General features: G+C 48.5%; 3 protein-coding genes across 12 annotated transcripts in view; 2 read left to right on the top strand and 1 right to left on the bottom strand.

The window, feature by feature from the left end:
- PBRM1 (polybromo 1) overlaps positions 1-129274 on the top strand; it is a 298934-nt gene extending 169660 nt beyond the window's left edge. For 2 of the 9 annotated variants that reach the window (XM_078661899.1, XM_078661898.1), the window contains exons 21-31: positions 10359-10504; positions 16579-16736; positions 18030-18213; positions 49578-49788; positions 72250-72411; positions 72990-73191; positions 85383-85562; positions 105504-105665; positions 117453-117523; positions 118572-118788; positions 128626-129274. In XM_078661899.1, coding sequence (XP_078518025.1) covers positions 10359-10504; positions 16579-16736; positions 18030-18213; positions 49578-49788; positions 72250-72411; positions 72990-73191; positions 85383-85562; positions 105504-105665; positions 117453-117523; positions 118572-118788; positions 128626-128798 — 1866 coding nt within the window. In that variant the 3' untranslated portion in view covers positions 128799-129274. Of the gene's footprint in view, positions 1-10358; positions 10505-16578; positions 16737-18029; positions 18214-49577; positions 49789-72228; positions 72412-72989; positions 73192-85382; positions 85563-105503; positions 105666-117452; positions 117524-118571; positions 118789-128625 lie in introns of all 9 variants that reach the window. The other 7 variants (XM_078661897.1, XM_078661904.1, XM_078661902.1 and 4 more) reach the window with 5 other exon arrangements.
- A 42711-nt stretch (positions 129275-171985) lies between these two features.
- UQCC5 (ubiquinol-cytochrome c reductase complex assembly factor 5) lies at positions 171986-180998 on the top strand. Of its 2 annotated transcripts, none has more exons than XM_078661894.1 (3): positions 171986-172584; positions 176020-176202; positions 180258-180998. In XM_078661894.1, the coding sequence occupies exons 2-3, from the start codon at positions 176049-176051 to the stop codon at positions 180323-180325; spliced, it is 222 nt and encodes a 73-aa protein (XP_078518020.1). In that variant the 5' UTR covers positions 171986-172584; positions 176020-176048; the 3' UTR covers positions 180326-180998. The 2 variants fall into 2 exon arrangements, with proteins under 2 accessions (XP_078518020.1, XP_078518021.1); XM_078661895.1 differs by lacking the exon at positions 171986-172584 and adding an exon at positions 172942-173058.
- A 3042-nt stretch (positions 180999-184040) lies between these two features.
- Positions 184041-953618, bottom strand: STAB1 (stabilin 1). Its single transcript, XM_078661896.1, has 70 exons — positions 953119-953618; positions 884458-884544; positions 835558-835679; positions 813141-813256; positions 808160-808245; positions 797080-797149; positions 771616-771711; positions 758832-758951; positions 724107-724303; positions 717868-717995; positions 715768-715895; positions 701306-701382; positions 646643-646765; positions 643185-643322; positions 635587-635649; positions 628478-628591; positions 611827-611880; positions 610059-610139; positions 597934-598095; positions 591843-591899; positions 578201-578287; positions 570246-570332; positions 568717-568828; positions 540201-540387; positions 536911-537004; positions 530343-530501; positions 529956-530051; positions 528432-528527; positions 524061-524108; positions 522005-522135; positions 509490-509601; positions 505112-505189; positions 500152-500253; positions 488881-488991; positions 480729-480860; positions 479128-479256; positions 477941-477997; positions 462001-462093; positions 460237-460432; positions 457658-457753; positions 452803-452848; positions 430760-430839; positions 421720-421845; positions 418798-418871; positions 412738-412812; positions 403799-403918; positions 401564-401611; positions 392612-392695; positions 384263-384409; positions 375361-375501; positions 370940-370999; positions 366579-366755; positions 349762-349848; positions 301768-301914; positions 295833-295898; positions 266498-266735; positions 264528-264677; positions 261565-261669; positions 260959-261066; positions 254807-255000; positions 250179-250323; positions 245274-245407; positions 234420-234585; positions 230217-230323; positions 218346-218465; positions 211171-211323; positions 200992-201096; positions 199344-199490; positions 199047-199157; positions 184041-184489 (listed from the first exon to the last, which is right to left on the bottom strand). The coding sequence occupies exons 1-70, from the start codon at positions 953197-953199 to the stop codon at positions 184433-184435; spliced, it is 7821 nt and encodes a 2606-aa protein (XP_078518022.1). The 5' UTR covers positions 953200-953618; the 3' UTR covers positions 184041-184432.
- Between the last annotated feature and the right edge of the window lie 46474 nt (positions 953619-1000092).

Raw genomic sequence — 1000092 nt, 5'->3', positions numbered from 1 at the left:
TAAACGGGGCCTAGAAGCCCAAGAGACACCACCACAGAGGACCCCACAACCGCTGTACATGCCACGGAGCCCCGCATGGCGCCCAGCGGGGCTCCGGGGCTTTTGTATTTAAAACGGGACCTCGAGCCCTACTACTTCGCAACGGCTGCGCAGGAGCCCTCAACACCCCGCGAGCTCTGCATGGAGCACCACGGGGCTCCGGGGGTTTCATTTTATCTATTATTTTTTTTAAACAGGGCTCCGGGCCCCGATATGGAACCAAGGGTCCCGGAGCCACCACCACAACCGCCGCACACTGCCCCGGAGCCCGTCATGGAGCCGCTCACAATAGACCCCCAAACAAATAGCGGGAGCATAGGCCGCCCCCCGTGTGTCCCGAAAAGACCACAAAGCCCCCAATAGGCCTGCACGTTTGGCGAAGAAGAGACGAAGAGGCAGAACGAGCCGGCTGTCGGCAGACCACTGTCCCTGGCCGCACGGCCGTACTCAAGTGCAGGGCTCTCAATCCGGCAGAACTTCAACTGGTCCCGGGCCTCCTCACTGCGAGGTAACCTTTAAGATATTTTTCTCAGAATAAGCCTATGCAAACTCGTTTTTAGGAAGTTGTCTGCAAGTTATTTTAATGGGGCCAAAGTACTTTGTGAAACAAGTAAACTCTTTCATTAAAAAACATCTTTCGGCAATAATTAATGCTGATTTAAGGAGAAATAAGATGTCACTGAAATCAAGAATGAAAGGAGCGGTTCACATTAAGATACTGCACATGAAACTCTTACTCACATATTCTGGTGTCGTCCTTTTAGTAATGACTAATAAACAAAAGCCACCTGAGTTCCCGAGGGATTATCTCAGACCAGAAATTTGAGGCATTGTTTTGTGTAGGTTTAAATCAGCCCTCCCTGTGTTTATCTCTCTCCCTCCTGTGCTCCCTCTCCAGTCTCTCTCTCCCTCCTGCCCTCCCTCTCCATCCTGCCCTCCCTCCTGCCCTCCCTCTCCATCATGCCCTCCCTCTACCTACTGCCCTCCCTCTCCATCTCTCTATCCATCCTGGCCCTCCCTCTCCCTTCTGCCCTCCCTCTCCATCCTGCCCTCCCTCTCCATCCTGCCTTCCCTCCTGCCCTCCCTCTCTATCATGCCCTCCCACTCCCTCCTGCCCTCCCTCTCCATCTCTCTCTCTCTCCCTCCTGCCCTCTCTCTCCCTCCTGCCCTCCCTCTCCCTCCTGCCCTCTCTCTCCATCTCTCTCTCCATCTCTCTCTCCATCTCTCTCTCCCTCCTGCCCTCCCTCTCCCTCCTGCCCTCCCTCTCCCTCCTGCCCTCCCTCTCAATCTCTCTCCCCCCTCCCCTCCTCTCCATCCTGCCCTCCCTCTCCATCCTGCCCTCCCTCTCCATCCTGCCCCCCTCTCCCTCCTGCCCTCCCTCTCCCTCCTGCCCTCCCTCTCCCTCCTGCCCTCCCTCTCCCTCCTGCCCCCTCTCCCTCCTGCCCCCTCTCCCTCCTGCCCTCCCTCTCCCTCCTGCCCTCCCTCTCCCTCCTGCCCTCCCTCTCCCTCTCCATCCTGCCCTCCCTCTCCATCCTGCCCTCCCTCTCCATCCTGCCCCCCTCTCCCTCCTGCCCTCCCTCTCCATCCTGCCCTCCCTCTCCATCCTGCCCCCCTCTCCCTCCTGCCCTCCCTCTCCATCCTGCCCTCCCTCTCCATCCTGCCCCCTCTCCCTCCTGCCCTCCCTCTCCATCCTGCCCTCCCTCTCCCTCCTGCCCTCCCTCTCCCTCCTGCCCTCCCTCTCCCTCCTGCCCTCCCTCCCTCCTGCCCTCCCTCTCCCTCTCCATCCTGCCCTCCCTCTCCATCCTGCCCTCCCTCTCCATCCTGCCCTCCCTCTCCATCCTGCCCTCCCTCTCCATCCTGCCCTCCCTCTCCATCCTGCCCTCCCTCTCCCTCCTGCCCTCCCTCTCCCTCCTGCCCTCCCTCTCAATCTCTCTCTCCATCCTGCCCTCCCTCTCCCCTCCCTCTCCCTCCTGCCCTCCCTCTCCCCTCCCTCTCCCTCCTGCCCTCCCTCTCCCTCCTGCCCTCCCTCTCCCTCCCTGCCCTCCCTCTCCCTCCTGCCCTCCCTCTCCCTCCTGCCCTCCCTCTCCCTCCTGCCCTCCCTCTCCATCCTGCCCTCCCTCTCCCTCCTGCCCTCCCTCTCCCTCCTGCCCTCCCTCTCCCCTCCTGCCTCCCTCTCCCTCCTGCCCACCCTTTCCTCCTGCCCACCCTTTCCTCCTGCCCGCCCTTTCCTCCTGCCCACACTTTCCTCCTGCCCTCCCTCTCCATCTCTCTCCCTCCTGCCCTCTCTCCTGCCCTCTCTCTCTCCATCTCTCTCTCCCTCCTGCCCTGCCTCTCCCTCCTACTCTCTCTCTCCCTCCTGTCCTCCCTCTCCCTCCTGCCCTCTCTCCATCCTGCCCTCCCTCTCCCTCCTGCCCTCTCTCTCCATCTCTCTCTCCCTCCTGCCCTCCCTCTCCATCCTGCCCTCCCTCTCCCTCCTGCCCTCCCTCTCCCTCCTGCCCTCCCTCTCCCTCCTGTCCTCCCTCTCCCTCCGGCCCTCCCTCGCCCTCCCCCTCTGTCATCTCACTGTGTGTGTGTCTGTGTCAGCCTTCAGCCCGGGCTGAGAACAGGTTCCTCAGGGCGCACACAGACAGCCGCACCAAAGTACTTAGCAGGTCTTTAAAAGACCATTTACATGTTATTGAGGCTTTGTCGTATTTCACCTCTTAGCGCCCCTGCATCTCCACTCTTGACAATCAGCTCTCGCCCGGCCCCACAGAGCAGAGGCTTTGTCGTATTTCACCTCTTAGTGCCCCTGCATCTCCACTCTGCTTTGTGGGCCGGGGGAGCAGTGATGGTCAAAGTGGAGATGCAGGGGCGCTAAGAGGTGAAATACAACAAAGCCTCTGCTCTGTGGGGGCCGGGGGAGCGGTGATTATCAGTCTCGGAGTCGTCTTAGTCAAGCGCTGCTGATTATCCGTCTCGGAGTCGTCTTAGTCAAGCGCTGCTGCGGCGGTGTTTGCTAACTTTATTTTTTTAAGCACAGGTATGATTGCAAGGTCCGCGGGCCGCCAAGGAAGGCTTGCCGGGCCGCTGGCGGCCCGCGGGCCGTACTATGAGTACCCCTGCTCTAGAGAATCCTTAAAACTGCTGAAGTTTACTTTGTATGGCATGTATTTTCTTTCCTTATCATTTCTTGGGATCCCTGACAGTGGTTGAGTACAAACTCATAGATAAAGGCACATTTCATATCTGCAGGGTAGGGTTTCGCCTAAAAAGGTTAGGTTAATCTCAATATGTGAACCATGATTAGTGAGAACAATGAATAGATCTTTGAGCACTCACCCAGCCCCCTCTAAACATAGTGGTGTAACACAGGCCCCCACAGGCCCCGTGGTGCTGCGGCCCGCAAGCTGCAGGGGGCCCACTCAGCACAATACTCTGGCCTGTGAGCTCTGGTGTGCATACAACATAAAAGAAAATAGCTACTAGCTTTTTTTAAACATACTTTTATTGGTTTTATTCATGTGAGCATAGCATTATTATAGGTTTCAGGAATCATCAACATAATACACAGTTGGTCTTCCAATCTTACATTCAGTGACATATGACTTTTCCATTGTACTTGCTATAGTCAAACAGTTTATGTATGTTTAATTACGACCATTTTTATAAATTTTGTGTCTCTACATCTTCTTGAGGACTCTGTAATAAGATAATCGAAACTGGAACATCATAAACTTCCCCAACGCCCCATTATCCCACCAATCACCTCACTCCTGTACTTATCAACATAGGGTTCCGTTGTGCATATTCCTTTGGGTCATCACGTCTTAAATACTTTTAAAGCTTGATTCCTTATTGGGGAATGTTGTAGAGAGGGATTGCACCACACTGCATGGACTCAGTGACTCGGTGAAGATGGGACAACACTCATTAGGGCCCTAAATGGTCTGACAGATCTTTAGCCTTCAGTGTTTCCAACATCTGGTCCCAAATCCATGGAAATGGGAGTTTTGCCATCCCTGCGTAATTCCTCTCTTCTAATGATGGAGCTTTCTGCCCCTCCCTATCTGGCCATCTCTTTGTGCCAGATGTGTAATAGGGCGGAAGAGTCAATTTCCACATCATTGTAATAGCTCGTTTCGCTATGAGGATAGCCATATCTGCAAATTTATACTGTTTCTCTGTTTTTTCAGGTGAGTGTGTAGACCTAGTATACAGCTATCTGCTATGTCCCAGACAGAAGTGCCTGTCGTATTCTGAATTACATCCCGTACCATTGACCTGTATCCCCTCAACCATGGAAAGTTCCATAACATGTGTAGAATATCAGCATCCACCACATTACTTCTCGGACAACTGACTTGTGTGTCTGGATATGAACAGTTGAGGCCGTGTGGGGTAAGGTAGACCCTATGAAGAATCATGCATTGGATATATTTCAATTTGGCATTTAGGGACACCTATTTTGGGGAACTCTAGTGCATACGCCCATTCTTTATCCGTCATTTTTTTACTGAGGTCTCTCGCCCACCAAGGAGGCCCCAGCATGCATTCTAACGCCCCTATAGAACCAGTGGGTTAGGTATCGTCCCTCACAAATCTTATAGTTTGCTTGCACCAGGTCATTTGTGGGGGTTCGTTCCCATTCAGGGACCAGTGTTTATTTACATAATGAGCAATGGTACCATGTATCATTAATAATGTGTGGCGAACTCCGTGAGTATGGATGAAGTTGACGAAGTCGGCTAGTGTGCCATCTATGAACAAGGCTCCCACCGTTCTCACCCCCCCTTGTGTCCATTGTACAATCCTATGTTTTGTAGTTGGCCCCTCTGTAGTAGGTATACCAAGTAATGGAAAATTAGGAGAGTATGGGATTGTTTATTTGGTGTATTTCAATGTACTTTTCCAATATAGGATGGCTGTTTTGAGCAACAAGGGTATCTTAGAGACAGGCAAAAGCAGTCTGTGCTTGCTCCCATACCCCCTGGCTGTGCTTGCTTCCCTGCCCCCTGGCTGTGCTTGCTTCCCTGCCCCCTGGCTGTGCTTGCTTCCCTGCCCCCTGGCTGTGCTTGCTTCCCTGCCCCCTGGCTGTGCTTGCTTCCCTGCCCCCTGGCTGTGCTTGCTTCCCTGCCCCCTGGCTGTGCTTGCTTCCCTGCCCCTGGCTGTGCTTGCTTCCCTGCCCCCTGGCTGTGCTTGCTTCCCTGCCCCCTGGCTGTGCTTGCTTCCCTGCCCCCTGGCTGTGCTTGCTTCCCTGCCCCCTGGCTGTGCTTGCTTCCCTGCCCCCTGGCTGTGCTTGCTTCCCTGCCCCCTGGCTGTGCTTGCTTCCCTGCCCCCTGGCTGTGCTTGCTTCCCTGCCCCCTGGCTGTGCTTGCTCCCCTGCCCCCTGGCTGTGCTTGCTCCCCTGCCCCCTGGCTGTGCTTGTTTTCCTGCCCCCTCGCTGTGCTTGCTTCCCTGCCCCCTCGCCATGCTTGCTCTCCTGTGTGTGTGTGTGGCTCTGGGTGTGTGTGTGTGTGGCTCTGGGTGTGTGTGTGTGTGGCTCTGGGTGTGTGTGTGTGTGGCTCTGAGTGTGTGTGTGTGTGTGTGGCTCTGGGTGTGTGTGTGGCTCTGGGTGTGTGTGTGTGTGTGGCTCTGGGTGTCTGGGTGTGTGTGGCTCTGGGTGTCTGGGTGTGTGTGGCTCTGGGTGTGTGTGTGTGTGTGTGGCTCTGGGTGTGGGTGTGTGTGTGTGGCTCTGGGTGTCTGGGTGTGTGTGGCTCTGGGTGTGTGTGTGTGTGTGTGGCTCTGGGTGTGTGTGTGTGTGGCTCTGGGTGTGTGTGTGTGGGGCTCTGGGTGTGTGTGTGTGGCTCTGGGTGTGTGTGTGGCTCTGGGTGTGTGTGTGTGTGTGGCTCTGGGTGTGTGTGTGTGTGGCTCTGGGTGGGTGTGTGTGTGGCTCTGGGTGTGGGTGTGTGTGTGGCTCTGGGTGTGGGTGTGTGTGTGGCTCTGGGTGTGTGTGTGTGTGGCTCTGGGTGTGTGTGTGGCTCTGGGTGTGTGTGTGGCTCTGGGTGTGTGTGTGGCTCTGGGTGTGTGTGTGGCTCTGGGTGTGTGTGTGGCTCTGGGTGTGTGTGTGGCTCTGGGTGTGTGTGTGTGTGTGTGGCTCTGGGTGTGTGTGTGTGGCTGTGGGTGTGTGTGTGTGGCTCTGGGTGTGGGTGTGTGTGGCTCTGGGTGTGTGTGTGTGTGTGGCTCTGGGTGTGTGTGTGTGTGGCTCTGGGTGTGTGTGTGTGTGGCTCTGGGTGTGTGTGTGTGTGGCTCGGTGTGTGTGTGTGTGGCTCTGGGTGTGTGTGTGTGTGGCTCTGGGGGTGTGTGTGTGTGGCTCTGGGTGTGTGTGTGTGTGGCTCTGTGTGTGTGTGTGTGGCTCTGTGTGTGTGTGTGTGTGTGTGTGGCTCTGGGTGTGTGTGTGTGTGGCGCTCTGGGTGTGTGTGTGTGGCTCCGTATGTGTGTGGGTGGCGTTGTGTGTGTGTAAATGCAATAGGTCATGCATTTGCGAGCGATTAACCTATTGGCATTGCAAAGGACAATGCCATTTATTTAACGATTAAGCTATTGGCAATGTAAATGACACTGCCATTTATTTAAGATTAAAAAAAAAAAATGTCATGAGCAATGCCGAGACCATTGCATTGTAAATGCTTGTTGAAAATCCGTCCCGATTTTGCGGATTTTTATGCAATTTCGCAAGATTCGCGGACCGCGAAATTGCAGAAAATCCGCAAATTCCGCGAACGGAACTCATTTTACGCCAATGCTTAATCAGAACCAGGGGGGACCAGTTGCTTAAAGCTGCAAGTGGCCTGGGGAAGCCCACTAAGGCGGCATGCCTTTGAAGCTTCCCCTTCGTGAACCCTGCCCATCCTGGGGGAGAAGGCTTGGCACCTCGTCCCAGGATGTGCATTGTTTCAGGCCCCAGAGAGCAGCAGGCTCTCGACCCAGGGGTCGAGAAACATGTCTGGTGGTGGCAGCTGAAGGCAGCCACTCAGCCTGGGCACTAGTGGTCGGTTTGTTTTCAGGGGGCATCTCTTATATGCCCTCTGTGTGCATTTTTCATTAAATCCCACACTGGCATCCGTGTGGGTTTAATGTGCTGAGAAGTTTGATACCAAACTTCTCAGTTTTCTGTGAAGCCAATATGGTGATGTGGAGTTCGTAATGACAAACTCCCAGCACCATATACTCTTAATGGCATCACTGCCAATACAATGTCTAAGAATGGACTTAGACACTGTAGGGGTCTTTCGATACTGTTAACCACTCCGCCTTACTCAACACCTTCAAAGATTGGTTCGGCTTCCATGGTCCTGTCCTCGAATGGTTCACCTCCTCATTTCAGCACAGAACCCAACACATTAAAATCTGCAATTGCCTCTCTAAACCTATTCCGGTCTCCCTAGGTGATCCGCAGGGTTCTATTCTCTCTCCCGCTCTATTTATCCTCTTCTTGGAACCCCTCACCCTCATTCTTAAGCAAGCAGGAATCAACTTCCACCTCTATGCTGACGATACCCAGCTTTACTATAAAATCAAATCCCAAGCTGGCATCCTGCACCTCAATGAGGCCCTGACTAAGATTTAACAATGGTTCCATCACAATCACCTTAAACTCATCCCCTAAAAAAAACGGAAGTCATTCTCTTCGCGCCTAAAAAGAATACGGCTCCCCATTCAACACTGGATCTCTGACCTTAAAGCTATCAACTGCTCTTTGTCCACCTCTAACTCAGTTAAATCCCTCGGAATAAGCATTGGCCAGAACCTCAGCCTTTCTCCCCACATAAAAAACGGTGGGAATGTTCCCTGTGACGGCTTGAGCTGAGAGTGGGAATATTCCCTGTGTAAGGCAGAACGGTGGGTGGGAATGTTCCCATGTCGGCTGGAGCGGAGTGTGTGCATGTTCCCTGTGTCGGCCCGAGCTGAGAGTGTGCATGGTCCCTGTGTCGGCCCGGAAATTATGGCTTGTAGCGGCACCCATGTGCACTGACATCAGTTCCGTACTTTCCGTGCCTTCATACAAAGATCTGGAATGTTTGTTCAGTCGCAGCAACAGGGCAGGGTCATCTGCCTGGACCTGTTCACTACACTCCTCCATGCATGTAGATTAAGCGGCAGCAGTTTGCTGCATTCGTTCTCCCTACCAAAGTAGTGAATGCCATACTTGTTGGCAGATGTTCTTCAACAAAGTCTGTTTATGGCAGATGCTCGGGCAAGTTTGTGGCTTGGTGTGGTTCCCATAATACGGAACCATTTTAGGGCAAACTCTGTTTGTTTTGTCTTGGTACAGCAAGGACTTGCAGTGGATATTATTAAAGGATATTTGTCGGCCCTTTCAGGTTCTTTTGCATTTACCAGTCCAGCTGTCCGTGTTCAAATCACCAGTTTCTTAAAGCCCTTAAAGTCTATTCTTATGCCATAAGTTTCCTTCTAAATCTTTTTTCGATGCCACAGTGGGATCTTAATTTGGTACTTAGTTTTCTTATGTGCACCTCTTTTGAGTCGATCTACAGCTGCCCTCTATGCCCGCTGACTCTGAAGACGATCTTAATAAATTCAGCTCATCGAGTGACTTTCAGGCCAGTCGTCCTACACCATATTCGTTTCTAACAAACTGGTGCTGCGGACTAGTTCAGCCTTTCTATTGAAGGTTGTGACTCCTTTTTAGGTCTTGCTGTTGATCACACATCGAACATGCTTTGCTCCACCTAACCTCTCAAAGAAGGAGATACCTCACCATTGTTTGGACCCTAAAAGGTCACTGAGCATTTATATCTATTGCGCCACAGACCATCGAGTAGATGGTCCGCTTAATGTGGGGTTCTCTGGGGCAAAGAAAGGCAAAGCAGTGCAGAAAAGAAGTTTGTGCAGGAGGATCATCTGGATTAAGATCTGCTGCTCGCTGGCCAAAAACAGCGCTCCCCCCCCCCCTCCCCCCCCCTCCCATCCCCCATCTCTGAAAGACTGAGGGCCCATTCACCAAGGCTGCTGCCACCGTCTGAGCACGCAGAGGGCCCGTCCTGGAAATTTGACAGGCCACAATGTGGACTTCTCTGCACATGTTCATAAAGCACTACTGCCTTGACAATGCGGTCCTACGGGAACTGGCATTTTGGCCGTTCATTCCTGATGTATCTTTTGGTGTTAGCCGTCCCACAGACTCGCCACCTGGGTAGGTACTGCTTTAGCATCTGTTGAGAAGTTGAGGAATCTGTGGTTAGAAGTATCCAGAAGAGGAAAAGTTACTCACCTTCGGTAAATCTCTTTCTGGTGGATCTTCTATCCAACCACAGATTCCTACTTCTCTTCCGACTCCCTGTTCTGTGGAACGGCCTCTTTTCCATCATCTAAACATGTCCCATATTCGAGATCTGCACACTGGCACAGATGATTGTTTTTTGACTGTGCATCCAAGGGCACAGACTGTGTCAAGGAAGAAACTTACGTCAGCTCGCTCGGATGGTGCTTACATGTGGTTCAAGCAGTGACTTCTGGGGCGGAACGGAGTTGATGCAGAGCTGCAAGATTCCACCAACCGACATGAAGGAGCTATGATAAAAAAAATAAAGTTCCGGATCCAGGCTGGTGCATCGGGATGTTGTAAAGATGAGCAATCTGTGGTTAAATAGAGCATGATCAGAAACCGTGTTTGCAACGGTAGGTAGCTTCTTTTTTAGACACGATACCTTTTGAAGAGTCTCACATGAATATGGATTCATAATGTTTGAGATTGTCATTGCTCAGATTATATGGCTGCAGAGGACTCCCGTATTTTGTTTCTGTGGCCTTTATGAGCTGCGAGTTGGAACAAGTAGTTAAGGCCATTGTGAGTGGAGCGTTGTTCTCCGGACTGAGGAGCCGAGCTATGTCTCTGCCAAAGTTCAGCATCCGTGTTGTTGCCGATCTACGCTTTGAAAGCTTGGCGGAAGCAGAGCCACGCTCTTGCTTACCTTTCGGATATGAGCTATTATAGCCTCTTATTATCAAGTGTGCTATAAATTTGTCTGTATTTACAAATTGGGAAATGAAGGAAATATTAGCCTAACCAATGATTGAAACTCAATCCAGGTCGCCAGCAAAGGTAGTGATGAAATGTAATCATTTGTTATTCTGCTACCCTGCTTTTGTGTTGCTGTTGTACCTACTTTTAACGGATGTATTTATGGTTGGTTTTTGAAAATGCCATGGAAATTAATGTGTGTTTCTGAATAAACTGTGAAAACCACGGCGTTGTGAGTTAGGTTTGCAGTTGTAAACACTCAGCGGGCTTCGCTTGAGAATCTGATAGACTGGTACATGGTCTCTTGTTTCCGTAGGAGAAGGAAGACGTGCTGGTCGATATGCCCAGCGGCGAGCTCGGCTGCCATTACTACGAGCAGCTGCACTACAACGACTTGTGGCTCAAGGTTGGCGACTGTGTTTTTATCAAATCACATGGCTTAGTCCGGCCGCGTGTGGGCAGGTAAAGTTGTTTCTTTTCCTTTATACAACAAGGTGCTAATGTTGGTGCTAAAATAATTTCTTTAAAATTATATAGACATCTAAATCCAGTGGTGATCTATGTGCCCTGTGCAGGGACAGGTCTGTGTCTGTGTAAGAAAATGAGTCAATAGTTGTGTGGTTTGCACAAGTAGTGGGTCTACATTCGTACTCCGCTGGGAACAAATCACCCCATTCTAACACTTGACTCTCACAGGATAGCGCAGCAGCCCACGGCCTACTCAAGGGAGGTGGTGTGGGCTGGTAATCTCCATTCACAGATGCACAATAACAGCACTCTGTAACTGATAGGCCAGTCTGTGCTTTTTCCTTTGAAAAAAGGAAAAAGTACATTTATTACACACGCACTACGCAATAGTAAGCAGCAATTTACAAACATACACAAGCTGATGAAAAAACGTTTGGATGACTTTGCGTAATCGTTCTTAACTGTCACAAAGGAAGGCCTAGATCAACAAATCCTGTCACATTTTCTTGCCATGTGAGCGGTTGTCAGTGTCACTACTTCATTAAAGCATTCACCAGGTAGGGAGGCGGAGGAGAAGGAGAGAGAGGGGGAGAAGAGAGCGGGAGAGAGGGCGAGAGGGAGGAGAGAGATGAGGGAGGAGACAGAGCAATGCGGAGAGAGAGAGCGGAGAGTTAGACTGTCTGTGCCCCTTGATTACGCCACTTAGTCTGGTCCGATATTTATCTGGTAGATAGGTTTGTTCCTGAACCTGACCCCTGCTATGCTGGAGTGCGGCAATAATTGTGTAATGAGCACGAGCAGTGCTGGTGTTTCAAGCTGCACTGACTTTCTGGGCCTATTGGGAATAAGGGCGATGATGTTCAGTTGTGCTAGTGTATGAGCTCCGCTTTCACTGTTTAAAAGAACATACCTCAATGTGCAGCATAAACACAAGACCATTTACGTCTGGGCCATTAACGGCTCAGGAGGCGAGCCACACGACCCATTTACTTAAGTTTCGCGTCCCTTTAGATGGTTGAGGAAAGGGGGCGAGGGGAACCACTGCAGTCAGCAGTTTTGGAAGGATCAAATGTGTTTGATAGATAGAGATAGATACATATATAAACGTGTATATAGATATATAGATACATATATAGATTCATACATATATACTTGTGTGTGTATGCATGCATGTATTCTACACATCTTCATGTACGATTAACACCATGGCAGTTTCTCGTGTGCTAGTTTTAACAAACGTTATTTAACCAAAACCAGGATGCACGGTTTATATTTGTGCAGCAGGTACAACCACAGTGAAGAGAGTGTAATGGGAGGCGAGTTGTGCTAACTGTGTACAGTAACAATTACATGCAATCTCGGAAGTAGCTAAGTGTTTTTCTCATCTCAATTTTCATATTCTTTGATGATATACTTGAATTTGACCTTTCCTCTGTGGTAATAGTGCGTGTATTAGTACTGTTGCTGTACGTTACAAGTCATTGGGACTCATCTGTGTTATGTGTTGTAGGAAGCTGGCTCTCTATAGAGGAAACCAATGCGAGGTCAACTGTGTAGAGAGTCCAGGCGACCCTTATTGGTTACAGACGCACAAGTAGCAAACCCAAATTATCTCTTTTGTGGTAGTGTGGGGGCGAGCAGTTTAGGCTTATCAGAGGGCAGTGTTAGGCATTTATTGTACTCCAAGCTATTAAAGGAGACACACACACACAAATAAATCCGAGACCTTTTTTGAAAAATAGCATATATTTTTATATAAATTTCAACACTAAGAACTTTGGGATTAAGTAAGTACCTTTCGAGATATTGATTTGTACAGGGAAATAAAATGTTCACTTCAATGCGCCATTATGCGGTAAAGATTTCCTATGGTATTTGATGCAACGTGCACTATGTTCCTGCTAACCAGGTCCCCAGTGCCAGGTCCCTTTCCCTAAAACAAGATAACTGGTCACTTGAACCCCAGGTGACGAGACCTTTAGCACCTCTGTAAGTCCCCAGTACGTGGTACCGCTGGTGCATGGGCTGAGATACTAAAGAGGGTCCCTGAGAACTGCAGCATATCTTGTGACACTCTAAGGGTCCTAACACCAAACTTACACAGCCTGTCACTGCAGGCAACGTGACAAGGTGCTATAAAAAGTAACAATATGTCCCCTAACACTGCGTGTAATATTTGTAAGTCACCCCTACAGCAGTCCTTGCGTTCTAAGGCAGAGTGCATTATATTACAAGTGAGGACATATCTGCATGAGCAGGTGTGCCTCTGTGCTGGTCTGTTCGTGGAAGAGGTGTGGCGAACGGCCAGGGTGCCTGACTCCGGACCACGGGGTTCACGGTTCGATCCCCGGCTCCGGCGGCAGGTTAGCCCAGCACCCTGTGACTCTGGGCAATAGCTCGCTTAATCTTCCCGAGGGCCCCCAGCGCCGGGACACCTCTCCGGAGGTAGCTGTGTGCTTTACAAATGCTGGTGATTCATTTTTCTTCAATTACCGACAGTACACGTGAACAGGGAAGCCATCTTAAGGTACATACTGCCCCCTGGTTAACACAGGCTTCCCCGCTACAACATGGCTGCACTGAAACCGATGGTGCTTAGTATCAGACATCTCGTACCAATAAACCCACACTGATTCCAGTGATGGATTTAATACTTGCACCCAAAGGGCACCTTGGAGCCGCCCCTGAAAATCGACTGACCTATAGTGCATTGGCTGACTGGCCCTGTCCAGCCTGCCAGCGCAGACTCGTTTCTGACCCCTGGAGGCGAGGGCCCGTGCTCTCTGAGGTCTGAAACGATGCCTGCTCTGCAGGAGATGGTGTTGCCTCCTCCAAGCAGGGTGACCTATAATCGACATATCAAGACATAAGGCTTCAAAGGTCTCCCCTGCCTTTGATATGCAACTCTGGCTTCCCCCAAACACGAGAAATGCCAGCTCCTGCCCAGGGTGCATTTGGCACCAGGACAGGCAGTAACATTAGCTAGTCAGGGGGTGGGTTCGCTCTCCGGATAGTACCACCCCCTAAGGTGGGCTACCTGAAGTGCACACGACTAGGAAAATTGCACTATCTTGGTTTTTGGTGGAATTAGGTGCTCTGAGCCAAGGTTATGTCCACTTCCCAGAGGAAGTGGTCACATAGAGGGTATAGTCACTCTATAGGTAGGTGACCCATTGGCTGCTACTGGACACTCCCTGTAACACCCCTAAATACATTATTGAGGTGGCACCCCTGATGCCAGCGCTTCAGATATAACGGACCAAAAGAAGTGGACTGAGAAGCTTGCTGACCCGAGTACAGAGGAGCACAACTGACTTGGCACCAACCAATGCCAGCCTGACTGCTGCACCCGGCTGTTTTGCGGACTCCAATAAACCAGGAGGGCTGCTAATGCTTTGCAAATAACCAAGGAACTCCCTTGGAGTAGATCAGCTACTCTCCTGCAGCCACAGGTATGAAAAAGGTCCGGTTCACTGTTCTGCCCCTCACCGGGACTACCGATAATGCAGCCGCCCAGGAAGAGCTTACCATGCTCCCACGGGTCAGATCCGTCCTCCCTCAAGTTTGTGGACGTCTGGACCGACTAGAGCCGCACAGTACCGGGCCCCTTGCCGCAGCCAAGGCTTATTGTGTCCAGCCTGGACACCAGCGGCAGGGTAAAACTAACCTGCATGTCAAAGGGACGGTGAGAGCCACACCTAGAGTGGCCCGCTGTCCTGTTCTCCCCCCCCCCCCCTGTCTGCAGAACCAAAGAGTGAGCGTATGGCCGCCGCCACCTGATACCTCAAAGTACCGCTGCATCAGCCCTCCACAGTGGTATGGTATGGTATGGTAAGGATTCTTATATAGCGCATGACTCACCCGGGGGCATCTCAGCGCTTACCAAGGGGAATCAGAAACCAGAAGATGGAGAAGGGACACTTTTATACAGAAGCTTTTAAAACAGCCATGTTTTTAGTTGCTTTCTAAAAGACAGGTAGGTACTGGAATATCGCAGAGCTATTGGTAATGAATTCCAGTATTTTGGAGCAATGAACGAAAAAGCTCTGCCACCTGTGCGAGTTAGCCGAATGCGAGGGATCTTCAGGAGTGCCAGAGCATTGGATCTTAAGTTGCATTCGTTTGAATGTTTGGAGAGTTTGTTCTCAAGGTAGGATGGTCCCTCTCCACTAAGCGCTTTAAAAGAGAGGCAGCATATTTTAAACATGGAACTTTTTTGTATCGGTAGCCAGTGTAAACGTCTGAGCAGGGGAAGGGATGGAGTTCCGGGGGGACAGTTCAGAACCATTCTGGCGGCGGTGTTCTATAACACCTGCAATTTTGCCAGGGTAGTGACTCCTACCTCCACCAGCAGGGCATTGCCATAATCCAGCCTACTCCCTACCAATGCCTGTACTACAGTTCTGTGATGTTCCAATGGTGGGTATGGGATGATTCTGCGTAATAGACGCAGATTATAGTAACATACTCCTGTGATGATTTTCACATTATCCTTCATGTTAAGCTTGACATCCAGCTGGATTCCCAGGCTTTTTACTGAGGAGGCCGGTTTTGGTGCCTCACCCAATTGGGGGGGCCACCAGTCAGGTGTCCAAAAATGTGCATCCTTTCCTAAGAGCATTAGCTCTGTTTTTCCCGGGTTGAGCTGTAGACACTGTTCCTTCATCCAATTTGCAATTGCCAGCATACTACCCAAGAAACGTTGTTTCTCAACGCTGATATTTTTGCCTATTGGAAACAGTAGCTGCGTATCATCGGCGTACGAGACTATCTCGAAGCCGAAAGATTGAATTAGCTTGGCCAGGGGGGCCAGATAAATATTAAAAAGGGTGGGGCTGAACCAGGAGCCCTGCGGCACCCCCTTGTCCAGCAAAAATTTGTTTTTTGAGACAAATGGTCCAAGTGTAGTGGTTTGCCATCTGTCCGTTAAGAGGTTTCTCAGCCAATGTAAAGATATACCCCCGATGCCGCAATCACCCAGTCTCTCCGCTAGCCGCTGGTGAGATATCGTGTCAAAGGCTGCGGAGAGATCTAAGAGGATCAGGACCGAAGATCCTCTGGCATCGAGGGTACGTCTCAGCGAGTCAGTAACTGCCAATGTTGCTGTCTCAGTGCTGAAACCAGGTCGGAAACCCAACTGGGAAGGGTCAAGTAAATCATTGGCTTCCAGGTACTGACTAAGTTGGATATTTATTTTGGACTCTAGTAGTTTCCCCAGAGGGATAATAGGGATATTGGCCTATAGTTGCTTTTTTAAGATGGGCTGCACAGAGGCCTCTTTCCAGACGCTCGGAATTAGGCCAGTTGAAATGGAAGCATTGAAGATGCGTTGTACCATAGGGGCACAAGTTGGAGACACGAGAGCCATCACACTTCAGAGATTGCACGAACCTTGAACTCGAGACCTATAAAAACTAATAATTTGAAAAGTACTTGCCCAACTCTGATGATCTAGGTATCTCAATTCTTATAAAATTGGTGTTATTTTTATATATTGTGTTTGATTTCTTTTGAGTGTGTTTCACTTACTGCCTTTGAGTGTGCAATAAAGGCTGAACACTACCCTCTGATGGGCCTAACTGCCACCCCCCCCCCACACACTGCCACAAAAGAGAGCATTTGGGTTCTCATTTGTGCCTTGGTAAACCAACTCTGGTTTATCTGGACTCTTTACACAGTGTGCCTCAATTTGCCCCACCATACAAGAGCCAGCTTCCTACAATAATTAACAGCTCAACTACTCACTTATGCAGTGTCTTTCTGTGAGTCTGTGTATCTTGCCTCTCATAAATTATCTCTAAAATAGCTTGCCTTATCGCAAAATATTGATTAACGAACCCCCGACATTAGTGGGGGGGAGATTGCTAGTTGCGTTTTGTCAGGATATTGTGGTAATGTATCTTAAGTTGATGGACGCTATTCTTTGCTGTTGGTTTGTAATTTGACCTTTGAGTGTTCAGCTCCTGCTTGAAACACTAAGATCTTCTGACATCAGAAAGTGAGCTGCACTGAGCCTTGTTTGACGTGTGCCCTGTTTTCCATTGTTAAACCTCTGTTTGTTCTGCTAGAATTGAGAAGATGTGGGTCAGAGATGGAGCAGCGTACTTCTATGGCCCGATCTTTATACACCCGGAAGAAACGGAGCACGAGCCGACACGAATGTTCTACAAGAAGGAAATGTTTCTCAGTAATCTGGAAGAGACTTGTCCGATGAGCTGTCTTTTAGGTATGCCGGCGAAGCACCGAATGCACTTGTACCCTAATTTAACTTGTTTCAATCTCTCTTCAAACACTGTGTGGTCTCCTCTGCCGGAGACCTAATGCATGAGCGCCATTTTAGGTATGCATTTGAACAATTGATCCTTCTAGCGAACCAGCGTATCCTAGCACCATATTTTAGTTTTATAGCAGTTTTATAAACCCTGAATTACACCCAGAGCATTTCACATAGGCTGTTTGTTACAGTATAAGTCCAGGAACACTTCGTGCCCTTGATCCTGGACAGAGGCTGACGTGTCTCCTATGTCAAGGATCACGCAGATGTCGTCTGTGCGGTGATGAGTGCTGTTTCTGTACTGTGGTTGGGCCTGAATCCAGACTGCTTGGCATCGCGGAGGTGGGTGTTGCTGAGGTGGTCGGTGAGGCTTCTGTTGATTAGTTTCTCTAAGACTTTGCCATGTATGGTAGGAGAGAGATGGGTCTGTAGGTGAAAGGTTTGGCTGGGTCAGCTCGGTGGATGGTTTCTTGAGGAGGGGCGTGATGCGATGGTGGTTGTTCAATGAGCAGTGAAAGGCGTGCAGTAGGGTTGGGGATTTTGTGGACACTGATTCAGCTGTTCCACATGAGTTTTTTCATGATTTTTCTGAGGTGATGTCGTCTGTGGACCAGGCCTTTGTCCCTACGCACCCGCAAGTGGTGACAACCATGTCTGTGGTTACTTCTTGACGGTGCTTAGCGAGTGCTGTAGGTGTTAATTGGTAGTGATTGCTGTTGTGAGCGAGTGTTGTACTTAGTGTTGTTTTTGTTCTAACGCTGTTCGCTTGAATAGCACTTACATGATCGCATGCGTCCTATCCGCACTCATGCATAACTTTATACATTGCGGATTGAACCACCTTCCTGATACAGAACTTGATTGTTGTCGCTTGCGAAAGGCAAGCATGAGTGAGTATTCCATGAAGGATGCGACGCTTGTTCCCATCTGTTTTTATAAATAGATGGATCCACAAAAATGAAAATTGTTGGCCAAAATAGAAAAGCTAAAAACAGGAAGTAAGTCTTTTTAAAAATCCCACAGACCCAGCCTGACCATTGTTTTACGACTCAACAATGGTGGAGGAAGAGACTGCAGCCTTCATCTGTCACCTGTTATTAAACGGAATCTGTGATTGGTTGTTGTGACTTCTACTCCAATCAGGAGAACCTTTGCATGTGACTCCAGAGAGCATTTTAGAAGCCCTCTTGTGTAATTCTGAGGTCCACCTCAACAGTCTATTTAAACAACTTCTTTTTCTCCCAGGAAAGTGTGCAGTGTTATCCTTCAAGGATTTCTTATCCTGCCGGCCGACCGAGATAGACGAAAATGACGTTCTGCTCTGCGAGAGTCGTTACAATGAGAGCGACCGACAGATGAAGAAATTCAAAGGGCTGAAGAGGTTCTCATTGTCGTCAAAAGTGGTGGATGATGAAATCTATTACTTCAGGTAAGAGAAGCATTTTTAACGGGGACTGTAAAAGTAACATTTATGGCCATTTAAATTAAAACATGTTATGATGTTTGCAATGGTAGTATTCACCCAGGCTCCTGCCTTTTATTTTACGGTCTTCACACAGTGTGAGCCATTGAATTTCGTATAATGGAATAAGCCCCTTTAGAATACAACCTCACACTGCCAACTACACTTAAATCCCTTCTCACTGAAGTGTTACTGTGGGTTGTAAGAACATTCCTTTCACCATCTGGAATGTTAGGGTGCTGACGCACTTTGGTATGTAAAAATACAAAGCTTGGAGATATTACGATTAATAATAATTTATTACACTTTATTACTGTTATAAACATTTGCGATTTAACACAATACAAAATACATGCCCCAGATTTCGTTGTGAAAACGTTGACAACCATACTAAAAGACAACTAAAATTCGTTTTTTATATCTTATGAATAGTTGAAAAAACAGCAGCCGCTAACGCAGCTCTTGGAGTGTAAAACAAAAGCTAATCAAAAGCAGACTCGCTGGCCGCACATCAGCCCCACTAATCACAGGCTTGAGGTTTCTCTCCTGCAAACATGAGCTTAACTTTGATAACATGACTGAGTATTCTTAGGGTCTGTTTATGTTCGCCAAAAAGGGTTTATCCTGAGTCCGTTGCCTAACTAGTCTTGAGTCAGTAGTTTTGCAGCGTGAATCTTTCTGGATTCACTATGCTGTGCATATTCCACCGCAATCTGGTGGTTGGGTCCGGAATCGTAGTCTTTTTTCTCTCTTTTTTTTTTTTTTTGTCGTAGCCCAGGTGCGCGTCTACGTCCCACCATTTGTTGTACCTTCGGTTACGTCGGCGTGCTTCCGGCGGAAGCCACCACCCTTGGGCGCCATCTTCAGATTCTTTTTTCCGCCGTTGGGTCTGGATCGTCGCGTGAAGCTCCAGAAGTTTTGGAGGAGAAAAGGAGGAAAGACAGCAACTCTTCAACGGTAAAGACCTGAGAAGATCAGGAGAAGAGGACCATCAGAGAAGAGACGACGAAGAAAGGAAAGAACTTCGAGATCTTCGACGTCCTTGGAGGAATGCGCACACAGGGGGCCCCCTGAGCGCATGGATGTACAAGACACCCTTTAAATTCTGCAAAAACTGCCACCACAAGGTCGCGCAGAAGGACCAGCACCCGGTCTGCAACCTCTGCCTGCCAATCGAGCACGAGAGCAGAGACTGCAATGCCTGCTCCGTCTTCAAGCCGAAGACACTCCGAGTTCGAGAGAGACAGAGGACAGCTCACCCCACGATGCAGGGCAAGGGCCAGGCCCCGACGCTTTATGAACTGGGCCTCTCCACCGACGACGAGGACAACATCGCCAAAGGTCCAGATGACTTCACGGTCGCAGAGACCGATAAGAAAACGCCTGACAAGGTAGGAGAGTCTACGACCCCGAAAACCCCCACAGGGTCTCGAAAGCCAGAGGCAGACTCTCGAAAGTCAGAGCCCAGAGCCTCGAAAGGAGCACCGGCGCTGAAAACTTTGACGACCGAAGCTGCATCCTCCGAAAAAGAGCCCAGCGGATCCTTCGAGAAGGACTCCCGTGGCCGAAGACCAGCGAAAAGCAAAGGTCATCGAAGCAAGCCCCCGAAAAAGGGTCTTCGACTTCGAAGGAAAAAGAGCCGAAGAAAGTTTCGACGTCGACGACGCCGCCGAAAAGAGCAGCCGAAACGCTCGACAACGAGCAGGCCGCAGAGATGCAGAGAAAGAAAAGAAGGCTCGAGGCCGAAATGGAGAACATCCTTCAGAGAAAGGACTTCAATGAAAAGATGAGAAGTTACAGGATCCCCTCGAAGCCGGCACCGGCCGTCGCTGAGGTACAGGAGCTCGAGGTGTTCGACGTCGAAGAGACGCCGAAAACTCCGGAACCCTCGGACCACGAAGAGGAAGAAGACCTCTACTACACAGAAGGGGATTACAGGGAGCAGCAGTCAAGCTACGGCTCAGGTTCCTCGACGGCCCAAGACCAGGAATGGCAGGACATCGAGGCCGAAAACCCGGAGGAGGCTGTGGAAACCTACCCCTCGAGGCCTTCGCCACCGGATGACATTGGGGCATACAATGAGGTGGTCAGGAAGGCGGCAGCAGCTTATGGAGTTAAGCTGGAAGAGGAGAAGCCAAAAGCAGATTTCCTGCTGGAGACATTGCTCCCCATACAGACAAGAAGCCAGTTCTTGCCCATGCTAAAGAGTATCACAGACCAGGGGAAGGAAGCCTTCAAGGACCCGGCTACATGCAGATCAGTAACGCCGAGGACGGAGAAGAAATACAAATTCTCCTCCCCGGACCCAGCTTACATCAAGGGATCCGTCACAGCAGATTCAATAATTGCTGCAACGGCCAGAAAAAGGGCAAACGTCCCAACAAAATCTGGACCTCCACCTGACAAGGAAAGCAGGAGGATGATCTAACTGGCAGGAAAATAGAGAGGAACGCCGCCACGCACTGGCGGATGGCGAACTCCAACGCCCTCCTGAATAGACATCAATACCAGCATTGGGATGAGATGGGCCAATTGATCAAGCACCTCCCGGAACAATACCGTGAGAGGGCATCACACCTTGTGGAAGAGGGGAAAAGCATCGCTAACTCGTGCCTGAAGACAGCCTTGGATGGGGCAGAAACATCCAGCAGACTGATGGCTATAGGCATCACAGAGAGAAGGCAAGCCTGGCTCAGGATCTCAGGATTCAAGGCTGAGGTTCAGAATAACATCCTGAACACACCCTTCAACAGTGAAACACTGTTCGGAGCCCCAGTTGATGAGAAGCTCACCCAACTGAAGAAGGACAACGAGACGGCAAGGTCCATGGGGGCCCTGCAATTCAGGGGGATGAGATGGGGCACTCCTACACGGAGGCCGAACGGCAGAGGTGGAAGTCAGCGAGGAGATTCTCACCAGAGTTTCCACCAGGGGCAACAGAGTGACAACCAAGGCCACCAGGGCCAGCAGAGGCAAAGCTGGAACTACCAGAGCAGGGGCCAGTCCTTTCGATCAAGAGGAAATGGATGGGGCCAGAGAAGGAGAGGCGGTGAGCAACCCCCCTCTAAGTGACTTCACACGGAAAAAGGTGCTCTCCCACTCGAACCCTCCGGGGGAGGAGCACGGGAAAACAAACAGGAGAGGGCTACATGGACAAGACACAAAGGAACATGCAACGCCAGTAGGAGGAAGATTGAGATTTTTTCTCCAGGAGTGGAGAAAAATAACAACAGACAAGTGGATACTCAACATTATGCAGTATCCGAACGGCATAGAGTTGGAAAAGAGACCACCAAACAGAAAGCCAAAGAAAAGAGAGCACTCGGGAAGAGACCTGCGATTACTGCAAGAGGAAGCTCAAGAACTCCTCCTCAAAGCGGCCATCGAACGGGTTCCATTCAAAGAACGGAACAAGGGAGTGTACTCAAACTACTTCCTGGTGCCAAAAGTGGACGAAAGTCCATCCTGGACCTACGGTTCCTAAACAAATACGTAAAAACTCAAAAATTCAAAATGACGTCCATACAAGAGGGCTTCCCACAGATAAAGGCCGGGGATTTCTTGTCCACCATAGACCTCAAAGATGCGTACCTGCACACCCCCATGAACAGGCAGCACAAGCACATGCTAAGGTTCACAGTAAACAAGGATCACTACCAATTCACGACCCTGGCTTTCGGCCTAAAGTCCGCACCAAGGGTGTTCACCAAATGCCTCGCGGCAGTGGCCGCACATCTAAGAAGAAAGGGGATACACGTTTACCCCTACCTCGACGACTGGCTCGTAAAGGCAAGCTCGTACAGGACATGCAAAGATCATGCAGAACAGGTGACAAGAACGCTAGCAAGCCTGGGATTCTCCATACACTGGGGAAAATGCTCGATGGAACCAGAGGAAGTGAAAATCTTCCTGGGAGCTCAGATCGACACCGTCCAATACAGGGTGTTACCCAGCGAAAAGAGAACACTCAGCCTACTGAGGGAGAAACGTCACTACCAGAAGGGGCGAGCTCTGACAGTGAGGACTGTGAGCAAGATCTTGGGGATGATGGCGTCATGCATACACCTGGTCCCCAATGTACGCCTACAAATGAGACCACTCCAAGAGTGGCTGCAACAACAATGGTCACAAGCTACAGGAAGTTGGGAGGATCTAGTGGTTGCAACGCACAGGGTGCAGGAAGAAATAAGGTGGTGGACCAAGGAAAGAATAACAGTAGGGAAACCTAACACCACCGGACCCAACAGTGACCATCACCACAGACGCATCCCAGAAGGGATGGGGCGCACACATGAACAGGCTCAAAGTGAGGGGTCTGTGGAGCCCTACAGATGCAGTCAGACACATCAATTACCTGGAATTGAAAACAGTGTTGCTAGTCCTCAAGGCCTTTCAGAAACACCTGTACAGCCAGAAGGTGCTAATACAAACAGACAACATCACAACAATGTTTTACATCAACAAACAGGGGAGAACTCAATCATTCCCTCTGTCAAGCTTGGCACAGGAAATCTGGAAATGAGCTATACCACTAAAATAGACCTGCTAGCCATACACCTGCTAGGGAAGGACAATGTAGAAGCGGATTGGCTCAGCAGGCAGACTTCAGCGTCCCACGAGTGGGAACTCAATATTCAGGAAACAGAGAGACTATTCAGGAGATGGGGCACACCAACAATAGACCTGTTTGCAACACGCCGGAATGCAAAATGCCAATACTTTGCATCCAGGCAACCAGAGGCACTATCACAGGGGAATGCCCTATGGATAAGCTTGTCAAAAACATTTGCCTACGCTTTTCCCCCCGATACCACTGATCCCCAGGGTTCTCAACAAATGCATGACGAGCAACATGACGCTCATCCTGGTGGTACCACAATGGGCCAGACAGACCTGGTACTCTCAGATAATGGAGATGGCGCAGGGCCCCCCCCACAAGTTCTCAAAAAGAAGAGACCTACTCTCCATGGAAAACTGAGAAGTTCTACACCCAGAGCCGGAGAGCCTCAACCTCTCAGCCTGGCTCCTGAGGACTTAGAGTTCGCACACCTAAAACTACCAGAGAGCACCCTGCGGGTGCTGCGAGAGGCAAGAAGGCCCAGCACACGCAAGTGCTATGGGGAGAAATGGAAAAGATTCACTCAATGGTGTTGCAAGAAAAAACTCCATAGAAAACTGACCAGGGAATCCACGGTGCTAAGGTACCTCACGCACCTAATTAATGCTAAGCTAAGCTCATCCTCGCTGAGGGTGCACCTAGCAGCGATTGTGGCATACACAAGAGGAGAAACAGGGAGAAGCTTTTTTACATCCCAAGTCATAAAAAGATTCTTGGAGGGGGCTAAAAGAATAGCGCCGCCAAAGAGAATGCCGCCACCGGCCTGGAACCTAAATGTGGTACTGACGGAGCTCTTGAAAGCACCTTTCGAACCCATCCACAAAGCATCACTGTAAATGCTAACGATGAAGACGGCCTTTCTGGTAGCAATCACCTCGCTACGAAGGGTGAGCGAACTGCAGGCACTCACACTGCAGGAACCCTACATCCAGATACACAGTGACAGGGTCGTGATGAGAACAGACCCACACTTCATGCCAAAGGTGGTGTCAAGGTTCCACATGAATCAGAGTATTCAGATCCCTAGCTTCTTCCAAAACCCCACTACAAGAGCTGAGAGGTCGCTCCACACCCTAGACGCAAGAAGGGCTGTGATGCACTACATTGAAAGGACGAAGGAACACAGGAAGACGAAACAGTTCTTAGTGTCCTTCGCTAACAGTTACATGGGCAAACCAGTGACTAAAAACACCATAGCTCGATGGATCGCACAGACAATACAATTCTGCCACAAACAAGCCGGCCAGGAGCTAACAGGAGGGGCACAGGCCCACTCAACCAGAAAGAAAGGAGCAACAATTGCCTTTCTGGCCAACACACCAATTCAGGACATATGCCTGGCGGCAACATGGGCTTCAGTGCACACGTTCACTAAGCACTATTGCGTGGATGTACAAATGAACAAAGAAGCACAAGTAGGACAAAAGGTGCTTCAACATATATTCAACAACCAACGCTCATCTTCCATCCAACCGCCACAAAAGTAACGAAAACCGCTACAAAATCTATGCACAGCATAGTGAATCCAGAAAGATTCACGCTGCAAAACAAATAGTTTCTTACCTGTCGGTGTAGTTTTGCAGCTTGAAGATCTTTCTGGATTCACTAGCGAACCCACCTGCCTCCGCCAGAAAGATGAGGCTGGAGAAGAAGGTGGAAACACATAGAAAAGAAAACAAGTTGAAGCTTACAAGATACGTGAAAAGATACGTGAAAAGAAGTACGTTGAAAAAACATAAGTTGAAAAAACGATCAACAAACATAGCCATGGATTCACTACAAAGACAAAAAAGAAAAAAGACAGAAAAAAGAATCCGAAGATGGCGCCCAAGGGTGGTAGCTTCCGCCGGAAGCACGCCGATGTCACCGAAGGTACACCAAATGGTGGGACGTCGACGCCCACCTGGGCTACGACAAAAAAAAAAAAAAAGAGAGAGAAAAAAAGACTACGATTCCGGACCCAACCACCAGATTGCGGCGGAATATGCACAGCATAGTGAATCCAGAAAGATCTTCAAGCTGCAAAACTACACCGACAGGTAAGAAACTATTCGTTATTCAACTACCAGCTACAATATCATATTAAATACTTTTTTCAATTTGGTGTGTGAGGTGTTAGTGCAAACATGTATTATTTGAACACTGGGTCCATAAACTAGCGTTTGTGCCTTTTCCCAGCATTATTAGAAAGTCCATTCTTGCGGCCTCACCATCCCGAATTCAAGGCAGATAGCCTCGCCCTAAACTTTAGATGAAAATGCATACGCCTGGCACGTGCCAACATTCAAACGTTTGAAAAATTAAGACATCCTCAGGAGCTAAGGCTACAATTCCGTAATCCAAAGTCTGTTCGATCTTTGGCCAAATACACTTTCAAAAATGGTAGTACTGACGGACCACCATAGTAGTAGAGCGCCATGAAACTGTTGGTGTACGTGCGCTTAACAGATGCTTTTAACATAACAGTAGTTACGTAAAATGAAGCAAACCTAACGGGACCACCTCGGCACAATGAAGGGTATGTTGAACATGCTCTCACAAAGGATATTTGTTATTCAGTTACACCTAGATAAATGTCAGTCACCAACCTTAAGTTTTTCATGATTGTAAACACCTTCTGATGCAGTTTCTGATATAATTTTCACATATCCAACCAATGGACTTCATTGGGAGACAGTTCCCAAACTCGTCTCCAACGACTGTGAAGGGATTCTGATGAAGTGCTGCACTCCGGTTCCAGTTTGCGATTCAATTACTGGCCTTCCCTGTAGTCTTCTAGCAATGCCTTGAGTTGTGTTTTTTATGTGACATAGCAACCTTTTGTTTTCATATTCCACGTTTAAGTACTTGCTGTGTTAATTTAAAAACAAATGTCTTTTGGGGTTTTGGTAAAATTATGTAGGTGGTATTTCTGCTGCTTCAAAGTGCATCTATTTTGCTGGGCTGTACTTGTTCAGGTAATGCTGTTTTCATCCTTTCTGCTTCTGTCTATTATTTTTAAACAAAGAGCAAGGTTCTCCAGTATGCAAGTACATGAAAGGGTTTGAAGACCTTTTCTGCTAATTGATTATTCTAAAAGGTTCAACAATGATTGGATATATTTTAGAAGTAAAGAACAGAGTGTGAGAGATAGATGTACTTCGTACCAGAGACACCGTCCTTTTCAGAAGGTTGACGGGAGGCACATTTAGCCTTCTCTTGGTGTCTGATCCGCCTCCTGATGCAGAGGAGAGTACCAGATGCTGAATATTGAATTTTGGCTCTGTTGTTCATACACGGTATGTGAGCATGGCCCATCTTTGAAACTCGATTTAGTCCCTTTTCTTTTTTTACTAAGATTATTTTAGTTAGCCAAGAAGACGGAGTGGATGGTAAATATGGACATAAAAAACAAAGCTTTATGATTGGACTATTCACACTTAGTGAACTTTGTTGCTACCATATTATTTATATACATAATAGTCACTATTCATACTGTGTGCACCAGGATTGTTTTTTAAATGTATTTGTGGTTTTCTAGTGTTCTTGAGTGTCTTTCCAAATATGAAAGGGGTTTGAACGTCACTAATTCTTCCTGTGACATCTACCTGGATTGATCCTTACCTGAAACGTATCTCACTCTGATATTGCTCAGTGGGTTGCAGGCTGGTTGCAGTTACACTTGGCTCTATGTCTGAGGTTAGCAAATTGACAATGTCCTTATTACCAGGTCTAGCAAGCCTATTGCCGGACCGTATCCTGGACTAAAATCTATAACCCATATCAAAGGTATTTCCTGTTGGGGTACAACAGCCCCTTGGTGTTTATGAAGTGTCTGGCACTGGTTGCTGCACACCTTGGGCTCAATGCAATTCATGTCTTTCCAAACCTGGGCGACCGGCCTAAAACAGCAACAACATCCGACCGCAGTGCCTTGCTCACACTTAACAACAGCTTCTTTCCCCCACACATTAGGCCTTGCAGAGAGTGTCAAAAAATCACCCCTCTTCTCTAAGACACGGCTTTTCTTCAGCAAGTCAAACTGAATACAGTAACATTGCAAAGTCTACCCCAATAATGATCGTGATGGCGTTTCAGAAGCTGCGTCTCCTCGACCAGATGTCACATCCTGTGACCACGATAATGTTGCAATACTACGCAATACAACGATCATGAAACTGCAGGGATTGATGGCTTCTTGCACGGTAATAGTTCCGGACGTCAAAGCCCTCTTCCTAGAGCGCTCCCGACCGTAACGAGAAACCCACACATGACTTTGGGAAGGGCAACTAACTCCTCTTCCTGCTACCCCTCAGCCCGAAGATCGGCACTGTAATTTTGTTTCCTAATGTTTTAAGTTGGTAAATTGCAGTTGTTTGTATGTGCCAAACATTGCTCACAATTGTACCTGCTGTGAAGCGCTCTGATACTCACGGGTCCAGCTAGCGCTATACAAAACTTCTAAATAATCATAATTTGCATATGTCCCTAAGACCTGTACGCATGGAGGAGGACAGCTGTCCATCACCGACCCTCACTTGATTTGCCTGTGGTGCCGGGTTTGGACCGTGACTCCAAGTCATATGAGTTTTGCCTTCGTATGCAACCCAAGGCAGTTAAGGAGAGGGAGGCAAAACTTTTAATGGGGCAGGCTTGGAAAAGCAACCTAGGTAAGAGACGTTCCTGAGCCCGCTTGAGATCACCAAATTCTCACTCCTCAAGCCAGAGGGAGCCGCTGAAGCAGCACAGAGATTCGTTAAGAGGTAATACGCCAGGCACTTCCACTCCACAGGATCTTCATCCTCTTGAGTTGGTTCCTCTGATGCCCTGTGAACCAGCACCTCCAGCAGGGTCACCTCCTGCGCTGTCCCCGAGCCTGCGACCGGATTGGCCAAGCCAGCGCAGCATCCAGATCCTATGCTGTTTTATCCTGACTTCCCAGGGTTAAACTGAGCTGCATTTAACACCATGTTCCGGCTCTTCCCCAGGGCTGCACCCCCCTCAATGGAGCCTTGGGGCCCTGTGAGGCGATACGGAATGCCGATGTACGTGTACTTTCAGGCACCTCTGGCATCATTCGGAGCTGACCCCTCGGCCTCCGGCGCTGACCATGCTCCTCTGTTTTTGCTGGCTCAGAGGTATGCGATGCAGCCCCTGGTGCTGAACATGGGGTCACCCTCCAAGGCTGCCGACGCAGAAACACCCTCCATCTTCTGGAATACAGTGAAGCATCTGCCGGATCCTGTAGATTCAGAACCAGGGCACCCCTGAGGGGGCGACTGGGGACACAGATCTAGAAGAGAGGCCCAAAGATTACTGGAGGAAGGAGCTTATAGTCAAGAAGCTGCTCTGTCCTTCGGCCACTTAGTCTCTTATCTGTGTGGGTCGGAATCTGATCCTCTAAATCCTTAAGGGACGGGAGAGCATTGAACCAGGTCCCTCGTGACCCAGCTGCTGAGTTTGCTTGCCTCTCTTCGGCCTGAGGTGGGGATGGATTTCCCAATGACCTCCTCCTTAGTTAACTTCTTTCTTTTCTATGGTGAGAATGCGCTGGGGTCCTGGATTTATCCCGATCTAAATAACGTCTAGGACGAGTGTAATCATTGAGATTCTATAGCCTTCTACCCCATCCTCTGAGCAGCTGCCCCCTTTCATCGAGGCCTTGGTAGAACCAGTGCAGTCAGCATAGGAAAAGCCCACATTTGCCCCTAAACGGAGAAGAGTGGTGGATGTGAGAAGTTAGCCTGGCATATGATGTCCACTGTGGGCACCTTGCACCAGTCTAATCGACCCTCATTGATGGTGGTTGTAAAGTCAACCTTCTAGACAAGCTATCCTAGTGGTAGCATGGACCAGCAGTCATCAGGCTAAGACTTCAGTAGGCGAGTTAAGCAAGTTGTTTTACCAATTATAATCCCTTGAGTACCAAATGAAAGGACACCACACAAGGTATATAGCAAATATATGTGTATTTATTCTAACCACAACCCCTCTGCACTCTTTATGAGGTCAGAGGTAAAAGTACAATACAAGTTACTCAACTAGCATATGATAAGTTGCACAGTATACGTTTTGCCCTAGGGGCCTCACAAACCATATACTAAAATAGTGGTATAAGAACCACGTCTGGAATAGAAAGTAGGCCTAGGGAATCACTGGTGCTTCTAGGAACAACCAAGAGTTAGGAAGTAGGAGGCCCACGGGAGACGCGTGCAGTGTCTAAACACAGCCGCGTGTTACCATTGACTTTCTATGGGAAACGAACAAGTTACAATGTTACGATTTAAGGATACTTCCGGATGAACTACGATGGAACCCTGTTAGACTTAGACACTAGGGGGGCCAATACCCTCGAGACTACCAGAGTACTCGTGTTACCTCACCCAGGGAAGCCGGGTGCATAGGTGTCTTTTGATGTCGGGTTTCGTCGTCGATTTCAATGGAGAGCTGCAAAGAAGTGCTGCATGCGACCAGAGGAAAAGTGTCCGGGAGGATCCAAGGGTGGATCTAAGATCTGTAGAACCCGAAAGCAGAGGGGACAGAGTCTGGGTCACTAGCCAGTGACCAGGAAGGCGATGGAAAGCTGCCAGCCAATGTCGGGTGATTTCAGGTGAAAAGGTGAAGCTTGTCTCTTCAGCCACGAGGTCCAGGAGGCGTCGACGACGACCAGGAGCTGGATTCAAGCAGTCCCACGAAGGATCTAGTTGACTGCGGTGTCGGTATTCGGATTGGACCCAACAAGCCTTGGCAAACGCAACCCACGCAGGATGTTGAGATTGGCTTTGTTGCAGACCAGCAAGGTGTGTGGCGCCTCTCCTTTGTAAGGAAGCTGGAGCAAGCCTGGAGCAACCAGGAAAGCAAGTTAGATTTAAAAGGAAGTCTTCGGGGGGCTCACTAGCCAACGGGCAAGGAAACGCGAAGACGCGTTGAGCTGAAATGCAAAAGCGAGGCCCGCGGGACACTCGTGGAGTGGGGGCCTCTGAGCTTCGGTGCAAATGGTGCTCAGATCTGGGGCTTCAAGCACCCCAATGAACAACTTCGAGATACCTCGTGAAGTGAGTGCAGCTTGCAAAATGCAGGATGTCCAGGAGTTCCAATCCCACGTCTCTCGTGCCCGCCACGGGTCTCCGCTTTGCTGTGAGCGAAGGTCGGGGTCAGAGATGTCTGGAAGTCCATGTCCTGTGTCGCAGATTCTTCGGGATCCGGCGGTAGCCTCGAAAATGCAGACCAGCAAAGTTGCTGTTGGTGCCTGTTTGAACAGGGAGATGTCTTCCGTCTTCCAGTCGAAATGGAACGTCGAAGGTCCAGGATATATGTTTCAGAGTTTCGTCCAGGGTAAACTAAAGTCCTAGGGACTGGGATCCTATACTTATACTCAGTTTAGGGGCTGGACTACCTTTAAGGTCCCTCCTATGGGTGGACCTGGGAAGGGGGTGGTAACACCCCTTTCCCTTTGTCCAGTTTCGCGCCAGAGCTGGGGCAGAGTGCCCCAGCAACCGGTTTAAACTGGGAAATGCATGGAGCACCTAGTGTGCCCCAGGCAGTGTCTGGAAAGCTTTCACTGAATGCAGCCCTCCCTGCCTCAATACACTAAAGTCCTGTCTGGGGAGGTGCCAGCACCTCCTTGGACAGGAAACCTATTGTCCAGGCCTCCCCTGCCGGAGTTTCGTCCAGCAGCAGGAGGGCTGACTCGTGTCTGTGGCAGCAGCATCCATTTTGTGATGCTAAGGCTCTGTTTAACTTTAACCGGGTAGGATTCCAAAGTGTTTGACACCTTACACGACATGTTTTGATAAAGCCAAACCAAAGTTAGCATTAACCGTGAGGATTATAATGCACTTAAGAGTATGGTATGGCTATATCATAGAACAGCTATAATGAGATGGTTCCGAAAGCTGCAGAGGGGCTCAGCTCATGCTAGGACACCCTCTCACATAAAACCAAGCACTCTACCTCCAGGATTGTCGAGGTCTGCCATAGGAGTGACTTATAGGTGTATGTGTGTCTATATAGGTATATAGATATATGTAGCGGGTGAGTAATGGGCAACAGTCTAGTTTTTGTTGGTGAAGGTTTTATTTGTTGAAACAGGATATCAGTACAGGTTTTCCTAAGGTGAGTCCGTCTAGGTGATCTGCTCCGTTCGGGTTGCTGTTTTCTCCTCGTTGCCTCCTCCTTTCTCCGATTCAGACTCCGCCTCGCCTCCACCTGGTCCGTCTCCGTGATTCCGGTGTTCGCCGCCTCGGTATAAGACACAAGAGAGGACGTCTCAGTTTGTGTTATGCTACAGACGCACTCGTGAGGGGAAGGGAGGGAGGACACCACCGGTGATTATTTACAGCTAGTGAAGGGGCGGGGAGGGGGTGCAGGAAGGGTTCTCCAGGGGAATGCGGGGAAACGGGATACAAATTACTCTAGGTTCCCTCCTCTCCTCTTAACCCAGCCCGTGATAAGATGACATACCTCAGATAGCCACACGCCTCCAGGTCGCGTGTGGCTGGGAGGCTCGTGTTGCCGTTGGCCTCCAGGCTCCCGCGCCGTCAACGGGTCACTCTGCTCCTCCACTCCCTCGGTAGATGTTAAACCGGGTCCCCTTCTCTCCGTACTTTCCTCGAGTCTCTCTCCCCAACACACGTCTCTCCGCTCGCTGTCCTCCGCTCCGGTGTACAAGCACACCTGAGTGTCATCTCCTGCCGGCTTAAAGGCGTGACGGGGCTCCTCCTCTTCCCGGGTGCATTTCCAGTTAAAGGGCCAGTCTTCAATATCTTCCTCGTCGCAGCTATATCGTTCTTCGGGCATCGAGCAGACCTGGGTGTGGGAAGGCTGAAAAGACAGGAGGGGGGTCACAAGGTGAATACCCACACGGGGCGGTCGCGGCCTTCGAGGCGCCCAGTGGCCTGCCGCCCCCGTCACAATATAGGAATACCATACCTAAGTAAGGGGTGATTACACCACCTTACCCAAGCTGAGTGATCAGCCTGTGGTGTCAGTTTGGAGGGCCAGCCAGGGGCGGCATAATACATGCTGCCCCTGGTAGGCCTAGGGTGCACCTATGCCCTGGGTACCTAGGGTACACTATACAGGGGCTCACAAGGGTGACCCAGTAACCAATCTGGTATGTACCTAAAGTACATGGTATCAATTTAGAGAGAGAACAGCTAGGCTGTGGGTCTGGTTAGCAGGGATACAGCCAGTCTAAAGTCGAAAAACCAGAAAATCACAGCAAAAAGTGGGGGTGACCATTGGAAGCAGACCCTACTCTCTTACTGCTCTTCTTCCTCTTGCATGCACACCCTTTTGGTGAGTCAAGCCTCTTGCTCTTTGGGTCAAATGTCAGAAACTTTCTCAACTACTCCTTGAGACGGGGAATCTAAACTCCTGAAGGCGTGTGGTGAGAGGGTTTTTTTTTACAAGCTTTATGGTGTTGAATTCCTTAAATACTACTCATCGTTTGGCAAGATATGCATGTGCTCTGTGGCACATGGCGTAACTGGTTGTCCCACAAGTATCTGATGACCTCAAAGCTCATTTTTCAGAGAGCATTAAGTATCAATCAATCAATTTGTATTTGTAAATCACAGCTCTTCACCCGCAAGGGTATCCAGGCACTAGGCTGCTGGACTCAGTCGAAAAGCCTGGACTTGAGTCTCTTCTTGAGCTCTGCCAGAGAGGGTGATGTCCGGAGGTGGCGGTCGTTCCAGGGCTTGGCGGCGAGGTAGTAGAAGGAACGGCCTGCATTGTGGCTTTGGTGGATGTTTGGTACAGGGCGAGGGAGGTGGAGCGACGATCTCTGGAAGGTTGGTGGAAGTTCAGGCAGTGGTTTATGCATGTTGGCCCTTGGTTGTGGAGGGATTTGTAGGCTTGTGCCACCATCTTGAATTTGAATGTTCGAGGCATGTGGGCTGCTGAATTCATATCTATAGCATAGATCGCCGCCTAGTGTTGGGTCCGGATGATTGCACATTGTTGTCCTGGAAGAGTCTTTGAAGTATCAGGAGATAGGTGGCTCCTCCCCTGGACTACAGTGCGCATGGGCATCGACTCCATCCCCAGATTGTTTTTTTCCGCCATTGGGTTCGGATGTAATTTTCGATATCTCCAGTTCAGAATCGATATAAACTTTCCTTAAGGCCCGAAGGTCTTTTCTTTAGCGTCGGTATTGTCTTGCGTTCGGTGCCCAGCTCTGTTCCGGCTCGGTTTCCGAGTCGGATATCCAGAGGAATCGCGTGGCTCTTCAGTGCTCGAGGCCCAGTCAACGCAACCAGACTTTCGACGACACATCATGGAACGAAGCCCGTTCAAGAGATGTCCCGTGTGCAGCTCAAAGTATCCCCACATCGACGTTCACCCGGTGTGCAACAAGTGCCTGTCGCCGGATCACGATGAAGCCAACTGTATGGCTTGTTCCCGTTTTCGCTCCAAGAAGACGATTTGACTTCGGCGCGTGGCGCGCCAGGAGGCCCAGCAGTCGGCACCGGTGGACCGGAGGCCTATGGGGCCATGGAAGATAGCTCAGGAGAAGAGCTATGCCCCGTTCGTACAATCACTAAGGCTCAGGTCGAGGGATCGCCAGATGGCCTTACCCAAGATCTTCCACCTGAATCCACGGCCTCGCCTATGGGCCCGGCTAAGGACACTTATACGGAGCTGCCGTTGGTCAAACCAAAACCGAAAGTGACGGCTTCGGTGTCGACGAATACGAAAGTGATAGAGACACCATCGAAACAGAAGACGTCTGTCGCTCCGATCGCCTCCTCGTCTTCCGACATGTCGGGGCAGCCGAAGAAGGGTGTCGACCACGTGAAGTCGCACAAGGGTGTCGAGCCAAAGTCCACCAAGGGCGTCGAGCCAAAGTCCATCAAGGGCGTCGAGCCGAAAACTGGGGCTACAAAAACAATTGTCAAGGCCGCCGACCCGAAACCGTCGGCGCCGAAGGCCGTCGTCACAGAAAAAGGACACGGCGCACCGAAAGGGGCTGATCCTGCACATCGGCCGGAGAAAGCCAAGAGTCGGTGGACCGAGAACGTCTGTCGGGTCAACGAAACCGTCCGCATCCTTCACGAAGCAGGTGTCGGACTCGTTGCAACGCATCAAGAACAAGGCTTCCGCGGTCGATCCGAAGGATACTTCCACCCCGAAGCAAGCTGCCAAAACGCCAAAGTCCTCGGCAACACTCTTGTTCACGCTGCCGCCGAAGGTGGCGCCAAAGGCGTTTGCACCCAAATCGGTCGACGAAGTGCCCATGAAGGTGTCCACAGGGTCGAAGCCTTCCCAGCCGCTGGTGAGCTCGAAGCATCGACAACCTCTGATGGAGGAGCAGTCGGAACATTTTATCAACGCCGACACCGGGAAACTTACCCTCTATAAGAGAAAGATCACACCGGCACAGCCTATGGAGTCCTACACTATTCCTTTGAAGCGCAAGAAGCCTTCTACGGATTCCCCGGTTCTGGTTGAGCCAATCAATCCTCGGTCTCAAACCATTGCACCACCCTCACCCACTTATTCAGACGGGGACACTGGTGAAGGGCATCACGAGGAGTACAACTTCCCTGCCAATACTGATCCGGAGGATAACCAGGACTCATGGGCAGATGCAGGAGACCCAGGGGATCAACACACTGCCCCGGACACTCAGGTGTACAATGTCAAGACCGCTCCTACTGAGGATTCGGCAGCATTTAATGCTCTAATTGAGAGGGCGGCTAAAAACCACAACGTCCAGATACATGCTGACCCTATTGAAGTGGACTTTCTATTTGATACCTTTTCCACCTCTGAAAAAACTGTCAAAACACTCCCTATGCTAAAAGGGGTTCTGAAACATGCTGCTGACATTTTTAAAGAAACCACACGTGCCAGGGTTAGAAACCCTAGGATTGAAAAGAAGTATAAGCCGGCACCTGGCGACCCTACCTACATCAAGGGCCAGTTGCCATTGGACTCTATGGTTGTTTCTAATGCCCGGAAGAGGGCGAATTCGCAAACAACCGGTGATGCTCCTCCCCCTGACAAAGAATCTAAAGTGCTAGAAGCATCAGGGAAGAGGGTGGCGGCCAATATCTGGCGTATTTCAAACACTCAGGCGCTCCTGGCCAGATATGACAGGGCACACTATGACACACTAGAGACCCTGTTACAACACTTACCAGATCAGTATAAAGAGGCAGCTGAGATGCTCATTCAAGAAGGGAAGCTCATTTCAAACGCTTCTATTAAATGTGCACTGGACGTGGCGGACACCGCGGCCAGAGCCATTAACAAAAGTGTGATGTTGAGACGTCAGGCCTGGCTCAGGATCTCCGGGTTCAAACCGGAGATACAAACCGCCATCCTCAATCAGCCTGTTAACCCTGATCGATTATTTGGCCCTGAGGTAGATACCACCCTGGAAAAAATAAAGAAAGACACAGACTGCGAAGTCCATGGGGGCTCTCCAGTCCCAGCAGTTCAGGGGCAGCACTTTTCGTCGCTCAAGCAATAGAGGTGTTTCCAGAGGCCAGATGTCCCAGCAAACACAGTACACTAAAAGTGGGGCGCAGTCCTCTTACAACAAGCAGGGTAGAGGAGGCTATCGGGGCAACAGCGTCAAGGGCAGAGGTCGTGGAAACAACAACTCCCGCTCCTCCGCCACCAACAAACAGTGACGCCTTGTCACTGCCCCCGACCATACAACACCTGTCGGGGGGAGACTCCAGCAGTTCCTGCCAGTCTGGAAATCCATCACCACAGACAGGTGGGTCAGAAAACTTATCCAGTACGGCTTTTTTGTCTGGAGTTAACATCCACTCCACCCAACATGCCACCAAAACACCGTCCTATGTCCATAGAGCATTTGCACTTATTGCAGCAGGAGGTACTTGTCATGCTGCAGAAAGGGGCAATCGAGCTCGTGCCGGTGGAGGAAGAAGGCACGGGAGTGTACTCCCTGTACTTCTTAATCCCAAAAAAGGACGGGTCCCTCAGACCCATACTGGACCTCAGACCCCTAAACCAGTACATTCTATCGGAATACTTTCACATGCTGACGCTGCAGCAAGTTCTTCCGTTGCTCAACCAGGGAGACTTCCTCGCAACCTTGGATCTCTAAGATGCATATTTTCACATTCCACTGCATCCATCACACAGAAAATACCTCATGTTCACTATTCAGAATCAGCATTATCAATTCAGGGTCCTCCCTTTCGGGGTGACAACAGCGCCCAGGGTCTTCACAAAATGCCTGGTGGCGGTGCACCTCAGGAGGCAGAACGTTCACGTTTACCCTTATCTGGACGACTGGCTTGTCCAAGCGAAGTCGGCCCAGCAGTGCGCTGCCAACATGTCCCACACCATTCATCTTCTTCACGATCTGGGATTCTCACTCAATTATCCAAAGTAGCACCTTCAGCCAGCCCATGTGCGCCAGTATCTGGGCGCGACTATAGATACTCTGGCAGCCTCGGCTCAGCCCAATTCTGTGAGGATCAACAGCATTCAGTCACTAATCCACAAGTTTAGGCCGCAACACTCGCTTCCGGCACGAGTGTTCATGCAGTTGATAGGCATGATGGCCTCCTGCATCTTCATAGTCCCGCACGCGAGACTCCATATGCGTCCGCTTCAGGAGTGCTTGGCACATCAGTGGACTCAGGCTCACGGACAGTTAAAAGACCTAGTGTTGGTAACCGGTCGGGCATACAGCTCTCTGCATTGGTGGAACACACAAAACCTTTGCAAGGGCCGACCGTTCCGGGAGCCTGTGCCACAGATTATCCTGACAACGGACGCATCTCTCCAGGGATGGGGAGCTCACAGGGAGGTACACACTCTCCACAGTTGTCTCATCTGGCTCAGAGCATGTGGAAGTGGGCCATTCAGAGGAACATCTTCCTCATGGCGGAACACCTCCCAGGCAAGGACAATCAGATGGCGGACCTGCTCAGCAGGCACAGCCACCAAATGCACGAGTGGGAGATGCATCCATCAGTACTCCACCTGTACTTCCAGCAGTGGGGTCATCCAGAGATAGACCTGTTTGCTGCAAGGGAAAACGCAAAATGCTGAAGCTTTGCCGCCAGGTTCCCTCACCCACAGTCGCAAGGCAATGCGATATGGATGAACTGGTCAGGCAGATTTGCGTACGCTTTTCCCCCAGCGCCTCTCATACCGCTGGTGGCACGAAAGCTAAAGCAACACTCGATGACACTCATCCTGGTTGCTCCAACGTGGGCACGCCAACCATGGTACACCACGTTTCTAGAACTCTCCGTGGTACCGCATCAAAGGCTGCACCTCACACCCAGACTTTTGACGCAGAGCCATGGCGACATTCAGCACCCAAATCCGCATCAGCTCAACCTGGCGATCTGGCTCCTGAAGTCTTAGAATTTGGCTACCTTGACTTGCCTTCTGAATGCATGGATATCATACGGGAGGCAAGAAAGCCCACCACCAGGGCCTGCTATGCAGCGAAATGGAAGCGGTTTGTAGTCTACTGTGATGAACACGACATCAACCCGCTGGATGCATCTACTCGCGACATCATTTGTTATCTGTTACATCTTTACAAATGCAATCTAGCATATGCTTCCATTCGGATACACTTATCCGCCATAGCGGCTTATCTGCAAAACAGGCAGCACCTCTCGGTTTTCAGAGTGCCTGCCATTAAAGCTTTTCTAGAGGGACTGAAACGGGTCATTCCTCCCAGGACCCCGCCAGCTCCTGTATGGAACCTTAATGTGGTCCTCACCAGGCTGATGGGCCCACCTTTTGAGCCTTTGCATTCATGCGAGGTTCAGTTCTTAACATGGAAAGTGGCTTTCCTAATAGCCATTACCTCTCTGCGACGTGTTAGTGAGCTCCAGGCGCTCACCGTGCAAGAGCCATTCATACAAATTCACTTGAACAGGGTGGTGCTGCGCACTAACCCTAGATTTCTTCCTAAGGTGGTTTCACAATTCCATGTCAATCAGACTATTGAACTGCCTGTGTTCTTTCAAAACCCAGAGACAGTGGCCGAAAGAATGCTCCACACTCTGGACGTCAAACGAGCTTTGATGTACTACATCGATAGGACCAAAGATTTTAGGAAGACAAAACAACTCTTTGTTGCCTTTTCTGCCCAACACAAGGGCAACCCCATTTCCAAAGCAGATATAGCCAGGTGGATCGTTAAGTGTATTCAGATTTGCTATCAGAAGGCTAAGCGCACTTTAACGGTCCCCCCCAGAGCCCACTACACCCGCAAGTTGGGGGCCTCCATGGCTTTCCTTGGTAACATCCCTTTGGAAGACATTTGTAGAGCAGCCACATGGTCTACCCCACACACATTTACGAAACACTACTGTGTAGATGTGCACTCCAAACAGCAGGCAGCTGTAGGACAGGCTGTTCTAAAGACACTTTTTCAAACGTCTGCAGCTGGCACAGGCGGCCGCCGATAATGGAGGGACTGCTATATATTCTATGCTATAGATATCTGCTATTAGATCTTAGTGCCGCGTTCGACACGATCTCGCACAGGATCCTGCTTCGGCGCCTAGAAGAAGTAGGTGTCACGGGTTCCGCCCTATGCTGGTTTCGTTCTTTTCTTGCCGAACGGTCTTTCAAGGTTGCGATCCAGCCCGGCCAGTCTAAATCTTATCCGTTGGAACTTGGTGTCCCACAGGGCTCTTCGTTAAGTCCCACTCTATTCAACCTTTACGTGAGGCCGCTGGCTGCGGTCGTCAAGCAATGGGGCTTGACGATGGTCTCATATGCAGACGACACGCAGCTGGCGGTCACGTTGAGTGGGGACTCTGACATTGAGGCTCCCAGGTTCCGTGACGGACTACGGGCAGTGGCTAACTGGATGAATTCCAACTGCCTTCAGTTAAATGCCAAAAAGACCGAGGTCATGGTGGTTGGCAAGCAGGCGGAGTTATGGGGTGACCGGTGGTGGCCTCCCGAATTGGGTGTGACCCCCTTTCCGGCATCGGAGATAAAAAATCTAGGGGTTTGGCTGGATCCGACTCTTAGTTTCATTTGCCACACTAAGAAGGTGGCGGCCACCTGTTATGGCATTATTAGAGGTCTAAGACCTATTCTGAAATTTTTCGACGCACCCACCAGGCAACTAGTGGTCCAAGCGTCAGTGTTGTCCCGGCTGGATTATGCTAGCTCGCTTTTGGCGGGGATTAATCAGTCGGAACTCATCCGGCTGCAGCGAGTTCAAAATGCTGCAGCCAGAGTGGTGATCGGTCTGCCAAGGCAGTGCCCTGTTTCAAGCACACTGCGCGCTCTCCATTGGCTTCCTGTGAACCAGAGGATTAAATTCAAGGTATTATGCCTTGCTTTTAAAATCCTCAAGGGTTCATCTCCCCAAATATTGGAGAATTTGCTGTTACCATATGTACCCTCACGAACCCTCAGATCCCTGGGTCAAAACCTGGCAGCTGTTCCGCGTTTCAGGCTGAGCAGAGCCGGTGGTCGTTCTTTTCGGGTGTTAGCGGCGAAGCTGTGGAACGCTCCCCCCCCCCTCACACCCGGGCTCTTGAAGACTTTTTGCAGTTTAGACGCGCCGTCAAGACTTTTTTATTTGAATAGCTGTTTTAAATTCTATCACTGTTGTTCCCTTTTTCTGGCCTTTCAACTGAGTTGTGTTTTGTGTACCTTGCATAGCGCCGGGACGCCCCTTTGCTGGGGCAGCTGAGCACGGTATAAATGCGAATAACATAACATAACAATTCAGCAGCCCACATGCCTCGAACTGAATATGCTACTTACCAGTAAGCATCTGTTCTTGGCATGCTGACATTCATATTGCCCGCCTTCCTCCCCGGCGCTTGTAGCGGCTGCAGCACTTATACTTACTCTTAGCATGGTCATCGCTCACACTGTTACACTCCATCTTCGCCACAATGGCTAAAAACAATCTGGGGATGGAGTCGATGCCCATGCGCACTGTAGTCCAGGGGAGGAGCCACCTATCTCGTGATACTTCGAAGACTCTTCCAGGACAACAATGTGCAATCATCCGGACCCAACACTAGGCGGCGATCTGTGCACAGATATGAATGTTAGCAGCCCTACATGCCAAGAACAGATGCATACTGGTAAGTAGCATATTCACTTTTCCGGATGGGGAACCAGTTAAGGTTCATGTGGTAGGGGGTAATGTGGGTCTGTCTGGGCAGGTTGAGGACGAGTCTAGCTGCTAAGTTCTGCATCGTCTGGAGTCGCTTCATTAGTTCGGTGGTGGTTCCTGCTTAGGAAGAATGGGCAGGAACCTTCACTGCATACAGTCAAGTTGAGCCTTGAAACTGCCGACTCAGTGGCTCGGGCTTCAAGGTCCTGTGTGCTGTCATGGTTGGATTTTCCATGAACATGTAGGCCACTCTCGTAGACCTCCCATTTCACGCCATATGTTTGTTCTGTGACAAAGCGGATTCAGCATTTGAAAGCTTCAATGCCTGTAGAGCTACATCCTGCTCTCTACGTCTCCACCAACATTGGCCATGGAGAGATTATAGACAGTTTTGACACTTTTGTGGCTTTCCAAGAGGCTTCAACTTTTGCCAGTTGCAGTCTGCCCAATCACAGCAGCGCAGCCCCGAAATCCCCTGATTGACATTACAGGGGCCAATGTTCAGGTAAGCGAGGTTCTCAGCGTCCCCTATAGTCTCCTCTCCCTTGCACTACTGGGGAAGCAGCTGCAGTCTGCTCTAATTGGAGCACTAGCAGCGGGTGGAAGACAGGGTGTCGTCCTTTCTATAGGCCTGAAAGGCCATCACTTCAGACCGGTGGGTCCAACAGTTTGTAGAAAGGGAGCATTCCCTGACCTTCCTTCAGCCCCGTCCCACTCTATAGAGCCGCCTTCTCTTTCTGAATCTCACCTCTGCTCCTTGCAGCAGGAGGTGGCACCCCTTCTGAAGGGAGCAGTGGATTTGTTACCGGAGCAGTAATTTGGTTAAGGATGCTCTTCACAATATATCCTTATTCCCAAGAGGATGACGGTCTGCGTCCAATGCTAGATCTCAGGACCCGACCCTAGCTCAGATCCTGCTGGCGTTGGACGTCGCAGAATAGTTAGTGTCAGACGATTCGCAGGATGCGATCTTTAATGTTCTGATTCTCCAGCCGCATCTTAAGTACCTGCATTTTGTAATAAGCTCCACCCATTAACCCATCGTGGTCTTCAGTTTGGTTCGACATCGACACCTCAGACTTTCATCAGAGATCCTGATGCCGTCATACTTAGTGACTGATCAAAACTGAATCATTAGAGGTAACAAAGCACTATTTGCAGACGGCGACCCAGGTCTGCTGTTTTGGCCTGGACTTTTCGAAACTCTAGCCTGGAGCCCTCTCAGCATCTCCTGTTCCTAGCAGCCGTTCTGGACACTACCCTTCTCCTCCCCTTTCCTCCTCCTTGAAGAATCCAAGACTTCCAGACAATGGATCCATCCTTCCGGTAAGACACCAAAGATGGCCGTCCCCCTGCTAGGTCTGCTGATCTCTTATATTCTCGTAGTCGTGGGTGAATGTTGGCACAAGAGGGCTCTGTTATGGCGCCTCCGAAGACGGGGATTCCAGCATGGGGACGATCTGTCAGGCACGGTTGTGGTGTGTGGTTTAGAGAGGGTGTGCGGTGGGCTCCGTCAGGGGTTATTTGGCAACTTTGACGGCGGGCCTCTTGTCACCCACACCAACAATCCCTGCTACAAGTACTATCGGTCTGTCTTTCATTCATGACCTTTTACCCTGACAAGCTGGTATTGCAAAATAAAGCTGCTTTCCCTCCCAAGGTTGTCACTTCCTTTCACCGGGGTCTGTCCATTACCTTTCCTTTCACCGGGGTCTGTCCATTACCTTTCCATCTTTCTGCTCCCCTGCAGCACACACGAAGGAGGAGACGCTGCTGCATTGTCTCGGGATCTCAGATGTGAGTGGTCATCCCCAGTTTTTAATTTTTTGGGGACTCCCTTGGTGGTAAGCTATCCAGTGTATGTGCTGTGACCCTTAAAACATATGAAAATAGCTTAAAACCTAATTGACATCTTTAACTGTCATTTAGGCTTTTAGTTTCTGGTGCAGAAATACACCCATGGGATGGAAAGTTAACCCCTTCGACGCTCATGACGAGCTGGGCTCGTCATGAGGTAGCCTCCTCGCACGCTCATGACGAGCCCAGCTCGTCATGTAAAGTGCGAATCCGCAAAATCCAGCGTACGGGGGGAAATCATGCCGCACGCATGCGGTTAAACGCCACTTGTGCACTACACCACCTGTTTTACCATGCGCTATATAGTGGCATTGAAGCCGTGACTTCGGGCTAAATCGACATAGCCTGACAGCAGCAGTTTTAACCCTGCTGCCATTATCTGTCAATCACCCTTTTGTCAGGTAGGAAAAACTGGTTTTAAATATTAAATAATCCATCCCTAAGTGAACCTTGCTGCCCACAAAGTATTGTGCATAATATTTATGGGTGGAACATGTGTAACATTAGAAATGTCCTGTTCACCCAGTGACTAGGCCTAAAATGACATTGTCACCCGTCCGGCTGTAGCTGGTGCATAGGAAAAGTGAAAGTATGGATCAGACACTTTAATCTATAAGATTTGATCTGTACCAGCTACAGGCACCATTCCAAGCATTATTTTTGTATTTAATAAAAAGATAATCTAATGGTGAAGTTAGATTTGTATATGTATCGAAAATGCAACTTTTTGAAAATTAACTTAACCCTGCCTCTTCACAAGAGGCTGATTTGCCTTAACTCGGCAGCAGCCGCCCACCCGGTCTTTGGTCAGTATTAGGTGGAGAAGAGTTTTAAATAATTACTCCCAGAGTAGACAATGGCCTTGGAGTGGGGGAGGTGTTTTCTTCTCCTGACTGGAAGACCAGTTTGAGTGGGCACAGGAACGTTATTACCTTCACCGGCGCCTGCTCTGTCACAAGTAAGTGTTATATGGTGCCTGGAAAGGCCCCCGATGTTGTCTCCATAGTCAGGCTGGCAAAAAAAGCCATAAGTAGGAAAGCACACCAGAACCCGTGTTGATGACCACAGAGGAGGGGAATGCTAGTTACCGTCTCCACACCTCTGAGTGCTCGCACAAGCTCTGCCCAAGGGTTTCCCCGTTTGGATTTTGAGGGTGAGGGGCACTGCGGCATTGTTTGTAGTAATGCACTCAGCAACTACTGAAAAAGTGGGTAGGGTTGCTCTCGGGTACTTCTAGTCCATTGGTTAGACAGTGGCCAGGATGTCCGTTCCCCCCCCGCCCCCACCCACTTGCTGTTGTCAGGCATAAAAGTGGCACCCCAAGTTACCATCCTCCGAACACTTACTGGACCAGGGGAAGATCAAAAGAGGACTGCACCCGCTGTCTGTGTCCGGAGAGGAGACCTGAAGGAATGGACCTGCATCATCTTGTATCCAGGACAAATACGCCGACTCCAAGGGTCCGTTTGCTGACCTGTGTGGCTAGAAGCACATAACAAGCTGCAAGAGGCCTTTTCCTGGAAATTCCAAGCTGATCAGTGGCACTTGCACTGGACTTTGCAGTTGGCCTCTGCTTGACACCCTGGGAGTCTTTTAAGTACTCTCCCCTGAGGTCTTGGGGACATAAATGTGTACTCCTGTGGTTGTTTGAGCCCCAAAAGAAAGCTTGGCAACTTAGAAAAACATTCCCATCAGGGCTTCAGGTGGACCTGCAGAATAAGTGCCTGACCGGTTCTTCCACGCATTTGATTGAATTTCAGCTTCAAGGCTCTCAGCACTTCCCAAAAAACAACAAAGTCCTGTTCTTTGTTGGGACATAGAAAACTTTGTCAGAAATCTCCTGTGCACAATAGCTCCAGCTCAACCAACCTGCTTCAAGTATCTGGCCTTTGGTTCCACAAGGGTGACTACAGTTTCAGCGGCGGCCTGCCCAGGAAGCATTTTTCTTCTCGAAATTTGAGAAAGTCCCTTTCTGGTTAAAAACGTAGAAATATTTTCTAACTTCTTGTCTTCCAAACTTTCACTGGGGCCAATCCACTTGTATTTGACCACTCTCCATTGCCCTCAGCCTCGAAGTGCACCTAGGTGTTGGGCCGCCTCATTCATTGACAATCGTTTGCACTTTGTGGTTTTTGGCACTTTTTTCACTGACCTTTTCAAAAATGTATTTCTCAATAGTCCGTTACTGGGTTATTATTGTTGTTTTGGTCTTAGTTTACTCATAACATTTATTTATTTAATTATTTTGAAATTGGTTGTCATTTTTTGTGTGACTATTTCTACTGTGTATGCAGTGCCTAAATACTTTACGCATTCCCTTTGATTTAAGCCAAGCTGCTTCATGCCACGTTGCAGGGATTGAGCACAGGTTTATTTTGTTTCATTTGCAGTTAGGGGCCTTATCCTTTGAGTTGGTTCCTTGTCTAGCCCAAATAGTAATCCACTGTCCTACTGTTAACTATAACTCATTGAAGAACCCAACATGTGCTAACACCTCTTGATTTTTTAGTTTTTTTTGTCCAAGCTTCGGTATTAATACTAACTTGTGCTGTCGAACGTCCTTTTTCAATCAGCATTATACAATCCACAATAAAATAATATTTTAAATTGAATTCACATGCATTCTGCTATTTTGATTTTTCAGTCATGCAACCTACAGTTGTACAAGAACACTGCGGGTTTAATTTAGATTTTGGTGGCAGGTTACTCTGTCACAACGGTGAAGGATATCCCGTCCGCCGAAATAGAAATCCCATAGGTAGGCTATCCTGTTTTAGGTTTAAACCTATAGTAACTGATAAAACCCCACGGAACGGGAAATAGCCCTCACAGTGTAAACATATAAACACCTGCACAACTGCAAACTGAATGTCATTCAAAGAAAGGAAAAGGAGAGTGAACATGTCCTTTTTAGGTCTCGCCTAGACGAAAGCAAAAGCGAAAGCTTTTGCTGTCTAGGGAGACAACTTATGTTGCCGCTTTCTGGGGAATGAAGGGGAATGTGGACAGCAGACTGTTTCGAATTTCTTCTGCTGGAGATTAGACCTCGTGAGCGCGCCTTGACTGTATCTAATGCGTGTGTGTTTTTTTTTTTGAACGTGGGCCGGGCGCTTGCTTCAGTCAGTTTCACTTTGAAGTGCAGGCGTCAATGCGTCTGGTAGTTCTTCATGTGGAGTGCCTTTTGACCTCGTGAGCGCGCTTTCACTGCATCTAATGTGTGTGTTTTTTTTTAACGTGGTCCGGGGGTTGCTTCAGTCATTTTTTGTCGCTTTAAGGGGCTGGTTTTTAACGTGGGCCGGGCGGTTGCTAAAACAGCTTGCAGCCGGCCGCTTTCAAGCCTGTAACATTTCAGCACATTTGTACGTGCTGCTTTTCTCAATTAAATGGTTACGCATTACATGTCACATGCAGTATCTTCTGCATATTTAATTTGCATCGTACAAGGGCACACATTCATTTTTTATTTAGGTACAACAATATGTCAGCTGCGTGCTCTCAACTTTCACTTACTTCCCTTATGTACTGATTTATTAATTTGGTCACAACAGAATCTCAGCTGTGTATTTCCGACTTTCACTTACTTCCCTTATGTACTTATTCATTTGGGCACAACAGAATTTCAGTTGCGTGCTCCAAACTTTCATTACTTTCGTTATGTACGTCACAACAGGATCTCAGCTGCATGCTTCTGACTTTCACTTACTTGCCTTATGTACTTACTTATTTGGGAACAACGGGATTTTAACTGAGTGCTACTAACTTTCACTAACTTTATTTATGCACTTATTTATTTGGGCACAACGAGATTTCACCTGCGTGTTCCCAACTTTCACTTACTTCCCTTATGTACTTATTAATTTATTTAAGCACAACGGGATCTCAGCTGCGTGCTCTCGACTTCAACTAACTTTACTTATGTACTCATTTATTCGGGTACAACGGGATTTCAGCTGCGTGCTCTCGAGTTTCACTTACTTCCCTTATGTACTTATTACTTTATTTGAGCATAACGCGATCTCAGCTGCGTGATTCCAACTTCCACTAACTTTCCTTATCTACTTATTTACTTCGGCACAACGAGATTTCAGCTGCGTGATTCCGACTTTCACTTACTTCCCTTATGTACTTATTTATTCAGCCACAACAAGATCTCAGCTGCGTGCTCCCGCGTTTCATTAACTTTATTTACTTGAGCCCCCACTCCGCCTCATAAAAGAGCACACCCTGCTTTACTCCTGCCCCCTGTTGCCACAATCCCTCCAAACCCTTTCTCCTTTTTCAACCCTGCACCCGCAGCCTCCCATAGGCTCGCTTTCCACAGACATCGCACCTAACGTCCTCGTGCTCGTCCTCAACACCCCCCTCCCCCTCCTGTTGTTTCATGGACACCATGCCCCCTGCCCTGTTCGGACGTGACAGTACAGTACTACTACCAAAGTAAGTTAATACTGAACTTACCTGTGGCAAACAGGCCGACAAGGACTCACTTGGGACAGCGAGAGACGAGGGAGGCGTGAGACTCGAAGCGAGGGGCACATTCACACGGGTTGCAAGAGCATTCATGGCCTTTTGTTTACTCATTTTTAATCTGCCTCGTGTTACGCATACTAATTACTACGAGTCAGGTTGAGTAGGCAGGCTGACTTGATGCAATCTTACTCTCGTAGTGAGCTGCCTGCTGTGGCGGTGATAGTGGGCGCGGCAGTAATGAAAAAAAATGTGTGCGCGTTCTCGCACAAACTGCCTCTATCCTACCAAAATCCAGCCCAACCCAGTGTCTTACAGTCCGCCCACCACAAACAAGTGTCTAAGGCTGCCGCAGCACACAATGCAGTACCACCATTAACAATGCTATGAATGTCTAAGACCCCTAGCTCGCATCCCCGCCACCCCACATATACTTGAGCCCCCATTCCACCTCATGGAATAGTACACCTGTTACTCCTAACCTCCTTTGGCCACAATCCCTCCAAACGCTTTCTTATTTTCCTTCCCTGCGCCTGCAGCCTCCCGTGGGCCCGCCTTCCTCAGACATCGCACCTAACTTCTTCGTGCTCGTCCTCATAGTACTAAACTTACCTGTGGCGAACAGACTGACAAGGGCTCACTTGGGACAGCGGGAGGCAAGGGAAGCGTGGGACGTGAGGCGAGGGGCACATTCACACGGGCTGCAAGAGCATTCGCAGCCTTTTTATTTACTCATTTTAAACCTGACTCGTGTTAAGAATATTAATTACTACGAGTCAGGTCGAGTAGGCAGGCTGACTTGACGCAATTTTACTCTCATGATGAGCTGCCTGCTGTGGCGGCGATAGTGGGTGTGGCAGTAATGAAACCACCCCTCTAGTGACGCTACCATTGTTATATCAATAGATGCACGTTACATTAATGCAAGACATATTGCATTACTAATGCTATAGGTGTCACATTTCCAAAAGTTAAAAATATTTGCATTTTACATAAATAAACTATTAAGTTAGATATTTTCAAAACTACCACAAAAATAAACAAATTGCTATTTACAATATTAATAACTCTAACTTTTCGAATGCGAGACCTATTGCATTGCAAATGCTTGTTATTTCTCCCTGGAGGGGCCAATGCAATGTAACTTTATTATACAAAGTAGTAGCAAGAAAGACTGGGTTAATATTATTCTGCTCATGTTTTGTTTAGGGATGTCACAAAAATATGATTTCTTCTTCCTTTTGCTTTTTTCAGTTTTGTGGTTTTTGGTCTAAAGATGCAGGGTTTAGAAGCATGTTTTAGGTCGTAATTGTTTTATAACTGCAGATAATCATGAAATATGGAAATCTTATTTGATATATTGGCTACGTTTGAGTCTTTCACTGATAGGTAAATGGCTGGCTTCATTAGAAATCTTTCCCAATATGTGCCATCACATTTACCCACAGACAGAGAACAGGTTAAATCCTTTGAAACATCAGCCCTCTTTTTTTAGCGACTCAGTATTGATAGTAGGTAAATTGCCAAACACCCCAGGCTTTAAATATTCAATGCATGATGTAGTGACAGGCATATGTGAAAAGAGTGCAGTCACTAAGTATCTGGAATAGTGGTGAAAACATGACGCCAGACATTTGGTAAACATGGAACGCAGTGTCACTTGGAATGCTGCTGCAAAAAGTGTCAACCAAGTGTTCAGCGTAATTGGTGTATATCTGAAACTTCTCCTTGAGAGTAGGCTGGGCGACACTTTTAATGACTTTGGCACTGCAACATGTTCCATGTTAGACGGCTTCCTACTTTGTAAGCGAAGCAATGTTGAAGAGCAATTTAGGAAATTTTATTTTACAATGCAAGAGAAATGGCAGCAATGACGCATAGAAATGTCCCTTCACCAACCCTGGCATCTGAAGTCAGTAGAGCCTCACTGTGGTACTCTGCACAAGTTCTAGATCCTTTCCGTAAAGGGGAACTTTGTCCGGACTTTGAAAAGTACTGCTTAATTTTTTACCACTTCGATGACCGAGGGCGTATGTGCCCAGTTCAACGTATATGATGCAGAACCTGTCCTTGAAAATCGCAAACTTCAGATGCTCAGTTTCGTCATGAAATGCTGTCAGTGGCCAGAGTTAGCAAGTGTGTACTGGCTGTTTTGGAATGGCCTGTCTCAAGTGCCAATGTTGAAAGGGCATTTTCATAGATAAAGTTTACATTGGAAGAAAAGAGCGAGCGAACATGACCAAAGACTCATTGAAGAAGTAATGCATGGTGTACTACGATAAGTTTGATTTATAAAAATCTATTTGGACCTCATATACACTGTACGTACACTGTCTTCATAACCTGTTCCATCAGTGCCGAATGCAAGCAATAACAAAAGCAAAACATTCCATGAACACCGGAAAAACACAATTTCTTTGGTTTTTATTGACTTGATAATGTGTAACCACTGATATCCACTGTTCTTTAAGGTATTGAAATCACTGGAAAACACTGCAAAAAACCCCACCAGAATTTACCAAAAGTAGAAACTGAAAACAGGAAAGCCTACCCGTAGGATACAATGGGATTTCTATTTCAGTGGACAATATACCCGTCACCATTCCGCCAAGATCTATATCAGGTCTATTGTCTCTTCTGATATCTCCAAAAGATTTGACATTCTTACAGCATGTGGAACCTTAATAAAATATATTAAACTGACTTTTACAAACGAAACTTTGTGAACGTCCAGACGTCCTGTATTTCATTTCTATGTTCTTTCATTTAGAAAGATGTTGGTCTGTATTTAAATGCCCCATCTGCATGTGGGTGCATAGTGATTTTACATTATTTAAAAATGAGGTTAAAAATCAATTCAACACTCAAAATATATGCCAGTCCATCATATCCAGGTTTATGTAGCATGGCTATTGAATATTAAATGAGACATGGATTACAGGCACAACCGATTTTCTTCAAATATTATTAGAAGTCATCAGTTAATAGCCCAAAACGTTTAGAGTACAATTTCTGTAGCGCTTTCTCCCACTTTGCTGGTTCTCGGTGAACACATGGTTGACATAAGGCTGCCAGCATTACCTGCAGAGCCCTTTGTAACATGAGCCCACACTCTGTCTCAGCTTTATTCAAACCTTCTATAGCAAACACGCCAACCCAGATTGTTGCGGTATGTCATGATCATCCCTGTCTTGATCTCAAATTGCTTATACGGTCTGCCTTCTCGATTGCAACATCGGTGATTCTCTGCCTTTTCAGAGCTGTAACATGGAGCGCCTTATTATTATTATTGTCTTCTAGAAAACCCATCGTTCCACAGAAGGAACCGTCCCCTCTTTTGGAGAAGAAGATCCATGAGCTAGAAGTCAAGTTTGCGGAGCTGGAGCGAGGCACGGAGGAGATTATGCCGGCTGTTGTAGAAGAAAGTGAAATCATTGAAGCCCCGCCCCTACCGCCGATCCAGTCTCCAATAGCCAGTGAGCTAGAGATCATGCCGTACACGCCCCCACAGGTAAAGCAGCTTTTCATGCATTCTTCAGTGTGTGTCGGTCACTTTAGAAAGGATGTTCATGCGCTGTGCTTTCAGTAATGCTCTATTTTAATTCAGAACAGAGGTTCAGGGACTCGTGCATGTCGGCGCCTGTTACGTTTTTTATTCTTGGATTCTCTGGTCCAATTTAAGGAATATTTTTCAAGGAGACTTTACCAAGCAATCTTCATGTCTGTCGCTGTTTGACTGATGATGCCGCCCTTTCCAACATGTTGCTAGTGGACACCTTTTGTGTCTGTTACCTTCTGCATCTAAATATCCTCAAGTTGTTTAGATAGCAACAAACGGAGTGGTGAATCGTATCACAAGGCCAGAAGAATCCCACATACGAGCTAGAATAAAGTCCAACACGAGAACCAAAGTAAGGTGTACATGGCTGTCTTACGAGTTCGGGTATAAACAAAAGAGGAGTGTCACCAAAGGAGAACCTATGGAGGTTCGGAATCGGATGTCAAAAAAGGAAGCAAAAGGGTGTTGACCTTTTGTTTAGAAACCCCTCACACACCAACCTGGTTGGTGACATGCTTCATCATCGGGGTCCACCCAGATGGCTTAGTGCCATCCGGGTGTGCTGCGACACCTGACTACAGTGGAGCTGGTTTTTGGGCGTGGAGCGCAAGCAAAAATAATGTTAAAAATTGTCCTGGTATGACTTGTAGAAAAAACTTTATTCAAAAGCTTCTCGACAATGGTAAAAACAAAGTGTAGATACTGGTAGGTGATAATGACCAGTAGTATCTATGTGTGTGTATAAAAATGGGTCTACATATTTCAACCTGTAAATGGTAATCCCAGGTTTTTGTCAGGACCAAAATAGGAAAATGGTTGGTGTACACACACTAACGTGTAACCAGACCTAAATTCCTAAAAACTTGTTGCAAAATCGTGCAGCAGGCTGCCTCAAACCCAAGTGGGTGAGAAGAAAGCAGAGAAACCTGTTGAAGGAAAAAGGAAACAATCACAAACAAATAGTATACATGCCTGTAACGTAGTGTAGGTTCTCATAATTCTGCATGCTTCATGCGAATCCCATTTGTAAATTGAATAGTAATCAATAGTGTGCCAGGGACGTGGATACCAGCGTGGGTAATAGCTGGTATCAGGTGCGTATACTGGCCGTATCAAGGTAGTGGGTGGTACTAGGTTGTAGCCATCAATCCATGCTCACTCATTCATACAGATCAATAAACGTTCGCATGGTGGCTGGGAAATAGTATTAAATGTGTCACTTGCACACAGAAGATTATTCGTAGCGTAACTACTTCAACTCACTCAGACATCGGTGAGTTAAAATGAACATGCATGCATATATAAATCAAAGTATCCAAGTCTTACGACAACTGTTAAGGGGGGGATCTTACTATATTCAAGGGTCTCAATTGCTCCAGGCGGCAGAGGGAGGCTTGTTCAACAGGAAACCTAATCTGAGGTTGAAACAATGGGAAAAAGCTGTGAATAAAATGGAGGGGTAGAAAGGCTCCAAAGGGCCCGTGTACGCCGCTGCCGAATAGCGGTATTGTGGCAGCGTCTAGCTTTTCTGAAAACTTACAGTTTCGTTGAAATCCGTGGTCCGGAATACCTACACGCCTCTTCGTTGTCCCCGTTGCAAAGCGGCATTGCCGGCGAGGGGATTAACAGGAGGCAGCTTCCAGGTTGGGCGGGGTCACATGGGGCGCGTGAGTAGCACCGTTGCTAGGCAACCGCTCGGCAACCCAGTACGGTGGTCGAGCGGTGCCAAATTGCTGGAAATGTAATGGGTCATACGACCTGGAATTGCGGGGGCAGATTGTCTGAAGTGGAAAGTCGCAAATGCGGCCAAGTGGGTAGGCGCGCTAGCGCCGTTGTTAGGCAGCCGCTCGGCAACCAGTATGGCGCTCGAGCGGTGTCAAACTACCGGGAAAAATGGGACCTGGTAATTACAGGACAAGGTGTCTAGAAAGCAAAGTCACAAGTGCAGCTAAGTGGGCTAAAGCACTGGTGAAAAAATAAATAAAGAAACCGGTCTATTGAGCAAGGAATAAAGGGCACAAGGGACAAAGTAAGGTAATGTACCTGTTCAGAAGAGTAACACAGCGGGGTGTGGAATAAATGCTACTTCGAACAACAAGAGAGTCAGGGTGTAAACAATCACTCTCTTACCCCTAATATCATATATCTAATAACAACAGAAGAGTGATACAAATAAACCATCCTAAATGGGTATACAGAGAAAACCCAAAATTAACAAAAACAAGACAAAAGTGAAGGAAACACAAAAGTTGTTCTGTAAAAGAACCCTCACTCACCACCTGGTGGTGACATGCTTCATCATTGGGTCCCCACTGGAAGGACCGAATGTCCCCCCAGTGTGCTACTACGCCGGTTTACAGCGGAGCTGGTTCTTTTGTGTGTTTATTCAGTGAAAAACAAAAACAAAAAAAGGGGGGAGAATAAATGTGTGCAGGCTTTTATTAAAAAATGCGAATTTGTGGCTGTCAATCACTTTATTAATAGCCCAACCAGCATTGGTTAAAAAGCTACAATTTCCGCAGCGAAAATGTCCAGTGACCGTGGGGAGACCCCAGGCCCTTGTGATTGATTGTTCATCGTTGTTAATGGTCGCTAGGTGGTAGTGTGGTCAAGCATCCTTGGGCTTATCACAGAGGAGAGGAGGAGATCTGAAAATATACACACACTGGTCAACAAAAGTGATCGACCCTCAAGAAAGAGATGCACACCAATTTATAACAAGCATTGGCATAGCCAATAGGTCTCTATTTTTAGACCTTATAAGTATTTATTTATGCAGCACAATATCCTGGGTGCAACAACATCAACTGTTGCATACCTAAATACTTATAAGCTCCCAAAAGCGAGACCTATTGGCTATGCCAATGCTTGTTCTTATTTCTTCCAGCCTGGTCCATCCATTGACTCATTGGCTTTCCATTGCATTATCATGTGTTGGCGGGGTAGAGTTGGTAGCCACCTGTCAAGGGGAACCCAAAATAAAAACATAGCTTAGACTTAACTTAGCCACCATGTAACAGGGTGTGGGTAACAGTTCTGTTGAAGCAAGAAGCCGGCAGGGGTTTCCCTACGCTACAAAGGGGACCTTTGTCTCTTGTCCTCCACAGTATGTGATCTATATCAAAAGGCCCTCAGAAGTCCTGCAATTCACATTGCGGTCTCGGCTGCCCTTACACCCTCCATATCAGGACCCACTCCTGTGCAAGACATCAAAATGGATTCCCGTGTGGTCACAGCCACTTGTCACAGACACTCTTCAGACACGACATGCAGTGCAATTAAAATAACAATTTCATTTACACCTGATGTGCCATCCAGGTCCCACATGGAAGAAGTGAAAGACTTATTTGCAGGTTCTGGAAGACCAATTTATAAAATACAGAAGAGGCCATTAGGCAACTCTTTTCCAAAGGCGACATGTCCCCATAATATGTTGTGGCCACCACCATCAGTTCTCTACAGTCCAGTGAGCAGACCGTTGTCATGCTCAGCAATGCATGAAGAATATGGTGTGAGCTTACAGGCTACAAAAACACCCTTTATGTGAGAAAGTGGCTCTATATACACTGGACTAGAATGAAGTACACTGTGTATAGAGTCCACAAACCCCAAAGGTTGAATAGAGGTTAACGTCAGAACTGACCTTACTCTCCAAAGTGGTAGCTTGGTCGAGCAGTAAGGCTGTACCAGAGGACAGTGTAAAGCATTTATTGTACACACTCAGTCAGCAAAAGGTTTCACACACTCAAGGACTGAACTCCAGGCCAATTGTTGTTATATCCTCAGATATAGTTGTTTTATTTTTAGTACCAACAGTTATAAAAATATACTTTTCTTGTTACGTGTACTCTCATGTAAATACTTTGCAATAAAGTTCGGGCACACAATTAAGACAGTATTGACAGTAAGCCACACAATCCTAAAACACACTCTAGCATTGAGCTCAATGGGTTTTCCACATGTAAGTACAGTTGATTACTCTATAGATTACTTTAGTAGTCCCAGGACTAGATCTTAGATTCAGTTCTGTGGTCGAAGCTGAAACCAGATTAGCAAAAACGTTTTAGTTACTGTGGTGGATTTTCATGAATATAAAGCTGTTTTAAAAGTTCACACTTAGAAACTTTTCAATGGAAATCTGATAGTTTTTCAATGGGAGAAAATTCAGGTTACAGATAAAGTACGATCACGTTACTTTTGTAATCCAGTACTGGTCTCCTGGGGCCAGCACTGGGGTCTCAACTTAAAACAGGTAGGTAATTGCGTTTCAGTATTTCGTGTGATTTTTAAAGAATATTTCAAGTTTTCAAAAGTAGACAGAAGAAATTTCATAGAAAAGCAGACAATGGGTTCCTATGGAGAAAATACAGGTTACTAGTAAACCCGCTAGGGATTACTTTTGTGCTTCAGTACTAGGCTGAAAGGTACAATACTGGCTTCTCTCCTGATCACAGGTGAGTACTTCAGAATTCGGACTTTGGCTGATTTTATGTGAATCAAAACCTCACACTTAGAAAAATGTTCGAGTCAAATGAGTCCATGTTATTCAATGGCAGGTAAGTGAATTACCGGTTTCCAGGTGAGTACTTGGTTGGTGAAGTTAAGGTTCTGGGCGTGGACTCAGGGGTGCCCCAGGGTCAGGTAGCTACAGTTGCTACACCCTCAGTGGCACAGGGGCAGCCGGGTGCAGAGGTAGGTAGGCCCAATGTTATCCAATGAGGGAAAGGGGGCCTTCGGTTGGTGGCTGCTGGCTAGCAGGCCACGCGGCTCTGGGAGCTGGGCTCCTGGTCACTTGCTCAGGGCAAGGGGGGAAGTAGGATAGGACAAAGGTGGCACAGCCAGCGGCGCTCTGGCGGCTGGGTGCAGAGTGCTTTTGAGCCGTCGGGCGCTCAATGTTATCCAATGGGAAAGGTAAAAAAGGAACAAAGGATGCAGGCTCGGGGACGGAGACTCTCCAGGGGCGACCAGCACTTCGAGAGGTAAGTTGGGATCTTGGAGCACAGGTAGGTACCCCAAAGGGAGGCACAGGGGGCTGTAGGGCGCCGGGTGCAGGGGTGCCTTTGGGGGTCGGAAAATCGTACCCTCGGCTGGTCGCATTTGGGGTGGCCCCTGGTTCTGAGTCTGCAGGCGTCGGCTGGTTCGTCGAGGAGGGTCTTTGGGCACTGGACTTCGGGTCCCAGTCACCGGGGGGACATCCTCGTGGTTTTGGTTCGGTTGGGCCCGGCCCGGGCTCGGCGGGTGCAGAGTGGGCTGGTCCGGAGCTTCCTGGTTGGCACCAGGTGGGTTGTTGCATTAGAGCCTCTGCTAATGAGAGGGAGTCCCAGTCTTCAAGAGGGTCAAGGCAGGCAGGTCCTCCGGGAGTCCCAAGGTTGCTGTCCGTAGGAGTCGCCGGGATTAGGCAGGAGCAGGTTCCAGGATCGACAGGCCAGTAGGGCTGGGGCCAAGTCAGTTGTTGTCGTCCTGTTAGCAGCTGCGCGGCGGGTCTTCTTCTTCTTGATCTTCTTTCTTCTTTTCGTATCGGGATCTGAGGAAGGAAGGTTCAGGGAGCCCCTAAATACTAAATTTAGGGGCGTTGCAGGTAGGGCAAGGGCAGGGACCAATGGGTCCCTGTCCTGGGGTGAGTACACCCCCCAGCCTGCTCCTCTCCTGTGGGAGGGGGCAGGGGCCTAGCTGGGATTGGGCAGGGCTCCCCATCTACAAGATGGCCGGAGCCCGGGGTCGTGCTTCACCTCGCCTCCTCCACCTGAGGGGTGGAGTTGGCACAGGCTGGCACCCCCCCCCCTTCCTGACGTAGTTTTTCCCGCCAGTCTTCCCGCCAGAGTGGGGGTTAGAACTGGGGGGGGGGGGGGCTGGTTGCTGGGTACAGCAAATGGTCTGGAGAAGCTCTCAGAGGCGGTATGCCTTTGAAGCTTCCCCCTGTCCATCCTGGGGGAGGAGACATAGCACCTCACCCAGGATGTGCATTGTTGCAGGCCCAGGAGAGCGGGGGGCTCTCCACCCAGGGGTCCAGCAACATGTCTGCTGTATGGCAGCCTCTGCAGTCACTCAGACCAGATGTGGATTGTAGGTTAGGTTTTCAGGGGGCATCTCTAAGATACCCTCTCGTGCATTCTACATTAAATCCCACACTGGCATCAGTGCAGGTTTAATGTGCTGAGAAGTTTGGTACCAAACTTGTCAGTCTTCAGTGAAGCCATTATGGTGCTGTGGAGTTCGTAATGACAACCTCCCAGCACCATATACTCTTGAATGGCAACACTGCACGTACAGTGCCCAGGAATGGCCCTAGGTACTGTAGGGGCACAGGGCTCCTGCACCTGTGCCCTCACCTCTGGCATAGGGCACCCAGCTAGAGGGGTGACTGAGGTATGCCAGGGCAGTGGGTTTGTGGGCATGGCATAGGGATGTGTGCCTTATCGACTCTTTGTTTAGTTCTGTACTTAGGCACTCACCCTGCCAAAGGAAGTGGGTGGGTACCCAGGTACAGGGCCCCTTTGTGTGGCACAATAAGTGCTGCAGTCCTCAGGGGTCTTCTCTGGTCACCATGCCCCGGGTACCTAGGGTACTATTTACGAGGGGCTGACAGGTGGCCAGAGATGCCAATTAGGTTTTAGTTTCAACCCAGTTTTAGGGAAGGAACACAGGCCCTGGGTGCCCGATTAGCAGGAGCTCAGGGCACACTCAGTCAAAGCACATCAGCAGTTCAGAAAAAAGTGGGGGCATACCAAGGCAAGAAAGATGGCACTTTCTCACACTTTAGGTCATATTTTGTGTGATAGGAAACTTTCAGCACACACACACATGTATGCTGAGGGGAAACAGGCAAAAACCTACGATATTTGCTGTGGGGAATCGAGACTGGGCACACATTTTCCAGAGCCATACAGGGGACCATTTTCTGTACAAATAAGAGTATGTAAACAGTTCTTGTTCGTAGTCCTTGAAGCCGACATGAATACATAGGCATCCAGACTGTCCTAGATTCAGGGTAACAGTAAAATGCTGCTTATTGCCCAAAATAGTAACGCACATAAAAAGTTACAATCATTAACGGGACAACTACATTCTGCAAACATAATGCTTTGAAGTCAAACCGTGAAGTAAAGCTCTATCGCAGAACTAGTCAAAGCTATTGTGGTGCTACGAGACAAGTCAAATTGCACATGTAACTCTGATGCCATAAACATGAGCTGTGGGTTTTGGACGAGTTCTTAACAGATTTTGATGGAGTTTTCCTAAAGCAAAGTGAAAAGAATAGCAGCAGGAAGTTTGAGTGTTTAAGAGAAAGCAGCACGTTGTGAGGAAAGAATAAAGGCTTTGCAGAATTGGTGGAAGGAGACAATGTTGGGGAAGAACATGAATTTATTATAACATTTTGCAGTCATTGTGGCTATAACTTTATGACTATTTTGAGTAATCCTGAGACGCTGGACCCCATGCTGAAAACATATGATAAACAACTAAAACCACGATTAACTTGTCCATGAAACCATAGTCGGGTCTGCCAAAATGCCTCCCTGGAGCATCAACCATGAATAGAGCACAGGCGCCTCCTGACTCAGAACTCTGAGAACATATCACTGGAGACCAACACTGAGTGGTCCAGAACCACCTTAAAATCTCCCCGCGCCTACTACCATAAAATAAACGTGTCATGTAACTGGTGCTCTTGTAAAGCGCTCCAATACCTTCGGGTCGAGTTTGCGCTATATAAATCTGAAAAAAAAGTATTGGTTCGAGTTTGTTCTTGTACGTGGCATTAGTTGTTAAGGCCTGCAAGTACTGGGGCACTCGGAATAGAGGAGGCCTTGACCAAGGCGTTGGCAGCCGATAACCCCATGAAACGGATTAACCAATGAACTTAAGTGAAGCTGAGCATGGTCCTCCCTTGCAGAGCTGCTCCATCTCGTGCAGGAGGGCACTGTCATCTCAAAGCTCCACTCTCCAGCTGCGTGAATGGCTCTGTCCTGGCGCTTGAGCTCTGTGGCGTTGTGTGTTTTAATGTAAGTGGCCGCTGAAACTTAATAGCGGTGATATTTTCAAGGCTGACGGCTTTACACTTGCTAGTCTGATTCAGCTGCTTGCATCGTAAACAAGCATTGGAACAGCTATCTTGAACCATTTGTGATGGTGAAGGGAATTACATGATGGATTGCGTAGGAAGACCAGCACTGCAGCCTACCTTAGAGTTAATGTCACTCTTCCCCTGTCCTTCCCCGTCACTTGGTTCTGGTAAAAGAATGTTTGACGCTTTGCTGAAGAAGTGTCTCCTTGTGCCTCACCAGTTAATCTGCACATCCCCTCGCCTGAGGCAGCACGTCTTTGAGCGTAAAGCTGTTTGTCCGAGCCACGCTCTGCTGCGACTCCGCTGTAGCGTCCCTCTGAATGGGATCCTGGTGGACGGCTAACAGCGGGAAGCTGAGGCGGGGAGCTGAGAGAAGGCTGGCAGCAAAGCACATCGGCATAAAGTAGATTGCTTAGTGTGGAATCTGGCCCCCAAGCAGCAACCACCTCAGCTCAGTGTTGGCGTTTTATGTTCTGCTTCCCTAGCCATAATAACAGGCATTGGCCGCGCGGCCGTAACAGTAACGCGGCCGTGAAAGCGAAAGTGATTGCGGGGACGCAGTCTGTGCTGGGGAGGGGCGGAGTGAGGCGTGCGTAAGGGTGCAGAGAGGATGCGCGATGCGCGTGCGGGTGAGCAAGAGGAAAGCCAGATGGCTCCTCTGCTCGTGCCTGTGCACATAACCGCACGCAGAATGCTACACAAAGAGCTGTGGTAGGACTTTTAAAAGCCCTAACTAAATGTCTTGCAGAGTAGCGCATGCGCTGGCTCAGGCGAGACCTAAAAATAGAAGTATCTATATATTTAGTTTAGGTGTCAGAAGAAAATGTAAGTACGTTTCTAAATATGAATTATTTTAAGTTCAAAAAGTCGACCATTATTCCTACAGGCCCTACAGGCCTGTCTCCCCTTGAACCTGCTCCTGCGAAATCTGGTGTGTCCTGCAGCCAGCAACCTCAAAAACCCCAGAGGACCTGCCTGCCTTCACTTTAGAGACTGAATCTCCCGTGAACATCAGACTTGTTCAAACTGCAGCTTCTGGTGCCAGCCAGAGACTGCAAATCCAGTCCACTCTGCACCTGCCAAACTCGGCCCGAGCTCGAGTGGAAACACACCACGAGGAGGTCCCCCCGGCGATCCTGACCTGAGATCCGGCGACCCCTGACCTGCCTCAAGCCTCCAGGCGACTCCTGGAGCCTCAATCCAGAGCACCCCCCCGTACCGCGACCAGATCGGGTGAGAAAATCCGACGTCCCAAGGCACCCCTGCACCCTGCGCCCCACGGCCTTGTGTGCCCAAACCGACGGTGCCCAACCAACCCACAACAACCCTACTTACCCCTCGAAGTGGTGGCCACTCCTGGAAGATCCTCGCCCCAGAGCCTGCAGTTTTTCTTCGTCCCGGAGTTTCTCCATTGGAAACAACAGGGCCCCGACCACAAAACAGCACCCTGCACCAGCTGCCCTAGCACCACTGAGGGTGCCCCTTTTGTGCTAACTTGGTCCCCAACTTGCCCTGAGCTTAACCCTAGGAGCTTTGCTCTCACAACCCTGTGGCCTGCTTGCCAGCAGCCACCAACCGGAGTCCCCCTATCCTCCGTAGGGTAACATTTGGCCTCAACACTCTGCACCCGGCCGCCCGAGTGGAGCTGAGGGTGCAACAACAGTGCATCACTGACCCTGGGGGACCCCTGAGTCTAACCCCAGAACCTTAACTCCCACAGTCGATTACTTACCTGTGAACCAATAACCTGTTTTTCTTTCATATGATAACATTGACAATTTTCTTCCAAAAAGTTTCTAAGTGTGAAGTTTTGAAATCTAAAAATATTCTTTAAAAATCGCACAAATAACCAAAACGTGTTTACTTACCTGCTTGCAGGAAATGTCCCAGTGCTGAATCTAGCACTGAGGTAGAAAAAGTAACTTACCTGCAATTTACTGAAAAAGCCTATTCATTCCAATGTACTGTATTTGCTAAGTGCTGCATACTACTGGTCCCCTGTGAGTCAAACAAAGTACAATTTCTATTGCATTTTCAAACTGTTCTATATCCAGTGACTTATTACTGAAAAGTATTTAATGTTTAACTGTGCCGGGCTTGCGTGGCTCTAAAAAAATAAACAGTATATTTTTATTCAAACACAATTGGCCTAGAGTGTGTGAATTCTTTTGCTGACTGAGTGTGTACAACAAATGCTCAACACTGTCCTCTGATACTGCCTGACTTCTCGACCACTCTACCACGAATAGAGAGTACGGTTCTATCTAACTTTAGCCTCTGCCCACATCTGGGGACACTTGGACTCTATACACACGGTACCTCACTTTGCTGTAGTATATATAGAGCCAGTTTCTTACAAGGGGCATTAAAGGGAGTGTAAAGTAGTAGCCACTGAGCTCCCTACCCCTGGATTGTCTACACCCCCTCTATGACCACTTCCTGTGGAGAGTGGGCATAACCCTAATCCAGAGTTCCTTCTTAAACTGTCCACAAGTCAAGAACATGGTAAATAACGCAATCAAGCGCTCCTGCGTAAGGGCCAACAAAGCGGTCTTTTCCAAACGATGAAACGCCAGGTTAACAATAGAAACTTACAAAACCCTAACACTCAACCGTATCTGGGTGCAGACATCAATGCTCCCTTCAAAAGATCCTTTTTCAAATACCATCTGGGCTGTCTGCCACCGCGGAAATGCACTGACAGCACGACGGCATGAGGCTTATGCGGGCAAGGCCCGAAACTATAGTACACCAAATCTGCATATGCAAATCAACTTTGGAGGAGAGAAAAACAATATTAAAACCAACATTTAACATCAGGGGCTACGTCGCTGTAGGCAGGCGGTCATTGCCTGTTTTGGTCCTTCTGAGATGCAGCTAAACTGCAGATTGGTGAAATAGTCGAACAGAAAATCATCTGTTTAGCTGCTGAAAACACCTCCAGGCCAAGCCTGGATGCCTGATTTTGTTTTGCACAAGATCAGCGTTGCACTGCCGCTCGATTATACCTTCTTGCACAGACGGGCACTTCACTTTATGCACTTTAAGCTGATTATTACTTTTTCAGAGGGCACTGGGGAAAGCTGCTTTCATGGCCTATTGGCCCGACGTAGCTGCAATCTTGCCTTGAGCCTCATGTTTTGAAACTTCAGTATTGATCCCTAACTGTCAAGAGCACATGGACAAAGGTGCCACAAGCGATAATTTAAGAGGCTATAAAACATCAAATTGAGGCAGATTACATTTTACAGTTTCCCTTACTTTACCTTTGTGATATCAACATTGACTTTTATTTGTTGACTGTTTTATTGATAAAGGTGCCGTGAATTAACTTTTACAGAGACTAAAATATATCATATTGCAGCAGTTTACATTTTATACCTTTCTCTACTTTGCAAAAGCAGGTTTTTTGGTATTTTACTGTTTACTGTTTAATGAATGTATTTGTCTCACCGATTGGTGAGATGGTTTTAATGAACTAAGCACTCAAATAAACTTGAAACTACTGGGCCTCAACAGTGAGTATTGAAGAGCTTGGCCGTTGATGTCCCGAGGTCCGTCCGACGATGGCTCTGCAAACTGTGCCAGGTATAATCCCTTCGCAACTGAATTGTCAGTGGCAGTAACAGGCTTCTAGGGAATGCAGTGTGGGGTGCTTGAGGTCAGAGTTCAATAGTCACACAAACAAATGTCCAACCCAGTTCTAGTCTTTCAATAAAGAAAGTACTTTAATGCGCACTAGAATGTACCACTACCCACTGATGAAACCAAGTACAGTTCGTGTCCCTGGGCTCTCTAAGTGCTGTGCCTCTGTCAGCCTCTCACCATTCCTTTTGGGATCTGGGTGGCCCATCTCCTCAGGGAATGAGTTATTAGCGTGGTTAGAGCTCAGGTGCAGTTCTCGGCACTTGATGGGCTTTCGCTCAGTACCTTATGGCTCAGTCTTTAGTTTCCTCCCGCTCCTCCTCCTTCCTCAGCCAGCTCGACCCCTGGTTCTTCCAAGAGGGGGCGCTCCAGCAGGCAGTGTCATTGGTGTGCTCTGCCACAGATGCTTGGCCACCTGCTTGGCAGATGCTCATTTGTCCGTCCTGATTTGATGCAAGTAAACTCACCCGGCATGAGCTGACCATTGAAGTCCTGCACAGGCCGATTCTTCTGGTTACAACGCTGCTACGCATAGGCCATGTCTTTGGTGACGATGCTGACATGCCCAGGCCGACACTTGGGTGACTGTGTGACCACACACAGACTGTTGTCTTGATTTACAATCTCAGCCTCGACTGGGTCTCTGCAGTCGCGGTCCAACAGCACCTTCAACAGACACAGAGGTGTTAGGTTTCTGAACCTGGCTGCCTTCAACCAACCGAAAGTGTGGCCATGGAAAGACGAAAGGATAAGACTAACCAAAAGGTTCCCTTCACCTTTGCACAACAGAGTCTGCAGTCCATCCCGTGGCCCACAATCTACCAAGTGGCAGCGGTCAGGAAGGCTAATTAGCAGCTCCCTGCAAACAAACAGCCTAACAGAACTTATAAAGGAGCCCCTTTGCCACTACTCTAGTTTGTCTCCTCCCCCCAGCTTTTGCGATGCCGCCAGTACACTGTCACGGTCTGCAGAAATCTCCTAACCTCAATCTTGTGCAAAGAGCAGGTCTGGGATATCTCAAATTGATCCCGCAGACCCCATTACTTTGACTCACGCTCACAACATACACTTGGGATGTTATTGCTTGAGTTGGGTAAGCGCATAGAGGCGGACATAGCGCAGTAAGCATCCACTCCAGCAACATTGAGTAAAAGGTCTGGTCACAACAATTGATCCCTTAAACCTGTGACACTGCCACCACCATTCTATGTGCTAAACCAACGACAGAGCAGTCGACCACTTTCTGGTGACTGCAGATTTCTCACCTCACCTTAGAATATCTCCAGGCGCCAGACTTTATCCAGAACATTTAGCCAACATTGCTCATACAGCGGTGTGTGCTGCCTTGCAGCTCCGCATTGATTTCAAAAGATGCGTCTGACCGATGTTCATGAGGTGTGCTTTTGGTGTTTGGAATATGGGCAGGACAACAAGTCCTATAAGGAGTGTCCTTATGAATCTGAAGGTGATCCAGGAACGTGAAGATGTACGTTGCGAACAATGAAAGAAGTCATGGCAGTGTCGCTAGAGGGCGCAACCCGCCCCCACTCTCAGGGCCGTTTCCACGACAGATCCTCAACAAAGTCCAAGTCTTCCAGCACAAAAAGTGAGATTCGCCCCAATATCCCACCACCAACCCAAGAAATTGTGAGGACGTAAGGCTGCCTCTTGATCTTGTTCCAGTCCTACTGAGGAACCAGTTCTGTAGCTGATCCCTATGCACCTGAGTTTCCGTGACAGTCAGCAACTCTGCAACAGCTTGAGGCCTTTCGAGAGGCCTTTTTGCAAATCTTTGGCACGCTTCTGCCTCCCTAAGCGTACCTCCCTCAGAGCCCCAAGGATCTGCAGTGTGGTTAGTGCCAACAGGCCCACCCTCTGCGCCCTCTCTTCACCGTCTCCGGTTTCACCCCAGTTCCAGAGCGGATCGTCCGTCAAGCACTGAAATCTGTGCTGGTTATTCGGACATCAGGGCTGGCCCCGATGGCGCCAGCGGAAGACTCGGTCACCATAGTTCTAATTCACTCTGAGCCGCATTTGTCTGAGCACTGACAGAGGTCGCTTCTTGACACCATTCTCACGCACCTGGAAGCCATCCAATCCAACACCGAGATAATCATGCATCTGCCTTAGAACCGCATCTCAGCGCTCCAACAGCTTTTCGGTTCTGACTGTGATCAGTCAACCGGAGTATGGAGATGACAGTGGAGGTGATGACCGTCTTCCCTTAGACTTTATGATCACAATTTGTCCGGGGACTTAAAGGTGAGCAGCATATTGGACGCTTCCTCCTTACATATGTGCACTCCAACGAAGGTTGTCCCCTTTAAGATTGGTTCCACCTTCGACTATCCTGGAAGTTTGGGATCTACGATCTGCTCTGGACATTCTTCTCATCCTGATGAGGACCTTGTAACTTTGTTTGGGTCAAAATGCCATCAACGTTACATGGTGCAAAGACTTTTAAGAGTTGTGTTAGTCATGGGTTTGGCTAAACTCATGATTCTACATGTGCTCCTTGTGAAATAATGTATATATTTGTGGTGGCCGGTTTTATGCCTACTGCTGTTTTCATCACATTTCCGGGCTATTCTGCAGTTATGTTTCACTTGCACCTTGTGATCACTCGCCACAGAGCACCACATTTTTGCTAGACTTTATGTATACGTCTACTAATTGTACATTTGTTGTTGATTAATTGTACATATCTCAATATAAAGAAACTGAAAAGATTAGGTCTCCTTAAAATGGTATAGATATACATGAACGCATATTTGTCATTAGATTGGAATAAACACTATCAACCAAATGGGTAAAGCATCGTTTCCTTAGTGATACCTATTTGGGCTTTTGTTGATCTTTTATTGAACTTACTCTGTCCTCCTGAGGTTTACGGGAAGCTCCTGTGGTTTCTAAAAGCACACACTGGACAAGAAGGATCCTCCAGAAGGACTGAGGGCCCATTCCACCAGGGCCAAGGCTGCTATCGCGCAGAGTGCCTATCTTTGACATCTGTCTGGCCGTGACGTGGGCGTCAGTGCGCACATTCACGAAACACCACCAGCTTGACGTCCACGACTTACACCTCTATGCATTGAGATTGAGGAGCGGCAATTGACTGCGTTCAGGTTCCACTGTGAAGTGCTGGATGTCGTCCTCTCCGCCAGATGCCTTTCGACAAAATCCGTTTACGTTGGGCATTGGGGCAAGTTTTTAACCTGTTGTTGCTCCTGGGACACTGATATCTTTGAAACGAGGCAGTCACGCGTCCTTTTTTTTCTTTTTTTTTTCCTGTGGTCCAGCACGACCTTTCTAGATTTGCCAGCCCGAGCATCCTTGTTTAAATCTCCTGTTGTAATGAGGTTTGTGATGCCCCAGTGGAATCTTAATTTGTTCTTTACATTGCTTCCTTTGTACGGCCTTCAAGTCCCTGCATAGTTGCTTCCTGGGTACTCAATACCTTTGCCAGCGTTCTTTACTTCCCCTTATACCTCGAAAGGTGATGAGATTCTTCAGCGTGAGTGCTTCAAGTTCCTACATTGTTTGTACTGTGGGCCATCGTGGGGACAAGCTCTTCATGGGGCGCTTTCTGGATCAAAGAAAGTGAAGGCTGTGCCGATGAGAAGCCCGTTGAGGTGGATAGTCTTCTGCAGCGTAATCTTCTATGCGCTGAACAAGAAGCAACACCTCGAAGGTCTCAAATGAGGAAAACCTCGAAGGTCTCTAATGAGGAACACCTCGAAGGTCTCAAATGAGGAACACCTCGAAGGTCTCAAATGAGGAACACCTCGAAGGTCTCAAATGAGGAACACCTCGAAGGTCTCAAATGAGGAACACCTCGAAGGTCTCAAATGAGGAACACCTCGAAGGTCTCAAATGAGGAACACCTCGAAGGTCTCAAATGAGGAACACCTCGAAGGTCTCAAATGAGGAACACCTCGAAGGTCTCAAATGAGGAACACCTCGAAGGTCTCTAATAAGGAACACCTCGAAGGTCTCAAATAAGGAACATCCTGAAGGTCTCAAATGAGGAACACCCTGAAGGTCTCAAATGAGGAACACCCTGAAGGTCTCAAATGAGGAACACCCTGAAGGTCTCAAATGAGGAACACCCTGAAGGTCTCAAATGAGGAACACCCTGAAGGTCTCAAATGAGGAACACCCTGAAGGTCTCAAATGAGGAACACCCTGAAGGTCTCAAATGAGGAACACCCTGAAGGTCTCAAATGAGGAACACCTCAAAGGTCTCAAATGAGGAACACCTCGAAGGTCTCAAATGAGGAACACCTCGAAGGTCTCAAATGAGGAACATCTCGAAGGTCTCAAATGAGGAACACCCGAAGGTCTCAAATGAGGAACACCCGAAGGTCTCAAATGAGGAACACCCTGAAGGTCTCAAATGAGCAACACCCCGAAGGTCTCAAATGAGGAACACCCCGAAGGTCTCAAATGAGGAACACCCCGAAGGTCTCAATTGAGGAACACCCCGAAGGTCTCAAATGAGGAACACCCCGAAGGTCTCAAATGAGGAACACCTGGAGCGTCTCAAATGAGGAACACCTGGAAGGTCTCTAATAAGGAACACCCTGAAGGTCTCAAATGAGGAACACCTGGAAGGTCTCAAATGAGGAACACCTGGAAGGTCTCAAATGAGGAACACCTGGAAGGTCTCAAATGAGGAACACCTGGAAGGTCTCAAATGAGGAACACCTGGAAGGTCTCAAATGAGGAACACCTGGAAGGTCTCAAATGAGGAACACCTGGAAGGTCTCAAATGAGGAACACCTGGAAGGTCTCCAATGAGGAACACCCGGAAGGTCTCAAATGAGGAACACCCGGAAGGTCTCAAATGAGGAACACCCGGAAGGTCTCAAATGAGGAACACCCGGAAGGTCTCAAATGAGGAACACCCTGAAGGTCTCAAATGAGGAACACCCTGAAGGTCTCAAATGAGGAACACCCTGAAGGTCTCAAATGAGGAACACCCTGAAGGTCTCAAATGAGGAACACCCTGAAGGTCTCAAATGGAGGAACACCCTGAAGGTCTCAAATGGAGGAACACCCTGAAGGTCTCAAATGAGGAACACCCTGAAGGTCTCAAATGAGGAACACCCTGAAGGTCTCAAATGAGGAACACCCTGAAGGTCTCAAATGAGGAACACCCTGAAGGTCTCAAATGAGGAACACCCTGAAGGTCTCAAATGAGGAACACCCTGAAGGTCTCAAATGAGGAACACCCTGAAGGTCTCAAATGAGGAACACCCTGAAGGTCTCAAATGAGGAACACCCTGAAGGTCTCAAATGAGGAACACCCTGAAGGTCTCAAATGAGGAACACCCGGAAGGTCTCAAATGAGGAACACCCGGAAGGTCTCAAATGAGGAACACCCGGAAGGTCTCAAATGAGGAACACCCGGAAGGTCTCAAATGAGGAACACCCTCAAGGTCTCCAATAAGGAACACCCTCAAGGTCTCCAATAAGGAACACCCGGAAGGTCTCAAATGAGGAACACCCGGAAGGTCTCAAATGAGGAACACCCGGAAGGTCTCAAATGAGGAACACCCTCAAGGTCTCAAATGAGGAACACCCGGAAGGTCTCAAATGAGGAACACCTGGAAGGTCTCAAATGAGGAACACCTGGAAGGTCTCAAATGAGGAACACCTGGAAGGTCTCAAATAAGGAACACCTGGAAGGTCTCAAATGAGGAACACCTGGAAGGTCTCAAATGAGGAACACCCTGAAGGTCTCAAATGAGGAACACCTGGAAGGTCTCAAATGAGGAACACCTGGAAGGTCTCAAATGAGGAACACCTGGAAGGTCTCAAATGAGGAACACCCTGAAGGTCTCAAATGAGGAACACCCTGAAGGTCTCAAATGAGGAACACCCTGAAGGTCTCAAATGAGGAACACCCTGAAGGTCTCAAATGAGGAACACCCTGAAGGTCTCAAATGAGGAACACCTGGAAGGTCTCAAATGAGGAACACCTGGAAGGTCTCAAATGAGGAACACCTGGAAGGTCTCAAATGAGGAACACCCTGAAGGTCTCCAATAAGGAACACCCGAAGGTCTCAAATAAGGAACACCCGGAAGGTCTCAAATGAGGAACACCCGGAAGGTCTCAAATGAGGAACACCTGGAAGGTCTCAAATGAGGAACACCTGGAAGGTCTCAAATGAGGAACACCTGGAAGGTCTCAAATGAGGAACACCCTGAGCGTCTCAAATGAGGAACACCTGGAGCGTCTCAAATGAGGAACACCTCGAAGGTCTTAAATGAGGAACACCCTGAAGGTCTCAAATGAGGAACACCTGGAAGGTCTCAAATGAGGAACACCTGGAAGGTCTCAAATGAGGAACACCCTGAAGGTCTCAAATGAGGAACACCCTGAAGGTCTCAAATGAGGAACACCCTGAAGGTCTCAAATGAGGAACACCCTGAAGGTCTCAAATGAGGAACACCCTGAAGGTCTCAAATGAGGAACACCCTGAAGGTCTCAAATGAGGAACACCCTGAAGGTCTCAAATGAGGAACACCTGGAAGGTCTCAAATGAGGAACACCTGGAAGGTCTCAAATGAGGAACACCTGGAAGGTCTCAAATGAGGAACACCCGGAAGGTCTCAAATGAGGAACACCCGGAAGGTCTCAAATGAGGAACACCCGGAAGGTCTCAAATGAGGAACACCCGGAAGGTCTCAAATGAGGAACACCCGGAAGGTCTCAAATGAGGAACACCCGGAAGGTCTCAAATGAGGAACACCCGGAAGGTCTCAAATGAGGAACACCCGGAAGGTCTCAAATGAGGAACACCCGGAAGGTCTCAAATAAGGAACACCCGGAAGGTCTCAAATGAGGAACACCCGGAAGGTCTCAAATAAGGAACACCCTGAAGGTCTCAAATGAGGAACACCCGGAAGGTCTCAAATGAGGAACACCCGGAAGGTCTCAAATGAGGAACACCTGGAAGGTCTCAAATGAGGAACACCCTGAAGATCTCAAATGAGGAACACCCTGAAGGTCTCAAATGAGGAACACCCTGAAGGTCTCAAATGAGGAACACCCTGAAGGTCTCAAATGAGGAACACCCTGAAGGTCTCAAATGAGGAACACCCTGAAGGTCTCAAATGAGGAACACCCTGAAGGTCTCAAATGAGGAACACCCTGAAGGTCTCAAATGAGGAACACCCTGAAGGTCTCAAATGAGGAACACCCGGAAGGTCTCAAATGAGGAACACCCGGAAGGTCTCAAATGAGGAACACCTGGAAGGTCTCAAATGAGGAACACCTGGAAGGTCTCAAATGAGGAACACCTGGAAGGTCTCAAATGAGGAACACCCGGAAGGTCTCAAATGAGGAACACCCGGAAGGTCTCAAATGAGGAACACCCTGAGCGTCTCAAATGAGGAACACCCTGAGCGTCTCAAATGAGGAACACCCGGAGCGTCTCAAATGAGGAACACCCGGAGCGTCTCAAATGAGGAACACCCGGAGCGTCTCAAATGAGGAACACCTGGAAGGTCTCAAATGAGGAACACCTGGAAGGTCTCAAATGAGGAACACCTGGAAGGTCTCAAATGAGGAACACCTGGAAGGTCTCAAATGAGGAACACCTGGAAGGTCTCAAATGAGGAACACCTGGAAGGTCTCAAATGAGGAACACCTGGAAGGTCTCAAATGAGGAACACCTGGAAGGTCTCAAATGAGGAACACCTGGAAGGTCTCAAATGAGGAACACCCTGAAGGTCTCCAATAAGGAACACCCGAAGGTCTCAAATAAGGAACACCCGGAAGGTCTCAAATGAGGAACACCCGGAAGGTCTCAAATGAGGAACACCCGGAAGGTCTCAAATGAGGAACACCCGGAAGGTCTCAAATGAGGAACACCCTGAAGGTCTCAAATGAGGAACACCCTGAAGGTCTCAAATGAGGAACACCCTGAAGGTCTCAAATGAGGAACACCCTGAAGGTCTCAAATGAGGAACACCCGGAAGGTCTCAAATGAGGAACACCCGGAAGGTCTCAAATGAGGAACACCCGGAAGGTCTCAAATGAGGAACACCCGGAAGGTCTCAAATGAGGAACACCCGGAAGGTCTCAAATGAGGAACACCCGGAAGGTCTCAAATGAGGAACACCTGGAAGGTCTCAAATGAGGAACACCCTGAAGGTCTCAAATGAGGAACACCCTGAAGTTCCACAATAGAGGACACAGAAGGGGGAAGAGGCAAGAAAGTGACATCTGCACACATGGGCGGAGCTCATACACGCACTCTGCGCTGTCACTTCTGTGTCTATTTGGAGTCGGTGCTGAACAGTACAACACCACCTTCTGTCGTACAGAAGCCCTGCTGCAAAATTCTCCCGATCCAATATGGTGTCTGTAGTATATTTCAAGGTGAGGAATCTGTGGTTAGAGTATCCACCAGAGTGAGCATTACCAAAGGTAAGGGGCTTCTTCTAGGGGGCACAGTGTCTTTCCCTTTCTGTGGTGCACTCCCAAGTTTGTGGTTATTAAAATGAGAAACATCCGATCAATTCTCAAGTCCGCTGGTTGGGAGATACTGGGAGGTCAGGAACATACCTTCAAAGGCACTAATTACAGAACAGCACATATTAGACTCACTCTGTGATCTTGAACCCTCCAATCTATGCCCTTTAATGCCCAACTGTTGTTTCCCTTTATCCCCCCTCACATTCAAATTGAGTGGGGTAGTTGAACGGTGATTAACTTCTCATAGCATCGCTCTTGGCAGGAACAGGCATTTAATCGTTCTACAAAAAGTTGTTCATCGCCTCTTCAAAGGCTTCACCATGGTGATGGGAAAGGGGGAGAACCTGGCCAAACAGAATTAATGACTGTCCAGGCTCTTTGCCAGAGATAAACTACTGTTTGTAACATGCCCGGCTGTTGATCATATGCTTTACATACTCCTAGCACTAAGTGTTGCTCGTGAACATTGCAAACTGGGTTTCTGTGAAGTCGTTTCTCGTGTCAAGCTACCATGACTCCTCCCTGAGACGAACCATGCACCAAGAGAAATATCTCACCTCAGATCGTGTATTACCCCAGTGGGTGAGGGAATTAAGTAGAGTGGAGTGAAGCAAGACAGTATACGTGTGCTGGGACATTGGGAATTATATTGTGTATGTGGTGTAATAGCATCCGAAGCATTCATAGCAACATGACAACCAGGGTCGTTTTGGTGAAGTATTTGTATTTTTCCTCCCTTTTGTTTTGTTGGTATAAATAATTGTATTTTCGCGATGCAGAAACTTTGTAATGAATCTGAGAGTGACTGAAGGGCATTTGCCAAAGCTTCAACCTGCTGTTGAAATTGGAAGAGCTGATTTGTATCCCACATGTTGTCAAGTAATGTTCACATTCTTTCTGTTTTACTTTGTATATTACATGGCACTGTGTATCGCTGGTCACATTTACCCGATGGTTAATTTTCAGATTGTCACTATTGAATTTTATGTTGTGCCTTAAGTTCTTGGTAGGCATTTCCTCTTGACTGAGTGTTCCAGCTGTTCTCTTCTTTGGTCTGCTCGGTTAATGGTGATTAGGCACTGCATGTTGAAAGGCAATGTTCCTCTGCAATGTTTACATCTAACTCAACACAGATCTTTCTTTGATTGGTGACATTTCTTCCTTGTCTGATGTTCACTTTCATTCCATGACTTCTGGCTGCATTCCTACCACTGTTAACCCTCTTGTCTTCCCTGTTTGTTCCATGACCAGAGCACAGCCCTGTTTAAGTGTATTCTGATCCGGCAGAGTTGGTAGGGTGGCACCTGGTAGCATCCATCGGACCCTGATTTAAGGCTCAACAGTTCATCCAGGATGACTCTAAAATCTTGTAGGTCCACACCTTGTGAAAAAACCCCGGCAGTAAAAACCTATTTAAAGAGAAAACATTTTAAGAGCTGTTCTTTTCTCTGGAAATAATATAGGAGTTTTCCTCTTGCGGTTTCTTCCAATGCTCGATCTTTCATTTGTCTTTTATTAGAGGCGGGACCAATCTTGTGCAGAAACACCCATTATTGGAGTGTTTATTTTCATGTGGAAGCCATACCATGGTCCAGTCTACAGTCTAGCCGAAACCAAAGAAGGTCTTTTATGGAGGGATCTAAAGTCTGACTGCCCGGTGGGCTCTGTGGAGCAGCTGTTAATAAAAAGCTGCATCCTCCACTCCGTTAGCTTAAGGAAGCAGCGTCTTAATGATGATGGCCAGACTCCAGTAAGGGTCTTCGTGATTGGGTGCCTTGTCGGTCAGGCTACCTGGGAGATTGTGCAACGATCGGCGCTTGCAGATCCGTGTCCCTTTGAATCGAACCCAAGGTGCAAACCAGGTGCCACCAGAATAGTGTCCCGGTAAAACTTCAGCTAGGAATCTTGCACGTGGTGTCACATGCCCTTGAAATGTCCATAATAGGTCTGTGGTGGCCCGTGCACTGGGTGTGGTTGCATGGAGCAAGTGGGGCCCCAAATATTGGTCATCTTTGGGGTGTGTCTGGGCATCCCTCTTCAAGCAGCAGTATCATGTAGCTCTTCTGTCCTCTGCGTTTTCTCATCTTGCCCGTTTTTCAGTCACTTCCCAAAAACCCACTGAAGTTTGTCTGGTCAAATGCCAAAACAATTTTTAAAAAAAAGAAAACCTTGTCTTTTAATCATTTACAATTAGTATTTCAAAACACTAAATCAGGGCACCGCAATCCCGAACACCTCCCCCCGAAGTGCCAGCGTCCTGGCGTCATCGGTCAGGCACCCCCCCGTGCAGACAGAAAGTCAAAGCCGAGATGAGGACCCTGACAAGACGGCGGAGAGAGGAGCCAAATTACCCAAACTGTCCATTGACAACTCAAAGGTAATTTTGGAGACTAAGGCCAGAAACCGTGTACGTAACTGCTCAAGGGAAATGTTGCACCTCGGGTGGAATGGGGTTTGGCGATATTGCTGCTCTGCAGTCCGTGGGTGGATGCACAAACAGGCCTCGTCTGGAGCACCCCCTGTGCATCGAGGACGTGGCCTTGTTAGGAACGTGCTTGCTGGTCCCATCAGTTCCTTGGCATGCGTCACCTGCACATTTGACTACTTTTGTATGTAGGAGTAAAAGAATGAAGCAAACCCTTTGTTCATATTTACTAATGAGTTCTTGATTGAGGTCATGTGCCTGGCTGCTTCGACCTCCGAAGTCATGATACGTTTTATTAAAAGGCAAATCTTTTGCTTTTCCAAATTGGCTTCTGATGCATGAGTTTTGTCTCCTGAAACAATTGTGTTAAACTTTCAGTTAAAAAGTATTCTCTGCTGCCTGTTTCCCTTTTTGCCTGAACCCTAAATGCTCTGTTAGCTCAACTAGACTGAAGACGTGTTATGTATCGAAGCTCTCTGTACGCTGTGCACAAAATGCAAGTTATCCTGTCGCTGTCTCCCCTTTTCTAGTCCACTCCGAAGTCCTCCAAGAGCAGCCTGAAGAAGGACGGGGCGAAGAGGAAAATCAACATGAGCGGCTACATCCTGTTCAGCAGTGAGATGAGAGCGGTGATCAAAGCGCAGCACCCAGACTACTCCTTCGGGGAGCTCAGCCGGCTGGTGGGCACTGAGTGGAGGAACCTGGAGGCGGTCAAGAAGGCAGACTACGAAGGCAAGTCCTTCATCAAAACTAGAGTTTGTTTTCAAAATCTGTGTCTCATGTTCCTTGTAGACTCGTCAACACAGAACGTGTACATAAAATTCCACCTGTAGCTGGACAAAGATGAATAACCTCCAAATAGGAGAAATGTGAGCGATCAGGTTCACAAAGAAAACTTCTTTAGGTGAAGTAGCAGATTCAAGACCTTGTATATGAGGAGGGGTCGCCAGTAGGTAGTTATAGTTAGGACCTAGTTTCCAAAGGAAAAGCATTTTTTGACTTGCCTACATCTTTGGCGCTGCTTGACGATTCTTCACAAGATTTTCCAATGAAAGTGTCAAGTTGGGTCTTAATGTGCATGGAAAGTTTCGAGGTGATCCATCAAGCGGGAGCCAAAAAAAAAGGGGGCATAAAAAGTGCATTTCCCACGTTAATTCCCGTAGGAATTTTAGACCGATCTACACCCCGAACTGCTGGAGGGAATTCTACTAAATTTGGCAGAAAGGTCGCTCTTGGTCCTGAAAGTGGCTTTTTTTGTTATTTAGTGTAAATCCATTCTGTAGTTTTAATGTGAAGTAGTTATATCTTACTTCACATAAAAATTAGGAATTCACTGAAAAAACAAAGATTAAAGGGACGTTATATTGGTAAAAAAACATACCATTTGTCATTGTAGAACCTACAGCTCGAACCGCTGTATGGAATTGCACCACATTTGGCAGAAATGTAGATGTTGCGTAGATTGTGCTTTTTGTTATTTGTTGCAAATCCGTTCAGTAGTTTTTGTTAAATTAAATCCGAACAATATAGTGATATATCTTGCAGTGGATATTTTGTGATGATCGCGGTTAAATCGGGTCTATTTCACAGTAAAGCGCAAATGCACACACCAATGAGACTGCTCTGATAGGCTGGGCGCAACCTGAACAGAAAGTTGAGGCCACCATTTTATTGATCGGGAACAGTTCCGGGGCTGAAAATTGGTGTCAAAGCTAAGATAAGGGGTCTGGCTGGAGATACTCTGAGCCCATGTTTGAGTAATGAGGGTATTATTGACACAGGTTTTGCTTCCACTCAGATACTCATGCACCCACTCACTTACCCATACACTCACTCACTTACCCATACACTCACTCACTTACGCATACGCTCACTCACAAACTCGGTCACAGACCCTCTCAAAGACTTATGCACTCAGTCAATCACTCATACACCCACTCACAGACTCACTCAGATATACACGCACCCACTCACTCAGACTTACGCATCCACTCACAGACCCACCCAGACACTCGCCATCCCAGTCACAGACCCACTCAGACACTCATGCATGCACCCACTCACTCACCCCCTCAGACTTATGCTCTCACTCACAGACCCATTGAGACCCTCATACACCCACTCACAGGTCCACTGACACTCGTACACCCACCGACTCACTCAGACACTCACACACCCATACAGTCACTCACAGACCCACTCACAGACTCACTCAGATATACAGGCACCCACTCACTCAGACACTCACACACCCACTGAGACACTCACTGACCCATACAGTCACTCACAGACCCACTGACACTCGTACACCAACCGACTCACTCAGACACTCACACACCCATACAGTCACTCACAGACCCATTGAGACCCTCATACACCCACTCACAGGTCCACTGACACTCGTACACCCACCGACTCATTCAGACACTCACACACCCATACAGTCACTCACAGACCCACTCAGAGACTTAAGCGCCCATTCACTCATACACTGAGACCCACACGCCCACTTATAGAACCACTCAGACACTCCTAGTAATATATCCACTGAGACCCTCATACACCCACTCACAGGTCCACTGACACTCGTACACCCACCGACTCATTCAGACACTCACACACCCATACAGTCACTCACAGACCCATTGAGACCCTCATACACCCACTCACAGGTCCACTGACACTCGTACACCCACCGACTCATTCAGACACTCACACACCCATACAGTCACTCACAGACCCATTGAGACCCTCATACACCCACTCACAGGTCCACTGACACTCGTACACCCACCGACTCATTCAGACACTCACACACCCATACAGTCACTCACAGACCCACTCAGAGACTTAAGCGCCCATTCACTCATACACTGAGACCCACACACCCACTTATAGAACCACTCAGACACTCCTAGTAATATATCCACTGAGAGACGCACTCACCTTGGACCTTCTTACGATGGCAGCTGGAAAGCCTCTGACCGATGGTTTGAGAATTTCCAACCTACATGGAGTGTTTAAACTCAGACTGCCCTATTAGGATGACAACAGTTGGAGTTTAAACCGGGGGAGGTGGGGGGGGGGGGTGGGGGGGGGAATCCGTCTCATTTCGGAACTGCACCACAATCCCTTAAGGACTGCGTTTCTGCCGTCAGGATTATGATGTTGGTGTCCAACAGCAAATCCATGTCGGCCTTTCTGACATGGATTGGCTGTTGGAAACAGACGCTGGGGCCTCCAGCAGGGACACCCTGGCCTTCGGCATTTGGTCCAGGGGGCACCTCAACATCCCTGCACGGTGCCTGCCACGCAGTGCAGGGATGTGTACAAACATCCATTTTTCAATAGGAGCCGATGCTGCGGTCAGTTTGTCTGCTGAACAAGCTCCAATTGAAAAATGGAAGTTTGCGGTCGCATCCTAAGGGGATAGTCGAAACTGCACGCTAAGGTCAGGTGGTTCCTTCCCCGAAATTATCGGTCAGAGGCAACTCCGACCACCATCGTAATTAGGCCCATAGTCACAGACCCACTCCCCCACTGAGACATGCACTTAGACACTCATGTATCCACTTACAGATCCAGTCAGACAGTTCTACTCTTGCAAATGCGCTCATGCTCCTAATCACAGATTGAGAGAGTCATGCAACGAACCACAGACACATTGAGAGACTTGTGCACCCACTCATGGATGCACAGAGACAGTCAGGCAGTTTGTTACAGAACCACTGATAGGCTGATGCACCATCTCACAGATACACTCAGATACTTATACAGTGAAAGACAGACTTACTGACACAGTGATGCATGCCATCACAGATTCCACTGAAAGAGTTGTAGGAAAGGGCCCCTTTTATGCATGGTTGACCCCCACTATTTCCTGATGTTGATGCTCTTTTACTAAGTGCGCCCTGGGTTACTGCCAACCAGGTACCCAGGGCCAGTGTTCTTTCCCTAAACTGTACTGTTGCAAGCCCAGTTGGAAACTCTCTGACCACATGTAAGTCCCTTGTAAAAAGTACCAGTGGTACCAAGAGCACTGTGACCAGGGAAGGCCTCGAAAGGCTGTAGCACATATAGTGGCACCCTTAGAGGCCCTGTACCTTAAACCAAGCACACACACACTCGCACACACTCACACATACACACTCTCTCTCACTCTCACTCACTCACTCGCTCTCACTCACTCTCTCTCTCACTCTCTCTCTCACTCTCTCACTCTCTCACTCTCTCACTCTCTCACTCTCTCACTCTCTCACTCTCTCACTCTCTCTCTCTCTCACTCTCTCACACTCTCACTCTCTCACTCTCACTCTCTCACTCTCTCACTCTCTCACTCTCTCACTCTCTCACTCTCTCACTCTCTCTCTCTCTCTCACTCTCTCACACTCTCACTCTCTCTCTCTCTCTCTCACTCTCTCACACTCTCACTCTCTCACTCTCTCACACTCTCACACTCTCACTCTCTCACTCTCTCACTCTCTCACTCTCTCACTCTCTCACACTCTCACACTCTCACTCTCTCACTCACTCTCACTCTCTCTCTCTCTCTCTCTCTCTCTCTCACTCTCTCACTCTCTCACTCTCTCACTCTCTCTCTCTCTCACTCTCTCTCTCTCTCTCTCTCACTCTCTCTCTCTCTCACTCTCTCTCTCTCTCTCACTCTCTCACTCTCTCACTCTCTCACTCTCTCACTCTCTCACTCTCTCACTCTCACTCTCTCACTCTCTCACTCTCTCACTCTCTCACTCTCTCACTCTCTCACTCTCTCTCTCTCTCTCACTCTCTCACTCTCTCACTCTCTCTCTCTCTCTCACTCTCTCACTCTCTCACTCTCTCACTCTCTCACTCTCTCACTCTCTCACTCTCTCTCTCACTCTCTCACTCTCTCACTCTCTCACTCTCTCACTCTCTCACTCTCTCTCTCTCTCTCTCACTCTCTCACTCTCTCACTCTCTCACTCTCTCACTCTCTCACTCTCTCTCACTCTCTCACTCTCTCACTCTCTCACTCTCTCACTCTCTCACTCTCTCACTCTCTCACTCTCTCACTCTCTCACTCTCTCACTCTCTCACACTCTCACACTCTCACACTCTCTCACTCTCTCACTCTCTCACTCTCTCTCACTCTCTCACTCTCTCACTCTCTCTCACTCTCTCTCTCACTCTCTCACTCTCTCACTCTCTCACTCTCTCACTCTCTCACTCTCTCACTCTCTCACTCTCTCACTCTCTCACTCTCTCACTCTCTCACTCTCTCACTCTCTCTCTCTCTCACTCTCTCACTCTCTCACTCTCTCACTCTCTCACTCTCTCACTCTCACTCTCTCTCACTCTCTCACTCTCTCACTCTCTCACTCTCTCACTCTCTCACTCTCTCACTCTCTCACTCTCTCTCTCCCTCTCTCTCTCTCTCTCACTCTCTCACTCTCTCACTCTCTCACTCTCTCACTCTCTCACTCTCACTCTCTCACTCTCTCACCCCCCCAGGCAGCTTGTTTTGGTGCAGAGAAAAGTGAAGCGTCGACTATGACCCACTGCCTAGCCACCCCTAAACAAGCAGAGCGCACTGTACCACTGGTGAGGGTACAGGTGCATGAGCCCTGTACCCCTACAGTATCTAAGTCCATCCTTAGCCATTGTAAGTGCAGTAAAACCATAAGGAGTATATTGTCTGGGAGTTTGTCCTTACAAACTCCACAGCACCACAATGGCTTTGCTGAAACCTGGGTAGTTGGGTATCAAACTTCTTAGCACATTAAACCCACACTGTGCCAGTGTGGGATTTAATGAAAAATGCACTCATTGGGCATCTTAGAGATGCCCCCTGAAAAACAACCTAAATCTAGTGGCCAGGCTGAGTGGCTGCTCACCAGCTGCCCCCACCAGCCATGTTTCTGGACCCTGGGTCAAGAGCCCCCCCGCTGTTGGTGTCTGGAAACAAAGCACATCCTGGGCAGAGGTGCCAAGCCTCCTCCCCTGGGATGGGCAGGGTCCACAAAGTGGGAGCTTCAAAGGCTTGCGGTCTTTGTGAGCTTCCCCAGCCATTTGCTGCTCCCAGCAACTGACCTCCACCAGTTCTGACCCCCACTTTGGGCGGGAGAATCAGCAGGAAAACCAAAAGAGGAGCAGAGGTATGCCCACCTCTGCCAACCCCACCCCTCAGGTGGGGGAGGCGAGGTGAAGCACAACTCGGTCCCCGCCATGTTTAAGATGGGGGGGGGGACCCAGCCATCCAGAGTGAGGCTTATGTCCCCTCTCACTGGTGGGTGGCATAATATTGGGTGTACCCACCCCAAGGAAGGGACCCATTGGTCCCAGCATGTACCTCCCCTAAATCTAGTATTTAGGGGCAACCCCGAACCCTGCCTCCTCAGACAAGAAGAAACCAGAAGAAGGACCGGAGAATTGTGCTGAAAGATGAAGAGGAGGACGCCAACTGACTTGGCCCCAGCCCTACCGGCCTGTCCTGACCTCGACCTCCTCCAGTAGAATTCCGTCATGTCCTGCAGCCAGCAGCCCCGCAAAGCCCGGAGGACCTGCCCTGCCTTTACTGAAAAGGCTTTCTCCTGTGAGCACCAGATTTGCTCACCAACATACTCTGGCTCAGGCTAAATCCGCTAGTCTGCACCACTCTGCACCCGACGCCCACGGCCTAAGTTTGAGTGGCCCAACACCACAAGGAGGTCTCCCCAGCGATCCTAACCTGGGATCTGATGATCCCTAACCTACCTCAAGTCTCCCGACGCCGCCTGCAGCCTCTAGCTGGAGGGTACACTAGACCACGACCGGAGCTGCCAAGAAAAACCACATGCCAAAAGACACCCCTGCACCCAACACCCCACGGCCTTGGGTGGCCCAACCAACGGTGTCTCAGCATCCCCCAACATCCCAACTTACCTTCCAACCGGTTGTCGCCTCCTGAAGATCTTCATCCCGAACCTGCAGTGTCGGAGGAACCCGGAGCTCCCCATTGAAAACAGGGCAGAGGACGCCAAAACAGCACCCTGCACCCAGCCACCCCGGTGCTGCTGCTGCGGGTGCACTTTGTGTGCTAACTCGAACCCTCCTTTGCCCTGAGCTTAACTCCAGGAGCTTTGCTCCCTCAACCTTGTGGCCTGTTCGTGAGCAGTCACCAAACGGAAGCCCCCATTGCATAACATTGGGCCTCCGCACCCGCCTGCCCTAGTGCCGCTGAGGGTGCATCCTTGACCCTGGGGGAACCCTTGTTCTAACCCCAGAAACTCAACCCTCAAGACAGTCTACTTACCTGAAAAACAATGACCCCATTTTTCCCCATAGGATTGCCTCAACTGTTTTTCCTCCAATAAACTTCCAAGTGTGTGGGTGTTTTGTATTTCAACCTAAGAAACTGCATTTTGATAAAAACTGTTTTACTCACCTTTTATCCAGGAAAGGTCTTTGAGGGATATCTAGGCATAGCACACCGAGTAGAAAAAGTAAACTGCAAAATAACTTAAAGTAATTGGAGAGCAACTAAAATGTAATGTCAACTGTTTCTGAACACTTGACCTCCCTGTTACTGCATTTAACTACATTCAGCTGTATTCCATGAGAAAAGTATTATTATACTTACCTGCACCAAGTCTGGCTTGGTTCTAAAAATAAAATGCAACAAAGAAATATTTTTATACAAAACAATTGGTGAGAGGTCAGTCTTTGCATTTGTGAAATCATTCCTTGCCTGTGTGTGTACAATAAATGCTTAACACTACCCTCTAATAAAGCTTTACTGCTCGCCCACACTACCACAAATAGAGAGTAAGGTATTATCTACTTTTACCTCTGCAAGGCTTTGGGGATCCACTGGACCTTGTGCACATTATATCTTGCTTTGGTATAGTATATTCAGAGCCGGCTTCCGACAATTGGCTTTTTAAAAACACTTAGAAATTCACTGGGAAAAAAAACAAAGGTTACAGGGATGTTATAGTAAGGAAATAGAATTTTAAAAAACTTGGCCATTCAGGTTACAGGGACATTATAATTAGGCTGACATTTCTCTTGTACGTAACCAGTGGAATTCAGCGGTAATGCTAATTATTACTCGCACCCCCGCAATGCACTGCTTATGACTTAACATATTACATCACTCCTGACATGATCAGTGACATCATTCATGATCTCATCCACAGAATTTCTGATGCACCCACTCACACCCCAATATAACCTTTCATACACCTACTCCAACTTCCACAGTACCATCCTCAAAACCATTGACACACCCACACCAGTGCTTCCACACCCACTCACTGATTCATAGGTCTACACACAAATCCACTCAGTCACCCATACAGCCACTCATAATCCATCTCACTCACTAATATAGTCACAAATATATTCCACTCATACACCCATACAGCAACTCACACACTGTCAGTCACCCATAGAGCTACTCCCACAACTACTCACTCAACCATAGTCAATGACAGACACTTAATCACGTATTCATGCAGATACTAACATCTACTTACCTATACAGTCACTGACACAAGCTCACTCGCCCATACAGTCACTCTCACTATCGCTCGCACAGTCATTCATATACTCCAACACTCACCTATACTGCCTTTCACACATGCTGCTACTCACCCATATACCACTGACACATCCTTTTACTCAATGACACACTCATACAGCCTCTCCACAGATGCACTCATTAACCCATACAACCACTGACTCACCCACTCACTCACTCACTCATCCATACAGGCAGTCACACACACCCTTACCCACCCACACACACACATTCATACACCCATACAGGTGCTCAGACAGCCAATCAATCACCCATACAGCCATAAACGTACCCACTCTCCAACCCATACAGCCACTTGGGCACCATCTGACAGACTGATACAGACCTTCACATGACCGAGTCACTCGCCTATACATTCACTGAGACACCTAATCACTCACTTATACAGTCAGTCACGCACCTACTGAATCAACCATACAGGCACTCATACACCCACTGATTCACCAATACACCTTTGTATATATATTTAACACTCATAACAATTTTAACAAGCATTTGCAATGCAATAGGTCTCGCATTAGGAAAGTTTGAGCTATTGGTATTGTAAATGACAATTTTTTTATTTATGTGTTGGTTTTGAAAATAGCGAAAGTAATAGCTTTGTCATTTACAATGCCAATACTTTTAACTTTTGCAAATGTGACACCTATAGCATGACTTAGATGTATTGATATTACAAATAACAATGGCTTTTCATTTTTTTTTAAATTAATACCTAAATAAAAGTTATTGTAATTTATAATGGCAATAGCTTAAACTTTTGTAAATAACTTTTGTGAAGATTATGTTCAGTGTATTTTATTGTGACAAAAATCCAAAAACAGAAGTGAAATATTAACATCTTTTTGTGACATTTGTAATAAAGCTTGAAACATTGAGAGAACATATTTGAACCAGTTGTTGTTGAAAGGTTGCACAGATTGATGCTGTGGTGGCGCTGAGTGATGTTGTGGTGCTGACTGCTAGAGGGACCCTTAAGCTCACCGACATTTAAGAAAATCCTTTTCACGAGGTCATAGGGGAAAAACATGGTCTTTGTCAATGACTGGGGAAGGAGGAGCGTGACTGCATGGATTGGCACTGGAGTGCTGGGGCTGTGAGAGTCTGGGGAAGGAGGAGTGTGGGGGCTGCGAGTTTGTGGGGAAGGAGTAGCGTGACTGCACAAAATGAGACTGTAGGGTGGGGGGATGTGAGTGGCTGGGGATAGAGCAGTATGATGTCACGATACCAGACATGAGAATCCAGGGCCAGGGAGTAAGAGGACGCAATACAAGAGTTGAATGAGAATTTAGAAGTGTAATGGCACAGCATGAGACTGGAGGATGAGGGGTCTGGGAGTGCCTAGGGACGGAGACGTGTGACTGCACCGGTATTAGGCTGGAGGGTGGGGGGGCATGTGAGAACCTGCAGACGGAGGGGTGTGATGGCATAGCATGAGACTGGAGGTTTGAGGACTGGGAGTGCCCAGGGTTGGGGGAATGATGACACCGTATGAGAATGGAGAGTTGGGCCCTGAAAGTATCTTGGGTTAAAGGCGTGGGTTGGCAGTGTGGGGAGCTTTAGCGCCTGCAAGGATGGCGAAGTCGCAGTAAGAGTCTGGAGGCTCAGGGGCCAGGGAGTTTCTGAGGAAGGAGGGCGTGACGTTGTGGTGCGATCCTGGAGGGTGAGAGGCTTGGGCACCTCCAGAGACGGCAGAGCGTGATGCACAACATGAGTCTTGAGGGTGAGGACCTGGGAGAGTCCTGGGATGGAGGAGTGCAATGGTACAGTGTGTTCATGGGGGGTGCGTGGGGGGAGGGGCTTGGGAGTGTCTTTGGGTGGAGTGGTGTAATGTTGCAGTACAAGCCTGGAGGGTGAGGGAATTGGGCACCCATAGGGATGGAGGAGTGTGATGTCACAGCATGAGCCTGGAGGGTCAGGGGCTGCATAAATAATCACCTGGCCAATGCTGGTTTGTCTTGAAGCTTGCACATTGAAAAGAAGTGTATCCTTTTGATTGGCGGTTTTAATGCATTCCATAAAGAAACAAAGAATTTAGCTAAATGCAAGTTAACGTGTAAACCAGTTTGGGACGACTTTAAGTTCCCTTTCGCTTACTCCCAAACGTTGACACGTATGGCCGAGCTCTAACGACCACTGTTTGCGGCGTGAGCACAGCCCCGCAACTGAGGAGCAGGGAGAACGAAGACTAGCATTCGGAGCAGTGGCAGCAAAAGGATGTATGCAGCCTACCCCTGCAGAGCACCTTCTCATATAACTGTACGTGTGCAAGGCGACAGTATAGTACATGGCGGCACGACACATAAAAAGATACCGAAAGGTGACGGCACACTCTCCGGTGCAATACCCCATTCCCCAGGAAATACCAGGGAAGCCATTAAACTGCTGGAAACTCCCCGGAGAAAGTCTTTTCATCAGGGCAGATATGCACTGCACAGGAAGTGTTGGATGCGGCCACAGGAAACTACGCACTGACACAGAGTAGTACAGGTCGGGTGGCTTTGGTTTGCGGAAGGTTAATCCCCAGCATCGGTCCCTGTTGCGTGTTTCACACTGTTCTTCCTGCTGCTTCAGGACGCCGATCGCCAAAGTGGTCGGTGAAGGGAGGAGCCAGTTAATGTAGAAGGGACGCATGCAGCAGCTCGGCATGCTGTGAAAACCAGCATCACACCGCAAGAAAAGACAGATGGCGGAGAAGTGCAATAGAAAAAGGGGCGGATGAAAAAACTGAGAACTTAGTGTCAAGCAAACACCCGCACATAGAGTATGTTGGGGTATGTCCTGAGGGTGAAATAGACGCAAATCACAACAAAAACATCATCAGTAACGACCACGACAGGGAGGCAGCGGCCATGAGACACGCTCTGTGGAGGGGGAGGGGCGAGCAAGACAGAGGCAGAGCGAGCCAGGGAGGAGGAGACATGTGTGTCCGTCATTGTTTAGCATTAATGGCGTGCCGCCCAGAAGAAAAGCAACGCCGGGCAGCCTGTGTTTCAGATTAGGAGTGCTGCGACTTTAAAAAAAGATACACTCCATCGCAAGTTAAACAAGCTACTAACAAGACAGTTCGCCTGTTTCAAACTTCGTCCTGGATGACGGTAGAAGCTCAACCCGCTCCCGCTGCCCGTCCCTGAAGTGTTGTGTACCTGGGTCTGCTGTCCTCGGCACCCCTCGGCTCCCGCACCCGGCGCACGTTCATGCTGGCATTACCGAGGCTCGGCGTCTCGGATTTGACCTCGTGAGCGCGACTCTGCCATGCGCTTAGGAAAACGAAACCTAAGAGCCACATGCGCGCTCACGAGGTCAAATCCGAGAGCCACGACGGAAAGCGCGTGCACCTCCCCAGTCCCAGCGCGTGCACCCCCCCATATACAAATACTAAAAGTATACTAAAGTATACACGAGGTCGGTTCGCTACGCTCGACCTAAAAACACTCAGTCACTGGATGATGTCACCAATGATGTCACTGACCATGTCATGAGTGATGTAATATGTGAGGTCATAAGTGGTGCATTGCTGGGGCGCAAGTTATATCTAGCTCAGTTAACTGTAACTGCTGAATTTCTTTGGTTTTGTACAAATAAAATGTCAGCCTAATTAGAACGTCCCCGTAACCTTTGTTTTTTTCAGTGAATATATATATTCAGTGGAAAAAAAGAAAGGTTACAGGGACGTTCTACTTAAGCTCATATATATATATATATATATATATATCCTAGTCGAAAGGAGTTTCATTTATTTGCATGTATGTCACCTCTGCCATTTTTATTACGGGGAGCGGCTTAACCATGAAAATGCTAAATTAATGGCTCTGCATCTTTGTTACAAATTGCTTAGACGTCCAGCTCTTCAACGCATGGTTCCCATTCAAGGCATTAAGAAAGTATCACCTTTAAAAAATCCCTACGGAGTTATCACTGTTTATGGAGACCTTCTGTCAAAGGATTACCATCTCATTAATAAATGTTTTCCTCAAAAATATTCAAGGTGGAACCTCAATAAATGTAATAAGTTTTATTAACGAACATTCTGCTACAGAGTAGTACTTAATCACATTACAATTGCTAAGCCTCACTGCCTCCTGCCCCAAGATTTTTATTCTTGTTGGGGTTACGGTTTTATTGTCCAGTGAAAGGCACACAAGGGGAATATCTCTCACTGGACGACCGTCATTACCCACGTTTGCAGCAGAGCTTCCTGGGTCACTGTTGGAAATGGAAAGCAAGATTACGATGTTCTTGTGACTGTTGTGTACGTTTGTTACATTCTACTTAACCTTGGTCCCAGGGAACCATCGCCACTCTGTTGAAAAACATTTGATATTATTTAATAAAACTCTCTTATCTGTGTGCACCTTTTACAGAGCGGGCAGCAAAGGTTGCTGAGCAGCAAGAGAGAGAGCGAGCAGCTCAGCAGGCGCAGCAGCAGCAGCAACAGAACGCAGCCTCTCCCCGAGCAAGTACTCCGGTCGGTGCCCTCATGGGGGTCGTGCCCCCTCCCACTCCTATGGGAATGCTGAATCAGCAGATTACCCCGGTTTCAGGTAAAGGGTCCCCTGCCTCCGTGCTGTAACCGCAGGAGCGGTTCCTCCGTTGGCCAGTGTTGCGTTTGTGGGTAAACCCCGACAGGATGAGGAAGATTCTGTTCTGATGCCCTTTCAAGTCATGCTTTTATTTCAATATTTGGTTTGGGTCACTGCAGTATTACCGTTCTATCATAACCAAAAATGTATACTCTTCTAATTATTCTTTCCCACCCTCTGATGGTTTTGATTGAGTACATTTAATCTATACTATCCAGTGTATTCCTGATTCCTCCTACTGGATTATGTATGTATTGTAAAACTCACAATATTTCTTTGGATGTATCTGAATTCTAACGAGCGGAACTTGTATTAAGGCCTCTCTACATGTTCGTCGAGCGCAGTGGGTGATGATCTCGCACAGTCATGGTCCTGGTGCAAAGTCCCGTGGCAGCCACAGAGTTAGAGCTGAGGAGATGTGCAGGCCGTTGCCAGCAGCCAGCCGACACATGAGCTCTAAAGGTGCCGCTGATGTCATTGAAAGTGTTCCTCATGCAAACGTGCGCATCGGGCTTACGCTGCCTTGTAAGCCCTGGGTTAAGGCTGGCGAAGATTCACAGGCATGTCTGATGCCAGACCAAGCCGCTCGTAGCAAGCAGAGCTAGCTGCAGCAAGCTCTTCAGGAATGGAAGGGTTTGGGGTCCTGGATAGGTATAGCTGACGAGCCCTCATTAATGTGCACGATAAATGCAGGAACTAGACGCTGTGGCCAGCACAGCTAGCTTTTGGCAGATGGGGTGAGACTGAGGCAAACATTTTGGTGTAGCTTTCCACCGACTGAAAGCACTGGCAGAAGAGCGCTCATGGCCGGCATCGAAAGATCCAGGCCCAGTGTTTATTATGTGGCTGCCGTGCACCAAACTCCAGCTGGTAAATATTTAGGCAGCATTGCAAGGGCGTTCCACACTGAGGTGCAATCACAAACTCTGGGTGAAGGGGTGTATGTTAGTGGCTGGAATGCCTCAGTGCTACGCAGGGCCCATGCTGCAGACAGCGTCTGTGAAGTTTAATGCCAGGGACTCTGGCCTGCATGCCGCAAGGAACAGCAACCAAGAAGAATGACTCCTCAGAAACATTCATCTTTCCAGCCTCTACAAGAAGGGTTCAGAAGCCAGACAAAATCTATCAATTGAAACTAAGAGCATTAATCGTTGTTTTACTTTATTCAGCAAAGGTCAAGTCGCTTTTCCTGGAATTTCCAGAGTTTAGGTTGTGACACCCGATGACTGAACTAGGTGAAATAGTACAGGCAAAAGAAAAACCTCCTGAAATACTTGGGAATACAAAAGTGAGGAACCACCGTATGCGCCTGCACCCAAAACTAGCGTAAATGTAGATGACTTGGTGACTTAGCAGACAAAACCCAAGTGCAAACAGTACGGAAGAAATGAACCATCATAGGCAGCTCTGACATGTTGCTTCATGATAAAAGGGATACATGACTTCCTGGAAACCTTTTGATGTGGGTGTCAACCAGAAGTGTTTTCATTTTGGGTTTAAATTATTTTAGCAGAAAAGAAGGGGATTGTTGAGTGGAAATTCAGCTGCATGTGCCGGAACTGTTGTAGGAGGAGTAGGAGGGGGAATGGTGGTTTCTTTTTTAAGGAAGAGTTGTGTACAGAAAAAGCGCATGCAATTCTGCTTGGAAGTGTAAGCAGCTCAAGGACTGGTGGGTGGGGAAAGGCGCACCATAGGATTGGCACAACAGGAATACCCCAATCTAACTCAAGCCAGCCTCGTACCAGCGTAGGGGTCATCTGCATATGGTTCCTAAGAGGGTTGAGATAAGAAAAATAAGTGTATGTAAAAACTGAAAACGTTTGTGTGACTAATCATGATACTGATGTTTCAGGACATACGCCTTATGGGGAAGGTAGATCAACTGCTGGGCTTGTCATGTTTCACCCGCCGTGTACTTGTACATAAATGCCCCAGCGGGAAAACGCTACGGGGGATAAACAAATGTCGGTCACAGTGTGGATTGAAATGGAATGGAGCAATGGCTATGACGGGCACATTGATGGTCTTGGGTAAACTTGCTAAGAAAACATGGACTGTTCTCCCCCCGATGGCACTGGGTCTGCTACGGACCTACAGTATTGATAGAATCACCAATTGCAATCCCGGTAGCTGGGCGCAATGACTGAGCAAATGGATCGGGGGGGGCCTTACCACTAGAAGGGTCCTTAGGTACATTGGTGAGACTTTGGAGCTTGGAGATAGGTTGGACAGAAGGATGCCGGATTAAAATGCTCTGTACGTCCCACCACTCTTCCCCCACCCTGCTCACTTTTTAATTCCTGGTCTAGATTCATGTGGAATAACTGTTCCCGGTGTCATTCTGAGAGGAGTTTCAGGTTGTTGTCCCATTGGGGCACACAGTGGGCAAGTCCAACAGAGGCTGGCAGGATTTGGGTGGCAGTCGTCTAGTATGCAGTTGACAAGGATTTGACAATTACCAGTTAGAGAGAGGAATATTTTCATCTGAATACTGTCCATGCAGTCCAAGCTGATCTGTGGGTGGTCTAGAAATCTGCATTGAAAGAAAGATGACTTCCTACATCCAGCAGAGAGTGGGTTAGACAATGGAAAGGATTGGACGGCTACAGAATATGATTTTGATGTCAGAAGAGCAATACCTTTATGATCCCGGGAAAGAGCTTTTAAAGAAAACGAAAAGAAAATAATGAACGATGCTTCTCGAGTAATAGGGGCAGCCTTCCGATACCTAGTGAATGTACACTGTAGTAAGCACAAAATCATTTTTATTCTGACTCAGTAGGAGGGAGTTTTTACATTCACACATTGAATAACTTGGTAGGTAACACATTATATGGGGGTGATGCAGAAAATGCAACTTTACGCACTTTTACAGCAGACCCTATGATTCCCCAAGGGTACAAACGGACACATAACACGGATGACTTTGTCTAGAATATACCATTGAGGACCCTCCATCTCGGAAGGATATGTTGGGTTCCAGTATGACTGACTGTTGAAATAAGCACTGACAGTGGAGAATCTGAACAAAACACTGTCCTCCTGGGCTCCTGGCAGAACGTTGTAAGGAAGAAGGGGACCCTTTGCCTGCTGCAGTAGTCTCCCTACAGCAGGCTGTGGAGTCTTCCCTCAGTTTCTATTTTCAAGCTTGTTCGTGGCAGCAAACGATGTTTCTGCTCTATAGAGTGGCACGTCATGTGCCTCGTGGCCGCTGCTTTTTCTCAAAGTCACGTTCCAGCAAAGTAAAATATAAGGAATTTTTCAGAAATAGTTCTGTCTTGTTCAACACCAAACTGCAAAGTCAGCTACACTCTGTAAAGACCTTCTGGCTTTGACTGCTGCTCCTGTGGGAGATCCTTCTGCAGACTGCTCCTGTGAGAGATCCTTCTGCAGACTGCTCCTGCGGGAGATCCTTCTGCAGACTGATCCTTCGGGAGATCCTTCTGCAGACTGCTCCTTCGGGAGATCCTTCTGCAGACTGCTCCTTCGGGAGATCCTTCTGCAGACTGCTCCTGCGGGAGATCCTTCTGCAGACTGCTCCTGTGGGAGATCCTTCTGCAGACTGCTCCCTCGGGAGATCCTTCTGCAGACTGCTGCTCCTTCGGGGGATCCTTCTGCAGACTGCTCCTGCGGGAGATCCTTCTGCAGACTGCTCCTTCGGGAGATCCTTCTGCAGACTGCTCCTGCGGGAGATCCTTCTGCAGACTGCTCCTGTGGGAGATCCTTCTGCAGACTGCTCCCTCGGGAGATCCTTCTGCAGACTGCTGCTCCTTCGGGGGATCCTTCTGCAGACTGCTCCTGCGGGAGATCCTTCTGCAGACTGCTCCTGTGGGAGATCCTTCTGCAGACTGCTCCCTCGGGAGATCCTTCTGCAGACTGCTGCTCCTTCGGGAGATCCTTCTGCAGACTGCTCCTTCGGGGGATCCTTCTGCAGACTGCTCCTGCGGGAGATCCTTCAGACTGCTCCTGCGGGGGATCCTTCTGCAGACTGCTCCTGCGGGGGATCCTTCTGCAGACTGCTCCTGCGGGAGATCCTTCTGCAGACTGCTCCTGCGGGAGATCCTTCTGCAGACTGATCCTTCTGGAGATCCTTCTGCAGACTGCTCCTTCGGGAGATCCTTCTGCAGACTGATCCTTCGGGAGATCCTTCTGCAGACTGATCCTTCGGGAGATCCTTCTGCAGACTGCTCCTTCGGGAGATCCTTCTGCAGACTGATCCTTCGGGAGATCCTTCTGCAGACTGCTGCTCCTGCGGGAGATCCTTCTACAGACTGATCCTTCTGGAGATCCTTCTGCAGACTGCTCCTTCGGGAGATCCTTCTGCAGACTGATCCTTCGGGAGATCCTTCTGCAGACTGCTCCTTCGGGAGATCCTTCTGCAGACTGCTGCCCCTTCGGGAGATCCTTCTGCAGACTGCTCCTGCGGGAGATCCTTCTACAGACTGATCCTTCGGGAGATCCTTCTGCAGACTGCTCCTTCAGGAGATCCTTCTGCAGACTGCTCCTTCGGGAGATCCTTCTGCAGACTGCTCCTTCGGGAGATCCTTCTGCAGACTGCTCCTTCGGGAGATCCTTCTGCAGACTGCTGCTCCTTCGGGAGATCCTTCTGCAGACTGATCCTGCGGGAGATCCTTCTGCAGAATGATCCTTTGGGAGATCCTTCTGCAGACTGCTCCTTCAGGAGATCCTTCTGCAGACTGCTCCTTCGGGAGATCCTTCTGCAGACTGCTCCTTCGGGAGATCCTTCTGCAGACTGCTCCTTCGGGAGATCCTTCTGCAGACTGCTCCTGCGGGAGATCCTTCTGCAGAATGATCCTTTGGGAGATCCTTCTGCAGACTGCTCCTTCAGGAGATCCTTCTGCAGACTGCTCCTTCGGGAGATCCTTCTGCAGACTGATCCTGCGGGAGATCCTTCTGCAGAATGATCCTTTGGGAGATCCTTCTGCAGACTGCTCCTTCAGGAGATCCTTCTGCAGACTGCTCCTTCGGGAGATCCTTCTGCAGACTGCTCCTTCGGGAGATCCTTCTGCAGACTGCTCCTGCGGGAGATCCTTCTGCAGACTGATCCTTCGGTGGATCCTTCTGGAGACTGCTCCTGCGGGAGATCCTTCTGCAGACTGATCCTTCTGGAGATCCTTCTGCAGACTGCTCCTTCGGGAGATCCTTCTGCAGACTGATCCTTCGGGAGATCCTTCTGCAGACTGATCCTTCGGGAGATCCTTCTGCAGACTGCTGCCCCTTCGGGAGATCCTTCTGCAGACTGCTGCCCCTTCGGGAGATCCTTCTGCAGACTGCTCCTGCGGGAGATCCTTCTACAGACTGATCCTTCGGGAGATCCTTCTGCAGACTGCTCCTTCAGGAGATCCTTCTGCAGACTGCTCCTTCGGGAGATCCTTCTGCAGACTGCTCCTTCGGGAGATCCTTCTGCAGACTGCTCCTTCGGGAGATCCTTCTGCAGACTGCTGCTCCTTCGGGAGATCCTTCTGCAGACTGATCCTGCGGGAGATCCTTCTGCAGAATGATCCTTTGGGAGATCCTTCTGCAGACTGCTCCTTCAGGAGATCCTTCTGCAGACTGCTCCTTCGGGAGATCCTTCTGCAGACTGCTCCTTCGGGAGATCCTTCTGCAGACTGCTCCTTCGGGAGATCCTTCTGCAGACTGCTGCTCCTTCGGGGGATCCTTCTGCAGACTGCTGCTCCTTCGGGAGATCCTTCTGCAGACTGATCCTGCGGGAGATCCTTCTGCAGACTGCTCCTTCGGGAGATCCTTCTGCAGACTGCTCCTTCGGGAGATCCTTCTGCAGACTGCTCCTTCGGGAGATCCTTCTGCAGACTGCTCCTTCGGGAGATCCTTCTGCAGACTGCTCCTTCGGGAGATCCTTCTGCAGGCTGATCCTGCGGGAGATCCTTCTGCAGACTGCTCCTTCGGGAGATCCTTCGGCAGACTGCTCCTTCGGGAGATCCTTCTGCAGACTGCTCCTTCCGGAGATCCTTCTGCAGACTGCTCCTGCGGGAGATCCTTCTGCAGACTGCTCCTGCGGGAGATCCTTCTGCAGACTGCTGCTCCTTCGGGAGATCCTTCTGCAGACTGCTGCTCCTTCGGGAGATCCTTCTGCAGACTGCTGCTCCTTCGGGAGATCCTTCTGCAGACTGCTGCTCCTTCGGGAGATCCTTCTGCAGACTGCTCCTTCGGGAGATCCTTCTGCAGACTGCTCCTTCGGGAGATCCTTCTGCAGACTGCTGCCCCTGCGGGAGATCCTTCTGCAGACTGATCCTTCGGGAGATCCTTCTGCAGACTGCTCCCGCGGGAGATCCTTCCGCAGACTGCTGCTCCTTCGGGGGATCCTTCTGCAGACTGCTGCTCCTTCGGGAGATCCTTCTGCAGACTGCTCCTTCGGGAGATCCTTCTGCAGACTGCTCCTTCGGGAGATCCTTCTGCAGACTGCTCCTGCGGGGGATCCTTCTGCAGACTGCTCCTTCGGGGGATCCTTCTGCAGACTGCTCCTTCGGGGGATCCTTCTGCAGACTGCTGCTCCTTTGGGGGATCCTTCTGCAGACTGCTGCTCCCTCGGGAGATCCTTCTGCAGACTGCTCCCGCGGGAGATCCTTCTGCAGACTGCTCCCGCGGGAGATCCTTCTGCAGACTGCTCCCGCGGGAGATCCTTCTGCAGACTGCTCCCGCGGGAGATCCTTCTGCAGACTGCTGCCCCTTCGGGAGATCCTTCTGCAGACTGCTGCCCCATCGGGAGATCCTTCTGCAGACTGCTGCTCCCTCGGGAGATCCTTCTGCAGACTGCTCCTGCGGGAGATCCTTCTACAGACTGATCCTTCGGGAGATTCTTCTGCAGACTGATCCTTCGGGAGATTCTTCTGCGGGAGATCCTTCTGCAGACTGCTCCTCCTGCGGGAGATCCTTCTGCAGACTGCTCCTTCGGGAGATCCTTCTGCAGACTGCTCCTTCGGGAGATCCTTCTGCAGACTGCTCCTGCGGGAGATCCTTCTGCAGACTGCTTCTTCAGGAAATCCTTCTGCAGACTGCCGCCCCTTCGGCAGATCCTTCTGCAGACTGCTTCTTCAGGAGATCCTTCTGCAGACTGCTCCTTCAGGAGATCCTTCTGCAGACTGCTCCTTCCGGAGATCCTTCTGCAGACTGCTCCTGCGGGAGATCCTTCTGCAGACTGCTCCTGCGGGAGATCTTTTTTCAGACTGCTGCTCCTTCGGGAGATCCTTCTGCAGACTGCTCCTCCTGCGGGAGATCCTTCTGCAGACTGCTCCTCCTGCGGGAGATCCTTCTGCAGACTGCTCCTTCGGGAGATCCTTCTGCAGACTGCTCCTGCGGGAGATCCTTCTGCAGACTGATCCTTTGGGAGATCCTTCTGCAGACTGATCCTTTGGGAGATCCTTCTGCAGACTGCTCCTTCGGGAGATCCTTCTGCAGACTGCTCCTGCGGGAGATCCTTCTGCAGACTGATCCTTTGGGAGATCCTTCTGCAGACTGATCCTTCGGGAGATCCTTCTGCAGACTGCTGCTCCTGCGGGAGATCCTTCTGCAGACTGCTCCTCCTTCGGGAGATCCTTCTGCAGACTGCTCCTCCTTCGGGAGATCCTTCTGCAGACTGCTCCTTCGGGAGATCCTTCTGCAGACTGCCGCCCCTTCGGCAGATCCTTCTGCAGACTGCTCCTGCGGGAGATCCTTCTGCAGACTGCTCCTTCGGGAGATCCTTCTGCAGACTGCTGCTCCTGCGGGAGATCCTTCTGCAGACTGCTCCTTCGGGAGATCCTTCTGCAGACTGCACCTTCGGGAGATCCTTCTGCAGACTGCTGCCCCTTCGAGGGATCCTTCTGCAGACTGCTCCTGCGGGAGATCCTTCTGCAGACTGCTCCTTCGGGAGATCCTTCTGCAGACTGCTCCTTCGGGAGATCCTTCTGCAGACTGCTCCTTCGGGAGATCCTTCTGCAGACTGCTCCTTCGGGAGATCCTTCTGCAGACTGCTCCTTCGGGAGATCCTTCTGCAGACTGCTCCTTCGGGAGATCCTTCTGCAGACTGCTTCTTCTGGAGATCCTTCTGCAGACTGCTGCCCCTGCGGGAGATCCTTCTGCAGACTGCTCCTTCGGGAGATCCTTCTGCAGACTGCTCCTTCGGGAGATCCTTCTGCAGACTGCTCCTTCGGGAGATCCTTCTGCAGACTGCTCCTTCGGGAGATCCTTCTGCAGACTGCTTCTTCTGGAGATCCTTCTGCAGACTGCTTCTTCTGGAGATCCTTCTGCAGACTGCTTCTTCTGGAGATCCTTCTGCAGACTGCTTCTTCGGGAGATCCTTCTGCAGACTGCTTCTTCGGGAGATCCTTCTGCAGACTGCTTCTTCGGGAGATCCTTCTGCAGACTGCTTCTTCAGGAAATCCTTCTGCAGACTGCCGCCCCTTCGGCAGATCCTTCTGCAGACTGCTTCTTCAGGAGATCCTTCTGCAGACTGCTCCTTCAGGAGATCCTTCTGCAGACTGCTCCTTCCGGAGATCCTTCTGCAGACTGCTTCTGCGGGAGATCCTTCTGCAGACTGCTCCTGCGGGAGATCTTTTTTCAGACTGCTGCTCCTTCGGGAGATCCTTCTGCAGACTGCTCCTCCTGCGGGAGATCCTTCTGCAGACTGCTCCTCCTGCGGGAGATCCTTCTGCAGACTGCTCCTCCTGCGGGAGATCCTTCTGCAGACTGCTGCTCCTGCGGGAGATCCTTCTGCAGACTGCTCCCGCGGGGGATCCTTCTGCAGACTGCTCCCGCGGGGGATCCTTCTGCAGACTGCTCCTGCGGGAGATCCTTCTGCAGACTGCTCCTGCGGGAGATCCTTCTGCAGACTGCTGCTCCTGCGGGAGATCCTTCTGCAGACTGCTGCTCCTGCGGGAGATCCTTCTGCAGACTGCTCCTGCGGGAGATCCTTCTGCAGACTGCTGCTCCTTCGGGAGATCCTTCTGCAGACTGATCCTGCGGGAGATCCTTCTGCAGACTGCTCCTGCGGGAGATCCTTCTGCAGACTGCTCCTCCTTCGGGAGATCCTTCTGCAAACTGCTCCTGCGGGAGATCCTTCTGCAGACTGCTCCTCCTTCGGGAGGTCCTTCTGCAGACTGCTCCCGCGGGGGATCCTTCTGCAGACTGCTCCTGCGGGAGATCCTTCTGCAGACTGCTCCTTCGGGAGATCCTTCTGCAGACTGCTCCTTCGGGAGATTCTTCTGCAGACTGCTCCTCCTTCGGGAGATCCTTCTGCAGACTGCTGCTCCTGCGGGAGATCCTTCTGCAGACTGCTCCCACGGGAGATCCTTCTGCAGACTGCTCCCGCGGGGGTCCTTCTGCAGACTGCTCCCGCGGGAGATCCTTCTGCAGACTGCTCCCGCGGGGGATCCTTCTGCAGACTGCTCCCGCGGGGGATCCTTCTGCAGACTGCTCCTGCGGGAGATCCTTCTGCAGACTGCTCCTTCGGGAGATCCTTCTGCAGACTGCTGCTCCTGCGGGAGATCCTTCTGCAGACTGCTGCTCCTTCGGGAGATCCTTCTGCAGACTGCTGCTCCTTCGGGAGATCCTTCTGCAGACTGCTGCTCCTTCGGGAGATCCTTCTGCAGACTGCTGCTCCTTCGGGAGATCCTTCTGCAGACTGCTGCTCCTTCGGGAGATCCTTCTGCAGACTGCTGCTCCTTCGGGAGATCCTTCTGCAGACTGCTCCTTCGGGAGATCCTTCTGCAGACTGCTCCTTCGGGAGATCCTTCTGCAGACTGCTGCCCCTGCGGGAGATCCTTCTGCAGACTGATCCTTCGGGAGATCCTTCTGCAGACTGCTCCCGCGGGAGATCCTTCCGCAGACTGCTGCTCCTTCGGGGGATCCTTCTGCAGACTGCTCCTTCGGGGGATCCTTCTGCAGACTGCTCCCGCGGGGGTCCTTCTGCAGACTGCTCCCGCGGGAGATCCTTCTGCAGACTGCTCCCGCGGGGGATCCTTCTGCAGACTGCTCCCGCGGGGGATCCTTCTGCAGACTGCTGCTCCTTCGGGAGATCCTTCTGCAGACTGCTCCTTCGGGAGATCCTTCTGCAGACTGCTCCTTCGGGAGATCCTTCTGCAGACTGCTCCTGCGGGGGATCCTTCTGCAGACTGCTGCCCCTGCGGGAGATCCTTCTGCAGACTGATCCTTCGGGAGATCCTTCTGCAGACTGCTCCCGCGGGAGATCCTTCCGCAGACTGCTGCTCCTTCGGGGGATCCTTCTGCAGACTGCTCCTTCGGGGGATCCCTCTGCAGACTGCTCCTTCGGGGGATCCTTCTGCAGACTGCTGCTCCTTTGGGGGATCCTTCTGCAGACTGCTGCTCCCTCGGGAGATCCTTCTGCAGACTGCTCCCGCGGGAGATCCTTCTGCAGACTGCTCCCGCGGGAGATCCTTCTGCAGACTGCTCCCGCGGGAGATCCTTCTGCAGACTGCTGCCCCTTCGGTAGATCCTTCTGCAGACTGCTGCCCCTTCGGGAGATCCTTCTGCAGACTGCTGCTCCCTCGGGAGATCCTTCTGCAGACTGCTCCTGCGGGAGATCCTTCTACAGACTGATCCTTCGGGAGATTCTTCTGCAGACTGATCCTTCGGGAGATTCTTCTGCGGGAGATCCTTCTGCAGACTGCTCCTCCTGCGGGAGATCCTTCTGCAGACTGCTCCTCCTGCGGGAGATCCTTCTGCAGACTGCTCCTCCTGCGGGAGATCCTTCTGCAGACTGCTCCTGCGGGAGATCCTTCTGCAGACTGATCCTTTGGGAGATCCTTCTGCAGACTGATCCTTCGGGAGATCCTTCTGCAGACTGCTCCTTCGGGAGATCCTTCTGCAGACTGCTCCTTCGGGAGATCCTTCTGCAGACTGCTTCTTTGGGAGATCCTTCTGCAGATTGCTCCTGCGGGAGATCCTTCTGCAGACTGCTGCCCCTGCGGGAGATCCTTCTGCAGACTGCTCCTGCGGGAGATCCTTCTGCAGACTGCTGCCCCTGCGGGAGATCCTTCTGCAGACTGCTCCTGCAGGAGATCCTTCTGCAGACTGCTCCTGCGGGAGATCCTTCTACAGACTGCTCCTGCGGGAGATCCTTCTGCAGACTGCTGCCCCTGCGGGAGATCCTTCTGCAGACTGCTGCCCCTGCGGGAGATCCTTCTGCAGACTGCTGCCCCTGCGGGAGATCCTTCTGCAGACTGCTGCCCCTTCGGGAGATCCTTCTGCAGACTGCTCCTTCGGGAGGTCCTTCTGCAGACTGCTCCTGCGGGAGATCCTTCTGCAGACTGCTTCTTCTGGAGATCCTTCTGCAGACTGCCCCTGCGGGAGATCCTTCTGCAGACTGCTCCCGCGGTGGGAGCCTTCTGCAGACTGCTCCTTCGAGATCACAGTAGTTGGTCCAAATCCTAATGTGGCAACCTGCGATTGCCGTGTCCTAATCTGTGCTCAAGGGAGATAGTTCCTATAGGGGAATTGTCCGCCTTTTGAGAGCCCCCTTAATGGATTCACCGCATGGCATCAAACATTGAGCCCATTACGCACCTGACTGATTGCGGGCATTAGGAAGGTGAGGGCGAACATCAGGTTACCGACCGCTGCTGCTGGGTTTCAAAACACCAAGGGGCATGTTTAGCGCCATGTATGTCATCGTCACAAGTGGGTGAATGCAGGCATTCATTATTTACTCATTACATTGTATGAACAACTCAACGACCCGACACTTAACTCACTTCTTGTACTAACTGCAGAATGGTGGGTGCAGCCAGGGTTTGTCCTTGCCTTAAACGATGTCAGAATACTACACCCTCTCAGATCTTTACACCGGTTGCCTGGTCTGCGGAGTGTTGAATTTGAATTATTGTGTCCAATGCGTTGCGTACTCCTAAGCCACTCCCACCTTGCTTTCTGCAAACAAAGTTTGTATTCTCACAGACTGACAAACTAGAAGCGCATGAGTGAGAGAGCAGCCCAACGGCTGGGGAGAAACATACTGGGGAGAGCAACAGAGTGCAAGGGAGAAGCACATTATACAGAGAGAGAACGCAACACGGTGCGGGGGGAAAAAGCACACAAAAGAGAGCGCTGAAAAATATGCACGCTCGTTGAGTGCTCGACCAAAAAGAAAACTTAGTGCTCCAAGATTGAGCAGTGGAAGAATTCAAGTCAGGCAGAAGGATTGTAAATAGGCTCTGCCCAGGGAAGGGACCAATAAAGGGAAGAACCCAGGCCATAAATAATAAGCAGGCATCTGAAAAGGACAATAAAGCCTATAAATGGCATCCTGGGAGCTCTCTGTTGGCAGTAGTCTCCCACAGCTTGACAGCTTGCGCCATCTGGTCGGTGCGACCTACCAATGGTCCAAAAGGTTGACTAGATCTGCTGTAGTGCCCCAAAGACCGCACGAAGAGCGCATTAAAGATACAACTTTGGTTGCACACCATTGAGTTCAGACGGACGCGCCCTTGAGTTCTGACTGTGGACGCACCCTTGAGTTCTGACGGTGGACGCACCTTGAGTTCAGACAGTGGACGCACACTGAGTTCAGACGGTGGACGCACCTTGAGTTCAGACAGTGGACGCACACTGAGTTCAGACGGTGGACTCGCCCTTGAGACGCGCCCTTGAGTTCTGACGGTGGACGCACCCTTGAGTTCTGACGGTGGACGCACCCTTGAGTTCTGACGGTGGACGCACCCTTGAGTTCTGACGGTGGACGCACCCTTGAGTTCTGACGGTGGACGCACCTTGAGTTCAGACAGTGGACGCACACTGAGTTCAGACGGTGGACTCGCCCTTGAGACGCGCCCTTGAGTTCTGACGGTGTACGCACCCTTGAGTTCTGACGGTGGACACACCCTTGAGTTCTGACGGTGGACGCGCCCTTGAGTTCTGACGGTGGACGCGCCCTTGAGTTCTGACGGTGGACGAGCCCTTGAGTTCTGACGGTGGACGCGCCCTCCACCCTTGAGTTCTGACGGTGGACGAGCCCTTGAGTTCTGACGGTGGACGCGCCCTCCACCCTTGAGTTCAGACAGTGGACGCACCCTGAGTTCAGACGGTGGACGCGCCCTTGTGACGCGCCCTTGAGTTCTGACGGTGGACGCGCCCTTGAGTTTTGACGGTGGACGCGCCCTTGAGTTTTGACGGTGGACGCGCCCTTGAGTTTTGACGGTGGACGCGCCCTTGAGTTCTGACGGTGGACACGCCCTTGAGTTCTGACGGTGGACGAGCCCTTGAGTTCTGACGGTGGACGCGCCCTCCACCCTTGAGTTCTGACGGTGGACGTGCCCTTGAGTTCTGACGGTGGACGCTACTAGGTATAGGAAACATGATCGGGCAAAGCCTGAAAAATAGTATACGACCTGACGGTGCATCTCTGTTCTTTGTAGGTAAGTTCACATTTCCATCCTTTGCTGCCCTTCCAGTGAGTTTGGCAGTAGACAGGTCTTGAAATGTTTTTGCATCTTATGTGTAGTGTCTACTTTAGGATTAATGAATGCTGCATCTTAGATCGTTCATTGTCTGCCTCACCCAAAACACTCTGGCCTGTGGAGCAGGCTCCGTGGATGCTGAAAGAAAGCTGCCCATCACCCAGCAATGGGTCAGTACGAATTGCGAATATTTCACTGCAGAACAAATATCTGAAAGAGACACGTTAGTATTAGATTCCTTACCTTAGAATATCCCCAGGCGTCGGACTGGATCCGGATATTTTTGCGTAGCAGTACCCTTGCGCGTCGGTAGGCGTCGTCTGTGGCTCCGCGTCCGTCGTCGGCGTCGTGGGCGCCGTGATGACGTCGTCGGAGTACTTAGACGCCGCCTCTGCGTGCTGACGTCAGTTCTTCTTTTTTCCACGCCAGCAAGCGCAGATCTGGAAAAAGCAGTAACCTTAGTCATTTTTTGACTAACTTTTTTGATCACTTTTTGATTGTTCTCGAAGTCTTTCGACTCCGACGGTGCCGTAGGGATGCCCGGCTTTAAGCACTGCGATGATTGCGACCGCCTGATGTCGGTCACGGATCCTCACCGCGTGTGTTTATCTTGTCTCGGCGTCGACCACGACGACAAGGCCTGCTCCGACTGCCGGGCCCTCTCTTCGAAAGCCAGACGGGAGCGGTCCCGCAGGTGGCTCAAACTCCGGCAGTCCGTCCCGCGCCGCGAGAGGTCCCGATCCCATGGGAGGTCGAGGGACAGGTCGCGGGCTCGGAGCCACCACAGTTCCGAGGGTAGGCCGCACTCCTCCGGGTCGAAGTCGTCGTCAGGTAAGCGGCACAAGAAGTCCAAGCGGCGTCATCGCTCTTCGGACTCCCCCCGACGCTCGCACGATGGGGCCGGGGGTTTCGGGTGACACCACCCACGCGGCTCCGACGGAGTCGCAGGCGCCGCGTCTAGCCCCATACCCTACGGTCCCTGGGCTCAACGCGACGCCGGAGGAGGTCGAGCGCTTCCGCATGGCCATGAGGAAACTCTCTCCTCCGACGGGCTCCGCGGTGCCTTCGGGCCCAGCGGACCCGTCTGGGACCCCTAGCGGGTCGGGGGGATCTGCCCCGACGCCGCCGGGTGCTTCGGCCCCGGCGCCGCTGACGCCTTCGGGCCCGGTGCCGCAGGTTCCCGTTATCCCGACGCCGCCGGCGCCTTCGGGCCCGGCGCCGAGGGGTTCCGTTGCTCCAGCGCCGCCGGCGCCTTCGGGCCCGGCGCCGCAGGACGCCGCTGGACCTCTTTCGGGATCTGGTTCGTCGCCGGTGGACCTTACGACCTCCCCGGCGTCGGACCCTCATGTGTCGCCTCCGGCGCCGTCCTCGGGCGGCGCCGTCCCCGGTTCCACCTTTGTTCCTGTTCCGGCACCGGGACGGCCCCGATGGGCGCTGCTCCAGACGTCGTTTGGGGAGTTTCACTTCTATGAACAGGCCCCATTAATTGAGAACCCTGAGTTTCAGGAGATGGGTGATGAAGAGGACTGGGAGGGGTCTGAGGACCCTCTGACCAGAGAGTGTCAGTCTCACGAGGACTGGACAGGAGACCTTGGGGAGGCCAGTGGCCTGGATACCTCTCCAGACACTGGTTTTGTCTCCCCTCCTACCGTGGCTTCGGAGGAGGGGGCAACATATAGTGTGGTGCTGATGAGGGCTGCCAAGGCCTTGGGCCTTGAGCTCCCCGTCGCGGCCGTGAGGACTAACCTCCTCACTGAGGTCCTTAAACCGCAGTCAAGCTCGGCCGAGCCTCTGCTGCCCTTTAATGAGGCCTTGACCGACGTTCTTCTGGGCACTTGGTCCAAGCCCGCTACGGGTTCGCCCGTAGATAGGAACGTGGCCAGACGCCACCGCCCAGCCCCGGGCGACCCATGTTTCCTGTCCTCCCACCCTACCCCCGAGAGCCTGGTCATCCAGGCCTCCAATTCCCAGACCGCATTCCCGTCGGCCCCGCCGGACAGGGAATCTAAGAGGTATGACCAGTATGGGAAGAAGATCTTCTCATCCCTTAGTCTAGGCCTGCGGTCTTCCAACACCGCCTGCCTCTTGGGACGTTACACCTACTCTGTGTGGGATAAGGTCGCGGAGGTGCTGCCAGAGTGTCCGTTGGAGGTACGGGCCAAACTCGGCCAAGCCCTTGTGGAGGGCTGGGATGCAGCCAAGTATTCCATCAGGTGTGGGCTGGATACCACCGACTTGCTAGGTAGAGCGATGGCCACGACGGTGGCGGTCAGACGCCACGCCTGGCTGAGGTCCGCCAACTTCTCGGCAGATGTCCAGAACACACTTATGGATATGCCGTTCGATGGCCGTCGCCTCTTTGGCGACAAGGCAGACCATGCGCTTGAGCATTTTAAGGACTCCAGGGCTACGGCCAAGTCCTTGGGCCTCTCGGGCCAGCGCCAGCAATCGGCTGCCTTTCACTCCTTTCGTGGCCACGGAAGGGGTGCGCCCACACGCGCCGCCAGCCACGCTCCGCAGGGCAATACCCAACGCGGTGGCGGCCGTGGGAACCGCCGTCCGGGCGGTCGGGGGCAGCGGCGAGGTCAGTCCACACCTTCCCCCGCAGCATCCGCCTCAAAACCCTCCTAGTCCGTGCTTTCAGGCCCATGTGACGACAGTGGGGGGCAGGGTTCGCCATCACCACCTCCACTGGCGCACTGTCACATCGGACAGGTGGGTGCTGCAAATCGTCCGAAGGGGCTACTCCCTCCCCTTCGAGGCGACTCCTCCAGCCATGCCACCGCAGAACCACCGTGTATCGGGGGATCATTTGCGACTTCTGCAGGAGGAAGTTACGGCCCTCTTGGCCGAGGGGGCCATCGAGCGCGTTCCTGGGCCAGAAGTAGGGTGTGGTTGCTACTCCCACTACTTTCTGGTACCCAAGAAGGGCAAAGGGGGCCTACGCCCTATCTTGGACCTAAGGAACGTCAACGGCTTCCTCCGGAAGGAGAAGTTCAAGATGCGGACACTGGCTCAGGTCCTGGTTGCCCTGGACCCAGGAGACTGGATGGTAGCGTTGGACTTGCAGGACGCTTATTTTCATATCCCCGTCCTGCCTGCCCACCGGCGCTACCTGCGGTTCATGGTTGGCCACGAGCACTTTCAGTTTACCGTGCTCCCCTTCGGCTTTACCAGCACCCCACGGGTGTTCACAAAGGTGATGGCGGTGGTCGCAGCTCATCTGCGCAGGTTAGGGGTTTCAGTCTTCCCCTACCTCGACGACTGGTTGTTGAAGGCGGGCTCGCCCCAGACAGTCGTCAGCCACCTCCAGACGACGGCAGACCTCCTGCACCAGCTGGGGTTCTCCATCAATGTGCCGAAGTCACACCTGTGCCCCTCTCAGAAGCTCCTTCATCGGAGCGGTTCTGGACTCGGCGCGGTTTCGGGTTTATCCGCCTGAACAGCGGGTCCAGGATATTCAGGCTCTGATTCCCATCTTTCAGCCGTTATCCCGGGTTTCGGTCAGGTTGACGCTGCGGCTTCTGGGGCTGATGGCCTCCTGCATCCTTCTAGTGCATCACGCCAGGTGGCAGATGCAGGCTCTGCAGTGGGACCTGAAGTTTCAGTGGGCCCAGCATCAGGGCAACCTATCCGACCATGTCCTGATCTCGGAGGGCACTGCGAGACAGCTGCAGTGGTGGCTTACGGACCGCGATTGGGTCAGCGGCAGATCCCTCTCCCTTCCCCAACCGGAGCACGTAGTTGTGACGGACGCGTCCCTCCAGGGCTGGGGAGGCCACATGGGAGAGGCGGAGATCAGAGGCCTCTGGTCTCCGGCAGAGACCCGGCTCCACATCAACCTGTTGGAGCTCCGGGCGATTCGTCTGGCACTGAAGGCATTCCTCCCCTCTGTCCAGGGGAGTGTAGTGCAGGTATTCACGGACAACACCACCGCCATGTGGTACTGCAACAAACAAGGCGGGGTGGGGTCGTGGATCCTTTGTCAAGAGGCTCTTCGCCTTTGGCAATGGCTGGAAGGCCAGGGCGTGACCCTGGTGGCTCAACACCTGGCAGGTTCTCTGAACGCCAGGGCGGACGAGCTCAGCCGTCGGTGCATGATGGATCACGAATGGCGTCTGAACTCGGATGTGGCGCAAAGCCTCTTTCAGCGATGGGGAGAGCCTTGGTTAGATCTATTCGCCACCGAAGAGAACGCGCAATGTCATCAGTTCTGCGCGTTGGAATTTCCAAGGCGGCACTCGCTCGGAGACGCCTTTCGTCGCGAGTGGAGTTGCGGTCTGTTTTACACCTTTCCGCCTATACCACTTCTGCCCAGAGTGCTGAAGAAGATCAAGCGCGACCGGGCCCAAGTCATCCTTGTGGCTCCGGACTGGGCACGAAGGTACTGGTATCCAGAGCTACTCAGTATGTCAGTCGATCCCCCGGTTCGTCTGCCTCTTCAGGAGGACCTTCTGTCGCAGCAGCAGGGGACGGTCCTCCACCCAAACCTGTCCAGTCTCCACCTCCATGCTTGGAGATTGAGCGGCGACAGTTGAGGCCATTTGACTTGCCTCCTGAAGTTTGTAACCTCATTCTGGCAGCCAGGCGTCCCTCCACAAAGTCGGTATACGCCTGTAGGTGGAACAGATTTGTGGCATGGTGCACAGCAAAGGCTGTGGATCCTCTCTCTGCCCCTCTTTCTGAGGTTCTTCTCTTCTTTCTCTTGCCCAGCAGGGCTCTGCTCTGGGCACTATCAAGGGCTACCTTTCTGCCCTTTCAGCCTTTCTCAGGCTGCCTGATCAACCTTCTTTGTTCAAGTCCCCTATTGTTAATAGATTTCTTAAGGGCATCACACACACGTTTCCTCCTGTTCCGTTTGTGATGCCTCAATGGGACTTGAACCTGGTTCTTACATTTCTGATGTGCGCTCCCTTTCAGCCACTTCACAACTGTCCTCTTCGCCTTCTGACTCTGAAGACTGCTTTCCTGGTTGCCATCACCTCTGCCAGGAGAGTGAGTGAGCTCCAGGCCCTTTCTTGAACTCCACCTTTCCTTTCTGTCCATCCGGACAAAGTGGTGCTCCGTACCAAACCTTCTTTCCTGCCCAAGGTTGTCACGGCCTTCCACATCGGGCAGTCTATCACCTTGCCAACCTTCTTTCCACCACCGCATCCCTCTAAAGAGGAAGAGCGGCTCCACCGTCTGGACCCAAAACGTGCGCTCTCATTCTACTTGGATCGCACACGCCAGTTCTGGGTGGATGACCAACTCTTTGTTGGTTACGTGGGCGCGAAGAAGGGGAAAGCGGTGCACAAGAGGACCATCTCCCGGTGGATCATCCTGTGTATCCAGGCATGCTACTCCTTGGCTAGGAAGGAGCCCCCTGCTGGATTGCGGGCTCATTCTACCCGAGCCACGGCGACTACCACTTCCCTGGGCAGGGGTGTGCCCTTACAAGACATCTGTCAGGCAGCTACGTGGGCATCGCTGCACACGTTTGCGAGACACTACTGCCTGGACAGCCAAGTCCGGTGGGATGGCTTCTTTGGCCGTTCCGTCCTCCGGGACTTTCTGGTGTGATTATTGGTTTGCAGACCCACCACCGGGGTTGGTATTGCTGGGGTATCTATTCTAAGGTAAGGAATCTATCACTAACGTGTCTCTTTCAGATGCACAAGTTACTACTTGTGTAACGATATATCTTTAAGAGACATTAGTTAGTATTAGATTCCTTACCGGCCCACCCATCCTCCCCGTTCTGCGAACCAATATCTAGGGTTAGGGTTGTCCCCTTCAGGGCCCTAGTTTCAATGGCACCAGTGTTGGTTTTTAACATGGCTCTGCGTTTCTGGCGCGGAAAAGCTGTGTCTAAGAACTGACGTCAGCACGCGGAGGCGGCGTCTAAGTATTCCGACGACGTCATCACGGTGCCCACGACGACGGACGCGGAGCCGCAGACTACGCCTACCGACGCGCAAGGGTACTGCTACGCAAAAGTTTCCGGATCCAGTCTGACGCCTGGGGATATTCTAAGGTAAGGAATCTAATACTAACTAATGTCTCTTACAGATATATCGTTACACAAGTAGTAACTTGTGCGTATGTCTGTCTGCACAATTTTTTATGTTTTATATTTGATGCACTCTATGTGAAATATACTGCTGTGAAGCAGGAGTAACAGTTTAGAAAAATGCATGTTGAAGTCTTGAGAAATGCTGCAGTGAGTCATGTAGGTGTGATCCGAACTGTCCATGAGCAGTCTGTAGGTATCCTCTAGTTGGCATGTGACATGAACAGGCTGCAACGCATCATACTAGCGCTAATTCATCTGCTTAAAATATTTCATGCTAGTAATTTTAATTTCTAGTTATTTGCATTCTTGCCAGAATCTAACCATTCTCTCGTGTGCTACTAAATACACTTGTTCATTGCCCGTGCATGCTTTTATTTAGCTTCTGATGCATGTCTGACATCTGTTGTGTTCTTCAAGGCATGATGGGTGGCTACCCGCCTGGCATGTCTCCTTTTCAGGGCCCTGTTGATGGCATGATTAACATGGGCAGCATGCAGCCACATCATCACCATGGGGTGCTCCCTCCACCCCACCATCTCCTGCCGGGGATGCATGGCATTCCAGGCCTCGCGCTACCGGGTAAGACCATCTCATCCCTGCATTGTCTCATCTTAACGTTCTCACATTGCTCCCTAACCAGCTCTTACTGGAGACGGCTGCAGCTTGTGCGACCTCGGTAAGGAGGAGGGATGGAAACTGAGCAGTCCAGGGGTTATAACGACGTGCAGGTTTCACCCTAGAGCAAGTTTTCTTGGGCACCTCAAAGTGGTCCTTCGACTTGACAATCGCAGTAATAGCCTTCAGAGGCATTCGAAGAGGGTGTTGAAGCCGGTACAGAGGAGACCCCCTGTTTGATGCGTGCTGGCAGAGAAGTACTAGGTGCGCTTCCGCTGAGGTGGGAGCTTGTTAACATGTTCTATGGCGCTTGTGTTACTCTTGCAATTTTATGATCCCTCGCACTGTCCAACATTGTAAACTTTGAATGTATCCCTTCCAGTAACGAGTACCAGTTTGAGTTAAACATTGATTTGTCATTTACTTTGATCAGTTGCATTTGGATGGCATGGCCTTAGAAAATGTTTTTATTTTCAAGAATTAAGTCTTAATGTATGCAGAACGATGAATGGCTGGGAGGCCTGCTCTATGGGTTTAGTGGTACTGGGACAGTGTTGATTTAGAAACACTGGTGCCCCAGGGCCGCGAGAATGGTCACTCAGATTTGACTGCAGCGTTACTACGTTTGGGCAAAGGTAAGCAGTCAAGTTGAACCTTTGTGGTTACAGGTTAAAGCAGGAAACAATAAGTAGCTCTGACTAACCTGAATGTTTGGTCTGAACTCCCTGCCTAATACTTACTAGTTTTGGAGGTCAGGTCTGTCTGATGCGAAGCCTGTGGCCCTTCCTTCGTGTGGGCCCGGTGGTAGTCACAGCTGGAGCTAAAGACTGCAGTTGTGTGTAGCTAGTTGACACTGAATTGCTTCAACCCTGCCAGGACCTACTTGATCAACATTTCTGTGGTGGACGAGGCATCCTTTAACCCAAAGGACTTGACCCGGAAATGCCCTTCTTGTGTGCAGAATGCGGACGTCTCAGTGGCTCCCTCAGTGCAATCTGCCAGTACCCTAATGTGAAGCCAGAGGTGCTGAGGAACGTGGCCGCCCCTAACCTGTCAGCAAGCTCACCCGCTCAGGGTTTGTGGTGTGCATCCGTCTTGGCAAGCGGATTGAGGGCCCTGTAGTCCACACAGAATAATGCTCCTGGGTGCTACTCAGTGAAGCAGCTTCGGTACCAGCACCACCGGGCTGGACCAGGGTCTCCTCGAAGGCTCAGTCACCCCAGCTCTAACATCTTGGACACCCCATGCTTAATGCTGGCTCTCACTTTATCCGACAGCTTGTAAATTTGGTTTTTGACAGGCATGCTGTCCCCTCTGTCAATATCATGGGCGCACCAGTTGGTGAGCCCTGGGGTAAGTGAGGATAAAGAGGCAAACTGCCCCAGCAGCGGGAGTCATTCCCTCTGTTGTCTTTCTTCCAAGGTAAGGGAGACGACTACTCCGTCCACTGACCCATGGGATGTGATGTGTATTTGTTGAGTCACAAATTCAAATTCAAAAGTGCTTTATTTGAGTATTACTCATAAAAGCAAACAAACAAACACATAATAAAAATACAATTAAATTACAAAATCGAATATGACTTAAGCACAATACATGTTAAAAGACAATTAAAATTAATTTCATCCAGTATATATAATCCAAAAGTGCAAAGTTCATATAATAAAAAACAGATTAAAACAGATAAGACACCTCGCATGGGGAACAGAGAGTAGATAATCTAGCAATCACTGTTCAACTAAGCAGAGAGTAGTTACCCTACTAGCAATCTCTGCCTAATTACCCACGCCCACCCCAGAAACTTTGCGGTCGCTATTGTAATCCAATTTAAGGAGGTAGATTTTACTATGCGTAGAGCTACCATGCTACTTTTAGTACCCAGATTTCTACACATGGGAGCCAACCAAACACGTCTGGGAACAGTATATGCATAACAAGAAAACAAAAAGTGACCCAACGTTTCATTTCCTTCCCCACAAACTGGGCATATAGCTGGACATCCATCTCTCCATTTTGCAGTTAAATTACGTAGAGGTAGAGAGCCAGCCCTCATTTGAAAAAACAGTTTCCTATCCATGGGTTTCGTTATTAAATCCCAATATATTTCATACATGGGAAAAAGCTTTGCTTCGAGGAAAGTAGCCGTCATAGACCCATGGTTGTTACTAAGAAGACTCCTGTTTTCTACCTGTTCCCAGAAAAGATTTTTTATAAATGTCTTAGATGGGAAGGACGACCCAGTTGGGTCGGACCACAATTCAGTTAACCCTAGTTCACCTAATGCTGCTTTTAAAGATCTGAACCATCTAATTTTATGGAATCAGTCTGCTTTGATGACATCAGCAAACCCTGCTGCATATTGTGACAACTCAGGGGTGGTCCAGATTCTACGCCAATATAATATTGGACGAAGTTTGCACATTGCCGATATTTCTTTCCTGCCAAGATCATATCTAAGAGGCAAAAGGGGGCTGCTCTGTGGGGTGCCTGTTATTTTCCGAAGGAAGTTATTTTCTGATACCTGTAACTCCTGAAGGTTTTCTTGCCCCCACATCTCAGCCCCATACAAAGCTGACCCTATGGCCTTAGCCTCATATATGATCAAAGGAGGTTTGATTGGTTTGGTCAGAGATTTAAAATGCTCCTTAATGATGGTACCAGCCAGTTGTTTATGTCTTAAAACTGCAATGTTTATATGTTGGTTCCATCTGTTGTCGTTTGAAATTTGAATCCCCAGGTAGGTAAAAGAATTTACTACTTCGAGGCAACGCCCACTCATGGTTATTTTAGATTTAAAATTTCTACAAGGATTAAAAACCATGAGTTTTGTTTTAGCTGCGTTTACCTCCAAGCCATGGTCGCTACAAAATTTATCAAAAATTACCAATGCCTTTTGCAGACCGCTAGGGGATTTCGATAAAATTAAGGTGTCGTCTGCAAACATTAAAATAGGAACTTTTGCACCTGCAAGAGAGGGAGCATCCACAGACTGGGATTGCATGCGGGCAACAATTCCATTGATGAAAAGTGTGAAGAGTGTTGGTGCCATTGAGCAACCCTGTCGAACTCCTCTGGCGACTGGAAAATCAATGGTATCGTTGCCATAGCCACCCCATTGGATTTTAGCGTAAGTGCCCTCATGGAGTCTCATAATCAAGGTTAGAATAGTCATTGGGACCCCTAAAGCTGCAAGCACCTCCCACAATTTTGCCCTTGGCACCAGGTCGAATGCAGCCCGTAGGTCAACGAACGCTGCGTACAGACTGCAACCCCCCAAAACCACGGTCCTCCATTGTATCACTACTCACCCGGGTTATATTGGCACTGAAACAGGAGATGTGTGTGCCGAGCCGGGGCTAGGTGAAGAGTCGGGTGTTCAGGCTCTTGTGGAATGAAAGATCTAAGGAGGCGTCTCTGATGTGCGGGGGCAGGTCGTTCCAGGCTTCAGTAGCGAGGTAGGAGAGGCATGACCCCGTATCTGGTTATGAGTATGCAGAGGGTGTGATAATAGGAGTCTGGCTAAGCAGAGGTAGGCATGCAGAAGTTCATGCAGTTGTGGAAGTACATGGGGCCAATGTTGCGTAAGGCTTATACGTGTGTGTGAGGAGTTTGAAGGGTGCTCATGTGTAGATTGGGAGCTGGTGGAGCTCTTTGAGGGTGCGGACAGATGAGTGCGAAGTGGAATGTTGAGGTGAAGCCTGGCAGCTGAGTCTGGAGTCTTCTGGTCAGTTGAGCATTCATTCCAGCATAGTGTGTTGCCATAGACAAGCTAGCTCATGATGAGGGCTTGTATGAGAGTGCTGCGAGCTCATGACGAGGGCTTGTATGAGAGGGCTACGAGCTCATGAAGAGGGCTTGTATGAGAGTGCTGCGAGCTCATGATGAGGGCTTGTATGAGAGTGCTGTGAGCTCATGATGAGGGCTTGTATATGAGCGCTACGAGCTCATGAAGAGGGCTTGTATGAGAGGGCTGCGAGCTCATGACGAGGGCTTGTATGAGAGTGCTGCAAGCTCATGACGAGGGCTTGTATGAGAGTGCTGCGAGCTCATGACGAGGGCTTGTATGAGAGTGCTGTGAGCTCATGATGAGGGCTTGTATATGAGCGCTACGAGCTCATGACGAGGGCTTGTATGAGAGGGCTGCGAGCTCATGATGAGGGCTTGTATGAGAGTGCTGTGAGCTTATGATGAGGGCTTGTATATGAGCGCTACGAGCTCATGACGAGGGCTTGTATGAGAGTGCTGCAAGCTCATGACGAGGGCTTGTATGAGAGGGCTGCGAGCTCATGACGAGGGCTTGTATGAGAGGGCTGCGAGCTCATGACGAGGGCTTGTATGAGAGGGCTGTGAGCTCATGATGAGGGCTTGTATATGAGCGCTACGAGCTCATGACGAGGGCTTGTATGAGAGGGCTGCGAGCTCATGATGAGGGCTTGTATGAGAGTGCTGTGAGCTTATGATGAGGGCTTGTATATGAGCGCTACGAGCTCATGACGAGGGCTTGTATGAGAGGGCTGCGAGCTCATGATGAGGGCTTGTATGAGAGTGCTGTGAGCTCATGATGAGGGCTTGTATATGAGCGCTACGAGCTCATGAAGAGGGCTTGTATGAGAGGGCTGCGAGCTCATGACGAGGGCTTGTATGAGAGTGCTGCAAGCTCATGACGAGGGCTTGTATGAGAGGGCTGTGAGCTTATGATGAGGGCTTGTATATGAGCGCTACGAGCTCATGACGAGGGCTTGTATGAGAGGGCTGCGAGCTCATGACGAGGGCTTGTATGAGAGGGCTGCAAGCTCATGACGAGGGCTTGTATATGAGCGCTACGAGCTCATGACGAGGGCTTGTATGAGAGTGCTGCGAGCTCATGACGAGGGCTTGTATGAGAGTGCTGCGAGCTCATGACGAGGTCTTGTATGAGAGGGCTGCGAGCTCATGACGAGGGCTTGTATGAGAGGGCTGCGAGCTCATGACGAGGGCTTGTATGAGAGGGCTGCAAGCTCATGACGAGGGCTTGTATATGAGCGCTACGAGCTCATGACGAGGGCTTGTATGAGAGGGCTGCGAGCTCATGACGAGGGCTTGTATGAGAGTGCTGTGAGCTCATGACGAGGGCTTGTATGAGAGGGCTGCGAGCTCATGACGAGGGCTTGTATGAGAGGGCTTGTATGAGAGGGCTGCGAGCTCATGACGAGGGCTTGTATGAGAGGGCTGCGAGCTCATGACGAGGGCTTGTATATGAGCGCTACGAGCTCATGACGAGGGCTTGTATGAGAGTGCTGCGAGCTCATGACGAGGGCTTGTATGAGAGGGCTGCGAGCTCATGACGAGGGCTTGTATGAGAGTGCTGCAAGCTCATGACGAGGGCTTGTATGAGAGGGCTGCGAGCTCATGACGAGGGCTTGTATGAGAGTGCTGCAAGCTCATGACGAGGGCTTGTATGAGAGGGCTGCAAGCTCATGACGAGGGCTTGTATATGAGCGCTACGAGCTCATGACGAGGGCTTGTATGAGAGTGCTGCGAGCTCATGACGAGGGCTTGTATGAGAGTGCTGCGAGCTCATGACGAGGTCTTGTATGAGAGGGCTGCGAGCTCATGACGAGGGCTTGTATGAGAGGGCTGCGAGCTCATGACGAGGGCTTGTATGAGAGGGCTGCAAGCTCATGACGAGGGCTTGTATATGAGCGCTACGAGCTCATGACGAGGGCTTGTATGAGAGGGCTGCGAGCTCATGACGAGGGCTTGTATGAGAGTGCTGTGAGCTCATGACGAGGGCTTGTATGAGAGGGCTGCGAGCTCATGACGAGGGCTTGTATGAGAGGGCTTGTATGAGAGGGCTGCGAGCTCATGACGAGGGCTTGTATGAGAGGGCTGCGAGCTCATGACGAGGGCTTGTATATGAGCGCTACGAGCTCATGACGAGGGCTTGTATGAGAGTGCTGCGAGCTCATGACGAGGGCTTGTATGAGAGGGCTGCGAGCTCATGACGAGGGCTTGTATGAGAGTGCTGCAAGCTCATGACGAGGGCTTGTATGAGAGGGCTGTGAGCTCATGACGAGGGCTTGTATGAGAGGGCTGCGAGCTCATGACGAGGGCTTGTATGAGAGGGCTGCGAGCTCATGACGAGGGCTTGTATGAGAGTGCTGCAAGCTCATGACGAGGGCTTGTATGAGAGGGCTGTGAGCTCATGACGAGGGCTTGTATGAGAGGGCTGCGAGCTCATGACGAGGGCTTGTATGAGAGTGCTGCGAGCTCATGACGAGGGCTTGTATGAGAGGGCTGCGAGCTCATGACGAGGGCTTGTATATGAGCGCTACGAGCTCATGACGAGGGCTTGTATGAGAGGGCTGCGAGCTCATGACGAGGGCTTGTATGAGAGGGCTGCGAGCTCATGACGAGGGCTTGTATGAGAGGGCTGCGAGCTCATGACGAGGGCTTGTATGAGAGGGGTGCGAGCTCATGACGAGGGCTTGTATGAGAGGGCTGCGAGCTCATGACGAGGGCTTGTATATGAGCGCTACGAGCTCATGACGAGGGCTTGAATGAGAGGGCTGCGAGCTCATGACGAGGGCTTGTATGAGAGGGCTGTGAGCTTATGATGAGGGCTTGGGCCTGAATTTGGACTGAGTGCTGTTGAGGTTGTTTTCGTTGAAGTGGGTGGCTAGGCGTTTATCATCATCTCAGTGACTTTTGCTGGGATGTGTAGCTGGGCGATAGGCCGGTAGTTGGTTAGCGTCTTCAGGTCTGCTGAGGGTTTCTTGAAGAGCGGAGGAGTACTGTGGCGCGGTTCCAGGCTTCCTTCCCCTCAAGTAAATCATCGCCAAAAACAACAAATATAGCCTTGTACCAGCCCTCTATTCTAAGAAAGTCAAACCGTTTGTCCAAGAAAGTGACTTGACAACTGCTGTTCAAGCTCTCGTACTCACATCTGAATACTACATGACTTCCCAGACTCCACCCTACCACCCCTTAAGGGCACCCTACACGTGTAGCACTCTTCATCCGGGGCCAGAAGGAATATGATCATATCACACTGGTCCTCATGGAACTCCACAAGCTCCCCTTGCTGTCCTGCACCGTCATCAAAGTCATCACAACCGAAATGCCCCTCCCCACCCCCCATCTTGCAGACAAGCATCACATCTGTGGGGTTCGCTACACCCCCGCAGCTAGGACTCCAGCAGACTGCAATCTAAGAAGTGTAAAAAATAAAATCATCTGTGCATCCAACTGGTCTGCTTTAACACTGCTCCAGTTTAAGAGAGTCAGCGACTCGCCTCTTTAAAGAACACTCGATCAGAATACATTAACCATCCACAGTCCAGTTTAAGAGAGTCAGCGACTCACCTCTTTTAAGAACACTCTATCAGAGTACATTAACCATCCACAGTCCAGTTTGAGAGTCAGCGACTCGCCTCTTTTAAGAACACTCTATCAGAGTACATTAACCATCCACAGTCCAGTTTAAGAGAGTCAGCGACTCGCCTCTTTAAAGAACACTCAGAGTACATTAACCATCCACAGTCCAGTTTAAGAGAGTCAGCGACTCGCCTCTTTAAAGAACACTCGATCAGAGTACATTAACCATCCACAGTCCAGTTTAAGAGAGTCAGCGACTCACCTCTTTAAAGAACACTCTATCAGAGTACATTAACCATCCACAGTCCAGTTTAAGAGAGTCAGCGACTCGCCTCTTTAAAGAACACTCAGAGTACATTAACCATCCACAGTCCAGTTTAAGAGAGTCAGCGACTCACCTCTTCAAAGAACACTCGATCAGAGTACATTAACCATCCACAGTCCAGTTTCTTCTCCAGTTACTCATTGACTTTATGCTCGTCTTTCACCATATTCAGCGATCCTCTGCCTTTGACTAGGATGGTGCTATAGAAATACCATATATACATACATGCGGGCATACATACGAATATCCTAATGTTTTGGGGTCAGTCCTGGATGTCGGTGGGGTCTCTAGGGCTTAATGCTCTTGCTCACTTAGTGGCACACACAAGTAGAACCTGAAATCCCAAATGATCTCGGCATCCGGCTGCCTCGGATCGTTTCAGGTCTCGAGGGACACGGCTCGGGACCTGCAGTGGAGGCTGTCCGATGCTGATGTGAACTGCAGCAGGCCACTCGCCCTTCTCCACCCAGAGCTGGGTGTCACTGCTGGGATGGGGGTGTCACCTAGGGGAGGTGGAGATTAGAGGCCTGTGGTCACCAGCAGAGCCAGCTTCACATCAGCCTACTGAAGCTTTCAACGATCTGTTTGGCCTTCTTGCTGTCCATCCACAGGAGGCTGATGCAAAGTTCTTACGGACACCAATACTGCCACGTAGTACTGCCACACTCCCTGTTGAGTGTGGTCCCGAGCCCTAGCCTAGGAGACTCTGTGCATTAGAAGGTGGCTAAAACAACATAACATATTCTTGGCTACCAACCACTTGGCAGGGCCACTGAATGTCAAAATGGATAAACTTGCAAGCGAGGTATTCCTCCCAAGGTGGTACAGGACATTTTAGAACACTAGAGGGAGCCTTTGCTAGATCCAATCACCACCATCGGGAACAGTTCAGAAATCTTGCGTGCTGGAGTTTCCTCTAGGTTGCTCACTGGGGATGCGGTTGAACTGGAATGGAATTCATGCGTTGGGTTCTCAAGATAAGTTCAGAACGAGCCCAAGTCATCTTGATTGCACTGGACTGTGGTATCCAGAGGTTCTGAGCCTTACATGTGCCCCTCCAATCAGGCTTCAGAAGGACCCTCCTGTCTCAGCAGTCGGACAGGATGCTGCATCTGAATCTCCACAACTTACGCTTCCATGCGTGGAGATTGGATAGCAGCACCCAGTTTGAAATGGCGGCCAACTCGATGGAAGTATCCTTTCTGCCAGAGGCCCTTCCACAAAGTCCATCTACTCCAGGCGCTGGGACTGGCGTGGTGCTTCAAACATCGACCCCTTACAAGTAAAATTTGCATTGTTCGTTTGTTTGTTCTCTTCTTAACTCAACCAGGTCTTGCAGTGGTCACAGTGAAAGGTTGCGTATGGGCCCCTTCAGCCTCTGTGTTTACTGTCCACCGACCTCGTTTAAGTCACCAGCTCAGTGACATTTCTTGAAACGTTTGACACATTTTTCTTTCAAACCATTTTGATGCCCGAGAGGGCCCTCACCGTGGTCTTCACTTCCCTTTGATGCGCAGCCTTCGAGCCTATGCTGTGCAACTCCTTAGGCTTTTAACACTGAAAACCGTCTCCCTAACTGAAATCACATCGGCACTCCGTGTAAGTGAGCTGCAGGTGCTGTCCGTACCGCCCACCCCTACTTTCCGTCCAGACAAGTTGGTTTGAGGCCCTGGGTGGCTTTCTTCCTTTAGGGTTCTGACACCCTTCCATGCTGGTCCTGATCCAAAGAGGGTATTTAGCTAGACAGAAGATCTTCGGAAAGACGATCCGTGTTTGTCTGCTTCTCGGGTCCAAAGAAGAGCCTGGTGGTGCCACAGAGGGCCGTCAAGGTGGCGAGTGTCTGCATCGAGATCTTCTGTCCACTGTCCAGAAAGCATCCCCTGAGCGCCCAATGCACCAGGGCCAAAGCTGCTACAATGGAATTGGTGTGTGGGGTGTCTTTCTTGCCAGGCTGCAGTGTGGGCATTAGTACATACATTCAGGAGGCATTACTGCCTCGAGCGCCAGGGCAGAGGAGGTCCTTTCTCTCGCTCTGTCCTGCAGCCCTCTCCGCGGAGCCTTCTCCTTTGGCAGGGACTCCTTTGATCTCTGTTCTAAAGGAGATGAATCTGCAGCTAGAAGCAGCCATTAGAACAAATTACTTACCTTCTTTAACAATCTTATTTATTTGTATTCCTTTATTAAGTTTTAGCAATAACTGTGCATTCATACATATTGTACCAGCTCATCAGCCTGGCATGTGCGGATCCGTATCCGTTTTCTCCTCTTCGTCACTCACAAGCCAGCAATCCTTTATTTGTTGCCAGTGTGCTCACCGCACTCACCGCGCTCACTGCGCTCACCGCCACTTGATGATGTTTTCTCGTCGTTTACAGCTGGGGAGGCAGGGGAGGTCAGTGCTGCTTGTCTCAAGGGCCTCTCAAGACCCATTGTTGGTGTGGTGCTGTCGCCGCACGTGTTAATTCGTCAGTTCACTGGTACCACGTTGTTCCTATCGTCCCGAATCCACATTATTCTCTGATCTCTGGTTTCTCCGCAGTCGGAGTGGTGGAAACCCGATCTAACTGCACATTCCTCATTGCCCTCCTGTCTCCCAGTTCTCTGGAGTGGTTTCTTCAACATCTAAGAAGGTCCTGAGTTCAAGATTGCCACACTGCCGCCAGCAGTTGTTCTTTGCTCCATGTGTGAGGGTGCACAAGAGAAACAGACCAGAAACTGATCTCAGCGTGGCGTTTATAGGCATCTCCGCTCTGTCACTTCTGGGGTGATGTGATGCCAACATGGAGCCACTCGATGCCATCTGCTGCCACGCTGGAGCCCTGCTCTGGAGTTTCTCTAGATCCAGTCTGGCACCAGAGCGGTTCTGTGGGTGAGGAATCCGCAGTTAGGTAGAGTATCCGATGGAACCAGTGTCACCAGAGATCAGTAACTTGTTCATCTTAATATCTTATGTTGATGGTTCATGACTTCAAGTGACGGGCAGTTGTCCCAGTGGTGCCAGATGTTGTCTCATTCTTGGGCGCATATAATAATTTTCCAGTCGCTCACACTAAGGGATAAACTGCTGATGAATGACATAATGTTTACTTTCAGATACCATGGAAAGTGGACCACTATGGCATTAGGGTTTATATGAGGGTTTTGGCCAATCATTGCTTCTCTTATGCATTAAAAGCAAAAGGACTAGTGAGCATCATTTCTCCAGAATTCAAAAGGTTATTCCCTTCCAGAAGCATTTGCTGTTCGGAGCTTTCCTCGTGTCCGAGCTCCTCTGTGAAATAATCAAATCCTCTTTTGAATTAACTGATTGTTTGCTTTTGTTTAAAACACTCTGCTCATGCTGTCCTAAAATTCACAATATGGCGCCCTACATAAACCCCTATATGTAGAAAAGAGTTTTGAACTAGAGGATTGTTCACATTTGTGGTCAGCAGAAGGTTTTTGTTGGGTTTCTGTTGATTGATTGTAATGCAGAATGTTGGATAATCCTTTTTCCATACTACACACACATTGCCAGTTTCCATTCTGTTGGCAGCGTAAGACAACGGCGGTGTGCTGCTCTCAGTTGTGTGCAGCTCCTTACAACTAAAACGTCATACGCTTCTGAGTTGCTGTGGTAGCAAACACCATGAAGCTGCCAACAGAGCAGCCATGCCTCCCTGCAGCCACCTTTGATGAATACCTAGAGTGAGGGGTTAGGGGGGTGGGAGGGGTCACTGTAAAGTCCCTGGTGGGGGAGTGGGGAGAAATATTGATATGTGGCGTAATGGGGAGGCGCTCTCCCTCGACCTGCATTCTGTATGTTATTGTCTGAAGTGGTGTAAGGATTTCAGCTCCTTGTGGGAGAGTCTCACTGGGGAAAGTTAAGTCCTTCCCCAGCCACATTAGCTCCACAGAGGAGTTACATGTAGGTGTGGGGCTTTGAGGCTGTGGAGAACGTGAGCGCAGGCGGGGTGGTGGGGGCTGCAACAAGGCTCCCCTTCCTTATGCCCTCATTCTTGTCTCATGTGGTTTACTTCCCTGACCTCCCTTCTCAGACCCTGATATGTTGTGTGTCCTTTGACCTGCAGGTGTCATGGGCCCAGGGGGGCCTTCCATGGTCGGTTCTCCAGCAGGAGGGGCATCGCCCTATGTCCAGCACGTGAGTACTTGTAACCACGAACAGTCTACTTTGTCTTTTTTTCTTACATTGTGTTTAGGCCCTTCTCAGACTGTGTGTTTTAGCCAAAAGCCTAGGTGTCTGTATTTGACCATTGATCCGCAAGTCTGGAAGGTGCAGCACTCGCCTCTGCACCTCAAGCTGCTGAAGAAATGCTGCTGTGTGTCCCTGCAGCCAAACGCTCCTCTGTAGCCGGTGCGCGTGTTCGCTCTCATCCAGGTTAACTTGATACCATTTAATTTGGCTTGTAGTAGCACAAGATTTCCCAGCTTCAACGTTTGTAGAACCTAACAGTGAAGATGGTGTGCGGAATGAGAAGGGGCGATCATCTTTCCACGGCCGGCCGCTCTGTGCTTTGGCTCCTGGTCAAGCAGAGGGGTTCAAGTCCAGGCTCCTCTTTCTGACAGACCCCATATTTTACCCCACTAGCCCAGCCTTTCGGTTATGAACATGGTTCTCTATGGCCCCTTAAGAACATCAAAATCTGGTCTTTATGGGCTGCTGCGGTTGCAACTTGTCGGTTTTTGAAAGCAGTAAAGGCGGCTCAAGTCTGTGCCCCTTGCTCCTAATTGCCTTTGGCTTGGGTGAGAAGGCCGAGTCTGACACTCTTTGCCAACACGTGTGTGTAAAGGGGGGGCTGCAAAGAAACCATTTCAGAAGAACTCACAACTCCAAAAGGGCATTAAACGTTAGGAGAAATGTGAAGACAAGGGAGGCTTCCACCTGTGATAGGTTTTGGAGATGGCAGTGTATACATCCATGGGCATTTGTCTGCGTCGTACTCTGTGAATACTCCGCTCAGGTAGCCTAACTAACCCAGTTTGCTCACAGTGTAATCTGGGGTCGTTCAGTCTGTCCTGATGCCTCGTTCTCTATATTGCGACTGGTTACGTATATGTAAAACTTATTAGCGCCTTACATGGTACCTCTTATGATCATGGATGTTCTCCATGTAGTAACTACTTGTAACTTGTGCTGTGAAACTTGCGAAGTAACGAAGTTCTGTTTGTACCACATCATTCTGTTTCAGATGGGGATGATTGGGGCTCCAGGTCAGCAGGCTCCTCCGCCATACCCAGCGCCTGGACACGTGAGCCAGCCCATCATGCAGCAGCCCTCCATGCCCATGTTCGTTTCTCCCCCTCCAAAGACTCAGCGGCTCTTGCATTCAGAGGCCTACTTGAAGTATATCGAGGGGCTCACTGCAGAATCCAGCAGCATCGGCAAGTGGGACCAGACCTTGTCCGGTAAGGTTTCCGTTCGGAGTTGAAGCCTCAGACTCACATATGCCTGTATGTATGCCGAGGTATTGACCGAGTGTGTTCCTAGCTGCAAGGCAACGGGGAGTAGTTGTACAAAAAAAGAGCTAATTGAGTATGACGGGGCAGAGGGACAACTTAAGGGTGGGTTGCAGATGGCATGAGACCGTACAAGGGATACCATGTGAAGCCAGGTAAAAAAAAAAGGCTGAAGTATGGCGTGATGTAACTTCCTGTCCAAACCGTGTGCTTATATAAAGCGGCAAATACATCTCACAAGGATGACTTTATACCTGTGGGTGTCATGAATGCCTGGTGCAGAACCTTTTGATGTTGACCAGAACATTTGTAAACACCTTGGAGGGTCATCCAGTATTTACATGCGATTGGATAGTGGTGTACTTTGTTCTCCTTGTCTTGCTGCTCACCCTGTATGAATGTGTTTGGAATGTTAGAATGTTGGTGTGCCTGGTTGTGAGTGAATAGACAGTTGGAGACTGAGGGCTGAGCAGCAAAGAACATGCTCCTGGTGGGGCCTTGAATTATACTTGAATTTACCATCTTCCATCTATACTTGAATAAACCTCTACATGAAACTTACCTCATGACTACGTCTAGAGTTCCTACCATTCATCTTTGTTAGAGATAGTTCCTCAGTCGCCTAGAGTTAGTGGAGTGCCGTATTACTGTTCGCCATGGGCGTGATGGCAGACTCCGCGTACAGCAACTCCTGATTGTGCCACAGTCCTGTTCATTGCTTCTGTTCCGCATCCATGCTGAAACCTATACTGGGAGCAGGTGGGGGTCGGTGCATTGCAGCAGGGAGGAAATCTAGCAGGGAACTCCCAAAACAGACCGATTGACAAACCTAACTGAAGTTTTAAAACCCAAACCCCGAAGTACCTTTACCCCATGAACTTCCGAACTACAAGACCTGTTCTTCAACATTAATGACCGAGTCTGGAATGATGGAACGTGGCGCTGTCTGTAGAAGGGTGAGCTGGGTGAGGAGAGCCTGGGACACCATTTGAGGCAAAGTGGCTAACCGGATGACACATTTGGTTCATGCTTCATGTGAATCTAAAAAATGGGGATTTTACCTATGCCTCTATTATGAATATAACAATGAATGCTGAATTTGGGTAAACCAAAATTTATTAGTTTATCCAGACTTTTAAGTCTTTTAAGTTCATTCACTTTTGAATTTCTCAATTATTTTAGTATAGGCAAAACAAAGAACATCATCAACTTCATGTATTACCATATACTCCACAATGCAAAATTATTCCACAAAAAACATAAACTGTTACAATAATGAAAACATTACTACACAAATGACAATTACATATATATACAATTACAGTATCAAAGTGCTCTTAATCACAGTGAAACATGGAACTGTTACTCAATAATACAGTCTCGATCCTGATTATTAACCCATCTTTTAAACAAGAAAAATGTACAGAGTATTTCAACCCAATACAATGTGCATCTGCTTCTATGTAAATTTAGAAATGTTCTGCATTAATCACTGCCAATGAATGCAAAAAAGTAAAAAATGCCTCGTTTCGGCAGAGGCAAAGAAGGCCTTTAATCGTATCTTCCGACAAAAGTTCAATGCTTCCAATTTAAGTTTTGTAAAATCCGTTTTTTTATTGGGGACAAACTTGAGGCCCAGGCCCAAGAGCATCTCCTCATCTTTCGTCAGTTGTTTTTCTGAAAGGTTAACTATAGTTGACACATTTAGTTGTTGTAGGTCTTGTTGCGGGTTCGCATCTCCCATGGTTGTTTGAAGCGGACGCGCGATTGCCCGCCCCTGGCTAAAAAAGAAGAAGAGGAAGAGGCAGATGAGGCACCTCGTCTTTTAGAACGTCTTTAAGGACAACACTCTCACCATTAAATCTTCTCAATTTGACAGGGATTCTAAATCCTTTAAACTTGAACAAGTGTATCCCTTTCTTAAAGAAGATTTGTATACGTCAGGCGAGTCACGGGGGGCACTTACATCTTACCAAGGTAGATCAAGGAACAGATTCCTCACTTTTTCTGACACAACCTCATCTGACTCCTCTAACGACTCCAGGCAGAATAATTCTAAAAGACGAGGTGCCTCATCTGCCTCTTCCTCTTCTTCTTTTTTAGCCAGGGGCGGGCAATCGCGCGTCCGCTTCAAACAACCATGGGAGATGCGAACCCGCAACAAGACCTACAACAACTAAATGTGTCAACTATAGTTAACCTTTCAGAAAAACAACTGACGAAAGATGAGGAGATGCTCTTGGGCCTGGGCCTCAAGTTTGTCCCCAATAAAAAAACGGATTTTACAAAACTTAAATTGGAAGCATTGAACTTTTGTCGGAAGATACGATTAAAGGCCTTCTTTGCCTCTGCCGAAACGAGGCATTTTTTACTTTTTTGCATTCATTGGCAGTGATTAATGCAGAACATTTCTAAATTTACATAGAAGCAGATGCACATTGTATTGGGTTGAAATACTCTGTACATTTTTCTTGTTTAAAAGATGGGTTAATAATCAGGATCGAGACTGTATTATTGAGTAACAGTTCCATGTTTCACTGTGATTAAGAGCACTTTGATACTGTAATTGTATATATATGTAATTGTCATTTGTGTAGTAATGTTTTCATTATTGTAACAGTTTATGTTTTTTGTGGAATAATTTTGCATTGTGGAGTATATGGTAATACATGAAGTTGATGATGTTCTTTGTTTTGCCTATACTAAAATAATTGAGAAATTCAAAAGTGAATGAACTTAAAAGACTTAAAAGTCTGGATAAACTAATAAATTTTGGTTTACCCAAATTCAGCATTCATTGTTATATTCATAATAGAGGCATAGGTAAAATCCCCATTTTTTTGCATTCAACAGTGGCCCGACCTACCCTCTTTCCCAGTGGGCCCAACCCCCAGTTGCCTTCATGTGAATCTAGCCAGACCTGTAGCCACTCTGGGTTATGGGGCTCACTCAGACGTTGACGGGTGCCCCACCTTGTTAGTAAAGGCTCTGGCCTACGCTCCTCTGGTGGAAGGCTGCCTGGCCGGGATCTCCATAACTTCAGGTTTTTTGATGCAGCAGAAGCCCTGAAGGGCTGAATGCAGAATGCTCATTGTGGTTCTCTTTTGGCTTGCTTGACATTTCGATTTTACACACACTCAGGCCGTGCATCCAATCTATAGTAGATTAGATCTTCTGTTCTTTAGTTCAACAATCCTTGTCCCTGATTGTTAAGCAGATGTGCAACAGAGACGCGTGTTGCAGGACTGGTCTAAACGGAGATACTCCAGTAGTTATTCATTTGTGGGTTATAATTTCAAGGGTCATCGGGCCCGTCGCACACTTTCAATTAGTAATTGCTATTTCGATTACAGTGTTTGACACTACATATGTAGTGCTCTACAGTAGTCGAGACCAGGGTTTAAAAAGTCTCCCACCAAAAGAGGGGCTATAGAAAAGAGCAGATTCACCAAAGGGGTGAAGATGACCCTGAGATCAACAGGTCTGGGGTTTTCAGTAAAGGCCGCCTGCACCCTGGGCGGTCGCCTGCACCCTGGGCGGTCGCCTGCACCCTGGGCGGTCGCCTGCACCCTGGGCGGCCGCCTGCACCCTGGGGGATTGCACATGATTAATGTTTTGCTTGGCGAGAGGAGTCCTTTGTCCCTCTTTGAAGTGGACCAGGGATGAAGCATTGATTTGTCCAAGCAGGGATTGAGATCCAGGTCCTTGAAGCAAGAGAAGGCCTGTCCGGCACTTAATGGCTTCAAGGTATTTAGTAAGAACGGCAGCTGGTGCGACCGCAGTAAAAGCGACCTGTGGCTAGAGAGCTGACCTCATTTCTAAAACGTCGTAGTAAACAATGCGATGTGTCATTTAGCGCTTGAAACCAATATGTTAGGCTCCCTCCTGCTTAACTATTGGAAATGCTGAAAACATCAAGCTTGCGATGCAGAACCACAATGTGGCAAACCCTTGACAAGTGCTTGTAAGTCTTATTGTTCATGTGCCGAGATGCATTAATAGGCCAAGTTGTTGTGCTCAACTGAGTGTTCATCAGCATCAGGAATCAATCAATCAATCGGGGTATTATAAAAGCGTGCTACTCACCCGCGAAGGTCCGAAGGCGCACGGGGGGGGGTGCAGCTCCGGATCGATCAGTCGAAGAGCCAGGTATCAGCCGGGTCTCCATAAAAGTTGATTGCCGTCCTGCCCGGCTGCGACATGTTTCCCACACATGCAGAACCCAGTCTTCTCTGAGCTCCTGAGTGGAAGCCCTGCCGCCATTTATTGGGTGTCTGAGGTGTTTTATAAAACTCCCTGCAGAAACCAACATCCCATGCGGAGACATTAGAAGTCTTAAATTTCAAAAGCTGGATGCACTTTTTCAGGTCACTAATCTTTAATCTGCCCCTGTGCAGGATGTCTCTTCCTATTTGTGGGTGCTCATTCAGATCCGGTCGCTTCTGGTTCTGGTCCTAACAAGCGGACTGGCATGGAGTGCAGGACGCATCTCCCAGGGGTGGCTGCTCATTCAGATCTGGTCCCTCCTGGTCTTGAGGGGTGACCTGGCCTGGAGTGCAGGACGCATCTCCCAGGGGTGGGTGGTCATTGGGATCTGGTCCCTCCTGGTTCTGGTCCTAACGAGTGGACTGGCTTGGAGTGCACGATGCATCTCCCAGGGGTGGGTGCTCATTCAGACTTAGTCACTCCTGGTCCTGCACTTCTCGTTTCTCAGACCTGTTTATTTGGAATCACTGATGAATAATGTGGCGTTGGAGATGGTTCTGTGCCACGTAATAGTCCATGATTTGGGTAACGTTGTTCCGCTGCCTCAGAGCTCCATTTCCTTCCTCTTTACACTCGCCACCTTTGCTGTAGCACCTTTAAGCAGTGCACACCCATGGACCAAAGGCTGCCCTCTTATGGGGCTGTCCAGCTGCGGGCCTCATTGTCTTAGTATGATGACGTTTCTCCTGCTGTCTCTATGAATGGGGCAGCTTGAAGCATCCCTTTCAGAACGGCCTGCACAGTAGCACACACATTCTACAACTTTGAAAGGTAATACGGACATAAAGCTAGTGTCTTCTCTTGGACCATTCACAAGTGCACCCCCCCATAGGCTTGGATTTTAGGCTCCCACAGATACCTGTTGACTGCGCTTTGTATACTTGCATTTCCATCGGTCGAACCCACTCGACCCCGTAGTTATGTCAGAGTGTCACAACCAAGTGAGCGAGTTTACAGAAACATGAGGATGTCCCAGGTGTGTTAACGTCTAGGACTTTGTACTTGTGGTTGACACTGTTGGTGTCAAAGATTCCCTGGTATGCATCAGCAAGAGGTTGTTTTGGGGAGAGGCCGTGGCCAAGTGAGCCATCTTTGCGGACAGTCCTTGAGGAGGCTTTTGCTTGGCGCCCGATAATCTGTTCGAATCTCCTCCTTTCATGGATATTGGGACGAGAGTTCGTGGCAGAATCAGAGTGAGATGGGCTCTGGGCTTAGCTCATTATGGACTCGCTGTTTGACCCGAGGCCTGCTCTCTGTGTGGGAGGCAGGGACTCACGGCGTGACATCCAGAGAGAGGTGATATTCGCTTCTGAGTTTATAATACAGGATAGTTACTGGCTGCGGGAGGGCTAGGCTTTGACACTACATTGGGGCTCTGAAGTGACCCAGCTGACCTCCTTGGCCTAAAGGGATATGTGACATTGATGTGAGTGGGACACCTGTGACCTCTTGAGGAGGATTAAGTGTGGCCTGACCATCCCCTGAAGTGTAAGAATAGTATTTCTTTGTCAATGCACAAAAGTTGACTCTGGCTATAGACCTGGTGGTCCTCAAGTAGTATGAGAGAAAGTTGGTAATTCAAGCGGAATTGAACCTCTAGGCTCTAGATCTTGAAGCCTGGAAGCTAAAGAAGCAGGTATTTGAATCTCTCTTATGGTGGGGAGGGCAGAAGACTCTGGGGCCGTGCGTGACGGAACAATATATGCATGGTTGGCCTTAATGAGGGAACAGATAGGCAGATATGGTACACCAAAGCGAGTAGAAGAAGTTCAGCAAAATGGTAATGCCACACAACGTGACCCCCACCCCTTTTCTCACCATTAAGAGGACTCTCAGGCCAGGCCCAGGCTTTGTCCCTAGACTGGTGATGAACAAGTTTCTACATTATACGGACAGAGCTTTAAGTTTATAGGAAGGCTGGAGGTGCCAAAGTAGATAAGGGCTTAAGTGCTCGCATGTAGTACAGGACAGTACACAGCCCTCTATTGAGCCCCCGGACGGGACTCTGCCTGTCAAATTTATGTTGCCTGCCGCGCCATCAACGAGGCGAATTTCCCCTCGTCGGACCCTTCGTTGGTTTGGAAGTGGTGCGCTCGCTTCTGCGACCTGAAGCAGTCGCATAAATATCACCAAAAGCTTGCTCAGCAGTTTGAAGCCGCACTCCCAAGCAGGTTAGGAACATCCTTTATTAAAAGAAAGACAGCCAGCTTCGCATCCCGTGTTGAAGTCCTTTGGCCGACACGTTTCGGAGAATTCTCTCTCCTTCTTCCTGGGCCAATGCGAGCACTTTAAAAACTTTTACTGCTGGAACTGCAAACCCTGTGTGCTATTTAAAAGTCACTAATTGGCCTCCGGTGTGCCCGTGATCTTCACACTAGTCCCATTGCATGCTGGTTAATACATTGCACGCTGGTTGATGTAGTTCCCAATTTTGTGCATACGTTCTGCCCTCCAGTGGGCTTAAGTGCTCGCATTTAGTACAGGACAGTTTACGGCCCTCTATTGAGCCCCCGGACGGGACTCTGCCTGTCAAATTTATCTTGCCTGCCACGCCATAAACGAGGCGAATTTCCCCTCGTCGGACCCTTCGTTGGTTTGGAGGTGGTGCGCTCGCTTCTGCGACCTGAAGCAGTCGCATAGATATCACCAAAAGCTTGCTCAGCAGTTCAAAGCCGCACTCCCAAGCAGGTTAGGAACATCCTTTATTAAAGGAGTGAGTGTTGCCTAAACTTTTCTGCAAATAAAATACAAAGAGTGAGTTTTGCCTAAACTTTTCTGCAAATAAAATACAAAGAGTGAGTTTTGCCTAAACTTTTCTGCAAATAAAATACAAGAGTGAGTTTTGCCTAAACTTTTCTGCAAATAAAATACAGCTGAACGCATTGGGAGTCCGTGGTGGTTGTGTTTTTGACAGAAGACAACGCTTTGATTTATATTTATATATATATATGTTCTAATTACTGCTCTTTACTCTGATTCAGGCATGTGAATCTATGAAAGTCCAATACTGGAGTAAGAAAATAAGTTACTTACCTGTAACTGTATTGCCCCAGTATTGAAATCTTTTATAGATTCACATGCGATCCACCCACCTCCCCTAGAAAGGCTCATCTTTGTTCTACAGCGTGGTGTTATCTGATTGGGTGTTTTCTAAGTTTGGTCCTTTTTTAAATAAGGACATGGATAGGTTACTAAATAATAAGGCCGTAGGCCTCTAAGTCCTATGTCTATTGTGAAATTACTTTTTAAATATACCAGGGACTCCCATCTCGACGACGGGGAGTGATTTAAGCATGTGAATCTATGAAAGATTCCAATGCTGGAGAACTACAGTTACAGCTAAGTAACTTGTTTTTTTACCAGTAGGGCCTAGAAATGATCTTGAGTTGTATATTGAAGAGCAGCTCAAACACAGTGGATGTGGCCATGAGTAGATCGTCATAACTTACCTGGAGTGGGAAGCGAGGCCGTCTCCATTGATGATGCACTCCTACGTATATTGTTGTTGTTCCCCCATGGAAAGCTCTCCTCGGGCATGACTGAGGGACACATGGGAGGTGGAGATTGAAGGAACTGAATGGTGAGGAATGGAGAAAGGTTAGAATATCCTCATAAGGTATCCAGTAACGCCAGACTGCTGTAAACTCAGTTCAACCACCTGCAAAGAGCCTGCATCACCCAGGACAGTTGACAGAATGAGTGGTGATGCACAAGATGCAGACCATAACAGGCTGGGTTCTGGTATATGATGTGGAACTGCCCTACACTCTGACACTACTGGCAGGCGATAGGGGCATCAGTAACAACATCAGTGGACTTGAAAGTTTTGGACTCATCAGAAACTTGCATACTAGTTCTTGCCCCCACCCTAAATAAGGAAGGATGGGAGCTAAGTTTGCAGACTTGGCATTGATGCTGGCCAAAAGGTTGATCACACGGCCGCTGAAACCATGCACGGGAACCGCAGTGGTGCAGTAGAAGGGAGCAGCATTCTGGGCACAGCACGAGAGTCTGGCTTTGCATAGAGAGGAGGGGGAGCAGTCCCATTCTGGGCACAACGCGAGAGTCCAGCTTTGCATAGAGAGGAGGGGGAGCAGTCACATTCTGCAAAAATCCTAGATTACTCTAGCTTCACTCTCGTAGTCCATTTGATGTCATTCAGAACCCCTCGGTGAAAAATGTGCACGTAATTCATTGCTATCCATCTATAATTCTATACGTGTGCTGTGCATTTTACCAATGGATTGAAACCCAATTCCACAGCTGGAGTTGGAGTTAACTGCTCAACTTGACCTAAGCACATAGGAAGTATTAAAGCCGAGGGGCATCGTCTAGACGCGCCTCTTGGCTGAAAAGCCTCCTATATTTTTATAAAGATGCAGGATCGCCACAGAAGGTTTCTCTTCAGTCACTCTCCCTCCTGAGACTCCCAGAAGATCTTCCCACAGTGGGAGGTTTCCTTAAGCAAGACGTGCAGGAATTGAAGAATGCACGGGTTCTAACATGGTTCTTCAGGTGGGTTGTTGCACAATAGAATTATTTTGCAGAACAGCTGAGAATCTTTTTGACTAACTTTGGTTTCAGAAAAAGCCTATTGCTTACTCCGATTTTATTGTACAATCGTCGTTAATTGGATCTGTTGGATACATTTGTGCTTCTTCGCTTGGCTTGTTTAGGATAAAAGATTTTAATTTTTTCCTTGTGTTCGTGCTGTTAGTGAATATGCGATGTTACAACAAATGCTATACAACGCATTCCATTACAACACAGTCGTTACAACGAACGCATTGTTACATCGCATACCATTACAACGCAAGTCGTTACAACGACTTACTGTAGGGGGCGCTGGATGTTGTAATTGTATAATTTACTATTCCAACTCCAGTCTGTGCAACAGTAGTGAAATGAAATTAAATGAAATTTAATTTATAAAGCGCATGGCTGCCCGAAAGCGTCCCAGCGCTAACAGAAAAGAACGGAGAGCAAACTGAAGAGGGTACCGTTACTTAGGGGTCACTGGGAAAAAGAAATGTTTTAAGAGACTTCCGGAATTTGAAATGGCAGGGTTCCGTTCGAATCCAGCCAGGGAGGGCATTCCACAGCTTTGCCACATTCACCGAGAAACGACGTCCCCCAGTGCGCACCTTCCCCACTCTGGGAACCTTGGCCAGATTTCCGAGGTCGGAACGGAGAGCCCGAGAAGACTTATAGGGTGAAGGTGTTGGATTTTAAATCCAACACCTTCTGCCCCCTACAGCAAGTCATCGTAACAACCCCTACAGTAAGTCGTTTTAACAACTTGCATTGTAATGGTTTGCGATGTAACAATGCGTGTAATGGAATGTGTTGTATCGCATTCGTTGTGAACGATGTCTCCCGTTGCAGTGGTTCTCAAAGAAACCCTGCGCTTCATGACTTTTAAAAAGTTCCAACATTAAAAGTGGTTGGTTGTTTACCCTTGTGCATCCCTGTTAACATGGCTTGTGTAGATTGTGAAGTGTTATATGTGTTGTTTTTCAGCACGAAGGCGGGATCTTCATTTGACGAAAGAACAAGAGAGTCGCCTGCCATCCCATTGGCTGAAGAGCAAAGGCGCCCACACCACAATGGCCAATGCTCTGTGGCGCCTCCGTGATTTGATGCTTCGCGACACACTGAATATTCGCCAAGCGTATAACCTAGAAAATGTTTAAACCTTTGTGTTGCTTCGTTTCAAACCATCAAAAGTTTTGTGGAACAGTACCTGTTTTTAGTGGCTGGGATGACCATGAACAATATTTTGTACTGCATTTCTGTATATGGCAAGACTTTTTTTGATATATGAACACTTAATAATATCTCATTTGCTTTTTTTTTTTTAAGTTGTCTGTCAAATATAGATTTTGTTTTGTAACTTCTTGTTTTTTTATTTGAAAGTCCTTTTGACATGTCTATTTATTTATAACTTTTATCCAGTGCGACCTCGTCATTTTTTAACACATGCAAATACGAAAATGTATGAAAAAATATGGAAATGGCTGAATTACGTGCAGCACTGCTTGCATTGGCGTCTTCGTTTCCGCAGAGGTGACCCTCGCGCCTGCCGTGAGTTAGTCGGATGCCTCCAGTACATTTTGCATAATGTGGATGTGAAACAGGATCACCTTTGAATAAAAGGCTGTGGATTATTGTTGTGTGAATTGTTTCTTCCCAGATCAGGTGTCACCACCTCGAGGCGCGTGCTCTGTGATTATGCACAAATCCTCATGCAGATAGCATAGCTCATGTAACTGGTGACAAAGCACCCTGTGGAATGCCAACACGCGTGTCTGCATTATGGACCGCTGCTGCGCTGGCTCGTAGCTGGTCTTCACTTCGTGGGATCTTGCCCCAAGGTGGGGGTGGCGTAAACAGAATCTTCTGCTGTAGCTGGTATTTGAGAGGTTTTTGCACTGTGCTGCATATGAATATGTCCATTGTGCGCTTTAAACCCCCTTCCTTGGACATGTAGGTGCCTTTGTGTCCCTTCGGCCTCCCACCCCCCATCAATGGTGAGTTTTGGGACATGATTCTCTTGTGCTTTTAGTCTTTTTGTAGGTTTTCCTCAATTTTCTTTTTTTTCAGCTTAATTAACTTGTGCCACAATTCTGTGACTGAAAGCCACGTACAATGGGACAATTGCGGAAGCTGACCCCCTCCTCCCCTTAACCGCTTAGTCTCTTGTCTGGGAAACAGCCCTCAAGTGCATGTGTGTGAACATCTGCACGAGTGCTCTCCTGGGCCACCTGGCTTGCATGCAGAGCAAGGGTGCCCAGACCGCACTGCAGATGTTTGTTTTCATCATGAGTCCTGAGGAGAGTACAGAAGCTTTGCTGTCAGGTGCGTGCAGAGAGCACCCTTTCCACCCGTACGAGTTGGTGAGGTACCCCCACCTCCCACTTGGAAATCTCCCCACCACCCCACTGCAAGTGGCAATAGTGACTCCTTTACAACTGATAAAGAGCAGAGCCAATAATGTCATAATTTAGAACAGTACAGGATAAACCAATAATAATAATTCCAGACTTGTAAAGCACGACTTATCACCCTTAAGGGTATCCAGGCACTGCCGGCCATCGGGGAAGTCCAGCCACAAGATGCCGAGCTGAGCTGCCATTGGTGCCGGAGATCAAACCGTGAGCTTGGCGTTCCGGCGTCAGCCGCTCTGGCCGCTGCACTACACCTGCCCCCAGATGAGGGTGGTATCTCCTCAATTTTAAGACAGATAGATAATAAGAGACAATACCACAACCAGCAAGCAGTAGTAATGAGTGTAGTTGACAAGTTATGATCTGCTCAATAAAGGCGATCCTCGCGTCTAGGGCAGACATTTGTTCATAAATAGTTTACCATCTTTTTTCAAAGATGTAGTTGAAGGATTCAGTCTTACTTCAGGGGGAGGGAGTCCCACATTCCCCGCAATACCAGAGAAGGCTCTGTTGTAGGTTTTCTTTTTGAAGAGTGTCTGTAGTTTCAGTAGTAAAGTGCTGGAGCGTCTAGAGCCGTGGTACTCAAGTACGGCCTGCGGGCCACCAGCGGCCCGGCAGACCTTCTTAGGCGGCCCGCAGGCTTTTTCACAGCCCCATAATTGTAGCTGGCTCGCCGAGGCTCTCTGTAAACACAAAAGTGGGCTGCTGGAGCATGCGAGATAACCGGTTCCCTGCTCATGCTCCAGCAGCCCGTCTTTGTGCTTACCGAGACCCTTGGTGACGTGGAAAGCCTAGCACTTGCGGGAAGCCAAAGACCCTTTTGAAGTCAGCAATTGCACATTCACTGGTGATTTTTACGGGGCCTTCCGAAAGCGTCATGCTGCCTTTCTCAATGAAGTCGCCTCCCACAGCCTACTCCTTTCTACACAGTCTACAGCCTTTGAAGACTGCAGCGGGGGCCCCTGGTGAATCGGGCCAGCCTGTGCCTCTCCTCTCTGCCCCCAGACCAGCTTGTTTTCAAGCCGGATTGCCGCCAGCCCGCCTTTGTCCAGGTCAGTAATGGACTGTGTTTTGGTTGTTTGCGGGCCAGTTTTACGGTGTGCTGGGCTACGTATAAGATACACTACTCCCACTATTATAAAATGTATGGGTCTTAAAATAAGCTTTGAAATGTCAAACCCTCTGGTGCTATGCCTTGGGCGGAAGCCGGATTGGAATTGGTCAAGAAGATAAAATTCTTCAGTGCTTACATAGTCTGACTTGTACACATTTTTCAAGGAGCTTCGCCAGTTTTGGAATATTGGAGATGGGGCGGACGTTATTTAGGGCAGTGTGATCTGCTGCTGTTGTGTTTTAGGCTAGGGGTTACCTGCCCAGACTTTAGGCACTCCAGGATTGTGCCTTATGGTAGAGCGGTTTTTACGATGTTGGTCCAAAGTGGTGGTATCGATGCTTTGATCTCATTGGAGAAGTTGGGGGTCATTGAAGTGGTTTAAGGGTTTCAAATCTGCTAGAATTTTGAGAATGGTGTTTTCAATCAAGGCAGGGTTCTCCAAAGTCAGTCCTTAAGTGCCGGATCCATGCCAGATTAAGATAACTACATTTATCTAAATGGGGAGAGGTTAAAAATCTGGCATGGATCCGGCCCTCCGGGACCAACTATGGAGAACCCTGCTCCAATGTTTTCAAAGAGTTTCATGAGGTGTTATTTATGAGAATGTGCACCGGTAGACATCATGGCACAACAGTTGTGGAGGGGGAAAGGCTGGATTGAGGTAAAAGAGGGCGATGCTCCATGCCATCTGCAAGTTCTCATATGTTCTGTCTTCTCAAGGTAGGAGGAAGGTCATTCTTCGCAGTTTGGTAGTGGACTGGATCCCGCTGGGGAAGAGCTGGGTCAGCGATTTGATTGGAGGTTAACAAGCTCAAATAGTTTTGGTTTTTTTTGTCGTTTCTAGCTTGATCAAGTTGGTTTCTGAAGAAATTTGCTTTCAAGTTTCTGATGCTTTTGTAATATGTATTCCTTGGTATTCTCAAATGTTTGAGGTGTTTGAGGGAAGGTGAGGATCTTTACCTTTGTTCGGCTAGTCTCAAAATGCGTCGGTATTAGGGCTACCATTGTACCATGGTAAGAGTCTTTAGTGGACCGTCTCTTTAGCTGTAGGGGTACAATTGAGTCTAGGATAGTCTTCATGGAGCTGGTGTCGCGGTTTGTGAGATCTTTGACGTCTGCCATGTCTCCAGGAAGCAGCAGGATGTGATTACTGAGGGATGTCCGTTTATTAAAGTTGATGCCCCTTTTCCATATTTTGGGTTTCTTTACTTGAGTGGTATTTGTTGTCAGGGGTTCAGAGATGGGGAATGTGATGTGGTGGTCCGTCCAGTCACTGGGGAGGATAGATTCATTTTTAATAGAGTTCGCTTTCAGAATGATGAGATCAACGGTGGCTCCCTCGTTGTGTGTGGGGCTGTCACACACTCGTATCAGGTCGAGAGCAGCAAGACGGGTTTTAAAACTGTTAATTACAGGGTCATTCAAATCAGTCCAGTGGAGGTTGAAGTCTCCAAGGAAGATTCGAGGATTGTTCACCTGTGTTAGTTGTGATGATTTCCATCATGTGTTCTGTGAAAGAAAGGTCATCTCCAGGTGGTTGGTAGACCGTGTACAGTCTGCATAAGGGTCTGTTGTTGCAGGCGGGATTAATGCAGAAGTATCCGCATGAGGATAGAACAGGGGATTGTGACTGTTTGACTGAAAGACTGTTTCTGTGAGTGCAGGCAATGCCGCCACCTGGTTGGCTAGATCTATGTAATCTAGTCATGTCGTAACTAGGAGGGACTAGTATGTCAAGGATGGGCGCAGAGGATCAATTTAGGCAGGTTTAAGTCAAGATACGGAGGTCAATGTCATGTGCGAGGACAAGGTCAGCAAGGTCAGCCACGTGTCTTGCAGCCGATCTGCAACTGAGTCGCATACATTTCAGATGTGATTTGGCGATAGCTGGAGAAGTCTCAGTAAGGGTAACTCGCTTAAGGTTGTGCTTGTTTACAGCTCTGGTTGGGCTTGGGTTCTCTGTGTGGGTTTGCAAGGATGGATTTGATTTGCCCCTGATTGTCTGTGATCTTAAACTGTGACTCGTTATATGTTAGGAGGCGGGAGTGGATGTCTTCGTCTGATAGTGGATCTGTTCGTCTAAAGGGCCGAGAGGGTGCATTAGGGTGCTGTAATGTTCTCCATCCTAAGTGTGGGAAATTCGAAGAAGGTGAAATGAGGTTGGTTGGGAAGTGTGTTGGAGGCAAGTTGAAGTGGTTGGTTGGTTGGTCATGATTGTGATTAACCGTTCTTGGGTTGCTAATTGGCCATCGATTATTAGTATATTTAATGTTGATGCAGATAAGGGTTTGTATATCTGCCTAGAGTTGTCGTAGGTTTTGTGTAATCTCATTGGAGGCTAGTGGGGTGTGGGGACAGGTGGTCTGGTCTTGCAGCCGGGGGGAGAGGAGGTGGGGGTGTTGGGGCCTGTGGTAATGGAGTTCTGTTGGCCAGAGGAGAGGTTGAGGTGGAGGTAGCAGAAAGCTTAAAGATGGATGGAGGGTAGCTGGAGATCAGGGGAGGAGGTGCTAGGGACATGTTGCTCAGCGGGATAAGTGTGTTTGGACATCAGTAGTGTCACTGGTTGAGGCGTAGAGCGGGGGTCATAGGTGGTTGGGGAGAAGTAGTGATTTCCATGGCTGTGACTCAGGAGTAACATCTCTGGGTGAGGGGTGTAGTTGGGTTGGACGATTCATAGACCGGGGCTCGGTTCCACCCGGAGATGTAGGAGAGTGTGTTGCACGCAGGGTTGGGAAAGACTTGGAGAAGTGGTGGATGCAGTACTGGCTACAGATTGTTTTGATGAGGGAACATTTCCTCTAATAATTCAAGCTTACGATCTGATGATTGGATGAGGATAGTCCCTTTGTTGTAAATGGAGATGTTTGCTTCTGTTCTGTAAACTGATGAGGGGGCTACAGAGATTCTTAAATCATGAGGGGTTTTCTGGATAAAGAGCTCAAGAGCAATGAGAACAAGGCTTTCCTCCACTGTGCTGGTCTTTTTGAAAAAAGAATGAGGTCACTTATAATAACTCCTTTATTTATGCAAAAGTAGGGGTCAGAAATAAGATTTTCTGGATGAGCTTTGAGGAGTGTGTTTTAACTTCTACTTTTTGGTTAGATTCAGTGGGTACTTGATTCTATAAGCATATCTGCCCGATGGCTCCAGTTTACCGTTTATCTCTGAACGAATTGCACGCTCCTTCCAGCTGGGAGAAGTTCCCCATAAATGCAAGCAAGCAATAGTACGACACGCCCTATTAAAAAAAAAGCCGACAATAGATCACTCTGTTAGAAAGTCTACACCCCATCTCGTTACTACCCTTCTTTGCAAAAATCGTGGAGAAAATTACAACTAATAAGCAGATAACCAATCATATTAACAAGAACAACCTATTTCACCCCGCACAATCTGGTTTTAGAGCCGGCCACTCAACGGAGTCGGCGCTGCTCTTGGCCACCGAAACTTTGGGACAATATGTGGATGAAGGACAGACGGCTGCACTGATCCTGTTGGATCCGAGTGCGGCTTTTGAAACCGTCTCCCACAGCCTCCTTCTCCAAAGATTAGAGACCTGTGGCGTGAGGGGCTCGGCTCTGCGCAGGATGACATCTTTCCTCTCTTTGCGGTGTTTCCAAGTCGCACAACACATGCTTACATCCAAGAGTATTCCCCTGTCACAATGAGTCCCACAGGGATCAATCCTGAGCCCCACGTTATTCAATTTATATGTAGGACCCCTTTCAGATCTAGTGGAAGGTCTTAACGTGACCATTGTGTCTAACGCTGACGATACTCAGCTAATTGTCACGTCTCAAAACCCAGAATGGACAGCCCACCAATCCTCTCGATGTCTGGAGGATGTAGCAGCGTGGATGTCCAACCATTGCTTGAACTTCAATGGAAACAAAACAGAGGTGTTGATTGTGGAAAAGGCCCCATCCATTTGGACAACGGCTTGGTGGCCTGAGATGCTAGGTCAACTGCCAACCCCGACTGCTGAAGTGAAAAATTCCGGAGTGTGGTTCAACTCCAAACTGACATTTGACGGCCAAATCCGGAAAGTGACGAGGAAATGCTTCCGGACCCTTAAAGTTCTAAGGAAAATCCTTTACCTATTACCCATCAATGCAAGGGAACCGATAGTACATGCCCTGGTCACCTCCCAGATGGACTATGGCAATGTCCTATATCTGGGTGCATCCGAAAAAGGGCTGACAAAACTCTAATTGGAACAAAACGTGGCAGCTCACCTAGTGTTGAATCTCCCAAAAGAACTTCCACAACGAAAGCTCTGACAAGCCTTCACGGGCAACCTGTGGACAAAAGAATATTGTTTAAGGCAATGTGCTACTGTCACCGATCCTGTCAAAAAAGGTCCACGGTATCTCCAACCACTGATAATATCCTATACACCGAGCCGGAACCTTAGATCGTAAGGCAGGGCAATGGTATCTGTGCCGAGAATGCAGAAAACGAGGATGGGTGCACGCTCATTTAAATATGTGGCGGCCAAGACCTGGAACTCATTGCCTGCAGACATAAGAGCAGAACCTGAAACCACCTTTCACAAAGATCTAAAGACATGGCTGTACCCCACTATCAAACCAGAGAAGATCCACTAGAACTTCTGTCACATGCCTCTAGGTTTTGAGTAAAGTTCTCTACGCTGCCTCACTGCGAGTCTGCTTCTAGCGCTGGGACACACCTGTGGTGTAAACAAGCACTGTACAAATGGATAAATCAATAAATATGTTTTGTGGAACCATATCGAAAGATGAGGCGAGCCAACGAGGTGGGCCAAAGGAAGAGTGGTGGGAGTAGTTAGGTGAGAATGAAGGAGACCGAGCTTAATCATGCAGCTGGGGGTGTGCGTGGGCTAAGGGTAAAATGTTAGCGGGACCAAAAGGTGTAGGTATGGGACAAGTACCAACAAAAGTGTGGACACCAAATCAACGCTAACTATGAGTATCCCAAAAATATTGGAATGAGGAGGAGGGCAAGCAATCTGAGTTAACAATGATAAATTAGTGTGGGGACATCTCCAATACCATTACAATATGGCCGCTCCATTCAGCTCAGGAATAGGTACATTGATGATGAGCGTATAGTATTTTCATTTCGGTCAGCTTGCCAAAACGAGTCCGATGTCTATTTTAAACTCCGGAAATTAAGGATCTTAGAAGTCCTTCATAGTACATAAACCTGGGTAGAAGTCCTACGTTGATGTCTACTTGGAGCAGACTACCATCTTAGGAGTAGGCCAGCATGAAGACGAGGAGGGAGAGGGACCCCAACCGGGACCCAACAACCCTAAGAATTAACAAAGCAGTCGCAGCCAACATCAAACTTCCTCTGCATTCATTCAGATGGAGTCCCACCGAATCAGAAGTTCCTTCGTAGGAGGAGTCGGGCATCCGAATATCAGACCCTCATGTTACATCTACCAAACTCCCTACCTCTCTGTCAGTGAAGGAACCAGGGCGGGCAAGCAGCATAAGACTCCGCTTGGGGAAGAAGAATAAGCTGTGGTAGGTAGACAGATCACCAGCATGAGGCGGAAAGTGGGCATCTGTGGGCTGCCTGCAACCACCATAGGTATCGGCAATGTGGTTCTGAGGCAATAACAATGTGTCATACCTGCATCAACAATGTGGTGCCACACAACTCCGTGCATGCCGCTCCTCAGCAAGAGGACTGGGCACCGATCGGGTCAAAGTAGCAATAAATCCGTGGGCGCCCAGCATCTTCAGCAATCCCAGAGTCATCCGAACGGGTAGGCATCAGCAATGTGGTGCCACAAAACCCCTCAGCAGGAGAGGAAGGCAGGAGGCATAAGGACTGGGCATCCAAAGGGTCGGCTAGCCTGGTGCAGCAGTATTCTCCTTGGAAGGTGAAAGTATCTTGTGCTGCGCTTGTAGTATCTGACATCTTGCTTCAGCCAGATCTTGATGCAACAGCCCAGGGAAAGGGTGTGAAAGAGCAGAGGGTCACCTGACGACCAAGCACTCTAGTGCACTAGCCAGTCCACCCTGCTCTGTCTCTGGGCAGGGGGAGCAAAGCTGCAGTAGCACCCCAGGAACGGGTTAGTCTCTCCTCAGGGGGAAGGTGCAGGCCTGCTGAACTGAGAGAACAAGCAAGTCTTCGCCCCTCGGTGTAGGTCTATAGGAGCATATATGGTGACTCTCAGAACTCCGTTCAGAGGATCACGGGGCAAACAGGAGTTACTGGGCCCAACCGTAGGGGTTGAGTCCCTTTACTCCTCATGTACTGGGGCCTGACCTACTATGGATCCTGAGAAACTGGGCCAAGTATCCCTTCAGCACTTGACTCTCAGTACTACAATAGTTCGAGCAGTGGAAGGATTCTCGAAGGGGGGAGGTGGATACAAGGGGGTGAAAACAGACTCGCAACTCAAAATTTGTGCAGCAGCAGCAATTATTGTCCAGTCAAATACTTGCTTTTATGAAAGAAGAAATATTTATTTTACCAATACCGACAGAAAGGGAAATACAGCATTCACAAACACCTGCCACAGTCCCTGGAGGCTGGGCTCTAGTGTTTCTTCAGGTATTTCTCCGAGTCCCACTCCCTCATCATTCTAGCCGTAGTGGTTATTCCCCATTTACTATTGGCGACATTCAGATGAAGCAAGTTCCTCCATACCTGACTGGCCTGAAATCATCCTTACTGTCACCTGCAGGATCAGATCGACTGAAGTCTCTGAGCACACCCCTTCACGAGCACGGGAGCTGTAGTGACTGGTAAGTTCTCTCTGCACATGGCCTAGGTGGGCTGCACTTGGCATTCCGCCAACTGCTCACACTTTTGTGCAACCGCAGATACCAAAGGTTTTTCGTGGCTTCTTCAGGCTGGGTAAGTTCTTTGGTCCTTCCCCCAGCAAGTTGAAGTGGGGGGGGGGGGGAGTAGTGCTAAAGTCCTGACTCTAGCTCCGAGTCACAGTTCAGGTTAATAGGGGTCCCCAGGGCTGCCTCTCTGCAGTGTTGATCCCGACCATGTCCCTTCTTGCCTGGTCCCAGTGGCCCACGCTAGTATACGGGTCCCTGTCTCTACACTGTACATGTGCTCCGTCCCAATCGGCACAGCAGAATTCCTCACAGCGACCCGTCTTGGCATATGGGGCTGCCGGCTTTCTAATGCACATGGGTAATGGCACAGGTGGTATGGCAGTCTCCAGATGGCGGCCCCTCTTGGCATACGTGGTCGCAGGTTCCTCACTGCACACAGGCAATATTCACTGCTCACTTCACAGCAGCCCGCCTTTGGCATGTACAGGTCACCAACTTTCCTTGCAAACGAGCAATGACCTGATCTGTGCAGCAGCTGTGTCCTCGAACCCTGCTACAGGGATCCACTCAACGGGATTCCCCAGTTGACCTCGGTCCCTCCAGCGGTCTCCTCTTCCTCACAGGGCTCATTGGTCTCAGCAAGCAGGCAGGCACTGGTACTCTAAGGGCCGGTGTTCTTGGTTTCCCTGGGTGATGTCCCCTCTCCCAACTGGGAGACTAGCAGGCCTTGGACCCCAGTCCAGGTGACAAGCAGAAGTCTTGCAATGCTGGTCCTCCTCGCACAGCCCAGCTGGCTGCTTGACCGTTCTTGAAGCCTCAAGCCCCCCTTTTTAGAGTCTGTTTCCAGGCATCCAATTGATTTTAAGTCTTTGAAGTTTATTTTGATGGTCAGCTTCTTTTCGAAGTGCCCTCTACTCTTCCTCTTGAAAGTAGTCTGTCACAGCAGGAGTGACTCCAAAACTGATAGCCCCACCACACAGGCCATGGGAGTTACCATGAGTTCACACCTGGACGTCGGCCACATTGATATGTGCATCAAAGGCCAGGGACTCCCAGCCCCACTCCTTATGATTCTCCTCTTGGCCCCATCTCCTTCCTGACGTGCCCAGGCCCCTCGATGTGACCTCTCACTGAATCAAAGAGCACCCTTTGAAGTGTATGAGGGAAGCCTGTCTTCCCCGCCCTTTGCCAATGTGTGTCCCAACCTGCTTACAAATACACAGCAATAAACATATGTAGAGAAGATTCCTCTGCCCCCTCTCCTCGTGCAGCTCTGGTCCTACCAAAATGGAATCCAGAGTGAGCCATGTATTGTAGCATTCACAGCTCACATACAGCCATTGCATGCATGTAAGCTACACGCACTGCACAGCAGTACATCCCATATGTATTCTACCCCTCACAGGCACTTGTACACTCAACGCAGAGCACTGCATCATCCCTGTATTGTAACAAACACATGTACACAACATACATGCACGGTGCAGCACTACATCCTTCATATGCTGTACAACTCACAGGCACATACATGCATATAACATGCCCGCACTGCATGACCCCTGTACTTTACCATTCACAGGCACACATGTACACTACACACCAAACCAATGTATGCCAAGAGTGAGTTAAGAGCACAGCAGCTGAACTTCAAGTGAGGGAGCCTGTGGCCTCCCTCCAGTGACACAGGTTAGTGGGGAACTGTTGATCACTGCACGATATGCTGCCTCCAACCCACCCGTGCTGCTGAACTCCTGGTAAATCGTAACCGTCTGCCATTATGAGGGCAATGCTTTCAATGCTCCTTCTGGTCCAACAAGACCACAGCCCATGCGAAAGGCCTGTGTCATGGAGCACACATGATCCATGTTTGCCTATGACAATCAAAATCCGCATTAGTGATCCACCCAGGTGAACCGCCTAGTCGGATCTCTGAACGCCCTGGTGGACCAACTCAGCCGCTAACACCTTGTGGATCACAAATGGCAGTTACACCCGGAGGTGGTGCAAGGTCTCTTCCACACATCCTTGGCTTGACCTTTGCCACCGCAGATAAGGGCTTTTTTGAGTGCTGGACTTTCCAAGGTTTGTCTCGTTCTCTGAGACTCATTCCGCGTACAGTGGAACTCGAGACTCCTGAATCCTTCCTGCAAATACCTCTCTTGCCCAGAGTTCAGACGTAAATCAGGAATCACCAGGCCCAACCTATCCTGGCGACCCTGGATCGGGCACAGAGTATGGTATCCAGACTCCCGGGCAAGAGCATCTGCCCTCCGATCAGGCTATCCCTCCGAGAGGATCTGCTGCAGGAGCAACAGGGCGAGGTCTTAGGCCCATGCCGCCGCAATCTCCACCTTGTTATTGAAATATTTTATATAGCGGGCAAATGTCAAAGGCATCCTGGCACTGATGTCAGCTACATTAAGAAATGAAGAGACAGACACCAAATATTTACCACCAGGAAGGGCCTACATCTGATCACACCGAATAGGAGAAAAAACAGGTTATTAGATGTTTTCTGAAACTGAATATGTTGGATTGAACTCCAAGCTGGTAGGGTAAGTTATTCCATAGTTGACATATAATGTGGATAAAGCTCCTTCCTCCCCAGCTCCCTCTTCTGATTTTAAAGACATTGACTGTCCTAGAATTTGCTGAGCGATGGGTTCTTTTGGGGATATTCCAAAAGAGGTTTCTTTTCAGGTATGCAGGACCTTTGTCGTAGAGTTTTAAGTGCATTATTAAGGCCTTGAAGAGCACTCTTTTTCTCACAGGGAGCCAAAGAAGTTCAGATAGAGCTTCAGAGACTGACTTAAACGTGGTAATTTTCTTCAGCAGGCGTGCCGCCACATTTTGTAGTGACCATAACCCATTAGTTGTATCCGTCACTACCAGGGCTAACGCAGACTCCAATTTAAATTGTGCATCAAGCGGCATCATCAAATGTAACCTCAGGTCTCCAAGACAGCGAGTGATTACCTAAAACATCCTGAATCCTGCATCTGAAATATTTTTAAGAACCAGATTAAAGAAATCTTAGAGCTGGAGCAACCAACCGCAACACACTCTGTAATTAAAATATTTGTGAACATGCTAGAAGTACTTTAAGATTGTTCAACGTCCAATAAATTGAAGCCGAGCATAAACCGCAAGTCTAACCTTAGGCGGTTTGACGAGGGCGGGTCCATTCAGGAAGAGGAATTAACAAAGGCCATGAGATGCTAACACTCAAACCCGGCAGAGAATATTACATTAAAACTTTGAGGAATTAATATAAAACATTAATAAAGAATAAGACGAGACCAGAACAATCTGAAGCCTGGGAGTTGGTGAAAAAGGTACTACGCAGAAAAAGATCCCAGAAGATTTTGGAAGATAGATAAAGGATGCTGCAACTGACCTCGCATGAGCCTAGCAATGGGAGTTGTATACATTGAATGCCTGCGTCACTATTTGAGAGTGGCAAGCACATGCAGTTGAAAACATCACATCTGGAATGAGATAAAGTCTAAGAGACAAATGATGAATCCCCCTAACGCCACCTTGCATTCTACTGAAACAAGGTCAAAAACGCAAGCACAGCGCCTGGCCCTGATAGAGTGCTCACTGCACCTGGGTCTCCTTGTAAACCCCAGTCCTAAGAACATTCTTTAATGCAGCCTACATTTTTGAAGTTCCACGCTTATGGAGAACAGCAATGATTGGCCACGATCTTTAAAAGAGGCTTTCTTTTTTTGTGTCATTTTTTATTGGAGTTCAAAGATAGGCAATTTCATAGATTACAAAACAATATAGTAAATATAAATCAGTATGCGACAAATAATTTACACCTGTAATATATTAAGGAAGAGGAAAAAATGAGGGAAAGGGAAAAAGGAGAAGGGAAAAAGCTATATATAGGGAGGGAAAGAAAAGAGAATTAGAATTTCAGGAATCGCAAAGAAAGGGGGTCCACACCTGCTGGAATATTTGTTCTTGGTCTTGTGTCCTATAAATTACCTGTTCATAGGATGCTGTCTGTATCATCGCAACCATGCAGTCCTCTTTGGAGGGAGGGCTAGGTGATTGCCACAGCCTTAAAACACATAGTTTAGCAGCAGTAAGTGCAGTGTGTAAGAGTCGACTTTGAGGTCGTGAAATAGTAGGGAAACTTCTAAAGTCATGTAGCAAAATAGTGGCAGGTGTGAAAGGGAGTGAAAGAGGAGTAGTTTCTAGTAGTGTAGATCTTATTTGCTGCCAAAATTGTTTTACAAAAGGACATTAAAAAATTATATGCAGGAGGTCACAATTAGCTTCAAAGCATCTCTCCAACACCTAGAATGCGATGATAATCCAGTTTGTTGCAACTTTAAGGGAGTCTAATGCCAATCATGTAAAGTTTTAAAAACACAGAACTTCATTCATGCTTCACGAGTGCCCTTATCCAGGGCTTCCAATATGTCTGGCCAGGTATCTTCGTCTATGGTGATATGAAGCTGTTCCTGCCATTTATCACGGAGAGTAGCAAGAAGTGGCTGCGAATATAAATGGTTAATCTGACATGACACCTTTATTTCGGTCCCAAGTGCAAAGAAAAGTCAAAATCTGCAAAGTTTGCAGTGTCCAAAGGGGAAGGCCAAGACATCTCTTCAGAGAATGTTGAAGTTGTAAATATCTCGAAGCCTGATGTAAAGGAAGATCAAATTCTTCACAGAGAATCTCAAACGATTTTAGTTCACCACCTACTATAAATTGATCTAAGATTAAGATTCCTCTTGAGCTCCATTCAGGCCAAGAAAGTGCTTGTCCATTAATTCGAATGCTTTGAGGCAAAATAGCCGGGAGTGTGCTTTTTTTACTGTGATACTTGTGTAAATTGTGATTTTAAAACTTACCTTGACTCCCATTGCTATTTACATCTCGAGGGCGCCGTGCAGCGGATTTAGCGCTTACGTGACCCCCTCCCTCCGGCTTCCTCCACGCCTGGCCACGCCCACCTAGAGGCCACGCCCCCTTCCTGCCTTTAGATTTTCTATATTAATGTGCAATCCCAGAACGCGCAGCGGACGTGCGCAGCGGCCGCGCCGTTTGCGCGCCAAAGGCGCGCCTAAGGCAAGCCCGTCTGCGGCCGGACGGGGCCAGGGGCACGACCCCATGCCAAATTTACCTCATACTCTTCTGAGGAGCTTACCACCCTCCAAGGCCACTGGCCTCTCTCAGAAACTGTCCATAGGCACATCGCATCATTAGGTCTTGTCTCCTCTTCCACTCCTACATCGCCGCCTTCCCGATCGATCCCTCCGCCACATGGCTCTTCCCCGCCTGACCCTCTCCCCCCTACTCCGTCGTTATCTGCTTTCTTACTCAACACCAGGTCAGCGGTCAAGCACCACCATGAGCTGTTTGTCCTGCTTGATACTGAGAAGCCTGACTTACTGCTCTTGACCGAAACCTGGTTCTGTGATTCTTCCCTTCCCGTTCTCCTGGCTACCCTCCCCCGTTCCTACGTTGCCCTACGTGCCGATCGTCCGGCAGGCAGGGCTGGTGGTGGTGTGGCGTTAATCGCTCGGTCAGAACTAAACTTTCAAACCCTTCCCTTTCCTCCTATCACCCTCACTGAGTTCCTTGTAGTCCGTTCCCTATCCTTTTCTCCCCCTATTACTTGTCTCCTAATGTATCGCCCACCCCAGTCTTCGTCTCTGTTCCTACCGGCATTTCAAGACCTGCTGGCCAATTTGGTGGTCAATTACGCCTCGGTCCTGGTGCTAGGGGATTTTAACTACTGGCCTTCGGATCCCTCTGAGTGCACTGCTTCGAAAGAGTTTACAGAATCTTTCTTCTTTGAACTTTGTTCCGCACATAACTGTCCCCACTCACTCTCACGGTCATTCACTTGACCAGGTTTGGTCCCTCAATCTTCAAATATCTTCGGTGACTGTATCCCCCTGTTTTTGGTCCGACCATGCCCTCATTTCCTTTTCCATCTCTCACAACCGTGCATCCAAAGTCCCACACGCCAAAAATACCTGGGCGCGGAATTGGAACAGAGTCGATCTCCCTTCCTTGTCATCCCTGCTTCGGAACTCCACTCCGACTCTCTCCGGTCTTTCTTCCAACTCTCAAGCCAACGACATTAATACCTGGCTGACTGGAGGTTGCGACTCAGTGGCTCCCCTGCGTCGCATTTCCATCCGGCGACCAAAGGACTCCAATAGGTGGTTTAATGACCACCTAAAAGAACTAAAACTGACCGCTCGACAGGCAGAGAGACAGTGGAGGAAAAACTATTGCCCCTCATTCAAAACCCTCTACCTTAAATCACTTGCCGATTATAAAACTGCAATTCTCTCCGCCAAAACCACCTATTTTTCTACAAAAATAATGGCAGCTGAAAACAAATCTAGAGAAATATTCGGTACAGTGAACGACCTGGCCTATTCCGATAGAGCTTCACCTCAAATCCCTCCATCCCAGTCACTATGCGACCAACTCAACATTTACTTCTTGGAGAAGATCGCTACCATCAAGGCTAATATCCCCCCCCCCCTCATCTGTCTTTGTGGATCCCTCCCCTCCTACTGTTCGTTGTCATCTTACCTCTATCCCTCCCCTTACTGAGGCTAGATTCCGGGAGATACTCCCCAAAGTAAAGTCGGGTTCTCCGGCAGACATCTGTCCGGCTCGAATCCTGCAACATATTTACTCCTCCTGCCCTGAATCCCCCATTACTTTCCTCAACAACTCCCTTGCGCAGGGAGTAGTGACCCCGGCGCTCAAATCAGCCACTATAGTACCCATTTTAAAAAAGCCTGGCGCTGACCCGTCCATCTCAGCCAATTACCGTCCCATTTCCCTGCTGCCCTACCTGGGCAAGGTGCTGGAACGCCATGCCACCGCGGTTTTCAGCGCCCACGTAGAGGCTAATGGGGGATTGGCCTCCCGCCAGGCTGGCTTTCGCCCCAGGCACTCGACCGAATCAGTTGTGGTCTCGGTCTTGGATAACCTCAGGAAGGGTATGGACAATAACAATCATCAGGCGCTGGTACTCCTCGATCTCTCCGCCGCCTTTGACACGGTGGACCACACCATCTTACTGTCCCGTGTCAAGGCGGCTGGAATTGAGGGTTCAGCCCTGATTTGGCTTTCCTCCTTCCTGAGGGACCGCACTCAAGCGGTCCGGCTAGGAGACTTTACGACCACTCCACTTCCTGTCACTTGTGGTGTTCCCCAGGGCTCCTCTCTTTCTCCTTTATTATTCAACCTTTATATCTCTCCCCTTATTTTCGCTCTTCAGCAGCTGGAGGTCACCGTGTACAATTATGCCGATGACCTCCAGCTCATCTTTGACCTGTCCTCCTCTCCTCTCTCTGTCTCTAACTTTTAGTCTACCATGACTTTCATCAGGGACTGGATGAACCACAACCATCTTAAATTGAACCCGGACAAAACCGAGTTGGTTCTCACCGGTGGTTCGTCCAGTCCCTGGAACTCCCTCTTCTGGCCCTCCTCTCTTGGTCCCTCCCCCACTCCCTCAACCACAGTTAAAACACTGGGGGTTAAAATGAACAACCAGCTCACCCTTCATTCACAAATCAGCACTGTAGTTTCCTCCTGTTTCCTTACCCTCCGAACCATCCGCGCTGTTTCCCGTTTCTTTTCCCCACAGGCACTCAAGTTGATCATGGCCGCACTGGTGATATCGCGGCTGGATTATGCCAATGCCATCTACAACGGCATTCCAGCATACAGCATGCGGAGACTCCAGATGGTCCAGAACCAGGCGGCCCGGCTGGTCTATGGTCTCCCACGCTATCATCATTCCACACCCCTCCTCAGGGAGCTTCATTGGCTCCCGGTCAAGGAACGTTCCTTGTTCAAGACCGGCTGCATGGTCTTCCAGGCCCGTCAAGGCACTGCCCCCGCTTTCATCTCCTCGCTAATAAATGAATACGTCCCTACCAGAGAGCTTCGCTCTTCTTCCAAATCCCTCCTCCAAATCCCACGTTTCAAACGAAAAAAGTGGGGTGGAACTAACTTCTCTACCCTAGCCCCCACGTTCTGGAACTCCCTCCCTGATCACCTCCGCTCTGCCACTCATTATCTTTCCTTCCGTAAAGATCTAAAAACGTTTCTCTTCAAACAGGCCTTTTCCGTGTAATTTCCCCTCTTTTCTACGACAGGTTTTATTTTGCCTCAGTTGTCGAACTCTCCACTAGCGCCAAGAAACCGTACGGTGCACGCTGCGCTTTATAAATGTTTTAAATTGGAAATTTGAAATTGGGCAATGAGCAGTAGACGATGTGCACGTTGCCATGTTTGATATGTGGCATTGAGCACAGGATGTGCAGGAGTAGTCCTAGGTTTACGAACATTGTATAAAAAAATTAAGACCATCCTCACATTCAAGTATTGAGCGTTCTATTGTAACCCATTGAAGAGAGTCAGTTGCGCCTGGGAGCAAGTAAGACAGCTGTGAAAGGTGTAAAGCTAGAAAGTAGTGCTCTATCGATGGTAGACTTAGACCACCATGGGAGCGGCGTGCTATAAGTTTAGCAGCAGACAAACGAGGTCGCATATTTCCCCAGACAAAGGATCGAATGCGAGAATCTATGCGACAAAGTGTGGCTAAAGGTATAATAATTGGGAGCATTCCCAAGACATAAGTAAATCGGGGCAAAGTAACCATTCTCACCGCCTGTATTCTTCCCCACATGGAGAAACTCAAAAGAGACCATTTGGTAAAATCAACTTCCATTTGTGCTATGAGAGGAGAGATGTTATGTGAAAGGACGTTAGTATAGCGCTAGATTGCGTGACTGGGGGAAGAGCCCCAGGTATGGATGGCATTCCTGCTGATGTTTTTTTAAGTGACAGATTAACTTGGTCTAGGTACTTTGAGTGTCTAGCTAACTCGGTGGCTAGGGGTGCGCCAATCCCACCCTCATGGAAAGGTGCCGAAATAATACCGGTATTCAAAAAGGGTGACAAATCTCTACCCAGTAACTATAGACCCATTAGTCCTATAGACTCAGCTCAAAAACTTATGGGTCGTTTAGTACAAAATAAACTGCAACAATGGATAGAGGAACACAATATTTTGTCCCCATACCAAGCCGGTTTCCGGCCATGTACTAGCTCAATTGACCAGGTTTTTTATTTCATTGCACTCTACTGGAGGAACGTGGCTCTGACGAAGGGGACCCTTTATGCGGTCTTCGTAGACCTAAAATCGGCCTTCGATTTAGTACCCCGTTCCAAACTTTGGAGGGTTCTCGCTGAGTTAGGGATATCTCCCGAACTATTGACCCTTCTCGTCCGCCTGCATGAGAACAACTACGCTAGTATCAGATGGGGGAAGCAGGGTGAGGTGACCGACTCATTCCCTGTTGAGCACGGTGTTCGACAGGGGTGTGTATTGGCACCCATGCTGTTTTCATTATACATCAACGGTATTGTGGACCATCTTAACCGTTCCCCCACTGACGCCCCGATTTTGGCTGGGGCTCGCGTGCCTGTTCTCATGTTTGCGGACGATACGTTGATAGTTTCTCGGACCCCGAGTGGGCTCCAGAAGGCTGTGAACGCATTCGGAGAATTTTGTCAAACGCGTGGACTTGAAATAAACACCTCAAAAACTAATTTCATGTCCCTGAGTCAGCGGAAAACCTTCAAAGGTACAATTAACTTTAATGGAACTCCACTTGAACAAGTCGAGGCATTCACGTATTTGGGAATATCTCTCCAGAGCAATAGGGGCTGGAAAAGCCATATTGACATGGCTGTTCTAAAATTCCATTAGCTAGCAGGTGCCTTAGCCACAAAGCACAGAGCTTCCTTGACAAAGCCAATCACACCTGCCCTAGAGATTTATAATATGAAGGTCATAAGTGCCTCTTTGTATGGTGCCGAACTTTGGGGATTCAACAACTTAGCCCAACTGACAATGGCACAGAATAAATTCCTACGTTGTTTAGTTGGTGTACCCCAAAGTACTCCTACCATTCCGCTTTTATATGACCTCGGCAGGAAAAAAGTTGAAGATATAGTACGGTTACGGCCCCTATTGTATTGGAGGTGTATCTGGACAGCTCCAGAACTAGCGCATTACGCCCTTGCACTAAAGGATATTATTAGGGCTGACCGTTTTCACTCTATCCAATGGCTTAAAGAGATAAGGGGCTTATTAACAAAATTGGAGCTTGACCATCTATGGGTGGATGCAGATGTCACAAGCTTCCCGACAAAAACAATTCTGAAAAAGATGTACTGGGAAATGGTGTGACTCACTGGTTAGAGGCGGCAGACCCGGGAGCAGAGGACGGCCCGGGACCAGGGTTCAATTCCCGACGCGGCAGGGTCTTGGACCAGGGTCAACAGACTTGATAATTCTCGCCTCAGTGCCTACTCTAACTAGGGATCACACTCGGCAACTCTGGGCATTAGCTTGCCTCATCTCCACAACGGCCCCCCACATACGCCGGGGATGCCTGGTTTCACCTTGGAGATGCCCAGTAGGGACCATCTCACAGGGAAAGCCAGACGGGTTCCCCAGCGGTCTACAGCGCAGGGATACTCCTTCGGGAGTCGATTCTAGCGCTTTAGAAACCCACAATCAATCAATCACAATCAAATGATTTGGATGTCCACCCATAGTGTCTCTATAAACACCAATTTAACAGGACGGTTCCTTGATTTGAAATCTCGCCCACTCTGTGAAGCGTATTGGGATATTATAGAGAGCCCGCTTGACCGAAAGCTGTTTTTCCAGTTTAGAACTGGAACCCTACCTGTAAAAGCTTTCAGCTATAAGTGGTCGGCAAATCGGGATGACAAATGCCATAATTGTAAAAATGTGATTGAGAATGTTTCCCATATGTTGTTTGTATGTCCCCTCTGTATACCCCCTCGCAGCAAGTGGCTAAAACCAATATGTACTAACATGGGCACCCGGAGATACATTGAGGCGCTACGGATATTGGAGACTGATTGTTCACCATGCCTAGCGATTGCTGTTGCCAAATTCTTAAAGTGGGCCTGGATTATTCGCACCCGCACTTTAAAATTTTTAGATTCCAGCTAGTGATTTTTAAACTCACTCAATAAGATGATTGACCATGTTTTGTACACCCCAGTTTTTTTTAAACTATCTTTTTAGAACATTGTTTTTTAACCGGTAAATGACAGCCTCAAGATTTAATAATTGTTTAACATTGTACTTATACTTTGGTTAGTATTTATAATGATTATGTCTATTGATTGTAAGAGGATGTATAATTTCGCTTTGATGACATGCTGTCGAATAAAGCTTTCTGAAATTGAATTGTTATGTGAAACCATTTTCTCCAATCCACGATTGATCAGAATTCCAAGATATTTTAATTGAGATGATTTCCAGCAAAAAGGATAGCCATCAATAGAAGCCTTTGTGGTACAAGGAGAGAGTGGTAGACCTTCATTTGTGTCCCAGTTCACCTTATAACCAGAAATCACAGAGAACTGTTTAATAATTTCAAGCAAATTTTGTAAGGAACGGGGAAGATCTTTAATCGGAAGAAGGATATCATCAGCGTATAAGTATAATTTGGATACTCCTCCCGGTATCGGTATACCCTGAATCTGGGGCCAGTGACGAATAAGCGAAGCAAGAGGTTCCATCACTAGTAAGAATAAGACCTACTATCTTCAGGCCATAGCTTTAGCAGGTCAGGAACAAAAGACCATATTTAAGATTGTTAAGGAATTCATGGACCCTTCAGCTCTATCGCAGGAAATTCCTCCCTCACAAGAGTTATGCAATGCGATATCTGACTACTTCGTGAATAAAATCCTTGACATTACTAATACCTTCCCACCAATACCTGCCACTACGTCGATGGTCGAAGTTACAGTGAACACGACATCCTCTTCCTGTTTTGATAACTTTGTGCCAGTATCCTTGGAGGAAACTGCTGCACTGATTTCAGCCAGTAAATCAGGATCCCCTTTCGATCCCTGCCCCCCTCCGGTGTTGCATCTTTTAATTGATATGGTGAACCCAATGATCAATCGGATCATTAACTCCTCTTTAGAGACGGCAACTATCCCCAACGAATGGAAACTTGCCGCTGTTAAGCCACTCCAAAAAAAAGCCATTGCAGATCCTACTACTCTTGCCAACCTACGCCCGATTTCCCTGTTACCCATCCTATCCAAACTGACTGAAAAGGTTGTCAATAACCAACTTACCAACTTCCTGGAGAAGAATAACGTTCTCCACCCTAATCAGTCAGGATTTCGGTCAGAACATTCTACCGAATCTGCCCTACTTTTTACCGCTGAAACATTAAGGGCAGCAATGGATCGGGGAAATAAGGCTGTCCTTATCCTATTAGACCTGTCGGCAGCCTTTGATACGGTCTCACACACCATCTTAGTGGACCGTATGGCTGCCGCAGGGATAGGAGGACAGGTTTTGGCATGGTGTAGGAACTTCCTTACCAACAGACGCCAAATAACAGTGCTTGGCCCATATCAATCTGAGGTAAAAGAAGTCAGGTCAGGGGTTCCTCAGGGCTCTAGTTTGAGCCCTGTCCTTTTCAATCTTTATATGGTGCCCCTGATGAAGCTGATTATGTCATTCAATATCAGCTCTATTTCATACGCTGACGATACCCAATTGATACTGGAGTTGGATAGGGAGCGGCCTGGTGCCGAGGAAGAGCTAAAGGACTGTCTCACAGCAATCTTTAAGTGGATGAACATCAACCATTTAAAATGCAACACCGGAAAAACTGAAATCCTTCCTGTAGGTAAGAATAATCTTTTTTCCCCAACAGCTTGCTGGCCTGCAGAGGCGGAAGTGCCCCCTAATACTATCATATCGGCCCGCAATTTAGGCATTAAATTTGACCACCAGTTGTCTTTTAAACCCCAGGCCGTGGCAGTAGCAGGTATGTGCTTTCAGATCATCAAAGCACTAAGGAAGTTTTTCGATCTTCTTCCGTTACCAGCGAGGAAAACTGTCGCAGTGGCCTTAATCAGCTCTAGGCTAGACTATTGCAATGGACTCTATGCTGGAGCAAATAAATCTGTTCTCCACAAATTGCAAATGGTCCAAAATGCGACAGCCCGTCTGGTACTGCGCCTGCCTCGTAGGTCATCGGCCTCTGCAGCCTTAAACACCCTTCATTGGCTGCCAATAGGAAAAAGAATTCTGTTCAAAATTCTTCTAATCACCTTTAGGGCTTTCCATCAACGTGGCCCAACCTATTTATATAATGGGTTTAAAAGACACCAACCAACCCGCTGTCTGAGATCTGCCCATCTGAATTTACTCACCCCTCCTCACTTTAAGCTGATGACAAAGGGTGGTAAATCCCTTTTTTCCCTAGGAACAAAGGCCTGGAATAAACTCCCTCCGCAACTGCGATTAATTTTCCAGGAAGCCCCATTCAGAAAAGCACTGAAAACCTGGATTTTTTCCCTGCCTGATTCCACCGTTAGAACCCTAGTGTAATGTGTGTGCAGAAAATTAGTGACATTTTTCTCCCTTCTCACAACTCTTCCATCTGAGTTGGTCGGGCGCCAAGATACTCCTTGGAGTGAAAGTTGCGCGGTAGAAATGTCCCTTACATTACGTCCCCTTACAAGAGGGGAGACATTGGGCAACCTTGACGGGTACCTCTTTGAATTGACAAAGGAACAGAAAAAAAACCTCCACAATTAACCTGAGCTGTTGGATTGTCATATAGTAAGCGAACCATGGAGATAAACTTCTCACCTAAACCAAAATGCCTCATAGTGGCAAACAAACCCAGTCAATGCGGTCGAACGCTTTCTCCACATCTAGAGAAAGAGCGACCGCATCCTCCGTCAAATCTCTAGCAGACCATAAGGTATGGGCTAATCTTCTAAGATGATTTCTGGATGATCGACCTGGGACAAAACCAACCTGCGAATGATGTACCAGAGAGGGGATGACTTCTAAGCCTTGCCGCTAAGATACTTGCCAATATCTTGACATCTCCATTTATTAAGGAGATAGGTCGATAGCTACCGCAGACTAGTGGATCCTTGCCTGGTTTGGGAATAACCGCAATCAATGCCTTATTGGAAATAGGACCAAGAGAAGAAGACTGGATAGCTTCATGGAAAGCAGAATGAAGAACGTAAATTGTTTCCTCTCCAGACCACTTGTAGTATTCTGCAGGAAAACCGTCTTCACCTGGAGATTTATGATAAGGCAACTTGGAAAGGACTGCAGTAATATCACCACAAAGTAGCTGCCTATCCTTATCTAGAAGACACGGAAGATCAATATTCTTAAGATAAGTGGATAAATGGTCGTCAGTTACTGAATTTTCGGGAGTATAAAGTTTCTTATAGAAAGAAGCAAAAGTATTGGCTATTTCCTGCGGTTTAGTGAAAATTTCACCTGATTCAGAACGTATTGCTGGGATGGCCATGGAGGCCTCACGTTGTTTAAGTTGTGCCGCAAGCAATCGGCCTGCTTTCTCGCCGTGCTCGTAATGTCTCCCTTTTAAACGTTGAAGGGCATATTCTGCTTTGGAGGTGTATAAGTTATTGAGTTCCATTTTAGCTAATTCCAAAGTTTTGCGATTACTTACGGTGGCTTGGGAGGTATATAGACGAGTTAGAGATGATTTGAGCCTCAAGTTCAGTACGGCGTAAAGATGCTGCTTTATTGGCCAAAGCTGCATCTCATCAATTGACCGTGGATAGTTGCCTTTGCAGCTGCCCAAATAGTTCTTGAAGAAGAAACTGATGATTTATTGTTGTTTAGATATTCAGTAAAATGGGAGGGTAACTGTGTTTTGCCCTGAGGTGAATGGTACTTTTGGATATTCATGCACCATGGTTTTCGACCTGTAAAAGTTAGACGAAGTTCTAGGGCAATGAGAATGGGAGAATGATCTGAAATGGCGGCTTCCAAGATATGGGATTCAGTAATAAGTGTAACTACAGGATGAGAGACAAGAAAATAATCTATCCTAGATTGTGAGCCATGAGTCGAAGAGAGAAGTGTATATTCTTGATCTGAAGGGTGACAGAGACGCCAATGATCTACTAATCCATGGTCCACCGTGATATCCCCCAGTAATGCTCTGTCAGCAGCATTACATCTGTCTAAAGGACTAGTTTTATCTACAATTGCATCACAAACTAAATTCCAGTGACCACCAATAATATAGCTGGATGCACCGATTTCAATAAGTAGACGATTTAGGTTGAGAAAGTAAGAACGCTTAGCACCTATTGGGGCATAAACTGAGCCAACACAGATTTTCCCTCCAATTTTCAATTTAGCAAAGACGTACCTACCCTCAGGATCAGTCCAAGTTTTGATGACTGAGAAAGGTAGGGATTTGTGCAAAAGAATAGCAACACCACATTTTCTTGGTTTATTCTTGTCGGAGAGCGGCTGCGCAGACAGTCCGCAGTGAATGACCTTTCCCACCCATTCCCGTTGCAACTTGGAAGATTCCAAAGCATTTAGATGAATCTCTTGCAAGAGAGCTACATCAGTTATTTTAGTTTTAAGATAGGAGAGGACTTTGTTACGTTTTATAAAATGTGTAAGACCATTAACGTTCCATGAAATTATGCGCAAGGGTCGGGGAAAGGAGGATGTATTCACAGCCATATGAGCGTTGAAAATGAAAAGGTATTAGTTTGAATGAAAGAGTTGGTATAAAGAATAGAGAGCAAGGTATTAAGATAATAGAAGGAAGAAGCAGACGAACTGTAGGAAACAGGATAAGAAAAGAAGTAGAGTTTATTGTGAGAGATGGAAGTAAAAGAAGAAGAAAGAAAGTATATAGAGATGATGTGAAGGGAGGGTTGGATAAAAGAAACTAGGGAAAAAGTTGAAGAGGATGGGTTCCGAATCAGAAGTAATAAGAACATTAAAGAGTTAAAGAATTACCATTTTCCTATAAGGTAGTCCAAGAATATAGAAGAACCACTTGTGATTTATATGTAGGAAAAAGCAATAATAAGAAAGAGAAAATATAAAAAAGAAGAGAAGATGAATGTACTGTACTGTGTAGAATTAACACAGTGTCAATAAAGTGGATCTTTTAGCTGGGAGTCTAGACTTGAGTGCTACTCGCGCCGGGGGATCCCCATTCGATAGGACTATCAGTGGTAAGGGAGACATCTACGAAATAATATGGATCACATTCCAATATATTCTTTTAGAATTTAGAGGTTGAAATGAAGAAAGAAAATGAAACATGTATCATGGGAATACAGTGTAGGAGAAAGAAAGGTATAAGGCATATGCATGACATTTAAGGTGAACCAGACAAAATAACAAAATTATAGAATATTCACTAGAAAAATTAACTCATCTAACCAGAAACATATCAGAATAACATTATCTTATATATATATATATATATATATATGTATGTACAGTGTGGAAAATAAGAAGACAAATCAAAATTAAGGCAACTTGCTTGTGTCAAAATGTAGTCATATATTACTATACCAGTAATCCTATTATCTATAATGAAAAATATGAAAATATAATATTTGAATATTACTATGTCAAGGAGCTATCTCATCATAAATATTCAAAAAAGTACCATAAGTAAATAGCAGAACAAGTGAATATCAAACATTGAAACAATTAATTAACAACAAATTAATTGTTTAAATAATTAAAGAAGAGGTATAGAAGTAATTAGAATAAAAAGAACATACAGATGATAATTATAATTTATAACAGGAGAATGAACCGAGAAGGTTTAAAGGATTCAATAAGAGAGTAATAGGGAAATTTGAGAAGAAAAAGTAGAAACACGAGTAATAAAGAGCAAAGAGGAAAAGAAGTAAGGAAATATAGTGTCATCAAATATACTATATAACAAAAGACGGTGAAAGAAAGTGCACATAAAATAACAATAGATGAATGTGAACAAGAACAGGTTACAAAGACAGACAAACCCTGAAGGAAGAAAGAGAGAGATGGTAAACTAATTATCATATCACAGAATTAATAATATTGATCATTATAACATCTTTAATATGAAATAATAGAATATTAAATCAGAATTCATGGTACGCCCTAGTCAGTAGATGGAGACTTATAAGAGAAAGAACATCTAGGTAATAATTATAATTCATAATAAGAGAAAAGACTGACATTTTTTTTAAAGATTTAGGTAAAAAAGTATTTGAGAAAATGAGAAGGGAAAAATTGAAGAAAGGTTAATAAAAATTAAAGAGGAAGAGAAGTAAAGAAATATCATAATGTCATGAAGAAGGTATGCATAAGAATAAAGGAATGTGACTCAATCTAGCTAGAACAATAGACAAAGACAGACAAACCATGAAAGAAGGAAAAAAGAGATGTTAAACTAGTTATATCGGAGAATTATTAATATAGAGCTAACATCATAACAACATTAATATGAAGTAATAGAATATTAAAACAGGACTGAACCCTAAACGAGTAAATATTTCTATCTGAGTCTCTCCTTCTGTTTTAAGAACATTCTGAGGTAATCTGGAAATCAAAGACCTTTTTAGTTGATGACATGAAAAATGAAAAGTGTATCACAGAGAGAGAGTCAGTGTAAACCAGTTTTAGGGAGAGAGACGTTGTCTATGGATCATCTAAGCCGTCATCTGATACTCATCTGAGCGTTTACTACATTAAATTTTAATGGATCAATTTCCATTCTTCGTGGATACAAGAAAACAATCCATTGGTTATAGTTCAGGAAACATCCTTTTCGACTGAAACAGACTTTAAGGGAGAACGAGATTCATCTCTGTCTCTTTCCTTCGTAAGTGTGGCTACTGCTTGAAGGGCCTGCGCTCGATCTCCCAAAGAACGTACAGGTCGTTCTAGGCCTCTTCCTCTGTTTTGAGAACGATCTAAATTATGTCGGATTTCACTAGAAGATGTCGTAGATTTTGAGTATGCAGGATGAGAGTTGGGATCTGGATTGAATTCTGTACACTCCATATGTTGAGGAGAAATATTGTCTAGAAAATGACAAAGGTCTCCTGGGTCAAAGAAATCTTTGGAGATCCATCTTTGGTGATCCGCACACGCGCAGGTTTGAAAAGGCCATATTTAATGTCAAGTAGGCGAAGACGAGGTCTAAGAGACAGAAAAGCCTTGCGACGTTCGTTAGTTTCTTTTGAGAAGTCTGCAGCTATTCTTATTTCGTGACCTTCAAATATGCACGGGCCTTGAGTCCGAGCTGCAGCAATAAGTTGACGGGCCTGTTCATGTCGTAAGAAGCAGGCAATGAGTGGACGTGGCTGACCATTTTTCCCTGTGGTGGGTGGTCCATTAGGATGGGCTCTTTGCATCTCCAACGGCTGTTCGAAAGTGAGGCCTGTGATCTTTGGAAGAATTTCTCTGAGAGGATTTAGCATCTGACCCTTCAATTTTTTCGGGAAATCCAAAGAAGCGGACATTATCTCGACGGCTTCTGTCTTCCAAATCTACAATTTTACTTCTGAGAAATAGGAGTTCCTGTTCTGGATCTGGAATAGCATCAAGGCGATTCTCTATTGTTACTATTCGTGCAGTGAGACTGTCCATACAACTCTGGAATCCAGCAATATCTGTTTGAATAGATTTAGTTGCGTTCGTTAAAGTTGATATTGACATTTCCATGCCCTCCAGACGGCGACTTACAGCAGAGAGTTCTTGGAGTATACGCTCCATAGTTGAGTCAGATGACGGTGAGGCGGTAGAATGAGGTTGATTTGACGTCGAAGAAGTGGTACCTCTAACATCCAAATTAGAATGACCTTGGTGTAGGGCCTCAGAAAAGAGGAGATGCTTTGTACGTTTTCCATTTGTTTTACCAGCAGGCATTGTTAATTTAACTGCGTTGTTTCTTTGATATAGGACAGTTAAATTCTGTTTGTGCTTACTCTGCATCAACTAACAGATATAAATGTATATAAAGTGAGCCAAACAGGCTCAAACCATGCTGTTTGCGTAGCGTCAGTGGTCACAATGTCAGTGAGTCTTGCCAAAACGGAGTTCAAAATAGAGTTCAAAATATCAGATTGCTGACTCTATCTTGTTGACAAAGTATCAGGAGGAGAGAATAATTATAAATTGTTCATCTATTTACCTCAGTGGAATAATACCCACGTTTTATGAGAGGTATTTCATTCAATATATGAACTCAAATAAACCTTAACTTTTGTCTTCAGCTGTTAGATACAATTGAGAAAAGGCAGCATTACATTCTTAGACTCTCCACTGTGTAAAAATTATATTAAAGGTCGCCAAGAAAGTCCTGTCCATATACTAGACTTCTTACTGCACAAAAGTGAAAGTATAAGCTTTGGAATACAATGGTTTAGTCAGTTCATAAATTCCACAGGTTTTCCTCAAAACAAGTTGAATCACATATTCAATTAAACTGTGTGCAAATCAACACATCCGTACAGCTTCATGAGACAATGTACCGAGCAGAACAGGAGCTCCAAAAATCTTAATTATAATTTAGCAGGAGCCATTTCAACACTACATAGGGCAGTTTCACAAACAGCACAGGAACTTCACCAAATATAATTACAGCCCAGCTGGAGTCATTTGTCGGAATAAAATGTGTTGCTGTTTCTACCTTCAAAGAACTCCTGTCAGCATATCGGGTTCCTCACTGCGTAGAAATACAAGCATTGATAACCAATGTTGGGGTCTGTGCCCATAAGGCACACATTTTCCTCACAAATGGTTAAAGACATTAATGCCATTAAACTGTGACGTTCAACACTTTAAAACAGTCTCACGAGGCAGTCTTCCAAACAGAATTAGAACTCCACAGAGCTTAACTGTAGCTCAGCTGAAGCTGGTCCAGTGATTATTTTAGCAGAACATGAACTTCACTTGAACTCCACAGACCTGAATAATGTTTCATCTGCCATGCGTCCGTCCGGAATGATAAACACTGCAGTGTTTCCCTCAGACTCTGAATTCCAGCGCCGCTTCGCAGTCTGTGAGGTAATCCTTTATAACGCTGTCACCACTCTTCTCATTTTGGACATGAAGCAGGAACCGTCTCCGGAGACAAAACAGCTCTGTCTCATCTACATGTTTACCACCTCCCAGAAAGTGAATTACCCGCATGCGCGCTAGCGGTTTTCCCGCTGTGCGCTGCGTTTTTTTAAAAGCCGCGTTACATGACGAGCTCAGCTCGTCATGAGCGTACGAGGGTCGTAACTCATGACGAGCTGAGCTCGTCATGAGCGTGGAAGGGGTTAAAAGCCACTTTCGTCTCTTCAAAGAATACCTGCCACCGTGCGGGACTCCCCTCAGCGCGGAGCTCTGGATTCAAGCGGCCATCTTGGTGCGTGGCCAGACCACGCCCCCTAAAAGAGGCTTTCAATCCAACTCTAGAAATTATCGTCCAATCTCACCGCTGGACAGAGCAGGGAAAATATATGAAACTTTACTATTCGACTTAAGACTCGACTGAAAGGGAACAGGTTTTAGCTGTCATCCAGGCAGGCTTTAGGAAAGGAGTGAGTTTTATCTTACACGCAACAAATATGTGGAGCCGAAGAAATCTACCTTGTATTCGACTTTCAGAGACCTTAAGGCAGTTGATGATTTAGTCAACTGAACGTTTCTCATGTTAGCTCTGAGAAGACCAGGAATGCCTAAGGACCCACGTGTAGACCTTTAATGCCTCCGCCACAGAGCGTGCAAGGTCAGATATGGAAAGAAGAGGAAAGCACAATCGATCTCCCTTTCAAATTCAGCATCCATCAAGGTTGTGTGTCAGGCTGCCTTTTATTTAATTTGTACTTAAGTGATATTGGTGGGTTAGGTACTTCACTTGAACCGGACACATCATAAATAGTAAGCAAGAGAAAATATATTGTACTTTTTGAAGACAACACAGTGCTTCTATAGAGACAGTGCTGGTGTTGAGCTCTAAGTTTGTAGACTGGCTGAAAGGCCCTACTGTCCTTAAATGCCTACACAGGTAGCAATATTGAACAAGTTAGCTACAAGAACACCTGCGGATGGAGGAGGGGAGACAGGGAAGGGAAATAAGTGAAAGAAACAATGACTGGAGCTCCCCCTCCAACTCTACAGTGTCTTTATCAAGGGACCGCACCACTCTATCTTGATGTTGTATTGTGAGTGGGAACTGAACCTGCTGCTTGGAGATAGACGTACAAAAGGGGGTGGTAATGGACGGAGCATCTGAACCAATCAAACACTCACACCCAGTCAAAAGATCTGGGTTTGATCCATCACCGTTCTTTAGCCCACTCTGCCACCCCAGTTCAGACATGGCTATATGCAAATCAGTCTGACCCTGTGCCTCAAGGGAACAGTTCAGCCCGAACTGCCAAGCCATGTCTTCCCTGGACCGGAAACAAGCTTCCGAGGACCGGTTTCTGGCATTGCAGCCGTCTTCAGCCCGGCTTGCTTGAATCCAGTGGCAAAGTGAGTGTGGGTGTGAGTGTTTGATTGATTCAGATGCTCCGTCCATCACCACCCCCTTTTGTACCGCTTTTGGCCGCCATAAGTGTGGCAGGGTATGCTCAGACGTGAGTCCCTTGCTCACTTTGCCACTGGATTCAAGCAAGCCGGGCAGAAGACGGCTGGAATGCCAGAAACCGGTCCTCGGAAGCTTGTTTCCGGTCCAGGGAAGACATGGCTTGGCAGTTCGGGCTGGACTGTTCCCATGAGGCACAGGGTCAGACTGATTTGCATATAGCCATGTCTGAACTGGGGTGGCAGAGTGGGCTAAAGAACGGTGATGGATTAAACTCAGATCTTTTGACTGGGTGTGAGTGTTTGATTGATTCAGATGCTCCGTCCATCACCACCCCCTTTTGTACTGCTTGGAGATAGACAGCAAAAGGTAAGTAGATGTTAACAGCCGTATCTAGAAAACCTCCGCCTCACCCAGTACATTACGGAACTGACACACACCGTTGCACACCTATTGGGCCCGATTTTCCCCTCTATCAGCGACACCACAGTTGACAAGTCAGCAACTACGACTTTGACAGACCACACACTTATCAGTGCCTGCATACCAATTGTGTACTGCCATATACCTACCACCACTGGACACACCCACTGCAGCCGGAAAAGCATCACAGAAGAGGACTGGGTTTCAGCCTGAGCACAACAGCAACTTGCACAAAGCTGTCAAGAACCTCAACAGCTGGATAACCACATGCACTGACACCCTAGCTCCCATCAAGCACAATCCAACAGCAAGAACCAGACCACAGGCCAGCTGGTACACAGAGGCACTCAGGCTGGTGAAACCCCATCGCATGCACCAAGAGCTCGAGTGGAGAACATGTCAAGAAACCGTTGATAAAGACATTTTCAAATCCTCGCTAAGACGCCACCACCAGCACATATGGAACACAAAGCACAGGTCCACCGCATCACGGCCAGCACAAACAGCAGCAAGGAAATCAATCTCATAATAACAGATTTTACTGCGCCTCCAACAACATCTCCCCCTCACAAGACCTGTGGAACAAGAACTAAATTCTTCTACAATAAAGTTTCCTCCATATACAGGAACTTTGACCCTCAACCGGACCCCGTCAACTTGGAACTTCACTTCCTATCGTCAGTAGAATTTACCCTGACCTAATGGCCCCCCGTTACCACCATCAAAGCCACGTGTACCAAAAAGACCATCAGCTCCGGGACCACATCTGACCATTGCACCCACCATGCCTTCACCAAAGGACTCATGCCGATCATCGAAGCACGAATACCCATCTTCAACCCTGTATTGAGTCAGCCACATTCCTAGAGCCCTGCAAACATGCCACTGTCACACCCCTGCTCAAGAGACCATTCACTGACCCAGTCGCGATATTCAACGGTAGACCGATCTTCCTCCTACCATACCCCAGCAAAGGCCTTACAGATCCTAATCAACCAACGTGTCACCGACCATCTCAGCAAACCCCAGCTCCTTGCTGCCAGGCAGTCTGAATTCAGGCTCACCCACAGTACAGAAACAGCACTCATTCCCGCGGTAGATACCTCATGATCCTTGACAAAGGAGAAATGTCCTCATTCTCCTGGACATCTCTGCGGCATTTGACACTGTCTCATACCACGTCCTCATCTGGGGCCTACACAAAATTTAAATTCAAGGACCCGCTCTATGCTGGATCAGCTCCTCAGTGGGTAGAGCACAAGCTGTCAGCCCGGCACATTACTTCTCGGAAGCCCACAAACTCATTTGTGAAGTGCCTCAAAGTTCATTGCTCAGCCGCAGCCTCTTCAATGTATTTATGATCCTTCAAGCCAGCGCCATGCGCATACACATCAACATCCTCTCTTACCCTGGTGACACAACTCCCGCTCTCTCGCTCTCCCGGACAAGACCCCCAACCCAAGAAAACAAGTTCACCACCTGCATGAACGAAGTCTCTAACTGGATGAAAGACACCCGTTTTTAAGCTCTACACTGACGAGACAGAGATGGTATTCTTTTGTAAGAACACCTCGCCATGGCACTCCAACTGGTGGCGGCCCAAACTTGTGCCCACGCCAGGAACTTCAGAATAATCGACCGCAAACGGGACATGACCGCACAGGTCATCGCCGTCATTGCATCCTCCTTCCACACCCTGAAGATGTTGATGAAAATCTTCAAATGCCTCTCAAGCAACACCATAAACAACATCAGTCAAGCCCCAGTCAAAGCAAGTTTCGCTAGGGGAACACCCTCTACGCCAGGATCACCAAGCAACTCACTAGCAGACTACAAACCATCCATAACTTGGCAACCAGATTCCTCCTCGAACTCCCACACAGAACTCGCATGACGCCACACTTCAGGGAACTCAAGTGGCTCCTGATACACTATTGGGCTCAATTAATATTCCTCATCCTCACACACACATTCAAGGCACTACACAACTCAGGCTCTACCTACGTGAACAGTAGCATCTCCTTTCACCAACCACGCAGACACCTCCGCTCTGCAGGTCTCCTACTCTCACACATACACAGAACCAAATCACAAGGATGACTGTTCTCTTACATAACTCTTGAAGTATGGAACAGCCTCCCACTCCACCTCAGAGCCTCTTCTCTCTATTCTTAAATTCCGCAAGAAGCTGATGACCTGGCTTTTAAATTAACCAGGTCTGGTGGGTCAGTGGACTAATGCATCCACTGCAGGGACCTATTTTCATTCTCCTGGTCACAGGTTCAAATCCCTGCGGGTCCTCTCAGCCTTTCATCTATCTGAGGTCCATAAAATGAATACCATTGAGTTGGGTAACAATAAACCTGTTATTCAGTGCCAAGACACCTACGGGTGAACATGCTCTTTACAAATACACGTTATATAAGTTTGTCATATTGGTGCATGCCGATTATGTCCGAAAGTACATTTAAATTCCCCTCTGTAGGGTAAAGGTAAGTGGACAATAGTTTAAAAAACCCAAGAAGTGGCCAGTGAGGTAGAGAGGTCTTTGCCCCTGTAGGAAGCCAGCCCAGTAGTTTTTGCAGATGCCCTCCACTGTTTGCCCCAATTTAAAATACTAGAAGCTAGTTTTCGACTCTGTCAGTCCTGTGTCAGATGGTATCAAACACTCAATTAATTTTGTGTTTGAACTGTTACCCGACAAAAGTGGTGTAGTCTTATCCCCAATTTGTAGAGGGGATAATATTAGAGAGAAATTCTTAGAGGGAAGGGTAAAGGGTAAAGACATCTCCTAGAGAACACACATCATTGAAAAAGTCTTAGAAAGACGAAACACGTGTTTGCAGATCTCTTGCTGGAAGTGTTTTTGGATCTTATTATTGGCATCCGTGGGAAAAGTATCTGTTTGTCCATCCAATAGGACTGTTGAATTGGATGGAATACTGTGTTCTCATTAATGAATACCCATTATAGACGTGGTTACAATAACTATCAATGACTGTGCTAGAATTGCAGTTCTAGAAAATGTTCATTTGGTTTACATCAGGTTTCTAATGTATGATGGGCCACCTTTGGTAGTAGGGCGCAAGAACTGCAGAAGCACCTCTTCATAATACGATTATAATGTACATTGTTCTCACTAACAATCTGAGATACCTAATGTTCTGTATGAGGTGCGGTCATTTTACCATTTGGGTCCACTACTACCACCTCTATATTTACCTTATCATACTGGAACGAATATCGTGTTGAGGACAATGTGGCGTGCACCCAGGAGGCTAGCTTAGAGGTTGCCCACCTGGTTGCCCCAGCCTTTCCTGTGCTCTGGCTGCCAGCCCACGCTTACTGCAGCCGAGGCAGGAATTGACCCCCAGGAGGTGTGAACTCTCCCTGGAGTCAGAAACAATGGCTTGGATGGGAAGGTCATCGCACTTACCTCGTGGACATGCTGGCTAGTGAAGTGGCACCTCAAAGCTGCACTGCCTGTGATATGTAACCAGGCTGCCTCCCAAAGGAGGACCAAGCCCTACACAGGGAGATTTGCACCCGGACAGGTTGGAAAGTTAGGTATTCAGGAGTACGCCCCTAGAAGGCTAGCAACACCTCTAGGGTGGGGTACCTGGGCTGTACAGCTAAGAAAAACGTTTGCCATTTTTAAAAGTGGTATTAGTGGATTCTGGGTAGAAAAGGTGACCTACATCCACGGACGTGGTCACTTCAGGGATGGATTAGCCACTGGCAGCTAATAGCCCATTGGCCACTTGAACCCACACCCCTAGTGCCCCCAAATCTAGGATTTATTGGCTGCCCCTGACACCAGAACCTCCGTTCTGATCGAACTTGCAACAAGGACAAAAGAAGAGACCTGTGTCAGTGACAACAGGAGCTGCACAAAGCAAAGGCATGATACTCAGCACCTGTGACCACACTCCTGGAAGTGCACAAACGCAGCTTGTCCTGGACCAAAGTTTGGTTCCCTCAGACAGAGGTACCCCTTTGAGAGCCAAAGGCATCACCAGACTCCCCTGGACTTGTGACACTAGTACCCTAGAACCACAGGTAAAAACAGTGTACCGGTACCAAAGAATCACTGCCCATAGGGCCCTTTGAGGGATCGCCCAGAAGTAGATGGTTCAGTGCATTGTGGGAAACTCAAAGAAGTTTCATGCGGCTACCGTCTTCCCCACGACCTACGGACATCGAAATACCCTTTTACTGTGCTTACCACTTCCAAGGCTTGGTGGGCCCGATTCACAGAACTAACTTAAGACAAAATCCTAAACTTACTACCATTTTGGTATTCACAGAAGGCACTTACTCATTTCGGTATTCACAGAAGTTAGGAGTCCTAACTTTAGGACTCCTAGATGCCTTCTGTGAATACCGAAAGTCTTAAAGTAAGGATTTTTCTCAGTTTAGGAGTAGTAAAGTTAGGACTCCTAAACTGATAAAAATCCTAACTTTAAGACTTTCGATATTCACAGAAGGCATTTAGCAGTCCTGAAGTTAGGACTCCTAACTTCTGTGAATACCGAAATGAGTAAGAGCCTTCTGTGAATATCAAAATGGTAGTACGTTTAGGATGTTGTCTTAAGTTAGGTCTGTGAATCGGGCCCGTTGTTCCCCAGTCAGGCAACCCCATCCTTTACTCGACGATGCACCTCGAGGTAACACCGCGAAACCTCCATCCGATGTCCACAGTGGCTTTGTTTTTTACTTTTTGCACCCTGCTTCCCACCAGCACCGTGTGACCGGTAAAACCAGCTCTTCTGTGGTTTCAGCACCAAGGACAGACAGGATCACGCTGTACCTGGGCCTCTCGAGCAAGGTAAAATTGCACTGACTGTCAGATCTTGGTTCCAGGACCTGCACCACCTTTACCCTCCTTGGGTTCCACTCAACTCTACCCTCGAGTGACCGATTGTCACAACCATTTTCCCTATTGATCGCAACGCAAACGTTCTGCAGTATTTAATTGCTGTGATATATGTTTTCTTCTCATATCCATAACTCTGATTATATGTAGCTGATCTTGTTTGTTTTGGTCTAAATTAAGAAAAGTCTGCTTTATATTTTTTAGAAATTGGTGTTGGATTTCTTTCAAGTCAATGACTTATCATCCATGTTGGTACTCTGAAATGCTGAACATATGTTCCTCTATTGAAGCCAGACTGCGCTTTGCCAATCTACCTGAACTGAGCTACGGATTGATTATTGTGAATCCAACAACTATCTTTAGGATAATGTGAGAGTATACATTCTGAAGCCTAAACCACATCTCCACATAATACTCCATCTTCCTACAGCCCATGACTATTGCACAAGATCCTTCCAGACTGCCGTACTGCTGCAGCCTACGTTCCAATGCTGGGAGCTAATACTGAGCTAGTTTCAATTGGAGAGGAGCCCGTTGATGTGCATTTTTCCTTTTGAGAGAACCTTTCTCCCAGCTGCATAACCACAGCTTCCTCACTGTGAACAGATATGAAGTGCACTGAATCTCTAGATACAAGTTAACTACTCCACGCTCTAGTGTAGCGCATAGAAGTAGTCTTCAAGGCGTTAGGTTGCCAAATGTCATTCCAACCACGTTAAAAATGTTCATATTATTCTCACTCTTAGTTATATGCGTTAGTGCTGTTTAAATATGTTGTGGTTATTCCTTGTATACTAAGCAACAAGATAAGACTGTTAAAATAATCACCTTTAAGCTCTAAAGTGCCTTCTGTTAGTGCAGTGTTTGTGTGTGATATTCTAAAGCACGAAATTGGGGCGAATTACCTCTGCGTCCCTGAGCCCTTTTTAAGAGACTGTTAGTAACTGAGAAAACACGGACACCACATCAACAAGTATGTTGAGCAGTGTTGTGTGAGGCTACAACAACCCACATTTTCATGCTCAAATGTTGGTGTGCTGAACCGACTTCAGGCACCCATCAGTGGGAAAAGGCAAACCTTGTAGAACAAAGCCTTAGGTGATGCAACACTTCTGGCCAACACCAATAATGTTTGCTGCTTCCATGGAGGTTGTCCTCTCTCAAGGGGGCAATCATCTCCTGCTAGGGGATCTATCTAAGAAGTTTTACTTCATTCAGCTGGTTATCTCAGCAATATTTTCTGTCATGGACAAAAATAGGGGTGGTCAGAGAGTGGTAATTAACCTGAAGTTGTATAAATCCTGAATAAAGTACAGATATTGTGCATCAATAGGACTGGAAGTTATCTGTCAATGCCTATTTGCAAACCCCATTGCAGATTCTTGCCGATTCAGTGGCAGGATTGGACTACGAGTTCTCAGGTTCAGCCTCTCCTCCATCCCCTGGTGTTTCACCAACTGATGAAGCTTTGAGGGAAAAAGATGTTCAATGGTACAATATTATCTTGACGAGACACAATCGTTATCTCCTCATCAATCACCTTTCCACGACAGTCAAGCTTTTGAGGTTCTTGGTTTCATAATAAATGTTTGGATATCCGAGTTGTCTACAACACAACTGCTGTTTTTGGGGTTGCAAACCGATGCAGTGAGAGTATCCTGTTAGCTGCCAAGTACCAAGATTCACTCAATAGAGGAGATAAAGGAAAGTCTTCTTTGGGACAAACTGAGGATTGTCTGACTTCTCCCAGCTTCAGTGCCAGACCCTCTTTATCATAGCACACTACAATGATTGACAACAGCTCTCCTCCACAACAGGATCTCTTATGGAGACACGATTCCTCCATCTGAAGATGCCAAACAGGAACTGCACTGGTGACTGCTTCACATGGGAATGTCCAATGGAGGGCATTCTTCCATTCTGTCCTGGGCTTGGTGATTGAATAAGAGGTCAGCACGACAGGCTGGGGTTCCTGGTGCAGGACACTCTCTATGGGAAGGAAATGGCCCTCAAGTGAGCTGGAAATGCATATCTGCTGTCGGGACATCATCAGGGCTCTTTTGCAATACAGTCCTTGAGAAAAGATGGGTTGAGGATTCCTGTGCCACTATAGATGGAAAATATTTTGGCCTGTGGGGTATGTAAAGAGATTGGGGGGTACAAAATCCAAGACATTATCTGAGGATTTTTGGACTATTGCATCCTTTGCAAAACTGTGGTCAGAGCAATACATTTGAAGGGCAGCAGCAATCTGGTGGCACGCTGGAATACTACCAAGGGTGACACCCCAGATTTGCAGCCAAGCAGCAGAGTTGATCCTTATAGCGTCCTAGGGAGGTCGCAGGTGCAGTTTGCCATTCTGATTGAACAGTTGTGCAACTGCCCAGTCGTTCCAAACTTTCCTGTAGATCCTCTGGGCAACCATCAACCACTGATACTCAAGGGTCATCTATGCTTGGTGACAAAAGAGGCTTTCTGGGACAGATTCTAGGTGCCAGGCCTTTTGAACAAACCTACTCAATATATTCCCTGAGCCTGAACAGACAACACCCACAAAAGTTACAACTCTTCATGGGGACGCTTGAGTCTGGAACGGGATTGTGATCCCTTACAAAATAGATTGCTCACAATTTGAATTTCCAGATTTAATGAACTCGAAAAGGGCGTACAGAGTTCTAAATAATTTTAGGTGAGCCACCTCCGCAGGCCAGCTCTCAATTTCATATGTTTCTGTGGGGCAACATCCCTTTTTCTGCAAACTTCCATTTAGATTAGATTTACACTGCAGCTGATATACACTTGGCTTTTGGGATTTCATTGAGTCCTATTGTTCCTGTCGCAGTGGGCCACAAATTAAGATTTATATAGGAAACAGTTATCTGCCTAATTGGCAATAATAGTCCGTTTCATGTGCTCCAGGAGGATTTTAGACGTCGAAGCATTGCACATCTCCTGGGGATGTGACTTTCAACACTGAAGACGAATGAAAGCTTTGTGTATATCAATCTCTTATCCAAACTTTCCATATCAATGTAGTGAAAGAAGGAATATGAAGTAGCTGTTGGTGAGTGCAGACTGTCTCATGCAAATCAACTTTTGATACCTTACTGGAAGTGTATCTCTCAATTGTCTGTCGGCACATTTGCCGTATTGATCATGTGTAAAGTAGGTACTGACAACTCGTTGTATGGAGTGCTCCTAAGCAGGGGAGATCTAGCTTTAAGATCTATGATAGCTAGTATCCGCCTAGAGGAGATCAGGAATTTCTCTGATTGGTCATCGGAGTCTGTTTTCAAACTTTTCTATTTCAAGCCTATTTCGAGCATGGCTCAATTGGTTATTGATAAATTTGAAATGGGCATAAGCATCTGCTCCAGTCCTGATGATATGGCTATACTGGTTCTTCAAGTTTAACAATTTGGTCTCTTCTAGGTTTTTCTAGTAAACCAGAATAAACTCCTGGTTTCAGCTTTTTTGGATATCAAAGATTGATTGGCTTTACATGGAACCATTTATGTACCTCTTAGCTGGTTGCATTGTTAGGATGTTGTGAGATCAATCAAACAACATTTGTAAAGCACAACACTGTCACCCCTAGGGGCATCTAGGTGCTTTGTCTCATATGTAGAGCCAAGTCTGGAGCCTCTCTCTGAAGTCTGTGAGTCAGGAGGCTGTAGGGAGCTGGAGGAGGAGGTCGTTCCAGGGCTTGGCAGCTATGTAGCAGAAGGAGCAGCCAACGCTGTGGGGGTGAGTGAAGAGGAACGCATGTGTCTAGCAGTTTGGTGGACGTTCAGGTGATTGATGTAGGCAGGTTCGAGGTCATGGAGGGCTTAATAGGCATGCCTGGTTGAAGTCTGTTGAGGCCTCTGGTTGTGAGGTGGCGAGGGCTTGTGATCACTGAGTTTCGTGACCTTGCTCCAGCTGTGGCAGGAAGAGATTCGACTCCTGGTTATGTTGTGTTGGGCGTCGTTGATGTTGAAGTGTGCAATGGTGTGGTCAGTCCAGGTGAGGCCTCTGGTGTGGCTGAATTTGATTCTGTTGCTGGAGGTGAAAATTGAGTCGAATGTATGGTTTTGTGCGTGCGTTCGGTGACCAGTTGGGTAAGGCTGACATTGTCCTGGTTCTCGAAGAGCGATGGAGTTTGGGTTGTCAATGTGGAAGTTGAAGTCGTCAAGTACGATGTAGTGTGGAGAGTCGATTGCTTGAAGAGGTTGGGGATGGCATTGCAGAATGTTGCCGGGGGTCTGTAGGAGAGGGTGCCTCTTCTCATGGTCTTTGCGTCAGTTTAAAGTAGGAAGTTTAGGTGTTCCATAAGCGCCGTGGGGTCGTCGTTGTGGATGATGATGCATCTAATGGTTTCCTTGAAGATTATGGCAATGCCTCTGCCTTGTTTGTTGGTGCGGTCTCTGTGTATCATCTTGTAGCCTTTGTGAATGGTGGTAGTGATGTTTGGATTCAAGGAGGGGTTGAGCCACATTTCTGTGATGAAGGCGATGTCTGTGGAGAGGGTGGGGATGGTGTCCCAGATTTCTGTGGCGTTTTTGCAGTGAACGGGTGTTGAGCAGGTTACAATGGAGCACTTGTGTGGTATTCTTGGACATGTGGGCAGGCATGGTGCAGGCTGTTTCGTAGGTTGAGTCGCATGAGAAGTGGCAGTGCCTGCAGGTAAAGGGTCCTATGGTAGCTTGTGGGGGGGGAAAGAGATGCAACCGTTGTTTTGGTGTAAGGGATCTAGGTCTAGGAATTCCTTGGCGATGTCCCGTCGTGTGGTGGGAGGGCCAGGTGACCTGGCAATGCCCAACCAGCGGTGAGACCACTGCGAGGCCATGTGATAGCCTCCATTCGTGGTGCTGATGAGTGGTCCTGGGCAAGGACCTGGAACTGGCAGCACGGGTACAGAGACAGCAGCTGGGGCAGGGGTAGTAGGCAGTCTTTTTTTATATTAGTTATATGCTTTAATGCGTGCTGAGTTGCTAGAATAAAACAATGGAGGCATAATACACCACCATGTCCTTTATAGCGCCGGAAACTTGCAGGTGCAAAAGCTAGGAAATTGTACCACGTGGAGTTTTCACCTCACCAGAACAGTCATGTGAAGTACCCCACAGCAGGCGTTAGACTAACTCATTTCAGTGTGGTGGTCCGCATTACCGCACTGAAATGGAAAGTCATGCATTTTAAGCATAGTGCCTGCCTTGGCTGTGAAGCCGTACTAGCGCTGTTTTACTGAGTAAAAGTAAAGCTAAAGTGCCAGGGCGCCATGGCATGTGCGCTGCGCTGCACCGCAAGCTGGCTGAGCTAGCATTGCTAACCGGCTCAAAATAACAAACCATGTATAAATAAGATAAGAAAGATTTCGTGATGCTGCATTGCATGAATCTGACTGACGTCACAAGGCAGTACCCAATGGCAACTACTGAAACATCAGCTGCATGCCTGAGGAAAGTGACACTGTGACTTTAATAGGTGCCACAGGACATCACGTCCTGCTGTTGCTGGCTGTTTTTAAAGTTTGTGGGAGGCTGGTTGCAGTGGTAAATTAAAATCATGTTAATCCCAATGACTGCCGAAGCAGCCAACCACACGGGACATTGGTGGCTGCTGGAGCCAAAAGCACACACTGCAGCTCAGCGGAGCCTTAGTGAATCTGAATGCAGAAGGCGTGTTTGCAGAGGGAGTCGTTGTGGCCAGGTTGGACTCCGAGTATGAGAAGGCGGCAGCCCAGCCTAAAACAATTGCTGTCACTGTGGCAAGCCTTTCAAACTAGGTAAATTAGTCTGAGTGTAGTGCCTTGCTCTGTTAATCTATCTCCCACTGATTGACTGCACGTTAAGCGCCAAAAGGCAAATCTATTGGCTGCTCACTGAGGCAGCCTTGCCTCTGCAGCATGGTGTGTGCGGTCTGCCAGTGGCTCGCCATTGAGTGAGTCCATGAGTAGTGTGTATTGACTGAACCCTATGCGACTATACACCTCTACTTTGCCACCGTGGTTAGTTTTCACCTGCCATATACTACAACACGATGCCAGGAATCCCTTGAAACCAGTGACATCTTAGCTAAGCAATGTACGATGACAGACATACATAATTTTCCTTAAACATGTGCACTTTTGACAACAGTTTATTTATTTTTATTTAATGCATTTTTATAAAGCGAGGACTTAACCCGAAGGTGTCAGAGCACTTCAGTGACGCAACAGACTTTGCACTAGTTTTTACAGACATGCAAAGCAATTAATAATTTAGCTGGGCAACTCAGTCAGTGATCTGACCTGAACTCGCAGATCCCAGCAGTAGCAGGTATACATTAATTGAGGCATCTAACCATTCAGAGCAGCAGGGGCTCGACAACGTCAGTGAAAGACAGTTAAGACTACGACCTGCGTTTGAAGTTTGAACAGTGGTTGTTTGGGGGATGATAGGAAAAAAAAGGTATGCAGAAAATAGTAAGGGAAAAACATAGAAACAAAAGAGGAAGAGGAAAATGAATACCATACTTTGTTACAGGTTTCCCTCCTTTTCTCCTGCAGCTTTCCCTTCCCCACCTTGCTGCAAGTTTACATTTCCACCCTGTCCCTAGCAGGTTTCCACACTCTCTCTACTCTTACAGGTCTCAATTTGCAACCGGTTTGAATCCTAGTCCCCCGAGAACTTCAACTAAAGAGGAGTCTGAAAGAGTGTCACTGTGCTAGTATATTAATCTGAAGTAAACACTTGTGTGCTATCACCCTCTAAATATAATAAATAATTAATGTATTTGAATGTCACAGAATGTTTGTTTCCTTGCTTTGCATTTTTGTGGTGCTTTGCACCAGTTAACTTCTTAGAGTTTTTCTCGTATGGGTGTAATTGCTCATATTTATGTTTCCCCTCGTCTTCATTGCTTGAATTTGCGAGAAAGTGTCACTCATAATTACACTAAAATAAAATTATGAAAATGTAACACATAGCAATCTGATACCTGGGCAGCTTGGCCACGTGTAATCTGTTTTTTTATTTTATGCGTTTTTCTATAGCGCAGACTTTACCCGAACGTTTCAGAGCGCTTCACCATAGGAACAGAACTGATACATGAGGAGAAAATTACACGTGAACAAAACGTTAAGTTACAAGGCAAAAGTGACAATTGTGAGCAAACAAAATACAAGAGGTAGCAAACGGTACATTACAGGAGGAAAAAGCGACATGTGTGAAAGTTACAAAAGCTTAAACAGTACAAATAGAGGAATAATACTGCAAAAAAATGGCAGACACTCGGGCACAAGAACAAACGTTACGTAGGCAATGGTGGTATCCAAAGCAGACAAAATGTGATAGGCAGCAAACAGTGTGTTACAAGAGAGTGACCTGTGCAAGTTACAGAAGAGAACCACACACAGGTACAAGGATAATACTGCAGTAAATGGCAGAACACCCAGGTAAGCCACCACCATTGTCATGGAGAAAAGGATTCTCTATAATGGAGGGTCTTCCTTCAGATCAGGGAGTGGGGACCTAGAGCCTCCTGTTTCCAGGTGAATGCCACTAGTAAATATTGTATTTTTGAAAGGAGCCACAAGGAATGTCCCAGAAGGCCCCACACCAGGGGTGCAACCCTGGCAGCCCCAGGGGCCCTTAGAAGGGGGAGGCGTCGACCTCACGCTCTGCTGCTGACGTCATGGCGTGAGGGTGCGTCTTTGCTATGGCCGGTCCTCGCGGTCTAGCCAGCCAGTGCTATCCACTCCCGTGAGGCGCGTGTGCGGTCGTCATGACGTGGGGCGGGTCCTCCACCAATGGCTGCCTCGTCCGCTCCGACTGTCATGGCGGCGCCTTGAGCTCACGCAGTGGACCTTGGCTCGGAGCCGGAAACCCGGGCTGCGGTGAGTGTCCGCCGAGCAGCGCCCCCGCCTCAAGGGCTCGCGTGTCCACGCACCGGGAGGGAGGGAGGCCGGGCCGAAGACACGACTCAAGCACCGAGAGCCCTGGGGCCGGAGGGAGAGAACGGCGGGCGCCGGACGTGACGTCACTGGGAGGGACTTTGGCCCCGCCCACACTCAGGGACCTAAGTACAGGTTCTAATTGGGCAGCAGCGGTGTGCTTGGAAGTACAGGTTCTGATTGGGCAGCAGTTGTGTGACCGAAGTACAGGTTCTGATTGGGCAGCAGCGGTGTGCTTGGAAGTACAGGTTCTGATTGGACAGCAGGGTGTGACCGAAGTACAGGTTCTGATTGGGCAGCAGTCGTGTGACCGAAGTACAGGTTCTGATTGGGCAGCAGTCGTGTGACCGAAGTACAGGTTCTGATTGGGCAGCAGTGATGTGACCGAAGTACAGGTTCTGATTCGGTAGCATTGAGGTATTGGGCAGCAGTGATGTGCTTCCGCAGGATAGTGCCTGCTCTCTCCACAGCTGTTTACATTTTGTGCTTATCACCTGTCTGGGCTTGAACTTTTATGGGCACAGAGTGACATTCTAATGAGAGTAGAGCGTCTTAGATAACTGAATCATTTATGTTGTTTTACTCTGGCAGCAGCACAGATGGAAGGAGAAGGCTTCGCAGTGCGACTGTCGCCTAACTTTTTAACCTTCACCATTGCCATTTTACAGTTGTTTGTTTCCATATCCATTCCCACACTATTGACTTGTAATGCTTTACATACAGTGCCATAAAACTTGTGAATCCGGACTGGTTTGCATTGCCAATTATTGTTTATTATTGTGGATCTTTGTAAGCTGTACTGATACTGTTATCGGATCCCTGCTCGGTTGGGGCTGCGTGGTGGGGAAAGGGAAGCTACTGATGGTTTCACTGAACTGTTTTTCTGTCTCGCCTCTATAGCTGTCTGTTGTTGCAGACCAGTATTTAGGGTGGGGTTTGGGTCAGACCATTGCTCATCATTGGTTGTCTTGCATGACATTCTTGTTGGCGTGCATCATATTAAATGACGTGTTTTTTCTCTTGATTGTCCGCCCCATGCAGCGCGCTGTTCTTAACAATCTTCACTTTGGATTGGTTGGCTCTTCACATAGCTCACATCATTACACTACTTCTCTTTTTGTTCTGAACATTCAAGGGAGTGCATCTGACGTCTTATTCTCTCTCTACATCGATGCGCTCCTCGTGTTGCTCACCACCTCTTCCACCTCATCCATAAAAGCATACTAATCGGTATATTTTTGTGAGGTGTGACTAAAGAGCAAACTTAGTATGGCTAATTTTCTTTCATTTCCTGCCTTTCACATGTTGCATAATAGCCCAGGTCCTGGCACTCAAAGGCAACATTTATGGTTCAGGAGGAGGGACAGTTTGTTGCAGTGACTTAGCGTACATTTGACAGAGAAGGTTTATTTAGATTAACTGGAAAGAAAATGGCTTTTCTGACAGAGGCACCTTAACACAAGTACGTAACACTTGCCCACTGTGCACAATTGCATGAGCTGTTGCCCCTTGGTTTTACATAACCTGCATTTCTTTATCAAACATTAACTTAAACAGCGTCAACCAGACAAAACTTTACACCAAAAATCTCATACTGTAATCCTGTATTGTCTCGTATCGTATGCATATTTAATGTTTCATTTCACAAACATAAAATATATATGACAATGCTACATTTTTCTCATTTTGAAGTTGTCACTTTTCTTCATTGTAGCCCTTGAAGCCCAATGCATTTCGGGCCCTTGGCCCTTCTTTGGGGGCAAAAGCTACCTGCTATCTGCCTTCTACGACAGACTTTCACAAGAGCCAAGCTGTTCTCAGCATCTCTTGGTGTCGGTGTACCGTCTGCTGATTAACCACGCTACGAGTGAACTTATAGTTTTCAGCAGCGGTTCAACCAAATCCGTACCGGTGTTGTGATCTCTGCCCAAATTCGTGTAGTTCCTGGGCAGAGATCACAACGCCAATTTACCCCCCTTTCTCCTCTTATCACTGCAGACACATCCCAGAAGGATGCTTTCATGCATTCAGGTCCCTTCCTCCCTTTATCACTGCAGACGTTACCCGTCCCAGATGTATACTTAGACGCAATCAGGCCCTTTCTCGCTCCGTCAATGCAGACGTGACTCGTCCCAGAGGGATACTTGCACGCGTTCATGCCCCTCCTCCATCTGTCTCTGCAGACGTGATTCGTCCCAGAGGGATACTTGCACGCGTTCATGCCCCTCCTCCCTCTGTCTCTGCAGACGTGATTCGTCCCAGAGGGATACTTGCACGCGTGCATGCCCCTTCTCCCTCTGTCTCTGCAGACGTGATTCGTCCCAGAGGGATACTTGCACGCGTTCCTGCCCCTCCTCCCGCTGTCTCTGCAGACGTGATTCGTCCCAGAGGGATACTTGCACGCGTTCATGCCCCTCCTCCCTCTGTCTCTGCAGACGTGACCCGTCCCACGGAGATACATGCACACGTTAATGCCCCTCCTCCCTCTGTCTCTGCAGACGTGACCTGTCCCGGGGGATACTTGCACATATTCATGCCCCTCCTCCCTGTGTCTCTGCAGATGTGACCCGTCCCAAGGGGGATACTTGCACGCATTTATGTTCGTTCCTCCCTCCATCGCTACTCACATGCCCCGTCCCAGAAGGATATTTGCATGCATTCATGCCCCTGCTTCCCTCTGTCGCTTCAGAAGTCCCCTATCCCAGAGGGATTCATAAACACATTCAGGTCCCTTCTTGTCCTGTATGTGTTTATGTATATTTTGTTTTAATTCAGTTTCCTTCTTTTCATCTACTTGCTTTTCGCCTCCTGCCCTTGACTTCTTCATGTCTGGAAATTGGTCATTGTTGATTTCTACAAACTACAGCATATTAAATAATTATAAATGAAATTAAAGCTCTTAAGAGAAAATTATCCTCTGCAAGATGTTTTTTAATTTAAAATCTCAAGATTGTTTTGTTCACCACAATAATAATTGACACATTTTTCTTTCAGCACCCTTCAACTGAATTTTTATTTTTGGGCTAGTGAATGTATCCAATTCTTTAACATTAGAGTACATTCTTTGGCAATAAACTCTCTCTGGCTTCAACATGACTCATTTGGTCTCCGTAGCATTTAGGAGCTGAACCTGTTTCCAGCGATCTGATTCATTATATGAGGCTTCTTGCCTAGCAAGTATTTTTTAAACTTGCTCTAATGAACTGTTTTAGGCTGAGCCTTGGTTGAAAGTGTTTGAGGTGTGAGTTTTTTTCTTTAATTGTTCAAAAAATCCTGTCAATATTTTCGTTTGCATGTGCGTCTTTGGAATTTAGGGGTGTGCTGTTCCACATACCAAGAACCTGGTTTACCTCTAATATAGTCTGTTATTTGTTGCAGATTTCCCATAAGAGTCTAGACACTGTCTGATGATGTCTGGGAGGAGCACAGTGCGACGTATTCTGCGGCTGGTGCCTGGGGAAAAGCGCTTTGGTGTCTACAGATTCCTTCCTTTCTTCTTCTGCATTGGCGGGGCAATGGAGTGGTTCATGATCAATGTTCGCATTGGCCAAGAAACCTTTTGTAAGTGATTTCAGGTGTGGGGGAGCACAACAGGAAGCTAGGTCCCCCTCTTGAGTTACAAGAGCTGGATGATGTAAAACCTTCTGGGAGTTATAGTGAAGAATGGGTGCCAGGAATCCTCTTAAAGGGAGGTGTCGAGAAACCTTCTGTATGTTCTGTTGAGGTTTCGGTACCAGAAATCCTTCTGTAAGTTCTATAGATGACTGGGTGCCTCCCCTGGTTACCTGTCAACAATTACATTGAGAGTTGGGTTCCAGGAAACCCAGCCGTTATATTGAGGGTTATGTCTTTGGGAACCTTTTGTATTGAGATTAGGGTGACCCCTATGTAATTTATGTCCAGGGTGGACTGCTGAGAAGCAGTCTCGATGGGAACAGGAAAACAGCTGTCTGCTCTTTTGCAGTTGGGCCACTGGACATTTTATAAAGTTACTTTTTTTAATAGCCTCTGAATTAGTCCACAAATACAGTTAATCAATGCAATGTGTTAAATGTGTTTGAAGAATAGGTTGTATTGCACTTCAGCTGTTGTAAATCCATTACACAAATTGGAAGAGTAAGAGAGGCTCATTATAAACTGAAGTCCTTTGATCTGGTTTCTATGGAGGTCCTTGCCTTTTTCTAGGCCTGAGCAGTTTGTTGCAGACAATCCATACATGTAGCCATTCCTCGATGGAGCAGACTCTGTGTCATCCGTCTGGAGATCCCTCTCTGCCTTCCTTGTGATTAGTCATAATGTGATAAACACATCTTCCCTGGCTTTCATGGTGTGTGATTTAATATTCAAAGTGATTGAGAGAACACAGAATGAAAACTGCCAAGCCGGTCCTTGAGAATAGATGGTTCTTCATGACAGTTACACACACCCCTCCCCCACCCAAACAGCACTCTGCGATGCAAAAGTCCTCATGCATATAAACAGTTATTTAAAAGCCTCCTCATTGGAGCCTTGCACAGCAGATCTATTCAAGTCACATCAGATGCTTCATTGAACCTCTGTAAAACACTTTTAACTTGTCTTTGCAAAATTATCTTTCCATGAGTTATGAAACCAGCAGCGAGCAAGGATAAAGGCCCTTGCTAAAAAAGTGTAGGAAAGGACCTTTTTTGTATGTCCCCCCCCCCTCCGCCCCTCAACACACACACACACACATACTCACACGTTTTGCTCCAAATTCTCGTCGTTATGACTCTGATAGTGCACTGGAGTCTGTTATAAGTCTCTAGTATATGGTACCAGGGTACCCAGGGCATAGGTGGTAAAGAGGTCTCCAGAGCTACAGCACGGTTTTGTGCCACCCTGGATTACCCAAACAAACTACAGCAGGCCTCCCATGGGAGAGCAAACTGCTCAAACTCCACTGTGTCCTCCCCTTGTGTGGCACAGTTGATACACTATCTTAATATATGTCAGGCACCCCTACGGTAGGCCTCCTCAGCCCAGGAGGCAGGGTGCAGTATATAAAAACTGAGGACGAATAAGTACAAGCCTATATGTACCTATAGTAGCGTTCCCCATTGGAAACCACTAGAAGTGTCAGCTGTACATAGGATAACATGGGCTGCTACACGGGCATTCGTGAGGTTGGAAGATCCATTTTGGTACCGCTGAAATATGTCATGTTTGGTATCAAACGACGTGCCTTCTCACCACTTACTTGAATTTTGTGCCCTGAGTGATGTGGCATGCACCCATATGGTTACCTAAGAGGTTGCCCCAACTTCTCTGTGTTCTGGCTGGCAAGCCCACGTTTTCCCACACCTGCTACCTATAAGATAGGATTCTAACCTCCTGCCAGGCAGTGTGATCACTCCTAGGATTCCTTAACGAATCATGGGCAGGAAGGAGATCATACCTCCCTCCTCCCAAGCAGGCTTGTGAAGTGGCTCATCAAGGCGGTTAGCTTAAAAGGCTGCACCACCTCCGATATGCATCAGGGTTGACTCCCAGTGGAGGAAACAGTCCTGCCCCTGCCCCAGGCACATTTGCTCCAAGATTGGCGGGAAATTAGTCAAGAAGGTGTACATCCCCAGTAGGCTAGCCACACCTCCAGGTTGGGCAGCCTGGTCTGTACACTAAATTTAGTTTTCTGCTACCATTGTATTAGTTGTGGTCCTGCCAGCCACAAAGTTTCAGGCCGCTACCTCGCTCCCTGGTACCCTGCGAAGTGCCAGTAAATTTTCGCTGGACTTGCCTCTGTCAAGGTTTGTTGGTCTCCAGTCCGGCAACTAAACCCCCACACTTAACACTGCATCTACAGGGAACACCGTGCAACCATTGTCCTACGTTAACAGGCGTGCATCTGTTCAGTTTTCTTGCTCACTCTACTACTGGATTCAAGCTAGCCTGGCTGATGAAGGGTGTTACCCAGAAACCGGCCATCGTCCTTGGGGCTCCCGGTGCGAGGAGGGAGCCCCGCTCCGATCCGGACCGGGTGAAGCAGGTGCATGGTGAAGGCGGGGCTCCCATGAGGAGAGTGAGCCCCGCAATGCGCTACCGCCGTCCGAGAGAGAGGACCTCCCCCGACGGAGCCAGTGAGTAGGGCTCCGGGGGGAGGCGAAGGAAGTGGTGCCAGTGTGGGCACCGAGTCCAGAGCGGCCCCAGGTGCTCAGTGGGCCGCTCCCACGGTGGGGCATACTTCCTTTACGAGCCTGTGGCTCCAACGATGGGGGCATTTATTTCTTTAAGGAGCCAGAGTGCTCCCATGCACACAGTTGTTCTAGAGCCAGAGGGCTCCAACGTGTTGGCGCAGTGTTCGTTCAGAGGGCCAGTGAGGGCCCATGTCGCAGTTTGCTTCACAGTTGCCCAGCAAGTAGTGGGCAGCTGCACCGTTTAGGTTCTTTTCTTTCTAGGGACGTGTCTTTTCACTCAGGAATGAGTCGCACTCCTTTGCCCCTACTTTGGCCTTCCCCAGCTGCGCAGCACTTAGTGCCAGCTGCAGCGTTTAAGCCCTGTTCTTGTCCTCAGCTGCCCAGCAAGTAGTGGGCAGCTGCTATGTTTAGGTTTTGGCGCAGTGGCGCAACCTGGACCTTGATGTGATTTATGCATAATATGCAATGCTTCTTGCTTATACCCCTAAAATGTGTTTATGCTTAGGAGGTTGTTTTGTCTAGTATAGTTATGCTAGTAAGTCCATGTTTCCCTGCGTGATATTTGCCTAAGGTGGTTAGGATTGCGTAGAGTGTACCTACCTGTTACCAGTGGTTACTGGTTGTGTTCTACAAGTGTTATTTCGTGCTACAACTATTCTATGTTCTAAGTACTATTTCTACAAAGTGCTAGTTCTACCTAGTGCTTATTCCTGACAGTGGTCCATGTGGCCCTGTCATGTGTATATAATCCCTGTAAACTCCGCCCGTGCCAGTGGCACAGTGTAAATTGGGTGTTTATTATCTAATGTGTTTGGTATAATACAAAGGCTAATTTTATATATAACCTTGTGTGGAGTTCCTTTTGTGGGGGGCCTGGGAGGTAGTTGCTGGTGGGTGCGTGCGCAAATGCTTTACACATTGCCTACTGGATCAGCCTTACTGCTCGTGTCACAATGCCAAGGGGGTGAGCAGGGGTTATCTCTTGGCGTGTAACTCCCTTGCCCTGACTGGAGTGGTGGTCTCTGCCTGGCTTTGGCGCAAGCCTCAGCCAACCAGAGATCCCATTAGTCACTTTACCTCGCGACTCGAAAGACTTCTTTGAAAGAAAACAACTTACACACACTATATGGCAGGAGTTTACAAAACGTGTATCTACAGCCACAAATGCCTCAAACACCCCTTTTTTATTTATATACATTGAATGTGCACTCCGTGCTGCGAGGGTGTTTATTGATGCATTTGCGTACACCTCACTATTGAGAAAGGGTTGCTGGTTTGTAAAGTTACATCTATCACTAATGTGGGTATATTTAGCCGTGAAGCATTTGCATTTTGTGACTTTGTTTTAAAAGCTCATTTAATATGTATATTTCCACAAGTGTTTTTGAAAGGCTACCTTAAATGAGTGTCATTGTATGCAGAATAATTGTAGCTGGAAGTTAACCGTGCATATGTTCTTTACAGATGACGTTTATAGAAGAAAGCAGTCGGAACGACAGTACCAGGAAAAAGTGGAAAACAGTCTGAAGTAGCCCCAAAACACAATGATTTTGAACTCAAATGACAACTTGGACCCTTGGCCTTTACTGTTCTTGATTCCATCATTACAACACAAGCGAGAGGCGGGTAAGAGAGCAGGAGCTCCACGGATGAGGCACATCTGTCTGGGTTGGACTGACCACACATGGGCAAGTCCACTGGTGACTGTGGAGAACAGGCCGTTCAGCTTTACCACGAGTCCCATCGCTACCACCCACAATAAATGCCACTGAATATTAAGGCCGTTGGGTGTTCATTTTCAAGAGGTGTCAGAAAGGTGCGTTCGTACCTCTGCTTCTGCGTACTCAAATGATCCTTCTAGTGATCCTGTGAAAATGTAAATCATTTATTTGACAGTTATATCTTTATGAAAGGAAAATGCAATGATTGTAGACTTGTCTTTAAACGGTGGTGCTGTGGACAGTCCAATGTGCAGTCGGTGATGTGCCAGCATAAAGTGGCATTTATGGCAGGTACCTAAAAGACCACTGTCCCTGATTTTGACTTTTTAATTATCACCAGACATTACGCATCCTAGTTCACGGTAAGAAACCTTACAGGTGCAGCTGTGAAGTAAAGTACCTCAGGAGTAAAGTCCAGCACTGTGCAGACTACAGGAATGTGTTTAATAAATATTTAACAGCATTATTGATGGTGCTTATATCGGCCGTGTGTAGTTTTTGGCATCTGTTGTTTGCTGTGGAATTACACTATGCACCATCACTTTGCTCTGAAAATACACATCAGAGGTTCAAAGCAGCACTTCACAGACCGACAGTGAAGCCTCTGGAGCTGCCACCCTCCACTGAAATATGGAGGCATCCAATGGATTTTCGGCATCTGTTGGTGATAAAAGCGTGATGCAGGATTGAGGGCGAATGCTGTGGTATATCCCAGATGAGACTTATCGCCTCTTACAAGTAAATATAAAGTCTTGGAGCGTCTCTGCTGGGATCCTTCCTCACCTAAACGTAAATATGACACAGCACGTAGTCTTAGGACGGCAGACGCCCGCTGGTGCACACTGTTTATTAGCTGTGGAAGATCTGGGTTGTTTGGGTACTTTTAGACCATCTGTCGCTGGAGGTACATTCCTAGGTTCATAACAGTCGCTCACATCTGGAAACCCCTGTGTACCGGATTGTTGCATGGCGATCCCGCCTCTGGCCCCAATCCCATACCCCTTGCTCCTCACTCTACCCCAAAGACAGTGAGTGGCAAGATTATTTTTGTGTGGAACACTATGTGGACGTCCAACTGAAACATTCAAGGGCAAGCTAAAAGCTTCATCGCCCTGCTACTCTAAAGACCTTGCTGACAATATATGCTCCTTCCGCCCTTCGTGTAAAATCCCACAATGGTCATCTTTCTAAGCCGTTATCTTTTGCCGGCTACTCAACTTCCACAAACCCACTTTGTATAAAGACGATGTCTTACCCTTATGCTTTATCAGAGCTCTTTCTGGAAGTGTCTCATTGCCTACTCTGTCAGGGCCTCCCTCACTCAAGGCATCTTTCAGAAGCTCTCGACAGGCCGGATCCTCCCGCACCTAAAAAAAAAAACCTTCACTCGACCCTCCTGATTGAGCCGACTACCGGATGATCCCATCAGTGCCACCATCTCGTGCATAACTACCAGCCTGGCTTCAGACCATAGTGCAGCACGGAGACGGCTGCTTTACCCATCGTAGATTATACCCACCTGATCATAGATGAAGATGACCCCTGCCTCCTGATATTGCTGGGTCTATCTGCTGCCTTCGACACAGTCGACCAACCCAACCCTCGTCCACATCCTGGAGTCTCGATTAGGATTGACTGGCAATGCCCTGGACTAGTTCTCCTCTTATCTTTCTTTTCTGTCTCTATCACCTGCGGAGCCCCCTAGCGTAACAGCATGTCTCATCCAGGTCCTGATGAAACTTATTGCCTCCCTTTGAAGGCCCGCGCAATCTTCCCACCAGCTGCATGATTTACAAAGCCATTATGACCAGCAACCCCCCTCCACACCCATTTTACTTGACAAAGAGCGCCCCATCTCTGGGGGTTCATGGCACACCCGCAGCCAGGACACCGTCAGACTGGAGGCTAGGAGTTGTAAAACTGAAATAAAAATAAAGAAGCCGGATTTCTATTTCTACACCCAGTATCGGGAACAGCATTCCCTTATCCACCAGGACCGCCCCAAAGCTGCTTCATTTTAGAAAAGGGGTTAAAGCTGCACCTCTTTAAAGAACATTGCATCACAATGCAATAACAGGCCATACACCAGCTGCCTCTCTTGTTACTTGCTGGCTGTATGATTGCCACTAACTCTGTACTGTGCTCCATGGCACGGGTCACGCACTCCAAATTCATACAAGCAGTTTAGAGACAACGCCTTCCCCAGCAGTACATGGACACTGCCTGCTGCTTCTGACGCTCCGTGCCCCTCAAGCCAGGACGGCCTCCCACAGGTGACTGAATCTTGCTGTGTGGGCCCCCATGCACTGGGAATGCGCTTGCACACACTGCACAACCATTCCGCTGGGATCCCCCTGGAGAAATCCATCCATGGTGTCCTGGTAAAGGAATGCAAAATAATAAGTCATTACAGGTTTGGTAAGTCTGGGTGAGACCTGTCACTCAACGCATTATGTAAAAAAAAAATCCAACACCCTGTCAGATGCAGAAAGGTTCTCTGTACTGTGATATGTGAAGTATGTTTTTCACCCTGTAAGATGCATTCGGGACCTCTGTACAATGATGCATATGGTAAGTTTCACCCTGTAAGATATGAGACCTTTGTACAGGGATACATAGGGTACGTTTCCCCCTGTAAGATGCATACGGGACCTCTGCACAGTGGTACATATGGTAAGTTCCATGATACGTGAACCTTTTCTCAAACATACTTTTAATGCTCTCGTACCTCATAGGTACTATGCCTGGTCACACATGCTGTTATCTTTTGGGGTACGGATCCTATATAAACTACAATGAATAGGAAACCGTCATCTATTGATACACACTAAAACAATCAACTTTTGTGCAAGTTCAGAATTTGCCTGCCAAGATGTTCGAGTTTATTAAGGGAACACTTAATAAACTGGCTTCCCCTTGAGGCCAGAATACAGCTGAAAATGGCATGCATCACACACAAGGCTCTATACGCAAACTTCCCCTGCTTATCTAGCACAGAAACTAGTGGTATCTGGAGGAATAAAGAACTCCGGTCCGCCAGAGACCTCTTGCTCCAACCTGCCCGTTTTCGGGAGAGAAAAACCTACAATCGGGCTTTCTCCGGGGCCATGCCAAGAATTTGGAACTCTCTCCCAACCGCCATCAGAAGAATCCCTTCTCTGGCTCGTTTCAAAAAGGAGGCCAAAACTTTCCTCATGGGTAACTTCCTTGCTTAATCTCTGCCTTCACCCACCACAGAGAGCCTGATTAGTTTACGACTATCGCCTTACCCTCAGATTACCTACTCGCTCCACCAAGAAACTGTTGGGCTTTGCACTGATTAACTGTAATTGTAAGCCATACACACGTGTCCCTCCACCCCCAATGTGCCCAGCACCCCTGCCCCTCTCCAGTTGTTTGTATACTTCTGTATTTCTAAGCCTTTTTGTTCACTTCTGTAAACCCTGTAGAGCGCTCTGATACCCTTAGGGGTCAAGTTTGCGCTCTGTAAAACACTAAAATAAATAAATAAACAAACTTACAAATGTAAGTAGAAAATACGTTTTTATTTCACAGAGGTGGCCTGTTCTCTATGTACGGCCCTAGGAGTCAACATTCACGAGCGTTACTCTTGCTGGTGTATACTGGTTAGTCTTATATTTTGATGTGTTGTTAGTCTGGTCGCTGATACTGGTTGTTTAAATGCTCAGCAAAGTTTGAGGGTGTTTCACGTGAACATTACTTCGGCTTTGATTGGACCCCGTCGGTATCTCCTTGGAAAAGGTATTGGCTGCCAGTGACGGAAAGAGGTGGCATGTATTGGCTCGCCTCCACGTCTGTGTGTCCGCCCGTTCCATGGGCATACATGCAAAACTTCATATCACATTGTGTCCACAGTGTTGCTGAACCGCCCTGGTTCATCTGATGCTTTTAATTATGTCAATCGTCTCCAAGGATCCTGTGTGTGTCTGAAAAATTGTCGTCCTCAAACGAGTCCTGAAACATAAACAAAGGAATGTCAAATCCCCAATAAACAAAGGAATGTCAAATCTGCAATAAACAAAGTAATGTCAAATCCCCAATAAACAAAGGAATGTCAAATCCCCAATAAACAAAGGAATGTCAAATCCCCAATAAACAAAGGAATGTCAAATCTCCAATAAATAAAGGAATGTCAAATCCCCAATAAACAAAGGAATGTCAAATCCCCAATAAACAAAGGAATGTCAAATCCCCAATAAACACAGGAATGTCAAATCCCCAATAAACACAGGAATGTCAAATCCCCAATAAACAAAGGAATGTCAAATCCCCAATAAACACAGGAATGTCAAATCCCCAATAAACAAAGGAATGTCAAATCCCCAATAAACAAAGGAATGTCAAATCCCCAATAAACAAAGGAATGTCAAATCCCCAATAAACACAGGAATGTCAAATCCCCAATAAACAAGGGAATGGCAAAACCCCAATCTTCACTATGGCAAGTTGAAACCTCGCCAGTGGGCTATAATTTACAAAGTTCAAAATGTCTTTTCTTAATATTCCTGGACTTAAGAATTTGCCTCACAGACCGGATAAGTCGTTTGCAGTCGCTGTGCTGGGCATTCCTAGGCTTGCTCCTGCATGGCAGCAAAGACCGTTTTGGCCCTGCGCTATAATGGTATGTATCGTAATAAGGTGGCAATACCTTACTTTACATTTTAATGCAAACCTTAGAAATTCACTGAAAATAACAAATGCTAAAGTGAAGTTATAGTTGAAGAAAAAGATCGGTTGAAAAATACCATTTTATATTCAAAGAACCACTGAAATTCACCAGTTAATGTTAATTGACGTAATTATATCTTGCCATGGACAGTCATGTCATTAAGAATGTCCGTTCAGAAGTCATCAGTGGTGTTATCATAAAACGTGTCATGAGTGATGTAATATGTGAGGTCATAAGCAGTGCATGGAAAGTGGCAAGTTATCGTTACTTAACGTTAATAGTTAAAGAGTTCATTTTTTCATCAGATGCAGGAGGCTTTCCTCCAGGAAACGAATCTGCTTGAGATAGAGGTGCACAAAGTGGGGAAACTGGAGAGATCAGTTCTATTCCTCCACTTTCTCATCCTATGTACGAAGAGTGTCGGTCTGGATATCTCCTGATGGACCCTTTAGATTGAAATGTAGTCGGACAGGCATTGAGGGCAGATTTCTTCTACTCTGTGCTGGATGTTAGATATGCTTCTTTACCAGAAATGACCCTAGCACAGATGATAAGGACTTCTCCACCTCGCTGTAGGAGTTTCTCACGTTTGTGATGGTCTACTGGTCTGGCCAGGAGAATTTAATTATGTTAAAAGGCACTCACCCAGAGTGGTTACTAAACCCAACATGACTGCTGCCCTGAAAGATATGATGGAAATATCAGTTGCCTAGACACATGGAGAGCATTGCACCTTGATGACAAGGAGTTCTCCTGCCTTACGTGGATCCATGATACCTATGATCGGCTCGATCGATTATGCCAACAATTGCATACCGAATAAAGTTAGCAAGATATTTTATTTATTTATATATATTTTATAAAGCGCTTGGTTACACTAGCAAGTGTGTCCCCGCGCAAGATATCTAGCGTGGTTTCTATTAGATCATGTGCTATTGCTGATAGAATATGACCCCAGCGAATGTAAGATTTTTTTTTTATATTTATCTTTATTAAACCGTTTTCTTGACAACACACTTTGATGTACTGAATCATTTAGCAAGTATTGGTGAGAGTATTAGGTACATTGCTAGTTATCAATATAATCTTTTCAGTGCAGCAGGGATTTAACATAATTCCATCCCCCCAATATTCCATCACTGTTTTGAGACTTCATCCAACTCTCCCCTTCATATTATCCTCCACCTTGTGAACATTTCAGGTCCCTCTGTAGTCCATCCACCTACCCCATATCTTGCCCCATTTCCTCGACCATCCCCGTCCTTGACATATAATTTGTTCTACTGCACAGCACCAGTCCAGTTCCGTCTGCCACTCTGGAAGCATGAACCATCGCCCATAATCTTGCAATGTATCCTAAGGGCAACTGAACGATCTCGGAAATCCAACCCGGCCTCGGATCAGCTAAAGATCTTCAGAACGGTAAGGAGCTCCTATAACAAACAAATCACGAGCGCAAAGGCCGACTACCTCAGATCTCAACTTAACCAAGCCTCTAATCGTCCCAGGAAATTCTATGAAATTGTTAAACAACAATCGTGTGACGCTCCTACTCAGTCTAACCCAGGACACAGCCCTCCTTCTTGCAATGCTTTGGCTACATATTTCTCTGAGAAATCATGACTCATCAATATTGAACTGGAATCTAAAAAGGCCTCTCTACCATCCTATTGCCTTGCGCACCCTTCACCCGCCGCAGAACAGCCTGATCCATTTAGTCTGAGCACCAAAAACAATGCCTCTTGGGACGCTTTCACCTCTTTTAGCGAAAGAAACATCAACAAAATTCTTCAGAATATCAACCCATCCAATCACTTCAATGACCCGCTGCCACCTTCCATCTTCAAAGAAAGAAGTCCTCACCCCCCTCTGGACAAAGATTGTCAATGCCTCTCTGTCATAAGGTATGATCCGTGACTGCCTAAAAGCAGCGCAGGATTCCCCTATCCTAAAAAAACCTAATGTTGAAAGTGCAGACCTTAACAATTTCCGCCCTATCTCCAACATCACTACTTGAAAAATGTGTCCAATCTCAACTTTGTTCTCATATTGAACATTTCCAACTCCTAGACCATCACTAATTTGGCTTTCGGAGCGGACACTGCACTGAATCGGCTCTCATTCATGTTTTTGATGACATTCTAAAAATGCTCGACCACAACAAATCCTGCCTCCTAATCCTACTTGACCTTTCCTCTGCATTTGATACTGTAAATCACAACTTACTTTCAGTTCTGGAACACAGGATGGGCCTCTCTGGTCTGGTGCTGCAATGGTTCTCGTCCTTCCTCCACAACAGATCCCAAAGAATAAAGGCGAACCACTCCCTATCCCAGCCCATGCCCGTATCCATGGGTGTCCCCCAAGGGTCCGCCTTATCGCCCATACTATTCAACCTATTCTTGGAATCACTTGCAAATGCACTACACTCAATAAACATTCTCTTCCACATGTACGCAGATGACACAAAACTTTACGTGAAAGTCTCCTTCCCTGACAACTCACATCACTCAACACTATCCTCGTGAACACTCAAAATTGGCTAACGGAGAACCACCTCCTACTCAACACCTCCAAAACCGAATTCTTGTTCATTTCTCCTCCAAAACATATCCTCAAGGTAGACCTCTGGATGAACCATCTCGCTGCTTTCAACTGCCCCCCCCCCCGTTATTATTGACTCAGCCAAATCGCTCAGAATCACCCTGGACAAACACTTAATTTTGAAGAACCACATTAGTAAGGTTTGCAAGGAAGCGAATCACCATTTGAGACTACTCAGGAATCTCAAACCTTTCCTCCCACAAACTGACTTCAAGCATGTTGTTCAAGCGCTGGTTTTGCCGAGACTGGACTATGGCAGTGCTACACTATGTGGCCTCCCGAAATATTCCTTGGTCCCACTTAAAGCTGTATTGAATGCGGTGGCCAGACTGACCAAGGGCACCAAAATGTCTGCGCACATTTCCCCGGATCTAAAATCTCTAAATTGGCTGTCTTTTGAAGTAAGAATACAGTTTAAGATCGCCTGCCTGACGCATAAAGCTCTCCATTTCAACCCCCCCAAGTACCTATGCCAAAAGCTAGAACTATATAGATGTGGAGGATCCGCAAGAAGCGCTAACACCTTCCTTCGAAAACCGCAGTTATTTCGAAAAAAGAGAACTTGTCACAGAGGTGTATTCATCCACCCTCGCAAGGCATAGTCATCCACCTTCAACTGGAATGGAGAACAGTACCTGCTTGGTCTGCGGCCCTCACCCCTCTGAGATAACATGGAACGGTCCCTGCTGGGTCTGTGGCCGTCACCCCTCTGAGATAACATGGAACAGTCCCTGCTGGGTCTGCGGCCCTCACCCCTCTGAGATAACATGGAACGGTCCCTGCTGGGTCTGTGGCCGTCACCCCTCTGAGATAACATGGAACGGTCCCTGCTGAGTCTTTGGCCGTCACCCCTCTGAAATGACATGGAACAGTCCCTGCTGGGTCTGCGGCCCTCAACCCTCTGAGATAACATGGAACGGTCCCTGCTGGGTCTGCGGCCTTCACACCTCTGAGAAAACCTGGAAAGGTTCCTGCTGGGTCTGTGGCCCTCACCCCTCTGAGATAACATGGAACGGTCCCTGCTGGGTCTCCGGCCCTCAGCCCTCTGAGATAACATGGAACAATCCCTGCTGGGTCTGTGGCCCTCACCCCTCTGAGATAACATGGAACAGTCCCTGCTGGGTCTGCGGCCCTCACGGGTCTGCGGCCCTCACCCCTCTAAGATTACATGGAACAGTTCCTGCTGGGTCCGCGGCCCTCACCCCTCTGAGATTACATGGAACGGTCCCTGCTGGGTCTGCAGCCCTCACCCCTCTGAGATAACATGGAACGGTCCCTGCTGGGTCCGCGGCCCTCAACCCTCTGAGATAACATGGAACAGTCCCTACTGGGTCCACGGCCTTCACACCTCTGAGATTACAGGTAACAGTCCGTGCTGGGTCTGCGGCCGTCACCCCTCTGAGATTACATGTAACAGTCCCTGCTGGGTCCGCGGCCCTCACCCCTTTGAGGTTACATGGAACGTTTCCTGCTGGGTCTGCAGCCCTCACCCCTCTAAAGATAACATGGAACGGTCCCTGCTGGGGCCGCGGCCCTCAACCCTCTGAGATAACATGGAACAGACCCTGCTGTGTCTGCAGCCATCACCCCTCTAAGAAAACATGGAACAGTCCCTGCTGGGTCTGCGGCCCTCACTCCTCTGAGATAACATGGAACGGTCCCTGCTGAGTCTGTGGCCGTCACCCCTCTGAGATAACATGGAACAGTCCCTGCTGGGTCTGCGGCCCTCACCCCTCTGAGATAACATGGAACGGTCCCTGCTGGGTCTGTGGCCGTCACCCCTCTGAGATAACATGGAACAGTCCCTGCTGGGTCTGCGGCCCTCACGGGTCCGCGGCCCTCACCCCTCTGAGATTACATGGAACGGTCCCTGCTGGGTCTGCAGCCCTCACCCCTCTGAGATAACATGGAACGGTCCCTGCTGGGTCTGCGGCCCTCATCCCTCTGAGATAATATGGAACGGTCTCTGCTGGGTCTGCGGCCCTCACCCCTCTGAGATTACATGGAACAGTCCCTGCTGGGTCTGCAGCCCTCACCCCTCTGAGATAATATGGAATGGTCCCTGCTGGGTCTGCGGCCCTCACCCCTCTGAGCCAACAAGGAACGGTCCCTGCTGGGTCTGCGGCCCTCACCCCTCTGAGATAACATGGAACAGTCCCTGCTGGGTCTGCGGCCCTCACCCCTCTGAGATAACATGGAGCGGTCCCTGCTGGGTCTGCGGCCCTCGCCCCTTTGAGATAACATGGAACGGTCCCTGCTGGGTCTGTGGCCATCACCCCTCTGAGATAACATGGAACGGTCCCTGCTGGGTCTGTAGCCTGTGCGCGCTGTGGTGTGAGAGCAACCTTTAAACATAGGACCCGGCGATGCAGCACATTACGGGACTACTGGACGACAGGGGTAGAGCGGCTCATTAGAGTGACAGCTGTCAAAGTATAGATGATCAAACTTCTGGAACCTAGGCGCAAAAAAGGCCACACAATTAAGAATAGATTTACATGCCTGGGGATGCCTGTTGCCAAGAGGCGGTTTGCCATACAATGGCTGTCGCTGGCCTCCACTCCTGGGATGTTGATATGTGTGAATGGGTGAGAAGCACTGACTAAACCAGGTGAGGCTGGATGACTATGCTGGGCGAGGGTGGAAGAATACACCAGGTGAGGGTGGATGAATACACCAGGTGAGGGAGGATGAATACACCAGGTGAGGGAGGATGAATACACCAGGTGAGGGTGGATGAATACGCCAGGTGAGGGTGGATGAATACACCAGGTGAGGGTGGATGAATACACCAGGTGAGGGTGGATGAATACACCAGGTGAGGGAGGATGAATACACCAGGTGAAGGTGGGTGAAAACACCAGGTGAGGGAGGATGAATACACCAGGTGAGGGCAAATGACTATGCCAGGTGAGGGTGGATGAATACACCAGGTGAGGGTTGATGACTATGCCAGGTGAGGGTGGAAGAATACACCAGGTGAGGGCGGATGAATACACCAGGTGAGGGAGGATGAATACACCAGGTGAGGTTAGATAAATACACCAGGTGAGCGTGGATGAATACACCAGGTGAGGGAGGATGAATACACCAGGTGAGGGTGGATGAATACACCAGGTGAGGGAGGATGAATACACCAGGTGAGGGTGGATGAATACACCAGGTGAGGGAGGATGAATACACCAGGTGAAGGTGGATGAATACACCAGGTGAGGGTGGATGAATACACCAGGTGAGGGAGGATGAATACACCAGGTGAGGGAGGATGAATACACCAGGTGAGGGAGGATGCATACGCCAGGTGAGAGAGGATGAATACGCCAGGTGAGGGAGGATGAATACACCAGTTGAGGGTGGATGAATACACCAGGTGAGGGAGGATGAATACACCAGGTGAAGGTGGATGAATACGCCAGGTGAGGGTGGATGAATACGCCAGGTGAGGGAGAATGCATACGCCAGGTGAGGAAGGATGCATACGCCAGGTGAGGGAGGATGAATACACCAGGTGAGGGTGGATGAATACACCAGGTGAGGGAGGATGAATACACCAGATGAGGGAGGAAGAATACACCAGGTGAGGGAGGATGAATACACCAGGTGAGGGAGGATGAAATCACCAGGTGAGGGTGGATGAATACGCCAGGTGAGGGAGGATGAATACACCAGGTGAGGGAGAATGAATACACCAGGTGAGGGAGGATGAATACACCAGGTGAAGGTGGATGAATACGCCAGGTGTCGGTGGATGAATACGCCAGGTGAGGGAGGATGCATACACCAGGTGAGGGAGGATGAATACGCCAGGTGAGGGAGGATGAATACACGAGGTGAGGGTGGATGAATACACCAGGTGAGGGAGGATGAATACACCAGGTGAGGGAGGATGAATACACCAGGTGAGGGAGGATAAAAACACCAGGTGAGGGAGGATGAATACACCAGGTGAGGGCGGATGAATACGCCAGGTGAGGGAGGATGAATACACCAGGTGAGGGTGGATGAATACACCTGGTGAGAGTGGATGAATACACCTGGTGAGGGAGGATGAATACACCAGGTGAGGGTGGATGAATACACCAGGTGAAGGTGGATGAATACCCCCGGTGAGGGCGGATGAATACACCAGGTGAGGGAGGATGAATACACCAGGTGAGGGAGGATGAATACACCAGGTGAGGGTGGATGAATACACCAGGCGAGGGTGGATGACTATGCCGGTTGAGGGTGGATGAATACACCAGGGGAGGGAGGATGAATACACCAGGTGAGGGTGGATGAATACACCAGGTGAAGGAGGATCAATACACCAGGTGAGGGCGGATGAATTCACCAGGTGAGGGAGGATGAATACACCAGGTGAGGGCGGATGAATACACCAGGTGAGGGTGGATGAACACACCAGGTGAGGGTGGATGAATACAGCAGGTGAAGGAGGATGAGTACACCAGGTGAGGGCGGATGAATACACCAGGTGAGGGAGGATGAATACACCAGGTGAGGGTGGATGAATACACCAGGTGAGGGTGGATGAATACACCAGGTTAGGGTGGATGAATACACCAGGTGAGGGAGGATGAATACACCAGGTGAGGGCGGATGAATACACCAGGTGAGGGCGGATGACTATGCCAGGTAAGGGTGGATGAATACACCAGGTGAGGGTGGATGAATACACCAGGTGAGGGTGGATATATACACCAGGTGAGGGTGGATGAATACAGCAGGTGAGGGAGGATGAACACACCAGGTGAAGGTGGATGACTATGCCGGGCGAGGGTGGATGAATACACCAGGTGAGGGTAGATGAATACACTAGGTGAGGGTGGATGAATACACCAGGTGGGGGTGGATGAATACACTAGGTGAGGGTGGATGAATACACCAGGTGAGGGTGGATGAATACGCCAGGTGAGGGTGGATGAATACACCAGTTGAGGGTGGATGAGTACACCAGGTGAGGGAGGATGAATACACCAGGTGAAGGTGGATGAATACGCCAGGTGAGGGTGGATGAATACGCCAGGTGAGGGAGGATGCATACGCCAGGTGAGGGAGGATGAATACACCAGGTGAGGGAGGATGAATACACCAGGTGAGGGAGGATGAATACACCAGGTGAGGGAGGATGAATACACCAGGTGAGGGAGGATGAATACACCAGGTGAGGGTGGATGAATACGCCAGGTGAGGGAGGATGAATACACCAGGTGAGGGTGGATGAATACACCAGGTGAGGGAGGATGAATACACCAGGTGAAGGTGGATGAATACGCCAGGTGTGGGTGGATGAATACGCCAGGTGAGGGAGGATGAATACGCCAGGTGAGGGAGGATGCATACGCCAGGTGAGGGAGGATGAATACGCCAGGTGAGGGAGGATGAATACACCAGGTGAGGGTGGATGAATACACCAGGTGAGGGAGGATGAATACACCAGGTGAGAGCGGATGAATACACCAGGTGAGGGAGGATGAATACACCAGGTGAGGGTGGATGAATACACCAGGTGAGGGTGGATGACTAGGCCAGGTGAGGGAGGATGAATACACCAGGCGAGGGAGGATGAATACACCGGGCGAGGGTGGATGAATACACCAGGTGAGGGAGAATGAATACACCAGGTGAGGGTGGATAAATATGCTGGGCGAGGGTGGATGAATACACCAGATGAGGGAGAATGAATATGCCAGGTGAGGGTGGATGAATACGCCAGGTGAGGGTGGATGAATACGCCAGGTGAGGGAGAATGAATACGCCAGGTGAGGGTGGATGAATACACCAGGTGAGGGAGAATGAATACGCCAGGTGAGGGTGGATGAATACACCAGGTGAGGGTGGATGAATACACCAGGTGAGGGAGGATGAATACACCAGGTGAGGGAGGATGAATACACCAGGTGAGGGAGGATGAATACACCAGGTGAGGGTGGATGAATACGCCAGGTGAGGGTGGATGAATACGCCAGGTGAGGGTGGATGAATACACCAGGTGAGGGAGGATGAATACACCAGGTGAGGGTGGATGAATACACCAGGTGAGGGAGGATGAATACACCAGGTGAGGGTGGATGAATACACCAGGTGAGGGTGGATGAATACACCTGGTGAGGGTGGATGAATACACCTGGTGAGGGAGGATGAATACACCAGGTGAGGGTGGATGAATACACCAGGTGAAGGTGGATGAATACCCCAGGTGAGGGCGGATGAATACACCAGGTGAGGGAGGATGAATACACCAGGTGAGGGTGGATGAATACACCAGGCGAGGGTGGATGACTATGCCGGTCGAGGGTGGATGAATACACCAGGGGAGGGAGGATGAATACACCAGGTGAGGGTGGATGAATACACCAGGTGAAGGAGGATCAATACACCAGGTGAGGGCGGATGAATTCACCAGGTGAGGGAGGATGAATACACCAGGTGAGGGTGGATGAACACACCAGGTGAGGGTGGATGAATACAGCAGGTGAAGGAGGATGAGTACACCAGGTGAGGGCGGATGAATACACCAGGTGAAGGTGGATGAATACGCCAGGTGTGGGTGGATGAATACACCAGGTGAGGGAGGATGAATACGCCAGGTGAGGGAGGATGCATACGCCAGGTGAGGGAGGATGAATATGCCAGGTGAGGGAGGATGAATACACCAGGTGAGGGTGGATGAATACACCAGGTGAGGGAGGATGAATACACCAGGTGAGGGAGGATGAATACACCAGGTGAGGGAGGATGAATACACCAGGTGAGAGCGGATGAATACACCAGGTGAGGGAGGATGAATACCCCAGGTGAGGGTGGATGACTAGGCCAGGTGAGGGAGGATGAATACACCAGGTGAGGGAGGATGAATACACCGGGCGAGGGTGGATGAATACACCAGGTGAGGGGGAATGAATACACCAGGTGAGGGTGGATGAATATGCTGGGCGAGGGTGGATGAATACACCAGGTGAGGGAGAATGAATATGCCAGGTGAGGGTGGATGAATACGCCAGGTGAGGGTGGATGAATACACCAGGTGAGGGTGGATGAATACACCAGGTGAAGGTGGATGAATACGCCAGGTGAGGGTGGATGAATACACCAGGTGAGGGTGGATGAATACACCAGGTGAAGGTGGATGAATACACCAGGTGAAGGTGGATGAATACACCAGGTGAAGGTGGATGAATACGCCAGGTGAGGGTCGATGAATACACCAGGTGAGGGAGAATGAATACGCCAGGTGAGGGTGGATGAATACACCAGGTGAGGGTGGATGAATACACCAGGTGAGGGAGGATGAATACACCAGGTGAGGGAGGATGAATACACCAGGTGAGGGAGGATGAATACACCAGGTGAGGGTGGATGAATACACCAGGTGAGGGTGGATGAATACGCCAGGTGAGGGTGGATGAATACACCAGGTGAGGGAGGATGAATACACCAGGTGAGGGTGGATGAATACACCAGGTAAGGGTGGATGAATACACCTGGTGAGGGTGGATGAATACACCTGGTGAGGGAGGATGAATACACCAGGTTAGGGTGGATGAATACACCAGGTGAAGGTGGATGAATACCCCAGGTGAGGGCGGATGAATACACCAGGTGAGGGAGGATGAATACACCAGGTGAGGGTGGATGAATACACCAGGCGAGGGTGGATAACTATGCCGGTCGAGGGTGGATGAATACACCAGGGGAGGGAGGATGAATACACCAGGTGAGGGTGGATGAATACACCAGGTGAAGGAGGATCAATACACCAGGTGAGGGCGGATGAATTCACCAGGTGAGGGAGGATGAATACACCAGGTGAGGGCGGATGAATACACCAGGTGAGGGTGGATGAACACACCAGGTGAGGGTGGATGAATACAGCAGGTGAAGGAGGATGAGTACACCAGGTGAGGGCGGATGAATACACCAGGTGAGGGAGGATGAATACACCAGGTGAGGGTGGATGAATACACCAGGTGAGGGCGGATGAATACACCAGGTGAGGGCGGATGACTATGCCAGGTAAGGGTGGATGAATACACCAGGTGAGGGTGGATGAATACACCAGGTGAGGGTGGATATATACACCAGGTGAGGGTGGATGAATACAGCAGGTGAGGGAGGATGAACACACCAGGTGAAGGTGGATGACTATGCCGGGCGAGGGTGGATGAATACACCAGGTGAGGGTGGATGACTATGCCAGGTAAGGGTGGATGAATACACCAGGTGAGGGTGGATGAATACACCAGGTGAGGGTGGATGAATACACCAGGTGAGGGTGGATGAATACGCCAGGTGAGGGTGGATGAATACGCCAGGTGAGGGTGGATGAATACACCAGGTGAGGGTGGATGAATACACCAGGTCAAGGTGGATGAATACACCAGGTGAGGGCGGATGAATAAGCAGAGAGACTGCCTAACAGCAGATTCATCACCGGCCCTCTCACCCTTCCCATTCTGTGAATTGGACGCTTTTGATTATAAAGGTCTCAATCAGAGATCTGCAGATCAGTTACTACTAATCTGAAGTTTGGATTCCGCGTCTGCAGGCACAGACGGGTCAGAAAGCAGCTGATGTCTGCAAACAAAGGTGGTGCCGCTGTGGGGCCCTGTGCCTCATGGTTAGATGCACCTGTGATTTCTAAGTCGATTCTTACAAGTTACAAGTGAACAGGGAAGCCATAATGAGTACTTGGGCTTTACACTGGTAAAAACGAGTTTACCAGCTACACAATGGCTTCACTGAAATCTATGGTGTTTGGTTTCAAACACCTCGTATGAAGAAACCCACACTGATTCCAGTGGTGGATTTGTAAATGTAAAATGTAAATGTGGGATACTTGTAAAGCGCACTGTTACTCTACCCGAGTGTCCTGGCACTGTAGACCGCTGGGGAACCCGTCCTGGTTTTCCCTGTGAGATGGTCCCTTTCTGGGTATCTCCAAGGTGAAACCAGGCATCCCCGGCGTATGTGGGGGGCCGTTGTGGAGATGAGGCAAGCTTAATGCCCAGAGTTACTGAGTGTGTTCCCTGGTTAGAGTAGGCACCGAGGCGAGAATTATCGAGTCCGTTGACCCTGGTCCAAGACCCTGCCGCGTCGGGAATTGAACCCTGGTCCCGGGCCGTTCTCTGCTTACAGGTCTGCCGCCTCTAACCAGTGAGCCACACCTCTCCACCCGAGGGAACCTTAGAGGTGCCCCCTGAAGCTCTACCAGCCACTGGTGTACCTACTGACTGGTGTAGCCCAGCCTGACCCCACAGACAGGTTTCTGACCCCCTGCAGGTGAGAGCCTATGCTCTCTGAGGGCAGAAACAAAGCCTGCTCTGGCCTGGGGTGATGGCATCTCCTCCAAGCAGGATGGCTCAGTAATCAGCATATCAATGCAGGAGGCTTCAAAGGACTCTGCCGCCTTTGATATGTGACCACGGATTCCCCAAATATGGGAAATGCCCCCTGTCCTGGGCCCATTTGCCACCAGGGCAGGTGGGAAATTAGATATGCAGGGAGGCGTGGTGCACTACCAGGCCAGTCACACCCCAAGGTGAGATGCCTGATGTTCCCCCTATAGGAAAATACAACCATCTTGATGATGGCAGAATTAGGAACTCTGGAACAGGGGTCTGCTCACTTCCCACAGGAAGTGGTCATATAGGGGGTGTAGGGACCCCGAGGGTAAGTAGCCCATTGGCTATCACCCTTCACTCCCCTTAACACCTCTAAATCTAGTTGTTAAAGGACCCCTTGCTCCAAGAAAATATTCTGTCGACCTCAGAAGGACACCAAAGAGCCGTGAAGAGCAAGAACTGAGGAGCAGTAACTAACTGGGCGTCAACCCTGCCAGCCTGCCTGCTGGCCCCAACAATTGCACCAAAGTCAACTCGTCCTGCTCTGCCTCCAAAAACCTGGGAGCATTTCAAGCACTTCAAAGAGCAACCATCACCTCCTGTGGAGTAGCAGAGCTACATCCCTGCAGACACCCAAGAAGAACCACGAGGACTCCGGACCGCTGAAAACCTGACACCGGAAAGCACCACTGCACCCGTGCCCCCTAGCCCGAGTCAAAGTGGGCCAACGGTGCCAGCGAGGTCCTGAGACCCTCCAGAGTCAAACCTTGGGTTTGCCCAGACTGGACTCCCAATCGCCGCCTGCAGCCTCTTCTTGCAGGCCCCCTCAACCTTGAGAGTCTCCTGCAGAACAAACTCGACGCCTAAAGACACCATTGCACCTGAGACCCACAGCCAGAGGGGAAGTGAACCAACGGTGCTCCTATGTGCCCGAGCATCTCAAGAACCTAGCCACTCTGTGAGTTCACCCGGACTGGCCCCCCAGTCCTTCCTTGCAGCCTCTTTTTCCCAGGACCGTGTCCCATCAAAACCAACGGGGCACCCGTATCTGAAATACACATCTGCACGCGGACGCCCCAGCGCCTACCGAGATGACCTGTTGGTGCTACCTTGGATCTTGCCACATACTTACCGTAACTCCAGAAGATTGGTCCTGGAGGTTGCTGGTAAGTAACCGTATGCACTAAATGTGTTTTTACTCATAGGGTAACATTCCTGTTATGTTTTCTATAAAACTGATATTTTAAAAAGTACTTACCCGATGACAGTTCTTGGTGTCTAAAATTATATAAAAATACGTGTTATTTTATTACATTGGTGTGGATCTACTTATTGAGTGAGTTTCTGTATCATTAATTGACTCTGTGTATGCAACAAATGTCTAACACTCCTCCTTGATAAGCCTAGGGCTGCTTGACCACACTACCCCCTAGAGGAGCACCTTGGGATTGCTAGAGCACGCCCCTGTCCACTCATAGGGGCTATTGTGACTCTCCACAAAATATACCTCTTTTTGGTATACTATATAAAGAGCCAGCTTCCTGCAAGCGTTACTGACGGTAAGTTCATTGGGTTGGCAAAAATTAAATAAATGAGGATTCATAAAAACTTGGTTCTGCACCCACGGTTCTGTGGAAGTATTGCTACTCCTAAACTTAAACAATTCATCAGCAGAGCAGAGTAGGCAAAATATCTACAATATATATATTTTTTCTCTCTCTTTCATCGTGTCCGCCATCCCTTTTCTTAATTTTTTTGCTGATTTCAAGTGAAAGATCTTACAGCCATTGTTGAAGAATCCATCTGGTCCACCCGGCGACTGGCGAGTCGTTCACTTTGCGCTCAAGAGAGAGTTGCCTATGTGGCTCAGCTAAGTTTGCAGACAGTCACTCACCCCAAATGCTTCGAAGAATGAGTTCTGGGCTCCATACACCGGATTCGGGATGTTGACGATGGGCGGGTTGTCGTGTTCCTGTTTGGATCCTGAGCCCTCCTGCATTTCAGCCTGAGTGAGAGGGAATAGAAAGGAAGTTGTGTTTATGAAATGTCTGCGAAGGGCCTTCTCTGTGGTCTGATCTGCCCATGCATGTGGATCATATACCACGGTCTGATCCACGCCTGTGGTCAGTGCATGTGGGACCATGTACCTCGGTCTGATCCGCCCATACTGTGAGTGCACGTGGAACCGTACCTTGAAATAGTGGAACTGGATTTCCTGGTCTCGATGTTTGAAGTAGCACCAGGACGCCACTGCCAGGATGATGAGTGCACCTCCAACGACCGCAGCGGCAATGACGGCGTTCGCCACGTGACTGTGCGGGGTGGTGCGATCCAAGACCTAAAAAATATAAATAATCAGATTTTGGAAAGCACATCAAATCACCATTGAGGGTCTCAAGGCGCTGGAGTTGCTAGCTGCTTCGTGGTGATCTGTTCATTCCAACAACCATGTCTTGAGTCCTTGGTCAGCGTTGCCTAACTATGTTGTGTATTGTACATGAGCCACAAAGCCCTCAAACACTTGGTCAGCACAACATGATTATTTGGTACCTACGTCACATGGTCATAGTCTGATGTCGACATGCAGCTCTGGATTTGAAGCAGCAAGCCGCCTCTACCTTACATCACAAGCAGCTCTAGGGTCTCACAGCCATGGCCACATCACCTAGAAGATGATTCCAACTCAGCAGTGGCCCTCAACACACTAAACATTTGAGTGGTCCTCGTGAGGACTCTTCCCTGGGCCCTGTGGCAGCCAGTGCTTACTGGACTCAGTCTGTGGTAAATGATGTAACTTATCATCCACCACATGGCACCGCGGCCAGGGCGACTGATTCCGGAATCTGGGGATCACGGTTCGATGCCCGGCACCGGCACCAAATTAGCCCAGCACCATGTGACTCTGGGCAATAGCTTGCTTAATCTTCCCAACGGCCCCCAGCGCCTAGAGACCCTTACAGGTGATTGTGCGCTTTACAAATGTGGATTATTATTATTATTATATTACCACTGCTGCTCTCCAGGCCCTGCAGAGGCACAGCCAGATGTCTCCCTTCGTGCACTTCACGCTCTCACAGGAAGAGGTTCTGCAGTGAAAGCTTATTCCACAAGGTGGGAGTTTGGAAATTAGGGGCAATATGGTGCTGTGTTTCACCTTGACGCGGTGCAATACAGCAAGGGAGGCTGCTGTCCGTTGTTGCTTCAAAGGGGGAGACAAGAAATATGCCATATCTTCTAAGATGTGACGCAGTTCTGCTCTCTCGTAGTGCTGGTGCACTTCTGGCTGTCTAGCGCCAACGCAGGCAGTCTTGCACCATGACGCAAGGGAGCATGTGTTGCTCTCAGAACAATTTTTGTGCTGGAAGGGATACTTACGTGTGCACAAACTATTCTCAAAGGCTTATTCCTTTTTATATGTGTGCTGTATAATGCAGAACACGTGCCTCAAGAACAAACACAAAGTCTCACTTGAGACTACACAATGGGACACAATACTCTAGGTGGGACCTCTAGAGCTAACACAAAGCCTCAGATGAGACTACACAACTGGGCACAGTACTCTAGGTGGGACCTCAAGAGCTAACACAAAGCCTCAGATGAGACTACACAACTGGACACAATACTCTAGGTGGGACCTCTAGAGCTAACACAAAGCCTCAGATGAGACAACACAACTGGGCACAGTACTCTGGGTGGGACCTCTAGAGCTAACACAAAGCCTCAGATGAGCCTCCACTTTGAACACAAGACTGCAGGGGGCCTTTCAAAGTTTGTTTCTTACCCTTTGCTACTCGTAGGACATAGATATCTACATAGGAGTAAAAGTAAGAGTTACTCACGATCTCCAGAGGGGCCATGAGCGGTCCCCCGATGGAGTGGATTATTCCATTGAAGGCGAAGATGTCGAAGTCCACAATCTCTCGGTTGTTCACCATCTTTGAATCCTGTACGGGCAACAAGAGGCACAACATGTGGTTAATGAACTAAGGTGGATGATCTTGGCTGGATTAAACATTAAAAAAGATAAAAGTGGTTGAATCAAAACCAAACGATGTACTGGGGTTGGAGAAGGGACAGAGAGAGGCCTGAGGGAGTCTGAGACCATGAAACCCCTGAGGAGCAGCAGTGGAAAAGGCTCAGCACAGGTATCACAACAAACTGAGAAAGATGTAGGAAGTATAAACTGGAGAAGCAGCAATAAAGGGCACAGAATAATCAGTGAGAAGACAGCAGTGGAGGAGAATGAGAAACTCTGGGCCTGTGAAGGAGAAAGAGAAACACTGGGCCTTTCTAGGAGAATAAAAACACTGGGCCCGATTCACAGAACTAACTTAAGACAAAATCCTAAACTTACTACTTTTGGCATTCACAGAAGTTAGGATTTTGTCTTAAGTTTGTCTTAAGACAGACTTAAGACAGACTTAAGACAAAATCCTAACATAAGTCTGTTTTAAGACAGACTTAAGACAAAATCCTAACTTCTGTGAACACCAAAAGTAGTAAATTTAGGGTTTTGTCTTAAGTTAGTTCTGTGAATTGGCCCCACTGGGCTGTGGGGAGAATGAAGAATACTGGACTGTGGAGAAGAATGAAGGATACTGGGCCTGCACCGGGTCTGGGTTAAAGGGTAAGATTCTTGCTCGGACTTTAGCTGCTCTCTGTTTGGTTTATGTCAGTCTTTGCCTGGGTGTCCCTCCAATTGTGAGTGAAGAGGAAGAAAGCAAGAATTAGGGTCCAGGTGCTAGGATGTCTCACTGTCAGTATTCTTTATTCGGCCATGTTGACAATAAAAGACATAAAATAGGCAATACAAATGACAATTCATATGTTTACAAAGATTCACAAGTGCAGAAGGCAGAGCTGCTAGAAGCGGGTGAAGTGGTTTCTTCTTCCAGGAGCCTCCTATGTCAGAGACAATTGATTTATTTTTTAATTGAACAATGGGAGAAGCCAGCAACAGATGCAAAAATCAAACAAGAGGATGATCCTTCTGAAAAGAAGAGGTCAGTGCTATGATATCTAAAATCATTTCAACTAAATAAGGAAATAAACACGTATGTGTGGCGCCTTGTAAGAACCGAAGAACAGGGTGAGATGATGGTGGACTCTCAGACTTGTGATCACAAGGACACCCCCCCCCCTTACATTCCAAAGCCCCCTCTCTGGAAACATTCCTAGCAAATGAACAATGTTAAAACGAGACCTGGTTAGTAAATGTCTACGGTAGACATTAGATACCTACCTGAGATATGGTTCAAATAAATTTGTAGTGACCTGACGTGGGAGATATGCACCAACAGCGGGTTGGTTTACCTTTAGCAGTGACCTGTCATTGTGTATTTCCCCAGAAATAGTTCTTTATACTTCCTTAGTATAAAGATCTCTTGCTTCTGGTGAGGAGAAAATACCCAGTAAACCAATCTTTTCAAAGCTTTTTTTAAGGTATTTTAGCCTGGGCACGCAGTGACCGTAATCTCGGGCGCGAGAATGCGGAGTAATCTTAGGGTTCAGCAGGGTTTTGCTTTTACTCCAAATGCTTAACCAATGACTCGATGGGCGGAGCTTTACCACATCTTACCAGGTGGTCCAAGCTCAGTATGACAGGTAAAGAAGATGTTGATTCAGGTACTGACAAAAGCCTTCGAAGGCAGGCGTTCTCCGCTAACTGGAGTCCTTAGCACCACTGGACGCCCACATTCCAGCCCCTAAGTAGCAATAGAAATTTATTTTGTTTTATAAATCTCTAACATCTCCTTAACTGGTCTTGAGCCTTATTTGCCTGAAAATCTGAAACACCTTCAATGGCTGTCTCACTCTGACATTATGACCAATTTCCGACTTAAGGCTTGAGTCAACGAGAACTCCAAGGTACTGGAAAGTTTTTACAGACTGAACTAGGAGACCATCGATAGGAGAGGACATAGCTTTACTTGATCATGGGCTGTAGCCCATCATGAAAGATTCAATCATGTTCATCAAAATGATGTGACCGAGCTTTAGTTCACTGTGGGCTGTAGACCATTGTGAAAGATTCGATCACGTTCATCAATACAACATGACCTAGCGTTACTTCATCGTTTGCTACAGGCCATCGTGAAAGATTCAATCACGTTCATCAATACAACATGACCTAGCGTTACTTCATTGTTTGTTGCAGCCCATCGTGAAAGATTCGATCATGTGCATCGATATGATGTGACCGAGCTTTAGTTGATCAAGTGCTGTAGACCATCGTGAAAGATTAGATCATGTTCATCAAAATGATGTGACCGAGTTTTAGTTGACTGTGGGCTACAGACCATTGTGAAAGATTTGATCGCGTTCATCGATACAATGTGACCTAGCGTTACTTCATCGTTTGCTGCAGGCCATCATGAAATATTCAATCACGTTCATAGATATGATGTGACCTAGCTTTACTTGATTGTTGGCTGCAGACCATAATGAAAGATTTGATCACGTTCGATACAATATGACCTAGTGTTACTTCATCATTTGCTACAGGCCATCGTGAAAGATTTGATCACGTTCATCAATACAACATGACCTAGCGTTACTTCATCGTTTACTACAGGCCATCGTGAAAGATTCGATCACGTTCATCAATACAACATGACCTAGCGTTACTTCATCGTTTGCTACAGGCCATCGTGAAAGATTCGATCACGTTCATCAATACAACATGACCTAGCGTTACTTCATTGTTTTCTACAGGCCATCATGAAAGATTCGATCACGTTCATCAATACAACATGACCTAGCGTTACTTCATCGTTTGCTACAGGCCATTGTGAAAGATTCGATCACGTTCATCAATACAACATGACCTAGCGTTACTTTATCATTTGCTACAGGCCATTGTGAAAGATTCGATCACATTCATCAATACAACATGACCTAGCGTTACTTCATCGTTTGCTACAGGCCATTGTGAAAGATTCGATCACGTTCATCAATACAACATGACCTAGCGTTACTTCATCGTTTGCTACAGGCCATTGTGAAAGATTCGATCACGTTCATCAATACAACATGACCTAGCGTTACTTCATCGTTTGCTACAGGCCATTGTGAAAGATTCGATCATGTTCATCAATACAACATGACGTAGCGTTACTTTATCATTTGCTTCAGGCCATCGTGAAAGATTTGATCACGTTCATCAGGAAATCTCTAGTAAGATCATTGAGAGGTGGAAAAAAAGGGAAGACATTGAAATTAGCCAGCAGGTATGGGACACGATAAATACATTTAATAAAACCATCTTTCGCGGCGCTAACTTCAAACGCGTGCAATTTTATAATAAATGGTTAATCTACAGAACCCCCTCTTTCCTCCACAGTATCTTTCCACACGTCGCTGATAAATGTTTCCGATGTGAAGAAAAAGGCACCTGGAAACATATTGTCTGGGAGTGCTGGGAGTGCGCAAAAATTCAGATATTCTGGAAGGAAATAGAAAAATACCTCTCCATTGAGCTTAAGGCCACTATAATTTTTGATGATTTAATTCCTGTCCTAGGCTGCTCTTCAAATTATACTCCACACGACGAGCCCCTTTTTATTGCCTCTCTAATAGCGAAATCCCTAATTTTACAGTCCTGGAAAACAGATCATGTACCAACCTTTCAGGCATGGAAGGGAAAACTACTACGAATCCAGGGCAGGGAAAGAAAATATGCACTGAGATATGGGGCCCTCAAGAAATATGAGAAGTTTTGGAGTGTATTTGAATCCTAGTTTGTTTTCTGTCGATATTTAATTGTAACCGCATCTTTTTTATTAGTCTGCCAGATTGTTTATATTTATTCACATTGCACTTTAGAAGTAAGTTTCTGAATTGGTGAAATTTGAACACACTTGTATATTTTTTGTGTCCTGTACTGCATTAATTCCATTACTAAATATGTCTTGTAAAGTATATCTTATTTTTATGAACTCTCAATAAAAAAATAATTTAAAAAACCAAAAAATGTTCATCAATACAACATGACATTGCGTTACTTCATCCTTTGCTGCAGGCCATCGTGAAAGATTCGATCACGTTCATCGATATGATGTGACAGAGCTTTAGCTGATCACGTTGGTCCACAAATACAAGTTTTTAAAAAAACCAGACAAATTAGTCTAACAATGATTGCAGACCGTTCGTTTGCATTACGTGATGTAAGGACTGCATCGTCGGCATAAAGGAGTACTGGCAGTGGGCATGACCCACCTGAGGTATGTCCTGACCTCTTGGCCTTAAAAAAGTCTCTAGTTCATTAATATATAGGGCACACAGAAAAGGGGCCAGGACACACCCGTGCCATGGTTCCTTGCCAATCTTAAAAGAAGTGGTATTTTCACCCTCTAAACCATAATGGACACAGGTGGTGTGTCAGTGTGAAACCAAACCAGGAAATAAACAATTGGTTCTCCGACTCCAACATTGTTTGCCATAATTTGGTCTGGTTCACCAAGTCAAATGCACCTGACAGGTACGTAAACAACAGGTTGCAAAATTACATAATGTAAAAATCCCCTGCATGTGACGTAGAGTGAGGGAATGTGACAACCGTTGTATATGACACAGAGTGAGTGAATGCAACAACTCTATACGATGCAAAAGGGAATGTGATGACCCCCTGTATATGACGCAGAGTGAGGGAATGTGATGACTACTCTATATGATGCAAAAGGAGGGAATGTGATCACCCCTGTATATGACACAGAGTGAGGGAATGTGATGACTACTCTATATGATGCAAAAGGAGGGAATGTGATCACCCCTGTATATGACACAGAGTGAGGGAATGTGACAACCCCTCTATATGATGGACGAGGGAATGTGACAACCCCCTTTGTATGACACAAAGTGAGGCAATGTAATAACCCCTCTATACGATGCACACAGGAATGTGACAACCCCCTGTAGATGACACAAAGTGAGGGAATATGACAACCTCTCTATATGATGGACGAGGGAATGTGACAACCCCTTTTGTATGACATAGAGTGAGGCAATGTGATAACCCCTCTATACGATGCACACAGGAATGTGACAACCCCCTGTATGTGACACAAAATGAGGGAATGTGATGACCTCTCTTTACGACGCACAATGAGCGAATGCAACAAAGCCCTCTATTCGATGCACTAGGGAACAAGACACTATACGATGCATAAGGGAATGTGACAACCCCCGGTAGATGACACAAAGTGAGGGAATGTGACAACATCTCTATACGATGCATGATGGAATGTGCCAACCCCCGTGGAGAAGTGTGGCTCAATGGTTAGAGCAGGCAGACCTTGATGCAGAGCTCTGGCCAGGGACCAAGGTTCGATTCCCGCCTCGGCGGCTCTCCGGCTCATTAATTCCCCTGACTGGATATTCTCACCTCAGTGCCTGTTCTGATCATGGGTCCCACGCTGCAACTCTGGGCAATAGCTTGCTTAGTCTCCACAATGGCCCCAAAAGCGCTGGGATGCCTGGCTGCACCTGGGGGGTGCCCAGGAGTGGACATTTCCCAGGAAAGCCAGGAAGGGTTCCTAAGCGGTATATGGACAGTGCCGGGACACCTCCGGGGGAGGTAGCTGTGCGCTTTACAAATTCCGACATTTACATTTACGACGCACAATGAGCGAATGCAACAAAGCCCTCTATACGATGCACTAGGGAACAAGACACTATACGATGCATAAGGGAATGTGACAACCCCCTGTATTGTATTACTTGAGGGAACATCATAGCAATTTCAAGATGGCGGCACTTCTATTGCTTTTGACATAGATCATTTTTTAGGTCTTTACGCCGGGTTACTTCACTTATCAGTATCGTTTTCAATATATGAATACCAAGACCGCTACTTGCCACTATCAGCTCTACTTTCTTAAATTTAAACGTATCTCTCACGGTTAACCCCATCCGTTCATAGCCATCTATAGTCTGTTCTTTGTTTTTTTCCTTTATCGCGATATTCGCTACAAATAGATCACTTCCGGCCGGCCTTAACCGGCGAGAATCAGGCACAGCGGCTCTGAAGAAACTTCACTGGCTTTCCATCAAGGCCAGAGTATTGTTCAAATCTATGTGAATTATGCACAAGGCCATGTGGAAGACCGCACCAGCAATGATCTGTTCTTTAGCGACCCCTTACCTCCCCCACAGATCACTGCGATCTAGCACAGCATTCCTGGCCACCATGAACAAAATCAAACGTACCAGATGGGGCAGGCGCTCTTTCTCCTGGAACGCCGCCAAGGCTTGGAACTCCTTGCCTACTACCCTTCGCAGCGAATCTAACCTTCTGAAATTCCGGAAGGAACTGAAAACTCTTCTTTTTATCTAATCTTGGTCTTTTCAGCTGACACTAGTCAGACTATACTCAGCGCTACGAGCCCTTCGGGTTGTTTGCGCTTAACAAAACACAATTAATAATAACTTCCGCAGTCCGTTTTTTACCTTTCACTCGCGTCTCAACGCGGGTAGACCGACAGTCGTTTTGGATTACGATCCTTGAAACTGGACGCCAGGTTATTTTCCTGATACTCCTGAGAGAGGTATGTGGACTCAGTGATCCCTATAAGTAACCACGTTTTAAGATTGGAGGGTCAACGTTTGATTTTTATTTCTTTTTCTTTTTTTAGCATTTCCTGTTAACCTGAAGTCGCATGAAAATATTTCGATTCAGCGTCATTTCAGTAAAGCGTCTTGGTTTCACGCTGCTTCATTATGTAGGTATTAATTCATAGCATGAATGACAAGACGATTCCCGTTCTTAATGACTGAGGAGTTCCTTAACTTTTGTATTTCTGTTTTGACCATCAGCGGCAATAGATACCATCGTTATATTAGACAATTTTTCTGAACGTGAAGTTTACTGAGTCTGCTACATATTTTTCGGTAGGTTGACATCCTTCAGTTCAAGGGTGAATTTATCAACATAATCTAGTTCCAGGTAATTGCATTAATTTATATTTATTTTTAGGTTTCAAATTACCCTCTCATACGTTCCACGTTGGTGAGGCGGTTTTCGGGATCGACCTCCCGGCAAGGCACCTACTCATACCTGTTTGTTCACGGATTCGATTTAGGGTAGGTCAGATAATCCCCCCCCCTTTTTTCGTTTTTTCATTAAATGTTATGTCACATTGATCTATGAATTTACTTCAATCATTAATTTTTGTACAGATCACACAGATCATGAATACCACAGCGATGAAACAGGTCGATCGCCATTAGCACCGTTTGGTCATTTTTCCAACACCGCACATATTTTGAAACAAAGGTATGGTTTTTTGAACGTAGTTCTTGGTACCCGTAAGGGCTCTAGTCCAGATAGCTTTTTCTACTCAGTATCTAAACATTTTCTTTATTTTTAGAAACCGAACATCGTTCCTATCGGTAAAACTTTACACCAAAATATTTTCAGCACACTCACGGTAAGGATCTCTGCAGTTCTTGGTCTTTTTTATTTACTGTCAGCATTTGTCTACAGTTTCATTAAGGCTTCTATGCAGTGAAATATTTTTTCATTTGGATCAATCATAGTTTGTAAGGGCCCGATTCACAGAATGAACTTAAGACTCAATCCTAAACTTACTACTTTTGGCATTCACAGAATGAACTTACTACGTTTGGTATTCACAGAAGTTAGGATTTTATCTTAAGTTTGTCTTAAAACAGACTTAAGACAGACTTAAGACAAACTTAAGACAAACTTAAGACAAACTTAAGGCAAAATCCTAACTTCTGTGAATGCCAAAAGTCGTAAGTGCATTCTGTGAATACCAAAATAGTAGTAAGTTTAGGATTGAGTCTTAAGTTCATTCTGTGAATCAGGCCCTATATATTTAACATACCTTCCGAACCTGGTACAATGTTTTCTTTTGGTTGTCCTAACATTGTATTATCATGAGGAGCACTGCTCTCTTGTATCTCAGTTTTTTACCTTTTCATGTTTTAAACACATGTATGTCCTGCATCTCTTTTGGTTATGTTTCTGCTTCAAATACATTTACAGATCACAATTTGAGAAATGTTCTAAAAGCATCAAGGATAATGTAATGTAAATTGTACGTGCTGAATGACGGTTTTTCTTAAAACAGGTTATCATTGCTTTATGTTTTTCAGCTCCCCTGATGAAGGGAAATATTCCCGAAATGCATTGGGATTTGATTTTGCTTTCGTTTAAATTCATCGATTTTGTTTAAAAAGCATCTGTATTGGTTTTCTAAAAAAAACATCAAGGAAGATTGATTGTTTGTAGAAAATGCATACAGTGGACGTTCTGATAATCATGAAAAAATGAAATGATTTATTTCAAATTAAAAGAATTTTGCAAATAGAACTAAGTATCAGTAAATTTGTGTTTACACATGCAGATGGATTTCTGCCACCGGTAGTGCAAGAAGGGTCTAATGACCACTGTCACTAGTTGATTATTCAACCCCCTGTAGATGACACAAAGTGAGGGAATGTGACAACATCTCTATACGATGCATGATGGAATGTGCCAACCCCCGTGTATGACATAGAGTGAGGGAATAAGGTGACCCCTCTATACAATGCACAGTGATGGAATGTAAAGACCCCTGTTTCAACATGCGGTGAGCGAATGTCTCGACCCTGTATACAAAGTGCAATGAGGGTGTGTCTGTGGAGAGTTTGGCCCAGACGTTACGATTATATTATATATAGTATGATGAAAAGTTGCTGCATAATTTTGGTAACGGGTGTGTAATAGGGAGGAGATAATGTTTTTAATAAAACACATTTGTCTTGCCAAACTACTTATCAATACACAATTCACAGTTTAGTGTCTGTCTTCAGACAGCTTCAGCTGCCTCTGGTGAGAGCTAATGAGATCAATACTACAGGACCAGAGCAATGTGCGGATGGTTACACAGTGCCATTGACTTCACATTATGTTGTTAGTAATGTGAGAAAGCAGTTCTACCTTGTCATTTCTTTTACATCACAATTTCAGATGCATCAAAAGCATACCACCCTGTAGCTACTGTGACTATTGCAGGCATGTTTTGCATTTTTGCATGTGGTGCCATCAACATAAAGCAAGCCAGACACACTGGCTTAGCCCATTCTTGCTTTATTAATATTGCCTCTTAAGGGTTTAACTCAATTTTTAGCTACCTACTTTTAAAGTTACATTAATGGACACATAACCAGGTGTAGTGGAGTGGAGTGGTGTGGCTCACTGATTAGAGGCGGCAGACCCGGGAGCAGAGGACGGCCCGGGACCAGGGTTCAATTCCCGACGCGGCAGGGTCTTGGACCAGGGTCAAAGGACTCGATAATTCTCACCTCGGTGCCTACTCTAACTAGGGATCAGTCTGGGCATTAGCTTGCCTCATCTCCACAACGGCCCCCCACATACGCCGGGGATGCCTGGTTTCACCTTGGTGGTACCCAGTAGGGACCATCTCACAGGGAAAGCCAGGACGGGTTCCCCAGCGGTCTACAGCGCAGAGATACTCCTTCGAGAGTCGATTCTAGCGCTTTACAAACCCACAATCAATCATTATAAAACTTTGTGAGGCTTTGCCATGGCTTTTGCTATGGAATTATTACTGACTGGTCCACAAAGAAAGGAGGGTGGAGGAAGGTAAAGATCAAGGGAGCAGAAGAAATAAGTGAGAGAAGGTGAGTCACGGAATGACAGAGGAAACACAAATGAAGGGACCTAAACTGCGTAGACAAGACATCAAGAAGAAAACAAGGGGCAGCAATCAAAGAGTCCATGAATGGCCGGAAGTAAAAATGTCAAACAAAAACTAAGGAGTGAAGTGACCAAGAATGCCAACGATGAAAGCCAGAAACAGGTAGGAGGATTATTGAAGATCGGAGGTAAAGCTAGTAGAAGATAGAGGCAGCAAACAAAAGCAAAGAGTGAGGGTAAAGGAGGGAGAAGAGAAGAAGCAAGATAGTAGGTCAGAATGAACGAGCCTGCACTGGAAAGAGGTTTTGTGCTGCCCGGTGACCTCCAAAGCCCCATGTGCTGTTGAGTTCCTCACCCGGGAACTGGTGCAGTTCATGGCCGCACACGTGGAGATGGAGAGGTTGTAGCCAGTTCTGGATGGGACAAGGCTTCCTTCGGTGAGGTTGTACGACACAAGCAGGACGCCGCTCACAGACACATGGTGCTCAATGTCCCTCCATGTCAAAGTCTGTGGAGTGAAAGAGAAGCATAAGACGCACAGTGCTTGGAACACAGGGGTTCATACATAGTGTTCAGAGTACATGGAGGAAATACAACATGCTAAGAATACTGTAACAACATATGGCACATGAAGCGCTCAGAATAGAGGAAGAACATACAGAGAGCTCACAATATAAGAGAACGCAAGTAGGAGCCAGCGGTGATGACTGCAGCCCAGCAGCTCCTGTATCTACGAAGAGCCTCTCGTCATCAAAGAACACATTGATTAATGTCATCACCCGTATCTATTACCCGTGTCTACGAAGAGCCTCTCCTCATCGAAGGACACATTGATCAATGTCATCACCTGGATCTTCGAAGAGCCTCTCGTCATAGAAGGATACATTGATCAATATCATCACCCGTATCTTCGAAGAGCCTCTCGTCATAGAAGGACACATTGGTCAATATCATCACCCGTATCTTCGAAGAGCCTCTCGTCATAGAAGGATACATTGATCAATATCACCCGTATTTTTGAAGAGACTCTCGTCATAGAAGGACACATTGATCAATATCATCACCCGTATCTACGAAGAGCCTCTTGTCATAGGACACAGTGAGCAATGTCATCACCTGTGTCTACGAAGAGCCCCTTGTTATCGAAGGACACATTGATCAATGTCATCACCCCTATCTACGAAGAGCCTCTCGTCATCGAAGAACACATTGATCAATGTCATCACCCATATCTATCACCCGTGTCTCCGAAGAGCCTCTCATCATCGAAGGACACATTGATCAATGTCATTACCCGTATCTACGAAGAGGCTCTTGTCTTCGAAGAACACATTGATCAATGTCATCACCTGTATCTACGAAGAGCCTCTTGTCATAGGACACAAAATCCTAAACTTACTACTTTTGGTATTCACAGAAGTTAGGATTTTGTCTTAAGTTTGTCTCAAGACAAACTTAAGACAGACTTAAGTTAGAATTTTGTCTTAAGTCTGTCTTAAGTTTGTCTGAAGACAAAATCCTAACTTTTGTGAATACCAAAAGTAGTAAGTTTAGGATTTTGTCTTTAGTTAGTTCTGTGAATCGGCCCCCTACTGCACAAGGGGACTTAAAGCTAAGTCAAAGGAGTCCCACTCGAATGAGCAGGTCGCAAGGGCCTCAGGACCATGGAGGCACAGCTGGTTTATCGGTACCCAGGCCGGGTGCAGAGCAGGTAGGTCAGCTGGGCAACATGCATCAAGATTTCCTCACAGTCACGGGCAGGCAGATTGAAAAGGAGATTCCGGAACAGCTGGGCCACTCACAAAGTGGGTCTCAGGGGTCTTAATGGGTGCTTGCTTCCTGGGAAATTGGAGTCCGGATTGGACTCTTCGTTTCAGTAAATGTTATAGAGGGTCCGGTACCCTGGGTATTGGTGCGGCGCTGCTCCGGTAGATCCTGGTGTCTCCACACTTGAAGGGGAGACAGATTTGATCCTCCAGGGCTGGTATACCACTTTTTGTTTGTTTGGGAACCTGGGTTCTGCGGGTTCGATGCCTGCGGACTGCAGGGGAGTAATACCTCTACTCCAAGGGAGTTCTTTGGTGATTGTTGAAGGTTGAAGGTGCTCCGGGGTTCTTGGAGGTCTCATAGTTGCAGGAAAGAGACAGCGCACAACAACTATCGACTCCTTAAGTCCTCAGGTCAGCAACTCTTCTTTGTCCTTATCTTCTTTGTGCCCATTGAATCTAAAATTCAGGGTCTAGGGATGCTGCCTAAATACTAAATGTAGGGGTGTTAAATGGATTGACAGGTAGTAGCCAATAGGCTACCTATCTTTAGGGTGTCCACACCCTCTAAGTGATCACTTCCCGTGGGAAGGGGCACTACCCTGACCCTAATTGGCTAATTCCCTCTCAAACCAAGATGGAGGAAAATGAAAAGTGGGCTCCACATCACCTGCTCCACCTTAGAGGTGGTGCTGGCTGAATGGGGACTCAATTCCTAATTTAACTGATTTCCCCGCCTGTCCTCCCACCAGAAGTGGAGCAGGTAAGGGGTTGGCATCCTCCAATATCTGGAGATGCCTGGGTTGCATTTCAAAGGCAGCATCGCCTTTGAAGTTTACCGCCCTGAAAGGCCATCCTGTCCGGGAGGAGGTGTGAAGCATCTCTGCCCAGAGCAGGCTTTGTTCCTGGCCTCTGAGAGCGCTGACTCTCCCCTCATGAGGTCAGAAACATGTTTGGTGGTGGCAGGCCGGGTGAGACTGGTCAGAGACCACACCAGTGCCTGGTAGTTTTACAGGGGACCCTGTAAAGGGTCTCATGTGTGCATTTATTAAACAATCCAACACTGGCACCAGTGAGGATTTATGAAGACAAGGTGTGTGGTACCAAACATCTTAAGGTGCAGTGAAGCCATCACGGAGCTAGGACAGTGCTGACAAGTATTCACCCCGTGTACTTTCTAGGACTTCCCTGGGCAACTACAGTATCCAAGAATGGGCTTAGATATTATAGGTTCATATCTGCTCATGCTGACATGTCCACACATAGGATATAGTGCACTCTACCTTAGGGCTAAAGGCCTGCAGTAGGAGTGACTTACCTCTACCTCATGCAGTGCATGGGGGCTGGGCACACATGGCTGTGTGCCATTACGACTCTTCAATGTTCTCTGCACCAAGACACGCAGCCTGCAGTGGCAGTGTGCAGGGTCATAGTGAGGGGTCCCTAGGGTGGCACAATACGTGCTGCAGCCCTAGTGGGCCTTCTTCAGTCCCAATGCCCTAGGTAACAGGGGCACCATTTACTAGGGACTTATAGGGGACAATGAAGGTGTGCCAATTGTGGTTCTGTTTTTGGGGAAGAACACTGGTACTAGGTATCTGGTTAGCAGGGCCAAGTACACCTCAAAGGTGCATCAAAAAACAGGCACAAAGATTGGTGACGGGCTACTGCAATAAAACCCTGTTTCCCACAGGCCAGGTCATGACCCCACTAAATATTAGGATCTGTATTCCACGGCCCCATGGCAGACAGGCCTACAATTCAGGGGAGGTATTTATGGTTCAAAGGGAAACCCCCTAAACCACCTCAAACTTCAAAGACACACAACAGTATAACTACAGGTGGCATCCTTTAGAAAATGGTGAGATACACTTGTGGGGACATGGGGCCAGAGAACCTGGCCTGTGTGGTGCACACTGCCAGAAGACTCTAATGTGCACATGGAGGATAACTGACCAAATAGTGGCTGGCCTGGGCTGCAGGCCTGCTGAAGTGTGGTGCCCTGAAGAGGGCTCTCCTAGGGCCTGACCACAGGCCTCCTGTTCTCCCAGAGATCTCAGGGACATCAAAGATCTCCCATGAGGGACCTACACCATCTACCTGTGACATCTGGTGAGTGCTGGCCTCACAGGGGCCCAACTGGATCCCAACTGGTAACGTGGTGTGAGCAAGGAATTAAGACTTGTGTCTGCAGACTGGATTGCCCAGTGCGGAACCCCAGAAATCTAGCCCACATCTAAGGCGGGTGATTCCCATACTGCGGGGACCTTGACACTCAAACATCTAGTTGGTGGTGAGTGGATTCACTGGTTGCATGACCCCGCCTGGCCCGTTTCATCGATTGTGCCGCATCTCGCCTGTGCAACTCGCTGACTGCATACTCATTGCATGTGGTGTCCAATTCATAGGTTGTGACCCCTGGAGGTGGGGGCACACCCGTAGTAGTGCTTCCTTCTACCTCTTGTGGCTCTGCTGAACTTGCTTGCTCCTGTGTGTTTGTGACCAGACTGGTCTCATGCAACCTGTATCATCTTGCACCGTATGTTGTGCCTCATTTCCAGGGAGGTAAGGAATTGCATCTCTTTGCTGGTTGTGACCGAAATTGCCTGGTGCAACCCATCTCAACGTGCACTGGTCGTTGTGCCTTATTTCCAGGGAGGTGCGCAATTTGCAACTCATCATGTTTGAAAATTGAAGTGCCTTGTGCGAATCATACCAACATGCACCAGATGCTGTGCCCGGATTGCTTCGGCACGACCCGGATTATCGTATCCTGATCGGGACGCCTCCTCCTATCGGGAGGCTCCCCCGTGTTACTCCCCATTCATCGGTCGTTCCCTTTTTGACCCTCATCGTGGCGGACCAACTGCCCTGTCCACACCTGGCCCCTCCCAAAGACATCTTGGTGCCAGGTAGTAGCGAGAGAGACTGACTGGGTTGAAGGAGCGCTTCCGAGACAGTTCAGAACTGGGTCAAGAGACTGCGTGACTTCTTTGTGTTTTGAGACCTGTGGGCGAACTTCCCGCGTGGCTGCTAAACTCCCCCTTCTTTACGTCTACCTCCTAATTAAAACTGCTACATATTCCCCACTGCTTCCCAAAGAGCCAGACTAAGGGCGGGATGTAGGAAGCCTAATTCCGGTCGGTAACGGCCGAAATTACCGAATTTCGGCTATTACCGACGGCAATTAGGCTTTTCAGATGTAGGTGGCCAAATTGTAGGATTCGGTAATTTACCGAATCGGTAACTTAAGGAATCGGTAAATTACCGAATTCTTAGCATACCGATTCGGTAAATTATCGAATCCTAAATGTAGAGAGCACTCAAGTGAGTGCTTTTTACATTTAAGGATTCGTTATTTACCACCAACTAATAGTTGGTGGTAAATTCCGAATACCTTTTAAAAAGCAATTTTGTGCTTTTTATTCAGTGCCATGTAGCAGACATACATGTATGTCTGCCACATGTGCACCCGTGCACTATACAGGGGTGCCACAGGGTGTCAATGTGACACCCTGCCACCCTTGTAGGTCTACCCCCTATTACCGATTCGGTATTTACCGAATCGGTAATTCTCATTCATCCTATGGGCCTCCAGGCCCATAGGAATACCGATTACTGAATTTTGCCGATTCGGTAAAATTTACTGAATCATTAGCTACATATCATTTACCGATTCTAAAATACCGAATCGGTAAAATTCTGTATTTTAGAATCGGTAAATGATATTTACCTACATCTGGCCCTAAATGTGACTTTGGATGCATGTGGATAAGTGTCCGAGAGGCGGGGTTGGTTATCTTCCATCTGGGGATATAGGACAATTTGGGTGAACTAGAGTGTGGAGGGAGGCTTGGGCCATGGAGTCTGCAGAGAGTGAACCATTGACCTGCTGTGTACCAGTGGCACCGCATTAGGGTGCTGAGTGCGTATGTATATAAGGGAATTCCGCACGGACTGGTTGATACCTGTCGCATTGCGTAGCGGTGCGTAGTGAGTGTGTGTGAGTGGGGGTGATTGTGTGCGGAAAGCCTGTGATTCACGACACTTGCCGGCGGTCCAGCTTCATACGTTGATTGTATGCCAAAAGCACAATTCATTTGACAAATCGATTTACCCGGCGGTCCAGCTTCATACGTTGACTGTATGCCAAAAGCACAATTCATTTGACAAATCGATTTACCCGGCGGTCCAGCTTCATACGTTGATTGTATGCCAAAAGCGCTATTCATTTGACATTGGGTTTACCCCCGGGCTCCAGCCCGCGGTGCTGCTAAAAGTGTTCTGTGTTTTGTGTATGTGTTAGATATCATAACAAAACTAGTGGGCCTAGTACTGCTAGTAATATTTCCAAATGTGTTTTATGCCCAAAAGTATATGATGGTCATATTATAAGTATTGAGTATGTGTGTACAACCCATGCTCACCAAGGGTGAGCATGGGTTGTACTCTTACATGCTACAACGATGTGTACTCACACATTGAGAAAGGTGTGCTCTCGCACGCTACAAAGATGAGGACTTACACATTGAGAAAGGTGCACTCTTGCACGCTACAAAGATGTGTACGTATACATTGAGAAAGGTGCGCTCTTACACACTACAAAGATGTGTACTTATACATTGAGAAAGGTGCGCTCTTACACACTACAAAGATGTGTACTTATACATTGAGAAAGGTGCGCTCTTACACACTAAAAAGATGTGTACTTACCCACTCAAGGTGTGTTCTAACATGCTTAAAAAGGTGTTATGTTATGTAGAGCGCACTATCACTTGTGAGTCACTGTGGTAACAAAACTTGAGGGGGCCTCCCTACAAAGTACATGGATGGGCCAGCCCCCTCGGTACTCACTCAGGAACTCTCAGGCCAGGGTACTGTGCTGAGGGGGCCCCCTGAAGCTCAGACATCCCCCACACTACAGGGGGCCTTTGGTATGCCACTGTTGAGAGTTTATCCTGGTACTAAGGAGGCACATCTCTAGGCACACCTACGGCCCAGTAAGACTACTCAGTAAGCCCGATCTTCAGCTTCTTGCAGAACTAAATATTTGAGGAAGAGGCTCCTATGTGCAGTGTCTCGTCTTTTCACGCTGTAGGAGGGATGTTGTAGAAGGCTTGACCAGTTCTGGTTTTCTGTATGCGTGGGATGTGTACAAGTTTGAGCCTGGACGAGGCGGAGGTGTCTGGAAGTATTGTGAAAGTTACACCTGGTGTGGAGCTGTCGACTTGTGTCACAGTACTGGGAGGATGTGCTGAAATGTATACATGCTATGACTGACTTATCTTTGCAGTGTACGCCATTGATATGTTTGCTTTGTTGTGTGCCCCAGATAAAGGGTACAGTGGGGAAATTTGTGAGAATCGCTCTATTATTAGCGAAAAGGCGGATAGCACTTACACGGGAGAGCACATTGGCGCCCCGCACTAACTGTCTTAAGTCTGTCTTAAGACAAAATCCTAACTTCTGTGAATGCCAAAAGTAGTAAGAGCATTCTGTGAATATCAAAATAGTAGTTTAGGATTGAGTCTTAAGTTCATTCTGTGAATTGGGCCCACAGTATTGCAAACAGGACCTCTGCCCGTGGGGTCAAGCACAAGTCCCTGCAGTGGGTGCATTAACCCACGGAGCCAGCAGCAGGACCGACAGACGTGAGAACAATGCAGAAAGTACAAGAGTGTGCGGAGAGTCTAGGTCTCAAATAATATTCAGACAGACAGACGGACATCCAGATGTGTTGGAGGACAGGAGCTGCCACACTTACCATGTTCTCTTCAAACCCAGAGTCCAGCGGGACAAAAAGGGTTTTATAAGACGTCTCATTGGACAGGTAGTCAAGGAAGTCGAGTCCTTTGTCTGTGGCGTTGGCGTAGCCCAGGAGCATCTGGAGAGAGGAGAGCACAGAGGCAAGTGTCAATCAAGGAAAGGAGTACAGGGACTCCAGACAACATGCAAAAAGCACACGTGCCTCTCCAGAAAAACACAGTGAGAAGTAACTCTCCGGAAGAAGGACAAACTGACGAGAAAGAATAAATACTGAGCGAAATAAGAAACAGGCAAGTGGCACGTTACTATCCAGAAAAAGGACCACAAAGACGAGAAAAAATGGAGGCAGACAAAAGGCAGGAAGCTTGTGACTGTCCAGAAGAAGAAAACAGGACAAGAAACAAGCAAGACAGAACAAGAGACAAATAACTATTCAGAAAAAAACTTGTAACCTTTCACTATCCAGAAGATGAGGTACAGAGTAAAGAAACTCCTAACTATCCAGAAAAAGAGCACAGAGAAAAGTTATCGAAAAAAATAACACAGAAACAAGTGACTCTCTAGAAAAATAACTCACAGACAAGTGACAGTGAGAAGTATCTATCCAGAAAAAGAACATATACAATACACAATAGTATCCAGAAAAAAACCTCTAAGACATCTGACTATCCAGAAAAAGAATACGAAAACATTGATCCAGAAAAAGAGACCATGTCTATTTGACTCCCCCTGCAGCCAGAGAGACCCTTCGGTTTTGTCTCAGTCTTTATTGACTAGTAAGGCCGTCCCTTTTGGTCATGGGGTAGGCGAAGCATGGGAATGGCTCACGGCTGGTGCACCCCCTTTTTGTCCCCTGAGGTGCAGCGACAAGGAGGTTGCCAAGGGAATAAGTCTGGTGTGGACGCCGCATTAACTCATTTGAATTGTCCTGCAAGGGCTTTTAACCGTTTTCACTTTTAGCTGCTACTATTTTTTACTACTTAGTGTGTGTCACTTACAGTGTTACAGTGCTTGCACCCTTCTCTGTTCAGGGTGCTTCGCTCACTGACTGGTGACCTTTAACCTGACGTGTCTCTCGTCCCGTTCCGCCGCGGCTGTGTGCCATTTGAGAGGAGGGCGTTGCGACGTCACTCAGGCCGCTTTCTCCACGTCTGGCCGAGCGGCCAGCATTTCCGGTGGTTGCGCGGTCTAGATCTCACCGCCACCACTGTTCTTAATAGATGCCTAAGCGGACGCGCCGCTGGCGCGCCAAAGGCAAGCCCGTCTGCACCCGTCCATGGCCGGCTGGGGCCTGGGGCCAGAACCCCTACTTCTTTCCAGCAAATTCCTAGATTCTATCCCGTTCCGACCTCCTTTTGCTCAGGTCTACTCCTAAGGCCTGCTGCCAGGTTTTTGATCCTTCCACCTGCCCTATGCATTGTACTAGCTGCCAGTTTCATTCCACGTGTAACCTCCAGCAGAAGGCGGCTCTGCTTGTATTAATGGAGGGGAGTTTTTTGTCCCCCTTTATATGCTATGGCCGATACATGCGTATCTAACAAATTTTGGTGTTTTAGCCTCAACTGTCGCTCCCTTCCTAAACATCAACTTCACCTCTTTAATTTTCTCTTAGATGTTGATCCAGATGTGGTCTTTTTAATCAAAACCTGGCTCCAGGATGGGCCCATGCCTGATGTTATTGCTGCACTCCCTGACAACTTTGCACTGTTAGGCCTTAAGAGCCACTTAAAATAGGTGGCGGGATTGCCATCATCCTTAAGAAGCTCTATAATTGTAAAATTGAGGATCTTCTGATTCCTAATTGCAAAGCTTTATTATTTTCCATTTTCTTCTCTCCTAAATTCACATTCTCCGGCGCTCCTATCTACCACCCTCCGGTGCCTTCTAACAATTGAAGCCCAGCTCTCGCTGACCCATTGGCCCCTCTTATTCTTCATGTGGCAAATTTTTCTGTACTTGGTGACCTCAACCTTCATCTTGAGGATCCCAATAACAAACCAGGAGGTTCTCTCATAGATGACCTAAAGACTCTTAATCTTCGGCTCATTAACTCCGCTCCTACTCATTCTGCAGGGCACCTTTTGGACCCATTTTTAGGTCTCGCCTATCCCATTCCGCACTGAATGGATAGTCGAGAATTATAGTAGGCAAAATAAGTTCTCAAACCGGATTTCAAACAGTTCACGTGAACACAAGCACGCGCATTTCCCCACATCAAAGCCATCAGCATCCCTCCCACAGGCTTCCCCAGCGTGCGCAGTGCGCGCTGGCCTCAATTCTCCTCTCCCCTAATTGCTTTCACTTTCACAGCCACTTCAAAGGGATCCTTTCCCGGCCGCTTTTTTTTCTTTCGGCGATGTTCTTGTTTAGACGTGTGCTGTGTTGAGGGCGCCTTCCACTCCTTAGCTCTGCATTACTGTTTTCACTTTTACGGCCGCCAGGCAGTGTCTCGCATTTCTCCTCTCACCAGTGACATAGTTTTCAAACATGTTACACATGCCGTGCAGCGCTTTGTTTACTACTTTGTTTATTGCGTGTGAGGTAAGCTCTAAATCTTTGATACAAAAGCAGCATGTTTTTGTCCGTTACAGCTTTGTCTGCAATCTGCTTGCTTTTATATTTATTTGGCTTCTTTGAACACATCGCAAAGTACATTTTTTATAGGAGTGCCTTTCCCGAACTTTTTGTTGCTTTTGCTTGCCCACATCGCATAGTTTGATTTTGAGTTTACTGAATACTTTTAGCTATTATCTGTGCGTCTTCTATACTATGCAAAGCTTAGCCAGTGCTCACTACACCCTGACTGGCAGCACCAGGACATGCAGCATAGTGAAAGAGAGAGATAGGCTAATGTGCGGAGCGGCCGACTTCAGAACTGCAGGACTTGTTAAAACGAACTGTGAGCTGTGTGTTGTTTTATCCAGAATGCCTCCTCTCACCTGCCCCTCTCTGCGCAAATGTCTTCCTCTTTCATTCTTCCCTTGCTCTCCCCGCCTCCTCTCCCCCTCCCCCCTTTGCGCTATCCCTGCTTAATTTGTGACTTGAAAGTGCCGGGACTTGTAATTTAACATAATTTGTATTGCGCGAACTCGACTCCAAGGTATCAGAGTGCTTTGCATGAGCACAAGTTGCATTACAGAAGGACACAGTATATATATTTTTTAAGGCACGGGTAGATTTGCAGAGAGTCACAGGCACGAACCTGGTTCCCCAGCTTCAAACTCAGCTGCTCTGATTGTTAAGCCACATCCTCTTGGGCATGAAACCCCTGAACACGCAGCGGCGCGCACCCTGTTATCCTGGACAGACTTCACACAGATACCACATGAAAGCGGCCGCAAAAGTGAATGCATTTTGTTTTTCACATCGTTGAGGAGTACATGTTTGGGACCCGGACTATCTATATGGTGCATTGAAGCCTATCAAAATATTATATTAGGAGTGGTAACCAGTGCGACTCCTCTCCAATCTGGCAGCCATGATGATGTAATGTTGCAGTGAAAAGGTCGCAGCCCTTGCATTTTTAATCACGAGTGACAACTGACCAATGACTCCTTTTTAAAACGAACTGTGAGCTGTGTGTTGATTTATCCAGAATGCCTCCTCTCCCCCGCCCCCCTCTGCGCAAATGTCCTCCTCTTTCATTCTTTCCTCACACACCCTCACAACCTCACACCCTCACACCCCTCACTCTCAAAACCCTCTCACCCTCACTCACCCTCACCCCCTCACACTCTCACACACCCTCACCCTCACACACCACATCACTCAGGAACACCACCACATCACTCAGGGGCACCACCACATCACTCAGGGACACCACCACATCACTCAGGAACACCACCACATCACTCAGAAACACCATCACATCACTCAGGGACACCACCACATCACTCAGGGACACCACCACATCACTCGGGGACACCACCACATCACTCGGGGACACCACTTTATCACTCAGGAACACCACTACATCACTCAGGAACACCACCACATCACTCAGGGGCACCACCACATCACTCGGGGACACCACCACATCACTCGGGGACACCACCACATCACTCGGGGACACCACCACATCACTCAGGGATACTACCACATCACTCGGGGACACCACCACATCACTCAGGGACACCACCACATCACTCGGGAACACCACCACATCACTCGGGGGCACCACCACATCACTCGGGGACACCACATCACTCGGGGACACCAGCATATCACTCGGGGATACCACCACATCACTCATGGGCACCACCACATCACTCAGGAACACCAGCACATCACTCAGGAACACCATCACATCACTCAGGGGCACCACCACATTACTCGGGGACATCACCACATCACTCGGGGACACCACCACATCAATTGGGGACAACACCACATCAATTGGGGACAACACCACATCACTCGGGGACACCACCACATCACTCGGGGACACCACCACATCACTCAGGGACACCACCACATCACTCAGGGACACCAACACATCACTCAGGACACCACCACATCACTCTGGGACATCACCACATCACTCTGGGACACCACCACATCACTCGGGGACACCACCAAATCACTCTGGGACACCACCACATCACTCTGGGACACCACCACATCACTCTAATACACCACCACATCACTCTAATACACCACCACATCACTCAGCCCAACCACATCATCACTCAGCACCACAACAGCACTGTCCTTGCTTGCTACCAACAAGCATTGCCATAGCCAATAGGACTCGCATCAGGAAAGTGTAAGCTATTGGCTTTGTGAATAACAATGCTATTAATTTATATAGTTTCAAAGCCAACACATTTTAAAAAAAATGTGTCATTTACAATACAAATAGCTCACACTTTCCTAATGCGAGACCTATTGCATTGCAAATGCTTGTTTCTAATCTGGCTACTTTGCTGCATCTCCTATCCAACTTAGCTGCTCCGATCACTTGGCTGTCCCTTTTATTATCAAATCTCCTTTGGTCCCACCTCCCCGCCCTACTTTAAGGCCAAAGACCAGGAACTGGTCCAAACTTGGTATGCCTGCACTGAATGAGCAGCTCTCTAATCCTATCCCCACCCTCACATCTCAGTCTGACCGCGATCAAATCTCTGTGCATAACTGGCTCACGGAGGTTATTGATTCAATTCTCTCACTATCAGCCAAACCTCAGTTTAGAGCGTATCCTCCCGCCCGTGGTTCAATGATTCCCTTAATCAGGAGAAGAAACATCGCAAAGCTTTAGAGAGACTTTGGAGGAAGCATTATGCACCTAGCTAGCCTATCAGATTGCACTGAAACAATATTATGCTTTGTGTGGATCAGCTCCGCTACATTTTTCATGGAGACGATCACAAATTACGAACAGTGTCAGAAAACCTTGTTTAAAGTTGTGAAACAGCTTTCTGCTGCCAGTACATTTTTGCCTTCTCCCTCAATTTCACTCCTACAGTGCAATGAGTTAGCCTCATTTTTTTTTAATAAAGTAGTGGCTATTCACCGTCAGTTAGATCTTGATTTATCCCTTCTAGATAATACCTCCTCTCCTAACATTTGCCTAACTGACTTAGCCGACTCACTCCCCCAGGCCCCCTTGTTTGAGGAGACTCAACAAATCATGGCCTGGCTCCCGCTTGACATGGTCTCCTATCAACATTTATTGGGTACTATTAAGTCTGGCTCACCACTTGATCCTATCCCTCCATCTAAGCTAAAACTTCTGTATGTGATTCTCAATCTTCTTAACACTTCCTTAATTTCTGGGCAGGTTTTGCAGAACTGGAAGCACGCTTTGGTGCTCCCTCTACTGAAAAAGATTGACTGACCCTCTCTCTTGGTCAAACTATCATCCCATATCCCTTCTCTCTGTCTTCTCGAACGTTTTGGGAAAGCATATCAACTCACAACTTTCCTCTCATGTAGCTACTCTTAATCTACTGCATCCTTTACAGTCTGGCTTCCAATCTGGCTACAGCACCAAATCTGCTCTGCTTGGGTTTACTGAAATTCTCAGGCAGCAGCTGGATTGCGGGGGTACGGCAGCCCTTATTTTACTGGACTTGAGTGTGGCATTTGATCCGATTTCACGTTCTATCCTGGTCGATTGCCTTGAAGCCTCAGTGGAGAAGTGTGGCTCAATGGTTAGAGCGGCAGACCCTGATGCAGAGGTCTGGCCCGGGACCAGGGTTCGATTCCCGCCTCGGCGGGTCTTGGGCTCAATTTCCCCGGACCTGATAATTCTCGCCTCGGTGCCTAGTCTAATCATGGGTCCCACTCTGTGACTCTGGGCAATAGCTTGCTTAATCTCCACAACGGCCCCAGCAGCGCTGTGGATGCCTGGCTTCACCTTGGGGGTGCCCAGGAGTGGACATTTCACAGGAAAGCCAGGATGGGTTCCGCAGCAGTATGAATACAGTGCTACGAGGCCTCCGGGTAGAAGTGCGCTATATAAAATACAAAAAATACATTTATTGCGGGTGTGGCCTTGGAGTCGCGGATCTCTTTTTTAAGGGAGCGCTTGTTCCAGGTCTTTTCACACACCGTAAAATTTAATCCAGTAGCCTTAACTTCCGGAGTGCCGCGGGGTTCAATTTTGAGCCCTCTGCTTTCTAATCTTTATGTCCGCCCTATGCTGATCATTGCGAAGAAGTCAGGACTGACTATTTTTTCTTACCCAGATGACACTCGGATCATCTTCTCGCTTTCGGCAGCTCAGCATCAGGACACGTCCCTGCTTCAGCTTGGACTGAGTAAGGTTTCTCTGTGGATGTCCAGTAACACCTTGAAGCTGAACGGCTCGAAAACTGAGGTTCTCATTTTGGGAAATAATCCAGAACTCTGGGGAATCACCCATTGGCTTGACTCTCTGTGACCTCTTCCTGTTTCACTCCCTAAAGTCAAACATGTGGGCTTTACCATCGATAACAAGCGTTCCCTAAAAGTACAGGTGTCTGCGGTCACTGTGACCTGTTTTGCTGTCCTTAAATGGCTAAATAAATCCTCTGGTTAATTCCTGTAGCTGCTCAAATAATGGTAATGCAAGAGCTGGTAATATACAGACTTGATTATGGCAACATTTTGTATTTGGGTGCTGGTAAATCTTCTGTCCATTGCCTACAGCTTATACAAAACCCCGCAGCCTGTCTTCTTTTCCTGCTGCCTCACCAGGCCTCAACCTCCCTTTTGCTCCTTCAACTCCATTGGCTTAGGGTGAACAAACGTGTTGAGTTTAAGGCTTTATGTTATATGTTTAGGGCCAAACATGGCTTGTTGCCCCCCTACCTACAACGTCTGATCAAACCTTATGTGCCCACTCGACAGCTGAGATCAGCAAGCCTTTCTCTGTTCTCTGTTCCCAGCGTCCGCCTGGCCCGTATGAGAGGGCGCTTTTTTTGCCTATCTTGACCCCAGACTGTGGAATTCTCTTCCTCTGGAACTTAGGTTGTGTCACTCGCTCCTAGACTTCCGCAAAAAACGAAAGACCTTCCTTTACAATCAAGTATAACTTCCCTGTGTTCCTTCTGCAACTTGTGGCTTATGATTGGTCCTGCTCAGCGCCTAGAAACTCTGTAGGGTAGCTGCTCACTTTATAAATCTTTATAAATTATAAATAAATAAATAACGGCACTGAGGGCCATATTACCAAGGTGAAGTAACGCCGCTTTTTCGGCGAATTGCGCCGAGAAAGCGGCGATACTTCTAGCGCCCTATTAACAAGGGCATGCTAACGCCTGCCTCAAGCCCACTTTGCATGTCAGCGAAAAACATCGCTAATGACATGCAAAGTGGGCGTTCCCACGTCCAACCACATGTAAAATGTGGTTGGAGGTGGTAACACCCTATTACCAAGGCAGGCGTTGGGAGAAGGAGACCTGCGATAAACTCGTTTATCGCAGGTCTCCCAATGCCTGCTCTGATCAGGTGTTAGGCATTGATAACTTGGGGGTGTGGATCATAAAGCTGAATCCACCCCCCCCTATTATCAAGGCACACATTAGCGCGTGACAATAACGCTTGTTTTCACGCACTAATGTTCCCTATCACCGGCTATCGCCGGATTTAATATCGCCTACGTGTTGCGCGTTGATAATGACGCGCTAACACGGCGATAAAATACGGCGATAGCCGGCGATAGGGATATGTGCGATGTGCGATTTTTAACGCACATCTTGGTAATATGGCCCTGAGTTTCTTCAGGGCACTAGGTTGCGCAGATGGCCGCCACCTTCGGGAGACGCATTTCAGGGGTGAGCCTCATTGTAAGTGGGGCAGACCTGCTGGTGGCCCTACACTTCTAGCTCTGACTCGGGTACCATGGAGAAGACGTGGGTCGGGACCCAGTAACATGGCATACGATGCATTCGGAGGTCTCTGGAGGTGTCAGGGATGTTTGATGTGTAACTTGATGGCATCTGGTCTTTCTGTACTAAGCTTCCCCCAAATGGGGGGTGTAAACAGGATAAGTGCAATTTGGATTGATTGTCTCCAGGGTTGGTGCATATTTTGCTATATTGTGCCTGGCGCAATGTTAATGTTTGCCAGTGGTTGTGATGCCACCTTGTTTGATGTGTGGTAAATTTGCAACAACCTAACACAATAAGTGAAGCCTGTTGCCTTTGTGGGGGAGGTGAGGCCGAGCAGTTTGAAAGGGTTGATCACTATTGTATGAGTGAGCGCACTATTAGTCCGTTACACAAAGGCAGGTTTCAAGGTGTGCCTGAAGTGCTGCTTCTGTGAGTGAGTGAGCGAGTGGGAGTGAGTGAGTGAGATTGAGTAAGAGTGAGTGAGTGAGACTGAGTGAGAGAGACTGAGTGAGAGGGAGTGAGTGAGACTGAGTGAGAGAGACTGAGTGAGACTGAGTGAGAGGGAGTGAGTGGGAGTGAGTGAGTGAGAGTGAGTGCATGAGTGAGTGTGACTAAGAGAGACTGAGTGAGAGAGTGTGTGAGAGGGAGTGCATGTGCTCGAGCTTAGGTTATGTCCAGTGCTCACGACAGGCCCTGGTTTGAGACCACTGCGGCCTGACGTCTGCTCCTTCCACTGCCGTCTGGGCACAAGAAACAACTGAAGCGAGTAAAATTCAGGCTTTCCTTACCCCCTTTGTGCACACTGCCAAAAGGGGGTGTTTTTGGTTCATGTAAACAAGAATTACATAGCATTAAAAAGCCTGACAGAGACCCCCAAGAGTGCATCACGGGAGCATCACCTCTGCACGAGGCATTTGTACCGCAATATCATGGCCCAAAAATATTGTGTCCGAGACATGATTTGCAACGGTGTTTCCCCTGCGGAGTTGATAGTAGAAAAACTACAGCGAATGGAGCACTATTTTGTAGACCATATTTACACCACATTATTTTTGTTCTTGTTCCTCAGACATCCATGCAGTAAGTGCTCTGCCCTAGGGCAGCAGTTCTTCTTTGCCAGTGCTGGGAAGAGGTGTCTGCTGCTCATGCACTGATACCCTGCTGCACCCTTTAACTGCTGGACTCTTCTGAGCTGTGTCCGTCATCCTCCGGCTGGAGGTCGGCCAAGCTACCGAGGTGTGAGCCACAACCATCTCAGAGAGCTGTGGTTCAACTGTGAGCGATCAGTGCAGCTCCACTCACACTCTGTTCTGAGCTGGGTCCGTCATCTTACGGCTGAAGCTCGGCCAAGCTACCGAGGTGTGAGCCACAACCACCTCGAAGAACTGTGGTTCAACTGTGAGCGATCAGTGCAGCTCCACTCACACTCTGTTCTGAGGTGTGTCCGTCATCTTACGGCTGAAGCTCGGCCAAGCTACCGAGGTGTGAGCCACAACCATCTCAGAGAGCTGTGGTTCAACTGGGAGCGATCAGTGCAGCTCCACTCACACTCTGTTCTGAGCTGTGTCTGTCATCCTCCGGCTGGAGGTCTGCCAAGCTACCGAGGTGTGAGCCACAACCACCTCAGAGAGCTGTGATTCAACTGTGAGCGATCAGTGCAGCTCCACTCACACTCTGTTCTGAGCTGTGTCTGTCATCCTCCGGCTGGAGGTCTGCCAAGCTACCGAGGTGTGAGCCACAACCACCTCGGAGAGCTGTGATTCAACTGTGAGCGATCAGTGCAGCTCCACTCACACTCTGTTCTGAGCTGTGTCTGTCATCCTCCGGCTGGAGGTCGGCCAAGCTACCGAGGTGTGAGCCACAACCATCTCAGAGAGCTGTGGTTCAACTGTAAGCGATCAGTGCAGCTCCACTCACACTCTGTTCTGAGCTGTGTCTGTCATCCTCCGGCTGGAGGTTGGCCAAGCTACCAAGGTGTGAGCCACAACCACCTCAGAGAGCTGTGGTTCAACTGTAAGCGATCAGTGCAGCTCCACTCGCACTCTGTTCTGCCAGCTTTCTCAGTGCTTAATATGCAGGCATTACACAGAGTGACATATAGCGATGCACTCTACTTGCAGCAGCTTGACCCCTGTTGATTTCGCCCACCCCCTCACCCATTGCCCGCACTTCTTCCTTTTGTTTGCTGCTCTACTGTGTTGCTGTGGAAGAGGGGCTCCATGCCTTGCTTGGTTATGGGCAAACCGTGACCTGGATGCAAACCTGGGCTTCTGCGGACCAACCTATCCCCCCACTCTTCCTTTTTCGTTACAGGGGGTGCTCCCTTCTTTTCCTCCAGACCCTGACCCTCCCTTGCCTGCAGCTACCATGTTGTTTATTCATATAGTGCTTTGCAGGAAGTGAAATGCCCGGCACACCGTGTTTACTCAATCTTCCTGCAGCCGATGAGTCAGTGAAATTCCGAAAAACGGGAACACGGTGAGTGGACCTCTTTTAAAGTAGAGCCACCACTGATGCAGGTGGCTCGTTTAAATAGGAGGTAGACCAGTGAAGAGAAGCGCTCTTTGTAGATGTAGCATTACATCCCTCAAGGTTCATCGCTCAATGCCTCCCTCATCAAAGCATACATGCTCCTATTGGCCAATGCCATCTGCAAACATAACATCGACATACTCTCCTACACAGATGACATGCAACCCACACTCTCCCTCTCGGACAAGGCCCCAACACAAGAAACAAGTTAACCGCCTGCATGACCGAATTTGCTAACTGGATGAAAGCCAACCGTCTCAAGCTCACACCGACAACACAGAAGTAGGGATCTTCGGCAAGAACACCTCACCATGGGAACCCAACTGGTGGCCGGCACACACTCAGAACCCACGGCAGGAGCCTTGGAATAATCATCAACTGCAAACTGGACATGACCACGCAAGTCAACACCATCACTGCACCCTGCTTCCATATCCCAAAGATGCTGAGAAAAATCCACAGATGGCTCTGAACCAACTAAAAAAAAACTGTTACTCATGCCCTGCTCACCAGCAAGATGGCCAACGGGAACAACCTCAATGCTGGGATCACCAAGCAGCTCACTAGAAGACCACTGACCATCCAGAACTCAGCAGCCAGACTCATTCTTAACCTCCCACACAGAACTCACTTCACTCCACACCTTATGGAACTACGCTGGCTTCCAATACACAAACGGGCTCAATTCAAACTCCTCACACACATTCAAGGCAGTCCAAAACGAAGGCCCCACCTACCGGAAAAACTGCATCTCCATCCACCACCCGCTCCGTAGGACTCCTACTCACCAACATCCTATGCATATGCAGAATCAGATCAGGAGGACGAGCATTCTCTTACATTGTCACTAAAGTGTGGAACAACCCCCTGCACTGCATGAAAGCTGCCTCCTCTCTTCTTGAATTCTGCAAGAAGCTAGGCCTGGCTTTTCAATTTACCCACACACACCTGCTCAGCGCCAGGATACCCTCGCGGGCGATAGTGCACTTTACAAATACCCTTAACATTACATAATGCATTACCAAATGAAAGACGGAGAAGTGGGGCATGGAGGCCAGCACCTCCAGAAGGTTCCCGTTGCAGAAGTTGCCGTCCCCCACGTACCCTTCCCGACAGGTGCACTGAACATCTGAAAAGCAAAGGAAAAATACACTTAAAGGACATTGATTCCGGTCTCTGAAAACAAATGGCTGCAATGGCCCCACATTTCGGTGACCCTTAAAAACCAATGTGGAGGGAGATTGTCAATCTGTCTATGTAGATGGACACCGCACGCTCCTCTAGGTTTTTCTCTAGCTATGGGAGCAGTGGCGTAGCTATGGGGGATGGTGGGAGCAGACCGCCCCAGGTGGCACGTGTTTTGGGGACACGGCTGACCCCTCTCCCTTTTACCTGCAGTCATCGCAGCTGCAAAAAACGGCAGCACCACCCCAACCCACCCCCTGCTTTTACCTGCGGCCAGATGAATCAAACCCCCACCCTCGCTCTTCAATCAGGCCGCTAACGCAGGGGCTGCCACGGGCGGCCTAAGGCCTAGCTACATCGCTGTATGGGAGCCCTCAATGTTCTGAAGTTCAGAATAGCGTCAGCATCAGTTTTCTTGATGAATGGTTGTATGTGGCCAATCTTGTGGGGACAATAGCACCCTGGAAAAGGTGCTGATGCAATATAGCCAAAATTAGGTAAGGACATCACTGTCTGGTCTCAGTAATTGCTCTAGCACTGCTCTCATGAGTGACAGGAGTAAATACATGCCATTTCACTGAGATGTTCCTTGGAGGGACAGGTGGCAGTGTTCGTACAGCATTGGGGACAACGTTCATTTTGTTAGAGAAATAGCCAGTGACCGCTTCACATCTGGATTTAGGTGCAAGGGAAACACTGTTGTTTTAGGATGCACAAGAGCTCTTTAGGTTGCATTTTCTGTTTAGTTTACAAAGAAAAGTCTTCGTTTTTCATACAAATATCTTTTAGGAGGGACATGTCAGTCAAGTAAAGGTTCTATAAAATGGTGCTTTCTTGACTTTTGGAAGATCTTGTACATGTGATTTGAGTAAGGGCTTCACCAGATGGTGCTTCTATCATCTTTGGAGGGTCTTGTAGACTTGAATCGAGTAAGAGTAGACTTGAGTCGAGCAAGGGTTTCACCAGATGGTGCTTCTATCATCTTTGGAGGGTCTTGTAGACTTGAATCGAGTAAGAGTAGACTTGAGTCGAGCAAGGGTTTCACCAGATGGTGCTTCTATCATCTTTGGAGGGTCTTGTAGACTTGAATCGAGTAAGAGTAGACTTGAGTCGAGCAAGGGTTTCACCAGATGGTGCTTCCTGCACCTTTGGAGGGTTTTGTAGTCTTGCGTCGAGTAAGGGTAGTCTTGATTCAAGTAAGGGCTTCACCAGTTGGTGTGTCCTTCACCTTTGGAGGGTTTGGTGGGCTTGCATTGAGTAAGGGCAGACGTGAGTCAAGCAAGGGTTAACAAGATGGTGCTTCTATCATCTTTTGAGGGTCTTGTAGACTTGAATCGAGTAAGAGTATACTTGAGTCAAGTAATGGTTTCACCAGCTGGTGCTTCCTTCATCTTTGGAGGGGCTTGTAGACTTGAGTTGAGTAATGGTATCATCAGATGGTGCTTCTTTCATCTTTGGAGGGGCTTGTAGACTTGAGTTGAGTATGGGTAGTCTTGATTCAAGTAAAGGTTTCACCAGTTGGTGTGTCCTCCACCTTTGGAGGGTTTGGTGGGCTTGCATTGAGTAAGGGCAGACGTGAGTCAAGCAAGGGTTAACAAGATGGTGCTTCTATCATCTTTCGAGGGTCTTGTAGACTTGAATCGAGTAAGAGTAGACTTGAGTCGAGCAATGGCTTCACCAGATGGTGCTTCCTGCTCCTTTGGAGGGTTTCGTAGTCTTGTGTCGAGTAAAGATATACTTGAGTCAAGTAATGGTATCATCAGATGGTGCTTCTTTCATCTTTGGAGGGGCTCGTAGACTTGAGTTGAGTAAGGGTAGTCATGATTCAAGTAAAGGTTTCACCAGATGGTGCTTCCTGCGTAGTATAGTGTCGAGTAAGGGTACACTTGAGTCAAGTGAGGGTTTACCCAGCAGGTGCTTCTTTCATCTTCGGAGGGGCTCGTAGACTTGTGTCGAGTAAGGGTAGTCATGATTCAAGTAAGGGTTTCACCAGTTGGTGTGTCCTTCACCTTTGGAGGGTTTGGTGGGCTTGCATTGAGTAAGGGCAGACGTGAGTCAAGCAAGGGTTAACCAGATGGTGCTTCTATCATCTTTTGAGGGTCTTGTAGACTTGAATCGAGTAAGAGTATACTTGAGTCAAGTAAGGGTTTCACCAGATGGTGCTTCCTGCACTTTTGAAGGGTTTCGTAGTCTTGCGTCAAGTAAGAGTATACTTGATTGAAGTAAGGGTTTCATCAGATGGTGCTTCCTTCATCTTTGGAGGGGCTCGTACACTTGAGTTGAGTATGGGTAGTCATGATTCAAGTAAGGGTTTCACCAGTTGGTGTGTCCTTCACCTTTGGAGGGTTTGGTGGGCTTGCATTGAGTAAGGGCAGACGTGAGTCAAGCAATCGTTAACCAGATGGTGCTTCCATCATCTTTGGAGGGTGTTGCAGACTTGAATCGAGTAAGAGTAGACTTGAGTCAAGCAAGGGTTTCACCAGATGGTGCTTCCATCACCTTTGACGGTCTGGTAGGCTTGGTTCGAGTGAGGGTAGACTTGAATCAAGTAAGGGGTTCATCGTATGGTGCTTCTGTCACCTTTGAAGGGTTTTACAGGCTTGCATCGAGTAAGGGTATACTTGAGTCAAGTGAGGGTTTCACCAGATGGTGCTTCCTTCATCTTTGGAGGGTCTCATAGACAGGAGTTGAGTAAAGGTATCATCAGATGGTGCTTCGGTCACCTCTGGAGGGTCTGGTAGGTTTGAAATGAGTAAGGGTAGACCAGGCACGTAAGGTGTTCATCGTATGGTGCTTCCTTCATCTTTGGAGGATCTCATAGATATGAGTCTACTAAGGGTATCACCAGATGGTGCTTCCGTCACCTTTAGAAGGTCTAGAAGGCTTGAATTGAGTAAGGGAAGACGAGTCAAGTAAGGGTTTCATCGTATGGTGCGTCATTCCCCTTTGGAGGGTTTCACAGGCATGCATCGAGTAAGGGTTTCACAAGATGGTGCTTCCTTCACCTTTGGAGAGTCTCGTAGACTTGAGTTAAGTAAGAATGTCATGATTGCTCTAGCACTGCCGTCATGCGTGGCATGACTTAAGGCTGATCAGTTGGCTGGGATGTTCATTGGAGCTGGTGACCTCTTTACATCTAGATGCTTGAGCTGTGGGAGGGGAATACTGTTGTTTTAGGATTGACAAGATCTCTTTAGGCTTTTTTTCTGTTCAAGTTCTGAAAGAAACAGCTTTGTGGTTTATAGAAGCATCCTGTAAGAGGGTCCCATAGATATGAGTCGAGAAAGGGTTTAATCAGATGGTGCTTTCTTCTCTTTGGAGTGTCTCGCAGATTTGAGTCGAGTAAGGGTATCAACAGATGGCACATACTTTGCTTTTGGAGGGTCTCATTCACTTGCACCATCTAAGTGTTTCAACAGAAATGCTCCCTTCTCTTTTTGAGGGTCTTAAATGGTTGAGACAAGTATATATTTCCTCAATGGTGCTGCCTTAATTTTTGCTCATCATTGTGTGCACATATTTACTAAGTGAGAGATTGGAGTACGTGCATGCCACTGAATGCTCCCGGGCCAATGCTTTTGAGCGTTTTAGAAGTTATCATGGCTTTTCATGTCAGAGTATGCAATGTCTAGAATGAGTGCATTGGGGCACAAAAGTCCAGGATGGGTGATTGGAGCAACATCGGTTATGTTTGTGGAGAGGAGGGTGTGGAGAGGAGGGAACACACTCCATTATCGGAGAGTAAAGAGATCTGGGAACACCCTGCCAGCACGATCACACTAGGAGTTTAATTGATAACAGCCGTGTGCTTGTGGGGACAGGAGATTGACCCAATGGCTCTCATCATCACACCATATGACCAGACTGCACAAGAGCAATCCACACATCAATCTGAACTAGATCTGCTTGTACAAACAAAGGTGCACCCAAACGGAAGATGCAGGTTGAAAACATTTTGTTTCTATCATAGTAAAAAGGGTCAATTAACAGAGGTGATGCACACTCACAGGAACCACCTGAAATCAATCTAGTACTCTGACCTTTAACCCGGAAGCAGAATGCATCCCACTTCTCAGATAGATTGCTGCGTGCTCCATAGTCCACAATGCCAACATGGCCGTCGCCACAACTTGGATTCGGGAATGTGGTGGGATAGCCAGCTGTCCTGTTATCCAGCCATCCAACTATGCAAATGTGAAGGCCCATCTGTGGAGAGATTAAAGAGCAGGTGAGACAACGATAAGTTAATGTCCCACGGAACAGTGGCCCACAGACATGCCAATGCCTTGTCCCACTGACCTATGGAGATAGATTGTGGCAATATCCTGTTGGAGAAGTGACTTGTGTGTGTCGATGTGGTGGGGGAAGGGAGCTGTGCGTCTGTGTCCACGAGGACATACAGGAAATGGTGTTGATGGTCCATATACCGCCGGCAAAAGAGGCTTTTAGGTTCAGGCAGCAGAATTGGTTAGATGATTATTGGTTCATATGATCCATTGTGAGCTCATCTGGCACTGGCCGTATGACACACGAAGAACCTCTAAGACTGACTAATGGTCATGTAATTTACAGAGAATCGCTGTACTGTCTCGCAGACATGTGATCTACAAAGAACGTCTTGGACTCACTAACACTAACATGACATACTAAGGAAGTTTGTGAATGGTTTAAATTGATCTGAGAACATCTATGACTGGCTCACAGTCATGTGATCTACATACAACATATGGGACAGGCTCACAGTCATGCAATTTACAGACATGTGTGACTGACTCACAGTCACCTGACTTACAGACATGTGGGACAGGCTCACTGTCAAGTGATCTACAGACAACATGTGGGCTTGGCTCACAGTCATGTGATATACTAAGGACCTGTGGAACTGGCTAACATGCAGCATGAGATCTACTGACAACACAGAGGACTGCGTCACAATGATGTCATCTATGAATAACCTCACGTCATGTCTCACAGGCATGTGATCCACAAGGAACCACAAGGAATATCTCACAGTCAAATGATCTATGAAGAACCTTTGTGAGTGGCTGACAGACTGGGCCACCGTCTTGTGACCTACAGGGAACCTTTGTGAGTGGCTGACAGAATGGATCACAGTCATGTGACCTACAGAGAACCTTTCTGACTGGCTGACAGACTGGATCACAGTCATGTGACCTGCAGAGAACCTTTGTGAGTGGCTGACAGACTGGATCACAGTCATGTGACCTACAGAGAACATTTGTGAGGGGCTGACAGACTGGATCACAGTCATGTGACCTACAGAGAACCTTTCTGACTGGCTGACAGACTGGATCACAGTCATGTGACCTACAGAGAACATTTGTGAGGGGCTGATAGACTGGATCACAGTCATGTGACCTACAGAGAACCTTTCTGACTGGCTGACAGACTGGATCACAGTCATGTGACCTGCAGAGTACCTTTCTGACTGGCTGACAGACTGGATCAAGTCATGTGACCTGCAGAGAACCTTTCTGACTGGCTGACAGACTGGGCCACCGTCTTGTGACCTACAGAGAAGATTTGTGAGGGGCTGACAGACTGGATCACAGTCATGTGACCTACAGAGAACCTTTCTGACTGGCTGACAGACTGGATCACAGTCATGTGACCTACAGAGAACATTTGTGAGGGGCTGACAGACTGGATCACAGTCATGTGACCTACAGAGAACCTTTGTGAGGGGCTGACAGACTGGATCACAGTCATGTGACCTACAGAGAACCTTTGTGAGTGGCTGACAGATTGGATCACCGTCATGTGACCTACAGAGAACCTTTGTGAGGGGCTGACAGACTGGATCACAGTCATGTGACCTACAGAGAACCTTTGTGAGGGGCTGACAGACTGGATCACAGTCATGTGACCTACAGAGAACCTTTGTGAGTGGCTGACAGACTGGATCACCGTCATGTGACCTACAGAGAACCTTTGTGAGTGGCTGACAGACTGGATCACAGTCATGTGACCTACAGAGAACCTTTGTGAGGGGCTGACAGACTGGATCACAGTCATGTGACCTACAGAGAACCTTTGTGAGGGGCTGACAGACTGGATCACAGTCATGTGACCTACAGAGAACCTTTGTGAGTGGCTGACAGACTTGATCACAGTCATGTGACCTACAGAGAACCTTTGTGAGTGGCTGACAGACTGGATCACCGTCATGTGACCTACAGAGAACCTTTGTGAGTGGCTGACAGACTGGATCACAGTCATGTGACCTACAGAGAACCTTTGTGAGGGGCTGACAGACTTGATCACAGTCATGTGACCTACAGAGAACCTTTGTGAGTGGCTGACAGACTGGATCACAGTCATGTGACCTACAGAGAACCGTTGTGAGGGGCTGACAGACTGGATCACCGTCATGTGACCTACAGAGAACCTTTGTGAGTGGCTGACAGACTGGATCACAGTCATGTGACCTACAGAGAACCTTTGTGAGGGGCTGACAGACTGGATCACCATCATGTGACCTACAGAGAACCTTTGTGAGTGGCTGACAGACTGGATCACAGTCATGTGACCTACAGAGAACCTTTGTTAGTGGCTGACAGACTGGATCACCGTCATGTGACCTACAGAGAACCTTTTTGAGGGGCTGACAGACTGAATCACCATCATGTGACCTACAGAGAACCTTTGTGAGGGGCTGACAGACTGCATCACCATCATGTGACCTACAGAGAACCTTTGTGAGGGGCTGACAGACTGGATCACCATCATGTGACCTACAGAGAACCTTTGTGAGTGGCTGACAGACTGGATCACAGTCATGTGACCTACAGAGAACCTTTGTGAGGGGCTGACAGACTGGATCACCGTCATGTGACCTACAGAGAACCTTTGTGAGTGGCTGACAGACTGGATCACAGTCATGTGACCTACAGAGAACCTTTGTTAGTGGCTGACAGACTGGATCACCGTCATGTGACCTACAGAGAACCTTTTTGAGGGGCTGACAGACTGAATCACCATCATGTGACCTACAGAGAACCTTTGTGAGGGGCTGACAGACTGGATCACCATCATGTGACCTACAGAGAACCTTTTTGAGGGGCTGACAGACTGAATCACCATCATGTGACCTACAGAGAACCTTTGTGAGGGGCTGGCAGACTGAATCACCATCATGTGACCTACAGAGAACCTTTGTGAGGGGCTGACAGACTGGATCACAGTCATGTGACCTACAGAGAACCTTTGTTAGTGGCTGACAGACTGGATCACTGTCATGTGACCTACAGAGAACCTTTGTTAGTGGCTGACAGACTGGATCACCGTCATGTGACCTACAGAGAACCTTTTTGAGGGGCTGACAGAATGAATCACCATCATGTGACCTACAGAGAACCTTTGTGAGGGGCTGACAGACTGCATCACCATCATGTGACCTACAGAGAACCTTTGTGAGGGGCTGACAGACTGGATCACCATCATGTGACCTACAGAGAACCTTTGTGAGTGGCTGACAGACTGGATCACAGTCATGTGACCTACAGAGAACCTTTGTGAGGGGCTGACAGACTGGATCACCGTCATGTGACCTACAGAGAACCTTTGTGAGTGGCTGACAGACTGGATCACAGTCATGTGACCTACAGAGAACCTTTGTTAGTGGCTGACAGACTGGATCACCGTCATGTGACCTACAGAGAACCTTTTTGAGGGGCTGACAGACTGAATCACCATCATGTGACCTACAGAGAACCTTTGTGAGGGGCTGACAGACTGGATCACCATCATGTGACCTACAGAGAACCTTTTTGAGGGGCTGACAGACTGAATCACCATCATGTGACCTACAGAGAACCTTTGTGAGGGGCTGGCAGACTGAATCACCATCATGTGACCTACAGAGAACCTTTGTGAGGGGCTGACAGACTGGATCACAGTCATGTGACCTACAGAGAACCTTTGTTAGTGGCTGACAGACTGGATCACTGTCATGTGACCTACAGAGAACCTTTTTGAGGGGCTGACAGACTGAATCACCATCATGTGACCTACAGAGAACCTTTGTGAGGGGCTGACAGACTGGATCACAGTCATGTGACCTACAGAGAACCTTTGTTAGTGGCTGACAGACTGGATCACTGTCATGTGACCTACAGAGAACCTTTTTGAGGGGCTGACAGACTGAATCACCATCATGTGACCTACAGAGAACCTTTGTGAGGGGCTGACACACTGGACCACAGTCATGTGACCTACAGAGAACCTTTGTGAGTGGCTGACAGACTGGATCACAGTCATGTGACCTACAGAGAACCTTTGTTAGTGGCTGACAGACTGGATCACTGTCATGTGACCTACAGAGAACCTTTTTGAGGGACTGACAGACTGAATCACCATCATGTGACCTACAGAGAACCTTTGTGAGGGGCTGACAGACTGGATCACAGTCATGTGACCTACAGATAACCTTTGTTAGTGGCTGACAGACTGGATCACTGTCATTTGACCTACAGAGAACCTTTTTGAGGGGCTGACAGACTGAATCACCATCATGTGACCTACAGAGAACCTTTGTGAGTGGCTGACACACTGGACCACAGTCATGTGACCTACAGAGAACCTTTGTGAGGGGCTGACACACTGGACCACAGTCATGTGACCTACAGAGAACCTTTGTGAGTGGCTGACAGACTGGATCACAGTCATGTGACCTACAGAGAACCTTTGTGAGGGGCTGGCATGCCGCATGCGTTTACTGAGAATATAGTAGACTGGATCACTCATGGCACACTGTCAGTGTGCGTCCTGATGACTTCTTTGCCTTTGCACCTCTGCCCAAAATACGGCACGGGTCAGAGGCAAGGAGATTCCTTCATTGGCAAGGTGCCACGCCCCCATTCAAATGAGGAAACACCCTCTCAAGATAGAGGTGGGGCTACATGTGCATCAGCACTATCGCTGTTACTGAAGAGGCCGCACAAGCGTCTACAGCACCTCCTGAAATACCACAGTGCCCCAGGGGTGCACATGTCTATGTGCTCCCAGGGCGCTTTGTGTAATACAGCCCCTGGTGTATTTCACAAACACTTAGAGTAAAGGGTTTAATTAGTTGCAGTTCCACCTTTTAGAAACTAGTGTTATTTCGAACCTCTGTATTTGTTAGTTTGAAGGGGTGTATTTTGTTACTTTGAAGCAGTGTATTTTGTTACTTTGAAGCAGTGTATTTGTTACTTTGAAGCAGTGTATTTGTTGCTCTGAAGCAGTGTATCTGTTCCTTTGAGCAGTGTATTTATTACTTTAAAGCAGTGTATTTTGTTACTTTGAAGCAGTGTATTTGTTACTTTGAAGCAGTGTATTTGTTACGTTGAAGCAGTGTATTTTGTTACTTTGAAGCAGTGTGTTTTGTTTCTTTGAAGCCGTGTATTTGTTACACATAAAGCAGTGTATTGTGTTCCTTTGAAGCAGTGTATTTGTTAGTTTGAAGGGGTGTATGTGTTACTTTGAAGTAGTGTATTTGTTAGTTTGAAGGGGTGTATTTTGTTACTTTGAAGCAGTGTATTTGTTACGTTGAAGCAGTGTATTTTGTTACTTTGAAGCAGTGTGTTTTGTTTCTTTGAAGCCGTGTATTTGTTACACATAAAGCAGTGTATTGTGTTCCTTTGAAGCAGTGTATTTGTTAGTTTGAAGGGGTGTATGTGTTACTTTGAAGTAGTGTATTTGTTAGTTTGAAGGGGTGTATTTTGTTACTTTGAAGCAGTGTATTTGTTGCTTTGAAGGTGTGTATGTGTTACTTTGAAGTAGTGTATTTGTTAGTTTGAAGGGGTGTATTTTGTTACTTTAAAGCAGTGTATTTGTTGCTTTGAAGGTGTGTATGTGTTACTTTGAAGCAGTGTATTTGTTAGTTTGAAGGTGTGTATGTGTTACTTTGAAGCAGTGTATTTGTTACTTTGAAGTAGTGTATGTGTTACTTTGAAGCAGTGTATTTGTTACTTTGAAGTAGTGTATGTTTTACTTTGAAGTAGTGTATTTGTTACTTTGAAGTAGTGTATTTGTTACTTGGAAGCAGTGTATTTGTTAGTTTGAAGGGGTGTATTTGTTACTTTGAAGCAGTGTATTTGTTACTTGGAAGCAGTGTATTTTGTTACTTGGAAGCACAGTATTTTGTTACTTTGAAGCAGTGTATTTGTTACTTTGAAGTAGTGTATGTGTTACTTTGAAGTAGTGTATTTGTTAGTTTGAAGGGGTGTATTTTGTTACTTTGAAGCAGTGTATTTGTTGCTTTGAAGGTGTGTATGTGTTACTTTGAAGCAGTGTATTTTGTTACTTTGAAGCAGTGTATTTGTTAGTGTGAAGGGGTGTATGTCTTACTTTGAAGCAGTGTATTTGTTACTTTGAAACAGTGTATTTGTTACTTTGAAGCAGTGTATTTTGTTACTTTGAAGCAGTGTATTTGTTACTCTGAAGCAGTGTATTTGTTACTTTGAAGCAGTGTATGTGTTACTTTGAAGCAGTGTATTTGTTAATCTGTAGGGGTGTATTTGTTACTTTGAAGCAGTGTATTTGTTAGTTTGAAGGGGTGTATTTGTTACTTTGAAGCAGTGTATTTGTTATTTTGAAGTAGTGTATGTGTTACTTTGAAGTAATGTATTTGTTAGTTTTCGAGAGGTGTATTTGTTACTTTGAAGTAGTGTATGTGTTACTTTGAAGCAGTGTATTTGTTAATCTGTAGGGGTGTATTTGTTACTTTGAAGCAGTGTATTTGTTAGTTTGAAGGGGTGTATTTGTTACTTTAAAGCAGTGTATTTGTTACTTTGAAGTAGTGTATGTGTTACTTTGAAGTAGTGTATTTGTTAGTTTGAAGGGGTGTATTTGTTACTTTGAAGTAGTGTATGTGTTACTTTGAAGCAGTGTATTTGTTAGTGTGAAGGGGTGTATTTGTTACTTTGAAGCAGTGTATTTATTACTTTGAAGTAGTGTATTTGTTACTTTGAAGTAGTGTATGTGTTACTTTGAAGCAGTGTATTTGTTAGTTTGAAGGGGTGTATTTGTTACTTTGAAGCAGTGTATTTGTTACTTTGAAGCAGTGTATTTGTTACTTTGAAGTAGTGTATGTGTTACTTTGAAGTAGTGTATTCGTTAGTTTGAAAGGTTGTATTTGTTACTTTGAAGCAGTGTATTTGTTAGTTTGAAGTAGTGTATGTGTTACTTTGAATTAGTGTATTTATTAGTTTGAAAGGTTGTATTTGTTACTTTGAAGCAGTGTATTTGTTAGTTTGAAGGGGTGTATGTGTTACTTTGAAGTAGTGTATTTATTAGTTTGAAGGGGTGTATTTGTTACTTTGAAGTAGTGTATGTGTTACTTTGAAGCAGTGTATTTGTTAGTGTGAATAGGTGTATTTGTTACTTTGAAGCAGTGTATTTGTTACTTTGAAGCAGTGTATTTGTTACTTTGAAGCAGTGTATTTGTTACTTTGAAGCAGTGTATTTGTTAGTTTGAAGGGGTGTATTTGTTACTTTGACGCAGTGTATGTGTTACTTTGAAGCAGTGTATTTGTTAGTTTGAAGGGCTGTATGTGTTACTTTGAAGCAGTGTATTCGTTAGTTTGAAGCAGTGTTTTTGTTACTTTGAAGCAGTGTATTTGTTACTTGGAAGCAATGTATTTTGTTACTTGGAAGCAGTGTATTTTGTTACTTTGAAGCAGTGTATTTGTTAGTTTGAAGCAGTGTATTTGTTACTTTGAAGTAGTGTATTTGTTAGTTTGAAGGGGTGTATGTGTTACTTTGAAGTAGTGTATTTGTTAGTTTGAAGGGGTGTATTTTGTTACTTTGAAGCAGTGTATTTGTTGCTTTGAAGGTGTGTATGTGTTACTTTGAAGTAGTGTATTTGTTAGTTTGAAGGGGTGTATTTTGTTACTTTAAAGCAGTGTATTTGTTGCTTTGAAGGTGTGTATGTGTTACTTTGAAGCAGTGTATTTGTTAGTTTGAAGGGGTGTATGTGTTACTTTGAAGTAGTGTATTTGTTAGTTTGAAGGGGTGTATGTGTTACTTTGAAGTAGTGTATTTGTTAGTTTGAAGGGGTGTATTTTGTTACTTTGAAGCAGTGTATTTGTTGCTTTGAAGGTGTGTATGTGTTACTTTGAAGTAGTGTATTTGTTAGTTTGAAGGGGTGTATTTTGTTACTTTAAAGCAGTGTATTTGTTGCTTTGAAGGTGTGTATGTGTTACTTTGAAGCAGTGTATTTGTTAGTTTGAAGGGGTGTATTTTGTTACTTTAAAGCAGTGTATTTGTTGCTTTGAAGGTGTGTATGTGTTACTTTGAAGCAGTGTATTTGTTAGTTTGAAGGTGTGTATGTGTTACTTTGAAGCAGTGTATTTGTTACTTTGAAGTAGTGTATGTGTTACTTTGAAGCAGTGTATTTGTTACTTTGAAGTAGTGTATGTGTTACTTTGAAGTAGTGTATTTGTTACTTTGAAGTAGTGTATTTGTTACTTGGAAGCAGTGTATTTGTTAGTTTGAAGGGGTGTATTTGTTACTTTGAAGCAGTGTATTTGTTACATGGAAGCAGTGTATTTTGTTACTTGGAAGCACAGTATTTTGTTACTTTGAAGCAGTGTATTTGTTACTTTGAAGTAGTGTATGTGTTACTTTGAAGTAGTGTATTTGTTAGTTTGAAGGGGTGTATTTTGTTACTTTGAAGCAGTGTATTTGTTGCTTTGAAGGTGTGTATGTGTTACTTTGAAGCAGTGTATTTTGTTACTTTGAAGCAGTGTATTTGTTAGTGTGAAGGGGTGTATGTCTTACTTTGAAGCAGTGTATTTGTTACTTTGAAACAGTGTATTTGTTACTTTGAAGCAGTGTATTTTGTTACTTTGAAGCAGTGTATTTGTTACTCTGAAGCAGTGTATTTGTTACTTTGAAGCAGTGTATGTGTTACTTTGAAGCAGTGTATTTGTTAATCTGTAGGGGTGTATTTGTTACTTTGAAGCAGTGTATTTGTTAGTTTGAAGGGGTGTATTTGTTACTTTGAAGCAGTGTATTTGTTATTTTGAAGTAGTGTATGTGTTACTTTGAAGTAATGTATTTGTTAGTTTTCGAGAGGTGTATTTGTTACTTTGAAGTAGTGTATGTGTTACTTTGAAGCAGTGTATTTGTTAATCTGTAGGGGTGTATTTGTTACTTTGAAGCAGTGTATTTGTTAGTTTGAAGGGCTGTATGTGTTACTTTGAAGCAGTGTATTCGTTAGTTTGAAGCAGTGTTTTTGTTACTTTGAAGCAGTGTATTTGTTACTTGGAAGCAGTGTATTTTGTTACTTGGAAGCAGTGTATTTTGTTACTTTGAAGCAGTGTATTTGTTAGTTTGAAGCAGTGTATTTGTTACTTTGAAGCAGTGTATTTGTTACTTGGAAGCAGTGTATTTTGTTACTTTGAAGTAGTGTATGTGTTACTTTGAAGTAGTGTATTTGTTAGTTTGAATGGGGTGTATTTGTTACTTTGAAGCAGTGTATGTGTTACTTTGAAGCAGTGTATTTGTTACTTGGAAGCACTGTATTGTGGTACTTGGAAGCAGTGTATTTGTTACTCTGAAGCAGTGTAGTTGCCATTTTGGAAGTTATATGTGTTACTCTCTTTGCTTCATTCATGATAGAAAGCGTGTTGAATGGAGTGTTGAAATAGAATGTATGATGACAGAAGCACCGTGAAGGCATAGCTCTAATTCTAGTCAGTCTTTTAAAAAGTATCATCTAATGATGAAGCAGTTTACACATTTCTTACATAATAATGTTTTTACTTTTGTTTTTTTGATTTGCAGTGGAGTTAATATATTTGCACAGCACTATTACCAATGGTATAAAAAATCGAAAGAAAAACCATTGTCATTTCCAACACCAACAGCTCCAACTTTAACAAATGCGAGACCTCTTGCATTGGAAATGCAATCGTCTTGCATTTGTTGGAGGTGGAGTTATTGACATTATAAATGCTCATATTTTTTTACCTAGCCATGTTGCAGGGTGCAGTACCATATGTGACCAAAAGAGGTCCCATTGGGACCATATAGTACTGCACCCTGCAAAGTTGGAGTTATTGGCATTATAAATGTCAATGCTTTTTATCTAGCCATGTTGCAGGGTGCAGTACCATATGTTACGAAAAGAGGTCCAATGGGACCTCCTCTGGCCACTTATGTTACTGCACCCTGCAGAAGATATGGTAAATCCACCCTACCCATAAAGCATTGCATGCACGTCAGTACCGCTAGTACATTCAAATAGCTATGTCCATATACACAATTAGTAGCTTTGAACTGTGACATAAGCATTATTATATTAATTCCAGATTAGGTTGTACTCTGTGTGGAGATGATGAAGGGAAATTCATAGGTCTCATATAAATCTGAGAGGTGCATGTGAGTAAAACAACCAATGCCAGCCTTGAATAAGAACAAATGGGTGTCCTGCCCGAAGCCCTTTAGGAAAATAGTGCTCTGAGGCTGTAATTAAAACCTAGGGAGTAACAACAAATGTAACAGGGAGTGTTCTCATGGGAGGTTACAAAGAGAGACAAGGTGGTACTAAGGAGGGACTACTAAGCCTATTGACCAATGAAAAGCCACCATGTACAAAGGACAGGGACAGGAGCCAATTAAAAAGATGGGCGGAAAGTAGGCAGAGCTTTATGCTCATATTCTGAATACACACACACAAGATGATGGACGGAATGTTGCACAATGGCAAAACATTCACCCCCAGTCACAGATCTGGGTTTAATCCATTGTTATTATCCTGAATATAGCATGTCTTGAGAGACAGCACAAGTGCTGAATAGGCGAGACCCAAAAAACAGTTACTAGCCAAACCTACTGGCTTTATCAGTGCTGCGTTGGGCATCAGTGAAGAGCCCCTTGCACCGTACCTGTTGTGCTGCCGACAGCTGCTGAAATGTTGCCAGGGTGGCTCCCTCCGCCTCACAGGCCTCTTCCGCCTCCTCATACATGAAGCTGTACTTCCCTCTTCTGGACTGCAAATGGAAAACTCCTGCTGTCTTTTCTAGAAAACAATTTCAAGACATAGAATGCGGTCAAGGAGTGATCCAGATTGATCCCAAGTAGATACAAATGAAATACATCATCTATTTAATGCTCTTTGGAAGTGCCAACATATCATCAAAGGCTTTTAATTGTCAAATAGTAATTTTTAAAATGCCAAAAGTCACTTGTTTTTGGTAATGCCATATTTTATCAATATTGTCTCTTGCTGCACAGTCTTCATCTAGGAGGACCTCGAGGTTGAAGGTTCAGTCTGCACCTGGAATCATTACCAGAAATTCATCCTCTCACCTGTCGGCTGACCCACCTGTGACACACTCTGTAAGGTATCGCTGCCGGACATGACTTACTGGCTCCATAACGGCACCGCTGTCTGTTCTGTCAGATTTTAGAAAATAAGCAGAACCCAAATAATCATGAACTAATCTTGTAAAACACTGAAAACTGGACACCCCTGACCAGAGGGGAGGAGGGAGGCCACTTAAGATGGTTAGTTTCTCTTATTGAAGTGGTTTTATCAGCCTTTCATTCAGGTATTGGACCACATGGATGGGCGCAGGCCCTGCCTCCATCACCAAGATGATGCTGAAGTGGAGGACTGGACTCGCGGTCTGTGGATGCGCGCGGGCCCTGCCTCCATCACCAAGATGATGCTGAAGTGGAGGACTGGACTCGCGGTCTGTGGATGAGCGCGGGCCCTGCCTCCTTCACCAAGATGATGCTGAAGTGGAGGACTGGACTCGCGGTCTGTGGATGCGCGCGGGCCCTCCCTCCATCACCAAGGTGAGGCTGAAGTGGAGGACTAGACACTAAAAGAGACGGCCTCCCCTGTGAACCTTAGGAACCCTCAACTGCATCTGAGAGCAGATATTGATACTCAAAGTTACTTCCAGGCAAGAATTAGAGCGATGCCACAATCTGCAGCTCATTGACCAGTTTATGGGTCTGCTTTTTGGGACACTGAGTGGGAAACCGAAGGGTCTAGCTCCCTTCTTGGGAACCCGGAAGTACCTGGAACAGCATGTGTTGCCCCTTTGGGAAGTTGGGCTGTCTCTGCAGAACCTTTCTTCGACAAGGATAGCACTGCGTTCTTTAAGATGTTTGAGGTGGTCAAGAAGCTTTGTTTTTTCTGTATTTAAACCCACCCGTGGTCTCATTTCCAAGGGACCATATAATGGGCCAGAGACACCAACACTGTGGGCGGCAGTCATTTGGGGGCGTATGGGGGGGTTGGGTGGAAAGGAATGTGCTTCTCCTTTCCAGTGGTCCCTTCAGAGAGGAGGATGAGTCACAGGTGGAACTGGGGGTGCTGCATCTAACCCCCAACAATGAAACAACTGGGTGAAACCCTCCAGAGTCATGAATTTACCAATGCTTTGGTAATTCCGATGTGAGGGGGGGGAGGTAAGCCCTGTTACCAGACCTGTGTCAATTATAGAGGGGAGGGGGCGGGGCAATGAGGCTCCGAGTCATTGAAAATGGTGGATTTAAGTTTGGCCACAAATGTGTGAACCTATCTTCATTACATGCATGAGAGGAAAGCAATTCAACCTAAACATTCAACTTCGAGGAGCTTTATTTGTATGTAATACTCTTACTACTACAAACATTTTCCTGAGACACTAAGGGCCCGATTCACAGAACTAAATTAAGACAAAATCCTAAACTTACTACCATTTTGGTATTCACAGAAGCCACTTACTCATTTCGGTATTCACAGAAGTTAGGACTCCTAACTTTAGGACTCCTAAATGCCTTCTGTGAGTACCGAAAGTCTTAAAGTTAGGATTTTTCTCAACTTTACTACTACTAAACTGAGAAAAATCCTAATTTTAAGACTTTCGGTATTCACAGAAGGCATTTAGGAGTCCTAAAGTTAGGAGTCCTAACTTCTGTGAATACCAAAATGAGTAAGTGCCTTCTGTGAATACCAAAATGGTAGTAAATTTAGGATTTTGTCTTAAGTTAGTTCTGTGAATCGGGCCCTAAGATTTAAGAAGAACCCCAAAAACCTGAACCCCTGGGCTCCCGCTATCTACTTCCTGAGCTGCATGGAGGCCTTCAACAAAGACCTACAAGGCCTCTTCTTTGGGAAACATCCATCAAGACTGGTCATTCCATGTCTGCACGCAAGGCCCTGTCTCTTGGTGCTTCTACATCACGCTCCGTTGGCCCTGGGGTTCTAGAGCTGCTGTTCTTCTTCAAGAGAGACATCCATCATCTGTGCTCTCTTAGTCTGGGGTTCTAGAGCTGCAGGTCCTCTTCTTTAAGAGACATCCATCATCGGATCAGGAAGCGGCCCACAAGTTCTCCAATCTTGCCTCAGCGATGTTGCCAACAATGAGAATTCTAATCCCCTTAAATGTAACGGGGATAAGACTGAGGTGCTACTATTTGGCAAAAATCCTCAGCTCTGGGGACCTGAGCTCTGGCCCGAGACTCTGGGTTCCTTCCCCATAGCGGCCGACAAGGTGAAAAGCCTGGCATCTGGCTGGACGCCACTCTGTCCGTGAAACCTCAAATAGCCATGATGACCTCTTCCTGTTCCGCCCTATGAAGTGGCTTAAAAAGATTCCATGGATGCTCATTCCATGGACGGTCATTCAGGCCATGACCCTTTCCAGACTAGATTTTGGCAGCATTCTCTCTTTGGGCGCTGACAAGGCAATAATCAGACGTCTTCAGATTGTTCAATACTCTGCTGCTAGACTGCTTTTCCGTCTACCCAAACATTCTTCAGTATCTGTCCTCCGTCAAGACCTCCATTGGCTCACCATGGGTGAACGCATCAACTTTAAGGCCTTCTGCTTGATGTACAAGATCAAGAGCCACACAGGCTCTGGATTATTACAAAAGCTAGCTGTGCCTTACCTCCCCTCTTGTATACTGCGTTCTAGTAGACAGTCTCTTTTTTCTTGCCTAAATTCAGATGTTCATGCATAGGTGGCCGGCCATTTTCCTTTATTGGTCCCAAGTTGCGGAACACACACTTCCTGAGTAACTCCTTGACCTTGTTCCGCAAACAGTTAAAAACGTGGCCATTCTAGGCAACTCAAGTAGGTTACTATTCAATGTCATCCGGCGCTGGGAAGCCTTATAGGTAGGTATGCGCTATACGAGAATTAATAATAATCAGCGATCTCTCTGTGCCCTTACATCATGCTACGTTGGCCCTAGGGTTCTAGATCTGCTGTTCCTCTTCTTTGAGAGACATCTGTGCTCTCTCGGTGCCTCTACATCATGTTCCGTTGGCCTCGGCGTTCTAGGGCTACAGTTCCTCATTTTTTGAGAGACATCCGTCATCTGGGCTATCTCGTGCCTCTACATGACGCTCCGTTGGCCCTGGGGTTCTAGATCTGCTGTTCCTCTTCTTTGAGAGACATCTGTGCTCTCTCGGTGCCTCTACATAATGTTCCGTTGGCCTCGGCGTTCTAGGGCTACAGTTCCTCATTTTTTGAGAGACATCCGTCATCTGGGCTATCTCGTGCCTCTACATCACGCTCCGTTGGCCCTGGGGTTCTAGATCTGCTGTTCCTCTTCTTTGAGAGACATCTGTGCTCTCTCGGTGCCTCTACATCACGCTCCGTTGGCCCTGGGGTTCTAGATCTGCTGTTCCTCTTCTTTGAGAGACATCTGTGCTCTCTCGGTGCCTCTACATCATGTTCCGATGGCCTCGGCGTTCTAGGGCTACAGTTCCTCTTCTTTGAGAGACATCCGTCATCTGGGCTCTCTCGGTGCCTCTACATCACGCTCCGTTGGCCCTGGGGTTCTAGATCTGCTGTTCCTCTTCTTTGAGAGACATCCATTCGGAATTACTAAAGGCTGTTTCAGATTTTCTACAAACTGTGTACAAATGACCGCATCTTCATGGTGCTCTGGAAGTCCAATAATTTGAAGGTTGGCCCTTCTCGCATAGTTTTCCATCATCTCCTGTGTCTCTGTGAGCCACAGTGTCTCCTTCTCCAGCTGTTCTTTAGCTTTTACAAGTTCTGCATCTTGTCTTCACAGTCAGACTCTCTTTGTTCCACCTCATTTAGTGGAGACGACAGGCTCCCCACTTATGCCCCAGCTGAGTCGTACCCTTCCCGAATGAGTCTAACCCTCCCCGACTGAGTCTATCCCTTCTCTCAGTTCATCCGCCATCTTTGCTTGAGTGGCCTGCAGAGATGTCGCCTCCTTTAAAAGCTTGCCTAGCACACTAACCAAGCTCTGGGGAGTCTAGACACCCTCTTCCTGTTTGGCCACAGAGCCACGGACTGGGCGCTAGTCACACCCTGGTAGCCACACCCTGGTCCAAGGTTGCCTCGGGGTAAAGAGCGCTCTCAATGGGCTCTGCGTTCAGGCTCAGACTTTGGGGAATGTCACCCCGGTGCCTCCAGCTGAGGTTACTTTCACTCTTGGCATTACAACAACTGGTCTGTAATAAGGAGTACAGACCCCATCTTGAGTGCGCTCCTTGGACATCCCCCCTCGTCACCTCCCTCCTGGGATCCATTTCTCTTCCTCTTGACCCATATGACGCTTATGACCCTGACAGACCATCTTAAGTTACTACGCGCCCTCTATTTGGACCTTGTACACAGTAGATATGTTTGTGAACACTCCCCCCTTTTTTTTACCCTATTTAACCGCGCAGGCCCTATATACCGCTTTAAAAGTCTCTGCCACCCCCTGGGAGTGGAACACACTAAAGAACCTGCAAGTGAACCAGAGACTGAGAGGAGGAGGTGGAACAAACCCTCAGAGTCACACAGAAGTGGAGAGAGGAGCACCTTGGTAATGCAGGTCAGCACAGACAGCTTCCGGGTCGCAGCCTCCATTCACTTCCAGGCAGCGGTCCACAGGGGGCGTAGCTTTCTGCAGACACTGGACCCCGGTGCCCACGTAACCCTCATGGCACTCGCACCGCCGACTGTTCTGCAGAGGGAATATTCACTTTAATATATATACTTACTTTAAATAGTACATACACTGAGGCATTCTCATAACATACTACGGATGACCCCATGTGCCAAACACTGTGGAGCTTAGAGGAGTCTACAAGGGGTGTGCACAGGGACCCAGACTTGTACTAACATCTGACTTACACTAACACAGCATGGAGACTGGAAGGGGTGTGCACAGGGACCCAGACTTGTGCTAACACCCGGCCTTACACTAACACAGCATGGAGACTGGAAGGGGTGTGCACAGGGACCCAGACTTGTGCTAACACCCGGCCTTACACTAACACAGCATGGAGACTGGAAGGGGTGTGCATAGGGACCCAGACTTGTGCTAACGCCCAACGTAGACTAGCACAGTATGGAGGAAAGAGGCATGCATAGGAGTTCAAGGCTAGACTTACACTCAGCTTTACACTAACACATAATGGAGAGAAAAAGGGCACTGCATACGATACCCGCTCTGCACTAACACAAAGCCTTGTTAGTACTAGCATGACTTCATGAATGGGTATGCACAGGAACCAAATCCTGTATAAACACCTACCCTTACACTATCAGAGCACAGAGACAAGACGTGACACTCATTCGGCCCCAGGCCTGCCCTTACACTCAGACTTGGTTGCATTAACACAGCACAGAACCATCAGGAGGATTGCAAAGGACCCCAGATTTGTACTTACACCCAGCCTTACACTGACAGCATAGCGACAAGAAGGGATGTGCATAGGACCCCAGACGTGTACTTACACCCAGCCTTACACTGACAGCATAGAGACATGAAGGGATGTGCATAGGACCCCAGATGTGTACTTACACCCAGCCTTACACTGACAGCATAGCGACAAGAAGGGATGTGCATAGGACCCCAGATGTGTACTTACACCCAGCCTTACACTGACAGCATAGAGACAAGAAGGGATGTGCATAGGACCCCAGATGTGTACTTACACCCAGCCTTACACTGACAGCATAGAGACAAGCAGGGATGTGCATAGGACCCCAGATGTGTACTTACACCCAGCCTTACACTGACAGCATAGAGACAAGAGGGGATGTGCATAGGACCCCTGATTTGTACTTACACCCAGCCTTACACTGACAGCATAGAGACAAGAAGGGATGTGCGTAGGACCCCAGACGTGTACTTACACCCAGCCTTACACTGACAGCATAGAGACAAGAAGGGATGTGCGTAGGACCCCAGACGTGTACTTACACCCAGCCTTACACTGACAGCATAGAGACATGAAGGGATGTGCATAGGACCCCAGATGTGTACTTACACCCAGCCTTACACTGACAGCATAGAGACAAGAAGGGATGTGCATAGGAACCCAGATGTGTACTTACACCCAGCCGTACACTGACAGCATGGATACAAGAAGGGATGCGCATAGGAGCACAGATGTGTACTTACACCCAGCCTTACACTGACAGCATAGAGACAAGAAGGGGTGTGCATAGGACCCCAGATGTGTACTTACACCCAGCCTTACACTGACAGCATAGAGACAAGAAGGGATGTGCATAGGACCCCAGATGTGTACTTACACCCAGCCTTACACTGACAGCATAGCGACAAGAAGGGATGTGCATAGGACCCCAGATGTGTACTTACACCCAGCCTTACACTGACAGCATAGAGACAAGAAGGGATGTGCATAGGACCCCAGATGTGTACTTACACCCAGCCTTACACTGACAGCATAGAGACAAGCAGGGATGTGCATAGGACCCCAGATGTGTACTTACACCAAGCCTTACACTGACAGCATAGAGACAAGAGGGGATGTGCATAGGACCCCTGATTTGTACTTACACCCAGCCTTACACTGACAGCATAGAGACAAGAAGGGATGTGCGTAGGACCCCAGACGTGTACTTACACCCAGCCTTACACTGACAGCATAGAGACAAGAAGGGATGTGCGTAGGACCCCAGACGTGTACTTACACCCAGCCTTACACTGACAGCATAGAGACATGAAGGGATGTGCATAGGACCCCAGATGTGTACTTACACCCAGCCTTACACTGACAGCATAGAGACAAGAAGGGATGTGCATAGGACCCCAGATGTGTACTTACACCCAGCCGTACACTGACAGCATGGATACAAGAAGGGATGCGCATAGGAGCACAGATGTGTACTTACACCCAGCCTTACACTGACAGCATAGAGACAAGAAGGGGTGTGCATAGGACCCCAGATGTGTACTTACACCCAGCCTTACACTGACAGCATAGAGACAAGAAGGGATGTGCATAGGACCCCAGATGTGTACTTACACCTAGCCTTACACTGACAGCATAGAGACAAGCAGGGATGTGCATAGGACCCCAGATGTGTACTTAAACCCAGTCTTACACTGACAGCATAGAGACAAGAAGGGATGTGCATAGGACCCCAGATGTGTACTTATACCCAGCCTTACACTGACAGCATAGAGACAAGAAGTGATGTGCATAGGACCCCAGATGTGTACTTACACCCAGCCTTATACTGACGGCATAGAGACATTTAGCAGTGTGCATTGGACCCCAGTCCTGCACTAGAACTAAACGCGGTGTGTGACCAGGACTTTAGAAAATATATTTGTTTAGTGAAAATCTTCGTATCACAATTAGGGAGCTAAAAACCTGCCCACCTATTCATATCCCTTCTCCAGGCTTTCATCAACTGTCCTGCTGCTACATGGTGCCTCGTGTAAGGGCAGTCTCAGTTTAAACCCATCTGCAGCCCCCTGAAGCCTGGAGACAAGAGCATCCTATGCTTAGGACACCAGAGCTGGACTGACATAGTGTTAGGGCAAGAAAAGGTTTACAGAGAACCCCAGGGTGAGACAAAAACTGTATGAATTGTCCCCAAGCCTGTAATGCCACAGTGTGGATACAGAGCAGTGTTTTATTCATGGGCTTCCGCAGAAATGTTTCGGGGGGGCAGGATGGGGGGCAAAATGTTAACTTCATCACCATCCTCCAACATGATTGAGCACAAGTATTCAATACATTTAAAAAAAATCTAATAAGACAACAAGCTTAAATAAACAAAGAAACCCATAGGTGGAAGAGATAAATCTTGTGAGGCGCCACAGCAGGTGACCTGGCAACTACAGTAAAACAGAGGGAAAAACTAAAAATGGCCAGAAAAAACAAAACATTTCTTAAATCAGGTTGATGTGGTTCTAGAGCATGGGTACTCACAAACTTTCTCAGCCAAGTGTGTCAGCAAACACCGCTACAGCAGCGCGGCCAGACACTCTGCTCTATGGGGGCCGGGCGATTCACAACAAAGCCTCATTAACAAGTAAATGATCCTTTAAAGACCTGTGAAGTACTCGGGTGCAGCTGTGTGTGTGTCTGGGAAGCTGGGGTGAGGTGACAGAGGGTGACAGACAGAGGGTGACAGAGGGAGGAAGACAGAAGGGAGAGGGAGACAGAGGGAGGGAAACCAAGGGAGGGAGTCAGGAAGGGAGACGGAGGGAGGGAGACAGAGGGAGGGACACAGAGGGACGGAGACAGAGGCAGAGAGAGGGAGGGAGAGAGAGAGAGAGAGAGGGAGGGAGACAGAGAGAGAGAGAGAGAGAGAGAGAGAGAGAAAGAAGTGTGTATGCCGGGTCTGGTGGCTCAGTGGACGAAGGCGTCCGCTGCAGGGGCCTGTGTTCAACCTCATGGTCATAGTTTTTTTTGTTGCTCTAGCCCCACCCCCCCTCCCCATTGACCCCGCCCCCATCGGTGCAGCCCTCGGCCACAAACCACACTGTAAATTTGGCCCGAGAGAAAGTTTGTGAGTACCCATGCTCTAGAACCACATCAACCTGAATAAGAATTTTTTTGTTTTACTGGCCATTTTTAGTTTTTCCCTCTGTTTTATTGTAGTTGCCAGGTCGTCTGCTGTGGCACCTCACAAGACTTTTCTCTTCCCCCTATGGGTTGCTTTGTTTATTTAAGCTCTTTGTCTTAATAGATTTTAAAAAAAATGTATTTAATACTTGTGCTCAATCATGTCGGAGGATGGTGATGAAGTTAACATTTTGCTCCCCCTGGAAACACTTCTGCGGACGCCCATGGCTTGCAGCACCCATTGCTCCTGCCAGCTCTGCCAACGACAGTACCAGCCCAGCTGCTAACCATCACACTCCATAAGTGTGACAATTAAGAATGTTCCAGGACCCCAAAACCATAAGAATGGTTTGAGAGGCCAGTATTAGTCATTTTAATATATATTGAACTAATAAACAACTCTTGTTGTGCATATCTCCTAACAGCGCCACCATGTGGCAAACTGCCATAAGTGCCGGTGTTGACAATTAAGGGCCGGTGCTGAGCACCAGAAACCACTGGCTCAAATTAGGCAAGATACATTTTGCAGGGGTCGATCCCACTGAGAAGCTGCTGCGGTAGGCCCACCCTCATCTGGCCACACCTCCCACTCCCCTTCAGAGATCTACTGACCGGGCCAATGGTGATGCAGGTTGCGTGCTCGCTGCAGCCCCCGTTCTGGCCATCCGCACACCTGTCGATGGGGATGCAGACCACGCCATCGCCCCGGTAACCCTCCAGACACTGGCACTGGACATGCACCCCCTGCTGGGTGCAGACTGCATACTCACTGCAGCCTCCGTTGTCCTGAGCGCATCGGTCCATCACTGTGGAGGTAAGAGACGGGGGATCTTATGTTAAATCAGATTTATATCACAGTCAGACTCAAGGGATGCATTGAGAGCAAACAGGAGCAACAGAAGGTAAAGAACAAATATATGGAAGTTTCCAATCCCTGCAGCTGTTGCATCACTCCTCCCTTGTAATACAAAACAACATAATTACTACACTGTAATGACATTTTACAATTGAAGCGTGTCATAAAAACTGCTGCCTGAGTCAGCAGACTGTGCGAAACAGAGGTAATGGAGCAGGTGCCACAATATGTCTCAAACCCAAGCATACATTAAACAAAGGGACATTCTCACTTTCACTATAGTTAAAGAATTATTGGGATGATTGTTCCCTGTATGGAGATGGCGCTCACTATTTACGGTGAATATCTGGTAGCTCAATTATCACTTTAGGTGCCCAGGGAGGAGGTAATCATCCAACACCTCACCATTCAGATCAATAGATCTTTACAAACTTTACACCAAGCCCTGGCACACATTCACTATGATTATGACAAGTCAATAACTTGAATTACAAGGCAAATACGTAAAGATGTGATAATTTAATGCTTTTCTTGTTGTGACTCCAGCCAACACGTGTGTCGTTGCTCGGGACAAGACAACCGCGACTTCCTCAGGCCTTCTAGTCGATGAATCAGTCTAAAGTGCCTTCTGACTGGTTATAATTCCGTCCCAGCCTGACTATGGCTGGGCAAGTTGCAAGTGTTCCACGGGAAGTTGTATTAAAACATATATCAAGTTTCATGAATTTCACGAGAAGTCTTATTACAGCAAATATCAATAACGCACGATTTAAAGTATATCTCGTGCTATTTCAAGGGCTGCGTATTCAATCAGCCCTCGACGCGCTGTTTTTAGCCGCGTTCCGGTCTGTATCCAAACCCCAGACCTCAGGTGCCGGGGTTTGGATACAGACATCTCTTAGCTTCTGGCCGTATGACTACCCCCGACTTAGTCTCAGATTCCAGGCGTGATGATCGAGGTTCATCATGTTTATCGTACAACTGATACTGTCATCATGGCAGGCTTTCTTGGAGACAAAGTAGTCATGAACGTTGACACTGAAATCTAGTAACCTAAGATCAAATGATCTATGGTCTGTGAACCTACACTGCATTTTCTGTGACTTGAGGCGCACCCAGAGCCAGGAAACCATCAGAGTAAAGAATGGCCTCCTCCATGTAATGGCATGGAACGGCTTCCTCGGATCCATCAGGACCAGCCCTAGGGAGCTCCAGTTTAGGAAAGAGTGGACGACTGACCTCTTGACAGAGCACGCACAATAATAGAGCCCACTGGCCATGAATGAAGACACACTTTGTTCTTCGTGTACACACAAGAATGATTCAATGTGTTCGATTGGGATTGGGTTACTTTAAATGGTTCTTTAATCAGCCAATGTTTTTAGAGCGACAGCGATGACTGTAAATGTGATTCATGCGGTCTCATTCCAATGGTTAAAGTCCTCTGGTTTCAAAGTCTTTCAACGAGAACTTCATTAGAAGTCCATAAATGAACGCACACTCCTCCAAGATCAATGACAAGGACTTTTAATTTTTTATTTTTATTTACTTGGCTTTGCATAGTGTAAAAGTGGCCCACGGGCGTCAGAGTGCTTCACAAAACAACCCATGTAGATTGAGAACAAGTGATTAAAAGAGTTAAACATACGTGAAAATGAGTCAGGGTCGGGACAGAATAAATAGGTTGTCGTAAAAACGTAAGACAAAAGTAACCACAACAGTGTATGGAGTTCTGAGGGACAAAGAAATCAGGTCACAACTGCCTCTGATACACCAAATGTCTGTGGAAGAGGAGGGTTGTAAGTTGTAAAGTAGGGGAGAGTACAAAGGTCTGATGAAAGGGAAGTCCATTCGCATGGCACTGCCAGGGAAAGAGTGTTCATACAAAGGTCTTGTTTAAATATGGGAGACTGATGGCGAATGCACTGGGCATCTCTTGACCTCGACTGGTCACAGACCATTTTCAGCTTCTCTGTCAAATACAAAAAGAGTAGATCTGTGAAGATCTTATAAGTGATGCACCGGTTTTAAACAGTGTTATCACTTCTGCAGGAAGCCACTGAAGAATTGTAGGGATCGAGAGATTGGAACCAGAGACAAAAACAGCAGCGGCGTGTGGCGCTGTTCATGGGGAAGGCTAGATGACTTCTTGGAAGGCCAGTGATAAAATCATTCCCCTAGTCCAGTCTAGAGGGTACAGGTGCCTGTATGAAAGTCTTTAAATCCTAAAAAGCAATAAACTGACACCCCAAAGCCATTTACGCCAATAGGATGCACTTCTGGATTCAAGCAAGCCCGGCTGAAGACGGCTGCAATGCCAGAAACCGGTCCTGGGAAGCTTGTTTCCGGTCCAGGGAAGGCATGGCTTGGCAGTTCGGGCTGGACTGTTCCTATGAGGCACAGGGTCAGACTGATTTGCATATGGCCATGTCTGAACTGGGGTGGCAGAGTGGGCTAAAGAATGGTGATGGATTAAACCCAGATCAGTTGACTGGGGGTGAGTTCTTGTATTGTCAACGCTCCGTCCTTCATTTCCTTTGCTTTTGCTTTGTTCGCCATAAGTTGGCAGGGTATGCTCAGACGTGAGTCCCTTGCTCACTTTGCCACTGGATTCAAGCAAGCCCGGCTGAAGACGGCTGCAATGCCAGAAACCGGTCCTGGGAAGCTTGTTTCCGGTCCAGGGAAGGCATGGCTTGGCAGTTCGGGCTGGACTGTTCCTATGAGGCACAGGGTCAGACTGATTTGCATATGGCCATGTCTGAACTGGGGTGGCAGAGTGGGCTAAAGAATGGTGATGGATTAAACCCAGATCAGTTGACTGGGGGTGAGTGTTTGTATTGTCAACGCCCCGTCCTTCATTTCCTTTGCTTTTGCTTTGTTCGCCATAAGTTGACAGGGTATGCTCAGACGTGAGTCCCTTGCTCACTTTGCCACTGGATTCAAGCAAGCCCGGCTGAAGACGGCTGCAATGCCAGAAACCGGTCCTGGGAAGCTTGTTTCCGGTCCAGGGAAGGCATGGCTTGGCAGTTCGGGCTGGACTGTTCCTATGAGGCACAGGGTCAGACTGATTTGCATATGGCCATGTCTGAACTGGGGTGGCAGAGTGGGCTAAAGAATGGTGATGGATTAAACCCAGATCAGCTGACTGGGGGTGAGTGCTTGTATTGTCAACGCTCCGTCCATCATTTCCTTTGGTTTTGCACTTCTGGCCTTCGCCTACGTAGGTTCTGTGGGTGGAGCTTGTTGTCCAGCATGAACCCTAAGAATCTGGGGTTTACCATAGTATTAGGTTTCCAATTGAGAAGAATGCTTCTCTCTATCAGATTCTGTACAGGTAGGTTAGGTTTTTTAGCAAAATTAACAGAAATTCTGATTTTGAGGAGTTACATTTCAGGAGATGAAGCGACACCCGCCTAGGACATTCTCAGGCGTCTTAGAGAGCACAGATATGTCACTCTTCATAGCGTTCTGGGTATCGTCGTCATATTCAAGGCATAATATCCAAGTATATCTCAGGACAGCCCCAAGAGCTTGGTTATACAACCTGGAAAGAGTTAGTGAACGGAAGAAGCCTTGAGGACCCTGTCCTGTGGGCTGGCTCTGCTGAATAGAACATTGCCCGCTTTAACCGCTCCGGTACGGTTTGACACATAAAAGGAGATTCAGTTTAACTCCACATCTTCAGGGCTCTCTCGATCTTTTTCGATATCGATCATGGAGATTTGGTAGCGGTCTTTGGTTATCAGAGGGAGCTCACAGGTCAAGAAGCACAGGTAATGAGCATGAGCGACCTGAATCGATGGAGCTCATCGGCCAGAACTTGTAGGATTTCCAGCCTTAGTGGGACAATCCTCACTGAATCCATATTGAAGATTGTCCAAGAGTTTATTCAGATAGATGAGCAGAAAAGGTTGGGCCGGAACCCTGTACAGTGCTCTGCTTCCCTTTGGATAGGTCTGAGTTATATAAATACCACGTACATGCATTAGTATCACCAGACTAGGGAATGGTGAAAAGGAATAGTGTTGCGGGTAAGTCCAGTCGAGACTTGGTGCATCCCTTGTTGAGCTATGCTGGGATGGATACAGGAAACAGAAGGTGGCTGCTTTTCATTGCATCGGTAGCAAAGTCAGCACTGCAGAAGAGCTGCAGCTGGCAAGGATTCTTTCCACAATCTTGGAATAAAGTTCTCATTTGTGAATATTCATTTGGGAGCATCAGCTCACATAGTCACCTCCTGTTAGATGAGCTGCTAGTGCTCTAGATTATCCGTCTCTGGCCCTCTGTCTCCTGCTAGATGAGCTGCTAGTCCTCTAGATTCTCTGTGTCTGGTCCTCCGCCTCCTGTTAGATGAGCTGCTAGTGCTCTAGATTATCCGTCTCTGGCCCTCTGTCTCCTGTTAGATGAGCTGCTAGTGCTCTAGATTCTCTGTGTCTGGTCCTCTGCCTCCTGCTAGATGAGCTGCTAGTCCTCTAGATTCTCTGTGTCTGGTCCTCTATCTCCTGCTAGATGAGCTGCTAGTGCTCTAGATTCTCTGTGTCTGGTCCTCTATCTCCTGCTAGATGAGCTGCTAGTGCTCTAGATTCTCTGCATCAGGTCCTCTACCTCCTGCTAGATGAGCTGCTAGTCCTCTAGATTCGCTGTGTCTGGTCCTCTACCTCCTGCTAGATGAGCTGCTAGTGCTCTAGATTCTCTGTGTCTGGTCCTCTACCTCCTGTTAGATGAGCCCACAAGGAATCAACACATCGGCTCACAAGGAATCAACACATCAGCCCACAAGGAATGAACGCATCGGCCCGCAAGGAATCAAGGCATCGTCCTGCAAGGAATCAATGCATCAACCCACAAGGAATCAACACATTGGCCCACAAGGAATCAACACATTGGCCCACAAGGAATCAACGTATCGACCCACAAGGAATCAACTCATTGGCCCACAAGGAATAAGGAATCAATGCATTGGGCCACAAGAAATCAGGGCATCGGGCCACAAGGAATCAACGCATCGGACTACAAGAAATAAGGACTCAACGCATCAGCCCGCAAGGATTCAACACATCGGCCTGCAAGGAATCAACCCATTGGCCCGCAAGGCATCAACCCATCGGCCTGCAAGTATTAAAATCATTGGTCCGCAAGGACTCAACGCGTTGCCCCGCAAGGACTCAATGCGTCGGTCCGCATGGACTCAGCGCGTTGCCCCACAAGGACTCAATGTTTCGGCCCACAGGGACTCAACGTGTCGGCCCTCAAGGATTCAATGCGTCGGTCCACAAGGACTCAACGCGTCGGCCCACAAGGACTCAACGCGTCGGCCTGCAAGAAATGAGAACCACTGCAAGGAAAGGCCTTTCAGACCAGCTGAAGCCTGGACAGTGAATTAATGAGATGCGGAAGATGCGTGTATTCAAATCCCTGTCTTTGCTTCTGGCCCCTCCTAACTTCTGAACTCGGTTTAATGAAACCTCCTGAAAGCCCTAGTGCTTGAGGAGTGGGTTGTGGGGCACAGGTATTTGTGGCAGCTCCTGTGCACGGTTTGCAGAAGGATCAAAGTCTCATTTACCAGTTCCGGCAAGGGGACCTTGGGGAATATGTACTAAGAGGGAAGATTCTAGGCACTATGATTCTCTGTAGGACATTGATCGCCTTTGTAATTACTAAATTTAATCTAAAAAGTGCAGGAAGGTGCTCTCAGCGGCTGATGATCATTACAAGAAGGTTGTGAGGGGCACCTGGAGGTAGGTCATGCCAGAATGCAGAACTGTACAAAGAGGCTGTTGTTCCATGGCTTTAATGAATACGTAAAGCGAGTTGACAAAGACTCGCTCTGTGCTACATGATACCACAAAAATGAAATAAAGAGGAGAGCTACACACATGATAGGCGCTCACCACATCTCTGAGCCTACCTGTGCATGACCACCCATCGCCTTCGTAGTAGGGGTGACATTCGCAGACATTATCTGCTCTACACGTGGCGCTGACGTCACAGGCCGGAGAACACACGGGCAGCACCTCTGTGTGAGAAGGGACAAGTACAAACGGAATATTTGTATTCTCAAAGATGCAAAACACTGAAAAATACATGTATGGAGTCAATTACTTCGATCCTAGTCATTGCATTCATACATTTCCATTTGAGTTTTAAACTCCCCACGCTCAGCGTAGTCCCCAGCCACCCCCCCCCACTCCCTCAACACCTCTCACTTAGAAATGATGATCTGGGAGCATCTCTACCAAGAACCAACAGAGCCTGAATAACCAAAGAACTGTAATAAAGAACTGAGAAGGCAGAACTGGCCAGACTGCAACCCCTGCTCCCTGCTTGTAACAAGTACATTCAAGCATCACACTGACCCAGGGTTCACAGGCAGGCACAGCTTTGTTAACACAAAGTGAGCCCCTCCCCCTCTGCCGCCAAAGAATGGGACTAGGGGCCTCTGACTCTCCAGGGAGGAGCCCATGCACAGTATGGACAGACAGACAGACTGTTTCACTTCGACACACACACATACCTTGTTGGATCTCGCAGGACTGCCCCGTCCACCCCTCGTTGCAGAAACAGGATCCGTCCCCGGACACCCCTTCATCACAGGCTCCATTCTCTGTACAATTGCAGGCTGGAAAAAAGGGAAAGACAGGGGTGGGTTATCTACTGGCTCAGGTCTGCCTCAATCACCTGCACCTGCAGCACCACAGGAAGGAATGAGATCAGTGGAGCACCGCCTCCCTCTGGCCAGACCCTAGCACCACAGGAAGGAATGAGATCAGTGGAGCACCGCCTCCCTCTGGCCAGATCTTAGCACCACAGGAAGGAATGAGATCAGTGGAGCACCGCCTCCCTCTGGCCAGACCCTAGCTCCACAGGAAGGAAGGAGATCAGCAGAGCACCGCCTCCCTCTAGCCAGGTCCTAGCACCACAAGAAGGACTGAAAAGATCAATGGAGCACCGCCTCCCTCTGGCCAGATCCTAACACCACGGAAGGAAGGAGATCAGTGGAGCACCGCCTCCCTCCAGCCAGATCCTAGCACCATGGGAAGGAAGGAGATCAGTGGAGCACCGCCTCCCTCTGGCCAGATCCTAGTACCACAGGAAGGAATGAGAAGATCAGAGGAGCACCGCCTCCCTATAGCCAGAACCAAGCACCACAGAAAGGACTGAGAAGATCAGCGGAGCGCTGCCTCCCTCTAGCCAGATCCTAGCACCACGGAAGGAATGAGATCAGTGGAGCACCGCCTCCCTCTAGGCAGATTCTAGCACCAAAGGAAGGAATGAGATCAGTGGAGCACCGCCTCCCTCTACCCAGATCCTAGCACCATGGGAAGGAAGGAGATCAGTGGAGCACCGCCTCCCTCTAGCCAGATCCTAGCACCATGGGAAGGAAGGAGATCAGTGGAGCACCGCCTCCCTCTACCCAGATCCTAACACCACGGAAGGAAGGAGATCAGTGGAGCACCGCCTCCCTCCAGCCAGATCCTAGCACCATGGGAAGGAAGGAGATCAGTGGAGCACCGCCTCCCTCTGGCCAGATCCTAGTACCACAGGAAGGAATGAGAAGATCAGAGGAGCACCGCCTCCCTATAGCCAGAACCAAGCACCACAGAAAGGACTGAGAAGATCAGCGGAGCGCTGCCTCCCTCTAGCCAGATCCTATCACCACGGAAGGAATGAGATCAGTGGAGCACCGCCTCCCTCTAGCCAGATCCTAGCACCACTGAAGGAATGAGATTAGTGGAGCACCACCTCCCTCTAGCCAGATCCTAGCACCACGGAAAGGAAAGAGATCAGTGGAGCGCCGCCTAACTCTGGCCAGATCCTAGCACCACAGGAAGGAATGAGAAGATCAGAGGAGCACCGCCTCCCTATAGCCAGAACCAAGCACCACAGGAAGGACTGAGAAGATCAGCGAAGCGCTGCCTCCCTCTGGCCAGATCCTAGCACCACGGAAGGAATGAGATCAGTAGAGCACCGCCTCCTTCTAGCCAGATCCTAGCACCACGGAAGGAATGAGATCAGTGGAGCACCGCCTCCCTCTAGCCAGATCCTAGCACCACTGAAGGAATGAGAACAGTGGAGCACCGCCTCCCTCTAGCCAGATCCTAGCACCACAGAAAGGAATGAGATCAGAGGAGCACCGCCTCCCTCTAGCCAGATCCTAGCACCACTGAAGGAATGAGAACAGTGGAGCACCGCCTCCTTCTAGCCAGATCCTAGCACCTCAGGAAAGACTGAGAAGATCAGTGGAGCACAGTCTCCCTCTGGTCAGATCCTAGCACCACAGGAAGGACTGAGAAGATCAGTGGAGCACAGTCTCCCTCGGTCAGATCCCAGCACATATCAAATGGAGGTAGAGGTCTTTCAAGCCCCCTGTCTTGAGATGCTGCCGCTAGCCTTCCTTCTTGGAGGGGGTGACAACATCTCTGGCCAGAGCAGGCTTCTGCCCTCAGAGAGCTCTGGCTCTCACCAACAGGGGGTCAGAAACCTGTCTGTGGGGTCAGGCTGGTCTACACCAGTTAGCAGGCACACTAGAGGCTTGTAGATTTTCAGGGGCACCTCTAAGGTGCCCTCTGGGTAAATGTATTAATGGATCCACTGGAATCAAAGTGGGTTTATTAATACGAGGTGTTTGATACCAAACACCATAGATTTCAGTGAAGTCATCAGGTAGCTGGGGAACTTGTGAACACTAGTGTCCAGCACATGTACTTAAAATGGCTTCCTTGTTCACTTGCAATATAAGAGTCGACTGAGACATTGCAGGGGCGTATCTGCTCATGCAGATATGCCCACACATGTTGTATAGTGCACGCTTCCTTGGGCTGTAGGACTGACTTACCTACACTGCATGCAGTGTCAAGGCATGGCACACAAGAGGTGTGCCATGTCATATTTTCACTTTTCTCTGCACCATGGCACGCAGCCGGCAATAGCAGTTTGCATGTTGGTGCTGAGGGATTTCTTTGGGTGGCACAATACGTGCTGCAGCCCTTAGGAACCTTCTTTAGCCTCCGTGTCCAAGTAACCAGGGGTACCATTTAGTAGGGACTTACAGGGGCTGCTAAAGGTATTCCCAAGTGGGGGAACAATCGTACAGTTTAGGGAAAGAGATGTGGCACTGGTGACCTGGTTAGCAGGGGCCCCATGCACTCTCAGTCAAAATCACAATAATTACCAGGCAAAAAATTGTGTTGACCATCTCAAAAAGGGAAACTTTCCTACACAGAAGAATAATTACCACTGGGCAGGTAGGGCTGTATCTCCCCAGCTCACTGCCAGCTTCTTAGGCTTGGTTCCATACATACATACATAGGAAGGCGGTGCCTCTCTGGCTCACACAGCTCACATGTTGTCACATGTCTGAGGTTATAGGGATGTAGTAAGGTACATACCTAAGAGGACTGGGCCGCACCTCCCTGGCTCATCCAGATCAGAAGTTGCCACATGTCTGAGTTTATAGGACTATACCAGCGTACGTACCTAAGCAGGCGGGGCCGTATCTTCCTGGCTCACACAACTCACAAGCCGTCCCACTGAAGCCTTCGGAGCAGACGCATTCTCCGGACTGGCTGATTCCATCTTTGCACTCTCCATGATTACTGCACGGGCTCTCCAGTCCTCCAGGGCATGCTGGAAATAGAAGACCACAAAATACTGGTGACCATCAACATTCAGCTCTCAAGTTCTAGAGGAGCTGCTAAACGCACAGGCCAAGATTGATCAAACTTTCACACAACACAACTAGACACCTTGGTGCACTGTGCTGCCTGAAAGGGTAGAAATGCGCCAAATGTAACATGATATGGTGCATTTCTGTCCTCTCTTTACCCTGGCACCCTTGCTCCATGGTGCAAGGGTGCCTGTGCTGTAGGCACGATTCGTTTTATTATACAGGTGGGGACCCCTTCCTGTACAAAAACAATCCTCACAGGCTTTTTGAAGCAGGAAGAGATGTGCAGAAATAAAGATTGTTGTGCCTCTGGCGGGGAGGCGTTCGATTCTGACGCATAACCACATCTACTACTCATGGTAAATCTGGGAATGGGTAAGAATCCATGGGAACACCCACGCTTCACCACGGCACGCCTCCCTGGTGCAGAGTAACGCAAGGCTGCGACTTGTGCTGCCTTGTGTTTGCTCAGAAACCAAGCATTGCAAAGCCACGCAAGGTGAGCTTACGTTGATTGGTAAATCTGACTTTAGTGTTGCGTCGCCCTTGCGTTATCTTGCGTAGTGCAAGGGCAACGCAACACTAAGAAATATCTGCACACAATGTGCAGCACATGAGACAACAGATACAACCCAGTGCTCAACATCAGCTCAAGAGGTATGCCCTCCCTGTCTGCACCCCAACTCAGGAGTTACAGTTCCTGTCCCACACTCAGTCTGAAGCACAGAAGGTATGTACACACTGCCCCTACATGACAACCTCTGACACACAAGGTGCCCATCACTGCAGAAAGTATTGTTATTGTCACAGCAGTCAATCTCAGGAAAAGGAATCAGAAAATCACCGCCACAGCACTCCACGCCAGCACAACAGATATACAATAATGCCATGATCAAGTGGCATCTTTTCTCTCTTGCACGTGTATCTTCGATATGTATATGCGTGTATTCCAATCCACTGATCCCCCATGTGTGAAAGACTGTTCTCGAAATGTATTGAAATGACCCTGCAAATGAGTGGCATCACGGCACCGCCAGTGTTTGACAGTTGAATACGGTGACCAGGTATCCGGCAGCAAGGCAGAACATCGGAGAAAGTATCTAAATAGTGGTAAATACGGATGCCCTCAAACATTTGCATATTTTGGCCTCTTCAACATTATGGCCTGGTAGAATCATGGCTCCTTTAATTAACATGATGTGACAGGAACAGATACAGCTTTATTGCTTCCCTCACTCAATCTGATGAGATTTTAGATGCTTTGTTTCCCCTTTGGTTACCTTAAGGTGAGAGTCTTTCCTGAAGAAGGCTCTTGGCATCTTATTTAGAAGCCGAAACACTATCAACAACGTACAGTTTCTATTAGTGCTCACGTAGATCTTTGTTTTATTTAGTAAAGGTTTTAGTTGGAATTCTCTGGATCACTGGAATCATTGACTCTTTCCCTTTGAGGTAAAGTGTGGTGTAAATTTTGAGTTTGAAATGGCTTTTTTAAATAGTAGCAAATTAGATATAATAAGGAACTATTCTTGTATTCTCAAATGTATGTGCATGCATTTTTGTATGTGCTATATTGTCTGTGCAAGAAGTTGTAAGCTGGGCGAGGACTTGATGTAGCTGATCACCTCATTTCTTTCTGCACTATTTCGAACTGCTGGCCGACTACCAATAGCGCCGAAACATTCGCTCACAACAATCATGTTGCCCAAGCACCAGCCAGGCCACTGAACACACAGCTTCTTCTCAGGGGGCATTTGCCTGATGGTGGATCTCTGCTCACCGCGACACTCCCTCCCGTAGTGGTTCTTGCAGCACTCTGGGGTCCAGGTGGTTGAGAAGCACCTCTTGCTGCAGCCGTGGATCATGGTGACCTGTGGCATCCGCCACGGGTGGTAGTGGGAGTCCAGCAGGTCATGGTAGTCGTTGACGTACTGATAGCGAAGCGACAACCTTGAGTTACGATTTAAGAAAGGCAACCAGTGACTCCTAAAGGGGTACTTGCAGGGGCTGACCTCTCCCTGTGGACAAAGGAAGACTCGTAAGAGAAGCATCTTGGACGGCTCTTATATACGCATTCTGAAAACTATTTACATATGGTTAGAAACGTGCAATCTTGCATTGGCCTGTATATAATCTCTACAGACGCCTGTCTCACGGAGGTATTAGTGCCAAAAACCTATAAACTTGGGGGCATATTATCAAGGACGGCGTTAAAAATGATCACCGGTTTAGCGACAGAAAACTGCAGCTAAAGCGACGATAATGGTCTTGATAATACGCCCTTGAGAATTCCAATAGAAGCCCAGGTTCTGTTGTTAACCTGGGCTTCTATGGGAATTCACAAGGGCAGATTATCAAGACCATTATCACCGCTTTAGCTGCAGTTTTCTGCCACTAAACTGGCGATCATTTTTAACGCCGTCCTTGATACTAAGCCCCTTGCAGGCTCCCACTCAGTGCAACCACATTGTTAATTCTGCATCTTATACATATATGGAGTGAGTACATGCCCCCCGTTCACAATACTGGGCCCACTTCTGATTGAACGAGAGCCTGAGATCAAGAAGATCACAGCACCTGACCAGCATCTGAGTGACCAGCACTGCAGTCAAACAGGAGGAACATCCCAACACCAAGCCCCACCTGAATGAAGAGCAAAAAGCACATCACAACACTGGACCCATCCCAGAGACAGCAAAACTGCAAACCAACAGAAAGCATGTGAGCAGAGTTGTGCATCGCTGGGTGAGTGCTAGGATCACTTTCTGATGTGAGTGGTGTAGTGAGCTGCATAGTTGCTTGCTATTATCAGTTAGGGTAAGATGTGGAACAACGGGTATGAGAGGTGATGTGGGAGGGTGGTGTAGTGAGTAATGTGTTTGAGTGATGTAGCACGTTGTTGGAGTGTTGTATTGTGATTGGATATTGTCGGTGGGATGAGTGGCTAGGGTTTAGGGAGTGGCTCGAGATGAATGCTTATTGAATGGCTGTCAGTGAGTGGTGAAGTTTGTAATTGTTGGTGTGGGGTGCCATGACTGGCCAATGTTGGTGGTGTAATGAATGGCAACAGGTGAGCATTGTATTAATGTCTGTGTTTTGATGATTTAACGAGTGGTGTGGCGTGTAGTCAGCGCACTATGTATGGATTTGAATGGTGAGTGACTGTGGGGTGTTGTTAGATGCTGGAGGTGTTTCAAGCACTTGAAGTGACTGCAGTGTAAAGGTTTGGGGAAAGGCAGAGTTAGAGAGTTAGAAGTTACTATGAGTGAGTGTTGTGAGAGGCAGAGGTAGGCTCTATCGCGAGTGCCAGTGGGTAGTTGTGTTGTGAGGCAAAGGCTAGAGGGAGTCATTAGGTAGGAGGGTGGGTGCATTTGTGAGTGGCTGGCAGTAAGTGATGCAATAAGTTGCCCTGGTGGGTGGTGTCGCAAGTGGCTCAACGGGTTGCTGGGATGGTTATTTCTGAGCATCTAGTGGAGTGATGTAGCAAGGAGGATTTGTGAATGGTGGGATGATTGACTGGGGCCTTGTGTGTCTATTTATGAAAGGTGTTGTAAGTGTAGCTAGTGGTTATGGGTCAGTAGTATAATGAGTAGCTGTTGGTGAGTTGTGTAGTGAGTGGCTGTAGGCCTGTGGTGTGCTGAATGGCTGTGTGAATGGTGTAATGGTTGACTTGTTGAATGATATGGTGAAAGGTTCTGGGTGAGTGGTGTGGTGCGTGGCTGTTCACAAAAAATGGTGTCCTGGGAGGCTGTATGTGTCCAATGCAATTAGTGGCAGTATGAACCATCTGGTGAACAACATGGTTGGTGTAATTGGGTGGGGAAAGAATATTGAGTGACTGTGGGTTACTGTGGGTTACTGCTATTGGGTTTATCTGTGCTGGCTGGTGATGTGTGTGGTTGGTGTGCGTGGTGGGGTGAGTGGCTGTATGTTGGGGGTATTGAGATAATTTGTGCAGGCTGGTGATATAGGGGGTTGGTGCGAGTGAGTGAGTGGGAGAGGTAGATGGTGCAATGAGTGGCTGTGAAGAGTACTGCCATAAGAGGCTGCCACTGAGAGGTGTGGTGAGAGGCTCTGCTTCAGCGGAGTAGTGAGTGACTGTGAATATGTGTTGTTGCAGAGGCTATGGATGAGCGATGATGTCAGTGGCTCTGGCTTGATGGCGCTGTGAATGGCTGTGGGTGGTGGTATGACTGGCTGGATGAATGGTATTTCACGTATTTGGCAGTAGTGGTGTAGTGAGTGTCTTGAGAAAAGGCCTAGTGATTAGCTAGTCTGAGCTGAGCAAGGAACTGTAGTTAGTAGTCCTATGGAATTGGCAGCATAAGTGCAAGTGCCTGTCAGTTTGTGCTATAGTGAATGAAAAGGGTGCATTGAGTTTTAGGTGCCTGTGAGTGAGCGACGTTGTGAGTGACTGGGTATGTGCTGGTGTGACACACTGCCATTTACCATAATCAGTGACGGGAGGATGGTAGAGCTAAGTGTTGGGAGTTTCTATGGATGGGTGTCATACTGAGCACTTGTGGTGACCGGTATTCAGATTTACTGGGTGATTGCAGTTGTTAGTGGTATAGTAAGGGTCTGGGGTGAGTCGAGGCATGAGTACCTGTGGTTACTTTGTGATGTAGGTGTCTCGATGCTGTATAGAGTGTCTGGTGTAAATGGTGGTGAGTGTCTGTGGAGGGGCGTGTTGTGAGTGAAAGGCTAGGGTGAGTAATGGATGAGTGCTATTGTGGTTGGCAGTAAGTAGGTGGTGCAGTGAGTTGCTGTGTAGGTGGTGTTACCAACAGCTACCAGAGTAGTTGGGATTAGTGGTGTTGTCAGCAGCATTTGCTGAGCATTGTTATGAACTGCTGGGGTTAGCGGGTTTGATGGTGCCTACAGATATGTTGTGCTGTATGTGGCCATTTAGAGTGTGCCCAAGGTATTAGCATTGTGAATGGTGGAGTGTGTCCTTGTTTGAGTCAATAGTGTGACACATTATAGTATTCGGAGAGGCTTATAAGAGTGGTAGTGGTGGGAGTGTCTGCATGTTTAGTTGGTCTGAGGGGGGCTGTTCTTGGGGGCCAGTGTGTGTGTTCTTCCAAGTGTGACTGAAGGACTGCTTTAGTAAGGTGTTTCTGGATGAAGGCTGTTATAAGTGGCTATGTGGGTGCTGTTGTCAGTAAACAGAGAATTAGTTTAGTGAGTTTTGATGATTGAGTGCTGTTGGGAGTAGACTGTCAGTCATGTGCTGAGTGGCCTGTGTTAGTTACTGGAAGTGCAGCATGTTTTGGTGTGTGTAAGGGGGTGCATGTGTGAGTGATTGTCGTTTAGTGGTATCCTGAGTAGCTGGGCTGTGAGGTGTGTATTGTAAGTGCTTGGAGGAGTTTAATGAGTATCTTCTGTGGGGATGTGCAGGTGTAAGTGTCTGCCGTTTAGTGGTATGCAGAGTGACTGAGAGGTATTGTAGGTGCTTGGAGGAGAGGATTCAGTATGTGCCTATAGGGATGTGCAGGTGTGAGTGACTGTTGGTTAGTGGTGTCCTGAGTAGATGGGCTATAATGCATTGTAAGTGCCCGGCAGGGGGTGTCGTGAGTGTTTGTGGGGATGTGCTGGCGTGAGCAACTGTCAGTGGTGTCCTGAGGAGCTGGGCAGTAATGCATTGTATGTGCCTGGAGAAGGGGTTCAGCGAGCGAGTGTGGGGATGTCAAGGTGTGAGTGACTGCTGGTTAGGAGAATCCTGAGGGGCTGGGCTGTGAGGTACATGGGAGCTGCCTGGAGGAGGGGTTCAATGAGTGTCTGTGTAAATGTGCATGTGTGAGTGACAGTTAGTGGTGTCATTAGTGGCTGGGCTGTGAGGTGTATATTGTAATTACCTGGAGAAGTTCAGTGAGTGTCTGAGGGATGTGCAGGTGTGAGTGACAGTCGGTTAGTGGGGTCCTGAGTGGCTGAGGTGCATATTGTAAGTACCTTCTAAGTGCCTGGCAGAGGGGTTCAGTTAGTGTTTGTGGGGATGTAAAGCTGTAAGTGACTGTTGGTTAGAGGTATCCTGAGTGGCTGAACTGTGAGGTATATTGTAAGTCCCTGGAGGTGGGGTCAGTGGTTGTCTTTGGGGATGTGCAGGTGTGAGTGACTACCAGTTAGTGGGACCCTGGATGACTGGACTGTGAGGTGTATATTATAAAACCCTGGAGGAGGGGGTCAGTAAGTGTCTATAGAATGTGCAGGTGGAAGTGCCTGGAGGAGGTGTGAGTGACTGCTGGTTAGTGATACTCTGAGTGGCTTGGCTGTGATGCAGTGTAAGTGCCTGGAGTAGGGGCTCAGTGAGTGTCTGTTGGGATGTGCAGGTGTGAGTGACTGCTGGTTAGTGGTATTCTGTGTTGCAGGCTGTGATGCAGTGTAAGTGCCTGGAGTAGGGGTTCAGTGAGTGTCTGTTGGGATGTGTAGGTCTGAGTGACTGCTGGTTAGTGGTACTCTGTGTTGCAGGCTGTGATGCAGTGTAAGTGCCTGGAGTAGGGGTTCAGTGAGTGCCTGTGGGGATGTGCAGGTGTGAGTGACTGCTGGTTAGTGGTACTCTGAGTGGCTTGGCTGTGATGCAGTGTAAGTGCCTGGAGTAGGGGCTCAGTGAGTGTCTGTTGGGATGTGCAGGTGTGAGTGACTGCTGGTTAGTGGTACTCTGTGTTGCAGGCTGTGATGCAGTGTAAGTGCCTGGAGTAGGGGCTCAGTGAGTGTCTGTTGGGATGTGCAGGTGTGAGTGACTGCTGGTTAGTGGTACTCTGTGTTGCAGGCTGTGATGCAGTGTAAGTGCCTGGAGTAGGGGCTCAGTGAGTGTCTGTGGGGATGTGCAGGTGTGAGTGACTGCTGGTTAGTGGTATTCTGAGTGGCTTGGCTGTGATGCAGTGTAAGTGCCTGGAGTAGGGGCTCAGTGAGTGTCTGTTGGGATGTGCAGGTCTGAGTGACTGCTGGTTAGTGGTACTCTGTGTTGCAGGCTGTGATGCAGTGTAAGTGCCTGGAGTAGGGGCTCAGTGAGTGTCTGTTGGGATGTGCAGGTGTGAGTGACTGCTGGTTAGTGGTATTCTGTGTTGCAGGCTGTGATGCAGTGTAAGTGCCTGGAGTAGGGGCTCAGTGAGTGTCTGTGGGGATGTGCAGGTGTGAGTGACTGCTGGTTAGTGGTACTCTGAGTGGCTTGGCTGTGATGCAGTGTAAGTGCCTGGAGTAGGGGTTCAGTGAGTGCCTGTTGGGATGTGTAGGTGTGAGTGACTGCTGGTTAGTGGTATTCTGTGTTGCAGGCTGTGATGCAGTGTAAGTGCCTGGAGTAGGGGTTCAGTGAGTGTCTGTTGGGATGTGTAGGTCTGAGTGACTGCTGGTTAGTGGTATTCTGTGTTGCTTGCTGTGATGCAGTGTAAGTGCCTGGAGTAGGGGCTCAGTGAGTGTCTGTTGGGATGTGTAGGTCTGAGTGACTGCTGGTTAGTGGGATTCTGAGTGGCTTGGCTGTGATGCAGTGTAAGTGCCTGGAGTAGGGGCTCAGTGAGTGTCTGTTGGGATGTGCAGGTGTGAGTGACTGCTGGTTAGTGGTACTCTGAGTGGCTTGGCTGTGATGCAGTGTAAGTGCCTGGAGTAGGGGTTCAGTGAGTGTCTGTTGGGATGTGTAGGTCTGAGTGACTGCTGGTTAGTGGTATTCTGAGTGGCTTGGCTGTGATGCAGTGTAAGTGCCTGGAGTAGGGGCTCAGTGAGTGTCTGTTGGGATGTGCAGGTCTGAGTGACTGCTGGTTAGTGGTATTCTGTGTTGCTGGCTGTGATGCAGTGTAAGTGCCTGGAGTAGGGGCTCAGTGAGTGTCTGTTGGGATGTGCAGGTGTGAGTGACTGCTGGTTAGTGGTATTCTGTGTTGCTGGCTGTGATGCAGTGTAAGTGCCTGGAGTAGGGGCTCAGTGAGTGTCTGTTGGGATGTGCAGGTGTGAGTGACTGCTGGTTAGTGGTACTCTGTGTTGCTGGCTGTGATGCAGTGTAAGTGCCTGGAGTAGGGGCTCAGTGAGTGTCTGTTGGGATGTGTAGGTCTGAGTGACTGCTGGTTAGTGGTATTCTGTGTTGCTGGCTGTGATGCAGTGTAAGTGCCTGGAGTAGGGGCTCAGTGAGTGTCTGTTGGGATGTGCAGGTGTGAGTGACTGCTGGTTAGTGGTATTCTGTGTTGCAGGCTGTGATGCAGTGTAAGTGCCTGGAGTAGGGGCTCAGTGAGTGTCTGTTGGGATGTGCAGGTGTGAGTGACTGCTGGTTAGTGGTACTCTGTGTTGCAGGCTGTGATGCAGTGTAAGTGCCTGGAGTAGGGGCTCAGTGAGTGTCTGTTGGGATGTGCAGGTGTGAGTGACTGCTGGTTAGTGGTACTCTGAGTGGCTTGGCTGTGATGCAGTGTAAGTGCCTGGAGTAGGGGCTCAGTGAGTGTCTGTTGGGATGTGTAGGTCTGAGTGACTGCTGGTTAGTGGTATTCTGAGTGGCTTGGCTGTGATGCAGTGTAAGTGCCTGGAGTAGGGGCTCAGTGAGTGTCTGTTGGGATGTGTAGGTCTGAGTGACTGCTGGTTAGTGGTATTCTGTGTTGCAGGCTGTGATGCAGTGTAAGTGCCTGGAGTAGGGGCTCAGTGAGTGTCTGTTGGGATGTGTAGGTCTGAGTGACTGCTGGTTAGTGGTACTCTGTGTTGCAGGCTGTGATGCAGTGTAAGTGCCTGGAGTAGTGGCTCAGTGAGTGCCTGTTGGGATGTGTAGGTCTGAGTGACTGCTGGTTAGTGGTATTCTGTGTTGCAGGCTGTGATGCAGTGTAAGTGCCTGGAGTAGGGGCTCAGTGAGTGTCTGTTGGGATGTGCAGGTGTGAGTGACTGCTGGTTAGTGGTATTCTGTGTTGCAGGCTGTGATGCAGTGTAAGTGCCTGGAGTAGGGGTTCAGTGAGTGTCTGTTGGGATGTGCAGGTGTGAGTGACTGCTGGTTAGTGGTACTCTGAGTGGCTTGGCTGTGATGCAGTGTAAGTGCCTGGAGTAGGGGTTCAGTGAGTGCCTGTGGGAATGTGCAGGTGTGAGTGACTGCTGGTTAGTGGTATTCTGTGTTGCTTGCTGTGATGCAGTGTAAGTGCCTGGAGTAGGGGTTCAGTGAGTGTCTGTTGGGATGTGCAGGTGTGAGTGACTGCTGGTTAGTGGTATTCTGTGTTGCTGGCTGTGATGCAGTGTAAGTGCCTGGAGTAGGGGTTCAGTGAGTGTCTGTTGGGATGTGCAGGTGTGAGTGACTGCTGGTTAGTGGTATTCTGTGTTGCAGGCTGTGATGCAGTGTAAGTGCCTGGAGTAGGGGTTCAGTGAGTGTCTGTTGGAATGTGCAGGTGTGAGTGACTGCTGGTTAGTGGTACTCTGTGTTGCTTGCTGTGATGCAGTGCAAGTGCCTGGAGTAGGGGCTCAGTGAGTGTCTGTTGGGATGTGTAGGTCTGAGTGACTGCTGGTTAGTGGTACTCTGTGTTGCAGGCTGTGATGCAGTGTAAGTGCCTGGAGTAGGGGCTCAGTGAGTGTCTGTTGGGATGTGCAGGTGTGAGTGACTGCTGGTTAGTGGTATTCTGTGTTGCTTGCTGTGATGCAGTGTAAGTGCCTGGAGTAGGGGCTCAGTGAGTGTCTGTTGGGATGTGTAGGTCTGAGTGACTGCTGGTTAGTGGTATTCTGTGTTGCTTGCTGTGATGCAGTGTAAGTGCCTGGAGTAGGGGCTCAGTGAGTGTCTGTTGGGATGTGTAGGTCTGAGTGACTGCTGGTTAGTGGTATTCTGTGTTGCTTGCTGTGATGCAGTGTAAGTGCCTGGAGTAGGGGCTCAGTGAGTGTCTGTTGGGATGTGCAGGTGGAAGTGCCTGGAGGAGGTCTGAGTGACTGCTGGTTAGTGGTACTCTGAGTGGCTTGGCTGTGATGCAGTGTAAGTGCCTGGAGTAGGGGCTCAGTGAGTGTCTGTTGGGATGTGTAGGTCTGAGTGACTGCTGGTTAGTGGTACTCTGAGTGGCTTGGCTGTGATGCAGTGTAAGTGCCTGGAGTAGGGGCTCAGTGAGTGTCTGTTGGGATGTGCAGGTGTGAGTGACTGCTGGTTAGTGGTACTCTGAGTGGCTTGGCTGTGATGCAGTGTAAGTGCCTGGAGTAGGGGCTCAGTGAGTGTCTGTTGGGATGTGCAGGTGTGAGTGACTGCTGGTTAGTGGTATTCTGTGTTGCAGGCTGTGATGCAGTGTAAGTGCCTGGAGTAGGGGCTCAGTGAGTGTCTGTTGGGATGTGTAGGTCTGAGTGACTGCTGGTTAGTGGTACTCTGTGTTGCAGGCTGTGATGCAGTGTAAGTGCCTGGAGTAGGGGCTCAGTGAGTGCCTGTGGGGATGTGCAGGTCTGAGTGACTGCTGGTTAGTGGTACTCTGTGTTGCAGGCTGTGATGCAGTGTAAGTGCCTGGAGTAGGGGCTCAGTGAGTGTCTGTTGGGATGTGTAGGTCTGAGTGACTGCTGGTTAGTGGTATTCTGTGTTGCTGGCTGTGATGCAGTGTAAGTGCCTGGAGTAGGGGTTCAGTGAGTGTCTGTTGGGATGTGCAGGTGTGAGTGACTGCTGGTTAGTGGTATTCTGTGTTGCAGGCTGTGATGCAGTGTAAGTGCCTGGAGTAGGGGTTCAGTGAGTGTCTGTTGGAATGTGCAGGTGTGAGTGACTGCTGGTTAGTGGTACTCTGTGTTGCTTGCTGTGATGCAGTGCAAGTGCCTGGAGTAGGGGCTCAGTGAGTGTCTGTTGGGATGTGTAGGTCTGAGTGACTGCTGGTTAGTGGTACTCTGTGTTGCAGGCTGTGATGCAGTGTAAGTGCCTGGAGTAGGGGCTCAGTGAGTGTCTGTTGGGATGTGCAGGTGTGAGTGACTGCTGGTTAGTGGTATTCTGTGTTGCTTGCTGTGATGCAGTGTAAGTGCCTGGAGTAGGGGCTCAGTGAGTGTCTGTTGGGATGTGTAGGTCTGAGTGACTGCTGGTTAGTGGTATTCTGTGTTGCTTGCTGTGATGCAGTGTAAGTGCCTGGAGTAGGGGCTCAGTGAGTGTCTGTTGGGATGTGTAGGTCTGAGTGACTGCTGGTTAGTGGTATTCTGTGTTGCTTGCTGTGATGCAGTGTAAGTGCCTGGAGTAGGGGCTCAGTGAGTGTCTGTTGGGATGTGCAGGTGGAAGTGCCTGGAGGAGGTCTGAGTGACTGCTGGTTAGTGGTACTCTGAGTGGCTTGGCTGTGATGCAGTGTAAGTGCCTGGAGTAGGGGCTCAGTGAGTGTCTGTTGGGATGTGTAGGTCTGAGTGACTGCTGGTTAGTGGTACTCTGAGTGGCTTGGCTGTGATGCAGTGTAAGTGCCTGGAGTAGGGGCTCAGTGAGTGTCTGTTGGGATGTGCAGGTGTGAGTGACTGCTGGTTAGTGGTACTCTGAGTGGCTTGGCTGTGATGCAGTGTAAGTGCCTGGAGTAGGGGCTCAGTGAGTGTCTGTTGGGATGTGCAGGTGTGAGTGACTGCTGGTTAGTGGTATTCTGTGTTGCAGGCTGTGATGCAGTGTAAGTGCCTGGAGTAGGGGCTCAGTGAGTGTCTGTTGGGATGTGTAGGTCTGAGTGACTGCTGGTTAGTGGTACTCTGTGTTGCAGGCTGTGATGCAGTGTAAGTGCCTGGAGTAGGGGCTCAGTGAGTGCCTGTGGGGATGTGCAGGTCTGAGTGACTGCTGGTTAGTGGTACTCTGTGTTGCAGGCTGTGATGCAGTGTAAGTGCCTGGAGTAGGGGCTCAGTGAGTGTCTGTTGGGATGTGTAGGTCTGAGTGACTGCTGGTTAGTGGTATTCTGTGTTGCAGGCTGTGATGCAGTGTAAGTGCCTGGAGTAGGGGCTCAGTGAGTGTCTGTTGGGATGTGTAGGTCTGAGTGACTGCTGGTTAGTGGTATTCTGAGTGGCTTGGCTGTGATGCAGTGTAAGTGCCTGGAGTAGGGGCTCAGTGAGTGTCTGTTGGGATGTGCAGGTCTGAGTGACTGCTGGTTAGTGGTATTCTGTGTTGCAGGCTGTGATGCAGTGTAAGTGCCTGGAGTAGGGGTTCAGTGAGTGTCTGTTGGGATGTGCAGGTCTGAGTGACTGCTGGTTAGTGGTACTCTGAGTGGCTTGGCTGTGATGCAGTGTAAGTGCCTGGAGTAGGGGCTCAGTGAGTGTCTGTTGGGATGTGCAGGTGTGAGTGACTGCTGGTTAGTGGTACTCTGAGTGGCTTGGCTGTGATGCAGTGTAAGTGCCTGGAGTAGGGGTTCAGTGAGTGCCTGTGGGGATGTGCAGGTGTGAGTGACTGCTGGTTAGTGGTATTCTGTGTTGCTGGCTGTGATGCAGTGTAAGTGCCTGGAGTAGGGGCTCAGTGAGTGTCTGTTGGGATGTGTAGGTCTGAGTGACTGCTGGTTAGTGGTACTCTGAGTGGCTTGGCTGTGATGCAGTGTAAGTGCCTGGAGTAGGGGCTCAGTGAGTGTCTGTTGGGATGTGCAGGTGTGAGTGACTGCTGGTTAGTGGGATTCTGAGTGGCTTGGCTGTGATGCAGTGTAAGTGCCTGGAGTAGGGGCTCAGTGAGTGTCTGTTGGGATGTGCAGGTGTGAGTGACTGCTGGTTAGTGGGATTCTGTGTTGCAGGCTGTGATGCAGTGTAAGTGCCTGGAGTAGGGGCTCAGTGAGTGTCTGTTGGGATGTGTAGGTCTGAGTGACTGCTGGTTAGTGGTACTCTGAGTGGCAGGCTGTGATGCAGTGTAAGTGCCTGGAGTAGGGGCTCAGTGAGTGTCTGTTGGGATGTGTAGGTGTGAGTGACTGCTGGTTAGTGGTATTCTGTGTTGCAGGCTGTGATGCAGTGTAAGTGCCTGGAGTAGGGGCTCAGTGAGTGTCTGTGGGGATGTGCGTGACTGCCAGTTGGAAGAATTCTGAGTGGCTGGGCTGTGAGGTATGTGGTAAAGGCCTGGAGGAGGGTTCAGTGAGTGTCTGTAGGGTGTGCAGTTGTGAGTGACTGCTGGTTAGTGGTATTCTGTGTTGCAGGCTGTGATGCAGTGTAAGTGCCTGGAGTAGGGGTTCAGTGAGTGTCTGTTGGGATGTGTAGGTGTGAGTGACTGCTGGTTAGTGGTATTCTGTGTTGCAGGCTGTGATGCAGTGTAAGTGCCTGGAGTAGGGGCTCAGTGAGTGTCTGTGGGGATGTGTAGGTGTGAGTGACTGCTGGTTAGTGGTACTCTGTGTTGCAGGCTGTGATGCAGTGTAAGTGCCTGGAGTAGGGGCTCAGTGAGTGTCTGTTGGGATGTGCAGGTGTGAGTGACTGCTGGTTAGTGGTACTCTGTGTTGCAGGCTGTGATGCAGTGTAAGTGCCTGGAGTAGGGGTTCAGTGAGTGTCTGTTGGGATGTGTAGGTCTGAGTGACTGCTGGTTAGTGGTACTCTGTGTTGCAGGCTGTGATGCAGTGTAAGTGCCTGGAGTAGGGGTTCAGTGAGTGTCTGTGGGGATGTGTAGGTGTGAGTGACTGCTGGTTAGTGGTATTCTGTGTTGCAGGCTGTGATGCAGTGTAAGTGCCTGGAGTAGGGGCTCAGTGAGTGTCTGTTGGGATGTGCAGGTGTGAGTGACTGCTGGTTAGTGGTACTCTGAGTGGCTTGGCTGTGATGCAGTGTAAGTGCCTGGAGTAGGGGTTCAGTGAGTGTCTGTTGGGATGTGCAGGTGTGAGTGACTGCTGGTTAGTGGTACTCTGAGTGGCTTGGCTGTGATGCAGTGTAAGTGCCTGGAGTAGGGGTTCAGTGAGTGTCTGTTGGGATGTGTAGGTCTGAGTGACTGCTGGTTAGTGGTATTCTGTGTTGCAGGCTGTGATGCAGTGTAAGTGCCTGGAGTAGGGGTTCAGTGAGTGTCTGTTGGGGTGTGTAGGTCTGAGTGACTGCTGGTTAGTGGTATTCTGTGTTGCAGGCTGTGATGCAGTGTAAGTGCCTGGAGTAGGGGTTCAGTGAGTGTCTGTTGGGATGTGCAGGTGTGAGTGACTGCTTGTTAGTGGGATTCTGAGTGGCTTGGCTGTGATGCAGTGTAAGTGCCTGGAGTAGGGGCTCAGTGAGTGTCTGTTGGGATGTGCAGGTGTGAGTGACTGCTGGTTAGTGGTACTCTGAGTGGTTTGGCTGTGATGCAGTGTAAGTGCCTGGAGTAGGGGTTCAGTGAGTGTCTGTTGGGATGTGCAGGTGTGAGTGACTGCTGGTTAGTGGTACTCTGAGTGGCTTGGCTGTGATGCAGTGTAAGTGCCTGGAGTAGGGGTTCAGTGAGTGTCTGTTGGGATGTGTAGGTCTGAGTGACTGCTGGTTAGTGGTATTCTGTGTTGCAGGCTGTGATGCAGTGTAAGTGCCTGGAGTAGGGGTTCAGTGAGTGTCTGTTGGGATGTGCAGGTGTGAGTGACTGCTGGTTAGTGGTACTCTGAGTGGCTTGGCTGTGATGCAGAGTAAGTGCCTGGAGTAGGGGCTCAGTGAGTGTCTGTTGGGATGTGCAGGTGTGAGTGACTGCTGGTTAGTGGGATTCTGAGTGGCTTGGCTGTGATGCAGTGTAAGTGCCTGGAGTAGGGGTTCAGTGAGTGTCTGTTGGGATGTGCAGGTGTGAGTGACTGCTGGTTAGTGGTACTCTGTGTTGCAGGCTGTGATGCAGTGTAAGTGCCTGGAGTAGGGGCTCAGTGAGTGTCTGTTGGGATGTGCAGGTGTGAGTGACTGCTGGTTAGTGGTATTCTGTGTTGCAGGCTGTGATGCAGTGTAAGTGCCTGGAGTAGGGGTTCAGTGAGTGTCTGTTGGGATGTGCAGGTCTGAGTGACTGCTGGTTAGTGGTACTCTGTGTTGCAGGCTGTGATGCAGTGTAAGTGCCTGGAGTAGGGGCTCAGTGAGTGTCTGTTGGGATGTGGAGGTGTGAGTGACTGCTGGTTAGTGGTACTCTGTGTTGCAGGCTGTGATGCAGTGTAAGTGCCTGGAGTAGGGGTTCAGTGAGTGTCTGTTGGGATGTGTAGGTCTGAGTGACTGCTGGTTAGTGGTATTCTGTGTTGCAGGCTGTGATGCAGTGTAAGTGCCTGGAGTAGGGGCTCAGTGAGTGTCTGTGGGGATGTGTAGGTCTGAGTGACTGCTGGTTAGGGGTATTCTGTGTTGCAGGCTGTGATGCAGTGTAAGTGCCTGGAGTAGGGGCTCAGTGAGTGTCTGTTGGGATGTGTAGGTCTGAGTGACTGCTGGTTAGTGGTATTCTGTGTTGCAGGCGGTGATGCAGTGTAAGTGCCTGGAGTAGGGGCTCAGTGAGTGTCTGTTGGGATGTGTAGGTCTGAGTGACTGCTGGTTAGTGGTACTCTGTGTTGCAGGCTGTGATGCAGTGTAAGTGCCTGGAGTAGGGGCTCAGTGAGTGTCTGTTGGGATGTGTAGGTCTGAGTGACTGCTGGTTAGTGGTATTCTGTGTTGCAGGCTGTGATGCAGTGTAAGTGCCTGGAGTAGGGGCTCAGTGAGTGTCTGTTGGGATGTGCAGGTGTGAGTGACTGCTCGTTAGTGGGATTCTGTGTTGCAGGCTGTGATGCAGTGTAAGTGCCTGGAGTAGGGGCTCAGTGAGTGTCTGTTGGGATGTGCAGGTCTGAGTGACTGCTGGTTAGTGGTATTCTGTGTTGCAGGCTGTGATGCAGTGTAAGTGCCTGGAGTAGGGGCTCAGTGAGTGTCTGTTGGGATGTGCAGGTGTGAGTGACTGCTCGTTAGTGGTATTCTGTGTTGCAGGCTGTGATGCAGTGTAAGTGCCTGGAGTAGGGGTTCGGTGAGTGTCTGTTGGGATGTGCAGGTGTGAGTGACTGCTGGTTAGTGGTACTCTGAGTGGCTTGGCTGTGATGCAGTGTAAGTGCCTGGAGTAGGGGCTCAGTGAGTGTCTGTGGGGATGTGTAGGTCTGAGTGACTGCTGGTTAGTGGTACTCTGAGTGGCTTGGCTGTGATGCAGTGTAAGTGCCTGGAGTAGGGGTTCAGTGAGTGCCTGTGGGGATGTGCAGGTGTGAGTGACTGCTGGTTAGTGGTATTCTGTGTTGCAGGCTGTGATGCAGTGTAAGTGCCTGGAGTAGGGGCTCAGTGAGTGTCTGTTGGGATGTGTAGGTCTGAGTGACTGCTGGTTAGTGGTACTCTGTGTTGCAGGCTGTGATGCAGTGTAAGTGCCTGGAGTAGGGGCTCAGTGAGTGCCTGTGGGGATGTGCAGGTCTGAGTGACTGCTGGTTAGTGGTACTCTGTGTTGCAGGCTGTGATGCAGTGTAAGTGCCTGGAGTAGGGGCTCAGTGAGTGTCTGTTGGGATGTGTAGGTCTGAGTGACTGCTGGTTAGTGGTATTCTGTGTTGCTGGCTGTGATGCAGTGTAAGTGCCTGGAGTAGGGGTTCAGTGAGTGTCTGTTGGGATGTGCAGGTGTGAGTGACTGCTGGTTAGTGGTATTCTGTGTTGCAGGCTGTGATGCAGTGTAAGTGCCTGGAGTAGGGGTTCAGTGAGTGTCTGTTGGAATGTGCAGGTGTGAGTGACTGCTGGTTAGTGGTACTCTGTGTTGCTTGCTGTGATGCAGTGCAAGTGCCTGGAGTAGGGGCTCAGTGAGTGTCTGTTGGGATGTGTAGGTCTGAGTGACTGCTGGTTAGTGGTACTCTGTGTTGCAGGCTGTGATGCAGTGTAAGTGCCTGGAGTAGGGGCTCAGTGAGTGTCTGTTGGGATGTGCAGGTGTGAGTGACTGCTGGTTAGTGGTATTCTGTGTTGCTTGCTGTGATGCAGTGTAAGTGCCTGGAGTAGGGGCTCAGTGAGTGTCTGTTGGGATGTGTAGGTCTGAGTGACTGCTGGTTAGTGGTATTCTGTGTTGCTTGCTGTGATGCAGTGTAAGTGCCTGGAGTAGGGGCTCAGTGAGTGTCTGTTGGGATGTGTAGGTCTGAGTGACTGCTGGTTAGTGGTATTCTGTGTTGCTTGCTGTGATGCAGTGTAAGTGCCTGGAGTAGGGGCTCAGTGAGTGTCTGTTGGGATGTGCAGGTGGAAGTGCCTGGAGGAGGTCTGAGTGACTGCTGGTTAGTGGTACTCTGAGTGGCTTGGCTGTGATGCAGTGTAAGTGCCTGGAGTAGGGGCTCAGTGAGTGTCTGTTGGGATGTGTAGGTCTGAGTGACTGCTGGTTAGTGGTACTCTGAGTGGCTTGGCTGTGATGCAGTGTAAGTGCCTGGAGTAGGGGCTCAGTGAGTGTCTGTTGGGATGTGCAGGTGTGAGTGACTGCTGGTTAGTGGTACTCTGAGTGGCTTGGCTGTGATGCAGTGTAAGTGCCTGGAGTAGGGGCTCAGTGAGTGTCTGTTGGGATGTGCAGGTGTGAGTGACTGCTGGTTAGTGGTATTCTGTGTTGCAGGCTGTGATGCAGTGTAAGTGCCTGGAGTAGGGGCTCAGTGAGTGTCTGTTGGGATGTGTAGGTCTGAGTGACTGCTGGTTAGTGGTACTCTGTGTTGCAGGCTGTGATGCAGTGTAAGTGCCTGGAGTAGGGGCTCAGTGAGTGCCTGTGGGGATGTGCAGGTCTGAGTGACTGCTGGTTAGTGGTACTCTGTGTTGCAGGCTGTGATGCAGTGTAAGTGCCTGGAGTAGGGGCTCAGTGAGTGTCTGTTGGGATGTGTAGGTCTGAGTGACTGCTGGTTAGTGGTATTCTGTGTTGCAGGCTGTGATGCAGTGTAAGTGCCTGGAGTAGGGGCTCAGTGAGTGTCTGTTGGGATGTGTAGGTCTGAGTGACTGCTGGTTAGTGGTATTCTGAGTGGCTTGGCTGTGATGCAGTGTAAGTGCCTGGAGTAGGGGCTCAGTGAGTGTCTGTTGGGATGTGCAGGTCTGAGTGACTGCTGGTTAGTGGTATTCTGTGTTGCAGGCTGTGATGCAGTGTAAGTGCCTGGAGTAGGGGTTCAGTGAGTGTCTGTTGGGATGTGCAGGTCTGAGTGACTGCTGGTTAGTGGTACTCTGAGTGGCTTGGCTGTGATGCAGTGTAAGTGCCTGGAGTAGGGGCTCAGTGAGTGTCTGTTGGGATGTGCAGGTGTGAGTGACTGCTGGTTAGTGGTACTCTGAGTGGCTTGGCTGTGATGCAGTGTAAGTGCCTGGAGTAGGGGTTCAGTGAGTGCCTGTGGGGATGTGCAGGTGTGAGTGACTGCTGGTTAGTGGTATTCTGTGTTGCTGGCTGTGATGCAGTGTAAGTGCCTGGAGTAGGGGCTCAGTGAGTGTCTGTTGGGATGTGTAGGTCTGAGTGACTGCTGGTTAGTGGTACTCTGAGTGGCTTGGCTGTGATGCAGTGTAAGTGCCTGGAGTAGGGGCTCAGTGAGTGTCTGTTGGGATGTGCAGGTGTGAGTGACTGCTGGTTAGTGGGATTCTGAGTGGCTTGGCTGTGATGCAGTGTAAGTGCCTGGAGTAGGGGCTCAGTGAGTGTCTGTTGGGATGTGCAGGTGTGAGTGACTGCTGGTTAGTGGGATTCTGTGTTGCAGGCTGTGATGCAGTGTAAGTGCCTGGAGTAGGGGCTCAGTGAGTGTCTGTTGGGATGTGTAGGTCTGAGTGACTGCTGGTTAGTGGTACTCTGAGTGGCAGGCTGTGATGCAGTGTAAGTGCCTGGAGTAGGGGCTCAGTGAGTGTCTGTTGGGATGTGTAGGTGTGAGTGACTGCTGGTTAGTGGTATTCTGTGTTGCAGGCTGTGATGCAGTGTAAGTGCCTGGAGTAGGGGCTCAGTGAGTGTCTGTGGGGATGTGCGTGACTGCCAGTTGGAAGAATTCTGAGTGGCTGGGCTGTGAGGTATGTGGTAAAGGCCTGGAGGAGGGTTCAGTGAGTGTCTGTAGGGTGTGCAGTTGTGAGTGACTGCTGGTTAGTGGTATTCTGTGTTGCAGGCTGTGATGCAGTGTAAGTGCCTGGAGTAGGGGTTCAGTGAGTGTCTGTTGGGATGTGTAGGTGTGAGTGACTGCTGGTTAGTGGTATTCTGTGTTGCAGGCTGTGATGCAGTGTAAGTGCCTGGAGTAGGGGCTCAGTGAGTGTCTGTGGGGATGTGTAGGTGTGAGTGACTGCTGGTTAGTGGTACTCTGTGTTGCAGGCTGTGATGCAGTGTAAGTGCCTGGAGTAGGGGCTCAGTGAGTGTCTGTTGGGATGTGCAGGTGTGAGTGACTGCTGGTTAGTGGTACTCTGTGTTGCAGGCTGTGATGCAGTGTAAGTGCCTGGAGTAGGGGTTCAGTGAGTGTCTGTTGGGATGTGTAGGTCTGAGTGACTGCTGGTTAGTGGTACTCTGTGTTGCAGGCTGTGATGCAGTGTAAGTGCCTGGAGTAGGGGTTCAGTGAGTGTCTGTGGGGATGTGTAGGTGTGAGTGACTGCTGGTTAGTGGTATTCTGTGTTGCAGGCTGTGATGCAGTGTAAGTGCCTGGAGTAGGGGCTCAGTGAGTGTCTGTTGGGATGTGCAGGTGTGAGTGACTGCTGGTTAGTGGTACTCTGAGTGGCTTGGCTGTGATGCAGTGTAAGTGCCTGGAGTAGGGGTTCAGTGAGTGTCTGTTGGGATGTGCAGGTGTGAGTGACTGCTGGTTAGTGGTACTCTGAGTGGCTTGGCTGTGATGCAGTGTAAGTGCCTGGAGTAGGGGTTCAGTGAGTGTCTGTTGGGATGTGTAGGTCTGAGTGACTGCTGGTTAGTGGTATTCTGTGTTGCAGGCTGTGATGCAGTGTAAGTGCCTGGAGTAGGGGTTCAGTGAGTGTCTGTTGGGGTGTGTAGGTCTGAGTGACTGCTGGTTAGTGGTATTCTGTGTTGCAGGCTGTGATGCAGTGTAAGTGCCTGGAGTAGGGGTTCAGTGAGTGTCTGTTGGGATGTGCAGGTGTGAGTGACTGCTTGTTAGTGGGATTCTGAGTGGCTTGGCTGTGATGCAGTGTAAGTGCCTGGAGTAGGGGCTCAGTGAGTGTCTGTTGGGATGTGCAGGTGTGAGTGACTGCTGGTTAGTGGTACTCTGAGTGGTTTGGCTGTGATGCAGTGTAAGTGCCTGGAGTAGGGGTTCAGTGAGTGTCTGTTGGGATGTGCAGGTGTGAGTGACTGCTGGTTAGTGGTACTCTGAGTGGCTTGGCTGTGATGCAGTGTAAGTGCCTGGAGTAGGGGTTCAGTGAGTGTCTGTTGGGATGTGTAGGTCTGAGTGACTGCTGGTTAGTGGTATTCTGTGTTGCAGGCTGTGATGCAGTGTAAGTGCCTGGAGTAGGGGTTCAGTGAGTGTCTGTTGGGATGTGCAGGTGTGAGTGACTGCTGGTTAGTGGTACTCTGAGTGGCTTGGCTGTGATGCAGAGTAAGTGCCTGGAGTAGGGGCTCAGTGAGTGTCTGTTGGGATGTGCAGGTGTGAGTGACTGCTGGTTAGTGGGATTCTGAGTGGCTTGGCTGTGATGCAGTGTAAGTGCCTGGAGTAGGGGTTCAGTGAGTGTCTGTTGGGATGTGCAGGTGTGAGTGACTGCTGGTTAGTGGTACTCTGTGTTGCAGGCTGTGATGCAGTGTAAGTGCCTGGAGTAGGGGTTCAGTGAGTGTCTGTTGGGATGTGTAGGTCTGAGTGACTGCTGGTTAGTGGTATTCTGTGTTGCTTGCTGTGATGCAGTGTAAGTGCCTGGAGTAGGGGCTCAGTGAGTGTCTGTTGGGATGTGCAGGTGTGAGTGACTGCTGGTTAGTGGTATTCTGTGTTGCAGGCTGTGATGCAGTGTAAGTGCCTGGAGTAGGGGTTCAGTGAGTGTCTGTTGGGATGTGCAGGTCTGAGTGACTGCTGGTTAGTGGTACTCTGTGTTGCAGGCTGTGATGCAGTGTAAGTGCCTGGAGTAGGGGCTCAGTGAGTGTCTGTTGGGATGTGGAGGTGTGAGTGACTGCTGGTTAGTGGTACTCTGTGTTGCAGGCTGTGATGCAGTGTAAGTGCCTGGAGTAGGGGTTCAGTGAGTGTCTGTTGGGATGTGTAGGTCTGAGTGACTGCTGGTTAGTGGTATTCTGTGTTGCAGGCTGTGATGCAGTGTAAGTGCCTGGAGTAGGGGCTCAGTGAGTGTCTGTGGGGATGTGTAGGTCTGAGTGACTGCTGGTTAGGGGTATTCTGTGTTGCAGGCTGTGATGCAGTGTAAGTGCCTGGAGTAGGGGCTCAGTGAGTGTCTGTTGGGATGTGTAGGTCTGAGTGACTGCTGGTTAGTGGTATTCTGTGTTGCAGGCGGTGATGCAGTGTAAGTGCCTGGAGTAGGGGCTCAGTGAGTGTCTGTTGGGATGTGTAGGTCTGAGTGACTGCTGGTTAGTGGTACTCTGTGTTGCAGGCTGTGATGCAGTGTAAGTGCCTGGAGTAGGGGCTCAGTGAGTGTCTGTTGGGATGTGTAGGTCTGAGTGACTGCTGGTTAGTGGTATTCTGTGTTGCAGGCTGTGATGCAGTGTAAGTGCCTGGAGTAGGGGCTCAGTGAGTGTCTGTTGGGATGTGCAGGTGTGAGTGACTGCTCGTTAGTGGGATTCTGTGTTGCAGGCTGTGATGCAGTGTAAGTGCCTGGAGTAGGGGCTCAGTGAGTGTCTGTTGGGATGTGCAGGTCTGAGTGACTGCTGGTTAGTGGTATTCTGTGTTGCAGGCTGTGATGCAGTGTAAGTGCCTGGAGTAGGGGCTCAGTGAGTGTCTGTTGGGATGTGCAGGTGTGAGTGACTGCTCGTTAGTGGTATTCTGTGTTGCAGGCTGTGATGCAGTGTAAGTGCCTGGAGTAGGGGTTCGGTGAGTGTCTGTTGGGATGTGCAGGTGTGAGTGACTGCTGGTTAGTGGTACTCTGAGTGGCTTGGCTGTGATGCAGTGTAAGTGCCTGGAGTAGGGGCTCAGTGAGTGTCTGTGGGGATGTGTAGGTCTGAGTGACTGCTGGTTAGTGGTACTCTGAGTGGCTTGGCTGTGATGCAGTGTAAGTGCCTGGAGTAGGGGTTCAGTGAGTGCCTGTGGGGATGTGCAGGTGTGAGTGACTGCTGGTTAGTGGTATTCTGTGTTGCAGGCTGTGATGCAGTGTAAGTGCCTGGAGTAGGGGCTCAGTGAGTGTCTGTTGGGATGTGCAGGTGTGAGTGACTGCTGGTTAGTGGGATTCTGTGTTGCAGGCTGTGATGCAGTGTAAGTGCCTGGAGTAGGGGCTCAGTGAGTGTCTGTTGGGATGTGCAGGTGTGAGTGACTGCTGGTTAGTGGTATTCTGTGTTGCAGGCTGTGATGCAGTGTAAGTGCCTGGAGTAGGGGCTCAGTGAGTGTCTGTTGGGATGTGCAGGTGTGAGTGACTGCTGGTTAGTGGGATTCTGAGTGGCTTGGCTGTGATGCAGTGTAAGTGCCTGGAGTAGGGGTTCGGTGAGTGTCTGTTGGGATGTGCAGGTGTGAGTGACTGCTGGTTAGTGGTATTCTGTGTTGCAGGCTGTGATGCAGTGTAAGTGCCTGGAGTAGGGGCTCAGTGAGTGTCTGTTGGGATGTGCAGGTGTGAGTGACTGCTGGTTAGTGGTATTCTGTGTTGCAGGCTGTGATGCAGTGTAAGTGCCTGGAGTAGGGGCTCAGTGAGTGTCTGTTGGGATGTGCAGGTGTGAGTGACTGCTGGTTAGTGGTATTCTGTGTTGCAGGCTGTGATGCAGTGTAAGTGCCTGGAGTAGGGGTTCAGTGAGTGTCTGTTGGGATGTGCAGGTGTGAGTGACTGCTGGTTAGTGGTACTCTGTGTTGCAGGCTGTGATGCAGTGTAAGTGCCTGGAGTAGGGGTTCAGTGAGTGCCTGTGGGGATGTGTAGGTCTGAGTGACTGCTGGTTAGTGGTACTCTGAGTGGCTTGGCTGTGATGCAGTGTAAGTGCCTGGAGTAGGGGTTCAGTGAGTGCCTGTTGGGATGTGTAGGTGTGAGTGACTGCTGGTTAGTGGTATTCTGTGTTGCAGGCTGTGATGCAGTGTAAGTGCCTGGAGTAGGGGTTCAGTGAGTGTCTGTTGGGATGTGTAGGTCTGAGTGACTGCTGGTTAGTGGTACTCTGTGTTGCAGGCTGTGATGCAGTGTAAGTGCCTGGAGTAGGGGCTCAGTGAGTGTCTGTTGGGATGTGCAGGTGTGAGTGACTGCTGGTTAGTGGTACTCTGAGTGGCTTGGCTGTGATGCAGTGTAAGTGCCTGGAGTAGGGGTTCAGTGAGTGTCTGTTGGGATGTGCAGGTGTGAGTGACTGCTGGTTAGTGGTACTCTGAGTGGCTTGGCTGTGACGCAGTGTAAGTGCCTGGAGTAGGGGTTCAGTGAGTGTCTGTTGGGATGTGTAGGTCTGAGTGACTGCTGGTTAGTGGTATTCTGTGTTGCAGGCTGTGATGCAGTGTAAGTGCCTGGAGTAGGGGTTCAGTGAGTGTCTGTTGGGGTGTGTAGGTCTGAGTGACTGCTGGTTAGTGGTATTCTGTGTTGCAGGCTGTGATGCAGTGTAAGTGCCTGGAGTAGGGGTTCAGTGAGTGTCTGTTGGGATGTGCAGGTGTGAGTGACTGCTGGTTAGTGGGATTCTGAGTGGCTTGGCTGTGATGCAGTGTAAGTGCCTGGAGTAGGGGCTCAGTGAGTGTCTGTTGGGATGTGCAGGTGTGAGTGACTGCTGGTTAGTGGTACTCTGAGTGGCTTGGCTGTGATGCAGTGTAAGTGCCTGGAGTAGGGGTTCAGTGAGTGTCTGTTGGGATGTGCAGGTGTGAGTGACTGCTGGTTAGTGGTACTCTGAGTGGCTTGGCTGTGATGCAGTGTAAGTGCCTGGAGTAGGGGTTCAGTGAGTGTCTGTTGGGATGTGTAGGTCTGAGTGACTGCTGGTTAGTGGTATTCTGTGTTGCAGGCTGTGATGCAGTGTAAGTGCCTGGAGTAGGGGTTCAGTGAGTGTCTGTTGGGATGTGCAGGTGTGAGTGACTGCTGGTTAGTGGTACTCTGAGTGGCTTGGCTGTGATGCAGAGTAAGTGCCTGGAGTAGGGGCTCAGTGAGTGTCTGTTGGGATGTGCAGGTGTGAGTGACTGCTGGTTAGTGGGATTCTGAGTGGCTTGGCTGTGATGCAGTGTAAGTGCCTGGAGTAGGGGTTCAGTGAGTGTCTGTTGGGATGTGCAGGTGTGAGTGACTGCTGGTTAGTGGTACTCTGTGTTGCAGGCTGTGATGCAGTGTAAGTGCCTGGAGTAGGGGCTCAGTGAGTGTCTGTTGGGATGTGCAGGTGTGAGTGACTGCTGGTTAGTGGTATTCTGTGTTGCAGGCTGTGATGCAGTGTAAGTGCCTGGAGTAGGGGTTCAGTGAGTGTCTGTTGGGATGTGCAGGTCTGAGTGACTGCTGGTTAGTGGTACTCTGTGTTGCAGGCTGTGATGCAGTGTAAGTGCCTGGAGTAGGGGCTCAGTGAGTGTCTGTTGGGATGTGGAGGTGTGAGTGACTGCTGGTTAGTGGTACTCTGTGTTGCAGGCTGTGATGCAGTGTAAGTGCCTGGAGTAGGGGTTCAGTGAGTGTCTGTTGGGATGTGTAGGTCTGAGTGACTGCTGGTTAGTGGTATTCTGTGTTGCAGGCTGTGATGCAGTGTAAGTGCCTGGAGTAGGGGCTCAGTGAGTGTCTGTGGGGATGTGTAGGTCTGAGTGACTGCTGGTTAGGGGTATTCTGTGTTGCAGGCTGTGATGCAGTGTAAGTGCCTGGAGTAGGGGCTCAGTGAGTGTCTGTTGGGATGTGTAGGTCTGAGTGACTGCTGGTTAGTGGTATTCTGTGTTGCAGGCGGTGATGCAGTGTAAGTGCCTGGAGTAGGGGCTCAGTGAGTGTCTGTTGGGATGTGCAGGTCTGAGTGACTGCTGGTTAGTGGTATTCTGTGTTGCAGGCTGTGATGCAGTGTAAGTGCCTGGAGTAGGGGCTCAGTGAGTGTCTGTTGGGATGTGCAGGTGTGAGTGACTGCTCGTTAGTGGTATTCTGTGTTGCAGGCTGTGATGCAGTGTAAGTGCCTGGAGTAGGGGTTCGGTGAGTGTCTGTTGGGATGTGCAGGTGTGAGTGACTGCTGGTTAGTGGTACTCTGAGTGGCTTGGCTGTGATGCAGTGTAAGTGCCTGGAGTAGGGGCTCAGTGAGTGTCTGTGGGGATGTGTAGGTCTGAGTGACTGCTGGTTAGTGGTACTCTGAGTGGCTTGGCTGTGATGCAGTGTAAGTGCCTGGAGTAGGGGTTCAGTGAGTGCCTGTGGGGATGTGCAGGTGTGAGTGACTGCTGGTTAGTGGTATTCTGTGTTGCAGGCTGTGATGCAGTGTAAGTGCCTGGAGTAGGGGCTCAGTGAGTGTCTGTTGGGATGTGCAGGTGTGAGTGACTGCTGGTTAGTGGGATTCTGTGTTGCAGGCTGTGATGCAGTGTAAGTGCCTGGAGTAGGGGCTCAGTGAGTGTCTGTTGGGATGTGCAGGTGTGAGTGACTGCTGGTTAGTGGTATTCTGTGTTGCAGGCTGTGATGCAGTGTAAGTGCCTGGAGTAGGGGCTCAGTGAGTGTCTGTTGGGATGTGCAGGTGTGAGTGACTGCTGGTTAGTGGGATTCTGAGTGGCTTGGCTGTGATGCAGTGTAAGTGCCTGGAGTAGGGGTTCGGTGAGTGTCTGTTGGGATGTGCAGGTGTGAGTGACTGCTGGTTAGTGGTATTCTGTGTTGCAGGCTGTGATGCAGTGTAAGTGCCTGGAGTAGGGGCTCAGTGAGTGTCTGTTGGGATGTGCAGGTGTGAGTGACTGCTGGTTAGTGGTATTCTGTGTTGCAGGCTGTGATGCAGTGTAAGTGCCTGGAGTAGGGGCTCAGTGAGTGTCTGTTGGGATGTGCAGGTGTGAGTGACTGCTGGTTAGTGGTATTCTGTGTTGCAGGCTGTGATGCAGTGTAAGTGCCTGGAGTAGGGGTTCAGTGAGTGTCTGTTGGGATGTGCAGGTGTGAGTGACTGCTGGTTAGTGGTACTCTGTGTTGCAGGCTGTGATGCAGTGTAAGTGCCTGGAGTAGGGGTTCAGTGAGTGCCTGTGGGGATGTGTAGGTCTGAGTGACTGCTGGTTAGTGGTACTCTGAGTGGCTTGGCTGTGATGCAGTGTAAGTGCCTGGAGTAGGGGTTCAGTGAGTGTCTGTTGGGATGTGGAGGTCTGAGTGACTGCTGGTTAGTGGTATTCTGTGTTGCAGGCTGTGATGCAGTGTAAGTGCCTGGAGTAGGGGTTCAGTGAGTGCCTGTGGGGATGTGTAGGTCTGAGTGACTGCTGGTAATGGTATTCTGAGTGGCTTGGCTGTGATGCAGTGTAAGTGCCTGGAGTAGGGGTTCAGTGAGTGTCTGTTGGGATGTGCAGGTGTGAGTGACTGCTGGTTAGTGGTACTCTGTGTTGCAGGCTGTGATGCAGTGTAAGTGCCTGGAGTAGGGGTTCAGTGAGTGCCTGTGGGGATGTGTAGGTCTGAGTGACTGCTGGTTAGTGGTACTCTGAGTGGCTTGGCTGTGATGCAGTGTAAGTGCCTGGAGTAGGGGTTCAGTGAGTGTCTGTTGGGATGTGGAGGTCTGAGTGACTGCTGGTTAGTGGTATTCTGTGTTGCAGGCTGTGATGCAGTGTAAGTGCCTGGAGTAGGGGCTCAGTGAGTGTCTGTTGGGATGTGCAGGTGTGAGTGACTGCTGGTTAGTGGGATTCTGAGTGGCTTGGCTGTGATGCAGTGTAAGTGCCTGGAGTAGGGGTTCAGTGAGTGCCTGTGGGGATGTGCAGGTGTGAGTGACTGCTGGTTAGTGGTATTCTGTGTTGCAGGCTGTGATGCAGTGTAAGTGCCTGGAGTAGGGGCTCAGTGAGTGTCTGTTGGGATGTGCAGGTGTGAGTGACTGCTGGTTAGTGGTACTCTGTGTTGCAGGCTGTGATGCAGTGTAAGTGCCTGGAGTAGGGGTTCAGTGAGTGCCTGTGGGGATGTGTAGGTCTGAGTGACTGCTGGTTAGTGGTACTCTGAGTGGCTTGGCTGTGATGCAGTGTAAGTGCCTGGAGTAGGGGTTCAGTGAGTGTCTGTTGGGATGTGGAGGTCTGAGTGACTGCTGGTTAGTGGTATTCTGTGTTGCAGGCTGTGATGCAGTGTAAGTGCCTGGAGTAGGGGCTCAGTGAGTGTCTGTTGGGATGTGTAGGTGTGAGTGACTGCTGGTTAGTGGTATTCTGAGTGGCTTGGCTGTGATGCAGTGTAAGTGCCTGGAGTAGGGGCTCAGTGAGTGTCTGTTGGGATGTGGAGGTCTGAGTGACTGCTGGTTAGTGGTATTCTGTGTTGCAGGCTGTGATGCAGTGTAAGTGCCTGGAGTAGGGGCTCAGTGAGTGTCTGTTGGGATGTGCAGGTGTGAGTGACTGCTGGTTAGTGGTACTCTGTGTTGCAGGCTGTGATGCAGTGTAAGTGCCTGGAGTAGGGGCTCAGTGAGTGTCTGTTGGGATGTGCAGGTCTGAGTGACTGCTGGTTAGTGGTATTCTGTGTTGCAGGCTGTGATGCAGTGTAAGTGCCTGGAGTAGGGGTTCGGTGAGTGCCTGTGGGGATGTGTAGGTCTGAGTGACTGCTGGTTAGTGGTATTCTGTGTTGCAGGCTGTGATGCAGTGTAAGTGCCTGGAGTAGGGGTTCAGTGAGTGTCTGTTGGGATGTGCAGGTGTGAGTGACTGCTGGTTAGTGGTACTCTGTGTTGCAGGCTGTGATGCAGTGTAAGTGCCTGGAGTAGGGGCATAGTGAGTGTCTGTTGGGATGTGTAGGTCTGAGTGACTGCTGGTTAGTGGTACTCTGTGTTGCAGGCTGTGATGCAGTGTAAGTGCCTGGAGTAGGGGCTCAGTGAGTGTCTGTTGGGATGTGCAGGTGTGAGTGACTGCTGGTTAGTGGTACTCTGTGTTGCAGGCTGTGATGCAGTGTAAGTGCCTGGAGTAGGGGCTCAGTGAGTGTCTGTTGGGATGTGCAGGTGTGAGTGACTGCTGGTTAGTGGTACTCTGTGTTGCAGGCTGTGATGCAGTGTAAGTGCCTGGAGTAGGGGCTCAGTGAGTGTCTGTTGGGATGTGCAGGTCTGAGTGACTGCTGGTTAGTGGTATTCTGAGTGGCTTGGCTGTGATGCAGTGTAAGTGCCTGGAGTAGGGGCTCAGTGAGTGTCTGTTGGGATGTGCAGGTGTGAGTGACTGCTGGTTAGTGTATTCTGTGTTGCAGGCTGTGATGCAGTGTAAGTGCCTGGAGTAGGGGCTCAGTGAGTGTCTGTTGGGATGTGCAGGTGTGAGTGACTGCTGGTTAGTGGTATTCTGTGTTGCTTGCTGTGATGCAGTGTAAGTGCCTGGAGTAGGGGCTCAGTGAGTGTCTGTTGGGATGTGCAGGTGTGAGTGACTGCTGGTTAGTGGTACTCTGAGTGGCTTGGCTGTGATGCAGTGTAAGTGCCTGGAGTAGGGGCTCAGTGAGTGTCTGTTGGGATGTGTAGGTCTGAGTGACTGCTGGTTAGTGGTATTCTGTGTTGCAGGCTGTGATGCAGTGTAAGTGCCTGGAGTAGGGGTTCGGTGAGTGCCTGTGGGGATGTGTAGGTCTGAGTGACTGCTGGTTAGTGGTATTCTGTGTTGCAGGCTGTGATGCAGTGTAAGTGCCTGGAGTAGGGGTTCAGTGAGTGTCTGTTGGGATGTGCAGGTGTGAGTGACTGCTGGTTAGTGGTATTCTGTGTTGCAGGCTGTGATGCAGTGTAAGTGCCTGGAGTAGGGGTTCAGTGAGTGTCTGTTGGGATGTGCAGGTGTGAGTGACTGCTGGTTAGTGGTACTCTGAGTGGCTTGGCTGTGATGCAGTGTAAGTGCCTGGAGTAGGGGCTCAGTGAGTGTCTGTTGGGATGTGCAGGTGTGAGTGACTGCTGGTTAGTGGTACTCTGTGTTGCAGGCTGTGATGCAGTGTAAGTGCCTGGAGTAGGGGCTCAGTGAGTGTCTGTTGGGATGTGCAGGTCTGAGTGACTGCTGGTTAGTGGTACTCTGTGTTGCAGGCTGTGATGCAGTGTAAGTGCCTGGAGTAGGGGCTCAGTGAGTGTCTGTTGGGATGTGCAGGTCTGAGTGACTGCTGGTTAGTGGTATTCTGTGTTGCAGGCTGTGATGCAGTTTAAGTGCCTGGAGTAGGGGTTCGGTGAGTGCCTGTGGGGATGTGTAGGTCTGAGTGACTGCTGGTTAGTGGTATTCTGTGTTGCAGGCTGTGATGCAGTGTAAGTGCCTGGAGTAGGGGTTCAGTGAGTGTCTGTTGGGATGTGCAGGTGTGAGTGACTGCTGGTTAGTGGTACTCTGTGTTGCAGGCTGTGATGCAGTGTAAGTGCCTGGAGTAGGGGCTCAGTGAGTGTCTGTTGGGATGTGTAGGTCTGAGTGACTGCTGGTTAGTGGTACTCTGTGTTGCAGGCTGTGATGCAGTGTAAGTGCCTGGAGTAGGGGCTCAGTGAGTGTCTGTTGGGATGTGCAGGTGTGAGTGACTGCTGGTTAGTGGTACTCTGTGTTGCAGGCTGTGATGCAGTGTAAGTGCCTGGAGTAGGGGCTCAGTGAGTGTCTGTTGGGATGTGCAGGTGTGAGTGACTGCTGGTTAGTGGTACTCTGTGTTGCAGGCTGTGATGCAGTGTAAGTGCCTGGAGTAGGGGCTCAGTGAGTGTCTGTTGGGATGTGCAGGTCTGAGTGACTGCTGGTTAGTGGTATTCTGAGTGGCTTGGCTGTGATGCAGTGTAAGTGCCTGGAGTAGGGGCTCAGTGAGTGTCTATTGGGATGTGCAGGTGTGAGTGACTGCTGGTTAGTGTATTCTGTGTTGCAGGCTGTGATGCAGTGTAAGTGCCTGGAGTAGGGGCTCAGTGAGTGTCTGTTGGGATGTGCAGGTGTGAGTGACTGCTGGTTAGTGGTATTCTGTGTTGCTTGCTGTGATGCAGTGTAAGTGCCTGGAGTAGGGGCTCAGTGAGTGTCTGTTGGGATGTGCAGGTGTGAGTGACTGCTGGTTAGTGGTACTCTGAGTGGCTTGGCTGTGATGCAGTGTAAGTGCCTGGAGTAGGGGCTCAGTGAGTGTCTGTTGGGATGTGTAGGTCTGAGTGACTGCTGGTTAGTGGTATTCTGTGTTGCAGGCTGTGATGCAGTGTAAGTGCCTGGAGTAGGGGCTCAGTGAGTGTCTGTTGGGATGTGCAGGTGTGAGTGACTGCTGGTTAGTGGTATTCTGTGTTGCAGGCTGTGATGCAGTGTAAGTGCCTGGAGTAGGGGTTCAGTGAGTGTCTGTTGGGATGTGCAGGTGTGAGTGACTGCTGGTTAGTGGTATTCTGTGTTGCAGGCTGTGATGCAGTGTAAGTGCCTGGAGTAGGGGCTCAGTGAGTGTCTGTTGGGATGTGCAGGTGTGAGTGACTGCTGGTTAGTGGTACTCTGTGTTGCAGGCTGTGATGCAGTGTAAGTGCCTGGAGTAGGGGCTCAGTGAGTGTCTGTTGGGATGTGCAGGTCTGAGTGACTGCTGGTTAGTGGGATTCTGTGTTGCAGGCTGTGATGCAGTGTAAGTGCCTGGAGTAGGGGCTCAGTGAGTGTCTGTTGGGATGTGCAGGTGTGAGTGACTGCTGGTTAGTGGTATTCTGTGTTGCTTGCTGTGATGCAGTGTAAGTGCCTGGAGTAGGGGTTCAGTGAGTGTCTGTTGGGATGTGTAGGTCTGAGTGACTGCTGGTTAGTGGTACTCTGTGTTGCAGGCTGTGATGCAGTGTAAGTGCCTGGAGTAGGGGCTCAGTGAGTGTCTGTTGGGATGTGCAGATGTGAGTGACTGCTGGTTAGTGGTATTCTGAGTGGCTTGGCTGTGATGCAGTGTAAGTGCCTGGAGTAGGGGTTCAGTGAGTGCCTGTGGGGATGTGCAGTTGTGAGCGACTGTCGGTTAGGGGTATGCCGAGTGGCTGGGCTATGTGTTGTATATGGTAAGTGCCTGGAGGAGGGGTTCAGTGAGTGTCTGTAGGGTGTGCAGCTGTGAGCGACTATCGGTTAGGGGTATGCTGAGTGGCTGGGCTATGTGTTGTATATGGTAAGTGCCTGGAGGAGGTGGTCAGTGAGTGTCTGTGTGCGAGGGCTGGAGTGACGGGCTTCAGGGGGTCCACTATGTGATTTTCATTCGCCCACTGGGCACAGAGAGCCTGGACACTGCTAGCCCACGAGACATATTCACATAATAAGACAAGAGCCCGCTGTTAATCATGTCATTATTTCGGGGGTCAAGAGGAAAGAAAGTGCAGACTTTACCCGTGACGTGGATCCTCGGGGACAGGCAGGAACAAAGCTGCAGGGTCCACAGCTCAGATCTCCGCGCTGAAACACAAATAGGAGGAGTTTACTCAGACCCCCTGGGTAGGGGTCAGTAATACCTTGCTTGAAACACCAGCCCAGAAGGAGGGAGCAAGGGATGGACCAGGGATGGAGAGAGCAAGAGATGGACCAGGGATGGAGAGAGCAAGAGATGGACCAGGGATGGAGAGAGCAAGAGATGGAGGGAGCAAGTGATGGGCCAGGGATGGAGGGAGCAAGGGATGGAGGGAGCAAGTGATGGGCCAGGGATGGAGGGAGCAAGGGATGGACCAGGGATGGAGGGAGCAAGTGATGGACAGGGATGGAGGGAGCAAGGGATGGAGGGAGCAAGGGATGGGTCAGGGATGGAGGGAGCAAGGGATGGAGGGAGCAAGGGATGGGGCAGCCATGGAGGGAGCAAGGGATGGACCAGGGGTGGAGGGAGCAAGGGATGGAGGGAGCAGGGGATGGACCAGGGATGGAGGGAGCAAGGGATGGGTCAGGGATGGAGGGAGCAAGGGATGGAGAGAGCAAGAGATGGACCAGGGATGGAGGGAGCAGGGGATGGACCAGGGATGGAGGGGGCAAGGGATGGAGGGAGCAAGGGATGCGTCAGGGATGGAGGGGGCAAGGGATGGGTCAGTAAAGGAGGGAGCAAGGGATGGGCCAGGGATGGAGGGAGCAAGGGATGGGCCAGAGATGGAGGGAGCAGGGGATGGAGGGAGCAAGGGATGGGTCAGTAAAGGAGGGAGCAAGGGATGGGCCAGGGATGGAGGGAGCAAGGGATGGACCAGGGGTGGAGGGAGCAAGGGATGGGTCAGGGATGGAGGGAGCAAGGGATGGAGAGAGCAAGAGATGGACCAGGGATGGAGGGAGCAAGGGATGGGCCAGGGATGGAGGGAGCAAGGGATGGAGAGAGCAAGAGATTGACCAGGGATGGAGGGAGCAAGGGATGAACCAGGGATGGAGGGAGCAAGGGATGGGTCAGGGATGGAGGGAGCAAGGGATGGAGAGAGCAAGAGATGGACCAGGGATGGAGGGAGCAAGGGATGGGCCAGGGATGGAGGGAGCAAGGGATGGAGAGAGCAAGAGATGGACCAGGGATGGAGGGAGCAAGGGATGGGCCAGGGATGGAGGGAGCAAGGGATGGACCAGGGATGGAGGGAGCAAGGGATGGGCCAGGGATGGAGAGAGCAAGAGATGGACCAGGGATGGAGGGAGCAAGGGATGGGTCAGGGATGGAGGGAGCAAGGGATGGGCCAGGGATGGAGGGAGCAAGGGATGGGCCAGAGATGGAGGGAGCAAGGGATGGGCCAGGGATGGAGGGAGCAAGGGATGGAGAGAGCAAGAGATGGACCAGGGATGGAGGGAGCAAGGGATGGGCCAGAGATGGAGGGAGCAGGGGATGGAGAGAGCAAGAGATGGACCAGGGATGGAGGGAGCAAGGGATGGGCCAGAGATGGAGGGAGCAAGGGATGGGCCAGGGATGGAGGGAGCAAGGGATGGAGAGAGCAAGAGATGGACCAGGGATGGAGGGAGCAAGGGATGGGTCAGGGATGGAGGGAGCAAGGGATGGACCAGGGATGGAGGGAGCAAGGGATGGGCCAGTAAAGGAGGGAGCAAGGGATGGGCCAGGGATGGAGGGAGCAAGGGATGGGCCAGAGATGGAGGGAGCAGGGGATGGAGAGAGCAAGAGATGGACCAGGGATGGAGGGAGCAAGGGATGGGCCAGAGATGGAGGGAGCAAGGGATGGGCCAGGGATGGAGGGAGCAAGGGATGGAGAGAGCAAGAGATGGACCAGGGATGGAGGGAGCAAGGGATGGGTCAGGGATGGAGGGAGCAAGGGATGGGCCAGGGATGGAGGGAGCAAAGGATGGGCCAGGGATGGAGGGAGCAGGGGATGGACCAGGGGTGGAGGGAGCAAGGGATGGACCAGGGATGGAGGGAGCAAGGGATGGGTCAGGGATGGAGGGAGCAAGGGATGGGCCAGGGATGGAGGGAGCAAGGGATGGGCCAGAGATGGAGGGAGCAGGGGATGGAGGGAGCAAGGGATGGACCAGGGATGGAGGGAGCAAGGGATGGGCCAGGGATGGAGGGAGCAAGGGATGGGCCAGGGATGGAGGGAGCAAGGGATGGGCCAGGGATGGAGGGAGCAAGGGATGGGCCAGGGATGGAGGGAGCAAGGGATGGGCCAGGGATGGAGGGAGCAAGGGATGGGCCAGGGATGGAGGGAGCAAAGGATGGGTCAGGGATGGAGGGAGCAAAGGATGGACCAGGGATGGAGGGAGCAAAGGATGGACCAGGGATGGAGGGAGCAGGGGATGGGCCAGGGATGGAGGGAGCAGGGGATGGGCCAGGGATGGAGGGAGCAAGGGATGGACCAGGGGTGGAGGGAGCAAGGGATGGAGGGAGCAGGGGATGGACCAGGGATGGAGGGAGCAAGGGATGGAGGGAGCAGGGGATGGACCAGGGATGGAGGGAGCAAGGGATGGAGGGAGCAGGGGATGGACCAGGGATGGAGGGAGCAAGGGATGGACCAGGGATGGAGGGAGCAAAGGATGGGTCAGGGATGGAGGGAGCAAAGGATGGGTCAGGGATGGAGGGAGCAAGGGATGAACCAGGGATGGAGGGAGCAAGGGATGGGTCAGGGATGGAGGGAGCAAGGGATGGGTCAGGGATGGAGGGAGCAAGGGATGGGTCAGTAAAGGAGGGAGCAAGGGATGGGCCAGGGATGGAGGGATCAAGGGATGGGTCAGGGATGGAGGGAGCAAGGGATGGGCCAGGGATGGAGGGAGCAAGGGATGGGTCCGGGATGGAGGGAGCAAGGGATGGGCCAGGGATGGAGGGAGCAAAGGATGGGCCAGGGATGGAGGGAGCAGGGGATGGACCAGGGATGGAGGGAGCAAAGGATGGGTCAGGGATGGAGGGAGCAAGGGATGGACCAGGGGTGGAGGGAGCAAGGGATGGAGGGAGCAAGGGATGAACCAGGGATGGAGGGAGCAAGGGATGGGTCAGGGATGGAGGGAGCAAGGGATGGGCCAGGGATGGAGGGAGCAAGGGATGGGTCAGGGATGGAGGGAGCAAGGGATGGGCCAGGGATGGAAGAAGCACGGGATGGAGGGAGTAGAGATGGGTCAGTGAAGGAGGGAGCAAGGGATGGAGGGAGCAAGGGATGGGTCAGTAAAGGAGGGAGCAAGGGATGGAGGGAGCAAGGGATGGGCCAGGGATGGAGGGAGCAAGGAATGGAGGGAGCAAGGGATGGAGGGAGCAAGGAATGGAGGGAGCAAGGGATGGGTCAGGGATGGAGGGAACAAGGGATGGACCAGGGATGGAGGGAGCAAGGGATGGAGGGAGCAAGGGATGGGCCAGGGATGGAGGGAGCAGGGGATGGACCAGGGATGGAGGGAGCAAGGGATGGGCCAGGGATGGAGGGAGCAGGGGATGTGTCAGGGATGGAGGGAGCAAGGGATGGGCCAGGGATGGAGGGAGCAAGGGATGGAGGGAGCAAGGGATGGGCCAGGGATGGAGGGAGCAAGGGATGGGCCAGGGATGGAGGGAGCAAGGGATGGGCCAGGGATGGAGGGAGCAAGGGATGGGCCAGGGATGGAGGGAGCAAGGGATGGGCCAGGGATGTAGGGAGCAAGGGATGGGTCAGGGATGGAGGGAGCAAGGGAGGGCCAGGGATGGAGGGAGCAGGGGATGGAGGGAGAAGGGATGGGCCAGGGATGGAGGGGGCAAGGGATGGAGGGAGAAGGGATGGGTCAGGGATGGAGGGAGCAAGGGATGGACCAGAGATGGAGGGAGCAAGGGATGGAGGGAGCAAGGGATGGAGGGAGCAAGGGATGGAGGGAGCAAGGGATGGAGGGAGCAAGGGATGGAGGGAGCAAGGGATGAACCAGGGATGGAGGGAGCAGGGGATGGAGGGAGCAGGGGATGGAGGGAGCAAAGGATGGAGGGAGCAAGGGATGGGCCAGAGATGGAGGGAGCAGGGGATGGAGGGAGCAGGGGATGGAGGGAGCAAGGGATGGACCAGGGATGGAGGGAGCAAGGGATGGGCCAGGGATGGAGGGAGCAAGGGATGGGCCAGGGATGGAGGGAGCAAGGGATGGGCCAGGGATGGAGGGAGCAAGGGATGGGCCAGGGATGGAGGGAGCAAGGGATGGGCCAGGGATGGAGGGAGCAAGGGATGGGCCAGGGATGGAGGGAGCAAGGGTTGGGTCAGGGATGTTATGTTATGTTATGTTATTCGAATTTTTGAGCGCACAGCTGCCCCAGCCAAGGGGCGTCCCGGCGCTATATCTGGAACGGATAACGCAACTAATGACACAGGAAAAATAGGGAATGGTTAATAAGGCAGAGGAAAGAGGTGAGTTTTAACAGCTTTCCTAAAGGCAAAAAGGTCCTCCAGGGAGCGAATGTGGGCCGGGAGTGCGTTCCATAGTTTAGCGGCCAAGACCGTAAACGATCGACCACCGAGTCGACATTTTTTGAAACGGGGGACAAGTGCCAAATTTTGACCGGCAGAACGGAGGCTGCGAAGAGGAATGTACAAGGACAAAAGATGCTGAAGTATGATGGGGGTGTCAAATTTCAGAATTTTAAATGCAAAGCAAAGGGCCTTGAACTCTATACATCTGGTTACTGGTAGCCAATGCAAGTTGGAGATTGTGCTACGGACTGAACAGAAGCGCGGTAGGCCCACCAGGGCCCTAGCTGCCGCATTCTGCACCCGTTGAAGTCGCAGAACTTCCGCCTGGTTGGTGCCCAAAAACAGAGAGCTCGCGTAGTCGAGCCTCGATAGAATACTGGCTTGGATCACCATTTGGCGGGTAGGGGCATCAAAAAATTTGAGGATGGGCCTCAGACCACGCAAAATGCCGAAGCACGTGGACGCCACCTTCTTAGTGTGGGACGAGAAGGTTAATTTGGAATCCAGCCAGACGCCAAGATTTTTGAGTTCGGAGACAGGTTTTGGGGGGGTCCCAGCTCCTTAGGCCACCAGCTAGCACCCCACAAGTCAGGGTGTTTCCCTAGTACCATCACCTCAGTTTTGAGGGTGTTGAGTTGTAAACAGTTGGCAGTAAGCCAATTAGCAACAGCCCTCAAACCATCTGCAAAGTTCGATGCTAGTTGGTCAGAGTCCCCATTGAGAACCACCGCCAACTGGGTATCATCGGCGTATGGAGGGAGCAAGGGATGGGTCAGGAATGGAGGGAGCAGGGGATGGGCCAGAGATGGAAGAAGCAAGGGATTGGTCAGGGATGGAGGGAGCAAGAGATGGAAGAAGCAAGGGATGTGTCAGGGATGGAGGGAGCAAGGGATGTGTCAGGGATGGAGGGAGCAAGGGATGGGCCAGGGATGGAGAGAGCAAGAGATGGGTCAGGGATGGAAGAAGCAAGGGATGGACCAGGGATGGATGGAGCAAGGGATGGGTCAGGGATGGAGGGAGCAAGGGATGGACCAGGGATGGAGGGAGCAAGAGATGGGGCAGCCATGGAGGGAGCAAGGGATGGACCAGGGATGGAGGGAGCAAGGGATGGGTCAGGGATGGAGGGAGCAAGGGATGGACCAGGGATGGAGGGAGCAAGGGATGGACCAGGGATGGAGGGAGCAGGGGATGGGCCAGGGATGGAAGAAGCAAGGGATAGGGCAGGGATGGAGGGAGCAAGGGATGTGTCAGGGATGGAGGGAGCAAGGGATGGGTTCGGGATGGAGGGAGAAAGGGATGGGCACCTATCAAAGAGGAAGGGTTAAATTAAAGATGAGGTCGGCCCTGGGTTACCCCCTCACTTCCCCATACTCACTGCTATCTCCACACACAGTGATGAGCCTAGTGCAGAGATCCAGGTGCCCATGTGGGGCTAAGTTACCCCCTCACTTCCTGATACTCACGAATAGCTCCACCGTGGTGAATCTGTCACACTGAGCCCCCAGGTTTGGTGGTTCCAGCAACTGATCAATGCCATGTGCAATCCCGCCATCAAATTCCATGTGCCTTTGGATGATCCGTGCATTCTCTTCACCCACGGTGAGCGCCCCCTGCAGGGAAGAGCAGACACATTCAGGAAAGGATGCCTAGGTACAAGCTGGGACTACCTTAAAACAATTCACAAATAGAAATACTACTTTCTATTTCAAGGGTATTATTAGATCCATAACCAGTTCCTGAATGTCACCTTTTATATCACAGGCATTATGAGATCTGTAAACAATTCACAAATGTTTCCCTTTATGTTAAGGACATTATTAGATCTGTCAACAAGTAAGGTTTGCTGTCTTATATTTTTATGGGCATTATTGGATCTTTAAACCATTCATGAATGGCACGTTTTATAGTAAGTGCATTAATAGATCTGGAAACAATTCATGAATGTTAACTTGAATGTAAAGGGCATTATTAGATCCATAAACATTTCATGAAAGTTATCTTGCATATAAAGGGCATTATTAGATCTGTAAACAATTAACAAATGTCACTTTTCATATTAATGGGCATTATTAGATATGTACACAATTCACAAATGTTATCTTGTATTCAAAGGGCATTATTAGATCGCTAAACAATTCACAAATACCACCTTTTATATTAATCGGTATTATTAGATCTGTACACAATTCATGAATGATATCTTGTATATAAAAGGCATTATTATTAGATCTGTAAATAATTCATGAAAGTCACCTTTTATATTAAGGGCATTATTAGATCTGTAAACAATTGACAAATGTCACGTTTTATATTTATGGGCATTATTAGATCTGTAAACAACTCATGAATGTTATCTCGTATATAAAGGGCATTATTAGATCTGTAAACAATTAATGAATGTCACCTTTTATATTTATGGGCATTATTAGATCTGTACACAAATCATGGGGACTGATTAGAAATGAAGCGTGGGAGCCCATGCTTTGTTTTTAAAAAAATCATTTGGTGGAAAATTGAGGATCAAGCTTGACTCCTGCTGAAATAAAAAAAAAATGCTTGTTTAGCCCTCCGGGGGTTCCTGTGGGACACCTCCAAGAGGTCTAGGGGTACGGGGGTTTATTCTCTGCCCTCTTTTCTTCTTTTTAATGTTTTTTCCTGTAACTTGGTTAAACCAAGTCACAAGATGACTGACAACACTTCCTGGTTTGAAGTGCTGGCAGAAAATCAGATCTTAGGCAGGAGATTGGGAGGGGTCTTGGAAGCACCATGGCCTCAGTTGTATATCTGGGAAACCCTTAAATATCTCCGCAACTATTGAACGGATATACATCACTTAACTAAAAGGCACTTCCCTGAACCAACATCTATCTTTCTGTCAAATTTAGTTCAGCAGTTTGGGCTGTAGACGTGTCTAGAGTTTCCTATTATAATTCACACGGGGAAAAAGCGTTTTGGGACCCCCCTTTTTCTCTGCCCCAGTTTGACGAATCACTCCAAATGTTTAACAATGGCAGCAGAAGTGATCCTCAAACTAGTTTTGAAAGTTTTGTGAGGATTCTTCAAACGAAGCCAAAGTTATTGGCAAATGAAAAAAACGCTCTTCCTATGAAAACTAGGTTTTACTATAACTACCTCCTGGCGACTGCCAGTAGGATATATATATATATATATATATAGAGAGAGAGAGATATAGATATAGATATATAGATATCATCATCATCATTTACAATTGCCCACTCTCATTTCCCTCCGAGTGAGGAATCCACCATGAGCGAAGGATAGCCCTCACCACTAGTCAATGGATGAACGTCACATAGCACCTCCCACACCAGTGCACACCACACTCAGGTGCACAAAACACTGCAATGAACATGAGCAACGCTCTCCTTGCACAAATGTGTACAACTACAAGCACACACGAGTGGCTAGCCTTCATCACAGGCTCTTAATAGGAACAGCGAAGCACGGTGGAGACAGCTGAGATCAGTACCTACCCAAGACGCCACATGACGCATCATAAATGCACCCCCATGAGCTGGAGGCTGACTGCCCTGCTGTGTCTGCTGTAATGATTGACGCCTCTGTGATGTGAGACGAATGTCACTTTAGAGAAGCCAATTATGTAGGGAGGAATGTCAGTGACCGCGGTCAAGAAAGGAGGTACCAGGAGTGACCATGGTCAACTGCGGGATGAGAAGCAACAAGTACTGCAATCAGGAGCAGCCAGAGAAGAAAGAAGCACCTGGGCAGAAAAGAAGATACAGCAGGCGCTACAGACAGCAAATAGTGACTCAACAGTGACCACAGCCAATACAGGGAGAAGAAGCAATGGCCAGAGTCAGAGAAGGGACTAGCAGTGTGAGGAAAATTGAATTTTGCCCTCTCATGTGTCCCTACGTGTTCCCCATTATATGTTATATGTGCATGATTAATATGCATATTTACCCCCTTGACCGAATAAAGACGCATTTATAGTTGTGTCCAACGTTAGTATGTCAGTTATCCAGTCCCCCGTGAAAGCAACGTGAATTAGGCTTTTAGGCCTATGTTGCCAACGTCTTTACATTGTGCACGTTAAATCATCGAGTTGCACCCGTTTCTAGGCCTCACAGGGCCCGGACACCAGATTCAAGCCTCAAGTCTCCTGAACCACTCCGAGGAGCGATGCAGCCCCGCCCGCATCCCTGACCCTTCACTTACTTTCTGCCAAGCAACGTGGTGCCCGGCCTGGCCTGCCTGCCTGTCTGCCAAGAATATGTTATGCCCACAGTTATCAGTTCAGCTCCCCGGCTTCACATTCCTAGCTAACAAACCGCATAAACATCTTCATCTATAGTCTAGTCTTCCTGTCTCCATGCAAGAGAATTACTGAATTAGTATCCATAGAAGATTCATAGCACACGCAATACATAAAGAAATATATGCATGCACTAGCCTTCGTGACAAGTAGCCTTTGCCCTGATGACTTTTAGATTCAATCAACATGTGCTCCAAACACGAGATATCAGATATGCTATAGGTACAGGTCGTTCTGACATCCCAGACTTTAGTCTCCTCTTCTAGTGCTAGAAGTCAGAGCCCCCAGCTCTCCCCAGTTACACGTCATGGCCCGTTTGCGCGCACCAGTAGGTTAAAGGTTCCAGCTGCCCAGGTAGCCCCCTCCATGTATCCACCCATTTATGACACTTCTGTGACGTTTACATCACATGTCTCCGTGCACGCCCTGTGCACGCCTTCTTTTTACGCCCATATGTTCTTATCTTCCGTTTGTCACTTGTTACGCCTACTGTATTCAATGCAATTGTACTGTTTTACTATATATACTGTATGATGTTAATGTGATATGGGCGACTTCCCTTTGTCCTGTGTCTGTCCCTTCCTGAACCTTAGCAGGTGATGGAACCCGATGGTCCATTGGCTCGAGCCATCTGATTAAAGCCCGTATGACTCAGATACCACGGATTCTGCCTCTTATTTATTGAGCTATCCTTTTCAGTTAATGCATAGAAAAATAGTACCGGTAATTATTTATTTATTTACCACATAATGGCGCCCGAACAGGGACGAGCCCCTTCCCCACGCGCCGGCGATGTAACGCAGGCCCCCTGACCCTTCTACAGCCGTGACGGACCCCAACTGTGCACGTGCAGATATTTCTGCTTCAAGTCTCCCTCAGGCCCACGGAGGAGACGGAGACTGCGGTCCGGCATCCAGACGAGGCGGTGAGGAAGGCGGATCGTCCCAACCAGAGCCCAAGCCGAGAGAGCAAGGTCCGAGGTATCCGGAGGCCCACCTGTTTCCGAAGCCCGAAGCCCGAGGCGCATGCGTAGCAGTAACCAGACGTCGTAGCAGTCCAGTCCAGTCCGAGGCCTTCAGTTCTGCTTCCCGGTGAGTACCGTTGCTGGGAACGTATCTAGACGGGTTCATTAATTTGTGCCCGGTCCGACGGGTTTGGGTACACAGATCCAGTCCGACGTGTTCACCTAGGTGGATACGGTATGACGTGTCTCTTTAGGAGACCGGTATGTTCTGTACTGTTTTAGCAGTGCATCCAGTAATTCTAGTAAGTCTGTTCTCGAGAAATCCAAGTATTATGTTTTCAGTTTATTAGGTAGTGTCTGTTCGAACTGTTATTAATGTATTTTTGATGTCGTGGTATGAGTGATTTGTTTGCTGTTCATTACTGTGTTCATTGTGTATTGTGTTCAAGTTCAAGTACGGTTCAAATATGCCGCTGTTTTCTAAGTTACGTCAGATAAAAACCAGAAAAGGGTTGCTCGAAGAATCAGTTCCTGTTCCTCCTAGGGACAGTCCTGGACATTTCATGTACCATAAGCATGGCTTAGATGCCATACTGTATCTAGATTTATGGGTGGACCACACCAAGGATCTTGAAGAGAAATATAGATGGCCTGTTTCAGGAACATGGGATTATAATTATTATTATTATTAACGAGTTTTATATAGCGCCTGGTTACCCTTGGGCATCCGGGATGCCGAGTGCATCATGAGAGTAGAAGAAGCATTATGGAAAAAGAAAGCCAGACAATCCCAGAAAGATGCCATAGAATTATGGCGTAAAGAATCCCATAAAAGAACAGAAAAGGAATTCAGAAAAGCAGAACTAAGTAGGGAATCCTCAGAAAAAGGCCAAGAAAGGGAATTACTAGAAGAAGGTGAACGAGTTAGAGCAGAACAATCAGACAGACAAAGAAATGCCCTTATTAAAGGTATGTATCCCCTTCTCGCCGAGGGTTTGCCGAAGGCGACCCCGGAAACACCCTGTAATTTACCGCCACCATTGGTCCCGATTAAGCTACGTCATAAACCGACCGCAGCCGAAATCTTCCTTTCTTCCTATTTAGATGACACTGTCCCAGAATATGCTAATACAAATCCTACTCCGCCTGTTCAAGTTCAACCTCCTGTTAATAACGTAATTACTGTGCCTCCAGCCGTTGGTCCCGGGAATCCTGTTAATGTGCCAGTACCCCAGGACCAACCCACATTACGTACACCTACTTTACCAGTCACGTTACCAGCAGCTGCACATTCAGTATTAATTGATGATTCTAGTTCAGGAGGAGCAGGGGGAGGTATTCCTATCACGCCGCCTCAAACAAAACGACTGACACTGAGAGACGCAGCATTACAGCGTACGCCAAAAGTGGCTACGTACGAAGCACTCAAACGGTTCCTTAATGATTGCAGATATGACCCAGTGCCGGGTGAAGATCACATGATATTGCATTCCGTACGTTTACGACGAGTTGCAAACTTCTTGATTACCATATCAGATATGAAAGAGCATTTAGACAGAATATATCATTTCATCCGAACAGGGGAGACACCAGAAAGTATTCACGAAGCTATGGCACACAGGAAAGTCGAGATTCAAGGCATGATTTTGCAATTTTTAATAAATTGTTTAATAAGAGAACAGGATCATCCTGATAAAGACAAAGAAGAGATGAAAGTCCTGATAAGATGGAGTGACAATATAGCAGACGGAAAACACAAGACACAGAATAGTATAGAAACCATGTACAGAAAGATCCGTAAAGAAATTATAAGCATACACGAGAGGGAGAAAGCAAGAATAATAGCAGAGAAAGAGAATGACTCTTCAGACGAAGATATAGACAACGAGAATCCCACCAGAATAGCGTATGTAGGTAGGACGAGACCTCTGATAGACACACACGTCTAGACTACAAGAAAGCTTTTCCTCCTCCCGTACCAGAACAGAGTTCTCTTGAACAATTATTCCAGGCTACCGATAAAGTTCTGAAATTACGAATAGGTTACAGTGAGCTTAGTACCATGCATGAACAGGAACTAGCCCGATCAGCAGTTCGATGGACTTGTGGAAAAGTAAATTTTGCCATGTTCTGTGTCCCTACGTGTCCTCCATCTTATGTTATGTGTGCATGATTAAATATGCATATGTATCCCCCATGTTTGATTAAAGACGCAATTACAGTTGTGTCCATCACTAGTATGCCAGTTTCCAGTTCTCGTGAAAGCTACGAGTATCAGGCCTATGTAAAGTTGCGTTGCCACGTTTCTCAGTGTGCACGTTATTTCATTGTAAAGTCCCCGTTTCTAGGCCTCAAAAGGGCCCGGACACCAGATTCAGCTCCTGTCTCCTGAGCCCTCGCTGAGGAGCGATACAGCCCCCACCTGTGTTCCTCGACCCTTCACTTACTTCCTGCCTCGCAGTGCCCGGCTCAGCCTGGCTCTGCCTCTGAGTCTGCCAAGAGTATGTTATGATTCTAGTTATCAGTCCAGCCCTCCTTCTCTGCATTCCTAAGCTACTGAATCGCATCAATAGTTTCCGTCATCGTCTAGCCTTTACGTCTCCATGTAAGAGAAATACTGCATTTAATGGTCATTTAATATTCTTCATCACGCACTACATGTAGAATAATGCATGCACCAGTCTTAGAGTCTGTTAGCCTTTACCCCGATAACTTTTGGATTCTATCAACATGTTCTCTAAACATCAGATACTAGATATTGTTTAGGCACATGTCGCCCTGACTCTCCAGACTTCAGTCTCTGCTCCTAGCACAGAGTTCATAGCCCCCAGCTTCTCCTAGTAACACGTCATTGTCAGTTTGCGCGCACCATTAGGTTAGAGGTCCCGGCTCCTTAGGTAGCCCCCTCCATGTTTCCGCCCCATTTATTACATATTCTGTTACGTTTACATCACATGTCTATGTATACGCCCCTGTTACACCCATTTTTCACCCTTATCTTTCGCGACTGCTATTGACCACACCCACTGCTCCGCCTACTGTAATTCACTGTAATGTAACTGTTTTAGTATATATATGTTATGCATTTGTTATTAAAGTTATCCTTCCTTCCTTCCTGTCCTATCCTGGAGCGCGCTCATCCCAGACCTTGTCCGTGCAGGTTGTCCTGTTCCTGTCCTTTATGCTGTATTAAACCTGCAAACTCCTACTACCTCGAATCTTGACTCTTATTTATTGAGCTATCTGTTATTGCTATGTCCAGACAAACCTAGATCCGGTATTATTTATTTATATACCACATAATGGCGCCCGAATAGGGACTTGCCCTTTCCCCACGCGCCGGTGAAGCCACGCCGGCCCCCTGACCCTCTGCAGCCGTGACGGAACCATACCGTGCACGTGCAGGTATTTCTGCTTCAAGTATCCCTCAGGCCCACGGAGGAGACGGAGGTGGCGGTCCAGCATCCAGACGAGGCGGTGGAGGAACGCGGCGAGTCCCGACCAGAGCCCAAGCCGAGAGTCCAAGGTCCGAGGTATCCGGAGGCCCACCCGTAACAGAAGTCCGAAGTTCGTCCGTCCGGCGTCGAAGCAGTCCAGTCCAGTCCGAGGCCTTCCGTTCTTGCTGCCCGGTGAGTACCGTTGCTGGGGTAGTATCTAGACAGGGTCAATCTAATTGACTCTGGTCCGTGGGTTTTGGAGGTACACAGACCCAAAACGAAGTGTCCACTTCGGTGGATGCGGGTCCTGACGTGTCTCTTTATGAGACCGGTAAGTTTCGTACTGTTTCAGCAGTGCATCTAGTTTCTGTTCTAGTCAGTCCTGTTCTCGAGAAAATTCATGTATTCTGTTTTCAGTATTCCAGGTAGTATTCTGTTCGAACTGTTATTTTAAAAGTTTTTCATGTATTGTAATGTCGTGGTATGAGAGTGGAGTAATTATCGTGTTCATTGTGTATTGTATTGTGTCTAGATTACAGTTCCGTCATGCCTTTATTCTCGAAATTACGTCAGTTAAAAACCAGAAAAGGTCTGCTAGAAGCAGCAGTTCCTGTCCCGCCTAGGGACAGTCCAGGTCATTTTATGTATCAGAAGCATGGCATAAGTGCCATATTATATCTAGATTTATGGGTAGAGTATACCAAAGAGTTAGAGGAAAAGTATAGATGGCCCGTATCAGGTACGTGGGATGCCGAGTGCATCATGAGAGTAGAAGAAGCATTATGGAAAAAGAAAGCCAGACAGTCACAGAAAGATGCCATCGAGTTATGGCGCAAAGAATCTCATAAGAGAACCGAAAAAGAAATCAGAAAGTCAGAACTAAGTAGAGAATCCTTAGAACGAGCCCAAGAAAGGGAACTAATCGAGATAGGTGAACGAGTTAAAACAGAACAGTCAGACAGACAGAGGAATGCCCTCATCAAGGGTATGTATCCTCTTCTTGCCGAGGGCTTGCCAAAAGCGACCCCGGAGGCACCCAGTAATTTTCCGCCACCATTAGTTCCGACCAAGCTACGTCACAAACCGACTGCAGCTGATATTTTTATTTCGTCCTATTTGGACGACACAGTCCCAGAATATGCAAATCCTGTTCCGCCAGCTCCTGTAAATAATGTAAATCCTGCTCCTCCAGTCACCGGAGTACCTGTTACGGTACCCCCGGTCCAGCCTACATTACAATTTCCCACCGCACCGGTACGAAGAGTATCAGTCGATGATTCCAGTTTAGGGGCCGCAGGAGGGGGTCCTCCTGGTACCCCGCCACCGCACCAACGTAGAACGTTGGCCGAGTTACATGAATGTGCGTTACAGCGTACGCCCAAATATAAGTCCGTTGCAGATATCCGACGAGCTCTTACTGAATGCCGCTATGATCCAGTTGCAGGTGATGATAGTACAGTAATATATTCCATCCGTGTAAGACGGGTGACCGGGTATTTGGACACCCTACCAGATATGAAAGGAGATCTAGACAGAATATATCGTTTCATCCGTACAGGGGATGATCCAGAAAGTATTGGCGAAGCCATGTCTCAAAGGAAAGCTGAGATCCAGCTCATGTTATTAAAGTTTCTGATTAATTGTCTAATAAGAGAACAAGATTCCCCGACTAAAGATCCGGCCGAAATGAGAATCCTGACAAGGTGGAGTGATAATATAGCCGAGGGTAAGCACAAGACTATCAGTAGTATAGAGAGTATGTACAAGAAAATTCGTAAGGAAATACTAAAGTTACACGAACAACGTAAAGCAGCACAAGTGAGCGAGAAAGAAAATGACTCTACCGAAGAGGTAGACGACGAGAATCCCACTAGAATAGCGTATGTAGGAAAATCTAGATTTCCAGATCGCCATTTGCGCCTAGAACACAAGTCAGTTTTACATCATCCAGCACCAGAACAAGGTTCTCTAGAACAAGTATTTCAAGCTACCGATCACATTCTGAAATCACGAATCGGTTACAGTGAGTTAAGTACTATGCATGAACAAGAACTAGTCCGATCAGCAGTCCGATGGATTACTGATTCTACCACTTTTCCAGACGAAATAGTGGCACAAATGTTCCTGAAACTGCCCCCAGCCGAGCAGCGACTGGTGGGTATGTATATGATCCAGCACCTCATTACTCTGTATGAGGGTCAGCATTCTGATCCTGGTCCGTTACACGATGTCCTGAACGAGTTACTCCAGTATAGATGGAAAGGTTTAGGTACCGATTTAATTAGTGTCATTCTAGAACAGCGCCACAAATATAGAACGTTTTTGAACCCGCATTTTGTTCATGTCTCACCCCCAGAAAGTAAACCCTTTTACATAGATAGACAGAACCCGTTACGAGAAGTACACCCAGTCAGGACAACAGATGGTGAAATGCAACGAGTGTTTGTTTACACTCCGATTACAAAGATGGAACTCTTAGAGATGAAGAAATTAATTCCCTGTCACGATAAAGATCCAGCAGGGTTCCACCGAGAATTAAAAGACATGCTCCGTATGGGAGAATACACGTATCCAGATATTATTAAAATGTTAAAAGTCCTGTTGCCCGCAGGGGTATACGAGAAACTCAAGGAAAAAGATTGGGAGGTGGGAGAGAAAAAGATCGATTGGGCAGTTCTAGAAGCTGAAGATAAGATACGAGTACCAGGTACCGGTCTAGGAGAGAAATGTAAAGAATTACCAGAACTGTTGATACAAGTTTTGCCAAGGTTATTAGCCACTAAAAAGGAAGACTGGGATGCAATCTCAGCCTGTAAACAGAAACAAGACGAAGACACTAGTGATTTTTATTCTAGATTCGAGAAATGCTTTAGTATTAACAGTGGCCTCAAGACAAGTAGCGAGTCATACCCTCATCTTTTTGTTACTAAATTAGTCGAGAATTCAAGTCCACAAGTTAAGAATCGAGTTTTGAAAGTCGAAAGTACCTGGCAAGCTAATACTCCGTCCCAGATGTTACAGATGCTTCAATACCACCAGAATAGAATCAGAGAAGAGCAAGATCATGAAAGAAAACGTATGAAAGACACGAAAATGAAAGTACTAGTTGCACAATCTGTTCCTCAAGACAGTCAGAAGAGGGGTACGAATCAAGCCAGTCATCCTGCAGTTCCCGTTAAAGGGACATGCAATTATTGTAAACAGCCAGGTCATTATATAAACGAGTGTGCAGTTCTGAAACATAACATAGCTACTGGTAAGACTAAAGAAAGACCACGTCCGCCTAGACAAGAACAAGTTTCACAGACTTCTCAGCCACAGAATGCACAACAGACAGTTCCAGCACCGCAGCCTATTGCTGCAACACAGCATGTTACACAGCAGATGTACCAGTATGCACAGTCCGAGTATCCAGAGTATCAGCCATATTCATGAAACAGCCTAGAGAGGGAGGTAGGCTTGCCTCTCATCGAGATACCTGTAGATCAAGAGGGTCCCTATGTTCATAGTCAAGTACTAGGGAAAGACAGAAAGTTTTTGATTGATACAGGGGCAAGTAGGACCACCATCAGTCACGCCGAGGTTCCAGGGGCTCCGCTCTCAGGCTCTAGAAATGTTTCCCTTGGATTTTCAGGAAAGCCTATTGTAAACGAGATATCTAAGCCAGTTACTCTAGAAGTAGGTCCATTGTCCCGCACTACTGATCTGTTACTTACGAAGTCATGTCCAGAAAATTTGTTAGGTATTAAAACACTGAAAGAATTAGGTGCAGTTATTTGCTGCTCCCCCGAGGGAATACGATTGTTCCTACGTGACTTCAAGGGTCACTATGTATTACGAGATTTTGATCCGAGATTGTCCAATGTTCCGCAGCATCTATGGGCACAAGGTCCAACTGATGTTGGTTATATGCAAATCACACCCCATCGTGTGACTCTCAAGCCAGGTGTAGTCCTGCCACGAATCAGACAGTACAGATTGCCACCTGAGGCTGTAGCAGCCTTATCCAAAATTATTGACGAGCTCATCGCTCAAGGAGTAGTTGTAGAAACTGACTCCAATGTATGTAATTCTCCGATCATTCCAGTCATGAAACGTACTGATCCAAATGCACCCCCAGTATATCGATTAGTGATTGACCTTCGAGAGCTTAACAAATGTATCATTCCCCAGTACCCAGTTGTCCCAGATATCTCTTCCCTACTGACAGCCATTGATTCTGAAGCCACATTTTTTTCAGTCATAGACCTCAAGAACGCGTTTTTCAGTGTCCCCATTCATCCAGACAGCCAGTTTCTTTTCGGTTTTTGTTTAAATGGAAGGAGCTATATGTTTACACGAGCTCCTCAAGGTTTCACAGAAAGTCCTAGTATTTACAGTCAAGCACTTAAGAGACAACTAGACAATATTCACATGCCAACTGACACTGCCCTGCTCCAGTATGTCGATGATCTACTGATCACAGCCCGTTCTGAACGTGCTTGCGAGCGAGCATCCCTTACAGTCTTGTATTTCCTTGCCGAGATGGGGCACAAGGTGTCCCCTTCGAAGCTTCAATTCTGTGTCCAGCAAGTGATCTATTTAGGCCACTTACTGTCCAAGAGGGGTAGGCAGTTGACACCTGACCGTATCCAGTTAATAGCGAGTCTTCCTCAGCCCAAGACCCAGAAGGAGGTACGTGCTTTTATCGGCCTTACTTCTTATTGCAGACAATTGATTCCTCAGTATGCATTTCTAGCTAAACCACTGATACAGTTAACGACACAGGAGGCAGCCGTATCGACTGTCCTCCCTTGGACATCTGAACATACACTTAGTTTCAACGAGTTAAAGAAAGCCCTATGCCAAGCTCCAGTTCTAGCTACACCGAACTACAGTAAGCCTTTTACACTTTTCGTCACTGAACGTGAAGGTACAGCATTATCTGTTCTTACACAAGATCAAGCAGGACAGTACAAGCCCTGTGCTTATTTTTCGAGCACATTAGATCCTGTAGCCCAGGCGCTGCCTGCGTGCCTCAAGTCAGTTGCAGCCACAGCATTAGCTATCAGACAAAGTGATTCCATAGTATTAGGACATTCCTTGACAGTACAAGTTCCACACTCCGTGGAAGTTCTTTTAAACCGAACACAGACTCAGCACTTGACAATTGCACGTTTGACAGGTTATGAATTGACACTGTTCCAGCCACACATAGAAATCAGACGCTGCAACGTTCTAAATCATGCAACACTGTTACCGTCAGTTACTTCAAATCCTGCCACACACGACTGTGTGGAAGTAGTTAACATTATGACTAAGCCAAGACAAGATCTGACAGATATTCCATTACCAGATCCCGACCTGACACTTTATGTGGATGGTTCATGTATGAGAACAAGTACAGGAGAACTAGTAGCCGCGTATGCAGTGACTACAGACACTGAAGTTATAGAAACACACCGTATTGACACCTTGTCTGCTCAAGCAGCAGAGCTAGTCGCTCTGACTCAAGCCTGCATACACGCCAAGAACCTGAAAGTTAATGTTTACACAGATTCACGTTACGCATTTGGAGTCGTACACGACTTTGGAGTGCTCTGGCAGGAGAGAGGTTTTATGACTTCTCATGGAACCAAGATTCAGCATGGTCTCCTTATTCAAGCTCTGTTAGATGCCATACACTTACCGACATCTATTGCTATCATGAAATGCAAAGCACATACGAAAGTTACTGACACTATTTCCCAAGGTAATGATCTAGCAGATCGCACAGCCAAGCTTACAGCTCAGACTCCAGACATTTCAGTTAATAAGACACCGACATACACTCCAGATCCGACTACCTGTATGACAGTTAAGGACCCTACTCAAGATGTCATAGATATCCAGTTACATGCTACTCCCGATGAAATCAAGAAATGGTCCGAACAAGGAGGGGTCCAGACAGATCAGGGATGGGTAACGAAGGGTAAAGCCACATGGTTTCTCCCCGATTCTATGGTTCAAGTCATTATCAATACCGCACATAGTCCAGCACATTTAGGAGAAAAAGCTATGTTAGATAGTATCCAGACCATTTGGTTCAACAAGCATTTACGAGCTGCAGCCAAGCAGAAAGTCCGTACCTGTATGATATGTTGCCAGTTTAATCCAGGTAAAAGTGTCCCGGTGGAACAAGGTGGATTCCAGCCCCCTGACCACCCTTTTGAGGTCCTCCAGATGGATTATATTCAGATGGAGCGATGTCGAGGTTTCAAGTATGTCCTTGTAGTTGTATGCGCTTTGTCCAGGTGGACAGAAGCATATCCAGTCCCAGATTACACAGCCGCGACCACTGCCAAGCAGTTGGTTCGTGAATTCTTCCCCCGTTATGGACTCCCTAGGGTCGTGTATTCAGACAACGGCCAGCCATTCTCATCCGAGCTTATGAAACATATTTCCCTTTTGTTAGGGTACCAGTGGAAGTTCCATTGTGTACGCCATCCTGAAGCAGCCGGTCTCGTAGAGAGACATAATCAGACCCTGAAAATCCGAATTGCAAAAGTATGTAAAGAGAAAGGTGTGGACTGGCTAGTAGCTCTGCCAGTTGCCTTGTTTTATATGCGCATGGTCGCACATTCCAGATCAGGTCTGTCCCCGTATGAGGTCGTATTCGGCCGCCCCCCTAACATGTGGGGTACACCTAGACCTCGAAGTATTACCGATGTTTCAAGTAATATGCTGACAGATTACCTAGCTTCCTTGATGTCTGCCCTCAACTCTTGTCGTTCACAGGTTGCTGCCGCCTTTCCAGACAATACCGAGGTGGCACCGCATGAAATCGTTCCCGGATCCATGGTTCTTGTCAGGAACTTTGATCGTTCAAGTCCGCTGGAGCCTCGCTGGAAGGAACCCCGACTGGTCCTCCTAACCACCCGTACAGCCGTGAAGTTGGAGGGCAGGAAAGACTGGGTGCATCTGTCGCATATAAAAAAGTTTTATGGACTGAAACCTGTTTCAAAGAACATTTCCGAGGATTCTAAAAACTGCCAAAGTACTATTCTTAAGGACTGTCCCGCAAAAGACATTGCTACGAACCCTTCCCTGTTAGAGAAAACTCCGCAGCAGGAGTATAAGCTTAAATTAAGGTCTAGTAAAATAAGTCAGCCAGTTTGATTGTCTAAGTCCTCCCCTAGGTGAAACGGTTAGACCGGTTTCTGACATGTATATAATAGACCCCCACAGAGAGAGAGTTAGTGAGAACTCTAAAAGTTGCACTATTATTTTATGTTTTCTGCTATATTTTAGCATTATGATTTCCTGCACCAGTTATGCATTTTATTTGTGTTTTTCAGTTTCTCATGTAAATAAGTCTGCTAATGTTACAGTAGAGCACACGTTTAGTGATCTGCCTCCTCATGAACTTTCTTATCGTCTTGCTATGCGTAATAACTCCTTTATCCGCATGTTACATTATTCACACCAGACCAGCAATGGCACAAATTGTTGGGTGTGTGGTCGACTCCCCCCTTTCCAGACACCGAAGGGAGTTCTGCCACTCTTTCCTTATCCATTTTCACATAATGGTTCGTGTGGAGCATGGTCCACGTTAACGTCATCCTCAACGGATATGTCTTTACTTAACAGTACATGTTTCCCAGACAAGCAAGGTCTTCCCCACAGAACAGGGTTAGATCTAGAAAATGAAGTTTATAATTTAGGTAATTATTCTTCGAATTTTATGGTCCTGAATGTTCAGTCTGATTCTACTCCAGACTTACCTGCTATGTCAGTATTACCAGTCAAAGGTGAATTATGTGTCCGAAATAATGGTTCCGTACATATAGGCCATAGTGATTGTACTACTATTGTCAAGTATAGTGACAGTGGGAAATCTATTTTCAAAGCTTCACTTCATTCTTATTTTGTTTGTGGTCAGACCGCATATGTTCGTCTGCCCCTTGATTGGGATGGTACATGTTACATCGCCTTCCTACTGCCACCAGTTTTCCTAGCCCCACCTGACTATCATAGGAATTCCCACCTAGTACATACTAGACACAAGAGAAATCTCCCGATTGTCGATTATACTGAAACTGCTCTAGAGCAATACATAGATATCAATAAAGGTGTCTTCCCTTACTTAGGTACTGTTGTAAATAGTAAACTGATACGTAGATTAACCAGAACACTTGAAGCAGTAGTGATCGAGACTACTTCTGCTCTAGGTAACTTAACCGAAGAGCAATCCTTTATGAGAATTGTCGTGCTCCAGAATCGTCTCGTCCTTGACGTCATACTGGCCGATAGGGGCGGGGCATGTAGAGTCATCGGATCTAGTTGCTGCATTTTCATTCCTAATAACGCACCGTCTGTTTATTCAGCTATTACCAGACTCCATAATATTGCCCATATGTTACACCAAGATCCAGGCACCTGGACATGGTCCAGCTGGTTCTGGAATACAATTTCCGCCTGGGGATGGAAAGTATTGTCATTTCTGGGTATTGCAGTAGCGATCATATTCAGTTGCTGCCTCTGTTTACAATGTGGCCCTGCGATTTGCGGCATTTGTGCTACATCTTGTATTCCTAGTCCCAAGTCCCGTTCTAAATCCAGTTCCAAGAAAATTCGAGACGAGCAAATGATACTGTATGAAATGATAGATGGTATCATGAATATTGATGTTTCCTGATGGAAACGTAGTGACAAGGAGGGAATGTGGAAAAGTAAATTTTGCCATGTTCTGTGTCCCTACGTGTCCTCCATCTTATGTTATGTGTGCATGATTAAATATGCATATGTATCCCCCATGTTTGATTAAAGACGCAATTACAGTTGTGTCCATCACTAGTATGCCAGTTTCCAGTTCTCGTGAAAGCTACGAGTATCAGGCCTATGTAAAGTTGCGTTGCCACGTTTCTCAGTGTGCACGTTATTTCATTGTAAAGTCCCCGTTTCTAGGCCTCAAAAGGGCCCGGACACCAGATTCAGCTCCTGTCTCCTGAGCCCTCGCTGAGGAGCGATACAGCCCCCACCTGTGTTCCTCGACCCTTCACTTACTTCCTGCCTCGCAGTGCCCGGCTCAGCCTGGCTCTGCCTCTGAGTCTGCCAAGAGTATGTTATGATTCTAGTTATCAGTCCAGCCCTCCTTCTCTGCATTCCTAAGCTACTGAATCGCATCAATAGTTTCCGTCATCGTCTAGCCTTTACGTCTCCATGTAAGAGAAATACTGCATTTAATGGTCATTTAATATTCTTCATCACGCACTACATGTAGAATAATGCATGCACCAGTCTTAGAGTCTGTTAGCCTTTACCCCGATAACTTTTGGATTCTATCAACATGTTCTCTAAACATCAGATACTAGATATTGTTTAGGCACATGTCGCCCTGACTCTCCAGACTTCAGTCTCTGCTCCTAGCACAGAGTTCATAGCCCCCAGCTTCTCCTAGTAACACGTCATTGTCAGTTTGCGCGCACCATTAGGTTAGAGGTCCCGGCTCCTTAGGTAGCCCCCTCCATGTTTCCGCCCCATTTATGACATATTCTGTTACGTTTACATCACATGTCTATGTATATGCCCCTGTTACACCCATTTTTCACCCTTATCTTTCGCGACTGCTATTGACCACACCCACTGCTCCGCCTACTGTAATTCACTGTAATGTAACTGTTTTAGTATATATATGTTATGCATTTGTTATTAAAGTTATCCTTCCTTCCTTCCTGTCCTATCCTGGAGCGCGCTCATCCCAGACCTTGTCCGTGCAGGTTGTCCTGTTCCTGTCCTTTATGCTGTATTAAACCTGCAAACTCCTACTACCTCGAATCTTGACTCTTATTTATTGAGCTATCTGTTATTGCTATGTCCAGACAAACCTAGATCCGGTATTATTTATTTATATACCACAGACTAGTGATTCTACCACGTATTCAGACGAAGTAGTAGCCAAAATGTTTCTGAAGCTTCCCCCAGACGAACAGCGACTGGTGTGTATGTACATGATCCAGCACCTCATTACACTGTATGAGGATCAGCATTCTGATCCAGGTCCTTTATATAAGGTATTGAACGAGTTACTCCTAAACCGATGGAAAGGTCTAGGTACCGATCTGATTAGCGTCATTTTAGAACAACGCCACAAATACAGAACATTCCTGACTCCACATTTTGTTCCTGTTTCACCCCCATTCTACATAGATAGACAGAATCCGTTGCGAGAAGTGCATCCTGTTAAAGGAACGGGGGTGATCTCGAACGAGTATTTGTTTACACCCCTATAACGAAAATAGAACTACTCGAAATGAAAAAGTTAGTGCCCTGTCACGATAAAGATCCAGCAGGGTTCCACCGTGAGTTAAAAGACATGCTCCGTATGGGAGAATACACGTATCCAGATATCATCAAAATGTTAAAGGTCCTGTTGCCCGCGGGCATATATGAAAAACTCAAAGAAAAAGAATGGGAGGTGGGAGAGAAAAAGATTGACTGGACAGCGTTAGAGAACGAAGATAATACACGAGTTCCAGGTACTAGTCTCGGGGATAAAGCCAAAGAGTTGCCCGAACTGTTAATACAAGTCTTGCCAAGATTACTAGTCACGAAAAAGGAAGACTGGGATGCCATCTCAGCCTGTAAACAGAAACAAGACGAAGACACTAGTGATTTTTATTCCAGATTTGAGAAATGTTATTAATAGCGGTTTGAAAACAAGTAGTGAGTCGTATCCACATCTTTTTGTTACCAAACTAGTTGAGAATTCTTTACCACAAGTTAAAAATCGAGTACTGAAAGTCGAGAGTACCTGGCAAGCTAATACCCCGTCCCAAATGCTACAGATGTTACAGTATCACCAGAACCGAATTAGGGAAGAGCAAGAACACGAAAGGAGACGTATGAAAGACACGAAAATGAAAGTACTAGTTGCACAGTCTGTTCCAGCAGATAGTCAGAAGAGGGGTACGAATCAGACTAGTCATTCTGCAGCTCCCGTTAAAGGGACATGCAATTACTGTAAACAGCCAGGTCATTATATAAACGAATGTGCAGTTCTGAAACACAACATAGCTACAGGTAAGACGAAAGAGAGACCGCGTCCTCCTAGACAGGAACATGTTCCGCAGAATTCGCAGAAACCGCAGAACGCACAACAGACAGTTACAGTACCGCAGCCTATAGCTGCCACACAACACGTTACACAGCAGATGTACCAGTACGCACAGTCAGATTATCCAGAATATCAGCAGTATTCATGAAACAGCCTAGAGAGGGAGGTTGGCTTGCCTCTCATCGAGGTTCCTGTAGATCAAGAGGGTCCCTATGTACACAGTCAAGTATTAGGGAAAGACAGAAAGTTTCTAATCGATACAGGGGCAAGTAGGACTACCATCAGTCATGACGAGGTTCCAGGGGCTCCACTCTCAGGCTCAAGAAATGTTTCCCTGGGATTTTCAGGAAAGCCGATTGTTAATGAAATATCAAAACCAGTTTCCCTAGAAGTTGGTCCATTGTCCCGAACTACAGACTTGTTACTTACGAAATCATGTCCTGAAAATTTACTTGGTATTAAAACATTGAAAGAGTTAGGTGCTGTAATATGCTGCTCTCCGGAAGGAGTGAGATTGTTTTTACGTGATTTTAAAGGACATTATGTGTTACGAGATTTTGATACAAGATTACTGAATGTACCAAAGCATTTATGGGCGCAAGGTCCAACTGATGTAGGTTGTATGCACATTACACCATATCGTGTCACTCTGAAACAAGGTGTTGTATTACCACGAATCCGACAGTACAAATTGCCACCTGAGGCTGTAGCAGCTTTATCGAAAATTATTGACGAGCTCATTGCTCAAGGAGTAGTTGTAGAAACTGACTCCAATGTATGTAATTCTCCTATCATTCCGATTCTTAAACGTACTGACCCAAATGCACCTCCAGTTTATCGATTAGTAATTGACCTTCGAGAACTTAATAAATGTATCATACCCCAGTACCCAGTGGTTCCAGACATCTCTTCCCTATTGACTGCCATTGATTCTGAAGCTACGTTCTTTACTGTTATTGATCTCAAGAACGCATTCTTTAGTGTCCCCATTCATCCAGACAGCCAGTTTCTTTTCGGATTCTGTTTAAATGGAAGAAGCTATAAATTCACACGTGCACCTCAAGGTTTCACAGAAAGTCCTAGTATTTACAGTCAAGCACTTAAAAGACAACTAGACAGTATTCACATGCCAACTGACACTGCCCTGCTCCAGTATGTCGATGATCTATTGATCACAGCCCGTACAGAACGTGACTGCGAGCGTGCGTCACTGACCGTCTTGTATTTTCTGGCAGAAATGGGGCACAAGGTGTCCCCTTCGAAACTGCAATTCTGTGTCCAGCAAGTGGTATACCTTGGACACTTGCTGTCCAAGAGGGGTAGACAGTTGACACCTGACCGTATCCAGTTAATAGCACATCTTCCACAGCCCAAGACACAGAAGGAGGTACGAGCTTTTATCGGCCTCACTTCTTACTGCAGACAATGGATTCCTCAGTACGCATATCTAGCCAAACCACTGATACAGTTGACAACACAGGAGGCAGCCGTATCGACTGTCCTCCCTTGGACCCAGGAACATACACTTGTTTTCAATGAGTTAAAGAAAGCTTTATGTAATGCACCTGTTCTAGCGACACCAAACTACAGTAAGTCTTTTACACTTTTTGTTACTGAACGTGATGGTACAGCATTATCTGTTCTCACGCAAGATCAAGCAGGACAACACAAGCCTTGTGCTTATTTTTCAAGCACATTAGATCCAGTAGCCCAGGCTTTGCCTGCGTGCCTCAAGTCAGTTGCAGCCACAGCTCTAGCTATCAGACAAAGTGATTCCATAGTGTTAGGACACTCCCTGACAGTACAAGTTCCACACTCCGTGGAAGTTCTTTTAAACCGAACACAGACTCAGCATTTGACAATTGCACGTTTAACAGGATATGAACTGACACTGTTTCAGCCACACATAGAAATCAGACGCTGCAACATATTAAATCCTGCTACACTGTTACCCTCGATTACATCAAATCCTGCCACACATGACTGCGTGGAAGTTATTAACACCATGACAAAGCCAAGACAAGACTTGACGGACATTGCATTACCTGATCCAGACCTGACACTTTACGTGGATGGTTCATGTATGAGAACAAGTACAGGAGAGTTAGTGGCTGCGTATGCAGTGACTACTGAAACTGAAGTTATAGAAACACATCGTATTGACACCCTGTCTGCTCAAGCAGCAGAGCTCATCGCTCTGACCCAAGCCTGCATACGAGCCAAGAACCTGAAAGTAAACATATACACAGATTCACGTTATGCATTCGGAGTCGTTCACGACTTTGGAGTCCTCTGGCAAGAAAGAGGTTTCATGACCTCTCATGGAGCCAAGATTCAGCATGGCTCCCTCATTCAAGCTCTGTTAGAAGCAATACATTTGCCGACAGCCATTGCCATTATGAAGTGCAAAGCACATACGAAAGCCACTGACGCCATTTCCCAAGGTAACGATCTGGCAGATCGAACAGCCAAGCTTACAGCTCAGACTCCAGACATTCCAGTTAACACGACAAAGACAGACGTTCCAGTCCTGACGACTTGTATGACAGTTAAGGACCCTACACAAGACGTACTAGACATACAGACACATGCTACCCCAGACGAAATCAAGAAATGGTCTGAACAAGGAGGGGTCCAGACAGATCAGGGATGGTTGACGAAGGGAAAAGCCACATGGTTTCTCCCCGACTCTATGGTTGAAGTCATTATTAATACAGCACATAGTCCAGCACACTTAGGAGAAAAAGCCATGTTAGACAGCATCCAGAACCTTTGGTTTAACAAGCATTTACGAGCAGCAGCTAAGCAGAAAGTGCGTACCTGCATGATCTGTTGTCAGTTCAATCCAGGTAAAGGTGTCCCGGTGGAACAAGGTGGATTCCATCCTCCTGACCACCCTTTTGAAGTCCTCCAGATGGATTATATCCAGATGGATCGATGTCGAGGTTTTAAGTATGTCCTCGTAGTTGTATGCGCTTTGTCCAGATGGACAGAAGCATATCCAGTCCCAGATTACACTGCCGCGACCACTGCCAGGCAGTTGGTTCGTGAGTTTTTCCCACGCTATGGTTTGCCCAGGGTCGTGTATTCAGACAACGGACAGCCATTCTCATCCGAACTCATGAAACAAGTATCACTTCTGTTAGGGTACCAGTGGAAGTTCCACTGCGTACGACACCCCGAGGCAGCTGGCCTCGTCGAGAGACACAATCAGACTCTGAAAAGACGTATAGCAAAGGTTTGTGCAGAGAAAGGTGTAGATTGGATGGTAGCCCTACCGGTTGCCCTTTTCTATATGAGAATGGTCGCCCACTCCCGATCTGGTCTGTCACCGTTTGAAGTTGTGTTTGGTCGTCCCCCAAACATGTGGGGTACACCTATGCCACGTAAAATCACCGATGTTGACAGTAATATGCTGACAGATTACCTAGCTTCCTTGATGTCTGCACTACTCTCTTGTCGGTCACAGGTCGCGGCTGCCTTTCCAGACAACACCCAGGTGAAACCGCACGAGGTCGTTCCAGGCGACCTAGTCCTCGTTAGGAATTTCGATCGTTCAAGCCCTCTGGAGCCCCGCTGGAAGGAGCCGAAACTTGTTCTGATGACCACAAGGACTGCCGTGAAGCTGGAAGGCCGGAAGGGCTGGCTACACTCCAGCCACATCAAGCGTTTCCATGGACTCCGTCCAAAGACTTTTCTCAAGGACTGCCCCGATACTGACTCTAAACTTCCCCTGTTAGAGAAAACTCCGCAGCAGGAGTATAAACTCAAGTTAAGGTCTAGCAAGTCAGACAGTTTAATTGTTTAAGTCCCTCTCGGGTGAAGCGGTTAGACAGGTTCCTGACATGTATGAGATAGACCCACATAGTGAGAGAGATAGAAACTCCAAGAAAATACGTTATTGTAAGAATCTGCGCAGCAGATGTGTTGTTACATTATTGTTTATGTTATTTCTGAGTCTTACGATCACCTGTATAAGTTACATTCTCCATGTATTTTTTCCTCCTCTTGATTCGCATGTACATCTTTCCTCTAATGATACAGTAGAGCACACTTTTAGTGAACTACCTCCTCACGAGTTATCCTACCGACTTGCAATGCGCAACAATACTTTTATACGTATGTTACACTATTCACACCAGACCAGCAATGCCACTAATTGTTGGGTGTGTGGTCGATTCCCCCCTTACCAGACACCGAAGGGAGTTCTGCCACTTTTTCCCTATCCGTTCTCACACAATGGTTCGTGTGGAGCATGGTTTACATTAACATCATCCTTAGACGATGAGTCCCTTCTGAATAGAACATGTTTCCCAGACAAGGAAGGTCTTTCCCATAGGACAGGGTTAGATCTAGAAAATGAAGTATACGACCTAGGTAATTTCTCTGTGGAAAAGTAAATTTTGCCATGTTGTATGTGCCTACGTGTTCCCCATGTTATGTCATATGTGCATGATCGATATGCATGTATCCCCTTTCTGATCGATTAAAGACGCAATTACAGTTGTGTCCATCTCTAGTATGCCAGTTTCCAGTCCTCGTGAAAGATACGAATATCAGGCCTATGTAAAGCTACGTTGCCACGTTTCACAGTGTGCACGTTAATTCATTGAATTGTCCCCGTTTCTAGGCCTCAAAAGGGCCCGGACTCAGATTCAGCTCCTGTTTCCTGAACCCTCTCCGAGGAGCGATACAGCCCCCACCTGTATCCCTGACCCTTAGCTTACTTTCATGCCTCGCAGTGCCCGGCCCGGCCTGGCTCTGCCTCTCAGTCTGCCAAGAGTATGTTATGTTTCTAGTTATCAGTCCAGCCCTCCTTCTCTGCATTCCTAAGCTACTGAATCGCATCAATAGTTTCCGTCATGGTCTAGCCTTTGTGTCTCCATGTAAGAGAAATACTGTATTAATATTATAGAATATTCCTCGCACACGCAATACAAGTAGAATAATGCATGCACCAGTCTTAGCGTCTGTTAGCCTTTACCCTGATAACTTTTGGATTCTATCAACATGTACTCTAAACACCAGATACTAGATATGCCTGGGTACATGTCGCTCTGACACTCCAGACTTTAGTCTCCTCTTCTAGCGCAGAAGTCATAGCCCCCAGTTCTCCCTGGTAACACGTCATTGCCAGTTTGCGCGCACCACTAGGTTAGAGGTCCCAGCTGCTCAGGTAGCCCCCTCCATGTTTCCGCCCCGTTTATGACATATTTTGTTACGTTTACATCACATGTCTATGTATACGCCCTGTACACGCCTTCTTGTTACATCATTTTGCCCTTATCTTTCGCGACTGTTACGAACCACGCCTACTGCTACGCCTACTGTATTGAATGTAATGTATTTTGTTTAACTATATATATTGTGGACGGATATTAAAGTTATGCGCATCATTCCCAGATCCTGCCCCCGGCAGCTGCCATCCTATTCCCGTACAGGCTGTCCTGTTCCTGTCCTTTTATGCCTGATTAAAGCCTGTAAACTTCAGCTACCTCGAATCTTGACTCTTATTTATTGAGCTACCTGTTTATTGATTAATTCCGAAAAATAGATCCGGTAATAATTTATTTATTTACCACATAATGGCGCCCGAATAGGGACTTGCCCTTTCCCCACGCGCCGGAGAAGCCACGCAGGCCCCCTGATCCTCTGCAGCCGTGACGGAACCATACCGTGCACGTGCAGATATTTCTGCTTCAAGTATCCCTCAGGCCCACGGAGGAGACGGAGGTTGCGGTCCAGCGTCCAGACGAGGCGGTGAGGAACGCGGCGAGTCCCGACCAGAGCCCAAGCCGAGAGTCCAAGGTCCGAGGTATCCGGAGGCCCACCTGTAACTGAAGTCCGAAGTTCGTCCGTCCGTCGTCGTAGCAGTCCAGTCCAGTCCGAGGCCTTCCGTTCTTGCTGCCCGGTGAGTACCGTTGCTGGGGTTGTATCTAGACAGGGTCAAATAATTTGTCTCTGGTCCGTGGGTTTGGGTACGCAAATCCAACACGAAGTGTTCACTTAGGTGGACGCGGGTCCTGACGTGTCTCTTTATGGGACCGGTAAGTTTCGTGCTGTTTTAGCAGTACATCTAGTCATTCTAGTAATTTCTGTTCTCGAGAAATTCATGTGTTCTGTTTCCAGTATTTCAGGTAATATTCTGTCCGAACTGTTATTTTAAATGTTATTCCATGTGTTTTCAATGTCGTGGTATGAGTGATTTGTTTTCTTAAGTTATTATTGTGTTTATTGTGTATTGTATTGTGTCCAGACTCCAGCCTAAGTTATGCCTCTGTTCTCGAAATTACGCCAGTTAAAAACTAGAAAAGGTCTGCTCGAGGAAGCAGTTCCTGTCCCGCCTAGGGACAGTCCAGGTCATTTTATGTATCATAAGCATGGCATAAGTGCCATATTATATCTAGACTTATGGGTGGAGTACACCAAAGACTTAGAAGAGAAATATAGATGGCCCGTATCAGGTACGTGGGATGCCGAGTGCATCATGCGAGTAGAAGAAATATTATGGAAAAAGAAAGCCAGACAGTCCCAGAAAGATGCCATCGAGTTATGGCGCAAAGAATCTCATAAAAGAACCGAAAAAGAAATCAGAAAGTCAGAATTAAGTAGAGAATCCTCAGAAAGAGCCCAAGAAAGGGAATTAATCGAAGTAGGTGAACGAGTTAAAGCCGAACAGTCAGACAGACAGAGAAATGCCCTTATTAAGGGTATGTATCCTCTTCTTGCCGAGGGCTTGCCAAAAGCAACCCCGGAAGTACCATGTAATTTTCCGCCGCCATTAGTTCCGATTAAGCTACGTCATAAACCGACCGCAGCTGATATTTTTCTCTCGTCCTACTTGGACGACACAGTCCCAGAATATGTAAATCCTGCTCCGCCAGTTCCTGTAAATAATGTAATTCCTGTTCCTCCAGCCACCGGGGCACCTGTTACAGCACCTGTTACGGTACCCCCGGTCCAGCCCACAGTACAAGTTCCCGCTACATCAGTCACTCTTCCAGCCCGTACAGTACCCGTCGACGATTCTAGTTTAGGAGCCGCGGGGGGAGGTCCTCCTCGTACCCCGCCCCAACACAAACGTGTAACGTTAGTCGAGTTACATGAACGTGCGTTACAGCGTACGCCCAAACAGCAGTCCGTTGCAGATATTAGACGAGCTCTCACTGAATGCCGCTATGATTCAGTCCCAGGCGATGATAATATGGTTATATATTCATTGCGTGTAAGACGGGTGACCGAGTATTTGGACACCCTACCGAATATGAAAGAAGATCTAGACAGAATATATCGTTTCATCCGTACAGGAGAAGATCCAGAAAGTATTGGCGAAATCATGTCTCAAAGGAAAGCTGAGACCCAGCTCATGCTATTAAAGTTTCTAATTAATTGTTTAATAAGGGAACAAGATTACCCGACTAAAGATCCGAACGAAATGAGAGTTCTGACAAGGTGGAGTGATAATATAGCCGAGGGTAAGCACAAGACTATCAGTAGTATAGAGAGTATGTACAAGAAAATCAGTAAAGAAATAATAAGGGTACACGAACAACGTAAAGAAGCACAAGTAAGCGAGAAAGAAAATGACTCTTCTACAGAAGAGGTAGAGGACGAGAATCCCGACAGAATAGCGTATGTAGGAAAATCTAGATTTCCAGATCGCCATTTACGTCTAGAACACAAGCCAGTTTTTCACCATCCAGCACCAGAACAAGGTTCTCTGGAACAAGTATTTCAAGTTACCGATCACATTCTGAAATCACGAATTGGTTACAGTGAATTAAGTACTATGCATGAACAAGAACTAGTCCGATCAGCAGTACGATGGGCTACTGATTCTACCACTTTTCCAGACGAAATAGTGGCACAAATGTTTCTGAAACTGCCCCCAGCCGAGCAGCGACTGGTGGGTATGTATATGATCCAGCACCTCATTACACTGTATGAGGGACAACATTCTGATCCAGGTCCGTTACATGATGTTCTGAACGAGTTACTCCAGTATAAATGGAAAGGTTTAGGTACCGATTTAATTAGTGTCATTCTAGAACAGCGCCACAAATATAGAACGTTTCTGAATCCGCATTTTGTTCACGTCTCACCTCCAGAAAGTAAACCATTTTACATGGATAGACAGCATCCGTTACGAGAAGTACACCCAGTTAGGACAGCGGGTGGTGAAATGCAACGAGTATTTGTTTACACCCCTATCACAAAGATGGAACTCTTAGAGATGAAGAAATTAATTCCCTGTCACGACAAAGATCCAGCAGGGTTCTATCGAGAATTAAAAGACATGCTCCGTATGGGAGAATACACGTATCCAGATATCATTAAAATGCTAAAGGTCCTGTTGCCCGCAGGGGTATATGAAAAACTCAAGGAAAAAGAATGGGAGGTGGGAGAGAAAAAGATTGATTGGACAGCTCTAGAAGCTGAAGATAATATACGAGTACCAGGTACCGGTCTTGGGGACAAATGTAAAGAATTGCCCGAGTTATTGATACAAGTTTTGCCAAGGTTATTATCCACGAAAAAGGAAGATTGGGATGCAATCTCAGCATGTAAACAGAAACAGGATGAAGACACTAGTGATTTTTATTCTAGATTTGAAAAATGTTTTATTATCAACAGTGGTTTGAAGACAGGTAGTGAATCGTACCCTCATCTTTTTGTTACTAAACTAGTCGAGAATTCAAGTCCACAAGTTAAAAATCGAGTATTGAAAGTCGAAAGTAGTTGGCAAGCTAATACCCCGTCGCAAATGCTCCAGATGCTCCAATATCACCAGAACAGAATTAGGGAAGAGCAAGAACACGAAAGGAGACGTATGAAAGACACGAAAATGAAAGTATTAGTTGCACAATCTGTTCCACAAGACAGTCAGAAGAGGGGTCCGAATCAAGCCAGTCATCCTGCAGCTCCCGTTAAAGGGACATGCAATTATTGTAAACAGCCAGGTCATTTTATAAACGAGTGTGCAGTTCTGAAACACAACATAGCTAATGGTAAAACTAAAGAAAGACCACACCCGCCTAGACAAGAACAAGTTTCACAGACTTCTCAGTCACCCCAGAATGCACAACAGACAGTTCCAGCACCGCAGCCTATCGCTGCAACACAGCATGTTACACAGCAAATGTACCAGTATGCCCAGTCAGAGTATCCAGAGTATCAACAGTATTCATGAAACAGCCTAGAGAGGGAGGTAGGCTTGCCTCTCATCGAGATACCTGTAGATCAAGAGGGTCCCTATGTACACAGTCAAGTATTAGGGAAAGACAGAAAGTTTTTGATTGATACAGGGGCAAGTAGGACTACTATCAGTCATGACGAGGTTCCAGGGGCTCCGCTCTCAGGCTCTAGAAATGTTTCCCTTGGATTTTCAGGAAAGCCTATTGTGAACGAGATTTCAAAACCAGTTACTCTAGAAGTTGGTCCATTGTCCCGAACTACTGATTTGTTACTTACGAAGTCATGTCCAGAAAATTTGTTAGGCATTAAAACACTGAAAGAATTAGGTGCAGTTATTTGCTGCTCCCCAGAAGGAATCCGATTGTTTTTGCGTGACTTTAAAGGTCACTATGTATTACGTGATTTTGATCCAAGACTATCAAATGTACCGCAGCATTTATGGGCGCAAGGTCCAACTGATGTAGGTTTTATGCAAATCACACCCCATCGTGTGACTCTCAAGCAAGGTATAGTCTTGCCACGAATCAGACAGTACAGATTGCCACCTGAGGCTGTAGCAGCCTTATCCAAAATTATTGACGAGCTTATTGCTCAAGGAGTGGTTGTAGAAACTGACTCCAATGTATGTAATTCTCCTATCATTCCAGTCATGAAACGTACTGATCCAAATGCACCTCCAGTATATCGATTAGTGATTGACCTTCGAGAACTTAACAAATGTATCATACCCCAGTATCCAGTAGTCCCAGATATTTCATCCCTATTGACAGCTATTGATTCTGAAGCTACATTCTTCACTGTTATTGACCTCAAGAACGCATTTTTCAGTGTCCCGATTCATCCAGACAGCCAGTACCTTTTCGGTTTTTGTTTAAATGGAAGGAGCTATAAATTCACACGAGCTCCTCAAGGTTTCACAGAAAGTCCTAGAATTTACAGTCAAGCACTTAAGAGACAACTAGACAATATTCACATGCCAACTGACACTGCCCTGCTCCAGTATGTCGATGATCTACTGATCACAGCCCGTTCTGAACGTGACTGCGAGCGAGCATCACTTACAGTTCTGTATTTCCTAGCCGAGATGGGGCACAAGGTGTCCCCTTCGAAGCTTCAGTTCTGTGTCCAGCAAGTGATCTACTTAGGCCACTTACTGTCCAAGTGGGGTAGGCAGTTGACACCAGACCGTATCCAGTTGATAGCGAGTCTTCCACAGCCCAAGACACAGAAGGAGGTACGAGCCTTTATTGGCCTCACTTCTTACTGCAGACAATGGATTCCTCAGTATGCATTTTTAGCAAAGCCACTGATACAGTTAACGACACAGGAGGCAGCCGTATCGACTGTTCTCCCTTGGACATCTGAACATACACTTGCTTTTAATGAATTAAAGAAAGCCTTATGCCAAGCACCTGTTCTAGCAACACCGAACTACAGTAAGCCTTTTACACTTTTTGTCACAGAACGTGATGGTACTGCATTATCTGTTCTCACACAAGATCAAGCAGGACAGTACAAGCCCTGTGCTTATTTTTCGAGCACATTAGATCCAGTAGCCCAGGCTTTGCCTGCGTGCCTCAAGTCAGTTGCAGCCACAGCTCTAGCAATCAGACAAAGTGATTCCATAGTATTAGGACACTCCCTGACAGTACAAGTTCCACACTCCGTGGAAGTTCTTTTAAACCGAACACAGACTCAGCACTTGACAATTGCACGTTTAACAGGTTATGAACTGACACTGTTCCAGCCACACATAGAAATCAGACGCTGCAACATTCTAAATCCTGCTACACTGTTACCGTCAGTTACTTCAAGTCCTGCCACACATGACTGTGTGGAAGTTGTTAACACTATGACCAAGCCAAGACAAGATCTGACAGACATTGCATTACCTAATCCCGACCTTACACTTTATGTGGATGGTTCATGTATGAGAACGAGTACAGGAGAACTAGTAGCCGCGTATGCAGTGACTACTGAAACCAAAGTTATTGAAACACACCGTATTGACACCTTGTCTGCTCAAGCAGCAGAGCTAGTTGCTCTGACCCAAGCCTGCATACGTGCCAAGAACCTAAAAGTAAACATATACACAGATTCACGTTACGCATTCGGAGTTGTACACGACTTCGGAGTGCTCTGGCAGGAGAGAAGTTTCATGACTTCTCATGGAACCAAGATTCAGTATGGTCTCCTCATTCAAGCTCTGTTAGATGCAATACATTTACCGACAGCTATTGCTATTATGAAGTGCAAAGCACATACGAAAGTTACTGATATCATTTCCCAAGGTAACGATCTAGCAGATCGAACAGCCAAGCTTACAGCTCAGACACCAGACATTCCAGTTAACAAGACACAGACATCCACTCCAGAACAGACTACTTGTATGACAGTTAAGGACCCTACACAAGATGTCATAGACATACAGTTACATGCTACTCCTGAAGAAATCAAGAAATGGTCCGAACAAGGAGGGGTCCAGACAGATCAGGGATGGGTGACGAAGGGAAAAACCACATGGTTTCTCCCCGACTCTATGGTTCAAGTCATCATTAATACCGCACATAGTCCAGTACATCTAGGAGAAAAAGCTATGTTAGACAGTATACAGAACCTTTGGTTCAACAAGCACTTACGAGCTGCAGCCAAGCAGAAAGTCCGTACTTGTATGATATGTTGTCAATTCAATCCAGGTAAAAGTGTCCCGGTGGAACAAGGTGGATTCCAACCTCCTGACCACCCTTTTGAAGTCCTCCAGATGGATTACATTCAGATGGAGCGATGTCGAGGTTTCAAGTATGTCCTTGTAGTTGTATGCGCTTTGTCCAGGTGGACAGAAGCATATCCAGTTCCAGATTACACAGCTGCGACCACTGCCAGGCAGTTGGTTCGTGAATTCTTTCCCCGCTACGGACTCCCTAGGGTCGTGTATTCTGATAACGGCCAGCCATTCTCATCCGAGTTAATGAAACATGTTTCCCTTTTGTTAGGGTACCAGTGGAAGTTCCATTGTGTGCGCCATCCTGAAGCAGCCGGTCTCGTAGAGAGACATAATCAGACCCTGAAAATCCGTATTGCTAAGACATGTAAAGAGAAAGGTGTAGACTGGCTAGTTGCCCTGCCAGTTGCTTTATTTTTCATGAGGATGGTTGCACATTCCAGATCAGGTCTGTCCCCTTATGAGGTCGTATTCGGCCGCCCCCCAAACATGTGGGGTACACCTAGACCCCGCAGTATTACAGATGTTTCCAGTAATATGTTGACAGATTACCTAGCTTCCTTGATGTCTGCCCTACACTCTTGTCGTTCACAGGTTGCCGCCGCATTTCCAGACAATACTGAAGTGAAACCGCATGAGGTCGTTCCAGGCAACCTTGTCCTCGTCAGGAATTTTGATCGTTCAAGTCCACTGGAGCCTCGTTGGAAGGAGCCGCGACTTGTTCTCCTGACCACCCGCACGGCCGTGAAGTTGGAGGGCCGCAAGGGGTGGGTCCATCTGTCCCATATAAAGAAGTTCCATGGAATTCGTGAAAAAACATTTTCAAAGGATATTTCTAAAGACTGCCTGAAACCAGACTCTGAACTTAATTCTGAACTGAAAGTTCCTCTGTTAGAGAAAACTTCGCAACAGGAGTATAAGTTGAAGCTTCGGTCTAGTAAAATAAGTCAGCCAGTTTAATTGTCTAAGTCCCTCTCGGGTGAAACGGTTAGACAGGTCCCTGACATGTATGAGATAGACCCCCATAGTGAGAGAGTTAGTCAAAACTCTATACGATGTATCGTCATTCTAAGTTTCTTATTGTTTCTAAGTTTAATGGTTACCTGCACAAGTTATGCATTACATTTATGTTTTCCAATTTCTCATGTAAATAAGTTTTCTAATGCTACAGTAGAGCACACATTTAGTGATCTGCCTCCTCACGAGTTATCCTATCGTCTTGCTATGCGAAATAATACATTTATAAGAATGTTACACTATTCACACCAGACCAGCAATGCCACTAATTGTTGGGTGTGTGGTCGACTCCCCCCTTTCCAGACACCGAAGGGAGTTCTGCCACTCTTTCCATATCCGTTTTCACATAATGGTTCGTGTGGAGCATGGTCCACTTTAACGTCATCTTCCAATGATATGTCCCCTCTGAACAGAACATGTTTTCCAGACAAGCAAGGTCTCCCCCATAGAACAGGGTTAGATCTAGAAAATGAAGTATATGATTTAGGTAATTATTCTTCGACTTTCATGGTCTTGAATGTTCAGTCTGATACTACTCCAGATTTGCCTGCTATTTCAGTATTACCAGTCAAAGGCGAATTATGTGTCAGAAAGAATGGTTCCGCACATGTAGGACATAGTGATTGTACTACTACTGTCGAGTATAGTGACAGTGGGAAATCTATTTTCAAAGCTTCACGTCATTCTTATTTTGTTTGTGGCCAGACCGCATATGTTCGTCTGCCCCTCGATTGGGATGGAACCTGTTACATTGCCTTCCTACTGCCACCAGTTTTTCTAGCCCCATCTGATTATCACAGAAACACACATCTAGTACACGTCAGACATAGAAGGGAGATCGAGTCCCCAATTGTCGATCAAACTGAAACTACTCTAGAACAGTATCAAGACTTCAATAAAGGTTTCTTCTTCTTTATAGGCCCTGTCCAGAATAGTAAGTTAATCCGTAGGTTAACCAGAACTCTTGAAGCAGTAGTGAATGAGACTACTTCTGCTCTAGGTAACTTAACCGAAGAGCAATCTGCTATGAGATTTGTCGTGCTCCAAAATCGTCTCGTTCTTGACGTCATACTGGCCGATAGAGGAGGAGCATGTAGAGTCATCGGATCTAGTTGTTGCATTTTCATTCCTAATAACGCGCCGTCTGTTTATTCAGCTATAACCAGACTTCACAAAACTGCCCATCAGTTACACCAGAATCCAGGCACCTGGACATGGTCCGGTTGGCTCTGGAGTATTATATCTGCCTGGGGATTGTGGAAAAGTAAATTTTGCCATGTTCTGTGTCCCTACGCGTCCTCCATCATATGTTATCTGTGCATGATTAATATGCATATGTATTCCCCATGTTCGATTAATGACGCAATTACAGTTGTGTCCACCTCTAGTATGTCAGTTCCCAGTTCTCGTGAATACTACGAATATCAGGCCTATGTAAAGTTACGTTGCCACGTTTCTCAGTGTGCACGTTATTCCATTGTAAAGTCCCCGTTTCTAGGCCTCAAAAGGGCCTGGACACCAGATTCAGCTCCTGTCTCCTGAAGCCTCGCTGAGGAGCGGTACAGCCCCCACCTGTATCCTCGACCCTTCACTTACTTCCTGCCTCGCAGTGCCCGGTTCAGCCTGGCTCTGCCTCTGAGTCTGCCAAGAGTATGTTATGATTCCAGTTATCAGTTCAGTCCTCCTTCTCTGCATTCCTAAGCTACTGAACTGCATCAATAGTTTCCGTCATTGTCTAGCCTTCACGTCTCCACGTTAGAGAAATACTGCATTTAATGATCATTTAATATTCTTCATCACGCACTACATGTAGAATAATGCATGCTCCAGTCTTAGAGTCTGTTCGCCTTTACCCCGATAACTTTTGGATTCTATCAACATGTTCTCTAAACATCAGATACTAGATACTGCTTAGGTACATGTCGCCCTGACTCTCCAGACTTCAGTCTCTGCTCCTAGCACAGAGTTCGTAGCCCCCAGCTTCTCCTAGTAACACGTCATTGCCAGTTTGCGCGCACCATCAGGTCAGAGGTCCCGGCTCCTCAGGTAGCCCCCTCCATGGTTTCCGCCCCATTCATGACATATTCTGTTACGTTTGCATCACATGTCTATGTATACGCCCTGTTACACCTACTTTCACCCTTATCTTTCGCGACTGCTACGCGTCACGCCTATTGCTCCACCCACTGCTACGCCTATTGCAATGTAATGCTATGTGTTTGCGTTATGTATATATGCTCATGTACTGTTATTAAAAAGTTATCCTGGTCCTTGTCCCGATTCTGCCCCCGGCAGCGCTGCCATCCTATTCCTGTGCAGGTTGTCCTGTTCCTGTCCTTATGCTGTATTAAACCTGCAAAACTCCTACTACCTCGAATCTTGACTCTTATTTATTGAGCTATCTGTTATTCATTTATTCATTGAAAAATAGAGGTATTATTTATTTATTTACCACATAATGGCGCCCGAATAGGGACTTGCCCTTTCCCCACGCGTCGGTGAAGCCACGCCGACCCCCTGACCCTCTGCAGTCGTGACGGAACTCTTCTGCGCACCGGCAGATATTTCTGCTTCAAGTATCCCTCAGGCCCACGGAGGAGACGGAGGTTGCGGTCCAGCATCCAGACGAGACGGTGGAGGAACGCGGCGAGTCCCGACCAGAGCCCAAGCCGAGAGTCCAAGGTCCGAGGTATCCGGAGGCCCACCCGTAACAGAAGTCCGAAGTTCGTCCGGCCGGCGTCGAAGCAGTCCCGTCCAGTCTGAGGCCTTCCGTTCTTACTGCCCGGTGAGTACCATTACTGGGGTAGTATCTAGACAGGGTCAATCTAATTGACTCTGGTCCGTGGGTTGGTGGTACACAAGCCCACAAACGAAGTGTCCACTCCGGTGGATGCGGGTCCTGACGTGTCTCTGTATGAGACCGGTAAGTTTCGTACTGTTTCAGCAGTGCATCTAGTTTCTGTTCTAGTCAGTTCTGTTCTCGAGAAAATTCATGTATTCTGTTTTCCGTATTCCAGGTAGTATTCTGTTCGAACTGTTATTCTGAATGTTCTTCATGTATTTTAATGTCGTGGTATGAGTGCGAAGTAATTATCGTGTTTATTGTGTATTGTGTTGTGTCTAGATTATAGTTCAGTTATGCCGCTATTTTCAAAACTGCGTCAGTTAAAAACCAGAAAAGGTCTGCTAGAAGCAGCAGTTCCTGTCCCGCCTAGGGACAGTCCAGGTCATTTCATGTATCAGAAGCATGGCATAAGCGCCATATTGTATCTAGATTTATGGGTAGAGTATACCAAACAGTTAGAGGAAAAGTATAGATGGCCCGTATCGGGTACATGGGATGCCGAGTGCATCATGAGAGTAGAAGAAGCATTATGGAAAAAGAAAGCCAGACAGTCACAGAAAGATGCCATCGAGTTATGGCGCAAAGAATCTCATAAAAGAACCGAAAAAGAAATCAGAAAGTCAGAATTAAGTAGAGAATCCTTAGAACGAGCCCAAGAAAGGGAATTAATCGAGATTGGTGAACGAGTTAAAACCGAACAGTCAGACAGACAGAGGCATGCTCTTATTAAGGGTATGTATCCTCTTCTTGCCGAGGGCTTGCCAAAAGCGACCCCAGAGGCATCCAGTAATTTCCCGCCACCATTAGTTCCGACCAAGCTACGTCACAAACCGACCGCAGCTGATATTTTTATCTCGTCCTATTTGGACGACACAGTCCCAGAATATGCAAATCCTGTTCCTGCTCCGCCAGTCCCTGTAAATCAGGCACTTCCCGCTCCTCCAGACACCGGAGTACCTGTTACGGTACCCCCGGTCCAGCCCGCCATACAAGTCCAGCCTGCATTTCCATTTCCCACTCTGCCAGGACGAAGAGCATCAGTAGACGACTCTAGTTTAGGGGCCGCAGGGGGAGGTCCTCCTCAAACCCCGCCGCCACACAAGCGTTTAACGTTAGCCGAATTACATGCACAAGCGTCACAGCGTACGCCCAGATATCAGTCTGTTGCAGAAATAAGAAAAGCCCTTAACGAATGTGGCTATGATCCAGTCCCAGGCGAGGATAATATGGTATTATATTCATTACGCGTGAGAAAAGTGACCGAGTATCTAGTCACCCTACCAGATATGAAAGAGGATCTAGACAGAATATATCGTTTCATCCGTACAGGGAATGATCCAGAAAGTATTAGTGACGTCATGTGCCAAAGAAAAGTTGAAGTCCAGCTCATGATATTAAAGTTTCTGATTAATTGTCTAATAAGGGAACAAGATTATCCGACCAAAGATCGAGCCGAAATGAAAATCCTGACAAGGTGGAGTGATAATATAGCCGAGGGTAAGCACAAGACTATCAGTAGTATAGAGAGTATGTACAAGAAAATCAGTAAAGAAATAATAAGGGTACACGAACAACGTAAAGAAGCACAAGTAAGCGAGAAAGAAAATGACTCTTCTACAGAAGAGGTAGAGGACGAGAATCCCGACAGAATAGCGTATGTAGGAAAATCTAGATTTCCAGATCGCCATTTACGTCTAGAACACAAGCCAGTTTTTCACCATCCAGCACCAGAACAAGGTTCTCTGGAACAAGTATTTCAAGTTACCGATCACATTCTGAAATCACGAATTGGTTACAGTGAATTAAGTACTATGCATGAACAAGAACTAGTCCGATCAGCAGTCCGATGGACTACTGATTCTACCACTTTTCCAGACGAAATAGTGGCACAAATGTTCCTGAAATTGCCCCCAGCCGAGCAGAGACTGGCGGGTATGTATATGATCCAGCACCTCATTACACTGTATGAGGGTCAACATTCTGATCCAGGTCCGTTACATGATGTCCTGAACGAGTTACTCCAGTACAAATGGAAAGGTTTAGGTACCGATTTGATTAGTGTCATTCTAGAACAGCGCCACAAATATAGTATGTTTTTGAACCCGCATTTTGTTCATGTCTCACCCCCAGAAAGTAAACCCTTTTACATAGACAGACAGAATCCGTTACGAGAAGTGCATCCAGTTAAGACAGACGGTGGTGAAATGCAACGAGTGTTTGTTTACACCCCTATCACAAAAATGGAACTCTTAGAGATGAAAAAGTTAATTCCCTGTCATGATAAAGATCCAGCAGGGTTCCACCGAGAATTAAAAGACATGCTCCGTATGGGAGAATACACGTATCCAGATATTATTAAAATGTTAAAAGTCCTGTTGCCCGCAGGGGTATATGAGAAACTCAAGGAAAAAGAATGGGAGGTGGGAGAGAAAAAGATCGATTGGGCAGTCCTAGAAGCTGAAGACAAGGCACGAGTACCAGGTACCGGTCTTGGAGATAAATGTAAAGAATTACCAGAATTATTAATACAAGTTTTGCCTAGGTTATTGACAACTAGAAAAGAAGACTGGGATGCAATCTCAGCCTGTAAACAGAAACAAGACGAAGACACTAGTGATTATTATTCCAGATTTGAGAAATGTTTTACCATAAACAGTGGCCTCAAGACAAGTAGCGAATCATACCCTCATCTTTTTGTTACTAAATTAGTCGAGAATTCAAGTCCACAAATTAAAAACCGAGTTTTGAAAGTCGAAAGTACCCGGCAAGCTAATACCCCGTCCCAGATGTTACAGATGCTTCAGTATCACCAGAATAGAATCAGAGAAGAGCAAGAACATGAAAGGAAACGTATGAAAGACACGAAAATGAAAGTGCTAGTTGCACAATCCGTTCCTCAAGACAGTCAGAAAAGGGGTCCAAATCAAGCCAGTCATCCTGCAGCTCCCGTTAAAGGGAACTGCAATTATTGTAAACAGCCAGGTCATTTTATAAACGAGTGTGCAGTTCTGAAACACAACATAGCTACCGGTAAGACTAAAGAAAGACCACGTCCGCCTAGACAAGAACAAGTTACACAAACTCCTCAGTCACAGAATGCACCACAGACAGTTACAGCACCGCAGCCCATCGCTGCAACACAGCATGTTACACAGCAGATGTACCAGTATGCACAGTCTGAGTATCCAGAGTATCAGCCATATTCATGAAACAGCCTAGAGAGGGAGGTAGGCTTGCCTCTCATCGAGATACCTGTAGATCAAGAAGGTCCCTATGTTCATAGTCAAGTATTAGGGAAAGACAGAAAGTTTTTGATTGACACAGGGGCAAGTAGGACCACCATCAGTCACGCCGAAGTTCCAGGGGCTCCGCTCTCAGGCTCAAGAAATGTTTCCCTTGGATTTTCAGGAAAACCTATTGTAAATGAAATTTCAAAGCCAGTTACTCTAGAAGTAGGTCAATTGTCCCGCACTACTGACCTGTTACTTACTAAGTCATGTCCAGAGAATCTATTAGGTATTAAAACACTGAAAGAGTTAGGTGCAGTTATATGCTGTTCCCCAGAGGGAATACGATTGTTCCTACGTGACTTTAAGGGTCACTATGTATTACGAGATTTTGATCCCAGATTGTCTAATGTTCCACAGCATCTATGGGCGCAAGGTCCAACTGATGTTGGCTTTATGCAAATCACACCCCATCGTGTGACTCTCAAGCCAGGTGTAGTGTTACCACGAATCAGACAGTACAGATTGCCACCTGAGGCTGTAGCAGCCTTATCCAAAATCATTGACGAGCTCATCGCTCAAGGAGTAGTTGTGGAAACTGACTCCAATGTATGTAATTCTCCGATCATTCCTGTTATGAAACGTACTGATCCAAATGCACCTCCAGTATATCGTTTAGTGATTGATCTCCGAGAACTTAATAAATGTATTATTCCCCAGTATCCAGTTGTCCCAGATATCTCTTCCCTGTTGACAGTCATTGATTCCGAAGCCTCATTTTTTACAGTCATAGACCTCAAGAACGCATTTTTTAGTGTTCCCATTCATCCAGACAGCCAGTTTCTTTTCGGATTTTGTTTAAATGGAAGGAGCTATATGTTCACACGAGCTCCTCAAGGTTTCACAGAAAGTCCTAGTATTTATAGTCAAGCACTCAAGAGACAACTAGACAACATTCACATGCCAACTGACACTGCCCTGCTCCAGTATGTCGATGATCTCCTGATCACAGCCCGTTCTGAACGTGCTTGCGAGCGAGCATCCCTTACAGTCTTGTATTTTCTAGCCGAGATGGGACACAAGGTGTCCCCTTCGAAGCTTCAATTCTGTGTCCAGCAAGTGGTCTACTTAGGACACTTACTGTCCAAGAGGGGTAGGCAGTTGACACCAGACCGTATCCAGTTAATAGCGAGTCTTCCTCAGCCCAAGACCCAGAAGGAGGTACGTGCTTTTATTGGCCTTACTTCTTATTGCAGACAATGGATTCCTCAGTATGCATTTCTAGCTAAGCCACTGATACAGTTAACGACACAGGAGGCAGCCGTATCGACTGTCCTCCCTTGGACATCTGAACATACACTTAGTTTCAATGAGTTAAAGAAAGCCCTATGTCAAGCTCCAGTTCTAGCAACACCGAACTACAGTAAGCCTTTTACACTTTTCGTCACTGAACGTGATGGTACAGCATTATCAGTTCTCACACAAGATCAAGCAGGACAATACAAGCCCTGTGCTTATTTTTCGAGCACATTAGATCCTGTAGCCCAGGCTCTGCCTGCGTGCCTCAAGTCAGTTGCAGCCACAGCATTAGCTATCAGACAAAGTGATTCCATAGTATTAGGACACTCCCTGACAGTACAAGTTCCACACTCTGTGGAAGTTCTTTTAAACCGAACACAAACTCAGCACTTGACAATTGCACGTTTAACAGGTTATGAATTGACACTGTTCCAGCCACACATAGAAATCAGACGCTGCAACGTTTTGAATCCTGCTACACTGTTACCGTCAGTTAATCCAAACCCTGCCACACATGACTGTGTGGAAGTAGTTAACATCATGACAAAGCCAAGACAAGATCTGACAGACATTCCATTACCAGATCCAGACCTGACACTTTATGTGGATGGTTCATGTATGAGAACAAGTACAGGAGAACTAGTCGCCGCGTATGCAGTGACTACTGACACTGAAGTTATTGAAACACACCGTATTGACACCCTGTCTGCTCAAGCAGCAGAGCTAGTTGCTCTGACTCAAGCCTGCATACACGCCAAGAACCTGAAAGTTAATGTTTACACAGATTCACGTTACGCATTTGGAGTCGTACACGACTTTGGAGTGCTCTGGCAAGAAAGAGGTTTCATGACTTCTCATGGAACCAAGATTCAGCATGGTCTCCTCATTCAGGCTCTGTTAGATGCCATACACTTACCGACATCCATTGCTATCATGAAGTGCAAAGCACATACGAAAGTTACTGACACTATTTCCCAAGGTAATGATCTAGCAGATCGCACAGCCAAGCTTACAGCACAGACTCCAGACATTCCAGTTAATAAGACACAGACGCACACTCCAGATCCGACTACATGTATGACAGTTAAAGACCCTACTCAAGATGTCATAGATATCCAGTTACATGCTACTCCCGATGAAATCAAGAAATGGTCCGAACAAGGAGGGGTCCAGACAGATCAGGGATGGGTAACGAAGGGTAGAGCCACATGGTTTCTCCCCGACTCTATGGTTCAAGTCATTATCAATACCGCACATAGTCCAGCACATTTAGGAGAAAAAGCTATGTTAGACAGTATCCAGAACATTTGGTTCAACAAGCATTTACGAGCTGCAGCCAAGCAGAAAGTCCGTACCTGTATGATATGTTGTCAGTTTAATCCAGGTAAAAGTGTCCCGGTGGAACAAGGTGGATTCCAGCCCCCTGACCACCCTTTTGAAGTCCTCCAGATGGATTACATTCAGATGGAGCGATGTCGAGGTTTCAAGTATGTCCTTGTAGTTGTATGCGCTTTGTCTAGGTGGACGGAGGCATATCCAGTCCCAGATTACACAGCCGCGACCACTGCCAAGCAGTTGGTTCGTGAGTTCTTCCCCCGTTATGGACTCCCTAGAGTCGTATATTCTGACAACGGCCAGCCATTCTCATCTGAACTCATGAAACACGTGTCCCTTTTGTTAGGGTACCAGTGGAAGTTCCATTGTGTACGCCATCCTGAAGCAGCCGGTCTCGTAGAGAGACATAATCAGACCCTGAAAATCCGAATTGCAAAAGTTTGTCAAGAGAAAGGTGTGGACTGGCTCGTAGCTCTGCCAGTCGCTTTGTTCTATATGCGCATGGTCGCACATTCCAGATCAGGTCTGTCCCCGTATGAGGTCGTTTTCGGCCGCCCCCCTAACATGTGGGGTACTCCTAGACCCCGAAGTATTACCGATGTTTCAAGTAATATGCTGACAGATTACCTAGCTTCCTTGATGTCTGCCCTCAACTCTTGTCGTTCACAGGTTGCCGCCGCATTTCCAGACAATACCGAGGTGGCACCGCATGAAATCGTTCCCGGATCCATGGTCCTAGTGCGAAATTTCGATCGCTCAAGTCCACTGGAGCCTCGCTGGAAGGAGCCCCGACAGGTCCTCCTGGCCACTCGTACAGCCGTGAAGTTGGAGGGACGCAAAGGCTGGGTGCATCTTTCGCATATTAAAAAATTTTATGGATTGAAACCAGTTTCAAAGAACATTTCCCAGGATTCCAAGGACTGCCAAAGTACTATTCTTAAGGACTGTCCCGCAAAAGACACTGATACTGCACCCTCCCTGTTAGAGACAACTCCGCAACAGGAGTATAAGCTCAAGTTAAGGTCTAGTAAAATAAGTCAGCCAGTTTGATTGTCTAAGTCCTCCCCTAGGTGAAACGGTTAGACCGGTTTCTGACATGTATAAAATAGACCCCCATAGTGAGAGAGTTAGTCAAAACTCAATCCGATGTATCGTTTTTCTATGTTTCATATTATTTCTCAGTATTATGATTTCCTGCACCAGTTATGCGTTTTATCTGTATTTTCCAGTTTCTCATGTAAATAAGTCTTCTAATGCTACAGTAGAGCACACGTTTAGTGATCTGCCTCCTCATGAACTCTCTTACCGCCTCGCTATGCGTAACAATTCCTTTATCCGCATGCTACATTATTCACACCAGACCAGCAATGCCACTAATTGTTGGGTGTGTGGTCGACTCCCCCCTTTCCAGACCCCGAAGGGAGTTCTGCCACTCTTCCCTTATCCATTTTCGCATAATGGTTCGTGTGGAGCATGGTCCACGTTAACGTCATCTTCAACAGATATGTCTTTTCTTAACAGTACATGTTTCCCAGACAAACAAGGTCTTCCCCACAGGACAGGGTTAGATCTAGAAAACGAAGTTTACAATTTAGGTAATTATTCTTCGAATTTCATGGTCCTGAATGTTCAGTCTGATTCCACTCCAGACTTACCTGCTATTTCAGTACTACCAGTCAAAGGCGAATTATGTGTTAGAAATAATGGTTCCGTACATGTAGGACATAGTGATTGTACTACTATTGTCAAATATAGTGACAGTGGGAAATCTATTTTCAAAGCTTCACGTCATTCTTATTTTATTTGTGGTCAGACCGCATATGTTCGTCTGCCCCTCAATTGGGAGGGAACCTGTTACATTGCCTTCCTACTGCCACCAGTTTTTCTAGCCCCATCTGATTATCATAGAAACACACATCTAGTACACATTAGACATAGAAGGGAGTCCCCCATTGTCGATTATACTGAAACTGCTCTAGAACAGTATACAGATTTCAATAGAGGTTTCTTCTTCTTTATAGGACCTATCCAGAATAGTAGACTAATTCGTAGGTTGACCAGAACCCTTGAAGTAGTAGTCAATGAGACTGCCTCTGCTCTAGGTAACTTAACTGAAGAGCAATCTGCTATGAGATTTGTCGTTTTACAGAATCGTCTCGTCCTTGACGTCATATTAGCCGATAGGGGCGGGGCCTGTAGAGTCATCGGATCTAGTTGCTGCATTTTCATTCCAAATAACGCGCCGTCTGTTTATTCAGCTATAACCAGACTCCATAAAATTGCCCATCTGTTACACCAAGATCCAGGCACCTGGACATGGTCCGGTTGGTTCTGGAATATAATTTCCGCTTGGGGATGGAAAGTCTTGTCCTTTCTAGGTATTGCAGTAGCGATCATATTCAGCTGCTGCCTCTGTATACAATGTGGCCCTGCGATTTGCGGCATTTGTGCTACCTCTTGTATTCCTAGTCCCAAGCCCCGTTCTAAATCCCGTTCCAAGAAAATTCGAGACGAGCAAATGATACTGTATGAAATGATAGATGGTATCATGAATATTGATGTTTCCTGATGGAAACGTAGTGACAAGGAGGGAATGTGGAAAAGTAAATTTTGCCATGTTCTGTGTCCCTACGCGTCCTCCATCATATGTTATCTGTGCATGATTAATATGCATATGTATTCCCCATGTTCGATTAATGACGCAATTACAGTTGTGTCCACCTCTAGTATGTCAGTTCCCAGTTCTCGTGAATACTACGGATATCAGGCCTATGTAAAGTTACGTTGCCACGTTTCTCAGTGTGCACGTTATTCCATTGTAAAGTCCCCGTTTCTAGGCCTCAAAAGGGCCTGGACACCAGATTCAGCTCCTGTCTCCTGAAGCCTCGCTGAGGAGCGGTACAGCCCCCACCTGTATCCTCGACCCTTCACTTACTTCCTGCCTCGCAGTGCCCGGTTCAGCCTGGCTCTGCCTCTGAGTCTGCCAAGAGTATGTTATGATTCCAGTTATCAGTTCAGTCCTCCTTCTCTGCATTCCTAAGCTACTGAACTGCATCAATAGTTTCCGTCATTGTCTAGCCTTCACGTCTCCACGTTAGAGAAATACTGCATTTAATGATCATTTAATATTCTTCATCACGCACTACATGTAGAATAATGCATGCTCCAGTCTTAGAGTCTGTTCGCCTTTACCCCGATAACTTTTGGATTCTATCAACATGTTCTCTAAACATCAGATACTAGATACTGCTTAGGTACATGTCGCCCTGACTCTCCAGACTTCAGTCTCTGCTCCTAGCACAGAGTTCGTAGCCCCCAGCTTCTCCTAGTAACACGTCATTGCCAGTTTGCGCGCACCATTAGGTCAGAGGTCCCGGCTCCTTAGGTAGCCCCCTCCATGTTTCCGCCCCATTCATGACATATTCTGTTACGTTTGCATCACATGTCTACGTATACGCCCTGTTACACCTACTTTCACCCTTATCTTTCGCGACTGCTACGCGTCACGCCTATTGCTCCACCCACTGCTACGCCTATTGCAATGTAATGCTATGTGTTTGCGTTATGTATATATGCTCATGTACTGTTATTAAAAAGTTATCCTGGTCCTTGTCCCGATTCTGCCCCCGGCAGCGCTGCCATCCTATTCCTGTGCAGGTTGTCCTGTTCCTGTCCTTATGCTGTATTAAACCTGCAAAACTCCTACTACCTCGAATCTTGACTCTTATTTATTGAGCTATCTGTTATTCATTTATTCATTGAAAAATAGAGGTATTATTTATTTATTTACCACAGGATGGAAAGTATTATCATTTCTAGGTATTGCAGTAATGATCATATTCAGTTGCTGCCTCTGTATACAATGTGGCCCTGCGATTTGCGGCATGTGCGCTACCTCTTGTATTCCTAGTCCTAAATCCCGTTCCAAGACAATTCGAGACGAGCAAATGATGCTATATGAAATGATAGATGGTATCATGAATATTGATGTTTCCTGATGGAAACGTAGGGCACAAGGAGGGAATGTGGAAAAGTAAATTTTGCCATGTTGTATGTGCCTACGTGTTCCCCATGTTATGTCATATGTGCATGATCGATATGCATGTATCCCCTTTCTGATCGATTAAAGACGCAATTACAGTTGTGTCCATCTCTAGTATGCCAGTTTCCAGTCCTCGTGAAAGCTACGAATATCAGGCCTATGTAAAGCTACGTTGCCACGTTTCACAGTGTGCACGTTAATTCATTGAATTGTCCCCGTTTCTAGGCCTCAAAAGGGCCCGGACTCAGATTCAGCTCCTGTTTCCTGAACCCTCTCCGAGGAGCGATACAGCCCCCACCTGTATCCCTGACCCTTAGCTTACTTTCATGCCTCACAGTGCCCGGCCCGGCCTGGCTCTGCCTCTCAGTCTGCCAAGAGTATGTTATGTTTCTAGTTATCAGTCCAGCCCTCCTTCTCTGCATTCCTAAGCTACTGAATCGCATCAATAGTTTCCGTCATGGTCTAGCCTTTGTGTCTCCATGTAAGAGAAATACTGTATTAATATTATAGAATATTCCTCGCACACGCAATACAAGTAGAATAATGCATGCACCAGTCTTAGCGTCTGTTAGCCTTTACCCTGATAACTTTTGGATTCTATCAACATGTACTCTAAACACCAGATACTAGATATGCCTGGGTACATGTCGCTCTGACACTCCAGACTTTAGTCTCCTCTTCTAGCGCAGAAGTCATAGCCCCCAGTTCTCCCTGGTAACACGTCATTGCCAGTTTGCGCGCACCACTAGGTTAGAGGTCCCAGCTGCTCAGGTAGCCCCCTCCATGTTTCCGCCCCGTTTATGACATATTCTGTTACGTTTACATCACATGTCTATGTATACGCCCTGTACACGCCTTCTTGTTACATCATTTTGCCCTTATCTTTCGCGACTGTTACGAACCACGCCTACTGCTACGCCTACTGTATTGAATGTAATGTATTTTGTTTAACTATATATATTGTGGACGGATATTAAAGTTATGCGCATCATTCCCAGATCCTGCCCCCGGCAGCTGCCATCCTATTCCCGTACAGGCTGTCCTGTTCCTGTCCTTTTATGCCTGATTAAAGCCTGTAAACTTGAGCTACCTCGAATCTCGACTCTTATTTATTGAGCTACCTGTTTATTGATTAATTCCGAAAAATAGATCCGGTAATAATTTATTTATTTACCACATCTCCTCGAATTTCATGGTTTTGAATGTTCAGTCCGAGACTACTCCAGACTTGCCTTCTATAACAGTTCTACCAGTGAAAGGCGAATTATGTGTTAGAAGGAATGGTTCAGTACATCTAGGACACAGTGATTGTAATACTGTGGTCGAGTATAGTGACAGTGGGAAATCTACTTTCAAAGCCTCACGTCATTCATATTTTGTATGTGGTCAGACCGCATATGTACGTCTGCCCCTAGATTAAGATGGAACATGTTACATTGCCTTCCTACTGCCACCAGTTTTCCTAGCCCCATCCGATTATCACAGAAATACACATCTAGTACACATCAGACATAGTAGGGAGATCGAGTCCCCAATTGTCGATCAAACTGAAACTGCATTAGAACAGTATACAGACTTCAATAAAGGTTTCTTTTTCTTTATAGGACCTATCCAGAATAGTAAATTAATACGCAGGTTAACCAGAACCCTTGAAGCAGTAGTGAATGAGACTACTTCCGCTCTAGGTAACTTAACAGAAGAGCAATCTGCTATGAGATTTGTCGTTCTTCAGAACCGCCTTGTTCTTGACGTCATACTGGCCGATAGGGGCGGAGCTTGTAGAGTCATCGGATCTAGTTGTTGCGTTTTCATTCCTAATAACGCACCGTCTGTATATTCAGCAATAACAAGACTTCATAAAATAGCCCATCAGTTACACCAGAATCCAGGCACCTGGACATGGTCCGGTTGGCTCTGGAATATAATATCTGCCTGGGGATGGAAAGTACTGTAATTCCTAGGAATAGTAGTAATAATCATATTCAGTTGTTGTCTCTGTTTACAATGTGGCCCTGCGATTTGCGGCTTGTGCGCTACCTCTTGTATTCCACGTCCAAAGTCCCATTCCCAGAAGATAAGAGACGAGCAAATGATGCTCTATGAACAGATAGATGGTCTCATGAATATTGATGTTTCCTGAAGGAAACGTAGGGAACAAGGAGGGAATGAGGAAAATTGAATTTTGCCCTGTCATGTGTCCCTACGTGTTCCCCATTATATGTTATATGTGCATGATTAATATGCATATTTACCCCCTTGACCGAATAAAGACGCATTTATAGTTGTGTCCAACGTTAGTATGTCAGTTATCCAGTCCCCCGTGAAAGCAACGTGAATTAGGCTTTTAGGCCTATGTTGCCAACGTCTTTACATTGTGCACGTTAAATCATCGAGTTGCACCCGTTTCTAGGCCTCACAGGGCCCGGACACCAGATTCAAGCCTCAAGTCTCCTGAACCACTCCGAGGAGCGATGCAGCCCCGCCCGCATCCCTGACCCTTCACTTACTTTCTGCCAAGCAACGTGGTGCCCGGCCTGGCCTGCCTGCCTGTCTGCCAAGAATATGTTATGCCCACAGTTATCAGTTCAGCTCCCCGGCTTCACATTCCTAGCTAACGAACCGCATAAACATCTTCATCTATAGTCTAGTCTTCCTGTCTCCATGCAAGAGAATTACTGAATTAGTATCCATAGAAGATTCATAGCACACGCAATACATAAAGAAATATATGCATGCACTAGCCTTCGTGACAAGTAGCCTTTGCCCTGATGACTTTTAGGTTCAATCAACATGTGCTCCAAACACGAGATATCAGATATGCTATAGGTACAGGTCGTTCTGACATCCCAGACTTTAGTCTCCTCTTCTAGTGCTAGAAGTCAGAGCCCCCAGCTCTCCCCAGTTACACGTCATGGCCCGTTTGCGCGCACCAGTAGGTTAAAGGTTCCAGCTGCCCAGGTAGCCCCCTCCATGTATCCACCCATTTATGACACTTCTGTGACGTTTACATCACATGTCTCCGTGCACGCCCTGTGCACGCCTTCTTTTTACGCCCATATGTTCTTATCTTCCGTTTGTCACTTGTTACGCCTACTGTATTCAATGCAATTGTACTGTTTTACTATATATACTGTATGATGTTAATGTGATATGCGCGACTTCCCTTTGTCCTGTGTCTGTCCCTTCCTGAACCTTAGCAGGTGATGGAACCCGATGGTCCATTGGCTCGAGCCATCTGATTAAAGCCCGTATGACTCAGATACCACGGATTCTGCCTCTTATTTATTGAGCTATCCTTTTCAGTTAATGCATAGAAAAATAGTACCGGTAATTATTTATTTATTTACCACAAGTGAGCGGGTCAGCAGAGAGACTAGCATCAGTGTTAAGGCCTGCTTGGAAAGGTCTGCCAGGGGAGAAACAGCAGTGACCACAGTCAGGAAAGGGGTTAGCAACAGTGAGCACAGACCAAAAAAAGAGCAAGTGTTGTGACCATGGCAACAAAAGGGGGGACAGTAAAGACCACACTGAGGAAAGGAAGAAAGAGCAGGGACGACAGTCAGGAAACATATTAACAACAGTGACCAGAGACAGGAAAGAGATTAACAGCAGTGACCAGAGACAGGAAACAGATGAACAGCAGTGACCAGAGACAGGAAAGACCCAGAGACAGGAAAGAGATTAATAGAAGTGACCAGAGACAGGAGAGGGATTAACAGCAGAGAGCAGAGTCCATAAAAATAGCAACAGCAGTGACCATGGAAACAAAATTAAGATATCAATGACCACAGTGAGCAGAGGAAGAAATAACAGTGACTGTGCACAGCAAAGGATGAAAGAAAGATCAGTGACTGCAGTCAGCAAGGAAACCAACATCAGCCACTTGGGTCATTAGCGCTTTCTTCCGGTGAGTGCGCGGACGCCCCTCTCTCCTCACTGCTGATGGTGGAGGGTTCCATCCATGGTACTCTCTCCACCCATGTGAAGTGCGGACAATACTCACAATATCATCTTTGTTGCATTTGAAGGAGACGGTCGATCCATACATGGTCCTCACTACGTGCACTAGAGGCAGATTCGCCGCCACAATCTGTGGGAAAGAAGTGAACATGAAGTCTACCTTTGCTAAGGTGTTCCTTCCTCAGAGCATCAGGCAGAATGAACATTAGTCACTGTGCAAAGAGGGCTGCATGTCACAATATCCTGTTTCAATTACCGTGTCACCAAAATATCATTGCAAAGAATCAACAAACCCAAATATTGACAAGGTAAGTATATTCAGGTAAGTATAGGTTTACTAAAAATAACTTCACATATAGGTCCCTTACCTTATCTCTCTGAGATCTTGATGGTCAACCTCGGAGGCACCTATTGCACAGGAGAGACCAGCCCTCGAAGGTGCTTTGGAGGCAAGCATGCTACCTAGAGACAGATGGTGGTATCCCGTCTCTCCTTCCAGACTGGTGTACTACTCTCAGTCACGTATCATTTATTGAACTATTGAAGTTTAGTGGGAAGAGTGTTTTGTTTTCCCTCGTCGATTTGAATTGCAACAGATGTCAGTTCTATAAGAATATATTACTTACCTTTGGTAAGGCCTTATCTGGTAGAGACGATATCTAGCAGCAGATTGCCAGGTTAGATTTTGGATTAGTAAATAAGTATTTTATTGTTTGATTATTTAAAATCTTACAATATTATAAAAGTACAAGAATTCATATTTTAGTAATACATTAAGGGCCCGATGTAGGTAGCCCTTTACCGATCGGAATCGGCCGAAAATACCGATTTTCGGCCGTTTCCGATCGGTAAAGGGCCATGGAGATGTAGGGGCACATTTTCGGTAATTTTACCGATTCGTTATCATTACCGAATAGGTAAATTTACCGAGTCGGTAATATTTACCGAATCGGTAATGATAACGAATCGGTAAAATTACCGAAAATGTGATGTAGGTAGCCTATGTTCCGGCTGCACATGGCTTACAGAATCGGTATTTTACCATGGAATACAAATCCATGGTAAAAAACCGATTCCTGTGTACATGCACATCTGTGCATGTACACATGTGCCATGTGACAGACAGACGTGCCCTTAGGGCATGTCTGTGTGCCACATTGCACACATGGCCGTTTTGGGGGTGCTAGAGGGTGTCAAAGTGACACCCCCTGCACCCTTGTGAATTCCTTAAATACCGATTGGGTAAATACCGAATCGGTAATGCCTAATCATTCCTATGGGCTTCAAAGTCCATAGGAAAGAATGGCCATTACCGATTCGGTATTTACCCAATCGGTAATTAATGAACTGTTAAGGATTCGGTAACGAATCCAGATGTTGGGACCTACATCCCATTTACCGATTTTAAAATACCGAATCGGTAAGATTCGGTATTTCAAAATCGGTAAATGGGATTTACCTACATCGGGCCCTTAGTGATAAAAACCTAACTTTAGGATAAAAACACATTATTAAATCAATCAAAATCATCAATATTTAAAAATATAACGACAATTAATAACACAAACTCCATTATACAGATTAATCATTAATTTATAACCTATGTTATCTTTTCTGATCTGTCTAATGGATCTAATTTCTTTCTTATCGTTAATATAAACTTTGCAAAAGCCAAATTCAAACCTATACCATTTCATTGTAGACGTCTTATGAGTGCTTGTCTACTAGTCCGTATTCCGCGGATATTAAAATGCCATTTAAGTGCAGTTTTTGTCTTCCTTCAAATTTGGGCCTATGCAAAGCAGATGGATAATATTTTTTTCTCCCATTTTACATAAACAGCAAGGCATCGGTTCTGTTGTTCGAAGCCAGGGCATTACATGACTAGATCCTGAAAAAAGGCCAAAGCGTGCTTTTAAAAAATTATTTTTTATCTTCAAAGACCAAGGGGTTTTTAAATATGACTGAACCTTCATTAATGTACACCCGTTCATTAGTGACCCCGCATGTGATCTTTTTGCAAGAGTATCGTTGTCTTTATACGATAGGTGATTTGTTACTTTATTAATAGTTTTTTTGACCGAATCTGTGGTTATAGGCACATCCCAGATCTAATGCGCTGAATATTCATCCAGGGCAGCTTGTAAATATTCCCAACATTGAGATTTCTGATTTGTTTGTATTTCCTGCCACAACCAATTGGACGTTTGATTGAAATTATCAATTTTTATTCTTTTCCACACTTTTATGAATTAACCTTTCCTTGCAATTAGCTGTTTAGTTAGCCCAAATTCTAATCTAATTTGGGCAGGCGATGCATTGGGTGGAAGGTGAAAGAGTGATTTGAAGGACTTTGTCACAATGCTTAATCAATCAATCAATCAATCAATCAGTGGATTTGTAAAGCGCACTACTTACCCGCTTGGGTCTCAAGGCGCTGGGGGTGGGAGGGGGGGAGGCGCTGCTGCTATTGGTCGAAGAGCCAGGTCTTGAGCAGTCTCCTGAAGGCCGGGAGGTCTGTGGTCTGTCGAAGGTGGAGGGGGAGGGCGTTCCAGGTCTTGGCGGCGAGGTGGGAGAAGGATCTGCCCCCGGATGTGGTTCTGTGGATGCGCGGGACGGCGGCCAGGGACAGGTCGGCGGAGTGGAGTTTCCTATTGGGTACGAAGAAGGAGAGTCTATTGTTGAGACAGGCTGGGCCGGTCTTGTGGAGTGCCTTGTGTGGGTGGATCATGAGTTTGAAAGTGATTCTTTTGTTGACAGGGAGCCAGTGCAGTTCTCTCAGGTGTGGGGTGATTTGGTCTCGGCGTGGGACGTGGAGGACCAGGCGTGCGGAGGCGTTCTGGATTCTTTGGAGTCTGCTGATGAGTATGGATGGGGCTCCGGCGTAGAGGGCGTTTCCGTAGTCGAGTCGACTGCTGACGAGGGCGTGGGTGACGGTCTTTTGTGTTTCCGCCGGGATCCATCTGTAGATCTTGCGGAGCATACGGAGGGTGCGGAAGCAGGAGGAGGAGACTGCGTTGACTTGGTTGGTCATGCTGAGCTTTGAGTCGAGGATGACTCCTAGGTTGCGTGCGTCGTTGGTAGGTGCCGGGGGGGTTCCCAGTGATGCTGGCCACCAGGAATCGTCCCACGCTGAGGGGTTGAGCCCAAGGATGACGATCTCCGTCTTGTCCCTGTTCAGCTTGAGCCGGCTTGCCTCCATCCAATCGGCGACGGCCTTCATACCCTGGTGAAGGTTGGATTTGGCGGTGAGGGGGTCCTTGGTGAGGGAGAGGATCAGCTGGGTGTCGTCGGCGTAGGAGATTATGTTGAGGTCGTGTAATCTGGTGATGCGAGCGAGTGGAGCCATGTAGACATTGAATATGTTAGTGTTGGTAATCATTTTGCCGATATTACTTTTAGAAACGGGAGGTAACTCGGTCCCCATAAAGACTTCTGCAAAGTTCTAAAAGCTGTCAATAGAGTGTTAGTTTTCCTTTGCATATCAGCCTTGTGTAGATTGAATGGTCCTTTGTCATAGAAAAGAACTCTGAGTTATTTATAAGATCTAACTTGCTCTAGCTGCAAATTCTCAAGGTACCATTTGTGCTTATTCTTTGTACCTGGGTTTTTGTTAACTTCCATTTTTTTGTCTTGTTGTTAATTATAACCATGCCATTTGCGTGAGAATAACGTGATATCCTATTTATCAGCCGTTGTAATCCCACCTTAGTTTGACTTAATAGACTAACATTATCTGCATATAATGTGGGTATTGGCTAATTTTGGTGGATAGGCATTCACCTCATCCATGGCTTGTGTTAGATCTGATCAAAATAGATTGAAAAGCAATGGACCAAGAACGCACCCTTGCTTTAGGCCCCTGGAAGTTAAGATTTTTTTTAAACACAGGAACCATCACCTAATCGGACTCTAACCCAGGTATCTCAAGAGAGTAGTTGGATCGATTTCAGAAGGGAAGATGGTATTTCTTGCCCTTTCAACTCTTCCCAGAGTAGGGGTCTATGTATGCAATCAAAGGCCGATTTAAAGCCAACAAAACACAGATATAACGGTTGCTTCTTTGCTGTATATTTATCTATTAACACTGATAGAGCTAGGATATTCGTAGCAGTTCCCAATCCTTGTATGAAGCCTGTTTGGTTAGGTGGAATTATCTGGTTCTCATTTGCCCATAAATTCAGGTTTGAAAGTGTAGGACTCCCGCAAAAAGTTTGGCATCTGTATCTTGTAAAGGGATTAGTCGGTAATCGCCAGGCTGAGCCCAATCTCCTTTTTTCTAAATAGGTGCAATTAACGAACCCTTCCATCTTTCTGGGATAGATGACAATTCAACGGCTTACTTGAATACTTTTGTGAGGCATTCTACCCAAACAACAGGATTTTCCTTGTATAAAACAAATGGTATCCCGTTGTTTTTGGATTAATTTACATACTTGATTTTCCGTTTCCGTTTTTTGATTTCGTATTCCAAATTACACCGTTATTTTGGTCGATAGTGATAGTCCATTTATCAATTTACAGAAATCTCTTGAGTTATTCTTTTTACTTGTATACAGTGCCTTAGCCCAGAGTGTTTGTTTTGCTTCACTTGTTTCTTCCCGAATTACCTTCCGTACATCATGATTAATACTTTTAGATTTTGATCTTATGACCATATCGTCCCGACGCTTTTTTTAAGTGTCTCCGTAGCCAATTGTGAGTTCTTTTTAGGATACGAGTTGCGTATGATAACTTTATTTTGTTTTTCGCTTCATCTTGATTCCTTAATTGTTGTTTATGGTAAGGTTTTGAGGCATATGTGAAGACTTTATAAAGTACTCCCAACTTTCAATTGCAGTCAGAGTTTCCTCTTCAAAGTTTTCGTTAACCAATTTTGGAGCTAGTGAGCTGGTAGATACTTTGGAATCTTCTTTCCAGTACAGTCTCCTATAATTAACTGTTTCCGTCATTCCGGTACGGTTGGAAGCTTTTTATCGTGTGTTCATTGCAGCTTCATGACCAATATCTGGCTATGGTCACTACCATTTGTTTTGTCAATTTGATAAGATGGTATCTTGTTGAATAAATTCAAAGATGCTATTGTGTAACCAATTCTTGATTTCATGCTGTGTGATTGATATGTCCAAGCTGGTGGTGTATCTTACGTAAACCTCCCATTTAAAATTCTCAATCACAGCGATTCTCTATCCTTTAAAAAATGTATTCCGACTTTGCATCCTTGAATACATCTTACCGTAGTTGATGGTTGTTGAAGTATTGTCCATAGATGATTCTGTTGTTCAATTAAGTCATCTCTTGGATAGGATGATAGCAGATTTAGGTTAAAATCCCAGCGATAATATATTCAGTGTCCACAATCATTTGCCGTAATGCAAAGTTAGTGAGATTGGTAGCCATGATCTTCTTTGGTCCTAAATTTGGATGGATACATACATTTACAATTAATAATATTTTTACTCTGGTTTTTTCTATGTACGATAACTTTACTATTAAAATGTTATTGTTGTTTAAGGTTAGATATTTGAATTTCCCAGGCATCAGACTGGATCCGGAAGACTATTATTCGACTCGTACCCCTGCACGCTGGTAGGTGACGTCAGTCGGCTCCCCGTGAAGTCATCAGCTTCATCCGCACTGGAAGTGACATCCACGCCACCTATATAGGCGCCACCTTCGCGCTCTGACGTCAGTTACTTTTCACAACTTTCCATGCCAGGAGCACACAGCCATGAAGTGCACTGACATTGGTGTGTTTTTGGCAACTAGTGCACTTAAAAGGGATCAGCCCTAACTAGAATCCTGTCAGAACATTTCAATTCTTTTGCATTTGACTCGTGAGGGACACCTAGTAATGACTAGTGGAACTGCAGCTCTTTGTAGAATAATTTTGATATTGGATACTATAATATTCACTGCCAACTGCTCATCTCATCCCATAATGCTTTGCAGGGCCTTTGGTTGGGATTGTATTTTTGCCCATAACTGTGCTTGGGGTGGTCCTAGGAGGATGAGACCACCACCGAATCGTTCAGCAAGATGTGCTCTTTGTTTTTAAGGCATCTGCTTAGTTCTCTCTCTAGGTTAGGGAGGATCCCAAAACCATTTTAGCATGTAAAGACAGAGATACTTGTTATTTTACCAAATGTATATGAGGTTTCTGTTTTATTAATTGGGAGTCTGACGGAGCGAAGTTGCGGAATTCACAGAGTTTTTGTTCAACTTCGTGGAATTCTGCATAGTAGTACTCCGCCAACTACGCCCACTTTTACTCTAAAGCTCTTGGCGTATGGTAAACTATGGAGCAGCATAAAGTGACAACCTAAGAGCCCTTCCACTGACAGGGTCTGGCATATCGACTATTTTATGTGTCCTAACTGATTCAGTCGGAAGGCAGCCTTGGAGGCGTTTCCGCAGAGCTCACCTATGTTCAATAGCTGAGTACGCTAGCTAAGGTAAATATAAACCTTGAGTCCCAGGAGGATTATTTTTGTGATATAGCTATACTGATAAGGCAGAATTGACACCTTAGTGTTATAGTTTTTCAGTCGTTTTCCTAGTGCTAAGAGGTTTCTTATTCCATTAGTATCTGGAAGGAGTGTGGGAGGTGCATCTAGCTTCGACCCTGTGCGTTTAACAGGGTGGAATTCAGACATAGGGAAAGAATTGGAGTTAGGAAACTGGGCGTAACTTGTGTGTGGCCGAGAGGAGCCGGTGTTTCCCGAGTTATTATGATAACATATGGGGCCCGATGTAGGTCACCAAATACCGGTCCGTAACGGCCGAATTCGGCCGTTACCGACCGGTATTTGGTGATTGAGATCTAGGGGCCATTATTTTACAGAATCGGTAAATTTACCTAATCGGTAAATTTACCGATTCTGTAAAATACCGAATCGGTAATTTTACCGATTCGGTAAATCCCAGATGTAGGTAGCACTGTTTACAGTGCTACAGGCCTTCAGAATTCGGTATGTTATCACCCAATCCTATTGTGTGGTAAAATACCGAATTCAGGTGTACATGCACATCTGTGCATGTACACCTGTGCCATGTGACACACATACATGCCCTTAGGGCATGTATGTGTGCCACATGACACACAAGCCTGGAATTGGGGTGCTACAGGGTGTCAAAGTGACACCCCGTTCACCCTTGCAGGATTCGGTATCTATTCCACAAATGGGGGGCCCTCTTACCAGTCTCTCTCTACCATCAGCGACTGGAGTTTCAATTCAAAATCCATCTGGGTCTCTTAACCCCTTGGCCTCTCCTTTCCTTGTAGTTTCAGAGAATGGAGACCGCCATTTCCCAGATTGCCCTTTAACAACTTTAAACGCTCCAGTAGAAACTCTTGTGTTAGACTTTTTACCTTTATTTGACCTTGACTTGCCCTTAAACAGAGCTTGGCTTCTTAAGCGTTTTAGTGAGATTGATAGTCTCCATCATATCCAAACTAGGGATATTGAGTTAGTCTCCCTGTTTGGTGAAGTCAAGGTAACGAGTATAAGGGTGAAATTTTATTCTCCTATCATTGTAAATTTGATACTACAGCAAGCTGAGAACTTCCAGCGCACAGGCATTGATATTCTCCCGATCTTTAACCTTGGTAATATAAACCCGTCTTTCGGGGAGGTATCTAGAAGGGAGGAACAAAATGGGGTAGCCTCTCCTCTTAGAGACCTGAAGATTTGGGTATCTAAGGGAAAACGCTCGGTTTCACAAGTGAAGCCACTTCCGCTGACTCAGAACTCCTCTTTGGTAGAGGACAATAATCGGTGGAACTGGCTGCACAGTGCCTTATCTACTAAATCAAAAGATGATCCAAGATTGTTTCAGCATCTTTAACACCCCACTAAATATTATTTCCTGGAATGCTGCAGGTATTCACAATCGCCCAGAGAAGTTTGAGTTTCTATTTTCTCTAGGAGCAAATGTGATCTGCCTACAGGAAACGTGGTGTATTGATACGCTGAAGGTCTCTAAGGATTATTATGTCCTGGAAGTCCCTGCCGTCCCCTCTAAGAAAGGTCATGCTAGGGGAGGAATCGCTTGCTTATTATCTAATAAATTGCACTGGAAATTCACCCATTATATAGATTCTAGCAAACTTTTCCATGCTATAACCATTGACAATTTGTTTAATAACGGCATAAAGTCCCCTATGGTAATTGTGAATGTTTATATTCCTCCGGAAGAGTGTTTTAATGCGATTTTAAAGCAGGTATTTCGATACATTGATCTAATTAAAAATGTCCCATCCCCTCCGGACATTTTGTTGGTAGGAGACTTGAATTGCAAAATCTCCAATGTTAGTCTGGATCTTTTTAGGAATAAACCTAAAGAAGAGGCGTATTTTGTCCCGCAAGCACTCTTCCCTGATAAATCAGTGACAAACAAAAGAGGGAAGATTTTGCTAAATGAATTAGTGGCCGTCGATGGACTTATATTAAATGGGAGATTGCCGTCTGACGTGCCTGCAAAATTTACTCACAAGTCTCCGTTTGGGTCCTCTATCTTGGATTATGCTATTGCAGACTATGGTTTGTTCCCTTTTATTCAGGATCTTAAGATAATATTTACTCCTCTGAGTGACCATAGTATATTGCTTGTTACTATTTCCTTAAAGCCTCTGACAATTGCACCTTGGTCTCTTAAGGGCAGTGATGCCGCCTTTCACGCCTCTGCGGGAAGGTGCTATTGGAATCCCACAGCCATTAATGGGGTACAGGATTTTCTAGCCGATTCCCTATTAGTTTTAAATGAGTGGCAAGGGAATGAAATAGCATATTTTGAAGAATTTGTGCGCAACATTATTTTTTATGCTAAAAAAACTTCCCGACCTAGAAATAGGGTAGCAGTCCCGAGTACATTGCGTAGCCTGAATAAGGAAATAAACAAACTGGTTCGCGAACAATATCTTGATAGAGTCATGGAACGTGGAAAAGAAATATCAAGGCTAAAAAGAAAGAGAAGTAGATTTCAGTTAAAATTAAAAAAAGTAAGGGAGGACAATGTATGGATTAATTTGAGGGAATCTGTTGTCCACGGCAGGATCAGAGAATTTTGGACTATAATCGGTAAGGGGTGTGGTTCTAGACTAGGCCCCTCCCCTATCCCTATAGCGGAAGAGGTATGGATTTCCTATATTCGGGATCTCTATGCAGGGAATGGGATTTTAAGTGACGATATTGCCACCGGTGCTAACTCAGGTAATGATATCGCCATCAGTGTTACTCCCGTGGGTCTTACTAACTACCCCGTTGAGAAAGAAATTGAGATAGCTATAAAAAGCATGCGGGTCTCCGGGGCAATGGGACCCGATGAACTCCCCATGACGGTCCTGAAGTCGGATCCTGTAAGGTGGAGTAAAATCCTGTTTCCCCTGTTTAAAGCATGTTTTATGACGAAAATGGTACCTGCCTCATGGCGGGGAAGTATCTTGGTCCCTATCTTTAAGAAGGGAATTAGGGATAGCCCTAGTAATTATCGTTTGATTGCTCTCCTCGACTCGATCGGAAAGGTGTTTGCGAAATGTCTTCTAAACTCCCTCTCCGGTTGGGTAGAGGAGAATAATATCTTGCCATTAGAACAGACTGGCTTCCATAGGGACCACGGCACGTTAGACAACCTTACTGCTCTTCATGTGGTTACTGATAAGTATGTTAAGGTGAGAGGTGGGGTGGTGTATGCTGCCTTTATTGATTTCTCCACAGCGTTCGACAAAGTGGACCGTGGAACGCTGTGGAGAAAATTGGCAGTGCTTGGTCTACCATCCTATCTGTTGGAGCTGGTGCGGGCTTTACATACAGAGACCTGGTGTAGGGTTCTGATGGGGGGCGAAAGGGGGCTATCGGATATAATTCCTTCTTTGAATGGCCTTAAACAAGGCTGTCTGTTGGCCCCCCTCTTGTTCTCCCTGTACACGGTTGACTTACCTGCTGCCTTGTCTTCCAGAGAGGGCATCGCCCCGGTGGTCGGGGGGACCCCTATATCTTGCCTGATGTACGCCGATGATGTCCTTATTCTTGATCTAACCCCCAAAGGACTCGCAAATCGGCTTCATGCTCTTCATACTTTTGCTGTGACTCATCACATGAAGATTAATATTACTAAAAGTAAAGTTATGTGTATAGCTGGTACGAAGAGGTGCCGATCTGTTGATTTTGGTTGGTTTATCGGGGGCCAAAAACTTGAGGTTGTAAAGTCCTATACTTTTTTGGGGAAAATCATTACGGCTAACTTGAGTGAGAAGCTCCATATAGAGCATTGTACACGCAAAGCTATTGCCCATGGCAAAGGTTTAAATTCCCTATACCATGCAACGGGGAAACGGCACTTTCCGATTTTATTGGAAGTGTACAGATCTAAAATCCCCGCTACAATTTTGTATGGTATTGAACTTATAGATGTGAAAAAGTGGGACTTTTGCCATAAGATTGAGGGGAAACTTTTAAGATCACTCTCCTCCCTAAACACTGCGTGCTCCTCGGCCGCCTGTAGGCTCGATTTTGGTCTCAGGAGTAGGTGGGTACAGGGACTATCGGCCCTTGTTAGATGGGTGGCCTGCCTGGCAAGAGCAGAGGTAGGGACAATGAGAGCTCTCCTCAAAAGTGAATTATTGGGTAATTTTAATGAGTTTTCTCAACTTGTTCGTAATTTTAGAAAAGCTGTAACCCTTCTAAAATTAGATGAAACTGCCTTGTTTTTGTATTCTTCTTTACAGTTAAAACTTGTTTTAAAAGCAGCTTCATGGGACTTATGTTTCCAGACGGATACAAAAGTAATTTGTGGAAAAAGGAAGGTAGATCCCCTCCTTGATTCCTATCTGATGAAACTCCCACAACCCTATGTAATATGGAACCTACCACATGGTATCCGCAGATACCATGTGGTAGGTTCCACGTTATGATTTATTACCTTTAAACCGACTGTTATCTAAATGGTACGGCTCCTCTCCCTTGTGTAATCTTTGTAAAGTAAATATCCAGGACTGTATGCATGTGTTGCTGATTTGCCCCGCGCTCCGTAAATTGCGCTTCAGATGGTTAAAAGTTATCTGTCTGCATCTAGGCATTGTTACTTTGAACGATTTTCTGTCTGCACTTTATTGCCCTCCTAATGAAATGTTCTGCTTCCATATTTTTAATTTTTTTAAAGGGTTCTTAGCTATTTATTAATATGTCTCTGGAGATGTGTCTTGACTGTCCGACTTCTGTAGTTTGGTTTCATATTTCAGTTTCGTATTTGCCTGAGGATGTTTAAAGGATATAATTTTTTCTTGTTCTTTCTTGGTAATGTAATTGTTGTGTGTTAAACCTTGTATATTTTATGTGGCCCTCTTTTGAGAGCCAAAAACATAATAAAATAAAATTGAATTGAATTACTGAATCGGTAAATACCGATTCGTTATTTCCCATTGATTCCTATGGGCGTCAAGGCTATCAATGGGAAATAGCGATTCGGTATTTACCGATTCAGTAAATACCGAATCGAACAGATTCGGTATGATTCGGTATTTAAGAGTCGGTAAATCGGAATTACCTACATCGGGCCCTTAGTTTCTATGATTACCTCCTATGTTCAGGAGCGGACATTGGCAGACTATCCAGCTCACTTAGGAATGCGTTCCACGCTAATCTTCTCTTACTGAAGGATAATTGTGCTCTGAACGTACAATTTCTTTTTACGTTGTAGTTTTTTTCTGTTTATTTCAAACTGTATTGTGTGAAAAATCTGAGATTGTGCAGATGGTATTCAAACATATTGTATATTCACCCTATGTTGTAATACTACAAATTTATTTTTACCTCGTTTGTATTTGAAACATTCAGTTGAACTGTTTTATGCAAGTACTGTAAATGTGCTGAGCTCCTAGTACAGAATTTTTAAGAGTGCACCACGCCATTTGAAGTGTATTTATCCAAATTACAAAAATTTCCATAAATTCCCTATTGACGCAAATGAAAACTAGGTTTCCCAAAGGCATAAAGAGAATTAATAAGTTTAGTCAAGAGTGGCATTTACACACAGAGGCACACACATTTCCCTGACCTAAGGAAAGAACATTTGACACAAATATAATTGAAAACATAAACATATGAAGACTTTGGGCCTTATTACAAGTATGGCAGTCCACAGGACAGCCTTACTCGTGGTGGTGGTCCGACCATCGCCACACTGGCAGTCCACCCGCCGTATCATGAGTGCGGTGGCCGGACCAACACAATACCGCTGGCCCTGCCGGAATCAACGATCCAGCTGCGCCGGCGGTCTGGAAATGGGTAGGAAAATGCCGCTGATGCCGCTGCGGCACAGCTGAGCATATTCTGACTTCCAATTCCACCGCCCTCTTCATGCCGGTGAGCCCGCAATGAAAGGATGGTGGACATGGAAGTAAGGGGGCCACCTGCTGCTTCTGGATCTGGGGTTGCATGCAGAGGGGCACATATTGTGCCGGCATGGAATTGCACCCCTGTTCCTGCACGGTATGGCGTGCGTGACATGGTGCATGTCACACCATGCAGGATTGTGTTGCAGGTGCTGTCACGCGGTGGTCGGCTGTTAAGGCTCTACTATGATCCTTAACAGAGCACTGCCGCGAGGCCGCCGCACTACCACCCACCCGCCATGGATTACAGACGGAATTCTGCGTCAGGCGCACTACGGGCTTGACTGCCCGACAGGAGGTCCGCAAAAACTCATAATAAGGCCCTAAATATGCGGGACACAAGAGAGACATAAGAGAGTCAATGTTAGAATTAAGGTCCATCTTTAAAGAAGCTAAACCCAGTAGCCCCACGACGCTGATAGCGGGCAAGGCACTGGCACCTCCCCCACCACATGCAGAGAGGGATGTACTCACAACAGCTCCCCCTGCATTAGGATATTCAAATCCAACAATAGGAGAAGCCGATGAGCCCCCACTGGAAAAAAGACAGCTGGGTCTAAGCCCGAGAAAACCAAAAGCAGGCGAGCCCAGATGCCTCCAGCGCAGCCTAGGTCCTTAGGGAAGGTCCCCAAAAGCTGGACTCCCCGTCCACCACGCTCAACACGGGACACCATAAAGGAAGGTAAAACATGCACTCCCACTGGTTCAGGCGAGCGAAGACGAGTATCAGGAAACTTTATAGTGCTTCTTGATAGCGACTTAGAGAGGTTGGAAGATGAAGGGAATTCCTGTCCCCTGGGAACCAATGATGTGGGTGGGGCTACAGGGTTTACCCAGGTAGCCGAGGAGGAAACGGAGAGCTAATTTGAAAGTGAAGCCAGGCTAACGAAAGTAGCGTGTAGCTCAGAGCAAAAGAGACAGGCCAGATGGCGTGAGGAAGAAAGTTTGAGAGCTGATGCAGGAGGCAGAAAGAGCACACAACGGGGAGTTAGAGCAGGAGTACAGGACAGCACCCTCTTTACACGAGGAAAGTAGGGCCAGGTACAGGGTACAGCGCTGGGAAGAGTCGGAGGTAGATCAAAGGCTAGTAGCAGGACTCACAGCCACACTGTCCAGTCGACAAAGGAGAGGGGCTGACCACGAGATAAAGGAACACAGCAGCCTGGTTCTTACCCACCGGCAAAGCAGGAAAAACAAAATGGCTCCTGTGCGTGCACGTGAGGATGCGTGCTGCTCCGCATGGGCGTACAACAAAGATAAACTAACTCTGAGGAAGACAATAGACAAAAAGCAAGGCAAGACTTTTGCGTACCTGTTTTGTGACCTAGTAGCAGATTAAGCTGAAGAGAGGGACCAACATGACAGGTCTTGGCTGAGGGAAGGATCGTTTGAGCCGGAGGACATGGGAGTAGCAGAGGATTGCATGAGGCATGAAGGAAGAAACCCTAATAGGGACTTTCTCTAGATGTGTTAATGCCTCGCAAGATGAGAACGCTATGTAGAGGAGAAACCTGTGGAGTCACCTAGAATGAAAACGTACCCATTAGTGCAGAAGGGCGTAGCGGGGATTGTATAAGTGACGTGGGCCCAGATGGACAAAGAGGGGTCGAGAACAAATTTACCGTCTTTTCTGAATGGGGCTGGGAAATGGATTACAAGCTTCGAGGAAAACACAGAAGGTGTTGACCTAGAGTTAGGCGACATTAAGATCCTGCTAAGCAGCCTAATTAGGGAGCAGACAAACACGGTTGCAACAAGAAACTGGACAGCCGTGGACCAACACGGGCCCACAAGTCACATTTTCCTACAATATACTGATGAAAGGGGTTACCTACAGAGATACAGAGAAGGCTGGACAGCGTAGTTGGATTAAATACCAAACCCTGGCAGGAAATACAAGCTCACATGCCCCACTACAAAAAGGAAAAACTGATGAAGTTGGATAGTGGAATGATTTTGAACACAAAATTGAATTAAAATCAACCGCAGTTCCGTGTGTTCACAAGGTTAGGCACATACCCATATCCATCAAGGAAGAGGTGCACACGCAGCGACAGAAACAAGTTGATGCTGGCGTAATTGATGACTGGAATCTGCAGAATGGGTTTCTCCATTGGTGGCAGTAAGATACCCCATAGGAAAGGTTAGGCTACGCATTGACCTTAGAGAACTAAATAAAAATATTCTGGTGGATCAATCCCCATTATCGGCATTAATGAGATGTTTGCAGTTACGAAAGAAATGTGTTGGCTCTCAGCCACAGATCTAAAACCTGCCTATTGTCAGGTGCCTTAACATGCAGGCAGTAAGAAACTCACAATGTTCATCACACCTTTCGGATTGCTTTCGATTTACCAGGGTACTCTCTGATTTAGCATGTGCCAACAGGGTTTTGTTGAAGCTCCTAGGAATGCGCCAGTCCAACTGGAAAAGGTGATGTCAGAGCCTTTCTTGGGCTAACGCAATATCATTCAAAATGCATTAAAAACATTCAGAGAAAATGTACGACATGCGGCAATTACTCAACTGTAGGGTAAAAGTTTCTTGGCCTTGCCCATTGGTGAAAGCTCCCGGTGTTTTTGAGGGGTAGGGCTGAACGGCGCAAACTTCTATGGGATGGGAGCGGCTCACGAATCTCCTTGCACAAGCTTCAGCATGGAGTATTCAACAAGTGCCTTGCTGTGCCTGATCTCAGAAAGTATTACCTGGCAGCCCAACTTGTATCGATTAATGACTGAGTCTTTGCGCATAGCGCCGAACCTACCTACCTGGGGGACCGCCATGCTATGGAAGCTTGCGGCAATCCAACTGCGGTGTATCGCAGAGGATTGGAGCGACAACAGCTGATCCACACACAGACAGTGGTCCAGGCATGGCGTGTAGCTATAAAACTAGTGGACTGGGAGGGCAGGTTAACGGAGAGAACCCCGCTCTGGAACAGCAACGTGCTCCGGGAGGAGGGGGGTTTGAAGGGGTTTCAGAGATGGGAGCTGTGGGCATCGAGTATCTTGGAGATGTTTGGAGGGGGCAGGCACTAATCCCCTTTGAAGACCTTCAGGTAGAATATCCATTGGCCGATAGCGAGAGGTTTCCAAATTTGCAACTGGGACACACCCTACAGAGACATATATTGGAGGGGGAACAATTGCCAAGCTACTCACCACTTGAGGACCCATTGCTCTCAGACCCAATGACAGAGGGGGCCGCCTCACTCACGTACAGGAAACTGATGAATAATTCCCAGGACCCACTGGGACCACTGAGGGAGGCAGATGTGGGACGACTCGAGGAATAGCCATACGTGCACGCTTTTGACTCATACAATTAAGGATGCTGCACAGATCCTACTCCTCTGGGACACTCATGCACCGACTGGGGTGTTGTGAATCACACCTTTCGGCCAGTAGTTGAGGGGAGGGTGGGTCTTTTTAAAATTTTTGTTGGCCTGCCCCAAAATCCGGTCATACTGGTGTGAGCTCACACGAGTCATGGCCAGAGTTACGGATGGAATGTCCCTGTGGGGGTGTGGTGGCATCTCCTAGGGGTGACAGGAGAAGAGACATTAGCCCAACAACCCCAAAATGTGGCTGATGCTGCCGTCAGGGGTTGCAAAACAGAATATTGCAAGGATGTAGGGAGCTGACACTCCTCGTGGGGTAACGGATTGGGAAAACAACCTCGCCTGGTGTCAACGGGACGAAAGAGTGATTTGTCAGAGATGGGGTTGCCCCATGAATGGGAAAAGGTATGGGGTCTGTGGAGGGCGTACAGGGGTCGATAAGATCATATGTGAATGAAACTATGTACTGCATTAAGTTCACATTCTGGTATTGAATACTTGTCCAATTCTCCCTATCAGTTATCAATATGTACTTTGATCGTGTCAATATTGGTCATGATATATGTATAAAATTGTGTTGGTATGCTGAGCAACGGTTTAATAAAATTACTATTTCAAAAAAATGATATATATGCATGCCCACAACACAAGATGGAGGTTGCCCACTACACCGAGCCCGCCCCGCTCAGCGTGGGCAGTGGCCGCGTCTCTGTAGGTTGGAAGGTTTGACTGCGGTTCTCTGGATGACCCCGGCACCTCCCAGGAGTTGAACCTGCATTCCACAGCACCACTAGATGTACACCAAGAGTTTCTTCGCTGAGATAAAACCTTCTCTACTAGTGGAGATGGTAAATAGTCTGATACCTGTCCATGCACAACTCACTGTGCTCAGGGCGGCGCAGGCGGGGTCTGAACACCTGACGCCTCCTTCGTATGAACCTTTATTTGAAATGTGAGCTCCAGCAGCTCTGGAGAGCCTGGCTCGCTTGAGAAACACCGGATCAGAGAGCAAGGTGAGCAAGGAGGGTTAGGAGGAGCAGAAACAAGTCTGATGACAGTCTGTGAGTCAACCACATGGGCGCCATGTTTACCAATAGACAGGGTCCAGGTTCTTCACAGAGGCTCTTACCTTCACATCCCTGATCATGTGAACCTTCAGATATGCTGCCAACTTGTCCCTGTGATCTTCGTGGTACAAGTACCGCTGCTGGTTCTCCGAGAGGGAGCCAAACGCTGCGTCTGTGGGCCAGAGCATGGTGAAGGGCAGGTGGATGGGGTCTGTCACCAAGGAGAGCAGGCTGGCATCCTGTGGAGCAAGACACAAGGCACTCATGAGGGCAGAGCTGCTGCTACTGTGCTTCCGGGATTGTTGGGTCCATATCTGACCCCTACAGTAGAAGACGGACTACTGTAGCAATGAACTTACAAACCATGACGTAGCGATAAATGATGACTGCTGCAATGAACTTACAAATCATGACACAGCGATGACTGATGACTATAGCAATGAACTTAGAAACCATGACGCAGCAATAAATGATGACTGTAGCAATGAACTTACAAACCATGACGCAGAGATAAATGATGACTGCAGCAATGAACTTACAAACCATGACAGCGATAAATGACTGTAGCAATGAACTTACAAACCATGACTCAGGGATGACTGATGACTGTAGCAATGAACTTAGAAACCATGACTCAGGGATGACTGATGACTGTAGCAATGAACTTAGAAACCATGACACAACTATGACTGATGACTTCAGCAATGAACTTACAAACCATGACGTAGCGATAAATGATGACTGCTGCAATGAACTTACAAATCATGACACAGCGGTGACTGATGACTATAGCAATGAACTTAGAAACCATGACGCAGCAATAAATGATGACTGTAGCAATGAACTTACAAACCATGACGCAGAGATAAATGATGACTGCAGCAATGAACTTACAAACCATGACAGCGATAAATGACTGTAGCAATGAACTTACAAACCATGACTCAGGGATGACTGATGACTGTAGCAATGAACTTAGAAACCATGACACAACTATGACTGATGACTTCAGCAATGAACTTACAAACCATGATACAGCAATGACTGATAACTTTAGTAATGAACTTACAAACCATGACACAGTGATGACTGATGACTTTAGCAATGAACTTACAAACCATGACACTGCGATGACTGATGACTTTAGGAATGAACTTACAAACCATGACACAGCGATAACTGATGACTTTAGCAATGGACTTACAAACCATGACGCAGCGATTACTGATGACTGTAGCAATGAACTTACAAACCATGATGCAGCGAGGACTGATAACTTTAGCAATGAACTTACAAACCATGACACAGCAATGACTGATGACTTTAGCAATGAACTTACAAACCATGACGCAGCGATAACTGATGACTGTAGCAATGAACTTACAAACCATGACGCAGCGATGACTGATAACTTTAGCAATGAACTTACAAACCATGATGCAGCTATGACAGATGACTGTTGCAATGAACTTACAAACCATGACGCAGCTATGACTGATGACTGTTGCAATGAACCCACAAACCATGACGCAGCAATAACTGATGACTGTAGCAATGAACTTACAAACCATGACGCAGCGATAACTGATGACTGTAGCAATGAACTTACAAACCATGACACAGCGATAACTGATGACTTTAGGAATGAACTTACAAACCATGACACAGCTATGACTGGTAACTTTAGCAATGAACTTACAAACCATGATGCAGCAATGACTGATGACTGTAGCAATGAACTTACAAACCATGACACAGGGATGACAGATGACTGTAGCAATGAACTTAGAAACCATGACACAACTATGACTGATGACTTTAGCAATGAACTTACAAACCATGATGCAGCAATGACTGATGACTGTAGCAATGAACTTACAAACCATGACGTAGCGATAAATGATGACTGCAGCAATGAACTTACAAATCATGACACAGCAATGACTGATGACTATAGCAATGAACTTAGAAACCATGACGCAGCAATAAATGATGACTGTAGCAATGAACTTACAAACCATGACGCAGCGATAAATGATGACTGTAGCAATGAACTGACAAACCATGACGCAGCGATAAATGATGACTGCAGCAATGAACTTACAAACCATGACACAGCGATAACTGATGACTGTAGCAATGAACTTACAAACCATGACGCAGCGATAAATGACTGTAGCAATGAACTTAGAAACCATGACACAACTATGACTGATGACTTTAGCAATGAACTTACAAACCATGACACAGTGATGACTGATGACTTTAGCAATCAACTTACAAACCATGACACTGGGATGACTGATAACTTTAGCAATGAACTTGCAAACCATGACACAGCGATAACTGATGACTGTAGCAATGAACTTACAAACCATGACGCAGCGATAAATGACTGTAGCAATGAACTTAGAAACCATGACACAACTATGACTGATGACTTTAGCAATGAACTTACAAACCATGACACAGTGATGACTGATGACTTTAGCAATCAACTTACAAACCATGACACTGGGATGACTGATGACTTTAGCAATGAACTTACAAACCATGACGCAGTGATAACTGATGACTGTAGCAATGAACTTACAAACCATGATGCAGCGAGGACTGATAACTTTAGCAATGAACTTACAAATCATGAAACAGCAATGACTGATGACTTTAGCAATGAACTTACAAACCATGACGCAGCGATAACTGATGACTGTAGCAATGAACTTACAAACCATGACGCATGGATGACTGATAACTTTAGCAATGAACTTACAAACCATGATGCAGCTATGACTGATGACTGTTGCAATGAACTTACACACCATGACGCAGTGATGACTGATGACTGTTGCAATGAACTTACAAACTATGACGCAGCGATAACTGATGACTGTAGCAATGAACTTACAAACCATGACGCAGCGATAACTGATGACTGTAGCAATGAACTTACAAACCATGACGCAGCGATAACTGATGACTTTAGCAATGAACTTACAAACCATGACACAGCTATGACTGGTAACTTTAGCAATGAACTTACAAACCATGACACAGTGATAACTGATGACTTTAGCAATGAACGTACAAACCATGACACAGCTATGACTGATGACTTTAGCAATGAACTTACAAACCATGACACTGCGATGACTGATCACTTTAACAATGAACTTACAAACCATGACACAGTGATGACTGATGACTTTAGCAATGAACTTACAAACCATGACACTGCGATGACTGATGACTTTAGGAATGAACTTACAAACCATGGCACAGCAATAACTGATGAATTTAGCAATGAACTTACAAAGCTTGACACAGCAATAACTGATGAATTTAGCAATGAACTTAAAAACCATGACACAGCTATGACTGATGACTTTAGCAATGAACTTACAAACCATGACACAGCTATGACTGATGACTTTAGCAATTAACTTACAAACCATGACAGAGCTATGACTGATGACTTTAGCAATGAACTTACAAACCATGACAGAGCCATGACTGATGACTTTAGCAATGAACTTACAAACCATGACGCAGCGATAACTGATGACTGTAGCAATGAACTTACACGCCATGGCACAGCTATGACTGATGACTTTAGCAATGAACTTACAAACTATGACGCAGCGATAACTGATGGATGCTACCTTCACTAAGAAGTGTCCATGTACAAACCTGTATGACCCTGTCCAGCACTCCGCTACCCTTTGTCTAGGTTTGTGCTACAGAAACACCACATACATATTATGTATCTTGTGTGTCCAGATACCCTGTGTGTCTGAGCCGGTGTCTGGAATGCTGAGAGGTAATGAGGTAATAAAATATAGGTGTGAGGTGTGGAGTCGAAGGCAGGAGGCAGGGTCAAGGGAAATAGAGGACGCAGCCCTGACAGATCCTACCCACTGTTCCTGTAACCCAAGGGCCTATAATATAATAAAGACCCTACCTCCTACCCGAGGGGCTCCAGACCCTTGTATGAAGACCCTGCACTCTCACTACAACATGTTGACGTCAAGTTATAAAGGACCTGAATGAAAATGCAGCAAGACTGGTGGCAGATTAGGAGGCCTGTTGTGAGAAGAAAGATGGCGTTGTGAACCCAGGGGATGAGTTTGGGGCGTCCACCCTCAAATTCACCTTCCAGTGCTGTCTGCTCAGGTTTTTGGGCAGGAGAAGCCCAGTGAAGAGGGCGCGCAAGGCCTGGCGAAGACAAGGAGCCTGCTGAGGGGAGCTATAGACGGTGGTGATGGGTCCCAGTGTAGAGTCTATAAAGCGTAAGGACAATGATGAGGAAACAAGTGATATAAGGACATGTTGACACGTATGGCTCCAGAGACAAGGGCAGGAAGTGACGCAGCTCATGGAGGCAGTGATAATTGTCAGAAAGAGCTAAAGGTGTGATTATTACCTGCAGGAGTCTGCTGAAAATGGTGTACCCATAGTTCCTTGCAGCTTCAGTTATGTTTTTCTGTGAAAATATAAAATAAGACAGGTTGGACGAAGAATATTTCATCATCTTATAGACTTTGACCCATAAATGAACTTACAGTTTAAGAGCAGCTTTTTATTTCCTTTAAGAGGCAGGGTGCACAGATCAGCCCAACACTCCCAGCCTTGACTGTTGACTTACAATGTACTCAGCTCCAGCAAGCAGTGAGAGAGCAGGCATTGCTGCTTGAGGTGCACCCCCCAGCCTGCAGAGCACAGTGCCCCCCAGCCTGTTCCTGCAGAGCACAGTGCCCCCCAGCCTGCTCCTGCAGAGCACAGACCCCCCCCACCCTGCTTCTGCAGAGCACAGTGTCCCCCCAGCCTGCTCCTGCAGAACACAGTGCCCCCCTAAACACTGTGCACTGTTCGTGTTGTGCTCAACACTTCATAAGTGTGGTACTGTCATCCCAGAGTGTCCTGTCAACGCGTGAGTACTCTCAGCACTGCAGGGGTCTCAATACTGCAGGGGTATCCGCACTGCAGGTGTCTCAGCACTGCAGGTGTCTCAGCCCTGCAAGGATCTTAGCACTGCCGGGGTCTCTGCACTGCAGGGGCCTCAGCACTGCAGGGGTCTCAGCACTGCAGGGGTATCCGCACTGCAGGTGTCTCAGCACTGCAGGGGTCTCAGCACTGCAGGGGTCTCTGCACTGAAGGGGTCTCAGCTCTGCAGGGCCCTCAGCACTGTAGGTGTCTCAGCACTGCAGGGGTCTCAGCACTGCAGGGGTCTCTGCACTGCAGGGGTCTCATCACTGCATGGGTCTCTGTACTGCAGGGGTCTCATCACTGCAGGGGTCTCTGTACTGCTGGGGTCTCAGCACTGCAGGGGTCTCGGCACTGATGGGGTCTCTGCACTGCAGGCGTCTCAGCACTGTAGGGATCTCCGCACTGCAGGGGTCTCCGCACTGCAGGGGTCTCAGCACTGCAGGGGTCTCTGCACTGCAGGGGTCTCAGCGCTGCAGGGGTCTCAGCACTGCAGGGGTCTAAACATTGCAGGGGTATCCACACTGCAGGTGTCTCAGCACTACAGGAGTCTCAGCACTGCAGGGGTCTCTGCACTGAAGGGGTCTCAGCTCTTCAGGGCCCTCAGCACTGTAGGTGTCTCAGCACTGCAGGGGTCTCTGCACTGCAGGGGTCTCATCACTGCAGGGGTCTCTGTACTGCAGGGGTCTCATCACTGCAGGGGTCTCTGTACTGCTGGGGTCTCGGCACTGCAGGGGTCTCGGCACTGATGGGGTCTCTGCACTGCAGGTGTCTCAGCACTGCTGGGGTCTCAGCACTGCAGGGGTCTCCGCACTGCAGGGGTCTCAGCACTGCAGGGGTCTCAGCACTGCAGGGGTCTCTGCACTGCAGGGGTCTCTGCACTGCAGGGGTCTCAGCACTGCAGGGGTCTCAGCACTGCATTTGACTTGAGGGACACCTAGCACCGACTAGTTGAACTGCAGCTTGATGTAATAATTTCAATGCTTTGCATTTGACTCGTGAGGGACATTTAGTAACAACGAGTTGAACTGCAGCTCTTTGTAGAATTATTTTGATAATGGATACTATAATATTCACTGCCCACTGCTAATCTCGTCCCATAATGCTTTCAGGGCCTTTGGTTGGGATTGTATTTTTGCCCATAACTGTGCTTGGGGTGGTCATAAGAGGATCGGACCACCACCGAATCATTCGGCATGATGTGCTATTTGTGTTCAAGGCATCTGCTTGGTTCGCTCCCTAGGTTAGGGGGGACCCCAAAATCATCACATCTCTCATTGCCTGATATTTTTCATTTTCAAAATTCACTTTTGTGAATTGGTTATATGCTTTTTAGCATGTAAAGCTGCTTTATCAAAGCATTTGTGGGTGCAGTTTAGTAGCTGACTCCGCTACGTGGAGGAAGTGAGTTTTTGTGTTTTTAATGGAATCCGTAGTTAACAAATCTCTGCAAACTCCGCTAGTGGAGTGGAGTTCATTGCCCAGGCCTAGTGTGTACCTCACCCAGGTCTTTACTCCACTCAGACTCCGTCCGCACTTCGCCCCATACACCTCCCCGGTCTGCACTTCACCCTGGTCTATACTCCACTCCACTCCTCCCCGGTCCAGTCCAAACTCCGCCCGGTCCGCACTCCACCCAGGTCCATACTCCACTCCACCCAGGTCCATACTCCACTCCGCCCAGGTCCGTGCACTCTGCCCCAGTCTGTGCACTCAGCCCCAGTTCGTGCTCCACCCCAGTCCGTGCACCACCGAGTCTGTACACCACTCGAGTCCGTGCACCACCCCAGTTTGTACATTACCCCAGTCCATATTTCACCCTAGTCTGTACTTCACCCCGGTCTGCATCTCACCCTGGTTCATACTCCACCTTACCCGGTCCGCACTCCACCTCAGGCCATACACCACCTTGGTCTGTACTCCACCCCAGTCCATACACCACCCTGGTCCGTACACTACCCAGGTCCGGACACGCCCCGGTCCGTACACCACCCCAGTCCATACACCACCCTGGTCCGGACACCACCCCGTTCCATATACCACCATGGTCCGTACACCACCACAGTCCATACACCACCCTGGTCCGGACACCACCCCGTTCCATATACCACCCTGGTCCGTACACCACCCCGGTTCATATACTACCATGGTCCATACACCACCACAGTCCGTACGCCACCCTGGTCCGTACACCACCCCGGTCTATTGCCCAACTTGATCCATATAACCCTCTATTACCCCACAGAGTGTCTAAGCCCCGAGGCGAGACACACCCTATACCAAGGTGTGGCCCACGTAGAAACGTCCCAATAGACATTTATAGTCTATCCAGGTCCTTTTCACTGACTTTCTTCACCCCACATGACAGGGTCCGTTACCCCAGCGAGTCCAGAGAGGGGGAGCTACTCTTCACTGATCTGACTGCGCATTTGCTCTCAACAATCAGCTACATAGAGTATCTCATGATGAGGCAGTAAAGCGAGGGGCCCTGCAAACCCTGAGGTGCATGGAGGTCCCCAATCCTCAAATGGCCCCAAACTTGTCAGAGGTGTCCCTTTCAGCTCAAGGCCAATGAATGTCTGTGAGATATGAAAAACTCAGGGGTCCCTCTTCACATTCTGCGTGCAGCTGCATGAGTGCAGTGCAGCTGCATGAGTGCAGTGCAGCTGCGTGAGTGCGGCACAGCTTCATGAATGCCATGCAGTTACATGAGTGTGGTTCAGCTGAATGAGTGCTGTGCAGCTGAATGAGTGTGGTGTAGCTGCATGAGTGCTGTGTAGCTGCATGAGTGTGGTTCAGCTGCATGAGTGCTGTGTAGCTGAATGAGTGTGGTGTAGCTGCATGAGTGCCGTGCAGCTGCATGAGTGTGGTTCAGATGCATGAGTGCTGTGTAGCTGAATGAGTGTGGTTCAGCTGCATGAGCATAGTGCAGCTGCACAAGTGCTGTGCAGCTGCGCAGTTGCATGGCTGTGGCACAGCTCCACGTGTAAGGTGCTGCTCCATGGCTGTGGTGCCGCTGCATGGCTGTGGTGCAGTTGCATGGATGTGGTGCAGCTGCAAGGCTGTGGTGAAGTTGCAAGACTGTGATGCAGCTGCAGGGCTGTGGTGAAGTTGCAAGACTGTGATGCAGCTGCAGGGCTGTGGTGAAGCTGCAGGTTGTGGTGAAGCTGCAGGGCTGTAGAGAAGCTGCAGGGCTGTGGTTAAGCTAAAGGGTTGTGTTGCAGCTCCATGGCTGTGGTGAAGCCTCAAGGCTGTGGTGAAGCTGCATGACTGTGGTGCAGCCTCATGGCTGTGGTGCAGCTGCATGGCTGTGGTGAAGCCTCAAGGCTGTGGTGAAGCTGCATGACTGTGGTGCAGCTTCATGGCTGTGGTTCAGCTGCATGGCTGTGGTGAAGCTGCAGGCTGTGGTGAAGCTGCAGGTTGTGGTGAAGCTGTAGGCTGTGGTGAAGCTGCAGGTTGTGGTGAAGCTGTAGGCTGTAGTGAAGCTGCAAGACTAGACTGTGATGCAGCTGCATGGCTGTGGTGCAGCTGCACAGCTGTGGTGAAGCTGCAGGGCTGTTGTAAAGCTGCAGGTTGTGGTGAAGCTGCAGGTTGTGGTGAAGCTGCAGGGCTGTGGTGAAGCTGCAGGTTGAGGTGAAGCCCCAGTGATACACTGAAGGTGCTTTCATGGGTGGTTTTAAAAACAAACATTTTATATTGCAGAAACCCAAAGGGCAGTGAGACCACACCTACCCAAAGATGAACCCTCATCAGTGTGTTTGTAACATATCATTGTAAAGAGTGACGTCACAGATGACCCTCAGCAGCGGGCGCTTCACTGCAGCATTACCCCCATGACCCTGGTTATGGGGTGTCACATACCTGAGCGAACTGGAGAGGGGTGACCCCCGCGTGGAGGTTGTACGGCAGCAGTATCCGGTCAATGAAATGGATGACCCCATTTTTGGCGATCAGGTCACTTTTGATGATTTTTGCTTCATTATTCAGATACACCTCGCCGTCCTAAGTGTAACAAAGAGACTTCTCACACATTGAAACCAAACATGAGCAATGTAGCCAGGTCCGACGTATAAATGCAAGCTCCTCTAAATTCAATATTTGGCATAGGCACTCAATACTCATCATACATACACTCTACCATTCATCCTTGCCCTCATTCAGCCATTCATTCACTCACTGATTATTCTTGCATTCACCTAAATGCACAGCCACAATAAAATACACACAAACGCCACAACAAATGCATGCAGTCATATGCATGCAATAACAAATCCACTAAATGCAGTAAAGGGTGGCCATTTTGCACTGGTATTATACAAAAGGTATTATTGTTTTAAAGTACCAGCACAACCACCACATTTAGAACTAATATGGTGGCCACCTTGGAATGGTAAAACACTGATACATTGTGGACAATACCATTCCATGATGGTGCCCTGGTTTAGAGGCATTGGTCACCTGGGATGACACAAACAATAGATTAAATTAGCGGTAAGCAAGGGGTCCATTAGCACTATCTGGGAAGCGGTCATATGCTCTAAAAACTAAAAATAAATAGAGGAGAAAGAAAGAAATGAAAGGGGACCTGTGAACAGGAAAAAATGGAAAACTAGCCATCAGTCCTGGTACTGAGCGCCCCAGTGTTCAGACAGATTGGGTCATGTGATCAGACAAATGCTGTTACTCACAAGTCAAAAAGACAATGGCTGCTCTATGTGGTACAGTGTAAATGACTGTCATACAGAACGGCTGCAGAAGAAAAGTGACCTAAAACTCTTTTACATATGTGTATCTATGTATGTTTATAGCTATATGGGTGACTGACTCAGTGTGTGAGTAGCTGTATGGGTGACTGACTCAGTGTGTGAGTGGCTGTATGGGTGTATTAGTGGGTGTGATACTGCCTGGATGTGTGAGTGGCTGTATGGGTGTATTAGTGGGTGTGATACTGCCTGGATGTGTGAGTGGCTGTATGGGTGTATTAGTGGGTGTGATACTGCCTGGATGTGTGAGTGGCTGTATGGGTGTATTAGTGGGTGTGATACTGCCTGGATGTGTGAGTGGCTGTATGGGTGTATAAGTGGGTGTGATACTGCCTGGATGTGTGAGTGGCTGTATGGGTGTATACGTGGGTGTGATACTGTCTGGATGAGTGAGTGGCTGTATGGGTGTATAAGGGGGTGTGATACTGTCTGGATGTGTGAGTGGGTGTATGGGTGTATAAGTAAGTGTGATACTGGCTGGATGTGTGAGTGGCTGTATGGGTGTATAAGTGGGTGTGATACTGTCTGGATGTGTGAGTGGCTGTATGGGTGTATAAGTGGGTGTGATACTGTCTGGATGTGTGAGTGGCTGTATGGGTGTATTAGTGGGTGTGATACTGCCTGGATGTGTGAGTGGCTGTATGGGTGTATAAGTGGGTGTGATACTGTCTGGATGTGTGAGTGGCTGTATGGGTGTATGAGTGGGTGTGACACTGTTTGGATGTGTGAGTGGCTGTATGGGTGTATAAGTGGGTGTGACACTGTATGGATGTGTGCTTGGCTGTATGGGTGTATAAGTGGATGTGATACTGTCTGGATGTGTAAGTGGCTGTATGGGTGTATAAGTGAGTGTGATACTGGCTGGATGTGTAAGTGGCTGTATGGGTGTATAAGTGAGTGTGATACTGGCTGGATGTGTGAGTGGCTGTATGGGTGTATACATGGGTGTATGTATAAGTGGGTGTGATACTGTATGGATGTGTGAGTGGCTGTATGGGTGTATAAGTGGGTGTGATACTGTATGGATGTGTGAGTGGCTGTATGGGTGTATAAGTGGATGTGATACTGTCTGGATGTGTAAGTGGCTGTATGGGTGTATAAGTGAGTGTGATACTGTCTGGATGTGTAAGTGGCTGTATGGGTGTATACGTGAGTGTGATACTGGCTGGATGTGTGAGTGGCTGTATGGGTGTATAAGTGGGTGTGATACTGTATGGATGTGTGAGTGGCTGTATTGGTGTATAAGTGGGTGTGATACTGTATGGATGTGTGAGTGGCTATATGGGTGTATAAGTGGGTGTGATACTGTATGGATGTGTGAGTGGCTGTATTGGTGTATAAGTGGGTGTGATACTGTATGGATGTGTGAGTGGCTGTATGGGTGTATAAGTGGGTGTGATACTGTATGGATGTGTGAGTGGCTGTATGGGTGTATAAGTGGGTGTGATACTGTATGGATGTGTGAGTGGCTGTATGGGTGTATAAGTGGGTGTGATACTGTATGGATGTGTGAGTGGCTGTATGGGTGTATAAGTGGGTGTGATACTGTATGGATGTGTGAGTGGCTGTATGGGTGTATAAGTGGGTGTGATACTGCCTGGATGTGCGAGTGGCTGTATTGGTGTATAAGTGGGTGTGATACTGTATGGATGTGTGAGTGGCTGTATGGGTGTATAAGTGGGTGTGATACTGTATGGATGTGTGAGTGGCTGTATGGGTGTATAAGTGGGTGTGCTACTGTCTGGGTGTGTGAGTGGCTGTATTGGTGTATAAGTGGGTGTGATACTGCCTGGATGTGCGAGTGGCTGTATTGGTGTATAAGTGGGTGTGATACTGTATGGATGTGTGAGTGGCTGTATGGGTGTATAAGTGGGTGTGCTACTGTCTGGGTGTGTGAGTGGCTGTATTGGTGTATAAGTGGGTGTGATACTGTATGGATGTGTGAGTGGCTGTATGGGTGTATAAGTGGGTGTGATACTGTATGGATGTGTGAGTGGCTGTATGGGTGTATAAGTGGGTGTGATACTGTATGGATGTGTGAGTGGCTGTATGGGTGTATAAGTGGGTGTGATACTGCCTGGATGTGCGAGTGGCTGTATTGGTGTATAAGTGGGTGTGATACTGTATGGATGTGTGAGTGGCTGTATTGGTGTATAAGTGGGTGTGATACTGTATGGATGTGTGAGTGGCTGTATTGGTGTATAAGTGGGTGTGATACTGCCTGGATGTGCGAGTGGCTGTATTGGTGTATAAGTGGGTGTGATACTGTATGGATGTGTGAGTGGCTGTATGGGTGTATAAGTGGGTGTGATACTGTATGGATGTGTGAGTGGCTGTATGGGTGTATAAGTGGGTGTGATACTGTATGGATGTGTGAGTGGCTGTATGGGTGTATAAGTGGGTGTGATACTGCCTGGATGTGCGAGTGGCTGTATTGGTGTATAAGTGGGTGTGATACTGTATGGATGTGTGAGTGGCTGTATGGGTGTATAAGTGGGTGTGATACTGTATGGATGTGTGAGTGGCTGTATGGGTGTATAAGTGGGTGTGATACTGCCTGGATGTGTGAGTGGCTGTATGGGTGTATAAGTGGGTGTGATACTGTATGGATGTGTGAGTGGCTGTATGGGTGTATAAGTGGGTGTGATACTGCCTGGATGTGCGAGTGGCTGTATTGGTGTATAAGTGGGTGTGATACTGTATGGATGTGTGAGTGGCTGTATGGGTGTATAAGTGGGTGTGCTACTGTCTGGGTGTGTGAGTGGCTGTATGGGTGTATAAGTGGGTGTGATACTGTATGGATGTGTGAGTGGCTGTATGGGTGTATAAGTGGGTGTGATACTGTATGGATGTGTGAGTGGCTGTATGGGTGTATAAGTGGGTGTGATACTGTATGGATGTGTGAGTGGCTGTATGGGTGTATAAGTGGGTGTGATACTGCCTGGATGTGCGAGTGGCTGTATGGGTGTATAAGTGGGTGTGATACTGTATGGATGTGTGAGTGGCTGTATGGGTGTATAAGTGGGTGTGCTACTGTCTGGGTGTGTGAGTGGCTGTATGGGTGTATAAGTGGGTGTGATACTGTATGGATGTGTGAGTGGCTGTATGGGTGTATAAGTGGGTGTGCTACTGTCTGGGTGTGTGAGTGGCTGTATGGGTGTATAAGTGGGTGTGATACTGTATGGATGTGTGAGTGGCTGTATGGGTGTATAAGTGGGTGTGATACTGTATGGATGTGTGAGTGGCTGTATGGGTGTATAAGTGGGTGTGATACTGTATGGATGTGTGAGTGGCTGTATGGGTGTATAAGTGGGTGTGATACTGTATGGATGTGTGAGTGGCTGTATGGGTGTATAAGTGGGTGTGATACTGTATGGATGTGTGAGTGGCTGTATTGGTGTATAAGTGGGTGTGATACTGCCTGGATGTGCGAGTGGCTGTATTGGTGTATAAGTGGGTGTGATACTGTATGGATGTGTGAGTGGCTGTATGGGTGTATAAGTGGGTGTGATACTGTATGGATGTGTGAGTGGCTGTATGGGTGTATAAGTGGGTGTGATACTGTATGGATGTGTGAGTGGCTGTATGGGTGTATAAGTGGGTGTGCTACTGTCTGGGTGTGTGAGTGGCTGTATGGGTGTATAAGTGGGTGTGATACTGTATGGATGTGTGAGTGGCTGTATGGGTGTATAAGTGGGTGTGATACTGTATGGATGTGTGAGTGGCTGTATGGGTGTATAAGTGGGTGTGATACTGTATGGATGTGTGAGTGGCTGTATGGGTGTATACGTGGGTGTGATACTGCCTGGATGTGCGAGTGGCTGTATGGGTGTATAAGTGGGTGTGATACTGTATGGATGTGTGAGTGGCTGTATGGGTGTATAAGTGGGTGTGCTACTGTCTGGGTGTGTGAGTGGCTGTATGGGTGTATAAGTGGGTGTGATACTGTATGGATGTGTGAGTGGCTGTATGGGTGTATAAGTGGGTGTGCTACTGTCTGGGTGTGTGAGTGGCTGTATGGGTGTATAAGTGGGTGTGATACTGTATGGATGTGTGAGTGGCTGTATGGGTGTATAAGTGGGTGTGATACTGTATGGATGTGTGAGTGGCTGTATGGGTGTATAAGTGGGTGTGATACTGCCTGGATGTGCGAGTGGCTGTATTGGTGTATAAGTGGGTGTGATACTGCCTGGATGTGCGAGTGGCTGTATTGGTGTATAAGTGGGTGTGATACTGTCTGGGTGTGTGAGTGGCTGTATGGGTGTATAAGTGGGTGTGATACTGTATGGATGTGTGAGTGGCTGTATGGGTGTATAAGTGGGTGTGATACTGTATGGATGTGTGAGTGGCTGTATGGGTGTATAAGTGGGTGTGATACTGTATGGATGTGTGAGTGGCTGTATGGGTGTATAATTGGGTGTGATAGTGTCTGGATGAGTGAGTGGCTGTATTGGTGAGTTGATGCATGAGTGGTTTTATGGTCAAAAAAGGTGATCAAGGGTGACTTTGGAGCAGGAGGAGTGTTGCTACTGGTAACGGCAGCATTGAATTTAAGGTTTCACAGGTACATTGGGGCGTTGTGATCCTTGGCAACAAAGGAGGCGCTGGATCGGCAACAGTGGAGGCTCAGAGTTACATGCCATGGAGCTTGTTGGGCACGGTGATGTCATCGCGACAATCACATTTTTAGATCATATTTTGAATCAGGGTACGATTGTGAATACTCTGTGTATAGCTCTGTTAGGAGTGGATCGGCACACACGTTAGGGGCACCAGTGCAAACCCCAAATGTTCCCTGTGCATGATGTCAGCGTGGAGCACACATGCTTGGTAACTGTCAACTAGTGTGCATTGTACCAGCTGTGATCCCTGTGTGCCGCTTCAGCGATAGGCATGCTGAGGGTGTTTGGTGCCCGGTGACGGGCACACCACTCATTGACTTACTTGGCTGTGAAACCAGTAGTCCATGCGTGTGGCATGTGCGATAGACACGCTTTGCGTTCAGTGATGGGCACACCTGTAAATGGCTGTGCTGTAAGTCCAGGTACTTTGCACGATTGACACAACCAGTCAAGGCATTTGAATGGATATACAATACCTGTAATGTTCTCATATTGACAAAAGGTGATTCCTGCAAGGGTTTTATTGAGTTCTTGTTGTGAAAGATAACCCTCGCCGTAGATTTCTAGTTTGTGTTGCTATGGCGTCACAAGTACCCATGCCTCCAGCATTTTTAGAAAATCCTGGTCAACCCTGAGTGGTGACGGAGGATTGGAAAGATGATTTTGAGACATACTTGGAGGCCAATGGGGCGGGGACGTATAAGTAGCAAAGAAGAAGTTGTCTATATTAAAGCACTGCTTAGGGATGGAAGGAAGAAAAGCTTTAAAAAGTTTGCCCAGGCAGTCAGTAGAAACTAGAAATGAAGATAAAGGGTCGGACACTGCAGAAAAAGATGTGTATGCTATGGCTTTAAATACAATAGAGGAAAATTATGAGAAAAGTGAGCATTGTGGTTGAGAGGCATACGTTTTTTGCCAGAGCTCAGGTACAAGGGGAATCCATGGATCGATATGCGCCAGCATTAAGGAGACAAGCAGATCTAAGGATCTCAGAGACAAGATTATAAGAAATCAAATGATCAATAGAACATGCAGCACGAAGATGCAAGAAAAATTACTAGGCCTGAATGACCCACACTTGACAAAACTATAGAAGTGGCAAAATGTATGGAAAATACCTCCCGATATGTGAAAGAATTGGGAAGGGTGGCAGCCTAGGGTAATGATGATGCAGGAAAAGTTACTGCAGAAACCTGAAGAAGAAAGCGTCAAAGGGGTAAAGATTCAAGAGGGTGAAAAAGAAAAAACATATTTTAGGTGTGGCAGCTCAAGAGACATGGCGGAAGCTTGGAAGTGTCCGGTTGCGAATAGTAGATGCTTTAAATGTAAGAAGCTGGGGGATTTTTGGAGAGTTTGTAGAAGGGTTGATACACCTAGGCACAAAAGATCTGTTAATTGAGCGAACAATGATGGACAGGCACACCAACGAGAAGAATCAAGTGGAAGTGAAGATGATGGTGTAGAGATACTGGTGGTGAGTGAGTCTGGGGAGATAGCTTTCCATCCCCCAAAATGTGTCATTTACATTAAAGGGAAAGAGGTGCAAGGGTGGGTGGATTCATGTTCTCCATCATTTTGATTAACAAATCCACATGGGAACTTGGGGCGTTGTCTCCTACAGATGTAGAACCTGAAGGATACTGCGGGAGGAACTTTGTAACAGAGTTGAAATTCCAAGATAGAACTGCTATGGAAAAGTGTATGTGGTGAAGGTTTTCCTGCCTCCGACATCGGGAGCCGCGAACTTCCTGCTGGAGCCAAAGCTCTCGCCGAGGACCGGCAGGTCAACTGACTACTGTCGCGGATGCCCTCTTCGGATCCAGCCTGCAGCTCAACCCACTGATGACCACGGCGATGAGGATTTTTATCCAGAGAAAAACAACTCAGTCTGAAGGTGAACCTTCCACCAGGACGAGCCTGGTCCCTGTATCCCACCCATGCTCAATCAAGGTCAGCCTCAACTTTTGACTTGGATACGTCCACTGCGACCTGATACCGCAGTTGGTGCTTTGCAGTTTTGGCACTAGAAGTATTTATATATTCTAAAAATCATGTCTCTGGTTCTGTTGATTCTGTTGTTGTTTTGGAGTGTGTTAAAGTTTGCTCTATTTCTAATAACTGGAGTGGGAGTTTTATTGTGTTGTGCAATATAGTTTTTTGTTACTGATAAATGCTTTACACATTTCTCCTAAGTTAAGCCGGTCAGCTCTGTGCTACAGCTACCAAGGGTTGAGCTCAAGTTTAAATTATTGAGACCTAACTGAACCTTGTTCGAAATGATGGTATTATTCCTTGGTAAGGACCCACATTTACTCAAACTTCTTACACTACTGAACTAATGCTGGAGTACTACTGAACTACTACTACTGTACTACCACTGCTGTGCTACCACTGCTGTACTACTACTAACCTAGTACTACTGCATAGTAGTCAACTACTATTGCTGTACTACTACTACTGAACTACTACTACTGCTGAACTACTAATGAACTCCTACTGCTGAGCTGCTACTACTGTAATGCTTTGGCTGTACTACTAAACTAGTATTGCTGTACTGCTACTACTGCTGGACTACGGAAGTGCTGTACTACTAATCTTCTGTTTAAGGATTTCTGTGTGTCAGTACCAGCAGCTCTACTCCTGAGAGGCCCTTGGCTCACCAGCGTATTAACACGCATGTACGTATGCCCGTGTGTACGTATGCAGGTATGTACGTATGCCCGTGTGTACGTATGCAGGTATGTACGTATGCCCGTGTGCTCGTATGCAGTTATGTACGTATGCCAGTGTGTACGTACGCAGGTATGTATGTATGCCCGTGTGTACGTATGCAGGTATGTACGTACGCCCGTGTGTACGTATGCAGGTATGTACGTACGCCCGTGTGTACGTATGCAGGTATGTACGTACGCCCGTGTGTACGTATGCAGGTAGGTACGTATGCCCGTGTGTACATATGCAGATATGTATGTACGCCCGTGTGTACGTATGCAGGTAGGTACGTATGTCCGTGTGTACGTATGCAGGTAGGTACGTATGCCCGTGTGTACGTATGCAGGTATGTATGTACGCCCGTGTGTACGTATGCAGGTAGGTACGTATGCCCGTGTGTACATATGCAGATATGTATGTACGCCCGTGTGTACGTATGCAGGTAGGTACGTATGTCCGTGTGTACGTATGCAGGTAGGTACGTATGCCCGTGTGTACGTATGCAGGTAGGTATGTCTGTAAAAGGTGTTTCTATAGCGTGACCTGGCCAGAATAGAGCGACAGACAAGGACACAGTGAATGAGTCACTGCAGAGACCGCACATGGCTTGAATGGAAGGAATATTTTAAACGGTGACTCTTTGGGGTCAAACTCTGGCTTCCTTACCTCTTTGACGGAGATCCCGATCCTGCTCCCGATCAGCGAGGTGATGGCGGTCTGGGCCTGGAGGTCGCTGAGCAGCAGCCGGCGACACCCCACCGCGTGGTACAGGATCAGGTCTCTGACCAGGCTGTGGTTCATCCACTCCTGGATCTAAGAGAGGACAAAGGGAAGTCAGGGTAGAATCCATTCTATTTCAATTTCCATTTTGTGACCCTTCATAGGCGCTTGCAGAACATCTGAGGGTCTGATGACCTGCGCTGAGCTTGCAGAACATCTGAGGGTCTGATGACCTGCGCTGAGCTTGCAGAACATCTGAGGGTCTGATGACCTGCGCTGAGCTTGCAGAACATCTGAGGGGCTGATGACCTGCGCTGAGCTTGCAGAACATCTGAGGGTCTGATGACCTGCGCTGAGCTTGCAGAACATCTGAGGGGCTGATGACCTGCGCTGAGCTTGCAGAACATCTGAGGGTCTGATGACCTGCGCTGAGCTTGCAGAACATCTGAGGGTCTGATGACCTGCGCTGAGCTTGCAGAACATCTTAGAGGCTGAGGACCTGTGCTGAGCTTGCAGAACATCTGAGGGGCTGATGACCTGCGCTGAGCTTGCAGAACATCTGAGGGGCTGATGACCTGCGCTGAGCTTGCAGAACATCTGAGGGTCTGATGACCTGCACTGAGCTTGCAGAACATCTGAGGGGCTGATGACCTGTGCTGAGCTTGCAGAACATCTGAGGGTCTGATGACCTGCGCTGAGCTTGCAGAACATCTGAGGGTCTGATGACCTGCGCTGAGCTTGCAGAACATCTGAGGGTCTGATGACCTGCACTGAGCTTGCAGAACATCTTAGAGGCTGAGGACCTGTGCTGAGCTTGCAGAACATCTGAGGGTCTGATGACCTGCACTGAGCTTGCAGAACATCTGAGGGTCTGATGACCTGCACTGAGCTTGCAGAACATCTTAGAGGCTGAGGACCTGTGCTGAGCTTGCAGAACATCTGAGGGTCTGATGACCTGCACTGAGCTTGCAGAACATCTGAGGGGCTGATGACCTGCGCTGAGCTTGCAGAACATCTGAGGGTCTGATGACCTGCGCTGAGCTTGCAGAACATCTGAGGGTCTGATGACCTGCACTGAGCTTGCAGAACATCTGAGGGGCTGATGACCTGCGCTGAGCTTGCAGAACATCTGAGGGTCTGATGACCTGCGCTGAGCTTGCAGAACATCTGAGGGGCTGATGACCTGCGCTGAGCTTGCAGAACATCTGAGGGTCTGATGACCTGCGCTGAGCTTGCAGAACATCTGAGGGTCTGATGACCTGCACTGAGCTTGCAGAACATCTGAGGGTCTGATGACCTGCGCTGAGCTTGCAGAACATCTGAGGGTCTGATGACCTGCGCTGAGCTTGCAGAACATCTGAGGGTCTGATGACCTGCGCTGAGCTTGCAGAACATCTGAGGGGCTGATGACCTGCGCTGAGCTTGCAGAACATCTGAGGGGCTGATGACCTGCGCTGAGCTTGCAGAACATCTGAGGGTCTGATGACCTGCGCTGAGCTTGCAGAACATCTGAGGGTCTGATGACCTGCACTGAGCTTGCAGAACATCTGAGGGTCTGATGACCTGCGCTGAGCTTGCAGAACATCTGAGGGTCTGATGACCTGCGCTGAGCTTGCAGAACATCTGAGGGTCTGATGACCTGCACTGAGCTTGCAGAACATCTGAGGGTCTGATGACCTGCGCTGAGCTTGCAGAACATCTGAGGGGCTGATGACCTGCACTGAGCTTGCAGGACATCTGAGGGTCTGATGACCTGCGCTGAGCTTGCAGAACATCTGAGGGGCTGATGACCTGCGCTGAGCTTGCAGAACATCTGAGGGTCTGATGACCTGCGCTGAGCTTGCAGAACATCTGAGGGGCTGATGACCTGCGCTGAGCTTGCAGAACATCTGAGGGTCTGATGACCTGCGCTGAGCTTGCAGAACATCTGAGGGTCTGATGACCTGCACTGAGCTTGCAGAACATCTGAGGGTCTGATGACCTGCGCTGAGCTTGCAGAACATCTGAGGGGCTGATGACCTGCGCTGAGCTTGCAGAACATCTGAGGGTCTGATGACCTGCGCTGAGCTTGCAGGACATCTGAGGGGCTGATGACCTGCGCTGAGCTTGCAGAACATCTGAGGGTCTGATGACCTGCGCTGAGCTTGCAGAACATCTGAGGGGCTGATGACCTGCGCTGAGCTTGCAGAACATCTGAGGGGCTGATGACCTGCGCTGAGCTTGCAGGACATCTGAGGGGCTGATGACCTGCGCTGAGCTTGCAGAACATCTGAGGGGCTGATGACCTGCGCTGAGCTTGCAGAACATCTGAGGGTCTGATGACCTGCGCTGAGCTTGCAGAACATCTGAGGGGCTGATGACCTGCACTGAGCTTGCAGAACATCTGAGGGTCTGATGACCTGCACTGAGCTTGCAGGACATCTGAGGGTCTGATGACCTGCACTGAGCTTGCAGGACATCTGAGGGTCTGATGACCTGCGCTGAGCTTGCAGAACATCTGAGGGTCTGATGACCTGCGCTGAGCTTGCAGGACATCTGAGGGGCTGATGACCTGCGCTGAGCTTGCAGAACATCTGAGGGTCTGATGACCTGCGCTGAGCTTGCAGAACATCTGAGGGGCTGATGACCTGCGCTGAGCTTGCAGAACATCTGAGGGTCTGATGACCTGCGCTGAGCTTGCAGAACATCTGAGGGTCTGATGACCTGCGCTGAGCTTGCAGAACATCTGAGGGTCTGATGACCTGCGCTGAGCTTGCAGGACATCTGAGGGTCTGATGACCTGCGCTGAGCTTGCAGAACATCTGAGGGTCTGATGACCTGCGCTGAGCTTGCAGGACATCTGAGGGTCTGATGACCTGCGCTGAGCTTGCAGAACATCTGAGGGTCTGATGACCTGCGCTGAGCTTGCAGGACATCTGAGGGTCTGATGACCTGCACTGAGCTTGCAGGACATCTGAGGGTCTGATGACCTGCGCTGAGCTTGCAGGACATCTGAGGGTCTGATGACCTGCACTGAGCTTGCAGAACATCTGAGGGGCTGATGACCTGCACTGAGCTTGCAGAACATCTGAGGGTCTGATGACCTGCGCTGAGCTTGCAGAACATCTGAGGGTCTGATGACCTGCGCTGAGCTTGCAGGACATCTGAGGGGCTGATGACCTGCGCTGAGCTTGCAGAACATCTGAGGGGCTGATGACCTGCGCTGAGCTTGCAGAACATCTGAGGGTCTGATGACCTGCGCTGAGCTTGCAGAACATCTGAGGGGCTGATGACCTGCGCTGAGCTTGCAGAACATCTGAGGGTCTGATGACCTGCGCTGAGCTTGCAGGACATCTGAGGGTCTGATGACCTGCGCTGAGCTTGCAGAACATCTGAGGGTCTGATGACCTGCGCTGAGCTTGCAGAACATCTGAGGGTCTGATGACCTGCGCTGAGCTTGCAGAACATCTGAGGGTCTGATGACCTGCGCTGAGCTTGCAGAACATCTGAGGGTCTGATGACCTGCACTGAGCTTGCAGAACATCTGAGGGTCTGATGACCTGCGCTGAGCTTGCAGAACATCTGAGGGTCTGATGACCTGCACTGAGCTTGCAGAACATCTGAGGGTCTGATGACCTGCACTGAGCTTGCAGAACATCTGAGGGTCTGATGACCTGCACTGAGCTTGCAGGACATCTGAGGGTCTGATGACCTGCGCTGAGCTTGCAGAACATCTGAGGGTCTGATGACCTGCGCTGAGCTTGCAGAACATCTGAGGGTCTGATGACCTGCGCTGAGCTTGCAGGACATCTGAGGGTCTGATGACCTGCGCTGAGCTTGCAGAACATCTGAGGGTCTGATGACCTGCGCTGAGCTTGCAGAACATCTGAGGGTCTGATGACCTGCGCTGAGCTTGCAGGACATCTGAGGGTCTGATGACCTGCGCTGAGCTTGCAGAACATCTGAGGGGCTGATGACCTGTGCTGAGCTTGCAGAACATCTGAGGGTCTGATGACCTGCGCTGAGCTTGCAGAACATCTGAGGGTCTGATGACCTGCGCTGAGCTTGCAGAACATCTGAGGGTCTGATGACCTGCGCTGAGCTTGCAGAACATCTGAGGGTCTGATGACCTGCGCTGAGCTTGCAGGACATCTGAGGGTCTGATGACCTGCGCTGAGCTTGCAGAACATCTGAGGGGCTGATGACCTGCGCTGAGCTTGCAGAACATCTGAGGGGCTGATGACCTGTGCTGAGCTTGCAGAACATCTGAGGGGCTGATGACCTGCGCTGAGCTTGCAGAACATCTGAGGGTCTGATGACCTGCGCTGAGCTTGCAGAACATCTGAGGGTCTGATGACCTGCGCTGAGCTTGCAGAACATCTGAGGGGCTGATGACCTGTGCTGAGCTTGCAGGACATCTGAGGGGCTGATGACCTGCGCTGAGCTTGCAGAACATCTGAGGGGCTGATGACCTGCGCTGAGCTTGCAGAACATCTGAGGGTCTGATGACCTGCGCTGAGCTTGCAGAACATCTGAGGGGCTGATGACCTGTGCTGAGCTTGCAGGACATCTGAGGGGCTGATGACCTGCGCTGAGCTTGCAGAGACCACAAGGTCCTGAGAAGTAAAGGAAATCATGAGCCTGTGAGTGTACGGCTGCTTTGCTTTGGTTGCAGAATGAGTGGATAAATGCTTGGAAATCTCCCTCGCCTCAAGCTGGGTAAAATGTCCTGATTGGCTGTGTACCTTGAGCAAAATGTAATCAAAACTATAGAAAATTCAAGTGAACCAGTGTGCTTTGAGGTCAGGCACTGTGAGAAACATGTCCAGCTCCTAACACTTGCCAGCAAGCTGCGGACTCCCTCAAAGCTCGTCCCTCTATCTATGGACCGCCAGTCTGTACACAAGACACAATGGGGCAGATTTACGTTTCCTGGCGCATCCCTGCAAATCAGCAGGGATTTCCAGGAAACTTTAGACCCGCAAAACCACCCGTGCGCCACCACTGATGTGCCGCATTGTAAATTCGGCGTGTCGTGTCGCATGGATGAGCAGATGCGTGTCGCATCCCCCGGCGGAAATGCGGCGCATTGCTGGAGTCACGTCGCAAGCGTGATGCGGCTTCAGCAAGGCTTGGGGGTGCCCTATGCCTACCATGCTGCGTCACTCCTTACACCTGCTTCAAGCTGGCGCAGGGTTTTGACGCAGGATGGCCGCAAAAGTGACTCAGTCAAATCTTGTAGATTTCACTGCATCACTTTTACGAGGCGCCTGTGAGGGAACGCCCATCCTGCGCTGGAACGCCCACATGAAACCTGACGCAGGTTTCATGTGGCGCAGGGGTTTACAACGTGACGCATCTCACTAGAGGCGCCACATTGTAAATACGGCGCAACATGGTGCATGATTTACGCCGCCGCTGCGTCACAGAAGGGAAGCAGCGGTGGCGTAAATGTGTCGCAAGGAGCTTGTAAATCTGCCCCAATGAGTTCTCCTCGCCATGTACCGGAGCACAAATATTGCAACAGTACTCAACTTTATCGACTGCCCCAAAGACTGCGTCTAAATCAGGCTGGATTTCACAATATCTTTAGCAAACAAAGTGCCTTCTTTCAGAAACATTGCTCACAGAAATATCTGCCCATTGGGTGTAGATTTTCTATTATTGACTACAATGGGACGATCTTCTAATAAGCGATGCTTAGGACAGAGAGACCAAACTACTTAGCTTCAGGAACTCCAGGGGTGGATCCTCTTTTTACCTGTAGATTCCTCACCCTGTGAATATCCTCTGGTGCCAGACGGGTTGGAAACTCTTACCAAGTGGTAGATGGCGCTGTGGGCCTCTACCGTATCTCTGAGCCACATAAGGGCACCAGCCCTTCCCGCTGACAACAGTTTACCTCTTTTCCCACACCTGCAGATCCGGGACACAGCTGAAAGATTGCACTAATAGCTGTCAATGTGCAAAGCTAACTTCCAATCACTTTGACTCCTAGAAGACCATGCTACAGAATAGGGTAGGGCGGGCAGCAAGGAATCTGTTAAAGTATCCTCCAGAAATAACGTTACCAAAGGTGAGTAACTTATTCTTCTAACCGATGCCGAAACAAATGCAGAAAAAACACGGATTACTTGAAATCCACCCGGAAACCTTTATCTCAGATCACTACTTCTCCATCGAAAAAGGTGTTAATATAAATGATCTCATCTTCTACACTAAACGACAAGCGCAATGGAGGAAGGCCATATACTCTTTGCTCCAGATCTCCACTTCCTGAAGACTCCACATGGTCTTAGAGTGATGGCTGCTCCCTCCCCGGCTTATAGAGCTGAAGCCACCATCTACCTTTACAAAAACGGAACCATCCTACACAAGCTTCAGACCGCAACCTACTGGTATTTGACAATGTTTTCCCCATCATCTTGAATCCAGTGGCTAACATCAAATCTGTCCCCTCCCTAGGAACTGCTCCTCTCCTCATTGGGCCAAGGTCCACAGCCAAACTGCGAAGAATTCGCTGATTTCTTCTCGGATAAGACTACTAAGATCAAAACAGAACTACGCTCTGCCCTTGAGCAACTGTCGATCAGTCCGCCGAACACAATCCTTCCTCCTTCGTTGGAGTCACCATACCTGAGCAGCCTTGCCCCCTCAAAAACAACGCATCTTGGAGCCTTTTCCAAACTTTGGATGAAAGCACTATACGCAAAACGCTGGCTACTATGAAACCTTCTAATCAGTACAATGACCCCCTGCCAGCGAACCTCTTCTCTGAAACTAGATCCTCCATACTCCCACTTTGGACTAAGATCGTCAATGCTTCACTGCGGCAAGGTGCTATTCCGTATTGCTTAAAATCGGGGCAAGTTACCCCTATTCTAAAGAAGCCATCTGCTGATCCCAAGAACCTACATAACTTCCGCCCAATCTCTAACATCCCCACGTTGGCAAAGCTCCTGGAGAAATGTGTGCTCGACCAACTGTGTAACCACATCGATCATTTCCAACTCCTGGACCAATTTCAATCCGGTTTCCGCCAGGGGTCATAGTACGGAATCTGCACTTATTCACATTGTAGATGATGCGCTATGAATACTGGATCACAATGAATTGTGCCTATTGAGTATTCTTGACCTTTTGTCCGCATTCGATACTGTCAAACGTGATAACCTAGTTGACCTCCCAGAACACACGATTGGGTTGTCTGGCCCGGTACTAAACTGGTCCTCATTCCGTCATAACAGATCCCAAAGCTTCAAGGCGAACCAGTCCCTGTCTCGTCCTTCGCTGGTCATGCTGGGGGTTCCACAGGGTTCAGGGCTCTCACCCACGCTCTCCAACCTGTTCATGTAGCCTCTGACAGAAATAATCCAGCACTCACTATTGCATGTACGCCGATGATACCCAGCTCTACATGAAGGTCGCCTCTCCTGAGGACATCCGGCCCCTCAACTCAATCCTCCTGGAAACACAAAGCTGGCTGACACGTAACCACTTGAAGCTAAACGCTCTCAAAACAGATTCCTCCTAATCGCACCACACAAGCAATCTCCTATCATAAACCAATGGATGAATCCGCTCACTGCTCTGAACTGTAGGCCGCACCTCGTTGATTCCGCAACCTCTCTGGGAATAATGCTAGACAGGAGTCTGATCATGCAGAAGCACATTAGTACACTCACCAAAGGAGCGAACTTCCAACCCAGCATCTTAAGGAAAATTAAACCATTTCTCTCTCCACATGACCTAAAGGTTGCGGTTCAAGCCTTAGTGATCTCAAAGCTGGACTATGGCAGTGTAACCCGTTGCGGCCTTCTAAGAGCAAAGACCTTGGATTGCATTTGGGGTGTGACTTAGTAGCTGAGTGCTTGGGGTTTCAGTGGTAAACATTCCACCCCCCCCCCACACACACTCACTACCCCAGGACCAGGAGAACATGCCTCACAAACTAACTTCAAAGCTTCATGAAACTAAAGTGGAAGTGTTTCTAATTAATACATACATAATATTCATCTTTGATCTATCTTCATCACATCAGTGATGTAACGCCAGCTCGTTGGGCTACGCCTCGTCTCTTTAAGGTTGTAAGTAAGCACATCCTACAATAAGAGAAGAGGAGGTTGAAAAACTCCGAGTCCATGACTCTTCGTTCCTCGCCTTTGGGTGGGTTTGAGAGGGTCCTGGTGGGGGCGCTGTTGCCCTGCAGTGGAGCCACCAGTGGGCATGGAGTGGCACCCACTGGGTGGCCCACGCCGCCACAGCAATCAGACAACAGATGGCAAACAGAGATGACCCTTGACCCCTGATCCTTACCGTAGTACCATTCCACGTCACATTCTCATGCGGGACGAAGACGGTGTAAGGCCCTTCCCCCGTCAAATCCTTTATTTTCGCGATCTGAAAAGGAAAATCCTGCATTAGATGGAAGGCTTCAATGGGTTAGGGTTGAGAGGAGAAACAATGGAATGGAATGACAGGAGCCAAGGATGCCAGCCTGGCGCCCCTGCATGCAGGAGTGAGAAGCAGAGGGGGGTGTACATGGGCACAGAAATGATGCCAAGTGATGGGCAGAACTGGACGGGAGGAGAGGCTGAAGCCAGGAGATCTGACAGGACGTCACTTCCGCTGCTTTCAATAATGCAGCTGCCCGGACATGAGGTAAGCAGACGGTCTTTGGTGGAGAGCATACACTGGGCTGAGGTACCAAAGTCACCTCAGCCTTCCCTGTCATTGGCTCTTTCACATTTAGAACAAACAGGTTGAGAAGACATGATGGATGAGGTAGAGGTGAATGACACGATGGATGAGGTAGAGGTGAAGGACACGATGGATGAGGCAGAGGCGAATGACACGATGGATGAGGCAGAGGTGAATGGTACGATGGATGAGGTAGAGGTGAAGGACACGATGGATGAGGCAGAGGTGAATGACACGATGGATGAGGCAGAGGCGAATGACACGATGGATGAGGCAGAGGTGAATGGTACGATGGATGAGGCAGAGGTGAAGGACACGATGGATGAGGCAGAGGTGAATGACACGATGGATGAGGCAGAGGTGAATGACACGATGGATGAGGCAGAGGTGAAGGACACGATGGATGAGGCAGAGGTGAATGGTACGATGGATGAGCTAGAGGTGAATGGCACGATGGATGAGGTAGAGGTGAATGACACGATGGATGAGGCAGAGGTGAATGACACGATGGATGAGGTAGAGGTGAATGACACGATGGATGAGGTAGAGGTGAATGACACGATGGATGAGGCAGAGGTGAATGACACGATGGATGAGGCAGAGGTGAATGACACGATGGATGAGGTAGAGGTGAATGACACGATGGATGAGGCAGAGGTGAATGACACGATGGATGAGGCAGAGGTGAATGACACGATGGATGAGGCAGAGGTGAAGGACACGATGGATGAGGTAGAGGTGAATGACACGATGGATGAGGTAGAGGTGAATGGCACGATGGATGAGGTAGAGGTGAATGACACAATGGATGAGGTAGAGGTGAATGACACAATGGATGAGGTAGAGGTGAATGGCACGATGGATGAGGCAGAGGTGAATGGCACGATGGATGAGGCAGAGGTGAATGACACGATGGATGAGGTAGGGGTGAATGGCACGATGGATGAGGCAGAGGTGAATGGCACGATGGATGAGGCAGAGGTGAATGACATGATGGATGAGGTAGAGGTGAATGGCACGATGGATGAGGTAGAGGTGAATGGCACGATGGATGAGGCAGAGGTGAATGACACGATGGATGAGGCAGAGGTGAATGACACGATGGATGAGGCAGAGGTGAATGGCACGATGGATGAGGCAGAGGTGAATGACACGATGGATGAGGCAGAGGTGAATGACACAATGGATGAGGTAGAGGTGAATGGCACGATGGATGAGGCAGAGGTGAATGACACGATGGATGAGGCAGAGGTGAATGACACGATGGATGAGGTAAAGGTGAATGACACGATGGATGAGGCAGAGGTGAAGGACACGATGGATGAGGCAGAGGCGAATGACACGATGGATGAGGCAGAGGTGAATGACACGATGGATGAGGTAGAGGTGAAGGACACGATGGATGAGGCAGAGGCGAATGACACGATGGATGAGGCAGAGGTGAATGGTACGATGGATGAGGTAGAGGTGAAGGACACGATGGATGAGGCAGAGGTGAATGACACGATGGATGAGGCAGAGGCGAATGACACGATGGATGAGGCAGAGGTGAATGGTACGATGGATGAGGCAGAGGTGAAGGACACGATGGATGAGGCAGAGGTGAATGACACGATGGATGAGGCAGAGGTGAATGACACGATGGATGAGGCAGAGGTGAAGGACACGATGGATGAGGCAGAGGTGAATGGTACGATGGATGAGCTAGAGGTGAATGGCACGATGGATGAGGTAGAGGTGAATGACACGATGGATGAGGCAGAGGTGAATGACACGATGGATGAGGTAGAGGTGAATGACACGATGGATGAGGTAGAGGTGAATGACACGATGGATGAGGCAGAGGTGAATGACACGATGGATGAGGCAGAGGTGAATGACACGATGGATGAGGTAGAGGTGAATGACACGATGGATGAGGCAGAGGTGAATGACACGATGGATGAGGCAGAGGTGAATGACACGATGGATGAGGCAGAGGTGAAGGACACGATGGATGAGGTAGAGGTGAATGACACGATGGATGAGGTAGAGGTGAATGGCACGATGGATGAGGTAGAGGTGAATGACACAATGGATGAGGTAGAGGTGAATGACACAATGGATGAGGTAGAGGTGAATGGCACGATGGATGAGGCAGAGGTGAATGGCACGATGGATGAGGCAGAGGTGAATGACACGATGGATGAGGTAGGGGTGAATGGCACGATGGATGAGGCAGAGGTGAATGGCACGATGGATGAGGCAGAGGTGAATGACACGATGGATGAGGTAGAGGTGAATGGCACGATGGATGAGGTAGAGGTGAATGGCACGATGGATGAGGCAGAGGTGAATGACACGATGGATGAGGCAGAGGTGAATGACACGATGGATGAGGCAGAGGTGAATGGCACGATGGATGAGGCAGAGGTGAATGACACGATGGATGAGGCAGAGGTGAATGACACAATGGATGAGGTAGAGGTGAATGGCACGATGGATGAGGCAGAGGTGAATGACACGATGGATGAGGCAGAGGTGAATGACACGATGGATGAGGTAAAGGTGAATGACACGATGGATGAGGTAGGGGTGAATGGCACGATGGATGAGGCAGAGGTGAATGGCACGATGGATGAGGCAGAGGTGAATGACACGATGGATGAGGTAAAGGTGAATGACACGATGGATGAGGTAGAGGTGAATGGCACGATGGATGAGGTAGAGGTGAATGACATGATGGATGAGGTAGAGGTGAATGGCACGATGGATGAAGTAGAGGTGAATGGCACGATGGATGAGGTAGAGGTGAATGGTACAATGGATGAGGTAGGGGTGAATGGCACGATGGATGAGGTAGGGGTGAATGGCACGATGGATGAGGCAGAGGTGAATGGCACGATGGATGAGGTAGAGGTGAATGACATGATGGATGAGGTAGAGGTGAATGACACGATGGATGAGGTAGAGGTGAATGGCACGATGGATGAGGTAGAGGTGAATGGCACGATGGATGAGGTAGAGGTGAATGGTACAATGGATGAGGTAGGGGTGAATGGCACGATGGATGAGGTAGGGGTGAATGGCACGATGGATGAGGCAGAGGTGAATGGCACGATGGATGAGGCAGAGGTGAATGACATGATGGATGAGGTAGAGGTGAATGGCACGATGGATGAGGCAGAGGTGAATGACACGATGGATGAGGTAGAGGTGAATGACACGATGGATGAGGTAGAGGTGAATGACACGATGGATGAGGTAGAGGTGAATGACACGATGGATGAGGTAGAGGTGAATGACACGATGGATGAGGTAGAGGTGAATGACACGATGGATGAGGCAGAGGTGAATGACACGATGGATGAGGCAGAGGTGAATGACACGATGGATGAGGTAGAGGTGAATGACACGATGGATGAGGTAGAGGTGAATAAAAGTAAAGTCCACATTTGTAAAGCGCACAATAGGTGAATGACACGATGGATGAGGTAGAGGTGAATGACACGATGGATGAGGTAGGGGTGAATGGCACGATGGATGAGATAGGGGTGAATGGCACGATGGATGAGGCAGAGGCGAATGACATGATGGATGAGGCAGAGGTGAATGGCACGATGGATGAGGTAGAGGTGAATGACACGATGGATGAGGTAGAGGTGAATGACACGATGGATGAGGTAGAGGTGAATGGCACGATGGATGAGGTAGAGGTGAATGACATGATGGATGAGGTAGAGGTGAATGACACGATGGATGAGGTAGAGATGCATGGCACGATGGATGAGGTAGAGGTGAATGGCACGATGGATGAGGTAGAGGTGAATGGTACAATGGATGAGGTAGGGGTGAATGGCACGATGGATGAGGTAGGGGTGAATGGCACGATGGATGAGGCAGAGGTGAATGGCATGATGGATGAGGCAGAGGTGAATGACACGATGGATGAGGTAGAGGTGAATGGCACGATGGATGAGGCAGAGGTGAATGACACGATGGGTGAGGTAGGGGTGAATGGCACGATGGATGAGGTAGAGGTGAATGACACAATGGATGAGGTAGAGGTGAATGACACGATGGATGAGGTAGAGGTGAATGACACGATGGATGAGGTAGAGGTGAATGACACGATGGATGAGGTAGAGGTGAATGAGACGATGGATGAGGTAGAGGTGAATGACACAATGGATGAGGTAGAGGTGAATGACACGATGGATGAGGTAGAGGTGAATGACACGATGGATGAGGTAGAGGTGAATGACACGATGGATGAGGTAGAGGTGAATGACACAATGGATGAGGTAGAGGTGTAGAGGTGAATGACACGATGAATCCCTCTACCAAGCATTCTGCAGTGGTTTCCTGCGGCTTGCTTAACGTGCGCTCGCTCGTTAAACATTGTGACGAAGTTGCGCTACTTATAGAGGCCCAAAGCTTGGACATACTGTTCATGACAGAGACTTGGACAACTCCATCCAGCTCTGTGGAACTGGGGTCTGCATGCCCCCCGGGCTTTAAAATAGTGCATACTCCGAGAGCCGGAGGTAGAGGAGGTGGAATTGGCATCATATTTAGACAGACTTTACATCTTGTGCAGCACAACGTGAAAGTCATTGCTGGGTGCGAAACACTGGCTTTTTCCATCAAGGATCTAAGTGGAGTGATATTTACAGGCATTCTATGTTATAGACCTCCGGCTGGCCCACTAGCAGCCGTCCCTGAGCTCATTGATTTGATATACGACCTCGCCCATTCCCACACTAAAATGATGGTGTTGGGGATTTCAATCTGTACTCAGAGGGGTCAACTAAGTCGGCCCATGAAGATCTGGTAGAAGCCTGTATTAATATTAAGTTACATCAACTAGTACTATCCAAAACCCATGCAAAGGGTCATATTCTTGACCTTCTTTTTGCGGAGCCCGGGACGACCTCTATTGGGGATATTCTACCGCAGTGCTGGACGGACCATGCTCTGGTTCAGTTCTCCCATGCGTGCACTAACATCAGTCTGGAAAGAGTGAGTGCGACTGGTACGAAAACGGGGAGACTGTGGTCCAGGCTCCTTAGACAAGCCGCCCCGCCCTCTCTGCTGCCAGATGGCTTTGTGTTAGGAGCGAGTGTGGATGAGAGTTATGAGACTCTCTGCCAGAAAATCTCCACATCGCTGGACTCCGTGGTTCCGAAAAAGAAAATCAAAGATAGACCCAATCTTGCTATGCCATGGTACTCGGAAGATCTCCGGCAGCTCAAGCTACAATGTAAACAGGCTGAGCGTACCTGGAGGAAACAGTACCTGGAATTGCATAGGGTCCTCTTTAGGCAAGTTTTGGCACGCTACAAGACTAAGATCAAGCAGGGTAAAGCCAGCTTTCTAGAATGCTCCCTGCTGGCAGCGGCTAATAAATCTCAGGCCTTATTCAAGATCGTAAAGGACCTGGCCCACCCCGGATGTACCAAAAACACCATTCCGGCCTCACAAGAGCTTTGCGATCAGCTTGCACTAGCCTTTGAGGAGAAGATTACCGGCATTCTAAACAATCTCCCCTCTTCAATCGGGAGTACTTCACATGATCCCATCTCGCCTGAGAGTGAGAAGGAACGCACTACCTCGGCAGAGCTAAGCACGTTCCCGATACCATCGTTTGAGGACTTTTGTTCGTTGGCCGACGGGGTGACCTCTGGTTCTCCTTTGGACCCTCTACCACCCAGATTCTGGAAACTCTGTTGTGATGAGCTTTTTCCACCACTGTTTCTGACATGCTGTCAGTCGCTCACCACGGCACGGGTACCAGACTGTTGGAAATTGGCGGTGGTTTCTCCACTGCTAAAAAAGGAGAACCTGGATCCCACATGTCCAGCCAATTTCAGGCCCATCTCCCTCTTGCCTTTTCCCATTAAGATCCTAGAGAAACTTTCCACAAAACATCTATCAAACTTTCTCGAGCAGAATGATTGTTTGGATGTGGCTCAGTTCGGGTTTCGACCGGCACACGGGACAGAGTCAGCTTTGGTATCCGTTCTTGACGATCTTCGGACGCGGGTCGACATGGGTCAGGCAACCTTTCTAGTGTTGCTTGACATGTCGGCCGCGTTCGATACGGTTAACCATGTGACTCTGATCAGGAGACTGTCCGAGGTGGGGGTGTCAGGGTCGGCTCTCGAATGGGTGATATCTTACCTCGAGCAAAGACATCAGGTAGTTGCACTACCACCCTACCAATCTAACATCAAGAGGGTAGGTCAGGGTGTTCCCCAGGGCTCGGCCATCAGCCCCATTCTCTTCAATTTGTACCTCCGGCCGTTAATCACACTGATCAAGTCCTTCGGCATCACGGTCACCAACTACGCTGACGACACCCAGCTTATCTTCTCGTTGGAGGGTAAGGGGGGGTGTCACAGGAGGTGTTCCATCGTTGCATGAGGGCCATGGCTGTTTTGGTTAGGGAATAACTCCCTTCAATTCAATTGCTCGAAAACAGAGGTTCTACACTGCTCCTTGGATCGGGCTCCTAGACCCCTTCCCCACGGTTTTTGGCCGCCTGACTTTGGGGGTGTAAACCTGCCGGCTGATTCCTTTCGGAATCTGGGGGTGATGTTCAGCTCCGATCTACAACTGGGCTCCGCAGTAAATAAGACTGTGGCTACGTGCATGGGCCTACTGGGATCCTTGAGAAAGATCTTACCGTTACTCCCAGCACCGGTAAGACCAGAAGTAGTGCGGAGCATTATCCTTAGTCATCTGGACTATTGCAACGCACTGCTTCTGGGGGCTCCAACTACCGTGCTTGGGAAACTTCAGCGGATTCAGAATTGTGCCGCGAAGTTGGCGCTTTCAAGGCGCCGCTCGGATTCCTCCACTAAGGCACTCAGGGACCTTCATTGGCTCCCAATTTTCCAACGGGTGAATTTCAAGGCTCTGTGTATTGTCTTTAAAGCTTTGCATCATCAAGGCCCGGTCCCTTTACAAGATCTGTTCTCCTGGTATACCCCTGTAAGATCTCTTCGGTCGGCGTCGGCCTTTTTGGTGGTGGTTCCCAGGTTTCGGAGGACCAGGATGGGAGGTCGCTCCTTTAGGACAGCCGCGGCGCAACTGTGGAATTCCTTACCATTGAGCCTCAGGAGCGTGGAATCCCTTCCCATCTTTAAAAAGGAGCTAAAGACTTACCTGTTCCCTAGGACAATGTAGTATGTGTAGAAGCTGGTAAAATCTCGCTCTGTGTCAGAAACAGTCGTAGCGCCAGGATGCCCGGTGGGTGACAGTGATAGCGCTTTATAAGAACGCCTATACATACATACATACATGAGGTAGAGGTGAATGACATGATAGATGAGGTACCACCATCGCTGACCCTGCATCTTCATAACTTCATGGTACCAATGACGCACCATCGCTGACCCTGCATCTTCATAACTTCATGGTACCAATGAAGCACCATCACTGACCCTGCATCATCATAACTTCATGGTACCAATGAAGCACCATCACGGACCCTGCATCTTCATAACTTCACTGTACCAATGAAGCACCATCACTGACCCTGCATCATCATAACTTCATGGTACCAATGAAGCACCATCACTGACCCTGCATCTTCATAGCTTCACGGTACCAATGAAGCACCATCACGGACCCTGCATCTTCATAACTTCATGGTACCAATGAAGCACCATCACTGACCCTGCATCTTCATAACTTCATGGTACCAATGAAGCACCATCACTGACCCTGCATCATCATAACTTCATGGTACCAATGAAGCACCATCACTGACCCTGCATCTTCATAACTTCAAGGTACCAATGAAGCACCATCACTGACCCTGCATCATCATAACTTCATGGTACCAATGAAGCACCATCACTGACCCTGCATCTTCAAAACTTCATGGTACCAATGAAGCACCATCACTGACCCTGCATCTTCATAACTTCATGGTACCAATGAAGCACCATCACTGACCTTGCATCTTCATAGCTTCAAGGTACCAATGACGCACCATCGCTGACCCTGCATCTTCATAACTTCAAGGTACCAACGAGACACCATCACTGACTCTGCATCTTCATAACTTCATGGTACCAATGAAGCACCATCACTGACCCTGCATCTTCATAACTTCATGGTACCAATGAAGCACCATCACTGACCCTGCATCATCATAACTTCATGGTACCAACGAGAGCTCCATCACTGACCCTGCATCATCATAACTTCATGGTACCGATGAAGCACCATCACGGACCCTGCATCTTCATAACTTCATGGTACCGATGAAGCACCATGACTGACCCTGCATCTTCATAGCTTCATGGTACCACGTTTAACACCACTACCTCCGTAACACCACTGACTCCATAAACCCCACAACCAACAATGCCATTGTGACTCCGACCAGAACCTCCCATGTATCCTCATGTTGCCACCACCGCTACAAGCACAATACTGTCTGGGCTTTGACATGACAAGACAAGGGTGTGGAATGACTCAGAGGGGATTGGAATGAGCAGGTCCCCACCTGGGCAGCCAAACATCAAAAAAGAAACATCTAAAAATAATGGGCTTTTAATAATGGCTTCTACTTACTGTTAGAAAGTTGTTAAACATTGCTGCTGCAGGGTTGTGGTTAAGTTCCTACAAAAAAATAATTTTCGTTATTAAAACAGGGGGTTAAAAACCAGGCTGTAAAGAAGACACTCGACAATCCTGCTACAAGAGCAGCCCACCCGCCTCTCCTCAGAGGTGCTACAACCTGGGGAGGGGTGACAATCCCACTACAAGAGCAGCCCACCCGCCTCTCCTCAGAGGTGCTACAACCTGGGGGGGTGACAATCCCCCTACAAGAGCAGCCCACCCGCCTCTCCTCAGAGGTGCTACAACCTGGGGAGGGGTGACAATCCCCCTACAAGAGCAGCCCACCCGCCTCTCCTCAGAGGTGCTACAACCTGGGGGGGGTGACAATCCCCCTACAAGAGAAGCCCACCCGCCTCTCCTCAGAGGTGCTACAACCTGGGGAGGGGTGACAATCCCACTACAAGAGCAGCCCACCCGCCTCTCCTCAGAGGTGTTACAACCTGGGGAGGGGTGACAATCCCACTACAAGAGCAGCCCACCCGCCTCTCCTCAGCGGTGCTACAACCTGGGGGGGGGGTGACAATCCCCCTACAAGAGCAGCCCACCCGCCTCTCCTCAGCGGTGCTACAACCTGGGGGGGGTGACAATCCCCCTACAAGAGCAGCCCACCCGCCTCTCCTCAGAGGTGCTACAACCTGGGGGGCTGACAATCCCACTACAAGAGCAGCCCACCCGCCTCTCCTCAGAGGTGCTACAACCTGGGGAGGGGTGACAATCCCACTACAAGAGCAGCCCACCCGCCTCTCCTCAGAGGTGCTACAACCTGGGGGGGTGACAATCCCCCTACAAGAGCAGCCCACCCGCCTCTCCTCAGAGGTGCTACAACCTGGGGGGGTGACAATCCCCCTACAAGAGCAGCCCACCAGCCTCTCCTCAGAGGTGCTACAACCTGGGGGGGTGACAATCCCGCTACAAGAGCAGCCCACCCGCCTCTCCTCAGAGGTGCTACAGCCTGGGGGGACGGGGGTGACAATCCCGCTACAAGAGCAGCCCACCCGCCTCTCCTCAGAGGTGCTACAGCCTGGGGGGACGGGGGTGACAATCCCGCTACAAGAGCAGCCCACCCGCCTCTCCTCAGAGGTGCTACAGCCTGGGGGGACGGGGGTGACAATCCCGCTACAAGAACAGCCCACTGCTTCGCCTCAGATGTGGAATGACTGAGGGGTGTTGGGTAATGTGGTCATGGTAATTGCCTCTGAGTAAGGGTCTTCGGGCCCTAGGGGTGTTATTTATTAAGGTTTGCGTGGGGGCTTGCATAGTGCCAAGGGAGGCATACCATACTGTGGACTCACCACTACCAAGTTACAGCAGCCAATCACTTTTAAAATCAACAAAACACTACATTGCCCATTTATCCTCTGTACATCACATATCACATGCCCCAATCAACGGCGATCGACCCATGCAAGTACGGATGCCACCCTTTTGTGAAGGACACACATCATCGTGTTTATCCCAACGGGTCAGCCCTGAAGAAGCAACGAGAGTGGCAAAACACGTGTCGGCTGTACTTAGATCTAATACCTACCTAACGTAGGAAATACACTGCTTTCATGTATCGAATACTACTGATATTGACAGATTTCAAATAAATTTTGGGTATTTAACATTTGATATTTAACTTACACATGTATTAATATAGATTGTTTCCATGTGCTGATTTTGTATGATTATGTGTATATGAAGTAGGTAACAACACATTAACTTGTTTGATTCCAAGGAAACTGCATTTTAAATCATTCTTGGGTGCCTCATACACATTCTTATATATCATTGTGGAGATTGTTAGCAGAGAGGGAGGCCACGCCCACCTGGGAAGCCCCTCTGCACTGGAGCTGCATTGCCTCTGAAGGAGGCAATGCAAAACATTATTTGCCTTAGCAACCAGCTGCCATAAGATGACCCACATCACTGCCTTTGGCTGTGCTCCAACGAAAACTTGTGAGAGACTAAATGAGGCCTCGCATGACGTCCAGGGTTGTTTCATGGACCACAAAGAGGCAGGTTGTGTCTCATGCAGCATGGTCAGTGCCTAGAGGTCACCCATTGGATGGCGAGAGATTCACTGACACAAGACCCTCCTGGACGGTTACAAAGAATATGTGCTGTGCACTACTGCACTCTGCCATTGGTACGCTACCGGCCCCTGTCATCCATTGGTCATTACACCGAGGAGCCGAGACCTACCACGGAGATCTTCCCCACACACGTCATGCCATCCCCAACATAGTCCTTCTTGCAGGTGCAGTTTCGGGTTGCAGGCCCTGTGAATTCACAATTTGCGAACCGGCTGCAGCCTCCATTATCCTACAAAAAACACAAAGAAAGAGACATTTTACTGAGAACATCCTCAGATTGCATATTGTCTCAGAAAGCTCTCTTTGGTTACATTCCTAAAATCATGCTAGGAAAACCGACCTTGACGTCCAACGCTTGAGTGAGTCCTCTGATTAGTTTCCTTGGACTGGCTTTCTCCGCACCTTCCAGCCTCCGCGTGCACCTTTCTATGAGTGAAGCCTTCCCTAAGTCCCATGACTGCATTTGAAGTGGCTGACACCTCATTTCATGGATCACAAGCTCGCCTCAAAACCTCAGCCCTGCAGTGTAGTAATCCCTAATTCCTGCCACCCTGTCCTCTCATCTCACCAGCTATCTGCATGAGCCCACACTGCTCCCACAATCATCACACCGCCCCCTATTCATTTATTCTGCCACCCAGAAAAGGAGTCAATCATGGAATGGTTTCCCAAGGACACAAGACTATTTCCAATGGCCCACCATGACCACTGGCTTAACCACTAACCTGGCATTCCGGAGTAGCGTGCTACTCACCCATAAAGCACTTCAATGGCTCGCCATGACGCGCCATTGAAGTGCTCTATGGGTAGTAGCTGCTTTATGGATACAATTACAATATATAATACAACAAGTGGGGTGGGGGCTCACAACAGGACTGTCAGGGTGTAGAAGCAGCTACGTCAGATCAGGTTATCAACTCAACGCATGTTTTTGTCCCGCATTCACAGACATGTAGCATGTCTGTCCAGGTGATGCTCAGCCACTCGCCCGTAAGTAAAGCACAGTAAACAAAAACTACTTCTGGGTGGATCACCGTAATATACTTTGTGCCTAATGTGGGCAACGGGTGTGGGCACCAGCTTTGTGCACCACGGGCCACAATGGTATTACAGAACGTGCCACAGATAGCGCTGGGTAACATGTAGCCGCAGTTCTGTCATAGGAGGGCGTTCCCTCATTTACATGGGGGCGTGACCCCATCTAAATACTTTGCCTCTGCAATATTATGGACACGGGCGCAGAGGCAAACATGCCTCCAGTAGGGACACTTTCAGTGCGCCACAAAAAGGTGGTGTACTTTTGGTGTGCCTTCTAAAGGCATCCCTATGAAGTGGAGAAAGGGGGTCTGATGGGCCCCCCAGACATCCCCTTGCAGGCAGGTGCATACATGCAAGGCAGGAATGTGTGGTGAGTAGAGTGAGAGAGAGAGCGAGTGAACAGACACAGGAAGCGGCCCAAAGACTGAGAGAGAGCGAGTGAACAGACACAGGAAGCGGCCCAAAGACTGAGAGAGAGCGAGTGAACAGACACAGGAAGGCGGCACAAAGACAGAGAGAGAGCGAGTGAACAGACACAGGAAAGCGGCACAAAGAGAGTGAGATCGAGTGAACAGACACAGGAAGGCGGCACAAAGACAGAGAGAGAGCGAGTGAACAGAAACAGGAAGGCGGCACAAAGAGTGATAGAGAGAGAGTGAACAGACACAGGAAGGCGGCACAAAGAGTGATAGAGAGAGAGTGAGTGAACAGACACAGGAAGGCGGCACAAAGAGTGATAGAGAGAGAGCGAGTGAACAGAAACAGGAAGGCAGTACAAAGACACAGAGAGAGCGAGGGAACAGACACAGGATTGGCAGCACAAAGAGTGATAGAGAGAGAGTGAGTGAACAGACACAGGAAGGCGGCACAAAGAGTGATAGAGAGAGAGCGAGTGAACAGACACACAAAGGCGGCACAAAGACAGAGAGACAGCGAGTGAACAGAAACAGGAAGGCGGCACAAAGACAGAGAGTGAGCGAGTGAACAGACACAGGAAGCGGCACAAAGACTGAGAGATAGAACAAGTGAATAGACACAGGAAGGCGGCACAAAGACAGAGAGAGAGTGAATAGACACAGGAAGGCAGCACAACGAGAGAGAGAGAGAGAGAGTAAACAGTCACAGAAAGGCGGCACAAAGAGAGTGAGAGGGAGTGAACAGACACAGGAAGGCGGCACACAGAGAGTGAGAGCGAGTGAACAGACACAGGAATGCGGCACAAAGAGTGACAGAGAGAGAGCGAGTGAACAGACTCAGGAAGGCGGCACAAAGACAGAGAGAGGGCAAGTGAACAGACACAGGAAGGTGGCACAAAGACAGAGAGAGAGCGAGTGAACAGACACAGGAAGCGGCACAAAGACTGAGAGATAGAACAAGTGAACAGACACAGGAAGGCGGCACAAAGATAGAGAGAGGGTGAACAGACACAGGAAGGTTGCACAAAGACTGAGAGAATGAGTGAATAGACACAGGAAGGCAGCACAACTAGTGAGAGAGAGAGTAAACAGTCACAGGAAGGCGGCACAAAGAGAGAGGGAGTGAACAGACACAGGAAGGTGGCACAAAGAGAGTGAGAGCAAGTGAACAGACACAGCAAAGCGGCACAAAGACAGAGAGAGAGTGAATAGACACAGGAAGGCAGCACAACGAGTGAGAGAGAGAGAAAGAGTAAACAGTCACAGGAAGGCGGCACACAGAGAGTGAGATCGAGTGAACAGACACAGGAAGGCAGCACAAAGAGAGTGAGAGCGAGTGAACAGACACAGGAAGGCGGCACAAAGAGAGTGAGAGCGAGTGAACAGACACAGGAAGGCGGCACAAAGACAGAGAGAGAGAGAGAGAACAGATACAGGAAGGCGGCACAAAGAGAGTGAGACCGAGTGAACAGACACAGGAAGGAGGCACAAATACTGAGAGAGTGAGTGAATAGACACAGGAAGGCAGCACAAAGACTGAGAGAGAGAGAGAACAGACACAGGAAGGAGGCACGAAGAGAGCGAGAGCAAGTGAACAGAGTGAACAGACACAGGAAGACGGCACAAAGACTGAGAGAGAGAGTGAGAGAACAGATACAGGAAGGCTGCACAAAGACTGAGAGAGAGAACAAGTGAACAGACACAGGAAGGCGGCACAAAGGGAGCGAGAGCAAGTGAACAGACACAGGAAGACGGCACAAAGACTGAGAGAGAGAGCGAGAGAACAGATACAGGAAGGCGGCACAAAGAAAGAGAGAGAGAGTGAGAGAACATATAGAGGAAGGTGGCACAAAGACTGAGAGAGAGAGCGCGACAACAGATACAGGAAGGCGGCACAAAGAGAGAGAGAGAGCGCAAGTGAACAGACACAGGAAGACAGCACAAAGAGTGACAGAGAGAGAGCTAGTTAACAGACACAGGAAGGCAGTACAAAGACAGAGAGAGAGCGAGGGAACAGACACAGGAAGGCGGCACAAAGAGTGAGAGAGAGAGAGAGCGAGTGAACAGACACAGGAAGGCGGCACAAAGAGAGTGAGAGAGAATGAACAGACACAGGAAGGCGGCACAAAGACTGAGAGAATGAGTGAACAGACACAGGAAGGCGGCACAAAGAGTGACAGCGTGAGAGTGAGTGAACAGATGCAGGAAGGCAGCACAAAGACTGAGAGAGAGAACAAGTGAACAGACACAGGACGGTGGCACAAAGAGAGAGAGAGCAAGTGAACAGACACAGGAAGGCGGCACAAAGAGTGACAGAGAGAGAGCGAGTGCACAGACATAGGAAGGCGGCACAAAGAGTGACAGAGAGAGAGCGAGTGCACAGACATAGGAAGGCGGCACAAAGAGTGACAAAGAGAGAGCGAGTGAACAGACACAGGAAGGTTGCACAAAGACAGAGAGAGCGAGTAAACAGACAGAGGAAAGTGGCACAAAGACAGAGAGAGATCGAGTAAACAGACACAGGAAGGCGGCACAAAGAGAGTGAGAGTGAGTGAACAGACAGAGGAAGGCGGCGCAAAGACTAAGAGAGAGAGAGAGTGAACAGACACAGGAAGCGGCACAAAGACAGAGAGAGAGCGAGTGAACAGACACAGGAAGCGGCACAAAGAGAGAGAGAGCGAATGAACAGGCACAGGAAGGTGGTACAAAGATAGAGAGAGCGAGTGAACAGACACAGGAAGGCGGCACAAAGACCGAGAGAGAGCGAGTGAACAGAAACAGGAAGGCGGCACAAAGAGTGATAGAGAGAGAATGAACAGACACAGGAAGGCGGCACAAAGAGTGATAGAGAGAGAGTGAGTGAACAGACACAGGAAGGCGGCACAAAGAGTGATAGAGAGAGAGCGAGTGAACAGAAACAGGAAGGCAGTACAAAGACACAGAGAGAGCGAGGGAACAGACACAGGATTGGCAGCACAAAGAGTGATAGAGAGAGAGTGAGTGAACAGACACAAGAAGGCGGCACAAAGAGTGATAGAGAGAGAGCGTTTGAACAGACACACAAAGGCGGCACAAAGACAGAGAGACAGCGAGTGAACAGAAACAGGAAGGCGGAACAAAGACAGAGAGTGAGCGAGTGAACAGACACAGGAAGCGGCACAAAGACTGAGAGATAGAACAAGCGAATAGACACAGGAAGGCGGCACGAAGACAGAGAGAGAGTGAATAGACACAGGAAGGCAGCACAACGAGAGAGAGAGAGAGAGAGTAAACAGTCACAGAAAGGCGGCACAAAGAGAGTGAGAGGGAGTGAACAGACACAGGAAGGCGGCACACAGAGAGTGAGAGCGAGTGAACAGACACAGGAATGCGGCACAAAGAGTGACAGAGAGAGAGCGAGTGAACAGACTCAGGAAGGCGGCACAAAGAGTGACAGAGAGAGAGCGAGTGAACAGACACAGAAAGGTGGCACAAAGACAGAGAGAGAGCAAGTGAACAGACACAGGAAGGTGGCACAAAGACAGAGAGCGAGTGAACAGACACAGGAAGCGGCACAAAGACTGAGAGATAGAACAAGTGAACAGACACAGGAAGGCGGCACAAAGATAGAGAGAGGGTGAACAGACACAGGAAGGTTGCACAAAGACTGAGAGAATGAGTGAATAGACACAGGAAGGCAGCACAACTAGTGAGAGAGAGAGTAAACAGTCACAGGAAGGCGGCACAAAGAGAGAGGGAGTGAACAGACACAGGAAGGCGGCACAAAGAGAGTGAGAGCAAGTGAACAGACACAGCAAAGCGGCACAAAGACAGAGAGAGAGTGAATAGACACAGGAAGGCAGCACAACGAGTGAGAGAGAGAGAAAGAGTAAACAGTCACAGGAAGGCGGCACACAGAGAGTGAGATCGAGTGAACAGACACAGGAAGGCAGCACAAAGAGAGTGAGAGCGAGTGAACAGACACAGGAAGGCGGCACAAAGAGAGTGAGAGCGAGTGAACAGACACAGGAAGGCGGCACAAAGACAGAGAGAGAGAGAGAGAGAACAGATACAGGAAGGCGGCACAAAGAGAGTGAGACCGAGTGAACAGACACAGGAAGGCGGCACAAATACTGAGAGAGTGAGTGAATAGACACAGGAAGGCAGCACAAAGACTGAGAGAGAGAGAGAACAGACACAGGAAGAAGGCACGAAGAGAGCGAGAGCAAGTGAACAGAGTGAACAGACACAGGAAGACGGCACAAAGACTGAGAGAGAGAGTGAGAGAACAGATACAGGAAGGCTGCACAAAGACTGAGAGAGAGAACAAGTGAACAGACACAGGAAGGCGGCACAAAGAGAGCGAGAGCAAGTGAACAGACACAGTAAGACGGCACAAAGACTGAGAGAGAGAGCGAGAGAACAGATACAGGAAGGCGGCACAAAGAAAGAGAGAGAGAGTGAGAGAACATATAGAGGAAGGCGGCACAAAGATTGAGAGAGAGAGCGAGAAAACAGATACAGGAAGGCGGCACAAAGAGAGAGAGAGAGCGCAAGTGAACAGACACAGGAAGGCAGCACAAAGAGTGACAGAGAGAGAGCTAGTTAACAGACACAGAAGGGCTGTAAAAAGACAGAGAGAGAGCGAGGGAACAGACACAGGAAGGCGGCACAAAGAGTGAGAGAGAGAGAGAGCGAGTGAACAGACACAGGAAGGCGGCACAAAGAGAGTGAGAGAGAATGAACAGACACAGGAAGGTGGCACAAAGACTGAGAGAATGAGTGAACAGACACAGGAAGGCGGCACAAAGAGTGACAGAGTGAGAGTGAGTGAACAGATGCAGGAAGGCAGCACAAAGACTGAGAGAGAGAACAAGTGAACAGACACAGGACGGTGGCACAAAGAGAGAGAGAGCAAGTGAACAGACACAGGAAGGCGGCACAAAGAGTGACAGAGAGAGAGCGAGTGCACAGACATAGGAAGGCGGCACAAAGAGTGACAGAGAGAGAGCGAGTGCACAGACATAGGAAGGTGGCACAAAGAGTGACAAAGAGAGAGCGAGTGAACAGACACAGGAAGGTTGCACAAAGACAGAGAGAGCGAGTAAACAGACAGAGGAAAGTGGCACAAAGACAGAGAGAGATCGAGTAAACAGACACAGGAAGGCGGCACAAAGACAGTGAGAGTGAGTGAACAGACAGAGGAAGGCGGCGCAAAGACTAAGAGAGAGAGAGTGAACAGACACAGGAAAGCGGCACAAAGACTAAGAGAGAGAGAGAGTGAACAGACACAGGAAAGCGGCACAAAGTCTGAGATCGAGAACAAGTGAACAGACACAGGAAGGCAGCACAAAAAGTGACAGAGAGAGAGCGTGTGAATAGACACAGGAAGGTGGCACAAAGACAGAGAGTGAGCGAGTGAACAGGCACAGGAAGGCGGCACAAAGACAGAGAGAGAGCAAGTGAACAGACACAGGAAGCGGCACAAAGCCTGAGATAGAGAACAAGTGAACAGACACAGGAAGGCGGCACAAAGAGAGTGAGAGCGAGTGAACAGACACAGGAAGGCAGCACAAAGAGTGACAGAGAGAGAGCGAGTGAACAGACACACGAAGGCGGCACAAAGACAGAGAGAGAGCGAGTGAACAGACACAGGAAGCGGCACAAAGCCTGAGAGAGAGAACAAGTGAACAGACACAGGAAGGCGGCACAAAGAGAGTGAGAGCGAGTGAGCAGACACAGGAAGGCGGCACAAAGAGTGACAGAGAGCGAGCGAGTGAACAGACACACGAAGGCGGCACAAAGACAGAGTGAGAGCGAGTGAACAGACACAGGAAGGCGGCACAAAAAGTGACAGTGAGAGAGCGTGTGAATAGACACAGGAAGGTGGCACAAAGACAGAGATTGAGCGAGTGAACAGGCACAGGAAGGCGGCACAAAGACAGAGAGAGAGCAAGTGAACAGACACAGGAAGCGGCACAAAGCCTGAGATAGAGAACAAGTGAAAAGACACAGGAAGGTGGCACAAAGAGAGTGAGAGCGAGTGAACAGACACAGGAAGGCGGCACAAAGAGTGACAGAGAGAGAGCGAGTGAACAGACACACGAAGGCGGCACAAAGACAGAGAGAGCGAGTGAACAGACACAGGAAGCGGCACAAAGCCTGAGAGAGAGAACAAGTGAACAGACACAGGAAGGCGGCACAAAGAGAGTGAGAGCGAGTGAACAGACACAGGAAGGCGGCACAAAGAGTGACAGAGAGCGAGCGAGTGAACAGACACACGAAGGCGGCACAAAGACAGAGAGAGAGCGAGTGAACAGACACAGGAAGCGGCACAAAGTCTGAGAGAGAGAACAAGTGAACAGACACAAGAAGGCGGCACAAAAAGGGACAGAGAGAGACCGTGTGAACAGACATAGGAAGGTGGCACAAAGACAGAGAGAGAGCGAGTGAACAGACACAGGAAGGTGGCACAAAGACAGAGAGTGAGTGAGTGAACAGGCACAGGAAGGCAGCACAAAGACAGAGGAAGAGCAAGTGAACAGACACAGGAAGCGGCACAAATCCTGAGATAGAGAACAAGTGAACAGACACAGGAAGGCGGCACAAAGAGAGTGAGAGCGAGTGAACAGACACAGGAAGGCGGCACAAGGAGTGACAGAGAGAGAGAGAGTGAACAGAAACACGAAGGCGGCACAAAGACAGAGAGAGAGCGAGTGAACAGACACATGAAGCGGCACAAAGTCTGAGAGAGAGAACAAGTGAACAGACACATGAAGGCGGCACAAAGAGAGTGAGAGCGAGTGAACAGACACAGGAAGGCGGCACAAAGACAGAGAGAGAGCGAGTGAACAGACACAGGAAGCAGCACAAAGTCTGAGAGAGAGAACAAGTGAACAGACACAGGAAGGTGGCACAAAGAGAGTGAGAGCGAGTGAACAGACATAGGAAGGCGGCACAAAGAGTGACAGAGAGAGAGCGAGTGAACAGACACACGAAGGCGGCACAAAGACAGATAGAGAGCGAATGAACAGACACAGGAAGCGGCACAAAGTCAGAGAGAGAGAACAAGTGAACAGACACAGGAAGGCGGCACAAAAAGTGACAGAGAGAGAGCGTGTGAACAGACACAGGAAGGCGGTACAAAAAGTGACAGAGAGAGAGTGAGTGAACAGACACAGGAAGGCGGCACAAAAAGTGACAGAGAGAGAGCGTGTGAACAGACATAGGAAGGTGGCACAAAGACAGAGAGAGAGCGAGTGAATCAATGAGACAGCTACCCACAAACTCCTGTGGGCAGAAACACACAGTGCCCCATAGCCTCCTGTGGGAACAATGAGACAGCAGCCCAATTACCTCAAAGGGCGCAATCATGGCATGGAAATGTTCCATAATCAAACATTGCATTTCAGAGGTAGCGGCCTACCCAGATAGTTGGCGGGTGATTGTACTTTTATCAAGCGATCAATCAATGCTGAATATAAATAAAGTTGAAAAACGACCAACAATTGATGGATCAGAGCATCATATATAAGGCAACACACAGATTGCACAGCTGGAAGTACTGTCTTTTAAGACACTCAAATGATAAGAGAACTAAAGCCTTGAGCCAAACCTCTTTGCACGGATTGATGGGCTCGCAGCTCTGGCGCCCGTCACCACCGTAGCCTGGGAGACAGTTACACGCCACCTGTAGGGGGCGGAAAGGAGCAGGGTTAGACACAGAGCCAGAGGTGGAAGAGAACAGAACTTTACTTACCAAACCACAGAATAACATAACTGTAGACGGCAAAACATAGCATAATACAGCAACACATACAAAACAAACAAATGTGTCTGTCCAAGCACGTTGACAGACACTATCTCTGAGAGTACACACACTAAAGAGCACATGAGCAATCAAGGATATGTCTGCCCGATCACCCACACTATAGTAGATGCATGTGCCTGACCGCAGGGTCATATGATCTTCATACATCACCCCAGGCCGACTCTGGAGCACAGTCATGTGATCCTTAGTTCCACCCCAAGGGCCTCCTCTAGAGCACACACAGGCATGGGCTCCCCAGACATCACAACAGGACACTTCTAGAGCTAGGACACCCATGTACACCCCAGACATCACAACAGGACACTCCTAGAGCGCACATGGCAATTTCATCCTCAGACATCACAACGGAACACTTCTAGAGCTAGCACACCCATGTACACCCCAGACATCATAACAGGACACTTCTAGAGCTAGCACACCCATGTACACCCCAGACATCACAACAGGACACTTCAAGAGCGCACATGGCAATTTCATCCTCAGACATCACAACAGGACACTTCTAGAGCTAGCACACCCATGTACACCCCAGACATCACAACAGGCCACTTCTAGAGCTGGCACACCCATGTACACCCCAGACATCACAACAGGACACTTCAAGAGCTAGCACACCCATGTACACCCCAGACATCCCAACAGGACACTTCTAGAGCTAGCACACCCATGTACACCCCAGACATCACAACAGGACACTTCTAGAGTGCAAATGGCAATTTCATCCTCAGACATCACAACAGAACACTTCTAGAGCTCACACAGCCTTGTGCTCCCCAGTATTCACAACAGGACAATTCTAGAGCTCTCACGGCCACGTGCTCCTCAGTCATAATACAAACCTCCTCCAGGGATCATGAAGCCATGTGCTCCTCCGACATCACAACAGGCCTCCTTTGGAGCTCACACAGCCATGTGCTCCTCTGACTTCCCTTCAGGCCTTCTTCACACACCTATTCAAAAGGGGGTGGTGATGGACAGAGTATCTGAATTAAGCAGAACACTCCTACCCAGTCAAAAGATCAGGGCTTGATCCATCACCGTTTTTTAGCTCACTGCACCATCCCAGTTCAGAACCTGGCTACATGCAAATTAGTCTGACCCTGGCCCAGTGCATCATGGGAACAGGGCAGACCAAACTACCAAGCCAATTCTTTACTGGAAAGGAAACAAGCTTCAGGGGACTGGTTTCTGGCATTACAGCCGTCTTCGGCCCGGCTTGCTTGAATCCTGATGGTGCAGTGAGCAAGGGACTCACATCTGAGCATACCCTTCCACACTTTTGGTGGCCAAAACGATTCAAAAGGGGGTGGTGATGGACAGAGTATCTGAATTAAGCAGAACACTCCTACCCAGTCAAAAGATCAGGGCTTGATCCATCACCGTTTTTTTAGCTCACTGCACCATCCCAGTTCAGAACCTGGCTACATGCAAATTAGTCTGACCCTGGCCCAGTGCATCATGGGAACAGGGCAGACCAAACTACCAAGCCAATTCTTTACTGGAAAGGAAACAAGCTTCCGGGGACCGGTTTCTGGCATTACAGCCATCTTCGGCCCGGCTTGCTTGAATCCTGATGGTGCAGTGAGCAAGGGACTCACATCTGAGCATACCCTTCCAAACTTGAGGTGGCCAAAACGATTCAAAAGGGGGTGGTGATGGACAGAGTATCTGAATTAAGCAGTACACTCCTACCCAGTCAAAAGATCAGGGCTTGATCCATCACCGTTTTTTAGCTCACTGCACCATCCCAGTTCAGAACCTGGCTACATGCAAATTAGTCTGACCCTGGCCCAGTGCATCATGGGAACAGGGCAGACCAAACTACCAAGCCCATTCTTTACTGGAAAGGAAACAAGCTTCCGGGGACCGGTTTCTGGCATTACAGCCGTCTTCGGCTCGGCTTGCTTGAATCCTGATGGTGCAGTGAGCAAGGGACTCACATCTGAGCATACCCTTCCACACTTTTGGTGGCCAAAACGATTCAAAAGGGGGTGGTGATGGACAGAGTATCTGAATTAAGCAGAACACTCCTACCCAGTCAAAAGATCAGGGCTTGATCCATCACCGTTTTTTAGCTCACTGCACCATCCCAGTTCAGAACCTGGCTACATGCAAATTAGTCTGACCCTGGCCCAGTGCATCATGGGAACAGGGCAGACCAAACTACCAAGCCAATTCTTTACTGGAAAGGAAACAAGCTTCAGGGGACTGGTTTCTGGCATTACAGCCGTCTTCGGCCCGGCTTGCTTGAATCCTGATGGTGCAGTGAGCAAGGGACTCACATCTGAGCATACCCTTCCACACTTTTGGTGGCCAAAACGATTCAAAAGGGGGTGGTGATGGACAGAGTATCTGAATTAAGCAGAACACTCCTACCCAGTCAAAAGATCAGGGCTTGATCCATCACCGTTTTTTTAGCTCACTGCACCATCCCAGTTCAGAACCTGGCTACATGCAAATTAGTCTGACCCTGGCCCAGTGCATCATGGGAACAGGGCAGACCAAACTACCAAGCCAATTCTTTACTGGAAAGGAAACAAGCTTCCGGGGACCGGTTTCTGGCATTACAGCCATCTTCGGCCCGGCTTGCTTGAATCCTGATGGTGCAGTGAGCAAGGGACTCACATCTGAGCATACCCTTCCAAACTTGAGGTGGCCAAAACGATTCAAAAGGGGGTGGTGATGGACAGAGTATCTGAATTAAGCAGTACACTCCTACCCAGTCAAAAGATCAGGGCTTGATCCATCACCGTTTTTTAGCTCACTGCACCATCCCAGTTCAGAACCAGGCTACATGCAAATTAGTCTGACCCTGGCCCAGTGCATCATGGGAACAGGGCAGACCAAACTACCAAGCCCATTCTTTACTGGAAAGGAAACAAGCTTCCGGGGACCGGTTTCTGGCATTACAGCCGTCTTCGGCTCGGCTTGCTTGAATCCTGATGGTGCAGTGAGCAAGGGACTCACATCTGAGCATACCCTTCCACACTTGTGGTGGCCAAAACGATTCAAAAGGGGGTGGTAATGGACAGAGTATCTGAATTAAGCAGAACACTCCTACCCAGTCAAAAGATCAGGGCTTGATCCATCACCGATTTTTGGCTCACTGCACCATCCCAGTTCAGAACCTGGCTACATGCAAATTAGTCTGACCCTGGCCCAGTGCATCATGGGAACAGTGCAGACCAAACTACCAAGCCAATTCTTTACTGGAAAGGAAACAAGCTTCCGGGGACCGGTTTCTGGCATTACAGCCGTCTTCGGCCCGGCTTGCTTGAATCCTGATGGTGCAGTGAGCAAGGGACTCACATCTGAGCATACCCTTCCACACTTGTGGTGGCCAAAACGATTCAAAAGGGGGTGGTGATGGACAGAGTATCTGAATTAAGCAGAACACTCCTACCCAGTCAAAAGATCAGGGCTTGATCCATCACCGTTTTTTAGCTCACTGCACCATCCCAGTTCAGAACCTGGCTACATGCAAATTAGTCTGACCCTGGCCCAGTGCATCATGGGAACAGGGCAGACCAAACTACCAAGCCAATTCTTTACTGGAAAGGAAACATGCTTCCGGGGACCGGTTTCTGGCATTACAGCCATCTTCGCCCCGGCTTGCTTGAATCCTGATGGTGCAGTGAGCAAGGGACTCACATCTGAGCATACCCTTCCACACTTGTGGTGGCCAAAACAATTCAAAAGGGGGTGGTGATGGACAGAGTATCTGAATTAAGCAGAACACTCCTACCCAGTCAAAAGATCAGGGCTTGATCCATCACCGTTTTTTAGCTCACTGCACCATCCCAGTTCAGAACCTGGCTACATGCAAATTAGTCTGACCCTGGCCCAGTGCATCATGGGATCAGGGCAGACCAAACTACCAAGCCAGTTCTTTACTGGAAAGGAAACAAGCTTCTGGGGACCGGTTTCTGGCATTACAGCCGTCTTCGGCCCGGCTTGCTTGAATCCTGATGGTGCAGTGAGCAAGGGACTCACATCTGAGCATACCCTTCCACACTTGTGGTGGCCAAAACGATTCAAAAGGGGGTGGTGATGGACAGAGTATCTGAATTAAGCAGAACACTCCTACCCAGTCAAAAGATCAGGGCTTGATCCATCACCGTTTTTTAGCTCACTGCACCATCCCAGTTCAGAACCTGGCTACATGCAAATTAGTCTGACCCTGGCCCAGTGCATCATGGGAACAGGGCAGACCAAACTACCAAGCCAATTCTTTACTGGAAAGGAAACAAGCTTCCGGGGACCGGTTTCTGGCATTACAGCCGTCTTCGGCCCAGCTTGCTTGAATCCTGATGGTGCAGTGAGCAAGGGACTCACATCTGAGCATACTCTTCCACACTTGTGGTGTTCTGTTCAACTCAGATGCTCTGTCCATCACCACCCCCTTTTCTGAATCGTTTTGGCCACTATAGGAGGGGCAGGGTATGCTCAGACATGAGTCCCTTGCTCACTGCACCATCAGGATTCAAGCAAGCCGGGCCGAAGACGGCTGTAATGCAAGAAAACGGTCCCCGGAAGCTTGTTTCCTGTCCAGTAAAGAATTGGCTTGGTAGTTTGGTCTGCCCTGTTCCCATGATGCACTGGGCCAGGGTCAGACTAATTTGCATATAGCCAGGTTTTGAGCTGGGATGGTGCAGTGAGCTAAAAAACGGTGATGGATCAAGCCCTGATCTTTTGACTGGGTATGAGTGTTCTGTTTAACTCAGATGCTCTGTCCATCACCACCCCCTTTTCTGAATCGTTTTGGCCACTATAGGAGTGGCAGGGTATGCTCAGACATGAGTCCCTTGCTCATTGCACCATCAGGATTCAAGCAAGCCGGGCCAAAGACGGCTGTAATGCCAGAAACCGGTCCCCGGAAGCTTGTTTCCTGTCCAGTAAAGAATTGGCTTGGTAGTTTGGTCTGCCCTGTTCCCATGATGCACTGGGCCAGGGTCAGACTAATTTGCATATAGCCAGGTTCTGAGCTGGGATGGTGCAGTGAGCTGAAAAACGGTGATGGATCAAGCCCTGATCTTTTGACTGGGTATGAGTGTTCTGTTTAATTCAGATGCTCTGTCCATCACCACCCCCTTTTCTGAATCATGTTCTTGACACACCTGACATGAGCTCTTAAGATGTTCATAGGCCTGCATCCAAGCACCGTACATGTGTTCCTCAGACAGGTCTAGCAGGCCCTCTTCTGAGCACTAGGTAACATTGTCGGCCTGCATCTCAGCACATGGTCCATGTCACTCACAGGCAGCTCTGAGCACACGACTATGCGCTTCTCAGATATGACCCACAGGTCTGCATCTGAGCACGCTGCTGAGCGCTGCTGAGATGGTGTCCTGAAGCTGGTTCTAAGTACTCCGTGGTGTACTCCGAAGGCATCCTCAACAGACCCACTTCTGAGTAGTGGCCAGGCACTCCTCAATCATCCGTATTCAAATTCTGAGGACATGAAGGATGGTTTCTCAATGCCAGCGATCGTGAGCATACGCGACCACTCGCAATGAGAAAGCTAACCGCCTGTGTTGAGAAATATCGCCGGGCGGTTGATTTTCCACGCTCGCCAACTTGAAGTTGATGATCGCGAACGGGGAAAAATCACACTAGGAGGTGGAGTTTCCTCGCTCGCGGTCACCAACTTGATGTTGAATAGCGTGAGCGAGGAAAAAAAACCCTGCTCCGCTGTGCGGAGCAGAGCTTTTTGGAACTCCGCGTAACGCAGAGTGCAGAAAACTCTGCACACTCCGCAAGAGGTGCGGAGTTCTCCGCCCAGGCTTAGTATCTACATCAATCACCTCAAGTGTATGCAACAAATTGACCATTTCCTTTACTTACCAGGTTTGGCCCCGTTTTGGTGCATTCCGCATAAGCGTGGCAGCCTCCGTTGCCCTCCTGGCAGCCATCGATTTCTGAGAAGAAAAGGGGTTCATTCAGTCTGCGCTCAGTACATGTATAAAAGCTGCATAAGGACCTCCCGGGGACACCCTTAGGCCAAGACTGGCTATGGGCCGCCAGTGCGCAGCGATGCAACACAAAGCAGAGTCCTGCATTGACTTCCAGCACTGAAAATAGGGCCCCTGCTGTGCAGAAGGAGTTTTTACTGGAAAGTTGCCCTTTTCTCAATGTAACAATTGCTCCGCGCTGATTTGTGTCACATAGGGGAGGGAGGAAATCAGCATCAACATCTGTGGGTTTTGATGTAAAGCCTGTTCTACTAAGATAGTCAAACTGCCCTTTGCATCAAAAATGAACTCCTTCTTAAGGCAAGTGTAAACAAGGAGAAATGTCATTTCCCAACACACAAAAAAGACGCATTGCATGCGTGCGGCAGTGTTCAGCGCATATCCAGTGTGTGGGACCCTTCTGTGTTTGTCTAGTAATCGAATGTGCGCTGTTAGGGTAAGCTGCTAGTACAAATCCTAAGCTAGACTGTGCACTCTGACCTCTGCACTATGGTGCTAGCCTGTGCACTCTGACCTCTGCACCCTGGTGGTAGACGGTGCACTCTGACCTCTGCACCCTAGTGGTAGACGGTGCACTCTGACCTCTGCACCACAGTGCTAGACTGTGCACTCTGACCTCTGCACTATGGTGCTAGCCTGTGCACTCTGACCTCTGCACCATGGTGGTAGACAGTGCACTCTGACCTCTGCACTATGGTGCTAGCCGGTGCACTCTGACCTCTGCACCATGGTGGTAGACCGTGCACTCTGACCTCTGCACTATGGTGCTAGCCGGTGCACTCTGACCTCTGCACCATGGTGGGAGACAGTGCACTCTGACCTCTGCACTATGGTGCTAGACTGTGCACAATGACCTCTGCACCTTGACCTCTGCACCCTGGTGGTAGACTGTGCATTAAACAAGGCAGCCTTACTAGAGCGCAAGTGCAGAGAATGACAGCAGCAACAGGCCAATGCTAGTAGAGCTGGGCCTGTGTTGTGCTTTCCCCTTAGGCAAACACAAGGAGATGATGGACGGAGCGCTGACACTTTTCAGACACACACCCCCAGTCACAAATCTGGGTTGAATCCATCATCATTCTCTAACTCACTCCACCTCCCCAGTTCAGACACAGCTATATGCAAATCAGTCCTGACCCTGTGCCTCATGGGAACAGTCCATCCCGAACTGCCAGGCCAGGTCCTCCCTCGACCGGAAACAAGCTTCCGAGGACCGGTTTCTGGGTAACACCCCTCATCAGCCAGGCTATGTTGAATCCAGTGGCAAAGTGAGCAAGGGACGCACGTCTGGGCATACCCTGCCAACTTAGGGCGAACAAAGCAAACACAAGGAAATGATGGACGGACCGCTGAAACTTTTCAGACACTCACCCCCAGTCGCAGATCTGGGTTAAATCCATCACCGTTCTTTAGACCACTCTGCCACCCCATATGCAAATCAGTCTGACCCTGTGCCTCAGGGGAACAGTCCAGCCCGAACTGCCAAGCCATGTCTTCCCTGGACCGGAAACAAGCTTCCGAGGACCGGTTTCTGGCATTCCAGCCGTCTTCAGCCCAGCTTGCTTGAATCCAGTGGCAAAGTGAGCAAGGGACTCACGTCTGAGCATACCCTGCCACACTTATGGCGGCCAAAAGCGGTACAAAAGGGGGTGGTGATGGACGGAGAATCTGAATCAATCAAACACTCACACCCAGTCAAAAAGATCTGGGTTTAATCCATCACCGTTCTTTAGCCCACTCTGCCACCCCAGTTCAGACATGGCTATATGCAAATCAGTCAGACCCTGTGCCTCATGGGAACAGTCCAGCCCGAACTGCCAAGCCATGTCTTCCCTGGACTAGAAACAAGCATCCTTGGACCGGTTTTGTGATAATACCCTGGGGGTGAGAGTTTAAAAAGTTTCAGCGCTCCGCCCATCATCTCCTTGTGTTTTGCTGTTCACCCTATGTGGGAAGGGTATCCCAGACGTGGGTCCCTTGCTCACTTTGCCACTGGATTCAAGCTAGCCTGGCTGATGAGGGGGGCTTCAACGCTCACCTTCTCCTCTCGAAGAAGTAGGAATGGCTCTCTTCTGCCTACTGGGACTTGTATCCCATCCACCAATATCGTCGGAAGCAAAAGGCTCCCAAGTGTTTTATGCAGCCTTCATTCCATAGGCCCAGAGATAATCCATAGCATGAGAGGCCTGGATTCTGGCCTGAAGACCTGGGTGACATCTGCATGTAAGTGTTCTTCCAACTGTTGTTGCTGTTGGACGCAGAGCTCATTCTTACCTTGAGATGACGAGAACGGTTTGCCTGAGTCAAACAGGGACTCAACAGGGACAGGTTAGTTCCGGTGAGCCTCTGAGTGCTGTTACTAGCTCTAATGCCCCTGCATGCTGAGGCGCTATCTACACCATAGCTGGCACCTAGGGACCGCATACGGGCACCTACATATGTAAGAGGTGGAACATCCTACACTTCTAGGCAGCAGCGTGAAGCTTTGGACCACAACTCATCACCACGGGTTCCTTCCAAGGGCAGCGTCCACTATATTGTCCCTGGTCTACGGGCAGCATGAGGCCAGTCCTGGCTGACCGAGGTCACTCCAGGGTTACTATCACGAGAGGAATAGCTCTGCTGTCGAGGCCCCAACGGGTGAACGTGCTCCTAGCATTGACCCCAAGACGCCCGTGAACCCAAAGATGAAGGAAGCCCTCCTGCCAGGTAAGGATGGGACGAGGTTTAACCCTTGTGAGGTCATCAACTTAGATCACTATGAAGTCTCTCACCAGTAAAGGAAAGGACTCACCGAGGCACAGGATCCCGTCTCCGGAGTAGCCCTCCCGGCACGTGCAGATCCGCTCGCCCACGGCCACTCGCGTGCAGTTTGCGTTCGCGGAGCAGCCGCTGTTAATAGGACTGCATGGATCGAACTCTGTAATACAAGAAAACACAAAGGGAAATCAACACGTGACTGTGGCAACTGATGGGGGCACTGACACAAATGTTAGTGATGCATTAAAAATCTTTGTAATTCCCAAATGCAATGTCCCATTATATACACTGTTATAAAGTATCCATGCTAGAGAGCTGTTGATGATAAAACAGTTAACCTCATAGGACCGCAGTGACACAACATTGAGGGAAAGACACGTGTTGATGGATACTTCTAAATCTGGATTCCTCACCTTGTGACTTTCTCCCACACTGAATCCAGGACCTCTATTGCAAGAGCTCTTACACACCAACAGGTGGCACCACTATCCTCCGTCACACCTCTGCCCTGCCTGTGTACGTGATGACACAGACGCACATGCAGGCGTCACCCCTGCGTGCTGATGTGAGTTTCTCTCCAGAGAATTCACTCCCCCAAGACAACGGTTAAAACCGATTTACACTGGTTGAAAGCCGATGTCAAAGACCCGCATGACGTCTGCCTTTGGTGTCTCGCATCAAAGGTGATTCCAAGTCCTGTGTCAAAGGATCATTGATGCTACGTATGCAGTCGAGAGTGCGAGGCCAGTCTGTGCAGCTGAACATAGACACAAGGGGGCAGATTCACAGCACTAATCTGAGATAAAATCCTAACTTTATGACTTTCGGTAATCCACAAAAGGCATTTAGTAGTAGTAAAGTTAGGATTCCTAACTTTACTACTCCAAAACTGAAACAAAATCCTAACTTTACGACTTTCGGTATTAACAAAAGGCACTACCTAACTTGACTACTACTATATTCCTTTTGTGAATACCTAAGGTTGTAAAGTTAGGATTTTGTCTCAGTTTAGTTGTAGTAAATTTAGGAGTCCTAACTTTACTACTACTAAATGCCTTCTGTGAATAGCAAAAGTAGTAAGTTTAGGATTTTATCTCAGATTAGTTCTGTGAATCGTCCCCAAGATTGGTCCAGGTTCAAGTAGAAGGGTCAATCCCGTTCCTGTGGCCAATCCTTGGGTAAGTCCAGGACGAGGGCAAAGAAAGAAAAGAAAGGTGACAAGGAGAACATAAAAAGTCTTGCGTATGTCTCCGGCTTCAAGGTGAGGTTTCACAACTCGCGTACAAAGCAGCCAACTCCATCTTCAACATCCAACTTGGATCACAATCTGGTTCCAGAGCCAAAATTCCTGGTCCATCGTCAACACCGCAAAAGATTGCGACCTTCAAGGAGGCTACACTGCTACTCTTTAAGATAGTTCCGGGATACTTAAAGCATGACTTCAGGCCGCATATATCCATCAGTCTTCCAGATTCTGGAGCCTAGACAGACCTACCTCGACCTCAGTCGTCCTGCCCTGATCCCCTTGCCACAGGCTCCCCCTCTTTCCATATCAGCCCCAGTCTCAGAGCATGTTCTGGCTGCAGCTCGAGAGCCGACATCGGGCAGGGAGAATCCCATGTTGTGCCGGCCAATGACCATGGCACGGCCGCGGGGGCCAGGATGGCTGTCCTCCTGCTCCTGGGCTTGCAGACAGTACTTCTGGAGGATGGAAGCCCTCCTTGGGTCTAACTCTGATGCAATTCAAGGCTTGCAGCATGCTCCCCACAAGGAACAAGAGGAGATGCCTGACCCCCACCTCATTAAACACGTGCTGGCTTCTAGCGTGAGCTCCAAGATGCCAGTGGCTTCGAGGCTGCACCAGTCACGGAACTGAACTAGCCCTTAGAGCTCCTCACGGTGGAACTTGCCTTGTTTGTCGTGGTAATAGACAGAGCCACAACGTGTTAGATTTAGAGTTGCGTACAGTGGAAACTAAGGCTAACCTTCTAATGAAGATTCTGCAGCCCGGTCCATCAACTTCGGAGCCCTTACTGCCGTTCAATGATGCCATGAATGACTCCCTCATGGGTTCCGGGTCCAATCCTTCAATCAATCAATGGTTTATAAAGCGCAGCTACTCACTCGAAGAGGGTCTCAAGGTGCTGAGGTGGGGGGAGGAGCACCATGCACGGCTCTGCTGGTGAATCATCCTATTGCGCAATGACACAGCCCTGTGCTGCAAGATCTGACATTCCTGCGAAGTATCCTGCTGCGGAAAGTCGTGCATTCAGGCTCTATGAGGGACAGAGAATTTAGGAATAAAAGAGAGTCTCCTGTTTAATTAGCACAGTACTTTCGTCGCTGAATGACTCTTGAATTCAACCACTCATGCCAAGTCAGGGACATGCCAAGTCAGATTTTCCCCGCTTTGACCAAGGAATTCTGGGAGGTCTTTGCCCAAATGGTACAGAATGGCCAGGATGTGAAGTACATTTTTCATGCTGGGCTCGACACTACAGATTTTGTTTCACAGGCTCTGGGCACCAGTGTTGTCACTCAATGTCACTCTTGGATGCCCCATCAGCAGGGCTTCCACGGGCATTCAAACTTCGCAACTAGACATGCCCTTTGATGACGCCAGGCTACATGAGGGGATAGTAGCCTTGGAGCAACGACTCATAAAAGACTGCAGAGCTATGGCTCACTATCGGTGGCTACATTCCACCGCATGCCGAAGCCACCAGCAGTGTGGAAAGCTTGGAGGTTTTGAGCCAATTTTGGCTGGAGAGAGTAAACTTGTAGATGGGCACCTACCCACCAAAACATCCACCACCTTCACGAGCACATCTGACTACTGAGTTGGCGCTGGTCAATCGCCATGCATGGAGGTGCAGGTTGTCAGGATTGGGGTGGAGGCCATGCCATCTCGCTAAGGCTGGAGGTGCTCCCCTAGAGCAAACAGGACCAGAGGGCAAACGATCCGGCACAGGAAATCAGAGAAACATTCCGTTCTGGCCCAATCTGGGGCTACCAGATTGACTTGAGCCTGGTCCAGTCTAATCTTCCTCCGAACTAGGGGCAGGTATTTCACTGTTAGTTCTATGTGGTGCTGAAAAGATCCAGACTGGGCTGACCCCACCAAGCTAAGGCACCTTCAGTGATCTTCGCAATCCATGGTCCCCCTGATGGTCTGCTGGGCTCGTTCGCTACGGCCTTCAGCGCACCTGACGAATGGTTGACCACCAGGGGGACCTTCTTTGAGTCTCGCCAGTTCCAGAGTCGGGCGCCTCTTGGCACAGGGTCCAGGACCATGGACCCTTCTGCTTGTTGCTTACCATATGGCGGTAGTGTTCCTCTCACGGCCTGAATCAGGCCCCATTTTAAGGATTGAGGAAGGTCTTCGGAAGGAACTAAATGGTGCGTGGTTCAAGCAGGTGCCTCTGTTCTGCTGTGGACAAAGGTCCCTGATTTCCATCTCTCCCTGATTGCCAGCTCTATCCGTGAATAATGCATCTAAGACTACTGTGGGCTCTGGTTGAGGTAAGGAGAACGGTCTGCCTATGTTCAGGCCGGGGTCCGACAACCACCACTAGAAGTTCCAGGCTGCCTCCTCTAGAATATTGGAATATGGATGTTGTCCAACAGGCAGTGTGAGCACCCAGCCCATTTTAGGGCAAGGATTGGCTGGGTGGGATTGGCTGCGAGGGGATTGGCTGGAGGGCATTGGCTGATGGGCATTTGCTGGGAGGCATTGGCGTGGGAGGATTGGCTGGGGGGCAATGGCTGGGGTGCATTGGCTAGGGGGGACTGGCTGGGGGGAAATGGCCAGGGGGGAAATGACTGGGGGAATGCTGGGGTGTAATGGCTGGGGGGTATGGCTGAGGGAATGGCTGGGGGGTATGGCTGGGGGAATGGCTGGGGTGGAATGCTGGGGGGTATGGCTGGGGGAATGGCTGGGGGAATGGCTGTGGGGAATGGCTGGGGGAATGGCGGGGGGGAATAGTGAGGGGGGTATAGCTGGGGGAATGGCTGGGAGGAATGGTTGAGGGTATGGTTGGGGGGTATGGCTGGGGGAATGGCTGGGGACAAAGACTGGGGTGAATGGATGGGGGTATGGCTGGGGGAATGGCTGGGGGAAGGACTGGGGGAATAGTTGGGGGTATGGCTGGGGTGGAATGCTGGGGGGTATGGCTGGGGGAATGGATGGGGGAATGGCTGGGGGAATGGCTGGGGGAATGGTTGGGGGTATGGCTGGGGGAATGGCTGGGAGAATGGCTGTGGGGAATGGCTGGGGGAATGGCTGGGGGGGGAATAGTGAGGGGGGTATAGCTGGGGGAATGGCTGGGAGGAATGGTTGAGGGTATGGTTGGGGGGTATGGCTGGGGGAATGGCTGGGGACAAAGACTGGGGGGAATGGATGGGGGTATGGCTGGGGGAATGGCTGGGGGAATGACTGGGGGAATAGTTGGGGGTATAGCTGGGGGAATGGCTGGGGGAAGGACTGGGGGAATAGTTGGGGGTATAGCTGGGGGAATGGCTGGGGGAAGGACTGGGGGAATAGTTGGGGGTATAGCTGGGGGAATGGCTGGGAGGAATGGCTGGGGGAATGGTTGGGGTATAGCTGGGGGAATGGCTGGGAGGAATAGGTGGGGGAATGGTTGGGGGAATCGTTGGGGGTATGGCTGGGGGAATGGCTGGAGACAAAGACTGGTGGGAATGGATGAGGGTATGGCTGGGGGAATGGCTGGGGGAATAGTTGGGCTATAGCTGGGGGAATGGCTGGGAGGAATGGTTGGGGGGTATGGTTGGAGGGTATGGCTGGGGTAATGGCTGGGGACAAAGACTGGGGGAATGGCTGGGGGTATGGCTGGTGGAATGGCTGGGGGAATGGCTGGGGGAATAGTTGGGGGTATAGCTGGGGGAATGGCTGGGAGGAATGGTTGGGGGGTATGGTTGGGGGGTATGGCTGGGGTAATGGCTGGGGACAAAGACTGGGGAGAATGGCTGGGGGTATGGCTGGTGGAATGGCTGGGGGAATGGCTGGGGGAATAGTTGGGGGTATAGCTGGGGGAATGGCTGGGAGGAATGGCTGGGGGGAATGGTTGGGGGAATGGCTGGGGGGAATGGCTGGGGGGAATGGTTGGGGGAATGGCTGGGGGGAATGGCTGGGGGGAATGGTTGGGGGAATGGTTGGGGGAATGGTTGGGGGTATGGCTGGGGGAATGGCTGGAGGGGATTGGCTGGAGAGGGAGTGGCTGGAGGGGATCCAGACCCAATGACTGGACGCTGCAGTGAGGTGGCAGGCGTGCTGCAGGGCATCTCTTTGAATGTCTACCAACTGAGGGCGATGAGACTGGGCACAAGCGAAGACCTGCCCCAGGGGCCAAGGAGACAAAAGTTGAGTCCTGGATCTTGACAATAGGGTGAGTGGTGATGACACCTTACATAAATCCAACTTCTGGGGACATTGATCGACGACGTGAAGGAGCATTTCATTCTTCTATTCACCTGCACTGGGATAGAGGATAGTTTAAGATGCAGTAAACTACCGCTCGCTGCACCGGTGAGCCACACTGGAGTGAATAATGTTTGTTAAAATAGGTAAATGCACAGATAAATCAGTTCAAGTTGAGGCATGAAGAGGGTATACTTTCTAAGCACTGTCTCACCCCTACGGCTCCTCTTCACTGAAGGTCACCTGTGCAGTGGGTGGTATTCAGAGCACTGTCTCACCCCAAGGAACTGTCTCACCCCTAGGAACCGTCTCACCCCTATAGCTCCTCTTCACTCAGGCTCACCTGTGGAATGGGTGGTATTTTGAGCACTGTCTCACCCCTAGGCACTGTCTCACCCCTAGGCACCGTCTCACCCATAGCCACCGTCTCACCCCTAGGCACTGTCTCACCCCAAGGCACTGTCTCACCCATAGGCACCGTCTCACCCCTAGGAACCGTCTCAGCCCTTGGCACCGTCTCACCCCTAAAGCTCCTCTTCACTCAGGCTCACCTGTGGAATGGGTGGTATTTTGAGCACTGTCTCACCCCTAGGCACTGTCTCACCCCTAGGCACTGTCTCACCCCTAGGCACTGTCTCACCCCTAGGCACCGTCTCACCCATAGCCACCGTCTCACCCCTAGGCACTGTCTCACCCCAAGGCACTGTCTCACCCTTAGGCACCGTCTCACCCATAGCCACCGTCTCACCCCTAGGCACTGTCTCACCCCTAGGCACTGTCTCACCCCTAGGCACTGTCTCACCCCTAGGCACCGTCTCACCCATAGCCACCGTCTCACCCCTAGGCACTGTCTCACCCCAAGGCACTGTCTCACCCCTAGGCACTGTCTCACCCATAGCCACCGTCTCACCCCTAGGCACTGTCTCACCCCAAGGCACTGTCTCACCCATAGGCACCGTCTCACCCCTAGGAACCGTCTCACCCCTTGGCACCGTCTCACCCCTAAAGCTCCTCTTCACTCAGGCTCACCTGTGGAATGGGTGATATTTTGAGCACTGTCTCACCCCTAGGCACTGTCTCACCCCTAGGCACTGTCTCACCCCTAGGCACTGTCTCACCCCTAGGCACCGTCTCACCCATAGCCACCGTCTCACCCCTAGGCACTGTCTCACCCCAAGGCACTGTCTCACCCCTAGGCACCGTCTCACCCATAGCCACCGTCTCACCCCTAGGCACCATCTCACCCCTAGGCTCTGTCTCACCCCTAGGCACCGTCTCACCCATAGCCACCGTCTCACCCCTAGGCACTGTCTCACCCCTAGGCACTGTCTCACCCCAAGGCACTGTCTCACCCCTAGGCACCATCTCACCCCTAGGCACTGTCTCACCCCTAGGCACTGTCTCACCCCTAGGCACCATCTCACCCCTAGGCACTGTCTCACCCCTAGGCACTGTCTCACCCCTAGGCACTGTCTCACCCCTAGGCACTGTCTCACCCCTAGGCACCATCTCACCCATAGCCACCGTCTCACCCCTAGGCACTGTCTCACCCCAAGGCACTGTCTCACCCCTAGGCACCGTCTCACCCATAGCCACCGTCTCACCCCTAGGCACTGTCTCACCCCAAGGCACTGTCTCACCCATAGGCACCGTCTCACCCCTAGGCACTGTCTCACCCCTAGGCACTGTCTCACCCCTTTGCACTGTCATACCCCTAGGCACTGTCTCACCCCTACGCACCGTCTCACCCATAGGCACTGTCATACCCCTAGGCACTGTCTCACCCCTTTGCACTGTCATACCCCTAGGCACTGTCTCACCCCTTGGCACCGTCTAACCCCTATGCACCGTCTCACCCCTAGGCACCGTCTCACCCCTAGGCACTGTCTCACCCCTTTGCACTGTCATACCCCTAGGCACTGTCTCACCCCTACGCACCGTCTCACCCATAGGCACTGTCATACCCCTAGGCACTGTCTCACCCCTTTGCACTGTCATACCCCTAGGCACTGTCTCACCACTTGGCACCGTCTAACCCCTATTATCAAAGACAGTGGTCCTTAGACAAGAGAGGGAATGTTCAGGGAATAAATATAGACTAAATAGAACTATATTTTTAAGAAATGTCTAGCCGGACAGATTAATATCTTGATAAAAATAATGCAGGAGGAATACGACACAGAGTGTGATGAACGTGGGACACCAGCCGATGTCCGACTAACACACTGGAGGGACACAAGCAAGGGAGAAAAATAGTAGACAAAATCGGGTCATCTGGGTATCATGAATCATAAGCAGATAATCCACAGTATACACATATGCATGCACAATATATATCAACTGTGCATTTAGTGCATTTTGGTCTCACCCCTAGGCACCGTCTCACCCCAAGGCACCGTTTCACCCCAAGGCACCGTCTCACCCCTAGGCACTGTCTCACCCCTAGCCAACGTCTCATCCATAGGCACCGTCTCACCCTTAGGCACCGTCTCACCCTTAGGCACCATCTCACCCCTAGGCACTGTCATACCTCTAGGCACTGTCTCACCCCTTGGCACTGTCTCACTCCTTGGCATCGTCTCACCCCTAGGCACCGTCTCACCCCAAGACACCGTCTCACCCCTTGGCACTGTCTCACCCCTAGGCACCGTCTCACCCATAGGCACCGTCTCACCCCTAGGCACTGTCTCACCCATACGCACCGTCTCACCCATAGGCACCGTCTCACCCTTAGGCACTGTCTCACCCATAGGCACCATCTCACCCATAGGCACCGTCTCACCCCAAGGCACCGTCTCACCCCTTGGCACTGTCTCACCCCTAGGCACCATCTCACCCATAGGCACTGTCTCACCCCTAGGCACTGCCTCACCCCTAGGCACTGTCTCACCCCTAGGCACCATCTCACCCATAGGCACTGTCTCACCCCTAGGCACTGCCTCACCCCTAGGCACTGTCATACCCCTAGGCACCATCTCACCCATAGGCACCGTCTCAACCCTAGGCACTGTCTCACCCCTAGGCACGCCTCACCCCTAGGCACTGTCTCACCCCTAGGCACCATCTCACCCATAGGCACTGTCTCACCCCTAGGCACTGCCTCACCCCTAGGCACTGTCTCACCCCTAGGCACCATCTCACCCATAGGCACTGTCTCACCCCTAGGCACTGCCTCACCCCTAGGCACTGTCATACCCCTAGGCACCATCTCACCCATAGGCACTGTCTCACCCCTAGGCACTGCCTCACCCCTAGGCACTGTCATACCCCTAGGCACTGTCTCACCCATAGGCACCGTCTCAACCCTAGGCACCGTCTCACCCCTAGGCACCGTCTCACCCATAGGCACTGTCTCACCCCTAGGCACTGCCTCACCCCTAGGCACTGTCTCACCCCTAGGCACCATCTCACCCATAGGCACTGTCTCACCCCTAGGCACTGCCTCACCCCTAGGCACTGTCATACCCCTAGGCACCATCTCACCCATAGGCACTGTCTCACCCCTAGGCACTGCCTCACCCCTAGGCACTGTCATACCCCTAGGCACTGTCTCACCCATAGGCACCGTCTCAACCCTAGGCACCGTCTCACCCCTAGGCACGCCTCACGCCTCTTGCTCCTCTTCACTCAGGCTCACCTGTGCAGTGGGTCCCATTCCCTCTGTATCCAGCGGAGCAGTTACACGTGGGCTCAGAATCCGCAGGTCCTGGAAGACAACTGAGAGAAGAGTGAGAGCTTCAGGACCTTCTCAAGCAAATCACCTGATTGACCCCAAGAAAGCTCGGAGCTCCCCTGATCTCCTGGGGCCAATCACCAAACGACCCCAAACAGAGAGCAGTTTTCATGTCATTGGTGCCTTTAATAAATACTTTATTTTGCAAACACCATTGTTAGTGATCATCTGCTGCCATTATTGACACAAGACTTAGCAACCATGATAGTAAATCAGACAGCTGCAGGCAACCAAACACCGCATTTTGATTGGCTCCTAGAGGGCCAATACCTACCCAGGAGATTCCTATTGAGGGCTCAGGTCCAGCATCAGCCCACACTATGTACTGACACTATGACAACCTCCCACAAGAGCTGTCTGTGGACATGACAGGTCTAATGCACAACTAGACCGCTGACCTCTCAGAGAATGTGTCTGCACGGGAGACATGCTGCATGGGAAGACATCTTTGAAATGGAGTATAGAAAGGAACATGTTTCTTATTGCGGCTGATAAGCGTTTCTCGAATAAAAGAGTCCTTGAAAAAATTCCTTTCTATGTCTTTTTATTATACATGTCATGAGTTCTGTGAAACTGTATCTGAGGAGAGTTTTGTTAGTGATTCAAAGAGTAGAGGTCCAGGTGTGTCCCTGGTAATGCGAGGTCCAGTCGTGTCGGTGTTGATGCGAGGTCCAGGCGTGTCCATGGTGATGCGAGGTCCAGGCGTGTCCATGGTGATGCGAGGTCCAGGCGTGTCTATGGTGATGCAAGGTCCAAGCATGTCCATGGTGATGCGAGGTCCAGGCGTGACCATGGTGATGCGAGGTCCAGGCGTGTCCATGGTGATGCGAGGTCCAGGAGTGTCCATGGTGATGCGAGGTCCAGGTGTGTCCCTGGTAATGCGAGGTCCAGTCGTGTCGGTGTTGATGCGAGGTCCAGGCGTGTCCATGGTGATGCGAGGTCCAGGCGTGTCCATGGTGATGCGAGGTCCAGGCGTGTCTATGGTGATGCAAGGTCCAAGCATGTCCATGGTGATGCGAGGTCCAGGCGTGACCATGGTGATGCGAGGTCCAGGCGTGTCCATGGTGATGCGAGGTCCAGGAGTGTCCATGGTGATGCGAGGTCCAGGTGTGTCCCTGGTAATGCGAGGTCCAGTCGTGTCGGTGTTGATGCGAGGTCCAGGCGTGTCCATGGTGATGCGAGGTCCAGGAGTGTCCATGGTGATGCGAGGTCCAGGCGTGTCCATGGTGATGCGAGGTCCAGGCGTGTCCATGGTGATGCGAGGTCCAGGCGTGTCCATGGTGATGTGAGGTCCAGGCGTGTCCATGGTGATCGAGGTCCAGGCGTGTCCATGGTGATGCAAGGTCCAGCCGTGCCCATGGTGATGTGAGGTCCAGGCGTGTCCATGGTGATCGAGGTCCAGGCGTGTCCATGGTGATCGAGGTCCAGGCATGTCCCTGGTGATGCAAGGTCCAGCCGTGCCCATGGTGATGCGAGGTCCAGCCGTGCCCATGGTGATGTGAGGTCCAGGCCTGTCTATGGTGATGCGAGGTCCAGGCATGTCCATGGTGATGCGAGGTCCAGGCGTGTCCATGGTGATGCGAGGTCCAGGCGTGTCTATGGTGATGCGAGGTCCAGGCGTGTCCATGGTGATGCGAGGTCCAGCCGTGTCCATGGTGATGCGAGGTCCAGGCGTGTCTATGGTGATGCGAGGTCCAGGCGTGTCCATGCTGATGCAAGGTCCAGGCGTGTCTATGGTGATGCGAGGTCCAGGCGTGTCCATGGTGATGCGAGGTCCAGGCGTGTCCATGGTGATGTGAGGTCCAGACGTGTCCATGCTGATGCGAGGTCCAGGCGTGTCTATGGTGATGCGAGGTCCAGGCGTGTCCATGGTGAGGTCATGTTCAGGCGTGTCCATGGTGATGCAAGGTCCAAGCATGTCCATGGTGATGCGAGGTCCAGGCGTGTCCATGGTGATGCGAGGTCCAGGCGTGTCCGTGGAGATGCGAGGTCCGGAAAGTCCATGGTCATACGAGGTCCAGGCGTGTCCGTGGTGATGCGAGGTCCAGGCGTGTCCATGGTGATGCGAGGTCCAGGCGTGCCCATGGTGATACGAGGTCCAGGCGTGTCTGTGGTGATGCGAGGTCCAGGCGTGCCCATGGTGATACGAGGTCCAGGAGTGTCCGTGATGATGCGAGGTCCAGGCGTGTCCATGGTCATGTGAGGTCCAGGAGTGTTCATGGTGATGCGAGGTCCAGAGTGATGCGAGGTCCAGGCGTGTCCATGGTGATGCGAGGTCCAGGCGTGTCCATGGTCATGTGAGGTCCAGGAGTGTTCATGGTGATGCGAGGTCCAGGCGTGTCCATGGTCACGTGAGGTCCAGGAGTGTTCATGGTGATGCAAGGTCCAGGCGTGTCCATGGTGATGCGAGGTCCAGGCGTGTCCATGTTGATGCGAGGTCCAGGCGTGTCCATGGTGATGCGAGGTCCAGGCGTGTCCCTGGTGATGCGAGGTCCAGGAGTGTCCGTGGTGATACGAGGTCCAAGCCTGTCATGGTGAAGCGCAGTCCAGGCATGTCCATGGTCATGTGAGGTCCAGGAGTGTTCATGGTGATGCGAGGTCCAGGCTTGTCCATGGTGATACGAGGTCCAGGCGTGTCCGTGGTGATGCGAGGACCAGGCGTGTCCATGTTGATGCGAGGTCCAGGAGTGTCCATGGTGATGCGAGGTCCAGGTGTGTCCCTGGTGATGCGAGGTCCAGGCGTGTCCGTGGAGATGCGAGGTCCAGGTGTGTCCCTGGTGATGCGAGGTCCAGGTGTGTCCCTGGTGATGCGAGGTCCAGGCGTGCCCATGGTGATGCGAGGTCCAGGTGTGTCCATGGTGATGCGAGGTCCAGGAGTGTCCATGGTGATGCGAGGTTCAGGCGTGTCCATGGTGATGCGAAGTCCAGGCGTGTCCATGGTGATGCGGGGTCCAGGAGTGTCCATGTTGATGCGAGGTTCAGGCGTGTCCCTGGTGATGTGAGGTCCAGGTGTGTCCCTGGTGATGCGAGGTCCAGGCGTGTCCATGGTGATGCGAGGTCCAGGCGTGTCCATGGTGATGTGAGGTCCAGGAGTGTCCATGGTGATGCAAGGTTCAGGCGTGTCCATGGTGATGCGAGGTCCAGGCGTGTCCATGGTGATGCGAGGTCCAGGAGTGTCCATGGTGATGCGAGGTTCAGGCGTGTCCATGATGATGCGAGGTCCAGGCGTGTCCATGGTGATGCGAGGTCCAAGCGTGTCCATGGTGATTCGAGGTCCAGAACCTGTTATGTAACCCTGAGAACAAAGCGTGCCCTCATAGTGGGCATTGCCCTGCGTACATCATATAAAGCGTAGGCGGTGGTGCACTGTGGTTTCTGAATCAATGGTGTGACCAGAAATGTTTCTCTGTGCCAGGGAGAGGCAGGCCCACTTGCTACTTTCATGTAAAGTTCAGCAGTTATGTCATAGACAGAACTTTGCTCTGACAGCTCATGTGCATGTTGAGGGGATGTATATGCTCCATGTGTGTTGCACATGTGGCAGAGACTCTGTGTTGTGAGATTCTGAGTACTGCGGCCACTACATGTCCCTGTTTTGGCACAAGATGGAAGGTGGGCTCAGCCTGCCCAGGCATGGACGAGTACTGCCTGCACTCCACAGGTGTGGACGGGAAACCCCAGCATGCCACAGGCTTGGACGGGAACTGCCGGCATGCCACAGGCGTGGATGGGTGCCACCGGCACACCACAGGCATGTATAGGTACCGCTGGCACACCACAGGTGTGGACCGGAACCGCCGGCATGCCACAGGCATGGGTGGGTACAGCCGGCAGACCACAGGCATGGAAGGGAACTGCCGGCACGCCACAGGCGTGAATGGGTGCCGCCGGCACACCACAGGCATGGACGGGTGCCGCTGGCACACCACAGGCATGGACGGGAACTGCTGGCATGTCACAGGCATCTACGGGTACTCCCAGCACACCACAGGCATGGATTGGTACTACCGGCATACCACAGGCTTGGATGGGTACTGCCGGAATGCCACAGGCTTGGATGGGTACTGCCGGAATGCCACAGGCGTGGATGGGTACTGCCTACATTCCTATGGATGGAGGGTGGGAGAGGTGAGGGAGGGTCCAGGCAAGACAGCCTTTAGAAATGCACTTTTTTAGCAAAGGAAGTCCGGTTGCTTTTTCCTAAGCATTGCCATTTGGTAGATGGTAGGGATGAAGGGTGGGACTGCTGGTTGTTTTGTAGGATGTGCAGACATTTGTAGGCAGGACTGCTCTTTTGACTGCCCTGGATTACTGCTTTGGGAATGCTCATCATGACTTCATTGTCCCCATGTTGTGGACAACCACAGCCCGTGCAGGTAAGAGCAGTGGGCAGTGGGGCTGGGTGGGGATTTCGATGGACAATGGAGAGAGAAAATTAATTATTTATTTCATTTCCCCTCAACATCATTCATCGAAATCCCCTCTCACCCGGTGTAATACTTGGGTTCGCAGCAGAGGGTTACAAATTCAACTTTAAGAAGTCACGAATTGCCCATCTAACTGTCCTGTTTTTAGGATATGAATTATCAAGTGAAGGCAAAATCCTGGCAGACAATTTCTTAGAGAAATGTGCTGTAATCCAAGCACCACGAACGCTGAAAAACTTACAATCAATTCTAGGTTTCCTGAATTTCGGAAGAACTTACATTCTAAATTATGCAGAAATGGTAAAACCTCTCTATGAACTACTAAAACCAGATTTTAAAACAATCAATTGGACTCAAAAACACACAGAAATTTTGAGATCATTGCAAACAGACATGTTAGCTAAAACAAAATTGCAAACACGCGATAACACTCGCAACCTTGTAATCCGAGTCATCCCAGGAAGATGCGGATTCACATACCTGACCTCTAATGAGGGAGAAACTGTACCAATAGCATACAAATCACATTTATACACAAAAGCTGAAATGAAATTTAGCTCAACGGAAAAAATTCTAACTGCGGTTCAGACTGCGGTAGCAAAAGAAAGAGCCCTAGCACAAGGTAAACGAATAATCATCGTTACACCAGTACCAGCCCTGGAAGCGGTAACAAAGGCAAGCATTCCAAATGCTAAAGCGCTACATCCTAGATGGATCCAATGGGTTAATTCTCTTGCTGCAACAGACGTGGTCTACGAATTTGATCCTAATTTAAAAACGCAAGAATTTCTCCAATATGAATTTGAATGTCCTCTGCCGACCGAAATCCTGCCCCTTGAACACTACGGCTGTATAATATATACAGACGGATCAGCACAGCCCGCAGTTGGGGGTAAACAAGCTTACAGTGCTGCGTGCGCGATTGTTAAAGGTCGTTGGCACGAAGGAAAATTTAGACCACTGGTCACTAAAACACAATCTCTAGGAAATTGTACAGCTCAGCGAGCTGAACTACTGGCTTTTAAGATGGCGCTTGAAAATACTGATCGCGAATTCCCCACACTCATAGTGTGCGATTCGTATTATTGCGTTCAGTCTTATAATGAATACCTGCAGAATTGGGTTCTAAATGGTTTCAAAGATGCAAAGGGTGGCACAATCAAGCATAAAACTCTTTGGGAACAAGTAGTTCTTTTACAAAAGGAACTACAAAAGACTCACGTGATACATACACTGAGTCATCAACGTGATGGCGTTCATGTTGCAGGGAATTCATTGGCTGATGAGGCCGCGAAGGGAGCTGTGCAAACGGCTTCCGTAGTTGCCATCACCCGGTCAAAAACAAAAATAGACAGCGACATATTACAAGCTGTCAGTGCTACAGTAAATAATGCGATAAAAACACTCCCGAAAGGCTTTCCAGTGAAGTACTCATGCATAACTTATGGGAATAACGTTCCATTTGCTCGAATCCCTGGAGTGGGGGATAGGGCAATTCCAAACATGGAACATAAGTTAGGACTAATTATAGCGGCACACGAAGGGCTCGCCTCTGCACACGCTGGTGTCTCGGCCACAGTATCATTATTAAAACAGAGATACTGGTGGCCACAAATGAGAAGACAAACTAGGAACTATGTTCTAGATTGTGAAATATGCCAAAAAATGAAAGTTTCAACAGTAAAAAGATCAGCACAGACGCCCCTTCTGATCTCAGATAAACCATTAGCTTGTGTTTACCTGGACCACTGTGGTCCCTTACAAAGGGATGGCAACTATAAATATATCATGGTCGTAGTGGACTCCTGCACGAGATTCATTTGGATGTGGCCCCAGCGCTCGGCTGACGCCAGAACTGTTATAAAAGATTTGCGAGTCTTTATCGGCACATACGCAATTGGCATGCTACACTCTGATCAGGGTCCTGCTTTTAGCTCTCGAGCTTATAAGGAGGCCATGGCCAGCATGGGCATTGCATTGCGGTATTCTTGTCCCTTCCATCCTGAGGGAAACGGGCTTGTGGAAAGAAAAAACCGAGATATAAAGCAATCTATAACGGCAAAGGTATTAGGTTCGGGTGTTGGGTGGGTCAAACATTTAATAAGTGTCCAACGTAGTCTTAATAATCTGCCAAGAAATTCTCTAAAAGGTTTCAGTCCGTACGAACTATTGTTCAGGACTAGAATGCAAATCCAGGACCTCGATAGTCAAACTTCAGTGGTAGAAAGAAAATGCTTTGATATCAAAGATCGTTTGGCTATTTTACAGGACTTAAATGAAACAAGAAAAGACCTGAGCAACATAAAGTTGAAACAACAGCCAACAGCCACTGAAGAGAAACCACCTGTCCCAGCAAGGCCTGTCGGGATTCCAAAGATTGGGGATCTGGTCAGAGAGAAAATCGCGGTGAAGAAGGAATTTGGGCCTTCTTACAGAAAAGCAGTACCTGTCTTAGCTGTCAACGGAACAAGATCAGTTGTACTACCGCCCCTTGCTGGTAAAAAGGAGAACCGAGTTGTATCCATCGACCTGGTTAAACCACAATCATATCATGTGGCCAATAGTAAGTAGTAGGCCAAGTGGACTCCCAAGAAGTAGCAGAACACCAAAGTTTGCTACAAATCAAGAGGTTCAAACTGAGAGACTAATCACATTTGATAACCCTACAGTAAATCAACAAGGACTATGCAACAAAGCCATGGAACTTATGCCTCTTGAAACCCAAATCACAACTACTCGTCAAGAAACACCTGTCTACAACGATGTAGCCACAGACTATGCTGATGAAACAAAGAAAATTCCAAAAGCAAAGAAAAATCCAGAAGCAATTCCAACAATTGACAGAACTGCATCAGGCTACTTCATCAATTTCGATGACTTTTCTGAGGATCCGAGCGAACCTGAGGAACAGCCAACATCAACAACAACTTTTAAAGACAAGGCTAAAGAACTCTTTCATAAACTAAAGGAGACCTATCTGATCTCCCCATGGATTGAATTTTGGGTGATACTGGGAGTACTTTTCCTCCTGCTTTGGCTCATCAACTATGCTTGGGACATTTCATTGAGGGAAAATATGTTACAATGGACACAGCAAGACAGAAAATCAACTTGGTCCTAAAGCCACACAAGTCTTCACACATCGAAAAAAGAGAACTTTCTTCAGTGAACTTCACAGCCAATCCATTACCCGGTGGGGTAGCATGGGACAAAACTGATTACGATATATATGGCCCGGTCGAACTCTTGAAGTATCCTCATCAATTTAAGGTTTCATTAAGTGACTTTGTAAAACCGAGAAATTTCCATACTTCTCAGGGTTTAACACAAGTGACGCAGAAACATTTTATTTCAAACTGTTAAATAAGACAGGAATGAAAACCATGCTAACAAATACAAAATTAATCTATTCAGAATCGTTTTATGATAAAATGAATACATTTGGTTTTGATTTTTGGAACAAAAACATTGAAACGAAAACCATCTGGGGTACTAAAGACTGGCAAGTCCGAGGTATAGAATCATTATTCAGAGCCTGTATGATCCCAGAACACGTATATTTTTGAATGACACAATTCAACAAACAACCTGTCTTGGCCTAGCCAAAATTAAAGACTTAAACAAACCGTCTATTCCAAAGCCATCACCTGATAGTAATAGCACTACAGATGTTGAGATAGACGTAGCCCATATTTTTAACCAAAACAGAACACATCCTAATTGGAAGAAATGGTTGATCTGGCCCACAGACACAAATAATTGTCAAGATAGATTCCTGAACAAAATACAGGGGTTCAAATTGTCAAGGCCAGACCCTAGATACTCCCAGCGACAACATCCAGGGATTGTAACAACATACAGTGTAGGAAAACTCTGCCTTGAATGGCTACAGACATCCACACTGTCAGAAATTAAGCAACACTTAACTTTACTTAAAGAAGGTGCTGACTTGCGTGATTTCCTTATGGGACCACGCAAACAGCGTCAAAAACGTTTCATAGCGGCCTCTATATATGCAGCTTACAACGAAGCTTGGAAAGTAACTCAAATTAAAACAGCAGAGAAAATACGGGAAATTGACCGTATTAATTTGGAAAAATCACTTTCTGTTGTGGACAATGGGTTAATGACTCTGTCTTCCAGAATATATTCACTAGACATAATTGTATCATCTGCAATCGATATAATAGAACAGGACATGCTAATGTTACAACATGGTCAGTCCCAATAGCGTCCTATTGTACAGCTTGGCTGGACGTTACAAAATCTGCGTTCTGGCTACGTGCCTTGGCGTTTAATCAACACAACGTCATTATTCTCTATCTTTAACCTTACTGATATACAAATCAGCCTGGCACAAAAGGGAGCAGAATATACAATTCTGAGTATTGAAAAACTTGAGAGATTACCATTGACAATGTCAGAACGACCTGTCATTGAATGGATAATACATGGGATAATAACTATTCTGATAACGACTTTCCAATTTCGATACTGCCAACGGTATATACAGGCAGGCCAGTATGAAAGGTTGGGTAAAGGATACATCAAGTCAACATGGGAATTACCTTACACACACACATGTTATAGTGAAAAAGGGCAGAATATATTTCTTAGTGGTAATAATTGTGAAAAATCACTAAGTGGTATACTTCTGTGTCAGGGCATAAATTTGCATGGGGCCTGTGAGGGGACTTCAAATAACCTTTCATGTCACCAGCTTGGCACACCTGCAACTCGAATAGAGCCATTCTTTAGACGGCTTTCTAACGGGAGCTATGTTCTAATTGTGGACCACAGATGTTGTGGCCGGTAACTAGACATAATATCGACTCCACAATATCGAATGGACAAAATATCGAGTTAAAAATATCGACAATAATAAAATATCGATAACAAAAATATCGTTGGGAAAAATATCGATTAAAATAATGATAAAAAAATATCGAGTACAAAAATATCGACTCAAAAAAATCGACAAGACAAAATATCGATAAATAGTCAAAGTAAAAAATATCGATAATATGTAGAAAAAAGGTTTAAAATAAAATAAAATGTATTAATAGTAATATAAATTGTAGTTAATGTTTAGGAGCGGGATGTTGGGTTAATAGGGGATAAGGGTGGGGAGTAATTTAAAATAAATAATTAATTAATATATGTTTGTAAATATATTTAATTATTAATTAATTGATAAATAATTAATATTAATTAGTTAATTAATAATATTATTGTGTACATAATTTTTATTAGTAATTAATTGGTAATTAATTAATATTAATTAGTTAATTAATTTATATAATTGTGTACATATTTTTTATTAGTAATTAATTGGTAATTGTGTACATATTTTTTATTAGTAATTAATTGGTAATTAATTATTATTAATTAGTTAATTACATTAATTAGAGTAATGTTTTTATATATAATATATTGTTCATGTTAATTAATTAATTGGGAAAACATATTAATTATTAAATTAAATTAATTACAGCTAATGTGCTAATATATTAACTTCTTTGTTATTGTTATAAATTGTAGTTAATGTTTAGGAGCGGGATGTTGGGTTAATAGGGGATAAGGGTGGGGAGTAATTTAAAATAAATAATTAATTAATATATGTTTGTAAATATTTTTAATTATTAATTAATTGATAAATAATTATTATTAATTAGTTAATTAATTAATATAATTGTGTACATATTTTTTTTAGTAATTAATTGGTAATTAATTAATATTAATTAGTTAATTAATTATTATAATTGTATACATATTTTTTATTAGTAATTAATTGGTAAATAATTAATATTAATTAGTTAATTACATTAATTAGAGTAATGTTTTTATATATAATATATTGTTCTTGTTAATTAATTAATTGGGAAGACATATTATTAATTATTAAATTAAATTAATTACAGCTAATGTGCTAATATATTAACTTCTTTGTTATTGTTATAAATTGTAGTTAATGTTTAGGAGCGGGATGTTGGGTTAATAGGGGATAAGGGTGAGGAGTAATTTAAAATAAATAATTAATTAATATATGTTTGTAAATATTTTTTATTATTAATTAATTGATAAATAATTAATATTAATTAGTTAATTAATTAATATAATTGTGTACATTTTTTTGAGTAATTAATTGGTAATTAATTAATATTAATTAGTTAATTACATTAATTAGAGTAATGTTTTTATATATATTTTGTTCTTGTTAATTAATTAATTGGGAAAAAATATTATTAATTATTACATTAAATTAATTACAGCTAATGTGCTAATATATTAACTTCTTTGTTATTGTTAATTAATAATTAATTGGTAATTGAATAATATTAATTAATTTAGGGTAAAGGAGTTTTTTTAGGGTTCAGGGTCAGTTTTGGGTTTTTGGGTAAAGGGGTATTTTTAGGGTTCTGGGTCAGATTTGGGTTTTTGGGTAAAGGGGTATTTTTAGTGTTCAGGGTCAGTTTTCAGTTCTTGGGTAAAGGGGTATATTTTTTGGTTCAGGGTCAGTTTTCAGTTTTTGGGTAAAGGGGTATTTTTAGGGTTCAGGGTCAGTTTTCAGTTTTTGGGTAAAGGGGTATTTTTTGGGTTCAGGGTCAGTTTTGGGTTTTTGGGTAAAGGGGTATTTTTTAGGGTTCAGGGTCAGTTTGAAAATCTTGGGTAAAGGGCTAATTTTAGGGTTCAGGGTCAGTTTTCAGTTCTTGGGTAAAGGGGCATATTTTTGGGTTCAGGGTCAGTTTTAAGTTCTTGGGTAAAGGGGTATTTTTAGGGTTCAGGGTCAGTTTTCAGTTCTTGGGTAAAGGCGTATATTTTTGGGTTCAGCGTCAGTTTTCAGTTTTTGGGTAAAGGGGTATTTTTAGGGTTCAGGGTCAGTTTTCAGTTCTTGGGTAAAGGGGTATTTTTTGGGTTCAGGGTCAGTTTTCAGTTTTTGGGTAAAGGGGTATTTTTAGGGTTCAGGGTCAGTTTTCAGTTTTTGGGTAAAGGGGTATTTTTTGGGTTCAGGGTCAGTTTTGGGTTTTTGGGTAAAGGGGTATTTTTTAGGGTTCAGGGTCAGTTTGAAAATCTTGGGTAAAGGGCTAATTTTAGGGTTCAGGGTCAGTTTTCAGTTCTTGGGTAAAGGGGTATATTTTTGGGTTCAGGGTCAGTTTTAAGTTCTTGGGTAAAGGGGTATTTTTAGGGTTCAGGGTCAGTTTTCAGTTCTTGGGTAAAGGCGTATATTTTGGGGTTCAGCGTCAGTTTTCAGTTTTTGGGTAAAGGGGTATTTTTAGGGTTCAGGGTCAGTTTTCAGTTCTTGGGTAAAGGGGTATTTTTTGGGTTCAGGGTCAGTTTTCAGTTTTTGGGTAAAGGGGTATTTTTAGGGTTCAGGGTCAGTTTTGGGTAAAGGGGTATTTTTAGGGTTCAGGGTCAGTTTTGGGTTTTTGGATAAAGGGGTATTTTTAGGGTTCAGAGTTAGTTTGGGGTTTTTGGGGTACAGGGATATTTTTAGGGTTCAGGGTCAGTATTGGGTTTTTGGGGTACAGGCGTACAGGGTAAATATAACATAAATTTATATTAAATTAATTAAATGAAATTAAAAAAAAAATCCCTGATAATAGTTTGACTGGAGTAGGAATAGCAATTATTAATTGGTCAGTGTCAAGCACCTTCCTTGATATTAGCTTGACTGGAGTAGGAATAGTAATTAATAATTGTTCTGTGTCCAGCACCTTCCCTGATATTAGCTACACTGGAGTTGGAATAGTAATATAATTTTTTTCTGAGTCCAGCACCTTCCCTGATATTAGCTAGACTGGAGTTGGAATAGTAATTAATCATTGGTCACTATCCAGCACCTTCCCTGATATTAGCTTCACTGGAGTAGCAATAGTAAATATTAATTGGTCAGTGTTCAGCACATTTGCATATAATTGTACATTACCGTGTTATTATATTACAAAATAATGCAAAATGGATGTTTTCACAAAACTTTATTAACATTTTTTTATTTTTTTATGTGTACTACAATACAATCACAATAAAAAAACATAACATTTTTATTAAATGTAGTATTTGCTGAATAACACATTATCTTTTATGTACATGTTGTAAATTATAACACAAAATTATTTTACTACATTTTTTCTGTAAATAAACATATTTATCATCATTAACTTTGAGTAACAAGTATTTATATTGAAATAAATAAAAAACCAGTTTTTTTTCTGCTTCTTCCATTTATATTTAATAATGTTAATATTATATATTAATATTATTAAATATTTATTTTTTACATTTACATTTTTATAAAGTAAAGTAACATGACAATTATTATATTTGCTCAAGATATGGAAATACAAAGTAAGACATTTTTTGGTACATATTTTAGACAATGTTGTTTTTAAATGAAACATATAAATATATTATGTTGTAAACTTTATAACTCTATAGGGGAAGAATATGTTTTATAATAATATCTGGTATTGGCAAAAGATTATTTATGCAATTATATACTTTTATAATACTTAGAAATTATTATAAAACATTTTGTAATAATTAATAAAAATAATAACAATTATATTTATTATTATTATTATTAATTAATAAACATAATCATTTATCTCTTCTTTTCTGAAAAACATACATTCAGAGAAATAAAAATACATTATTTCAGGGCATTATTTATATATTAAATGGTTATATTTTTTTTATTAATAACAATAAATAAGTTATATATTTTATTAATATTAATTATTACCATAAACAATTATAATGTTTAGTTATAAACAAACACAAAGTTATTCCAATAAATGTACACAATAAGAAATTATTTACATATATTATTTCAAGTGTTACATAATTTTTTAATATTATTAATATATAATAATTACTATATATTAATTAATATTAAATATATTTATATTTTTTAAACAGTTTAAATTATAATGAGTCTAGTGTATTAATTTGTTAAAATAACAATGTGTATGTATTATATTTTTTTACTATAACATTGTATTTTCTATGATAGCTTTTCAAAAATGGTTTAAGGGGACTACTTTTTTACCGCGTAAGGTTATTGCGCTTCATTCAGGACTGGAGAAGCTCGCGGTTGGGAGTTGCTTCGCGTGGAGAGAGGTAAGGTTAATTTTACATACAATTTATAACTGAGTGGTAATGTTTGAGGGTATATTCGAACTGTGTAGTGTTTTTGTGTGTATGTATGAATTGTTTATGTAGCGTTTAGGTGAAATGTCGTCGTTATAGATGCGTCGTGTATGTTTTAGTTCTAGTGTTATTTTAAGTGTTAGGAAATGTCTTCTTACATGGTTAATGTTAATTGTGAGTGTATTTACAAATGTTATGGGCTATTTGTGGGTGGGTTTCGTTATGTATGTTTTTTTACAGGTTCCGGTTCCTCGCATGAAAACTACATGGAAGGAAGCGTGTTTTTTTCCGGAGAAACTAATGTATGACTTATTATGGTTATATTTTGACATGTATCTCCTATTTTTCGTGTTTGCCAGGAGCGGATTTTAAATTTTTAAACATTTTTCGGGTTTTTGGAGGGTTTCGTATTGGATTGATACATTGATATGCGTGACCGTTTTTTAAAAGTTGTGTGTTTATCACTTTAAATACTAAAGTGTCCACACTACTGTTTTCGGGATTTCCTGGAGCGTTTATTTCATTTTTACATAATTTTCGGGTTTTTGAGGGTTTCCCATATTGGATTTGTCCTACATTGCAATGGACTGTATGGATTGTATTTTGCTTCATTACGTCTTTTTCACCTACAAAAATTGTAAGTATTTAAAGTAGTTTTTTTATTGGGTGGGAAATGTCGATCTTTATGTAATGTGTATGTATGATGTAATTATAAAAATTGCATATTTGTTCAGAAATAATGTCCCAAATTTTGATAAGTTTCTTAAACAAATATGTATTCTTTATAATTGTTTAGAAATGTTTATGATTTTTATATTTACCATTATTGTAAGAAGACATTAGTATATTTTGTAGACATTTTTATAGTAGGCTTTTAGCTATTATTGACAGGTATTCTAATCCTCTAGTTGTAGGATATAGTGTGACTTGACTTTGCAGTAGTCGGAACATTTGTTTAGTTTGTTTAGTTAGTTTTGGACCAATTTGGGTCACAGATTGTTCCATTCTTAGTTCTTGATAGCTTTGTTCTTTTTTCAAAGCTTCTAGTAGGTTATGGAATGTGGGTTTGGCTCTGCTTGTGGTAGCTTGGAAAGCATTATGCCACCCTTCTACACTGTTGTTTGTTTTAGCCTCTTGGTTTAAAGTACTAAGATAGACATTCCACCAAGGGATTTGGAATTTGGGTTGGCATCGATGTCCAGATCTGTGCAACCTTCCCACCCAAGTATCTTCGAAATAGTCCAGTAATGGGGTTAGTTTATCTTCATTCCTCTTGTAATATGTGCTGTCAATTAATACATTATAGTGTTCCGCTACATCGGTAACAGGAACGTAGGCCAGTGCTATCAATTTTTAAATTTGATAGGCAAAGGTGCTATCTGTTGAGTATAGAATACTTAACGTTGATTTCTGGAGATGTCTCCATATGCTCTGATTGAAATGATAGTAGCAACCCTGGATTGCTGTGTGGGGAAATGTTTTCAAAATGCTATTAATCATAGCTAATTCGAAATCTATAATTATTTTTTGTGGAAAATAATTATTGATTTAATTTTTGAGAACATTTAATATTTCTGTATAAGTGTTTTGCCGTTTGTTAGGTAGCAAACAGTAAATGAAAGGGATGTTATAGTTATGGTATAAACCGTGGATGGAATATAGTTGATAAAAAGGTTTTGGGCATGGTTTAAATGTTCCATCCATCATCCATTGGGGACACTGTTGGATTTTTCTTAAATTACTTGCAGTTGCAAACATTATGATTCTGTTTGTACTGCTTTCATTGTCAAAAAGGATAAATTTGTCTTTATTGTGTGTGATGCACATTTCTGGTGAAATAATAATTTCCTCAAAAGTAGTAGGGTTGGGTTGGGTTGTAGTAGTGAGTCTTTTAGTGTATGCAATTGTGCGTTTAAGGGAGTCAATAGAGGGTAGTTGACCTGAAGCATGGGCTGGGACTTTTAACAGTTCTTCTTTAAGGATTTGTGTTGTTGGTTTATCACTTTGTGTGCTAGCAGTTTTTATACTTTCTAAAGCATCTCTTATTTCAATTTCTGTGACATTGGGGGGATGATTGTGTTCCCTGGTAAATAACACATTAGTTTCCTCAGTAGTAGCCCTTCCATAACATTTGTTTGAGTAATATTTGGTACATTTCCAGAAAACTTTTCTACCACTTTGTCTTTCCTGATTATAAACATAACCCATATAACATAACAGTAATTTATTTTTCTGTGACATAACAAATTCTGCACCTTCTGTCATTTTGTTTTACTTGTTCTAGGAAAGAGTAGAAAGAAACAGAATCAAAAAACATATATTTCACTTTGTGGTGCAAACATAATTAATGATGTTTTTATACTTACAGTTACTAAAAGTAGTAATCACAAATGCAGAACTGTATTTTGAAGGATTTTCTTGTATGTATTTCTTTATTTACTGTTGGTATGAAAATATAGAAATGCTAAGTTAATGTTTACACATAACAAACGTTTTTCCTAGGAAAAAGCAGTTTTCTATTTTGCTTAGTAGTACATTTGATGTAAACATTACATATACTTACTTGTTTAAATAGTTGAGTTGTAGTATTTGGTGGAGTACATCAAGGTAGTAAAGTTCAGATCTGTAGAGAAGATAGAATAAATAAATGTTAAATATTATAAATAATATTTGGAACCGTTGGGAAATTGGAAATATTTAAAAGTATACTAACTTTTAAATAAGTAGTTTTGTTTGCTGTAGGTAGAATAGATGTATGATGTATTCAGAATCTCTGTAGAGGAAATATAAAATAAATAACATGGTGTTAAGAACATAGTTTTCATTTTTTTTCGGAAGTTTTAGACAAATTACAAGTATACTTATATTTTTTACAAGGGTAGTCTTGTCTTTTGGTATAGTTGATGTTGGATGTTTTTATTGGATCTGTAGGGAAGATGTAATATGCAAGATATGTTGTTTAGAAAATAGCATTTTTAATATTGGGTGTTTACTAACAAAAACATATATACTTACATGTTTAATTAGTGTAGTTTAATACATTTGTAGTGTTGAAATAGGAAAATCTCAGAATATCTGTGAATAAAATGTTTAAAATAAAGAATGAATCTTGTGAAATAGTGTTTAAAAACAGCAGTTGGTGTATAACAGAGCATTAATATATACTTACTATCTGATTTTCCAGGTGAAGAAATAGGAGCATGTATTAGGAATTTATTTGGAGTAGTTTCTATCAGAAATGTAAGAGGAGATAAAAATTAAAAAAGTGCAATAGTTAGGAGATATAAGTAAAATAGCAGACTACTAATTTAGATTTCTAAATAATACACTGTAACTTACTTGAATAATTAGCTAGTCAGCTGGATCTTTAAAGATGTTTGTTCAGGAACAAAATCTTCAGAGTGTTGGCATCTTCTTTCTATAGAGTTTGCAGCAACAAATGGTAGAATGCATGTATCCCTTTTATAGTATGTGTATTTTGTGTGCTTTGATTTGATTGGTTGTAGGATGAAATGAAGCATTGTATAGGCTAGTTTGAATTTTTTTTTGTTAATTGGTGTGTTTGTTGATGTGAGAATGGTGGTATGTGGTGATTTCCGCATTAAAGCAGGTTAGTTGTTAAATAAAATAGATGTGCAAGTGGAAAAAAATAATGAAAATGTTAGTTAAATGTAAAGAATATTTTTCAAATGATAGAACGCATTTAATAGAATGTATAGCAAATGTAGATAAATAGGAATGTTATAAAAGTAACAGGTATTATATGTAAAATGTTTTTTGTATAGAGCAATGACTTTTATTGACGATTAATATGGTATTTTAGACATGAAAGGGTACAAAAAAGAACTCGATATTTATTTTGAAACGATATTTTAGTACTCTATATTTTAGTAGTCGATATTGTTGTAGTGTTAGGGGTAATTTAATGAAAAACGATATATTTGTAGTCGATATTTATTAAGGCGATATTTATGTACTCGATATTCTAAAGAGTCGATATTTTTGACTCGATATTTTTGTAGTTGGTGTAATAAGTATACAAAGTCGATATTTTTGTCGTCGATAATTTTTCAACGATATTTTAGCTAGTCGATAATGTGACCGTCGATAATATTTCAGTGATCCGTTGTGGCCTAGTGCCAGGAAAAGCTTATCTAGTTAGCGTAAGTTCCATGGTCACTTGCTGTGAGCGAGTATTGTTTCCAAACGACACTCCAGACAGGGAGGGAAAAAATTTGGCCCAGTCTGAAAATCTCTTCTATTCGAATTGATACTTTAAGCAGAATGAAGTCTGTTCTTCTACAGACACCAGTGCACTTGACGTCATCAAAAGAAACGTATGATCTCCAAGTTGCAAGGACAACGGCAGAGATTCATAACCTTTTATCAACAAATTGCCCCCTACACTTCGCAGAAATGCTAAATGAAATCTTAAACATTTCTGATACGAATGGTATCGCAAGTGTATTTAAGACAATTTTTTCGGGACTGTTGACACCTTTCAAAGCAGTCCTGGGCATTTTTCCTAATTTTGTCCATTCACTCTTTGGTGGCCTTCCACTCCTGTTGGGACTCGTAGCAGGCATTTTATTTTTTACTCTCCTGCTTCGTTATGGCAAGCCAAAGCGCAGACAAGACTCCAGCAACAATGGAAGAAACGATCCTAGCTATACGCTATCGGGACCGCATAACTAAAGTCCTTGGATAAGCCCAGCTAAGAGATCTGAATATGACCTGGTTTCTTTCATTCTGACCCATCTGGCAGAATTGTATCGTACCTGTGTTAAGATGTATGCTGTGCGGAGAAGAATGCGTGTTAGACACCTGTCTTACAATACAATCAGAAGTACCATTGGATACGGATACTTTGTTGGGTCCAGTGAAGGCTCATGCATCGTGTTGTCCCCAGCGGTTACCTATCCTGATGACGGCATTCGTTGAGACTTCACCACTGCGATTAAAGGGTAGTGAAGTACAAGATGAGAGCAGCATCAACCAGGTACGACCTTCTGTAGGCAATGCTGATCGAAACATCACTGAAAGCGAACATGCTCATGACTGCATGGTAGCGAAATTTTCCAACTTGGTCGAACTTTCACCTGAAGCGGTAAACTGTTTTTTTGAAAGTCTGTCTGAAATGATGTTCTCGCCCGAACAGAAAGAATAAACTTTTAAGCAAATGAGCACTCAGCGTTCCCTGAACTCTGAATTTGGCCTTCAGCTTTGAAAAACAAGAGCTTCTGAAAATTTTTGAACCTTTTTGACTTCTTCCCTTGAAAAATGAAAATATTTTTCCCCGATTCCAAAATATTTACCTTTTTTTGGCACTCATCCTCTGCTTAAAGTAGAACTATTCTTAGAGAACAGAGCTTCTATTATTAGGAACTCTAGAGACAATATATTAAACTCAACCTCTAGCATATTTACAGGAAACTGTATTTATATGTGATGGAATGGTCTTGCACTTTTTTTTCTGTATTAAGAGCCATTTCATGTGTCATTTTCGCAAATCATTCATGCTGATATATATGTGCATCTTTTTGAATGATTATACTGCTTGAAAGCATACAGTACCTATACTCATTTTCGTGTATTTCGCATATACCATTTCAGATGCAAAATAATGTATTTTGGGGTGGATCGGTATACACATGCACCGTTAGATATGTTTACTATTGCTTAGTTTAGTAATTATGGACATGAATTCGTGGAGTGGGTGTAGTGTGTTTTATCTAGGTACCTGAATCAATATCCTATTCTTTGCCCTTGTCCGGTTATAAATCAATAATATCCCTGCAACGGCAACGAAACCCTTTTCATAATTCGGTCATAGCGCATGCTGTCACATTAAGCAAGCCTATTCCTCCAGCCCCCTAGAAAGCACACCGAGTTCTTAAACAAATCCAAGCCTCCAGCAAACCTGGGAAATCCCCGCCTGCTATTGTTTTGATTTCGTCCGAGAACTCCTGTAAAGCACTGTAAGAACGACCAGTCCTTAGTGACATCTTTATTGACGTCTTATGTCCATAATTACGTCAACCCCGGCACCTTTCAGGTATAAATATACCAACGGTGCCTTAAGCAAACACACAGTGGTGGTGAATCTGGAGCAGCGACTACTTGCCCGAGAGCCCAGCTGATGCGAGAGCCCAAGGACGCTGCCCCTCCCTATTGACGCGCTGAGAAAGACGCTGTCTTTTCTCTTGCCGAGAAATCCAGCCTCCGGCGTTTCCAGCCTACCCTTGCGGGTGACTGGGATACCGAGTCCTGAGAGAGAGATACCAGCCCTCCTGCCTTCTAATACCCAGGTACTGAACTGACTAAACCCTTACAGAGAATTCTTGAGTCAGATTCTTGGCAAACCAAACTTAACTTAAACTGCTACTTACTTACTCCCTCCCATGTATTAGGCTTAGGTCAGGTACACCGGGGTAGGCGTAGTTAGAAGCACCAGTTGAGTACGATTAGTCAATGTATATATGTATGTATCTATTTTGGATGTACGTCGTTACAACGCGATGTTTTACATCGCAGTACTCTACAACGCATGTTTTACAATGCGAGTCGTTACCACGACTTGCGTTTTTGGGGGCTGGATAGTGAATAGTTTAATTTACTATTCCAACTCCAGTCCCCATGGATAGTAGGGTAGGAGTTGGATAGTAAATTAAAGTATTTACTATCCTGGAGCGCCCCCTAGCGCAATTCGTTGTTACAACTTGCGTTGTAAAAGTTGCATCGTAAGGGAACTGCGGTGTAACATCCGCGTTGTAAAGGATGTTCCCCATCTATTTTATCCATTTTAAAGTATCATATGGCTAAGAAACCATATCAATGCTTTTACAGTATTATTTCATAATCCTGCTTTTACTGTATGCACTTTACTTAACTATAAGTATTGCAATTGTAGCAATTCATTTCTCTTGTATGAGGAAAGAGACTGCTCAATAAATAACACCTTTTATTGAAAACGCCCGTCTCTCTTTTTCTCTGCAAATCTGGTGAAACTAAGTACGCACTTATTGACTGAGTAAAATATCTGTCTTTTGTTTTCACACGACTCTAGAGATATACTCTTGATCAGGGAGAGCAAAGTTGTCATGTTCTATGGTTGTCAGAAAGGAAATCCCTTCTTGTCTATCCAGGGAGGTTAAACTCCTCCTCGCTTATTCGAGAAAGTTTCTAGTGAACTCTGAGCTAGCTGGCAAAAACTTAAGTCTAATATCGTCAGTAAAGACCTAGATAACCTCAGTCCTACGTCTACACTACTGAATATATTATTCCAATGCGCAGAGTCTATTGAGAATATAGGAACTATACTACACCGGCCCCTCTGCCCCAGTGCTCTTACCTGCACGTGCCGCGGCTGTTTTTGGATATGGCTGCTTGGAGCCAGCCCCATTGCTACATGCTGTGAGAACCACCACTTTTTATTAAGGAGGTGCTTGAGAAGCCACCTGGAAACTAAATTTGAAATAAAACCGACCCAAACCAGTTCTGAATCCTTAGATAATGGATTTACATCCCCTGTGTGTACAAAACCACCCACTTTATTCCAGTGCCAAGTTCTTCTTGACCATGGAGTACTCGAAGAGCTGCCGTGAGACCAGGGCTGGTATCTGCCTGACATCCAGTCTCCCAGAGGTGAGGGGACATTAGCAGAAATCTGCCCTTCATACTGGAGGAGCTGAGGGTCTGCCTGAAGTGTCTCCATGCCTGAATGAGTAAGAGTGTGCCAGGCCTGGCAGGAGGAGAGACTGCCCGGGAGGAAAAGCCCAGTGTGTTCCCAGGACATGAAGTACCCAGAGAAAGCCAATTATTCCAGAGAACAAAGTCAGGAGTAACCAGAACAAGAAGGGGCCGACCAGCCTCTCTGGCTGGATGCTGTGTGAGCCACACTCGCCTGTTATGGGGCAAGTGTCCCTATAATACCCGGCAGTCCAACAAGGCCTCGAAAGACTGGTGCTGCTGATGCTGACAAGTGAGAGAGTGTAGCTGCAATGCAGTTGAAGCAGAAAGAGCTGATCAGCCAGGAGGCCGTACCCGAGTGCTGCAGGATTGGGTAACTGGCACACTGAGTGCTGTGTAAAGAGCGCGGTAATGCTTGTACTCTGCATTAACAGCACACAGCCTCCATACACAATGTGTGTGCACAGTGCCAAGCTACCCAAGGGTGAGCAGGGGTTGTACAGTGTGTGTAATCACACACCCTTGACAGGAGCGGTAGGTTCTGCCTGGGGCACCTCCTCAGCCAACCAGACAGTGCCGGTTCCAGCGCCAGCCTTCATAGCACCTCCAATGTGTATGCACAGTGCCCTAGGCCCCATAGAACATGCACTGAGAGCCATGCTCTCTCTTATATTCACTCACTTGGCATAGTGGCTGCAGGTCCCATTGCACAGATCATTCTCTATGTCTGAAAAGGAAAAGAGGACAATTGAATCTGAAGTCGGAAGGATGTTAAAAGTAAAATATAGTAGATGGAGCAGCAGGAACAGACTTAGCAGACCGGACAGGAGAAACAGCAGGAACAAGAGAAACTGAATGAACAAGAGAAACAGAAGGAACAACAGAAGGAAAAGGAGAAACAGCAGGAACAGGTGGAACATGAGAAACAGCTGGAACCAGAGACACAGAGGGAGACAGAGACACTGCGGGAGCAAGAGACACAGTGGGAGCAAGAGACACACCTGGAGCTAGAGACACCGCGGGAGCCAGAAACATTGAAGGAGCCAGAGAAACTGCGGGAGCCAGAGACACCGCGGGAGCCATAGACACTGTGGTAGCCAGAGACACCTCAGGAGCCAGAGACAACGCAGAAGCAAGAGCCACTGCGGGAGCAAGAGACACCACGGGAGCCAGGGACACCGCGGGAGCAAGAGACACCACGGGAGCAAGAGACACCGCGGGAGCAAGAGACACCGCGGGAGCCAGAGACACCTCAGGAGCAAGAGGCACAGCGGGAGCAAGAGACACCGCGGGAGCCAGAGACACCACGGGAGCAAGAGGCACAGCGGGAGCCAGAGACACCTCAGGAGCAAGAGGCACCACGGGAGCAAGAGACACCGCGGGAGCCAGAGACACCACGGGAGCAAGAGGCACAGCGGGAGCCAGAGACACCTCAGGAGCAAGAGGCACCACGGGAGCAAGAGACACCGCGGGAGCGAGAGACACCGCGGGAGCAAGAGACACAACGGGAGCGAGAGACACCGCGGGAGCCAGAGACACAACGGGAGCAAGAGACACAGCGGGAGCAAGAGACACAGCGGGAGCAAGAGGCACAGCAGGAGCAAGAGACACCGCGGGAGCAAGAGACACAGCAGGAGCAAGAGACACAGCTGGAGCTAGAGACACAACGGGAGCAAGAGACACCGCCGGAGCAAGAGACACAGTGGGAGCAAGAGGCACAGCGGGAGCAAGAGACACAACGGGAGCAAGAGACACCGCGGGAGCAAGAGACACCGCGGGAGCAAGAGGCACAGCGGGAGCAAGAGGCACAGCGGGAGCAAGAGACACAGCGGGAGCAAGAGACACAGCGGGAGCCAGAGACACCGCAGGAGCAAGAGACACCGCGGGAGCCAGAGACACAACGGGAGCAAGAGGCACAGCGGGAGCAAGAGGCACAGCGGGAGCAAGAGGCACAGCAGGAGCAAGAGACACAGCGGGAGCAAGAGACACAGCGGGAGCAAGAGACACAGCGGGAGCAAGAGACACCGCGGGAGCAAGAGACACCGCGGGAGCAAGAGACACCACGGGAGCAAGACACACCCCAGGAGCAAGAGACACAGCGGGAGCAAGAGACACAGCGGGAGCAAGAGGCAAAACAGGAGCAAGAGAAACGGCGGGAGCAAGAGGCACAGCGGGAGCAAGAGACACAACGGGAGCAAGAGGCACAGCGGGAGCAAGAGGCACAGCGGGAGCAAGAGGCACAGCGGGAGCAAGAGACACAGCGGGAGCAAGAGACACCGCGGGAGCAAGAGACACCGCGGGAGCAAGAGACACCGCGGGAGCCATAGACACCGCGGGAGCAAGACACACCCCAGAAGCAAGAGACACAGCGGGAGCAAGAGACATCCTGGGAGCCAGAGACACAAAGCGGGAGCCAGAGACACAGCGGGAGCAAGAGACACTGCGGGAGCAAGAGAAACAGCGGGAGCAAGAGGCACAGCGGGAGCAAGAGACACAGCGGGAGCAAGAGACACAGCGGGAGCAAGTGGTACAACGGGAGCAATAGACACCGCGGGAGCAAGAGACACCGTGGGAGCAAGAGACACAGCGGGAGCAAGAGACACCACGGGAGCAAGAGACACAGCGGGAGCAAGAGACACCACGGGAGCAAGAGACACTGTGGGAACCAGAATCTCAGCAGGAGCAAGAGACACAGCAGGAGCCAGAGACACAGCGGGAGCAAGAGACACTGTGGGAACCAGAATCTCAGCAGGAGCAAGAGACACAGCGGGAGCTAGAGACACCGCGGGAGCCAGAGACACAACGGGAGCAAGAGGCACAGCGGGAGCACGAGGCACAGCGGGAGCAAGAGGCACAGCAGGAGCAAGAGACACAGCGGGAGCAAGAGACACAGCGGGAGCAAGAGACACAGCGGGAGCAAGAGACACCGCGGGAGCAAGAGACACCGCGGGAGCAAGAGACACCGCGGGAGCCATAGACACCGCGGGAGCAAGACACACCCCAGGAGCAAGAGACACAGCGGGAGCAAGAGACACAGCGGGAGCAAGAGGCAAAACAGGAGCAAGAGAAACGGCGGGAGCAAGAGGCACAGCGGGAGCAAGAGACACAACGGGAGCAAGAGGCACAGCGGGAGCAAGAGGCACAGCGGGAGCAAGAGGCACAGCGGGAGCAAGAGACACAGCGGGAGCAAGAGACACCGCGGGAGCAAGAGACACCGCGGGAGCCATAGACACCGCGGGAGCAAGACACACCCCAGAAGCAAGAGACACAGCGGGAGCAAGAGACATCCTGGGAGCCAGAGACACAAAGCGGGGGCCAGAGACACAGCGGGAGCAAGAGACACTGCTGGAGCAAGAGAAACAGCGGGAGCAAGAGGCACAGCGGGAGCAAGAGACACAGCGGGAGCAAGAGACACAGCGGGAGCAAGAGACATCCTGGGAGCCAGAGACACAAAGCGGGAGCCAGAGACACAGCGGGAGCAAGAGACACTGCGGGAGCAAGAGAAACAGCGGGAGCAAGAGGCACAGCGGGAGCAAGAGACACAGCGGGAGCAAGAGACACAGCGGGAGCAAGAGGTACAACGGGAGCAATAGACACCGCGGGAGCAAGAGACACCGTGGGAGCAAGAGACACAGCGGGAGCAAGAGACACCACGGGAGCAAGAGACACAGCGGGAGCAAGAGACACCACGGGAGCAAGAGACACTGTGGGAACCAGAATCTCAGCAGGAGCAAGAGACACAGCAGGAGCCAGAGACACAGCAGGAGCAAGAGACACTGTGGGAACCAGAATCTCAGCAGGAGCAAGAGACACAGCGGGAGCTAGAGACACCGCGGGAGCCAGAGACACAACGGGAGCAAGAGGCACAGCGGGAGCAAGAGGCACAGCGGGAGCAAGAGGCACAGCAGGAGCAAGAGACACAGCGGGAGCAAGAGACACAGCGGGAGCAAGAGACACAGCGGGAGCAAGAGACACCGCAGGAGCAAGATACACCGCGGGAGCAAGAGACACCGCGGGAGCCATAGACACCGCGGGAGCAAGACACACCCCAGGAGCAAGAGACACAGCGGGAGCAAGAGGCAAAACAGGAGCAAGAGAAACGGCGGGAGCAAGAGGCACAGCGGGAGCAAGAGACACAACGGGAGCAAGAGGCACAGCGGGAGCAAGAGGCACAGCGGGAGCAAGAGGCACAGCGGGAGCAAGAGACACAGCGGGAGCAAGAGACACCGCGGGAGCAAGAGACACCGCGGGAGCAAGAGACACCGCGGGAGCCATAGACACCGCGGGAGCAAGACACACCCCAGAAGCAAGAGACACAGCGGGAGCAAGAGACATCCTGGGAGCCAGAGACACAAAGCGGGGGCCAGAGACACAGCGGGAGCAAGAGACACTGCTGGAGCAAGAGAAACAGCGGGAGCAAGAGGCACAGCGGGAGCAAGAGACACAGCGGGAGCAAGAGACACAGCGGGAGCAAGAGACATCCTGGGAGCCAGAGACACAAAGCGGGAGCCAGAGACACAGCGGGAGCAAGAGACACTGCGGGAGCAAGAGAAACAGCAGGAGCAAGAGGCACAGCGGGAGCAAGAGACACAGCGGGAGCAAGAGACACAGCGGGAGCAAGAGGTACAACGGGAGCAATAGACACCGCGGGAGCAAGAGACACCGTGGGAGCAAGAGACACAGCGGGAGCAAGAGACACCGCGGGAGCAAGAGACACCGCGGGAGCAAGAGACACAGCGGGAGCAAGAGACACAACGGGAGCAATAGACACCGCGGGAGCAAGAGACACCGTGGGAGCAAGAGACACAGCGGGAGCAAGAGACACAGCGGGAGCAAGAGACACCGCGGGAGCAAGAGACACCGCGGGAGCAAGAGACACCGCGGGAGCCATAGACACCGCGGGAGCAAGACACACCCCAGAAGCAAGAGACACAGCGGGAGCAAGAGACATCCTGGGAGCCAGAGACACAAAGCGGGAGCCAGAGACACAGCGGGAGCAAGAGACACTGCGGGAGCAAGAGAAACAGCGGGAGCAAGAGGCACAGCGGGAGCAAGAGACACAGCGGGAGCAAGAGACACAGCGGGAGCAAGAGGTACAACGGGAGCAATAGACACCGCGGGAGCAAGAGACACAGCGGGAGCAAGAGACACAGCGGGAGCAAGAGAAACAGCGGGAGCAAGAGGCACAGCGGGAGCAAGAGGCACAGCGGGAGCAAGAGGCACAGCGGGAGCAAGAGGCACAGCGGGAGCAAGAGGCAAAACAGGAGCAAGAGACACAGCGGGAGCAAGAGGCAAAACAGGAGCAAGAGACACAGCGGGAGCAAGAGAAACAGCGGGAGCAAGAGGCACAGCGGGAGCAAGAGGCACAGCGGGAGCAAGAGGCAAAACAGGAGCAAGAGACACAGCGGGAGCAAGAGGCAAAACAGGAGCAAGAGAAACAAGGTGGTGACTGATCCACACACCCAGAGGAAGGACTGAGCACACCTGCCTGAGTCCCCCCCTTCAGGGCCAGCAGGAGCCCAGAGAGGTACCTTACCCACGGCACAGGTGAAGCCTCGCCAGCCTTTGTAGCAGTCACAGGATCCGTCTCCTCCTATCCCGTCTCTGCACCGACCGTGGACACAGGTGCACTCTGGGTGACAAAAAGAAATATCACATGAGAGGTGGTCACTCACCGTCCTTCTCGCAAGCTACCTCCAATCAATGCCTGGAGCCCCTTTTACACCTTCAATAAATCAATCCATCCATCCACCACCCATCCATCCACCCACTCATCAATCCACCCACTCATCCATCCACCCACCCACACACCCACCCACCCACCCATCCATCGATCCATCTATCCATCCATACATCCGCTCATATCCACACATCCACCCAACCATCCAACTTTCCATCCACCCACCCATCCATCCATCAACCCATCCATCCACCCATACATCATCCATCCATCCACCCATACATAATCCATCCATCCACTCTATCATTCCAGGTGAATATTTGAATTTTCTCCAAGAGCCACTAATCCACTCTTCTTCTAAAGCTTGAAAACAAAATAAGTCACAGATGGCTGCTGCTGTAGCTATTTTTTTTTTTTTTTTTTTTTTGCAGAGTTTTATATAGTGCGAACTTGACCCGAACCGAACCGGGTATCAGAGCGCTACTAATTCAGTGTGAGAGGCTACTCATTCGGTGTGAAAGTCTACTCATTCGGTGAGAGAGTCTGCTCATTCGATGTGAGAGTCTACTCATTCGATGTGAGAGTCTACTCATTCGGTGAAAGTGTCTGCTTGTTAGGTGTGAGAGTCTACTCATTCGGTGTGAGAATCTCATCATTCGGTGTGAGAGTCTACTGATTCAGTGAAAGAGTCGGCTTATTAGGTGAAAGAGTCTGCTCATTAGGTGTGAGAGTCTACTCATTCGGTGTGAGAGTCTACTCATTTGGTGTGAGAGTCTACTCATTCAGTGTGGGAGTCTACAGATTCAGTGTGAGAGTCTACTTATTCAGTGTGTGAGCCTACTCATTCGGTATGACAGTCTACTCATTGGATGTGAGAGCCTACTTATTCGATGAAAGAGTCTACTCATTGGATGTGAGAGTCTACTCATTGGATGTGAGAGTCTACTCATTGGATGTGAGAGTCTACTCATTGGATGTGAGAGTCTACTCATTGGATGTGAGAGTCTACTCATTTGATGTGAGAGTCTACTCATTTGGTGTGAGTCTACTCATTTGATGTGAGAGTCAACTCATTTGATGTGAGAGTCTACTCATTTGGTGTGAGTCTACTCATTCGATGTGAGAGTCAACTCATTTGATGTGAGAGTCTACTCATCCGATGTAAGAGTCTTCTCATTCGGTGTGAGAGTCTACTCATTGGATAGTCTACTTATTCGATGTGAGAGTCAACTCATTTGATGTGAGAGTCTACTCATCCGATGTAAGAGTCTTCTCATTCGGTGTGAGAGTCTACTCATTGGATAGTCTACTCATTCGATGTGAGAGTCTACTCATTCGATGTGAGAGTCTACTCATTGGATAGTTTACTCATTCGATGTGAGAATCTACTCATTCAGTGTGAGAGTCTACTCATTCAGTGTGAGAGTCTACTCATTCGGTGCCCTCTGCTAGGATGAGAGCTTAGCCCAAAGGTGTGATGCAATATTCCCTTGGAAGGCAGGAGAATGGCAGGGAGAGTGAAACCAGACAGAGATTTATGTCCCATGTGCTGCTTTCCACTGTTATCCACCAATGGTGTCACCATGCACTACAGCATGAGCTGCCTAGATACACCCCTAACACAGAGGAGTCGTTTTCAAGCTTGTACATTCGCAGGACTATGCTGTCAATCAAGCTCGGTTTCAATAAACAGTTCTCTACAAAGCGGCAGATTGTGGATTTGGAAATCTAAGGATATCTTCGATTCGCACAGCCTTGACCACAGGGAGTGGCAGTTCAAGAAAAGAAAAGTGAGGGAAAGGATGGAACGGGCTTGACATATAAAGTGCTTGGGATGCTCTGAGGAGGGTGGGATACAAGGATGTGAATGAGTGGATAGGAGATGGGGTGAGAGCATTCATCCCTTGTGAGGGTGGGTGGAACGAAGGGGAGGGCTGACGTGGGAGGCAGAGGAGCTGTGTGAGCAGAGTGGAAGGGTGTGATGATAAAAGGTGTTGCTGTTTCTCTGGCTGTCATTGTGGTGGATTTTGTGTGGCTGGTTGTGGAGGAGAGGGTGTGTGGGGGGGGGGGGGTGTCACTGCCAGCACCCACACACCGTAACGTTCCTCTTCCACCATCTTCCTACCTCTCCTCTGGACGGCCTCCTATTTCTGGGTTGTTAGATGTTGCTTTCTCGAATGAACCTCTTTGCTCCTGAGGAGTCTTCAAATGTAGTATTACTGGGATCAACTCAGCACCTCAGAAGTGTGACAGGATAGGTGACCCTAGCAGCAATCTATGTATATTTACAGTGGGAATGTGGTACAAATACACTCATAGTTGGGAATGTTGAGCCAACGAAGGCCACTTGGCAATGACACAACAATCCATCCTATATGACCCCTCCTTAGGTACACTATGGCCTTTGCACCTTGCCCCACACTCTCAAAACGTACCTGATTTGCAGTCCTTTCCATATCTCCCCGGCTCACAGGTCTCGCAAGCCGTGCCGTGGAAGCCCTCGTGGCAGATACATTCCCCGTTGCCCGCAATGCCATCCTTGCAGATGCCGCTGCCCGAACACCAGTCGCCAGGCTTCCCTGGGCACATGAGGCACTGGTGTCCAAAGTACCCCGCACAGCACCCTGGGATCTAATGGAGAGTGGGACAGAAGAGGCCAGGTTACTCACTCCATACAAGAACCCACCATACACCACAACCCTCTCAAACATGCCCATCGACTACCTTTGTGTGAGAGCTGGTGCTAGGGACGTGCCCATCATTGCAGACAGAGTATGGAAACCTGCTGAAAATCATTCACTGGAAATTAATCTTTGATTATCTATAGAAGGGGCATATTCAGGACTATCCCCCAGATTCATCAAGAACGCATTTTGCGATTCCTTAATAGCGAAAAATACCGATTCGCTACTAAGGAATAGCAAAATGCTATTCATCAAGAAATCACTTCAAAAATAGCGTTTTCTAATAATTCCTTAATTGCGACTCGCAAATTGCGAGTCGCAATTGAGGAATATCTCCATATTCATTCCTATGGGCCTAGAGGCCCATAGGAATGAATGGGAAGACAATCTCAATTTGCTAATCGCAATTAGCGATTCGCAAATTGAGATTGCGATTTCAAGGGTGCAGGGGTGTCCAAAGGACACCCTGTTGCACCCCTGAAATTGATGTGTGCACATATGTTGCGCACACACATGCCCTTAGGGCATGTGTGTGCGCAACATGAAACTTTGAAAAATGCACTTTAGTGCATTTTTCAAAGTTTTTGCTATTTACCACGTAGTTAGACTTCGCGGTAAATAGCGGCCCCAAAGTGCGGATTCACAATTTTAAAATGGTTCATGAATTGCATTTAAGGAATCTCAAATTGAGATTACTTAAATGCAATTAATCCCAATTTAGTGATTTCTAGAATTGCGATTTTTGCATTTGGGATGATGAATCCCAAATGCAAAAATAGCGCTCGCAGAATCTGGCCCTTTGCGAGCCGATTTTAGTTTGATGAATCTGGCTGTAGGTTTGGGATTTAGTGGTGTACAAACTTCCACCAGAGCACACTTCCACCGTAGACTCACTGTTCACTTTGGGGGAGTTCAGGCGAGAGTGCAGACTTCCACCACAGACTGACTGTTCACTTGTGTAGTGCTGTGTTGCTGTCTTGGTTTGCTTTATTTGTGTGTGGTATTTTGCTGCAGTGTGTTGCGTTGCTGTGCTGTTGCTTAGATAATGTTATGCGGCTTTGCGTTTTGAGGTGTGCTATTGTCTTGTTGTTGAAGATATATATTGTGTTGCTGTTTGAGTACTGTTGTACTGGTGTTTTGTTGTTTTATGCTGTTGCTAAGTTGTTTTTGTGTTGATGTTGTTTGATTAGTGCAACTGTTGATGCCTTTGCTCCTTATTCTTACATAGTTGTCGATGTTCCTCAGGACATGACGCAGATCTAGTGACTGTCACGTGATCATGAATGGACAGACCAGGAAGCAGAAAGACGTCTGTCGCTTCATGTGAAGTTGCTTTCAGTCTGAGAGATGGTGCACATATAGTTCAAGTAAAAATATACACAAAAACATTCAATAACTTGACTATACGTCAGCAGTTACTTTCACAAAGATATTTTGCAACTTGTGTAGTGTCCCTGTTGTTAGAATGTGAGAAGAACATTATACAACCACAGAGTAGAATGAAGCTTTGCTTACTACAGAGACGTTTGTGCACTTGAACATGCAGCCTTGTGCCTTCCTCAGCCTCTTCGTGTAGACGCAGTCCGACTTCGTGCTCATTGGAGGAGGCTGAGGGCGAAAGAAAGGCGCGTGCGCATGTTAATGAAGACAAAATAGAGTGCATCACTCGTCTGTGCAGAGAGTGCCGTCAGATCATGGGTGAGAGAGTGTGAGTGAGTGAGCAATGGTGAATGAGGGAGCGTAAGTGTTGTATGAGTGAGTGTAAGTGAGTCGCGGGAGTAAGAGAAAGAGGGAGCATGAGTGAGTGAGCAAGGCTGAATGAGGGAGCGTAAGTGTTGCTGTGTGAGCAAGTATAGGTGAGCAGTTGTAAGAGAAAGAAGGAGCGTGTGTGAGTGAGCAAGGGTGAATGAGGGAGAGTAAGTGTTGTGTGAGTGAGTATAAGTGAGTGGGAGTAAGAGAAAGAGGGAGCGTGAGTGAGTGTGAGAGTGAGCAAGGGTGAATGAGGGAGAGTAAGTGTTGTTGAGTGAGTGTAAGTGAGTAGGAGTAAGAGAAAGAGGGAGCATGAGTGAGTGAGCAAGGGTGAATGAGGGAGCGTAAGTGTTGCTGTGTGAGCAAGTATATGTGAGCAGTTGTAAGAGAAAGAAGGAGTGTGTGCGAGTGAGCAAGGGTGAATGAGGGAGATTAAGTGTTGTTGTATGAGTGAGTGTAAGTGAGGGGAGTAAGAGAAAGAGGGAGCGTGAGTGAGTGAGCAAGGGTGAATGAGGGAGAGTAAGTGTTGTGTGAGTGAGTGTAAGTGAGCGAGAGTAAGAGAAAGAGGGAGCGTGAGTGAGTGAGCAAGGGTGAATGAGGGAGCGTAAGTGTTGCTGTGTGAGCAAGTATATGTGAGCAGTTGTAAGAGAAAGAAGGAGTGTGTGCGAGTGAGCAAGGGTGAATGAGGGAGAGTAAGTGTTGTTGTATGAGTGAGTGTAAGTGAGGGGAGTAAGAGAAAGAGGGAGCGTGAGTGAGTGAGCAAGGGTGAATGAGGGAGAGTAAGTGTTGTGTGAGTGAATGTAAGTGAGCGAGAGTAAGAGAAAGAGGGAGCGTGAGTGAGTGAGCAAGGGTGAATGAGGGAGAGTAAGTGTTGTGTGAGTGAGTGTAAGTGAGCGGGAGTAAGAGAAAGGGGGAGCGTGAGTGAGTGAGCAAGGGTGAATGAGGGAGAGTAAGTGTTGTGTGAGTGAGTGTAAGTGAGCGGGAGTAAGAGAAAGCGGGAGCGTGAGTGAGTGAGCCAGGGTGAATGAGGGAGAGTAAGTGTTGTGTGAGTGAGTGTAAGTGAGGGGAGTAAGAGAAAGAGGGAGCGTGAGTGAGTGAGCAAGGGTGAATGGGGGAGAGTAAGTTTTGTGTGAGCAAGTATAAGTGAGCTGGAGTAAGTGTGAATATGGGAGAAAGAGGCAGCATGAATAATGGACTGTGAACATGGCCATAAGTATGCATGAGTTTATTCACACAAACTCCCATCTTTTGCAGAAAACATAGTGCCCTGTAATTCACAGTTCCCTGCAGGAGGGTCCCTTACCCTCTAAAGTTGGGAGAAAGAGACCACTAGCTGATCTGACTCTTCTTGGTAACTACAGTCCAGTACCATCTCCCCTGGCTTGAGAAGGAACCCCTGCGGGCAATCTATCCCTCCAACCTGCTTCAAGGCTACAGTACTAAAACTACCGGTGCTACAGACCCACTGTGGCTCACAGAAACCCTGAGACTCCCAGGGATCCACTGACACATTCCAAGCTCAGTCACCTTCTGCATCAGCAGGGACGGAGGAGAGTGGGCAAAGCCAGGCCTGCCCTTGACACAGTCACTTGTAGCCTCTTCGAGGCCTTCACACTGGTCCCCACATTGTTCAACCTTAGAAGCTTGATGCAGCCGTCATCAGAAGTATCCCTTCACCAACATGCGGATGACACACAACTTCATTTGAAAATCCCTTCACTTGCTGACATCATCATGCTTAAAAAATGCCTAAAACATTCTAAAATGGATGTCATCAAACCTCCTCAAGTTAAATCCAGAAAACAGTATATATACTCATTATCAGTGAGGGGGTTGTAGCCAGTACTGTGACTGGTCATCACGGCGTGAGAAGGTTCCCGATGGTGAAGCATGCCAGCTATGCTGGGTGAGGGTAATCATCCTTCAAAAGGAATAATCCATCCAAGCCAGGTCTTTCCCTTGCTTTCTCCTTCCTCTTGCTTTGTCCATTTCTGCCTCGACTGTAGACCCAGGAGTTCTGTTGTGCTTTATAGCGCTATATTGAGGAAACAACACCTGCTGGTCTTCAAAGCTCCCCTGGCCCTTCTCTGTGTGTTTTGCCTGCTTGTAGATCTGCATTGCATGTAGGGTTGGGGGGATGAACACTTTACCCAGTGGGTTGGAGGTGGTGATGTGGGAGGAAGTTGGAGATTTTTGGCCGTCCTGGTAATGTTTGTTCTCCCACAACACATTGGTGATCCTTTTTACACGTCTGCTTGATGATTGTAGCTATGGGACTGATATGGCTGCAGTGCCACTGCCTGGCCTTGTGCTGGGATAACTGGGATATATTATTGGAAAGTAAGAGATGACGGGGCCACCTTGATGTCGTGGAACATCCGAGGCATGGATGACCCACGTAAGGTTGGACAGGTATTTTAGTACCTTAGGAAACGTATTGTAAACATACGGTTACTTCCGGACATGTATCTTACATAATACATTAACACCAGGCTACAAACGGGGTGGACGGGTAAGGCCTTTGTGAGAGGAGTGGCAACAGTGATAAGCAAAGGAGTGGAATGGCGCACCCTCAATGCCACAGTCAACAAGGAAGGGGGATATATAATATTGCATCACTTTCTGATGGGTAATAGCCTGCGTGTATGGCCCTAACATTAATCACCCTGACTTGTTCTTAATCATTTGGCACAAAATCCTCAGCTTGTGACACTCGACAGGTATGTGGGGTGGGTTGGACTTTTATGGTGTGTTGAACCTGGAAACCCCCATTCTGAACGGAGGCCCCGCTTTTGCGCAGCTTCACAACTGCAATCCTTTTGTCTCATTATGAATTCATTGACATCCATTCTGCCCAGGTGGAGACACCCGAGGCCACTAAGCGCACATGCATCACTACCTTGTGTAACACTTAGTCGCGTAAAGGTTATTGGCTTGTCACTAGGGATGTTGTTGAATGGACTGGGTGCGTGAAACAGATGCAGCGGATGCTTTCAGACTGGCGTGCACCTATGGTGTTGGTAATGGTAATACCTGATGCAGATGACCGCGCATTCACATGGAGACTGCCCCATAATACTCTTAGGGACCGATTCACAGAACTAATGTGAGACAAATTCCTAAACGTACTACTTTTGGTATTCACAGAAGGCATTTAGTAGTCTTAAGTCAGGATTTTGAATTAAAGTAGGATTTTGATTTTAAGAGAAACTTAAGTTTAACTAAAAACAAAATCCTAACTGAAGACAAAATCCTGATTTAAGACAAAATCCGAATTTACGACAAAATCCGAATTTAAGACTACTAAATACCTTCTGTGAATACCGAAAGTAGTAAGTTTAGGATTTTGTCTCAGATTAGTTCTGTGAATCGGCCCCTTTGAGGACAGATTTTTAAATCTGAAATCAAATCTGATATTGTAGATGTTTTGCCTTCAGTGAGAACTCTGCTGCATTCCCTAGCACGCTGTGGGATGCATTAAAGGCTTACATTCGAGGAACATCAACGTAAAAACAAATTGGTGTTCAACAAGGCCTGAGGGAACCTTTAAGTCAATCGGAGGAGGAGACAAGGGTTAATTTAAAACAAAATCTTAATTTAAGACAAAATCCTAATTTAAGACAAAATCCTAATTTAAGACAAAATCCTAACTTAAAACAAAATCCTACTTTAAGACAAAATCCTAACTTAAGACAAATCCTAATTGAAGACAAAATCCTATTTTAAGACAAAATCCTAATTTAAGACAAAATCCTAATTTAGGACAAAATCCTAATTTAAGACAAAATCCTAATTTAAGACAAAATCCTAATTTAAAACTACTAAATGCCTTCTGTAAATACCAAAAGTATTAAGTTTAGGATTTTGTCTTAGATTAGTTCTGAGAATCGGCCCCTTTGAGGACAGATTTTTAAACCTGAAATCAAATCTGATATTGTAGAGGTTTTGCCTTCAGTGAGAACTCTGTTGCATTCCCTTGCACGCTGTGGGATGCATTAAAGGCTTACATTCGAAGAACATCAAAGTTAAAACATATTGGTGATCCACAAGACCTGAGGGAACCTTTAAGTCAACTGGAGGAGGAGCCAAAGGTTAATTTAAAACAAAATCCTAACTTAAGACAAAATCCTAATTTAAGACAAAATCCTAACTGAAGACAGAATCCTAACTTAAGACAAAATCGTAATTTAAGACAAAATCCTAACTTAAAACAAAATCCTAAATTAAGACAAAATCCTAACTTAAGACAAATCCTAATTGAAGACAAAATCCTAATTTAAGACAAAATCCTAACTTAAGACAAAATCCTAATTTAAAACTACTAAATGCCTTCTGTGAATATCAAAATTAGTACGTTTAGGATTTTGTCTCAGTTTATTTTTGAGAATCGTCCCCTTTGAGGCCAGATTTTTAAATCTGAAATCAAATCTGATATTGTAAATGTTTTGCCTTCAGTGAGAACTCTGTTGCATTCCCTAGCACGCTCTGGGATGCATTAAAGGCGTACATTGGAAGAACATCAAAGTAAAAACAAATTGGTGTTCCACAAGACCTGAGGGAACCTTTAAGTCAACTAGAGGAGCCAAAGGTGAACTTAAAACAAAATCCTAATTTAAGACCAACGGTTCCTGCTTTCTTTGTGGCCGGGCTTTGCTCCGCCGCAGCGCCGCAGCACCAGCAACCAAGGGCCGGGCCTTGCTCCGCCTGCTCCCCGGCCGGGCTTGACTCCGCCGGGTCCCTCCCACCACCAGTGACGCCACCAGCAGCGCCAGGAGGCGCATAAAGGCAACGCCAGGGCCGAGTCCTGTGGGGTTCTTTGACCAACGGTTCCTGCTTTCTTTGTGGCCGGGCTTTGCTCCGCCGCAGCGCCGCAGCACCAGCAACCAAGGGCCGGGCCTTGCTCCGCCTGCTCCCCGGCCGGGCTTGGCTCCGCCGGGTCCCTCCCACCACCAGTGACGCCACCAGCAGCACCAGGAGGCGCATTAAGGCAGCGCCAGGGCCGAGTCCTGTAGGGGTGCTTTGACCAACGGTTCCTGCTTTCTTCGTGGCCGGGCTTTGCTCCGCCGCAGCGCCGCAGCACCAGCAACCAAGGGCCGGGCCTTGCTCCGCCTGCTCCCCGGCCGGGCTTGGCTCCGCCGGGTCCCTCCCACCACCAGTGACGCCACCAGTGACGCCACCAGCAGCGCCAGGAGGCGCATAAAGGCGGCGCCAGTCCCTCGTCCCGCGGGACGCGCGCGGGCACGCGCCGGGAGAAGCCCGGGACTGCGGTAAGACAATATAACACGTTCTTATTTTAATTATTTTTGTTTCCTTGCCCCTTTCAACAATATTGAACTAAAACACCCTCTGGGTGAGACATTATTGTTCTACTGTACCTGTGTTTTGCACCGTAGTACCATTAGTTCCAATAACATGACGAAGCTTAGGTCATCAAAACTTTCGATGGTAACTGAGACAAGGACAATGGATAATTATCTTATAAAGGTGGTTAGTAAGATTAATAAGGATAGGCGACTCTCACTAAACAGGGTAAGCCCAAATGCCTCACCTACAAGGCTGAGTCCACCTTCAACTCCCTTGACTCAGTTAGATAGTCGCCTGGAAGACTCTATCGTTATCGATATTAATGATATTAATGATGGGTCTATTGTGGTGTCACAGGAAGAGCGGTAAGTCATAAATGACTCTATCTCGAGTCGGACCCCTATGCTCTCCCCATTGCCCTCACCAGTACAATCGCCCGCTCGTAGAATTGTGCGAGCATGTAGGAAGGCACCTGTCAAGCGGGCGGTGGGCTTGAAGGTAAAAAAGACGGGGAGCACATCAACTAGCAGTGGAAGTATTTTAGAATCAACAAATCACGCAGAGTCGAATAATTTGCACCCTGTCCACATTGAGCTCTTGGCAAGTATCATCGAGTCAAAATTAGAAGACATGATTAGACCTCTCGTGGCAAAGTTAGATCAGGTCACCAAAGAGGTATCTAGGCTAGGGGGCCTGCTAGACTCACACATGACTCAGACTAACACACACAAGAGTCTTTGTACTGGCAACAATGCTATAGGGGCTGTGGTTTCTACCAGTTCAGGGGGAAATGGGCCAATGATTACTGCTCAAAATCCACCAGTCACTCGACCACAGAAAGCCCAACCTCCCAACTTACCATCAATCCCAGCCCCACTAGCACAACCAACCCCACCAAACACTGACAGCCAGAACACTATAGTGGGGGAGGCAAGGATGGGAGAAGTAGGCCTAAGAGAAAATACACAGCTAACCTCCCACCGGAGTGTGTCCCATATACAGTGGTATTAACAAACGTTCCTGAGGTTGATTCTTGTCTTTCTGATTCCAGCTTAGAAACCCATGCTGCGCTAAAAAACAAAACATTAGCTTGGTTAAATATAAATTGTGGTTTCCCGTTTGCCTTTTCGAATGAAATAATTTCCACTCGAAGAGTTAGCTGGATTGGCAATGCTAGAAAGAATTCGAGCGGGGACTGTATTATCGTAAATTTTAAGCACCCGCAACACGTTGCAACAGTCCTCCTAAGAGCAGCATCCTTACCCATAGTGGATAACTGTGTATGTGCTAGGCCTCTGGGGTTTTTCTACAATCACTTGGATAACACCCAGCGACCATCAACCCATCAGCATAAGAATTCAGCTAATGGGTATAGAAGGGGTGTTGCCGGCTGGGTCCCAAATGTTTCTCAACATCAAAATAACGGGGATCCCCACTGTTACCAGTTGGATAGCACGTATAATCAATCTAATCAGGCTATACCACTATTTAATCGTTATACCCCCTTATCCTCATTGGAGGAAAATGATTGACTCCCTATTGAATCAGGGAGTACTTCCCTGCTTCCTATACCCTTGTTTAAAATTGTTACTTGGAACATTGCTGGTATTAAGACTAAAGCTGGAAATAGTGAGTGGCTTAATACATTAAAAACTTTTGACATAATCACTCTACAAGAGACATGGGATCAAGACAATAGTTTCTCCTTGGACGGCTACAGTCACTTTTGCATTCCTGCATCTAGTAGTACTGCAGGTAGAGCCAAGGGTGGCTTACTAACCTTAGTTAAACTTGATGTAAAAGGAAAAATAACACAGTGTATCTCAGGGAGCGATAATTGTTTGATTGTTGAACTTTCTTCTCAGGACAAGTCTAAGATTTTATTCGTACATTTTTATAACTCAAATGCAAATGAGTGCACCGGTCATAATTTGGAAGTACTGGACACATTTTTGTCTGCATACAGCGTAAATGTAAATACTTTTGAAATATTATTTTTGGGGGATTTTAATATTCATCCCTGCACCCTACCATGTATTAGCCACGATGAAGAAGGTCCACCCCTTTCCTCATCCATCCACCTGGAACATACTAGGCGGGGGGAGTATTTAGAACATTTTCTTGCTAGATGGAACTTATATGAGTCAGGTTGCGGGGATGGTAAAAAAAGGTCCCCTACATTTAAGGGTAAAGATGTTGGCACTATTATAGATTGTATTTTTTGTCTTCTTTCTTGTTGTGTAAGGTTTTAAATTATCATTCAGAGGTATCAGTTTTTAGTGATCTTAACTCTGTTATACTGGAATCAAAGCACTCAGATCTACTCTCACTAAAAACGGTGACACATAGAGGGGGACTAAATGTGTCTGTCAAAGATTTGAATTTAATTTGAATTTAAAAACATTTCTATAGCGCACTTTTACCATGCGGTTTCTTGGCGCTGTTGAATTGTGAGGAAGCAGGCAGGAGCGGAGGGAGGATTTAAGCATTGTAGGCTCGGGAAAAGAGAAAAGTTTTGAGACCCTTCCTGAACTCAATATAAGAAGATGACATGCGGAGTTCCAAGGGAAGGGAGTTCCAAAACGCAGGAGCAAGCACTGCGAATTTCGTACCGCCAGTCTTTTTCTTGCTGAAGCGGGGGATGGTTAACAGAGCCTGATGAGTGGACCTAAGCTCTCGTCCGGGTGTGTAGGGGGTGATGGCAGAACAAATAAATTCCGGGGCGGTGCCCATTTTAGCCTGAAAAGTGGTGCAACCAAGCTTGAACAGGGCACGCTCTTTCACCGGCAGCCAGTGCAAGGCCTGCAGTAGGGGGGTGGCTCGATGGAATTTGGGCAGGCCGTGAATCAGGCGGGCAGCCTGGTTCTGCACTAGCTGCAAGCGGCGAATGGTGTAAGCTGGAGCGCCATTATAAATGATGTTTCCATAATCGAGGCGCGAAAGCACCATAGCCATCACTATAATTTTTAGGGCGGGTAAAGAAAAAAAACGAGAGATCTTCCTAATGATTCGGAGGGAAAAGAAACAGGAGGAAACAACCGAATTAACCTGAGAGTGAACAGAAAGTGAGGGATCCAGGAAGATGCCAAGGGTCTTGACCTTGGGAACTGGGAGCGGGGGAACACCAAGTGAGGAGGGCCAGTGAGAAGGGGACCAGGGACTGCAACCACCTCTGGTCAAGACTAACTCCGTCTTGCCCGGGTTGAGTTTGAGGTGGTTGCAGTTCATCCAGGCCTGGATGAGCAGCATGACGGATTGGACATTTGAAGCGGAGGAGGAAGAGTGGGAAAGGTTGAAAATTAGCTGGAGGTCATCGGCGTAATTGAACACCGTGACCTCGAGCTGCTGTAACATAAAAATAAGGGGGTAAATGTATAAATTAAACAAAAGAGGGGAGAGGGAGGAGCCTTGGGGGACTCCACATACAACCTTACGAGGGGCAGCGGTGAAACCAACAAGGTGGACTGCCTGAGCCCTATCACTCAGGAAGGACTTAAGCCATGCGAGGGCCAGGCCCTCTATGCCGGCCGCCTTGACACGCGTGAGGAGGATGGAGTGGTCCACCGTGTCAAAAGCGGCGGATAGATCTAAAAGAATGAGGGCCTGGGGGAGGTTGGTATCAATGCCCTCGCGTAGGCTGTCCATTACTGAGATCACTACCTTCTCTGTAGAGTGGAGGGGGCGAAAGCCCGCCTGCCGGGGGGAGAGGCAGTGGTTGGTTTCCACATAGGTACTCAGGGTGCTGGTTACATGGGTCTCGAGAACCTTGGCCAAGTAAGGTAGAAGGGAGATGGGACGGTAATTGGAAGGGATTGAAGGGTCGGTACCGGGTTTTTTGAGGATAGGGATGACTGCCGCAAATTTATGGGCAGTGGGGACCACTCCAGATTTGAGTGAGTCATTTAAAAGTGTGAGGGGGGGAGTAGGACAGTGTAGGAATATTTCTCGCAAAATGCGGGCAGGGGCAAAGTCTAGGGGGGAACCTGACTTTACCTTTTGGAGCAGGGGAGAAAGTGTAGCTATGGTCAAAGGGGGAAAGGAAGTAAATTTGGAAGTGATGGCGGGAGGGGAGGGATTGATAAAGGTAGGGGAAGAGGGAGAGATATTTGCCTTGATTTTTGCGACCTTATCAACGAAGAAATCGTTGAGGGAGTCGCAGAGCGGTTGAGAAGGGGGATCAAGGCCGTGGCTCTGTTGGATGAGGCAAGCTCATGTACTGTGGCAAAAATCTCTTTAGATTGAGATTCAGCTGCTAGTATCCTGTTTGAATAAAACAGGGTCTTGGCATCAAGTATGCTTTGTTTATATACTTTGAGCACAGAAAGGTAGGTAGTTTTTTTGGCGGGGCAATATTCTCTTCTCCATGCACGCTCTGCTCTGCGTGCGGCTAATTTCTTCTCCTTAAGGTCGGGGGTAAACCAGCGATTGGCCGCATGGGCACGCTTCACCGTGATCCGTCTCAGGGGAGCAAAGTCGTCGCCTGCCCGGGTCAACCAGCCATCGATGGTAATCAGCTGGTCCAGGGCGGCGAGGCCTGAGAGGTCAGGGCAGGAGTAGGCTAGGGATGAGCAGAAAGATGACATGTCAGCCTTACCCCATTTTCTAGCCCAGGTGTTCTTGGAAAGAGGAGGTTTAGGCGCTGGGACTAACGCGAGAGAGAAGGAGATAAAAAAATGGTCCGACCAAGAGCAAGGGGAGATGACAGGGGGAGTGGTAGGGATATTTAGGGTCCAAACCTGGTCAAGCGAGTGGCCATGAACATGGGTGGGGCTGTGGACGAGGGGAAAAAAGTTAAGACTGGTCATGAGGCAGGTAAATTCTTTAGAGAGGGGGCTTTCGGCGGGATCGTTAGGCCAAACATTAAAGTCACCCAACACCAACACTGAAGAGTTGTTAATAACCAGTGTGGCGAGGATGTCCTGAAGGCAAGAGACAAAGTTGGAAGTTGCGTGAGGGGGTCGATAAATGAGAACAGCAGTAAGGGGAGTCGAGTGAGAGCTAGCACGAATTATTAGGCAGTCTACCTCAGGGATAGGAGGAGAGGGGAGTATTTGGAAGTGGGAGTTAGTATGTGTTATCAAAGCTACTCCGCCGCCTCTCCTGCCCTCCGGGCGATCCGCTCGAATGATGGAATATGAGGGAGGGAGTGGGGCTAGGACGTTGGGAAGGGAGTCTGACTTGAGCCAGGTCTCTGTTAAGAACAAGAGATCCGGATTGTGGGTGTCAAGAAAGTCGTATAGCTCATGCTGATGGCTGACAGCGGATCTGGTATTGAGGAGCGTGGCAATGGTATTATAAGACGGCGTGTGGGGAACAGACGAGAGGGAGTGGATAGGAGCAGCGGCACAAGACCAAGGGAAACAACTTTGAATAGGGGCGGGTGGAGCAGCGGGGGGGCTCGTACGGAGATTAAAATGTTGTAATGTGTTAGACACAGTAGGACTAATGGTGCCAGGGATCCAATGAGAGAGAAGCTCAGAGGAAGTATATGACAGCGGGAGGGCATAAGGGGGTGCCCCCTGCCCCGGCCTGCCGCGGACGGGCGCAGACGGGCAGGACTCTGGCTTGACTCCGGCGAGCCTACGGCGCGCCCGCTGCGCTCGTCCGCTGCGCTGACACATGGGGGACGTTTAAATAGAGGAGCAGCGTGGGGGGAGTGGCGTGGGTGGGGTCGGGCGAACCAGCCCGATCCAAGATGGCGGCCACTACCGCTAGGCGCCTGAGGTGGAATCAGCTGCCAGCCAGCCCCGCTGGGCCCCTGAAAAAGCAAGGTGAGGGTTAGGGGGTACCTGTTAAATTTCAGTACAGGTTAGACAGCAAAATTAGGCAATTTAAAAGCAAGTGCGTGTCGCCGCTTTTAGTCAGCGTGACAGCGCGCTAAAAGAACTTAAAAGCTCAGTCGCAGCCCTCAGCTCCTGCAAGCAAGCCCACTGCCACCGGGCTGCTCGCAATCGCTGGGGAGACTGGGGATCAGAGGCGAAGGCTAAAATGGACAAAAATAGTTCCCGAAACATTTCTTCAGGAGGTATTGATTAAGGTAGAGGATGAAGTGGTAATATGCCTAGCAAATCGGACACAAAACGAGGATGTTATTTTTGCGTTTGATAACATTTGTATAGAAATCAACCATAGCCTACAGGCAGGTTTAAGTCAGAAATCACCTCAAGGTAAAAGGTGGTTTGACAAAAAATGCTCCAAAGCTCACGGAGACTTACTTAAAGCCCTGAAAGCCAAACCCAAAAACCATGTATATATAGCTAGCTTAAGGAGCACTTATAAAAAAGCTATCCTAGAGAGAAAAAAGGAACTGAAAGATGAAGCTTGGGTCCAATTACTTGATCCAGAAACCCTAAAAAATAGTGGTTTATTTTGGAAAATTATAAATCAGCCACTTTTTTCGTGAGAGGAGAATACCCCTCTTGAGGCAAATATCACTGGATCCAACATTTCAGTAAAATATACTCAGACATTAGCAATGACTTGCAATTTGAGGGTATTATTCCCAATGCCGAGGGCCCTGCTGTAATTTTGAGGCTGTAGAAGTGGAAAGGGCAATAGATCAGACCCTGAAAAACAAAGCGCCGGGCCCTGATGGGGCCCCGGCGGATGTTTTCAAAGGTGCCCCAAAATTTGGGTCTAAAATCTTATGTAATGTTTTAATGCTTTATCAAATGATAAATGTGGAAAAAATCTATCATTATTCCGGTCTACAAAAAGGGCAACAGGCAAGACCCCTCCTGTTATAGACCGATTTCACTGATTGATTCTTCTGTGAAAATATTGGGTCGGGTTATTTTATCTAAACTGAATGATTGGGTAAATGAGAAAGCGCCCTGAGACCTGCCGGTGATTTTGCGCTATATAAACTGACATTAACAATAACAACAATGAGAAAGGGGTCTTGTCGAATGTTCAGTACGGATTTAGACCAAAAAGAAGCACGATAGATCAAGGGCTTAAACTGCACCTATTAGTGGATAAATATACCAGGGCCAAGGAGGGGTCCATGTACCTGGGGTTCATGGACCTCTCGTCAGCCTTTGACCTTGTTAATCGATCAAAATTGTGGCAAATTCTAATTGACATGGGTCTTGACAGGGCTCTAGTAAATCTCCTGGCTGACTTACACTCGGGCCTTATAGCCTCTGTCAGGGTCACACCGGAGGGTCGCTGCACTAATCATTTTAATTCCAAAAGGGGTGTTAGGCAGGGGTGCATTCTGGCACCCCTCCTATTTACCATCTACATAAATGCAGTGGAACCAGCGTTAATAGAGGCATCCCTTGACATCCCACGTATAGGTGTTCTTGGAATTCCAGTTCTCCTATACGCGGATGATGCCGTCTTGCTCTCACGGACCGATGTTGGTTTACAACGCCTCTTGGACGTATTTGAAGACTTTATGGGTTCTTTGGACCTTAAGATTAATGTTAAGAAGTCTCAAATTATGATAATGGGCAAGAGTACTAAGAACAAGAACCTAAAAACTTTTACTTGTGGCAAAGAAGAACTTTGTAGAGTAGCCACCTTTCCATACCTGGGGATTACTTTTGACGAGAGAGGGAACTGGGGCCCTCAGATAAAAAATAGAAATATCTCTCTCGCAAGAACATCCTCTGCCATAGAGGGCTTTTCGAAAAAATTGGGGGCAAGGCCAATAGTAACTTTAATGAAAATCTATAAAGCAAAATGCCTTGCGGTGGCAACATATGGTAGTGCCATTTGGGGATACTGCTCTCCAGATAGTATACAGATTACTGAGAACACATTTTTAAGAGCTGTCCTCTCTGTGCCCCAGTCTACCCCATCATACACAATCCACACTGAACTAGGATTAGGTTTTATTTCAGACATGATAAAAATGGCACCTCTCCTAGCATGGCCGAAGATCTGGTTGAACCAGGAAATCCCTCTTAATCATATTATTTTAAAAGATTGCTTACGGCTAGATGAAGCCAATAAAATCTTGTGGCTAGCATACATTAAAGAAAGCTTTGCTAAACTAGGGAGACCTGAGCTTTTTTCCTCCCCGGAGTCTATAACAACAAAGGACATTGCCTTGATCAAGGGTTCAATGGGAGATATGCTAAACCTGGAGAGGGAGCAGATGGAATTAAAAAAACCTACGGTGAGGGCTAACATTCTAATGAGTACTCAAGTAGGCCCCGAATTGTATTTAACTTCTGTGAATCAAGCTTATCACTGGTTCCTCTTAACCCGATTTCGGTTTAATCTGATCCACCTGAACCTTGGTCATTTTCCAATATGGAGTACGCCTGAAAACGCGATGCCGTGCTCTTGTGACAATTTTTCCACCCAGAATACAATGCATTTTCTGATGTTCTGTGGACACTAGACGGCAGTAAGGACGAAATATTTGATCCCTATTTTAAAGGAGGCAGGGTTTATCCAAGTAAAGCCAGCACTTCTGTTTTTACAGTTATTGCAGACTCCTAGGATTATGTTTCATGTTGCCAATTTCCTAGTGGGGGCCGTTAGGATCAAGAAGAGGAAGATGATCAATAATCCTTATAATGTTGATTTATAGTGGAGGAAAGCAAGTACAACGTTTATATTATGGGAATGTTTGCCGTATGGCATTGATATGTGAGATTGTATAATGACTGATATCTAGTATTCCTACCAAACTGACCTCTTTTCTAATGAATTTTAAATGTATTTTAAAGGTTTAATATTTTTTTATAATCTTTGTAAATATCTTGACTGGGTAAATTAATTGTGATTTTATTATGTATAAAATTATGTATTTAGAATATGTGAATTTTGTATAGTGCTATTGTCTTTTTATGATATTCATTTATCAAAATAAAAGTATCTTGACTGACTGACTGACAAAATCCTAATTGAAGACAAAATCCTAATTTAGAACAAAATCCTAATTTAAGATAAAATCCTAATTTAAGACAAAATCCTAATTTAAGACAAAATCCTAATTTAGGACAAAATCCTAATTTAAGAAAAAAATCCTAATTTAGGACAAAATCCTAATTTAGGACAAAATCCTAATTTAGGACATAATCCTAATTTAAGACTACTAAATGCCTTCTGTGAATACCAAAAGTAGTAAGTGTAGGATTTTGTAGTAAGTTAGTTCTGTGAATCGGGCCCATTGAGTTTAGCTTCAAAACAGACGGTGGATGATAAAGTATTATCAGATATATCATGTGTATTGTCAGAAGTTAACTTCCAAGATCGACGCTACAGCACTACCAAAAGCCTTCTCGTCTTTCTTTGATATCAGCACACCTTAATTGTGCGATGAGGCAATGAATGGTTTCCGGAGTGTGTTCTTCTCTTTGTTTTGTCCAGTTCACCTATACCGGAGTGTACCATTAACCAGTGAAAGTGTGAAGTCGGGTGTGGGTTTGGTGAAGAGTGGAAACTTCCACCGCTCCTGTGGGATCTGGATGGCGCTTTTATTGCACCTTGACATTAGGACAGATAGGTAATTTCCCCAAAACCCACCAATTTTCTCTAAGGAACCAAACACAGCCCAAATGACTGTTTAAAGCAGACTGTACAACCTGCAGCAGAACCACACACACACAAACCTACCAATGCAAAACGCATATAGAGTAATCACAATTTAATGAGCCATTAATGTCTCATTTACTTGCAGATCCACACACTCAATTTGTCCCTTTGTGTTCACCTAAGAAACAGAATGATCGTGCCCCGGCACAGGGTGGCCACAAACAGACAATTCCAAGCCTCTTGGAACCAGGCTCTAAAACAGAGATGCTTTTGACATTTAAAATTAACACAAAATTGGATCAACTGAAAAAAGCCTTCAAAAAAAGCATCAAGATTCAGACGAGGGTGGTAACAGAGAACCCACAATAAGGCAGATTTGCCATCCGCATGTCCGGCGGTATCAGACGCCTTTTTACCGATACTGAGGTGTCGACACATCACTGATCCATTACTGATGGGCCCAGGTCCGGTGGTGTCTCTTCTAAACATGGGGGGTAGAAAGGTCAGGCATTCCAGGATTATTGGCCCACCTCCTTGACTAAAGCACTTAACTCTGGAACTGGTGGTGGCGGTAAAGAGAAAGGTAAGTGTAGTGCTCCTCCAACACTGTGCTACAGCTCCCAGCATGTTACAGGAACTGTTACAGAGGCACTCACTCTGTACCCTCAGTGTACAGAGACCAGGAGATCATTCTCCCTGGACCCTCTCTGCCTTCAGTCATAGACTCCTGAATCATCAGACAATTCCACATTTCCAAAGCAAACGTCTACTGTAAGTACAACCTCTCATCAGTGGTAGCACATCACCAGTAATGCAACCATTCATCCATGCTAGGCTTGTAGACTATTGTGCAGTGTGTAACACCTTCCGAATATTTAATGTTTAAGCTACTGAGATGTTTACTTACCTCAAGCAATGTTCCGGCCGGACACACAATCCCTCTTGCACAGTTATTACACTTGCTCTAGTGGAATAAACACATGGTCAGTACCTGTAGTTGTGACCAAGGGGACAACATATGTAAACATTACATCAATCATGAACCCCCCTCCCAGAGCTCAAACCTAGAGTGAGCCAGACCTCCCAGTGGACCCAGGCATTGCTACTGGAAAGAAAGGGTGGTCATTGTCTTTGGTAGAAAGATTTGTTTGACAATGGACCATTTGTATCAAGTAGCAACTTTAATTGAGGTGTTTTGGTTGATAATATTTAATTTGAAAGTTTACTAAGTGTTCCTTAACAATCTTTTGTGCGTGGATGAATGATTATTTAAATTCCAGGATCCTTGAGTCAGGGTTTTGGACAAAGATTTGAGGACAGTAGTCTTCACAGCACATCAAAAAGATCTTTACCAATAAAACTCTTTTGATCAAATATATTTTCACCTCATCTTTTCACATGCGTTCTCTATATGCACCTTCAAACAAGTTAATTTGAGGGCATTTTATCACTCCACTGGGTGCCCCGTGAGCCCGGTGCGATTGACTCGTCTAGGTGCCCAATGACCCTTTGTTGTCCAACCAATCCCCGGGGGCTCCCTAGTTTGCTCTATAAACCCAAAGGTCCCCATTAATATCGAGGAAGCTCTACAGATATCGGGGTACACCATTAACTTTTCAGCATCCAATAAGGCCCTCAGGCTTTGAATAAACCTCTGGGTGCTCTATAACCTCGGTAATCCCCAATAATCTGCCGGGATATTGAGGCTTCGATGGAATCCTATTTTTATTGCCACAAAGACTCAAAACCTTCGCTGTTTGTCTTAGAACATCATTTTATGGTCAAGCATTTACGGTCTTTTATTGATGGGCAACTCTGAAAGGATCGGTCCAACAGCATAAGAAAGACGCTGAGGGCACATCCCAGAGGACGCCACAGGCTCACAGCAGTCGGCCATTGTGAATGAGTTCTGTCGTAGAACGCTGGAGGGCAGCGATGGACAGAGGTCCCCCCCAGATGCCTGCTGGAGAGAGAGTGCTAGTGCCTGCCACAGAGACCCCAGAAACAGAATTTATGTTAATCAAACTCCAAGATTCCCAGGAGACCCAGGAGGTTACACCCACCATGAGCCCACGGGAGGCACCAGGGTCTTACCTTCACTGTGGTGGGTATGTTGACATCACAGCGGTTTCGTTGTATCTGCAACACCTGAGAAACTCCTATTATCATCCCGTTGTTGGTCTCCAAAACTAAACCATCCAATGAAACATCGTTGACGTACGTCTACAAGGAGAACAAGGAGCAGCTGTTACCATAATGGGCCAGGTCTGCAGCATCTATGGTCATGTTCCAGACTCCTAAATAAATGGTATGAGTTACTTACTACTTACCTTGGGTAACGCTCTGTCTGGTGGATGCTCTATTTAGCCGCGGATTCCTCACCTTTTGAACATTCCCAAGTGCCGGACTGGACCTGGAAACTCTTGCAGTATCTCGCGTGTGTTATCAGGTGGTGCTATCAGCCTTCCTCATGACTCAGTTCTGCCCCAGATATAACTACACGGGCCAATCACAAGCACCACCACTGCATGATGATGTGAGTTTATCTATACCCCCAGATGCTGAGCTGTGAGGAAACCTACCCTGTAGCCTTATTAGATCCGAAGTCAACTCCACGGAACCAGTCTGGCCCGCCAACTGTAATAATAATAACCTGGTATTTGTAAAGTGCGAACTACTCACCCTTAAGGGTCTCGAGGCGCTGGGCGCCATAGCGGAGATTAAGCGAGCTATTGCCCAGAGTCACATGGTGCTGGGCTGAGCTGCCCCCGGCGCCGGGATTGAGCCGTGAGCCCCGTAGTCAGCCGCCCTGGCGGCTGCGCCACACCTCTTGGAGGAGGGAAGAACATAAGGAGCATAATGTTTTGCCCCATATGGAAAGCTGATGCATGTTCCAGGAGGAAGGATATTCGTGCCCTAAAACCCAGTAATGAGCAAGGAAGAGGGACGCTGTCGCCAGACTCGTCCTAGATCTCCCTAAACAAACCCACATTACCCCCTACCTCCGGGAACTTTACTGGCTCCCTGTACAGAAAAGATGCCAGTTCACAGCCCTCACCCATGCATACAGGGCACTACACAACGCGGACCCCCTGCTTGAACCACCGCCTGAACTTTCATCAGCCGACCAGACCCCTCCGCTCTGCATCCCTTTCTCTAACCCTCACCCCCGCATTCGATGCAGCAGATGCGGCGGTTACTCCTTCTCCAAACTAGCAACGAAGACATGGAACGCGCAACCCCTTCATCTACGGACCTCCCCATCTCTTCCAGAGTTTCGAACGTCCCTCAGGAGATTACTATTCGGCTAATGAACTGGACCATGCCAGCACCTGGATACCCTCTCGGATGACAAGAAGCGCTCTACAAATCTATTGATTCATTCATTCATTGTGTGTGCGTGCTGATCGCTTGAACCACTTGTGAGGGAGAGATTATCGGGCAGGTCTGCCTGTAGATAAACACTTCTTTACATTTCAGCATAGCTCAGTCAGGGTGGAGTGAGAGACGTCTGCCAGTTCCTTCCTCTACAAAGATGGTGGTGGCCTCCTTGTGGGGCTTAGGGGATCTACTGGGGTTCAAGCCAATAAAACGGGGTAACACGACAGAATCCTGTCAGATTGTACAAGCAAAATATGATTTTTCTAGCCTTAAGTGAACAAAATGAGCGACCGTGGCCCACATGGTGCACGTACCTGGTTGCCTTTTCTATAAAACGTGAGCCAAAACGAAGACCCCAACATGGTGGATCGGTGCATGCCGTTCTTCAGGTCCGCCTGACGGAGTTTCTCGCCCAGTATGACGTGGTATTTCAGAGTTTCATTCTCCTAGAAGACAAGATCAAAAAACAGTTAATGGGAGTGGAGATGCCCTGCACAAATGACCACGTCTCACCCTAAAATGTCGAGGGGGGGGGGGGAGCTGCCAGCCACCTTGTGGTCTCTGAGCCCTTCGATGGTGTCTCCAACAGATGAGCGCTGCGGTGTCACCCTGAGGTCTCTGCCCTCTTCTCCCATGTCATTACACCCCCAAAAAATGAAGGGGCATATTATCAAGGGATTTATCTCTGCTTTTTTGGCTTTAAAAGCCAAGAAAGCGTAGATAAAATTATCTCCCAATCAGCAACAGGGTGCTAACACGCAAATTCGCATGTTAGCACCCTTTTTCTCTACGCTTCCCCTTGCATCTCTAATGAGATGCAAAGGGGGCGTTCCAGAGAAAAATAATAGGAGAAATGTTGTTTAGCGACATTTCTCCTATTATCAAGGATTTCGCTAACCCGGTTAGTGATAAAAAAAGCAGCGCTAACCGCGTTTATCGCTGCTTTTTTACACCTAGTATTTACCTGACTTAGCCATGACATCCTATGGAAGGTGGATATCATGGCTAAGTTTGTGAGCCCCTATCATCAAGCTAACCCCAAACTTCAAGAGATTATCGTTGATTTTCCAGCTATAATCTTTCATTTGGCAGTTAGCGTGAGGATTTTTATCACTTCTGAGATAAACCTTGCTAACAGCAAGTTATCTCTGCGATAATTTCCGACGATGCTTAGCGTTAAAATATCGCTAAATATTGTTAAATATCGCTAATCGTTGGTAATATGCCCCTAAATTTGTGGCATGTTCATTGAGTCTGTGGGCCCGGAGGCGGGTCTGCAATGTCTGTGTTGGTTTGTCTCATCGTGAGCCAAGAATAAAAGACAAAACAGTGACCCTTGATGTAAACAGGAGAGAGAGAGGGACAGAGTTGCCCATCTGGTGGTTGAAGTTCAACATGTCAAACCAGATCACGAGGAATCAATACTGGCTTCACTGCTTGTCCAAATTGTGTGATCCTAGACAAATATTTTATTTCACAGAGCCTCTTTATTTCATTATCACATATGAACACACTCTTAAGTACGTGAGTTCAGGACGTGAGCTGTACATGCACCTCATATGTTTGATTTCAAGACAAATTTTGCTCCATCTATAATAAGAATCCAGGCTACATTTAGGGTTTGTATCGCTCCCGATTTACCGCTTAGTTCACTAATGGCATTGGAGCGATCCTCAAATGTTTCTTAAAACCATCCCTTTTGAAAATGTCTGTCTACGAAGCAATATAATCTGATGTACTAAGGCAAAACGCTTCAGCATGAAAAAGAAATACACTTTTGGGGATTTTGAAGAAATTGTATCATTTTTACATTATATGTGTTGCATGATATACATTATAAATATTTTCATGGGCGAGAAATCTGGTGCCCTTCCCACGTGCATCGGTTGGACAACTCTACCATCAAGGCTTCCTGTAGCAGAGAGGGAGAAGAGGGCAAGAAGGCAAAATACATTTAAAATAAATGATCCTAGTGGAGGAACCCAGCGGGCGGGCAGGGGCGCAGCTTGAGCTGGGGGGTGACACCCCTCACATGCATCCTTGGTGTGGGGTCCCAGGGCCCGATTCACAGAACTAACTTAAGACAAAATCCTAAACTTGCTACTTTTGGTATTCACAGAAGTTAGGATTTTGTCTTAAGTTTGTCTTAAGTCAGACTTAAGACAGACTTAGGACAAAATCCTAACTTCTGTGAATACCAAAAGTAGTAAGTTTAGGATTTTGTCTTAAGTTAGTTCTGTGAATCGGGCCCCTTGAGTCCAGTCTGTGTCAGTTTTTCTCATTCCACTAAGAGGGTTTAGCTTGTGCACTTTTAGGATCTGGATCTTAAATATATACTGACCGGTTTTCCCAACGAGTAGTAGGTCTGCACTCATAGAAGTACTACTTGAATGAAAGCAAATGTACTGCTTTTTGGAGTTCACAAACATTGGCTGTAGTTGTAGTGTACAAATCAGTCATCAAGAATGAAACATTGTAATCCAATAAGAGTAAATCTTCTTCTTTAATGTTCACAACAGCATCATTTTGAACTCTAGCCAACACGTGTTTCGTCTTGTTAGCAGTATATGCATATAGACTTCATCAGGGCAACACACATGTATTGTGATACTGGCAACACCACTGATTACCAGTTCCAAGTGGTGTGTTAAGAAAAAAGTACTCGCCTTACTCGTGCTGCCGCTTTTGGTTGTAACACGTAACTTATTCGATTGCGTGACTGGATTATGCCCTTACGTGGGTATTGATACATTTTCACAACAGAAGTGCTATTTCTTCGTGGAGGCTACTTTGAACCTTAACTTTTTTCTTAACACGCCACTTGGAACTGGTAATCAGTAGTGTTGCCAGTATCGCAATACATGTGTGTTGCCCTGATGAAGTCTATATGCATATACTGCTAACAAGACGAAACACGTATTGGCTAGAGTTCAAAAGGATGCTGTTGTGAACATTAAAGAAAAAGATTTACTCTTATTGGAGTACAATGTTTCATTCTTGATGACTGATTTGTACACTATGATTGTTCTAAACTGTTCGGGATATAACGTGTTTTTCTCTGTTGATGTGGATCTCTACATCAATTGATGACGATTTGATAGACGTCATCTTTATCCCTAGTAGCAGCCCTAATAAGTCTCATAATTACTTATGACAATTGAGCGCAAACATACAACCTTCTACCTATTGTTCTTTTGTTTTGATTGGCTGTAGTTGGTTCGGAAAGCTGTGTTCCGTCTAAAATTTTGTGGCAATCGCTCGTGGTAATATTCCAACACATCTGTTTTCACCCACGCTGCACAGAGGCCCACCTCAAAACAAAACTTACCTGTTCCTCATGGAAACAGTACAGGGTAAAACCTTGGTCATCCCAACCATCCACCCATCCACCCCTCCCTCCTCTAAGACTCTCCCCTCCACCCTGCAGCTTTTTTTAGTTTGAAAACTTGACATTCACACCTGGGCGTAGTTCGTAGTAGCTGCCATATTGCACACTGCAAGTTACGATAAAATAAGTATCACTTGTGGGACACCCCCGCGCCGCACGGCCACCAGCTGCTGCGTGTGCCCCCAGCCGCCTCTGCCTCGCTGCCGCCTCGTTGCCGGCTCCCGCCGCTGCGAGTGGTTTTTTGTACTATTTTTTACAGTGATTTGTGCTTGTCTTTTGTAACTTGTTTTCCCTTGTTTTTCCCCGCTTTTTCGTGCATTTGTGCCTGTTTTCTACTTTGTTTTCTCCTCCGTGTTGCCCTCCTTCCTTGTTGTCCGCCTACCGCCTTCCTCGACGCCCCCCGCCCTCCCTTCCCGCCACCGCCGCTTAGCCACGCCCCTTTTTGCCTTCTGTAACCCTCCCCGCTCCCGCCTCCCAGCTGCTCCGCCCACCCGCGCACTTGGCCTTAAATGGCGACCGTGCGACGCAGGTGAGTGTGACCCACTTGTGGGACACCCCCGCGCCGCACGGCCACCAGCTGCTGCGTGTGCCCCCAGCCGCCTCTGCCTCGCTGCCGCCTCGTTGCCGGCTCCCGCCGCTGCGAGTGGTTTTTTGTACTATTTTTTACAGTGATTTGTGCTTGTCTTTTGTAACTTGTTTTCCCTTGTTTTTCCCCGCTTTTTCGTGCATTTGTGCCTGTTTTCTACTTTGTTTTCTCCTCCGTGTTGCCCTCCTTCCTTGTTGTCCGCCTACCGCCTTCCTCGACGCCCCCCGCCCTCCCTTCCCGCCACCGCCGCTTAGCCACGCCCCTTTTTGCCTTCTGTAACCCTCCCCGCTCCCGCCTCCCAGCTGCTCCGCCCACCCGCGCACTTCGCCTTAAATGGCGACCGTGCGAACGCGCAGCGTTGACGCGCAGCGGGCGCGCCGATTGTGCGCCGAAGGCGCGCCAAAGGTAAGCCCGTCTGCGCCCGTCCGCGACCGGAACGCGACCAGCGCCAGGACCCCTGGCCCCCACCGACGGAAGCCGACCCGACGAACCTACAGCGCCGCCGACCTCACCGCACTCAACACCGGCCACATCCCAGGATGTCACCGAGCCGCCCCGAAGCACACCCACGGACCCTTCAGCTGCCTCGCCTGCAAGTTCACCTGCATCCGGACCTTCCCTGCACCCGACAAGCCGAACTCCAGCAGCACCCACCTCAAGTGCATCCTACTCAACACCCGCTCCGTCCACAGACACGCCGTAGAACTCTGGAACCTGCTCGACACCACCGCCCCCGACGTTGCCTTCATCACCGAGACCTGGATGAACGCCTCCTCAGCCCCAGACATCGCCATCGCCATCCCAGAGGGATACAAGATCACCCGGAGGGACCGCGACAACCAGACCGGAGGAGGCATCGCCATCATCCACAGAGACACCATCCGCATCACGACCAACACCGACGACACCCTCACCACCGCTGAACACCTGCACTTCCAGATCCACACCAACCCGAAGACCACCCTCAGAGGCACCCTGATCTACCGACCCCCGGGACCGCGCACACGATTCAGCGAGGACATCGCCGACTTCGTCAGCCCGCACGCTCTCCCCTCCGCCGACTACATCCTCCTGGGGGACCTCAACTTCCACCTGGAGAACAACAACGACCGCAACACCATCACCCTGCTCGACAACCTCGACAACCTCGGACTCAAGCAACTGGTGACCACCCCCACCCACCTCGCCGGACACACACTCGACGCCGTCTTCTCATCCAGCAAAGACGTCACCTTCAGCCACGCAACAGGACTCCACTGGACGGACCACAGCTGCGTCCACTTCACCTTCAGAAGAACGACGATCCACCACCGCCAGCAACAGGTTGCCCGAAGAAGCTGGAACAAGATCACAGCCGACCAGCTCACCGCCTCCCTGAGCCTGCACCCTCCCGCCAACTCAGCGAACCCCAGCCAGGCCGCCGACAACCTCACGAAGTGGATCAGCAACTGCGCGGACGAACTCGCCCCTCTAAGGACCCCGCCCAGCAGATCCTGCAGCAGAAAAACACCATGGTTCACCGACGAACTCAAGAGCTCCAAGAAGAACTGTCGAGCCCTCGAGAAAGCCTGGAGAAGGGAACCAACGACGGACAACATGACCACCCTCAAGCTCGCCACCCGGAAACACCACCAACTGATCCGCGCCACCAAGAAAAATGCATACAAGGACCGGCTGGACAACAACGCACACAACTGCAAGGAACTCTTCAACATCGTGAAAGAGCTCTCCAACCCCAACGCCGGAAACAACGACATCACACCGTCGCAAGACCTCTGCAACTCCCTCGCGTCCTACTTCCACAACAAGATCACGGACATACACAACAGCTTCAACAACCAACCAACGCAAGCCACAACCGCAACGACGCCACCCACCACCACCCTCCGCACCTGGACTCCGATCAGCACCGAAGACACCATCCGCACCATGAACTCCATCCATTCCGGATCTCCGACTGACCCCTGCCCTCACCACGTCTTCAACAAGGCCGACGCTGTCCTCGCACCCCACCTGCGGGACATCATCAACACCTCCTTCGACTCCGCCACCTTCCCTGAGAGCTGGAAGCACGCCGAACTCAGCGCTCTCCTCAAGAAACCCACAGCAGACCCCACCGACCTCAAGAACTACCGTCCCATCTCGCTCCTCCCGTTCCCGGCCAAAGTCATCGAGAAGACCGTCAACAAACAGCTGGCCGCCTTCCTCGAGACGAATGGATCCCTCGACCCCTCACAGTCCGGCTTCCGAGCGAACCACAGCACCGAGACCGCCCTCATCGCCGCCACCGACGACCTTCGAACTCTGATGGACAACGGAGAAACAGCGGCCCTCATCCTCCTGGACCTCTCCGCGGCTTTCGACACTGTCTGCCACCGCACCCTAGTACAGCGCCTCAGCAACATCGGAATCCAGGAGAAGGCACTGGAATGGATCACCTCCTTCCTCGACGGAAGAACACAAAGAGTCCGCCTACCACCGTACAAGTCAGAGGCCACCAAAGTCATCTGCGGCGTACCCCAAGGATCCTCGCTGAGCCCAACCCTCTTCAACGTCTACATGAGCCCCCTCGCGGCCATCGCACGCCAACACAACCTGAACATCATCTCCTACGCCGACGACACCCAGCTGATCCTCTCCCTGACCAACGACCCCGCCACCGCCAGAGCCAACCTGCACGAAGGGATGAGAGACGTAGCCGAATGGATGACGACCAGCCGCCTGAAACTGAACTCAGACAAGACGGAGGTCCTCATCCTGGGCTCCACGCCCTCCGCCTGGGACGACTCCTGGTGGCCCCCCGCCCTGGGCACCGCACCCAAACCGACGGACCACGCACGCAACCTGGGCTTCATCCTGGACTCCTCCCTCTCCATGACCAGACAAGTCAACGCCGTCTCCTCGTCATGCTTCAACATCCTGCGCATGCTACGTAAGATCTTCCGGTGGATCCCCACCGAGACGAGGAAGACGGTCACCCAAGCCCTCGTCACCAGCCGACTGGACTACGGCAACGCCCTCTACGCCGGAACCACTGCCAAACTCCAGAAGAGACTCCAGCGGATCCAGAACGCCTCGGCGAGACTCATCCTCGACATCCCCCGACGCAGCCACATCTCCGGACACCTGAGAGATCTGCACTGGCTCCCGGTCAACAAGAGAATCACCTTCCGGCTCCTCACCCACGCGCACAAAGCCCTACACGACCAAGGCCCGAGCTACCTCAACAACCGGATCAACTTCTACACTCCCAAGCGCCTCCTCAGATCAACCAACCACGCCCTCGCCGCCGTCCCCCGCATCCGAAGAGCGACAACAGGAGGAAGATCCTTTTCCTACCTGGCCGCCAAGACCTGGAACTCACTTCCGACCAATCTGCGCCTGACCCAAGACCACCTCTCCTTCAGGAGGAAGCTCAAGACCTGGCTGTTCGAGCAGTAGCGGCACCCCCCCCCTCCCAGCGCCTTGAGACCCTACGGGTGAGTAGTGCGCTCTACAAATGACCTGATTGATTGATTGATTGGTTTACATGCTAAAATGCATATAGTCTTTTTACAAAAGAGAAAACAAAAAATTAGATTAGATTAGTGAGAGAGGTGATGATTTTGGTGTCCTCCCTAACCTAGGTGTAGAACCAACCAAAGAGCATATCATGCTGAACGATTCAGTGGTGGTCCCATCCTCCTAGGACCACCCCAAGCACAGTTATGGGCAAAAATACAGTCCCAACGAAAGGCCCTGCAAAGCCTTATGGGACGAGATTAGCAATGGGCAGTGAATATTTTAGTTTCCAATATCAATATCATTCTTCAAAGAGCTGCAGTTCCACTAGTCGTTACTAGGTGTCCCTCACGAGTCAAATGCAAAAGATTCATGAAAGGGTTTCAATGCTTTGCATTTGACTCATGCGGGACACCTAGTAAGGACGAGTTGAACGGCAGCTCTTTGTAGAATTCTTTTGATATTGCACACTATAATATTCACTGCTCATCTCACCCCATAATGCTTTGCAGGGCCTTTGGTTGGGATTGTATTTTTGCCCGTACCTGTGCTTGGGGTGGTCCTAGGAGGATGGGACCACCACCAAAGTTCAACATGATATGCTCTTTGTATTCAAGGCATCTGTTTGGTCCTCCCCCTAGGTTAGGGAAGATCCCAAAAGCATCACCTCTCTCATTGCCTGATATTTTCATTCTCAAAGATCACTTTTGTGAATTGGTCATATGCTTTTTTAGCATGTAAAGTTGCTTTATCAAAGCATTTGTTGGTGCTGATTTTACTGCTTCACTATATGTTTTAGCACAGTGTAGTAGCCCAAACTAAGCATAGTACTATACCCAGGGTTAATAAGATCTTTGTTCTTTTCCTCCTACCACTAGCAGGTGAGAGCTGCAATATGTCCCCTTGTGCTCTCTCCCCCTCCACCAGCAGATGAGAGCTGCTGAACCCACCTGAACTAATGAGGTATGAAAGTTAAATGGGGTAAGCTTACCATGTGCTCTATATGAGAAGCATTGAAGTATTCAGCCACTGCCTCGTTTCCGGGCACAAAAACAGTGTACTTGCTGCCAGAGCCCTCAATTTCCTCGATCAGTTGGTATAGCTAAATTGTGAAACAAAAAACAGAAATTTGTAAAAGTCACATTTTAGTTAACACATCTTGAATATTAGAAAAACTCTTTATAAAATCGCCATAGATAACTGTCATCTGTCTCAGTTTCCACCCCATGTGCTGCCTGATGAACGGTTATAATTAAGGACAAGAAATAGGAGTGCAGTTAGTGACTGACCGGAGTGTGCAACAGGCACAGGGGGTATGACTCCTGAGGGTGTGCAGTTATTGACTGACCATACCGTATAACAGGCACAAGGGGTAAGATAGCTGAGGGTGTGCAGTTATTGACTGACCATACCGTATAACAGGTACGGGGGTATGACTCCTGAGAGTGTGCAGTTATTGACTGACCATACTGTATAACAGGCACAGGGGGTATGACTCCTGAGGGTGTGCAGTTATTGATTGACCATACCGTATAACAGGCACAAGGGGTAAGATAGCTGAGGGTGTGCAGTTATTGACTGACCATACCATATAACAGGCACAGGGGGTAAGATAGCTGAGGGTGTGCCGTTATTGACTGACCATACCGTATAACAGGCACAGGGGGTAAGATAGCTGAGGGTGTGCAGTTATTGACTGACCATACCGTATAACAGGCACAGGGGGTAAGATAGCTGAGGGTGTGCAGTTATTGACTGACCATACCGTATAACAGGCACAGGGGGTAAGATAGCTGAGGGTGTGCAGTTATTTACTGACCATACCGTATAACAGGCACAGGGGGTAAGATAGCTGAGGGTGTGCAGTTATTGACTGACCATACCGTATAACAGGCACAGGGGGTAAGATAGCTGAGGGTGTGCAGTTATTGACTGACCATACCGTATAACAGGCACAGGGGGTAAGATAGCTGAGGGTGTGCAGTTATTGACTGACCATACCGTATAACAGGCACAGGGGGTAAGATAGCTGAGGGTGTGCAGTTATTTACTGACCATACCGTATAACAGGCACAGGGGGTAAGATAGCTGAGGGTGTGCAGTTATTGACTGACCATACCATATAACAGGTACAGGGGGTAAGATAGCTGAGGGTGTACAGTTATTGACTGACCATACCGCATAACATGCACAGGGGGTAAGATAGCTGAGGGTGTGCAGTTATTGACTGACCATACCGTATAACAGGCACAGGGGGTAAGATAGCTGAGGGTGTGCAGTTATTGACTGACCATACCGTAAAACAGGTACAGGGGGTAAGATAGCTGAGGGTGTGCAGTTATTGACTGACCATACCGTATAACAGGCACAGGGGGTTTGATATCTGAGCTGGAGTACATTTGAGCCGGTTTTGACACCTTTAGGCCTGAAGCAACAGTAGAGGTGTAGCTCGTGAATAGCCATGATCTTATGCCTCTGTGGTGTGCATTTGTATCAGCATGCCCCCTTTCCTCAAGCCCTCCAATTTAGTAGTAAGTATTGCCTGTTTTTTCCATCAGCTCTCGCATGCCACATTTACTACAAATACCTAGATCCACTTGTGCGGAGGAATCTGCCACCTTCGGGAGGCCTCCATTCAGAAAACATAGGAGAGGGGAGTCTATGGCCATAGGTTAGTGAATTGCATTTTGTAGTACTTGAGGAGTTCTACTGTAGCACTTCTTTACTTACCATACATTTCAGTGTGTAATGAGTCTCGGTTAGCAACAAGCACATGACCATGACTTCCAGAGGGCACCTGGTTATTGGCTATCATAGGCACATGACATTGACTTCCTGAGGGCACCTGGTTATTGACTGTAACAGGCACATGACAATGACTTCCAGAGGGCACCTGGTTATTGACTGTAACAGGCACATGACAATGACTTCCAGAGGCACCTGGTTATTGACTATCATAGGCACATGACAATGACTTCCTGAGGGCACCTGGTTATTGACCATCACATGCACATGATAATGACTTCCAGAGGGCACCTGGTTATTGACTGTAACAGGCACATGACAATGACTTCCAGAGGGCACCTGGTTATTGACCATCACAGGCACATGATAATGACTTCCAAAGGGCACCTGGTTATTGACTGTAACAGGCACATGACAATGACTTCCAGGGGGCACCTGGTTATTGACTATCATAGGCACATGACAATGACTTCCAGAGGGCACCTTGTTATTGACTGTCATAGGCACATGACAATGACTTCAAGAGGGCACCTGGTTATTGACCATCACAGGCACATGATAATGACTTCCAGAGGGCACCTGGTTATTGACTGTAACAGGCACATGACAATGACTTCCAGAGGGCACCTGGTTATTAACTGTAACAGGCACATGACAATGACTTCCAGAGGGCACCTGGTTATTGACCATCACAGGCACATGATGATGACTTCCAGAGGGCACCTGGTTATTGACTGTAACAGGCACATGACAATGACTTCCAGGGGACACCTGGTTATTGACTGTAACAGGCACATGACAATGACTTCCAGGGGGCACCTGGTTATTGACTATCATAGGCACATGACAATGACTTCCAGAGGGCACCTGGTTATTGACCATCACAGGCACATGATAATGACTTCCAGAGGGCACCTGGTTATTGACTGTAACAGGCACATGACAATGACTTCCAGAGGGCACCTGGTTATTGACTGTAACAGTCACATGACAATGACTTCCAGAGGGCACCTTGTTATTGACTGTCATAAGCACATGACAATGACTTCCAGAGGGCACCTGGTTATTGACTGTAACAGGCACATGACAATGACTACCAGAGGGCACCTGGTTATTGACCATCACAGGCACATGATAATGACTTCCAGAGGGCACCTGGTTATTGACTGTAACAGGCACATGACAATGACTTCCAGGGGGCACCTGGTTATTGACTATCATAGGTACATGCCAATTACTTCCAGAGGGCACCTGGTTATTGACTATCATAGGCACATGACAATGACTTTCAGAGGAAACCCCGTTATTGACTATCATAGGCACATGACAATGACTTCCAGAGGGCACCTGGTCATTGACTGTAACAGGCACATGCCAATGACTTCCAGAGGGCACCTGGTTATTGACTATCATAGGCACATGACAATGACTTCCAGAGGGCACATGGTTATTGACGGTAACAGGCACATGCCAATGACTTCCAGAGGGCACCTGGTTATTGACTATCATAGGCACATGACAATGACGTCCAGAGGGCACATGGTTATTGACTGTAACAGGCAAATGACAATGTCTTCCAGAGGGCACCTGGTTATTTATTTATTTTTTTGTAACTTTTTATTATTTGAAACACATAAAAAACAAAACATCAAACAAACAAGCAAGGCAGTACAATATAATGCAGTCATTAGGCCTGTGCTCAAGAGGGACGGGAGATACATGGTAGCAGGAGAAAAAAAGTCTATCGAATACAGATGAGGGGAGGGAGGCGGAGGCAGAATTGCATATGGACAGTACGATATACCACAGCCGGAAGGGATATAGGTCAGGGCGACGGAGAAGGACTCTGGATAGCGGTGAACGGAGGTGTACAAATATCTCCACGATATGAGTTCCACGGATTCCAAATCTTCCCCCATTGTTTGGGCCTGCCTCTTGCAATATATACTGTTTTCTCTCGAAACATACACCAGTCCAGACTCTCTTCCAAGCAGTCACTGTAGGCGGCCTTGGGGACACCCACAACTGGGCAATATCTCTCTTCGCAACCATATTGGCCAAAGTCACCCATCGAAGCTGCTACACGTCATAGTCATTCGGACCCCATACATTCAATAAGCATTGTCGGGCTTCCGGCATCATGACAACACCCGTGACATCATCCATAATCTCATGTATACGTTTCCAGAATCACACCACCTCAGGGCATTCCCATATGATGTGGAGATAGGTGCCAAGGAGACCACACCCACGCCGACACATACCATCCGTAGAGAAGCCCATATGAATTAGACGGGGACCAATGACATAGATTCTGTGGAGGATCTTGAGTTGGACCAGACGGAGGCGGGCCGGAATCGCCACCTCCTTGGGAAAGGAGATCGCGGACTGCCAGTCCTCATCATCCAGTTCAATACCATTAGCAATCCAGGCCTCACGGAGGCGATCAAGCAGACCCGATCGTTCATTAATCATTTTCTTATAGAACAGTGAGATAGTACTATCCGGCACATAGCCATCCAGTACACGATCTTCGAGGGGAGAGGAATCCGCAACAGCACTACCCACTGGCAACACAGAATTCAGAGCATGACGTACCTGGATGTAACGAAATCTTTCCCGGTCACTCAGCTTACACTCTATTTGCAGTTCAGAGAAGGCCTTAACCTTTCCTTTAACCCAGAGATCACGCACTTTTCCAATACCGATCATGTCCCACTTATCAAATCCCTTCGTTCTCCATAGGCCACCCAACTTCTCAGAGGCATAGTGCGGTGTCGCACCCGTTAATTTATCACTCCAGCCCATAGCCGCCGTTGCGCTATGCCATACCCGCACAGCTATAGCAGTATGTCCCGTGAGATGTGAACGGGAGGGTCCCGAATAAAGTACCCTATAATAATCACCGCCCGGGAGCAGCCACTTGTCCATCTCAAATGCTGGATTTAACGCCGGGCCATACATCCCATGGTTGATAGCAGCAAGGTGGGAAGCCCAGTAATACCTATGAATATCCGGGAGCGCTATACCGCCATCATACCAGGGGAGTGTCAATTTCGGGAGAGCTATGCGCGAACGTCCGCCCCATATCAGTTGCCTCTGCAACGATTCTACCTCCCGAAAGTATGTAGATGGGATAACATCAAAACTATTCTGGAGGGCATAGAGGAACCGAGGCAGGGACATCATCTTGAAAAGGGCAGCACCCCCGATGGGAGACAACGGTAATTTACGCCAACGCGCTACATCGGAGCCTAACCGTTGGAGTGGGGGGAGCAAATTACGTTCGTAGCGAACCGCCGGGTCCATGGAGATAAACACACCCAGGTACTTAAAGCCAGACTGCGACAACTGGATGGGACAGCCCCGTGGCAAACGAGGGGCATCACCCGCCAGTACATAAATGTAGGATTTCGACCAATTAATGATGAGGCCAGAGTTCTTCCCGAAGGAGGTAAGTACATCAAACAACACATTGAGCGATTTGTGGGGAGAGGTAAGGTACAATAAAATATCATCCGCATATAAGGAAATGCGATCTTCAAATTCCGGCGTCCAGCGTATACCCTTCATTGAGGGTTCCCACCGTAGCCAAGCGGCAAGAGGCTCCAACGCCAGCGCAAAAAGGAGTGGGGACAACGGACAACCCTGTCGTGTGCCCCTACCGAGAGTAAAAGGCACGGAGATGCGGCCATTAACCACCACCTGGGCTAGCGGTGTTTCATTCAGGAGTTTGACCCAACCGATAAAACCCGCGCCAAATCCAAACTTGGCGAGTACCGCCCAGAGATAAGACCACTCAATTGAATCAAAGGCCATCGTGGCGTCCAAGGACACCAAGATGGCCGGTTCATGCAGCGTCGGGGCCCTCGCTGGAACACCATGCAGACGTCGCAAATTTAATGCCGTGTTACGGTGCGGGATAAAACCCGATTGATCCGGATGAATCAGGTCGCCAATAACCGTAATCAGATGATTAGCAAGCAATTTAGCGAGGATCTTGGGTTCAGCATTTAAAAGCAAAATGGGTCTATAAGACGAGCAGCGATCTCGTGGTTTACCTTCCTTATGGATCACCACAATGGTCGCAAGATGCTGATCTCTGGGGAGGGAACCATTATCTTGCGCAGCCAGAAACATAGCACGTAGATGGGGAGCCAAAGTATCAGGGCGTAACTTATACAGTTCCACAGGAAGGCCATTGGGACCCAGAGCCTTGCTGGAGCGAAGGGAGCGCAGCGAGAGAGCCACCTCATCCACCGAGGGCGTGACATCCAAGCAATCACGCTCCGATTCCGACAAACAGGGTAGCGCTATGTCCCGAAGCAATAAGTGCGAATCCTCTTCAGGCCTGTCGGACACCGAGGTATAGACCTCTCGGAAATAATCGGCAAAGCATTCAACAATGCCAACAGGATCAGTTACACCCACACCATCACTTGTCACAATCACGGGAACCACTCGATTCGCTCTCTCTCGTCTGTCCAGCCAAGCAATCAATTTTCCTGCTTTATCACCCACATCATAGAGCCGACCCTGCTGTTCCCTACTCATCGTCTTTGCTGCATCAGTAACCAAAGTTTTATATTCCAATTGCTTAAGGTGGAGGACATGTAATGCTTTTCGAGACACCCCCCGCTCCAATGCAGTCTCCAGGTCTGTGATTTCAGTTTCGAGCTGAACAATTGCCTCGTTCTTACATTACTTGGCACACCCCACCAAAGACAATGCCTGTCCCCTGATCACAGTCTTAAAAGCTTCCCACAACGAGACAGGTGAGGATACAGAACCAACATTTTCAGCAAAATACAGATCAAATGATTTAATCAATTCAGCGCGTGTCTTGGGGTTGAGGAGATACCATGGGTTAATCGGAACCACTCTGCCTTCGGCCCCAATGCTAAGATTAAAATGAAACCAAATCGGAGAATGATCCGATATGCCCCGGGCCAGGTGTCTAATCTCTCCAATCGAGGGGGACAGTGCCGCCGGTACCAGGATATAATCTAATCTAGAAAGACTGCCATGTGCTCCCGAGTGAAAAGTGAACTGTGTTTGCTCTGGGTGCATTAGTCTCCAGCAGTCTATGAGGCCCAATGTTTCCAGGAAGTCGCCCAACCAGGACTGCGCAGCAGGAAGATCTCAGGGGGGGATAGCGGTCTCTCCTGCCAGAAATAACGGAGTTAAAATCCCCACCCAGTATCAAAACACCCTCCGGGAGGCCCAGCACCATCCGTCCCAGGTCCGTAAATGTCGTGGATTGCAAGCCCGGGGGGACATAAACTGACACCAACGAGATTGGCTTTCCCTCCCACCGCCCGACAAGCGCAACATATCGACCCCTGGCATCGAGGATCACATCGTCAACCTCGAGGGGGAGGGAAACCCTAAGCAGAATACCCACTCCTCTAGAGCTAGATGTAAAACCAGAATGGGCAGCTAGACGATAGCCCCTTCTATTAAGAGCGTGACAAGTGTTTCCTATCAAGTGTGTCTCTTGTAACAGAACGACATCAGGCGAAAGACGCCGCAACAGCTGCATGACCACTCCTCTCTTTATGCGATCACCCAACCCAGTCACATTCCAGCTTAATACCTTCAACCCTCTACCCCCCATCCAAGTCCAAAATGAACTCCAGTCGCAAATCGAGCATCACACCAGTGTCAAAGATAATGAAAGTACCATGCCTTGAAGAAGAAAAAACAAACAATCCCAGAACTCGTCCCCCCCTCCCCCAAGGTTCCCAACACAACTCCCCCCCACCCTGCACCCCTGCACCGACTCAAAAGCCACCCCAATTTGCAGTGTGCCTGTTGCCCTAGCAATTACAAACATAAACTAATCTACACAAAGAAAACCCCAGAGGAGGAAAGGGTCCCGCCATCCCCGCTACCTCCGAGGATACAAACGGAATGATCAAAGAAAAAGGAAAAAGTTAGTGAACTCCGGCTGATCACGCTGAAAATTGTTCAGGACCCAGGCGCCGTAATCATTCTTGGTCCATCAGTCCCCCTTCCGCACCACCAGAATGTTCCTGGCCAGCGCGGCGAGTCGGCAAAGTGTCCAACCAGTCACTCACTTCCTCAGGCCTGACAAAGAAAAATGTTCGATTGTCATATTCAACACGCAGTCGGGCCGGGAATAACATAGCATATTTTAGTTCCATGTCCCTTAGTCGCCGTTTCACACCTTGAAATCCCATACGTTGTTTCTGGACCGATTGAGAAAAATCCGGATAAAAATTCACAGCGGCGTTCTGGAACTGCGTAGGGCCGTTTGTCCGTGCCGCCTGCAAAATGGCGTCGCGATCTCTAAAGTTGAAGATCCGTGCAATAATCGGACGGGGGGGAAACCGGGCTTCGCCTGTCCCCCAGGCACTCTATGTGCACGTTCGATGGCAAAGAATTTGCTCAGGCCCTTCGGTGCCAGATGATTAAGAATGAGGTCCTCCACTCGAAGATCAGTGGCGAGTGGACTAGATTCTTCCGGGACCCCAATAATACGCACGTTATTGCGCCGTGCACGGCCTTCAAAATCCTCCAAGCGGCGGGCAAAAAAGTAATTAGCAGAGTGTGAGCTTTTGACCGGGTTGTCGAATAAGCTGACAGACAAAGGGGTTCTTGGTAACGAGGGTTTTATTGTTTTGTATTGTTTCCTTTTCTGTACTGGCACTCGATAGAAAGGTAAGGGGGTTTCAGCGTCCTCCGCTACTTGTTTCGCTGTTCCCAGTCGATAGAACTCCCGGTGTCTCCTGGGGTTTGTAGGCCTTGCGTCCGCCGTTGTCGACTCTCGTCAGGAAGACCCCGAGAAAGAAAAGAAACCAATATTTAGGCAACGGTAAGGCTGCTAGGTCAGGGTAGGGAAGTGAGGGATCACACGTGTTCTCAACAAATACGAAATAATAACTGTGCCGGTAAGTGAGGGAAGGGATCGGTGCACAGAGGATCGCTTGTGTCACGGAGGTTTACCCCACTTACTGCCCGCCCACCCCGAGAACCGTGACCGTACCTGTTCTAGCCACACTTCGTGTGAAGTGTGGCTGGGCGATGCGCCTTCCCGTTGGCCTCCCGGCTTGCCGCAGATGTCTTCGTAGGTCCGCGATCCGCTACCTCTCTCTACTTCTGTCTCCGTCCTCCGCCGTTCTTCTCCCGCCTCAGCTTTCAGATGTTCCACGCTCTCCTCCTCTCCCGATCTCCTCCACTGCTCTCCCGCCTCCAGCCGATGTTGCACGCTCTCCTCCTCTCCCGATCTCCTCCTCTGCTCTCCCACCTCCAGCCGATGTTGCACGCTCTCCTCCTCTCCCGATCTCCTCCTCTGCTCTCCCGCCTCCTTCGGTTCTCTGTCCTCCGTCCTCTTCCTCTCTGCTCCTCGCTCACGCCACCACTCTCCGCTACCTCCGGGTGTAAAACACACCTGAGTCTCTGTCGGGCGTTCCTTTACCTCCAATTGGTGGGCGGGTTCAGGGTCCAACTCCGCCCAGTTAAAGTAACACGGCTCCTCTCTGTCCTGTGAGGGATTGCACCAGTCGCCAGCCGTTTTCCAGGTATCGGTGTGCTGTACAAACAGAGGGGACACAGGTAAAGGTAAGCCAGGATGGCCCGAGTCCGGGTCCTCCTCGTCACACAGAGCGAAGATTGCGCACTTTTGTTTGCAAGTCGGACACGTCCGTGGTAAGGCTGGATGTCTTCAGGTCTAATGACTTCACTTTCTCATTCGTCTTGGCCAAGTCAGTGCGAATGAGGTTGACATCGATAGCCACCGTGTCCAACTTCAGGGCCAAGGCTTCATACTGTTGGCCAATAGAAGACTGAATGCCGGCAATGGCACCCATCACGTCTTGTAGTGTTAAGTCCGTCAACACAGCAGGATCGTCGACAACCTCCTCCCGGGTCTTAGGTGCGCCACCAGGGGATCCTTTAGAAAGTGTATAGCGATCCATGACGTTCGTCTGAGTAGAACCTCCACGGATAGTGGTCTTGACTTTCCATTTCTCACCCTCAGGCTTGCCCGTCATGGCGAGTCGGGTGCCCCGAAGGGAGGTTCGGGATCTGGTCCAAATGGCTCCTTTAAATTCACACACGGGAACACAGGAGGCAAAGTTGAGCCAAGTGGAGACCACAGCCAAACAGTCGCCCGCTCGAAACTCAATGAGCTGGCATCGGGGCTCGTCCGATCAACAGACACACCGCATATATGAGGCAGTGCGCCGGAGAAACGACCCGCGCACGGCCACCACTCAAGGTCCAGGCTGTTCCATGGAGAAGGCCGCAATGTTCAAGACGGCAAAGCTCGGGGACCCTGCGTCCGATTTCGGCCCAAAAACCTGCTAGTACATCAGCTGGGTTGTGTCTTCAATGATCTTCCATCAAATCAGGATACCTGGTTATTGACTATCATAGGCACATGACAATGACTTCCAGAGGGCACCCAGTTATTGACTGTAACAGGCACATGGCAATGACTTCCAGAGGGCACCTGGTTATTGGCCATCATAGGCACATGACAATGACTTCCAGAGGGCACCCGGTTATTGACTGTAACAGGCACATGACAATGACTTCCAGAGGGCACCCGGTTATTGACTGTAACAGGCATATGGCAATGACTTCCAGAGGGCACCTGGTTATTGACTATCATAGGCACATGACAATGACTTCCAGAGGGCACCTGGTTATTGACTATCATAGGCACATGACAATGACTTCCAGAGGGCACCTGGTTATTGACTATCATAGGCACATGACAATGACTTCCAGAGGGCACCTGGTTATTGACTGTAACAGGCACAAGCCAATGACTTCCAGAGGGCTCCTGGTTGTTGACTATCATAGGAACATGACAATGACTTCCAGAGGGCACATGGTTATTGACTATCATTAGCACATGACAATGACTTACAGAGGGCACCTGGTTATTGAATATCATTGGCACATGACAATGACTTCCAGAGGGCACCTGGTTATTGACAGTAACAAGCACATGACAATGACTTCCAGAGGGCACCTGGTTATTGACTGTAACAGGCACATGACAATGACTTCCATAGGGCACCTGGTTATTGACTATCATAGGCACATGACAATGACTTCCAGAGGGTACCTGGTTATTGACTGTAACAGGCACAAGCCAATGACTTCCAGAGGGCACCCGGTTATTGACTATCATAGGCACATGACAATGACTTCCAGAGGGCACATGGTTATTGATTGTAACAGGCACATGACAATACTTCCTGGGAGTGAGGCAGCATGAAGGTTTAGAACTAGGAACAGGACTCCCTCTCCGATGAAGCCTCAAAGGACAAACACATTTACAACATGGACTGGAGGAGACCTCAACGCTAGTCCCTCACCGACATCTACGACCACCAAGTAAAACAATTAACAACACAAGTCCAAACTCTGACGTCTCCACTCTGCCAAAACCTGGAACAGCATCAATGAAGTCTTGAATGAAGTGTGTGATCTGGTACATTCTGTTCTGCAGCAGTGAGTTTGATCAAGACCGTGGGTTTACCTGTAAAGACTCCTTAAATTCGGTGAAGGACGGAACTAGATTCAGCTGCTTCTCTAAGCCAGGAAGGGACGGAGGGACATCACCCACAAAAGGTATTAGAACCTACAGACAATAGAAAGAGGAGGGTTAAAATGTGAGTCGCTGCTTCTGGGTTTCAACAATACTCCGCCAAGGACTCACACAACCTATAGTCAGAGAGGGACAGGTCTGCACCCAGCGGATCGAAGCATGCCCTGTCATCACACGACTGTTCTCAGGGAACACGTCTCATGATCCACATAAGGGGACATTTGACAATTCAGTACAAATATGGAACTCTTAATGTGTAGATAGACAAGATCAGAGGCAGCCAGTGGAATATTTTGGACAGATAATATTATAAAAGATTTGTTTGCATTGTGTTTTTATGACTGTTTATAGATGTTGCATCCCAACAATTTCTAGATTAGTTGTTCATTTAGTAAAAGTATATATCTTTTGTAATACAGACCATTAGATTCAGACCCTGGAGAGCCGAACTTGAGGATATTTTCAGACTAAAATATTTAAGGGACTCTTTTAAAAGTGGCTGGTAATGAGAATTTAGGCGGTGGTGTTACCTTTAACTGGGAAAGTCTACATCCAGTAATTATCTAAGGTACTGCCGCCTCCTACAGTAGATATCCAGAGGTATAGGGGGGTGGTGTTACTTTAAAGTGGGAAAGTGTATCTCTAGTAATGATCTTCAGTACTGTTGCCTCCTACGGTAAGAATCCGGAGGTATAAGGGGGGTGGTGTTACTTTTAACTGGGATATCTACCTCTAGGAATGATCTAAGATACTGCATCCTCCTGCAGTAGTATGCGGAGGTATAGGGGCTGTGGCGTTACTTTTAACTGGGGACACATATGGGGGGACCAATAACAGCCTAAGGTCCTACAGCTTGGTACTAAAAGCATCTGTGACTAACTCAAGAGACCTCTATTGACAGCCTACGGTACTGCAACCTGATTGAGCAACGGCTGAATTCTGGATCTGTAAGGACATCTAGTAATTGGTTAAAGTACTGCACCTTTGAAAAATAATCTTCACCTATTTAGATAAAGGATTATCTTGTTTCTCTGATAACATTTACAATTAAATATTTTACAGATGTGTTAAATTGTTTTCTTTAAAAATATATTGTCTGGTTCTTCCAGAGCTTACAGGAGGTGTAATTAGAGCTGATGGCGAGTATCAATATTGCAAGCCAACAATGAGGTGTGTATTTAGTTCATAGAAATAAAGCTACAATCCTCAGTCGCCAAAGTGGACACACAGTTGCCTGCGTCAAAGCTGCACCCTCTCTATCCTATCGACTGTTGTGCTGAAAACCACAGTCACTTTTTGTCGTTGCTCCAACTGAGGTCTTGCTGCATTTTCAGTAGAGACAAATTGACATCAAAAATTGTATTTGAACTTAGGAATATTGATAGCCAACCTGTCATTGTAGAAGAGGAGTGTCATCAATAGTTTTAGTCTGCTAATGCATGCAAACAATATTTTTACATGCTTGTGTTTGCATGGGTTAGCACTGACCTATTGGATTTTCCAAGAGGTGGCAAGAACAGCAGACAAAGAAAAGAAATATTGTGGACAGGTTAATGGCTAATCATACAACTGAAGTTATAAAAGATTCTCTCAGCCCGATCACCTTGACCAGTAAAAAATATTGAACATTGTCGAGACACTTTAATTTCCAATGATACGTTGATGAGTGCGATTGAGAATTGGCATTCCCTAGCACAATTTACGGGCCCTAGGGGGGCACCAAGAGAGATTGTCTCAACGCGGGTGGTCGCGAAGGTTCATGGTGAGAAAGCTGCAGCTCAAGTAGAAAATCTACTCAAGCCGCAGCAAAGAGCAGAGCCCTCCATCGCACCTCGTGGTGCCTTTTGCATCGATTTTGCAGCTCGAAAAAAGCTTCCAGCGCTAAACGTACCATGACCAGCGTTATGTGCCGATTTCCACCCGTTTGTGGAACTCGGCGGAATCTCATGGAGTTTTCATGTAACTCTGCGGAATTCTGCGGGGTTGAAACTCTGCAAGTTCGCCCACCCCTAGGGACAGGTTAACAACGCCCAGCGATAATTATCGCTGGCCGTGCTTAGCGATAGTTATATTATCGCAGGCTATCTCTGGTACCTATCGCCCTGGTAGCGTGTAATTAACAACGCGTTACTCCAGGGTGATAAAAATTCCAGAGATAGCGAGGTCATTTCCCTTTTGCAGGGAACATCGCTGGTTTTCCAGCGATGTTCCCTGCAAAAGGGCGATAACCTTGCTGATACGACCCACAGGGTCGTATCAGCATAATCCATCCCCTATGTTAGGGATGGCTAAATCAGGATTTTAGCAGACATAACAATTTGGCGAAAACTGCAGTTTTTGCCAAAATCTAACATGTGCTAAAATCATGTGGGCTGCCTTGTAAATATTACGATATAAACATCCGTGATATTTGCAAGGTAGTCCATCCGGGGTACGCCCAGTAACGCCTCCCTTTGCATCTCATTGGAGATGCAAAGGGAGGCGTTGGAGAAAAGGGTGCTAACATGTGATTATGCATGTTAGCACCCTCTTGTAAATATGGCGCTGGTTTTATCTCCACTTTTTTTGCTTTGTACGCCAAAAAAGCGGAGATAAAGCCCTTGTAAAAATGCCCCCTAATTTTTTGCACCTGCTTTCCTTTTGAAAATGAAGCCTTAACCTTCCCTTCTCGAAGGAACAATTCAAAATACAGCCTAGAACGAGTTGCAAGTGTGGGCACATCTGCACAACCTGTTGGGGTGCTCTGCAAGCAAGAAAGCCAAACAGAAATAGGGCCTTCATCCTTCAATGAGCAGAATCCATAATGTGTTTATGGGTGTAATTCAGACCAAATCTTGAGTCAGTAATATCGACTGACACAATTATCGAGTTGGAAATATTGTGACACAGAAATAACGTGAGCAAGAACATCGTGGAGAATAATATCGATTTCAAGGTAAGTGATATTGATGTTAAAAATATTGTTGTTAATAATATCGATTTTTGATCATTTTTGTGTATTTTAATATATATGTTAATTGCATATGCTTTCAAATGTTTGTTTAAATATTGTTCGTTTTTGCTTATGGTTTGTAAATTAATAGTAGTTTTAAATTTATCGTAATAGTTTCTTGTTATGTTTACCACTATAGTGGGTTGTGGGGTTTATAGGGTAATAGGGTGGGAAGTTAATTAATTAACAATATTTAGTATATATGTTTTTTATTATTGTTAAATATGTAATTGATAATTATCTATGTTAATTGTATAATTAATATTTTTTAGTGAAGTTTTAGGTGCAGGTTGTGGGTTTTGTAGGGGTATACGGTGTAAAGTGAATTCATTATAATTAATTAGGTATAATTCATTTATTCTTAGTTAAATAGTAATAATAATTGTTTAATTGATTATTAATTATGTACATTCTTAACTTTTTAAAAGATTTATATATTAGGTGTTGGTTGTTTGTTTTGTACGGATAAAGGGTGGAAAGGTAATTTTATGTAATTCAGCATTATGATTTTAATATTTAATTATGTAAAATGTGTAAATGTTATAAATTTAAATATACATTTTACATGTGTGGTGTGCAGGTTGTAGAGGTATGGAGTAGAATGTTATGTAAGTAATAACATTAAAAAGAGTTACAAAAATTATTGTAGTTTATTATTGTATGTGTTAATTGTATTATGTTTTTTAATTGTAAATAATATTGTATTTATTGGTTGTGATTATTTTGACAATAGATTTTGGTATTTTGATAAAATTAATATTTGTACTAATTTATTATATGACTGGAGTGGGAGTAGTACATTTTACCCCTCCGCAATCCATCACTTTCCCTACAGTTGCACTCATTGGAGTGGGAATAGTACATTTTACCCTGCCAACATCCAACACTTTACCTACTGTTGCATTGACTGTAGTGGGATTTGTAACTTTGCCTACTAGTCATAAGCTGTGGTGGATATAGTATATGTATTAATTTTAAGACTTTGTACTTTACTTTATAATGTTCAAAGTTATATTCATATGTTTTTGGTTATTTAAATTATAATATTTGTCATTATTAATGTTTTTAATAGTTTATTTATGTTTAGTAAATTCAAATGTTTAATTTTGTTAGAGTTTTTCATTTGTAATAAAAAAATTAAAAACATATTTTATGTTATCAGATATATGTATTTATATTTAAAAAAGTATTAAAAATTAATATGAATGAAAATTCTTAATTTAGTTATATTTTTAAATTAGTTATATGTAAATAAAAATATGTATAATAATATATACGTTTGTTCTAATTTTTTTAAATAATGATATTTTTAAAAACAATTATAAAATAGATTTTATTTTCATTATATCAGTATTAATATTTAATGTCATTAATGTTTATTATTTAAATGTATATATAATTAAAAATCGATATTTTAGATAACTATATTAGTAAACCAATATTTATTTTCAATATTTTTGTCAGTAAAAGCTCTGTTTCTGCATGGTCAGGTTTTTAACCTCCGATACATTTCTTACCGCCTCTGGAAATAATGGAGTACGATGCAACTTCTGTCTCCCCCGTTTCACTGACCAGCATTGTTTATCAGAGAGACCACTAACCCCATGAGAGAGGAGAAGAAACATTGACAGCATCCTGCGGATCAGGATGTGTTAGGGAAGGTTTCTGATGACCACACTTCCTCACGGCATGCTTCACACATTCACTTGTACATGCGGGTCCACACGTGTCTACATTTACACGCACCAGTTTCTGGCAGATTTATAGTAAGTGACCATGAATGCTGCACACTTTTTTCTGAACAGTTAAAATGTCACTGCATGAAAACTGCACCAAATTACAGCTGAAGGGTACCGTGTATGCGAAAGCATACCTCTCATATCTCGCCTAGTGACTTACCTTATTAATGATGTAAATGATGCCGTTGACAGCAGGAATGTCGCCTACCACGATGCTCGAGTTGTCAATCATGACCGTCTGGAAGGAAATCAAAGTAAAAGTGATAGTTTATCAATAAATGTGCTGCTGACATCAGAATCTGTATTGAAACCTTTGGGTTGTAGAGTGTTGAGAAGTGTGATCCAGTCGAAGGTCATGTCAGGACACTGAAAGACTCGTGAACTCACTAGCACAGAATGAGGAGAGACCGTGGCACTTCTGTGGCTCACCCACCCTCTACGTCTCCTGGTGGACCGTGCAGATGAGCAGCGAGGACAGACCCAGCATCCCATGCACGGAGTCACCTGTTATGACTCAACACATCCCTTCTCTTCTCAAACCACACGCACCCTGCCAGGACCGTCAATGCTCTCTGGTTTGATGCAGTCTGGAGATGTTTGCCAGACACATAGAAGCATCATTTGTAGTGAAGGTGAAACTCCTTACTCAAAGGCATGACTGGAGTACAGGAAGATGAAGCTACAAGAGTGCCAAGAAGCCATTGTATAAACACACCACCTCTTACTGTAGAGGATCAGTGCATTCTGCCAAATACCAAGCACTGTCCGCCAGGACAAGGCCCTACAGAGCATCTGCATTTATTTGCCCCATTGGGTTCTCTGTTTTAATTCAGACGGTTTCATCCAATTGGCAACATGAGTAATGGACGTATGAGACCAGCTCTACACCCTGTATCACGATGAGTGTAATAGAATGGTATTCCACAATCAGCCACGGCTTTCATACTTGCTCTTCTATTGAGCGCCGCTTACTATTGTCACTACCTACTAGGTATACCTGTCTCAGGAAGATTGTTAACATTACTCCATGCCCAGCTTGAAGCTCCACGGGCTCAGCCCACCTCCTCCTACTGACATCACTCTAGTTGACTGTCTCAGAGGGAGGACAGTAGAGGGCTCACAAAGCCTCCTGAGAGCTGTATATTTCTACATGTACTGGATCTAAAAGTGATTTTAATTCCAGACACTCTAGCACCTCTTAGACTAAACCTTGGCTGCTCGACATCACTCACCTTGGAGAGTGAAGCATTACGAAGGCACATGTTAGTTATCCAGTCGAAACGCAACACCACCTAAGGCAGTGGGGCAACAGTGGTAATCAGCAGCACGCTCCACAGATACCAGTACCCAGAGATGGAGTCTTAAAGAGGCCACTCTATATAGCCGTACCACAGCATCACCAATGCAGAATGCCCAGTCTTCCCTAGGATAGAACCAGAGCTCACTCAGTAAGAGTGGCTGCTCAGCACTTACACCACAGAGCCCCATCACTGCTCATCAAAACGCAAGTGTAAATAGCTTGAAAGAAGATGGCGAACCAGCAATAACCACACTGACGTAGCCACCTTCAAATCAGCCCTCAACAACTACCATCGACAGATCACAGTGACAAAAAAGAGACCCGGACCCACCAGATCAATACCAGCGCCAACCAAACCATCAGATAACTATTTTAGTAAAGCAATATTTATGTTCAATATTTTTGTCATTTTAATTATAAGCATAAGTAGTCAAAAATGTTAACTTCAATGTTTTTGTCTGGATATTTCTGTATGTAGATGTTTTTTGACTCAATATTTTGTCACTGAACCATTTCGGGGTACATAAAGTTGTTCTTTAAGAGAGCTTTTACTGCCCAGATCTGGGAGGGAAGTCTGTCTATGATTCACAGAGATGTTCTCTCCTGCGATTGTAAACAATCAGCCAGGTGTCGGCATCACGCTGTCGAGAGTCTCAGTTCAGTATTAAAGTACAAGGAGCCCGGGTCTGACCGCTTCCTACATTGAAGAGCCAGGTGGCTCTGTTACAGCTGCTGTCATGAACAAATATCAGTATTTCCACCACAACATTGCCCTATCTTTCAAGCAAAAAAGAGGCCCGGACCCACCAGATCAATACCAGCGCCAACCAAACCAAGGAACTTGTCACCATTGTCAGAGAGTTCACCTCCCCTTCAGCCACTGAACTCTGATCGCTGCAACAGACGACATCCGCACCCTACTCGACAGAGGAGAATCAGCCGCCCTGATCCTGACTGACCTCTCCGCCACCTTCGACACGGACGCCCACCACACACTCATCGATCGCATAAACCAGATTGGTATAACAGATGACATGCTCAGATAGATTTCATCCTTTCTCACACAAACACCCAGAAAGTCCACCTCCCTCCCTTCACATAGCAAGCCAAGTACAACATCTGTGGCATTTCCCAAGGTTCATCCCTCAGCCGAACACTCTTCAACGTCTACATGAATCCACTCGCAGACTTCGTCAGATCACACCACATCAACAACATCAACAACATCTACAACGACAACACACAGCTCATCCTATTGCTCTCTGACAACCCCTCTGCAATGAAGACCAACTTCCACAACTGCATGAAGGACGTCTCAGCATGGATGAAGGACAACTGCCTAAAACTTAACACAGGCAAGACGGACGTTTTCAACTTCAGTAAACACATCGCTCTCCGGAACAACTCCTGGTGGCCATCAAACCTCAAAGCTACACTTCCATGTCCCCTCAGGAACCTTCGATCCGCACACCTCTTCCTCGCACAGCTCCCTGACATACTCCAGTACCGCACCAGAGGACATTCCTTGTCCCATCTCGCTGCCAAAGTATGGATCACTCTCCCCTTCTACCTCTGCACCTTGCCCTCGCTGACTGAGTCCAGGAAGGCGTTCATTACCTAACTCTTCAAATAAGACCTGCAGAAAGCACCTGGATACCCTCGTGGGTGACAAGCAGCACTCGATAAATACTACTTGATTAATTGATTGATTACTACCTCTACACAGAACCGGAGCGCCCTCACTTAGAGTGGCTGCTCCGCACTTCCACTGCAGAGACCATCATTGCCCCGACTCAGAGCCAGAGCCAGACCTCACTCGATGTGATAAGGGTCAATGTGATACTTATCAGGCAGCTTCTTGCATTTACCATTGACTTTGACATGCTCACTTATCTACTGCATTTATCGGGGGAAGCTTTCTTACACAAATATCCATTCTCCTAATATCCAGAGGACCACATCAATCTCTGCTTCGAAAAGGGACGTCAAGAATACTCCCTAAAAGACCTCACAGACATAACGCCATCTCGCGGAATACCTCGATCTCATTAAGTCTGACATGTTCTTTGCTTGTCTCACAGTTATTGTGTCCAGGGCACTGACACTCTAAAACCTGCATAAATAAACAAATACAAGTAAAGAGAAGGACAGTGACTGAGGGGGACTAGCTGTAGTCCTTTGTGTTCCACATTTGAATGCGATGTGCATTTGTGGAGCCCCTGTGACCTGCAATTCTCCATTAGGGGAGGGTCTAGATCTTAAATCCATACTACTATTATAAAGAGAGAGCTGAAATCTTTGAGGCGGGTAAACTCAAGAAGTACAGCACCAATCACCACACCCAATACAGCATTGGAAAGGGGAGTTGCAGCAGATGGACAGAGGCTATACAGGTGACCACCATATACATTAGAAACATCAAAGAACCTTAGGGGTAAAGTAGTCCCTTGTGGGCGTGGGCGTTGGCGTGGGTGTGTCGGGGGCGTGTTCGTGGGCATGTCAAACTACACACATTTTACTTTGTGGCCGTAACCGTTGTCAGAGGGGCATGGGCGTGTCAAACTACACACTCAGAGGGCCGTGGGCATGTTGGGGGTGTGGTGGTAGCCGTGTCAAAGTACACACATTATACTTTGTGAGTGGGGCGTACCACAACAGCGTTCTCAGAGGGGCGTGCCACAAATTTTATAACAAAAAAAATGGCCGCGTCATTCAGTCGCACGCCTTTCCATTCACGAGTTACAGTCACTTCTCACACGTCCGTATAGAAGACACAAGGTGCGCCGCATTCACGCACATTGCCATTCAGGCGGCGTTAATAACATATGTTGCAAAGCAACCTTTGTGGGCATAAGCGTTACCGATCTCAACCGGGGATAGACGCAGGCGTCTCAGAATGCACACGCCCACACGTCTCAGAATGCATACGCCCACACACAACAACTCTGAACAGCACGCACACCTCACGACGTGCGCAAACGCTAATCTCACTGTGATGAGATTAGCGTTCGTGCACGTTGTGAGGTGTGCGTGCCCTTCAGCGTTGTTGTGTGTGGGCGTGTGCATTCTAAGACGCCTGTTGCATTGAAAAGCGGCGGGGTAGCGTCCGGTAAAGTTTGCCGTCCTTCAGGTAAATCTTTTTTATACCCGGACAACGTCGGGACAGGCAGCTAGTGATATATATACGCAGATGAAATGGATCATTCCACACTCATCCATCTTCACGCTCATCACTTACGCCGTTGCTGCTTGTAATCTCCCACTTGGTTCGGGGGCTCAGTGTCGACAGCTCTTGACCAATGTATTCCTTGAGCTGGTCAACGACGAAGGAACCTCGAAGGAAATGTGCTCTGGGAAAAAGGAAATACTGGTGTTACCACCTGTCATGTAAATGAGCATACTTACAGTAATACAAGTAAACCAACACACAAAGTCCTAGTGCACATCATTATTTAAACTCCTGCCCTGCCTGTGTGAAGAGGTTTGGAAAACACTGAATAATGCGGCCATAGCTCATGCTAGAGGCATCTGCAATGTTACCTTCTGAAGCTGTTTCTGAGGACTTTTCTCTGCTTACATGTCAGGGTATGATCAGCCCCGGGCGCTTTTACAATTACTAAAGGGACAAGTGGATAAACTGCTCATAAAATCTTCCTACTGAAAACGTGCACATGTTTGTGTTCTCCTATTCAAATGTTAATATTCATTATGGTGCCCTCAGAGGGTTAAGTATGATGCTTTACAAGTGGGCCAGCCCTGTAGTGAGATGATATTGCTTGCTAGCCGTCGAGTTATCACATCTCCTTTAATCACATTCTGATGAACGTGGAAATGTCCCTTTCTCCGAATGCCTATTATTCTTTGAGTATCTTATAATGAAGGCTACCTCATAGGTTATAGTCTCCTTTATTCAGAAATATAGCAACATTTTAGTTTTTTTAAAAATTCATCATTATAGATGAACAAAGATATATTTCACAATTTTTTCATTTTGAAAGTTACTGTGTGCCTACTCCCAAATTTTTTTTAAAGCCAAAAAAGCGGAGATAAACCCCCTTGATAATATGCCCCTGTGTGCCTACTCCCAAACACCAGCTTGTTCTGATCTCAAGTGTATTTAGCCAATTCTAAACCTGGCGATGAAACACCTGTTCCTGCTCTTTACCTCGTGGATCACTGAATTTGATGCCACGAGTCTAGATGGACAATGATCCTCTAGATCCGTTTTTTTTCTAAATAAGAAAATACGGAATTTGTAGCCCTGACACATGACATTTGTATTTATGTCACTTGTAATACAGCCCTAAAAAGTGAGCATTAAGGGTCCTCTTACGATGTCGGGTGGGCACCATCCCGGAAACGGGACCTACCGACCGGTCAGCAGTCCCGACCGCCTTATCATGATGCGACCTAACATGTTAGGTCGCATACTCCCATTTTTCTATGGGAGCTCCTGTCAGCCGTAAACCAGACCTAACGCATGGAAGCCCAACATGGAAAGGCTGCCGGAGACCGAGTATCGTAATTCCAAAGGCGGAAAGGCCGCCCTTTGAGATTACGGGCCGGCCTCCAACTGGCTGACAGGCTCCTTGAGTCCACATCGGAAGCCATCCGGAATAACTGGCCGGTTTAATATCCGACCACCAGCATTGTAATGTGACGGTCGGAAATTAAACTGAGATGCGGCCCCTAAGTATTCATCTAGTACATGGCTGTTAGGGACATCCAGCAACTGCAGTCTTTCTATTTATATAAAGGCACTGAAATAATGTCCTTTTCAAACAGGCATTTTCCACTCCAGGAACTGATAATTGATCATATATTCCATCATTCTGCAGCCATTATTTAACCACAGGGGCGCACTGTGGGGCATATTAGCAAGGGCAGTATCACCGCTTTAGCGGCACTTTTTACCGATAAAGAGGTCATGTTTTTATCTCCCTGTCAGCAAGCTGTCGCTAACTGTTAGCGACAGCTTCATGGCGAAAGCGACCGTTTTCGGAGCCGCTTTCCATGTTAGCGATATTTATCGCTAATGACATGCAAAGTAGGCGTTCCCAACCAAAAGTCTACAATAACGGGCGCTAAGAGACCTACCCCCTATTAGCAATGAGGCCCCGGAACCGGTTAACGATGACAAAAGTCACGCTAACCAGATTCATCGCTGGTATTTTTACACCTGCTCAGAACACTACTTACCTATCTACACAATGGGAGTCTGGGGCTGAATCCACCAGGGCATATCAGCAAGCATTCCGCTATCGCTGGCCTATTTGCGCTGAATTCCATGCAATGAACAGGCATTTCACCACTATCGCTAGATTAATTATCGCATTTGAGATACGCGTTGCTTATAACGTGCTAGCTCGGTGATAAAATTCAGCGATAGAAAAATGTGTGCTAAGCGCGCTTTGTGATATTTATCGCAAAGCGTTGCTAATATGCCCCTGTGTTTTTTATTAGACATTTGGGACATCATCACAGCTGCTATGACATATAAGCGCAGCAGTGGAAGGGAGGGGCGTTCACTGTCCGACTGCTGAATACCTCAGCAGCTGTGAGGAGCCCTTCTCCGATGCAGAAACAGTTAAAAGCCTGTAAGAATATATGCCAAGCTGTCAATTCTCCTTAGGGTTTTTCAATATCTGGGTCTGGATTCAGAGGCATCTCTGGACTCAGGGCCCTGTGGGGCTGTTAAACACCCCAAAGTGCATAGGGCAGATCTGACTGAGGCACAGCAAAGGGTCACAGAGTTTGCACCAGTGACAAACGTCGAATGCCACAAGTGGCCTTCACAGTGGAGTTCTATCACTCCCAGGACTGACTATGAAACACAGCTTTGGTGCTACCATGGCAACTCTGTCTGCAGGAGGCCGCAGCTGCAGGAAGCACATGAGGATAAGCCATTCCGACATTTTTAAAAACATGTTTGCAATATTAGTTAAGACATTTCTAAAATGGGACTAGAAACCCACAAGGTACAGGTGCATAATATGTACAAGTAAGACATGTCGAATATGAAGCTGGGTGTCTCTGCAGCAGCAGGATTGGAAAGTGTTCTTTACTACAGAAGCTCGTGTGGCTTTCTATTTTTTACCAATGCCTGCTTTAAATATAAACCCTTTATTTACCTAACTTGGGGAAGCGAATGCTAGAAATTCAATGTTTGCTCTATGCTGCAATTTAAGAACTTTATTTAAAGATGGTTTCTCTGCCTGAGACTGGACTGCCTCCTTCCGGAATCTTTCAGGACCCTGCCCCCCACAGTGACTCTCATTAGACTCCCACAGTCCGAAAGGTAAGATGTGTGAAAGTTATGTTATAGGCATGTTTGCATCAGCCTTTTGGGATTATGGAGCATAAGACAGTCCAGTGAGACAAGAATGAAATCTATTGATTAAAATATATTGGTTTAAAGATAAGTTTTAAATTATAAAAAGGAAAGGCGGGAGGCTGCCTTGGGCGAGAGAGGGGCATTGCATTTCAGGTTTTGCGCCCGGTGCGGAGACGGCCTGTACCCAATGAGAGGCACACGTAGACCGAGGAAACAAGAGAAGGAACATGTTTTCAGAGTGAAGCTTTAGCTTAGAGCACAGCGAGAGAATGTAGTGGCTAGAAATGTAGGGTACTTACCAAAGACCATTGTATGCACTTAGGACATTGATTTGAAGATCCCTCTGTTGCGTACCGGCAGCCAATGAAGAGCTTTCAAAATAGGTGCAACACGGTAGCGGCTGGAACTACAAAATATTATACGGCTGCTACATTTTGTACAAGCTGAAGGCACTGGCAATGCTTGGAGGGTGAGAAAAAGGAGATTGAGTTGGCATAATCAGTCTTGCCTGGGTTATGGTGTTAAAGGCAGGAAGATGAAAGGTGGAGCACCTGCAATATCATAAGTTGTAGAACGCAGCTGATGGCCACTTTGGAAGGGGGGGAAGAGAAAGAGCAAAATTCAGATGAATGCCTGTTTTTCTTTTTTTTTGCCAAACCGCAGGTGTTGGGCATTGGCCCATCACAGCGGGCCAAGGATCCTGGTCCCACTGGGTAGAATGGGAGGGCGTATGCGGGCCCTTGGTTTCCAGAGGGGTTCGTTTCAAGCAGTTCTGGGACATTCACCATTGAGAAACTGCAAGAAGTTATTCAACTGTTGAAGGTTGACATTAGAGCAGAGGGCATTTTGTGGGCGAGAGACAGAAAGGATGAAGGGGCAGATTTACAAGCCCCGTACAGCACATTTGCACCGCCGTTGCGTCACTTTTGTGACGCAGCAGTGGCGCAAAGCCAGCGCCATGCTGCGGGGTATCTACAACGTAACGCATCTGGGAGATGCGTCATGTTGTAGAGCCCTGTGCCACATGTAGGCGTTCCGGCACAGGGGTGGGCGTTCCGGCGCAGGAACGCCTCCTATAAGTGGTTGAGTGAAATCTACAAGATTTCACTCAGTCACTTTTAAGGCCATGCTGCGTCAAAACCCAGGCAGGCGTGAGGATTGACGCAGCATGTTAGGCATAGGGGCACCCCGTGCCTTGCTGGAGCTGCGTCGCGACTCCAGCAATGCCCTGCCTTTCTGCCGTGGTTCAAGGGCAGGGGTCAACAGGGGAGCACAAGGGACAGCCATCGAAGAAGGTTCCAGTCGCTGAGGGTCAGTAATGAGGTTAAAGTTGGAGGATAGAATTCAGAAGTTAATCTGCCTAGTGGAATGGCCGGGTTACAGTCATTAGAGAGGAAAACATGCCCCATACGGACGGGAACCCAAATATTGGTGAACCCATTCTCAAACTGCAATTAAACTTTACGCAAAGTTCCGTGAAGGGACAGATGGGGAAAGGAAGAAAAAGGGAATTGTAATTCGGAAAGAACTATAAAAACTTCTTTGGAGAGATTTAGAGGTGAGGCAATGCAGAAAAACGACTTTTTGCCTCCCGGTTTTTAGATTTCTTCGGGACAGTTGTGTAAGATCAGCCTTGTTAAGTTCAGAGGAGTAACGAGATCTCCACTTCTTCTCTGCTTCTTGGGTTCAAGAGTTTTAGGGTTTCCGAGTCAGGAAGAACTACCTGTTGCGACTGGGATGGTCATTGGTTTTCTGACTCTTGGCCAGCAGAGTAGCACTGAGGAAGGCTAAGATGGCGCTGGAGATGCGACTGAATGACATCCATCATAGCTTACAAAAACGGACTTGGCTGTTCCTGGAGAGAAAGGAAGGTACGGTCAAGAATGGGGGAAAAAAATGAGGTAGTGCTCAGTGGAGGGCTACCCTGGGTATCCAATTTGTTTGAATTAATGGCCTCAAACACTCTTGCGAGTGTCATGCTTCATCATTGGCGGCTGCTCCTCGTAGGGCAGGCGGTGCAATGCCCTACGGGCTCACCTCTAGGAGGATCCCGGTAGCGATGGGTAGGCACAACAGAGTTGACCAAGGCCTCGAGAACCATTAAACCTCTTTTGGTTCTCCCCCTTGATGTCACACCTACCGGGTACTGTTGACACCCATACTCCTTGACCTGTAGGCAAGAGCAGTCCAATTCAGGTAGTACAACAAGTAGTAAACTGTATTATTGGTTGACACTTTACCAGGTCATTCCCTTGTGATAGATGTAAATTACTAGGTCCTGAAGAATCGCAGCCAGAGTGCATAAGCGAGAAACATGTCGACCTCACGATACGAATTGTAGTCCTAGATCGTGATACGGAATCCTAATTTCTGGCGATCATAGGCTACCCACTGCTTTTATGTATAGCAGGGGACCACCAGAATAAATTGATCTCCGGTACCTTGTGCTATATTTTAATTCACTCACCTACACTATCCATTCTCTTCCTGGCCCCTCACTTGCACTTCACCCACAGGCCGTTGGAAAAAAGATCTCCGATAAAGAGCCCCTCCTAGAGGTGAGCCCGTAGGGCATTGCACCGCCTGCCCTACGAGGAGCAACCACCAATGATAAAGCATGACACTCGCAAGAGTGTTTGAGGCCATTAATTCCAACAAATTGGATACCCAGGGTAGCCCTCCACTGAGCACTACCTCATTTTCCCCCCCCCTTTCTTGACCGTACCTTCCTTTCTCTCCAGGAACAGCCAAGTCCGTTTTTGTTAGTCACTGTTCCTTGGGGCTCTGACTCTGGCTGGACCTTCCATTCCTCTCTTTTTTTTGGAGTGGTAATCTGAGCCCTAGGATCAACATCTGATCCGTCTCCACCCCTCCTTTGCTATATCCATCATAGCTTCCCAGAGAACAAAGGGGCATATTACCAACAAGTAGCGATATTTATCGCTATATAGTCTTTGCGACGATTTTTTTATCGCTGCCTATCGCTGGATATGTTAGCGGAGAAAACATGCTATTAGCAACGTTTTTCTCCATTGTGCTAAAATATCCAGCGATAGCGGCGAAATGCGTGAATATCGCTGAGAATACAGCGATATTCACGCATTAGCAACGAAATGCTCTTAGCCATGTTATCCACCTCCCATTGGATAACATGGCTAAGAACTGGTCAGAGCAGGCGTTGGTTTTTGGCGATAGCGGGAATATTTCCATCGCTACGCCTGCCTTGCTAATAAGTGATAGCGACGTTAGCGACTGCTTTCAGTCGCTGACAGGTTGGGTACGCCCACTTTGCATGTCATTAGCGCTAAATATCGCTGACATGCAAAGCGGGCCCCAAACCGCTGGTTATCGCCTAAAAACTGTCGCTAACGGCTGTTAGCGACAGCTTGCTAATAGAGCGATAGAATTATCGCCGCTTAGCGGCCGAAAACGGCCGCTAAACCGGCGATAATTGCCTATCCCCACCCTTGGTAATATGCCCCAAATACCCTTATGGGACAACTGATCTGCTAGAAGATGCTGGGGTACCTGCCTGGCCCAAAGGCAGGGTGATGCAAATCGTAGAAACAACCACATATACTTTTCTCTGGGATGTGAGGGCAGAGGAGAGAAAAAGGAATATCAAATGGAAGTACAAATGACAGGCAAGAATTATGATAATATTTAAATACTAAAATAGGACTGTATTTTAGGTTTGCCTTTGATGGCAGTCTTTCTAATTCCTGACCTGTTCCTGCCCTTTCTGGATCTTTTATGGACCCAGAACCAGTCTAGGTTTCTGCTGACAAGAAAAGCAAAGTTTGAGGCCCCAGTGGGATCAAAGAAAACTGGTATCAAACCTTGATGAACCCAAGCTGTGATGAACATGGAAATCCCTGATAAACTTGTCAGTGTGACAAAGCAGGCTGGGAATGATTATTGATCACAGGACAAAGGAGTCACAGTGAAAACAACATTGAGTGTCTCTAACAGAAGGAGCGGTGGGAGCTGAAGAAAGAGAAACTTTTCACTTTCCCGTTTACGTAAACAACGGCAAGCCTTTCAGGCGGAGACATAGCAGTACCTAAAGTAAAGAGACTAGACAGATAAGGGGCTAGATGTAGGTAAAGCATATTTACCGACCCTTAAATACCGAATTTTAGCGATTCGGTATTTAAGAGTCGGTAAATATGAAGGGGGGGGGATGTAGGGAAATCCAGATGTTTATTTACCGAATCGGTAAAAGTCGGTATTTACCGATTCGGTAAATACCGACCGGTAATGCCCCATTCATTCCTATGGGCTTTGAAGCCCATAGGAATGAATGGGCATTACCGATTCGGTATTTACCGAATCGTTAAATACCGAATTTCATAAGGGTGCAGGGGGTGTCACTTTGACACCCTCTAGCACCCCCAAAAGAGGCTCGGGTGCCATGTGGCAGGCATACCTGCCCTAAGGGCAGGTCTGCCTGTCATATGGCATAGGTGTGCATGCACACATGTGCATGCACACCGGAATCGGTATTTTACCATCAAATTGAATTTGATGGTAAAATACCGATTCTGTAAGGCTTGTGGGACTCAGTAGAGTCCCACCTACATCTCAAAATTACCGAATCGGTAATAATACCGATTCGGTAATTTACAGAATCGGTAAATTTACCGATCGGTAAATTTACCGATTCTGTAATAATTTGCCCCTTAATCTCAAATTCCTTTTACCGGTCGGTAACGGCCGAATTCGGCCATTACCGACCGGTAAAAGCCTACCTACATCTGGCCCAAGATCTCTACTTATTTAAGGTTTTCATACCAAACCACTTATTAGGCTGCCATTGAGGCAACTGCAAAGAAATACTAAGGGCCTGATTGCGATGTCAGTCGGAAAGCATTCCGACTCACTCGGTATCGGAATGGCTTCTGACTGACTCTGGTTCGGGGAGTCCGACAGACCGATTACGATGGTTCTGAACACCATTCGGTCGGACTCTCATTGACTTCAATGGGAGCCTGTGTTTCGACTGACAACACAGGCTCCCATTGAAAAAAGGGGTGGTTGTGCAAAAACTTGCACCCTGTGGCAGACACCCCATGGTGCCTGGTACAGTGTGCATGGTTGGAAAGAGGCGTCCAATGTGTATCCCCACGGGCCCCAACAGGAGGCCTCCTGGTGAAGAGGGGCCAGCTAAGGGCCCCAAAGTCAGTTATCGACAGCCGATATGTTTCGGACAGACCCTAGTCGGAATGTCTGTCGGAATCCGACATCGTAATTGGTCGGTCGGAAATGCAGCCCGTAGAGCTCCAGGATTCGTCTTCGACTGACTCAGACTCTCTAAATGCTGGTCGGAACCGATTCAGAATGACAGACTGACTACCTTGTATCCTAATCGGTCGGTCAGAAATGTTTCTTAATCAGTCGGAAACATGGCTTCCGACACAGGTTCGGTCAAACCGAATGCCATTCGGAGCCTGTCCGACTGACATCGTAATGATGCCCTAAATCTCTGTATAGTAAACTTTTAAGTGTTTCATACATTAACCCTTTCAGCTTTCAGAGGTAGAGGGTGTATTCTATAATTAGAAGGGACCTGAATTTATTGCAGTTATAGTTAGGACCAAAGTTTCCATAGCAAAAGTATTTTCTGTTTTGTCAATAACTTTGGTGCCGCTTGACACATCTTCACAAAATTTAGTTCAGCTGCTGTGTTGAACCTTTCGGGGTGATCCGTCAAGCGGGAGCAGAGAAAAAAGGGAGGTCCCAAAATGCATTTTATCCATGTTATGTCTATGGGGATTTTTAATTTTTTTAACACAACTACAGCCCAAACCGCGGAACAGAATTTTTATGGTTTGGTGTAAATCCGTTCAGTAGTTTCAGAGATATTCAACTTTAAAAATGATAAATATCTGGGAGCCCAACCCTATTGAAATTTGATTGGCTGCCAACACTTCTTGGTACTCGGTTGAACCGACTACCATAAAAAATGTAAAAAAGAAAAGAAAGGGGGGGGGGGCAGGCTAGAAATACCCTGACCCTCTAGGCCTCTTAGGGGGTCCCAGTGGAACCCACCCCCCGTGGCCCAAAAAAGTGTTTTGTTTTTTATTTTTTGATGGGATCCACAGATCCGGGAAAAAGTTTTTTTAGAAATGAAGCGTGTTCTCCTGTGCTTTGTTATTAATTTGCCCCGGGTGGGCCAGGTCCCGGGGGCAGTGTACAAATAAAGGAGTTTGGACGCACAAGCCCCACCCCCCTCCTTGGGCTTATTATGCCCCGGGACTACTACCACCCAGGGGTTTCATTTAAATATTAGTGCGGGGTTGCCCTAGCAGCAACTCCCGCTCCCTGGGGTCCGCCACCACCCCAGGCCAAAATGTGAATTTTAATGCGGATGCGCCTGGCCCCCCTGCAGCCCCAAGGGACCGCACCATCTCTGGGGCTATTGAAAACATTAATACGGGGGCTGCACACTCCTTTGCAGCCCAGAGGACCACCACCACCCTGGGGCAAATTTTAAGATGGGAAGGGGGCCGCACGGTCCCCCTCGTTGAGCCCTAAATGCCTCTGGGGACCACCACGCTGAAGGGGGGTACCAGATATGTCCCAGGGTGCCCATCCCCGGGATATTGCAGTTTGCTATGGCAGAGCCATAGCAAACTCTGCTCCCCTTCTAGTAGAGCGAGATCAGAAAATGCTCTTGCTTGCATGAAGTGGAGCAGAATTGCTTTTGGACAGAGGCAGATGTATGTTAGCAGCTGCTTCTGTGTTAAAGCAGTGAGGGCTCCTGCAGGAGGCGAGGAGCTAGCAGGGACTGCAGGGCCTTCAGGCTTCCCCCACGATCCTCAACGTTTAAGAAGTGGGTGCCCTGGGTAGGACCAGGGCACCCACAGTACAGGCTGGGCTGTGAGGGATGAGGTCCCCGGGGCCGAAATAGGCTAGGGAGGGAGGGCCACGCGAACCCCCCTTTCTTTATTTGCAAAACACATATTTGAAAAAGGAAAAGCCAGGCCCCATGGGATGGGTTCCCCAGACCGTGATCAGCCTGGGGAGGGAGCCCATCTTTCCTAACAAAAGAAAAGATAAAAATAAAAAATAAAAACATCCTGCAAGTCGCGCGCTGCTGGTTGGGGAATTAATTCCACTTTACTCCTGAGGGGCTGTGAACTAAAGTGGACTTCTTCCTCCAACAAGTAGTGTGTCAGGAGGTGTGTTTGCAGAGTGGTGGAGAAAGGGGGCATGGCCTCTGACGACTTCTCCGCAATCCAGCTGTGGGGGACTTACTGGAGGTGACAGGAGGGCTTGTTGGCTCCCAAGGACGTCCCTGGGGTTCAACTACCCCTCCTGTTAACTCCAGTAAGTCCCACACAACGGGATTGCTAAGAGGTCTTCGGAGGCCATGCCCCCCTTTCTCCACCACTCTTAACTACTGGTTGGGGAATGAAGTTCTCTTGGATGGTGAGGGACATTGTGGGCCCAGAAGCCCTCCTGGTACTTACCGTAAGTCCTACACAGCGGGATTCCTGAGAGCTGGTTAGAGGCTCCGCCCCCCTCTCCACCACTCTGCAAACACCATTACTACTTAAAAAAACCAGGTTACAGGAATGTTATAGTTAGGAATTAACATGAAAAAAATAGACATTTAATGATAAAAACAATGGTTACAGTTATATTATAGTTTTACTCAGGTTTCACTCGTACAAAACCAGAGAAATTCAGCAGTAACAGTTAGCTGAACTAACTATAACTCGCACCCCGAAATGCACTGCTTATGACCTCACATATTACATAACTGACATGGTCAGTGATACCACTGATGACATCATCCACAAAATCACTAACGCACCCACTCACACCCTCATAGAACCTTTCATACACCAACTCCCACAAAACCATTCACAAACCCATAGTAGTACCTACACACCCACTCACTGATTCATAGATCTACACACACATCCACTAACTCACCCATACACCCATTCACTCATTAATACAGCCACTGACATATCCACTCATACACCCATACAGCCACTCACAACCAGAGTCAGTCACCCATAGAGCTACTCACACAACCAATCACTCACCCATGCAGTCAATCACACAGCACTTACTCACCCATACAGTTACACCCACCCACTTACTTATACATATATATTCAAACACATACTCACTCACCTATACAGTCACTAACACTAGCATACACTCACCCAAAAAAGCCATTCTCACATTCACTCACTCACCCTTACAGTCACTCATATACCCCATCACTCACCTGTACTGCCTTTCAAATACCCATTTACTCACCCATATACCACTGACATGTCCACCCACTCACCCAAACATATTTATTTACATTACCTATTGATAGTTGCCAGCAGGTATAGTTAGGACCTTGCTTCCATAGGAAGAGTGTTTTCTGTTTGCCGTTTGACGAATCATCCCGAATTTTTCAAAACTAGTATGACGCTAACTTCAGCTGCTGTCTTGAAAGTTTCGGAGTGATTCGTCAAGCAGGTGCTGAAAAAAGGGGGCTTCCCAAAACTCATTTCCCCATGCAAATTGCCATAAGGATTTTAGACACGACTACAACCTGTACTGCTGAACGGAATTAGACCAAATTTGGCATTTGGCTGTTGGTTCGGAAAGCGACATTTTTGCAAATGAGTGTAAATCCATTCAGTAGTTTTTGAGATATTAAAAGAATTCCACATTTAGATATATAGGGATGCCAATCCTCTGAGGATCCAACAGTCCCCATGCTCAAATCCGGACGGCTACCACCACTTCATCCAGGGAGCGTTGACAGCCATCTTGGGACTCTGCTTCAACCGAGTCTTTCAAAAAAACGTTTAAAAAAAAGAAAAGGGGGAAGAATAGGAATACCCTGACCCCTAACTGTGGTCCGGGGGTCCCCCTGTCATCCCCACAGGGCCATAAAGCACTTTTTAAAAAAAAAGTTGTCGCTGAACCATAATAGAGATGCAAATCTTTGGCAATTCTTTTTAAAAAAACAAGTGTGGGCTCCCACGCTTGTTGTTATTAGAGCCCCTGGGTGGGCCAGGACCCGGGGACATTTATTTAAAAAATGCGCACCCTCCCACTCCTGGAGCCATTGATGGCCCTAGGGACCGCCCCCCCCCAGGTCCAGCTTCTGCTATGTCCTAGGGTGCCCACCCCAGGGACTTAGCTTTTTGCTTTTGCTTGGTGGGAGCTGACAGCTCCCACCAACCTAAAGCAAACACTCCGCTTCAAGCAAGCAGGAGCTGTCAAAGTGCTACTGCCCACTGGAAGCAGAGTTTTCATCTCTTTCCCTGCCCGTAGACATACAGGCAGGGAAAGAGGTGAAAGTGTTGCTCTTACACACAGGGAGCTGCATTTCCAGTACGGGTGGTTTTGTAGAACACAACACAGTTGCAGACACAGGCGGTGTATGTTTGCGGTACCTGAGTAGGAAAGGCATCATGTATGGTTTCAGCCACAGATCTCGCACCTCTCGGCTCAGATTCTTGATCGCAGCTTCTGATGGCACCAGGGCTGTGACGTTGGATCCTTCAGGGATCAGGAAGACAGACTTCTGCTCAGCGAATGAAAATACAGTGAAAAAACGTGTCAGTCCCTCCTCTGACAGACTGTGTTAGCACATGAGCAGTTCACTGCTAGACCCCCAATACCCACTTCATGCATAGTTGGGGTTTAAGGTGTTGTTTGCTGCAGGCCACCTGGATTCCTTGCATGAATATATAACCAGAGAGAGGGAGTCTGTCCAGTTCTAGGACTGACACCTTTTTAAAAGACCAGACCTGGACTCTCCCAAGCACTGTCCCTTCAGGGAGGAGCAAAGACATGAGTGGGGCTCTACGGGTAACCAGGGGTGTATCTGTGGGTGGCGTGCGTATACTTCTGGGCCTGATCCTTTAATAGTATCACTAGGGATGTGAATAGGGCTAACCCGGGAGGTGGGCAGAACCCTCCATAAACCTGTTCCATCTGTGGCCAAGGTCTGTGGGCGGGGCTCTTCATTGCCAGCCATTCTATATGTACTCGGGTAGCACTCACCAGAGAGGAGGGTTACGTGTAATCAGAAGTGTGGACGAGGAGGGGGGCAGCGGCCTCTCTTCTATGTGAACCAGGTCTGTGGGCGGGGCTCTTCATCGGCCAACTATTCCATATGTAACAGGTAGCACTCGCCAGGGAGGAGGGCTGTATGTAATCAGAAGTGTGGACGCGTAGGTGTCCAGCCGCCACCCTTCAGTGCAAACGAGGTCTGTGGGTGGGGCTTTTCATCGGTCAGCCTTTCCATATGTACCCAGGTAGGACTCACCAGGGAAGAGAGAGGGCTGTGTGTAATCATAAGTGTGGACGCGTAGGTGTCCAACCGCCACCCTTCAGTGCAAACGAGGTCTGTGCGTGGGGCTCTTCACCGGCCAACCATTTCATATGTACCCAGGTAGGACTCACCAGAGGTGAGAGCTGTGTGTAATCAGAAGTGTGGACGCGTGGTGCTGTAAAATGCACCTTTGTCATGGAGTTTTTCAAAGTTTTCTTGGGGGGGGGGGGGTAAACCCCAAACACCCCTGGTATGAGCTAGGCTTGGTTGGCAGACAATGGTGGCACTGGAATATAACAGGGGTCCCCCTTCAGAGCATAAGTCTTCTTAGCAAATTAGTAGCTGCAAATTATGCTTAATATTTGTGGGGCGAAAACCCTCTTTTCCCCAACACTCCTGTAGCAATTATGGCTCGCGCATCGTGGGCAGTTCTTACTAGGTGTCACGATTTATGCAAAAAGTTATTGTTGGGTAAGCTGTCAATCCAATAAGAAGCATTGCTAAAATCAAAAATATTTTGGACTCAGAAAGCAAGCATTACATTGCCATACTAGTTCCTGGCACTGAAAGGAACTACTATATTTGTGGATGTGTTCTTTGTGAAAGGGCCGAACGCTGTCACTCACATTGAAGTTAGCCAATGGCTGAAGCAGGCTGACCCACTGTCCCGGCTGTGCGCTCGAGTGGGAGGAAGAAAGCTTTGAATGACACAATAACAGACCAATGGTCTGGCTGAAGGTAAGTACAATATACATATAATTTTAGTAAAATCAAAAGACCTTGGCTATTGCCAGACCTAAAAAGGCGTACTGATGTGTCCTTCGTCCTGGGATGAAGGTACTTTAGCGCACACATTATGAACCATGTGCAAGAGTTCAGGGGTGACATGTTTCATGTTCACCCAGGAAGAGTCTGATTGGCTGTTAATTCACTTGCACTTCCGGTGATCCTAGAAATTCCTACAACAAATCAACAAGATGCTGCAGATGGTGTGTATGTAGCGCTACAAGGCCATTCCAAGGCAGAATGGGTTTAACATAACATAACATAACGTAGCATAACGTAACGTAACATAAAATAGCACAGCACACCACAGCATAACATAACGGAGCACAACATTCCATGCCACAGCATAGAACAGAACAGACCATAACAAAGACGACAGGGCATACCTTAATCCACTGATTAAATTGGGCGAAGTCTGGGTTGCTCTCAAGCTCCTAGGACAGAAGGCAGTGCAGGGGTTAGGACATGGCATTAACACACTTCCGCAGACCCGCTCGGACACCTGCCGAGGACGATGATGACATTTGTGCTCACCCGTACTGTGCATTACCCTTCGCCTCTTTCTTGCCTTTTGTGAGCTTCATTCACAGGGAAACTTACATTTCTGCGTCACTTACTCTTGTGCAGGTGGGAGATTTCCCCCCTAAACCCCTCCACGCCCCTCCCTAAACTCCTTTTACTCCTTCCTAATTCCATCCCCTGCAGTAGTAAGTCTTCCCATTTTTACATGCATTTCCTCTCACACTTGCTACTAAAATGTATACTCGGTGGCAGCCAGCACGTATCTGGGGTGTCAGGGTGGGCAGGGGCGAAGGGGTAAGGGGGTGTAAACAAAGAAAAAGATACTTACCTCCTTGGCTCATCTCCCGCATATCGTCTCATCTGCGTCGGCCGAACAGGAAGCAGCCAGGCTCCCCTGAGCAATCACAAAGCTGCAATTCAGCAACCGTGGCCCTCATCCTCCTAGACCTGTCAGCCGCCTTCGACACGGTCTGCCACTGCACACTACGAACACGCCTCTACGACTCCGGAATCCAAGAGAAGGCCCTTGACTGGACCTCCTCCTTCCTCTCCGGTAGAACTCAGAGCAGCCGCCTACCCCCCTTCCACTCCGAAGCCACCGGGATCATCTGTGGCTCCCCCCAGGGCTCATCCCTCAGCCCAACGCTGTTCAACGTCTACATGGCACCGCTCGCCCACTCAGACAAGATGGAGGCCCTCATCCTCGGATCCACCCCCTCGACCTGGGACGACTCCTGGTGGCCGACTGCACTAGGAACACCCCCAACACCCACCGACCACGCACACAACCTAGGGGTCATCCTCAACTCTACCCTCTCCATGACAAAGCAGGTCAACACCGTCTCCTCCTCCTGCTTCAACACCCTCCACATGCTTCGCAGGATCTTCAAGTGGATCCCCACCAACATGAGAAGGACGGTCACCCAGGCCCTCGTCAGCAGTAGACTGGACTACGGAAATGCCCTCTACATAGGAGCATTGGCCAAACTCAACGCATCCAGAACGCCTCTACATGCCAGATCCTTGACATCCCTCGCCGCAGCCACATTACACACCACCTGAGAGACCTGCACTGGCTCCCGGTCAACAAGAGGATAACCTACAAACTCCTCACCCATGCACACAAGGCACTCCACAACACCGGACCAGCCTACCTCAACAGCCGACTCAGCCTCTACACCCCCACCTGCCAGCTCCGCTCCGCAGACCATGCCCTTGCCACCATCCCCCACTTCCAAAGAGTGACCACCGGCGGCAGATCATTCTCCCACATCGCTGCCAAGACCTGGAACACCCTCCCCATCCTCCTACGACAGACTCCTCAAGACCTGGCTCTTCGAACAGTAGCAGCTCCCCCCCCCTAGCGCCCTGAGACCCTCACGGGCAGGTAGTGCGCTTTACAAATGCTATGATTGATTGATTAATTGGCTCCCCATAGCCAACCACAACGCTGCATGCAGCGTTGTGATTGGTCTGAAGCTCAGGCTTGGTGCGTTGGGGCACAGCTCAGGCTTGGAGTACAGCTCAGGCTTGGAGCTTTGGGGCACAGCTCAAGCTTGGAGCTTTGGGACACAGCTCAGGCTTGGAGCTTTGGGGCACAGCTCAGACTTGGAGTTTTGGGGCACAGCTCAGGCTTGGAGCTTTGGGGCACAGCTCAGACTTGGAGCTTTGGGGCACAGCTCAGGCTTGGAGCTTTGGAGCACAGCTCAGGCTTGGAGCTTTGGGGCACAGCTCAGGCTTGGAGCTTTGGGGCACAGATCAGGCTTGGAGCTTTGGAGCACAGCTCAGGCTTGGAGCTTTGGGGCACAGCTCAGGCTTGGAGCTTTGGGGCACAGCTCAGGCTTGGAGCTTTGGGGCACAGCTCAGGCTTGGAGTTTTGGGGCACAGCTCAGGCTTGGAGCTTTGGGGCACAGCTCAGGCTTGGAGCTTTGGGGCACGGCTCAGGTTTGGAGCTTTGGGGCACAGCTCAGGCTTGGAGGTTTGGGGCACAGCTCAGGCTTGGAGCTTTGGGGCACAGCTCAGGCTTGGAGGTTTGACGCACAGCTCAGGCTTGGAGCTTTGGGGCCCAGTTCAGACTTTTAGGTTCTAGGTTCTAGGATCTAAGTTGTCTTAGGCACCCTGCAGTGATTAATTGATTTAATACGTTTAATTTTAAATGAATGAATCATCTGGCTTCCTATATGTCCATTTTAAGAGATGAATTGGAATGTTATTGTGAAACTATGTATATTGTTTTATCGTGTTTTTATTGTACTTTTATGGTATTTTTTAACTTGCCAAATAAGGTTATTGAAATATTGTTTGTTCTCTGTTCCTCTAGATCACAGTATGGTGTGTTTATGTCCTGGTTGTTCTGTGTGGACTGTGTTTGGGCATATCTGGAGGGGACTGAGAGGGTCCAGGGATGCCCACAGCCAAGGATCTCAACCTCCAGAATATGCATGTTAATTTACCCAAGGGATGTTTATTTGTCTGGCAATCCGTCCTATACCTATATTCCAGGAACCCTGACTGGTGGACCATGGGCTTTAACACGATCAGGCCTTAGGATGTTTCCTTTGCATTCAGCTTTACATTCTCGCTATGCTAGAGAGACATTTCATTTGTCTAAACACTGTGATTCTGGAATGACCTTGTTATCCAAAACCAAAACTGAATAATTAGTCTAGCTATGCCCATAGTCTGCATTCCAGGGTTAACTATATATAATACTAGGATAATAAACAAGCTTTCATGTTTAATGGTGAAAAATATAAATGAAACTTCTACTGCTTTAGCTGAATTGCTATTGGGTGTTCAGGGAACAAGAAAATCTGCTTTACAAAATAGGGCTACTATTGACCATTTGCTTTTAAAACATAACCCTGGCAGTGCAGATTTTGAAGGATCCATTCACATCTTAATGCATTGCATGAATTACTCAAAGGAGTGTAGCAAGATGTGGAGAAAGGGTGGTGGGACTGGTAATTTGGATGGTTGCCTGATTTTGGACAACTTAATTATATTTTAACTGTCATTTTCATTATACTTTGTATTTTGATATCTATGTGCCGCTGTATGCAATGTGTGCCTACATTTATATCTTTGTTTCATTCTAGAACTATTACTTTTCTAATGATTAATCAATTGTCAAGGGCTGGAGTGTAATGCTACAGGCATTTATACATATTGAGAGATCATGAGTTGACCATTGACTCCATGTTGCTTTATTTTACATTTTGTGAGTACGGTTTCATCTTATGTCTGTCTGACCTGCCTTTCAGCTGCAAATGCCGGCAGGCCCCAGGTTACTTGCGCACACACAGCAATGTTTATAGTTTTCACTTCAGCGAGAGGGAGAGATAAATTGCTAGAACAGACAAGTGTGGGCAGCGTACAAGGCCCAAGGATGAAAAAGCAAAGAAATCTGCCTCAGCTCTCATCGGAGCCTGGCCAGCCCCCTTGAGTGACCTAGACGCAGAGAGTGCAGCCAGCACCCACAGCGTAGATGAAGGGAGGGGGAGCTTCTAGAAGCCTCTCTCTGTGTTAATAAAGAGAATAAAAATGGAGACCTCTTGGTGCTTTGACAGAAGCTCTCCTGCGGAGTGGACACACTGCCCAGGGCTAATGTGCCCGGTTGGAGATCTCCCTGCCTGAGACTGTCAACGAGTTCCCCAGTCGTGCTGGCAGAGATGATGCTAAACAAAGAGCCGGTGATGTATTCCAAGTTTTAATTACTCATTCTTGTGTACATGCAGTTATCTTTCTATGCATTTATTCTTGTGTATATACATTCATTATATGCATTTATTCTTGTGTATATACATTCATTATATGCATTTAATTCGCATGTGCATTATTGCTACTTGATATATGTGAACTTGCTGTAATGAATATTTCCCTTTACTTGGTAAATGAGTGTTGAGCTCTGTTTATGTTGTACCTTGGTATTCTAAAGGGTCGTAGAGCCCTATTTTGAAGACAGACTGTTCACATTGTATCATGGTGTTTTGAAGTCTTGCTCAGGTGTTCTGAAGAGAAAGCAAAAGAATTCCTCTGACATTGAGAAGGTTATTCTTTACTGCTCAGGTTTCTGGCCCTGGACTCCTTCCAGGTATGATAGGAGCTGGAGAGGGACTCTGATCTTTGGCCTTTAATGCGGCTAGATAGAGCGGTCGCCTCCTTCCTAAACTGGTAAGACTGGAAAGTTCTTTGTAGTGCTTAAAGATGCAAGAATTATAATGATGTGAACTTACGTATAAAATATCCCCGTAGCACGCCATTCCATCGCCTGCAAAGTTTTCTGGGCATATGCAGGTCCGCTCCCCAGCGCCAAGAGGCCGGCATTCAGCCTGTAGAGAAAAGCACCAAGAGGTGAGTACACAGATCACTTTGGCAGAGAGGGCCTCGTTCAAGGGTCCTGCTCCACATCCTGTGAACAACAACTGCAAACTCTGAACACCCAAAAACTATTGAAGAACATCAGGAGCTGTTCTGAAGGCGACTCAATCCTTTCCACCATAAAGTGTTATTTCACTGTTTCTATGTTAAAGGATTATGGCAACACTTTACAGAGACAAAGATGGACCGGAACCTAACACTTCCTCTCCTTATTCAGTACAAATGACACAAAGTAAGAAGTAATTGCTATCAGTGATTTCCAAGACACAATTCTAACACAACTATCCTCTGGCACACTGGCAGCATGGTGAAGGAATGGATTCTTGTGAAAGGTCTCCGATGGAGGAGCCGGCAGCGTGGTGAAGGAATGGATCCCAGTGAAAGGTCTTTGATGGAGGAGCCGGCAGCGTGGGGAAGGAATGGATCCCAGTGAAAGGTCTTTGATGGAGGAGCCGGCTGATGCTCTCCCATCAGATTCAGGTGGTTCTCACCTGTGAGCGAGGTGATGAACCATGTTCCACTGAGCTCTGAATGATATCCTCAGGATTAGTTGAGTCATTAAAAAGGGAATATGATTCTTATAGACACAATGTGAAAAAGATTCTGACCCAGTGGCCCAGGTAGCATTAGTGATTGGTGCAACCTCCCCCGGCACACGAATGCTGGTTTCCTTCTGTAGGAGACAATCAAACATCACTGCTTTCGGGCCACACAGTTTCATGCTGGCTTTAGGGTCCTCACGGCAGCAAAGAAGCACTTCACCCAGATGAGCAGGACAGTCCTTACGGGCCCCGGTAAGGGGGACTAGAGCTGTATCTCATGGCTCGGGGTCAATCCTTGGTCCTCGGTGACCGCTCTCCAGCGCGGTCTGCGGAATCAATGCGCAGTGAGACAAGCCCCAGGGATGGAGACGGGTGCCTGTTCCCACCAGGGGCCAGTAACACATCCTTCCAGTGCCAAGAGGACCTTGATGATCAAGGAGGCGCTGGAAGAATACGAGCAGCATCAATGTTTCCATCCTCAGGACCTTTCTCAAGTCTGAAGCACAGAAATGAAGTGTGAATAGTGTTTTTTTAAGAAGAATGGCTTGATGGAAAGAATTATGCAACTAATGGCAGCCTCAAAACCCACAGTTTCAAAGTTTCAGAGGACAAAGGAGAGTGAAAAGTGACCTCCACTCACTGGAACCTTCAACCTCAGAGAGAGACCAAGATTTATTTTCCAACCCTAAACCGTCCTCCTTTTGGATCTGGAGACAGATGGCCCGTTGTGTCCATGGTGGCCCCTCATCCCTCTCTGAGCCCAGAGGCTGGTCATCAAATGTCAGTCACTTCAGTGATGCATGAGAAGGTGTGGCTTCCTACAGCAGTCTCACTTACCAAATCGTGACAGTTGCCGTTGTTTTCCAGACATGGGTTCAGCAGGTCACAAAGATACCCGTCCCCCGCGTACCCTCGTTTGCACGTGCACGTGTTCTGTGGACAGAATGGACAGACAATGTGAATGTAAGATGTGCAACACAAACTTCACACTTCAAGGATAAGAACTAGTAACGCTTGATGTAAAGTCCTTGCATCAGAGCGATGAACTGGAGTATGAAACTGTAACTCAAGATGGCGGAGAGAGCTTCCTTCGAGCAGACAGAACAGGAAGTATAAGATAGAGACAGAGACTCGGGGGTGAGGGGCCAGGTCAGCCCCAGAAGAGAGCTCAGGCTGATGGCATATAGAGTAAAAAGGCACCTCTGGTCAACATATTTACGATACCTCTCCTGGTTCCACGAAGGTGCAGTCTGCGTTGACGTGGCAACCTCCTCTGCCCTCCAGCTGGCAGTTGTCGATGGGCAGGCAGGCTCTGCCGTCACCCGTCCAGCCGGGGCTACACTCACAGGAGGCGGTACCAGGACCGGTGCTATTGCAAAGGGCCTGCAAACAAAGTGACCACATCACTAAATATATAGAGCACATAAATGTCATTTCTACTGGACCTTGCAAATAAAAGTCTTAAAATGCCACCACTATGAAGGCCTTTCAATACCCACGCTCTTACAAGAGATCAATGAGTGACATCATAGAAGATGTGTCTATGAAAGCACTGAGTTCATAGGATACATGTTGAGATCGATAAATACGATAGAAATGTAGACCCTGATGTATGCATAGGGGTGGCAGTACCAATAAATGCAACATCAATGAATGCTGTAATACATGCACACACGATCATGTCAATGCCAGCAAATGCAATACCAATGTACGCTGTAACCTATGCACGCACAGTGATGTCAATTCCCTTTAAATCCAATGTTGATGTACACCGTAACTTATGCCCGCATAATGACGTCAATATCAGTGAATGCAATATTGATGTATGATGTATCAACGGTCTGTATAACAATGAGAATATCGGTAAATATGACATCAATGCCTACCATGATACTTGCACACACACTCATAAAACTTGTATCATTGCGAGATGACCTCACCATCAACCCAGAGTCAGAGAGGCCCTGCGCCCCAAACCCAAGCCTACAGATTGACAGGTCACGGGTGGGGTTACACTTAGCCCAAAGACAAATGCACACCCAGGAAAAAGCCTGATCGGTCCCACAGATAAGTAGTCACAGCACAAACGGGCCCGAGGAGATTGGCCCCAATAAAACAAGTTTGGCCAAAGGCGCGCGTTCCCAAAATACCACAAAGTTAGACGCCGTAGGTAGTTAGGAACACTCAGCTAATCAGAACACGACATGCATGCTGCATGGGGTGATCATGCGCTCACAACACCGGCCATCTGGACTCTCACACACTGGCCCACACTAGCTCTCCCCAGGGCGAGAGCAAGCCTGAGCAGAGCTGGCGGAGCGGCACTATGCAGATGTCCACGGAGTTGGGGACCAACTCCGCCTACGCTCCGCTCCACCGTCTGCCTCCACCCCCCTAGGAAGAATTACATTAAATATACATTAAAGGTAAAAAAAAATAAACACTTACCTTGACTGGCATCCTCGGGCTGCCGTCCTCCTCTTCCTCAGTTTCACGATGATCTGCGCATGTGCGCGCGCCCGCACATTTGCATTTCTCACAAGGAATGCGCATGCGTGGGAGTGCACGCATGTGCAGAGCATCGTGAAATCGAGGAAGAGGACGGCAGCCCAGGGACGCCGCAGTCAAGGTAAGTGTTCATTTGTTTAACCTTTAATGTATATTCAATGTAATTTTTCCTAAGGGGGGTGGAGGCGGGTGCTGGGCAACTCAACTCTGCCGTGGAGTATGCCGAGTTGTGCCTACTCCGGGTTCTCCGCGGAACGCAGAGTAGGCACAACTCCGCACACTCTGCGGGCGGAGCGGAGCGGAGCTCTCCGCCCACAGTTAGTCGAGAGTCATCCGTGTCCCCCTTATCAGATGTTTTTTCTTGTTATTTATGACTATGATGGTTTTCAAAGAATATTGAAGTGTTTTATTGTACACACAAAATGTGTATATGTGTGGTAAAAACTTCTGTTAGACTGCCTTCAGACGAGCCTCTGTCGATACTCTCCCGGCTACTGTGTTTAACTAAACCAACTTTTTCCTGTTTTGCCGAATGCCCCTTTCTCTTTTCATTTATTTACGGTAAAATCATATTTGAGAAACATTTTGGCGAAGCAGATAGGAGACATTGGTTCATCAAGCCCAACTGCTGTCGAAGGAAGGACCCCGACCCCAATGGATTGACTTCTGCTCAACGAGATCAGTGAGCAGATGCCATCATTGATTAGAAGTTCTGCTGAATCCATAGGACAGAGGTTTATGTGGAGGGAGCCGTCACAGGGTAAGAGACTACATCTGATCCGCAGTCCCAGTATGCGGGATGTGGCAAACTGGGATAAGAACGTAGATCACTTTTACTATTCCCTTAGCAAGCTAGAGAAGGCAAAGATAGCTACAGTTTTATTGCTTGGCCCACTGAGTGTGAGACAGAGGGTGCACTTGTTTTGGGGAGTGATACAGGGACCGCTTGGACCACTGGGCGTGACACAGACAGTACACATCGGCTCTGGGTGTGATGCAGAGTCAGCATCTTGGTCTTGTTTTTGTGTCTAAAGGAGTTTTCTTAGTGCTATTGGTTTCTTAACACTGGTAGCATCTAAAAGAAGTGAGAGGTGTTATTTGCTTTGGTCACTGGGCGTGACACAGACTGTAAGCATGTGGTACAAAAGGGGGTGGTGATGGACGGAGCATCTGAACCAATCAAACACTCACACCGAGTCAAAAGATCTGGGTTTAATCCATCACCGTTCTTTAGCCCACTCCACCGCCTCAGTTCAGACATGGCTATATGCAAATCAGTCTGACCCTGTGCCTCATGGGAACAGTCCATCCCAAACTGCCAAGCCATGCCTTCCCTGGACCGGAAACAAGCTTCCGAGGACCGGTTTCTGACATTGCAGCCCCCTTTTGTACCACACACTGTAAGCATGAACCCTGGGTGTGACATAGGGTGTAATTCGGACATCAGGGAAAAATTTGGAGCTTGGTGGATAAGGTATAGCTTGGGTCTGGCCACAGAGGGCCAATAGTTGTCAGCTGTCCCTTATTTCTCTGTACGAATCGTTGTTATTTTTGTCCACCGAGCTGATATTGACAGACTATGGAGATCCCTTAGTTCCGTGTGGTACACGGAGCCTTCCTCACCTAGGGCTATAGGCACTGGGAGGGGACTGAGGTTTTTTGGACAAAGTAACCATTTTTTCTGTCAAATCTTTTCTCTTCTAGTCTCCATTAGATTTTTCCATTTAATGCATTATTGATTTTGAGGTACTGTTGAAATTTTGCAAATTGTGCTTAATGTTAAATTTGTGTCATGTTAATAGGTTTATGATTTTCATGCATTGATAACTATTTTTTCTACAAATCAAAATTCCGAATTGCTATTTTACTGCTCAAAGTAAACTCATATTGTTCTGAACTAACCATTACACATTGTTGCAGGATGTTATTTTTTCATTGCATTTGTCCTTTGTTAAACTGTTAAATGTCTGTTGATGCATTTGTTTTTTAGAGCTTGTAACCAGTTGATTGTTTCTGGTACAACCCAGTGTACACAGTTTTCCCCACCATCTAAGGGAGAATTTATTATCATTTAATATCGCAAGACGATCAAAAGTTTGTAAATTCCTTTCGAAACAAGTTCTCTAATCCATCATGGAGACTCCACTCGACCATATGCAAGCGAGGCTCCCCGATCCATTATGGAGACTCCACTCGACCATATGCAAGCGAGGTTCACCGATTTATCATGGAGACTCCATTCAACCATATGCAAGCGAGGCTCGCTGATCCATCATGGAGACTCCACTCGACCACATGCAAGCGAGGCTCCTCGATCCATCATGGATACTCCACTCAACCATATGCAAGCGAGGTTCACCGATCCATCATGGAGACTTCACTCGACCATACGCAAGCGAGGTTCCCCAATCCATCTTGAAGACTCCACTCAACCATATGCAAGCAAGGTTCCCTAATCCATCATGGAGACTCCACTCGACCACAAGCAGGCAAGGTTCCTCGATCCATCTTGGATACTCCACTCAACCATATGCAAGCGAGGTTCACCGATCCATCATGGAGACTTCACTCGACCACATGAAAGCGAGGCTCCCCGATCCATCTTGGATACTCCATTCAACCATATGCAAGCGAGGCTCGCTGATCCATCATGGTGGATCCACTCGACCATATGCAAGCAAGGTTCTCTAATCCATCATGGAGAATCCACTCGACCACATGCAAGCGAGGCTCCTCGATCCATCATGGATACTCCACTCAACCATATGCAAGCGAGGTTCACCGATCCATCATGGAGACTTCACTCGACCATACGCAAGCGAGGTTCCTCAATCCATCTTGAAGACTCCACTCAACCATATGCAAGCATGGTGCCCTAATCCATCATGCCGACTCCACTGGACCACATGCATACGAGGCTCCCCGATCCATCATGGATACTCCACTCAACCATATGTAAGCGAGGCTCACTGATCCATCAGGGAGACTCTACTAGACCACATGCAAGCGAGGTTTCCTAATCCATCCTGGAGAATCTACTCGACCATATGCAAGCGAGGTTCACCAATCCCTCATGAAGACTCCACTCAACCATATGCAAGCGAGGTTCACCAATCCATCATGGAGACTCCGCTCGACCACATGCATGTGAGGCTCCCCGATCCATCATGGATACTCCACTCAACCATATGCAAGCGAGGCTCGCTGATCCATTGTGGAGACTCTACTTAACCACATGCAAGCGAGGTTCTCTAATCCATCCTGGAGAATCCACTCGACCATATGCAAGCGAGGTTCCCTAATCCATCATGGAGACTCCACCCGACCACATGCAAGCGAGGCTCCCTAATCCATCATGGAGACTCCACTCGACCACATGCAAGCGAGGTTCACCGATCCATCATGGAGACTCCACTAGGCCACATGCAAGCTTGGTTCATTGATCCATCATGGAGACTCCACTAGGCCACATGCAAGCGTGGTTCATTGATCCATCATGGAGACTCCACTAGGCCACATGCAAGCGTGGCTCACCGATCTTTCATGGAGACTCCACTAGGTCACGTGCAAGCGAGGCTCCCCACACAGGTCTGAAAATTAGGAAAACATTCCCACAAGTGACACAGCAATACCAAAGCCTGAGGGGGGAACATTCAATACCAACAGCATATAGCACACAAAGACACACATACAGACCAGGTATACAGGCCAGAACAGGGCTAAATAAGAAGCCCTACTTGAACCATGGGATAAAGTCAGGGTGACCCCAACTTGCAACCCACATAAACTCAGAGCTAGTAACATCTGAGAAACCAGCTCTAGCACCTCGGGGTCCAATAGCTAGGGCAAAAGTGCAAAGTGGGAACCGCCAACCCGGGGGAAAACAATGGAACACCTGCCAGGGACCACACAGCCCCGGGCTGTCCTCAGGAGGGCCCCATAGTCATGATGTTAATAGGCGAAACACCGTACCACTTTAAGTGGATACAGGGGCGGCAAGGTCATGCTTGTGGGAAGAAGCAGGCACCATATCAAAGACTACTGCCAAAATACAGGGAATATCAGGTTCTGTGCCTGTGGTCCTCCTCACAGAGCCCCTCGTGGTGGCAATAGGGGAACACAAGGTGCAGAAACAACTGCTGTATCATCTTTCCTTCCCATTCAATATATTGGGACGACACCTATTGTCGAAGCTAAGAATGCCCATCCAGTTCGCAGAGAAGGGGACTATAGCCTGCTCCTTCCCTAGAAACTCTCCCCTAGAGCACAAGCCAGACGACGGCTCCCATATTACAAGGATGCCAGATAGGGTGATCCTAGTCCTTTGAGCCCCTTCAAGGGGACAGTCCAGGGTTATACGGGAAGCCTCTTAGAGCTATATGATTTAGCTCAGCAGTGGACAGGCCGGGCGCACCACCTCTTTCTAGGTATGAACGGCCAACAGGCTTGCACACAAAATGCACAAGGATCAGGAAATGCAGAACCATGACACATGCATGCCCACTGAGCCTCCCAAAGCTAGGTAGGGAGCCGGCCCAAGGTGCCTAGGGACAATGGGGGTAGCAACCAGACTGTGCAAGCTCCCGGGGTTGCCCAATCCGGCCTCTGGCACCACCTCAACACTTTCCGGAGTGGAGAAGTGCCAAAGACAAGGTGTCCCTGTATCGAGTGGCGCGTCTCTCGCATTGGAGGGCCCCTACCTGCTATCTAATGCGGTATCCTGGCAAACAACCCCTGGAAGAAGTCCGGCACACCTGACCGGCAAGACGACACCCCAAGGAGGTATCCTCACCTGCCACACTGGTAAAGCTCCAAAGGCAGGCTACAAGCTCCACTACCCAGGCAGTGGTCCCTTTGGGGTGACCAAGTAGCAGGTGAGATCACGACAGCGGCCATGGTCACTAGTGTAACACATCTGGGATGATCATGACTGCGGCAGTGGTCACTAGTGTGACACATCTGGGGTGATCACGACAGCGGCCATAGTCACTAGTGTGACACATCTGGGGTGATCACGACTGCGGCAGTGGTCACTAGTTTGACACATCTGGTGTGATCATGACTGCGGCCGTGGTCACTAGTTTGACACATCTGGTGTGATCATGACTGCGGCCGTGGTCACTAGTTTGACACATCTGGGGTGATCACGACTGCGACCATGGTGAGCCATCTTTAGCCAGACCGGTCTAACTGACCAGACGCAGCTCTCCTTGTGGGAAGGATGGAGACCCCCGCTGTGGTACCTGCTGTTCAACTCTTTACTCTAAGGGCCTTTGCTACTCACATTCTCAGAGCAGCCTCCCCGCTCAGGCCGACTGCACAGGTCCACAGGCAGACACGAAAACCCGTCGCCTTCGTACCCATCGGCACACACACATCTGGAAGAAATGAAAAAGAATTAAAGAATGCATAAATAATGAGCACAGGCATCTGATTGCTCTAGCATCTTCTTCAGGTAAATGAGAGTGGCAGTACAGATAAGGATGGGTGGGCAGCAGCCGTGGCGGAAGACCCGCAGTCATGGGGGAGTCTCAGCAGTCGTGGTGAAGGCCCCGCAGTCATGGGGGAGTCTCAGCAGTCGTGGTGAAGGCCCCGCAGTCATGGGGGAGTCTCTGCACTCGTGGTGAAGGCCCCACAGTCATTGCGGAGTCTCTGCACTCGTGGTGTTGGCCTCACAGTCATAAGGGAGTCTCCGCACTCGTGGTGGAGGCCCCGCAGTCATGGGGGAGTCTCTGCACTCATGGTGGAGGCCCCACAGTCATTGCGGAGTCTCTGCACTCGTGGTGTTGGCCTCACAGTCATAAGGGAGTCTCCGCACTCGTGGTGTTGGCCCCGTAGTCATGGGGGAGTCTCTGCACTCGTGGTGAAGGCCTCACAGTCATGGGGGAGTCTCCATTCTCCTGGTGGAGGCCCCGCAGTCATGGGGAGTCTCCGCACTCGTGGTGGAGGCCCCCCAGTCATGGGGAGTCTCTGCACTCGTGGTGTTGGCCCCGCAGTCATGGGGAGTCTCTGCACTCGTGGTGTTGGCCCCGCAGTCATGAGGAGTCTCTGCACTCGTGGTGTTGGCCCCGCAGTCATGGGGAAGTCTCTGCACTCGTGGTGGAGGCCCAGCAGTCATGAGGGAGGCTCTGCACTCGTGGTGGAGGCCCAGAAGTCATGGGGAGTCTCTGCACTCATGGTGGAGGCCCCGTAGTCATGGGGGAGTCTCTGCACTCGTGGTGTTGGCCCCGCAGTCATGAGGAGTCTCTGCACTCGTGGTGTTGGCCCCGCAGTCATGGGGAAGTCTCTGCACTCGTGGTGGAGGCCCAGCAGTCATTAGGGAGGCTCTGCACTCGTGGTGGAGGCCCAGAAGTCATGGGGAGTCTCTGCACTCATGGTGGAGGCCCCGTAGTCATGGGGGAGTCTCTGCACTCGTGGTGTTGGCCCCGCAGTCATGGGGGAGTCTCTGCACTCGTGGCGGAGGCCCAGCAGTCATGAGGGATACTCTGCACTCGTGGTGGAGGCCCAGCAGTCATGGGGAAGTCTGCACACTCGTGGTGGAGGCCCCGCAGTCAAGGGGTCGTCTCTGCACTCGTAGTGCAGGGCCCGCAGCCGTGGGTGAGTCTCCGCCCTCTTGAAGGAGGCCCCCAGTCATGGGGGAGTCCCTGCACTTGTGGTGTTGGCCCCGCAGTCATGTGGGAGTCTCTGCACTCATGGTGGAGGGCTCACGGTTGTGGGGGACTCTTTGCACTTGTGGTGTTGGCCCCGCAGTCATGGGGGAGTCTCTGAACTCCTGGTGGAGGCCCTGCAGTCATGGAGGAGTTTCCGCACTCGATTGGGCACTCAAGAATCGGGCACTGTGGGAAGGTGGGCCAGCGATTGTGTGGAGGGTGGGAATGGGGCTGTCACAGTGTGCGGGGCCATGGGATTGGACAGTGTGTGTCAGGGGGTAGAGTCTGGGCCAGTGATTGCATGGAGGGTGGCCTGTGGGGCAGTGACAGTTTGAGTGGGGAGGTGGACATGGGCTGGGGACAATGCAGGAGGACCTGGGTTTATAATAGTGCATGTGACGAGTCTTGTATGACGAGCCTCGTGTGGCGAGCCTGGGGCTATGACAGCGTATGTGGGGCGGTAGAGTCTGGGCCAGTGATTGTGTGGAGGGTGGGCCTGGGGCTGTGACAGTGTGTGAGGGTGTGGCCTTGGCATGAGACATGTGGGGGCATTCTCTGAGACTGTGACAAGTGCTGGGCCACGGACGCTGATACTATGTGGGGGTGTGGTCTCAGACTATGGCGGTGTGTGGGGTGTGGCCTTGGCATGTGACATTGTGTAGGGGTGTTGTCTGTGTGATATGGCCATTAGGGTCATTGTCGACATTTCTAAGTTAGCCTGAGCTCTGCTTTTGTGCATGTTACTACATGACTTTATTTTGCAAGACTCTGTGCCTTTTACATGAGAGCTTTCTGCTTTCTGCGTTCTCTGCCAGTTCCTGGAGTTTAGTCTGAACACAATGTGCAAGGTCAATAAACAAGGCCCCTTGTTATTCTGTTCTGGTCAGTCCCTAGCACCTAGACAAAACACGCTAACACAGCTGCGGCTGCTGAAAATTTTGCTTTGATATTATGGGAATGCATGTTGGTTTAACACACACTTGGAGAGGGACCTTTTCAGGGAGAAGAGCCATGCGGTTCCTATGATGTAAAAACTACCAACCAAGCACTAAAGTATGGGGTCTGCTGACAAAGCCCATGGATCTTCCTTAATATAATAAAACTTCTTCTTACCAAGGGGAGTGTGGTTAGGACTTATAGTCCTTTATCCACTGTCTGTATACGATTCATCCCCTTTATAATCTATGGACTTGCTACAATGCTAACTGTTTTAGGTTTATGGGTTTTGATGCTGGTAGTGGCTTGTATACTGCATTATAGAGCACTATAGTTAAATAAAATTTTTTAACAATAACAGTGACTCTGTCAATTCTTATTGTGGACAGGTACGAGTGAGTGAGCAAATGGATATATGTTGCTACCGCAATTCCTGAGAGAGTCGGGAGTGTTGTGTTCTGGGTTGTCTAACCATTTGCAGCTTCGTGATAATGTAGGAGAGCAAATGAGACCCTATAGCTCATTGATTCTGGGATTTTGGGTACTGCGGCGGTACGAACGCTCAGCCCCTATACACCGAGGTCTCGTCTTCCTGCGCATAGCTCTGTACACGTGCAGAATCCCTGCAACATTTGAGACTGTGACACTGTACGGGGTGGAATCTGGGGCTGTGGCAACCTGTGGTGAGTGGGATCAGGATAAAAGGACAGCACCTGGGCTTGGTCTCATACATCGGAAAGGCATAACACACATCCAGAAGTAAAGAGACTGGGTGTAAGGTGGCTGGAATACATTACGAATATTCGAAGTGCATATGGACACATCGGAGCCAGGGTTCATCTGAAGGTCACAGTGATGCTCATCTAGTGTTCCAGGGTTTGTGACATTAAGCAGGAGACATTGACTTACATTATAGAGGTTGATGGGACGTGGGTGGCTTTTAAACCCTATACGTCCTATGAGTGGTAGGTGCAGAGCAGGGAGTTACCTGGTGACGTGATCCTTTAGTTCGCAGACAGCGTAATGATGGCATTCCAGTGATAATCCCGAGGGTCCGCAGGGCACTACCTTCTGGTCACACAGCAGCCCAGTGTAGCCTTCTTTGCAGGAACGGGTCTGGCACACGCCCCCACTGCCCGGGCGGTTGTCGCAGATCCCATGGACACACTTGCACTCTGTGTGAGGAATGGGAAATGTTATCAAATGTGGCCAAATGTGACAATGTCCTCACCTGACTTAGGCTACCCCCTCATGGCCACACCAGACCAGGATGGTGTGTTACATAGAATTTCTGACACACTTTCAGCTACTTCTGGGATTCCTACAATCTTTGTGAGTTTTTTGTTTGCTGTTCATGGGAAGGCGTCCAAATCATGTTAAAGCGGTGTTGGACTTGGCCCTTCTGGCAGGTTCACCCCTAAACTTTTTGCTTTTGTATGTGACTTGGTGTTGGTTATTTTTGGCTTCTGCGCACTTTAAAGCTGTGTCCCAGTGTAAAGTGCGTGTGCATTCTGAGTGCATGTTGTGAGATAGGCCAGCCCTCTCATAGGAATGCATGGGGAATGTATGTGTCCATGCTAGTTCCTGATGCGTGGGGAGTGCAGGGTCGAGTTTGGTATGTGCAAACTCGTGAGATTGAATGCTGCGCGATGATGTGTGCGGCGTTAAGGTGCCCAGTATGGAAGTGCCACTTCTAGAAGTTGGCATGTCTGTGAAATTAAATGTGAAGTGACTGTCTGGCTTGTGATTGGCTGGAGGTGGCTGGATACCTTGGCTCCAGGAGTCAGGATGGGTCTGCCCCAGTGGTGAATGGAGAGATCTGCATGTTGACGTGAGGGAGGGGTGCACCTGGGACCTGAGTAGGGCTGGGCTTTCACGCCACAATGCTGGCTCCGCTCCCTGTGGTCCGTCTGATGTCCCTATCCTGTCATGTGAATGGGGAGAGGGGTTGAGCAAAACAGAGTGCTCCAAAACCAGTTGCAGCTGGTTTTTCCTTAACCCTGCAGCCTGAGGCAAAGGATTTGTGTGTATAAAAAGGGGCTGTGACCCCTTAAAAAATGTTCTTTTCCTGATCCTAACTTGAGGGGGGCCTGCTGCTGCTGGGCACCAGGAGGAACCGCCACTGGGGATTGACTCCCTGCCTGGAGGGTCCTGTGAGCTGGCTCTTGGGCCCAGCCTTTGCCCCCCTGCCTTCCTAAAGGACTTTTGCTGGACTTTTGCTGGACTCTGCCTCTAAAAGCGCCTGGGGAGCGCTATATCCTGAGTGCTGGGAGCACTCCTACTTTTAACTGCAGCCCGGAGCTGCGATCGCCTTTCTGAGGGATTCCCCGGCGTGGGGATTCCCCTGCCTTCGATCATCGGCGCGGGTACCCACCCCACTTATTGTCATGTTTCTTTTTATTTAGATAGCGGGAGCCTACCCCGCGTATTTATACTTCTTTAACCCCTGATGGGTGCCCACCCCGCCAGGGACGTGCTGCTAGTCTTTAATCCCTAGCGGGTGCCCACCCCGCCAGGGACTGGTGCATTTAAACGGGCGCCTACCCCGTATTTTGCTAAGGAAATCACCCCCATCGGCCCCGGGCCGCTACCGTCATCAGGGAGGCCGCTGCCGTCATTGGCTAAACTGCGAGAGGCTCGACGGAGGAGCCGCGCTGTGATTGTGCCCGACCGAGGAAAAGCAGCGTCACGTGGTCGGGGGCTCGTCTGCGGCGCCACGCTGGGATTGGCCCAGCGCTCGGGAAGCCCTCGAGGGAGCCACACCCACCGGAAGGTATCTGGATCCTCGCGGGCTCCCTGACGAAACCCCCGGTCCCCAGAGGCGAGGCGAGAAGAGCACCGAGGAGCAGTCTGGTGAGTGGGGGCTCCTCCTTCTCCTTTTTCCTGTTGTCGCTGAGCAGCCCCGCGGGTCGCTCCAACATCGAGGGGGCCATTGTTCTCTGAGTCCCCCAGGGAGGGACTCCAACATTGTTGGGCAACATTTTTATTTATAGCCCGAGAGGCTCCTACACCCACATTGTTGGGGGCATTACTGAGGGTAGAGCGGCCCCGGTTGGCAACGGGCTGCTCCCCCAGTCTGGCTGCATTGTTGTATCTCGAGCCCACGAGGCTCCAAGGGGGCATTGTTGTTTCGAGCCCACGAGGTTCCAACGTTAATTGGGGACATTTGGTATCTCGAGCCCACAAGGCTCCCATGTGAGGCACAGTTGTTTCAGAGCCCACGAGTCTCCCACATTGTTTTTGGGCACTGTGTTCGTTGGAAGCCCAGAGGAGAGCCAGGAGGCACGCTGGTGCCAGGCTCAGTTCCCCAGCTGCCCACCACTTAGTGGGCAGCTGCATCGTTTAGGCCTGTTGCGCATTCTTCTTTGGCTGCCTGTGCAGCCACCCCAGACATTCTGGATATTGGGCCTGTGAGCCCCTGAGAGGCCAAGTTGGCCTGGGGTCAGTTATGTGATTTTTGGCGCTAATGAGATTAATTACCTAATGTAATCTATGCATAGTATGCAATGCTTTTTGCCGGTACCTCTAAATGTGTGTTTATGCTTAGGAGGTTGTTTTTCCTAGTATAGGTTATGCTAGTGAGTTCATGGTTCCCTGCGTGATATATGTCTAAGGTGTTTAGGATTGCGTAGGGTGTACTTACCTTTTACCAGTGGTTACTGGCTGTGTGCTACATTCGCTATTTGGTGCTACAATTATTCTATGTTCTAAGTGCTATTCCTACAAAGTGCTATTTCTACTAAGTGCTTATTCCTTACAGTGGTCCATGTGGCCCGGTCCTGTGTATATAATCCCCTGTAAATTCCACCCGTGCCAGTGGCACAGTGTAAATTGTGTGTTTATTATCTAATGTGTTAGGTATAATACAAAGGCTATTTTCATATATAACCTTGTGTGGAGTTTCCTTTGTGGTGGGCCTTGGGTGTTGTTGTTGGGTGCGCGCACAAACGCTTTACACATTGCCTCCGGGATAAGCCTGACTGCTCGTGCCCAGCTCCCAAGGGGGTGAGCAGGGGTTATCTTGGCGTGTGACTCCCTTGCCCTGACTAGAGTGGTGGTCTCTGCCTGGCTTAGCGCAAGCCTTAGCCAACCAGAAATCCCCATTTCTAACAGTGGTTGTCAGCGGTGGGAATCGGACTTGTGTTTGCGCTGTACCACAGCAGCAACTGGCTGCACCACAAAACTATGCATTTTAGATAATCACATTTTGGAAATTATTGTTGTTTTTGAAGTTCCATTATGTCTTCTCCTAAAGGTGTCATTTGTGAATGGAGTACTCCTGCTTCAGCTCAGACAGTTAAGTCCCCTGTGTTGCACGTGTCTGTGAGCATCCTGCCAAGATGGAGTATGCTTTTAATGTCGGGGGTCCGTTTATGCATGAGTTGGTAGAGTTTTGTGAAGAGAGAGACATCGCAGTGAATGAGTCAGACACCCAGTCCCAACTTAGGGATAACCTAATCCAATGGCAGAAGGATGACTAGGATCGTGGGCGCAGTGAGGAGACGACCGGGACCTCACGCCATGAGGGTGGTGGTTCTGAGGGGAGCCCTGAGGAGTCTGCAGAGGAGGAAGAGAATGACAGTACATGGACTCCAGTAGATAGTGAAGACCCCATAGATAGGGAGTCCCTTGCTGGGTCCAGTGTCAGGAGCAGCACCCCATCCCTTTCCCTGTCCCCAGAGGAGTGGGTAGATAGGAGGGAAGAAAGGGAACACCAGCTGGCTTTGGAACAGCTCAGGTTAGAGCATGCCAAGGAGATGGCGCAACTTGGTGTTAAGAAGCAAAAGCTAGAGACTGAGAGAGTCTTAGCGCAGGAGAGGATAGAGGAGGCTGAGAGGGCCTTCACCAGAGAGAAGTTAACTCTGGAAGGTAGATTATCCCCTGAGCGCAGTTATAGTTTTCTGGATTCCCCAGGAAGGGTTGAGTCCAGTGGTGGCAGCGATATAGACTTCAGTGCAGGAAGTCCCATTCCCAGTTCAAAGAGTATGGCACCCGTTTCCCAAAAAGAGTAGTATAGGTTGAAATTCCGGGACAGTAGGAACCTATCTCACCAGTCTTGGGAGGAGTTTGCGGAGGACTTTCAGGCGGCACTGGTTGAGTGGTTAGAGGTTCTCACAGGACCTGATTTTGACAAACTGTTTGATCTTGTTCTCAAAGAGCAAATGCTCCGTATTTGTTGTCCAGGGTTGCGCCAGCACCTGTTTAGGTGTGACTCCTTTGGTCCTTGGGAGCTCGCAGAGGAAGCAGAACGCTGGGAAAGTGCTAGAGGTTCTGAAGAGTCATTGGTGAATGATTCCAAAAGTAGTGGTTCAGGTATCTTCCAGCCCAGCATGGTGGAAGAGGTTCAGAGTAGCCCAGCTAGGTCCCAGAGTAGTGAGAGGGGTGTAGGGGCTCACGTCCTGTCCCAGTGGAGTAGGAATGAGCGTGTGACCAAGAGTCCCCAGACACCCGAAGCCCTGTCTCAGAGCCTGGATGGTTTCTTCAGGGAACACCAGGTTGGGGACCTAGGCTGTCCTGTTAGTACATTTGAGGAGGATCACCTAGTGTATAGAGGACCTGGAGCGTCTGTAACTAGATCTCCAGTGGTTCTAGTGTCCGGCAGTGCCACTCCAGTTGGGAGGGCACAGACGTCTGAAGTGAGGAGTGAATGGGGGATGTGTTCTTCAGTGGAAGAACCAGTGGACCAGGGACTAGCCAGTTGGGCTACGTTCCCTTGGGGGGACCTTGGTGACACCACTTCTGTTCTGGAGGATCTTCACGCAGTGTCAGAGGGACAGGGGACGTGAGATCTGCGCCAGACAGACAGTCACACAACATATGAGTCATGTGTTAGCCTCAGGGGGATGGTGTGTAAGTCCCCAGAAGTCCTGGAGTGCTAGGTAAGTATCCCGCCAAAGGTTTTAGACCAGGGTTGGGAGGCCAGGTCAGGATCAGCCTGACCTGAAGGGTAGGACGTCTGTAACCAGCGTCCTGACCGGTTCATCTTCCAGGGGTATCACTCCAGTTGGGAGGGTGCAGAAGTCTGGAAAGGGGTGCAGAGGGTGGGAGTCCCCGCCTCTGACCCCGGTGCAACTTGAGGGGTTAAACCCTAGGTTGGGAGAATGGTGTTTATTTATTTTATTTATTTATTTTTAAAATTTCTAGAGCGCGCAAATACCTTCCGGTGTCTCGGCGCTGGTGTGTACAGATTACAGGGTTGTGAGCAGATGTTACTGGTTAAAAAGCCATGTCTTGAGATGTTTTCGAAAGGAAAACAGCGAGGTATGTTCCTTGATTTGAGAAGGAATCTGATTCCACAGCTTAGATGCAGCCACTATAAATCGTCTGTCTCCCCAAGTTACCTTTTTTGTTGGGGGAATTTGGAGCTGTTGGGCTGTGGATGATCGCAGAGTTCGACTGGGTTTGTAAATTTTAAAGGCGCTTTTAAAGAAGTCAGGACCGTTATTGTTCAAGGCCTTGTAGGTAATACACATGGCCTTGAACTTTATCCTGCTTCTTATGGGAAGCCAGTGAAGCTCTCTAATTATAGGAGAGATAGAGGCGTATTTTGGTATCCCCAAGAGGACCCTTGCAGCAGCATTTTGAACAAGCTGTAGCTTATTCACCACTTGTTCCTGTGCGTTAAGCAGTAGGCCATTGCAGTAGTCCACCTTGGATAATACCAGGGAGGACATCAGAGTTTTGCCAGCAGTGGGAGGAAGAAACAGGAGCAGTTTCTTCACCATTCTCAAGGTGAAAAAAGAGGCCGAGACCACGGCGTTAGCATGACCAAGGAACGTCAGCTTACTGTCGAAAAGCACGCCCAGGTTTTTCACCTTGGCAACTGGCAGTGGAGGCATACCCAGTTCCGAAGGCCACCAGACCGGGGACCAAGACGGAGTTAGTTCGCCAAAAACCAGTACCTCCGTCTTGTCGGAATTCAGCTTTAAACAGTTCCGGTTCATCCATGTACTGATCGCATTCATGCCTGCCTGAAAGTTGGCTGCCACAGCTTCTCCGTTTTTATGTATCTCCAGGATCAGCTGTGTGTCATCGGCGTACGATGTAAGCCCTATGCCGAATGACTTTATTACTTTATGTTCTATGGGTACCCCTCGCAGGAGGAGAGGACGGAACCCTAGAAGGAGAGGTAGGGGGAGGAGAGCCTCCCCTGAGACTCCTGGTCCACCTGAGGGTGCAGACTCTAGGCTGGAGAATCAGTGGCAGTCTAGCCCTGTCCTGGGGAGAGGAAGAGTGGAGAATGGCTACTATGTACCAGGGGTTACTACCCCCCACTCTGTAAATAGGCAAGGACCAGTGGCACCTGGGTGGCCTAGGGCCTGGTCCTGGCCGCGGACTGCTTGGGAGTACCAGTGGAGTAGCCCAGTTGTTTCAGACAGCTTTTTTAGAAGGAACGACATGGTTCACTGTGGCGTAGAACGGGAGGGTGTCCCTACAGTTGCGGGCCCGCGTCCGTGTTCTATTGCCCAAAGCAGGGAAGCCCATCACGGTGGTGATTGGTCTACCCTGCGTTTTGGCTGGAAGGGGGTTGTGTTGGACTTGGCCCTTCTGGCAGGTTCACCCCTAAACTTTTTGCTTTTGTATGTGACTTGGTGGATAGCCTGACTGCTCGTGCCAAGCTACCAAGGGGATGAGCAGGGGTTATCTTGGCGTGTGACTCCCTTGCCCTGACTAGAGTGATGGTTTCTGACTGGCTTTGGCGCAAGCCTTAGCCAACCAGAAATCCCCATTTCTAACAAGCGGTATCTGTGGTCCAGAATGGTGGTGGCGGGTTGACGGGTTTGTGCATGCGTGTTCTCACAAAATGAGGCACTGCTACGTTTGTCACCCTTTCAAGTAAAAAATGAAACAACAATTTGCTTAATTAATTCTGCTCAATTATCCTAATTAATCTAATCTTATAAGAAAACGACAATTCCACTTAGTGCCTGGTGAAAGACTGACGGAAGCAGAGAAGACAGCAGGAAAATAAACGGTGGTTCTGGTTCACTAACACCTCTAAAGACCGGAAATGACGTATATTTCGGCTCCTTCGTGGTATAATTACAAGTGTTGTTACTGCTGAGACCACCTCTCCAAAGCCGGAACATACCTGGGTTGATTTTAGTACTTAAGATGCCTATTACGCATCCCCCAGGTGCGCCTCTTCCATCTTTGTGCTCTTATATTTCCACTTAACTTACCTCCAAACCCATCATTGGGAATGTCTCTAATTCAACATATTCAAAAGCACGAGCCCAGGCGACATGCCTTTGACACTTTACAAGGAGGATGCAACGAGTCTGGGGGAAATATTCCTGCCCTTATTTACGTATTGCTTTAATATCAACGGTTTTTTAAATGTTTTTATTTATTTTTAATTTGCATTTTATTATTACTGAACATTACAATCATGTCATTAGCAGCGCACACACCCTTACCTCCCTCCCTCTCCACCCCTCATATCACAACCCGGGTTTAATTAAGAACATTCCAGATGAAAGGCCATTGGATCGTAGTGTAGGTTTCCCTCCTCCACAGACATTGTAACCCCGAAAGCGATCCCATTGTGGCAGGCCGTGTATCACCGTTCACCTCACCCTTGCAACCCCACATCCAGTCCATGATGGTGTCTCCATTTCCCCCAAACCTTACGGAACTTCCTCAGGCACCCCCTTGCTTTATACGTGACTCTCTCGGCTGCCATATATAAGTCTAATCCCCTTCTCCATTCGTCTAACGTCGGTACATCTGGTGCTTCCCAGTTTTTTGCTATGTCTCTCTTGGCCACCACTAGTGCTAACACCAGAAAGGTCAGCAGGGGATGTGTCAAATCCACATTGTTTGTCATGCCTAAGAGGGCCAACTTGGGGTCAGATTGGACTGGGCTCTCCAGCACTGCACTCAACTCCGTAAAAATGTCAGACCAGTAGTCTTGTCAGTCAGTCAGTCAAATATCTTTATTCGGTTAATCAAAACCATAAAAGCAATACACAATTCATTTTTAAAATAAAAACTATACAAATAGATTAAGATAGGCAATTAAACAAACTATACACATGTTGCAGTTCCTAAAATGATTCATTAAAAGAGGTTTTTTAAAAGAGGTTTTTTTGTTATTATTTTTTAAAAAGTTTGAATACAAAACAGGTTCACTATAAGAAAAGGTCCAGAAAAAGACAAGACAAGCGCCTCCATGTCCCAATGATCCTTATGCGATGTCCCAGAATAAAGTTGACGAAATGTCAACCAGGATGTATATTTGTCTGGGTGAGTCTTGTTTTATTTAATCGGGCAGCCGCCACCAAAAAACTGGCTACACCATATGTGACCTGCACAGAGTTCAACATTTGCAGGTGTAAAAGTGCGGGCCTTACTTGGACAAAATTAAGTTCCTTCAAAATGGGATATAAAAACTTTTTCCGGGGCTCCAGATAGTGTTCGCAAAACATCACAAAGTGGACTGTATCCTGATTTGAGAAGCTATCACAAGTGCAAGGTGGGGTATTTTCAAGGGTCCCCCACTTTATGTTAGAACCCAGCACTAGATGGATAAGATTGAACCTAAATCTCAATAAAAGAAAACGGTGGTATGGTTTGGTCACAAATTTTAGATAAGGTTCCATGGCTGAGGAGGTAGAAAGTTGATATATTGTTCTCACCATGGGTTTGTTGAGTTCAACCTCTTCCCTATCTAACTCCAGCAAATTCCGGAGATGCAACTTAACCCACCCTACATCTTCGTTCTTGAGGCCCTGTGGAGAAGAGTACATATCCGGGCGCCCTAGCTTCACGCATGCCGCTCTAACATACGCTAGCCAGGGAATACTGCCCGCTTTGTCCAGGGCCAAACAGTCTTTGAGAATGAGATGGTTCAACGTGATCTCCTCGTTTGTCCAGGTTTTCACCCAGCATAGCAGGGGGGCCATTTTTAGAAGGTCAGTAATGTGGCCCAGGCCGACTTCACTATGAATGGAATATGTAGGCGATGACTTTGGGAGTGACAACAAGGTTCGTATAAAATTATTTTCTACAATTTGAATGCCTTGAGAGGGAGCATAGCCCCAGATGTCAGCCCCATAGGATGCAATAGCCAGGCACTTGGATTTGTAGATACGGATCATGGCCTCCATGGGCCTAGAACCTAATTTTTTGGAAAAGCTCATGAGTCCTGTAGTAGATCTTGCAACTACGTTGGCCTTCAATTTTAGTTGAGGTCCCCAGGATCCTTTTTCGTCAAAGGTGACACCTAAATAACAAAAGAAAGGTACCCTAGAGATTCGTGATTCATTGCAACTAAAAGTTTTAATCTTCAGGCTTTTCCTACGTGCGCCAGTGACCATGACATGGGATTTTAGTGTATTGATCTTTAAATCTAAAGATTCCATGAATGATCCGAAATGGTCTAACAATTTTTGCAGGCCAATGCCTGTACGGGCTATTAGGACGGCGTCATCCGCGTACAGGAGGACCGGGATGGGGGACCCTCCCATACGCGGGACGTCCATGGTGGCTAAATTGAGTGATTTACCGAGGGAGTTAATGTAGAGTGTGAATAGAAGAGGGGCCAGGATGCAACCCTGTCTGACCCCTCTCCCTGATCTAAATTTTTCAGTACACCTACCTTCCCTTGTAACCCTAACGGAAGCAAACAAATTCTGGTGGAGGTCATGTAAAAAATTCACCAAAGTAGTGTCCAAACCCAAATCCCGCAAAATAAGCCAAAGTTTAGAGCGATTAACCAAATCAAAAGCGGAGGATAAGTCCATAAACCCAAGATATAAATGCCCCTCCTTCACCACAGTGTATTTACTAATAATGAGGTGGAGGTTTAAACATTGGTTCATGGTCCCCCTGTGAGCTCTAAAACCATACTGAAGGTCAGAGAGGACCCCACTCCCATCAAGCCAATCCCCGAGTCTTTGTAGAATGACTCTGCCTAAGATTTTAACAGCAGAGTCAAGCAAGGAGATTGGCCTGTAGCAAGCCGGGTCCCCCCTGTTCCCCTTCTTAAAAATCTGAACAATTATAGAGGTGGACCAAGAAGGGGGAAAGCCTGCCGAAGGTATCGCATTAAAAACATTGGTCAATATTTTGGACCAGAATTTGGGATACTGCATGTAGAGATCAGCAGGTACCCCATCAGGTCCCGGTGCCTTATGTTTACTTGTGTCTTTAATGGCCTTTTCAACCTCACAAATGTTAAAATCCATGGTCATGATATTCCGCGAAGGGACACTAACTGACGGAAATGAAACCTCAGTTTCATAGATTTGTTTGAAATGATTAAGCCATCTTTCGTCTTCGATCACGCAATCCATATCTGATTTCCCATCCTCAGTAAAGAAGGGCTGATTAATGATGGCCCAAAATTTCCTACTGTCTCTCAGTATATTTACGGACAGTAAACTCTCCCAGGCCTCCTCCTTAATCTGAGTCTTGCGTTTGGCAAGTGCAGATTTATAACCCTGCCGAAGACTTGCCACTAGAGTCCTGTCTCTGGGTCTCTGTTTGAGTGCTTTCAATAGGGCGTTATGTTTTTTTGAACATTCCCTATCGAACCATCTATGTAAATGCTTATTACCTTGCGGGCCATTCCTGGACTCCAAATTCTTGGAGATGCTTGAACATATCTCAGTGTAAGCGGCCACTACCTCAGACCCCAAGGAAGTAGGATCAAGGCAAACTGCCATCTTTGCCTCTGTTTCCTGGGCTAGTATTTGGAAGAAATTTTCGGGGACAATCTTCTCCCACTTAATCCTCCTCCCCTGCTCTTTAGAGGTGAGATCCCTTCGGGCTACCACCCCTGTTTCCCTCTCGGTCATGGAGCAATCCAGGTCCAAGGTCAGCAAAACAGGGTTGTGGTCGCTGAAGACAGCGGACACCACACAATATTCGCAAGCCCTAGCTAACACCCCTGGTGAAACAAAAATGTAATCAATGATGGTATTAGCATCTCTCCCAATGAATGTGGGTGGTCTGATTTCATTTGTACCAAAACCCAATTCAAATAGATTTAAAGTGGCCAGAAAGCTCTCAAGCCCCTCCCCCTCCTTAGTGTGTTCAAAATGGGGGATCCCTTCAACCAATGATCCTCCGTACCTGTCATTGTAACAGTCCCCATCACAGGGGTGAATGTTAAAATCGCCCAGGATAACCATCTCTGGGACGGAAGTGCAATTGTGTCTATAGACTGACAAAAAATCTAACAGAGCAGACAAATACTCGTTTACAAAAGAACCATCCCTGGAATTATAAAAATTAATAATTAAAAAGGATTGATGGTCCGAAATAGCCCACTCAATTATCAACGTGTTCCTGGGAGCAGGTTCTATTTTTTTAAAAGACCCAGCCAGATTCAGTGAGAATAATGTGAGAAGCCCCCCCTTGGGTCTCCCTCTCGCACCTGATACGGCTGGGGTTAAAAAACTGTGAAAACCATCTAATGAGAAACAGGTTGACGTGTCCCACGTTTCTTGAAGTGCCACTATGTCGTGTTGTTTAACAAACCCTTGCCAGCTAGGATCTGAGGCCTTAGCAGTAATACCCGCTATATTCCATGTGAGGAATTTACAAAGTGGTTTATTAGAGTTATGCAGGTTATGCACTCCTCTAACCTCAGCAGCTTCCAAGCAATTATCGGGAGAGAGAGTTGAATTAATCGTCTGCAGATCCACGATGCTATCTTCTCTCAACATAGGAGTCTGGGAGTTATGGCGCCGCTGACCACCTAGTGAACCCTGTGTATGTCAGTCAACCCAGTCCGTGGTTGACAAGCACTCATAACGGTTAACAATTGGGAAGTCAAAATAGTTATCTTGCCCATTTGCAGTCTGATAATACTGTTGTGGGTAACTATTTTGGGGCCCTACCGCATAACCTCCTTGGAGTGGTCTGCCTCTTCTTCTCCTCACTAGATTCCAGCCCACATCGCCCTCCTCCTCCCATCCGTATGATTGTTCCTCCCATGGGTTGGTAAACCTCTGTCTAGGTTTTGGATCGTGTGGACCCCTTAGCCAGCTCCATCTTTTGTCTGTATGATTCCCTGGTAGATAGAAATACGAAAGGGGCCTAGCCATAACGGTGCTAGCTTGATGTCTAGGTGCTCTACTACATATGTGTTCTACAACCTGAGTATTCTCAAAAGTCACCACAACACAATCCCCTTGCAGATTTTTTCTATTCCCGCCCACCCATGGAGTTCTTTCTACCATTAGAATTTTACTAGGAATGTTAGGCGGGAGGGGATGGTTTTTAGTGAGCCAATGACACACCTTATTTTTAAGGGCCTGATGAGATTCTACTTCCGATGGGGGAATTTCAGTGACTCCAGTAAGAATCACTACAAAAGGACAAGCGTCTGGTGGAAGATGAATGTTTCTGCGAGTCGCAGCCTTAGTTCGCGGGGCCTGATCGGGATTTAGGGTTACTGAAGTGGGAACACTTGATGTAACTTGGGTGGTTTGTTTAGTAGCTTGAGGGATTTCTTTAGTGGCTTTGGGGGTTTGATTAGCATTAGATGTATTCACCTGTAAATTGGGAACAGGGGTCTTTGCTTTCGTGCCTCCCTGGTTTAGAGTACTACTAGGGTCTTTTGGAGGATTAGTTTTAGACGCAGTGACGTTGTTACCCAAGGATGACTTGTTAGCTATACTCGCAGCATGAGATGTCTTGGCATTCATAGAGAAGCATGGAGCGCTTATCTCCTTATGGATATTCATCAGGATGGTCTCCAAGCCGCGTAGTCTAACTTCTATGGGTTCCAGAAGGCTTTTAATCGTGTTAAAGATTATATTATTAACCATATCCTGCCCATGGCCATCTTGATTCTGTATAGCTAGATTGGTGACTTCCCCAGTGAGTTCCAGAATTTCCTCCAGGCTGCTATCTAGGATGGTATCGTCTGGAAGACTAATCGGTAAGCCAAAGTTTGTGGGATTCACCCCGCCTGTATCATTGGAGGAAACTAGCAAATTATTGCAAACAATACCCGGATCTACAATAGAGGGTTGTTGAAGTCGAACAGTTTGCGCTATTTTAGCTTTTTTCCCTTTGGGGGTGGTAGAGTTATTTGCCTTTCGTTTCGGGATTGCCCCTTCTATCAAACCCCTTTGATTTGTATTAGTTACCACGGGAAAGTTATCTAGCTCAGTGGCGTTTAATCCACTCTCTGTCAGAATGTTGAGATTGGGGGTAGCTTCTAAATCCAGTTGTGAATTTGCAAAATCTAGTTCCTTATCGGCCTCAGTGTGATCAGCTGAGTTATGGATATGCCGGGAGTTAATGTTGGGAGTGTGTGCCTGGGCAATAAGGCCCAACGAAGATCTCCTGGCATTAGCTAGATCCTGGGATACTCTCCTGTCCATTAATATTATTCCCTGGTCGATTAGTGCATTGGTGCGGACGATAAAATCGTCTAGGGTCCCAGTTAGTTTTTTAGTACCTGCTGCGGCCATGCTTCTGGTTTCCCGGCAGTTCATGGCACCCCTATATAGATGATGAAATAACCTAGTCAGTACAAATAGTATGGAAATAAACTACCGGCTTACGGTTACCGTGAGCACCTTGTTCCTTTTGGCTGGAGTGAATCGGGCAGGGGTTCAAGCCCAGGCCCAGGCTCCTCAGGCCTCTGAGGGCCACAGAGGGCCCGCCCTTTGCCCGGGCTTAGCCCCGGGCACTCCCGCGCGCTCCCGCGCAGCGGTGTTCGTCGCTTTTTATAGGCGTCAATGGAAATGATGGTATTGCAGGGCGGGGCGGTCAGGGAGAGCGGGCCAGGTGACTTGGCCTCTGGGTTGCCGGGACTCCTGGGAGAGTGAGTCCCGGTCCCACGCTCGCAGCCCTGTCGCTCGCGCACTCACCCTGCAGGGGCCAAGCTTTGAATGGGCAGAGGACAGCGAAGCGGGACCCGCGGAGCGGGTTCCGCGAGGTGCTGGTTGACAGTCCTTGCCTTAAGCAGCAGCAGCCGTTCCCTCCTTCTGGTAGCGCGGAGAAAGTCTGTAATGGCGTCCATACAGTAGTCTTGTATTTTACTGCATGCCCACAAGATGTGGAAAAAGTCCCCCTGTGGGTCCTGGCATCTTAGACACCTTGCATCTTCTGACCTCCCCATCCTATGGAGCCGTACTCTATCAAAGTAGGTTCTGTGTAAAATATTAAATTGGATTAGGCGCAGTCGGGATTTAACAGCCACCACTCTGGGATGCGTTAACACCACTTCCCAGTCTATGTCTTCCATGTCTCCCATGTCTGCTTCCCACATCTATCTAAGCTTGGTCAGATCGCCCAGCATATTATTCATTAGGGTTTTATATGTAAGAGATACCGCTTTCCGCTGAATGTGTTCCTGTAAGAGTCTTCCTTCCAGTGGGGCAAAGTCCACAAGTTCCTCAGTCCTAATATTTTGGGCCCCCCAGGCATGTCTTAGTCTTGCGTACTTGTAGAGCTGTGAGGGATGCAAACAGAACTCTGATTTTAGCACTGCGAACGATTTCAACTCCCCCTTGGCCACAATGTCTCCCAGGGTGGAGATACCTATGTCGTCCCACCGCTGGTAGCCTGTTCGTTTGTTTAATTCCGCCAGCCATGTACAGTGCCATATTGGTGTCTGTCTCGTGGGTTTCCTCCCCCAGCCCGTGCGTTAGTGTGTGACTAACGTGTCGTGCCTTCTATTAGAGGGCCTATGTAGGGTGCCGGATGGTGTAGAGGACTTGAGTGTCTGCGTCTCCCTTATAGTTCAGTTAGCTCCGTGACTCTAGCTCTGCGCTCCCGCATACGGCCCCTGAGTGATGTTAGTCCGGTCGAGTCCCGGATCCTACCCTACCGGTATAGGCCTCCACCTCTGGCGTCACGCGGTCTCCCAGGCCACTGCGTCCCGCACCCTTGGCGGGGATCTGCTCAAGGAGGGTGGTCTCCTGCGGGCCGCCGGGGTACTCACTAGTCTTGCACCTGCTGCGGGGCGGCGATTCTGTCCTGGCCTTCCCCTCGGACAAGACTGGGTCCTCCTCCATTGCCCAGCGCGATGTGTTCTGGGGCCTCTGTTGGGCTCCGGCTCCGTCCGCCTATCCACTGCGACTACCTTGATCCGAGTGTTTCGGCTGCCGCAGCCGCCATCTTGTCATCGCCAGGCCTTCAGACCGGGTGTTATCGGGCCGGATTTCTTCCAATATCGGCTACTTCTTCGGCGGCTGCCTGACAGGTACGTGGTCCTGGGGCACTATCGACCTCGTTTCGTAAGTGTGGCGCAGTAGGACTGCTTGGAATGTCGGATTCAGTTGCAGCTCATCGGGAGCTCAGTGGAAACATGTCTTAGCCGGCCATGCTGCTGGCCACGCCCCCTGCTTTAATATCAACGTTATTCCTCATACCCGGCACAGCTCCATTTGACTTCCTTCTGACGACAAAGGCCAGCAAGGGATAGTTGCAGATTTACCACCAGATAGCTTTAATCGCTGCAGTGGATAACAAAGGGCCAGACTTACCAATGAGTTACTTCCCTCATGCGCCACACTAGGGGGTGCAAGGGCCATGCCACTCTTTAAGTTAGATTTACCAAGCCATGCAAGGCCACCGTACAAGGCCCTGGGGGGCTTGCTAAATCCAGAGTAATGCACAGCAGCGTACGCCCTCGCGTTTCTCTCTCTTTTTTTTTTACAGAGTTCTATATAGCGTGAACTTGACCCAGTATCAGGTATCAGAGCGCTTTACACAGCACCAGTTGCAGTACATGAGGACACATTCATTTTTGTGATTAGGCACAGGGAGATTTAGTGATTTGCCCAGAATCACGGGATGTTCAGCGTCATTGCCGAGACTCTAACCCAGTTCCCAAGATTCAAGGTCGACCGCCCTAGCCGTTAGGCCAACTCCTCTCCCCAAGGAGGGGAGTTGGAGAGGAGAGGAGCACTCCTCTGCGCCAGAGAGGTGCTCCATGGGTGCAGCGTGGGGGCTCCCATGAATCCACCCGTGGATCTTGGCCCATTCCCAGATTTTCCGTTAGTGGTAGACCTGGGAATGCATCAGAACGCTACGCATCCCCCTGGGAGGCGTAACAAGGGAAAAAATCTTTCTTTCTCCATGTTTTTTCCTCTGTATTTTTCCTCGCGTCTTCTTGCCTGGACAGCAAGCTCACCATGAAAAAACAGATCAATGCAGCATCCGCCGCTTGCTTCCTCACTCTTCACTCGCTCCGTAAGATCTTAAAATGGCTCCCGGTCCACACCAGATGAACCGTCACTCAAGCCATAGTCACCAGCCATCTGGGCTACAGCAATGTACTCTACGTAGGAATCACCACTCACCTCCTAAAGAGACTGCAGACCACACAGAACCCAGCGGCCAGACTCATCCTCGACCTCTCTAAACGGGCCCCCATCGCCCCCCTCCTCAACAAGCTCCACTGGCTCCCGATTGAGGAGAGATATCAATTCCAGATGCTGAGCCACGATAACAGAGCCGAGCACAACCATGGACGAGCGTACATCAACCACCGCCTGAACTTCCACCTTCCATCCAGACCCCTGCGCTCCGCTTCCCTCTCCCTCGCTCACACTCCCCACATCTGCCAGAGCAATTGTTTAGGACACTCCTTCCCCTACCTCGCTGCAAAAACCTGGAACAACCATAAAAATAAATAACCCGGCATTTGTAAAAACTGTAAAATTTCACTTTGTTTTTTAAATCACTCACCTTCCCTGTCACACAACTACAGTGTGCAGGCACCCCTTCCTGCTGAAAAACGAGCACTGGTAAGGGCAAAATCGCAATTTTCCCGCCAACTTCATTCCCCCTCCCTGACTGGGACACGCCCACTTCGAGGCCACGCCCCTCCTTCAAAGTTATAAAAGACGCGCTGACTACTAGTGCTTTAGATTTCCCAGCTACCTGGTCAAGCTACTTCCCAGCTACCTGGTCAAGCTACTTTCCCAGCTACCTGGTCAAGCTACTGTCCAGCTACCTGACAAAACGGACCTTTCACGTGGCAGTGCGAGAAGAATGCTCATCGCCACGCCCAATTCTTGCTGGAGTGCCTCAGGGATCAATCCTAGGTCCATTCCTCTTCAACATATTCACAAACGACATCCCCACGGACCTAAAGAAGACTGATCTTGCCCTTTACGCAGATGATGTTGCAGTCATCTCTCAATCCTTCAGCGACAAAGAAGTGGCTAAGAACCTTGAGACATCGCTCTGCAGACTCTCCGAATGGTACAGCGACTGGCAGATCACCTTGAACACAGGCAAAACCACTGCAACATTATTTACCAGGAAGCGGAACAGGAAACACCCACAGATCCTCCTCAATGGGGACGAGGTCAAATGGGAAAACAGCAGCTCCTACCTGGGGGTGACTCTGGACTCTAAACTCAGCTGGAGAAACCACGTCGAGAAGACCTGCCAGAAAGCAGCATCCAAACTGGCTGCATTATACCCACTCCTGAAGACTAAGTCGATGCCCATGCAGAGCAAGGTGCGAGTAGTCACTGCAATAATTCGACCAACTATGACATACGCTTCACCAGTTTGGAGTGGCTGCCGCCCGCAGCTTCGGGAAGACCTGCAGAGACTACAGAACAAGGCCTTACGGATTGCAGCAGGTGCACCTATGTTCACACGAACAGCAGACCTCCTCAGAGACTGGGGCATTGAGATGTTGGACGATCATCTCCTCAAACTCAACAGGAAATTCTACAATGGACTGGAACAAAAAGAAAACCCACTGATCCGGAAACTTGCAGATATCTCTACAAACCCATTTGACCGCTACCCGTGTCCCATTGAAGCGCTAACCTTGCGAAACTGAACCAGCAACGCATCATCCAAAAACTCATCACTGCCTGAAGGCAAACGCCGGCAGATACGCATAACTCACCGCTGCCCCGATGGCATGATAGCCTCGGCAAGCACCCAAACCTCAACACTAACAGAAGGTTCTAGACGGACAAAGACGAAACTCTCTGAGGAAACATGCTGACATATCTGCAAACTCTTCTGACCGCTACCAGCGGCCCATCACTGAGCTGACCATGTGATACAACCTCAACTGTGACAAAGCGTCACACACCAATAAGACAACCTAAACAGCGACTACAAAATTCTAAATGAATATGGAGTAATGAGGCTACTGCCTCGGTATCCAAAAACTCATCACTGTCAGAAGGTATCTGACAGGAGAAGACATGACTCAGACTGGCCGAGTGCTTTAGATAACTTTTGAACCCTCCTGAGGCACAGCCGGGAGTAGCAAGGAAAACTGAGCATAACTTGTTTTAAAAACTGTAAAATTTCACTTTGTTTTTTAAATCACTCACCTTCCCTGTCACACAACTACAGTGTGCAGGCACCCCTTCCTGCTTAAAAACTAGCACTGGTAAGGGCAAAGTCGCCGTTTTCCCGCCAACTTCATTCCCCTCTCCCTGACTGGGACACGCCCACTTCAAGGCCACGCCCCTTGCATTGTTCCCTCCCTACAAATATGTGCATGTTCCGGAAGCGCAGCGGGCGCAACGATTGCACACCGAGGGCGCGCATAAGGCAAGCTCGTCTGTGCTCGTCCGTGCCGAGACCGGGCCAAGGGCCAGAACCCCTGATCAATCCCCGCGACTGGCTCCCCACATCTACCCCAAATCCACATTGATGGCATTATGCACGCCTAACACCGACTGCGCGCAATACAATCCACACCTATGGTCAGATACCACAAAATTTACATGTCCTCACTGCAACGTTAAGTTACAGATAACTAATGAAAAAATCAAAACGCATGCTGTCACTGCATCTATGTCTACCGACATCATCGCTGCACTAATTAATGCACGATCCCTTGTGAAGCACCGGCAAGAAATACACGATCTTATCATCAATAACAACCTTGATTGTCTTTTTCTCACGGAGACATGGACGGATGGAGCATCCGATCCTGACATGGCAGTTGCGACCCCCCCAGCCTATAACGCCTATCGCTTAGATAGAGTGGGGCAGCGCGGAGGAGGACTAGCCGTCATCGCCCGCGACCACATAACGGTCAGAATATCTTACATCCACTCCACCTCCTGCGAAGCCCTTCTTTTCGATCTTAAACTCACCCCAACGTTTCATTTTAAAGGCATCCTCCTATACCGACCACCAGGCCCTCGTACCAACTTTCTAGCAAATCTGGGTGCAATACTAGAAGCTCCATCGCTGGAAGACTTATTTACATTATTGGGCGACTTGAACTTCCATCTTGAGAATACATCTGACAAAGACACCTGTGCCTTGATATCAGACATGCACACCATGAGTCTTCGGCAACTGGTAACCACCCCCACCCATATAGCCGGTCACACGTTAGATGGCATCTTTACTAATATGCAAGGCGTTAATATAATAGATACCTTACCAATGCCATGGACCGACCACTTCGCCATTTTAATAAAAATATCAGTCACATTAAATAGACTCAGATCCCTCTCTGTACTGAAACCACAAACCATCAAAGTTTGGAAGGACATCGATCACGCTGAGCTAACGACCTTACTTGGAAAAACCCGTCCTGAGTCAACATTTGATCCAAACTTGGCCACCCGACAATTTCAGGAGTGGATAGGTACCGCCACCCACTCCTTAGCCCCAACCAAAAAACTCTCTAGTAATAGAACAACGCCATCAGCCCCATGGTTTACAGAGGAGCTCCGTATTAAGAGGCAATTCTGTAGAAACAGAGAGAGACACTGGCGCAGATCCTACAGCGCTGAAAGCAAGACCAGTTATAAGGAAGCACTCGGACAATACAAAGCTCTTATTGTCGAGACAAAAAAATCCTATTTCACTGAACAAATCAATTCTGCTAAAAACTCAAGTAAAAAACTTTTTGAGATAACTAAGGTCTTAACGGGAAACGCACCGGACCTGAATCCTCCACAATCCCAAGTCTTTTGTGATTCTCTGGCTGATTTCTTTTTCACAAAGGTGAATGATATATATCAAGCATTCTCCACAAAAACAGTAATCAGCTCCCCCACATCTAACAACGGGATCAATAATATCGAACTATCTCAGTTCTCAGACCTTGGAGAAACACAAATCAAGGAAATAACGGCCACAATCAAATCAGGCTCAGCATTAGATCCCTGTCCTCTAAAAGTCATTCGTCCGATCATGGACTATCTCTCCTCTGACATTGTATCAATCTGCAATACAATGTTCAGAACTGGGATATACCCAGACTCCCTTAAAAACACCTTGGTCAAACCCTTACTTAAGAAAGCTAATCTAGACAAGGACCAACCAAAAAACTACCGCCCCATAGCAAGTCTTCCCTTTTTAGCCAAGGTAGTGGAAAAGGCTATGAACTTACAACTCTCGGAGTTCATAGAAAAACATCAACGATTGGACAACACTCAATTTGGTTTCCGCAAGTTCCATGGAACCGAAACTGCCTTAATAAAAGCTACAGAGGACATAAGAGTGATACGGGACCAAGGAGGTACAGCAATACTCGTATTGCTCGATCTGTCGGCAGCCTTCGACACGGTCGACCACAAGATCCTGGTCGACCGTGCCGAAAACCTGGGCATCCGCCACATGACTAGAAATCTGCTTGCCTCCTTCCTGGCCGGTAGATCACAGGTGGTCACACTGGGGCCCTTCCAATCGCACAAGCTGTCACTACCGTGTGGGGTTCCTCAAGGCTCATCCCTCAGTCCGACACTATTCAATATCTACGTGTCGGACCTGGCCTCTGTCATCAAGGCCTATGGGATGAGCCTTACCTCATACGCGGATGACACCCAGCTTGTGTTGGCCATCAACGGGAATGGAGACAAGGTAGCCGAAAACTTCCAAGAGGGCATGCGGGCGATCGGTGAGTGGATGGTCTCTAACTGCCTAAAGTTAAATGCTGAAAAAACGGAGGTCGTCATATTTGGACATCTCTCCCCCGAATAGTCAAACACCTGGTGGCCCCCTACGCACGGAACACCACCTACACCAGCCATCACCGTCAGAAATCTGGGGGTGATTTTTGACGATAAATTAAATTTCATGGCCCACTCAAATAAAATAGCAGCAACAGCCCATCATAAACTCAGGCTGATCAAGAAAATCATGCCGTTTCTACCAACCTCAGCAGGTAAGACGCTGGTAAGCGCCCTCGTGTTGTCATCTCTTGACTACTGTAACGGCTTATTCATCAACGCCCAAGCAAGAGTGACCAACAAAATGCACACCATCCAGAATGCCGCAGCCCGTCTCCTATCTGGAATCCCAAAGTTCTCACCAATCTCCGAGACCATAAGGGACCTGCATTGGCTCAAGATTCGAAACAGGATCAAGTTTAAAGCGCTGTGCATACTCTATAAAGCATTGCACAACTGTGGCCCACATTTCCTGAAATCCCAACTCAGATACCAATCCTCCACAAGATCGCTCCGATCTAACAACCTTAAAAACCTACAAATACCACGAACAAAAACAGTTAACTGGGGCGATAGACGCTTCCTTGTGGCAGCTACCAGATTATGGAATTCCCTGCCAGCCTCCATCAAAGACAGCCCATCCCTGATGCATTTCCGCAGAAATATAAAGACCTGGCTGTTTGATCAAGAATAGTTACCGGCCTAACCTCGGGAATACATTCAAAGTTTCTAGCGCCGAGACGCCTACGGGCAATTATAAGCGCTGTATAAATCTCAAAAATAAATAAATAAATAAATAAAGCGCAAACAAATCAGCCTTGAGGTTCTAAAGGCTCTGGGGGCCGTCGGGAAGACTAAGCGAGCTATTGTCCAGAGTCACATGGTGCTGGGCTGAGCTGCTGCCGGCGATTGAACTGTGACCCCGTGCTCCAGAGTTAGCCGGCCTGGCCGCTGCGCCACACCTCTCCCCTTCACCTGAACCTCATTCCTACCAGCTGGAATTTAAGAAAGGACTCGAGACTTGGCTGTTCAACTGATCCCATACCAGCCAATGCCTTAGCGCCTGGATACCCTCACGGGTGCGCTGTTGCGCTTTATAAATCCTGATGGATTGATTGATTTCTATTACATCTAAATACAGCGCATTCCTACCCTTTCCTATCACGCAGCGCAGTGCAGTAAGATGGCTGGCTGCGCTGCCTGCTTTTTTTTATAAATGTGCCCCATAATAGTTTGCAAATGTGTGTTTGAGCAATTGCAATCCTGGGCAGTCGTGAATATCACCAAAATAACAGTCTGGATACTGGGGAAAAATCATTTTTTTAGACAATATTACATTGTTAAATACTATTCTGGACCAACATTATTTCCTGGTGTCAATCCATTAGTTCTGCCTTTATTAACTTTGCTTTTCTACAGCTGATGACAAAGTTGACCGGATTTGTTGAGGGCAGGTTGACTTCTCTGGTTACAAACACATCTACACAACAACACTTGGCGACATATATGCATGGGTGGTGATAAGGAATTAAGTAAAAGGAGACATTGCTCAATGTCCTTAAGCAGGAATGTATTTTAATGCCAATTCTATTTTCATTGTATATTCCTGATTTTTCCAAACTATTTGCAAATGTTAGGACGTTTCCTCACTACTTGAATATTTCCATCGCTACGCCTGCCTTGCTAATAAGTGATAGCGACGTTAGCGACTGCTTTCGGTCGCTAACAGGTTGGGTACGCCCACTTTGCATGTCATTAGCGACATGCATCAGTTAGCGACAGCTTGCTAATAGGGCGATAATATCATCGCCGCTTAGCGGACGAAAACGGCAGCTAAAGCGGTGATAATGTCATTTCACCAGGCTTGGTAATATGCCCCAGTGTTCTTCTAAATACCATATAAAGCTCAGGTTCAGCTGGTCTTGGTGGAGCAAGAAAAGGGTTCTCTACATTTGGGAAAGATATTGGCTCTGGATTTGTTCTCCGCACCCCATTTTTATGAACTGGTCAGAAAAGGTGTTGTGCCTGGAGTAACTCTACAAAGAGTGTACCTCACTCCAGGAAAAACACAACTTAAGCCGCTGTTCAAAGTCTCTGAAGCAAAGCTACTGCGCCTGGGCTCTGCGGAGCTGAATGGCTTCGGCAATCTAAGGCTTCCTCTCTTGAAGGCACTGGAAGGCAAGTCCAACAGTCATTGACTCAAGGTCTTTGGGTCCAGGCCACCAGAGGTGATCTTCGATTGGTTACTGTTGATTGGAAAGTCTCAGGTGCAATGATCTCATGGGCTTCCTCGATCTCTGCGGATCCTACCAATTCTCTGCGTGAATTTGTTACATCTGAACTCGTCGTGCATCTTCTGAAAAGTTTGTAATTACAGGAAATGTGGATTATGCTCTTCCCCAAATAAATATGAAATTAAAGGATATGTTTTGCTGCACAAACAAAACTCAGGCAGGAAGAGTTATTTGAGAAACTCAGTAATTTCAAGTAATCGACTGACACAAACCCCTGTCTGAGAACCCCGGATCTTTACATTGCGGCATTGTTTAGATTCCCCTACTATATATGCACGTTCTCTCATAGAACATCCTGGGCGAGATTCCGCGATATTTGACGCGGTGCAGTGCAGCAGACAGAGTGCGGCATTGCGCAGTGACAAATAGAGAGAGCAGGAATGCGCCATGGTTACTAAGATATGGTACCTTCCTGCGCTACCTACGCTGGCGCACTCAGCCTAGTGCCAACGCGGGCACCCTGCGTCATGGTGCAACGGTGGCTGCGGTGCAGGCGGGATGGTTTCTGTGCAGGAAGTGACTCCTTCCTGCAAAAAAAACAACCCTTCAAGGTGTTTCGTCTTCTATGCGTGGTGCAGAATGTAGCACACATAGGAAGAGGAAACAAGCATTGGCATAGTCAATAGGTCTCGCCTTTGGGACCTTATAACTGTTTAGCCAGAGATATTGGTTTTGCCAATGTCTCTAAGATATGTTGTAGAGGATTGGGGTTACTATGCAGCATGTTCAAAAGTTATAATAATCAAGTGTTATAACTTATAAGCATTTTTGTTACTATATATATCTTTATATACAAAACCAAGAAGACATTAACGTAAAAAATGTATTCTAGTTCAGTGAATCTCCTCAAAACAAGCAGGTGACAGTCCGGTGCATCTTATAGGTCCATTGTTGGCTCGTACATACAGCCCTGTTCGTAAATAATGTGCGCCAGCAATTTGAGCCCTGTAGCTCCGTAGTGAAGCTCTGAGAGAAACAAGAAAAAGCACGGCACGTTGTGTAGAGCTTGTGGACATCTTGTAATGCAGGTTTACTCTGCCCTCAGGGGCAAGCTCGGGGTTGTACCCATATTCATTGAATAGAGGTTGTGGTGTAACACGCCTTGAATTACATTGGCCACGCCCCTTTGAGAGATCCCCCCAGATGTTTCATCCCACTTAAAGCCCTGCTTTGATCTGATGGTAAACGTGTGTGCTGGAACTTGATAGCAAAGCGATACAAAAGGGGATGATGGACGGAGAATTTGAGAAAATCAAACACTCACCCCCAGTCAACTGATCTGGGTTTAATCCATCAACATTCTTTAGCCCACTCAGCCACCCCATTTCAGACATGGCTATATGCAAATCAGTCTGACCCTGTGCCTCATGGGAACAGTCCAGCCTGAACTGCCAAGCCATGTCTTCCATGGACCGGAAACAAGCATCCTGGGACCGGTTTCGGATTCATAATCCTCATCAGCCAGGCTATCTTGAATCCAGTGGCCAAGTGAGCAAGGGACTCACGTCTGAGCATACCCTGCCACACTTAGGGCGAACAAAGCGATACAAAAGGGGATGATGGACGGAGCGTTTGAGCAAATCAAACACTCACCCCCAGTCAACTGATCTGGATTTAATCCATCACCATTCTTTAGCCCACTCAGCCACCCCATTTCAGACATGGCTATATGCAAATCAGTCTGACCTTGTGCCTCATGGGAACAGTCCAGCCCGAACTGCCAAGCCATGTCTTCCGAAACCGGTCCCAGGATGCTTGTTTCCGGTCCATGGAAGACATGGCTTGGCAGTTCGGGCTGGACTGTTCCCATGAGGCACAGGGTCAGACTGATTTGCATATAGCCATGTCTGAAATAGGGTGGCTGAGGGGGCTAAAGAATGGTGGTGGATTAAACCCAGATCAGTTGACTGGGGGTGAGTGTTTGATTTGCTCAAACGCTCCGTCCATCATCCCCTTTTGTTTCGCTTGGAACTTGATAGCAAGCACACTGGGAGTGTCACAGGCCCTATGTTGATACCATTGATGCAGAAATGTGTGTGCTAAGAGGAGGGCAAGAATGTAAATTAGCTGTGAATGATATGTCATTAAACACGTAGATGGAGGGGGATTTGAGGGTACACACCCAATCTTACAGGCAGACCCATCCATAATGACCACAACCATATGCCTAACCCAAAGTGTGCAGTTTTTTTGGGGTGGGGGGCGGAGGGAGGTAGTTTTATATAGCGGGAACTACACCTGGATGTATCGGAGTGCTTTACAGAAGCACCTGTTGCCTTACAGACAGACACATTCATTTTGTTAGACACAGGGAGATTAAGTGATTTGCCCAGAATCACAGGATGTTGTGCGTCCCTGCCGAGACTCAAACTAGGTTTCACAGCTTCGAAGTCGACGCTCTAGCCATTACGCCATATTGCCAAATTGTCCACATTCAATAGAAATTCTGATTGTGTGAATCAGACATTGAGAATGTATGTATGCAAATTTGACTATGTCTGCACACCTGGGTTGAAACTGGGTTTGCAAAAATAGCTAGCTAATCGGCTCTAAATTACGTGAGACAGCAATAAAAAAACACGGTATGCTTCAATTAGCGGCAGGATGATGTTAAACAGTATGAAAACATGAGCTTTACATCTAACACGGATGCAGTCTCGGAGAATGCAGTCTAAGGGGTGGCATTTTGTCAGCCCCTGGGATGGATAGTCGCTGGAGAGGGCGGTCTCAATGGAAGTAAGCTGGCAGTCTTCAGGGGTCATGGGTGGGGCAAATGGGCAATTTGACTCACAGGGGATTGCAGTAAAAGCAGACTCATGGGGGTTAATGGAACGTAAGGCAGGCTTGATGGAGGTAAGGAGAAAGCAAAGTCACTGGGAGGGGGGCAAATTCACAGGGTCGAGGCAGACTCAGGTTGGTGGGGGAGGCAGACTCACGGCTGGTGAGGGCGGAAGGCAGACTCACGGGGGTGGTGAGGAGGAAGGCAGACTCACAGGGTTTGATAGGGGAAGGCAGACTCATGGGGGTGGTGAGGGGGGAGGCATACCCTGGTTTGAGGGGGGCGGCAATCATGGTGGGTAGAAATCATTGGGGGGCATAGAATTGTATGCGAGGAGGGTAGGCAGGATCGTAAGGGGGTAAGGGAGGCATGTTTGTGCAGGGGGTGGAAGAGACGAGCTTGGGGAGACAGACACTGAAGAGAAGGCACTATTATTAGGAGGACAGCAGTCTTAGAGACATGGTCCTTCTGGGAGTAGGCACCATCGAGGTGGCACAGTTTTCGCGCGTAGTGAACAGCGACTGGGTGTGCACACTGGGCAGTCTTTGTCGAACCATGTTCACGACCAAACATGCTAGGACGTGGTCTGTGACGTCTGGAAGGTGTGGTAGGCCTCCCCGCCCCTCGTGAAACAAGCCAGTGAGTGGTGCACGCAAGGGCACGGCCGCCTTCAACACAGCGATGACAGGAAATTGACTCTGAATCAGTGACGCAGCCAGTCCACCATCTGCCGATTACTGAGGACACATGGGAAGTGGGAGGAGGTGTAAAGCACTCCAATAAATCAGCTTTAAAGTTAAAAAAACAAACGCTGCCGCAAAAGCCAAGATAAAGATCAGGAAGGAATGCAGCTTGCACAATGCGCGCCGCTGCTCGCTCCCAAGAACCCTAGGCCATGGTAGTGAAAGTTTTGAGGAAAGGCGGGACATGCACCCGTCTTTGGCCATTTGCGTGCTTTCATTATTGAAAGCCACATGCAAAGGCCAATGGGATGTGTGGGAGGAGGCAGACCCAAACGGAGAAGTCTCTTGGAAATCGGAAGTGATTCCAAGAGGCCCTCACCTAGAGCAGCGCATTCGTGCTGCGCTAGGCGAGACCTAAAAACAAGGCGAAATAAAGCTATTTCTCCTCATTGTGCCTCTTTCGGGAAGGCGTCCCATCTTGATACATTCACAGGTTTACTTGTCTTGGTAAATGTGGGAATCCTCCAGAATCCGTGGGTGGATGCATGGGAACACGCCACATGCTCCACCCATGGAACGCCTTCCCAGGGCAGAGTAACGTAACGCAGTGATTCCAGATTTACCAAGCAGTGTAGGACCGCGCAAGGTCTCTGGGCGTGGCTTGGTAAGTCTGACTCAAGAATTGTGTTGCCCCCGCATCACCTTGCTAGATGCTTGATGCGTTGCCCTTACGTCACATTACATGATGTGTTGCCCTTGCGTCACCTTGTGTGACACAAGAGCTACACAACACTGTTATAAATGTGTCCCTCAGTTCCTAGATTCTTCTTGATTATGAAGCCAGGGAGTTTTAGAATTTGTGCTGCAGGATATTATAGTGACACTGAATGACAGGCAAAGAAAATAACTAAAATTAGGTTATTTAGTGGGGGAGAAGGCTATCAAACACACATACACATCTCTCTCTCCTTCTCTCATACACACACATATCTCTCACTCATCTCTCTCTGTCTCACACATACATCTACTCCTCTCTCACTCACACACATACATATCTCTCCCTCATGCAAGCATATCTCCCTCGCTCTCCCACATACATCTATCCCTCTCTCTTAAACACACATACGTATCTATCCCTCTATCATACACATACATATCTTTCCCTCGCTTTCACACACATCTACCTCGCCGTCACACATACATTTATCCCTTCCTCTTAAACAAACACGCACATATAAGTCTCCCTCTGTCTCGCACTCCTATCTCCCACTCACACACACCTCCCTTTCTCACTCACACTCATCTCCCTCTTTCACACACATACATCTAGCCCTCTCTCTCACATATATATATAGATCCCTCTCTCTCCCACACACCTATCTCTCCCACTCTCTCACACATACACCTATTTCTTACTCACCTTCACGCAGACACATCTCTCTCCTACTCACACAAACACTGCATATGCTGTTACAATTAGAAATACAAATGTGTTGTGACCTGCGGGCAATGAAAACAACCTGAGGGTCTATCTCTCAACCAGACTCTCTGCACATGCAACAAAGCATTTCAAGGCATAAGACCTGTGCGCTCCCTAGAACAAGGCGACTACCCTATTCAGTGAGTGCACAAGTGACGCCTTCAGCAGGGGGCGCTGTTGAGGACCCTCTCTGTGGCCTAAGAACAGAAAGGGGCGAGACACCTACGATGAACCGAAATTCACTGTTTGCTACTTTAACAGCATCCCACTTTTATGTGTGAAGCAGAAAAGGCCTGTTGGACATTCACTAGATATTCACTGGGTTAGTCTCTCTTTAAGACCTTCATTCCCACCTGCCCCAGACATGCCCACCTGCCCCAGACATGCCCAACTGACCTTCTTCGCAGTTTTCTCCATGACGGTTTGGGTTCGAGCAGATGTGACAGGCCATTCCTTTGTAGTCCTCAAAGCACATACAGCTGCCGTTCCCGCGGATGCCATCGCTGCACTGCAAGAAGAGAAGAAGGAACACATTGGCACCTCTGGCTTACACTTACAGAGGTTAGAGGCAGCGCCATCTTGTGCTTTGCACAGAAATACTCCATGAATGAAAGTGTAGGGGTATGCGGCACTGGTGAGCCAATCAGACAGCTCTGATGCAGTGCAGAGGAGTAGAGAGCAAGCAAGTCAATCAGGCCTCTCACACAGTGTGCAAGGGGTGGGGCACAAGAGAGCCAATCAGAGAGCTCTGAGGGACCACAGGGGAGTAAAAAGCAGCCAAGCCAACCCTACCTCTCCCAGAGACCCCCAGGGAGGTGAGGAACAGCTGAGCCAATCAGACAGCTCTATGCAGAGGGGAGTAAAGAGCAGCCAAGCCAATCATACAACCCCCAGAGAGCACCAGGGGGTGGGGCACAGCTCAGACAATCAGAGAGCTCTGAGGGAACAAAGGGGAGTAAAGATCAGCCAAGCCAATCATACACCTCTCCAAGAGCCCCTGGGGGTGGGGCACAGCTCAGCCAATCCTACTAAGAGACACCACAGGAGGACGTGTAGCAGATGCACCAACATCACAGCTCTGAGGGGTTGCAGGGAAGTGAGTAAAAGCTCAAAGTCCTCCAGCTATGAGTAGCCTCAGGGCAGTGAGTCTCAGACTGCCCGCCTATGAGAGCCCTCAGGAGCGTGACCACAGCAGCTCAGCTCGTTCCATGCCACTTGACCCGGACTCTCATGCCAGTACACTCTACCCTGCTCAGCCCTGCTCTGCACCTTTACTTCCAGTTCCTGCTGTTTCACCACGGTGCATCTTCCTTCATCCACCGTGGAGTTCTACTTTTCTTGCGCACTGAACCCTCCTCCTCCGTGCTCTACGCCATGCTACCCCTTGCTTCAAGCTCAGCAACTCTGCCCTGCCAAGCCCTGCTTGCTGCAGATAGTTTGACTCTCTGCTGCACACTGTCCTGCTGACTCTGCTGCACTGCTCTGTCCTGTTGACTCTGTTACACACTGTCCTGCTGGCTCTGCTGCACTGCTCTGTCCTGCTGGCTCTGCTCAGCTGCTCTGCCCTGCTTGCTTGACTCTGCTGCACACTGACCTGCTTTATCCCTTTCTGCCCATCTATGCCTTCCTTCATCTTATGCTGGAACATCCTTATTGTGCTGATCTGTCCTGCTGGCTCAGCTGCTCTGTCCTGATTGTCCTGGTCAGTTTTGCTGGCTCTGCTAAGCTGCTCTGTCCCATGGCTCTGCTAAGCTGCTCTGCCCTCCTTCTCTGCTGAGCTGCTCTGCCCTCCTTCCTCTGCTGAGCTGCTCTGTCCTGTGTCTCTGCTGAGCTGCAACCGTTTCCTTGTCATGCTGTCCAGATGTGCCCTACTCTGATGAACTGCCCTGCTCTGCCCCACATCCACCAGCTCAGGTCCTACTTACAAGGCCTCGTCCAAAGCAGGGGTTGCTGAATCCAGCTGGGCACTGCCTGCAGTCAGGTCCAAAGAATCCCTTGCAGCAGCTGGGCTCCTGTGGAGGGAAGGAAAGAAGACAGGGTCAGACTGTGACTGATGCACCCTGTGACTTGTGGCAGCTGCCTGGTGGGGGTGGGGGAGGGCTCCTGTGGAGGGAAGGAAAGAAGACAGGGTCAGACTGTGACTGATGCACCCTGTGACTTGTGGCAGCTGCCTGGTGGGGGTGGGGGAGGGCTCCTGTGGAGGGAAGGAAAGAAGACAGGGTCAGACTGTGACTGATGCACCCTGTGACTCGTGGCAGCTGCCTGGTGGGGGTGGGGGAGGGCTCCTGTGGAGGGAAGGAAAGAAGACAGGGTCAGACTGTGACTGATGCACCCTGTGACTTGTGGCAGCTGCCTGGTGGGGGTGGGGGAGGGCTCCTGTGGAGGGAAGGAAAGAAGACAGGGTCAGACTGTGACTGATGCACCCTGTGACTTGTGGCAGCTGCCTGGTGTGTGTGGCGAGGGGGGGGTATGGGCCAAAACTGTGACTTGTGGCAGCTACCTGGGGGTAGGGACATGGGGCAAAACTGTGACTTGTGGCAGCTGCCTAGTGGGTGAAGGGGCATGGGGCAACACTGTGAATGGCCTGGAGGGCACTCTGGCACTGCCAAATGGGCAGATTAAAAGGAGCAATTTGTGTGCCAATGACTTACTGCCAAGGTGCACGCGCCAGTGACACAGGGGTCAGGGAAGAACACCTTTCCTACCCACAAGACTCCCGAACTTGTGATCAGAATTATATTAATAAACATAATAGTTACCTTTGTTGACGTGGTACGGGAGGGTGTAGGCACATGGTACAGACTTACGTACAATGGGGAAGCATCTCAGGGGGCAGCCGGGGGACTTTGTTACCCCAGTGAAAGGTAGACGTAGAGGGTGATACGACCTGTTCCAAGGGCTAAGGCAGTGTTAATGCTTTCCCTGTGGAAGGGTGCCCTTGTGGCTGGTGCCAGTCCACAAGTGGTGGGCCATGCCTCCAGCCCATTGCAACCCTTCCTTGATTCCCGGCCCTGCTGGCACCCTGCACTCTTATTGCAACCTCATCCCAACATGGCGGCGCTTTGGAAAGCTCAAGTGGGAGGTCTGGACTTCACCGTTCGATTGGCATAATCGTCACCTCTTCTCTACTTGTATAACTCTGCTGTCCTTTTGTGACTCACGCCAACAAAGCCCTCCACCACCAGGGACCCACCACAGCCTGAATTTCCACCTACCTCCCAGGAACCTTCGCTCTGCTCCCCCGCCCCCGCACAGGTACCCCGCATCCGCACCGGAGGACGCTCTTCTTGTGTTGGGCCATTAGGCCCACATGCGGTGAAGGGACGGACACGGACTGCATAGTTGGGTGAGATAATTGGCCTCGAGCCCGTGCACTCCGGCCCCTTTTATTAACAGGGTCACCTGACTGATGACGCCTGTGGTGGGTGGGTGTAAAATGTGTGACATCACGGGCAGACCACTAGAATGTAACCAGCCGGATACTACAGCTCCTTCTCCCACCTCGCCGCCAAGTCCTAGATCACCCTCCCCTCCACCTCTTTACTTCACCATCACTGACTCACTACAGGAAGGGACTCTAGACCTGGCCCTTCAACTAGCACCGCAGCACAGCACCTGGATACCCCCTTGGGTGATAAGCACCGCATCACAACACCTGGATACCCCCTCGGGTGATAAGCACCGCAGCACAGTGCCTGGATACCCCCTCAGGTGATAAGCACCGCAGCACAGCGCCTGGATACCCCCTCGGGTGATAGACACCGCAGCACAGCGCCTGGATACCCCCTCAGGTGATAAGCACCGCATCACAACACCTGGATACCCCCTCGGGTGATAAGCACCGCAGCACAGCGCCTGGATACCCCCTCGGGTGATAAGCACCGCAGCACAGCGTCTGGATACCCCCTCAGGTGATAAGCACCGCAGCACAGCGCCTGGATACCCCCTCGGGTGATAAGCACCGCAGCACAGCGCCTGGATACCCCCTCGGGTGATAAGCACGGCAGCACAGCACCTGGATACCCCTGGGGTGATAAGCACCGCAGCACAGCACCTGGAAACCCCCTCGGGTGATAAGCACCGCAGCACAGCGCCTGGAAACCCCCTCGGGTGATAAGCACCGCAGCACAGCACCTGGATACCCCCTCAGGTGATAAGCACCGCAGCACGGTGCCTGGATACCCCCTCGGGTGATAAGCACCGCAGCACAGCGCCTGGATACCCCCTCGGGTGATAGGCACCGCAGCACAGAGCCTGGATACCCCCTCGGGTGATAACCACCGCAGCACAGCGCCTGGATACCCCCTCGGGGGATAGGCACCGCAGCACAGAGCCTGGATACCCCCTCGGGGGATAGGCGCCGCAGCACAGCGCCTGGATACCCCCTCGGGGGATAGGCACCGCAGCACAGCGCCTGGATACCCCCTCGGGTGATAAGCACCGCAGCACAGCGCCTGGATACCCCCTCTGGGGATAGGCACCGCAGCACAGCACCTGGATACCCCCTCGGGGGATAGGCACCGCAGCGGTTTCTCCACTAGGGCTGGGGATCGTCGCCCCTACCCGCTGAGAGTCGTGCAGGAATAATAACATGTCAATGAAAAGATTTAATTGCCATTTTATTTTTCTGAGATGCGCACTCACCGCACTGCAGCCCCCCTTCCCCGAACCCAGCGACATGCGGGGCGTGTCCTCTGATGCCGATTGGCAGCAAAGGACAGGAGCAGAGGCAGGCTAGATGCTCCAAAGTGCGCATGACACTTTGGCTGGCGGTCTTGCACCGGCCAAAGTGACATGCGCACTTTGACGCTTTTCACCCAGCTGTATTAGACAGCTGGATGGAGACCAAGCACAACCATACAGATCCTGAAGGAGCGTCCAGCCAATCCTGGCGCTGCTCTCACAGCAGCCCCTTGATTGGATAAGGGAGTTGGCTGGTCCGTGCTGCAGGAAAGAAGAAGATCACAACCAGAGCGAGGAGTGTAGCCAGATAAGGGATTTATTTTTATTTTCCTCCTTCCCTCTATTTTAGTCCCCCACCTCACCAGTCCCCATACTAGGCAGCCGCCACTGGGTAAGCAGTGCTATATATGTTCGGATTGGTTAATTTATTATGATGGGGCACGGTCTGAGGTTTGCAAAACAGTCATTTTTGATTATTGATGAGGTTTTTAAATAATAACTTTGATCGGTGGCTAACGGGGGTTATTTTGAATGCTGCGTGATGGGGCCTCTGCTGAAAACTGGGCGACAACATAACATGTATTTGTAAAGCGCACGTTCCCCCGTAGGCATCTTGGCGCTGTATGACAGATTTATTATTACCCACTTCAATGGTACTTATTTTATCGAACTGAGATGGATGAAAGGCTGAGTGGCCCTGATAGGGTTTGAACCTGTGACCATGTGGTTGAACGCAGGCCCCTGCAGTGGACACATAATTCCACTGAGCCACCAGACCCGGAAGATGCAATGATCCATCACTCTCGCGGCTCATCCACTGCATTTAGAATGAGGGGAACTAGTTATTTTCACGTGGAAGAGGTTCAGCTGGCGCTGCCCTTGGAAACCGTTTGCGAGCCCCTGAACCACCAAAGGACGCCGCTTAGCCTCAGAAGACCCACTGTATGTAGGATGCTGCTTCTGATGCTGTTTTTAGGTCTTGTCTAGACTTATTGTCAGTTTACAATGGCCTTAGAGCCCGCCCCTTGCTTCCCATTGGTTGTTTTTATTGTCACTTGTTGTGATGTAACTTACCTTTTACTGTGATTGCAGCTTGTCCTTTTACAACGTTTATCTTATCTTCGCATGGAGTGTTCACGTTCCTGTGTTCTTTAGAATGTGAGCCTGACGGCACTCGATGGTTGTCAGCTGCTGCTTGATCGTCGAGGTGGTCGATTGCCAGGTTGTGCTCTGGAGTAAATCTTCTCTTCAAACTTACCAGGTGTCCTTGTGGTTTGTGTAGAACCCATCTCAACAATTTTGGCGATGATCTTGTGCCTTTATGTTGTTGGTGTTCGTGAGCACAACCTGGTAATCCTTGGATACACTTTCTCTCGTCTCCCTGCCGTTCCTGGACCGCACAATGGGCCCGATTCACAGAACTAACTTGCGACAAAATCCTAAACTTACTACTTTTGGTGTTCACAGAAGTTATGATTTTGTCTTAAGTTTGTCTTAAGACAGACTTAAGACAGACTTAAGTTAGGATTTTGTCTTAAGTTTGTCTTAAGTCTGTCTTAAGTTTGTCTTAAGACAAAATCCTAACTTCTGTGAATACCAAAAGTAGTAAGTTTGGGATTTTGTCTTAAGTTAGTTCTGTGAATCGGCCCTGCGTCTTCGCTGTGGGGGGAGTGTCCAATTGCTCAATTTTCTTCATTTATTTGAAGGTACTGTGTAAATTTCTATTAATTTTGGATTGAGCGCTGTCGTTGGGACCGCGCGCTGCCTCTCGAGCCCGACGTTCCAATCTCTGTCCCTCCACATCATCTGCCTTGTCACTGGAACGCACGGCGAAATCCATGTTCAATTTTCAGTGCGTGCCAAATGTACACCGTGCGCAACGTCATCCACGTCATGTACGTGCCGCCATTTTGGGAGTTCTTTGACACCGTACTCTCTGATGCTTTTCATCCTGAATCCGGCAGCAGCAGTATGGTAGTGTCCTGTTACAACGGCCCTTGTTAAATTATTTTTCCTGCATCGTTGGTGAGTCTACTTTGATCTAAATACCGGGCGCATCTTGTCTTCACTCCTCTGTCGTGAAGTCATAACTTCGGTGATCTGCACACATTGCTTCGCTTCATCTATTGACTGTTAGACTATTTTGCCCTTTTTTATTAAACAGACTGTGTCTCAAAAGCAGGGGGTGTTTGAGGTCGGGCAGTCAGTATCACATGGCAGATACCCAAAAATGTTTCACCTTAGACCAAGTGTGTAGGAAGTGTGGTCCGAAAGGGCATTATGCACGCATGTGCAAACAATTTGACAATTCTGGCACATACAAATCTGAAGTTAATGTTGTACAACAATGTTCTGATCTCAAACAACCTCTTAACGGAGTACTGGTATTAGAAGAGGCCACAGATTGCGTGCTTGGAGAAGTTAATCAAGACTTACGAAGACTGACGAGACCTTCTACTGAATTTAATGTGCGTGGACAAAGTGTTACTCTCATGGTGGATTCAGGCTCTATGTTCACTATTATTCCCGAGTCTCTTTTTCAAACACTTTGGAAGGTGTTACTTTATCTGACAAGGACATCAATCAAGTTGGTTATCAAGGACAGTCGATTGACATCTTAGGATATATGTATGGTACTCTTAGTTTTGGCGTCAGGAGCACCCAAGGGAAAGTTTGCGGTGCTAGGGATGCCCCACCAATTCTTGGCTGGATGCACCAGTACGATCTACATATTGTCATTAATCCGAGGTCCCCCAACCAAATTATGGTAGTTGAAGATGAAATCCAGATTGAGCATCTTTTACAAGATGCACATAAGGTGTTTGAGGATAGACTAGGATGTGTGAAGGGTTATCTTCAGGAGATAATACTAAAGCCTGATGCTTGTCCAGTACAACACAAGCTTAGAAATGTACCACTGTGAGTGAGGCAAGGTCTTGAAGATCTTCTGCAAGATTTGTTAAAGTATGGGGTCATTGAACCTGTTGAGGCATCCTCGTGGATTTCTCCAGTGGTTTTAACCCTCAAATCGGATGGTCGTTTGAGATTCTGCATTGACCTAGGATCGCTCAATCGTGACATTGTCACTGATGCCTTTCCTTGCCCAACATTAACGAGTTATTACAGTCTGTGGGTGGTGGTAAGTACTTCTCCAAGATAGATTTCAGGAGGGCTCGTCACCAAATCAAGTTACGCCCGAGTTCAAGTCACTCACTGCCTTCATCACTGCAGAGGGCACTTTCCAATTCACTCGTATGCCATTTGGGTTAGCGTCAGCTGCGAGTATTTTCCAGAGAATGATGTCCAACATGTTTGAGGGGTTGGTTGGGGTAGTCTATTTTCAGGATGACATTCTGGTTTCAGGGAAAACGGTTGAGGAACATAATGCTGTTCTAAGACAAGTATTGTGGAAGCTTGAACAGGCAGGTTTAACGGTTAATAAAGAGAAATGTGAGTTTTTAACTGAACAGGTTGAATATCTTGGCTACACCATTTCTAGTGGTGGAATAGTTCCCAAGCGGAATTTGTTGGATGCCATAAAAAATGCTCCATGTTCCAAGGACACAGTTCAACTCAGGTCTTTTCTAGGCCTCCTAGGATATTATTCTCAAGTTGAAAAGGGTTTTGCTGATATTTCTGAACCCTTGAGGAGGCTATTACGCAAAGGAACTAAATATGTGTGGGATAAGGAACAACAAGAATAATTTTTAAATAGCAAAAATTAAATTTGCAATACGGGCATCTTATCTCCTTTCAATTTTGCGTGCAAATCTTACCTCACTGTCGATGCCAGTTTCACAGGTATTGGTGTTGCGTTATCTCAAAACCAACATGGGGTGGAAAGAACAATAGCCTTTGCCCCCAGAACTCTCACGCAGGCAGAAAGGAACTATTCCGTAATTGAGCGGGAAGCTCTTGCTGCAGCGTGGGCGTTGCGTACTTTAGGGTATACTTGTGGAGCTTAAGATTTGTATTGAGGACAGATCTACCCCCAAATGTAAGGACCGCCTAGCGGGGACCCTCAACTAAACCCAGAGAAGGGAGTCTGATCTGGGCTCCCTGGCCTGCAAAGCAGTCATAAGAGCAGAGTCCGCTCTCAGTCGACTCAGTGGACCGCTTTAACCTACTATTTGCGTTTACTACCATTAAAGGTTTCCTGTACCCTGGCTCAACGGGGTGTGTAAATCGCCATATTACATGAATCCACAGATTATCCGCTGCGGAGAAGACATAGCTCATAGCGTGCTGCTGCTCCACTCTTTGCCTTCCCAATCCCTTCTGAATCCATGCACAACTCACAAAGGGGCATATCAGCAAGGCGGCGCTAGGAAATTATTGCCGCTTTTGCGTCCGGTTTTGGGCGAAAAGCAGCGATATTTTCATTGCCTTATCAGCAAAGACACGCTATCGCGTGTTTTGCTGATTTAGCGCCAGTTACAACAACGCCCAGCTTTGCGTCTCTAATGAGATGCAAAGTGGGCGTTCCTCCCCGAAATAACTGCAGAAATGTCGCTAACCGACATTTCTCCAATTATCAAGCTGCATGCAAACAGGCAGAGCGATAAGAAAAGTAGCGCTAACGCCAGTTATAGCTACTTTCCTTACGCCTGCTTGTAATCTGATTTAGCCATGTAATCCAATGCGAGGTGGATTACATGGCTAAGAACACCCTGCCCTATCAGCAAGGTATCGCCGAGCGCAGTGTGATTATCGCTAGATTTCCAGCGATAATCACACTGTTTTCCAGCTAACGCTTGGATTCCTATCACATTGGAAATATGCGTTGCTGATTGCACGCTATCTCCGCGAGGGGAACCAGCATTAGACGGCGATAATTATCCTAGCACTAAGTGCGCTTAGCGATAATTATCGCCCGGCCTTGCTGATATGCCCCATAGTTGGTGCCCCAGGTATGAAACTTTGGGGACGGGGAGCAGCGCAGACAGAGAACAAGGTAAAGATGGCTGAAACATATGGAATGAACACTCGGTGCTATCATGAACACCAGACCTTGTCTACTCCACGCGCTCACTGTCTGTGGCGTCACTAGAGACTCCCTTCTCTCCCACCTTCGGGAGTGTCCACCGTCCTTAGTTCTACATCTTCCAGCAGATGACGGGACGCAGGCTAAGCTGCTCATCCCACATTTGTGAACCATGATGAGTTCTTTGACGGTCCAACACCCCGAGGTACTCACAGTGATCGTCTGGTTGCAGTTGCGGGCACAGCCCAGTTGAATGGTCTTGTAGTCCGGTTCGAAGAGGCATCCCATCTGTACCGTGCCCTGCACATTGAAGAACAAGACAGCAATCGTCATGACAACCCGGAGCGACAACAGCACCAGACCCCCACCCGATGAACCCATGGGCGTCCTCCATGGCACGAGGATTCATCGACAGTACTTGAGAGCAAGACCCAGTCAAGGTTCAGGACTTCCATCATTAACATGCATGACGTACACTTACATACAATGGATTGGAAGGGGCCATTTGCTTCCTCGTTGTGCAATGATACCACTAATAATAGCAGGTACACAGTTATTTCAGCCAATGTCCATGACATTTTCTGAATAATCTATGTTTTGTTAAATATTGGACAACACATAGCACATGGTGTGCAAGTCACATACAATTTTTTTAATAAATACACAAAGAGGGGCCGATTCACAGAACTAACTTAAGACAAAATCCTAAACTTACTACTTTTGGTATTCACAGAAGTTAGGATTTTGTCTTAAGTTTGTCTTAAGTTTGTCTTAAAACAGACTTAAGACAAAATCCTAATTTAAGTCTGTCTTAAGTTTGTCTTAAGACAAACTTAAGACAAAATCCTAAACTTACAACTTTTGGTATTCACAGAAGTTAGGATTTTGTCTTAAATTTGTCTTAAGTTTGTCTGAAGACAGACTTAAGACAGACTTAAGACAACATCCTAACTTAAGTCTGTCTTAAGTTTGCCTTAAGACAAACTTAAAACAAAATCCTAACTTCGGTGAATACCAAAAGTAGTAAGTTTAGGATTTTGTCTTAAGTTAGTTCTATGAATCGGGCCCAAAGTCTAGTAGAGTTTCTATGAATTTCTACAACCAATGGGGTATGAACTTTTCTCAGCCATATTTTCAAAAATATTGTTGATTGAAGGGCGATGAAATTCCTTTAGCTACATTTAAAGGCCACAAATGGAACACCTGGTCTAAAAACCCTGAAAAAGGTTTAGACTTCCCAGACCCTTCGGGCTATTCACGCTGAGGACATCTTTCTCACTTGAGTTTTCACTGCTTATTGGATCTCAATGTTCCAACAGGGAATCTGCACCAATTCTTCTTACTAAGATGCTATTTTTTTCTTGGAATTGACATTCCATGAACCTGGGTAATTTAATTCTTTCAGAACCACAGCTTCTGAATTGCGTTATCAAATGTTATACTTATGTTTTTTTTTTCTTTAAGAAACACCAGCTTTAACTCACCCCATCGCTTTCACTTTTGGGATTCTCAGCTAGATTCATGAAAGACCCGTTTTGCGAGTCTATAATAGCGATTCATAAGGAATCGCTATTACAGACTCGCAAAACGGGATTCATGTAGGAATCGCAATATTTATTGCGATTCCCACTGATTACTTATTTGCGATTAGCTAATTGCTTATCGCAAATAAGGAATAACTCCCCATGCATTCCTACGGGCCTAAAGGCCCATAGGAATGAATGGGGAGTTATTCCTTATTTGCGATTAGCAGTTAGCTAATCGCAAATAAGATTGCGATTTCAAGGGTGCCAGGGTGTCCAAAGGACACCCTGTAGCACCCCTGAAATGTAAATTTACACAGGTGTTGCGCTCACACATGTCCAAAGGACATGTGTGTGTAACATGCAATTGAGAAAAATGCACTAAAGTGCTTTTTTCTATTTTTTCGCTATTTACCACGAAGTCAGACTTCGTGGTAAATAGCGACCAAAAATAGCGAATTCGCAATGTAGAAATGGTTAATGAATTGCATTTAAGGAATCTCAAACAGAGATTCCTTAAATGCATTTCCTCGCAAATGTGCGAATTCTTTATTAGCGAATTTTGCATTTGGGATGATGAATCCCAAATGCAAAAATTGCACTCGCAAAGGGCCGGATTCTCAGAATCTGGCCCTTTGCGAGCGCAATTGAGCTTGATGAATCTAGCTGTCTGTCTTTACACTTGCCTCTGTTTGGGGTAAGATGAGGGTCCCTCTGCAATCTGAGGACAACTTCACTGGTCTTGTCATGGTGACAAACCAGAAGGGCTGGTTCCAGCCTTTTTCCTATATTCAGGAATTGCACTTCAGGAGTACCATCCAAGCCTTGCCCTGCTCCACCTGCAAGGTGGCAATGAACAGCTCACCCACCTCAAGGACCCCTCCCTTCTTCCACATGGGTCCCTCTCGCTGCTGCACAACACCTGAAAGGACCAATCGTCACTCCCACCCAGGTGGACCAGTAGAACCGCCCCTCCCGCAATACGGCACTTTCAAAATATGAGCACCACCCGCAAAGCTATCACAATCAGCGCTCTGCGCGTCTTCACAGGAAATTCAACAATCCGGGTGGTGACAACACATCACAAGAAGCCATGACCTCACCTGAGTGGAAATCAAGCAATTCCAAAGGAGAGACCCCTAGACAGGACTTTTGAAGCTATGTCCACAGAAGACCACAACACCTGGACACAGCCCAGGCTCACCCTTCTCTCCTCCACCTCAAAAACAGCTGGAAACCTATCTCTGCGAGAAGCCTCTCGCCCATGACAGATAGGACCCCCCTCAGCTTCCTTGGTCTCCAGGTTGGTGCTCGAAGAGGACCACTTCCAACGGGACACATCCTTTACGTCGAAACATTTACAACGCGGTACCGTTACCATGCAGGTTTTACAACGCAAGTCGTTACAACGACTTGCGTTGGAGGGCACTGTAGGATAGGGAATAGTTTAATTTACTATCCAACACTTTCCCTACTATCCACGGGGACTGGAGTTGGAATAGTAAATTAAACTATTCCACTACCCAGCGCCCCTCAACGCAAGTGGTTGTAACGACTTGCGTTGTAAAACCTGCGTGGTAATGGTACGCGTTGTAAAAGCACGCGTTGTACCGTCATAAATCACTTCCAACGGATCTCCCCCAGACACCTTTTGTTTTGTACACAATCATATCCTGCATCTTTTGAAGCCTGACTGTGAACAGCCCCTCCACCCCCTCCTACTGTGGCAAAACACCAGCTTCCTCCCTCACAACTATACAACCAGCTCGTGTTTGTGCACCGGTCGCTCAACACCAGAGTGTAGGTGCAGGGAAACAACTGTGGTAATCAGAACTACACAATTTGCACAGAGAGGATTCACGCACAGCTGTCGATGAGTGGCACCACATCTTCGCAACTTAACAATATCAAGAAATTGTTTGTTTGTGCCATAGCACGAAAGCAAGATGATTCTGAAACATAAAAAAGGCAAACATCTGCCCTTGCTCTTCTACACGAATCCTTCTCAAGGTGACAGAGACCTTTATGGTGATTGAATATCCCTGTGTTTTTTGGACTGTTTACAAAGATGGGTAGATATAAATAAAATGAGACCCCTTCAAAAATAAAGCAGTGTCTTCTGCCCAGTGGCTGTCTGCATACACTGACTCCTTCAGAAGGGGGCGGTGCCGGCTGGTTTGATTGACTTTGTCATCACGCGCTACGGATGCCCGTCCACAGCTTCGAGTAGAGAAGCGTATGAGGTAATAAAAAACAACAGTGGAGGGCACACATTGAGTCACATTGGGGAAGAACCCGAGAAAAGGCTGAGTGCCTGCTCCACTCTTACTTAAAGTCCTTAAGGTGAACCACCCCAACCATCTGCCGCAGGGCGGATCTTTCCCACTAAGGTTTATCCTTTATCACCCGATGCACTGGTGAGTGACAATGACGCTCATCGCCATAGCGTGGGATTAAAAGGTAACAAAGACTCCTGAATCTTCTAACCAACTCCACCGAATTAAACCAATGACCATTACACAGCAAAGAGCGGACAACCATGCTTGGCTACCTCTGATGTCCACTACACGGAATCTCCACCGCGACCCAATGGGACGGTGTTGGGTTATAGTTTTATCTGGTTGAGAAATAGCTAAATAATGGAGAAAAGTATACAAAAACACTAACATTTCAATGTGATCACTTTCTTTAACATAAACCACAAAGGTGCTACGTACCTCATCAAAGCAAGCGGAAAGAAGAGAGGGAGGCTGTCGGTCGGAAAGGGAGCTGATTGGGAATCGGGTTGATCAGAAGCAATAGCCCTCACACACCCAGACGTGTGTCATGCTTTGAAGTTCGACAATACCCCTCACACACCCAGACGCGTGTCATGCTTTGGAGATCGGCAATAGCCCTCACACACCCAGATGTGTGTCATGCTTTGGAGACTGGCAATAGCCCTCACACACCCAGATGCGTGTCATGCTTTGGAGATTGGCAATAGCCCTCACACACCCAGACCCGTGTCATGCTTTGGAGATCGGCAATAGCCCTCAGACACTCAGACGCGTGTCATGCTTTGGAGATCTGCAATAGCCCTCACACACCCAGAAGTGTGTCATGCTTTGGAGATCGGCAATAGCCCTCACACACACAGATGTGTGTCATGCTTTGGAGACCGGCAATAGCCCTTACACACCCAGAAAGGTGTCATGCTTTGAAGATCAACAGCCCTCACACACTCAGACGCATGCCATGCTTAGGAGATCGGCAAAAGCCCTCACACACCCAGACGCGTGTCATGCTTTGGAGATCGGCAATAGCCCTCACACACCCAGACGCGTCATCCTTTGAAGATCAACAACAGACCTCACACACCCAGATGTGTCATGCTTTGAAGATCAACAACAGCCCTCACACACCCAGATGCGTGTCATGCTTTGGAAATCGGCACTAGCCCTCTCACACCCAGACCCATGTCATGCTTTGGAGATCGTCCATAGCCCTGGCACACCCAGACGCGTGTCATGTTTTGGAGATCGGCCATAGCCCTCGCACACCCAGACGAGTGCATTGCTTTGGAGATCGGCAATAGCCCTCACACACCCAGACGCGTGTCATGCTTTGGAGATCGGCTATAGCCCTCACACACCCAGACGCGTCATGCTTTGAAGATCAACAACAGCCCTCACACACCCAGATGTGTGTCATGCTTTGGAGATCGGCACTAGTCCTCACACACCCAGACGCGTGTCATGCTTTGAAGATCAACAACAGCCCTCACTCACCCAGACGCATCATGCTTTGAGGATCAACAACAGCCCTCACACACCCAGACACGTGTCATGCTTTGAAGATCAACAACTGCCCTCACACACCCAGATGCGTCATGCATTGAAGATCAACAACAGCCCTCACACACCCAGACGTGTGTCATGCTTTGAAGATCAGCAATAGCCCTCACATACCCAGACCGTCATGCTTTGAAGATCAACAACAGCCCTCACACACCCAGACGTGTGTCATGCTTTGGCGTTCTTTCCGACCAGTGATTCATTAAGTGTGCTGTTTCACTCGCATCTTGATACGACGGAGCTAATCTAAATGCCCTCGGAGTTATATAGTCTATTCATCATTCCTAAAGGATAAGAGTGTTTCCCATTGGTTTTCAGATCTACACACCACAGTGCCCCATCTCCACCACTTCACCCTGCAGAGCGGGGCCTCATCGCCTGAGTGAGTGCCAGGAGAGGCGAGGTTCGATCCCAAGATTGTTTGGAAAGAAAAGGAAGTGACACCGGTCATGCGCTGGCCAATGATGAGGCAGCAAGAAGAGTGAGAATGAAACCAACAAATGCTACCTGACTTCATGAGTAGAAGCCCAATTTAAATCAAGCAAGCCATGGAGGGTTCCCTGAGCACAAATGTACGTATCTGTTAATATTACAGATATTGTCCGTTCACAAATAATTGTCCATATCAGCACATCCAAAGTTCAAAAAAGTTCTCGTTTTTATTTCCTTAGTCCATAGGTGTTCACGAAGACTTGTAGACACAGAAGTACAGACTTGATATAGTAAACAACAGCCAAACGCCAACACGTGTTTCGTCAAGGGCAATTACCCAATGACTTCTTCAGGGCCTGAAACTTTCTCACTCTTGATATCATATGAAACAGGATCAAGACAAGAACCCTTATTTGTCTAGTTCTCCTTCAAGTAAAGCACAACTTCCCAGTAGTAACAGTCTTCCTTCATATAGTATTGCGATAAATATTTCCAGGCAATGTTAGCCTATATAAGCTATGGAACCATCATTATCATCCCAGATTTCCACCGAACGCGTGTCTCCTGTCCTGTTTCAATACGGCGTGTATATGTGCTATGCACTGGTAATACCTCACCATCTGTTGCTATAACTTGTTCCCAATTTAAATCAAGGCCTGTTTATCTATACGCCTCGGAATCGCGTTAAGAAGCTACCTGATATTACCAACAGGAGCCCCTCAAATAAGAATTCGATCTAACGACAATTATACCAAGATTGCTCCGCCATGATGCATAGATGAGGAACTATGCCCTCTCAACATAAGTGACGAGAGAATCCTATATTAAGGAGAATTGATGGGAAGTTGTAACTATGGACCTCCTCCTATTGTTTTCTCATTTTTTAAGGGGTTATTATTATCCCTTGGTTGCCCCCGTCTGTTCTTCCAGTCCTGATGAAGACTCGCAATCCCCAGGTCCAAATCACCGTTTGGGCATAAGACGAGTCGAAATGTCGACGCTACATTCATATAACCTTGGACCAACTATTTAAAAACTTTATATATAGTGCAAAACCCCTAGGACTTATATGTCTGGATGCAATAATGTTTTGATTACAGAAAGTTAAAAAGGTTTGGCCAGGTACTCAATACGGCAAATCCAAGGTCCGGTATTGATTGTTAAATAATGTGAATTTTTCTGATCACTATTGTGAATTTTCCTTTCTAATTATCTGTCTTACACTCCTGATCACGCTTTCCTTTGCACGCTCTTTTTGGGCAACCACTCTGTTTTTATCTATTCCGAAACGATATATTGTGTATAAAATGAACTGCCAAAATGAAAAACAAAAATTAAAAGTTTTTCTTTAACCGTAGTGTAGGTTTATCTTGTGGTACTAAGTAACTTGAGTACAATAGAGCAGATTGTTTGTGGTTGCTCTACATATATAAAAAACTGTGGGCATCATAATTGATTAAGTCAATAGTCATAATTAATAGGCTCAGGACCATTGTTTTTTCTATATTATGCTTTGGAGATCGGCACTAGCCCTCACACACCCAGACGCGTGTCATACTTTTGAGATCTGCAATAGCCCTCACAAACCCAGATGCGTGTCATACTTTTGAGATCTGCAATAGCCCTCACACACCCAGACGCGTGTCATGCTTTGGAGATCAGCAATAGCCCTCACACACCCAGACGTGTCATGCTTTCAAGATCAACAACAGACCTCACACACCCAGATGTGTCATGCTTTGAAGATCAACAACAGCCCTCACACACCCAGATGCGTGTCATGCTTTGGAAATCGGCACTAGCCCTCTCACACCCAGACCCATGTCATGCTTTGGAGATCGTGCATAGCCCTGGCACACCCAGACGCGTGTCATGTTTTGGAGATCGGCCATAGCCCTCGCACACCCAGACGAGTGCATTGCTTTGGAGATCGGCAATAGCCCTCACACACTCAGACGCATGCCATGCTTAGGAGATCGGCAAAAGCCCTCACACACCCAGACGCGTGTCATGCTTTGGAGATCGGCAATAGCCCTCACACACCCAGACGCGTCATCCTTTGAAGATCAACAACAGACCTCACACACCCAGATGTGTCATGCTTTGAAGATCAACAACAGCCCTCACACACCCAGATGCCTGTCATGCTTTGGAAATCGGCACTAGCCCTCTCACACCCAGACCCATGTCATGCTTTGGAGATCGTCCATAGCCCTGGCACACCCAGACGCGTGTCATGTTTTGGAGATCGGCCATAGCCCTCGCACACCCAGACGAGTGCATTGCTTTGGAGATCGGCAATAGCCCTCACACACCCAGACGCGTGTCATGCTTTGGAGATCGGCTATAGCCCTCACACACCCAGACGCGTCATGCTTTGAAGATCAACAACAGCCCTCACACACCCAGATGCGTGTCATGCTTTGGAGATCGGCACTAGTCCTCACACACCCAGACGCGTTTCATGCTTTGAAGATCAACAACAGCCCTCACTCACCCAGACGCATCATGCTTTGAGGATCAACAACAGCCCTCACACACCCAGACACGTGTCATGCTTTGAAGATCAACAACTGCCCTCACACACCCAGATGCGTCATGCATTGAAGATCAACAACAGCCCTCACACACCCAGACGTGTGTCATGCTTTGAAGATCAGCAATAGCCCTCACATACCCATACCGTCATGCTTTGAAGATCAACAACAGCCCTCACACACCCAGACGTGTGTCATGCTTTGGCGTTCTTTCCGACCAGTGATTCATTAAGTGTGCTGTTTTACTCGCATCTTGATACGACGGAGCTAATCTAAATGCCCTCGGAGTTATATAGTCTATTCATCATTCCTAAAGGATAAGAGTGTTTCCCATTGGTTTTCAGATCTACACACCACAGTGCCCCATCTCCACCACTTCACCCTGCAGAGCGGGGCCTCATCGCCTGAGTGAGTGCCAGGAGAGGCGAGGTCCGATCCCAAGATTGTTTGGAAAGAAAAGGAAGTGACACCGGTCATGCGCTGGCCAATGATGAGGCAGCAAGAAGAGTGAGAATGAAACCAACAAATGCTACCTGACTTCATGAGTAGAAGCCCAATTTAAATCAAGCAAGCCATGGAGGGTTCCCTGAGCACAAATGTACGTATCTGTTAATATTACAGATATTGTCCGTTCACAAATAATTGTCCATATCAGCACATCCAAAGTTCAAAAAAGTTCTCGTTTTTATTTCCTTAGTCCATAGGTGTTCACGAAGACTTGTAGACACAGAAGTACAGACTTGATATAGTAAACAACAGCCAAACGCCAACACGTGTTTCGTCAAGGGCAATTACCCAATGACTTCTTCAGGGCCTGAAACTTTCTCACTCTTGATATCATATGAAACAGGATCAAGACAAGAACCCTTATTTGTCTAGTTCTCCTTCAAGTAAAGCACAACTTCCCAGTAGTAACAGTCTTCCTTCATATAGTATTGCGATAAATATTTCCAGGCAATGTTAGCCTATATAAGCTATGGAACCATCATTATCATCCCAGATTTCCACCGAACGCGTGTCTCCTGTCCTGTTTCAATACGGCGTGTATATGTGCTATGCACTGGTAATACCTCACCATCTGTTGCTATAACTTGTTCCCAATTTAAATCAAGGCCTGTTTATCTATACGCCTCGGAATCGCGTTAAGAAGCTACCTGATATTACCAACAGGAGCACCTCAAATAAGAATTCGATCTAACGACAATTATACCAAGATTGCTCCGCCATGATGCATACATGAGGAACTATGCCCTCTCAACATAAGTGACGAGAGAATCCTATATTAAGGAGAATTGATGGGAAGTTGTAACTATGGACCTCCTCCTATTGTTTTCTCATTTTTTAAGGGGTTATTATTATCCCTTGGTTGCCCCCGTCTGTTCTTCCAGTCCTGATGAAGACTCGCAATCCCCAGGTCCAAATCACCGTTTGGGCATAAGACGAGTCGAAATGTCGACGCTACATTCATATAACCTTGGACCAACTATTTAAAAACTTTATATATAGTGCAAAACCCCTAGGACTTATATGTCTGGATGCAATAATGTTTTGATTACAGAAAGTTAAAAAGGTTTGGCCAGGTACTCAGTACGGCAAATCCAAGGTCCGGTATTGATTGTTAAATAATGTGAATTTTTCTGATCACTATTGTGAATTTTCCTTTCTAATTATCTGTCTTACACTCCTGATCACGCTTTCCTTTGCACGCTCTTTTTGGGCAACCACTCTGTTTTTATCTATTCCGAAACGATAAATTGTGTATAAAATGAACTGCCAAAATGAAAAACAAAAATTAAAAGTTTTTCTTTAACCGTGGTGTAGGTTTATCTTGTGGTACTAAGTAACTTGAGTACAATAGAGCAGATTGTTTGTGGTTGCTCTACATATATAAAAAACTGTGGGCATCATAATTGATTAAGTCAATAGTCATAATTAATAGGTTCAGGACCATTGTTTTTTCTATATTATGCTTTGGAGATCGGCACTAGCCCTCACACACCCAGACGCGTGTCATACTTTTGAGATCTGCAATAGCCCTCACACACCCAGACGCGTGTCATGCTTTGGAGATCAGCAATAGCCCTCACACACCCAGACGTGTCATGCTTTCAAGATCAACAAAAGCCCTCACACACCCAGATGTGTCATGCTTTGGAGATTGATTCAGAAAAGGGGGTGGTGATGAACAGAGTGCCTGAATTAAGCAGACCACTCTTACCCAGTCCAAAGATCAGGGCTTGATCCATCACCGTTTTTTAGCTCACTGCACCATCCCAGCTCAGAACTTGGCTATATGCAAATTAGTCTGTTCCTGTCCCAGTGCATGATGGGAACAGGGCAAACCAAACTACCAAGCCAATTCTTATACTGGGAAGGAAACAAGCGTCCATCACCACCCCCTTTTTGTAATTATTTTGGCCACCATGAGTGTGGAAGGGTATGCTCAGACATGAGTCCCTTGCTCATTGCACCATCAGGATTCAAGCAAGCCGGGCCGAAGACGGCTGTAATGCCAGAAACCGGTCCCCGGAAGCTTGTTTCCTTTCCAGTGAAGAATTGGCTTGGTAGTTTGGTCTGCCCTGTTCCCATGATGCACTGGGCCAGTGACAGACTAATTTGCATATAGCCAGGTTCTGAACTGGGATGGTGCAGTGAGCTAAAAAACGGTGATGGATCAAGCCCTGATCTGTTGACTGGGTAGGAGTGTTCTGATTAACTCAGATACTCTGTCCATCACCACCCCCTTTTTGTAATGCTTTGGAGATTGGCACAAGCCCTCACACACCCAGACATGTGTCATGCTTTGAAGATCGGCAACAGCTCTCACACACCCAGACGCGTGTCATGCTTTGGAGATCGGCACTAGCCCTCACACACCCAGACGTGTGTCATGCTTTGAAGATCGGCAATAGCCCTCACACACTCAGAAGCGTGTCATGCTTTGGAGATCGACACTAGCCCTCACACACCCAGACCCGTGTCACGCTATGGAGATCGGCCTTAGCCCTCGCACACCCAGACGTGTGTCATGCTTTGGAGATCAACAACAGCCCTCACACACTCAGAAGCGTGTCATGCTTTGGAGATCGGCAATACCCCTCACACACCAAGACGCGTGTCATGCTTTGGAAATCGGCACTAGCCCTCACACACCCAGACCCGTGTCATGCTTTGGAGATCGGCAATAGCCCACCCACACACCCAGATGCGTGTCATGCCTTTGAGATCTGCCATAGCCCTCTCACACCCAGATGTGCATTGCTTTGGAGATCGACAATAGCCCACCCACACACCCAGATGCGTGTCATGGTTTGGAGATCGGCAATAGTCCTCGTACACCCAGACGCGTGTCATGCTTTTGAGATCGGCCATAGCCCTCACACACCCAGACGGGTGTCATGCTTTGGAGATCGGCCATAGCCCTCGCACACCCAGACGCGTGTCATGCTTTGGAGATCGGCCATAGCCTTCGCACACCCAGACGCGTGTCATGCTTTGGAGATTGGCCATAGCTCTCACACACCCTGACGGGTGTCATGCTTTGGAGATCGGCAATAGGCCTCACACACCCAGACGGGTGTCATGGTTTGGAGATCAGCCATAGCCCTCGCACACCCAGACGCGTGTCATGCTTTGGAGATCGGCACTAGCCTTCACACACCCAGACGGGTGTCATGGTTTGGAGATCTCCTGGCAGAGTAGGGACGCACTTTTCTATGTGGACTATATCTTTCTCCGCAGCATAGTGCAGTCCTCTGACCAATCCTAAGGGGCAAATGCTTAACTCTATTGGGGTACGATTATTTGTGTTCTGTACCGAGAAAGGTATAGTTGGCACAACAAAGATATTTTGATTGGGTACCTATAGTAACACACATATTGATTCCCAATCAGGTGTAAGGGTATGTTCTACATCCTGGTCCTGAGGAACTAAGATCCTGTTGGACCGCGTACAGCAAGAAACATGTTGACCCAAATTCATATAATTGCCAGAGCTTTTGAGGTTCTTAGTTCCCAGGGCAGCCACTGTTTGTTTTAACTCATGTCAAGAGGACCCGTATATTAAACCTCATTAGGTACCCCTTAGAGATTTATAATCACCCAATTCACCATCCTACACCCACTACTCCCTCATGTTCAATCTTCATCACAGCATCTTACTTTAAAGATCTCTGGCTAAGAGCCCCGTTGAGGGTTCGTCGGGCACTGCAGCGCCGGGCAGATGAGGAGCGCCCGATGATGAAGCATGACACCCGCACGGGTGTGTGAGGGCTCTGGTTTCTGATCAATTGAATCTCCCCGATCCAGTTGATCAGCCCCCCGTCTGACCGAATGCTTTCCTCTCTTCTTTCCTGCTTTGATGAGGAACAGCACAGCTTTGTAGTTCACGTTACCTGTAAGGAACACGTGTGTTGCTGTTTGGTTCTCCGTAGTCTCCTTGATGGCTTTCTTTAAAACATACTTCAGCGTTATGACCGTGAGTGTGTTTGATCCAGTTGATCAGCCCCCTGTCCAACCAACAGCTTTCCTCTCTTCGTTCCTGCTTTGATCTTGGAGGAAGTCTGAGAGATGTCCCTGATGCAATCTCCTGACATGAACTTGTCTTTTTTGGCCTTAGATGTAAATAGTGATCACAAAGGGACAGCCTTTTAGAGATCGATCGTCACATAAGTGTTCATGTATGGGATGGGGGTATCCCTGAAAAGACCCCAGTAGAACATTCTGCACCCCCCACACCCCAGCAAGTGAAGCCCCTAACATGCCTTGGAGCCATCACCTTGAGCCTGTTCATGGAGACAAGACCACATTGCAGCTACTGATTCAGGAAAAAGGATCCTGATGATTGATCTCCGATTCTCAGAATTACATTCAAACAGTGTTTGAGAGACTTTCCCTCAAGAGGTATAAAGCAAGGGTCCCTCGGGGGCCCTTTAGTGTTTGTCACGGGAAACATCCATTACAATGCAGACATTACATCGCAATGCCTTCACAACGCAACTTTTACAGCGGAAGTGCCTTTACATCGAATACCATTACAGCGCAGTCATTACAACACATGTCATTACAATGCATGCCATTACAACGCATGCCATTACAGCGCAGTCATTACAATGCATGCCATTACAAGGCATGTCATCACAACGCAAGTAATGGAGGATTTTAAGTTTTAGAGTGGGTATGGGTTTGGGGTAGTTGGGAATGGTAATTTTTACCCTCACACTATCCAACACTTTCCCTAGTGTTGCACTAAAAGTATTATGCATTGTAATTGTCTGAGTTGTAATGGAATGCATTGTGTTAGAATGTGTTGTAATGGTAGTTTTTAAAAATGCGTTGTAATGGTATCAATTGTAAAATCATGCGATGTAATGGTAATTGCGATGTAACCTCATACATTCGATTGTCACACCAGTGAAGGCAGGCCTTTCGGAAGGTTGGAGACCAGGTGCAGCTCTCAAATCTTATGACGTTTAGGGATAAACTGCGCCACACTAACATGTTAGGAAACAATTTGAAGAAGATTTACCAGGTCGGTGCTGTTCGCAGGACATGCTGCCGGCGAGTCACAGTCTGAACAGGGGCCCTGGAAGAGAAGGAAACGTTACATGTATGTTAAAGTACACGTATCATGCAAGTTTGGGCCATTCCCTCCAAAACCCGGGTTACTAATGAGCAATGGTTGACTCGTCCACCAGATCCTAGGCGAACTTCAGCGTAAGCACTCCCCTACGTCATACTGTGAACTGGAACGCTTGGATCAGTCTGACACTCACACTTCACCCCTCATACACGGTGCACCTCTTTTATGACCTTGCACACCTGCGACCAATCTGCAAACCCAACCTTCCCCCAATCTGAGCAGGTTCACAGTTTTGGGCCCCCCTTTGACCGGTTCTTGAAAAACATCGCCATTTTGGTTGCCCATTTACACGCGTCTTCATTCTTCTGTAACATGTCGTGGCACCGTCAGCTCACCCTTCTAGTGAGGTCACACCCAGTATCTGACCATCCCTCAAGCGTATAATGCCCATTACTTAGTTTCACCACCTCAAGTCACAGCTTTCTTCAAGCCGGTCAGTCTTTCCTACATGCTTACCATGGCTGCTGTAAAAGAGCCATGCGGCACTGCATGGGCACACACATGGGAGCACAGGGGTTACATGCACTGGCATCTATGGTCCAGCTCTCAGGGGGTCAGTGGGATGGAAGACTCTGCCCCCAGCAGGGAAGAGGGCACTGGGAAGGCCATGACCGTGGTCATCCCAAAGAGGAGGGATTGGTTCTTGACACATGATCCTGATGGAGCAAGGTGGAAAAACAAAATGTTGTCTACCCCTCGTGAAGTCATTGCCTCATAACTGTAACCTTTATTAATCGTGTGATGTGAAAATGTATTAATCAACGTAGTATAGAATGCACACACGAATACACGTGGGAATACTAATCTGCTTGTATGGCGAAAATATAACTAACTAATAAATGTTGTCGTGATGTGAAATAATGCAAATGCTTCGAAATAATCAAAAACGGCATAAATGTGCTTTCTTTTTATGAGTTTTGTGGCAAAGACATGAAGATAGGTGAGTATATTACGCATATATGTAGCTTATTTGCTAGGTAATAACTAACAGGGACACCCTTAGTATGGGGGGAGGTAAACAGAAGGGCTATATTTCAATAATTAACATTTATTTGTGTTTGTTTCTATGATAGTTCCCGTTCTGGCCTGTGAGGCCTAGTAACAAAATGGCTGCTGTGCCAAACCACGAATGAAAGACAGAGTGCGCATGAGCATTCTGAACAGAATTGAATGCGAGCTGACTGTTAGACATGATAAATCTTGTTCTAAATAAAAATTAGATAAATGGAGAATTAAGCTGGTCTTTTATTTTCCTACGCCTAATTTTTTACTAGCAGATCCGTCGATCAGATGGTGGTGTGTTTGAATAAAATGTTTTGTTATTAAAACCATGGTAAAATCATTTAAACTGCAGGTGTAAATAGTATAAATATTTAGTTTTGATTTAGACACTCCGCTATGATACAGCACCTCTCCTTTGAATCTCACGATCCATGAAGTAGGGTGGAAGTGTTTTGTGAGTAACTCGCAGTGTTATGGGCCCCACTGATGAGTGACTGTATGATTTAGTACTTCAGGGAAAGGTGACATGGTTTTAGAAATAATTTCCGGAGTAGCGCTGCATCAATCCACAGACAGCACTTTGATGAGGATGACGTCATTTTGGAAGTATCCCGTCCAGACCTATGGTCTCTGTCACTTCGTCCTGTGACGAGCTACAGTCGGTCATTCCATTCTTGGAGGAGACAATATTTGAGGAGCCATTACAAACCCACTCGGTTCTTTGAGAAGACACTGGTTCATGTCACGCCTTCCTTGAGCAACTCTTGTTTCATGACGATGGTGTTTTTTCGGAAGGCATTTCCCATGTCACTCCTTCTCTGAGGTGCCTTGGGCCCTGGTACCCCATGCTTTGGGGGCACTTGCAATGTCACTCCATGCTTTGGGGTCACTGGCCTTGGCATCCCATGCTTTGGAGGGCACTGGCCATGTCCCCCAATGCTTAGAAGGGCACTGTCTATTCCATCCCGTGCTTTGGGGGCACTGGACCTGGCACCCAATGCTTTGGTGGGGAACTGGTCCACTTAAACCTGAATTGTACAGCCTTTTGCAAACTAGCTCTGAAATTTGAGTTCCCTGGTGCTGTGGAGGGAGTATAACCTCAAAGCCCAGCCTAGTGGAGGGATGGGAGATGTGACCCCATGCACTGGTGCAACTCCTTTATATGTGGTCTATACACACAGTGAGCATGGGACCCACGTCTGGGCATACCCTTCCCACCTAGGGTGACAAATACAAAAAGAAACAAATGATGGACGGAATGCTGAAGAATGTAAACATTCACCCTCAGTCACAAGGATCTGGGTTTAATCCATCATTCTTTTGCTCACCATGCCACCCCAGTATGGACCCAGCCATATGCAAATCTGTTTTTACCCTGTTCCCCATGGGAGTAGGCCAGCCCGAACTGCAACTGTTGCCCTAAGTAAGAAGGGTATGACAAGACGTGGGTCCCGTGCTCACAACTCCACTGGATTCAAGCTAGCCTGACTGATGAGGGGTGATGCTCCGAAACTGGTCCCAGGATACTTGTTTCCGGTCCTGGGAGGACCTGGCTTGGCAGTTCGGCCTGGACTGTTACCATGAGGAACAGGGTCAGACTTGCATATGATTTGATTTGCATATGGCTGGGTCCAAACTGGGGTGGCGTGGTGAGCAAAAGAATGATGGATTAAACCCAGATCCTTGTGACTGGTGGTGAATGTTTGCACTGTCCAGCATTCCGTCCATCAATTTCTCCTTTTAAAGAAGCTCAAAGCAGCAGCCTGGCTTTCACACAACCAGACAGGACACAAGTGGTTCCATGTGCCCGGTGCAATGCCCCAAAGTGTGGGGGGCTGCTGCAGGTGCGGAGTGGGATTCTGGCAAGTCTCCCTCTTGTTGGCTTCAATGGGGTGATAGCTGCAAAAGTAAGTCTAAGTGAAGTCATTTAGTGGTGTAACTGTCCACCCACACTTACACAAGAAGGAAGAATACACACAGGTGTACATACACACATGAGTGTTCATACATACATGCATGCACACTCACAAACACCCCAGTACGTGCATACACCTACACACACTCACACAAACAAACAGAGCAAGAAAAGTACACAACAGATTTAGCAAGGCAGTCACTTACTATAGAGATAACAGACCCTAAGACAAAATATGTGCCACGCTCTCCACACCCTAATTCCAGAGTATTCCCAATCCTGGAGAGAAGTTATGGCTACGGTCCGCTCCCACCCTGGACACGTGGTCAACATACGGATTGGGAACAAGGAGGAGGGATCACCAGCTGCCTTTAACTTCTGCGAGTGACCACCAGGAGGAGACATGTAGCTCAAATGGTTCATTGAGTGTTCATGTGGGAAATGTCATGGAACAGAGGGGGGAGTTTACAAGCAGGTACGCCTCACTGCATTACCTGGCTTCACATCGTCCAGGAGCCATCTTCTTGATCGATACATACCTCGAACTAGAACCTTCGGCCTTTTCGATACATGCCTTAACACCTGACTTACTCCTAGCCCACACATATTGAATTTGGACCCCTTCCCTTATCTGAATGCATCTTGAATCTAGAACTCTCTTTTTTTATCCCTATTCAACTTGAATCTTGACCCCTTTTCTTATTCCCTCTGATGTGAATCCAGAATCCTCTTTCTTATCCCTACACCTTCAGTCTGGAACGCTTTTTCTTATCGCTATTTACCTTGAATCTGGATCCCTCCCTCGGAACCCCTCGGTTGTGAATCTGGAATCCTCTTTCTTATCCCTACACGCGTTGAGTCTGGGCCCCTCTTGTCACTACTCACCTTGAATCTGGATTACCCTTCCTCATCCTACACACCCTTAGTCTGGATCTCTGGATCTCTCTTTCTTATCCCGTCAGACATGAATCTGGAAGCCTCGGCCTCATCCCCACACGTCTTGAACCTGGAACCCCTTTCTTCCCATTGCACACTCTCTGCCCGGAACCCTCTTTCTTATCCCTACCCACCTTCAGTCTGGATCCCTTTTTCTCATCCCTTCAAGTCTTGAACCCGGAACCCTTATTTTTGTCCCCACATACCTTTCAGCCTGGAACCCTCTTGCTTATCCCAACATACCTTGAATCGGGAACCCTCTTTTTGATCAGTCCAATCTATGCGCACTCAGGAGTTGACAAACCACTCCTGCCCTGCCCTGCCCTGCCCTGCCCTGCCCTGCTCGGAGAGCCGAGCAGCCCCGCCCACCTGCCTGCACCCAGACATAAAATGATAATGACTGAAAGTTATCACCATTTTATGTTTCTGCTTCTCACACTGCAAAAAAAGCACTGGGACGACGCTCCTCCACCCTGGTGATGGAGCCGCCTTCTCCTTCCCAGGCCGCAGGATGGCTTTCACTCACAGATCCTCGAAAGGGGCGTCTCATGGGGGCTTGTAGCAACGCCTTCCTATACCCAGCCCCGGTCCATAAGAGTATGGGGCATTTGATCAAAAACGGCTTTAAAATTATCGTCGTTTTAGCAGCAGTTTAGCAGCGATAATGGGCTTGATAATATGCCCTGGAGAATTCCAATAGAAGCCCAGGTTGACACCAGAACATGGGCTTCTATTGGAATTCACAAGGCCATATTATCAAGTCCATTATAAACCGGAGATCATTTTTAACACCGTTCTTGATAATATGCCCCGTTGTGTATTATAAAACAACATAGCACGAACAATCAAAATAAAATATGATATAAAACAGCAATCCATACCAGAACAAAACACAATACAACACCAAACAATAGATTACAAATGCAACCTCGCTCTAAAACGTGACATACCGCACCAAAACACATTACAAACCACAACCGAACCTTAAAGATCCCCAAACACACCACAGCCTAAAGCAGCACAATACTGCAGGACTGAATGAATGCCACATACTACAGGTGAATGTCATTTAAAACACAACAATCTTGAATTAAACTTCATAAGCTAACACAGTAAAACACATAGCAACATAACACATACACCTCTCAGCAAACCACACCTATACAAAATCACTTTATGAACTAAATAGGACAGGAAATATGATCTAGAGAATACTAAAACATTAGCAAATGGGGCCTCTTAAATAATATAACTCAGAATTAATACCCACAGGGACACAGAATGTGGCATAAACGAACTACCAGAATACTGGATGTGATCCAGCACCAAACACCATGGGCCCGATTCACAGAACTAACTTAAGACAAAATCCTAAACTTACTACTTTTGGTATTCCCAGAAGTTAGGATTTTGTCTTAAGTTTGTCTTAAGACAGACTTAAGACAGACTTCAGTTAGGATTTTGTCTTAAGTTTGTCTTAAGACTGTCTTAAGTTTGTCCTAACTTCTGTGCATACCAAAAGTAGTAAGTTTAGGATTTTGTCTTAAGTTAGTTCTGTGAATTGGGCCCCATGATCACACATAAAACGAGAGACGTCACTGCCATGCAACCCGCATAGTAAGAAAGCTGTCCCTCCCTCAAGCAGCCACTTAAGTGAGTTGTAGATGGACCTGCACCCTTAGGGCCCGATTCACAGAATGAATTTAAGACTCAATCCAAAACTTACTACTATTTTGGTATTCACAGAAGTTAGGATTTTGTCTTAAGTCTGTATTAAGGTTGTCTTAAGTTTGTCTTAAGACAAACTTAAGACAAAATCCTAACTTCTGTGAATAGTAAGTTCATTCTGTGAACACCAAAATAGTAGTAAGTTTAGGATTGAGTCTTAAATTCATTCTGTGAATTGGGCCCGTGTGGACTACACCATATTGAGTTTGCGACACTTCGTCAATGCGCGCGTACTTTGTGGAGTCGATTTTCCACGGTCACTCTACATCTACTGCCTTTGATATGTTCATAGTCTATATTGTGCAGCCGACATACGTCCAGGCCATATAGCAACCTTGATATCATGGAATCCCCCAGAGGACAGGAGCGGTGAAGGAGTGTTCAAGGGTAACTCACCGTAACCAACTCATGCCTGACCTCAGGGCAGCGGTGCGGCAAGATGGGAAGGATGGACGAAGGAATCAGGACCCCATCCAGGGCATGGATGACCCCATTGGATGCCACAATATCACGCAACTGACCAATCACGGCTCCAGACTCGCCCAGCAGGATCCGGCCCTGAAAGAAATGGCAAAAAATGAGACAAGCCCTGGATGTAGTGTCCATAAAACATCTGGCCTTTCCTTTCAAAGTACAAACCGCTGCCAGGACACACTCAAGGACAGTGACCAGGTCTTCTATTTGCAAGCCCAGGGATGAAACTACTGGCCACGATCCAAGGCGAGGTCATGCTTCACCACCCAGGAGTTCATTCTAAAAATCCAGGGGCAGATCTACAAGGGCGGCACCGCAAGTCCTTTGGCTGCGCCACGCTGTGGCACTTTCAGAGCACACGGGGATGCAACATATTTACAAGAATATGTCGCATTCCTGTGCTCTCCTCTGCTGTCATGCGCCAGTGCAGGCACCCTTGCACCAAGGATGCCTGCGCCATGGGGAGATTGTTTTTGTGCAGGTAGGGGCACCTTCCTACACAAAAACAATCACTGCAGGCTTTTTCCTCCTTCAGTGCGTGCTGTAGAATGCAGCACGCATTGAAAGAGGAAAAAACGAGGAGAAATGAAAACATTTCTCAGTGGGGGCAGAGGGTGGGGGGGTAACGCCACTCCCGCCTGGATCTGGGGAGCGCTCCCACTTTCAAAAGCCCCCGCTGAAGAAGTGTAATTTTGCTTAAAAAGTCAAACTCAGTGCTAGAAGCATTACAATGTTCATGATGGAATGAAACTCCTGCTGGCTTCCAAGGGGGTCTGTTCATAGAAGCAAAGGTAAGTCTGAGATAGTTTCAAACCCTTGAAGCATTCTACTCGACTCATCGCGTCAACTCTACGAGGACGAAATAAACCCTGAAGGAGTTGTTAGTCACTAAGTTCCATTTATCACTTCAACTGGTCCTATGGGTATCCAGTCACTATATTGCATAAGTCAATTAATACAAGATTATGCTATTACATTTTGATGAGGTGTACTCAATATACAATTGATGTTAGGTTTTAATCAATTACACATCATTTACAAAACAGAGGTTGAGAGGATCATACAAAAAACAATTCAGCTGACCAGACCAGACAAACACCACAATCACCAGTGAGAGACTATAGTCAGCACAGAAATCCACTCAACCAGACCAAAACAGTCATTTGAATCTATATTCATTTGGCATGGTAGCGGATTCTAGTTGATCTAGCAAAGAATACTAGTAGCAGACACGTTTTGGTGTCCACAGTTACTGCAGATTGCGAGTTAGGCCCGGCACCGTCGCGTGTTGATGATGAATGCTGCCCAATGGCAATCTAGGAGAACATACCTGGAAAGTGGCTTGAAAGCCCATAGGACCAAAAAGAGGCAAGGAAGACCAAACAGCAAGAAAGACAAGCAAAGGGGGGAGATATCATTGTCAGGGAGCTAGAACTAGTCAAGGTGCAAAGACACTTGGGTTGTTCTGATCTTGGAGTGGGCCAGTAATGGAGGGAAGGCTGCATGGACGTCATCAATATATTTATCATGTGGTTAATAGAGAGAAGGCTACATGAAGCCATCCCATCGATGAATCTATCTCATGGGTAAAAGAGAGAAGGCTGCGTTGAGGCCATCCCATCGATGAATCTATCTCATGGGTAAAAGAGAGAAGGCTGCGTGGAGGCCATCCCATCGATTAATCTATCACGTGAGTTATGGAGGGAAGGCTGCATGGAGGCCATCCCATCATAAATCTGTCTCATGGGTAAAAGAGCGAAGGCTGCATGGAGGCCATCCCATCGATGAATCTATAACGTGTGTAATAGAGGGAAAGCTGCGTGGAGACCATCCCATCGATTAATCTATCACTTGGGTAAAAGAGAGAAGGCTGAGTGGAGTCCATCCCATCGATGAATCGATGACATGGGTAATAGAGAGAAGGCTGCGTGGAGGCCATCAATAAATCTATGATTCAGAAAAGGGGGTGGTGATGAACAGAGTGTCTGAATTAAGCAGACCACTCTTACCCAGTCCAAAGATCAGGGCTTGATACATCACCGTTATTTAGCTCACTGCCCCATCCCAGCTCATAACCTGGCTATATGCAAATTAGACTGTCCCTGGCCCAGTGCATCATGGGAACAGGGCAGACCAAACTACCAAGCCAATTCTTCACCAGAAAGGATACAAGCTACCGGGGACCGGTTTCTGGCATTTCAGCCTCGTCGGCCCGGCTTGCTTGAATCCTGATGGAGCAGTGAGCAAGGGACTCATGTCTGAGTATACCCTGCCACACCTATAGTGGCCAAAAACGATTCAGAAAAGGGGGTGGTGATGAACAGAGTGTCTGAATTAAGCAGACCACTCTTACCCAGTCCAAAGATCAGGGCTTGATCCATCACCGTTATTTAGCTCACTGCCCCATCCCAGCTCAGAACCTGGCTATATGCAAATTAGTCTGTCCCTGGCCCAGTGCATCATGGGAACAGGGCAGACCAAACTACCAAGCCAATTCTTCACCAGAAAGGATACAAGCTACCGGGGACCGGTTTCTGGCATTTCAGCCTCGTCGGCCCGGCTTGCTTGAATCCTGATGGAGCAGTGAGCAAGGGACTCATGTCTGAGTATACCCTGCCACACCTATAGTGGCCAAAAACGATTCAGAAAAGGGGGTGGTGATGAACAGAGTGTCTGAATTAAGCAGACCACTCTTACCCAGTCCAAAGATCAGGGCTTGATCCATCACCGTTATTTAGCTCACTGCCCCATCCCAGCTCAGAACCTGGCTATATGCAAATTAGTCTGTCCCTGGCCCAGTGCATCATGGGAACAGGGCAGACCAAACTACCAAGCCAATTCTTCACCAGAAAGGATACAAGCTACCGGGGACCGGTTTCTGGCATTTCAGCCTCGTCGGCCCGGCTTGCTTGAATCCTGATGGAGCAGTGAGCAAGGGACAGGAACAGACTAATTTGCATATAGCCAGGTTCTGAACTGGGATGGTGCAGTGAGCTAAAAAACGGTGTTGGATCTAGCCCTGATCTCTTGACTGGGTGAGAGTATTCTGCTTAATTCAGAAACTCTGTCCATCACCACCCCTTGTTGTTAAATATTTTGTCCACCCTAAGCGTGGAAGGGTATACTCAGATGTGAGTCCCTTGCTCATTGCACCATCAGGATTCAAGCAAGCCGGGCCGACGACGGCTGAAATGCCAGAAACCGGTCCCCGGAAGCTTGTTTCCTTCCCAGTGTAAGAATTGGCTTGGTAGTTTGGTTTACCCTGTTCCCATCATGCACTGGGACAGTAACAGACTAATTTGCATATAGCCAGGTTCTGAACTGGGATGGTGCAGTGAGCTAAAAAACGGTGTTGGATCTAGCCCTGATCTCTTGACTGGGTGAGAGTATTCTGCTTAATTCAGAAACTCTGTCCATCACCACCCCTTGTTGTTAAATATTTTGTCCACCCTAAGCGTGGAAGGGTATACTCAGATTTGAGTCCCTTGCTCATTGCACCATCAGGATTCAAGCAAGCCGGGCCGACGACGGCTGAAATGCCAGAAACCGGGCCCCGGAAACTTGTTTCCTTCCCAGTGTAAGAATTGGCTTGGTAGTTTGGTTTACCCTGTTCCCATCATGCACTGGGACAGGAACAGACTAATTTGCATATAGCCAGGTTCTGAACTGTGATGGTGCAGTGAGCTAAAAAACGGTGTTGGATCTAGCCCTGATCTCTTGACTGGGTGAGAGTATTCTGCTTAATTCAGAAACTCTGTCCATCACCACCCCTTGTTGTTAAATATTTTGTCCACCCTAAGCGTGGAAGGGTATACTCAGATGTGAGTCCCTTGCTCATTGCACCATCAGGATTCAAGCAAGCCGGGCCGACGACGGCTGAAATGCCAGAAACCGGTCCCCGGAAGCTTGTTTCCTTCCCAATGTAAGAATTGGCTTGGTAGTTTGGTTTACCCTGTTCCCATCATGCACTGGGACAGGAACAGACTAATTTGCATATAGCCAGGTTCTGAACTGGGATGGTGCAGTGAGCTAAAAAACGGTGTTGGATCTAGCCCTGATCTCTTGACTGGGTGAGAGTATTCTGCTTAATTCAGAAACTCTGTCCATCACCACCCCTTGTTGTTAAATATTTTGTCCACCCTAAGCGTGGAAGGGTATACTCAGATGTGAGTCCCTTGCTCATTGCACCATCAGGATTCAAGCAAGCCGGGCCGACGACGGCTGAAATGCCAGAAACCGGTCCCCGGAAGCTTGTTTCCTTCCCAGTGTAAGAATTGGCTTGGTAGTTTGGTTTACCCTGTTCCCATCATGCACTGGGACAGGAACAGACTAATCTGCATATAGCCAGGTTCTGAACTGGGATGGTGCAGTGAGCTAAAAAACGGTGTTGGATCTAGCCCTGATCTCTTGACTGGGTGAGAGTATTCTGCTTAATTCAGAAACTCTGTTCATCACCACCCCTTGTTGTTAAATATTTTGTCCACCTTAAGCGTGGAAGGGTACACTCAGATGTGAGTCCCTTGCTCATTGCACCATCAGGATTCAAGCAAGCCGGGCCGACGACGGCTGAAATGCCAGAAACCGGTCCCCGGAAGCTTGTTTCCTTCCCAGTGTAAGAATTGGCTTGGTATTTTGGTTTACCCTGTTCCCATCATGCACTGGGACAGGAACAGACTAATTTGCATATAGCCAGGTTCTGAACTGGGATGGTGCAGTGAGCTAAAAAACGGTGTTGGATCTAGCCCTGATCTCTTGATTGGGTGAGAGTATTCTGCTTAATTCAGAAACTCTGTCCATCACCACCCCTTTTTGTTAAATATCAATAAATCTATCTCATGGGTTAAAGAGGGAAGGCTGCATGGAGGCCATCCCATCGATGAATCAATCTCATGGGTAATAGAGAGAAGGCTGCGTGGAGGCCATCCCATTGATTAATCTATTGCATGGGTTATGGAGGAAAGGCTTCGTGGAGGCCATTCAATCGATGAATCTATCGCATGGGTTATAGAGGGAAGGCTGCGTGGAGGCCATCCCATTGATGAATCTATCACATGGGTTATAGAGGGAAGGATGCGTGGAGGCCATCCCATCGATTAATCTATCGCATGGGTAAAAGAGAGAAGGCTGCGTGGAGGCCATCCCATCGATGAATCTATTGCATGGGTTATGGGGGGAAGGCTGCATGGAGGCCATCCCATCGATTAATCTATTGCATGGGTTATGGAGGAAAGGCTGCGTGGAGGCCATTCCATCGATGAATCTATTGCATGTTTTATAGAGGTAAGGCTGCGTGGAGGCCATCCCATTGATGAATCTATCACGTGGGTAATAGAGAGAAGACTGCTTGGAGGGCATCCTATCGATCAATCTATTTAATGGGTATTAGATAGAAGGCTGCTTGGAGGCCATCCTATCGATGAATCTATCTCATGGGTAAAAGAGAGAATGCTACGTGGAGGCCATCCCATCAATGAATCGATCATATGGGTAAAAGAGAGAAGGCTGCATGGAGGCCATCCCATCGATGAATCTATCTCATGAGTAATAGAGCTAAGGCTGCGTGGAGGCCATCCCATCGATGAATCTATCTCATGAGTAATAGAGCTAAGGCTGCGTGGAGGCCATCCCATCGATGAATCTATCTCATGGGTAATAGAGCTAAGGCTGCATGGAGGCCATCCCATCAATGAATCTATCTCATGGGTAATAGAGAGAAGGCTGCTTGGAGGCCATCCCATCGATGAATCTATCTCATGGGTAAAAGAGAGAAGGCTACGTGGAGGCCATCCCATCAATGAATCGATCATATGGGTAAAAGAGAGAAGGCTGCATGGAGGCCATCGATGAATCTATCTCATGGGTTATGGAGGGAAGGCTGCGTGGAGGCCATTCCATCGATGAATCTATCTCATGAGTAATAGAGCTAAGGCTGCGTGGAGGCCATCCCATCGATGAATCTATCTCATGAGTAATAGAGCTAAGGCTGCGTGGAGGCCATCCCATCGATGAATCTATCTCATGGGTAATAGAGCTAAGGCTGCATGGAGGCCATCCCATCAATGAATCTATCTCATGGGTAATAGAGAGAAGGCTGCTTGGAGGCCATCCCATCGATGAATCTATCTCATGGGTAAAAGAGAGAAGGCTACGTGGAGGCCATCCCATCAATGAATCGATCATATGGGTAAAAGAGAGAAGGCTGCATGGAGGCCATCGATGAATCTATCTCATGGGTTATGGAGGGAAGGCTGCGTGGAGGCCATTCCATCGATGAATCTATTGAATGGGTTATAGAGAGAAGGCTGCGTGGAGGCCATCCTATCGATGAATCAATCACATGGGTAAAAGAGAGAAGGCTGCATGGAGGTCATGGATGAATCGATCATATGGGTAAAAGAGAGAAGGCTGCTTGGGGGCCATCCCATCGATGAATCTATCTCATGGGTAAAAGAGAGAAGGCTGCGTGGAGGCCATCCCATTGATTAATCTATCACATGGGTAAAAGAGAGTAGGCTGCGTGGTGGCCATCACATCGATGAATCGATCACGTAGGTAAAAGAGAGAAGGCTGCGTGGAGGCCATCCCATCGATTAATCTATCTCATGGGTAAAAAAGAGAAGGCTGCGTGGAGGCCATCCCATCGGTTAATCTATCACGTGGGTAATAGAGGGAAGGCTGCGTGGAGGCCATCCCATCAATTAATCTATCACATGGGTAAAAGAGCGAAGGCTGCGTGGAGGCCATCCCATCGATGAATCTATCACGTGGGTAAGAGAGGGAAGGCTGTGTGGAGGCCATCCCATCGATTAATCCATCACTTGGGTAAAAGAGAGAAGGCTGAGGAGTCCATCCCATCGATGAATCGATCACATGGGTAATAGAGAGAAGGCTGCGTGGAGGCCATCAATGAATCTATCTCATGGGTTATAGAGGGAAGGCTGCATGGAGGCCATCCCATCGATGAATCAATCTCATAGGTAATAGAGAGAAGGCTGTGTGGAGGACATCGAAGAATCTATTGCATGGGTTATGGAGGAAAGGCTGCGTGGAGGCCATTCAATCGATGAATCTATCGCATGGGTTATAGAGGGAAGGCTGCGTGGAGGCCATCCCATTGATGAATCTATCACGTGGGTAATAGAGAGAAGGCTGCTTGGAGGGCATCCTATCGATCAATCTATTTAATGGGTATTAGAGAGAAGGCTGCTTGGAGGCCATCCTATCGATGATTCTATCTCCTGGGTAATAGAGAAAAGGCTGCTTGGAGGCCATCCCATCGATGAATCTATCTCATGGGTAAAAGAGAGAAGGCTGCATGAAGGCCATCCCATCGATGAATCTATCTCATGGGTAAAAGAGAGAAGGCTGTGTGGAGGCCATCCCATCAATGAATCGATCATATGGGTAAAAGAGAGAAGGCTGCATGAAGGCCATCAATTAATCTATCTCTTGGGTTATAGAGAGAAGGCTGTGTGGAGGCCATCCTATCGATGAATCGATCACATGGGTAAAAGAGAGAAGGCTGCATGAAGGCCATCAATGAATCTATCTCATGGGTAACAGAGAGAAGGCTGCATGGAGGTCATCGATGAATCGATCATATGGGTAAAAGAGAGAAGGCTGCTTGGGGGCCATCCCATCGATGAATCTATCTGATGGGTAAAAGAGAGAAGGCTGAGTGGAGGCCATCCCATGGATTAATCTATCACATGGGTAAAAGAGAGAAGGCTGCGTGGTGGCCATCACAGCGATGAATCGATCACGTAGGTACAAGAGAGAAGGCTGCGTGGAGGCCATCCCATCGATTAATCTATCTCATGGGTAAAAAAGAGAAGGCTGCGTGGAGGCCATCCCATCGATTAATCTATCACGTGGGTTATGGAGGGAAGGCTGAATGGAGGCCATCCCATCGATGAATCTATCTCATGGGTACAAGAGAGAAGGCTGCGTGGAGGCCATCCCATCGATGAATCTATCACGTGGGTAATAGAGGGAAGGCTGCGTGGAGGCCATCCCATCGAGTAATCTATCACATGGGTAAAAGAGCGAAGGCTGCGTGGAGGCCATCCCATCGATGAATCTATCACGTGGGTAATAGAGGGAAGGCTGCGTGGAGGCCATCCCATCGATTAATCTATCACTTGGATAAAAGAGAGAAGGCTGAGTGGAGGCCATCCCATCGATGAATCGATCACATGGGTAATAGAGAGAAGGCTGCGTGGAGGCCATCGATGAATCTATCTCATGGATTATGGAGGGAAGTCTGCATGGAGGCCATCCCATCGATGAATCTATCTCATGGGTAATAGAGAGAAGGCTGCTTGGAGGCCATTCCATCGATGAATCTATTGCATGGGTTATAGAGAGAAGGCTGCATAGAGGCCATCCCATCGATTAATCTATCTCATGGGTAAAAGAGAGAAGGCTACGTGGAGCCCATCCCATCAATGAATCGATCATATGGGTAAAAGAGAGAAGGCTGCATGGATGCCATCAATGAATCTATCTCATGGGTTATGGAGGGAAGGCTGCGTGGAGGCCATTCCATCGATTAATCTATCACGTGGGTTATGGAGGGAAGGCTGCATGGAGGCCATCCCATCGATGAATCTATCTCATGGGTAAAAGAGAGAAGGCAGCGTGGAGGCCATCCCATTGATGAATCTATCACGTGGGTAATAGAGGGAAGGCTGCGTGGAGGCCATCACATCGATTAATTTATCACATGGGTAAAAGAGCGAAGGCTGCGTGGAGGCCATCCCATCAATGAATCTATCACGTGGGTAATAGAGGGAAGGCTGCGTGGAGGCCATCCCATCGATTAATCTATCACATGGGTAAAAGAGAGAAGGCTGAGTGGAGGCCATCCCATCGATGAATCGATCACATGGGTAATAGAGAGAAGGCTGCGTGGAGGCCATCGATGAATCTATCTCATGGGCTATAGAGGGAAGGCTGAATGGAGGCCATTCCATCGATGAATCTATCTCATGGGTAAAAGAGAGAAGGCTACGTGGAGGCCATTCCATCGATGAATCTATCACGTGGGTAATAGAGGGAAGGCTGCGTGGAGGCCATCCCATCGATTAATCTATCACATGGGCAAAAGAGAGAAGGCTGAGTGGAGGCCATCGATGAATGTATCTCAAGGGTTATAGAGGGAAGGCTGTGTGGAGGCCATCGATGAATCTATCTCAAGGGTTATAGAGGGAAGGCTGTGTGGAGGCCATCGATGAATCTATCACGTGAGAACTAGAGAGAAGGCTGCATGAAGGCCATCCCATTGATGAATCTATCTCATGGGTAATAGAGAGAAGGCTGCATGGAGGCCATCCCATCGATGAATCTATATCATGGGTAATGGAGGGAAGGCAGCGTGAAGGCCATCCAATAGATGAATCTATCACGTGGGTAATACAGAGAAGGCTACATGAGTCCATCCCATCGATGAATCTATTGCGTGGGTAATAGAGGGAAGGCTGCGTGGAGGCCATCCCATCGATGAATCTATCTCATGGGTAATAGAGGGAAGGCAGTGTGAAGGCCATCCAATAAATGAATCTATCGCGTGGGTAAAAGAGAGAACACTGCTTGGAGACCATCCCATTGATTAATCTATCACATGGGTAAAAGAGCGAAGGCTGCGTGGAGGCATCCCATCGATGAATCTACAGCGTGGGTAATAGAGGGAAGGCTGCGTGGAGGCCATCCCATCGATAAATCTACCACGTGGGTAATAGAGGGAAGGCTGCGTGGAGGCCATCCCATCGATTAATCTATCACATGGGTAAAAGAGGGAAGGCTACGTGGAGGCCATCGATGACTCTATCTCAAGGGTTATAGAGGGAAGGCTACATGGAGGCCATCGATGAATCTACTAGTGGTTGCCAAATCTTGGAAGACATCCTGTTAGAAGCCTGTAGGGGATTTTGTGTGATGTTAATGCAGGGTCTGTATATGACCCAAGCGCATCTCGTGTGGGACAAGATATCATTGACCAATTTCCAATCTAGTAAGAGCTGTTTGATGTAAATTTCTCCTATAAAACCCATTAAAAACAAATGAGAGCTGCTGGTTCTCCCTAGAGCAGGACACTCCTAAAGTCTAAAACATGCTGACAAAATAAAATATAGGCCCTACATTGTGAGTGGTCCATAAAACCCCCCCTTATTGTTTCCTGGTTTTACTGTTATTGAAATTTCTAAAACTACAGAGGGGGCAAGTAATAGGGATATGAGATTTTGGGGAATAATATGCAGATATCAGACTGTACCAATTTCTGCAAGTTTTTACCAGTATTCTACCCGGAGACGTTGCCTTTTGGAAGTGGACAAACTCTTCATGCAGAATACCACCTGCCTCCGGGGTACCTGCTCAACTCAGGGTTCCGATTGTTCTGGTAATTCCACCTTGGGGGCTCTGTAGGAGATGAATTTCTCACATCCCATATTTTCAAAGAAAGCTGTAGAACAAGCTTTGCTTAAACATTTGACATGTATTGAACGCCCACAGGTAAAACAAATGCATTCATTTGTGTCCCCAGAGCTATCACTACAACTGGTTTCAATAACTTGTAATCCGATTACTTTCCCTTACTAGGAGTACACCAAAGCTTGGATTCCTTCACAAGTGATCCAAACATGGGGGAGTGATGTACAAGCTGTTGCATGTACATCTTTGCCAAAGCTATGTGGCATTCCTGCTCTAAGCCTGAGAAGGAGAGTCCCTACTGAAGTCTGCTGCCAGTAGAAGCAATAGTGTTTCCACCAGTAGGGCACACTTCTGGCAAGGAGATCCGGCACCAGGATTTCTCTGGAAGAGCCTCACTTCCTTCTGAGTCTCAGTCACTTAAGATGGCGGCAAGAGCCATGCAATACCTTGGAGCTGTGTTCTACTTTGTGTGAGAGGGTGATATACATGTAGATACTGCTCATAGGGGAGGTGCTTCAATGCAGAGATGCACCTAGCCAAACCACAGACACTCTGCCGAGGGGTGGGCTCTGAGGCGGGTTACTATAAATGCTTTCCATCGACCCCATATGGCGTTCACACAACAAGAGGTCCTACCACATCCCACCAATCTGTTGGGGCATTCATGAACTCCTACTGCGTAGATTTGGTGTTTATAAGTTTGGGGTACGTCTGATGGATGGTGCATGTCTGGGCAGCCTCCGGGATTCAATCTGATGGAAGATTACATCCTGGACAAGCAACAGAAATGTGACCCGTTGGACCGTACAGCAAACCCAGTTAGTTAAACTAAAGGTGTCGCATGGTAGATAAACGTTTCTTGAGATGCCTCATACCATGAAAAGTTGGCTGAGAATGAGATGGTTGATGAAGGGGGGGGTGACTACTGTTATCCAAATGACCATCAAGCGATGTCTGTATAGGATGGTCCCCTGATTTCTGGCAGATGTTAAAGGCTGTGGTATGGATCCTAGCTCCCTGGGCCACCAAGCATCTGACCAGTGCAAACAGGACCCCGTCCGTCTTATAGCCATCGCCTAGGGACTTCAAACATACCGAGAATGAAACTGGACCAGGTCACTTGGATGTGTTCTGATATGGGTGTGATCTGCACATGAGAGAACTTCAACACCTAAAGATCTGATAATACCACAAGTGGCGCCATAAGAGAGGGACTGAGAAAAGGATCTTACCACAAGCCACAGGGGACCTTGGAGTTGTTAGATCCAGAAGGTGAGTGAAAAATTGATAGGGAGAGAAGTGAGAATGAAGAGATTGAAGCCACAGAAGGCATTCAGACAGATACCAAGTTGTAAAGGCGTCGGATTAGAGTGCCACGTGACACCATGTCCTGAAGAGTGGCCACTGACGTTAGTGCGTCATTGGCCACTAACGCCACAGAAGATCCACAGTCCCACAGGCTGCCCCTCCTCATTTACTCAGAAAAAGTTATCAATAAGGTGAAATGTGGCAGATCAGGAAAATGAAAGAATGGTCAGTTACTGTTCTGGATAAGTAATCTGTAAACAATACACCACCCCCTACTCATGGTCTCATACCGTGCGCGCGACACTTACATCTCTAGAGATATTGAGCGTCACCTGCTCGTTGGCCATCGTAGCAATCCCTGGCATTGTCAAGAGTTTGTCCAAAGTGACCTGGGGACAAAAAACAGAAAATCTTTTAAATATTGGTGAAAAATAAAATCTTTGTTTTTAATAATCCATTGCTGTATGAATAAAGTCGCAATTTGTGGGAGCGGGTTGTGGTGGAACGTCTACAACCTTTCCATTCATCTCCACAAGATTTGAATTAGCTTCTGATCTTGTAGGTTTCCTGAGCTGGTCTGTAAATAACAGGGGCCAGAGAAGTGCCCCTTCCCCCCCAAGCGCTTTCAGGTCATGATATTGGGGTCCCAATACTGTATGTCATGGACAGAAGGGGTATTCCCGGTACAGTTCCAGCCGCTGTGCTCAGGGCCAGATGAAGTTCACAGGCATTGGTGGAGTTTAATAGAGATGAATTGTTTGGCTATAAAGGAAGGTGCAGGAAGTGCAGAGCTCTGTAAGGCAGACTGGCGGTTAGCAACATAGTTCAACAATCAAAACTGTATGAACCCAGGAGGCTAAAGGAGGAACATGCAATTGCCTCAGCTGGAGGTAGGACATGCAGACCCGACATGCAGACTCCGCAGCTGGAGGTAGGACATGTAGACCTGACAAGTAGACTCTGCAGCTATAGGAGGAACATGCAATCGCCTCAGCTGGAGGTAGGACATGCAGACCGGACATGCAGACTCCGTGGCTGGAGGTAGGACATGCAGACCCGACATGCAGACTTCGTGGCTGGAGGTAGAACATGCAGACTCTGCAGCTATAGGAGGAACATGCAATCGCCTCAGCTGGAGGTAGGACATGCAGACATGATATGCAGACTTTGCAGCTATAGGAGGAACATGCAATTGCCTCAGCTGGCGGTAGAACATGCATATCCGACATGCAGACTGCGCGGCTGGAGGTAGGATATGCACACCCGGCATGCAGACTGGGCGGCTTGAGGTAGGACATGCAGACCCGACATGCAGACTCTGCAGCTGGAGGTATCACATGTAGACCCGATATGCAGACTATGCAGCTGGAGGTAGGACATGCAGACTCCGTGGCTGGAGGTAGGACATGCAGACCCGACATGCAGACTCTGCAGCTGGAGGTATCACATGTAGACCCGACATGCAGACTATGCAGCTGTAGGAGAAACATGCAATCGCCTCAGCTGGAGGTAGGACATGCAGACCCGACATGCAGACTCCGTGGCTGGAGGTAGGACATGCAGACCCGACATGCAGACTGCGCGGCTGGAGGTAGGATATGCACACCCGGCATGCAGACTGGGCGGCTTGAGGTAGGACATGCAGACCCGACATGCAGACTCCGTGGCTGGAGGTAGGACATGCAGACCCGACATGCAGACTCCGCGGCTGGAGGTATCACATGCAGACCCGACATGCAGACTCTGCAGCTGTAGGAGGAACATGCAATCGCCTCAGCTGGAGGTAGGACATGCAGACTCTGCAGCTGGTGGTAGAACATGCAGACCCGACATGCAGACTCCGTGGCTGGAGGTAGGACATGCAGACCCGACATGCAGACTCCGCAGCTGGAGGTATCACATGCAGACCCGACATGCAGACTCTGCAGCTATAGGAGGAACATGCAATCGCCTCAGCTGGAGGTAGGACATGGAGAGACCCGACATGCAGACTCCTCAGCTGGAGGTGGGGAATGCAGATTTCTCAGCTGGAGGGAGAACATGCAGATTTCTTACAGGTCGAGCAATGTCACTTACCGCAGCTGTAGAGAAGATGTGGTTCTTTACCAGCTCCTGGAGTTTGTTTTTAGCCTGAGGGGGAAACAAAACATCAAACGTGTTTACCTTTACACACATTTCCTTCCACATCATTCACCGCACTTATCTCCCCCTGCAGCACAACTGTCATAAAGTAACTCTCACACATTGCATCACACATTGCATAGATCCACCTCAGCTACAATCTATACTAAATAAACCATCACACACCTCACAGATCTTCCTCACTGCACACCAATACTAAAGTATTCATCACACACCACACAGATCTCCCCACTGCACACCAATACTAAAGTAACCATCACACACCACACACATCTCCCCTTGCCACATACCTATACTAAAGTAACCATTACACACCATATTCATCTCTCCCTACTGCACACCTGAACTAAATTAACTATCACACACCACACACCTATACCCAAGTAACTAACACAAACATACATAAACCTTAAAAGTGTAGACAAATTCAGCGCCACATAAAAACAACACACAGACCCTTACACAGACAAAAACGTTTCTGAGGCTACTCCTAGATGTGAAATTCTGAACTCACACCAGCTGTGTCTTGGAAGCTCTGCACTGGTTACCTGTTCCTAGAAGATCTTTTGTAAAGGTGCCATGCATCACTCGCAAGGCAGTAAATGGCAATGGCTCAGAGTCCCTCGGGAAAGAGAACATCACAAAATACGTCCAACACGAGAACCTGTGCTGCAGACCTAGACCTTGTCTTCTCATTACAAATTACAAAAAGAAGCACTGGTGCAGTACTGTCTCTGGATAGGTAGCAACACTCTGGAACACTCCACAAACAAAGATGAGGGCCACAGAAAACCAAATGACCTTCAGAAGGGTAGTTAGTCAAGAGCTGGCTTTTTGCAACCTGATCACAAGTACGAAAACAAGAAAAAACTTCCCATGATGGGACATGCTTAACAAAGAACACCATGAAGAACAGCATAACAAAACTAGACCTTGTTCCTTAATCATCGAACCATCATTAAACTGTGCAGCCCAGAAAGGCGATCACCAACCTAGAAGGTGATTATCAACCGAGAAGGTGATTTTCAACCGAGAAGGTGATTATCAACCGAGAAGGTGATTATCAAACTAGAAGGTGATTATCAACCGAGAAGGTGATTATCAAACTAGAAGGTGATTATCAGCCAAGAAAGTGATTATCAACCAAGAAGGTGATTATCAACCGAGAAGGTGCTCACCAACCTAGAAGGTGATTCTCAATCCAGAAGGTGCTCACCAATGTAGAAGGAGCTCATCAACCTAGAACGTGATTATCAACCGAGAAGGCGATTATCAACTGAGAAGGAGCTCTCCAACCTAGAAGGTGATTATCAACCAAGAAGGTGATTCTCAACCGAGAAGGTGATTACCAACCAAGAAAGTGATTATCAACCGAGAAGGTCGAGGGCCAGATAGTAGAAGAGGATTCACTGGGGTCTCCCTAATATCCCTAATGATATCTTGCACTTTCTGGAGAAAAAACTTCTGAAAGGTTTCGCAGTCCGGTTGCTCAGTTGCAGGAATTTTCCCCTCCAGCTGCGTTAGCTCCCTGAGGATTGCGAAAGGTTCCCTTTGTTTATTCACAGCCCCTTTGATTCTATCCTCATAAAAGGTTGCCTTCCTCGCCAGGATGTCCGCCTTATATTTTGATAGAAGTGTTTTATAGGCTTCCGACTCAGCTGGACTGTAGCTGAGTCTCCACCTTCTCTCCGCCTTGCGAAGAACTTGTTTCTTTTCCCTGAGCGAGGTGTCAAACCACGGTGCTCCTTTTCCTTTGACTCTGGTCTTCTCCAACCGCTCAGGGGCTAACATGTCCAGAGCAGCGCGGATCCAGGCCAGGAGGGCTGTGGTGTCAGAGTCCAAGCTTCTCCCGCTCCTCTCAGGCTGTGAAATAGAAAGAAGTGTAGAGATTAGAGCGTCTGCCTCCACCTTCCTCCATGGTCGAACCTGGAGGATTGGACGTTACTGGTGGGAGGTCCCCTGGGACCCAGCACTTGATCAGGGAATGTCTGACCATATACAAGGACTAACCTCGTTTATTTCTGTCTGGGATATGGAGGACCAGATTAAGTCCAGCGTATGGCCCTTCACATGTGTGGGTCCCGCTGCTAATTGCCGTAGGTTAAGCGAGGAGAGGTTGCTGTCAAACTCCCCCTCTATCGGGTCTCAGGGTAATTTATCCCAGTGATAGTTGAAGTCCCCTACCACCATGAGGGATTTATATCTGGAGCCCGGATCCGTTAGTAACTCCAAGAAGGCTTCATTAAAGTCTGGCGAGCTCTGTGGTGGGCGGTACACTACTATCAGCAGAATACAGGAGGATTTTAATGAGATTTTTATCCCAAGAAGCTCTGCGCTATCGCAATTTTCAGCTACGACCTGTGTCACCCTGAGGTTTTTTTTAAAAAGGAAAGCGACCCCCCCCTCTACTCTCATTAGTGCGATTATATCACAGAGCCTCATATTCAGGTGGCAGTGACGCCAGTATGTCGGGAGTAGAGGAGGCTCCTAGCCAGGTCTCCGTGAGGGCAAGAATGTCAATCTCGCTATCCTCCAGGAGAGAAAATACTTCCAGATGGTGCTTTTGCAGTGAACGTGTGTTTAACGTCACTATTTTTATCCCTTGAATCCTGTGAGGGTGTTACAGGATTCTGGGATGTCTAGATTCACCCTCTCCCTGCAACAGACCTTCTTCCCGAAGTGTAGCTAGTATCATCAGATCTAAACTTTCGTTACCAGATCTTAGAGCCCGGAGGGTCTCCATGGAGTAGGTATGAGATTGTTGAGGGGTGTTGGCCCCTGGGCCCGTCCTGGGGCGGACGGGCGCAGACGGGCTTCCCTCTGGCGTGGCTCCGGCGCACCAGCGGCGCGCCCGCTGCGCGTGCATGCTGCGCGCTTGCATTCTAGTTCTTTAAGTAGCGTATGGAAAGGGATCCTTAAAGACACTAGCGCGCTAACCCAGAAGTCGTCTTGGGAGCATCTCTAATCCCCTGAGCCCCCACTCAAGATGGCGATCGGGAGTGAGGCGGCGCAAGTCTCACCCAAGTGGTGAGTGGTGTGGGTCAAAATTTTAATGTGTGGGCAATGCGATTGTCGAGGGAGCAATGGGCATACAATAAAAGTATTAGGCTAGCACCAATTCCAAAATTACAGCAACACAACAAAATCGATTAAAAAGGAGTCTAATACTCCAACAATGTTTAAGATGCAGGCAGCAATTCAAAGCGGTAGCGTGACAAACCAATTCCAATGAACTGAGAATGAGCTCACCAACCAAAAAGGTGATCATCAACTGAGAAGATGATTATCAACACAGAAGGTGATTATAAACCCAGAAGGTGCTCACCAATGTGGAAGGTGCTTACCAACCTAGAAGGAGATTATCAACTGAGAAGGAGCTCATCAACCTAGAAGGTGATTATCAACTGAGAAGGTGATTATCAACCAAGAAGGAGCTCTCCAATTGAGAAGGAGCTCATCAACCAAGAAGGTAATTATCAACCGAGAAGGTGATTATAAACCGAGAACGTAATCATCAACTAAGAAGGGGATTTTCAACCGAGAAGGTGATTATCAACCAAGAAGGTGATCTTCAACCGAGAAGGTGATTATCAACTGAGAAGGTGATTATCAACCAAGAAGGAGCTCTCCAATTGAGAAGGAGCTCATCAACCAAGAAGGTAATTATCAACCGAGAAGGTGATTATAAACCGAGAACGTAATCATCAAATAAGAAGGGGATCTTCAACCGAGAAGGTGATTATCAACTGAGAAGGAGCTCATCGACGTAGAAGGAAATTATCAACGGAGAGGGAGCTCATCAACCTAGAACGTGATTATCAACCGAGAAGGTGATTATCAACCGAGAAGGCGATTATCAACTGAGAAGGAGCTCTCCAACCTAGAAGGTGATTATCAACCAAGAAGGTGATTCTCAACCGAGAAGGTGATTACCAACCAAGAAGGTGATTATCAACCGAGAAGGTGATTATCAACTTAGAAGGAGCTCACCAACCAAGAAGGTGATTTTCAACCGAGAAGGTGATTATCAACGAGAAGGTGATCATCAACCGCGAACGTGATTATCAACGAGAAGGTGATCATCAACCGAGAAGGTGATTATCAACAAAGGTGATTACCAACCAAGAAGGTGATTTTCAACCGAGAAGGAGCTCATCAACTGAGAAGGAGCTCATCAACCGAGAAGGTGATTATGAACTGAGAAGGAGCTCACCAACTAAGGAGGTGATCATCAACCGAGAAGATGATTATCAACCCAGAAGGTGCTCACCAATGTAGAAGGTGCTTACCAACCTAGAAGGAGATTATCAACTGAGAAGGAGCTCATCAACTAAGAAGGTGATTATCAACCGAGAATGTGATTATCAACCGAGAAGGTGATCATCAACCGAGAAGGTGATTATAAACCCAGAAGGTGATTATCAACCCAGAAGGTGATTATCAACCCAGAAGGTGCTCACCAATGGAGATGGTGCTTACCAACCTAGAAGGAGATTATCAAATGAGAAGGAGCTCATCAACCTAGAAGGTGATTATCAACCAAGAAGGAGCTCTCCAACTGAGAAGGAGCTCATCAACCAAGAAGGTGATCATCAACCAAAAAGATGATTATCAACCGAGAAGGTGATCATCAACTAAGAAGGGGATTATCAACTGAGAAGGTGATTATCAACCGAGAAGGTGATCATCAATCGAGAAGGTGATTATCAACTGAGAAGGAGCTCTCCAACCTAGAAGGTGATTATCAACCAAGAAGGTGATTCTCAACCGAGAAGGCGATTACCAACCAAGAAGGTGATTATCAACCGAGAAGGTGATTATCAACTTAGAAGGAGCTCACCAACCAAGAAGCTGATTATCAACCGAGAAGGTGATTATCAACTGAGAAGGAGCTCATCGACCTAGAAGGAAATTATCAACGGAGAGGGAGCTCATCAACCTAGAACGTGATTATCAACCGAGAAGGTGATTATCAACTGAGAAGGCGATTATCAACTGAGAAGGAGCTCTCCAACCTAGAAGGTGATTATCAACCAAGAAGGTGATTCTCAACCGAGAAGGTGATTACCAACCAAGAAGGTGATTATCAACCGAGAAGGTGATTATCAACTTAGAAGGAGCTCACCAACCAAGAAGGTGATTTTCAACCGAGAAGGTGATTATCAACGAGAAGGTGATCATCAACCGCGAACGTGATTATCAACGAGAAGGTGATCATCAACCGAGAAGGTGATTATCAACAAAGGTGATCACCAACCAAGAAGGTGATTTTCAACCGAGAAGGAGCTCATCAACCGAGAAGGAGCTCATCAACTGAGAAGGAGCTCATCAACTGAGAAGGTGATTATGAACTGAGAAGGAGCTCACCAACTAAGGAGGTGATCATCAACCGAGAAGATGATTATCAACCCAGAAGGTGCTCACCAATGTAGAAGGTGCTTACCAACCTAGAAGGAGATTATCAACTGAGAAGGAGCTCATCAACTAAGAAGGTGATTATCAACCGAGAAGGTGATTATCAACCGAGAAGGTGATCATCAACCGAGAAGGTGATTATAAACCCAGAAGGTGATTATCAACCCAGAAGGTGATTATCAACCCAGAAGGTGCTCACCAATGGAGATGGTGCTTACCAACCTAGAAGGAGATTATCAAATGAGAAGGAGCTCATCAACCTAGAAGGTGATTATCAACCAAGAAGGAGCTCTCCAACTGAGAAGGAGCTCATCAACCAAGAAGGTGATCATCAACCAAGAAGGTGATTATCAACCGAGAAGGTGATCATCAACTAAGAAGGGGATTATCAACTGAGAAGGTGATTATCAACCGAGAAGGTGATCATCAATCGAGAAGGTGATTATCAACTGAGAAGGAGCTCTCCAACCTAGAAGGTGATTATCAACCAAGAAGGTGATTCTCAACCGAGAAGGCGATTACCAACCAAGAAGGTGATTATCAACCGAGAAGGTGATTATCAACTTAGAAGGAGCTCACCAAACAAGAAGCTGATTATCAACCGAGAAGGTGATTATCAACGAGAAGGTGATCATCAACCGAGAAGGTGATTATTGTAATCTACCAGGTGTCCTCAGGATCGAGGTGTAGACGGTAAGCCAACATAAAACACCCAACAACAGTTGTACGGTCCGATGGGGTTTTAATGATAAGAGTAGGACAATAAAGCATAAGGGTATAGAATAAAGGCAGTCCTATCTCGTGGCAGTTTATAACACTGCCAGCGTTTTGTTCATACAGAAGAAACAATAAAGCTTGATATTAGTATTCAAGATCATACGCTTATCTGCATGGAGTACACGTAGGACAAGTGAACCAACCGTCCTCTGCATGAATACCGGTCCCGGTATTCCCCAACGGAGGGCACTGTGCTGAGCAAATTCTGCTGCACGCTATTAGGGGTGGTCAGCGTTTAGCGCCTGATGAGCGCGCTAGCAAGCACCAAGCGTTAGTGTACTCAATTGCGGGAGCGCCTTCCCTGGCTCTCAACCGCGTTGTAATGGATGCCTTTCAAGGGAGCAGCAGCGCGACCTTAAAGCGCGGTGACAGTAGCTCTCCCGCTCAACCACGGGCTGTCCTACGAGGGAGCCACCGCTCTACCTCGCAGTCCAAGGAACATAGTACCCCAACAGAGAACGCTGGCAAACACCTCCGAGGGGTGCATCTCTGATCGCTCCTCTCACGGGAATGCCTAGCCAGGCACTCGACCGCGAGGAGCACCAAAGCGGGGGCGTAAGAGAGCAGCCACTCGATCTTACCTTCTCAAGCCGGTTTGATGCTCGGTCTGAGACCGCAGGAGCTTCCAAGGAGATTAGGGTCCGCAGTCTCCAAATCCAGGATACGCCGGCCAAGGATCTCAATATCCGACGCCCGTTCTCCACGGCGGACGTCTTTTATGGGCGTTTTCTTACTGCGCATGACCCGCGCTAGGCATTCTGGTTCCTGTAGTTCGCCCGCATGCCGATTTCCTTTTCATACGAATTGTCTAGTACAGAAGTCAGTGAGTGGCAGGGGGGGGTGATTCTTGACAGTACATCCTCCTCCCATCGACGCCGCCTCACGGGCCCGCTCTCGAGGATACTTCCTGTGGAACGACGCCACCAGTCGAGGCGCATGCACTCCGGACGCTGGTTCCCACGATTGTTCCTCCGGGCCGTACCCTTTCCATGCCACAAGGTACCACAGCTTGCCTCTCTTCCACTTTGAATCCCGTATGCCGTCCACCTCATACTCCACATCTGCATCTACCGAAACCGGCGAGGGTGGTGACCGCTTCCGAGAGGACGAGGGCTTGAGCAGAGAAATGTGAAACACTGGATGGATTCGCATCTGCCTTGGTAGACACAGCTTCATGTTCACAGGGCTGACACATTTGGAGATACGATATGGACCTATGTATCTCGGATGAAATACGCTGTGTTTACCAAACCGCAGGTTCCTGGTTGATACCCAGACGTAGTCGCCCACACCATACAAGGGCCCCGGTCTCCTTCTTTTGTCAGCTGAGGCTTTGTACGTTGCTTTGGCCGCCTCCAAGCATTTTCGTAAGAGCAAGAGTGTTTCCTTAATGCGAGCAACCCTCTCGGATGTTTCTGGCACCCGACGTTCCATGACAGGGTGCACAAAAGGGAGAAATCGGGGGTGATGTCCGTAGTTGCAGTAGAAAGGGGAACCTTCGTGGAGCTATGTGTGGCGTTGTTGTAGGCGATTTCCACTAGCCACAGGAGGTCCACCCATTCCTCCTTTCCTTGATCGATAAAACACCGCAGGTATTGTTTGAGGGTTTGGTTCAGACGTTCCGTCTGACCGTCCGTTTGCGGGTGGTAACTGGTAGACATGGCGGACGTGACATGCAGGGCCGAACACCAGGTTTTCCAGAACTGGGCCGTGAACTGCGACCCCCTGTCTGACACAATCATACTGGGCAATCCATGCAATCTCACAACGTTTTTGAGCAACAGCAACGCCAGTTGACCAGCGGAGGGCACCTGCTTACATGCGATGAAGTGTCCCATCTTTGTGAGGTAATCGACGACTACCAAGACCGCCGTGCACCCTTGGTCTACAGGTAATCCCACAATGAAGTACAAGGATATGGTTTCCCAAGGCCTGCCGGGCGTAGGAAGGGGCTGCAACAACCCTTGTGGACGGCTACGGTCCACTTTCATGGTGGCACAGGTAGTGCAAGCTGTGACCCATTGTCTGACGTCCCCTCTCATGGACGGCCACCAGAACTGTCTTCTGAGACTGTCTACCGTCTTCTCTACCCCGAGATGACCAGCGCAGGGTGAAACATGACACCAATTGAAAGCTTGTTTTCTAAGTCGTGGTGTTGGCAACGGAAGACGACGGCCGTTCACCGTTATCCCATCCCTGACTTGCCACTCCTTGTGACACTGAAGCCAGGTTTTCCAGGAAAAAGAGCAAATCCCTAGCTGGACACCTTTAAGGAATGCTTCAGGCTGTATTACCCCTAACACCGCATTCGGACGGATGATAGAGTATACTGGCATGGGTAGCCACGCCGAGACAGACGTCTGACGGGAAAGGGCGTCTGCTTTCCTGTTTTCCGTGCCTGGTCTATAAGTGATATGGAAATGAAAGCCGGAAAAGAAGAGCATCCACCTTAGTTGACGTGGAGAGAGGTGTCTTGCCGCCGTCATGAATTGCAGGTTCCGGTGGTCCGTGAACACTGTAACCACGTGCCTGGCGCCCATTAGCAGATGCCTCCACTCTGTGAAGGCTTCCTTGATTGCCAACAGTTCCTTCTCCGCAATGTGGTAATTCCTCTCCGCGTCGTTCAGTTTCCTGGACATGAAGGCTACTGGATGTAGCACACCCGTTTGCTGATGTCGTTGTGCCAGTATGCCCCCTAGAGCCACTTCAGACGCGTCCGCCTCTACCACATATGGTTGTTCCGGGTTGGGGTGGGCGAGAACAGGAGAAGTGACGAACGCCTTCTTCAGGGCCACAAACGCCTCTTGCGCTTCCGGGTTCCAAACAAACGGTTGAGACTTCCTCAATAGCTGGGTAATCGGGGCCACGAGTCCGGAGAATCCATTGATGAACCTCCTATAAAAGTTAGCGAACCCGATGAAGCACTGTACATCCTTTACGCATTGCGGAGTCGGCCCGGCCTCAACCGCCCTAATTTTGCGCTCAGCCATTTCCTGTCTATCCGGACTCAACATCACCCCTAGGAATTCCACGGATGTGACATGGAAGTCACACTTGCTGAGTTTACAGAACAGCCTGTGTTCTCTGAGTTTCCGTAGCACCGTTGACACATGTTGCACATGGTCCTCGTCAGTATCGGAATAGATGAGGATATCGTCGATGTACACAACCACGTATACATCAAGCAGATTACGGAACACCTAATTTAGGAAGAACTGGAAGGCAGCAGGGGCGTTGCAGAGCCCAAATGGGATGACAAGGTATTTGAAGAGTCCGAACCTGGTCTTGAAAGCCGTTTTCCATTCGTCACCGCTCCTCATGCGAACGAGATGGTATGCCCCCTTGAGATCCAGTTTCGTATAGATCTTGGCTTTCTTTACCTGTTCCAACAGCACGTTTATGAGTGGCAAGGGGTACGTATTCTTGACCGTGATGGCGTTCAGAGCCCTAAAGTCCACACAGATCCTTAACTCCCCATTGGCTTTCGGGATAAAAAAGAGGGGCGATGCCGCTGGGGACTTAGAAGGCCTGATAAATCCAAGGCCCAGAAGCTTGTCGAGGTATGAGCGCAAATGGAGAAACCAGCCTAATCTTTGACAATTTTGAATCATGAACTTTGAGGACAATAGAGAGGAACTCCTTGGTGATCTCTTTAATTCAGATAAAAATACCACTCGTCCACCTATACCAACAACTAAGACAGATGGCCTGAACAGTAAATTCATCCGGCTTGAAAAACTCCGTAAACAGGAGCTGGCAAAATGGTGGGACGGGCCCACATTGAAAAAATACTTGGAGAACAAACGGGGCTATTTGGCTATCAGCGATTATTTTAAAGAAAATTAAAGACTGAATAAAGGACAGAAAACTGAAGACTCAAAGTCTCTTGTCTATATATTTGTTGGGGAAACAATCATGACAATTTTATATGTGATTTAATAAATGCTGAGATATTATTCATCTTAAATTGTGTATTTAATTCTGAAGGGTGCTGTCCATTTTTCAAAGTCTAGTAAGTCAAGGAAGTAGGGTTCTCTTATCTTCCTTGTTGGGTCTGTATAGGGATTACATTCCTGGATCTAGCACCTTCGCTTTGGACCTAGTCACGGTACTTAAATAGTGGTGGAAACGTTTTGCCTTAATCCCTAAATAAAATTTTCCTCATGACTCCGAGAGGCCCCTTCTCTATCCTGGGAGTCTATAGGTTTTCCGCCTGAGTGTCTACTGCTGCCGTCACAGTCCTATTGGTCCGAAACCGACTGTTCCTCGGCTTGGCCGGGCATTCCCGTACGAAATGCCCCTTCTTGGTGCAATACAAACAGAGGCCCTGTTTGCGGCGCGATTCTTTCTCGGTTGCCGTGAGACTGGCTCTAATGGCTCCAATGTCCATTGGTTCCGACCTTGTTGTGTTGTTTGTTTCGGTAGTTCCTTGGGACCCATAAGAAGGCAGTGGTTTTCCTTTCCTCTTATGATCGCCTCTGCGCTCGCCCAAACGATGATCCAGGCGCAAGACCAGGTTAATGAGTCCTTCGCATGTCTTGGGCTGTGGATCAATCTGTGCGATAACATCCTTCAGCTCATCGCTCAACCCTTGATGAAAGAGTGCAGATTGCTTCGAAGCGGGCCACTTGGTTTCAGCCACTAGACGTCTGAACGTACTCAAATACTGTAAGAGATCGTTGCTGCCTTGGCAAAGTTCCAGCAGTTCCCTGTCTGCGGTGTAGGAATCGGCCCTTCTGTCGAACACTTTCACGAACTCCTCTCGAAAGGCTTCCCAATTGCATAAGAGAGGGTCGTCACGGCTCACCAACGGAACAGCCCATTGGGCGGCATTCCCGGCCAGATACGAGATGATGAAAGCCACTCTTGCTTGATTGGTAGGGAATGATTTTTGTTTACATGAGAGGTGCAAGGCCACTTGAGTCAGGAAAACCTGCACTGAGCTGGGATCTCCTCTGTATCTCTCAGGTGTGGCCAGGGGTATGGAGACGGGCATCTCCACCACTACCGCCGAAGAAGAGGTCGTTGGTGTGGGTCCGGTACTGAAAGGGTTTCGTTGCACAGTGTCAAGCCTGGCCCTTAGATCTGCTGTTTCCAGCCTTGAGGCTGAGAGTTCACTTTGCACTGCAGCCAGGGCTGCTAACACGTCTTCCAGGGTGGCCATCGTCTTCCACCCGACCGGGAGGATGATTGTGTGTTAAAGGTCGGATATTGTGTAATCTACCAGGTGTCCTCAGGATCGAGGTGTAGATGGTAAGCCAACATAAAACACTCCACAACAGTTGTACGGTCCGATGGGGTTTTAATGATAAGAGTAGGACAATAAAGCATAAGGGTATAGAATAAAGGCAGTCCTATCTCGTGGCAGTTTATACCACTGCCAGCGTTTTGTTCGTACAGAAGAAACAATAAAGCTTGATATTAGTATTCAAGATGATACGCTTATCAGCATGGAGTACACGTAGGACAAGTGAACCAACCGTCCTCCGCATGAATACCGGTCCCGGTATTCCCCAACGGAGGGCACTGTGCTGAGTAACGGCCGACAATGCCGTTCGATTTCTGCTGTACGCTATTAGGGGTGGTCAGCGTTTAGCGCCTGATGAGCGCGCTAACGGAGCACCAAGCGTTAGTGTACTCAATTGCGGGAGCGCCTTCCCTGGCTCTCAACCGCGTTGTAATGGATTGCTTTCAAGGGAGCAGCCGCTCCACCTTAAAGCGCGGTGACAGTAGCTCTCCCGTTCAACCACGGGCTGTCCTACGAGGGAGCTGCCGCTCTACCTCGCAGTCCAAGGAACATAGTACCCCAACAGAGAACGCTGGCAAACACCTCCGAGGTGTGCATCTCTGATCGCTCCTCTCACGGGGATGCCTAGCCAGGCACTCAACCGCGAAGAGCACCAAAGCGGGGGCATAAGAGAGCAGCGGCTCGATCTTACCTTCTCAAGCTGGTTTGAAGCTCGGTCCGAGACCGCAGGAGCTTCCAAGGAGAGGAGGGTCCGCAGTCTCCAAATCCAGAATACGCCGGCAAGGATCTCAATATCCGACACCTGTTCTCCACGGCAGACGTCTTTTATGGGTGTTTTCTTCCTGCAAATGACCCGCGCTAGGCATGCTGGTTCCTGAAGTTCGCCCGCATGCCGATTTCCTTTTCATACGAATTGTCTAGTACAGAAGTTAGTGAGCGGCAGGGGGGGGTGATTCCTGACAATTATCAACCGAGAAGGTGATTACCAACCGAGAAGGTGATTACCAACCGAGAAGGTGATTATCAACCGAGAAGGTGATTTTCAACCGAGAAGGAGCTCATCAACCGAGAAGGAGCTCATCAACCGAGAAGCTCATTAACCGAGAAGGTGATTATGAACTGAGAAGAAGCTCACCAACAAAGAAGGTGATCATCAACCGAGAAGATGATTATCAACCCAGAAGGTGATTATCCACCCAGAAGGTTCTCACCAATGTAGAAAGTGCTTACCAACCTCGAAGGAGATTATCAACTGAGAAGTAGCTCATCAACCTAGAAGGTGATTATCAACTGAGAAGGTGATTATCAACCAAGAAGGAGCTCATCAACCAAGAAGGTGATTATCAACCGAGAAGGTGATTATCAACCAAGAAGGAGCTCATCAACCAAGAAGGTAATTATCAACCGAGAAGGTGATTATCAACCGAGAAGGTGATCATCAACCGAGGATGTATGTCATTACGACGCGGTGTTTACACCGCGCTACCATTACCACGGAGTTATCACAACACAAGTCGTTACAACGACTTGCGTTGAAGGGCGCTGGATTGTGGATTATTTTAATTTTCTATTCCAACTCCAGCCCACGCAACAGTAGGGAAGGTGTTGGAATAGAAAATTAAACTATTCCTTGAGCAAGAGCGCCATCCAGCGCAAGTTGTAGTAATTCCTTGCGTTGTGATGGCTGCTTCGTAAAGGCCCCGCGGTGTAAACACCGCATTGTAAAGGATGTTGCCCATAAACCGAGAAGGTGATTATCAACGGAGTAGGTGATTATTAACGGAGTAGGTGATAATCAACCGAGAAGGTGATTATCAACCCAGAAGGAGATTATCAACCCAGAAGGTGCTCACCAATGGAGAAGGTGCTTACCAACCTAGAAGGAAATTATCAAATGAGAAGGAGCTCATCAACCTAGAAGGTGATTATCAACCAAGAAGGAGCTCTCCAACTGAGAAGGAGCTCATCAACCAAGAAGGTTATCATCAACCAAGAAGGTGATTATCACACGAGAAGATGATCATCAACCGAGAAGGTGATTATCAACCGAGAAGGTGATTATCAACCGAGAAGGTGATCATCAACTAAGAAGGGGATTATCAACGGAGAAGGTGATTATCAACGGAGAAGGTGATTATCAATCGAGATGGTGCTCACCAACCAGAAGGTGACTATCAACTGAAAAGTCACAAACTGCAAGAACTCAGTTCATAAAACAAGACATACAATCCATCTTCTGGAAAAACAAAATATTGCTTGCCATCATCATCATCATCACCTGCAGTTCTTAACTTTGTTCCCACCTGGCCATGCATGCACTCCCTTTCTGGCCCAATCCTTCCTTTTTCTCTCATCTTGGGAACTACAGACTACAGAATTAAGCACCCTTATGTGATTGACATTCCCCTTCAAGCTAATGACATCTCAGTTGCTATGCAGGTTTCACACATGTGGCAAGCATTGGCACACACAATTCATACCCCAGTAAATATTCCTCCCTGAAACGTTATCAATCTAGTACAGCACTGACCACATGAGTCATCCTGCAGGGCTCAGGAATAATCAAACAACTAACACAGAAGTAGAAGAAAAAACTATTCATCTTCCAGACTACCAGTCATTTTGGATTCTGGAAGTAGTATGCTACTCACCACAATGCTTCAATGCATCGTTAGGGGTGGTAAGGGCTAAGTGATAAACAGGGCCACAGAATTAAAAAGACACACAGAAACAATCATGTCCATGCATAGAATGAAGGAATGATGCACATTTATAGAGTGCACTGCTACTTAACAAGAGTGTCTCGGTGATAATAATCTCAGGTTAACAGACCAGACATCTACCCCTCGCCCTGGGAATAACACATTTTAAGAAGTTTCTTAAAAACCGCCAGATCGGCCGTCGATCTGAGAGAAGCTGGGAGACGGTTCCAAGCTTGAGCGTATGCTGGGGATACAGGCCAGGCCCATGGAGGATGACCTCAGAGTTCTGGTGGCAAGTAGTGGCTAGCTCTTGTCTTGATGTCCATGAATGTCTTTAAAGAACAGTACCAGGGCCTTAAATTTGATCCTTTTGCTCATCGGGAGCCAGTGTAGTGCCTTTAAGTGTGGGGGCATGTGAGCCCTGGGCTTGAGCCTATGGACCAGTCTGGCCGCAGCATTTTGAACCACTTAGAGGCGCTGGAGGAGAGAACAGGGAAGGCCCAAGTACAAGATGTTGGCATAGTCCAGTCTGGAAGTAACCAGAGCCTGACCACAGTTTTGCTGGTGTCCAGAGAGAGAAGAGGAAGACATGTCCTCAATATACGTAGCAGGCCATTATATATTCCCAGATTGGGCTGTACTTGAGACCTCATTGAGAGAGTGCTTTCAATGTGGATATTGAGATTTTTTACTGTGGTTTGAGCTGAGAGAGGCAGACCTCTCCTCAGGCCACCATTGTCTCCTGTTATCCACGGACGGGGTACCAAAAAAGATGATTTCTGTCTTTTCTGAATTACATTTCACTTGGTTCCTGCTGAGCCAACTGAACACCATGGTGAGGCAAGATCTGACACAGACGTGCTGCCATTGGCATGATTTAAGATTTAAATTGTACGGTGTTCACTCCTGAGGGTCTGGAGTTGGGATGGGGTCAGCTTCCTGCCGCTGATTCCCAGCTCTGTGTGCTGTGACCAGCAGACTGAGATACCAGCCCCCCAGGGATGAGCTTCAGACATTCTTATGAGGATAGGACAGTCTTAGTGAAGCTGATTATGAACTTCTGGCCACCAGATCCGTCCAAGGGATGTCCCTCTCTGGACTGTAGAGGACGAGTTGACGTCAAACTGCCCGGGTGCTTGAGTGACACATTTACCTGCAGTGGATCTAAGCAGAACCAGAATTGGACTGGACTCTAAACCAAACTCAACCCGGCAGAAATGTTCAAACCAAACCCGGCAGGCAGCGACAAGTAGAAAGGTGGCCAGGGCCTGACTCATTCCTCGCAGGACAGGGTCTTGAAAGCAGCCCCCTAGTGCATCCCTGAGTGGCTACTGCGGCCGACAGAAATTGCAGAGGCAGTCGCCCAGTATCCGTAAGACCTGGCCCAGCTCTGGCATTTGAACACATAGGGCACTTTGTTTATGAACACTAGAAATTTGCAGAGTTGAAGCCGCTGCAAATGATTTTGCACCTGTTTTTGCAGTACCACAGACAGCACAGACTGCATTTTCTTGTATTGTGCTCTCCCTCCTACTGCTATAAGGAGGACAAACTCATTTCACTACACTTAAGCATAAGTTATTGCTTTGGCAGAGCCATCGATTCTTGTGGTTTCGCCCGTCTCATGGTGGATCCCCAGAGGTCACCGTCCCCCCACTTGTACACGCAGGAGGAGCCCCAGGTTCAGCACTGAGTGGGGGAACAGCCTCAGAAGGATGGGCAGGATGCAGAGCCCGCTGAGGTCAAGTCCCTTCTCTGATTGGCCAGTGGCTAACGCTGTTGAAGCTTGTCGCCTACACACCCAGTATAGCAATTCTCTAGCTGCTGTGTGTACAGAGTATTCAGCTGAAAAGAACCTAAAAATAGGGTAAGGTTGTGGCATGTAGATAAGAAGCTGGGAGCCATGGGTGTAGTGAAATGTTTTCTGCAATCATAGAAAGACAAAGTTCACCATTTTGCGCATCACAAGCGGAATTGCCTTTGTGTATTCAAATAATATGTATTATCCATCTCCATTGTACCCATTTCACTAACTTTAAAAAGGCAGAAGGCTGAACCTTCGACCATCTGATCGGCCACAGATCACAGAGTACCTGTGGAACATTCAACTGTAAAATGGAGACCTAGTATGAACCACGCCCGCGTGCTCTGAAGAACCTGAGAACGCTGTTCGGGCTGGCTTCAAGGTGTTGGCACTTACTTTTTGTTGAGCGTGGGTACCCTGCATCTCACACGAACCTTCTCTATAGATTGATGAACATGTGTTGCTTCATTTCCCGCTGCTAGGCTTTGCTCCCACCCTCAACCAAACCTTCTCATCCATGGACTTCATTCCATGTCAGGCGCTCACACACTTCTAACCACTCACACTGTGCCACATGGAGATGTCCTCACTTCCAATATGGCCATCACTCCAGGCGTGGTCGCCCTTCGCCATTCTCACCTGGGTGAAGAGGTAGATCAGTCTCCCGTCTCTCAGGGTGTCCACTGCCTTATTGCTTGGCACAAACACGGTGAACGGCCCCGGGCCTTCCAGGATGGGCGGGAGTCCACAATTCTGCAAAGAGTCAACATGAGAGAAAGATGGTCAGAAGGTCCCGACTGACATGGTCAAAGATTCACTGGTGTAACTCTCAGAAGAGGACACTCTGGAACAAAGTCAAGAAATTACCTCAATTCTGCAAGATCGACAGGAGGAGGAGGTTTGAGAGCTCTGGAGACCTACCTGACTCCCCTAAGAGTTTTAAAGGTGGGCACCACCAATGGAAGCCCTAAGAGATGTAAAGGCGGGCACCACCAATGGAAGCCCTAAGAGATCCAAAGGCAGGCACCACCAATGGAAGCCCTAAGAGATCTTAAGGCAGGCACCACCAATGGAAGCCCTAAGAGATCTAAAGGCGGGCACCACCAATGGAAGCCCTAAGAGATCCCAAGGCAGGCACCACCAATGGAAGCCCTAAGAGATCTAAAGGCGGGTACCATCATTGGAAGCCCTAAGAGATCCTACGGCAGGCACCACCAATGGAAGCCCTAAGATATCTAAAGGTGGGCACCACCAATGGAAGCCCTAAGAGATGTAAAGGCGGGCACCACCAATGGAAGCCCTAAGAGATCTAAAGGCGGATACCATCATTGGAAGCCCTAAGAGATCCTAAGGCGGGCACCACCAATGGAAGCCCTAAGAGATCCTAAGGCAGGCACCACCAATGGAAGCCCTAAGAGATCCTAAGGCAGGCACCACCAATGGAAGCCCTAAGAGATCCAAAGCCAGGCACCACCAATGGAAGCCCTAAGAGATCTAAAGGTGGGCACCATCATTGGAAGCCCTAAGAGATCCTAAGGCAGGCACCACCAATGGAAGCCCTAAGAGATCCAAAGGCGGGTACCATCATTGGAAGCCCTAAGAGATCCTAAGGCAGGCACCACCAATGGAAGCCCTAAGAGATCCAAAGGCAGGTACCATCATTGGAAGCCCTAAGAGATCCAAAGGCAGGCACCACCAATGGAAGCCCTAAGAGATCCAAAGGCAGGCACCACCAATGGAAGCCCTAAGAGATCTAAAGGCGGGCACCATCATTGGAAGCCCTAAGAGATCCTAAGGCAGGCACCACCAATGGAAGCCCTAAGAGATCCAAAGCCAGGCACCACCAATGGAAGCCCTAAGAGATCCAAAGCCAGGCACCACCAATGGAAGCCCTAAGAGATCTAAAGGCGGGCACCATCATTGGAAGCCCTAAGAGATCCAAAGCCAGGCACCACCAATGGAAGCCCTAAGAGATCCAAAGCCAGGCACCACCAATGGAAGCCCTAAGAGATCCTAAGGCAGGCACCACCAGTGGAAGCCCTAAGAGATCTAAAGGCAGGCACCACCAATGGAAGCCCTAAGAGATCTAAAGGCGGGCACCACCAATGGAAGCCCTAAGAGATCCTAAGGCAGGCACCACCAGTGGAAGCCCTAAGAGATCCTAAGGCAGGCACCACCAATGGAAGCCCTAAGAGATGTAAAGGCGGGCACCACCAATGGAAGCCCTAAGAGATCCTAAGGCAGGCACCACCAGTGGAAGCCCTAAGAGATCCAAAGGCAGGCACCACCAATGGAAGCCCTAAGAGATCTAAAGGCGGGCACCATCATTGGAAGCCCTAAGAGATCCTAAGGCAGGCACCACCAGTGGAAGCCCTAAGAGATCCAAAGGCAGGCACCACCAATGGAAGCCCTAAGAGATCTAAAGGCGGGCACCACCAATGGAAGCCCCAAGAGATCCAAAGCCAGGCACCACCAATGGAAGCCCTAAGAGATCCCAAGGCAGGCACCACCAATGGAAGCCCTAAGAGATCCTAAGGCAGGCACCACCAATGGAAGCCCTAAGAGGTCCTAAGGCAGGCACCACCAATGGAATCCCTAAGAGATCCTAAGGCAGGCACCACCAATGGAATCCCTAAGAGATCCTAAGGCAGGCACCACCAATGGAAGCCCTAAGAGATCCTAAGGCAGGCACCACCAATGGAATCCCTAAGAGATCCTAAGGCGGGCACCACCAATGGAATCCCTAAGAGATCCTAAGGCGGGCACCATTAGAAGCATCAAAAGTGGTCAATGTATGAATTGTAAAACGTTGGCGTTCAGGTGTCAGTCCCCGGCTGGACCCCTGGACTGACCAGCAGAAGTATCTTTGAGGGTTCACACTCCCGCCTGAGGGTCCTTCGTCTGCACGAGAGACACCAGCCTGGATTACAGAAAAGAGCTCTCAAAACTACCACCATTACTAGAGTGTGAAAAAACTAGAATGAGTCATGGTTTACAAAATAAATGTCTACACATGAGCAACTAGAAAACCTCTGACTTCTCACTCTTCCTATTGGGGGTCTTTTTGCACCTTTGCTCTGATGGTGAAGAAGGAGATTAAAATGATATTACATTTTCCATCTACAATTCTATCACTGAATAAAACTATTAATGTGATGGTATTTTTCCAGATCAAAGCCTGGAGACGACTGAAGTTCACCAGTTATGGTCAGATGCTTCGATCATGGCTCGCCCTCTCGCCAGGGACTGCTAACGCCCGCACACACGACAGCACTGATGAGACCACATACAGCATCATGGATTCGACTGGTGACATCAAATTAGGTCATTGATGACATCACTGATTAGATCAAATGTGACATCATCAATGATTTCATCGATGATAATAGAATGTATTAATTAGAACAAAAATAATAATTAAAATATTAGGTGAGTTGTGCAACGAAGAGTGTAAAACTTAACGTCGAACTGATGCGCTTTTGAAAAGCGCTGAAGCACGGGAGACTCTTGTCAGCCATGTTGGCCACAAAAAGGCTTTGAAGCAAGTTTTTTATAACGCGATCTAGAAGGTTGGCCTTCAAGTGACACGCTTAGAGATGTTGTCATATTTACAGAATATTCAGTCTAACAAAGTGTATTACTTTAATGAGCTACATTTTATTCTTGAATCTCATGAACTTCCTATTTCATATGTTTCATACAAGGTTTGAGTAGGATAACTTGTGCACTTTAAACAATAATTGTTTGATTCACATTGGGAAGAATGCATCACCGGGCAGTTATTTTGCCTTTTAATCAGTAGTTAATTGTTCTCGCAGTGAAACAGGTTAAGCTGTAGAATGTCGGCTGGGGTTTAAGGACTATGGGTACTAAGCCTGATGTTTCCAGAATCTAACTTCAGAAGCCTGTCTGCCGCTAACCTTGGGATAAAAAGTATAATCTGCGTGTATTTCCGCGGGAACGGAGGAGCTGAACCTGGTTACCGAAGAACTCTTTCTCCTGATTGGTCCAAGAAGAAAGGAGCCTGTTCAATGCCTTCAACATGTGTTTTTGACTTTTATATTAGTGCACGTTCCCAGGTAGAGCCACGCACACTGGGCCCGATTCACAGAACTAACTTAAGACGAAATCCTAAACTTACTACTTTTGGTATTCACAGAAGGCATTTAGTAGTAGTAAAGTTAGGATTTTGTCTTAAGTTTGACTTAAGACAAAATTAAGACAAACTTAAGACAGACTTAAGACAGACTTAAGACAGACTTAAGACAGACTTAAGACAGACTTAAGACAAAATCCTAACTTCACTACTACTAAGTGCCTTCTGTGAATACCAAAAGTAGTAAGTTTAGAATTTTGTCTTGAGTTAGTTCTGTGAATCAGGCCCACTTTTTCTTTAGAGGATTTCTCCAGACTCAGACCCTTGATGGTTGTAGCTACGACTGCTACTGCCCCCCTGTGATTGACTTGACAGATTCCTACTGCAGGTGTATGCTGAATTGTTCGGATTTATTGACACTCGGATGAGTCTTAGGAGCTACTCTTTATGGGACGTTCTGCTGCTCTAGTTTGGCTCAGAATCTTTATGCTCTTTTTATTCAGCTCTTTCCTTGAATTTGAACTTTTTATGGGTTTCTCAAATCTAAAATTCTGTTCTTAAACTTTAGAATAGGGAATTTATTCCTTTATGGAATGTGCTGAATGCAAAATATTTGATGGTTTCTTCTAACCATTCTTTTTGATGACATTTTCTGTAAACGTATTTGATTTGCGGATTAATAGAAATAAAAGTAAAGGAAATTACTTTATTAATCTCCTAGTGAGAAATAAAAAGCTTTGAATCAACAATACATTTCTCATCATTGACTGAACTTAACAGTTTAATGAAATTTAAGTTTGAGACGTCTAATTGCTCCTTGACTCCTAATGCACACTCCAAGACCCATCACTGAGAAGAAGGAGGAGGATTTAGAGAGGAAAAACAGGACTTAACCCTGCCTAATGGATTAGAAAGATCATTTGTATTTTTATATTTGGGCCAAGTCCACTCTATCAATGACATTATTGTTGTGAACTCTTTATGACTGATGAAGGACTTTGCAATCATTTTGATATATACATCTCATACAATCTTTTGAAGACCGAGGTTAAGAGCTTTATGATCTCACATCACCCACATGCACCACAATTTCTGGAAACCCTAAGCCTGATCTGCAGTATTGAGGAACTAAAACTCCTCAGTATTTGGAGGAGACTCCAAACATGCATCAGAATTCACCGGCTGAATTTCCTCCACCAAACCATCGGTGTGACGGACGTCACTGGCAGTGGATTCTCCACAGTAGATCAAGCTTCATCCACACATTGTAGAATTTTCAGATCCTTCAAACGTCAAATCTGGCCCAAGCTTTTGGCAAACGCCCAATATGGTTTGATCGATGGTGTATGTTGTTTTGGCTTTGGACGCGTCCAACTGCATCTTTAGATTAGACAATAAACTTTGGTTATATCTTGCACAGTTTTGAAAACATTGAACATCACGTTGGCCCACCCTTGAGCCACACTGGATACTTGAGGCCGGGAGCAGAGCAAGCGGAGGTTGAAAGTTATGGTTTGAGTATTAGATCTCACTTGGTGAGTCGCAGGGCTGGTAAGGAGTTTCTTTGCAACCATGATGTCCCCGAAACAATGAGTTTTTCAGTGAATTTCATATCTGTACCATGAGAGTGTTAGTTTTTTGAGTTACCATGTCAGGCACACCTTTCTTTAAATGTGCCTTTAATTAGCTTTGCAAGATTGTTTTAATGAACGTTAGTGGTTGGATGAAGGCCACCCTCTGTGCAGCCAGCCATTGCTTCGCGCATCCTTGAGCTGTATGCGTCTGGGGTTGGATGAAGGATGTGACCTATTGCAAGCTTTCCAAGTCCCAGGCACAATGGATGATGGGCCCTAATGACTGAACACAAGGCCTGTCCTGTGGTAATGGCTTGTACCAAAACTCACAATCGCCCAGCCCCTGCTGCACGTGAAGACAGGTCAGTGCAGCATGGGTTGGAAGTCGGGCCTGGACAGGCCCTTCACCCACCAGCCAGTGAGTCCTAACGGTTGGATTAAGACTTGCCGCTAGGCCCAACACCTCACAGCGTGCGAGTCTTAGGGGCTGAAGGCAGAGTCTACCCTGCACCCCTTCATGTGCCCTACTGTCTGTGTGCCCAGCCTCTTGTGTACATGGCCATCAGTTACGTTCAGGGGTAAAGCCTGGCCTGGTACCAGGCCTTCTTCAGCTCCCATGCCACCAAAGCTGCTCCATATGGCCTTCAGCCTTATGCAAGAGGCTGTGGACACAGGTCTGGCCTGTCACTAAGTTCTCCACCTTGCTCTGTGTCACAAAACAAACTACGTCCGGCCTTTGGGCACGTGAAATGGACTTTGGGCGCCATATCTGGCCTATGGCCAGGCCTTGCACTAGCTCTTGTGCCATTAAGCTGTGGCCATGGGCAGAGGGTTTTGCACAGAGTTCTCACTGCACATGGTCATTGCATTGACCAGACATCATCACATTGTGAATTTTCTTTTTTTATTGTTTTTCCTTCTGGATTAAAAATGTTTATTTTTTCAAATTTTAAAGACAATTTGCAGAACCCATTTTGTATCCGCAAACATGTCACAGGGTCCATGATCTTTGGCGTGGGCCCCCAAACTCCCCATCAAAACTGGAGGCTTTTTTTCTTTTGGGGTTAGTGTCTAGTCCTGTGTGACCCTTCCTTTGAAGTTTGTGTTCAGGAGAAAGGCTTTGGTATCTGCTACTGTGTGAGGCCGCATCAAAGAGAGGTCTCATTTACTGACAGCTTCTCAGGCTTCTTAGGTTTGAGGACCCACCGACCTGATATCCATAAAAAGTAAACTTCCACACCCACCGTTATCCACTGAACTGATTTACACCCATAAACAAAAAGTATTTGGTAGTGTCAAGTAAGGCTAGGTGTAAATCCGTTCAGCAATGCTTGCGATAGCGAAGAGTAAAATCAGCTGTAGTGGAGGATCTAGAATTGAAATGATCCTACACACAGCAGTACATCTCATCCAGGGCCTGAAGAAACAAGATCACATCACCCCCATCCTGATGGAACTCCATTGGCTCTCCGAGCCCGTTCACACCATCTTCAAAACCAGTTGTATCACCTACAAAGCCATCACGGCCGGCACACCTACCTTCTACAAGCTCACCATCTGTGGTGGCTCTGAGCACCCCAACATCTCGGTGACCTTTAGAATGAAGACAAACAAGTGCAAACAAGAGGAATCAAAGCAGCTGACCTTTTACAACTATGCACCCAGGATTTAGAACATCACCACCAAATCAATTGGAGCGCCCCAACACTGTTCCTGTTTAGGAAAGAGTGAGGACTCACCTCTTAAAGAACACTACATCACAATGCATTAACACTACATCTCTGTTCTCACAACACAGCTACCTCTTTCACTCATTGATGGTGTGCTTACCTTTCACCTTGTACAGTGCTCAGCTGTCTTTTGGCAAATACCACATGTATATATGCATACATACATACATACATAAATACAACTGTTGGTCATTAGGATGGATTTAAATTTGACAATGCGACTCAACAGCCACAATTGTGATGCACGTGACTGGATAAAGCATTATCTAGAAGAGTGCAGGATATAAATTGCAATGTTAGCTGGTTCGAAATGTAACAAAAATCAAATTACAAAGTTGTTTAACTTACCTCTAACATTGTTTGAAATCTGCTGAAAGCCTCTGTTTTCTGAAGAATATCTCCTATTCGTAACTGTAAAACATTCGAAAATACAGATATTATAATGTGAAATTAATAAAGGCAAACCTGTTTTAAACTAGCATAGAAACTGTGTACTTTTTGTAATTGTGTTTTATTGTGTGCTGCATGTATTAATAATCATATGCAAGTGATCAATGCACCCAGGGAGGGAAGATATGTATCACAGTGAATTATTCACCCTGGAGTGTACATGTGCATTACAAGCGATTATTACTTTTATACCTAAAAGTAATGGGTCTCACTGACTTTACATGTAAAGAAACAAAACGGGTAACTCAGCCTGCGTATAGACTTACATATCACTTAAGGAAATAGAAGCATATCATTACTAAATACCCAGGACAAAGAAACTGTTTGAATCACTGGGAGAGTTTTTTTTATTTCACCAAATAGGTGCACATGGGCCTAAATTTGAAGTACCTGGATTGCTGACTCAAAAAGAAAAAAAGGCCCCTTGGGCAAAATCCAACCAAGCATAAGAGGGGGTGCAAGATCAACTTAAGCAATGTCAGTTTTACTACAGAGCTACTTATACATGAATTAAATACAAGAAAGCAGGACCCCATCTTAATGTGGTCAACATATAAAATATGTTATTTTTTTCAAGAACAGGAGACATATCTTTGATTTAATTGCAGCCAATGGTCATTTTTATTTTTGTTGTAGCTAGTGACCCCAGCCCTAGAGGGAAAACAACGTTTACAACGCAACTTTTACAATGCACTACCATTACAACGAAACGTTTACAACGCAACATCCATTACAACGCATGTCATTACAACGCAACCATTACAATGCATGACACTACAACGCACACCATTACAACGCATGTCTTTACAACGCAGTCATTACGACGCATACCATTACAACGCATAACACTACCATCCAACACTTAGCCTACTGTTGCACCCCCTGGAGTTAGAATAGTAATTTTTACCCCTATACTATCCAACACTTACCCTACTGTTGCACCCCCTGGAGTTAGAATAGTAATTTTTACCCCTACACTATCCAACACTTACCCTACTGTTGCACCCCCTGGAGTTAGAATAGTAAATTTTACCCCTACACTATCCAATACTTACCAAACATGCAATGTAATGTTATGCGTTGTAATGGTATGCATTGTAAAGGTATTATGCGTTGTAATGGAATGCGTTGTGAATGTAGTTTTTTAATTTTCATTGTAATGGCATGCGTTGTAATAGAATCCGTTGTAATGGATGTTGCGTTGTAAAAAATGTGTTGTAAAGGTATGCGTTGTAAAAGTATGCGTTGTAGTGACATACATCCCCCTAGAGCAACTGAGTACTAACCCTGGGTGGTGAACTCCGCTCGCAGAGTTTGTGGAGTCTCCTGCACTCCACGTTACGTGGAGCTCGCGGAGTTCCAAAAAATCAGCTTTGCGCAGCGGAGCTGAGTTTTAATCCTTGGTCGCGTTTACCAACGTCAAGTTGGTGAGTACGAGCAAGGAAAATCCATCTCCCGATGAGATTTTTCTTCATTTGTGATCACCAACATAAAGTTAGCGAGTGCGAGCGTGGACAATAAACCTCCTGGTAAGATTTCTCAATGCAGGGGGGGGTGGTGGGGGTGTCAGGTTTCTCATTGCGAGTGGTCGCGTATGCTCACAACCGCTTGCATTGAGAAGCTGCCCTTTTGGGTACAATAAGCTGCTGCTCGAGTTAAAATCTACTTGAGCCGCAGAAGAGGTAAGCTTGCGCTGTGCATGGTGCTGTTCGCAATGATTGCACAGTGCGGACAAGCATCCGGCACTGTGCAATCACCACGAACTGCATTTTTCTACCGTACTCCGCTGATCGCGGAGCTCTGCGTAGTGCGGTGGATGTTTTTTTGCACTTCGCCTGGCTTCATGTTGCTTCGCGTAGTGCAACTCCGCAAACTCCGCCCAGGGTTACTGAATACTCTTATCTCTGTGTTGAAATGAAAATAGGATCGAGGTTAAAACCATATCTATCCACAGAAAGGACACAAGGCCAGTGGTATATGAGCGGGAGCTACGACTCCTGGGTTTCTCATCACCGGGAAAGTGGATGGAAAAGGCCAAATTAACAGAATACTAAAATGAGTGAGCGGATTATTCTCCAGAAGTTGAGGCAGGATCAAGGCTTTGAGAAAATGAGTGACGTCCGGGGGGTGCCGGGTGTGCGCTGGTGGTTAACATGAGGGGGAGAGATGGAACAGTGGTCCGCTGCAGTCGAGAGCCTGATCATGATAGGGGGAGATGACAGACTCGGCCGCCGTCACTGATCCGAGGTTTGGGGGTGTCAGCACCAGCTATTGTGAAGGAGAAGTGGTGGCTGTGCAGCAGAAGCCCTTCAAACTCCCAGGTTTTACAGGATGCAACGGTGGCAGGTGCAGCTGAGTAACAATGCCAAGCAATGGTCAATTAATGCAATCTGTAGTGCAATCTTCTACAGTGTTTGCCATGGCACAGATGAATCTGGAAACATTGAGTGAGTGAAGCCAAGGCTTGCATTGTGTGTGCTTTGTGTACATGAGTCTACAACAACACTACAGAAGGGAAGGAGCCACGTTGGTTCAACATTCAGTGACAAAAGACGCAGCACATGCCACTGAGACATGGGTCGGTGAGTTACCATCACCAGGTCGTCTTTTGATTACAGACCATCCGGTGCTCTTGGCTGGAGCAGAAAGTAAGGGCACCAAAGTTATGTACCACAGAAGCTCTGACAGAGCAAGAGAAGAACTGAGACATTCACCAAAGTTCTCCAAAACCATGTCTTCAAGGAACCAGTCACAATCTTCGCCGTCTACACGAGGAACCTTCTCTCCCACATAATGTCAGGAGGAACCAAGAGACTCGCCGTTGAGGTGACATCCGTAAAGCATCACTATAAACTCATTCAATAGGTGTCAAACCTATCAATGGCCGTTGTTCATCTACAGAAAGGATTGTGTGCAACAAGGGCAGCACTGAGGCCATGCTGTGCCTGGTTTCAAGGCTGAGAACCATCTGCACAGATTCGGGCAGAGAACATCATACACTGGAAATGCAGGCGATGTCCAGATAATGTGCCCGGCTTAGGAGAGAGTAGTAAGGTGGAATCCACCCGACACAGCAGATGCACGGCATTGACCACGCCTCTAGCAGCAAGCCCGCCCTACTGGATGTTCAGCCCTTATCAGGCATGCCGCTGGTAGGACCTACGCCAACAACACATCCAACAACATCCTCGCCCAGTTACTTTGACGGTTTCAACCCCTACAGACAATTTAATCTTCATTCATTTCCAGATGTGGCACCTGGAGAAGGTCTATTTCCAGTTGTGGCACCTGGAGAAGGTGCATTTCCAGTTGTGGCACCTGGAGAAGGTCCATTTCCAGTTGTGGCACCTGGAGAAGTTCCATTTCCAGTTGTGGCACCTGGAGAAGCTCCATTTACAGTTGTGGCACCTCGAGAAGGTGCGTTTCCAGTTCTGGCACCTGGAGAAGGTGCATTTCCAGTTGTGGCACCTGGAGAAGGTCCATTTCCAGTTCTGGCACCTGGAGAAGGTGCATTTCCAGTTGTGGCACCTGGAGAAGGTCCATTTCCAGTTCTGGCACCTGGAGAAGGTGCGTTTTCAGTTCTGGCACCTGGAGAAGGTCCATTTCCAGTTGTGGCACCGGGAGAAGGTCCATTTCCAGTTGTGGCACCTGGAGAAGTTCCATTTCCAGTTGTGGCGCCTGGAGAAGGTCCATTTCCAGTTGTGGCACTGGGAGAAGGTGCATTTCCAGTTGTGGCACCTGGAGAAGGTCCATTTCCAGTTGTGGCACCGGGAGAAGGTCCATTTCCAGTTGTGGCACCTGGAGAAGTTCCATTTCCAGTTGTGGCGCCTGGAGAAGGTCCATTTCCAGTTGTGGCACCTGGAGAAGGTGCATTTCCAATTGTGGCACCTGGAGAAGTTCCATTTCCAGTTGTGGCGCCTGGAGAAGGTCCATTTCCAGTTGTGGCACCTGGAGAAGGTCCATTTCCAGTTGTGGCACCTGGAGAAGGTGCATTTCCAATTGTGGCACCTGGAGAAGGTCCATTTCCAGTTGTGGCACCTGGAGAAGGTCCATTTCCAGTTGTGGCACCATGAGAAGGTCCCTTTCCAGTTGTGGCACCTGGAGAAGGTCCATTTCCAGTTGTGGCACCTGGAGAAGGTCCATTTCCAGTTGTGGCACTGGGAGAAGGTCCATTTCCAGTTGTGGCACCTGGAGAAGGTCCATTTCCAGTTGTGGCACTCACTGGGAGAAGGTCCATTTCCAGTTGTGGCACCTGGAGAAGGTCCATTTCCAGTTGTGGCACTCACTGGGAGAAGGTCCATTTCCAGTTGTGGCACCTGGAGAAGGTCCATTTTCAGTTGTGGGAACCAGGAGAAGTTCCATTTCCAGTTGTGACACCTGGAGAAGGTCCATTTCCAGTTGTGGCACCTGGAGAAGGTGCATTTCCAGTTGTGGGAACCAGGAGAAGGTGCATTTCCAGTTGTGGCACCTGGAGAAGGTGCATTTCCAATTGTGGCACCTGGAGAAGGTCCATTTCCAGTTGTGGCGCCTGGAGAAGGTCCATTTCCAGTTGTGGCACCTGGAGAAGGTCCATTTCCAGTTGTGGCACCTGGAGAAGGTCCATTTCCAGTTGTGGCACTCACTGGGAGAAGGTCAATTTTCAGTTGTGGGAACCAGGAGAAGTTCCATTTCCAGTTGTGACACCTGGAGAAGGTGCATTTCCAGTTGTGGCACCTGGAGAAGTTCCATTTCCAGTTGTGGCACCTGGAGGAGTGAGTGGAAGGACGGGTCAGCCCTTCCGTAGTCTCTGGCGAGGGAGACCAGGCCGCCCTGACCTGACGTGGTCCTGATAGCTCCTCACTGACCTCAGAACAGGAAGAGAACTCTTCTGGATCCAGTCTCAGATCCACCCGCAGACGATCTGCACAGGTGTCCGGGGCAGCTCTTTCTGTAACCCCGCCAGGTCAAGGGTGGCGAACTTTCAAAAGAAGTTATATGTTTCTGCCACCATCTAGACCCCCAGAAATGCTAGGGGAACTAGAACTGTGGGTCCTTGCAATGTAACACCAATGTAAATGTGTGCCACAAATCCCCCACCCAGCACCAACACATGCAAACCTTCCACAAGGGGTTCCCCGACAAAGGGGTCGCTCCCCTGGCAGATAGAAGATGGAGAACTGTCTGCAGTCTTGGCAGAGAGCTGGAAAGGGGTTGCATTTCCACCGCTGCCATCGCAGGGGAAGGGAATTTGATGGTAAAATCAAATCTGGCAACTATGTCTGACCCAAAGTTAAGAAAGGGGGCTCCAGGTGTCTCTGAATCAAGGACCAGTGGCTCCATTCTCTGCTTCACTTGAAGTGAGTCAGACACTCCACAGGTGACCTCAACAGTGGCCCTGACAACGAACCACGCGCTGCTCCCTACAGCATCTTGGATGGTCCAAGAAAGTAAAGAACTAACCTATCACAGAGGGAATTCACAAGAGCAGGGCTGTTACTCCAAGAACCTGCAACACACCTGCAAAGTGATTCACGCTGATTGTCTAGGCGCTGTAAGAAAGACGCCACTTGCGTGCACTAGTGCACTACCACCCAACACTGTCCCACAATCTGAAACAAACCTGGCTGATGATGCGCTAGAGAAGAGAACAGACCTCACCAGGACTCAAACCTGGCAGCGCACCTGCGAAGAGATGCACGCTGCTAGTCTAGGCGCTGTAAGAAAAGCCATGAGCGTGCAGCCAACACTGTCCCACAATCTGAAACAAACCTGGCTGATGATGCGCTAGAGAAGAGATCAGACATCACAAAGAGTGAAACATGGCTGCGCACCTGCGAAGAGATGCACGCTGCTAGTCTAGGCGCTGTAAGAAACAAGCCACAAGAGTGCACTAGTGCACTACCAGCCAACACTGTCCCTCAATCTGAAACAAACCTGGCTGATGATGCACTAGAGAAGAGATCAGACCTCACCAGGACTCAAACCTGGCATCGCACCTGCGAAGAGATGCACACTGCTAGTCTAGGCACTGTAAGAAAAGCCATGAGCGTGCAGCCAACACTGTCCCACAATCTGAAACAAACCTGGCTGATGATGCGCTAGAGAAGAGATCAGACATCACAAAGAGTGAAACATGGCTGCGCACCTGCGAAGAGATGCACGCTGCTAGTCTAGGCGCATAAGAAACAAGCCACAAGAGTGCACCCATGCCACACTAGTGCACTACCAGCCAACACTGTCCCTCAATCTGAAACAAACCTGGCTGATGATGCACTAGAGAAGAGATCAGACCTCACCAAGACTCAAACCTGGCAGCGCACCTGCGAAGAGATGCACGCTGCTAGTCTAGGCGCTGTAAGAAACAAGCCACAAGAATGCACTAGTGCACTACCAGCCAACACTGCCCCACAATCTGAAACAAACCTGGCTGATGATGTGCTAGAGAAGAGATCAGACCTCACCAGGACTCAAACCTGGCAGCGCACCTGCGAAGAGATGCACGCTGCTAGTCTAGGCGCATAAGAAACAAGCCACAAGAGTGCACTCATGCACTACCAGCCAACACTGTCCCACAATCTGAAACAAATCTAGCTGATGATGCGCTAGAGAAGAGATCAGACCTCAGCAGGAGTCAAACTTGCCACTGCCCGACAGTCCAGCACTGGAGGCACTCGAAGTTCACAGGCCTGGTGATAGCGCAAATGTGTCTACTTGCAGTGCTCGTGCACACAGCATTCACCAAACATTAATTCATAGAAGCATGCTCAGCTATGAACACACACCACCCACATGAACACCCACACACCATGTTTACTCTTCATCTAAAGAAAGATTTATACATTATGTGGGTGTTAGTGTGGGCTGCCCTGTCCATGCTATGCTTACGCTACATTTGTTGCTGTGGAGCTGCCCTCTCTATGCTATGTGTACACTATGTTTATGCTGCATGTTAAGAATGATGTATACTTTATGTGGGCATTGCTGTGGTCTGCCCCGTGCATGCAATGCTTACTCTTCATGTAAAGAAAGATTCATTCATTATGTGGGTGCTCGTGTGAGTTGTCCTGTCCATGCTATGTTTACACTGCATGTGTACGCTGTATGTGCATAAATATTAGGCCTAGGCGGTAAATCCCGTTCTGCTCACGGAATTTGTGGAATGTGGGTAATTTTACTTTCCACGGAGAACGCGGAATTGCCAAAAATTCTGCGAACCGTGGAATTTTTTGCTTGTTTGCGCTTTCAAAATGCCTGTATGCAAGATATTTCACCCCAAGCACGCAAACAGCGTTCGCGAACAGGAAAAAAGCATTGCGAACGGGCGAACAAGCCATTCCGCGTGTTTGCAGAACTCTGCGTACTTGCGGAGATCTTTTACAGTTTTGCGGAGCTTTGCGTGGCGCGACTACGCAAATTCTGCCCACCCTTAATAAATATTTATACATTATGTGCCTCTTGCCCTGGGCTGCCCTCTGCCTGGCGTGTTTATGCTGTAAACAAAGAGATGTATACAGTACCTGTGTGTTGTTGCTGTCGGTGCTGGGAGTGAAGGTGGTCCTGGCCTTGTCAATGACGTGGATCACGCCGTTCGCCGCGGGCTGATTTGGCATCGTAATGTAGTAGGAAACATTGGGCGATGACGTATATGTAAAGGCCTGAAGAAGAAAAACAATCTGTTAATGCAGTTATATTTTTACAAACTGGATTTCAGTATCGGAGTGCCGAGCTCTGCACCGCCTAACCCTTTAACCTAAAGGACTACTTCTATGTATTGTAGCAATTATATAGCGCTTCCTACCCCTATGCGCGGCGCTGCTGCACTTGTTCACATGGTTTGCATGCTACAGCATGTAGGGTGTGTGGTGAAAGTGTATTGTCTTTCTTTTAGTCCTATGTGGGTGCTGTGTAAGTCGGGGCAGGAGCTGTGTGGGCAGAGCCAGGGTCAGGGCAGGCGCTGTGTGGGCCGAGCTGGGATCGGGCAGGAGCTGCGTGGGCCGAGCCGCTGTTGGGGCAGGAACTGTGGGGGTCGAGCTGGGATCAGGGCAGGAGCTGTGTGGGCCAAGCGGTGTCAGGGCAGGAACTATAGGGGTCGAGCTCGGATCGGGGCAGGAGCTGTGTGGGCTGAGTCGGGACCAGGACAAGAGTAGGGGTGGACAAACAATTCCACTCCGCTGCAGAGTTTGCTGAGTTATGCCCACTCTGTGCTCTGTGCCTGGACCCGAGGATGCTGTTGCCCCATGGAGCCGCGCCAGGGTGCTGAGATGCGCCCAGACTGGAGGTGGCCTGCTGCCCCATGGAGCCGCGCCAGCGTGCTGAGATGCGCCCAGACTGGAGGTGGCCTGCTGCCCCATGGAGCCGCGCCAGCGTGCTGAGATGCGCCCACACCGGAGGTGGCCTGCTGCCCCATGGAGCCGCGCCAGCGTGCTGAGATGCGCCCAGACTGGAGGTGGCCTGTTGCCCCATGGAGCCGCGCCAGCATGCTGAGATGCGCCCAGACTGGAGGTGGCCTGCTGCCCCATGGAGCCGCGCCAGGGTGCTGAGATGCGCCCAGACTGGAGGTGGCCTGCTGCCCCATGGAGCCGCGCCAGCGTGCTGAGATGCGCCCAGACTGGAGGTGGCCTGCTGCCCCATGGAGCCGCGCCAGCGTGCTGAGATGCGCCCAGACTGGAGGTGGCCTGCTGCCCCATGGAGCAGCAACAGGGGGATAAAGGGAGTGGAGAGGACCTCTCTGAGCCTGTCACCTACCTAGGGTTCCCTCTACACCTGAGTGTGTCCTGAGTGTAGTGGAGCCAGGCCTGAAGATCTAAATACTACAGTCACTGGGGAGCCAGCCACACACTGCAGGCTGCAAGATCACCGTAGGGGACCAATGCGCGTCTACCACAGTATACGACTTCTGCGCGACCAAACCAGCCACACACACTACAGGCCACCACCTCTTTATTGTCCTTGCACTGTCCTTGAACTCCAGGAATGTTTTTGGAGTGTCTCCCACCTGCCATAAGACCCTCCTGCCCTTACCCTGCCTTTGAACTCCAGAAAGGTTTATTCAATGTGTCCACCCTTCTCCCATCCGCCATGAGACTCTCTTGTTCTTACCCTTCTTTTGACCTCCAGGAACGTTGCTTCTAAAGTTCTACCATCTCCCGCCCGCCAGGAGACCTTCTTTTTCTTACCTCATCCTAAATTCTGGGAATGTTTCTTCAACATGTCCACCCTTCTCCCTCCCGCGTGAGACCCTTTTGTCCTTACCCTACCTTTGAAATCTAAGAATGTTTATTCAGCATTTCAACCCTTCTCCCTCCCACCCTTGAGAATCTCTTGTCCTTACCCTGGCTTTGAACATCAAGAACATTTTATTCTAAAGTTCTACCATTTCCTGCCCGCCATGAGTCCTTCTTGTCCTTACCTTGCCTTTCAACTCCAGGAATGTTAATTCTAAAGTTCCACCATCTCCTGCCCTCCAGGTGACCACCTTGTCCTTTACTCACCCTAAACTCCAGGAAGGTTTATTCTAAAGACCCCCCCCCCCCCAGGAAGCCTTGTTCGTACCCTGCCTTTGGATTCTAGGAATGTTTATTCTAAAGACCCCTCCAGGAAGCCTTGTTCTTACCCTGCCTTTGAATTCCTGGAATGTTTATTCTAAAGATTCACCATCTCCCACCCCCCAGGAAGCCTTGTTCTTACACTCCCTTTGAATTCCAGGAATGTTTATTCTAAACATCTCCCATCACCCCCCCCCATGGAAGCCTTGTCCTTACCCTGCCTTTAAACTCCAGGAATGTTTATTCTAAAGATCCCCCATCATCGCACCCCCAGGAAGCCTTGTTCTTACCCTCCATTTGAACTCCAGGAATGTTTATTCTAAACAGCCCCCCCCCCATGGAAGCCTTGTCCTTACCCTGCCTTTGAACTCCAGGAATGTTTATTCTAAACATCCCCCATCACCCCCCCCCATGGAAGCCTTGTCCTTACCCTGCCTTTGAACTCCAGGAATGTTTATTCTAAAGACCCCCCCCCCCCACAGGAAGCCTTGTTCTTACCCTCCCTCTGAACTCCAGGAATGTTTATTCTAAACATCCCGTATCACTCCCCCCCCCATGGAAGCCTTGTCCTTACCCTGCCTTTGAACTCCAGGAATGTTTATTCTAAAGATCCCCCCTAAAGGAAGCCTTGTTCTTACCCTCCCTTTCAACTCCTGGAATGTTTATTCTAAACATCCCGTATCAGCCCCCCCCATGGAAGCCTTGTCCTTACCCTGCCTTTGAACTCCAGGAATGTTTATTCTAAAGATCCCCCCCCCCCACAGGAAGCCTTGTTCTTACCTTCCCTTTGAACTCCAGAAATGTTTATTCTAAACATCCCCCCCCATGGAAGCCTTGTCCTAACCCTGCCATTGAACTCCAGGAATGTTTATTCTAAAGATCCCCCATCACCCCACGCCCAGCAAGCCTTGTTCTTACCCTCCCTTTGAACTGCAGGAATGTTTATTCTAAACATTCCCCATCAGCCCCCCATGGAAGCCTTGTCCTTGCCCTGCCTTTGAATTCCAGGAATGTTTATTATAGAGATCCCCACATCACCCCACCCCCAGGAAGCCTGGTTCTTACCATCCCTTTGAACTCCAGGAATACTTATTCTAAACATCCCCATCACCCCCCCCCCATGGAAGCCTTGTCCTAACCCTGCCATTGAACTCCAGGAATGTTTATTCTAAAGATCCCCCCATCACCCCACCGCGAGGAAGCCTTGTTCTTACCCTCCCTTTGAACTCCAGGAATGTTTATTCTAAACATTCCCCATCAGCCCCCCATGAAAGCCTTGTCCTTACCCTGCCTTTGAACTCCAGGAATGTTTATTCTAAACATTCCCCATCAGCCCCCCATGGAAGCCTTGTCCTTACCCTGCCTTTGAACTCCAGGAATGTTTATTCTAAACATTCCCCATCAGCCCCCCATGGAAGCCTTGTCCTTACCCTGCCTTTGAACTGCATCGACTCTCCACCCAGGGTCCACAGGGTTTTCATCTGATTCAAATCTGCTGCCAGGTGGACACTAGGTATGATGTGTAGTTTGCACAAGAACGGAGTCAAGTCGCTCTGTGAAGAGGTAAACACGGATATGTTCAGCCATGACAAACCTCACACTGTTTGACCTAAGCTAACAAGACACTGTTTTTAATCCATGTGTGATGATGCAACCACTCATGAAAATATGGCTCTAAGGAGCTTCCACGCAGCACGCTATTTTTAATGCAAAATGTTTCAGTTTTTGCGCTGCCAGAATTCACATAAAAAACCTCCGCTGCCATCAAGGCAGAGAACTACAGCAGGAAGAAGGGACACACAGGGCGATGGGGGCAAAATTCACACTGAACCGGAAAATCTAACTTTGCATTCATCTAGGAATACTTAAAAAGCATGCATTGTTTATTACAATGTTTGAAAAAACCTTGTAGGAAGCTGGCTCTTTATATAGTATATCACAAAGAGGTATATTGTGTAGAGAGTTCAAGTATTCCTTATAAGTGGACAGGGGCGTGCTCTAGCAATCCCAAGGCTCTCCTCCAGGGGTCAGTGTGGTCGAGCAGCCTTAGGCTTATGTAAATGTAATTGTAAAGCGCACTAATACCCTAACTGGGGTGTCCTGGCGCTGTAACGCATACCGCTGTGGAACCCCTCCTGGCTTTCCCTGTGAAGTGTCCACTCCTGGGCACCCCCAAGGTGAAGCCAGGCATCCTTAGCGCTGTTGGGGCCGGTGTGGAGATTAAGCAAGCTATTGCCCAGAGGTGCAGAGTGGGACTCATGATTAGAAAAGGCACCGAGGCGAGAATTAACAGGTCCGAGAAAGTTGAGCCCAAGACCCGCCGAGGCGGGAATTGAACCCTGGTCCCGGGCTACACCTCTGCATCAGGGTCTGCCGCTCTAACCATTGAGCCACACTTCTCCACTTATCAGGGACGAGTGTTAGACATCTGCAGCACACAGAGTCAGTGAATGATACAAACTCAAGAAAGAGACCCACACCGATTTAGAAAAATAACACAGATTTGATATATATTTTTAACACCAAGAACTTCGTCATTGGGTGTGTCCTTTGTTTTGCGATATCACTGTTATAAAAATTTCAGGCGTTGGGTCACGGTGCTCAAGAGGCTCTTGCCGTTCCAGCTTTCTTGCAGACGGTGGCTCCAGGCGGGGACTGGGGGCCAGACTGGCTAAATCCAAAGAGGGGCTTAGCTCTTGAGGGTCTCCATGCCTCAGGGGCACCGTCGGTTCACGGCATCTCGGGCCGGAGGGCTCGTGCGCAGTGCTGTTTGACCCTGGCGTGGTTACGCTGGCAGAGGCTCTCGTGTCGGTCCTTCGGTGCCTTCAAACGTGCAAGGAGGCAGCTCCTCTGCTCCAAGGGAGATGTTGGTGGGTAGGTGAAGTCATTGGTCACTCTTCCACAGCTTTTGGAGGCGACACAGCTTTCTAGAAGAGCCAGGTCCGTGCTACTGTCTGGGACAGCAGGCAGGCTGGCAGGGTTGGCACCAAGTCAGTTGCTGCTCCTCACTTCTCGAGCCGTGGACTCTTCTTTGTCCTTCTCTCTTCTCCAGGCAGACAAATCTGATTTCCTGGTGTCAGGGGTGGTACCTAATACTCAATTTAGGGGCTCTAAAGGGAGTGAGGGCTATTAGCCAATGGGCTACTTACCCCTGGGGTTACTAAACCCCCTAGATGACCACTTCCTGTGGGGAGTGGGCATCACCGTGTCCCAGAGTTCCTAATTTCACCACAACCAAGATGGTGAAATCCTAATTTTCGTGTTCACTTCAGGTAGCCCACCTTCGGGTTTGACTAGCCTGGAGATGCAACACGCCTCCTTGCATTGCTAGTTTCCTACCTGTCCTGGTGCCAAATGGGTCTTGGGGCAGGGGGAGACATCCTCCCTGTCTGAGGGACGCCAGGCTCACACATCAAAGGTGGTCGGCTCTTTGAATCTTCCTGCCTTGTCATGCGAATTTACTGATCACTGAGAGCAGGTCCCTCACCTCCTAGGGAGCCCGAAACTCGCCTGTGGTGGGAGGCTGGATAGGACAAGTCAGCCAGCACACTAGAAGGCTAGTAGGGTTCAGGGGGCACCTCTAAGGTACCCTCTGGGTGCATGTATTAATGAATCCATCACTGGAATATGTGTGGGTTTATTCATATGAGGTGTTTGATACCAAACACCTTTGGTTTCAGTGAAGCCGTCATGTAGCTGGGAACTCGTTTTTACCAGGGACCAGTTCATACCTTAAGATGGCTTCCCTGCTCACTTGTAATATCCAGCAAAGGAACTAGACATTACAGGGACACATCTGATCATGCAGATATGTCCTCACATCTGCTGTAAAGCACCCTAAGTTTACTACTACTAAATGCCTTCTGTGAATACCAAAAGTAGTAGGTTTAGGATTTTGTCTCAGATTAGTACTGTGAATTCGGCCCATAGTTAGCACGCCATGTTTTAAAGTAGTTTGCTTAATTTGTTGCAAAATTATAACTGTCACAAGTTTGAATAAATATGGGCATTTTAAAATAATCCCAAAACAGGTTTTGTTAATGGTTTATCAACTTTTGTCAACTTTTCATTAACAGCTAGAACAGCAAATATATCCAACCTTTCAAAACTCACTAAATATATATTCATAACTTAAAAACATACGTGAACTGTTTAGTTACAAGAGCTACGGTAATCAATTAATGTCATAAAATGCATATAGATGTCTAAAGAATTCTAGAAGGTATACAGGTTATTCAGTAATTAATTTAACTTCTGGCTGGAAGAATATTGTGATGTTTTACCAGGTAAAAGTACACAGCAAAGATGCAAAATCTGAGAATGAACCCTCAGTTTTCCCTAAACAAATTGGCAAAATGCATAGTTTTTGCTTTTTGGAAAGATAAGAACCATATACTATACATTACTGCTTATATCTATATCTCGTAACCTGTGAATTTAGAGCTAAAGACTATTTGAATTTTCAAAGACCAAACCCCACCCGTACTTGTGACTCGCCCAGGGGTGAGACCAGTTCTGCGTTGCCTGCAGACATTCACAATGTTTATGGAAAAAAGGGGTCCGTCTGGGCTACATCCTGTTCATGTCTGTATCTCCACCCCAAAGTTCCCCTAACTCTCCTGTTCTGGCTGCAGCCCAGCCTACCGTCATACACACTGTCTGCTTACAGCCATGCCCACTGCATGAAAGTAGGTGTTCCTAAATGTTTTCTCTTTGATGTATCATATTGTCTTGTTTCACTAGTGGTTTATGTACAAGTTACTTTATCAGTAAAGCCCTGCTATGTCAGATGTCACCATGAGGACAGAGTGGTTTTCTCTGTCTGAGACCTATAAAATGTGCCCTTTTGGGGATGTGTGCCAGACGTTTCTTGCATTTTGACCTTAGCAGACTCCATGCTAGTCTGTATCATGATTTGTACTCAGACTGTTTGCTTTCCTTCTTGAAGGCAGACTCCATGCTAGTCTGTATCATGATTTGTACTCAGACTGTTTGCTTTCCTTCTTGAAGGCAGACTCCATGCTAGTCTGTATCATGATTTGTACTTAGACTGTTTGCTTTCCTTCTTGAAGGCAGACTCCATGCTAGTCTGTATCATGATCTGTACTTAGACTGTTTGTTTTCCTTCTTGAAGGCAGACTCCATGCTAGTCTGTATCATGATTTGTACTCAGACTGTTTGCTTTCCTTCTTGAAGGCAGACTCCATGCTAGTCTGTATCATGATCTGTACTTAGACTGTTTGCTTTCCTTCTTGAAGGCAGACTCCATGCTAGTCTGTATCATGATCTGTACTTAGACTGTTTGCTTTCCTTCTTGAAGGCAGACTCCATGCTAGTCTGTATCATGATTTGTACTTAGACTGTTTGCTTTCCTTCTTGAAGGCAGACTCCATGCTAGTCTGTATCATGATCTGTACTTAGACTGTTTGCTTTCCTTCTTGAAGGCAGACTCCATGCTAGTCTGTATCATGATTTGTACTTAGACTGTTTGTTTTCCTTCTTGAAGGCAGACTCCATGCTAGTCTGTATCATGATTTGTACTTGTTTGCTTTCCTTCTTGAAGGCAGACTCCATGCTAGTCTGTATCATGATCTGTACTTAGACTGTTTGCTTTCCTTCTTGAAGGCAGACTCCATGCTAGTCTGTATCATGATTTGTACTTAGACTGTTTGTTTTCCTTCTTGAAGGCAGACTCCATGCTAGTCTGTATCATGATCTGTACTTAGACTGTTTGCTTTCCTTCTTGAAGGCAGACTCCATGCTAGTCTGTATCATGATTTGTACTTAGACTGTTTGTTTTCCTTCTTGAAGGCAGACTCCATGCTAGTCTGTATCATGATTTGTACTTAGACTGTTTGCTTTCCTTCTTGAAGGCAGACTCCATGCTAGTCTGTATCATGATCTGTACTTAGACTGTTTGCTTTCCTTCTTGAAGGCAGACTCCATGCTAGTCTGTATCATGATTTGTACTTAGACTGTTTGCTTTCCTTCTTGAAGGCAGACTCCATGCTAGTCTGTATCATGATTTGTACTTAGACTGTTTGTTTTCCTTCTTGAAGGCAGACTCCATGCTAGTCTGTATCATGATCTGTACTTAGACTGTTTGCTTTCCTTCTTGAAGGCAGACTCCATGCTAGTCTGTATCATGATTTGTACTTAGACTGTTTGCTTTCCTTCTTGAAGGCAGACTCCATGCTAGTCTGTATCATGATCTGTACTTAGACTGTTTGCTTTCCTTCTTGAAGGCAGACTCCATGCTAGTCTGTATCATGATTTGTACTTAGACTGTTTGCTTTCCTTCTTGAAGGCAGACTCCATGCTAGTCTGTATCATGATTTGTACTTAGACTGTTTGCTTTCCTTCTTGAGGGCAGACTCCATGCTAGTCTGTATCATGATTTGTACTTAGACTGTTTGCCTTCCTTCTTGAAGGCAGACTCCATGCTAGTCTGTATCATGATCTGTACTTAGACTGTTTGCTTTCCTTCTTGAAGGCAGACTCCATGCTAGTCTGTATCTTGATCTGTACTCAGACTGTTTGCTTTCCTTCTTGAAGGCAGACTCCATGCTAGTCTGTATCATGATTTGTACTCAGACTGTTTGCTTTCCTTCTTGAAGGCAGACTCCATGCTAGTCTGTATCATGATCTGTACTTAGACTGTTTGTTTTCCTTCTTGAAGGCAGACTCCATGCTAGTCTGTATCATGATCTGTACTTAGACTGTTTGCTTTCCTTCTTGAAGGCAGACTCCATGCTAGTCTGTATCATGATTTGTACTTAGACTGTTTGTTTTCCTTCTTGAAGGCAGACTCCTCATTGCTCTGTCTGTTGATTTACACTTGACTTTTCAATTGAACAGATTTATGCTAGTCCTTTTGCTGAAGTAAACTTTGGGTCTGGCTGTGTACTTGCTTTGACGGTTTACCGTATGTAGATTCCTCTCCATCTGACATTATTTGATGCTGATTTGAATTTGACGAATTACTTTTTACGTCTGTAATGATTTTAAAATCTGAAAAAAACCTTTATGGTTTTGACTTTGAATTTTGACCAGCGACGCATAAAGGACTTGCAAAGATTTACTTAAATAAATTCATGTGGATCATTGCTATTCACTGCGGTGGTATACACTGCCCCCCTGTTCATGTACACAAGCAAGAAAACCAGCAAGTTTTCCCCCGGGGTAATAAATGGTTAGATAGAAAGTAAATTTGTACCATGAGATCATAATTAGGGCTCCCGGTTTTATGGTATCTATTTTTTGGCCATTTCCGCCTGTATTTATCCATATTTATTTTTGGGCCATTTCCGCCTGTATTTATCCATATTTATTTTTTGGCCATTTCCGCCTGTATTTATCCATATTTATTTTTTGGCCATTTCCGTCTGTATTTATCCATATTTATTTTTTGGCCATTTTATTTGTATTTATCCATATTTATTTGTGTTTTGCGTATAAACGAAGTTGTAAAACTGTACATTTCCGAATCTATTTAACTGATAGATGCACACTCATACTATGATGTCTTTCGTGTTTTAGCTATTTCAGCTGCCAAATATTACATAGCAAAACAAAAGGGGATGATGGACGGACCGTTTGAGCAAATCAAACACTCACCCCCAGTCACAGATCTGGGTTTAATCCATCGTTATTTTGCTCACCAAGCCACTGCAGTTCAGACATGGCCGTATGCAAATCAGTCTTGACCCTGTGCCTCATGGGAACAGTCCAGTCCGAACTGCCAAGCCATGCCTTCCCTAGACCGGAAACAAGCTTCCAAATTATACATATCAATACATCCACTGGTAAATACTAGCATTATACCATAAATGTTGTTGACATATGCCGTTCTTTAAAGTGTTTTTCAATTTCCCATGCTGTCCATATGCTCAGCTGCTGGCCTATAATTCATGAAAGACAGCATGGAGATACAGTTTTCTGTATTTATCCACTTTTAAAAATAAATGCAGACAGAAAACACATTGTTTTCTGTCTGTATTTACCTGAAAAAATCTGTAAAAATGGAAAACAGGGAGTCTTAATTATAATTAATTAATTAAGAGATTTTTTTTTCAAAATATATTTCATTTAATCTGAAAACTATAAATATATATGCCTTAATACAGGGGAACATCCTTTACAACAAATCTTTTACAACGCGGTACTGTTACCACGCAACTTTTACAACGCAAGTCGTTACAACGACTTGCGCTGGGGGGCGCTCCAGTATAGTAAATAATTTAATTTACTATCCAACTCCTTCCCTACTATCCACGGGGACTGGAGTTGGAATAGTAAATTAAAAAATTTACTATCCAGCGCCCCCCAACGCAAGTCGTTGTAACGACTTGCGTTGTAAAAGTTGCGTGGTACGGTACGCGTTGTACCGTCATACATCCCTTAATACAACCTTAAAGGTAGACCCCGCCTTTCTAAGGCTTATGCTGATGGCTAGATATCGAATCCCAAGAGTTCATGTTGGAGTAAATGGAACGACCTTCGAGAACCTTAACATTAAAAGGGGAACACAAATTAGCTGTCCTCTGTCACCGCTGTTATTTGCCGTCACCCTATATCCCTTCGCAGATCCTGTCGCCATCTACAATGTCAGCCTCCCCTTGAGGAGCCCCAGTCCACAGAAGATCTCAACCAGTCTGCGGTCACCTGTTGACCACCACCTCCCAATCCACCAGGTGATGCCCAAAGCACCATACGAAGCCGATCACTGCTTCTCAGCTTATCTCCGCAGAAGCACCTAAAGTCGGGGGAGTCGGGGGACCGAGCCGCATAGCAGACTTGCAAAACTGAATGGCACAATGCACTCAATGAGCCAAACAAACAAGATTTATAAAATGCAGCCACTCACCCAAGAGGATATCCAGGCACTGAACCAAGCTATGTAAAGAAATGATTCTGTTTGAGACAGTGGGTGTACAGGCAGTTCACCTCACCACTGTGGACTCTCTGAAAGGGACTTCACCTCAAGAGACATCCACTCGTTCACCCCCTAAACTCAACATCAGTCATGGAACTCGCTGGGTGAGATTGGGGCAAGACTGGATACGTGGGGTACGCAGGGTTGTGTCTGTTCACAGAAGAGAAAGGGATTTCCTGAGGCAGCGTTGTAGTGTCTTGTATATAGCGGGGACCCCTTTGGTTCCTAATGGACTCGATAGTCTAGTGACGTAAGTGATTGGGTGTGGTTAATAAAATTCCTGACGCAGCACGTGGCAGTTAAAGGTTACTCTCTGAGAACTAAAGACGTATAATACCGAGCTCTCTGCGTGGCATCATTCATTCACTACCAGGCTGGGGAGGGCGCTGCAGGGGTGTCCTATAAACAAGACAGCGCCTGATGGCTGGGAGGGAAGCGAGACCGGAGCTGAGGAAGCTTGGAACAGGCAGTGAATGGGAAACTGGAAGTCTCCAGGGGAAACTATGTCATTAGTTCTGTTATGAGTTATTTATAAAGCGCAACTTTTACCCAAGGATATCTTGGCGCTGCTTCAGCATTAAAAAAGGATGGTTAGTTCTTGAAATTGAAGACGCTAGTTGTAGAAAAGCCAAGTTTTGAATGCTTTCCTGAAAGGCCAGTGTTCAGGAATAGATCTGATGTGAGCTGGAAGGGCGTTCCAAAGTTTGGCCGCTTCGCATACCAAGCCTCGCCCTCCCCAGGAAGCCTGTAGCCAGGGATTATCAGATTTTTTACCTTCCTAGAGAACATTTGTCTGGAAGGGTGGTACCGTTTGAAGCATTGGCGAAGGTATTCTGGGCCTCTCCCGTACAGAGCCGTATGGGTGATACAAAGGGAAAAAATTATTTGGTGAATCGGGGGCCAGTGGACCTTGAGGAGCGCTTGTCTGGTGGAATGACCGCGGTATTCTGCATGACCTGAACTTTGTTCAAATTTTTTTTTTTATATTCAGGTAGAGACCATTGCAGGAATCAAGTTTGGACAGGATAAGACTGGTGACAACCAATTTTCATACCTCCTCTGGGAGATAAGGTAACAATTTCTTTACCACCTTTATGATGTAGAAAGCAGAAGAAATGACTGCTTTTACTTGGTCACCATAAGTAGTTTATTTATTGTCAACCTGGATTCCTAGACTTTTTGCTTGTGCAACTGGGACCGGAAGAATGCCATTTCCTGTGGCCTCTGACTAGGAGACCAAAAAGAGGTATCTGTGCCAAAGAGGACAACCTCGGTATTGCCCGAGTTTAGCTTAAGGCACTTTAAGCTCATCCAATCATTGATTGCATGCTACCATTTTTTATCTACTGTTGGTGTTTTTACCATTGCGATTGGCCAGAGAAACAAGTATGTGGGCGTCATCCGCATATGACGTGAGGAGAACCCAAAAGATTTGACAAGAGTGGCAAGAGATTTGAGAAATGTTGAAAAATGTTGGTCTAAGGGAGAGCCCTGAGGGACTCCGCATGGAAGAGAAAAAGGGTTGGAGGTCAAGGAGCCAAAGGTCACAGATTGTTCTCTGTCCCTAAGGGAGGAGCTAAGTAGGGCCAAGGCTTTCCCTTTAATACCAATTTCTGCTGGATGGTCCACCAACAAACTGTGGTTGACCGTATCGAAAGCCGCTGAGAGAGCGAGCAGAATCGGGGCTGCTTTCCCTCCACTCTCCAGCGTTCCTCCGATTTGTTCTCTTCTGAACACATTTTGAGTGGGATCCAACATTTGAATAGTTTGGAGGTAGGCTGAGAGTTGAAGGTTTATTTCTTTTTCGACAATTTTTGGTTTGGAGTGCAGTCCTGGAAATAGGACGGTAATTAATGGGATCTTCAGGGTTAAGATTTGTTTTTTTCAGCATCAATAGGATGGAAACCTTTTTCCATTCTTTAGGAAAGATTCCAGTAGTGAACATGGTGTTGAAAATGGTGGTGAGGGATTCAGCAATTATGTTCGTGGCCAATTTTATTACCAAAGGGGGGCAGGGGTCGAGCTGTGTCCAGATCTGGTGTGGTTAATAAGTTGTTTTGTTTGCTCTTTATCAAGGGGGGAGAATTGAGTTCGGCATCTAGGAAAAGCTGGAAGAGGGTCAGTGGTTTTCTCTATGGTTGCTGTCTTGGCACAAAGAGTCAAAATGCTACAGATTGTTTCTACTTTATTGAGAAAGGCTTTGGCTAGAGTACTATAGAAAGCCTGTGTGGCTTCAATACTTGAGAAGAGGGGTCACATCGTTCTCGGTACGGACAGCTCTTTTGTTGAATTTTCAGCCAATTTGACTTTGTGAAGTATGTGAGAAGTATTGTGTCTTTTCTTCTTCCGTGGCTTGTCTATATTCTGAGGGGTGTATCTTGTATGTATCTTTTTCCAGATTGCTATAGTAAATGTAAAATGTAAATACGTATATGTAAGGCACGAACTACTCACCCTTACGGGCTCAAGGCGCTGGGGGCCGTAATGGAAATTAAGTGAGCTATTGCCCAGAGTCACATGGTGCTGGGCTCTCGCAGAAGCCAGGGGTCGAACCGTGAACCCTGTGCTCCGAAGTCAGGTGCCCTGGCCGCTGCGCCACACCTCGCCGCTATAGTTGGCTCTCCATTGGTGTTCTTGTCTTCTCCATTTTAATTTTAGTGATTTAAGTTTGCTCGTATAGCACTGTGCGGACAGCTTCCCTTTGGTTTGGTTTTGCTGTTTTCTTGGCGCTAGAGTGGATGTGGGAGTGGTGAGCCAGTTAGAGTATTGTAAGGACAGTTCATCGGGACCAGCAGTGGTAGGCGGGTGGGAATCGGTTAGTCGTAGAAGGAATTTTTCAGCCTGAATCTGGTGCCAGCTCTAGTGTTTGTTTGATTGTTTGAAGGTCTGATATTTGGTGTGTTTTCTGAGATTTTTATCTCAAATAGATTGGCGCTATGATCAGACCATGGTAAAGAGACAGAGGGGCAGATTTACAATAACTGGTGCATCCCTGCATATCAGCAGGGATGCGGCAGTTGTTGTGCGCCGCATTTACAATGCGGCGCACCATGGGGCAAAAACGGCACATATGTGTGACGCATCTGTGCCGTAAAGGGGGCGCATTGCTAAAATCCTTACGCAGGCGTAGGGTTTTGACGCTGCTAGGGCTCAAAAGTGACTGCGTGAAATCTTTTAGATTTCAATCAGCCACTTTGGGAAGACGGAACGCCCCCCCCCCCCGCGCGCGAACGCCTACTTCTGGCGCAGGGCTTTACAACGTGATGGATCTCCCAGATGCGTCATGTTGTAAATACACCGCAGCATGGCGCATCTTTTGCGCCGCCATTGTGTCACAAAAGTGACGCAACAGCGGTGTAAAAGAGGCACAAGGGGCTTGCAAATCTGCCCCAGAGTTCCGGAACGTTAGGGGTATGGCTTGCTGAAGCCCACCTTTTGAGTAAGGCCAACATTCGAGCAAAGCTGTATTAGTATGAACAATAGGAAGGGAAAAGCAGGAAACGATCCACAATATGTCATAAGTGATAGTTTGTCTGCTCCTTGCAAGTGATCCATCTTCAGGAATAAAACAATCTCATAAGAAGGCGAGGAGTAGATTCATCTCACTGAGTTCAGGGAGACACCGAGCAGCTCCGACGAGAAACAAGAGCTGGGTGTTTCTCTGCTCCAAAAACACAAGCCACGGAGTCTAACTGGCAGCCTTGGAAGCAATGAAAATCAGGATAATAATTTAAAAATACAAGGAGATTAGTGGAAGATTCTTAGAAACAGGAACTGGCTCATGGAAATATGGAGTGGAGTAAGGGTGAAGGATAGGACTCGAATAAACAGAACTCGAAATCTGCACACTAAGGAGGAAACTGCAAACAGAACGGATGATGGACGGAATGCTGAACGAATCAAACATTCACCCTCAGTTACAGATCTGTGTTAAATCAATCGTTTTTTTGCTCACCACACCACCCCAGTTTGGACCCAGCCATATGCAAATACGTCATGACCCTGCTCCCCATGGGTCCCAGGCCAGGTCCTCCCGTGACCATAAACAAGCATCCTGGGACTGTTTTCGGGGTATCACTCCTCATTAGCCAGGCTAGCTTGAATCCGGTGGCATATCGAGCATGAGGCTAACGGGAAGCAGGGTCAAGGCTGATTTGCATATGGCCGGTCTAAACTGGGGTGGATGGATTAAATACAGATCTGTGACTAGGGTGAATGTTTGATTTGGTCAGCATTTCATCCATCATTTTTTCTTTTTCCACTAACTAGGAAAAGGCAGGAAGATGCAATAACATCAAATACAAGACAAGGAATCTGCATATATAAGACAGGTGTGGATGTGCACCGTCAGATCTAGGGACAAGGCAAACAGGGAAACAAAGAGAACTGGGACATAGCATCAAACAACAATCAAAACTTAAATCAAAGGGAACCACCATTCAGCTAACCGTGCTACCCCTTGCGATACGGGGATTCATCGGTAAGTGGGTGGGGTGACTTCTGGTTTTCTACCTTAGATTGGAGATGCTTCCTTGCTTTTTGTCATCACATTTGTGTGGGCTGCTTTTACTGTATTCTTTTCTGTATTTGCTTTTTTCTGTAATTTGTATTTTTGTCTCCGTGAGAGCGTTGGTTAAACTTTCAAAGTTACAGAGAATATCGTCTTTTGGATTGTATTTTACGGGTAATTTTGTATGTTCTTCAATGCGAGCATCTCCTGTTTTATTTTTAATTTTTTGTGGCCCGAAGGAGGTGTTCTTCACCTTTCATGTTGCTGTTTTAATTACTTTTTTTATATAAATCTTTGGTTGGCTGCTAATGGTTAGCAATGAATCTTGGGTGGACCGCAGTACGAATATATGTGGCCCCATGGGTGATTAACTGCTTCCTTCATTTACTCTTTTCTGCCCTACCTCTGCCCTTATTTCTCTTCTTTTCTTTCTTCTTTTTTCTGCCTTTATCCTTCTCTCCTTAATTTTACTTGATCAGATCTTGCAAGCCCCTCTCTGTTTTGAAATGACATATTATGTATGAATTGACATGGGAATGTTCGAATGGTAATATGGATGTCAGGTTTGGGAAATGAATTTTACTCTGACCGTGCCCCTTGAAGTCTGTCTTCAACAATGTGTTACTTAAATGTATTTATAACTACGTATTGGATACTTTACTTGGACTTTAACATTAGTCCTAGGTTCATTGATCATTTTTACATGTTTGTATTAAGTGATTGTATGTAATTTGTGATTGTGTCCAGTTATGTGTATTTATATGTAATTTTTTATGTGTTTGGCATTTTTCAGCCCTGAAGAAGTCCTTTTTAAGGACGAAACGCGTTGGCTGTGCCACTGTCAACAACTAATGTTCATGATCTTGATTTTACAAATCTTTTTGATACTGAATAAATGAAATTTTGGAATAACTTTGCTGTTTGGGAATATATTAAATACGTGATTTCCCTATGTATTGAGTGGTGGTGCACCTTTGCTTTTGTTATAAAATTGTTGAGCTCCGTCAGGAACAACCTTTTGACAGTGGGGGTGATACAGTGTGCACACATTTCCTCAAGAGTATATATGAGGTTAGAAATACGGAGGGATAGCAATTTAGGTGCTGTCAGTTAGAAGGGATCCACTGTCAGGTGCTTTGCTTTTACATTTAAATCAAAGGGAAGTCTGGAATACAGCTGCAGGATCAGGCAATGTGCAAGGAAATACTCCTTTCTAGGCTCTCCAAGGTGAAGGAGAGGATGACAGGTGCACGGGGAGAATCAGGTGCAAGGAGAGAACCAGGTGCACAGCGTTAACCAGGTGCATGGAGAGAACCAGGTGCAGGGAGAGAACCAGGTGCAGGGAGAGAACCAGGTATACAGAGAGAATCAGGTGCACGGAGAGAACCAGGTGCAGGGAAAGACCCAGGTGCACAAAGATAACCAGGTGCACAGAAAGAATCAGGTGCACAGTGAGAACCAGTGGGACAGAGAGAACCAGGTGCACAGAGAGAACCAGGTGCATGGAGAGAACCAGGTGCACAGAGAGAACCAGGTGTACAGAGAGAACCAGGTATACAGAGAAAACTAGGTGCACAGGGAGCAAAACCAAGTGCAGGGAGATAACCAGTGCACAAAGATAACCAGGTGCACAGAGAAAACCAGGTATACAGATAGAACCAGGTGCGCTTTAAAGAACCAGGTGCACAGAGAGAACCAAGTGCCCAGAGAGAACCAGGTGCACAGAGAGAACCATGTGCAGAGAGAGAACCAGGTTGAGGGAGAGAACCAGGTGCACTGAGAGAACCAGGTGCACAGAGAGAACCAGGTGCATGGAGAGAACCAGGTGCATGGAGAGAACCAAGTGCATGGAGAGAACCAGGTGCAAGGAGAGAACCAGGTACAGGGAGAGAACCAGGTGCATGGAGAGAACCAGGTGTACGGAGAATACGAGGTACACAGAAAAAACAGGATACAGAGAGAACCAGGAATACAGAGAAAATGGAGTTTATAGAGCAAACCCGGTTCAGGGAGAGAGCCAGGTGCACTATGAGAACCAGGTGCACAGAGAGAACCAGATATACAGAGAGAACCAGGTGCATGGAGAGAACCAGGTGCAGGGAGAGACCCAGGTGCACAGAGAGAACCAGGTATACAGAGAAAAACAGGTGCAAGGAGAGAACCAAGTGCAGGGAGAGAACCAGGTGCACGAAGATAACCAGGTATACAGAGGTGCACAGAGAGAACCAGGTGCACAGGGAGAAAACCAGGTGCAGGGAGAGAACTAGTGCACAAGGATGACCAGCTACATAGAGAGAACCAGGTGTACAGAGAGAACCAGGTGTACAGAGAGAACCAGGTATACAGAGAGAACCAGGTGTAAGGAGAGAACCAGGTGTAAGGAGAGAACCAGTTGCACAGAGAGAACCAGGTATATAAAGAAAATTAGGTATACAGAGAAACACAGGAATACAGAGTGTTGGACAGGCCTCGTGGCTGGGCCGCGCCCCCTCCGCACAACGGGGCCCGGACCCCGGCTCTCCCTGAATCCCCAGCAAGAGCCACCCCGGCAACCCCTCGAGGCGACCCGCAACCCGTCCACAACGGGACGCCAGCTCCTGAACCCTCCCGTACCGGCTGGCCCTGGTCCCCGTCAGCGCCATGACCCCGGCCCAGCCGCCATCTTTGGACACTACTTATTAAACAAAACAAAAGCCAATCCTGGTGTCGTAATTGGCATGGCCGCGTTAGCGATTAGCTGAAACTACACGCTGTCCTCCTTAACTTGGCTATGTATGAAAACGCCATTTTGAATGTTGCGGCAGCCATCTTAGACCATAAGCGGCCTCGTGGCCGGCGTGCCCCTTTAGTCCGTTGTCCGTTCCACTGACCACTTCAGTCTGCCCAGCAACAGGCTATTGTTAGTACTGGTCAAGCTTGCACATGCGCAGTCCCAACTGACCAGTAAGCCTTCAGGAATGTGCGCCAAACTGACCAGCGGAGTTGTGCCCCCTCCAATGAGCTGGCAGTGTTCCAAAACATGACCATATATGTATATAAATGTGTCCTAACTTGTGCCGCCTACCTTTTATTGCCCCAAAACTGTATATAAATCGGGGTCACACCGGTGTTCGGTGTGATACCTCTTGCATTACCAAAGGGTGCTGTTTGAGTGTACCACCACCCCATGGGGTCTCAATAAATTTGTTCTTTGCCTTTTACAGTTTCCGTGCCAACAGTGCTTGAGTGTAAGTGGGTTATCTTCGGAGCATGTAGGCCTTGGGAACCCTGATTACTTCAAATTGGCGACCACGAAGGGACTCATCGGTGACTCGGATGCCCGAAGGAGAGGTCGTGACGAAGGCTTGGAAACTCGCCATGGACGCGCGCTGCCACGAGTGACCCGAGTCTTGGCTCCCACGGTGTTTCTTCCTTTCCTTCCGATCTGACCTTCCAGGTGGCGCCGGTCCCCGACTGAGTTTTCGATCGTCTGTGTTGCCGGGAAAGCGCCGTTTGGCTGATTTGATCACAAGACCTTGGCAGTTGGAATCTGGATATTTGAGAATTTGGGTAAGAGTTGTGTTCGGTAAGGTAGTCTTCGGACGCTTACTGAAGTTCTATGATTTGTGTTCGGTAAGGTAGTCCTCGGGCGCTTGCCGAAGTCCTACGATCTGTGATTTGCCTTGAGTTAGCTAACGTTTGTGAATTTGTGATCTTTGAACTTATATGTGTAGTGCACTTCACATAGGCAGGCATGTAGAGATGTTTCTCTAACTTTGTTTTTTTCTTCCTCTGAACGGCACAGTTGTGTGAAGTACTGTAAGTGCCATTTTGTGCGGTGTCACGCTTTCGTGATACTTTTTGAACATGCCTGTTTTTTGCACACTCCGAGGGATGTGCTGTCTTGGAGAGGGTACCATAATTAGGTTAGCGGAAGCACAGCCGGCTCCCCCAGAGGGAACACCAAATCACGAGATGTACATCAAACTTGGCCTTCCCCCTATTATGTACAGTAAATTATGGCATAAGTACACAAAGGCCGATCCTGAATTGCAATGGCCTCTACATGGGTCATTTGATTTACGTAAAGTACAGTTTGTGGAGCAATGTTTGTTTCAACGCAGGTCTAGACAAAACATGTTTGATTGTGTGCGAATGTGGGAGAAAGCGGTGCGTGAGCGTATGAAGCGTGAAGTTGCCTTGGCGGACAAAGAGCAGCGCAAGGCTGCTCGGGATAAGGCTTTACAGCTTGAGGAAAAGGAGGCTCAGGAGAAGAAAGAGAGAGAGGAACGGGAACGTAAATTGCAAACGACTGGTCAATTTCCTATTCGCCGACCGCTTTATCCTGTCCTTAATAATGAATTTGATGATTTTTCATTGCTAGATCGGTCACCGCCTCCGTACGTTTCGCCGACGGCTCCAGCTGAAGATCCGGGAGATGATGGGCAGGATAAGTCGGAAAAGAAAGGTGTATCTGCTCTCAGGTTTACTGCGGAGAGGTCCGCACATTTACGTAGTTGGGCTCGTAAAGTGAATAAGAACTGTGTTTCTCAGTCTGAGGTGATTGCAGAGAGGGGTAAATGGTCGGAACTTGAATTAATGTACTTTTTGTCTAGTTTGGCGGATGAAGTTGTTGCCGCGTATCGTGATCTTTCAGACACGTTAGAACCTAAAGCTTTGTCAGTGCATCGTGAGAATTTGGATAAAGGTTTATTTGATCTTGCAGATGTTGATGACCTATTCAAGCAACTGATCCAATTGCGAGATGAAACGACCAGATTGCGGGAGGAGCGGAAAAGGAGGCAAAAGGAGGCCGAATCGGCGCCTGATGAGCAGATTAAGGAGTGTCCTCTCCGGGGTTCAGATAAGAGTTCTGCGTTGCATGTTATGCCTATGCGTGAAGCCGCGCCCTTGTATGTTCCACCAAAAGGGGAAGGTACAGATGATGATAAATCGTCAAAGGATGCGAAAGGGTATTTTGTGTATAACTGGGTATACACGCCTTGGAATAGAGCAGATGTTATGGCATTGAAAAATTCTCTACCTGATCTTCGAAAAAATCCGGCGGCATTTTATGAAGGGGTGGAAGGGGCTATTTCGTCCTGTGTGATGACTCTTGTGGATATAGATTTGTTCTTTGGGTTAATTTTACCACCTGATATGTGGAGGCAGATTCGTAAAAATAATGATGAAACAATATTGGGGGGCACATGGAAAGAAATAAATGCTGCCGATTTAGATAGGGAACCGGCATGTAAGCCTTGTCAGTTAATTCTAGATCTTCCGGCAGCTATTTTGATTAAATTAAAGACGCTTGTTCCCTCTAAAAAGATCGATTGGACTATGCTAACGTCGTGTAAACAGAAACCCGATGAAACAGTTTCAGATTTCTTTACACGTTTTGAGGAGGCATTCCATGATTACAGTGGTCAATCTTTAACAGACGATACGGGTCGGCATCTGTTTGTAGATAAGTATGTGGCTAATCTCCTACCGGAGATTGCAAAACGATTGAAGTCGAGTGAAAGTTCCTGGGCCACGGCGACCCCAGCGTCTTTGTTAACTATGGCTCAGTACTATGAGCGGCAGGAATTGGAGGCTAAAGAAAGTGTAGAGAAAAAGGCGAAGGAATTGAAAACGAAGGTGATGTTGGCGCAGGTTCGGGGGACACAGGGTAGAGGGAATGATAGAGGTAGACGAGGTGAAGGAAATACGTCGTATGGTCGTACGGACATAGCGGGGGATCAGTGCGCTTATTGTAAGGAGTTTGGGCATTGGGCCGAAGATTGTCCGGTACTTCGTGAACAGCGTAGTCAGCGTGGTCGAGGAGGCGGAAGGTCGAGAGGAGGTTATGCGGGAGCGAGAGGTGGCGGAAGTGATCGCGGAAGGGTTGAGGAGAGGGGCCGTGGCCAGGATGAACGTAACACGTTTGATAGGCGGAATCAATATCAGATTTCGGAGGGTGAGAATGTGGAGCATCAGGATTATGTGCATGCATAGGACTGCGTAGGATGGGGTAAGGAATCAGTTGAAGTGCCGGTAGATCAGCAGGGTCCATATGTAACAGCGGGTATTCTGGGTTCTACTGATCAATTTCTAGTTGACACAGGAGCTACACGTAGCGCTTTGTCGAAAAACTTGGTTCCGAGGGCTCCCCTGTCTGGCGAAATGATTACATGTGTAGGGTTTGATGGCACACCCTCCCCCAGCCCATTGTCCAAGCCCCTTGCACTATGTCTTGACAAATACTTTAGTTTTGGTCAATTTTTGTTATCACCCCATACACCAGATAATATCCTGGGTATTGATTTGCTTAAATATTTTCGAGCAACGATACGTTGCGCTCCTGAGGGAGTGAGGGTTATCCTGAATGACAATTATCCTGACCCCGACAGGTTTTACGCCATCTCAGATATTCCAGCCTTGGCCTCTCTGCCGCATACGTTATGGGCGACCTCAGATACGGATGTGGGAGAGATGCATATTCCACCAATACACATTACTGTTAAGGAGGGGGCCCCTCTACCACGAGTACCACAGTATAAGATCTCGAGAGAAGGTGAACTTGCATTGACACATATTGTTCAGGATTTGATTTCTGCAGGGGTTGTGGAGGAGGTCCCTTATAATGTTTGCAACAGTCCTATTCTTCCGATCCTTAAACGAGATACTGACAACAAAGTCTATCGCTTTATTATTGACTTGCGAGAGATCAATAAAATTGTCATTCCCCAATACCCGGTGGTGTCCGATATTACGACTCTGCTTACGCTGGTCCCACCCACGGCCACCACGTTTAGCGTAATTGATTTAAAGAATGCGTTCTTTTCCATTCCTGTTCATTCTGATAGCAGATACTTGTTTGGCTTCACGTTAAATAATAAATCGTATAGATTTTGTCGTGTTCCCCAAGGTTATACTGAAAGCCCTAGCATCTACAGCCAGGCTTTGAAAAGGCAGCTAGATTCGTTTAAATTGCAGTCTGGCGTTGCTCTCATCCAGTACGTGGATGACCTTCTGCTTGCTGCTGACACTTATGCACAATGTGAGGAAAGTACACTTGCGTTGCTTTCCTTTTTGGCGCAAACCAATCATAAGGTTTCGAAAAAGAAACTCCAATACTGTAGACCTCAGGTGACCTACCTCGGTCATCTGTTGTCTAAGGAGGGGCGTGCATTAACATCTGATCGAATTCAAGCAATTTTAGATACACCAGTCCCCCGCACGCAGAGAGATGTACGTGCCTTCATAGGATTGACGTCTTTTTGTAGACAGTGGATTATGGGTTTTTCACACATCATAAAACCCTTACTAGCATTATTGTCCAAAGCTACACCAATGCCTCTAGAATGGACAGATGATTGTCAGAAGGCTTTTGAACAGTTGAGACAGGCCCTTTGTTCTGCACCCGTGTTAGGCACACCAGACTACACGAAACTTTTCACATTGTACGTACACGAGAATGATGGGTGCGCGTTGTCAGTGTTAGTACAACTACACGGGGATAAGCAGAGACCATGTGCATACTTCTCTGCCATTTTGGATCCTGTAGCACGAGGGTTGCCTGGGTGTTTTCGAGCGGTAGCAGCAACGGCAGTGGCCATACGACAGAGTGAGGGAATAGTGTTATCGCATAAACTGCTGGTGTTAGTTCCTCACGCAGTAGATGCTCTGCTAAACCAAACAAAGACCCAATACCTCACGAGTGCACGGCTAACAGGATACGAGCTGACACTTTTGGCGCCACATATTACACTAAAAAGATGCGCTACCCTGAACCCTGCCACTTTATTGCCCTATCCGGCCGAGGAGGGTCAGGAAGAAAAACATCATGATTGTGTTTTCCTGACCGAGGAACAGACAAAGGGTCGTGTCGACTTACAGGATGCGCCACTTCCAGATGTGGATGGGGAACTGTGGGTTGATGGATCGTGTTTAAGGCTGCCAGATGGCACGACTTCCGCAGCTTATGCGATCACGACACTTAAGACAGTGGTAGAAACAGTTAGGATACCACAGAAATCGGCTCAGGCAGCAGAGCTGATAGCTTTGACAAGAGCCTGCGAATTGAGTGCTGGCCTATGTGTGAACATATACACAGACAGCCGGTACGCCTTCGGAGTAGCACATGACTTCGGGCTACTCTGGAGGGAGCGTGGGTTTCTGACATCTCATGGAGAACACATTATGCACGGAGAGCTAGTGCGTGATCTCCTAAATGCGTTGCTTGGCCCAAAGAAAGTAGCGAAAGTAAAATGCAGTGCTCATAAAAGGATCACGGATAAAGTGGGCCAAGGAAATGCCTTTGCAGACAGCATAGCTAGACAAACGGCTATGTCCCGAACTAGCTCCCCCATGTATGTGATACAATCGCAAGCTGAGCGATGGAGTGATGCTAGAGCAGAAATATTGGACATTCAAAAATCAGCCACTGAATCTGAACTTGCGGCATGGGCAGCAGATGGGGTACTAGATGACGAGGGTTGTTGGAGAAGCAAAGACATGGAGAAATGGAAATTGCCTGCGGCTTACTTGCAGGCGATGGTCCAGATGACACATGGACTGGCGCATGTCGGAGCTCTTGCAATTACTCGGCTGTTAACACGAGCTTGGGAACATCCTGAGATCGCTAATACTGCGAAGAGAGTAGTGCAGACCTGCCTGGTTTGTTTACAACACAATCCCGGAAAGGGGACCCATACTCCGAAAGGAGGGTTCGTTCCACCTTCTGCACCATTTGAGGTACTTCAAATGGATTACATCCAACTCGAGCGCTGCAACAACCTGAAGTATGTCCTAGTGGTGGTATGTGCCTTTAGTAAATGGGTTGAGGCCTTCCCCACGAAAGACAATACGGCTTTGACAACAGCCAAGGTGTTGCTTAAGGAATTCTTCCCTCGCTTCGGAGTTTGCAAATTTCTGTGGAGCGATAATGGGCCTCATTTTGTCGGAAAGATTGTGGAGTATGTACTGAAGGGGTTAGGGATTCAGCAGAAGTTCCACGCTGTATTCCACCCGCAGTCGGCAGGTCTGGTTGAGCGGTACAATGCTACGTTGAAACTTAAACTGGCCAAAATTGTGGCGTCTACATCGTTGAAGTGGCCAGACGCTTTGCCGCTAGCACTGCTCTCTCTTAGATCAGTACCCCATTCACGAACTGGCCTTACCCCCTATGAGGTGGTGTTTGGGCGCCCCATGAATATCTGGGGGGTGCCTAAGCCGCGATTAATACATGATGTGCCTTGTGTTATGATGAACGACTATTTGGCACGATTAACAAATGATTTACTCTCTATTCATCAGCAGGTTCGAGAAGCGCTCCCTGACAACTCTACTGGAGAGGGCCATGATCTCCGTCCTGGGGATCACGTCATGATTCGGTCGTTTGAGAGAGCAAGCAGTTTGGAGCCCAGGTGGAAAGGCCCCGAACAGGTCCTCCTTGCAACCCGAACAGCTGTACGAGTGACCAACAGGAAGCGGTGGGTGCATTCGACACATTGCCGCCGTGTCTCTCCGGATCTGGTGACCCCTGCTGTGCTGACCGACTACAAGGAGATTTTGGAGAAAGAAAAGAGCCCAGCTGTGACGTCGGCCGAAGTTGAGGGAGCCTTCCCGGACCACGCTGTTGCCGGACGAGAACGCTACAACTTGCGTCCTCGATAAGAAGATTTTTTTTGTATTTTTAATGACTGGTTGGTTACCGCTCCAGGTTTGTGAAACGGAAACCGGGAATTCCAAGGGGGGGGGATCAGTTCTGCCAGTGTAGCGACACCCGTCTTGGCCCGGAGAAGAAAAACAACGGCTACCTCGGAGTTCAGCACCGCATTTTTCTTTTTTTTTTAGGTATACACGTACGTGTATCTGAGACTCTGTGAACAATTTGTGTTATTTGAGACCTTTGAACGAGTATTCCTGAACTATGGAATCAACGGCATCACGAGATAAACGAATATTGGGTGCCTTTCTCTTTGTTCTGACTATTGTGGTGATAGCTGTAATAGCCTGGGTAGTTGAACTTGTGGTGCCTGTACGTGAACATTTGCTGCCGTCTACCCCGGCTCCATCTGAACATTTTCACTTTACATTACCCTATCACGAAGAACGACATCGGCAAACCTATCTGAATAACAGTTTTATTCAGATTCTTCATCACACACATAATATGACCAATACCTCAAATTGCTGGGTGTGTGGGATGTTGCCAGGGCACCAGAAAAGAGGGGGCACCCCACTCATTCCACTCCCGTTTTCGCACAATGGATCATGTAACGCCTGGTACACCCTCCTCTTTACCTTGAGATGGCCAACCAAAGGGGGGGTGCTTTTCCGTTTGAACAAAGTATGCACCCATGATAAGGATGGGTTTCCGCGGGCTGAGGGTACTCGATTTGAATGGGAGGAGTACAGGCCTGATAATATGTCTGCCCCACGTGTGTACAGCAACCAGAGAAATGTAAATGTATCCAGTGCACATGTTATTAATGTTATTGCCACTAAAGCCGATTTGTGTATTAGGAATAAGGGTTCGGTTGCAGTGGGGAAAAGCGAATGTAACTCTACCCTTACTTTTGATAGTCCGAATGGCATCTCATTTGTAGCATCACGAAACACGTACTTCATTTGTGGAACGAAGGGTTACCATCAGCTTCCATTGGGATGGTTGGGCACTTGCTATGTATCGTTTGTGCTACCTCCTGTATTCATTGCCCCACCAATGTATCACAATGACTATACTTTGTATCATGATTTCGTCCTGAATAGGGTTAAACGGACTGTTGTCTTGGATGACATAGACCAAACCGATACTGCTTTGCAACAGTATGTGGACTTCAATTTGGGACTATTTTCCTTCGTGGGGGCTGCACTGAACAGCCGGAAAATAAGACGACTGACACGTGTTGTTGAGGCTGTAGCGAATGACACTGCCATTGCCTTGGGAAACATCACTGAGGAACTACAGATTTCTAGAATTGTTACGCTCCAAAACAGGATGGTGTTGGATGTAGTTCTGGCTGATCGTGGGGGGGCATGTAGAATCATCGGAAGCAGCTGCTGTGTATACATTCCGGACAATTCTCCATCTGTTTATGATGCCATATCCAAGCTCCACAAGATCGCAGCTGAGATACATCCGGACAATGGAACTTGGACACTTTCAGGATGGTTCTGGTCCATGCTTGCTACCTGGGGCTGGAAACTGTTGACGATTCTATGTATAATCGTGGGAGCAATGTTTTTCATATGCCTATGTATTCAATGTGGCCCAGCCCTATGTTCTATGTGTCTATCAGCTTGCATACCATCAAGACGAGCTCTTGCTCATGACAAAATGATGCTTCATAAGGAAGTAACACGAATAATGTTAATAGACATCGAGGACGAACATCCTGATTATGTTCACTATGAGGTAGATTCAGCTAAACGCTAAAAGGGTTGTCTGTCGTAATTGGCATGGCCGCGTTAGCGATTAGCTGAAACTACACGCTGCCCTCCTTAACTTGGCTATGTATGAAAACGCCATTTTGAATGTTGCGGCAGCCATCTCAGACCATAAGCGGCCTCGTGGCCGGCGTGCCCCTTTAGTCCGTTGTCCGTTCCACTGACCACTTCAGTCTGCCCAGCAACAGGCTATTGTTAGTACTGGTCAAGCTTGCACATGCGCAGTCCCAACTGACCAGTAAGCCTTCAGGAATGTGCGCCAAACTGACCAGCGGAGTTGTGCCCCCTCCAATGAGCTGGCAGTGTTCCAAAACATGACCATATATGTATATAAATGTGTCCTAACTTGTGCCGCCTACCTTTTATTGCCCCAAAACTGTATATAAATCGGGGTCACACCGGTGTTCGGTGTGATACCTCTTGCATTACCAAAGGGTGCTGTTTGAGTGTACCACCACCCCATGGGGTCTCAATAAATTTGTTCTTTGCCTTTTACAGTTTCCGTGCCAACAGTGCTTGAGTGTAAGTGGGTTATCTTCGGAGCATGTAGGCCTTGGGAACCCTGATTACTTCACTGGAACGTTAATCCAACAACAATAAAGTTTCAAAGACAAGCTGCTTTGATTAAAGCAAAAACAACCTATTTATATTTCAAGCAAATTTATACTTATTTTGTGAAATAATCGTTTTTCTTTTTAGCACACTGTTTATCGTGCATGGAAAATACAAAATACAAAATGCAAACAGTTATATGTACATTATATACAAACCAATAAATCCACAATTTCAAACACACTTGGCCATTCATTCGTACACCATCCTTTCACAACAATAGAACAAAAAATAATAAAAAACAGTGCGTCCAAGCATCGGAACATAAATCAGTCCAAAATATTTCTTTTCATATTTTTGCAAGCTTATTGTTGTTGTAATTGTCACAAGATCTCTTGTGAACCCAAATAAATGCAAAATGAGATTGACCAGATGCTGGACGAAAAATGGTCGACGCGTTTCAAACCCCTGTAATTAGGGTGGGGTTCTCCTCAGGACCGGATTGGTTCTTATTCCAAGAAAAAGGACGCAACCAATGGTGGACAGTTAAGTTTCCCAATGGAGTTGTATTTTCCCAAAAGATGTAGTGCCAGCAACCGGTAATGCACAGTTCTACGTTTGCTGCGCTGTCATTAGTTTTAAGGGCGTCGGCTCCTGTTCAATGCGGGACGAAGGGAGCAGTCCTTCTCCTTAGGCGGTATCCATGTTTAGCACTACAGAAGACCTCCGAGGTTTATTTGGGTTCACAAGAGATCTTGTGGCAATTACAACAACAATAAGCTTGCAAAAATATGAAAAGAAATATTTTGGACTGATTTATGTTCCGATGCTTGGACACACTGTTTTTTATTATTTTTTGTTCTATTGTTGTGAAAGGATGGTGTACGAATGAATGGCCAAGTGTGTTTGAAATTGTGGATTTATTGGTTTGTATATAATGTACATATAACTGTTTGCATTTTGTATTTTGTATTTTCCATGCACGATAAACAGTGTGCTCAAAAGAAAAACGATTATTTCACAAAATAAGTATAAATTTGCTTGAAATATAAATAGGTTGTTTTTGCTTTAATCAAAGCAGCTTGTCTTTGAAACTTTATTTTTGTTGGATTAACGTTCCAGGATTGGCTTTTGTTTTGTTTAATAAGTTCAGTTGGACTCAGCCTTTCTGAGTAAGGAGTCAAGGCCCTTTTTTGATTCTTGTATCTTTGGACACTACAGCACGAGGCCGCATGGCCTCAACCCGACCCCAACCCTGGGCCTGGCCCGGTCCCGACATCGAGGCACCAACCTCCACCCAGGAGGTAAAGAGACCACTTGGCAGGTCGATGACAGAAGAAGGCGTCAACGGCTCTCCTCCGCCGGGTGTCGATCACCCCCGGCCTCCCTGGGCGCTGGCTCCAACCCCCTGCTAGGTGTCGGGACCCCCTCACTCCGGACCTCCAGACCTCGAGGCGCGAGGGTCCGGACATCTAAGGGATCCAGCCCTATAACTGAGGAAGCCCCAGACCAGGAGGGCAGTTGTATCCTGGAGTCGAGAGACACCGAGAAGAACTCATCCTTGACGGACTGCTGGCACTGCCGCAGCCCTGCCCTGTGAACCCTTCGTCTTGGCCTGCTGGCGCTGCCGCGGCCCTCTGCAACGTGAACCATCATCTTGGCCTGCTGGCGCTGCCGCGGCCCTCTGCAACGTGAACCATCATCTTGGCCTGCTGGCGCTGCCGCGGCCCTCTGCAACGTGAACTATCGCCTTGGCCTGCTGGCGCTGCCGCGGCTCCCTTGAACCATCGCCTTGGCCTGCTGGCGCTGCCGCGGCCCTCTGTACTTGAACCATCATCTTGGCCTGCTGGCGCTGCCGCGGCCCTCCGCAACGTGAACTATCGCCTTGGCCTGCTGGCGCTGCCGCGGCTCTCTTGAACCATCGCCCTGGCCTGCTGGCGCTGCCGCGGCCCTCTGTACTTGAACCATCGCCTTGGCCTGCTGGCGCTGCCGCGGCCCGACCCTGCAGACTCCTAAGCTCGAGGATTGTGAGCTTCCCTCCTACCACCCCCCGGTACCGACCCGGTACCAAGACTGACCCGCTACCCCTTTCCCTACAGAGACTAGAATTGAGAGGACCCTCGAGTCCTGAATCCTGTACCGCTGATAACCTTGCCACGAGAACCATATATAAAGAGTGTTGATCTCATCCTGGTGTGGTGTCTATCTGTGGGGAGGGTGGTGACCTGTCTGTACGATCGCCGGAGACGGCCCTCATCGGAGGCCTCTCCCCCAGTATTCGGCCAACCCTCTGGGTCTCCGTCTAACATTGGTAGCAGCGGTGGGATCCGAACCTACGCATAATCGTACAGAGGGTCACTCGCCCCACGACACACAACCACCATGACAACAAAAGAGAACGGAGCAACAGAAAAATTCCAGATGGAAAAGCTGGAAGAATACAACCACAGAGAACTGAAACAATTCTGCATGGAATTAGGCATTTCAACCACAGGACTGAGCACGAAAGATGACTTCAAACGAGCCCTGGAACATTGGGCGGAGACGGGTACGACCGTACCCCAAACACAAAGCCACGGGACACCCGAAACAAGCCCCACGCCGACGGAAGAAAGAAGATCGGGTCTCTCCCCAGAAGAGGTCCGGGAACGGGAAAAAAGCAGGCTTCATGAATTAGAATTGGCACGACTTCGCTTAGATGGAGAACTCAAGTTGGCGGAACAAAAAATAACATTGGAACACTTACGACTCCGAGAAGAGCGAGAAGAGAAACAAAGGCAGAGAGAACTAGAAGAGAAGAAGCTAACCTACGAACATGAGCGCAACCTCAAAGAGCTAGAGATTCGGAAGCAGAACAAGGAACTCGGGGTCCCCGAGCGCACGAACACTCCTGGCCCTACAGACCCCAAGGTCCACATACCCAAAGATGTCGTCAGAGAGTACTACAAGAACGATGACATCCAGCAATGGTTCAAAGCGTACGAAGTAGCCATGACCTCCCACCGGATTCCCCGAAGCGACTGGGGAGCCGGGTTATGGGGGAGGTTTGTCAACGAAGGGCGAGACGCCCTGCTGCAACTCCCGGACCATCTGATGACATCCTACGACCACATGAAGGCCGCCCTCCTCACTCGATACGGACTCACACCCGAGATGTACCGCCAGCGGTTCCGCGACTGCAAACGGATCCCGGGTACAACTTGGGTGGAATACGTGAACTTCTTTAGCCGGGCCTTCGAGGGGTGGATCAAGGGCAGCAACGTGACCACCTACGAACAGCTCTTTGACCTTGTTGTGTGGGAGCACCTTTCTAACAACTGCTTCATCGAACTCAGACAGCACCTCCTGGACAGTAAACTAACGGAACCTCGGCAGCTCGCCGCCGAAGCTGACCAATGGGAAAGCACCTGAGTTGGCCGAAACGGACCCAGCGAAGCGCACAGAACTGCCCAAGGGCCCCATCGCCCCCGTGGAGGAGGAGGCCAGGGCCGGGGTAGGGACACCGGCCCGGTGACTCCCGCCAGCAACACCCCGCCCCCGGCCGGCAGGGGAAACGCCCCGATGCGACCCGGCTTCCGAGCCAACATCACTTGCCACCGATGCCAGCGACCCGGCCACTACGCAAATGATCCCAATTGCCCAAAGAACCCGAACTCTTTACCCCGCCAGGTCGCTGCTGCAGCCCTGGGGGAAGAACAGCACCCAGAAGACCAAGAAGAGTACGAGAACGACCAGCCTGAGTGGGAACCGGCCGCCATGTCCCTGGTTTGCTTAGGGGAACGAGACCTGATCCCTCGGGCCCCCCTTCCCGCCAACACGCAGAAGTACAGCCAGTGGGTCAACATTAATGGCCGCCGGGCGGAAGCCCTCCGCGACACCGGGGCCAGTGTGACCGCGGTCCGCTGTCATCTGGTGACCCCGGACCAGATCTTGCCGAACATTCTTTGCCCTGTCCGGTCGGCCGACAACTCAGAAAGTCTATGCCAAATGGCCTACGTCCCCTTCGAATGGGGAGTAGTATCAGGGATGCTGAAAGTAACTGTCCGCGATGATGCCACCGTGGATTGCCTCCTGGGGAACGATCTCGAAAGTTCTCCCTGGGCAGCAGTCGAACGGAGAGAGCACCTGGGGATGTTGGGTCTCCCCGAATGGGTCTGTGCCACGACCCGGTCCATGACCGCCCGGGCCGTCCCCAGTCCAGGAGAACCCGAGTGGCCGGAGCCTCCTCCCGCGATTGTCCCGGAGGAGGCCACCCCAGAATCAAGTCTCCCGGCCCAAACCGAAGAAGGGCCCGGTCGGCTCCCGGACCTCCCCGACCTGGCCCAGTGGCGTCAAGAGGGGGGCCCCACCCAGGAACAATTCCGACAAGAACAAAGAACCTGTCCCTCCCTCGAGGGACTCCGGCAGCAAGCCCTTGCCCAGAACGCAGGGGACACCTCGGGGACCCACTGGATCTACTGGGACAATGACCTGCTCTACAGTGAGCAAAGGATTGCAGAACTGGGGGCCAGTCGGGTGCTGGTGGTGCCCCTCCGCTTCAGAGATTTCCTCTTGAACTTAGCCCACGATATACCCCTGGCCGGACACCTGGGACAGGACAAAACGTACGACCGCCTGGTGACCCACTTTTACTGGCCCCGAATGCGAAAAGATGTCACCAACCATTGCAGGGCCTGCCCCACCTGCCAGGCCAGCGGAAAAAGTGGCCGAAAAACCAAAGCACCCTTGCAGCCTTTTCCCGTCGTCACCACCCCGTTCAAACGGGTGGGAATAGACATTGTGGGGCCCCTGGACCCCCGAACCGCCCAAGGACACCGGTTCATCCTGGCCCTGGTGGACCACGCCACCCGCTATCCCGAGGCTATCCCCCTCCGAACCGTGACGGCGCAGGTGGTAGGCCGAGCCCTGATGGGGATCTTCTCCCGGGTGGGCTTTCCCCGGGAGGTCGTCAGCGACAGGGGCACGAACTTCATCTCGAAATATATGAAGTCTCTCTGGCAACAGTGCGGGGTCACCTACAAATTCACGACCCCCTATCACCCACAAGGAAATGGATTGGTCGAGCGGTTCAACCGCACTCTCAAAGGAATGATCATGGGCCTAGAAGAGCCCCTCCGTCGCCAGTGGGACGTGCTACTCCCGTGCCTCCTGTTCGCTTACCGAGAGGTCCCTCAAAAATCCCTAGGCTTCAGCCCATTTGAACTCCTGTACGGGCACCCCGTCCGGGGTCCCCTCAGCCTAGTCAAGGAAGGTTGGGAGAGGCCCCCCCAGAAAACTCCCCCGGATGTGTACAAATACCTCTTGGCCCTTCGCAACCAGACCCGGCGATTCAGGGAGATCGCCAAAGCCAACCTTGAAGCCAGTCAGGAAGACATGAAGAAATGGTATGACCAGCACGCCTCCTCCCTCGAGTTCGAGCCGGGACAGCAGGTCTGGGTTGAACCCTGTGCTCTACAGGACAAATGGTCCGGGCCCTTCAAGGTGATCGAACGCAAGGGGCCCGTCACCTACTTAGTCGATATGGAAACTTCCCGGAACCCCCTACGGGTCCTCCACGCCAACCGACTCAAGCCCCATTTTGTACGTTCAGAACTCAGTCTCCTGATGGCTACCGATAATGGGACAGAAGAAGACTCCGAGCCCCTTCCGGACCTGCTGAGGACCCTCGAGCAGGATGGCTCCGTGGAAGGGGTCAGACTCTCCGAGGCCTTGGCCCCGGAGCAACGTCAAGACTGTCTAGCCCTCCTGACACGATTCGCATCCTTGTTCTCTCTCACCCCTTGGGTCACCCCCTGGTGCCTTCACGAAGTGGACACCGGGGACAGCCCCCCTATTCGCCACAGGGCATACCGCGTACCAGATCGGGTGCGCGCCTGCATCCAGACCGAGGTGTCCAAGATGTTAACACTGGGAGTGATCGAACCCTCGGACAGCTCCTGGGCCAGCCCCGTCGTCCTGGTCCCCAAGGCCGCCACCCCGGGCGTTGCCCCTGAGCTCCGGTTCTGTGTGGACTACCGGGGACTGAATGCCGTTACCAGGACCGATGCTCACCCTATCCCCCGGGCAGATGAGCTGATTGACCGTATGGGGGCCGCCCGCTACCTGAGCATCTTCGATTTAACAGCGGGCTACTGGCAAATCGGCCTCACCCCCAGGGCCCAAGAACGATCCGCCCTCTCTACCCCGGACGGTCACTACCACTTCAGGGTGATGCCATTCGGCATGAAAAACGCTCCGGCAACATTTCAACGACTCGTGAACCAGGTACTGGCGGGCCTCGAAGGATTCAGCGCCGCCTACCTGGACGACATCGCTGTGTACAGTCACCACTGGACCGACCACCTCCGCCACCTGCGGGAAGTTCTACACGCCCTCCAGCAGGCCGGGCTCACCCTCAAGGCCACAAATGTCAGGTGGGCCAAGGGTCCGTGACCTACCTAGGACACCAGGTGGGAAGCGGTCTGGTGGCGCCCCTCCAGCTCAAGATCGCGGCCATCCAGGCCTGGCAACCCCCTACGACCCAGACCGAGGTCCGAGCCTTCCTGGGGCTCACCGGGTACTACCGGCGGTTTGTGAAAGACTATGGCAGCATCGTGGGGCCCCTCATGGAGCTCACATCCAAGAAGAGCCCCAAAATGATCAACTGGACTCCGGACTGCCAATCAGCCTTCGAGAAACTGAAGGCCGCCATGTGCACTGCCCCCGTACTCCAGGCTCCCGACTACGGCCGGGAATTCATCGTGCAGACGGACGCCTCCGAGCATGGCGTGGGGGCCGTCCTCTCCCAACTCAACACCGAGGGAGTCGATCAACCAGTGGCATTCATCAGCCGACGCCTGCTGGCCCGGGAACAGCGCTGGAGCACCATCGAGAGGGAGGCCTTCGCCGTAGTATGGGCCCTCAAGAAGCTCCGGCCCTACCTCTTCGGCACCCCCTTTCGGGTGCAGACAGACCACCGACCCCTGCAATGGCTGATGCAGATGCGGGGGGAGAATCCGAAACTGTTGCGCTGGTCCATCTCCTTACAGGGGATGGACTTCACTGTGGAGCATCGTCCAGGCCAGGACCACGCCAACGCAGACGGCCTGTCACGCTTTTTCCGCCTCGGCGAGGAGAGTCCCCACGAGGATGGCTGACTCTCCCCGCTTTCAGCTGGGGGGGACGCATGTTGGACAGGCCTCGTGGCTGGGCCGCGCCCCCTCCGCACAACGGGGCCCGGACCCCGGCTCTCCCTGAATCCCCAGCAAGAGCCACCCCGGCAACCCTTCGAGGCGACCCGCAACCCGTCCACAACGGGACGCCAGCTCCTGAACCCTCCCGTACCGGCTGGCCCTGGTCCCCGTCAGCGCCATGACCCCGGCCCAGCCGCCATCTGTGGACACTACAGCACGAGGCCGCATGGCCTCGACCCGACCCCAACCCTGGGCCTGGCCCGGTCCCGACATCGAGGCACCAACCTCCACCCAGGAGGTAAAGAGACCACTTGGCAGGTCGATGACAGAAGAAGGCGTCAACGGCTCTCCTCCGCCGGGTGTCGATCACCCCTGGCCTCCCTGGGCGCTGGCTCCAACCCCCTGCTAGGTGTCGGGACCCCCTCACTCCGGACCTCCAGACCTCGAGGCGCGAGGGTCCGGACATCAAAGGGATCCAGCCCTATAACTGAGGAAGCCCCAGACCAGGAGGGCAGTTGTATCCTGGAGTCGAGAGACACCGAGAAGAACTCATCCTTGACGGACTGCTGGCGCTGCCGCAGCCCTGCCCTGTGAACCCTTCGTCTTGGCCTGCTGGCGCTGCCGCGGCCCTCTGCAACGTGAACCATCATCTTGGCCTGCTGGCGCTGCCGCGGCCCTCTGCAACGTGAACTATCGCCTTGGCCTGCTGGCGCTGCCGCGGCTCCCTTGAACCATCGCCTTGGCCTGCTGGCGCTGCCGCGACCCTCTGTACTTGAACCATCATCTTGGCCTGCTGGCGCTGCGGCGGCCCTCCGCAACGTGAACTATCGCCTTGGCCTGCTGGCGCTGCCGCGGCTCTCTTGAACCATCGCCCTGGCCTGCTGGCGCTGCCGCGGCCCTCTGTACTTGAACCATCGCCTTGGCCTGCTGGTGCTGCCGCGGCCCGACCCTGCAGACTCCTAAGCTCGAGGATTGTGAGCTTCCCTCCTACCACCCCCCGGTACCGACCCGGTACCAAGACTGACCCGCTACCCCTTTCCCTACAGAGACTAGAATTGAGAGGACCCTCGAGTCCTGAATCCTGTACCGCTGATAACCTTGCCACGAGAACCATATATAAAGAGTGTCGATCTCATCCTGGTGTGGTGTCTATCTGTGGGGAGGGTGGTGACCTGTCTGTACGATCGCCGGAGACGGCCCTCATCGGAGGCCTCTCCCCAGTATTCGGCCGACCCTCTGGGTCTCCGTCTAACACAGAGAGAACCGGTTATACAGAGAAACCTAGGTATACAGAGAAAACCAGGTGCAGGTAGAGAACCAGGTGCATGAAGATATCCAGGGATACAGAGAGAACCAGGTATACCGAGAGAACCAGGTGCACAAAGAGAACCAGGTGCACGGAGAGAACCAGGTGTACAGAGAGAATCAGGTGTACAGAGAGAACCAGGTGTACAGAGAGAACCAGGTGCACGGAGAGAACCAGGTGCATGGAGAGAACCAGGTGCACGGAGAGAACCAGGTGCACAGAGAGAACCAGGTGCACAGAGAGAACCAGGTGTACAGAGAGAACCAGGTATACCGAGAGAACTAGGTGCATGGAGAGAACCAGGTGCACAGAGAGAACCAGGTGCACGGAGAGAACCGGGTGCACGGAGAGAACCATGTGCACAGAGAGAACCAGGTGCATGGAGAGAACCAGGTGCACTGAGAGAACCAGGTACAAGGAGAGAACAAGGTGCAGAAAGAGAACCAGGTGTACAGAGAGAACCAAGTGTACAGAGAGAACCAGGTACAAGGAGAGAACAAGGTGCAGAGAGAGAACCATGTGTACAGAGAGAACCAGGTATACAGAGAAAAACAGGCGTAGGGAGAAAACCAGATGCAGGGAGAGAACCAGGTGCAGGAACAGAACCAGGTGCCACGAAGATAACCAGGTATACAGAGAGAACGAGGTATACCGAGAGAATCAGGTACACAGAGAGAACCAGGTGCATGGAGAGAACCAGGTGCACGGAGAGAACCAGGTGCACAGGAAGAACCAGGTGCAGGGAGAGAACCAGGTATACAAAGAGAACCAGGTCTACAGAGAAAACCAGGTGCACAGGGAGATAAACGGGTGCAGAGAGAGAACCAGTGCACAAAGATAACCAGGTATACAGAGAGAACCAGGTATACAGAGACAACCAGGTGTACAGAGAGAACCAGGTGTACAGAGAGAACCAGGTGCACAGAGAGAACCAAGTGCAGAGAGATAACCATATGCATGGAGAGAACCAGGTGCAGGGAGGGAACCAGGCGCACGAAGAGAATCAGGTGCATGGAGAGAACAAGGTGCACAGGAGAACCAGGTGAATTGAAAGAACCAGGTGCAGGGAGAGAACCAGGTGCAGGGAAAGAACCAGGTGCACTGAGAGAACCAGGTGCACAGAGAGAACCAGGTGCATGGAGAGAACTATGTGCAGGGAGAGAACCAGGTGCATGGAGAGAACCAGGTCAACTGGGATAACCAGGCGCACAAAGAAAAACAGGTGCATGGTAGAACCAGATGCAGGGAGAGAACCAGGTGCACGGAAATAATCAGGTGCACAGAAGGAACCAGGTGCACAGAGAAAACTAGTGTGTCTGGGAATGCACAGTGTAGAAGTGTGTCTGGGAGTGCACAGTGTAGAGGTTTGTCTGGGAGTGCACGGTGTAGAAGTGTGTCTGGGAGTGCACAGTGCAGAAGTGTGTCTGGGAGGGCACAGTGTAGAAGTGTGTCTGGGAGTGCACAGTGCAGAAGTCTGTCTGGGAATGCACAGTGTAGAAGTGTTTCTGGGAATGCACAGTGTAGAAGTGTGTCTGGGAATGCACAGTGTAGAAGTTTGTCTGGGAGTGCATGGTGTAGAAGTGTGTCTGGGAGTGAACAGTGCAGAAGTGTGTCTGGGAGTGCACAATGCAGAAGTGTGTCTGGGAATGCACAGTGTAGAAGTGTTTCGGGGAGTACACAGTGTATTAGTGTGTCTGGGAATGCAGAGTGTAGAAGTGTTTCTGGGAATGCACAGTGTAAAAGTGTGTCTGGGAATGCACAGTGTAGAAGTGTGTCTGGGAATGCACAGTGTAGAAGTGTTTCTGGGACTACACAGTGCAGAAGTGTGTCTGGGAATGCACAGTGTAGAAGTGTGTCTGGGAATGCACAGTGTGGAAGTGTTTCTGGGAGTACACAGTGCAGAAGTGTGTCTGGGAATGCACAGTGTAGAAGTGTGTCTGGGAATGCACAGTGTAGAAGTGTGTCTAGGAATGCACAGTGTGGAACTGTGTCTTGGAATGCACGGTGTAGATGTTTGTCTGGGAGTGCACGGTGTAGAAGTGTGTCTGGGAGTGCACAGTGCATAAGTGTGTCTGGGAATGCACAGTGTAGAAGTTTGTCTGGGAGTGCACGGTGTAGAAGTGTGTCTGGGAGTGCACAGTGTAGAAGTGTGTCTGGGAATGCACAGTGTAGAAGTGTGTCTGGGAATGCAGTGTAGAAGTGTGTCTGGGAATGCACAGTGTAGAAGTTTGTCTGGGAGTGCACGTTGTAGAAGTTTGTCTGGCAGTGCACAGTATAGAAGTGTGTCTGTGAATGCACAGTGTAGAAGTGTGTCTGGGAGTGCACAGTGCAGAAGTGTCTGGGAGGGCACAGTGTAGAAGTGTGTCTGGGAGTGCACAGTGCAGAAGTCTGTCTGGGAATGCACAGTGTAGAAGTGTTTCTGGGAATGCACAGTGTAGAAGTGTGTCTGGGAATGCACAGTGTAGAAGTGTTTCTGGGAATGCACAGTATAAAAGTGTGTCTGGAAATGCACAATGTAGAAGTGTGTCTGGGAATGCACAGTGTAGAAGTGTGTCTGGGAATGCACTGTGTAGAAGTGTATCTAGGAATGCACAGTGTTGAAGTGTGTCTTGAAATGCACGGTGTAGAAGTTTGTCTGGGAGTGCACGGTGTAGAAGTGTGTCTGGGAGTGCACAGTGCAGAAGTGTGTCTGGGAATGCACAGTGTAGAAGTGTGTCTTGGAATGCACGTTGTAGAAGTTTGTCTGGGAGTGCACGGCGTAGAAGTGTGTCTGGATGTGCACAGTGCAGAAGTGTGTCTGGGAATGCACAGTGTAGAAGTTTGTCTGGAATGCACGGTGTAGAAGTGTGTCTGGGAGTGCACAGTGCAGTAGTGTGTCTGGGAATGCACAGTGTAGAATTTGTCTGGGAGTGCACGGTGTAGAAGTGTGTCTGGGAATGCACAGTGTAGAAGTGTGTCTAGGAATGCACAGTGTAGAAGTGTTTCTGGGGGTACACAGTGTAGAAGTGTGTCGGGGAATGCACAGTGTAGAAGTATGTCTGGGAACGCACAGTGTAGAAGTGTGTCTGGGAATGCCCAGTGTAGAAGTGTGTCTGGGAATGCACAGTGTAGAAGTATGTCTGGGAATGCACAATGTAGAAGTGTGTCTGGGAATGTACAATGTAGAAGTGTGCCTGGGAATGCAGTGTAGCAGTGTTTCTGGGAGTACAAAGTGTAGAAGTGTGTCTGGGAATGCACACTGTAGAAGTGTGTCTGGGAATGCACAGCGTAGAAGTGGGTCTGGGAATGCACAGAGTAGAAGTGTGTCTGGGAATGCACAGTGTAGAAGTGTTTCTGGGAGTACACAGTGCAGAAGTGTGTCTGGGAATGCTCAGTGTAGAAGTGTGTCTGGGAATGGACAGTGTAGAAGTGTGTCTAGGAATGCACATGTTAGACGGGGACCCTGAGGGTCGGCCGTCTACTGAGGGAGAGGTCCCCGATGAGGACCACCTCCGGCGATTGTACAGATATGTCACCTCCCTCCCCACAAACAGCCACCACACCAGGTTGAGTTCAATACTTTTATATAAGGTTTGTAGGGCACGGATATTGGCGATACAGGATATATCGGACCCGAGGGTCCTCTCACTTCTAGTCTCTGTAGGGAAAAAGGGGGTAGCGGGACAGTCTTGGTACCGGGTTGGTACAGGAGGTGGCAAGAGGTGAGCTCACAATCCTCGAGCTGGCGAGTCTGCAAGTCGGGCCGCGGCAGCGCCAGCAGGCCAAGACGATGGTTTCACGAGGCAGAGGGCCGCGGCAGCGCCAGCAGGCCAAGACGATGGTTTCACGAGGCAGAGGGCCGCGGCAGCGCCAGCAGGCCAAGACGATGGTTTCACGAGGCAGAGGGCCGCGGCAGCGCCAGCAGGCCAAGACGATGGTTTCACGAGGCAGAGGGCCGCGGCAGCGCCAGCAGGCCAAGACGATGGTTTCACGAGGCAGAGGGCCGCGGCAGCGCCAGCAGGCCAAGATGATGGTTTCACGAGGCAGAGGGCCGCGGCAGCGCCAGCAGGCCAGTCGCGGATGAGTTCTTCTCGGGTCTCTCGACTCCAGGATACAACTACCTTCCTGGTCTGGCCCTGCCCCAGTTATAGGTCTGGTCCCCTTTGATGTCCGGACCCTCGCGCCTGGGGGGCCGGGAGGTCCGGGATGAGGGAGTCCAGACACCCAGCAGGGGGGTGGAGCCAGCGCCCAGGGCAGCCTGGGGTGATCGACACCTGGCGGAGGAGAGCCGTTGACGATTCCTTCTCCCATTGACTTGCCAAGTGGTCACTCTGCCTCCTGGGAGGAGGTTGGTGCCTCGATGTCGGGGCCGGCCGGGCCCAGGGTTAGGGTCGAGTTGAGGCCACGCGGCCTCGTGCAGCAATCTTGAGCTGGAGAGGGGCCACCAGCCCGCTTCCCACTTGGTGTCCCAGGTAGGTCACGGACCCTTGGCCAACCTGGCACTTGCTGGCCTTGATGGTGAGCCCGGCTTGCTGGAGGGCGTGTAGAACCTCCCGCAGGTGGCGGAGGTGGTCGGTCCACTGATGGCTGTACACAGCAATGTCGTCCAGGTAGGCGGCGCTGAAGTCTTCCAGGCCCGCCAGTACCTGGTTCACCAGCCGTTGGAACGTTGCCGGAGCGTTTTTCATGCCGAAGGGCATTACTTTAAAGTGGTAGTGCCCGTCCGGGGTAGAGAAGGCGGAACGTTCTTGGGCCCTAGGGGTGAGGGCGATCTGCCAGTAGCCCGCCGTTAGGTCGAAGATGCTCAGGTAGCGGGCGGCCCCCATCCGGTCAATTAGCTCATCTGCCCGGGGGATGGGGTGAGCGTCGGTCCTGGTAACTGCATTCAGCCCCCGATAGTCCACGCAGAACCGGAGCTCAGGGGCAACGCCCGGGGCGGCCGCCTTGGGAACCAGGACGACTGGGCTTGCCCAGGGGCTGTCTGAGGGTTCGATCACTCCTAGGGCCAGCATTTTGGACACCTCGGTCTGGATGCAGGCGCGCACCCGGTCTGGTACGCGGTACGCCTGGTGTCGAATAGGAGGGCTGTCCCCGGTGTCCACATCGTGAAGGCACCAGGGGGTGACTCCGGGTGTGAGGGAGAACAGGGAGGCGAACCGCCTCAGGAGGGCTTGACAGTCTTGGCGTTGCTCCGGGGACAGGGCCTCGGAGAGCTGGACCCCTTCCACTGAGCCATCCCGCTCGAGGGCCCTCAGTAAGTCCGGAAGGGGTTCGGAGTCTTCTTCCGTCCCGTTATCGGTAGCCATCAGGAGGCTGAGTTCGGATCGCACAAAATGGGGTTTGAGCCTGTTGGCATGGAGGACCCGTAGAGGGTTCCGGGCAGTCTCCATGTCGATTAAATAGGTGACGGGCCCCTTGCGTTCGATCACCTTGAAGGGTCCGGACCATTTGTCTTGGAGTGCACAGGGTTCAACCGGGGACATCACCCAGACCCGTTGTCCCGGTTCGAACTCGATGGAGGATGCGTGCTGATCGTACCATCTCTTCATGTCCTCCTGACTGGCCTCGAGATTGGCTTTGGCGGTTTCTCGGAACCGCCGGGTCTGGTTGCGAAGAGCCAGGAGATACCTGTAGATGTCTGGGGGAGTTTTCTGGGGAGGCTGCTCCCAACCTTCCTTGACTAGGCTGAGGGGGCCCCGGACGGGGTGCCCGTACAGGAGTTCAAATGGGCTGAAGCCGAGGGATTTCTGCGGGACCTCCCGATAGGCAAACAGGAGGCATGGAAGTAGCACGTCCCACTGGCGTCGAAGGGGTTCCTCTAGGCCCATAATCATTCCCTTGAGGGTGCGGTTGAACCTCTCGACCAGTCCGTTTCCTTGCGGGTGATAGGGGGTCGTGAATTTGTAGGTGACCCCGCATTGTTGCCAGAGAGACTTCATATATCTGGAGATAAAGTTCGTGCCCCTGTCGCTGACGACCTCCCGGGGGAACCCCACCCGGGAGAAGATCCCCATCAGGGCTCGGCCCACCACGGGGGCCGTCACAGTCCGAAGAGGGATGGCCTCGGGATAGCGGGTGGCGTGGTCTACTAGGACCAGGATGAACCGGTGTCCTTGGGCTGTTCGGGGGTCGAGGGGCCCAACAATGTCTATTCCCACTCGTTCGAACGGGGTGGTGACGACAGGAAAGGGTTGTAAAGGTGCTTTGATTTTTCGGCCACTTTTTCCGCTGGCCTGGCAGGTGGGGCAGGCCCTGCAGTGGTTGGTGACATCCTTTCGCATTTGGGGCCAGAAAAAATGGGTCACCAGGTGGTCGTAGGTTTTATCCTGTCCCAGGTGTCCGGCAAGGGGGACATCGTGGGCTAAGTTCAGGAGAAAGTCTCGGAAGCGAAGGGGCACCACCAGTACCCGACTGGCTCCTAGTTCTGCAATTTTCTGCTCGCTGTAGAGCAGGTCTTGGTCCCAGTAGATCCAGTGGGCCCCCGAGGTATCCCCTGTGCTCTGGGCCAGGGCTTGCTGCCGGAGTCCTTCGAGAGAGGGACATGTTTTCTGTTCGGCCCGGAATTGTTCCTGAGTGGGGCCTCCCTCCTGACGCCATTGTGCCAGGTCAGGGACGTCCCGAAGCTGGTCGGATCCTTCTTCTGTTTGGGTCGAGGGACTGGCTTCTGGGGCGGCCTCCTCTGGGATGAGCGCGGGAGGAGGTTCCGGCCACTCGGGCTCTTCTAGACTGGGGACCGCGCGGGCGGTCATGGACCGGGTCGTGACGCAGACCCATTCGGGGAGGCCGAGCATTCCCAGGTGTTCTCTCCGTTCGACGGCTGCCCAGGGAGAGCTTTCAAGGTCGTTTCCTAGGAGGCAATCCACGGGGGCATCATCGCGGACAGTTACCTTTAACATCCCTGTTACTCCTCCCCACTCGAAGGGGACGCAGGCCATGCGACACAGACTTTCGGAGTTGTCTGCTGATCGGACAGGGCAAAGAATGTTCGGCAGGATTTGGTCTGGAGTGACAAGGTGGCGTCGGACCGCCGTTACACTGGCCCCGGTGTCGCGGAGGGCTTCCGCCCGGCGGCCATTAATGTTGACCCACGGGCTGTACTTCTGCGTGTTGGCGGGAAGGGGGGCCCGCGGAATCATCTCTCTCTCCCCCAAGCAGACCAGCGCCATGGCGGCTGGTGCCCACTCAGAGGGGTCGGTCTCGTACTCTTCTTGGTCGTCCGGGATTAGTTCTTCCCCTAGGGCGGCCGCTGCGACCTGGCGGGGGGTAGTGTTCGGATTCTTTGGGCAGTTGGGATCACTGGCGTAGTGGCCGGGTCGCTGGCATCTGTGGCACATAACGTTGGCCCGGGAACCGGCCCGGATGGCCGGGCTCCCTCGGCCGGCCGGGGTCGAGGGGCTGCTTGTGGGCGACAAGGGGCCGGGGTCTCTCCCCCGACCCTGGCCCCCTCCTCCTCCTCCCCGGGGGCGATGGGGCCCTGGGTACGGTCTGGATGATTCGCTGGGTCCGTTCCGGCCAACTTGGGTGCTTTCCCACCGGTCGGCTTCGGCGGCGAGTTGTCGAGGTTCGGTTAGTTTACTGTCCAAGAGGTGTTGCCGGAGTTCCACGAAGCAGTTGTTAGACAGGTGCTCCCATACGATAAGGTCAAAAAGTTGTTCGTAGGTGGTCACTTTGTTGCCCTTGATCCACCCTTCGAAGGCTCGACTAAAGAAGTTCACGTACTCCACCCAAGTCGTACCCGGAATCCGTTTGCAGTCGCGGAACCGCTGGCGGTACATCTCGGGTGTGAGCCCGTATCGAGTGAGGAGGGCGGCCTTCATGTGGTCGTAGGATGTCATCAGATGGTCCGGGAGTTGCAGCAGGGCGTCCCGCCCTTCGTTGACAAACCTCCCCCATAACCCGGCTCCCCAGTCGCTCCGTGGAATCTGGTGGGAGGTCATGGCCACCTCATAGGCTTTAAACCACTGCTGTATATCATCGTTCTTGTGGTATTCCCGGATGACATCTTTGGGGATGTGAACCTTGGGCTCGGTAGAGGCAGGCAGGCTCGGTCGTTCGGGGAACCCGAGTTCTTTATTCTGTTTCTGGATTTCCAGTTCCTTGAGATTGCGCTCATGTTCGTACGCTAGTTTCTTTTCCTCTAGCTCTCTCTGTTTTTGCTTCTCTTCTCGCTCCTCTCGGAGCCGTAAGTGTTCCAGAGTTATTTTTTGTTCCGCCAGTTTGAGTTCTCCATCCAAGCGAAGTCGGGCCAGTTCTAATTCGTGGAGTCTGCTTTTTTCTCTTTCTTGGATCTCTTCCAGGGAGAGCCCCGCTCTTCTTTCTTCAATTGGTGCGGGGCCCGTCTCGGTTGTTCGTGTTCGGGGTACGGCCGTACCCGTTTCTGCCCAAGCTTCTAGGGCTCATTTGAAGTCTTCCTTTGTGCTCAGACCTGTGGTTGGAAGGCCAAGTTCTATGCAATATTGCTTCAGTTCCCGGTGGTTGTAGTCTTCCAATTTTTCCATCTGGAATTTTTCCGTTGTTCCGCTCTCTGTTGTCATGGTGGTTGTGTGTCGTGGGGAGAGTGACTCTCTGTACTATTATGCGTAGGTTCGGATCGCGCCGCTGGCCACCAATGTTAGACGGGGACCCTGAGGGTCGGCCGTCTACTGAGGGAGAGGTCCCCGATGAGGACCACCTCCGGCGATTGTACAGATATGTCACCTCCCTCCCCACAAACAGCCACCACACCAGGTTGAGTTCAATACTTTTATATAAGGTTTGTAGGGCACGGATATTGGCGATACAGGATATATCGGACCCGAGGGTCCTCTCACTTCTAGTCTCTGTAGGGAAAAAGGGGGTAGCGGGACAGTCTTGGTACCGGGTTGGTACAGGAGGTGGCAAGAGGTGAGCTCACAATCCTCGAGCTGGCGAGTCTGCAAGTCGGGCCGCGGCAGCGCCAGCAGGCCAAGACGATGGTTTCACGAGGCAGAGGGCCGCGGCAGCGCCAGCAGGCCAAGACGATGGTTTCACGAGGCAGAGGGCCGCGGCAGCGCCAGCAGGCCAAGACGATGGTTTCACGAGGCAGAGGGCCGCGGCAGCGCCAGCAGGCCAAGACGATGGTTTCACGAGGCAGAGGGCCGCGGCAGCGCCAGCAGGCCAAGACGATGGTTTCACGAGGCAGAGGGCCGCGGCAGCGCCAGCAGGCCAGTCGCGGATGAGTTCTTCTCGGGTCTCTCGACTCCAGGATACAACTACCTTCCTGGTCTGGCCCTGCCCCAGTTATAGGTCTGGTCCCCTTTGATGTCCGGACCCTCGCGCCTGGGGGGCCGGGAGGTCCGGGATGAGGGAGTCCAGACACCCAGCAGGGGGGTGGAGCCAGCGCCCAGGGCGGCCTGGGGTGATCGACACCTGGCGGAGGAGAGCCGTTGACGATTCCTTCTCCCATTGACTTGCCAAGTGGTCACTCTGCCTCCTGGGAGGAGGTTGGTGCCTCGATGTCGGGGCCGGCCGGGCCCAGGGTTAGGGTCGAGTTGAGGCCACGCGGCCTCGTGCTGTAGTACCCCAAAATGGCGGCTGGGCCGAGGCCGGGGTGCGGATGGTGACCCGGGCCAGCTGGGTCCGGAGCTGGTGTCTTGTGGTGGAGGGATTGCAGGTTACTTCGGGTGGTCGCCGGGGACTCTGGTTGGGGATTCAGGGAGAGCCAGGGTCCGGGTCCCGTTGCGGGGAGGGGGGACAGCCCGACCATGCGGCCTGTCCAACAGCACAGTGTAGAAGTTTGTCTTGAAATGAAAAGTGTAGAGGTTTGTCTGGGAATGCACGGTGTAGAAGTGTGTCTGGGAGCGCACAGTGCAGAAGCGTGTCTGGGAATGCACAGTGTAGAAGTTTGTCTGGGAGTACACGGTGTAGAAGTGTGTCTGGCAGTACACGGTGTAGAAGTGTGTCTGGGAGTGCACAGTGTAGAAGTGTGTCTGGGAATGCACAGTGTAGAAGTGTGTCTAGGAAAGCACACTGTAGAAGTGTTTCTGGGAATGCACAGTGTAGAAGTATGTCTGGGAACGCACAGTGTAGAAGTGTGTCTTGGAATGCACAGTGTAGAAGTGTGTCTGGAATGCACAGTGTAGAAGTATGTCCGGGAATGCACAATGTAGAAGTATGTCTGGGAATGCACAATGTAGAAGTATGTCTGGGAATGCACAATGTAGAAGTATGTCTGGGAATGCACAATGTAGAAGCGTGTCTGGGAATGCACAGTGTAGAAGTGTGTCTGGGAAGAACTGTGTCTGGGAATGCACAGTGTAGAAGTGTGTCTGGGAATGCACAGTGTAGAAGTGTGTCTGCGAAGAACTGTGTCTGGGAATGCACAGTGTAGAAGTGTGTCTGGGAATGCACAGTGTAGAAGTGTGTCTGGGAATGCACGGTGTAGAAGTGTGTCTGGGAATACACAGTGAAGAAGTGTATCTGGGAATGCACGGTGTAGAAGTGTATCTGGGAGTGCACAGTGCAGAAGTGTGTCTGGGAAAGCACAGTGTAGAAGTGTATCTGGGAATGCACAGTGTAGAAGTGTATCTGGGAATGCACGGTGTAGAAGTGTATCTGGGAATGCACAGTGTAGAAGTGTGTCTGGCAGTGCACAGTGCAGAAGTGTGTCTGGGAGTGCACAGTGCAGAAGTGTGTCTAGGAAAGCACAGTGTAGAAGTGTGTCTGGGAATGCACAGTGTAGAAGTGTGTCTGGGAATGCACAGTGTAGAAGTGTGTCTGGGAATGCACAGTGTAGAAGTGTGTCTGGGAATGCACAGTGTAGAAGTGTGTCTGGGAATGCACAGTGTAGACGTGTGTCTGGGAATGCACAGTGCAGAAGTGTGTCTGGGAATACACAGTGTAGAAGTGTTTCTGGGAATGCACAGTGTAGAAGTATGTCTGGGAACGCACAGTGTAGAAGTGTGTCTTGGAATGCACAGTGTAGAAGTGTGTCTGGAATGCACAGTGTAGAAGTATGTCTGGGAATGCACAATGTAGAAGTATTTCTGGGAATGCACAATGTAGAAGTATGTCTGGGAATGCACAATGTAGAAGTATGTCTGGGAATGCACAATGTAGATGTATGTCTGGGAATGCACAATGTAGAAGTGTGTCTGGGAATGCACAGTGTAGAAGTGTGTCTGGGAAGAACTGTGTCTGGGAATGCACAGTGTAGAAGTGTGTCTGGGAATGCACAGTGTAGAAGTGTGTCTGGGAAGAACTGTGTCTGGGAATGCACAGTGTAGAAGTGTGTCTGGGAATGCACAGTGTAGAAGTGTGTCTGGGAATGCACAGTGTAGAAGTGTGTCTGGGAATGCACGGTGTAGAAGTGTGTCTGGGAATACACAGTGAAGAAGTGTATCTGGGAATGCACGGTGTAGAAGTGTATCTGGGAGTGCACAGTGCAGAAGTGTGTCTGGGAGTGCACAGTGCAGAAGTGTGTCTAGGAAAGCACAGTGAAGAAGTGTATCTGGGAATGCACAGTGTAGAAGTGTTTCTGGGAATGCACGGTGTAGAAGTGTATCTGGGAATGCACAGTGTAGAAGTGTGTCTGGGAGTGCACAGTGCAGAAGTGTGTCTGGGAGTGCACAGTGTAGAAGTGTGTCTGGGAGTGCACAGTGCAGAAGTGTGTCTAGGAAAGCACAGTGTAGAAGTGTGTCTGGGAATGCACAGTGTAGAAGTGTGTCTGGGAATGCACAGTGTAGAAGTGTGTCTGGGAATGCACAGTGTAGAAGTGTGTCTGGGAATGCACATTGTAGAAGTGTGTCTGGGAATGCACAGTCTAGACGTGTGTCTGGGAATGCACAGTGCAGAAGTGTGTCTGGGAATACACAGTGTAGAAGTGTATCTGGGAATGCACAGTGTAGAAGTGTGTCTGGGAATGCAGTGTAGAAGTGTGTCTGGGAATGCACAGTGTAGACGTGTGTCTGGGAATGCACAGTGTAGAAGTGTGTCTGGGAATGCAGTGTAGAAGTGTGTCTGGGAATGCACAGTGTAGAAGTGTGTCTGGGAGTGCACGGCGTAGAAGTGTGTCTGGGAATGCAGTGTAGAAGTGTGTCTGGGAATGCACAGTGTAGAGGTTTGTCTGGGAGTGCATGGTGTAGAAGTGTGTCTGGGAGTACAAAGTGTAGAAGTGTGTCTGGGAGTGCACACTGTAGAAGTGTGTCTGGGAATGCACAGCGTAGAAGTGGGTCTGGGAATGCACAGAGTAGAAGTGTGTCTGGGAATGTACAGTGTAGAAGTGTGTCTTGGAATGCACGTTGTAGAAGTTTGTCTGGGAGTGCACGGCGTAGAAGTGTGTCTGGATGTGCACAGTGCAGAAGCGTGTCTGGGAATGCACAGTGTAGAAGTTTGTCTGGGAGTACACGGTGTAGAAGTGTGTCTGGCAGTACACGGTGTAGAAGTGTGTCTGGGAGTGCACAGTGTAGAAGTGTGTCTGGGAATGCACAGTGTAGAAGTGTGTCTAGGAAAGCACAGTGTAGAAGTGTTTCTGGGAGTACACACTGTAAAAGTGTTTCTGGGAATGCACAGTGTAGAAGTATGTCTGGGAACGCACAGTGTAGAAGTGTGTCTTGGAATGCACAGTGTAGAAGTGTGTCTGGAATGCACAGTGTAGAAGTATGTCTGGGAATGCACAATGTAGAAGTATGTCTGGGAATGCACAATGTAGAAGTATGTCTGGGAATGCACAATGTAGAAGTATGTCTGGGAATGCACAATGTAGAAGTATGTCTGGGAATGCACAATGTAGAAGTGTGTCTGGGAATGCACAGTGTAGAAGTGTGTCTGGGAAGAACTGTGTCTGGGAATGCACAGTGTAGAAGTGTGTCTGGGAATGCACAGTGTAGAAGTGTGTCTGGGAAGAACTGTGTCTGGGAATGCACAGTGTAGAAGTGTGTCTGGGAATGCACAGTGTAGAAGTGTGTCTGGGAATGCACAGTGTAGAAGTGTGTCTGGGAATGCACGGTGTAGAAGTGTGTCTGGGAATACACAGTGAAGAAGTGTATCTGGGAATGCACGGTGTAGAAGTGTATCTGGGAGTGCACAGTGCAGAAGTGTGTCTGGGAGTGCAAAGTGCAGAAGTGTGTCTAGGAAAGCACAGTGTAGAAGTGTATCTGGGAATGCACAGTGTAGAAGTGTTTCTGGGAATGCACGGTGTAGAAGTGTATCTGGGAATGCACAGTGTAGAAGTGTGTCTGGGAGTGCACAGTGCAGAAGTGTGTCTGGGAGTGCACAGTGTAGAAGTGTGTCTGGGAGTGCACAGTGCAGAAGTGTGTCTAGGAAAGCACAGTGTAGAAGTGTGTCTGGGAATGCACAGTGTAGAAGTGTGTCTGGGAATGCACAGTGTAGAAGTGTGTCTGGGAATGCACAGTGTAGAAGTTTGTCTGGGAATGCACAGTGTAGAAGTGTGTCTGGGAATGCACAGTGTAGACGTGTGTCTGGGAATGCAGAGTGCAGAAGTGTGTCTGGGAATACACAGTGTAGAAGTGTATCTGGGAATGCACAGTGTAGAAGTGTGTCTGGGAATGCAGTGTAGAAGTGTGTCTGGGAATGCACAGTGTAGACGTGTGTCTGGGAATGCACAGTGTAGAAGTGTGTCTGGGAATGCAGTGTAGAAGTGTGTCTGGGAATGCACAGTGTAGAAGTGTGTCTGGGAGTGCACGGCGTAGAAGTGTGTCTGGGAATGCAGTGTAGAAGTGTGTCTGGGAATGCACAGTGTAGAGGTTTGTCTGGGAGTGCATGGTGTAGAAGTGTGTCTGGGAGTGAACAGTGCAGAAGTGTGTCTGGGAGGGCACAGTGTAGAAGTGTGTCTGGGAGTGCACAATGCAGAAGTGTGTCTGGGAGTGCACAGTGTAGAAGTGTTTCGGGGAGTACACAGTGTATTAGTGTGTCTGGGAATGCACAGTGTAGAAGTATGTCTGGGAACGCACAGTGTAGAAGTGTGTCTTGGAATGCACAGTGTAGAAGTGTGTCTGGGAATGCACAGTGCAGAAGTGTGTCTGGGAATGCACAGTGTAGAAGTGTGTCTGGGAATGCACAGTGTGGAAGTGTGTCTAGGAATGCACAGTGTGGAACTGTGTCTTGGAATGCACGGTGTAGATGTTTGTCTGGGAGTGCACGGTGTAGAAGTGTGTCTGGGAGTGCACAGTGCATAAGTGTGTCTGGGAATGCACAGTGTAGAAGTTTGTCTGGGAGTGCACGGTGTAGAAGTGTGTCTGGGAGTGCACAGTGTAGAAGTGTTTCTGGGAATGCACAGTGTAGAAGTATGTCTGGGAACGCACAGTGTAGAAGTGTGTCTTGGAATGCACAGTGTAGAAGTGTGTCTGGAATGCACAGTGTAGAAGTATGTCTGGGAATGCACAATGTAGAAGTATGTCTGGGAATGCACAATGTAGAAGTATGTCTGGGAATGCACAATGTAGAAGTATGTCTGGGAATGCACAATGTAGAAGTATGTCTGGGAATGCACAATGTAGAAGTGTGTCTGGGAATGCACAGTGTAGAAGTGTGTCTGGGAAGAACTGTGTCTGGGAATGCACAGTGTAGAAGTGTGTCTGGGAATGCACAGTGTAGAAGTGTGTCTGGGAAGAACTGTGTCTGGGAATGCACAGTGTAGAAGTGTGTCTGGGAATGCACAGTGTAGAAGTGTGTCTGGGAATGCACAGTGTAGAAGTGTGTCTGGGAATGCACGGTGTAGAAGTGTGTCTGGGAATACACAGTGAAGAAGTGTATCTGGGAATGCACGGTGTAGAAGTGTATCTGGGAGTGCACAGTGCAGAAGTGTGTCTGGGAGTGCAAAGTGCAGAAGTGTGTCTAGGAAAGCACAGTGTAGAAGTGTATCTGGGAATGCACAGTGTAGAAGTGTTTCTGGGAATGCACGGTGTAGAAGTGTATCTGGGAATGCACAGTGTAGAAGTGTGTCTGGGAGTGCACAGTGCAGAAGTGTGTCTGGGAGTGCACAGTGTAGAAGTGTGTCTGGGAGTGCACAGTGCAGAAGTGTGTCTAGGAAAGCACAGTGTAGAAGTGTGTCTGGGAATGCACAGTGTAGAAGTGTGTCTGGGAATGCACAGTGTAGAAGTGTGTCTGGGAATGCACAGTGTAGAAGTTTGTCTGGGAATGCACAGTGTAGAAGTGTGTCTGGGAATGCACAGTGTAGACGTGTGTCTGGGAATGCAGAGTGCAGAAGTGTGTCTGGGAATACACAGTGTAGAAGTGTATCTGGGAATGCACAGTGTAGAAGTGTGTCTGGGAATGCAGTGTAGAAGTGTGTCTGGGAATGCACAGTGTAGACGTGTGTCTGGGAATGCACAGTGTAGAAGTGTGTCTGGGAATGCAGTGTAGAAGTGTGTCTGGGAATGCACAGTGTAGAAGTGTGTCTGGGAGTGCACGGCGTAGAAGTGTGTCTGGGAATGCAGTGTAGAAGTGTGTCTGGGAATGCACAGTGTAGAGGTTTGTCTGGGAGTGCATGGTGTAGAAGTGTGTCTGGGAGTGAACAGTGCAGAAGTGTGTCTGGGAGGGCACAGTGTAGAAGTGTGTCTGGGAGTGCACAATGCAGAAGTGTGTCTGGGAGTGCACGGTGTAGAAGTGTTTCGGGGAGTACACAGTGTATTAGTGTGTCTGGGAATGCACAGTGTAGAAGTATGTCTGGGAACGCACAGTGTAGAAGTGTGTCTTGGAATGCACAGTGTAGAAGTGTGTCTGGGAATGCACAGTGCAGAAGTGTGTCTGGGAATGCACAGTGTAGAAGTGTGTCTGGGAATGCACAGTGTAGAAGTGTTTCTGGGAGTACACAGTGCAGAAGTGTGTCTGGGAATGCACAGTGTAGAAGTGTGTCTGGGAATGCACAGTGTGGAAGTGTGTCTAGGAATGCACAGTGTGGAACTGTGTCTTGGAATGCACGGTGTAGATGTTTGTCTGGGAGTGCACGGTGTAGAAGTGTGTCTGGGAGTGCACAGTCCATAAGTGTGTCTGGGAATGCACAGTGTAGAAGTTTGTCTGGGAGTGCACGGTGTAGAAGTGTGTCTGGGAACGCACAGTGTAGAAGTGTGTCTGGGAGTGCACGGTGTAAAAGTGTGTCTGGGAGTGCACAGTGTAGAAGTGTGTCTGGGAATGCACAGTGTAGAAGTGTGTCTGTGAATGCAGTGTAGAAGTGTGTCTGGGAATGCACAGTGTAGAAGGTTGTCTGGGAGTGCACGGTGTAGAAGTTTGTCTGGGAGTGCACAGTATAGAAGTGTGTCTGGGAATGCACAGTGTAGAAGTGTGTCTGGGAATGCAGTGTAGAAGTGTGTTTGTGAATGCACAGTGTAGAGGTTTGTCTGGGAGTGCACGGTGTAGAAGTGTGTCTGGGAGTGCACAGTGCAGAAGTGTGTCTGGGAGGGCACAGTGTAGAAGTGTGTCTGGGAGTGCACAGTGCAGAAGTCTGTCTGGGAAGGCACAGTGTAGAAGTGTTTCTGGGAATGCTCAATGTAGAAGTGTGTCTGGGAATGCACAGTGTAGAAGTGTTTCTGGGAATGCACAGTATAAAAGTGTGTCTGGGAATGCACAATGTAGAAGTGTGTCTGGGAATGCACAGTGTAGAAGTGTGTCTGGGAATGCACTGTGTAGAAGTGTATCTAGGAATGCACAGTGTTGAAGTGTGTCTTGAAATGCACGGTGTAGAAGTTTGTCTGGGAGTGCACGGTGTAGAAGTGTGTCTGGGAGTGCACAGTGCAGAAGTGTGTCTGGGAATGCACAGTGTAGAAGTGTGTCTTGGAATGCACGTTGTAGAAGTTTGTCTGGGAGTGCACGGCGTAGAAGTGTGTCTGGATGTGCACAGTGCAGAAGTGTGTCTGGGAATGCACAGTGTAGAAGTTTGTCTGGAATGCACGGTGTAGAAGTGTGTCTGGGAGTGCACAGTGTATAAGTGTGTCTGGGAATGCACAGTGTAGAATTTGTCTGGGAGTGCACGGTGTAGAAGTGTGTCTGGGAATGCACCGTGTAAAAGTGTGTCTAGGAATGCACAGTGTAGAAGTGTTTCTGGGAGTACACAGTGTAGAAGTGTGTCTGGGAATGCACAGTGTAGAAGTATGTCTGGGAACGCACAGTGTAGAAGTGTGTCTGGGAATGCCCAGTGTAGAAGTGTGTCTGGGAATGCACAGTGTAGAAGTATGTCTGGGAATGCACAATGTAGAAGTGTGTCTGGGAATGTACAATGTAGAAGTGTGCCTGGGAATGCAGTGTAGAAGTGTGTCTGGGAGTACACAGTGTAGAAGTGTGTCTGGGAATGCACACTGTAGAAGTGTGTCTGGGAATGCACAGCGTAGAAGTGGGTCTGGGAATGCACAGAGTAGAAGTGTGTCTGGGAATGCACAGTGTAGTAGTGTTTCTGGGAGTACACAGTGCAGAAGTGTGTCTGGGAATGCTCAGTGTAGAAGTGTGTCTGGGAATGCAGTGTAGAAGTTTGTCTTGAAATGAAAAGTGTAGAGGTTTGTCTGGGAGTGCACGGTGTAGAAGTTTGTCTGGGAGCGCACAGTGCAGAAGTGTGTCTGGGAATGCACAGTGTAGAAGTTTGTCTGGGAGTACACGGTGTAGAAGTGTGTCTGGGAGTACACGGTGTAGAAGTGTGTCTGGGAGTGCACAGTGTAGAAGTGTGTCTGGGAATGCAGAGTGTAGAAGTGTGTCTAGGAAAGCACAGTGTAGAAGTGTTTCTGGGAGTACACACTGTAGAAGTGTTTCTGGGAATGCACAGTGTAGAAGTATGTCTGGGAACGCACAGTGTAGAAGTGTGTCTTGGAATGCACAGTGTAGAATTGTGTCTAGAATGCACAGTGTAGAAGTATGTCTGGGAATGCACAATGTAGAAGTGTGTCTGGGAATGCAGTGTAGAAGTGTGTCTGGGAATGCACAGTGTAGAAGTATGTCTGGGAACGCACAGTGTAAAAGTGTGTCTTGGAACGCACAGTGTAGAAGTGTGTCTTGGAATGCACAGTGTAGAAGTGTGTCTGGGAATGCAGTGTAGAAGTGTGTCTGGGAATGCACAGTGTAGAAGTATGTCTGGGAAAGCACAGTGTAGAAGTGTGTCTTGGAATGCACAGTGTAGAAGTATGTCTGGGAATGCACAATGTAGAAGTGTGTCTGGGAATGCAGTGTAGGAGTGTGTCTGGGAATGCACAGTCTAGAAGTGTGTCTGGGAATGCACAGTGTAGAAGTGTGTCTGGGAATGCACAGTGTAGAAGTGTGTCTGGGAGGGCACAGTGTAGAAGTGTGTCTGGGAATGCTCAGTGTAGAAAGGTGTCTGGGAATGCACAGTGTAGAAGTGTGTCTGGGAGTGCACAGTGCAGAAGTGTGTCTGGGAGTGCACAGTGTAGAAGTGTGTCTGGGAATGCACAGTGTAGAAGTGTGTCTGGGAATGCACAGTGTAGAATTGTGTCTAGAATGCACAGTGTAGAAGTATGTCTGGGAATGCACAATGTAGAAGTGTGTCTGGGAATGCAGTGTAGAAGTGTGTCTGGGAATGCACAGTGTAGAAGTATGTCTGGGAACGCACAGTGTAAAAGTGTGTCTTGGAACGCACAGTGTAGAAGTGTGTCTTGGAATGCACAGTGTAGAAGTGTGTCTGGGAATGCAGTGTAGAAGTGTGTCTGGGAATGCATAGTGTAGAAGTATGTCTGGGAACGCACAGTGTAGAAGTGTGTCTTGGAATGCACAGTGTAGAAGTATGTCTGGGAATGCACAATGTAGAAGTGTGTCTGGGAATGCAGTGTAGAAGTGTGTCTGGGAATGCACAGTCTAGAAGTGTGTCTGGGAATGCACAGTGTAGAAGTGTGTCTGGGAGGGCACAGTGTAGAAGTGTGTCTGGGAATGCTTAGTGTAGAAGTGTGTCTGGGAACGCACAGTGTAGAAGTGTGTCTGGGAATGGACAGTGTAGAAGTGTGTCTAGGAATGCACAGTGTAGAAGTGTGTCTGGGAATACACAGTGTAGAAGTGTGTCTAGGATTGCACGGTGTAGAAGTTTGTCTGGGAGTGCACAGTGTAGAAGTGTGTCTGTGAATGCACGGTGTAGAAGTGTGTCTGGGAATGTAGAGTGTAGGAGTGTGCCTGGGAATGCACGGTGTAGAAGTGTGTAAATTCCCATTCAGGGATAAAGTCAGGACCCCAGCGGGCCGTCATGACCGCCACCTAGTGGCTGGATGGCAAAATACCAACAACTTCCCAATCTCCGGAAGGGCGTGGCTGCCCTGCCACCTCGCATGAATATTGGAATTAGAAGAAAAGTTCAGGACAGTTCATTGTGACGAGTGTTTTTAATGAATAGAAAACAATCTTAATGTCATTGTGTTCTAGCTAGCACAACCCGGTTTGTGTTCAAAAGACTGCGGCCTCGTCAGCCTGCATCAACTCTCAAATTACACGAATGAGTGTTCTATATGTGTCCATTTCAGATCTCTCCAGGCAGAGAAACCTTCCAGTCCCACAGACCTCCCCAGGCAGAGTAACCTACCAGCCCCACAGACCTCCTCGGGCACAGAAACCTGCCAGTCCTACTGACGTCTCCGGGCACAGAAACCAGCTAGTCCCACAGACCTCCCCAGGCAGAGAAACCTGTTAGCCCCACAGACCTCCCCAGGCAGAGAAACCTGCAAGTCCCACAGACCTCTCCGGGCACAGAAACCAGCCAGTCCCTCATATCTCCCCGGGCACAGACACCTGTTAGCCCCACAGACCTCCCCGGGCACATAAACCTGCCAGTCCCACAGACCTCAACGCCGGGGCACATGGGAACGTTTTTCTATTTTTGTGCTGTGGCCAAAATAGAATAAGCTTACTATGGGCTCATTATTATTGCTACGTCAGTGCAAAATTAATTTCTTTTGTTTTTTACCTGGAGTCAAAGTGGATGTCTTATGGCCCGAAGTTGTAGGTCTGCTGTTTTTCTAATGAGATAGCTCCATAACTGAAATAAGAGGTATTTCTGGCATCTTCACAGTGGCGTAAGATAAGCCCCTGCAGCCCCCTCGGTGCAGGGTGGGCCCTCAAGCTCCAGGGGGCCTCCTCTGCAAAAGTGGTAGGTGGTGGCCTGGGGAGGGGGGCCCCACCGTGTACTTTGCAGGGGGCCCCCCCGCAACTTTAGTTACGCCACTGTTCAGAAGACAAGCAAAATAGAATAAATTTCACGGTACTCTGCACTTTGCTAGCTGAAATGTATTCATTTGTGTTTCTCAAGAGGAAGCCATGTGCAGAGTGATTCTGTTTTGTAACACATTCAAGACTTCTTTCCCAAGTCGGCTCTAAGGGCCCGATTCACAGAACTAACTTATGACAAAATCCTAAACTTACTGCTATTTTGGTATTCACAGAAGTTAGGACTCCTAACTTTAGGACTCCTAAATGCCTTCTCTGAGTACCGAAAGTCTTAAAGTTACTCAGTTTAGGAGTAGTAAAGTTAGGACTCCTAACTTTAGGACTCCTAAATGCCTTCTGTGAATACCGAAAGTCTTAAAGTTAGGATTTTTCTCAGTTTAGGACTAGTAAAGTTAGGACTCCTAACTTTACTCCTAAACTGAGAAAAATCCTAACGTTAAGACTTTCGGTATTCACAGAAGGCATTTAGGAGACCTAAAGTTAGGACTCCTAACTTCTGTGAATACCGAAATGAGTAAGTGCCTACTGTGAATACCGAAATGAGTAAGTGCCTACTGTGAATACCGAAATGAGTAAGTGCCTTCTGTGAATACCAAAATGGTAGTAAGTTTAGGATTTTGTCTTAAGTTAGTTCTGTGAATCGGGCCCCATGAATCGTTCATTCATTGTACAATCTATTGTTTTTATTTGTTGCATACATGCCATGTTAGTTCTTTAATTTCTTATGTATGCCTTATTATTTTATGCACGACAGAAGGTGCTCCTAATATTCCTTATTCTTCAGTTGGTTTGTGCATGTAACGTTATTGTTGCATCCCTGTAATGTCAGACCTCCCCATGTCGAACGTGTGACTTTACTGCCTGAAACATATAAAATGTCCCTTTCTGGGATATGGGCCAGACCTGTTGTGCCTTCTCCCGTGCCTGCTTTGCAGACAGACCTTATGTTGATCTCTCGCAGTTTCATCATTTGATGCATTCTTGGTGAACCACGTGTTTCCCCCTGCAATGATTCTCAACTTTGAATAAGCCTTTATGGGTTTGAACTTTGTATCGTGAAAGTTTTTTTTATTTGCACAAGTGGCACTGTCTTAGGACCTGTCTGTGTCTCCGCCCTCTTGATCGGTTAATTAAAGGCTCTCAGAGAGGACATTCTGGTCTGATCTTGGCATCCACTCTCCAACCTTATGATACAACTGCCAGATAACACATTGGGGCACATTAGCAAGGGCAAGATCGCCGATTTAGCGGCACTTTTTGCCACTAAAGCGGCGACATTTTTATCGCCCTAACAGCAAGCTGTCGCTAACAGCAGTTAGCGACAGCTTTCAGGCGATAGCTACCGGTTTGGGGCCCGCTTTGCATGTCAGCAATATTTATCGCTAATGACATGAAAAGTGGGCGTACCCAAACTGTTAGCGACTGAAAGCAGTCGCTAACAACGCTATCGCCTATTAGCAATGCAGGCTTTTCGATAAGAAAAAGTTGCGCTAAGCGCGATTATCGCTAGAATCTAACACCTGCTAAAAACATGACATACCTGTTGCTTCTTCAATGGGAGGTGGATTGTCCGGGTAAGTCCCCATTGGCGTTAATGCGTGAATATCGTTGGATTTCCAGCAATATTCAGGCACATCGTCGCTATCGCTGGATCTATTAGCACAATGGAGATAAACGTTGCTAACAGCATGTTTTCTCCGCTACCATATCCAGTGATAGGCAGCGATAACAATAAATGCGCTAAGAGTGTTTTGCGATAAATATCGCAATTCCTTGGTCCGCAGCCCCCGAACAGGCACGCGCCTCCGTGGTCATGACTGAATTAGAAATTCATTCCACAGACTTTAATTAAAACCATTACTATTGTGAAGGCCAGAGAGGTATTGTCAGCTCCTCGAACCGAGGTTTCTGCACTTGTCCCCAGTAGGCCAACACTGCTGAAAGGACCCCAGGCAGGGGGACCCCAGGACAGCACCTTGAAGCCTCTCCCACTGAGGCAGGGCGCGTTCAGTGCGGCATCTTTGTAAACCAGCCCCTCACACATGCATTCAGTGTCCTGTCCCTCCTTACTTTCTAACTTCATAAACACATAGGTTGTCTTACGTCGATGGCGGTCAGAGACAGCGGCACAAACACCGTGAAGGGTCCGAGCTTCCTGAGCGTCAAGGCGCAGCCCCCCGCTGGAAGAGAAGGGAGAGGGGTTAGGCAACAATCGTTTTCAACCTTCAGTTCTTGTTCAAACCAACACATTATTCTACCAGTAACTCCCCTTGAAATGTGTCTTTCTTATAAACACCACCCTGTCCCATTATTCCACTCACACCTTCGACCTCGTACACTTCTGCAGTTACCACGCAGGCTCTCAGCCAAGCCTGGGCTGAAAAGCCTGCATTGGCTTCCTGTTAGGGAGAGAATCAATTTTTAATCTTTGTGTATTGCCCACCAGGCCTTCTGGAAAACAGGCCCAGTGATCAATCACTCTCTGATCACTCCATATCATCCCAGCAAACAATTGTGCTCATCTCATGCTTTTTTAGCCATAGTTCCCAAGATCAGGAGAACAAGAGCAGGAGGTCGCTCGGTCTCCTTTAATGTGGCCAAATTGTGGAATGCCCTTCCCCTTTATCTGAGATCTAATTCTGACCTGCCCTCCTTTCGTAAACAATTAAAAACGTTCCTGTTTAATAAATAGAGCTCTCCCCCGGCCCATGGGCCTCCGTAGGCAGCACCTTGGTATCAGCGCTTGGACGCCTCAGGGCAGCTATTCGCGCTTTATAAAATTCATTTTCATTTCATTTCACCTCCCAAACCTCTATATATATGATTGTTGCTAGAGGTTTCGTGGAAAAAGTAAGGGATAGTTTGATTTACTGCTTAGACACTAACAGGCACATGCATCAAAGGATTTTGCGATCGCAAACGGTGCGAATCGCAAAAATCGGCCGTTTGCGATCGCAAAATCTGCTTTTGGAATGCATGAAGGGTGAAGGCCCTCGCAATTTGAGAATTCGCAAATATTTGCGAATTCTCAAATTGCGATTGCATTTAAGGAATTGCATTTTGAGGATGAACCTCATGCTAATTTGCGAAAACTTTGAAAAATGCACTTTTGTGCATTTTTCAAAGTTTCATGTTGTGCACACACATGCCCTTAGGGCATGTGTGTGCACAACATATGTGCACAGATTGATTTCAGGGGTGCAACAGGGTGTCCTTTGGACACCCCTGCACCCTTGAAATCGCATTCTCAATTTGCGATTCGCTAATTGCGAATCGCAAATTGAGAATGTCTTCCCATTCATTCCTATGGGCCTCTAGGCCCATAGGAATGAATGGGGAGGTATTCCTTAATTGCGACTTGCAATTTGCGAGTCACAATTAAGGAATATTAAGAAATCGCTATTTTTTTTGCGATTGCTTAATTGCGATTCCTTATTTTTCGCAATTAAGGAATCGCAAAAAGCAATATTGATGCATGTGCCTGAATGAGTGCAGCAACATGGGAATGCATAGCTTGGGGTGGAGTAAATTGCATTCAGTTAAAATATGTGGTATGCAGCATTAAGCACCGATAATGGCTCTATAACAAATGTTTGTTTTTATCATTACCTGTAGTGACCCCGGACGAAGGGCCCTAGTAGCCCGAAATGCATTGGGCTTTTGATACAAGCTGCCTTTGGATGGATAAATGAGTCAGTACGTGTTATTGCAAAAAGGTCCGGATGGGCACATCAATAGCATAAGAAACCTGGAAAAATGGCATCACTCCGTGCCCGCGGATCAGATGGGAGGAATTTGAGAAAATTGTGCAAGCGAATGATCCCATGGTTTAAAATATGATTAACTTGTTTCCACAAAATCAACGGATCTAAGGACTAGTGAGCTGTGCCTTTGGATTGTGGTGTATTTCGCCCCATTATGTTGGTATTCTAATCTCACGTGCCAATTGGGCAAGGCGCTTTTCCAAGGAGCACGCAACAACGCATCATGAGGATTATTAATGGATTACGATTTGAATAGGTGTGCATTCCATATCTTTAACATGTACATACCTCAAACCACAGTCACACAAGTGAGGTGGGTACCCCAAGCCCCATTCACACAGGTGAGGTGGGTACCCTAAGCCCCAGTCATACAGATGAGGTAGGCACAGGTAAGGTGGGTACCCCAATCCCCAGTCGTACAGGTGAGGTGGGCACAGGTGAGGTGGGTACCCCAAGCCCCAGTCACACAGGTGAGGTAGGCACAGGTGAGGTAGGTACCCTAAGCCCCGGTCACACAGGTGAGGTGGGTACAGGTGATGTAGGGACAGGTGAGGTGGGCACCCCAGCCCCACTCACACAGGTGAGGTGGGCACAGGTGAGGTAGGCACCCTAAGCCCCAGTCACACAGGTCAGGTAAGCTCAGGTGAGGTGGGTACCTCACGCCCGAGTCACACAGGTGAGGTAGGCACAGGTGAGGTAGGCACAGGTGAGGTAGGTTCCATGATTCCCGAGTCACACAGGTGAGGTAGGCACAGGTGAAGTGGGTTTCCTAAGCCGCAGTGACACAGGTGAGGTAGGCACAGGTGAGGTGGTTTCCCCAAGCCCCAGTGACACAGGTGAGGTTGGTTTCCTAAGCCCCAGTGACACAGGTGAGGTAGGCACAGGTGAGGTGGGTGCACCAATCCCCAGTCACACAGGGGAGGTGGACATAGGTGAGGTGGGTACCCCAAGCCTATTAATAAATCAAGCGAGGGAGTGACGAGGTCGTGCTAAAGAGCCCTATGGTGGACGCACCCTCCTCCCGGTAATGGTATTAGCAAACAAAAGATCCGCCTCTAGGAGGTTTGCTGTGAGCCAGGAAATAGAAGGCATACACAGTATCTGTTGAAACACCCCTCACACTCCAAAAGGGCCCTTGGTGTCATGCTTCATCATCGGGGTCTTACCGCCCCGCTGCGGGACGGGCGTGCTACGACTGGCGACTACGCTGGAGCTCTTTTAATTTGTAAGTGCTATGTGAGGTGTATTTGAGTGAGTGAAAGTAGGGTCAGGGGTGGATGAAAAGTGAGATTAAAAGATACCTGGCCTTATGAATTCCCATTTTTTTTTATTGGTCATCGGCTGGTAAAACTAAAAAATGTGCTCGTTCTCCTGGTGATGTCAACATGTTTCGAGGCCTTGCATGTCTCTTCGTCAGGAGGGAGTTAGATCCCTCTGTCACTCACTTCTGTTGCTATCAATATGTGTAAAGTGTATATACAAGTGAAATAAAATACATTCCCTATGTGGTATGAAAGTATGTCTAGTTTAGCCCTGTCAGTATTTCTGAGAAATGAGCCTGTAAAAATAAATAAAGAGCACAGTTACTCTCCGTGCGCTTCCCAACGCGCATATACTTTTCACCTAAGGAAGGAAAAAAGGTGACATACAGTGACTTTTGATTGAGAAAGTCTCCTACTGTTAAACTAGGTGCTGTGACCTGTTGAGGGAAAAAGGGAAGACACTACATAACATAACGCACACATTGAACAGAAAACACTCTATATCGTGAATAACTGCGTTGGTAGTAGTGAACTGAAAAACATGGCATGGTTGATGTCTGTTTACTCAATACATACTGAAAAAGAAAGGAGTCCGTGCCCCATGAGCCGTCCAGGATGAGGGGTAAATGAAATTCTCATCTGTTGGTGTGGGAGAGAGGTAAGATAAAAAATGTAGTAGGAGGCTTAGTTCCTGTATGCTAAATTCGGTCACAAGTTAAAAGGCAAAGGTCAGGTCTCTCCTCGGGTGGCTATGCCGTACTCACTACAAGTCGATCAGTCCTCGCTTCCTCTCTCTCCTGCGGCTTCCGTGGTGTGAGAGACTGGATGTGCAGGGGCGTATTTATGCTAGGCTAAATTGTTTTAGTGCTTGCACCGGGCCGCTGATTATCGCGGCCTCGAGCGCGGAAAAAAACTAGACCGGGCTGTGTAGCAGCGTTCGGGTAGATGCGTGGCCATCTTGTATCCCCGATGAATGCCTCGCTCGTACTACCGGAAAAGGTTTTGAGCGCTAGGAAATGGGTTTGTCTATTGGCTTAAATTTCGAGAAAGTAAAGTTTCTTCATTAGGGAAGGTACGCTGAAGGGATAAGATGCGTGCCAGGAGGGAGGCGGGCGGCAGACGTGGTGCACATGCGCCGACGAGCTGCTCAGTTCCCTTCATATGATTGTATGCTGGGACACTTCTGTGTCGAGTGTCCGCCATTTTGGAGTGGTTTGGGGGCCACGAGCTAAATACTTGGGACTATATTATCAAGGAGATCATCAATTTAATGCATTAAGTTTAAAGATATAATCTTTGGTTTTAGAAGGTAATAAAACTAGGTGGCCCCACTTGCAGTGTTGATACAAATACATATAGTGACATGCATGAGCACATATGCATATGCTGATCGATGAGACATAGTCATGCTCTCAAGTATATTAATGTTCCTGGATTCCTTTAGACACAGAGAAAAAAAATGTTGTGCGACATAAAGGAAAAGTAATGCGCGTAGTTTTTTTGGGAAGACCATGGGTGTTACTAAATAGACAAAGTCTACTTATGGCTCAATTGTGCCCACGGTATTTCACCATTCAACCCTGTGATATGCGTTCCCAGGCGGAACACCCAGCGTTGTTCTTTTTCCAGGAGGTTTTTTTCATTCCAGATGTGTTCGATTACAGTCCATCGGAGATCTTTAATGTCATGAACCATTGTCAAGTAGTGGCTGGCCATTTTGGTTGTGTTCTTTTTGCTGCGAATATTGCTCTTATATTCACCGATACGTATTTTGATCGGTCTTGACGTCATTCCAGCATATTCCTTGGCACAGGGGCATGTGATTAGGTATATAACGTTTCTGCTGTTGCAATTTGTGAAAGCACGTTGTTCCCAAATTGTGCCATTGGAAAACTCAATTGTTCTACTTTTTCTAGTTAGTTCACAGGTGCTACATGAGCCGCATGGATGGTGTCCTTGCACAGATGTTATTCTTGTAGTGCAAGTGTTCGCTGTGGTTTTTGGTCTGGTGTGGACCAAAATATCTCTAAGGTTTTTACCCCTTCTGTGTGAAAACATTGGTTTGGGAAAGTCAAGGGTGCCGCAATTGAGAATTTTCCAATGTTTGTTCACTATCTTCGAGATTTTATTAGAATTAGTGTTGTATGTAGTGACACAGATAGGGAGGGTTTCTTGTTCCTTTGGCAAGGTGGGTTCTAGTAGGGCATCTCTGTTGTTATTCCTTGCCCTTTTTAGGCCCTTCTTTACAATCTTCTCAGGGTGGTTTCTGTTAAGTAATTTTAGTTCCAAATCAGATGCTTGTTTCTTGAACTCTAAAATATGGGAACAGTTTCTCCTAAGTCGAAGAAACTGTCCATAGGAGAGATGATCCCTCAGGTGTCCCGGATGGAAACTATTATAAAGTAAGAGACAGTTTTTGGCTGTAGGCTTGAAATGGGTGTTGGTCCTCAGTCTACCTTGGTTCGGGTAGATGTTGAGGTCTGAAAAGACCAAATTTTGATTTGATGCTGTGTGGGTGAATTTCAGAAATCTGTCTTGTTGGTTGAGCCAAACCATGAATTCCTCAACAGATTGAATGTCACCCCTCCATATAACAAGCACATCATCGATGTACCGTTTCCAGGTGACCAGACGGTCATGGAAGGGGTTCTGTTGATGGAGGATTCGTGTGGTCTCCAAGTGGTGTACATAGAGACCAGCCAGGCTGGGAGCAAAGGTGCTCCCATGCACATCCAGTCTCTCACACCACGGAAGCCGCGGGAGAGAGAGGAAGCGAGGACTGATCGACTTGTAGTGAGTACGGCATAGCCGCTTGAGGAGAGACCTGACCTTTGCCTTTTAACTTGTGACCGAACTTAACATGCAGGAACTAAGCCTCCTTCTACATTTTTTATCTTACCTCTCTCCCACACCAAGAGATGAGATTTTAATGTACCCCTCATCCTGGACGGCTCATGGGGCACTGACTCCATTCTTTAGGTTGAGGCCTCGTTGCACTGCGTAAGCAGTGGGCGGAGTCCGAGATTTTATGATTTCCAGTATGGGGGGCTTGAACCTGCCCCTCTTCTCCATTGGCTGGCTTCCTAAACGGAGGCCAGCCATTGGAGGAGAGGGGCATCACTCTGTTCAAGCCCCGTCTTTTTGCGATTCGGGGGGGTGTTTTTGGCAGTTTTTAAGCCGTGACGTCATCCGTCACTCAACTGCTAAGAACACGCCCCGAATCGCGAAAATGTCGGAGCTTTGCGGCAGCCATTTCAGGCCGACCGCCGCCGGAAGAAGTCGTCCTCAGGTGAGGGCTTGTTTTTTGTGACTGCTTGTTTTTTCCCGTCTCATCTCGTGCGTTCATGTCTTGTTTTCATGTTTCCGTCTGCTTTCTTGGTTTTTTTTGCCAACCTCTCGCTGTAGACCCCGACCTCGACCAGCATCAAAGTTGAACGTAGAACGCTTTAGAATGCTCTTGGTACAGGTGAGTAAACCAGTGCACCTCGGCTGGCTGTGCTGGCCTCGCGGCGCTGTACTCGGCACACCTCGTGTTTTTCGGATGATCGCAGAGCTGCGCTCTCTGCATCCTTGAGTTGTAAATCCGGACCCAGATTAAAGCGTGTTCATTTCCTAGAAATGCCGGATCGCTGTTTACGTTTGCTGAAGGGCACACAAGGTCACGTGGCTCCAATATTGTAAATCAGATGGTTACATCTCTAACCTTTCGCGTGTTACTGGGAGTAAAGTCGAGCATGATTTTCAAAGTGTTTTATTTTCTTTTTTCACTTCTGACCACAGACAAATGGGTGGGTTTTGGTGAAAGCTGCCAACTTTGGAAGCGAAAGGTGATTTCGGAACAGTGCATGCGATGTAATCTGTTTCAAACTGGTGGGGTTACACCATCAATCATAACATACATCATAAGGTCATAACAGGCACTTAGAAAAAAACTTCATCTGGTAATTGATCGGGTTTCAGCTTATTCTAGTGATGAGTGGAAACACTTTACACCGATCCGTGACACACATGTGGTATTCGGTCATGTAACACACAAAACTACTCCTTTTATGTATAGATTGTGGATGACACCTCCGATATGACGACGGTTGTGTTGCATTTATTGTACAGAATTGAAAATGCAACATTTTTCAAACCTCTTTGGCAATTTATTTAACCAAATTGTACGACATTTGAACTGTGTGTGAAGCTGGTGTTAGGACGTCTTGATGTAAAAACACGTTTTTCGAGGTGGTGGTCGCGATCGAAAGATGCGGAGTTACTCCGCCTTTTATCATCACGAGAGGGTTAATGAGATGTGAATCATCCGTAGTTCATGTTTGTGCAGAACAAGCAAAGTGGTATTTGGCGCGTGTCTGGAGAACGTGAGCTGCAAAGTACTGGCAATAACAGCGAAACTTTATTAAGGCCGCCTTCCAGGTACTTTCTCTGCTCTTTGTAAGAGTTGGCAAACCTTGGCGGTTGGGTTGGCTCAGGCGCTTCCTGTTGGCTCTGAGGTGGCCTCGTATTAAGAGGTTTCAGTGCTTGTTGATGCTGTGGCACCTTTGCGCAGCGGGATGCGTTTGTACCAGCCCTTCCTGTTCACAGTGCAGCGGGGAACTAAATTCAGAAAAAACGGTTATTACGTAAATCGCAAAGGTTGTGGGCCGCCTCGAAGGCTCCCAAAAAGAAAAACTCTACCTTCCTCCTGTGGCGCATCCCTCAAAGTGGACTCAAAACCGTGTTTACCTTCAGACTTCCTTGCCTCAAACCGTTGAACGCTGTCAGGACCAGTTTGTTATAAATAAATCTGTTTAACACAGTTTACACACTTCTCCTTTACTGGACATTCATAAACAAGCTTGGCTATCCTTAAGGATTCAGTTCTTTTCTCCGTCAACTCTTCATTTGTTCAAAACTACCTCTTGTTCTTGCACTTTGAGCTTCTAAACCTGGAGTGTCTTCCAGCACTTGTCACAGATGCTGTGCTTGTCCTCTGGTGGGCGGTGAGAGAGCTGGTTGGTCACGGTAAAAGGGGCGCCATGATAATTTGACCAGTTGCTTCCCTTTATTTTATTTTTTTATGAAGAAGCTTTACTGATCACCTAATTATGTTTTTGTGCATCGAATTGCTGACATTAGCTGTTACAATATCAGAACAAATCAACTTTTACAGGTTTCATATGCAGCCTAGGCGCAGGTGCCTTTCTCACTGCCCTCCACCTCTCTAAACCACTTGCCTCAAACCTGATACCTCGCCTGTCTCCACCCATCCCCATCCTGCCCCCTCGTGTCCATCCGGGCTCCCTGTACCCCCGTGCCTCGCCGCTCGCTGTGCCTCAATCCACCCTCCCCTCCCGTATCGCTCCCCTAGTCTCTCGCTCTTATCTCATCTGCGCTGTATCTTCCAGGGCTGCAGCCCTCCTTCCCTCTCGCCCCCTTCTACCCCTCTGCTTCTCTTGCCTCAATCCTACCCCTCCCTAACCGCCTGTCCCACCCCAGCCCCCGCACCGGTCACCACCACCCTCCTCCCTCTATCTCTCTTCAGCACCTTCTCTGCAACCAGTTCCCTCACCACTGGTTTCGCTTATCCTCCCTCCCCCCGCCTTCTGTGCGATCTACACTGCCCAGTTCCACGTCCCTGTCTCCCGCCTGCCCTGCTCTTCACCACAAGCCCTATCTTATTCCTCTTTTTCTACCCCTATCTTCTCCAGGATACAAGAGACCATCTACCCTATTGCACTTTTTCCGCCTCGCACCACCTTTTATTTCATATTCTGCCTGTCTGTCCCTCCCCTGCACATTTACATTTCTGCGCATGTTTTTCGCCCTATTATAGGCCTGCTCTGCCCATTCACGTCCTGTTCCCTTCTGTCCCCTCCCCTCCCTTCCCTATTTGGCCTTCTCTGCTCTCCTGAATGCACAATGTCAGCTCTATCGGGTTCTTTCCCTGCGCGCCGCTCTCCCTTCTACTTTTCCTTGCCCTCTCCCGCTCTGTAAAAGGCACCCACCTTTCTGAGTCACTGCCTCTCCACCTGCCAATGCTCTTCTTTTCGTTTTCCAGTTTCCGTGTTCTTCCTTCCCTTTCCACGCCTCAAGCACCACCTCTCATTCTGATAGCACACCTCTATCTTTCTGTTACAGGTGCAGTGAAATACGTTGTTATAGCTGGATTTCCTAAACCTACTGCAGGATCGCTGTAATCATAATGAGTCTCCTGCCCACAGTCTACCACCCGCAACAACTACCCAACAGGTCATAGACAAGTTAGAGATTTCTGGTGATCTTCATATAGGAGAGACAAGCCCTACATGTCAAAAACACTCTTATCTACCACCACTTGTCTATTCCAGCTCAACAAGTGACTACTTAGCATCACAATTTATATGTATAGTAGAATAGAACAGTACTGTATCCAAGAAGCACTGGTGCCTCACATCCCAAACACCACTGGAATGCCCTTTTGGAATGTGGCGTTGGTGACTAAAAACACAGCCCCTGGGACATACATTCTTCTCGGGTAACCAGGGTTACCCTGAGAGCCTGGGGCAAGTTAGCTCCCGTGAATGGTATCACCTCCATGCACTTCCTGCTGAACCCTGTTAACACCAACCCTGACTTCTCACCCGTTTTTTAGGTCGAGGACTCCGTCGCACTGCGTAGCAGTGTGGGCGGATCTCCGAGATTTTATGTTTCTTAGTTAGGGGGCTTGAACCCGCCCCTCTTCTCCATTGGCTGGCTTCCTAAACGGAGACCAGCAATTGGAGGAGAGGGGTGTCACTCGGTTCAAGCCCCGTCTTTTCCGGATTCGGGGGCGTGTTTTTTGCGTTCTTTCTCACCGTGAGGTCATCCGTCACTCAGCAAAAAACAGGCCCCCGATTCCGAAAGTGTCGGAGCTTTGCGTGTGTGTGGGGCTCTCTGTGTATGTGTGGGTGTGGTGATCTCTTTGTGGGGCTCCCTGTGTGGGTTTCTGTGTGTGTGTGTGTGTGTGTGTGGCTCTCTGTGTGTGTGGCTCTCTGTGTGTGTGTGTGGCTCTGTGTGTGTGTGTGGCGCTCTATGTGTGTGTGTGTGTGTGGGGGGCTCTGTGTGTGTGTGTGGCTCGCTGTGTGTTTGTGTGTGTGTGTGGCTCGCTGTGTGTGTGTGGCTCGCTGTGTGTGGGTGTGTGGCTCGCTGTGTGTGTGTATGTGTGGCTTGGTGTGTGTGTGTGGCTCGCTGAGTGTGTGTGTGTGGCTCACTGTGTGTGTGGGGCTCTGTGTGTGTGTGTGTGTGGTGCTCTGTGTGTGTGTGTGTGTGGGGCTCTGTGTGTGTGTGGGGCTCTGTGTGTCTGTGTGTGTGTGTGGCGCTCTGTGTGTGTGTAGGGGGGGCTCTGTGTGTGTGGGGGGCTCTGTGTGTGTGGGGCTCTGTGTGTGTGGGGCTCTGTGTGTGTGTGTGGCTCGCTGTGTGTTTGTGTGTGGCTCGCTGTGTGTGTGTGTGTGGCTCGCTGTGTGTGTGTGTGTGGCTCGCTGTGTGTGTGTATGTGTGGCTTGGTGTGTGCATGTGGCTCGCTGTGTGTGTGTGTGGCTCGCTGTGTATGTGTGTGGGGGGCTGTGTGTGTGTGTGTGTGTGGCGCTTTGTGTGTGTGTGTGGGGGGGGCTCTGTGTGTGTGGGGGGCTCTGTGTGTGTGGGGCTCTGTGTGTGTGTGTGTGTGGCTCGCTGTGTGTGTGTGTGGGGGGGGCTCTGTGTGTGTGTGTGTGTGGGGCTCTGTGTGTGTGTGTGGGGCTCTGTGTGTGTGTGTGGCACTCTGTGTGTGTGTGGCTTTCTGTGCGTGTAGCTCTGTGTCCGCGAATACTCTCTACTGCTCTCTAATGCTCACCTATTGCCATTGTAAATGACAATACCATTTATTTATGTTTTTTTAAAAAAAATGAAAAAAAATTTCATGGGCAATGCCAATAGCTCTACCTTTAATAATGCCGAGACCATTGCATTGTAAATGCTTGTTTTCAGTATGTATTGAGTAAACAGACATCAACCATGCCATGTTTTTCAGTTCACTACTACCAACAAAGTTTTCACGATATAGAGTGTGTGTTTTCTGTTTAATGTGTGCGTTATGTTATGTAGTGTCTTCCCTTTTTCCCTCAACAGGTCACAGCACCTAGTTTAACAGTAGGAGACTTTCTCAATCAAAAGTCACTGTATGTCACCTTTTTTCCTTCCTTAGGTGAAAAGTATATGCGCGTTGGGAAGCGCACGGAGAGTAACTGTGCTCTTTATTTATTTTTACAGGCTCATTTCTCAGAAATACTGACAGGGCTAAACTAGACATAGTTTCATACCACATAGGTATTGTATTTTCTTTCACTTGTATATACACTTTACACATATTGATAGCAACAAAAGTGAGTGACAGAGGGATCTAACTCCGTCCTGACGAAGAGACATACAAGGCCTCGAAACATGTTGACATCACCAGGAGAATTAGCACATTAAAAGCTTTGTTTTCTCCGACACACCTTTTTTAGTTATACCAGCCTATGACCAATAAAAAAAATTGGGAATTCATAAGGCCAGGTATCTTTTAATCTCACTTTTCATCCACCCCTGACCCTACTTTCACTCACTCAAATACACCTCACATAGCACTTACAAATTAAAAGTGCTCCAGCGTAGTCGCCAGTCGTAGCACGCCCGTCCCGCAGCAGGGTGGTAAGACCCCGATGATGAAGCATGACACCAAGCGTAACCCAAGCCCCTGTCATACAGATGAGGTAGGCACAGGTGAGGTGGGTACCCCAAGCCCAAGTCCCACAGGTGAGGTAGGCACAGGTGAGGATGGTACCCCAAGCAGCAGTCACACAGGTGAGGTAGGCACAGGTGAGTTAGGCACCCTAAGTCCCAGTCACACAGGTGAGGTAGGTACCCTAATCCCCAGTCACACTGGTGAGGTAAGCTCAGGTGAGGTGGGTACCTCAAGCCCCAATCACACAGGTAAGGTAGGCACAGGTGAGGTGGGTACCTCAAGCCTCAGTCACACAGGTGAGGAAGGCACAGGTGAGTTGGGTTTCCTAAGCCCAAGTCACACTGGTGAGGTAGGCACCCTAAGCCCCAGGCATACAGGTGAGGTAGGCTTGGGTGAGGTAGGTACATGTGAGGTGGGTCCCCAAGTCCCAGTCATACAGGTGAGGTAGGCTTTGGTGAGGTAGGCACAGGTGAGGTAGGCTCAGGTGAGGTAGGCACAGCTGAGGTGGGTACCTCAAGTCCCAGTCACACAGGTGAGGTAGGCACAGGTGAGATAGGCACAGATGAGGTGGGTTCACTAATTCCCCAGTCACACAGGTGAGGTAGGCACAGGCAAGGTAGGCACAGGTGAGGTAGGCACAGGTGAGGTGCATTCACTAATTCTCCAGTCACACAGGTGAGGTAGGCACAGGTGAGGTGGGTACCCCAAGTCCCAGTCACACAGGTGAAGTAGGCACAGGTGAGGTGGGTACCCCAGGCCTCTGTCATACAGGTGAGGTAGGCACAGGTTAGTTGGGTACCCCAAACCCCAGTCACACAGGTGAGGTAGGCACAGGTGTGGTGGGTACCACAAGCCCCAGTCATACAGGTGAGGTAGGCATAGGTGAGGTGGGTACCCCAAGCCCGAGTCACACAGGTGAGATATGCACAGGTGAGGTGGTTGCCCCAAGCTCCAGTCACACAGGTGAGGTGGTTACCCCAAGGCCCAGTCACACAGGTGAGGTAGGCACAGGGGAGGTGGGTACCCCAAGCCCCAGTCATACAGGTGAGGTAGGCGTAGGTGAGGTGGGTACCCCAGGCCCCAGTCATACAGGTGAGGTAGGCACAGGTGAGGTGGGTACCCCAAGACCCAGTCATACAGGTGAGGTAGGCACAGGTGAGGTGGGTTTCCTAAGCCCAAGTCACACAGGTGAGGTAGGCACAGGTGAGGGAGGTACCCCAAGCCCCAATCACACAAGTAAGGTAGGCAAAGGTGAGGTGGGTCCCTCAAGCCTCAGTCACACATGTGTGGTAGGTACAGGTGAGGTAGGCACAGGTGAGGTGGGTTTCCTAATCCCAAGTCACACTGGTGAGGTAGGCACCCTAAGCCCCAGTCACACAGGTGAGGTAGGCACAGGTGAGGTGGGTACCCCAAGCCCCAGTCATACATGTGAGGTAGGCTTGGGTGAGGTAGGCACAGGTGAGGAAGGCTCAGGTGAGGTAGGCACAGGTGAGGTGGGTACCCCAAGTCCCAGTCACAAAGGTGAGGTAGGCACAGATGAGGTGGGTTCACTAATTCCCCAGTCACACAGGTGAGGTAGGCACAGGTGAGGTGGGACCCCAAGCCCCAGTCACACAGGTGAGGTAGGCACAGGTGAGGTGGGTACCCCAAGCCACTGTCATACAGGTGAGGTAGGCACAGGTTAGGTGGGTAACCCAAGCCCCAGTCACACAGGTGAGGTAGGCACAGGTGAGGTGAGTACAACAAGCCCCAGTAATAAAGGTGAGGTAGGCATAGATGAGGTGGGTACCCCAAGCCCCAATCACAGAGGTGAAGTAGGCACAGGTGAGGTGGTTACGCCAAGGCCCAGTCACACAGGTGAAGTAGGCACAGGTGAGGTGGGTACCCCAAGCCCCAGTAATACAGGTGAGGTAGGCTCAGGTGAGGTGGGTACCCCAAGCCCCAGTCATACAGGTGAGGTAGTCTCGGTGAGGTAGGCATAGGTGAGGTAGGCACAGGTGAGGTAGGCTGAGCTGAGGCAAGCACAGGTGAGGTGGGTACCCCAAGTCCCAGTCACACAGGTGAGGTAGGCACAGGTGAGGTGGGTTCATTAATTCCCCAGTCACACAGGTGCGGTAGGCACAGAAAAGGTACGCACAGGTGAGGTGGGTACCCCAAGCCCCAGTCACACAGGTGAGGTAGGTACAGGTGAGGTGGTTACCCCAAGCCCCAGTCACACAGGTGAGGTAGGCACAGATGAGGTGCGCACAGGTGAGGTGGGTACCCCAAGCCCCAGTCACACAGGTGAGGTAGGCACAGATGAGGTGGTAACCCCAAGCCTCAGTCACACAGGTGAGGTAGGCACAGGTGAGGTGGTTACCCCAAGCCCCAGTCACACAGGTGAGGTAGGCACAGATGAGGTGCGCACAGGTGTGGTGGGTACCCCAAGCCCCAGTCACACAGGTGAGGTAGGCACAGATGAGGTGGTTACCCCAAGCCCCAGTCACACAGGTGAGGTAGGCACAGGTGAGGTGGTTACCCCAAGCCCCAGTCACACAGGTGAGGTAGGCACAGGTGAGGTGGTTACCCCAAGCCCCAGTCACACAGGTGAGGTAGGCACAGGTGAGGTGGTTACCCCAAGCCCCAGTCACACAGGTGAGGTAGGCACAGATGAGGTGGTTACCCCAAGCCCCAGTCACACAGGTGAGGTAGGCACAGGTGAGGTGGTTACCCCAAGCCCCAGTCACACAGGTGAGGTAGGCACAGGTGAGGTGGTTACCCCAAGCCCCAGTCACACAGGTGAGGTAGGCACAGGTGAGGTAGGCGCAGGTGAGGTAGGCCCGACTCATGGAGACTCACCCAGCATCCCGAGGCCATAGGAGAGTTTTCCCGCCAGCTGCCCCACTGTGTTCAGAGTCTGGATCTGACGTATGATGCTTCCGTAGCAGTTCCTGCTGTCACTGATCTCGCCTTCTTGGCAGACACATCTAAAGCAACAACCCAGAGGAGGAAGAGATTAATACATTTATATCAGAATGATACTCGAAGACTATTCATATCAGACAGAGGCATCACGCCAAACACATGCAATAAAACAGGGGTGTGGGGGTGATTGTGGGACACCAGGGTTAGACGGGCGTGGAAGGCTGGGGGGTACGAGGGAAGCGTGAGTGTGGGGGTGGGCGTGGGAATGACACAACTCCCTGTCAGTGGCAGGGAAGGTGAGTGAGGTACAGATACCTCAGGCCTTTCTCGGTGCCCCGGGGGCTCATGGGACTCCGTGTGGTGACCATCATTGAGATGTGTGCTGACCGGATGTGAAGAAACTGCTCCAGGGGAGTCCTCAGGGGCGCAGAGGGGGGTGTTAAAGTGACCCCTCTACCTCAAAAGCATCGAGGGGGACCCTGGCAGACTTCCAGGGGTCCCACTTTGTGTTAAAAGTGCCCCATTTTCCCTCAGTGGAGGGGATGGTCATGTCAGTGGAGTAGTAGAGTCAGCAGTGGAGGGTCGTGAAGTCAGGGGAGTAGTAGAGTCAGCAGTGGAGAATGGTCATGTCGTGGGAATAGTAGAGCCAGCAGTGGGGGATGGTCATGCCAAGGGAGTAGTAGAGTCAGCAGTGGAGGATGGCCATGTCAGGGGAGTAGTGGAGCCAGCAGTGGAGGGTGGTCATGTCAGGGGAGTAGTAGAGTCACCAGTGGAGGGTGGTCATGTCAGGGGAGTAGTGGAGCCAGCAGTGGAGGGTGGTCATGTCAGGGGAGTAGTGGAGTCACCAGTGGAGGGTGGTCATGTCAGAGGAGTAGTAGAGTCAACAGCGGAGGATGGTCATGCCAAGGGAGTAGTAGAGTCAGCAGTGGAGGGTGGTCATGTCAGGGGAGTAGTAGAGTCAACAGTGGGGGGGGTGGTCATATCAGGGGAGTGGTAGAGCCAGCAGTGGAGGGGAGGGTCATGTCAGGGTAGCAGTAGAGTCAGTAGAGGATGGTCATGTCAGGGGAGTAGTAGAGTCAACAGTGGGGGGGATGGTCATGCCAAGGGAGTAGTAGAGCCAGAAGTGGAGGGGAGGGTCATGTCAGGGTAGCAGTAGAGTCAGTAGAGGATGGTCATGTCAGGGGAGTAGTAGAGTCAGCAGTGGGGATGGGTCATGTCAGGGGAGTAGTAGAGTCAACAGTGGGGGGGATGGTCATATCAGGGGAGTGGTAGAGCCAGCAGTGGAGGGGAGGGTCATGTCAGGGTAGCAGTAGAGTCAGTAGAGGATGGTCATGTCAGGGGAGTAGTAGAGTCAGCAGTGGAAGGGAGGGTCATGTCAGGGGAGTAGTAGAGTCAGCAGTGTAGGATGGCCATGTCAGGGGAGTAGTAGAGTCAACAGAGGGGGGGATGATTATGTCAAGGGAGTAGTAGAGTCAGTAGAGGAGGGTCATGTCAGGGGAGTAGTAGAGTCAGCAGTGGAGATGGGTCATGTCAGGGGAGTAGTAGAGTCAGCAGTGGAGATGGGTCATGTCAGGGGAGTAGTAGAGTCAGCAGTGGAGGGGAGGATCATGTCAGGAGAGTAGTAGAGCCAGCAGTGGAGGGTGGTCATGTCAGAGGAGTAGTAGAGTCAGCAGTAGAGGATGATCATGTCAGGGATGTAGTAGAGGCCGCAGTGGAGGGGAGGCTGATGTTAGGGGAGTAGCAGAGTCAGCAGAGGGGGGGTGGTCCTGTCAGGGGAGTAGTAGAGTCAGCAGTAGAGGACGGCCATGTCAGGGGAGAAGTAGAGTCAGCAGTGGAGGATGGTCATGTCAGGGGAGTAGTAGAGTCGCCAGTGGAGAGGACGGTCATGTCAGAGGAGTAGTAGAGTCGGCAGTAGAGGATGGCCATGTCAGGGGAGTAGTAGAGTCAGCAGTGGACAGGATGTGTATCTGAGGAGCTGAAGGTGTTTTCAGTGGGATCGCACCCTACAACAAAGTCTCAGTCACCAGAACTCACCTGAAGTTCAGGCCTGGTCCGGGCTCGCATTGTGCGCTCTTCCCACAGGTCGTTGGCTTGCATGACGGGGCGGGGTAGCATCCAGACTTGTTAGTAGGTTTCATGGAATATCGACAATCACACTTGGACTGCAAGAGAAAGGTGTCTCGGTCAGGGGGTCTACAACAAACAGAGATGGAAGGCTGGAAGGGACCAGTCAGAACCTACCTGCGGATGTGATCATAAACCCTGACCCAAAGCTGACCCCAGGGACCTCAAGTACTTCCGGCCCATCTCCCTCCTCCCGTCCCGGCGAAAGTCATCAACAGGCAACTGACCTCCTTCCTCGAAGAGAACATCCTTGACCCGTCCCAATCTGGATTCCGCCGCAACCACAGCACCGAAACAGCCCTCATCACCGCAACCGATGACATCAGGGCCATGATGGACAACAGAGAAACCGCGGCCCTCATCCTCCTGGACCTCTCGGCCACCTTCGACACCGTCTGCCACCACGCCCTCTGCACACGCCTCCAAAACACAGGGATCCGCGACAAAGCACTTGACTGGACCACCTCCTTCCTCACCAGCAGAACCAAGAGTGTCCGCGTCCCACCATTTGGCTCTAAAGACACCAAGATCATCTACGGCGTACCCCAAAGATCGTCCCTCAGCCCGACACTCTTCAACATCTACATGGCGCCGCTCACCAATATCACCAGATCGCACAACCTCAACATCTTCTCATACGCCGATGACACCCAGCTGATCCTCTCCCTCACCAAAGACCCCACCACCGCCAAAACCAACCTCCACGAAGAAATGAAGGCCATCGCTGAATGGATGACGATCAGCCGCCTGAAACTGAACTCGTACAAGATGGAGGTCCTCATCATCGGATCCACCCCTCAGCCTGGGACGACTCATGGTGGCCGGCCGAACTGGGAACTGTACCAACGCCCATTAACCACGCACGCAACCTGGGAGTCATCCTGGACTCTGCTTTGTCAAAAACCCAGCAAGTGAACGCCGTCTCCTCCTCCTGCTTCAACACCCTCTGCATGCTCCGCAAGATCTACAAATGGATCCCCACCGGTACCAGAAGGACAGTCACCCAGGCCCTCATCACCTGCAGACTGGTCTACGGCAACGCCCTCTACGTGGGAACATCAGCCAAACTCCAGAAACGACTACAACGCATACAGAACGCCTCTGCACGGCTCATCCTTGACATCCCCCGCCACAGCCACATCACAGCCCATCTAAAAGACCTACACTGACTCCCCGTCAACAAGAGGATCACCTTCAAGCTCCTCACCCACGCTCACAAGGCCCTCCTCAACGCCGGACCAGCATACCTCAACGAGCATCTCACCTTCTACACCCCGAACTGCCAGGTTCACTCCGCTGACCTCGCCCTCGCAACCATCCCCTGCATCCGTCGAGCGACTGCCAGCGGCACATCATTCTCCCACCTCGCTGCTAAAACCCGGAACACCCTCCCCATCCACCTACGACAGACCCAGGACCTGCTGGCCTTGAGGAGACTCCTCAAGACATAGCTGTTCGAGCAGTAGCAGCACGCCCCCCTCCCCCCAGCACCTTGAGACCCTCACGGGTAAGTTGTGCCCTTTACAAATGGATTGATTGATCGCTGACCCTACCACACCTTTGACTCTGCCTTGTTTTCTCGCCCTGGCCTCTGTGCCACGGATCCACATGACCAAAACCGGAGGAAGATCCTTCTCCTACCTTGACACCAAGACCTGAAACACGTTGACCCAGTTCAAGAAGGGCCTGAAGACCTGGCACTCTGACTGAACCTCTATGCCCAGATTGATCAGCAGCCCCCACCCCACTTCAGCACCTTGAGACCCTCACGGTGAGTAGCCACACTTTACAAACCCTTGATTGATTGATTGACACAGCGGGATCTCGAGGTTCACCTTCTGGAGTTAGGTAAGTAGCTAGGCCAGGTCCAATGTTCCAGCAGCGGAAGATCCCGGGCCGGACTGGGAACCAAAACCGGCCCTGGCAAAGTGCTCGGCCTGCCCCCGGGGCGTTGGGGGTGCGGCCGAGCTATTTGCTGGGGCTGGCTTCGGCCGATTTTGTTACAGAAGTCGATTTTGCAGCTATGCTGCAAAAACGGCCACTCAGGGGCCCAAAACCGTCCCCCACCCTGGCAGCCCACCAGGTAAATGCCTGGTGCCCGCTACGGCCAGTCCAGCCCTGGGAAGATCGATAGCGTCCCGGATTCGGTTGGGAGCAGGGTGCTTAGGTCATTGGTAGGATGGGCGCTATGAAGAAGGGGGCCATGTGGAAACACACTGCACTAAGAGACTTACAGGTAAGTCCGGGAGGTGCCACTGAAGGGAGCAGGTCATAAGGGCCTCAGGACCATGGGAGCACAGCTGGATAACGGTACCCAGGCTTGGCGGGCTGGGTGCTGAGCACATAGGACAGCCAAGCCCCCTGCATCAAGATAGCCCTCGCTGTGAGGAGCAAGCAGGTTGCAGAGGCAATTCCGGGACAACTGGGCTGCACACAGAGGTCTCAGGGGTCTCGAAGTCCCTCCACAGTTGTCTGCGTCCTATGTCGTTGGTGTCCGGATTGGACTCTTTCTGCTCGGTCTTTGGTGTAGGGAGGCTGGTACTCCAGGTATGGGCATAGCTCCATAATCCTCTCACTTGGTGGGGGACAGATCAGACCCTCCAGAGCACGTCCACCTCTTCTTGCTTGGGTGCTGAGTTGGAGCCACCATGGAGCAGCAACTCGGTAAACCGGACTTTGCAGTTCGGTGCCTGCAGGCTGCAGGAAAGTATCTTCTCTGCTCAAAAGGAGAGTCTCAGGAATTTTTCGAAGGCTGGAGATGCTACTGGGTTCTTGGAGGCCTCACAGTTGCAGGACAAGACAGCAGGCCATGATGGCTGAGTCCTGGAAGCAGCCAGCAGGGGTTTGGTGCCAATTTCTGCATCAAGTTGTCAGGCCTCAAGTCAGTAGCTCCTCTTTGTCCATTGGTCTTCTTAGGTCCGTCAAAACTAAGTTTCAAGGTCCAGGGATGCCACTGATATACAAAATTTAGGGGCGTTAAAGGGGGAGAAAGGTAGTATCCAATTTGCTAAATGCTTTTAGGGTGTCTACACCCTCTGAGTGACCACTTCCTGTGGGAAGGGGCACTTCCCTAGCCCTTATAGGTTAATTCCTGCCATCCCAAGATGGAGGAATTGGAAAAGTCGAGCCCACATCTCATGCCCTACCTTAGGGGTGGTGCTGGCTGAATGTGGGCACACCACCCAATTTAACAAAATGTCCCGACTGTCCTCCCCACAAATGTGGAGCAGGACGGGGGTTGTCATCCTCCAATATCTGGAGATGCCTGGGTTGCATTACAAAGATGGCATCGCCTTTGATGCTTCTCGCCCTGAAAGGCCATCCTTGCCTGGTGAAGGTGTGAAGCATCTCCGCCCAGAGCAGGCTTTGTTCCTGGCCTCTGAGAGCGCTGACCCTCACCCCATGAGGTCAGAAACATGTCTGCTGGTGGCAGGCTGGCTAAGACTGGTCAGACACCACACCAGTGCTTGGTAGGTTTATGGGGACCCTCTAATGGGTCTCCTGTGTGCATTTATTAATACATCCAACACTGGCACCAGTGAGGATTTATTAACACGAGAAGGCATGCAGGGGCAACAGCTGGATGTTTTTCCGAATCAGTCTGTCACTGGGGGCAGGGGGGATTCAAAAGATGAGGAATCTGCGGTAAGAAGTATAACACACTGCTCTATGCACAGGAGTTTAACACACTGTTCCCCAGCACAGGTGTAGAACTCACCTCTTCCACACAGAGGTGCAGCTAACTACTTCCACACACAGGCATTTGTTCCACGTTTTTCACGCACAGGTCTATAAATCACTTTCTCATGCACAGGTGAATAACTTATAGTTTACATGCCCAAGTGTGTAACTCATTTTCTATGCACTGAAGTATGACTTGCTGTTGCATGCCCGGGTGTTAAACTTACCATTCTCACAGACAAGCACATAGTTCACTTTCCCAACACATATATAGTATAAAGTCACTTTTCACACACACAGGTGTATGTGTCGCTGTCCCCACACCCAGGTGTATAACTCACTGTCTCCACACACAGGTGTATAACTCGCTGTCTCCACACACAGGTGTATAACTCACTGTCCCCACACACAGGTGTATAACTCACTGTCTTCACACCCAGGTGTATAACTCGCTGTCCACACACACAGGTGTATAACTCACTGTCCCCACACACAGGTGTATAACTCACTGTCCCCAAACACATGTGTATAAGTCGCTGTCCCCAGACACAGGTGTATAACTCGCTGTTCCCAAACACAGGTGTATAAGTCACTGTCCCCACACACAGGTGTATAACTCGCTGTCTCCACACACAGGTGTATGAGTCGCTGTCCCCACAAACAGGTGTATAACTTGCTGTCTCACACACAGGTGTATAAGTCGCTGTCCCCACACACAGGTGTATAAGTCACTGTCCCCACACACAGGTGTATAACTCGCTGTCCCCACACACAGGTGTATGAGTTGCTGTCCCCACATGCAGGTGTAGAACTTGCTCCCCCCACACACAGGTGTATAACTCGCTGTCCCCACATGCAGGTGTAGAACTTGCTCCCCCCACACACAGGTGTATAACTCGCTGTCCCCACATGCAGGTGTAGAACTTGCTGCCCCCACACACAGGTGTATAACTCGTTGTCCCCAAACACAGGTGTATAAGTCGCTGTCTCCACACACAGGTGTTTAACTCGCTGTCCCCACACACAGGTGTATGAGTTGCTGTCCCCACACACAGGTGTATAACTCGATGTCCCCACACACAGGTGTATAACTCGCTGTCTCCACACACAGGTGTAGAACTCGCTGTCCCCACACGCAGGTGTATAAGTCGCTATCCCCACACACAGGTGTATGAGTCGCTGTCCCCAAACACAGGTGTCTAACTTGCTGTCTCCACACATAGGTGTATAACTCGCTGTCCCCACACACAGGTGTATAAGTCACTGTCCCCACTCACAGGTGTATAACTCACTGTCTCCACACACAGGTGTATAACTCGCTGTCCCCATACACAGGTGTATAACTCGCTGTCCCCACACACAGGTGTATGAGTCGCTGTCCCCACACACAGGTGTATGAGTCGCTGTCCCCACACACATGTGTATGAGTCGCCATCCCCATACCCATGTGTATAACTCGCTGTCTCCACACACAGGTGTATGAGACGCTGTCCCCATACACAGGTGTATAACTCGCTGTCCCCACACACAGGTGTATGAGTCGCTGTCCCCACACACAGGTGTTTGAGTCGCTGTCCCCACACACAAGTGTATGAGTCGCCGTCCCCATACACAGGTGTATAACTCGCTGTCCCCACACACAGGTGTATGAGTCGCTGTCCCCATACACAGGTGTATAACTCACTGTCGCCATACACAGGTGTATAACTCGCTGTCTCCACACACAGGTGTATAAGTCGCTGTCCCCAAACACAGGTGTATATCTCGCTGTATATACACACAGGTGTATAACTCGCTGTCCCCACACACAGGTGTATGAGTTGCTGTCCCCACACACATGTGTATGACTCTCTGTCCCCACACACAGGTGTATGACTCTCTGTCCCCACACACAGGTGTATGAGTCTCTGTCCCCACACACAGGTGTATAACTCGCTGTCTCCACACTCAGGTGTATGAGTCTCTGTCCCCACACACAGGTGTATAACTCGCTGTCCCCACACACAGCTGTATAACTTGCTGTCTCCACACACAGGTGTATAACTCGCTGTCTCCACACACAGGTGTATATCTCGCTGTCTCCACACACAGGTGTAGAACTTGCTGCCCCCACACGCAGGTGTATAAGTCACTGTCCCCACACACAGGTGTATAACTCGCTGTCCCCACACACAGGTGTATAACTTGCTGTCTCCACACACAGGTGTATAACTCGCTGTCTCCACACACAGGTGTATGAGTCGCTGTCCCCACACACAGGTGTATAACTCGCTGTCTCCACACACAGGTGGATATCTCGCTGTCTCCACACACAGGTGTATAAGTCGCTGTCTCCACACACAGGTGTAGAACTTGCTGCCCCCACACGCAGGTGTAAAAGTCACTGTCCCCACACACGTGTGTATATCTCGCTGTCCCCACACACAGGTGTATAACTAGCTGCCCCCAAACACAGGTGTGACACTCACCTTGCCTGGAGCTTCATAAATACATGTGGTTGAGTTGCTCGGGCAGCCCCCGTTCTGCACGGCGCAAGGGTTGATGGGAATGCACACCTTGCCATCTCCTTGGTAGCCAGATTTGCAGGTACAAGTTGGTTGGCTTGTCCCAGTGTCACTGCAGAGGGCGTATGGTGAACAGGGTGATGTGAGGCAGGGGTTCTGGCCTGGAAGTAAAGACAAGCCGTGTGTGAGGGCGTGGCTACAAACAGGTGCCTGGAAGTAAAGACAAGCCTTGTGTGAGGGCGTGGCTATAAACAGGTGCCTGGAAGTAAAGACAAGCCTTGAGTGAGGGCGTGGCTACAAACAGGTGCCTGGAAGTAAAGACAAGCCTTGTGTGAGGGCGTGGCTATAAACAGGTGCCTGGAAGTAAAGACACGCCTTGTGTGATGGCGTGGCTACAAACAGGTGCCTGGAAGTAAAGACAAGCTGTGTGTGAGGGCATGGCTACAAACAGGTGCCTGGAAGTAAAGACAAGACGTGTGTGAGGGCGTGGCTACAAACAGGTGCCTGAGAGTAAAGACAAGCCTTGTGTGAGGGCATGGCAACAATCAGGTGCCTGGAAGTAAAGACACGCCTTGTGTGAGGGCGTGGCTACAAACAGGTGCCTGAGAGTAAAGACAAGCCGTGTGTGAGGGCGTGGCTACAAACAGGTGCCTGGAAGTAAAGACAAGCCTTGAGCGAGGGCGTGGCTACAAACAGGTGCCTGGAAGTAAAGACAAGCCTTGAGCGAGGGCGTGGCTACAAACAGGTGCCTGGAAGTAAAGACAAGCCTCGTGTGAGGGCGTGGCTACAAACAGGTGCCGAGAAGTAAAGACAAGACTTGAGCGAGGGCGTGGCTATAAACAGGTGCCCGGAAGTAAAGACACTCCTTGAGCGAGGGCGTGGCTACAAACAGGTGCCTGGAAGTAAAGACAAGCCGTGTATGAGGGCGTGGCTATAAACAGGTGTTCGTAGGGAAAGACACGCCTTGAGTGAGGGCGTGGCTACAAACAGGTGCCCGGAAGTAAAGACAAGCCTTGTGTGAGGGCGTGGCTATAAACAGGTGTCCGGAGGGAAAGACAAGCCGTGTGTGAGGGCGTGGCTACAAACATGTGTCTGAAAGTAAAGACACGCCTTGAGTGAGGGCGTGGCTACAAACAGGTGCCTGGAAGTAAAGACACGCCTTGAGTGAGGGCGTGGCTACAATCAGGTGCCTGGAAATAAGGACAAGCCTTGAGTGAGGGCGTGGCTACAATCAGGTGCCTGGAAGTAAAGACACGCCTTGAGTGAGGGCGTGGCTACAATCAGGTGCCTGGAAGTAAAGACAAGCCTTGAGCGAGGGCGTGGCTACAAACAGGTGCCTGGAAGTAAAGACAAGCCGTGTGTGAGGGCGTGGCTATAAACAGGTGTTCGTAGGGAAAGACAAGCCTTGAACGAGGGCGTGGCTACAATCAGGTGCCCGGAAGTAAAGACAAGCTGTGTGTGAGGGCGTGGCTACAAACAGGTGCCTGGAAGTAAAGACAAGCCTTGAGTGAGGGCGTGGCTATAAACAGGTGCCCGGAAGTAAAGACACTCCTTGAGCGAGGGCGTGGCTACAAACAGGTGCCTGGAAGTAAAGACAAGCCGTGTATGAGGGCGTGGCTACAAACAGGTGCCTGGAAGTAAAGACAAGCCGTGTGTGAGGGCGTGGCTATAAACAGGTGTTCGTAGGGAAGGACAAGCCTTGAACGAGGGCGTGGCTACAATCAGGTGCCCGGAAGTAAAGACAAGCCTTGAGTGAGGGCGTGGCTACAAACAGGTGCCCGGAAGTAAAGACAAGCTGTGTGTGAGGGCGTGGCTACAAACAGGTGTCTGGAAGTAAAGACACGCCTTGAGTGAGGGCGTGGCTACAAACAGGTGCCCAGAAGTAAAGAAAAGCCGTGTGTGAGGGCGTGGCTACAAACAGGTGCCTGGAAGTAAAGACAAGCCTTGAGCGAGGGCGTGGCTACAAACAGGTGCCTGGAAGTAAAGACAAGCCTTGTGTGAGGGCGTGGCTATAAACAGGTGCCCGGAAGTAAAGACACGCCTTGTGTGAGGGCGTGGCTATAAACAGGTGCCCGGAAGTAAAGACACGCCTTGTGTGAAGGCGTGGCTACAAACAGGTGCCTGGAAGTAAAGACAAGCCTTGTGTGAGGGCGTGGCTACAAACAGGTGCCTGGAAGTAAAGACAAGCCGTGTATGAGGGCGTGGCTACATACAGGTGCCCAGAAGTAAAGACAAGCCGTGTGTGAGGGCGTGGCTACAAACAGGTGCCCGGAAGTAAAGACAAGCCTTGAGTGAGGGCGTGGCTACAAACAGGTGCCTGGAAGTAAAGACACGCCTTGAGCGAGGGCGTGGCTACAAACAGGTGTCTGGAAGTAAAGACAAGCCGTGTGTGAGGGCGTGGCTACAAACAGGTGCCCGGAAGTAAAGACACGCCTTGAGTGAGGGCGTGGCTACAAACAGGTGCCTGGAAGTAAAGACAAGCCTTGTATGAGGGCGTGGCTACAAACAGGTGCCTGGAAGTAAAGACAAGCCGTGTGTGAGGGCGTGGCTACAAACAGGAGTCTGGAAGTAAAGACAAGCCTTGTGTGAGGGCGTGGCTATAAACAGGTGCCTGGAAGTAAAGACAAGCCTTGTGTGAGGGCGTGGCTACAAACAGGTGCCTGGAAGTAAAGACAAGCCTTGTGTGAGGGCGTGGCTACAAACAGGTGCCTGAGAGTAAAGACAAGCCGTGTGTGAGGGCGTGGCTACAAACAGGGGCCTGGAAGTAAAGACACGCCTTGAGTGAGGGCGTGGCTACAAACAGGTGCCTGGAAGTAAAGACACGCCTTGAGCGAGGGCGTGGCTACAAACAGGTGCCCGGAAGTAAAGACAAGCCTTGTGTGAGGGCGTGGCTACAAACAGGTGCCTGGAAGTAAAGACACGCCTTGAGTGAGGGCGTGGCTACAAACAGGTGCCTGGAAGTAAAGACACGCCTTGAGTGAGGGCGTGGCTATAAACAGGTGCCTGGAAGTAAAGACACGCCTTGAGTGAGGGCGTGGCTACAAACAGGTGCCTGGAAGTAAAGACACGCCTTGAGTGAGGGCGTGGCTACAAACAGGTGCCTGGAAGTAAAGACACGCCTTGAGTGAGGGCGTGGCTACAAACAGGTGCCTGGAAGTAAAGACAAGCCGTGTGTGAGGGCGTGGCTACAAACAAGTGCCCGGAAGTAAAGACAAGCCTTGAGTGAGGGCGTGGCTACAAACAGGTGCCTGGAAGTAAAGACAAGCCGTGTGTGAGGGCGTGGCTACAAACAAGTGCCCGGAAGTAAAGACAAGCCGTGTATGAGGGCGTGGCTATAAACAGGTGTCTGGAAGTAAAGGCACGCCTTGAGTAAGGGCGTGGCTACAAACAGGGGCCTGGAAGTATAGACAAGCTGGGTGTGAGGGCGTGGCTATAAACAGGTGTCTGGAAGTAAAGACACGCCTTGTGTGAGGGCGTGGCTACAAACAGGTGTCTGGAAGTAAAGACAAGCCTTGAGCGAGGGCGTGGCTACAAACAGGTGCCTGGAAGTAAAGAGAAGCCTTGAGTGAGGGCGTGGCTACAAACAGGTGCCTGGAAGTAAAGACACGCCTTGAGTGAGGGCGTGGCTACAAACAGGTGCCTGGAAGTAAAGACACGCCTTGAGTGAGGGCGTGGCTACAAACAGGTGCCTGGAAGTAAAGACACGCCTTGAGTGAGGGCGTGGCTACAAACAGGTGCCTGGAAGTAAAGACAAGCCGTGTGTGAGGGCGTGGCTACAAACAAGTGCCCGGAAGTAAAGACAAGCCTTGAGTGAGGGCGTGGCTACAAACAGGTGCCTGGAAGTAAAGACAAGCCGTGTGTGAGGGCGTGGCTACAAACAAGTGCCCGGAAGTAAAGACAAGCCGTGTATGAGGGCGTGGCTATAAACAGGTGTCTGGAAGTAAAGACACGCCTTGAGTAAGGGCGTGGCTACAAACAGGGGCCTGGAAGTATAGACAAGCTGTGTGTGAGGGCGTGGCTATAAACAGGTGCCTGGAAGTAAAGACACGCCTTGTGTGAGGGCGAGGCTACAAACAGGTGTCTGGAAGTAAAGACAAGCCTTGAGTGAGGGCGTGGCTACAAACAGGTGTCTGGAAGTAAAGACAAGCCTTGAGCGAGGGCGTGGCTACAAACAGGTGCCTGGAAGTAAAGACACGCCTTGAGTGAGGGCGTGGCTACAAACAGGTGCCTGGAAGTAAAGACAAGCCGTGTGTGAGGGCGTGGCTACAAACAGGTGTCTGGAAGTAAAGACAAGCCGTGTGTGAGGGCGTGGCTACAAACAGGTGCCTGGAAGTAAAGACAAGCCGTGTGTGAGGGCGTGGCTACAAACAGGTGCCTGGAAGTAAAGACAAGCCTTGAGCGAGGGCGTGGCTATAAGCAGGTGCCTGGAAGTCTGCCTTGTGACACAAACCAGCATCACGCCATGTTCCTGCTCAGGTTCAAGTGAGGTACTGGACTGTCCATTAGAATACTGCCCTAATGAAAAACCGCTCAAGGGAACCACTGCATAACAAAGACACTGTACTGAGTGATGAGGTCCCTGTGCTGCATACTAAAGGAATGATCAATAGAATGGCTGTCCAGTGTATGAGCTGTACTGTGACTGTCTATCGGAGACACTGCGAAATGATAATACCACACTCTCTAAAGGAGCACGCATTAAACAAGAGGTGCTCTCCGTAAGACCTGTCTAATGCGAGAGCTCTCAGGTAGGGATGGGGTATAATAGAGGTGCTGTCTAATATAGATGCTGCCAATGGAGAGAAAATCTGATGAGGAACCTGTCCAATGGAGGGAATGTCTGATGAAGATGCTGTCCAATGGGGGGAACGTCTGATGAAGATGCTGTCCAATGGAGGGAATGTCTGATGAAGATGCTGTCCAATGGAGGGAACGTCTGATGAAGATGCTGTCCAATGGAGGGAACGTCTGATTAAGATGCTGTCCAATGGATGGAATGTCTCATGAGGATGCTGTCCAATGGGGGGACGTCTGATGAGGATGCTGTCCAATGGGGGGGAACGTCTGATGAGGCTGCTGTCCAATGGGGGGAACGTCTGATGAGGATGCTGTCCAATGGGGGGGAACGTCTGATGAGGCTGCTGTCCAATGGGGGGAACGTCTGATGAGGATGCTGTCCAATGGGGGGAACGTCTGATGATGATGTTGTCCAATGGAGGGAAAGTCTGATGAAGAGGCTGTCCAATGGGGGGAACGTCTGATGAGGATGCTGTCCAATGGGGGGAACGTCTGATGAGGTTGCTGTCCAATGGGGGGAACGTCTGATGAGGATGCTGTCCAATGGACGGAATGTCTGATGAAGCCAAATGGACGCATTGCTCCATGGTTATATTTTCAAAAGGAGGCAGTGTCTAATGGAGGTGCTGGTAATTCAAAGAAAGTCTGAATCCTGTTCCGTGCACTTTATCAAGTATCTAATGGAAATATTGCCCAACGGAGAGGCTGTAGAACAGAGTGACTCCTCAACGGAGGTGCCGTTCAATCACAATTCTCCGCAATGAAGATGCTGCCAGACGGAAGCAAAGTTCAACTGAGCCACCATCTAGTGGATGTACTGTCTAGTAGAAGGACATGTAAGTTGCATCCAAAATAGGTGCTGTCAAGTCAAAACATGTTATAATAAATGGGTCAACCCACTAGTACTGGGACCTGGGTAATCAATGGTATATGAGAAGGGGTCCCAGATGGAACAACATCACACCAACACAACACAACACAAATCAACAAAATTAACCTCATAAGCATAGACTTCAAAGAATGTTATTTAATATACATCCTTCTTTGTAAATTAATTACCATATCTTTTGCAATGGTACAATTCAAAACATTTCATGATAAGCCCAGAAAGAGGGGTGGGGGGGGGGGGGGGGGAAAGTGAAGAAAGGAAAATTGTGCAACATAGATTTAAATTAGTCATAAAGGAATAACATAATATGTGGTCTCATCAATATTTGAACATGTAGTGCCACACTAGATATATATACATTGTCATATATCAACTCATAGGTTAAGACAATCCTATCCTGTTAATGGCTGGCACAGTCAACAAATGATCAGTTTGCCCACAGGTAAGAAAGGATAACAGTATGTCGACGTTTCGACCCCAGTTGAGCAGGCGACGCTATTGCCCTACAGCGGGGTCTTCCTCAGGACAGGTGGTAGTGGGGTGTGGGAGTACAAAAAGGGCACCTACAAAGGAGAAACTAAATTAGGATTGATGTATTCTTACAAGAAGAACTGAAGGCTAATTAAAGCCATACCTAGTTACCTACACGAAGCACGGTGAATCTAGCGGCTCCGTCTGAAACTGATGTTGGGCCAAGGGCTCCTAATGCCAAGAGAGCGTAATCCTAAAAATAAATTAGGCATTTATAAGACAGTGGACCGTACTCGACTATAATCCACGCAATATCATAATTAATATCAGCACAAGTGTATGATTTAGTGAAACATCACACACTACCCAGCCGGGTTAAAAACATAAGTTACCAAATCAAACAACGGAGAACCAACCAAAAACAGCCAATCTCAGGGCTGGCCCTTACAATTCATGACATTCCTTACTCCACACAAATAAATGAGACACTAGTCCAAGGCTCACCTATTCACGCAGCAGCGATCCTAGGTACTGTTTTTGCATGGGAACGCTTCTATTCGTGACAAAAAACTCACATCTGCAATTAACAAAAGGATGCAATTCAGAAACTATCTCTCATGTCGTCATTGCAACTTAAGCCACTACTTCATTTGTTTACTCACCAAATATGAAGGTGAAACAAAAGGAGCCAATACAACTCGCTCGCAGTGACTTCTTGCTTCCGAATTGCTTTTAGGGAAAAACTGCCTTTAAATAAACCCTCCAAGGTTCGCTTGTATATCTAGGAGGTAAAATAAACAGGAGGCGCGTGTTAGCATACGCACTCGCGACCTCCGCATAGCTAGAATGGGATACGATTAAGGTTTTACCCAAGCTTACCCGAAAATCGCAGAAAGCGGGAACGCTCCTCGCTGTTCATCAGTATACCGTTTAATCTAGTGACTTGCCGTGAGCCCAGGAGCGGGATGGGTGGTACCTTTTAAAACCACTTCAAAATTCTTTTCGGGTTTCGCTCGTATTTCTAAGAGGCAAAACAAACAGGAGGCGCGTATTAGCATGTGCACTCGCGACCTCCGCATAGTCAGAGCGGGACTGTTGATTATCTCAAGCTTACCCGGGCAATGGAGAAAGCGTGAAGAATCCTCGCCGCATCTCAACACACAGTTTACTCTAGTGGCTAGACGCGAGGCCGGGAGCGGGATAAATCGACCGGGCAGCAGCTAAATGTCACTGCTTGCATGTAGCCAATGGGCGCACAGTGAAAATAGTAAACAGACTCGCCCCTGGTGAAATTAAGCGCTGGAAAAACCTGGTCCCTCATTATACTGCGTTAGAGATTCCTATCTTTGCGCAAAAGGAGAATATCCTTGGTGGCGCACAGACATCTATTCATCAATTTATTCGTTTAATACCAGATTAATTTAGTGGGGCGCTCATCATGGCCAACCAAAGGGGGATACAATATGTAAAAACAATGTAACATCCATCAATTGTATTACATTTCAAGATCGTAGAAAAGTGCAAAAAAATTCAGTAGTTAAACACATGTACATATTTGATACATTACAAAAAAAAGGGAAAGGACATCTTATCTCGGTCGGATTAAATGAACCCTCAAGTCATAGTTGGTATTATAACCTTTGCAATGACAATTATATCACATTAGACAAACTAAATCATGATAACATTACATGGAATCTAGACACTATAAACACGCCAGTTGTGCAAAATTGTTCTCCTGTTCATTAAGACCATGCACTATGGTGTCCAACAAGTGCATCCATTTGCTTTCTCTTAAAGTGAGGATAGAAGATATACTCCCTCCCCGGGGACCCAAGGTCACCTTTTCAAGGACCACCCACTCTAGTTCATCTACTGTATGGCCAAACCTCCTGTAGTGATCTACGAGTGGAGCACCCACTACCTCACATCTGATCCTGCTTTGATGTTGCATAATTCGGACCTTAATTTTCTGTTGTGTTTGGCCTACATAGGCCAGGCCACACGGACATTTGATGCAGTAAATCACACAGGTTGTATTACAATTCGTAAAGGATTTCAAATCCACACATTGCTGTTTGTATTTAAACTGTTTAGTTTGTACACACATCGGACAGGCTTTACACTGGCCACACCTATAATGGCCAAGCACTGATGGCAAATTCCACAGAGATTGTAGGGTGGGAGTCTCAGGTGTCATTAGGTAGGAACTAACTACTTGATCTTTTACATTCCTGGATTTTTTGAACGAGTGCATGGGTTGCTGTGGTTGGCCAATCTCATCAGACACCATTGGCCAATACTTGTTGACAATTTTCTTTATGTTGTTACTTTGTGTGTTATATGTAGTAACACAGATCATCCGCTCATTAGTGTTGTCATTTCTGGTGTGAGGCGTAAGTAAATCCTCTCTGGGACTGTACCAAGCTCGTTTTTGTGCTCTCTTCACAAGTCTCCTCGGATATCCTCTTTCCAACAATTTAGCAGTGAGGGCCTCGGACTGCAAAAAATAGTCATCTTTTTTGGAACAATTGCGTCTTAACCTAAAAAATTGGCCAACCGGCAGGTTGTCCCTCAGGCCTCTGGGATGATGGCTGTTATATAATAAGAGGGAGTTCCGTTCAGTGGGTTTCCGATACAATGTTGTGGACAGTTGACCTTCTTCGTGGAAGATAGTGATATCAAGGAAGTCGACTTTTTCTTGATGTGACTGCATGGTGAATTGAATATCCGTGCTCCGTTCATTCAACCAGAGATGAAACAAATTCAAGGTTTCTTCTGAGCCAGTCCAAATTATCAAGACGTCGTCTATGTAGCGACGCCACATCTGTAGTTGTGCTTGGTATGGGTTGTCTTGATTCAGGACAAACTTCTGCTCAAAATCTGCCATATATATAATGGCCAGGTCCGGCGCAAATGCTGCCCCCATTGCCACTCCCTTGGATTGTACATAAAATTTGCCCTGAAACATGAAGAAATTCTTTCTCATTGCGATGGTTAGCAATTGGATAATGAATTCAGTAGGCACCAACACAGGTGCAGTACGTCCATCAAGAGCTACACGTATGACCTCTAGTGCGTCTAGTTGTGGAATGCTCGTGTAGAGCGAAACTATATCGCACGTCACCAACCTCTGTTTGCTTTTGTCAAAGGCAAAACCATCCACAAGATTTATGATTTGCATAGTATCCCTCAGGTATGTGGGTGTCCCTTCTGCAATAGGTTTTAGGAAAAAATCAATATATTTACACAAGGGTTCCAAAATCGACCCACACCCGGACACAATAGGACGGCCTGGGGGTTCTCGCATGCACTTGTGAATTTTGGGGAGGGTATAAATAGTTGGTAGTCTTGGGTCTTTTTGGTTGAGGTACTTAAATTCAAGTTCACTCAGGAAACCTTGATCTTTACCCTCTGTTGTCACTGCCAGGATCTCCAAGGCTAGATCTTTAGTTGGATCACATCTTAGTGGCTGGTAGCTCACTCCGTCGCCCAATTGTCGAAGAATTTCGTTCTATTTTTTGCAGTCCGAGGCCCTCACTGCTAAATTGTTGGAAAGAGGATATCCGAGGAGACTTGTGAAGAGAGCACAAAAACGAGCTTGGTACAGTCCCAGAGAGGATTTACTTACGCCTCACACCAGAAATTACAACACTAATGAGCGGATGATCTGTGTTACTACATATAACACACAAAGTAACAACATAAAGAAAATTGTCAACAAGTATTGGCCAATGGTGTCTGATGAGATTGGCCAACCACAGCAACCCATGCACTCGTTCAAAAAATCCAGGAATGTAAAAGATCAAGTAGTTAGTTCCTACCTAATGACACCTGAGACTCCCACCCTACAATCTCTGTGGAATTTGCCATCAGTGCTTGGCCATTATAGGTGTGGCCAGTGTAAAGCCTGTCCGATGTGTGTACAAACTAAACAGTTTAAATACAAACAGCAATGTGTGGATTTGAAATCCTTTACGAATTGTAATACAACCTGTGTGATTTACTGCATCAAATGTCCGTGTGGCCTGGCCTATGTAGGCCAAACACAACAGAAAATTAAGGTCCGAATTATGCAACATCAAAGCAGGATCAGATGTGAGGTAGTGGGTGCTCCACTCGTAGATCACTACAGGAGGTTTGGCCATACAGTAGATGAACTAGAGTGGGTGGTCCTTGAAAAGGTGACCTTGGGTCCCCGGGGAGGGAGTATATCTTCTATCCTCACTTTAAGAGAAAGCAAATGGATGCACTTGTTGGACACCATAGTGCATGGTCTTAATGAACAGGAGAACAATTTTGCACAACTGGCGTGTTTATAGTGTCTAGATTCCATGTAATGTTATCATGATTTAGTTTGTCTAATGTGATATAATTGTCATTGCAAAGGTTATAATACCAACTATGACTTGAGGGTTCATTTAATCCGACCGAGATAAGATGTCCTTTCCCTTTTTTTTGTAATGTATCAAATATGTACATGTGTTTAACTACTGAATTTTTTTGCACTTTTCTACGATCTTGAAATGTAATTCAATTGATGGATGTTACATTGTTTTTACATATTGTATCCCCCTTTGGTTGGCCATGATGAGCGCCCCACTAAATTAATCTGGTATTAAACGAATAAATTGATGAATAGATGTCTGTGCGCCACCAAGGATATTCTCCTTTTGCGCAAAGATAGGAATCTCTAACGCAGTATAATGAGGGACCAGGTTTTCCCAGCGCTTAATTTCACCAGGGGCCGAGTCTGTTTACTATTTTCACTGTGCGCCCATTGGCTACATGCAAGCAGTGACATTTAGCTGCTGCCCGGTCGATTTATCCCGCTCCCGGCCTCGCGTCTAGCCACTAGAGTAAACTGTGTGTTGAGATGCGGCGAGGATTCTTCACGCTTTCTCCATTGCCCGGGTAAGCTTGAGATAATCAACAGTCCCGCTCTGACTATGCGGAGGTCGCGAGTGCACATGCTAATACGCGCCTCCTGTTTGTTTTGCCTCTTGGAAATACGAGCGAAACCCGAAAGGAATTTTGAAGTGGTTTTAAAAGGTACCACCCATCCCGCTCCTGGGCTCACGGCAAGTCACTAGATTGAACGGTATACTGATGAACAGCGAGGAGCGTTCCCGCTTTCTGCAATTTTCGGGTAAGCTTGGGTAAAACCTTAATCGTATCCCATTCTAGCTATGCGGAGGTCGCGAGTGCGTATGCTAACACGCGCCTCCTGTTTATTTTACCTCCTAGATATACAAGCGAACCTTGGAGGGTTTATTTAAAGGCAGTTTTTCCCTAAAAGCAATTCGGAAGCAAGAAGTCACTGCGAGCGAGTTGTATTGGCTCCTTTTGTTTCACCTTCATATTTGGTGAGTAAACAAATGAAGTAGTGGCTTAAGTTGCAATGACGACATGAGAGATAGTTTCTGAATTGCATCCTTTTGTTAATTGCAGATGTGAGTTTTTTGTCACGAATAGAAGCGTTCCCATGCAAAAACAGTACCTAGGATCGCTGCTGCGTGAATAGGTGAGCCTTGGACTAGTGTCTCATTTATTTGTGTGGAGTAAGGAATGTCATGAATTGTAAGGGCCAGCCCTGAGGTTGGCTGTTTTTGGTTGGTTCTCCGTTGTTTGATTTGGTAACTTATGTTTTTAACCCGGCTGGGTAGTGTGTGATGTTTCACTAAATCATACACTTGTGCTGATATTAATTATGATATTGCGTGGATTATAGTCGAGTACGGTCCACTGTCTTATAAATGCCTAATTTATTTTTAGGATTACGCTCTCTTGGCATTAGGAGCCCTTGGCCCAACATCAGTTTCAGACGGAGCCGCTAGATTCACCGTGCTTCGTGTAGGTAACTAGGTATGGCTTTAATTAGCCTTCAGTTCTTCTTGTAAGAATACATCAATCCTAATTTAGTTTCTCCTTTGTAGGTGCCCTTTTTGTACTCCCACACCCCACTACCACCTGTCCTGAGGAAGACCCCGCTGTAGGGCAATAGCGTCGCCTGCTCAACTGGAGTCGAAACGTCGACATACTGTTATCCTTTCTTACCTGTGGGCAAACTGATCATTTGTTGACTGTGCCAGCCATTAACAGGATAGGATTGTCTTAACCTATGAGTTGATATATGACAATGTATATATATCTAGTGTGGCACTACATGTTCAAATATTGATGAGACCACATATTATGTTATTCCTTTATGACTAATTTAAATCTATGTTGCACAATTTTCCTTTCTTCACTCCCCCCCCCCCCCCATCCCTCTTTCTGGGCTTATCATGAAATGTTTTGAATTGTACCATTGCAAAAGATATGGTAATTAATTTACAAAGAAGGGTGTATATTAAATAACATTCTTTGAAGTCTATGCTTATGAGGTTAATTTTGTTGATTTGTGTGTCTTATGTTGTTCCATCTGGGACCCCTTCTCATATACCGTCAAGTCAAAACAAGCATTGGCATAGCCAATAGGTCTAGCTTTTGGGACCTTATAAGTATTTAGTTATGCAGCATAATATCCATGGTGCAACAACATAAAGTGTTGCATGGCTAAACACTTATAAGTTCCCAAAGGCGAGACCTATTGGCTATGCCAACGCTTGTTTTGAGTGAGTGGCTCGTGCAGGTATGCCACTGTGAGACAGAGATGCTGCGAGTGCTTTTACAGGAGCCCCTATGACATTGCGCCTCTTCAAAATGTATCTTGGGTGTGGTGTAATACTTCTAGCCCCTATTCCCATCTTCTCACACCCAATGCATCCTTAAATGTCCCATGTACAGCCGGGGTTGACACTCCTATTACCCCTGGCCTCCATTGACACTTTACCTGTCATGGGTGGTGGTGGTGGTGGATGTGGTGGTGGTGGTGGACATGGTGGTGGGGGTAGACGTGGTGGTGGTGGTGGAAGCGGTGGTGGTGGACGTGGTGGTGGTGGACGTGGTGGTGGATGTGGTGAACATGGTGGTGGACATGGTGCTGGTGGACGTGGTGGTGGTGGTGGTGGTGGTGGTGGTGGACGTGGTTGTGGTGGACATGGTGGTGGTGGATGTGGTGGTGGTGTGTGTGGTGGTGGATGTGGTGGTGGTGGTGGATGTGATGGTGGTGGACATGGTGGTGGTGGTGGACGTGGTGGTGGTGATGGACATGGTGGACGTGGTAGTGCACGAGGTGGACATGGTGGTGGTGGACGTGGTGGTGGATGTGATGGTGGTGGACGTGATGGTGGTGGATGTGTTGGTGGATGTGGCGGTGGATGTGGTAATGGTGGTGGATGTGGTGGAGGTGTACGTGGTGGTGGTGGAGGTGGTGGTGGATGTGGTGGTGGTGCACATGGTGGTGGTGGAGGTGCTGCACTATCTAATGGAGGAAATGTACTCTATGATGGAGGTACTGAACTATCTGATGGAGGTTTATCACTATCTGTTGGAGATAAAACACTATTTAATGGAGCTACTGCACTATCTAATGGAGGTACAGCACTATCTGACGGAGGTACAGAACTATCTGTTGGAGGTATATCACTATGTGATAGAGGTACAGCCCTATCTGATGGAGGTGCTGTCCAATGGAGTTACTGCACTCTCTGATGGAGTTATTGCACTATCTGATGGAGGTACAGCACTATCTAATGGAGGAAATGCACTATCTGATGGAGGTACAGCATTATCTTATGGAGGTACTGGCCTGTCTGATGGAGGTACTGCACTATCTGATGGAGGAACAGCACTATCTGATGGAGGTACCACTCTATGTGCTGGAAGTACTGCACTATCTGATGGAGGTACCACACTATGTGATGGAGGTACAGCACTATCTGTTGGACATACAGCACTATGAGATGGAGGCACAGAACAAGCTGATTGAGGTACAGCACTATCTGTTGAACGTACAGCACTATGAGATGGAGGTACAGAACTATCTGATGGAGGTACAGCACTATCTGTTGAACGTACAGCACTATGAGATGGAGGTACAGAACTATCTGATGGAGGTACAGCACTATCTGTTGGACATACAGCACTATGTGATCGAGGTTTAGCACTGCCTGTTGGAGGTACTGCACTAGCTGATGGAGGTACAGAACTATTTGATGGAGGTGCAGCACTATCTGATGGAGGTACAGCCCTATCTGATGGAGGTACAGCACTATCTGATGGAGGTACAGCACTATCTGATGGAGGTACATCACTATATGATGGAGGTACAGCAATATCTGATGGAGGTACAGCACTATCTGATGGAGGTACAGGGATATCTGATAGAGGTACAACACTATCTGATGGAGGTACAGCACTATCTGATGGAGGTACCGAACTATCTGATGGAGGTACAGCATCATGTGATGGAGGTACACCACTATCTGATGGAGGTACACCACTATCCAAAGGAGGCACAACAATATGTGATGGAGGTACAGCACTATCTGTTGGAGGTTCAACACTATCTGATGGAAGTACAGCACTAACTGATGGAGGTACAGCACTATTTGATGGAGGTATCACACTATCCGATGGAGGTTCAACACTATCTGATGGAGGTACCACACTATCCGATGGAGGTTCAACACTATCTGATGGAGGTACCACACTATCCGATGGAGGTTCAACACTATCTGATGGAGGTACCACACTATCTGATGGAGGTACCACACTATCTGATGGAGGTACAGCACTATCTGTTGGAGGTTCAACACTATTTGATGGAGGTACCACACTATCCGATGGAGGTACAGCACTACCCGAAAGAGGTACTGCACTATCTGATGGAGGGACATCACTATCTGTTGGAGGTACTGCACTATCTGATGGAAGTACAGCACTCTGTGTTGGAGGTACAGCACTCTGTGGTGGAGGTACGGCACTATCTGTTGGAGGAACAGAAAGGGGCTAGAAAGGGGGGTAGGGCCCTATCTGTAGCTGGCCCTAAGTTGTGGAACCAACTCCCGATGGAAATCAGAGTATGCAGGGAACATTTCCCTTTTAGGAGGAAACTCAAAACGTTCCTTTTTAATTATTAGTTGGTTTAGGGCTTTGAAGTAAATTATGATGAGTTGTTGTTCTTTAGTTGCTGCCAAAGGCGCGGAGTTACTCCTCCGGGAGTCGATTCACAGCGCCATACAAACATGCAAATAAAAAATAAAATAGGAACAGAACTCTGATAGAGGTAATGTCAAATGGAGGCCCTATACTGTCTGCTGGAGGTAATTCCAATAAACACATTTTATCCTAGATGTGGTATTGTCTGCTGGTAGTACTGCACTAACTGATGTCCTGTCAAATGAAGGTACACCTCTATCTGATGGTGGTACAACACTTTCTAATGGAGGGGCTGCACTATCTAATGGAGGAAATGCACTCTCTGATGGAGGTACTGCCCTATCTGATGGAGGTTCATCACTATCTGTTGGAGATGCAACACTATTTAATGGAGCTACTGCACTATCTGACGGAGGTACAGAACTATCTGTTGGAGGCATATCACTATGTGATAGAGGAGGTACTGACGGAGGTACTGTCCAATGGAGTTACTGCACTCTCTGATGGAGTTATTGCAGTATCTGATGGAGGTACAGCACTATCTAATGGAGGAAATGCGCTATCTGATGGAGGTACAACACTATCCGATGGATGTACCACACTATCTGTTGGACATACAGCACTATGAGTTGGAGGTACAGAACTATCTGATGGAGGTACAGCACTATCTGACGGAGGTACAGAACTATCTGTTGGACGTACAGCACTATGAGTTGGAGGTACAGCACTATCTGATGGAGGTACATAACTATCTATTGGAGGTATATCACTATGTGATAGAGGTACAGCCCTATCTGATGGAGGTACTGTCCAATGGAGTTACTGCACTCTCTGATGGAGGTACAAAACTATCCGATGGATGTACCACACTATCTGTTGGACATACAGCACTATGAGTTGGAGGTACAGAACTATCTGATGGAGGTACAGCACTATTTGTTGGACATACCACACTATGTGATGGAGGTACAGCACTGCCTGTTGGAGGTACAGCACTATGTGCTGGAGGTGCAGCACTATCTGATGAAGGTACAGCACTATATGATGGAGGTACAGCACTATATGATGGAGGTAAAGCACTATCTGATAGAGGTTCGGCACTATTTCATGGAGGTACAGCACTATCTGATGGCGGTACAGTACTATCTGATAGAGGTACAGCACTATCTGATAGAGGTATAGCACTAACTGATGGAGGTACTGCCCTATCCGATGTGGCTACTGCACTTTCTGATGGAGGTACAACACTATCTGTTGGAGGTACATCACTATCTGATGGAGGTACATCACTATCTGATGGAGGTACAGCACTAGCTGTTGGAGGTACTGCACTATCCTATGGATGTACCACATTATGTGATGGAGGTACAGCACTATCTGTTGGAGGTACAGCACTATCTGATGGAGGTACAGCACTAGCTGTTGGAGGTACTGCACTATCCTATGGAGGTACCACACTATCAGATGGAGGTACAGCACTATCTGTTGGAGGTACTGCACTATCCTATGGAGGTACCACACTATCAGATGGAGGTACAGCACTATCTGATGGAGGTACAGCACTATCTGATAGAGTTACAGCACTATCTGATGGCTGTACAGCACTATCCGATGGAGGTACAGCACTATCTTATGGAGGTACCGGACTATGTGATGGAGGTACAGCACTATCTGACGGAAGAACAGCACTATCCGATGGAGGCACAACACTATGTGATGGAGGTACAGCACTATCTGTTGGAGGTACAGCACTATGTGCTGGAGGTGCAGCACTATCTGATGAAGGTACAGCACTATATGATGGAGGTACAGCACTATATGATGGAGGTAAAGCACTATCTGATAGAGGTTCGGCACTATTTCATGGAGGTACAGCACTATCTGATGGCGGTACAGTACTATCTGATAGAGGTACAGCACTATCTGATAGAGGTATAGCACTAACTGATGGAGGTACTGCCCTATCCGATGTGGCTACTGCACTTTCTGATGGAGGTACAACACTATCTGTTGGAGGTACATCACTATCTGATGGAGGTACATCACTATCTGATGGAGGTACAGCACTAGCTGTTGGAGGTACTGCACTATCCTATGGATGTACCACATTATGTGATGGAGGTACAGCACTATCTGTTGGAGGTACAGCACTATCTGATGGAGGTACAGCACTAGCTGTTGGAGGTACTGCACTATCCTATGGAGGTACCACACTATCAGATGGAGGTACAGCACTATCTGTTGGAGGTACTGCACTATCCTATGGAGGTACCACACTATCAGATGGAGGTACAGCACTATCTGATGGAGGTACAGCACTATCTGATAGAGTTACAGCACTATCTGATGGCTGTACAGCACTATCCGATGGAGGTACAGCACTATCTTATGGAGGTACCGGACTATGTGATGGAGGTACAGCACTATCTGACGGAAGAACAGCACTATCCGATGGAGGCACAACACTATGTGATGGAGGTACAGCACTATCTGTTGGAGGTACTGCACTATCTGATGGAGGTACAGCACTATCCAATGGAGGCACAACACTATGTGATGGAGGTACAGCACTATCTGATGGAGGTACAGCATTATCTGTTGGAGGTACAGCACTGTGTGATGGAGGTGCTTCACTATCTGATGGAGGTACAGCACTATGTGATGGAGGTACAGCACTATCTGATGGAGGTACAGCATTATCTGTTGGAGGTACTGCACTATCTGATGGAGGTACAGCACTATCCAATGGAGGCACAACACTATGTGATGGAGGTACAGCACTATCTGATGGACGTACAGCATTATCTGTTGGAGGTACAGCACTGTGTGATGGAGGTACTGCACTATCTGATGGAGGTACAGCACTATGTGATGGAGGTACAGCATTATCTGTTGGAGGTACAGCACTGTGTGATGGAGGTACTGTCCAGGGGAGATGTTGCACAGGCTGTTGAGGGTGCTGTCCAGTGCAGTTTGTGTATCCAGGAGCAGAGCTCACCTGAGGTCCCCTCTTCGAGGCTCCTCCCTGGTAACCGGATGTGACAGCACGAGAGCTGCACCCCGTGATGCATGACTGGGAGGGCAGAGCAGCGCCTACAGCGGAGAATCTGAAGGCGCCTCGAAACAGCACTGAGGCTTCAAGGAGCTGAGAGAAGAACGCGGCAGGGCCTGCTTTAGGGTTTTCCTATTTAAAATTTGTGCTGCTGAAGTTCTCACCTGTGCTCTAATCTAGCGGTGACTCTCTCAGGTTTTTCATGTTTTAGGACAGCTCTAATGTGTTTTCCTTCTTGGAAAGCATCAGCTCTGCTTATAAAATGTGAAATGCTTAATTCTTAGGTCTCGCCTAGCGATGTAGAGCATGCGCTGCACGCTTGTTAGGTCTCACCTAGTGACGAGGCGTATGCGTTGCTCGCTTGTTAGATCTAACCTAGCGATGCAGCGCATGTGCTGCTCGCTTGTTAGATCTCGCCTAGCGACAAGGTGCATGTGTTGCTCGCTTGTTCGGTCTCTCCTAGCGACGTAGCGCATGCACTGCTCGCTTGTTAGGTCTCGCCTAGCGACAAGGCGCATGCGTTGCTCGCTTGTTAGGTCTCACCTAGCGATGCAGCGCATGCGCTGCACGCTTGCAAGATCTATTGTCATCGGTTTTGCCTCGGAAGCGGGGTGGAAGCTCCACCCATACTTTGCATTGGTGCGTGTCAAAAATGTGTGCTTTTGATTGGAAGGAAGGCATGTTTGTTCCCTCCCTGTCTCCTGTTTGCCATGCCTGCCTGGACAGGAGATGTGCACATGCACAGTGTCTCCTTTGGTTGCGGCTTTTCAGCACAACTATTTACTAGGGCTCAGCTTAGCACAAGCTGTACTGGTGCACACAACATTGTGGTGCTTTCTCTGTGTGCGCTGATATACGTATTTTTGCAGGTCTGTGTGCACACATACCTGTTTACGTTTTGCTTTGTGAACCTGGACGTCACTCAGTGTTCTCTTTTCGGTGTGTGTGCAGGATACACGCCACCCCTTTTGCTTTGCCAGTGCTTGTTGTAGTGTACGATTGAGTGCCGCTTTCTCCGATATCCGTCTTCCTGCCTTTGTTGATTTTAATTACATGCCGCAGCGCTGATTGGAATTGATTTTAACAGTGATTTCGAGACATCCCTTCAGGATTACCTGTCAGTGGCTCAATGTGAAATGGAAACTTCACCTCCGAGCAGGGGTTAAAGCGAGCCCCTGCGGCGCGTGGCGGCCGGGCCCCTGCCCTCAAGGGGGGGCTCCTTTCAACTCAAGGCCTAAGAATGTCTGTGGTGCATGGAAGTGTGGGGCCACGACCACGTGCAGAGGGAGGCCGCATCGTTTGCTTGCTGTGTGTGTGTATTGACCTGGGAGGGGCGTCAGGAGTTCATGCACGATGTTAGTGCTCTGCATGGGTCATCCCCCCGCTTAACAACTCCGCTTCCCCAGGTGTCATTGATTTAAATAAACAACTATTACTGCTGCCCATTTTAATCCTTCTCTGTTTCGGGGGTGGGGGGGGGTGCATTGACCCTGCTGGGTGCTAACTTCTTCTGAGCAGTAGGCCGCTCCTAGTGTCAGCAGCAGGTCCTCACCTCGCAGAGACATCTTGCCGAATCGGACAGACATTTACCTAACTTTTCAGGACATAGGAATGCCTTTCATTATGGCACTGCATCGAGTTAGGTGCGTAGGTCGCATCTGTCTGCAGTATGACCCTGGGCATGTCCCCTCCACGACCCCTGCAAGACTGAGGCACCAGGAGTTCACGCGTGTTCACAGTGAACGGTGCATGTGCTTTGTTAAACAGCTCGCAGCTGCGTCCACTCCTGCAGCTGACGCTGGACAGCCCCAGCCCGGAGTATCGAAAAGCACCGCAATGCCACACTACGATTTTGCGCTACGCCAGCCCTATTTGATCATAACAGCTTCTGAAACTACAGGCCCCAGAATGCAAAGTAGTGTGACGTAAAAGCCAGGATTGGCTGAACATTGCACACCTGGGCTGAGGTAATGTTGTCTGCCGTGATTGTCTTTTTCCACTTTCTATATCTTGTTCTCACACACTACATTCATCTCAATCTCCGTTCTCCCTTTCTGTGCGCCTCATGTTCTGTCTGCCTCTACTGCAGTTCCTTTCTCTCCCTTTCTTTTCGCATTTCCAAGTTTCAGCTCTTCTCTCGCCCTCTCTTCTCTTTGCTTATCTCTTCTCCTTGCTTCTCTCTTCTTCGTTCTTCTCTCTTTTCTCCTTGCTTCTCTCTTGTCTTTGCTTCTCTCTTCTCCTTGCTCCTCTCTTGTCTTTGCTTCTCTCTTCTCCTAGCTTCTCTTTTGCTCCTTGCTTCTCTCTTCTCCTTGCTTCTCTTTTGCTCCTTGCTTCTCTCTTCTCCTTGCTTCTCTCTTGTCTTTGCTTCTCTTTTCTCCTTGCTTCTCTTTTGCTCCTTGCTTCTCGCTTCTCCTTGCTTCTCTCTTGTCTTTGCTTCTCTTTTCTCCTTGCTTCTCTTTTGCTCCTTGCTTCTCTTTTGCTCCTTGCTTCTCTCTTCTCCTTGCTTCTCTCTTCTCCTTGCTTCTCTCTTGTCTTTGCTTCTCTTTTCTCCTTGCTTCTCTTTTGCTCCTTGCTTCTCGCTTCTCCTTGCTTCTCTCTTGTCTTTGCTTCTCTTTTCTCCTCGCTTCTCTTTTGCTCCTTGCTTCTCTTTTGCTCCTTGCTTCTCTCTTCTCCTTGCTTCTCTCTTCTCCTTGCTTCTCTTTTGCACCTTGCTTCTCTCTTCTCTTTGCTTCTCTCCTGTCCTTGCTTCTCATTTGCTCCTTGCTTCTCTCTTCTTTTTGCTTCTCTCTTCTCCTTGCTTCTCTTTTGCACCTTGCTTCTCTCTTCTCTTTGCTTCTCTCCTGTCCTTGCTTCTCTCTTCTATTTGCTTCTCTCCTGTCCTTGCTTCTCATTTGCTCCTTGCTTCTCTCTTCTCCTTGCTTCTCTCTTCTCCTTGCTTCTCTTTTGCACCTTGCTTCTCTCTTCTCTTTGCTTCTCTCTTCTCCTGGCTTCTCTTTTGCACCTTGCTTCTCTCTTCTCTTTGCTTCTCTCCTGTCCTTGCTACTCTCTTCTCCTTGCTTCTCTTTTGCTCCTTGCTTCTCTCTTCTCTTTGGTTCTCTCTTCTCCTTGCTTCTCTTTTGCTCCTTGCTTCTCTCTTCTCCTTGCTTCTCTCTTCTCCTTGCTTCTCTCTTGTCGTAGCTTCTCTTTTCTCCTTGCTTCTCTCTTCTCCTTGCTTCTCTTTTGCACCTTGCTTCTCTCTTCTCCTTGCTTCTCTCCTGTCCTTGCTTCTCTCTTCTCTTTGGTTCTCTCTTCTCCTTGCTTCTCTTTTGCTCCTTGCTTCTCTCTTCTCCTTGCTTCTCTCTTCTCCTTGCTTCTCTCTTGTCGTAGCTTCTCTTTTCTCCTTGCTTCTCTCTTCTCCTTGCTTCTCTTTTGCTCCTTGCTTCTCTCTTCTCCTTGCTTCTCTTTTGCACCTTGCTTCTCTCTTCTCTTTGCTTCTCTCCTGTCCTTGCTTCTCATTTTCTCCTTGCTTCTCTCTTCTCCTTGCTTCTCTCTTCTCCTTGCTTCTCTTTTGCACCTTGCTTCTCTCTTCTCTTTGCTTCTCTCTTCTCCTTGCTTCTCTTTTGCACCTTGCTTCTCTCTTCTCTTTGCTTCTCTCTTCTCCTTGCTTCTCTTTTGCTCCTGGCTTCTCTCTTCTCCTTGCTTCTCTCTTCTCCTTGCTTCTCTCTTGTCGTAGCTTCTCTTTTCTCCTTGCTTCTCTTTTGCTCCTTGCTTCTCTCTTCTCCTTGCTTCTCTTTTGCACCTTGCTTCTCTCTTCTCTTTGCTTCTCTCCTGTCCTTGCTTCTCATTTTCTCCTTGCTTCTCTCTTCTCCTTGCTTCTCTCTTCTCCTTGCTTCTCTTTTGCACCTTGCTTCTCTCTTCTCTTTGCTTCTCTCTTCTCCTGGCTTCTCTTTTGCACCTTGCTTCTCTCTTCTCTTTGCTTCTCTCCTGTCCTTGCTACTCTCTTCTCCTTGCTTCTCTTTTGCTCCTTGCTACTCTCTTCTCTTTGGTTCTCTCTTCTCCTTGCTTCTCTTTTGCTCCTTGCTTCTCTCTTCTCCTTGCTTCTCTCTTCTCCTTGCTTCTCTCTTGTCGTAGCTTCTCTTTTCTCCTTGCTTCTCTTTTGCTCCTTGCTTCTCTCTTCTCCTTGCTTCTCTTTTGCACCTTGCTTCTCTCTTCTCTTTGCTTCTCTCCTGTCCTTGCTTCTCATTTTCTCCTTGCTTCTCTCTTCTCCTTGCTTCTCTCTTCTCCTTGCTTCTCTTTTGCACCTTGCTTCTCTCTTCTCTTTGCTTCTCTCTTCTCCTTGCTTCTCTTTTGCACCTTGCTTCTCTCTTCTCTTTGCTTCTCTCTTCTCCTTGCTTCTCTTTTGCTCCTTGCTTCTCTCTTCTCCTTGCTTCTCTCTTCTCCTTGCTTCTCTCTTGTCGTAGCTTCTCTTTTCTCCTTGCTTCTCTTTTGCTCCTTGCTTCTCTCTTCTCCTTGCTTCTCTTTTGCACCTTGCTTCTCTCTTCTCTTTGCTTCTCTCCTGTCCTTGCTTCTCATTTTCTCCTTGCTTCTCTCTTCTCCTTGCTTCTCTCTTCTCTTTGCTTCTCTCTTCTCCTTGCTTCTCTTTTGCTCCTTGCTTCTCTCTTCTCCTTGCTTCTCTCCTGTCCTTGCTTCTCTCTTCTCCTTGCTTCTCTTTTGCTCCTTGCTTCTCTCTTCTCCTTGCTTCTCTTTTGCTCCTTGCTTCTCTCTTCTCCTTGCTTCTCTCTTGTCTTTGCTTCTCTTTTCTCCTTGCTTCTCTTTTGCTCCTTGCTTCTCGCTTCTCCTTGCTTCTCTCTTGTCTTTGCTTCTCTTTTCTCCTTGCTTCTCTTTTGCTCCTTGCTTCTCTTTTGCTCCTTGCTTCTCTCTTCTCCTTGCTTCTCTTTTGCACCTTGCTTCTCTCTTCTCTTTGCTTCTCTCCTGTCCTTGCTACTCTCTTCTCCTTGCTTCTCTTTTGCTCCTTGCTTCTCTCTTCTCCTTGATTCTCTTTTGCACCTTGCTTCTCTCTTCTCTTTGGTTCTCTCTTGCTCCTTGCTTCTCTCCTGTCCTTGCTTCTCTCTTCTCTTTGCTTCTCTCCTGTCCTTGCTTCTCATTTGCTCCTTGCTTCTCTCTTCTTTTTGCTTCTCTCTTCTCCTTGCTTCTCTTTTGCACCTTGCTTCTCTCTTCTCTTTGCTTCTCTCCTGTCCTTGCTTCTCTCTTCTATTTGCTTCTCTCCTGTCCTTGCTTCTCATTTGCTCCTTGCTTCTCTCTTCTCCTTGCTTCTCTCTTCTCCTTGCTTCTCTTTTGCACCTTGCTTCTCTCTTCTCTTTGCTTCTCTCTTCTCCTGGCTTCTCTTTTGCACCTTGCTTCTCTCTTCTCTTTGCTTCTCTCCTGTCCTTGCTACTCTCTTCTCCTTGCTTCTCTTTTGCTCCTTGCTTCTCTCTTCTCCTTGATTCTCTTTTGCACCTTGCTTCTCTCTTCTCTTTGGTTCTCTCTTCTCCTTGCTTCTCTTTTGCTCCTTGCTTCTCTCTTCTCCTTGCTTCTCTCTTCTCCTTGCTTCTCTCTTGTCGTAGCTTCTCTTTTCTCCTTGCTTCTCTTTTGCTCCTTGCTTCTCTCTTCTCCTTGCTTCTCTTTTGCACCTTGCTTCTCTCTTCTCTTTGCTTCTCTCCTGTCCTTGCTTCTCATTTTCTCCTTGCTTCTCTCTTCTCCTTGCTTCTCTCTTCTCCTTGCTTCTCTTTTGCACCTTGCTTCCCTCTTCTCTTTGCTTCTCTCTTCTCCTTGCTTCTCTTTTGCTCCTTGCTTCTCTCTTCTCTTTGCTTCTCTCTTCTCCTTGCTTCTCTTTTGCTCCTTGCTTCTCGCTTCTCCTTGCTTCTCTCTTGTCTTTGCTTCTCTTTTCTCCTTGCTTCTCTTTTGCTCCTTGCTTCTCTTTTGCTCCTTGCTTCTCTCTTCTCCTTGCTTCTCTCTTCTCCTTGCTTCTCTTTTGCACCTTGCTTCTCTCTTCTCTTTGCTTCTCTCCTGTCCTTGCTACTCTCTTCTCCTTGCTTCTCTTTTGCTCCTTGCTTCTCTCTTCTCCTTGATTCTCTTTTGCACCTTGCTTCTCTCTTCTCTTTGGTTCTCTCTTGCTCCTTGCTTCTCTCCTGTCCTTGCTTCTCTCTTCTCTTTGCTTCTCTCCTGTCCTTGCTTCTCATTTGCTCCTTGCTTCTCTCTTCTTTTTGCTTCTCTCTTCTCCTTGCTTCTCTTTTGCACCTTGCTTCTCTCTTCTCTTTGCTTCTCTCCTGTCCTTGCTTCTCTCTTCTATTTGCTTCTCTCCTGTCCTTGCTTCTCTTTTGCTCCTTGCTTCTCTCTTCTCTTTGCTTCTCTCTTCTCCTTGCTTCTCTTTTGCTCCTTGCTTCTCTCTTCTCTTTGCTTCTCTCCTGTCCTTGCTTCTCTCTTCTCCTTGCTTCTCTTTTGCTCCTTGCTTCTCTCTTCTCCTTGCTTCTCTCCTGTCCTTGCTTCCCTCTTGCTCCTTGCTTCTCTCCTGCCCTTGCTTCACTGTCTGCAGTAGGGGCGTGTAAATGTCTAATTTTTATTGTACTTCAGCTCAGCCTGCGTGTGCTGGTCACTAGCGGCTAGTGGGACACAATTACACAACCGCGCGTTAGCCAAGCATAAAGGTAGGTTACTGTGGGGAAGTGAGCTTTGAGGAGTAATGCTGTGTTTTGGGAGCCGTGTGGTGCACGAGTGTGTTTTAACAGTGCCTGCAGGGATAACGCACACCAGGGGCGGGGGCGATGGTCGTCACGCAGGGAGGTCACTCCCACCAGCCTTGGACCCCACACTCTCTAAGGGGTGGATATTAAGGAGAGGCAGCCCCAATCTCAGTTGAGATTGGAGCTGAGATTGGGCCCGCCATTTTACGTTACCTCTGTGCCTGAGCGTGGTTCGTGACGCGTCAGCGCGGTCCCATTATATGTTATGAGTGAGATTCAAATTGTAACCCTGTGGTCAGTCAGTGCTGTAGATGGAATAGGAGAATTGCAGGTATTCACTCTTTAGAGTGCCTGCTTCCTCCTAAGAAGTGCCGGTACTTTCCATTAAATGTATTGCAGCAGGGCTGAAGTGCTGGTACTACCCCTTTCAAATTAAAAAAGTGCCGGTACACAGCACCGGACAGTGCCTGCACATTTGAAGCACTGGGTGTAATGGAACCTGAAGGTACATTCGGGTGCCGAAGCTGAGGTTGGGGGTGCATTTGAGTGCTGAAGCTGAGGTTGGGGGTGCATTTGAGTGCCAAAACAGAGGTTGGGGGTGCATTCGAGTGTCAAAGCTGAGGTTGGGGGTGCATTTGAGTGCCGAAACTGAGGTTTGGGTGCATTTGGGTGCCAAAGCTGAAGGTTGGGGGTGCATTCAAGTGCCGAAGCTGAGGTTGGGGGTGCATTTAAGTGCCAAAACAGAGGTTGGGGGTGCATTCGAGTGTCAAAGCTGAGGTTGGGGGTGCATTCGAGTGCCAAAACAGAGGTTGGGGGTGCATTCGAGTGTCAAAGCTAAGGTTGGGGGTGCATTCGAGTGCCGAAATTGAGGTTTGGGTGCATTTGGGTGCCAAAGCTGAGGTTGGGGGTGCATTCGGGTGCCAAAACAGAGGTTGGGGGTGCATTTGAGTGCCGAAACTGAGGTTGGGGTGCATTTGAGTGCCCAAATTGAGGTTTGGGTGCATTTGGGTGCCAAAGCTGAGGTTGGGGGTGCATTTGGGTGCCAAAACAGAGGTTGGGGGTGCATTTGAGTGCCGAAACTGAGGTTGGGGTGCATTCGAGTGCCGAAACTGAGGTTGGGGGTGCATTCAGGTGCCAAAGCTGAGGTTGGGGTGCATTTGAGTGCCGAAACTGAGATTGGGGGTGCATTCAGGTGCCAAAGCTGAGGTTGGGGGTGCATTTGAGTGCCGAAACTGAGGTTGGGGGGCATTCGAGTGTCAAAGCTGAGGTTGGGGGTGCATTCGAGTGCCAAAACTGAGATTGGGGTGCATTTGAGTACCGAAACTGAGGTTGGGGTGCATTCGGGTGCCAAAACAGAGGTTGGGGATGCATTTGAGTGCCGAAACTGAGGTTGGGGTACATTTGAGTACCGAAACTGAGGTTGGGGTGCATTCGGGTGCCAAAACAGAGGTTGGGGATGCATTTGAGTGCCGAAACTGAGGTTGGGGTGCATTTGAGTGCCGAAACTGAGGTTTGGGTGCATTTGGGTGCCAAAGCTGAGGTTGGGGGTGCATTCAAGTGCCGAAGCTGAGGTTGGGGGTGCATTTGTGTGCCAAAACAGAGGTTGGGGGTGCATTCGAGTGTCAAAGCTGAGGTTGGGGGTGCATTCGAGTGCCAAAACAGAGGTTGGGGGTGCATTCGAGTGTCAAAGCTAAGGTTGGGGGTGCATTTGAGTGCCGAAACTGAGGTTTGGGTGCATTTGGGTGCCAAAGCTGAGGTTGGGGGTGCATTCGGGTGCCAAAACAGAGGTTGGGGGTGCATTTGAGTGCCGAAACTGAGGTTGGGGTGCATTTGAGTGCCAAAACTGAGGTTTGGGTGCATTTGGGTGCCAAAGCTGAGGTTGGGGGTGCATTCGGGTGCCAAAACAGAGGTTGGGGGTGCATTTGAGTGCCGAAACTGAGGTTGGGGTGCATTCGAGTGCCGAAACTGAGGTTGGGGGTGCATTCAGGTGCCAAAGCTTAGGTTGGGGGTGCATTTGAGTGCCGAAACTGAGATTGGGGGTGCATTCAGGTGCCAAAGCTGAGGTTGGGGGTGCATTCGAGTGTCAAAGCTAAGGTTGGGGGTGCATTCGAGTGTCAAAGCTGAGGTTGGGGGTGCATTCGAGTGGCAAAACTGAGATTGGGGTGCATTTGAGTACCGAAACTGAGGTTGGGGTGCATTTGAGTACCGAAACTGAGGTTGGGGTGCATTCGGGTGCCAAAACAGAGGTTGGGGATGCATTTGAGTGCCGAAACTGAGGTTAGGGTGCATTTGAGTACCGAAACTGAGGTTGGGATGCATTCGGGTGCCAAAACAGAGGTTGGGGATGCATTTGAGTGCCGAAACTGAGGTTGGGGTGCATTTGAGTGCCGAAACTGAGGTTGGGGGTGCATTTGAGTGCCGAAACTGAGGTTGGGGTGCATTCGGGTGCCAAAACTACGGTTGGGGTGCATTCAGGTGCCAAAGCTGAGGTTGGGGGTGCATTCGGTTGCCAAAACAGAGGTTGGGGGTGCATTTGAGTGCTAAAACTGAGGTTGGGGGTGCATTTGAGTACCGAAACTGAGGTTGGGGTGCATTTGAGTGCCGAAACTGAGGTTGGGGGTGCATTTGAGTGCCAAAACTGAGATTGGGGTGCATTCGGGTGCCAAAACTAAGGTTGGGGTGCATTCAATCAATCAATCAATCAATCATGCCATTTGTATAGCGCACTACTCACCCGGGAGGGTCTCAAGGCGCTTGGGGGGAGGGGTATGCTACTGCTCGAACAGCCAGGTCTTGAGTTGTTTCCTGAAGGCGAGATGGTCCTGGGTCAGCCGAAGGTGGATGGGGAGGGAGTTCCAAGTCTTGGCAGCCAGGTAAGAGAAGGATCTTCCTCCGGCGGTGGCTCTTCGGATGCGTGGTACGGCTGCGAGGGCGAGGCTGGTGGACCGTAGCTGGCGGGTGGGCGTGTAGAAGGTCAGGCGGTCGTTGATGTACTTAGGGCCCAGGTCGTGGAGAGACTTGTGTGCGTGGGTGAGGAGCCGGAACGTGATCCTCTTGTCGACGGGGAGCCAGTGCAGGTTCCTCAGGTGGCTGGAGATGTGGCTGCGTCGGGGGACATCCAGGATGGAGTTCTGGATGAACTGGAGTCTTTTCTGTAGCTTGGCTGTGGTTCCGACGTAGAGGGCATTTCCGTAGTCCAGTCGGCTGGTGACGAGTGCCTGGGTGACAGTCTTCCTGGTCTCGGTCGGGATCCAGCGGAAGATCTTGCGAAGCATACGCAGGGTGTTGAAGCACGATGAGGAGACGGCGTTGACTTGTCTGGTCATCGAGAGGGAGGGGTCCAGGATGAAGCCCTGGTTGCATGCGTGGTCGGTTGGCTTGGGTGCGGTGCCCAGGGCTGGGGGCCACCAGGAGTCGTCCCAGGCAGAGGGCGAAGATCCCAGGATGAGGACTTCCGTCTTGTCCGAGTTCAGTTTCAGGCGGCTGTCCTTCATCCACTCGGCGACGTCTTTCATCCCTTCGTGTAGGCAGGTTCTGGCGGTGTCGGGGTCTCTGGTGAGGGAGAGGATCAGCTGGTTGTCGTCGGCGTAAGAGATGATGTTGAGGTTGTGCTGGCGTGCGATGGCTGCGAGAGGTTTCATGTGGATGTTGAAGAGGGTGGGGCTGAGTGAAGATCCTTGCGGGACGCCGCAGATGACTTCGGAGGGCCTCGGAGCGAAACGGGGGGAGGCGGACTCTTTGTGTTCTTCCGGCGAGGAACGAGATGATCCACTCCAGTGCCTTCTCTTGGATACCGATGTTGCTGAGGCGCTGGACTAGGGTGCAGTGGCAGACCGTGTCGAACGCAGCGGAGAGCTCCAGGAGGATGAGGGCCACTGTTTCCCCCTTGTCGAGCAGGGTCCGGATGTCGTCGGTGGCTGCGATGAGGGCGGTCTCGGTGCTGTGGTTGGCTCTGAAGCCGGACTGCGAGGGGTCGAGGGATCGTTCGTCTCGAGGAAGGCGGTCAGCTGTCTGTTGACGATCTTCTCGATGACTTTAGCAGGAAAAGGGAGGAGCGAGATGGGGCGGAAGTTTTTGAGATCGGTGGGGTCCGCTGTAGGTTTCTTCAGGAGGGCGCTGATCTCGGCGTGCTTCCAGCTCTCCGGGAAGGTGGTGGTGTTAAAGGAGGCGTTGATGATGTTCCGGAGTTGGGGTGAGATGGTGGAGTCGGCCTTGTTGAAGAAGTGGTGTGGGCAGGGGTCGGTCGGTGATCCGGAGTGGATGGTGTTCATCGTGCGGGCTGTGTCTTCGGTGGTCACCGTGGTCCAGGTGCGAAGGGTGGCGGTGGGGGGCATTGATTCGACGGTTGGGTGCGTGGGTGGGGCGCCGAAGCTGTTGTGGATGTCGGCGATCTTGCGGTGGAAGAACGAGGCGAGGGAGTCGCAGAGGTCTTGTGACGGAGTGATGTCGTTGGTGCCGGTGCTGGGGTTGGAGAACTCCTTGACGATAGTGAAGAGCTGTTTGCTGTCGTGGGCGTTGTTGTCCAGTCGTTCCTTCAGGGATTTCTTCTTGGTGGTGCGGATGAGCTGGTGGTGCTTGCGGGTAGCGTGTTTGAGGGCGGTCATGTTGTCGGTGGTCCGGTCGAGGAGCCAGGCTTTCTCGAGGGTGCGGCAGGTCTTCTTGGAGTCCTTGAGGTCGTCGGTGAACCAGGATGCCTTCTTGCTTCTGGGTCTGCTGGGAGGGTTCTTCAGTGGCGCGAGGTCATCGGCGCAGACGGTCAGCCACTGTGTGAAGTTGCGGGCTGCTTCGTTGGGGTCCGTTGTGTTGGCGGGTGGGCTCTGGCTGAGGGAGATGGTGAGCTGGTCTGCGGTGATCTTGCTCCAATTCCTGTGAGGTACCTGTTGCGGGTGGTGGTGGGTCGTGGATCTTTTGAAGCTGAAGTGGACGCAGCTGTGGTCGGTCCAGTGGAGTCCGGTGGCGTGGCTGAAGGTGATGTACTTGCTGGAAGAGAAGACGGGATCAAGCGTGTGGCCGGCGTAATGGGTGGGGGTGTTGACCAGTTGCTTGAGTCCGAGGTTGGCGAGGTTTTCCAGCAGGGCGGTGGTGTTGCGGTCCTTGTTGTTCTCCAGGTGGAAGTTGAGGTCCCCGAGGAGGATGTAGTCAGTGGAGGGGAGGGCGTGCGGGCTGATGAAGTCTGTGATGTCTTCGCTGAATTGTGTGCGGGGTCCCGGGGGTCTGTAGACGAGGGTGCCTCTGAGGGTCGTCTTAGGGTCGGTGTGAATCTGGAAGTGGAGATGTTCGGCTGCGGCGAAGGAGTCGTTGGCGTCGGTCGTGATGCGGATGGTGTTCCTGTGGACGATGGCGATGCCACCTCCAGTCTGGTTGATGCGGTCCCTCCTGATGATCTTGTACCTGTCCTAGATGGCGATGGCGATGTCGGGTGCAGAGGAGGCGTTCATCCAGGTTTCCGTGAGGAAGGCGATGTCCGGTGATGTAGCGTCGAGGAGGTTCCAGAGTTCCACGGCGTGTCTGTGGACGGAGCGGGTGTTGATCAGGATGCACTTGAGGTGGTTGCTGCTGGTGTTTGTCTTGGCGGGTGCGGGGCAGGTCCGGAGGCAGGTGAACTTGCAGGTGCAGCAGGTGAAGGGTCCGTGGGTGCGTCTCGGGTGGCTCGGCAGCAGGCGTGGGTCCGGCCGGCATTGAGTGCGTTGAGAGTGGCGGCGTCGTAGGTCAGTCGGGTCGTCTTGCCTCGGTGGGGAGGGCCAGGGGTCCTGGCGCTGGGCGCAGGCCAGGCGCGGACGGGCGCAGACGGGCTTACCTTTGGCGCACCTTCGGCGCTCAATCGGCGCTCCCGCTGCGCGCGTCCGCTGCGCGGTCGCTCTGGGGGCGTCATAAGTAAGGAGCCGGGAGGGAGGAGCAGCTGGGTGGCGGGAGCGGGGCGGCAAATGGAATCACAGGGGGGCGGGGCCGCAGGGAGGCAGCGGCGGGAAATTCAGAGCTGAGGTTGGGGGTGCATTCGGGTGCCAAAACAGAGGTTGGGGGTGCATTTGAGTGCCGAAACTGAGATTGGGGGTGCATTCAGGTGCCAAAGCTGAGGTTGGGGGTGCATTCGAGTGCCGAAACTGAGGTTGGGGTGCATTCGAGTGTCAAAGCTGAGGTTGGGGGTGCATTCGAGTGCCAAAACTGAGATTGGGGTGCATTTGAGTACCGAAACTGAGGTTGGGGTGCATTCGGGTGCCAAAACAGAGGTTGGGGGTGCATTCAAGTGCCAAAGCTGAGGTTGGGGGTGCATTTGAGTGCCAAAACAGAGGTTGGGGGTGCATTCGAGTGTCAAAGCTGAGGTTGGGGGTGCATTTGAGTGCCAAAACTGAGGTTCGGGGTGCATTCGAGTGTCAAGGCTAAGGTTGGGGGTGCATTTGAGTGCCGAAACTGAGGTTTGGGTGCCTTTGGGTGCCAAAGCTGAGGTTGGGGGTGCATTCGGGTGCCAAAACAGACGTTGGGGGTGCATTTGAGTGCCGAAACTGAGGTTGGGGTGCATTTGAGTGCCGAAACTGAGGTTGGGGGTGCATTCAGGTGCCAAAGCTGAGGTTGGGGGTGCATTTGAGTGCCGAAACTGAGATTGGGGGTGCATTCAGGTGCCAAAGCTGAGGTTGGGGGTGCATTCGAGTGTCAAAGCTAAGGTTGGGGGTGCATTCGAGTGTCAAAGCTGAGGTTGGGGGTGCATTCGAGTGCCAAAACTGAGATTGGGGTGCATTTGAGTACCGAAACTGAGGTTGGGGTGCATTTGAGTACCGAAACTGAGGTTGGGGTGCATTCGGGTGCCAAAACAGAGGTTGGGGATGCATTTGAGTGCCGAAACTGAGGTTGGGGTGCATTTGAGTACTGAAACTGAGGTTGGGATGCATTCCGGTGCCAAAACAGAGGTTGGGGATGCATTTGAGTGCCGAAACTGAGGTTGGGGTGCATTTGAGTGTCGAAACTGAGGTTGGGGGTGCATTTGAGTGCCGAAACTGAGGTTGGGGTGCATTCGGGTGCCAAAACTACGGTTGGGGTGCATTCAGGTGCCAAAGCTGAGGTTGGGGGTGCATTCGGGTGCCAAAACAGGAGTTGGGGATGCACTTGAGTGCCAAAACTGAGGTTTGGGGTGCATTTGAGTACCGAAACGGAGGTTGGGGTGCATTTGGGTGCCAAAACAGAGGTTGGGGATGCATTTGAGTGCCGAAACTGAGGTTGGGGTGCATTTGAGTGCCGAAACTGAGGTTGGGGGTGCATTTGAGTGCCGAAACTGAGGTTGGGGTGCATTCGGGTGCCAAAACTAAGGTTGGGGTGCATTCAGGTGCCAAAGCTGAGGTTGGGGGTGCATTCGGGTGCCAAAACAGAGGTTGGGGGTGCATTTGAGTGCCGAAAGTGAGGTTGGGGGTGCATTTGAGTGCCGAAACTGAGATTGGGGGGCATTCGGGTGTCAAAGCTGAGGTTGGGGGTGCATTCGAGTGCCGAAACTGAGGTTGGGTTGCATTCGAGGGTCGAAGCTGAGGTTGGGGGTGCATTTGAGTGCCGAAACTGAGGTTGGGATGCATTCGAGTGCCGAAACTGAGGTTGGGCTGCAGTTCAGTGGCGAAACTGAGGTTGGGGTTCATTTGAGTGCCGAAACTGAGGTTGGGGGTGCATTTGAGTGCCGAAACTGAGGTTGGGGTGCATTTAAGTGCCGAAACTGAGGTTGGGGTGCATTCGGGTGCCAAAGCTGAGGTTAGGGGTGCATTTGGGTGCCAAAACAGAGGTTGGGGGTGCATTTAAATGCCGAAACTGAGGTTGGGGTGCATTTGAGTGCCGAAACTGAGGTTGGGGTGCATTCGAGTGCCGAAACTGAGGTTGGGGTGCATTCGGGTGCCAAAGCTGAGGTTGGGGTGCATTTGAGTGCCGAAACTGAGGTTGGGGTGCATTCGAGTGCCGAAACTGAGGTTGGGGTGCATTCGGGTGCCAAAGCTGAGGTTGGGGGTGCATTCGGGTGCTGGAACTGAGATTGAGGTGCATTTGAGTGCCGAAACTGAGGTTGGGGTGCATTTGAGTGCCGAAACTGAGGTTGGGGTGCATTTGAGTGCCGAAACTGAGGTTGGGGGTGCAGTCTAGTGCCAAAGTGGAGGTTGAGGGCGCATTTAAATGCAGAGGGTGTTTTTAGGGTGGCAGAGGTGAGAGCGCATTTGAGTGCCAAAGGTGAGGGCGCATTTGAGGGCCAAAAACGAAAACTGCTAAAGCTGCACCACACCACTGTCCTGGCAGGGAGTCAAGAAACTGTGCACCAGTAGGTGTTGCTCACAATACTGTGTAATTGACGTGGGTAATCAAACCAAACGAAGTGGGCGGCTTTATTTATCTATTATAGATAATACACAGTCAGTGGTTCAAATGGGCAGAATCGATCAGCACAACACGCCTCCCCCCACTTTTTGGTACAAAAAGCAACTGTATCTGAAGGGGTAATGCCGACCTCGAGGTTTTTGGTAAACAAACATTTGCAATGCAATAGGTCTCACATTTTTTAAACTTTAAGCCATTGGTATTGTAATTGCCAATGTCTTTTATTACTGCAGGTTTTTTTAAACATAAATAAAAGGCATTGTCATTTACAATGCCAATAGCTCAATATCTTGCAAGTGCGAGACCTTTTTCATTGCAAATGCTTGTTTTCTCTGGTGAGGACACCAACTGGAGAGACTAGGCGCTGCTGACACACAAACTAAAATAAAATGCATCATTAAAAGCACAAGGTGTAGAGCCTGCTTGTGTTCAGTGCGGGCTTGAGAAACGGGCTTCAGACAAGAGGTGAGCAAAGGGTTAATAGCTATAGGGGGGCTTGGAGGAGTGAGGTGAAGCCCTCTGAGGTCAGTTAGGGGTTAACCGTGTGAGTAGACGTCTGAGAGGTGGGGAAGGATCTAGGACGCTGCCCCTAGGCTGACCTAAGGCCAGTAAGGGGGTGATGTCCAAGAGGTGGGTAAGAAGCTAGGACCCTGCCGCGAGGCTGACTCTGAGGTCAGTAATGGGGTGACGTCCAAGAGGTCGGTAAGAAGCTAGGACCCTCCTGCGAGGCTGACCCAAAGGTCAGTAAGGGGGTGACATCCAAGAGGTGGGTAAGGATCTAGGACCCTGCCCCTAGGCTGACCCTGAGGTCAGTAAGCGTTGCTCTTGGGAGCCGGAAGGGTCAGAGGTTTGTGGTTCTTTCTCTTTCCTGCCCCCAACCCCATGCACTGTTTACATCTTATCGCTGCATCCTTAGTGTGCGTGCCCAGGGCTGGCCCTCTAAGGCGGGAATCAACCTTTACAACCCAGTCATTACATCGCAACATCCTTTACAACGCATGCCACTACAACGCAGGCTTTACAACGCTTACTATTACAACGCATGATACTACATCGCATGTCACTACAACGCAGGCATTACAATGCATACCATTACAATGCATTGTACCCCTACCCTATTCCTACCCTACTGTTGCACCCCCTGGAGTTAGAATAGTAATTTTCACCCCTATACCATCCAATACTTACCTTAAATGCAAAGTAATGGTATGCGGTATAATGGTATGCGTTGTTAAGGTAGTTTCTAAAAATGCGATGAAGTGTCATGCGATGTAATGGAATGCGTTGTAAAGGATGTTGCGATGTAAAAACTGTGTTGTAAAGGCATGCGTTGTAAATGAATGCATTGTAACAACATACATTCCTCTAAGGCAAAACATAGAATAAAACCCTGAGGCTCTCACGCGTGCAGGAGGCGCCATCCTTCTCGTAGCCGGGCAGACATTCGCAGGTCGGGCTCCCCTCCGAGGGGTCCCTGCAGTGAGAGTTCGCTCCACAGCCCAGGGCTCTGCAGGCAGGGGACTCTGCAATGGAGAAAGAGAGAGATGAAAGAGTCAAAAGAGGCCAAGCATCAGCAGGGGTGGACATTCAGCAGAAGAGGGCCCATTGGGCGCCTAGATACCCTTGCGGGTGACATGCAGCGCTTTACAAATATCACTTAATTGATTCAGCAGGACTGGGGCATTAAGCACAGAGTGGGGGGACCTTCAGAGGGGGGGCATTCTGCAGGAGTATGGAAGTGAGGTGTGGTGTACACAAGCCTAGCAGCCGAGCGTCGTTGAATGTCAAAGGCAGGAGTAAAGTCAACGAGTGGACAGGAGCAAAAGCAGAGTTGTGGACCCGGGGCGTAGGTTGGTCACTATGATGGGGGGTAGAGGGGGCTTTAGATTTCCCAACAATCCTGCTGGGACATCTTGCTAAAACACATTATATGAGACCCAGGACTTGAGGGGATTTAACCCCGTTGGCTGCGCCGCCGATTTTGCGGAAGTGCGGCACTTCCGCAAAATGGGCGCGGCCGCGTCGGCCATTGGCCGACGGCAGCACCAGCGAGGTAGTGCTGCCGTTGGCCAATGGCCGACGGCAGCATGGAAGGGGTTAAGGGGCAGTGGAAAGAGAGGAGCGAGGATTGTTGGGGTACAAAATACACTCAAAACTTAGAAGAGAGAAAGAGTTTGTGTCAGTGTGGGTATGTAAAAGTCCAGGCGAAATCCAACAGACACTTCACATTACCGACCAAAAGCAGTTGTACCCAACTATTTATTAAACATTACATGTTTTAGGAGGTGTATCACCCCAAACAACCCCCCCAGAGCTACACCCCTGTGTGGACGGTTAATGCATTCCGACAGCCCTCTACGACAACGAACACGCTCCACACACCACCCGATCTCAACCACCGATACCCAGCAGTCCATCACCACCTAGAAACCTGCTACCCCTGAAGACACCACCGTGACCATGAAGAACGCCCACTCTGGAGCCCCCAGGGACCCCTGCCTGCCGCACATCTACCAAATAGCTTCCGCCACCATAGCACCCGAACTAGGCCGGACCATTAACACCTCCCTCGAATCCGGCATCTTCCCCAATGACTGGAAGTGGGAAGAGGTCAAGCCCCTCCTCAAGAACCCTCGTCCGCCCTGATGGACCTGAAAAACTACCGGCCCATCTCTCTCCTTTCCTTCACAGCCAAAGCCACTGAGAGATTCATCAACGCCCAGCTGACCACCTTCACCGAAGAGAACGCTGTCCTCGACTCCTCCCAGGCTGGATTTCGCAGCAAACACAGCACCGAGACCACCCTCCTCGCCACCACCGATGACATCCGAGTGCTACTTGACCAGGGCCACACTGCAGCCCTCATCCTACTAGACCTCTCCACAGCCTTCGACAACGTCTCACACCGCACACTCGCAGCCAGACTCCACGACGCCGGCATACGAGGAACTGCCCTCGACTGGATCCGCTCCTTTCTCTCCTTTCTCTCCGGCAGAACTCAAAGGATCAGACTCCCTCCCTTCCTCCCCGAACCTATAGAGATCAACGGTGGCGTACCCCAAGAATCATTGCTCAGCCCCACGCTCTTTAACATCTACATGGCCCGCTCACCGCCATTGTCAGACAGCATGGGCTGAGCATAGCATCCTAAGCAGACGACACCCAGCTCATCCTCTCCCTCATGAAAAATCCCAAAGTCACCAGGCTCAGCTTTCAGGAAGGAATGAAGGACGTCACAGCCTGGATGAACGACAGCTGCCTAAAACTCAACTAAGAGAAGACAGAGGCCCTCATCCTTTGGCCCTCCTCCACTGCCGGGGACAACACCTGGTGGCCTTCCGCCCTTGGAATCACTCCCACTCCAACAGACCACGCCCAAAACCTCGGGATCATCCTAGACTCCTCCCTCACCATGCCCTACCAGATCAACACTGTCGCCTCCTGCTGTTTCAACTCCCTCCACATCCTCCGCAAGACCTTCAAGTGGATTCCAACCGGATGCAGAAAGATTGTCACCCATGCACTCATAACCAGTAGACTTGACTACGGCAACACCCTCTATGCTGGATTCAACAGGACCCTGCTCCACAAGCTCCAAACTATTCAGAACACCGCAGCCAGACTCGTCCTCGGAACCCCACAACACAAGCACTTGAGCCCACACCTACGAGACCTCCACTGGCTCCACATCGAGAAGAGAGTAACCTTCAAGCTACTCACCCACGCCTACAAATCCCTCCACAACATTGGGCCCAAATACCTCAACAAAAGAGTCTCTTTCCACGTATCCAAAAGGGACCTCCGCTCCACCAACCTCGCCCTGCCAGAGACCCCAAGCATCTGCAGAACCAGAGCAGGCGGAAGAGCCTCCTCATACATCGCAGCCAAGACCTAGAACAAGCTCCCTGTCAACATCAGACGCTCCCCGACCCTGCACACCTTCAGGAAGAGCCTCAAGACCTGGAACGAGCTCCCTGTCAACATCAGACGCTCCCCCACTCTGCACACCTTCAGGAAGAGCCTCAAGACCTGGAACGAGCTCCCCATGAACATCAGACGCTCCCCACTCTGCACACCTTCAGGAAGAGCCTCAAGACCTGGAACGAGCTCCCAGTCAACATCAGATGCTCCCCGACCCTGCACATCTTCAGGAAGAGTCTCAAGACTTGGAACGAGCTCCCAGTCAACATCAGACGCTCCCCCACTCTGCACATCTTCAGGAAGAGCCTCAAGACCTGGAACGAGCTCCCAGTCAACATCAGACGCTCCCCGACCCTGCACACCTTCAGGAAGAGCCTCAAGACCTGGAACGAGCTCCCAGTCAACATCAGACGCTCCCCCACTCTGCACACCTTCAGGAAGAGCCTCAAGACCTGGAACGAGCTCCCTGTCAACATCAGACGCTCCCCCACTCTGCACACCTTCAGGAAGAGCCTCAAGACCTGGAACGAGCTCCAAGTCAACATCAGACGCTCCCCCACTCTGCACACCTTCAGGAAGAGCGTCAAGACCTGGAACGAGCTCCCGGTCAACATCAGACGCTCCCCCACTCTGCACACCTTCAGGGAGAGCCTCAAGACCTGGAACGAGCTCCCAGTCAACATCAGACGCTCCCCCACTCTGCACACCTTCAGGAAGAGCCTCAAGACCTGGAACGAGCTCCCGGTCAACATCAGACGCTCCCCCTCTCTGCACACCTTCAGGAAGAGCCTCAAGACCTGGAACGAGCTCCCAGTCAACATCAGACGCTCCCCCACTCTGCACACCTTCAGGAAGAGCCTCAAGACCTGGAACGAGCTCCCAGTCGACATCAGACGCTCCCCCACTCTGCACACCTTCAGGAAGAACCTCAAGACCTGGAACGAGCTCCCAGTCGACATCAGACGCTTCCCCACTCTGCACACCTTCAGGAAGAGCCTCAAGACCTGGAACGAGCTCCCAGTCAACATCAGACGCTCCCCCACTCTGCACACCTTCAGGAAGAGCCTCAGGACCTGGAACGGGCTCCCAGTCAACATCAGACGCTTCCCGACCCTGCACACCTTCAGGAAGAACCTCAAGACCTGGAACGAGCTCCCAGTCAACATCAGACGCTCCCCCACTCTGCACACCTTCAGGAAGAGCCTCAAGACCTGGAACGAGCTCCCTGTCAACATCAGACGCTCCCCACTCTGCACACCTTCAGGAAGAGCCTCAAGACCTGGAACGAGCTCCAAGTCAACATCAGACGCTCCCCCACTCTGCACACCTTCAGGAAGAGCGTCAAGACCTGGAACGAGCTCCCGGTCAACACCAGACGCTCCCCCACTCTGCACACCTTCAGGAAGAGCCTCAAGACCTGGAACGAGCTCCAAGTCAACATCAGACGCTCCCCCACTCTGCACACCTTCAGGAAGAACCTCAAGACCTGGAACGAGCTCCCAGTCGACATCAGACGCTCCCCGACCCTGCACATCTTCAGGAAGAGTCTCAAGACTTGGAACGAGCTCCCAGTCAACATAAGACGCTCCCCCACTCTGCACACCTTCAGGAAGAGCCTCAAGACCTGGAACGAGCTCCCTGTCAACATCAGACGCTCCCCACTCTGCACACCTTCAGGAAGAGCCTCAAGACCTGGAACGAGCTCCCTGTCAACATCAGACGTTCCCCCACTCTGCACACGTTCAGGAAGAGCCTCAAGACCTGGCTCTTCGACTGATCTGGAGCTGCACCCCCTCCCCCCAAGTGCCTTGAGACCCTCAAGTGGGAGTAGCAGGCTCTATAGATCCTTGATTGATTGATTGATTGATTGATTGAGTCGGGCAGTCTTTCCACTGGGCTGAAAGAGCGAAGATTCATAGGACTCCTTCGCCTCAAGATTGGGATAATATTATATAGCACTTCAAGCTGCATTTCTAATGTATTAAAGTACTGTAAATAACAGATGTTACTAATACCCATTTTATCAACCTCCGATGGATGAAAGGCTGAGTGAACAGGCTGGGATTCGAATGTGTGATCATTAGGACACACATCTGCAGAGCAAGGTCGGGCAAAAGAGCCCGGGTAAGTAGCGCGCTCTACAAGTCCTTGATTGACTGATAGTGTTCTTGAAAGAGGGGCGTCTTCCGCTCTCTCCTCTATTGGGCAGTGTTGGGTGGTCCTGATGGAGGCAGAGCTGTTGCTCCAGATCCTGGGTGCATTGATGGAGAAGGCGTCTTGTACTGCAGTCTCCAGTTGGAAGGTGTCCTGGTGGCTGGCGCGTCGAGAGACACAAGTGATGGCCCAACATGCCAGTCACACGTCATGATGGCAAGTGATGGCCAGATATGACAGTCATGAGTCACTATGGCAAGTGATGGCCAGACATGCCAGTCACACGTCATGATGGCAAGTGATGGCCAGATATGACAGCCATGAGTCACAATGGCAAGTGATGGCCAGACATGCGAGTCACACGTCATGATGGCAAGTGATGGCCAGATATGACAGTCATGAGTCACTATGGCAAGTGATGGCCCGACATGCGAGTCATACGTCATGATGGCAAGTGATGGCCAGACATGACAGCCATGAGTCACGATGGCAAGTGATGGCCAGACATGCGAGTCACACGTCATGATGGCAAGTGATGGCCAGATATGACAGTCATGAGTCACGATGGCAAGTGATGGCCCGACATGCGAGTCATACGTCATGATGGCAAGTGATGGCCAGACATGACAGCCATGAGTCACGATGGCAAGTGATGGCCAGACATGCGAGTCACACGTCATGATGGCAAGTGATGGCCAGATATGACAGCCATGAGTCACAATGGCAAGTGATGGCCAGACATGCCAGTCATACATCATGATGGCAAGTGATGGCCAGATATGACAGTCATGAGTCACTATGGCAAGTGATGGCCCGACATGGGAGTCATACGTCATGATGGCAAGTGATGGCCAGACATGACAGCCATGAGTCACGATGGCAAGTGATGGCCAGACATGCCAGTCACACGTCATGATGGCAAGTGATGGCCAGATATGACAGTCATGAGTCACTATGGCAAGTGATGGCCAGACATGCCAGTCACACGTCATGATGGCAATTGATGGCCAGATATGACAGTCATGAGTCACAATGGCAAGTGATGGCCCGACATGCGAGTCATACGTCATGATGGCAAGTGATGGCCAGATATGACAGTCATGAGTCACTATGGCAAGTGATGGCCAGACATGCCAGTCATACATCATGATGGCAAGTGATGGCCAGATATGACAGTCATGAGTCACTATGGCAAGTGATGGCCAGACATACCAGTCATACATCATGATGGCAAGTGATGGCCAGACATGCCAGTCACACGTCATGATGGCAAGTGATGGCCAGACATGACAGCCATGAGTCACAATGGCAAGTGATGGCCAGACATGCGAGTCATACGTCATGATGGCAAGTGATGGCCAGATATGACAGTCATGAGTCACTATGGCAAGTGATGGCCAGACATGCCAGTCATACATCATGATGGCAAGTGATGGCCAGATATGACAGTCATGAGTCACTATGGCAAGTGATGGCCAGACATGCCAGTCACACGTCATGATGGCAAGTGATGGCCAGATATGACAGTCATGAGTCACAATGGCAAGTGATGGCCCGACATGCGAGTCATACGTCATGATGGCAAGTGATGGCCAGATATGACAGTCATGAGTCACTATGGCAAGTGATGGCCAGACATGCCAGTCACACGTCATGATGGCAAGTGATGGCCAGACATGACAGCCATGAGTCACGATGGCAAGTGATGGCCAGACATGCGAGTCACACGTCATGATGGCAAGTGATGGCCAGATATGACAGTCATGAGTCACTATGGCAAGTGATGGCCAGACATGCCAGTCACACGTCATGATGGCAAGTGATGGCCAGACATGACAGCCATGAGTCACGATGGCAAGTGATGGCCAGACATGCGAGTCACACGTCATGATGGCAAGTGATGGCCAGACATGACAGCCATGAGTCACAATGGCTATGTAGATGACGCAGCAGGTTCTGAAGACAGCGTGAAGTTCAGACGTCACTTTCTTTAGAACATAGATCTGGGACCGGGCCCTCTCTAGGCCTGGCAGCGTGTCCCTTGTGGGACGGTCCGCCTCCAGGGTGAATCCAAGTGACTTGGTATGTGGTGTAAGGTGGGGATGGAATCTGTTCATGTCCTTGTCATTGAGCCTGGTTTAGGCCAGGAATCCTACATTGGCGGAAACGAGCTTAGGGTCGGGGCTGGATGTCCGGCTCTGGACGGGGGCCGGCAGGGTTTGAGCATTGGATGTCTGAAGTGGAGTGCGACCGCGACTTCAAGCAGAGATGTGTGCCATCAGGATATTGGTGAATTTTGATAGTCACTGGTGAGTAGACCCAAAGAGACTCCATGCGGAGGGTGAAGAGGATGGGAGCTGGATGGAACCTGTGAACGGTGCAATGCATGGGCGATGTAGTGCTGTGCAGTGCGTGTGTGTGTTACGTACAAGTGCTGGGTGTATGTGTGCCTGTGAACGGTGCAATGCATGGGCGATGTAGTGCTGTGCAGTGCATGTGTGTTTTGTACAAGTGCTGGGTGTATGTGTGCCTGTGAACGGTGCAATGCATGGGGATGTAGTGCTGTGCAGTGCATGTGTGTTATGTGCAAGTGCTGGGTGTATGTGTGCCTGTGAACGGTGCAATGCATGGGCGATGTAGTGTTGTGCAGTGCATGTGTGTTATGTACAAGTGCTGGGTGTATGTGTGCCTGTGAACGGTGCAATGCATGGGCGATGTAGTGCTGTGCAGTGCGTGTGTGTGTTACGTACAAGTGCTGGGTGTATGTGTGCCTGTGAACGGTGCAATGCATGGGCGATGTAGTGCTGTGCAGTGCATGTGTGTTTTGTACAAGTGCTGGGTGTATGTGTGCCTGTGAACGGTGCAATGCATGGGCGATGTAGTGCTGTGCAGTGCATGTGTGTTTTGTACAAGTGCTGGGTGTATGTGTGCCTGTGAACGGTGCAATGCATGGGCGATGTAGTGCTGTGCAGTGCATGTGTGTTTTGTACAAGTGCTGGGTGTATGTGTGCCTGTGAACGGTGCAATGCATGGGCGATGTAGTGCTGTGCAGTGCATGTGTGTTTTGTACAAGTGCTGGGTGTATGTGTGCCTGTGAACGGTGCAATGCATGGACGATGTAGGGCTGTGCAGTGCGTGTGTGTGTTACGTACAAGTGCTGGGTGTATGTGTGCCTGTGAACGGTGCAATGCATGGGCGATGTAGTGCTGTGCAGTGCATGTGTGTTTTGTACAAGTGCTGGGTGTATGTGTGCCTGTGAACGGTGCAATGCATGGGCGATGTAGGGCTGTGCAGTGCGTGTGTGTGTTACGTACAAGTGCTGGGTGTATGTGTGCCTGTGAACGGTGCAATGCATGGGCGATGTAGTGCTGTGCAGTGCATGTGTGTTTTGTACAAGTGCTGGGTGTATGTGTGCCTGTGAACGGTGCAATGCATGGGCGATGTAGTGCTGTGCAGTGCATGTGTGTTTTGTACAAGTGCTGGGTGTATGTGTGCCTGTGAACGGTGCAATGCATGGGGATGTAGTGCTGTGCAGTGCATGTGTGTTATGTACAAGTGCTGGGTGTATGTGTGCCTGTGAACGGTGCAATGCATGGGCGATGTAGTGTTGTGCAGTGCATGTGTGTTATGTACAAGTGCTGGGTGTATGTGTGCCTGTGAACGGTGCAATGCATGGGCGATGTAGTGCTGTGCAGTGCGTGTGTGTGTTACGTACAAGTGCTGGGTGTATGTGTGCCTGTGAACGGTGCAATGCATGGGCGATGTAGTGCTGTGCAGTGCATGTGTGTTTTGTACAAGTGCTGGGTGTATGTGTGCCTGTGAACGGTGCAATGCATGGGCGATGTAGTGCTGTGCAGTGCATGTGTGTTTTGTACAAGTGCTGGGTGTATGTGTGCCTGTGAACGGTGCAATGCATGGGCGATGTAGTGCTGTGCAGTGCATGTGTGTTTTGTACAAGTGCTGGGTGTATGTGTGCCTGTGAACGGTGCAATGCATGGGCGATGTAGTGCTGTGCAGTGCATGTGTGTTTTGTACAAGTGCTGGGTGTATGTGTGCCTGTGAACGGTGCAATGCATGGGCGATGTAGTGCTGTGCAGTGCGTGTGTGTGTTACGTACAAGTGCTGGGTGTATGTGTGCCTGTGAACGGTGCAATGCATGGGCGATGTAGTGCTGTGCAGTGCATGTGTGTTTTGTACAAGTGCTGGGTGTATGTGTGCCTGTGAACGGTGCAATGCATGGGCGATGTAGTGCTGTGCAGTGCATGTGTGTTTTGTACAAGTGCTGGGTGTATGTGTGCCTGTGAACGGTGCAATGCATGGGCGATGTAGTGCTGTGCAGTGCGTGTGTGTGTTACGTACAAGTGCTGGGTGTATGTGTGCCTGTGAACGGTGCAATGCATGGGCGATGTAGTGCTGTGCAGTGCGTGTGTGTGTTACGTACAAGTGCTGGGTGTATGTGTGCCTGTGAACGGTGCAATGCATGGGCGATGTAGTGCTGTGCAGTGCATGTGTGTGTTACGTACAAGTGCTGGGTGTATGTGTGCCTGTGAACGGTGCAATGCATGGGCGATGTAGGGCTGTGAAGAGATTGCTGTGCTGATCGGGCCGTAGCCCTGGTACGGTGGTGAGTCGGTGACCTCGTATGCCAGAAGGAGCCGCCATGAGAAAACCTGCTATGCCATAGGGTTGGTGCTCAAGGGCAGGGGAGAGACGGTGACCCCGTATGCCAGAGAGGCCACCGGGACCAAGCAAGAAGTGTGACCTGGTCGAATCATTACCAGAAGAGTGAGACTGCTGCGGGGACCGCCAAGGACATGTGCCATGACTGTGGTCCAGTGTCGGACCACTGCACTACTTCCCCCCCTGCTCCCGCCACCCATTCACTGTTTCAAGGACGAAAATAACGTAAACAGCTTGCAGGAGCGACTAGGAACCTACCGTTGCTGCAGCTGCGCAACCGTGCGCGAGGAACTTCAGGACCGCTGAGCGCAGTCCGCCCGGGTCTCCTACAGAGGGGCTTATTTACAAGCACCTTGCGCCACCCGTATGTCGCTTTACCCATGTTAAAAATGATGCAAAAGTGGCGCAACTGGCTTGTACATAAGGCCCAAAGAGCTTACCGGAGACCGCTGCTGCGGCGTCAACGCTCATGGGGGGGGCGCGCTTAGAGAATCTGGCCACTCCGATCCTACAGGTGTGGGTAAGACTGATGTCGGGCTCTCAGGGAAACTTGCATGCCAGAAAGTGCTTCGGTGCTGGAACACTTTGGACTTTAAATAAGGAGTCGGAACTTCTGAGACTCAGACTGCTAGTGGGGCTTCACCTGCGACCATAGTGAATGGGGAATAATCACTATGGCTAGAGCGAGGAGGGAGTGGGACTGAGGGAACCTCCTAAAGAAAAAGTAGAGCCCCAACCTCAGGGGTCCGTGGACGTTGTTTGTAAAGTTTGTATTTCGCTTTGTGTTGGTACCTGTAAATTAAACACTTCTTTCTTCATGAAAGTAAGTTTGTGACTGGACAATTATTTATTGCTGCCGTTGAGCGTATTTTGTGTTGTGAGCCTGTGTTCACCCCCTGTATCCACCTCCCCCGAGGGAGCCTTGGACTGCTCGGATCACGCTAACCCCGAGAGTCAAGTGCTGAAGGGGTACTTGGCCCACTTGCTCAGGATCCAAAGTAGGTCGAGCCCCGGGACATCAGGAGTAAAAGACATCAACCCCCCCCCCAGTTGGGCTCAGTAACACTGGTTTGCCCCAAAGCCCTCTGAACGCGGTTTTCACACACCCCTTCACCCTGCACTCTATATGGTCACTCGAACCTGCCGGCTCTTGGCAACCGGAGTGCAAAACCCTGGCCACCAACTTTGCTGCTCCTCGAAGCAAATTATAATGTGCTGTGTATTAAAACTACTACTTCTATATTCATCCTTCTGCGTCCATCCATCCATTCATCCATCCATTCATCCATCCATCCATTCATCCATCCATCCGTCCATCCATCTATCCATCCATCCATCTGTTCATTCATCCTTTTGCTTTATCAAACAAGTGTTAATATCGATAAATATGACGTCGATGTATACCATGAAATATGTACGTATAATAACAAACTTGCATCTCTGTTGTTGAATTCACCCGATATGACCTCCTCCTCTCATCCTCGAGTCAGAAATACGTGGTCAGGCGGGCCCTGCGAACCAGGCCTGGAGTAAGTGATTGACAGATCAGGTGTGGGGGGACCTGTAACCCTTAGACAAGAACGCGAACAAGAAAACCCCAACGGTCCCACAGATAGGCAGCGGCACCACAGCGGTCTCAGGAGACTGGCCCCAATAAAACGTGTTTGGCCAGAGGGGCGTGCGTTCCCACATACACCATGAAGCGAGACGCCACAGTAGATTAGGAACACACAGCCAATCAGAACACAACATGCACACTACATCAACAAAAAGACAGGGTGAACTTGCTATTTTGATCAGCACATCACTATTGTATCTTTCCCATCGTAGTCATAGTCCAGTCACACAAGAATACTCAATTTGGGAGTGCCCAACTGATAAAATGCTTATTCACCCTTAAGCAATTTCCGTCACGATAATCTACCCACAGAAACTGTAGTAGAGTTTCATGAACCATATGTAAAGATAAATCCACCAGTGCACATCCCTGTTTGTTACTTCTCTCCAATTGGGTCGTAGTTCAATCACTTTGATAGATCAATTTCTTTCAAATCCACATAGATAATCAAGTAGTACACAGTCCATCAATATTTCAAATTCCTGTTTATTGATTATTTTCTTGCCACATCGTCACAGCCGACGCGCGTTTCGCCCTCCACGGGCTTTTTCAAGGCTGCAAATCAGTATACAAATACATACAATCAGTAAAATCATACATTAAAGGCCACCTTTGCCCATCAGTGTTTAACCAAACACTCCAACTCGTATTCTACCAAATTCCAACTTCTAATATATATCATACATCAGTAATCTTTTTCTAGTATGAAAAGTAGAATCTGAGTCACTGCACATTGCCTTGAAAGCAATGGCAAGCATACATTTATTAAAAAGATCACTTGCATATCTTATTTGGACCACCAAATAAGATATGCAAGTGATCTTTTTAATAAATGTATGCTTGCCATTGCTTTCAAGGCAATGTGCAGTGACTCAGATTCTACTTTTCATACTAGAAAAAGATTACTGATGTATGATATATATTAGAAGTTGGAATTTGGTAGAATACGAGTTGGAGTGTTTGGTTAAACACTGATGGGCAAAGGTGGCCTTTAATGTATGATTTTACTGATTGTATGTATTTGTATACTGATTTGCAGCCTTGAAAAAGCCCGTGGAGGGCGAAACGCGCGTCGGCTGTGACGATGTGGCAAGAAAATAATCAATAAACAGGAATTTGAAATATTGATGGACTGTGTACTACTTGATTATCTATGTGGATTTGAAAGAAATTGATCTATCAAAGTGATTGAACTACGACCCAATTGGAGAGAAGTAACAAACAGGGATGTGCACTGGTGGATTTATCTTTACAACATGCACACTACACGCAGCGATCAGGTGCTCCCGGGGCGGACATCTGGACAGATACCGGCTGGTCCTGCATTGTGTCCACGCAAGGTCGAGGCCCACCAGCGGCCCAGATGTCTGTCCCCCAAGGAATGCATGAATCATTTTATGACGCGTCATGTAATGTATATAATGACGCCCGAAACCGAGTGCTTCGAGAGTCTTCAGATCCTGACTCTGGCCGGTTCTCCCGGCCGCTGCGTTTCATTGAACCGACTGCCTCTTGTCTTTGATTTTTCACGGCAAGTTCATGTTCGAGCAAAAGAATGTTTTCGCTCCTCCACACATGTATGTGCCTTCATTGATATATTCATTCATGGATTATTTCATCCACGCATCTTTACATTCATTCATTAGTTCATGTATCTCTTTATCCAGTCATGCACTCCTTCTGCAATCATTAAATCATTCTTTCATCCATCATTTCTTCAGTGCATTAATGTGTCGTTTTTTCATAGGTTGCTCATTAAACCATTCATTCCACTCTTCATTCGCTCTATCACTGACCGCCATGCCCTCACTCACCTTGCTCACACTGGGGCCCGGTGTACCCAGCCTGGCACACACAGCTCCCATCGCCAGAAACGCCCGCTCGGCACACACCGAACTTACAGCTGCAGGCTGCAAAGAAAAGGACACAACATGTTAGTCCTGGGTGCAGGTGGCATGATGGGTAAACACACATTACAACGCATTTTTTACAACGCACTACCATTACAACGGGACTTTTACAACGCAAATACTATTACAACGCATGTATTTACAACGCAGTTTTTTACAACGCAGGTACTTTTACAACGCATACCATTACAACGTAAGTATAAGTAAGTATATAATTATATTTAAAATGTTATATGTTAGTTTTTTTTTAAAGGGGTATTTTTAGGGTTCAGGGTCAGTTTTGGGATTTTGGGTAAAAGGGTATTTTTAGGGTTCAGGGTCAGTTTTGGGTTTTTGGGTAAAGGGGTATTTTTAGGGTTTAGGATCAGTTTTCAGTTTTTGGGTAAAGGGGTATTTTTAGGGTTCAGGGTCAGTTTTCAGTTTTTGGGTAAAGGGGTATTTTTAGGGTTCAGGGTCAGTTTTCAGTTTTTGGGTAAAGGGGTATTTTTAGGGTTCAGGGTCAGTTTTCAGTTTTTGAGTAAAGGGGTATTTATAGGGTTCAGGGTCAGTTTTCAGTTTTTGGGTAAAGGGGTATTTTTAGGGTATAGGGTCAGTTTTCAGTTTTTGGGTAAAGGGGTATTTTTAGGGTTTAGGGTCAGTTTTCAGTTTTTGGGTAAAGGGGTATTTTTAGGGTTTAGGGTCAGTTTTCAGTTTTTGGGTAAAGGGGTATTTTTAGGGTTCAGGGTCAGTTTTCAGTTTTTGGGTAAAGGGGTATTTTTAGGGTTCAGGGTCAGTTTTCAGTTTTTGGGTAAAGGGGTATTTTTAGGGTTCAGGGTCAGTTTTCAGTTTTTGGGTAAAGGGGTATTTTTAGGGTTCAGGGTCAGTTTTCAGTTTTTGGGTAAAGGGGTATTTTTAGGGTATAGGGTCAGTTTTCAGTTTTTGGGTAAAGGGGTATTTTTAGGGTTTAGGGTCAGTTTTGGGAATTTTAGATAAAGGGGTACAAGAAAAAATAAAATAAAATTAAATATAAATTAAATTAATAAAATTAAATTAATTTAAATTAAATTAAATTAAATACAATTACATTAAATATAAATAATTTTAAATAATATACAATTAAAATAATTATATATACTTACCAATACTTACGTTGTAATGGTATGCGTTGTAAAGGTACCTGCGTTGTAAAAAACTGCGTTGTAAATACATGCGTTGTAATAGTATTTGCGTTGTAAAAGTCCCGTTGTAATGGTAGGCGTTGTAAAAGTATGCGTTTTAACATCATATATCCGGCATGATGCCACAGTGTCCATTGTGCAGCCAAGGGGTCCACATTCCTCCTGAGGGAGCCTGAGGCTTCTATGCGCCTGTGGCACTGTATGTGCGGCCTGTGGCATCGTATGTGGAGGCCCTGAGGGGGCCACTGGCCCTAGGTGGTATTGAACAGGCCCTTCAATGAGATTCTATAAAGATTTGAAATGTCTGACTTCCTCTGTCTCCCCACAGGTAGAATTTCTCTAGTAAATTTTATTTGTGGGATATTAACTTGTCTCTCACTCTGCCATTTTTAGGTCCCGCCCACAAGACGGCACATACACAGTCTAATGCGAGATGTATTGTTAGCTTACAGTGGGCTGTGAGCCAGCACGTTGCTTGCCACTGGCTGGCTTCATCGTCACTCTCAGGCTTAGAGCCCGCCCATTGCTTACCACTGGCAGGATTCATCATCACTCTCAGGCTTAGAGCCCGCCCATTGCTAAACACAGGTTGGCTTCATCGTCACTCTCAGGCTTAGAGCCGCCCATTGCTTGCCACTGGCTGGCTTCATCGTCACTCTCAGGCTTAGAGCCCGCCCATTGCTTGCCACTGGCTGGCTTCATCGTCACTCATAGGCTTAGAGCCCGCCCATTGCTTGCCACTGGCTGGCTTCATCGTCACTCTCAGGCTTAGAGCCCGCCCATTGCTTACCACTGGCAGGATTCATCATCACTCTCAGGCTTAGAGCCCGCCCATTGCTTAACACAGGTTGGCTTCATCGTCACTCTCAGGCTTAGAGCCCGCCCATTGCTTGCCACTGGCTGGCTTCATCGTTACTCTCAGGCTTAGAGCCGCCCATTGCTTGCCACTGGCTGGCTTCATCGTCACTCTCAGGCTTAGAGCCCGCCCATTGCTTGCCACTGGCTGGCTTCATCGTCACTCATAGGCTTAGAGCCCGCCCATTGCTTGCCACTGGCTGGCTTCATCGTCACTCTCAGGCTTAGAGCCCGCCCATTGCTTACCACTGGCAGGATTCATCATCACTCTCAGGCTTAGAGCCCGCCCATTGCTTAACACAGGTTGGCTTCATCGTCACTCTCAGGCTTAGAGCCCACCCATTGCTTAACACAGGTTGGCTTCATCGTCACTCTCAGGCTTAAAGCCCGCCCATTGCTTAACACAGGTTGGCTTCATCGTCACTCTCAGGCTTAGAGCCCGCCCATTGCTTGCCACTGGCTGGCTTCATCGTTACTCTCAGGCTTAGAGCCGCCCATTGCTTACAACAGGTTGGCTTCATCGTCACTCTCAGGCTTAGACCCCGCCTATTTCTTACCATTGGCTGGCTTCATCGTCACTCATAGGCTTAGAGCCCGCCCATTGCTTGCCACTGGCTGGCTTCATTGTCACTCTCAGGCCTAGCGCCCGCCCATTGTTTACCACCGGCTGGCTTCATCGTCACTCTCAGGCCTAGAGCCCACCCATTGCTTGCCACTGGCTGGCTTCATCATCACTCTCAGGCCTAGAGCCCACCCATTGCTTGCCACTGACTGGCTTCATTGTCACTCTCAGGCTTAGAGCCCGCCCATTGCTTACCACCGGCTGGTTTCATCGTCACTCTCAATCAATCAATCAATCAATCAATCACGGCATTTGTATAGCGGGCTACTCACCCAGGAGGGTCTCAAGGCGCTTGGGGGGAGGGGTATGCTACTGCTCGAACAGCCAGGTCTTGAGCTGCTTCCTGAAGGAGAGGTGGTCCTGGGTCAGCCGAAGGTGGATGGGGAGGGAGTTCCAAGTCTTGGCTGCAAGGTAGGAGAAGGATCTTCCTCCGGCGGTGGCTCGGCGGATGCGTGGTACGGAGGCGAAGGCGTGGTTGGTCGATCGTAGCTGGCGGGTGGGCGTGTAGAAGGTCAGGCGGTCGTTGAGGTACTTTGGGCCCAGGTCCTGGAGAGCCTTGTGTGCGTGGGTGAGGAGCCTGAACGTGATTCTCTTGCTGATGGGGAGCCAGTGCAGGTCTCCCAGGTGGCTGGAGATGTGGCTGTGTCGTGGGATGAGTCGTGCGGAGGCGTTCTGGATGCGTTGGAGTCTTTTTTGAAGTTTGGCTGTGGTTCCGGCGTAGAGGGTGTTCCCGTAGTCCAGTCGGCTGGTGACGAGTGCCTGGGTGACGGTCTTCTGGTTTCGGTGGGGATCCATCGGAAGATCTTGCGGAGCATGCGCAGGGTGTTGAAGCACGATGAGGAGACGGCGTTGACTTGTCTGGTCATCGAGAGGGAGGAGTCCAGGATGAAGCCGAGGTTGCGTGCATGGTCCATTGGTTTGGGAGTGGTGCCCAGGGCAGGGGGCCACCAGGAATCGTCCTAGGCGGAGGGCGATGATCCCAGGATGAGGACTTCCGTCTTGTCTGAGTTCAGTTTCAGGCGGCTGTTCTTCATCCACTCGGCGACGTCTTTCATCCCCTCGTGTAGACTAGCTCTGGCGGTGGCGGGGTCGTTGGTGAGGGAGAGGATCAGCTGGGTGTCGTCGGCGTAGGAGATGATGTTGAGGTTGTGTTGGCGAGCGATGGCTGCGAGAGGGCTCATGTAGACGTTGAAGAGGGTTGGGCTGAGTGACTAGGGTGCGGTGGAAGACAGTGTCGAACGCTACCGAGAGGTCCAGGAGGATGAGGGCCGCTGTTTCCCCGTTGTCGAGCAGGGATCTGATGTCATCGGTGGCTGCGATCAGGGTGGTCTCGGTGCTGTGGTTGGCTCGGAAACCGGACTGTGAGGGGTCGAGGGATCCGTTCGTCTCGAGGAAGGCGGTGAGCTGTCTGTTGACGGTCTTCTCGATGACTTTGGCAGGAAAAGGGAGGAGCGAGATGGGGCGGAAGTTCTTGAGGTCGGTGGGGTCCGCTGTTGGTTTCTTCAGGAGGGCGCTGAGCTCGGCGTGCTACCAGCTCTCCGGGAAGGTGGCGGTGAGGAAGGAGGCGTTGTTGGACAGGCCACATGAAGGGCTCGCTCCCCCCCCCGCAGGACAGGGCCCGGGCCACCGTCAGCACCATTGCCCGGCCCAGCCGCCATCTTGGACATGGCACCACGCGGCCGTGCGGCCTCAGCCCGACCCCAACCCTGGGCCTGGCCAGGCCCCGACATCCCGGCACCACCCTCCACCCAGGAGGTGAACGGCCCACTTGGCAGGTCAATGGGAGTACGAAGTTTCGATGGCTCTCCCCCGCCAGGTGCCGAGCACCCCCAGCCTCCTCGGGCGCTGGCTCCACCCCCCTGCTGGGTGTCTGGACTCCCTCATCCCAGACCTCCCGACCTCCAAGAGCGAGGGTCCGGACATCAAAGGGCGCCAGACCTATAACTGAGGCAGCCCCAGGACAGGAAGGCAGTTGTATCCTGGAGTCGAGAGACACCGCGACGAACTCATCCTTGACGGACTGCTGGCGCTGCCACAGCCCTGCCTTGTGAACTATTGTCCTGCCTGCTGGCGCTGCCGCGGCCCTCTGCAACCTTCATCCTCGTTGGGACCTGCTGGCGCTGCCGCGGCCCGTTGTAACCTTCATCCTCGTGGGACCTGCTGGCGCTGCCGCGGCCCGTTGCAACCTGCATTCTCGTGGGACCTGCTGGCGCTGCCGCGGCCCGTTGTAACCTTCATCCTCGTGGGACCTGCTGGCGCTGCCGCGGCCCGTTGCAACCTGCATTCTCGTGGGACCTGCTGGCGCTGCCGCGGCCCGTTGTAACCTTCATCCTCGTTGGGACCTGCTGGCGCTGCCGCGGCCCGTTGCCACCTACGACGTCTTCGGGACCTGCCGGCGCTGCCGCGGTCTGACCCCTCCGAACACCGAGCTCGAGGATTGTGAGCCATCACCGTTACACCCCCGTACCCGTGGGTACCCAGACTGTCCCGCTACCCCCTTCCCCTACTAGAGACTAGAATTGAGAGGATCATCGTGTCCTGATTGCCTTGTATCGTACCACTCTACTCCCAGAAGTGCCTATAAAAGGTGTTACCCTGAACTTTGTGTGGTGTCCATCTGTGGGGGGGAAGTTACCTGTCTGTGCGATCACTGTGCTCGGCCGACCCTCCAGGTCCCCGTCTAACATTGGTGGCCAGCGGCGCGATCCGAACCAACGCGTACCGTACAGACAGTAACTCACCCTACGACTAAAACCACAATGACGACCAAAGAGAGCGGATCGGCGGAGAAGTTCCAGATGGAAAAGCTGGAAGAATACAACCACCGAGAGCTCAAACAATTTTGCATGGACTTAGGCATTGCTACCACCGGGCTAAGCACAAAAGAAGACTTCAAAAACGCCCTAGAGGCCTGGACAGAGACAAATACCGCAACCCCCCGGGACCCCGCAGCCCCGGAAGTCAACACCACCCGGACGGAGGAACGGAGAACAGGCCCCTCCCATGAAGAGATCCAAGAGCGGGAAAAAAATAGATTACACGAGTTAGACTTGGCACGACTCAGATTAGACGGAGAATTGAAACTGGCGGAACAAAAAATAAACTTAGAACACTTACGGCTCAGAGAAGAGCGAGAGGAAAAACAGAGACAGAGAGACCTCGAAGAAAAAAGACTGGCATACGAGCACGAGTGCAAACTAGCGGAGATAGAAATGCGCAAACTGAACAAAAACCTAGGGGTGCCCGAGCAACCGCACTCCCCGGGTCCTACCGAGCAGAAGGTCCACATCCCCAAGGATGTGGTCCGAGAATATCACCGGAACGACGACATACAGCAGTGGTTCAAGGCCTATGAGATTGCCATGACCGCCCACCGGGTCGCTCGAAGTGACTGGGGAGCCGGTCTATGGGGGAGATTCGTCAACGAGGGTCGTGATGCCCTGCTGCAGCTTCCGGACCATCAAATGACGTCCTATGACCACATGAAGGCCGCCCTCCTCAGTCGATATGGACTTACCCCCGAAATGTACCGCCAGAGGTTCCGCAACTGCACCAGGATCCCAGGTACGACGTGGTTGGAATACGTGAACTATTTCAGCCGAGCCTTCGAGGGGTGGATCAAGGGTAACAACGTAACCACTTACGAACAACTCTTCAATCTCATTGTGTGGGAGCACCTCTCCAACAACTGCTTTGTCGAGCTCAGGCAGCACCTCCTCGACAGTAAATTGACTGAACCCCGGCAGCTCGCCACCGAGGCTGACCGGTGGGAGAGCACCCGAGTGGCCCGGAGTGGGCCGAATGAGCAGAACAGAACCAACCAAGGTCACCATCGTCCCCGAGGAGGAGGAGGAGGCCCGGGCCGGGGCAGAGACGCCGCCCCGGCCGCACCCACTAACGCCACCCCGGCCCCAGCAGGCCGGGGAAACCCCCCGATGCGCCCGGGGTTCCGAGCTAACGTGACGTGTCATCGATGCCAGCGAGTCGGCCACTATGCCAGTGACCCGACCTGCCCGAAGAACCAGGCCCCCGGGCCCCGCCAGATGGCGGCCGCCGCCCTGGGAGAAGAACAAGTCTCCGAAGACACGGAGACCTATGAGTCGGAGCAGTTCGAGTGGGAACCCGCCGCCATGACCCTGGCATGCCTAGGAGGAAGAGACATGGTCCCGCGGACTCCCCTGCCCGCCAACACTCGGAAGTACAGCCAATGGGTGAGCATCAATGGGCGCAAGGCCGAGGCCCTGCGTGACACCGGGGCCAGTGTGACGGCCGTCCGCTGTCACCTGGTGACCCCAGAACAAATCCTACCAAACGTACTTTGCCCCGTCCGATCGGCAGATAACTCGGAGAGCATGTGTCGGATGGCCTGCGTCCCCTTCGAATGGGGAGGAGTGTCCGGCATGCTGAAAGTAACTGTCCGTGACGATGCCCCCGTAGACTGCCTCCTGGGGAACGATCTCGAGAGCTCCCCGTGGGCCGCTGTGGAAAGAAGAGAGCATCTGGGGATGTTGGGTCTCCCGGACTGGGCGTGCGTAACCACCCGGTCCATGGCCACCCGCACCATCCCTAGACCAGAAGAACCAGAATGGGCAGCACCTCCGCCCTCGATCACTCCAGAAGAAGCCTTCCTCCAGACCGACCACCCGGACCCCACCCCAGAGGGGTCCACACAGCCCCCCGAGCTTCCCGACCTGGCTCAGTGGCGTCAAGAAGGGGGGCCCACCCAGGAACAATTCCGGCAGGAGCAAAAGACCTGCCCCTCCCTCGAGGGATTGCGACAGCAAGCGCTCGCCCAGAGCCAAGGAGATACCACCGGGGGCCACTGGGTTTATTGGGACAATGATCTCTTGTACAGCGAACAGAAAATCGCAGAACTGGGGGCCGGGCGAGTGCTGGTGGTGCCCCTCCACTTCAGAGACTTCCTGTTGAACCTAGCCCATGATGTCCCCCTGGCCGGGCACCTGGGCCAAGACAAGACCTACCACCGCCTGGTGACTCACTTTTTTTGGCCCAAAATGAGAAATGACGTATCCAACCATTGCCGGTCCTGCCCGACCTGCCAGGCCAGTGGGAAGAGCGGCCGCAAACTCAAGGCACCCCTACAACCATTCCCCGTGGTGACCACCCCGTTCGAAAGGGTGGGAATAGACATTGTGGGGCCCCTGGACCCCCGAACAGCACAGGGACATCGCTTCATCCTGGTCCTGGTGGATCACGCTACCCGCTATCCTGAGGCGCTCCCCCTTCGTACGATAACAGCCCCAGTAGTGGGTCGAGCCTTGATGGGGATCTTCTCTCGAGTGGGCTTCCCCCGGGAAGTCGTCAGCGACAGGGGTACGAACTTTATCTCAAAATACATGAAGTCCCTCTGGCAACAGTGTGGGGTCACCTACCGATTCACGACCCCCTATCACCCTCAAGGGAACGGACTGGTTGAGCGGTTCAACCGCACACTCAAAGGGATGATTGGGGGGTTGGAAGAGCCCCTCCGTCGCCAGTGGGATGTGCTACTACAGTGCCTTCTCTTTGCCTACCGAGAAGTCCCCCAGAAGTCCCTCGGCTTCAGCCCTTTCGAACTCTTGTATGGACACCCGGTGCGAGGCCCGCTCAGCCTAGTCAAAGAAGGCTGGGAAATGCCCCCTCTAAAGAACCCTCCAGATGTTTTCAAGTACCTCCTAACCCTCCGCAACCAGACCAGAAGGTTCAGAGAGATGGCAAAAGCAAACCTGGAGGCCAGTCAGGAGGACATGAAAAGGTGGTACGATCAAAATGCATCCTCCCTCGAATTTGAACCCGACCAACAAGTGTGGGTAATGTCTCCCACCGAACCATGCGCCCTGCAAGACAAATGGACGGGGCCCTTCAAAGTAATCGAGCGCAAGAGCCCTGTCACCTATCTCATCGATATGGAATCTTCCCGAATCCCTCTCCGGGTCCTCCACGCTAATAGACTGAAACCCCACTTTGTACGCTCCGAACTCAGTCTCCTGATGGCAACCGACAATGGAACCGAGGAGGACTCCGAACCCCTTCCTGACCTCCTACGGTCACGGGAGAAGGACGGCTCCGTGGACGGGGTCCGACTCTCGGAGGCCCTCACCCTGGAACAGCGCCAAGACTGCCGAGTCCTCCTGCTCCAGTTCTCCACCCTGTTCTCCCTCACCCCAGGGGTCACCCCCTGGTGCTTACACGACGTGGACACTGGAGACAGTCCCCCTATCCGCCATCGGGCCTACCGCGTACCAGATCGGGTACGGGCCTGCATCCAAGAGGAGGTGGCCAAGATGCTCACACTCGGGATCATCGAGCCCTCAGACAGCCCCTGGGCCAGCCCAGTGGTACTGGTCCCCAAAGCGGCCGCCCCCGGCGCCACGCCGGAGCTCCGGTTCTGCGTCGACTACCGGGGCTTGAATGCGGTCACCAGAACAGACGCACACCCCATCCCCCGAGCAGATGAACTAATCGACCGCATGGGAGCTGCCCGCTACCTCAGCATCTTCGACCTGACAGCGGGCTACTGGCAGATCGGTCTCACACCCCGGGCCCAAGAACGATCGGCATTCTCTACCCCTGATGGCCACTATCACTTCAAGGTCATGCCATTCGGCATGAAGAATGCGCCAGCAACATTTCAGCGGCTAGTAAACCAGGTCCTGGCAGGACTCGAAGGATTCAGCGCCGCCTACCTGGACGATATCGCTGTGTACAGCCACCACTGGTCCGACCACCGCCACCACCTCCGAGAGGTGCTACAGGCCCTCCAACGAGCTGGCCTCACGATCAAGGCCAGCAAATGCCAAATTGGCCAGGGGTCCGTGACCTATCTCGGGCACCAGGTGGGAAGCGGTCTGGTGGCCCCTCTGCAACTCAAGATCGCTGCCATCCAGTCGTGGCAGTCCCCCATCACCCAGACCGAGGTCCGCGCCTTCTTGGGACTCACAGGCTACTACCGACGGTTCGTGAGGGACTATGGCAGCATCGTAGGGCCCCTCACGGAACTCACCTCCAAAAACCAACCAAAGAAGGTCAACTGGACCCCCGACTGTCAAGCGGCCTTCGAGAAGCTGAAGGCCGCCATGTGCTCCGCCCCGGGGCTCCAGGCCCCCGACTACAGCCGGGAATTTATCGTCCAAACAGATGCCTCCGACCATGGCGTTGGGGCAGTCCTTTCCCAGCTGAACCCCGAAGGACGTGACCAGCCAGTGGCTTTCATCAGCAGACGGCTCCTGGCCCGAGAACGACGCTGGAGCACCATCGAGAGGGAGGCCTTCGCCGTGGTGTGGGCCCTCAAAAAGCTCCGGCCTTATCTCTTCGGCACCCACTTCCGGGTCCAGACCGATCATCGACCCCTGCAATGGCTCATGCAGATGCGGGGGGAAAACCCGAAACTACTACGTTGGTCCATCTCCCTGCAGGGGATGGACTTCACTGTGGAACATCGACCCGGCCAAGACCACGCCAACGCGGATGGCCTGTCCCGCTTTTTCCGCCTCGACGAGGAAAGTCCCCAAGAAGATGGGTGACTCTCCCCGCCTTCAGCTGGGGGGGACGCATGTTGGACAGGCCACATGAAGGGCTCGCTCCCCCCCCCGCAGGACAGGGCCCGGGCCACCGTCAGCACCATTGCCCGGCCCAGCCGCCATCTTGGACACGGCACCACGCGGCCGTGCGGCCTCAGCCCGACCCCAACCCTGGGCCTGGCCAGGCCCCGACATCCCGGCACCACCCTCCACCCAGGAGGTGAACGGCCCACTTGGCAGGTCAATGGGAGTACGAAGTGTCGATGGCTCTCCCCCGCCAGGTGCCGAGCACCCCCAGCCTCCTCGGGCGCTGGCTCCACCCCCCTGCTGGGTGTCTGGACTCCCTCATCCCAGACCTCCCGACCTCCAAGAGCGAGGGTCCGGACATCAAAGGGCGCCAGACCTATAACTGAGGCAGCCCCAGGACAGGAAGGCAGTTGTATCCTGGAGTCGAGAGACACCGCGACGAACTCATCCTTGACGGACTGCTGGCGCTGCCACAGCCCTGCCTTGTGAACTATTGTCCTGCCTGCTGGCGCTGCCGCGGCCCTCTGCAACCTTCATCCTCGTTGGGACCTGCTGGCGCTGCCGCGGCCCGTTGTAACCTTCATCCTCGTGGGACCTGCTGGCGCTGCCGCGGCCCGTTGCAACCTGCATTCTCGTGGGACCTGCTGGCGCTGCCGCGGCCCGTTGTAACCTTCATCCTCGTGGGACCTGCTGGCGCTGCCGCGGCCCGTTGCAACCTGCATTCTCGTGGGACCTGCTGGCGCTGCCGCGGCCCGTTGTAACCTTCATCCTCGTTGGGACCTGCTGGCGCTGCCGCGGCCCGTTGCCACCTACGACCTCTTCGGGACCTGCCGGCGCTGCCGCGGTCTGACCCCTCCGAACACCGAGCTCGAGGATTGTGAGCCATCACCGTTACACCCCCGTACCCGTGGGTACCCAGACTGTCCCGCTACCCCCTTCCCCTACTAGAGACTAGAATTGAGAGGATCATCGTGTCCTGATTGCCTTGTATCGTACCACTCTACTCCCAGAAGTGCCTATAAAAGGTGTTACCCTGAACTTTGTGTGGTGTCCATCTGTGGGGGGGAAGTTACCTGTCTGTGCGATCACTGTGCTCGGCCGACCCTCCAGGTCCCCGTCTAACAGGCGTTGATGATGTCCCGGAGATGGGGTGCGATGATGGCGTCGGCCTTGTTGAAGACGTGGTGGGGGCAGGGGTCGGTGGGGGATCCGGAGTGGATGGAGTTCATCGTACGGGCGGTGTCTTCGGTGCTGACCGGGGTCCAGTTGCAGAGGGTGGTGGTGGCGGGCGTTGGTTCGGCGGTCGGGTGCGTGGTTTGTGCGCTGAAGCGGTTGTGTATGTCGGCGATCTTGCGGTGGAAGAAGGAGGCGAGTGAGTCGCAGAGGTCTTGCGAGGGGGTGATGTCGTTGTTTCCGGCGCTGGGGTTGGAGAACTCTTTGACGATGCTGAAGAGTTCCTTGCTGTCATGGGCATTGTTGTCCAGTCTCAGGCTTAGAGTCAGCCTATTGCTTACCACCGTTTGACTATATTGCCATTCTCATGAGCTTACTTCTTATTCATCACCTTGGGTGGGCTTTCCTTTCTTTTCTTGTGGTTGTCTCTCCCCTGGAGCATTGAGTGATTACTTTTGCGCTTCCACTGCTCACATCTCAAGCTCTTTTTCTTCTTTCTTTCTTTAAGCAAACCACAAGAGTGCATGTGTTTTCCAGCTGTCTCCCTCGCGTACCTTTCACCTACACGCCCCTGCATTTAGTGTTCCTCTTTCCCCAGTTCCACTTTCCTCCTTCACACCCATTTTCTTTCCTCCCATCCAAGCCCTCTGTGTTGCTTCTTCCCACCCCCGCCCTATCTCTTGCTTTCGCGTCCACCTGCACCGCCCCATTGCTTCTTACCACCAGAGCATGGTGCACACACCTACAAAATGACATAACCGACAGTTTGAGGCTTTTTATTGTGCAGCTAGGCTAAAACTCCCGGGCATACATACATTTTAGATCAGTCGAAAAACACTACGACATTCTGTCAGATACACGTCACACTTGGACGGAAACTCCCTGGTGTGGAGAACCTCAGAGTAAGGTGCCCCAGTGATGCTACAGCCTTCCTGGACAGAAAAACAGCAGAGTGGGAAAAGGAAGCCACAATATCAAAGAATATCTCATATCAGAATGAGGGCTTTTGTTAAATTTGGCGAATGATTGACGGATCCTTCTGCAGAACTATCTGCGACAGGAAGAATTGAAAAAAAGTAAGGCTGTGTCAAGGGAAGTCAGGCTGAGCCAAGGGAAGTCAGGCTGAGCCAAGGGAAGTCAGGCTGTGTCAAGGGAAGTCAGGCTGTGTCAAGGGAAGTCAGGCTCTGTCAAGGGAAGTCAGGCTGTGCCAAGGGAAGTCAGGCTGTGTCAAGGGAAGTCAGGCTCTGTCAAGGGAAGTCAGGCTCTGTCAAGGGAAGTCAGGCTGTGCCAAGGGAAGTCAGGCTGAGCCAAGGGAAGTCAGGCTGTGTCAAGGGAAGTCAGGCTGTGTCAAGGGAAGTCAGGCTGAGCCAAGGGAAGTCAGGCTGTGTCAAGGAAAGTCAGGCTGAGTCAAGGGAAGGCAGGCTGTGCCAAGGGAAGTCAGGCTGTGCCAAGGGAAGTCAGGATGTGCCATGGGAAGTCAGGCTGTGTCAAGGGAAGTCAGGATGTGCCATGGGTAGTCAGGCTGTGTCAAGGGAAGTCAGGATGTGCCATGGGAAGTCAGGCTGTGTCAAGGGAAGTCAGGCTGTGTCAAGGGAAGTAAGGCTGTGTCAAGGGAAGTCAGGCTGTGTCAAGGGAAGTCAGGATGTGCCATGGGAAGTCAGGCTGTGTCAAGGGAAGTCAGGCTGTGCCAAGGGAAGTTAGGCTGTGCCATGGGAAGTCAGGCTGTGTCAAGGGAAAGGAGGCTGTGTCAAGGGACGTCAGGCTGTGTCAAGGGAAGTAAGGCTGTGCCAAGGGAAGTCAGGCTGTGTCAAGGGAAGTAAGGCTGAGTCAAGGGAAGGCAGGCTGTGCCAAGGGAAGTCAGGCTGTGTCAAGGGAAGTCAGGCTGTGTCAAGGGAAGTCAGGCTGTGTCAAGGGAAGTAAGGCTGAGTCAAGGGAAGGCAGGCTGTGCCAAGGGAAGTCAGGCTGTGCCATGGGAAGTCAGGCTGTGTCAAGGAAAGTCAGGCTGTGCCAATGGAAGTCAGGCTGAGTCAAGGGAAGTCAGGCTGTGTCAAGGGAAGTCAGGCTGTGCCATGGGAAGTCAGGCTGAGTCAAGGGAAGTCAGGCTGTGCCATGGGAAGTCAGGCTGAGTCAAGGGAAGTCAGGCTGAGACAAGGAAAGTCAGGCTGTGTCAAGGGAAGTCAGGCTGTGCCAATGGAAGTCAGGCTGTGCCAATGGAAGTCAGGCTGTGTCAAGGGAAGTAAGGCTGAGTCAAGGGAAGGCAGGCTGTGTCAAGGGAAGTCAGGCTGTGTCAAGGGAAGTCAGGCTGTGCCAAGGAAAGTCAGGGTGTCAAGGGAAGGGAGGCTGTGCCAAGAAAAGCCAAGCTGAGCCACGGAAAGTCAGGCTGTGCCAATGGAAGTCAGGCTGAGCCAAGGGAAGTCAGGCTGAGCCAAGGGAAGTCAGGCTGTGCCAATGGAAGTCAGGCTGTGTCAAGGGAAGTAAGGCTGAGTCAAGGGAAGGCAGGCTGTGTCAAGGGAAGTCAGGCTGTGTCAAGGGAAGTCAGGCTGTGCCAAGGAAAGTCAGGGTGTCAAGGGAAGGGAGGCTGTGCCAAGGAAAGCCAAGCTGAGCCACAGGAAAGTCAGGCTGTGCCAATGGAAGTCAGGCTGAGCCAAGGGAAGTCAGGCTGAGCCAAGGGAAGTCAGGCTGTGTCAAGGGAAGTCAGGATGTGCCATGGGAGGGGAGGCTGTGCCAAGGAAAGCCAGGCTGAGCCAAGGAAAGTCAGGCTGTGCCAAGGGAAGTCATGCTGAGCCACGGAAAGTCAGGCTGTGTCAAGGGAAGGGAGGCTGTGCCAAGGAAAGTCAGGCTGTGTCAAGGGAAGTCAGGCGGTGTCAAGGGAAGTCAGGCTGTGTCAAAGGAAAGGAGGCTGTGTCAAGGGAAGTCAGGCTGTGTGAAGGAACTTCAGGCTGTGGCAAGGGAAGGGAGGCTGTGCCAAGGAAAGGGAGGCTGTGCCAAGGGAAGGGAGGCTGTGCCAAGGGAAGGGAGGCTGTGCCAAGGGAAGGGAGGCTGTGCCAAGGAAAGGGAGGCTGTGCCAAGGGAAGTCAGGCTGTGGCAAGGAAAGTCAGGCTGTGTCAAGGGAAGGGAGGCTGTGCCAAGGAAAGCCAGGCTGTGCCAAGGAAAGCCAGGCTGAGCCAAGGAAAGTCAGGCTGTGTCAAGGGAAGTCAGGCGGTGTCAAGGGAAGTCAGGCTGTGTCAAGGGAAGTCAGGCGGTGTCAAGGGAAGTCAGGCTGTGTCAAAGGAAGGGAGGCTGTGCCAAGGAAAGCCAGGCTGTGCCAAGGAAAGCCAGGCTGAGCCAAGGAAAGTCAGGCTGTGTCAAGGGAAGTCAGGCGGTGTCAAGGGAAGTCAGGCTGTGCCAAGGAAAGCCAGGCTGAGCCAAGGAAAGTCAGGCTGTGTCAAGGGAAGTCAGGCTGTGGCAAGGAAAGTCAGGCTGTGTCAAGGGAAGGGAGGCTGTGCCAAGGAAAGCCAAGCTGTGCCAAGGAAAGCCAGGCTGAGCCAAGGAAAGTCAGGCTGTGTCAAGGGAAGTCAGGCGGTGTCAAGGGAAGTCAGGCTGTGTCAAGGGAAGTCAGGCTGTGTCAAGGGAAGTCAGGCGGTGTCAAGGGAAGTCAGGCTGTGTCAAAGGAAGGGAGGCTGTGTCAAGGGAAGTCAGGCTGTGTGAAGGAACTTCAGGCTGTGGCAAGGGAAGGGAGGCTGTGCCAAGGAAAGGGAGGCTGTGCCAAGGGAAGGGAGGCTGTGCCAAGGGAAGGGAGGCTGTGCCAAGGGAAGGGAGGCTGTGCCAAGGAAAGGGAGGCTGTGTCAAGGAAAGTCAGGCTGTGGCAAGGAAAGTCAGGCTGTGTCAAGGGAAGGGAGGCTGTGCCAAGGAAAGCCAGGCTGTGCCAAGGAAAGCCAGGCTGAGCCAAGGAAAGTCAGGCTGTGTCAAGGGAAGTCAGGCGGTGTCAAGGGAAGTCAGGCTGTGTCAAAGGAAGGGAGGCTGTGCCAAGGAAAGGGAGGCTGAGTCAAGGGAAGTCAGGCTGTGTGAAGGAACTTCAGGCTGTGGCAAGGGAAGGGAGGCTGTGCCAAGGAAAGGGAGGCTGTGCCAAGGGAAGGGAGGCTGTGCCAAGGGAAGGGAGGCTGTGCCAAGGGAAGGGAGGCTGTGCCAAGGAAAGGGAGGCTGTGCCAAGGGAAGTCAGGCTGTGGCAAGGAAAGTCAGGCTGTGTCAAGGGAAGGGAGGCTGTGCCAAGGAAAGCCAGGCTGTGCCAAGGAAAGCCAGGCTGAGCCAAGGAAAGTCAGGCTGTCTCAAGGGAAGTCAGGCGGTGTCAAGGGAAGTCAGGCTGTGTCAAGGGAAGTCAGGCGGTGTCAAGGGAAGTCAGGCTGAGCCAAGGAAAGCCAGGATGAGCCAAAGAAAGTCAGGCTGTGTCAAGGGAAGTCAGGCGGTGTCAAGGGAAGTCAGGCTGTGCCAAGGAAAGCCAGGCTGTGCCAAGGAAAGTGTTGTATTCTCTGCACTTATGTTTCTCTGTACCTCTTTAAGTCCTGCATTCCATTTTCCCTGATGTCATCTTCTCCTGAGTTCTGCCCTGTCAGTTAGCTCCCTGCTTTCTGATGGGAACACCAGTTATTCTCTATGGTGCTTAATAAATCAGTATTAAGCCTTACCTCTGTCTACTGGCTTCATTTACAACACATGGCGACGATGAGCAGAAGGAGCTGAACAACCATAGAGGGAGGAGAACTCCACTGGTGAAAAGAACCACGCGGATTTTTAAAAAAAAAAAGGAAGAAAGAAGCTCTCCCATTTCAAAGAACCACGCAAGTTTTGGAACAAACAAGAACCTTTTATTCCATGCCAAGGGCATTGTTTAGAGATATCTTTGCCACCTTAAAGAAGAAAAAACGTTTTGAACTGTAGCCTGCAAAAACTTACGTTTTGAACTGAAGCCTGCAAAGTTTCCAGAACAACTGGTGAGTTTGGGAGAACATTTACATATTTTTGCCGTGTATCTGGTTGTGACTTTGTCGAGTTTGGATTACAAAGAGGTACACCTTGCTAAAAGGAACCCTATTCAACGTTATATTTCGGAAAGTAGAACTAAAAAGAAAATACTGTGCACGTTTAAAATTAAGGAGAATGAGAGCGCAACTTCTTGAAAGAAAACGGAATGACTTGTGTTGTACTTATGCCATTCAGTAAATATTTGACTTTTCCCTCGTCTGAACCGACAACACTGGTACAAACACACAGGCTGCATCTTTCAAAAGTCTCCTCGAGCAGACACACGAGCACACTCCTCGAGCGGAGAAGCACAAGAGCTGACTCACCGTTCGATTTCCCTGCCATTGTTTTCCTTTAACGGAGCCGCGTCAACAAGGAAACACTCCAACAAGAAAGGAATAAGCGTCATTGACGAAGGAGGTGAAATGCCGGCGGTGACACGCATGGAGGAAGCGACGTGCCAGCAGTGACGCGACTACGCAACGCAACGTACCCGGCGGCCATCTTAGGATTGTCGGGTATCCTAGCAACTGACATCGCCCATTGAACATCGCACCAAGTGGAAACCGATACTTCAAAAAGCTTACCGAGTGAAAAAAAAAAAAAGCCCCTTTAAACAGAGACGAGTGTCAGCAAGAGAAATTAAAGGGTGAGAGTGTCAATTACTAATCGAATTTTTATTTATTCGTTTTTGAGACTTTATGCAGCGCATAGTGGAAGTCACCACAGATACTATTTCCTACATTGGAGAAGCAGAGAAAGAGTAGAGAAGCACATATAGCACGTGTTAATGAGGAAAAGCTGACATTTCATCCGAGTTTGACTATCTCTCTGTCAAAAAGAATTGTGCTTCTTTAAGAATGGAGAATCTGAATATTATTGCACCTCCATTGTTCTTACAAGCTACTGGGAATCCACCCATTGAATGGGATGAATGGATAGACATCTTTGAGAATTATATCGAGGCACTTGATGGGAAAGATTTCAGTGCAATTAGGAAGAAAGCCCTCTTGTTAAGTGCTTTGGGCAAGGAGGGTCAACATTCCTTTAAATATCTTCCCGTAGCAGTGAACCAAGATGGTAGGGCAATAACCAATGTTTACACAGAAGCCAAAGCTCGGATGAAAAAACAATATGCTAAAGAAGTAAATATTGTTATGGCAAGGCACAAATTTTACACCCAACCCCAAAGGAATGAGGAGTCTGTAGACCAATTTGTGGCTAGGTTACGTGAGTTGTCAATAAAATGTAGTTTTGAAGAGATAAGGGACGAAATGATAAGAGACCAGCTGATAGTACAGTGCCGAAACAAAAAAATGCAAGAAAAACTGTGGGCGGCAAAAAACCCTACCCTACAAATGGCCATTGACATAGCAAAAGTAGTTGAGGAATCGAATGCATGCATGAAAGAGATGGAAAAGAAAGATAACACAAAAGAAAATGTTCAAGGCAATGGCGTCTCTTGTGTTGATCATGATGAAGTTGCAGTTGTGAATAAGAAAAGTGTAGATCTGGGAGGAAGTGGTCAGAGGAGATTTAACAATGCGTTCTCAGGCAATGACAGGAATAGATTCCAAGGAAGAATGTGCAGTAGGTGTGGGAGTACTTTTCACAGTTCGGACTTCAGGAGATGTTTTGCAATTGACAAAATGTGTAGGAAATGTGGGCGGAAAGGACATTTTGCGAAGATGTGTAGGGGTACAAACGTTGATAAAGTAGCCGTTGTTGAAAACAGGGATGAAGTAAGAGACATCGTTAGTATTGAGGGTGCCAACAAAATATTATGTTTAGGTGAGGATGGTGTGTATGAAAGTGAACCTGGAAGGAGATTCAGACCAAAAGCCCAGTTCCTTATTGATAGAATTGAGGTTCAGCTGATGGTTGACCCTGGATCCTTATGGACCATTATTCCCAAGGATATGTTTTTAGCAAATTGGAAAGATGTGCAGCTATCTGCTAGTGACATAAATGCTTGCGGTTTTCAGGGTGAAAGCATAGATGTGATTGGGTTTATGGTGTGTGTAATATCATTCAAAGATCGCTCAGCCGAAGGGAAGGTGTATGTAGCCAAATCTGGTCCTGCAATTTTGGGATGGGGGCAACAGTATGACCTCGGGATAATAATAAATCCTAGAGCAGCACAACAAGTAATGGTAGTAGATAACATAACCACAGATTCGATAGTTGAAGGGATGAATGGTCTGTTTGACGAGCATATAGGAGAGTTAAGGGGTTATGTGCATAAAATTGTTTTGCGAGATGATGCCATACCCATGCAACACAAAGTGAGAAAGGTTCCATTCATCGCACGTGAGGAAGTGAAGAAGATGTTGGGAGAAATGCTAGATCAGGGTGTGATAGAGCAGATCGAAACGTCACCTTGGATTTCCCCCGTAGTTATTACGACCAAATCCGATGGAAAATTTCGTTTTTGTGTGGACCTTCGCACCCTGAACCAAAACATTATAGTAGACAACTTCCCCTTACCGAACATCAATGAGTTGGTCCTATCACTAAAAGGTGGAAAGTATTTTTCCAAGTTGGACCTTCGCAGCGCCTATCATCAAATAAAACTACACCAAGACTCAAAAGCACTGACAGCGTTCATAACAACCGAAGGAATATACCAATTTACACGAATGCCTTTTGGACTCGCCTCTGCAGCTGGGGTATTTCAAAGGATGATGAGTGCTGTACTAAAAGGCGTGAGCAATGTAGTGTATTTTCAGGACGATGTCCTGATATTTGGGGCGACGGTGGAAGAACACAATGTGATCTTGAAGACCGTTTTGGAGAGGATGGAACAGGCAGGATTGACTCTCAAGAAAGAGAAATGTAAATTTGCAGTGGAGGAGGTTGAATATCTAGGGTATACATTGTCTGTTGATGGAGTAAAACCCAAGAGAGACTTATTAGATTCCATTAGAAATGCACCATCTCCGTGCGATAAAGATCAGTTGAGGTCTTTCCTCGGCCTCATCGAGTACTACGCTAAGTTTGTAAAGGATTTTGCAGAGAAAACTGAAAAGATCAAGGTGCTGTTGAGGAGTGGATACAAGTTTGTGTGGGGTGTGGAACAAGATGAGTGTTTTAAAAGAATCAAGGTGGAAATTTGCGATGCAGGCATTTTGACACCGTTCGACACCAACCGCAAGTCAGTTTTGACAGTGGACGCAAGTGCTGTAGGTGTTGGTGCGGTTCTGGCTCAAGTACACGATTCTGGTCTTAAAACTGTAGCGTTTGCCTCAAGGACACTCACTACAGCCGAGAGGAATTACTCTATAATCGAGCGTGAAGCTCTGGCCGCAGCATGGGGTTGCGAGTATTACAGGATGTACCTGTGGGGGTTCAAGTTCACATTATTGACAGATCACAAACCCCTTGTTAAAATACTTTCACCTGGCGGCGCTGGCAAAGGTTCCGCCAGGTTAGCTAGACTCGCTGCCAGGATCCAAGAGTACTTGTACACTGTGGAATATATTCCCGGTTGGAAGAATTGCCAGGCGGATGGACTCTCTAGACTTCCACTACCTTGGGAGAGGGTGGACAAGTTAGGGGTAGAATCTCTCAACTCAGAGGGTTCTGTTGCCGCTGTGGATGAAGTTGTAGATATGTGTGCTGGGGCAATTAGTAGAAGTTTGTGGAATACATCTATGGCTAAAGATGTGGTGTTGTGTGGAGTCAAAGACCTGATAGCGAAGGGTCCAAGGAGAGAGAGTTGCTTATCTCCCGCACTTCGTCCTTATTTAAAAGTTCTAGAACAACTGTCTATCTTGGACAAAGATGGATTCATGATTTTAATGGATGACAAATTCATTCCTCCACAAGAAGTGCGATTTACTTTATTTAAGCTGGGTCATGAGGGTCATTTAGGGCAGTCCCTTACCAAGAGGAGAATTAGGGAGAACTTTTGGTGGCCCGGAATGGACTCCGAAATCTCGCAGTGGGTGGAGAGATGTTCCGATTGCTTGGAAAGCGAGAAAAGACTTAAAGTGGGTAGCCATACTGGTTGTGGCTCAATAGTAGATCCCGGGTGTCCTTGGCACACCATATGTCTTGACTTTATTGGCCCGTTCTACCAGTTGACTCAAGATATGAGGTTTGGGTTAGTAGTAGTTGATGTCTCTTCCAAGTGGTTGGTAGTCAAATTCATGAAGGAGATCACTACGAGCAGCACTATTGCTGTGCTGAGTGAGATCTTTAGAGAGGAAGGTTTTCCCACAAAGATCATTACCGATAATGGGACGCAACTCACCTCCCTAGAGATGGCTAATTTCTTGGGAAAGTGCGGTATTATTCACTCAAGGACCTCACTTTACAACCCCCAGGGAAATGGCATAGTGGAAAGGGCCAACCGCATGGTTAAAGGTGCCATTCAAATGGCGATTTCTTCCAGAATGGATGTGAAGAGTTTGGTTAATGACCTGGTTTGGGCCTACAGGACTACTGAAAATGGTGTGACCGGTTTGATCCCGTTTTCTGTCATGAGGGGACGTTCAGCGGGTACTAAACTTGTGGCTGCGTGGATGAAAGAATATCTGCACGCTGACCTTCCTGCTGGTCCTGGTAAGCCTGACACTGTACGTGAAACAGATGGCGCGTGTAAATTTGCTGTGAATGATTGGGTGAAAGTCAAACCTGGTCGAGTGGGTGTCGGACTGACGAAGTTCAGGGGACCATTTAAGGTCAAGTCTGTCCATAAAAGATTTGTCACTTTATTTAACGGCGAGAGTTGGAACTTGAGGCGTGTAGCACTGTATAAAAGAGCCGAGCGAGAACCGGTGAGAACCAATGAGCCTAGTACCAGCAGTACCAATAAGTTTTGTACTAGTAGAATTCAGAGAGTGAGAAGACCTCCAGGTTATTTACGTGACTTTGTTTGTAAGTAAGGTCTCTCTCTGTAACGAAGAGCATGGCCTTATCAAGTTTTTTTTTAGACTCACTTTCTTTTTATTTTGTGTTCCTCCATATGAAGGGAAGAGGATATGTTGTATTCTCTGCACTTATGTTTCTCTGTACCTCTTTAAGTCCTGCATTCCATTTTCCCTGATGTCATCTTCTCCTGAGTTCTGCCCTGTCAGTTAGCTCCCTGCTTTCTGATGGGAACACCAGTTATTCTCTATGGTGCTTAATAAATCAGTATTAAGCCTTACCTCTGTCTACTGGCTTCATTTACAACAGAAAGCCAGGCTGAGCCAAGGAAAGTCAGGCTGTGTCAAGGGAAGTCAGGTGGTGTCAAGGGAAGTCAGGCTGTGCCAAGGAAAGCCAGGCTGTGCCAAGGAAAGCCAAGCTGAGCCAAGGAAAGTCAGGCTGTGTCAAGGGAAGTCAGGCGGTGTCAAGGGAAGTCAGGCTGTGTCAAGGGAAGTCAGGCGGTGTCAAGGGAAGTCAGGCTGTGTCAAAGGAAGGGAGGCTGTGCCAAGGAAAGCCAGGCTGTGCCAAGGAAAGCCAGGCTGAGCCAAGGAAAGTCAGGCTGTGTCAAGGGAAGTCAGGCGGTGTCAAGGGAAGTCAGGCTGTGCCAAGGAAAGCCAGGCTGAGCCAAGGAAAGTCAGGCTGTGTCAAGGGAAGTCAGGCTGTGGCAAGGAAAGTCAGGCTGTGTCAAGGGAAGGGAGGCTGTGCCAAGGAAAGCCAAGCTGTGCCAAGGAAAGCCAGGCTGAGCCAAGGAAAGTCAGGCTGTGTCAAGGGAAGTCAGGCGGTGTCAAGGGAAGTCAGGCTGTGTCAAGGGAAGTCAGGCTGTGTCAAGGGAAGTCAGGCGGTGTCAAGGGAAGTCAGGCTGTGTCAAAGGAAGGGAGGCTGTGTCAAGGGAAGTCAGGCTGTGTGAAGGAACTTCAGGCTGTGGCAAGGGAAGGGAGGCTGTGCCAAGGAAAGGGAGGCTGTGCCAAGGGAAGGGAGGCTGTGCCAAGGGAAGGGAGGCTGTGCCAAGGGAAGGGAGGCTGTGCCAAGGAAAGGGAGGCTGTGTCAAGGAAAGTCAGGCTGTGGCAAGGAAAGTCAGGCTGTGTCAAGGGAAGGGAGGCTGTGCCAAGGAAAGCCAGGCTGTGCCAAGGAAAGCCAGGCTGAGCCAAGGAAAGTCAGGCTGTGTCAAGGGAAGTCAGGCGGTGTCAAGGGAAGTCAGGCTGTGTCAAAGGAAGGGAGGCTGTGCCAAGGAAAGGGAGGCTGAGTCAAGGGAAGTCAGGCTGTGTGAAGGAACTTCAGGCTGTGGGAAGGGAAGGGAGGCTGTGCCAAGGAAAGGGAGGCTGTGCCAAGGGAAGGGAGGCTGTGCCAAGGGAAGGGAGGCTGTGCCAAGGGAAGGGAGGCTGTGCCAAGGAAAGGGAGGCTGTGCCAAGGGAAGTCAGGCTGTGGCAAGGAAAGTCAGGCTGTGTCAAGGGAAGGGAGGCTGTGCCAAGGAAAGCCAGGCTGTGCCAAGGAAAGCCAGGCTGAGCCAAGGAAAGTCAGGCTGTGTCAAGGGAAGTCAGGCGGTGTCAAGGGAAGTCAGGCTGTGTCAAGGGAAGTCAGGCAGTGTCAAGGGAAGTCAGGCTGAGCCAAGGAAAGCCAGGATGAGCCAAAGAAAGTCAGGCTGTGTCAAGGGAAGTCAGGCGGTGTCAAGGGAAGTCAGGCTGTGCCAAGGAAAGCCAGGCTGTGCCAAGGAAAGCCAGGCTGAGCCAAGGAAAGTCAGGCTGTGTCAAGGGAAGTCAGGTGGTGTCAAGGGAAGTCAGGCTGTGCCAAGGAAAGCCAGGCTGTGCCAAGGAAAGCCAAGCTGAGCCAAGGAAAGTCAGGCTGTGTCAAGGGAAGTCAGTCGGTGTCAAGGGAAGTCAGGCTGTGTCAAGGGAGGGGAGGCTGAGTCAAGGGAAGTCAGGCTGTGTCAAGGGAAGTCAGGCTGAGTCAAGGGAAGTCAGGCTGTGTCAAGGGAGGGGAGGCTGTGCCAAGGAAAGCCAGGCTGAGCCAAGGGAAGTCAGGCTGTGTCAAGGGAAGGGAGGCTGTGCCAAGGAAAGCCAGGATGAGCCAAAGAAAGCCAGGCTGTGTCAAGGGAAGTCAGGCGGTGTCAAGGAAAGGGAGGCTGTGCCAAGGAAAGGGAAGCTGTGTCAAGGAAAGTCAGTCTGTGTCAAGGGAAGGGAGGCTGAGCCAAGGAATGGGAGGCTGTGTCAAGGAAAGTCAGTCTGTGTCAAGGAAAGTCAGTCTGTGTCAAGGGAAGGGAGGCTGAGCCAAGGAATGGGAGGCTGTGTCAAGGAAAGTCAGTCTGTGTCAAGGGAAGGGAGGCTGTGCCAAGGAAAGGGAGGCTGTGCCAAGGAAAGGGAGGCTGTGCCAAGGAAAGGGAGGCTGTGCCAAGGAAAGTCAGTCTGTGTCAAGGGAAGGGAGGCTGAGCCAAGGAAAGGGAGGCTGTGTCAAGGAAAGTCAGTCTGTGTCAAGGGAAGGGAGGCTGTGCCAAGGAAAGGGAGGCTGTGCCACGGAAAGGGAGGCTGTGCCAAGGAAAGTCAGTCTGTGTCAAGGGAAGGGAGGCTGTGCCAAGGAAAGGGAGTCTGTGGCAAGGAAAGGGAGCCTGTGCCAAGGAAAGGGCGGCTGTGCCAAGGAAAGGGAGGCTGTGCCAAGGAAAGGGCGGCTGTGCCAAGGAAAGGGAGGCTGTGGCAAGGGAAGGGAGGCTGTGCCAAGGAAAGGGAGGCTGTGGCAAGGGAAGGGAGGCTGTGCCAAGGAAAGGGAGGCTGTGGCAAGGGAAGGGAGGCTGTGCTAAGGGAAGTTAGGCTGTGTCAAGGGAAGTCAGGTTGTGTCAAGGGAAGTCAGGCTGTGTCAAGGGAAGTCAGGCTGTGTCAAGGGAAGTCAGGCTGTGGCAAGGGAAGTCAGGCTGTGTCAAGGGAAGTTAGGCTGTGTCAAGGGAAGTCAGGCTGAGCCAAGGAAAGTCAGGTTGTGTCAAGTCAGGCTGAGCCAAGGGACGTCAGGCTGTGTCAACGGAAGTCACTGTGCATCCGGTGCACATTGAAGAACATTGAGACTGTGATGGACTAGAAGTCATATTCTTGTAACTTTGGGAACATGTTTATAGATTATTGACTTTTTGACAGCAAAAGTTAAACAGTCCCATGGAAAGATAAATGGGCAGGTGACCCGCCTACTGGTGACCCACCTACTGGTGACCCGCCTCCTGGTGACCCACCTCCTGGTGACCCACCTCCAGGTGACCCACCTACTGGTAACTGCATACTGGTGACCCGCCTACTGGTGACTGCCTACTGGTGACCCACCTCCTGGTGACCCACCTCCTGGTCACCCGCCTACTAGTGACCCACATACTGGTGACCCGCCTTCTGGTGACCCACCTCCTGGTGACCCACCTACTGGCGACCCGCTTACTGGCGACCCGCCTACTGGAGTCAGTTCATCAATGTGCCGCATGAGTGCACACACATGTATCCTGGCCGCGCCGGCAGTTCACGGATTAGTCAGCACTGAGTCATGAATTAAAAATCGACTGTCACTTCATCTTCATAACTGAACTCGCAGGAATCCTCGTCGGCTTGCAGTCCAAGCCTGCTCTATCGAGGGTCCCGGAGCCCCCGTGGCTACCCTTGAGGATGGGGATCCCACTGGGAGTCAAGGACACACAACCATCTCCGGAGGCTCTCCTATGAAGCCCAGGTGTCCTGAAGGTTAACAAAATCATGACATCGAAGCATCTTCAGCCAATCGGAACCCCCCAATGTCCCCAGCACCCCTGCAGCATCCGACTCACAACTCTTAACTCCCTCAATGCGGGGTTCAATCTGACAGGGACATTTCGGTCACTAACACTACCCTGTCAGCCTTGACCTTCCAGCCCTTTATAGGGTTCAAACATTGTTTAGTGGCATTTGATGACTGCCTATGGGCTGTGGTAAGACCAGCCCCTGTCTATGGGGCAAATTATACTGCCTTCAGCAAGTGTCCCCCCAGTCAAAGATTCATCAAAGAATCCAAGAGTGACGATGAAACCTTACTCGATGAGACAGCGGGAGACAAAACTCACTCAAAATACAACCCACTCTCTCAGCATCAGGCAGAGTTTGTCACTTACTTGAAGAACAGTCCGGACCGAAGGCGCTTTCATCTGCACACTCCTGGCACGCGAAGCCGCCAAACCCCTCCTGCCGCAGAGAGCCAGGGTGAGACATGACATAAATAAATAAATATATATCAGAATGCAAATCTCCTGGCGTGACCCATGAATCTACATCAGACTTTAAATTCACATTTACCACTGTCACAGCTTTCACCGAGCACCTCTGCACGGTTCCCAGTGGGGCTGAGCGAACTAAACTCAGCTGATCGCTTTATATTTCTAAAGCACAAACCATTCTGGGGAACATGAAAGTATACTGGTGCGTCATCATTGGCTCTGAGAGAAAGAGCAGAGGTGAGGAATGAGGTGCGACGGATTGTTAGTTCGTATTATGCTGATAACAAACACATGCTGTACGCCATATTTTCAATGCAAACACTTAGGGCCCAATTACGATGTCGTTAGGAAACTGCCCCGAACGAATCAGTTTGTTTCTAAACGAATCGGGTCCTGCGAGTCCAAACGACCGATTACGATGCTTCCCAACATCGTTCAGTCGGACTCGCATTGACTTCAATGGGAGCCTGTGTTCCGAACGAGAACACAGGCTCATATTGAAAAAAAGGGGTGATTGGGGAAAACCTTGCACCCTGTGGCAGGCCCCCCTTGGTGCCTGCTACCTTGTGCATGGTTGGGAAGAGGGGTCCCTTGGGTATCCCCAGGGTCTGCATTCGTATGACTCTAAATGAAGGGCTCCCAAAGACTAATTCCGGCAGCCGTTTCGTCTCGAGCAAACCAAATACCAAATCGGATGGCGGTTCTTAGCTCACTGTGTCATATTAGAAGGACTGCAATTTATGAACTATAAATACGAAAAGGATTTCAGTGTCAAGCACTGTGACCCTCTTACCTAGCTACATAAAATAAAAACCTGTCATCTGCATGTCACACAATGTGATTTGCAGGCGACACATTAACCCTCCATGCAACTTCATGTGCCAAAACTGTGACTAGATAAAACACAGATCTCTCCAGCAACTGAATTAACCACCACAACTACTTTACTAATATTAACACCTTCAGAGCGACGCAGATTCCTGCGCTGAAGGTTCTAATGAGCCTACCGGCTCATGATGGAGCGGTTCCGTCATGAGCACAGCTCAACCGACGCTCATGACGGAACCGTTCCGTCATGAGCATCGAAGGGGTTAAAATTCTCTGAGATTTACTGGCCACAAAAAGGTTTCTGTAGCAGGTGCCTTAAACCCATAGTATACTTAAAAATGCATCCTTTGCAGCCGACTAATGCAGAACAGATTTAATACCACGTTCTCGTGGTTGCCATTTTTAAATGTATAAGTTGTCTGTGAGACTGCCTTTCATGACTCCACCCCTTGGGACTTGACCCACCTTGATCCCCCAATGTATGGGTTTCCAGAGTGAAGTTTTTCCAATTCCAGCAGTGGTTACCAGTGCTGGTAAACATGAACGACCGTCATCCTGAACATGAATAGCCGTCACACTGAACAACAATCACGCTGAACACGAACAGCCGTCACACTGAACACGAGCAGCCGTAACACTGACCAACAATCACGCTGAACACGAGCACCCGTCACACTGAACACAAGCAGCCATCACACTGAAGACGAGCAGACGTCACACTGATCACGAGCAGCCGCAACACAGAACAACAATCACACTGAACACGAACAGCCGTAACACTGAACACGAGCAGCCATCACACTGAACATGAGTAGCCGTCACACTGAACACGAGCAGCCGTCACACTGAACATGATCAGCCGTCACACTGAACACGAGCAGCCATCACACTGAACACGAGCAGCCATCACACTGAACAACAATCACGCTGAACACGAACAGTCGTAACACTGAACACGAGCAGCTGTCACACTGAACAACAATCACGCTGAACACGAGCAGCCGTCACACTGAACACAAGCAGCCATCACACTGAACACGAGCAGCCGTCACACTGATCACGAGCAGCCGCAACACAGAACAACAATCACACTGAACACGAACAGCCGTAACACTGAACACAAGCAGCCATCACACTGAACACGAGTAGCCGTCACACTGAACACGAGCAGCCGTCACACTGAACATGAGCAGCCGTCACACTGAACACGAGCAGCCATCACACTGAACACGAGCAGCCATCACACTGAACAACAATCACGCTGAACACGAACAGTCGTAACACTGAACACGAGCAGCCGTCACACTGAACACGAGCAGCCGCAACACTGAACAACAATCACACTGAACACGAGCAGCCATCACACTGAACAACAATCACGCTGAACACGAACAGCCGTAACACTCAACACGAGCAGCCATCACACTGAACACAAGCAGCCGTCACAATGAACACGAGCAGCCATCACACTGAACAACAATCACGCTGAACACGAACAGCCGTAACACTGAACACGAGCAGCCGTCACACTGAACACAAGCAGCCGCAACACTGAACAACAATCACACTGAACACGAACAGCCGTCACACTGAACACGAGCAGCCATCACCCTGAACATGAGTAGCCGTCACACTGAACACGAGCAGCCGTCACAATGAACACGAGCAGCCATCACACTGAACAACAATCACGCTGAACACGAACTGCCGTAACACTGAACACGAGCAGCCGTCACACTGAACACGAGCAGCCGCAACACTGAACAACAATCACACTGAACACGAACAGCCGTAACACTGAACACGAACAGCCGTAACACTGAACACAAGCAGACGTCACATGAGCAGCCATCACACTGAGCACAAGCAGCCGTCACACTGAGCACAAGCAGCCGTCACACTGAACATGTGCAGCTGCTACACTAAACACATGTAGCCGTCACACAAGCAGACGTCCCACTGAACATGAGCAGCCATCACATAAGCAGCCATCACACTGAACACAAGCAGCCGTCAAACTGAATACAAGCTGCCGTCACAGGAGCAGCCATCACACTGAGCACGAGCAGCCGTCACTCTGAACACGAGCAAACGTCACAATGAATACAAGCTGCCGTCACAGAAGCAGCCATCACACTGAGCATGAGCAGCCATCACACTAAACACAAGCAGCCGTCATACTGAACACAAGCAGCCGTCACACTGAACACAAGCAGCCGTCACATCAGCAGCCATCACACTGAGCACAAGCAGCCGTCACATTGAACACAGGCAGCCTTCACACTGAACACAAGCAGCCGTCACACTGAACATGAGCAGCCGTCACACTGAACACAAGCAGCTGTCACACTGAACACAAGCAGCCGTCACACTGAACACGAGCAGCCGTCACACTGAACACAAGCAACCGTCACCCTGAAATGAGCAGCCGTCACACTGAACACGAGCAGCCGTCACACTGAACACGAGCAGCCGTCACACTGAACACGAGCAGCCGTCACACTGAATACAAGCTGCCGTCACAGAAGCAGCCATCACACTGAGCACGAGCAGCCATCACACTGAACACGAGCAGCCGTCACACTGAACACAAGCAGCCGTCACACTGAACACAAGCAGCCGTCACATCAGCAGCCATCACACTGAGCACAAGCAGCCGTCACATTGAACACAAGCAGCCGTCACACTGAACACAAGCAGCCGTCACACTGAACACGAGCAGCCGTCACACTGAACACAAGCAGCTGTCACACTGAACATAAGCAGCCGTCACACTGAACACGAGCAGCCGTCACACTGAACACGAGCAGCCGTCACACTGAACACAAGCAGCCGTCACACTGAACACAATCAGCCGTCACATGAGCAGCCATCACACTGAGCACAAGCAGCCGTCACACTGAACACAAACAGCCGTCAGACTCAACACGAGCAGCCGCCACACTGAACACAAGCAGCTGTCACACTGAACACAAGCAGCCGTCACACTGAACACAAGCAGCCGTCACACTGAACACGAGCAGCCGTCACACTGAACACAAGCAGCCGTCACACTGAACACGAGCAGCCGTCACACTGAACACAAGCAGCCGTCACCCTGAACACGAGCAGCAGTCACACTGAATACGAGCAGCCGTCACCCTGAACACGAGCAGCAGTCACACTGAACACGAGCAGCCGTCACACTGAACACAAGCAGCCGTCACACAAGCAGACATCACACTGAACACGAGCAGCTGTCACACGGAACACGAGCAGCAGTCTCACTGAACACAAGAAGCCGTCACACTGAACACGAGCAGACCTCACACTGAACACGAGCAGCAGTCACACTGAACACGAGCAGCCGTCACACTGAACAAGAGCAGCCGTCACACGAGCATACGTCACACTGAACACAAGCAGCTGTCACACTGAACACGAGCAGCTGCCACAGTGAACACAAGCAGGTGTCACACTGAACAGAAGTAGCCTTCACATGAGCAGACGTCCCACTGAACATGAGCAGCCGTCACATAAGCAGCATTCACACTGAACAAGAGCAGCTGTCACACTGAACACGAGTAGCCATCACACTGAACACAAGCAGCCGTCACAGGAGCAGCCATCACACTGAGCACGAGCCGCCGCCACACTGAACACAAGAAGCCGTCACACTGAACACAAGCAGCCGTCACACTGATCACAAGCAGCCGCCACACTGAACACATGTAGCTGTCACACGAGCAGACGTCCCACTGAACATGAGCAGCCATCACAGAAGCAGCCATCACACTGAACAAAAGCAGCCGTCAAACTGAATACAAGCTGCCGTCACAGGAGCAGCCATCACACTGAGCACGAGCAGCCGTCACACTGAACACAAGCAGCCGTCACACTGAACACAAGCAGCCGTCACACTGAACACAAGCAGCCGTCACATCAGCAGCCATCACACTGAGCACAAGCAGCCGTCACATTGAACACAAGCAGCCGTCACACTGAACACAAGCAGCCGTCACACTGAACACGAGCAGCCGTCACACTGAACACAAGCAGCTGTCACACTGAACATAAGCAGCCGTCACACTGAACACGAGCAGCCGTCACACTGAACACGAGCAGCCGTCACACTGAACACAAGCAGCCGTCACACTGAACACAAGCAGCCGTCACATGAGCAGCCATCACACTGAGCACAAGCAGCCGTCACACTGAACACAAGCAGCCGTCACACTGAACACAAGCAGCCGTCACATCAGCAGCCATCACACTGAGCACAAGCAGCCGTCACATTGAACACAAGCAGCCGTCACACTGAACACAAGCAGCCGTCACACTGAACACGAGCAGCCGTCACACTGAACACAAGCAGCTGTCACACTGAACATAAGCAGCCGTCACACTGAACACGAGCAGCCGTCACACTGAACACGAGCAGCCGTCACACTGAACACGAGCAGCCGTCACACTGAACACGAGCAGCCGTCACACTGAACACAAGCAGCCGTCACACTGAACACAAGCAGCCGTCACATGAGCAGCCATCACACTGAGCACAAGCAGCCGTCACACTGAACACAAACAGCCGTCAGACTCAACACGAGCAGCCGCCACACTGAACACAAGCAGCTGTCACACTGAACACAAGCAGCCGTCACACTGAACACAAGCAGCCGTCACACTGAACACGAGCAGCCGTCACACTGAACACAAGCAGCCGTCACACTGAACACGAGCAGCCGTCACACTGAACACAAGCAGCCGTCACCCTGAACACGAGCAGCAGTCACACTGAACACGAGCAGCCGTCACCCTGAACACGAGCAGCAGTCACACTGAACACGAGCAGCCGTCACACTGAACACAAGCAGCCGTCACACAAGCAGACATCACACTGAACACGAGCAGCTGTCACACGGAACACGAGCAGCAGTCTCACTGAACACAAGAAGCCGTCACACTGAACACGAGCAGACCTCACACTGAACACGAGCAGCAGTCACACTGAACACGAGCAGCCGTCACACTGAACAAGAGCAGCCGTCACACGAGCATACGTCACACTGAACACAAGCAGCTGTCACACTGAACACGAGCAGCTGCCACAGTGAACACAAGCAGGTGTCACACTGAACAGAAGTAGCCTTCACATGAGCAGACGTCCCACTGAACATGAGCAGCCGTCACATAAGCAGCATTCACACTGAACAAGAGCAGCTGTCACACTGAACACGAGTAGCCATCACACTGAACACAAGCAGCCGTCACAGGAGCAGCCATCACACTGAGCACGAGCCGCCGCCACACTGAACACAAGAAGCCGTCACACTGAACACAAGCAGCCGTCACACTGATCACAAGCAGCCGCCACACTGAACACATGTAGCTGTCACACGAGCAGACGTCCCACTGAACATGAGCAGCCATCACAGAAGCAGCCATCACACTGAACAAAAGCAGCCGTCAAACTGAATACAAGCTGCCGTCACAGGAGCAGCCATCACACTGAGCACGAGCAGCCGTCACACTGAACACAAGCAGCCGTCACAGGAGCAGCCATCACACTGAGCACGAGCAGCCGTCACACTGAACACAAGCAGCCGTCACACTGAGCACGAGCAGCCATCACACTGAACACAAGCAGCCGTCACACTGAACACAAGCAGCCGTCACAGGAGCAGCCATCACACTGAGCACGAGCAGCCGTCACACTGAACACAAGCAGCCGTCACAGGAGCAGCCATCACACTGAGCACGAGCAGCCGTCACACTGAACACAAGCAGCCGTCACACTGAACACGAGCAGCCGCCACACTGAACACAAGCAGCTGTCACACTGAACACAAGCAGCTGTCACACTGAGCACACGCAGCCGTCACGCTGAACACAAGCAGCCACCACACTGAACACGAGCAGCGGTCACACTGAACACAAGCAGCCGTCACACTGAACACAAGCAGCCGTCACACTGAACACAAGCAGCCGTCACACTGAACATGAGCAGCCGTCACACTGAACTCAAGCAGCCGTCACCCTGAACACGAGCAGCCGTCATACTGAACACGAGCAGCCGTCACACTGAACACAAGAAGCCATCACCCTGAACACGAGCAGCCATCACACGAGCAGACATCACACTGAACACGAGCAGCTGTCACACTAAACATGAGCAGCCGTCACACTAAACACAAGAAGCCATCACACTGAACACGAGCAGACATCACACTGAACACGAGCAGCCGTCACACTGAACAAGAGCAGCCGTCACACTGAACACAAGCAGCTGTCACACTGAACACGAGCAGCTGCCACAGTGAACACAAGTAGCCATCACAGGCGCAGACGTCCCACTGAACATGAGCAGCCATCACATAAGCAGCCTTCACACTGAACAAGAGCAGCTGTCACACTGAACACGTGCAGCCATCACACTGAACACAAGCAGCCATCACAGGCGCAGCCATCACACTGAGCACGAACAGCCGTCACACTGAACACAAGCAGCCATTACATGAGCACGAACAGCCATCACACTGAACACAATCAGTCGTCACATTGAACACAAACTGCTGACACACTGAAAACGAGCAGCCGTCACACTGAACACAAGCAGCCGTCACACTGAACACAGGCAGGTGTCACACTGAACACGAGCAGCCGTCACATGAGCAGCCATCACACAAGCAGACATCACACTGAACATGAGCAGCCGTCACACTGAACACGAACAGGCATCACATTGAACACAAGCAGCCGTCACACTGAACATGAGCAGCCATCACACTGAACATGAGCAGCCATCACACTGAACACAAGCAGCCATCACAGGCGCAGCCATCACACTGAGCACGAACAGCCGTCACACTGAACACAAGCAGCCATTACATGAGCACGAACAGCCATCACACTGAACACAATCAGTCGTCACATTGAACACAAACTGCTGTCACACTGAAAACGAGCAGCCGTCACACTGAACACAAGCAGCCGTCTCACTGAACACAGGCAGGTGTCACACTGAACACGAGCAGCCGTCACATGAGCAGCCATCACACAAGCAGACATCACACTGAACATGAGCAGCCGTCTCACTGAACACGAACAGGCATCACATTGAACACAAGCAGCCGTCACACTGAACATGAGCAGCCATCACACTGAACATGAGCAGCCATCACATTGAACACAAGCAGCCGTCACACTGAACATGAGCAGCCGTCACACTGAACATGAGCAGCCGTCACACTGAACATGAGCAACCGTCACATGAGTACCTGTCACACGAGCAGCTGTCACACTAAACAAGAGCAGGGGTCACATTGAACATGAGCAGCCGTCACACTGAACACGAATAGCCTTCACATGAGCAGACGTCCCACTGAACATGAGCAGCTGTCACACTGAACACGAGCAGCCATCACACTGAACACGAGCAGCCATCACACTGAACACGAGCAGCCGTCACACTGAACACGAGCAGCCGTCACACTGAACACGAGCAGCCGTCACACTGAACACGAGCAGTTGTCACACTGAACATGAGCAGCCATCACCTTGAACACGAGCAGCCGTGACACTGAACACGAGCAGCCATCACACTGAACATGAGCAGCCATCACACTGAACATGAGCAGCCATCACACTGAACGTGAGCAGCCGTCACACTGAACACGAGCAGCCGTCACACTGAACACGAGCAGCCGTCACACTGAACACGAGCAGCCGTCACACTGAACACGAGTAGCCATCACACTGAACACAGGCAGGTGTCACACTGAACACGAGCAGCCGTCACATGAGCAGCCATCACACAAGCAGACATCACACTGAACATGAGCAGCCGTCACACTGAACACGAACAGGCATCACATTGAACACAAGCAGCCATCACACTGAACATGAGCAGCCATCACACTGAACATGAGCAGCCATCACATTGAACACAAGCAGCCGTCACACTGAACATGAGCAGCCGTCACACTTAACATGAGCAGCCGTCACACTGAACATGAGCAACCGTCACATTAGTACCTGTCACACGAGCAGCTGTTAGACTAAACAAGAGCAGGGGTCACATTAAACATGAGCAGCCGTCACACTGAACACGAATAGCCTTCACATGAGCAGACGTCCCACTGAACATGAGCAGCTGTCACACTGAACACAAGCAGCCGTCTCACTGAACACGAGCAGCCGTCACACTGAACACAAGCAGCCGTCACACTGAACACAAGCAGCCGTCTCACTGAACACGAGCAGCCGTCACACTGAACACAAGCAGCCGTCTCACTGAACACGAGCAGCCGTCACACTGAACATGAGCAGCCGTCACACTGAACACGAGCAGCCGTCACACTGAACACAAGCAGCCGTCTCACTGAACACGAGCAGCCGTCACACTGAACACGAGCAGCCGTCACACTGAACGCGAGCAGCCATGACACTGAACACGAGCAGCCGTCACACTGAACACAAGCAGCCGTGACACTGAACACGAGCAGCCATCACACTGAACATGAGCAGCCGTCACACTGAACGTGAGCAGCCGTCACACTGAACGTGAGCAGCCGTCACACTGAACATGAGCAGCCGTCACACTGAACACGAGCAGCCGTCACACTGAACACGAGTAGCCTTCACATGAGCAGACGTCCCACTGAACATGAGCAGGGGTCACACTGAACACAAGCAGCCGTGACACTGAACACGAGCAGCCATCACACTGAACACGAGCAGCCGTTACCCTGAACACAAGCAGCTGTGACACTGAACACGAGCAGCCGTCACACTGAACACGAGCAGTCGTCACCCTGAACACGAGCAGCCGTCACACTGAACACAAGCAGCCGTCACCCTGAACACGAGCAGCCATCACACGAGCAGACGTCACACTGAACACGAGCAGCCGTCACACTGAACACGAGCAGCCGTCACACTGAACACGAGCAGCCATCACACTGAACACGAGCAGACATCACACTGAACACGAGCAGCCGTCACCCTGAACATGAGCAGGGGTCACACTGAACACGAGCAGTTCTCACACTGAACATGAGCAGCCATCACAATGAATAAGAGCAGCCATCATCCTGAACACGAGCAGCCATCACACTGAACACCAGCAGCCATCACACTGAACACGAGCAGCCGTCAGCCTGAACACGAGCAGGGGTCACACTGAACACAAGCAGCCGTCACACTGAACATGAGCAGCCATCACACTGAACACGAGCAGCCATCACACTGAACACGAGCAGCCGTCACACTGAACACGAGCAGCCATCTCACTGAACACGAGCAGCCATCACACTGAACACGAGCAGCTGTCACACTGAACACGAGCAGCCGTCACACTGAACACGAGCAGCCGTCACACTGAACACGAGCAGCCGTGACACTGAACACGAGCAGCCATCACACTGAACATGAGCAGCCATCACACTGAACATGAGAAGCCGTCACACTGAACGTGAGCAGCCGTCACACTGAACATGAGCAGCCGTCACACTGAACACGAGCAGCCGTCACACTGAACACGAGCAGCCATTTCACTGAACACGAGCAGCCGTCACACTGAACACGAGCAGCTGTCACACTGAAAACGAGCAGCCGTCACACTGAACACGAGCAGCCGTCACACTGAACACGAGCAGCCGTCACACCGAACACGAGCAGCCGTGACACTGAACACGAGCAGCCATCACACTGAACATGAGCAGCCATCACACTGAACATGAGCAGCCGTCACACTAAACATGAGCAGCCGTCACACTGAACATGAGCAGCCATCACCTTGAACACGAGCAGCCATCACCTTGAACATGAGCAGCCGTCACACTGAACACGAGCAGCCGTCACACTGAACATGAGCAGCCATCACACTGAACACGAGCAGCCATCACACTGAACAAGAGCAGCCATCACACTGAACAAGAGCAGCCATCACACTGAACACGAGCAGCCGTCACCCTGAACACGAGCAGTCGTCACCCTAAATATGACGCAACTCGGGACCCGTTCACCCAGAGCTGACACACAAACATTAAACATGCTGAGTACCCGCCTTTGAGTTTCCAGGACTGAGCATCACTCGGAGAAGACCCGCTGGTCAGTCCTGGGTAGTATGTTTCATGTCCTCCCCCCTCACACAATAGTGAGTTGTACTCACATCGCACAGGCAGGTTCCGTTTCCTGCAATACCGGCCAGGCATGTACCGTGTCCGCTGCAGGGAGTCTTTGATCCGCCAGGGCATGCTGGGAAAGAGACAGAGCAGAAGTGAAGGGGTTAATGAGACACTGCCTGTACTTTAAGATCACATCATCCATGACATTGTCCACAGGGGCTCTGGAGGCGCCTGGCGCTCTCACACCGCTGCTCGCCAGGGGCCACCTGTACTTCTGGGCCCACCTCAGCGTTCAGGGGTCTCCCAACCCTGGGAGTCACTGAGCCTACCTCAAGAATCCTTCCCCAGGGTCTTCTGTACCTCACAGACTCACTTCAGGGGTCACGTCTACCACTTATGGGTGTCCTTGTACCTCCAGAATCACTATACCCATCATGTGCATCACTCACCAGGTGCATCTGAACCTCACAGACTCACTTCAGAGGTCACATCCATCACTCATGTGTGTCCTTGTACCTCAGACACTCACTGTATCCATCACACCCATCATTCACCAGCGTCATTTGTGTTGGAAGGTAGGCTCTGACTGCATGGGTACCCCCACTTTCTTCGTGGTGTTTTGCTGGTTTTCGACTTTAGTCTGACTTGGATCCTGCTATTCAGGACTCCAGGCTATCTGCTTTCTCCCTAAATTGGTGAGTCTGTACTTTAGGTGCCCTCCAGATTGGAATCTGGGGTACCCTTATCAGTCCCTAGTATATGGTACACAGGTATCAAAGGGCCTAGGTACCCCAGAGGCCTCTCAGGGGCTTTTTCATTTTTTTTATTTGGAAGGTTTTATGTAGCGCTGGCTAGACCCGGAGGTATCAGAGCGCTTTACATGAGTATCAGATCATAGTTACAGGTTGCATTGTTACAAAGGTTAAACAGTTATTAGAGCATGGCAACATAGTTACATGTTAGGTTGAGACAAGCAATAAGGACAATGGGCCCGATTCACGGAACTAACTTAAGACAAAATCCTAAACTTACTACTTTTGGTATTCACAGAAGTTAGGATTTTGTCTTAAGTTTGTCTTAAGACAGACTTAAGACAGACTTAAGTTAGGATTTTGTCTTAAGTCTGTCTTAAGTTTGTCTTAAGCCAAACTTAAGACAAAATCCTAACTTCTGTGAATACCAAAAGTAGTAAGTTTAGGATTTTGTCTTAAGTTAGTTCTGTGAATCGGCCCCATGATGCGTAATCAATCAATCAATCACTATATTTGTAAAGCGTGCTATATACCCGCGAGGGTCTCAAGGCGCTGAATGTGTGTGGGGAGCTGCTACTGCTCGAAGAACCAGGTCTTGAGGAGTCTTCTGAAGGTGAGGAGGTCCTGGGTCTGCCGTAGGTGGGTGGGGAGGGTGTTCCAGGTCTTGAGGAGTCTTCTGAAGGTGAGGAGGTCCTGGGTTGCCGTAGGTGGGTGGGGAGGGTGTTCCAGGTCTTGAGGAGTCTTCTGAAGGTGAGGAGGTCCTGGGTTGCCGTAGGTGGGTGGGGAGGGTGTTCCAGGTCTTGGCGGCGAGGAAGGAGAATGATCTGCGTAAGGGAAGAAGCAGGCAAGGAGAGGGATTCATTGGAGAGGGGGTAGGAGCTCGGGAAGTAGACAGCGAATGAAGGAGGGAAAGAGGAGGGGAGGGTGAGAGACGCAGCATGAACGAAGAGGGGAAGGGTGACGGGGGCACAAACCGGTAGACGAGTAAAAGCTGCGTCCAAAGTCCAGTAAGCTGTGATCCCAGGGAAAGTGGTATCATTCCCCCAACTCCGTTGCGAGAGGCTCCCTTTACGCAGTGGACTCTCTCAGAGGGGACTCTGAGACTCCAAGGTATACCTACTGGATATTCCCCAAAAAGGGGAGACGGAGTACTTTGGCAAGGGGCGCCATACCATACCTCAACTGTGAGTGGCTCCCTTGGCACAGTGGACTCACTCAGTGGGTTCGCTGAGACTCCAGAGTATAAGTAGTTGGATCTTTCCCCAACAAGGGGAGAAGGCGTGCTTAGTTAAAGGGCACAAGGGACAGGGGGCTAGGCGGCATAGCAGGCAAGGGGAGAGATTAAGGGGAGGGGAAAGGAGCAGGGGAAGTAGACAAAGAATGAAAGAGGGAAAGTGGTAGGGGAGGGTAAGAGAGAGCATGAAAGGGGAAGGGTGAAGGGGGCACAGACCGGTAATCGGGTAAAATCCTTGTCCAAGGTCTGGTAAGCTGTGATCCCAGGGGCTGCAGCACGTATTGTGCCACCCACGAGAGTCCATTCAAACTGACACCAACAGTTTGCTACTGCAAACTGTGTAAGCTGCTGCTTGCACCGCTTACTTCAATATAGTATCCCTATATTCATACGTATATCTCTACACCTTAAACCTATCAGTCACCCCTATGGCAGGCCTTATCAACCCTGAGGGCAGGGTGCTGGGTTTTATGTGAGAGGGTGCCCATGCATGAGCAGGGCCCCTCTGCCGGGCTCGGAGCCTATTCTCCGGTGCTGTCTGTGATGCAGCCATACATATATGTTTAAGTGCAATATGACCTCGCTGTAAAATGCAACTTTGGAACGACTGCTCAGAATCATGTCGTGTTTTGTGTCAAACACCTTGGAATCATGCCTCCACCCCAGGACTGGGGTGGGAGGCATGATTCCTCCCTTCCACGGAGACAGGCGTGGGCCAAAGGGATACCCGGTACCAGCTTTCCCAAACCCGGCTTGCACAACATGGATGCTGCCAGCCACAGACACGAGTCTGACCTCCTGCTGCTGAGCCAAGTTAGAGCAAGTGAGGCTTGACAATAGGTTTCCTGTCACAGGGACGTTTAATCACCTCCCAGACAGGTTTTAGTGTATTGGGGCTGGGTGGGTGCCCTGGGGGCACTTTTGGTGTCTCTGTGCATAGTCTGTGCATAGTCCAGCTCAAACCGGTTCAGGGGCCATTTGGCTCCTGCTCTGGCACGAAATTGGACAAAGGACATGGGTGTAGCCACCCCTCTGTCCTGACCCTCCCATAGGAGGGGACCCCTAATCTGTCCTACCCCTTCCCGTGGGTATACAATGGGATACCTGGCTACAGGACTTCAGATTTTACCTGGACAAGATTCTACAAAGAAGAAACAAAGTACTTTGACTGTCTGCACGAAGCTGGATGACTGTCTGCCCCGCTGGACGACTGAAGAATCTCCCTTGGAGTAAAGGAGTTACTCCCCTGCAAAAGCAGGCACCTGACCTGCAACTGACTGGTTTGCATCTCCCGAGCTCCTTAGGACTGCGAGAATGTATGCAACACAGGAGGTGGGTCCCTGAAGGTCTTCAAGGTCGATCTGCCCTTCCAGGGAAGCTGAGGTCAGTATCCCTCGTGGGGAGTGCGTGACCCGCACCCCTGTGCACCGCGTTCTTTTGCTAAGGCACGTACTTAACAGCATTTCCTGAAGTAGTGCTTTGGACTCTGAGTAGTCCTGACCCCAAGCAGTATTTCCTCCAAAGACCTCTGGCCTCCTCGCACTGTGTGCTCCGTGGGCGAAGGTCATCTCTTGATTTCATGGGCTTCCCTGGTTGCTCCAGATGTGCGCTGACTCTCCATTGCTTAGGGAGTCCCCTGGTCCTTGCTGGTCCACACCGTAACCTGTTTTCTCTTTCCGCGAGGGTTGCCTTGGCCAAGGCTTGTTAGTGTTCTATCCGGACATTGCCCCTCAGCACTCGACATCCTTCGTGGGACAGCTCACCTCCAGACTTTGGTCATCCTCGACGTCTCCTGGTCCCCTTAGCTGCAGAGTCAAACAGCGCCTCATCTCACCTGAAGCACCCGACATCGGTGGGCATACGCCTGCTGAGCCCCTGGTCACGTGAAGTGATACAGACTCTGTTCCCTCTGCTTTCAGGTCCCACTCACCTCGAATCCAGGCTTGGGTTCCTCCAGACACTTTCCACTTCCACTGCAGCAGTACTTCCTCCCAGCACGCCATTGAAAACGACAAGGTTTCCGAAACCACTTGAACCCTATGCACCCGGCTCCTCTGGGATAGGTAACTCGAGTACCTTGGTATCCACGGGTGGGTTGGCCTTAGAACCATCCGGTTCTCGTTTGTCTTGCTTGAAGTCCTCTCCGAAGTGTCCTTAAATTGTAAAACTTTATCTGCGACTTTCCCATTGAGTTGTACGGACCCCGCGTCCGTGTTCACACACTGCACCTGACCTCCGTGGGGTCCCAATCCACTCACCTGGGGTGGTTCCCTGGGGTCCCAGAGATTCTACGTGCTTAAGGCACTTTGTCTAGAAAAGTCGATACTCTTATACCATCTTTTAGTGTATGGTTCGGTCTCCCCCTGGAGCCCGCTGTGTATTGTGCTGCTTGCATTGTTCTATTGAAACGTATTGAGTGCTTTTTGTGTCTATTCTCACATTGAGGGCTAGTAGAGAGTGTTTTAGATATAAATACATATTTTTAAACAAACATTTTGTGGTTCTCCGTTCATTTGATCATTCAGGAGGTGATGTTCTGGTAAAACAATAATCTTTACATTCCTTCAAGATTAGGCCTGAAGGCTGCTCTCCACAGTTACCACTAGGATCGCTTTCTAAAGGTTACCTTTGACCTCATACATCATAAGGGTCATTTGGACTGGTGGCAAGTCTCTACATACCCCGATATCAACGGGTGGGTGCCACTGGAAAGACAATACCCCGATATCAATGGATGAATGTGTGAAATAATGACACTAGAATACAACAAATAGACTCAACATCACCAGACATGGTGTCTTTGAATATGGGGGCTATATCTGCAAACTCTAGAAAATATTTTGAGACATCTCAACCCAAAGCAAACCTTAATTAACCGCATTAATGTGATTAGAACACACTGGGGGGTATGGTCTTTTGGTCGCAGGCATCCCTACACTATTCCCAATCACATCTATTGCATTTAATACTTCAAAGAAAGTGTTTTTCTGCTGCACTGCTGAATAAATAAAAGTAAAAAAAGAACCTGTTGCAACGTACCATGACAGTCCGGTCCCCACCTTCCGGGGCAGCAGTAGCTGGTTATGACCATCTTCTCACACATGTGACTGCAGCCGGAGATAGAGAGGCGCACTCCACCCATGTCCACGGTGTAACTAAAACAACAAACAGGACATGTGGATGAACACAAGACTGGGACACACATGTGGATGACAACACGACTGGGACACACATGTGGATGAACACAAGACTGGGACACACATGTGGATGAGCACAAGACTGAGACACACATGTGGATGAACCCAAGACTGGGACACACATGTGGATGAACACAAGACTGGGACACACATATGGATGAACACAAGACTGAGACACACATGTGGATGAACACAAGACTGAGACACACATGTGGATGAACCCAAGACTGGGACACACATGTGGATGAACACAAGACTGGGACACACATGTGGATGAACCCAAGACTGGGACACACATGTGGATGAACCCAAGACTGGGACACACATGTGGATGAACACAAGACTGAGACACACATGTGGATGAACACAAGACTGGGACACACATATGGATGAATACAAGACTGAGACACACATGTGGATGAACACAAGACTGGGACACACATGTGGATAAACACAAGACTGGGACACACATGTGGATGAACCCAAGACTTGGACACACATGTGGATGAACACAAGACTGAGACACACATGTGGATGACAACACGACTGGGACACACATGTGGATGACAACACGACTGGGACACACATGTGGATGAACCCAAGACTGGGACACACATGTGGATGAACACAAGACTGGGACACACATATGGATGAACACAAGACTGAGACACACATGTGGATGACAACACGACTGGGACACACATGTGGATGAACACAAGACTGAGACACACATGTGGATGAACACAAGACTGGGACACACATATGGATGAACACAAGACTGAGACACACATGTGGATGACAACACGACTAGGACACACATGTGGATGACAACACGACTGGGACACACATGTGGATGAACCCAAGACTGGGACACACATGTGGATGAACCCAAGACTGGGACACACATGTGGATGAACACAAGACTGAGACACACATGTGGATGAACACAAGACTGGGACACACATATGGATGAATACAAGACTGAGACACACATGTGGATGAACACAAGACTGGGACACACATGTGGATGACAACACGACTGGGACACACAAGTGGATGACAACACGACTGGGACACACATGTGGATGAACCCAAGACTGGGACACACATGTGGATGAACCCAAGACTGGGACACACATGTGGATGAACACAAGACTGAGACACACATGTGGATGAACACAAGACTGGGACACACATATGGAAGAACACAAGACTGAGACACACATGTGGATGACAACACGACTGGGACACACATGTGGATGAACCCAAGACTGGGACACACATGTGGATGAACCCAAGACTGGGACACACATGTGGATGAACACAAGACTGAGACACACATGTGGATGAACACAAGACGGGGACACACATGTGGATGACAACACGACTGGGACACACATGTGGATGAACACAAGACTGAGACACACATGTGGATGACAACACGACTGGAACACACATGTGGATGAACCCAAGACTGGGACACACATGTGGATGAACACAAGACTGGGACACACATATGGATGAACACAAGACTGAGACACACATGTGGATGACAACACGACTGGGACACACATGTGGATGAACACAAGACTGAGACACACATGTGGATGAACACAAGACTGGGACACACATATGGATGAACACAAGACTGAGACACACATGTGGATGACAACACGACTGGGACACACATGTGGATGACAACACGACTGGGACACACATGTGGATGAACCCAAGACTGGGACACACATGTGGATGAACCCAAGACTGGGACACACATGTGGATGAACACAAGACTGAGACACACATGTGGATGAACACAAGACTGGGACACACATATGGATGAACACAAGACTGAGACACACATGTGGATGAACACAAGACTGGGACACACATGTAGATGACAACACGACTGGGACACACATGTGGATGACAACACGACTGGGACACACATGTGGATGAACCCAAGACTGGGACACACATGTGGATGAACCCAAGACTGGGACACACATGTGGATGAACACAAGACTGAGACACAAATGTGGATGAACACAAGACTGGGACACACATATGGAAGAACACAAGACTGAGACACACATGTGGATGACAACACGACTGGGACACACATGTGGATGAACACAAGACTGGGACACACATGTGGATGAACCCAAGACTGGGACACACATGTGGATGAACCCAACACTGGGACACACATGTGGATGAACACAAGACTGAGACACACATGTGGATGAACACAAGACTGGGACACACATGTGGATGACAACACGACTGGGACACACATGTGGATGAACACAAGACTGAGACACATATGTGGATGACAACACGGCTGGGACACACATGTGGATGAACCCAAGACTGGGACACACATGTGGATGAACACAAGACTGGGACACACATATGGATGAACACAAGACTGAGACACACATGTGGATGAACACAAGACTGGGACACACATATGGATGAACACAAGACTGGGACACACATGTGGATGAATACAAGACTGAGACACACATGTGGATGAACACAAGACTGGGACACACATGTAGATGAATACAAGACTGAGACACACATGTGGATGACAACATGACTGAGACACACATGTGGATGACAACACGACTGGGACACACATTGGATGAACCCAAGACTGGGACACACATGTGGATGAACCCAAGACTGGGACACACATGTGGATGAACCCAAGACTGGGACACACATGTGGATGAACACAAGACTGAGACACACATGTGGATGAACACAAGACTGGGACACACATATGGATGAACACAAGACTGAGACACACATGTGGATGACAACACGACTGGGACACACATGTGGATGAACACAAGACTGGGACACACATGTGGATGAACACAAGACTGGGACACACATGTGGATGAATACAACACTGGGACACATGTGGATGTACGCATGACTGGGACACACATGTGGATGAACGCATGACTGGGACACACATGTGGATGACAACACGACTGGGACACACCTGTGGATGAACACAAGACTGGGACACACATGTGGATGAACACAAGACTGGGACACACATGTGGATGAACCCAAGACTGGGACACACATGTGGATGAACCCAAGACTGGGACACACATGTGGATGAACACAAGACTGAGACACACATGTGGATGAACACAAGACTGGGACACACATATGGATGAACACAAGACTGAGACACACATGTGGATGACAACACGACTGGGACATACATGTGGATGAACACAAGACTGGGACACACATGTGGATGAACCCAAGACTGGGACACACATGTGGATGAACACAGGACTGGGACACACATGTGGATGAACACAAGACTGGGACACACATGTGAATGAACACAAGACTGGGACACACATGTGGATGAACACAAGACTGGGACACACATGTGAATGAACACAAGACTGGGACACACATGTGGATGAACACAAGACTGGGACACACATGTGGATGTACGCATGACTGGGACACACATGTGGATGAACACATGACTGGGACACACATGTGGATGACAACACGACTGGGACACACATGTGGATGAACCCAAGACTGGGACACACATGTGGATGAACACAGGACTGGGACACACATGTGGATGAACACAAGACTGGGACACACATGTGGATGAACCCAAGACTGGGACACACATGTGGATGAACACAAGACTGGGACACACATATGGATGAACACAAGACTGAGACACACATGTGGATGACAACACGACTGGGACACACATGCGGATGAACACAAGACTGGGACACACATGTGGATGAACCCAAGACTGGGACACACATGTGGATGAACACAGGACTGGGACACACATGTGGATGAACACAAGACTGGGACACACATGTGAATGAACACAAGACTGGGACACACATGTGGATGAACACAAGACTGGGACACACATGTGGATGAACACAAGACTGGGACACACATGTGGATGTACGCATGACTGGGACACACATGTGGATGAACACATGACTGGGACACACATGTGGATGACAACACGACTGGGACACACATGTGGATGAACCCAAGACTGGGACACACATGTGGATGAACACAGGACTGGGACACACATGTGGATGAACACAAGACTGGGACACACATGTGGATGAACCCAAGACTGGGACACACATGTGGATGAACACAGGACTGGGACACACATGTGGATGAACACAAGACTGGGACACACATGTGGATGAACACAGGACTGGGACACACATGTGGATGAACACAAGACTGGGACACACATGTGGATGAACCCACGACTGGGACACCTACCATGCTCCGGAGCAGGTCCTGGCTCTGGTTGGAGCTTTTTACAAATGTCACACATATGAATACATCACATTATGCAGGAATTATTATGGCATTTAGCCATTGAATCTGGCTGCTTTTCCCAAACTGGCCCACAAAAGCGTAGACTTTATGCGCCGCCCCTCTCTATTATCTGGCAGAATGATCACCCCGCTGAAAATAGAAACTATCTCCTGAGCCAGATGTGGAGGTGGTTCCAGCATATGGTGTCACCTAGTGGCAGCTGATGCTAAAGGGCTCACCATGAACATATGTATATATATATATATATATATATATATATATATATATATATATATATATATATATATATATATATATATATATATATATATATGTATATATATGTATTTCCAGGGCACAAGTCCTCTAAAAAGAAGTTGGGGGACTGACCAAATAAGATAATGTGCAAATGACCTCATGACGTCACGACGTAGAGATAAAAAAGAAATAAAATAGTGCTATTTAAATTATTTGTGTAAGTACTGGGACAGACTAACCCATCTGACAGTCTTACAGTGCTTGCATTTCTATACAGGGACAGAACAAAGTCAAAAGCAGGCCTCTCTTAAGTACCCGTGAAGAGCAGGCACGCTGGGTGCGTTTGTTTCCCTCTGTGGCATTTACATTTAAATGCAAGGTTCCAGGCGGCCCCCAGTCAGTGTATACAAGCAGGAGGAGGATGGATGGCCCCTTAACTTCGGCCAAGCTGGAGGTGAACAAAGGCTCCCTCGCTGCCTGCACGCTGCTGCTGGGATAGGAAAGCAGGCAACGTGCAGGTGCTGCTAAATGTGTCCTGGTGTCTAAAAATTACACCGGGACAAATTCAGCCTATTTCTGTGGGGCCAACTTCTTGGCAGGGGGGACGGTGTCCACCCTGTGAAAAGAGTGGGGGGACGCCGTGTACCTGCGTGTACCCCCGACTCGAGTCCTGTGTATTTCACAGCATGGCCATGACAAGAGCCATCCTGCGGCAAACAGCACCAGCTGCTCCTTCTTCAGAGGATCCTGTTTCCATTTGCCCAGGGTGAACTCCACCATTTGCCGAGGCCTTTGAGTGTACCTTATTCTCCTAGTGCACTGCCTCAGCCTCCCCATCTAGAGCCTCCATTGCGCACCATGGAGTCTCCCGCGCCCTCTCTCGAGCTTCCCTTGCCCCATCTAGAGCCTCCCCTGCCCCCTCTAGAGCCACCCCTCGCCCCTCTAGAGACTGCCTCGCCCCCTCTAGAGCCTCTCTCACTCCCTCTAGAGCCTCCCTCGTCACATCTAGAGACTCCCTCTACAACCTCCTCTGCACCTCTAGAGCATCCTCCGCCCCTCTAGAGCATCCTCCGCCCCCTCTAGGGTCACCCCTCGCCCCCTCTAGAGACTCCCTCTACAAACTCCTCCACCCCTCTAGAGCATCCTCCGCCCCTCTAGAGCCTCCCTCGCCCCCTCTAGAGCCTCCCTCGCCCCCTCTAGAGCCTCCCCCAACCCTCTTGAGCCTCCCTCGCCCCCTCTAGAGCCTCCCTTGTCCCCTCTAGAATATCCTCCTCCCCTCTAGAGTCTCCCTCGCCGCCTCACCCCCACGGGAGCCTCCCTCGCCCCCTCTAGAGACTCCCTCTACAAACTCCTCCGCATCTCTAGAGCTGCCTCCGCCCCTCTAGAGCCTCCTGTGCCCCTCTTGAGCCTCCCTCGCCCCTCTAGAATCGCCCACACCCCCTCTAGAGCATCCCTCGCCCCCTAGAGCTTCCCTTGCCCCCTCTAGAGCCTCCCTCACCCCTCCAGAGCCTCCTCCACCCCTCTAGAGCATCCTCCCTTGCGCCCTCTAGAGTCTCGCCCACCCCTCTAGAGCCTCCTCGGCCCCTCTAGAGCCTCCCACTAGAGCCTCCCTCGCCCTCTCCAGAGCCTCCCTTGCCCACTCTAGAGCCTCCTCCGCCACTCTAGAGCCTCCTCTGCCCCTCTAGAGCTTCCCTCACCCCCTCAAGAGCCAACCTTGCCCCCTCTAGAGTCTCCTACGCCCATCTAGAGCCTCCCTTGCCCCCTCTAGAGCCTCCTCCGCCCATCTTAAGCATCCCTCTAGAGCCTCCCACGCCCCCTCTAGAGCCACCCCTTGCCCCTCTAGAGCCTCCCTCGCACCCTAGTGCTGCCCTTACCCCCTCTAGAGCCTCCTCCGCCCCTCTAGAGCATTCTCCACCCCTCTAGAGCCTCCCTCGCCCCTCTAGAGCCTCCCTCGCCCCCTAGTGGTGCCCTCGCCCCCTCTAGAGCCTCCCTTGCCCCCTCTAGAGCCTCCCTTGTCCCCTCTAGAACATCCTCCTCCCCTCTAGAGCCTCCCTCGCCCCCTCACCCCCACTAGAGCCTCCCTCGCCCTCTCTAGAGCCTCCCTCTAGAGCCTCCCTTGCCCCCTCTAGAGCTTCCCTCTAGAGCCTCCCTCGCTCCCTCTAGAGCCACCCACGCCCCCTCTAGAGCCACCCCTTGCCCCTCTAGAGCCTCCCTCGCACCCTAGTGCTGCCCTTACCCCCTCTAGAGCCTCCTCCGCCCCTCTAGAGCATTCTCCACCCCTCTAGAGTCTCCCTCGCCCCTCTAGAGCCTCCCTCGCCCCCTAGTGGTGCCCTCGCCCCCTCTAGAGCCTCCCTCGCCCCCTCTAGAGCCTCCCCGACCCTCTTGAGCCTCCCTTGCCCCTCTAGAGCCTCCCTTGCCCCCTCTAGAGCCTCCCTTGTCCCCTCTAGAACATCCTCCTCCCCTCTAGAGCCTCCCTCGCCCCCTCACCCCCACTAGAGCCTCCCTCGCCCTCTCTAGAGCCTCCCTCTAGAGCCTCCCTTGCCCCCTCTAGAGCTTCCCTCTAGAGCCTCCCTCGCTCCCTCTAGAGCCTCTATTGGACCATCTAGAGCCTCCCTCAACCCATCTATTGCCTCCCTAGCCCCTTTTAGAGCCTCCCTCGCCCCCTCTAGAGCCTCCCTTGCCCCTCTAGAGCCTCTCTTGCCCCCTCTATAGCCTCCCTAGCCCCCTCTAGAGCCTCCCTCGTCCCCTCTAGAGCCTCCCCTGACCCCTCTAGAGCCTCATCCACCCCTCTAGAGCCTCCCTTGCCTCCTCTAGAGCCTCCTTCGCCCCCTCTCGAGCCTCCCTAGCCCCCTCTAGAGCCTTCCTCGTCCCCTCTAGAGCCTCCCCTGACCTCTCTAGAGCCTCATCCGCCCCTCTAGAGACCCCATTACCCCCCTAGAGCCTCCCTCACCCCCTCTAGAGCTTCCCTCTAGAGCCTCCCTCGCTCCCTTTAGAGCCTCCCTTGCCCCTCTAGAGCCTCTATTGGCCCATCAAGAGCCTCCCTCACCCCCTCTATTGCCTCCCTAGCCCCCTTTAGAGCCTCCCTCGCCCCCTCTAGAGCCTCCCTTGCCCCTCTAGAGCCTCTCTTGCCCCCTCTAGAGCCTCCCTTGCCCCCTCTATAGCCTCCCTAGCCCCCTCTAGAGCCTCCCTCGTCCCCTCTAGAGCCTCCCCTGACCCCTCTAGAGCCTCATCCACCCCTCTAGAGCCTCCCTTGCCTCCTCTAGAGCCTCCTTCGCCCCCTCTAGAGCCTCCCTAGCCCCCTCTAGAGCCTTCCTCGTCCCCTCTAGAGCCTCCCCTGACCCCTCTAGAGCCTCATCCGCCCCTCTAGAGCCCCCATTACCCCCTAGAGCCTCCCTCACCCCCTCTAGAGCCTCCCTCTAGAGCCTCCCTCGCCCCCTCTAGATCCTCCCTCGTCGCCTCTAGAGGCTCCCCCGACCCTCTTGAGCCTCCCTCGCCCCCTCTAGAGCCTCCCTTGTCCCCTCTAGAACATCCTCCTCCCCTCGTCCCCTCACCCCAACTATAGCCTCCCTCTAGAGCATCCCTCGCTCCCTCTAGAGCCTCCCTTGCCCCTCTAGAGCCTCTATTGGCCCCTCTAGAGCCTCCCTCGCCCCCTCTATTGCCTCCCTAGCCCCCTCTAGAGCCTCCCTCGTCCCCTCTAGAGCCTCCCTCGCCCCCTCTAGAACCTCCCTTGCCCCCTCTAGAGCCTCCTCCGCCCATCTAGAGCCTCCCTCGCCCCCTCTAGAGCCTCCCTCGTCCGCTCTAGAGCTTCCCTTGCCCCCCTAGAACCTCCTCCGCCCCTCTAGAGCCTCCTTTGTCCACTCTAAAGCTTCCCTCAACCCCTCTAGAGCCTCCCTCGCCCCTCTAGAGCCTCCCTCATCCCCTTTAGAGCCTCCCTCGCCCCCTCACCCTCACTAGAGCCTCCCTCGCCCCCTCTAGAGCCTCCCTCGCCCCTTCTAGAGCCTCTATTGCCCCCTCTAGAGCCTCCCTTGCCTCCTCTATAGCCTCCCTAGCCCCCTCTAGAGCCTCCATCGTCCCCTCTAGAGCCTCCCTCGCCCCCTCTAAAACCTCCCTTGCCCCCTCTAGAGCCTCCTCCGCCCCTCTAGATCCTCCCTCGCCCCCTCTAGAGCCTGCCTTGCCCTCCCTAGAGCCCCCTCCGCCTCTCTAGAGCCTCCCTTGCCCCCTCTCGAGCCTCCCTTGTCCCCTCTAGAGCCTCCCTCGCCCCCTCTAGAACATCCCTCGCCCCTCTCACCCCCACTAGAGTCTCCCTTGCCCCCTCTAGAGCCTCTCTCTAGAGCCTCCCTCGCCCCCTTGTGGTAAATAAATAAATAATACCTCTATTTTTGACTAGATATACAATAACAGATAGCTCAATAAATAAGAGTCAAGATTCGAGGTAGCTGGAGTTTGCAGGTTTAATACAGCATAAAGGACAGGAACAGGACAACCTGCACGGGGAATATCTGGGATGGCAGGGCCTGGCAGGGGGGCCCCGACAGCTGTCGGGCAGGATCTGGGATGAGCGCGCTAACTTTTAATAACAATACACAAGTATATATAGTTAAAACAATTTCATTGCAGTACATACAGTAGGCGTAGCAGTGGGTGGGGTTCGTAGCAGTCGCGAAAGATAAGGCAGAAAGTAGGTGTAACAAGAGGCGTGAACAGGGCGTATACATAGACATGTGATGTAAACGTAACAGAATATGTCATAAATGGGGCGGAAACATGGAGGGGGCTACCTAAGGAGCCGGGACCTCTAGCCTAGTGGTGCGCGTAAACTGGCAATGACGTGTTACTAGGAGAAGCTGGGGGCTATGACTTCTGCGCTAGAAGAAGAGACTAAAGTCTGGAGAGTCAGAGCGACATGTACCTAAACACTATCTAGTATCTGATGTTTAGAGAACATGTTGATAGAATCCAAAAGTTATCAGGGCAAAGGCTAACAGACTCTAAGACGGGTGCATGCATTATTCTACATGTAGTGCGTGTTGAGGAATATTAAATGACCATTAATACAGTATTTCTCTTACATGGAGACGTAAAGGCTAGACGATGACTGAAACTATTGATGCGATTCAGTAGCTTTAGGAATGCAGAGAAGGAGGGCTGGACTGATAACTAGAATCATAACATACTCTTGACAGACTGGCAGGCAGAGCCAGGCCGAGCCGGGCACTGTGAGGCAGGAAGTAAGGGAAGGGTCAGGGATACAGGTGGGGGCTGTATCGCTCCTCAGCGAGGGTTCAGGAGACAGGAGCTGAATCTGGGTCCGGGCCCTTTTGAGGCCTAGAAACGGGGACTTTTACTGAAATAACGTGCACACTGTGAAACGTGGCAACATAACTTTACATAGGCCTGATATTCGTAGCTTTCACGAGAACTGGAAACTGGCATACTAGAGTTGGACACAACTAGAATTGCGTCTTTAATTGATCATAGGGGAATACATATGCATATTAATCATGCACATATAACATAAGATGGGGAACACGTAGGGACACAGAACATGGCAAAATTTACTTTTCCACATTCCCTCCTTGTCACTACGTTTCCATCAGGAAACATCAATATTCATGATACCATCTATCATTTCATATAGCATCATTTGCTCGTCTCGAATTGTCTTGGAACGGGACTTAGGACGGGGACTTTGACTAGGAATACAGGATGTAGCACAAATGCCGCAAATCGCAGGGCCACATTGTATACAGAGGCAGCAACTGAAAATGATCATTACTGCTATACCTAGGAATGACAATACTTTCCATCCCCAGGCAGAAATTATACTCCAGAGCCAACCGGACCATGTCCAGGTGCCTGGATTCTGGTGTAACTGATGGGCAATTTTATGAAGTCTGGTTATAGCTGAATAAACAGACGGCGCGTTATTAGGAATGAAAATGCAGCAACTAGATCCGATGACTCTACATGCTCCTCCTCTATCGGCCAGTATGACGTCAAGAACGAGACGATTTTGGAGCACGACAAATCTCATAGCAGATTGCTCTTCGGTTAAGTTACCTAGAGCAGAAGTAGTCTCATTCACTACTGCTTCAAGGGTTCTGGTTAACCTACGTATTAACTTACTATTCTGGATAGGTCCTATAAAGAAGAAGAAACCTCTATTGAAGTCTGTATACTGTTCTAGAGCAGTTTCAGTTTGATCGACAATCGGGGACTCGATCTCCCTTCTATGTCTAACGTGTACTAGATGTGTGTTTCTATGATAATCAGATGGGGCTAGAAAAACTGGTGGCAGTAGGAAGGCAATGTAACATGTTCCATCCCAATCGAGGGGCAGACGGACATATGCGGTCTGACCACAAACAAAATATGAATGACGTGAGGCTTTGAAAATAGATTTCCCACTGTCACTATACTTGACAATAGTAGTACAATCACTATGTCCTACATGTACGGAACCATTCTTTCGGACACATAATTCGCCTTTGACTGGTAGTACTGAAATAGCAGGTAAATCTGGAGTAGTATCAGACTGAACATTCAGGACCATAAAATTCGAAGAATAGTTACCTAAATCATAAACTTCATTCTCTAGATCTAACCCTGTTCTATGGGAAAGACCTTGCTTGTCTGGAAAACATGTTCTGTTCAGAAGGGACATATCAGTTGAGGATGACGTTAACGTGGACCATGCTCCACACGAACCATTATGTGAAAACGGATAAGGAAAGAGTGGCAGAACTCCCTTCGGTGTCTGGAAAGGGGGGAGTCGACCACACACCCAACAATTAGTGGCATTGCTGGTCTGGTGTGAATAATGTAGCATTCTGATAAATGTATTATTGCGCATAGCAAGACGATAGGATAGCTCGTGAGGGGGCAGATCACTAAATGTGTGCTCTACTGTAGCATTAGAAAACTTATTTACATGAGGAATTGGAAAACATAAATACAATGCATAACTTGTGCAGGTAACCATCAAACTCAAAAATAGAAGAAAACATAGAATAATGATACATCTGATAGAGTTTTGACTAACTCTCTCACTATGGGGGTCTATCTCATACATGTCAGAAACCTGTCTAACCGTTTCACCTAGGGGAGGACTTAGACAATTAAACTGGCTGACTTATTTTACTAGACCGGAGTTTACTTTTATACTCCTGCTGCGGAGTTTCCTCTAACAGGGGAGGCTTGGTATCAATGTCATTTGCGGGACAGTCCTTAAGAATAGTATCTTGGCAGTCTTTAAAATCTTGACAATCCTTGGAAATGTTCTTGGAAACAGTTTTTAGTCGGAGTCCGTGAAATTTCTTGACATGTGACAGGTGCACCCACCCCTTCCTGCCTTCCAACTTGACGGCAGTACGGGTGGTCAGAAGGACTTGCTTCGGTTCCTTCCAGCGATGCTCCAGCGGACTTGAACGATCAAAATTCCGGACAAGAACCAGGCATCCTGGAACGATTTCATGCGGTTTCACCTCGGTATTGTCTGGAAATGCGGCGGCAACCTGTGAACGACAAGAGTGTAGGGCAGACATCAAGGAAGCTAGGTAATCTGTCAGCATATTACTGGAAACATCTGTAATACTTCGGGGTCTAGGTGTACCCCACATGTTCGGGGGGCGGCCGAATACGACCTCGTAAGGGGACAGACCTGATCTGGAATGTGCGACCATGCGCATATAGAACAGAGCGACTGGCAGAGCTACTAGCCAGTCTACACCTTTTTCTTTACAGACTTTGGCGATGCGGATTTTCAGGGTCTGATTATGTCTCTCTACGAGACCTGCTGCTTCAGGATGGCGTACACAATGAAACTTCCACTGGTACCCTAATAGAAGGGACACGTGCTTCATTAGTTCAGATGAGAATGGCTGGCCGTTGTCTGAATACACGACCCTAGGGAGTCCATAACGGGGGAAAAATTCACGAACCAACTGCTTGGCAGTGGTCGCGGCTGTGTAATCTGGGACTGGATATGCCTCTGTCCACCTGGACAAAGCGCATACAACTACAAGGACATACTTGAAACCTCGACATCGCTCCATCTGAATATAATCCATCTGGAGGACCTCAAAAGGGTGGTCAGGAGGTTGGAATCCCCCTTGTTCCACCGGGACACTTTTACCTGGATTGAACTGACAACATATCATACAGGTACGGACTTTCTGCTTGGCTGCAGCTCGTAAATGCTTGTTGAACCAAATGTTCTGGATACTGTCTAACATGGCTTTTTCTCCTAAGTGTGCAGGACTATGTGCGGTATTGATAATGACTTGAACCATTGAGTCGGGGAGAAACCATGTGGCTTTTCCCTTCGTCAACCATCCCTGGTCTGTCTGGACCCCTCCTTGTTCGGACCATTTCTTGATTTCATCGGGAGTAGCATGTAACTGGATATCTATGACATCTTGAGTGGGGTCCTTAACTGTCATACATGTAATCGGATCTGGAGTGTGTGTCAGTGTCATGTTAACTGGAATGTCTGGAGTCTGAGCTGTAAGCTTGGCTGTTTGGTCTGCTAGATCATTACCTTGGGAAATAATGTCAGTGACTTTCGTATGTGCTTTGCACTTCATGATAGCGATAGCTGTCGGTAAATGTATTGCATCTAACAGAGCCTGAATCAGGAGACCATGCTGAATCTTGGTTCCATGAGAAGTCATGAAACCTCTCTCCTGCCAGAGCACTCCAAAGTCGTGTACGACTCCGAATGCATAACGTGAATCTGTATAAATGTTAACTTTCAGGTTCTTGGCACGTATGCAGGCTTGGGTCAGAGCGACTAGCTCTGCTGCTTGAGCGGACAGGGTGTCGATACGATGTGTCTCTAAAACTTCAGTATCAGTAGTCACTGCATACGCGGCGACTAGTTCTCCTGTACTTGTTCTCATACATGAACCATCCACATAAAGTGTCAGGTCGGGATCTGGTAGTGGAATATCTGTCAGGTCTTGTCTTGGCTTTGTCATGATGTTAACTACTTCCACACAGTCATGTGTGGCAGGATTTGAAATAACTGACGGTAACAGTGTAGCAGGATTTAGAACGTTGCAGCGTCTGATTTCTATGTGTGGCTGGAACAGTGTCAATTCATAACCTGTTAAACGTGCAATTGTCAAGTGCTGAGTCTGTGTTCGGTTTAAAAGAACTTCCACGGAGTGTGGAACTTGTACTGTCAGGGAATGTCCTAATACTATGGAGTCACTTTGTCTGATCGCTAGTGCTGTGGCTGCAACTGACTTGAGGCACGCAGGCAGAGCCTGGGCTACTGGATCTAGTGTGCTTGAAAAATAAGCACAAGGCTTGTATTGTCCTGCTTGATCTTGTGTGAGAACAGATAATGCTGTACCTTCACGTTCAGTGACGAAAAGTGTAAAAGGCTTACTGTAGTTCGGTGTTGCTAGAACAGGAGCTTGACATAAGGCTTTCTTTAACTCATTAAAAACAAGTGTATGTTCAGATGTCCAAGGGAGGACAGTCGATACGGCTGCCTCCTGTGTCGTTAACTGTATCAGTGGCTTGGCTAGAAATGCATACTGAGGAATCCATTGTCTGCAGTAAGAAGTGAGGCCGATAAAAGCACGTACCTCCTTCTGGGTCTTGGGCTGAGGAAGACTCGCTATTAACTGGATACGGTCAGGTGTCAACTGCCTACCCCTCTTGGACAGTAAGTGGCCTAAATAGATCACTTGCTGGACACAGAATTGAAGCTTCGAAGGGGACACCTTGTGCCCCATCTCGGCTAGGAAATACAAAACTGTAAGTGACGCACGCTCGCAGTCACGTTCAGAACGGGCTGTGATCAGTAGATCATCGACATACTGGAGCAGGGCAGTGTCAGTTGGCATGTGAATATTGTCTAGTTGTCTCTTAAGTGCTTGACTGTAAATACTAGGACTTTCTGTAAAACCTTGAGGAGCTCGTGTGAATTTATAGCTCCTTCCATTTAAACAGAATCCGAAAAGGAACTGGCTGTCTGGATGAATGGGGACACTGAAAAATGCGTTCTTGAGGTCTATGACTGTGAAAAACGTAGCTTCAGAATCAATGGCTGTCAATAGGGAAGAAATATCTGGAACAACTGGGTACTGGGGAATGATACATTTATTAAGTTCTCGAAGGTCAATCACTAATCGATATACTGGAGGTGCATTTGGATCAGTACGTTTCATAACTGGAATGATAGGAGAATTACATACATTGGAGTCAGTTTCTACAACCACTCCTTGAGCAATGAGCTCGTCAATAATTTTGGATAAGGCTGCTACAGCCTCAGGTGGCAATCTGTACTGTCGGATTCGTGGTAACACTACACCTGGTTTCAGAGTCACACGATGGGGTGTGATTTGCATAAAACCAACATCAGTTGGACCTTGTGCCCATAGATGCTGCGGGACATTCAATAATCTTGGATCAAAATCACGTAATACATAGTGACCCTTAAAGTCACGTAAAAACAAACGTATTCCTTCTGGGGAACAACATATGACTGCACCTAATTCTTTCAAGGTCTTAATACCTAACAGATTTTCTGGACATGACTTCGTAAGTAACAGATCAGTAGTTCGGGACAATGGACCTACTTCTAGAGTAACTGGCTTTGATATCTCGTTTACAATAGGTTTTCCTGAAAATCCAAGGGAAACATTTCTAGAGCCTGAGAGCGGAGCCCCTGGAACCTCGTCATGACTTATAGTAGTCCTACTTGCCCCTGTATCAATCAGAAACTTTCTGTCTTTCCCTAATACTTGACTTTGAACATAGGGACCCTCTTGATCTACAGGTATCTCGATGAGAGGCAAGCCTACCTCCCTCTCTAGGCTGTTTCATGAATACTGCTGGTACTCTGGATACTCGGACTGTGCATACTGGTACATCTGCTGTGTAACATGCTGTGTTGCAGCGATAGGCTGCGGTGCTGTAACTGTCTGTTGTGCATTCTGTGGTGGCTGAGAAGTCTGTGGAACTTGTTCTTGTCTAGGCGGACGTGGTCTTTCTTTAGTCTTACCGGTAGCTATGTTGTGTTTCAGAACTGCACACTCGTTTATAAAATGACCTGGCTGTTTACAATAATTGCAGGTCCCTTTAACAGGAACTGCAGGATGACTGGCTTGATTCGTACCCCTCTTCTGACTGTCTTGAGGAACAGATTGTGCAACTAATACTTTCATTTTCGTGTCTTTCATACGTTTCCTTTCATGATCTTGTTCTTCTCTGATTCTATTCTGGTGATACTGGAGCATCTGAAGCATTTGGGACGGAGTATTAGCTTGCCAGGTACTTTCGACTTTCAAAACTCGATTTTTCACTTGTGGGCTTGAATTCTCGACTAGTTTAGTAACAAAAAGATGAGGGTATGACTCACTACTCGTCTTCAAACCACTGTTGATGCTAAAGCATTTCTCAAACCTAGAATAAAAATCACTAGTATCTTCGTCTGGTTTCTGTTTACAGGCTGAGATTGCATCCCAGTCTTCCTTTTTCGTGGCTAGTAATCTTGGCAAAACTTGTATTAATAGCTCAGGTAATTCTTTACATTTACCTCCTAGACCGGTACCTGGTACACGTGTATTTTCTTCAGCTTCTAGAGCTGCCCAATCTATCTTTTTCTCTCCCACCTCCCATTCTTTTTCCTTGAGTTTTTCATATGTGCCCGCAGGCAACAGAACCTTTAACATTTTAATAATATCTGGATACGTGTATTCTCCCGTACGGAGCATGTCTTTTAATTCACGGTGGAACCCTGCTGGATCTTTATCGTGACAGGGAATTAACTTCTTCATCTCTAAGAGTTCTATCTTTGTAATCGGGGTGTAAACAAATACTCGTTGCATTTCACCAGCTGGTGTCCTGACTGGGTGTACTTCTCGTAACGGATGCTGTCTATCTATGTAAAACGGTTTACTTTCTGGGGGTGAGATGTGAACAAAATGCGGATTCAGAAACGTTCGGTATTTGCGGCGCTGTTCTAGAATGACACTAATTAAATCGGTACCCAGACCTTTCCACCTATACTGGAGTAACTCGTTCAGGACATCATGTAACGGACCTGGATCGGAATGCTGACCCTCATACAGTGTAATGAGGTGCTGGATCATATACATACCCACCAGTCGCTGCTCGGCTGGGGGCAGTTTCAGAAACATTTGTGCCACTATTTCGTCTGGAAAAGTGGTAGAATCAGTAGCCCATCGGACTGCTGATCGGGCTAGTTCTTGTTCATGCATGGTACTAAGTTCACTATAACCGATTCGTGATTTCAGAATGTGATCGGTAGCTTGAAATACTTGTTCTAGAGAACCTTGTTCTGGTGCTGGAGGAGGAACAGTTTTCTTGTAGTCTAGACGTGAATGTCGGTCGGAAAGTCTAGTTCTACCTACATACGCTATTCTGGAAGGATTCTCGTCGTCTACCTCTTCAGTAGAAGAGTCATTTTCTTTCTCGCTTACTAGTGCTGCTTTGCGTTTCTCGTGTAACCTTATTATTTCTTTACGGATTTTCTTGTACATACTCTCTATACTACTGAGTGTCCTGTGTTTACCCTCGGCTATATTATCACTCCACCTTGTCAGAACTTTCATTTCGGTCTGATCTTTAGTCGGGGAATCTTGTTCCCTTATTAAACAATTAATTAGAAACTTTAATAGTATGAGCTGGGTCTCAGCTTTCCTTAGAGACATGACTTCTCCAATACTTTCTGGATCATCCCCTGTACGGATGAAACAATATATTCTGTCTAGATCTTCTTTCATATTCGGTAGGGTGTCCAAATACTCGGTCACCCGTCTTACACGCAATGAATATATAAGCATACTATCATCACCTGGGACTGGATCATAACGGCATTCGGTAAGAGCTCGCCTGATATCTGCAACGGACTGATATTTGGGCGTACGCTGTAACGCACGTTCATGTAATTCGGCTAATATTACTCGTTTGTGTGGCGGCGGGGTTCCCGGAGGACCTCCTCCCGCGGCCCCTAAACTGGAATCGTCGACTGATACTCTTCGTGCTGGCAGAGTGACTGATGTAGCGGGTACTTGTACTGTGAGCTGGACCGGGGGTACCGTAACGGGTGCTGTAACAGGTGCCCCGGTGGCTGGAGGAGCAGGAATTACATTATTCACAGGAGCTGGCGGAGCAGGATTTGCATATTCGGGGACTGTGTCGTCCAAATAGGACGAGAGAAAAATATCAGCTGCGGTCGGTTTGTGACGTAGCTTGGTCGGAACTAAGGGCGGTGGAAAATTACTGGATGCCTCCGGGGTTGCTTTTGGCAAGCCCTCGGCAAGAAGAGGGTACATACCCTTAATGAGGGCATTCCTCTGTCTGTCTGACTGTTCGGTTTTAACTCGTTCACCTATTTCGATTAATTCCCTTTCCTGGGCTCTTTCTGAGGATTCTCTACTTAATTCTGACTTTCTGATTTCTTTTTCGGTTCTTTTATGAGATTCTTTGCGCCATAACTCGATGGCATCTTTCTGTGACTGTCTGGCTTTCTTTTTCCATAATACTTCTTCTACTCGCATGATGCACTCGGCATCCCATGTGCCTGATACAGGCCATCTATATTTCTCTTCTAATTCCTTAGTGTACTCGACCCATAAGTCTAGATATAATATGGCACTTATGCCATGCTTTTGATACATAAAATGACCTGGACTGTCCCTAGGCGGGACAGGAACTGCTTCTTCGAGCAGACCTTTTCTAGTTTTTAACTGACGTAACTTGGAAAACAGAGGCATGGCTGAACTAGAGTCTAGACACAATACAATACACAATGAACACGATGATTACTGGAGAACAACACATTCATACCACGACATTGAAAACACATTGAAATAACATTTAAAATAACAGTTCGGACAGAAACATTACCTGGAATACTTAAGAACAGAAACACATGAATTTCTCGAGAACAGAACTTACTAGAATTACTAGATGCACTGCTGAAACAGTACGAAACTTACCGGTCTCATAAAGAGACACGTCAGGACCCGCATCCACCTAAGTGGACACTTCGTGTTGGATCTGTGTACCCAAACCCACGGACCAGAGACAATTAGATTGACCCTGTCTAGATACTACCCCAGCAACGGTACTCACCGGGCAGCAAGAACGGAAGGCCTCGGACTGGACTGGACTGCTACGACGACGGACGGACAAACTTCGGACTTCAGTTACGGGTGGGCCTCCGGATACCTCGGACCTTGGACTCTCGGCTTGGGCTCTGGTCGGGACTCGCCGCGTTCCTCCACCGCCTCGTCTGGATGCTGGACCGCAACCTCCGTCTCCTCCGTGGGCCTGAGGGATACTTGAAGCAGAAATATCTGCACGTGCACGGTATGGTTCCGTCACGGCTGCAGAGGTTCAGGGGGCTGGCGTGGCTTCTCCGGCGCGTGGGGAAAGGGCAAGTCCCTACTCGGGCGCCATTATGTGGTAAATAAATAAATAATACCTCTATTTTTGACTAGATATACAATAACAGATAGCTCAATAAATAAGAGTCAAGATTCGAGGTAGCTGGAGTTTGCAGGTTTAATACAGCATAAAGGACAGGAACAGGACAACCTGCACGGGGAAGATCTGGGATGGCTAGCCTGGCAGGGGGGCCCCGACAGCTGTCGGGCAGGATCTGGGATGAGCGCGCTAACTTTTAATAACAATACACAAGTATATATAGTTAAAACAATTTCATTGCAGTACATACAGTAGGCGTAGCAGTGGGTGGGGTTCGTAGCAGTCGCGAAAGATAAGGCAGAAAGTAGGTGTAACAAGAGGCGTGAACAGGGCGTATACATAGACATGTGATGTAAACGTAACAGAATATGTCATAAATGGGGCGGAAACATGGAGGGGGCTACCTAAGGAGCCGGGACCTCTAGCCTAGTGGTGCGCGTAAACTGGCAATGACGTGTCACTAGGAGAAGCTGGGGGCTATGACTTCTGCGCTAGAAGAAGAGACTAAAGTCTGGAGAGTCAGAGCGACATGTACCTAAACACTATCTAGTATCTGATGTTTAGAGAACATGTTGATAGAATCCAAAAGTTATCAGGGCAAAGGCTAACAGACTCTAAGACGGGTGCATGCATTATTCTACATGTAGTGCGTGTTGAGGAATATTAAATGACCATTAATACAGTATTTCTCTTACATGGAGACGTAAAGGCTAGACGATGACTGAAACTATTGATGCGATTCAGTAGCTTTAGGAATGCAGAGAAGGAGGGCTGGACTGATAACTAGAATCATAACATACTCCTGACAGACTGGCAGGCAGAGCCAGGCCGAGCCGGGCACTGTGAGGCATGAAGTAAGTGAAGGGTCAGGGATGCAGGTGGGGGCTGTATCGCTCCTCGGAGAGGTTTCAGGAAACAGGAGCTGAATCTGGGTCCGGGCCCTTTTGAGGCCTAGAAACGGGGACTTTTACTGAAATAACGTGCACACTGTGAAACGTGGCAACATAACTTTACATAGGCCTGATATTCGTAGCTTTCACGAGAACTGGAGACTGGCATACTAGAGTTGGACACAACTAGAATTGCGTCTTTAATTGATCATAGGGGAATACATATGCATATTAATCATGCACATATAACATAAGATGGGGAACACGTAGGGACACAGAACATGGCAAAATTTACTTTTCCACACCCTCTAGAGCCTCCCTTGCCCCTCTAGAGCCTCCCTTGCCCCCTCTAGAGCTTCCCTTGTCCCCTCTAGAGCCTCCCTTGTCCCCTCTAGAGCCTCCTTGTCCCCTCTAGAGCCTCCATCGCCCCCTATAGAGCCTCCCTCGCCCCCCTCACCCCCTCTAGAGTCTCCCCCGCCCCCTCTGGAGCCTCCCTCTAGAGCCTCCCTCTCCCCCTCTAGAGCCTCCCTTGCCCCCCCAGTAGCCTCCCTTTTCCCCTCTAGAGCCTCCCTCTCCCCCTCTAGAGACTCCCTCGCCCCCTCTCTCGCCTCCCTCTAGAGCCTCCCTCGCCCCCTCAGAGCCTCTCTCGCCCCCTCTAGAGCCTCCCTTGCCCCCCTAGAACCTCCTCCGCCCCTCTAGACCCTCCCTCGCCCCACTAGAGCCTCCCTCGCCCCCTCAGAGCCTCTCTCGCCCCCTCTCTCGCCTCCCTTGCCCCCCTAGAACCTCCTCCGCCCCTCTAGACCCTCCCTCGCCCCCTCTAAAGCCTCCCTCTAGAGCCTCCCTTGCCACCTCTAGAGCCTTCCTCTAGAGCCTCCCTTGCCACCTCTAGAGCCTCCTTCTATAGCCTCCCTCTAGAGCCTCCCTTGCCCCCTCTAAAGCCTTCTCCACCCCTCTAGAGCCTCCTTTGCCCCCTCTACACCCTCCCTCGCCCCTCTAAAGCCTTCTCCACCCCTCTAGAGCCTCCCTTGCCCCTCTAGACCCTCCTGCATCCCTCTAGACCTTCTCTCTTCCTTCTTCTCTCATAAGAATCCTGCTGACTCTCTTCTCCCCACTCATGCCCTCTGTCTTCCAGAGACCTCTGAGTACCTTCACCCTACCCTGTGGTAATAACATGCTATACCGTTTCATCCCCATCTTGTTTTGGGACAGCTGAGAGGGAACAGTGCCGAATTCTGACTCATCTAGCCCTTACTCATACGAAAGGGCCATTAATGTGTTAACTGATTTTATTCTACGCTACAGAGATATAAAAGACAACAGTTTGGAGTAGATATGACTACAAACTTACAAGAAACTGAGCTTTGCAGTTAAAATGACCGGAAACACACAAGAGACTGAGGTTCAGAATACACGTGGCTGAGAAAAGACACAAGGGCCCGATTCACAGAACTAACTTAAGACAAAATCCTAAACTTACTACCATTTTGGTATTCACAGACATTAGGAGTCCTAAATGCCTTCTGTGAATACCGAAAGTCTTAAAGTTAGGATTTTTCTCAATTTAGGCGAAGTACAGTTAGGACTCCTAACTTTAGGATTCCTAAATGCCTTCTGTGAATAAAGAAAGTCTTAAAGTTAGGATTTTTCTCAGTTTAGGAAAAGTGACGCAAAAGTGGCTCCAGGGGCTTGTAAATCTACCCCAAAGTTTCTAAAAAGGTGCAGACTACCTCAACTATTTTCAGTTACTGTCCAAGACCAATCGGAATAGTGCACATATAGAGACCAATTATGATTGGCTGAATGGACACCAGTCAGAATTTCTGAAACAATTCCAGCCAGTGTAAGTGGCAGCCCTCCAGCAATGAAGGAAGCTTCTGGGATTAGAAAAGAAAACATTATTAGACCATTGTTTTCCACCTCACGTACAGAAACCCCCATGGTGTCTGCGCGCGTGCACGCTCACGTGAACGCAAGCACTAGGCCACAAAAAACCTGTGGCAGCACTTAGAAAACCCCCTTACTAAAAGTCGAGCAGCTACGCATGCGCTGCTCTAGGCTCGACCTAAAAATTTTCAGCCCTATAAGCGATCAAAAAAAGGTGTCTTCTCCAAAATATATGTTTTGCTAGATACTTTCGTGCTTTCCAAGAGTATTTATAAAATGGGGTAAGTAGACACCCCCTTTGAATCAGTCATAGTGTGTGTACACACCCACACCCACACACTAACACAAACACACACACACACCACCACCACCACACCACACACAGCACACTACCTGCAGCCGTCGAGGCCAGTCCCCTGTGTGATCTTCTTACGCCCCAGAGGACACAGCACTTTGTTGGAAGCCGCACAGGACGTGCAGGGCGTGCTCACGTTCACCTTGTCCATCTGGGTGCACTGGGTGGGAGCAGAAAGAAAGGCACCTGTTAATGATATGCGTTTCATTCTATAGATAATCCACCCTGTGGTATTAGCCTTAAAAAGGTCATCATTGTAGGAATAATCATGGTAAAACTATGAGGGAATGACGATCAAGTGTTATGGGAATTAAATATTAGATTCATGAGATGGTTTTCTTAATGTTAAAACTTTTACAAATTATATGTTATCCTTTATAATGAAAAAATGCTACAGGTTAAATGGCTCTTGTTATGACATTAGTATCATATATTAAATATTCCTTCTAAAGTAAGAAGCTTCACTGTTCAAATGTTATTATTAATATATATATATATATATTTATATATATATATATATATATGTATATATACCATCGCAAGTTTGCCTGCAAGAAAGGAGGAGCCCACAAGCAAGGAAAGTTTCAGCCTTTTAATTTCCTTGTTGGAAGCAGCAGTGAAATGGATGCAAATTTCAGCAACAGCGTAGAAGTCCAGCCTGACGCGGTTCGTATCTCAACTTCATCAGAGGCTCGGGCTTGTACTCAAAGGCAAACGATTTTTCTGTCAGATACACAGCATTATAACTCCCGCCTCAGTGGGCGTGGCCAGTCAGATGGCATCCTGGTATTTGTAGTTACCTGTCCTCCCCAGTGGGTAGCCTGCCCTTGGCACACATCTTTGTTAAAAATTAACCACAGTGGGGTGTGCTGCATCACATCGCAAGACGCAGCTATCCTTTATCTGCCAACAAGAGCCCCTTGCTCCCTCTCGGTGGCGCTGTAAGGCGTCTCCATGGTGGGTTACCATAGCCCCAGGAAGCACACCCCACTGTGGTTTAATTGAACAATATCAGGACTCCGAGGCAGGCGACTCACTAGAGAAAGACAGGACACTACATATACCATGAGGCCATGGTTTGGGACACGCCCACTGAGGCGGGAGTTAAATTACTGTGTAGCTGCCTGGAAAATGTTTGCCTGGGAGTATTTGAGTCAGTGCCTCTGAAGAAGTTGGAAAACGAAACGCGTCAGGCTGACTTTTTGAAGCTGCTGCTGTATTAGCATCCATTTCGCAGGATGCTTTCTACAATGAATAAAAGCCGAATCCCCTACCTTGCTCGTGGGCTCCTCTACTTTGCAGGCAAACTTTGTGTTTGTATATATATATATATATATATATATATATATATATATATATATATATATATATATATATATTACCTACTGGCGGTCGCCAGTAGGTATATATAGTTAGGATTTTTTCTCTATGGGATTTTTGAAAATTCTATGTCTAATAACTTTGGCGTTTGTGGACGGAATTGGCTGAAATTTTCAGGAAAATGGAACATTTTGTTTCTGAGCAGCCCCTGAAAATTTCGGGGGGGTTCGTCAAGGGGGGGCCGAGAAAAAAGGGGGGTCCCAAAAGGCGTTTTTCCCATGTTAATTTCCATAGGGCGGTTGGACTCACTTTTAGCTCGAACGCCTGAATGGATTTGCACGAAACTTGGCAAAATTGTAGGGACTGGTAGCCCGATGAGCCTTTGCTAGGTCTCAATATATGTGCTCCAGTGGATTTTGAGAAATTAACGTTCAAAAAAAGATATATATCTGTGACAGCGCTCCGGGCAGCGCTCCGCTTCGCGTACTTTTCGCGTTACGGAGCTTTGCGAAGCGAAGCTGATTGGTTCTCCGGCGTCTGTAAACATTCCAAACAGTCCGTAGCGGCCGCCATCTTGTCTCTCGGTAGGATCGAGAGACAAGAGGAGGCCAAAGCGAAGGGGCAAATGACCATAAGGGGGCATAGTAGATCCTCCCTGACCCCCTAGGTTTGATGTGGAGGTTTTAAAAGGGCACCGCGGGGCAAAAAAAAAATAATAATAATAATAATCGAACGGCTGAATGGATTTGCACGAAACTTGGCAAAATTGTAGGGACTGGTAGCCCGATGTGCCTTTGCTAGGTCTCAATATATGTGCTCCAGTGGATTTTGAGAAATTAACGTTCAAAAAAAGATATATATCTGTGACAGCGCTCCGGGCAGCGCTCCGCTTCGCGTACTTTTCGCGTTACGGAGCTTTGCGAAGCGAAGCTGATTGGTTCTCCGGCGTCTGTAAACATTCCAAACAGTCCGTAGCGGCCGCCATCTTGTCTCTCGGTAGGATCGAGAGACAAGAGGAGGCCAAAGCGAAGGGGCAAATGACCATAAGGGGGTATAGTAGATCCTCCCTGACCCCCTAGGTTTGATGTGGAGGTTTTAAAAGGGCCCCGCGGGGCAAAAAAAAAAAAATAATAATAATAATCGAACGGCTGAATGGATTTGCACGAAACTTGGTAAAATATTAGGGACTGGAAGCCCGATGTGCCTTTGCTAGGTCTCAATATATGTGCTCCAGTGGATTTTGAGAAATTAACGTTCAAAAAAAGATATATATCTGTAACAGCGCTCCGCTTCGCGTAACGGAGGTTTGCGAAGCTGATTGGTTCTCCGGCGTCTGTAAACATTGCAAACAGTCCGTAGCGGCCGCCATCTTGTCTCTCGGTAGGATCGAGAGACAAGAGGAGGCCAAAGCGAAGGGGCAAATGACCATAAGGGGGCATAGTAGATCCTCCTTGACCTCTTAGGTTTGATGTGGAGGTTTTAAAAGGGCCCCGCGGGGCAAAAAAATAATAATAATAATAATCGAACGGCTGAATGGATTTGCACGAAACTTGGCAAAATTGTAGGGACTGGTAGCTCGATGTGCCTTTGCTAGGTCTCAATATATGTGCTTCAGTGGATTTTGAGAAATTAACGTTCAAAAACAAGATATATATCTGTAACAGCGCTCCGCTTCGCGGAGATAAAATTATATCTGTATTACCTAGCTGTTGCTAACACCAGTTAGCGACGGCTAGTAGGAGATAGCGACCATCTTGGGCTCCACTTTGCATGTGAGTGATATTTATCACTAATGACATGCAAAGTGGGCATGCCAAGATGTTAGCGACTGGAAACAGTTGCTAACATCGCTATCTCCTATTATCAACTTTTGGAAATATTCGCGATAAGCGCGAATATCTCCAAAAACTAACACCTGCCCTGAGCAGTTCTTAGCCATGTTATCCAATGGGAGGTGGATAACATGGCTAAGAGCATTAGCTCGGTAATGCATGAATATCGCTGAGTTTTCAGCGATATTAATGCATTGCGGTCGTTTTTTATCGTATTTGCGATAAACCTTGATAATAGCAAGGTTTATCTGCGATAATTTCTGATGATGCTTAGCGGTAAAAAAATCGTTGCTAAGCATCGTTAGGGATAAATATCGCTTAACTTTGGTAATATGCCCCAACGTCTGTTAACGTTCGATTCGAAGGAAATCAGGAAGTGTTGAAAAACATTGTCTGCGCCATCTTGTCTTTTTTCAAATGCCACACTTTTGTCGTGCACGGCAGCCATTTTAGATGCCTTGACCAGACCCACTCTGTGCACGCTGTCGATCCTTAGCATGGCTCCCCACCCTCGCAAGCATCTCTCCCAGGCACTGGTCACCCCCGCTCTCTGTCTTATGCATGGGTAATAAACCTCCCCCCATCTGCGCTGCTCTTCCCTGAGAATCACACCCTGTGCCCGCCCGACACCTCCCTTTCGCCCTATTCACTACCGCACCCTCTGACACTCCTTTTCCTCTATGTCCGATTGTCCAGGCCGGTCCTAGGGTATCAGCTAGCCCTGCAGATGTAGTTTATGGCCCCAGCTGTAAAGAATCACCCCTCTTCAAAGGAGTTATAGTAGATCAAGGCCCACACTCGATGAGATCCGTCACAGCAGACGCGTTCCTATTATCTGAAAACCATCCTGTATTGTGATTGGGGAGGGGACCGAGCCTGAAGCGGAAGATTCCAGGGATGACTCTTTGTACATCAAAGTTTTTACAATTATGTGTCACATTAAAAATATATAGCACTCCAACAAAGTAGTAAGATTATAAAACTTTAATAACTTATAAATATATACAAGAAAACAAAAACAGTAATAACATATAAACATTTTTAGGGAAAAACAACGAAGTAGCGGTCGGCTGTGCGAATAGTCCCAACGCAGCACAACGTCCAGATTTCTGGCGTGGGGCGTCGCGGGGGGTGGGTCATCAGTAGCAAACTGTTGTGCGAATAGTTCCAAGGCAGCAGAACGATGGCACCAAGGTGATGTCCAGTAAGTTGCCGCACTGGTTTTGGTATCCTACAATGCTGCTCCGAATAACGGCGTGGGGCGCCCCGGGGGAGGCGGCGTGAACGGGCCTCTCCAGGTGGAGTCTCGTCTGTTGTAGTGGGGCGCCCCTTTACCGTTTCAGTTGCCATTCCGTCCGCTTTTGGTCCACTGTGTCAAAAGCCGCAATTCAGCTGAGTTGCGCCCACTCTTGCGGTGCAGCGATAGGCGGCTGTCACAGGACTCTCAAAATGGCGGCAGGCTGTTTCCTTTTTGGGCCTGGTCCACTGAAATGGCCCTGGGACACCTTGGAAATCGGACGCTTGTCTGCTAGGTCTTGGACCCCATTCTCGAAAGCGTCCCCTCCGCCTTGAGGATTCATCAAAAGTTTTGGGGGCCCCCGACTCCTGTAGGCTTCTGGTGGGGAGCGGCTGCCATGATTGCTCGCGGAATGACTACGACGGAGCCACGAGATGGTGGTGCTTTCATGGTGACGCCAGCTTCAGTCTGAAACATCCAGAAACAAGGTGGGGCTTTCATCGTTTGGGGAAAAAAAAAAGTTTTCATCCAATGAAAAGTGTTGTTTTTAGGTCATATGATCAAGCCTTCCATCATTAGGAAACCAAAAGTAAAATGAACCAATGAAAAGTTTTATAAACAAGTCACATGACCTGTTATGCGGCATAGGGTATAAAATGCGGAGAAAATACGTTGGCACGTGAGGCGGCGTCAGTAGCGGACCGATGTGCGAATAGGCCGAAGGCAACACAACGCGCCAAGATCCGGATGGCACCGAGGTGGTGTCCAGCAAGGTGCAGCACTGGTGTGGCCATCCTACAATGCTGAAAGTCGGCGTGGGGCGCCCTGTTGGCCTGTGAGTTCGCGTCAGTAGCGGACCGATGTGCGAATAGGCCGAAGGCAGCACAACGCGCCAAGATCCGGATGGCACCTAGGTGGTGTCTAGTAAGGTGCACTGGTGTGGCCATCCTACAATGTTGAAAGTCGGCGTGGGGCGCCCCGTTGGCCTGTGAGATGGCGTCAGTAGCGGACCGATGTGCGAATGGGGCCAAAGGCAGCGCAACAATGTTTTCTGAATAGAAGACACCACAAGGCGCTGAGATGCCAAGATCCGGATGGCACCGAGGTGGTGTCTAGCAAGTTGCAGCACTGGTGTGGCCATCCTACAATGCTGAAAGTCGGCGTGGGGCGCCCCGTTGGCCTGTGAGTTTGCGTCAGTAGCGGACCGATGTGCGAATAGGCCGAAGGCAGCACAACGCGCCAAGATCCGGATGGCACCGAGGTGGTGTCTTGTAAGTTGCCGCACTGGTGTGGCCATCCTACAATGTTGAAAGTCGGCGTGGGGCGCCCCGTTGGCCTGTGAGATGGCGTCAGTAGCGGACCGATGTGCGAATGGGGCCAAAGGCAGCGCAACAATATTTTCTGACTAGAAGACACCACAAGGCGCTGAGATGCCAAGATTCGGATGGCACCGAGGTGGTGTCTAGCAAGTTGTGGTACTGGTGTGGCCATCCTACAATGGTAAAAGTCGGCGTGGGGCGCCCTGTTGGCCTGTGAGATGGTGTCAGTTGCGGACCGATGTGCGAATGGGGCCAAAGGCAGCGCAACAATATTTTCTGTATGGAAGATACCACTAGGCGTTGAGATGCCAAGATCCGGATGGCACCGAGGTGATGTCTAGCAAGTTGCTGTACTGGTGTGGTCATCCTACAATGCTGAAACTCGGCGTGGGGCGCCCCATTAGCCTGTGAGATGGCGTCAGTAGCGGACCAATGTGTGAATAGGCCGGAACCAGCACAAGGCGCCAAGATCCGGATGTCACCGTGGTGGTTTCATAGTTGAGAGGCACTTCATCTGCAGTGGGGCGCCGAGATCCGGATGGCACCGAGGTGATGTCTAGCAAGTTGCTGTACTGGTGTGGTCATCCTACAATGCTGAAACTCGGCGTGGGGCGCCCCATTAGCCTGTGAGATGGCGTCAGTAGCGGACCGATGTGTGAATGGGGCAAAGGTAGCGCAAGAATATTTTTGGAATAGAAGACACCACAAGGCGCTGAGATTCGGTTAGCACAGAGGTGGTGTCTAGCAAGCTATGCAGCTGAGTTGCGTGCGCACTTGCGGCGAATAGGTCGAAGGCAGCACAACAATGTTTTCTGAATAGAAGACACCACAAGGCGCTGAGATTCGGTTACCACCGAGGTGGTGTCTAGCAAGTTGCTGCACTGGTGTGGCCATCCTACAATACTGCTCCGAATAACGGCGTGGGGTGCCCGAAAGGGGGGGGGGAGGCGGCGTGTACGGGCCTTCCTAGGTGGAGGCTCGTCTGCTGTAGTGGGGCGCCCCTTTACCGTTTCAGTTGCCATTCAGCTGAGTTTCGGCTGCTCTTGATGCTACAGCGACAGGCGGCTGCAACAGGACTCTCAAAATGGCGGCCTGTTCTTTGGATTTGGGCCTGGTCCACTAAAATGGCCCTGGGACACCTTAGAACTCGGACGCTCGATTTTTTTTCCCTTTCCTGTACATGCAAAAAAAGGTGATGCCCGGTACGTTACACGCTTCATCTGCCACGATGAACTCTCCAGAGGAACCGAAAAAAAATATAGTTATGGTAACTATACCATGCATCGTCATATGGAGAGGTGGCACCAATTAATTATAGTGCTGCATAAAAGAGAGATTTGGAGGAGAACCCCTGACCTGGTAGTACATTCATCAAAGAAGTGGCACTGACAGCATCAGAGGCAAGGGAAACGGTCCCACATATTTAGAAGAACTTTGGAAAGATTAAAATGACATGTTTAGATTGTGGCAAATTAATTTCATGTGGACAGATGAGTGTTACTCTAATAAATACAGCATATGAACATCATCATAGTCGATGGTTGGTAGAGACATTTTGACTATATCCTGGACCTGCCCGTCCTCGCCCAAAATGGCGCCGGAATAAATGGGACTCGTAACTCCTTGTTGTGTACTGGTTGCAGAACCTTGAAATCACGAGATACGTATGCAGTTTTGAAGCACATGGCGGGCGGGGACGAGAATTGATTGAATATTTCGACATCCCTATTGATATTAAGTTCTGATGTGTTATTGATTACTGTACTATTGAAAGTTCGAATTAACGTCACCCATGGTACTTGCCCGCAAATGTATATCTAGATAATTTTATTGTAACTGGCCCTGTTGTATTTTAATTATAAAATGTACGTCCACCGATTCCGTAACTGTTAGACACCTTAGTTCTTGCAACCTAATGGCCCGCCCGTTACGTTCCTCTACAGTGTAAATGTCTACTCATCATATACGATTACAGTTTGCTCCGTGGCCGGCCCACGTGGTTATAGGCTCGTATTTGTATAATGAAATTTTCACAATAAAGGTTTTTAAAAGAAAACATGGTAGTAGTATATACATTGGTAAAGTTTTTAATAATAGTCACTGTTTTAGAATCATTAAAAGGCAAGTGAAATAAAGCAGACCAATTACATGAAGGGTAAAAGGTATAATACGAAGGAACGCAGTAAAGATAAATGGTCAAGGGCTGTTGTGTTTTCTACTCCTGCAACATAAAGTGATCGATAAGAATCTCATATTCAGGCGTATCGGCGACTAAGACAGCAGGTCGACCCTCTTTTGCTCAACGGCTCCATCATGGGACGAAGAAACGCTCTTTTTCTCAAAAAAAGAATATATTTTACTTGCAGGACAGTTGTAAATTTTCCGGGAAAGTACATTAGCCTGGAACATTATAACATATATTTAAGAAAAAATAATGTTCGGAAGTAATAAAAAGCGTAATTTTTAGGTCATATGACCAAGCCTTTCATCATTAGAATAAGAAAAGTAAAATGAACCAATGAAAAGTTTTATTAACAAGTCACATGACTTGTTATGCTTACGTTACGCGCTGCGCGCCCCGGATGACTTCCGGATGCGCTAACGCGGCGCGTCATATGACGCATTACGCGACAACGCAGGTCCAGAATATAGTCAAAATGTCTCCACCAACCAGCGGTCGGAACACAACCCCTTTCAGCAGGCTAAATAGTTCTGTTAAATGACAACAGAAGGGACAGGCAACAAGAACCATCAGTCAAAGAGGGGAGGGCTAGTTCTTCTCTACCGGGTTACATTGGGGCGCTACCGGAACTGATCGAATTGGTAGTCTACAGTGTTTCTGGATGTTTCAGACTGAAGCTGGGGTTAGCATGAGAGCAGCACCATTTCGTAGCTCCGTCGTGGCCATTCCGCAACCAATCATGGCAGCCGCTCTTTATCGTTATTTTGGGCGGGGTGGGTGGCGGAGCCGAGCTGTTTGGCAGCCATCATTGTGTGGAGTTCAGTTCATCTCACTAGTTTTGTATTTGTCATGAGGGGTTGTTCCTAATGTTTCTATTTTAGCGAGGTCAAAAAGAGATCCCATTAGTGGCCTACTGATTTTGCTCGATTCCTTTTCTTTTTTTTTTACACGATTTTTCGTTATCTGCAAAGACTAAACAGAGTATTGCGACTCTGTGTTTGTTTGTAAATAGAGAATGAACCAAAGAGAACCAATTCTAAAACAGTAAATACTTGGATAACAATCAATCAAATGGAGAGAGAAGCAGGCACGACGTATTACAACGGGGGCAAAGGCCTGCGTTAACTACCCTTCACTATGTGCAAAGAGAGAGTACTCCTAATAGAAATGAGGGGGGGGGCACCATTCAAAGCAGATCAGTGTGCATAAACACGAAAATGTTTTCACTTAGCACGTACTTGACATTCGACAGCTTATGATGTTTGCTATTAAAAAACCATTGAAATTCACTGAAAAAACCATAGGTTATAGACCATATATAGTTAGGAATTAGCATTTACAAAACCTTGAAAATTCACTGAAAAAACCATAGGTTATAGACCATATATAGTTAGGAATTAGCATTTAAAAAACCTTATTTTACTCACACAAAACCATTGAAATTCCATATATAGTTAGTTGCACTAACTATATATCGCGCACCCGCAATCCACTGCTGATGATGTCACATATTACATCATTCATGACATGGTCAGTGACATCACTGATGACATCACTGATGACATCTCAAATGACATCACTGATGACATCTCATTTGACATCAATGACCACATCACTGATGATATCATTCATGTGACAATACAATGCATCTCCTCACATTTTAATATAACCTCTGTTTCACCCAGTGTTAAATACAGAGTATAATTTTTGAAACCATTGACACACCAATACTAGTTACTACATACGTACTCACTGATTCCTACGTCTACACACACATTCACTCATTCACCCATACAATCATTCATACATACAATCACTCATCTTTACAACACTATCATATGCACTCATACACCTATACAGACACTCACACTCTGCCACTCATCCATGGAGTTACTCACACACCTAGTCAGTCCTGTAAAGAATCAATCACACTTCCATTTTCTTGTCTATACAGTTAAACATAGAGCACCTTACATTTTCAAACATATACTAACACATACTTACTTTCTTATACAATCATTGATACAAGTACACATTGATCTGCACAGAGTCACACACCTCCCAGCCAGCCACACACACACTCAGTCTCCCATACAAATACTTGGACAATCAATCAATAACCCATATAGTTAATCATATAGCTACTGATCAACACATGCAGCAGTTTACAGAACAACAGACATAATGATGCACAAATTAAGACAGTTTAGTCACTAACCCATGCACTCAGTGAGACACATTTAATCACTCACTCATACATTCAGTCATGCACCTACTAAATCCTTCGTCCAGACACTTATACATCTACTCATTCTTCAATATGTAAAACATATTTAAACTTTACAGAAACACACAGTCACTGGATGATGTCATCAGTGATGTCATCAGTGATGTCATTTGAGATGTCATCAGTGATGTCATCAGTGATGTCACTGACCATGTCATGAATGATGTAATATGTGACATCATCAGCAGTGGATTGCGGGTGCGCGATATATAGTTAGTGCAACTAACTATATATGGAATTTCAATGGTTTTGTGTGAGTAAAATAAGGTTTTTTAAATGCTAATTCCTAACTATATATGGTCTATAACCTATGGTTTTTTCAGTGAATTTTCAAGGTTTTGTAAATGCTAATTCCTAACTATATATGGTCTATAACCTATGGTTTTTTCAGTGAATATATATATATATATATATATATATATATATATATATATATATATATATATATATATATATATATTTTTACAATACAAGAAGGGCGGCACAACCGGATACTTTTCAAAGGGTATTTATTTCACCAACACTCCACCGACGCGTTTCAGCCTCACGGCTTTTCTCACGGTCAGCAAGTCCCTTTTTGCTTTCTCTTTTTATACTGGCCCACATGAGCCTCAAAGTGGCATTGTGGGATATGTAGTTTTAAGGCAAACATAATTAAAAACAAAGTAATAGTTGAAAAAGGACTAGTGCGTTCTGTTTACAAAAGTATAGTACTTAACGTCCACAGTGCAATTCCACTTGGGGGTAACTTGAGATCCATTATTATCATATAAGTATGACTTATGTTTTTCAAAAGTTCACAGTCTTGTTTGAGGTGTCGGGTATAGTACCCTGGCGCACATTTAAGTTACACTGCAGTTCATTTTTACTCCAGATGTATGTGGAGATCTTCCCCAAAGTTCATTCCTCGCGGCTGTTTCGTGCGAAATCGAATGATCAAACGAGATTCCATTTGTCGAAGGAGGCGCACTGTATCTCCCCCTCTTTCAGATTTGTTCAACATTTTCAGTCCGTAGAAAGACATGGCTCGCCAATCCCCATTTTGGCATGTACTCAAATGTTTAGCAGTAGCATACAGCATGTTTGAGTTTTTTACTGCTCGGATGTGCTCCAACATTCTCTTTTTTAGCATGCATGTGGTAGATCCAATATATTTCATGCCACATTTACATTCGACCACATACACCACGTTTTTCGATGTGCAAGTAATGTATTGATTTATCGACATATATTTGCCGTCAGGTTCCATCACCCTCTTCATTTTTTTGCCTATTTTGCATGCTTTGCATGTTGCACAGGGTTTGAAGCCTATGTTCTGATCAGTCCACCATTTGGGTTGTTCTTTGCTCTGGAAGTGACTTTTGACCAATAGGTTTTGAAGGGATGTATTCTTCTTGTACGTGATAGATGGAAACTTGCCCGCTAGTGGCCCAACATCTGGATCGCTGTTAATCAAATGCCAATATTTTTTCATTTTCTTGGCAATTAGCTCGCTTTCTTTACTATATGTAGTAATGAATCTTGGTGGATCCTTTTCTTGTTGTGGTTTTGGTTTTTCCACTAGCGTTTCTACTCTGCTGATTTTATCCACTTTATTTTTGCAGTCTTTCAGAACATAGTCCTTATATCCTCTCGACTGGAATCTCATTTTGCTTTCAAGAATGTTCTTTTCGGCATCTTCTGGTTTGGAACAGTTTCTTTTGAGTCGTACAAACTCCCCATATGGAATACTTCTCAGCAGTGGCTTGGGATGGAAGCTGCTGCCATGGAGAATGCTGTTTGTTGCTGTTTTCTTCCTAAACAGTGTGGTTTCCAATTTGCCATTTGAGATATAGACTTTGGTGTCCAAAAAGTCTATCTCCTTTTTGTTGGTTGAACATGTGAATTGAAGACCTATTTCGTTCTGGTTCAGTTTGGTAAAGAAATTTCTGAATTGTTCATCAGTTCCATTCCAGATCAGAAACAGGTCATCGATGTATCTGACCCATAATACTATACGATCTGTTTCTTCTGGGTCAGTGTTGGTCCATGCTATCATTTTCTCCCAGTATCCCATAGTGATGTTTGCATAATTCGGAGAAAATGAAATGCCCATGGCTGTGCCACACTCTTGCTTGTACAGATTGTTATTAAAAAGAAACACGTTGTTAGTGAGGCATAATTGTATCATTTGTAGTAGCATCGCCGTATGTTCCAGTTCTTTTATACTTCGCTGTTGCAAAAAATATTTGCACGCTTTTAAACCTACATCATGCCGTATAGATGTGTACAGCGACACAACATCAATAGTCACTAGAAGATACCCTGGGTTCCATGAGGTGTCCATTATAATTCTCAAAAAGTCTCCAGTGTCTTTTAAGTATGATGGCATACTCTGTGCAATAGGAGCGAGGAAAGTGTCAACGTACCTAGAGACCTTCTCATACAATGAGTCACAAGAAGAGACAATCGGTCTCCCTGGCGGATTGATGAGTGTTTTGTGAATTTTAGGTAAGAAATAGACACACGGAGTGATGGGAAATTCCGTGGTCATATATTTCAACTCCTCCTCATTTATCAATCCCTTGATGCGCCAAGTTTTCAGTTGTGCGTGTAAGTCAGACGTCATTTTCAATATTGGATTATTTTTCAATTTGCTGTAGTGTTGAGATACATTCAACTGTCGTTCCGCCTCCAGAATATAATCACTCGTATCTTGGATCACAATATTCCCCCCCTTATCGGCGGGTTTTATTGTTATGGTGGCATTACTCATCAGATTTTGTATGGCTTTTCTTTCTTTAAGTGACATATTTTGTCGTTTGTTATCCTTTACTTTAATCAATTTGTCGATTAAAGTAAAGACAAGGGATTGATAAATGAGCACTCATCAATCCGCCAGGGAGACCGATTGTCTCTTCTTGTGACTCATTGTATGAGAAGGTCTCTAGGTACGTTGACACTTTCCTCGCTCCTATTGCACAGAGTATGCCATCATACTTAAAAGACACTGGAGACTTTTTGAGAATTATAATGGACACCTCATGGAACCCAGGGTATCTTCTAGTGACTATTGATGTTGTGTCGCTGTACACATCTATACGGCATGATGTAGGTTTAAAAGCGTGCAAATATTTTTTGCAACAGCGAAGTATAAAAGAACTGGAACATACGGCGATGCTACTACAAATGATACAATTATGCCTCACTAACAACGTGTTTCTTTTTAATAACAATCTGTACAAGCAAGAGTGTGGCACAGCCATGGGCATTTCATTTTCTCCGAATTATGCAAACATCACTATGGGATACTGGGAGAAAATGATAGCATGGACCAACACTGACCCAGAAGAAACAGATCGTATAGTATTATGGGTCAGATACATCGATGACCTGTTTCTGATCTGGAATGGAACTGATGAACAATTCAGAAATTTCTTTACCAAACTGAACCAGAACGAAATAGGTCTTCAATTCACATGTTCAACCAACAAAAAGGAGATAGACTTTTTGGACACCAAAGTCTATATCTCAAATGGCAAATTGGAAACCACACTGTTTAGGAAGAAAACAGCAACAAACAGCATTCTCCATGGCAGCAGCTTCCATCCCAAGCCACTGCTGAGAAGTATTCCATATGGGGAGTTTGTACGACTCAAAAGAAACTGTTCCAAACCAGAAGATGCCGAAAAGAACATTCTTGAAAGCAAAATGAGATTCCAGTCGAGAGGATATAAGGACTATGTTCTGAAAGACTGCAAAAATAAAGTGGATAAAATCAGCAGAGTAGAAACGCTAGTGGAAAAACCAAAACCACAACAAGAAAAGGATCCACCAAGATTCATTACTACATATAGTAAAGAAAGCGAGCTAATTGCCAAGAAAATGAAAAAATATTGGCATTTGATTAACAGCGATCCAGATGTTGGGCCACTAGCGGGCAAGTTTCCATCTATCACGTACAAGAAGAATACATCCCTTCAAAACCTATTGGTCAAAAGTCACTTCCAGAGCAAAGAACAACCCAAATGGTGGACTGATCAGAACATAGGCTTCAAACCCTGTGCAACATGCAAAGCATGCAAAATAGGCAAAAAAATGAAGAGGGTGATGGAACCTGACGGCAAATATATGTCGATAAATCAATACATTACTTGCACATCGAAAAACGTGGTGTATGTGGTCGAATGTAAATGTGGCATGAAATATATTGGATCTACCACATGCATGCTAAAAAAGAGAATGTTGGAGCACATCCGAGCAGTAAAAAACTCAAACATGCTGTATGCTACTGCTAAACATTTGAGTACATGCCAAAATGGGGATTGGCGAGCCATGTCTTTCTACGGACTGAAAATGTTGAACAAATCTGAAAGAGGGGGAGATACAGTGCGCCTCCTTCGACAAATGGAATCTCGTTTGATCATTCGATTTCGCACGAAACAGCCGCGAGGAATGAACTTTGGGGAAGATCTCCACATACATCTGGAGTAAAAATGAACTGCAGTGTAACTTAAATGTGCGCCAGGGTACTATACCCGACACCTCAAACAAGACTGTGAACTTTTGAAAAACATAAGTCATACTTATATGATAATAATGGATCTCAAGTTACCCCCAAGTGGAATTGCACTGTGGACGTTAAGTACTATACTTTTGTAAACAGAACGCACTAGTCCTTTTTCAACTATTACTTTGTTTTTAATTATGTTTGCCTTAAAACTACATATCCCACAATGCCACTTTGAGGCTCATGTGGGCCAGTATAAAAAGAGAAAGCAAAAAGGGACTTGCTGACCGTGAGAAAAGCCGTGAGGCTGAAACGCGTCGGTGGAGTGTTGGTGAAATAAATACCCTTTGAAAAGTATCCGGTTGTGCCGCCCTTCTTGTATTGTAAAATTAATTTTGGGGCTCTGATCCAGCCCTCGGGTCGAGCACACACTGCTGAGCGCGCTCATGCCTGAAAGGATCGTTTTGTCTAACAATATATATATATATATATATATTTCTTCAACAAAACTCCACCAATTCTGGAAAGATGCAGGACACTCGTAGTTCAGTAGTATCAGATTTATTCAGCAGATGAAAAGTTACGACGCGTTTCGCCAATACGGCTTGATCACGCTCGTCTGCCTGTAAACACAGCCATTTTTTTATACATACAACACCCTAGTGCATAGTTACAAACTTGGAAAATAAGCAGCCATCTTGGAAAGGTAAAATGTTAATAGTAAATATTTGATAACCCATCCGGGTCATTGTTCCTGACATTCATATAGTTCAAAAACGTATAGCATGAATTATGTATATATTTAAACCAAAGATATTAGTTGCGGTAAAAAAAAAATATTATTTTTGATCACATTAAGTCTTTCGAACCTCCAAATTGTTATTAACATGTCAGAATCTCGTAAATGCATAATTCTATCATCATTTACATATGTAATCCTTGATATCTTTCTCGGGAGAAACAGCGTGAATGATAAAATCTCATTCGCTCCTGACTTATCTTACGCGCCATTGGTTGCACGTTGTTATGGCTGCGTGCTGTCAACAGTCGGGTTATTCGACAAAATAAAACATGCAAATCTGCCCCAGTGGGCTGAAAACCTCCCAATTGTCAAAGTCACGTGAAATGATATAAACCCCAGTGGGTGATTCAGTTCAAACAATAATACTGCATTGATAGATTCTTCCAATATAGTCCAATAGCTTCTGCTACCCCAAGTTGTGTGAAATCTAAAAACAATACAAAGATTGTGTTAAAATCAAGAAGACTACGGATACAATATTACATTCAATTAGCTACAGTCTATATGTGAACACATTTTCATTCATATAGATGTACAGCAAGTTCTTCACTCATATTAAATCCTTTCGGAGTCAGACACTCGAAATCCACAATATATTTCGATTCGAGTTTCCTAAGTGACAATTCACGATTGCCTCCTCGGATCCCCAAATCAACACTGTCAATAACCACTAACTGCACCAATTTCTCATCTTGCATGTGTGCTGAGAAGAAATGTCGCGCTATAGGATATTGTCTATTGTTGTTATGTATTGCGCGAAGGTGCTCCAGTACTCTCTTCTTGGCCTCATGTTTGGTACTTCCCACATACCATTTATTACATGGACAGATGAGCACATATACACTATATGGTGTATTGCATGTTAGATGTTTACGTATTGTGAAAGTCCTATTTGTAGTGGGTACAAGAAGAGTCTGGCAATCATGACTAGATTTACACGCTTTACAACGCCTGCAACATTTAAAGCCAACATCCTGATTTGTTGTATTTGCAGATGTGACATAATTTCTACTTAGTTCATCTCTTAATGATCTCCCTTTCCGGAAAGTTATTTGTGGGTTGTCACTCAAATACTTTTTAAGATGTATGTCAGTATGCAATACATGCCAATGTTTTTCGAATATTTTGCGCACCTCACGTGCTTGACCTGAAAAAGTAGTGATAAATCTCACTTGGTTTGCATCATCCGATGTAACTCTAGGAATTAGTAATTCATCTCTTGTTTTCAGTGCTACTCTTTCCTTGGCAGTGTTGATCATATTCGGACTATACCCCCTATTCCGGAATCTAAGACACATTCTCTTCTCTTCATCAAGAAATGCACTCTCGGTACTGCAATTCCGTTTGGCGCGGAGTAACTCGCCGTAGGGAATGCTGTAAACCAAGCTACGGGGATGGCAACTGTTCGCATTTAAAATGCTGTTACCAGCAGTTTTTTTGCGAAACAGCTTGGTGACCAGCTGCTTATTCTCAACTTCTACAAGAACATCGAGAAACTCAAGTTTTACATCACTGATATGTTCAGTAAATGCAAGATTCAAATTGTTGGTATTTAACTTCTGTATAAAAAGTTTCACAGATGTCTCATCCCCATTCCAAATAAAAAAAATGTCATCTATGTATCGCAGCCACAGGGCCACGTTGTTAAAGTCTGCCATCTCACTGACAACCTGCTCCTCCCACCAGCCCATGAATAAATTCGCATAGCTGGGGGCGAAGCAGGTTCCCATGGCTGTGCCCTGTGACTGACGATACAAGATGTTGTCAAAGAAAAAAAAATTATTTCTAAGACAGAAATCAATCATAGATATGATCATTTTCGAGTGTTGCAAGTACGAAACAGAGCGTGTTCTTAAAAAATGTTCGATGGCTTTCAGTCCCTGCTCATGAAAAATACTCGTATATAGACTTGTCACATCTAGTGTGACAAGAATAAATTGATCTTCCCAATGAATCCCATTTATGGCGGTCAAAAAGTGGGTAGTATCTTTGATATACGATGGGAGAGCGACCACATACGGTCTGAGGTAGTGGTCGATATATTTAGATGTATGTTCCAGTAGTGACCCAATTGAAGATACAATTGGACGTCCTGGTGGAACTAGGGGGTCCTTGTGAAGTTTAGGTAGTAAATATAACATGGGGGTTCTAGGGTGGGCACAGTATAAATATTGAAACTCTTCAGGTTCAATTAATCCCACATCTTTCCATTCCAACAACAAATCCCTGAATGCTAGATTAGATTTCAACAGATCTTCCTGATTTGTTTTACAATAACAACTCACATCATTAAGTTGTCGTAGCCCCTCATTAATGTACTGGATTTTGTTAAGCACCACAACGTTTCCACCCTTGTCACTTTGTCTGATGACAATACTCCCATCACATTTCAACTCATCAATGGCCAATAATTGGCTAGTGGTAAGATTTTTCTTTCTACCAGGTACTTTTTGATAACGTAATTTGGTCAAATCATGTAAAACACCTCTTTCAAATACATCGATGGCATCACATTGAATTAATGGAAGAAAAACTGACTTGGGTTTAAATTTGGTTCCAGGATTACGTCCCAAATCAGTTCCCCATGTGTCCCATTCAGAAGTATTATGGGCATTGTCCGGGTCGGAACTCATAACATGTAATAGTTCCATATCATTCATGTCAAAATTACTGGCAGCTGATGTCATACTCACAGATTCGTTGCTCTTGGGTTTCGTTGCAAACCATTTCTTGAGTTTGAGTTTTCTTGAAAATAGAAAAAGATCAATGCGTGTTTCTGCAAAATTCATATTCAGAGACGGACAAAAAGATAAACCAAAAGCCAAAACTTCTTCTTCTTCCTGAGTAAGGACCCTGTTTGATAAATTCACAACTGTCATACTTGATTCTGTTGACGGCTCCTTGTTGCCATTCCCACTGGAGCATTGTTTCCTTTTGCACCTCCTCTTTTTGGCTTGTTTGTTGCGGTAGTTCCTCCTCTGTTTCCCCGTCCTCTGCCCCTTGGAGATCGTGTTTCCTGGAACATTTCTGTCCGATTTTTGCTTAGCATTTGGAATTGTAATAAAAAATTCGGATTCCTGGTATTCTCCACTATTGCATCTTGATTTGCTTCTCCCGTCGGGGTATCAGAGACATTGCCGTCTGAGACATCACTTTCTGTTACATCTTGTCTTCCAGCCGGTGATGGTTTGATCATCGCTAGACCTGTTTTTTTGTCAAATAAATGATCATATTTTCTTTGGAACGTGAGGGTTCGTCCCGCTTGGTAATCCTTATAATCTCTAATGAATTTACGCTGTTTTTAGCAGTAATTTCGCTTTCCAACTTATCCATTCTCACCAGTAGTTTTTTGATGAAATCCTCCAGTTCATCTTTAGTCATCATTGTACTGATTTCCAGTGTCAGTTGCTCAATCTCTAATAAGAGTTTCGCTCTATCTTTAATGGCATACTTGACCAGAATTCGCATCATAATCATAGAGCAGGCAGCTGAGTTGTCAGACCATTCCTGTAGCATTTCTGCATCTGGATTCTCATAAGTTGGGACTGTAAAAACTCTTAATCCCCGCGGTACTCTTTTTACTTCAATGTATCTTTGTAGGGATTCCGCCTCCCACCATTTTGACAGTTCTTGTTTGTACAGTCGCTCCAGTTTGTTTAGTTTAGATTGCAAGTTCAGTTCTGTTCCCATACTAGAAACAGTATGTATTTCATCCAATGTATTGGCATCATTCGTGAAGAACAATTTGTCCGCAGTCTTCTTGCGACGAGCATCTAGCTCATCTGCCATGATTGGAACAAACTTCTTTACTGAACTACGTGCAACTTCTGCTGTGTTCAGCAAGCAATTGACAGTATGCTCCCAACTTCGGAATTCGCGCCGGCACCGTCAGTACTCAGTCAGGCAGACCCGGTAATCCGGAATTCCGAGCAAATCTACCGAGGTAAACCGCTCGTACCTTCCATTTCCCAGTGTGCCAGACACAGGCTGGCGGGCTCAGCTCGGCGTTTATGCAACGGTGATGAAATACGCCCGGAGTAAACTTCGTGTTAAAACGAGGATAAATGCAGTTGTAAAATATCGTTGGTCTGCTAGTTAAGTCAGCAACCAATTCCGGCGTTACCGAACAATTCCAAAGGTCAGCTACCTCCTTTACAGATTTATGCGCTCCACTATTGCTGGTAGAAGGGGTCAGCTGTCACGGGCGGTCCTGCATGAAGCTACCAGCCAGCCACATAAAATTCTTCAACAAAACTCCACCAATTCTGGAAAGATGCAGGACACTCGTAGTTCAGTAGTATCAGATTTATTCAGCAACTTGGAAATGTTAATAACAATTTGGAGGTTCGAAAGACTTAATGTGATCAAAAATAATATTTTTTTTTTACCGCAACTAATATCTTTGGTTTAAATATATACATAATTCATGCTATACGTTTTTGAACTATATGAATGTCAGGAACAATGACCCGGACGGGTTATCAAATATTTACTATTAACATTTTACCTTTCCAAGATGGCTGCTTATTTTCCAAGTTTGTAACTATGCACTAGGGTGTTGTATGTATAAAAAAATGGCTGTGTTTACAGGCAGACGAGCGTGATCAAGCCGTATTGGCGAAACGCGTCGTAACTTTTCATCTGCTGAATAAATCTGATACTACTGAACTACGAGTGTCCTGCATCTTTCCAGAATTGGTGGAGTTTTGTTGAAGAATTTTATGTGGCTGGCTGGTAGCTTCATGCAGGACCGCCCGTGACAGCTGACCCCTTCTACCAGCAATAGTGGAGCGCATAAATCTGTAAAGGAGGTAGCTGACCTTTGGAATTGTTCGGTAACGCCGGAATTGGTTGCTGACTTAACTAGCAGACCAACGATATTTTACAACTGCATTTATCCTCGTTTTAACACGAAGTTTACTCCGGGCGTATTTCATCACCGTTGCATAAACGCCGAGCTGAGCCCGCCAGCCTGTGTCTGGCACACTGGGAAATGGAAGGTACGAGCGGTTTACCTCGGTAGATTTGCTCGGAATTCCGGATTACCGGGTCTGCCTGACTGAGTACTGACGGTGCCGGCGCGAATTCCGAAGTTGGGAGCATACTGTCAATTGCTTGCTGAACACAGCAGAAGTTGCACGTAGTTCAGTAAAGAAGTTTGTTCCAATCATGGCAGATGAGCTAGATGCTCGTCGCAAGAAGACTGCGGACAAATTGTTCTTCACGAATGATGCCAATACATTGGATGAAATACATACTGTTTCTAGTATGGGAACAGAACTGAACTTGCAATCTAAACTAAACAAACTGGAGCGACTGTACAAACAAGAACTGTCAAAATGGTGGGAGGCGGAATCCCTACAAAGATACATTGAAGTAAAAAGAGTACCGCGGGGATTAAGAGTTTTTACAGTCCCAACTTATGAGAATCCAGATGCAGAAATGCTACAGGAATGGTCTGACAACTCAGCTGCCTGCTCTATGATTATGATGCGAATTCTGGTCAAGTATGCCATTAAAGATAGAGCGAAACTCTTATTAGAGATTGAGCAACTGACACTGGAAATCAGTACAATGATGACTAAAGATGAACTGGAGGATTTCATCAAAAAACTACTGGTGAGAATGGATAAGTTGGAAAGCGAAATTACTGCTAAAAACAGCGTAAATTCATTAGAGATTATAAGGATTACCAAGCGGGACGAACCCTCACGTTCCAAAGAAAATATGATCATTTATTTGACAAAAAAACAGGTCTAGCGATGATCAAACCATCACCGGCTGGAAGACAAGATGTAACAGAAAGTGATGTCTCAGACGGCAATGTCTCTGATACCCCGACGGGAGAAGCAAATCAAGATGCAATAGTGGAGAATACCAGGAATCCGAATTTTTTATTACAATTCCAAATGCTAAGCAAAAATCGGACAGAAATGTTCCAGGAAACACGATCTCCAAGGGGCAGAGGACGGGGAAACAGAGGAGGAACTACCGCAACAAACAAGCCAAAAAGAGGAGGTGCAAAAGGAAACAATGCTCCAGTGGGAATGGCAACAAGGAGCCGTCAACAGAATCAAGTATGACAGTTGTGAATTTATCAAACAGGGTCCTTACTCAGGAAGAAGAAGAAGTTTTGGCTTTTGGTTTATCTTTTTGTCCGTCTCTGAATATGAATTTTGCAGAAACACGCATTGATCTTTTTCTATTTTCAAGAAAACTCAAACTCAAGAAATGGTTTGCAACGAAACCCAAGAGCAACGAATCTGTGAGTATGACATCAGCTGCCAGTAATTTTGACATGAATGATATGGAACTATTACATGTTATGAGTTCCGACCCGGACAATGCCCATAATACTTCTGAATGGGACACATGGGGAACTGATTTGGGACGTAATCCTGGAACCAAATTTAAACCCAAGTCAGTTTTTCTTCCATTAATTCAATGTGATGCCATCGATGTATTTGAAAGAGGTGTTTTACATGATTTGACCAAATTACGTTATCAAAAAGTACCTGGTAGAAAGAAAAATCTTACCACTAGCCAATTATTGGCCATTGATGAGTTGAAATGTGATGGGAGTATTGTCATCAGACAAAGTGACAAGGGTGGAAACGTTGTGGTGCTTAACAAAATCCAGTACATTAATGAGGGGCTACGACAACTTAATGATGTGAGTTGTTATTGTAAAACAAATCAGGAAGATCTGTTGAAATCTAATCTAGCATTCAGGGATTTGTTGTTGGAATGGAAAGATGTGGGATTAATTGAACCTGAAGAGTTTCAATATTTATACTGTGCCCACCCTAGAACCCCCATGTTATATTTACTACCTAAACTTCACAAGGACCCCCTAGTTCCACCAGGACGTCCAATTGTATCTTCAATTGGGTCACTACTGGAACATACATCTAAATATATCGACCACTACCTCAGACCGTATGTGGTCGCTCTCCCATCGTATATCAAAGATACTACCCACTTTTTGACCGCCATAAATGGGATTCATTGGGAAGATCAATTTATTCTTGTCACACTAGATGTGACAAGTCTATATACGAGTATTTTTCATGAGCAGGGACTGAAAGCCATCGAACATTTTTTAAGAACACGCTCTGTTTCGTACTTGCAACACTCGAAAATGATCATATCTATGATTGATTTCTGTCTTAGAAATAATTTTTTTTTCTTTGACAACATCTTGTATCGTCAGTCACAGGGCACAGCCATGGGAACCTGCTTCGCCCCCAGCTATGCGAATTTATTCATGGGCTGGTGGGAGGAGCAGGTTGTCAGTGAGATGGCAGACTTTAACAACGTGGCCCTGTGGCTGCGATACATAGATGACATTTTTTTTATTTGGAATGGGGATGAGACATCTGTGAAACTTTTTATACAGAAGTTAAATACCAACAATTTGAATCTTGCATTTACTGAACATATCAGTGATGTAAAACTTGAGTTTCTCGATGTTCTTGTAGAAGTTGAGAATAAGCAGCTGGTCACCAAGCTGTTTCGCAAAAAAACTGCTGGTAACAGCATTTTAAATGCGAACAGTTGCCATCCCCGTAGCTTGGTTTACAGCATTCCCTACGGCGAGTTACTCCGCGCCAAACGGAATTGCAGTACCGAGAGTGCATTTCTTGATGAAGAGAAGAGAATGTGTCTTAGATTCCGGAATAGGGGGTATAGTCCGAATATGATCAACACTGCCAAGGAAAGAGTAGCACTGAAAACAAGAGATGAATTACTAATTCCTAGAGTTACATCGGATGATGCAAACCAAGTGAGATTTATCACTACTTTTTCAGGTCAAGCACGTGAGGTGCGCAAAATATTCGAAAAACATTGGCATGTATTGCATACTGACATACATCTTAAAAAGTATTTGAGTGACAACCCACAAATAACTTTCCGGAAAGGGAGATCATTAAGAGATGAACTAAGTAGAAATTATGTCACATCTGCAAATACAACAAATCAGGATGTTGGCTTTAAATGTTGCAGGCGTTGTAAAGCGTGTAAATCTAGTCATGATTGCCAGACTCTTCTTGTACCCACTACAAATAGGACTTTCACAATACGTAAACATCTAACATGCAATACACCATATAGTGTATATGTGCTCATCTGTCCATGTAATAAATGGTATGTGGGAAGTACCAAACATGAGGCCAAGAAGAGAGTACTGGAGCACCTTCGCGCAATACATAACAACAATAGACAATATCCTATAGCGCAACATTTCTTCTCAGCACACATGCAAGATGAGAAATTGGTGCAGTTAGTGGTTATTGACAGTGTTGATTTGGGGATCCGAGGAGGCAATCGTGAATTGTCACTTAGGAAACTCGAATCGAAATATATTGTGGATTTCGAGTGTCTGACTCCGAAAGGATTTAATATGAGTGAAGAACTTGCTGTACATCTATATGAATGAAAATGTGTTCACATATAGACTGTAGCTAATTGAATGTAATATTGTATCCGTAGTCTTCTTGATTTTAACACAATCTTTGTATTGTTTTTAGATTTCACACAACTTGGGGTAGCAGAAGCTATTGGACTATATTGGAAGAATCTATCAATGCAGTATTATTGTTTGAACTGAATCACCCACTGGGGTTTATATCATTTCACGTGACTTTGACAATTGGGAGGTTTTCAGCCCACTGGGGCAGATTTGCATGTTTTATTTTGTCGAATAACCCGACTGTTGACAGCACGCAGCCATAACAACGTGCAACCAATGGCGCGTAAGATAAGTCAGGAGCGAATGAGATTTTATCATTCACGCTGTTTCTCCCGAGAAAGATATCAAGGATTACATATGTAAATGATGATAGAATTATGCATTTACGAGATTCTGACATGTTAATAACAATTTGGAGGTTCGAAAGACTTAATGTGATCAAAAATAATATTTTTTTTTTTACCGCAACTAATATCTTTGGTTTAAATATATACATAATTCATGCTATACGTTTTTGAACTATATGAATGTCAGGAACAATGACCCGGACGGGTTATCAAATATTTACTATTAACATTTTACCTTTCCAAGATGGCTGCTTATTTTCCAAGTTTGTAACTATGCACTAGGGTGTTGTATGTATAAAAAAATGGCTGTGTTTACAGGCAGACGAGCGTGATCAAGCCGTATTGGCGAAACGCGTCGTAACTTTTCATCTGCTGAATAAATCTGATACTACTGAACTACGAGTGTCCTGCATCTTTCCAGAATTGGTGGAGTTTTGTTGAAGAATTTTATGTGGCTGGCTGGTAGCTTCATGCAGGACCGCCCGTGACAGCTGACCCCTTCTACCAGCAATAGTGGAGCGCATATATATATATATATATATATATATATATCGAAACATGTTGCGGCTACAAACAAAAAACTGTGTGTCCTGGTAAATAATGTCACACAATAAATGTGGATGTGTCTACCAACATGTGCCACATGTAAGATATGAATTTTAATAAGCAAAGATGTCACCAAACCAAAGCCTTTATCCTGATACAAATATCGCGATTACGTTTTTCGATCATGTATAAAAATGTTGCACATTGAAGCATTCTTTGTAATTGAGAGATAGAAAATTAAACATTTCTTTGTCATAAGAGGTGCTACAAACGGAAGATTCTCTTGATGGCTCAGGTAAAGACTGTGAAGCCTATTGTTTTTGTGATGGGAGATACCTCGGATTCAATGCTCTTTCTTACTGTTATCAAATGCAGACATCTCATTGTGGAGACGAAAGCTACAGAATGTTGGTTTGTAATGAGAAGAAATCTTAGCAGTGCTTAATTTGTGCCGGTGCTTTCCGGTGCTCAGCACCGGCACTTTATTGTCAGGGCCGGGGCTATGATTTATTTTGAGTATTCATTTATTGGAATACAATTATACAGCTGGAATAGACTTTGAAACAGTTAGAAAAGACTTATTTTAAGAATGACTTGTTACAGGTTTAAAAGGTTTTTCTAACACAAGAAATGTCCCAGTTGAGCATTGTTGTTTTGATTTTCGATGGTACAGATATCATTTGTTTGTGTGAAGGTCAGAAATGTCATGGGTGCGTCAAACATGGTTATGGTTAGAAATGTCAATCATTAGATATAACTATTTATGATCACATATATCATTGATGAACTATTCAGCATCAAGTTAACAAAGCATCATGTTAAATACAAAGTAATGTCATGTTAAATAAACACTATTATTCCTAAAAGATTTACTTATACTTTTGTTTAAAGAAGCAAGTTTTACGAAGCTTTAATACTTTTTACAATCAAGGGTAAGTGGAAAATCCAGAAACAAAACAATGGGCCCGATTCACAGAACTAACTTAAGACAAAATCCTAAACGTACTACTTTTGGTATTCACAGAAGTTAGGATTTTGTCTTAAGTTTGTCTTAAGACAGACTTAAGACAGACTTAAGACAAACTTAAGACAAATATAAGACAGACTTAAGACAGACTTAAGACAAACTTAAGACATACTTAAGACATACTTAAGACAGACTTAAGACAGACTTAAGACAGACTTAAGACAGACTTAAGACAGACTTAAGACAAAATCCTGACTTCTGGGAATACCAAAAGTCGTAAGTTTAGGATTCTGTCTTAAGTTAGTTCTGTGAATCGGGCCCAATATCTTATAAGTAATGTTGTAATGGCTGTAATGCATTCATCTCCCTTTTCACAGTCACATGTGAGAGTTTCTTTGTACAACACCAAAACCCCCTTCTGGGCGCTATATTGTAGCAGTGAGTGATTCAGTCCAATCTATTGGTGTTTTGGCTTGAATGAATAAGTTTGCTAAATCATTGGGTACATCAATTAATTTCTAGATTAGCATACTTGCCATTTACAGTACAAATGAATCCTCATCCACAAAGCTTTTTACGCTTCTCAATTGATGCAAGAAAGACAAACACACAAAGCGTACACTAGGAAATAAATGCCAGCCACAAAATGAATATAGTGAGAAATGCACCTATGTCGAATACACTGTTTGTACTTAAGTCAAAGCCAGTTCTACAAACAAAGTCTTTGATCCAACGTGGGTCCGGTGTATTAAGCAATTCCCAGTGGTTTGTCTACAGGAGGCTTGGATGGTGGAATTTAATCTATTCCTAGAGGGTTATAAAGTTTTTTTTGTCCCTGCATTGCCCTCTATGAGGGGTGGAGCTAAGGGTGGCCTGGTTATCTATACAGCCTTAGCTCTGAAATGCCGAATAAAGGAAATCTGCTCCCCCCCACCCAGATCTCCAAGCGGTTGTCATAAAGCAAGGGAATGTAAATCTCTGCCTGATTAACTTTTATAATGCAGGGTACACTGCGGGCCCAGCAGGATCACCTTACTGGGCGAATTTGTTAAACATCATTGCGGCTCTTTCTTCACTGCCTTATGGTATTAGGTGATTTTAACCTACGACCGTGCGGAGACCCGGCACTAACATGCACGGGAGAATTGGGTTGTGCAAAGATGGGAGGCTTACATTTTGAGCACTCATTGCAGGGAGATGTACTTAATAACCTACTCAATGAGTTAGACTTGATCTCAGCCACGTCCATGGTAGACGACTCTAGAATACAGCCTGTTCCTTCTTTTAAAGGCCATAATGGGGGCTCTTTTATAGATCATGTTCTTATTTCTACTGGCTTACAATCTTCTTTCTTGGAGTTTAAAATTAGAAGTAGCATTTTTAGCGATCATAAACCGGTGTGTGTACGTCGCGGTGGAGATTTACTGATTCAACAAGGGAACAAAACAGGGCCTGGCGTGTTGAAACTCACAGACGGCAGGCGCCGACTTAAATGGTCCCAGGTGGACCCCGTAACATTTTATGATAACATCCGGGAATCTTGTGCCCCGAATTTAGTAGTATGTGTGTCCCTTGACTCCTCCCCTGAGAATATACTCAATGCCTTTGAGGCTATTGTCAATAAGGCGGGAACCTTGCTGTCTACCCGCTCCAAAAAAACATCGCTCAGAGACCCTAAGTGGTTTGACAGTTTATGTTCAAGAGCGGCGAGAGAGCTAAAGGTGGGTCTGAGGTCTATCCCAAGAGATCAATCTCAAATTAGGCTTCTCCGTATAAACTATAAAAGGGCCCTGGCAACTCGGAAATCTGAAATAAAGGACACCACGTGGAAAGAACTCCTCGAGCCAGACGCGCTAGGTAATAGCTCTAAATGTTGGGGAATAATTTAAAAAAACCCTCTTTGAAAGGGAAGGGGCGGACGTCATTGGCACAAATATCACTGAAGATGACTGGGTACATCACTTTGGGTCGGTATTTAAGTGCACCACGTCAGAGATATACCCGAAACTGGGAGGAAGTAATGAAACACTGCCCCCGTTTATGCTGTGCGAGATCGATAAAGGAATCTCTGGCCTGACCTGTAACAAGGCTCCAGGCCCAGATGGCTTGCCCCCAGACCTCTTTAAATCAAACCTGCCCCTCTGGACCCCGGTCCTGACGGCAGTGCTTAATGCAGCGGTGGTGGAAGGCTGCCCAGAATCGTGGGGAACCTCCACGACCATTCCAGTTTTCAAGAAGGCTGATCGTAATAGCACTAGTTGCTATAGACCGATCTCCCTTATTGATTCTGTTGTCAAGGTAGTGGGAGGAGTAGTACTGAACAGACTGTCCACTTGGGCCAAAGAAAATAGAGTAATCTCCGATATTCAGAATGGTTTTCGCCCGGGGCATTCTACCTTGGCACAATGCCTCAATCTGTATATGATCCTCTGGAAGTACACTGTCGCCCGTAAGGGTGCCATCTACATGGTGTTCATGGACTTTTCCTCCGCATTTGACTGTGTCAATCGGGGGAAATTGTGGCAGTCCATGGACGCCATGGGGGTGGATGTCGCTCTAGTCAACTTCCTGAGGGATCTACACAGGGACACCAGGGGGAATATTAGATTCTCACAGGATCTTGGAGTAACAAGAGATTTTACAGTTACTCGGGGAGTAAGACAAGGATGCATTTTAGTGCTCTTTCTTTTTGATCTATTTATCAACGAGCTAGATAAGTCGCTGATCGAAACTGGGGTGGATTTCCCATACGTAGGGCGAAGGGGCCTTCCCGTCCTCCTTTACGCGGACAACGCGGTCCTTCTGGCTAGAACCGCAAGAGGCCTGCAATCTTTACTGAATGCCTTTCGCAGCTTCATGGCTGATCGCGATCTAGCCTTCAATAACTCCAAATCATACATACTAAAGGTTGGGACCCATCCGAAGCGAATAAATAACGGGAAAGTGCCCATAACCACAACTTTTTCCTACCTCGGAGTCCTGTTCGATCACCATCTAAATTGGGCCGCTTTGGTTGAGAGAAAAAGAGGGGAGATCACACGGGCAAATGCAGCTATCTTCAGTTTTGCAAGCAAAATGGGCAAGCGCCCAGTTGCTGCAATGCTGAAGCTATACCAGGTAAAAAGCGTTACAACCGGTAGCTACGGCAGTGAGCTATGGGGATATGTGGCAGCGAAGGGCATCCAGGTGGTGGAGAATAACTTTCTCAAACAATTATTGGGAGTACCAAAGGGAACTTCAAACTTAATCATCCATGAAGAAACCGGGCTCCCATTTATTGGTGACACCTAAGCCATGCGCTTGAACTTTTTTGGCTTTAGTGCTGGCTAAAAAAAGACCTTATTCTTAATCACCAGCTACTTAAAGAGGCCCTTAGCTTGGATAACATGCTTAATATCCCCTGGCTAAAATATTTAAAAACCTGCTTTAATGATATAGGACGCCTGGACCTTTTCTCAAGAACTGACACGATTACTACACATGGCCACTCACAGTCAATCACCACACATTACTCTCAGTCAATCATCACACATGGCCACTCACAGTCAATCACCACACATTACTCACAGTCAATCACCACACATGGCCACTCACGGTCAATCACCACACATGGCCACTCTCAGTCAACCATCACACATGGCCACTCACAGTCAATCACCACACATGGCCACTCACAGTCAATAACCACACATGGTCACTCACAGTCAATCACCACACATCACTCACTTCCAATCACCACACATGGCCACTCACAGTCAATCACCACACATGGCCGCTCTCAGTCAATCATCACACATTACTCACAGTCAATCACCACACATGACCACTCACAGTCACTCACCACACATGGCCACTCTCAGTCAATCATCACACATGGCCACTCACAGTCAATCACCAAAAATGGCCGCTCTCAGTCAATCATCACACATGGCCACTCTCAGTCAATCACCACACATTACTCACAGTCAATCACCGCACATGACCACTCACAGTCAATCACCACACATGGCCACTCTCAGTCAATCATCACACATGGCCACTCACAGTCAATCACCAAAAATGGCCGCTCTCAGTCAATCATCACACATGGCCACTCACAGTCAATCACCACACATTACTCACAGTCAATCATCACACATGGCCACTCACAGTCAATCACCACACATTACTCACAGTCAATCACCACACATGGCCACTCACAGTCAATCACCACACATGGCCACTCTCAGTCAACCATCTCACATGGCCACTCACAGTCAATCACCACACATGGCCACTCACAGTCAATAACCACACATGGTCACTCACAGTCAATCACCACACATCACTCACTTCCAATCACCACACATGGCCACTCACAGTCAATCACCACACATGGCCGCTCTCAGTCAATCATCACACATTACTCACAGTCAATCACCACACATGACCACTCACAGTCAATCACCATACATGGCCACTCTCAGTCAATCATCACACATGGCCACTCACAGCCAATCACCAAAAATGGCCGCTCTCAGTCAATCATCACACATGGCCACTCTCAGTTAATCACCACACATTACTCTCAGTCAATCATCACACATGGCCACTCACAGTCAATCACCAAAAATGGCCGCTCTCAGTCAATCATCACACATGGCCACTCACAGTCAATCACCACACATTACTCACAGTCAATCATCACACATGGCCACTCACAGTCAATCACCACACATTACTCACAGTCAATCACCACACATGGCCACTCACAGTCAATCACCACACATGGCCACTCTCAGTCAACCATCACACATGACCAATCACAGTCAATCACCACACATGGCCACTCACAGTCAATAACCACACATGGTCACTCACAGTCAATCACCACACATCACTCACTTCCAATCACCACACATGGCCACTCACAGTCAATCACCACACATGGCCACTCTCAGTCAATCACCATACATTACTCACAATCACCACACATGACCACTCACAGCCAATCACCACACATGGCCACTCACAGTCAATCACCACACATGGCCACTCTCAGTCAATCACCACACATTACTCACAATCACCACACATGACCACTCACAGTCAATCACCACACATGGCCACTCTCAGTCAATCATCACACATGGCCACTCACAGTCAATCACCAAAAATGGCCACTCACAGTCAATCACCACACATGGCCGCTCTCAGTCAATCATCACACATGGCCACTCACAGTCAATCACCACACATCACTCACAGTCAATCACCACACATCACTCACAGTCACTCACCACATGTCACTCTTAGTCAGTCACCACACATCACTCACAGTCAATCACCAAACGCCACTCACAGTCAATCACAGCACATCACTCACAATCAATCACCACACATAACCACTCACAGTCAATCACCACACATCACTCACAGTCACTTACCACACATCACTCATAATCAATCACCACACATCATTTACAGTCACTCACCACACATGGCCACTCACAGTCCCATAGAAAGCTTTAAAGACAGGGAAATCAAGTGACACCACATTAGGAAATAAAGTTAAAATAACTCACTTCTTGGAATCAATTGATGACCATTTCCAAATATAGACTTTTGTCCTAATAAGGGGTGACATTAACTAGAGATCCAACTGTCTACGGCAGTGGTTCTTACGTCATGGTCATGGGACCCCTCAGGGCCTGCGTTGACGACTCTAGAGGGCTGAGACTGCTTAGCAAATGAAATAATATTAAGAGATTAATAACGTGTATATATATAAAGAAGCAAAATGTAAAACTGATTTTAAAAAAAAAAGTTATTTCAATTAACCCTGGGCAAAGCACTATGCTACGCTTAAGTAGTTTGCGAAGTTTGCGCAACTTCGCACTACACGAACTGCACGTAGCACAGTGCGAACACGCGTAGAGTAGCATAGTGCAGCAGTCATTTTTTGCTTGCTTGCGGTCCTCAAAGTCAAGTTGGCGACCGCGAGCAAGCAAAAGGACATCCTGGCGAGACTTTTTTCTCATTCTCGATCAGCAACATCAAGTTGCCCATCGTGAGCGTGGAAAATAAACATCCCGGCGAGATTCTCAATGCAGGGAGGTCTGGTTTCTCATTGCGAGTGGTCGCGTATGCTCGCGACCAGTTGCGATGAGAAACTACCAGTCCGCGTTGACAGTGCCGGATGCTTGTCCGCACTGTGCAATCATTGAAAACGGCATCTTGAACAGTGCGAACAGGGTACTACGTAGTTCGCGTAGTGCTACGCGTAGTTCACGTAGTGCGAAGTGCATTTCACGTAGCTACGCTTAGCGCTACTTCACGAACTACGTCCAGCCCTAATTTCAATGTGAAGGATGTGATATTTGAGGCTACAAAATGAAGTTGGTATCCCCATATTGATTTGTGGGAGCAGAGCAAGCGAATCAGACAAGTTATAGAATGAACGAAGGATGGCCTCAGTGGAATTTAGAGAATCTCTGACCTTCCCATTCAGATTTTTATTTTTTAATATGCGTTTGTGAATTAAATAAAATAGTTCATCATTTTTGTGATAATGACTCAGTGGGTGTCCCCGGATACCAGTAATGATTAAATGGTGGTCCACAGCAGTTAAAAAGTTAATAAGCATGGGACTACGGGCTGAAATGTGGCATCCTTTCCACAGTAAGTAGGTTTGGTGGTATGTTGAAGGTAGGCACGCGGACGATTCGCAATGTGGAGGATTCGTAATCTGGACTGTGCTCAGCACTTAATGCCCCAAAACTTAAACTCAGATTTCAAAAACTGTCTCTTCCCTTTTCCTTCAGACATGATAGAGCAGAGCAGCCTCATGAAGTGTCACACCGCCACATAACTAGAATCAGAGTATTAGTGTCCCATGACTGCGGCCAGAGTATTCGTGTCCCATGACTGCGGTCAGAGTATTCGTGTCCCATGACTGCGGTCAGAGTATTAGTGTCCCATGACTGCGGTCAGAGTATTAGTGTCCCATGACTGCGGCCAGATTATTAGTGTCCCATGACTGGGCCAGAGTATTAGCGCCCCATGACTGCGGTCAGAGTATTAGTGTCCCATGACTGCAGCCAGAGTATTAGTGTCCCATGACTACGGTCAGAGTATTCGTGTTCCATGACTGCGGTCAGAGTATTAGTGTCCCATGACTGCGGTCAGAGTATTAGTGTCCCATGACTGCGGCCAGAGTATTAGTGTCCCATGACTGCGGCAAGAGTATTCGTGTCCCATGACTGCGGTCAGAGTATTAGTGTCCCATGACTGCGGTCAGAGTATTAGTGTCCCATGACTGCGGCCAGAGTATTAGTGTCCCATGACTGGGCCAGAGTATTAGCGCCCCATGACTGCGGTCAGAGTATTAGTGTCCCATGACTGCGGCCAGAGTATTAGTGTCCCATGACTACGGTCAGAGTATTCGTGTCCCATGACTGAGGTCAGAGTATTAGTGTCCCATAACTGCGGCCAGAGTATTAGTGTCCCATGACTGGGCCAGAGTATTCGTGTCCCATGACTGTGGTCAGAGTATTAGTGTCCCATGACTGGGCTCAGAGTATTAGTGTCCCATGACTACGGTCAGAGTATTCGTGTCCCATGACTGCGGTCAGAGTATTAGTGTCCCATGACTGCGGTCAGAGTATTAGTGTCCCATGACTGCGGCCAGAGTATTAGTGTCCCATGACTGCGGCCAGAGTATTAGTGCCCCATGACTGCGGTCAGAGTATTAGTGTCCCATGACTGCGGCCAGAGTATTAGTGTCCCATGACTGCGGCCAGAGTATTAGTTTCTCATGACTGCGGCCAGAGTATTAGTGCCCCATGACTGCGGCCAGAGTATGAGTGTCCCATGACTACGGTCAGAGTATTCGTGTCCCATGACTGCGGTCAGAGTATTAGTGTCCCATGACTGCGGTCAGAGTATTAGTGTCCCATGACTGCGGCCAGAGTATTAGTGTCCCATGACTGCGGCCAGAGTATTAGTGCCCCATGACTGCGGTCATTAGTGTCCCATGACTGCGGCCAGAGTATTAGTGTCCCATGACTGCGGCCAGAGTATTAGTGTCCCATGACTGCGGCCAGAGTATTAGTGCCCCATGACTGCGGCCAGAGTATTAGTGTCCCATGACTGCGGTCAGAGTATTACTGTCACATGACTACGGTCAGAGTATTAGTGTCCCATGACTGGGCTCAGAGTATTAGTGTCCCATGACTGCGGCAAGAGTATTAGTGTCCCATGACTGCGGCCAGAGTATTAGTGTCCCATGACTGCGGCCAGAGTATTAGTGTCCCATGACTGCGGTCAGAGTATTACTGTCACATGACTACGGTCAGAGTATTAGTGTCCCATGACTGGGCTCAGGGTATTAGTGTCCCATGACTGCGGTCAGAGTATTAGTGTCCCATGACTGCGGCCAGAGTATTAGTGTCCCATGACTGCGGCCAGAGTATTAGTGTCCCATGACTGCGGCCAGAGTATTCGTGTCCCATGACTGTGGTCAGAGTATTAGTGTCCCATGACTGGGCTCAGAGTATTAGTGTCCCATGACTACGGTCAGAGTATACGTGTCCCATGACTGTGGTCAGAGTATTAGTGTCCCATGACTGGGCTCAGAGTATTAGTGTCCCATGACTGCGTCAGAGTATTCGTGTCCCATGACTGCGGCCAGAGTATTAGTGTCCCATGACTGCGGCCAGAGTATTAGGGTCCCATGACTGCAGCCAGAGTATTAGTGTCCCATGACTGGGCTCAGAGTATTAGTGTCCCATGACTGCGGCCAGAGTATTAGTGTCCCATGACTGGACTCAGAGTATTAGTGTCCCATGACTGCGGCCAGAGTATTAGTGTCCCATGACTGCGGTCAGAGTATTAGTGTCCCATGACTGGGCTCAGAGTATTAGTGTCCCATGACTGGGCTCAGAGTATTGTGTCCCATGACTGCGGCCAGAGTATTAGTGTCCCATGACTACGGCCAGAGTATTAGTGTCCCATGACTACGGTCAGAGTATTAGTGTCCCATGACTGCGGTCAGAGTATTAGTGTCCCATGACTGCGGTCAGAGTATTACTGTCACATGACTGGGCTCAGAGTATTAGTGTCCCATGACTGGGCTCAGAGTATTAGTGTCCAATGACTACGGTCAGAGTATTCGTGTCCCATGACTGCGGCCAGAGTATTAGTGTCCTATGACTGCGGCCGGAGTATTAGTGTCCCATTACTGCGGCCAGAGTATTAGTGTCCCATGACTGGGCTCAGAGTATTAGTGTCCCATGACTGCGGCCAGAGTATTCGTGTCCCATGACTGCGGTCAGAGTATTCGTGTCCCATGACTGCGGTCAGAGTATTAGTGTCCCATGACTGCGGTCAGAGTATTAGTGTCCCATGACTGCGGCCAGAGTATTAGTGTCCCATGACTGGGCCAGAGTATTAGTGCCCCATGACTGCGGTCAGAGTATTAGTGTCCCATGACTGCAGCCAGAGTATTAGTGTCCCATGACTACGGTCAGAGTATTCGTGTTCCATGACTGCGGTCAGAGTATTAGTGTCCCATGACTGCGGTCAGAGTATTAGTGTCCCATGACTGCGGCCAGAGTATTAGTGTCCCATGACTGCGGCAAGAGTATTCGTGTCCCATGACTGCGGTCAGAGTATTAGTGTCCCATGACTGCGGTCAGAGTATTAGTGTCCCATGACTGCGGCCAGAGTATTAGTGTCCCATGACTGGGCCAGAGTATTAGCGCCCCATGACTGCGGTCAGAGTATTAGTGTCCCATGACTGCGGCCAGAGTATTAGTGTCCCATGACTACGGTCAGAGTATTCGTGTCCCATGACTGAGGTCAGAGTATTAGTGTCCCATAACTGCGGCCAGAGTATTAGTGTCCCATGACTGGGCTCAGAGTATTAGTGTCCCATGACTGCGGTCAGAGTATTAGTGTCCCATGACTGGGCTCAGAGTATTGTGTCCCATGACTGCGGCCAGAGTATTAGTGTCCCATGACTACGGCCAGAGTATTAGTGTTCCATGACTACGGTCAGAGTATTAGTGTCCCATGACTGCGGTCAGAGTATTAGTGTCCCATGACTGCGGTCAGAGTATTACTGTCACATGACTGGGCTCAGAGTATTAGTGTCCCATGACTGCGGTCAGAGTATTAGTGTCCCATGACTGGGCTCAGAGTATTAGTGTCCCATGACTGGGCTCAGAGTATTGTGTCCCATGACTGCGGCCAGAGTATTAGTGTCCCATGACTACGGCCAGAGTATTAGTGTCCCATGACTACGGCCAGAGTATTAGTGTCCCATGACTGCGGCCAGAGTATTAGTGTCCCATGACTGCGGCCAGAGTATTAGTGTCTGACTGGGCTCAGAGTATTAGTGTCCCATGACTGCGGCCAGAGTATTCGTGTCCCATGACTGCGGTCAGATTATTAGTGTCCCATGACTGCGGCCAGAGTATTAGTGTCCCATGACTGTGGTCAAAGTATTAGTGTCCCATGACTGCGGCCAGAGTATTAGTGTCCCATGACTGCGGTCAAAGTATTAGTGTCCCATGACTGGGCTCAGAGTATTAGTGTCCCATGACTACGGTCAGAGTATTCGTGTCCCATGACTGCGGTCAGAGTATTAGTGTCCTATGACTGCGGTCAGAGTATTAGTGTCCCATGACTGCAGCCAGAGTATTAGTGTCCCATGACTGCGGTCAGAGTATTAGTGTCCCATGACTGCAGCCAGAGTATTAGTGTCCCATGACTGGGCTCAGAGTATTAGTGTCCCATGACTGGGCTCAGAGTATTAGTGTCCCATGACTGGGCTCAGAATATTAGTGTCCCATGACTGGGCTCAGAGTATTAGTGTCCCATGACTGCGGTCAAAGTATTAGTGTCCCATGACTGCGGTCAGAGTATTAGTGTCCCATGACTGCGGTCAGAGTATTACTGTCACATGACTACGGTCAGAGTATAAGTGTCTCATGACTGGGGCCAGAGTATTAGTGTCCCATGACTGCGGTCAAAGTATTAGTGTCCCATGACTGCGGCCAGAGTATTAGTGTCCCATGACTGCGGCCAGAGTATTAGTGTCCCATGACTGCGGTCAGAGTATTAGTGTCACATGACTGCGGTCAGAGTATTAGTGTCCCATGACTGCGGTCAGAGTATTAGTTTCCCATGACTGCGGCCAGAGTATTAGTGTCCCATGACTGCGGTCAGAGTATTAGTGTCCCATGACTGCGGTCAGAGTATTACTGTCACATGACTGCGGTCAGAGTACTAGTGTCCCATGACTGCGGGCAGAGTATTAGTGTCCCATGACTGCGGCCAGAGTATTAGTGTCCCATGACTGCGGTCAGAGTATTAGTGTCCCATGACTGCGGTCAGAGTATTACTGTCACATGACTGCGGTCAGAGTACTAGTGTCCCATGACTGTGGGCAGAGTATTAGTGTCCCATGACTGCGGCCAGAGTATTAGTGTCCCATGACTGCGGTCAGAGTATTAGTGTCACATGACTGCGGTCAGAGTATTCGTGTCCCATGACTGCGGCCAGAGTATTAGTGTCCCATGACTGCGGTCAGAGTATTACTGTCACATGACTACGGTCAGAGTATTAGTGTCCCATGACTGCGGCCAGAGTATTAGTGTCCCATGACTGCGGTCAGAGTATTACTGTCACATGACTGCGGTCAAAGTATTAGTGTCCCATGACTGGGCTCAGAGTATTAGTGTCCCATGACTACGGTCAGAGTATTCGTGTCCCATGACTGCGGTCAGAGTATTAGTGTCCTATGACTGCGGTCAGAGTATTAGTGTCCCATGACTGCAGCCAGAGTATTAGTGTCCCATGACTGCGGTCAGAGTATTAGTGTCCCATGACTGCAGCCAGAGTATTAGTGTCCCATGACTGGGCTCAGAGTATTAGTGTCCCATGACTGGGCTCAGAGTATTAGTGTCCCATGACTGGGCTTAGAATATTAGTGTCCCATGACTGGGCTCAGAGTATTAGTGTCCCATGACTGCGGTCAAAGTATTAGTGTCCCATGACTGCGGTCAGAGTATTAGTGTCCCATGACTGCGGTCAGAGTATTACTGTCACATGACTACGGTCAGAGTATAAGTGTCTCATGACTGGGGCCAGAGTATTAGTGTCCCATGACTGCGGTCAAAGTATTAGTGTCCCATGACTGCGGCCAGAGTATTAGTGTCCCATGACTGCGGCCAGAGTATTAGTGTCCCATGACTGCGGTCAGAGTATTAGTGTCACATGACTGCGGTCAGAGTATTAGTGTCCCATGACTGCGGTCAGAGTATTAGTTTCCCATGACTGCGGCCAGAGTATTAGTGTCCCATGACTGCGGTCAGAGTATTAGTGTCCCATGACTGCGGTCAGAGTATTACTGTCACATGACTGCGGTCAGAGTACTAGTGTCCCATGACTGCGGGCAGAGTATTAGTGTCCCATGACTGCGGCCAGAGTATTAGTGTCCCATGACTGCGGTCCGAGTATTAGTGTCCCATGACTGCGGTCAGAGTATTACTGTCACATGACTGCGGTCAGAGTACTAGTGTCCCATGACTGTGGGCAGAGTATTAGTGTCCCATGACTGCGGCCAGAGTATTAGTGTCCCATGACTGCGGTCAGAGTATTAGTGTCACATGACTGCGGTCAGAGTATTCGTGTCCCATGACTGCGGCCAGAGTATTAGTGTCCCATGACTGCGGTCAGAGTATTACTGTCACATGACTACGGTCAGAGTATTAGTGTCCCATGACTGCGGCCAGAGTATTAGTGTCCCATGACTGCGGTCAGAGTATTACTGTCACATGACTGCGGTCAGAGTACTAGTGTCCCATGACTGCGGTCAGAGTATTACTGTCACATGACTGCGGTCAGAGTACTAGTGTCCCATGACTGCGGTCAGAGTATTAGTGTCCCATGACTGCGGCCAGAGTATTAGTGTCCCATGACTGCGGTCAGAGTATTAGTGTCCCATGACTGCGGTCAGAGTATTACTGTCACATGACTGCGGTCAGAGTACTAGTGTCCCATGACTGCGGGCAGAGTATTAGTGTCCCATGACTGCGGCCAGAGTATTAGTGTCCCATGACTGCGGTCAGAGTATTAGTGTCCCATGACTGCGGTCAGAGTATTACTGTCCCATGACTGTGGTCAGAGTACTAGTGTCCCATGACTGTGGGCAGAGTATTAGTGTCCCATGACTGCGGTCAGAGTATTACTGTCACATGACTACGGTCAGAGTATTAGTGTCCCATGACTGCGGCCAGAGTATTAGTGTCCCATGACTGCGGTCAGAGTATTACTGTCACATGACTGCGGTCAGAGTACTAGTGTCCCATGACTGCGGACAGAGTATTACTGTCACATGACTGCGGTCAGAGTACTAGTGTCCCATGACTGCGGTCAGAGTATTACTGTCACACGACTGGTGTCAGAGTATGACTGTCACGCAATTGTTGTCAGAGTATTACAGTCACACGACTGGTGTCAGAGTATTACTGTCACATGACTGGGATCAGAGTATTAGTCTCATGTGACTGTGGTCCTAGTATTAGGGTGCTGAGTGCATATGTGTGCCAGGACGTTCCGTACGGACCAGCCTGCTATCCGTTGCACTGCGTATCAGTGTGAAGTGAGTGTGTTTGTGGGAATGACCGTCTGTGGACCGCCTGTGGTTCACATCACTGACTGGCAGTGTTGCCTTACACATTGATTTCTTGCTAGAAGTGCATTACGTGTTACATTGGTTTTACCCGTGCTGCCTCTGCTCGTGGTGCTGCTAAAAAATGGTATCATTATGTGTACCTACATATTTCTGATATCGCTGTAACGCGGGGTGCATCCTCTAACTGTTTGGTATTGAATCGAAAGAATTTCTAGGGTGGACAACATGTTGCACCGCATAAGGATGCTGGGGGGGCATAGAATAGAATCTTTCCGAAGTGTGCGTATTGCTGATGTCATTCAAACAAGGTTGGGCCTAGTGCTGCTAGTAATAATTCCAAAGGTGAATTATGCCCAGAAATAGATGATGTTCTTGTTGTGTTGATTATTATGTGTGTTGAACACAAATGTTATTTACATCCATCATGTCTCTTTTGTGAAGCTCAAGGTACGTAACGTGAGTGAGTGCTGTGCCAATGCTCCAAACATGGCCTCTGTGGTAAGACTGACTGCTCATTTCAACGTACCCATGAATGCATGCAGGTTATACTCGGGAGACCAAGGGGAATACTAGGTGGTAGGACATTTGTGCCAACACGATGATCCCACACAAAAAGGTGCGGAAAAAGTTATTTCTTTTACCTAAATTTGAAGTTTGCAGGGGTTTCTGGGTAGGAAAACATTGGGGGATCTACACAAGCCATACTTCACTGGACTCCCATGACTCGGCTCAGGGTATTAGTGTCCCATGACTGCGGTCAGAGTATTACTGTCACATGACTGCGGTCAGAATACTAGTGTCCCATGACTGTGGGCAGAGTATTAGTGTCCCATGACTGCGGCCAGAGTATTAGTGTCCCATGACTGCGGTCAGAGTATTAGTGTCACATGACTGCAGTCAGAGTATTCGTGTCCCATGACTGCGGCCAGAGTATTAGTGTCCCATGACTGCGGTCAGAGTATTACTGTCACATGACTACGGTCAGAGTATTAGTGTCCCATGACTGCGGCCAGAGTATTAGTGTCCCATGACTGCGGTCAGAGTATTACTGTCACATGACTGCGGTCAGAGTACTAGTGTCCCATGACTGCGGTCAGAGTATTACTGTCACATGACTGCGGTCAGAGTACTAGTGTCCCATGACTGCGGTCAGAGTATTAGTGTCCCATGACTGCGGCCAGAGTATTAGTGTCCCATGACTGCGGTCAGAGTATTAGTGTCCCATGACTGCGGTCAGAGTATTACTGTCACATGACTGCGGTCAGAGTACTAGTGTCCCATGACTGCGGGCAGAGTATTAGTGTCCCATGACTGCGGCCAGAGTATTAGTGTCCCATGACTGCGGTCAGAGTATTAGTGTCCCATGACTGCGGTCAGAGTATTACTGTCACATGACTGTGGTCAGAGTACTAGTGTCCCATGACTGTGGGCAAAGTATTAGTGTCCCATGACTGCGGTCAGAGTATTACTGTCACATGACTACGGTCAGAGTATTAGTGTCCCATGACTGCGGCCAGAGTATTAGTGTCCCATGACTGCGGTCAGAGTATTACTGTCACATGACTGCGGTCAGAGTACTAGTGTCCCATGACTGCGGACAGAGTATTACTGTCACATGACTGCGGTCAGAGTACTAGTGTCCCATGACTGCGGTCAGAGTATTACTGTCACACGACTGGTGTCAGAGTATGACTGTCACGCAATTGTTGTCAGAGTATTACAGTCACACGACTGGTGTCAGAGTATTACTGTCACATGACTGGGATCAGAGTATTAGTCTCATGTGACTGTGGTCCTAGTATTAGGGTGCTGAGTGCATATGTGTGCCAGGACGTTCCGTACGGACCAGCCTGCTATCCGTTGCACTGCGTATCGGTGTGAAGTGAGTGTGTTTGTGGGAATGACCGTCTGTGGACCGCCTGTGGTTCACATCACTGACTGGCAGTGTTGCCTTACACATTGATGTCTTGCTAGAAGTGCATTACGTGTTACATTGGTTTTACCCGTGCTGCCTCTGCTCGTGGTGCTGCTAAAAAATGGTATCATTATGTGTACCTACATATTTCTGATATCGCTGTAACGCGGGGTGCATCCTCTAACTGTTTGGTATTGAATCAAAAGAATTTCTAGGGTGGACAACATGTTGCACCGCATAAGGATGCTGGGGGGGCATAGAATAGAATCTTTCCGAAGTGTGCGTATTGCTGATGTCATTCAAACAAGGTTGGGCCTAGTGCTGCTAGTAATAATTCCAAAGGTGAATTATGCCCAGAAATAGATGATGTTCTTGTTGTGTTGATTATTATGTGTGTTGAACACAAATGTTATTTACATCCATCATGTCTCTTTTGTGAAGCTCAAGGTACGTAACGTGAGTGAGTGCTGTGCCAATGCTCCACACATGGCCTCTGTGGTAAGACTGACTGCTCATTTCAACGTACCCATGAATGCATGCAGGTTATACTCGGGAGACCAAGGGGAATACTAGGTGGTAGGACATTTGTGCCAACACGATGATCCCACACAAAAAGGTGCGGAAAAAGTTATTTCTTTTACCTAAATTTGAAGTTTGCAGGGGTTTCTGGGTAGGAAAACATTGGGGGATCTACACAAGCCATACTTCACTGGACTCCCATGACTCGGCTCAGGGTATTAGTGTCCCATGACTGCGGCCAGAGTATTAGTGTCCCATGACTGGGCTCAGAGTATTAGTGTCCCATGACTGGGCTCAGAGTATTAGTGTCCCATGACTGGGCTCAGAGTATTAGTGTCCCATGACTGTGGTCAGAGTATTAGTTTTCAGAAATGTGTGGGTTTAGTAGGTTTCCCTAGATGGCCGCCGAGCCCGGGGCCAAACACCCAGGTGCCCCCGCTTGCAAAACCAGTTTGTTTTGTGATAGGTAATTTTGATATCTCCACAATACGCTTTGGGCCCTTACCTGCCATGGGCACTTGGCCCAGCAACACGAGTGAGGGACCATTTTTTTGGGGAGACCTGGGGGAACACGGGGTGGTAGGACACTTGTGTCAGCCCAGTGATCCCACAGCTTTCCCATACAGAAATCTGAGAAAATTTTGATTTTTTCAGCTAAATTTGAGGTTTGCAGGGGATTCTGGGTAGTAAAGCATTGGGGAGTTCACGCAAGCCACACCTCCCTGGACTCCTCCAGCTGTCTAGTTTTTCAGAAATGTGTGGGCTTGGTAGGTTTGCCTAGATGGCCGCTGAGCCCGGGACCAAATACCCAGGTAACCTCCCTTGAAAATCCAGGTTGTATTATGATAGGTATTTTTGAAGTCTCCACAGTACAATTTGGGCCATTTCCTGTTGCAGCCACTATGCCTAGCCACACAAGTGAGGTAGCATTTTTATCGGGAGTCCTGGGGAACACTGCATGGTAGGAAATTTGTGGCGGCGTGGTGATCCTACAACTTTCCCACACAGAAAAGTTAGGAAAATTTGATTTTTTTGTTAGCTAAATTTAAGGGTTGCAGGAGATTCTAGGTAGGAAAATGTTGGGAAATCCATGCAAGCCACGCCTCCCTAGACTCCCCTGTGTATCTAGTTTCCAGGGAGGTGTGGCTTGCAATGATCCTCCAACATTTTCCTACCCAGAATCCACACTTTTTTCTCATGTTTCTGTGTGGGAAAGTTGTGGGCTCACCGGGCTGACAAAAATTGTCTACCACCCAGCATTCCCCCAGGTCTCCCGATAAAAATGGTGCATCACTTCTGTGGTTAGGTCAGGTACCCGCATCATGGAAGGGCCCAAAATGTATTGTGGAGATATCAGAATTATCTATCACAAAATGACCTGGTTTTTCAAGGTGTTTGGTCCTGGGCTCGGGGGCTATCTGGGGAAACCTACCAAACCCAGACATTTCTGAAAACTAGACACCCGGGGAAGTTCAGGGAGGTATAGCTTGCATAGATTCCCCAATTTTTCCTACCCAGAATCCCGTGCAAGCCTCAAATTTCACCCCAAAAAATCACATGTTCCTCCCATTTCTTGCTGAGATCACCGCGCCTGAACAAATGTCCTACTTCTCAGCGTTCCCCTCAGCGTCCCCCTTAAAATGATACCTGACTTGTGTGGGTGGGCCAGGGGCCTGCAACTGGGAAGGGCCAAAAACATAGGGATTGAGAGTACAGCACAGTGTACTTTAAGTGCTGTATTTTTTTTAAAATACGTTTTTAGACGATTCTGCATTAGACACCCACACAAGTGAGGTATCATTTTTATTGGGAGACCAAGGGGAATGCTGGGCGGTAGGACATTTTTTGCGGCCTGGTGATAGTTTTTGCAGGTAGCCTGGGCCTTTGCCCTGGGCGATATGGTGCATGAAACAGAGAGCTTTAAATTTAATTTGTTCCTTGACTGGGAGCCAATGGAGCTTTGCAAGGGCAGTCTTCCCAGATGCTCTGCCAGGTAGGTTGAGTACTAGGCGCGCAGCAGCGTTTTGGACGCACTGAAGTTGGTGTAGGCCTTTTTTACTCAAACCTAAGAGCAGAGCATTTCCATAGTCAAGGTGGGGAGTGACTAGAGCATGGACAATTGTCTTTCTGGCGCTAAAAGGGAGAAGATCCAGAACCTTTCGAAGAATTTTCAGTATGCCGAAGCACTTGCCTGTCACTTTACTGACGTGAGATTTATAGGAGAGATCAGAGTCAAGCGTTACTCCAAGATTCTTGACAGAATCCGCGGGAAGGGGAAGATTGCCCAGTTCTGTGGGCCACCACATGTGCGACCATGCTGAGGGAGATTTCCCAACGACCAGCAGTTCTGTTTTATCGCCATTTAGGTGCAAACAGTTGTCGTTCATCCATGTAGCCACTGATGACAGACAGTTGGAGAAATTAGTGGCATCTTCTCTGTGGTCGGGCGTAAGCTTGAACATCAGTTGAGTGTCATCAGCATAACTGACAATATCCACCCCAAATGCTTCCACTATGTGAGCCAGGGGTTGCATGTAAAGATTGAACAAAGTGGGGCTCAAACTCGAGCCCTGTGGTACCCCACGGCTCAACTTCCTAGGGGAGGATTTGAAGGGGGGACAGTGCATCTGGAAGTTCCTATTAGCCAGGAAGGATTTTATCCAGGCATGGGCCGATCCCTCCACTCCCATATCTGTGAGACGAGACAGCAGCGTTGTGTGCAGCACGGTGTCAAAAGCTGCACTGAGATCTAATAAAACCAACGCTGCTGTCTGACCTTCATCCACCATCTGTCTAAGGCACTCAGTAGAATAGAGAACGGCTGACTCCGTGGAGTAGACAGTTCTAAATCCTGATTGTGTGGGGTGGAGGAGGGATTCCTCCTCCAAATATTTCATAAGTTGCCCATTGACCACTTTTTCCACGATTTTAGAACAGAAGGGAAGAAGGGAGATGGGACGAAGATTTTGGAGTTGGGAGATATGGACATTGTTTTTTTTTTTTTTAAAGGGATCACCTGGGCTGTTTTCCACTCATCAAGCACCTGGCCTTCTTGAAGCGACAAAGCGACTATGTGAATAATCTGATCGATCATGCTCTCCATGACACCTTTACAGCGAGCAGGGGGACACACGTCGCAGGGAGAGCCAGACTGTATGCTGTTAGCAATGTTTCATAGTTCCTGCCTCTCAGGTACCTTAAAGCATGTAAGATGAGATTTTATGATATAATTATCTCTTACTTCTACCTGTTTAATCGAGAGGTCAGCATTGTCTGTGAAGGTGGCATGAATTTTGTCGACCTTGCCGACAAAGAAATCCGCTATAGAGTCACATAGCTCGCTAGAGAAGGTGTAATGGGCGTCAAGTCTAGACGGGACCGTAAGCTCTTTGTAGATGGCGAATAGTTCTCTAGTGGGGTTGGAAGCTGATTCTATTCTGCTCTTGAGGTGGGAGCTCTTCTCTGATCTCACTAGTTTCTGATATTTTTTTTATTCTGTTCTTTAAAGTATTTTGCACTCTGGATTGTAGCTTTTCCTCCAGCTCCGTTCCAAATTTTTACATTTGGCTTTGGCTGCTTTAAGTTTTTCAGAGAACCAGGGGGCAGTTTTAGTTTGTCTTGCGGGAGATTTGAGTGTCCAGGGTGCTACTGTATCCAGTGCATTGGACACCCAATTTTCATAATTGCTCCACGCTTCCTGCAGGGTATTGCTAGGGGGCGGGGGATTCTCTGATAGGGCAAGTTTAAATGACTCTTGCTTGAATTTTCTCCAGTCTCTGCGTTTCTGAGGTAGAGGTATGCAAAATCTAGATTCTGAAGGTATACCTTCTATCACAAATGGGATAATGAAATGATCAGACCAGATTATTCTGACTGGAGTGGAAACCTTAATATCCTCCCAGTTAGCAAAAATGGGGTCCAAAAGATGGCCCAGTTGGTGCGAGGGGGATCTGGATTGCAGTTTAAGCCCTAGGGATTTGAGTGCTGTAGCCACGTCCTGTGCCTCCCCGCACTCCATGTCTTCAAAGTGCAGGTTGAGGTCGCCCAAAATAAGAAATTTTTTATATCGGAGTGCCGGTTGAGTTATCAGTTCCAAAAGCTGGTCGCCGAACTGTGCTACCCCTCCGGGCGGGCGGTATATTAGCAGTCCGCTAATAACATTTGTAGATCCTGCTTTTATTGTGAAGAGGCCACTCTCACTATTAGGTAACATGGTTTTCAGTAGGGTACATTCTAGATCTGACTTATAAATAATAGCTAACCCCCCACCTCGGTGCTTCTGTCTATCAAGTCTAAGTAGACAGTAGCCAGGAGGAGTGGCTTCAAGAGCTTCCGGCGATGATGTTTCATCTAACCATGTCTCGGTAAGGAACAGCACATCAAGGCTGTTCTCCATCAATAAGTCATATATCTCTAGTTTATGTTTTTTCATCGATCTACAATTTAATAGCGACATTTTTAGCTTTGGTGTTTCCCGCTTATCCCTCTTAGATAATTGAGAAGTGTAGTTACAGGTCTCGCAAGAAAGAGGTAGAGAGTCAACCTAAAGAGTATGATGACAGCTGTCTTCAAGTTTCGGACATAGGGAAAGTAATTCTTGTCTGGTATAGTGTAAGTTGTACCTGTAAGTTCCCATCCTGCCGAGAGTATCAGATGCGTCAGGGGGTCCGGCCCTGCGCCCCGTTCGGTCGCGGACGGGCGCAGACGGGCTGGACTCTGGCTTGACTCCGGCGCGAATACGGCGCGCCCGCTGAACGCGTCCGCTGCGCGTAGTCATGGCCGGGTGTTTTTATAGTGGCGACTAGAGCGCCAGGAGAGGTTAGCCGTACCCAAAATGGCCGCCGCTTAAAACTCAGTTCGGGCCCCGAGGGATGTCGGCCCTACAATCGGCCGGTCACTGCAGGGGAGAAGCAGTTAAAAACTGCCAACACAGGCAGAGTGCAGTAAGTGCAATTTTAAAAATTACGTACATTCATTCACCCTAAGATCGGTAAATGAGGCACCTAGCGCCGTGATGAAATCTGAGTGCTAGTGCGGGGGGGGGGCGGACACAAAGGAAAATACACACAGTGTGGTCTTAACTTCTCAGTTGAATTTGCCAGTGCTTGATTATTTTTCTGATGTTTCAATTGATTTTGCCAATGCTTGATTATTCTCTGATGTTTCAATCGATTTTGCCAATGCTTGATGAATTGCCAGTACATTTACCAATACTTGATGCTAATTCAGGCACTTCGCCTGACTTCAAGGTGCCTGCCGGCACTTCCTCGAAGGGGATTGGTGCAGGCGCCTGACCTAAAGATGGCCACCAGGAACTCTCACACCCCACGAGATTTAGCCTGTTTATGCACACCGGCAGCAACTCTTCCACTGGCCGGACCTCCTCAGCATCCAGAGAAGGAAACAAAGCCACTCACCCAAAGGTACGGGCACAGTTACACACGACTGGGGTGGGCTCCCAGATCGCTCCTGCACACTTTGCGACGCAGGACCTCCGCGATGCTTCGACGTCGGGGGGGGGTTTCACCGGTGCCCCACGCTGCTCCAACGATAGGGGGGCTCTTAACACCCTTCCTCCTTCAACGGGCCAGAAGCGACCGGGGTAGGCACCCGGATCGCGGTGCTCATCAGCGAACGTGGTCGGGGTAGGCTCCCGAACCGCGTCAGGCAGACCCTCGCCAAGCGCTCCATGCACGTATGCAGTGCAGCCAACGCTCGCAAGGCGATAAACCCACGCCGCGTGGGCCGTGGCCACCACTCGTCGCCAGTTGTAGTGTCCTAAAACAAAGGACACAGACTCAGGTGCAGGAGTCTCAATCTTCTTCATTCCGTCTGCTCTCTTCCCCTTTAGACATACCACTGCCCTTTCCCCGGGCATGACTCCACCTCTTCCCCTGTCCCTCCCTCATCCCGCCTCCTCAGCCGAGAAGGTCCTAATGCCCACAGAATTACTGCACACATTACAGGTACCACACAGAGCAAGTTAAAGGAATTTAGCAGGTGCATCTTTCACCACGATTGGGAGGGCCAAGGGTCATGGGTGAGCCGAGCCCACCCGGCCCACCTGCTAGAACCGGGCCTGAAGTCACCCTTTGTGTCACACTAGAATCGGCGCAATTTAAGCCGAATGTAAATCAGAGCCTGCGGTCTGCTTGAAAAGGCATTTTCTGGAGAAAGTTGTGGCTCTTAAAAGTGCAACAGAAGGATTTCACTTCCTCCACAGGTGTTTTTTTTTTTAGCATTTTTGCCCATTATTGCGGTGAGGGATTCTGTAGTATTGCCAGAAAGACTCTTTAACGCTGTATTTACATATGGGGTGTCCAGTGTAGGTCCAGGGGAGCAGGACACATGACAGATTTACAGCATAAGTCCTATGCAAACATGTTTTATGCTCATTCATTGTATGTGCATGTAACTCATGTGGATATCCTGAAATCCCTATAGTTAAAATCAAAATGCAGTGGTTCCTTCAGAAATAGTGTTTGGATGCTATATAGATTAACTACAAATATATGTACTAAATGCACGATAGTTGAATCACTGTTATGGCAACATTATGCACATATAACCATAGATAGATAGGTGCTCCGTGGGACGGCATGTTGATCGTGCTTGGTGACCAAAAGTGACAGAAGTGTGTATTCTGTGTTTTTATTTTTTAAATAATGTTTACTAAAGAAAAGTCATTTATTCATATATCATAGATTCAAATTAGCATCAGGATTGACAACTGTAGGCTTTGTTATTACAGTCAACTCATCTACACATTGACGTTTCGATCCCCTATACTATGATTTCGAAGTAGGGTCTTCATCAGGACAGAGAGGTAGCAACCTCTCACAATCACTTCAAGCAAGAGACAAACTCCATCTGAACACAACTTCAACTTGTAATGTGGAAATAGTTTTAGAATCAGAGCAGGTGTCCACCCCAGAGGCCCCCTGTTGAACAGTTCAGGGGCCCCGCGGTGGCCACCGCTCTTGTAGAACATCTCTTTTAGTGAGGATCTGAGTGGTACCAACCTGGGCAGTATCGGTGGCGCGGTGGCACACATTCCTGCAGTCATTGAAGATTGTGTTCTGTGGCGCGACTCTCCCCACGGCGGTTTCCTGTGAATGGAACAAAGAGAACAAAAGGTTGGACTCAAGGAGCAATCAAACACGAGACACTACAGCGAGTGGTCCAACCAGGCCAAACAAAGATAAACATTGAGGTAAGAACCCTTGCTGTGGGGCAGTGAGGCAAAGGAGCTAGTCTCCTGCACAGAGGGGGGAGCAGGGTCCCCAAGCCAGCCCCTGTGGACAGATGAAAGCACTGGCCGCCTACCATCACCACACACAGGCATGCAAGTGCCAACCATCACCACAAACACATGCATACAAGCGCCTACCATCACCACACACACATGCATTCAAGCACCTATCATCACCACACACAGGCATGCAAGCACCTACCATCAACACACACAGGCATGCAAGCACCTACCATTACCACACACATGCATGTAAGCGCCTACCATCACCACACACATGCATGTAAGCGCCTATCATCACCACACACATGCATGCAAGCGCCTACCATCACTAAGCACTTGCATGCAAGCGCCTACCATCACCACACACATGCATGCAAGCGCCTACCATCACCACACACATGCATGCAAGCGCCTACCATCACTAAGCACTTGCATGCAAGCACCTACCATCACCACACACAGGCATGCAAGCGCCTACCATCACCACACACATACATGCAAACGCCTATCATCACCACAGACATGCATGCAAGCGCGTACCATCACCACACAGAGGCATGCAAGCACCTATCATCACCACACACATGCATGCAAGCGCCTATCATCACCACACACATGCATGCAAGCGCCTACCATCACCACACACATGCATGCAAGCGCCCACCATCACCACACACATGCATGCAAGCGCCTACCATCACTAAGCACTTGCATGCAAGCGCCTACCATCACCACACACAGGCATGCAAGCGCCTACCATCACCACACACATACATGCAAACGCCTATCATCACCACAAACATACATGCAAGCGCGTACCATCACCACACAGAGGCATGCAAGCACCTATCATCACCACACACATGCATGCAAACGCCTATCATCACCACACACATGCATGCAAGCGCCTACCATCACTAAGCACTTGCATGCAAGTGCCTATCATCACCACACACAGGCATGCAAGTGCCTATCATCACCACACACATGCATGCAAGCGCCTACCATCACTAAGCACTTGCATGCAAGTGCCTACCATCACCACACACATGCATGCAAGCGCCTATCATCACCACACACATACACGTAAGCGCCTATCATCACCACACACATGCATGCAAGCGCCTACCATCACCACACACAGGCATGCTAGCGCCTACCATCACCACACACATGCATGCAAGCACCTATCATCACCACACACATACATGCAAGCGCCTATCATCACCACACACATACATGCAAGCACCTACCATCACCACACACATACATGCAAGCACCTATCATCACCACACACATACATGCAAGCGCCTATCATCACCACACACATACATGCAAGCACCTACCATCACCACACACAGGGATGTAAGCACCTATCATCACCACACACATACATGCAAGCGCCTATCATCACCACACACATACATGCAAGCGCCTATCATCACCACACACATACATGCAAGGACCTACCATCACCACACACAGGCATGCAAGCGCCTATCATCACCACACACATACATGCAAGCCCCTATTATCACCACAAACATACATGCAAGCACCTACCATCACCACACACAGGCATGCAGGCACCTATCATCACCACACACATACATGCAAGCGCCTATCATCACCACACACATACATGCAAGCGCCTATCATCACCACACACATACATGCAAGCACCTATCTTCACCACACACAGGCATGCAAGCACCTATCATCCCCACACACATACATGCAAGCACCTACCATCACCACACACAGGCATGCAAGCACCTATCATCACCACACACATACATGCAAGCACCTACCATCACCACACACAGGCATGCAAGCACCTACCATCACCACACACAGGCATGCGAGTACCTACCATCACCACACACATACATGCAAGCACCTACCATCACCACACACATACATGCAAGCGTCTACCATCATCACACACAGGCATGCAAGCACCTACCATCACCACACACATGCATGCAAGCACCTACCTTCACCACGCACATGCATGCACGCGCCTACCATCACCACGCACATGCATGCAAGCGCCTACCATCAATAAGCACTTGCATGCAAGTGCCTACCATCACCACATACAGGCATGCAAGCGCCTACCATCACCACACACATACATGCAAGCGTCTACCATCACTACGCACAGGCATGCAAACGCCTACCATCACCACACAGAGGCATGCAAGCACCTACCATCACCACACACATACATGCAAGCGCCTGTTGGACAGGCCCCACGAAGGGCTCGCTCCCTCCCCGCATGACAGGGCCCAGACACCGGCTCTCCGGGGGCTACCCGCAGAAGCAACCCGCAACCCGTCCCCTCCGGGACGCCTGCTCCCGGATGTCTCTGTGTCACGGGCCCGGGCCCCCGTCAGCCCCATTGGCCGGCCCAGCCGCCATCTTGGACACTGCACCACGCGGCCGCGTGGCCTCAGCTCGACCCTAACCCTGGGCCTGGCCAGGCCCCGCCATCCCGGCACCACCATCCACCCAGGAGGTGAACGGACCACTTGGCAGGCTAATGGGAGAAAGAAGTGTCGATGGCTCTCCCCCGCCAGGTGCCGATCGCCCCCAGCCTCCCCGGGTGCTGGCTCCACCCCCCTGCTGGGTGTCTGGACTCCCTCATCCCGGACCTCCCGACCTCCCAGTGCGAGGGTCCGGACATCAAAGGGCGCCAGACCTATAACTGAGGCAGCCCCAGAGCAGGAAGGCAGTTGTATCCTGGAGTCGAGAGACACCAAGAAGAACTCATCCTTGACGGACTGCTGGCGCTGCCGCAGCCCTGCCTTGTGAACTATCGTCCTGCCTGCTGGCGCTGCCGCGGCCTTCTGCAACCTTCATCCTCGTGGGACCTGCTGGCGCTGCCGCGGCCCGTTGTAACCGTCATCCTCGTTGGGACCTGCTGGCGCTGCCGCGGCCCGTTGTCATCTACGACCTCTTCGGGACCTGCTGGCGCTGCCGCGGTCCGACCCGTCCGAACACCGAGCTCGAGGATTGTGAGCTACCACCGTTTCACCTCAGTACCCGTAGGTACCAAGACTGTCCCGCTACCCCCTTTCCCTACTAGAGACTAGAATTGAGAGGATCATCGTGTCCTGATCTCCTTGTATCGTACTACCTTACTTCAAGAACTGCCTATAAAAGGTGTTAATCTGATCTTCGTGTGGTGTCCATCTGTGGGGGGGGAAGTTACTTGTCTGCACGATCGCTGGAGACGGCCCTCACCGGAGGCCTCTCCCCTTGTGCTCGGCCGACCCTCCAGGTCCCCGTCTAACATTGGTGGCCAGCGGCGCGATCCGAACCAACGCGTAACCGTACAGAGAGTAACTCACCCTACGACTAATCCACAATGACGACCAGAGAGAGCGGATCTGCAAAGAAATTCCAGATGGAAAAACTGGAAGAGTACAACCACCGAGAGCTAAAACAATTTTGCATAGAACTAGGCATTGCCACCACCGGTCTGAGCACGAAAGAGGACTTCAAACACGCCCTAGAATCCTGGGCAGAGACAAATATCGCCGGACCCCGGGACCCCGAAGCCCCGGAGACAAACACCACTCTGACGGAAGAAAGGAGAACAGATCTCTCCCGGGAAGAGATCCGAGAACGAGAGAAAAATAGACTACACGAGTTAGAGTTGGCACGGCTCAAATTAGACAGAGAATTGAAACTGGCAGAACAAAAGATGAACTTAGAACACTTATGGCTCCAAGAAGAGCGAGAGGAAAAGCAGAGACAGAGAGAACTCGAAGAAAAAAGACTGGCATACGAACACGAGTGCAAGCTGGCGGAGATAGAAATGCGCAAACAGAACAAAGTCCTAGGGGTGCCCGAGCAACCGCACCCCCCAGGGACTACCGAACAGAAGGTCCACATCCCCAAAGATGTGGTCCGTGAATATTATCGGAACGACGAAATACAGCAGTGGTTCAAGGCCTACGAGATCGCAATGACTGCCCACCGGATCGCTCGAAGTGACTGGGGAGCCGGCCTATGGGGGAGATTCGTCAATGAAGGCCGGGATGCCCTGCTGCAGCTTCCGGACCATCAAATGACGTCCTATGACCACATGAAGGCCGCCCTCCTCAGTCGATATGGGCTGACGCCCGAGATGTACCGCCAGAGGTTCCGCAACTGCACCCGGATCCCGGGTACGACCTGGATAGAATATGTGAACTATTTCAGCCGAGCCTTCGAGGGATGGATCAAGGGTAGCAATGTAACAACCTACGAGCAGCTCTTCAACCTCATTGTGTGGGAGCACCTCTCCAACAACTGCTTCGTCGAGCTCAGGCAGCACCTCCTCGACAGCAAATTGACTGACCCACGGCAGCTCGCCGCCGAGGCTGACCGATGGGAGAGCACCCGAGTGACCCGGAGTGGGCCAAACGAGCAGAACAGAACCAACCAAGGTCATCATCGTCCCCGGGGAGGAGGAGGAGGACAGGGCCGGGGCAGAGACGCCGTCCCGGCCGCTCCCGCAAACAACACCCCGCCCCCGGCCGGCCGGGGCAACCCCCCGATGCGCCCGGGGTTCCGAGCGAACGTTACCTGTCACCGATGCCAACGAGTCGGCCACTATGCCAGTGACCCAACCTGCCCAAAGAACCAGACCCCCGGGCCCCGCCAGATGGCTGCCGCCGCCCTAGGGGAAGAGCAAGTCTCCGAAGAGCCTGACGAGTACGAGCAGGAGCAGCCCGAGTGGGGACCCGCCGCCATGACCCTGGCCTGCCTAGGGGGAAGAGACCTGATCCCGCGGGCTCCCCTACCAGCCAACACCAGGAAATACAGTCAGTGGGTGAACATAAATGGGCGTAAGGCCGAAGCCCTGCGTGACACAGGGGCCAGTGTGACGGCCGTCCATTGTCACCTGGTGACCCCAGAACAAATCCTGCCAAACGTTCTTTGCCCCGTCCGATCGGCCGACAATTCGGAGAGCCTGTGTCAGATGGCCTGCGTCCCCTTCGAATGGGGAGGAGTGTCTGTCCGCGACGATGCCCCCGTGGACTGCCTCCTGGGGAACGATCTCGAGAGTTCCCCGTGGGCAGCCGTTGAAAGAAGAGAGCACCTGGGGATGTTGGGCCTCCCGGGCTGGGCGTGTGTAACAACCCGGTCCATGGCCGCCGACACCATCCCTGGATCTGAAGAACCCGAATGGCCAGCACCGCCTCCCCCGATCGCTCCAGAGGGAAACTCCATCCCTACCGACCCCCCGGAACAAACCCAAGAAGAGGCCGCTCAGCCCCAAGACCTTCCCGACCTGGCTCAGTGGCGTCAGGAAGGGGGGCCCACCCAAGAACAATTCCGGCAAGAGCAAAAGACATGTTCCTCCCTCGAGGGACTGCGACAGCAAGCGCTCGCCCAGAGCGCAGGAGACACCGCAGGAGCCCACTGGATCTATTGGGACAATGACTTACTGTACAGCGAACAAAGAATAGCGGAGCTGGGGGCCAGTCGAGTGCTGGTGGTGCCCCTCTGCTTCAGAGACTTCCTTTTGAACTTGGCCCATGATGTCCCCCTGGCTGGACACTTGGGGCAAGACAAAACATACAACCGCCTGGTGACTCACTTTTACTGGCCGAAAATGAGAAATGACGTCTCCAACCACTGCCGGTCCTGCCCGACCTGCCAGGCCAGCGGGAAGAGCGGCCGCAAACTCAAGGCACCCCTGCAACCATTCCCCGTTGTGACCACCCCGTTGGAAAGGGTGGGAATAGACATTGTGGGGCCCCTGGACCCCCGAACAGCACAAGGGCATCGATTCATCCTGGTCCTGGTGGACCACGCCACCCGCTATCCTGAGGCGGTTCCCCTTCGAACTGTAACCGCACCAGTGGTAGGTCGAGCCTTAATGGGAATCTTCTCTCGGGTGGGCTTTCCCAGGGAAGTCGTCAGCGACAGGGGCACGAACTTTATTTCAAAATATATGAAATCCTTATGGCAACAGTGCGGAGTCACCTACCGATTCACAACCCCCTATCACCCGCAAGGAAACGGACTGGTCGCGCGATTCAACCGCACTCTCAAGGGGATGATCATGGGGCTGGAAGAACCCCTACGCCGCCAGTGGGACGTGCTACTACCGTGCCTCCTCTTCGCCTACCGAGAAGTACCCCAGAAGTCCCTCGGCTTCAGCCCCTTCGAACTCCTGTACGGACACCCTGTTCGCGGGCCTCTCAGCCTAGTTAAAGAAGAGTGGGAAATGGCCCCCCTGAAGACCCCTCCAGACGTCTACAAGTACCTCCTGACCCTCCGTAATCAGACCCGGCGATTCAGAGAGATCGCCAAAGCCAATCTTGAAGCCAGTCAGGAGGACATGAAGAAGTGGTACGATCAACATGCCTCCTCCATCGAATTCGAGCCTGGCCAGCAGGTATGGGTGATGTCCCCCATCGAACCTTGTGCCTTACAGGACAAGTGGACGGGGCCCTTCAAGGTGATCGAGCGTAAGAGCCCCGTCACCTACCTCATCGACATGGAATCCCCCCGGAACCCCCTCCGGGTCCTCCACGCCAACAGACTCAAACCCCACTTCGTGCGCTCGGAGCTCAGCCTGCTGATGGCTACAGACAGTGGGGCGGAAGAGGACTCCGAGCCCCTCCCTGACCTACTGGGGACCGGGGAAAAAGATGGTTCGGTGGACGGGGTCCAACTCTCCGAGGCTCTGACCCCGGAGCAGCGCCAAGACTGTCGGGCCCTCCTGCTGCCATTTGCAAACCTATTCTCCCTCACACCCGGGGTCACCCCCTGGTGCCTGCACGACGTGGACACTGGCGACAGTCCTCCTATCCGACACCGGCCGTACCGAGTACCAGATCGGGTACGCACCTGCATCCAAGAAGAAGTCTCCAAGATGCTCGCACTCGGAGTCATCGAACCCTTGGACAGCCCCTGGGCCAGCCCGGTTGTACTGGTCCCCAAAGCTGCGGCCCCGGGCACCACACCCGAGCTCCGGTTCTGCGTCGACTATCGGGGTCTGAACGCTGTCACCCGAACCGACGCTCACCCCATCCCCCGAGCCGACAAACTAGTTGACCGCATGGGGGCGGCCCGCTACCTAAGCATCTTTGACCTGACGGCGGGCTACTGGCAGATCGGCCTCACCCCCAGGGCACAAGAACGATCCGCCTTCTCCACCCCGGATGGACAATACCATTTCAGAGTGATGCCATTCGGCATGAAAAACGCTCCAGCCACGTTTCAACGACTTGTGAACCAGGTATTGGCGGGCCTCGAAGAGTTCAGCGCCGCATACCTGGACGACATCGCGGTGTATAGCCGCCACTGGTCAGACCACCTCCGCCACCTCCGAGGGGTCCTGCAGGCCCTCCAACGGGCCGGCCTCACCATCAAGGCCAGCAAGTGCCAAATCGGCCAGGGGTCCGTGACCTACCTCGGACACCAAGTGGGGAGCGGTCTGGTGGCCCCCCTCCAGCTCAAGATCGCTGCCATCCAGTCCTGGCGCCCCCCCGTAACCCAAACCGAGGTCCGAGCCTTCCTGGGGCTCACCGGGTACTATCGGCGGTTCGTAAAGGACTATGGCAGCATTGTGGGGCCCCTCACGGAACTCACATCCAAGACCAACCCAAGAACAGTCAACTGGACTCCCGACTGTCAAGCGGCCTTCGAGAGGCTGAAGGCCGCCATGTGCACCGCTCCTGTGCTCCAGGCCCCCGACTACAGCCGTGAGTTCATCGTCCAGACTGATGCATCAGACCATGGCATCGGGGCCGTCCTCTCCCAACTGAACCCCGAGGGAGTCGACCAACCAGTGGCCTTCATCAGCAGACGCCTACTGCCCCGAGAACAGCGCTGGAGCACCATTGAGCGAGAGGCCTTCGCAGTAGTATGGGCCCTCAAGAAGCTCCGGCCTTACCTCTTCGGAACCCACTTCCGGGTACAAACAGATCATCGGCCCCTGCAATGGCTAATGCAAATGCGGGGGGAGAACCCCAAACTATTGCGATGGTCCATCTCCCTGCAGGGGATGGACTTCACTGTGGAGCATCGCCCTGGCCAAGACCACGCCAACGCGGATGGCCTGTCCCGCTTTTTCCGCCTCGACGAGGAGAGTCCCCAAGAGGATGGGTGACTCTCCCCGCCTTCAGCTGGGGGGGACGCATGTTGGACAGGCCCCAAGAAGGGCTCGCTCCCTCCCCGCATGACAGGGCCCAGACACCGGCTCTCCGGGGGCTACCCGCAGAAGCAACCCGCAACCCGTCCCCTCCGGGACGCCTGCTCCCGGATGTCTCTGTGTCACGGGCCCGGGCCCCCGTCAGCACCATTGGCCGGCCCAGCCGCCATCTTGGACACTGCACCACGCGGCCGCGTGGCCTCAGCTCGACCCCAACCCTGGGCCTGGCCAGGCCCCGCCATCCCGGCACCACCATCCACCCAGGAGGTGAACGGACCACTTGGCAGGCTAATGGGAGAAAGAAGTGTCGATGGCTCTCCCCCGCCAGGTGCCGATCGCCCCCAGCCTCCCCGGGTGCTGGCTCCACCCCCCTGCTGGGTGTCTGGACTCCCTCATCCCGGACCTCCCGACCTCCCAGTGCGAGGGTCCGGACATCAAAGGGCGCCAGACCTATAACTGAGGCAGCCCCAGAGCAGGAAGGCAGTTGTATCCTGGAGTCGAGAGACACCGAGAAGAACTCATCCTTGACGGACTGCTGGCGCTGCCGCAGCCCTGCCTTGTGAACTATCGTCCTGCCTGCTGGCGCTGCCGCGGCCTTCTGCAACCTTCATCCTCGTGGGACCTGCTGGCGCTGCCGCGGCCCGTTGTAACCGTCATCCTCGTTGGGACCTGCTGGCGCTGCCGCGGCCCGTTGCCATCTACGACCTCTTCGGGACCTGCTGGCGCTGCCGCGGTCCGACCCGTCCGAACACCGAGCTCGAGGATTGTGAGCTACCACCGTTTCACCTCAGTACCCGTAGGTACCAAGACTGTCCCGCTACCCCCTTTCCCTACTAGAGACTAGAATTGAGAGGATCATCGTGTCCTGATCTCCTTGTATCGTACTACCTTACTTCAAGAACTGCCTATAAACGGTGTTAATCTGATCTTCGTGTGGTGTCCATCTGTGGGGGGGGAAGTTACTTGTCTGTACGATCGCTGGAGACGGCCCTCACCGGAGGCCTCTCCCCTTGTGCTCGGCCGACCCTCCAGGTCCCCGTCTAACAGCGCCTATCATCACCACACACAGGCATGCAAGCGCCTACCATCACTACGCACAGGCATGCAAGCGCCTACCATCACCACATACAGGCATGCAAGTGCCTACCATCACTACGCACAGGCATGCAAGCACCTACCATCACCACACACATACATGCAAGCGCCTATCATCACCACACACAGGCATGCAAGCGCCTACCATCACTAAGCACTTGCATGCAAGTGCCTACCATCACCACATACAGGCATGCAAACGCCTACGATCACCACGCACATGCATGCAAGCACCTACCATCACCACACACGTACATGCAAGCACCTATCATCACCACACACATACATGCAAGCACCTACCATCACCACACACAGGCATGCAAGCGCCTATCATCACCACACACATACATGCAAGCGCCTATCATCACCACACACATACATGCAAGCAAGCACCTACCATCACCACACACAGGCATGCAAGCGCCTATCATCACCACACACATACCTGCAAGCACCCACCATCACCACACACATGCATGCTAGTGCCTATCATCATCACACACATACATGCAAGCGCCTACCATCACCACACACATACATGCAAGCGCCTATCATCACCACACACAGGCATGCAAGCACCTATCATCACCACGCACATACATGCAAGCACCTACCATCACCACACACAGGCATGCAAGCACCTATCATCACCACATACATACATGCAGGCATCTAGCATCACCACACACAGGCATGCAAGCACCTACCATCACCACACACAGGCATGCAAGCGCCTACCATCACCACACACATGCATGCAAGCGCCTACCATCACAACACACATACATGTAAGCGCCTACCAACACCACACACATGCATGCAATCGCCTACCATCACCTCACACAGGCATGCAAGTGCCTACCATCACCACACACAGGCATGCAAGCACCTATCATCAACACACACATACATACAAGCGCCTACCATCACCCCACACAGGCATGCAAGCACCTATTGTTGGACCCGGTCTCATTGCTTGGTCCTACCCCTCTCGCATGGCGGGCCCCGGACGACATCGGCCCTCCACCGAGCCTCGGGCGGCCCATTCTGCCCGACCCTGCACGCCCCAACACTGCAGGTCCGGTTATCATCCCGGACCAACACACCGGCCTGACTCCATCGTGGGCCCATCACGTCCTGAGCACGAGGCCTCGCCCGACTCCATCTGGGGACCACCACGTCACGAACACGTGGTCGCGGCCCCGGCCCAGGCTCCAGCGAAGCCCCGACATCGAGGCACCAAGATCCACCCAGGTGGTCGAGTGGCCACTCGATAGATCCCGGAGGAAGGGGAGTTTCGATGGCCCTCCAGCCGTCTCCGGACGCCTGGTATCGATCGCCCTCCGGCCTCCCTGGGCGCTGGCTCCACCCCCCTGCTGGGTGTCTGGACACCATCATCCCGGCCTCTCTGGCCCCCAGGCGCGAGGGTCCGGACATCAAAGGACCCCAGTCCTATATCTGGGCCAGCCCCGGAGTAGGACGCCAGTTGTATCCTGGACTGGAAAGCCCTGCTGACGCTGTCACGGCCGACACCAGAAGAACTCATCTTTCCCGTAACTCGAAGCTACCCTGAGAGCCTGCTGGCGCTGCCGCGGCCCACCTTGATGAACCATCTTGAGAGCCTGCTGGCGCTGCCGCGGCCCACCTTGCTGAACCATCTTGAGAGCCTGCTGGCGCTGCCGCGGCCCACCTCTGCCGAACCATCTTGGGAGCCTGCTGGTGCTGCCGCGGCCCATCTTTGCCGAACCATCTCGAGGACCTGCTGGCGCTGCCGCGGCCTCCCCTCCGACACCGACCACCTATCGAGTCCTGCTGGCGCTGGCGCTGCCCCGGCTCGACCTCTCGGAACCCCTGGCTCGAGGATTGAGAGCTGTGCGCAGGGTATCCTTCCTGCACCCATATCGAGACTGTCCCGCTACCCTATCCCTTTTACGAGACTCTACAGATCCCCTGATCTGCTTGTACATATCGCTGAGAACCAACAACCTTTATTCCTGATAAAGCTTAAGAACTTAACCTCTGGTGTGGTGTCCGTTTGTAGTGTTGTGGTTACTCTGTTGTGCGATCCTAGGAGAGGACCCTCACTCAGGAGGCCTCTCGGTAACGCTCGGCTACTTCTCGACAGAGAGGTGGACCTAGGGGTGGTCAGTCAGACATCTTCTGCCTCCCCCGGGATCGCCTTTCTAACACCTAGCATCACCATACACAGGTATGCAAGCACCTACCATCACCACACACAGGCATGCAAGCACCTACCATCACCACACACAGGCATGCAAGCGCCTACTATCACCACACACATGCATGCAAGCGCCTACCATCACCACACACATACATGTAAGCACCTACCATCTCCACACACATGCATGCAATCGCCTACCATCACCTCACACAGGCATGCAAGCGCCTACCATCACCACACACAGGCATGCAAGCACCTATCATCACCACACACATACATACAAGCGCCTACCATCACCCCACACAGGCATGCAAGCACCTATCATCACCACACACAGGCATGCAAGCACCTATCATCACCACACACATACATGCAAGCACCTACCATCACCACACACATACATGCAAGCACCTACCATCACCATACACAGGCATGCAAGCACCTACCATCACCACACACATACATGCAAGCACCTACCATCACCACACACAGGCATGCAAGCACCTACCATCACCACACACAGGCATGCGAGTAACTACCATCACCACACACATACATGCAAGCACCTACCATCACCACACACATACATGCAAGCGTCTAGCATCATCACGCACAGGCATGCAAGTGCCTACCATCACCTCACACAGGCATGCAAGCGCCTACCTTCACCACGCACATGCATGCACGCGCCTACCATCACCACGCACATGCATGCAAGCGCCCACCATCACTAAGCACTTGCATGCAAGTGCCTACCATCACCACATACAGGCATGCAAGCGCCTACCATCACTATGCACAGGCATGCAAGCACCTATCATCACCACACACATACATGCAAGCGCCTATCATCACCACACACATGCATGCAAGCGCCTACCATCACCACACACATACATGCAAGCGACTATCATCACCACACACAGGCATGCAAGCGCCTACCATCACTACGCACAGGCATGCAAGCACCTACAATCACCACATACAGGCATGCAAGCGCCTACCATCACTACGCACAGGCATGCAAGCACCTACCATCACCACACACATACATGCAAGCGCCTATCATCACCACACACATGCATGCAAGCACCTACCATCACTAAGCACTTGCATGCAAGTGCCTACCATCACCACATACAGGCATGCAAACGCCTACCATCACCACGCACATGCATGCAAGCACCTACCATCACCACACACATACATGCAAGCGCCTATCATCACCACACACATACATGCAAGCACCCACCATCACCACACACAAGCATGCAAGCGCCTATCATCACCACACACATACATGCAAGCGCCTATCATCACCACACACATACATGCAAGCACCTACCATCACCACACACAGGCATGCAAGCGCCTATCATCACCACACACATACATGCAAACGCCTATCATCACCACACATATACATCAAGCACCTACCATCACCACACACATGCATGCTAGTGCCTATCATCACCACACACATACATGCAAGCGCCTACCATCACCACACACATACATGCAAGTGCCTATCATCACCACACACATACATGCAAGCACCTATCATCACCAAGCACATACATGCAAGCACCTACCATCACAACACACATACATGCAAGCGCCTATCATCACCACACACATGCATGCAAGCGCCTATCATCACCACACACATACATGCAAACGCCTATCATCACCACACACATGCATGCAAGCACCTACCATCACCACACACAGGCATGCAAGCGCCTATAAGCACCGCACACATATATGCAAGCGCCTATCATCACCACACACATGCATGCAAGCGCCTATCATCACCACACACATACATGCAAAGTGCCTACCATCACCACATACAGGCATGCAAACGCCTACCATCACCACGCACATGCATGCAAGCACGTACCATCACCACACACATACATGCAAGCGCCTATCATCACCACACACATACATGCAAGCACCCACCATCACCACACACAAGCATGCAAGCGCCTATCATCACCACACACATACATGCAAGCGCCTATCATCACCACACACATACATGCAAGCACCTACCATCACCACACACAGGCATGCAAGCGCCTATCATCACCACACACATACATGCAAGCGCCTATCATCACCACACATATACATGCAAGCACCTACCATCACCACACACATGCATGCTAGTGCCTATCATCACCACACACATACATGCAAGCGCCTACCATCACCACACACATACATGCAAGTGCCTATCATCACCACACACATACATGCAAGCACCTATCATCACCATGCACATACATGCAAGCACCTACCATCACAACACACAGGCATGCAAGCACCTATCATCACCACACAGATACATGCAAGCACCTAGCATCACCATACACAGGTATGCAAGCACCTACCATCACCACACACAGGCATGCAAGCACCTACCATCACCACACACATACATACAAGTGCCTACCATCACCCCACACAGGCATGCAAGCACCTATTATCACCACACACAGGCATGCAAGCACCTATCATCACCACACACATACATGCAAGCACCTACCATCACCACACACATACATGCAAGCACCTACCATCACCACAAACAGGCATGCAAGCACCTACCATCACCACACACAGGCATGCAAGCGCCTGCCATCACCACACACAGGCATGCAAGCGCCTACCATTACCACACACATGCATGCAAGCGACTATCATCACCACACACATACATGTAAGTGCCTATCATCACCACACACATGCATGCAAGCGCCTACCATCACCTCACACAGGCATGCAAGCGCCTATAATCACGACACACATACATGCAAGCGCCTATCATCACCACACACATGCATGCAAGCGCCTATCATCACCACACACATACATGCAAACGCCTATCATCACCACACACATGCATGCAAGCACCTACCATCACCACACACAGGCATGCAAGCGCCTATAAGCACCGCACACATATATGCAAGCGCCTATCATCACCACATACATGCATGCAAGCGCCTATCATCACCACACACATACATGCAAACGCCTATCATCACCACACACATACATGCAAGCACCTATCATCACAACACACATACATGCAAGTGCCTATCATCACCACACACATACATGCAAGCACCTACCATCACCATACACAGGCATGCAAGCTCCTACCATCAACACACACAGGCATGCAAGCGCCTATTATCACCATACACAGGCATGCAAGCGCCTATCATCACCACACACATACATGCAAGCACCTACCATCACCACACACAGGCATGCAAGCGCCAATCATCACCACACACATACATGCAAGCACCTACCATCACCACACACAGGCATGCATGCGCCAATCATCACCACACACATACATACAAGCGCCTATCATCACCACACACATACATGCAAGCACCTACCATCACCACACACAGGCATGCAAGCACCTCTCATCACCACACACATACATGCAAGCACCTACCATCACCACACACATGCATACAAGCACCTACCATCACCAAACACATACTTGCAAGCACCTACCATCACCACACACAGGCATACAAGCACCTACCATCACCACACACACACTTGCAAGCACCTACCATCACCACACACAGGCATGCAAGCACCTACCATCACCACACACATACATGCAAGAATCTACCATCACTACGCACAGGCATGCAAGCACATACCATCACCACACACAGGCATGCAAGCGCCTACCATCACTACGCACAGGCATGCAAGCGCCTATCATCACCACACACATGCATGCAAGCACCTACCATCACTACGCACAGGCATGCAAGCGCCTACCATCACTACGCACAGGCATGCAAGTGCCTACCATCACCACACACATACATGCAAGCACCTACCTTCACCACACACATACATGCAAGCACCTACCATCACCACACACATACATACAAGCACCTACCATCACCACACACATACATACAAGCGCCTACCATCACCACACACATACATGCCAGCGCCTATCATCACCACACACATACATGCAAGCGCCTACCATCACCACACACATACATGCAAGCGTCTATCATCACCACACACATACATGCAAGCGCCTACCATCACCACACACAGGCATGCAAGCGCCTACCATCACCACACACATACATACAAGCGCCTACCATCACCCCACACAGGCATGCAAGCACCTCTCATCACTATACACAGGCATGCAAGCACCTACCATCACCACACACAGGTATGCAAGCGCCTATCATCACCACACACATACATGCAAGCACCTACCATCACCACACACAGGCATGCAAGCGCCTATCATCACCACACACATACATGCAAGCGCCTATCATCACCACGCACATACATGCAAGCACCTACCATCACAACAGACAGGCATGCAAGCACCTATCATCACCACACAGATACATGCAAGCACCTAGCATCACCATACACAGGTATGCAAGCACCTACCATCACCACACACAGGCATGCAAGCACCTACCATCACCACACACAGGCATGCAAGCGCCTACTATCACCACACACATGCATGCAAGCGCCTACCATCACCACACACATACATGTAAGCACCTACCATCTCCACACACATGCATGCAATCGCCTACCATCACCTCACACAGGCATGCAAGCGCCTACCATCACCACACACAGGCATGCAAGCACCTATCATCACCACACACATACATACAAGCGCCTACCATCACCCCACACAGGCATGCAAGCACCTATCATCACCACACACAGGCATGCAAGCACCTATCATCACCACACACATACATGCAAGCACCTACCATCACCACACACATACATGCAAGCACCTACCATCACCATACACAGGCATGCAAGCACCTACCATCACCACACACAGGCATGCAAGCACCTACCATCACCACACACAGGCATGCAAGCACCTGCCATCACCACACACAGGCATGCAAGCGCCTACCATTACCACACACATGCATGCAAGCGACTATCATCACCACACACATACATGTAAGCGCCTATCATCACCACACACATGCATGCAAGTGCCTACCATCACCTCACACAGGCATGCAAGCGCCTATAATCACCACACACATACATGCAAGCGCCTATCATCACCACACACATGCATGCAAGCGCCTACCATCACCACACACATACATGTAAGCACCTACCATCTCCACACACATACATGCAAACGCCTATCATCACCACACACATGCATGCAAGCGCCTACCATCACCACACACAGGCATGCAAGCGCCTATAATCACCACACACATACATGAAAGCGCCTATCATCACCACACACATGCATGCAAGCGCCTATCATCACCACACACATACATGCAAACGCCTATCATCACCACACACATACATGCAAGCACCTATCATCACAACACACATACATGCAAGTGCCTATCATCACCACACACATACATGCAAGCACCTACCATCACCATACACAGGCATGCAAGCTCCTACCATCAACACACAAAGGCATGCAAGCACTTATTATCACCATACACAGGCATGCAAGCGCCTATCATCACCACACACATACATGCAAGCACCTACCATCACCACACACAGGCATGCAAGCGCCAATCATCACCACACACATACATGCAAGCACCTACCATCACCACACACAGGCATGCAAGCGCCAATCATCACCACACACATACATACAAGCGCCTATCATCACCACACACATACATGCAAGCACCTACCATCACCACACACAGGCATGCAAGCACCTCTCATCACCACACACATACATGCAAGCACCTACCATCACCACACACATACTTGCAAGCACCTACCATCACCACACACAGGCATACAAGCACCTACCATCACCACACACACACTTGCAAGCACCTACCATCACCACACACAGGCATGCAAGCACCTACCATCACCACACACATACATGCAAGCACCTACCATCACCACACACATGCATACAAGCACCTACCATCACCACACACATACTTGCAAGCACCTACCATCACCACACACAGGCATACAAGCACCTACCATCACCACACACACACTTGCAAGCACCTACCATCACCACACACAGGCATGCAAGCACCTACCATCACCACACACATACATGCAAGCGTCTACCATCACTACGCACAGGCATGCAAGCACATACCATCACCACTGACAGGCATGCAAGCGCCTACCATCACTACGCACAGGCATGCAAGCGCCTATCATCACCACACACATACATGCAAGCGCCTATCATCACCACACACATACATGCAAGCGCCTACCATCACCACACACAGGCATGCAAGCGCCTACCATCACCACACACATACATACAAGCGCCTACCATCACCCCACAAAGGCATGCAAGCACCTCTCATCACTACGCACAGGCATGCAAGCACCTACCATCACCACACACAGGCATGCAAGCGCCTATCATCACCACACACATACATGCAAGCACCTACCATCACCACACACAGGCATGCAAGCACCTATCATCACCACACACATACATGCAAGCGCCTATCATCACCACGCACATACATGCAAGCAAGCACCTACCATCACAACAGACAGGCATGCAAGCACCTATCATCACCACACAGATACATGCAAGCACCTAGCATCACCATACACAGGTATGCAAGCACCTACCATCACCACACACAGGCATGCAAGCACCTACCATCACCACACACAGGCATGCAAGCGCCTACTATCACCACACACATGCATGCAAGCGCCTACCATCACCACACACATACATGTAAGCGCCTACCATCACCACACACATGCATGCAATCGCCTACCATCACCTCACACAGGCATGCAAGCGCCTACCATCACCACACACAGGCATGCAAGCACCTATCATTACAACACACATACATACAAGCGCCTACCATCACCCCACACAGGCATGCAAGCACCTATCATCACCACACACAGGCATGCAAGCACCTATCATCACCAAACACATACATGCAAGCACCTACCATCACCATACACAGGCATGCAAGCACCTACCATCACCACACACAGGCATGCAAGCACCTACCATCACCACACACAGGCATGCAAGCGCCTGCCATCACCACACACAGGCATGCAAGCGCCTACCATTACCACACACATGCATGCAAGCGACTATCATCACCACACACATACATGTAAGCGCCTATCATCACCACACACATGCATGCAAGTGCCTACCATCACCTCACACAGGCATGCAAGCGCCTATAATCACCACACACATACATGCAAGCGCCTATCATCACCAAACACATGCATGCAAGTGCCTATCATCACCACACACATAAATGCAAACGCCTATCATCACCACACACATGCATGCAAGCGCCTACCATCACCACACACAGGCATGCAAGCGCCTATAATCACCACACACATACATGCAAGCGCCTATCATCACCACACACATGCATGCAAGCGCCTATCATCACCACACACATACATGCAAACGCCTATCATCACCACACACATACATGCAAGCACCTATCATCACAATACACATACATGCAAGTGCCTATCATCACCACACACATACATGCAAGCACCTACCATCACCACACACAGGCATGCAAGCACCTATCATCACCACACACATACATGCAAGCGCCTATCATCACCACGCACATACATGCAAGCACCTACCATCACAACAGACAGGCATGCAAGCACCTATCATCACCACACAGATACATGCAAGCACCTAGCATCACCATACACAGGTATGCAAGCACCTACCATCACCACACACAGGCATGCAAGCACCTACCATCACCACACACAGGCATGCAAGCGCCTACTATCACCACACACATGCATGCAAGCGCCTACCATCACCACACACATACATGTAAGCGCCTACCATCACCACACACATGCATGCAATCGCCTACCATCACCTCACACAGGCATGCAAGCGCCTACCATCACCACACACAGGCATGCAAGCACCTATCATCACCACACACATACATACAAGCGCCTACCATCACCCCACACAGGCATGCAAGCACCTATCATCACCACACACAGGCATGCAAGCACCTATCATCACCAAACACATACATGCAAGCACCTACCATCACCATACACAGGCATGCAAGCACCTACCATCACCACACACAGGCATGCAAGCACCTACCATCACCACACACAGGCATGCAAGCGCCTACCATTACCACACACATGCATGCAAGCGACTATCATCACCACACACATACATGTAAGCGCCTATCATCACCACACACATGCATGCAAGTGCCTACCATCACCTCACACAGGCATGCAAGTGCCTATAATCACCACACACATACATGCAAGCGCCTATCATCACCACACACATGCATGCAAGCGCCTATCATCACCACACACATAAATGCAAATGCCTATCATCACCACACACATGCATGCAAGCGCCTACCATCACCACACACAGGCATGCAAGCGCCTATAATCACCACACACATACATGCAAGCGCCTATCATCACCACACACATGCATGCAAGCGCCTATCATCACCACACACATACATGCAAACGCCTGTCATCACCACACACATACATGCAAGCACCTATCATCACAATACACATACATGCAAGTGCCTATCATCACCACACACATACATGCAAGCACCTACCATCACCATACACAGGCATGCAAGCTCCTACCATCAACACACAAAGGCATGCAAGCGCTTATTATCACCATACACAGGCATGCAAGCGCCTATCATCACCACACACATACATGCAAGCACCTACCATCACCACACACAGGCATGCAAGCGCCAATCATCACCACACACATACATGCAAGCACCTACCATCACCACACACAGGCATGCAAGCGCCAATCATCACCACACACATGCATACAAGCACCTACCATCACCACACACATACTTTCAAGCACCTACCTTCACCACACACAGGCATACAAGCACCTACCATCACCACACACACACACTTGCAAGCACCTACCATCACCACACACAGGCATGCAAGCACCTACCATCACCACACACATACATGCAAGCGTCTACCATCACTACGCACAGGCATGCAAGCACATACCATCACCACACACAGGCATGCAAGCGCCTACCATCACTACGCACAGGCATGCAAGCGCCTATCATCACCACACACATGCATGCAAGCACCTACCATCACTACGCACAGGCATGCAAGCGCCTACCATCACTACGCACAGGCATGCAAGTGCCTACCATCACCACACACATACATGCAAGCACCTACCTTCACCACACACATACATGCAAGCACCTACCATCACCACACACATACATACAAGCACCTACCATCACCACACACATACATACAAGCGCCTACCATCACCACACACATACATGCCAGCGCCTATCATCACCACACACATACATGCAAGCGCCTACCATCACCACACACATACATGCAAGCGCCTATCATCACCACACACATACATGCAAGCGCCTACCATCACCACACAGAGGCATGCAAGTGCCTACCATCACCACACACATACATATAAGCGCCTACCATCACCCCACACAGGCATGCAAGCACCTCTCATCACTACGCACAGGCATGCAAGCACCTACCATCACCACACACAGGCATGCAAGCGCCTATCATCACCACACACATACATGCAAGCGCCTACCATCACCACACACAGGCATACAAGCACCTACCATCACCACACACACACTTGCAAGCACCTACCATCACCACACACAGGCATGCAAGCACCTACCATCACCACACACATACATGCAAGCGTCTACCATCACTACGCACAGGCATGCAAGCACATACCATCACCACACACAGGCATGCAAGCGCCTACCATCACTACGCACAGGCATGCAAGCGCCTATCATCACCACACACATGCATGCAAGCACCTACCATCACTACGCACAGGCATGCAAGCGCCTACCATCACTACGCACAGGCATGCAAGTGCCTACCATCACCACACACATACATGCAAGCACCTACCTTCACCACACACATACAAGCACCTACCATCACCACACACATACATACAAGCACCTACCATCACCACACACATACATACAAGCGCCTACCATCACCACACACATACATGCCAGCGCCTATCATCACCACACACATACATGCAAGCGCCTACCATCACCACACACATACATGCAAGCGCCTATCATCACCACACACATACATGCAAGCGCCTACCATCACCACACAGAGGCATGCAAGTGCCTACCATCACCACACACATACATATAAGCGCCTACCATCACCCCACACAGGCATGCAAGCACCTCTCATCACTACGCACAGGCATGCAAGCACCTACCATCACCACACACAGGCATGCAAGCGCCTATCATCACCACACACATACATGCAAGCGCCTACCATCACCACACACAGGCATGCAAGCGCCTATCATCACCAAACACAGGCATGCAAGTGCCTACCATTACCACACACAGGCATGCAAGCACCTATCATCACCACACACAGGCATGCAAGCGCGTATCATCACCACACACAGGCATGCAAGCGCCTACCATCACCACACACATACATACAAGCGCCTACCATCACCACACACATACATGCAAGCGCCTACCATCACCACACACATACATACAAGCGCCTACCATCACCACACACATACATGCAAGCACCTCTCATCACCACACACAGGCATGCAAGCGCCTACCATCACCACACAGAGGCATGCAAGTGCCTACCATCACTACGCACAGGCATGCAAGCACCTCTCATCACTACGCACAGGCATGCAAGCGCCCTGCATTATCAAGAAAGCAGGAAGAAGCGCAGGAACCAGCCTAATGCGAGCCAAAGAGGGGGCCTTTTCCCAAGGGGGGGTGGAAATCAAAAGGTCAAACGCAGCTTGTGGAAAATTCAAAATTATAACAATTACAAAGAAATTCATTGAAAAATAGGACACACTCTCATGAACTGCTCTGTATCTGTTGCACCAGGAATTTATGGCTATGGTTACGGTTGAGCATCTGGAAGCGCCTAAGCTTTCTTTCTGTGCCTTGTAAACATGTGGTATGATGTGGAGAGAGTGTTGTTTTATGTCGTAATCACTTTTGCTAAAGTTGGAGCTCTGGGAAACCTTGACAGATCACGTGTCCTCGACATTTTTATCTTGTTAATAGTGTTTCTTGAATTTACTCTGAGAACTGGTGGATATGCCTCATGTGGGTTTAAGTGGGGGTGCATTGGCAGGGGTGTAACAATGGCCCTCTGTGGTGCGAGGGAGGGGCCAACCCTTCAGAGGGTCCCCAGTCAGCCCAAGCCTATGAATATTTATGAGATATTCGGACCCAGGGGTCCCGTATTATATTCTGCAGGAGGGCCCCATCATTGCACATTATGCCACTGTGCATTGGCAGTGTTCTGTGGTGTGAGAAACTGGGGTACTGGTTGGGGGTGAACCCTAACTCAAGCAGGAACCACAATCAGTGGTGTGGCTCACTGGTTCGAGGCGGCAGACCCGGAAGCAGAGAACGTCCCGGGACCAGGGTTCAATTCCCGACGCGGCAGGGTCGTGGACCAGGGTCAACGGACTCGATAATTCTCGCCTCGGTGCCTACTCTAACTAGGGTTCACACTCGGCAACTCTGGGCATTAGCTTGCCTCATCTCCACAACGGCCCCCCACAGACGGGGATGCCTGGTTTCACCTTGGAGATACCCAGTAGGGACCATCTCACAGGGAAAGCCAGGACGGGTTCCACAGCGGTCTACAGCGCGGAGATACTCCTTCGGGAATCGAGTCTAGCGCTTTAGAAACCCACAATCAATCAGTCAATCAATCAATCAATCAATCAATCCTTGTCAGGGTGAGACACAAGCAAGACCCCAAATGAGCCCATGCTGACCCCTCTGGAAGCTTGGCACACAGCAGTCAGGCTTAACTTAGACACAACGTGTGAAGTATTTATGCAGGATCAAACAGCAACAAAGTGGAAACACAACACAAGGAAAATCCCACACCAATTTAGAACTTAGAGCAAAATTCAATAAAAACATCACGACCAAAATGACAAAAATCCAACCAGTAGAATCGGAGACATGCAATTTTAAAGATTTAAGTGAAAATAGCGCCAAAAAGCCCAAAGCATCACTTGCGACTATCGGGTGTGTTAGACCGGGAGTAGGTCACAAATTCAGGCAGACGGCAATGGACCACAGGTCGGATACAGGGACCAGGTTAGTCCCGCTGAAAATTTACCACCTTAGAATAGCGCAAAAAGTCCCGTTTGTGGTGGAGGGGGTCGCGAGGAGCAGGGAAGCATCACAGATGGTCGTTGCTGTACAGTGAAGGTCCTGTTGTTGTTGCGAAAAGCCGGGCTGGAGCTTTGCGACGACGCTCCCCGCGAGCGGGCGATGCTATAGCCCGAAGAGTTGGGCTGACTGAACATTGCTTTGGCAGGCAGTGAGAGCGATAAAGCATGTCCTGTTTGCGGTCACGAAGACCCACAAACTTCAACTCTGCTCCACTGAGGCCACACAAAGGGTCCCGGACCTGAGGGGCACCCCTGGGAGCCAGGGGCTACTCCAGCTGGACCTGGGTGCTGGTTCACGCAATGGGAGTCTGTTATGTCCTTGTGGCTCTGAACAGGAGGTCAGCAGACTCACTCATGGATTTACTCTGGGAGTCCTGGGTTAAAGTGCAGGTCCAGTCCCTCTGTCTCAGGAAGGAGGGCAGCAGTCCAGCCGAGTGGCAGCAGTCCAGCAGAGTGGCAGCAGTCCAGCCGAGTGGCAACAGTCCAGCAGAGTGGCAGCAGTCCAGCCGAGTGGCAACAGTCCAGCAGAGTGGCAGCAGTCCAGCAGAGTGGCAGCAGTCCAGCCAAGTGGCAACAGTCCAGCAGAGTGGCAGCAGTCAAGCAGAGTGGCAGCAGCCCAGCCGAGTGGCAGCAGTCCAGCCGAGTGGCAGCAGTCCAGCCGAGTGGCAGCCCATTCAGCAACACGGCCGTCCTTCTACCTAGCAGAGTCTCAGCAGCTCCAGGAGTGCACTGAAGAGTTGATGTCTGAGGTCCAATATTTGTACCAGGTGTCTCCTGGAGAGGCAGGAGCTTCTAGAGGTTTCCCTTCAAAGTGCAGAAGTTTCCTGCCTCCCCTGCCCTGGCTCCAGACTAACCACAAGTGGGTATGCAGCCCGCTGTGTAGAGGCAGGACACAGCCTGTTAAAGTGTAAGTAGGGTTGTGCCAAGCTCTGGCCTCCCACCCTGTCAGTGATGGACCATCCAGCCACACATTAGCTTTCTATTACTTTTGGCTGTTTAAGAGGAAATTACAATGCCCAATTGTCACCTGCACACAGTCATGTGTTCCAGAGACAGGCTGCAGGCCTCTCGAACCTTCAAGGACTCTGATTTTCATCAGCATTTAATGTAATCATCCAGAAATTCAAAAGATGCCATTGGGGCAGCAGATGCTTTGTTAAGGGTATGGCCAAATGGTGGAGTTCTCTGCCCACAGAGTATGAAATGTACAGGCATTCTATCATATCAGAAAAGTTTGAAAACTTTGCTTTTCAATCTTTAGGTTTCAGGCCCATTCTGTTCAGTTCAGACTAGTTTGTTACGTGGTACCCTTTTGCTACTTCTTTTGCTTTCTTTTCTGCTTCTGGCCGTGCCAAGACGCCTTTTGGCAGCGATGCACTTTATAAAAAATAGTTTCATTTTATTTTAGGCATTAAAGCACTAAGGGCCCAATTCACAGAACTAACTTAAGACAAAATCCTAAACTTACTACTTTTGGTATTCACAGACGCCATTTAGTAGTAGTAAAGTTAGGATTTTGTCTTAAGTTTTACTTAAGACAAACTTAAGACAGACTTAAGACAGACTTAAGACAGACTTCAGTTAGGATTTTGTCTTAAGTCTGTCTTAAGTCTGTTTTAATTTTGTCTAAAGTATGTGTTAAGTCTGTCTTAAGTCTGTCTTAAGTTTGTCCTAAGTTTATCTTAAGTCAAACTTAAGACAAAATCCTAACTTTACTACTACTAAATGCCTTCTGTGAATACCAAAAGTAGTAAGTTTAGGATTTTGTCTTAAGTTAGTTCTGTGAATCGGCTCCACAGGCAGGAAAAAAACAACTTTTTAAATGTGGCATTTTCAAAATTGTAATTTAAAATCCGATTTTAGAATAAAAGAGGATTTTTCATTGCAATTTGTAACCCACCACATATTAACTGGTTACCTGTTCCCATTTGGAAGTTACAGCTTATTAAATGTAATAAGGTAACCCCAATGTTATCCTATGTGAGAGGTAGCACTTGCAGTAGTGAAAAGCAAATGTAAGAGTTTTTCATCACCAGGACATGTACAACTTAAACATATGTGGCCAACTTTTTAAACACACTGCACCTTGCCTTTTAGGCTGTCCAGGCCCTACCCTAGGGGCAACGTATATGCATTAAAAGGAAGGTTTGGGCCTGTCAAAAGGTTTTTTTTGCCAGTTCGAAATGGCAGTTTAAAACTGCACCCCACCTGAGACATGTCGAAAGTGCTACTTAGGTGGGTGGGACAATCAGTGCTGCAGGCCTACTGGTAGCATTTTTAATTACAGGCCCTGGGCACATGTAGCACCTCTTAGTAAGGGCTTACAAGTAAATTAAATATGCCAATTGGGTATAAGCCAACTCTACTATGTTTCAACAAGAGAGAAAACACACTTTAGCACTGGTTAGCAGCGGTAAAGTGGGCAGAGTCCTAAAGTGAGCACAAATTAATTCAGCAAAACAAGAGGATTGAAGCCAAAAATGTAGGGCGAAAACCACGGCAAGGATGTCAGGTGTAACACGTGGCACGCATTCTACTCTCCTCCAGACAGCAGTGTATTTGACAAGGCCGGTTACCAAGTCTACCAGTCTTAGCCTCACCACATGACAGAGCTGTGCCGTAACCCTCTTTATAAAATGGACACTGGTAGTGCACCAAAGGCCTTCCACTCCCATCCGCACCTTAACACGCCCAATTAGCAGCCACTTCCGTGAGACCTGCGCCCAGATTTTCTTCCCAGAGTTACGTCGTCTGCTAACAGAGTCCTAAAATATATGGGGCCTCATTTATGAGGCCTTGCGCCAGTTTTGCGCTTCCGATGCGTCACTTTTTGTGACGCACCAGCGGCGTAAAACATGCCTCCTGTTGCGCACTATTTACAAAGTGACGCATCTAAGCAGATGCGTCGCTTTGTAAACCCCTGCGCTACATTATACCTGCGTCGGGTATAATGTATGCAGAGGGGGCGTTCCCCCGTAAAAAGCTTCGTAGAAGTGACGCAATGAAATCTATCAGATTTCACTGCGCCACTTCTAGGACTCAAATGCGTCAAAATCTTGCGTCTGCCTCACAGCAGGCGTGAGACTGATGCAAACCCTTTCACATGGGGCTTTCCCCATGTGAAAGGAAGCATTGCTGGAGTTGCGTCACTTTTGTGACACACTCCAGCAATGCGTCACTTTTACGCTTTCAGGAACGTCAGAAATACTGACGTATCTGTAACTCCTTGCGACATGATGCGTCATACATTAAATATGACGCATAAGGTATGTCGCAAGGAGTGCGCACTGAGAAGTGACGCATCGCTGCTTTCACGCAGCGATGCGTCATTTCTCATAAATGAGGCCCATGGAATTATTTTTTCATAGCTTTTACGTTCTTACACTTTTTAATATATCTGCCCCTGTGAAATTTCATTTTAGCAAGTTGCTAGAATGATGCTAAAGGCAATCAATGGCCCTATGATGTCACTTCCTGTGAGGTCACTTCACATGCAAATTAGAGGAGCCTCATATTTTCCATTTTGCTCAGGGCCACAAACATCCTAGGGCCGCCCTGCTGTGAACAGTTGGATACAGGGCCTTCCCACACGCTTCCCCTGTGGTTCCTCTGAGTAAATGCAAACGCACGGTCAGAGCTGCTGAAACTTTAACTACTCACAGAAAATCTTGAATACGGAAAAAAAGGTATGGAAATCTCCAATATCATTGAAGAATGTGGCCGCCTTGGAGTCTCCAAGACCCATAAGAACCAGCTGATAATAGGTCCTTTTCCTCTGCAGAAACTATCCAGGGTCAGTGTTTGTTAATCTGACCATCTAGAGAAGGTCCGAGCTGAGCTACCAGAAGGAGGGGATTGGTATAGATGGTAACGAGCTCTTCAAGCCTTCACCCCTCTGCCCACTCCCTAAAGAAGCCTCCAGGGATTTAATAAGGCAGATATCTGCTCTCCTTCCTGTTTAAGGATGGCAGGCCTTGGATTTGGATTACCCCGTATGTTGAGGAGCTAAATAATGTCTCACCATACGGAATCCGTTACGGCCAATCGTAGGAATCGATTGTCAGCGCTCGGTAGAACCCAGAGCCAGATACAAAGGATGTGGCACACTTTAGACCCATCTCACTCAGATACACAGGATGCGGCTAACTCCAGACCCATCTGTTCCAAGGTGGAGCAGCTGCCCTTATCCTCTTCGACCTATCAGCGGCCTTCGACACCATCTCCCACTACACCTCTGTGACCCGGCTCCACCACATCGACATTCAAAGCAACGCACTCAACTGGATCGCCTCCTTCCTATCCGGCCTTACCCAGAGGATCCACCTCCCACCCTTCTACGCCCCCAAAGACATCATATGCAGCCTCCCCCAGGGATCCTCCCTCAGCCCCACCCTCTTCAACACATACATGATGCCACTGGCTAACATCGCCCGCACCCACAGACTCAACTTCATCTCCTACGCTGACGACACCCAGCTCGTCCTATCCCTCTCAGAAGATGTCGATACCACAAGAGGCAAGTTCCAAGTCCCCATGACTAACATCGACTCCTGGATGAGGACCAACGGCCTCAAGCTCAACTCCGACAAGACAACGGTCATCATCTTCGGGAACAAGCCCTCTCCATGGGACAACACTTGGTGGCCCTCCGCACTGAACTCATCCCCTCCAACCACACACACAACCTCTTAATCATCCTGGACACCCAGCTGACTATGAAGCAACAAATCAACACCGTCTCCTCTGGCTGTTTCCACATCCTCCGCCTGCTCCGTAAGATCTTCCGATGGATCCCCATCTCAAGCAGGAAGACGGTCACCCAGGCCGTCATTGCCATGACTATGACAACACCCTTTAGGCCGGTACCACCAAACAGCTCCTGAGCCGCCTCCAGACCGTCCAGAGCTCAGCGTCAAGACTCGTTCTCGACCTCCCCAGAAGAACCAGCATCACTCCCACCTCAAAGCCCTCCACTGGCTGCCCGTCCAAGAAAGATGCCTCTTCAGACTCTTCACACACGCCTACAGAGCCCACCTCAATTCCGGACACCTACATCAATGACCGCCTGACATTCCACAAACCGTCCAAAAAGCTCTGATCCTCCACCCTTGCATTGCCCACATCCCCCGTATCTGCTGTAGCCGCTGCGGAGGCCGCTCTTTCTCCTACCTCACCACCCAGTCTTGGAACAATTTCCCCCTCCACCGGCGCACTTCCCCATCTTTGAAGGACTTCAGGAAACATCTCAAGACTTGGCTCTCCGAGTGCCACCACCCTCTGACCGAGGCTCACGGATCCCCAGCACCTGGAGACCCCCTGGGGTGACAAGCTTCGCTCTACAAGACAATCTGATTGATTGATTGATTGATCTCGCCAAGATACTCAGGATGTGGCTAACTCCAGACTCATCTCACCAAGATACACAGGATGTGGCCAACTTATGTAACATCTCGCTCTGACACACTGGATGTGGCTAACTCCGAACCCATTTCCCTCAGATACACAGGACGTGGCTAACTCTGAACCCATGTTGCCCGGATATACGGGATGTGGTTAACTCCAGATCAATCAGGCCCAAAAACAAGGGATGTGGCTAACTCCGGACACGTCTCGGCCAGATTCACAAGATGCGGCTATCTCCGTATCAACCTGGCTCAGATACACAGGATGTGGCTGACTCCGGACCCATCAGATACACAGGGTGTGGTTGATTCCGGACCCATCTCACCCAGATACGCAGGATGTGGCTGACTCCGTAACCCTCTCGCCCAGATACACAGGATGTTGCTGACTCTGGATGCATCTCACCCAGATACACAGGATGTGGCTTACTCCGGACCCCTCTCACTCAGACACACGGGGTGTGGCTAACTCTGGTCCCATTTAGCCCATATACAGGGAATGCGGCTAACTCCAGACCTGTCTCGCCAAGATACACGGATGAGGTTAACTCCAGACTATTCTTGCCCGGATGTACTGTACGCGGCTAACTTCAGAGCCACCTGGCTCAGATACACGGGATGTAGCTAACTCCAGACCCATCTTACTCCAGATCCATCTCCCCCTGATACACAGGATGTGGCTTACTCGGGACCCATCTCGCTCAGACACACGGGATGTGGCTTACTCTGGACCCATCTCACTCAGACACACGGGATGTGGCTTACTCTGGACCCATCTCACTCAGACACACGGGATGTGGCTTACTCGGGACCCATCTCGCTCAGACACACGGGATGTGGTTTACTCCGGACCCATCTCGCTCAGACACACGGGATGTGGCTTACTCTGGACCCATCTCGCTCAGACACACGGGATGTGGCTTACTCCGGACCCATCTCGCTCCGACACACGGGATGTGGCTTACTCTGGACCCATCTCGGTCAGACACACGGAATGTGGCTTACTCCGGACCCATCTCGCTCAGACACACGGGATGTGGCTTACTCCGGACCCATCTCGCTCAGACACACAGGATGTGGCTTACTCCGGACCCATCTCGCTCAGACACACGGGATGTGGCTTACTCCGGACCCATCTCACTCAGACACACGGGATGTGGCTTACTCTGGACCCATCTCACTCAGACACACGGGATGTGGCTTACTCTGGACCCATCTCACTCAGACACACGGGATGTGGCTTACTCGGGACCCATCTCGCTCAGACACACGGGATGTGGCTTACTCCAGACCCATCTCGCTCAGACACACGGGATGTGGCTTACTCCAGACCCATCTCGCTCAGACACACGGGATGTGGCTAACTCCGGATGCATCTCGCTCAGACACACGGGATGTGGCTTACTCCGGACCCATCTCGCTCAGACACATGGGATGTGGCTTACTCCGGACCCATCTCGCTTAGACACACGGGATGCGGCTTACTCCGCACCCATCTCACTCAGACACACGGGATGTGGCTTACTCCGGACCCATCTCGCTCAGACACACGGGATGTGGCTTACTCCGGACCCATCTCACTCAGACACACGGGATGTGGCTTACTCCGGACCCATCTCGCTCAGACACACAGGATGTGGCTTACTCCGGACCCATCCGTCTCAGACACACGGGATGTGGCTTACTCCGGACCCATCTCGCTCAGACACACGGGATGCGGCTTACTCCGGACCCATCTCGCTCAGACACACGGGATGTGGCTTACTCCGGACCCATCTCACTTAGACACACGGGATGTGGCTTACTCCAGACCCATCTCGCTCAGACACACGGGATGTGGCTTACTCCGGACCCATCTTGCTCAGACACACGGGATGTGGCTTACTCCAGACCCACCTCGCTCAGACACACGGGATGTGGCTTACTCCGGACCCATCTCCCTCAGACACACGGGATGTGGCTTACTCGGGACCCATCTCGCTCAGACACACGGGATGTGGCTTACTCGGGACCCATCTCACTCAGACACACGGGATGTGGCTAACTCCGGATGCATCTGGCCCATGTACATGGGATGTGGTTAACTGTGGACCCGTCTCGCTCTTATAAAAGGGATGTGGCTCACTCAGTCATTGTAAGGACAATCCAGGACTATGTAAACAAAGATTCTCTCTGGGAGTAGTAGATATGTTATTCTCTCCCTGAGTATTTTTTTTAAAAGAAATGTGATTTTTTCTCCCCGCTGCTTGCTCGCTGGTAAGTCTATATACCAATCTGAGAGTGAGAAGTCAGAAGACGAGCCTGTTCCTCTTCCCCAGTAATCGGTACAATCAGAAAATGATAGCAGGTCTTTTATAAGTACACACGGGATGTGGCTTACTCGGGACCCATCTCGCTCAGACACACGGGATGTGGCTTACTCCAGACCCATCTCGCTCAGACACACGGGATGTGGCTTACTCCAGACCCATCTCGCTCAGACACATGGGATGTGGCTAACTCCGGATGCATCTCGCTCAGACACACGGGATGTGGCTTACTCCGGACCCATCTCGCTCAGACACATGGGATGTGGATAACTCCGGATGCATCTCGCTCAGACACACGGGATGTGGCTTACTCCGGACCCATCTCGCTCAGACACACAGGATGCGGCTTACTCCGCACCCATCTCACTCAGACACACGGGATGTGGCTTACTACGGACCCATCTCGCTCAGACACACGGGATGTGGCTTACTCCGGACCCATCTCACTCAGACACACGGGATGTGGCTTACTCCGGACCCATCTCGCTCAGACACACGGGATGTGGCTTACTCCGGACCCATCTCGCTTAGACACACGGGATGCGGCTTACTCCGCACCCATCTCACTCAGACACACGGGATGTGGCTTACTCCGGACCCATCTCGCTCAGACACACGGGATGTGGCTTACTCCGGACCCATCTCACTCAGACACACGGGATGTGGCTTACTCCGGACCCATCTCGCTCAGACACACAGGATGTGGCTTACTCCGGAACCATCCGTCTCAGACACACGGGATGTGGCTTACTCCGGACCCATCTCGCTCAGACACACGGGATGCGGCTTACTCCGGACCCATCTCGCTCAGACACACGGGATGTGGCTTACTCCGGACCCATCTCACTCAGACACACGGGATGTGGCTTACTCCGGACCCATCTCGCTCAGACACACGGGATGTGGCTTACTCCGGACCCATCTCACTCAGACACATGGGATGTGGCTTACTCCAGACCCATCTCGCTCAGACACACGGGATGTGGCTTACTCGGGACCCATCTTGCTCAGACACATGGGATGTGGCTTACTCCAGACCCACCTCGCTCAGACACACGGGATGTGGCTTACTCCGGACCCATCTCCCTCAGACACACGGGATGTGGCTTACTCGGGACCCATCTCGCTCAGACACACGGGATGTGGCTTACTCGGGACCCATCTCACTCAGACACACAGGATGTGGCTAACTCCGGATGCATCTGGCCCATGTACATGGGATGTGGTTAACTGTGGACCCGTCTCGCTCTTATAAAAGGGATGTGGCTCACTCAGTCATTGTAAGGACAATCCAGGACTATGTAAACAAAGATTCTCTCTGGGAGTAGTAGATATGTTATTCTCTCCCTGAGTATTTTTTTTAAAAGAAATGTGATTTTTTCTCCCCGCTGCTTGCTCGCTGGTAAGTCTATATACCAATCTGAGAGTGAGAAGTCAGAAGACGAGCCTGTTCCTCTTCCCAGTAATCGGTACAATCAGAAAATGAGAGCAGGTCTTTTATAAGTATCATTATTATACTTATGGACCCAGATAGGTGATTATTATTGGTTAGTACACTGCCTAGGAACCCATCGAGCTTTTAAAAGAGCCCTCACCCGCCTACCTGGCAGGTGACACGCTTCATCATAGGGGCCCTCACTCACCTACCTGCAAGGTGACATGCTTGCGACATGCGTCATCATAGGGTTCCCACCCTGGTCCCCGAACAGGCCTGGACTGGCCGTGGCGGGCACCGGGCAACCCCCGGTGCGCCGCAAGGGTGGGGGCCGGTTTTGGGCCCTGGGGGCCGTTTTTGTTACAGGGGCGTTTATGCAGTTTAGCTGCAAAATCGGCCCTGTAACAAAATCGTCCGAAAACCGGCCCTGGCAAAGAGCTGGGTCGCACCCCCAGGGGTGGGCCGAGCACTTTGCCAGGGCCGGTTTTGGTTCTCAGTCCGGCCCTGTCCCCGAATGTTTCCAGGTTGTGCTACAACGCCTGATTACAGCAGAGCTGGTTTTATTTTCGAGGGTGACGTGGTGATGACGAGTTGATTGCTGATTAAGTGCAGTGTTTAAAATTGGCTCAGTACTCCCAGTCAATTGGACATAAATTGTAATCACTGGAGTATTCGTCAATTTTAAAACGTTAGTAGTGGAGGATACATGCAGGATATTAGTTTGATCCGACTTATCCTCAAAACGGTCTACATGTTTCAGTCATATTCATCTGGCGCCTCTCAGGGCCAGAATGGCTTTCGTCAGGACCAGAAGGAAAAAGCCAACATGCACGCGAAGGCATGCAGCGATTGTGTGAGTGGATTGTACATACAACGCAACGGAAATTCACTGTTTTTTCTTTCTTCCTGGAAAGAGATTGTAAACAAACTTTACTTTTTGTTTTAATAGATGCGAGTCAAAATGTAGAAAGGCAATGCTTACTGGGAAAATCACCCCGTGCTGTACAAATCAAAAACTGCAACATAGGAACTACCTTAGGGGAGCGCAAGCTATTAAGAGCATTATACAAATATCCCTGTGCAAATGGGCTCCTGAAAAGTCAAAACATTACAAAAAACGTTCCATGGACCCAAAAGAACATAAAGGGAGAGAAGCTACGCGGTTTCCATATTGCAAAACCAAGCGCTGATCAGGAATCCCATTTATTCAACAAACCCCAACTAGACTGACAGCTTGGGAGCCACTTGAAAGGTGTTTGGGTGAATGTACAAGAGTGAATGTAAAGAAGAAGAACTCGTGGACTTGCATCGTATGTTCTTGAAAGGGGATTTCACCAACGAAATACAAGATGTCGCCTCTCAGACTCCAGGGAAATGTTAACCGAAACGGACAACAAAACTCCTCGATTCTACTGATTCAGTACGGTGCGTAATCTGGGGGGTTTGATAGGTGGCAATCTCCAAATGGAGTCGCAGGCAAACAAAACTGCCAGCGTGTGCTTCTCTTCGATGCGCATGATACGGCAGATTCTGCCGCTGCTACCAAAGGACTTGCGCTCCCTTGTAGTGAGGAACATAGTACTGAGTAGGCTGGACTACTGCAATGCCCTGTATCTGGGAGCACCACAGTACATCTTTCAGGGGTTGCAGAGAGTCTCGTCCGTGGCAGCAAAGTTGGTGGTAAATAGCAACGCAGGTCCTCTACTACCTTGGCCTTGAGAGGTCTTCATCGGCTGCCTATCAAGGAAAGAGTCCACTTTAAATCGCTCTGTATGGTATACAGAGCGGTGCATGAACTGGGCCCAGTTCCGCTGCAGGAGAGGTTCACCTGGTACCATCCTAAGAGGCAGCTTCGCTCCTCCAGTGCAAATTTGATGATGACTCCCAGAATTAAGGGCTCTAGGATGGGAGGGAGGGCCTTTAGTGTGGACGCTGCACATTTATGCAATGAGTTACCCCAGAGTGTCAGACAAATCAACTCCCTGACCGAGTTCAGAAAGAGTCTGAAAACCTGGCTCTTTCCCAAGGACGGATTCTCAATTCCCCGATACTCTGGTCTGCTCGTATGATGGTCATCTTCAAGTCTAAGCGCCAGGATACCTGTCGGGTGGCAGTCTGCGCTATATAAGAATCTTCTACAATTACAATTGGTGGTTGGGGGGACGGACGTACACATGACCACCCACAGTACCACCCAGAAGAACTGGGCATGCCCCACCACAACTCGTGCCACACAAACCCTTCCTCCTCATCAGTAGTTATGGACTGGCATGTCGGAGTACAGACGCGGGGGCAGATTTACAAGTTCCGTATACACATTTGCACCGCCGTTGTGTCACTTTTGTGACGCAGCGGCGGCGCAAAGCCAGCGCCATGCTGCGAGGTATGTTCTTGAAAGGGGATTTCACCAACGAAATACAAGATGTCGCCTCTCAGACTCCAGGGAAATGTTAACCGAAACGGACAACAAAACTCCTCGATTCTACTGATTCAGTACGGTGCGTAATCTGGGGGGTTTGATAGGTGGCAATCTCCAAATGGAGTCGCAGGCAAACAAAACTGCCAGCGTGTGCTTCTCTTCGATGCGCATGATACGGCAGATTCTGCCGCTGCTACCAAAGGACTTGCGCTCCCTTGTAGTGAGGAACATAGTACTGAGTAGGCTGGACTACTGCAATGCCCTGTATCTGGGAGCACCACAGTACATCTTTCAGGGGTTGCAGAGAGTCTCGTCCGTGGCAGCAAAGTTGGTGGTAAATAGCAACGCAGGTCCTCTACTACCTTGGCCTTGAGAGGTCTTCATCGGCTGCCTATCAAGGAAAGAGTCCACTTTAAATCGCTCTGTATGGTATACAGAGCGGTGCATGAACTGGGCCCAGTTCCGCTGCAGGAGAGGTTCACCTGGTACCATCCTAAGAGGCAGCTTCGCTCCTCCAGTGCAAATTTGATGATGACTCCCAGAATTAAGGGCTCTAGGATGGGAGGGAGGGCCTTTAGTGTGGACGCTGCACATTTATGCAATGAGTTACCCCAGAGTGTCAGACAAATCAACTCCCTGACCGAGTTCAGAAAGAGTCTGAAAACCTGGCTCTTTCCCAAGGACGGATTCTCAATTCCCTGATACTCTGGTCTGCTCGTATGATGGTCATCTTCAAGTCTAAGCGCCAGGATACCTGTCGGGTGGCAGTCTGCGCTATATAAGAATCTTCTACAATTACAATTGGTGGTTGGGGGGACGGACGTACACATGACCACCCACAGTACCACCCAGAAGAACTGGGCATGCCCCACCACAACTCGTGCCACACAAACCCTTCCTCCTCATCAGTAGTTATGGACTGGCATGTCGGAGTACAGACGCGGGGGCAGATTTACAAGTTCCGTATACACATTTGCACCGCCGTTGTGTCACTTTTGTGACGCAGCGGCGGCGCAAAGCCAGCGCCATGCTGCGAGGTATTTACAACGTGACGCATCTGTGAGATGCGTCACATTGTAAAGCCCTGCACCACATGTGGGCGTTCCAGGCCAGGGGGGTGCGTTCCGGCGTAGGAACGCCTCCCAAAAGTGGCTGAATGAAATCTACAAGATTTCACTCAGTCACTTTTACGGCCATGCTGCGTCAAAACCCTGCGCCTGCTTGAAGCAGGTGTAAGGATTAACTCAGCATGTTATGCATAGGGGCACCTAGGGGCACCTAGAGCTTTGCTGGAGCCACGTCGCGCTTGCGACGCAACTCCAGCAATGCGTCACCTTTACGGCAGCAAATGCGTAACGCAGCTGTCTATTCTTGCCCCATGGTGCGCCGCATTGCAAATGCGGCGCATCCATGGTGGCGCAAGAGGTGTCTGCTGTGACGCACAATAACTGGCGCAACCCTGCTGATATGCAGGGATGCGCCAGTTATTGTAAATCTGCCCCACGGTGTCCAGTCATAGCCTGGTTCAGTTAGGCAGCAGGGAATAGCTGAAATAACACGTTTAACTGCGACAAAAGTGCAACACAAAAGCAAAGCAAGGTTAATATGAAAGCCATGAACTTAACTTTACAATAAAAGACTAGTCCATGTAAGTTCACCTAATAACCTAATAAGCATAATTAATATGAAAACATGGCAGCATTCGACAAAAAAATCTCACGCCTGGAGGACAGACTAAAGCAGTGCTACAAATCGAGATTTTATCGGTTTTTACTTCCTGATAAACAAGTAAAAAGGATTCCTGTCCACAAGTACAAAACAACTAGAGTGGATTTCCCCATCATAAGTGCTTAAGCAGGGCATTTTGTTTTTCCGGAGACATTGTGCTCCAAGTGCCACTCGTAGGAAATGAACGCAAGCCCTTCGCACAAAACGTCTAATGTCACGAAGCAATACACAAGCAGCCATAAGTAGTTTTCCTCCCTGCGGTCTCCAGGCAGGCCAACAATTGCTTCAACAGTAAAGAAATTGAAAAAAAAGGCATCCAAGTGCCTTATTTTTCCATTTCTTTACTTTTTAAGCAATCGCGACACCCGCGCTCTAGCTTAAGATGTTTAAAGCTAAATCGCGGGTGCCGCCATTGTAACAAAAGTAATTAGAGAAAAATGCTACAATTTCGGCACCCGTGTTTTAGCTTTAAACATCTTAAGCTAAAAAAAATTCTAAATCTTTACTTTTGAAGCAATCACAGCACCCGCACTTTAGCTTAAGATGTTTAAAGCGCGGGTGCCACGGTTGTAACAAAAGTAAACAAATAGAAACAATGGCATCAGCACGCTTTTTAGGGCTCGCCTGCTGATGCGCATGCGCATAGCTGGCGAGCTATATTGCAGCTTAAACAGAGTTTACTTAACTCGGCGATTTGTTGCAGTGCCCGAGAGCGCGTGCACATCAAAGCCACCAGCCTCCTCAGGCATCTCAAGCTTCCCCCAGCCGGCATTTCTCCTCCCCTAATTATTCACTCACGGCCGGCTGGCACATCAAAGGCTGCTGCTCCCGGCCCCTATTCTTCCCTTCTTGCCTCTCCCCGCCCCCCATTCCCACCACAGCAATGCCGAGGGCTTGTTACTGCTTTGTCTCCCACTTGTCTCAAACACTGTATGTGCTGCTTCTACCTCTAAGAACTTACCTCTGACCGATCAATGCTCTCACAGTTAACCAGTCGGGCCACTTAATATTCATTTATGACAATTTGCAAGGTCTCACGACCAGCACGATCTACTTCCACCCAGTGGCTTACCTGCGGCTGTGTGGCAAACACAATAATCGTCAGCAGCCCCCCTCTTACCGGCAACGCCGCTGTCAGACGGCAAGAGAAGCTACCGCCACGGGCGGCTAAAGGTCTATCCACGCCACTGTTTCTACTCATCTATTGGCCGCATGGCTGACATCACATGGCTTCAGCTCACTATTTACTGAAAGTTGCTGTTTAGCAAGGAGCAGATGTACTCTGTTTTGTTCTCTGAAAGCTCAGGTACCGGGAGTGTTGCTAAAATAGTTCATGCTGTGCATATGTATGCCTCCAGAATTAATTTCTTCTTAAAACACACCTCACTGAAACACTGCTGTTGTTAGGTTTAGAATGTGATGGTCTGCAGAGCATGCCAATAGGATGTGCAGCCCCATTCCCCTCACATAAATGGATCAGGGCCCTTATCATGAACATGTACAGTGCCCATACCCTGGCCCAGAAGGAGTATATGTGCTGGATTGATGCAAGTATGCGACTTTTAGTACAAGTCTTGACACCTGAAGACATCACCCATAAAACCCAATGCGGAATGTCAGAGACTTTTATTTATTCTGGTTTTACTGCTCTTATCTGTTTTTTTCACCTTTGTGCAACCTGAGGGGGATCAGCGTGTTACAAGCAGAGCCACTGGAAGTATTTGGCACCGGGAGACCAAATTATGCAGCAGGGTTGACTGCATTATGCAGCAGGGAAAGCCAGTTTAATACAGAATTTGTGCTGCAAACTTCCCATTAAATACAACTCAGCGGATCAGTGTGGCATGTGTCCTATTTGTATGTCATGCACTTTAGGGCTCAAGATAGGAGACTTTAAAGCTGCAAAATATTTGTGATTCTTCTAAAGTACGAGTGCCTTGTTGAAATAAATACCGCCCTGAGAATGACGTTTATATGATGTCAGCATGACTCTGCCTTGATAGTGAAACAAAAAATCATAGTAAAGGGATCATTCTAGCCATCCGTTTTTAATTCATTATAAATACCTAAGACCTTTATTTCCTGCTGCAGACAAAAACCATTCCCTCAGTTCATTAAATGGGGATTGTTACACTATCAGGGCAATATGTTCACCTCTTTAAAAGCCTGATTAAAGCAATCTACAGCTGAGGGCATTCCGTTAACTTCACAGTAGTGAAAACTGTTTGCTTGTTCTGAGCCAGACATATTTGTGGTAAAAGATCTGTAAATTATGCCTCAGATGATCGATTATGTTATGAAGGCAGCATTTCCGATTTAATGCAAAAATGTTGTTGCTGCACAGGCATCTATTTTTTGAGTGGCCCATTCTATAGGTTTTGAAAGCCTGTGGTGGAAATCGATGAAGACTGTGCAGTTTTTAAACTCTGGTATAGTACGTTCTGGTGGCAGTGGTGAGTCTTGAAGTTGATAGTTTTGATTGTTACCTTTGGTGCTTGCGATGTCATGAGACCCTGACTTTTGATGCTTTTAATGGCTTGGCTTGCCAGGTTGGGAGAAGCACACCAACCCAATTATAAGATGTTTTTGTCAATTGGGCCATGAATATCTGTGGAGGTGGTTAGGTCAAGGTTGACCTGGTTAATTTGTTGATGGGTGCTAAAAGAATGGTGTGAGGTTGGATAATTTTTTCTTTAGGTTATGACAGCGTTGGTGCTTGAAATGGTCTTCTAGTTTTGAAAGTTTTTGTTTGTGACTTGTGTCAAGTTGGGTATGTTTTTGAACTTGTGTGATTCATGCGAACATGCCTCCTTCCGGGGTTAAATCATGTTAAGATAGTTGAACTTTAAGTGGTAGATACTGGCGTATACTTTTAAACTCCCTCGGTCCAGTTCCCGGTCCTGTGACATTGCAACATTGGATTTTTTGGCTGCTTTTGTGAAACCATCAGTGGAGTTTACAGTGGTCGAATACCGTACCACCACTGCAGAAAGGTATACTATTTTTATTGAGTCCTCTCTTCCTGACAAGTCACGGCTAGAGTGAATGAGGAGTACTGAGGGACTTTGTTTCACACTATGTTCTATCGTGGACCTTCGACTTGCACAGGTTTGGTGGTCTTATAGGAGTTGAATGCATGAAAGTTCTTAACTCAAGCAGGTGTTCTTAATCACTTCCATTCGGGTAACTGTTAAAGATTTTAGGTGGGTGCTCGGCTGTGGTCCATGGACTAATAATTTCCTGATGTCATCATTTTCAGTGCAAATTTAGCTGGTGTATGAGGTGATAGTGGTGTATGAGGTATTCGTTTTGCAGACGAGAACAAGTTGATTGGGCCCACATACCACACCCACCACCACATCCACTACAACCACCACCGCATCCACCACCACCACCGCATCCACCACATCCACCGCATCCACCACCACCACATCCACCGCATCCACCACCACATCCACCATCACATCCACCATCACATCCACCATCACATCCACCATCACATCCACCACCACATCCACCACCACATCCACCACCACCACCACATCCACCACCACCACATCCACCACCACCACATCCACCACCACTTCACCACCGCATCCACCACCACCACATCCACATCCACCATGACATCCACCACCGCATCCACCACCACCACATCCACCACCGCCACATCCACCACATCCACCACCACATCCACCACCACCACATCCACCACCGCCACATCCACCACCGCCACATCCACCACCGCCACATCCACCACCACATCCACCGCATCCATCACCACCACCACATCCACCACTTCCACCGCATCCACCACCACCACATCCACCACCACCACATCCACCACCGCATCCACCACCACTACATCCACCACTACATCCACCACCTCATCCACCACCTCATCCACCACCTCATCCACCACCTCATCCACCACCTCATCCACCACCTCATCCACCACCGCATCCACCACCACCACATCCACCACACCCACCACCATCACTTCCACCACCACATCCACCACCACTTTCACCACATCCACAACCACCACATCCACCACCACCACATCCACCACATCCACCATCACCACCACATCCACCATCACATCCACCACCCCCACCACCACCACATCCACCATCACATCCACCATCACCTCCACATCCACCATGACATCCACCGCCACATCCACCACCACATCCACCACATCCACCACCACCACATCCACCACCACATCCACCACATCCACCACCACCACATCCACCACCACATCCGCCACCACCGCATCCACCACCACCGCATGCACCACCACCACCACACCCACCACCACTACATCCACCACCACATCCACTGCTACCACCACACCATCCACCACTACCACCACCACCGCATCCACAACCACCACCGCATCCACCGCATCCACCACCACATCCACAATCACCACCACATCCACCACCACATCCACCATCACATCCACCATCACATCCACCACCACCACCACATCCACCACCACATCCACCACCACATCCACCATCACCTCCACATCCACCATGAAATCCACCGCCACATCCACCACCACATCCACCACATCCACCACCACCACCACATCCACCACCACCGCATCCACCACCACCACATCCACCACCACATCCACCACCACATCCACCACCACTTCCACCGCATTCACCACCACCACATCCACCACCACATCCACCACCACCACCACATCCACCACCGCATCCACCACCACCACATCCACCAGCACATCCACCACCTCATCTGCCACCTCATCCACCACCGCATCCACCACCACCACATCCACCACCACCACATCCACCACCACATCCACCACATCCGCCACCACCGCATCCACCACCACCGCATGCACCACCACCACCACACCCACCACCACTACATCCACCACCACATCCACTGCTACCACCACCCCATCCACCACTACCACCACCACCGCATCCACCACCACCACCGCATCCACCGCATCCACCACCACATCCACAATCACCACCACATCCACCATCACATCCACCACCACCACCACATCCACCACCACATCCACCACCACATCCACCATCACCTCCACATCCACCATGAAATCCACCGCCACATCCACCACCACATCCACCACCGCCACATCCACCACCACATCCACCACCACCGCATCCACCACCACCACATCCACCACCACCACCACATCCACCACCACATCCACCACCACTTCCACCGCATCCACCACCACCACATCCACCACCACATCCACCACCACATCCACCACCACCACCACATCCACCACCGCATCCACCACCACCACATCCACCAGCACATCCACCACTTCATCTGCCACCTCATCCACCACTGCATCCACCACCACCACATCCACCACCACCACATCCACCACACCCACCACCAGCACTTCCACCACCACATCCACCACCACATCCACCACCACTTTCACCTCATCCACAACCACCACATCCACCACCACCACCACATCCACCACCACATCCACTCCCACATCCACCACCATCACCACCACATCCACCATCACCACCACATCCACCACCACCATATCCCCCAGATCCACCACCACCACATCTATATGTGTGTGGCTCTGTGTGTGTGTGGGTGCAAATGCAATGTTCTTGGATTTTCGTCACAATAAAATACACTGAACATAATCTTCACAAAAGTTATTTACAAACGTTTAAGCTATTGCCATTAGAAATTACAATAACTTTTATTTAAGTATTACTTATTTACAAAATTAAAAGCCATTGTTATTTGTAATATCAATACATCTAAGTCACGTAAATACAACACACATTGCATTACAAATGCTATAGGTGTCACATTTGCAAAAGTTAAAACTATTGACATTGTAACTGACAAAGCTATTCATTTTGCTTCTTTCAAAACCAACACATAAATTAAAAAAAGTGTCATTTACAATACCAATAGCTCAAACTTTCCTAATGCGAGACCTATTGCATTTCCAATGCTTGTTTCCCTTCTATTTATTTACGTTTGTTACAATGGCGGCACCTGCGCTTTAGCTTTAAACATCTGAAGCTATAGTGCGGGTTCCATGTTTGCTTCAAAAGTAAAGAAATGGAAAAAAAATGAAGATGTTTAAAGCTAAAGCGCGGGTGCTGCCATTGGAAAAAAATAAAGTCAAATAATCATAATAAGAAAGGCATGCGGCCTCGTCTGGTGCCGAAAATAATAAAAGAAAGGTGCAGCCGCCATTATTTTCGCTGAGACATGCCACGTTGCCTAGATTTTTTTAAAAGCGCTCCGTGAGGTCGACTCCTGCCTCCAACAGCAGGCATGAGAAAACCATTTCAGAAAAATAGTGCTCGGAGCTGTAATTTAAAACCTACAGAGTAACAATACATATAAAAGAGGGTGTCCTCATGGAAGGTTACAAAAAGAGAATAGGCGGTACTAACAAGGGACTACCAAGCCTCTTGACCAATGAGAAGCCACCATTTACAAAGGACAGTGACAGGAGCCACTTAAAAAGATGGATCTAAAGTGAGAGAAGCTTCATGCTCATCCTGAATGCTGCAAAAAAACCAGTTGATGAACAGAATGCAGAACAATGTCATACATTCAGTGTGGCTCAATGATTAGAGTGGCAGACCCTGATGCAGAGGTCTGGCCCGGGACCAGGGTTCAATTCCCGACGCGGCAGGGTCCTGAGCCCAAAAATGTCCACAGACTCGATAATTCTCGCCTCGGTGCCTATTCTAATCATGGGGTCCCACGCTGCAACTCTGGGCAATAGTTGCTTAATCTCCACTACGGCGGCCCACCCGCTGCGGGATGCCTGGCTTTCACCCTGGGGATACCCAGTAGGGGTTATCTCACAGGGAAAAGCCAGGACGCGTTCCCAAGGCAAGTGCCTTGATGCCTTCGGGTGATACGTGCACTATATAAGTCGCAATACATACCTTAGTACAGACATCTGGGTCTAAATCCATTGATTTTTTGCTCACCATGCCATTCCAGTTTGAACCCAGCCATATGCAAATCAGTCTTGACCCTGTGCCCCATGGGAATAGTCCAGCCCGAACTGCCAAGCCAGGTCCTCCCGGGACTGGAAATAAGCATCCTAGGACCGGTTTTGGCCTTTCAGCCCTCATCAGCCAGGATAGCTTGATTCCAGTGGCATGGAGAGCACAGGACTCACATCTGAGCATACCCGTCCCACTCGGGGTGACAAATGTTCACCCTAAGTTGGCAGGTTTTGCCTAGACGTGTGTCCCTTGCTCACTCTACCACTGGATTCAAGATAGCCTGGCTGACTGAGGTTACGTGGTTTTCGGCTCCGCTTCGTATCTAGCCGCCATCTTGTTTTCAGCCGCCATTTTGTGTTGCCTCACTCAGGCAGCACGGCGAACGCGGTGTTTTTGCTTTTTCAGCTGCTACGTGTCTCGTCTGTTAAAGAGTAACCCCTCGTCCTTGATTATGAAATCGATGTCAGAGCCTGGCCGAGTTTGTTAAATCCATGTCTAGACTGATTAATCCTTGCTTTACTCCACTGTTTGGGTCCCACCATTCTTCCTGACTTTATCTTATTTGACTGGTCTTCGCTATTCTCTTCGTGTATTCTCTTGTTACATAAACTATCCTTTGAAGCATACGAACATGTTCTACCACCTGCAAATTGAATTACGGGCACTAGTGTTGATTAACTTGAGGGGAGGAGAGCACACGGGGTTTGAAAGGAGGGTGTGTTTTGGACACTCGATAGCTTGTTTTCTAACTATTCCTATTCGTTGGTTTTGTATGTTTTGGGAGTGGGCATTGTAAACATATGACCTATAAGAGATTGTGCACCACGGAGTTAAGTGGCAGTCTCCTAAGAACTTACCTTTGTTGTACTTCTTGGACAACTGTGCTTGGCTGCAGCTAATAAATCAGATTTTCTACGCCCAACAGAGTCTCTCGTGTCTCTGTCTGACAAGGCAGGTGAACCCGGAGATATTAGGCGTGCCCTGCGCCGCCCGGCCCATAAGGCCCGGTTCTCCATGATGAGGATTATGAATCCGAAACCGGTCCCAGGATGCTTGTTTGCGGGCCAGGGAAGACATGGCTTGGCAGGTCGGGCTGGACTGTTGACATGAGGCACAGGGTCAGACTAATTTGCATATGGCCATGTCTGAACTGGGGTGGTGGAGTGAGCTAAAGAATGGTGATGGATTAAACCCAGATCAGTTGACTGGGGGTGAGTGTTTGATTTGCTCAAACGCTCCGTCCATCATCCCCTTTGGTATCGCTTTGTTCGCCCTAAGTTGGCAGGGTATGCCCAGATGTGGGTCCCCTGCTCACTCTACCAATGGATTCAAGATAGCCTGGCTGATGAGGATTATGATTCCGAAACCGGTCCCAGGAAGCTTGTTTCCGGTCCAGGGAGGCCATGGCTTGGCAGTTCGGGCTGGACTGTTCCCATGAGGCACAGGGTCAGACTGATTTGCATATAGCCATGTCTGAAATGGGATGGCTGAGTGGGCTAAAGAATGGTGCTGGATTAAACTCAGCTCAGTTGACTGGGGGTGAGTGTTGGATTTGCTCAAACTCTCCGTCCATCGTCCTCTTTGGTATCGCATATCCTGAATACAGCATGTCTCTAAGACACAGCGCAAGCGCTGCCCAGGCGAGACCTAACAATGGCGCTGGCAGCCATTACAGGACTTGGGGAAATAGTGCCCTGTCCTGAAGTATTAAAAAATATAAAATAAGAGAGCAGGGTTGGAGTACGCTGCCCCCCTACACCCTGCAGTGGGGGACACAGAGGGTCTTCCCCCAGGGCCAAAATTTAAAAGAACAATCCTCGTTTTTTTCCACAATTCCGCGGGACTCCCGCTGGATCACAACAAAAAAAAAGGAAGTGTCAGCTGCTGTTCTCTTTATTAAATATATGGGGAGGGGGTCGTGAGCAGTGCCCCTTTCCCCGAGCCCAGTTTGGGCCCGAAGACCCAATCCCCCAAGACCGGATGTATGAATTAAGGGGAATGGGACACAGTGCCCCCTCCCTGAGCCTTGTTAGAGCCCAGGGATCCTGTCCTCTGGGGCCAAAATAAAGTTTAAAAGGAGGGGGGCTGTGTTGCCCACCTCCCTGAGTCCTCAAGGCCCCAGGGACCCCATACCCGGGAGCTAGCTCATTTACTGTGTTACAGGGTGTCTACCTTTGGGAAAGAGTAGAATATTTGGGTGGACCAGCACTGGCAGGAAAACATATGCTTGCTTCCGTCCAGCTGGAGCTTTTTTAAATCTCCCGCCAGAAGGATGCAAGCATGGAAGTCTGCTCCCAGCCAGCGGGAGCTTTAAACATGCTCCGACAGCTGGGAGCAGACTTGTGTTCTGTTTCCCTGCGGGCAGGGAATCAGAACACAAGTCTGCTCCCAGCTGCGGGCAGGGAAACAGAACAGGTATTGCTCCCACCTGGCAGGAGCAAGCGTAATTACCTGTTCTCTTCAGGTGGGAGCAATGCTGGCTCCCCCACTATGCGGGGAGCCAGCTTGGGCTATTGGGGCCTTGGGGCTCCCCGTGCCCCCTAAATGGTGATTGGTGGGTGCCCCGGTGGGCACTAGGGGCATCCACCTATAAAATATTGCAGGCCCCAGGGGATGGGGTACCTGGGGTCAAAATAGACACAGGTGCACCCCGCATCCCTTTTTGATTATATTTTGCCCCGGGGGATGGGGTCCCAACTTCTTAGAAGGCACGGGGAAGGGGCCAAGGCTGCCCCTCCCCTATATAACAACATGTGGCCTCTGAGTTTGGGTCCACAGGGCCTATTAAAGCATAGGAAGAGATGCTGGATGTCCCACTCCCCTTGTAATTTGGCCCCAGGGAGCGGGGTCACTGGGGCCCAAGATGGCTTGGCGAGGGGGGGCCACGTGGCCCCCTCCTTTTTTTATTGGAGATGGCCCCTGGGCCAATTAAGTGAGTGGGTTGAACGCCCGCACCACTTAATACATATGTTTTGGTCCCGGGGGATAGCGCCCCCGGTCCAGAATGCCAACGCTACGCCACACACGCCAAAGGCTGTGCACAGTGTGGGATTGACAGCCTGATGGGGGGTTTGGGCACAGGCCTATTGCCATGCCAAGCCCTGTGGCTAAGCCCCTGCTGCACACGGCCAATGACCATGCACTGAGAGGGGCTGGCTACTCAGGCCCTGTGGCCAGCCCCACACCATGCAAAACCAAAGGCTGTGCATGTCGTGGGGGTGGCTGTGTCCGGGTGGCTGGCTGCGGGGATGTGCAAGCAGGGCCTGGCTTCAAGCCAAGCTCTAGGGCCACCCTCACACTACACACGATGAAAGCCTGTGTGGAGCATGGGGGTGGCTGTCTGCCAGGTCAGCTGCCTCCGAGTGCCTGTGCGGAGCGTGGGGGTGGCTGTCTGCCGGGTCAGCTGCGTCCGAGTGGGTTGGCCACAAGCCTGGCACTTTTACCAACCCCCTGCTGCGCATGGCCAAAGCCTGTGACCAGTGACGGATTGGCTGCCTGAGGCGGGTTGGTGTCGGAGCTAACTATAACTTGCATCCCTCCCATGCACTGCTTATGACCTCACATATTACATCACTTGTGACATGTTATATGATGACATCACTGATGACGTCTCAAATTACATCTTTGATGACTCTGTTACTTTGTTTTAAAGTTTACATGGTGGCAGTTAATTACCGTAATATTTCTCTACCTAATTTTGCCTGTGCCCAGCTAATGGCCGCAAGTGTTCACAAACGCATGTGCTTCTCCAGCGTCATGGGTGTGTAGAGGTATCGAACATGTTCTAAATCTTTGAATTGAAGAGTAACACTGTGAGCTGGTGGCAGTTGACGACTTGTGTCCAGCATGTTCCACGCACATTTTTTGATTCTGCAGAAAAAGTTTCCAACAGAGCAAAGATTCCATGTAGTAGATACTCAGGGGCTAATTTACAAGCCCATTGTGTCGCCGAAGCGTCACGTTTATTGACGCACCGGCAGCACTACAGGCTTCCCCTTATTTACAAGGCCATGTAAAGTCACCCTGCGTGATGTTGCATGGCCTTGTAAATAGGTTTCCCTTTCACACATTACTCTGTGTGAAAGGGGCGTTCCATGGGTGTTGCTGTGGGTGCTCCCAATCAAACATCCGTGAAACTTGACGCATTCCCAGATATACATCATTGGGTAAACCTGGGGATGCGACAGAATCTTACGCCTCCCACAGGGGGCGTAAGGAGGCGCAACGAGGAGAAGTACTTTTATGGCTCCTGGTTTTTTCATCTTTGTATGCACAGAAAGAGGGAAATGCCCATGCAGTTGTGTACATATTGAACAGCGTGTGCAAAAAGGGTTTCCCATATATCTCTAGTTAACTGTTAATGTGAACTAAGCTACCCATGAAGTGTAGGGTATAGGGTCCATGTTGCACATAACCCATGCTTGCTTTACCTAAGGGAGTTGTGTCTGTGATGGCACTAATGATGGTTCATATTATTCTGAGCTATTTTGTACTAACCTTCAGACCTCTAATGCCACAGTTGTTTATAGAGCAATGTGTACAAAACAAGCTTGGATGACGCAATCAGTGATGTCATAGAACATGTCATCAGTGATGTAATATGTGAGGTCAGAAGCAGTGCATGGCGGTGCCGCAAGTTACAGTTAGCTCTGTCAGCTATAACTGCTGAATTTCTGTGTTTATTTTTAGTTAAAAATTATAATATTTTCACTGACATTCACCTAATGTGTATGTATGAATTAATGTATATATTTTTTTATCGCTTAAAAACAACACCTAAAGGGATCTTACAGCTAGGTGTTGGAAGGAACACAAGCTAACTGTAAACAAGCATTGGCATAGCCAATAGGTGTCGCCTTTGGGACCTTATAAGTGTTTAGTTTTCCAGCACAATATCCTTGGTGCAACAACATCAAGTATTGCATGGCAAAACACTTATAAGGTCCCAAAGGTGAGACCTATTGGCTATACCAATGCTTGTTTTGAGTGAGGGGCCGGTGCAGGTATGTCACTGTGAGGTAGAGATGCTGCGTGTCCTTTTTACAGGAGCTCCTGTGACATTGCACCTCTTCAAAATGTATCTTGGGTCTTGTGTAATACCTCTAGCCCCTATTCCCCCACTCAATGTATCCTTCAATGTCCCTTGTACAGCCGGGGTTGACAGTCCTATTACCCCTGCCCTCCAGTGGCACTTTACCCGTCACGGGTGGTGGACATGGTGGTGGTGGACATGGTGGTGGTGGACATGGTGGTGGTGGACATGGTGGTGGTGGACATGGTGGTGGTGGGGGTGGACGTGGTGGTGGACGAGGACGTGGTGGTAGTGGACATGGACGTGGTGATGGTGGATGTGGTGGACATGGTGGTGGTGGACGTGTTGGATGTGGTGGTGGTGGACGTGGTGGTGGTGGATGTGGTGGTAGTGTTGGTGGTGGTAGTGTACGTGGTGGTGTACGTGGTGGTGGTGGATGTGATGGTAGTGGACGTGGTGGTGGTGGTTGTGGTGGTGGATGTGGTGGTAGACGTGGTGGTGGTGGTCGGTGTTCTGGTGGACGTGGTGGTGGACGTGGTGGTGGTGGACGTGGTGGACATGGTGGTTGTTGACATGGTGGTGGTGGATGTGGTGGTGGTGGACATGGTGGTGGACATGGTGGTGATGGACGTAGTGGACGTGGTGGTGGTGGACATGGTGGTGGTGGATGTGGTGGTGGTCGATGTGGTGGCGGTGGTGGACGTGGTGGTGGACATGGTGGTGGTGGATGTGGTGGAGGACGTGGAGGTGGACATGGTGGTGGTGGACACGTGGTGGTGGAAGTGGTGGTGGTGGATGTGGTGGTGGTGGATGTGGTGGTGGTGGATGTGGTGGTGGACCTTGTGGTGGTGGATGTGGCGGTGGATGTGGTGGTGGACATGGAGATGGTGGACATGTTGGTGTACGTGGTGGTGGTGGTGGTGGTGGATGTGGTGGTGGTGGACATGTTGATGGTGGATGTGATGGTGGTGGATGTGGATGTGGTGGATGTGGTGGTGGTGGTGGACGTGGTGGTGGATGTGGTGGTGGACCTGGTGGTGGTGGACGTGGTGGTGGACGTGGTGGTGGTGGACGCTGTGGTGATGGTGGTGGAAGTGGTGGACATGGTGGTGGTGGATGTGATGGTGGTGGATGTGGTGGTGGTGGACGTGGTGGTGAACGTGGTGGTGGACATGGTGGTGGTGGATGTGGTGGTGGATGTGGCAGTGGTGGACATGGTGGTGGACGTGGCGGTGGTGGACATGATGGTGGACGCAGTGGTGGTGATGGTGGACGTGGTGAACATGGTGGTGGTGGTGGATGTGATGGTGGTGGATGTGGTGGTGGACGTGGTGGTGAACATGTTGGTGGTGAACGTGGTGGACGTGGTGGTGGACGTGTTGGTGGAGGTGGTGGTGGTGGACGTGGTGGTGGTGGATGTGGTGGTGGTGGTGGTGAACGAAGTGGACGTGGCGGTTGTGGATGTGGTGGTGGTGGACCTGGTGGTGGTGGACATGGTGGTGGTGGACATAGTGGTGGTGGATGTGGTGGTGGTGGTGGATGTGGTGGTGGAGGATGTCATGGTGGTGGATGTGATGGACATGGTGGTGGTGGTGGACATGGTGTTGGTGGATGTGGTGGTGGTGGACGTGGTGGTGGATGTGGTGGTGGTGGTGGTGGACATGGTGGTGGTGGACATGGTGGACATGGTGGTTGTGGATGTGATGGTGGTGGACGTGGTGATGGACGTGGTGGTGATGGACGTGGTGGTGGTGGACGTGGTGGTGGTGGACGTGGTGGTTGACGTGGTATTGGTGGATGTGGTGATGGTGGACGTGGTGGACGTGGTTGTGGTAGAGGTGGTTGTGGTGGTGGACATGGTGGTGGTGGACGTGGTTGTGGTGGTGGACATGGTGGTGGTGGACATGGTGGTGGTGGACATGGTGGTGGTGGATGTGGTGGTGGTGGACGTGGTGATGGTGGTGGACATGGTGGTGGTGATGGACATGGTGGTGGTGCACGTGGTGGTGGACGTGGTGGTGGATATGGTGGTGTTGATGGACGTGGCGGTGGTGGACGTGGTGGTGGTGGTGGACATGGTGGTGGACGTGGTGTTGGTGGTGGACGTGTTGGTGGTGGATGTGGTGATGGTGGTGGACTTGGTGGTGGACGTGGTGGTGGAAGTGGTGGTAGTGGATGTGGTGGTGGATATTGTGGTGGTGATGGGGTGAACATCGTGTTGGTGGTGGATGTGGTGGGGGATGTGGGGGCTGTGATGGTGGTGGTGGACGTGGTGTTGTGGACGTGGTGGTGGACGTGGTGGTGGACATGGTGGTGGACGTGGTGGACGTGGTGGTGGTGGACGTGGTGGTGGACGTGGTGATAGTTGTGGTGGTGGACGTGGTGCTCGCGCATGAGTGACACAGTCCAGGCCGACCCCGCCAACCTACCATCGCGCATGTGTGACACAGGCCAGGCCGACCTGCGCCGACACACCATCGCGCATGAGTGACACAGGCCAGGCTGACTCACCATCGTGCATGAGTGACACAGGCCAGGCCGACCCATGCCGACCCACCATCGCCCATGAGTGACAAAGGCCAAGCCGACCCGCACCGACCTACCATCGCGCATGAGTGTCACAGGCCAGGCCGACCCACCATCGTGCATGAGTGACACAGGCCAGGCCAACCCGCCCCTACCAACCACCGCGCACGTGGTGGTGGTGGACCTGGTGGTGGTGGATGTGGTGGTGGTGGTGGACGAAGTGGAAATGGTGGTGGTGGACGTGGTGGTGGTGGACATGGTGGTGGTGGATGTGGTGGTGGTGGACATGGTGGTGGACATGGTGGTGGTGGACGTGGTGGACGTGGTGGTGGTGGATGTGGTGGTGGTCGACGTGGTGGCGGTGGTCGATGTGGTGGTGGACATGGTAGTGGTGGACGTGGTGGAGGACGTGGAGGTGGACATGGTGGTCGTGGACATGGATGTGGTGGGGGATGTGGGGGATGTGATGGTGGTGCTGGACGTGGTGTTGTGGACGTGGTGGTGGACGTGGTAGTGGACATGGTGGTGGATGTGGTGGACGTGGTGGTGGTGGAGGTGGTGGTGGACGTGGTGATAGTTGTGGTGGTGGACGTGGTGGTCGCGCATGAGGGACACAGTGCAGGCCGACCCCGCCAACCTACCATCGCGCATGTGTGACACAGGCCAGGCTGACCCGCGCCGACACACCATCGCGCATGAGTGACACAGGCCAGGCTGACTCACCATCGTGCATGAGTGACACAGGCCAGGCTGACCCACCATCGCGCATGAGTGACACAGGCCAAGCCGACCCGTGCCGACCTACCATCGCGCATGTGTCACAGGCCATGCCGAACCACCATCGTGCATGAGTGACACAGGCCAGGCCAACCCGCCCCTATGTGGTGGTGGTGGTGGTGGACGTGGTGGCGGTGGATGTGGTGGTGGTGGTGGATGAAGTGGAAATGGTGGTGGTGGAGGACGTGGTGGACATGGTGGTGGTGGACATGGTGGTGGTGGATGTGGTGGTGGTGGACATGGTGGTGGACATGGTGGTGGTGGACGTGGTGGTGGTAGACATGGTGGTGGTGGATGTGGTGGTGGTCGACGTGGTGGCGGTGGTCGACGTGGTGGTGGACATGGTGGTGGTGGACGTGGTGGAGGACGTGGAGGTGGACATGGTGGTGGTGGACATGGTGGTAGTGGAAGTGGTGGTGGCAGATGTGGTGGTGGTGGATTTGGTGGTGGTGGATGTGGTGGTGGACCTTGTGGTGGTGGACGTGGTGGTGGACGTGGTGGTGGACATGGAGGTGGTAGACATGGTGGTGGACGTGGTGGTGGTGGTGAATGTGGTGGTGGTGGACATGTTGATGGTGGATGGGATGGTGGTGGATGTGGTGGTGGTGGTGGACGTGGTGGTGGATGTGGTGGTGGACCTGGTGGTAGTGGACGTGGTGGTGGATGTGGTGGTGGTGGACATGGTGGTGGATGCTGTGGTGGTGGTGGTGGACGTGGTGGACATGGTGGTGGTGGATGAGATGGTGGTGGATGTGGTGGTGGTGGACGTGGTGGTGAACGTGGTGGTGGACATGGTGGTGGTGGATGTGGTGGTGGATGTGGCGGTGGTGGACATGGTTGCTGGACGCGGTGGTGGTGGACGTGGTGGTGGTGGACATGGTGGTGGTGGATGTGATGGTGGTGGACATGGTGGTGGTGGATGTGATGGTGGTGGATGTGGTGGTGGTGGACGTGGTAGTGGTGGTGGTCGACGTGGTGGTGGATGTGGTGGTGGACATGGTGGTGGTGGATGTGGTGGTGGTGGACATGATGGTGGACGCGTCGGTGGTGGTGGTGGACGTGGTGGACGTGGTGGTGGTGGACATGGTGGTGGTGGATGTGGTGGTGGTGGACATGGTGGTGGACATGGTGGTGGTGGACGTGGTGGACGTGGTGGTGGTGGACATGGTGGTGGTGGATGTGGTGGTGGTCGACGTGGTGGCGGTGGTCGACGTGGTGGTGGACATGGTGGTGGTGGACGTGGATGTGGTGGGGGATGTGGGGGATGTGATGGTGGTGCTGGACGTGGTGTTGTGGACGTGGTGGTGGACGTGGTGGTGGACATGGTGGTGGATGTGGTGGACGTGGTGGTGGTGGACGTGGTGGTGGACGTGGTGATAGTTGTGGTGGTGGGCGTGGTGGTCGCGCATGAGTGACACAGTGCAGGCCGACCCCGCCAACCTACCATCGCGCATGTGTGACACAGGCCAGGCCGACCCGCGCCGACACACCATCGCGCATGAGTGACACAGGCCAGGCTGACTCACCATCGTGCATGAGTGACACAGGCCAGGCGGACCCACCATCGCGCATAAGTGACACAGGCCAAGCCGACCCGTGCCGACCTACCATCGCGCATGAGTGTCACAGGCCATGCCGAACCACCATCGTGCATGAGTGACACAGGCCAGGCCAACCCGCCCCTATGTGGTGGTGGTGGTGGTGGACGTGGTGGCGGTGGATGTGGTGGTGGTGGTGGATGAAGTGGAAATGGTGGTGGTGGAGGACGTGGTGGACGTGGTGGTGGTGGACATGGTGGTGGTGGATGTGGTGGTGGTGGACATGGTGGTGGACATGGTGGTGGTGGACGTGGTGGACATGGTGGTGGTAGACATGGTGGTGGTGGATGTGGTGGTGGTCGACATGGTGGACGTGGTCGACGTGGTGGTGGACATGGTGGTGGTGGACGTGGTGGAGGACGTGGAGGTGGACATGGTGGTGGTGGACATGGTGGTAGTGGAAGTGGTGGTGGCAGATGTGGTGGTGGTGGTGGTGGATGTGGTGGTGGGCCTTGTGGTGGTGGATGTGGTGGTGGACGTGGTGGTGGACATGGAGGTGGTAGACATGGTGGTGGACGTGGTGGTGGTGGTGAATGTGGTGGTGGTGGACATGTTGATGGTGGATGTGATGGTGGTGGATGTGGTGGTGGTGGTGGACGTGGTGGTGGATGTGGTGGTGGACCTGGTGGTAGTGGACGTGGTGGTGGATGTGGTGGTGGTGGACATGGTGGTGGATGCTGTGGTGGTGGTGGTGGACGTGGTGGACATGGTGGTGGTGGATGAGATGGTGGTAGATGTGGTGGTGGTGGACGTGGTGGTGAACGTGGTGGTGGACATGGTGGTGGTGGATGTGGTGGTGGATGTGGCGGTGGTGGACATGGTTGCTGGACGTGGTGGTGGTGGACGTGGTGGTGGTGGACATGGTGGTGGTGGATGTGATGGTGGTGGACATGGTGGTGGTGGATGTGATGGTGGTGGATGTGGTGGTGGTGGACGTGGTAGTGGTGGTGGTCGACGTGGTGGTGGATGTGGTGGTGGACATGGTGGTGGTGGACATGGCGGTGGTGGACATGATGGTGGACACGGCGGTGGTGGTGGTGGATGTGGTGGACATGGTGGTGGTGGTGGATGTGATGGTGGTGGATGTGGTGGTGGAGTTGGTGGTGAACGTGGTGGTGGTAAACGCGTGGTGGTGGTGGCCATGGTGGTGGACGTGGTGGTGGAGGTGGTGATGGTGGTCGACGTGGTGGTGGACGTGGTGGTGGTTGTGGTGGTGGTGGACGTGGTGGTGGTGGTGGACGTGGTGGTGGTGGATGTGGTGGTGGTGGTGGGTGAAGTGGACGTGGTGGTTGTGGATGTGGTGGTGGTGGATGTGGTGGTGGAGGACGTCATGGTGGTGGATGTGGTGGACATGGTGGTGGTGGTGGACATAGTGTTGGTTGATGTGGTGGTGGTGGTGTACGTGGTGGTGGACGTGGTGGTGGTGGTGGATATGGTGGTGGTGGACGTGGTGGACATGGTGGTGGTGGATGTGATGGTGGTGGACGTGGTGGTCGACGTGGTGGTGGTGGACATGGTGGGGTGGCGGAAGTGGTGGTTGATGTGGTGGTGGTGGATGTGGTGATGGTGGATGTGGTGGACGTGGTTGTGGTGGTGGACATGGTGGTGGTGGACGTGGTTGTGGTGGTGGACATGGTGGTGGTGGACATGGTGGTGGTGGATGTGGTGGTGGATGTGGCGGTGGTGGACATGGTTGCTGGACGCGGTGGTGGTGGACGTGGTGGTGGTGGATGTGATGGTGGTGGATGTGGTGGTGGTGGACGTGGTAGTGGTGGTGGTCGACGTGGTGGTGGATGTGGTGGTGGACATGGTGGTGGTGGACGTGGCGGTGGTGGACATGATGGTGGACGCGGCGGTGGTGGTGGTGGACGTGGTGGACATAGTGGTGGTGGTGGATGTGATGGTGGTGGATGTGGTGGTGGAGTTGGTGGTGAACGTGGTGGTGGTAAACGTGGTAGTGGTGGCCGTGGTGGTGGACGTGGAGGTGGTGATGGTGGTCGACGTGGTGGTGGATGTGGTGGTGGTTGTGGTGGTGGTGGACGTGGTGGTGGTGGTGGACGTGGTGGTGGTGGATGTGGTGGTGGGTGAAATGGACGTGGTGGTTGTGGATGTGGTGGTGGTGGATGTGGTGGTGGAGGACGTCATGGTGGTGGATGTGGTGGACATGGTGGTGGTGGTGGACATGGTGTTGGTGGATGTGGTGGTGGTGGTGGACGTGGTGGTGGACATGGTGGTGGTGGATATGGTGGTGGTGGACGTGGTGGACATGGTGGTGGTGGATGTGATGGTGGTGGACGTGGTGGTCGACGTGGTGGTGGTGGACAAGGTGGTGGCGGACGTGGTGGTTGATGTGGTGGTGGTGGATGTGGTGATGGTGGACGTGGTGGACGTGGTTGTGGTGGTGGACATGGTGGTGGTGGACGTGGTTGTGGTGGTGGACATGGTGGTGGTAGACATGGTGGTGGTGGATGTGGTGGTGGTGGATGTGGTGGTGGTGGACGTGGTGATGGTGGTGGACGTGGTGGTGGTGGTGGACATGGTGGTGGTGGACGTGGTGGTGGACGTGGTGGTGGACATGGTGGTGGTGATGGACGTAGTGGTGGTGGACGTGGTTTGTTCTGGTGAACATGGTGGTGGATGTGGTGTTTGTGGTGGATGTGTTGGTGGTGGATGTGGTGATGGTGGTGGACTTGGTGGTGGACGTGGTGGTGGATGTGGTGGTAGTGGACGTGGTGGTGGATATCGCGGTGGTGGTGGGGTGGACGTGGTGTTGGTAGTGGACATGGTGGGGATGTGGGGGATGTGATGGTGGTGGTGAACGTGGTGTTGTGGACGTGGTGGCTGACGTGGTGGTGGACATGGTGGTGGACGTTGTGGACATGGTGGTGGTGGACGTGGACGTGGTGATAGTTGTGGTGGTGGACGTGGTGGTCGTGCATGAGTGCCACAGTCCAGGCCGACCCGCGCCGACACACCATCGTGCATGAGTGACACAGGCCAGCCTGACTCACCATCGTGCATGAGTGACACAGGCCGACCCGTGCCGACCTACCATCGCGCATGAGTGTCACAGGCCAGGCTGACTCACCATCGTGCATGAGTGACACAGGCCAGGCCGACCCACGCCGACTCACCATCGCGCATGAGTGACACAGGCCAAGCCGACCCGCGCCGACCTACCATCGCGCATGAGTGTCACAGGCCAGGCCGATCCACCATCGTGCATGAGTGACACAGGCCAGGTCAACCCGTCCCTACCAACCATCGCGCATGAGTGACACAGGCCAGGCCGACCCCGCCGACTCACCATCACGCATGAGTGACACAGGCAATGCAGACGCACCTTCGCGCATGAGTGACACAGGCCAAGCTGACCCGCGGCGACTCACCATCGCACATGAGTGACACAGGCCAAGCCGACACTGCCGACTCACCTTCGCGCATGAGTGACATAGGCCAAGCCGACCCGCGCTGACACACTATCGCCGGATGTTATAGCTCCACTCAAAAGGGTAAGAATTCGGGACAGGGCAGCCCCTGCCCCCTGGTATTCAGACACCCTCAAGAGAGAACAAGCATTTGCAATGCAATAGGTCTCGCATTATTTAAGTTTAAGCTACTAGTACTGTAAATGGCAATGTTTTTATTTTTATTTATGCGCTATTTTAATTTTCTTTGCATAAAAAGGCGAATGCGCAGCATAAGAATGTTCATTCTATGTTAAGCCAAGTGATGGAACACACATGGCTATAACCCGATCTATGCAAACCGAGACCTCGATGCTCATAGATTAGACATTCAAGATTCTAGGCGCAATGTTTTACTTGCGGTTACTTTCACTTTAAACCCTTGATTTGTTTCTTGGATATTTGATTGATATTACATAATTCTAGCGACATTCCAAAGTCCACCAATAAAAGCAGTTGTCGACTAATAGATAAACATTACAAAGAGCAGCTTTTTAAAATTCCCAATCTTGCAGATGAGCGCATTTTTAAAAAGGCTATTTGAAGACAAAAAAACGTTGGCACAAAATAATGCGCACTTACCCACAGAGATTCGTCACTCGTTTCCATTCAATTTACTGAAGGCGACATTCTACCGAACACTTTACTGCACCGTTCTGCATAATCTTTTCAACAACCATATCCAACTAAGTACATTTTCATTGATTGATGAGGTGTGCATAGAGGGCGTAGCTACAGCCGGGTATATGGGTTAGCGTGTGCCCTGTGCAAAAACTCACCGCCGCAGCCCGGCTCGAACAGGAAGCCAGGCAACCTGTGTTGGGACGGGGGCGGGGCCGCAAAAAGACAGGAAGCAGACGGGAGCCTACCCCGCGCTCCTGTGCCCGTCAGCCAGAAGATTGCCGGAAGATTTGCGTGTCAGCTAGCGGGGCTCCTGTGCTCGTGGAGAGCCCCGCCTGCTGCTGAGGATGACCCGCTGCCTGCCGAAGGAGAGAGGGAAGGAGAGAGGGACACACGAAAAGAACTCGGTGAGTGGGGTGTGAGGGGGGGGAGGGGACATGTGCGCGCGTGCGCGTGTGTGTCTGTGTGTGTGCCTGTGTGTGCGTGTGTGCCTGTGCGTGCGCGTGTGTCTGTGTGTGTGTATGTATGCATGCATGCGTGCGTGTGTAAAAAAATCCGATGACTGGTGGGGGGGTTGCAAAGTGAAAGTAAGCAGCGCGTGTGTATGTGCGCATGCGTGAGTGCTGTGTACGCGTGTGCCTGTGATGTGCGCATGCGTGAATGTTGGTGCGCGTGCAAGCAGCTGAATCCAGCCGGGGAGAAGCGTGTGACAGTTTTTTGTCCGTCATTCCCCCGTGTCAGCTCGCTATAAGTCTCCGACCCTGGACGCATCCTTCGGATGCGAATTCCAGGGCGAGACCTAAAAAAGCTACATGCAGGGCCATGGAACAGAAATGGAGGAAATCCAAGGCAGAGCCAGATGCAACAGCTGCAATGCAGCCAGAAGAGCACATCTGGGCTCTCACATTATGGAGGCAAAGAACTCCTCGAAGAAGCTATTTAAGATCTTGAAGGAATTTACCACCCAGCATTGCGATATGGATGAAGAAGAACTTCTTACAGCTCAACTCATCTAAAACAGAGATACTGCTGTTCAGGAAGGCCGGAGAAATCTGCTCCCCCGATTGGTGGCCTTTAGAGTTGGGAGAGGCCCCTTCCCCTAAAAAGATGGTAAGAATCTTGGCATCAGGATTGATAATCAGCTGTCAATGGAGGAGCAGGTGAAGACACTGTCAGGCACCTGCTTCGGAACCATGAGGGTGCTTAGAAAGATCTTCCCCTGGATCCCACTCTCAGCAAGAAACACCCGTATCCAGTCACCCTTGGTGAGTCGACTGGACTATGGCAACTCGATGCTCGTTGGAATAAGGGAAGATCTACTATCCAAACTACAGGTGGTGCAAAACACTGCAGCTCGCCTCACCCTTAACGAACCGGCACGCACCCCCCCTTCCGCACCCCTCCCGCACCCCTTCCGCACCCCCCTTCCGCACCCCTCCCGCACCCCTTCCGCAACCCCCCCCCCCTTCCGCACCCCTCCTGAGCCGACTTCATTGGCTCCCGATTAGGAAACGAGCCATTTTTAAGATGCTATGTGTGGTCTTCAAGTCTCTACAGGGGAAAGGCCCAGCCTACCTCAAAAAGAAACTTACCCTCTACCAACCCACGCGGCAGCTAAGGTCTGGCAATCATAATTTCTTGTGTACACATAGAATAAACAAAGCGAAAACAGGGGGTCGATCTTTCTCGCATATGGCTCCCAATCACTGGAAAAACTTACCTGAGAAGATCCGGTCCTGTTCCGAGATATCTAGCTTTAAGAAACTGTTAAAGACTTTGTTTTAGGAGGCCCCGCCCACTAGTACTCATTCCTCTAAGTGCCGAGAGATCCCCCCCCCATGATTCGTTGCGCTATACAAATGAGTAAACTATAGTAAAGTATGAGTGACAGAGACCAGGCCGACCCATCATCACACATGAGTGACACAGGCCAGACCGACCAACCATCATGCATGAGTGACACAGGCCAGGCCGACCAACCATCACGCATGAGTGACACAGGCCAGGCCGACCAACCATCACGCATGAGTGACACAGGCCAGGCCCACCAAGCATCGCACATGAGTGACACAGGCCAGGCCGACCAACCATCACGTATGAGTGACACAGGCCAGGCCGACCCACCAACGTGCATGAGTGACACAGGCCAGGCCGATCCACCAACGTGCATGAGTGACACAGGCCAGGCCGACCCACCATCACGTATGAGTGACACAAGCCAGGCCGACCAACCATCACGTATGAGTGACACAGGCCAGGCCCACCCACCAACGTGCATGAGTGACACAGGCCAGGCCGATCCACCACCACGCATGAGTGACACAGGCCAGGCCGACCAACCATCACGCATGAGTGACACAGGCCAGGCCGACCAACCATCACGCATGAGTGACACAGGCCAGGCCGACCAACCATCACGTATGAGTGACACAGGCCAGGCCGACCAACCATCACGTATGAGTGACACAGGCCAGGCCGACCAACCATCGCGCATGAGTGACACAGGCCAGGCCGACCCACCAACGTGCATGAGTGACACAGGCCAGGCCGATCCACCACCGCGCATGAGTGACACAGGCCAGGCCGACCAAGCAAAAAAAAAAGTCCAAAAAAAAGTCAAAGTCAAAAAGTTTTTATTTGGTCTGGTACTCAGCTGAGGACCACAAAAATTTTTTTAAAACAGTTTACAGAGAATCAAAATACACATCAATATAATTTTAAAAAAGATTTCAAAAATTTATAGAAGTTATAACAGACCCATTCATCAGTCGGTTGTTTACATAATGATAGTAAGCTGTCAACAGTAGTGATGTTATATTTCTGATATATCGGCCCTACATATCTTTTCCGTGCTTTTACTACAGTTTCATGTGGACAAACAAATAGTATGTGCACAATATCTTGCACTCCCCCGAAACACAGTTTACACATAGGGGAGTCTCCTGGTGACCATTTAGATGTAAAGGCAGAAACCGGTAGGATTCCTAAACGCAGCATAATTATGGACCTTCTTGCTCCGTGTGTTAGACAGAGCCCCAAATATGGCCGAGATTGCTTATATTCCAGTGATTGTGTAAAGATTTTATAAGTAGACAATTTACTACAATGGACTAGATCTAGATCATAACTTAATCTCGGAGTAAAGCATTTCAAAAAGAGTTTTAACTGGGATTTTGACCAAGATGACAGAATAACTTTTGTGAGGCATGCTAGTTTGAATGCCTCAACCATATTCTTGGTAAAGGTAAGACATTGAGATTCGGGTTTAAAAATCTCGATCTTTAACAAAAATCTCAGTGTTCCTTCTTTTGCATGCAAGATGTTGTAGGCCCATCTGATAATATTTGCCACAGCTGTGGCATACGAGCTTGTTAGGGCAAATTCCAGTCTAAGTGCCTGTACAGATGTCGATGAAGCGACCTTTAATAGTCTTTTCAAAATCTTTCCTTCTGCTAAATCCATGAAAGACCATTGTTTCATTGGTAAGTGTTCAGTAGCGTAAGACAGTACCGCAGGTATTTTTACTTTGTACACTTTGAGTAGCGAGGAAAAATGCCTATTTCCAGTGGCCATATACAATCGAGAAAGCGCCCCTGCATGTATCTCAGATTTTTTCTTTAGATTGTCAATTTGTTTGAAATTTTGTATGTTCTTTGAAAAAATCCTTCCAAGATAGGTATATTCATTTACTTCCTCTACTCTTTTCCCATTAAGGTACCAGCTATATTTAGCACTTTTTTTTCGACCAGAGAACGCTACCACTTTAGTCTTTGTTAGGTTAGGAATTAAAAAGTGGACCTTCGAATAGTCATTCAAGGAATTCAGCAGATTTTGAAGGCCAAATGGTGTGAGATCTACCAGGACTATATCATCTGCATATAACAATGCATGTATGCTCTGAGATGCAACCTTTGGGGGCAGGCTAGTGCATTGCTGCAGATGAGAAGGTAAATCGCTTAGGTAAAGCGAGAATAAAATTGGGGCAAGGAGGCATCCTTGCTTAAGACCATTCAAGGTATTAATTGGTTTTGTAATACCCTTCTCACTTCCCATTTGAACCTGGGACCAGGTGTTTGTGTGTAACATAATTATTAGTTGCAGTAGGTTTTCAGAAATCCCCAGTTTTCTCAATTTTTTCCATAGGGTTGGCCTATCAACGCGGTCGAACGCAGTTGAATAGTCTATAAATGCAGCATACACTGGTTGAGATCTACGTCCAGTATATTTGTCAAGTATAGTCTGGAGAATTGAGATATTATCTATTACTGAGTGATTTGGTCGGAAACCAGCCTGATACATCAGTATTATTCCTTGTGAAAAGCACCAACCTTTTAATCGATCCAATACCTCTGCTGCAAAAATCTTGCCTGTAGCGTCCATTAATGCAATTTGGCGGTAATTACTAGCAATATTCCGGTTCCCTTTTTTGTATATGGGAATTATAGTACTTCCCTGCCAAGATTTTGGTATTTTCCTGGTGCAGAAGATGTGATTAAATAATGTTGTCAACATCTGACTCCAATGTTTGGGATTGGACTGCAATACTTTGATCGGTATCAGATCAGGGCCTGACGCAGAGGTACATCGGGCTTTTCTAATGTGCATTTCAATAGAAAATACTGTACATTTTTCCATTGGTGAGGGTTTAGTTTCTAAAAAGAGTTCAACAGTATTACTATCATCATTAGATGGGTTTGCTTTATATAGGTCATTTAGATATCCTTCCCAATCCTGCGGTGGTACTGGTATGGCATGTAGTGTCTTTTTAGTTCCAATTATTTTGGCTATCAATGACCAATATTTTCTTTGATTATTTTGTTTTGCCGCCTCGTGAATATCCACCCAATTTTTGTCCTGAATCTTTCTTTTTTCACTGCTCTTTTTCCTTCTTTGTTGGTTTTTTAGTTTATTTATCTCTTGCTGTATGGCGGGTAAAAAATTTAAGAATTGCCCACAAATCAATTTATTTAGTTTCCTCTTACTTGCATTTTCGTTGGAAGTTTTGCAAATTTGATTCATACGTGGTTTTTCCCTGTTGAGCAGTAACATTTTAAGATTTGCCATAATGCATTCAAAGTTTGTTATTTGACAGTCCGAATGCATTGTAGTTAAAATTTCATTTTGTAGGATCTTTCCATTAATATAATGCAGAGTCCCAGAATTCCAAAAAATTCGCCTTTGCGTCTTGCTGATTTCTATATTCCCATTAAGTTGCATAATTGGGTTCGGCAGAGAAGGTTTTAATGACCAGCCAGTATATAAACAGAGAAGAGCGTGGTCACTGTATTCTGTAAAGTCAATTTTCAAATATTGAAATGTATCCACTATCTCTATATTACATATTAGATAATCAATAATTGATAGGGAACCGTTTCCACGCCTTGTGAAAGATGCTGGTCTATCACCCTCTATGTAGCCATTCAATATTGTCCCATTTATACTCGGCAGTGAAGCTAGTAGCATTTTCCCTCTTTTGTCAGAGATTTTACCTTTTGGGAAAATCGGAGTTGGTAAGTCTATTAGTTCATCTTCGTAAGTTTGTGCCCACTTGCCAATATCGGCATTAGATATTTTCCCATTTACGTCACCCGCAATCAAGTACGGGGTATTCGGTCTTTCTTCAATTAGTTTAGCAATCGAATCAATAGTAACCAAAAAAGTAGTATCTTGTGAGGTACCTGGAGAAATATACATATTAAAAAACAAAAATGCCTTTTTTTGGTCCGAAGTGTTTGTCTTTAATGAAACCTCAATGCATTGAAAGTTATCAGATTTGGAATTGATAATTACTTGAGCCCATTCATGTTCCTCGCTTAGAAGAATTGCCAGACCACCCTTAGCATGACCTCTACTTGTCGATATAGCCGGAATATCATAGACAAAATAACCCTTTTGCTTGAATGGTTTTGTAGCCCATGTTTCCTGTATGGCTAATATATCTGGGTTATTTTGTAATGCTATGTTCATTTTATTGTTAGTTTTTCCGGCTAAGTTCCACGAGGTGATCTTTAAACTACTGTTAAACAGTGCAATGCAATTGGTGATCTTGTTTATTACTATTTAAGGCCTCAGAAACCCAAGCCCAGGATTCTGGTATTTTTTTGATTTCTCTTTCTTCATAGTATTGGCTCCATACATTTCTTTGACCATCATTTACCTGGATTGTCAGAGTGTCCCTCCTAGTGCTATTTTGCCCCATGTTTGCACAAGCAAAGTTGTTTATGTCCCATTCTTTTGGGAGGGTATTCCTGTTTGTGTTTTTGTGGCCAATCACATTATCTAAGTATTTCTTCGGTGGAGATATTTCTATGACATCATAGCCATGTTTGTGTAATATTTCTTTTTCCCTTACGATAATTCCAGGAAGAACAGACGACCAGAAAGCTACTTTCGCAATTTTCCTATTTTCCTTTAATGGGAATGTTACTAGGTCTATCTCTTTACTGGTGATAGATTGCAAGGTGTAGATATGCTGTAGCAGACTAATTATCCTTCCTCGATTTAACGGTGAATCGTCAGTGGGAAAGAGCTCTTCAAACTGGAGATATTTCGTCATAGGTTGACAACCACCAGGAGATAATACCACGTTTGTCCTGCTTTCTTTATTTTTTTGTGCAATACTGCTTTTTATTCCAGAAGGTATATATTCAGGAGCCTTTAAATTCAATTGTTGAATGGAAGGTTTGTTATTTTTTCCGCTTGGTATCTCTTCCGAGGGTTGTTTGATGGCTAATATCTCAGAAAGACCTTCCTCGTTTTTATGTTCTATAGGTATATCTTTAAATCTTATCTTTCTCGATTTCTTTTTATTGATTCTTCTTATTTTTTTCCTATTTCTGATTTTCCTTTTCGATCCTTTGTCACATTTCATTTGAGTAGGCTTTTGCTCAAGATCTTCCTCTGGAACAGATAGAACAATCGTTTTTTCATCTCCTTCATCAGCATTATGTATCATATTGTTATTCTTTGTTACTGAAAAAATCGGATACTCTTTTATTTGCGATGAAGGCTCCTCTCTGAACAATTTCTTTAAGGAGTATATTCGGGCCTCTTTGGTGTCTTTCTTAGTTTTAGTGTAAAGTTGGCATTTTAACTCCTGGTAAGTAGTTTGAGTACTACTATCACATTTGTTTTGAGGTTCAGGGATCAAGGCTTTGGACGAGAGAGAGGGATGAAAAACCTCCCTTTTTTCCTCCTGTGTCTGTATGTTATTTACTGATATCATTTGATCTTTTTTCCTTTTTTCTTCTACCAGAAATTTTAAAATGCCGATTTGAACATCCAAGGTTTGATCCGAATTTTCTAGAATATTACCCAAAAAAGAGAGGACAGATTCGAGAATTTCCTGTAATGTGTATAAAGCCTTAGATATAGGGGACGCCACATTGGTAGAGTTCATATTGTTCGGGAGAAATGTATCCAGTGATGCGTCCAAATTCATTTTAAAATCAAAGTGTTTATCTAAAATTTCAGTTTGTAAATTTTCCGAATGTGATTGTAGCTCAGAAGTATTCTCCACTGGTTGAATACCCTCTAAGCAGAGGTTCTCAGAATTTGAAAGATGAGTTATTTGATTTGTCAGTGTGACATTGGGGGACACAGAGATAGTAATTTGAGGCTCCTGTTTGGATCGTAGAATTTGAGGTATAGAGTGAGATCCAAGATCGCTTACAGCCGAAGTAGTCTGTGCATCCGAAAAAGACAAGTCAGCGACCTCTTTAGGAGGAGTGTTTTCCGGTGTTACTAATAGTTCGTTATCCGAAGGACTTAATTGTCTTTTAGGAGACAGAGCTCGAAAATAGTTGCTAATAGCGGGGGTTCCAATCAGCTGTCCTGGTTTTACTGCTTTAGCAGAGCATTTTCTAACAGCTTCTTCAGTGCCCATTCTCTTCATAAAAATAGTACGTGATCTTAGTTTTTTATATGCCATAAGATAAGGTTTCACCCAGGTATATTTGATTAAAAGTGCCTTACCATGTATTAGCAGATTCAGCTGTCAATAAAAGTTCTGATTACGAACACATTTTAAGGGCCGAATATAAAAATACAAAATGCAAAATTGGAAATACCAGTTAAAAGAGGGGTGGCCCGTCCCGTCCTTGTGCGACCTTGGACGGCCTTAGACGGCCCGCCCTTTGCCCGGGCTTCGCCCCGTGCTCCGACCCGCGCGCGTCCCGCGATGCGTGTGATAGGTGGGAGTTATATTGCTTCACGGGAAGGGAGGGCGTGGCACTGGGAGGGGGCGCGGCACTCACGGGAAGAGGACCAGCTGTAGGTGGGAAATGCTGGTCCTCGCAGTCCCGGGGCCGGCGCCTCTCCCTCCTCTGCGGCCACAGAAGCAACGAGGTCCTTGGTAGGATTAAAAGCGGCAGCAACACAGGATACAAGCTACTCCAGTAGCGTAGGGGACACAGCAAGCGCTTCTCCTGCTTCACGAGCCCGGCCGACCAACCATCACGCATGAGTGACACAGGCCAGGCCGACCCACCGTCGCGCCTGAGTGACACAGGCCAGGCCGACCCACCGTCGCGCCTGAGTGACACAGGCCAAGCCGACCCACCATCACGCATGAGTGACACAGGCCAGGCCGACCCACCATCACGCATGAGTGACACAGGCCAGGCCGACCAACCATCACGCATGAGTGACACAGCCAGGCCGACCCACCATCACGCATGAGTGACACAGGCCAGGCCGACCAACCATCGCGCATGAGTGACACAGGCTAGGCCGACCAAGCATCGCGCATGACTGACACAGGCCAGGCCGACCAACCATCACGTATGAGTGACACAGGCCAGGCTGACCCACCATCACGCATGAGTGACACAGGCCAGGCCGACCAACCATCGCGCATGAGTGACACAGGCTAGGCCGACCAACCATCACGCATGAGTGACACAGGCCAGGCCGACCAACCATCACGCATGAGTGACACAGGCCAGGCCGACCAACCATCGCGCATGAGTGACACAGGCCAGGCCGACCCACCAACGTGCATGAGTGACACAGGCCAGGCCGATCCACCCCCGCGCATGAGTGACACAGGCCAGGCCGACCAACCATCACGCATGAGTGACACAGGCCAGGCCGACCCACCGTCGCGCCTGAGTGACACAGGCCAGGCCGACCCACCATCACGCATGAGTGACACAGGCCAGGCCGACCCACCATCACGCATGAGTGACACAGGCCAGGCCGATCCACCACCGCGCATGAGTGACACAGGCCAGGCGTACCCACCATCACGCATGAGTGACACAGGCCAGGCCGACCCACCATCACGCATGAGTGACACAGGCCAGGCCGACTCACCACGCGCATGAGTGACACAGGCCAGGCCGACCCACCATCACGCATGAGTGACACAGGCCAGGCCGACTCACCACGCGCATGAGTGACACAGGCCAGGCCGACCCACCATCACGCATGAGTGACACAGGCCAGGCCGACCCACCATCACGCATGAGTGACACAGGCCAGGCCGACCCACCACGCGCTTGCCATGAAGGCCGTGCACAGCGGGGTGTTGCCAGCCCACAAGGGGGTTGGGACAGTGGGTGGTTGGCCAACCGCAGGCAGTTGTCCGCAGACGTTTTATAATAAGATATTAAATATATAAGATGTTAAAAAACAGAAATTCACTGAAAATTCAAAGGTTGAAGTGGAGTTATACACAAGTCTTCTAATAGTAAGACAAATCTACTGTTTTAAAACCCAAAAAACCCACTGATACTCACCATTTATATGTCACTGACATAAATATAACTTGCACCACTATGATGCACTGCTTATGATTGCACGTATTACATCACTAATGACGTATGAAATCTATGGCGTGCAAGTGATACTTATGTCAGTTACGTGTAACTGGTCAATTTCAGTGTTCATTTGGCTTTAAAACTGTACGGGGAGAGTGGACGAGCGCCTTGAGGCCTGTACACGGCACATGGGGGGTCGTGGCCTTGAGGGGCAGGTACGAGGGGCTGCCTGCCCCCGACCCCGGTCCCCGGGGCACATGACAGGCTCAGCCCCGCATCTCGGGGCCTCAGACCCTTCAACAACCCCCCACCCCCCCCCCCCCCCAGGGGCCACAACAAAGGAAGCAAAACTGTCAGAAGGAACCAAAGAAAACAGGAATCAATAGGAAAAGAAGGAGGGAAACAAGGCAGGGGCCCTGAGCACGGGAGACAGGACTGGGGAGAGGGGTCGAGGGGTCAGGGGTCATCAGGACCGGACCCCACAGCATCAGAGGGAATCAGAGGCCGGTACCTGCGCTCCGCGGGTCCGAGGGATGCACGAAGCCGCCACCAGCAGACACCCGGCGACCACCAGGACCCCGGGGGCCGCCATGCTGAGGGGACCCCTCCGGGGACAGGTCGCAGGCTTCAGTCAGGCGGAGTCCAGCGCCCAGAAGTCCGGAGAAGCGCTTTGTAGGATGTTCTTAATAATCGATGTTATACACCTCCTCGTTCAGAAGCATCCGAGCCCTTCAGTAGCTCTTCACGGAAGCATCCCTCGGAGCAGCTTCTAGGCGCCTCCGCCGCAGCGCCTCGACGCCCAGGCAGGCTCTCCTCGGCGCTAGGTCCTGTACCGGTGACCGCAGCGCCTCGACGCCCAGGGCCCTCGTCGGCGCTAGGCCGCACCCGTGACTGTAGCGCTTCGATGCCCAGGGCCCTCGTCGGCGCTAGGCCGCACCAGTGACTGTAGCGCTTCGATGCCCAGTGCCCTCGTCGGCGCTAGGCCTGCTCCGGTGACTGCTGGGGGGGACTGACCGCAGCTCCTCGACGCAGAGGCACAAACAGGAACTGGGGCGGATTTCCTCCCTGGTATCTGCTCCACCAGAGGGAAGGAAGGAAGCCTCACTCCAGCCTGGAAAGCAACTCTGAGGGAAGCCGAGGAATCTGATGAGGGGGCAGATCCGTGGCGCCCCATGACAGGGCAGAGAGCTCCAGGTCTCCCTGGCACCCTCCGTGACAGGGCAGAGCTGAGGGCCTCCTGGGCAGAGCGGGGCTGTCCATGGCACCCTCCATGACAGGGCAGAGCTGGGGGCCTCCTGGGCAGAGCTGGGGTGTCCATGGCACCCTCCGTGCCAGGGCAGAGCGCTCCAGGTCTCCCTGGCACCCTCTATGACAGGGCAGAGCAGGGGTGTCCATTGCACCCTCCGTGACAGGGCAGAGCTGGGGGCCTCCTGGGCAGAGCTGGGGGCCTCCTGGGCAGAGCTGGGGGCCTCCTGGGCAGAGCTGGGGGCCTCCTGGGCAGAGCTGGGGGCCTCCTGGGCAGAGCTGGGGTGTCCATGGCACCCTCCGTGCCAGGGTAGAGCTGGGGGCCTCCAGGCCAGAGCTGGGGTGTCCATGGCACCCTGCGTGCCAGGGCAGAGCTGGGGGCCTCCTGGGCAGAGCTGGGGTGTCCATGGCACCCTCCGTGACAGGGCAGAGCTGGGGCGTCCATGGCACCCTCCGTGCCAGGGCAGAGCTGGGGGCCTCCTGGGCAGAGCTGGGGTGTCCATGGCACCCTCCGTGCCAGGGCAGAGCAGGGGGCCTCCTGGGCAGAGCTGGGGTGTCCATGGCACCCTCCGTGCCAGGGCAGAGCTGGAGGGCTCCAGGGCAGAGCTGGGGTGTCCATGGCACCCTCCGTGCCAGGGCAGAGTGGGGGTGTCCATGGCACCCTCCATGCCAGGGCAGAGCCGGGGGCCTCCAGGGCAGAGTTGGGGGGCGGGGCCTCCAGGGCAGAGCACGATGCTACAATCGACTCCACATCGACATGAATGCGGTGCTATCACCAACCCCACTTCAGCATTAAGACAATACCACCACCAGCTTCAGATCATTTTCAATACAGTGCAGTCCTGTCTGATCTTCTTCAAACCCTGGGGTGGGGGGGTCTCAGTGGAAAGGGACACAGCGGTTCACAGCTCACTTTACAGGGTATTCACCTCCAAGTGAGAGACGCCTTGGAAACTTCAACGCGCAAAAGTGCCGACATTACACATTCTCAGCATTGCCGAAAACACTGAGCCGCGGTTCCTCCTGTTCGTGGAAAAGTCCTTGTGACACTTCCTGATGTAAATCCCACTCGAGATCTGCAAGGCGCCATGTCTGAGTTTCTCTGTCCTGGCATTCAGAGATCCCACCAGTGGCACACCACCAGGAAAGCCTCCTAGCGTTCCAGCAGTGTCCAGAGGCACAGCTCCTCCTGCGACAGGGTCCACAACCCCTCCCCACCCTGCTTGTTGTAGCACCACATGGCGGTGGTTTGTGTCCGTGAGCACTCGTACCAGCGTCCTTGTGTTCAAAGGAAGGAAAGCTTTCGATGCCAAGCGGGTGGACTGGCGCACATCACATCGCATCGCTTCGCGTCACATCGCATCGCATCGCATCACATCGCATCACATCGCATCACATCGCATCACATCACATCGCATCACATCACATCGCGTCACATCGCATCGCATCACATCGCATCACATCGCGTCACATCGCATCGCATCACATCGCCGCACATCGCATCACATCGCATCACATCACATTGCATCACATTGCATCACATCACATCGCATCACATCACATCGCATCACATCACATTGCATCACATCGCATCACATCGCATCACATCACATCACATTGCATCACATCACATCACATCGCATCACATCACATCGCATTGCATCACATCACATTGCATTACATCGCATCACATCACATTGCATCACATCACATCACATCTCATCGCATCACATCGCATCACATCGCATCACATCGCATCACATACACATCTCATCGCATCACATCACGTCGCATCGCATCACTTTGCATCTCATCACATCACATCGCATCACATCACATCTCATCACATTGCATAGCATCACATCGCATCACATAGCATTGCATCACATCGCATCACATCGCATCAAATACACATCTCATCGCATCACATTACATTGCATCACGTCGCATCACATCACATCGCATCACATCACATTGCATCGCATCACATCGCATAGCATCACATCGCATCACATCACATCACATCGCATTGCATCACATCGCATCGCATCACATCGCATCACATACACATCACATCACATCAGATCGCATTGCATCGCATTGCATCGAATCGCATCACATCGCATCATATCGCATCACATACACATCACATCACATCGCATCACATCAGATTGCATTGCATCGCATTGCATCACATCACATCGCATTGCATCGCATTACATCGCATCACATCGCATCACATCACATCGCATCACATCACATCGCATCACATTGCATCTCATCAGATCGCATTGCATCGCATCACATCACATCGCATCACATCTGGGCAATAGCTCGCTTAATCTTCCCGACGGCCCCCCAGCGCCTAGAGACCCTTACGGGTGATTGTGCGCTTTACAAATGTGGGCTTTACTTTACATCGCATCACATCAGATCGCATTGCATCACATCGCATCACATCACATCACATCACATTGCATCGCATTGCATCACATCGCATTACATCACATTGCATCACATCGCATCACATCGCAGTACATCACATTGCATTGCATCGCATTGCATCGCATCACATCACATTGCATCACATCACATTGCATCACATCGCATCACATCACATCATATCACATCACATCACATCGCATCACATCGCATCGCATCACATCGCATCACATCGCATCACATACACATCACATCGCATCACATCAGATCGCATCACATCAGAGCGCATCACATCGCATCACATACACATCACATTGCATCACATCACATCAGATCGCATTGCATCGCATCACATCACATCACATCACATACTCATCGCATCCCAAAACATCGCATCACATCAGATCGCTTCACATCACATTGCATCACATTCACATCGTATCGCATCACATCAGATCGCATTGCATCGCATCACATACACATCACATCACATTGCATCACATCAGATCACATTGCATCGCATCGCATCGCATCGCATCACATCACATCGCATCACATACACATCGCATCACATCAGATCGCATCACATCAGATCCCATCACATCGCATCACATACACATCACATCAGATTGCATTGCATCGCATCACATCACATCACATCACATACACATCGCATCGCATCACATCGCATCGCATCACATCAGATCGCTTCACATCACATCGCATTACATACACATCGTATCGCATCACATCAGATCGCATGGCATCGCATCACATACACATCACATCACATCGCATTACATCAGATCACATTGCATCACATTGCATCGCATCACATACACATCACATCGCATCGCATTGCATCACATAACATTGCATTACATCGCATCACATCACATTGCATCACATCACATCTCGTCGCATCACATTGCATCACATCGCATCACATCGCATCACATCGCATCACATCGCATCACATACACATCTTATCGTATCACATCACATTGCATCACGTCGCATCACATCACATCACATCACATTGCATCGCATCACATCGCATCACATCACGTCGCATCGCATCACATTGCATCACATCGCATCAAATCTAATCACATCGCATCACATCACATCTCATCACATTGCATCACATCGCATCACATCGCATCACATCGCATCACATAGCATCACATAGCATTGCATCACATCGCATCACATCGCATCACATACACATTACATCACATCACATACACATTACATTGCATCACCTCGCATCACATCGCATCACATCACATCTCATCACATCGCATTGCATCACATCGCATCACATCGCATCATATACACATCACATCACATCACATCGCATTGCATCGCATTGCATCGAATCGCATCACATCATATCGCATCACATACACATCACATCACATCAGATCGCATTGCATCGCATTGCATCACATCACATTGCATCGCATCGCATCACATCGCATCACATCACATCGCATCACATCACATCGCATCACATCGCCTCTCATCAGATCGCATTGCATCGCATCACATCACATCGCATCACATCACATCGCATCACATCAGATCACATTGCATCACATCGCATCACATCGCATTGCATCACATCGCATCATATCACATTGCATCACATTGCATCACAGCGCATTACATCACATCGCATTGCATTGCATCATATCGCATCGCATCGCATTGCATCACATCGCATCGCATCGCATCGCATCGCATTGCATCACATCTCATCACATCAGATCGCATTGCATCGCATCACATACACATCACATCACATCGCATCACATCAGATCACATTGCATCACATTGCATTGCATCACATACACATCACATCGCATCACATCACATCGCATTGCATCACATCACATTGCATTACATCGCATCACATCACATCGCATCACATCAAATCAAATCTCGTTGCATCACATCGCATCACATCGCATCACATACACATCTCATCGCATCACATCACATTGCATCACGTCGCATCACATCACATCGCATCACATCACATTGCATCGCATCACATCGCATCACATCACGTCGCATCGCATCACATTGCATCACATTGCATCACATCGCATCAAATCACATCACATCGCATCACATCACATCTCATCACATTGCATCACATCGCATCACATCGCATCACATCACATACACATTACATCACATCACATACACATTACATCACATCACATACACATTACATTGCATCACCTCGCATCACATCGCATCACATCACATCGCATCACATCGCATAGCATCACATCGCATCACATTGCATCACATACACATCACATCACATCAGATCGCATTGCATCGCATTGCATCGAATCGCATCACATCGCATCATATCGCATCACATACACATCACATCGCATAACATCGCATCACATCGCATCACATAGCATCACATAGCATTGCATCACATCGCATCACATCGCATCACATACACATTACATCACATCACATACACATTACATTGCATCACCTCGCATCACATCGCATCACATCACATCTCATCGCATTGCATCACATCGCATCACATCGCATCACATACACATCACATCACATCAGATTGCATTGCATCGCATTGCATCGAATCGCATCACATCGCATCATATCGCATCACATACACATCACATCACATCACATCAGATCGCATTGCATCGCATTGCATCACATCACATTGCATCGCATCGCATCACATCGCATCACATCGCATCACATCACATCACATTGCATCACATCACATCGCATCACATCGCCTCTCATCAGATCGCATTGCATCGCATCACATCACATCGCATCACATCACATCGCATCACATCAGATAACATTGCATCACATCGCATCACATCACATTGCATCGCATCGCATTGCATCACATCGCATCATATCACATTGCATCACATCGCATCACATCGCATTACATCACATCGCATCGCATTGCATTGCATCACATCGCATCGCATTGCATCACATCGCATCGCATCACATCGCATCAAATCGCATCACATCCACATCACATCGCATCACATCAGATCGCATTGCATCACATCACATACACATCACATCACATCGCATCACATCAGATCACATTGCATCACATTGCATCGCATCACATACACATCACATCGCATCACATCACATCGCATTGCATCACATCACATTGCATTACATCGCATCACATCACACCGCATCACATCAAATCACATCTCGTCGCATCACATCGCATCACATCGCATCACATACACATCTCATCGCATCACATCACATTGCATCACGTCGCATCACATCACATCGCATCACATCACATTGCATCACATCGCATCACATCACGTCGCATCGCATCACATCTCATCACATTGCATCACATCGCATCGCATCACATCACATCACATAGCATTGCATCACATCGCATCATATCGCATCACATCACATACACATTACATCACATCACATACACATTACATTGCATCACCTCGCATCACATCGCATCAAATCACATCGCATCACATCGCATTGCATCACATCGCATCACATTGCATCACATACACATCACATCACATCAGATCGCATTGCATCGCATTGCATCGAATCGCATCACATCGCATCATATCGCATCACATACACATCACATCACGTCGCATCACATCAGATCGCATCGCATAACATTGCATCACATCACATCGCATCACATCACATCGCATCACATCGCATCTCATCAGATCGCATTGCATCGCATCACATCACATCGCATCACATCACATCGCATCACATCAGATCGCATTGCATCACATCGCATCACATCACATCTCATCGCATTGCATCACATCGCATCACATCACATTGCATCGCATCACATCGCATTACATCGCATTGCATCGCATAGCATTGCATCGCATCACATCGCATCGCATTGCATCACATCGCATCACATCGCATCACATCGCATCACATACACATCACATCAGATTGCATCACATCAGATTGCATCACATCGCATCACATACACATCACATCGCATCACATTACATCAGATCGCATCACATCACATCACATACACATCGCATCGCATCACATCGCATCGCATCACATCACATCGCATCACATCACATCACATACACATCGCATCGCATCACATCGCATCGCATCACATCAGATCGCTTTACATCGCATCGCATCACATCGCATCGCATCACATCAGATCGCTTTACATCACATCGCATCACATACACATCGTATCGCATCACATCAGATCGCATTGCATCGCATCACATACATATCACATCACATCGCATTACATCAGATCACATTGCATCACATTGCATCGCATCACATACACATCACATCTGCTGGAAGTCCTAAAACCCCTACTTTGGCCACGGATGGGGCGAAACTGTTGATGCGGCTGCCCCAAGGGGGCAGACAGACAGAGAGCACTGTGCACTGCTATCTTTTTTTAAATAAATTGTTCTCATAGCACAAACCAAGCCTCGCTTTGTATTTGTAGCGGCCCAAATACGGCTTCTCTTAAAATCAGTTCTCTCACAGTGCGTTGTGGTTGGCTCCTGCACTTTGAACAGATAATACGCAAGGTGTAGTCATCGGACCACCCACCTGACAGTATGTTTTCTGTAATGCAAAAGGTTCCCACATTGTCTCCCTCTATCTCTTGTCCTGTCCAGACCATTCACCTGGGCACTACCATTGACCATTCTTTTATCGAGGGGGGCTCCTCACGCGTCCGTCTCCTGCTAGTTTCTCGCCTTGCTAACCGCATGAAGTAAAATAACAAGTTCTGTATCCCTTTGTAGGGGCCCTTCCACCCGCATCATATTACACACCAAACAGAATGAAGATAGGGCTTATCTTTATATCACAAGCCGGCACTGTGCTCAGCACCTTACCCACATCTGGCCAGAATAAGACATGCCCTGAGCATCCCACAAACATATGTATGCCACTAGCCTCCTTCGAAGCACCTCTGGGACATCTGCACTCCATTGCATTCTTGACTTTCACCATTCTTGCAGGGTCCAATAATACCATCTATGAAGGGTAAAGAGCATTGAACAGATGTGAAGGTCCTTGCCAGATCTTCTTGATCTCCAGGATCTTAAAGTCCCACTTCCAGATGTTGAAAAGCGGATCTGATCTTTTTTCCGACGCTGTCACTGGGTTCCAATGCCAGTTTGAAAGCTCTCTCTTCTTCGGTTGAATGTGTTCCAAGTCTTTCTCTATTTGACAGCTTTCGCCCCTAAGATCTTCTGCTTTTCACCCTTGCCGTTATCCGAATTAAACCTGGATAAGGGGGCACTTGTGCTCACCCTCCAATGTTCTCGAGAGAGAGAGGTTCTCCCTCACTCAGTAGATCCTCCCATCTGATGACCAGGTCCCTTCTGATTGAACCAGTCAATTTATCTTTCCGACACTCGGGTGTTCCTGGGGAGTCCCATATTGGGGCCAGTAAATTATAGTGAGGGGTGGCCAAGTCTGATCTTAAACCAAACCACAGCCCGGCTGCTGTCTGGGAACCTTCCGCCTGATCCTAAAATATTTTGGGGAATCAAATGTATACAGAAAGGCGGTATTCATCATACCAGCTGTCAGACTCCACAGTAGCATACCTATTGTACTCTTATCAGGTTCCCCCAACACCCCCTGCAGTTCTTCAACAAAAACGCCCAGAAACACAGCTGTAAATCTGGAAGGGCCAAGAGCCCCTACTAGACCTTCCTCCTGGGCTTCCTCCAGGATATTCTGACCCCTCTAGGAGTCCGGATAAACTGCCACTCTCCCCTGTGATAATTAAGGAATCGCAATTAAGGACTCACAAAAGCCTATGCAGGTGGAGAAGTGTGGCTCACTGGTTAAAAGCGGCAGACCCTGAAGCAGAGGTCGGCCCGGGACCAGGGTTCAATTCCCGACGCGGCAGGGTCTTGGGTCAATGTCCACGGACTCGATAATTCTCGCTTAGGTGCCTACGCTAACCATGGGTCCCACTCTGCAACTCTGGGCAATAGCTTGCTTAATCTCCACAACGGCCCCAGCAACGCCGGGGATGCCTGGCTTCACCTTGGGGTACCCTCTCACAGGGAAAGCCAGGATGGGTTCCCCAGCGGTATACAGCGCCAGGACGCCACGTTACGAGGTAACAGTGCGCTTTACAAGTATACATACATTACATTACAATACATGTAGGAATCGCTATAAAAATAGCATTTCCTACACATTCCTTATTTGTGACTCGCAAATTGCGTGTCGCAAATAAGGAATGGCTTCCCACTCATTCCTATGGGAGATTGCACGAGCAATTTGCGAGTACCAATAGGTACTCGCAAATTGCGCATGCAATTTTAGGGTGCAAGGGTGTCAAAAGGACTCCCTGTTGCACCCCTGAACTTGATCTGTGCCGATATGTTGCGCACACACATGTCCTAAGGACATGTGTGTGCGCAACATGAAACTTTGAAAAATGCACAAAAGTGCATTTTTCAAACGTATGGCAAATTACCATGAAGTTCAACTTCATGGTAATTTGCTACTTCTATTTGCAAAATCGATATTTTTTTTCTTTAATGCATTGCATTGAAGGAATTTGAAGATGGGCCAAAAAATAAACTAAAGATTCATCTAAACCATAATTCAAAAGGACTGACCATAAATGGGAGCGATTTACAAAATCAAAAGCAGAACTTAAATCCATAAACCCAAAATATAAAGGGGATTTTTTAGCAATTGTGTATTTGGCCATAAGCAGGTTTAGGTTTAGACATTGCTCCACCGTACCCACTTTACTTCTGAAACCTAACTGGCACGGGTGTAAAATGGTGTGTTCCTCCGCCCAGGTTCTGATTCTGTTAAAAAGGACCCTGCCTAGAACCTTTAGCGTATTATCGATTAAAGGTATGGGGCGGTAACACCCAGGGTCAAGTCTGTCACCTTTTTAAAAAATTGGCACGATGGTGCTACTAGACCATGTTACCGGGACAGAGGTGTGAGATAAATTATTAAAAACATTGCATAACAGGGGTGCCCAAAAGTCAGGTTCAGATTTGATTTGGTCGATGGATAAACCATCGGGTCCGGGTGCTTTGTTCCCAGCACTTTCTGTAATAGCATCCTCCACCTCCAACAACGTAATAATCAAGGGCCTAGCTGGAAAAATGGTTTCTGTGGGGTTGCCGGAAGCATCATAGATCTTAGAAAAATGGTCAACCCACACCTCCCCTGTTATGTTACAATTTATAGGGGTGATATTAGAGCCCAATGATCTTAGGTTTTTAACCGCCCTCCAGAAACCGGCTACATCTTTTAAGGCTGCTGTGCGAACAAGGGAGTCCCAGTGATTTTTTATTAGCTCTTCAGATCGGATTCTTAAGGTGTATTTGTATCTAGATCTCAGAGTCCTTACCAGGGACAAATCGCGCGGTTCAGCTGTAAGAGCGGCCCTAAGTTCCCGATTGGCTTTGGAGCATGAGGTATCAAACCACCTTGGATTACTGTTGTTGTGAGCTAGGGCAGGTTTGGAAATTTTCTTTTTTATAGCCTTACATAATTCACAAAATGAATTGACAATATCAAGCCCAGGGCTGTCAGTTGATAGGCAAACCAGGGCTAGTGTGGGGTGTTTTTTAATGACTCGAGTTAAAACGCCCTGGTTGTCTATCCCCTTCCAGACCACCCTTCTCCTGTCTGTCGATGCCATTAGGTTTTTTGCCCCAATTTCTCCTATTTTCCCATGTTTTTTATTTGATTTGAGACAAATTAGGATTGGGTAGTGGTCGCTATATATAGTTCTAACAACCTCTGATTTTAATAAAAGATCCCCGAGAAGAGAAGAAATGAATATATAATCTATAGTGGTTGAGCTCCCACGTCCAATATAGGTAGGAACAGGTGCATTGTCCACGCCAGTAACTATATTCTCCATTACATCGACTAGATCGCATGTAGCTAGCAGATCGAGTAATTCGTCTCCTCTTTTGCAGGGTAGAGTTTTGGGGTGGATATGTGCATTGAAATCACCTCCTATGCAAATGCCATCAAACCTACCATATTTTTGTCCATCCACAACTTCATCGATAAAATTAAACAATCTTAAAAAATTGATGTTGGGATGAGCCGTGAAATCGTTATAAAAGTTAATGAGGCATAACTTTATCCTGCCGGTATATGTCAATGCATAAAGTTTTTGTTGTTTGTCTGCAATGGTTCGATTTTAGCTGCAGCAGTGATTTTAACCCAAATAGATAAACCCCCGCTGGGACGGCCCATAGGCGGGGAAGGTACAATCAAGTTATGGCAACTGTATCCTTCATGAAGTAGAGAACTCGTGCACCAAGTTTCCTGTAACATTAGGACATCGAAATTGGTTATCCAGTCAGTCCAGGCCTTAATTTTCATTTTCGCGTTGAGACCTGCAATGTTCCAGCTCAAGATAGACAGATCATCGGACGATATGGGGGAGATGTAACCCTGGACATCTATTGTGGAATCAAATGATGCCCGGGGCCTTCTGGGTGAATTTGGCAATATTGCAATAGGACAGATTGACAGATTTCCTACAGAATCTTGCGTGTTAGTGAAATCACTGACTGCAGTGTCAGATAAAATAGCTGATGGTCAGTCCAGACTGCCCATTTCAGCTAATGCGGTATATCTATTGTAAAGTGGAAAAGGCGGTGGGGCTGGGCGGAATGGTCTTGGTGGGGGCCTATAGAAGTAACTCAGAGGCAATGGAGTGACAACAGTAGATGGACCCGGGTAAATATTGTTGTTATTGAGTATAAATTTAGCAGTGCCAGGGTGCCCAAAATTGATGACAAAACAATCCCCGTTAAAATTTTTGCATAAGGGGCCAACCCAACTCACCCGACAGGCAGACAAAATTTCATTTGAGATGTCATGACCTACCCCTTTATGTTTGGTCAGCCAGTCAATGCACGTGTTGTTCAACTGAACCCAGGACTCGCCTTGTCCATCCCTAAGTGGTGGCGCGCCTGCCAATACTAGAACGTATGGGCAGGCGTCAGGGGTAAATGAAGGGCAGGCTCCTGATGTTTTACGGGTCTGCTAACAACCGATTGTCCCTTGCCGCCATTGCTGCTACTAGGGGCCACAGTTTCACAGTAGTTATAGTAGGGCCATCCTTCTGTGTATTACTAACTATAGTAGTAGTGTGAGAAGGGCCAGCTGCTACGGAAGGAGTGGGCTTTGCTTTTGTGGCAGGTTGAGTTTGCTCTACAATGCTGCATCTGGGTGTAGTGTTAGATGCTGGTGGGCTGCTGATAGTTTTAGGCCCACCCTTGGATGTTAAGCTGCAGCTGGTAATAGGCCCACCACACACGATAGCCTTACTAGCAGACTCTAGGTCTTTCAAAAGGCGATCACCCCTCATTTGATCGAGACTAATCACCCCTTTCCTTTTTACATTTTCCTTTTTCACAAGATTGTCCAATTTATCAAGTCTTTTAAAAAAAAAGTGTTAAATTGTTTGATCAATTGACTTTCCAGTTGTTTAAAAGTAGTATCAACAATTGTATCAATCAGGTTCCCATTGGGCTTAGATTGAATGATACTTTCAGTTAAAAGCTCAGTCTGTGTACCCACTGCGTTATGATCTTCTGTAGAGGTGGTTGGGGGAGCGGCCACCTCTACAAGTTGCAAGTTTTCCATATTAGCTGTGTCACCCCCAGATTGTTGATGCTTCCCTCTGGTCCACATACTCTGGGGAGTTGGTTGGTTCTTGCTGCGGGCAGGTTGCTTCCTCTTATTTACTGTGGGTTTCGAGGGCCCCCTTTTCCTTTTTCCGTCGACAGTCTTGTTGCTTGGGGACGGGGAGGCAATAACAGTCTGTGCAACGGGGTCAGGCTGGGAGTCAATAAAAATAACTGGGCTACTGTCCCCAGACAACGCTTCCAACGGAGTAGCCTGGGTAGTGGGCTTCAAAACAGTAATCACTGGTGAGAGCGGTAAAGTATTAATCGGGCTTACTTGTGAAGACTGCAGGTGACTGGTGGTACAGCCCAATGACATCCTCCTTTCAGTGTTAGCAATTTCATTTGTGACCATGTTAAGGGAGCTCTCCAGTAAGCATTCAAAGGAGGGGGGCAAGGCAGGGGGATCTACAAGAGCAAGCATAGTAGGGCTGATGTTACGTTTCCCCATAGCAACTTTTCCCAGGCTCACCTCTTATAGCCAGTCTTAGGGGGGTGGCCCGCCCGACCACTGATGTCCTCTGAGAGCCTAAGAGGGCCCACCCTTTGCCCGGGCTTAGCCCCTGGCGCTCCCACGCGCGTCCCGCGACGCGGAGGGAGCGTCTGCGTTAAGTAGCGCCTCCGGGCGCACTGGGGGCAGGAAGTGCCCGCAAAGCTCCCTGGGAGCTGTAGTCTCCAGCCGCGAGATGGCGCGGTACAGCAGCGGCGAGACCACAGCGTATGGGACCCAGGAGCCAGGAGCAAGTGTCCAGACCGGCAGGTAGGTTCTCTCCAGCCACAAAATGAACAGAATGTCCCCTGCTAAAATATTAATAAATAAGCCTTTCCCACACAGGATAATGATCTCCTTCATGGCCTTATACACTCCTAAAGGGAGACCTCCAGGTCCTGCTGCTTTGGCTCTTTTCGACGTATTTAAAGCCTCAATAACTTCTGCTTCATCAATCTCTTTGAGGAGTCCTGGCTGTTCTTCAATACCAACCTCGCTCAGCTTTCTCCTTTCCAACCACTGGGCCACCTCAACCCAACCTGGCTTCACATCTCCTGGTACAAGTCCCTGAAAAAGTGATGGAAAGCAGCCCCGATATCTTGCGACGACAGCACAACCGTTCCGGTGGGGCTACCCCAGAGTTATCCAAATTCTACTTCAGTCGGCCCTCGCCTTTCATGCCAGTATTTTAACACAATATTCCCCATCCTTGAGAAGATGCACCTTACTAGCTTCCTACTTCTTTTTAATACAGCTCTCTAACTCCAATTTTACACTTTCTGGGCAGACTTGTAAGACTCGTTTCTTAATTTTGCAGTCCCACTCCTCTAGTCTGGCATCCCTGAACTGTTCATGTAACAGACACACCTTTCCTTCTATTTTAGAAAAACTCCTCCTTCCTTTCTCTGGTTCTCTGGCAGCTTAGACTTATCAACTGTCCCCTTAAATGTGCCTTGTAGGCATCCCAGACTACCTGCACCCCACCAACCCATTATTTTACATTTTAGAGCTTCTTCTCAGTTCCTCTACAATGTCTGGTCTTGTAAAAGAAAGAGTTTGCTTCCACACCCACCTCCCTGCCCCCTTCTTTAGACTCATCTTGAGTTCTAGATACACCGCTGCCTGGTCAGATCGATGAAAGCGGCGGTATTCTGCCTTGCTAACATTCCCCAGGTCTCCATTGTCTAATAGGAAATAATCGATCCTTTAACAATAGTCGTTCCTCTTCCAATGAAGCGTTTAACCGTCATTACACAATGCTCGCTTCCCCATACATCACACATCCCTAACTCTTTCACCACAATAGGTATGTAAACTCACTACTTTGGAGCACTCACTACAGTTCTTGCAGTATCCAAAGTATTATCTAATAGGGTATTAAAGTCTCCTTCCAAAATCAAAGGGCAATGAAATTCCATGACTTTCATAAAGATTCCCTTCAGGGCACTAGGATCATCCACATTGGGACCATAATACCGAACCCAAGAAAAGATCTTGCCCTTGACGCGAACTATCACCCATCTGCGCCAGAGTCCTCCCAGCGAACCAATGTCAACACCCACACGTTTCCTTATAATAGTTGCTACGCCCCTTGCACAGCAATCTTGTACCAAACCCTTGCTCAATCCAAGTATACGCCTACATAGTACTGCTAACTCATCCCTCAACAGATGCGTCTCTTGAATTATGCAATTATTACCGCGTCACGCTCCTGAGGAAATTGCATCAGAAGCCGCTGTTTCCTCTTTCCCATTAAGCCATTAACATTCCATGTCATGTCATGAACGAAATAAAACAAGCGGGGTCAACGTCTTCATCATTCATCTAAAATGAAAAGGACCCTGTCTTCAATTTTGCTCAATAATGAGGACTTTCTTTTTGTTTACATTTTCTGGCTATGCTCCCCATCCAGTGAAACCCAACCCAACCGCCCTCTTCCTCTTTCACACCCCTCACATCCCGGGGTAACTGTTGTATTCTCTCATCTTTTATTCTTGTGCTTTTCACTTCAAATGGAACATTCTGTGTGGTTTCCATGTGATGATGAAGCTTCCAGTCTTTGCATTCTAACTGGCCAGTTGCTCGCTAGCTATTGATGGGAACACCAGTTTTTCTCTTGTACTTGAAATAAACATAGTGGGCCCGATTCACAGAACTAACTTAAGACAAAATCCTAAACTTACTACTTTTGTTATTCACAGAAGTTAGGATTTTGTCTTAAGACAAACTTAAGATAGACTTAAGACAAACTTAAGACAAAATCCTAACTTAAGTCTGTTTTAAGTCTGTCTTAAGACAAACTTAAGACAAAATCCTAACTTCTGTGAATACCAAAAGTAGTAAGTTTAGGATTTTGTCTTAAGTTAGTTCTGTGAATCGGGCTCTATATCTTTATATAGTACATTCCTAGCAGTCCAGCTTCGTTTATAACAGTAACCTTCACATCTTCCAACAGACATTCCTCCTGTCAGCTTTGGAGCCACGGTGTAGGGCATAAACTGCAGAAACCGCTCCGACTTTTTGAGAACCGGCCTCTCAGGGCCTGATTCACAGAACTAACTTAAGACTAAATCCTAAACTTACTACATTTGGTATTCACAGAAGTTAGAATTTTGTCTTAAGTTTGTCTTAAGACAGACTTAAGACAGACTTAAGACAGACTTAAGTTAGGATTTTGTCTTAAGTCTGTCTTAAGTCTGTCTTAAGACAAACTTAAGACAAAATCCTAACTTCTGTGAATACCAAACAAAGTAAGTTTAGGATTTTGTCTTAAGTTAGTTCTGTGAATCGGGCCCGCAGTCTCTTCCGTACAATCCCTTCTACTGTTTGAAACACATAATAAACTGACCACTTCGTCCTGCTCTCCAATGTTGTGCATAGCGTTACTGTGTGTAACATTTAAAATTGCAGGGAAAGACACGGTTGCAGTTGCCCCCAAAGCTTTTATGATGATCCTTTATTCATGTGCCCAGTTCCTACAGGTTTCTTGAAATTTCCGACCTGATAAAAGCCTGTCCCCCTGGCTGTCAAGGCTCCAATGTTTAAGGCAATGCCAAGAATCTTTTCTCTTGTTGTGTTCGATACAAAATGTGTTGATGTCCTTCTGTGGTTTACATTCTGTATTGGCCCTAAAGGGTTCTCGATGCACTCTCTGAGATCCAATTGATAGGCCCATTTCACTCAAATCTATCCCCAAATCTGAAGACATCACTACTTTGCTGAGGAGGTTAATTACAAAAGAATTTATATCGTTGCCCTCTGCACCCTCAGAAACATTTACTATCCGAAGGATGTTCCTCCTTGCCATGTTTTCCAGTTTCTCAATTTTCTCCAGAATGACGTTGTTTCTCTGCCTCAAATGTTTGACCTCCGCACAAGCCCCCTCCGAAGTGAGCCTCAACTCTTGTATCGCCTTTCTAGGGCCTCGGTCCGCACTGCTAAGGAATTCAGTTTTCTCTCTAAATTCACACATGTCTTCTGAATACCCTTCTGTTCCATTTCTAAATTTTCAAAACCCTTCCTCATCTCTGGCAGTTCTACCAAGACTTCATGAATCCCTCTCCTCTGCACTCTGGTTTGCTGTTTGACTTACACCTAAGAAGTCTTTCCCAGAAGTATTCCTCAGGGAATCCTCATCACAAGCCAGACTGGGGCTCTCACCATGAGGCGCTCTACTCCCTGTACCCTTACCAGCCCTCTCTGGGAATCCATTGAGGGCTCCATGAATAGCCCAGGTACCCCTAGGGGTGACAAGTGCTGCACTACACAAATACAAATTCATTAATTGATTGATTGATGCCGAATATTTATTGTCAGTCGTTACACCCACCAGAGCTTCCAGCTTTCCCGACAGGGGCCGCAGCTTATCCTGCCTCTCCTTTACTCCTCTGTACATGCTGTCCAGAGGTGAGTGCCTCTTCTGGCTGCCTCCTTATTGCAATCGATTTCCTCCATAATAGTAAGTTCTTGGGATGAGTGCGCGTTAACTTTCAAAGGAAAGCTTTGAGAGACGGGCTTACCTTTGTTTAACCAGTTCTTCCGAGGTGCTTATCCTCCTCTAACCTGTGTCTTATGTGACCTGGTGCAGCCCCCGTGAGATGCTTAGGAGCTACTGCTACTGAAGCAATGCCATATGCTCTCCCTGCCGCATAACAAGTCTGCATGCTTTCTCCTGATAAAGCTAAGCCTGATAAAGTGCTACTGCTCATTGTGCCTCGCCGACTTCCAACTAAGCTACTGCCCCCTCTTCCATCCAGGCCGCAGTCTATAACCTCCACTCATATTCCCTGCCCATGTTTGTCTCCCTGAGGTCTTTCCTGCTCTTTCCTGCCCCCAAAGGCGGCATACCCCTTCCTGCTGCTTCCACCAACGCTGGTTGTACTGACTCTGCCCCAGCTGCTCCAACGCACACCTTGCTGCAGAGCTGCGCTTCTCCTTCAGGGATCACCAGCTGCTGGGGGTCAAACCCCGCAGTAATCTTGCAAGGGAACTCGACAGTAAGAGACCCCTTTTTAGGTTTCACCTGCACATCGCTTGCGCTGAGCTTGTGAAATCTCTTGTATCTAATATATCGTAAAGGGGGATCTTATCAGTTCCCATAGCCGAATTACTGTGTTCATTCACTTTTGTGTGGAACTTTTTTTGTTATCTTCCCCTGGCCGCAGCATTAACAATACTTCTACTAAACCTGTTCACACTGTTTCAGCCCCATTCACTCCCAAGATAAGATCTCTTTGCACGGAAAAGGCAGGCAGCTTCTAGCAGTATGCTGGAATGCTTGCTTTGTATTACTTACTTGTGTAAAGCAGATGCTTTAGCTTTAGAACATTTGTGGTATTTCCAAATCATGCCTCAGTACTTTTCTTTGCACTCTGTAGGCATTGTTGGATTGATTTCATCGTAATCTATTTGGTCATTGTGATGAAACTCCAAATGTTGTAATAGACATTGCACGTTACAAATAAAGTTAATATGCTATATTTGACTACTAAACAGGCAGCCACAAGTGCAGATACCTTGCAGACAACTGGTCCTTGATATTAATGGTGCAGTAGCACCAGGACCAAAAGCTCCAGCCACCCAACTGAACACCTAAAATTGATATATTTTACAACTAAACAGGCAGTCACAAGAGCAGTTATCTAGCAAGAGCTAAGGTCATGATTTCAATAGTGCAGCAGGTGCAGTGGCACCGGGACCCAAAACTCCAGGCACCACACTAAACACCAATTATGGCTATATTTTACAACTAAACAGGCAGTTATATGTGCAGTTATCTTTCAGGCACTAGGGTATGTGAATGGTACAGTGGCACGGGCCAAAAAGTTGTCAGAACTCATCTAAACACCTAATATTGCTATATTTTACAACTAAACAAGGAACCACAAGTGCAGTTACCTTGCAGACAATACTTCATGATTTGAATGGTGCAGCAGGTGCAGTAGCACCAGGCCCAAAATTTGTCAGAACTCCTCAACACACAATGTTGCTATATTTGACTACTAAAAATGCAGTCACAATTGCAGTTACCTTGAAGTTAAAAAAGGCTTGATTTAAATGGTGCAGCAGGTGCAGTGGCACCGGGGCCAAAAGTTCTAGGGGCCCCACTACACCCAGATTTTTGCAAATGTTTACTACTAAACAAGACAGTCACAAGTGCAGTTATTTTTCAGCCACTAGGGTCGTGATTTGAATGGTGCAGCAGGTGCAGTAGAACTGGGCCAAAAAATGAACAGAATTACTCTAAACACCAAATATTGCAATATATTACTACTAAACAGTCACAAGTGCAGTTATCTTGCAGGCAACATGGTCATTATTTGAATGTGCAGCAGGTGCAGTGACACCATGCCCAAGAGTTGTCAGAACTCCTCTAAACACTTGGGGGCAGATTTACAATAACTGGGGCATCCCTGCATATCAGCAGGGATGCTCCAGTTATTGTGCGCCATGCCTCCGCCACCATGGTGCGCCGCATTTACAATGCGATTCTGTGGTTCTGAAAAATATGGATCCGTAATAGTACCGGACTCGAGAATAAAAACTTCGTCGAAATAGGACGAATTTGGTATCAAAAGACCGGAAATGACGAGTACATCAAGCACATGTATTTTCAGTATATTCGAGTGACAATTTCACCTCGAAATCGTCATTTACCTTCTGAACCCTTAGTTGCATGTTGCCCTCTACATAGGCCTTAATCCAGTCGAATTTGATTCCACAAGGACACGTACTCCTTAATCGACTTCTCCCTGACCCCAGTACAAGTTAGAACCGTTGCCCCAGGCCGAACTCGTTAGGTCAGTTCCCTCCCAGTGGCCAAGCAAGATAGTATCTAGGCCCAACCGGCCATAAAGCCATTTCAGCACGCACACCTGCCATATCTCGCTCACATCTTTCTCCACTCCTTCCCTCACTTATTTTATGGTGGGGAGGTGACCATCTTTATTAGGGGTCCAGCGATATCTGATGAAATGTTGGGCCTTGCCGGATGATTTGTTATGGGTATCACGACGTGAAATATGTACATGTCATCATGACTCTGCTTTCTTTTTGTAATCAGTAACCATAAATGAAATACCGCGCACCCAAGGAATGTTTCGCCAAAGGGCAAATGTTATGTATAAGAAGAGAAGCCTAACTTTGTGAAAGTGTGCAGTCTCCTGAATATACTGGCATTGTACTTCTAGGACCCTGTCACCTTGGTTGCAGCCAATAAACTAATCTTTGACTTCACCTAGAAGACTCTGAAGTTTCTGTGGGTCTGACTCAGGAGAACCCGAGGTCTTTGGTGTGTTGATCCCCTGGCACCGCTGGGTTACCGGTTCGGTACCGGTTCCTAAAAATCCAGTACCTCATTTGGCGCCCAACGTGGGGCGATTCCAGTGGTACCAATCAGCCTGAAGATCGTGAGGAGCTTCGTGTGAAAATTCCGGAGGAGGGCCCACCACCTCATTGACCCCTGCATGTCGACGTGGTCCGAAGGTCTTTACTACGAGGTTCCCCGCTTCCCGACGGCTACAAGGACTGCTGCCCTGGCTATCGCCCTGATGTTGGACCCTTGACATTTTCGGTAGAGCGAAACGCTGAGACGAGTCTTCTGGTGAAGCCATCGATAATTTTCAGTTAAGTATAAGTGGAGCGTCTCCTAGTCCTTAGTTGGACTTACTTTGTGATATCTTAGAGATACATAAAGGTTTTTATTGGTTCTTGCAAGTACCATAACCGAAGGACTCGTGTTTTCACGAGCAATATCGTAATCGATAACTCCTTTGAAGTTTTGGAACTAGACTAGAGAAGAAGGATGCCTAGTCTTAGACTCGGGAATTTGTTTTGTCTTGGTAATAATAATAGGGACTCCCGATTGGAGGACTCATGTCCGGTTCCTCCAGTTGGAACTCCGACTTACGAGCTATACGTTAAACATGGGGTAGGCCCCATCGTTTACAACGAGGTATGGATTAAATACACTAGGAAAGACGGTGTTTTAAAATGGCCCCAATATGGTAGCTTTGATTCTGAAATCTTAGACAACCTTGAAGTTAAACTCTTCAAAAAGAAAGCCCGGCCGGCGATGTTTGACTCTTTCCGCATATGGCGCAAAGAAGCCAAACAAAAAGAAATTAAATTAGCTAAGACAAATAAGAGAGAAGAAGGACTTTCAGTAATGCAAGCTGCCGTGCAGTTTAAAGATAATGAGGAAGAGCAGATAAATGAACAACTGCGCAGGCAACGTAAAATGGCAATAGATAAATGCTATCCAGTTTTGCCGTCTCTTCAGCAAGGGACAGTAAAAGAGCGTGAAAAAGACCAATTAATGTCGCAATTATTAACTTCACCACCGCCCTATGCGCAGAATGCTACAGCACCCCCGCAACCTTTAGTTGCACAAGCTGCGCCTCTGGCTTTTCCACAGCACCCACCAGCTGTTCTTCAGCTGGCTCCTACTTCTTCGGTGCAGCCTCCTCCAGGCCCACCGACCACTTCTGTTTCACCTGTGTTTTCTACGATTTTGCCTACTGTACTTTCTACAAATGCCCCTTCTATGATTTTGCCTAGTACCACATCTATTATTCCTCATACCTCTTCTGCCATCTCTGCATCCGCTTTACCTCACCCCGTTCTTTCATCTGTTTGTTCTTCCGTTTCACCTTCCCTTCGGCAAAAAATGGCCAGTACTGTTACTAATCTTCTTTTACCACTTTTCGGGTCGCCTGCTACGACCCCTAACATAGGAAAAAGACAGTTGCGAAGTCAACTGCCCGATTATCAAGAGAGAGATTCCCTGAATAATTTAGCTCGGAAATGGGTCATGGACACTGCAAAATATGATTTACAGTCTGTCATGGAAGTTTTCCATCAATGGGAAACAGCGACACAGAGATATGTGTTCGAACAAATGTGTGTCTTTCTTGGCGAAGATTTAGAGGACAATGATCAGGATTGCCTCCCACAAGAGATGTGTCGTATAAGGTTTAAGTTTAGTCTGGGTATGATTATAGGTCCCGATGTAGAAGGAGCAGTTGAAATGCTATTATCATATCGAAGTAAGGGAAGTACTTCTGGGTCACCATCGGAATCTAGTGCATCTAGTAGGAAAAAGGCACGACAATACCCTATGAGAGAAGTTCCCCCACAATGGAGAGAGGGTGACGCGACAGCTGTCCCACCTGTCCTGCCCCACTTTCACCGAGTATGGGTACATGTTCCATGGAAGCGAGCTGAAGTTTTAGCACTCAAACAAACACTACCAGATCCGCGTAAAAATCCTGCAGGGTACTATAAAGAATTATCGCAAACTGCTGGGTCATGTATTATGAATTTAGCCGATATCGATATGTTATTCGGGAACGTTGTTCCACAGCCTTTATGGGGAAAAATTCGTCATGAAGATCATGACCAGGAATTAGGTGACACGTGGGCTAATATTACTGTTGCAGATGCACGACAAGTTGGTGGTACAAAACCTGAGCCCCTGATAGCGGAACTACCTGGTAGAATAGTAGATTACATGAAGACGATAATGCCTGCGATACGTGTAAATTGGGATAAGTTATCTGCATGCAAGCAAAAGAAAGAAGAAACTGTGTCAGATTTCTTCACCAGATTTGAAGAAACATTCATTGATCACAGCGGTCAAGATATGACCACAGAAGGTGGTCAGAGATTGTTCGTCGATAAATTTGTGCACAATCTGCTTCCAGACTTGTGTAGAAAATTGAAAGATTCAGAAAGTTCTTGGGCAGTCTCATCTTCAGCCCAGATATTAGCTACCGCACAGTACTACGAGAATAGAGACAAGGATGAGAAAGATAAAGTAGAGAAGAAAACTAGAGAACTCAAAACTAAGGTTTTGCTACAGCAAGCATATCCTCCACGTGGTGGTGGTAATAGAAATAATAATGGTCCGAATCACTACCGGAACACTTTTCAGCAGCCGCAGAGAAACTTGCAGAGATTCGAGTACGATCAAAACCGCGTAGGTCCCAACCAGTGTTTATACTGCAAACAAGAAGGTCATTACAAGTATGACTGTCCTGCCCTGCCGCAACGTACAAACGAGTTTTCTGGCGTAAGAGGTCGTGGTAGTCAGCAAGCGCCTAGAGGTAGAGGGCGTGGAAACACCCCTCAGGACACACGTCCCCTTCCACCACAAAACTCTATGAACAGGTTTGACCAGCAAAATAACGTATCTGATAGGACAGCTCAATACTACGTCGATGAGTATTACACAGAAAATGAGCAGTGGGAGAGTAATGATTGCTAGGATAGCCTTAGACAAGGAGAGGGAGTTGTTTCAGTTCCAGTAGATCAGAGTGGACCTTACGTTGAGGTGATTACATCGGGTGTGTCAGAACCTTTTCTGTTGGATACTGGTGCTACAAAGAGTTCTATTATGCACTCCAAACTCCCTGGCGCACCTTTGTCTGGCGAAATGAACGTTTCCGTAGGTTTTTCTGGCGCCCCGGTTAGAAATCCGATTTCTGACCCTTTATCTCTTTCTGTTGGTCCTTGTGAATTCGAAGCACCCCTTATTTTGACAACAGGTTGTGGTGAAAATTTGCTAGGATTAGATTTGCTAAAAAGATTGTATGCGACTTTGTACTGTTCTCCCTCAGGAGTACAACTGACTTTAGGTAAGAAAGTGGTCTCTCCCATGTATTTGTCGAGAAATACGCTTCCAACAGAATTGACACTTCTTCCGGATATTCTTTGGGCTACTGGTCCGAATGATGTAGGTCTTTTAGAAATTCCACCGTATGTTGTAACATTTAAGTCGAATGTCAAAATGCCACGAATTCCCCAATACAGAATATCCAATGAGGGCGAAAAAGCTTTGCTAGCGATTGTTTACGAGTTGATTGAGAAAGACGTAATTGAGGAAACACGAGGCAATGTTTGCAATAGTCCTGTTCTGCCTGTTTTAAAACGAACTGACCCTTCTCAGCCACCTGTGTATAGATTTGTGATTGATCTTAGGGAAGTAAATAAGATAGTGGTGCCACAATTCCCAGTTGTCCCCGACATTACAACATTATTGACTATGATTCCAGCATCCGCATCATGGTTTTCGGTGATTGACCTGAAGAATGCTTTCTTCAGTATCCCGATTGCGGAGGAGAGCAGGGATATTTTTTCCTTTAGTTTAGGTGGTCGCAGTTTCCGCTTTAAACGCGCTCCTCAAGGCTACTGTGAAAGCCCCTCAATATACAGTCAAGCTCTGAAAAGTCAGCTCGACGCAATGATTTTGCCCAAAGGTTCCACCCTCGTACAGTACGTGGACGATTTGCTCATAGCTGCGGATACTGAGAAAATATGTAAAATGGCCACGTTGACACTACTGCGTCATCTATGTGGTCTACATCACAAGGTGTCACTTTCCAAGCTCCAATATTGCCGACAAGAAGTGACCTACTTAGGTCATCTCTTATCGAAGGAGGGAAGGAAACTGACCCCAGAAAGAATTCAGGCAATAGCGAAATTAAATGTGCCAAGAACGCAGAGAGAAGTACGCGCTTTCTTGGGCATTACATCGTACTGTAGACAGTGGATTCCAAATTTTTCGTTATTAGCCAAACCCTTATTGGCACTAACGTGTACAAATACACCCAATCCCATTCCTTGGTCCGATGAGTGCCAGAAAAGTTTTCTCGAATTACGCACAGCATTATGTTCGGCCCCTGTGTTAGGTAACCCCAACTACAGTAAGCCTTTCACATTATATGTCCACGAGAAGGAGGGCTGTGCATTGTCTGTGCTGACTCAGTTATACGGAGATAGACAACGGCCATGCGCCTATTTTTCGTCAACTTTGGATCCAGTAGCACGAGCATTGCCAAGTTGTCTAAGGGCCACAGCAGCAGCAGCTGTTTCTATTCGACAGTCTGCAGGCCTAGTAATGAATAATACACTAATTGTGATGGTTCCGCATGCAGTAGATACATTGTTAAATAGGACCAAGACACAGCACTTAACTAGTGCTCGACTGTCCAGTTATGAATTGACGCTACTAGCGAGCCATGTGCACATCAAAAGATGCAGTACTCTGAACATAGCCACATTGTTACCAATTGCTGAGGAATCGGATGCTTCAGAAAAGCACGATTGTTTCCTCAGGACGGAGGAGGAGACCAAAGGGAGAGTTGATCTATCCGATACTCCTCTCGCCGAAAGTGATGGTACATTATGGGTGGATGGTTCATGCTTTAAACTCCCAAATGGTAACGTGACTACAGCGTATGCTGTCACAACTCTGCACACAATCGTTGAAACTGCGCGAATACCACATGGTTCGGCTCAAGCCGCCGAACTCGTGGCACTGACGAGAGCATGTGTGTTATCAAAAGGAATGAAAGTGACTGTCTATACCGACAGTCAGTATGCTTTTGGAGTGGCTCACAGTTTTGGTCGATTGTGGAGAGAACGTGGGTTCCTGACGTCGCATGGAGCTAAGATTCAGCATGGTCAGTTGGTGAATGAGCTTCTTGAATCACTGACGTTGCCCCTGAAAGTAGCGGTCGTGAAATGTAGTGCACACAAGAAAGTGATCGATGATGTTGGTCGTGGAAATGCATTTGCTGACGAAACTGCTAAAGAAACGGCAAAGAATGTGATGAGCCGAATGTATGTTGCGAGCCCAGAAAGATGGACTGGTAATGTTGGAATATGTGAAGACACGATAGAAAGTGTGAAGTCCATCCAAGCTGAGGCCACGGAGAAAGAGTTAAGCATGTGGAAAGAAAGTACAGGGAGAATGGATGTAAATGGTTGTTGGACTGAATCGACAGAGCAACAAAGATGGATGTTACCCGATGCGTATGTGCCTGCAGTGGTTACAATGGCTCATGGGATGGCCCATATCAGCGCGAAAGGGATTTGCGAGTTGTTGGCCCCAGTGTGGAAGAATTCAGGGATTCCCAAGTGTGCAGAAAATGTTGTCAAGAATTGCATGGTATGTCTGAAGCACAATCCTGGTAGGGGAACTCCAACTCCAGCTGGTCATTTCGCACCTCCTACGTATCCGTTCGAGGTTTTGCAGCTAGATTTCATACACATGGAGAGGTGCAACAACTTAAAATATGTGCTCGTGGTTGTTTGCGCCTTCTCAAGGTGGGAAGAAGCCTATCCCTTAAGGGACAATACCGCCTTGTCCACAGCGAAAGCCCTTGTGAAAGAGTTCTTCCCCAGGTTCGGAATGCCTAGAATGGTCTGGTCGGACAACGGAAGTGAATTTGTGGGTTGTGTGATGAAAAGAGTGTGTGAAGGGCTAGGTATTAGTCAGAAGTTCCACGCTGCAAATCACCCCCAATCAGCTGGATTAGTGGAATGTTACAATGGCACGCTTAAACTTAAATTGGCCAAAATCCAAGCGAGCACGGGTCTTAAATGGCCTGACGCTCTACCCTTAGCACTCCTATCCACCAGAATGACTGTGCATTCGCGAATGAAACTCAGCCCCTATGAAATAATCTTTGGTCGGCCAGCCAACATATGGGGAGTGCCTAGGCCCACGAAGTTTAGCGAGCTACAACACCCCATTTTGCTCGACTATCTGTATGAATTGACGGCTAAATTGCGTGTTTTATATCAACAGGTCCACAACACCTTGCCTCCGGTTTCCGAGACACCGGGTCACTCCATTGACCCCGGCTCCTGGGTACTGGTCAAGAATTTCCAGAGGACAAGAAACGACCAGCCCAGATGGACCGGACCACACCTCGTTCTCCTGTCTACAAGGTCGACCGTTAGAGTGGAGGGGAAGGCCAATTGGGTCCACGGGATCCATTGTAAGAAAATACCTTTCCCTCTGCCACATGACCAATGGGTCCGGACAGGAGGCACTGACTCAAAGCGCACAACTGATGAACGCGTAAAAGACGCCAAACGTGATTGTGAAAATGGGAACATTTTTCAAGAAACTACGCCGCCATCAGAACAATTGAACTCTGTGGAACCTGAGCTACTCTTTCCGGACCAGACAGCACCCGGGAAAAGACGCTATAATTTCCGACCGAGAAAAACAGACTAAAGTAAAAGTGATTCATTTTTTATGATTCGAGAGAAAAACCTGTGGACTAATAAAATAATAAAGTTTTTCCTTCCAAAATGCTATTTTGAAAATGCAGATTCTCCCATCTAGGTAACTTGCTTATTTTTGTTTTTTTCGAACCGCCATCCGGGTTCCGCTGCTAGGGTCGCGGTTGATTAAAGACTTTTGGGTGCAGCTGACAACAATAGGTTGCCGGTTCCAGTTGGTCGAAGGGAGCCACCCTAGACTGACGGAAGCATCCTTTAGCAGAAACAACCTACCGCCGCGGGCAGCACCTTAGAGAGGATGGAGTTTCCTGATGTGGAGAGAACTGCCAGACAAATGAACTTTAAGCAGAGACTTTTGAAAACAATGAGAAAGAAAATTTTTATAATGATGTGTATTTTTATGATATTTAGCGTAATGGTGTTTTTGATAAGCTATGCTTTATTCTCTTTTCATGTGACATTCACGCCTACTACATCGCCCATACCTCCCCCTACTGTTTCCTCTCATTCTTTCCACTCTTTGCCTGACCACGAATCAAATAGGAGATTAGAGTTCATTAATAACTCCTTCATTCAGCTATTACACCAACACCAACTTGTGATGAACACAACCAACTGTTGGGTGTGTGGTCTCATGCCCCACACCACGGATAGAGGTATCCCCTATTTGGTCCTGCCATTTAGTCACAATGGGTCAGTATGGGCATATAGGACAATGTTCATATATGCACGAGAAATCCAACCCCTACGTTCTGTAAAAGACAACCTCAAGACTAGCGCTCTAGTGAAGGGTATAGTTGACATGATCAAGGAAGTGACTTCTTACGAAGATACCCCAGACGATGAGATACTTGCATATGTAGGTTGGAATGTGACCGGATATGGCACTACACTAAGTGAGAAACAGCAAGCCAAGAGATCGTCCCCTATCTGGATCGTACCCCATCAAGGTCACCTGTGTCTGCAAGGTATTGGTAGGAATCCCAGAGCTCAGCTAGGGAAGAGTGTCTGCACAGAAACGTATGTTTTTGGATCTCATACTTCCCCTGCCTTTTTAGCCGCAAAGGGTACTTATTTCATCTGCCACGATAGAGCCTATACATGGTTGCCCCCTGACTTCTCAGGCTCATGTTTTGTTTATTCCTGTTACCTCCCACCTACACAGCAGCGGCGGATTACCATCGGACAAGGGTAGTTAGAGGTGTTTTGAGTAAAGAAGACACTGCGGGTCAAGAATTTGGTGACTTTGCAATGGGTATTCTGCCGTTCTGGGGAGCCATGGTTAACAGCAGAAACATAAGGCAATTGACAAGGGTAGTTGAATCCACCGTGATTGAAACTGCCGGTGCCCTCAGTAACCTGACTGCTGAGCTCCAGTCGGATCGACTGATGACCCTTCAGAACCGGGTCGCTTTGGATGTAATACTTGCGGACCGGGGTGGGGTATGCAAATTGATCCAGTCCAGTTGTTGCATTTTTATTCCGGATAATGCTCCAACAGTGTACAGGGCCATCTCCAAACTACATAAGATTTCCGAATCTATCCATGTGGACAAAGGAGATTGGTCATTAATGGGATGGTTCTGGGGGCTGATATCTGCCTGGGGATGGAAAATTCTGATGGTCAGTGGGATGGTCTTAGCCATTCTTTTCCTGTTCTGTCTATGCATACAGTGTGCTCCTGCAATATGTGGCCTCTGTGCTACATCATGTGTAAGGGAGCCTGTGTCAAGACACGAACTCAGCACTAGAATGATGTTACAGCAACACCTCAATGACTTTATGAATATAGATCCGGACTCAGATTAACATAAGGATAGATTAATTGCCTATGTAAGGGCAAAAGGAGGGTCTGTGGTTCTGAAAAATATGGATCCGTAATAGTACCGGACTCGAGAATAAAAACTTCGTCGAAATAGGACGAATTTGGTATCAAAAGTCCGGAAATGACGAGTACATCAAGCACATGTATTTTCAGTATATTCGAGTGACAATTTCACCTCGAAATCGTCATTTACCTTCTGAACCCTTAGTTGCATGTTGCCCTCTACATAGGCCTTAATCCAGTCGAATTTGATTCCACAAGGACACGTACTCCTTAATCGACTTCTCCCTGACCCCAGTACAAGTTAGAACCGTTGCCCCAGGCCGAACTCGTTAGGTCAGTTCCCTCCCAGTGGCCAAGCAAGATAGTATCTAGGCCCAACCGGCCATAAAGCCATTTCAGCACGCACACCTGCCATATCTCGCTCACATCTTTCTCCACTCCTTCCCTCACTTATTTTATGGTGGGGAGGTGACCATCTTTATTAGGGGTCCAGCGATATCTGATGAAATGTTGGGCCTTGCCGGATGATTTGTTATGGGTATCACGACGTGAAATATGTACATGTCATCATGACTCTGCTTTCTTTTTGTAATCAGTAACCATAAATGAAATACCGCGCACCCAAGGAATGTTTCGCCAAAGGGCAAATGTTATGTATAAGAAGAGAAGCCTAACTTTGTGAAAGTGTGCAGTCTCCTGAATATACTGGCATTGTACTTCTAGGACCCTGTCACCTTGGTTGCAGCCAATAAACTAATCTTTGACTTCACCTAGAAGACTCTGAAGTTTCTGTGGGTCTGACTCAGGAGAACCCGAGGTCTTTGGTGTGTTGATCCCCTGGCACCGCTGGGTTACCGGTTCGGTACCGGTTCCTAAAAATCCAGTACCTCAATGCACCATGGGGCAAAAATGGCACAGATGCGTGACGCATCTGTGCCATAAAGGCGGCGCATTGCTGGAGTTGCTCCAGCAATGCTCTGGGGGGCCCTATCTCCACAATGCTGCGTAAATCCATATGCCTGCTTCAAGCAGGCGCAGGATTTTGATGCAGCATGGGCTTAAAATTGACTACGTGAAATCTTGTAGATTTAACTCAGTCACTTTTAGGATGGGTTCCTGCGCCCGAACCCCCCCCCCCCGTGATGTAACACCTCCTTCTGGCACAGGGCTTTATATCGTGACGCATCTCCCAGATACGTCACGTTGTAAATACCCCGCAGCATGGTGCATCTTTTGCGCCACCGCGTCACAAAAGTGACGCAACAGCGGCGTAAAAGAGGCGCATGGGGGTTGTAATATTGCTATATTTTACAACTAAACAGGCCGTCATAAGTGCAGTTATCCTGCAAGCACTAGGATCATCACTTCAATAGTGCAACAGGTGCAGTGGTACCAAAAGCTCGAAGCACCCGACTAAACACCTAATATTGCTATGTTTTATTTCTAAACAGGCAGCCACAAGTGCAGTTACCTTGCAGACAACAGGGTCATGATTTGAATGGTGCAGCAGGTGCAGAAGCACCGGCTCCAAAAGTTGTCAGAATTCCTCTAAACACATAATATTGCTATATTTGACTACTAAACAGGCAGTCATAATTGCAGTTACCTTGTAGTTAAAAGGGACTTGATTTGAGAGGTGCAGGGGCACTGGGGCCAAAAGCTTTAGGGCCCTCCTAACCCCAGATTATTGCAAAATGTTACAACTAAAGAAGACAGTCACACATGCATTTATCTAGCAGGCAATGGAGTCATGATTTGAATGGCGCAGCAGGTGCAGTAGCACCAGGACCAAAAGCTCTAGGCATCCCACTAAATACCTAATATTGCCAAATTGTACTACTAAACAGGCAGTCACAAGCACTGTTCCCTGTAATTTGTGTGGGTGCACCTCTTTTCCCCCAAGCGTGCAGTGCTGTGTGTGGAGCACACGCACACACACAGCACATCCCGCTAGACCGTTTGTGCCACCGCTTTTAAAAGGCGAGCAGCTTGAAAAACTGGCATTTCCTGGTTGTGAGGGTGGAGGAAGAGCCCACGTTGAAGAGAGCATGAGGGAGCGGCAGGTAAATCTGTCTCCTGCTGCAGTCTGATTATGGAGGGCACTTGCTGTATTCTTTTGATTCTAGAGCGCAGCTGGGGGGCAGATTGTGTGCTTTTCTTTAAGTATTCATGTTAATTTTAGCCCCTCATGAGCTGCGATCAACATGAATACTTTAAACAAAAGCACACAATCAGCCCCGCAGCCGTGCTTTAGTAACAAAAGAAATGCAGCAAGTCTGCAAACAAGGCGTGTGCTTTCAGATTAACTTGAAAGCACACGCCTTGTTTGTAGACTTACAGCATTTATTTTATTACTAGAGCTGGACTGTGGGGTCATTGTGTGTCTTTGTTAAAGGTTGCAGGTTAATCGCAGCGCCCGTCATGAGCTGCAATTAACCCGAAAGCTTTACCAAAGGCACACAATCACCCCACAGCCCAGCTCTATTGGGAAAATAAATGCAGCAACATAGCTGCCAAGGTTTCAAAATGCTATGTGTGACGTTTTCATAATTTCAGTGTAATTAGGAGGGATATTTGAACAGGGCTGGCTTTAGTGCTGGTGGCGGTCGGTGCGACAATGTTTGTTGCTGGCCCCAATGACCACCTCCGCCATGGATACCCTCATTACCACCCTTTAAGAGTGCCCCTCAAGTCTCCATAACCCATCTTTTTCTCTCTCATTTATTTTGTTTAATAGCGCCACTCATACCAGTGTAAGATGTTAAGCACTTTACATCGCATACACACTACACAGAGTGTGTAAATCAATGTATAGGAAATGTTACACCAGACAGAGGACTACAAGTTGTAGGAGTCACAAGTCATCCATACTGGTAGACAGTATAGTTTAAAAGTTCTTGGTCTGAAGAAGCACACACTGAGAATTTAAAATGTAACGCCATGGCTTTACTGATAAGAATTGATTTCTACCCAAGTGAAACCTTTTTGCAACATTAGGATAATGAAAGACTGCGGGGAAAATTCATAATGCTCTAATCTATACCTTACAGTTTGCATGCAGCTCTTTGATAGTTAATAGCTCACTGTTCTATATTAGGATTTAAACTTATAAACTGCAAGTATCAAAAGGGGCTCTCTGACAGAAGCAGTTACGCACTGACCTATTTACATTGCATACAGTTTGTGATCTGCATGGTTCGCCTGCTTTGCATCAGGTATTGTAACCTCCTGTGCTACTTTATGATGAGTCAAAACTTCCACCAGACAAAACTCTGATCTCTGTGCAGCTGGGCCATCAATCTCCAGGGTCACCTTGACATTTTTATGGTTGCCTGAAAAATGGTGGAGGCAAGGAATGCAGCCGTAAGTGTTTTTAAAACTGTATTGTACTTAAAAACACGGTGCCCTTCCAAAGTCAGCACCCGGTGCGGTGGCACCGATCGCACCGCCATAGAGCCAGCCCTACATTTGAACGGCTGAGTGACACTTTCTCGCAAGCAATCAAGAAGAGAAAAACATATCATTATCAGAAATAACAGCCCTCTCTCCTCCATTGGAATACATGAGGGACTATTTTAAAACACTGAAAAGTTTGTCATTACACATGGAATTTGGTATGTCATCAAGGCTTAATAGAGGCACAGCCATTTATTTTAAATGCACTGATGCGAGCATGTTTTCTTTAGCTGGAGTTAAAGAGTCAAACAGAGTTCCGTAGGAAAAGCTCGCTTTTATTTCATCTGCAACTGTTTTTGAAAGGTTTTAGCCTTTCCCAGACCCGCTCAATCATTAATGCCGTTCACCAAGCAGAAACCCCAGTAAAATGCAGGTCGAATTGTCCCTTCTTACCAAGTACTAACAATGTTGTAAATTAACTTGTCAAAACTCATAAATTACCAGACCTGAACGGCTGACTCAACAAGTGAGTTCTTCTTTCAGCACGGAGATGGAGGCAGTCACATCTTTTGATATCCTGCCTCTCTCTGTATCGATGACTGTGACCTCCTCTGCTCTCCCAATGGTCACACATGAGGGCAGGCAGCGGGGGTCAAATAAACATAATTGCCGCTGTGCCTCACTAGTGAGTTCCTGTCGGCAAATGGACACATTCACATGACGCCAATGTCATATGATGCAGCCGGTTCGGGCTGCGTGACTCTCAGCAGCGATATGCAGCCGGCCCAAGTCAAGCGGAGAAGCCAGCATTGATCCCAAGTTTTCTGGTACCTCATTGTGAAATTTAATTCAGCAACTAGATGTACATGCTTCTTTAAGCCCACCTTAACACCTCCCAACTCCCTGACCACTACCCGGCAGGCGTCATTGAGGCCCTGTGTCACACCACAACCAAATCATTTTGGCCCCTGGGAAAATATTTGCGAGTACCCATGGTTATTGTAATTGTGAGTACATCCAAATGTGTGTGAATGAGACGCATATCTGTGGAAAGACTGACATGGCAAAAGATAAAGAAAATGCAGGTGAGTGGGTGGATTGTGTGGGGAGGTTGGCGTAGTGAAGGTGATACCGTAGAAATGTTAGAGAAGTAACTTATTTTTAATTTGAAAGTCTTTATTCTATTTTTGCGCACCACTTGCTCCATCATTTCCATGTGGGATCTTTTGAAGGCTTGTGTAAGTCTCAGTCCTCCTCGTGAATTTCTTAGTTCACCCAACTCAACCATTTGCGCTGCTTGAATGCCAGGGAAGAGCTGCATCACAGGAGGTGCAACACAATGCAGATTTATAGACCAGGTTAGAGTACTAGATGCTAAAAATGAAACACATGGGCACGTGCCTGTTTGGCCTAAACTGGAATCCCAGGTAACTACTTGGTCAGTTTTAGGTCGAGCCTAGAGGCAGCGCACATGCGCTGCTCTACGAGACATGTTGTGGTGGAGTAGCAAATAGAAGCCCCACCCACTCTCCACCCATATTTGCCATTGGCTTGTGTCAGAGTCCTAAATGCTGGCTTCTGATTTTAAAATAGGCTAATCCCTCCTTAGTACCGCTGCCTCGTTATTTGTCACCTCTAATGGCAACTGGCCCATTTACTTCAGTTGTTACACTGTAGTGTTATTTAGACTGTGAGCACTATTTTCTTTATTCAGTTTCTCTTACAGCACGCACTACGTGTTCTGGTGCCTTCTTTACCTCCCTCCCTCCCGTTGTTGTGCCTTGTTTACCTCCCCACCCCCGCCCTCCCTCCCATTGTCCATACCTTCATCTGTCTGCCCCTTCTCCCTCCCCATAATACCCCATGCCCTCCCGCTTTTCGTGATGCCTTGCATTTACAATGCAATAGGTCTCGCATTTAAGCGAGTTTGAGCTATTGGCATTGTAAATGACAATGCCTTTTATGTTTTGGTTTTTAAAACATAAATAAAACGCATTGTCATTTACAATTCCAAGAGCTTAAACTCGCTTAAATGCGAGACCTATTGCACTGTAAATGCTTGTTCCTATTGGACTCTCTAGACCTGTCCCATTCATTGTTTGTAACTCTTGCAGGCTTTGCTATCATTCTTGTTTTAAATTGCAGGTTTCCAGTCTGTAAAGGATGTGAATGGTCAGGCGTGACTACCCACAAAGACAAGGTAATTCTGTTTATGTTCCCTGCTGGATTGGGGGTTGCTGGATAAATTGATTCACGATCTGCACCATCTTCTTTCGCTGGTTTGTGAGACCGTGTTACGGATACAACTGCACAGGCCAACGTGAGTGCAGGCAGAACAAACAGGTAATTGTTTGGTAGAGTTAAACTGTGGTGTATCTTGTACATTGTAGTATAACATACTTACCCATGTTTTCTTTTGTTGCAGGATTCGCAAACGGCATTCCACACATTTGAACGGGCGTACGGGAGTACAAGCACAACAGGTAATTGTTTTAGTAGAGTTCCCTTATGGTGCACATGGTATACTGCTGTATCACAATGTGCTGTAACAATCTTTATTTTGATTGAAGGCTGTATGGACAGTGCTACATAGAAGTTAGTAAGAGCAGGGAACAGAAAAGTCCTGGTAATTACACTCTACGTTTTGCCGGCGATGTCTCAGTCCTATGTGACAGATTGCATTCATGAGCATAGGCATCAACTTTAGCCATTTTCCTTTATTTTGCAGGTTTTGTGGCACAGCAGGATAAAACCAGTTCGCACAAAAATGTTCAAGCGAAAAGCTGTAACTTCTGCGGTGTGCAGTGCTCCACCACAAAGGAAAAAATGTTGCCTTGTATTCAAGGAAGAGTGGATGAAAGAAAATGTGGGGGCTGAGACACAGAAATCACGAAGCAAGTTTCACGTGCAACTCGGGAAACTATTTCAATACATTCCAGACGTGGGATTGATTTGCAAAGCATGTGCCGAAGCCAAGATTGTTACTGACTTTTCTACAGGGAAGAAATGGAGTGATGGCTGGAAACTGGATTACATGAAACACCATCTAATTAGCAAAGTTCACGAGTCTGCCATGGTGATATTGAGAAACAGAAGTGCTGCTGCCATGTTTGGTTATGGAGTGCGGGCAATGCTGACAGAAACTGCCACTGACACAGCAAAGATCCCTGTCTGAGGGGATAAAGATTCTCATCAACAACGTGGTGCTATTAGTCGAGATGAATCCGCCAGTGTTGCCTGTCCAAGATATCCATGACCACCTAGCTTTGTAAGTGAAGATACCAGACCGCTGGAGGAGTAAGAACTATGCCTTTAACTTCCTCGAGTCACAAAAATAAGCGAGAAACCCTTCAAACAAAAGGGACAGGGTTTATAGATCCTAGAAACAAAGAAAGGTGCCTGTTGTGTATCTTTTCTATATTAGTCTGTGTATCATCACTTCACTGAAACATACAATCAACAATCGGTCCATTTACCACCCACACTATGAAGCCTGTTTATTGAAAAGATATCTGACCTTTTATGAAAAATGAATGATGTAGTATAAAATATCATAAAAACATTTCAGAATACATTGCAATATATCTTCATCAATAACTTCCTTCAATCTAAAACCACTCAGTTTTACATGTGGAACAATCGCTTATCTTTTTTTTGTTTTTCTTCCATAATAATCTCTGCCATTACATTACTGCAAGTTATACCAACTATTGTTTCATATATGTAATGAACAGCAACACCTAACTGCAATATAAAAAACATTACAAATATATCAAAAAGGCAAAATTATAAATTGTACAATTATAAGTTGTCCTTAAGGCCATCAATGCACTGTGAAGCTACGGCAGAACTTCACAACGCTTTGTATCGCACTTTGATAATTGACAAGAGCACAGATATTTCTGCTACAAAAATGCTCATTCTGTACTTCAAGTTCTGACCTGTAACATCAACAGAGCAGGGGGTATAGTGAAGAGGACTTGTTGTAATGCTGAGGCTATCACTGCTGCTGTGAAAGAACTCTACGCTGCCAATGAACTGGACCTCATGGAAATGGTCATGTTCACATCCGATGGTGCGTCTATGATGCTGGGTAAGAATAATGGTGTTGCTACTCGCCTTAAACAATCGATTCCTCATCTAGTTGAGCAGCATTGTGCCTCCCTTTGAGAAGATTTGGGAGTTGATGATGCCTGGAAGAGGGTTCCAATGATTAAAGAGATGGAGGCATTATTGAGGACGGTCTACACTGTGTTCTCCAGATCTCCTGCAAGGAAGTCCAAGCTGGATGAAATCGCATCCCGTCACTGAATGTGAAGTGGTCTCCTTTCGAACACTGAATGAAGTCCGGTGGCTTTTTTTTAATTTCAATATGTTTTTTATTGTTTTTATATACACATAATCATACACATAAAACATACATTCGTCATGGAAATCTCATTACAGGGTTTACAGCCAAGGTTCGCCGAATTGTGTGGCGCCACTATACAGATTTTTCGTGCTAGGCTGACCCCTTATCCAATTGCCCCCATATAGTGTAGGGGGTAGGTGTGAAAAAGGAAAGGGAGAAAAAAGAAAGGAAGAAGAAAAATACAAGAAGTTTGTTATTCTTGCAATTGACACGGCCCCCTAGAGTGGGGATATGTTGTACTCTGGCTGGTTGCTTTGCGTTTGTATTCTTTATGGCGGGTCATATGTGTCCAGGTACTTGTCTAGGGCCTCCCACATGCCCCCATGTGGTTGCTTCCATGGTGATTGTTGGAGGGCGATTGTGTCAGCCCCCCTCAGGTATGTCACCCAATTGAGCCAGCCCTTGAAGGTTGCCTTGGAGGTGTCTTTCCATTTGGTGAGGACTATTTTTACCACCGCTGTCATTAGCAGGTCGACTAGGTCTCTGTCTTGTTGTGAGTCTAGCTCTATGGTTAGGAATGCAGTTGTGAGGGAGGCAAATTCTGGTTTGAGTGTACAGCCTAGTGTTTTGTTTATGAAATTGAAGATTTTAGCCCAGAATTCTCTGACCTTGGGACAGTAGTATATTAGGTGTGCAAGGTCGCCCTTCTCCTTGTCGCAATTCCAGCCCTAACGTCGCCAGGCGGGCTGGTGTCCAATAGATCTTGAGTAGTAGCCAGAATTTTGTTTTTGCTAGTGTAGGGGAGATTTTGTTTTGTGTGGGGGAAGACCATAGAAGTTGTAGTTCTTTCTCGCTAAGCATAGCCCCTAGTTCTTTCTCCTAGTATGCAGTGGCTTTTTTGTTTAGCTTTGTGGAGCCGGGTCGTAGTAGGCGGTACAGGTGTGACACCTGGTGTCCTGTTCTGTTAATGTTAGTCATGTACTGGATGATGGAGGTTTTGTGCTTACAGAGTTTCGCTTTCGACAGGGCGGTTCTAACCTTAAGGAAGTTATAAAATTCTAGTTCAGGGAGGTTAAGCTTTGTTTGTAGCATGCTAAAGGTGGATGGGTTACCTTCCACATCTATCTGGCTTGGGTACCTCATTAGGTATCGGCCTCCCTCTCGATACGCTCAGCCCTCGGTGCCCTCAGCCCTGCACGTCCTTGCCTATCTTCGCGCCTCTTGTGCTTCTCTGTGCCTCCACGTTCTATTTACTTGAGTGCTGATGTCGCTAGAGCTTGCAGCGTCTTCTACTCTTTTTTTTTTTTTTTTTAAATGGCGGCCTCCTGTGCAATTTCGGTTTCGCTTTACCGCGCCCAGGTCTATGTGTGTTGTATTTGTTTCCCATTAGCCGTGTGCGCTTACAGGAGGAGAGTGAGCGACTCCGCTTGCTCCTGGACTGCTTCTCGTCTTTTCCTCCTTGTCTGGGGATAGCGGCACTCAATCGCCTTTACCAGACGGCCGCCATCTTTAGGGATCTTCTGGTCTTTTTTCCCACGAGCTTCCCCCGGTGGTTTCTCTTTCCTGCTGTGCCGCCGGGTCTCCGACAGCAGCCTTTCTTGCAGTCCGACTGTTCAGACACCCTTCTCAGTGCTTATATCTCGGATCGGTTCGGCAGCTCTGGCATATTTTCTTACTTTGCTACCAGGGTATTACGGAGCACAGATCTTAGGTGGGTTTCACCACTGCCGTCCAAGCCACGCCAAGTCCGGTAGCTTTTAAGGCATTTTGCTGTTGGTGCACTAATTCGTAAATACAAAGCTGTTCTTAAGTACTATGAGCATGAGAACGTTGAGGAGAACGATCCAATTGCTAAATATTTCTACAAAAAGCTATCAGACTCCAACTGCCATATTTCTCTTGCAGTACTTAATGACATTCTGGGTGAATTTGCATCTTTCTGCAAACTATTCCAAAAAGGTTCTTTGACTACTGTTGAAGCTGTACAGTACGCAAGAGCAAAGATGAGACACATTAAGGAACAGTACTTGGGGGACACTGTCTTTAGGAGCAGCACAGTAAGAAATCTGATGGTGTTATACAAGGAAGGCAAGAGTTTGACAGTGGGCCTATTTTGTCTTTTGTTTGCCTTCTTTGTGAGCACATGCAAAAAAGGTTTCCTGAAGATGAACTGAAAGAAGGGGCAAGTTTTGAAATCCAGGCAATAGCAACACAATCACATTTTGATTTTGGGACTGAGAATATACAAAGACTTGTTGAAGAGTATAAAAATGTCTTGGCCCTGGATGATCGTGAAACACCAGAATATGTTGTTCAACAATACAGAGAATATAAATATGTGGTGGCAGAACATGTAAAGGGCGGGTTATTTACGACCTTTCAAGACATGGTAAATTTCACTGTACGCAATGCTGCTCAGTATAGTGTGGTGTCTCAGCTTGTTGATGTCTGTGAGACATCTAGTGCAGATTGTGAACGAGGATTCAGCCTCATGAACACTATCAAGAGTAAATCAAGAAATAGACCAGAGGAGAAGCATTTGGATACGCTGATGAGGACAAAGGCCAACCTCCTGAATGGGAAAGTTTACCTCGATAGAGTTTATCAGCACTGGAGGATGGCAAGGATCGACGTGAGCAGCAACCCTGTCACACATCTAGTCATGGCACTTGACCTGTGTGAACGGCCCTCTCCCACAGTCAATGTTTGCCTGGATGTCACACATTTCACAAACTATCTCTCAGGCGAGATATCCAGACATTACTCAGAAGCTTGCACATCAAATTGTAAACATAGCATGTTATTGTGTAACTTATTGTGTATATGTGATCCTGTATAGGCTCCCAACATTTGCTCACCCTATGAACAGTGCTCCAGTTGAGAATTTTTAGTAAAATCTTACAATGGTACCACTGTTGGCGTCCTGTACTTTTCTAAACCCAAAGTGTACTTGCCTACGTAACCAATTCATGTCATGGTCTGTGTATCTAAACTGCAAACATGCCTTAATACCCTTCACGTGTGCTGTAAGTTGAAATGCACCGTCATTTCAAATTTTTTAAGCAAATGCTTGGAGTGATATTTGGCGCTGCACCCACATGTGCGCTCAGGTTACTGACGCACATAGCCTTGGTTGCAGCGCACAGAGACCTTACAGTGCTGCACACAGAGGAAGAAAATTAGAGGGAACATTGTTCACAAGTACAGTTATCTAACAGGCACTATGGCCATGATTTCAATGGTGCAGCAGGTGCAGTGAAACCCGGGACAACAGTTGTCAGAACTCGCCTAAACACCAAATATTGCCATATTTTACTACTAAAGAGGCAGTCACAAGTGCAGTTATCTTGCAGACACTAGGGCCATGATTTCAATGGTGCAGCAGGTGCAGTGATACTGGGGCCCAAAGCTCTAGGAACCCCTCTAAACAATAAATATTACAATATTTTACTACTAAACAGGCAGTCATAAGTGCAGTTTACTTACAGACAGTACAGTTATGCTTTGAATAGTGCAGCAGTTGCTGTGGCGCCGGGCTCAAAAGTTAAGAACTCCTCTAAACACATTTTGCTATTACATCAATTAATTCTATTATTTCCCTCTTTCTGAATCTTGCTATTACTTCCCTGCACTATACCTCTCCGAGTTCAATATTGCCTTTTTGTTCATAAACAAGACATAACACTTTAACAAACTTTCTGTACCTTATATTGTACAACTACTCAGCAAGCTACAACTTACAATAAAAAACTGCCTATTAATCACAGACGCGAAACCTAATGTGTTTACCAATGCTTGTTCTCATTTTGTAGTTTCTCTCGTCACTCCTCTGGCACAAACGCTCATCTAAAGGAAGGGCCGCCTGGCTTTTCACGCTGCTACGCTCACTGCGCACTCTCGAAAGCCACTCCCAGCGGCCGCCATTCCCCCCCTTCTGTAACCGTGGCCCTGCTCTCTTTAAAGTGCACCAGAAAAAGTCAGATTCACCCCTAAAAGACAGGAACTGTGGAAGGACATGTTCATGAGGCTGGCCTGGACATCATCCGAAATACCGGTGCACCGCCTCCAGGCATGGCTGCAGGGGTGTGTAGCAGCGGCCAGGGCAGCTGACTTTGGAGCACAGGGTTCACGGTTCGATCCCAGTCTGCGGCGGCAGCTCAGCTCAGCACCATGTGACTCTGGGCAATAGCTCACTTAATTTCCACGACGGCCCCCAGCGCCTTGAGACCCGTAAGAGTGAGTAGTTTGCGCTTTACAAATACGGATTCTTTTACAGGGGTGCCTGTGGTTCTACAGAGAGAACCCATGGTGCCCAGTCCCCAGCCAATAGTGAATTAGTCCATATCACGGTCGCCCAGTACAGCCTGGGCAAGGATGACTAATATATCGCTACCAATCACAGAGCAAAGGGCCACACTTGTGGAAGGCTACAATGACTTCCAGAAAGTCTCTGCCCTTTTCCATTCCCTGTCAGGGGAGTAGCAGGGAATGAATTTGGGATAACCTTGCTCGTTGAAGCCAGTACTAGAAGGATTTCAGGAGTGGGGTGCACAGGGAGGAAGTCCGGGTCACCCGGAGCTGGGCGACGGCACCTGAAAACCTGCAGGGTTGGCAGGTGGGTCTACACAGGGTTCAGACCAGGTCCCTGAATGTGTGTCAGTAAGAGACTCATTGAAGGGGAGCAGGGACTCAGAACTTGTCTGATCAGGCGGAAGCCCTTCAGTTAAAAATCTGAACTTAACTTCCTGTGGAGGGAGATGAAAATCAAATGGCTTTGCTGCCCTTCACACAACCATTGCAAAGGGGCCTCTTCTCTGTGGCAGGGCTCAGAAGTGAGACCCAACCAGTGTTTGGGGAAGTGTCCAGACCACTGGCATTCTGAAGGCCTTCTTACCAGCTGACCTCATGGAAGGGCTGGGCCAACTCATCCCCAACATCCTAGCCACCGTTGTCTGAATCTTTGCCAAGCAAATTATGTAGGACATGAGTTCTTCCGAGGGCCGGGGACGCAGGATCTGAATCAGAAGGTGGCCAGGAGGCTGCAGCTCCTTCAGAGAAGCAAGTGGCCTCAGCTTCAGATCGCACTAGGAGTTGGCCGTCAACCAGTATCGATGGCACCAGTTTTCATAGATTATGCTCCGAGGGTACCAAAGTCAGTTTGGAATGTGGAGCCAGTGGCAGCTAGGGCTCCACATTACTAATGCGCCGTCACTACGACGCCACATCATTATTAATGCGCCATCACCACCACTCCACATTATTATTAATGCGCCATCACCACGACTCCACATTACTAATTCGCCGTCACTACGACGCCACATCATTATTAATGCGCCATCACCACCACTCCACATTATTATTAATGCGCCATCACCACGACTCCACATTATTATTAATGTGCCATCACCACCACTCCACATTATTATTAATGTGCCATCACCATGACTCCACATTACTAATGCGCCGTCACCACGACTCCACATTACTAATGCGCCGTCACCACGACTCGCCATTACTAATGCGCCGTCACCATGACTCCACATTACTAATGCTCCGTCACCATGACTCCACTTTATTATTAATGTGCCTTCACCATGACTCCAAATCATTACTAATGCGCCGTCACCATGACTCCACATTACTAATGCACCGTCTCCAAGACTCCAGAATATTATTAATGTGCCATCACCACAACTCCACATTATTATTAATGCGCCATCACCACAACTCCACATCATTATTAATGCGCCGTCACCACAACTCCACATCATTATTAATGCGCCATCACCATGACTCCACATCATTATTAATGCGCCATCACCACAACTCCACATTATTAATGCTCCGTCACCACAACTCAACATTAATTATTAATGTGCTGTCACCACAACTCCACATTATTAATGCGCCATCACGACCACATCATTACTAATGCGCCTTCACCACAACTCCACATTATTATTAATGTGCCAGCACCACGACTCCACATCAGTCTTAATGTGCCATCACCACGACTCCACATCATTCTTAATGTACCATCACCACGACTCCACATCATTATTAATGCAGTCACCACGACTCCACATCATTACTAATGCACCTTCACCACGACTCCACATCATTACTAATGTGCCAGCACCACGACTCCACATTATTATTAATGCAGTCACCACGACTCCACATTATTAATGCAGTCACCACGACTCCACATTATTATTAATGCACAGTCACCACGACTCCACAGCATTAATAATGCAGTCAACACGACTCCACATTATTATTATTGTGCCATCACCACGACTCCACATTATTATTAATGTGCCATCACCACGACTCCACATTATTACTAATGCGCCGTCACCACGACTCCACATTACTAATGTGCCGTCACCACGACTCCACATCAATATTAATGTGCCGTCACACGACTCCACATCAATATTAATGTGCCATCACCACGACTCCACATTGTTATTAATGTGCCATCACCACGACTCCACATTATTATTGTGCCATCACCACAACTCTACATTATTATTAATGTGCCATCACCACGACTCCACATTATCATTAATTTGTCATCACCACGACTCCACATTATTATTAATGTGTCATCACCACAAATCCACATTATTATTAATGTGCCATCACCACAACTCAACATCATTATTAACGCGCAGTCACCACAACTCCACATTATTATTAATGTGCCATCACCACCACTCCACATTATTATTAATGTGCCATCACCACGACTCCACATTACTAATGCGCCGTCACCATGACTCCACATTACTAATGCTCCGTCACCATGACTCCACTTTATTATTAATGTGCCTTCACCATGACTCCAAATCATTACTAATGCGTCATCACCATGACTCCACATTACTAATGCACCGTCTCCAAGACTCCACAATATTATTAATGTGCCATCACCACAACTCCACATTATTAATAATGCGCCGTCACCACAACTCCACATCATTATTAATGCGCCATCACCACAACTCCACATCATTATTAATGCGCCATCACCATGACTCCACATCATTATTAATGCGCCATCACCACAACTCCACATTATTAATGCTCCGTCACCACAACTCAACATTAATTATTAATGTGCTGTCACCACAACTCCACATTAATGCACCATCACGACCACATCATTACTAATGTGCCTTCACCACAACTCCACATTATTATTAATGTGCCATCACCATGACTCCACATCATTCTTAATGTGCCAGCACCACGACTCCACATCATTACTAATGCACCTTCACCACGACTCCACATCATTACTAATGTGCCAGCACCCCGACTCCACATCATTATTAATGCAGTCACCACGACTCCACATTATTAATGCAGTCACCACGACTCCACATTATTATTAATGCAGTCACCACGACTCCACATCTTTAATAATGCAGTCAACACGACTCCACATTATTAATGCAGTCACCACGACTACACATTATTATTATTGTGCCATCACCACGACTCCACATTATTAGTAATGTGCCATCACCACGACTCCACATTATTACTAATGCGCCATCACCACAACTCCACATTACTAATGTGCCGTCACCACGACTCCACATTATTATTATTGTGCCATCACCACGACTCCACATTACTAATGCGCCGTCACCACTACTCCACATTACTAATACGCTGTCACCACGCCTCCACATTATTATTAATGTGCCGTCACCATGACTCCACATCAATATTAATGTGCCGTCACCACGACTCCAAATCAATATTAATGTGCCATCACCACGACTCCACATTGTTATTAATGCGCAGTCACCACGACTCCCCATTATTATTGTGCCATCACCACGACTCCACATTATTATTAATGTGCCATCACCACGACTCCACATTATTATTAATTTGTCATTACCACGACTCGACATTATTATTGTGTCATCACCACGAATCCACATTATTATTAATGTGCCATCACCACAACTCAACATTATTAATGCGCAGTCACCACTACTCCACATTATTATTAGTGTGTCATCACCACGACTCCACAATATTATTAATGTATCATTACTATTGCGCCGTTACCACGACTCCACATTACTAATGCGCCGTCACCACCAGCTCAGCATCATCAATAATATGCCGTTATCACTGACTCCACACGTGTGGACATGGAAGAGAGCATGTTTGTTATGCTGCTTGAGGGTTTAAAGCTAGGATGCCGCTGCGTAGACCAAAGATGTGTTTAAAACCTGTTTTTGCCGCCACATCTTAGCATGCACTGTAATGTCTTGGATGATGTGTTCTTCTTGCGAGAGGGTGGACCCAAATCTATTCTGAGTGATAACTCTGCTCAATTTTAGGCCAAGGAGTTCCAGGATTTTTTGGCAAGAAGTAATATTAGATGGATGCATACTTCACGCGCTGGAAATGGTGCAGCGGAGCGCTTTAACCGTGTGCTTTTAGGTAGTATTCCGGTGGCTATAAGAGTTGGGAAGAGGAGGCAAAAAAAAAAAAAAAAACTTATGGGAGTGCCGCACTACCCCTATGGTGACTGGTTGCAGCCCGTTTAAAATCTCTTAGAGGAAGAGTCCTGCACGAAGGAAAATTTGGTGTGGATGAAAAATTGCTGAATAATTGGGCTTTGGAAGAAGTGAGGGAATATTCTGAGGGCACGAGGTGTGCATAAAAAGAATCCTGACTTCAAGCAAGGAGTAATGCATACCAAGTTAGAGGTGGGGGATTGTGTAAGATTAAAGAAGAAAGAAAGGTTAAGCGTGATCCCACATTTAGAGGGCCTCACAGGGTGGCACAACTAAGGGCCAAGTCTGGGGTCCAGTAATGGGAGGTGTGGCAGGTAAGTAAACTTGATAAATGTGGTGTTTCCCTGGAGGTGGTGGAAGAGAGTGGTCCTAGCTTAAAGAGTGGGGGAAGTACGTTGTGGGATTTTGAGGTTTGTAGGGGACACACTTTGGATCACAGGAGGGAGAGGAAGTCAGGAGTAGTAGAGTTAAATGTTAATTCTTTAGACTCAAGAAATAACTTCTTCCAACAGTCTAAAAGGAGTGTTACAAGCCAGCTCAGGTGAGGCTGGAGGGAATGTGATTGGCGAAAATAAGTGGGTTACCAACTCGAGTAGGAAGATTGTAGCGCCAGCAAAGTTCAATGGTTTTATTCTTGGGGTTGTTGGTTCATTTTGTATTGAAATATATTTCTATCTTGTATTCGATGTTTTTGTTATGTTCTTTCCTCTCCTTTTCCTTCTCAGATTTTCTCTGTTAAGTGTTGAGGGTATATTTTTGAAGGTTGGGTTACATCAAATAAAGCACATTTAATGTATAGTTCTTTTGTGTTTCTTGAAGAGGGAAGATGTGTTGGGTTGTAGTGGGTTTGTTTGTGCGCAAATCGCCAGGAATGCGTACAACGGAGTATTCCAAGAGGTGAGTGGAGAGCAGTTGGGACAAGAGGAAAGAGAGGCCATCAAGTCAATGCCCCCCTGTGGTTGGGGTACTGCAGTGAGGTTATTTCCACTCAGCCTGTCTCCTGCGTATCGTGCTTACACTCCATGCATTGAGCCGTACTCTAAAGAGGCTTCGAACCAGATCTGCGCAACTGGAGACCATCAGTCGTTATAAATGCTGGTCCGACACTTGGCACTTCAGTCCAATAGAAGACCCTGAGCCCATCATAACTCACTCATATACTTTGGTTACACGAAGCAGGAAGGGCGAATATTTTAACCCAAATAACTGAGTTCACTCTAATTAGTGGTGACAGAGTAGACTGGGCCCCTTCTGCTCAGAGCACAAGTGCAGGTGAGTGACAGTAGGCCCCTGTAGACTTGTTGCATCAAAGGTGCTTACAAACACAAACTCTTCTAGGCTTAGAATGACTGTCGACAGCGATCTCTCATAGTGTTGGGTCCTGGAGATCCCATCTCAGGGGGCAGATGATACATCGGATGTATCGGCTCATGTGGTGGCTCTTGGAAGAGCCTTCCTTTGTCGCCAGCGCCCAGGATCATCAGCTCCGGATCTCCACCAGTGTCAGACACCAAGCAGTGCAGAGCGGTCAGACCCGTGGTCTCAGTCGCGGAATAGGCTTGTGGGGGCAGGTCCAGGGATCTGAATGAGTGTCTGAATAAAGGCTGTGAAACTGTTCCTCAGAAAAGACACATTCTATAAATGTGCTGAGAAGACAGGCCTCTGGGAGGAATCAAAGCTCAGTTTGCTACTGTTGAAGCTGGATCACGGACTCCTTCAGCTTGGGTGTCTATGGATGAAGTGAGCGACAGTAATCTAAGACATCCTAGGCTGTGGCTAGGGGCCGACACTGTAGTGACTCCATTAGTCAAGGGTATCCGAAGTGCGTCAATAGTGCGCTCCTCAGGCCTCGTACAGCGCTCCCTGCCAGCCCTTGAGCTTTAA

Source organism: Lissotriton helveticus, chromosome 9, assembly GCF_964261635.1.
Source record: "Lissotriton helveticus chromosome 9, aLisHel1.1, whole genome shotgun sequence".
Classification (NCBI taxonomy): domain Eukaryota; kingdom Metazoa; phylum Chordata; class Amphibia; order Caudata; family Salamandridae; genus Lissotriton; species Lissotriton helveticus.
Note: the sequence above shows the minus strand (reverse complement) of the source record. Positions and strands in the feature narration are given on the sequence as shown.

Excerpts from the sequence above, each read along its gene's own strand:
- STAB1 (XM_078661896.1), bottom strand. The coding sequence starts at position 953,199 with ATGGCGGCCCCCGGGGTCCTGGTGGTCGCCGGGTGTCTGCTGGTGGCG. Across the intron at positions 715,896-717,867 it reads GGACCAGGCCTGAACTTCAG|ATGTGTCTGCCAAGAAGGCG; the intron begins GTGAGTTCTGGT and ends TTGTTGCTTTAG. Across the intron at positions 480,861-488,880 it reads CTTCTCATATAGAGCACATG|GAGAATGAAACTCTGAAATA; the intron begins GTAAGCTTACCC and ends CTTGTCTTCTAG.
- UQCC5 (XM_078661894.1), top strand. The coding sequence starts at position 176,049 with ATGATGTCTGGGAGGAGCACAGTGCGACGTATTCTGCGGCTGGTGCCT. Across the intron at positions 176,203-180,257 it reads CATTGGCCAAGAAACCTTTT|ATGACGTTTATAGAAGAAAG; the intron begins GTAAGTGATTTC and ends TGTTCTTTACAG.